This window comes from Ixodes scapularis, unplaced genomic scaffold (assembly GCF_016920785.2).
Source record: "Ixodes scapularis isolate PalLabHiFi unplaced genomic scaffold, ASM1692078v2 PGA_scaffold0__279_contigs__length_252992795, whole genome shotgun sequence".
NCBI lineage: Eukaryota > Metazoa > Arthropoda > Arachnida > Ixodida > Ixodidae > Ixodes > Ixodes scapularis.
Window position 1 is genome coordinate 211,986,388 of NW_024609835.1, and position 1,153,433 is coordinate 213,139,820.

Here is a 1,153,433-nt window from a genome sequence, read left to right on the forward strand (position 1 = left end):
GTGCATCGATTTTTCGCAACGTTTATCTGGGACTCAGGTTTTGAACGTATGAGGCGTGACAACCTATTTGTAAGCCAGAAGAAAGGAGGGTTGGGCCTTGTAAACGTAGAACTTAAGCTGAAAGTACAGCGTTTCCTATTTTTCCGCGATCAAGGCAATCCTCTCGTGATTTCTGCGTTTAAGGAGCTGGGAGGAAGCGTTTTGGGGCCGCGGCTCAAGGGGGACACTGGAGACTTCCGAGCACGTGCTCTGAAGTTTTACCAGGAAACAGCAGCGGCGAAGGAATTTTTCCGAGCCCGCTTTTCCGACGAGTACCTGCAGAAAGTTAAAAAGAAATCTCTATACTGGGACACAGTTGATTTGCTCATACCGCCCCCACTCTATCGCAGCTTTCCGGGAAGTGTGGATAAATCGGATGTATATCGTCGCTTACGTAGCTACCCTGTCAGAACGGCAGTCAAGAATTTTTTCCTACGCTTCCATTTCGAAGTACTGCCGGTCAAGACGTGGCTGGTTAAAAAAGGTTTCTTTGAACCGTGGTCAACAAATTGTGCGTTGTGTCCGTTTCCCGAAACACTTGAACATGTGTTTTTGTACTGTACGAATGCGGAGCTTTTTTGGGCAGAGCTTCGAGCAGTGCTGCAGATAGATCTTTACGTAGAGTGGAAGAGCGCGAAATGTTTGCTTTTCGGCGACAGTGCACAGAGTAGGGCATGGGAGCTGCTGGCACTCCTCGGTCTATATGCGCTGTGGCGGTCGAGGACGGATCACTTGGAGGTCCGAGAGGGATCCAAGCCCGCCTGGCAACACTTCTGCGACGGCTTTCAGTACGTGAGCAGCCTTCTTGAGGCGACGGAACAACAAGGGCTTGAATGTTGGTCGCTATTTGGAACGCGTATGCATAACCGCGCTCTAAAGGCTCAGTGGTAAACAAGGATTCCCGGGCCGCTGCGCGAGTGGCTGCTTGGGGTGCATGTGACGCTACAGAGAAATGATTGAGCGAGATACATTTTGAATTTGTGTTTGAATCGCGGTCCTCGCCTGTCAAACAGTGCTCACTGACATGATAAGTGTATGGCAACCAATGTGATCATTTTAAAACTTTGTAAATAAACATACTTTTAATAAATAAAAAAAAAAAAGTGGAGTGGTGTAGTGGTTAGCACACCCGACCGGACATTGGGAGGCCCAGAGTTCAAATCCTGGCTCCGCCAATTTTTGGCTTTCGGCGGGTTCCTGGAAACTTTGATTCTTTGATCAAATGGATTAAGTACGGTTCATTCATCTGCACATATTCGTTCATATCCTCCTCGGAGACCACGTACGATGGTGTGAAGTGCCCGTGTTGTATACTCAATAACGTGGCTCTTGATTCTCGCAGATGATGATGATACCGTGTGTCTAAAGCTCATAAACAAGGAAGACTACATGTACACGGGGCGAGACAAACAGTGGGAGGATTTCTTGAGCACAAACGAGCACGTACCACGTGACACTAAGCGTCGTACCGCGTTCCACGCGGCGGTGTGTGTTTCCAGAACACCTCCGATTGGATACATTTCGTTTCTTGTGCATTAATAAGACAGGTAGGAAACGCCAGAAAGCAAAGGTGGAGTGGTGTAGTGGTTAGCACACCCGACCGGACATTGAAGGCCCAGAGTTCAAATCCTGGCTCCTCCAATTTTTGGCTTTCGGCGGGTTCCTGGAAACTTCGATTCTTTGATTCATTGGATTAAGTACGGTTCATTCATCTGCACATATTCGTTCATATCCTCCTCGGAGACCACGTACGATGGTGTGAAGTGCCCGTGTTGTATACTCAATAACGTGGCTCTTGATTCTCGCAAATGATGATGATACCGTGTCTCTAAAGCTCATAAATAAGGAATACTACATGTACACGGGGCGAGACAAACAGTGGGATGATTTCTGGAGCACAAACGAGCACGTACCACGTGACACTAAGCGTCATACCGCGTTCCACGCGGCGGCGTGTGTTTCCAGAACACCTCCGATTGGATACATTTCGTTTCTTGTGCATTAATAAGACAGGTAGGAAACGCCAGAAAGCCAAGGTGGAGTGGTGTAGTGGTTAGCACACCCGACCGGACATTGGGAGGCCCAGAGTTCAAATCCTGGCTCCGCCAATTTTTGGCTTTCGGCGGGTTCCTGGAAACTTTGATTCTTTGATCAAATGGATTAAGTACGGTTCATTCATCTGCACATATTCGTTCATATCCTCCTCGGAGACCACGTACGATGGTGTGAAGTGCCCGTGTTGTATGCTCAATAACGTGGCTCTTGATTCTCGCAGATGATGATGATACCGTGTGTCTAAAGCTCACAAACAAGGAAGACTACATGTACACGGGGCGAGACAAACAGTGGGAGGATTCCTTGAGCACAAACGAGCACGTACCACGTGACACTAAGCGTCGTACCGCGTTCCACGCGGCGGTGTGTGTTTCCAGAACACCTCCGATTGGATACATTTCGTTTCTTGTGCATTAATAAGACAGGTAGGAAACGCCAGAAAGCAAAGGTGGAGTGGTGTAGTGGTTAGCACACCCGACCGGACATTGAAGGCCCAGAGTTCAAATCCTGGCTCCTCCAATTTTTGGCTTTCGGCGGGTTCCTGGAAACTTTGATTCTTTGATTCATTGGATTAAGTACGGTTCATTCATCTGCACATATTCGTTCATATCCTCCTCGGAGACCACGTACGATGGTGTGAAGTGCCCGTGTTGTATACTCAATAACGTGGCTCTTGATTCTCGCAGATGATGATGATACCGTGTCTTTAAAGCTCATAAACAAGGAATACTACATGTACACGGGGCGAGACAAACAGTGGGATGATTTCTGGAGCACAAACGAGCACGTACCACGTGACACTAAGCGTCGTACCGCGTTCCACGCGGCGGCGTGTGTTTCCAGAACACCTCCGATTGGATACATTTCGTTTCTTGCGCATTAATAAGACAGGTAGGAAACGCCAGAAAGCCAAGGTGTAGTGGTGTAGTGGTTAGCACACCCGACCGGACATTGGGAGGCCCAGAGTTCAAATCCTGGCTCCGCCAATTTTTGGCTTTCGGCGGGTTCCTGGAAACTTTGATTCTTTGATCAAATGGATTAAGTACGGTTCATTCATCTGCACATATTCGTTCATATCCTCCTCGGAGACCACGTACGATGGTGTGAAGTGCCGGTGTTGTATACTCAATAACGTGGCTCTTGATTCTCGCAGATGATGATGATACCGTGTGTCTAAAGCTCATAAACAGGGAAGACTACATGTACACGGGGCGAGACAAACAGTGGGAGGATTTCTTGAGCACAAACGAGCACGTACCACGTGACACTAAGCGTCGCACCGCGTTCCACGCGGCGGTGTGTGTTTCCAGAACACCTCCGATTGGATACATTTCGTTTCTTGTGCATTAATAAGACAGGTAGGAAACGCCAGAAAGCAAAGTGGAGTGGTGTAGTGGTTAGCACACCCGACCGGACATTGAAGGCCCAGAGTTCAAATCCTGGCTCCTCCAATTTTTGGCTTTCGGCGGGTTCCTGGAAACTTTGATTCTTTGATTCATTGGATTAAGTACGGTTCATTCATCTGCACATATTCGTTCATATCCTCCTCGGAGACCACGCACGATGGTGTGAAGTGCCCGTGTTATATACTCAATAACGTGGCTCTTGATTCTCGCAGATGATGATGATACCGTGTCTCTAAAGCTCATAAATAAGGAATACTACATGTACACGGGGCGAGACAAACAGTGGGATGACTTCTGGAGCACAAACGAGCACGTACCACGTGACACTAAGCGTCATACCGCGTTCCACGCGGCGGCGTGTGTTTCCAGAACACCTCCGATTGGATACATTTCGTTTCTTGTGCATTAATAAGACAGGTAGGAAACGCCAGAAAGCCAAGGTGGAGTGGTGTAGTGGTTAGCACACCCGACCGGACATTGGGAGGCCCAGAGTTCAAATCCTGGCTCCGCCAATTTTTGGCTTTCGGCGGGTTCCTGGAAACTTTGATTCTTTGATCAAATGGATTAAGTACGGTTCATTCATCGGCACATATTCGTTCATATCCTCCTCGGAGACCACGTACGATGGTGTGAAGTGCCGGTGTTGTATACTCAATAACGTGGCTCTTGATTCTCGCAGATGATGATGATACCGTGTGTCTAAAGCTCATAAACAGGGAAGACTACATGTACACGGGGCGAGACAAACAGTGGGAGGATTTCTTGAGCACAAACGAGCACGTACCACGTGACACTAAGCGTCGTACCGCGTTCCACGCGGCGGTGTGTGTTTCCAGAACACCTCCGATTGGATACATTTCGTTTCTTGTGCATTAATAAGACAGGTAGGAAACGCCAGAAAGCCAAGGTGGAGTGGTGTAGTGGTTAGCACACCCGACCGGATATTGGGGGGCCCAGAGTTCAAATCCTGGCTCCGCCAATTTTTGGCTTTCGGCGGGTTCCTGGAAACTTTGATTCTTTGATTCATTGGATTAAGTACGGTTCATTCAACTGCACATATTCGTTCATATCCTCCTCGGAGACCAAGTACGATGGTGTGAAGTGCCCGTGCTGTATACTCAATAACGTGGCTCTTGATTCTCGCAGATGATGATGATACCGTGTCTCTAAAGCTCATAAACAAGGAATACTACATGTACACGGGGCGAGACAAACAGTGGGAGGATTTCTGGAGCACAAACGAGCACGTACCACGTGAAACTAAGCGTCGTACCGCGTTCCACGTGGCGGCGTGTGTTTCCAGAACACCTCCGATTGGATACATTTCGTTTCTTGTGCATTAATAAGGCAGGTAGGGAACGCCACAAAGCCAAGGTGGAGTGGTGTAGGATTCCATTTTCGAACGCCGAGGCGAGCGAACGTGGCATCATGAGCTCCCGTGGAGCGGTGTCAGCGGCCCTCGCCGGCCGCGGTAACAGGGCTGAAGACAACACCCAGGACTACAACGTCATCCTGCCTCCTTTGCCAACAGGGTCAGTGGTCTTAAACACCGTTTTTCTTCATGCGGACGTGAAGGGGCGGGCGTACCGCGTCGAGGACTTTCGCGACGCGTTGATTCGTCTGGCTTTGCTTCCCGAGGTCTTGGCCCTCGGGGCTTACCAGATAAATCACGTGTGGGCAGTAACGTTTAAGAACGACGAAGGCAAAAAGAAAATCCTGGCAACGCCGGAGCTGACAGCTAAAGGTCGCCGATGCATCGTTATCGACCCCAGCCACCAGGACGTTCGCGTCAAACTTCATTGGCTGCTCTTTAGCGTCGCCGACGGTGATGTTAGAGATGCCCTGGCGCCGTACGGCAAGGTCATCGAAGTGGCCAGAGAAGAGTGGCGTGTCGACGGCTGCCAGAGCGTCGGCACCATGACGCGCACAGCGGTACTTCGGCTGAAGGCGGGCATCACCTGCGACGACATCCCGCACCAGTTGCGGGTGGGCGGAGAGCTAGCTCTCGTCGTCGTGCCTGGAAGAGCTCCGCTTTGTCTTCGGTGCCAGCAGACGGGGCACATCCGCAAGGAGTGCCGCGTCCCACGATGCAACGTCTGCCGTCGTTTCGGCCACGAGGGCGCTCACTGCGTCCGAACGTATGCGGCGGCTGCTGCGCCTGTGGGGGGCCTGGAGAAATCCGAGCTCCTTATGGACGAAGACGACACCGAGGAGGCTGCCGCGGGTTCTACAGACAAAAGAAGCCCTGTAGCGAACGCTCTCCCCACGGCTGAGAACGTGGCGGAGACGAACACGAGTGATGCGTCGCCAAGTGCTGGCGAGACGGAGCACGCTGGGCAGCAGGAGATGGTGGCGACGGAAGCGCCTACACCGTCCGGTGTGGAGGGCATCAACTCCAATGAAGTCAACGGGCAGTCGGCAGTCGACGTCCCCATGAACGACGCAGAGAAAACGGCGAAAAGGACGCGGGAGGAAAACGTCGCAGGCCCCAAAGATTCGGAGCAGGAAGAGCCTCCGTCAAAGGCGGGCCCTCTCTGGATGCGACGGTCCACAGTCAATGCGAATGCAACTGTGGACGACAAGGAGACAGCCAAGCCACCCCCGTGATAGCATGCGCCGGAGTTTGACGGAGGCCTCGGAGTCTGTGCAAGCAAAGTTCAGTAGCCAACGTCGCGCTTGTCGGAACAGATGGACGCACGACCCGAGGTAAGCACCATGGGGTCCCCCTCCCTCTGAATGGCGGTGTCGTTAGAAGCTCCTTTACGTGTTGCCACGATCAACGTCCGTGGGCTTGCGGCGAGACGCCGGCAATGTCAACTTAACCGTCTATTAGCCGAGAACGAGATAGACATCGTGGCCGTGCAGGAAACGAAGATCGAAAGCCATAGAGCAGACGGACCGCATGGTGCAACCGTTTCGAACTCTTTTCAATGTTTGTGTCTCACACGCTGTTGGAACTTCCGGCGGTTGCTGTTTGTTTTTCCGCCGGTCTCTAGGCGTCGTTGAGACGGCCATGGCTTCGTGTGCGTCTGGCCGTTTTGTGTTCTGCGATTTTTCCTTTTCAGGTATAGACTGGCGCGTTATTTGTGTTTATGCTCCGACTAACGAGCGTGAACGTAGACAAACTTTTGAGGGACTGAGTGAGTTCCTTAGGAGTGAAAGAGTTGTTATTTTTCTCGGAGATTTCAATTGCGTCTGCGCACCAGAGGATCGTGCTAATGCAACCCGGGTTCGCGACTCATGTGCTCGTTATTTGAATGACATTGTCGCTGAAAATGCGTTAGAGGACGTCGCAAACGTCACCGCCAAAAGTAGCGTTCATTTCACGCACTTTCAGGGCCTTAGTCAAGCTCGACTGGACAGGGCTTACGTTTCGCTTAGTCTTGTCCCGCTGTGCGACAACTACTCCGTTCAACCTGTTTCTTTCAGCGATCATGCGTTAGTTATGTTCACCCTCGGTAAAAAATTAAAAAAGGCAAAATGGGAATGGTCGCTTTGGAAAATGAACATTAGCCTCATGAAGGATGACGTTTTTAAATCTAACGTAGATGATTTATTTAGGAAATTTTTCGGAGACGAGAGGACAATGTGGGGTGCTAGGTGGGAACTTTTCAAAGAAGAGGTAAAAATTAATGCAATTGAAGGGAGCACCAGCCTTAACTATCAAAAACAGAAGAAGGAAAAAGAGCTACGACGCCAATTGAATTTCTTTTTGATCGAAGAAAGCGCGAAACCGGGTGAGTTTGTACAAGAGATAAGGGATATCAAGAACCAACTTGAAGTGATCGACTGTGAAAGATACAGAGGGGCTATTGTACGTGCGCGGTCCCAGAGGCTATGGTTGGGCGAAAGACCTTCGAAGCGAGCACTGAGCGACGAGAAAAGGTATGCGCAGCGAAACGAAATAAAAGAAATTCGCTACGGAAATACGATAACTCGCGATAAGAAAACGATCGAGAGAGCGTTCGTTGAATATTGTAACGATTTGATGGGTCACAGCCTACCAAGGGATAACGGTTTTGACACCGAGTTTTTGTCGCTTATGCCCACGCTTGAAGAGAATGTTCGAGAAAGTTTAGAATCGCCGATCAGCGTCCGCGAGCTTGAAGATGCCATAGACGAATTAACTGCCGGAAAAACACCCGGGCCGGATGGTCTCAGTGCCGAATTTTATAAAACATTTAAGAGGGAGGCAGCGGACGCTTCGTACGAGGTAGTCACAGAAGCGTATTGCATAAATAAGTTACCGCCATCCTTTTTGAAAAGCCATGTTGTCCTCATTCCTAAGGTCGATGACTTTGTAAAACTATTGTATGTTTCCTCTTATAGGCCAATAAGTCTGACTAATGTCGACTACAAAATTTACACAAAAGTCCTGGCTAGACGTTTGCAAAATGTTATAAAACACCTTGTGGGACCGCATCAGACCTGCGGTATTAAAGGCCGCACCATTTTAACTAACATACATATAGTAAGGAGCATTCTAGAATATTGTGATACCTCTGACAGATGAGTTGCTATGTTGCAGCTAGACCTGGAGAAAGCATTCGATCGTGTGTCGCATGAGGTTCTTTTTCTTAATTTGGAGCATGCTAATGTAGGATCTGTGATATTAGACGGTTTAAAAATGGTGTACGTCAAACTGTTCGATGTCCATCATTGTAAATAAGAACGTCAGTGAAAGCGAGCGAGTTGGGCGGTCAGGCGGGCGGGGGGGTGGGGGGGGGGGGGGGGGGGTTGGAGTGAGCGAGCGATTGCTTATCGCGAATGATTCTAGGGTGATATTTGAGGTTTTTTCTTCCAGTGGTTATATCAATCTACATTTACAGTTCTGAATGTGTGAATTTCCGCACTTATTTATATTTGTGAGGTGAATTTAATTTGCGATGGTCAAATTTTATATCTACGTAAATTTCACCCCCATTATTCTACATCCCTCTATTCTTTCTTGTACATGTTTGTGTTTTATGAACTGTGTAGGCGTGATTAATCAGGCTTGAGGTCGGGGTATTCTTTTTTCCTTTCTGAAAAAATTGTGTATAAGGCTTATAGTGTTAATTCATAAATAAATAAATATATAAATACATACACAAAGAAACAAGAAGACAGCCAGGAATTTCAAGTAGCCTAAAAGGATTATGTGAGCAACACTTTCAGCAGTTCTAAAAAACACACTTTTTCAAGTGATTTTACAGAACTTTTAGACGACAATTATCAGAGCACAGAACACAAGCGAAACAAAAATATCGTATTTTTAACCAACCGATTTTATCACCAAAGTATCTGCCGTCTGACGACCAACTGCTGTAGACTGTTATTGCTTAGCTGAGCACTATTCAACAGAAAGATGTATGGTAAATACAAACAAAAAACAAAAAAACCGAAGTTGTATTTTCAGGACAGCAAGCTCATGTCTATTCGTGTCCGAATATTTGACCAAGGGAACTTTTCTTCGTCTGTTAACATTTTGTCGGCGTCGTTATGGAATACGCATGTATTTCCGAGCAGTGTTGCGGGTAACGCCTCACAGGTAACGTCCTTACCGGTATCGTTATAACGTACTCGTTATTAAAAAAAAAAAATAAGTGACGGGTAACGCGTTTACGTTATTTGTTTTGAGTAAGGTGTATCTCAGTTGCGTTACTCATTATATATTATTTTAAAAACATAAATAATTACACTAATATGTTCGGGTTTCTAGACGCCAAGTCTAAATATTTGTGAGTTTTTTTTTTTTTTTTTGCGTCTTTTTTTTTGCGTTTTTCTTGGGACTATTTAGGTGGAACTGTAAAAGAAATAAGGTATGTTAAATTTATGAATGGCCACAGTGTATTTTTTTAAATATGGTGCTTATGCACACCTGTAACGTCGAAAGACTAAAACGTGCTAAATCATAATTTAAAAAAAAAGTAACTCTAAACTAACGTGCGTCACTTTTTAACGGTAACAATAACGGTAACGCTTTTCTTTTTTTTTGAGTAACTTGGGTCGGTAACGCGTTGCTTTTATTTGCGAGTAACGCATTTCTTTAATTTTTCGACTACGCCAACAACGGTCGTTAGGAGTGCTTTTATTAACTTAGAGGGCAGTCAGACGAAGAGTAGAGTTTTTACGCCCAGTGAATTTTCCAAGAGACGTCCGGAGCTTTTGTCGTTAAAGCATCACTGGGTATAAACTCGAGCCATGTTCTAACGCAGACCAAACTGAGTCAGCGAAAATCATAATATTTTTGTTTTTACCAGTGATTTGTTGCCGGCAAACCACCAGGTTCCGATTTCTATTCTTCATGTAACCAACGCCCTGACCATTTCAGTGACACATCGCAAGCTTCCTACAAGGACAAACGCACATTTTCACGTACATTCTCACTCCACCCTACTAAGTTCACACGCAAATCAGTCGATTAAAGCACAAAGTGGAATTGTAGTCTTGCATTTATTTTAAAGTATGTATATTGTTTACTTTGCATAAGATTCTAGTTCATGACCAGAAAACACGGACTGAAAACTTTTGCCTGCGAACTTTCTTTGTGAACCCTCGCCGAAATCGGAAGACAATATCCACGGTCAAATGGAATTAAATTTTTTTTTCGATTTGCCGTCGTAGTTATGTTTAGGGTGTGTACTTTCCGGTGTTTATTTTTGACAAAAATCGGCGGATGTTTTTCGGTGTTTATTTATTTTCAAAACACCGGTGTATTTCAGTGGAACGTCTCACGACCAGGCTAAAATCGGTGATTATCGGTGAAAAAAAGTGATTGATCACAGACAGAGAGTTCCAATTTTATTCACATGGTTCATACACTTCTTCTCTAGGAAGCAACTATTTCTAACACTTGGTTATTATAGTAGATGTAAGCATACTTTCATGCTTGCATCTACACGCAAGGAACATGCTGCCGTCATGGCAGCACGTACCTTGCAGTTCGCAACCCGCAATTATGAAAACGCACGCTCCTGTACGACACGGACGTTGGCAGTGTCTTCCAGGAACCACAGCAACCTCTGAATACATGGCTTGCACCGACATCGCTTGGCCAGACACAATGAGGAAAAGGCACGTGAGAGCCTACCCTCCACTGTGTTAATTTTTCCATAAAAGGGGGCCATGGGAGACACAATAGGGGAAAGGCGTATAAGAGTTTAGCTTCCACTGCGTTCACTAGACGCTTTTGACCCCCAGAAAGGAGAGCGGACTGACGCCACCATAAACACTGGAAGAATGCAGGATCCACGAGATAACACGTTTGACGAACCTCTACGGGGTTTCGCTAGGTCGGAAACGTGCAACGACCGCTGTTTTTCGGTTTTAACCAGGGCGAAAATATCCAACCACCGGGGTTTTTCGGTTTTAACCGATTTTATATTTTCGTCACTGACGGATGTTTATCGGTGTTTTTCGGTTAAAACCGGAAAATACACACCCTAGTTATGTTATAAAAGTAACATAAGTGGTATAAACCTTTGCTTCGCTTATCACCCGGGCAAAATAAGCTGTGCCACTGAGCTGTGGAGGCATGTGCAGAAGCTGATGTACCGCACAGCAGAGCAACAGCGCATGCACAGAAGGCCTTTCACAGTCCGGCAGACAAAAATGGCAGCGCTCAGAAGGCGATTTTTGCAAATGCCTATATCAGGTTTCTCAAGTCCGCAGGTACGATCTAAACTGGACCGTAAAAATCGACGCCTGCACGTAGCAATGTAAACTTTTTGTCAAATGTTATTTCACAGTTCGATGTTTTCTTAGAGTACAAAGTGTAGCTACCTTTCTGTAAAAAATGGGGCCGAGAAGCTTGCCAGCGTGAACGGCGCGCGGTGACGCAGACGATCAAGTCGAGTTGAGGGGCGCGTTTGGAGCTCGTATTGATAGATGACGCTGCCTTTTTATTGAGACTGCTTTCGACCATGGTTTCTTATTACAATAAACAATCTTTCAGTACTGTACCTTTGGTTTAAAAATAAATTCAGACAATAAAATCAAAACTTAAAGTAAAAAATACGTCTTTGCATAAGACAGTGCTTTTTCTTCCTACAGACTTCATCTGTGTGTCGTCTGCATTCTTTCGCTTGTCGGCTACGCCTTCGGACGCTGCTTCTGACGCCATCTATCAATACGCGCTCAAAAGTTCAAACACACTACGCAACTCCACTCGGTCGTCTGCGTCGCTGTCCGCCGTTGACCTCGGAGACTTTCTTGGCCCTATATTTTACAAAAAGAGAGCTGCTCTTTGTAATTTTACAAGAAAAAAGAAATAAAAAAAACAACAACAAAAAGTGAGATACACGTTTCACGAAAAGCTTAGATTGCTACGTGCAGTCGTCGATTTTTACAATCCATTATAAATCGATCCCGGTGACCTGGGACACTCTATCCTTCGACACAGCCTACGCAACGAGCTGATAGGACCAATAAGACAGCGTAAGAGGCGGCCATAATGGTGTTCATCATGTTTCTGTACATGTTCTATCATCACTGAGCCCATCACTATTGTAAAAAGACACAGTGACTGGCGCTTTTCATGCTGCTTGATAAGTTTCATTTCGTCGGGTAGCCGGCTGCGTCTTGAATTCAGCTGAGACGAATTATAGTAATCGGTTGTCGCTTTGGCAGGAAAATGCGTCGGGTACCAATCAAAGTTTTGTTTTTCACTCTGCAGTTTCATAATAGCGCAAAACAATGCATTGGTTAGATCGGACACCCTCCCCTCTTCTCCGTTCAGTAAACATCATCGCAGCCGGATCGCGTTAACTCGGCTATTCCGCCGGAGTCCGATCTTCGACGCTCTGATTGAGCATGAGCCCCGGCCGAACACTGACGCAGCACTTGTTCGCAATCTCAAGGCTCAAGTGAGCTGACTGCTGTTGAGACCGAGCGGTTGTCCGGGCACTTGGTTTGCGGCAGGAAGCCGAGCCAGGGCAGGATCTCATTTAGAGGCCGGAATCGGGAAGGACCAGGGAGCCAGAAGGTTGTCTCGAATAACTCTTTATATATACAGGGTGTCACAAAATAAAATCACCGGGTTTTTTTCACCGGAAAAATAAACTAGGCATCGCCGAACGCTCATTCCCTGCCTAAAGGTAGCACCAGAGGTCACAACCAGATGCCAACGTTTTAGAACGATTCGATACCTTATTCAAAAGTTATAAGTGATTTTCTAAAAATTTAAATGAGAAAATGTAGCCCAGTTTTGCCTGTTTTCGGTTTCTGGTGCCATAGAGCCCCATGTATTCGAAAACTCCGTCGGGCGCCATTTTCCCATTGCAATTTTCAGAAAATCACTTTTAACTTTTGATTAAAGTATCGGATCTGGCTGAAACTTTGGCATCTGGTTCTGACCCCTAGCGCTGCCTTTTGGGCGGCAAATGAGCTTTCGGCGATGCCTAGTTTCTTTTGCGGTTAAAACAACACGGTAAATTTTCTTTTGTGTCACCCTGTACATATCGACAGGTTGCATCAGCTGAAGAGCGCTGGAGAACGCTCGAGAGAACACTGTCGAGAACACACAATAGTAGCCGCCAGCTACTGCTTTTATCACCCCACTTTTCCCCACATCCCTAGCAGGTAATCCCCACCGTTTACGCCTTGACCAAAACCGTAGGGTCATTGTTCGTAACATCCAGGCACAACATTTCCCTCTCCCTCGCACTCTCCCACACGAGTCATGCACATCGAAGGGCCAGACGTCCTTGGCCACGGCAAATACTTTACTAGGGGCAATACAGGAGACTCCGCTCGTTTGTATTAGACGGAGCCATGGCCGCGCCGATTCCTCCCCTGGTGGCGCGGGATAATATGGGTGTGTCCCTCTCCTTATTTACTCTCCCCTCCTCTCTCACTTTCTCTTCCCGCCAAAACACGTGACCGATATGCGTCACCGACGATGCCATACGCGAGCGGGCGATAACGTGGGGCGCCCGGCTAGGGGCGCGACGACTATCAGTGGCCACCATTGCGCGACTTGTCACCGCATGTTGATGCCAACGTCCTTCTCTACGGATGACACGTTACAGTGTCCTTTTGTAGTGCACCAAGTATGACTCGTTCGCGGCTGTAAATAATCGGTGAAGATGGCATGAGGAACAGTGTGCTCCGTTCTCCACTGCAAGAACCCGACCTAGCAGGGCAAAAACCTGTCATTTTTTTGGTTCCCTCCAGATCAAATCACATAATTAAACAACTTCGGCGTCATGTTTCTCATGCTGATCTTATTCGCAATGCGTGTCTAAAACATATATATGATCCCTGTTTGTTAAATGCTGAGCTTTGTATATTTGTTCAAAGCGTTATTGTCTGTGTAAACAGAGATCTGTGTTTGTTGAATGCAATGCTGTGCAATAAATAATGTTTCAACAAAAAAAATTTCGAATTACATTTATGAGTGGAATCTGAGTTCGCACCTTCAATTATCAGTGTAGAGGTACTAAAAATTCCAAACGAACTTTGTTCAAGGCGAGCATGGTCTATTAGGAATAATGTTCACTATCCACGAAGCAATAAAAAATTATTCCCAACTTTCTCAATATTTGTTTCTGTTGCCTTGGGCGAATTTCGAATTGAGAATATATGGTGCCAATCACCATCTATTTGCAATTAGAAAATAGCGAGAAATTGATCACTCGATTAAATCTTGTCATAACTAATACACCAAACCCCATTTCTGATATCGGAATTTCGCGTCAGCCAGACATTCCCGAAACCAGCACTTTGTAAAATTCCCGACATACCGAGCTCGTGAAATTAGGGTCCTTTACTCAAAGTGCCCTCTCAGGCGCTTTAGCGATAACCATTGTAGCAAATACTTTGCGGTGCAGTATGTGAAAATACATTGCTGTGCCTGCTAAGCATGCTCCAAGTATCGACATAGTTCCTTAATATTAGCTGCTCCCTACTGCTTTGAAGTGCAATTACGACGAACCACACTCATTAGAGCAGCTTTCATAACCGCCCGTACAACTTTCGATACTCGCTGATCGAGCTACAAGCGGGCGATTTATATAACAGAACATGTACATCGAGCTCATCCTGCGTTTACGCGCCCTTTAAATGAGTCACCAATAAAGTGTCCGCTGGTTTTTAAATTCAGCAGATAACCTACTCCGCCGTGACCGAACAGCGTTCACGCACTGAAAGAAGTTCGACCGGTAGTAAAATATCCCGCACCGAGAGACGGCGCCACTCACCCCCGATCCTAAAGGGAAAAACCGCAACGCCATGACACATCCACCCATTCAAAGTGCGCAAAACCTGTCGTCCCCGAGGCCATTGTATTCGCGGGGGGTGTCCTGTATTCCCCCTGGTAAAGTTCTTGGCCACGGTGTCGCCAGTCAATCTTGGCGGACAAAGGCGCCATCGAAGTTCGGACGGCGGAAGAGATCCTTAATTGCAGGCGTCCTGGCTTCCGTGTGGTAGGATATAATCCCATGAGCGATCTGAGCTGGGGAAAGGGCGTGAAGGCCACTCGTTTGGCGAGGGCGTCCCTAGGCTGTCGGGTTGCCGTGTGTCGAGGCCAGACAGAAGCAGCAAGCAGAGGGGCCGGAAGGCAAAGATTGATGACACTGGGGTCCGTTAACACGATAATCCTTCTTTGGAGGCCACGTCGCCTCTTCTGAAGAGGCATATTGGCGACCCCAAGGCGCCTCTTGCCCTGCGTTCGTGCTCAACTGACCGTCACTACCTGCCGACGACGCTCCAGGCCGTTCACCTGTTGTGGTCAAACTCTACGACAAAACTTGTCTTCCGGGGCCTTTTACTACAGCTCCTCCGCCGCCAGGAAAAGTATCTTGAGGGAAAGCAGTCCACACTAGTCCCTTAAAAGACGCGGTCTCACGACTGGGCTGGCGACTGAAGTCCAGGCCTGGGTCCACTCTGGGAAGTGGCAGTGACAGAACCCCAATACCGAACAACACTCTGCGGAGGGAAGCACCCAGCCCCCCATCTCTGCAATCGGCCAGACCAAAAAAATCAACAAAAATGGCTCGCGAAAGTTCCGTGCTTTCTATCAACGAAAGACACGCACAAAGAAACTTATTTCCTCGGACAGGTTGCTCTAGCGATAGAAACGTTTGCAGTCTAATAAAAGCCCTCCAACACTCAACGTAAAATAAAACGGACCCTATGAAAAGAAAGCACATTACAAACCGTAACGTAACTCACATAGGGCATATTCCTATAAATTCGAGGGCGTCCTCCATAAAGCAAACTATAGCAAGGATAAAACCACTTTAAATAAATTTACCGCCAAACTCAAATAACTAAAGCTGAACAAAACGCAGAACACGGACTCCCAAAGAAAAGAAAAGCTAATAAACTTGACGAATACACTAGTCGACTCTATAACCGCAAAAAAACACGTTTAGCTTTCCCGTTTTCCTCGAAAGTCCTTCTTTGCATTTAACATACGCCTGTTTGTTCTTGAGCTCACTCGGACTGTTCAAGTTTTTCTCCTTTGATTCTAGTGCAGGCACGTAGTTGCAGTCCCGGAGATATCCCTTGGTTTTCAAGTCCGACGTGATGCCTGGCTGAACCACGGGCGATGAGCTGTGACTCCGCCTCGAACCTAGTTGAGTCGTGGCAGGCTCGATGTTGGCTCCTCCAGGCGCGTTGCTCGAACTTAAGCTGTGGGTGCGTGACTCGTTGGGAAGGGGGTCCTGGAGTTTTCCCCCTCCCAGCCTCGATGACCGCTTCCTCCTTCTGAAGTGGCGCTCGTCGCGCTTCCCTAAACCATTTTGGCAGGAAGCGTCGCTGCCAAATCGTACAACGCTGATCCGGTGCTGTCTTTTCCTCTTCTTTCTCGGTCGCTTGCTCCTGGTGGCATCCAAGTTCTTTGTCTCAAATCCACCTTGCCGCGAACACGACGACGTCCTCAGGTGCACTTGCGTCGGGCCTGGTTTGTCCCGCCTGGGCTCCACCGTGTCCCCGGTGGGTTCATTGCTCGCGCAGCCGCCGAAGATTGTAGGTCCCCTGGGATGGCCGGCTTGGGGTCTCCCGTCCCCCAACCTCGATGACGTCTCGCTGCCGGACGCCTAATCGTTGATGTCCTCCTTGCACCTGGACTCCATGAACAGTCTAGAGTCGGGGTTTTGCAATCGCATGAGGCCGGACTGATTGATCTCGTCGAAGGAAATCTCAATCACCTCCGTCCTGGTGGGTCGCTTGGACTCCTGCGACGGCGCCATGGACTTGGTCCCAAAGCCGCACGGGTGCCGGTCAAAGCGGTCAGAATCCTGGCTTGTTTGCTGAACCGCTGTTTCTTGTATCTCGCCGCCACTCTCCATGAGTTGGCTGGACTCCCCCGGCGTTATCTCTGTATTGGCGTCGCCTTCGTCCTCCGGGAAGTCGCAGCTGGCGCCCGAAGAGCCTTCTCTTCTTTTTCCCGCCGCTCGGACGTTGGGTCGGTCTTGTGCGGAACGGCGTCGGTCTTGCGTGGAACAGCGTCGGTCGCGTCGGAGGAAACACGCTGGTTTTCAGTTACCTCGGTGTACCCAGCTTTTGTATTCCCCTTTTCCTGACACACCACTTCTGTCTTTGCTTGCACGTCACATTCACCGTCCCGCCGCTCGGAGTTTGAGTCGGGCTTGCGAAGAATGGCGATGGTCGTGTTAGAAGAAGAAAGACGCTGGTTTTCGGTCCTCTCTGTGTCCCCAGCTCCCACTTTCTCCTTTCCCTGACACGCCTTCCCTGTCACCCCTCCAACGCCTGTTGTCGCCCGACGAAGGAACTCCAACTTCCGCGCTTTCTTTGCGAGCTCGAGCTGCTTAATTCGTGCTTAAGCCGCTCTATTTCGCGCTTATACACGTCCTTCTCGAGCTCCCTTCTCGCCCTCTCGAGAGCATCCCCTTCGGACCGCTTTTAGCTTTCCTCCTGTTCTCTTTCGCGAGCCTCCGGTTCCCTTCCGCGAACCTCTCCCAGAGCCTCAGTGAACCCCTCAGCGCTGACGTTTTCGGCCTAAAGGAGTTTTGTAATATGAGTTTTTTTTTTGCCTACCCCAAATTGATCCCTAATTTAGAAAAGAACTGTACCAACTCGTACCAGCGGAATGTCTCCAGACTCATGATCTAGCCTGTGCTGGATCTCTTCCCCCGAAATGCTCGCGTCAGAACGGTTGCACAGTCCTTCTGACAACGACTATCTCCGACCCCCACTTGCAAACTTAGAGCTAATGGATCTGGCAGATTGAGAAAAAAGGGCAACACAAGAAGTCATGGTCCGGCGAAGTCGATCCCACCACTGCCATCCAGTTGGTGGGACCAAGCGGCTTTCCGGGCACTTCATTTGCGGCAGGGAGCCGAGCCAGGGCAGGATCTTATATGCAGGCCGGAGTGGGGAAGGACCAGGGAGCAGGAGGGTGTCTCGTATAACTCTTTTTATATTTATATATTGACAAGTTTACAACATTTGAGAGAATACTCTCGAGAACACACACTAGAAGCCTTTTGCTGCTGCTTTTATAACCTCCCCTTTCCCCACATCCCTAGCAGGAAATCCCTATCGTTCATGCCTTGACCAAAACAGTGGGGCCATTGTTCGTAACATCCAGGCACGCCTTTCCTTTCTCCTTCGCGCTCTGCCACACGAGTCACGCACATCAAAAGGCCAGACGTCCCTGGCCTCGGTGTCGCCGGTCAATCTCGGCGGGCAATGACGCCATCGAAGTTCGGACGACAGAAGAGATCCCTAGTCATATTGAATGGGTTAAAACAGCGCAGAAAGACGAAGGACCAGTAAAAGAAAACACACAGACACAGCGCTGTGTGTTTTCTTTTACTGGTCCTTCGTCTTTCTGCGCTGTTTTAACCCATCCAATATGACCATCAACCAACTCGCCCAACTTTCCACTTCGTTGAGATCCCTAGTTGCAGGCGTCTTGGCTTCCGTGCGTTAGGGGATAATCCCATGTGCAGTCTTAGCGGGGGAAAGTGCGTAAAGCCCCCTCCCATGTCAAGGGCGTCCCAAGGCTGTCGGGTCGCCGTGCGTCGAGGCCAGACAGACGCAGCAAGGAGAGGGACCGGAAGGCAAAGACCGGTGACACTGGCGTCCGTCAACTCGATAATCCTTCGTTGGAGGCTACGTCGTCTTTTCGCAAGAGGCATGTTGGCGACCCCAAGGCGCCTCTTGCCCTGCTTTTGTGCACAGATGACCGTCACTACCTTGGCGACGACGCTCTGGACCGTTCACCTGTTGTGGTCGAACTGTACGGCAAAACTTGTCTTCCGGGGTCTTTCACTACACTGTGATGACGGTGCGATCAAGGTGCTGAGGGCTTCTGCTTATATAAGTGGTGCTGGTATAGCGCCGGTGAATGGACAAAAAAGGCACGCGATTTTCTAAGCTATAAATGCTAAGATAAGTTGAAATAACCAAGAAGATACGTGCAATTGTCCATTTGTTTATTCAGGAATGCGTCTGTATTATTTTTGAAATATTATGCCATGTCGTGCAGGTCTGTTTTTGTCCAGTCCGACTCTGAATAATTTACGTCATGAACGTATTCGTTACAAAGCTTTTCCTACATAAACGTCATGGCAATAATTTTTATTTTTTATATATATGTAGTATTTTCATATTTTTTTACTTTTTCCAGTAACAACCTCGTAATAAGGAACTATCTCTGAATAAAATAATAAGCAATCAACAACGAAAACAAGACGCACGCGAAGCTAACACGAAATTGCATCACCTGTATCAGCAGATATAGCTGATGAGTACCGAATACTTGATGGCTCGAAAGTCACAGTCGTCTCATCAACAAATGACCAGAAAAGCGGGGACTGACGACACATTTATAACCGCCGCATTAATTGTGCGCATGTGAAATATTCCTATTGATAGCTGAGTAATTTTTTTCGCTGTATGTTTGTTAATTTTTTTTTGTGTCTATGAAGTAACAAAACACACAAAAACAAATGACAATAAAGTACAAGACATGTGCAGATCCAGTCATCGCACGGCCACCGAGACGTAGGACGCGTTAAAAAGATGGCGGAATTTGATCTGAGACCTGACAGTCAGCCAGTCACATGTTTTAAGAGGTGGTCGAATCTGACCTGGTGCAAGCCCATCAGGAGGTCACATAGTTTAAAAAAAAATATCGGAATTCGTTATGATGCCAACCAATCAAGACGTTACGTCATTAAAGAACACGGCCGAATGCGGCCTGGTTTCAGCAAATGACAGCATCGCATGTGTTGTGGGAACTCACGAGACGCCTATATTTTTTGACAGCTAACCGGATTCAGCGCCACACACATGTGTAACAAAATGGCCGACGCAACTCTAGAATCTGACTGCACTGAGTATGCGTGGCAATGGCAATCTTGGACTTTGAAACGTGTTCTATGGCACATCAGCTGTTACGTCCTTTGTATGTTAAGGCCTTTCGTCCTTTTCTTCAGATGCAGCATACGATACGTCGGACGTTTTGCGCTTCACTGACACACAATGGTCCTTTATTATATATATATATATTGTCAGGAAGACAGAAGCTCAACGACCGCTTTCAGTGATGATTATATTCGAACTGGCCCGCGGTTGCGAGCACGGGCCACACGAGCTATCGGTGATGACGATGATGAGGTAGATATGACGATGCCCGATGACGACGATGAGGGTCTTCATCACATTACCCCCCTCCTCGGGGGGGGGGGGGGGGGGGGAAGGGGGAAGCTATTGCAGTGGTGGGTGGTATGGTTTCAAGCGGTTCACGTGTAGAACTTCCGAAGGTCGACGACGGCCATCCGAGGAGGAAGAAATGGGCTCAGCGAGGTAGGAGACAGGTGATGTTTTCTCGGTGATTCGATAGGGACCGATGTACTTGTGGAGGAACTTGTCCACTCGGCCAGGTTGTCGAGCTGGTGTCCAAACCCACACAAGGTCACCAGGGGAGTAAGACGTGTTCGTGTGGTGCTTGTCATAGCGGTCCTTGGTGACCTGTTGATGCCGCGACGTGCGGAGCTGCGCGAGCTGGCGGCATTCTTCGGCGCCAAAGATGAAGTTCTCTAGGAGTTCACTCTGATTGTTGATTGAAGGAGCGACAGGAAAGATGGTGTCCATTGTGCATGATGCTTCGCGTCCGTACACTAAATGGAAAGGGGAGTAGCCCGTGGTAGACTGGAGGGCAGTGTTATAGGCAAAAGTTACGAACGGGAGTACAGTGTCCCAGTTCGTATGGTCGGGGGACACATACATGGATATCATGTCTGGAAGGGTCTTGTGAAAACGTTCGGTTAAACCGTTTGTCTGTGGATGATATGATGATGTCGTTTTATGAATTACATTACAGGCTTTCAGAATAGCTGTAAGTGTACTCGAAAGAAACTGCCGTCCTCGGTCGCTTAAGAGGACTTGTGGCGCACCATGACGTAGAAGTATGGTGTGTACAAAGAATTGAGCAATTTCTTCAGATGTCGCAGAGGTAAGCGCGGCAGTCTCGGCGTATCTAGTTAAGTGGTCAACGGCCGTGACTATCCACCGATTACCATGAGAAGAAACGGGGAACGGACCGAACAAATCGATTCCTACTCGTTCAAAAGGCGCACTGGGGCAAACTAATGGTTGCAGCAAACCAGCAGGGGCAGTCGTTGGACGTTTTCTACGTTGGCATTTCAAGCAGGACTGAACATATTTAAAAACAGTTGTCTGAAGCTGCGGCCAGAAGTAGCGTTGCCTAATGCGAGCGTACGTTTTGTTAAACCCCATGTGTCCTGAAGTAGGGTCATCATGAAAAGATCGAAGAATGTCAGTGCGCATATTGCGAGGAACTACGAGAAGCCAGCGGTGTCCTGAAGGGGAAAAGTTGTGCCGGTAGAGTATACCATCTTGGAGAGAAAAGTTTTGTAACTCTTTTCGCAACTTTTTGTGAACGAAGTTATTCGGTTTCTTAAGGTGGTCGATGATGCCTTTGATCCATGGGTCTTTGGATTGCTCATCTGTAATAGAGTCAAAATGGAGTGCTGAGACATCAAAAACGTCATCCATGTTTTCAAGCCGTTCATCTGGTTTGTCTACTGGAAATCCAGATAGGCTGTCAGCGTCTGTATGTTTGCGCCCAGATTTGTATACTACTGTGTAGTTGTATTCCTGAAGCGCAAGCGTCCATCGACCAAGTCTGCCAGTGAGATCTTTCAAGGAAGGAAGCCAACATAACGCGTGGTGATCGGTCACAATAGTAAAATGTCTTCCGTAAAGATATGGCCGGAATTTGTTAATGGCCCAAACGACAGCTAGGCATTCTTTCTCGGTTATAGTGTAATTCTGTTCGGCGGCGGAGAGCATTCGGCTCGCATAGGCCACAACATATTCTTTTAGTGTGTTGGGATCGCTCTGCAATAGAACAACACCAAGGCCATATCCACTGGCGTCGGTGTGCAACTCTGTAGGGGCAGAGTCATTAAAGTGCCCCAGGATTGGATCGGACTGGAGAGTGGCTTTGAGAGAGTGAAATGAGTCTCGACATTCAGGGGACCAGATGAATGGTGCATTGGCCTGTAACAACCGTGTAAGTGGGGCAGCCAGTTGGGCGAAGTGAGGTACAAAACGGCGAAAATACGAGCAGAGTCCTAGGAAACTACGAAGTTGTTTGATCTTAAGAGGAACAGGAAATTCGTTTACTGCCTTGAGCTTGTCTGGGTCGGGCCGAATGCCATCTTTATCTACTAAATGCCCAAGGATCTTAATTTGTCGAGAGGCAAAGTGGCACTTTTTTGTGTTGAGTAGGAGGTTAGCTTTTGTGAGACAAACGAACACCTCGGACAGGCGAAGGAGATGGTCGTTAAACGTACGAGAAAAAATAATAATGTCATCAAGGTAGCAAAGGCATATGTGCCATTTAAGGCCACGGAGAACGTTATCTATCATGCGCTCAAATGTTGCCGGCGCATTACAAAGGCCAAAAGGCATCACGTTGAATTCAAAAAGACCGTCAGTTGTAATGAAAGCTGTTTTTTCTTTGTCTTCTTCCTTCATTGGTATTTGCCAGTAGCCGGTCTTTAAATCCAGGGATGAAAAATATTCGGCTCCTTGTAGGGTGTCTAATGTGTCATCAATCCGTGGTAAAGGGTATACGTCCTTGCGAGTGATCTTATTGAGTCTACGGTAATCAACGCAGAAACGTATGCTGCCGTCCTTCTTTTTTACAAGGACTACTGGTGAAGACCAGGGGCTCGAGGATTGACGGATGATCCCCTTACGCAGCATTTCTGACACCTCTTGGTCAATAATACGGCGTTCTGAAGGAGACACGCGATATGGGCGTTGGTGAACTATTTCTCCAGGAGGCGTATTGATCGTATGTGCTACCGAGTTTGTTGTGCTTGTGAAGGACGTGTAAACGTCAAAGCACGATTGGAAACGAGTTAATAAATTAATTAATTGCTTTTTATGAACCTCTCCCCGGTCAGAGTCAATGGCATTCAAAAGTATTTGGTTGGATATAACAGGCAACGTTGGAGGGTCAAAATGATGAGTTGATTCGAGCGAAGCAAGTTCCAAAGAATTATGTGGTTCGATACTTGCGACGACTGTGTCCTTTACGAAAAGAAGTGGCTGGTGTGTAACGTTACATACAGGGAGTACTGTTTTGCCATCGGTAAGTTTAGATAGGGCATAGGGTACGATGAACCCGTGCGATAGCAAGACGGTAGACAGAGGAGTTACTAGAAAAGTCCCCGAAAGGCTTAGTTCGCTCGAAAAATTCATCAGGAAAGATGCTAGCGGGGGAATGACAGTATCCTCACAGGCCCGTAATTTGGTTTCAACGATTATGGAATCAGACTCGCGGTTATTTGAATCCCCCAAACTGACGCCTTTGCAATTAATGACAGCTTCAGCAGATTGAAGAAAATCCCAGCCTAGAATCAGGTCGTGTGTGCAAGATGACAAAACCATGAACTGAATGGTGTGGCACGTACCTTGTATGAAAACGCGAGCCGTGCACTGAGCGGTGGGATGAATGATGTCTGTGGACGCCGCCCGTAATGAACAACCATGTAGGGGTGTTCTAACATTGTGAAGACGTAAGCAAATGTCCTCTCTTATCACGGAAGTAGCCGCCCCTGTGTCAACTAAAGCGTACAGGAGTAAGTCGTCGATATGTACCTCGATGAGATTGGATGGGTCAGAGGGAGGATGATGAAGACTCTCCCGTGACGCAGTTGCTCCTCCAACAACTGCGGAACCTAGTTTCCCGTATTGGGCCGCGCGTCTCTCCTCGAGATCATGGGTGTGAAAGAGCGAGGATATGGAGATGGGGAGCGGCGCCGTGGAGCTTCCGGACGACGTGCTGGATAGGGATCCGGGGGTGGAGACTGATCCCGCGGCTGGTTCCAATACCCTCTGTTGTTTCGCTCTCGACTATAGTAGTCGCGGGTTTCGTAGTCCTGTTGTCTTCGTCGGCAAACTCGTGCCACGTGGCCGGTAATCCCACAATAATGGCAGATTGGACGCGGCCGATATCCCCAGGATCCGTAGTTGGGATAAGTGGGGCGGCTGCTCCAAGGGGGTAAAGGACCCCTGTTAAAACCAGGCGAGATAGAAGCCAGAGCAGGAAGGTCCGGAATCAGTTGGGGAACTCCCGAACGAGAAGTTTCATCAGAAGTTCGAAGTCCATCGGTGACTTTAGGGGAAGTCTCTTTTGGTGTGACGGCAGAAACAATCTCCTGTTGGATAATGCGGCGCAACCCGCTGTCGTCGCTCTCAATCGTCTGGTGGCTTGCAGCAGGTCGGAGAAAATGTGAAAGTTCATCTCGTACAATTTTCTGTATCATTTGCTTCAGGGTATCGGTCGATAAAGAAGGCATGGTAATTGATGAGCCGTCATGCAGTGCTCGAACCTGAAGACGGGAGTTGCGGGCCTCATCCAGCCTTTGGCAATGCGTGGTGATGTCCTTAACAGTCGTGGGATTTTGCACAAGAAGGACGTTAAATGCCTCTTCAGAGATCCCTTTCATTACATGGCGGACTCGGTCGGCCTCCGACATGTCCTTGTCGCAACGGCGGCAAAGTGCGAGGACATCCTCGATGTAGGAAGTATACGTCTCGCCAGAAGATTGAATTCGTGCTGCCAACTTTCGTTCAGCTACAGCTTTACGATTGGCGGGTTTGCCGAAGATTTCGGCTAGCTGGGTTTTGAATAGCAGCCATGTCACGATTTCATCTTCATGGTTGGTGAACCAGATCTTGGCCACATCGGAGAGATAAAAAATAGCATTCCGCAGTTTCGCCTGGTCGTCCCACTTGTTATAAAGACTCACTCGCTCGTAGACGTCCAGCCAGTCCTCCACGTCGTCCTCTCGCAGTCCGGCAAAGGTTTTGGGATGTCGGAGCTGGCTGGGGGCAGGGCTGACTGCAGCTGCAGAGGCAGCGGAGGAGGAGTGGCCACTGCTGGTCATTGACACTATTCGCCTTCTGGGACGAAGCTCCAGAGTGATGGAACGTCGCTACTGGGATCGTGACCCCGCACCTCCACCAATAATGTCAGGAAGACAGAAGCTCAACGACCGCTTTCAGTGATGATTATATTCGAACTGGCCCGCGGTTGCGAGCACGGGCCACACGAGCTATCGGTGATGACGATGATGAGGTAGATATGACGATGCCCGATGACGACGATGAGGGTCTTCATCACAATATATATATATATATATAAAAGGGGCCGCGCTGCTCAGGACCATCTCGCGCCAGGCCTCATCGGACTCGGCCTTCATAAACCATTCTATCTCCTGTCATCATCGATCCTGTCCTTTATGCTCCCCACAGCATCATCCTAAAAAGCATGGCGGAGGTGCGAAGCCATTGTCATACCCAGCATTGAGCATCGCCGCCGTTATCACGCAGTCAACGCTTCGTTGTGGCAGTACCGTAGCAGCAGACCAATCAACAGCCTATGGCTCCGTGGCCAGCCCCCCCCCCCCCCCCCAGACGACATGACGAGCTGAATAAAACGAAGCAGACTAACGAGCCCCCGCCCCCCCCCCCCCGGGACCTACGATCCCCTCCCCCCTAATCCCCAGCCCCCGACGTCCCCGAGCTTCTTGGCGTAAGTCCCCAAGCCCGTATCGTGACGGCTTGCTTCTGTGGCTGGTGCAAAGGTCTGCGAGGCTGCGTATTAGAGGCCGAACTCCAACGACCTGACCATCTTCATCACCACCCACGCTGTCTGCAGCTCTCCTTTGTTTTTTTATGTGTTTCATTGTGAGTGTGCTTTGTCTTCTCTTATGCATCGGCCAGGGTAGGCCGTTTTCGTCGGAAGAAGTACTGTTAGAAAAACGAAGACGACGACGGGGCACTGGCGCGCACGAACATCTCGCGCCAGGCCCCATTGGCCGGCTGCACTCTAAGAAAAAGTGAGCACCCCCCCTCGTCATCGTGCGTTTTGACGGCTGTAACTACCCCACAGGCTTACTTAACTACCCACTGGGCTCGAGCCATTGAGAGTTAGCACCCTTTTGGCAGGTGACAAGCATGGGGTAGTCACGTTTTATAAACTCCTGAATTGAAGATTCAAGTGCATGCAGTCGTTCAATAGTAAAAGTCACTTCAAAAATCTCAAAAAGTACTTGAAACTTGTTTTCTTTGTGCGTTGGTTATCATTTATTGAAATTTAAACCGGTCGAAACAAGCGTGTGGCTCAGTTCGCCTAAACTGGCAGAAAACAAACAAGTACAGGCAACCTTGGTAGGCACCTGCTAAAACCCGAGGCAGATAAAAAGTATCGCGGTTGTCCTTTTTGGTTCCGTCGCGGGTTTTACCATGTACAGCAGCAAACAGCTGGCAGCTGGCGTCGTGCTCGAGGAATTTAACCAAATCTCTAGAAAAGCACAGGAAGCTACGCACAGGCGTGAGTTGACTTGAATGTTCGCCGGACGAGATACTCTCGTCGTCTTTTATTGTGCGGTTCAGTAAAGAACGTGCTCTCAATAAAGGTGTGATCGGTCAGTTCTGCGTGCAGATCAGTTGCAACTGGCCTCCTCGGTTCCGCCGAACTTGCACGCCTGTCGTACCCAATTTTTTTGCTTTCAAGTGCAGTGAAGTATGAAGCATTGAACACCACGACTGAGGCCGGACAGGACGAACGTACACAAATATCTGGGATCATGTCCGTGTATTTCACTATTTCTCTGTCTCGAGGTACAGGATTCGCCTTCTCTGGTTCATTTGGCACATTTCATCGAGCATACTCGGTAAAAAAATGCTTCAAACAAGGCCGGTTCAGACACTAGCGTTTGACAGCGTTGCGTCGAGAACCGAAAGCCACTCACCGGCACGTCTTGCTTCGTATCAAGCGTGGAATCCAATTCAAGGAATCATCTTGGCACGCGATATAAGCAGCAGGGATGTCCTGATTTCTTGCTGCCGCAACGCCGTCAGACGCACGCAGTCAAACACTACTGTCTCAACCAGGATTTAGATAATTTAGCATACGTATTTCGCGTTCGTTGCAGGTGAAGGCACGGGCCCGAAAGCAGCAATTCTGCACTGTCCTCTTGGCGCGAGCCCGAGCGCATAGAACGGATATTTAGCGAAAAGAAAAAAACAGAAATAACGCTTCGGGGAGGACCGGCGGACGGGCTTCGCTAAAATCACCTGCGCGTGCACAGTGTACTCAACGTGTACCCAACCGCCGCTAAAGTCAGTCTAGATATGTAAAAAGAGAAAAGAAAATGCATCAATGTGTTCAGAAAGTTGTGATTGCAGAAATTGGTTTACATAATTAATACAATTCATTAAACAGGCTTCTGTATACTTGAAGTGTAGGCAAGCGAGAAAACGAAACTGTTCAAAATGTGACGTGTAGCAACTATTCAAATTTATTTATAACCTGCAGTTCACTTTTGCAATGGCCCTATACATTAGAGATACGAGCGCTTTCTTAAGGGCAGTAGAGGAAAAGAATATATACGGCTAAATCTTGCACAGTCTTTTCGTATTTATGCAAAATATGACAGTGGTCACCATCCTAATCGGTCACATAAAATACAGCAGTATATAAGCTGGTGGTGTCGACTCGACGTGTGTATAGGAATGTAGAGTGTCAATTTGTGATGTTGTATCTTGTGCTGTTTCTGGATGCATTGAAGTATAAAATGCTGTGATGTCTGTATGTCGCGTATGAGTAAAGTGTGGCGTGGGATATGTACATACGGCATTGTCTGGCGAGGCGCTGAAAGCAAGAAATGCTGGTTTCTTTTTTTCTTTAGTTTGAGCGCTGTCCGTTAGGTGGCGCGTGTCGCCGCCCAATTCAAGGAGTCGCGCGTTTATGCGTCTATTTATTTGAGTGAAAAACATGGAGGCGTTCCATGGCTCCACGTAGCAGCCACAAAGGGTTCGGTCTGGTTCGGTTCTCGGCCTCTCGTCCAAACGGGATCAGTCCCATAGCCTGTTGAATGGGTGTTCCGTGCGGTGAATAGCGCCAAGTGCGTGCACAGACGCGGTGAGGATTACCAGGGACTTGAAAGTGGATAACGAATGCTAACAGGTGAGCAGGAGGGTTGAACGATCGGAACCGACGCCGCTTAAATCGGTGATGCTTCGCCTCGCCGCTGTCAACCGAAAACGCCGGATCACTTGCGGCGAGCACAGCAAGCAGATGCTCTGTTCAATAAAGACATAATTCCGTTTGTCGCTATTTTGTTTCTTTCTTTGAATGTTTTCTGGCCGCGAAGTAAATGCAGCCGGCCTCGCGAAAGCAATCGCGGACAAACCCCCTGGAATGCGCCCCCCCCCCCCCCCCCCCTTCCCTCACATCGTCGCCCCTACTCGTATTAGGTGCGGTGCCGGTGCTTCGAGGCGCGTTTCGGAGTGCTTTGTGCGCACGGAAGGCAGCGAACGGGCGTACGCACTTGAGAATCGTATTTTAGCAAAAAGCAGTCCAGCTCGCTAGGCCTTACTCGTATTGCTCCACTGTCGCTTGCCAGCCGCCATGTTGGTTTTGGGGGTGCTCACTGTGAGCACCTGCTGATTGCGTGCCGTGTGACTGCCCATGGGGTTGTTAGTATAACGAAGGGAGGGTAGCGATATCTGTGACGGCTTCTGACTACCCCAAGCGTAGTACCCTAGGACAACCCTTTTGTTGAGAGTGTGGGCCTTCATAAACAGTTCTATCTCCTGTCATCACCTGTCCTGTCCTCTATGCTTCCAACAACGTCATCCTAACAATATATATACTCTTCAACAGTCACAATTGGACAGACTATTGTCCCTCGATATCCTACTGTTTAGGGTGATGCCATTCTTTGTACTGCCCGATTCCGACTGCACACGCTCAAAGGACATTTACAAAAATCGGGGGGATCGGTGGCCGAGTGGCCTAGCGCACACCAGCTCGGAGCACGTGGAGCGAAAGCTCGCGCTGCAGAACCCAGGGATCCTGGGTTCGAACCCCAGCCCTGCCTGTTTCGATCTGGATGAGCATCGTACTGGCGTGCGGTCGTGTATCACTGCTGCGTGATGCACGTTAAAGACCCCAGGCTAGCGGCTGTACCGCACTGGCTAAATTTCTCATCTACAGCTGGGAGACTCGTCGCCCCTGTGAGGCAGACCAAGTTCTAGGCTGTATAAACACACACACAACCCATTTTTTTTTACATTTACAAAGAAATCGCCGAAAACAAAATACCACCGTAGTACAGGCAACGCCAAGGGCGCGTGCAGGGGGTGCTCTTTTGCTTGCTGCAGAAAAAAAAAATGAAGAACGACCGATCGGAATCAAATGATCAGATTTCATCCCACTGAAAAAAAACGCGCATGAAGGTACCATAGAAAAGACATTTCTAGGGAAAAAGCGCACGATAACGTTTAATCCAGACGCTTGCTCAGCCTTCTTTTTTATATCAATGGGTAACTGCACATACAAGTCCTTTTTATTATCTTCGGGTGTTATGCAAACATAATGAATTGTGATTACCTCCCAGTTCTTACTCCTCTTTGTCTCCAAATCCATGCAAGACGACGACGCATGTGTGACTAGCCTTGAGTCTTTCATTTGTTTCCCCGTTTTATTCAGTTTACTTTGCAGTAAACAAATCATAAATACATGTAGCTTTAGGCTGCTTTCGGTTAAGAAAGTACTATCGGGGAAAAATGAAATGCGAACAGAGGAGCGCGTGGCTCGCGGTACAGGCTGCGCCGCCTGGAAGTGAGCCTAGGAGGGAGGGTGCATGGCCTACTCCGACGTGCTCACGCCCCTCCCTCTGCGCTCCCCAAGCTTCAGCAGTGCGCCACTAAGTGCGCTGAAAGCTATCACCGCCATCTTTGCTGGCTCAGCGCGTGCGGTGCAAAGAAGCTCGCCGCACTCGCCGAGCAGGCAAAGATAGCGGTGACAGCTTTCAGCGCACTGAGAGGCGCACTGCCGAAGCTGGGGGAGCGCCAATCGAGGGGCGTGAACACATCAAAGTAGGCCCCGCACCCTCGCCCCTAGGTTCACTTCCAGGCGGCGCAGCCTGTACCGGGAGCCACGCGCTCCTCTGTTCGCATTTCATTTTTCCCCGATAGTACATGGTAAAAGATTACTCGCGATTTCCTCTTTCTAGTTAGAATCCGTAAAATAAAACATAAAATTTAGTGACTCTTACCTCAACGCCCATGTCGAATATAGCAAAATTTAGTGGAAATCAAGCAGTTGAAATATTTGGCTGTGTATTTCAAGTTTTTCATTCCGTAAACATTGATTCACTGCAGGTTCCAAAAGGAAGCGTGGTTCCTTAAAAAATAAGACTGGTTCGCTCCTTCGGACAAGGATTTTGTCGAGGTGGCTAAATTTATCTCTTATCGCAACAACCGGTACAAGTCCTACGGAGTATCCGCGGCAAAAATGCAGTACACCTATTTTAGTGCATACTCCAATTGTTGTAGGCTGCATACATCGAGTTATGCAGGTTTCTGACGAGGATGCACTTTACGAAAAATCATGAGTCATTTCATTTTGTGAAAGTGGATTTCCAGCGAAGCTGTTTAGCACACGAAACAGAGCCGCCCCGAGGAGCCAGAGGAAACTATGCTGGCGCGACGGAACCGTCGCCCTGGGGAAAGAGGACACGCGCGACGGGACTGCCACCCCGGGAGAGCGGATGGAAAGCAAACTAGGCACACAACCGTTTGGAATGATGAAAAAAGCGGGCTGTGCGAGCGTAGAAATGGAACACGGGTCGCTCAGCGGCAAATTTTTAAGATACTTTTTTTTATCTTGCCGAGAATCTACTGATATTAAAAATGGTGCATATTGATGAATTATCTACTGAATAGTCCTATTGTTAAATTACCCAAGCATCAAGGAGAATCTAGGAAAGGGTGTTCCACGTATCACACTTGTCGGAGTCTGCAGCAGTAGCTGTTCTAAAGCAAAAGACAATAGCAAAGGGCGTCTTGGACGCGCTTTTGTCAACACTTTATTTTAGTTATTTACTTCAAATATTTTATACAAGGACGGCGTGCGCGTGCGGCAGTGTGAGTTTAGAGTTTTTAGCCACTGCACACGAAAAATCCACGGAAGCCAAGCCATAAACAGCTTGGTTGTGACAACATCGTAGGTTTCCTTCATCGGAACGCGATTGTTTTGAAGTAGCCATTTTCAGCGCCTCTTATCTCAGCAACAAGAGCAAATCTAGAAACGTTCCCGAGAAACCATGTAGTATAACTAATTGAGTAGACCTTTCCATGATTTTAAGCCTATAGGTTTCGCGCTGCAGGTTCTTGGAGGAGGCCTACTCCCCCAAAACTAGTAGGTATGCTATTCAGGCACGTGATTCTTTCAAAATAGCCGAAATCAGCGCCTCTTATCTCAACAATCAGGGCGCATCTGGAAAAGTTCCCCGGAAACCATGTCGTCTACATTATTTGGTAGCTAATCGATTAAATATGAGACGTTTTCGCATGTTTATATTTGCACCCTCTTGAACATTTACCTTTTTTGCACATCTACATAAGGCGCATATGACAGGAAGAAACTACACTCGTGCCGAACTCGTATCATATGTTTAACTCCACTAAATAAAAAGTTAATTATCATATTTTCGTTAATGAACAACGTGATTGTGATGATCATACCCCTGTAGTATGATCTCCTGGCCGAGTAATTCACCTGCTCCATCTGTATCAGTATTGATATCTGGCATTTTTTTAAACATATCTGTTAATCATAAAACAAAGATCTTGTATAGAAGTACAGATTCCATTCAGCAAGGTTTTTAAGATACATATATCTTATTCAGTTTTCGAGCACTATACAAAAACACAATGGGGTATTTATGGTGACAGATTCAACTTCGGGTGAGCAACATTTCCAAATACACATGTAAAAATGTTTTTATTAAATTGTAACGCTATATGTGAAGATGCATATGTTTCACAATTCATCTAAAAACGTAATGCAAAAAAAAAATCATAAGCTCACTAAGGGATTTCCAATTTAGAACCCGTCTGGTATTTTTGATGCTCCCTGATGTTAAACATTATCATCTCAAAGTTAAACATGGCCATGCCCTCAGCCCTCTTGTCAAAATGATTCGGACCCCGTAAATAATATTTGTTTGAGTTTAACAGCATAAATAGAGGAAGCTCTCAAAAAAGAGTCCCATTCCTCTGGAATCTTTCCCATTAACTGACAAGATATAAAGCATTGTAGGTGGAAACGACACTAATGGCGTCTAGACATAGTAGCAAACATAAAACTAATATTCGTAAGCATGCAGTTCCAAAATATAATATGCCGTTTAGTGTTAGTCTGAGTATCTTTATCATGTTTATTATCGAATGATCAATCGGATGCTTTCTTGCAATATGGCTCCAAGTAGTATTGGCATAGTTCGTAGCCTAGCGACGTTAGAAAGGAATTCATCTTATTTGTAAAACAAACTAAACTAGATTGATATTACAATTGAAATAAAACCACTTTAAGAGAAGTGGATGCTGTCAAAAATCACGTTATAGAATACCCAAGAATACGAAATCTTTCTCACAGCTGAATTATGTTATCAGAACGCATACGAAAACCAAGTTTGTAGTCTTAAAAGAAATTACGAAACCAAGTTGGAAATCATATATTATATACAACACAACCTTTCACAGCGTTGTAAAATCTCTAAAGATCCTACAGTTTTTTTTTTTTTTTTTGGGGGGGGGGGAAATAAAGGAAAACATATAAAAAAGAAGAATTGGGTGCCCGCACTTGTGGTTTAAAGAGACTGCCTCCTGCAGAACAGACTTCGATCTTTGAAAAAGGAATAACGCTTGAGGGAACAGCCAAAGGTCACAGCGCATTCACTGTTACCATTTCTCAAACTGAAATCAATTTTTCGATTTCTAATCTGCATCACTTCAAACGCAGATCAGGAAAACAAATGGAAAACGGGAGCGTGTTTTGTATATCGACTTTAAGTTACTTTCTTCCAGACTTTCGATGCTCGTTCTTTTCCATGCGCCATCTGCCTCTTTTTTTTTCTTTAAATTTAAAATTTCTTTTTTAGTTTAAAACACTCATGTCTTCATGCGTCTGTTCTCTCCAAGGTCGACAGCTTCATTATCAAGCCAACAATCGAAGAAATCAAGAGGATATGCTATTTAGCTTTGAAGTGTCATCACATGCATTTTTCGCTATTATTTTAGATGCACAAGCTTGTCACGTATGACGCCACACCCAAGCTCGTCACTTATTGGTTGATTTTTTTTTTTTAATATTCAACCCCTATTATCTTCGGCATTTTTATTCCAGGAACTGCAATGAAGAGTGCCGAAAGCGTAGGCACGATCCCCAAAAGTACTTGGCTGAAGGAAGACGGCTAGCTTAACGGGCCAAACGGGCTGCTAAACGTGACCGCGAGCAACGACATTGAATTAGACAAACACGACGATAAGGCTGAACGCACCGCTCGAGGCAAGCTAGCATTAGCGAAGTTGCATACCGGAACGTTTCATACAGTGTTGTAGGCGTTGCCATACAGGATAAAAAGTTTGTGCAGCGTAAAGATACGACTACTGGTGTATGGGTCTATATCTGAATATATTTTACGATATGAAATCCCATTATATAGACACCGTTCTCCATACACGACGAATGCAATAGACAGACTTTTTAAAGATATGGTAAAAAATATTACATACGGAAGTCCGTACGGAACATTAGAAATGGAAGATAAAGCAAACAAGCTCCACATTTCAATTAAAAAAAAATTCATAGGTATGTTACGTTTGTAAATTATTTCTATGATTCTATGTTCAAGGTTTCATTGAACAACCCTAGGGACCTAAGGCGTACAGAATGGTTTAAAATCCCCAGAATTTACACACGATATGGGAAAACATGTAGAACTCACTAAAGTCCCACCTTATTTAATGAACTCACCGAGCCTTTAATTAAAATTAATTTGATAAAAGTGCATAAAAATTTTAAAAAATGGTCTCTCTCATTACTTACATTAACACTGCTTTACTTTGACCCCTGTATACCTGCCTCATTATGTTTTCTATTAATTTGAGTTCATTTTGTTTTGTGCCGAATTTAGGCTCTGTTTTGTATTTATATTGGTATCGATGGTCACAATATACTCGTTCCACTTTTTATCATGCTGCATTGATATGCATTTCACTGAATTATCTGGTCATACGCACAAGCAGGATAGTGCTTTTGTAGGCCAGCAATATTTATATATTTGTAAAGTGAATAAAAAACATTATTATTATATTATTATTATTATTATTATTATATTATATAAATGTTACGAAATACCTCGGTAGTTACTTTTAAATAAAAAGAAAGCGTTTCGCGCATGCGATACATGAAAAGAAAAGAAGTGCGTTACCATTACCGATAAAAAATAACTGACATTACATTTGGTTCCTTTCTTAATTATAAATTAAGACATTTTACAACTTGACGTTACAGCTATCCATAAGCGCCGTATTTCACGAAATATTACACCCATAAAGAAACTGAGTATAATTACGTTCTTTTTTCATGGTTTCACCAAAATAAACCCGAAAAAAAATGCAACGAATGCGTTACCAGAAAAAGTAAGGCGTTACCGTCGACGCCGATATTTGGAACGTGTTACCGCCACACTGGTTTCACAAGCAACACAAATGCCACGCAGTTTGCTATGAATTTTTGTTAGGTAAGTGAATATTTTAGCCGCTGATGTCAAACGCGCAAAAACGACCAGTCACCGCAACGTTGAATTTTTGGGCGCTACATGATTTGCTCTATCGAACCCTATAGTGTCGGTAGCGCACGAAACTCTTGCGAAAGCGACTACAGGAAATCTTTAGTGCTCCTCCCATGACGCCACGGGCGTAGATTAACAAGCCGCGTGATTGCGCGTTGTGACTAAAGAAGCGTACGCTGGATTGACCTTCGTAACGGCGCGCTTTTTCTAAAACGCGTGTGTTATCAGCTACTATAAAAGCTGTGTGCAACTATTGGACTATACTTCGTTTCAGCTACCGTCCGAGAAGAGCCAAAGCTACGTGTGGCCGGAGCCAATCACACGCCCGCAATAAGTCACGCGATATCACCTGCACTTTTGTATCTCTCCGATGCGCCGCTGGTCGTCTGCGCCGTCCGCGCTCGCCGAGTATTTCGTCTGCTGCATGTTAAAAAAGTGCCCTTTCACGTTCTGAAATTTAGTCACAGGGGATTTCAGTACGTAGGCTGGCCGCTGGCGTCTGTGTCCGAGCTTACCAGTTGTTTGGCATTTCGGCATAGTTTCGAGATGTTAAGTACACATTGCAAGGTGCCCGATGACTCGGCCGTTGATGTTTCATTGTATTGTCTGCATACACCAGGGCTCGAAACGCAGTCATTTCCACCAGCTTCTTGGCGTTCAATGTGATCAGCAGGTGAAGGGGTGCCCTGATTTCGCCACGTATAAGTGAATTGTAGTGGCCCGGACGCTTTTCTTGTTTACAACGCATTCGCAGTACGACGCGGTCAGAGTCTACTGCCGAATTTGAAAGTAGACATTCATCACGACCTCTCGCGCCTGACGACCAAACATGTATTTGCGAAAGGACGTTTGGAGCGGCTCGACGAGGAAAGCAGCGAAGCACATGATGCGGCCATTCCGGGAACGAAGACACACAGAAAAACCGAGGGCTGCAGCCGTGTTGCCAGCGAATATACGGGTTTTCACCAAACCACGTGGATTTTCATATACTAATAAAAACGAAAACTTCAGATATTTAATTCCTTTAGTTGCAAATCGTTCTCATCAGTACACGTATGAAATATTCTGCAATGTTTACGCACAAGACAGTTATTTAAAAACAAAAATTCTTTTGCGGACTGCTTTGTGGTGGGCAGGAATGTTCTTCTCGAAGTTGCCAATCGTCGCTCAGCCTTTGGCTGCGCTCGGAAGGGAGCTGAAGCGAAGTACAAAAGTCAAATTTTATTTCACAAGCAAAATATTACACCTTAGAACGTTGGGTTACGTAAGGCATCAAGGTATAAATATAAGGGTGTGTGAAGGAAGATGGGATTGTTTTCAAGCAGTGGAGTAATGATTGCTTGGAGAACGTAGATTGTATGGAGAATAAGTTTTACAGTACGGTAATAGAGGGATTGATGATACGCGGCACAGCAAGGATAGCTCTAACGATCGGGTATGTGATAAAATCTACTTCTCCGAGTTTTCCGGGTTTAGTTTTCGGGGGAACTCGAAGAAATATTTTCCCCTCAGATTCGGTGTGTTCCTGTGTCAGTCGGAACAAAGTTTTCGATTATTCGGCTCACGACGATAAAAACGGAGAACTAACGCGGTTTTCCCCAACTTCCAGGACACGTGCATAAAGCCGGAATGGCCTGGTACAAATAACAACAAGAGGGTAGTCAAGTGGTGAGATTTCCGAAGAAAGGAGCAGTCTCGGGGGATTATTTTTTTCATTATCTTTCTATGAAAAAGAAATCCCGAAACAATTATAATAGCACTTGCAGTATCTGAATGTATTGAATGAATCTTACATACATATTTTAATTCCAAACTATCATCTCCTTCTCGCATTTTATTGGAGATTTTCACAATGTGAAAATAGAGTATACCTTATTAAATATAATGCTACCCTGATGTAGAGGGGTAGATATAATAAAATACCAAATAGAAATCATAACAAGCTGCCCGCTGGTGCACGAACCTGTTGATGTAATCAGAATTAGTGATTCTGGGAGATACAAACCAACGGCTCTTCGAATTGATTGCATGTTTACTGAAGGAAAATTTATCTTTATATTGAACGAAAATAAAACTAAAGGTAGGCTAACTTCAAAGATAAAAACGCTAAACACGAGCACAGTGAAGGACTTCTAAAGAAATAGACTGATTGTCTGTCCTCGTCACATGTTTTGCGCATATTAAAATAACTGCAAAATCATCGCTTGTAAAACATACGACATGAGCTTTATATTTACTTTCCAATAAAAACCTCAAGTCTACCTATTAAAGTTATAAACATTAACGGAATCGAGCTTGGATTAAAACGGAAAACGGGCTAGAGAAGGAGGTTTAAAAAACGGGATCAGTGTAAAAGAGTAGCTTCAGTGCCCGCCGCGCATTTGGAAAAGCCCTGCGCCGGAATCTGGAGGCAGTGTCTCTCCGCCGTTCGAGACCTCTGCATTATGTGATGGAAGGCTGGGGCCCTTTTGTTTGCCCTCCGGAGCGATGGAATCCACGGTACAGAAAACAAGATGGGGTGTATCCATTATATTATGGAGATGACGACGTCTGGGTAAAAGACGCGCACGGCGATATTGCGTTGTCTTGCGACATCACCAATAGATATGATCAAAGACACGGATGGTGTAATCTTTCGCTGAGCTTAATTCATGGTAATTGAAAATACCCCCAATTGGATACTGTTGCATTTGAGTGCATGCATCTAATCTGCTCAGTGTCTCGCTTTTTCATAAGAGTGTGTTCGTAATTTTAGCTACACAGGCACGTTGTGCCTAATTCGAATACACGCACGTGAATGGTGGTACTTCTTCTGGTCCTGCCACGAGCTTAAAATATGCCAGCCCGTATAACCCTCTACCTCTCATTTCCGGAAGCAGAATGATATCTCCCTCGATGCCATGACAGCTGCTTGTCTATGGGCCAGGGGTAGCGATACGGAACGCAATTTAGTCTGCGTCTTACAAAGGAGTTGCGGGGATGGCAGAACGCCGAGCTCTTATTGGCTGATAGCAGAAAATAGTAAGCACACGTCAAAGCATCTAGCATTGCGGTCTCCCCACTATCCTTTCAATCAAACCTATCGGAGCTCGGCGTCGTTCTGACGTCTTGTGAGCTCCTGCGCAAAAAGCAGACGACTTGTTCTTCGCATAGCCATCTCACTTGCCCTTCCTGGCCACGACCGTCTGCTCCCGACCGCTGTCCTGCCATGTAAAAAATGCTCGCTGGATTCCCCCCCCCCCCCCCGCCTTTTTTTAGAGCGCAGATCTTAGGCGCCCGTTTCCGGCATGAGCAGCGCCGCCTTCGGCGTCGGCGTAACCCCACGTTGCATTATGGGACGTTTCCCATAATAACGTCACTTATGCCGTCACCGCGTGTTGCATTATGGGTAGATTTTCCCGCTAAACTTAGCAGAAAAAATTCTCAGCTAAAATTAGCGCAAAAATATCACCGCTAAATTCAGCGAAAAATTCTCCCCGTATTTAGCGAGAAAACTTGCCCGCTAAATTTAGCGTAGATACTCCCCGCTAATATTAGCAAAGAAAAATCCCCGCTGAATTTATCGAAAAAAATTCCCCGCTAAGTTCAGTGGAAATATTTTCCCGCTGCATTGAACGGAAAAAAACTCCCCACTAAATTTAGGGAAAAAATTTCCCGCTAAGTTTAGCAGAAAAAAGACCCCACTGGATGTAGCGGAAAAAATTCCCCGCTAAATTTAGCGGGTAATTTTGCAAACAATTGCCCGCTAAATGGGAGAGAAGCACGAGAGAAGGAGTGGAGGGTACGGATGAGGAGGAAGGGTATACCCTCCTCTCCGCACCTTCTGCTCCTTCTCCCCCTCAAGAGCTGTGCCCTGATTCGGCGTTACAAGGGATTGTAAATGTCTTTGATTGTTACGGAAGTTTGCGTATGAATAATCCAAATTCTGACTTCGATTTTAGAGATGGCCCTCTCATCTCCCTGTTGTCCTCGTTGAGAAGCGGTGGCGGACGCCCTCGTCACAGCTAGCGTCATTCCCGTTGATGCGATCTGCTGTTTTGTTCGACGCAAAGCCCGAATAAAATCCGTAAGGATTATCTTCACATTACTTGGTCCGTACCTTTTATTTATTTTGTGATTATGTTTGTTTTTTTTTAATCCAGATATTACGGTAGTAGTAAGACCATCAGCACGGTTCGAGGGGAGCATTTTTTGGAGATCTACGCGATGTGGGTCAAATTCTTCTCCTGCTGAATGATGCGTCAGCATCGAGTTGCGATTATTTTGCGTCCGCACAGCCTGTACTAGCAATTGTAATGTAAAAGATTTGTCCCGAAGCTGGTACTAAGATGTAGTTCAGCCGAGTGGTTTCTGAGCTTTGATCAGACACACAGCCATTACAACGGTCGCAGGCGGTCCACGATGGTATTCTTATGGGACAAGAAACGTCGAGTACTTCCCGGATTCTTGGGATTACGAACAAATCCGCGGCGATTCGTTTCCTGGCGGGCCGTTTTGCAAACTAGCCGTGCGGGTCGTCCCTTTCACAAAAATGACTGTTTTGGCTTGACAGCAGATGCGTGGAAGATTGCCTACATTACATCGTTTCACGAGGGTCATGGTGCCAGCGCGGACCTGTTGTCATCATGTTGGCCCATTGCTTCCACTCAATTGTCTCTCGCACCTTTGAGCGCATCCTGAACACAAACCTCTATGCCCATTTTGAGGAGAATGGACTGTTGTCTTCGGCCCTGCATGGTTTTCACCACAACCGCAGTAGTCGGACTGCTGTCGGGGCCCTGGTAGTTGAAATCACTACTGAACACTTCAGTAGTGATTTCAGCTACGTTCGCAGGGTGGCGGTGGTTATGCTAGAATGTGACCCTTTGTGTGAGTGTCCCACAGCCGAGGTAAAGGGAGATAAGAATAGGTTTACCCAAGTGTCACTCACTGTCCTCTTGTCATATGTGTATTTTTTTGTCTTGTTTTGTGGAGACCGTGTTGGAGATGGGGTATATAAAGCGTGTTCGAAATGAACTTTGCAGCTGAGTTTGAGACGTTGCCTCCTCTTTTACTACCTTCTGTTGTGTTCTCTTTTCTGTCCCAGTCTCAGGTTTACAATCATGTTCAACTTACACCAGCTCGCCTGCACTCTGACTATTTTTTTTGTAAAGATTATACTCGGGTGTTTTTTATGAATACGCCGCCGTCCCATTTTTCTGTCACAAGAACATCCAATATTTTATGATCAGAAGTGAGCATATATGTCCTACGTTTAAGTCTCGACTGATTCCGTCCTTAAGATTTACTGTAATGATGTAACGGTTGAAATTTAAAAAAGTGAAACAAATATAGTATAGTACAAACGTAGAAAAAAGTTCTCCTTGCTTGTTTCAGGCACACAAGCTCCCTTGTAATTCTATAGAAATTCCTATGAAGATACCCCGGCAAAAACAAACATGAGGTTCAGCCCGCTGAAAGGATACAGACACAAACGTCTTCATTTCTGTCGTTCTTTTTATTTTACAAATATGTATTTTGTTTAAGTTTGTTAAATGTAAATTAATGTAATCGGGTTATCTCCTGTATTCTGATTTTTCACGGGGCCAACCTCTCTTTGTTTTAAAAATTACTTTCTTCATGCAAGAAGTCTCAAAAATCTACAATAATATGATTCCGTTAGAGAACAAATATGGGTTGATTGCAAATACTTAAATGTAAACGACAACTGCATAATTCTTGTGAACTATTTTATACAGGACTTATAGTAACGCAATTTGTTGAGTTCTCTGCTAACTGCGCATTCTCAGAGCGAGCTCAAATTTACAGTCTGCTAAGCCCGGGAATCTCGATGGTGCGAACAGTGGAAGCTCGCCGCCAGCACGCGCTCAACAGCTGCAGACTGCTAAAGCCACCTGCGAATACTTCCTATAGGAAGTATTCACTGTCGGCCATAGGTTTGTGCGCGACTCTTGAGCACGTGCTGATGGCGAGCTTCCCCGGTTCTTTTGCAACGTGCATTTCACACCATCAGGATTGTCGGTCTTAGCAGCCTATTAATGTGGGCTCGTTCTGAGCGTGCGCTCTAGACAGCACCCACAAATATGGCGCCCAGCGAATGCTCCTTTTACACTCTGTTCACCCCTTATGCTGAGACTAGAAGCTCCGCCTTCAGCGCGAGCTTCTGCCCTTGTTAACACAAGTGTGAAGGCACAGACACGCGCAAATAAAGCACTACAGAAGAAACGGCGAGCTCGCGCTGTAGCCGGAGCTTCTACTCTCGCCTTAATGGTGAACGGAGTATTCGGGACTCCAACTGACTATAGGTGGCGCCACTCATTTTCTAAAATGACGGTTACAGTTAGGGTCGGAGATGCGTGCCGCTGCTGAGCCTGTCTAGTGTGCTGGCTTCACTGAGTGACACAAATTATTTCTGGTAATACGAGAAAGCGCAGGTCACCTCTTTATCCTGAAAACAAGAACGGTGTTTAGCGTAATATTTACGCAAGGATGCGCTTCTTAATTGTGGAGCGAAACCGAAACAACCTTTATTTTGAATTTCATTTCTCGGTAGCGGTCTTAATTTCGGATTCTTTCATAAATCAAGATGTGTCTCACATCGTAATTATTTAGTTAGAGAAGTTGTTGGCGGAAACTTTATTTTGTGACATACATGTTCGATCCAGGCTGATATTTGTAGTTGTTGAAAAAATCAGTGGTCATATTTGTGAGTTTTCGCTGCCTTTTCTCGCTCAGATAATTGTATTAAAAAAAATATACTGCGGGCCTTTTAATGTTCTTTTTTGATATTTAGATGATCAAGTGGTTTAACTATTCCCACCACAAGAATGAGAGAATGAATCAAATTTTTTCGATATGCCCACAAAACGTAGAAATCTATGCACGCTGTTCTCACTGCAACAACGCAAAGACGGAATCCGAGTCAGACAGCTGAAGTGTGTATTTGTGTGTGTTTTATAGCAACGCGTGACGCATAGGACTTTATATTACATCCAGTTTTTGACTGTTTGTCTATCTTGATAACGATGTCAAGAGTTTTGCATATGCTAAAAAAAATATGATACCTTTCTGCAAAGACTATTATGGTTAAAAGGCGTATTTTCGTGATCTTGGTGTTAATTGGGGGTATACATTGCCGCGATTTCTATTAATAATAACAATATTAAAACTCAAATATTTAATTATGTAATTTTTAAGCTTTAATATAATTTGTTGCTTATGATCTAATTTCAAACGCGCGAACAAATATGACAGTCAAAAGTGTTTACTAAATCTCATGGCTGCTGCCAATTGCAGCATTTTTATTTAACAAGTAATAAAATAAAAATAGTATAACATCAATGAAAACATTCTAGCTAATGTGAGAAATCCACGTAAAATTACATTAACTGTGGGTAAAGTAGATTTTGCTATCAAAGTCGTAACTTTTGACAATCGGCAAGACCTCCAAAGTCGCCCCCAATATCCTTCCAGGCCATTAGCCCAAAAGTAAAAAAAAAAGAAAACTCTTTTCAGATTTTTAATTTTTTATTTTGTTAACATTTAGTTACTTTCATTTCGACGCCAATCTCAACCTTTCCAGTTCGAAGGAACGCCTACCTGCCTGCACGTCTGCTCACGGCAGCACGTTTCGTTGGCGTTGGAAGCCGGTGGCACAGTAGTGATTTTTAGTATTGCGTATACGAGCGAACGCAAGCGCTACGTGTTCGCGTCAGCTTTGCTTGTTCCACACTGCGCGTGCCCAGAGCCCAAAATTGAGGTCTTGGATGGCGCATGGCGATCAGACGCACGCACAACATGGGGCCCGCAACTCTAACGCAAACGCACAACACTTGCGTTGGCTTCTATGCGCATTTTATGCGCAGTACTAAAACTCTCCAGTATATCCCACACCGCCAGCAGCACTACGTTGGGACCGTGAAGAGTGTTGTTTGCATTCGGAAATGACATTTCGCGAGCCATGATCGCGAGCAGGTCCCCTGTGCCCGCTGAGCGGGAGAATCGGGGGACCCTCACTAGACCGCTTCCCGTTTCCGCCGCGGGAGGGCGAGCGTCGAGCTGGAGACGCGAACTGCCGCTTTCAGGCAGCTGTACATGGTCGCCGCCATAAACGACCTTCAGTATTTTGTACCCTTAGTGAATAAAGTAACTTGTATGAGAAATTTCTTCTGGCCAATAAGCCCGTATGAATCAGAAAAGATATACCAAAACGACATAAGAACTAAGTAAGAACTATATAAGATATATAAGGATCATATTAGAAACTTATAAAAAAACTTCTCACAAGTCTCTTATATGGCGCTGGAATGTTCTCATATATCTCGTACAGTTCTTATATAGTTCTTCTATGGGTCTTATGTGGTTTTATATGTTCTTATATGTCTTCTATGATTCAAATGTCTTTATTGGACACAGACATTTCTTATACAAGTTAGAATTTTCAATAGGGTACCCTCTTACTCCGTTTGCTTCACTTCATCATTACCACAGCAAGACAGGTTATTGTCAAATCTTGTGCTACTGCGTCCTTCTCCCCAGCATAGGCCTCTGCGGAGGCTCGTAAACGCCCGCTTCAGTTGCTCGGCATTTCGGTGAAACTTGGAGAAGGTCGGCTATGGCGGCTCAATATTGTCAAAAATTACAATTGATGAGGCGATGATAACTGAAGAAATTAAACGTTTATTAGGGCGAACTTGGGCCCAAAACAAAAAGGAAGCGGAAGATAACAGTAGAGCGTCGTGGGCGTCGATGGCGGCGTAACAGCAGGATCGTACGCTGGGTCTAGACTGACTTCGCTCGCCGTGCGAAGCCCCCTCGTGGGTTTGTGGAACATTCGGCGCGGAACCATCGCCGCGTAGAACATTCGGAACTCAATCAGACGAAAATGTTCACGAACTTACGAGAACGCCAAGTTGAAAGAATAAATAGAAGAATATTCCACTCTCTAGAATCGAACCTAGACTTTCCGCGTCAAGCGCGCCACAGTCAAGCGCGATAACCATTCGGCCACGCACGCGCTCGGTCGGCGAGCGTGTGCCTGGCGACCGAAAAGGGCGCATTGCTCCATCATTTTAAAAGCACATCGTCTCGATGCGACGTGCCGGGAAACAAAGCAGCAAAACAAACAAAAACAATGGCAAACTACGGGGACTTGTTCAGTACAACCCTATCAAGCGTAGTATAAAACGCAATTTATAGTCCTATCGATCACAGTACGGCTTGAGGCGCATCACGTGGACGATGTGCGAAAAGGAAAAAAAATATGTTTTAATGCCATATTATATCACCAGCAGGCGAAATTGGAACGTTTCAATACCCCGCACGAATTACGGCTTCACATCATTAAAATACGCATTACCATATTAACTTAATAAACTCGAAGCCAATGATATCAGCATCTATGGGACATCAAATCGAATGTTGGCAAAAATCATATTGTAGACAGCATAATTTTACCTTTAGTGCCTGGAGTTATTGTATCTGTTGTGAAACTTGTTTCTACTGTAAAATTATTTGTTTTGATGCATTCAAGCTGAGTGCAACATTGTAAATTTTCGTGATTGTGTTTTAGTACCCCTTTTTGTGTTTGTTTTCGTTGTGTTTACAATGATGCTTTCCCGCCAAAGTGTGTTAGGGCGGCAGGACCTCGTCAAGCTGGAACCGCAGCTTTTTGTCCTGACGTCCTCCCTTTTTGTACCAACCAGAATGGGAAACAAATATATTATTATTATTACTTTCGGTCGTGGAGGGCGGTGCGAGGAAGTCCGTGTTCCGTCGGGCTTCACCTCATAGTTCAGATCCCCGAGCCGACGAAGAACTTCGTGGGGTCCGAAGTAGCGCTTCATGAGTTTCTCGCTGAGACAACGGCGGCGGATCGATGTTTAAACCCACACCCTGTCTCCGGGCTGGAAGTGGATGTCCCGACGGCGATGGTTGCAGCGGCCGGTGTCGACTCGTTGTTGGGCTTGAATCCGGAGTCTGCCGAGCTGACGGGCCTCTTTTACCCTTTGGACAACCACCTGGCCGTCGTCACTTCCGTCGACAGCCAGTTTGTGGGCTAACATCGCGTGCAGCATTGTCGTTGCTTTGCGATCATGGACCACTTGAAGGGGTGTCACCCTGGTGGTATTTTGTACGGCCGCTTTGTAGGCGAATGTAACGTACGGCAACACCTCGTCCCATGCCTTGTGCTCCACGTCGACGTACATGGAGATCATGCGGGCGATGGTTTTTGTTGAGTCTCTCTGTCAGTCCGTTGGTCTGCGGGTGGTACGCCGTGGTGCGCCGATGGCTGGTGTGCCTCAGCTGGGCCATGAACGATGATCCACGGTCTGAGATTAGAACTTCGGGAGCGCCGTGCCGGAGGACAATGGACACAATGAAAAACTTGGCGACTTTCACAGCAGTCCCTGCAAGGAGGGCTTTCGTTTCGGCGTACTGCGTGAGATAATCTGTGGCGACGATTATCCATCTGTTTCCTTGCGTCGATGGTGGGAAAAGACCAAGTAGATCCATTCCGAAGCTGGACCTGCGCGGTTGGGGGAGCAATTGGCTGCCGGAGACCTGCCGGCTTCGTCGGCGGTTTTTTCCGTCGCTGACACTCGTGGCACGATCGTGTGTAGATGTGAACGGTCTTTGGCAGCTTGGGCCAGTAATACCTTTCACGAATTCGGGCCAGCGTACGGCTGTAACCAATGTGTCGGGACGTCGGGTCGTCGTGGCAGGCTTGAAAGATCTCCGCTCTGAGGTCGGTAGGGATTACCAGCAGCTATGGCGAGCTGTAGTCTCCGAACTGCTCCTTGTAAAGTACACTTTGTCGGAGGACGGAGGTCGGCAGCGCTCTCGAGAAGACACAGCTGATAGTACCGCCTCGTCGTTCGAGGTGGTCAATTAGCGCGCGCAACTCAGAATCGATTTTTTGACGTCGTGCGCCCCCCGGGTAACAGAAAAATTTCCCCGCTAAATCTAGTGGAAATATTTCCCAGTCACGTGACCCCCGAGTCACGCGACCTTGGGGGGTCATGTGATCTGGGGGTGTGGTCACGTGAACTCGGGGGGTCATGTGACGTCCGCGGGGGTCACGTGACTCCCAGGTCACGTGATCCCTTAGAGGGAGTTTTTCGATAGATTTAGCAGGGAAATTTTTCCGCTAGATTGTGGGAGCGAGGGCCGGCCACCACCACCAGAGGCCGCTACGACCACCCAGCAAACATCTGGGCCGCGCAAACGTCCGGCCGCAGAAGTGCATAAAAGAGGGGGACAAGCCCACTGTGGGAAAGACGGACCGTGGCCACGGAGGCGTGCAGTTCGAACGCTCCGGCAATGTTTTACGTTGTTACTAACAATCCATTCCCGTTACTTTAATAAATGTAGTCTCTAGTTTTGGAAACCCCGGCTCCGTGTTGTTGCTCCCGGATGTACATGCAGCAAGGCAACCCCACCACATGGCGCCCAACGTGCTTTTGCGGCCCTTCTGTCGGAACGACACGGGGCTGGGTTTCTTCTCTCGGTAAGTTTTTTTCAACCGCGGTGTTTCTTTTACAAGTAGTGCTGGTATTCGCGACAGCGCGAGAGCTCGCTGAATTGGAGCCTCAAAACATTGCTTAGTCACGCGGGGGCGTATTTATCGCTCTGGGGGCGTGTTTACTTTTCTCGAGTGGAGTATACCGCCTGTTGCCGCACACGTTTTCTTGTCTGCTTGGCGTTTCTGTTTTTTCTCGCCATGTCTCCCACACTGCGGTCCGAGACGAAGGATGGCGAAAAGCCTGGAGCAAGCGTGGACCCCGGAGCAGGCACGGCGGATGCGCAGGCCGAATTGCTACTGAAGGTGGCAGCCATGTGTGATGCGGTTACACAGCGTCTCGCCGTGCAGCAGTCACGTGAGCCGGAGCTGCGTCCCCAGCTGACGGTGCCGGTATACACTGGCTACAACGACGTCAAGTCAGTCGCCGACTTTCTGGGTGAGCTCGACGTCTACAAAGCCGCCTCAGGCGCCTCGGAATCCATCGTGATAAGCAGAATACTCCCACTCGCTCTAACGTCTATCGCTGCGTGCTGGTTAAGGCTGCAACCTATGTTCACCAGCCTAGCGGAGTTCGAGCGGCGATTCCAAGCAGAGTTCCTGCCACCTGGTTACGAGTTACAAATCTTGAAAAAACTCGAGTCCCGAACGCAACATCCGAACGAAAGCCTGGTTCAGTATGTTCGCGCATTGCAGGAACTCACACGAAGGGCACAACCTAATGCCTTCGAGTCGGAGATTATAGCTCGGGTCCTCAGACAATGTCACCCAAAGTACCACGTGTACCTACATGGCCGCACCTTTGAGATCATTGAAGAGCTAGCCCGGCATGCCCGCAGCACAGAGGAGATCTTCCTCGCTCAGAAGAGCTATCTCCCACCGCCTTTGGCCGCAAACTCTCTCGAACCCGCATGTGCTTGGCAGGGCCCCGAGGCAATCCCGGCGCTAAGACCTCCACGGGACTGGCACAGAGTTCCCAATCAAAGCAGCCGGAGGCGCTCCAGTTTTGGTTCAATACGGGGCCACTGGAGGACGTCCGAAGAGCGCCCTGGTGCCGGCGACTCAAGCAGGTATTCGGACCAATGCCACAACTGTGGACAGCGCGGCCACTTCCAAAGAGAGTGCCCAAACACAAACCCGAGGCGGAACGAAACAAATGGCGGAAGGGCTGGAAGTGAGCGGAGGGATTGTGGAAATCCGGTCAACCCTCGCGCGCCTATGGGCCGTGAAAATCCGGAAGGTCACGTGGCATCCCGATCGGGAAACTATTACGGCCGGCGGCAATGAGCCCCACTGCAGAGCCGCCGATGGCCGCTATCACAGCCGGGATCACGCACGCAGCGTCACTTGTTCCATCGGTATGTCGGATTCAGCCTAACAGCAAAATGATCGAGCCACGCATGACGATCACTTTGCTCGGTTTTCTTTTTGCCGCGCTTTTGGATACCGGGCTGCTATCTCGCTTATAGGGGACGCTGCCTATGAACTATGGAAAAATAAAAAAATAACCTTTCGTTTGGCAGACACACGTCTGCAGTTAGCCTCCGGGTCAACAATATCGGCGGACGGAGCCGTAAGGCTTAAAATTTTATTCAATGAGAAGAAACGGCGTCAGCGCTTTCTGTATCTTCCGGGGCTCGCCGTACCCGTGATTTTGGGTCGAGATTTTATCGCAGGCGTAAGCATGACGCTCGACTTCCCTGGTGGCGGCTATCGTCTGGGAAACCAGGCGGACCTGACTTCGTTCACCAGACGAGAGAACTGCATCGCTGGCCCAACTCTCCCAGCCCACTTCACAACGCCTGCAGCTGCCCTGCCATCCGAAATCTCGGATACCCTTCAGAAGTGTCCGGGCACTGACCTCCAGAAGAGACAGCTGGAGGACGTCCTGCGGCCGTTCTCTCCGATGTTCACGATGCGACCAGGAAAGACAGACATCTTGCTGCATCGGATTGAAACCGGTAACGCACCGCCTCGGAGGTGCAATCCACGCCCCATCAGCGTGCACAAAAGAGAACTCCTGGACGTGGCCCTTCAGGAAATGCTCGACACCGGTGCAGTACGTGAGTCAAAGAGCCCTTGGGCATCTCCTGTCGTTCTCGCTCCGAAAAAAGATGGAACTGCCAGATTCTGCGTAGATTACAGACGGCTGAACGAAGTGTCTGTACTGGACAGCTACCCTTTTCCCAGCATTTCCTCTATAATGTACGCGCTCGGCAACGCGACGGTGTTCACCACATTTGATTGCAGCCGCGGATTACTTCAGATCGAGGTGCATCCGTTAGACGTGCAGAAAACCGCTTTCATTTGCCACAGAGGGCTGTACGAGTTCACCCGCTTGCCTTTTGGCTTGTCCAACTCGCCAGCGAGTTTTCAACGTCTGATGGACGTTGTGCTCGGAAATGCAAAGTACGAATTCGCGATGGCATTCATGGATGACGTTGTTGTTTTCTCGCGTACATTCGAGGAGCATCTTGAACACTTGACTATCGTGCTTGAGCGGATGCGGAACGCGGGCCTAAGAATCAATCTGAGGAAAGTTCAACTAGCCGAGCTCAAAATTAACCTCCTCGGATTTGTTGTCGATAGCGGCACACTCCGTCCAAACGAAGAAAAACTGCGTGCACTAACTGAGTACCCGTGCCCCCATGACGTGAAAAGTTTACAGCGATATCTCGGAATGATTGCATTCTATAGGGATTTCATTCCTTACTGCTCCGAGATTTCTCAGCCGCTTAATCACCTCCTTCGAAAAGGCGTCAAACGGTGTTGGAGCGAACAACAACAAAGCGCATTCGCAGCGTTATCAAAGGCAGTGACAGAGAACGCGTGTCCGCATCTTCCCGACCTAAACCAACCATTCGTTTTGCAGACAGATGCAAGCGATTGTGGCGTCGGAGCTGTTTTACTGCAGGAACATGATGGTATACTTCGCCCGGTTGCTTTCGCAAGTCAGACCCTTAATTCCGCACAGCGTAACTACAGTGTTGCAGAAAGGGAATGCTTAGCCTTAGTGTATGCGTTAAAGCGATTTGACATGTATTTGGACGGCGCAACATTCCAAATTCAATGTGATCATTTAGCGTTGTCATGGCTGAAAAGACTTCAGAACCCCGCTGGCCGCCTGGCTCGTTGGGCACTTACGCTGCAACAATACGATTACACTATTGTATACAGGCCGGGTGCTACAAACCAAATTGCTGATGCACTTTCCCGCGCCCCCCTTCCTGAGGACCACGTGCAGGAATCCCCAGGGCTGGTGGCAGTCGTTAATACAACACAGGAACCACCTGACTCACGGTGGGGTACATTGGTCTCAAGAGAGGACCTTCTCAAGGCCCAGCACGACGATGGGTTGTGCCAACAAGTGACTGCCTGGCTGGCAGCGTCCGGTCCAGTCGACCGCCCAAGTGACAGGGAGTTCGACTCCTACTTGATAAGCGACGACGGCCTCCTGCTGCGCTACATCCCCCAGGCCGACGACGATCTGGATGGTTCAGCATTCCGGACCGTGATACTCCGCAAGCTACATAAGCTTTTCATCCGATACATGCACAGCTCTGTCCTAGCCGGACACAGCAGTGGGAGCAAGACTTACGATAAGTTGTCCCACATTGCGACGTGGCCCGGCATGCGGCAAGATAATCTGAGGTATGCGCGTAGTTGCCCGTCATGCCAGAAAGCGAAGCCACGTGGTGGTCAACCCCCGGGTCTCATGCAACCGATCGCAAGCCAGAGCCCTTGGCAGATCTGTTGCTGTGACGTCATGGGTCCATTTCCACGTAGCCCACGCGGAAACCAGTACTTGTTCGTAGTAACAGACCATTTCACCAAATGGGTGGAGCTGTTCCCTTTACGAAAGTTGGATTCGCAGAAAATATGGGACTGCCTACTTCAAGTTTTCGCGCGTTTTGGTTTCCCGGCAAGCCTAATTTCGGATAATGCGTCGTATTTTACGAGCAAAGTGTTCGTCGAGGCATGCGCGGTTCTGGGAATTGAATATAAACGGACTTCGCCGTATCATCCCTGTTCCGTTTTTGAAGACCTTTATTCAACTGACACCCTCCAGCACCGCTCGTGCCGAGTACAACTCAGAAGTCCCATACGCACCAGGTTTTCTTTTTGCCCGGCTACCGCCCCCGCGCTCGTAGTGCCCTCTGGACACCACATCTTTCCCCTCCTTTTTAAACAAACATACCCAGCTGGTAACATCCGGCCAGTAACAGTAAATAATTTTAAAAAGTCCGTCGCCTTTTTTTTTCACTCTTCTATTAGCCTTTGAGGCTTGCGCCGGTCTCGCACGGGATACCGTCGCTCTCCGTCACTGTTATCTGCATCCATGAGCGTCTCAGCATCCTGGGTGTTGCTTCTTGGCCTCGGGACTTCGGATGGTGCAGGCAAAGAGGCCTGAGGAAGGCATCTGTCGCCTGCGCTGTCTTCCGGTGTGCTGTCTGTCCAAGCCGTGGCAGACACCCCTCCCGCCTCGTCTGGACGCGACTCTAAAGGTCCGGAGTCTTGCGACGGTGCTCGGAGCAACTGGTCCTGATGCCTTCGCCATACCCGTCCCGGGGAGACTTGCACTTGGAAAGACACTGGACCAGTTTGGGCAGCGACTGTTCCTCGCTGCCACTTGTGACCACTTCGATAATCTCTGGCATAGACTGTCTCCTGCAGTGAAAGCCCGCTCTTGTCCTGGGTGTTGCCGCTGTTGGCGGTAGTGTGCGCTGGCCACACAGTCTGCAACTGATGGTTTCAGGAGGTCCAGTCTGGTGCGAAGATGCCGCTGTAGCATAAACTGGGCCGGAGACTCTCTTGTTGTCGGGTGCCGGGTGTTCCTGTACGACAGAAGAAAACGTGACAACCTTGTACGGAGGGGATGGCTCGAAGTTCTTTTCCGCAGATAGTTTTTCATGGTCTGAATAAACCGCTCAGCTAGTCCATTCGTAGCGGTATGGTATGGTGCAGACGTGACCTGGGCGATACCATTGTTCCTTAAGAAAGTTTGAAATTCCTCCGACACAAACTGAGGCCCATTGTCAGAAACCATGGTTGTGGGCAGGCCAAACCGTGCGAAGCAATATTGTACACACTGGATTATGACCTTTGACGTCGTAGACTCCAAGACAAACACCTCTGGCCATTTGGAGTGAGCATCCACGAGCACGAGGAACACTTTACCCATGAAAGGTCCCGCCAGATCCACATGCAGTCTCTCCCATGGATGTGTCGGCCATGCCCAAGGGTGCAGGGGAGCAGCGGACGGATTGTTTCGGTGCAGCTGACACATGGTACACCCTCCAATTTCCCTCTCAATGTCTTTATCCAGGAATGCCCACAAAACAAAACTCCTAGCCATTTCCTTAGTGCGCACGATGCCATAATGGTCCCCATGAAGTTCTTCTAGGACCCTTTTCTGCAGGGTCTTCGGAATCACCACTCGTAAACCCCACATGAGGCATCCTTGGTGGAGTGACAGCTCATTGCGGCGTACGTGGAAGGGTGCATACTCTGGATCGGTTGGCTTGCGTTCTGGGCCCCAGCCATGCTTTACTCTTTCCACGATCTGACTTAGGAGGGGGTCTCTGGACGTCGCCCGTGCAATGTCTTTACATCTAAGAGGTACATTGTCGAAGTACTCACAGTAGAAGGCGAACGTTTCGTCGACGGCGTCTGTGTTGGGGTTGTCCGTTGCTTTTGGGAGTCTTGACACGCAGTCTGCATCTTCATTTTCCTCGGAAGACCGGTGGACGATGGTGTAGTGGTGTGCGGCTAGCTGACAGGCCCACCTCTGGAGCCTCGCTGCTGTCATTGTAGGGAGGATGGTCGTTGGGCCTAGGATTTTCTGTAAGGGAGCGTGGTCAGTGATCAGCGTGAAGTGATAGCCGTACAAATTGTAATGGAATCTTCTTATTCCAAAGATGATAGCTAGGCCTTCATTTTATAACTGAGAATAATTCTTCTCGTGCTCAGTCAGGGTCCTAGAAGCAAAAGCAACTGGCCGCTCTGTTCCATCTTCAAACGCATGGGATAGGACTGCCCCTACTCCATACGCCGATGCATCGCATGCCAGTATAATGGGTCGACGCGGGTCAAAATATGTCAGGACAGGTGCCGACGTCACCAGCTTCTTAAGCGAATCAAAGGAGTCCTGACAGTCTGTGCTCCATTCCCATGCAGCCTTCTTCTGCAGTAGACGATTCAGAGGATACACGGTAGTTGCTAAGTTCGGTGGAAATTTGCCATAGTAGTTAGCAAGCAAAAGGAATGAACGCAACTCTGCCTTGTTCTTTGGAGTGGGTGCATCTCGAAGTGCAGCTGCCTTATCCTCCATGGTTCGTAGACTATCCCGACTAATCACATGACCGAGGTAGGCAACTTCCGTTTGGAAGAATTTGCACTTTTCTTTCTGAAGACGCATTCCCTTTTCTTGTAATCGTGTTAAGACTGCTTTCAAGTTTTCAAAATGCTCACCCTGCGTTCTGCCAGTCACCAGGATGTCGTCCAGGTAGCAGGTGGTCTGCGGCAGCCCTTGAAGCACTTGATCCAGAGTTCTTTGAAAAATGGAGGGTGCAGATGTTATGCCGAAGGGAAGATGGTTCACTTGGAATAGCCCCAACTGGGTGTTGATGGTGAGCTACTTCCGCGCTGCAGGATGCATCTCCAGCTGTAGGTAGGCTTTTGACAGGCCCAGCTTTGAGAAAAACTTCCCTCCTGCCAGCGTTGCAAACATCTCTTCTATCCTGGGGAGCGGATAGTTGTCGACCTCCAAGTACGGGTTGATTGTTGACTTGTAGTCGCCACAGATTCTTATGTCTCCATTCTTTTTGACGACCGGCACGATGGGCGATGCAAACTCGCTGCTGTCCACCGGGGTCAGGATCCCCGCCTCCTTCAGTGCCATCCGTTCTTTAGAGACAGCTGCCTTCAGGGCCTGGGGCACTGGTCTTGGCTTGAGGAACTTTGGAGTGTGCCCACTCTTCAGCTTGAGGTGAGCTTCAAACCCCTGAAGACTGCCCAGATCGTCTGAGAACACCTGAGCAAAGTCCTTCAAAAGCGTGTCGACTTGTTCCTTGCTCCCCTTCTCCAAGCACTGGACAGGCTTGATGCTTGTCTAGTCGAGCCTCAGCACCTCCAGCCAGTCACGTCCCAAAAGCGGGGGACCCTTGAAGTCCACAATCTGCAGCGGTAACTTGTGAAGACGGTCTTGGTACTCCACTTCAACCTGTGCCTCTTCTACAGGCTTCACCTTTTTACCGCTAAATGCTTGAAGGACGACTCCACTTCTTCCTTTCACTAGATTGGGAAACCTTGTCTTGTACAGGTCTAACGGGAGTACCGACACCGCCGCCCCGGTGTCTACTTCCATCGTCAGCGGAATCGTGTTCACCTTCACTGTTGCTTGCGGAGGCCGCGGACGTGTCCCCCGAAGCTCGGACATCTCGACCTCGTCTTCCGTGTCGACGTTCAGCGTCTTGACTTTTTCCCCTTGATTCCTCCGGCCTCGTGTCGGTGCTCTGCGATGCTGAGAAGCTGCTGGCCCGGACTGCTGGCTCCTGCACACTCGTTCAAGGTGTCCGCGTCTTCCGCACCTACGACAGTCTAAGCCTTTCCACCTGCAGTTAATTGCTGTGTGATTCGTAAGTCCGCAGTGCTAGCATTCGGACTTGTCCTGGTCCACCTTGAGCACCTCAGCGTCCGCGCTCCGGCAATGTAAAACTTGTGCGTTCGCGGAGGCGGCTTCCATCGCCACTGCGACTTCTAGCGCCTTCTTAAACGTCAGGCCAGCTTCCGACAACAGTCGCTTTTGAATGGAGTCGCTGATAATGCCGCATACCATGCGGTCACGTAAGGCTTCGTTCAAAGTGCCGCCGAATTGACATGTCTGCGCCAACTTTTTCAGCTCGGCTACGAACTCGAGGATACTTTCATTCTCGTTTTGGTTTCTTTTGTGAAAACGGAAGCGTTCTGCGATGACAAGAGGCTTCGGCGACAGGTGCTCTCGCTATATGGCTACCAGCTCGATGCACGACTTGCTAGCCGGGATGTCCGGCGCCACCAAACTCTTTAGCAGAGCGTACGTCTTCGCGCCAATGAGGCTTAGGAACGCTGCCACTTGCCTTTCTGGTTTGATGTCGTTTGCGACGAAAAACTGGTCGAGTCGCTCGACGTAGGTTGGCCAGTCCGTGCCCGCTTCGTCGAACGGTTCAATTTGACCGAGGGTCGCCATGGCGTCGCGGCGTCACCGGGGAGTAGTGCGGCGGGCGACTCTTCGACGGGGCTCGCGTGGCTGGACGCTCGTCGCCAGTTGTTGCGTTTTTGAAGACCTTTATTCAACTGACACCCTCCAGCACCGCTCGTGCCGAGTACAACTCAGAAGTCCCATACGCACCAGGTTTTCTTTTTGCCCGGCTACCGCCCCCGCGCTCGTAGTGCCCTCTGGACACCACAATCCCCAGGCAAATAAAACCGAAAGGGTGAATCAAAACCTCAAGATGATGCTTGTTGCTCATACGGAGCGCCACAAAGACTGCGATGCGAAGCTCCCAGAAATGGCCTTCGCCACTCGTACCACGGTTAACCGGTCAACCGGGCTCACCCCTGCCCAGCTCAATTTTGGCAGAGAGCTTGCTTTCCCTCTCACTAACACTCTCCGTTCGATAGAGCCCAGGGCACTGGACCGCAACTACATAAAGTTCGCAGACGACCTGCGAAAGCGTTTCACCATCAACCTCGAGGAAGCCCGGGAGAACCTTGACGTTGCCAGACTGCAGCAATCCGACCAGTACAACCAGGGACGCCGAGACCTGCAGTTCGAGGTGGGAGACTTGGTGCTCAGGCGCACTCACCCCCTGACTGACGCGGCGAAAGGCTTCACGGCCTCACTGGCCAATAGGTGGGATGGTCCATTTCGTGTAAACAAAAAGCTTTCCCCGCTTACATACACGCTAATTCACCATTTCAGTGGTAGGTCCACAGGACCAACTCATGTCACCGACCTTAAACAATTCCACATCCAGGAAGATGGTTTTTCGCAGGATCAGACCGATGCCGACGACGGCCCGTTCCCGCACCCGCCTCGCCGCCACACAGGCGGTACAACCTGCGACGTCGGTGACGGCTGAGAGAAGTTGTAAAGCGGTGGACAAGATTATTCTTTTTTTTTTCCTTCTTTTTTTGGGGGTTTCGAGCGTTGTACCTCGATCGTATATCATCCCACGGGTCTGATCGCCTTTCTGAGGGGGGAGAGGGGGAAATATTGAGCGATTGTGCCCACCCCAGATCCTTTATCCTTTTTTTTATGCATCATAGAGCCAGGGGTTAACATGAGAGTAACCCATGGCAATTGCTCGCTCTGATTCACGAAGATGGATCATGGGCGACGCCACTACCAATCCCGGGCATCTGGTCGCCAGGGTCCCAGGACACGTGGTGGTACCAGTCACGGCGGCAACCAGCGAGGCCCACCCCACGGAACTGCGGCCAGTGGGCAAGAAGGCACCGAAAACTGCAACTGCCGGCGATTCCGGAAACGGCCACCAAAGGACAACCGCGACCTGGAACGCGCCCTAGCGCCGATACAGCGCCGCCGTCCACACCCTCGACGACGACTCCCTCCCAAGGACGACCACGACAACAGTGGCATCGACATGCCAGACGCTTAAGGGGGGGGGGGGGGGGGGGAAGTGTGGGAGCGAGGGCCGGCCACCACCACCAGAGGCCGCTACGACCACCCAGAGAACATCTGGGCCGCGCAAACGTCCGGCCGCGCAAGTGCATAAAAGAGGGGGACACGCCCACAGTGGGAAAGACGGACCGTGGTCACGGAGGCGTGCAGTTCGAACGCTCCGGCAATGTTTTACGTTGTTACTAACAATGCATTCCCGTTACTTTAATAAATGTAGTTTCTCGTTTTGGAAACCCCGGCTCCGTGTTGTTCCTCCCGGATGGGCATGCAGCAAGGCGACCCCACCGCAAGATTTAGCGGGGAACTTTTTCCGCTGGATTTAGCGGGGAAATTTTCCCGACAGATTTAGCTGCGAAATGTTTCCGCCAGATTTAGCTGCGAAATATTTCCGCTAGATTTAGCGGGGAAGTTTTTTCGCTAGAGTTTGCTGGGCAAAATGTTTCCGCTAGATTTTGTCGAGAAATTTTTCCCCTAGATTTCGTGGCGAAGTCTTTCCGCTAGAATTAGCGGGAAAATTTTTTTGCCGGATTTAGCGGAGCAATTTTCCCGCTGGTTTTCTGCTAAATCTAGCAGGAAAATTTTTACGCTAGATTTAGCGGAGCAATTTTCCCGCTGGTTTTCTGCTAAATCTAGCAGGAAAATTTTTACGCTAGATTTAGCGGAGATATTTATCTGCTAGATTTAGCGGGGAAATTTTTCCGCTAGATTTAGTGGGGATTTTCTGCTAGATCTAGCGGGGAAATTTTTCCGCTAGATCTGGCGGGGAGATTTTTCCGCTAGATTTAGCGCGAATATTTTTCCGCGAGAGTTACCGGGAAAATTTTTCCGCTGGATTTAGCGGGGCAATTTTTCCGCTGGTTTTTCGCTAGATCTAGCGGGGCAATTTTTACGCTAGATGTAGCGGAGAAATTTTTCCGCTAGATTTAGCGGGGAAGTTTTCTGCTAGATCTAGCGGGAAATTTTTTTTGCTAGATCTAGCGGGGAAATTTTTCCGTTAGATTTAGCGGGGAAAATTTTCTGCTAGATTTAGCTAGGGAATTGTTCCGCTAGATCTAGCGGGGAAATTTTTCCGCGAGATTTATTGGTCAAATTTTTACGCTAGATTTAGCGGGGAACTTTTTCCGCTAGATCAAGCGGGGAAATTTGTCCGCTAGATTTAGCGGGGAAAATTTTCTGCTAAATGTAGCGGGGAAATTTTTCCTCTAGATTTAGCGGGGGAATTTACCCATAATGCACCGCGGGGTTACGCCGACAGCGACGCTAACGGCGACGCCGACGCCGACGGCGACGCCGCTCAAACCGGAAACGGGCGCCTAAGAGCTGCGCTCTAAAAACACTACGATTTTGTCAGGGTAGAAGAAACATCTCTGCCATTACAACCAGCCAGTACGGCGTCCATGACACGCTGGAAAGTTGCTGGTGCCGTGCATAGTCCAAAGGGCATACCCTTGAACTCGTACAGTCACCTGGCTTGACGAAAGCTGTCTTTTCTTGGTCGCGTTCGTCGACGTCGATCTGCCAGTAGCCGATCTTCAGGTCCACCGATAGAAAATATCAAGAATGGCGCAGCCGGTCTAGTGTGTCGTCGATGCGGGGGAGCGGATAGACGTCTTTCTTGGTCGCAGCTTTCAGCTGCTGGTAGCCCACGCAGAACATAAGCGTCCCTTCTGCTTGTTAACCAGTAGCACTGGAGAGGCTCGTTGACTGCTTGAAGGTTGGCTCATGTCGTCATTCAGCATCTCGTGATCTTTGTCCTGGATTACTTTCCTCTCTTTTACGGAGACTCTGTAAGGCGATCGATGCACGCGCGTCGTGCTCGGTAACGATGCGGTGGTTCGCAACGGTGGTTTGGCTCACCTTCGACGACGTCGCAAAGCAGTAGCGCTATTCGGCGAGAAGGTTAAACAGCTGCCGTCGTTTCGGGCCTGGAAACGTAGGGTCAATGTCGAGCTGCGCTGACGACGTACTGTCATGCTGAGGTGGAGAGGATTCGTCAGTAATGGCGGCGATTTCGGCGGAGTTTCAGAGATCCTTGACCTGGCCCACGGCTGTATCTTTTGGGAGGTGTTGCGTTTCATTTCGGAAGTTCGTCATGAGGACCACAGTGTGGCTATCCTGAAGTTCAGCAACTCGTCTTGCGACACCTATTCCTCTTCCAAGAAGCAGCCGGAGGCTTCCTTGGAGCAGAACTTCGCCGCAGAATGCTTCGGTGATCCCGACGGGTACGAAAACACTCGACCGCGGCAATAAGTTCCCGTGGCTTACGAGGACTCGGACCGCAGATGACGTCGCTTTGGGTTCCTCCGGTGGTAAGACAGGTTTTCGTAGCGTCAACCGGTTTGCTCCGTTGTCGATGACATACTCGCAGAAGAAGTCCATACCGAGGATAACGTCCCTCGCACAGTCTTGCGGAACGACGAACTTCGCAGGACACGTCTCACCGTGGATCTCCACGCGAGCAGTGCATCGCCCGACTGGTGTGAAGAGGTGCCCACCGGCGTTTCGCATTTGAGGGCCTTCCCACGGCGTTGTCACTTTTCGTAGGCGGCGAGAGAGCCTCCCACTCAAGACAGTGTAGTCTGCTCCGGTGTCCAGGAGTGCCGATGCGTCGTGGCCGTCGACAATAGCGTTTAGGTTGTTGGACACCGATCCAGGCGCGTCGTTGCGATGCATAGCGTCGAGAGTGTGGGAGCGGTCCGGCGTTCTTGGAGGCTCTTTACTTCGGCCGTCTTCGGCAACGCCACCTCCAGGCGTTGCCGCTCTTAGTTTTCCTGGCGTGATAATGGGAGAGGCTGTCCCGACGGAGAGCGGCGGAAGGGCGATAGCGCACGCCGTGGCGAAGGCGAACGGGAACCTCGGAGTCGAGTCGGCACTGGGTACAGGGGTCGTCGGATTAATTCCTCAATGTCATGAGGGCGTTCCCCGTACCTTGGGCAAGGTTCGTTCGGCGCAAACCCTCATAGGCCCATTTGACGGCATTAGCAGCTCCGGTAGACGTGGTCGGCCTCACCGCAGTGGTAGTGCAGTGGTCGCCTGTCGGTCGTCCGCCACACGTCCGTCTTCCTCGGTGAGGGTTGCTCCGGACGGACGTACGGGACATGTTCTTCCTGACGCCGAGGATGCTGCGGCATCGGAGGGTCTCACCGGGGTGGTGCCGTGGCCTGACGGTTAGTTTGCGGCGGTCGTCGGGCCATGGCAGCGTAACTCCACGTTGTTTCCTCTGGCGTCGTCGTGTTGCTGGAAATTTCACGTTAGACGGCTCGGTGAACCTCCTCTCGGACGACCTCGGCGAGTGATAGTGAGGAAGGGCTATCCACGGCGGGAAACATCTTGCGGAGCTGTTCCCGGGTGACTTCACGAATGATGTCGTAAATTCCGGGGATTCTAGGGCTGGTGTCGTGGCCCAATACAGAAGAAGCAGCGCCGCTCGAGTGCCGATTGTAGTGACTGGCTCTAGCGAGGAGGGCACTGTTCATCTACGTGGCTTCCTGGACGAGATCTTCGAGGTGGCTGGAGGGTTGCGGACAAGACCACCGAAGATGTCATACTTTACCACTCGCATCAGGATCCGCAGCTTCGTTTCGTCGGTGGCTTGAGGGTCGGCGCGATCAACCAGGCGGAAAAGATCCTCAACAAAACTGGTGATCGTCTCTTTTGTGCCCTGGGTCCTCATTCGAAGAAGGTTCTTGCCCTCTTCCCTCAATACTAGTTTGTGAAAGTCCGTCTCAGCGCATTCTTGCAGGCAGTCCACGAGGTCAGGGAAGGCTCGCGATTCTCGAACCAGTGCCGGGCGTTCCTTCTAGCGCGACGTAAATAATCTGTAGGCGCTGTTCTTCCGTCCATAGGTTGTGCTGGGCCACTCGCTCGTACTGCTGCAGTCAGTCCTCGACGTCTTCATAACTCTCACCATCGAAGGACACGGGCGTACGGGCGGCGACGGGTAGGACAACGACGGGTGGAGTAGTCATCCTCGCAGTCTTCTTTAATTTCTGCGGCAAGGGTCCGAATTCCGGAGATTGGCCTTTGGCACGGCGGCTTGCTCGGGCGTCGGCGTCTTCTGCAAAGAGTGACATTCCGGGGCTGAGCACCTCAGTTGGCCGGGATGTCTTCGGAGGGATACGCTCTACGGGCATAGAAAGCTGAACCCCGCAGCTTCACCAAAATGTCACGAATGAAAGAGTTGATGAAACAAAAAATAACTGAGGAAACTGAAACGTTTTATGGGGCGAACTTGTGCCCAGAACAAAAAGGGAACAGAAGATAACATTAGAGCGTCGCGGGCTTCGATGGCGCCGTAACAGCAGGATAGTGCGCTGGGGCGAGACTAACTCCGCTTGGCATACGGAGTCCCTATGTGCCCTCGTGGGTTTCTGTAACATTCGGCGTAAAACTTTCGGCTCGTAGAACATTCGGAACTCGATCAGACGAGAACGTTCACAAACTAACGAGAACGCAGAGTTGAAAGGATAAATAAAATGACATTCCACTGGCTGGAATCGAACCTAGACTTTCCGCGTCAAGCGCGGCAGCAGTCAAGCTCGCTAATCATTCGGCCACGCACGCACTCGCTCGGCGACGCGGGTGGCATTATGGCACGTGTTTAAAGTGGCTATTAACTATACTCCGTTTCACAATTCAATGTAGCGCGATGGAAGCTACGGGCTAATTTCCTGTCTCGTGAGCCTGTATTGTGATTGTGCACTCCCTGCGACGCTCCGCCCAACAGGGGGAACTCTGGAGACCCTCTTAGCTTTAACTGGCTCCAGTATCTCGTAGCGTCCTTCATGGTCAACCGTAACATAAAACAATGAATTGCGTCAGTTTGAAACTTGTATCTGTAATTAAATGACATCCGAAATTCTGTTCTGAAATCTCATGACATGTGTGAAATGTATGTCAGTTAACAAAAAAAGGAACCGAAAAAACTTGTATGATCTAGTAATAGAAAGGCCCGTTCACACTCTTGCAACCAAGTATGACAGAGACTTGTTAGAACCTCTTAAGATTTCTTATGAAAAGAGAACACGCTGGCGCGCTGGCGCGATCTATGTGGCGACCCTGGAACTGCATTTCACAAAAGCGAACATTTTGCGGCATTGCCGAGGTCAAATGGGCATAATACTCATAAGAACGCTCGTTTATAACGTTGACAAAAGTTTTTCGAGCCAAGAAAGAAAGGATAATGCGCGAGGTAAATAGAAAGTATGCCGAATCGCCAAGTTTACACTGCTACCCAGTAGATGGCGCCAGTGTGTCCTCTCGTTGTAAGAGGTTTTAAGAAATCTAGGTTTATGAGGTCTCAAGAGTGTGAACCAATCCTTTTTGGTAACGAATAATTCCCTAAAATATTCCTGTTTAACAACGCTTATGGTACAGCTTGGATACTAACAGAAATGCAACTAGACCTTGCTTGACTATATTTTAGCGCTCGAAAGCATAAAGGCCAATAAAACCTCTTTTTTTTTTTTTTCGGTGGGGGGGGGGGGGGGGGGGGGGAGGGGGGGGGGTGGTATTCTCTAGTACCCTCTCATGTAAGAAAATCCCTTAGCATTTTAACTATTTTCTCGACGTGTTCTTGTCACACGTATATTTGACAGTCAGTTATTAGTGATGGTTTTAATGGTCATGCTGGATCCATCCCCAGAAATTAAATGGCAAATATACACCTTCGGCCTAAGATATTCTTCCAGTGTATGTAAATTTGGCAATCCCGGTTGCTCTTTTTTCTCTTCTGCTTAAAGACAAGGGGGACGCTGATATGTATACTGATTTATAGTCCATTGAGTTATAACAATCTATATGAATATCTTTACTATACTGCATCCATATAAAGGGGAATTTTAAAGTGTATGTCACTGGATACATTCAACAGTTCTACAGTTGTAGTTATGTGTTATGTTTATATTACAGTGCCTCGTAATTGGGAGTATAATATATAACTCTACACCAACATATCACGTTCAGAATTTCTTCACTTTTGACTTTTTATTACATTGTGGATGCTCTTATATTCCTATAAACAATGCGCGTGTTATGATTGTCCAGATGTTACCAATATTGTTATCTCCAATCGGAAATACATCCAAATTATTGTTTCATCTATCTAACCTAGTGCTCTTAAAAAAAAGAACAAAAGGTTTATGGGATTGTGCGCAATAATATTTATTTGCATGTCTGTAACGACTTCCGGGAACTGCCTGACTAAAGAAAAAAATATTACAAGAGTCTCAGATTGCATGTTGCTAGTGTGTCGCATCGAAACTGCATTGCTTTTGAAATAGAACACATCGAAAATAGAGTTCGCGTGTAACTTTTGAGACGCTCAATTTATTCATATATACGTTGAACACAATGAGCACTTAAAGAATGTAATGTAGATATCGTCCCATGAGTGCCACCATTCTTTGTGAGGACGGCATGTGAGCTTTCGAAGCCTAGCAGACTTTCGTCGCTGATCGCATAGCAGGAAATGAGCCTCCTGGGTGCCAAAAACACGTCTCCCCTTAAAACGCTTAAGATCACTGGAGAAATTTATTGCCCGGAAACGAATTTGCCGGAAAATCGCGACTAGCAGCATGTGCAGCCTTGTGCATATAAACGACGTCGGGAAACAGTTTTTTTCTTTCTGCTTCCAAACTCGTCCTCTGTTGAAGAACTGTGTCCGCGTTTGCATAGCGGGACCATAAAAAGCGTACGAACATGTAGGGACTTCCTCGGGAGCATAAATAAACTTTCCTTATATTTCTAGTTCCCAGAAGAGGATGTGCACCAAATGTTTTCTTGTATGAAAAATATATGTTTGTCAGATTGTATTTGGGTTTTCATTCGCTCGATTTTAAGAACAAACATAAAAACCAACGGCTCCCCTTCTCTGTAAATATGATCAATCGTCTAAACAAATTTTTGCATATGAAACGAATGAGAAAAAAAGGTTGAATCCCCGTTTTAATATTTTAAAGTTATCTTTCCGAGAACGACCGTTTTTAAACAATGCGTTCTCAGCGAATTTAATTTTCTGCTCATTTGAACGTTAGAGTTCGTCTGGTGATGACTGTAATGTTCAGTTTAAAAAATTATTAAAAGTACGTTACCTCCCCTAAAGATGTAGAAACCAATTTTCCACAGACTATTTTATAATTGTTAAAAAAAAATAAAGATAACATATTCCTGAAATGAATGGACGATCGTCTAAAGTACGTGCTCCTATTAAAATATTTTCGCACAATTAAAAAAAAAATTATAAGAAGTACTAATGCCAATATCTTTTGTGTCATTAAAATAAAAAACTAATAAAACAATAAAATATATTAATTTTGGAAACAATTGAAGTTCTTTTTTTTTCTTACGTGAATTTAAGATGGATTTATACTTTAATATGAATATTGCCGCGTTTGTGTCTCAATTTACTGCACACGTGGTGTTCAGAAACTCCTAGTTTTTTCATGCACTCGAAAGAAACGTGCGGATGGACAGGTTTTCGAATCTCATCTGTCGCTTCAGTGGAAGCTGCCAGTACAATCTCGTCAGTCATATTGTGTTTCACCGGGTTCGATCGACAAAATAAAACACGTTTTATTCGCATGCATGAAACAACTAGGAGCTTCTGAACGCCAAAAATCTGTCAGAATGTGACACTAGCTGTGGGGATAAAGTGTAAATTTTGCAACCATGACGTTACTCGAACAAAATAAAAAAAAAATTGGAAAAATGAAACTTGCCTATCAGTCAACGTTCACTCAAGCCTAATTTTTTCAAAATAAGAAATAACACTGTGGGCACCTGTTCCATTAATTTCAGCAAAAAAGGCTTGCCATCTAGAATATCAATATTGTCTGTTTGTTTGTTTGTTTTTGCTTCAAAGTTCGCTGAAATAAATAACTGCTACCTTCGCCAACGTTTTTATTTAGTGTTTTGACGAAATTAGGTGTAGGAAAATTTCGAATCATAGACACACTCTGTATTTCCCCTTTTCGTTTTTATCCAGGTCACGTTATATTCTCAAACTTTTCCATTCCAATCATTTGCGTTACATTCTCAAAGAGTTTTGCATTGCTCCAATCCGTAGTTTTTTATGCGCGCCGAAAAATCGTGTCAAGTATTCTCGCTCTAATCCGGTAGTTAGGAATTCCACCAAGTTAAGACCACGCACATATTGAATCGCAACGCAATGCACCGAGCCCGCCTTTTACCGGCGCATGATCTTGCTACTACATAGACAAAGGCGCCTCTGACGGCTGTTATTGCATTTTTCCTATGACACAAGTTCTCCGCATTAAATGTAGTTTTCTCAGTCATTCATCGTGAATTCACTCGTCATCCTTCAGAATACACAACGTGGCCACGCCGTAATCCTTGAAGATTGGGATTTCTTTTTGCATAAGGCCATTCTTAAAGTAAAGTGATGGAAAAATAAAAAAAAGCGCTTGAAAACATATTAGCTGTTCTTATTCTTCTAAAACTGGACAGCGGCTGACGTCAGGCTTGATCAAAGCAGGGAACAATTCACAGATCGAGGTCACACCACAACCTCTCTAGACCGTTTAATCCGCTGCGTATAGAAAAAGTAATTATTGTGAATGATAATATAAAATAAACACGGCAGTTTATTTAGGTCACAGAGAACGAGCATTAAAAAAAACATGCAAAAAATAATTACTTTTAAACCTTATTTAAGCAACGTAAGTACGAGACAATTACATGAAAATTGTCTTATAAGTTCAGGTTGTACCTCTTAATAATTTTTTCTCCGGGCTCAATCCTAATTTATGTTCAAGGAGGATTACACAGCAACTAACTGCTTAGATAAATAAGAGATCACGACGATCGCTTTCTCGTGCGCCTGGCGTGCTATTTAGCAGAGGATACAATACACAGCCAAGAAGCGTTGGGGTCGTAGGTAGCGATCGTTCGCCAATGGTTTTAAAATCGCAAAAACAGAAGAAGTTAGACGCTGCTTCCTGCCGCATTTCCGCGAATGGACGCTTGCCCAGCATCGGGCCTGACAGGCTATAATGGGAGGTTTGACGATTGCTCAATGTTCCCAGCAGGAAAGAGCTGCCCTACTCACTATGCCTCCGTGTGACTATCGTCATAGTATTATGTCAAAGCTGACGTCAGCAGTATAACTGAAAACCTCCCTCCGCGTCTACAAATCCGAGCTGCTCCCACCATATCTCCCTTCGACCGCGCGGACTCGCCTTCTCGGCGAAGGAACGTATGCAATCTGCCACACTTATCGCTTCTCACCGCAGGAGGGCAAGGTGACTCTGCTGCACCCCGTAGTTAGAACACTGAGTAATATGCCGACCTGCCCGAGTACCACCATCCTTCGACCGTGCCGGGGACGCTTCTATGCATTTTGATGACGCTTCCCAATTTTACGAGTATTGTGTATCCCTACCGGCGCGCGAATCGGGTGCGCCCCTATTTGACTGCCGAGGCTACCGGAGGCACTGCACAGTTTGCGAGCGTACTCCTCTTGCTCATTAGCGGCTGCTGGAAACACTTCGCCAGCAAAATTATCTGTGGCGACACTTCGGCATTTCTGGTTCAAGCTTATACCTTCGTCTATCACCTTGGCGTTACATGTATACTCAATGATATTCAACACCCCCCTCCACTTCAACATAGATTAAGGTGAGCTCTATAGTTTTGAAGCACGAGACCGCTATCGAGCGTGCAACCCTCTCACTTCGTTCTCGCCGTGCCTTCTGTGAACCACAGCGACCTTGCGAGGAAAAAAACAAAAAGAAAAGAGGGGCGGGTTTTAAGCAAGCGCTAATTGGCTCGCGGCAGACAAAACGCATGTTTTTGCGGCAAGAATTTTAACGGTGCCCTAACAGATCCCCTCTCCTCCCCCGCTCGCCGCCATATATTCCAAGGAACGTGATCACTGAGCCTCAAAATCCCCACGGATTGAGCAACAGTTCATACAATTCAAACGTATTATAATTGCCGCGAGGGCGCAGTAAAAACGTGTCACACTGAAAAGTTTTTTTTTTTTTTTTTTTCAGAAACATGGAGAATATTTAGCTTTTTTTTCTAGTTGGTTGCAGTATGCCGGAAAAAAGGCAGCTTTAAATCTCTGGTGAATAGAACGGAGCAGAATGTTTTATTCTGGCACGCCCTAATTGCTACAGATTGTATGCAGTACAGAGAACAAACCTTTTACCTAAATATTCGCTTTGAAATCAATAACAAACATTAATTAGGCAGTGTTCATTTACGTCCCTTCCCTGACATCTTTCGTTATCTAGGTCGTATTGTTAGAGTTAAAATCCGTTTATTTTATATCAAGTTTTCTTTTTAATTTACATTTTCACAAAGAGCATGCACCTCGAATACAACACCATCCTAGTCGTTTTTATACCAAAACACGAAATATAATCCGCTTAGATTAATCGGTTCCGCAGATTTCTTGAATATATTACAGAATTATTGGGATCCGTCATATCGATGTTTCTAATTAGACATTTTTATTGAATCTTATGTGCTCAAACCTAGGATCTAATTCACTGTTAAAACTAAACCTGATCTATATGGTAATGTCGAACCCGCACACGTCCTATATAGACAACGATCTTATGAAGAGGCAGAAAGAACTGAAAATTTTATTCAAAGCAAGAGAGGCGCTCTAATTTTTTAGAGCTCTAAATTACATAAAAATGAAAAAAAAGGTGCAATGCTTAAGAGAAACATAGAAATTGTAAACTAACCTTTTGAGTAATAAGTATATTATTGTAAGATGAGAAAAGTATAGTACGAAAACACAATAACATCATATATATATTGTAAACACTTCGAACTTAGGAGGGAGCGTGTTGTTTCATTTGGAAAGTACTCCGTAATTTTCTTAGCTATAACCGGGTAAATGTCGTCCTAAACTGTTGTTCAACTCTAACCGCGACTGCTGAACGCTGATTAAAACAAAGCGATCGGAGAAGTACTCATAAGTTGGTTTATATTGGGACCCTATGAAACGCAAATCGAAAAATTAAAACTCTCGCACCACGGTGCTTTTATTCATTTATTAGACGTGTCAACAAACAAAAAATAATAAACCAATATAAAACATAAAAATCAATTCTAAATATAAAACATTCCTTTCGGTTTTACCAGTTACAGATGCTAAAATCACGCATTTAGCGAGCTTTACATACCCCCCCCCCCCCACACCAAAAAAAAATAAAAAAATAAAAAAAAACTATTCGTCCGATTCTTCTGCGTTTGCTTTTAGATTTTTCATATTCTACATTTTGCTCTGCAATGTACTTCTCCAGTAATTACGTTATAGCAATTACGAGGCGCCGATCTATATAAATGGTGTAGTGTCGTCAGGCATATGGTCAACAAAAACTCAATCAGGGTTTCACAGTAGAGGTTAAAATAGACAGAAAAAAGTAACCACCATTGAGCAACTTAGGTTCACCGGTCTAAACTCTGTAGTGTTTTTTTAAAGTTGTTGTTGATGTGGCAGCAATTGGGGATTCTGAACTGCTGTTGAATATATGAGGCACATAATAAATACGCGTACGTTCCCCATACTTAGTTCGAATTCGCGGCACGTTAAATCGAATTGATTGTCTCATTGGTCGGCCTGGAGTGTGCAGAGTTATAAAATTTGCGTTCCAAAAGTGTTGCAGAACTACAGTCTCCGTAAATGTTCCCCAAAAAGACTATAAGTTGAATTTTTTAAATATGCAGGGAACTAGAGACCTCGGCCCGGTCAAACGCAATACTTTTCAAGGTACCCTTCAATACAGAATTAACTCTATCTCGCCAAAGTAAAGGACACCCTCCAATGAGGGTTATACCGTATCGTGCGTAGCTAAATGCCAAATCGTGTGGGATTATCTTCCGAACGGAAAAAAAGGCATGAGCATTTTAATATTGTAAAGAGAGCAGGAAACACTTCTTAACCTTTTATACAACTAAATCATATGGGTACATCACAATAAATCGCTATCAAAATGTATTCCTAAGTATGTTACTGAATTGACATACTGAATAGGAACGCAATCACATGCCATGCAACTAGAAGAGTGAAGAACTACAGTAGCTGATAGTTCGACCTCTTTTTGTGGGTTTCTTTGTGCAAGGTAGCTTAGTCTTCGAGGAATTAAGTCTTATTAAGCTTGACTGAAACCAGTTCAATGCGAGACTGAGGTCTTTTTGTAGTTTTTCAATAGCCACCTCATAATTCTTATGGCTTGAAACAAGAAGCGTATCGTCCGCGTATTAAAATACTCTACGCTCGGAAATAGAAGAGGGCAAATTATTCTGGTATAAATTAAACAATAAAGGGCACGAAACTGATTCTGTGGCACCCCGGCCGTAAGGCAGGCTACCCTGCTCTTGAGATCTCTGAACGTCGCAATCCACGACCTTCCTGAACAGTGAGTACCCTTTTAGAATAAAAAAAGGGCCGCTGAAACCGAGTCTGTACAGTTTGTACAGATATTAGAGTTTCGGATTTTTTTTTTAATTCGCTTGCAATAGTGCCATAAGTACAACGTTTCGTTTCAACGAGTCTATGCAAAGTATGAACTATGTAGTACCTGCCAGTATTTGGTGTTGAAGTAATAAATGAGATACTATTTTCTCAGATGAAACCCGTGTATTTTTTTATTTCCAAGATAACGAAGCAACTGGTAATTTCAATTTACACATGAATAACTAGAACTTCTTTCAATGACTAGAACTTCTTTCATGAAGCGAGTGATAAATGTGAGACGTGTCGTTTTGTAACTAAATTGCTTCCATAAACTCAGTTGAGAGCAGAATTTGTGTTTCAGTGTTGTTCCGGAACGACTTTATCCCCACAGTGACAACAAGGTTAGCCATACTCGATTTGCTCACGCATTACGTTCAATGTATCATGGTGACCGCAAATTCTTGCCCAGTGTATCGACAATCTCACGCAAGTCAGTGACTGTACAATTGTTACCATTTAACGTAATCGATATCCCCAGGAATTGTCCTTCTCTAGTAGAGTACAGTACTGAAAAGAACAACCCAAGTGTGTTTCTCTCCGCCAGACCAAATAGGATCATCTGTAGTGAGATAGAATTTGCAACTACAGGAATTTCTTTGTTCTGTAACCAAACTGGACTCCACGCCATTTCTGAAAACTAATTAAAACTAAATAAACACATAATAAAACGGAGAGTTATTAAAACATTTAGGCTAAAGCTAACAAATGGCAAACACTTTGTAGGGAGAAAACAAACATTACTGCAATCACTGACAGCTTACGAACGCAGGTCATGGCGAGACCCGTGCATGCTTTTACCACTGCGCAGAAAAATGTTAATATCGGGTACGCATAAGCTATAAAAAAAAATATTCGATGTTGATTTTCCTACATAATTTTGCATTTACATTAAAGTATGTTCAAGCTGAATCAATGAACATCAATGATCAACATTGATGTTCATAGAATATTTATATTCATGTTATGTGGCTGAAACATGTCGGATTCTCAGTCATTTATTCTGAGCATTCATGCGAAGTCCAGCATTGAACGATATCCCCATTTTACGATCTCCAGTTTTACTGAGCTTGGGTCTGAAAAAAAAAATGCGGGTTCCCTTTTTAAACTGTGTTCGAGGATGTTGACATTTTCTGGCAAACTCACTTAGTTGACTGAATTAATCCAAGTCAGTTCATTCTAAATTTTCTTTCTCCTTTCTATTTGAAAGTTGATGGTCAGTCCTTCTTTTGACGCAAAGTTAAAGAAGCACTAGAGTGACATAAAGCAACACAAAAATATGACTCTATTATCTTGGCAGCCTAGCCCTTCCGTGTCGAATATCCTGAGCGATGATAAGCTTGAATACAATTAGTGCTAATCCGTTTTTTTTCCAACGCCACTTCTTATAAAGGAAACGAGCCGTAAATTGTAGGATAGGCTCTCACGCAAACAATTTCTGAACTGCGTTTGAAGGTTATGTTCATGCCTCAGTTTATGCAGTGGCTCGAAGAGCTCAATCGAATTTTAGACTTGCCTTGAATAAAGATCGAGGTTGCTGTTAGGCTTAGATGACAAAGATGAACTCTATTTTACGTTGTTTTTTTTTCTGCAGTTTACTAACGACTGCCCGTAAAAACCATAATTAGTTAAAGATGTGACCCAAAAGATAACCAGATATATGCGCATTCAATATCGCGAGTTTTACAGCAATACAAAAACTTTTATTCAAGTAGAGAAATAAAAATAATACTTTTTTTTTTGTCATGCAGGAGCCTTGAAGTGAAGAAAAAGCAAATCGTTGTTCCGTAACAGTTCGGCCGGCTTTCCTATGCGTGACATGGCAGGATAGCTACATTGGGGAATTCGTGCTATCACTACATTGTTATAAACAGTCAGCGAGAGATATTCACCGACAACGCGTTCCACCTCCCTGATCTTGTTGTACGATTTTACATTAGCGGGGTGGAACGTGCTTGTGTCGTCTTGGCCATAATTACTATATTCTGCTAAGCCCTAGGAGTCCCTTTAGAGACGTAAGGAAGAACCATGGATTTGTTACCATACAGCTGATGAATCGTTTGCGAGGATTTGTAGAAAATGTTCTGAGGTTTCGCCAAAACGTTTGATCATTCACTGCTCAACCTGCGACAAGATAATTTTCGCCGTTGGCCCTCATTGCACGCCAATACGTTGTGTATTTGGAATAGTACGTTGTCTGCAACCGGTTGTGAAGAATGTCGTCTGTCTGCCTTACTAACATGGAATATCTCATAGGGCAACTCCGCTCAATTCCGAAAAATTTAGGCTTCCATGTGATTCACAATCACAAAGCACTACTAAACAACTCTACGTCTTCGGATTCGCGAAATGTGAAATATTATTTGTGTAATCCTAATTTAAACATCAGCAGATACCGAAACCGAAACTTCGGTTGAGTCAGGCAACATTGGTCTCGGGTCGTCAGAGTCATGGCACGTCACGTCGAACCACGTGGTCTTGTGACGTTCGGGAGGGAGCGAGAAACAGGACACGCGACGCAAGCAGGTCTTTTTTTTTTTTTTTTTTGATTGGACGCGGGCAGGTCGCTTCGCATGGCGTGGACGGTGATGGCCCGGGGGAGAGGGGGAAGTGGAGAAGACGAAAGAGGAGAAGGGGAGCGGAGAAACAGACCGATAAGCGCGCAGGGCAGCGCAAACTAGCGCATCCGCGTTACGGTGATCACGTGAACGCCCGGTCAGCCAACACCGGGAGCCGGAGGAGAAACTCATGACGTCATCGTTCCATTTTACTCTGAGAAGTAAAAACAAGCAAAACGTGAGAATGACGTACACATTGCTCTGACGTAGTGGTTCCACGTTGGCCGCTCCAACTCCGTTGCATTGACTGCGCTGATGATTGCGCCTCGCGCCACACGCTAGAGTTGGCAGATTTCGGCGACTTGGCTCGCTTGAAGGTTTGCTGGCCAGTTTATTAAATATATAAACGGAATTAGGTCGTAATATTTGACATGGGGTCTTCCTATATGATACTGAAGAGGGCTACATAGTTTTCTAAATATCAAAAATGAAGCGGAGTTGCCCTTTAAAGCTGCGTTTTTGAAACATTTATAAGAATAGACTACATTATATCATTATTCTTGCCACGAGGTAATACAACTATTTTGATATGTTTTCGCAAATAGGAGAGAACGATAAAAAAACAGAAGATTCGCCCCTTGCCCACATTTGCCTGTTGAAAGCAGCGTTAAAACGAAATGCTATGTGTAACTGTTAAAAAACTGTGCACATGTGCGGAAACAGGATGGCACGAATGGTAACTGGGTGCCATCTTCGACGGTGGCAATGCAAATACGGCTTTTTCATAGCCTGTTGGATTCTGAGACAGCAAACAGATCGAGCTGAAAACAAAATAATTAAAATGCCGTCACATCGACAAGATCTCCAGCGCCAGCTTGTAGCAAAATAAAAAAGGACGAAACACTCAAACATACATCAGCCCGTTGCTGCCTTTCCGGCAAAGTGGGCACTTCTAATGGAGCGTCTGCTTTTCGTCGTTTCTTTTTATAATCTCTCTTTGTGAAAGCCCGGAGCGCGCTCGCTTAACGGCGCGGAGGGCTTCCGTATGTATGAAGACGTGATGTTTTACCCTCGCCGGGGGTAACGAGAATGAAGTCGAAGACGACGGTCGCGCTGGGACGGATGTCCAATCAGGGAAAACGCGCTCTCCTTCAGCGTTCGGCTGAGAGTCGAATTCTGTCTCTGGTTGGGTGGCTGAAGTGGCTAGGTCCTTCTAACGTGTAATGCGTTAAGCGAAAACTAGTTCTATGACTCGACGGGTCTGCTGGAGTTTTAAAGTAAGTTTCGTCGTAATTTTGGTAGCAGAGCTGTAATGTTTGACCCTGTCTCGCGCATCCACCGGCGACACAGAGATGGCGGCATTTCAAACTTGGATACTCAATATACCATAGGCACTGACAGTCAGGATTCGGTGGACGCCCTGACAGCGTCAGATGGATTCGCGGATTTCAGAGATCAACATTATCTTGAGATGGTGCACCAGGCTCAATAATTTGAACGAAGTGTCTGTCTAGGAGGAAGAACCCTACGCTTACTGATATTTGGTATGCGTATGTGAAAACCAAACAAGCTTAAAATAAGTTTGTCGAGCAGGTGGCATTCAGTCTGAGCACCTCCTATCAAGAAAACAGCAAAGAAGTTATGTTCAGGCTCATGTAGGATAGTCACGTGACGTCGTATTTTGAAACAATTCCCGGGGTAAAGAGGACACAACAACGTGCGAACGCTCAACACGTTTCACTAAAGAAATCGTAGCCAGTGACGGGACACCATACTTCGCACTCAAAAAGAGACTTGTAATGCGTCGTAGGACGAAAACCACAAAGTACCTAATTATGAACCTGGAGATAAAGTTCTAACCAGGCACAACTTAAGCTATGTCAGAAATTAGAGAAAGCGTCTTGCCTGATTTTTCCTTTTTCTACGTGTTTCGGAACTGAGGCGACCAATGAAATTCTGCCTTGAAGACCTCACCAACAGACGAACACCTCGTACACATTTCTGCTCTCTTGAGCACCGTTTCATATCTCAAGTCATACAAACTACGAGTGTGCGAAATACAATCCCCGTAAAAACGTACGATAAAGAACACGGGAATGCTAGCTGGATCACCGTACGCCGTCCGGGTCACCAGGTACGGATGGGGTGACAAACTACGTTGTGGGGGCAGGGGTGGTTGTTGTCGGAGGCGAAGTTGCTTTCCTCGGCCGTCAAAAAGTAATTCAGTCGGACTTGGGAGTCACTGTGAATAAATCATTTAATATATTCATTGCGAATAAAATACATAAGCAGAACAATACTGCCGACGGTAAATTCCGCTGTACGGGGTTGTGAAGGAGGTGCTCAGGTGTTAGCGTGTCCAAGCTCGCGAGTTGGCTGGCTTGAGAGATTGAGTTCTGAGCCACGGAGATATCGATCTTCGGGGTGCTTTGAACGGGCTCCATTATCGATCGTTAGCTCTCGAGCTCCAGCACAAAGTAACATACTTGCTGCGTTTCCACTACAAATTACTCGTTAGCCCATCCCATTTCGGCGAAACGACCAATCCTCGACGCGTCACTCGGGCGTTTCCCACTGGCCAAAAGAACGCAACCAACTGCCTCACTTTCTCGCCATGGGACGATTGTTTACATTCCCGCGTGACACCCCGCGATCGGGATATATTTCACGGCCAAAGTCAGACATGTTTCAATGCAAGAAAATTATTCCTAGAACTAGCAATGAGATTCAGACAGCCGGCCCCGGTGTGGATACCTCCGCAAGGGCCACCACGTCATTAATTCCGCCAGAAGTGGTCTGCCGTTGACGCTCTACCGTGCCCCAAACACGCGGGTGAGAAAGACAATACCAATTCAAGTGGTTCTAGGCAGAGTTACCGAGTTGTCCCGATGCGGTCAGATTCACTCGGCCGAAAACGCACATTCCGAAACTCGCGTCGTAAAGTATGCCTGTCTCTCGAGGTCGCCCTCTACGGGAAATGTTTACGCCAACGCTTCGCTACCAGCCACGTCCTTCTGAGGCTAAAGGCTCACCCGCGGATCCTTCGTCGAACATTACAATGGGCATTTGTTGTAGCTGGTCTGCAGTGTGTATTAAATTGACTACTTCCTAGCCGAAAAAGATCGGTAAATTTGTTTTCGTTTCCAAAGGGGATGGGAAAATGTTACAAAAAAAAAAAAAAGAGAGAATTGTCTCTCTTTTTTGTTTTACAGCCTGCAATACTAAAAGTCTGTAGACGAAAGTATTGGAAGAACTTATGGTTTTGCCCTCTTTTATTTTATAATGCTCCCAAACATGTGTGGTGTCATCAACATAATTAAAATCTTGACCATAGAATTGTGCTAGGCTTTAAAAACGCTTGTATTATTATCTCATGACGTATTTTCATCCAATCTAATACCATGTAGCGAAAACTACGTATACCTGCGAACCATATGGTTTTCTGAAATGCTGGTATGTGGTAATATCTTTGACTTGTAGAACTACATAACAATCAGAAGCGTATGACAAAAGTTAATGCAAAGTTTCTTATATGTTTAATATCTAAAAAAAAAAAGAATCATTATACGGGAATAAGGTGTGACTTTTCGCTGCCTAGTTTCTGACACAAATTTAGTGAAAATCGTGTCAGCTTTGATTCAGAGCAAGAAAAGAAATACCAGTGTCAGACTCGGCAAAGTATCTGAAGCTTTTGCTCAAAATATGGCTTGGCATTGCGATTTCTCGGCCACACGTTTTTACATATGTGCTCGCATTCATGTAAAATAAACTGATCCCGTTTGATAAAAAGCTGCAATAATTGTCACTCACGTTGTGAAAAATAAAAACGGCGTGGCCGTAAAAACACCTGAAACCATATATTTGAACGGCGGACTGCAACCACCTCCTGTGCTCACTATATTCGTAAGGGCTCATTTACAACCGTGTAGATACTCAACTTAGTGAAAAAAAGGGTATCTTGTTTTCAATTTAAGTTTACGCGATAGTCATCAACACTATTTGTAAAAATGGAATAAACAGTTTAAAACGACTCTGTAAATTAATTGTCTATTAGATTTTGCGACACTTCGTTTTTATGCATGAAATTGTACTGTATTTATATTCCGTTCATTGTTTTACAGCGCAGTTGTTACGTCATGAGTTACGTCACGTGACGTAACAGGTAACACCACTAAACCTGGGAAAATCTCCCTCTAAATTTAGCGGCAAATTTTCCCGGTAAATTTTACGAAAAAGTTTTCCCGTTAGATTTAGCGCAAATATATTTCTGGGCTTAGTGACGCCACGTAAACCTTAACCTCGTGACGTCACACGTGACGTCACGTAAAATTTAGCAGAGAATCTTTTCCGCTAAATTTAGCGAAAATATGGCCCCTCTAAATTTAACGGAGAAATTGATGTCACGTCACGTCAACACAAATTCAGCATCCTCGCTAAATTTAGAGGGAAAGTTTTTGCAAAATTTCACGTTAGATATAGTGAAAAACTGTTGGAAAATTTCCCGCTAAATTTAGCGGAAATACTTCTCCGCTAAATTCAGCGGGGAGAGTTGCGCTAAATTTAGCGGGAAATTTAGCGAATATTTTCCGATAAATGGTAGGGGAGCAGGAGAAGAGGAGGGGGAGCGTATAGAGGGGAAAAGGGGCATATCCGCCCCTCCGTTCTCCCCCTCCTCCTCCTCAAGAGCTGCGCTCTAATTCGGCATTACAGAGAATCGTAACGTCTTTTATTTTATTTTTTTATTTCCCAATTCAACATGCATTTTGAGAGGAAAAACAACAGCCCCCATGCTTAGTTTTTAACTCTTCAAAATAATGGAGCCATACGTTTCAGAAAGTGCTTTCAGAACGAAGTTAACATTGACTGTATGCGCATTCTGAGTGATTTTGTTGTGCCGCTGCCTCCTGAGTTTATCAATGAGCGATCAGAAAAAACAAGCTACCGGTGTTCCTGTTTTCTAAGCTTATTTAATGACACCTTCATCAAGTGCTGATGCGAGAACATGAGGAAGGCTTTGCGTAAATTTGCTATTTTCTAGCCTGTATTAAATAAGATCAGCCTTATCAGGTAGTATCTGTAATCATTTTGTGCTAGCTTCTGTTAATATTGAGGAATTTGGAACGAGAGAAAAAATTTATTGGGTTTGCTTTAACATAACGCACCTACAAAATAATCCACTCCTTTCTAATTTCGCGTTTCTTGAGATTCTTCGCCCTTTAGTCGTGAAGTGTTCCTCAAATGTCCAAAGACATCTTCCTGTGATTTAGGTATTTCACTATATTTTTCTTCTGTACCCTCGACCTAAGGACACATAGGATACGAAGCGATTTGTCTAAAATTTAAAGGTGTGCGAATGCCGGTTTGAGTCGAAAGGCGCAGTCTCATTCCAATCCTTAACGCTGCTAAAAGTATCGGTTGTCGTGTCTTTTCCTTCCAATGTGAAGGCTGTGAATGACGCAGTGCTCTTCAATTTGAAACGGTGCTCGCACTCCCCTAGTGAACAACTTTATTGTTAAATCTAGAGGTGTGCGAATAGCGGTTAGAACCGAAAAGCGCAGTCATTCCCGGATTTATCACTGTTACCGGTTCTAGTGTTTTCTCCAACTATTTTGAAGGTTATGAATGACGCAGTGCTATTTGATTCGAACCGGTATTCACACAGCCCTGCTGAATAGCTTTATATTTAAGCCCAGAGTTCGTGGAGTTGAAATTCCGTCATCCATTGCAGGTGATTGACCAGGCGACACGTTCTCTCTACTCAGATGTGGCTATTGCCATCTCTCCGAAGCTCCAGCCGAAGAGAAGAAGAAATCGCTGACCCTCGCGTGGGTTCTTTCTTAGCCTTCTCAGGCGCGAACAGCTCCCCGGACGGTCACGCTCCTTGCGTAACTTAGGCAATTTATTTGGTTTAAGGCGCGGCGCGTCAGGCCAAGCGCTTCCCCTTCGCGAGTCCTGAATGGCGTTTTCATAGCTGGGGTCCCTGAAGAGGTAGGGACGACATTGGCGACGGATCCTCACGGCTTCGGGAACTCGGTTCCAGCCTGGCTTGGTGGAGCACACTGAGATGTGTGCTAGCGAATGAACTTCTCATACGCCGCAGAAATGGAACTTTAGAGAATGTTTCCCAAGGATCAAACACAGCAAGGCGGGGGGGGGGGGGATATTATATTGTAGCGGTGCTGCTGAGGCGCGTGCTGGAACCCACGTAGGACGACGACGAAGCGCGTGCAGACGGCGCGTGACACACTTCGAATTGAGTCTGATTTGGTTATGGACGTCCTTTTGTAAATTAAAAACGTAACATTTGGTGTCAGAAGTGGGATTTCTGGCATGGCGCCTCAAGTTACCCGGAATGCCTCCTCTCGGGAAGAACATCCTCTGCAGTGTGGTCAGCGCCGGCGTCTCATGGAGCCAATGGCTGGCGGCTGGATTGCCTGACGCCGCTAATCTTCATGCCGGAACCGCAACGAACCATGTTCCGTACGACCATTCTGTGGCCGTGCAATGAAGATCCTGCGTTGGCCTATGGCCACATTTGCATCCGAAAGCTTCAAGGCAATGAGGTGCGTAAGTGCGCGCTGGACTTGAATGTTTTTCCCACTGTCGTTCTGGACATTCGGCGGATGAGGTCATGAGCATAACATTCTATCTTCTGGACTTTGGCCTTACCGGCACATTTCATTTTCGGTGTTGGTTTTCAAAATGCGCAAATATGCAGTGATGCTTTGCACCGATGTGATATGTGCCGGCATCAGAGTTCTGATTAGACATGTCACCAGGGGTGACGAAAACAGGAGCCAGCGGCGGCCAAGTGACAAGTGTCCGGGCATCAACTTCGAAAAGCGCCAATGTGCTGGATTTCGGTGTTGCGGAGGAACTGTCGTGATGAGCATCGGCAACGACACCTGCAAATAGAACTGTCTACCTTGAATGGAACGTGGCGAGGTTGTTAAGCAGAATGAACCAACCTACGAAGAAACATCATTAAAAAACTCAGAGTGGAAATAGTGTAGCGGTGCTGCTGAGGCGCGTGCTGGAACCCACCGAGGACGACGACGAAGCGCGTGCAGACGGCGCGTGACACACTTCGAATTGAGTCTGATTTGGTTATGGACGTCCTTTTGTAAATTAAAAATGTAACAATATTTAGGGTGTGGCTGCTCTCGCCTGCGCAGCCTTGTGACGCAAGCCACCGGGCGATCGTTTGCAAACACTGTTCAGGTGGCGATGGTGAGATGGGGCCTGGGTCGGGAACGGGTGGGGAGCGGGGACGGGAACCGCGGCAACTACCGCTGTGCGTGCAGGCGGTTGAGAAAAAAACAAAATCGGCGGCCCCCGGAACGGCCGTCGCCTCGATCCCTCTTGGAAGAGTAGATTAGACACAGGAGAAGATTACGGGCCTGGAGAACGGTAATAAGCTGGAAGACACTCGCGAACTCGGCCATGGTTACAAGTACAAGGTTCACACTCCTGCGGAAAAAATATCCTCACACCATCCTCCATACCCACGTCCTCCTTCCCTCCTGCCCGAAAAGAGGACAGCCAGCCAAAAAGATAGCGTGCAGTGGTTCATCAGCGTCGACGCAGGTTGTGCCGCTTAGGTATAGTTCCGTGGTACAAGGGCTGGCTGGGTGCTGGACCGTCCGGGACGTGCGAAGGAATTCCTCCGAAATTTAAAACAACTCGCCCATGCCTCAACTTTAGAAGGAATTACCGTCTCTAAGTAGCGTTTAAGCTCCGACACATGGAGCGGTCCGTAATGGTGTGTTTCATGCAGTCGTGTTATGCCGTAGCTCAATGGGTACCTTCCTCCGTATTGCGGAAAGGTCCATTCCAGCGGTCATTGTGGAATGCAGTGAAGCCTCTCGACGCACTGGTGAGCGGATGTGTTTGTCGAAGTACCACGTCCCGGACTTTAAGCTGAGAGGCGCGGCGGCCCTTGTCGTACTGGGCGGCCTGCTGGATACCTGAGGTGTCGAGATTTGCTCGGGCCTCTATAACGGATGCATACAGTCAGTTGTGGACGTCCTGGGCGAATTAAGCGTAACAGCGTCCATCTTGCGCAGCATCTGCGTAAGAAAAAGAGCTTTACAACGGAAATGTGAACTGTTTACCAAAGCTGAGGCGCACAGGGTTTAAAACCTGTCGATCGGTTGACCGTCGTGCGTGTTGCAAACGCCAACTCGTCGATTTCGGCATCCCAGTCCTTGTTTAGGCCTGTGTGAGCAATCACCATCACCTTTAGGCTGCGGTTGACTTTCTCCGCGATGTTGGCTTGCGGGTGATGCGGCGAGGCCAGCTTGTGCCGCATTCCAAGCGCAGCACAAATATCGACGAAGATCTTGCTCCGGAAATTCGAAGCTCCCTCGGTGATGAGCTCTGCGGGAAAGCCCTATATAATGAAAACAGCGAGAGGACAATTACAGATTCTCTGCGTAAGAAGCTTCCGTAGAGGGAATAATTTAACGCATTTTATGAAATGGTAGATCACAAGAAGTAGATACAGGTTTCCGCGCGGACTACGAAGGAACGGTTCTATAACGTCGCAGGAAACGATCTGCCGAGGAGTTTGGCCATCGGAGACCAGCGGCAGCCCTACTGAAATGCATTATTTTTAAATCTAGAGGTTTTCCAATATTGGTTCGAATCAAATAGCGCGATGCCATTCCTAGCTTCGACACTGTTCAGACAACCGGCTGTAGTGATTTTTTTGCCAACTGTGAAGGTTATTCATTACTCAGTGCAATTCAATTCAAAACGCTGTCCGCGCACCCCTACCGAATTGATTTATTTTTATTTTTAACACATATGTGAAGCTCTTCCGCGTTCTTGCAACAAATTCAGTCCTGAAAACCGTACAATTTTAAACCATTAAATAAAATGACACAGCCAACAACCGGACAAGACTTGTTGCCCACCTTGTACATGCCGCTCCTACACACGAAAGCGATCCTCTCCTCCTCTGTAACGTTTAACAATTAGCTGATCAAAGAAAGCGCGCGTTTCCTTCTATAAGGCGAAGCGACCATTTGGAATCAATGGCGGCGTGATGAAGAACAACACATACATATAAACGTCAGCGCAGAAAAGGCAGAGACAGTCGGAACCGCCCTGGATTAGCGAAGTAGAGGAGCTAATTCGTGGAAGTGAGGCGCACTCCTTCACCGGGCAACGCCGCAGTGTTCGTGCGGGGACTGCCGGGGAGAGCGGCAGATGCCGCCTTTGGCCGCATCGCCGACAGCGTCCCGTCCGCGCCTCTCTCTCCGCACGCGCCTGCGCTCAGTCGAGGCCCCGGGTCGGGGCTGGGATTCGAGCTCCGAACGTTCGACCGCCGCACTCGGCCCGAGACGCTCCACGGCGCACCCGAACAATGCATCGCCTCTTGGCCGGATGTCTGCTCGCGTGCTGCCTCGAGATGGGACTGGGAAACCACAGGTGATGATTTTCGTCGTTGGCATTATAAGCATCCCGTTCTCTAAACTAATACAATCTCTGCTCGTTTTTTTTTGTTAGGTGAGTTTTTTTTTATATCGTGAATATACAGGTGAGCTTGTTGAGTTTATACATAGTTAAAACCGGAAACAAAGGAAATAAAGCACAGGACAATGACGTATGAAAGACAGTGAAGTACTTTTTTTAGACATCAACATTTATATACTCTTCTCCTGCATCCTTTTTTATGTTTCAAATCGCATGAAATGGCTCCCATGATCCAAATTGTTGTAGCTATATATTTGGTGTCTCGATTTTAAATTAATCTTTTTATAAACAAGTCACAACAGTTAAAAATAATTGAATACTCTTTGTACATTGGACCTTTTTTTTAAATATTATAGGCACATTGGTACAACAAAATATTGTGTATTCAACGAAAGGCTCACTGATAAAAAAAAAAGACGTTCTTTGATTAGGAGTCGAATTGAGAACTCCAGTATTCTTTTTTCTAGGTGTCTTTTGGCGCAATCGCACGATGTGGGCGGCTTGCGGTCGTGTATCACTACAGTGTGAAGCACGTTAGAGGCCCAAGGCTTGCAGGTGTATTCCGGTGGCTAAATGGAATACCCGCTGCAGCTCAGTAGCAAACTGACATTGTGATGTCTAAACCAGAACGTTAAATTTTGTTTCTATTTTGGTGTGCAATATCGAAGTGTTTTATTGGGTTTGTATAAATTCCAGCTATCTACTTTTAAGAATAAACATATGGACGTTGCAAACTCATGCTCTTTGAGCGTACCTTTAGAGCCTTCGCTAAGACTTCATATGACACATGTTTCTCCAATCACGAAGACGCCAAAAATAGTGGTTTGTCACATGACCATTCGTCTCTTTCTCTCCGCTCATATGTTGACACCAAAAGGAAAGCGCAATCAAGCATGTGGTTTGCGTGAGGCATTAAAAATGAGTAACAAATGTATATTTGAGGGAAAACATCTTGCATTTTTGTTTTAAAATAAATTAACCACCTGAAAACCCTCACGTGTTTTCTTCACTGGCTATATACACATTTTAAACCGCAACCTCTCTTTGTTCAAGCGTTAAAATAACGTTGTTGTACATCCATATTGTCATTTACGGGATATTACTGTCCCAATGCAATTCAATTCCACCGTGGTTGCTAATTGGATCTTTTGGAGATCCCGTAACGAGTGAGTATTTACAGTTTACTTCCAGATGTGTGAGGCTGAAAATATGTCTTTGTACTTGACGTCAACTAATTCTTGTTAGATTGCCAGGGCCAGTGCTGCTGTCCCGCTCTTCTGTGAAAGTAATTGGCTTTATCTTGCTTCTTATTCGCACGCACAACTCACGCAACTAGGTTTGACAGAGCTGGAGCACTGCGGAGACTACGCTATACTTTAACAACTTAGCACAAAATAGCTAACGCATATTACACAAGGGTTGCACGTGACGTCTTCAAAGAGCACCCCGATGACCTTCAGAAAAGTGGGAACTCCCCTCTTATCAGGATCCTTTCTTGTGCCTCCCGGATTTGCACCAGGGGTTGCTATTCTCCTCCCAGAAGATTGTAGAAGATTAACCCGTCGCACAAAATTCGTGCAAAGCAGCTTCCTTTTCCTCCTCCTACATGGTGGTCAAAAGTTTGCGATTGGACGTTAGGGCAACCGATGCATGGGTTTAATATTTTTTCATCAAATGTTTTGCCATCGAGAAAGCATGCATGCTTTATAAACCGGAGTTCCATAAAAATTACAGCTTATAGCCTATACGCTATTCAAATTTATCTTCGCCGTGTGGTCTAATAGGCCGTACAATACAATCACCGAGTTAAAATAATTGATTGTTTATTCTTTATTTGAAGGTGAATGTAATGATATTTTTCGCGCTAGAATCAGAGATAAAGTCTATTTTAAACCCAGTAGTATGAGCGTTATTTCGACATTCAACTTAACGGATGATGCGTTTAAGAATAAATATCGCCTTCCAGAGAGAACAGATAGAATTAGGAAGCTAGTCAGCATCACGGACAACTTCTTAACCAAGAAAACAATTATTTGTCTCCTGTTAGCATTGTTCGTTAAACATGCTTAATCGTTTCTTAAATTCAAATTAACACCTATTGTTGAATAGTACGGGATTTTAGGACGGTTAGGAGGATCTGTCACTAGTTGTTTTCTCGTGAATATTATGTTACGTGCATTGTGCATTATTATTTTTTATGCTCTACAGTTGTATGCGCAGTTTTGTTATCGAAATGGTGTTAGACTCCCACCAGTAACAAAAACTACGCAAATGTTTAGCAATGGCGCGTATTGTAAAGCTTCTGAAAACAATAGGTAATCTTGTTCGGTTATTCTAATCTTGAAACCATACGTAAAGGACGAGAGCATAGAGGTTGCTTTACATTTGAATATAGTATAGTTGTTAGGTAGGTGTACTTTTAAAAATATTTGCCTAAAAAGTTCAAAAAGGAATGCGAACATCCGCGAACAATTTTGCTTAGTCAACTGGATTAACTGAGCGCATCAGAAAAACATTGTCAATCTACTGTAATATCTGCTCGCGTAGCTGCCGAATCGAGCAAGAACGTTCACACACCATACTTTTTTATATCTTAAAGTCTAACAGCTTGGTCAAAATGGCAAAGGGTTTCTGGCTGGGTTTAGCTCTTAGCATTGAATATATGTGCCCAGAAATGAACCGGTTGAATACAGCTAAGACACAAAACATTTGCAATAGGTTTTCTTGGTAATACTAGAGCAATTTTTTACACCAAATGAAGCTTTCTTTTTATAAAGATGTTTTTATGATACGCAAAAAGGTACTATTACTGGAAGTATAAATTCGTGATTTTTTCATCTTGTAGTCATAATGAAGTTATTTTAGCTAACGAACAATTCTGTTAAGAAACTACTCGTGACTCTAAAGGCGCGTTCACGCTCTTGCAACCGAGTACGACCGAGAAAGACTTCTTGGGACCGGATGCACTGAGCGGAGCTGGTCCTAAGAGATCGCAAGAGGCTTAAAAACCGGTTTGGTCTCTCTCGGTCGCACTCGGTTGCAAGAGTGTGAACGGGCCTTTATAAACTGTGAAGCTCAACGTCAAAACTACAAGACAAGTGGCCTTTATGCAGATTAATATTACTTTTAACATCCTAATGTAATTTCGAATGACGTTTGAGAGAAAATACAAGCATTATAAAATCCTTAAAGTGAGCACTTAAAAATAAACATGATACTATGAAAGGGTTAGACGCAGCTTTTATAACGTGACGGTCTTTGAATTCGAGAACCCTGGCATTTGTTTCTACCTAGGTAACCAAAATGTACAATATATTTATTGGAGGGACCTTAGTCATCACTACACCGTTCTACACCACGACATAATGAGCAACCTTCTAGTTGTGCATTAATACAGCTGGAAGTACTTAATGGAAGACAATACAAATTTGATCGCATATATGAATATGAGAAAACATATTTACTTTAACGCCAGTGGTTAAGCGCAACTGATCACTACTAAACAACAGATTATTAAGGTTTGTGTACCAATTGTACAAAGCCAGATATTTATATTTTAGTGCAAGTTAAATAAGAGCTCTGAAAAATTATGTTAAAATTCTAGAAATATTATATATCTGAAAAAAGGCTTTTTATATTTGCTTGTTTGTAAAGAGGGTGAAGAAAAAACAAGCATACTTAGATAGTTCAATTTGTTATACAATTACGAAAATTATAAGTATTCAGAGTCGTATAAAATTAAGGTGGTACAAAATGACTGAAAGCCTGAGTTTGTGGTTTGAAAAACAGAAAACGGTGAAGTAGAAAGAAGAAGGGACATACAACGTTGAGAGGTTGTCTGCCCCTTTTTCTTTCTACTGCGCGATTTTTCCGTTTTTCAAACCACAGTCTCAGGTTTTCAATCATCATGTATAAATTACACTAGCTCGCCTGCACTTTAACCGTTTTTTCATGGTAGTACAAACTTGGACTATAATGTGTGGGTCGCTACCTGATCGACGCCCGATCGGGACGTGCCTCGCTCGCTCCCCAAGAAGTCACCCACACAGTGCGTGTTCAAAAGAGTTTACTCAAACTCACGTCGTCTGCGAGCCGCTCGTCGCTGTCGTCCCAATGACCTCCCTGACCGGTCCCTTTCGAAGTCGGCAGCCCAAGACTTCTTCCTTTGTCTCCGTTCCCCTTTTAAGACCTTCCCAAGTCCTTGTCCCGCCGACCGCCCAATCGGGAACCTTGCTGCGACCGACCCTCCGACGTCAGCGCTGGGTGAGGGGGCGCTTGCCCCATCCCTCCCGGAGAGCTCGGACGTTCCGCGACTGGACGGCGACGTGAAACGGGAAGGTCACGGGGAACGAAGGAGCGCCCGGCAGCACGGCGACAGGGACCGGCGAGGTCACGAAGCGCGGAGGAGCCAGGGAGAGGGTCCCCACAAATGTAAACTAAAACTTTTGATAAAATAAACACCCCTCTGATAGAGGAAAATAACCCTGAGGGTATGTAGGCACGCATGAGAGTAAGAAGTAAGTTCATAAATTTGAACGGTGAAAATAGGGGTGGACTATTTGGAACCGTAATCGCAAAAGAAACTCAGAAACTCTATTCAGTTAAAAAGATAACGAAGCTCGTATCCAAATTATAGAATGAATTTTTTCTTGTACAATACCAGAACTTTCAGCTACAGCTTGCCAACTGATGCGTTATAAAAAAAGGAACTCCTGCACCCCCAATTACAGCGCCCTATTGCTGTGTTTAGTATTAAGAAATATGGCGCCAAATTTGAGTTTTATTGATGTGCCAATCCTGACGTAGTGATTCAAAATGTATCCTAAAAATATACGAATGCAAAAAGTGGGCACCAAAACTGAAATGAAGGAAATAGTACCAAAAAACACCGATTGTGGATTGGTGCACTATATGCTGCTCAAACCTCCGTAGGACTACGTCTGGGTTCCACAAGAAATGAGAAGGGGGGGATTAATGTTTCGTGGAGTCGCGCCTGTGAAAAGCGTGAACTGCCAGCACTGCAAAGGACGCGGTCTTGGCCACTGGGCGGCTATCTAGATCGATGAGCCAAGATTGTAAAATCACGGCTGGAGGAGCGGCGTCTATCGCTGTTTCAATCAGACAGGAGCGCGACGCGTTGCAGCGAGCAGGCGAATGAGCCAGAATATAAGAATTTGATGCAGAAACCACTATGCTTGCTTGCTTATGAGTTGCGATAACATTCGTCCCGAACAACCTTGAGAATGACGTCCCAGACGACGTTGAAAACGACGTCCTAAAGGACAACAGAAAAAAACAACGTCTATTACGACCTTAAGGGCGATTTCATAGATGACCTGGACGACGCCCAGGAGGAAGTCTAGAACGACCTCTAGAGTGACCTCTTGGACGATATTAAGGACGATGTTTAGGGCGAGCTCTAGAACAACGTCAAGGATGACGTTTTAGAGGACGACGTCAAACACGACGTCTAGGATGACATTAGTACGACCCCTAGGACGACTACAAGGAGACCGTTCTAAAATACATCCTCTGGGACGACCTCCAGCACGATGTCGAACACGATGTCAAGGTCGTTAGGTCCTTCGAAGAGGTAGCGAATGTGAAGCAGTTTGAAAATGTGAGCTGGATTGGTCTATTGTGCATACCTACTGAGCATTAAAAGGCCAGAGAAGCACCGTCCAGAAGGCCGTTGTGCTAATATTTTTGCGTCGCCGGCGAAGGCCAACGTTGGAAACATATTGGAAGCGCGTGCTGCGTCAGCTGTCTGCTTCGAAGCAAGTTTGAACCGAACGTTCACGCAATCGTCATGTCAAATCTGTGGCCAGCGTTGGCCGGTACAAATGGCGACATATCAATCAGCAGTACGGCTTTCTTATATAGAAGGTGTTGGCCAGCCCGAGAAATCCGGGGCGAGGCGGGTGGTAGCTAAAGAATGCTATCACATTCAAAGGACGCGCGTGCGCACTGAGTAGCTCTAGGCAGCAGGCACCCTTCAGGGACTGCGGCGCTGCAAATCAATCGGCGCTCCGGTGCTATCCGTGTGACGTCACTTATACGACAAAATTTTTATGACATCGATTCCCAACTATGCACCTCATTCCAAGCGCGAAAAAAGACGTAGTTCTACGTCAGAGAACCTCAAGGCCGCGTAAAACTGTTCACAAAAAAAACGTTGAAGCGAGGAAGCTTTCAAAGGACACTGACACCACCTCCCAAAAATATTTTTATTTCTTGGCGATTTCTTATTGTGTCAGAAGACTGCCTAATCAATATTTTGCTACAGCGCCACGTACATTAAGCCAAAAAATCTCAAGCGCTTGAAACCAACCGAAGACGCGACATGTCGACTAGAGCGGATGAAGGAAAACGGAGGAGGAGAGAGTCGCCGGAAGTCACGTAAATACACACGACCGCGTTTTTTTTTTTTCTTCCTCCCTGTTTCTTCGGTTTTGCGAAGAAGACGACAGCTTTAATATTACAATGGTCAAGCCCTCGAGGGGGGACTCCTCATTCGTAGTAATGCACCTAGTCCACCGTGGATCAGGATGTTATCTGTTAATCACCTGCTGCAAAGGAACTCCGCAGACTCCAAGTCTGGCAGCACCACGTCAGGCCGAATTCGCACCTAGTAAAGAAATCGTACGCAGGCCTATTCAACACCAGGAACGCACATGGGGCTTGACATATGCGTGTACTTTAAACTCTTAAAAATTCGGGTTCGTAAAACGAACGATGTTTCTCGACATCTTGTAAACCCTGAGATGGGGAACGATAAAAAACGGACGAACACAACAAAATCTCAAACGCAGCTGCGTTTGAGATTTTGTTGTGTTCGTCTGTTTTTTTATCGTTCCCCATCTCAGGGATTACAAGATGTCGATTAATTACCAGCTCGCCTGCACTCTCTCACTGCTTACGATGTTTCTAGCCAGGAGGAGGGCAATGACTTGGCGACGAGTTCGTGCGAATGAGCTTGGTGGTCGGGAACGTCGTGCTGAATAAATCCTAATGATTTTGTTCTGTAAAACATTTCTCTTTCGAAGGTAGAAAGATTCGCCGGTACGCCAAAGGACAGTTCTGAAGGAGAGGTACCACGCCCGCCGTTCGCCGCCGTCGCTTAGTCCGCTATGTGCTTCCGTCCATCCCCCGACTCCCGCGATCCCGCGAATTCGGGATACGACGCCGTGTTGAGAATCATGCTCTGCATGTGCTTCTGGTATTCTGCAACTTTCTTCTTTTTTCAGGCAATGTATTTGCAGCGTCTTAGACGCCGAAGAAAAAATAGGTTACACTTTTTTTTATATTTTTATTTTGAAATCTGTGCCTTCAATGGATCACGACTTCGTGTATTTTTGTCTGATTGGCACGCGACCACGGAGTAGAAAGTGAGCGCGACTCAAACCGCCCAACACTCGATCGGCGGTTTTCGGAAAAAGAAAAAAAAAACACGAAATTTTAGCTGTAAATTGTGTATTGGGTAGCTAGGTGTTCATACGCCATGTCAAATAAATAAAAAATAATACTTTCATATGTCATCTAAATAAAAAAAAAAATAATACTTCTTCGGTGTCGTCTTAAAGTTTATTTTTACTGCGGTTTACGTTTTTCCAAGGAGAGCAGCAAAACATTCCTCGCCCGAGCAGAGGCCCGAAACCGGGACCGTTAAATTGAAAGCAAACGCTCTACCAAAAGAACTATCCCGGCTGTCATCAGCGAAGGGACAGAAAGCTTTCGCAGGAGATGCTTGCTTGTTTTAAAAAATAGTTTCTAGCTTTTTTTTTACTTTTTATTGATTATTATCGCCTTTCGTTACCTTTTTTCAATCACAATACAACATTCAAAAAGTTGAATGCGTAACAGATAACAATCGGTTTATAGAGTGTCGTTGAATTCGTATAAATCATTGTTCTTTCTGCTTGAAATAATCGCTTCGCTCTCAATTGTGATATGAATTTGTCGGTGTTTCTCGAGAGTTGAGACGATTGGTTAATGTACTTAACTGAACCGCCTCATTAAGTTGCGACTTAAATTACAATTATGTGATACACCCGCTCTGTTCTTAAAGGAGTTTATTAATCTTGTTTGTTTGAAATTTTACCTAGTAAAACTTAAGTGGCACTCGGATCGACTGAAAATTATCTCTGTCCTAATTAATCAATGAGGTAAACTCAGAAAGATTCTATTTTTTTCCTGAAGTGAAAGTGGGCGTATAAAATATTTTAAGAATACATCTTCAAAACACAAGTTCGTCCAACAAGACTTCCTATGAATTATGATGACGCTTTAGGCATTTTGTTTCAGAAGACTAAATGGTGCTTTGGACGACCTGGAACAGTTAGACGACCTCTTGAGGACATATGACCGAAGGGCACTACCAACCACTCACCTCGGTAAGTTTTTTTTTTTTCTATTCATAACAAGGGATGTGATTAAGGACTAACAACTTTTATCAGTAAAAATATAAAACAAGTATTTTTACGTAATGTGGTATTGATTTGTGGCTCAAACGCAAAAAGGGTATTATAAAAAAGTTTTAGCTAACATTTGTAGTACAAGCGACATTTATGTTGGTTCTCGTGTGCAGAAGTCTTACGGCACTGCCCTTTCGCTTGATTCATCGCTTTGAGAGATCTAAAGAAATGCACTTGTACATGAAAATTGCATAACCCACTATACCGATTTCGAGCTGCCAAATCAGAAAACAGAGAGAGATTATATACGTGCAACTTATCAAAAATGCGTTAAACTGGTATTGAATCTGAAAGTAAAGTGGATCCCCTTGATTAAAGTATTTTGTAGTTAAGTATAAATTTAAAAGATATTCTGTGTTTTTGTTTCGGTTGAATTATTTCCTTAAAGCTAGGAGTACACAAGTATTTGTATCGCGTAAACGTTTAAAATTTTTATGGTAATAATTGAATACTTGTTGAATCGTGTTATTTATGAAGTCCGTGATTCTAAAACCGTACACCCGATGAATAACAAAAAAATGAGTTATTTTTTAATCAGTGTTTATTCAGCCATGAACCCACACTTTAATCAATTATTATCTTAGAAAAAGAATGATATAAGCATGAGTGTTTTAAGCATAGTCACACAAAATGTGATTTAGTAAAACTCATTCTTCCTCATGAAACTCTGTGTAACTGCTATATTATTTTTCCGTTTTCACTTGCGTATATTTTACGTACATCTTCCGACGGTGTTTGAAATATTTTGATTATATGTATGAAGTTCCTGAATTATTATGTATGTTGTGGAATATTTGCTTTTGCTGACCTTTCCAAACAACCATGTATCCATCCATAATTTAATCAATTACTATATATAAATATTGTTGAATAGTTCTATCTAAAACATGTAGTTCTGAGTTTGAAATATTAAGAAAGCATTGCTTTCCACGTAACTTTTTTTTAAAATATGATTTTAATGTGAGCATAATTCAATCCGACTGATATCTGTAATTTTTTTTTGCTCGCGTTATATTTTGCTGTTTGTTTAAGAGGTCATTTACACATTAATCTTTATTGTTACTCATAGGTGATATGCCAATTTTGGTCGCTTCTGTGAAGCTTACCTTGGTTTTATTATTCTAGTTTTCATTTGTGGCACTAACTTCTGTTTTGTTTTGAAGTTTATTGCATGAAATACAATTTTAAGTACAGAAAGTATTGATAATTTCTTTCAGAGCATTCCTATGTATCCAAGTTTACATGTTATGATTTCTAATTTGACTTTAAATTTTGCGATTCTGTGACTCGCTGTATGGTACAGCCAAAACTACCTGCAGAGCAAGGCACGTGCGCCAGATGTTTGAAGTCGTGAGTCTTTCTGGATGGAAAGAGTGGAACGCCGAGCACGAATGGGACACAAGTGCAGTATTATTTTTCTTCTCAGGACTCGTTTTAATGTTAGTAAAGTAGTGATTAAACTCTACTTTTAAACGAACGCTGGCGCAGCATTCGTGTCGAATTCTATCATTGCCCCGCGATTGGTCGAGGTAGATGGCGTAAAAAATCCTATTTCTAGGCCTTGCTTCTAAACTTTGTTTCACACCAAGTCTGATTTTATGGAGACAGTATAGCTGCGTCAAAAGTGCATGGTCACGCACTAGCCGTCTTATTGCGTTCATTATCATTGGCCAAATTTATCGCGCAGAGTAAAAAGTGCAAGGTCCCGGTGCAGTCCCGGTGCAGTCCCTGCGCGCGATTGGGTTAGCCGGCGAGAGCAAGTGCGCAAACAGGCAAGCGCCGCGAAAGGATGCTTCTTTAACCGCATGAAAACGCGGCGTCGGACGTGCTCGGACCTTGTGTAAAACAAAGTATTGGCGGTTTCGGCACGGCACTACTGTTTATGACTTGTGCTCGTCCGTTCCTCAGTCTTATTGATAACAGAAAATATAGCTTTATTAGAGATAACCACATTATGGTCAGCAAGGAGTGTTCCTGAAAACAATAGCTACCTCTTGTCCTGTGTACCAGTAGCCAAATTATGTGCAGTGCAAACGGACATGACAGCGCGATTTCCAGAATAAAATGACACCGTGTAGCCACAGAAGGTACTGGAAGGTATTGGTTTTCCCGAAGAATATACTTGGTAATGCGTCTTGGTTGTTATTAGTTGCAAAATCAGGTTAACTGTGTTATGTTACTTTAAAGCATGGACGTAGATGTATCTATCTAGTTCAATAGTCAAAATCTGAAAAACCAGGCACAATTAACTTCATCTACCATCCCTATAAAAATATTAATGAACAACAAGTAGACAAGGTTGCAAATGAGACAACAACTTTCTGGAAAACTGAGATGTGTGTGTCGAGAATATTGTCGAAGGTGCTATTGCCATTGATATGAGGGTGCTAGCCGGTATTCCGAACCGGCAGTGAACTTCGGTTTGAGACGTATTGCCATCTTATGCAAAGCCTTCCCAACCCTCGGACGGTCCACGGTCGCAATTGTTCTCGAGCACGAACGCCCCTGTAGCTTGATGGACTGTCACGCAACGGCCGATTTAAACTCTGTGGTGGGCCACCCGGCGCAATTTTGTTTTACAGCGGCAGCTGTTGGTCTACCTCGTCGGTTAAATCCGCTGATGTCCACAATCGAGACAGCCACGTTATTGCGCGGCGCACACCTTACGCTATTGCTCTCTCGGCATTGCGTCGTCAATCTCACGTTCACGCCCTCTCTGTCAATACGCGAAAGCTATCCCTTTTATCGCTAATCTCTCCATCCCCCCCCCCCCCCCTTTCCCACTTTCCTTTCGCTGCCGCACACAAAGCAGCCGCTCCGCAACCGAAACCACCCCCGACATTGTTTCAATATTCTTGGAGGGTCTACGGTGCGTTTACAAGGAAGACGCGACACAATTTGGAGCTGTCTGAGTACTTTTACCACTCCCCCCTTCCCCCTTAAAGGGGTACTCCGCCGATTTCTTCATGGTCCCCGATTTGCTTGAAATTTTGCTAAACTCGCCGAAATAGCATCGCCAAAATAGCATCCCAAATATTAGGTCAAAATAATTTTTTTTCACGAAGTTATTGAATTTACAATTTTGGTCCTCACCGTGTTTTTCAAACTGAAAGTCTCTACTGGCAACAATGAAAAAGTGACGTCATTGGAAGTGCAGGGGTTCACTTTTTGGACTGCAGAATTTGTTTCCAGCTGATTCAAAGCAGTTTCATGGTGTCAAATGAATGCTTTGGAAGCTCGCTCCAGTCCCCGCGCTCCAGCACGGAACAAATGATTGGCATATTCTATTTTTTAGACTGCTCGCCCGACTGGCAAGCTAACCTTCCACTGACGTCACGGCCCTGAAAAGGGCGGGTATATTTGAATGTTTGTTTTTGCATCATTTTCATTTGCCGATTTCGCAATAACTATTATGAATTTCACGATACTAAATAGCATACCAGAAAGGGCAAAGGCCGGGGAGTCGGAAAATATATTTAGTTGAGGTAGCTCAAGTATCGGCGGAGTACCCCTTTAAAACATGCCAGACCACGGAAGTTTCGCTTTCCATTCGAGTAGCGGGAATGGCAAGTGCCCCGCGCTCAGCAGAGTAGAGAAAGGGCCGCAGCGTCAAGAAAAAAAAAACAGAAGGGTACACGATTTTTACTTATAAGCAGAGGGTCGAACCGGAGCCATACCGAATCGAAAACCGGAACCGAACCGTTATTTTTAGCCGTACCTAAACCGAACCGAACCGTAATTTTCGCCACCTTCTTAAAACTGAACGAGAACTGAACCGTAAAAAAAAAAAAAATAAATAACGGCCCCCGGTTTAAAACGGCTCACGGTATTTTCTCTCTTTTTTATTACAAAAGGAGTGTTCGAGAAGTAAAAATTAACGGTTCTCTTTCTATGTAGTAATCAATTTGTCCTATACCGAATCGCAATGTATGAAGAATTGTGGGTTTCCCTGAAGCTTTTGTGTCGGGACTAAATTTAATCGTGTGTCGCGTCGTCATGTGACGTCATGGTGTCAAGACATACCTTCAAAAATTGTCACATCAGGTGGTCCTTTGACATTGTCGCGTGGCTCATTGCGTCAATTCGACTTAAATTCAGAACGTTACTAGATGTATTAGCGTTGTTGACACCGTGACGTCACATGCAATCACGATTCCTCACCGCGAGTCACGTGACACCGTGACGTACTCGATTGTGATGAGCCCGAGTCGAGTGCTCGGGCTCTTGACATTCAGCATCCATACAGTAATATACAAAATACAAAGACCGGACGCTTCCATAGGCTTCAGCGGCCCACTCGGCTCTCAGCAAGCGCTCCCAGCGGCCAGTAGAGTTCACAGTTAAATAGATGGAGACATGCAATAACCACCGGCTAGACGAATGGATGGTGAATAATGGCGGCACTTTTTTGATTGGGCGGTAGCCGGCGCCCTCTGGTCAACAGTAACTTACTAATTTTATTGTTGATAGTACCCGTTGTAATTTTGACGAATTGTTTTATACGTGCACGCAAATTTGGCGAAAATCCTGCTTTTTATAACATGCTACTAAAACTTACCACTCACACAGCGGAAAAACATCTGGACATATGCGCTAAATGTACACAAGGAACAACACAATGATGTAATCCGCAATTTTTAGAGCGCAGCTCTTAGGCGCCCGCTTCCGGCTTGAGCGGCGTCGGCGTCGCCGTCGCCGTCGGCGTAACCAAGGTCACCCCAAGGTCACGTGACCCCCAGGACACGTGACCCCCAAGGCCACGTGACCCCTCTCAAGATCACCCCAAGGTCACGTGACCCCCCGGTCACGTGACCCCCAAGGTCTCGTGACCCCCGAGATCACGTGGCCCCCAGGTCACGTAGCCCCCTCCCCGAAGTCACGTGACCTCCCCCCCCCCCCGAGGTCACGTGACCCCCTCCCCCCGAGGTCAGGTGACCCCCCGGAGCATATTAAAGAATGAGGGGAGGAGGAGGAGAAGGAGGAGGAGGAGGTAGGGGGTCTACCCTCCCCTCAGCACCCTTCTCTCCTCCTCCTCAAGAGCTGCGCTCCAATTCGGCATTACAGGGAGTTGTAAACGGCCTACACTTTTTTTTAAATTTAAGTAACAAGGTCATACACAGCTAGGAGACCCATTATGATGGGGTATTCATGTCAGATGCCTTACTCACGCGTGAGAGAAACACAAAAACACGAGTAATTTGTATCTGACTCGTCAACAGAACATCTTCAGTAGAAATGACGATTATATTACAGCAACCCTGATAATCGCATTTAACAATTACAATGACGACTGCAATCGGTTTGAGAACATATTGAAGATACTTGCGCATGTTCAGCGATCGGCATTTGCATATATGACTAATTCAGGAACAATTAAACAACAAGTGGCTTCGAAGTGTCCATCAATAAAAGAAACAAAAGAAATATCTGACCGCACTGAGACACATAGAAAGTGCAAATCTAAAGGAGATTGGCCGTGTATAGATTAGTGACCAGTAATACAAACGCCTCAACAAATGCAGAGAATGCAGCCTGCACTGCCCAATTAAAGATTCTGTATCTTGCCCTTAGTGAAAAGGCCAATGATAATGACTAAAATATTAAGAAATTGAACTCAGCAGATGGCTTAACGAAAATACCAAGGTTCTTATCAAAATATTTGATAGGTGAACGTCGGCCACCCACCCGTGCAGTAGAGGGGAAGAGGTATCTGAGGCACTGAAATAATTTCCACTGTATGTTAGCACTTGGTTTGCGTAACACTGTGCCTGCGCAGCAACGGTGACGATCACAGAGATTGATCTGGTAAGCAAGGTGCTGTGAGATTCGGTCGATCCGTGGCAATACATAAAGGCAGCTAGAACATCATAAAGGTGGTCAGCTGGACTGGTGAGAGGCAGAACCACCGCCGCTTACCGTGGGGAGAACCCTGACAACGACCTATGTTAATAATCAATCCGAATGAGGGCTCTCATGTTCATAATGACAAAGAGAAAATTCCAACACGTCACAGACGCATCTAAAGTGGCACAACTGCAAACAAAACACGGAAAGAGTAAAATGTATTAACAAGCTGACGGGCCTGTTTGATAATTGCGGAATCGTTCCCCCCCCAAAAAAAAACGAAAAAAAAAAACACTTATATACATTAAAACTAAGTGATGTTTACAGGATATACAGGGAAGGTCTGTTCGATGGTGTTGAACTCGCGATTTTGCTTTCTCCTATTTGACATCTTTTTTCTTCCTCTCGCCACACGCGTTACAATACTAAAACTCCCGAAAATCCACAACAGGACTTAGAGCATGCCTATGGGGTACCGCACGTGACAATTCCATAGTTTAAGGCTAATAGTAGTTTTAAAAGTTTACTCTATACATTCAATATGTTTATTAATTGTGGATATATAGCAAATTCCTGATTTAATTGGCACCGCTGCGCCTCCCAACGTCCAATAGAGTCCCTAGCTCCTGCGTCCGCTCTTTACGTTCCTTTCTCTATGCAGCACCGACAAACATCCGTATTAGCTCGTGTTCAATCAAAGATCAGAATAGCCTAACTCTAACAATATCTAAAGCGCAACCGATGTTTTATCCTTTGCCAACCCTAGCGCATGATTATGATGAACACTGGTGATTTACAATTAGCGTCAGATCTTATCGCCGCTTGTTGTAAGAGCGAGTTGAGGAGGGGAAAGCTGTTTATTTCATTTTTTTTTTTCGTTTGCCATTGAACGGAGAGGAACACTAATAGGTGTTTTTGCAACTTATTAAAGGCCGGGATTAGCTCTTAGTGACATTTATTTAAAGTGCGAAAATTGTTGCACGACCCATTTAACATGTACGCATCACGGAGGGACCGAAACATATTTTCGTTATTGCTCAACAACCTCAGAAAGTTCTCCCCGAGAAGACAGGCATTAAAAGGACTAAATATGCCTTAGTAATCGGATGATAAATAGAACTACAAGTGTTTGCGGCAGTTATACCTGAAAAAAAAGATTCTAGTGGCCTCAGAGGGACGGCCGAGAATTCGGCAGCCGCTCGAATTCTCGCAGTTCGTTTGAACTTCACAGCTCATTTATGATGTTTTTAATTTATAATCAGCAACATCATTGCACGCATATCTCTATTACAAAAGATACGAAATATTAGCAAATAACCGAGTCCTAAACAGGAGCCCGATGTTTCAAAAATGATTCAGATTTTTCATCAGGGGCGACCATTTGCACGTGGAGAGCAGCAGCTTCCTTTCCATTTACGGTGTGTCGTTTACTTAACTCACTTTTTCTTCTTCAAGTGCCCTAGTCCGCTGAGATACGCCGATGGTTAAAGTGCCCGTCAACCTATTTAGCCCGATTCATTGAAACGTCGGGCTTCTAACTGTTTGTGAGTTGGTTGGTGAAGGTCTGAAATTCTCAAATTTTTTAACCAACCAGATGGAGTTCCGTCAAACGTGTTTACGTTTAAAACATGCATTTATATATATTTATTTTTGCAGTAAGGCGTCGTGTGCGGGATAATTTAAAAGAATAATATTTATTATCTCCCTTTATGCACATTTAGTGTATTTGCCTTCAGATCCATAATTTGAGCACACAGTCCTTTGTGGCACACCCCGCGACCCAGTATTTCACACTGCCAAACAGTGAACAAAAAAGCATGTTGCCTCAGACTCAGCAGATGGCGTAGTTTTGAGTATCGTCCTCCCGTGTTGGTCTCAAACGTTTATGTGAGCTTCATAAAATAAATTTATTGATGACAATAAAAACATATATTTTATTACTGCCTTAAGTTTTCACAACATAAATAAAGGCTCGACCACCGTCAAGATATACATAATAAGTAAATGCGCCCACAAATTAACTGAAATATGCTCTGCAAATCTTTTCCGGCCTTTTTATATTCGATAGGCACGCCGATAGGGTGGTCCAAGTCATCAGGCTCGATCTAAAATGCACCGTAAAAATTGACGCCTGCACGTATTAATCTAAACTTTTCGTCAAAGGTGTATTTCACAGGTCGTTTTTTTTTTTTTTTTTTTTTGTAGAATTACAGAGCGTAGTCCTTTTCTGTAAAAAATAAAACCAAGGAACTTACCAGGGTCTACGGTGAGCGGCGACGCAGACGACAGGGGTTCAGTTGCGAGGTGTGTTTGGCGTTCGTATTGAAAGATGGCGCTATTTTTTTATCGCGACGGCTTGTCATTACCGTGGTTTATTAAAATGAACATGATCTGTTTGAAATGTACTTTCGGTTAAAAATAAATTCGGACAATAAAAGAAAACCTTAAACTAAAAAAAAAACGCGTCTGCATAACGGCGGCGCTTTTGCTGCCAACGGATTTCGTCTGCGTGTCGTCTGCTTTCTTTCGCTGGTCGGCTGCACCTTCGGACGCTGCTCCCTACGACATCTATCAATACGAACGCCAAAAACACCCTGCTACTGAACACCTGTCGTCTGCGTCGCTGACTGCCGTAGAGCCTGGCAAGTTTCTTGGCCTTATTGTTTACAGAAAGAGAACTAGGCTTAGTAATTTTCCAAGAAAAAAACCGACCTGTGAAGTACACCTTTAACGAAAAGTTTAGATTACTACGAGCAGGCGTCGATAGAGCCTTGTGATTTGGACCACCCTATATAAGCGATTTGGGACAACTTTAAACATTTATTGTTATTGCGAAGCTCATTTAAATAACATATCAGTTCCTGATGCATATACAACTTCTAAAATACACAACAATTTTATGGGTCTGTGGGCTGAACGAAAACAAAATGCCCAGTGGCGGGCGGCGGAGCAATGCCGATTGCGGACGCAGACCGTCAGAAAGTGACAAATAAAGCGGCTGCAATGTCAAGTAGAGTAGGAAATACTACTTTGTTTTTTTAGGAAAAAAATAACAAGGATGATGCTTATCTGCAAATTAAATTGACCGCCATCTCGTCAAGAACAGAACGCAAACGTCAAGCTATTTCAGAATTGCTCACTTTGATAAGTGCTATTTCAGGCTAGGTAAGATCTCAGTACGAAGGTTGCTCTTTTCTGCGTCACTATTGGACTATGTCTGCATGATTATTCGCTTACATCATGGTGCTAAGTGTACACAATATTGACATATTAACGGCATTAGCGCACACGTATGAGGAAGAGAGAAGGGACAGAAAAGAGCGCTACTCACAACTGTATTTACAAAGACGAAGAAAAGAAAGAACATCGTCCAGCTCCCCATAAAGATGAAAAAGGAAGAAGAGGAAGCAGAAATATAAAACAGGAATATAAAACACAAAGTCGGGTGTTCCCTCTCGCGCACAGGCTTGATACACTGGTTCTTTGATTAAACCCTAAAACCTTTTTTTGGCTGTGCCTTCGTTGTCGTGGTGCAGGGTGTGTTTGCATCAGTCTTCGCTCGCGCCTGGTCACCCGTGTCAGGGGGGAAGACGAACACATCATCCATGGTCGGCTGCCGCTGGGTCGTCGTGCCTGATGTCTCGCGGCACCCGTGACTCATGCGAGTTCTGCATTGTCCGTCTTAAAAAGTCTGTTTCCTTGCTTGTTAAGGCTACCGATGCAACACTAATGCATTTAGTAGCTGCGGAAATGATGTAGAAGGCTTCTACCACCTCGCGAGTCATTTTATCCTTGTGCCTCTCTAGGGTTATTGTTTCCCCGAACAGCGGATTAAAATTGCACTCTTTGCAATGTGTTGCAAGATGGCCTCCCACTGTGGCTCTCAGAGAATAGTCATGCTCGCGAAGTCGGTCATTAAGACACCTGCCTGTTTGACCTACGTAGATCTTGCCGCACGAGAGTGGAATCTTGTACACCACGCCTGAAGTGCACGGAACAAAAGGTTTAGCATGTTTTTTTGTGCACCTGTGTTAGGCAGGTGTCTTAATGACCGACTTCGCGAGCATGACTATTCTCTGAGAGCCACAGTGGGAAGCCATCTTGCGACACATTGCAAAGAGTGCAATTGTAATCGCTGTTCGGGGAAACAATAACCCTAGAGAGGCACAAGGATAAAATGACCCGCGAGGTGGTAGAAGCCTTCTACATCATTTCCGCAGCTACTAAATGCATTAGTGTTGCATCGGTAGCCTTAACAAGCAAGGAAACAGACTTTTTAAGACGGACAATGCAGAACTCGCATGAGTCACGGGTGCCGCGAGACATCAGGCACGACGACCCAGCGGCAGCCGACCATGGATGATGTGTTCGTCTTCCCCCCTGACACGGGTGACCAGGCGCGAGCGAAGACTGATGCAAACACACCCTGCACCATGACAACGAAGGCACAGCTAAAAAAAGGTTTTAGGGTTTAATCAAAGAACCAGTGTATCAAGCCTGTGCGCGCGAGGGAACACCCGACTTTGTGTTTTATATTCCTGTTTTATATTTCTGCTTCCTCTTCTTCCTTTTTCATCTTTATGGGGAGCTGGACGATGTTCTTTCTTTTCTTCATCTTTGTAAATACAGTTGTGAGTAGCGCTCTTTTCTGTCCCTTCTCTCTTCCTCATACGTGTGCGCTAATGCCGTTAATATGTCTAACTACCAACTAGCCCAGTTATCAACCCTTTTACACAATATTGGCCAGGAAAACAACTGTACTGATTGCCGCTCAGTTTTTCCATAAAAGGTAGACTGAAATTATTTTTCTAAAACTTTCTTGACAATTTGAAATATTATTTCTTTTAGCTGAGTTGCGTCATCGTCATATATTACGTAATACGTCTTTTGTAAACTAGATTTCAAAATATATATGGCGATGACGTGCCCATTCTATGACTTTGCACGGTAATTAATTCCTAAGTTCGAGAGCACAGCAGGATTGGACTTTCAATACTGCTACGCAAGGTTGTACCAATCACGGGTATATCAGGCGACCTACCAGAATAATAACCTTTCCATTCAGGTAAAATGTATGTTACTGAGGTAAAAAAAATATGCTGAGCCATATATGTTAATCTAGTTTTTCTTTTACTATTTCATCGAACTTGAATATTGGATTTTATTTTGGTACCTGAAAATAAAAGTGGATTCTACGAATGAAAAATGTTATGCAGTACTCGTTTCAGTGTTGAAATAGAGCGTATTGACAAAAGAACGCGAAAAATATAACCTCAATTTAGCGGTTCAAACCGGTTCGAATCGAATGCAAACGTAATTTTTTCTTGCCGAAATCGAACCGGAGCCGAACCGAAAGCCGTAAACCCGAACTTGAACCGAACCGATAATAAATTCAGTTCGACACTTTGCTCTTAAGCACGAGCGGAAGCGCGTTCGTGCTAATGGAGTCAAACCCTTTTGAAATTGAATATAAAAAAAATACTCTAAAGCATATGTTTAAACTACGCAGCATATTCCACTGTAAATCTCGTTGCACTAATGGCCGTTTAAACTTCTTTTAATTTTTATTTTGCCACCAACCGTACTGACAAGGTACTAGGCCTGCATGTGAAAGTGTTTCAAACTGCTCGAGGGAAGTCAAGTGATTTATGTACTCCGTTTCCAATACAAGGTGCGTGGAGGAAGCGAAAGTGTCGATCGTCAGCCAGCGTCTTTAATATTGGCTTCGCCCCTCTGGCTGTTATCCTCGTCACTGTGCTGCAACGGACTGATGCACGTGAAGAACACATCTGCGCAGGGGTTGTCCGCCATGAATTCCAAACGCCCTATACGGTTTGAGCTGGTTCTCTTAAAAATTGGCAGCTACCTTTACTTTAAAATACTATAATGCGTGAAATGGAGTTTTCAGGAGCGAGTATAGGAATTCATTCGAAGCCATTAAACAGTCGTTATGGTAGTGAAGAACCTATACCTTTATGAATTTTGAGGAAATTGATTTGGTGTGAAACGTGACCAGGGAGGGAGAAGAAGAATAACCGCAAGTGGGTACGGAGATTAGTGTGCTATGAAGTACGTTCCCCGTAACATTTAGCGGAGAAATTAAATTGGTATTTCACATGACCAAGGACGCGGAAAAAAAAAGGGGGGGGGGGCAGGGAAAGGTAAGGAAATACCTCTCTCTGCCCCTCCCCCCCCCCCCCCCCCCCGCTTCCTTCGTCATGTGACATACCAACGTAACAACGTTATCTTTCACATCTGTTAACAATTAAAAATAAATTAAAGAGGACCTAACACCGCTCCCTGCGGCATTTAGTTGTTCTCTGCGCACGCCATACAAAAAATAGAAGGGCTCGACACGAGTGCGGGAAGCCGTCCGCAGTCTTTGGAGTTTCGCATGAAAAATGTACTGGACACTCTAATCTGAAAATACATCCATATATGCAAAAAAAATTGAAAAACACCCTGAAGCGAAGTTTGGAAGAGGTATCAAAGGGAACTTGTGCACGTAACACTCAGTTAGCCTAATCGTACGTACTATCCGTTACTAAATGGTCATACTCACTGTCGTCTTCTTTTTAAATACCTATTTTTTAACTGTTGCGTAAGCGTCGCGCTCACGAAACCATTGTTTCGTGAACAAACAATATTGTGAAAAGAAAAATCTGGGAATCGAGAACAGTGTAACTGGATATAATTTTCGCACACACGTGCTTCAAAAGGTACCGAACTTTGTCAGCACGTTTTTAACTTTAAGAAATAATTTTGTGCATTTGCTATCAAAAAAGCATAAAAACATTCCGTTTGCGGTGTTGGAGAAGAACCAAAATATTTTTGGCGCCAAAAATGATTTTTTATTTTGTTTCTGATATTACTTTAGTGCTTGTTAAAAAGTTGAACGCAAATTGTAGTTGGTTTATACATAATTGGTAGGGTATAGTACATTTATAGGTAGTTTATTGTCGTAGGCTTAAAATAAATATACAGATTTTATTAAATATATCATAATGCAATATTACTGGTTTTATCATATAGTTATTATGATGTACGCTAGAGGTTCAACTGGCGCTAGTCTCTATGCGACTTCCGTGACGCAAAACAAAGCAGACAGCAACCAGTCTACTTTTTCGATGCTCCTGTGAATTCCTATGGGAAAACGCGTGTCCATTTTGTCTCTTCACCGGAAAATAACACGGAGCACTTTGGTTATTTGGGTCGTACCGAATTGTATGTTTCTACCTCGATTAACATGGTAAAAGTGTAATTCCTTTAGTTAGCGCATTTCTCTTCATAAGTGAACGAAGTTTAACTTCGCTACATTTCAATCCTAAACACGTGTTCCGCAGCAGGTGTGTAAAAGCAAGCGACGATTCTAAGCAAAATTACAATCGAAAGGAATATAGAGTGCGTTAAAGGCTCACCAGCTCCTGTCATGCTTATTTATGGATAATATGCCAGTCCTGTCACTCTATGAAAATGACCCCGTTGTGCATGAGCGGATAAAACCATTTAAATAAAGAATAAGGTACGCGGGCTATGAAAGGTGTCTGTTCGTATTGTTTTCTTTGCCGGGCAGCTTTAATCGAGCACTTGTTTTCAAAGACTTCGAGTGTGCGGGTGATATTTTCAACTCAAAACAAACATCTTCGCACATCTTCAAGAGCAAAAAGAACAAAGCTGTGCTTACTTATTTGAAATCGGAATATACTACGTGGCCTTCAATTTATTTTGATCGTACATGCACGTGTAGTTACTGATCCAATCTTACTGCGTAGTTTTTGCCGTCGCCTATGATTTCCAGATGTCCTTCGTTCGTCTGGCACGTATATCCCTCATGCCGAAAAGCGCCGATGTCGCGTTCGCGCTAACCGTGTCCGATAGTGCAAATAAATACATGTACGGAGCCGTTAAAGCACGGTATTAATGCGATGAATTTGAAACATAAACTCCGTAACCGACCAATCATTTCATCGGCCTGACTGAGAAACGTTCAAGCTACCTAGTACGTGCAAATTATTCGGGATATTTGCTCTTATGATTGAGCGCAGGGAAAAAATACACTCACTCTTTCCCATAGAAATGCATTATCGGAAGTCAATTGTGGACTGGTTGCTGTCTGGTTCAATTTGCATCAGCACACTAGCGCCACTTGAATCTCTAGCGTACATTATAATAACTCTATGGGTTTTATGCGTGTGTACAACGGAAGTGCGTGCAAATTTCGGCGACCTTGAAAGAACGCTGTAGAAAAAGCCAGTGATATATGAAACAATTAGGTTTAATTAGTACGCCCGTTTCCGCCTCTCGTTTAAAGTGTTTGCCACGCGTGACTTGTTAGCGGCGAACGAAAGGAAGCCGGAGTAGTTATCAACGTCCTGCTCGCAGCACTTCACGAGAAAATGTGGACTCAGTGCGCACGTTTCTCTGAATTACGGCACGAAACACACCAGAAAGGAGCTTGACGCCACGAAGAAAATGAAAGAAAAGATGCTTTAAGCATAAAAGTGCAGTTGCCATTAAATTTTCTTAATTTGCTCCTAATTCCCCTCCAATTAGTAACATGTGCTGTAAAGTTGAGCGGCACTCATCAATTTGTTTTGAGGGAGAATGAGATCTGAGAAAAGGTGGCTTCACTGCATACTTAGCGTAGTGGCGTTGCTCTGGTATACCTCTTTGTGACAATGGAGGTTCATATTCTTAAAGTGTAACAACTGATTATGAAACTAAACTTTATCGCGCGCTCACTCCTTAAGTTTCAGAGTTCATGGAAAAGCTATTTTCCAGCTTTTCCGTTGAATAACAGTGAGGAAACTTGTAATGACTGAAAAGCAGCCTTTGCAAAATTAGGCTTATCACCACATAAAAATACACAATAATATGGATTATAAGAACTACAGCGTTGCTTGACTGTTTTTAAATTAAATAAAAAAAAATACATCTCCAGTCCCACCTTGGCGGTGGTGCCCTTACTTAAATACCGAAAATATCAAGCTCGACGGGACAGACAAGGACACCAAGAAGACAAGAGAGCGACTTACTTACGAAGTGCGCTTTCATAAAAATCCAAAAAAGATACGAAAGAAGTGATTCACTTATACGAAAGACAAAAACGGTCAAACAGCGAAAAGAAGAAATTGAAGAAACAGGTTAAATAAAAGTAAATATAGTTATTCCATTGTAAAATCTTCGCGTTATTGAACATAAAAAATTGTAGGCTGAAAAAGGATAAAACAAAATGTAAAAATTGTTTTCACAACACGATTAGGACAGATGAACATGCAGAACATAATCTACCAAAAGTAGAAACTTTTTGAAACCTCTTGTGGGTGTGAAAGGGGGTGAGGGGTAGTACTTTTTTCCGACAACGACACAGAAGCTACACCGACACTGGCGTCCCCACGAGATTTAAAGGTCTGCGCCTCGGAAAGTTCCTTGAACCTTCCTCCTCGGGACTGTTCCAGAATTTTTGTCCTTTTTAAGATTGGCGTGCATTGGCAGTCAGGGACATGTATTTATCAATGTTGTACCGGCAAGTAGTTAAAAGATGTGGCATGTTCTCTCAATCTTGCATATACACACCAGCCCGATCGTCCCACATAACCTTTCCCACGGGCGAATGGTATTTTTAATGTTATACCGCGGTGGCATGGTATCTATTTTTGCTTGTGTTTCACATTTCTGTCGTCATGATGATCTGGCGGTTAATTGATCTAACGTCATAGCTTTTTTAGCTTGTCCGGCACTGAAAACACCAGTGTAAGTCATATCTGGATGCAACCTTCTTGATGTTAAGGAATAGCTGGTGTATGTTGGACACAACTGCAGAACGTCGATTCCGGTTTTGCGTCTTATTTTTTGTTCTTTTCGAACGAATAATATTTTTCGCAAACATCACACATGATAGTATTCGCCTAACCGGGCGCCTAGGGCCGTTCCGTTTGCGGTTCAAAGGTCTTCGTTTCACCGAGTTATCACATGACTTCCTAAAGGCGGCTCTGAGAACCTTATGTACAATGGCCCTTTTTATTAGTTTTAAATAGAATGATTCATATTGAAGCAGCTTTTTTTCTTTTGTTTTGTCATGTAAATCAATCACGAGTGGTCGTTCTTGAAGATTAGCCGTAAGTCTACCATATGGAGGGGGTTTTCAGTCTCAAGCGACCCCCTTGTGATTTTCAACATGGTGGCTCGAATGGTGTTGGTTTCTAGCTATTTAGTGGCCTCAGGTGGATTGCTTACAAGGACAAGGTAATCGTTCAAATATTTGTAGATTTGTTACACTTGGGCGGTGGGAACGAACGGATACTTGGGTCTATAGCACATAAAACCGGCGCCGCACAGTATCTCATGCATATGCCTTTCTTTTGCAGGTAGTAATTGTCATTGAAAGATACGACTCTACATGTTAAAGAGAATGTCAATAGATCCAACAAAATTATATATATGAAGCTTATTAATACTGAAAACGTAGTGTATCATTTGTGTCGATAGGCTCCTTTCCAACTGCGTGTATACTATTGTGGTGATTGAATAAAGCAAATCGTCATCTCAAAGTGAGAAACTAATGTGCCCAGTCGTTGTAGTGTTTTTTATATTACTAAACTTGTTTGGAATTGGGCATTTACAAAGGTTTGCAAGTTGGAAATTGGGCAACTGGCGAACAAATGTACCATGCTCTTTTTCAGTGACGAATGCACGAAAAGTTCATCCATCTTTATGTGTTCCAATGGTGAAAGATTCTTTTTGAATGTTGATATGTTTTTCTCATGCACGAAATATGTTTCTAGCACAATCAAAGAAATTTTGCTTTGACCTTTTTAGTTAAAGCAAAGTGTCACAATGTATAACAATTGCACATATATGTTGCCGACTACTATGTTCTTCTAATCAATTTACCTGAATCACTTACTTAAAACAGATCATTACCATACGAGCCACCTTTATTGAACATTCTCATGAGCTCAGACATATCTACGAGCTCCCTACTAAACACAATTCATTTTCTACATTTACGGCTTATTTTCCAGAACGAGTGAAAAAAACAAAACAACAAGGACTGGTGTAATATGACACATTTTATTATAAAACTCGTCAAACGGACAATTGTGAATAAGTGTCTCAGAGCGGCCCTTAAAGGCAGACGTACACTTCGCGTTTTTGCACATTTGACCGCCTCCTTCTTTCCTATGTCATCCCCACTTATTACATTGCCACAACTTGGTTCACCTCGCAGCTGAAAAGAGGAGGAGCGTTAAGATTGTCTATCCTGCAGAAAATCGAAGTTTTAAATCAGGCATTAAGAAATTATGTGATCACTCGAAGAGACGGAGCTTTCAAACACAAAAAATCTTCTGAAGGCGTCCTGTTACCCAAATAGCACCTTGTCGGATGTTGAGGAAAATATTATTAGCTTCAAAATTAAAAGAAAAGCGCCAAGATCAGGAGTCGCTGCTCGGAAGTTATGCGCTACAAATGCCGTTTATCCTATAACATCAAAAAGTGCATCAAGATATGACATTCGATAGGTATTCTCAACGCCGTCCAAGCTGACCAGGCTATACACTAAGATCCATTATCCGTAAAACCATCATGACGACTGCGATAGGAAGCAGAAGCCTAAATATATTCCATTCCGCAGCTGTATAATATACAAAATACCATTCACCCAAGGGAAAGCTTATGTTTAACAATCTGATCTTTTTGTAAATACTAATGCACTTTTTTCATCAGACACACGCGCGGCAGCTTTTTGCACGGGAATGGCCTGTGCCAGCAGGCGTCACCTTTTCTTCAACCGAAAGCGCAACCAGAAAACAAAAGAAAGAAAAGAAAAGAAGGAAAGAAAAGAAGGGAAAGAAAAGAAAAACAAAAGAAAGAAAAGAAAAGATGAAAAAAGTGCATTTTGGCACTCTCGAGTCTCGCGCACTTCATCCTCTTCTGAAGAAATAGCATCAGTTGATAGTCAGCGCTCGTCCTGTCCTCTTCTCTTCTATCTTCCTGTCGTCTTTGCGCTGTTAAAACACTAAGTATGAACCAACTAGCCCACCGCAGTACCTTGTTACCTTCTTGTGTGGATGCCTTTGTCAGTGCGTCTTCTGTGTCGTTGTCGGCCAAATAACTAATGTACCTCCACCCCCTACTCGAGGTGTTAGGGGTTTGTAGTTTCGGTGGATGATCTTATGAATTGTTATCATTCAAAAGTATAATAAAATGATTGCTGCAAATTGTTTATAGTTTTATTGCTAATTATTGCTTTTAATAATGCGAATGTTTTGTAGTCATTTATCACTATAATTTGCTTTGATTTATTCTGTATGTTTAGTTTATCTTTCTCTTCCCCTTGTCGTATGAATAACTACTTTAACTTATGTTTACATTTTTGGATTTTTTATTAAAACGCCAATTGTGAGCATAGTGATGTTCTGTCTACCTCATATTCTTGTCTCTCCATTTGCGCTTTATATCTGCAGTATTTGAACCAACCAAACAACCGCAGGATTTGAGTGCACTGCCTTCAGTCTCAAACGCTAACGACGTAGCGCAACAAAGCACGGGTTTAGGAACGCGTGGTGCAATTCTTTAGAGAACCTCCCCTCCCCTCCCCCTCCGCCGGAAGTGTACGCTCGTGGCATAAATACGCGTTCACAGAAGCGGGAGAGTGCCGTACTTATACGGCCGTTTTTCACCTACTTATTGCTCGCATTCTTGGGTAGGTGAGAGAGAGATGCATCGGTCGGTATTCTTCTCGCGCGCATGCGCGGTTGGTGGGATAAGGCGCTCACTGGGTGTGCCGCAGTTTTCGCATTTTGCAAGACACAGAAGCGAACTGAAGAGAAATTCGCTGAAGAGAAGTGGCGTCAAGCTCAGTATGATTGTGCTCTACGCGACAAAGAAGCGCGGGAGGTGATATATTATAGAAATATTCTTATATATTTTGCGTGTTCTTTGTATGATGATATGTCTGTCCCTCCGCTCTCTCATGTGTTTCTCAATGTACGCATTTTTTTTTGCGCTGGTGGGATGCGGTTGCATTAACTTACGTGTCTCTTTCGTCATAGAAATAACGACCGCTCTGTCCGAGACCCCGACATAAAAATATTCGTAATGAAATGTTTTTATTTTTTTTTCACGTGAACGCAGGTTCTTTATTAGGAATGGGAAAGCAATTTTTGATTGTTAATGTTTCATTAATACCTGCAGGAACACCAACCAAAGTGGCTTGCGAGATCTACATCCGAAGTTTTGGATCCATTAATCCTGCCACAATGGTGAGCTGGCTAGCTGAGGGCGCACTCACGGAAAAATCTCATACAAGATTATTTTCAAAATATCATATTCACAAGTGTCATTTGGCTTGTCTAACAAAAAAAAAAAATGAAATATTTTCTTTTTTCGTCTGACTCTTGTATGCATGTCTTCAAATTTCGAACTAAGTGTTTTGAAAAGTTGCAGCAAAGTATTTATTCTGTCAGCCTCATGAACATTGAAACTAAAGCAAGACGGCCAGTTCTTTCAACTGTGCAGAATCTAGGGATGACGGTACGCTATTCGACTAGAACCACTATTCGCACACCCCTAGATTTTTTTTCTAAAGCAAGACAAATGATTGCATTTGAGCTCCCATGTCGCAACTCGGCAGTGGTTTTTAGCGCGTCTTCACCGGACAGCACACCACTGTCTACATTGCAGGTGGACGAAGCGCACGATTGTTTGTCTTTAGGGCAGTGTCTACCACAGGTACGCTCCAGAAAGTTGTCTTTTATTGATATTCATGAGAAAGACTTGCTTCACGCCTCATCTTGAGAGCTTGACGAACTTCTTAAGCCCCGAAAAAAAATCACATTTTCGGGAGAGCAAGAAGGGGGGCTGGATTTGTGAAGTTTTAATTCTTCCTTCCGATTTTGCATAAGAGCAAATTTGTTTCGAAATTCTTAGTTAAGCAACACACAATCACATTTCATGAAGTCATCGTCTCCGTTTTGCTGATAATTATATTTTTGATTTATTTCAAAATATACATAGATAAATGTTTCGTCGATCGTTATCTTTAATTTTGTTCACCTTTTTTTTGCGTACCTTTCACGGCTCACCCAGTCTCGTTTTTATTGAGAGGGCTCTCTCCAACGGCTGGAAGGGCCTCGTTGACAGTCGCAAGTGCTACATCGAGGTCATCTTGATCGGCAGGGGCATCACGAGCCCGAGGTTGCGCATCAAAAGCGCCACTTTTTTTCAAGATGAAGCAATTTCGCCAGCATGTCTGACAAAGCCGTTCGCCAGGAATAAGGATCAGATTGGGGTGGGCATCTGCCAATGATGTTGTAAGAATCGCGGATCCGCGGCCATTCTGGATATGTTCAAAGAAAGATATAGAACACCACTTGCAAGCAATCAGTGACATGTATATTTTAAGATATATTTTCTAATGGTGACCACAGAACTCATATCGCCTTATGGGCGCCCTGAGCGAAAATAGAGCAGCCATTGTTCCGTGTCCGTCAGGTTTTGAGCATGAGTTAGAGACCACTTTTGGCCTGCGTTATTTCGTGGAAATCACCTGCACCGACACAGACAGGAGAAAGTTTTTCTTTTTTTTTTATGCAAACAAACCAGAACGTTTCAGGTTACGCTCTGCACATAATATAGAGCTCTTTTACCTCACCGCACGATTCGGGCACATAAAGGTCTGGTATTTCACCACAGAAGCCAGTAATGTATCCAAACCTGTATATTCAGCTTTAAATACTTTTTGGTTCATGTTCAGTGACAGGGAAGAGATGAATCACGTCAACTGCAAATAAATCAATGCGGTGTTATAACTTTCGCTTGGGTAGTTGTAGCATAAACATAACAAGGTGAACGGCTTACAGCTTAAATATTTGTTTAAAGTCTCGTTGGTTTGGGAAAAATTGTAAATTGACCCGCTGCAGTTAAACAAAGGCAGTTACACATTAGCGATGAGTAAGCACGACACTAATATCTATACAGTTCAGAAAATAAACGAATCAGATTTTTCCACTAAACCACATCCGCAAACCACACTAACCACAAAATGACGTGCCTGTGCCGACTAAACTGTTTCATCCATCAAAACGGCTCAATACTCTGGAAAAAAAAAACATCTTTTACGGGCAGATTTTTTAATCCTGATCGGAGTCAATGGTCGTTCAAAGCAATGCGTCTCTTTTTCCTGCCTTTTTTTACTGTCGACCCTTTCCTTTCAAAACGCCAGCAAGGATCTATCGTTACCACGCTTCCTGTGCAGGAAAAGTCCCCATCAGGTGATGCCGACGCCGATTGTGCATTAAGCTTAGGGGGGTTATGGAAGCTTATATCGCTACAAATGGCGCAACAAGCCTGCTCTGCAATGGAGGCGTAACCGATTACCACATGATGTACGGTGTTGTTTGCGTTACAGGCGAGAAGAAAGACGAGTGAAGGCAGCCACGGCTTACAGTGGCGCTTGTTTAGCTGTACACAGTGACTGTATACGCGGGTCAAGAATGCGAATGCGCATAACCCCCTGACAAAATAATATTCCCGACCAGCAATCTCCTTGAGTCCGTACGAAGCTTCCCGCCTCTCGTGTCAGGTGGCGTGCTGTGCAGTGAAGGTGCGCTAAAAGACAATGCCAGGTTGCGACACGGGAGCTCAATTTCAACCTTAATTTTGTCTCGCTTTAGAAAGATACAGGGTGCCTCATATAGCGGCCAAGCTTTTTAAATCTACCGCAAAAATCGGTTTCTTAACCTATCGCGCTACGATTTTTTGTGCAGCGTTACTCCCAAGAGGTGCATTTTCTCTATTAAGTTTGCAAAGAGCAAACTTACCGGACAAAAAAGTAAAAAAAAAACAAAAAAAAACATTTTTAGCTTCTTTAGAAACGTAACAAAGCCACCGGTCTTGAAGCAATAGGGCGCCCTATTGTTTGACGACCGCTGGCTTCGCTGCGTTTCCATAGAAGTTAAGCCGTGTTCTTTTTTTGCTTGTTCACCAGGTGAGTTTGCTTTTTGCATTTTTTATAAAAAAAAGAACTATCTTTGGGCAACTCTGCACAATATCGTAGCGAGGTAGGATAATAAACCGATTTTCGCGGTCGATTTAAACAGCCTGTGCGCTATTTGAGACACTTTGTATTGTTTTGATGGAAGTTTCAGATATTAAACGCAATGTACTCTTCCTCTAATGCCATGTTTTTATTTGTATTTTTACTTGAACCACATCAGGGTGAAAGAAGCGGCTGTTTAGGCAGCAAAACGGACGTTTTGTTTACAAATTTATAGCTTGGTTTTTGTGACGTGATTTGTTATACGGGCCGAAATATGTTTTTCTATATGTTACATCTACAAGGTTGCCAATAAACCAATTTACCAGTGCCAGGCGCAAAGCGATAATAAAAATTGAAGAAATTAGCTTTTTTTTAAATTTCGTTGAGCGTATTAAGAAGTTTTGCACTAAAAATCGCAAATCAGCACACCATAACTGTCTAAAATTAGTTTGAATTAAAAAAGTGCAATGTTTCGTTGAGTGAGTGAGTATTTCTAAATTATTGATCGATTTCTAGTTTTACGCCCACATTTACAGTAAAAACTACGCTCACGCCACCGGTCTCGAAGCAAAAATCCATCAACTTTCTTTACAAGTTCTGAAGTGGTGGACCGCAGCGCCTGGGGTGTTAGGAATGGAATGTCCCAATAAAAACTATTCATGAAAGTTAAGTGTGAGATTTTGGATTTCTCATTGCAACTCAAAAGCTCCATTTCTCAGGCTGAAACATCACAGGAATATTAAAAAAAAAATAAAAAATAAAAAAATGATAAAAGTGAGCAAAATTGTTTTTTAAGTAATGTATGTTTAACATCACATTAAGCAGATATTTCATGTGTGTATTTCATCCTAATTTTTATGAACTGTGATTTATGTCTACAGGATTATGAAGTTGACCTCTACCTGAGACAGACGTGGCAAGACGACCGTCTGACAAGTTCCAACGTGTCCCGACCTTTAGATCTCAACGATCCCAAGCTGGTCCAGAGGATTTGGAAGCCGGAAGTCTTTTTCGCAAATGCCAAACACGCCGAGTTCCAATACGTCACAGTGCCAAACGTCCTGGTGCGGGTCAACCCAAATGGGAAAATTTTATATATGCTCAGGTAAGTCGGATTGTTTCGGAAGAACTATTAAATTACTAATGATGTTTCTCACTGGGATTGCTCCTAAGCTCGAATGAAGAAATCATATACATTATTAGATTTCATCCTACGCACGAATGGAAATAAACCAGCCTCAGTGGTATATGTTCAGGGCGCGGGAAACATGTGACGCCAATAACTGAAAAGAAGTACTGTCATTCAAATCGTTAAATAAAAACGCCGCCTGACGTATAGAGTACTATATGGACAATGTTTAGTTGCAATTTAAGGAAGCCAAAGCTTCACTATTCGTTCAACCGAAAACGTAAATATGTATTCGCGCATTTGTTACGCTCGTGAGCACTTTAATTTCTGGGAAACATTCACGGAAGTATGCCTGCTCATGCAACGCCGATACTATTTACTTGATGATATATTTTTTCCTAGCTTGAAGGTATTCTTATGTAGTATCTTGAACTAGTAAAAAAACTCACCAGATGTTCAGACAGCTAGCTGTTTTATCATCAAAATATATGATTAGTGCTAACGAAGATAGCACAATATTAGATGTTTTTGCCTGTGGGAGCCATTCAAAAACTGACACCATCACTCTTTTGGCAACGCTTGTCATAAAAAAATTATATTGCTTATATCTTTCCTAAGTTATGTACGAAATACTATTATATATAAAACACAAGATTTAATATGAGGTGGCTCTGCGGTTGCAAACTTTTCAAGGTGAAACATTACTTAGGGTAATAGAAGTCGTTGAAAATAAATCTCAACTTTAGGTTTTAATAAAACAATCATCTACCTTATTCATAATTTAAGAACATTTTGTAATGCTCGGGATCGTATGCCTGATCACTCAGAATCAAGTTACGACTTCATGAGAGTCACTTCGTATCTAAACACCTACTCCACTTTGAACAGGGCCAGCAAAAGATAGAAATTTGCAATCGCAATGTTTTCTTCAATATACCTAATGCCGAAGATAGAAATAACGTAGAATAAAACAATCATTTTATATTGGTTTAGGTGGTGTAAAAAATAATGGAGTATTACTTTTCAGAGCTTTTAAAAAGAACCATCTGATTCATTGAATAGTATGAATACGAAGTATGAATACGCAAGTATGAATACGAAGGTCGCGCGAACCTTGTTCTCATCGGTAAGGGTAGCATGCCGTACTGAGATGGCCTTTATTGAAAGGCAGGGTAGCAAGTATAAAAAATATACCTTCTATATAGACTGATGGAAATTAAAACGGTCATTATGCGCGAAGGGCTTTAGCTGAGTGAGCATGAGGAGTATGGGAGCAAGGTGGAGGAGGCGAATTACAAAATTTTGATTTTACATGTTTGAGAGGTAGTGGCAACGCAGATCAGGGTATATCAATTTAGTATACCGTTAAAGCAGCAGATAGTGAAATATAAAAAGTGGGTAGGCGAACTATGTTTTCTTGGTAGATTTCTAGACACTTTAAGTTAGAAATTCACAGAGAACACATGAAGGACAGTTCTAGAGGGACCCGTCCATTGTTTTCTGAGGCCAAGATGTGAGTGTTGCAACGCATGATGTAGAAATTTATAATATATGGAGCCCGTCAATATGAGGAGTAGGTTATTGGATACTTTACAATCTCTTGTAAAGGGCTCCACCTTGCAGTTGCCATTAACGTGAACCATTTACAAAAAAAAAATCATTGGAGTGTAGCTATAGCTAGGTATAAATATGCTTTTGGAAGGAGTAAATAACCAAGCAAAAACTATTTGACTGACTGTCATGAGTCAAGTTAAAAATAAGTTTTACTTTATTTGTTATTTTATTGCCCCGTTGGGTTGATTAAATTTGGGCACGCCCGGTTCAAGAGGCACTTCTCTCAGGAGGATTTAAATTTTCGGGAGTACTGCTATTATAAACGTTTGTATATTTTGCAGAGATTCACGTTTGAAACTAAGAACACTGGCTAGGTGGTGAAAAACGCCGCTCAGCTTTCAAGGGTTCAGCTGCTTGCGTCAATGCGTACCATGAGGTAAAAAAGCCGCGTACTAGAATCGTTCAAGGAAGCCTCTAGGTAGCGTTAAGGCGACAAGACAAATATTGAACTGAAACTTACAATTGTGTAGCCTATTATACTTCCCGTTTAATTCGATGAACGCTTTTTGGTATAATAACAAATCAATGAGCCAGACTAAAATCTCATGTGCTTATACAAAAAAACTGTTCCTTGCATATGAACAATCTTTCCTAACAAAAAGTCAGATACCAAAATAACATCACAACACTGTAGGCGGAGATTAATCACACAGAACACAGCAATATCTAAAGAAGTTTTTATTTGCAAAACAAGTAACCCTAGAGATTGCGGGAAAAACTCGAAACGAATAAGACAACGAGTCATTTTTATACTTTGTAGAAAATAGTAGTCAAAGAGATGGGCATACAGTGATATAAATGCGAAGCTTATTTTTTACATCCTTGATATTTTTTTAAATCTTTCTTCGACTTTCGTCTTAAGACTGATAAAATTGTAGAGGGCTCTGCGATTCCCAGATCCGTACATTGAGCTAAAATTTTCTTCGCTGTGCCATTCGTTGATGCTGTGAAGGAGACAGCAATGATCCCCAGAAATCGTCCGGAGGGTGTCGCGCCTTCGAGTGTTTGGCTTTTCAAACTGCTATTCGGGCAGATTTGACTTTAAAAAAATATCGAGAAACTACTAAAATAAATCGCAGGAACCTAAGGTGCACTTCATCTTCTGGATGTCTTAGAGAGGCGCCCTCTGAGAATCATGAACTTTGGTAACAGGAAGAAAAAGCCTGCTCGGGCCTTATTCTCGCAACGCACTGGGGGCTGTCGTGTCTATGCCTAGGATTGGGTACTGCAAACGTTAGAGCCGACGTAATGACGGTTGTAAATCACTCCGTGGCGCGCACCTAGCGTCAGCACGTTATCGGGACGATTGTTCCAGATGGTCCTAGAACGCAGAGAAATGTAGACGTCGAGAAGTCATTAAATGTTTTGCTTGTGAGCTGCACAGACTTCGTTTACGTTAAACTACAGCAGGAGAATAATTCAAAGGGAGGTCCCGTTTTTTATGACGAAGAATTGGCAGACAGAAAGCTTTATTGAAACAGGTTTTCATAACGAGTTAGGATGGTAATATGCAACCACTACATGCTGTTTGTAAAATATAAAGCATCCACACAAAACAAGTGACATTGAACCGGCTAACGAGTTCCAAGGAGAAGCAAAATGCTTGAAAAAAATATTGGTAAGATACAAATACAAGACGCTTTGAGCTGTATATGTTATTACAAACGTTAATTAGAATAAACAAAAATTAAATGCAAATACAGCGGGAAGTAATTGGCCTTGCTTAAATACCTTTTTAAAATTATTAGGTTCCCATAGAAAATTATCTGCGTCTGAAAACTAACCAGTGTAACAAAAGCTAATTCTCGAATGAATAGAATGGTCTATATGAGTGGACAATTAAATGCGCAAAAACGAAATCGCCGGTATAACAGTCAAATGTTTTATATAAAGTAGGAGGTGCGGCTGAATGGATACTGTGCAGGAGATTATAGTTCGTTCAGAGAAACAAACCCTTCTTTTAGCACACTCAACTATAAGAATATTGTCAAATGTTATGAATCTCGATGGGTCCTTATCTTCCAGTCGCATTTCATAAGTACGGAGAAAAGCGGAAGAATGGGTTCACAGGGTTTCAAATTCCGTGCTCGCCGGTAACAGTCTCGCAACGGTTTTTTGGGAAAAAATACAAACAAAAAACAAAAAAACAATTCCAACCGACCCATACGTTTCCTGTTTATCTCTTCTATTTGTCTTGCACGTTTCTTATGATGGATTCTGCGAAGAGTCATGATATTTACATACGACTCACATCTCCTAGGTTGAATCAATAGACGAAGGTGTCAGCTAGTGTTAGCGTACAACAGCATAAAGAACGCGGAGTAAAAAGCACGCTGCGAAATTGAGCCATCAGACTTCATACCAGTTTCGACCTGGATCCCCATCGAATAAGAGTGCCGTATTGAACTCACTACTGTCTCGCATTCGTTGAAAACAAGAGGTTCGAAATTGCAATGCACATGCCAATTTCTTACCGACAGACAGTACTATTGTCGCACTACCTCGAGAGAAAACTGGCTTTTGGCTGTCAAAACATCCAGATGTCTTAGTTGCTTTCACTTGGAAATTGTAGTTAAAGTGTATTTATTCACAAGTGTTGAAAAACACAAAATGTTCTCTATTTAAATACTACAACGTGTTACAACATCTGTAATAAGTTGTTAAATACGAAATATGACGAAACACTTAAACTAATTAAAACATCTGGTTTGACATATAAGTGGATATCGGAATTTCAATATTATTTAAAGGGAGAAACTGTACTCTGTAGTAAGACACCAATTAATTTTGCATGTGTTATTATGATTTTTTAAGCTTAGCTCAATGTATACCTTGTTTCCCAATTGTAGGCAGTGCATTTGCAAGAGAGCGTTTAGATTTTCTTTAACTTTCTTTATGCACTGTGAATGAACGAGCGCAATAGCCATTATGCTGCCAGTGTCCTCATGCCACTTGAACCGCGTGTGTTTCGACTTCGCCAAACTTGGGATGTCAATTTCTTTTTAGCACAGAATGATTATGGCTTGGATTACATACGTATAGCGTCCCGCTCCAGTGTAACGAAAAAGCGTTACACACAGCCCAATACATAGGACATTATGCATAGCCAAAAGCAGGCAATGCGTACGCATCTAAAACACATAGAAGGTATACTAAGTGATAGATATTTGTTGATAACTATAACCAGGAGAAATAATCACCTAGAGCGCGATTCACCAAGGAGCAGAGCGGCAATCAAACCCAGGACCATGCGAAGCACAGTCCGTCGTCTTTGCTCGACGCCACAATAAGGAAGGGAAGGACAGCGCAAGTAGCTGGACTAAGGATGACTTGCCGTGAACAGTCACCTGCGTTGCGAATTTCTGCAGTGAGTGATACTTAGTCCAGCATACTTAGTACGCAACCAACTAGCGGCGTTAGTCACGCTTAGTACGTCATAGTTTATCCATAGGTGAGCGCCGGCGAATAGTTATACTCAGCACATCACACCTAGTCTACAGGCGATCGTCAGCGGCGAGTCATAGTTATTTCATAATAATTAGTCAGCAGGCGATCGTAGGCCATACTAGCATAGGCGGTCATACGTTTTTTAGCATACTTAGTCCGCCGGCGACCATCTTCGTACGCACCTGTTTCCAGAACGATGAAACGTATTTCCACAGTGGAAATCACAACATCGCGGTTTGGATCAGCGGGTATGGAACGCCACAGCTTCAGACAACAGTGTTGCAATAAGCCTTTTCGTTTTTCGATTACTTCAGTTACCACAAGGGATTTCTCGCAATCCAAGAGCTCTAATAATTCACGGTCTTAAACGCACCCACCGAGGAATCACAAAGCATAGAAATCCTTTCCTAAAGCGTGCTCGTGAGAGGTAACATCCCTGAATAAACGTTAAGTGTCCTTGACCACCTTCGATAAACCCGAAGAACAGAGTGCGTCTTTCGTCCAGCGCATCTGAAACCCCCCGAAGTTCCTTCGTACCAGGCTTAACTAACCCAAACGCTTGCCTAATTCTCGCACGGCACATTCTGTACAGTCGAGGTTTATAAGAATAATCAAAATAGGTCGAACGTTTTATTGTTATGTTTTTTCAGTTTCTAACAAGCTCTACTTTCACTTTAGCTGAGGTGACGAAAGCTTGAATATAACGCATTTACTGTAAGTCGCAATTTCACCTCAACTGTTATAAGCACATTAAAAATATCATCATGGGTTTCCATGTAATATTATTATGTTATATGCTTACGCCCACCTGAGTATCTTAGCAATTTCGCGAGTATATAATGTTTCATACTTTTGTTTACAAAGTTAGGCATTTACTTACATAAAATAAATACATATGCAGTTGTTTCCTGTGCATTCTTGTTTAGACTAGGGCCATAATAAACATAATATTGTTTCTCTAAATTGAATTTAATATCACCAAATACTGAAATTCTACCATTCTAAGAGTGTATATATTATATTTTAAAACTAAATGCGTAAGATTTGAAGGTTCTTAACGACTGTAACAAGCAAATATTCGAGAAAACGATTCTAAAAAAAATCAAACCGTAATATGAGCCCTTTTAACTTAACTTTCAATATTATCAGTTTAATATAAATTAAACATGCGAGGAAAGTGGAGCTTGAAACGTTTTCCAAATTCCTATATCAAATATTTAAAGAAAGCTCTTGGTCCCGAGATACCGAGACACACGACAAAAAAAGGTACCCAGAATCAGAACCTCGATTAGTTATTTAATTAGAAAATGTTATAACATACTGCGCATAGTCAGTTCAATGACGTAGCACTACCTTTGTAATTGAAATATTTTGACTCTGCAAACACCGAAACCAGATAATCTTTATTATAAAAACAGGAAACAAAAGCACTGGATTAATATTTTAAGGCATGAAACATAAGGCAAATGAGAATTTACATTTTTTATTAGATTTATGGGATGCTATTACGAACGTAAGAGTCGTGTATTTATTTAGTTGTTAAAATTCCGCAGGAAACACGATGTAAAAGATCGAAGCATCTTCTGAATATTGAATGATTTACAATCGCTTAAGCAAGCTCCAATTTAGACCGGTTTTCTTGTGCATTTCCACATCCGATTACGTATGCAGTGTGATAAAAAAATATCCGGTACTGATTTTGTAGCGTAAAAAGAAAGAGCAGCGCAGTAATGAGCGTAGCAATCGAAAGAAGGAGTTTTCGTGTCTCATTACACTAAAGGGCGTTGCGTTGTAAAAATTTGGAGCTGCGCAAAAGAAGTTTTTATGTCCACGTGCACGGGAACAATGGCGATTTCAACTTTTCTGCCTACAAGAACGAAAGCGAACATCATTTGTACGTCAAACTGGCCAAATATAAAACAGAGGTTTTGAAAGGGTTCAGCAGGATTGTGTTAAAAGTGGTACATTTTGCGAAGTATTTTGAGTGGCACTCGAGCTTCAGCACTGTAGAACATCGCTGGAAGACGAAGAGTGATAGGACGACCTTATTCGACCTATCCTTTGTTCACTGATTTTCTTTCACTCTTGAGGTGCTAGTGCCACTCAAGACAGTTCGCACACCTCATTGATCTTTTATATAAGCCTTCACAACAATTTCACAGGTTTGAGATCTATGTTTGTCGTGTTTGACGTGAAATTGATGTTCGCTCTCACTTAGGTTCTCAGTACATGAAGAGATTGTCATTATGTTCGTGCATGTGGTTAAATAAACTCATGTAGTGCAGCTCCAGATGCTTACAGAGCGACACCTTTTGGTATAACGAGAAATGAAGGATCCTGTCTTCGACTGCTGTGCGCCTATCCCTGTGATGCCCCATAATTCTATGCTAAAATGAGCTCCGGAACCTTTTAGATCACGCCTCGTAGAATATACATTGCATTTTTTTTTCTTTTAGCTAAGTATAACGCCATCACCTAGAAGACAAGGCCATAGTGTTGCTACTTGTTTGCGTCACCAGAGAAGGCCGGCGCTGAACGCAGATTGGAAACGAGTCCTGCGTCAGCGCTCGGCTTTGAGTCAAGATTGAGCCGAACGTAGACGCATTTCTCGTGCCTAATCTGTGACAGGCATTGGCTTTCGATGATGACGACATCCATGCAGGTACTACAAGTTGTTCTATCCAGGATGTGTTGAGTATGGCCAGCCTGTGTATACACAAATAAAAAAACGCTCTCTTAGCTCTCTGTGTTCCTCTTCATCGTCCTCTATTCATCACGTCCTCTATTCATCACACCTTCAAGATTTATTGTACAACTACGCAAATTGGTGGAATATAGAAAATGAGTTCGCAGTGAGTAGTCACTTTATGAAAAGGTTTAATATTAGTTGGAGTACAGTATTGTTTTGAGACTGCTTAAACAGCTGGCCTTTCACAATCTGGTGATTTGATCGTTTATGACGAACCGTAAAAACCTAAAACTTATCCACAGTTTGTATTTTTTCTACGCACCATGAAACGCGATGTAGTTAGTTTCGCGGTCGCCGTAGAAAAAAACATTTCGATAAGCATGGTTGGGTAAACAGTAACGAGATTTGGTAACAAGAAGTACTTAGGAACGCCAACATGTGTGTAGAGGCGTTCGCATGCAAAAAAATTAATTAGTTTATATATAGCGTCACTCGGATTTTTTTTTTTTTTAATAGTGTTCTTTATAAATTCATGCAGGCCTTTTAAAATATATTTGTTGTGTCTGAAGTCATGATGCAATCGGCGGAGTAAGAGCCGTTAGCGTTAAGGTATATGTAGTTTGTTCTTCCTTGTATGTAGGCCGTATTCTTTTCGGTGTTAATTTATGTGAAAATCTGCGGATGTTTTACGGTGTTTAGTTCCCAAGGGCTGATGAATTTCATTGAAATGTCTCGTGCAGACGCTTAAAGTCACGAATAGAAGCAAACAATCAAGACGGGAAAGGGATAAACTTTAATTTACTTCTGATACACAATGTTCTTCACACTTTATTCTCGTAAGATATGCACGCATACATACCGAAGCTTGCTTCTCACATTTCCGCCCACTCCTTCCTGTAGACAACTCAAAATTTTAAGAATGGACGCTCTACATTTGCGCTAGACAACGGAAGTTCCAAAATCTGAAAAAAAGTATTTGGAAAGCACTGGCTAGTCTGATGAGTGCAGCTTCCAAAACAACACAGGGTCATCAACGGCACTGAAGGTGTACTGGCGCTAATCGAGAAGCTCATCTACCAGATCACTGAGCTAACATTCTTCGTACACGAGAAGCCTGTAGATGCTTTCACAAGGAACAGATCCCTTTGGCAGCTCCATCTTAACGCAAGGGTTAACTATATGTATCTTTTACCAGAACGAGTCATGCGTGAACTGCAAGGCATCGGAGATGTCAGCGTAGGGAGACTTATGCTAACGGTCAAGTCAATGCGACGATAGTAAAAATAGAAAGAAAGGACATGTCTGACGAACATTTACGTAAGGTTTTTTCAGCTAACGAAAACTCCGACTTGTATGTACATATTTCGAAACCAGTATTATTTTTTATCTCATTTTTTTTATTTCCGACACAGGTGGATCGTTATGGGTGCTTTTAAGTTAAGACCTGAAAATGTTAGGCCAATTCGTATGTTATTTTTCTCAAAATGGCAACATCTATTGCCACAGCTTGCACACAAATCCGGCGAACTTGACCCTTTTCACGTGATACATGCCTGGTTCATTTCCTGTCGTACAAAAGAGCACAAAGAGAAACAAAAGGATGCAAAGCAGGAAACGAGCTTCTGCAAGGCCCTTTGTGATATGATTCTTAGGAATATAAAGCAGCCTTTATCTGGCGGTATCTCTGTACCTTGCACTAAGGTTAATATCAATTAGAGACATTTGAGGTTGCATAGCGTATGATAAAGTCAAAGATAACACTGAAAGATGACCCTATTGTTGTACACTACAATGTGGTACGCGTCAAGGCATTTTTAGAATTTTATGAAGGTTGCAGAGCCTTGGTTATTGAAAATAAAAATCCGACGTAAATTTTAGTTACACTCAAGTTTGTAGCACTGATAAGGCTGAAAACGAAAATGTTTCCTTGAGAACAACACACTTGTTACGAAGTTAGGCTTTATGCCACCAAATAACAGACAAATGGACTTTGCAACACACTTATTGTTATTTTCAGGCTCAAACTTCGCTTTGCCTGCATGATGGACCTCTACCGGTTTCCTATGGACTCGCAAGTTTGCAGCATTGAGCTTGCATCATGTGAGTTACTTGAAAATTTTAGATAACTCGCGTGAAATACACGCCTGATGCTTTTTTATTGTGATTTTTTTTAAACAACAGGCTCTTTGTTACATAAATGCCATTTTCACTGCGTTTATATAAAGTCTTCGGATATTAGAGGGGATGATAAGTGTCACAATCTATACTCAAATAACGGTAATGACAAAGACTAGCTGGTGAACGATCCTTCATATACTTATGAACCCCAAGACAAGAAAAACAAACGACAAAAAAGAAAAAAAAATGGACTGCACAATGACATCTCAAATTGAGAATGTGATGACCCTTTGTTCTTTCTTTCCGATTGTTTCTGTTGTCTCGGGTTTATAAGTAAACGTACAAGTAAACGTACAATGTAATTTGAGGGGCTAAATTAATTCATAGGTTCGGCATAAAGACAGGAGATTGAGCTATTCATCGATAAATTTTCTCACAATTCTCACCTGATAACAAAACTTCATACACAAAACGTTTCATGTGCCCTGTTCTCAGTCTGGCCTAGAGGAGTGGTGTGCTCGTTTCTGGTTCCTCGTTCCTTCCTTAGTGGCGTGGTTTCCTGCGCATCAACGAAGGACACTCTCTATTCATAGTGACGGTGTGACTGAAACGATTACTTTAATTTTCAAAGCGGTTTTGTGGGAGAAATAGACGATATGCGAAACCTCTCGGTGGACTGGCAACACTGTGCACGCGGCCATCTTGGTAGCGTTAAGTTTCTTAAGTTTTGGTTTCTCAGCATTTCCAGGGCAAGGAGGCTGTGCCACTGTTTGTGATTCAGCAACTTTATGGTTTTCTGTCTTGCAATGAGGCAGCGTGGGGAAAGGATTAAGCCGATGCCTTTCATCTCTGAAAACATTTTCAATTATTTCTTAGGACGCGAAGACTAATGATATCTTACTGTTTAGCAGTAGACACCTCCACGCCAATACATGCTATTCAGGGTTAGTCCATTTTTTTGTCGAGCAGTTACTGGGGAGAGTGTCAATTAGTGGGAAGCTCTCAGCTCTCGTGAAGCAAACTGTGCACTGGAAAACCTTTTCAGGCGCTACAAAAAACTCGAATTGGTTTCAGATAGCGTCGACATCAAGCTCAGTTGACAGATGTCGCGCCGGTTAATAAAAAATTGTTCAAGCCTGGCAGGATGATTGCATCGTTTTTCCAAAAACTCCCCCCAAGCCCCATAGCTCGAAAGAAAACATTTAATCTTAACTGCGACGAGAAAAAAAAAGAACGTTCCCGCGAAATGAAATTAGTATTGCCGGTCTTGCTCCAGTCGATGTACGCCGCATAAACTTTTTCCTCCAACGACATCAAAGTTCTAGCCACAGCCATGAAAATCCACTTTCTGGTTAAAAACAAGCAGACACGCCGTCCGTATAATTTGTGTTTTTATTATACGTAACCATGTTTTGCATCTTTAAGGATATTTTATTACCAAAATCTCTCTTCTTTAGTTTTAGAGGAGTTTTACCAGCCTCGTTCACCAATGACAGATCAGATATAGAAACATCTTTACCGAAAAATCCGGTATAACTTTTCACTATCCGGATTATGGAACCGGAAATTCGTTACTGGAAACCCGAAATCCAGATTGCAGACAAAGGAATAATTTCTGAAAACCTAAATTCCAGATACAGTCCAGATAGAATCCAGATAGATTTCTGGTTCCATAATCCGGATAGCGAAAAGTTATACCGGATTTTTCGGTAGGGATATATCGTTCGTTGCACAGCAGTCAGATTGTTTTCTGCCCTATATCTAAATGAAGAGGTTTGGGGATGTTTCAGCTTTGGTTGTTCACTGTTAACCATACGAATCTTTAATTATGGCTGAATGCGTAGATGATCAAAACTGTCATATTTTTGCCTCGCTTCAGAGCCTTAATCTCGTCCTTCTGCAATTATCTGCTCTCGCATCAAAAGAAACGCAAGCTGACACTACAGCATACAAAAAAAAAAAAAAAAAAGACAGGCACCAGAAAACAACACCAACAACAAATTCACACCAGAACAACACGCGCCAGAAAACAACACCAAATACAAATTCGCATGCTTTTCGCGCTGTCGCCGACTGTTTTTGGAAAAGGCTGCGTGTAAATAACATGTGCAAGAAAGAAAAAAATCGTGAACCCCGTTCACGCTTGCGTTCACGTCACCCAAAAAACCCGAGGTTTATCGGTGCTTCCGCAGGAGAACGGGGCAACGCGTTGGCATCTGGTCTCTTGAACGATGCCCGGTCGATTTTTTTCATGATTTCTTTAGCATTCGGGTCGCTGGCGTCGTTTTCTTGCCGATTGCAATATGTCGGATGTAATTCTTGGCGTGCTACAAGATCGCGCTCTTTTGTTTTTCGCATTGTCGTCTATTATCGGCACACTTTTTGCTTCTAGTTTTTGAATCGGGCTACTGAAGCCAAACACCACCAAGATACAAGTTCTTTGCAATGTTTCTTCTGCACACCGTTGATTGTAAAACTTCCCGAACGCCGGTGGCTTTTGCTTCGCCCACAAGACCAGGCAAATATAATAACAAGCTTGAAGCAGGAAGAAAATCATCAGCCGCGTCGCCCGTTATTGAGCCTTGAGGGAGTAAGCAGACTTTGTTAGTATCTAGGTGGTTTTGCTAAAACGCTGAAACTGATCAATAAATATCTTAATTCACATAACCGACGACTCCGTAAAGAGACATCCTTTAATAGATATGTCCGCCAATTTCGCAATTAAAACTTACCCATCTAACTTTAATTCACAAATTAATTAAAATGTATTCGTTGTTCGGATTACTGACCGTGGCAGTTAGCCTTGTATCTAATGTTCGAACAGACCGATCTGCATGCATTGGATTTGGTATTTCTGAACCGGTCACACATTCAACGATAAAAGGTGGAAAACATATCTTATACATATTGTTTAGTAGTGTTTAATTTACTTAAGGTACTATTTCGAGCGCATATAGTTTCTCAATGAAAAAAGGGTACAATAAATACGATGGCCTTTATTAATACTTTCGAAATGTCAAACTGTAGCGTGTAAATAATAAGAAGGTGTGGATTAAATCATAGTCATGTTTGTGGAAGCGAATAAGAAATAAATACGTGATTATTTGCAACATGTTTGTTCCAGTCTCAAAGACTACAGAAGAGCTTCACCTTGAATGGTCTGAAGCCAACCCAATCATCCTTTTTGAAGGTCTCAAGCTTCCTCAGTTTGAGATTCAGAAGATTAATACCTCTGACTGCATGGAGAAATTTCACATCGGTAAGTAACATTACTGTTCTGCATGAAAGTATAACAGACATAATATAGATTAGGGGTGCCAAGCTGCGGCCCTTCGCGTGTTCAATTGCGGCTCGCGGCTCTCCCCCCCCCCCTCTCCAACCGAATCCTCCGCCTCCCTCCCGGTCACACGAGCACTTCCCCAAAAATAGAAATGGAAAGCGTCTTAGTAGGTAGCGGTTTAATAGTCTTGTGCTACTGCCACAGTACGTACAGTTGGACTGCTTTTAACTCGGACTGATTAAAAATAGTTGTAGTTTCGTTTATTGCTCTCAAAAACAGTTTGCCCCCCCCCCCCCCCCCCCCCATTCCCACGGTTCTTGAAAGCTTCGTGGTTTTGTTTGCGGCTCTTAGGCCGGGTCAGCCTGGCCACCCCTGATATAGATAGACAAATCGAAGCCTGGTTAAGAGTAACCAAAAACTCACAAAAGTTTTCTTAGATGTCGAGTCAGGCCGAAAGAATCAAGGCTTTTATAGACCTTTTTCGAAAGTCACGTGCCGATTATTACAAGTTCGGAAACAACCGTAAAACGGCCGAACAACTGACACCGTGGAATGTGCAAGTCATTTCATTATACAGCAAATGTCAGAGCGCGGCCAATGCTAGGGGCCGACAAGTCAATCTAACAACTTCAAAAGACCAAGCTCACTCCCTATTGAAAATTCTCATTGGTATGAGAAATTTCTGTGTCCAATAAACACATATGAATCATACAAGATATATAAGAACATATAAGAACCGTATAAGAACCATATAAGAGCTATATAAGAACTATATAAGATATATGAGAACATACAAGCACCATATAAGAAACTAGTGGGAAGTTTCTTATAAGTTTCTTATGGGTTCTTATATATCTTATATAATTCTTATATAGTTCTCATATAATTCTTATATTGTTCTTATATGTTCTTATATGTTCTTATATATCTTGTATGATTCATATGTGTTTATTGGACACAAGAAATTTCTCATACAAATGATTTTTTTTACTAGGGCTGCGCTCATCACTGGAGGGGTCACGTGACCCGTCCCAAGGTCACCCCAAGGTCACGTGACCCCTCCAAAGGTCATTTCAAGGTCACGTGATCCCCAAGGTGACCCCACGTAACCCCCCAAGGTCACTCCAAGGTCTCGTGACCCCCCAGGTCACGTCACCCCCTCCCCGAGGGCACGTGATCCCCCTGAAGTCACGTGACACCCCCCGAGGTCGCGTGACCCCCTCCCCCGAGGTTAGGTGACCCCCCGGAGCATATTAAAGAAAGAGGGGAGGAGGAGGAGAAGGAGGAGGAGGAGGAGGAGGGGTCTACCCTCCCCTCAGTACCCTTCCGTCCTCCTCCTCAAGAGCTGCGCTCCAATTCGGCGTTACAGCGAGTTGTAAATGGCTTTCACTTTTTCATGTGGGTGTTGTTTTAGCATAGCCTTCTCTATACTCACAAGGCCTAAGAGTTCGACGTCAGACCCATATAGTGTCCGTACACAGATTTGGAGCGCGAGAATCTGGCAGCACAGAGCATCAAAGAGTCATTTCTCGGGGAACCTGGACGTCAGCGCACAGCTTTTCTAGTGGCGAGGATTCGAAATACACTTGTTTCACTCGGGAGAGGTGTATTTTGGCGTCTCGCCACAGCGGGCGCAAATCACGTGGCTCTCCTCTCATCCGTTGTTTGCCGCTCCACCTTTTCCATCTCGGCGGCCGCTGCACGTGGCGATCCGCACGGCTTTGTCAGTATATAGAAGGCTGTGGTTTTAGGCTTCTAATGAAAACAAACGCATAATCTGTGCCGTGACTTTGAGGTTTCAGTCCGCTTTGTGCAGGTATTGCACAGCTGCGATCCTGAGGACAGTTTCTCGTAAGGAGTCTATCAAATGTGTCATAATCACTCAATGTTCCGAAGCAACGCCGGGCTAGTACCCCACCGTTTTAGGCGCTGCAAGCAACGCAGCTGAATTTCGAGGCGGGTTGACACATGACGTGAAAGCGTGACGTCGTCGTGAGACATGACGTCCCGGCTGGAGCGAGAGAAAGCTATCCTTGGCATTCACTGAGCTCTGTGGCAGTTACCGGTTTCGATTAGGTTTTTTGAACGCTTTCATAACGCTTTTTGACTCTTAGTGCACCGGCTACTGTAGTAGAAAAAGCTTTGCATTTTTTAAGAAGAAAAACACGAGGCGCATCAAGCGTTAACCCAGAACGCGAATGGTAATATAGTCACATTGGCGCCGCGGTCTCGCACACAAGTTATTTCTTTTGCCATCTAAACGTATGCCAAGCAGGGAGAGGTGCTTGTATTTATCGGAGTTAGCTGGGTCATTTCAGCCTTCGTTGTCCATTTGCCGTGGATTTTCGTCGGTTCCTTGTGAACCTCGTGGGTTTGTTTAGCCTCGAGACATGCCGCGTGCCTTTGGTTCTTTCCAACCTTAACAAATGGCGGCGCGCGCTTGGTTGCCGCGTTTCCTGAACGTGCTCTTTGTGCTCCCTTGCTTGGCGTGTGTCTCCTTGCGTTCCAACTAGCCCAATACGTATTGTAAAACAATTGCCATCAGTATTACTGTAACCTAAGTACGTCACTTAGTATTTTTGCTTTAGTGGCTGAGACCTCTTGCAGAACAAGAAACGAGATCTTAATAAATATTACGAGTAAGCGATGGGAAAACGGATGGGCTAAGCGGATCAGACTACGTTTTAAAGTATAAACGAACGCTGGTGTCACAAAGTACCCGCACAACGCTAAAATGTGTATAGAAAATTCAAAGTCCAGGCGAGGCCTTTAAGTTAGTAATAAAATGCCTCTAAAAATTACTATACGAATAAATTCGCACGTGAAGTCAGAAGTCAGGTTTATGCCTTGCCGAGAAACTAAAATGTGCTTAGGGAAATCTGTGAATTGTATTTTTCGAATCGGAATACAAGCACGACTTGAAAATTGATGTTTTGCTTAGTATAGATTTATTCAGAAATGAAATGTTAAACACCTCGACGTTTTGTAAGCGACTGGTATCATGTAGGAAATTTTATTTTGTATATTTTCAGAGAATCGATTTGTTGATTTCTCTGGGGAAAATATATAGCTGTAACTTGAAAGATTATAGTTAAGCGCGATATAAAAAAATGCTTCAATTCATTTCACTCGCAATGCATATTAAAGTGTGTATTTCTTCATTTATCATTTGAGAAATGAATTTGTATATCTTGCCAAAGATACGAGGGTTGAAAGAAAAACAGATGTAGAAATCGCAGCACAAAAAATATAAAATTGATAATGATACCAAAACACAAAATAATCACCATTGGGGCGGCAAAAAAAAGTGCACTTTTTTTCGTTTTGCCGCAGTGTATTCTATGGTCGAGATGAGTGGTATTAAAAATTTGTTTCATTTCAAAAACTGGTGTTTGTCAGTCTTCCGCTCTAATGTGTGTTTTAATATTCTGTGTGTTTGAGACATTACAATTTTATTCATTTTTTTATTTATTTAGTTCAGGTACACAAAAAAGCCCTCTGTAAAAGGGGATTACATAGGAAGACGGCAAATATATTATAGCGCACACAGAACACAAAACGTTTACGAAGATAATACAAGAACAAGGAATAAATATAATGTTAAGTATTAGTATAACTGCGCAGGAGCTCTTGGAAGTTCGATACATCTAGTTGAGTCGCAATGCGAGTCGGTAGGTTGTTCCAGTTGATTATGTTTCCTGGTATGAATGATCATGCATAACTGCATAACTAGATGAGTGGCATGTGATGCGCGTTACCTTGAATAAATGATCGCTACATTAAAACATTAGGACGTGCTTAAAAAGAATCGTCGTGAAGCGATGTATGGTCATAGAGCCTGTGAAATAATGACAGACGGCATGTTTACGGCGGCATAATAATTATTACTTTGAGAGTCATTTTCAACTAAAGATGTTTCCAACGTTCTTGTAGATCGAACCGACATAAACGAGCTTTCGAGGAGTAATGAACAGGTAACCAATATTTTAAAACTGAGTACTCTAATGAGCGAAACAACTGTGATATGTACTTATTACAACAATCGTAATTGTACCGTAACTCTATATAAATAGCTTTATTTGTAAGTTAGGTTTTTTTCTACTAGGTCCATGCCAGCGACTGCAGACGGTTTGGAAATGATATAAAATTAAATACGTTTTAGGTACAAAAAGACAAATAGACAAAAAATGAAAATAAGCAAACGTTTTCGCAATACTAAACACTTTTTTTTTACAAACGCATTTTTATGAATAGCACTTCCATGTAAGGAAACTCCCTGACAATATTATAACTGGATCTAGCTAGTCTACTGTAATAGACAGATAAGTAACTTGTCGGTACTATGAGCCAGTTGCTTTTGCTTTTCATGTACGTCCTCTGCAAAATCAAAACCAAACAATTATTTGTTTTCGTTTAGTTTGGCGCTCAAAGAAACAATGCTGTTGTCAGGATTCTTTCACCTTGTTAGACATTTCCTAACAAGTTCGCACGGAATGTGCACTTTGCCAGGCTCTCGCGTAGCTTCGGTGATTCAAAGACTTTTTTCTTTTAGTTTTTTTTTCTATTAAGGCGCAAAAAAGACAGTGCTGAAATTCCCGGAATTCCTACCTTCTTAGTTCTCAATATTACACTGAAAGAGGACGCATTCTTGCGCTTGCTGTTAGTTTCAGTTGGCTTCCTAAAACGTTTGCGTGTAGCCTCCGTATGTGTTTTAAGGGAACCCAGTTTCGCATTGAGTAAAGTCGAGTTCATAGATGGGCGGAAGACATGAGCTTTTGTTGTATTCAGCATACCACTCATAAGAGGTCCCAGAGTGACATGAGAACAACATTTTGATGAGAGCCGTAGAAAACATTTGACTATGGCTTTGCTGTCGCCGTCTTTAATATCTTCTCTCCGTTTTACGTAGCACCGTGGTTAGTTCCTGTGATGTTTAGAAACCAGTCACGTCACGTGACAGTGTGCACTATGCAGTAGTATAAAAAACACCCTTCTATAATTTCCGTTCTCTTGTGTATCGCCTTTATCAAGCAAGGCAGGGGAAGGATATATAAACAAACTCTCCATTTATGCGCCAGTTTTGAACGTGCCTTAAGCGATTTCAAATCACTGTGCATTGAAATATAAACTCGTAATTATTGATGCTGCAGTTAATGTTGAAGTGCATAAAACCTACGTTATTTTTTTTTTTATCATACTTTCTAACTTGGAACATAACTGAAAAACCCTGATGGCTCGAACATTTGAGCACATTGACTGCTTAAGAAATGCAGAAAGTGGCTCATAGGCCCATTTTGAAAGTCAAGTGCCGATTATTCAAAAGAGCAGGGATGAAACAATAAACATCGTGGAATGTGGAAGCTATTCCGTATAATAGCCAACGTGGGACCGCGACCAATGCTAGGAGCCGACGATCCAATCAAACAGCGCGGAAAGTGCAACATCATTGCGTTCATCACCTTTTCTTATCCAAGCAGGCCATAAGGTGTGCCATGACGTTGCGGGTTTAGTCCGCAATTGTGCAGGGACTCCATAGCTGCCGATAGAGAGCAGTATTTAAAAATGGGTATATTATGTTCACGCTATCTTTTTAACACAAGCTGTCATTCAGGGCAGACGCCTCTTTAGCACAATCCATATAGCCGATAACGTTTAGACGTTTTTCTAACGACACTGGTAATGAAAAAGTGGACTTCATAGCTTCCCGAAAGCACGGAAATTCATTCAATTAAGAGGCAGAGCGTCTTTTTGACGTGTTTTGTTTTTACAAATATTTAATTCGTCTTTAGAAGGCCGAGCGCCAAGGCTATTTTTCGGCCCAGCCCCTGGCGGATGCACCTCACCCGCTCACGACGCCCAGTCATCTCTGGCGAAGCTATCTGAAGCCCCGAGGGACCCTATACTGAACCCAAGAGTACCCACGTCTCAACTTGAAGAAAAACTCTCTGATGAGCTACAGAATTCACCGACCACAGACTCTACACCCCAACGCCCAATCGCTAGGACGAAGCGCCTTCCCCCACGACGGAAAGTTACTGTGTCTGATGACCACCATAGCGACAAAGACACACCGAATGAACCCTCGAGAAAAGTGAGGGGACCCAGGACCGCTAGAACAAGCACTGTGTATTCTGATTCATCGGAAGTTAACGAAGGAAGTGAAATGGAAGCCCACAACAGCTCCAGCCATACGGGCACGGGCATCTACATTCAAGATGATTCTGAGGGGGCGGCTGACTTTGGCACGACGTGCCTTGCCACAAAATAAACACCAAGAAAACACAGCCGTCAAATGAACCACTATTGTATCTCGGAGTCTCAGAACAGGAATGGGACGAACATATCACTAGTGTCTTCGGCTCCAGAAAAAGATACAACCTTGCCAGCAATCCCGCAGCCATCAAACTGCGTAATGTGTACGCCATCATGTGAAGCAGCCCGTCGCAGTGCAAGATAGACGACTTATCGATCTTCAGGGCTACATGAACCACCAAGCCTATCTCCGCCACAGTCTGCCAACACGGACACGCCAGCCTCCTTCTCGAAGTTTTCTCCCTCAAGGACCCATAGAAGGCCGTGTAAGTTGTCGCCCACAAAACTCCGCCGGGAGATACGTGCAGAGGCAAACCTGACGTCATCCTTAAAACTCTAGCCCCAAGGAACTATATGAAGCTCAATCCTGCAGGAACAGTGATATCCTCTGTGACATACCTCTCAGAAAAAAAGGCCTAGCTCTCCTCCCTTTCCAAGGGACGCCACCCAGACGGCCATCATCTACCATGAAAAAATCTCGAGGATTGCTCTATATAAACTCTTCATCCTGACCTGCATAAAGTGCATAGAACTCAGCCACAAGGCGAACGTGTGCACCAGCAAAACACGGTGCAAGGACTGCGGCTGCATCGTCCAAGATGGGCACATATAGAAGCGCATATACTGCGTCAATATCCGATCACTGAATCATCTGGTCACTGACCCGCGATTCCCAGAAAAAATCCGAGCGGAAGAGATGCATCAGCACAATAAAAACAAGGCACCTACGCAGCCAGGAAGCGCTCCTCAATATGGAATGGGTGGTGGAAGGGAAACACCTGCCCCCTAGCCAATTGCATTCGACAAATTCGGTCATGGCGCCAAAGAGTATTTCCCATTACTTGGGCACCACTCCTCCAAAAATCAAGAGATGCGACATAGCCAGGCAGGCCGCTCGCAGAGGCTGCTCCTTCGACTACGACGCCAAACTCCAAGCCTGGCCAGTGGAACTCAAAGTCATTGACGCGGAGGAGAAATCCACCGTGGACAGACTCATAACTATGACGCAGGAGCTTGTTAAGCTTAAGCGAAATTCGGAAGACGACCGTAAGAAAAGAGATGCCTGGAGGTTTATCATTCGAGACTTTATTCTGTCAAAAAAGGAATCCACGAAAACAGAGCAAGAGCGTAAGTAGCTCCAGTACGGACAGTGCAAGGCCCAACTTATGGCCCTTACACCCCCTTGCACGGAACTTGCCAAGCTCGTGCACGACACTCCAAAAAACAGCCTAAGATTCCAGAAAGGCTACCCCTTTAGATGAAGATGTTCAACCAGCTGCAGCAACAAATCAAACAGCTGGACGCCTTTTCCGAGAGGCAAGCTGGACTTCCTCACTGGCCTCAACCGGCCGCATACACATCACCCCAACCATGAGAGCTAAGGAGTCTACAAGTCTTTAATGGAAGAGAACTAGCCTTGCGACACATAGAGCAGAGTTCTTACAGAGACTTAAGCAAAACAAATTTAGCATTTTACTCATACAAGACACCATGTGCGATTAATTCAAACTCCCCGGATCCAAGGTTGCTACTGTACCACAATCGTTCATAAACCACACGGTAAGAAAAGTAAAGCTTCCGAATTATTTTCAGAAACCATTACACAAGCACAGACGGCAGTCTTCGTTTTGTATATCTCCCTTATCTAAATCAACAGTTCCTACCACTGTTCCCCTTTCTAGGAAGTGGTGACGTCAAGAGCCGCTCTTCTGTCTATAAAGAAATAAATGTTTTTCGCCTCAGCATATAACTGCACCGCAGCTCTAAGAATTTAAGATTTCACTTGGTGCATACCAATTGAAATCTTAAATTCTTAGAGCTTTGGTGCAGTTATATACTGAGGCGAGAAAAAGTCATTCCTTTATAGACAGAAGAGCGGCTCTTGATGTCTGGCGCATGTATCCCGAAGACCCGACCCATGTTGTACATGGATTTTAACGTTCACTTGAAGTGGTTGGGCCTGGAGGAAACTCGTCCCTGATTTGTAGCTCATAGGTCTCCTGCCGACCACATAACCAGACCAACTAGGCAATCCGCCAAGTTCTGTAGCCAATACTGAATAATAGATGCAACTCTCAGCTTTTGCAATACGGCAAAAGTATTTGAGGGGGAACATTTCAACATACGTCTGCCTGGTGGTGTTAAACATGATAAATAATGGGCAATCCCACTAATCTCTGAAAAAGATAGGTTCCCAATGTGTCGCTGCCGGCTCGGCATCTCTTTCAGGTTTTTTTGTTAAAAGAGAGGCGGCTTCTTTCTTTTCTTCTTCGGTGAATGTAGAGCAGTATGTTCGTTTTTCAACAACCGTTAGTTTTCAAACCAGGTGCAGTACACTCGTTTTCTTCAGAGCTGTTTATTTACAACGAGGCAAAGAAATTAGAGTGGTCAACCCTCCCCGATACCTAAGGTAGGGACCACTGCCCCGTAATACTGCAGTAAAACGTCGGTAAAATTGCGACTTTCTTAAGACGAGACAAACCAGAACTTCCATTTGGTAGACATTTCACGAAGTCATACAAGAGCGGGGAAATGTATATTGACACAAACACGTATCTCGGCCACCGTTATTGAGTTTGCCACAAGAGAGAACATCAAATAAGACGTTTTCAAGCCAGACAAACAACTCTTCTAGATCCAGAACAGAAGGCTTGAAGCTATCTAACTCTTCAGGAAATAGAAAAAAATTTTTCACACCCTCCCCCCCCAAAAAAAAGAGAAAAACAACACTCTGACCATTTAGGTGAAGAAATGCGCACAGGAGCTCGACACCACAATTTGGATAGACCATTGGGAGTCCTGCGACGTCTATTCCAAAGTTTGGCGCTGTCGGCGCATATTCAACGCTATGTGCGGAAACAAGGGCGTAAACTTAGTCCTTACAATCGCTATATTAGTTCAAAACGACATCGATTCTTAAGTTTCTAAGATGGTCAACATATTATTTCCACAACCAGAACCAAGGTTTAACCCGCGAATGTGCGTGTCATGAGTCGTCGGCCCTTCCGAGGACCCACGCGACCAGCCCTTCACCTTGTAGGAACTAGAAGCTGCCATTGAGCGGTGCAGAAATAACTGCGCCTCTGGGCAGGACGATGTCACAGTTTCCATGCGAAGGACAGCATCCTTAAATAGTTCCGGACAAGACAATATCCCTAACGCCTTTCTGAGAACATATGCCGAGTGGTTGTAGCGGTAGTTATATTTAATTTTTCGTGCGTTTCTTTTTCAGAGCAAGTTACCAGAAGACTAGCTATGTGGGAAAATTGTGCCCAATTTAAAGTCCGGAAACAAGATGGACGTTCCAAATTATTGCCCCATATTTTTAACAACGACATGCTGCAACCTTTTAGGACACATAATGTCTAAACATATGAATTATTACTTAGAGGAAATATCGTTATGTATGAACACCAGCAGGCAGTCACGCAAATAATGGAGTGCACACATGAGTTTGCATCAGCCATAAACGAACGAAGTCAGGTTGACGTAATATTTATGTATTTTTCCTAAGCGTTTGACCGGGTGCCCCATAAAAATTAGTACAATAATTAAGCTTATTGGGATTAAATAAGGCTTCGATATTTTCGATAAGTTCTGATTTCTAATGACGAATGCAGTATGTTAGCTGTAACTAAGATTACTCTCTTACGTTAGCAGTTTACTCAGGAGTACCATAAGGAACAGTGCTAGGGCTACTTTTATTCTTAATTTATATAAACATTATAGCAACAAATTTCCGTTCCTCTGTACAAGTTAAATCGTCCTCACACGACGGTATGATCCTTTCAAATGTAGCTACAGTTCAAGACCAGGAAATTCGCAGCCAGTCCCTGGAAGAAATCTGGACCAGCAAAGAAACCTAAGATTATGAAACGGAGGTTCTCCAACGCGGCCTAGACGTTATCTAGGAATATCTAAAATACGTAGGTGTGAAGCAGTTAGCGAAAACAAACCACTAAATACACAATATATTGCGAAGGACAGAGCAAAACATACCTAGGATTGATCTTTGCTAGTAACGTCGTCGACACGGGGCCCCACCTCAGCACTTTGAGCGTTAACTTGAGCTACAGCTATAGAATAGGCAATGAATGGCTGAAGGTAATATTGCACAAGTGGAAGCAAAGACTAGGTCTATTACGCATGATCTTAACAGGCAGGAAGGTGGCGGAGAGAAGGTGACATAAAACATCCTAAACATAAAACCTCATCATACGTCACCCACCTCACTTTTCACCCTCTTCACCATCCCATCATCATCGTCCCACACTTCTCAAGCCAAGAAGCCTCGCATCGCCATCATCGTCTAGCTGGCCACATAGGCACATATGTGTACGGGCGGAAACGCCTTCTATGCGACCTGTACTTAAATGTACAAATAAATATCTATCTATCTATCTATCTATCTGTCCTGGCGGTCTTGGTATCTAAAGCGAAGTACGCAGGGAGTTTTTACTGGCTTAACAAAGTGCACCAGTGGAAGCTAAATACTCTCCTGAACAATGCGAGGAGGTAAATCCCTGGTTTACCAAGACACGCCCGCTTAGAATGTCTGCACAGCTGCATTTACTCCCTCCAATTTCAAGGCGTCCTCGACCGCTGATGCAGACCCAGCTTGCTAAAATTGAGCACACCAAGAAAAGTAGGACCATTCCAGCAAACATGGGCGTTTGAACCCAGATCGATAACCACGTTTCGAAACAAAGGCGTCCCTGGAAGCTTGAGTAATCCGAGACTCATGTGAATACGAAAGCACTAAGCCAAACTACATAAAAAGAGTAACACTTCTCAAAGACGAAAACAACTTAGTGCTGTATACAAACGCAGTCACGAACCTCCCAAATCAGACGTGGTTGACCGCTGCGCAGGTGAATCATGAATCTCACAAAGCAACGCTGACTAACCTACAGCTCTAGCTGCATTTCTTCCAGAAATGTGCGGAGAAGCTGCCGAAATGAAGGAGCCCCCAGCCATTCTTCGTAGGCTGCACAGCACGGATCAGCTGAACGTCAGCGAAAAACTGCTTATATTTTAGACGAACTATCAGGCAGACATCAGAGAAATTAAAAGGCATCGCTTGAACTGCAGCCCCGCAGTACAAAAGATCTACCGAACGGACAGCAGATTACACAAATAAAACAATACACCACACAACATCCGCTGGATCTAGGCTCAGCGAAGGATACCAGGCCAGGAGGCTGCACATGAGTCTGTAGGACGTCAAATGTGAACAAGTTCATTGAGTCTGTCCACTACCGCGCACGTCCCCCAGCAAGCTCCCAGACCCTCCGATTACTTCTACGAAATCTATGACCTTACAAGATGACTCCACCGCGAACTAAGCAAGCGAAGAAACGAACTCAAGACGCCGTGGGCTCTTGTGAACAACCCTGTCACTGACATGGTGTTCCGCAGAAATAATATGATGATACTTCACTATAGACGCACATGAAGCGCAGTGACACCTAGGACAGTTCACAACATGGAACTCGGTGATCTTAAAAGAAAAGAATCCTACGCCGTTTCCTCCAATCCTTGCTGTCAACGGCGTAAGGATCCCCACTCTTACGATACGGCAATGTTTGGCTGTCACCTCGCGTAGAGAGGAGGTACTTAATGTTTTTTTGTTTTTTTTTCAACGACCGACCTACGATTATGGGTCAATGGACGTACCCGACCGGGGACGCCAATAGGAGGACTCGGATCCTGCGGTCCTTACTTGACTACATGTCTCGTGGAGACCTCGAAGTGTGAGACCTGCTTACCTCAATCACCTCATCACCCTCTCGTCTCCATCGTCGTGCACAAGACATATCCGCGCGACAAGTAGGCAGCGCGGCCGTAGCCTAACGGTTATTGCGCTTGCCTCCCACGCGAAGGGCCAGGGTTCGATTCCTGGCCGCGGCTACGCATTTTTGTTTACACTGTAATGTGATGTTCTGGTGAATTCGAGAACCGTCTAGCTGATTCGAGGTTACAATGTTCTACACGTCAAACCTTTTACATCGAATGCTCCAGAAGCCAACGCGTGTACAGGTCCCGTCAAAGTAAAACGGAGCGCCGGAGCGGCAACCGAACTGCACCGCCGCGCTATCTAGCAGCGCAGGCTGCAGCTGATAGGTGTTGTCTGCGCATGCGCGCGTGCCGTTCGCGGTGTCCTTCGCTTTTCTTCTTTGATCCTCGCATTATCGGCGTCTCGAGCTGCCAAACGCCGTTCCGATGAACACCGCTAGGTGTTCGGCTCGGGCTCATGCGGTGAGATAACACTGAAGGCAAGAAGGAGAGACGGGCGAGTGTTGTCGATCAGCACCGCTCCTTGTGCTATCAGGCATCGATTTTAGGAACAGCGTTGCGCCGCTCAAACCACCGATAACGTGTGGGTGGGAAGAAGAAAACGGAGGCCCCCAGCGGAAGGCACGCTCGCATTCGCAGATGTTACCTATCAGTTCCAGCCGGCACTGCTAGATAGCGCGGCGATGTAGTTCGGTCGCCGATCCGGCGCTCCGTTTTACTTTGACGGGACCTGTACAAAAGCGGCTCGGCCCGGCAAGCAGGAGTCAGTTTCGCCCCAGCGTTCGACTGTGCTGCTACGCCGACTTCGACGTGGCGACGCTCTATTATTATATTTTGTACTCTTTTATTTGTGGCACAAGTTCGCCGCATTAAACGTTCATTTCTTCCTGTTTATTTCCTGTTGTTTTTGGTCACCACCCGTGACAATATTTAGGACTGGCCAGGTGCCTAAACCACCCTTGGTGAGTGAGAGATCGGCAATTCGGCGGATATAAGCGTAGCCTCTGCGCGAATAAATATGTTTTAATACTACTACTATTCATTCTTCTTGCTCAGTAATCTTTTCTTCGACATTGCCCTCGACCAACGCCGCAATATCATTAAGGCGTTTTTATCTAAGATCAAATAACCATGACCGGTGATCATTTTAAAACTTTGATGAAAAAAAAATATTATGCAGGCTCCATGCAAATAAAAATAAAAACAATCCCTGTTCTGAAAATAAAATTGTCTTTGAGAAAAAACTTTGTAAACACCCTCTCAGTCACGTGCACGTTAAGCGTATCGCGCGATGTTGGCATTTCCGACGGTTTCCTTAAAAAAAAACTGTTCTGGCTACGGGTGTAGAAATATTTATTAGAAAATTACGTGTAGGGAGGATTAAAAAAAAGTATTAATCACCGAGTATTAGGGCGTAATTTTAAGGAACAAAATCGCAAATACGGTACATTCCGCAATAACGCTCTGGATTAAAGACTTGTTTTCTCCGTATCTATCAAAACTGAGGTCTTCAAACTTTTCTAGTGTGTTTCTTTCTATATAGTTCACCTCTGCATAAAACGTCGTTGTCCTGGTAAGCGGCAGAAATGAACAAGAATTACTCACATAGAATCATTTAATAAAATGCATTATTTGGGAAATCATTTAAAAAAGGCTATCTTTAATTTTCTTCAAACTCTCCGAAATTAACATTTATAATATGTGCTAATAGAATCTACAAAGATCTAATGCAACATTTGTGTGGCTTTCAGTTTAAAAGCGGGAAATATGGCCAAATTGACGCTAACGCTTTTGCCCATAAAGGGGGCGTCCAAATACACATCCTTCAGATTTACAGTATTATTAAAAAGCGTAAAAATGCTACGGGGCGGTCAGGAAAAGACACACTGACAGCACAGAGGTGGACGGTAGTTTGGAAGCAAAAATTTCCAATACAGTTTTGTGGAGCGCATCCCAAACGCCCATGGGCCGGAGCAATTGAATGTAACATGCTTCGCGGTGCCTTTTTCAACAACTAGCGCGTAGCGTCTTCGCCTACGCGACGGAAAGTAAGAAACCGGAGCGACTTTTCAAACAGATGAGCGTACAACCTTGGCGTAACATGATATAGGAGGTAGGGCACGTCGAATCCGGTGTCGCCTGTAAGCGCCAATAAATCCGGCGCCACAAAAAAAAAAAAAAAATAAAACGCACAACGTGAAAAACAAGAATACTGCTAAAAAAAGAGAGAAGAATTTCGATTGAATGAAATTGTCTGTAACTTGATTTATATGACAGCGGTTTAGAGAATCGTGAAATCCAATTTGGTTATGCTCATGTGACCTACGTAAGTGGTAGTGCACCAAACCACTTTAAGAACAAATTCCAACTACACGAGCTTCACAGCAACAAGTATACGTCAGCGAAGTGGATTTTTTCCGCAACTGGACAAGGCAAGAGTGCCTGCGATGAAATTTCGGTTCGTGTCAAGCACCAGGCAACGTTGTGCAACCTCCGACGACCAACCACGTCGGTGATCAAATCAAGTCGGCGTCAGAGATGGTTGCGCCACTGAACACTAAACTGCCGAAGGTGAAACTAGTCTACCTCCCGTAAGCTGACGTCAAAGTGTTCAGGGACATGAAAGCAAAAAAGTGGGACTCTGTTCCTGTTGTGCGTAGAATTCAGTCCTGTCACTTGTGGCAGTGTGCGCGGTCCGACATTTCACAACTACAGCTGTTTTAGCAAGAACAGTAGATGCAGAAAAGATGTATCTTTGAAAGTAAAGTCTCCTATGGCTGCGAAAAGCAGATGGATGTCGCGAGCTTGCAATGCCAATGAGAAGAAACGAACAGTTATCACTAGAGACAAAACGGGAAAAAACACGTTCCTCCTCGGAGTGCCAGGAAAGCGCCGTGAACGACTCAGGTCGCCGCCCGGCAGAACGAATGCACGCTACAAGCGCCGAATGTGCGCAAAGGACCTTGATTCATTCGATTCGTTTTAATTGTACCACTTTAAACATGTGTTCTTTCTTATAACTATTTAAACGTGGTCATAAGCAGCCCAGCCTCCTTACGAAGGGTTACTCCAGAATTCACTGATACAGAAATCTGTATTGGTTTGTGCATGGTTCAAACTTACCTGTAATATTTTCTATAAATTCTGATCTTTCACGAAATCCTGTTACCCTGTGAATCTTCACAAACTTCCTACATTTTTTACCACTTTCTTTCCCCTGTCTGAAATCGGCAACGTCCTATCTTTCTCTACTCCCGTTACGGTAATTTTGAATATTTAGCGATCTGTAAATTCAAAGATACAAAAATATTGGAAAGCGAACTTGAAGAGCCTAATAGGAAAAAAAAAATAGAGCCTTGATTTGAAAAAAAAGTATAGGAAAAATTATGATGGCATTAATTTTAAACTGATTTTCCAATTTTTTTCCGAAATCAGTAACCTATCTGTTGTGGCTTACAACCACGGTGCTTACGACAAGAGACAGGACGAGGTGCAGCCAATGTAGCTTCCAGAGCCAAACGGTTTTTAACATCCCGTGCCCTCGTTTCGTCTCGCACATCGCAGGCGCGCGCTAACTTCTTTGCCCGCCGCCTCGCGCTATTTATTGAAACAATACCCAAACACAACACTCCTTCCGAATCAATGTTTTGGCTGACTCACACAAGAATACCTCTCCGGTGGCCTACGTTGTCGTATGCTACTTCGAAGCACTGGGGTGGTCGGTACGGCAGTCTCGGAAACAGGCTCCATATCGAGGGCAGCAGGCTCTGTCATGTTGTCTCGAGATCCACCGGACGCCCTTCGTGGTGTTGCAGCCGGAGTGTCGACATTTCTTCTCTGTGCAGACGAATCTTCGAAGTGTCTGGGACGGACATCATTCATGTGCACATACCGATGCTGATTTTGCACTATCACGACGTAGGTTGATGCACTTACTTTCTTCACAACACGTCCCACCCACCATGCGGGATCTGTCGGACGTGATCCCCGGACGAGGACTTGGTCGCTTGCTTCAAGAGTTCGCCAAGAGCCTCTTCTCATGTCGGCGGCTGTCTTGATTTGTTGCTGGCGATCTCTCATGCGTCTCTCCATTTCAGGATAAAGGAAGCTCAGACGGGTCCTAGGCTTCCAAGAGAGAAACAACTCGGCTGGAGTTCTGTCGGTCGTACCAGTTGGGGTATTTCTGTATGCAAACAGAAACTGGTCGACTCGATGTTGCATCGACTTCGGTACACCCGTCCGTTGCTCGTCGATTCTCAGGAGGTCCCACTTGACGGTTTGCACACACCGTTCCACGCTTCCATTTGAGGCGGGATGGTACGGAGGACTTTTCGTGTGGCGTACCCCATTCATTGACAGAAACTCTACGAACTCTGTCGCCACAAACTGGGGTCCGTTGTCTGTCACTACCTCTTCTGGTAGTCCAAACGCAGCGAAAACACTTCGCAATCTTTCGATAGTACATTTTGTCGTAGTGGAACTCATTAGAAACACCTCTACCCACTTTGAACGAGCATCTACAAGAATCAAAAACCAGTTATGATCCCGGTATGCAAAATCAAGATGCACCCTTTGCCATCTGCGCGTTGGCCAACCCCACGTTAATAATGGAACACGTGGTGGCGCGTTCTGCGTTAGTTGACAAGTACTACAGTTTTTGACAGTGTTTTCAACATCATATGTTATCAAAGGCCACCACACGTGACTACGTGATAGCATTTTCATTCTGGTGGCGCCTGGATGTCCCTCGTGCAACAGGGACAACACTTTTTCTCTAAACACTTCGGGAATGATCACTCGATTTCCCCATGTTACACACCCTTGGTCAACCGACAAATCGTGATGGCGCACAAAGTACGGTTGCAATGCCTGATTGTCCACATGTGAAGGCCATCCGTTCTGTGTGAAAAACGACACTCTTTTCATCACACTATCCTTTTCAGTTTCTCTCCTAATTTCACCAGCTGACAATGGCACTTCATTCACCGCCGAAAAGAAACTGACGTAGTCTGAGCTAACGTTCATGTTGGGCAAAGGCAGACGTGACAGCGCATCAGCATTCTGAATCTGGCTGCCCTTCCGATAAACCCACTTGTAACTGTAGGCAGCAAGTAAGAGAGCCCACCTCTGCATCCTGGCTGCTGACATCGCCGGAATTCGTTTTCCATGACCTAACAGCCCTGCCAACGGCTGGTGATTCGAAGACATGCTGAAATTTCTGCCATACAGATACTTATGAAACTTTTCCAGCCCAAAAACAACTGCTAGGGCCTGTTTGTCAATTTGGGCGTAACCCTTTTCAGCCTTGCTCAGAGTTCGTGATGCATAAGCAATCGGTTTCTCATCATTCCCAACTCTGTGAGAAAGAACCGCTCCCGCTCCGTACGCTGAAGCGTCACATACAAGCCCCAATTCCTTTTTTGGGTCATAGAACGTTAAGACGTTTTCATGCGTAAGCCACGCCTTACTTCTGTTGAATGCGTTGTCTTCTGCCCTTGACCAGCACCATTTCGTGCCCTTCTGTAATAAGTCATACGACGGATTCAGCTCGGTTGACATGTTCAGCACAAACTTGCCATAAAAGTTAATCATGCCCAAGTACGCGCGCAGTTCTGATTTATTTTTGGGGCATGGGGCCTTTCGTACGGCCTTTACTTTCTCTTCCGATGGTCGAACTCCACGTTGATCTATCACATGTCCCAAGTAATGAACAGACGTCTGAAAAAATCGGCATTTTTCTTTCTTTAGTTTGATGCCTTGTTGGCTGAACCGTGCCAGCACGCTTTCCACCTTTTTATAGCAGTCCTCAAAAGTTTCGCCCGCTATTAGTACATCGTCTAGATACCTTCCAGTACTTTGTCCATGACGGACTGAAAAATTGCAGGAGCACTAGTGATGCCGTAAGGCAATCTCGTGGACTTAAACAAGCCACGGTGTGTGTTCACAGTGACCAAATCTTGTGACTCCGGATGCAATTCCAGCTGCTGGTAGGCTGTAGACAGATCAAGTACGGTAAAGTACTTACAACGACGCAGCCTACCAGCAGCCTACCAGCTGCTGGTAGGCTGTCGACAGATCAAGTACGGTAAAGTACTTACAACGACACGACGAAGTGTCTCAGCGTTTAGTCACCTTTTCATCGCTCTCAAGAATCCTGTCTATATATAATTGTAGCTTGGACTGGAGAAGGTACTGGAGAAATTATCACCCCCAGAAACCCGGCTGGTCCCCGAAGCGCTGACGGCTCCAGCATCGGCAAGTCGGACGTCCTTTCCCCCCGAGCCGCTCTGGGCCTCCCGCGCCCTGGGTAGGCCTAGTACCACTACGCCTGTCGCCGGGCACAGCCCGCCTAGTCGACTAAACCTACCGGCTTCAAGTGGCTCGCCGCTTCGACTGTTTCTCCTCGAAGGCGATCCATGCCTCTGCAATGCTGACCGATGCCCCGCAAGCGACTGCGTCTACGCTCAGGCCACCGGTTCTTCAGCTTCCGGACGCTGAAATAGCTCTTGAAGATAACGTCGCCGTGACGATGGAGGACGAGGGATGGAAGACCGTGACGAAGAAGCGCAAGCCGCCCAAGCCGGAGCAGCTACGACTGGAGAGGGTGAGTCGCCCTCCACATATCCTGACTGTCAGACCGCTCAACAAAGTAAACGTTCATGATTTGCTTAAACAGGCCATAACTCATGCTATTGAAAGTACAGCTCCCACAGAAGACATTGCCCTCATGGCTATCTACCGTTACGACACTCGAGCAAACAGTATCCGAATCACCGTAAGAGATGACGCGCATGCCCAAGCTCTCCTAGGACTTTCTCGGCTAGTCAGTAAGCTTAACGGTCAATTTCAGACTTACGAGGTTCAGATAGAACGTCCACCTGCTACCCGTCCCTACGGTTGCCGGGGTGTTATCAGGGTGCGCCCCGAGCACACCTTAGAGTATCTACAACAGCACCTGCGGTGCGAGAGTGCAACCATTCTGGATATGCGAATACTGGGGAAAACAGGAATGCTCCTCCTCACTTTCGACGCTCCCGAGCTCCCACCTAGGATGGTACTTGATTTTGAGGTGGTCCACGTCTATCCGTACCGTCCTAAACTAGTCGCCTGCTACAATTGCCACGGCCTCGGCCACATCGCACGTTTTTGCCCAGCGGAGACTGTGTGTAGGGACTGTGGACGCCGTCACCCGACCACTGAGTCATGTGACGAGGAACCATTCTGTGCCGCGTGTTGCGTCCCTGGACATCTCTCTCTAAATTCTGCCTGCCCTAGCCGACTTCTCCAATCAAAGCCGCCAACCCCGCGGGCCCCACCTGAAAAACGTAACGTAACATGGGCCGAAGTCAGTGGCCCGCCGCCCCCCAAGCCGGCATCTTCTCTACCTCCTGAGATTCTTCAAATGATGAATGACATGCGGCAAGAGAATAAGCGCCTCCACGAGGAAAACAAACGGCTGCATGACCAAATGGAGCAGGTGCTGGCCCACCTCAAGGTCATGGGCGTCCCAACACCGGCGCCTGACGTGAACAAAGCTACACAACCAGCCTCCGGTGCCGGGTCCCGGTCTCGGGCTCACAGTCGCTCCCGCTCTCGAGGTAGAAAAACCACAGCAAGCACTCAGTCGCACCACACAACTCCAAAACAGGCCCCTACAATCCCTTTATTAGACGAGCACTCCTAGTATACGAGCGTGCTCAACATCATCCGGGGCCAGCGCCAAGCGGAGAATCATCGTCTCGAACGGAGTCTCCGCGATGAATTCCATACTGTTACCACTGTCCTTCAAAAAAAGATGCAAGACATGCTAGCGGAAATCCAAAAAAATATTTTAACGATGAATGATGAGCCCAAACGACGGCGACCTTCCGAAGCGCAATAGGTTTCTCACCGATCTGTATACAATGGAATTGCCGGAGCTTTGGTCAGACAGGAGCCTTGCTACGCGAGAACATACGGCGACTACGACCTCTGGCCATTTTACTGCAGGAGACTCGAGGCAGCTGTACACTTCCTGGCTATACAGTATTCCAGAAACCATCCATCACGCACTTATACAAGGGACACTCGCAGCCGTTAGCAAAGGGCCAAGCAGCGCTCTTAATACGCGCTGACTGCACAGCTGCAGCCTTAGACTTACCAAACCTTTGCACAGAGTTACGTGAGATCGTTGCTGCTAAAGTGCGTCCTCCTGGACAACAACCTCTCATCATTGCATCGGTCTATTATCGCCCTTTTACGGGTAAGCATGCAGACGACGACTTTGCGTGGCTTAAGAACTTGCAGGTGCACGCAAACGGGACCCCTCTTCTAATTGGCGGCGACTTCAACGCCCGCCATCAACACTGGGGGTACCCAAACGCGGACACCAGAGGTAAAACTCTGGCTGACGCTATTGAACTCACAGAACTCGATATTGGGAACATCCCGGGCACCTACACGCGGATTGGCCTTCATGCTAAACAACAAGATACCTCTTCCGACCTCACGTTGTCAACAACGAAACTCATCCGTCACTGGGAGCTCGCGACTTACCACCTGGGGTAGCGATCATTTTCCAATCTTTATCACTTTGAACCGAAAGAAATTCAGAGTAAAAATCACCCGCCGGATTAAAAATTGGGAACTTTTTCGGAGTTATCTTACTACAGATTTTAACGATTTTTCGACTTTCGCCTCCGTCCTAGAGCAGACCAGAATCACGGCCTCTGAAGAGATTACTTGCGACGACACGGTTGGGCCCATAGATGCACATCTCGCCAACCTGTGGAAAAGGGCACAGTCTCTTACTATCAAGTACAGACACGGAGGCAAGCGACACAAAGACCTCATGCGCCTAAAGGACCACTATAAGGTCCTCATCCAATATCAATGCCAGCTCGAAACATCACGCTGGCAGGACACCTGCTCTAAACTCAGCCATGAACCGGGCCTACGACATCTCTGGGGCATCTCACGCTCTATGCTAGGGTGGAAGAAAGGTGCCTCTCCTCTCGATGAACTCTTTCTCCGAAACGATCCCATCGCAGTGGAAGACCAGGTTATTCGCACTTTTTTTCCGCACGCGCAAACCAACCCCCCTCCACCGCTCCCCGAAATCACCATCTCAACGCCACATGAACCTCTTCAACGGCCTTTTTCTCTCGGCGAGCTCATGGCAGCTCTCAGACAAGGGAAGGCTCGCTCAGCACAGGGGCATGACCGTATAACTTGGCAAGAACTGCGCAACCTGAGCGAAACGGCTTTGCGTCAGCTCCTTGAAATTCTCAACGAATCCTGGGCATCTGCGCAAGTCCCAGATAGTCTTAAACTAGCTTTGATCTACCCAATCTCTAAACCCGGAAAGGACCCGTCTACACCGAGTAATTTGCGCCCCATATCCCTGACTTCTACCGTTTGCAAACTTATGGAGCGAATGATCCATACCCGCATTCAACACTACCTCGAATATGTACAACCCGGCTTGCACCCGGGTCAAGCAGGTTTCCGGCCTAACATGGGGACGCACAATTATCTGTGGCTCTTACGCCGTGTCATTAACCGCCGAAGTAGGAAAGCGCTTCCCGACTATATCTTAGCCTTAGACATGTGTAAGGCTTTTGATAACGTTTCACAGGAGGCCATACTCCAAGAATTAGCGCAGCGCTACCCAAGCCAACGTGCCCAAGCCTGGATTCGCTCGTTCCTCCAACAGCGACCTATTCAACTCAATGGAAAGGCCTCGGGATGGACTCCGAAAACCTATTTCTTGGATAGGGGGGTCCCTCAGGGGTCCATCCTCGGACCTTTGCTGTTCAATCTAGCAATGACACGGGTGGCCCAGCGGCTGGAACGTGACACTGCTGCCCGTTTTACTATATATGCAGACGATGTTACAATTTGGACTGAAGCAGCAGATTACCCGGACAGTCAAACGATGCAGATCGAACTACAGGCGGCGGTCCTCAGCGTCTCGCAAACTCTCGAGGAGCTAGGTCTACAGCTATCCCTGGAGAAAACAGAACTGCTCAGTGTAGATGGCAAGCACGTGACGAACCCCGCTCACCAAATTACCCTCCACGTCGGCTCGCAGGACATCCAGTCTAGCAATGGCCAGATTCGCATCCTAGGGATTCAGATCGCCAGCTGTAATAGCCCTAAAGCGTGGACTAAACATCTGCGCAAACACTGGTCCCCACTGCTACACACCATTAGACGGGTCTCCAATAAATATGGTGGAGCCCGGCAGCAATCTTGTCAAACACTGGCGCGTGCTACGGCTGTTGGCCGGATACTATACGGTACACCAGCCTACGACTGCACCCCAACCCTGCTACGAGACATAGAACGCCTGCACAGGGCCACGCTGCGCACCATCGCCGGTCTGCCCAAACACGTACGCAACGACAGGCTCTTGGCCACGGTGCCAATACCTCCCATAGATGTCATTATGGCTGAAGCACGTAGCCAATTTACCTCTAGATTAGAAAATACCTTACAAGGGCGAAGCACCCTAGCATGGGACCTGCAGCGTCACGTTGCCTGGAGCGGCCCTGAAGAAGCTTCGCCGTGGGATAGCCCCGTCATCAGCCTAAAACCCATCAAAGCGATACCTACACAAAACTCCGACCTCCGTAACCGCATGGCCTACCAGCACCACAACGCTGAAAATAATGGACACATTCACATTTACACTGACGCCAGTTTTTTGGCGGACCGAGCCGGACTAGCGTGGCATTGCACCTCTCGACCAGAGCTCACAGGCGCTCATACATGCACTCTACCGCAAGGCACCGCCCTGCAGGCTGAACTATTAGCAATATGGGGAGGGACCTGCTCGATTCCCAACCTCCCTGATCTTCAAAGAGAACAGACGCTAACGCGTACATACCGAATCTACACGGACTCCGTCGCAGCTCTAGAAGACCTGTCAACACCAACGACCGAAGATGCTACCGCTGTTGAAATCCGTAAACGCCTTCGGATGCTTCAAGACTTGGGCGCGGATGTTCAGATCCTCTGGACGCCAGCCCATACCGGGGTCCCAGGAGGAAACGCTGCAGCACATGCAGCTGCCACACAGGCACGTGGGAGCAACGTAACTACAACCCCACCCTCCTCACAGATCCCCTTCGCAAATCCCTATTTGACCTTGATGACGCCTCGGAGTTTTTTGCACTATCTACGCACACGTATCCGCAAAGATAGTAAGGATCGCCTCCAGAGGGCGACACCCGAAACCCTTTTCTCCCCCACCGACAAATACACGCGCGCACAAGAAGTATTTCTTAACAAAATCATGACTAACGCTGCATACACACCACATTTATTTATTTATTTATTTATTTATTTTACAATACTGTGAACCTTACGGTCAACACAGGAGAGAAAAATAAGTTGTACAAGCCAAGCAAAATGCATTCACACTCAAGTGAGCACTTATGCACATGCAGTGGTGCGTCACACCCTGCACATCTGAAGATGTATTCCGCACACATACATTATTCAGTTAAAAATTCGCGCAATGATAATTCAAATGACTTGAGATTAGAGCAGCTGACGACTTCGTTTGGCAGAGCGTTCCACTCTACTATTGTCCTACAAAAGAAAGAATACTTAAATACATCATTTTTGTATTGATACGGAGCAATCGCCCTGACGTTGCTAGTCCTTTGGGAACGAGACGTTGAAGGCCGCAAGTAAAGCTGCGGATCTAGCTTTGTCATTCCAGTCGTTATGGAAAAGAGTTATTTTAACCTTGATATTTTCCGTCGCTTTGCCAGTGAGTCAAGCTGCGCCTCTTGTCTCATTGAAGAAACAGATTCTGTACGTTTATATCTGGAGAAGATAAATCGAAGAGCCAGATTTTGTATTCTTTCAATTTTTGATTCGTGGCATTTTCTATACGGGTCCCATACAGTGCATGCATATTCTAACAATGGGCGAACATAACACATGTACGCAAGTTGTCGAACATCACTATTGGCATGCCTAAGTTGTCTTCTGAGGAATAATAACTTTTTGTAGGCCTTTGAACAAACGTAATCTACATGACTGTTCCATCGCATGGTAGAACTAAAAATAACACCTAAATATTTAAATTCGTCCACCTTTCGCAGTTGCACGCCACCTATGTTATAGGAATATTCTAAAATGTTTCGTTTGTTTGTAAAGCTGCAGAATACTGTTTTATCAAAGTTAATTACCATACCCCACCTTTCACACCATAAGTAAAGTTTTTCTAGAGAGGCATTAAGCAAGTCTTGGTCTTCGACTGTACGCACTTTTGAAAACAACATGCAGTCATCCGCAAATAGCTTTACCTGGACAGCTGGCGGCATATCATCTGCAATATCATTTATATACAGTAAAAACAAAAGTGGACCTCATACCGACCCTTGTGGTACACCTGAAAACACTGCAAGGCGGGTAGAGCATGCGTCATTGCAGTAGACATACTGTGTTCTGTTAGTTAGGTAAGACCGGACCCACGACACTATATTGCTGTTTAGACCCACAAGGTGAAGCTTTTCAATTAATTTGTTATGAGGCACGCGGTCGAACGCTTTTGAAAAATCCATGAACACGACGTCAACCTGACCCCGCTCATTTACAACAGATGAGAACTCATGCGCACACTCAATTAATTGTGTGACCGTCGATAGACCCCGTCTAAAACCGTGCTGATGTTTGTATATTAAGTTGTTTTCTTCTAAGTACTGAGTGACATGATTTGAAATAATGTGTTCCAGCAGTTTGCAGCAAGTCGACGTTAATGATATAGGACAGTAATTTTGGACTGTCATTTTGTTTCCAGATTTGTGAATGGGTATAATTTTACCACACAACCAGTCTGCTGGCAATTTTGGATTGTTGGAGAGAGGCTTGAAATATTATGAAAAGATATCAGCATATCTTTTCAGAAATGCATTTGAAATGTCGTCTGGCCCCGACGCCTTTTTTACATCAATATTCAAAAGCAAATTAAGTATACCACTTTCCGAGACAACCAAATCTGACATACAAGGTTCATCAGAGCTGCTGACGTGGTCTACCGGCGGGTCACTCGAGACTGTAAAGACTGACTGAAAATACGTGTTAAATTCCTCTGCCACTTTAATTGGACATGATACAACCTCATCGCTTACCATCACTGCTGTTATTACTTCTTTTTTCGACGAGAAAAACCGCCATAATTTTTGCGGAGATTCCAGCAAGAAACGAGAGAGCACATTGCCACAGTAATTTTCCCTAGCTTGGGAAATAAGATTCTTCAATTGTCGCCCCAAATTTGCAATGTCTGAGGAAATTTGTTTTGCTTTCCTTTTGCGCTTGATCTTTCGCTTTATTTGCAAAATTTCGCTTGTTACCCATGGGTGATGTCGTTGTGCTCTCACGCCCCTTGTCGGAACAAAGTGATATGTACAGTAGGAAACAATACTCTTAAATGTTTTCCATAATTCGGTAACATCACTTAACTGACTAAAATGGTCAAAATGTTCATCTAAATAATCGAGGATGGACACATCATCAGCATTTTGAAAATCTCTGACAGTACGTTCGGGACGAGCATTATCGGCAGCTGTTTTATGTAGTTCTAAGTCAAGAAACACCATTTTATGATCTGACACTCCGTCGAGCACATGTGCTTTATCCGCTTCCACTATGTTGCTAACAAAAAGTAAGTCCAGAATCGATTGGCTCGTATCTGTTACTCTTGTCGGGCTGTCCACTAACTGTTGAAGATTAAAACTGAGTGCTATATCTAACAAAAGTTCGGAGGACGCGATTTCATTTTTACCTGGTTTTTGCTTTGCCCAATCAATATCAGCAAGATTGAAGTCTCCAGTCAAAATAATTTTAGTTTTGTCATTGAAGCGCAACGCCATGTAATCATACAATTCTTCTAAAAACCTCGGGGCGGTGTTTGGTGGCCTATATACAGCACCAACAACAAACACGTTGCCGTGGACTTTAACCTTACACCATAACACCTCCCCGTTGACAACGCAATCTAAAGGTACCAGGTCCACCGAACTTTTTGCGATAATAGCCACGCCACCGCCCCTTAACCCTCGGTCTTTCCTAATCATTCTGTAACAAGGCGGAATAACTTCATTATCACCAATACCACTGTGAAGCCATGTTTCCGTGATGACGATCACGTGGGGGTCATGAGTTAGCAAGATTGTTTCCAAATCATCTACTTTATTCACAATACTTTGCGCATTGAAGGAAAGAAGTCGAAATGTCTTTCGATGGGGTTTCCCGGAGTGTGCTTGACGTCATTTTACACTTTTTTGTCGAGTTGGTCGATTTCTTTCTTTGCATATTTGCCCCACATTATCATCCCATTCGAAAACTTGGCCTCCTGTCTTAATTTTATCGTGAATCAAGAAGACAGTTTCCCCGTTATCGCGATTGGGTTTACTGGTTTCCCACAACTGTTTGCGCTTTTAAATAGTCTGCCAAGAATAATCGTGTTCTAACGTTATTTTAGTCCCTTTCAAACACCTTCGCTTTTTTAGCACGTTTTCCTTTTATGCGTAGTCAAGAAATTTAACTACAACTGGGCGGTTTTTGTTTGTTTTTCGCCCCACGCGATGTACACGCTCGACTGTATTAACATGAATTCCAAGTTTTTCTTCAAACACATCACCAAGTACTTTCGACCGCAATGAGTCATTTGTTTCCCCTTGAGCCTCTGGAAGACCGAAAACCATGAGGTTGTTACGGCGGTTCCGATCTTCTAAGTCGACAATTTTTTTTTGACATTCCTTCAAGTCATCATCGATTGCCTTAACATGTTTTTCAATGCTTATGATTTGAACTTTTTGTTCTTTCATTTCTTGAACTGTTGCTTCAATTTGATTTACTTTTTTTGTTAGACCTTCAAATTTGTGTTCAAATTGCTTTTGGTTATTTTTTATTTGACTTAGATCTCTCATAATCACGTTTTGTGTGTCCAGAATCGCCTTCACCATCTCTTCCATTGTAGGGTTACCACCCCCTTGGCAGTCATCAGGTCCCGGATTCGATTCAATGTCACCGCTTAACAATAAATCACGAGTGACACAAATGCACTCAATAAATAAGGTTAAGCACATCCGGGGGCAAGGGAGCAGGAAAAGGAAAGTATTGCTTGATCGTTTACAATGCAATGAGTGACAATTACTCACCTGCGTGAAGAAGATCAGAGGATTAGACATAGTGCACACATGAGTGCTGCCTTGCCCTCTGATCGCGAACCGTTAAGACAGCCCTTTTGTAGCTTCGTAGGCCACGGTTGATGTCGATGCCGATCTTGTGCTTTCGTCAAAGACGAGGCGCTTGTTTCTGCCGTCGTCCTCGTTGTCGGCGAGGAAGGTGATGCCGCTGACGTGTCCTTGAGTAGTCTTCAAACTTGATAGTGGCACAGTGACGGAGCGGTCCGCTGGGTCATGCTGGCGCGACAACGGACAGGCCAAAGCAGCCTGAGCGATTAGGAGCTGCGTGAAGAAGATCAGAGGATTAGACATAGTGCACACATGAGTGCTGCCTTGCCCTCTGATGGCGAACCGTTCAGACAGCCCTTTTGTAGCTTCGTAGGCCACGGTTGATGTCGATGCCGATCTTGTGCTTTCGTCAAAGACGAGGCGCTTGTTTCTGCCGTCGTCCTCGTTGTCGGCGAGGAAGGTGATGCCGCTGACGTGTCCTTGAGTAGTCTTCAAACTTGATAGTGGCACAGTGACGGAGCGGTCCGCTGGGTCATGCTGGCGCGACAACGGACAGGCCAAAGCAGCCTGAGCGATTAGGAGCTGCGTGAAGAAGATCAGAGGATTAGACATAGTGCACACATGAGTGCTGCCTTGCCCTCTCTTATTCAAAAATGGCTCCCTATCGACCTCAATATTCCCCTAAGCTGCCCTCACTGCCAGAAGACAGCAAAAGCAGACCTCCTTCATCTTATATGGGATTGCTCCGCATTCACGACCGGCCGGGACACGATCGTACACATCCCTCATTCCGACCATGCAACCCTCGTTCAACACCTCTTCGATCAACCAGCCAATAGACACCTTCTCGCCACTTTTGGTAGCGTTAGCGGTCTGACCAGGATGGTGCAGGCTGACTTACTCTTTCCTTTCGATTGCTCCAGGATGGCCTGCATGACTTAGGTGCTGCAGAAGACACCGAAGACCAAAGACGGCGGAACTGATGCCAATTTCGAAAAAACCAGACACTCCCCCCCCCCTCCTTCAACCCCCTTACCCCCCCAGCGGCCTTGCGCCATCCTCCCTCCCAAAGGAACAATAAATAAATTAAATTAGTACATCGTCTAGATACCTTCCAGTACTTTGTCCATGACGGACTGAAAAATTGCAGGAGCACTAGTGATGCCGTAAGGCAATCTCGTGGACTTAAACAAGCCACGGTGTGTGTTCACAGTGACCAAATCTTGTGACTCCGGATGCAATTCCAGCTGCTGGTAGGCTGTAGACAGATCAAGTACGGTAAAGTACTTACAACCACTCAGTAAAACGAACAAATTTTCTATGAGTGGGAGAGGGTAGTGATCCGTCCGACAGACTGGGTTTAAGGTCACTTTGTAATCTCCACACAACCGGACCTGTTTGTTTGGTTTAGGTGCCACTACCAAAGGTGTCACCCACTCACTTTGCAACACTGGTACCAATATTCCTTTTGTTACTAATGATTGAAATTCATGTTCTACAGCTTCTCTTAGCACATAGGGCACAGGTCGCGGTTTGCAGTAGACAGGCGTGCTTTGTTCCTTCAAAACCAGTTTGACCTGTTGTCCCTTTATCAAACCCACACCTTCTCCAAAAAGTTCCGCGTACTTCCCAAGGAGCCTTACTTCCTTTTCTTCTCTTACGCTGTTTAAGCATGACCAGTCTAGCCTCAGCTCTTCTAGCCAGTCTCGACCAAGCAGCGGGATTACGTTGCCCCCTGGTGCCTTAACTACAATAACAAGTGTCTTTCTCTGTCCATAGTGCTCGACTGGTACTGACAACTTCCCAGTCACCGTGAGAGGATTCCCCCCATACGTTCTCAATTTAAGGTTGCATGGCTCCTTGGGAATGTTTGCCCAGTACTTCACACACCACGATTCTGGCACTACCGACACGGACGCTCTAGTGTCTATCTGCATTCTTACGAGCTTGTCGGCTACTTTAACACCTACTTCATAGTTACGCCTTCCCGTTTCACACGCGTACACTGTGTAAAGCTGCATATCATCAGCTCCATCACATGCGACGTGTTTAACGGAGTCTGTTTTGAACCTACAAACTTTTGCCAGGTGTGCGACCTTTTTACAGACATGACACTTGTACTTGCGGTACGTGCAGGGCTGTCCAGTGTGCACCTGTCCGCAGTAGGAACATGAAGACGTGGTGTCTCCCGTATGCCCGGATGTCTGTTTAGTCGTGAAAGCTCGTGGACCCTTATTTGACTTGCGCCACGGTTCCCTTTTCCGTTGACGAACCGCGTTCACGTCGTCATCTTCTCGTTGGCTAGACGACCCTTGACGACCTGCAGTAGGCTGAAACGTGATGGTTTCCTTGCGTGCGAGCTCGATGCTTTTAGCAATGTCACACGCGGCACCAAACGTCAACGTCGTTTTCTTCAACAAGTCGGACCGTTTTCTTGTCTTTTAATCCCGCGACGAACCTGTCGCGCACAGCCTCATCCAAGAAACTGCCGAACTTGCAAGTCGACGCGAGCCTCTTCAGCTCCACTGAAAAAGTGGCTACCGTCTCCTCTTCCTTTTGGTAGCGACGGTTAAACTTAAATCGCTCGGCTATCACCATCGGCCTCGGAGCGTAATGACCTTTTAGAAACGCCACCAACTCCTCCCAGCTTTTCTCTTCTGGTTTGACCGGATGGAGTAAAGTCTTAAGAGTCTTGTACGGTTTCTGGCCAATTGCGGTGACAAAAGCAGAGAGCCTTAGGGCTTCGCTTACCTTTGTAGCCTTTAGGTAGCGTTCGAATCTTTCGACGTAAGATTCAAAATCTTCGTCCTTATCCTCCACAAATGGATCGAACCTTCCCAACCCTGCCATGTTGGTTCGTCCTTGCCGTGGCCCGGTGGATTCCTTCTACGATGCCCGTTGCAGTCGTGATGGACGTTCCATAGCTCGTCGCCAATTATGTTGCGGCTTACAACCACGGTGCTTACGACAAGAGACAGGACGAGGTGTAGCCGATGTAGCTTCCAGAGCCAAACGGTTTTTAATATCCCGAGCCCTCGTTTCGTCTCGCACATCCCAAGCGCGCGCTCACTTCTTTGCCCGTCGCCTCGCGCTATTTATTGAAACAATACCCAAACACAACACTATCTAGATTTCACCGTGCTTTTTTTTAAAAAAAAAGGTAATCGTTTTTAATTTCAATGACAATTTATTCGAATATTAAAAGAAACGCGCCAAAATAAAGTTAAACAAATTTGAATTTTCAGTCCTTTAAGATACGGATCCATAAAACTCTGACTTGCTGAGTAATCGATAATAACGTTTACCACCTTTTACTTTATATACAGTCTCGGCACGAAAAATATGAAACCTAAGGCGACAACAGTTTTTATTTTATCAATATCCAAAAGGGACCTTCATGCAAGTCGAAAATATGTGCTCGCATACCGAAGGTGACTTCGTGATTTTCGTTTCCTCAAGAGAAATTCTATTTTCCGCTAAATATGCTAGGATATGTTTTCGGCGGTTCCACAAATAAAACATATTATTTGTAAAAAAAAAAAAAAAAGTATCGACCGGATATGGTTTTTTTTATCCTCTCTGAAAATGCCCAATACAAACAACCTCAGTCAATCTTCATGGTGGCGGATCTATTTTCGCCCAAAGGCGGCGCAGGTTCGGGTTCTGGCGCGTTTTACCTCCTATATCGTGTTACCGCCAAGGTTGTAGGCTGATCTGTTTGCAAAGTCGCTCCGGTTGTTTGGTTTCTGTCCCGTAGACGGGGACGCTACACGCCGGCTGTTGAAACAGGCACCGCAAAGCATGTTACAGTGTGGCTCCTCGGAATCGCTCGGACCCATGGGCATTTTTGGCTCGGTTGTACGAAAATGTATTAGGAATTTTACCTTCAAAACTACCGTCCACCTTTATGCTGTCAATTTGTCTTTTTCTGACCACCATGTAGCAATTTTACGCTTTGTAATAATAATTAAATTGTAAAGAATGGCTATGTGCACGCCCCAATTACGGCTACCGCGTCAGCGTGAATTTGGCCATGTTTCTTGATTTATAACTTCAAAACCACAAAAATATTGCATTATGTTCTTGTAGATTGTGATAGTACATATTTTAAGTGTTATTTTCAAGGGGTACAAAAAATAAAGATGGTCTCTTTTTTTACATGCTTAAAGAATAATGCATTTTTCGTTAAATGCCCCTGTGTGACCAGCTCTTGTAAATTTCTCTCGATAACAAGGAGAACGATATTTCATGGACAGATGACCTAAATACAGGGTAACACACAGGGAAGTTTTTGAAGACCTTAGCTTTTTTTTTTATTCTGAGAAAAACAGATCTTTAATCCAGAGCATTTTTGCGCACTGTGCCGAAATGGCGGTTCAGTTTCTCAAAATAACGACCCTAATACTCGGATGTAAAAACTTTTTGTCAATCTTTCCGATGCCTAATCTGTGAGTAAATATTTCTAGACCCAAAACCAGAACAGTTTTTTTTTTTTTTGGGGGGGGGGGGGGGAGAGGAGGGGGAGGGGGGCGCCGAAAATGCCAAAACTGCGTAATTCTCAAAAGGATATTTTTGTTCCCACAACAAGTATAGCGCTTATTTTTCTTGGCGTGGAGCCAAAAAAAAAAAAATATTCTTTTTCATCAAAATTAAAAATTCTCACCCGACATGGTTCAATCTTATCTCAAAACGCCCATTGGTTGTACAGTGATAATGACAGGCTGATTACTGGGTACCTCAAGTGATTCTTAAGTTGTCAGTGACTAGAGTTCACTGCTACGCGTCAGTCAAAAAAGAAATAAAAAAAATGAGGGCCTGCACCTTCATCAGGTGACTTAGGGGACCAGTAGATTACTTTTTCCTTACTGATGTTAGTAAATTAAACCCTTTTACGCCTTTATCTTTAAGGTTATATAATGTATGGATTGCAGTATTATGGAGAGACCGGTTCAATTGTGTAGACGACGTTCAACACTGATTTCGGGAGTGCGGAACCCGGGAACGCGACAGAACGTTGCTAGAAGGGTAAAGGGTGAAATAAGGTAAGTGGGGAGGGGGAGAGAGAGGAGAGAAGGAGAGGGAGGGGATGGGAATGAAACATTACATAACGATTATTTAACATTATTTTCAAATGCAAATAACCGCTCCCTTCGGAAACATCTTGCGCCGATTCGGCTGTTGTCCTTGTGTGTCTCGTTACTTTTTTCAAATATTTAATTCAGTCACTACAAGTGCCCCCGTTAGGGAGGAGGCGGGGGTGACAAGCGTCTTTGGGAATAAGTCGGCCGGTGTATTTTCTTGTGCTCTGCGAGTCCTATGGCTGGAATCTAAAGTGAAGAGGCATTTGTGCCTGTGTTACATTAGATTACGGGTCACCAAACTAGTTGGCTAATACCCGTGCCACACGGGCAACTCGAATGCCATTTACAACGAATGGAATTCGTGTGATCGACGAATCGGCGCGCAATCTGTCGCCCGTGGAAGGCCCCACGCTCGGAGTGTCGCGCGCTGATTGGCCGATCGTTCAAATATCATTCGTTGTAAATGTCATTCGAGTTGCTCGTGTGGCACGGGTATAAAGGGCCACATTGTAGATCTGTTGCTGTCTCTAGGACCAGAAAATAAATAGAAAAATATAAATGAGGAACTACTAAATAAATAATGCCATAGATAAGCCAAAGTACAATACACAATAAGCACAGTACATAATAGAAAGTTCGAGTAAACATGAAGAAATAAAATATAAGTTAGATGAACATATCTGCCTTATTTTTAAATCCAATATCAAGCCAATTATATTATGTCGAAGTATGTGGGACCCTGAAAACGCAGCAGGCATAAATCAAAAGGCACAAGAACTTTGGGATGTTCCAGCAGTGCAGAACACTAATTAGAATGATAGAAATAATGCTTGCAAAAGGCAAATGCCGCCGATACAAGTGCACCGAGTACAATACACACGGGAACGCAAATACATTTTAACTTAAATATTCACAGATATGAAACAAGGGACTAAGAATGGTTATGCTGCCGATGTCCATTGAATAATATGACGACTGGAGACACCTTATGATCAGCAGTTTTCTTTCGTTTCTTTTCTGGTATCTTCATTAACGCGGTTAGTATGCGTTCCGGCGCTGTTTCTTTATTGAAGCGCTTATTTTCGCGCTGGTAGCAGCGGGACAGCTCGAAGTGGACCTCGGGCCGAGCTTCCTTGGACGAACCACGTCTAACCGTGGGCCGGTCGTAAGACCTCCGCGAGCCGGGTTTGACCCGCGAGCCAGCGTTTGGGGACCCTGCATTCCTTTCTATTCACTAGGAGTGCAATATTTTTGTTACACCTTCATAGTGTTTGAAAGGATACGTTGCACGGTGGTTCTGGAGGGCTTTTGACGCCATCACGTCTCAGAATACATGTACATAATGGGGAATGTTGGCGAGGATATAGGTGGAGAGTGTTGAGTGTAGGTTGGAGTTTCTGCACAATGTTGCGCGGTCGCACAACATTGTATTGGGCCGTTTCTAGCTCACGGTTAGCTGCTAGGTAAAACCATTTTCTCAGCAGACGAATGAGCGTGCCGTATGCCAGACCAGCAGCACTGTAGTTGATGTCAGATATAAGCGTTGTTCGGACGCCCAGCATAACAAAGCGCTGGGATGTCGTCCTGGCTAGACCGTTTCGCTGTTCCTTGATCACTGCCTCCGACTGACGATGAAACCGATTAACCATAGCGTTCCAAATTGGGTGGTAAAATATCATCTGAATGTGTTGAACACTGAGGAAACGGGACCGGTTGCGATATACCGATGTTTCAAAATGTCGCCTCTGGTCGTTTATCGTGTTGAAAGCAGAAGTCGGCGTTTTTGGTTAAACTCACTCACAAAAAGCTCAAATAAAAAAAAAAAGTTAAGAACTCTCTTATTCTCACCCTCACGGCCGCACTTGCCTCGAAGTCTTCACTCACGAACTCATTCGCTCATGAAACCACCGAACTGACGAACCCACTGAACTCAGGCCCCTCATCGATCTCACATAGTCATGCGTCTGACCGAGCTCATGGAACTGACATAACTCATGCCCTTCATCAAACTTTTAAACTAGCTCACCGACCTCACTCACTCAGAAGTAGTTATCGCCCTCAGTGTAGTCGCGGCGCTGGTACTCGTGTTGCGCGCGGATTGCGCGGCTTTCCTAACTCCGACAACGCCAATGCCATATTCCGCCGCTCCGGCTCCAGCCGCCACGTCGCCAAGTGAAGAAATGTTTTGTATTTTTGTCTTCTTCGCTTCCAATCCTTGGGCTTGCCTGCCGTTAGTTTGATGAAGGCGCACTTTGCTGGAATATTAGGGCGCATACTCGCGAATCATGTGAATAATTATCCTTTACGGTGGGCATTGTTTGTTTCAAGTATAGCTGTTTATTCAGGCGTCAATTAATATTATTACAGCTCTCACCACTGTGGGTGTATACATTGTTCCCCTATTCAATATTTCCAACTGGCCGTTAGCGGAAGGACGGTTTCCTCGGCATTTCCGTCTCAAGTAAAACCCCTTCGGAATGCTGTGTCGTTCATACACATTACTTCACCTAAAATAACTGACTGGTGGTTATTTCTTTCCTTGAAGAAGGGACGATTGAAGTACTTTTGTGCTTACCATTTAGTGTATATTAATTTCGATCGTGACTAGAGGAGGACAGAAGGAAGGAGAGGAGGTATAGAGAGAGAGAGAGAGAAGAGTGGGGGGTGCCAAAAAAAAACTGGGGAAAAAAAACCCAAAAAATTGGTCGCTTACTGTTACAGATAATATATTACATTTCATGGACATCCTGGTATTAAATCCTTGTCAATCTGAGATGCCTTCGGTGTTCTTGCTGCTCAGGCAATGTCATATTGTGTTCAAATTTGTCATTACGTTGAACATATTAGCAAACTAGAGGGTGTGCCGAAAAGTTGTAGAGGGTTTGTTTCGCCGCTAAAATGAAGTGCACATCGCTGAAGGCTCATTCTCCGCCCAACGGTAGCACTAGAGGCTCAAGCCAGATGGCAATTTTTCATCCTGATCCGATATCTTATTCAAAATTTTTAAGTGATCTTATTAAATTCATGTAGCTCTATGGCGCCAGAAACCGAAAACGGGCACAAACGAACCTCAATTTCAAATTTACATTTTCCAAAAACCATAACTTTTGAATAGGATATCGGTTCGGGACGAATCTTTGCATCTGGTTCAGACCTCTAGTGCTTCCTTTGGGCGGATAAGGCGCGTTTGGCGGTGCGTAGTTTATTTTTACGGTAAGAAACCACTGTAATTTTTTCTCACTCAATGTACACGCACAAAGTTCTGTTTTTCATTTCAGACATTTGTTACGCATTGATGGATGGTAATTTTGAATTTGCCTTCACTAATTTGAATGAATAAAAGGCCCACCATTGTACGCATTAGTTATTTTACCTTCGATATTTAAATTACTTCGCCACTGAATGATGATAGCCTAATTCGGATATCTACGCTATATTTGAGGAAGGGGAAGGGCGCGGTATGTAAATTGATGAGAGGTGTACAAATCTTCAAGTTTGGTTTTGTAAGATACAAACAGTTGAGGCGTAAAATTTCTTGAAGTGAGGAATGTTGATCATGAACTTATGAACTCACTCCACTCACGGAACTCATGACAACATCGTAGGTACAAACTCATATCCCTCATCGAAAACACGCACTCACCGACCTCGTGAACTCACGGCGTTTATAGAAATCATTAACTCATCGAACTCACGGACTCACGCCCATCACCGAAAGTAAGAACTCATCGAAATCGTGAACTCACCAAACTCATGAATTCACCGAACTCAGGAACTCATCCAACTCATGAACTCACCCAACTCACGCCTGACCGGTACGGGTGAGTGAGGTGAGTGAGTGCACTCATGAATGTGCTTTGCCGAAGCATGGTTCTGAGCCACGTCAAGTCGACTCACATACGTTTCAACGTTAGTGCTGGCTACTCCTTGTGCAATGATGTCTTACGTCAGTGCAGCCTTGGGCGGCGCGTAAAATTGTGTACTGTAGTAGAAATATAGGGGCATTCATGTGAGGGAGGAAGTGGTCCTATGAGGTCAACACTGATGTAAGAAAAGCGGGCACCTATGTTTTGAACGTCGCCGTATCGTGTAAGGATTCTGCAGTGAATCTTGGATCGTTCACATTGCACTTGCCGAACGCGTTAGAACGCAGAACGCTCGCGTTCGTCGTTTGGCGTTCGCGTTCGAGCTTGTCCGAACTGTGGAGTGGGGACAAAAACTGCCTTTAATCCAATGTACTTGTAAAATGCGTTAACACGTGGAACTACTGCGTCCGGCGTTTGGCGTTCGCGCTCTAACGCGTTGAAACTTTGCAGTGGAGACAAATGTAGCTAGCTTTGTGGCTGTAGGCCTCCTTCGTTTCCCTGGGGACGCTGCAAAAAAGGGCTTGTTAGAAGTTGTTTTGGGTATTACAAACCTAAGCGCCTCAAACGGTCACATATGCAAAAGCTTGCCTGCTCTAACAGAAATGCAAACGCAAAAAAAAATAATTAAATATCATCGATGTTGTTGAATCACAAGTAAAAGCTAAGACGTTAGGAGCTAAACCTAGATACGTGATTTCTTGTAAAATGTAAAAAACAAAAAATACAGAACGCCTTGAGAAAACAGATGTTTTGACATCACCACGCATAGATAAGGATCGCGTACCCTAGCGGTGGAGGCATGCATCTGGCAATTTCAATTGTTTTGCCGCGTTGAATCTTGCCGATTTCGGAGGTCGAAAAGTGTTTTCCCGTACTTTAGCGATACACAGAAATATAAAAGCTTAGCGAAGGTGCCAATAGTAGTGCGAGGCCTAGTAATATGAGTTTGCGCTTCCCAAAATTAAGGCGCCACAGTTTGTTCAAAGTTTCAGCAAAGGAGGCCAATCCACCAGTCAGTCAAGCCAGGGGATCTAATATAGACATTAGGCCAAGAAAGCGGCGAGGAACTTGACTGGCGTGAATGGCGGGCGCAAGGATATGCGCGGCCTCGGCTAATAGTAACCGCCGAAATCCTCGCCGACTTTTTTGCCAAGTGTCCAGATTACACCCCTCGAGAGCTCTCGCGCTGGGAATGTCCTTCACCCAGAGAACACAATAAGGTTCCTTAAATGAGCCGTCTAGAATCGTGAGCACACTTTAATAAAAATCCGAAGTTCCCAACACGGAAGGCACAGAACCCACGGTCAGCTTCAAACTTTAGAAGCACAGAGAGGAAACGAGTGAAGGGATTCACCGATTCACCAGCTCTTTCTGAAGCACAACACTGCCATTCCTTCAAGCGCATCAGTAGAACGATTCTTCGGCGTCGCCGGAGATGGTTTCTCCACAAAGTGGGGAAATATAACTAACGTAAACTTAGAGTCGAAGCTTGTGCAACGACAATTAAACAAAAAACACAATAATCTATGTAACATAAAGAATTATGTATTTAGTCATAAAAATAACGAGAAAAGTAAGTAAATATTTTTGTACGTAACGAGTAATGCATTTAGCTACTTTTTGAGCTCGTAAAGAGTGACTGTGTTTAGCCACTTTTTGGAGTAACATGAACTTTTCTAGGTGTTGCTTGGTTCTCAGTCGCCGATATGTAGAGGTGCGTTACCGTACAGTGCCAATTTACTTTTACAATTTAGAAATATACATAGCCGCCTCGTATGAAAGCATGTGCAGCTGAAGAGGTTCTGGAGTTAGACTGCTCGTGCGTCCGGTGACATTCTTCATTCTTTATAGCACGGTATAGCTGCATGAGGAAGAAAATGGAGGCAGATGGGGAGAGGGTGTCAGACGGGGAAGACGGGGGATGGAGAGTGTGAAAAGACCGATCGGGTGAGTGAGGGAGAGGTTAGGGAGAAGAGAAGGATGGGGAAACAGTATTTTTGTGTCATTCGCATAAATTTACCCGCTTATTTTAGCTGTTAAAATAAATTATTACATTGGTCACGCAATGTTGATTTGCCCCGCTCAATTTAGGAAACAAACCTAGAGCCTTGCTCTTTGTGATGGTGGATGACCAGCGAAGCTGTTAGCACACGACACAGACCCGCCCCGAGTAGCCGTAAGAAACTAGACACGCGAGGCAGGACCACCACCCCGGAAGAGCGTAAAGAGAGGAAACTAGGCACGCAAGCGCTTAAACCGACGAAGCAGAGAGGGCGGTACGAGCGTAGACACGTCCGCCGCAGGTCGCACAGCGGCAAATCCTTGACAAACATTTATTATCTACCTATGTGTCTATTAATCTTGAAAATGGTGCCTATTGATAGCTAATCTACTGTATAGACATTTTGCTAAATTACCCCAGCACCAAGGAGAACGCAAGGGTGGTGTTTCACGAGCCCCACGTGCCGGCGTCGGCAGCAGTAACTCTTGTAAAGCAAAATCCGAAAACAAAAAGCATCTTGCAAGCACGCTCGTCAACGCTTTATTTTGGTTATTTACTTCCAATTTTTGTAAGGAGAAGGCGTGCGCATGCGAAGCATGTGGCGGTGCGAGCGTAGAGTTTTTGGTCACGCACATGAAAAATTTACGGAACTCTAGCCATAAGCATCTTCACAGTAAAAATTGTAGAGATAATTTAGGTTACTTGACGTCAATTTCTTCGGTGAATGTATAGCGGGGAAACCGAATTGGTGTTTAGGTCAGAGGAGGTAAATTTCTTCGCCATATTTAACTGGTAAGCTAAAGAGGTGTCAAGGTCACAGGAGGTCAATTCTTCCCAAAATTTAGCGGGGAAACTGAATTGGTCTTCAGCTCAGTTAGAGAGAAAGAAAACTTGGTAAGAGGAAATACTAACGTTTGAGTTATAGCCAGGAGCCGAAAAGTCATCGTTAGTTTGGGGGGAGGGGGGCGCAAGACGTGAATTTCCGGGCTAAATTAGGCGTGCAAACGCAATTGGCGCTTGGTTCACGTCACGCTAACTTCCCCACTGTGTGTATAGTTCACGTGACGCAAGGTCATGTGACGTCCATTGTCCTGCTGAAGTTGGCGAAACATGTATTGACGGGCAAACGTACACAGCCTATGACGTTTGGAAGTTTTCTTTAAAAAGCATTTTATACTTTCAAAAAAAACTTTCCACAAACGCATTGTCACTTGTGCACTTTTTAATGGGTTAATATCAAAGCTCTCGTTTCGGCAAAAGCCTGGCGGTGTCTGTCAGTATTTCGGGGCGGGGAGAGACGGAGAAGGATAGGGAGAGAGTGATGCGTGCGACACTCCCATGGGTCCAAAGCGCTGGTGTCAACACGCTTCACCCTTTTCCTTTCCTTCTATTTATGGTGCTGACAAACTGGCAGAGACCACCGGCTTTTCGTCAAAAGGAGCGTCTTCGTTTTTGCCAAAAGAACATCACACAGCTCCCGTGGAGCCAGACAGAGCAGCATATTGGGAGAGTCTGCAGTAGGCGTGGTGACGAAGGCGCTGGAGATGGAAAGAGTGAAGGAAAGGGAGAAAGAGCACCGAAGAAGCGAGAGAGGAAGGAGGTAGAAAAGGAGGAAACGGCCGCCATTTTGACGCAACACGCTTTTGGCGCCGAGCACTGTTGAAGTTACGCGTCGTCGGCTACGGGCCGACTTCCTTTTCACCTAAATGAAAGTTTCCGATCAAACATTGCGAACACATCATTCGGTAGTTTTTTCACCCAGCGAAGAAAAACACTGTATAAGTTTCTTGCTAGAGCCAGCAAAATAAAAGTAGAGAAGCGCAATCTGTATGTTCATTCTATGCAAACTACCGGGCGAATGAATGAAAATAGCGGCCTTGCTGGCACAGCTGGGAGAAGCCAGGAGTTCACGCGCATGCGCTCGTGCCTCGCGCTCTGCGCAGCAGTCTGATTGGCTCACTCGGGAAGGGGGCGTTTGGGCAGCAAGATCATTAACTGGCCAAACTCTCCTAATGTATGCACGGCGATGGAGCCAGAGAGCAGGAGGGACCGCGGCGCGGTGGAATGCTGGAGCGCTCATATGCCGTTCTGGCGTCGGCGGATGTTCGCTCTGCATTTCCGCACTAGCGGTGCGTGTGCTGTGATGTCTGTGTGTAGTAAAACGATAGATGCGGTTCTCCCCACAAGTGATACGTATGGGCCGCCTTCCACGAGTTGCACGATGTACTTCTCTCCATGAGTCATGTAGAGGACCGTATCCTAGGGCCTCGACGTACACCGACATGCAAAATAAAAAAGGGTGAAAAAAATAAAATAAAAGGAAGATCTATCGGTGGATTCTTAAGGAATCCGTTAGCGTGAACCTCGGAAATCGTCACAGACGTCCCACTTCGGGTAACGCAAACACTGCCCTCCTAGCGAAGCCATAAAGTGGCAGACAAAAATTAACGAAGGAACAAAGAAAGCCGAAACAGAAGGACAAAGCAGTAAAGTGAAAGGGTCAGCGTCAGCGTTACCCAAAGAATGACGTGCGTGACGTTTCCCAAGAGTCATGCTAAACCACTGCCTAAGAATCCACCAATGAATATTTCTTTAAGTATTTTTTTAAGCTAGAGATTCACGTGGCGTTAAACTAGGGATATTAAATGTAGTAATGTAAATAGGAGGTAACATAAAAAATGTACATCAATTTCGGACAAATATAATGTGGGTTTTAAAACCAATTTTATGTGTTTTTGTGTGCTAACCTTTCTTTGTTTATTTCGTGTTCAATATAAATCATATTCGAACCATCTAGGCTACTCTAATTTTCTACTTCATATTCTTAGGCGACATTATCTGTAGAGATTTAGGGTTGTCAAGGGACCGAAGAGGTTTAATTTTCCGGGGGAACATTTTGTGCCAATTAGGTATATAAGCTTTTTTTAACCTAATGTTTTTCTTATATTATGGTACCTCTCACCAGGATAAATAGCAAAGTTTACCCAGCTTATCCGTGTTTCGAGTTTGAGCTTGAGTTTTAGCTGTTTGAGTTTGAGTTTGAGTTTGAGTTGTTTCAGTTTGAGTTTGTGTTCGATCAGGTTTGAGTACTGACTCTATCGCACTCAGGTGAATACAGCTGTCTCAAAGCGGACTTCCACCTGCAACGATCCCTGGGGTACCACATGGTTCAGTCGTACCTGCCGACGGTGCTCATCGTGGTCATCTCATGGGTCTCCTTCTGGCTGGACGTGGAATCCATCCCCGCCCGGACGACCCTGGGTGTGACCACGCTGCTCACAATCTCCTCGAAGGGGTCGGGCATCCAGTCCAACCTTCCGCCGGTCTCTTACATCAAGGCCATTGACGTATGGATGGGCGCCTGCACAGGCTTCGTTTTCTCCGCACTCCTCGAATTCACGGTCGTCAGCTGCCTCGCCAGAATACAGGCAGGCACCCCTTTCTCCTTGCTCCCTATGTCACGTTTCTATTCTGAGTGTGTGTTTGTGGCATGGAACAGGAAGATATACCGGTCCGGCATCCAAGCGATATGCCGAGCACTGTTTCAAAATATATGTGCCAACTGGATTATTTGCCTGCAACGTTTCCACTTATGTTAACTGTATTAAAAGACTGTCTAAAACCGCGTTATGCAGTTATCAAGCACAGAAATATAATTCGATGAATCATTCACACATTTTTGTTCTGAAGTTTTCGCTAGCCTCCAAAGAGGTAGATGCCAGCACAACATGATGTGTAGTCTTGAGACACCTTTATATATTCTAAATTGGAGTTATATTACTCAAACCGCGCAAGCTTTCTTTCTTTTTTCTTTCTTCATGAACACGCAGCCCAATATATTTATACTTATTTCCAGTGGGTTGTATTTTTTTCTGCTGATTTCACCTGTGGCGAGAAACCATGCTACATAAAACATACACATGTTACAAACATAATTGCGGATAGAATATTTAGTAAGGCAATGTGGATGTTAAACACGGAGGCGCTTTTAACAAACTGAAGACAGATATAGTTGTAAAGGAGGTGTTACCAATTTAACAGCATACCAGAGCATACCAAATAAAGCACTGCATATTTGCGAACGAAAACAAACCTACTGAAGGTGTTAAGCTAAAACACATTTATTCCATGCATTACGTTTTACTAGGATTCTACACACGATTCTGTTCCACCCTTTTAAACACGAAACCGGTTTTAATGATCAATAGGGAACATGGCCAGCTTATTAATTTGATTTTTACTAGACTCTCAGCTAATTATGGGAAGAAGAAATCTGGATTTACCCATAAATGATGCCTACAATGCCTAACTTAGCAAGGATTGGTTTATATTGATAATCCGGGATTGGAAAAATATTGCTTTGATAACACACCTTTCTCAATTCAAAACTTCAAACATAGTTAAACCTTTATTACTCAGTATTATATTAGTACCGATGCTGTTAAGTAAAAATAAACAGTAACAACTGGTCAACGGGAGAACGGCTGCACTTTGATTGGACAACTGTTTTAGATTGGGATATTCAACGATCTCCATCAATGCAGTTGAACTGCCGCGTGGAAATATTTTCAAATTCTTCCAAAAGGTCCAGTAGTCCAAAAATCAGAGTCAAAATAGTTTTTTTTTTCCTTTTTTTTTTACACCGTTCATTGCAGTGATTTTTCTCTGCCTACGCTTCGGACAAGCAGACTCTGAAATTTGTTTTGTCTGTCATAGCATTTAATGCGAGTCTTCATCTTGTGAGCAGCAGGACGCAGTGTACTTTATCAAAAAATAACCTTAATCTGATATAGCGATTCACGTCATATTTACTGGTTGCCGAATCGTGGGGCACAGTCTACAATAAGAGACATAGGCGCTCTCTAGAAGAAGCCCCTACCCTAAAAAGTAAGAACGAAAAGCTGAAGAAGTAAATTATGGTAGTTGGAGCAATTGCTTTTTACACGGATTAACTCTAATGACGCAGCAGACTATCTTGTAAAGCAAAGCCTTCTCGGTCGACTTACGTTCCTATATTTTTACTGCCTTCCATCCTGTTTCAACAAAGGTCTGCCCAAAATCACTCGCCGTTTATTGCTACCCGGTCATACCCGGTCGTTAGCTCACACAAAGGAATTGATTGGACACAAATTACAGGCTGCGTTCCCTCGACCCGTTCATTCAAACGGTAACCGTAAACAAAGCTATTTCTGGAGCTGCTAACGAGATTGGCTATTTGGGGGTAGAAATTTCAGTCATCAACCCTGTGTTTTTTTTTTCTGAACGCATAATGTTCCCCGAAAAAAAAAGCCTATACCAGCTCCATTCGTAAACAATGAAGCGATGTACCGAAAACACTTTTTTTTGCCAGATATTCATTCTTGCAATGTCCTCTATATTTTACTTCAAGTAGTTACGTAAGAGTTGGGTAATATTTTTGAATGCTTCCTGATTAGTCAGATTAAAAGTTAGAGGCGCTTAAATGAAAGGAAGAAATATAACTATTGATACTTGCAGCCACGGTTGTGAGTTATAATGGAATTGACTGTATTAAACCGAGAGATATCAGCTCAGGAATATGGGTTCGCGACTCGCAAGTGCAGGAGGGATCACTTTAGTTTTGTTAAAGTAAACTTATCAGTCTCGTTAATCCTCTAAAGGAAAAACGACTCAGTTAATATTCAAAGCTTCTGACGAGACAAGCGAAATGTGTTTGATCAAGCACAAACGAGATTACCCATTATCGAAAACTTAAATTCCTTTGCATTGCACTTTTAGAGGATCATCAAAGATATAATATTTTAAGCGTACGGATTTAGTTTTTTTTTTTTATTTTTTTATTTAAGGATGGAGAAATAACCAGGAAGTTTAATGGGCGAGTAGAGCTTATGTTGTACCACACAATGTTCTTATAATATGTTCATTCACTACAGAGTCCGAAATGTTATAATCTGACAACATTATAAAAGGCGCTGAAAATTTTGCTTCTACATTCTAAAGTAGTTTTTTATTTTTATTTTTTTTAAATTTCAGGCATACATTGTCTCGCTAAAAAAATGCTCTGTATATACTTTTTTTTAGAATTGATCCCTGTCTATGCGGAAAGAAAACAGTTTTTTTCTTTATTGAACGCCCTGCAACAACTTAGATTCACGACTTAGTATTATGATGAGCAAAATGCATGATGAAGGGACCTTGTCGCCCTAACATATGTACGGTATTCACAGCATTTCCCTCGGGAGGAATGATTTAGACGCAGCATTGTTTTACATCAGGACATCATTACACTTAACCGGTAGCACCAGCATGTCATAACATAATTGCTAGTGACATAGAACTTCTTAGAAGTTCTATGTCACTAATATTTTCCTTCCAACTTACTAAAGATGCCTCTACCAAGTCGACAAAAACGCGTCCCTCTGCACGCGAAGGATGGGAAATATGAAAAAGGGACGGAGTCTCGCCGCACAAGGCAGAGTGATTAAAAAGTTAATAGGGTGTGGTCAAAGGTGCGACAAAACTGCGTCGAAGCAGTCGCTATTTAGTTCGATGTGTTGCAACTTGCAAGTCACTTTGAGACCGTGGGAGCTCCGTTAATTCCAGCGAGTTGTCTAGTTGGCTGACGACAAAACAAAATATTTTTTTTATTTGAAATCCAGCACATCTTAGTGACTGGATAGACCCTTTTGCTGCTTACAAACGTGAACTGCCTCCTGCGTCCCCAGCGGCTTCCGGCCGCTCCGTCTTTTCAAGCGTGTCGAGCTTGGGTATGTGACCAGTGCTAGAAAGCGTAAATCCTACACGTACATCGAAGCTGGAGATTGAGCGAGCGCCCTCGGCGGGACAATTTAAGGTCTTGGAGAAGGCAATACACCTTTTTCGAGTAACGAGTGCCGCCTGGGGAGCTGTCTGGGAACTACAATTGAGGAGCAGCCCGACATGCCTCCGCCCGCCAAAACACATTGGCATCGTGCCGTTGTATCGGTTTTCTGCAGGCTTTTTATACCCCATAGTACTGATGCTAAAAAGCAAAGCGTCAAAATAGACTAAATACGCGGAAAGATGGATGCTAACAATGTTGCTGTCGCCATTTTCGCAATGCACCGCGTCCCGGTGTCCTTCAAAAATGGCGACAGCGGGAGTGTACGCATGCGCAGAAGCTTTCTGAAAAAGGGTCCATTTGGATTACAAGGATATTCTCAAATGTAAAATATCTCGCGCTTCATCGTCCTTTTGGCATTCACCTGGCAATCGGTGCTTAAAGGGGCGATGCAGCAATTCTTGTACTTTGCGCGAATACCGCTTATAACGGATTCCTGGCGTTAATGACCTGTGAAACACCCGTTCGTATTTCACCACACGCAATCCAAGTCGCAGAAAAAATTAAAGAAAAACGAGCAGCGTTCACCTTCTCAACTCGCAGCCAGAACGAGCGGCCAAGTGATCTGGAGCCGATTATATGCCGCCAATGGTGATCATGGCCACGCGCTGGGGTTGGCAAGGCACAGGACACGCGCTCAGTTCCAGACATTGTTATGGTTCGGCTGTTGTCGTCTCTGCAGCAATTGGACACGGGCCACTACCCGAATGCTTCTCGAGCTATCGATTATCACGAGCCCAAGTCGAGTGTTCACGCAGTGCTCGGATCCAATCTATGAGCCGCATTCAAATATCGTCACTCGGCGGTACTCCGACCGCCGAGCTACGTCATCAAGTTTTGTGAAGGAGAGATTCAATGAAAACGCTCGCCTTGGTCCTTGATATTACACCGCAACCAAGGAGTTTCTCGGCCAGTGGCGTTGCGTGCGAATATCCTTGAGTCCCACTAATGCCAGTAAGCTCGTGTAAAATGAAAAACATTCCAAATGAATATCGTTGCACCGCCCCTTTAAAATCTTCATTGAGATTTCAAGCGGCGGATTTAGGGTGGGCTTTGTTCATTCTTGTTATAAACCGGAAATGCTCTGGGACGTCAAAGACTGGAGCACCGCCTGGTGGCGTTTGCCATGAGAAGTGTCTATAACCATTTTAAACTGCTTGATGAACTGCGTTAAGAAAAATAACCACCCTGAATAAACGAGAACGCAGTTTGTATAGTTTTCTCTTCTTAATTGCACATTTTTAAAGTACGTGGTATTTTGTAATGTTCATCGAAAATATTTGCCATATTTAATTTATGTGATGTTAGTGGCGAAAGTACCCTGGGTTCAATGGAGTATGAAATTAGGATATAACTTTTAATTAATGTGTTCTAAATCGATAAAGTATTACAGACACCCAATAAAAAATGAACCAACACTTTTCACGTTACAAAAACAAAAACAAAAACAAAACACCGTGCGTATATAATACATTGTTCTCAAAGTTCTTCATCACAATGCCATTGTGCATATTTATTTCGGTTACTATATCTCGCTCATCAATCTTTCCAGTTTTTATATATTTGTCATTCTGCCTCCTTTGTTGACACTGTTTAATTAGTACAGTCACGTCTCATTAATATGGACGCCATTAATATGGACACCCCGTTATATGGACAGCATTTTCGGGTACGAACTGGGAAAATACATGCATTTTGATCTCGTTATTACGGAGAGCTCACATTATGGACGATTTTTTTACTGAAACGGAGGTGTCCATAATAACCAGATATCACTGTAGTTCAATTTCAACTTCATTAAGTCAATTAAGTATTTTAAATATCAAAACTTCTTTAAATTATGTACCGTTTTTAACTAAATAAATATACTTACACTTTATTGTTCGAAACGAATGAATGATATAGCAAGCTTTACTAGAAATATGTTAAACCTGACTCACAATAACTTAGTTTTCCTGAAGAAATTAGGCCATCTTTCGCAAATATTGGACCCATGGTTGTGAGCATGTCTAGGGACTGTTTCTGATTGAACAGATGTACAGAAAATTAATATTGTGCTAGTAAAGATTATCTAGTTTTACGTTGGAGAATATTACAATCGCCTAACTTAAAACAGTGCAGTCGGCAGCTTAAACTTGCGGGGCACGGGTGCGCCAGTTGGAATGACTAGCCTCGCTTTCTGAGGTCGGGCGACCGCTCGCAAGACTCAAACTTTGCGCATGCACTTCCTTTTGCGTTTCAAGTCTTGTCTTTTTTACTTGATTCGGTCCGACGCGAACGAGGTAACCGGGACCGACACAATAGCGAGTTTTAGTAGACCGGGTTTCCCGCTCCGCTAAGCCCCTCCGCTACCCGGAACTCTACAGCCAATGTCATCGGCGCGCAGGCGCAGTGGCGGTTTCTTCGTAGCGGAGGGCTAGCGGAGTGGGAAACACGGTCTACTAAAACTCCCTAATGGGCCGCTCTGTGAGTCGTCATGGCACGCGTCTGCTTCAGCCACCGTGATGCGTGACTGAGCTCCCGTGCTCCAGACCACGTTTCGCTGCTAGTTGCGAGAGTCCCTGTTATCTCGTGCTTGTCGGGCAGAAGCGACAGAAGAATACGTGCCAAGCCTGAGTTTTGAGAGCCGCAACGCGCTATCGGAAGGCGCTTCCAGTCGTTTCGGCTGGCGGTCCCGTGCATCCCAAGCTTTTGTTGCCGAATATACCTTAACGGGTATCTGGGTTAAGGATATATACATTTGTTTATCTTGGCTAATTTTTTAATTGCGTGCACACCTTTTGGAGTGTGTCTTATGTCATAATTTACTGCCTTAATCTGCAAGAGCACAAACGGTTTGAAGCGTGGTAGCTGTGCTCTCTGCTGTACACGTTAAAGCGGTAAAGACGTTTGGTTGTCATCGGTACAGAGAAAGTAAATTATCACACCGATAAAATGCCCTCTAGGCAGTATCGTGGACATAGCTAGTGATAACATCAGCAACCGGTGTGGAATCGTCTGCGTCGATCGTAGCAGACGACCGATGTCTATTTGAAAACAAACTGAACGAGCAATTAATCTCCGAATGAAATCACCAAGATTGGTTTCTCTCGGAGAGCATAGAGCGCTTGCTGTAGGGAGGGGCCACCACTCCGATATTGTGAAGACCTGTGTCAACGACAGTACCTCAGAAAATGGATGCACAGAAAGCTCAATTAAGCAGCTAAAGAAATTGTGCCTTCTTCCTCAACGAATTAATTAAGTCATGCTCCTCACTGCAGGTTTCACTCAGCTTTGCTTATTTCTTGAGATTATCTGAGGTCCGAGGCATCTTTCATGAATTTCCTAAAAATTTACTGGGTGCCGTAAACTATAGTTCTATATGGAAGGGGATTTAGAGCTGCGGTATATGAATTTATACTTTCATACCACTATTTTGAGCCTTGAAGGCATGAATGGAGCCCGAAAATGGCCGTAAATATTGGAGGGTGGCAAACCTCAAGGGGTTCTAGACGTAATAATGGTCAATATTATTGACCTTGCGTTATTTTATATCGTACCATATTTTGATTAATTATAGATGTGATGTATATAGTACATACACAAGCCGGGATCAGTGCAACTACGTGTGGTGATAACCACTTCCACAACAGTCTTCTTTCTCCACCAGCATCCAAATTATACACATCCAACAGCAGGGATACTCACCATTCAAAGAGAGCCTCTCGTTTAGTGATGGTCCCTGCTTTTTAATATGTATAATTTGGGTGGAGGTTGAAAAGAAGAAGACTGTTGTGGAAGTAAATGACAGCTGTGTGCTGTGCTAGTTTTGAGACGGTGGTGTGTAAGACCCTTTTTGTTAAGTTTTTTTTTTGTCTCAGGGTTTTATTTCTTAAGTAGGATTCCACACCTTCTCACTTGCGTTTTGACTCTTACTTCAGTGAAATACCTGCGTACCTGCTAAAAAACAAACATACAAATAGGCAACACCACACATGTATTGCACTGTTCGAGTTGTCTATAGGCGGAAAGATAATGATGAGGCATGTGTGGCATCACACAGGTGATTTTTTAAAACAAATATCGCCATGTAGAACGGCCGTCTCTAATATGGTGGTTCTTCCGTTTATACATTTTTATCTCTGCCAGTACAATATAATACAACATAAAGAGGCTTGGCTTCGCTCAGCAAATCTAATGAAATATTAAACACCGTTCGCTGCTCCACTATACTCGCGCACGGCTTTGCTTTGCATAAACCGTGCCGGAATCTTGTCTCGAACTCTTGAAGGTTCGATATTTTTGTGAAGATGGCTTTGGCAGAAATATAAATAACTGTGCCCAGAGCTTGATTCATGGATCCCTTCACTTGGCGCGAAGCCAACTGTTCGTAGAAACCTGCACATTTGTGTTTTTTTTTTTTCATGTCATAAGCATAATGCAAGAGTTGTCGATAAATTCTCCTGAAAAGCGCGGTAGGTGGGAGTTCTGAATTTGGCCTTCAATTCTTTACAGGCAAGATTTTTTATTTCATTCTCTACGCATTTTTTTATAGCCAGGAGTTCGAAAAATACGTACTTCTATGGTTTCGTTTTTAAATGGCCGGGGTTGGTGAAAGCTTAGAGCAGCTGCGTCGAGGCGGTGTGCTCTGTTTTCGGCGCCCGAACGATGACCTGGTTGTCGTAAAACAGTTGCGGCACTTTGTTGCCAACATACTGAATTTGTCTGCTAGATCAGACATTTCTGAAATGTCTTTTGGCGAAGCAGTAGCCGCCATAAATAAAATAAAATAATAAAGCGGCGAATCCAAGTGTTCATAATATATAGGAGTATATGTATAAAATTCAATTGCTGACTTGGCGTAAGAACGGTACGTGATGACCGGCACCGCGCCGTTTAGACATGATGCTGACTATGAAGGATATTGTTTCTGTCAAAAAGTTGGTAAAATTAGGAGGAACTTTAAAAATAAATGGTAACACCGTGACGCACATTTCATAGTCAAATCACTACAATAAATAAGAGTGGCAGTCGCGAAAGAGTAAAGGAAACCTAATTTTTAGAATAATTATATTTCTGGTCGAGTAACGTACAACACCGTACAGCGTAAAATTTATCTCAAACATATATGTCCCCAAGAAAGTTCGTATTTATTAACTTCCAAGAAAACAAGATCTCACTAAGTTTTGTAAGGTATGGTTAATATTTTGCCTCACGTAATGTTATAAGAAGGAAAAAATGTCCATACTTTGCGGAAGCGGAATTTACATTTTTTGGCCAAAACTATTTTGATAACACAATATATAGGCAGCACCATCATTAACACTATTGATTTATAATGTGCAATTATCAGGCATTGGTTGTCCACACGAAACGAGCTTGATATATCTCCCTGTTCGTGTCTGGGCCTTGAAACAAAATAACGTTAACCGGAATTTCCACGCTTAAAGGTGATATCATTAAACCTTATTACGCGTTAAAGCTTCGTAAAAAATAAACCAAGCAAAGACACATACATCCAAATATAGTACAGCATGTGCAGCACTAAGTTATTTCGGATATTCATATCATTTTCTTGTGGAACTAGGTAAACACTAAATATATTCTACGTTATTTCATATGCAGGTCAAACCATGCACACATATCTGCCAAGAAATCCACAATATATTAATGACTGCAGATTTCTCTACAGAAAGCCAGCTACTCAGAAAGAGCAGATGACTTCCGATACCTTGCCTTCCTCTGGTCTACAGGCAGTAAACATGTACACAAAAATAAAAACCGAAAGCAATGAAAACTAGAGCAGCATGTAAGATTCACTGTATTATGCGACAAATAAACAACGTAAAAAATGTAAAACAGACAAGTTTTGATAATAAACTGAAATAAATCGTTAAAGTAATAACTTTACAAACATTTTAACGCAAAACATATTCAAGAAAATCGGTAATAACCAGCCACATGCGAGCCCAGTTTATATAACTAATGAATCTGACAGAAAAGCAAATATGATCAATAATACCGAAAGTTTGACAAGCGTTGGGTTTCTACCTTTGCTTTGCATCTTCGCATAATTTAACGCAATCGCTTTTAAATAAATTAACGAAACTATGATTGTGCTTTTAGCTGGCCCAAGATATGATGAGGTACCCCAGGACAGAATATAAAAGCCAAGCTCGCTGCACATTGAGCCGCCCGGCTGAGATATCTGTATGATTTATAATCTTGATATCTTTAAGCTTTATTTAGGCCTTTGGTACTCTCTACAACTTTCTGACTGCAATATTGACAACTCTTCTGTAGCGTAGATATCAGAAAACTTATTAGGCTTTTCTATTCATACACTGCTCATAACGCTGTCGCTTGTGCTGCAGCTAGAGTATCATTTGATGTCGCAAAATTGTTTGCACGCACATTTTCATGACTAAAACATGAGATTAATCTACGTGCAGGACTCAGTAGCTCGCGTAGCATCGTAGAATAAACAAACGGAATATATTGGGGCACCTTCATAACTGGCTCCGTAGGAAAAACATAAGATATGTTTCGAATGAATATTTGCCAATATTTTCTACAAGCACTGTCAATCGAGGCATCTTGGGGTAATAACTTGTGACCGCATTCTATCCAGTTTGTTGTTTTATATACAATGCGTATTCGAGACAAAAAATTATAAACTAAAAACGGACAGCTGGAAACAGTTTCAAACATTGAAAAATGGCCATGGCAGCTTTCATAACACCAGCTAGCAGTTGGATTTACAAAAGGAGTTGGCTTTTTGTGGAAAGTTAGCTTTTACTCAGAGGATTTAAGTTGACGCAGGACAGTTCCCGATACGCATGCGGAAATGCGTTTTCACAATTATCAGATTTCTTCACTAATAGAAAATGCTGCAGGCATTGGGCACAATTAAACAATTTCCCTCACGATCTCGCTCCGCCTGATGCTCGTTTCAACGTGCGGTGCGTCTGTTTCAATGTTAAAATCACAACTTTTCTAGCCAAATATCACATGATTACGGCTTTTTTAAAATTATCTAGTTCAATTACAGTACGTGCCAACCTTATGTTGTCTAGCAAGAGACAAAAGACAATTTTCACTACACAACCAGTACCTTGCATGACTGGCATATATCAGGCAACCACCATATCTTTATGCGCAGATTCTGATAATCTTTTCTTTGAAGGAGCCTGTACCAAGAGAGCCTCGCTAAACACGCTTTAACAAAGGACGTCACATTAACGAACGTTGTCTCCAATGTTAAAAAGCAAGCAGTGAAATACAATAAAAAATGCTTTCGACTAGTCCCCCTCAAGCTCACCTCTTCTTTGTTGTATGCGAAGTGCTATCCATGGTACCCAAGGGCAGTCCGCTTGGTGCGTTAGTTTCAGAAATTTAAAAATAAAGCTTCGGACCTAACCTGTCTGACCAAATATTGCAATATGCCCAATAGGTCGTTGTTCAATGCTGAGCCGGATAAGACCTTCAGGGTAAATAAAGCCACCTATAAAATTCTTCTCTTAATTTTCCCAAGAAATTCTTTTTATTTGGGACTGTAGCTGCAAAGGCGTTTGGTGTGCCGTGTTATTGGCGCCACGTTAATTACAACTAACGAAAAATATATATCTATATTTCAATACCCAGTTCCTTAGCAAAAGCATACGCTATTGCATGTATTGCAAGTGTCCGTGGAAATATTTATTTATGTTTCTTTAAGAGCTATATCTGGGCTACAAGCTGGTAAACTGGGGAGCCATTTATTATTTCGCTGCTATTGTTGATTATACTTCAGCAATCGTCAATATAAGTGGCTATGAATCCTTTCGTAGGCCGTTCAAATGAAGCTTGGTTCAAACTGTGTCCTACTTGAAGGTTCTTGGAGGGAGCCAGCGACCACTATTCTTATTTGTGGACCACATAGCCATCTCGGTTGTAGTGATTTTAAAAATACAGTCGAACATAGTAGCTATATTTCCTTTGATTCCGGTAATTTCAATTGTTCGGTGTTATAACATAGTCTTTAATGGTCACATTATTAAACATAATCCGTTTTTTTTTTCTCACGAGGTTTATTCTTTTTTTTTTCAAAATATGTTTTATTTTTAGGAAGAAGGCAGCTTTCAGAGACCCAACTAATTTGTACATATAGGTTATCTTCCAGTTCTCTTAGTGCTATAAAACAAGCCGGGAGTTTCAATGAATAAGGGTGAAAGTGGTCCATTTTACCTGGTGCAGCTTCATGACGCATCTCTCTTCCTGAAAAAAAATTGGATTAATGAACTTGCCCGGGTCAGCAGCGGACGTGTTTGCAAAATACTAAGTTAGTGATAGTTGCGACTTGTTGAGCCATATCCCGATACGCGTATTGACCAGAATAAAGAGCGCGCATCTACTAACCTGGCCACAACCTTCCCTCGCCCTTATTGCCACTCTAGTGGAATGAGATATTTGTAGAAATGGTACCATTAAACAAGAATATATTGAAGTACTTTTGCCACTTTAGTGGGGATTAGGCATCAAGATCAATATGACTGAGCTCTTCACTGGTTTTTGTTTCTTCAGATAGTGATATAATCCGAAACAAATGTAATTTCTTTTAGGGGAGATGATGAAACTGTATCTCATTGTGGAGACCATGTGTAAGTTATCTTTTAGGAGAGTGGTTTGTGATTAAATTATATAATTAGTGTCGTAAAATTGACGTAGCATTCATAATTACATTGTAGAATTATTGTTAGAACTTAAAATACTATGTGCGCCTTAAAACTAGAATTGTTTACATGCACTATTAATTGCGAAAACGGTGTACCTTAATAGTTAATTATCTGGAGCTATGGAGATTAAACCGGAAGTGCAATAATGCGCATAATTCAACATTCTTTATTACAGGAGTCCTCTCCCGCCACAGCTAAACACGGCGTCGTCGTAGTGGACGCAGTGAATGGTCAGCATGTCTTCATGGGGTGCACAGTTCGAGCCAAAAGGATTGACCAGGTGTCCCGGGTGGCGTTTCCCGCGATCTTCCTTTTCTTTAATTCCATCTACTGGCCGTACTTTATGTGTTTTACAGGGTAACGGTGGCGGTTTCATCGGTGCGGTCAATGGAAGAAATTGATTTGCGCCTTCTCAACACTGGTTTTTAAAGAAGCTCAAGTTGTGAGTGTTTGATCGTCGACGAAGCTGAAGAAAAAAGTGACGATGCTGTTTACAGATGACTCAGGTAGAAACCCAAAACCGTTGGTCGCTCCTTAACGGGCCGTCCATTGAAGTGGAGTTCCAAAAGATGTAGTTTGGTAGAATGGAATCTCAGACACTGCGCTGGATTTGCTCTGCTGGAGAGTCTTTATGAGAAGGTATTTTTGTAGGAGTTTACTAGATGGTTCTTTCATACATTAATTAAGTTTTTTCGCTCTATCCGTTATTTCGACCACATTCCTGCATTCGGTAACTATATTTATGAACCACTTTGTTCAGAAAAAATAAACCTCCAGGTAATATCCATACAGGTTTTTTTTCTGAATGATGTTGGGCACCGTCTCAAGTGGTTTGGGATGTTCTACATTTGCTGCAATATTATAATTTCAGCACGTAAACAATGGCTGCGTTCTTCAGTGTAAAAGTTCCGATTCTTCGGTGATGTATAGGTTGTTCATGTTGTACTCAATATTTTTTATTTATCATCGTAGTTCATTTCACACTATAGTTGTACTAATGTGTACATTGTACATGAAGAGCATAATAAATATGAATTCCCTATTGATCGATATTATAATTATGCCTTGATATTTAAACGTATATATACCCCTTCGTAAAGGTTGCTCGATGTTTCCTTTCCTCGTTTATTTCTGAACTTCGCGGTAAGCGTTTAATAAATTTTTTTACGGCTGATGCTTGTCGTGGTGACAATGGCAGCGCTTGCGTGAAAAGTCCATAAGAGACAGTGTATAAAAAGCACGCACATTATCTCCCTTTTCGAGAACACGCAGAAGCTAAATTTTAACTGGCTCCAGTACGCTTAAGTCGGTCCTACTACTGATTAATAAACAAGGCATTGTTCTTCCACAGACCACAATGAGCACAGAGAGGAGCAATAATTCGCAGCCGGGACAAAGTGCTCGATGAACTCGCTGTTTTCAAATAAATGCTATGCTCGCTGTCTTCCTAATGTTCAGGTCAATTTGTTGTACAGCCCACGTAACAAAACTCTTCTTGGCGTAGTCATCGAAAATATGCAGAACTCGACTCTATAACGCTATACTGCAAAACTACTTCGCCGACGTATACAGCGCAAAAATGAATGCGTGCTCATTATTGAAGTTACGAATACATTTATGATCAAATTTATAGGTGTACCGGAGTGTGAAATGTGCCAGGGCCAACAGGTGAAGCACTATACAGGCAAGCATAAGATGTTATGCTTTCAGGGGGAGTCATCGGCGTACTGGATATTATCAAACGGAATTATTAGTGTGTTTTACGAAAATGTCAGAAGGTATGCAAAACTACTCATACGTGTAATAATTGAACACGCCAACTGAGTAAAGAAATCGTTTTTCATTTTCTTGAAAGTAAACAGTTGAGCGAAGCAGAAGCGTCTCACTCTACATAAATGTGGTGTTTACAACCGTTGTTGCGTTCAGGTTTACATATCAGAGCTAACCGGATATATCCCACTCAAAAGTCGGTATTTTCTTGCTGCGGCTCTGTTAGACCGTCAAAATCCCCCACGATGAAATTAGTGTTGCATTCAGGACTCGAAGTCAACAGATAACAATCGAGTCTTCGGTTCCGCTGCTTGAAGCAAAGAAGTTCAAAACGAATAAGAGGTTTCAAAATTGTTTTCAGGAGAGACAACTGGTGTTCGCCTGCCGTGCTTGCGCCACAGAGTCCGTATCCTTGTGATCGATTATATTATTCGGTGAAAAGGAAATTGTCGCACCTCATGAAATGTTAAGTGACTTGACGGAGGGGACATGACCACGAACGTTCAACCACTGTTACTATAGTGGCACACCGATGGTGGCAGAATCCAAGGGAAAACATACATCTTCGCAATGATTTAAATCTGAACCATCCATCATAGGTCACATAATTGTAAAATGGCCTCTGTGGAACCGACTGCAAACAACTCTCCTGCGGTCCTTACATTCGGGATTACTCTCTTTCTCGAGGTTGTCGTATTTTGTGAATCAATATAGCGTCAGTGCCTGGAGAAAAAACGAGCAAACGCGTTCAGCTGAGCATTAATTACTGTTTGGTGATCCACAAAATACCGCCTGTCCCGTAGTATTAACATATACTATTATTTGCTCACTCCCATATATATGAGCAAAATGTTTAAAAAGAACGACAATGAAACTAGCAACGCGGCTCACAATTAAGCTAACTTGTGCCCTTCTAAAATTCTATACTTCTTGTAAGGTCCGCTAAAGGTTGATAAATAATATAAATACTAGTTTAATTATACTCTGAAAAATCTGCAAGATCTTTGAATGTACATACTGCGTCCAAAATGTTAGCCATGGTATAATATACATTTTTTAAAATGACCATATGAATATTTCATAACTATGAGCAGGACGATCGAATTAATCATACCGCGTTCAAGCTATGCACAGACTTAACCTTACCGATTTTCGGTAAGTCGTATTGGAGGAATCGAGGGTGAGTATAGTAACCATACGAGAGATATAGAGATATATGAAGATAAGTATAATAACCAGCCTGATTTATCGCTTTGCATCCGCTACCTTGTCTGGAAACTCACATTGTCATGCCTGACTTCGTGGTTCACAAATCTCAGAGAGTTGGCAGCACATGTCAGCATTATAAAAGTAAGAGCACTTCTTGAAACCATGTGGCTGATTATGTGTAGCAGACCGGGAACGGGTAATATAGCTTTGACTAAAAAGTAACTTCGTCTGTCTTTGGGACATAAATGTCACGAAAAATGCGCTGACTTATTTGCCAGTGTCGACAAGGAACGAAAACCAATTAGTGAGTATAATTAAAAACAGACAGTTGAACTCGCACAGTGGCACTATTCGCTCCCTATAGCAGTGGTTTTTGCCGTCTTCCGATGCCACGCATGTTTCTTTCGACCACAAAGTCTCTATACTTGAAAAAAGGACCTATGCATTACGTTGTGTTGTGCGCGAGTATTTTGTAAGGTTTTATTAACACCTTCGTAAACGTATTTTCACAGTGTTAGAAACAACAAATGCAAAGCATTTTAGTATGCGGGCGACTTACTCGAAATCGACATCACAGCCAACGATATTGTGATAATGACATCACATGTGTTCCTGATGTTTTTCACTGGACCACCAGTAGGTTAAAGTCACACAAGCAAAATCCGAACAAAATTGTAATGCCAGTTATTGAATCTCAGATTTAGTTACTGCTAAGTGACCGTATTTGCTGGTCGTACCAGCCACCTTTTTCACTGGGCATCTGGCATGCAGTTTCGAGCATTCCCCGCCAGTTTAATGTAACACTGCCAGTTATAGTCTGGAGGTTGCCCTCAGAACGGCTTACAGGCGAAGCATAAAATACACATCTTTTATGGAACATATTGGTATTGTTATAGTGGTGACGGACCCACAAAAACACTCCCGATGGCTTGGTGCTTCGCCCTGTAGGCGAGAAGACAACCCAGACTCAGCCACCTCGTTTGGGATCGCGCTGTTCCAGAAAACACTCTCGTTCGTTCCCCGCCTGGGAGATGTACCAGGGCTAAAACCGGCTGCGCGGGCGACAGAAAAGGAAGAGAAAAATAACATAAGCTGGAGGTGTTGTGGCGCTCTGTGTGCCAGACAGCTTTAGGAGGCCGCTACTAATCTATATCTCTAACACCCCTCGGCCTCCAGCCATTCGTTCAAAAAGCAGTTTTTGGACTTGTACTTTAACATAAATAATAATTTACCGCAAAAACAAAATCTTTAGGTGAAGTGGCGAGAAGCTTACTCGAACAAAATAAGGGGACGCAGCAAGAAGGACATTAAAAGTCCAAGTTGAGACCAGCCGTCATTCGCTAAATGCACTTGGTCTGTCCCAATAAAATTCAGGTGGTTCATTTTTTATGATCTATCTTAGCACCGGAACATGCCGTGTTTCGTTGTCAAATCAACAACCCTCTGCCAACACCAGATCAATGTATAAAAAAAAAATCATGCCAAATTTTTTTAGTGCTCTACGGGAGCCGTGCACAAAAATCCGCTATCAAGAGGCTTGGCCAATTTTGACCAGATTAACTTAGGCCATTATTGCATTGGTTATCATACAGCGGTCATACTACAGAGGCAGCCCAGACATTTTGTAGTAATTAAGACCGATACGTATGTATCAAAACGTATGTCATTTCATGACATCAAGAGTTTGTTAAAGTAGAAAAAAATAAATTTCTAGATAACTTAACGAGGCATTTAAAATTACTAGAAAGTAGTGATTCGAACCGTTCATTATTCCGGTTCGGTTTGGGTTCGGGTGAATGAGCTTTGTATTTGTTGCGGTTAGCTTCCGGTGCGGTCAAGCATTAGAAATAATGGTTTGGTTACCGGTTCCGCCCACTGTGTACCGGTTCAAGCGGTTTTTAAAAATGAAAGTTCACATCACACAACTGTTTAAATTAAAAAGTGCCTTGAACATTGCGTCATCTGCATTAAACAATACAGGTTATCAGAACCCGTGCTGTAGAACGAGAAGAGAAAAACATATATATGCTTAATGTCGTTTTGTGATCTTGGCCGTTCATAACAATCGCTGTTTTAGGAAAATCATTTGACTATACAGGTGCTCGGAAACTGCACAAAAGTACAGCACTCACGTATAAAGTCAGGCAGCCAGAACTCAGAGTAACAACTTGATGGTTGCACGCACTGTACTCGCAAACTACCCACCCCGCATGACTAAACGCCTTGCTCAAACAGTTGAATAGAGAAGACAACCAGGGGTGGTCAAAAAATAATTAAAATAAAAAAAAATGAGATCAGAAAATAAACGGCCGACTTGCTGCTTTTGTAAAACACAGGCAAACAAATTCTTCAAGCAGCGTCCACTAGCCCCTCTGGGCGACTGACGTCCCGGCGACCTGTACAGCAGTCTGCTGCACGTCGCGGCTTCGTCTCTAGGCGCCTTCAGACTTTGCCATCGCGTAGCCGACAGTTTTTTTATTTGATTTTTGTGTCTTTTTTTTTTGTTTGAGAAATATTGCACAGTAGCAAGAAAACAAGATGAGCACCCACAAAATGAATAACTCTTAAGCCTTTTAAAAATTCTCAGATACATCCCGTTTTCTTTACGATGAACCATGTTGAACTCTACGAGCTGCACGAACCAATCCATCGCTTGTAGCTTGTCACGTGACTTCACGCTCCTTGCGTTGGTCCGTCCAACCGGAAGCTGCAAGACACGCTCCAACGTATCGACTAATTCCGGTGACTCTTAGCATCATTTGCGTTCACCGTAAAATTAAGCTAGGTAAAACGAAGCACAGAAGTGTACGCGTATGCGTTGACATGCCCATGCCAAGTCGTGCTGCACATAAACCTAAAATATGTTTATTTCTTTCAGGAATACTAACTTGTCTTCATGTAGCCGTCGTCTGTTTAGCCTAATCTTCACCGCTCACGTCACCGTCCCGAATGTTAATTTGACTTCGCTCCACTACCGCCGAGAAGGCGAGCCTCACATTTTATTTCCCCGCAACGTTTTCTAAGAACAGATAACGTCTGTATGAAATTCTAGTTTTGGTTGAAAACGAAGTGTCTGATTTCTATCAAGATTTATTACCGGGTTCTTGGTCGCTTGGACGCCCTGGTACAAACTGAGATAAGTGTGAACGCGAACCGTTAGTGGTTAGCCCCAATGAAGAAAGAGTAAGATTATCTGAAACAGGGTTTGGACTGAAATATAGATCAGCGAGCCGTTCTAAATTGCTTGCACTAAACGTGTTTTTTTTTAAACTTAACCTCAGTTGCTATTGGGGAGGAGATCAAACAATCGCGCCTTTAGCGGTACGCTTCAGCTGTGGGGACAACAAACAGTATTGTCTTGTTTGTTTTTGATCCCAGAGGTCGAAGCTGACAATTCAAAAACCGCTCCTTGTGCGTCTAAAGTGGTCAGAGCGAAGCGCTCGTGCCCAGACCGTGCTAGGCGAGGCTTAATTTATTTGTTATGTTGTGTTAGTAAACACCGGGCTATGGGGACAACACGCTCGGTAAAGTGCCCCCTATACTTCGATCTCCTGTCCAATAGTGTCTTGTGTCGTGCAGCATGTTTGTATTCCTGTACTTCACGCTGGTTCTTCAAAGGATTGGACTAAACATCATGTGAGAAAACTAACCACGCTTTCAGTAAGAGTTTTAAACTTACTGTATATATGACATTTAAGAAATATATAAAATGCCTGTTTTGCCTCAATTCTATATCTCTGAATATCCTTGGTTTTATTTCTAAATTTCGTACTTTTAGACACGCAAAGAACTATATATAAACTTTATTAATATATATGAGAAAATACATTTCATTTGTTAGTTAATATAGGATACTTATATACTATTTAAAGCGTTAGCATTAGTGCCCTGGTACATGCGCTCACCTTGTACAGTTTGCAGCGCTTGGTGTATTCACAGTTCGCAACATCGCCAAGGGACCTCGCCATAGACGCACTGGCTGTAGAAACTGGCTAAGAAACACCTTCTGCAAGTTCCGACGGATGTCAGCGAGGTGTGTATTTCGAAGGGCTTGACGGAAGGACGCATAATAATTGAGGCCGGGCTGGATTGCCTTGTTATAGGGACCGACGCCCCGGCGCACCATCTAGCAACCCAAGAATCCCCGCGACATTCCCCTTCGCCAATTTCAGTGCCGCGCATTCTGGGCGGCGGGTGTATCGCTGGGGCGCGTGTTACACCCCCCCCCCCCCCCCTTCTCCCGCCCTTCAAGCCCTTTCGCGGCAGCAGTTTGCGGCGGCTTACTTACACACCCCAGGGATAATAGAGTTCCTGTACAGGCTCCCTGCGGGAGCCAGAGTTGCGCGTCTGTTTTCCACGGGCCGCCGTGCCGCTATACGCCGGGATCCGATCATGTCAGGAGCCGGATCAAATGCCGTGCGAGAAAGTAGACGTTCCACGCACCCCTGCGTACGTTCGCCTGCTTTTGAAGGCGCTGCTGCTATTCTCCGAATTCAGTCACGTGAGGAGAAAGAAAGGCGGCGCTACTATGGTGTAGCGCTACGGGGATGATCGCGCAACTCTGGCTGGAAACTCAAAGCGGTACAAATGCGCAACGCCCAATGCCGGTCGGCGGAGCAAACGCGCGTTGCTATGTGTAATGGGCGTCGCAGCGTTATCTTCGAGGAGCACCCAATCGGCGCGAGCAGAGTTGCCATGCCGCGTATCGCCTACCGTTAACAAATATGCCCCGCGTTCACGACATTTGGCGGCGACAGTCTGCGGATGGCTTAATACAGAATATGAACCCAAGAAAAGCATTTCCAATATCTAGATATAATATAGAATATTAAAAAAAAACAGTACACTCATAAAGACATTTAATTAGAACGTCGGTTTAAACAAGAAAAAGTAAACGCACATTTGTCGTGTGTAGCTTTGCTGATGCCGCTCAAAAACGCACGGAGCGCAGACCGTTGGTAGTTTAGTCCGGTGTTCTTCACATAAACGTCCGCTGAGGCTACAAGCAGTGAAAGGCACATAATTAAGCCACACTATGGCCCCACTCACGAGTTCACTCTTTCGTGAAGTCTATGTCAGCCACCATTTTGTTTAATTTGTAAGAATCTCTGCTTAAGATAAGAAGCGTCCTGCTCGGGTAAGAACTCAAGAAAAAAATTGAGTATTATTATTATTTTTGAGGAGCTCGCAAAAAGCTGCCGCGCAAAAAGGGTGACTGAGAAGCAGATAACCTGACTGGAATTGACAAATGAAGTGGACCACTCTAAGAGTTGGAGTACAAAAAGTAGTTAGCTTTTAAAACACGGTGAAATACGGTGAAGAGAAAACAGAAAAAAATACATCCTGCTTTTAAAGACGCGATGAGACTGCAGCAGCGAATGACGATGATTGTGGCAATAACACCTTCACATTTTATCAGATCTTGTGGATTTTAGGCCAGGCGGAACGTTTTCTTCTCTTCTGATATGATGGAAATGGTCGTATTCATTATAACGCCGAAGGACATTGTTAGTTTCTGTCTGCACAGAACCACTTCGTATCCTCAGCTCCCAATCTTCTATCGCAAAAAAAAAAGAGACTAAAAGAAGCGGATATAGCCAACCCCCACTTATTTTTTTTTTGTAAATACCCATTTTTATCCTGACTCTTATAGGATAAAAAAAATGTAGATGCACGGGCTTGGTTTTGGGAAGGAATGCTTTGGGAAGCTGAAGAATGCCTGGCCTCTCTTTGTGCAGGTCAAAGCCCGTGACAGCGTTACTGCGCTCAACGTTCCAAAAATAAAAACAACCTTTTCGTCTTTTTGTGGGGGCATTTGTGAAAAAATAGTAAGGGATTACAGAGAATCCGTTACATAAATATATAACGAAATTACTGTGCCATTACTTTAGCAACTATATATTTTTTCGTATACAAAATTACTCAGAAATGTAAGAAATTACCTTGTAACGGATTATCTACAAGTCGGCAATGAAGGACTGTGGCTGCTCCACAATCTATATTGTCACAAAAAAATACCATGCTCTCGTTGCAACAATATCATAATTTTTCTTTAAAGTTTTTTTTTTTTTTTTTGGTTCCGAACAAGTGCAAGTAGCACGGTTACATATCGGGGCTTTAAGCTGGATGGTGCACAATCCCCCAGAATTTCTGCTCTATTGTGACCATTGTGCATCGTGCTCAATAATGGCATCATGCTGAATAGCATTTGGTGCACCGTAATCATGCCAGGTGGAAGCATGCCTGGTCATTTATTCTCTGCGTATTTTTATTTATTTATTTATTTATTTAGACATACTGCCGGCTGCCATTTGGCAGCCAAGGCAGGAGAGGGCACACAGGGCAACACACATGAATAAGACAAGCTGCGTATCTACGCAGCTTGTCTTATGTGTTATTACAGTGGTTAGCATAGACATTCAAGTCGGGCTCTTTAAAAGCTTTCGAGAAAAGCCATTCGGGTGTAACCAGTGCAGTGAGCGTAATGTTACCGGCACAAGCCTTTGAGCTGTGTTGACGTGAAACTTTCTTTGGCTAGTTACTCCGGATAATCTGAAGCCATATTTTATGAAGTCGTGGTCTTTAACTTGGCATAACATCACCATGTGGCGTAATTTTCGATGCTAAATTTAGCGGGGAAAATGACGTCAGATTGCTTTATGTGTCTTGACCTTACAGAACATCAATGTCCCTGCAAATAATAATGAAAAAGTTACGTCACGTGACATAATCACGTGATCGATATGAAAATTCAAGGGACCGCTAGATTTCGCGGGAGAATTAACAACACGTGATCTCACCACCAAATCACTTCCCGGTTAAATATAGCAGAAAAATTACGGCACGTGACCTACACTTAAACTCAGGTTACCCGCTAGCAGTCGTTCCCCATACTGTGTGGCCGCAGGCCAACCCGTCGGGGAAACCCAATGGGTGATTGAGTAAGTGATTGAGTCACAGAGGTGGAGAAGAGTGAGGGGAGACCTGGAGGCACAGCTCAAGAAGGAATGCCCGCAAGGTACTAGCGTTTGTAATGCACTAACGTTCCACGAATTAAGCACAATCCACCTTTTGGCAAATATGTGTTGCTACCTAGACACTCGACTGGGTCCGAGACTAAGTGGCAAGAAAACAATGCGCCCGCAAGGCCTCTCCCACCCGTTCGACACCCAAAAAGTCAGTCGCATCTTCTTCGCGCATTGAGCCGCTGTGACCTAGATACGGCTCTCCCAATCTCGCCTTTGTCCCCATCGTCGGTCATCTTCTGCCCCGAAGTCGACACAAAGAAACCATTTTCATCTCTGCTTGGCCAGAAGGAAGAGAGAGAGGGTAATTGCAGAACCATATCTTTATTTATTTATTTATTTATTTCAAATACCCTCAGGGCCCGAGGGCATCGCAGAGAGGAGTGGGTTACAAGGAGACATCAAAAGCAAACAAACAACAATCCTAAGAATGAAAAATAAATAGTTAATAATGAAATGCTAAAAGTTAACACTGTTAAGGCATTGTTTAGAAGCGATGGAATCGGACATGAATGCCACAGACGCTGGAAGGTGGTTTCATAAGACCGTGGTCTGAGGTATAAATGAAGTATAAAAGTTGTAGAGTTACATTTAGGAATGCCCATCTTCTGTGGATAATAGAGACGTGACGATATGTAAAAGGGGTGTGTTACTAACTTGTCACGTAGCAGAGGGTTATGGTAATAAATGTTGTGGACCAGACACAAACTGTTAAGATTTCGACGTAATGCAAGGTTAGGTAAGTTCAAACTTAGTTTCATTCATGTTACACTGGTAATGCGGTGATAATTAGTAATGATGAAACGAAAAGATCTGTTCTGAATTGCTCCAAGAGCCAATATCAATACGTTAGTGCCAGGGTTCCAAATTGAAAAGGCATATTCCAGCTTAGAGCGCACGAGCTTTTTCTAAAGAAGCAGCTTGAGAGATAAGGGCATTGATGAGAAGTTTCGTTTAATGAATCCTAACGAATGGTTGGCATTATTCATTATATACTGAATACGAGTTTCCCAAGATAATTTAGATAAAATATTAACGCTCAATTATTTGTGCGACGACACTTCTTGTAGAGAAGTATGATAAAGGTAGTAGAATGAGACATTAGCAGCCATTCGGGAGACACTCATTGCTTTACATTTGTTAGTGTTAAGCTTGATATTCCACTTGTTACACCATTAAGCTGTACGATCAAGATCACATTGAAGACAAGACACATCATGATCATTAGTCACTTCACGATATAAAACATGCTCATCGACGAACAAACTAATTGAAGATGTAACACAGGAGGGTAAGTCGTTGATAAAAATCGGAAAATGAACAGGGCCCCATACAGATCCTTGCAGGACACCGGATGTTACAGGCACTAAAGGGAGGAACGGTCGTTTACAAATACAAATTGGGTTCGATTAGTTAAGACAACATAAATCCAGGAAAGTAATGACGCATAAATATTAAGGGTACTTAACTTATGAAGTAGTAGTTTGTGCGATACTTTATCAAATGCTTTGGCGACGTCCAAAAATATACAATCAGCACGTGAACTACGATAAAAAATAAGCTGAAGGTCATGACTGAACGTTCGTAACTGCGTTTCACACGAAAAGAATTTACGAAAACCGTGTTGTGCGGCTGAAAAAAACGTTATTAGATTCCAGGAATTTTGCAAGTTGTGAATGGATGATCTGTTAGAGAATTTTGCATAGGATACTTGTTGAGGTTATCGGACGATAGTTAAGAGGACAGTGCTTATCGCCAGCTTTATGTACCGGTATTATTTTCCCCACCTTCCAGTCGTCGGGTAAACATTCATGTTCAAGAGTTTGCTGAAATATTTTAGCAAGTGTTATAGAAGAATACTCTTCAGTATTTTTCCGAAATTTAGAATTAATAGCGTCTACACCAGATGAGCAAGATTCTTTTAGGTTATCAATTGCAGAAACAATGTCATTAACATAAAAAAAACAGGGTTAATTGGTAAATAGTCATATTGTTGTAATGAACGTAAAGCTGCCGATAAAACGTCTGAAAATGACGCAACAAATGTGGAAGTCAAAAAAGATGCACATTCACTAACAAGCACAGGGTCACCAGAGGAGTAAACAAGGCTATAGGGGCTTTTCTTCGTTAGTAACTATTTTGCAAAACTGTTTCGGGTGGTTTGTTAGAGGTAATGGTAGAGTTACCGAAAAATAGGTAGCTTTGGCATCTTTTATAGCAGTTTTGTAAATTTTGTAGGTAATGTTGTAGTCATCCCATTTTTGAGAAAGGTTTTTAAATTTCGCTACTCGAAATTTACGCTTCTTTTTGTTGGAAAGCCTGTTTAATGAGGCGTTACACCAGGGAGAGTCGGGGAACAGCGAGATGTTACATAATGGTATATATACATTTGTAAGATATGACACCTGGTTTTTAAATAATCCCCAATATTCTTAAATAGAGCGACCCGCAAACTGTTTAAAACATTAGTCAAGAAAAATGCAAAGTTCACTGCTGATTCGCTCAAAATTTCCTTTAGGATAATAACGTATTTTTTTATACTTTGGTGAGTGTCTAATAGGCACATCGATAAAAAAATGTATTAAGGAATAGTCACTGAGACCCTGCATGTGGCTGATTGAAGATATTAAAGCAGGTGAATTTGTGAAGATTAAATCTAATATGTTAGCGGAGGTTGTAATGACTCTCGTGGGAACTGTGACCAACTGAGTGAAACTGATGTCGCTGCACAAGTCTATAAACTCAAGCGCGTCTTACGAGAATCGTTGACTGTAGGTATTAATGTATGTCCATACTGTATTAAGATAGTTAAAATCGCCAATAAGGATAATTGGAGATGATGGAAACCGCACTACCAAGAAGTTTGTGGCGTCATGAAGATTCGCAACGAAAGAAAAGTTACAAGACGGTGAACGATAACATACGCCCAAAACAATCTTATGGTGGTTCAAATGCAAAGAAACCCAAACGATTTCTAAGTCACTACTCAAGCGCACGCAAAATGATTATATATGATTTGCTACAGCTATCAGTACACCACCACCTGATCTTTCGCCCCTATCGCAACGATAAATATTAAACCGTTTTTCACAACAAAAAATTTCAGAATTTCTAGGCTCGAGGGTAACCACGTTTCTGTTCAGACAACAATATCAGCACCACAAGAACCATTCATCGGTTCGAATCGTTAATTGCAATTAACGATTCGAACCGATGTTTCTACAAAAGGGTAATCTCCTAGCCATTTTTTTTTTTTTTATGTGTTGGTAATCAGGAATGTTTTCGTTGCATTCTTGCTGTTCTGCAGAAGAGCGCCAATGTGGTCACACCAGATTTATTTCCGACCACAATACGTATTAGAATCGCGTTACCATTTTTGCACCGCAGCGCGCTTCAACTGCACTCCATGTGTCCTTCCTGATGTGGTCCGTGAGTTTCCGTGGATGAGCTGTGAACGCAATTTTTGATATTTCAGCACCTTCACAAACACCCTCTTTAGAGTCCCAAACAACATAGCGAACTCCTCCGATTGCGAACGGCAACACAAGCGACGGTTTTACCCCCTTACTAGATTTGTGTTTGCGATGGCTTTGTCAATGGCAACAGCGTGCGCCTGACCCAGCCTCAAAAGATTCCGTCATTCATCATGTACTACCCAACATATTTCACTTCTAGTAGCCATTCCTGTCTTCAACACGTATTTTGTTTTTTATGCACCACCTGCATATTACGATGAACGTGAATTGGTCCATACCCTCCGCCATTAGTAACTGAATCACCGCTCCCCCGAACCTACCTTAGACAAATTCCCATTCACATTATCCGTGCGGTAAATGGAGTGCTACACAAACCAGTCATGCGAGAAGAAAAAAAAAACACATTATAGCTTGATCTATCTGCGTTTAGTATGATAGTTGCAACGTCATCGTTCTCCACCAGCGCCGATGCGCTTGATGCAGTTTTAAAACTGGTTTCTTTTCGTCACGCATCGATCATATCTCCTAACTGATAGTGGCAGGGTGTCGAACCGTAACGAGAACTGAACCGCAACCGGAACTGAACTGCTTATTTTGCAAGACACCGGAATATAACCCGAAGCAAATTGTTCGGCGTCATTTTGTAGCTGAACCTAAACCGAAGAAAAACAAAAGAACCTTTCCAAACCGGTTCGCAAAACATGTCGAGCGCACGTTCGCTCTACTATTCCGTGTGGTGTGCGCCGGAAATATTTATACCACTGTGCGGCAAGGTGTTTTCACTCGTGAAAATTATTTTACATGCGTATTTTACAAAGCCGAAGGTAAATAACATTGTTACTGACTGTCACAAAATCTGCCTGATCCGCTCAAAGTCATCGCGCCCACGCGCCCTCCAAAGAGCCGCCTCCACATGCCGACGGGATTGAGCATCAAGCCGCCACAGAAACAACAACTCGACATCGAATTCGGGTTTACTACGGTTCATCGAACCCCATTTCATCAAAACACGTTTTATAAAACGGGTTCCTTGTATGATAGCTTCAAATTAAAAAAAAATGCAATTTAATAAAAAAAAAAACTCCGAAAAAAAAAATTTATTTTGCGCGTGTATCGCTAGACTGCGTGCTAACTACTCCCCCCCCCCCCCCCCCCCCCCCCCCCCGGACCTGCTTGTTTGCAGCGCTTTGCGGTCACAGCCTGCGGTGGTTCATTATTGCCATAGTAACCCACTTGGGCCACCCTACACGCCGCTTTACGTGGCCCAATCCGTTAAAACGAGGTTCATCGCCGTTTTCTCTAAACTGAGCTTCTTTTTCAGGCGATTCGATAAACTGGGGTCAGTAAAACGGCGTGCGCTAAACCGAGCCTCTCTAAACCGCATGCTTCAGCGCGCTCCCACCGGCGGGAAAGACATGAAAAATTCTACGAGGCAACCGATTCCCCACACAGCCAACACGCGGCACCCCCGCGGGAAAAGAAGAGGGCATGAGACGCCGCTCAACAAAGCAAGCAAAGAGCCACACAGGAGATCCAAGTCAGGGTGAGCCGCCGTGAGTCCCAGAGGAAGACGGATAACATTATAGCATGGAACAACCCAAGACTTCCAAGAATGTTCGCATGGCTTTCTCGCGGTTCGTATCCATTGTGGCGAGAAGGAAACCATGGCCAAAAAACGCTCCGGTTGCGCGGGCCTCCTCCTCCTCCTCGTCACCAAAATCTCGAGACCGCGCCGTAAAAAGGGTATAAAAGAAAAAGGCGCGCCGTTGACAGGCAGTAAGAACGAAACGTCCTCGCAAGTAAGGTTGTGACGGCGGTCATCTGCCCTCCTCGTCCTGGGTCTACTCGGTCATCTCCAATCCGTGCTCACCTGCGCATGTTTGTTACAAGTGGGCGGAAATATTACATTGTATAACACGTCAGTTATTTCTCGTGGCCTTCGAATTCTTGTGAGATCACATTGAGGAGGAATTTGAAATAAGAAGTCAACAATTTGAAAGCTTGTTTGGTCAGGCGGCGGAGTGGGGATTAGATGACCTAGGTAGCCCGAGCTAATTTTCTGCGTTTTCTTTAAAAATCGTTTTGGGGTTTTCTGTGGTGGATAGAACGCCATTTCATTGAAACACGTGTTAGCGCCCTCGCAAAGGAAGATGACTGACCCCAAGCTCTCGCCACCACCCGCGTGGCGCACCGTTCTTTTCGCTGGGCAGGCGTACCCGCCAGACGTGTATTAAAGGCTCCTTTTTCAGAAGTGGGATGAACCAAGCCTGATCCAGCGGCCACGACCGAGTGCAAGATGACTTCTGTGGCCACGAATCGTCAGAACAGCGGAACCGACCAGCACCTCGACATGGACGAGGAAGGGCGGCGGCGGAGCGAGCGGAACCGAATACGGCAGACTGCGGCGGGCCCTTCCCGACTTCCAGCAACCGTTGCGACTGGAACAGGGAGCACGAGCCTGGGCGGTAGCGACGACGCAACCACGAGCCAAGATGGCGTGGCAGGTCAAGATTCAGAACGCTCCGACACCAACATTGTGGGGCAAGGAATACCGCTGGCAGGCTTAGCAAACGTTCCACCAGCAATCCAGACTGGGTTGTATGGACCGACAGGTGATCTGTCTGAGCTTCAGACTATTCTACAAGAGGCTGTACAAGCCGCCGTGCGAGGAGCGGTCGCAGGTATGGCTGAACTGCTTCCTCCCGCAACCCATCACACGCACGACCCAAGGCCACCTGCAGAGTCCGGTAAGCTGGTACCAGTGTTCAACCCCTTCACTAATCCGGTGCAGACAGTGTAACATTGGATACGGAAAGTTGACGAACTATCGACGATATACTCGTGGACCGAGATACAGACGGCGTGTTTTGCGCTAACGAAGCTAGAGGGCATCGCAAAAACGTGGTACGACGGCCTCCTCAGTGTCCAGCGTTCGTGGATTGAGTGGATGCTGGAGCTAAAAAAGGCTTTTCCATTCGTCGTAAACTTACAGCGCCGACACCAGGAAATGCAAGCGAGGCGAAAACTGCCGAACGGAACCATCGAACAGTATTTCCATGAGAAGCTCAGCCTGGCGCGTCTTTGTCAACTTCCGGAACATCCGATCGTGGACTATGTCATTACAGGCATCAGTGACGAAGCGCTCGTTCGAAGTCTGAGCGTTGTCAAGTTCCCCACACCGGAGGCTCTGCTGGAATGTCTAAAATATTTGGACGACCGACTCGCCGTCACTGAGGCAGTGTCCCACCGGTCAGATGGGGCGACAGTTTCAGCGAGTGTAGAGACAGTTCCATCAAATCACCGATCCACCCAAAGAGTTGTTAAACCAAAACCGGCCTTCAACCCTAGCGGTGAACCGCGATGTTTCAACTGTGACGAATACGGACATATGTCTGTAAACTGCAGTAAGCCCAATAAGCGAGAACACTGTAGCGAAAGTCACCGAACAGGACATAAAACAGCTTACTGCAGATTAAGCGGCAGAGGAAGTGTGTCGGTAGAAAATCATCATATCGAAAGCAAAGAAAAAGTAAATGCACAAAACGAGAAGTATTTTCAAGACGCTCTCGTAGACGGGAAGCTTGTCCGAGCTTATGTTGACCTTGGAAGTCAGTGCGTTACGCTGCGCAAGGTGAATGCCAATGATTTGGGAATCAACTATAACAAGCCTCCCCGAGGATGAAAGATTGGAGGCTATGGTTTTGGTCAGGTCCTACCGTGCGGAATCACGGAATCAAGTGCCACCGTAAACCAGGTGACAGCCCGCGTTCCAATCTACGTTGTTGCAAATAAAGCGCAAGCGATTCCTCTTCTTGTAGGACAGCCGTTTACAGAACAACCGCATGTTACCATCGCGCGAAGAAGGAACACGCTTCGCATTTTCGGGGAACAAGGCAGTTCTACTGATGATGATGAACGGCTCCGACAGATTCAAATCCCTGATCTTCCACCACGCTCCCTAGTGTCATGGGCCAAGGAGTCATTCGTGATTCCACCGAACTACGTGGGGTCATTCATCCAACGATCAATGAGTCTGCGGCAGGACACGTCTTTGTTGACGCAAAGTTGCAGTTGCAAAAAGGCAAGAAACACTGCTTGCCTGCCTGTGTAATCAACGTCACAGAAGATGGCGATACGGTTCTGCCTATTTTGCGCATATCCAGTTCCAACGTCAATATTTCGAAAGGCGATGTAGCAGGCAGATGGCCCTGGTGTTCAGAAACGTCTGAAACCGCCCTCAAGCGAAGGATGACGGATCTCCTGGAACCGATCAAAGTGGCAGGTGTACGAACAGGATTTCAGTTTTGCCCTGATCTGTGGAGGAGATACCATCTTACAACTGAGGACGGTCCTATTGTGCGAGCGCCTGCTACAACTGGGTGCAGGCCACTGCCAATTTGGTCACCAATGCCACATGAAGAAGAGGGGCAATCCGGTTACGCCCTGCATCATTTCCTACGACAACCCTCATGAGTGTGAACATCAGAGTACACAGTTAGAAGAAAATTGGCGAGCACCACCGAACAAGCAGAAAGGAGGCAAGGGCAGCCGCAAACGGGTGCTTAGCGAAGACAAGTTGGCAACAAGACAACCAAGAGAGCGGCCTCACCACAATACGAATCACCAGCACCGAAACAACGACGGCGGCTACGACAACATACCTTCCGTGAGCAACAGCGGAGGTACGAAAAAAAAAAAGAACAAGAAGTCGCACTTGCAGCGGAAAATCGATGCGACTTTCTAATGACACCTACCGCATTGAAGATATACCTGGCCACAAGCGGACTCAACGTTTCTACGCGTCAACAGCTCCCGTCAACGAGCTGAAACGAGTCAACACCTTTGATGTTGACATTGAAGACACATCAAGTGAGGACACTTGAATTTCAGGATGGGCGAGTGTTAGCGCCCTCGCAAAAGAAAATGACTGACCCCAAGCTCGCGCCACCACCCGCGTGGCGCACCGTCCTTTTTGCTGGGCAGGTCTACCCGCCAGACGTGTATTAAACGCTCTTTTTAAACCTTCACTGCTTCCCGGTTTCCCATGTCGACGCTCTAACACACGTTTTAGAGAATAGGCACATTTACTTTTAGCGCTAGCTTTCGGTCTCCGGAAATAATCCCTGGAATTGTGCAGATAAAGCTAGCGGTGCGCAAGCTCAGTAGCAGTGTCTACCTCCGCTATGAGACTGGGAGGTAAAAAAGTGATCTACAAAATCTCCCTTTCGACTCGGGTGTTCCGCGTGTTATTCACAAGGAAAGAAAAACTTGGTTTTAACGTTACTATGTATAGCCAATGCATAATACATGTGGCTCAGCTTACCTTGATGTGTTTCCGTAGCGAGATTGTTCTTGCGGGTGACAATATGTGTTTTCTTTTGGCAAGCAAAGTGCGCACTGAAACTTTAGGTTTCTGTTCTGCTTAATGCCCTAAATTTTGAACATCTCACCAAGAGACGGCCATGAAGACGACAGACACTTCGTGACCGAAAACTCGACCACTCAGAGAAAAGGTGGCGGTTGCGGATTATCGATCGTTCATCGGTTCTAACTTTCATACCAATATTCGTGGAGACCAGACGAGGAGAGGGCATAGAGAGCGAGAGAAGCGGTGGCCATTGGCCTTACAGAACAATACAACATCACACCACTTTTACGCGTTCTCTCTCTCTCTCTCTGTCTCCCTCAGCACTCCTTAGATGGCTTAACCCCCTACCCCCTTTATATCGACACCTGACAGTAAAGTGAGGAGTCGACTCGACCACCATGCCCTGACAAGTAAACTAAAAGATGTATCGCCCGTAGACCCCTGAAGACGATGCTCTTAGCCTTGCGCCGGGCGCGTTTCAGCCGTTTCTCAAGAGCGTGCAAGAATACAGTAGCGCACATCAAACAGAAAGAGAATTCGACCCCCTCGCGCGAGGTTTCATCGGGTGTTAAGCGAGTTGTGAACCCGCGAATCGAGGGGGTACGGAACCTCATTTGATGCCTGTGATTTGGCGGGAGACGTCGAAAAAGGTGGAAATGGCGAAACGGTGTAAAAGACAAACACAAAAATAACGCAAACAGCTTTCTCTTGCCCGGAAGAAAAAGAAAAAAAACAAAAATAAACAATGGAAGGCGGCGGACAGCCGACTCGGCGTTGTCTTACTTGCTTTTTGTTTTTCGTATATTTGTACATTCCTTGCCCGTTTTCTTGTGGTTCTAGTGACCGGTCATACAAAAAATCGTGTTTTCTCTTCAGGTATCTTTCCTTCCTGATGTTTTCTATCTTGTTGAACTGGCTCTCTTTATGCTGCTGAATGTTCTGCTCGTATTACTCCAGTTACTGTAGTATGCTCATACTTTAAAAAAAAGTAAGGAATAATTAAAGTAATTCGTTACCAATATTTTGTATCAAAATTACTTTACAAATTACTTCCGAAAACAAAGTAACGTGGCAATTACAAAATTACTCGAAAAAGTAACGGATTACAAGTAATCGTGTTTCTTGTAGCGAATTTCTTGCCAAGTCTGCTATTTCCCAAAGATGTGCATCGTCGTTTTCGTAACAGTCCTTCGTTGTGGTGGTAGTTCTGAGCACCTGGAAGAGTAGGGCCGTGAGGCTTGGGCGGCTGAGACTTGATGCGGGAGACGTGTACATTGTAGTGAGTTCTGGGGCGGTGGTCGCGGGGCGGATATGTTGGAAGCATCTAATAGTTTATATCGGGAAGGCGACGTATGACGCGATATGGACCGGTGAAATTAAGTGGGAGTTTTTATATTTTTCAGTCTTCCGATTTGGTGTCTTCAGCTGCACAATTTGGCCAATATTATAAGACACTGGTACGTGGGCGTCAGCGTGACGAAGTTGTTGTAGCTGTTCCCTATTGGAAAGACCAGTTTAAACTGGTAACCAGTTCAAACTGGTACCAGGTTCAAACTTGGATATTGCTCCAGTTTGACCAGTTTGATACTGGTTGAACTGGTCACACTGGTTGACTGGTCATGGTGGTTGAACTGGTCATGGTGGTTGAACTGGTAACCAGTGGCTTATTGCCACTGGTTAAATTGGTTGAACTGGACAAACAAACTGTGCATACTGGTCTTACTGTGAAACTGTGCATACAGGTCTGACTGTGAAAATGTGTATACTGGTAATACTGTACCACTGCGTATACTGGTTCACTCCAAGCAGTTAAACCAGTTAAACTGGTAATATCGACAACACAGGTCGTAAACGGATAAAATTCACTTTTTTTCACAAAAAATACACATACTTCAGACCACAAAAATAAACATAAAAACATATTTACAATTTAAAAAAATTGTCATGATATTATTCATTATAGTCCCAGCCGGTCGGCGAAAGTTTCCACATCTTCTGGAGTGTCGGGGTCCCGGTGGTGGATAACATAGTACCTCAAGGCATCTGAAATAAGAATAAACATAAGAAATTGGAGCCATGGCAGATTTATTCGCACCCGTCTGTTCTAAAACTGTATGTATAACTAATGCCACGAATAAAAGATATGCACTATCATAAACAGTATGAGAGGGAATATGGAAGCGTGCGCCAACCGTATGTACATGTGGTGCCAGTCTAGCGGCAATTAAGTATAAACCGCATGTAAGCGATTTGGCGAGCGACAAGAGAAGCGACGACGATCCGCTTCGCTGTCGCTCGGTCACTCGCGCGACGAGACAAACCGCATGAAAGCGACGGCAGCAAGCGACCAAGGTATGAGCGACGATTTCTAGAAATCCAAAAACCGAGCGACGCGAGGACCGACCGTGGGAAATCTCCGTCACTCGTCGCTGATTCTCGTCACTGTCACCGTCGTTCGCTTAATCGCTTAGATGCGGTTCAGCCTTTACGCAAAGCAACGCCCAGGAGCGAAAAGATCCTGTTGTTACCCCCTTCCTGCCTCCCCAGTCTGTCGTCCGCTACGCAACTCGCAACCACTATGGTAGAATATCTCTGAAGCTGCATACACACTGGCGGTTGTATTACTAGCAAAGCTGTTCCAAATCGGGTAGCTGAAACGTTCAGTTTCACATGCATCTGATTATGAAAATGAAGCCAAATGGTCGAGCCTGCTTACCTGGCTCGCTGGCGCGGAGGCAGAGGCAGCCATTGCCAGCGCCGCAATGAGGACGGAGCGAATTCCAAACACGCCGTTCTGGGACGCAGCCATTTCGCCCGCGAGCGAGTGGAACTCAGGTGGAGGACGTCGTCAGCCACAGGAACCATCGGCAGAGGCAGCGCTCAAGGCTCCTGCTAACTATCTTATACACACACAGCTTGAAGACAACTTGTAACATCCCCAAGCAAAAAGCGGCCCCAAACAACAAAGATCCAACCGGCCCAACGTGTGCCACACCGTCGCGCCAAATCCGTTTTTTTTTTTTGGTTGCCGGAGCTGTTGTTGACACCGACTGGCGCTTCAAGCGGGCGCGAGGGCCGCGCTGATTGGCCCGCGCGCTCCCCGTCCTGGCACGTGAGCACCTCTCCCTTTGCAAGGCACCCAGGGCACCGGCGCATTCCAGGGGCCTGACTCATACTGCCACATTTTAACGCGATTCTCCAACATCACAATAGAGGCTCCCTGCCTCGGCCTCGAGCACTTCCGCTGGAGCCTAGAAGCGGCTTCTCGGTGCAGGCCAGGGTGGATAAAGGCCGTGGTAAAAAGCGGGAAAATTATAAAGTCCAAGTGGTAACGATTGAAGTCATGACGTTTTTTTTCATTTTTCGGACCTCGAGAAAAGGGTGCACGTTACAATCGAGGGCGCGTTATATTCGAGTAAATTTGTCCCATCACCCACATAAAGCATGGTGCAGCAGTTATTAACGTTTTTATCTCAAGTTTTGTAGAATTTAAACTGGTCTAACCTATTTTTGGGCAGAAAATATTTAAAGAAAAAACCTTTAAGAATATCGAAGTATGTTGGCTCTTACTTTTTTTGGATTGATGAAGTGTTCTCTAGCTAAATAAATAAAGCTGACCTTTCGTGTGGGCATTAATATGGCATGAATTCAGTTGCAAATGAATTAATTGTTTGTAGTACCATGTCGCCCTGTGACAATCGCGAGATGGTAGAACATATATGACAAATAAAGAGCTTCAACACTGTTAACACAACCTTTTGTTGCGACTTTATTTTGCACAGTGAAGGTTACGAATGCCTCTGCGCTATCCAATTCGCACACCCCTACAAATAAAGTGAAAAAGAGGAGTCAATCTGGTAACCAGTTAGGCCAATCTCGTGACCAGTTTGGTCAATCTGGTTACCAGTTGGACCAGTTTGGCAAGTCTGGTGACCAGTTTGGTCAATCTGGTTACCAGTTGGACCAGTCCGGCCAGTCTGAGGACCAGTTTGGCCAATCTGGTGACCAGTTTGGCCAATCTGGTGACCAGTTTGGTCAATCTGGTTGCCAGTTCAGCCAGTGTGGTGACCAGTTAGGTCAATATGCTGACCAGTCAGGCCAATCTGGTGACCAGTTCGAAGGCAATCTGGTGACCAGTTAGATCAATATGGTTACCAGTTAGACCAGTCTGACTACCAGTTCCACCAGTTTGATTTCCAGTTAGACCAGTCTGACCAGTCTAAATACCAGTTTCACCAGTTTAAATACCAGTATGACCAGTTCGATTTTCAAACTGGTCTTTCCAATAGGGTTGCGATTGCAGAGTCTTTAGCCTGGCGAGTTGACGGACATTTTCGGCTCGACAAATGAATTAGAGGCGGTGGCTGCGCTACAACACAGTCCACTAATCCCCTTGTCTTCGCCATGTAGGTTTTTGCTTCTATCATCACCCACGTGCTGTTTCCTACACTGCTGACTGCTCTCTCGGACGACAGTTCGTGTGCACTCCTCTCCAATGGGCACAGCGTGAAAGGCTACTATCTCTAACGGTGCTGCTACTCTGGCAACCTGCTGCATCGTGGGCAGCGCCACCGCTGGCCTATTTAAGGGACGCACCATTAAACGTTATCCTTTTTTTCTTCAATCACTACCCCACGGCTCGTGTCTTTATTCGATACATGGTGTCAGAAGTGGGATATGGAAGGATTAAGAGCACCTACAGAGCTCCAGCTGACGGGCAATGTTGCCGAGAACTGGCGTCGCTTCAAGCTGCGGCTAGAGGTCTTCATGACGGCAACAGAACCCACCGCTAAAAGGGACGATCGGCAGAAGACAGCGCTGCTCCTTCATGTTACTGGAGAAGAGGCCCAGGAGGTCTACCGCACCTTCCAGCTCGGTGAGCAAGCGACGTACGCTCAAGTCGTAGCTAGATTTGAGGACTACTGCACACCGAAGAAGAACGAAACGTATGAGAGATACGTCTTCCGAAGACGCATGCAGGCCGAGTGTGAGCCATTCGAGCAATTCTATCGCGACTTGCAGTTGAAATCCAAATCGTGCGAGACTTTTCGATGCTGACAGGGTCAATGATCCGAGACCAAATCGTACATGGAACTGCAAGCAAGAAATTGCGCCAAAACTTCTTTGGGAACCCGATCTGACGTTAGAAAAGGCTGTGGAAATGTGCAAAGCGGACGAAATCGCTGCCAAGCAGATGAAGGCATGGGAGGAGGCAGAAAAAACGTTCCACCTCATTAAGGGTAGAGCGTCGGAGGGGCCATTCTCAATTCACAAACAAGGCGAACGGAAAGACCGTTGCGCAAAGTGCAACTTAATTCACCGGGGCTTTACTTGTCCAGCTTTGGACACAGTTTGTAGAAGGTGTAACAAGAAAGGCTATATTGAGGCTAGTTGCAAGACGGACGAGTGCATGAAGTAAAAAATATCGTGGAACAAGAAAGTGAAGGCAGCCAAGATTTCGACACTCTTGAAATCAGCGGGTGCAGTGAAGGACGTGGTTCTAAATGGCTGGCACTGGCAACTGTGGCTGGCAAGGAGATCTTCTTCAAAGTGGACACCGGAGCTCAAGCAAACTTGCTGCCGTTCTCGTGGCTGCTGCGTGCCAGAAAGAACATTGTGCTGCAAACGAGCGCTGCTGTCCTGCGAAGCTACAACGGCGGTTTGATTTCCCATAAAGGAAAAACCAGCTTGATGGTGTCATGCAAAATCAAGCAATGCCTACTGGAATTTTTTGTGGTGAAGAAATCCCGCACTCCGATTTTTGGACTCCAAGCCTGCGAGCAGTTTGGTTTGGTAAACCGAATATCAGCGGTCAGCGACAACACCAACGCACTCATTTCTGACTTTCCCGAGGTATTCAATGTCTTAGGCTGCATCAAGAAAACCTATTACATGGTGCTTAAGGAAGGAGCCCAGCCGGTTGTTCAAGCAGCACGGAGGGTTCCTCAAGTGTTGCGAAAATCATTGGAGGCAGAGCTGCAACGTCTGACAGCCGCCGGAATCATCCGGAAAGTTGACAAGCCCACCAGCTGGGTAAGCCCTTTGGTGATTGCGCACAAAAAAGACGGGAACATTCGAGTGTGCTTAGACCCTCGTCATATTAATGAATGGGTGAACGGTGAGCATTAGCAGCTTCCGAAATGAGAGGACATTAAGGCAGAACTTTGCGGAGCAGAGTGGTTTTCTACCCTAGATGCTAACTCCGGTTTTCATCAGATACCAGTAGACGATGACACCGCAGACATCTGCACTTTCGCCACTCCGTTCGGGCGGTATCCGTACACGCGACTACCTTTTGGAATTTCCTCAGCTCCTGAAGTCTTTCAAAAAACGATGTCAGAAATACTTGATGGTTTGCCGGGAGTTCGTGTGTATATAGACGACATACTTGTCTGGGGGAGAACTAAGGTCGAACATGATGAACGTCTACGGGCAGTGTTAAGCCGAGCAACGCGAGAAGGTCTCACACTTAATTTAGAGAAGTGCAAGTTATCCTGCAAAGAAGTCACTTTCCTAGGAGACGTGATAAATCAGAACGGAATCAAACCGAGCCCAACCCTAGTTCAGGGTGTGCACGACTTTCCGACGCCAGATAACAAAAATGATGCGCAGCATTTGTTGGGATTTATAAACTATTTTCGCAAGTATATACCTAATTTGTCGTCCAAAACAAACTTATTATGTAACATCATCAAGATAGAACTGTATTTGAGTGGACTGGGGCGCATTAAACAGAGCGGGAACGCCTGAAGACACTCCTAGCGACCGCTCTGACACTTGCGCTCTTTAACCGTGTGAAACCAGTGAGAGTATCGACAGATGCGTCGCAATACGGATTAGGGGCCGCATTAATGCAACTGCACGAAACTGGGTGGCGGCCAGTGGCGTACACCTCGCGAGCTCTGTCAGATACAGAGATCAGGTACTTCCAGATTGAAAAGGAGACCCTGGGAGTCACTTACGGGCTCGAGAGGTTTCATGACTTCGTGTACGGGTGGAAGGTTTTAGTTGAAAGGGACCACAAAAATCTTATTGCCATATCAAAAAAGTCTGTAGGTGGCATGCCCCCACGATTGCAAAGGTTCTTTCTAGGATTATTGAAGTACGACTTTGAGTTGAAATTTATTCCTGGAAAGGATCTAGTCGTTCCGGATGCCTTCTCCAGGGCATTCTTAAAGAGTAAGAAGGAAGAACAATTGGAATCCGACGTTGAGCTACATGCTGTAGGGGTTGAATACAGTATGGTCAGTCCAAAAACACGGGAACAGCTAAGAGCTGCGACAGCTAGTGGTGAAACTCTTGCTCAAGTAATCAATAGCCTTGAACATCAGAGACCTATTCAAGGTCTATACAGGGCCTATGAAGGCGAGTTAACAGTAGTAGAAGGAATTCTTTTCAAGGTCACAAAAGTTGTCATTCCTCGCAGCATGAGAAAAATAATTCTTGAAAGACTTCACGCTGGTCATCTCGGCATTAACAAGTGTAAGACCAGAGCAAGAGAACTAGTTTTCTGGCCTGGTATCAATAAAGACATCCAGTCTCTTGTTCAGCGATGTAGGGTTTTGTCAGCAGTAGGCGTATATTCTGCCAAGTGAGCCCTTCCTTATGCGGTCAGTTCCTGACCTCCCATGGAATCGAATTGGCGTTGATCTTTTCGAGTATGCTGGTTCCTCTTACCTCGTAACCTATGACGCTTTCTCTAACTTTCCGCAAGTCGAAAAACTTCGAGTGGTCACGTCAGCGGCTGTGGTGGAGAAGCTTAGCAGCTTATTCTCAAGACATGGAATACCACCGGAACTATGTTCGAATAATGGTCCACAGTTTTCCTCACACGAGTTTCGGCAATTCGCTCACAAGTACGACTTCGTACACACCACATCAAGCCCTCGCTTTCCTCGCTCAAATAGACTCGCCGAAAAAGAAATCCAGATAATTAAACTAATTTTGAAAAAAAAAAAAATTGACGCCAACGAAGATTTTTGGCTTGGACTGTTAAATTACAGATCAACTCCCTGGACGATGGCTGGAGCCCGAGCCAGCTGCCCATGGGACGGAGATTGCGGTCTCCCATTCCCGACTTTGCGCCACGGGCCCCATCACCAGTACAGAAGCGCTCTCAGTGCCACAATCGGGGATCTACACAGGTTCCTCTTGCTGAGGGTCAAGTTGTGCGAAACCGGGACGATCGGGGGTGGAATAGAAAGACTCAGGTACAACGAGGTGTAGCTCCACGTTCATATATAGTAAGCACGGAAGATGGACAAGAATTGAGAGGAAACAGGGTGCACCTCCGTCCCACCTACGAAGACCTTGTGCTAGATGCAGACCACCCCGAGGCCCGCGCTACAGAACGTGTTTACTCTTCCGGCCCCTAAGCAGAAAGTGAAGAAACTGAAAGTGAAGAAACTTATCTTCAAGCGCCTGCGCAGAGCAACTTCATGGCAGACACGCCCGTGGATACGCGGCAGCTTTCCACAGATCAAGGAAACGCCGCGAAACGAACACGTGCGCGACAACCACCCGCAAGTTTGTGGTACGACGGGCGTTTTCAGCAGCATCCATAACTTCACTGCTTTCGCCATCCCTCATAAAGAAAAGGAGGTGTAAAGGTGCTGCTACTCTGGCAACCTGCTGCATCGTGGGCAGCGCCTCCGCTGGCCTATTTGAGGGACGCACCATTAAACTTTATCCTTTTTTTCTTCAATCGCTACCCCACGGCTCGTGTCTTTATTCGATACACTATCTGTCGTCCGTCAGTGAGTCATCATGTCTGGCTGCGCCGCCACTGGAGCACTGGATTCTCGACCAAGCATGGAAGGCGCAATCGACACCGACACGTCCAGACGCCGCACCTATAAAGCAGCGACGACCACCGGCAGCGCTCTGTGGGCTCGGTGGCTGTGCTACAACACAGTCCACTAATCCGCTTGTCTTCGCTATGCAGGTTGGCAAACCGTGTGGTCTTTTTGCTAAGAAATCTAGCAAATACTTTTTGGTACAGCTGCCGAGCCCGCAGTGTTGCCTTGCCGTATGTGCTGAATGCGTTCATGTTGTCCGTTTTTTGCTGCTGCTGTCAGGCGACGTAGAAACAAACCCAGGGCCTGACGATGCCGTGCTCGTTGAACTGTAAAAACTGTCTACCGGTCAGTCTCAACTACTTGCTGAGGTACAAGGCCTCAAATTCCAACTGCAAACAGCCGACAAAAACAGTGTCTCGACTCAGCAAGCGAATGGCCGAACTAGAAGGCCATTACCAAAACCTTGCAACTGCGCGAACTGAACTAGAGACAACCCGAGCCGACACCGCCCAGACGGCTCGCCAAGTCTGTGACCTGAAACCCGTCTGGACAATACCGATAATCGCTCCCGCCGAAACAACTTGATTTTTTGTGGACTTCTTGATCCCACTGCCTCAAAAACGTTTGCCCAGTCGGAACAGAGTCATTCGCCACTTTTTTATCTCTTCAACGTCGCTTTGAACCCTAAAGAAATAGAACATACATATCGCCTTGGGCGTTATACAGCTGACCAGTGCCGCCCAATAATTGCAAAGTGCGCCTTTTTTAAAACCAAAAAGTTCATCTTTTCAAATGGCCCAAGGTTGATGGGCACTAATTACAGCATTGGCGAAGACTTTGCTCGTCCTGTTCGTAACGCTCGGAGGCACCTTGTTGCATTTGCTAAAACCAAATCTGTCGCGTTTTCTCTCCGCTACAAACACTGTTCATCGGTTCTAAACGCTATGTTTTTTACGAGGCAACAGAACCTGTAAAAAAATAGTATAGCGATCACACCGCTGTGAAGTGCGCACAAACTGGGGACCTTCCCCGAGAACAACTTTGGTGGATTATCCGTGACCGGACGTGGGGACACCGTGGCTAATCTTAATCCTCAGTGCGCCCTCCGTTCCAAGGAGACGAGGTATGGGGTCAAGGAGAGGGCTAACTTTCGGCTGTCTGGCGACGCGAGGCTTATTTTTGTCTGGCGCGTTTCCGCGCTTTTTGTGTTGCACGTGCGGATCATCTTCGACGGGTGGCGTCTCCGGGGACTGTAAAAATTGGTGACCCTGACGGGTTTAGAGGTTGGCGTCCGTCAAGGTTCCGGAAGGGGGAAAAGGCTCGAGAACGAGGAGGAGATGAAGAGCGCCACGGAGGTTCCGGAAGGGGAAAAAGGCTCGAGAACGAGGAGGAGATCAAGAGCGTCCCAATCGAGGCCTGCCCCGATTGCGAGGGAGGGAACGAAACGAAGGACTGAAAGGCATCGGCCGTCAGGGCTCGGCGACTGAAGCTTGTCCCGGGACGGACGTCGGCGAGCGACCTGCTGACAAGCAGCCACAGCCAGACCTCACCAGCCCGTGCCTGCTGACAAGGAGCCACAGCCAGACCTCACCAGCCCGTGCCTGCTGACAAGGAGCCACAGCCAGACCTCACCAGCCCGTGCCGGGTGACAAGCAGCCACAGCCCGACCTCACCAGCCCGTGCCGTGTGACAAGAGGCCACGACACGAGAGAATGACGTGCAACCTGCCAGGTTCCAAGCGCCGGCCCAAGCGGGTGAGCGGACACCTTACGTCCCCAGTCGGACAATAAACGTCCTAATTTAAATCCGAGTCTCGTGGCATTTCTTCTCCTCTCTACCCCAAAAGGGACCCCAAGGGTGGTGTAACCGCTACCTCCAGTAGCGATCATCACATTGGTGGCAGCGGTGGGATCCATTTAACTTTTGGCGGTTGGCATTGACCCGACTTGTCTGGATCCCCTTTGCCAGAGAGAGCTGGAGGAGTGCCACGGGATTTCGAGCACGTTTGGTCTGTGTGTTGGCCGGCATGGCTCTTTCCGGGAATTCTGCCGCAAGCAGTAGTGCAATGGCTCCTAGTCTGCTTGCATTAAGCAACCTAATCCCAAGTTTTGGGGGTGACGGCTCAGTTAAAGAGTTTTTGACTGTTGTGGAGCAAGTGGCTACTATGGGGCTGTGGAATGACGCCACCACGCTGTGCTTATGTAAATGTAAGATGTTGGGGGCTGCGAAAGAATTCGTATGGAATGACGCGAAGGCCAGGTCGGCTAAGACGTTCACGGAGCTCAAACAGGTTCTCCTGAGCCGTTTCGACACCGAACCGCTAACGATTCGCGTGCAGAGGTTTATGGGGGCGAGGCAGCTCCCGAGTGAAGACGTGCGAACGTTCGCGACTCGCGTTCAGATACTCGCTCAGGCTACGGTGATGGATTCGGACGGCTCTCCGGACGCAAAGTCGAAAATGAGACAAGAATTGTTGCTCGAGCAGGTGCGCTCTCAGTTTGTGGCTGGGCTCCGGGATCCTGTTCGGAGGTTTGTCATGTCACGTGACCCTAAGAGCTTCGACGACGCGGTAGACTTTGCTGCTAGGGAGGAGGCGAACGAGTCGTTGAGCAACGGCATCGCGGGAATCCGGCTGGTGAGTGAGGGTGACGGAAAGGAGAAAACCGAGTTGCAGGAACTCAAAGAAAGGCTAAGTAACATCGAGAAGATGTTGATGGAACAAACGCGATTGCCGTCGTTCAACAGACGCCCAGGCAGGTCGACCGGCCCTCCAACCTGTTATGCGTGCGGCAGGGTCGGGCACATGGCTCGCAGCTGTGGAGAGCGACCCGCAGAGGATCGTTCGCAAACGTATCCAAAAAACGTATAGACGTCCCCTCTGCTAGGGAGGAAGAGGGGGCGGCAGTCGTTAGTAGTCGGAAAGGGAAAGGCGCAAAAAGGGCGAAAGACAGGGCAGGAGGCCGCGGGGAACCGGCGCCCAAGGTGGTCGCGAAGCCGGTAGCTGTCATCCGGTATTCAAGGGAGACGAGCCCCGTGATCGCGTGCAGTGTTAATGGTTTCGGCGTTAACTTGCTCGTTGACACTGGATCACGGGTGACTTTGATTCGTGAGAGCGTGCTGCAGAAGGTAACTGAGGCAAATGAAAAATCTCCGGCCGTTGCGAACATGAGCCACGGGCCATTAGTAGGAATAACCGGGGAGGAAATTGACATCAGAGGGTGTTTCTGGATGCAGTTCGCTTTGGGGGAGCACCGATTTGATCACGCATGCTACGTGGTTGCGGACGGCCCGGCCGTTCCCGTTGACGGGATTTTGGGTCAGGACGTCCTTTCCAGTCAGCGCATCGACCTTCTCACAACGCGAAAAGTTTTGAGGGTCGGTGAAAACGAGATTCCCATCTGGAATTGGCGGACTGCTCCTGCGACTGAGCATGGCGACAGTGTTGGTGCGGGGCGGGTTACTCCAGCGGGCGTTTCGGTGCGCCTTGCCAGTCCTTGCACTATACCTGCGATGTCTGAAGTCGTGTGTTGGGCCAAATTGGCCAAACCAATCGCTGCGGGAGAGCTGGGCGTTGTGGAGACCGGCCCGCTATCGGTACACGGACTCGCGGGAGCATCGGCGCTGGTCCACGTAACTGAAAACCTCCGGGTACCTGTGCGGATAGCCAATTTCACGTTGGAAGAGTTGACACTGCCTCGGAACAAGAATGTAGCACTGTTTCATGGCGCGGAGCTCAGTGCTGAGGTGGAATGCGTTCGTGCAGTTCAGAAGACCGCCGAGGCATTCTCAGACGCGGAGATTGATTCCCTTTTCGACATTGCTCATGTGACCGGAGAGGAGTTGGTCGAGCTCCGGCAGGTGATAAGACGATATGCGGGCGTCTTTGCCAGGACCAATCTAGACCTAGGGCAGTGCGGGGAGATCAAGCACCGGATTAACATCGGTGACGCCACGCCTGTGTATCAGCGGGCGTACCGTATTCCGTATTCACAGAGGGAGGAGATGGATCGCCAGGTGGGAGGCATGATGAAGGCGGGCATAGTGGAGCATTCCAAGTCGCCCTGGGGGTCGCCGGCGCTCTTGGTCGAGAAGGCGGACGGATCGTTTCGATTTGTCGTCGACTACCGGAAGTTGAACAGCGTGACACGTGTGGACCCATACCCTCTGCCAAATATCCAGGAGACGCTGTCTCAGTTGGGGTCGGCCAGATATTTCTCTGTGGTAGACATGGCCTCTGGATTTTGGCAGATTGAAATGGATCCCACTGACAAAGAAAAGACAGCGTTCAACACGACTAACGGGCACTACCAGTGGACCAGGATGCCTATGGGGCTCGTAAATAGCCCCGCGGTATGGCAGCGTACTGCGGACGTGGTGCTAGAAGGGCTGGTGGGTCAGGTCTGCCACGTGTACATGGACGACATTGTCATATACAGCGAGACCTTTGATCAGCACATGAAAGATGTCGAAAGTGTGCTTCGGCGTCTTAGGGGCGCGGGTTTAAAACTAAAGCCAAAAAAATGTCAGTTCCTGAAGGCGGAGGTGAAATACCTCGGACACATGGTGTCCGCGGCGGGAGTTCGACCGGACCCAGAGAAGGTAAGCTCCGTGCAGAGCTTTCCTCGCCCGACGAACCTGCGAGAGGTCCGGGAGTTCTTGGGCCTTATCGGGTACTACCGCCGACACATCAACCAGTTCTCTAGGGAAGCGAAACCACTCACACGCCTGACGGCCAAAAATGTAAAGTTCGAGTGGACCGACGATGCCGAGGGCGCCTTTCAAAGTTTAAAGCAGAGACTGGTCGAGGCTCCGATCCTGAGGTACCCCGACTTCCGTATTCCGTTTGTTCTCGCCACAGACGCGTCACAGTACGCCCTTGGGGCGGTTCTGTCCCAGAGACACAATGGGCACGAGCACCCGGTGGCATTCGCAAGTCGCCAGCTGAACAAGGCCGAGCAGTCGTACAGCGCGACTGAAAAAGAATGTTTAGCATTGGTATGGGCGGTCCGGCATTTTCGATGCTACTTGTATGGTCGCGATTTTAAGATCACCACGGATTGCCGCCCTCTAAAATGGCTAATGAACATGCGAGACCCGAGTTCTCGGCTGGCGAGGTGGAACCTGCAGCTTCAGGAATACAACTTCGAGGTAGAGCACAAAGCGGGAAAAGCGCACACTAATGCAGACGCCCTGAGCCGTAGAACTCCCGAGCGTGACCCTCCGGCCCACGTTAAGTTGGTAACATCTTACGTCCCAACCATAAGCGAAGAGAGGCTAAGGGAGGAACAACAAAATGATCCCTCTCTTGAGGCCTTGCTCAGGCGACTTCCCTCGGAGCCAGCACTCCAATCGGAGTACAAAATGAATGACCAGGGCTTGCTTTGCAAGATTTCCCAAGAGCGAGAGGGCAGTCGCCGAGGGTGCCTCTCGGAGAGATTCGTTGTGCCAGCATGTATGGTGCCTGACGTATTGAAGGCATTTCACAATGCCCCGTACGCAGGTCACTTTGGAGAAAAGAAAACACGACAAAAGATCGAAAAGTCATTCTTCTGGAGTGACATGAGGAAGGAAATTAAGCACTATTGCGCATGCTGCGAATCCTGCCAACTCCGGAAGACCTCGAAACAGAGAAAGAGGGCGCCTCTGCAGGTGTTCGGTGAGGTGACTCGGCCGTTTGAGAGAACGGCATTGGATATTGTGGGACCGTTGCCCTGTACGGCCGATGGTCACCGATACATCCTCATGTTCGTCGACCACCTCACGAGATTCGCCGAGGCCCTCCCTTTGTCTGATCAGAAAGCGGAGACGGTGGCGAGGGCTTTTGTTGAAAAGATCGTGCTAAAGCATGGGGTACCGCACCAGCTTCTGACTGATCAAGGCAGTAACTTCGTGTCGGGATTAATGACAGAGGTCTGCAAGCTTCTTGGGGTAGAGAGGCTTCGGACAACCCCCTACCATCCCGAAGCTAACGGAGCAGTCGAGAGGCTGAACCAGACCGTAAAGGGGTTGCTTTCACATCTGGTCGCAAAGGACCAAAAAGACTGGGACGTTTGGCTTCCCTATGTAATGTTTGCGTACAATACCGCTACACACGAGAGTACCAACGAGACTCCATTCTACCTTGTGTATGGCAGAGACCCGGATCTCCCGCAGGAGCTGTTGACGCGCCCTCAGCTTCCTTACTACGGCACACTCGAGAACTACAGGGAGGAGCTTGAACTTCGTCTGCGGGTGTCTCATGAGCTGGCTCGCGAGGCCTCCTCCATGGCAGCAGAGAGTCGGAAGGGGCAATATGACAAGCGCTCGGCAGATGCCGATTTCGAGGTTGGAGAAAGAGTTTACCTTCGCGTGGAGCAAACCGGTCAGGGCCTGTCCCGAAAACTTGCCCCAAAGTGGAAAGGTCCTTATCGGGTGGTGGAACAGTTGAGCTCAGTTGTCTACCGTTTGAGGTGTAGTAACGGGGGAAGGGGTACATTCACCGTTCACGCCAACAGGTTAAAGAGAATGATGTATGAGGGCCCGTACCCTCAGGCCGACGGAGAAGCGCCCGCGGCCGACCGGCCAAGAACAAGGCAGCTAGATTTTCAGCGGGAAAAGCCAACATTACCCGACGAGAGCCCTCCGCGTTCATCAGACCGGGAGTTTTTTGAGGCCGTCGAGGAGTTCGAGCGTGAGCTGCGGCGAGCGCATTTGTCTCAGGAGCAGGGAAGTCCGACGGCGAATCAGACGGAAGGAGCTCCAGAGTCTTTGGAGCAGCCACAGGGTCACGCAGTCGCGATCGATCCGAATGTTTGGGAACTGAGTTATACTCCACAATAGAGAAGTACATGGAGGGTGTCTATGCCCGTTTGCGCATATTCTTCAAGATTCATTACTCGGATGCAGGCATGATAGTTTTATAGAGCATGTTTGTATGTTTAGAGCGTATTTCTTTCTTTTAATGCACCTGACCAAACGTGTTCCTTTTCTTTGGATTCTGAGTCAGACTGGGGACTTTGTGTGTCTCCGCTCTTACAAAAGAAGGGGAAAAACCAGCGAAGCGACGTGCAGTGATGTGGTTTTTTTTTTGTTGTTGTTGTTGGCACCTGAACAAAAGCTTGACTACACTGTTTAAAAAAAAAAAAAAAAAAAAAAAGTGGTGGCGATTGTGAAGTGCGCACAAACTGGGGACCTTCCCCGAGAACAACTTTGGTGGATTATCCGTGACCGGACGTGGGGACACCGTGGCTAATCTTAATCCTCAGTGCGCCCTCCGTTCCAAGGAGACGAGGTATGGGGTCAAGGAGAGGGCTAACTTTCGGCTGTCTGGCGACGCGAGGCTTATTTTTGTCTGGCGCGTTTCCGCGCTTTTTGTGTTGCACGTGCGGATCATCTTCGACGGGTGGCGTCTCCGGGGACTGTAAAAATTGGTGACCCTGACGGGTTTAGAGGTTGGCGTCCGTCAAGGTTCCGGAAGGGGGAAAAGGCTCGAGAACGAGGAGGAGATGAAGAGCGCCACGGAGGTTCCGGAAGGGGAAAAAGGCTCGAGAACGAGGAGGAGATCAAGAGCGTCCCAATCGAGGCCTGCCCCGATTGCGAGGGAGGGAACGAAACGAAGGACTGAAAGGCATCGGCCGTCAGGGCTCGGCGACTGAAGCTTGTCCCGGGACGGACGTCGGCGAGCGACCTGCTGACAAGCAGCCACAGCCAGACCTCACCAGCCCGTGCCTGCTGACAAGGAGCCACAGCCAGACCTCACCAGCCCGTGCCTGCTGACAAGGAGCCACAGCCAGACCTCACCAGCCCGTGCCGGGTGACAAGCAGCCACAGCCCGACCTCACCAGCCCGTGCCGTGTGACAAGAGGCCACGACACGAGAGAATGACGTGCAACCTGCCAGGTTCCAAGCGCCGGCCCAAGCGGGTGAGCGGACACCTTACGTCCCCAGTCGGACAATAAACGTCCTAATTTAAATCCGAGTCTCGTGGCATTTCTTCTCCTCTCTACCCCAAAAGGGACCCCAAGGGTGGTGTAACCGCTACCTCCAGTAGCGATCATCACACCGCTATTTTCAGCGAGTAAAAAAACACCTTCGGACTACTGCCCGAACAAATCTTTCTTTTTCTGCAATCTTTACTAACATACGTAGTTTCCTTCAGAAGCGCGAGCTCGTGTCCAATCATTTGTCATCACCTGCCCGCAATTTACTGATATTAAGTGGAAATCGTCTGACTAATGACGTCACAGACTCTGAGGTTTTGGCTGATCTACCGAATTTCAACCTCTTTCGTAACGGTCTTAAGGGCACTCGAAGGGGAGGCGTCCTTATTGGCGTTAGCCAACACTTGTCATGTTCTCTTATCAACACTGTGTCTTACCTAGAAATATTATAGCTTACCTGCCGAGTAGCTCCTTAAACTGTTCTATTCGGCGTACGCTATAGGCAGCCGGCAACGGCCAGGCGGCGCCAGCAGGGTGAGAGCGTACGGTTATATCCTATCTCGTTGTAACTTGGCAAACGGCGAACGATAAGCTACACATTGCGTGCCGAAGGCTTCGTAATGCGCGACGTATATGAGCGCAACGCACACATATTGGAGCATGACGCAGCGAAAAGCCTGATACTTCATCGGAGTTGAGGCGCCATCCGGTGAAACGCGGTCACGTTCCGATTGGCCCGCAGGGCCGTAGCTTCCGCTCTACTGGCGCGTTACGCGATCACGCTTCCTGGGATACCCAGTATTTCTTGCTTCAGACACTAGGCTCAGCGGCGCCACCAGAGCAATACCTCACGTTTGAACAATGCAGGCGCCACTCCCAGGAGTGCCCAATACTTTTTGCTTCAGTCGCTAGATGGCGCCAAACCAAACAGCATTGCAGGTTGCCTATAGACCCCTCATAACAGTCCCGACTTTCCCCTTCAGCTCAAAAACACCTTAAGTCAACTTACCGCCTTACCGCAGTACATCCCAACACAGGTGTCCTCCTTTTTGAAGACTTCAATTACCCGAACACTGATTGGACTAGCTCGTCAAATCTAAATGTGGGTAACGCAGAAACGAGAAAGTTTATGGAAGTATGTCTCAACTTTAATCTCACCCAATTCGTATCAGAACCAACACGCATATTAAACGAATCTGCAAACGTCCTAGACCTAATACTAACAAGTCAACCGGACAGCTTATCATCCATTACTTTCATCTCCGAAAACAGTGACCACAGAGTTATTCACGCTGTTTTTCAGTTTCTTCCGATAGCACGCCAAACATACTAGAAAACGATCCGTCTCTATAATAGTGGAAATTACGACGCTGTAAATATTGAATGGACCACGTTTTTCAGATATTTTGAGTCATCTTTTCATGACCGATTTATAAACGAAAATTGGTTGATTTTCAAAAGCAAGATAGAAGAACTGATAAATAAATTCATTCCGAAAGTCAGTTTTCGCGCCAATCGCCAAAAACCATGGTTCACCAAAGCTCTGAAAAGAATAGTAAAAAAAAAAAAAAAAGACTATTCCGTGCAGCTAAGCAAAGGACAACCCCTTGTCCGTGGGACAAAAACTATGCAGCTGAAGACGCGTATCTGTCTGCCATCCGATGCGCTAAGCGCTCTTTTTTTTACACCGACCTACCTAATATCCTCCTCAACAACCCCAGGAAGTTTTGGCATATTGTAGACCCTCAGGAGACGCACACTGTTTCCGTTAGAAAAGAATCCGGTGAAGTTGCTAATGATCCGGAGTGCGCGAACATGTTTAACACTGCCTTTTCATCAGTTTTCACCGGAGAACCGTACACGTCATTTCCCATGTTTGTTACTAACCTAATGACAGCAATGCCCCCAGTCACTTTTTTCGCAGCTGGTATTTTTTCTGTAATCGAAACTATCAAACTGTCATCGTCAGCCGGCGTAGATGAAATCAACTCTAAATTCCTAAAAAAATACTAAGTATGCGAGCGCAGCGTATTTGTGCTTACTGTTCACTCAGTCGCTCACCAGAGATCTTATACCAGAGGACTGGAAAACGGGAAAGGTCATTCTAATCTACAAGTCAGGTAACAAAGATTCTCCACTAAATTACCGTCCCATCTCTTTAACGAGCGTGCCCTGCAAAATCATGGAACATGTTATCTACTCCCAAGTAATACAATTCCTAGACTCTATTATTTTTTTTTCACCCGTCGCAACACGGGTTTTCTCAAAGGCTTCTCTTGCGAAACCCAGCTGGCTATTTTCCTAGACTCTATTAATTTTTTTCACCGTCGCAACACGGGTTTCGCAAAGGCGCTTTCTTGCGAAACCCAGCTGGATATTTTCTTTCATGATCTGCATGTTAATCTTGATTCTAATCTACAGACCGACGTCATTTCCCTGGACTTCGCGAAAGCATTCGATAAAGTACCGCATAAACGTTCGCTTCTAGAACTTTCTCAGCTACATTTAAACTCTGATATTTTACATTGGATTAAAAAATTCCTGAACAATCGCTCTCAGTCTGTTCTTGTTAACAGCCAGTCCTCGCATTCACTAACAGTTACACCAGGCGTCCCCCAAGGGTCCGTCCTTGGTCCCCTCTTGTTCCTAATATACATTAACGACTTACCGCTTCATGTGTCTGGTCATATCCGTATGTTTGCTGACGACTGTGTCATCTATCGCTCTGTGACTAACGTTTCTGACCAACAATCTCTCCAAAAGGACCTTAACCACGTACAATAATGGTGTGACGATTGGCTTATGAAGCTGAACATTGATAAATGTAAACTCGTGTCCTTTCATCGTCGCCGCAATCCCCTTTTCTTTCATTACGCTATCGCTAACATACCCGTAGAAATCGTAGGGTAATATAAATACCTCGGCGTCACTCTGTGCGACGATCTATTCTGGCGCACGCATGTTACTAATGTTATCTCATCTGCAAACAAAGCATTGGGATTATTAAAACGCCACCTCCGTCACGCCCTTCAACATGTCAAATTACTCGCCTACAAATCACTTATCAGGTCAAAGCTGGAATTTGCGTCCATAATCTGGAGCCCGCACCAAGTATATCTCATAAACGCACTTGAAGAAGTTCAATATCGCGCTACTAGGTTCATTAATTCCTCATACTCAAAAAATGGCAGCATATCTTCCCTGAAAGAAGAATTGAGCTTGCCTAGCCTCTCTACTCATCCTCGCATCACTAACCTTTCTTTGTTTCGCAAGTTCTATCATTCCCCCCTCGGTTCCATGCCTTACATCATACCGCCGGCACGCATTTATCAACGCACTGTTCATCCGCTCCAAGTGGCACGCCCACGCGCCCGTACTGTCGCATTTGTTTCCTCATTTTTTCCCCGCGCAGCCTCAGACTGGAACGGCCTTTACCATAACATCGCTGCCGTCACCTGCCCACCAACCTTCATGGACAATGTAGCAACTCATATTTCTCTCTGAATATTTTTGGCACCCAAGAATTAATCCATGTGGACCCTCCCCTTATGTAGTACCCCTTGAGGGGGGTCTTTGAGCTGATAAAGTGAAGCGAAGTGAAGGGGACGCGAAGTGCGTGAATAAATGGTAAAACAGTGTCGAGGGTAGTAAGAGGGTCGCGAGTGTAGAGCAGACAGTAGGGGGAAATTTTTTAGTTGTGTGACGTTCGCTACTGCAGGCGCAGGTGACGTAGGTGACGTAAGGAAGGGTTTTGTCTCAGTTGCTCTAGTTGTCCGCAATACACATGGACATCATGCTAGCTAGTGTGTGATTCAACCCCTCGGTGAGGCCATTAGCCTGACGACGATAAGCTCATGTCACATGATGAATCGTACAGGCGAGCCTCAGGACCTCGATCAGAGTTTCGCAATGAAGGGTATACCACGGTCGCTAATAATGAACTGCGGAGCGCCATGGCGTAGTAGTATGGAGGTAAAAAGGACGTACGCAATTTCTCTTGCAGTAGCCTTAGGAACAGATTTGATTGATGCGTAGCGGGTCATGTAGTCATTAGCTACGATGACCCACCGGCTGTTATTGGTTTAGATGGGAAATGGTCCCAAGTAAACTATTCCTAGTCTTTGATTGGGATGATGTGGTGGGGAGATGAAACAATAATAATGTTTTTTATTCCTTTGAAAAAAAAACACTTGCAATAACTGACCCACAAAAGCAAAGGAGATTGCTTGTAGTGTACCAAATGGTTTTGTCGTTGGACTTTTCCTGCTTCGGCGTTGGTGACAAGTGCTGAAGTATTTACTGAGGCCACCGTATTTTCGGGTCCAGAAGTACCTAGTTCAGACTCGAAAGTGCGTTTTGGAAAAGCCGAGATGTCTGGCAGTTGGGTTGTCATGATCAGCAGCAATAACATCGTTTCGCAGCTGTCGGGGAAGGACAAAAAGCCAAGGACTTCCTTCCGGTTCGTAATTTTGTCTGAATAGGGTACCATTATGAAGGGCAAAGAAACACGCTGAGCGTGCTTTGCTCTGTAAGACATGTGGGGTTACCTTAAAGGACACTTGCAAAGGAAAAAAAAAACATTTTTTAAAACAGCTTAGATGGAAAAAGGATATCATAAAACAATTTTACAACCAAAAAGAAAAATTTAGAACTATATTTAAGGCGCTATACGAATTTGTAGTTGGCGCCGGCGGGCGCCGCGGAAAAGTGACCCTTGACGGGCCCATATTTGTCACGTGGTGCTTGCGCTCTTTCGGAAGCTTCCTATGGCCTCTAAAAGTAACGTATTCATCTTTGTTTGAAGTATAACAAAAAAACTAAGATGAATAAGTAACTTTTAGAGCCCAAAAGAAACTCCTGAAAAAGCGCAAGCAGACGTGATAGACCTGTGCGCCGGTCAGACGACGGCGGCGGCGGCGGCGACGGCGACGTGGAGAATCGCGTTGAAGCGGCGTTCGCACAACGCTCAGCGTGCTGCGGCGACGCAGCGCGGCGGCGCGCGGGGCTCCCACGTGACCAGCGGCGGCTCCCGCGAGCGCCAACTACAAATTCGTATAGCGCCATAAATGTAGCTCTAAATTTTTTTTTCTTCGTTGTAAAAACGTTTTATGACATCCTTTTTCTATCTAAGCTGTCTGAAAAAAAAAAAAATTTTCCTTTCCATGCGTCCTTTAAGAAGGTAATCAATTATCGGTTTTAGATAGAGATCAGACAGCTCAGTGGACAGTCAAAGGTGCTGTTGTGAGCAAGTTTCTTGTTACTAGATGAGGAGCGGCGAGCGGAAGGTGGCATCGGAAAAAGCCATGAGCTCCCGTTTTTTTTATTTATTTTCAGACTTGTAGAAGACGGTGGAACTATATTCCTGCAATTTGAGGGACCATCGTCCAAGGCGTCCGGAAGTGTGTTTTAGAATGGCGAGCCCACAGAGGGCGTGGTGGTCGGTCACAATACGAAAGTGATTGCCGTAGATGTAGGTGCGGAATTTCGACACAGCCCGCATAACAGCCAAGCATTCGGGATCAGTTATAGTGTAATTAAGTTCACATTGGGTAAGATTTCGACTCGCGTAAGTGATAACACTTTGGTTATTTGGAAGGATTTGAGCCAAGGCGGCACCGATACCATGTCTAGTAGCGTCTCTACGTATTTGGATTTCGGCTCCTTCAGTAAAGTGCGCAAGAATGAGACTGTTCGTCAAGGCCGATTTAAGAGGTTCAAACGATTGGCGTTGAAGTGGACCCTATTAAAGAGTGGTGTTTTTGTCCAGGAGTTGATTGAGAGGCTCAGCGACGTGAGCAAAATGAGGAATGAACTTTCGGAACTATGTGCAATTCAAAAAAAAGGACGGACGTCCTTTTGAACTTGCGGAACAGGAAATTCGAAAATGGCTCTCAGTTTATCAGAGTCCGAGCTGATGCCATCAGCACTGAATACATGGCCAAGTATTTTAGTTGTGCAGCAGTAAAACGTACACTTCCAGTTTAATTGTATGTGTGTGGGGCGAAAACAACCAAGACCTCGCTTCAGCCTGTGTGAATGTTGATAAAATGTGGCTGAGAGAACGACGTCGTGGAGGTAGCAAGACATATTCCAGGTGACACCGAGGAGGAATGTATCCATTATCCTTTCGAAGGTCGCTGGGGCATTGCACAGATCAAACGGCTTTACGTCGAACTGGTAGAGGCCGTCAGGTGTGGCGAACGCGGTCTTTGGTCTGCCAGCATCAGCGACCGGTATTTTCCAATAGCCGGTCCGGAGATCTATCGATGAAAAGAAGGATGACCCTTGGAGGGCGTCTAGGGTGTCGTCGATCCAGGGCAGCGGGTAGACATATTTCCTGGTCCCTTTATACAGACGTCGGTAGTCTTCACAAAAGCGCCAGGACCCTTTTTGTTTTCACGGGGACGACGGGTAACGACCGAGTGCTAAAGGAAGGCTGGATGACTTTCTCCTTCAATAATTCGGTCACATGTTGTTGGATGGCTCTGTGCTTTGTAGGTAGAATTCGTTATAGTCTGCTTTTCACTGGGCGTGCCTCTCCGGTGTCGATATGATGATGGACAACGAAGGTTTGATCAAGGACTTGGCCGCTGAAGTGAAATAAATCACAATAAGAGCTAAGCAGGGTGACTAAACGGTATTGGTCCTCTGCAGGTAAGTTAGCATCCACCACCATTGTAATATTTCCACTCATATCGCGTGCTCAAGTGGGTGTACAAGAAGGTGGGGACAAATGTTTCGAACAAGTGGCGATGTGATGTTCTTCAGACTAATCATATTGGCGACACGAGTGTTCCGGGGATGCGTTGGTAATGCAAAGACAAATACTGCCTTCTACTAGGGACATGGTGAAGTATGGAGTCACAACACTTTTCTTCACAAGTAATGACTCGTCACTTTCCACTAGTCCAGAAGTGCCTAAAAACGACGGGTGGACTGTGAGCCCCACGCCAGTGGCAGATAGTTGTGGCAAAACAAGGTCGGCGTTTGTGCGAAGGGGTGGCGTGTGTAGGACTATCATTTACGGAAATTCTAGTTTTTCATCTCCCGTCATCAATTATACGATTGAGTTTCCAGAGGTAATTTCTTCTTCTTCGGTATGATATTTGATGGATAGCATTCACATTTTCCCGTGGTTTCTCACATGGGGCGCTCCTCGAAGATACAATTTTTCTTTCGGAAACAGCGTAATAGAGGCGGCAATCACAGAGTCGTCCCCATTCGCCTCAATGGCCAGATACACCAGGATATTTTTGCAAGCGGGTTTTTTCTGTCTTCCAACGATGGTAAGGTTTGCGAAACCGGAGCCCATTGGCATACACGACAATGCGCCGGAATGTGGCCAGCTGAGGTTAGTGCTCCAACGAAAGCTGCATGCTCCCTGGTGCGTTCATTAATACATCACCCAGTTTGTCCAATGTAGCATTTGCTACATGACAACGGAACACTGTACACAACTCTTTCCTCGAATGGGGCGTAAGGGGTTCTGTGCGCGTTTCCGCCGGTGGACTTGTGATTTCGGTCAACTCCTGGAATTCACCTTACGGCACATGACATATGCCTTGTTGGGGCTGAGCATACGACCTGTACGTTATGTCGGCCGGCGATCTTTTTTAGGCGATGCGTTATCCCATGGATGTATGGCACCCCACAAGAGGTTTTGAGGGGTTTCTTTTTCGTCGATTATGCTTCTTTTTTTTTTTTGCTTTTGCCGCACTTGCTTGCAAAGGATCTCTCCTACCTGGAATCCTAAAGCCTACATAGTTGCTTTTGAAAGCTGCGCGCGACTATATGGGGGCAAGAGTTTTGTAATGCCGAGACGAGAGCTTTGATGGCCAACCCTCGTCTTACAGTTTTTGAGTGTTCCGAGTTGCTTGGAAAGAATCGTTTAAGGGGTATCCACACGAAGGAGAACTGCGCGGACGGATGTCGTGACGTCAACGACACGGGAAACTCCGTCCCCGGCTCCGCCGCGTGCACCTTCGGAGCTTTCGTGCTGACAGCACGAAGCCTCCGCGCCTCCGCCACGGAGGAGAACGAGAGAACGGCGCCGCGACGCGTCAAAAAGAGATGACGTAGGTCGCACATGATGCGCGCTCCGCGGAGGGAAGGAGCGGATTTCTCCTTCGTGTGGATACCCCTTTACATGAGCGGGCTCCAGGGAGCGCCGCATGTGAGAAATCAGGTCGGGAACATGTGAACGCTATCCATCAAATATCATACCGAAGAAGTTACCTCCGGGAACTCAATAGTATGATTCATGAGTCTCTTGCTCTTCCCTTCTTTGTGTTTTCCTTCTACGTTCTGCTGGAAAACTTCAGAAGCGTGTCAAACCATCCAGCTCAGCTCCAGGCAGGGAGGTACTTAGTTTAACATGCTGTTCAAAATAACTAGCTCCCAGACAACAATCAGAGGAGAGTTATAATTAAGTAATGCGGACTCTTGGGCGAGTTGATACTGAAACTTGGAGAACATGGGGCGCAAACATTAGCGCATTGTCTTGTCACGTTCCTACTCTTCGTCCCTGTCGTGAAGCGCTATTATGTTCGAGTTATAATTAGCTAATCATATTTAATCTGTCGTCCATCGTCGCCGGCGCCCAGTCACACTTAGTTCTCAGGCTACACTTGCTGGCATGTTATACGTATTACTGCATGCTTAGTGCGCAGGCTACAGTAGCTGGTGAGTTATTCTTCGTCTAGGACACTTAGACCGGAGAGGACCGCCAGCCGAGAGTCATACTTAATCCAGAATACTTCGGCCACAAACGACCGTCTTCGGCAAGTCATACTAACTCCAGCATACTTAGTTCGCAGGCGACCATTGGCGGTGCATCATACTTAGTCCCGGGTACTAAGTCCGCGGGCAACCCTCAGAGGCGAGGTACACTTAGTCCAGCACACTTAGTACGTAGACGACCTTTGGTGCCGACTCATGTCAATCAAACTTCGGCCAACACGGTTTAACTTCGACCCTATTGAAACCGACTCTGCGCTCCGTCGTAGAAGATAAGCAGGGCAAAAAAAGTGCATCACTGCGGCGCTTGCTTTTTTAGTGGTTTTGGTGTGACCGACTCTCCCAATCGCGCAACAGAGCGCCCATGATGAAGGCGCCTTCACTGTGCGAGATTGGTTTACTAGGGGATCGCAAACCGACAGAGACGACTAAGGGCGTGAAGATACACTTTTGACACTTTTGACTTGATTCATTGAATCGTAGAGAAGGCCGCTGTCTGACACAGAGTGAAACGAAGTATTGTCCGCGGGCAACTATCGACAGGCAGCGACAGTCGACACGCTGGAACTAAGTTTGGATAAGACGCAGCTCCTCGCGTCGCATTGAAACACCCCGCGGTGAATCATAACGTGCAAGGAGAGAGCGCAGCGCGTGTATGATATCTGGACATCGGACGAAAGTTAATTCATAAAGTAAAGTGCCCGATATACCTCCTCTCCCGATATGCCTCCTCTCCTTGCGGTTTCTTCAGTCACAACACGGAGCTACTAGATATACAAGAGTGAGAACAATTCAACATCTTACTTACGCACAATTATGAAGGGAACACTAAGAGAACTCATTCAAACAAGCTCGTAGCAAACTCTAGCACCGGAAATCTTAAAGTTGATCATTCTGATGAACCAAGATATTACAAGGGTGTGCCGTGCTTGCAGCCCATCCGAAACCACCCAAAGCCTCTCCGCAACGAAGCATAGCAAATCACAACGCGCGTATATGGCACGCACGGCCTATTCTATCTTCCATGACTTTATTAGAATGACCAAAGCTTGTTCTGTATTATAGGTTTAAACGTGTAATTAACCTCGCCATATACACGCCGAGCTCCCTCGGTAAGTTGCAGTGATCGGTTCACCCAAGTGCTTCGTGAGAAAGTGGACACTCCACAATTTTAGAGTGTAGAGTCTGTGATAAAAAATTTAGACCGTGGTTAGGCTCCAGCATTTTATTACCCCTCCGCACAGTTAATGACGTTGTGGCATCAGCGGTTTAGAAATTCAAAGAACGAGTTACCAAGCAAGGAGTGTGAACACAATGAGCCACACAATGCTCTTCTTAACCTGTAAGTGGTAATAGTTTCCTAGAAAGACCTCATTAGTGCACTAACCTAAGGGGTAATGTTTTGTGCTCGCAAAAATCCTTTGGATATGAAATTTAAAAACAAAGCATAAAAACGCTCATGTCGTGTTGACCCGAACCAAGTATTGCGGTGTCGCCTGCCAGGTTGCGCGCCTTTAGAGGGCTTAATGTCTTTGGATACAGTAAAAGTTTTTACACCATTAAGGGTGCAAAATGGGTGTTGTAGCAACTTGCACCTTTTAACACCCTAAAATCTAGGAATACACCCTCATAATTTTACCGAGAGGGGTGCTGTTTCGTGCTGCGCCCTATACACTCCGTGCGACGCGACTGGCGCGCCGCCGCGCGGCCGGTACCGAAGGTAGGCAGTGAGAACCCCAGAGAAAACGAAACCGAAACCACGCCGCGGTTGGTACGCATTAAGTCGGGTGTGGTGCGGTTCCGCTGGGTTCACAGCATGAAGTGCTGCCTGTGCTGCGTCATTAAGTGCTTCAATAGGTATGCGTCGTATCTTGTGGAGACAAAGTTTCACAGTTTTTCACCTCGCCGATGTTTTGTGGGACAGCGACAACGATGGAGCCGTGCCGTACGACGTGAGAAATTCGGTCTCCCGATTATGTCTGCCATTGTGTCGCACGGCTGGCATATTCTACACTGCCGCTTTGCGCTCTGCGTTTGTTTTCGTACCAGTAACGCCTACATGTGTCAGCGCCGAGAGGACGAACTGAAATGCCATCCCACGCTCGCGGGTATGCAGTGCCAATTTCGTTGGAGGAATGCCCTTCAAAGAAGTTTCGTCCCCATCGTACGTGTCGATGATATTTCCGGACAAGTATGGCACACAATTTGTTCTTCATGAACAAAGATTCGAAAGGTAAAAAAAAAAGTGACAAATGTAAATCTAAAGAAAACAACAATGAAACTCAGAATTACTGGAGAATTGACGTTTGAGTATGAAAGTTTATGTGGTGTGCTTTCTTTCTTGATCAGCCTCCTATTAGATGTGGAAACGCTGACACCCCGAGTTCTGTAGGCAACAATTTTTTTCTCGGCTTTAGAGCCACCTATCGCAAAGTGGTTCGAAATGGAAGCACCGTCCACTGGTCCCTTCCTACCTGTAAGGTGTGCACCTCCCACGATGAGTGGTATTATCTGGCAGCCTTTGACGGTCAAAGCCAGTTCCCATTTAGTTACGCCGCCCAAACTAAATTTCCACATGGTTTCGCTATGCCAACTCTTTTCGTTATAATATGTGTTGTGCTAAGTGACAGTCATGTCAAAGTACCTGTGCGCGGAAAATCAGCAGCTCGCACAACAGGTTAATACACAACGGCTGACCGCAAAAGCCCTTGGTGGCCAAACCGTGTGTTGGCCGACAACTTTGTTTTCTCGGCTTTGGAACCACCTTTCGTAAAGTTGTTTCAGTTGGAAGTACAGTCCACTAGTCCCTGCCTACCTCTAAAGTCTCCACCTTTCCCGACCAGTGGTATTCTCTGGACAGCCTTTTCATGGTCAAAACCGGTTCCCATCGAGTTACGCAGCCAAAACCAAATTTTCACCTGGTTTCCCTATGCCACTTTTTCTTTGTATAATAAGTGCTGTGTCATGTTACTGTCAAATCCAAGCACCTGTGTGCCCAAATCTGCACTTTGCACAGCCCCCTATAACACAACATTTTGGGTCCAATATTGGATATCCCATCAGCGTTATTTCTTTATTCGTTAGAAACATAACTTTCACACCTGCTGTCTTAAAGAAACTTGGCACTCTTCGTGCACAAACTTAGTGAACATCTCACTCGCCTCTATATATCATCGTTCCAGCAGTCCTAGGTTTACAGCGACGAGCGAATAGATTTCCCACTCAGAGCAATTATGGTTGCGGCCGTCTTGTTTTTCAGAAAAATGCTCCAACTCCTTTTTCGGCCGCAACTAGAGAAATCAACCCTAATAACGACTCAAACTCAATATATAAGAAGTGGAGAACAGCTAAATGCCCTTCTGCCCCAGCACTCATGCAACGTGACCCTCAACTTATCGGCTCAAAAAGCAAAAGTTTCGTCCGTGCGCGCTTCCGCCGCCACAATTTGGCATGCGAAAAGGTGCCGCAGGCTGCTGAACGCGCCTCGCAGTCGAACGCCAGCTCCTCCGCTAGCGGCGCTGCGCGCGTTTTTCAAAGCGCCCCCTATGTTCCCGCACGGAGTGTATATTCAGCGAAGGTTATGAGAAGGGTGCAGAAGAGGGCGATAGATAAATAATATGAAATCGTTTTGGAAAGCTTATATATGGCTCTGTCCATAATCTACAAGTAAGATTTCTGCTTGGAAGACAACAGTTGTTAGCAGTCTAGTTTTTATAATGTCAGTTGTAATTCATGCAAATAGCTGATAATGAAGTGCCTCCTTTGCGTATAATTTTTATGTTTGAAAACAAAATTTTATATGAGTTTATATTTAATTTTCTTACAAATCACCCCATGGTGAGAAATTGGAAACTAGAGTGGAATGCTCAATACTAGCATTTGTTTTACGAATATTGATTGATGGAAGTGTACAGTGAGAAAATCAGTTAGTTTCGAGTTTACATCTGACAACATGAAATGAGAATATAGCGGAAATGTTTGACAAATATTCATGGCATGCTGCTAGAACTTGTCACATGACCATGTCAACCTGGGTAAACTATTCATTTGAGAATATGATGACATGCACAAAAACTCACGCACATAAAGAGGCAAAACCCATAATAAACCAGGCCGAGTCATCCCATACAAAAATGGTCTATGGTCCTCTATGGGAAATTCAATGGCAGGCTATCACCCCTGTAGCTCTGCATGGTCAGCCTTAGAAATTTATAATTACAGCTACAGCCAGCTATAGAAAAGTTTAGGGCCCTGTGTCTAAAGGCTGGGTACCAATCAATTTTCTTTTTCCGCATATAGAAAATTATATGATCCCGAGTCTAAAGACTGGAAACCAATACATTTTTTTTACCCACCTATAGAATATTCTAAGGCCCTGAGTCTAAAGCCTCAGGGCTATGTTTCAATAATAACAAAAGGAATAATAATAATATTAATAATAATAATAATAATAATAATAATAATAATAATAATAATAAGTTAGTGTTTTAACAGTGTCAAGTGACATCCAATTGGTCTTCTTGCTGGCGCAGTGCAATATAACGCACAAACAGACGCTTGCGCGCTCGCAGTCACACACATACACGCGCGCACGCACGTACACACGCATGCACACGCCAAAACGCACGCCCGCGCTCAGACGCACAAGCACAAACGCACGCCCGCGCGCAGGCGCACACGCACGCACAAGCAGAGACGCACACATGCATGCACGCGGACGCATCCACACGCGCGTGCACAAACACACGCACGCGCATGCACGGACACTCACGCAAAAAAATACGACGAGGGAAACGTAGTTGAGTTTGTTTCGGTCTCGGTTTACATAAAAATGAAACAACCTAAAGTTTAAATAAAACCTAAGATTTACTCACTTTTTGTGATGTTTTACTTTATTATTGTAGCGAAATTCTTGTTCTTACTAATATAATCATAATTTGCTCAATTTCGCTCAAAAATGTAAAAGAATAAATAAAAAGGAACAGAGACTCTTGAAGACTGCGCAAGACCATCACTATTGCTATGAGCTTCCGTTGGGCTGCGGAACTTGAATGGCTCTTGGAGTTTTGAACGCTTCGGGAATCTCCTTTCTTTTAACATTATATACGTTTTAGCGGGTATTTTAGATATCTTCCTTGTGAATACCGTGTCCAAGAATAGCAGGCACTCACTGAGAGCTGGGACACGCTGCGTCTTGTCAACGCCCGTAAGTTCAGGACAGCATGGACGATTCGTGCAAACGCCGGTAAGCAACTTTCTTTTGTTTCTGCGAAGTGGGCTGCTGTTTCAAACTTCGTCGTGTACCATGTCTAGGCTATGCTTCATTTTAACTATGCCTCTGTCCTGTGTTATTTTGTTAATTGAAAAGAGCGTATCTTCTTCAAATCTCGTGTCTCCCTCCACAGTGTGAGAAGGATTCTCATGCGGCGGACCCGTGGGCATGTTCTGGGCGCCGTCCAACAACGCTCCACCGACGACGCTTTTGCGGAGCGTTCAAGTGCCGTCTGACGGACGTTCAAGCATTTAATCACCGTCCCAAAGTGTTAATCACAGGTCATGCTAGTTCTGACGTCTTGTACCAAGAGCCGCTCGCCACCGATTTGTTTTATAACGCGGGAGCGAGAAAAACTTTACCGAGAACGAGCAGCATGATTTTGTTTTTTTGCCTAAGCTAATGCCTGTGCCATGAAGACTTGCGGTTTCTTCGCGTTTGCCGAACCGGCACACGTTCCAACTTCACAATTGTGTGAAGCAAAGAAAAAAAGAAGTCTGGATGTCAGGTTTTTTATAGTCCGTTTTATACATAGCGTGCACCGCAGTCAAAACTACCGCCGACCGTGCCTACGTTCGCTTCATAAAATAGTGCGTCCACTGCAAAAAATAAAAACAAAAAAAAAAATTAAAAACTCATAAAATATGTCTTCTCGGAGCTAGTGACTGACAGTGGCGTTATAATTTCGACGGAGCACAATTTTTTTTTTAATGAAAATAAAATAAAAAAAAAAACAATGTCAACTACTTTAAATTGTTTTTGTTTTCGTCCGTGCGGCAGCCGCTGCGGGTTTTCGGGTTGTGTGGCACTTGCTAGTTTTGAGAAGATGGCGTCTTACGCAGCAAGCTTAAGTACCTTCTGCTCGGATGTTTTCGAAGATTCGTTGTGCGAAGATCTCGAAAGAGTTCAAGCAGGGAATCGCCAACATGTACGCGAGTACAAGAACGCGTTTCCCGGAGAAGTAGGCCGTGAAGTCCCGGAGACGGTCAGTAACGCCACCGGAGTATGCGCCCCTCCTGTCGCGAAGTACAAGGCGCAGTGTCTATCTGGCAATGTAGCGTCCCCGAAGCGGAGACGTCGCAACGTAAAATTCGAGCACGGGGACCGTCAAGCATGACGAGTTCACACACAACGCCATTCGCCTGAAGGTGCATCGCAAGTACCCTGAGAGGGAGATCCCTGCCCTTGACAGCTATTTCAAAATAAACTGTACAGACCGACGAAAATAATCCATGGAGAAGGGGAACAAGAGGGACGAAGGCAAATGACACTTGCAAATAACACTTCCAAAGCGGCAGAGCCAATGGTAGAAATGTGGCCTCTCGGCAACTTGTAAATAAAAAGCGAGAAGAAAGGAGGAATTGAAATATGCAGTTCGGCAATGCGCTCAGCTCAGTCTTGCACAAAAAGGTATGTCTAAAAAAAGAAAAAAAAACTTCACGCGTTACGTGGGTTTGAAACCACAGCTACCGAGACCTCGGTATCGCCAGAGCAGCGCCTTGTACCACTCGCCCATGAAACGCGCCGAGTAACACATCTTTTTTTTTTTTTCAGTTTTTTCATGCGCATCATTTCAGTACCTTTGACAGTGTTGGACGCTATGTATGAAACGCAGTATAGTGATGGCGAAAATCTTTACAAAAAGCAGAGCAGCTAGAAGCACAAAAAAAAAGAGGTGGAAAAAAAGTAACTGAAACGCTACTGTCAAACCCCAACATTCCATGGAGTTGAGACTACCACCGTAGCAACTCGCCCGGGTATTCATTCTGTCAAAGACTAATAGCCAATAGTAATAAATAAATGCCAAATATTAATTGGTTACAAATTCGTAATTGATGCAGTACAGCCCTAACCTGCTCTACTGTTTTTATGATATCAGGTAATGTGTAAATGTATAGGACAGTTCATAGCAGCCATTTATGTCCGACCAAATATATTGAATCTTTTCTCGAAGAGCTCAAAGTCATATAAAAATGTGCTCTTCATAAATTAAGCCGCACCACGGAACGTGCAATAGCGTGTGACTTGTCTTTATGTTCTCAGCGACAGAAAAGAATACATTCAAAAAGGGCCAGTCATATTGTTTCCTCTCTGTTAAAGCTTCTTTCAGGTACCAGTTACTTGTTCGCACGTGTTTTGCCTTCTACATAAAAATGTGTTTTGCTTTTTTTCTTTTACCTAACGCAGGACGAGAACACCGCACCGGCACCATGTGTCCTCTACAACAAGCAAAAGCTGGATGTTACAGATTTTCTTCACCTTGTGGATCGTGAGCGCTTGTTCTCCGCTCTTAATGCTGAGAGGGGCTGTGCATGTTTCTGGCAGCATATTGGCTGTTCAGCATCCAGTAGGAACGCAAGGCCTTCAGCACGCTTGTTGCTCTGGAGGGGAGTTTTTTTTGGCTTGAGTGACACAACTCAAAGAACGATCGTAATTAAATTTTGAGCAAAGTTTGCAGACAGGTATGGGGTTGAAGAGATGTTTTGGTGACCCGTTTTAAAAGTGTAGAATGCACTTTTCTCGCCAGTACTATCAGGTTAATTTTATTTTTCTTACAGAACGAATGATATAAGGGTTTATGTAGGTATGTTTCTTTTTCTATCCTTAAACGTTGGGCACTTTCTGTGATAACTTCTGCTGACCTCCTGTAGGCGAGGTGCTTAAAATTTAGCTATGCAAGTTCCTCGTCCAAAGTCGTCTCCCAGAACTTTACAATTTTCTTTGTACGTAAGCAAGAGGATAGCGTCTTCTACTGAAACATTTGCTTTTTTGACGTAGAGTGGGAGTTTATTCTGTGATATTTTTCATTAAATGTTGGCAGATAGCATTCTTTGTGTCATGGAATGGCAGCATCCGTTGTATTTTTCATTTGTCTCTTACGGCTCAATAAATGTTCAATTTAAGACATTCTAATTGATATAATATGCTTCACTTACTGAAATACTGCTGCGATTCAGTCAAGGCTATATGACCCCCTCTACCATGCTTCCAATTAGTAAACAGATGCGCGTAAGGGGACAAGTGATAAGCGAAGCGTGTTTCCTGCAATCCTCTGAGACAAACAGAACATGGTCACGTGTTATCCAACTGGGAAAGCTCCACATGCTTCGTTTGTGACAGCCCGTGATGCTTACAATGATTCAGCCGTGCAGTACGATGTTTGGGGCCCCTGCTTGCTCACTTAGAGTTCGAGAAAGGGGGGCGCCGTAGCACTACCCAGTTGCCCTCGGGGTTATGAAATGGCTTGCAACAAGCTCTTTTGTAATACTTCATGAAGTGAGTTGTGTTCAGTGTGACTCATTGTTTTTTTATCACGTGCCTCGTATGTGGTGAAGTTGCAATCCCCCCAAGTGAAAAATATGTAAATGTGTTCAATAAACATAAGCTGTAAATCATATAACAATAATATCAGTATATGAATACATTTTATGATTTTTGTACAATTAACAAGTTCTTATATGTGTGTTGGACACATTCCTATAAAACTTTCACTGGGGCTTGAACATCATTTCACCTTTCGTCCGAGTGCAGCGGGATCTACCAGCCATCCCAGCCAAACCAGCGTCGAGAGAGCATCATGTGACCTTGAGCAACCAAAACGTCGCGTGATACTCTCCCGGCGCTGGATTGGCTGGGGTGGCCAGCATCCTCTGGGCCACCACAGCGGGCGCCTATTCCATGCCAAGCACCCTTTGCCAAGGGTGCTGGGCAAGCACACACTATGAAGGGTGCTTGCCGGAACATCCTAAGGGTGTTAGCTTTGGGACAAACTGATTACACCCCGAAGGGTGTAAAAACTTTTACTGTGTAGAATTGCCTCAGAACTGAAAATTTGTAAACTGTTGTTGTTGCCGGTGAGCCCTGCTTAAACACTACACATTTTTAATTATTAAGAGTCTTTAATAGTTTTTGTCCAATTTAAATATGTGTCTTCGCGTCGCAGCTAAATCCTCGCTTCCTTTGTTTTGCTTCATGTAATTTTAATGCGGCGTACGTTCATTCAGCGTACTGGATGTACTTAGATATTCGCTGCTCAAGATCAGAACTACCTTCTATTTATATTGTGCATAAAGCTAAAGTCCTAATTGGCTGAAACGCACCTTATGCAGAATCAGAGCGCATTCACAAAAAGCAGGATAGTTCTTTCTGGCACATGATTAATGAGATCTTGTTCTTAGCATTTGCTGAGAACAACAACGAGCAGCATAGTCCCCGTGACAACCTTTTATACTATCGGTTACATATCTAAACAAAAAAAAAAAGAAAGGTGACCTTATAAAAAACGATTCAATCCAGGTTTTGTTTTCTTGCAAAACCTTAAAAGAATTGTCCGGTCAAACTTTGTGTTCGAGAAAACAACAAGATATTGTTGTTATGGCTTCGAAACGCAGCTTCCGTGCAATATCTCAATATTAAATGTCCCCCCGCATGAGTAATTACGTTTTCAGCTGCTACAATCGTATCCTAGCGTAAACGATGCTTTCGTTGGCAACGTTAAAGCTCTGACGTTAAATAAAGCAAAAAAAAGTTTTGTGGGGGTTTTACGTGCCAAATTTACGACGGGCATCTGGCACGCCCCAACGGAGGACTGAGGATTAATTTCGACCACCTGGGGATCTTTTGACGTGCAACCGAAAGCTCGGTTACACGGCGCCTTCTCCGTTAAATAAAACGCTAAACAAGCATCTCCGTCTCGTCGTTGGCCTGCCAGTGAATACCGCAGCGCGCTTCATTTTTGTTGTTGCGCTTGATTGTTTCATGGATGGGTGAGATATTTTGTTGCGCGGCTGAATGCCACAACCACCGGGCAGCTCCTGCTATCTGCGAGACCTGCAGCAATGAGCAAAATGAATCGTCGCCATGCGATGTCGATAACGAGATCGTCGATAACGAGATCACGCTTATCCCTACCAAAAAAACGGTTTAAAAATAAACCGGATTAAGCCGGAATTTCAAACCGTCATATTAGCCCCTAAGCAAACCGGATTTCTAAAAACAGTAAAATGAACCGGAAATGCCCAGTACGGAAACCCAACCGTAATTGGTCGAAGGGAAGCTGAACCGCATCTGGCCGATCTGTAGAGCTTCACCGGAGTGGGTCTAACCGTATATTAAACCGTATCAGGTAACAGCGGAATATTATAGAAATGGTTTAATAGAGTGACATACCTACTGTTTTACCTTCCGATGTACTGCAGCTGATGCTACAGGCCATCCCTTACGAAAATGTCATATTTAGACTTATAATGAAAAATAAATATGGATATATAAGGAATTGGGAAGATATGACCACACATGCATAATCAGGCTGTATCTGGATGGATATAGCCATATCTGCCCAATTCCTCATATACCATGTATAGACTGCTTTATATCATCCCGTGTTTGGACCTGGAAAATAAGGTACCCACGCCATATAAAGCAATGTTCATGTGATGCTCCTTCTAGCATCACATTAAAATTATTGCCACTGGGTAGGTACTATACTTTCAGGTCCAGACAAGGGATCATATAATGCATTTCAATGAATATCCACAAAATATACATTTTCCTGCAGTCCCACGCTGCCAAACGTGTGTTTACGTAGATACATCGACAGAATAGGCCACTGAACAATCTTTATTGGCCTGGTTCGAAATTTGTAATTGCGACAAGTATTTATGCTACAAGATGAAATGCAGGCGATCGCTAGTTAGGAAACCAATTCATTCGACGTCAGGAAATCACAGCCATTTGGCGGGATCGGTTGTCAAGGGAGCACAGAGAATATGGTTTGCCAAAAAAGTTTTATACATAAAAGTGCCAAAAATCCAAGCAATCACTTCCGCCGTTCAAGAAAATAAAATCCAACATCACACGGACAACCATTAAAATAAACTAAAGGTGTAATAACACACGGACACATATTAAAATAAAACAAAAGGAAGGCACAATTAAGCTGTAAACTATACGAAAGTTCCAAAGTCGTTGATTCTTACTCACAGAGTCAAGTCCTGATTCAACTCTCCGGTCGAACGCATAAGTTTTGACAAGGGCTTGCTTGCTAGCCTCGTCGTTGAAGTCCTTCCTTGCATCGTGCGATGTTCAAAGCCCCCAGTCGCTCCTCGCTGGCCTTGTTTTTCCGTTCGGTCCGGAAATCATCCCTTGTGATCCACACGTCACTCACACACACGCACAAAGACGCCATTGTTCGCCGGAAGCAATACAATATGAAAAGTTAATTACTGCTCCTTTAACACGACGATGTCACCACCGTTTCCCGGATTACAAAATGACGAGGGCATCATATCTTTAACTAAAACTTAATAAAAAAAACAAATAAGTGATGAACACATAAGTAACAAAAACACGAACTAAATCACGAGAAAAACATTAAATAATGAACACACCAATAAAAAAGAATGAAAACACGAGGGACTTACGCAGGCAGCCACATTTGTTCAATTAACAAAGTCTGTTAAAAATATTCCTGCTGTGCTAAACATCACAAATATGGTGTGTAAACTAGGCGACCTTGAGCAACGCAGGAATATTTGTGATTATATTCAAATGTCACTGCGAACTAAAAACATGTGGCTACCTGCCTAGGTCCTTCATATTACTATTCTTCTGAATTTTGTGTTCATTTTGTGGCAGTTCAGAACCAGGCGGAGGTTGGTGGTGCTCTTTCCATTCTGACCTTACTTCGGACAGCTCTGTACCCATAGAGAGAAGCACTAGCTTGTCTACATAATCCCACCCTTTCTCCTTTGAGATACCCTCCGTGTATGCTGAAATTGGAAGAAAAAAAATAATCAGCACACATACACATTATTAGCTACATTGTTTTGCAATAAATTTTCTAAATAGGCCCCTTGCCTAGGACAACAGAAGACTTTTTTTGGGGGGGTGATTTAAAGATTTGACAAAAACGATTTGGCCCGCATTTTGCTGAACAGCCAAATCCGCAGACACTTCGCAATAATTGATGCTTATTAAGCAGTGTGCTTTATGTGAGGTCTTTAAGTGCAAAGCATCCAAAGTGCGTGTCCGTCTTTCATTTGCACAGTATTCAGAAGAATGTGATAGCATACAGATACCTATTAAAATAAAACAAAAGGAAGGCACAATTAAGCTGTAAACTATACGAAAGTTCCGAAGTCGCTGATTCTTTCTCACAGAGTGAAGTCTTGATTCAACTCTCCGGTGAAACACATCAGTTTTGAAAAGGGCTTGCTTGCGGCCTAACTGCTCTTTTCACTCCTTGCAGCATATAGCTCGAGGATTCTCTAATTTTGCTTATACAGGGCGTTTCACCGCACAGAACGTACAAACACAAGCTTGGAGGTCGCACACGCAGTCTAAAAAAAAAACGATTACATCGCGTTTTTTTCCCCTTTGCACTATAAAACGTTGTGTAATCATAATCATAACATCAATGGGACTACGCAAGATTGCATTGAAGTTCCCAATTGGGTTTGGTTTATACCGCACAGCCACAGTCTGTACACAAGTCAACTAGCTCTACACATTCCGCTCAGCACACCACTGCTAGGCTGAATCAGACGAATGTCACATTTGCCGAGCTTGAAGTACTTCCGTGATCTATACGAAGGTGAACAAGCAATCGTCGACTGCTCAGTACTGGGAGCATCGTGCAGCAGCTGACTTGCTCTCCTTTTCAAATGCCTTGCGTACCAAGTGTGGTAGGTCGTCTGATAAGGAGAGAACGTCACCACGGACGGAACTGAGCAGTTGATACTCACCTGTTCACCTTCATATGGATCAAGTCTCTACCTGGCCGAAGTAGCTAGTGTTTGTGCAGCATAAACGGCTGCATCGAAATCTCAAAGGGAAGAAAGTTCAGAAGAGGCTTAATAAAGTTTTACGTTGCAAATATGCCCATACAAATTTCACTTTCTAAAACATAAAAATGCATTTCAAATTGTCACCCAAGACAAGCTGCTCTTACACAGCTGTATATATAAGGCAGCTTACCCATCAACAACCTTTGCAGACTGCCATGGACCTGAACCTCGACCTAGTCGATGCTAGCTTCTGATCGGCGAGGGCTGCACTGAGTAGAAAGGTGAAAAATGTGCTGTAGATTATGTGAAACAAACAAACAAAAGCAATCCTAGCATGCACAATTTGCTAGAGGCACTGACAAATAAAAATCAGAGGTTGGGTCAATTATGTTAATGCAATATACTTCAAATGCGTACCATGAGTGCTGGCAAAATATTTGTTGTCTTCAATCTAGATAAGCTTGTAAATTTACATGCCAAATAACAAATAACTTAAAGGCTGAAATATATTTCGTTGGAACTACAAAAACCGCAGACTAGCTCTGCAAATATGGTGCTATCTTGTACACCATAGATGAGTAGAATCGTATTAGAGCGTCCCCCTTACAAAGACTGAAGCAAAACAAGTATAGAGTCTGCAGTGCCACTACAACAAAAACGATGCTATTGTGATCTCGTGGAGATCAGAGTTCGGAATAAGTGTGACAGGCTTTGGGATGACAAATATGCCAATGTCATTATTCATTTTTGCAAATTCTACGGTGACAGTGCAGGAAAACAAGCACACAGCAGATACTGAGAAAGACAAGCACACAGGCTAAATTTATAGCTCTTGTGTATTCAACTACTTCATTCTTCTCTTCAATGTCTGGATTGACTTTCCAGAACGCGATAAGCAGAAGAAATATCACAAAATACAAGGAAAAAAAGCGAAAGACAAGACAAAAGGAAAAAAACGAAAAATGAAAACCCTTACAAATCATCCTCCTTCCTCACCGCTATTGTTTAGATAGTAATTGAAGCTCTTTGGTCAACAGCGGCATAGAAGGGCTACTTACACACTTGTCCTTCAGATGCTCTATTTTTGCGCTTTCATTATTTTTATCTATCTATTAACCTATCTTAATTCAAATCTATCTATTATAGAACAATTTTCAAAATATGCTACGCAACCACAATCTTGACAGCAGATTCCCAAATGTACAGCGACGGCTCGGTGGTTATTATAAACATTCTCCCTTAAGCGATCATTCAAACACCTGGAAGTCTGGTCTAAATACTTCTTACCACACTAGTTATGTGGACCAGACTGGCAGGTGTTTGAATGATCGTTTAAAGGAGTATTTTTATAACACCCACCGAGTCGCCGCTGGACATTTGGGAACCCACTCTCCGGATTGTGGTTGTGTAGCACATTTTGAGAATTGTTCCGTAATAGTTAAGAGTCGAGACCCATTGCCAACAGAAATAATGCAAGCACAAAGCATAGAGCATCTGAAGAACAAGTGTGTAAGTAGTCCTCCTATTGTGTTGTCTACCAAAAAGCTCTAATTTCTATCTTCAGGATAGCAGTGAGGGAGAGGGATGACTTGTAAGGGCTTCCTATTTTCATTTTTTCTCCGTTTCTTTTTTTTTTACTTTTTTCCTTGTATTTTGTGCTATTCTCCTTATCACGATCTGAAAAGTCAATCTAGGCGTCGAAGAGAAGAACGAAGTGGTCGATTACACGAGAGTTGTAAATTCAGCGCGTGTGCTTGTCTTCCTGAGTATCTGGTGTGCGAATGTTTCTTTGCGCTGTCACCATAGAATGTGGTTCATCAATTCGCCCAAGAATCCATTCTATCATTTCTGCAACATTAAAATGACTCTGAAAGTGCGAGCACCTACAGTGTGTATTCAAGCAAGTCTTGTAAGTGTTGAGTTGTAGGTACAGTGCCCTGGTTGAGTTCATATGCGATATATGACAAAATACCACAAAGACTAACACTGCTAACTTCTCCGAAAACCAATGGGCGCGGCGGTGAGCGGCAAAAGGGATGCTGTCCACCACTCTCGCCGTTTGTTCGCATTTGTGTGTTGCCTTTAACAAGCGCACCAATGGGAAGGCTCAGCCATTATTGGGAACACTAAATAAACAAATGCAAAATACAGACACAACACACAGCAATACTGGATGCAAGTAGTGACGCACTTCTGTTGGGGCTCTGTGGATATTTATACAGCAGTTAGTTGGTGAGCCATTTGAAAGTTGCGACAAGTTGCTCGCCGTAGATGAGCAATTTAGCCAGTGCAGTATGACTGCTAGCCTGGGATCTTCAACCTAAAACACGCAGTAGTGATGCACGGCCGCATGCCGGTACGATGCTTATCTAGATCGAAATGGGCAGGGGTGGGGATTGAACCCAGGATCCCTGGGTTCTGCAGCGCAAGCTTCTGTTCCACCCGCTCCGAGCTTATGTGCGCTAGCCATGTCGGCCACTGATCCAAAACGCAAGGCAATGCAACGCACTTCTGTTGTAAACTCAGCATTCCACTTACGAATGAAATTCGCAATTTTCCTAAAGGCTTTCATTCCACGTGAGTGGCAACAGAATCGCTAAAGGCCAGCCCCTAAATACAGTCTGTGTTAAAAGCAATCCTAGCAGCAATAAGTTGCTATTATATTGCTCAATATATAAAGCACCTTACCATGAACAGCCTTGGCAGTCTTCCTTCAAGACAGGACTTCGGCAGGGAAGACTGTCAATTTGTGTCGTCTCAGGTCACTCACATCAGGATGGCGAAAGGGAATGCAAACGTCTAATTGGAAAAGCTGCAGTAAGTATAAAGATGAAAACACAGATTAAAATATATGATAAAAAATATCATGGACCAACATGAAAAAGGTGCACAAAAAGACAAGGACAGAAGGACAGGAACACGTAGGACGCAGACTGGTGCACATTCGCAACTCGATCTATTGAACACAAAAGAAAATAAATAAGAGGATGAGGGAAATCAGAAAGGCTGTACTCGGAGAATGTGAGCTTCAGGAACGGGGGCGTGAGGCAAAGATGTCAAGCAGATTGTTTTGCAGACACTCTAGAATTAGCAACAACTTTTTCATATAGTAAAGTAATGAGTTCATTTTGATTGAACATCTTGAAATATAGCACACAAAAAACAATGAATAAAGGAGAGGAATACATACGCTACATACGAGTGCAGACTCCCAACACACATAAATTAGAGAGAGAGAAAAAAAGAATGCGTTAGGAGCTTTAGCAAAAGTTCAAACAGGTCCAAGTGGGCCGTACTAATTCACCCGTATGCATAATACTGTAAAAACAAATTCTTCGGCAGCTCAGGTAGCAGACGGATGTTCGGACAAAGTGGTCGCCCATACTACGAATAATAAAAACCTAAAATAATTCTCTTCTATGTTTTTCTAGTATCTGCTAATTATTCACGTTTTTCCTAAGGATGTAAACAGTGCATAGGTAGGTGACAATCCATCGTAGATTTTAGAGAGAAATTGAGCTCTGTTTATGTACTAGCCATCCATTTGTTACCTTCACTAACATGAAAATTGTTTTTTTTAATCAGCTCTTGCTAACAGGTAATTCAGCGCGTTCCACTTGGCACTGTGCTCGAGCCCTACCCCATGTTTATTTCTCCCTTCTCTGATTTATGCAAGTTCAGTTTGCGCTTGCAATAACTGTCACCCTCCCTGTCTCCTTGATTTTTTGCGAACTATTTTTCAAGATGTTCCATTAGTACCAGCTCACCACCCTACTACAATCATGCAACAACTAAAAACAATTACAACTTACACCATTCGCTAAAGTCAGTACCAAACGAAAAATCAGGGATAGGGTGAGGTATGTTTAACACTATATACTTACACTGAACGAAATATAGATACCAAAAACTGGCGGGACACTACCTTAATTCAGGACATGCTTGTAAATTTCCCTAGAAGCTTGTAATTAATACTTCATAGCCTCTAAAAATAACAGCAGTATGAAAAGAGTAAATTATTGAACATTTAAAGCAGCCTGAGTGTTTCTGGAGGTGTGAACTTCGTTGCACGTGCTTTGGATCATACAAAACATGTGTACAGCAAATTATATTTAGAGCTCCACATTTCGCGAGGTATAAGTGCCGGCGTCCAAACTTTTTTCTCGGGCACAAATTTTTGCGATCAAAAGTGGTATGCTACGCATTGATAACCATGGGGTGAATTCATTGCGGCACCAATTTTTAGCGATCCTCTTCTAATTACGAATCGCGAAAATGAAATCGTTTGGAGACGACTGGGTGGTGGAAGCTACGGGCTTGCTCGATCAATCAATCGCCGCTTTTTGTCGGGTCCAGCTCTCCGCCGACGCCCCACGCAATGGCGTCGGCGAGGGAGGGGCACCGCACCGCGCGCTTCCAGACATTCTAGTATACCAGTAAACAATACGGTCGACGGAGGCAATTAACCCCCACCCCCCTCCTCTCCCGCCTTTGACCCCCATCCCTTTACCCTCCGACTCCCAAAGAGTTCCGCCGCTACTGATGGACCTTGAGCGAGTAGTCTCTGCATTGGGGAAAAAAGAAGAAAAACAGCCTTGCGTAACACCATTCGGGCACAATAAATAATACTGGTAAATAAAGCGATCTACAGACAATAACAAGCCTTCTGAACGCAGGAAATAGGCTAGTTCTAACGAACAAAGAAACATACTTACTTCGGATCCCGTGCCATGATCTTGGCCATTGAGCTGATTTGACGTAGTTCCAAGTCTCACAGTCGCTTCCGTCTTTTTCGGACACGTTTGAAACTAAGGCCTACTCCACGCATCACGACTAATCGGGAAATTTAACCGTTAGCCTGTCGTGAACGCGGGCATTCAAACTGCTCAAATGCACACGGCCGACACGCCCGGCAAACCGTGCGAAACATAGGCTGTTGATTCGATGAGATGGTCTTCGTATCTTCAGAACGTTTCAAATAAATGGATAAGCGAGCCGCATTAAAAAACTTATAAAATACACAGTAATAATAAATTATTGCGCACGTCAATATTGCGATAAAATTATGAATAAGTCCTGAATACGTAGCAAAATATTGAATACGAAACTAAACAAAGTGTACAATATTTCAAAACGAATTAAGCAAACCTGTATACTTCTAGAAAACACACCAGGTCAACCCGGCGCCTGTAGCGTAGTTCGTTAGCGCTCTGTCTTGGTTCGATTACCGGTGGGCACTCTTTTTACCTTCTGGTTTTTGTATTAGTTTTTATTATTTTAAATATATTTTTTTACCTTTTGTATTAGTTTTTATTATTTTAAATATTTTTTTCTCGCCTCTTTGTAGTAGTTTTATTATTTTAAATATTTTTTTCTCGCCTTTTGTATCGGTTTTATATCTTTTAAATATTCCTTTCTCACCTTTTTGATTAGGTTTTAATATTTTAGATGTTTTTCCCACGTTTTTGTAATAGGCTTTATGATTTTAATTATTTTTTTATGTTTTTGCAGTCGTTAACACCGTTCTTTAGGGTAATAATCACGGAGAATGTGAAAAATAAAAAGAGCGAGTCAAGGTTTGAATTGTTGCAATGCACAAACCGTGGCCCTCTTCTTTTGCCGGGATAATTCATAACCGTAGGCAAACAGCACAAGTCCTTTCAAAGAAGAAAGCAATGTAATAAATGCAATAATAATGAGCATATTGCAAGCAAAACGGGAAAATGTGTAAGTGGTAAAACCGCCACAGTAATGCAGCCGAAGTTTTTCTCAAAACGGCCATCTTCACCCACGATTAAATCAAAAAATACCGCCCTTTTCAGGCAGTAATTTAGCTGAGCTCATAGCGCGCTACGTATTAAGCACATCTCTTAATATTCTGACTTCCGGAAAGCAGTATTTAATTTGTTCTGGTAGATCAGTGCTACCCCCCACGTGCCGCCAGGTTTTATTTATAAAGGTTTTGCTCCGCAGTTTTACTTTTTATTAGGTCTAGACACGTTTTTAGTCCTGAGATTCAAGTACAGCTTTGATAATTAAACTAGCTTTCAGAAATGGTATCGTTCGGCGTTGTAACAATTATTTTTCGTAGCGTCAAGGGGTCACGTTCACAAACCCAACATTGTGAACATCCACAACGCAGTTGTGTTTCTCGCTTTTTTTGCGTTAAAAAAAAGTTTTTATATTCACATTCCTCTGGTACGGTATGTCGTATAACATAAGCTATCAAAGAGACAGATATCGTTTGGCTATGGGAACATTTAAAATATTTCTGTTAGATAATCGTAACTACCACAGAAAACAGTTGATTCCTGCCTGAAATAGCATAATGTTACACTCACTTTCGTAGCGTCAACACATCTCTTACTTTTCTAGTCTCTGGAAAGTAATGTTTATTATTGTTTTTGAAACTGAAAGCACGTGCTCAGTAATGCCAGGTTTTTTTCATTTTTTTCCTCCACTATGCCGTTTTTATTTTTTATTAGGGCCAAACACGTGTGTATTCCACCAGACCTTAAGTATAGTACATCAAATTAAACTAGCTTCCTAAAAACAGTAATGCTCGGCGTTGTGAAGTTTATTTTTCGTGGCGTAGGCGGTCATATTCTCAAATCCTGGGCAGAAAAGTTTCTTAACCGCATTGTTTTTTCATACGTTTTCGCGATAAAACACGTCAGACTTGCCATGCTGGGATAAAATACCCTTGCGTTGGCTGTCATTTAGGAAGGATTAATCAACACAAACATTTCCACTCGCTATTCATGAATTGCAGCAGTTCTTCAGAATCTGAATGGCTTGACTGCGTAGTGAAAAAAGGCAAAAAGATAAAACGATGCCGGTCAGTAAACGGATCTTCCATGACGGGGCTCGCCAGTTTGAACAGCAAAGCGCTGATGCCGGCCAGTCAATGAACTTCCATGTAAATACTGGCCATCAAAGGATATATTAGCTTTCACTTCACAAAATACTTTTAATTTTTGTGATTGTTTTCTGTTCAGATAAATTCTGGATCACGTTAATATGAGACATACACTTAACGCCAGTGTCAAACCTCTCACGTTTTTTTTTCTTTCTGTGTTGGCTCAAAATTGTCAATAGCGACATGTTTTAGACTAAATGAATACCAGGTTTTCTTTTCCGCCAGCTCTGCATGACGGTCAATTTACCTCGTTTCTTCATACTGGCTACTGCATGTCAGGAACATTGGTGGTTTTGATACAACCAAATTGGATGGACATATGAGAATTTTAACTTATTAGTTATTACACTAAAGTCGACACATACTCATACATGGAGCGATGTAGGAGTGTGACAGATTTAGAAATAGAAACTTTTTTATTATAAGCACGACCACTGATTCTAACTAAGTATCCTTAATCCTAAAGTTAGATTAAACAGGAATGTATTACCAGATGCACCACTCGCTGAAAGCAACTGTCAAATTGCCACGGTATTTCAAGATCCCTCCTCAAGGTCATACCTGAGAAAAACTATTTTTTTTTATTTTTCGGGGTTAAAACCGGTTACCGGTAAATACTTTACGGTTACGGTTACGGTTATGCTTTTTTTTTAATTTTCAAATAACGATTTTGTTCTGATTATTGTTACTGAAAATGTTCGTTCCTAAATGGTTTTCAGTTTCGGTTACGGTTACGGTGCGAGTTCCTGCTTTGCGTACCTATATTGATGAAAGCCCTCGAAAGTGCCTGCATGTGCACCATAATAGAATATTGAACATGCAGGCAGGAAAGCTATCAAAGATACTGAAATGACACTTTCCGATTGTGTGCACATTTAGCTGTGGCATCAAATTAGTTCTTGTTTTTGTTTGTTGTTATGTGGAGAAAATTATGTGAAAAAAGTTATTTGACAGTTATCAAGCAATTTTTTTTAAAAACAATAATTAAAAAATAACAAAACGTAGTTTAAGCATAATAATAAGCAAGTATTACAGAGTGCATAAAAAAATCTAGATGGAATTAGATGGCGATGACTTGCGCAAAAATCGTCTTGATGTCACCTTTTTGGCGCCGCGTATCAGCTCGCTGTCTTCTACGATCTGAGCTCTGATCGACGCAGCCTGTACGGTATCTGGATGGATTGTTTGCAACTTGATGTTTCAACCATACGCATGAACGTCTTCAGCATCAGGTGGCTGATCCGATTTTCTTTTGAACAAGATATGGCAAAGTATGGTTTGTGCAAAGCGGATATTTTCAGTCTAGACTTTGTTCAATTCGCCTTTTAACCGAATTTGGCAAGGAATGGTTTGTTCGAACCGCATATTGTGTGTCTAGAATTCCTTGAATTATACTTTTAACCGGATTCCAACAATCACAGTTTGTGTGAACCGATTAGGAAAATCATTGTTTGTGTTAACCGGAATTTAGCTGTCTGGAATTCCTCCAATTTGACTTTGAAGCGGATTAGGGAAATCACGGTTTCCGCGAACCGGAATCTGTCTCTCCGGAATTCCTACAATTTGACTTTGAACCGGATTAGGAATATCACGGTTTGAGCGAACCGTGATTTGCCTGTCCAAAATTCCTCCAATTAGACTTTAAACCGGATTAGGAAAATCACGGTATGAGCGAACCGGAATTTGCCTCTCCGGCATCTCACCAATTTCAATTTGAACCGAATTCGAAAATAGACGGTTTGTGCGAACCGGAAGCCGCCTTTCCGGTGTGACTCCGGTATGATTTTAGTCCGTATTTCACTTTCCGGACTAATTTCAAACCGTTATTTTTGCTAGGGATGCAGCAAATATGTGTGTATTATAACGATTATTTAAAGTTTCTTCACTAGTCTGCTAATCTCATTCATCGTTCTGATCTAATATTGTGTACCTCCGTTCTTATCTACGCTGTAAAAAACCAGCGCTACCGCCAAATCTGCTACCTGTTCAGAGAGGGAAGGATACTGCCCATGCACCCCGAAATCACATATATTAGCGTTTCGCTATCAGAATAACATACGGCACACATGTGTAAACTGTTGGAATTTGTCCCTACATGTGTTTGTCCTTAACGGTACCATTCTCGTCGTTAACAGTAAAAAATGAAAAGCTTTCCTCGTGAATTATTCAATACTATAAATATTTTGGGACATGTACATTGGAAAGAAAATTTTTTCGGATTCTGCACTCTCAGATTTTTTTTTCTGCTTTTTTTGCTGATTTTTTTATTGAAGTAGTCTGCTCGGCCCAGGTATTTAAATGACGGCTTTCAATTTCGTTTGTTTCAATTCATGTATAATTTTTATATATAATTGTGCCCACGGCATATCTTTCATTTCAGTTCACGTTAGTTCAAAATTCAATTGACTAATTGCGTATCGGCCCTCAAAAAATGACCAGCCTATGTCCCCCTGCACCCAACATTTGGTGTGTTGTCATGCGCTCCCGGTGCCAATTTGTCCATACTACTTTGTCGATTACTCAATCCTGACTCCCTGACGTAAAGTAGGTGATTGCCACAAACATATTCCAGGCATCATCACTTATTTTACATACCACAAACCACTTTTTGTCTAATATAATTTTTCAGTGCCAAGATATTCATTATAGCTGCATTCCAGCGTCTCTTTCCGAAACATATTTATTTCGAGTTCCTCTTAATATTGCCTTCTTTCATTAAGCCATGCTTCTGGATTGTTGCATTTTTCTACGGGTTTTGTTTCTTCAATTCTCTTATTTTTATGGGCTGCCTTTTTTTCTTTTTAGATACCATCAGCTCATACTTTTCGCTGCTAAAATTAAGGGCCAAGACGGCCCCTTACTGTCCACATATTCCAGTTAGTAACTACAGGTACTTGAGATATTTCCCAATGAGTGCAATGTCTCCTTCTCGATAGTCTTCTGCTAGGAGCTGTCTTGCACGTACCCACAGTAATGGTTAGCGGAACTTGTACCTCGAAAAGTGAATTTTTTTAATCTTCAAAGTCAGAGATTCTCGCTAGCTCTACCAAGATGTTCATTGGCGGGGGTTGGCGAGCGAAAGGTTCTGACATTTCATAAGGATTGCATCACAATCATTGCCGTTGGCTGAACGATTCTCCTTCCGGCAGCGACAGCGGACCGTCGCATGAATCAAGCTCCCTTCAGACGCCGCGATAACATACGTTGCCGGCCGCAGTTGTTTTGCCGATGCTGCCTCTACTGCCAACGTGTACAACGTTGTGCTACCGGCCATCCAAACCGGAACGACTGGCATGAACTCGGTGCCCCTGCACTGCGACCTAGAAAGCCGTCCGCAAAAAAAATAGAGGCCTTTCAAATAAGCTGAAGCGCATTGCCATCCTGGCTGATGTGATAGCGCCTGACGCTTTTCAAATGAATCATAATTGAATGGCGACCCTTCGAACACCCGAGGCTAAGAAGCGACTCGTCAACGTCAAGAAGCGCAAAGCAAAAAATATAAAAATAAAAAAGCACCTGGGGTGAGTAATAATAGACTCCAGTTGCAACGGAGTTGGCCTCCGGATGCACTGTGTGCCTTTTCATGTGGCGGGCGACGCCATCTGCAAACTTTTTTGAGTCATATGGGAAATTGCGTAAAGTTGGCCGGGGGAAGTGGCTAGTGAACAGCTCTTAGTGGATCGTTTTTCAGAACTTGTTTCGTCCGCATAACGCTAAAAAGCTGCTTCAAACCGAAGGATATCCGGCACAAAATGGGACTCAACGGTGCCAACGCACTCATTGGAATACAAGGTCATGCACAGGCGTGCTTGCGGTGCAAGCGAGCCGGGTATATTAGGCGTTACTGCCGCGTACCAGAATATTTGGTGTGCATTAGTTTCGGGCACGACAAAAAGGAGTGTCCCGGTAGAGCTGTGGCCGGCGACCATACGCCGTTGACGATGGATGTTACACTATTAAAAAAAGGGGTAGTACTTTGTCCTTTTTTTGTGAATAGGGCGATGTCACTAAGAGTAACGCCCCAAATAGCAAAGCCTGAGTTTTACCCCCCTGTTCTTTTTGCCCTTTTGCATTGATTGATCCCTACAGAAGGACATTAGAGACGAAGTTTAACTCTTCAGAGAATTTATTGTGATCCCTTAAGCGCCGTCGTGTCCACCATTGGAGGAGTAATTTTTATCTCTTTGAGGATCAATAGTGCTATTATTGGGATGTAACTTTTTGATTGGGGACTAACATTTTGTCCCTTTGACAAGTAATTTTCTAACTTACAGAGATAATATTTATAGTGAAAGGGGGAAATTTTCGTCCCTTTGAGGACTAATTATTGAACCGTTTATATATGAATTTCATAGTATACATACATTTTATACAGTCCAGCGGCCCGCGGAGCAGGGCTACACTCTTAAAAAAAAGGAGACCGAATGGAGTCGCTGCTTCCATGACTCTCTTCGCTGCTTCCTGACTCCCTTTGACACTTCACGACTCTCTTAGAGAGTCAATGATCCGTGTGACTCTGTTTTGACTCTTCCCCTTCTCAACGGGAGTCACAGGCCAGCAGCATTTTCCCCACCGAAAAAAAACCAGGAATGCTGCTTCGCGGCGTCCAGCTGGCAACCCAAGCCCCGCCGATTCCCAATGCACCTCTAGAAAGGAAGTCCCATTCCATTTAGCTCAAAGCTTTGTCGATAACATTTTATTTTTTTCAATATTAATTGTGCAAAAAAAACTAAGAAGGAAAGGAAAAATAAGTATGCACGAAGTTTCGTCGACATTCATTTTTCTGAATAATAAATCTAAAAAAAAAAAAGCAAAAAAAACAAAAAAAAAAAACATGTCCGTTTATTTCTTCCATCGAACCTCGGTTCGCTCCGCTCCATATGAAGAGGGCATCTTTCCATAATAGCTATACCTGCGAGTACTCGTTTTGAGAATTGGCTTTATACGAGATCCAACAAGTTTCGCGTCGTGCGTATTATTCTAAACCGAATCCTGCGTCTGCATTTTACATATTTCAAGGAATATCGTGGGGTGCGTCTCTGGGAGTGAGTGAAAGTGCAGCAGCTCATTCATGGCTATACTCCGCTTCATACATAACGGGCTACGCAATCAAAGCTATAGCGCACCGGTTTGCATCGCCGACCGTGTCTATGTTTCACCCCATAAAATAGCGCGTCCCCTGCAAAAGCATTTTTAAAAAAGTCGAAAAATGCGCCTCCTTGGAGCTTGTAACTGATTGTGGCGTTATGATTTCGACGGAGCAAAATGTTTTCCATAAACAGGAAAAGATAGTGTAAACTACTTTAAATTGTTTTCGTTGTCGTCCGCGCGGCAGCCGCTGTGGGTTTTCGGGTTGTGTGGCGCTGGCTGGTTTTGAGAAGAAGGCGTCGTACGCAGCAAGCTCAGGTGCCTCTCCTGCTCGGATATTTTCTAAGAATCATTGTGCGAAGATTTTGAAAGATTGCAAGCAGGTGGTCGCCAACGTGTACGCCAGTACAAGAATGGGTTTCCCGGAGAAGTGCGTCATGAGGTCCTGGAGACGGTCACTAACGACACCGGAATACGCGCCCGTACTGTCGCGAAGTAAAAGGCGCAGGGTCTATCTGGCAAGGTGGCGTCCCCGAAGCGAATACTTCGCAACGTAGAAGTTTCGAGCACGGGGACTGTCAAGCATGCCGAATTCACAGACAACGTCATTCGCCTGAAGTTGCATGGCAAGTACCCCGAAAGGGGGATTCCTACGCTTGACAGCTGTTCAAAATAAACTGGACAGGCGACAACTATTGTCGATTAACGTCCTATTATAAATTTTGGGACAAGGCTGCTATTAGTGCGATTTCGCATTCCACGCTGCACGAAAGAAAAATACAATTCGGTGCCGTTGGCATAAACACTTGCAAAGCGGCAGAGCAGATGGAAGAAATGTGGCCTCTCGGCGACTTATAAATAAAAAGCAGGAAGAAAGGAGGAATTGAAATATGCAGTTCGGCAATGCGCACAACCTTGCACAAAAAGTATGTATAAAAAAAAACATTTGCGCGTTAGTGGGCTCGAACCACTGCCGCCGAGACGTCGGTTTCGCCCGAGCAGCGCTGCCACTCGTCCACAAAACGCGCGGAGGATCACTTTTTTTTTTCATATTTTCATGCGCACCACTTCAGTATTTTTGACAGATTTGCACACTATCCATGAAAAGGAGTATAGGTGCCCATTTTGAGAACCACACTGCGAGTGGAAGCAACACCGAAGGCTCGCGTCTCGGAGCGCCGCCTGTTGAATAACCATTCGAAGAGTTTCCACACTGTGAAGGTAAGAGCGTTTTCACCGAAGAGCTCTCTTTACAACGCCTACACACACACACAGAGCTCACAATTGAAAGGGGGGGGCACTGAGGTTTTAAGATCTATTGATCGTAGTAATCGCATTTCATAGACGGCGCGTTGTCGTAGATTGTTTTTCACCAGCTAGGTCCTGTGGGGTGAGGCCAAGGCTGGGGGATTCATCGCCGGAAACGTAAAGGAACCAAGCAAACGACGTGAGGATCGCGGACGCGGTTTGTGGGAGCCGACGACGTCCAAGCCACAACCCGAGCAGCCCTAGTTGCAGCCTTGCTTCCGAGGAGACTGGATATGCTTTCCGGTGGGCACCCAATACTTAGACAGCATGCTTGCGGCAGATGTGGATTGCAGGAGGTGAATAACAGGACAACCAATGCACAGAAATAGGTTGAGCACGACACAGAGCACGCACAGAGAACGAGTGTCGCCGCCATGTTGAAATAAAACGAAGCTGAACCAGGCCAAGCTACAGTTTAGTACACAAGGAAGCTGAGACAGGCCAAGCTTCAGTTTAATACGCAACCAACATACTTCATTACAAAGAATTAGATAAATGTTAAAGCAATTTTTTTTTACGTTTAAAAGTTCTAATTTATGTCGACTAAAACAGGGACATTCACGTTGCGTCAAATGAGTTTCGTCGTAACCATTGTCGTCGGAACCAGCGAACGTCGCCCCATCGCCATCGCCACCGTAACCAAAATCAAAAACAAAAGCAAGCTGCAAAGTTTCAGGCGGTTTCAGACTTTTAGGTTTTCGCAAAAACATCGAAGAACTTTATTCGAAAAACAAAAAGGGTCCCAGGTGCCGGCGTGCCACGGAACCAGCAGTGGGTTTGAGCCTACTTGGTGAGTACTCGCCCATTCGTTTTACTTTTTCAGTGCTTTCTTTTCGGAGCGTTTGTGACTTGTCCTTGTGTGTGTGTGCAGGAAGTGTGAAGACGAACGTGTGCGGCTACTTGTCGCACACGTGCTTTGTGCATCGGATGACCTTGGAGCTTTTCCCAAGGAAGTCCCGGAACCGACCTGTCACTGAGCGAGCAGTCAGATTGCGGGAACGCACACAGAGGCGAAGGTCCCACCGATGCCGGAGGGGGGACGGGGCTTCGTAAGTGTATCGGGGAGCCTTATCTCGTGGATCGATGGACAAGACGAGTTCTACAAGTCGGATGGCGGCTTGGTGCCACCTATCTAGGCGGTGTATCTTGCGGAACCCATGACCGCTAAAGGTACCCAGTACGTTCTAGCGCTCGTATTTGCGCCCTGTTTGCTTTCACTGCGGGGTTCGAATTCAAGTTCGATTCTCTGTATTGATGATGTTGCTTGCACAGAGTATAAAGAGTTCTTTTTGACTAAGACAGGACGTTTTATACAAAATGCCGTATATGTTGCACTTATTTGCTAGCTCTCTGGATGCAGTTTATTATAAAGGTTATGGGAAAAAACGCGCATTGCGTAGTTATATATATATATATATATATATATATATATATATATATATATATATATATTGTTTGTAGTGCCGAGTACCGTCTGACGGCACTCTTGCAGAACGTTCACGTGTCATGCAATGGCACTCCACTCACGCCTTCAAGTACCGTCCGAATGTCTTGTGTAAAGCGAATTGTCAAAACGAGTTTTTCGAAGTTGTAGGGCTGCTTAGTGGAGATTGTAGCAAAGCTCGACTCACAGGCAGCAGACCCGGGTTCAATCCACAGTGTGGGCTTACTTTTTTTTAAATCTTTTAGATGCGGAGCATCTCTTGCTCGGGTCTATGTCCCGCGGCGTCGTAGTCCGCGCTGACACTACGCATGCGCAACTCTCTTCCTTCCCTCTCTCCAACAGCTGCGCGTTACTCTCTCCGCTCTCTTTCTCTACCAGCTGCATGCACTTCGCGTGCGTTCGCTTCTACTCACACCGCGCGCGCATGCGCAACTCTAGAGTGAATATAAGCATTCAAGTGTGAATATAAAGAGCGGTAGCGCGCTGCGCGCGTTTAGTTCACCGCTGTTGACTCCACTTTACTCCGTTCTTCCGGTGAAGTGTGATAAAAGCAACAGTCCCGTCAGTTAGTGGGTTGGCGTTACTAACACCGTTAATAACAACTAACAACGTTACTAACAACGTTACTAACACCGTAAATAACACTGTTAATAACGATCCGCGATGCTCCGCATCACCCAATAGTTCCCCTCAAGAAGATGGTGTAATTTTTTTTCTCGAACATTTTGTTTCGCCGAGGCATTTGGAGATATTTACGACATTTCATTTTTACCATTAACACTGGGGGAAAAAACGGATGTTGTCGACGAAACTTTGCTCAACAAAATGGTATGGGCATCCCTTTCCGGAGGTCCCCGCAGGGGGCACTGTGAAAGCAGGTGTTTGGAGAGTGGCGTCTCCACGGACCCCGAGCCCCGAAGGGGGCGCCTGCACTTTAGGTGCTAGGTGCTTGGTGAGTAGCGTCACCACGGACCCCAGCCACGTGGGCCACCATACCCGCACGCAGGGGGCACCTACTTTTTAGTAGGTGCTTGGTGAGTGGCGTCACTACGAACCCCGAGCCATGTGGGTTTGCCCACCCACGTCCGGCTGTGCCTTCCGTACCCGTGTCCGGGGAAAGGGGGACCCTGGTGGTTGAGCTGAGCCCGGGGTATATTTGGACTCTTCGGGGCCCCCCGGGCAAGGCAATACACCGCTTCGGCCTCTGCTTCTCGTAGACGGGTGTCCTGGCTTGGCCCGACCAGGATGATTCAGTCAGTCGCCTCTTCTACCCTATTCTTCCTTCTTTCACTTTTCCTTCCACCTCTTTCTCTTTTTTTCTGCACTCTCTTCCTTCCTTTTTCACCTCCTTAGGCGGCAAGGGCCAACCTTGAGTGGAAACAGGACCTATCCCTGCAACCACACTAGGGTATAGTGCCCGGGCAGCACTGGTAGAGTAATTGTGTCAGCCAAGCCTTTCTTAGCTATGGCACATTACCTACCCCCTTGTTGGGCTCCGTGGTGGGCGGTGCACCCGGGCACTGAACTTCCCTTCCCATCTTTATGGGTCTGCAAAACAAAACCTTTCTCGATCGGGCTCCGAAAAGAGTCCGCACCGAAGCACGTACACTTGATGTTCCAGTAGTAGTTACTCCGCAGTATCCAAAGTTTTTAGTGATGCACTCAGAAACTGTGAAACCACTAAGTAAACTGTCCCCTTTTCTTGTCGCGAAAACTCTAGAGGGTGTTGTGGGAAAGACCTTTCAGGCTAAGAAGATGACATCAGGTGACCTCCTCGTAGAGGTTCACACAAAGATCCAGAGTGATGCTCTACTAGCATTGAACTCAATCTCTGATTCCAAAGTCACCGTAATCCCCCACCGCACACTAAATACAGTACAAGGCGTAATTTCTGAAGACGACTTATTAGAAACTCCAGAAACGGAAATCGTAGAGGGCCTCTCCAGCCAGGGTGTGATCGCCGCACGGCGCATCACACTTCGACGCGACGGCGTGGAACACAAAACAAAACACATCGTACTGACCTTTGCAATGACCACCCTTCCACAAGCTGTCAAGGCAGGTTACCTGCATTGCCGCGTTCGGCCATACGTACCGAACCCGCTGCGCTGCTTCAAGTGCCAGCGGTTCGGCCACGGCTCACGGAGCTGCCGCGGATCTGACACGTGTGCGAGGTGCTCTAGCAAAGAGCATCTCGCAGATCACTGTGAGAACGAACCAAAGTGCACCAATTGCGAATGGAAGCACGCTGCATATTCTCGGTCTTGTTCTCTCTGGAAGCAAGAAAAAGAAATACTTACATTGAAGGTCCAAGAGAACATTCCATATCATGAGGCAAAGAAGCGTGTCTTGTTTGCCTCACGTGGTTCGTATGCAGAGGCTGTGCACAGGGGACCTGCGCGGCCGAGGGTGTCCACGGGGACGCAGACATCTTCGGATGACCTGCGTGTCCCGTCGGGGTCCCCCTCCACCTCGGGAGTGGTGCGGCAAACACCGCCTTTGAGCACTAGGAAAGATGTGGGCGTGCCCACACCCAGTAAGGAGCAAGGCTTGGCGACCCTTGCTCCTCGCACCGCTCTGCCCCCCAAAGGACGGGGTATGGCACCCCGCCCTTCTGGTACCCAGACGATCCCTGGCTTGCCAACCAAGCCAGCGACATCCAAGGGTCAGCCATTGGCGACAACCACCGACGAGCCAATGGATCAAAGTGGGCTCAAGTCCGACGAGGACAGGTCCATGTCAGGGTCGGAGGGTTCCCTTCCCGGCACTGGTGGATCCACCAGTGAGTAGAAGGGTGCCACTAAAAAGAAAAACACACCTCGTATAAAGATTGATTTTAAGACCTGAAAATAGATTCCTTGTCTGTATTTAATCTTTTCTTCATTTTTACGTTTTTAGCCTTTTAGATTTCACTCTTTTAAATTATGGCCTGCTTTATGCAATGGAACTGCAGATGTCTTTTTTGTAATTTAGATGATGTGAAGCTCTTGTTGCAGGGGCATGAACCCTCTGCATTTTGCCTCCAAGAGACTTACCTCAAACCACCCAACAGCAACTTTCTTAGATCATATCAAGTCTACAGGAAGGACCGCGTGACTACCTCTGGCGCGGCCGGTGGAGTTGCTATTATCGTAGACAGTGGCACTCCTGCATATGAGGTCCCCCTAGACACGCCCCTGGAGGCCGTTGCGGTGAAGTTACTACAGCAACGCCTTATTACAATTTGCTCCATTTACATCCCCCCTTCATTTGCCCTGGAACTCGCCCAACTTGAAACTTTAGTCGATCAGCTCCCTGAACCTTTTAATTTAATGGGCGACTTTAATGCACACAATCCCCTCTGGGGTAGTGTCCGAACTGACACTCGAGGTGCTGTTGTGGCGCGGTTTTTATCTCTCAGAGAAGTATGTGTATTAAATACAGGCGAACCAACATATTTCAGTTCTGCTAATCACTCCTTTTCTTGCATTGACCACACTATTTGTTCCACTGCACTTTTTACAGATTTTATTTGGAATGTATTGGATAACCCTTATGGAAGCGACCATTTTCCGGTGTATCTTACTCCCTTAGAAGTCCTGCCCAGGCTGCCTTGTCGTTCCCCCTGTTTGAAGATCTCTTCAGCAGATTGGAACCTTTTTCAATCAAATATCCCCTCTTCCCTAGATCTTTCGCAAGCGGCCTCCGTGGACGAAAAAAATGCTCTCATAACAACAGCAATTGTTGAGGCAGCCCGTCTGTCCATCCCACAGACATCCGGCAAGCTGCCGAGACGTCCTAAACCGTGGTGGGATAATGAGTGTAAAGAATCCCGAAACCGCCAAAACTGTTCTTGGGCGAGATTTAGGAGTTATCGCACTTCCATAAACCTCCTGGCATTTAAGCAATTACGTGCAAAAGCTCGCTATATTAGGAAACGGGCGAAAAGGAGATCCTTTTGTTCATATGCATCTTCTATTAATAGTTTCACGCCAGCGAAGATTGTCTGGGACAGAGTAGGTAGAATGGATGGTGACTACCATCCTTTCTCAATCCCCTTGCTGTTAGACGAGAAGGGAGAAGCATTTTCATCATTATATGAACAAGCCAACGCACTTGGTAGACACTTTGCACAAGTCTCTAGTTCTGAAAACTACACTGCAGAGTTTCTGCAGTTTAAGTCCAAGCGCGAGAGAATTCCAATTCGTAGATCAGAAGATTGCACTGAAAAATATAATTGTCCTTTCTCCCTCGTCGAGCTCCGTCGAGCCCTTGCTGCTGCAAAGCCTACATCCCCTGGACTTGATGCAATTCACCCTAGCATGCTTTCTCATCTACCTGAAACATTTCTAGTTATTCTCCTCCAGTTTTTTAACATCATCTGGGCGAAAGGAAAGTTTCCTAGCACCTGGAAACAGGCTATTGTCATCCCCATCTTAAAACAAGGAAAGGACAGAAGTAAAGCCACGAGCTACAGGCCAATTGCCCTTACTAGCTGTTTGGGGAAAACTTTTGAGCGGCTGGTCAACAACAGGCTAATCTACATACTAGAAGAAAAGAACCTACTAAGCAATTTCCAGTGTGGTTTCCGCACTTTCAGGTCTACTGTTGACCACCTGGTACGTCTTGAGACGACGGTCCGCGAGGCTTTCATAAATAAGCGATTTTGTCTCTCTGTATTTTTCGACCTTGAAAAAGCTTACGACAAAACCTGGCGGTACGGCATACTCCAGGACCTTATCTCTATGGACATAAAAGGGAGAATGTTCAACTGCATTGCTGACTTTCTGCAGGATCGTAGCTTTCAGGTACGCCTAGGAGCTACAATCTCCGACCCTTTCCCCCAGGAGAATGGCGTGCCGCAGGGCTGTGTCTTAAGCGTCACTTTGTTTATTATAAAGATAAATTCTCTATCTCAAGTAATTCCGCCCACAATCTCTCATTCTCTTTACGTCGACGATGTCCAGGTTTGTTTTTCTTCATGTAACTTAGCCATCTGTGAGCGACAAGTTCAACTTACGGTGAACAGGATGAGTAGGTGGGCTGACCAGAATGGCTTCCGGTTTTCTGCCGAGAAGACTGTAGCTGTTTGTTTTTCTCGAAAACGAGGAATGTCTCCCGAGCCATCATTGTATATTAAAGGTACACCCATTCCGGTTAAACCGGAGCATAAGTTTTTAGGCCTAGTATTCGATAGTAAATTAACTTTTGGCCCACATATAAAGGAACTAAGATTAAAATGTCAGCGAAAGTCGAATCTTCTTAAGGTCCTTGCATACCGTTCTTGGGGTTCCGACCGTGTCTGCCTTTTGCGAATCTACAGGGCCTGTGTTCGCTCAGTTTTGGATTATGGAAGTATTGTTTATGGTTCTGCCAAAACCTCTACACTTAAAATGTTAGACCCAATCCATCACCAGGGAATCAGACTGGCAACCGGAGCCTTTCGAACGTCCCCCGTGCCCAGCTTGTATGCCGAGTCAAATGAGTGGTCGCTTGACAAACGTAGATTTTATCTTAGCACGCAGTACTATTTAAGACTCCGTACTCTTCCACAGCACCCAAATTTTTCTTTGATTGAAAGCATAAAATATGAGCAGGCCTTTCAAAACAAGCCATCCGTAACGCGTCCCTTTGCACTCCGTGTGAACGATGCTGCAGCGACTTATAGTTTTGACATATCTTGTTCTGTCATGGAAACTGAACAAAGACTTGCTCCTTGGGACGACCTAACTATAACATGCGACCTCTCTTTGACAAAATACAACAAGAAAGTGGCAGCCGCTAGTGTTATAAAACAAGAATTTTTTGAGATTGCTAGTCGTTACGAGACGGACAAAAGTTTTTTTACTGATGGGACGAAAGGTGCTGGCTATGCTGGCTGCGCTGCAGTTGGGCAATCCTACCATCGTGTTATTCGAATTAATGCTAATGCATCTGTGTTTACAGCTGAGCTTCATGGACTCTTAGTGATTGTAGATGATATAATCAAACAAAAATACAGATTATCTGTGATATTTACAGACTCGCTCAGTTCCCTCCTTGCCCTTAACTCTGCAACATCCTGGAAGCATCCCCTGGTTTGTCTGCTTCGTGTTAAACTAATGAATGCTATAAAGCAAAACATATCTATTCACTTTTGCTGGGTTCCTAGCCACATAGGAATACACGGCAATGAGGAAGCCGACCGAGCCGCAGGTGCATGTGTAAACAGGTCCATTGAAATTCACACCCTCCCAGTGACAGATTATAGAACCCCACTACGAAATAAAATCAAAGATTCTTGGCAAGCAGAGTGGGACTCTGACCCTCACAATAAGCTATATAAAGTTAAACCTGTTTTGAGTGAATGGCGCAGCGCCAAACATCGAGAAAGGTTCTATGAGGTCATCTTGTGTCGACTGAGGATAGGCCACACACACCTGACTCACAGCTACCTTCTAAGAAACGACGACCCACCGATGTGTGACTACTGCTCAGAAACTTTAAGTGTACTTCACATCCTTTTAGTTTGCCCACAATTTAATAACGAACGCCGCTCCTACTTTTCTATCTTTTTCAGAAAACAAATACCTTTCCACTTGGCACTTTTACTTGGAGACGAGCCCGTTACTCCGTACAGACAAGTTTCTAACTTTTTAGAAAAGTTTAATATTTTACATCGACTTTAAACTACAATCTTGTTTAAGTGATATTTGATATTTTGACCCACTGCAATAGTAAACATTTATTCTTGTGATATTTACTTACCCTGTGTTTGGCGCACTATGGCCTATGTTGCTGCTGCGCCAGGAAACTCAAAATTCATTCATTCATTCCTTTCCGGAGGTACAGGGGGGACAGCAGCACTTGGTATGGGACAGAGGGGCTGGACGCCGCGAAGCGGCATGTGCAACGGGGCCAAGTAGGTTAATAGTAGGGACGCCGCGAAGTTCTTTCGAACCGAAATTTCGACTATCGATTCAAGCAATCGAAAGGTTCGAAAGATTTCGAATTTTCGACCTTTGTGTAGTGTAAAATTTGACGCAAGTCGAATTTTCGTGCTTGTTAAACTAAGAAGTTCGACGCGTTTCGAGCCGTTGAACTTATGACGCTAAAAAAATTCGATCCTTTTCGAACTTTTGACCTTATTACGCTGCAAAATTTCATGCTTGTCGAACTTTCGACCTTGACAAACCAAAAAGTTCGATGATTTTCAAACTTTCGAACTTCTTGCGCTAACAAATTCGAGGCTTTTCGAACTTTCGATTTTCCCACGTTAAGGAATTCGATAATCTACGAACTTTTCAACTTACTTATCAAGAGAATTTGAAAATATTAGAATTTTCGCATCCTGACATGTCAACAGTTCGACGAACTTCTCCCGGGTGATAAATCTCCAGGACAATTACAAACTTAATTTACTATATGTCAGCGTCACTCGGGCGGTGTTCTATCGGATTACTACCAGCGTGCAAGGGGTAAAGGGGTAGTTTGCCAGGTCGCTTCAAGATTTTTCTGAGCTTCAACCTCCTTCCCGCCCCTGGACGTTTCGAACTGAATGAGTATCGTAAGACAGTGCGTTTGTGTGATCACTACTGTGTTATGCACGCAAAAGACCCCGCCACCCCCCTCCCCCCCCCCCCCCCCCCCCCCGGGGCAGGCGGTCACAACTACTGATCTGTGGTCACACGTCACTCTGCATCTGCACTAGAAAATATTCCATAACATCCGGGACACTCCTCGTCTCATTTAATTGCTTGACCCAACTTCGCGGAGTGTAAATATCACACCCTAACTTCTCTAAACCTGATTTCGTGAAAAACAGTGAGTCGTGAAAACATTATTTGAAACTGAATCTGTGGAGGAACATGAAAACCGGACTTCGAACTTTGAAAACTTAGACCTAAACGAAATTCAAAAACTTCAATTTTTTTTTATTGAATTTAGCGTTAAAGGAGAATCGAAAGCTTCGAACGTTTCGAACTTTATGTAGAAAGAAGTTTGAAATATTCGATTTTTCCAATTTTTTGTTTTAAATAATCAAAGCGTTCGAATTTTTCAAATTTTATATCCAAAGAATTTCGAAATCTGAAATTTTTGATATTTCAGATCCGAGGAAATGCGAAATGTTCGATTATTTCGAATTTCAAGTGAGGAAAGTTCAAAAACTTCGAATTTATCGAACCTCCAGAAAAAAAAAATATTCAAAATATTTGAACCTGAAATTTTAGAAACCGTGAAACCTTCGAACTTTTCAAATTCGAAACTCTACTGTGATCGAAAGTTGCGAATTTTTCGAATTCGAACCTCGGTCGGTTCGAAAATATCAAAAATGTTCGATTTCGAAGCTCAGCTCGCTTCGAAAATATCGAAACCTTTTGAAATCAAGCCTAGGCTGGTTCGCGACATCCCTAGTTAATAGTATTGTGATTAGCAGCCGCATACTGTCGCCGCGAGGAGGCATGAATGTAAACGGGGGTTGGTTGACGAGCTCCCCAGGATACACGTGCTGTTCGACTTTCTTTCGGATGACACTTGTAGGCACGGGTGGAGTGCCGTCGGACGGCCAAAAAACAACAGAAAACGAGGTGCTTGGAACAACTTTCTAGACGAGATCATGAACTGATTTTTCAACTACTTCCTCCTCAACTTTCCTCCTCAGCACATAAAAAAGTGAGAAATTATGCGGTCGAATTTCACTGAAACCCAAAGTTCTGCCAGCAGTATGAGAGCCGGCATGGACGAATCCCTACATATAATTCACACTTCACATTTCCGCTGGCGCCGACAACCACAAAGGGAGCGACGAGACAATGAGTGGCGACCCTTTTGGCTATGGCTCAGTCGCGCAACGAGGCACACTGCATGAAAGCGACAGGAGCAAGCGAGCAATGCGATGAGCGACGTTTTCTAGAAATTCACGAACCGAGCAGCATTACAAGCGACAGTGAGAAATGTCCGTCGCTGTAGCCGATGCTCGTCTCGTTGCTCGCTAAATCGCTTACATGTGGTCCAGCCTTAATTGTCTGAAAGCGAGAGACACGTGCCACGAGTGAGTGCTGTGCTGCCACTCACTTCCAAGTGAGTGGCAGCACAGCCTTATTTCAGAGCTACAATGCCATTTGCTTCCAAGTGCTACACAGGCCTCCTGCTCAGGCGGTTCGATGCCACTTACGAAACTAGCACAAACTCATCAAAAGGTTTTAGGCGGGGTTAGCCATCCGGTGTGTTTGCGGCACCATTCTTTTCGGTGCCTCGACAGGCCACAGTCACTTCACAGTCACAAGTTGGGACGCCATGACGACAGCAGCACTTTTGCCTGCTTGTCTTACTCGCCAGAGGTCTGAAGACCAAATGCAGACTTTCGACAGCATGACACTTTCGGTTTTGTAACATCATTGTTGCTTCCTTGGGACAACTCTTAATACATGGGAGGAACAGGGTGGCAATTGCACCAGTGGAGAATACGTCCAGCACTATACCTGTATTAAAAGTCACTTGAACACCTGTTTATTTAAGATTATGTTTACACTTGCAGCGTTACCTCGGAGGCGGGGTTTTCCTACCAGGAGAAAAATTTGGATTGGCCATAGGTAAGGCCAAGTTCGACCCGCGCTGCTGATCCTGTTGGCCCGGTGCCTCTACAAGGGTGAGAACCTGGTCAATAGGAGTGTGACAGGCCAACCTTCCAGGCGTGACAAAGTACGGCGCCGTGGTGAGCAAGCCCATTACACCTGCCAAAGTGGATGCAATTGCAGGTGCGTGCCTTGCTGCATGTCCACCTTCCCGGCTCCAGAACTACGCAGCAATTGGCAGGTTGGGCATCGTGCATTATATACGCGAAATGGTATCATCATCATGCCGCTCGGAGCCGGAATGTGGTGGGTTTTGCTATCTTGAATGTGCAAATCCCACTATATCTCGTCTCACCTCAGCATGAACTAACTGCGAAAGCTGTGCAAGCGCAAGCTGGTAGCCTTGACTGCAAGATGGAACTGCATTATGTGTGCGTCCATAGATTTCCAAAGTCAACGGCAGAAGCTTCCGAGGGTGTCCCAAGCATGCACCAGCAACTTCGGGAGGACGCATGGGCACTGCTATCTTGGAAGCACTTTCCGAGATTGAAAGAAAATGAACACAGTTGGCAAAAACTTGAGTCTTAAGGCCCGTTCGCACTCTTGCAACTGACTACGACCGAGAGAGACGATATCTGTTAAAGCATCTTAAAAGTTCTTAGGACGAGGGAACACACTGGCATTCTGGCGCCATCTATGCAGTGACCCTGGTACTGCTTTTTACAAGAGCGAAGGTTTTGCGGGATTTCCGAAGTCAAACGTGTGTAATACCTGTAAGAAAGGCTTGTTTATAACCTTGACGAAAGTTTTTCGAGCCAAGAAAGAAAGGATAATGCGCGAGAGAAATAGTAAATATGCCGGACCGCCAAGTTTACACTGCTACCCAATAGATGGCGCCAGTGTGTCCTCACGAGTCTCGGGAGATCTGACGAGCTGTTTCGGCCCATTAACTCTGAGGAGCGCCAGTGCGGTGACTCCAGACAACAATACTCCAATTTCTTCTTCTTTTTTTTCTGGGGGGGGGGGGGGGGGGGGCGTGTCTGTTTTGCAGACGCTCGTTGCAAAGAGCAAGCGCCGCATAAATCCAATCCAATCCAATCCAAGTTGTAAAAGGTTTTAAGGAACTCAGTTTTAAGAGGTCGCAAGTGTGTGAACGGGCCTTTAGAGAACCATACAGTGAACGGAAAACTTAACAGTGAACTGTTAACCAGTGAAGTGTTAAGGCATCTTCACGAAGTATAATTCGTGCATTACTTTGGTATTTGTTGATTTTTCCTGGAAACAGGTGCCAGCAGGTACGGGCATAGACAATGGTAATTATATTCATGCATCGGTACAACTTTTTTTGTTATTTTATTTTAAAGCTTGCAATTTAGTTTTGAAATAACTTCTGGTTGCCATGGAGAAGTTGCAAACATTATACTGGTGCGCTCAAAACCAGTCCAAGATCAGAACTAATGCCAAGGGATCTTAAAAAAAAAACAATGTGACCAGAAACAATGTCATTTATTATGTTGTCAAGCAAGGCCTCGCAAATGCCAGCTAAATTGGGTCCACTAGTACTCACCCATGTAGGAGGGTGTCTTTAGCGCCCATGCTTGTTGGTTAATTAAACCTTGAACATGATTCATTACTACGGAGGACTTGTATTACGAATGAGTTTTCTAGTTACCGGTGGTGTTCGTGTCAACAAACCATTGTATTAGGTGGGTATAAAATAAGAGTGAAAAAAAGTGAACTTTGGTCTTTAATGGCAAGTAGGTTCTTATGGAATCATTTTAGCTTCGGTGGAGGCTCAAGTATTCACGACACTGAAGGGATTCTCCTTTCAGTTGACAGAGACAAGGGTACCACGAGAGCCAGTGAGGGAAAGGGAACGGGACCTCTTGGTGTCAACGCCTTGCCCCTTGCGTGGCTGTGTCCCGAACCGTGTAGTTTTTGCCGAGGTAAACAATTAGGCCATTTGAAAGTTTTGCGGATAAAAAAAACAGAACTCACTTGCATGCCTTGCTGTAAACATTCCAATGCAGCACTGAAATTTGTGAGTTGCAGATAACGGTCACAGGTAGGATAGATAACCTCCACATTCTCAGAGTTCTGTGGACTAGGGGGCTGCCCAAAGATTACACAGCAGGATGGCGCCCCGCTACAGAGCACCAGCATATGTCGTACCATAGCCTCCTTTAAACTGACGAAACCTGGCAGATTGCCATGAGAAGCGGTCGCTGAAATGTAAAAGGTGGAGTGGCATACAACGGAGATGAGTCTCGCCGCAGCGGACGCGAAACACGAAAGAAGTATGTTTCGGGTCCTCGCCACTGCAAAAGCTGTGTGCTTACGTCCTGGTTCCCCTTAGGAATGGTTCTTTAATGCTCTGTGCTACCAAATCCTCGCGCTCCAAATCTGTGACCAGGCACTCTATAACTCCGTCGTCGAACTGGCAGGCTTTGTGAGTATAGAGGTGCTATGGTCATACTATATTTCACTTTATTCATTTTCTTTTTTTTTGCATGGGGAGAGCATATTTTTGTTTGCATTCTTAGAAAAGAGGGTTATACTGTTATGATTAAATTGGTGCGGGCAACCACTAACAAGCTCTGTTTGCTATCGTCGAGGCCTACGCTGTTCTTATCAATGTCGATCTTCGCAAAAGAAAACAAGATAGGGGAAGGGGCAAGAGCGGAGGAAAGCCGTGCCGTTTGCGTGGTGGATGTAACTACTCATGTTAAAGATAAATCACATTTAACTATGGTTGTTTAAGATAGATCTGTTTGAAAGGGTGCCTTCGCTATGTCAATCTGTAAACATATTTTTTTTTTCAAAGCTTGAGACCAAGTGAGATAAGTATGATCTGCTGTCTTCTCAACTGGTTGTTTCAATACTTTATTAGGTGTACTTGGCGGTGACTTAAAACAAACCAAAGACCAGATTCGGGCTCATATTTGAAGGGGGTTCTTTCCTGCCAAACTTTAGTAACATTTATCTAAGCAAATATGAAAAACAAATTACTATTACTTTTAGTGTCCCACCATTTCTGCCTGCAAAAGATACCTATATCGGCAAAGCGCACGAAAAGTTATAGGATTCTTTGTAATTCAGAGATGCATTATTTTGTTACTCAGATGGAAAATTGTGATGATTACTACCTTGTAGTAGGCCTTGTACATGAAGCGTTCCCTCACATGCACACATATGTTAAAGCAAGTGTTTAGCACTCTCTAAATTCCGTCGTGGCTTGCTTTCGTTACAACTAAAAAGGGAGCACAATAAGACGGGGAGAAGAAAGGAAGAAACAGGTGCTCACTACCAGCTAGTTTATTCAGAAAAATATGTCTTCCCTTCCTTTCTTGTCTCTGTCTTAATGTAATCGTTTTTCATTGCAGCAACGAAGCAGCTTGCCGAGCAAAAAATTATGTAATGTTTTCTTTGACTGTACTAGACACTCAGTAGATAAGCCTCAGTCTTGCCTAACACCTAGCTTATGCAGGTTGCTGCAGAACAGGTACAGCTAGACGTAGTACCCTCCCCTCTTTCCTCAGTAAGGACCGTGCCCCTTGTGCTTCAAGTGCTCTCAGTGCACTTACTGATCTATTACTTACGTTCCCTTTGAGCCTTAAATTGATATTCTTTTAAAAGAAAAAGTAGACAATAGCAGCAGCAGCCTCCCCCGCCCTTCCACTCTCTATCTCTCTCGATGGGAATATTTTAGGTTCCTCATGATGGCTAGAACAATTTTGAATGCAATGGTCTGCATTTTTGTTGTGTCCATCTGCAACCGGATACATCATAGGGGTGTCTACCAACCTTAAATTATCAGGGAAAGCGTCAAAAAGTTGGCTTCATCGGGGAAATGACCAGTGAAATTGGAATGGCGATGGGGAACCTAACTTGACGGTTGCGCATGGGTACGACTACGCTGAATAACGTTTCCGAATTATGATCATTCGACCAGGAAGTGGTCAGGAAGGTTTTATCAAAATAGTAAAGCGAAATTCTAGAACAGTCAGGATTTTAAAATCAGTAATTTGGTAGACTCCTTGATGCGCTGGTTTCACCGTACGAAACACTTCACAATCAAGTGGGAATTGGGGAAAGCGAAATATAGAAAGGCAGCAACCGGTGTCTGCCTCACTTGCCTTCACTCTGCTGCATGGAATTTCCATCTATGACACTGTGGGCACTTAACATGTCCTCGACAATTTTAATTTGCTCACCTACAACTTCGTGTGACTTCCAGAACTTATTTCGTGTCATTGGCGTTTTTTTTCCCAGGACCCAGTAAAGACTTTTGGAAACCCGACGTTACTTTTCACTGGAAAGCACCGATGGACATCTCGCAGCATGTGCGTTCTCTGTGAGGACATATGAAGCGACGTCCTGGACTTTTCAGCAGGTATTTCTCTGGTATTAGCCATGTACTGAGCGTAGAAAGGTCAGTATGGGGGGGGGGGGGGGGGGTGAATCGAGGAAGCACACTTTTTGTGCTTGAGCACCCTCATGGGTAAAAAAAAGTACAAAGATTTTAATAACATCTGTGAAAGTTGTAACAGCACTCGGAGCACATTCCTAGAACAGAGAAACAGAATTACCAATAACGGTTACTGTTTTAATGTTTTCCACATATATTTTGTGAATATTCCAGCTGTAATACAAATGTTTTTGTGTTCCATTGTGTATCCAAACTTCTGTTAGATTTCTTTATTTTGTGCATCTGTTGATCTGAGTATCCAAACCATAAAAGAAGAAATAGCAAAAAGAAAAACAAAGCTTTGAAAAACAAAAACAGCAAGAAGGCAAACCAAGCCACTAGGAAACGTAATGTTATTTATTTTTATTCCAATTTAATCCTGCAACACCAAGCAGGCAAAGCAAGCCTTCACAAAACTTGTCATTGTAATTTATTTTTATTCTTTTCTAATAATGAAACCAGTTTTGTGCATTAGTCATATTTATTATGATGTTATTTGTTTTGTTATTGTGATAAAACACCTCTGATAAGCCGAAGCAGGCTTTTGACGCACTGTGAATCCGATTAGTTTATAATGAAGTAATCGTTTTAAATACTTGTGATCTGTTTTGCAGTACCTGCATGGTAGGACTCATGACGTAGCATGTGCACAAATTGCAGTGATATGAGCTGAGACAAAACAGCATCTTTATTGTTAAATTTGAAGATTCCTGCAATTTATTGCCACCCGCCTGTCCACACTTAGCAGGCATGACGCAAAAGAGCATGCTGGTTCACACCAGCTTTTGGCAATAGTCCAGACATGTGATGAAAAAGATATACAACCTATTGTAAATGATAAGTGTACTCAAATTATAGAAAGCAAAGCTGCCGATTAAAAAAAACAAAAAAACTTTTACTTTTATTGTTGTGTGCAAATTCCAATATAACAAAAGAATGCTGTCCTGAAAGCTTCTGTTGTGTTTCATAATAAATGTTAGAGCAGCATTCAGTTCAGCATCGTTAAGACCATCATAATTCATTTTTCCATGTTTCATTAAAGGAAATTGTAAGATATTAGTTCTGCATTTCGACATTTACACTTGCAGACAATTGATGTTACCGTGTCTTTTAGGTGGAATCGAAGTTTCCATTTCAACTTTTATACTTTTACACATTTGATGTTACTATCCTTTTTTTAGGCAAATTCAGGTTGAATCTCGCAGGCGACAAGAAGTCTCCTAACGATCAGAATGCCTCCCTTTGTTCAACAAATTGACTCTTGACTAAGGCTGCTATACTCCAGACAAAGTGAGAGTCAGCACTGACTATTTTTCGGAGAGTCGCTCATACACTCCCATGACTCTTTTGCGATAGGAGTCGGGGGACTCTTCATGAAAGGAGGGGAGGGTCTTCACAACTCTTGTCGCAGAGTCACGGGGATTACCAGGAAGGAGTCGTGTGACTGTTTCTTCGTTAGATAAGAGTCGTTAAAGAGGCGCAGTTGACTACATACCTGGAGTCGCCCGAACACTACCTTGACTCCAGTGTCATGAGAGCCGCAGGACTCTTTTTTTTAAAAGAAGAGTCAAGTGACTCTACAAACTGGAGTCGTGAAGGAGCCAAATATGTAGCGCGCATATACCTCCCAAGGAGAGTCATAATGCCTCTTTGTTTTTTTAAGAGTGTAACATTGCACTTTTTTGTCAGGACGCAACGCACGGCCCGTTCCTGTCTGATCATCACAGGCAAGAGCTGACGTCGCTCATCTCTGCCAACACAGCGTGACTCATCGATTACGTAGGGCACGGCCAACACCCATGTGACCCACCGCAACGACATCTGCTGACAACCAAGGCATATAAGTGGCTACTCAGTGACGGAACGCCGCAGTCTAGCGGCCCGTGCAGCAGGGATAACACTGCACTTTTTTGTCAGGACACAACGGACGGCCCGTTCCTGTCTGATCATCACAGGCAAGAGCTGACGTCGCTCATCTCTGCCAACACAGCGTGACTCATCGATTACGTAGTGCATGGCCAACACCCATGTGACACACCGCAGCGACATCTGCTGACAACCAAGGCATATAAGTGGCTACCCAGCGACGGAACGCCGCAGTCGAGCGGCCCGCGCAGCACGGATAACACTGCACTTTTTTGTCAGGACACAACGCACGGCCCGTTTCTGTCTGATCATCACAGGCAAGAGCTGACGTCGCTCATCTCTGCCAACGCAGCGTGACTCATCGATTACGTAGGGCACGGCCAACACCCATGTGACCCACAGCAAAGACATCTGCTGCCAACCAAGGCATATAAGTGGCTACCCAGCGACGGAACGCCGCAGTCTAGCGGCCCGCGCAGCAGGGATAACACTGCACTTTTTTGTAAGGACACAACGCACGGCCCGTTCCTGTCTGATCATCACTAGAAATAGCTGATGTGGCCCATCTCTGCCAACACGACGTGTCCAATCTCTGGAAACACAACGTGACTGACCGATTATGGAGGGCATGGCCAACACCCATGTGACCCACCGCAACGACATCTGCTCACAACCAGAGCATTAAGCGGCTACCCAGCGACGGAACGGCGCATTCGAGCGCCCCGCGCAGCAGGGCTAACACTGCACTTTTTGGTCAGGTATGTAGAAGTGGCATGAATGTTCTATGGCCTTATTTATGTAACCGCTGGACTGCACAACTACAGCCAACTGTTTTACTATTGTTGTTTTCTTTTCATTGCTTGTTTGTGGATATTTGTTGTAATTCATAGTCGGTGAGGGCATTATAGGCGAAACCTAAAAATGAACACGCTCCCGGTACTGTCCGATATTGAAGAACTGAGGACCTAAAGTTTGAAATCGCTGAGTTAAAAGAAAGCACGGATTTCTGTTCGAAGTCAGTCGACGAGTTCACGACTGCCCTGAAAAAGTTGAAAGGTTTCACGGCACAACTAGGCCAGGTAAATGCTGCAAAGGAGCAGCTGAATAGTGAGAATAAAAAAAGAAACTGCGCAGCAGTCTAAAGATCCGGTGAACCGAATTGCTGAATTGGAGCAATAGAGCAGGCTAAAGAACTTGGAAATAAAGGGCGTCCCTGTCGACACCAACGAAAACGTACAGGACGTCATAAAACAGATAACCGAAATACTGTCGTTCCTCTCGAGATGCACGACGTAGATGTTTGTCATAGGGTACCGACTAAACAGCCCAGTCAACAGCACATTGTTGTGCAGTTTACAACACGACAAAATGGAGACGCGGTCTTGAGCGCGGCCAAGAAGAAGCGACTAACCACTAGAATGATCGGCATCCCCGGACAAACGTCTCCTATATTTGTTAATGAGCATCTCACCTTGTCGAACCAGCTGCTCATAAGTGAAACAATCAAGGCGAAGAAAGGCAAAAGTTGGAAGTTTGTGTGGACGAAGAATGGAAAAGTGTACGCTAGGGAAACCGAAATCTCTAGGGTCGCAAACATACAAAGCATTTGAGACATAGAAAAAATCCTGTAAACTATCATGGCAGAAACTCAATTCACTATTCTTGAAGCGGAGGTTCCCTGAAACTATTATAACGCTTATACCTTTAACAAACCTGATGTGGTTGCCAAACCTGGCTTTTCGGTTTTTCATATGAACGCAAGGAGTCCGCAAAATAAAAGAGATTATATGGAAATATTTCTTACACCTCCCGCAGTTTACCGCAATCAAGTATTATTTTTTTTCAAAAAATTTATCACCGCGGTTTAGAAACATTTTAAAATCTAATATCTGTAGCAAACTGGGAGGACGTGATGTCTTGTCAAAATGTCGAAGAAACTTATGCTATTTTTCTGGCAGAACTGCAGAAGTGCTGTGACGCGGATTTTCCCTTACAAAAATTTAAAGTAGGACCCAAAAAATGCAGAAAACCATGGTTGTCGAGTGATTTGGTAGAACGTATAAATAAAAAAAATAGGATCTTTCAAAAATTTCAGAAGAGTCGTGATAACAGCATACTTAAAGAATATAAGCAGTACAGAAGTGCACTGAACCGTGACATTAAGAAGGCGAAAGCGCAGTACAATATTAGTAAATTCCAGAATCTTCGAAATGATCCAAAACATACCTGGAGTGCTCTAAAATCTATTATAATGCCAAATTCTAAGTCTGCCACTTTAAATGAACTGCAAATGGGGTCCGAAGTCTGCAGAGGACGTGACATGGCTAATGCGATAAATGAATATTTTATAAACGTTGGTGCCCACATTGCTCAAAATACTATCGGACCTGAGACCCTCGCGCAAACGCAACTGGAGCATACAATTATGCCATATCCTGTTACTTCCACTGAAGTTGAAGCGGTAATAACGACACTAAAAAATAAGGGCTCCTGTGGAGATGATAATATAAAAGTTGCACCAATTAAACACGTGTCTACCTTGATAAGTAAGCCACTAGAACACATAGCAAACCTTATATTTGAAAGTGGTACTTTCCCAAGTCCGTTAAAAACTGCGACTAGTATGATACATAAAAGTTGCGGCACAGATAACATCAGTAACTCTCGTCCAATTTTTATACTCCCAATACTTTCTAAGGTTTCTGAAAATCTGATAAACAGCAGGGAGAGTTCCAGATGGGCAGACGTTTATACAATGCTACGGTCGGGACCAAATTTCGGCGGCGTGACGGTTGGAGATTTCGTAAAAATGTTTGCCCATCTAGAACTCTTCCTACGCTTCTTTGGAAATTCCAACCGTCATGCCGCCGTTTTTGAAACTCGGACTCGACCGTAGCACTGTGTAAATACCACCCGCGTTCATCTGTAAAAGCTCATCCTGACGAAGGCCGGAGTCCGGCCGAAACGTCGAAGAATAAATCGTTTGTTGTCGCTGTTTTCAACAAAGTTATTTTTTTTTCAGTTATATATATGTATATAATAAAGGTAAGAGGAGGAGGGGCGGGTACGGAGGACCCTCCTCCTCTTCTCCTCCTCCTTTCCCCTTTTCTTCCTCCTCCCCTACGCCGACGGCCACGGCGACGCGAACGCAGCAAAACACGGAACAAGCGCTATAAGACTTATCCTGACGCGGATATTTTATAATTAACCATTTTTGTGGCCAGTGTTCGGTTCACTTTTCGTTCTTCGTTTACCTTTTTAAACCTGTGCTTATTACACGGGTGACTTCAGAGCTTTCTCAAACAGCAATTCACTCAACTATTTCCTTTAACTATCAGTTATTTTTCGAACAGTCACGAGAACCAACTGTTTTTTCCTGTATGCATTATTTTTATTTGAAAATAGTAGAACGCTGCGCTAGTCGGTTCAACGGCATAAATAAGAATTGGAAAAAAGCATAACAAAATGTGGTAAACCCAAAGAAACGCACGCACGCACAAACACTGTGCACGCGATACCAATGTCACAAAAAAACTGTTCCGCACATACACACTTCCATCTTAGCGTGGATACGCGCTATCAAAAGTGGCACCACGTTGAAACGTAGCGGGGGGTAATCTCTTTTTTATAAACTGCTACTCCGTAATGCGAGTGATCCATGGGAGTACATGGCAGAAACAGGCAGTGACCAGAGTTTTCTACACATACAAGGGCTCTTACACGATTATAAACTTCAGATCTTTGGTCATCATATATATGTTGATGCGATACTAATACAGTAGTCCTGGTCGCATGGGTTTCTTTTTGTCACCTCAAGCAACTGCCTTTCCAACTTTTATTTGCAGCGTCCAACCACTTGCTACCTGTCCAGTAGAGAATAGTCACAGGCCTTGTTGTGAACTGATAGGTGCGAACCGTAGTTGTTGAGTGGAGACGCGTGCTCTACCAGTCTGTAATTCAAGCAGCAGCCGGTTTGACCACGACCAATACTAAAGGTAATCTTGAAACAACTTCGATAGCACTAGGGCACAAACTTCTTGGCGTGTTTCTTGGCACAAGCCGACGTCTTAATCTGTTTCTTTGCCCGCTAACCGTCGCACACAGCTTGGTGAAGCTAAAGGGGACCGTAAGGACGATGTCCGCAGAAAACATAGCAGCTATTATTTTGCAATGTTTTAACTGCTTAATAAATATTAGTACTCCACTAACGCCGGTCATGCGTGTGTGTTACTCCAAGTTTTTCTCGCCCTTTTTGCGTATTTATATATCTATATTGTTTGATACCTTTCAACGTAAATGTCGTTTTTTTTGTTTTTTTTTTTTTAATTCGTCTTCAGGTATATATTTCACTTTTACAGAATATACAAATGCATGCATTCGTCTTGTAGACGCGATCTACGAAAGGCCTTTTTGTGTATTCGTTGCAAGACAAACGATTTTCATGTCGCTTAACATACTTGGAGTTTGTTTTTATTGTTATTTTGCCTTCACATCTAACCCTTATCCTCAATTGATCTCCAAATATATTATTCCTTCATATATTCCGTGCACTCGAATATTTCGACGGTGGTTGCTTTGACGTCGTTACGAACAGATTCGTCCAACTTTCTCATTACGTGCCAAGGTCCGCGTCCCTCCGCGAGTCAACCCAAGCTCATAGCTGGATTGCACAGCCGCCGGTGGCAGAAAAACAGACGTTCACCCAAAGATATGAAACCACAAATGCACGTGCATTTGAATAATCCGAGGAAACCGTGAAGGCTTGGTCATAAAGCATCCACGTCATATCAACCCGACGCGCCTCTGGATTAGGACAAGAGGACATATCTTATTCGTGCGCTCTAAACAAACAAAAAAAGTATTATTTACACCTTTTTGTTCCATATAATGAACTCTAAAATTTCAGTTCAACGCACAGCGCATGTTCCGCCTACGCCACATACTTGTTCCTTTCGGCTAGGAACTGCTACGTTTTTTACCTAGCTGGGCGGCAAGTTTCGTCTTGATCAGGCTGATGTACGCACCGGTGTCCAGAAGAGCAGCTGTTGGTTCTCCATCAACGTTCTGTGATTTGAATGCTTGCGACGACCCACGAATTTTGTGCCGGTCTTTATCCTTGACCACTTGTAGTGCATTATCTTTTCACTCATGACAATTATTTGTACTGTGTCCTTGCTCCCCACAGCGAGTGCAGATTTTCTCCCATTGTGAATCTGGGCAATCTCGTGCAATGTGGCCAAATTTCTGACAACTGAAGCATTTCGGCCCCTTATTCTGGGCATGGTTGGAATCGTCATCTTCAGCTTCTCACGACAACTTGGCTTTCGAAGTTTGCCGTGGCCTCTCGTCTTGTTGTTTAAGGTCCGACAGGAATCTTGCGTCGCGATTCTTCTGGAAATGGTCGTAGCTGTTAGTATCACGTAAAAGGTTCTTAATAAAAAGGTGAGATCGATTTCGCATAGCATAGCTGAGTTCGCTCAATGCTAGTCCCGTGATAATCTCCGCCTTCGTCTCCTCTAAATTTAGTCCCAGACAAATGCAAAGTTTTTCTTTGTCGTGAACATAGGTTTCGTGGTGTTCTCCCTTCTGTTGCACACGGCGTTCAATGATTATGCACTGTTGAGTTTTCGATGGTAGGCAGACGTAAGCGTCCCGAAAAGTGGCTTCGAGGATGGCCAAGTCTTCCAAGCTTCGCCCGACGATTGCAACCAGTGACGCACCGGTCCTGATAGCTTCAATTTGGCCACGGTTATCTTTTTTTCTCGTCCCACATTGCTAACTCAGTGATGTGAATAAACTCGATAATCCACTCGTTTTGCCGCGATGTCACCATCACTTGCGGTGAACTTGGAAATCGCAGTTAACGCATCCGGAGTTACTCGCATGGAGATATCCGAAGATGTCGGTCGACTCAACTGCGTCAATGACAGGTGCTCAAGATCTTGATTTCGTCGTAGCACTCGTGCCATATCATCTTTATCACGACTGGGTTGACCTTGCCTGTTGAGTCAAAGTTTTTGTTTTTGCTTCCCATTGCATGGTCACAGATCACATGCCAGTAAGATCTCGGGTATCAAAGTGAGCTCAACTCGTCGTGTCGCAATATCTGACTCGCCTTTTCAGCATGGGTTCCGAAAGTGACTTTCTACTACTACTAGGCTCATTTCAACTATTCATTCTTTTGCTTCTATAGTAGATAGGCCTGGTCAAGTCGACGTCATCTTCCATGATTTCAGAAAAGCCTTCGACAGAGTTCCTCATTCCGCTCTTATATACAAACTAAATGAGATTGGCCTCCAGCACAGTTGTTCAATGGATTTCAGCTTACCTTCAAATGCGAAAACAATTCGTCGATGTAGACGGTCACCATTCTGATCCTCTTCCTGTAATTTCGGGTGTTCCGCAAGGGAGTGTCCTTGACCCTCCTCTTTTTTTCAATTTTTATTAATGACCTCACTTTTTGTATTTATAAGAGCGTGAGTATTCGTTTATTTGCGGACGACTGCCGATTTTTCAAGGATATTAACTCTACTAGGGACCAAGTTGTTCTGAACGAAAGTCTTAACGCAGTTTCTAGCTGCTGCGATCGTTGAGAGATGAAGCTTAAACATGAAAAGTCCTTGTACATGCGCATCACTAACAAAAAGTCCTCTCATCAGTATGAATACTTTATTGGTGATAACTACATCTCTCGGACGATGAGCTTTAAATATCTTGGTATAACAATTTCTGGCAACTTATCTTGGTCCTCACACATTGAACACGTTTGTGCAGCTGCCCGTCGCAAACTAGGTATGATAAGGCACAAGCTTAAGCACGTGTCTTCTCATGAGAAACTTTTAGCCTATAACACATGGATAAGAACGAAGTTAGAATACGCCTGTACAGTCTGGGATCCATTCACAAAAAAAATATATCAAGACACTGGAAGATGTTCAAAAGCAAGCAGCTCGTTTTATATTTAATCGCTACCACCCGCATGACTCACCTGCTGCCTTCATTTAAAGTAACAATATCATCTCTCTTGAATCACGAAGGAAGCTAGCTAGACTATAATTTCTTTATCAACTCTGGTTTAAAAAACTCCGGTTTGAATCGTCGTACTTTCTTCACCATCCTCGACTAGGCGCACAAGGCATGACAATCCGCATAAAATAACTCCAGTATTCGCTCGAACAAATGCATTTAAATACTCCTTTCCCAGAACCATAACAGAATAGAACAACCTACTTCATCACATATTTATATCTGACAATGTTTTGGAGTCGATTGAGCGTTTGTTTGATGTGTAACTCTTTGCATTGTGTTTTATTTTTCTGTTCCCCACTACACTCTTAGAAAAAAGGGGACCAAAAGGAGGTAACAGACCACCTTTACCACCCTCCTCCCGGCCAGGGGGGAAGCGCTCCGCTTGTTACCTCCTCAGGCGCAGCGGACACTAGGAATGCGGTGCTACAAGGTGAAGTTCGCCTCGAAGGGGCACCAAAGAGGTAAATATTACCTCCCAGAGGGTGCACGTGTTCGAGCACTGCCAAAGCCTGGGCGCTGCGATTGGCTGTGGAAAGGCGCAAACCAGTTCGCTAATTGGTCTCCTCGTATGACACGTCATTCTTCGCGCATGCGTGGGAGAGCTCTCGCCCGGCCGACCGGGAGCGTCGGCGCCACAGGTCGGCGCCTTCCCCGTCGACGCTCCCGGTCATGACGGCATAACGGTCTTTCTTCTCGAACGTTCGACGGAGGCGTCCCTGCGCAGGAACGCTCTTTATTGTTCTGTTCGGCTCAGTCTCTTCTTACGAGGTCACTGAGAGCACTGCATTGACTTCAGTCGAAGATCCAAGTCGTGTGCACCGTATGCAGGTAAGGAAATATTCTGCGCGGGCGGCAGTTGGCGTCGGTTATGACCGCCCGGGAAGGCGACCTCCGTCTTCCTTAGACAAAGGCTTGGCGGACATGTTGGCACGTTTGAAGGCGTCGAGCGTTCGATAAAATTAGTGTGTGGCGCGAACGCAGACACGGTTTAGACCATCGAAATTCATAAAGAGCAAGAACAGAAATGACTGTCGCTTGCACTAGCGCATATTTAGAAGGTTGACATTCGCTAACCAGTGGTGTAACCAGCAGTTTTTCCCGGTGTATGTGTGTGCGGGTGGAGGAAGGGGAGAGCGGCGGTTCGGCGAGCCGGGCGGCCGGGCGACAAGGCGCCTTTTGAATCGGGGGTCGCCTAGGTTTAAGGCGTGAGGGGGTAGGAGGTTTTCTCTTTTTGGGGCCGTTGGTGTGTCGCGTCGGACGTTAAATTGAGGATCTGATCAAATATTTGAAAATCTCATAAGGTGGTTGGTGTCTTTTTTTTTTTTCGCAGAGCAGTAGTCGATCAGGCATTCATTGGCGGCACCGGCCAACAGACGCGATTAATTCTCAACGTCGTTGATATTTGTAAAACTCAGTATTGAACACTGATTTTTAATAGCAACGTTTTTGTTTGTTTGTTTTTAATTTAACGAGGTTTAATAAATAGTTTGGCAAAATGTCACGTTATGAAATACCGAATATAAATGTCTGAGCTAATTATTCGTGTGCTTCACAAACATTAATAGTAGTATATTACGGAATGAGGTCATGAAGGTGTTACCGGCAGCGAGACTAGCAATTATCTTGTCTTGGCATTTTCTTTGCGTGTGATCAGGCATTTCTAAAACATCATTCAGTAGGCGAGTTAGATATAACTCAAGTTTGCATTATTTGAAGTTGATTGAATATATTTCTTTCGTCCTGCGGCAACGTTGTAGGGTGATTTCGTCGAGGGTACTGGATGCCTGCTACCTTGGACTCATCTCGTGACAGTTCTTAACAATGTTAACTGCAGGTAAGCGTAGTTCGATATTTTATTCTGATTTTCTAGTTCCCATTTGTGCACTTAAAATGGGGCTCTTGATCTTTATGTTTATTTTGTGTGTGTGCTGTTTGTTCATTTCCGAGAGAAAATTGAGGGTATTTGTAGTAAATAAATTGGGGTAAGACACACAAGGCGCTTGAGTGCGTCTCTTTCGGTGTTCTTTTTTGTGTTTTCGTCCTTGTGCGCTGTTCTTCTCATGTCTAAATAAAACATACATTGAATTTTAATCAGGCAAATCACTTCGGCAAAAATATTTACATATTTGCCGAAGTTCGACATTCGGCAATTAGAAATTATTCGTGCGCTCCGCAATCATTAAAAGTAGTATATTACGGAATAAGGTCATTAAGTTGTTGCCAGCAGAGAGACTAGCAATTATAATGTCGTCATGACTTTTTTTTTTTTTGCGTGTGATTAGGCTTCTTTAAAAGTCTAATCTTTCAGTAGGCGCGTTAGGTATGGCTCAAGTTTGCATTATTTGAAGTTGATTGAATATATTTCTTTCGTCCTGCGGCAACGTTAAGTGCAGGGTGATTTCGTCGAGGTTATTGGATGCCTGCCACCTTGGACAAATCCCGTGACAGTTCTTAATACTGCTTACTGCAGGCAAGCGTAGTTCAATATTTTATTTTGATTTCCTTGTTCCCATTTGTGCACTTGAAATGGGGCTCTTGATCTTTATGTTTATTTTGTGTGTGTGCTGTTCTTTTCATTTCTGAGAGAAAATTGAGGGTATACTTCGAGTAAATAAATTAGCGTAAGACACACAAGGCGCTTGAGTGCGTCTTTTTCGGTGTTCTTTTTTTGTGTTTTCGTCCTTGTGTGCTGTGCTCATGTCTAAATAAAACATACATTCAATTTTAAATTTTAATCTGGCAAAGTTCTTCGGCAACAAAATTTACATATTTGTCGAAGTTCAACATTCGGCAGTTAGAAATTATTCGTGCGCTTCGCAAACATTAATAGTAGTATATTACTGAATAAGGTCATTAAGTTATTGTCGGCAGAGAGACTAGAAAGTATATTGTTGTCTTGGCATTTTTCTTTTTTGCGTCTGATCAGGCATTTTTAAAAGCTGATCATTCAGTGGGCGAGTCAGATGGCTCTTGCATTATTTGAAGTTGATTGAATATATTTCTTTCCTACTGCGTCAACGTTGTAGGGTGATTTCGTCGGGGGTCTGGATGCCTGCTACCTTGGACGCAACTGCAGGTAAGCGTAGTCAGATATATTATTTTGATGTTCTTGTTCGCATTTGGGCATTTGAAATGAGGTTCTTGATTTTAATATTTTCTTTGTGTGTTTGTGGTGTTCGTTCATTTTCCAGAGAAAATTGAGGGTATACTTCGAGTAAATAAATTAGAGTAGGACACACAAGGCGCTTGAGCGTGTCTTTTTCGGTGTGTTCTTTTTGGGTGTGTTCTTTTTTTTTGTTTTCGACCTTGTGTACTGTTCTTCTCATGTTTAAATAAAACATACATTCAATTTTAATCTGGCAGAGCACTTCGGCAAAAATATTTGCATATTTGCCGAAGTTCGGCAGTTAGGGTTGGCGGTTATGCGGGTCTGCTGTGGTGCTTAGCTAATGTGGTGTAGCGTTCTGTGGTGTACGTTCTTCCTCTGTCCTTGTCTTAAAGCGCACTCATGTTTTTTCACGTACAATACCAACTCGCCCAACAATCAGCACTTGTATATACTAACCTGCCACAGTAGTTGTACCCCTTTGACTAAGATTTGTTAGTCTTCTAAGTAAATCGGGGTGACAAATTTAAACATGACCGGCGAATACAAAGTGCTTACTAATCTACGATTACCACCAGCCATGTGATAATTTTAGTCAGTGGTGGTTAGTCAACAGTTAAACTAGTCACGTCTGGTAAGTTTGGTTGATGCTTTATAATGCTAGAATCAGTGGCCCATCAAATGCTCAAAATGCATCTTAGAAAAATCTAATATTTCTTCACAGTTTATTTAAATTGGGGATGATATGCTTCAACTTCATATCACATGATTTCCACATTTTTTTGGTTCCAGGCAGGCGGTGCAATCTACCCGGTGGCTGTCAGCTCAAGCCTAAGTAATCCTGAGGCGCCCAGCGATGTGGCAGTGGAGAGAGACCTCGAAGCCGCGTCGCCTGCTGAGGCAGTGTTGCATTCTGCCTCTACTTCATCTTTGACTACACGTATCATCACCAGTTCAGGCGCAGATTCATTACACTAGAGTACTTAATTGATCTGAAACACTCAAATGTGGAGTCTGGTGCAACGAATTGCTTTCGAACCTAAACCAAATGCCAAAAAGTAGTTTCTCTTTTAATGCCTTTTTATGCAGGTTTAGGAATTTTTTATGTCACTTGTTTAATGCTTTTTTTTTTTTTTTTGTCTGACATAAGGCAGGATGGTTGATTCTGAGAGTTACAGAAGGTCAATGATATAGCTTTAGAGTCACATTTTTGTAATTTCCGAACTCACAGCTTTTTGCTTTGTGCAGCATTGGCATACTTAATTTATTTCAGCGTACTTCATACTTGGTGCCTGAAAGCATTCGAGGGTTGTGGTTCCATGTTCACACTGATTTGTGCTTGCAAGGTTTAAATACAGCTCATTAGCAGCAGGAGATACAAGCCCTTTCTTCTTTCCACATTGGAAGAGCAAATCCCGGGGTCTGCTTTCCTCTACTCCAGCGTTCATTCCACTACTGTGGATAGGACGGGCATAGTGTACTGCTCTCCTTGAGTTGCAACGTACTAGTCATTGCTAGTCGTGTATTGGTGAAGCTTCGCTATTCCAAGCAGTGTTCCAAGCATTCACTGTTATTTTCCGGGTAGACACCGATTGTTTATGTACTTTTTGAGATAATTTTATTGACTGTCGCGAACTAGAGCCCCGAAAGTGTTGTTCCAGATGCCTTTATTGCGCTTAGTGGTTTCATCTTAGAGCTTTTATAAGATGTATAGTCATGCCATTGATTTTTATGCCATTTTGTCTGTGACAGCCACAATAAAACATTGTCATTTACTTTCAGAACTAGGCCGTCTTTATCTATTGTAATGCCCACCACTGAAACATGTACTATCACACCCACAAAGGGCCATAGTACCTTGTTTTAGGGGGCAAAAGTGATTCCATCAAGTGTACATTTAACCTGTATTAGGGGGTGAACTGGGCCAGTTGGTTGCTGTTATACATGATGGGAAAAACAGCTCGGAAATCGCGGACTACGAAGAACAAACACGACAGGACAGCACTGTCCTGTCGTGTTTGTTCCTCGTAGTGCGCGTTTTCTGAGCAGTTTTCCTCGTCGTGTACATTTAACCCCAAAGTGGATCATAGTTCCCTCCAAAAGGAGGTAAAAGCAGCGCCCTCAATTACGTCGTCTTACCTCTCAAAAGGGTTGAAATTACCCCCTAAAGGAGGTAAAGGCTGACCCTGAAAGGATGCACTTTTAACACCAAAAGGAACTAAGGTTACCTCCAAAAGGAGGCAATGTTGTACCCTAACCAAGGAGGTAAGTTTGCACCCTCGTTGCAGGCGGTAACGTTGCCTCCAAAAGGGGTTGCCCTGTGTGCTCGTCTTTTTCCCCCCTCAAGGAGGTTACTACAGTACCCTTTTTTTTAAGAGTGTACCGCCACCCCTCCCAACTGTTGTGAGCTATTACACGGGCTTTATTACAATTTTTGCATAATTTTCCCCTGTTCCTCTCTCCCATTTTACAAATTACCTCGTGTTGCGCTTTTTTAACTCCACTTTTGTAACCCCCAGTCCTGCTTGGGCCGCAATTGGCCTGCAGTACATTCCTAAATAAAATAAAATAAAATAAAATAAATAAAAAATAAATAAAGATTGGGTCGTCAAGATGGGGGACAGAAAAATGAGGCAGAAAGTACCGCGACATTTCACCCTGCCAAGATCCCTTCTCGGTCACAATTACGCGAAAAAGACATCCTTCCTGTGGGTCTTGGCCGTGAAAAAAAACTTCCAATTGGTTTCCTTTGGTTGCGATGATTTGTTTTTGTAGTTGCTTTAAATCCAGCCTGTGACTCAGTTGTTCAGCCTTGGACTAGACAAGTTTCGATTTGAAGTCAGGCAGGCGGTTAAAGGGGGACCCGCAGAAATATTCTTCCGCCTGGCGGAAAGTCCTCCTCGCCCTCTTTCTTCTTGTATTGTAGCACAGCGAGGGGAAGGGAAAGGTCCCCTTTTGCGCCGGCTTCTTCTGAGAGGATAAGCCGAGAAAATCCCCTTTCTGAGCGACGGACGATGGGTGCCGCAGCAGCGACCTCGTGACTTGCGGGTATCTCCAGCTCCTATCATGTAATCTGCCCTATTTTTTGGCTCTAGCCAAGCCTAGCCCCTCTAGTGTAGGTTTCACGGAGGTGCAAGGCTGCGCCCTCGCAGTCACCGAATTTGAGCTGTCGAAGTTCTTTAGTTTAGCCCATGGCAAAATAAACGCATACTTGGGAGCTGCGATGCATCCCCGCACCCATGAAGGAACGTTTTATAGATATTTTCGGTTGATCAAGGAGCTCAAAACACATGCGCGAGCTGTGGTGACTTGAATATGTAATAATGACTTTCATCTTCACAAAACATTCCACCTTCAAAAAAACGGCTTATCACGCTCAAACCCGCCTCCAATAGTGATCGAAGGAAAAGAAAACGATATACCGGGCGCGGGCATCTTGTAGAAGGTCTCTGTTTTATAGCAGCGAGCACAAATTATTGTGTGCGTAACTCACACTACATGATGGCCAACAAATGTTGATGACATTTATATTTACGCATGCCAACAACCACATGAGGTGAGAAGGCAGCAATGGTGTGTGTCGATACTAAGAAGTTTTAGTGGATCGTCTTTAGCTCTTGGATAACCGTACCCTACAAGAATATATAAGCTATAACCTTTCTCAGAGCATTCTTTATTGAGTGCGGCTATCGAAGCATGTCGTGTTATACTTCAACGTTGCTTAAATCGGTGCTATAGCACACGCTGCCCCTTTAAAGTAGTTTTGAAGCATTAAAAATAAAAAAAAATAAAAAAAGTAGCCGATCTTTTTTTAACATGAAACGATTTTGTAATTTGTCATTGCAAAGACATTTTAGGTATACTGCCACACAGCTAGCACGGACTAACTATCGCCGGTCTTTCTAATTTTGTTTTCTTAAAAGTGAATGACGTTTAGAAAACTGATATGCGACTATCCAGCGTAAGTGGCAGAGCTCAGTGCTAGAAAATACCTGTTGCTGGCGGAAATAGTCAAAAGCGCCGATGTCGCGTTCGGGCTAACAGTGCCACGTGAAGCACGCATACCGCTACAAGATCAGCGAAAGCATAATATAACAATGGATTTATTAAACAATTTGTTTTAATAGATGAAAGGTTTCAAGAAATCGTCGCAGCGACTTGATTATCACGGCTGACAACGAGTCACACTTATTAACGGCTTTGGCTTGCTTTATCAAGTCGTCGAAAGCAGTCAGCTCCGCGGTTTCAGAAAAAGTGAGGTTCAGGCTTGATCGGAGATTGCTACGGTTACACTCGTATGCTTTTTCAGTTCCCCCCATCTCGCATACGCTTCTACGCTTCTTGCTCAAGTAAACAGGGGAATCTGACTTGTCGCTCATTTGGCCTTTAGCGCGACTGTTAGCAAATTCTGAAACAGACAAAGCAAAAGTGATGTAATCAACTCAGAATTATAGGGTGTGCGCAATATTTACAAAGTTCTAGGTTCCCTATAGAGTCATCTTTTGTATTCGATTCCGCCTCCCCTCACCACTACTTCCTTTCCTCCAAATAAACAACGTAGAATATTTTATGAACCACCAGTAATAAAGCGTACTCGCAAAATGTCTATTTGGGGTAAGAAAGGCCTAGTTTAAATGTTCGAGCAATGAATTGGTCTTCTTACTGTGGGTGAAACAGCTAGCACGAACGCAATATTGACATTTTTAAGCAAGGGCCATGCAGAATTTAGTGTATAAGAACAAATTGATGCCTCGTAAGTTGGTGCCCAATGGAAGCACTCTTTACCGAAATGCTTGTATAAAAATAACAATTGCAACCATAAAAACCAAACAAAATAACACCACTTTTTCTAGGGGCCTCTAAATTGTCTCATTCACTCCGTTAGCGTTGATTGTGCAGCTGTGTGCGTACATTACGCGACACTGTTAGCGCAAACACGACATCGCCGCCTTTTGCTATTTTCCCCATCAATGTATTGGCTCGCACTAAAATCTACCGCTTAGGTCCGATACTCGCATTAACAGTTTCCTAAACATCATTCACTTCTATAAGAAGAAAAAAAAAGTGGGAAGAACCTGCGATAGTTTGTTTGTGCTAACTGCCTGGCGTAGGGTACCTAAAAGTTTTTTTACAATGTTAAATACAATTCTGTGTCACGTTAAAAAAAATTGTCTGCTTTTGCTTTAGTTTCTTTGAGACACCACAAATACTTTGAAGTGGCGGCCCGTGGTATGGTACCAATACAAGCAACGTTGAACCATAACACGACACGCTAGACTCGCCAAAAAGGGTTTATATCGTTATATTATAATGCAATTAAATGCAAAGGTGCATTTCGTCATTTTAATATTGTCTTTTTCGCTCCATAGCCGCACTCGATGAAAAATGTAAACAGCGAGTCTAGCTTACATTTCGTTGTGGGGTACGGACCGTACGGTTATCTAAGTGGCTAAAAGCGACCCACTAAAACTTTCTAAAATTGACATCCACCCTTGACGCCCTCTCACATCAGGTGGTTGTTGGGAATGTGTAAATATGAATTTCATACATTTTGCTGGTCATCATGTTCTGCGAGTTAGGCACACAACAGAGCATTTTAGTAAATCGTTTTCAAAGGCTCGCTGCCATTCAGGCGCGTGCTTACTAGAATGCATCGAAGTCCCGCTAAATATAGCGTGGCCTGAAAACATAGTCTGCTAAAGTTCTCCAATAATTTGTGCTCGCTGCTAGAAAACAGAGACAACAGAGACCTTCTAGAAGGTGCCCGCGCTTGGTACATCGTTCTCTTTTCCATCAATCCTAGTTTAAGGCAGGTTCGAGCGTGATAAGCCGTTTTTTTGAAGATGGAATGTTTTGTGAAGATGTAAGTCATACTTACATATTCAGGTCACCACTTCTCGCGCATGTGTTTTGAGCTCCTTGATCAACCAAAAATATTTATGAAACGTTCCTTCAATGGGTGCGGTTATGGATCGCAGCTCTCAAGTATGCGTATACTTTGCCACGGGCTAAACCAAAGACCTTCGACAGCTGAAATTCGATGATTGCGCGGGCGCAGCCTTGCAGCCCCGTAAAACCTACACCCGGAGGGCTAGGCTTGGTGAGCGCCAAAAAATGGGGCGGATTACGCGATAGGAGCTGAAGCTACCCGTAAGTCACGAGGTCCCGGCTACCGCACCCATCGCCCGTCGCTCAGAATGGGGATTTTCTCGGCTTATCCTCTCAGAAGAAGCCGGCGCAAAAGGGGACCTTTCCCCTCGCCTCGCCGTGCTACAATAAAAGAAAGGAAGAGGGCGAGGAGGACTTTCCGCCATCGGAAGAATATTTCTGCTGGTCCCGCTTTAAAGGTTTTTCCTAAGGCCACCTCCACCTTTTCTAGGTAGATGTTCTGAGGTGCCACAACGAATCCTTCCTCTTTGTCGGACACTAACAGTTTCGTATTGTTGCGATGAAAGTGGCCCACAACGCTTGAAGGTTTAATTTCGCTTGCACGATTAGGACCTACCTTATACATCAACGCAGCCAGTGATACATCAACGCAGTCATCGATCCATCGCGGCCTGTCATTTTCTGAAGCTTTCACTGCGATGTCATGAACAGTAGATAACAAGTGGACGCCTTGCCATGTGCGCATCGTACAGAATTTTGGACCCTTCTCAAGGACCTTAACTAGGTGTGCAGGAAGCGACGTATTCCCCAGCAAAAGGACACACCCGCCTTGGCGTTCCTTGTTTTTCGTGTGGAGATGTTTCAGATGTGAGATGTAATACCACCAGAGTGTTGTGTCGCGCCGAAGCGCCAAAGACCAGAAGCTCCCACGCAGAGCAACAGCACACAAAGAACAAATTTAATATGGCGAAGACACATTTTACAAGGCAAAGACCAGCGCACCCTGGTGGTGAGAATAGGAACCTGTGACATTGCTTTATACATACACAACACTCCTCCACACTTACATAAAGGAACACTAGTACACCAGTCTATTTGGAGGGCGTCGAGCTCTGCTCGACCGTCGAACTTCCTGAGCAGCTAGGCCACTGCCAGCATTCAGTGGCATAGGCACCTCACATTCGCCCGGTTCATCAACACTCTCACTGTCACTCGATCCACTCTCCGAAGAGGCTGATCGGGACGAGCCCTCACTTGGAAAGCGCAAGTGATCAGCATGCACATAACGAATCTGGCTAGCCACCCGCACCAGGTATGTAACCGGTCTGATTACTTTCTTTGAAATGCCTTTGGTCCAGTTTACTCTCTCCCCCCTCACATTTCTGACCCAAACTCTGTCGCCCACTTGAAAGAGTTTCGTTGGACCTCTGTGCTTGTCAGCCAGCTCCTTTTTCTTGTTTTGCTTCTCTCGTCGTGGAAGGGACGTTGCACCTGGCTTGAGCTGTGACAGTCGGGTCCGCGGAAGCCGTCCCAGGAAGAGCTCTGCAGGTGCCTTTCCAGTACTTTTCTGTGGTGTCGTCCGGTAGGCAAGTAGGAAACACGACAACTTCTCATGGATATTCCTTCTCTTCCCTTGGAGGTCGTCTTCATGTACCTGCTTGAGCAGCGCTCTCTTGACTGTTTGCACAGCCCTCTCCGCGGCGCCATTCGAAGCCGGGTGGTAGGGTGGCGTCATGGTGTGCACCACTCCTTGATCCTTCAAAAGGTTCTTGAACTCCTCACTTCGAAACTAGGGGCCTCCATCAGTCACCACTTCTTCGGGTGGTCCAAACTGTGCGAAGACAGCCATAAGTTTCTCGACTGTCTGGGGTGCGGTTGTGGAAGACATGGGCAGGACCTCAACCCATTTAGAAAAACTGTCAACCAAAACAAACAGGTTGGTTCCCGACTTGGTTGCAAAGTCCAAATGAACACGTTCAAAGACCCGCGAGGTCATTTTCCATGGCTGGAGTGGTACTGGAAGAACGTCGTTTTGGACCGCTTGGCAGATCTCGCATGACTGCACCTTGTTCTCGATCATGGCATCGATTCCGGGCCACCACACATGCCCTCTCGTAAGTTGTTTCATACGCACCATTCCTGGATGTTCTTCATGCAGGCTCTTGAGGACTGCAGCCTGTAGTGCCTGTGGAATCACGACTCTAATCCCCCAGAGTAGGCAATCTTGGTCCGTCGACAGCGTTTCCCGCCTGTGCCAGAAGGGTTGCAACCCTGGATCTTGCACGGATGTTGGCCAACCTCTCTTGGTGTGTTCAAGGACACGTTGCAGCAAGGGGTCGCTGAGGGTCTCTTTCCCCACATCAGAACTTGAAAGAAGCGGTTGCTCTGTGGGTGAAAAATATTTCAACATACTTTCCTCTCCTACAGTTGTTTTCAGAGGAAGTCTCGATAGGGCATCAACATCCCCGAGCTCCCCGCCCTTGCGGTACAGGATCTTGAAGTTGTACTCTGCAAGTAACAAGCGCCACCTCTGGATCCTCGCAGCAGCTATGGCTGTGGTAGAATACTTAGGTCCCAGGATCGACGTTAGCGGGTTGTGGTCAGTTACGAGGGTGAACGAACGCCCAAAGAGATACCGATGGAATTTCTTGACCGCAAATATGAGAGCCAAGGCCTCTCTTTCCACTTGTACGTAGTTCTTTTCAGCCACAGTAAGCGTCCTAGACGCAAACTCCACAGGTCTGTAGTCCCCGTTTCCCATGTCTTGTGTTAAGACTGCTCCGAGGCCGTAGCTGGATGCGTCGGCCGTAGCTGGATGCGTCGGCCGTCACTCGAAGTGGTAGACTAGGGTCGTAGAGGACAATTACCCCAGCACTGCACAACTGATCTTTGCTTCTGTCTACAGCCTGTTGGCATTCTTCCGACCAATGCCACTTCTTGTCTTTCTTTAAGAGTTCATACAAAGGTCCCAGTGTGGCAGCTAAGTCTGGGTGAAAACGAGCATAAAAAGCTAGCAGCCCCACAAATGCCTTAACCTCCGTCACGTTACTCGGTGCGGGTGCCTTTTTGATAGCCTCTACCTTCTCAGGGCATGGCTTTAAACCCTGGTAACTCAACAAGTATCCCAAGTAACGCACTTCGCGTACAAAAAATTGACACTTGTCCTGATTCACACAAAGGCCATGTTCCTGAAAGCGTTTCAACACTTCCAAGACTCTCTGGTTGCAGTCATTTTGGTCTACGCCACCCACCAGTACATCATCAAGATAGCACGCTACCTTGGTCAGGCCCAACAAAATCTTATCCATTACACTCTGGAAAATTGCTGGTACGCTCAAGATTCCGTAAGGCATACGTAAAAACTCAAACAATCCTAGGTGAGTGGTCACTGTGAGCAGTTTCCGCGACGCTTCGTCAAGGGCTAACTGCAAGTATGCAGTCTTTAGATCCAAAATAGCAAAGATGCCACACCCCCGAAACTTGTTAAACACCTCATTTACCCTCGGTAATGTGTAGTGATCCACCGTCACCTGTGGGTTTACGGACACACTGTAGTCACCACAGATGCGAACTTTACTTCCTGGCTTGGGAACCACAACAAGGGGTGTTGCCCATTTACTACTTTTTACAGGCCTCAAAATGCCCTGCGCCACCATTTTCTCAAGCTCACTCTCTACTTGCTCTCTGAATGCGTATGGCACCACTCTGTGTTTACAAAACAACGGTTGAGAGTTTTCTTTCAGTACAATCCTTGCCTGAAAACCCTTTATCGGCCTCACTGGACCTTCAAAGACGCTAGGGAACGACCTTTTCAGCGAGTCTGTCATCGTCTCGTTCTCAATACGACCTACGCCCGACCAGTTAATTTCTAACTGCTCGATCCAGTCTCTGCCTAGAAGAGCTGGCAGCTGGGCATTCGCGGACTTTACCACAATCAAAGGTAACTTTTCGCTAGGTAGCTCCCCGTTTTTTACATTAACGCTCGCTACGACCTTGATTGGCACTAGAGCCCCGGTGTACGTTCGGAGACGCATGTCACTCGCCTCAAGGGGCACGTGAGAAAAAAAATTCACATACATTCTTTCTGGCATCAAAGTAACTGCTGAACCAGTGTCGATTTCCATCGTCACCGGTCTTCCTTCGATTTCCAAAACCTTCTGGAATGACGCAGACGCGTCATTCTTCCGCATACAGGTTACGCTCCAAGGTCCGCGCTTGGTGTTCGAAGTAGGCTTAGGCTTGGCCCTACACACCGCCTTAGTGTGCCCCTGCTTCCCGCATTTGAAACACTTTGCTTTCGAAAACGGACACTTCTCGGAAGCATGCACGGTACTAGCGCATCTAAAACAAGGGCCTACCGTACGCTGATACTGGACCTGTGGCGATGCGGTGGCGGAAGGTGGACACCCGGAGTGTCCTCCACCATCACCTTGAACGCGGCGCACGTCCATTGAGTCCGGAACGCCGGGCTGTCGTATCTCGTCCGTTTTGCGCAGAGAAAGTTCTTTGGCCAGGCCCACCTTTAGAACTTCGTCGAAGTAATCGTCGTCGAGCTGGATGAGTGTCCGCTGTACCTCAGGGTCGCGACACCCCGCCACGAGCCGGTCCCGAAGAGCCTGGTCGAGGCTGTCCTTGAAGACGCATGTCTGAGCGAGCTTCTTGATAGCCAAGGAGAAGTCCGCTAGGCTCTCGCCGACCTCTTGATTTCTTCCATGGAACTTCGTGCGCTCTGCAATCACTAAGCGCTTGGGCGCGTAGTGGCGTTTCAGCACCTCGGAAAGTACGTCGTACGATTTCGATACCGGCGAGTCTGGGACGAGCAAGCTTTTCAGAACCTGGTACGACGCTTTCCCGATGTAGTTCAGCAGCGTCACGGCCTTGTCTTCCGTCTTGACAGCGTTCACTCGAAGGAAAATCTCGAAGCGTTCGAGATACTCGTCGACGTCGTCCTCCTCCGGCTTGAACTCCGTGAACTTCGGCATTGTGCTGTTTGCCACGTTGTTACTCGGTTCGTTCGATCTTCCATCCGAGCCTCGTCGCCATTGTTGTGTCGCGCCGAAGCGCCAAAGAACAGAAGCTCCCACGCAGAGCAACAGCACACAAAGAACAAATTTAATATGGCGAAGACACATTTTACAGGGCAAAGACCAGTGCACCCTGGTGGTGAGAATAGGAACCTGTGACATTGCTTTATACATACACAACACAGAGGAAATCAGTCATCTGGTTTGCTGAACGCAGAAAGTGGTTGGACCTTGACCACTGGGCACTCTTAGAAAATCAACAGACAGCCAGAACCTTGAGGCACATACGATAAAACTGTACCTGCCTCCACAACTCGGAACGAACGATCTTACATATCCTCCTGGCGTGATGCGTTGATGGTCTTCCGTAGCCGAACAGTCCGTTGATGTCTTGGGGAACCACACGGTGTCGGATGGCGACGGGGTAATACCTCGCCTTGCATGTTGAGATGGCGATTAAATTAATGTAAAAATTAACAGGGTCCAACATAGAAGAACACGGAAAGTTACACATAAAGGGGCTTACTGTAGAAGAAGGGAACTGTAGAAAAATGATTCGTTGGCCTAGTTGGTTAAATATTACGAAAATTGAAAGCGCGAAAGACAAGGACAAGAGGGAGACTACACAGGACAAGCGCTTACTCGAAACTGGCGTTTTAATTCGGAAGATGAAGAAGACGAAGACATGAAAGACCCTAAGTTAAATGTTAAAATATTTATGAGAAAAGAGTAAAAGGATATGAAAAGACTGCGAATTAATAAAGATAAAAAAGGAAATTAGTAAAAACGAAAGGAAATGGTGGGTATGATTAAAGTAACAGTGAATAAACTGACAATAGAAGGCGTCTATGACACGTCATAGATGCCTTCTGGGAAGCAAATCATTATAGTAAGTTTTTACACAAACGTAGTCTACGTGATTAGTCCAACGTAACCTATTGCAGAACAAAAGGCCTATGTACTTTAACTCCTTAACGTGAATTAATTTTGTGCTGCGAATTTTATACTATTAATCTAATAGTTCTCTTGTTAGTAATATGCTACATACAGAAAACTGTTTTATCATAATATATTAATACATCACACATCTTACACAAGAATCAGTTTCTGTAGAGCAGCATAGAACAATCCTGTGTCTTCAAGTCTACGCACGTTGGAGAACATCATCGAATCATATGTACATAATTTTGCCATACCAGCGGGACGCATGTTCTCTATATAATTGACATTCTTCATTCGCAGCTCTTCAAATATTTTTTTGTAAAGCTTACTCCCATAAGACAGAAAATGTAGAGCATTTGACTAACATAATGAGCCTAGTCCATAATAGATATTATCAATACATTATGTGCTAATACGTTGGAACATATAGATGTAACTGAGCTTTTTCTATACTTCGTTTCAGCTTCGGTCCGAGCGCGGCCGATGTTATGAGCCGAAGGGCCAATCAAAGAGCCAAAGAGGGACAGCGTCATTGCGTGCTCTCTGCAGTTGATAGGACCAGCCGGAAATCGCCGCCTCTCAGTGCGTGCTTCTCCGCCAGCTAGTCCTATCAGGCACAGAGAGCACGCCATGACGCTGCGCTTTGTGCGCTTTTTGATTGGCCCTTCGGCTCATAACATCGGCCGCGCTCGTACCGAAGGTGTAACGGAGTATAGTGCTTTTTAGCGAATTGTCGAGGCACACGAAATAGGATTTTGCTCGCTGGAGGCCAAGTTATAAAAAAAACTTAGAATTTTAGTCTGCACATTGTCACGTGATTATACGCAACCATTGACCAATTGAGATTGTGAGTTATAAGTTTAAGTCTAAAAACAATTTTCCAAAGTTTTTTTGTTTTTTTTTGGGGGGGGTGCTATGTTTTGTGACTTAACGTAATCTTTTACGATGTATTTTTTTAGAAAGATTGAGAATTCTTTTGATTATGATGCATTTAAGTGTTTTTAAATATGGCTGAAAACCCGAATACTGCAGACTATAGAAGTACAAAACCAAAACTAGCTTTAATAAATTTGTCAGTTAGAAACCCCCTAGGGTGATTTCAGATAAGATCGACCAAAGGGTGGCTGGTCGACATTTTTAAATCAACTGATGTTTTTATATGACATTGTCTAGTGTCTGGTATAAACGAATCCACACTTAGTTTTGACCAGAAAAGAAATTTGGAGACAAGAAAAATCGTAAGGCAGGGAGAGGTGGACAGTTGCAATAACGCGCACTGATGGAGGGGGCAAGTTTGAAAGTGAATAAATAAAACAATAAAATTAGGAGAATTTTAAAACTTTTTACAAACAAACTATGGGTACAACTTGCTTGTAGTATAAAGTAATTATATTTATTAAAAATTTATTTAGTTTTCTAAAAATGGCCAAACATGCCTGCTCGAACGACAAATGGCAAATTTTGGAAATCTGTATCTCATGAAATAATTTAATCATTATTACATAACTTGCAGACATTATTTTACTAATATATGGCTATTATTGAAAAAATAAATAAGGTATCTGAGTGACACAATAGTTACAATATATTTAGGCAAACATGGGAAAAAAACCAAACAAAGAAAAATTTTAATGCGAATAAAAAAAAACAACACCACCTTCGATTTTTTTTAAATTTGGGTACCCTGTTATACTCTATTTCGGCATTCATTTCTATTAAAAACATGTTGCATCATTGCTCTGTGAAATAAGAAACAACTCCCCAAAGTTGGGTCCTTTTTTAAAGCCTACACTTAGCAGTGTCCTATACAAGATGTGACTCTGAGTTCCAGTTTCATGAAACTTGCACAAATCTTTTATATACATTTATTCAGATGAGGTCATTGATAAAAAGAGCGATCGGTCACACAGTAAAAGGGAGGAGAAACTATATACAGCATTTTACATAAGCGTACAAAGTGGTATCATATTAGAGACTAATGATTTGAGAAAAGATGATGCAGTGTGAAGTTGTACCTTCCAGTATATTTTACATCTAGAGTAAAATAAATAACTTTACGTCCACACACAAAAACAAAGATATAATAGTAAGATATTTAGGTTGGCTGTGTATTTACGATTACAAACAATTTCAGGTGACGGATGCCATAGTGCCTAACTGGACCAGCTTCGATGCTCTCGGTGTATGAATGAATCGTGGCAAGCCGATATATTTTATCCTGCTCGTGGATAACATTTTGGGATCTTTTTATAGTGATCACATACAAATTATTAGTAACCACCAACAAAAACATTAGGTTAAATACCCCGTGAAGAAAAATGTGATAAATAAGATGTCCCTGCATTCAAAATGAGCAGTCCTTGGGAAATCAAAATCGGCACTTTACGCTAAGGTTTTCCTCATTGTACCTATTTAATAAAGTTGCTTCCAAGCAGGTCCGACTGTCCGTGCTACATATACGTCACAGGTCCCTTCTGTTGATGACTTGCTGAGCCGCCAAGCGTGCCAAGACTGAATGCCAGGGAAGGCGCGCACCGTCAGCCACTCTTCTTTTTTTTGTTCACGATACCGAACAACCTCATTTTCGTCCAGATATACAAGATGCACGCCTTTCAGTTTCTTTGATAAAACGCTCACCATTGTCCTGGCCGTCTGAATTGCGCTTACTGAACGTTCTCTCAGGTTGTTCAGCGTGGCCTGGTGCTTCACGAGTCCGCCAACGCCGTCACATGCATTTTTCCCATGTCCAGATGCAGAAAACAACCACTGGGCTTGTGGGCAATCGTCCTTTGCAAATTGGTGAAGCTGGTAGCGATTCTTGAAATGACTGGCGGCGCCGTCACTTACGTACGTCACGTACGAGTATACCGCAACGTTGTCTTCAACCCACTCCTTCACTTTTTCTAGAGCCAACAAGCGTGAGCGGCGTCGTGACACAGGTCCTCACTGACGATGGCAAAGCTGTTTGTAGATTTTCTTGTCGTCACTACACATGTAAATATCGAAACTTGTTTTTTTTTTCCAGTGATATGCTTGCACTTCGTCAGGAAGCACGATGGTCCAGTTTTCAGCAAAGTCAAAATGAAAGACAATGCTCCCGCGTTGCATGCACTGTTTTTCATCGTAGATCGCTTTACCTTGCGTTTGCCGGATATGGTTTTGAAGTACCCAACTTCCAACCGTCACTTGGATGACTTTTAGGAAAGTCTCAGGCTCCAAAGTTTTTTTCACAAGGTCGCCGGACTCCCATGTTGCAAGCACAATCTCTTCATCCTCCGGGATATCGAGTTCCTGGAGTGTAAGAAACTGGCCTTTTGGGCAGTGATCACAGTCTCCTTGAAGGCACAGTTCTGTTGCTGGGTCGCACAGAAATGCCGAGTTCATTTCACCAGTGTTGAATGTTGAGCCTGTAACGTTCTCTAGAGCGGCAATACAAAGATAATTATTGGCGCAGCGCACACAAACGCACACTTCCTGGTGTGGAATACATTGGACCCATCTAGAGCGCAACGAATAAAATCTCGTTAGCCCAACGCCGGAATCGGGATGCTTGTCTTTGTATATACGGAAGGCCTCTCGTATTGAGCGTGTCATGAAGCGCTTTGGCACGAACGTTTTCTCTCCGTTGAGCATGACAGAGATGACGTCCTTCTGGTTGGGACTTTGGCGCGAACATTGTAGCTCGTCTTTCGTGAAGTACTCTAGGGCAGCAGACAGGTTCTCAGGGCTCACCTTGCACCTCGTGTAAGGATCCGGCTCATACCACACGCCATACTTTTCCTTGAGTTTTCGGGATTTACTGATGAGGTACATTAAGGCCTGTGCAATCATCTTTTGAACCTCATTCTTCGTCAGTGTTTACGGCAGGAGTGTAAGCAGTTGACAACGTTCCCGGAGAGAGGTGGCGGTTTCAAAGGTCTGCCGAAAGTTGTCCACCCACTCAGTGCATGTGGAGCATGTTGGTTCGGACGACCCCGATGGTGCGTCCCTGTCGTCCGCAATACGTAGCCTTCAGCGTATATTCTTGACAGCAACCTGCTCCAGTTCCGTCTGCTTTCTCTTGACATAGGCAGGGCTGTCCCGACTTCTTACGACGCTTGGTTGTCTCAGCGGCGACACATGTGTAGGTAGTATGCTGCGATTTAGATCTTCGATTGCATCTTCAGCTGGCACAAATATGTCAGGGCACTGCTCTGACCTTCGCATCGAGATATCCTTAGTGATGTGCATGAAGCAATGGTAGCACAGGTAGTCCATCGCACTCACTTTGGTGGAACAGTCAGGCGGAAGAATTTGCTTCAACGAGTTTAGGTCCAACTCGCCAACACTTCTAAAATTCAGCTGCCTTGGTATAGTCTTTTTGTGTTTGCAAACGTAATCTGCACAAAACACTCGTTTGGAGCTCCAGGACGTCTTCATAATGTATACATAAATAATAGAAATTAAACCCCAACTGATGGCATATAATTGCCAAGTAAAAGAACTACTGGGTGCACAAGTGACAAGTCCGAGGCTGAGGAGCTTACTCACTGCAAACGTACATTTGAAAAGAGAGGTCACAACTGAGGCTGTCGGCAAAGCTTGATCCACGTCAAAGGAAGAAAGAGGGAAAGTCTCCAGACAAAAAATTGTGGTCAGCGGCTTTCGAAAAGACTTTCCGGAATCGCACTGTCGTCCCTCCACGCGCTGATATGAAAGCACCCGAGCTTCTACCACGTGGTTCATGACACAGCCTGAGCCATGTCGGCGACCGGTTCGCGAGGGGTTGGCGGTGGGGTTACGTTGATTGTCACTCGGATTAGCCCTTGCTGTACTGAGCTACCGCCTGCAGTGCCTTATCGCCGGCTGGTGTCAACAACGAGAACACACACACCCTGTCTACACCAAAACTACAAGCGTTCACCGCACACGCGTCACCGCCGCTTTTAAGCTTTTGTGAAATTGCTTTCTTTTGCCGCGGAGAACCGCCTTATCTTAACTACGCGCCTGAAATCCTTCCAGGCGGGCGTACACACTATCAAGCGTTTCTAGAAATGCCCGTGGAGTAGAACTATGGGAAAATTCGGAGCCCGCGATGTCGATATCGTCGCCGTTGTGTTAGTACGCCGTCGCGTACTGCAGTCCCCCGTTGGGGGAGGGGGGGGGGCGGTCTTACTACGATAACATGGCGACAGCGTTTACGCTCTATGTATTTACGCGAGGCTCGAGTATTTGGGGATAATGCTGCCGGTTGGTGTGCCCCTTTGTGCCTGATATTATCGCCCGTGACGCCAGCGAGTGAGATGGCGACAGGCATGACTGCTCAGTAAACAGGCGTCGGCGGCCATGTTTTGCTGGTTGAAGCGAACCCCCTTGTCCTTGACAGCGAGCGGGGAAATGCGAAAAAAAGATTGTATCGGCCGTTTTGCCAGAACTAGCGACGAGTGTCGTCTGCGGTTTCCGGCAACTATTTTGCCATAATCGTGAGCTTAGCGAGGAAATGATTTTTGCTAGCCACAGAACACTACCACGCAGAAAGGGAATGCTTGAACATGTTTTTGTTCTGGATATATATCAGGGATATATATGAGAGAGAAAGAGAGAGAGAGAGATGAAGGTAGAGCGGAAGAGGGAATAGCATATAGTGTCGCAGGAGGATAAAGTAAACAAAGTTCCTAGTGGCCGATGGCTGCATGATCTTTTCTCGGATCACTAGTCCGTAATATGATACCTCTTTGTACACAGTAGTTTCTCCTTAATTTAAGTGTGTGAACGATTTCTTTAGTTATCATTGGCCTCATCTGAATAAAAATATATAAAAGATGTGTGTTGGTTTCATGAAACTGAAACTCAGAGTCAGTTCTTGTATAAAACACTGCTAAGTGTAGGCTTTGAAAAAGGACCCTACCTTGGGGAATTGTATCTTCTTTCTCAATAAAATGATGCAACATGTTTTTAATGGAAATGAAGCCGAAATAGAGTATAACAGGTTACCTAAATTTAAAAAAAATCGAGGGTGGTGTTTTTTTTTATTCGCATCGGAATTTCTCTTTGTTTGATTTTTTCCATGTTTGACTAAATATATCCTAACTATTGTATCACACAGATACCTTAGTTATTTTTTAAATATTAGCTATATATTAGTAGAATAATATCTGCAAATTATATCATAATGATTAAATTATTTCATGAGATACAGACCTCCAAATTTTCCCATTTGTCGTTCGAGCAGGCATGTTTGTCAATTTTTAGAAAAATAAATAAATTTTAAATAAATATGATTACTTTATATTACAAGCAAGCTATACCCATGGTTTGCGCCTAAAACGTATTAGAGTTCTCCTAATGGTATCGCTTTAGTTATTCACTCTCAAACGGGCCCCCTCCATCAGTGCGCTTTAATGCAACTGTCCACCACCTCATGCTTTACGATTTTTCCTGTCCCCAAGTATTTTTTCTAGTCAAAACTAAGTTTGGATTCGTTCATACCAGACACTAGACAATAACATATAAAAACATCAGTTGATTTGAAAATGTCGACTAGCCATCCTTTGGTCGATCTTATCTGAAATCACCCCCTAACGCTTATGCACTATTATGGTTACTATAAAAGTAATGCAAATGGCAAAGGCAAAAAAAAGACAAGTCTATTAATTGTATACATTTTCTTAGAAGTTATCATTATACCACTTATATACTTGCGAGGTTTTTAATGCCTTTTTGCGCACGTCAGATCGACCGTAATAGGGTGTAAGTTTTGAAGCCGTCTAAAAAGATTGGGTGCTTTATATACTTGCGGCATCATGTTTGCACTCCTCTGTGCAGTATTGTATAAAGAAGAGCGAGGGAAAGGAGACTTGGAACAAACACGGCTCTTATTAGGCCAGGTTTCGGCCTGTTCGCCTTCATTTTGTCCTTGTCTTTGTTGGCGCTTTTCATTTTATAAGTCATGAACCAACAAGCCCGCTTCACAACTTTAGTTAAGTGTGTTGTTTCCACTGCGCGCCTACTCTAAACTAATCGTCTAAACAGCGGCTTGACATTCTAAGTTTAAATCTTATAGCTGGTCACTTAATCGTGATCACAGTGACTGCGACTGTGGCAATGAGAACAACTCCATTTTCATCCGGGTTTTACAAAACAAATGCGACGAGGTAGAGGTACAAAACCTATCTAAAATATTTTTAAATGAACTGATATTTTACAAAAATACAACCCTGGTCTGTAGAAGTGCGTGATGTAACTCCCTGGTTCATTTCATTGGGAAAGTATTAGACGTGCGACATCGTGCTCGAAAAGGTGTTTCAGCATAAAATTTTAAATAAACATTGAACGCGGCAAAGAAATAGCTTCTTGCGAAAAAGTACCGTCTATCATACGGGGTGCGGCCGTAAAACCTTTCGCATTTGGCACGCCTAGCAAAAATCTTATTTCAAACGCACATATCTGAAATTGGGCACATGACCGTCGTTTATTCCAAATTTCTTTGCCTAATGTTTTCAGACGTCAACTCGGGAGTAGCAAAATATTAGAAATATAACAAAGATGACAGACGTGTATTCCTATGGCCTATACCCGCCCGTTCGCCGTCTGCAATAGGGTTCGCGACGCCGCTCCCAGGTGGCGCCCTGAACGCAAAAACGCGGCAAAACAACGTACGAAAGGCTGGCGTCGGGCAAGATAATCGCGATGAAAAGTGATTTTAACGAAATATATGAACAATCGTTGAAATTAGCTTTTTCAATTCAAGTTTCAATTCAAGCGAGACGACACATGATGTGACAAGATCATTTAGTAACAGCCTGGAATAGCAAGTCGTGCTGGTATCGCTGCAGACAAATTCGTTTTGAGTTATCATTTCATTCTGATTTTTACAGGGCCGCTGTACTCATAAAGTAATATTTTTTTTCATGCAGCTTGGGTATAATTAACACACAAGTCACAAAACATATTTCTTGAAAAAGAATCATACTAATTAGAGCAGTATTTACGGCGCACGAGTCATTTCGGCGGGTCGGTGATAAAATGGCTGGTATTTGAGAGAGATAATAGTCTTCTGCTGGTTTCTCATTGGTGCCTTTATCAGCAGCCCCTACTTTGCTCCCCGCGTGCCGCAAGCAGCACGAGAGACACAAGTAAGACGGAAACTAATAGTTTAAATTCCGTCAGGAAGTGGAAGTTGTGCGTTCATTCCATTGTGTATTCTTAAAAGATACATCTTCTGATGCGCCTCTTTGTTACAGCGATTTGAAATAATGTTGATGATGCAGGGGCCCTTTAAACGACTAGGGTTCGGCCGATTCGATGTGCCCGCCGTTCATAGACACACCAAACCGAAGTCGAGCTGAGGACGCCAGGAAAGTCCTTTCGCACATCCCATCGTTCATCTCGAGGAACGCGCCCTCACTTTACTCTTTCAGCTCTTCCATCTTAGGGATCCTCTTCTTGTAGACAAGTCCTTTTATAAATCCCTATACGAAAAAGCCGCACATATTTAACTCGGGAGATCGTGGAGGACAGTCCATATAGTCTGATCCCCGATCCATCCACCACCGAGGGAACGTGTTATTGAGCCATGCCTTCACACTCTTGGCGTAATGGGGAGCCGCCTCATCCTGCATGAATATACAGTTTTTTGTTTTTTTGTCATGTAGTACCTTCCAAGCTCAGGGAGCATTTCCATCTCAGCATGTCCAAGTAGGCCTCTGCGTTAACGGCGCCATCGAAAAGAAGGGGGCCCACTCTGCCTTCAAGCCAAATCCCACTCCACACTGTCACCTTCGGTGGATGGAGATGCCATTTGTCCATGGCATCAGGGTTATCGCGTGCCCATATTTTGATGTTCTGGCGGCTCACACGTCCATCAAGGCGAACGTTTGCTTCGTCACTAAATAAAAGAAATTGCAGGTGCCCCGGGTTGCTCTTAATTCGCAACAACTCCGCCTTGAAAAATTCTCAACGTCGGACGTTGTCGCCGACGTGCAGGGTTGGGAAACTTGCATCCTGTACGGGCGCAAAATATTTTTCCGCAGAATCCGTCGAACGCTTTTTTTCCGAAATTCCAAACAACCTGGCTGCTAGTCTTGTTGACGATTGCGGGTCGCTCGAAAACAGGAATCACCGCTTCAATGAACTCGTCCTGTTTTCGTTGGCTCTCACGTTCACTGACTGGATTCTACTTTTTAATGTCTTTTCCCGCTCGCAAAACAATCCGCCCAAGTCAGAATTTTGGGCGTGAAGGCGGCCGTTTATGACATGAATTGCGAAATTTTCGTTGTGCTGTGACCAATTCACTGCCTGGGCACACTCATTTCCCGAGTATTGCGGCATCGCAGGGCGGCGCGGAAAAGTTTTCTTATAATAACTGCAGCAGATGATACAACGAAAACAATAAATAGGAGCAATCAAGATGCCTCAACAGCGGCACTCTTGATTCCAAGGTTGAGCTTTCACCGGGAACGGACACGTCAACAGATATTTTTTTATTTACATGAATACCTGCAGCGCCGTTAGGCATTATTCAGGGCGGTACACGAAACATTATGCAATAACAATTGATATTCATACAGTAGATAAACTGAACAACAATAAAACAAACATTATTAATTGCGGATACAGATTTGCGGTTTATCATAAAATAGATCATTATCAGTAATAGACACAATTTCTTCCCTCAGTGTATTCCATTCTCCAATGGTTTGAACAAAAAATTAAAATGAAACACAGTCAGTATTGTAGCGAAATACCTCGGCTTTTTTTATAATGATCCCTTCTTGCAGATGCATAGTGTGGTTCAAAAATGTAAAGACTTCTTTCAATACCAGTCCGTTCGTAATATATGCTGTGATAGAATTTCAACCTCAAGCACTTTCTTCGCTCTTTGAGTGAAACCGAACCTAAACTGTTTTTCATTTTTGTACAAATTGTATAAGGGCTGTAATCACCTGTAACGAACCGTAATGCCTGGTTTCGAATCCGTTCCAACTTTTGTTCAAGGTAACTTTGTGGTGGATCCCAGATGACACAAGCGTATTCTAAAATTGTTCGAATGAACGAAAAATATAATGTTTGTTTTACACTGCGAAACGTATTTTTAAAATACAACATTTTACTAGCTTTAGCAAAAGTGTTATCCTCGTGATTATTCCACCTCAAACTGGACGACGAATGAACTCCCAGGTACTTATAGTTTTCTACGCGGTCAAGTATAACATTTTTCAGTTTGTATTAGGTCGTGGAAGATGTACTGCGAGACAAATACATGTGTTTATAACTTAGAGATATTAAACTCATTTCCCAACGGTCACACCAGTCTTCAAGCACATTTAAATCGTTTTGAAGCACACTGACGTCAACACAATTTTCAATAATTTTATATACTACGAAGTCGCTTGCGAATAACTTAATATTAGACTGTATGTTCTCACAAATACTGTTAATGAATATAAGAAATAGCAAGTGCCCTAAAACACTTCCCTGTGGTACTCCGGAGTTCACAATCACTGGTGAAGATATTTTACCATTAAGTATCACAGTTTGTTCGCGATCGGAAATATAATCTGCAACCCAGTTGACAATTTTATCATTGATGCTCAGAGATACAAGTTTGTTTAACAATAGATGATGTGGCACGGTGTAAAAAGCTTTGCGGAAGTCCAAGAGTACACAATCAACACTCTTTCTGTTGTCTATGGTACTTGAAACGAAATGGGTAAATTCTACAAGCTGTGTAACACATGAATAACCTGGACGAAAGCAGGCGACAAAAGAAGACGCACATTCGTCTGCTTTAGAATATATTTTTATTAAACGGGGGCGTCGGCCAGTTTCTGAATTTCAAGTAAAAGAGCATAATCGTTCATATATTTCGTTAAAATCACGTTTTTTTTTTGTTTTTTTTTACGAGTATTTTGCTCGACGCCAGCCTTTCGTGCGGAGTTTGCCGCGTTTTTGGGTTCAGTGCGCTGCCTGGGAGGCGGCCTCGCGGACCAGACTGCAGACGGCGAACGGGCGGGTATAGGCCATAGGAAATGCACGTCTTGTATTTTTGTTATCTTTCTAATAATTCGCTACTCCCGAGATGACGTCTAAAAAATAGGCAAAAAACTGGAATAAACGACAGTCGTATGCCCGATTTCAGGTATGTACGTTTGAAATTCGATATCTTGTAGACGTGCAAAATGTAAAAGTTTTTACGACCACCCCCCGTATATACGCGAGTTCGCGCGAAGATATTGGTTAATAATGGTGACATTTTCCGGCAGATATCAGCGAGATGTTATCCCCCGGCCCATGAGTGTAGAGTTCATCACAGTAACCCTGAAATACAGCGGTCGGGAGATCCATCTTGCGGACGAGTTAGAAGTCTTTAAGCAGTGCTCCGTCGGTCGACGGTTCTGAGAAATTCCGTTAGATGGCGGCACCGTGCGGCTTCCCCAAATCCAATAATGAGTGGTACGGGTTCATCCCTCCAAAGGAGGCGCTTCTTAGTAGCTAACCCATCCGTTTATTGCCCTCTCTCTTACAACGCCGGTCATATTTCTCAGGCCCACAGCGGCATCACAATAGACGGCGCATGTCAGACATCCAAAGCCTCTCTTAGTAGTCTGGGGCAGGCCCCCAAATGCGAGTCAGCCTCAATATTTTTAAAAATAAACTTAGCCTCTTGAGAAGCTGTTAAAACCAACGCTAAAGCCACGATGACCTTGCGACCTCGCATACTTCTACTACAACTAATATTTCATTAATTTCTAAATACATATCTCTAAAAACAAAATCATACCTCCGTGTATTGTACTGGGTTTGCGCGAGTTCCGGTGTCAAATGTTGGAACAGTTCTATCTGAAATGTCAAGACCCCTCTAATATCAAGGTTATGAAGTGGTGCATAATTTGCTAAAACATTCATTTTCCAGAAAAAATTTTGAAGAGGGTTGCAGAATTTTCAAGGAATGCCGATAACGCGGAGACGTTCAAACTAGGAGTTTATGTAGCTTATTCGATGTTGAGGACGGAAGGAATGGCGCGACCGACATTAGCTTAGAGGAAAACGTTCTGTTTATTCTCGTGCCATCGGGATTGTGCAGTGCACCGACGTCGCCGTTATCTTCGTCAGCAGTGTTGGGCCAAAGAAAAGCCACATACCCCCCCCCCTTTTCTCTCCCCCTAGGGCCGCCGCCTGTCGGTCTGCGGTATGGAAGGGTCGGAGGGATTTAGCGGTGGCGGCTTAAGCTACTGCGTGGGGCTGTTGCCGTTGGCGTTTTCTGCGAACGGAAAAAAGTTGTGGAGGGCGGTGCTGAGTGAGCCTCAGCGAACAATCAAGGCAGTTGACGCTGAGGGCAGGCGTATTGGAGCGATAATAAACGAGAGAGCGAAACCACCGATCCGTTTCTGCTGTGGATCTAACCTGGGTAGCCTCGATCGCAGCTCGGGCTCCAGGGAACATGGCGGTCAGCTATGGGACCGATGCAGTGTCGTCGCCGGGGATGACGCACCAAGCGTAGAAGAACGCCCAACATAGAATCGATAAGGAAGCTCTGGTTGGTCTTCAAAACCCATGTTAAGAAGAGCGTGGTGTGCTGAGACTGGCCATGCTGCAGCGTTCCGCGGTGCGGCACGCACTACACACTCTTAGAAAAAAGGGTCAGCACAGTCCTCCTTAAATGGAGGAACGAGTCTGACACATATGTTCCTTCAGAAATTGAGCAACTTTGCCGCCTTCAACAAAGGAGGAAAGTTGCTCCTCCGTCGAATCGGAGGCGCATTTCAAAATGGCGGTTTCAAATCGAGCGTCTATTGTAGGTCCTTCCGGCACGCTATCGACGTTCCGCCAGTTCCACCGCAACGCAAAGTGTTCCGAGAGTCACCGGAAAGGCAAATGCCTCCCGCTCACTGGCAGTCTGCCACTGCTTGGTCGGCAACACTCGACAGAAAAGCACCGCGTTCACCGCCTAACAGCGACCAAGCCCACCCAAATCGAGCCGAGAGTTCGAGGGCACGATGAGCACCGAATGACCCCAGAACACGAGCTTTGCACGTCGTATATTTATTGGCGAAACCCGCTGTCCGTGCAGGTGAGGAAATCTGCACCCCGAATCATATTTCGCGTCGTGAACAAAAAAAAAAAAAAAAAGAAACACAAATTTGCCGAAACGCATGGAGCCACAATGGTCAGTCAATTTCGCGTCACTTACCCATGCTCGTTCTCATATCGCAATTTCTCCGTCGCAAATCCCACACAACGGATAGGAGCTCTAGGACCGATAGGTAATTCCACGCAACCGATCTTTACAACTCGCCAAAAGTATGCTACCGGCTGATGCGAGCCTCGAGCACCTCGGGTACCTCAGGCAAAAGAAAATACGAAGACAGTTGCACCGTGCACGGCCAGATGGCGCGCTCAGAAACTCCAAAAGCACTGGATATATAAATATTATCCATCGCCTAAAGCAAACTACTCCAGGTGGCGACCGTCCAATTCAATATTTTTAAGAAAAACATTGTCTTAATTCCAACATTCTCTTCCCCACTCCTCATTGCTTCGCACTAGAACATAGAAGGTCTGATCGTACATACACATTACGCACACAATGCACTGAACAACATGCACACATAAATGGAAACGTCACAGCAGCGCAGACACATATAACACACCAAGACAACCGCCCATCACTGACTCGAACGGTTGCACCAGTGGTATATATACCATGCAAATTTGAGGCACCTATCTCCGCAATGACTGCCCAAGAAGGAATAATATGGCGAAAACATTACTGCTCTCGCATGAAAATCGGCCGATAAGAATGTTTTTAAACGTTCTAAGGCATACATCTCCAAGTCGAATGTAAGCTTAAACATGGTAATTATTTGGTGTAGTCGATAAAACAACCCCACCCTCCGGCACGAAAAAAAAGAAGAAAGAATGCGCGTTAATGGGTGAGCGCTGGTGTGCGCTGATGTGTCCGCTTCCCCGCGTAGCAGCTCCGACCGTCCAGATATCCGTCCAGAAAGTTCAGAACGACGCGTGACAGTCTTGTTTTCTGATGCTAGTCGAGAGAAAAACAAGAATAAAGGCTGAACAGCGTGTAAGCGAATAAGCAAGCGCCGTTGACAGCGACGAGAGTTGGTGCCGAGCGATGAAGATTTCCCACGGTCGCTCGTCGCGTGGTCACTCGTTGCCAGGGTGTAAGATAAACAGGTGGGGAAACGGCCCATAGAAGCCTACCGCAGCGCCGTGACCGGATCGTGTACTCGTCTGCTTGCGGGTACCCCCCACTTGCGACAGATGGCGCTGCGTCGAGAGGAAAAAAATTGGAATCGGATTTGCGTGGAACTTAATGGAAGAGTGCGCAAAATAAACCGAGAGCACGACAGTCCTCCATTGAAAATCCACGAGAAATCATCTCCGTCAGTTTAGTTGGTCGCCATCGGTCGCCCACCCAGAGCGAGAGTACGCGGTGCTCCACATAGATGGCGCCACAGAAAAAGAGAAAACCGAGGGGAACACAATGCGGTGGCTCATTTGACTCTCGTTTCCCCACCTGTCTATCTTACACCCTGCTCGTTGCGTACCTCTGTTTTTGGATTTCTAAAAGTCGTCACTCATCGCCTTGGTCGCTGGCTCCCGTTGCTGTCATGCGGTTTGCCTCACCGTGCGACTGACCGAGTGCCAGCGAAACGGGTCGCCGTTCGTCGCCTGTCCTGTCGCTCGCCGAATCGCTTTCATGCGGTTTATACTTGAGAAATCACCGTCGCTCGTCGCCGACTCTCGTCGCCTGTGCCGTCGCTCGCTAAATCGCCCACATGCGGTTCAGAAATGAAGGGCGAGCGCGCGGATAGCTTTGATCAGTGCTCATCGTGCGTGAGAGCTCGAGTTTCTTTACCTTTAAAAAGTCGCGGGGCGTTACGGTGACGCGTCGACGATCGCTGCAATACTTTCGGAAGCTCAGGTGTAGCACCAGGCAGAATGGGTAACGCAGGTTCTCACGCCGTAATTTTTTTCGATGTGTCTGACTATGGCATTTCTGAAAAGGGATTGTAGTAAGGAAGCTAGAGGCAGAGGTATTCGAAATGTGCCATTAGGTTTTCATAATGCTTCTGGGAGCTAGCGAAAACCCAAACAAGGCAGCGAACCCCCAGCTCAAGGTCTGCTGCACTGCGTGACAGTCCTGGCAGCCTGGCATCCTCCAGCTACGGCTCTTGCACAAGATTTATAATTGCCCGGTATATATTCCTATGTCGATTTAGGAGCGGGGGTCAGGCGGTTTTGATCTTCCCTTTTAAACTCTGCTTGTGCAACCTTTCAAAGGTACCGAAGCCTGGTCGCAATGCAAGAAGGAACAGTCAGGATGTTGTCATGCAGTGCTGCAGTTTAGTGTCTACACCCAAGCAGGGTGTTTAGTGTTTACACTCAGTACACGACTGGGTACTTGCCCAAACATCTCATGCTAAGTCAATCTTAAGTTATCGCCCCGTCTCAATCACATCAACCCTCTGTAGAACATTGGAACTTCTCCTTAAGCGTGCTGTATTACAGAGGCCCTGAAACAACTTTTTGACTTGTTTTTAATCTGCACCGAACCTGAGCGCACTGAACGTATTAACTTAATGAAACTTTTCTTTTCTCGAATTTTGTTTTGTTTTAAAAGTTATAGCTAAAGTAAAATTACAAAAACGTCCAAAAAATAACCTCCTTCATGACGTCCTTTGTCGCTTGAGTGGCCGTAAAATAGAGGAGGGGTAGTGAGCTCAGCGGGCGCTCACGGCTGCCGCACTCCGTGCCGACGGCTCGAGAGGGCGCCGCTAAAACATGTTCCGGATAGGCTGTATAAAGCGGGCAGCCAGGGCGGCTCGCATTGCATTTGCTCCACGATTAAACGCTAATTCGGCATGACACTTCATTGGCCACAAACGACAGCAAACACAGGGTAAAGATCAGTTCAGAACGGGAGCCACTTCGCGCTGCCATACCGCCAAAAGGCCAAACCGCAAGCCAAACCTGCGCCAAAGGCCTTCGGAACGCTCAAAGCCGGTCGGATACTCGCGCCGGTATACCACCGCAGTGCCACCACATACATCCGGGACCTTTCTACGCTCGCGGCTCGTCGGTGCTTGATCCCATGCGCTACCCCTTTCTAGTATGTGCCACCTTTTCTACCTCTTGGTGGCGGGTATGTCGACGGGTCATTTCTTGTTTCCATACTTTATAAACTGCATTTGTTTCTTTTTTTGTCTGAAATACTGAACAAAACCTTCTTTCATAGATAATTGAAACGGTTTGTGCCACTTATAATTTGTATGTCAACTAAAAAAAAGCTTTTCCGGGCTCTGACCACTAGTTAGGCCAGGACCAAAGACCTCACATATTCCGCGCTTTCGGCATCGCGGGTCGCCCCAGTAGGTGGAGGAGGTTTCCGCGTCATCCGGTTAAAATATGACGCACTGATATTTAGTTACTCTCTCCATACCCGCTGGCTTAACCGAAACCCAAGAGACGTGGAAACCGCAAAAAAGATAGACGCTTAAATATGATTGCAGGTCCCCTTAACTTTTCTGGAGGAGAATGACATACTCTTGCAGTCCCAGCACGGCTTCCAGCCAAATCACAGCTATACGAGACTGCCCTTGCCATGGTTATGCACTACATCAGTGACAGTATTGTTGTACTGTGGTGTATACAGTTCGCCACCAATCATCATCATTATGTTTTTACAAGAGCACGTGAAGCCAGATTGAGGCCGAACGAACATGTGTGTCTCGTGGTGTTGGCCGGGTCCCATGATGTAATAGTATGTATTCTCCTTTCTTGAATAATTTTCTATTTTATTCACCATATTTTCTCATCTTTTAACAATTCAGAAGTGGGATGAGCTGCTCCTCATTCATACCTTACGGTGAGTGAGCGAGACTTTGCGATTCGTCAAATCAGTGGTGCGAGGCCTAACATCGGAACAAGACCATTATTTTATGTTTATCGAGGAAATCATTGATGTAATTAGAAATTATATGTTCCAGTAGTTTACACGAAGAGCTGGTGAGTGAAATTGGGAGATAATTCGTTAACATTTTACGGTCTCCTTTTTTTAAAAACGGATACGACCCGAGCAATTCGCCAATCGGAGGGAACAACGCCACATGAAAATGACATCTGGGAGATAACAACAAGGAATCTAGAAATCCACTCAGCGTAACGACGAAGAAATGCATTTGGTATATCATCAGGACCATTTGACGATTTAGGTTTGAGGTTAAGTAGCAGAGAAAAGATACCTTCAAACGTGATGAACTCTGAGCTTATTTCAGTTTCTTTGTTAAAGGAGGAATGTCCAGTGTAAGACTTCGAGAACACTGACTGAAAGAAAAGATTAAACTCCGTAGCTAATTGTTGTTTTTCGTGAACCAACATTTCCCCAATTTTGACATAATCGACAGTTTTTTGTTTATTTGAGCTAACTCACAAGTAATGATACCGTACCTGAAAGACGACTCCACCAAAACGCGATATGGGTTCTCCCCAGATGTTGAAGACTTATTTTACTCAATACCACACAGAGAATTGTTTTTACACCATCAGCGAATGCATCGACACCACTGGAGCCCTAGGTTTTCAGAACATATTTGGCATACCGGTCGCGTCTTTCCTAGAGCTTTTGAAGTGCTATTTGTGCTCAAAATTCGTTCCGTTTTCAGGAAAAACTTACATATATATATATAAAGAAAAAGGAATCTGCATCGGGTCGTGCGTAGCTCCAGCTTTGTGGGACACTTTTTTCGGAGTGTGACAGGGGCGTATTTCAGGGCTTGACTTCATATATTGTCCCACGCATATTCAGATACGTTGACGACTATCTTGTGCTCATGACAAAAATACCTAACGCAAACGACATCAACATCATCAAACACATATTTCTAGGTCAGGCCCAAGATTGAACTTCACCCACGAAACTCCGACTAAAACAATATCCAATTTCTTGACAGGCGACTCACCTTTCGAAATGACCACGTCTGTTGGATCTATTCACCTAGATCCAAGAAAAGAATACTCCAATATGAATCTGCACACTCAAAACTAGTCAGAAGGGGCATTGTGTCTAGTTGTTTAAGCGCTGCCCAGAGAAAGTCTTGCATTCATTCAGCAAGGGAGAGCTTTGACGCGCAAGTATAAACACTCAAGGCGTCAGGCTACCCCACCTCCATCCTGTCTGACGTTGTTGAATGTGTGATAAAACAAAATAGAGCAAGCAAGAAAAGTAGAGAAAGAAGAAGTAGACCGGCGGTAGTCCCTCATATCCATCCCATCTCTCATAACTTAAAGAAAATTGCCTGTAACTATGATCTGCCGGTTGTCTTTTGAGCCCCCGACAAGCTAAAAAAGCTCTGCCCCAAAGTCACCACCCCGCGCTCAAAGCCTTACAAATCCAGTGTTAGACACTGCAAGAAATACGCCAACTGTTGAAGCGGGGTAGTGTATTTGATCCCGTTAACCTGTGGGAAGGTTTATGTGGGCAGTCGGGAAGATTTATCAACGTAAATCTCAGAAAAAATGGGCTATCTCTAAAATACTTTCTGTCGGGGCATCTCGCTTTACATGTGAGGGACTGTGGATGCGCCCTGCCACTCTCCCGCACAAGGATCCTGAGGAGGTGTCCCGATAAGCGAACTCGAGAGATTCTTGAGGCTGAAGTCATTGCGACGAAAGGGGACGCCTGCATCAGTGCTCCATCAGTGACTTTTTCATCAAAATAATCCAAGTACATCGGATGTTTTCCTTAGATATTCTTTATTTGCTTTACCTTCCTCTTTCATTTTTCTTAATTTTTTTACTGTCATTGTTTCACTGTTACTTTAATCATGCCCACCATTTCCTTTTGTATTTAGTAATTTTCTTTTTTTTACTTTTTTTAATTCTCAGTCTTTTCGTATCATTTTACTCTTTTCTCATAAATATTTGCCACACTTAACTTTAGGGTCTTTAATATCTTCGTCTTCCTCATCTTCGGAATTAAAACGTCAGTTTCGGGTAATCGCTTGTCCTGTGTAGCCTTCCTCTTGTCCTTTTCTTTCGCGCTTTTTTAATTTTCGTAAAGTTTAACCAACTAGGCCGACAAATCATTTTGTTATTGTATACCCTACTGAAAAAAAAAAAACCTTTGAGACCTTTCAGCCCTGATCTGTTATGGGACCCCACAAGGCCTTCACGAATTCAAGACTTCAGACTTCAGCACTTCAAACTTCAGCCCGTCATACTTCAAGGCTTCAGACTTCATACTTTACCCCATCAGCCTAGTAACCACTCAGCCGCCATACCTTAGAAATGCAGCTGCCCGGAAAGCCGTGACAGATCAAATTGTATGTAAAACGTTAAGTCAAACCCGCGCGCAAGCAGCTGCAGACAAAAGTAATCAGACCAAAAAAGGGCAGCCAAGTTGTTTGTCGCAAAATATATATATCGATGTACTCACAATGCCGCTGGGTAAATTCGTCAGACGTACGGTAGTTAAATCAATAAAGCCGAGCAGGTGCACCACTCAGAGTGAAACTCCACGCCGACCTCGAGGACCCGAATTACAGAGAGCGCTTCAAGAGATGTGGGCGATGCTACACGCACGGTGTCGAAATACTTCAAAGCACAAGCAGAGGAGCGCCTCTCTTTTGCATGCTTGGCGACGGCCGAGCTGGCGGCGCTTCGCCGGGCACTCTCCTTGGCTGAAGCAGAGAGTGCGCCCGACCGCCTGGTAATCCTGAGCGACTCGAAGGCGGCACTGGCCCAGCCCGCCAACCTGGAGCGTGCACCACTGCTCACCTGAGAAGTGGCAAACTCGGCGATCATGTTGCAGCGCCAAGAATGGAGACATGCCTTCCAGCAGCTGCCGCCCAACTGCGGCATTGGAGGGCATAAGGAGGCAAATAGCTTGGCGGCTTCGACCCATGGCGACGACGCTTGTACCACCTCCAGTGTGGCTGCGTTCTCGGACGCACGACTCCTGGTGAGGAAGGCCATCCGTGTACGCCACCCAGATACCGGAAACAGCCCCGTGCCAACCAGACTCCCAGGAACCTTCCAAGGAGATAGGCCGCAGGAATGCACAGACTTCATTCGCTCAAACAGCGCCTTCACACGAGCTCACCGAGCGTCAACAGCCAACAGGAACAAAGACTTTCCGCCGACCTACGACCGTTACCACAGGCAGCTAATTGACCAATCCAGACGCAGGGATATCATGGCGATCTACTTTAATTTCAGGGCGCCACTCCCAGTCATTCGCTCGAAAAAACACACTACTTTGCTCTCAGGACACTGCACTTTCCGGAGGCCGTGGTCAGGAACCTCATCTCCCAAAGCGAAGGGGAGATATTCGAAGTGGGGGTTCGCTTCGGCCGCCCGAAGACACGTTTGGAAGCCGCGATCTTATGCCTGCAACTTCTCAATAAATGGAATTTTCAATGCTCCGTTTCTGAAGCAACCTTCACGCACTAGTGGGTTTTTCATTTGTAAATATTAAAAGGATGCATACACGCCAACGGTGCAAGGAAATGTATGTAAAGATAAGCAATACGTATACATCCACTGTAGTCTGCTGTTTGCCCCATCTGTCACACGTTTCGGACCGGCTTAGCCTCACGGCTGAGGCGCTGGGTGGCCAACTCGCACCGCCAAATTCTTGGGGAGAGATTGTTCGATAAAGCTAGCTCGATAGACTTTTATGTGTTCTCAATAGGCGGCAAAATGCGAAGATCGTTATCACTCAAAGAGTCTCGATCAAAGCAATATTCAATTTCAACTGCATGTACACAATTGACAAATATAAAGAGCGACACAACTGGTGTACACACGTGTCACTGATGCAGGCACCCAATAAACACATCACGTTTACGCACTACCGCCTTCGGATGAATTCTACGAGGTCCTTCCAATAGTGTCTGGTGGGTTTCAGAAACAATTTAGAACGACCCAGAAAGGTCATAGAGACCTTTTCGAAAAATCCTGTGGGAACGCACCCCTCTCAGAAAAATATCTTGATGGGCCCGACACATCTACTAGAGGAGCCTGGTGGGCCCCATCAGACACTTCAGGATATCCTAAAAGGCCTCTAATGCTCTCAGAGGAAATCCTAGTGGGCCTCGCAGACAGTTTGTTTTCAATAGGGTAAAACCGAAGCAGAGAAGAAGATCTCGCAATTATCTTGTAAACAATAGTGACTATATCCAGGGTGAATTAAAAGAATCAATGTCTGTTTGCAGAGACGGCATAAATCGGTTTTTGAACTTATGGAACTAAAACTTTTCAGAAATATCCGCAGAACCTGCATTAGAGTTATACAACATGTCCTGAACATGATTACTTGACTAATTAGTTCAAAATGCAAAACTTAAAATCCCTAGCTACGTCGGCCGTGGGCAAACCAATGGCGTCTGTATGATTGGCGCACCAGCCGATGGATGACGACAGTTTTCTCCGCGTCGACTATTAGGAGTCTACAGTGGACGCTCCAACAGTACCGTATTAATGCGAAACAATGAACTGTCCCACGGATCGAGCTGACGTCATCAGCCTGAAGCGCGGCAAACGGCATCGTAAATCCTTTCTCCATGTGAAGCCAGCTTCCAGCTATTGAACCACGCGAAGAACCTAGGCAACGGCACCTAGAGCATAGTTGTAAACCCGAGACTGGGGATACGGACAAAGGACAAAACACAGAACGACACGGACGAAGTCTATGTTTGAGACTTCGTCCGTGTCGTTCTGTGTTTTGTCCCTTGTCCGTATCCCCAGTCTTGGGTTTACAACTATGCTCAATTTACACCAACTAGCCTGCACCCTCACCATTGCTTCATAACGGCACCTTGTTTCCCCGATGCCAATGGAGCAGAGTAAAACTCATTGATGGATTCTGCCTTCGGTCCCATTGGCTGGCGCCATTGGGCGCCATTCAATGGGCGTCAACGAGGCTCCCACTGGCCGCTGCGCGCGTCAGTTTCAACGACCGCCGCCCCATGGCGCTGCGTGTCCGCGCCGCAAGCTCGCCTGTAACGCGAAGCGTCCTAGGTCAGAGCCGCTAGGACAGCTGGGGGAGCGAGCGGACGGCCGACGCAAATACGCCGCAAACGAAATACGAGACGGGAAGAACGGCACGCATGCTTTAGCATTCACAACTCATATGTGTAAGTCGAGTTTTTTTTTTTTTTTATTGGCGTCAAATCGGTTGGTAGCACCGCTGTTGTCGGTGGCTTATTTAAGACATTTTGATTCTCTTTGAGGTGCGCGTTACCCAGCGTAAACTTCTAAAGGAGCCCAGAGGACGCCGCCAAAAAGCTCCGCCCGAAAATGCCGATGGAGGCCTTTCGGCCCCTGACACTCCATGTTAAAGGGAACTACCCTCAGGCTTTATTCACTCAGCCGTCTTTACCGCCATCCCGGCGGAAGGGCTCGGTGGCGTTCCCGCCGGGGGAGCGGGATTTTTAACCGTTTTTGGACGCAAATCGCGCCACCGATCCGTAAGGAGCCGGAAAGACAATGTTCTACGTCTCCGGCGCTGACGAGAGACGTGGGCCGCCGGAGTCTTGCGCTCAAGGTGGAAAACCTATTCCAGAATATGAAGCTTTCGTTCAATTTAATGGATTCTGAATAGTTGGGCGACGATGGGCACAGCCGCAGGAGGCGGGTTTCACCGTGACGTGCCCAACGACGTGTCCAATGAAGCTGTTCTCGGAAAGGAGCGGGACGACACGTTTGTGGTGTGATGTTTACGTTTCTTGAACAACGGGCGTATAGTGGGCCAAGTTTTTAATAATATCACGCGAACGTCTACCGCTCGACCGGCCAGCGCCGTGCCGTGGAGGAGTGCGGTTTTACGGGAGAGACTACGCGCGTGAAAGATCTTTCCGGTGCGAGCGTCGCCGGCTAGGTTATTCCGTTTATCGCACACAACCCTTGCTCCTTATCTGCCGGCAGAGCTAACTGGCCTTTAAGCAAGGATATAAACAGCGCTTGCTTATAACTCGTTTTTCTTTTTTTTTCTTTTCTTTTTATTTGGTTATTTGGGGGGGGGGGGGGCACGGAAAATAGCAATTGGCCGCAGATTAAAGCACGAAACAACAGAACCAGATCGCAGAGTTCAACTTTCGTCATTGCGTCATTGTTTATGTCGCAGAAGGCCAGTATCACGACAGCGCACGCTCTTCAGACATTTTGCTTTACCAGCAGATAAGAGAAGCAGAGGTAGGGAGAGAGGGAGGTGGGCGTTGGATGAACAATTATGTAAGTCAGCACCCTCAGCTCATTTGCTACAGAGGAGGGGCTGTGTGCGGTCAACGAAAGAGCCTAGCAGACGACGTTCGCACTTGAAAGAGCTTTGTGCTCACGCGCCTGATCTTTCCCGTTATCCCGCACCCCTCTGCGGCACGCCGCTAGCCGGCCCGGAGGCCGACGCTCGCTTGATATTATTATAAACTTTAGCCACTTTACATACACTTGGATCTACAACTGAGCTGCTGCTCAAAAAGGTGAGACCGCATCTGTTCGTTCACGATATACCGAAATGAAATTTCATGGAAGAACAGCCAAAGGATGAAAATATGGTGGTCGGTGATCGGGGAAGAAATGTGGCATAAGGAGTTATTGATGTGAAACATGCACGCAGTCGGTCGTGCTATTTTTGTTTCGAAATTAGTGACGAATAAATTGTTTTCAAACTTGCAACATCGTTATCCGCGACCCAAACGCAAGTTTCAAGGAGCAAAGATATTGTGGCGGCGCCCATCGACGCCGATCGTGCGCTACCATTGGTGATCAACGCCACGACAAAGTGGTCAGAAAGGGAGAGGGGGGGGGGGGGGTTGAGGAGTTGCATGTGTTAGCGGCAGCATTAGCCTGATGGACATCACCTTTTTTGAGTTGTTGTTGTTGTTCTTTGGGGGTTTTATGGCGCAACAGCAACGGAGGCCATACTGCGCCAAACAAAGTTAGGAGGAAAACAGACTGTTATTGTTACTGTGCTACAAAATAATAATTAGCTATGCGGAACTAGATCTGATTATTATAACCTGCCTTAGTAATATAAGTCAATAGACGGTCAAATGGGACGAGGGGATATTCTCCCAGTAAAAGAGCAGGATGGAATGGAATTTGGAAATTAAACAATTCCGGAAAGTGGGTATGACGTTCATTGTCCAAAGCTGGACACAGCCACACGATTTGCATGATGGTAAGTGTATCCCCACAATGCTCACACACCGGTGGGTCCTCCTCACTAAGGAGATAGTTGTGTGATATGTAAGAATGACTGATTCTAAGTCGACACAACAATACTTCATGGAATCGGTTCCTGTGAGAAGAGTCCGAGAACCGGCTTTGTAATATGAAGTTTATTGTGGCACTCCATGTTCCATTCAGACTGCCATAAGCGAAGAAGGGATGACTTTATTACAGGTTTAATGTCTTGGTGTTGCAAACAGGCGTGAGACGGGGGAAGATTACTTGAGGATGTAGCGAGTCTGTCTGCTTCCTCGTTACCTTTTATTCCCATATGACTGGGCACCCAACAAAATTTTATATTTAGGCCTCCATGTACAGCTTTATTGAGGTTATTTCGTAGTTGCTGCACCAGCTTATTTTTAGTAACTCTCAAAGAGCATACTGCGGTAACAGCACTCTGGGAGTCTATGAGTAGGACAGCCTGCTTTATTTTAGCTCGGAGAATATAATCTATGGCCATAGATATTGCATAAACTTCAGCTGTAAAAATGCTGGAGAAAGTATTTAGACGTTTCACTTTAATAAAACAATCAGAATGTTCGGCGCTGCCAACAAAGGACGACGTCTTAGCACCATCAGTGTAAAAATGTGTGTAGCCTTCATACTTCTTCTCAAGCTCAGAAAATTCCTGTTGGATGATAAGGGCAGAGACGCTATGTTTATTAAACCTTGTGAGAGCCCAGTCACAGGCAAATGGCACTATGTACCAGAGGGCAACACTCTCTACATTCTGCATAAGATTTACTTTGTCCAAAGAAAGATCAAGTGAGGAACAAAATTCCTGTACTCGGAAACTCAAGGGCCTTACGATGCTTGGCCTATTCTGGAAGAGGCGGCAATATCTAGATTTTTGGGGGGAGTTGTAGGTTGGATGATTACGGTTCGCAAGTATCTTGTAGTGGTATGTTAAGCTTAGATGTTGGTGTCTTTTCTCGAGTGACATCTCATTTGATTCAGCACACAGGCTGAGGATAGGGGACGTCCGAAAAGCACCTGTTGCGAGTCGCAGTCCAAGGTGATGGACTGGATCCAACATCTTGAGCGCGGACGGTCGTGCAGAACCGTAAACTGGAGCCCCATAGTCGAGACGGGATCGAACAAGAGCGTTGTACAGCCGTAGAAGGCATTTCCTGTCAGATCCCCAAGTTTGATGGGCTAAGACTTTCAAATTATTCGCAGTTTTGAGACATTTTTCTTTGTGTGACTTCAGGTGAGAAATGAAATTGAGCTTATTGTCAAAGGTAACACCTAAGAACTTGTGCTCTTTCCTGACAGGGATGCAGGTTCTTTGCAGTTTTAAGGATGGATCTAGTCATAGACCACGGCGTAGAGAAAATGAGACACAGACGCTTTTCTCGGGAGAAAACTTAAAACCATTTTGGTCTGCCCACTTAGCAAGCTTATTTATGGCCAGCTGTAGCTGGCGCTCACAGCTCGAGAGATTGCACGACGATGCTGAGATCTGGATATCGTCAACATAAAGTGAGTATGTAATGGACGGTGGCAAAACCTGAGCGAGAGAATTCATTTTGATAACAAAAAGTGTAACACTCAGGATACCTCCCTGGGGAACCCCGTTTTCCTGAACGAATGGATCCGACAAAACAGTTCCTAATCTAACCTGAAACGTCCTGTCCTTCAAAAAATCTTTTATGCACTGCAGCATACGGCCACGAATTCCATAGCCATAAAGGTCTTAGAGGATGCCATATCTCCATGCTGTATCGTAGGCCTTTTCCAAGTCAAAAAATATCGATACACAATTCTGCCTATTCACGAATGCCTCACGTATGGCCGTTTCTAGGCGCACCAAATGATCCAAAGTGGATCGTCCTCGGCGGAACCCGCACTGATTGTTATCCAAAATACTTTCCTTTTCTAGAACGTATATCAGCCGCCTGTTTATCAGTCTTTCATATGTCTTCCCAAGGCAGCTGGTCAAAGCGATCGGACGGTAACTAGAAGGCAGAGATAGATCCTTACCCGGCTTCAAGAGAGGGATAATGTGTGCCCGTTTCCAAACCGCTGGAAAGCTAGCCCTTTTCCACGATGAATTGAAGAAATGGACCTTTGGCGAATATGTGCTGCCACCTAGACACGCGACTAGGTTCGAGGTTTAGTGGCTAGAAAACAACGCGCGCGCAAGGCCTCTCCCACCCGTTCTACACCCAAAACGTCAGCTACATCCTGTTTACCCATCGAGGCGCTATGACCTAGATACGGCTTCACCAAACTCGCTTTTGTCCCCATTGTGCGTAATCTTTTGACCCGAAGTCGACACAACGAAACCATCTTCCCTCCCTGCTCGGCCAGAAGGAAAAGAGAGAGGGTACTGGAACCATTTTCTCTCGAACCGATGTTTCTACAAAAGGTCCATTAAGAAGGGATTTAAGAGATTCTGGAGAGAGATTACGCAGCATTTCGTAATGCAGTCCATCGGGTCCAGGAGCAGAGAGTTTTTTTTTTATATCAAGGGCACTCTTTAGCTCGTACTGTGTGAAGGGCTGATTATAAGGTGCAGCGTTTGATCCCGTTGTGACTATATTATGTTGCTCTGAACGTCGTTTAAACAACTTGAAGGAATCTGAATAACTAGAAGAGCTGGACACCGAACAGAAGTGCTTCCCAAGAACGTTGGCAGTATCTTTTAGTGATGCACATGGAGGGTTGAAAACGGGAATCGTGAACCCCCTGTAGTCCCCTTTGATTCTTTTGAATCTGTCTCAGACCTCCTTAGCAGTTACAAAACTGCTCAGAGACGACACATATTTCATCCAGGTTTTCCGTTTCGATCGCTTACGGGTCCACCGGGCTTTAGATTTTCGTTTTTTAAACTGAACCAGGTTTATTGAGGTGGGATACCGCCTGAACTTGCCCCATGCCTTATTTTGCTCCCTGCGCGTAATCGCACATTCCTTATACCACCAAGGTTTTCACTTACGAGGCAGATTACTGGTAGTTTGGGGAATGGACTGCTGAGCGGCATTTATTATCTGCTCTGTCACATAAAATGTGGCTTCATCTGCAGTCATGGAGGAAAGCAGGGATGTATCCACCGTGGAGCTTAACTTAAAAAGAGACCAATCGGCCTTGTCCAACTTCCACCGAGGCATTCGTTTTAACTGAGTGGGAAGACAAATGTCGCTCTCTAAAGTAATAGGAAAGTGGTCACTCCCAAAAGGGTTATTAAGAACCTGCCAAGAAAAACAAGGCAGTAATGAAGGTGATGCAATAGATAAATCAATAGATGTAAATGAATTGTGAGCTGAACTAAAGAATGTAGGCTCCCTCTTATTAAAAAGACATATTTGAGATGATAGTAAAAACTGCTCAATTACTCTGCCTCGAGAATCGAGACGAGTACTGCCCCACATAGGATGATGGGCATTAAAATCACCTAAAATTAAAAAGGGTTGAGGGAGTTGTCCCAGAGTCCTTGGAGCTCAGAGTGATGCAGGGGAACATTTGGAGGCAAATAAATAGAAACTACTGTTATAAGACGGTCTAAAAGAACACGTACCGCTACAACCTCCAGTGGGGTGCACAGTGGGACCTCGGAGCAGGCAACCCCGCTCTGCACAATCACTGCCACGCCCCCAGAATTGGAATTAACACGATCTTTACGAAAAACTTGATGACGCCTTAAAATATGCGTATGATGAGCTTGGAGATGGGTTTCTTGTAACGCGAGGGCAATAGGCCGAAGATCATCCATAAAATAGTTAACGTCATCAATATTAAATAAAAGACCACGACAGTTCCACTGCATAAAATGTAAATTCTTCATTTATCTAAAAAGGTGAAATGTAAAATTAAAAAGAGAGAGGAAATGAAAAATTTAGAGTATTAAAATAATGGTTATTTGGGAGGGACCACTGGCTTTTTTTCTTTGGATTTCAAAGTCTGCCACTCCATGTCATCCTGGTCGGATGCAAGAGTGGGTGACTCGGAGGTATCATCCATCGCCTCCACTTCTGGAGGCGAGTCTTTACCTGAAGGTTTTGGCTGGTTCGTTGCATGGGGTGGCTTGCCCCGGCCACGACCAGCCGGAGAGGCACCGGAGGTGCTGGGCAGAGTGTCTTTCAACTCTGCCTCCTCCGGCCCCTTGGGTACTGGGGGAGCGGCACGAGGGTTGTGCCGCTCTTTGGAAGAGGAGGTCCTCTCTGAGGAGTTCGGGCGGGAGTTTCGCCCCTTCTCCCCAAAAGAGGACCGCGATGTGCGAACAGGTACGGCATTTGTCGGCCTGTCTGGAACCAGCGAAGCAGCCTGTGCACTTCCTCCAGGAGGAGGGGGGCACTGCTGCCCCAGCTGGGGGGTTGGGGTCTTGAGGGCTGCCTCCAGAACCTCAGGTGAGACCTGGGTAGCCCTCGATTCCGAACGTGGCACAAGACCCCTGCGCGCCACGTCGGCGTAGGATCCCTTCGACATAAAGGAATACCGTTTCTTAGCTTCGATATAACTGATGTTTTCTTTGACTTTGATAGCAATGATTTCTTTTTCTTGTTTCCAGATGGGACAGCCCCGATAATAAGTGGGGTGTGGTCCATTGCAATTAATGCAGTGGGCAACATTCTCACAAATGTCAGAGAAGTGATCTTGACTGCCACACTTCGCACATGTCTCCTTCCCTCGACAGCTGCGTGTTCCGTGGCCAGAACGCTGGCAACGGAAGCACCACTGAGGGTTGGGGACGTAAGGGCGGATGTGGCAGTTCAGGTATCCAGCCTTGATTGTTTTTGGTAGTGTATGCCTCTCAAAAGTAAGTATGACATGTTTTCAAGGGACTTCTTCACCATCTTTTCTAAACAAAATGCGTTTTACTGCAACGACACCGGCACCTTGGAGTCCCTCGAGGAGTTCTTCCTCACTAGTGAGCAAGAAGTCGTCCTCGGAGAGGACTCCGCGGATGGTGTTAAGTGTGCGGTGAGCGCTCACCGACACTTTCACTTCAAGGATGGTGTTCAACTTGAGAATTGCTTCGCTTTGATTTTTGTTGTTTACTTCCACTAGGAGGTCTCCAGAGTGGAGTTTTTTAGCCTTGGAGGAAAACCCTACAAGCAGTTCAAGTACTTTGGCTACAACAAATGGTGATAGCTTTGACACGGGTTTCTGTTCATCAAGAGAATGAACAACGAAAAACTTCGTAAAACTTTCTATCTCAAATTCTTTTTCGACGGTCTTGTGTTCAGGACAGCGCCTTTTAAGGGCGTGCCCCGAACGGGGTTTGGAAGAGAGGGGCGCCATAAGAGGGCAAGGAGTGTTCGGAATCTGTGGCGCGCCGCCCACCACGGAGCCCAACGAGGAAATAGGTAACACCCCATAACAAATATGGCTTTGCTGGAAGCATTACTCTATTAGCGCTACCCAGAAACTATAACCAGGTGTGGATCCGGACGAGAGTTTCTGTCACCACCCAAGGTTAGCCCTTGCCGCCAAAGGAGTTGAAAAAGGAAGGAGAAATGAGGAGACTGAAAAGTATGAGAAGATAAGGGCGAAAGAAGGGAGGGGATAGTAGAAGTGGCGACTGACTGAATCATCCTGGTCGGGCCAAGCCAGGACACTCGTCTACGGGAAGCGGTGGCCGAAGTGGTGTATTGCCTCGCCCGGGGGGCCCCGAAGGGTTCAAACCTACCCCGGGCTCGGCTCAACCACCAGGATGCCCTTTTCCCCGGACACGGGAAAGCCACGCACAGCCAGACGTGGGCGGGCGAACCCGCATGGCTCGGGGTCCGTGGAGACGCCACTCTCCAAACACCTGCTTTCACAGGTGCCCCTGCGGGGCCTTTTTTTGAGTACCCGCTATATTGTGTTTACCGAGACCATCGAGGAGGTCGGATGGGCATCCGGCCCACCCTCAAGCTTCATACTTTGTACCAATATAGGTTACTACAACTGTTCTTAAATAAACCACTCAGGTTTTCAATTACAATGAGAAGTGGAAGGCAACTACCGTTTACATCGGTCGAAGACGAGTTCCGGTGGTTCGTCAACAGCAACGCTGCGAAGCCTAACCACGAACCACGTGTGACGCATTGAGACCACGAGTGACCTTGGATGTGGAGGATGGACGTCAAGCCCGACCCGTCAGTTCAGGACAATGCTCCGGCCGTAGTCGAGATGATAGCCCAAGTGTTGCGCCAGAATCAAGAACTCATAGAACGCCTGACGCTGTCGCAGATGAGTCGACCAGAACCTTCCGATGTCGCCATGCGGGTGGCTCCGGATGCGTCGGCAGCGGTTCCCAAGTTCACGGGACTTGAGGGTGATATCGTGGCCAACGAGTGGATCACAGAATTCAACCAGGTCGCCGAGTTGGCAAGATAGAACGACGAAGTGAAAATCACTGTGGCGAAGGTCAAGTTGTCGGGACCCGCGCGTGATTTGCAGCAGTCAACGGGTATGGCATGCAAACCCTGGTCTGCCTGGGAGGCCGCGTTGCGGGACGCGTTCGTGCGCCCACCAACCAACACGAACAGTGGCGGACTATGGAGCGACGAGTCCAAAGGAAAGGCAAGTGTCATGAAACATACGTTCGCGAGAAAGAAAAACTCTACGTTCTCGGGCTTAACGTGGACGAAACGAAGGAACCCTATTGAAAATTCCATCAAGGTACGTAATTTGGGACACTGACTGCCAGCCAGCAGCCCTGGTGGAACGTTCCCTGATGGTCCATCAAATGACGTCTGACTGCCACTGATGAAATGTCCAAATTTCTTATGTGGTTTTCTTTGATGAAACATACTGTGGTGGTCTTTGATGGAACGTATTCTGGTGGTCTTTGATGGAACGTATTGTGGTGGTCTTTGATGGAACGTATTGTGGTGGTCTTTGATGGAACATATTTGATGGAAGGAGTGATTGTGATCATTGCTGAGCTGATAGGATAGGCTAACCAGATTGCAGCCTGAGAAACTATTACATACTTTCGACTGCCATAGGATCACTGCAAGTTAACTTCAAGGAGAACAGCCAATAAAATGACAAATAAAATGCAAAATAAAAGCTGCTGTGTCTTTATTGGGTCACAGAAAACGCCTGCCTTGAGCGATGCTCGATCTGAAAAGGTAAAACAAACAGCACAGTTAGAATAAATTAAGTTAAAGCAAGTGGCAACAGCAATGGTGGAACTGACAAATGGTGATTTGGAGCTCTTGTAGCAGGCAGAAACTGGTTTTGAGGCAGACATTCTCACTTTTGGAGCAAACATTTTACCAATGTTATTGCGCCATTTCCAATGCAGAAGTTCAAAAATGCTATAACAACTTGAAGCCTAATGCCGGTGCTGAGGGTTTCTCAGCAATGGTGACAGCTGCTCATATTGAATTCGAACAAGGGAATAAGTGTGTACCCGTCCTTATCTCTTATTTATTTCTTTCACTTTTGAAATTTGCGTTTTTTTAGGCAACAGGGACATTCCTTCACAAACGGGCCCACGTGCACCCAAAGCATGTTTCAGAAAAACGCCCTCGATGTTTGAACCTTTCGGGACGACCGTATACTTTAATTGACAAAACGTATGCGATTCAGCTGAAGCTAGAAACCAAGCATGCATCCTACGACAGGCAGCCCTGGCTTCCACAGATGAACACGAGCAGCAGACATATCTGATCTACGCTCGCGGATGCTTTTTGTCTGCGCTCTTCATGAAACAATAATAATGAACTGCGACATAGCGGTAATGCCAATAGCCCATCTGTAAAAAAATTTGCCCTCTTTTACGGAGAAATTCTGTGGCACCTATGCTGCCGGAAAGGTCATCCGTAATTCTAATAACGGAAAAATCCTTTTAAACCCCTACACAATCCGTAAATAAAAGGACATTCCGCAAAACAGATTATGGAAAGTGCTCTACTATCCGTAACGCTATTCGAGAGCTGTCCGTAAAACAACGGACTGGAACATGCATTCCGTAAAACTTATTACGGAAATCGCACTAGTATCCGTAAAAGTGCTTAAAAGTTTCTGTAAAAGGGCAAACAGAGTAGGCTTTCGCAACTTATATTACGGAAAGCACTCTTGAGTATCCGTAATCCTATGTGGAGCACAAGTTTGTCTGCTTCTTGCACAGGGGTTCCGCTGACGTCAGAAGGCCAAGCTCTTATTGACTGATTGAACAAAAAAAAATACTGGGTAGACCTCATAGTGTCTAGCATTGTGGTCTACCCACTATATCCTTCCAATCAAAGCCAATGAGAGCTCGTCACCGTTCTGACATCACCGTAATGTCTGTGCAAGAAGCAGACGACTTGCTCTCCGCATAGGGCGGTGTCAATAGAAAGGTGGGCTGTAGAATGAGCTAGAAGAATTAAAGCCTTCATCTAGCAAGCTGAACTTATCAAAGGTTTTCCTTTTGTGACACAGATTCCCATGAAAACTTTCAAGGTGCAACTCCAGTCTGTGAAAAATAGAACTACATTATTTAAATTTGGCAATAGTGCCGCGCGCGCTCGCCAAGTAAGCAGCGCGCGCGTGGCCTAATGGTTATCGCGCCTGCCTCCCACGCGAAAAGCTAGGGTTCGAATTCTGGAGCGACATGTCTTTTGTTTATTCCTCTAATTTAGTGTTCTGGAGAATTCGAGAATCATGTTGCTTGTTCCAGGCCCGAATGTTCCACGCGTCGAAGTTTCTTCGCCGATTATTCCAGAAGACCACGCATGTACATAAGGGGCTCCGCGTGGCGAGCCGCAGTCAGTCTCGCCCCAGTGCTCGATTCTGCTGACACGCCGACTTCGACGCCCGCGACGCTCTGCTTTCTTCTGTTTCCTTCTTTATTTTTGGCACAAGTTAGCCACATTAAACGTTTATTTATTTCTGTTTATTTCTTGTTTATTGGTCACGACTCACCACCCGTGACATCCTGGTGGAGGTGCGGCCTGCCGCATGCCCGTGCAGCGTTCCCCTCCCAGGACCCGCAGTGCAAGCCCGACTCCAAGCTCGCTGAGAAGACCACTCAGCGCGGAACCTGAAACTCGGACCAGCCGCCGCACCAAGGGAGAGGATCCGGAGTACGGTTTGCTCCTGGATAAACCCAAGCCGAAGAAGACGACGATGGACAACCAGTCGCAGGCCCCCGCCGCTCCTGCCGTCGTCTACCTACCCGTCGCTCCTCGGACACCAGCTCCGTTCCACGGCGAACTCCATGAAGACGTTGAAGATTGGATCGACCAATTCGAACGCGTCGCCCGCCACAATAGCTGGACCAACGAGCAACGGCTGCAAAACGCGTATTTCTCGCTCGAGGGGACTGCCAGAAGCTGGTACGAAAATCACGAGTCTTCATTGACATCCTGGGACATTTTAAAGAGCCAGCTGAAGGCGACATTTGTCAACCAGCACCGCCGAGAGAGAGCCGAAGACTTACTGCGTACCAGGACTCAAGGCCCCAACGAGAGCATCACCGGCTTCGTGGAGGATGTTCTCCGCCTAAGCGCCCGCGCCGATCCTCAGGCTACCGAGGAGAAGAAGCTGCACCACCTGATGAGGGGTGTGAAAAGCGAGATTTTCGGCGGTCTCATCCGGAATCCCCCAACAACAGTCGACGAGTTCATCACGGAGGCGACAAATATGGAACGGGCCTTGCTAGCCCGCGCCAGACACTACCAACGACACCCTGGCGTAACTACTCTAGCGACATCTGGATCCGACCTGGGCACCACCCTCCCCGACATCCGTGACCTTATCCGTGAAGCCGTCCGGGAGGAGTTGAAGAAGTTGCTACCTGCTGCCACAAGCCTGGATACGCCCTCAGTCGCCGAGATTGTCCGGGAAGAACTTCAGCAGGCGCTGCAGCCAGAAGTTCTCGCCAGCGCCACTCCTGAACCACCGAAGCTGAGCTACGCCGCAGCTACCCGACGACCACCGGCCCCTGCTCACCCGTATACGGCGCCACCTCGACGTGAACCTCTAGCGCCGCAGTATTCACGACGCCATGAAGATCGGGCGTACGTCCGCCTAGAACAAGCTGCTCCACGAAAGACCGACGTGTGGAGGACGGCCGATCGACGCCCGTTGTGCTACCACTGCGGGGAGGCTGACCATATCTACCGTCGTTGTCCCTACCGGCAAATGGGCCTGCGTGGGTTCCACCCGAACGACCCACGCCCGAGGTACGGCGAACGCCCTCACGACTTCGAGGAGTACCTCCGACGTTCCCCCTCCCCAGTGTCGTCTCTCCGCCGTGAAGCCCGCTCCCCATCGCCACGACGTTCAGCCTCCCCAGCGCCACGATCCCGCCGAGAGTGCCTGTCTCCCCTGCGTCGTCGGGAAAACTGAGTGCGGCAACACCTGGAGGTGACGTTGCCGAAAACGACGGAAGCAAACAGCCTCCAAGAACGCCGGAGCGCTCCCACTCTCTCGACGCCCCGCATTGCACCGACGCGCCTGCAACGGTGTCCAACAACCTAAACGTTGTTATCGATGGCCAAAACGCATCGGCACTCGTTGACACCGGGGCAGACTACTCAGTATTGAGTGGGAGGCTCTCTCGCCACCTTCGAAAAGTCACGACGCCGTGGGGTGGACCGCAGATACGAACCGCCGGAGGACACCTCATCACGCCTGTCGGAAGGTGCACCGCTCGCGTCGAAATTCACGGCGAGACGTGTCCTGTGAAATTCGTCATTCTACAAGACTGTTCCAGAGACGTCATTCTCGGCATGGACTTTTTGTGTGAATACAGCGCCGTCATCGACCTTGGAGAAAACAGATTGACGCTGCGGACACCTGTTCCGCCTTCAGAGAAACTCCAAACTGCGTCAGCCGCCGTCCGAGTCGCTGCCGACCACGTGAATCTGCCGCCGCAATCAAGTGTTGTCGTACCTGTCGTGACCGATGCAGCTACCCGTAGCGAAGTTCTTCTGGAAGGTAACCTCCAGTTGCTCCTGGGAAGAGGAATAGGCGTCGCACGAGGAGTACCTGAACTTCAGGATGGCCGCACTGTGGTCCTCGTGACGAACTTCCGGAATGAAACGCAACACCTCACGAAAGGTGCAGCCGTTGGCCACGTCGAGGATCTCCGAAACTCCGCCGAAATCGCCGCCATTACTGATGAATCCTCGCCACCTCAGCAAGACGGTACGTCGCCAGCGCAACTCGACATCGACCCTAAGCTTCCGGACAAAAAACGACGGCAGCTGATTAACCTCCTCGCCGAATACCGTGACTGCTTTGCGACGTCGTCGAAGGTACGCCAAACAGCCGTTGCGAAGCACCGCATCATTACCGAGGACGACGCGCGCCCTGTGCATCGATCACCGTACAGAGTCTCCGTTAAAGAAAGGGAGGTGATCCAGGAGCAAGTTCAAGAGGTGCTGAACGACCGCATAATCCAGCCATCAAGCAGTCCGTGGGCCTCTCCAGTCGTACTGGTTAAGAAGAAGGACGGAACGCTTCGGTTCTGCGTGGACTACCGGCAGCTGAACGCGGTGACGAAGAAAGACGTCTACCCACTCCCGTGAATCGACGACACGTTAGACCGGCTGCGCCACTCTCGATACTTCTCATCGATGGACCTGAAGAGCGGCTACTGGCAGATCGAGGTCGACGAACGGGACCGAGAGAAGACAGCCTTCGTCACGCCGGATGGACTCTACGAGTTCAAGGTGATGCCCTTCGGACTATGCACGGCGCCAGCAACTTTCCAGCGTGTCATGGACCCCGTACTGGCAGGGCTGAAGTGGCAGAGCTGTCTCGTCTACCTGGACGACGTCGTTGTATTTTCAGCTGACTTCGACGAGCACTTGCGACGACTCCGCACGGTTCTCCATGCCATACAGACCGCCGGGCTCACTCTCAAGCCGTCAAAGTGCCGGTTCGCCTATGAAGAACTGAAGTTCTTAGGTCACGTGGTTAGTAACGAAGGCATTCATCCAGACCCAGAGAAGACTCGCGCGGTCGCAGCATTTCCAGTGCCAAGAGACAAGAAGGCCGTGCGAAGGTTCCTTGGGCTATGTGCCTACTATCGGCGCTTCGTTCGAGATTTCGCAAGGATTTCCGCACCGCTCACAAACCTCACGAAGGACGCCGAGAAGTTCGAATGGGCCGAGGAGCAGCAGCAGGCATTCGACGAGCTGAAGCGACGACTGCAGACGCCTCCTGTTCTTGGACATTTCGACCAGGATGTGGAAACCGAGATTCACACGGACGCAAGTAACGCAGGGCTTGGCGCGGTACTGGTTCAAGTTCAAGAAGGCACCGAGCGAGTCATCGCCTACGCAAGTCGGACATTGTACAAGGCGGAGCGAAATTACTCCACGACTGAAAAAGAATGCCTTGCGGTCGTCTGGGCAATCACGAAGTTCCGCCCGTACTTGTACGGGAGCCCGTTCCGTGTAGTCACGGACCACCATTCGCTCTGCTGGCTTGCTAACCTGAAGGACCCGTCAGGACGTCTTGCTCGATGGAGCCTCCGACTACAAGAGTTTAACATGACAGTGGTCTACAAGTCCGGCCGGAAGCACAGCGACGCCGACTGCTTATCCAGAGCCCCCGTCGAAACCCCTTCCGGCTGCAGCGACGACAATGACGACGAGAGCTTCCTAGGAGCTGTAAACACCGACGACATGGCACGACGTCAACGGGACGATCCTGAGCTGCGCGCATTAATCGAGCACCTGGAAGGGGGTGGGGGTACCGTGCCACGTGTCTTCTCACGAGTATTGCCGACCTTCGCCATTCGACAAGGTGTACTCTACAAAGAGAACTTCGGCGACAACAGCACACCGTGGTTGCTGGTAATCCCGACCGACCTTCGGGAGGAGATCTTTCAAGCATGTCACGACGACCCGACGTCGGGACACCTCGGCTACAGCCGAACACTGGCCCGTATTCGTGAAACGTATTACTGGCCAAAGCTCCCCAAAGCCGTCCACCTCTACACCCGATCGTGCCACGAGTGCCAGCGACGTAAGAAACCGCCAACGAAACCGGCCGGTCTCCTGCAGCCGATTGCTCCCCCGACCGCACCGTTCCAGCAGATCGGAATGGACCTACTTGGCCCCTTCCCGCCGTCAACATCGGGAAACCGCTGGATAATCGTCGCCACAGATTATCTCACGCGGTACGCCGAAACGAAAGCCCTCCCTTCAGGGACTGCTGTGGAAGTCGCCAAGTTTTTCATCGAGTCCATCGTCCTCCGGCATGGCGCCCCCGAAGTCCTGATCACAGACCGAGGGTCATCGTTCATGGCACAGCTGACCCAAGAAATCCTGCGTCTCAGCCACACCAGCCATCGTCGCACCACGGCGTACCACCCGCAGACCAACGGGCCCACGGAAAGACTCAACAAGACCATCGCCGACATGATTTCCATGTACGTCGACGTGGAGCACAAGACATGGGACGAGGTGCTGCCGTACGTCACCTTTGCCTACAACACGGCCGTACAAGAGACCACCGGAGTGACACCCTTTCAACTGGTGCATGGGCGCAGGGTAACGACAATGCTGGACGCGATGTTACCCCACGAACCGTCTCTCGACGGAAGCGACGACGCCCAGGTGGTTGCCCAACGGGCAGAAGAAGTCCGCCAGCTCGCCAGACACCGTATTCAAGCCCAACAACGTGTCGACGCTGGCCGCTACAACCTTCGTCGTCGGGACGTCCACTTCCAGCCCGGAGACAGGGTGTGGGTGTGGACACCGATCCGCCGCCGTGGTCTCAGTGAGAAACTCCTAAAGCGCTACTTCGGACCCTACAAAGTACTTCGTCGACTCGGTGATCTGAACTACGAGGTGATGCCCGATGGAACACGGACTTCATCACGCCGCCCTCCACGACCAGAAGTCGTCCACGTCGTGCGCATGAAGCCGTACTACGCCCGATAGGACAGTGGACCTTACGTATTCCAAATGACTCTTTAGTTTACCGTTCTTTTGTTTGCTTTTTGTTTTGTGCTGCATCGGGGCGATGCGCTTTTTAAAGGGGGGAGTAATGCCGCGCGCGCTCGCCAAGTAGGCAGCGCGCGCGTGGCCTGATGGTTATCGCGCCTGCCTCCCACGCGAAAAGCTAGGGTTCGAATCCTGGAGCGACATGTCTTTTGTTTATTCCTCTAATTTAGTGTTCTGGAGAATTCGAGAATCATGTTGCTTGTTCCAGGCCCGAATGTTCCACGCGTCGAAGTTTCTTCGCCGATTATTCCAGAAGACCACGCATGTACATAAGGGGCTCCGCGTGGCGAGCCGCAGTCAGTCTCGCCCCAGTGCTCGATTCTGCTGACACGCCGACTTCGACGCCCGCGACGCTCTGCTTTCTTCTGTTTCCTTCTTTATTTTTGGCAAAAGTTAGCCACATTAAACGTTTATTTATTTCTGTTTATTTTTTGTTTATTGGTCACGACTCACCACCCGTGACAATAGGCACCAATGTATACAATAGAGAGCTGCCACAAACTGTTGTGGAAAACAGGCAACACAGCTGAGCAATGCATCTGCAGCAAGTTTCCTCACTGTCAGTTGTTTTTTCTTCTGTCAGTTCCGGCATTGAGACTAATGTGCAGAATTATAGAAGGTTGTGGGATTACAAAACATTATCTGCAGTTTGACTGACCACCGCAGTCATTGCATTTTTAAACAGCAATATAAAGCACCTTCTCAACAACACCAAACGTCACTCCCACTCATCTGCGTTGGCACTCATGCTTGAAAATAAAGAGAATGCCTTTTCACATTCCACAGAGACGGAGCGGTGCCTTTACATGTCACAATGGTGTTCACTGCTAAAATAGACCTTTGGTAAGAATATGAGCTCAATGCTTGTAGGTGCAGATTTCTCCAGTTCATTTAACAGCCAGTCCCTTAGTGATGATGCCCTATACATAAAGTAATGTTCATTATGACGCTCATAAAACCAGGTTTTCTATAAAAAAAAAGTTACAGAATTTTGAATTGGAAAAGGATCTCTTTAAACGAACATTGAGTACTCTTTCCTATGCTGCTTGCAGCAATCATGCAATGTCACCTGAATAATTGATGAGAAAATAAGAAAAGTACCTTCGAACATTTTAGTTGAGCCCTTGAAGAGCCAAAGTAGAGCCCCCCGTGGTGTTTGGCTTTTGTTTTCAGATGCTGCATGTAACATGATGTGCTAGAGAGAAAACGGAGAAAAAATAATTAAATATCTACATCAGATCAACGAGATGTGCAAATTGAGCTTCTGCATTAAACACAGCCCCCCTCAGCCCATTTATTATTAGCCATGAATCTTAAAAAAAAGTCAAATGAACATTGCCTCTAATCGTTCATCCTGTGACCCGATATCTAAAACCAATGTTTGACTTGAGGATCTTGTTCTCCTGTTCCTTAGTCAAAACCGATACACTTCAAGCCTCAATTCGTTCGAAACTTAGAAAAAATGCAAGGCCGGAATCGCAATAGTGATTTGGTTTATAATGTGAAGCATTCCTTGAAAACGGATGAACTAACCGGAAAACTCGATCCAGTTTAAGCAATGTTTTTTTCTAAGGTTCATGAGATGTTGCAAAAGAGTCTATGTAAAACTGGCTAAGCTCATATCCCAGACTTTCATAAGTTTGGGCAGCTACTCAAAATCTCCCATTAGAACGAAGGGCTAGTTGCACTCTTTCTCGTTGTCAAATCAGGTGGTCAGCCTCGAGTGCTTAGAGTGTGTGAACATAGAAACTCGATTTTCTCTTTCGATATCCCTGAAGGTTTTCACAGAACTGAGCGGGTGAAAGAGTGCATGTGTACTAAAACTGCTAACAAAAACTGGGGACTAAGCAGTAGCTTAGTCCCCAGTCCCCAATCTTACGATTTGGGAGCTCCATCCTACCCACGTTTGAGCACACCTGTGCACACGCTTTTGAGTTGAGCGAGTGCTAAATATTTACAGAGTATTTATATATGGCATGCAAGTCTGTTTGCAAGCTCCACACGTTGTGCACCTGATTACCCCAAGTGCCTACCACTCAAGGAGCTTGCTTGGCCACCTTGACAGCGCATTCTGACTGCGCATTTCTTTTGTTGCCCGTTGAAAGGCGGACCCTTCTTCATAATGTTCTCTAAGAGACTGTTCCGATGTATGCGAACGATGCATTTTGGTGTACCTGCATGCCATACACTCCAATTTACAAGTTGGATTTGGAGCTGACAAAAGCAGAGGGTCAGATGCACGATTTTAAAAAGCTTTCTCTCTGCGTGAGCGCTCATACAAACCAAGCTGTCATCATGTAACCTGCCGTTGCCTGTGCTAGAGTCAAATCGGTCACACAAACCATAGAACAGACCAACCGACTGGTGAACAGTGACGAAAAGGTTCGCCCACAAATGCTGTCGAATTTAAAGTGAAAATAGGTGAAGCCGGGACAAGCAACCCATTAAAAAAAAAGGTACCATGAAACTTTCATTACACCAGTTATTTTATATCTACAAGAAATAAATATGTGAAACCAACCGCATAAAATTAATTTATAGAGACCATATCGGGTCTGCACAGATGAGAAAAAAACAATCTTGTGGAAGGCCTTCTTAATAACTGTGGCCTTTGATCTAGTGACGCTGTACAAGTTAGGATAACATAAATGTTAGGCACATATTTTTCTCCATACATTGTGGACAAATAGGCATACGACTATGACTGTGGAGGGGAGGAGGACAGTGGCAGCAGCCGCATCTGTTTTCTGCGTGCACCTCGACCAAGTCGTATTAACTTCGGTTGTGGGGACCTGTACCTGCATGTCTTGGCACAGAAGTCCGCCGAGCACAGCGATTTCTGTGCCAAGACATGAAGGCCACAAGACATTTTTCAAAGAATTGGGCGGCTAGCAGGACTAGTGGGCAGCGAAACCGCTGCCACCTACTGTGGGAAAAACCCTGGTTAGATGTGATCAATATTGTCCAAACAGTTTTCAGAAGGGTGCTGTCAGTCACATGAAGTTCGCTTTTCTTTCAGACCCATGCTTGATTTTAAAAACTGAACTATTTACTTGCCAGCAAAAAACATGTGCAGCCAACTCCACAAAATGACTTTTTCAAAGTGACCAATCGTCAAAAGCTGCTCCACGTTTACAATTCCAAATGTAGTTCCTGAAAAAAAGACAAAAACGAATGACAATCTATACAAATGAAAGTTGCTTAAATCGTAGCTGGCTATAACTATCCAAGGTAATCCTGCAGTACAATGGCCACAGGAGACTACCAGAAATCAGCTGACTAGTGCTCCAAGAAATTCCTAAAAAGAAGACTTAAGAACCATGCAGTTCCCTTTACTTAAAGGTTACCTTATAATGTGTTAGAATATATAAGAAAACAGATTTCAAATCTTAGAGCGAGACCTTGTAGGCATCGACACAAACTAAGCGAAAAAATTATGCAATTAGCGGACCCTTACAATACTTGTCGCTTGGGCAAGATACTTCATATAAAAGACTACCTAATTAAGCTAGTTACGAAAAAAAGTAACCTATAACAGTTACCCGAAGAGGTAAATTCATTATTTTACTGTACTTCTTTTATTAAACAAATAAACAATTAAAACTAGGAACCGGCTGTGCTCAGGTTTTTTGCACAAAGTGCCTGTATCAGTGTTATTACATCTTATACTAAAGCAGCAGTTGCTTTTCTAAATTTTCATCCAAAAGTTTTACTTTACTGAAGGCAAGCACATCCATTTCCATCGCTGAACAAGCTTTCAACTGGCACACTCGGTGGAATGGCTTGGATGCACAAGGATTTGTTCCTGGTTAAAACCTCAACAATACACAAAGCCATTGCCTCTGAGGTTACCTTTCTCCACCACTGCTCCTCACTGTAAGCACAACTTTTGGAGGGAGTTGAAAAAAAATATTCTCCTTGTTTATCTGTTGTCAGTGTTTTCTCTGCATTGCCAGCTGCGCTTTGTCATTGGCACTTGTCATCCATAATCCGAAATGCATAATCTTTTTGGTCATTGTCTATTAATGAAAATCAAGATAAAAGGTATGCATCAGATCATGCTCCTCAATGTAACTGTAATTAGAAAAATTAGAAAATTAACTACAAAAGAACATTGCTACTTTTTTTTTCAGTAAAAATAATGTGATACAGAACTTACTTCCCACAAACTTACCGTGTGACAGTTAGTGTTACCAAGAAAAAAAGTGTTACATCAATATGTTGCTTGCAACGTGTCACTACTTAATACTACCTGCGATTCAAACTTGGCAAGTTCATCGGCTACAAAAAGCCAGCATCAGGTGACCTAGTATGTTTGAATTTAGCTATAGTAACTAGATTCAAATGAATTTAGCATATTAGGTTTGAATCTAGCTATAGTGTATAGTAACACCAGCTGGGGTCAAAACAATGTTACATGCGATGTACACTACTAAAAAACTTGTAGGAAGTGACACCAGCTGGATCAGCGTTGTCTCCCCCTCAGAGTCGTGCTCGATCTGTAATAACTAACTTTTCACTTACCATGAAAATACACCAGCGAAGTTGACTCCGTAACTTGACTCGTTCAAATAGTTAAATCATAAAACGTTGCTCGACGTTTCGAGATGCTAACCGTATCTTCTGAAAAACAAGACATACACAAGACTGCCAGAATGCCAGTTAAAGCAAGTGAGAGTAGCTTAAATCGCAGTTGGCACTGGACATGCAAAGTAACCCTGCAGTGCAAGCATGGCTGCAGGAGGCTGCAAGAAATCAGCCAACTTGTGCCCTGAAAAACCTCTACAAAGTAAGAATGAACCATGCAGTTCCATTTTGAAGTTAACTCATAATCTGCTAAAATATGCGTTAGAAAAAGGCTTGATACATGTTCACACTGGGGCTTTAGGGGCAACATGTTAGATGTGGCTGATATTGCTACAACAGTTATCGAAAAAGTGACATCAGCTACATCAGCGTTGCCTCCCCCTCACGGACATGCTCAATCTGTAAGAACCCAGGCTCGTGACTTACCAGAAAAAAAAAGCGAAGTTGACTTCGTAATGCAACTGGTTCAAATTGTTAAATCATCAAACATTGCTCGACGTCTTGAGGTGCACACTGTATTTTCTGAAAAACAAGACACAAGATTGTCAGACTGTCAATTTAATCAGGCTAGAGCAGCATAAATAGCAGTTGGCACTGGACATGCTAAGTATCATGCAGTGCAAGCATGGCTGCAGGTGGCTGGCAGACCGGCCAACTTGTGCTTTGAAAACCTTTAGAAAACAAAAAGAAAGAACCATGAGGCTTCACTTACTTCAAAGCTTAAAAGTTACTATTTAAAGGGGGGTGCAACGATTTCCGGACTTCCGTCAAAAAATTGTGGAGGTTTCTCTCTGACACTTCTGAAGTAAAGAAAAGGAAACCGATTTCGCCTGCGCGTCCCAGTTGCGTAAAAAAAAGATATCTATTGGCATTTCGGGCACCCCTCAACTCACTCCCAGTCTTCAGGGTCACACCTGGTCGCACTCCTAGTGACGTCATCCGGAGTGCCATTTAGGTTCACGTGTGCTATCTCGGAGGACGCTTCCTCTCCCTCTCTCTGCTGACATTAACGGGCGTTATGCTGCAGCTTGGAGCCGAGCGAGGGCACGTAATCTTCTAGCCGTAGTTCTTTCGGCTGCCACTTGCGGCTGCAGGTGGGGGAAAAAGCCTGGCTTTTGTTTTGCGATTATGCAGCGGAATCGCAACATTCTTAATGAAGGAGATGTTTTTTGTATCTTCCGGGACGTGTTAAACAACGTAAAAATGACGAGATGCAAATTCTCTTAATCATAAAATCGTTGAACCCCCCCTCTAATACTAAAACATTTAAATATCAAACGAATAATTATTTTGTGCGAGAGCAAGGGGCAAAAAAGTTGCAAGGAGATAATTTGTAAAGTGGCAGGATGCCGGTTTCTGTAATTAAACAGACACAGACTCCTAATAACACGGGATATGAATACCATATCATGTCGGCCACATCTGCCTTGACACTGTAGCAATCGCACTGCATGCATGCATCACCGGTTCGCAGCAGCGTACCGCAGCAAATCACGTATTGGCTCTGGGGGCTAAAACATTTTACAGATCAACCATCTTTGGTTACAATTACAGGATGACTTTTTAAATAAACGAGTTGAAATAAGTTTTATTTGCATACAGTTCCCAGACTTCTGTGTGGGCTTTTGTCAGTCATTTCAGTTGCTTTCTTACGATGGTGTGACCTGGAGCATTCTCAGATTGAAAATTCGTACAACTGCCGAACCGTCCTATCCGATGAAAGTATAAACAAAATATGACATCATTCGCTTCGATATTTGAAAGTTCTGAATACTCACAAAGCCCTTTGTTACGCTTCTCAAAAGATTGGCATGAGCCACATTAGAGTTGTTTTCCTCTTAGGTACATGCTAGATGTGTAGAAATTCAAATTTGCACTTACCATAGAAAACATACAGGTTAGAGGGATTTCTTTGGAGACTTCATTTGAAGCCCTTCAGCATCGCTAAAATCTTGCGCTGGGCCGTCGTTCGCTTCACTGCTCCCCTTCTCTTCAACCCCTTCTCCAGGTTGATTTGGAAGATTCGTCTAGGAGGATATATTGCATCATCTAACATTAATGCCATGCCTGCTTCGTGCATACTCAGCCTGGTGAAGGTGAAGCGATTTTTTTTTCTACTATCAAGTCAGACTATGGTAGTGTTGGAACATTCTAAACCTGAATAACTGCTGAACAAGCACAGATTCTATAGACCGACACCCTGTTTATAAGCAAGTCAGTGTTTGCCCACACCAGGTGTGAGCACTGTGCGTGCGTAAAAACCAAATTCGCGTAAAGTGAAGCGTCTGCGCTGTGCCGCCGACAGCGCCACCGTACAGCTGCGTGATTCAGCTGCGTGACGTCAGTGCTGCGTGCTGGTCTATACAAGGTAACCATGCTTCCCTGCCTTGAAAGTTACAGCCTAATGACAACCAGTGTCCCCACGTTATCAATTAATTATAAATATGCAGCAGCGTAATTCTTTGTAAAATTAGTACAGCTCAAATGTTTGTGCGAGTTGTGAAAAAGGGCGCTACGGCACGATAAATGATAGGGTAATATAGATTATATCATTCTACGACGCATCCTGTGGACTTGACGTATTTCAAGATTTTCTCACATTTGCATAAACTCGAGAGTGGCCAAGGCTTCCTTTCAATAGGTAAATTCAACACGTAAAAAGCTCCAAACAAGACGCATACCGCCTTCAAGAATGGCATAGGCTCTTTAAACATTGGACGATGCTCAGTGACAAGGAAGCAATTGTCGTTGAAGACGCCTCCTGAAAAAAATACGAGCTTGCATCTCAGACAATTTGAAACTGCAGGAACGGTGACTATGTTCCTTACAAACAGTCTCACTGAGGAGTCAAGATTAATGCATACAATTTTGCAGTCCGTGGATCAGTGGTATTACGTGCCCTCCTGAGTGGCGCCGTGCAAGTATTGAGCGGAGATATATTGCTTTAATAAACACATAGAATATTATGAGCATAAAAATGAATATCAATACGATGGTCTTAGACCATCTGGTTGGGGGAAATCAGCGTACGGTGACACAAGTGCGTTCTGTGAAATGAGAAATTCATCGGCTGCATTATGACTGCTAACCAACCAGTGAACGTGAAATATGCAGTGGTGATACACCAATGGGAATCAGTTCATGGAACGACGTTTCCTCGACAGATCGTTTCATAGACAGCTCAAATTAACCTTCTTTTTCCTTTTTTTCTTTTTTTTTTTTGGGGGGGGGGGGGGGGGAGGGGTAAGCTGCATGAGACTGTCGCCGCGAAGCGACCTGTACGGGCCGGTTAGGTGGGTTAACATTTTTGTAACGAGCAGCCGCAGACTGTCGCCGCGAAGTGGTGTGAACGCAGGCGGGGGTGTGGGTTTACGCGCACTTGAGTGATACAAGAGTGGCGAAACATCCCTGCAGCATGAAATTCGCGTAACGAGTGTTGATGAAACGTTCGTGTCGACGATACGTGTCCATGAAGAGTTGTCCACGAAACGTACTGCCGCAAAACGAATTTCGACGAAACGATAGGGACCCCTCGGCGAAATGAGAAGGCTACAGGGCGCGCGAACAACGACGCGAAACTCGTAAAGCGCACTCACGCACTCAGACGATGCGTTGTCACGTGCTTTACTGCAACTCTTGCCAGCCAGCACGCGCGAATAGCCTCCCGATCGCTACAAACGACGAACCGCGCGTCCCAGCGAGCTCGAGATATGACACAAGGTTCAAACGAGCACCCGACTTGAGCTTTCAACTCTGAGAAGAACGTCAAACACGAACTGAGATAGCGGCGACAGTCATTGAACCCGAAAGTTTCAAGCGACGCAAATCCGTGGTTTCGTTTCTTTCGAGGAAATAAGTGTAAAAAATACTAACGTATATATGACAGTCCCCAATCAATGTTAGTAAAAAGAGCAGAACAAACTCATCATTTTGATAACAACAAGAAAAGCTCGACAGAAACCATCAAGCACCTTTACCCCTCGACAAAACAGGCGCGGCAGTAACGGCAGCAAAACGAGCGAGCGGAGATGGGTAGATGAAGAGATACCGGCAGTGTGATTATACTAGACAAAAATCTCACCTCGTGCTTTTCAATTGAGCGGTAACTAGCGCCACCTCGTTTCGAAACGTTTATCATTAGTTGTTTGACAGTGCAATAAATGATCCTTTAAAATCTGAGAACTGTTGTCTATTAGTCTAAACCAAATAAAACAATTTTCAGCTTGTCGCAAACAATTTTAGTTGCTTAAAGAATCGTAACTTTAGATTTACGGACAAGTCAATCGTATTTCAGATTACGGATGCTTCTCCGCAGCTTTTAATGAGAAGCTCTACGCTTTTTACGGAACGTTTTTACCGTGCACACCAGATAGAAAAATATAAACTATCTTGCCTAAACCTCTCGGACCGAGTCAACAGCATTTCAGTATTGCAGTGAGAGGTTCCGACAATGAGTGCATCGCTCTAAAAAGTGCTTCGGCTGTATATGCAGTTAAAGCAAGCAATCGTACATCAATCGCCGTACTTCAGTTCTACTCACCTGCCATGCAGAGTAGTTTCGCGTCGTAGAATCCTCCTTTCGTTGGAGCGTCTCCAGCCCAGTAGTACACCTTGTCGTCTTCAACTACACCGCTAAAGTGCATTACATCGTCGGAACTCACAACAGGCTGGGTCCTTGTCGAGTGGAAATTCTACTGAAACGTAAGACATTGTAGAGCCCGGGCACGATCGACAGGTTGGAGCAAGCGGGCAAACAAAACGAGTCGAGAGCGATCGTTCATAGAAGTTCGGCGAAGAAGTTCGGCGTTTCGGCGGGCTTCTGATCAATGTTGTCGGTCGGTTGCGTGTCATGTCTCTAACATCAGCGGTTTTATGGGCTCACGTCCCGAAATCGTTTTCTCGTGCATAGATTATTTTTCGTATTCATAGATTTGACGAAATAGTGTTTATATTTTTGTGGGGAGAGTGTTTATATTTTTTGAGGGGGGGAGGGTTTTTATTTTTTGTGGAGTTATCGTTTTTACTAGACTCTGATAACATAACATCGATCTTGATAGCTTTTTGTATCGGTTTACCTGTCGGGGATGAACTCTTTGAATTAAAACCTTTCGGGTGACCACGCTAGATGTAAGTATCTAGAAAATTGTGGTGGCACTATCCTTTCTGAACACCATAACGCAAGGAATTTTGTAGTTCATAGGAAACGTGATTACTCCATTCGCGTGGCAGCGCGCTAGAAATAGAAAAAGAAGTTTAACTACTGGGGATGAATGTTTGAGGCTATAGCGGCTGTGACAAATGCAGACAGTGTAACTTGATGGCTCAGATATCCCCGGCAGGGCTACAACGTTTGGGCTCCTTTTGCCTTGAATATTTATATATTCTCGTTACACCCGCAGAGTATATACGGAGAGCCAGCCTTTGCCAACTATACGGAGGAAGCTCATGCAGCTAATGACAATGCGTAAAACGTTTCAATCTAAAACTCGGCTGCTCTTTGAGATTAAGCTTGGCATAGTAAAAACGTGGTTTTAAAACATACTTTTCATTGTCGCCGGTTGCTTCAATGGAGCGAGTACGTTGCAAACAAGCGACAAAAATGGCCCGGCGGCTTCGATGCTGCTCCCGGCGTCAAAACGCTGTTGACGCAGCGAGCGAAACGAACGCTGCCAGGCAAGTTCGTCGGTTGTTCGCCGTATATTTGGAATGTCCAGAGCGCAGCACATGCGGCATTGCCAATCCAAACTCGTGTTTTCATGTGTTCTGGATGCAACTCGAGAGAACGGAAGCGAATAATTGTTGAATATTTTTTAAAGCATGTTGCAGTTCGGCAACTATAACTTTTAAACTTAGACAAGACCTTCAACCAGTAATGGATCCTTCCAAATTATATTCAATTGCACTTCATCTGGATATTTTCTGTATGAAAGGTACACTTACTTATTTCTGGGTAGTTAGCTCATTCGTCAGGGGTTGATAGGACAGGTGCAGAGATATGATGGGGCAGAGCGGTTGTCCGGTCGGCGAATCTCAACTGGGCTAAAGGCCGATCATGACTGCAGCATGGATGTTTGGGAGTCGGTGTTCACTCGAACGGGCACAGGCACTATCTATTTAATTTATGCATAGTCGCATCCCTGAAAGGGCTCGTTTTCCCCAAGTCCCTAGGTAGGGAATTCAAAGCCGCAGTTGCAAACCAGCAAGCCCCCTCTACCTCTGTTCCGTTCAATACACACATATTCACTCCTGCAAAGCCGTGCGAAAGCTCTGCCGTCAATCCACAGATGCCGCGTTTAACTCGAAAAGTAAAGACGGCGCCAAGGGGAGACAAGGGGTAGCGGGCGCCTTTCCTAAAATATGTCCCGCCACCCTAAGTTGAAACGGCATTGTATACAAATAAACGCCTACGGCGTCGGCTTGAGGACCCCGTGTAAGCCTCGTACCGTTTATCTTTCTTTATTAACTTCCCGCCACGAGAAGTCATACCGTAGGCAGTATGAAGCCCATTAGAGGAAACATCTCCCCCTTCTGGCGCTCGTCGGCTTCTTTCTGTATTCCGCGCTGCGGCGCTGATCCTCAGTGAGGGATGGAGGCGAGGACGAAAGCGGGCTTATGTTTAAGCCAAGGTCATGGGGAAGTCCGGAGCGTCTTCGGGCGAAGCTCAGACCCCAGAATGCACTGTACCCAGAGCATTTGCTTCCTCTCTCAGTTGAGAAGAAAAGCAATTGGTCACCTGGTTGTACAAGCTGCACCCCCCCCCCCCCCCCCCCCCCTTGGAACGTCTCCTCGTGGTACGTCTCTCCGCATTTCCCTTGGCCATGAGCACACCGTGCCAATAAGATACCTTTATGGCGCATTCACACTGGAAGCGGATCCGCGTTCGCGAAGCGGTCGCGGATGCGTTTCGCGAGCGACCCCGTTCAGACACACCGAAAGGCGGTCGGGGGTTTCTCGGCGATCACGCGTGACCGTTTGAGACTTGCGTTTGGCAACCCTGTTTTACAATCCAAAATCCACTTTAATTCAAGATCCAAAGCCAAAGTTTTGCTATTCTGGCACTCGGAATATTTTTCTCCGGGATGTTCGCGCGCATCACGAGTTCAGGCAGCGAAAAAAGAAGCATAGACCCGCCAAACTCGCCTGTGATTTCCTCGACTTCGCCCACAAGCAAAGCCCAGCTAGGCGCGCCTTGCTGACTCAGAACAGGATGCCCCCGACCTTTTCTGCGAAGTGGACCCTTCCCGCAGGAATAGCTGACCTTGTTTTCGGGATAGAGGGCCAGTTTTCCCCCCTCGTTGTTGTTCGCTCTTATCATTTCCGAAGTTGCGAGCGGTGGGGTGGACCGTAGTGCGGGGGAATCTGTTCGGTGCTATCCGGTCGTGGCTTCGTTGGTGGCGAACTCTCCTCTCGTCACTCGCTCGTCGATCGAGTCTACTGTTTGTTTGACATTAAGCTTAAATAAACGCCGTATGGATTACCTCTGCATTGTCTGGTACGTACATTTTATTCCTTGAGTAGGTTCCCTTTATTTATTTTATTAGTAGCAAACGTTACAGGTCGAGCTAGCGCAGGTACCCTGCCCCCTCCGCGGTAGTGCGTTGGCTACGCAATCAAGCTCACGACGTCTTTATCGGCCTTCGTGGTAGTCATGCACGGTGTCAAAAGCTTTCAATAGTTCACGCGACTATCTTAGTGAGTAGAAAAGCTGACATTTCGGTCGATCAGGGGCGGGTTTCGACGTTCTACGGACAGAGATTAACAAGGCAGCGAGCTTGGGCTTGTGGCACCCGGAATAATAAACAAACTCTTACCCGAACCAAATCACCGGTGCGAAGCGCGTTAAATTTACGAGTCAATTCTTTTCGCGGCGGATTCAAGTGGCAGACGTGAACATGAAGTTTCTTCGTTTATTTGTCGAAAGCTAAGACTACAGCGCTAGGACTACAGCGCCTTGGACTCCTCACCAGCGACAGGTGCCATCTTGTTTCGAAAGTTACTGACGTCACGTCAGCGGCCCGTTGTGATTGGTTGCCGCTTTGCGGTTCGTGAAAGCGGTTGGGAGAAATCGGTCCCACAGCGGTTGACAAAAACACGCTCCAACCGCTCGATCCTAGCCGCTTTGCGGTTGAGAACGCGCGGATCCGCTTCGCGAACGCGGATCCGCTTCCAGCGTGAACGCGCCATTAGGGAGCCCGTGGGCGACAGCATCTCAAAGCAAGCCAAAAAAGACATGCCAAAAGACAAGCCCTGAACCACGAAGAAACCACCAAACGAAAAGTGATGAAAAGGCGGCCGCTAGAGAGGAAGGATAATCTGCTGTGCATAGGATCGTACCCTTGAGGAAGGGCGCTTGGCGTCTGCGTTTGGGAGCTTTCAGGGCACAAATTTTTCGCAGACAACCTCCAAAAAGAGAGAGGGAGACAGAGAGAGGGAGAGAAAGGGGACTAGATATGTCGAAGGTATTTTCCCCCCTTGCTCGACGTGCTGGCCTTGTTTGGAAGTGTGCCTGCAGTCGAGGACCCTGATGTTTGGTGTGCCTCCCCACTGACTCTCCACTTCGAAACTCCTGGCGCCGTCCCTGTCGGGAAGACCTACCGTGACCTTGACGGAAATAAACCCCACTTTGGAAGCGCCCAGCAGGCACGTTCACCCACCGCTGTTTTAATCTTTTGTCCCTCGCGTCGATTGCTTACGTTTTTTCTTCAAGCTGACGAAGAACCCAGGGGGGGGGGGGGGGGGGGGTCGCCTGGCGAGGCGTTTGGGGGCCCCCCCCCCTTTCTCCTTGGATCCGCCACTGAGTCAAGTGCTACAATTGCCAAAAGCTGGGACACTACGCGAGGAATAGAGACAAACCCCCTCGACCACGAGTGTGCACCAGGTGCGGAGGAGAGCGCCACGGCACGAGAAACTGCCTCAAAAGTGAGTCGGATGCACCACAAGTGATTACAGTGCGTTGAGAAAACAAGACCTGTTCGTCGGGAAGCTTCAAGCAGGTCGAAATCGAGGGAAAACCAGTGATTGCTCTTTTGGACACTGGGGCAAAAGTGAGTCTCATGAAGGCGCAGTGTGCCAAGCGTCTCGGTAAAGGAATTCAAGGCAACACAGAAGTACAAAGAGGAGTGGGCGGTGAGTAGATGTCACTAGGCGAGGTGCGTGTCAAGATTCGCTGCGATGAGCACGAGGTGGATGAGACCACAATGCGCGTTGTCGGAGACAATGTTTTCATTGGACCCGACGTGCTTATAGGCGCTGACCCTTACCTTGTACTGATCAGGAAGCAAGGACAAACTGCACTGGTGAATGAGCGTCGCTATTCATTCCTACAGGATTTTCATGTGGAGATGGACGAGAACAGAGTAGTGCTTCGTGCATCAGAGACTGTGACACTCCCAAAGAACTGTATCCAGTGGTTCACAGTTATGACTGGGAATCAGACATTGAGAGACCCCACGTCTTCTCAAGGAGTGGGGAAATCGACATTCCTTGCCAAATGAAAGGAGGCAAGACATTCATCCCCGTCGATGGTGCTGTGGACTTCGACGTCACTCTGAAGAGGAGACAAATCGTGTCACGATGCCAGTCTTCACCGATGAATCTTGACGTACCTGATGTATACAGCGTGCTGCACTGAAAGCGAGCCTGAAAACCAGGAGGAGAGACTCGCACCGATAAGAGCGGAAGAGTTCAATGTTGGTCCTACCATCACCGAAGACGAAAGACGTGAGCTGCGCGAAGTCATCAACGAGCGCCGAACATGTTTCGCGCAGAGCATGACTGAACTGAGATGTACAGATGTGGTTACGATGAAAATCGAAGAAAGCCAGGAAGTGCGCCTCTTAAAGGGCCGCCGTATCGTGCATCCTGGAGTGAACGCGAGGTTCTGAGAAAGATTACAGAAGACCTCAAGGCTAATGGCCTCATCCGCGACAGCAACTCGGAGTACAGTAGCCCTGTTCTCTTGGTGAAGAAAAAGACTGGTGAATATCGCATGGTAGTCGACTACCGTCGCCTGAATACCCAAACCGTGAAGGACAGCTTTTCACTGCCACGGGTAGATGAAGTATTGGACCGTCTCGCTGGAAACACTATCTTTAGTGTTCTAGACATGGCCCATGGTTACGTCCAAATCGCCATGGATGTGACGTCCATCTACAAGGCTGCTTTTACAACTCCGAATAAACATTTCGAGCCCCTGCGTCTATACTTTGGGCTAGCTAACGGACTTCCTGTCTATCAGCGAGTGATCTCAAGGGTGCTAGGACCACTGGGCTGGAATGTAGCAACCTGCTACCTAGATGACATCCTGGTACCAGTGTTGCCAACTCAAAAATTGAAAATCCGCAAATGGAATCCCGAAAACCGCTAAAAAACCGCTAGATCCAAAACACATTACAAAAATGACTTTCTATTAATTTGTTTTTGCTGTAATTCTTGCCCGAAGGTATAATAACAGTATAGATCATATCAATGTCATCTGAAAGGAAGCTTTCCTTTCGTTTCGACTACCAATCTGTCACGCCATGCCACAGTTCACCCAGGTGATCCGAAGCCAAAACTGCAGAGTGAGCGAATTCGATCATGGCAAGAGACCCTCAGCAGTGCGTGACTGGTCAGACTTCAGTTCAACTCGTAGAGTCGTCTGCCAGCCAGAGGAGAAAGGTGCAGCGGCCGAAACATGCTTCTTCGTTGCAGCGCGCGTGACGAAATCCATGTGCTTCGCAGGGGAGGCACTCACTTGATCGAAAGACGTTTTAGCGAACGCCCACGTTTGACCGAATGACACTTTAGCGAATAGTCGGATGCCTCGAAGCGGCGTTTTCGGGTGGGCCAAATTGGTTCACATTTTTGTAATGAGCCGCCGCAGACTGTCGCCGCGAAGCGGCGTAAGCGCAGCGCGGCGGATGGGTTAGTAACGCGCGCCCCCATTATTCGCTAAAACGTCGATTCGCTCAAATGCCGCTGTTCGCTAAAACGTCATTCGTTCATGTGATTTAAACCGGCAGTCTTCAAGTTTGCGGTCTCGTAAGTAGTTGTTTCTAAACTCTTGAGCGTACTTCACGGGGCCCATTTCACGAAGAAGGGACAAAAACGTCAAAGAAACATTGGAACATTCATGCTATTCAAACATGCACGCACAAAGCAGAGAGGCATGTCCGATATTCGACGCCTTAACGTTTTGATGACGTCAGAGGCGTTACTCTCACAAACCAGAACATTACTGAGAGTAAGGAAAGACGACTGCGGCTGATTACGGATACGACAGGTGCATAGTTGACAGTAAATGGATATAAAACTTCTATATCTCTAAAAAGAACGCCAAGATTGCATAAAACCGGCTAAAAATCCCGCCACTCGCAAAACAATAATTTATCCCGCTAAACAGAACCAAAAACCGCAATGTTTAGCGGGAAAACCGCTAAATTGGCAACACTGCCTGGTACCTCCCAAGGACTCGTCAAATATGCTGGTGAAGCTACAGCAGGTGTTGGACACGATTTTCAAGGCCCGTCTAACTCTGAGACTGTAGAAGTCTGAGTTTGCGAAGACAGAAGTTGACTACCTGGGAGCGGTGTTCACACCTCAGGGGATCCGACCAGGAAGCAGAAAACCCTCGGCGATTATCGACATGCCCAGGCCGACCAGTGCGACTGAACTTCAACGTTTCTTGGGGCTCGTGAACGTCTTTCGAAAGTTTGTACCGCAGCATGCAAGCATCGCCGCACCCCTGCATAGGCTGCTAAAATACGTAGCATTTTTTGAGTGGTGCCCACACTCTCAAGAAAAAAGGGTGTCAAAAGGTGTATTCTTACACCCTTTGTCCCATATAATACACCCCAGAATTTCATTTCGACGTACAGCGCCCTACAGTCGTACAGAGGGCCCGAAATTTTACGAGGGGCTTGATAGCCGTTTGGTACAACATTTTAAATACCTAAAGTACGTATCAAAGACCACATAAAGAAAACACCGAGTTTTTACAGTAGGGCCATGAAAACCCGGATTATTTTTTTCGTCTTCAGTAAAACGTACATTAGCTATTTTAATAAGTTGTACCACACGGCTATCAAGCCCCTCGTAAAATTTCGGGCCGTCTATTCGACTGTAGGGCGCTGTATGTCGAATTGAAGTTTGAAGGTGTATTACATGGGACAAAGGGTGTAAGGATACACCTTTTGACACCTTTTTTTTGTTGAGAGTGCAAAGGCATATAAAACCTTCACCAAGCTCAAGGAGAAGCTGGTGTCAGCTCCCGTGCTGGCACTACTTGACCACCGTAAGGAGTCCGAGATTCACACTGATGCGAGCAACAAGGGACTTGCAGGAATGCTCCTGCAAAAGGAGATACAGGTTCTTGAAACCTGGTGTACTGCGTCAGCCGCCGTACAAGTGGGACGGAACAGAAGTAAAACTCCAGCCGACTGGAACTTTTGGCAGTTGTGTGGTCAGTGGGACGACTGCGCTGTCTCCTGCTGGGAGTGAAGTTCACTATTGTCACAGACTGCAGTGCTACGCTGTACCTAAACAAATGAAAATCTGTGAAACCTCAAATTTCCCGCTGGTCCAAAGAACTGTGTGACTATGACTATGTCATGCGGCACAGACCAGGAACTCAAATGGAGCATGTGGATGCGCTTAGCCGTGCCCCAAGTGATGAGCGTGAGCTAACAGCAGATGGTGATGAGGACAAAAATCCAGAGCTGTGCATCGCACCTGTCTACTACACATTACCGGTTGAAGACACAGAAGCTATAATTCAGGCATAAGACCCAGAGTTGAGAGCTCCACTTGAGATACTGTACCAAGCCACAAGTGAGCGTACCTCGTCGGAAAAATCTCAAGTTCAGAATTTCGAAGTGCGCCAGGGAACCTTGTACTACCCGCTCCAACGCGGAACAAGCTCACGGAAGCTTTTCGTGGTCCCACGAAGTTTGTGGAAGTTTATCACGGTGAAGTTCCACGACTTTGGTGGTTACTTCGCTGTTGAGAAGATTGTGGCTAAAATTTGCGAGAAGTTATTGTTCCCGGGATTGGTGGCGTATGTAAAGCAACATGTACGACAGTGCATAGAACGTTTGTTCCTCTAGCAACCAGGTGGTAAGGTGCAGGGAAAGCTAAACCCTCGGACCAGCTGTGCAACCGTTCGAAATCGTCCACATGGATACTTGGGTCCTTTTGTGAAGAGTACACAGCGCAACAACTTCCTGCTGGTGCTGGTCGAGAACCTCACGAAGTTTGTACGGCTACGTGCATACCCCAGCACAGAAACAAAGTATGTACTCAGGTTCCTGGACGAGCTCACCTGCGACTACGGTGCCCCTCGCCGGTGCCCCTCGCCGGATCATAAGTGACCGAAGAAGTTTCTTTACCTCAAGAGACTTTGAGGACTAGTGTTTGACAAGAGATATTAAGCACACCTTGACTTCAACACAGCGACCTCAGGCAAACGGCCAAGTCGAACGGATCAACCGAATACTGAGTCTAGCAGTTGCAGTATCAACTTAGTATCAAACCCGACGTGACTGGGACCATCACCTGCAGAAGATACAAGCAGACATCAACAGCACTGTCAGCAAAACCACAAGCCGTTCCCCATTTCAACTTTTGTGTGGATTGGTGCCAGCTTCAGGAAGCAACCTCCAAGACTGGTCCTACCTGAAACAGAACACCAACGGAGTGTCCATGATCTGCGGGAGGAAGCCAGGCAGGCGATTCTTGATTCTCACACTAGTGCTAAACGACGGTATGATCAGAGACACTGTGATGCGCTCCACTATGCAGTAGGTGACGTGGTGGTGGTGAAACGAGCACCTGTTTCTACTGGAGAGTCCACCAAGCTGGAGCCTAAGTACCGAGGACCCTACACGGTTCTGGAGGTACTTCCATCGGATACCTACCGCGTAAGCAAGATGCCTTCCGAACATCCCGAAAACAGCCAGTACACGACAACAGCCCATGCAAGTCAACTGAAGCTCTTTAAACTGGCCTCAGAAAAGAAAGCTTGAATTGAGTGCCCAGACGGCCATAGTAGCATGGACAGTGATGGGCAAACGGTTAACCCTTCATACTCCAGCTGTGAAGAAGCAAGCGACAGGGATCAACCAAGTAGTCCCCGGTGTACCCTGCGTCAGTCAAAACGCGCAAAGCATAAACCTTTGTAGTCAAAGGACTGCGTTAACTGAGGACAGTTAAAGGAGCAGAATAGCCGAGTGTTAGCGTCAGCATTAGCGTGATGGACATCACCCCTTTTTTGAGTATCCACCAGATTGCGTTTACCGAGACCATCGATGCGGTCGGATGGGCGTCCGGCTCGCACTCAAGTTTCACAGTTTGTACCAATATATGTTAATACAACTGTTCGCAAATAAACCATCAAATTTTTTAGTTACACATGATTGGTTGTAAAGTTATAGGAAAGCGTAAATTGCGCACGAAATTAATTAGTTATATCGGTTTAACGGATAACCTAATTTTGACGCGAAATTTGAAAGGAAGATGCAGATAGGTTTCTAGGCTAGGTGAGACAAGCTAGTACCCAATATAGATTGCACAGCCACCAGCATCCATTCATCTATGTAGTCATCGCCGGCAGATACGTCGCCGCTGGTTCGAACACTCCACCTTCCCCGCGCCGTCCCGATTTCGGCACGGCGCCGACAGCAAGGAGCCGGCTGTGTGAATGTTGCCTTACTCGCTCGTTTGGAGCTAGACACATCATGAACAAGACTTACACTTCAATACACCAAAGATGAAAATTGCAGACAAGAGAGAAGACGCGGTAGCAGCAAGTGAGTATATAGCAGACGGCGACATGCAACCGAATATAATTATGGGAAATAAACGAGAGAACACATCTGCCTGTTTTGTTCTCGTTTTACATATCTATACATTTTTTTTGTTAGAGTAAAATAATCATGCACTTACAAATATTATAAAACACAGAAAGGGCCCGTCGCTTCTGACTTACAAACGTCGTCCGCTATTTCCCACCTCCGGAGCCCCTGAATGCCCATGTGCTGGGTTAACGTCTGCAACCGCGGCTATGCTCAAGCGTACTGCCCGTAGAGAACCTGGATTGCAGAGAGGGTTTATCTAAAACCATGGGGAGCGTTTGCAATATTATGGCGGAGCGTTCCCGCGACGATTGGTCGCAAGAGCGGATCCTCTACACTGTCGCGCGGCCAGGAGGCAAGAAGGCGGAAAGGCAGAAACGCTCGCAGACAATCAATGAGCTCGTCACCTCTTCGCAGCTAGTGTTGCAAATGGGGCCCTAAACTATAGGACGCCCATATAGGGCAGTTGGACACTCTCTGTAATACAGGCTCTCTAACCACCTGCGATTTCGCGTGCCGCCGTCAGCCGGCTCTTGTGCCAATCACGAGTTTTTTTTTTAGTAGAGGGCCCCAGCAGAGAGATATTTCTAGGTCTTCGTTTCTAACTTACTAAAATAAGCTTGTTCTCTGATATGTTTACATTTTAAACGAAATCTTCGGCCACCTTTTTAAAACATTTTAGCTGAGCATTAACAAACAGATTAATGCGATTTCTTAAACAGCACTCAATTCCTTTGACTCACCCTTCGAATTGCACTTCAAACATAAAAAAGAACATGTCGAAGAAACAAATTTCGGCGGCATGGAGAAACATTAGAAATATTTTCTGACGAATATTCCAAGCTTGAATCATTTCTTGAACCAAAAAGAGCCGAGAAATGGAGTGTTGCTAGCCACGCCCCTGGGATCGGCCTAGATCCACCTAAATTTCGTCAAACAACGTATATATTCGGCAAACCATATTTGTCCGGTGGAAATATAAAACAAGATATGTGTACAAAAAAAGTCCCTCAAAATATTTTACAGCGCAGCTGTTAGAGGCTAATTTCCGTAGACAAGTACATTTCTATAAAACCCTCTGGACAGCTACCGCCAAGTATAAGCGACGGCGGCAACCAGACAACTGGCTTGCCGGTTGTCTGGTTGCCGCCGTCGCTCATGGATTGTAGCACATAGCACATGCGTGTTTTTACAGCCACACTTAACTCTTTATGGGGAAGCGTGAGAGATATATGGCAAGATATAGTGATAAAGAATTGCTTTCACTAGGCTATAATGATTTAAGTAAAATAATCATGTTTAAAACATAATTTGATTTAAAAAAAAAATTGGTTCTGCACTGTTTAAAGCAAACTCAGTGTTATCTTCTTTCCACGTAAGAGGCTATGTATTCTAATAGTTTTAGTTAAGAAGCTACCTTTCTGATAGCATGAAATCATAGGAGTTTAAGGGTGCACAACACCACTTCTTGCGATAGTCCATTCACGGTCATCTTAAGAAAAAGTAAACATTTTATTCATGCGTGGGCGATTTCTGTAATTAAATTGGTATCAAAAGACAAAAACCAGGTGGAGTCACCGGACGAGGAAGTTCAGATGCCTGACCCTCCTCGTGCGACGGCTTCCTCGGGGGTGTGCTATGGTTCCGAGGTAATCGATCATTTGACTCCAATTTTAATAGAGAAATCGGCCACGTATTGATGTATAATATTAGATTTCTGAGGATGCTGTGAGCCCATATATTTGGTTATGACCAATTATAGACTATCGCTGAAAGTGGTTTGCTGGTACCTTTAGCGGTGCCGCTTAGAAGTTTGCGGAACATGCATAATAAATATTGAGATTGCAGAGGTCTCTGTGAGTCACCCTCTCATTGTTATTTCCGTCATCTTCCATGAGATCGTTTTGGATATTGCCGCGCGCGCAGCTGGCCAAGTAGGCAGCGCGCGCCTGGCCTAACGGTTATTGCGCTTGCTTTCCGCGGTGAAAGCCAGGGTTCGATTCCTGGCCGCGGAGGCACATTTTTGTTGACTCTGTAAAGTAATGTTCTGGTAAATTCGAGAATCATCTTGCTGATTCGAGGTTAGAATGTTCTACGCGCCGAACCTTCTACGCCGAACGATCCAGAAACCCACGAGAGTACATAAGAGATTCCGCCAGGCAAGCGAAGTCAGTTTCGCCCCAGCGTTCGACTCTGCTGTCACGCCGACTTCGACGCCCGCGACGCTCTGTTATTATTTTCTATTCCCTTTTTGTTTTGGCAGAAGTTCGACACATTAAACGTTTATTTCTTCCTGTTTATTTCTTATTTATTGGTCACCACCCGTGACATTTTTGTGGAGGTGCGGGGTACCGCATGACCGTGCAGCGCAGCCCTCCGAGTTCCTGCAGTACAAATCCGAACCCAAGCTCCCGAGGACCCAACGAAGACCAGATCGAGACTAGATCAAGTCGCCGCACCCAAGGGCTACACCCGGAATACGGACTTTTACCACCCAGAACCAGGCATCCGACGATGGCCAACCAGTCGCAGACCCCCGCCGCTCCTGGCGTCGTCTACCTACCCGTCGCTCCTCGGACACCGGCTCCATTCCACGGCGAGCAGTACGAAGATGTCGAAGACTGGATTGACCAGTATGAACGCGTCGCCCGCCACAGTTGCTGGACCGACGAGCAGCGCCTGCACAATGTCTATTTTTCACTCGAGGGGACCGCGAAGCACTGGTGCGAGAATCATGAGTCCTCCCTGACGTCGTGGGACATTTTCAAGACCGACCTCAAGGCTACCTTCATAAACCACCACCGCCGAGAGAGAGCCGAGGACCTACTGCGAACCAGAACCCAGGGCCCCAACGAGAGTGTCACCGGCTTCGTAGAGGACGTCCTGCGCCTGAGCGCCCGCGCCGACCCTCGGGCTACAGAAGAGGAGAAGCTACGAATCCTCATGCGGGGCGTGAGAGAAAACATCTTTGGTGGCCTTGTCCGCAGCCCTCCGACAACTGTCGAAGATTGTGTCGCCGAGGCAACGAACATTGAGCGTGCCCTGCAAGCCCGAGCCAGCCACAACAACCGACTCCCCGACACGCCTGTTGCTTCGACGCTGGCATCTTCCCGAATCGACGAGGGCCGCATCCGTGCTGACAACCTTCGTAAAATTGTCCGGGATATCGTCCGGGAAGAGCTCCGGAAAATTCTACTCGACACTGATCGCCCCGCCTCGATCTCCATCGCCGAGGTCTTGCGGGAAGAAGTGCAGAGAGCCATCCAACCAGAGGCTCCCATCAGCGGGGCAGTTACCGAAGAACCCACGCTAACTAACGCCGCGGTGGCTCGAGGGCCACCACCTCCTACTCGCGCCTATGTCGCGCCGCACCGACGTCACTCTCCTGCGCCGCAGCACAAACGACGCCACGACGATCAAGTGCAGTACGCCTGCAAGGAGCCCCGCGTACCCCGGAAGACCGACGTGTGGCGAACGCCCGACCGACTCTTTCTGTGCTTCCACTGCGGGGAAGCAGACCACACCTACCGCCGATGCCCATACCGACGACTCGGGCTGCGCGGGTTCCACCTGAACGACCCGCGCCCTCGTTATGGTGAACGACCACGGGAGGTCGACGAGTACCTGCGACGACCTCAGTCCCCCGAGCCCGCGTCCCGCCGAGAATTCCGGTCGCCGTCGCCACGACGTCGAGCTTCGCCGATGCACCGACCCCGACGTGAAAGCCAGTCACCCCTCGCTCCTCGCCGGGAAAACTAGGCGCGGCAACCCCTGGAGGTGGAGTTGCCGAAGACGACCGGCGCCAAGATCCTCCACAAACGTCGGAGGGCCCCCACTCGAGCACTACCAGAGACCAAAGCGACGCCCCTGCAACGGTGTCCAAGAACCTAAACGTTATTATCGACGGCCACGACGCATCTGCACTGCTGGACACCGGAGCAGAGTACTCAGTCTTGAGTGTGAGGCTTTCTTGCCGCCTTCGAAAAGGGACAATGCCGTGGGAAGGCCCCCAAACGCGAACCGCCGATGGGCACCTCATCACACCAGTCAAGAGATGCACTACTCGCGTCGGGATGCGTTTTGAGACGTGCTCCGTGTAGTTCGTCGCTCTGCAAGACTGCGAGGGACGCTATCCTCAGAATGGACTTTCTCCGCGCGTAGAACGACGGCATCAACCTCGGAGCAATCCGGCTCACACTACGAAAACATGTTTCAGCACCGGAGGAACCTAAATTGACGTCATCCGCGGTCCGAATCCTCGCAAGCCACGCGAACTTACCGCCGCGGTCGAATGTTTTCGTACGTGTTGGGATCACTGAAGCTTCCTGCGGCGAAGTTCTGATCGCGGGAAGTCTTCAGTTGATTTTAGGAAGAGAAATAGGCGTCGCTTGAGGAAAAGCTGAATTTAGGATGGCCGCATTGTGGTCCTCGTGACGAACTTTCAAAATGAAACGCAACACTTCACGAAGGGTGGCGCCGTGGGCTACGTCGAGGAATGCCAAAATGCCAATGAAATCGCCGCGAAAACTGACGAATCCCCGCCACCTCAGCAAGATGGTATGTCACCAGCGCAGCTCGACATTGACCCTAAGCTTCCGAGCCCGAAACGACGGCAGCTAAGTAACCTCCTCGCCGAATACAGTGACTGCTTCGCGACGTCGTCGAGGGTGCGCCAAACCGTCGTTGCGAAACACCGCATCGTTACCGAGGACGACGCTCGCCCTGTGCATCGATCGCCGTACAGAGTCTCCGTTAAAAAAAGGGAGGTGATCCAGGAGCAAGTGCAAGAGATGCTGAACGACGACATAATCCAACCTTAAAGCAGTCCGTGGCCCTCACCAGTTGTACTGGTTAAGAAGAAAGACGGAACGCTTAGGTTTTGCGTGGGCTACCGGCAGCTGAACGCAGTGACGAAGAAAGACGTCTATCCACTCTCCCGCATCGACGACACGTTAGACCGGCTGCGCCACTCCCGATACTTTTCATCCATGGACCTGAAGAGCGGCTACTGGCAGATCGAAGTCGACGAACGGGACCGAGAGAAGACAGCTTTCGTCACGCCAGATAGGCTGTACGAGTTCAAGGTGATGCCCTTCGGACTGTGCACGGCTCCTGCAACTTTCCAGCGTGTCATGGACACCGTACTGGCAGGACTGAAGTGGCAGAGCTGTCTCGTCTACCTCTACAACGTCGTAGTGTTTTCCAGTGACTTCGACGAGCACTTGCGACGACTCCGAGCAGTTCTCCAAGCCATACGGACCGCCGGACTCACCCTGAAGCCGTCAAAGTGTCGGTTCGCCAATGACGAACTGAAGTTCCTAGGTCATGTGGTTAGTAACGAAGGCGTTCGCCCCGACCCAGAGAAGACTCGCGCCGTCGCAGCATTTCCAGCACCGACAGACAAGAAGGCCGTGCGAAGGTTTCTTGGACTATATGCCTACTATCGGCGCTTCATCCGGAATTTTGCAAGGATTTCCGCACCGCTCATAAACCTCACAAAGGACGCCGAGAAGTTCGAATGGACCGAGGAGCAGCAGCAGGCATTCGACGAGCTGAAGCGACGACTGCAGACGCCTCCTGTTCTAGGACATTTAGATCAAGATGCGGAAACCGAAATTTACACGGACGCAAGTAACGCTGCACTTAGCGCGGTACTGGTTCAAGTGCAAGAAGGCACCGAGCGAGTTATCGCCTACGCAAGTCGGACACTGTCCAAGGCGGAGAAAAATTACTCCACGACTGAGAAAGAATGCCTTGCGGTCGTCTGGGCAATAACGAAGTTCCGTCTGTATTTGTACGGGAGCCCGTTCCGTGTAGTCACGGACCACCACTCGCTCTGCTGGCTTGCGAACCTCAAGGACCCGTCAGGTCGCCTCGCACGATGGAGTCTACGACTCCAAGAGTTCAACATGACTGTGGTCTATAAGTCAGGCCGGAAGCACAGCGACGCCAACTGCCTGTTCAGAGCCCCCGTCGAAACACCTTCTGGCAGCAGCAACGACGATGACGACGAGTGCTTCCTAGGTGGAGTGAACACCGACGATATGGCACGACGTCAAAGAGACGATCCTTAGTTGCATGCGTTAATCAAGCACCTCGAAGGACAAGGGGGTACTGTCCCCTGTGTCTTCTTGAGAGTCCTGCCGACTTTCGTCCTCCGACAAGGTGTACTTTACAAGGAGAACTTCGGAGACAACAGCACACCGTGGCTGCTGGTAATCCCTACCTTCCTTAGAGCGGAGATCTTCCAAGCCTGCCACGACGACCCGACATCCGGACACCTTGGTTACAGCCGTACGCTGGCCCGGTTTCGTGAAAGGTATTACTGGCCCAAGCTACCGAAGACCGTTCACTACTACACACGGTCCTGCCACGAGTGCCAGCGACGCAAGAAACCACCGACGAAGCCGGCAGGTCTCCTACATCCGATCGCTCCCCCGACCGTACCGTTCCAGCAGATCGGAATGGGTCTACTTGGTCCTTTCCCACCATCGACGCAAGGAAACAGATGGATTATTGTCGCCACAGATTATCTCACACGGTACGCCGAAACGAAAGCCCTTCCTTCAGGGACTGCTGTGGAAGTCGCCAAGTTCTTTATCGAGTCCATCGTCCTCCGGCACGGCGCTCCCGAAGTTTTGATCTCAGACCGTGGATCATCATTCATAGCCCAGCTGACGCAAGAAATCCTTCGTCTCAGCCACACCAGCCATCGGCGCACAACGACGTACCACCCGCAGACCAATGGGCTGACGGAGAGACTCAACAAGACCATTGCCGACATGATCTCCATGTACGTCGACGTGGAGCACAAGACATGGGACGAGGTGTTGCCGTACGTCACATTTGCCTACAACACGGCCGTTCAAGAAACCACCGGGGTGACACCTTTCCAACTGGTCCATGGTCGCAAAGTAACGACAATGCTGGACGCGATGTTACCCCACGAACCGGCTGTCGACGGAAGCGACGACGCCCAGGTGGTTGCCCATCGGGCAGAAGAAGTCCGCCAGCTCGCCAGACACCGTATTCAAGCCCAACAACGTGTCGACGCTGGCCGCTACAACCTTCGTCGTCGGGACGTCCACTTCCAGCCCGGAGACAGGGTGTGGTTGTAGACACCGATCCGCCGCCGTGGTCTCAGTGAGAAACTCCTAAAGCGCTACTTCGGGCCCTACAAAGTACTTCGTCGACTCGGGGATCTTAACTACGAGGTGATGCCCGACGGAACACGGACTTCATCACGCCGCGCTCCACGACCGGAAGTCGTCCACGTCGTGCGCCTCAAGCGCGTACTACGCGCGATAAGACTGCGAACTGTGATCTTGTGCATCGCCTGATAGAATTGTGTTTCGCGAGCCTCCGTATGTTCCCATTCTTTTGTTTGTTTCGCTCTGTTTTGTTGCCTTTTACGTAGCATCGAGACGATTCCTTTTTAAAAGGGGGAGTAATGCCGGGCGCGCAGCTGGCCAGGTAGGCAGCGCGCGCGTGGCCTAACGGTTATCGCGCTTGCTTTCAGCGGTGAAAGCCAGGGTTCGATTCCTGGCCGCGGAGGCACATTTCTGTTGACTCTGTAAAGTAATGTTCTGGTAAATTCGAGAATCATCTTGCTGATTCGAGGTTAGAATGTTCTACGCGCCGAACCTTCTACGCCGAACGATCCAGAAACCCACGAGAGTACATGAGATTCCGCCGGGCGAGTGGAGTCAGTTTCGCCCCAGCGTTCGACTCTGGTGTCACGCCGACTTCGACGCCCGCGACGCTCTGTTATTATTTTCTATTCCCTTTTTGTTTTGGCACAAGTTCGCCACATTAAACGTCTCTTTCTTCCTGTTTATTTCTTATTTATTGGTCACCACCCGTGACAATATATATCTTCTGATAAAGCAGCAATTTTGTTGTGACATCAGTCCAAGAACACTCGAATGGAGATGGGTAGGGGTCCCATGTATACACGCCCAAAGATTTCAATTTTCCATTACGCCCGTTCTCCCACCAAGGGCCGAAACGATCGTGCTCCGGAACATGTCACCGATTTCTGCTGTGTTTGGCGCTGCACTTCTTGGAACGTCGCATGGTTCTCCTTCTGAAAAAGAATGATGCCCCTGAGTTTTCTCGCAGTATTGCATAGGTTACCGCTATGCGTCATCAACCCTTCCTAAGAGACCATCATCTTATTCAAATGCACAAGCATTAAAACCCTGAACGCTTTAGTCCATCCTGAAGGCGAGTTCCACTCTGACGAGCCAGTTGAGAGGAAGCGTGCAAATGCGACACGTGACGGTGAAAGCGTGCTTTTCAAGACTGAAATAGAAAAAAAAATGAAAGAGTACCTTGTCGTTTGATTCTCTAGCCGCATCACAGGGAATTCGAAGCGACCAGCTAAAACCGACTGAACGGATACTGCTTAACATCTAAGATGTCATTTCTCAAGGTGATTGGGACTTGCGGAGAACGTCATTCTAGACCGGGGATGTCCAGATAAGCGCATAAAAAAGGTCATAAGAAAGATAAATTTTAATAGAAATACCTTACTAAAAAGGGTGCGTTGCACTGTATTATAATGTTTTTTTTTATTTAGTGAGAACGGGCGACTTCCTATCATAAAGGGATTGGCGCAGTGTTTCCTCGTCGATCCGATGTGCGTATCTACTGAGATGTTGAGAATGCGCAATCTGGCTTTTTTTTCTAGAACATAAATTTTACAAATTATTTTACCTTTTTTTTTTCTTCTAGAGGAAGAGGTGCGGTGGGGGCTGGGGAGCTTTAGAGAATTGCGAGCCACAATTGGGACCCCAAAGGTTGCATGAGAAGCGCGAGCCGCGGTTTGACTGCCCCTGGCCTACACGCACACCACTGATACCGACAAAGCTAGTTCAATTAAAGAAGCCCACGCTACCTTCCTCCGAAGCGGCCCAAAGTTGTAACTGCGGAAAGGAAAGAAATGCTGAACACCGGAGTCACTCGTTCTGGCAACGGCTTATGGGCTGCCCCAATTGTTCTGAAAAAGATGGACGGGAACCCGCGTTTCCGCATCGCCTGCTGTCGCCTTTATTAAAGTACAGATAAGGACGAATATCCAATGCTTTGGTTGACGACACCATGGAATCTCTGAACAGTACACAGTATTTCAGTAACATCGATCTGGCATCAGGAGAATAGCAGGAGGAAATTTCGACAGACTGTAGAGAGAAGACAGCGTTTGCGACGCACTTGGGACTTTTTAAGTTCAACGTCCTCCTAACTTGGCTGTGTAATGGAGCTGCAGCGTTCCAACATATGATTCAAATATCGTCTGAAGCTCATCAGAGAAACAGTAAAAGTTTTCAAGGAAACAAATCTCAAATTAAAACGTTCAAATGCCGTATTTTGTTTTACCAGAACAGCTTTCTGTACCTTGGCCACGAAATATAAAAAGATGATGGCGTCTGTACAGTAATCTTGCAAGAATAAAATTAACAAAAGTTGGGTCACTGCATTCGGCAGTGTACGCCCACATAACCAGAGCGCAGCTACACTCTTATACCAGAAAAGAAATGCTAGCCCTTGACACATTTCTTTAATACAGGCCCTGCTTGCTCTGGCAACGGCTTACCTGTAAAGCGGATCAGAGGGCACTACAATACATACACAGACTCATGAAACCAGAAGGCCAAGTTGTCTGATGAATCGACCTGTACAGTGTGTTCGCACCACTTCAGGCCGCCATGACGAGGGGAGTGAGATACATTCGGTTCTTCTATGTTTTCCTTGTGTTTAGCTAGATGCGCGACGCCTCGTGGTTACTAGCGACCAATTGCAAGAGAGCAACACTGTAGAGAAGCCGCACTTCATGCTGTTAAGTTGGAGGTGTGCACCCGTACGAACAATTCGTTTATCATTTCGTTTATCTCGAGACGGAGGGACGCCACCGACGCCACTGACACCGCCGAGTTTCGGCGACAAACGCTTCGCAGGCGGTGCTCGACTACGTCGATCTGCTGTTGACAAATGGCGCAACGCGACAAATATAGAGAAGGTACTCGAGAGGAGGTGCGGCGACGCGACCGACCATCTTCTTAGGATGTAGGGGCCAACCGGGCCTTCACAGCACCTTTAAATTCAAGCTGACATGGTGCTCTGGGTAATAAACAAGTAATACGAAAGGAAGCTAGTAAAAAAAACATAATTTGGCATTTCAGAGTCTTGTGCCTGCTGAATGAAGCGGAATTAAAACGTTCTAATATTGCCTGATGATACCAAGACCGAGCTCTACGACTCCTGCGGTGAAACTCGGCTCGTACCTTCGGCGCCTGAGGGAGGTGAGTGCCCATCGCCGAAGTCTTGTCGTTCACGAAGTAGTGGAACGCGTTTAAGGACTTGTGAGTTTGAACTCATTCTCAGGTATATGGACCAGGTAGCTCGAATATTTAGTCGTGAAGATTCGACTAGTATACCAGGTTGCACCGAGTTCTGGGCCAAAACTGGGCTTTTGTCTGGGAGTTTAGGGCAATGAAAAGCCCGAAAAAGCCATAGTAGAACCAAAACTGATGTCCCTTGGCAACAGTCTGGGTATTTTGGCCCTAATTCACCAAATAAGTGCCAAACTTAGGCTTCACTGCCTCATAGTTAGGCTGTCATCTGGCATATTTGGGCCTAAATCGCCTAAAAAATGCCGGAGTTAGGCTTACTGCCCGGTACTTCGGCAGATATTTGGCATTTTTGGGCCGAAATCGCAAAACTAATGCCAAAGTTAGGCTTTACTTTTTGATAGTTCGGCTGTCATCTGGCACCTTCGCGCCGAAACACCATAGATGTGCCAGAGTTAGGCTTACTACCTTATAGATCGGTTGACATCTGGCATCTTTGGGCCCAAGTGGCCAAACGAGTGCCAAAGATAGGGTTTGCTTCCCAATAGTTTGGCTGTCATCTGGCAGCTACGGGCCAAAGTCGCCAAACAAGTGCCAAAGTTAGGCTTCATTTCCCGAGAGTTCGACTGTCATCTGGCAGCTACGGGCGAAAGTCGCCAAGCAAGCGCCAAAGTTAGGCTTCGCGTCCCAATTGTTCGGCTTTCATCTGGCAGCTACGCGCCAAAGTCGCCAAACAAGTGCCAAAGTTAGGCTTCGCTTCCCGATAGGTTGGCTGTCATCTAGCAGCCACGGGCTAAAGTCGCCAAACAAGTGCCATAATTAGGCTTCGCTTCCCGATAGTTTGCCTGTAATCTGGCAGCTGCGGGCCAAAGTTGCCAAACAAGTGCCAGAACTAGGCTTACTGCCTTGAAGTTCGGCTGATAAGGTATTTGATGTACGCGAGTGGTCTTCATCTTAATTAAATTGAAATCAAGTTTTATTCGGCTGACCACTTTATCATATCTTGAGTGTCTCTTGATCTCTCCAGTCCAAAGGTTGGCTGAATGTTTTGACGCGGCTGGACCAGGCTTTGCAAACGCAAATTGTGCCGGATGTTGTACTCGCGCGTAGGTACACACGCCAATATCGGGACGCGCCGTGAGACTGGTTTGACATTACGGCGCGTTCAAAACCGGCGATGCGATCTAGTCGCGGTTAACTTTCATCGCAAAAGCGATCATCGCGGGCAAAAAGCGACGCGATTTGAGCAGTCTCTTGCTGACCCGACTTTTTGCGATGCGATCTAGTCGGGGAGAGGCAGAGCCCATCAACGGCGTTCGGCGCCACAGTTTTTCAGAAGCGACTCGCCAACGAAGGCGTTGCATTCGCTCATCGCGCAAGCCAGATTGACTGTCAAATTACTTTTTTTTTTACGATGCGATTTAGTCGCATCGCTCGACTGCTTACATCCCCGGTGTGAATGCGCCTTTACAGAAAGTACTGCCATCGAGCTAGCAATGCGCGAGACTGGTGTGCACACGTCTCTTCAACAGATATCATTATTAGGCGGCTCATTGCAAAAGCGAGCGTGGCTCTGTGCGTGTATTGCATTGTGATTGAGCACTGTCAAATCCTAGCGATAAAAAAAACGGAAACGACCAAGGCTCCGTGGCGCGGCTCCCGCATCACACTTGGGGAGTGAAAATGAAATCCCGGAACCTGTACTGTTTTAGCGTGTTGGTACTTTTTAAACATTTAGAAAGTGGAGACGCAAAAGGGACGATGCAGACAGGACAATCTTTCAACTTCAACAATATTTACTTTCGGCTTCAAGCTCAAAGCCCGCCTGCTCCGTGGGAGTACCGGAAAGGGATAATTTTTGGGGAAGGAGAGGAGGCGGAGGAGGTGTACGCGATGCCCCCGTCCTGCGGTGCCAGTTACATCAGGCAAGCGGGGCGATGCCTCAACGACTGACTCTGAGAACATCAAATGGAAGTCGAAAGAGCTGCTTCGGATTCTCAACACCCGATCGTCAATCACGGGAGCGAATGACCCGGCTGCGCTCATAATTTCGCCGGCGCGACAGTCATGAGAGGCCACTGCCAGCGAGTCGGGAGAGAAATAATTGAGGCCTATCGGATGGTGACAAGCCCGCAAAACATAAGCACCCTTTCCATTTCGCTCTCAAGAAAGAAGATTATCTTTCTGACGCCCACAATGGAAGTTGAACGCTAACAAACTAGGGAAGGCGACAAGGTCACCGGCAGTAGCGGCCTTTCCTTTCATGCGCTGTTGATGCCCCTTCGACGTCGCCTTCTGGAAATCCTCCCCACCTGCTTTTCTGCCTTCTTGTGTCTCTTAGCGAGCGCAACAGCCGCTGTAAGCAAATCAGAAGGGTGGAAGGAAACGCGTGACCGGGCGTGACCTCTCTACGTAGGACGCGTAAGACGAAAACGTTTGGACGAAAACTTGTCACGTGACTTTCTCTGTCACGCTGATGGGATCTGTGGGGCTGTTGCTTTCGCCGTTTGCCTAGTTATAGATATACTAATATAGCGATGCAGGCGAGATAGATATAGGTGGGCAACGTAGGTCCGGTTTTCGAAATGCGCTCTTCAATGTTCTGTTGCTTTCTTGCGTTGCAGAGGCGGCCGTGTTTTTTCGTAGTAAATGGCCGGAATACGTCCATGCCAATTTTTCGCTAACAGTCATTTTTTTCACTGTAGTTCGTGGAATTCTTGCGATGTGTTTGTTAAACACGCTTCGACAAAAAATGCGCTTAGCCGACGACGAGACGTCAGTTGAATGTGCGCAACCTTCTTCCTCGAGTGTGTTTGTGGGGTACCTGAGTTGGATTATGCATCTATCAAGGATTAGATGATATCGCTCTTTTATTAGTAAGTGCACTGCAAGCATGCTTCTCATAATAGAGGGCCAGTCCTATTGCACGTGTGCCTTCATTGTTGTCCTTGTCAAGGTTGCGCTATTTTAATCATGTATAGTAAGAACCAAATAGACCAAACAAAGTCGTTCTCATAATAATCCTGCTTTCCTCTCAATCTCCGCGGTTTTTTGTGTGATGAGTTTTGCTTGGCATGGTGACAGTGTTAATTCTATTTTATAATTTGTTTTTCTTTTTACAGACAGCTGTGAGCTTTGTAAATATGTCGAAAATGCACTGTGTGTAATGATAGTGGTTTAATAAACTTCTCTGAGCGATTTAAAAAATTTTGTTTGTCCGTATATGTGATTGGATATGCAACAAAGGATATGCAGCGTACACACACTTGCACGACGTTCGGCCAATACGGAGCAGACGGATCGTAGGGCATTCGCACAATATTGCGTGAACACTAGGCCGGGGCAGAACGGCTGTACGGCAATACCTGCCGGATATCAGACGGTGGTGCAAAACTCGACATTTGAGCGATATTGAAACAGACTTTCGGCCGGTACTGGCAGGTTACTGCAAAGTATTGCCGTGCTGCTTGGGAACGGAACGGATGGCATGTGACCATCGTGTTTCCAACGCTTATTTAATTTAATTTTCTTCTGGGGCGCGTGAAAGCACTTTTGTCACACACCAGAGATATTCGAAACTTGGGCAGGCCTCTCGGTTTTCTTTGCCACTTTTGGCAGTTATTTGGCACTTCAGTGGGTAGCCAGAGAAGAGCCAAACTTCACCATGCCCCGAATTGCCAAATTCAGATTTACTGCGGCAGTTAGGGTTCAAGCCTGGAACTTACTTTGGCAGAACTGTGACGGACCAGAGATAAGCCAAACTTAATGTGGCTGTAGTGGACTATTTCACTCTCGCAGGTCTGCGACGCGAAGAGAAAGGATATTGAGACCAGTTTGATAGATAGAAAGAAAAATAAACTTTAGATTTCGACAGATAATACAATGATTAAAACAAAAAGCACAAGATGTAAGCGCGAATGACATAAGTAAAAAAAGGAAAGGGGAAAAAAAATAAACGATACTAATGGAAGTCTTACAGTTCACGGATGCGACGAGCCTCATCAGAGTTCATTTTCTCGTTGGTGGTGCAGCGGCGGAGTCCGGGTTTGGTTGTGCCGTCTTGGCGGAACGAGGTCTTGCGTTAAGCTGCAAGACTTCGACGTGGGGTGAAGACCTTGCGTATAGCTGCAAGCCTTCGCCCCCGTGAGCTTGATGATTGCCCTGTCCGTCCCGAGAACGTTTTGTACTTCGTCTTCGTCTCTCGTCTCGGTCTTTTTTCTCGTGCCAACTGCTTGCTCTTTTCTCTTTCTCTTCTTCATTTTCTTGCTCCCACCTTGTTGACCCCGAAATCACCACATCACCCCCCACTTGAGAATGTTTTTCAGCTGAAACAACTTCTAGCACGCTGAAGTCATATTGTTCGCAGTCTATCACAACACAATGCACAATGAAAAACACATCACTTTTGACAGACACAAAAGTACATACATTTACAAAAGTCACTTAATAAGAACCGCCGGGCACACATACAATTCCAAAAATTCAGTAAATTCGTGATATTGTTCCTTTACAAAAAAAATCTTATTCAGCAACAGACATGCGGCTCATGTAATCAGCGCCCACGTTGTTACTACCCTTAATGTACTCAACAGTAAAGTCATATTCCATCAGCATTAGGCTCCAACGTAATACGCGACTGTTTACATGCTTTGCAGAATTGATGTAAACGAGTGGCTGATGATCACTTTGCAGAATGAATGGTCTTCCAAGTAAGAACACATGAAACTTCTTAACCGCCCAAGTAATGGCTAGTCCTTCTCGTTCCACTCTCGAGTAGGCAGCTTCACGCGGCAGCAGTCGACGACTTGCGTACGATACGGGGTGGAGAACATCATTATGGCGCTGCATGAGTACGGCTCCTATACTTCTCGACGAAGCGTCGGTACGCAACACGAAAGGTTCTGATAATTATGGGGCTTTTAAGATGGGCTGGCTCGACAGTAGTTCTTTTAGTTTGTCAAAAGACGCCTGTTCGCTCTTCCCCCAATGCACCTTGTTTGGTGCTCTTTTACGTGTCAACTCCGTAAGGGGGTGAGAGATTTCAGAGTACTGGGGTACGAAATCCCTATAGAAGCCCGTAAGGCCAAGGAACGATCGCACTTATTTTTTTGTCTCGGGTCGACTGGTAGCCTGCAATTTCTCCAGGGTCTCGACTTGAGGACGCAGGAGACCATGTCCAACAATCTGGCCAAGAAATTTGACAGATGCGAAACCAATTTCGCTCTTTGTGGGACGGATTGTCAAACCCGCCTGCTTCACGCGCTGGAAGAACAACTCCAGAGTCGTTAAATGCTCCTCCCAGCACTCCGTGGCGATGACGACATCATCAAAGTAGTGGTAGATGTTCGAGACCCCCTCGACCACTTTTCTCATAAGCCGGGTGAATACAGCTGGTGCTGTTTTGATGCCAAAGGGCATAAATCGAAACTGATAAAATCCAGACGTGGAAGAAAAAGCTGTCAGGTGCTTTGAACCTTCGTGCATCGGAACCTGCCAATATCCTTTAGAGAAGTCAAACTTCGAGAAGTACCGGCTTTTTCCCAACTTTGCAAACATCATGTCCACTCTTGGGATGGGTTCACTGTCGGGAATCAGGACCTTGTTAGGTTGTCTGAAGTCAATGCAGAGTCGCATTGTCCCGTCTTTTTTCTTTACCATCACGATGGGTGCTTGATGGGGTGACTCGGAGGGCTCAATGATGCCCCGTTGTAGCATTTCTTTTACTTCCTCCTGTACCATTTTTTGGATGAAGAATGGTATGGGGTACTGATGGACTTGAATAGGAGTGTCGGTCGTGACTTTCAACTTGCACTCTACCAGGTGGGTCCTTCCTGGGACATCTGACAGACTTTCCTGGTGTGTTGTCAGGAGTCTGGAAACTTGTGCTCGTTGATCGGCAGTCAGCTCCCTTGATATTTTCACGTCTCGATGAGTTTCGTTTTGTTGCAGTGTTGCACACGGGAGGTCTTCTTCCTCAACATTCCCATCATGGAATGCGACCGAAGCTCGTTGAGGTGTCTGATCAACGATTGTCCTCTCTTCGTACTTTTTCAGCATGTTGATATGAAACAAGCTGGTTCTTGTTCCAAGGTCGATGACGTAGTCAACGTCATTTCGTCTCTCTAAGACAGTGAAGGGGCCTTTCCAGGTCAGGATCAGCTTGTTGGTGTCAGATGGCAAAAGGAGCAAAACCTTGTCTCCAACAGTGAGCTGGCGCCTCCTTGTCTTCTTGTGATAATAGGTTTTCTGTGTCATCTTCGCTTTCTTGAGCTGCTCTTGGGCTATTCGGCACGTGTCGTCTAAGCGCTTCCGAAGCTCGACCATGTAGCCGTATGAAGTCCTTGTCTCGTCGTCGATACTCTCTCCTGACCAGAGCTCTTTTAATATGGCCATGGGTCCTCTGACGTATCCACCGTACAGTAGGTCAAAAGGTGCGAATCCGAGGGAGGTCTGTGGCACTTCACGATATGCAAATAACAGTGGTGCCAAGTATCTGTCCCAGCTCTCGGGGCTTTCCTGACACATTCGCCGGATCATTTGTTTCAGCGTGCCGTTAAAACGTTCCACAAGGCTCTTTGCCATAGGATGGTACGGCGTGGTGGGCATATGTTTAAGCGAAAGCAACCGGCTGAACTCCCTCATAAGCCCAGACATGAACGATCTGCCGCGATCGCTAATGATTTCTCTGAGAAATCCCACACGTGAGAACATCTCTAGTAAAAGCCTCGGCGACTTCCTCCGTTTCAATGCTCGGTAACGCAACCGCATCAGGGTAGCGCGTCGCGAAGTCAACCATGGTGAGTACATAGCGGTTTCCCTTCTCAGATGTTGGAGATAGGGGTACGGTGCCTATAGGGGGTAGGTGTGCCGAGCACTCGGCGGTCTCGGGAGGTTCGGCGCGCCGCCGCTTCATGACAACGAAAGTGGCGCTGCGGTCGAGGTCCCGGCGCCCGGCGGCCCGGCGATCCTCCGTCTCCCCTGCACCTGCGCCTGCGCTCCTTCGCGTTCATAGCGGTATGGCTATGGCGGCCTCCATGGCGTGAGGCGTTTCATTTGTGCTTGTTGGCGTTATTTACGGTGCTCTCCCGCTTTTAAATGAAGGTTCGGAAGGACACTAGCTGCTTCGCGCCTCTCTGCAAGTCAGGCTATAAATCAACGAGGCAAGGACCTAAGGTGTCGTTGTTTTCTGTCCCCAAGGACCCGGATCTCTTTCGGAAATGGGAGCTTGCGCTTCGGCGCGACGGCAAAAAACTTCAGCCTCACTCTGTGGTTTGCGAGCGCCACTTCGAGGAACAGTTCGTCGTGCGGCACTTCACCCATGTGATCAATGGAGAGATAGTCAAGCTTGCAAGAGACTGCCCGTGCTTGACCAAAGACGCTGTTCCGTCAATCCTGCCGAACGCCCCCAAGTACCTCTCGACGAGCCTCCCTACCAAAAGAAAGAGCCGAAATTCCGCAGGTGCTCGCTTGTCGAAGCGCGCCAAGGCTGCTGACAGATCGCAGCGTGCAGGTACGTCACCGCCTAGTTCGTCGTTCGAGTGCGGCTCTGCTCTTGAGGAAACTTTGGCGTCTTCCAGTGGAGAGCCGGATAATTCATTGGTCGCAAGCTTGAAGCAGTGCGCCTTGCCAAGCACCCTGTGGGCATTGCACGCCGTGGGAGACTCGCGAGCGACTGTTGCCTTCTCTGTCTGTGCAAGAGACGGCCCGAGCATCTCGCTGAACAAAGTCGTTGTGTTTGACGTGTGCGGCCCTGTTATTCATGCCGGTGTTTCCGTCCAAGGAACTGTTGTGCAGCGGTCCACACTGCACACTGTTGCTGAGGCCAGCTCCACCCTCAGGGAAGCAGATATGTTGACCCCCTGCAAAGGAATTGAAGTTGAAAAGAGGTACCAGTTGCTCCTTTTCAAGATGAAGCACAAGACCCACGGCAGTAGCCATTTTAGTGCAAAATGTGCTGGCGTCAGTCGATCAACGCTGAAGTCTTGCTTACATTGTCGCTATGCGAGGAAGCTGCTTCTGAACCAGCTCTCTTATCAACGAAGAAGGGTCAATCGCCCCACCACCACTAAGCACTCCTACAGAATCAAGCTCAAGACAGCAAGACTTAAAAGGTGTCAGCAAAGGCTGATGAAGCTTGAAGTTGAAATGAGGAGGATGAGGGTGAAGAACTCGGAAGTTGAGGCATCTGCATTAGAGGCCAAAGTCAAGAATCTCTCGCCCAAGCAACAACTGCAGGTAATGGCGTGCCTCGCTGCTTCAAAACGAAAAAGCTCCAAAGGTTTCAAATACCAGAGCGAGTGGGTTCTTGAGTGCCTGATTATGCGAATGAAAAGCAAGAAACTGTATGAGCACATACGCAAAGAAAAAATCATGCTTCTCCCAGGTCGCACCTGCCTCCAGAGGTACATTCGCTCATTTCGAAGTGGGTTTGGATTCAGCAAGACTGTCTTCTCAGCCATACGTGAAAAATGCAAGGGAATGGAGGTCCAACAAAGGCATGGTGGCATCCTGATTGATGAAATAAAGCTGTCGGAGAACTTGGCAGTTGACCACAATGGAAAGGTGGCAGGCTTTGTTGACTTGGGTGACTTCACATCAAACGACATGAGCTCTGTGCCAGCGGATCATGGCCTTGTCATCTTGTTTCAGCCCTTCAAAGGGAAATGGCACCAGGTGCTCGGTGTCTTTGCATCCAGGGGAAATGTCAAGGCCGAGTTGCTTGCACGAATCATCCTTGAAGCTGTCGTAATGGCTGAGAATGCTTGTTTGTTCGTGGACTTCGTCACAACCGACGCTGCAAGCTGGAACCGAAGTATGTGGCGAATTTTTGGGATTTCTGGGACAGCACAGCGAGTTGTTTGCAAGACTGCCCATCCCACTGACCCTGCACGCCATCTGCACTTTCTTTCGGACTTTCCTCATTTAATCAAAAATGCCCGAAACAACGCTCTGCAACACCCCTTCCAAACACCTGAGGGAAAAGTGTCAGCCCGGCATGTTGAAGCTGCATGGGAATGCGATCAAGTGAGCAACGTCTCGTTGAAGGCCATGCCACACGTCACCAAAGCGGTTGTGAAGCCTAACGGCTTCGAAAAGATGCGTGTTAATTACGCATTTCGCTTTTTCTCGGACGAAGTTCGACGTGGACTTTTTCTGTACAAAGAAGACATTGAGTGCCAGCATGGGTCTGTTGATCCAACATCTGCCTTCGTGAAGCTGATGCAGGAGCTCATCAGCATCATGACATCAAGGTTTTCTGCTGCTGCTCTGCGCCCCAACAGACTGAAAGCGGAGAAGCTGTCTGCGTTTCTCCTGTATTTGGATGACTGGGAAAGAATTGCAGGTAAAAATGGCTTTTTATCTGCAAGCACAGCTGAAGGGCTTAGGGTGACTATATCCAGCACTCTTTCTCTGTTAGAGTACCTCACATCGAAGCTGGGCTTCAGGTTCTTAATGACGTCAAGAATGAGCCAGGATAGTTTGGAACAACTCTTCGGGGTCGTGCGACAAATGTCGGGGAGCAACGATCATCCGACGCCCGTGCAGTTCCTGCTATCCCTCAACACCCTGAGTTTTATGAACCTTGCAAAGTGTCCCGACTCTGCAAACGTCTCGTCTGGGCTGCTGAGCAGTCTGCTTTGCATTGACGACTCCAGTGTTCGGGAGAAGACCACGCAGAAAGAAGTAGACCAGCTGCTAGATATAGGAAACCTGGAAGCAGCACATGAAGTGTTGAGTGACTGTGAACTTGATCACGGCTCCCTAGTGACAGAAAAGAGCGACTCAAGGCTGATTTTTTATGTTGCTGGGTATGTTGCGAGAAAGTTTGTAACAAAATGCAAATGTGAAGGATGCCTCAGCCTTCTGTTGATGCCTAAGGGAGCTCCCCATCCAGCTGAAGCATCGGTGACAACTCACATGTCGATGGGAGGCTTACTGTACCCGTCAAATGATCTCAACAGGCTCGTGTCGTCACTGGAGGACACCTTCACACATTGCTTCAGCGTAAAACAATTGAAGAAAAGCAGCCTTGCTGACTTCTCGTCATTCCTGCAGCTGAGGCCTCCTGCCCTCATAGGTTGTGACACTCACAAACGTTCTCTCACAAACCAGGTTGTGAAGTTCTACGCTATCATGCGCCTTCACTTTCTTGTTAAGGGAAGAAACTCGCTTCGTGAAAGCGCAAGGCAAGCAAAATCGCACTTGAAAATGCGGCATGTGTTGTGACTCAAGATATTTCCCATTTGTTAGACACTGAATCGTGCTTTGAGTGTCATGCTGACTGTTGCTGATGAGCATTTACTCCAGAAAAACTGGAGGCTACCTGAGCCTCAAATAAACTCATCTACTGCTCCAGCATCTGGAGGTGTTTAACTTGGAGAGACGACAAACACAGACAATCTTTTTTGCTTCATGCCACAAATATGGCCTTGTTGCTATATCACATAATTAGTTGTACTTTGCTGGTATTTACAGTAGCATCAGAACGAGGGCAGTGGTGCAGGCTAGTTCTCCCCCCCCCCCCCAACTTGTCACCCATCCACCTTCCTACACTTTTGACACAATATTTCATGCCTCAGTCCTCTGCTCAAACTTAAAAAAAAAAAGAAACTTTGTTATCTGTCGGTGAAAAACACTCCTGCAGGAAATCTGAAGTAGGTTTGCGGCAAGAGTTGCAATTGTAATTGAGCTAACTGAATTTCACCTAACTGAATTCCACAAATTGGAAATTGTATCCTTGAGCGAAAAAGCACATTTTTACATCTGGAGGAGGAGAATTTTCAGACCGCGCGAAAACTGCGCATTTGCTCCGTTCCCCGTGCGAGCGACCGGGACCCTCACGCGTGGCGCCATCGCGCGGCGTCATGAACAGGTGGCGTGCGTTTCGTCTTCTCCTCGGCACACCTACCCCCTATAGGCACCGTAATAGGGGTCCCACAATGTCGATGGCGACCCGCTGGAATGGTGTTTCGATGACTGGCATTTTGCCCAAAGGTACGCGGCCTACTAGGTGCTTTGGGACAGTTCTCTGGCAGGTGTCGCACGACTTTACAAATCGAGTAACGTCTCCTTGAACTCCTGGCCAGTAGAACTCCTCGAGGATTCTATCTGTCGTGCGTTTAATTCCCTGATGTCCAGCGAGAATTCCCTTGTGTGCCATTTTTAGCACAAAGTTCCGGAGATCGCTTGGAACAACGAGCTGTTCCATCTCCTTCTTTGATGTCAATTTGTACCGTCGAAACAGAATTCCGTTGGTCAGTGCGAACTCAATGTCAGCTGATCTTGTAGCAACTTTGACCCCGACCGCTTCAAAACATCTTTGGAGAGTACTGTCTTCTCTCTGCTTGGCGCTCAGCTCCGTCGAGTAGATGGCCAATGGATTCACTACCGCCACAGGTAACTGACCAGAGTTTCGGGAGGCCATCTTAGCTGCGGCTCTGGCCTGTGACTCGTTTGGCTCTGTGGCAGCCGATGAAAGGTCCATCTCAATGAGAACTGGTTCAGTTATTGAACTTCCACAGTCGCTTGCCTCAGTAACTGGAGCTGTCCTCTCTCCTTGAAGAGGCGTGTCTTGCTGACTACTCCATATAACGTTAGGATCGCAGGCATCCCGCACACCATCCACGTTTCCTAACACGACATCATAGAGAGGATTTTCCATGCAGGTCGCTGTCACCTTGCCTTGGAAATAGGGGGAATCAATGTCAACCATCGCTTCAGGCAGAGACAATTCTGTCCGGTCAAGCAGGAAGATAACGTGGTTTCGTCCTGTAAGTTTGACGTCAGGAACCAGGGACCGCTTGACTATGACCGAGTTATACCCAGAATCTCGCAGGACGGTGACCTGATGACCCTCGAGTAGTCCTGTTGCCGTGGGCATGCCGTCTACTTGAACGTCAGTTCCCGTTTTGTCCTCTTCAGCTTTCCCACCAAGGCTATCTGATGGACGACTTCCAGATCCGTAGACGTCACGATCCTTCCGACGTGTAAGAAAACATGACACCTGTCCACCACCGTCTGTCTTCTTCGGACAAGCCTCAGATTTATGCCCATTCTTGCGACATTTCCAGCAGAAATTCGTCTTCTGATTGGGTCCTCTTGATTTGGCCCAACAGTCTGCTGCCCGATGGCCTTTTTTATTGCAAAGGAAGCACTGCAGATTTCTCTTTGCACCTTGAAGATCAGACATCCTAACTTGCCCTGTCGGCTCGTCAGTCTCTCCTTTCTTTTTGCCGAGGTTGACCAACCCCTGGGCCTCGAGGTAGTGGTCTGCAGTTCCTCCTAGCTTGTCGAGCCCTTGGCAGCCCCTTTCCTTTATAAAAATTGCGAGTTTCTCGTGGCATTTGTTCAGAAAATCTTCGGAGACAATTTTGCCCCGAAGTGCTTGATAAGTGCGCTCCGTCCTTGCCATCTCCTGCCAGTGGTCAAAATAACCTAATAGACGACCAGAAAATTGTCTTCCCGTTTCGGAGTTCTCTGGTTTCGCCTCTCTGAACTTGACACAATATCCTGTTTTCAGTATAGCGAAATCGTTGGAGAAGAGTCTGCTTCAGTTTAGCATAGTCCATGGCATCGTCGGCAGCCATGCGTACTATTACACTTAACGCTTCTCCTTTCAAACATAGGCTCAAGGACAAGGCCCATTTTTCCGGAGGCCATTCTTGACTTCTTGCCACCCGCTCAAAACGTTGGATGTATGCATCCAATTCATCGCTCCTTTCGTTAAAGGGGGGTATAAGTTTATGTGGATTCCGATACCCCTGCGCGACACTAGGAGACGTAACCTGATCAGATGCATCTGGAACCCGAGTGATCGATCCTCCTTGCTGCTCTTGAAACCGCAACTTCAGCTCTAGCACAGTGCGTTCTGGTTCTAAACGAGCACTCGTTTGAGCTTTCACTTCTCGAGCCCTTTCTCGTTCTGTTAGACGCTCCTCTCTTTCGCGTGCGCGTTCTTCGTCTATCCATTGCTTTAGCGAAGCTCTTGAGAAACCCAATTCTTTACCAATCACCGTTAACTTCTCAAGATCCATTCTCAACCGACGCGGACACTAGCGAGGTGGAGCTCTTTGAGGTTGAATATAAGAGCAGTCCTGTCGCGGACGTCAGAATTGTAGTGGACTATTTCACTCTCGCAGGTCTGCGACGCGAAGAGAAAGGATATCGAGACCAGTTTGATAGATAGAAAGAAAAATAAACTTTAGATTTCGACAGATAGTACAATGATTAAAACAAAAAGCACAAGATTTAAGCGCGAATGACATAAGTACAAGAAGAAAAGGGGGAAAAAAAAGAAACGATACTAATGGAAGTCTTACAGTTCACGGATGCGACGAGCTTCATCTGAGTTCATTTTCTCTTTGGTGGTGCAGCGGCGGAGTCCGGGTTTGGTTGTGCCGTCTTGGCGGAACGAGGTCTTGCGTAAAGCTGCAAGACTTCGACGTGGGGTGAAGACCTTGCGTATAGCAGCAAGCCTTCGCCCCCGTGAGCTTGATGATTGCCCTGTCCGTCCCGAGAACGTTTTGTACTTCGTCTTCGTCTCTCGTCTCGGTCTTTTTTCTCGTGCCAACTGCTCGCTCTTGTCTCTTTCTCTTCTTCATTTTCTTGTTCCCACCTTGTTGACCCCGAAATCACCACAGTGGCCGAAATAACCAAATTCGGCGTTCCTTTGGCAGTTATGGCTCCTGTATGGCACCAACTTTGGCGCTCCTCTGGCGTACCTGAGAAGAGCCAAACTTTGGCATGCCCTAGGATCACCCAACTAAGGCTATAGTTAGGCACCGTATTTTGGCACTGATGATTGCAATGGTGCAATAACCTAACTGCGCCAAAGTTCGGCTCGTATGTTTGCCAGATCTTTGCCCAAGTTGGGCATTCCTCTGGCGTGCTACCTGGGATACCTTCGTAGATTTGTCAATTTTTCGAGGAACAAGTGCTTTTTCATTTCGCCCAAGGACCAAGAAGGTAAGTCCATCCCGAAAAAGTTGATCTTAAGGAGATAGCAATTAGTCCTCGGTGACGAAACATTCAAAGTTCGCACTGCACACTGCCGGTCCTCAAAACAAGCAAAACCTATAGCAACCCGGAAGCGACCTATTTCCCTCGGGAGTTCGGTCACGCTTGTTTTAAAGCAATAGCACTATGGGCGACACTTTGCAGAGATTTCAACTGTCTCCAGTCGTCGCGGCTATAGAACAAACCTTCTCTCCACTTTTGGCGCGAGGCCAAGGAAGTGGGATTTCCTGTCGGCGGCCCCGGCATCCCGCCAGTAACGGCGCGACCAAAGGAAAGTCTTCCGTGTCCGCCTGCTTGAGAACTTATTTTAAAACATTACTCGCGTTATGCGAATCCCATTTTGGCAGCTTCCAGTAGCTACTTGTAATGTAGGATCGTTTTAAGAAATTCTATCGCGTTTACCCGCTTACTTCACGGATCACTGGTGTCAGTCGTTCGTGGCATCCACGACGCCGACCACAACCGCTATGAGAATTAACCACGTCGCACCTCCATCCTTAGGCACATGACGGCACCACTCGACCGACCCACATTGCGCTACCGTGCTGCAGCTATCGCTTGAATGTCTGCACGTATTTGGTCAAAAACACACATTTTTGCTTACACCCACACACCTTGTATAAAGCGGGTATATTTACCTGCTTTCATCAAACAGGAAAGAGAAATGGGGACACTGATTCATTGTCACAGCGATCTTTCTTTCTGAATAAAGGACCCCATGAAATTCTGATGACAGGCTCACAACCTTCGTTCTCTGTGAAGAATCTAGACAATAAAAAACTACGTGACCTGCACCTGTCGCCCATCCTGGCTGACCTGTTCTTAGGCCGGAGAGCAAAATGAATACTTCTACATGGCGCTGGAGCACCCACTCGTAGCCGCTTGAAGTTAACTCTCATCGACGGCTACCTGAGGTGAACCACGACTGGAGAGTCTACACCAATTCTCGTAATCGCCGAGAAGTGGTTGTCACTTGCGCTGCATTCCGCTCATAACTCATGGGGTGGTAGACATTTTAGGCGCGAAAAAACACTAAAGAAAGCCATAGAAATATTCTTTTGATTTAAAATCGCAAAAATGTAGCTGGTTTGTGTGCGAGGTGCGTCAACTACTACCGCACGTAAAGCACCATACACGAGGCAACGAGCACCTCTTTTAGGAGGACGTGATTGTCTTCGTGGCTAGGGACCAACTGGTTTATTGCAGATTACGGGAAGATGACGCAAACATTTTCCAGTAGAGACCGAATATGTTACTTGGTAAGCTTAAATGTTTTACTTGAAGGTTCAGAAAAAGAAGGATATAGCTAACTGCCTTTTTCCAGAAATCTTTCTGTTGCTACGGCATAGTATCAGTACTCCACTCTGGCCAAGGGATAACTTGTTCAATCAATGTCCTAAATTTTCGTGATCCGCAAGACGAGGACGTCCGCTTTCCACCCGCAGTCGAAATGATTAGTGGACACTCTAACTGCACGTTGATGTACAGCCTGAGTTTGTACGTGGATGAGACACAGACTGACTTGTACACATAACAACTCATTGCTCTGGTGTCCTATTTCTCCAGTGCGCATGAGGCAACTAGCTACAGGCCTCATTGCCTTTTTTTTTGGCTGGAAGATGATGATCCCAACTTACATATTACTCGATGTGCATTCAGACTTTTTAGGTACGGGCCCCTAGCCCTTCTGTGCAGTCACGCCTCTAAAGAGCCTAAGTAAATAATATCATTAATGTTATTATGGCCACACTAGCAATTCGTAGGGTCTAGTTGCGATGACCACGCATCACCTCTACTCATGAGCTTAAAAAAAACCCACGACCATGCAACTGCAAATAACAAAAAAAGTAAATGTTGCACAACGCCGTTACTACGCAAAACGTACTAATGAAGGGAACGATGCACCAGGCACCAGAGTTCTGCATTCCCTTGCAGTGCCTGGAGGACTATCCTTAAAGTTGCACTTACCGTTCTTGGGTCTATATGTCGTCATGAAGAAGTTATCGAGCCACGTCTACCGGATTCAACAAGAAACAGAAAAAAAAATGGCAGGACGTGCACCGTATTGTTTGAAAAGACTTGTTGAGGCGAAAATGAACCATGCTGCCTACGGCTCGATATACTACGGATAGCGAACCGCCTACTCCTCATCCAGCACGTGTTTCAGGAAATGTTTCGTTAAGTAGGCATATTGCATAAATAAATAAAGAAATAAGACATCACTTGCGATTTGTTGCGATGCTCTGATCGTAGAACAGTTTCAAAGCATTTTCATTAAAATTGTTTTGCTAAAACTTAAAAAAGACAAAGGTCAGTGGCAACAATCACATTTTTATTATCACCAAATCATTTGTCGTAAAAGACGAACACTTGTATAGATATACTAATTGAGCAGTACTTTGCAGTGAACAGTGCATATTATTACAAAAGTATAGCATAGTCCCTCAGGTATTTTAAACAATGACTCATTATTGAAAGGTCATTGCCCCTTCTTTTCGAGCATGGAGTTTAACGCGGGAATATGATATATATGACTTCCGAGGATAAAATTAGTTTTCTTAAACTTTTACTGACCGTGTTTTTTTGTTTACTATATTGTGTGATCAAAATTCACCAATAATAGTACTAATTTAATATTTTTTGTTTAGCTTTTTAGGTGCCAAGATCCAGGCTTGAAACGCTGAAGCCGTCAGCATATTTGTGAAAAAAAAAGTTAGCCAAAAACCCAGCCTTACTAGTTTAATGTAGTTTTTTGTAAAGGCCTGAATGTTGGTGCTCCGCACTTTAGTATATTGATAATCGCGCACGTAAATTGTCAAAAGCTTTTAACACTGCGAAATATTTATTGAGTATAATACTTTTCATTTCATACTAAAGCAAACATACGTTCAGCTCAGGGTTCAACTAACTGCGATTTATTTAAAAGCCCTCTGAATGAATAAAGCTTTGCACAAATCAGCACAGACTTGTGCGAACATTTGCTAATATACTCGCCAATATTGTCATATTTAAAATGCGGCAGATTGACATTTACATATTCTATTAATGTTGTATCGAGGGTAATATAGAACAAAAATATTATTTTTACAACACATGCAATTTGCTGCAATTTGTATACTGTCCACTTAACTATATGTTAGGTAGCACTATGGATGTTTGCACTACGACACTATTATAACGCATATAACTAAATAGACGACAACCGGGGCGGAAGAGATGTGCGCTGTTTTGGAACCTGCAAAGAAAACATGAAACAAGTTAGAGTAAGTATATATAAATGTACTTTCCCTTAAACAAAGTTCGAGTTAAACCTCGCAAGCCTTTCATTCGAAAAAGAAGAGTGCTCACCAAACCTGCAGAAAACACGAAGTGTCATGGCATCGCAGTACTAGTGTTAGCTAATAACAAATCTGCGATATAGCGCTGCTTGGAACAGCCCCAGCACAAGAGGCCGCACACCAAAAATCCTATAATCCTATTGCTGTTGCGCATTTTTTGGCCCGTCGGTGCAAAGTGATCGACGCTACACACGCTTTATTGGCTACGTGACACCAGTCAGAAATCCCTCTCGGTTGAGTTGGAGATCCGACTATCGCACCTGTAACAGCCAAGTTAAGAACAAAACCCGTGAGAACAACAATATGAATTATTCATGTGTGTTTCTGACGCAGCCTTGTCAGCATTCAGTTGGGCGTAGTGTCTGAATCGGTGAAAAACAAATTGGATAGGAGTCCCTGCCAAGCGTTGGAACGGAGCTCGTGTTCAATTTGTGTCCTTCCCTCGCATGAACCATATAAGCGCAGCAGACCCAGTCCGTAGGGCTCACCTTGGGTAAACACCAAGACCCCTGGAAAAGAAGATAGACTAAGCTATCTCTATAGAGTCGTGCCGCGTTAATATGGACCCCTCTAACGTGGATGCCCAGCTATACGAAGATCATTTTCGGAGATGAACTTAGAAAATACGTGAACTTTTGTCTCGCTACTATGAACAACTCTCATTATGGAAGATTTTTGGTGGCAGCGGAGGTTTCCATTTTAACCAAACATCATTGTATTTGGATTATCTTAAATTTCGAATTCGTTTGACGCCCCGCACCCTCACGCTCTGTTCAGGAGCAGGCTTTGAATGTTGGGCACGCGTTCCAAGTGCTAACTTCGTTTAACTTCAGGCGCCTCCTTCGCTTAGCACCGAAAAGCGGGCGCACGCTGGGTCCTTGTCTGACGGCCCGATGCGACAGCTCGCAATTTAGCATGTTCTATCTCTGCGTCGATTTGGCCGCAACGCGACAGCGGTCGCCGGTCACGTCGGCTGTGCCAAGGCGCCAAAAAGTAAAAGGGACAAGCGGGAGGTACAATTTTAAAGGTGCAGAAAGAGGCTGAAATCATGGAAAGAGCTCGACTATCTAAGAAAGTAAGAAAGTTATTTTCGGCCTGGCGGTCATTCCTTGTAGCAACCGTTTGGATGGAAGGCGCACATGTGACTGCAGAAATCGTCAATGATTGGATGGCTAAAATAGTAGCCATTTATTTTTCGACTGATCGGCGATCGCTTCATTGACTGATAATTTCGGCAGTCACATTTGCGCAACAGAGTCGCAATGGGTGCGTTAAGGGGAGACTCTACGACTTCGACTAGAGGCATTGCATCAGAGTCTCCACTAAAAGTGCTCTTAGGGCACCTCGGGATGCAGTTCTCGCCTTCTTTGTAAATTTCGGGTTGTTTTCTTTCCTTTGGATTTCTTATGAAACATTGCAAGATGGATGCCATGCCGACAAAGCAGAACACAGAAGACGCTAATATGACGCTGTAGCTGCTCAAGCGTAAGCTTGTGCTTTTGTTTCTCTTTCATAACGGTTGAAATTTCGAATAAAAGAAATGCAACTTCTTATAAGCACGACGGAATTTAAGTGACTATATCTATCGCCAATAAACTAACGTTGCTATCTCTATTTCGCTTAGTCGTCACTTCCGGGGAAACGTAAGCAGATTCGGACCGTGAAGCTCATTACATGTGGTGGGCACCTAGTGGGAATACAGAACCTGGGTTGCTTTTTCTAGCTAAACGGCTATGAAATCATTTAGTGAAACTGCTTCAGAAACAAAGAACGAACCCAATGTACGGTAGAAACAAAAACCGCTGCATTCTCAAAATTTTACTTGCCATAAACGCACATCATACGAATGATAGGTTGAAAGAACGGAAGATTCATCTGGTGAGCATCAGCAAGGGAAGTAAGAAACAGCGTTCAGAAAGCTATCCCTACCGAAATATTCAGATAGCTTTTCACAATCTGGATTATGGAAGTGTAAATCTCTTTCTGGAAATTGTAAATCTAGATTGCAGTCCAAGACATGATTTTTGTAGATCTGAAATATAGATAGAATCCTGATAGGTTTCCAGTTTTGTTTTCCAGATAGCGAAATGTTATACTGTGTTTTTCGGTGGAGTTTCGGACTTGCGCGTAGCATCTCCAACAAAAAGATCTTCATAAAGACACTGAAGATTAGTTTAACGCATACCAGAAGACTACCGACACATTCCCACTTGTTCATAAGAACGTACGATGATTGAAATCACATTCAGCTGCTTCTGCGGTGATGCATCCATCGTGAATTCGTTCGGTTTACAAATACCTTTGCCGCAAAAACTAACCGTTGCGAAATGGGTATCAAAACAAGCGCGAGCAGCCCGCTATCAGCGTCTGCTCTCAGCGGAACCAGCGGAACTGCGTCAAGCTTCCTGAGGCAGAAATTTCTGACTCCACGAGCCTCAAATCTGGGGACGGAGGTCCGGAGTTTGACTCGTTTCACTAGCACCGGAAGTGTGCGCGACCTGTTTGGTAGATGAAGTGACTCGAGTCATGAATCCGAGTCTCTACTTAACGCACTCAATCAGCGAAAATCGCAAGGCGGGTAAGGGTGCGGTTATGTCTACGGTCTACTGTCGTGGTATCTTCATTGAGGAAGCGGCCTTCCGTGCTCTGGCTGTTCCATTGAGCGCTCTACACAGAGCGTCTTTCGTCCATTTTTGCGAGCACTCTACACAACGAGTAAATACAAATAACTTCATCGCTCATAACTTAAACAAAATAACGCGTACAAATATTATTCACCAGCAAGAATTTAAGCAATCTGCAAAATAACAGTGTTGTAAAGATACATCGCCATGGGAAACAAAGTTTGAATAATATATTATAAAGAGTGTGCAATGTAACCTCTAGATTTTAGTAATCTAAGAAACGCCGCGGATAAGGCTTGTGTTCGGGCTTCTTGCTTTGTGATTGGGATTCCGGTGTTCTTATCGGCCACTGAAGGAATCTAATTAACCTTGGAACAATAAGGAGATTTTCGAGACTGGAAACGCCCGCGTTTCTTAAGATGTCAGACAATATTATACCTTACCCACCCCCCCCCCCCCCCTCCTGGGTGAGGAAACCCTTTTGCGTGCCTCCTATTTTAGCGAAGCTTGTCGCCAGCTAGACTGTTCTTGCCCCTTGCTCACCAACACGTCTCGAAACGGTACTGCGATGACCGAAAACAAGAAAAAATTGCTCCCAGTGACCGCGTGTTCAAACGTTTTACTCTCAATGAACTCGGTCGCAACAAAAAGGGTCTCCCAATGCCCCTACCGTGTTATTCACCAAACATTACCCGTATACTACCTCGTGAAATTTGAATACCATCAATAGACCGGCGCACACACGGTCGACAAGTCGTCCACATTATTCGCCTCCAGCTTTTATGCCACGCCAGCCCACCCTTTTCTACAAAGCTCACCCATTCGGCTAGGATGCCTTCTTTCAATGGGGAGCATTTGTGGCATGGATGTGCCGAGCCCTGCGGTGCCAGCTTGGGCGCTAATGTGCTCGAGAGGCATTGCGTGCCAGGGCGTGGATCGTCTCACGAGATTGGATTAGATTCAGCCTGGCTCTGGAAACCCTGGGCTCCGTGTATTATGTTTTCTCCCAGAACACTCTAAAAAATATATATATATATATATATATATATATATGCGTACTGTCGGAGCTACTTATTCGAAGTTTATTACGACGTCTCGAGCGGGGACCGCTCTTCATCAGGTAACGAGTTTACAGCTCGTGAATGTTTATATACCCATAAGAAGAAATTAGATGTGGTAAAGAGCAGTAGGAAATGGAAACAACGTTGTCAAATCAGATAGTAGTGCACACACAAAGGAAGGAAAACCTAAACTTGCAACTGCCAAAAGAAAAACAAAACGGTTGGCGGAGAGATTGTTTACGCCCGCACAAGAAAAACGCAAAAAAAAAAGAAGGTTGAGAAGTTTTGAAGCGAAAGAAGAAAAACACACAAAAAAAGTGTGTCCGAAAGTTTCTGGTTCAAAAGGGGTGGCTCGTCTTCAAAGCAAATATAGGTCACATGTGACCACCGACGCGCCCGATTCCAGAGACATTCGTTTGCGTTAGAAGATCGAAGTTTGAAGTGCTATAAAACTTTGGGGTATTTTTCCTTGAATGAGGAGCTGTAGAGATGTAACAGTCTATGACTGCCTGAGATTAACCGCTTGAGCCGCATTTATACGTTTTGGAGGTTCTCCTCGTGCTTAACCAAAATAGAGTGTGGTTTAAATATCGATTGTTAAGTTTGAAGATCTCCTAGTGTCTTCAGCGTGTGCATCTCGAGAAGCTCGAGGACGCAGAGGATAAGCTCTCCAACGAGCCAGCAGCGAACTAAACAGCCTTCCCGGACTTTTATTAATGCCCTGGTTGAAGGTATCACACTTATAAATAAAATACGATTCCTTTTCCACTCCTTTCAATTTTGAGCTGGAGCCTGGTTCCAAAATTACAAGAGAAATGTGCTTGATTGAGTGATTAGAAGGAGACAAGTGCTTTGAGAGCGGAAGGTCGGGGAGTGTTTGTGCTTGATATTTGTGGTTATTAAAGCGTAGCCTGAAAAGCCAGGTTAGTCTGTCAAATGTACTGTTTGCTACAGACATTTCAGTGCAGGAGATAAACCACGTTTGGCTTGCCGCAATCGTAACTACCCCTTATGTTCCACGTGAAATCTGAATTTGGGCTCGTGACGTTCTTTGCTTCTGACATGTGCTTGCAGACTTCATACCTGGGCTTTCGACATGGTCGGCATCCTAGGCTTGCGGGAGTGGTAGTTTTTGATTTTACTAAGACGTCCAAACATCAACAACATACTGAGCAAAAATTACAATCTTCTCTCACAGAGTGATCACCTCAAAGAAATCTTGCCCGTCGCTCTCGGGTCGTCTATCAACGCGGCAGGAATCTCCGGGACGTCTGTAGTTAAATCAAAAGGGTATTTCACGAAATGTAGACAAATTCAATATTACGAAAACTATGCCTCGCAACGAAAAAAAAAGGCTTATGTCGTGTTGATTTTGGGCAGGGGCCTATTTAGGAAAGTTATTAAAGTACGGGATAATTAAGTTGTTAATTATTTTTGCGTAATTACCTTTTCGTAATCTTGTGTTTAAGGGCATGGTTTCAATTAGAAATTTGCTCAGCATCATCGAAAAACATTAAATTAACAAATCAACAATCGAACCGCACAAATTCGACGGGTGGTACGTTTCGGTTTCCTATCGGAGCGCGTCTCGGCTCCGACGGCGCCGCGTTTTGTAAGCAAATAGTGCAACCAGCCTCTGCTGCGTCGCGCGATGACAGCGCAGCAGAGGTTAGTTGCACTTTCTCTCCACAAGGCGCGGTGCCGTCGGGGCCGAGACGCGCTCCGATAGGTAACCGAAATTTAAAATCCCGTAGTATTTGTGCGTTTTTTTTTTTTTTTAGAAAGACGTAAAATGCTTCGCGCATCTTCTATCGTTCTGCAATTCGTTCATTTTGTGTTTTTCGATGATGCCGAGCAAATTTCTAATTGAAATATTGCGCTTAAACACAATATTAAAAAAAGTTAAGTACGCAAATATAATTACAATCTCATTATCCTCGACTTTAATCATTTTTCTAATTATTGCCCCCCAGCCCAGGACAGTATTCTTTTGTTGTGACGCGTAGTTTTCGCAATATGGAATCTGTCCACCTTACGTGAAACAACCTATATATATATATATATATATATATATATATGTATAAACGTAGGGTTGTTTGCACGTGTATGTAAAATCGGGATATTTACTTATTTGCTATTTTCGTACCGCTTGGACGAACATTCAGGGGCTTGGAACATGTCAATTGCTGAGAACTGGAAGTTTCTTTCCCATCTCTATAGTAGCTTCTTTTTGCCGACATTTTTTTTTCTCTCTCTCTCTCTCTCTCTCTATATATATATATATATATATATATATATATATCGCAAATGAAAATGAATTCAAATGCAAATCTAGCGAAAAGCCGATACTGGGCAGTTTAGTTAAGGGAGAGCGTAGAAAGATGGGAAGTCTCAAGGGGAAAACTTTATTTAACAAAAAAGCAGGCGAGTACTCCGAAACATCTGATCTCGGCACACTTTTATTATAGTTTAATTTATTTTTGGTCCCCCTACTTTGGCTCCCTACTTTGTCACCTGTCACGCATAACTGAGCTACTGTTCAGAGCATAGGAATCCTGTCGAAAGAATCCTATTTAACAACGATATCCCCGGAAACACTCTATATCACATCACCGTTGTTCCAAATAAGAGTATCAGTATACACTAAAAAGTTTCCGAGAACAACCTTTCTGTCGAAATGCCTCGAGTTAAGCGAATGACACGCTGAAACAGCTTTTCCTCCTAAAACTGGAAAACGCAATTCGTACCTACTACGATGTGAACATACAAAATATGGTGCTCAATGTCATCTTGTAAAATATGGTTTTAGGGCATACCCTATACGAAAATCGTTCTCAGGTGTGGTCGCTCCGTACATTGACGTAAACAGGTGTGCACTGACTCTTAGGGCATACAGACTCGTGAGCATTTTAGATTGCAGTTGGGAAGTACTTCCGAGCCAGCGGAAACGCAGATGAGGTGATATATCAAAAGCCATCTCACCGTGGCTTTTGCAGGCACCCGGACCATTTTATCGCCTTTTCGCGCTCCCAATGATACGTTGAGTGACATGTCGAAACAGAACCACCATTAGCGGCCTCAATAATATAGCTTATGACTTGCTGGAGTCCGGCGCCTATTATTATTCTACAGGCAATTGGAATAATCGTCTTCTGCACTCTGTCATATTTGTTTACTGGGGTTTCGAACGTGTTCTCAAAGCGTGCGCGGTAGCTTAACTCTGCGGATTGTAAGATGCCACGCGTGTCCCCTCAGCGTATTGACTGGTCATTTTTTCTTTGCCTGATACGCGCTAGAAATACGCGTAACTGTTATCCGCCATGCGTGACATATTGCTACGTGCAAATAGCTGAGTCAGCAGCGTGCTGAACTTTGGCGCCGCTGGCTGGGCTTTGATCCCCGCCAGCGCTTGTCCTTCTTACCTTTCTTCTCTTTGCCATGACTGTAATTTCCCAGATGACTCAAGAATTTTCTCGTGTGTTCAAGCTCGGAAGCATCAAGATACACTTGCGCTCACGAAATGAGGTTCGTATGGCTGCTTGAGTCAGTCGTCCTTCCGTCACTGTCAAAATAGTCTCTGTTACATCATGATTCTCGGCCCAATTTCGCCGCATTAAGTGTTCATTTTTAGTTTTATTGATTGAGTTATGTTTTTATTCGTGGCAATATTATACCTGATGCACAATAAAAACTGTTGGGCAACGTTTGGGGTTGAAAATTCGACACTATTAACTAAAAGCTTTCCCAGAATACATTAACGTACCATTTTGAAACAGGCCACGATGTGCGCAAAGAATTTAAGCTATTGGGGACGCGAAGCTCCTCTGAAAGTACATAAAGTACTTGGACAACAAAGATTCACCTGCGGTTATACCAGGTTATACTTTACCCTATTGCAGATGACGCTGCATTTCGGTGGAGCCAAATGAGCAAGAGAGTTCAACGATATGGCGAGCATAATGTGGATCATCATCATCATATAGTATACCACTACAATATAACCTATTGGTTGTTTTGGGGAACGAATCAAATAAAGCAATATTCATATTATTATTATTATTATTATTATCATCTTTATGAATTTCGTGTCCCCTACCTAATTTATCACACACTGAAGGCGCCATAATTCTGCGGTGTCTTTCTGCACTTGATTGCCTTGGCGCCGTGTTAAGAAACTCGACAAGAAACTAGTGCCATGACAATCACTTTTGCGTCTGCTGGATTCGAACCATCAGCTGCGGTCTGAATTAAATTGGAACCGAGCCTGGATGCTGATCATGACGTTCATGAATAAAAACTCTCATTGCAGATCGATTTTCAGAGTGCAAAAATAATTGGTGTTTAACGATTCGAGTCTCCATACAGGACAGGTAATTTGTTATTTGTGTGTCTTCTCTAAACGCGCTAATGTAGATTTAGGAAGAGAAAGGTGTATCTACACACCTTAATAAGTGCAAATGTTTATTCGGTGGTAAGTGAGAAAACGAAAAAGGAAACATCGGAGGTTTGAAGCAAATTTTAAAAAGTCTGCATTGCTGCTTAAACTTATAGTGAAATATCATATGGAGAACCGTGTGTGAACGTTTTTGTCTTTGCTATCATGTTTCTTTCCAAGAAATGTCCGCTTATTTTCTTCTTCACGTGGTGGTCCCTGCTGGTTTCGAAGGTGGCACCCGATCTGCGGGTTGAAGAATTTCAACCCCTCGACTGTTGAGATTTTCTCCTAAGTATGTGCCCCATTGGTCGGGTTTTCTTTGCAAAGAAATAGTTCAAATGTACACTTAACGTAAATCTCTTTTCATTATTTATATAGCGGAAAACACATAGTACTGACCATTTCGTCGTTTACCCTGAGACTGGGGGGTTCGGGTTCATAAGGATTAAACGGAGATACTGGATGCGAAAATCACTTCCACGTTTCTTTTAAAAATCGATTTTATTCATGTACATTCACTTTTGCGATAATCTTTCGGTTTCAGATTCCTAACAGGTGGTACATTACAAAGCTTCTTCATCGAAGGATCAGCTCTGATTCTCTTAATTCACTAATGAGAACTATTAAATATTAAAATCGGAAGAGCCGGCGCTCAAATTGCCACCACCGCCCGAGCAGACAACATGCCGAGCAACCCTCCCCCCCCCCCCCCCCCCCTAGCAGATCACGCGTGTAGGGCGTCTAATTTCAAAACATATAGATAACCCCAAAGCGGTAAATACTCTCAAATATAACGTTTATGGTTTTCCAAAGGCATGCGATATAGGCACTCCTCTCACGGATGCACGTTCATGCACGGCACCGACCGTCAAATGTGTATTAATGGTTGATCTGAGGCAAGTATAAATGACTGCCGTCGACGCTATTCGAAGAAACCGTTTTCCTTCAGTAGAATTAGTGATGATTATTCTGGCGGACGACAAACGCAGCTCCCACGGAAGGACAAGTCACCTTCCCATAAAGCCGTGCGGCAACATAGCTTATAAAGACTGATCACTATAGCAAAACTGCTTAATCAAAATATGTGTGTAAAGAAAATAAGCTCACAATGTAATAAATAAATATCTCTAATTTAACGGGAAATCATTCTACCGCAAATTCTGTTTCTTTTATTCTGCTTAATTGAACCAAATATCTTGAGAGGTGTTCGCCAATCACTGAGCCTCAAATAAAATAGGTTTAAGTGGCTGAATATGACACGTGTGTCTTAAAGCTGGTTTCATTGTTGAAACCGACCACGACGGGGTCCGACAGAACCGGTCTTTAATCCCATTACGACCGCCCCGCGCTGCAGCAATGTCGATTGTAATGTAAAGGCTGGTTCACATATTTTGCGTCGACCGCGTTGCGATGCGTTACGTCATTAAGCACAGCGGCTTCCTTTTGGTTCTTCGGAAGAATTGCCATAGCAACAGCTCGACGCAAGCGGTCTTAAGAAAGTGAAACGCAATAAGACTAAACTGTGCAAACGAGCCTTGAGCGGCTTAAAACTCCTTTGCAATAGAAGCCTGTAAAATGATTAACATCGCAAAACGTTGCGGTCGCAGTCTGTAAGACTCAAAAAAATTGGTGAACCAGCCTTTATAGAGAGCTCATGAAACCGTTCTTTATAAACACCGTTGCTTTCGCTTTTCGCCCTCCGCTCTATATCTGAACGTAATGTACACCATCAAGACACTAGCTCACAGGCTTAAACATTTTTACCCCGGGTCGGGCATACTAGGGGAAGGCGTTCCAAATCTTTCTAGTAGTAACGTTTTAAAGGGCCCATACAATAATTTACTATGCCCTTTTAAGCCAGCCAAAAACGTAATTATGTAACTTTGTTTGGTTTAAGACAACACAAGGAAAAAGTAAAGACCAGACAGACGACAGCGCTGACTATCAACGCTGTCTGAGTCTTTTTTACTTTGTTCTTTTTTATCACGCTGTTTTAAACCAAGATGCTAATCGACCAACTATCCAAAACACCTTTTAATAATTATGTAACACGAACATGATGAAAATGAGATCATAAATAATCGACTGCTCATTGACATCGCGAGCCATTTCGAACACGGTCAGTTAGGTTGTGGATTATACGCGGAGACGCGTCATTTTGCAAAGAGAAAGAAACTCAAAAGTACAAGTGATTACTTTTGGAGCGCAGCTCTTAGGGGCCCGTTTCCAGCCTGAGCTGCGTCGGCGTCGGCGTCGGCGTCGGCAAAACCAGGGGGGGTTGGTCGCGTGACCCCCCCCCCCCCCCCCGAGGTCACGTGACCCCTCTCCCCCGAGATCACGTGACCCCCCGCAGGTGACGTGACCCCCCTCACTACCCTCCCTACTCCTCCTCAAGAGCTGCGCTCCAATTCGGCGTTACAGGGATTTGTAAACGGCTTTCATTTTTTTTTATTATTTTCATGGGATGCGATGCTATATTGAATTGTTTGTAGCTAACTTCAGAAATGTGTACTAAACCAATTCTAGGGTTACATCTTTTGAGTGATGCTATGTGCGCTGTAAAACAATGTTTTTTTTAGCAAAATGATCCCACAGCGAATAATTCCAAAAATAATCGAGGTAAAATTACGTGAGTGAAAATATCTAATTTTAAAGGTAACATCCAAATTTGGGGTGATAAAACAGTCAAACTGCAGTGTTGAATGAATATATTGTGAGGAGGTTCAGCATTCAGCATTATCAGCGTTTTGGGCCATTCATTCATATATTTTTTAGCTATTCTTGTATTTCCTATTTTACACTGATAATGCAAGGTACGTGCTAAAATTCTCTGCATAGCTGTTGAGATAGCTGATGCGAACCTATTACCGCAGCACTTATTTACTTAGATATGTGTTCAGAGCTTCGGCAAACTAATTCTAAAGTGCGCTATTTTTTAAGGTTAAAAATTCACATTTTCAGCAGGATCATTTAAAGTTTAATGTTCACAAAACAACGCGCGTACCGAATATGGCAATATGGAATTGGAATTACCGTATAGCTAATACTTTCCATGAATATTCTCATATTGACACGAACAACAGTTTAACACGGTATTTGCTTAAACACTCCATTCATAAAACTGAGATTGCTGCTATAGTTCTAAACAGGTAATAAGCCTTTATTTAAAATAAAAAAATGCAAAGTCGTTTGTCAGACGCTATACACTTCCTAAGAGCAAGGGAAAAAAGCATATTTAGCGTCCGTCTCAAGCGCCCAGTACCGGTCTTGATCGTCTCGTCTGGCCGCCAGATATTGAGATGCCGCTGTGGTTCTGAGAAATATTGCCGACGTGGCTTGGGAAGACACGCGGTAATTGGGTGGACCAAACTCATATGATGCGCCTCCTTTGGAGCGCCGGGCACGCACGCCGCAATATTGGCTTTCCGGAAGCCGCGTTGTGCTGCCATCCAATGGTATCTCTCGTAACTAGGGCCGAACAGAGGACTCTCTATAGCTGTTTAACGCCTCCGCGAGAAGGAGCTTCTGTCCGTTGCGTTGTGCGGCGTCTGGAAAATCTGCAAAAGCACGATGATCATCCCGATGGGTGACATCTTGCTCTTGTTTGCCGAAAACGTCAACAATGACTATTATAAGTGTTGGCGCTCTCTCGCTCGTAAATGTTCGAGCGTAAATATGGTATTTTATACCATTATTTGTTCGGAATATATTTGTATTTTCTCGACCGCTTCAAGCGTTTGCGCGGATATGTTGTCAAGAATGCTGCACCCTTGAAGCAACCATTCCTGCAAAGCATGTTGCATCAAATTCTTTTACTTAAAAAAGACTTCAACGGTCACAGAGCAAGAAACAAAATCGGGAGCAGAAGCTCTATTAATCGTTGCCAGCATGCGAAGGAACATACATCAGTTGTCCCATCTTCTATTCAATCCATTAACTGCTAAGGCATTCCGGCGTCGCTAAACATATTAACATTGATGTGATGCCACGGTGTCGAAATCACTTTAGGTCACCTCAGGAGATGGGACAATGTCACTCTAGTCCTTCCATTTTCCTCACACAACTATTTAGAAAAAAAAGAAATTTTAGGTTCCTTTCGCCAAATTCAATGTGAAATATTTTATCTTTGTATTTTTATTACTATCTCGTGCCGAAATTCGTCGAGAACTACAAATATGGTAAATGTAAATATATTTTATTATAAAAAAATCGGTGTAAAAATTGATGTAATTTTCAATATTCAATGCACTAGCTTATTCATTCAATCAATTTAGAGTACACACGCATAGTTGAAATCGTATTTTGGTGCCGTTAGTGAAGCTCGCAGCTTTTGCTCTAGCAGGATATAAACTACAGTGCAAACGCTGACATATGCGACACCCGGGAGATTGATAGCCTATAATATGTGTAAACACTCCGTAGAACTGCATAATGTGCTTCATCCCGGAATTTCCGCCCTATGAGGTAGTTCTAAAACACCCTGAATGAATGTTTCTTCAACGAAATAAAAGTTGCTTTAAAGCCTAATAAGTTATAATAACCCAGCAAATGTGTGTCTAAAGAAAGTAATAATTATTCAAAAATCGTGATCCTATAGCTAGAAACCATAGGGTACGCGTTTTTCATTTAACAATGACACGATTTTGTCTAGTCGTTTATAACGATCTGCCTCACATGTTTTGCCCATCTCTATGTCAACCCCTGCCAAGAAGGGCCCAATGGGCATATCCGCCAGACGGAATGAAAATGGCAAAACAACGATCATGGGAATGGGTTACATCGCAGCGATAATGAATGGTGTCTAGCCATAAAAGCTTAAGTGAATATTTTTATATAAAAAACACACTTCATTTTAATTTTATATTTAATTAAAACAGTCTGGTGCGATCAAGACCTGCCCGGAAATTACTAATCAAGAAAAAATATAAAAACCACATTTCACAAAGGTTGTTTTCGAGAACTTGAACTACCCTTTAATCCAACCTAATCAATTTTGTCTCCACTCTACTATTTGGAGCCTCTGAGCACTCCTAATGAACCATACTCTGCATGCATATTCATCTGGAAATTTTCTTTATTTTTCATTTGTAATATGCAGCTACAGGTTTCCTGAGCCTTTAAAACAGCACATCACTCAAAACACCTGATAATCCCTTCGCTAGATAATTTTAGCACCGCGGAACGAAACTCAATACTATCTCCAGCTTTCTGTGCACTCATTCAGTAAACAAACGCCTGGGTTCGAATTTCGGTACTCCTTTAAGCCTAGAACAGAGCACGCCGCGCGTGGGCTTGTATTCTGAGTTTTGTATTAAGATTATAAGGCCGCATATGTCAGGTCGGTTCTCAAAGCCAGATGAGTAAACACATCACCGAACAAGACAAAAAAAAATAGAGATAATAAAACAGGTTTAAGCCGTACCGTAGAGTTCAACACAAAATAAACTGAAGATAAGGTAAAATAGCGAAGATTTGGAACAATATTGAATAGATGCAAAATTCATCCTGGATGGACTAATCGAACTGGTATTATTTATACAACTTGATGCTATTATAGGGATACTCTTTGACTTCAACCTTACACAAATCGTCAGGGAACCAACATGGATGCAGCGATCGTCCCGTTGATTTGCTTGAATTATTGTTTCTAAGGGCCACTTTCTTTGCCTAAAAGCTAACCGCGAAGTAGTATCTCTGACCATAAAACAGCTGTATGCAGAGGATCTGTACGTAGTCCTGCGATCACCTACGGCTGCGCCAAATATGAATTGGACTTCAACAAAGCTGATGATGCCTGCGTACACATTTACCTTTCCTATGAATTTAACGATATTCACGAGCGTCATTTATTTATTTTTTTTTATTTTTATTTATTTGTACTACCTGGCCCAAAGGGCCGTGTGGAAGAGGTACAGGAATACAAATGATCAGAAGAGTACAATTGAACACTAGCGATAATGTGGCCCAGAACATTATACAATATAAATAGCACCCAACATGCAAAACAATAAATTCTAATAAGACAAAGTCTGAAATGGTGACATCAGCGTGCAGTAATGTGGCCTAAAACATTATGCAATAGATATAGCACCCATCATACAAAACAATATCTATTAACAAGTCATCTAAACTTGAAAAAAAAATTAAATCAATCTATCTTGAAAAGAAAAGACAGTGTCTTTAACGATAAAATAGTCAACAGAGTCTCAATTGGCAACATTAGATGGCAGCTTGTTTCATTCAACAATGGTCCTAGGGAAAAAGCAGTATTTGAATGTGTCCAATCGTACTTAATAATACAGTATTGGACGTGCATGAGATGATGTGCTGTTTAATCTGCCTGAAAATGTAATCTAACTCGAAGTGCGGATATTTAATTTACTGTGAACCATTAAAATTGTATCTATCTATCCGCACTCTCGCTCAATGTGAGCAGGTTAGCTTGTTGTCACATTTCTGAAGGGGAGTTTCGCGTTTCATATTTGTTTTAAACAAACCGTATTGCTTTCTTTCGTGCACCTTCTATCTTATGATTATTAATTTTAGTGGCCGGGTTACAGACAATTGCATATTCTAAGATTGGCCTTAATATCGTTTTATAGACTGTAGGTTTTGTGTTGGAGGATGAGCGTTTCAAGAAGCGTTTGAAGGCCCAAAGCCACTGTGTCAGTTTTGCTGTAATGTGATCAATGTGTTTGTCCCATAATAGTTTATTGCTAAAATATAACCTCTAGTGCTTGTATTCTCTGGTGTGTTGGATAAGTTAACCATCAATACAATAGAAAAACTGTAGTGGACACGTTTTTGGCATAACAGACATCAAAATGTTTTTCAGGTATTCAGCTTCATTTGCCATTCCCGACACCAAGACTGTATCCTCTCCAAACAATTACTCACGACTATTTCGTCTTGATAGACTTAACTTCTTTGTATAACGCGCAATCGTCTGCGAATACTCTAATGGTTACAACTATGTTTTTAGTGATATCGTTAATATGTTATAGGAAAAAGGAGGGCCCCAAGAGAGCACCGGGGCACGCCGGAGTCAACGGGCATGGAATCAGATTCATAACCATTAAAATAACCGAACTGTTCTCTTCCTTCTAACTATCAGGTTAACCGCTTCACTAACTTATTTGAGTTAAGTATGGCATGCAGTTTTAGAAAAAGCTTGTTTTGAGGAACTTCGTTGAAGGCTTTGCTAAGATCCAGGAATGAAACATCTGCCAAACTTCTCCTTTTTATTACCTTACCAAAATCATGCAATATTTTTGTCGACTGCATTATTGTAGACAGCACTCTGCTGAACTCATGCTGTCTTGCCGCTAAGATATTTACCTTTTCAACGTAAACAAAAATGTGCCTAGAAATTATATGTTCTCACAGTTTACTACACTACGTCGTTATAAAAATGGGCCTATAGTTCGCAACACATTTTTTGTCGCCTGATTTAAAAACAGGTAACGTATAGCTATTTTAAGTTCTTTAGGAATAGCACTCTATTCTACAAATTCTTGGAATATTATCAACAAGTACTTAGCAATCCACTCAGAGTAACGCACCACAAAAGCAGTTGGAATCAAATCTGGCCCCATTGACCTTTTAGGTTCGTCGTTAAGAAGCAAATTAAGGATGCCTTGTTCAGTTAAAATAAGTTTATACAACTCTGGCAGACAAAGATTAAACTGTCAGTACCATTGTGGCGCTATAGAACAAGTACATATCAATTGTTAGGCACTGCATCAAACAGTTTATTCATAGTAAACGTAAAATAACCAGAAATAAAAATGCATGAATCAACCGTGAGATTACTCATCTGAAACGTAAAATAAAACGGCGAATTACGAAATTCATTAAAAGGTTTAACTTAAATCGCAAAGTAAATTCACCTGACCTATAAAAGCTGCTAAAACTGAAAATCAAAGAAGCAAATAAAAAAGTATTATAACAAAACCCTTCACAATATTATGAAAGTGCTTTCCCCCAAAAACTATATTGTTCAAAGAAAGTCTAAAACAGTCAATCTGAGCACTTGGGAGGCGCAAAGACTGGAGGATAAATACAGTAGTGTTTATAAGTCCGTTTTCACAGCTGAGATGATAACGAAAACATAGTTCTACCTTCTATAAATCACGTTGACGAACATCTTGTAAGCTTACAAATCCCGGAATCAGGCGTTTTTGCGCCTCTACTCTATTTGACTCGCTGAATATCTTGTGGTCCCTATGAAATACCAACAGGCTTCATGAAAGGTAAACTGAATAGGTTAGTAAGTGCGATTACTAATTTTCTACAAGTTATTATCCTTTATTCAGCTTCAAAGGAGAGTCAAATGAAATATATATTTCTATGTATAAGTGTGCCGACAACTCTTCGACTTCAAATTACAGACCCATATCCTTAACGTGTATATGCTGCAAGTTACTGGAGCACATAATTGTAAAATTATGTGCTCCACATTAGTAGCGTAACATTACGCTACTAATCGGGACACCTCCATGATTTATCAATACGTATAAACAACAAAACATAAATATATGTACTTTCTGAGATTTTTCAACGGCGTTTGACAGAGTCTCACACGTCACTCGTATACACCAGCTCAAACACATTATGGGGGAAGGACGAAGAATAATATAGATAGCAGAGTGCGTAAAAATTGTCTTCAGTATTTCAGTTATTTTTATGAAGCGCACGATTCGCAACTACTGGCAATGATGTCCGGAGTTGGACAAAGTTCTGTTTTAGTTCCCTTCTATGTCTTCTGTTCGTAATCCACATTACAGATGGCATCGACGCGAACATAAAGTTATTCGCAGATGACTGTATTTTTTATTAAGTCAGTCCATTCTAAAATGAGCAAACATTACTAAAAAGGTCTCTAGGAAAGGTGGCTTACTGGTGCAGTGGCTTATAAATGATGCTAGACAGAGAAAAAAGCGGTTTGTCCGTGCCTGACTAAAGAAACAAAGTGTAGATTATGCTTACAGTATAGTGGGGAAACTTGCGGAGAATACAAGTATCTAGGAGTTATGATAACGTCACACTTTAACTGGAACACGTATATAGATTATCTGACATATAAAGTTCTTCACAAATTATCTTAATTATCTTTTTATAAATAACGTTAGAAAATCCTGACATCAAAGCAAACTGTTCGCAAACTGGTGCGCTCTGGACTAGGATATGCAATCATAGCTTGGTTCCCTTTTATATTAACAAATATTGCCGCGGATGACAAATGATGAGGCGGATATATATATATATATATATATATATATATATATATATATATATATATATATATATATATATATATATATATATATATATATATATATATATATATATATATATACGTACATACATATCTTAACTAGAAAAAACTAAATGGTCAATGGGGCGAACTTACGCCCATTACAAAATAGAAGAAGATAGTATATGTGGGCGAAAGAGCAAGATCGAGCGCTGGGTCGAGACTGACTACGGTTTGGCGTGCGGAGCCACTAATGTACATACACGTGTGGGCTTCTGGAGCACTCGGCGTAAAGGGTTCCGTGCATGGAACATTCGGACCTGAAATAAGCAACAATGTTTTCGATTTCACCAGAACGTGACATTTACGGAAATCCCAAAAAGGCGCTCCCGCTCCAGGCACCGAACCTCGAGCCCTTTGCGTAAGAGCCAAGGACGATAGCCGTTCAACCACGGGCGCGCATTTTTTTTGTTTTTAGTGCCTTTTTAGACAATAATACGCTACAACATACAAACGCACATATATGAAAGTGTTAAAAGCACGTGAGCCTCTTCAAAGGGCCCGCGGCTACATTAAAAGTGTTTTGGACAGAACAAATCATCTTGTAAGGAAATCCAGTCTGGGGTTCTTGCAAAGCGCGATAAAGTTCGCCAGTGTATGCTGCACTTTCAATTAAACTTTCTCCAGTGGGGCTTACCTTGACATCTGCATTGTTTCATTTACGTCCTCGGCCTCGAGAGACTTCGGAGGCCGAAGAGCATCAACAAATCGTACGGGACCTCGCCTTCGTTCTACAGCGGTAGAGAAAAAAACAAAAAAAACGTACGCCCTGTGGATTGAAGAGAAGGTATTTCTTCAACGTTCGCTGAAGTCTGTCCCACTGAAAAACCGCTTCCCAACATCCAGACAAACATGTTCTATGGCTTTTGGTTTCGTACGCAACAGACAGTTAACCGACCATGGGACAAAAACAAGTATTTCCTCAAGCCATGGCTTAACAGGAAGCTCACCACTGTGTTAATGAAAGAAAAAGGACTTAAAGGCGGCTTAACCGGCATTTCCTTCACCCTCTTTAAGACATTCTGATCTGGTCCATCACAATACAGCTACCTATAGAGGAGTACAGCAAAGGTACATCTATCAAGTCTTTATACAATCGTTTACGATGAACTGAACATAGGTACTCCAAGGAAAAAATAAACCTTAGCATCCGAAAAGATAAAACTATTTCTTTCTTGAACCCACAAACACTCGCACAATTTCGCTTGCTAGACGATGTAATAAACTTGGACAGATTATCTTGCAAGAGGTTCTACAGGACTGTACGCGAGTATGTATTATTCTGACCACTCAAGAAAATAAACCGCGATACAATTTGGCGAATGAATAAGTATGACTATTCAAACCTCCACTGCGCACTGAGCGAAACAAATTCGTGCGCGAAGAGCGTTCCCAGCACGACCTCTAGATAAAAACCGCCGAGACCCCGTGAACATTCTGAACATTGAGGCGCGACATAAATAACTCTTGCAAAATGTACCACATTTTAGCCCTCAAAAATAAATTACAGACCGTTGCGCGCTCAAACATCGATAAATTCCTCCCCCTCCAACCATCCGCTTTTGCCCTCTCCAGGTCCGTTTCAACATCCAACATTTGCGTAGTACCTCGGTAGTGCTCGAGCAGAACAACATGCTGCGCCGACGAGGTTGTCCATTGAACGTTCAGAAAAACACCAGGCGCGACGGACAAGTTTCCGTGCCAAGACCCTGTAGAGTTCATAGAGTTATTATAATGTACGCTAGAGGTTCAACTGGTGCTAGTGTCTATGTTACTTCCGGGAGGCAAATTGAAACAGACAGCAACCAGCCTACTTTTGCGGTGCTCCCGTGCATTCCTATGGGAAAACGCGCGTGAATTTTGTCTCTTCGCCAGAAAATAACATGAACAACTTCTGTTATTTTGGTTGTAAAGGATAGTATGTACCTTTATTGATATGGTGAATGTGTAATTGCTTTAGTTACAGCATTTTTCTTTACTACTGAACGATGTTAAACTTCGCTATATTTCAGGCCCAAACCTCTGTTCCATGGCAGGTATATAAAAATGAGCGACGATTCTAAGCAAGCTAACGATCGAGAGGAATGTAGAGTGTGTTAAAAAATTGCTAGCATTCCGGTGGCGCTTTTATATTGCTAATATGCCCGTCCTGTCACTGTATGATAATGACTCCCTTGTGCATGTTTACGATCGGTTAAAGAACTTTCGAATGTAAAAAATAAAGTACGTGGGCTACGAAAGGTGACTTTTTATTATGTCCTATGTCAGGCAGCTTTTATCGGGCACCTGCTCTCGGACTTCTCCCTATTTGCAAAGATTTGGAGCGTGCGGTCGATGATTTGAACCCAGAACGTGCATGTTCGCACATATTCATGACCAGAAAGAATAAAGCAGTACTTATTTAATTTATTTTGATCGTCTGCGTGCACAAGGAGTTACTTATTGAGTGTTTCTGCGTAGTTCCTGCCATCTCTCTTGGTTTTCCACATGTTCTTCGTTCGTTTGACACGTATACCCCCCATGGTGAAAAGCGCCGACGCCGTGTTCGCGCTAACAGTGTCCTACAGTGCACATAAATTCATGTACGAGGCGGTTTTAGCGCCATTTTCCATGACACAAAGTTCAAATAAAAACGCCGTAACTGACCAATTATTTTGTCTGCGTGACTGAGAAATGTTCCAATGTGCCTAGTACGTACGAATTATTCGTGATATTTGCCCTTATAATCGAACGCAGTGAGAAAATGCACCCGCTTTTTCCCATAGAAATGGATTACCGGAAGTCAATTTCGGACTAATTGCTGTCTGCTTCAATTTGCAGCAGCAAGCAAGTCCTAGTTGAACCTCTAGCGTACATTATAATAACTCTATGGTAGAGTTATCCCAATTTATTACACTACCGGTTTGACTACAAAAGGAAGCCGCGATTGAACACTTCACGCAAACTCTCCTGGTACGTTCAGAAAACAGCGACGTCGTTAACATAGGAAAGGGCTTTAACACCGGACGAATTTAACTTGAAAGCGCGTAGTCATTCATTACGAATAAGATAATTCCCAACCAAATAGGTTTTAAATAAATCGCAAACAATAAAGGTGATAGGGGGCAACCTTTTTTCACCGAAGCATAGATATTGACACTTTTGACACTTTCGGTGACATTCATATAAACCATAATAGCTGTTGAACAATTTGCACGTGCCATTTGCGTGTTCTAGAATAAGGAAAAGTACGTCGTGACACACCCGATTTAACGCCTTTTGGAGGTCTGTTTGCAACATTGCAACACAACTCTCGAAGGTTTCGCAACACACTAAAATGCTTCGAGCAACATGGATGTTTGTGCAAATGGACCGACCCTTCATGCCGAACGTTTGATGCTGTCTAACAATACAGCTTATGACACTTTGCAAACGAGTGGTTAGGACTGTCATATAAATTTTATAATCGAGATTTGTGAGGCCTATTGGTTTATATGATCAAAACGGAATCAAACATTGGTGTGGTGAAAGGGGATGAGACTTAATATAAAGAAATGTGTTCCTGTTAGCTTTACTCGTAAAAAAAGAAATCTGAGTCACAGTATTATTTAAGTAATGATCGAGCTAGTAACGGATGAGAATAAAGTAAAATACCTCGGAGCCATTTTATCATCCGACTGCATGTGGGATTCGCAGATTGATGATGTCATTATGAGAGCGGGTCGCGCACTCAGCTTTGTCCAAAGAAACCTAAAAAAACGCGACACAAAAAAAAGACACAAAACGTAGCATATCTTGCCTGTGTAAGGGCACTTCTAGATTACGCATGCACTGTGTGGTTAAAAAAGAAATCGCATTGATGGCATGGGAAATGTACAATATCGTGCTGCACGCTTCGTCCTGGGCCAGTACGACCGTTTTTCTAGTGTAATCAATATAAAGCAATCTCTAGGATGGTCGTCATTGAATTTTCTGCGAAACAAGTTACGGTTGAAATTTTTGTACATTTATCATGAGGCTAGTGGTATTAGTAGCTCAGCGTACCTCTTAAAACCGAATTATGTTTCCAAACGTAATGATCATGAGCACAAGATACTGGAATACTGTACTAGGACGGAGCTCTGAAAAAAATTCGTTTTTTGTGGGGACGGTCCAGGACTGGAACTCTTTACAGGATAGTATAGTTAGGGCTGCAAATGCTGAGACGTCCTTTTCGTTATTATTCGCCCCCTGCAATAATGCGTTCTAGGCACTACAGGAGTTCTCTGAATAAAGAAAAAAAATTTAAAAAAAGTTTAACTGGGTTGTCTGACTTCGGGATTAGTGTGGCGTGCGACTTGAGGAAGAGGAACGCAGTGGCGGCAGCTGAACGCAGTGACAAAGCAAGATGTCTATCCACTCCCCCGTATTAATAAAACGCTAGACGGGTTGCGCCACTTCAGATATTATTCTTTGATGGACCTGAAGTGCGGCTACCGGCAGATCAATGTCGACAAACCTGAACAAAAAAAAAAAAAAAAGCAGCCTTCGTCACGCCGGATGGACTTTACGCGTTCAAGGTGATGCCCCTCGGAATATGCACGGCGCCACCACCGTTCCTGCGTGTCCTGAATACCGTACTGGGCTGACTGAAGGGGCAAAGTTTCTTCGTCTACCTTCACGACGTCGTAGTGTTTTCAAGCGACATGGACGTACAGACCGCAGGACTCACCCTCAATCGGCCATAGTGTGGGTTCGCCTATGACGAACTGAAGTTTCTAGGGCACGTGGTTAGTAACGAAGGTGTCGGCCCAGACCCCGAGAAGACTCGCGCAGCTGCGGCATTTCGAGCGCCGACAGAAAAGAAGGCCGTAAGAAGATTCGTTCGACTTTGCGTCTACTATCAACGCTTTGTTCAGGCCTTCGCAAGGATTTCCGCACCGCTCACAAACCTCAGAGAGGACGCCGAGAAGTTCAAATGGGCCGAGGAGCAGCAGCAGGCATTCAACGTGCTAGAGCGATGACTCCAGGCTTCTCCCATTGTTGGAGACTTCAATGAGAATGCAGAAACCGAGATTTAGACGGACGCTAGCAGCGCAGGAATTGGCGCGGTACTGGGTCAAGTGCAAGAAGGCACAGTCGCACACAGCACACTGCTCAAAGTGAAGATAAATTACTCCACGAATGAAAAAGAATGTCTTGCGTTTGTCTGGACGATCACGAAGTTCTGCTCGTTCATGTACGGGAGCCCGTTCTGCCTAGTCACAGACCATCACTCGCTGTGTGTGCTTGCGAACCTCAACTACCCTTCAGGACGCCTTGGTAGATGGAGTCTCCGACTACAGGAGTAAAACGTGACTGTGATTTACAAGTAAGGCCGCAAGCACAGTGATGCCGACTGCCTGTCCAGAGGCCCTGTAGAGCCAACTAGCGGCAGCAGTGACAACAATGACGACGAGCTGTTCCTAGGCGCAGTAAACACCGACGACATGGTACGACATGAACGAGGCGATTCTGAGCTGCGGGCACTTATACAGCACCTGGAATGGCGCGGGAGTACCATTCCAAGTGTTTTTTTATGAGGCCTGCCAACCTTCGCCAATGGACAAGGTGTACTCTACAAAGAGAGCTTTAGAGAGAACGACTCGCCTTGGCTGCTGGTTATCCCGACCGACCTCCGCAAGGATATCTTTAAAGCATGTCACGACGATTCGACGTCCGAACACCTTGGTCATAGCCGGACACTGGCCAGTATTTCCTACCACGAGTGCCAGGGACGCAAAATACCGCCGAGGAAACCGGCAGGTCTCCCGCAGCCAGTTCCTTCCAAAACTGCATTGTTTCAGCTTATCTGAAGGGATCTACTTGATGTTTTTGCGCAGTGGGCCGTGCAAAACACTTGAATAAAGGTAGCCACTGATTATCTCACACGATACGCCGAGGCAGAAGCCCTTCAGTTGGGGACTGCCGTGGACGTCACCAAGTTCTTAAAGAAGTCCTTCGTCCTACGACATGGCGCTCCTCAAGTCCTCATTACAGATCGTAGGTCATCGTTCATGACGCCGCTTACCAAGAAGATTCTTCGTCTAAGCCACACCGAAGAGCGTCTGACCTCTGAATACCATCCTCAGACTAGCGAACTGACGAAGGGCTTCAACACGACCATCGCTGACATTATCGCTGGGTACGTCGACGTTGAGCACAAGTTATGGGATGAAGTACTGCCGCACGTCACGTTTGCCTACAACACTGCAGTTCAGGAGATCACCGAAATGACACACTTCCAGCTGATGCCTGGCAGAAAGGTGACAACGATACTCGACACAATGCCAGCCCACGACCCAGCAGACGACAGAACCGACGTCGTTCATTTGATAACCCAAAGGGCAGAGCAGGTACGCCAGCTCGCGAGAATGCGGATCCATGACCAACTACGTGTTGAAGCTTGATGGTACAACCTACGGCGTCGCGACGTCCACTTTCAACCCGGAGTGTGGGTGTGGACACCTATTAGCCGTCTCGGTCTCAGCAAGAAGCTGCTAAAAGGATACTTTGGTGCCTACAAGGTGCTTCATCGACTAGGGGACCTGAACTACAGCGACAGAGAGAGAGAGAGTGGTGGATCCGAAGGTTCCGCAAATACTGCCCTCAATGCGCTGCAGCGGTCCTGCGTTCCCGCCTTTCTTTTCTGGAAAGTTTTTGGGGAGCCCATCCTGAATTCCAACAACACCCCCCCACCCGGCAGAGGAGCAGCGGGGATGAGGCGCGTAGACTTTTTAAGTTTCTCCTCTCTTGCTGAGCCGTACCCTTTCATCCATGAATAAAGGAAGAAGAGCGATTCTTTCCCGCCGGTAGTCGTCCACGCTATGCGTCTCAAGCTGTAATACGTTCAATAAGACTGTAAACTGTGTTTTCGCACCACGTTCGACAAGACCGTGTTTCGCCAATATTTTTTTTTTTTGTTTTGTTTTGTTTTGTGCGCGGTGGATCGAGGCGTTGAGCTTTTAAAAGGGTGGAGTGATGCCACGTGTGTCGCCGGAAATGCGCGCGCGTGGCCGAATGATTACCGTAATTTGATGTTACACCAAGGCTCCAGGTTCAATTCTAGGGAGCGGACTCTTACTCTTGTGTATTCTTTTAACGTGGCGATCTCGTAAGTTGGAGAACCTTGTCGTCTGATCGAGTTAACAATGCTCAACGCGCCGAACGTTCTACGCCGAATGTTCTAGAAACCCACGCGGGTACCAAATGTGCTCCGTGAGGTGAGCCGGAGTCACTCCCATCCCAGCTTTCGACCTTCTCAAATAAAAATATATAGATAAAAACTGAATATATATATATAAGGAAGAAAACGCGCCTGAGACGGTTGTTGGAGTTTTTTAAAACATATTATTGGTAAAGTTGACAGTACCCCCGACGCAGGGGGAGGGGGGGGAGGGGAACGCCTGCGTCGGGGTTACTGTCAACTCTTGAGAGAAACCAGAACTTTGGAATGTCACGTGACGTGGTCAAGGAGCGTCAATCTGACATCTCATGTGCCAGTCTCGAAAAAAATCTGGCTCAGGCCGAAAGGTCGACCAACTTTACCAATAATATTTTTTAATAAACTCCAACAACCGTCTCAGGTGCGTTTTCTTCCGTATATACTTTTCGTCATCCTGCGCTTCGTTTTCTCTCTCTCTCTCTCTCTCTATATATATATATATCTATTCGTATTCTTCAGTTCACAAATAAATGAATATAAATAAGTTTTCTGGATTCCTGTATTTGTGACACTAACGATATCTGTCCTCAAAATCATGCACCAACATTTCCTTTATTTGGCTTCACGCGCTTTCGACTTTTGGCCGAAAAAACATTGACTTAGTAAGCTTGAGAGTTTTGTATCACTCTGCATTCTTTTTGTCGAAATAAAAAAAGTTGATACAGAAGTTTTTTTGTCACAAGCGATGAACTCAACGCAACCTTGGACATAAATCTTGAAAATTAAGACGGCCTTGATGTTAGCAGTGATAAAGCATGTCAGGTTGCAGGTGATGAATGCGATTTTGGTCAGACTAAAAAGCCTTTCAGCCACCGTTTGCGCAGCATCGCAAACTTCCGTGTGTGAGCTCTGGCGGTTCACCATTGCAGGGGTTCATACTTGCGGGGTTCATAAAATACTCCGATTCATGTCGCGATGATGAATCCGCCGGCGCTCACAGACTGCCACGAGGCGCCAAAGAGGTTGCGATGCTGCACTGGTTTGCAGGTAGTCACAAGGCAAATTATTCTCGACGACGTAGCAGCCTGCTGAAACATCATCAAGGTGACAGTGCTAGAACGTCTCACGGTCACATTTCAGCACAGTGAGCGCGGCCGTCCAGATCGAGGCGCTGTCGGCTCTCGTGTCCCGATTGCCACGTCGTTTCTCTGTCGGCACTCATGAGATGTGCACAGACATTCAATACAGCTCTCTCGAGACAGCATGCGTATAAAATAGACGAGTCCATACCGCCTCATATTGTTGTTACATCATGTCAACAGTAGTACTCATCTCGAACGGGGCGAAAGCTGCGGGTTGATGTCAGTCGAAGCGCGCGTTGAGAACGGCGTAAAATACATTAAAAACTTATTTTAACACCAAAATAAATATATAATTATCAAATCGTGAATTGCGCGCCACCTTAGGGTTTTTCTATTTCCTCTCTATTCTGCGAATTCCTTAAATGAGCAAGCACTGTTGCTGGTACTTTTTTTTTATTCCGAGATATTAAAGTTGTCTAAACTTCTTCAAGTCCACCACCTCAATAAGTGTTGTTATCGTGGTGCACAGGTTTTTTATTAATCACAAAAGATAAACTGAACTTACGAAAAAAAATATATTGCAAAGTAATAAGCTGATCCGTAGATTTCGCCGTTCGCTAATAACTTTTTTTGTTTTTCCCGAGGGTTGCATACCTGTAACAAAAACTCCACCAACTCTTAAAACATGTAATCATAAATGGCTCGAAGGTGCCAAAATTCCCTAAAGTAAAGTTTCGAATATTATATATATATATATATATATATATATATATATATATATATATATATATATATATATATATATATATATATATATATATATATATATATTTATATATATATATATATATATATATATATATATATATATATTGTTACGATGGAAATCAAGAGCAAGCACAAGAAGGGTCCGTTTCTGCCTCGATCTTTTAATCGAACTGCTCGCTCCAGCTCGCGCTGGAGCGAGCCCCACCGCCAGCGGCCCGATAAAGACGGTCATCGTCGTCTTCTTCGTAGCATTACCCCCTCGGTGTGGCGGCGGTCGTCCCGACCGGGAGTGCAGAGTAGGGTCTGCTATGGTGTGAATGGTTGCAAGTAGGGTTTCATGCGGGCGACATGCACGTTGTCGGTGGAAGTCCGGCGAAGGTCAGCCGTTGGTTCGTGGAGCGTCACTTGATATGTTAGGTCTGATAACCGTCGAGTGACGCGGAAGGGCCCGGTGTACCGGTGAAGAAGCTTGGTACACTTGCCTTGGTGCCGAGTTGGTGCCCAAACCCAGACGAGATCTCCAATAGCGTAGGAAACCGCGCGATGGCTCTGGTCATAGGGGTGACGTTGGCGTTGTTGAGAAGAGGCTGTGCGTAATCGTGCTATTTGACGAGCTTCTTCGGCGCGGCAGACAAGTTGTGCAACTGTTGGTTGGAGTTTTTGTTCGCTAGCACTATATGGCAGAAGGCTGTCGAGAAAAGTCGTTGGAAAACGATGGTGCAGAAGGAAAAATGGGGAATAGCCTTGTGTATTTTGGATTCCAGTGTTATATGCGTAGGTCACAAAAGGAAGCACAGAATCCCATTGTTGTTGGTCTGACTGTAGATACATAGACAACATATCAACGATTGTTCTATTAAAACGTTCAACCATGCCATTCGTTTGGGGATGATACGCTGTCGTTGGTTTGTGTACAGTTTGGCACAGATGTAGAAGCTCCTGAATGACGCGGGAGAGGAAGACTGTTCCACGGTCACTGATAAGGTGCCTGGGAGGGCCGTGGCGGAGAATTACTTATTTTAAAGGAAAAGCAGCAACGTCTTCAGCGTCTGCGGTGCGGAGAGCGGAAGTCTCTGCATGACGAGATAAATGGTCCATCGCCACAATAATCCAGCGGTGATCAGCGTGAGTGGCGGGAAGTGGTCCCAGGAGATCAATTCCGACTCGTTAGAATTGATAACGCGGTGGTGTAAGAGGTTGCAGGAGTCCAGCTGGTGCTTGGGTTGTTTTTTTACGTTGCTGACATTGTAGGCAGGATGTGACATACTTAAAAATGTCGCGGTACATTCCTTTCCAGTAAAATGTGTTTCGAACGCGCATGTACGTTTTAAAAAATCCCATATGTCCAGCTGTAGGGTCATCATGTAGAACGCGCAAAATATTCGTCCGGAGGTGTTTGGGAACAACAAAGAGTAATTCAGGCCCCTCGGGGTTATAGTTACGACGATAAAGTATGCCTTCTTTCAGTGTATAAAGACTGCTCAAACGCTGTTCTTGGCGTGTAAGATGAACCTCTTTTAGTCATTTGAAGACCTCTTGTAAGTGTAAATCTCTTCGCTGTTCAGAAGCAAAATCTAATGTGGACGTCAACGAGATTGAAGCGATCGGTGGATTATGATGTGTCGCATGTGCCGTAGAAACAAGATTTCTCGACAGACAATCTGGGGCTTCGTCTTTTTTGCCAGATTTATAAAATATAGAAACGTCGTACTCCTGAAGCTTTAGCGCCCAGCGTCCGAGTCTTCCGGAAGGTTTTTTTTAGATTCGATAGCCAGTACAAGGCGTGGTGGTCACTGATAACTTTAAATGGTCGCCCGAATACATATGGCCGAAACTTTTGTATTGCCCAAATCACGGCGAGACATTCTTTCTCTGTAATTCCATAATTCATTTCAGACTTGGATAGCGACCGGCTGGTGTACGCGACAACATGTTCCTTTGAGTCACAGATTTGAATGAGGATGGCACCAACTCCACAGCAGCTAGCATCGGTGTGAATTTCAACCTCACGAGACGGGTCAAAGTGAGCCAGGACAGGCTGTGTTGTTAGTGCCGCTTTGAGGGAAAGAAACGCCTGCTCTTGGTCGCGGGACCACACGAAAGGGACATTCCCTTCGAGGAGGCGCTGCAACGGTTCGGATAAATCAGCAAAGCCGCGAATGAAACATCGAAAATAAGAACACAGGCCAAGGAAAGAGCGCAAAGCTTTTAAATGTGCAGGGCGAGGAAAATTTGCGACAGCCAGGAGCTTTTCTGGATCGGGGAATATTCCCTGACGGCTGACTACATGGCCAAGGATTTGGATTTCCGTATTACCGAAGGCGCATTTCTTTACGTTGAGTTGTAGACCTGCTTTACGGAAGCATCTCAAGACCAAAGTAAGGTGGGAGAGATGTTGTTCAAAGGTAGATGCGAAAACTACAACATCGTCAAGATAACATAGACAAGCTGTCCAGCGTATGCCGCGAAGTAAAGTGTCCATCATCCGCTCAAACGTGGCGGGAGCATTGCACAGGCCAAAGGGCATTACTCGGAACTGGTAAAGACCATCGGGAGTTACGAAAGCTCTTTTTTCTTTGTCTTTTTCATCTACAGTGATCTGCCAGTATCCGGTACACATGTCTATTGAGGAGAAATAGTTGGCATCATGTAAACGATCAAGAGCATCGTCTATTCGAGGAAGAGGGTAAACGTCTCGTTTTGTTATTTTGTTTAGACGTCTGTAATCAACACAGAATCGCCATGTACCGTCTTTTTTCTTGACGAGCACTACAGGGGAAGACCATGGGCTCGAGGATTCCTCAATTATGTTTTCTTGCAACATCTTGCTTACGTGTTCTTGTGTAATGAGTCTTTCATAGGAAGAGACACGATAAGGGCGACTACGTAGTGGTCTATGATCGCTGGTGTCGATCGTATGTCGGACAACAGAAGTTTGACCTAAGTGAGGATAACTGATATCAAAGACATCCACGAAAGAACAAAGCAGATTGTAGAGCGCATCCTGTTGATGACGTGGAAGACGAGTGTTAATAGTTTTCTGAAGTAAACTTAACGCTTTCTGATCGCGGTGAGGGGAGTGAGGCTTCATCTTTTCATCGGTGACAGCGTCGATGTATGAGAGATCATTCAAACTTGTTCTTGAAACGCAGGCTCCAGCTGGTCGAACTTGGCAAATTTCAGTAATATTTGCTAGCCAAACAGTGGTTCGATTATTTTGTGACTGTGCGAGTACGGTAGGCAAAGCTAGACCTTTCTGCAACAAAACTTCTCTGTTTGGTTCGAGCAAATATGTAGAGTCATTGACGTCGGCTTCAAATTCGATGAGTGCTGCAGTTAATGGTGGAATGCGAGTATGAGACGTTGCACGAAAATTAACGAATGGGCGAGAAAATGGCTGGGAGTAGGGTATTGGATCGCTGAAATAAATCGATTTAGTCGCGCAATCTATAAGGGCACGTCGAGTGGCTAAGAAGTCCCATCCTAAAATGATGTCATGGGTGCAGTTAGGAAGGATAACAAAGCAATGCTTCTGAGGTTCATTTTGAATGGTGAGTTCGATGGAAACGATACCAAGAGGATTAAGTAAAGTCGCATTCACACTGCGAAGAGTGCCACCGTTCCAAGGAGTACAAACAAGTCTAAACATTTTGCGTACATCTTCACGAATGATTGAAATGGATGCTCCAGTGTCAAGTGCCTTGAATCTTACCTTCTTAATGAAAACGTCTAATAATTGAATGTTGGCGGAGTCGGTGGGGGATGTCGAGGAAAAACAGAAGCAGCTGGACCCCCTTTCGCTGCCTCTACTAGTTTTCCCCATCGACGAACGACTTGGGAAAGGTCTTGTCAGTGCGTAAAGGAGAGCGGCGTCGGTACCCGGGAGAAGGGCTTCGGTCTCGAGCATTGCGACTGGAGGGTGATACCGATCGTCGTTGGTACCTGTGTGGGAGGTCGTCGTCGTATTCGTTGTAAGGGGGCGGTTGGTTCGTGCCATAGAAGGTGGACCGGCGGAAATCGGGAGTCCTTCTTGAAATATTCGATATGCGGCGGCGACAGAAACGGGCAATATGGCCAGCTATCCCGCAATAAAAGCAGGTCGGTCGACGGATAACCGGGTTATAGGGCTGGGACCATGGGCGTTGTAGTCCCGAGTTCTGGAAGTATCGTGAATGCTGTGGAATCTGTTCTGTCTCGAAGGTGTAACGTGGTGCCGAGGTCGTAGCACATACTGTCTGAGCGTGTAGAGCTCCTGATTGCGCCAGCACGGTGCGAATGAGAGCTCGCAGATCATCTGGCGTGGGGCTTGATGAGTCGTCTTGTTGATGGTGGCAACCACGCGGGAACAGCAAGGCAAGCTCCTCCTTGATTATTTTTCGAATGGTAGTAGTAAGGTCCCCAGTGGAAGGGACTCCGGAGGATGGTACACAATTCTGAAGTCTGTGGACGGCCTCAGGACGAGATATACGCCTATATCGAAGCCCTTCCCAGCGCTGACAGTCTTCCTGAAGTTCTTTCACAGTCCGTGGGTTTCGTGACGTCAGCATGGTGAAGGCGTCCTCGGCAGTTCCTTTCATTATATGGCCGACCTTTTTTGACTCGGGCATGGCTGCGTTAACGCGTTTGCACAGTGCGAGGATGTCTTCGGTGTAAGAGGTAATCGACTCGCCTGCAGTCTGGGCTCTTATAGCAAGTCTATGTGTAGCATCTTCTTTGCGGCTGACGGGACATCCGAAAACATCCGACAGGTTCGCTTTGAAGGCATCTCACGAGGAGATTTTGTCTTCATGGTTATCGAACCACACTTTAGCTGTGCCTCGTAGATAAAATACCACGTTTGCGAGCTTCAGGGTGTCGTCCCATGCGTTGTGGGTGCTTACTCGTTCGAAGCTTCGCAGCCAGTTGTCAACGTCGTCGGTGCCGAAGCCGGCGAACGTCGGAGGGTCCCGTTGGCGATAGGGCACTGAGCCAGGGCGGAGCGCCGGAGTGCCTGCCGCTTCACCTTGTGACATGGCCAGCGTAGGGGGCCGCTGGTGGCTTCGGAGAAGCGTGGTGATTAGCGTGCGGAGAGGCGAAGAGGAAAGACCCCCACCTCCACCACGATGTTACGATGGAAATCAAGAGCAAGGACAAGAGCGGTCCGTTTCAGACTCGATCTTTTAATCGAACTGAACGCTCCAGCTCGCGCTGGAGCGAGCCCCACCGCCAGCGGCCCGATAAAGACGGTCATCGTCGTCTTCTTCGTAACAATATATATATATACATATATCTATCTATATATATATGTGTGTGTGTGTGTTTTAACATCGTGCACGGAGAGCTCGCGGTTTATTCTTGATTTCAGTTTAGAATGAGGGTCATACGGCCTCAAACACAGGATCTTAATAGTACCAGTTTTTGGTTCACTTTTTCTGCTGGACAGTTTTTTGTATGAGCTCGTCTGTATGAGTTTATTTGAGACAGCCTTAGAGAAAGTCTCAGGGGACATGGCTAAAAGCGCTTGAAGTGACTGACGAGGCCATACCACCATTTTCGGCAACAGCAGTAGCAAAACAAGAGACACAAGTGTGACATGCCTTCACTGCCATACCGTAAAAAACAAATAAAAACAGCCAGTGGTGTGCAAGCAGATGCGGGCTAGTTGTCCGTAATATTTCAGCTTGCTTCAACAGATCTTTAAAAAATTACACTTTTTTGTGCTACTCACATGCATTTATCATTCAAGAAGTTTAGGAAATATTGGTCGTTGTTTTATTCATCCGTAAATAAAATTTCTTTCGCACTTTGCTTCTAATTAAGGGGAAACCTGGCTCTCTTTAGGAAGTCTGAAATAGTTGGAAGTTGGTTCAAAAAATCTGGTGCCTCAAAACTTAGCTTCGGATCTCCAGAATTTCTCTGTGAAGATGATTTCATTATTACATTATATCTTAAATTGTACGGGCCAATTTTCACGGGATACTTTGAATTGAACAACCATTTGTCAGTATGAAATTGCCGCCAAATCTCGAGGGCCAGTTTATATTTGTGTAGATCTCGTCAGCTCAATATTTGGTATGCTCTAGAGTATGGTGTGGCAGTCCTAAAAAATATTGTTTTGAATTCATCGTAATGCTCGCGTTTGTATGAATAAGACATGATCTATATTTGTTTTGGACGTAGTTGACCCCCCAAAAGACAATAACTTATTTGCGAGTGTATGAGGGCTCTATAATTTTGACGTTTTACTTTTTGGGGGAAGTAATATCTTAAGCCATTCAAAATACCAACAGCTCGACAAAGATTTCCTATGAGCAAATCTTTATGCGGTATTCACAATAAATTTTCATGGAATAAAACTCTCAAGTATTGTATTATTAAAGGCATTTGGATAAAAGAGTTCTAGAATTCTAATTTAAAATTGGACGGTGGTGTCATTTTTTTTTTCGGTCTAAATAGTAAGTACGTACTTTCGAATACGTTTAACTAAACTTTATTTGATTTCAGCCACATATCTAACCCCAACAACCATGTTTCCCCTTTAAAAGAGATCGTGTATCTCTACACCAGAGAAGAAAATATTTCTAACATCTGCACCTACAACCATATGTGAACTACTATGTATGTTTACAATGTCGTTGATATGTAACAAAAATGGTATAGGAACAAGAATAGATCCCTGGGGGACTTCATATCTGATGTTCTGACGGTCACACTTCTCTCCGGTTATGGTTATGTACTGTTTTCCGGACGTGAGATAGTTTTTAAATAATAATAGCGCAAAAACGCGGACTCTGCAGAATAGAAGTTTCTTTAAGAGTATGTCATGTTGACCGGAATCGAATGACCTTTTAAGGTTGAGGAATATGCCTAGCCGTATATACGTTTTGTTATATATTCTCAAGGATGTGTTGTTTTTTTTACTCCAAGAAATGCAACTTCTCGTGACTTATTGTTCTGAAAATTGAACTGCTCTTTTATCAGAATATCATTCGAAGTAAAACATTTGACAAGTTGTTTATACATAATACCTTCAGCTACCTTCGAAAAAACTGAAAGTACAGAAACAGGTCTATAGTTGTTGAGATCACTAACTGCTCCACCTTTGTGTGTAACGGCTACACGTGAATGCTAAATTTTGTCCGGGAAGACGCCTGTAGGTAGCATGAGGTTACAAACGTGAGACAGTGCAAACCTGATTTCCTCACAAACTGTCTTTAACGGTCCATGGTTGATATCATCCGTACTGGAAGCGTAGCCATCATTTCGTGACATAAGTAAATTTATAATTTCACGCTGATCAGTCAGATAGAAGAATAGAGAATGTAGGCAATCTCTCCTTGTGAACCCTCCCCATGATAAATCTACGCGGTCATTTAAAGGAGCACCAGCAGCAACAAAGGGGGCGTTGAACCGGTTTGCTATCTGTATTTTCGATAGCGCCTCATTGTAAAATAGCATTCATTTTTGATAGATATTTCTAGATTTAATCTCATTTACTGCTTGCCTAGCGCGCAGCAGCGGCGGCACCGTGAACGCGGCCTAAAAACAGCACTCTGTACTTTCAGACTTACACGTGCCGGACCCTCGACCACCGGGAGCCTAATCTCTGATCTGCTTCCGTGCAAGTAATAATAATAATAATAATAATCGTTTATTTCACAATAAGATTTTTATGGTGGCGACCAGGGACAAAAAGCTGTAGAAAACAGCTTGACGAGGTCCCCAACCGCCTAAAAGCAGCAGAGCAGCGTGATACTCACAGTATAAAATACATACAGAGCACAAGCTATAGAAAGAATAGCAGAAAAGACCTTCGTCATCACACACTTTGTTAAGGCTGATTCACAGGATTGTTAACTTTTGTCACTTTCTAGCTTTTGAAGAAAGAAAAAAGAAACGTGATACAATCGCGACATAACTAATAAAAAACAGGAGAAAAGGATTTATGCACACGATCGACATCAAACAGAAGGGTCCGAATATCCTTGACAGATAATTTCTCCCAATCGAAGTTTTTTTCGGGAAATAAATTTAATAATTTCGGAATAGTGTATCTGAGCATTTGTGTTCCGTAGTTCGTTCTGGGAGTGACCACCTCCCAACAGCTCGCAGAACGAGTAGGATAAGGATGAACATATTGGGAAAGGCGTCCAAGGCTCACTAGAAAGCTAGTATTTCTAATTTCTTCCACTTTTAGAGTAAAGGAAAGTCTGTAGTCGTAGAGAGAATATATACTAATAATGTGAAACTTCTTGAATAGATTGGCTGTAGGATGATCAAAATCTACATTCGCGATTGCCCTCACGGCTTTTTTTTGCAAAATATTTATTTTATCAAGATTTGCTATTGTCGTCTTACCCCAGACTAGGTGGCCGTAAATTAAATGGGAATAGAACAAGGAGTTATATATTAATAATTTAACATTTGTTGGCAGTACATAGCGGTTGCGGTTTAGGATACCGACTATCTGTGATAATTTCGAGGTAACGTAATTGATGTGATCGTCCCAAGACATATTCTCGGAAAAAGTGACACCAAGCAGTTTAAAAGCATTGACGATCTCAATCCTGGTTGAGTTTATTACGATATGTTTGGTGATATTTACAAGTTTGCTCTTGGGACGAAAAAGCACGGCTTTTGTCTTTGCAACGTTTATTTGTAACGAATTGATGCGGCTCCAGACGTTCAACTTAGAAAGCGCCAGGTTTGCCGATTCGAACAGCAGATCAACGTTTTCCGCAGTGAAAAGTAAAGTTGTGTCGTCGGCGTAGTTTACAAATTTTGCTTCGGAAGTAATGTTAACAATATCATTTACAAATATATTAAAAAGAAAAGGACCCAATATACTACCTTGTGGGACACCAGAAATGATTGGTTTTGTAGTTGAGGAGTGCCCATCAATACAAACAAACTGCATTCGGTCTGCCAGGTAAGATTTTATTAACTTCAGTGCGTGCCCTCGAATACCGTAAGTGTCTAGTTTTTCAATTAAAATGTTATGACTTAGGCAATCAAATGCCTTTGTGAAGTCTACGAAGATACCAAGAACCATCTTCTTTTCCTCGAAGCTTTGAAGTATGTGTTCTTTCTGAACAAGCAGAGCAGATTCCGTTGACTTTTGTTTTATGAAACCAAACTGTGAGGCTATTATTAAGTTATACTTATTAGAAAAGTTAATTAGTCTTATATGAAGCAGTTTCTCCAGTATCTTCGAAAACACAGGTAGTATCGAAATTGGCCTATAGTTTCCCATATCGTTAACACTCCCTTTTTTATGTAGGACGGACACATTTGCTATCTGCATACGTTTAGGAAATACACCTGTGGTTATACAAAGATTAAATATATGGGTTAGTACCGGCGCCAACGCATGAACAACATGCTTCACTGGCCTTATCTGTGTGCCATCCGCATCACAACTACCACTATTTTTAAGTTGCAAAACTACAGAAATTAATTCGGCGTCAACGACTGGCTCTAAAAATATTGAGTTATTATTTCTGGTGTCACGAAACAAGGAAGAATTTACGGTGTTAGTTTTATCTGCAATGCTTATGAAATGTTCATTAAAGGCATTCGCTAACGCATGCCCAGTTAGTTCAGCACCGTCATTGACAATCTTTACAATAGAGCCGCGGGAGCGATTTCGAGCTAAGAGGGCGTTTAATTCTTTCCATATGACATCGGCATGACCCTGCGCTGCTTTGAACACGTTAAAATGATAGCTTTGTCTAGCTCGCCGCAGCTCTTTTGTCAAGCTGTTGCGGTATGTTTTGAAGACTTTTAGAACGTTTTGATCTCTGGACTTCGCAAATCTTGCATATAACGCATTTTTCGTACGAATTTTACAATGCAGTTCGGGGGTAACCCACGGTTTTTTAATGCGTTTAGAAGTTTTCATAGATTTGAAGGGAAAGTGTGTCAAATATTGCTCAGAAAACAATTCCATAAATATATTGTAGGCCTCTTCGGCGGTATCCTGGTTGAGTACGCTATCCCAATTTATATCTGATAGAGCGGTTAAAAAATGGTCTAGTCCATCAAGTGTTATTTTTTGAAACATTGTACACTGCTTCTTATTTGCCTCCCGCTTCATATATTTGTCAGAAATAAATATTGGGAGGTGGTCACTAAGATCGCAACATTCAACACCAGCTTTTATATGCTCTGTTGAGCGATTTGATATGAACAAGTCTATTAGTGTTTTGGATTGGCAGGTAACTCGCGTGGGGCTGTTGATAACGTTTCTGCATCCGCCAGTATTAATTAAAGTCGTAAACGTGCGTTTAACAGTAGTGTCCGTACACATATCAATGTTAAAGTCTCCACCACAAGTAACATTATACTTTCCTTCATTGACAAATATTAAGAAGGACTCAAAGTACTCAAAGAAGGTTTTAAGACTGCCACTAGGGGGTCGGTATATAACAGCAAAAATATTATCTTTACTACGAACACAAAGCATCTCGTAATCCTGTGTGACGCAGCTGAAATCTTTTATTAATTCACAGCGAGAGTCTTTAGTCAGGATGGCCACACCGCCACCACGCTTCTCTGAGCGATTGACGTAAAAAGAACGATACGACGGCAGTTTCAGAACATCAGCTTCATCCGTGTACCAAGTTTCGGTAAGCATTATCACATCAAAGTGAAAACCAAATTGATCGAAAAGCAACTCAAGGTTAACAGCTTTGTTTTTGGCTGACTGAGTATTTAAATGAAAACACGTCACGCATGACATTAGATCTTCACCGAGATAGCTTTTCACGTTTTGCGGTAGAAAAAAGGCGCTTTCGGTCATTCACCCCAAAAAGGACAAGGAGGAAAAAACAGTAAGTGGTATTCACAGAATCGTATCAAGGTCGGCAGCATCCGAGATTTTAAGCGCCCTCTCGCCGTCTTGTTTCCTGATAAACACCTTATCATTCCGGTGCCAGACGTATTGATAGTTATTTCGCTTTGCCCATTCTTTAGCCACCCACAAAAGGGCCTTACTCTGTCTCGTCAAGTTTTCTTGGAAGAAAACGTTGCTTCTACTACGCCTGAGTTCTCCTTTTTTGTCAAGCCACCGGTCGCGAGTGGTCTGCTGTGCGAAACGCACAATTACGCCTGGATTTCTATCTTGCTTTGCCGGGAGCCTGTGCATATTTACGATATCGCCGTCAGTCAGTTCTGGAAGGTTTAGTCTTGCTCCAATTTCATTAACACGAACCAAGAGGTTCTCTTCTTTAGCTACAGGGATCCCGTAGATTTCGAGGTTGGGTCGCCTACTGCGCCATTCCATATCGCTTAGATCGCGTTTTAACTGTTCAATTTCCTCGCCGGTTTTTAGTCGTTCAAGAGCTTCAAGACGCTTTTTCACTGCCTTCGTTTCATTGTCCTGATGGTTAATATGCTCGAGAATCTTATCATACTTATCAGATAGCATCTGCATTGACGTTTCGATTCCGGTCACGGTTTCTTTTAGACTCATTAGACTGTCTAGTTTGGCGTTGATGGTTACCAATAGTGTAGGCATGTCGACCACTTCCCCCTTCCTACCGGATGGGCCTCCTCTTTGCTTTACTCTCTGGCAAGTAGAACATTGCCAACTTTTCCACGCGCTTGCGTTTTTAGACTTGAAGGCTACGGCTGTGACACCTGAGCACGCACCAAGATGGTAAAAAGAGTCACATTCACAGGAACCTAATCACGTCACCGCGTGATACCCAAGAAAGCGTACTAATCGGAGGATCAAGCTGAGGGCATAGAGACTTCCACGCAGAGATGGGCACTATTTGAAATACAAGTATTTGAAATACGTATTTCAAATACTTGAATTTAATTACAAATTGAGTAATGCATCTGACGTGAGCATTTAAATACTGAAACGTGGGTATTTAAATAGAATCGTAATTAAATACAATTTTGTGGCGATAATACATCTTGTTTTTATGCATGTGGTTGTAAGATATAGTCTGCATCCTTTATTCGGCCATGGGGCCGAATATAGGATGCAGACTTTTTCTCCTCCGGCTTTATTTTAAAGGCACTGCCCAGAGCAGGAAGAAAATTACGTTCTGCACCGAATGCAGCGTCTCTTAATCAAGCACAAGCGTTTAGCGACTTTGTGATTACGGTGCTAGTCCAGGGCAAGAATAGTGACGAAATCGACGTTCACAGGCAGACTGGCTAAATAAGTGCCTGTGACAACGTGTGATGCTTTCCAGTCTGATTTTCATCCATATTTTTGCCTGGAACATTTTAAATGCGCGGGTCGTCCAGATTTTCGTAACTGGTGCGAGTTACAACAATAAAAAAAAATCTCTAGCTAGTGCTGCGCGTCTTGGTCGTCTCGGTTCTTTGTTGGTTGTTGTGTTGGACCTATTACGTCCAAGCTGATTACATTTTTTTGTGGTTATATTTCTATTACATTACTAGAGCCTCGCACACTAACTCCCGAGTGTGCGATGCAAAATTAAAATGAGATACCCAGAAACCCGTTGCCGGTGCCTTGAAGTCGCTGACGCACATTTTGAGGAATGTATTTGAAAAAAAGTATTTGGAGGAGACCGAATGCATTTGGTTGTATTTGTATCTTGTACTTAAATGCTTTTTTGGAAATACAATTAGATTTTTAATTAAATACATTTTGGACGAAGTATTTTGTATATGTATTTTGATACATATCTGCATGTAATTTGACCATCCCTGCTTCCACGTGATCTTCAAAATCGGCAATCTTCAACCCTCCGCATGACTAACAGGTGCCGGACCCTCGACCGCCGGAAGCCCAATCTCGGATCTACTTCCGTGCAAGTCATCTTCCAATTGAGTCGAACCTAACCACGTCACCGGGTGATACCCAAGAAAGCGTACTCTTCGGTTGATCAAGCTGAGGGCATACGGACTGCCACGTCATCTTTAAAATCAGCAATCTTTAACCCTCCGCAAGGTGGTGCTCGAAACCCAAAGCTACAAAAGGGGCTGTTTTCCGTCCGACGCCGCCGCAGGCAACAGCGGCGACACCGTGAACTCAGCCTAAAAACAGTGCTCTGTACTTTCAGGTTGGTTTCACACCCGTTTTGTCCGCCAATCTCTGTTTGCTGCTACTGCTGACATACAGCCATAGAGTGCGACTAGAACCCCGAATGACGTGCGTTTACCTGCAGAAAGTCTCTTCTCAATGATGGACCTGTCGCGACCTGCTCTGAATGTTCCTATATTCACCATTTAGGAACATGGAGCGGGATATCTGAAGCCACCTTCGAAAAGAAAGGAGAAAGTGCTAGAGTGGAATGGAAATGCCCGACCTGGGCGAAAAGGGCAAGCAGAGGAGTCAATATTTCAGGGAGACTAAACCCTCGGAGGCTGACATAACAAAGATGTTTGCTTCAATAAGTCAAAAACTTGAAATTCTCACAAATTTAGAAGGAACAGTAGACGGTATTGAGCAATCTGTAAAGATGATGTCGGATCAGTACGACGAGGTCATGCCCCAAATGGCAACTCAAAATGCTGACATCAAAGATTTAAAAGCACGGGTCACGAAACTTGAGGAGAGCAAAAATGATGTTCCCCAGTTGAAAGACGGACTAAATGACGTCGAGTGGAGGAGAAGGCGCCAAAGTCTTGAATTTTATGGCATTCCGTTAAGTAATAATGAAGACTTGCTCGAGAAGATAAACGGCGTAGCCGCTAAGATAGGTGTACTAGACCTTACAGAGCCGGAGGTAGTGTCAGCACACCAGCTCCCCCCAAAACTTGGAAAGGTTCCAGCAGTCATTGTTCGCTTCGCAAAACAGCAAACTTGAGATCAATAGCTCGATAGAAAGAATGAACTAAAAAAGCAGCGGTGTGACATCTACATCCACGAAACATGACCCGGCAAAACAGGGAACTACTTCGCGCCACGAAAGAATGGGCGAGAGCGAAACGATTGAATTAAGCGTGGTATAAAAACAGAAAGATTATTGTGCGCGAAAGAGATGGATATCGACCTTTTGCTGTTAAGAATGTGGATGACCTTGGAAAGATTCGATAATTCAACATTCTTGTTTGTCTAATATGTGAATTGAGGTCATCTTGCGAGATGGCGACTGCCAAAATTCTATTGCCGCGAGAACTTAAAATATTTTTGGGCGCTAAACGCGCGTCCTCACTGAAATATTTTCATCTAAACACCAGATCTGCCAAAAATAAATCTGCTGATTTGGAGCTTTTTTTTTGGATGAGCTGGATGTCTCTTTCGACGTAATCATGTTATGGGAAACATGGTATAATTGTGATAGTGATGCTTTCAAACTTCCTGATTACAATACCCATTCCGCAAATAGGCCATCGCAGCGCGGTGGTGGTGTTGCCATGTTAATTAATAAATTAATGAGTTACGAACTTTTATCTGAGTATTGTCGCTTTACCGATGACTATGAAGTATTGTCAATAAAAATAGATAAACATGTTTTGTCAGTATTTATCGTTCTCAAGATGGAAACTTTTTGAAGTTTTGTGAATTTTTGGATGGATTTTTTATATTTATAGAAGAAAAGCAGTAGAACGTAATTTGGTGAGGGGATTTTCTTATTAACATGTTAAGCAATAGCAGTTCGAAAAATAATATTACTACGCTTTTTAAAGTAAACGGGTGCGTGAACGTTTTAGTTCAACCAACACGTATTACTACCACGTCAGAAACGATTTATTCATTTCCAATTTTGATCTATGTAAAACAAAATCAGGCGTGATAGCTTGCAATGTCAGTGACCACTTTGCAACTTTCTTTTGTTTAGATGAAAATATAAGTAAGCGTAAATACCCTAAACTTCACACTCGAGTACAAAGAATTACCAACGACAGCGTAGATTGTTTCGGGGATAGTTTGAGCAGTGCAGACTGGACTCGGGTCTTGAACAAAGCTGATGCGAATCAAGCTTGTGGGATATTTCTTTGAATTTTCAAAGCTATTTATGATAAACAATTCCCTAATGTACACGCTAAGCGCTTCAAGAGAGCTCGAAAACCATGGATAACATCTGTATTATTTGCAAAGATTCAAATAAAATAGAAACAATATCAATCTTTCATCAAAAGTAAAGACCCCAAGAAACTTAATATTTTCAAGGCGTGCAGAAAGAGTTTGAAGGAGGAACTGAAGAAAGGAAAAATTGTCTACTATCACACTTTGTTTATACAGTATCCCACCGCACTGATGAAATGTGGAGAAAGCTGAACACTGTTTTGAATTTCAACCTAACTCAAAGTAACATCGAATCAATAATCCATAATGACGTCGAACTGACAGGTCGTTCTCTGGTGATGTGTTAAATTCTTTTTTATTAATTTAGGAGGGAATTCAAACATGGCCGATGCTTGTTCTTATATCCATCGAAACGTAGATGAAACGATCTATGTAAGCACGGTTACTGAAGAAGAGGGAACCTTAGTATTCCGCACCGTCAGCATTAGTCATAGTTGCGACGCCGACGGTGTACAGATACGTCCAGTTCTGCACGTTCTAGACATCATAGCTCGATATCTGGCATATATCTTTAATCTTTGTTTAGAAACCGCCACATTCCCTCCAAAAACGTAGATCGCTAAGGTAATTGCACTTCATAAGAAAGGGGATAGAAATAATATAAACAACTATAGGCCTGTAACTTCTCCCGGTGTATTCAAAAGGTTTAGAAAAAATAATACATAATCGTACTACCCCTTTTTATAGAAAAGCATAACATCATTACAAAATCCCAGTTCATGTTTAGAAAGAAACTTTCTACAGAAATAGCTTTACTGGAAGTGAAAGAACATATTTTACGCAACATAGAAGATAGGAATGTAGTCCTAGGCATTTTCATAGACTTTACAAAAGCATTTGATTATATTTACCACGAGCTACTCATTCGGAAACTTGAGATTTATGGTATCAGAAGACATGCAGCACTCCTCATGAAATCATACTTAGAAAGTCGCCAGCAGTTCATTAATATTGTCACGGGTGGTGACTAATAAACGAGAAATAAACAGGAATAAATAAACGTTTAATGTGGCGAACTCGTGCCAAAAATAAAAGGGTACAAAAGATAATAACAGAGCGTCGCGGGCGTCGAAGGCGGCGAAGCAGCACGATCAAACGCTGAGGCGAGACTGACTCGACAAGGTCGCGGGCGGCCTCTTATCTAGAGTGCGTCGCTATCTCGAAGATTCGGCGAAAGCGGCTCGAGCGTCGCGTGATCGGGGCGAGAATGAACACGCACTTTCTAGAAAACAAAAGCAAAAGATACATGGATATAAATAATAGAAGTTCCGTGCGCCACATGAATAAACGGGAACTTTCTGGAGGTCCGTGACCGAGCGTTGCTTTCTCAGCCCTGCGCGCGGCATTACTCCCCCCTTTAAAAGTGCATCGCCCCGATGCATTGTAAAACAAAACAAAATAAAAAAGAACGATAAACTAAAGAGTCTTTTGGAGCACATAAGGTCCACAGTCCTATCGAGCGTAGTACGGCTTCAGGCGCACGACGTGGACGACCTCAGGTCGTGGTGGGCGGCGTGACGATGTTCGTGTTCCGTCGGGCATCACCTTGTAGTTCAGCTCGCCGAGGCGACGAAGTACCTTGTATGGTCCAAAGTACCGTTTTAGCAGTTTCTCACTGAGGCCGCAGCGACGGATGGGCGTCCAAACCCACACCCTGTCTCCGGGCTGGAAGTGAACGTCCCTGCGACGAAGGTTGTAGCGGCCCGCGTCGACGCGTTGCTGCTCTTGAATCAGGAGTCGGGCGAGCTGGCGGACTTCTTCGGCCCGTTGAGCAACCACCTGGGCGTCGTCGCTCTCACTGTCAGCTGGCTCATGGGGCAGCATTGCGTCCAGCATGGTCGTTACTTTGCGCCCATGCACCAGTTGAAAGGGTGTCACTCCGGTGGTCTCTTGTACGGCCGTGTTGTAGGCAAATGTGACGTACGGCAACACCTCGTCCCATGTATTGTGCTCGACGTCGACGTACATGGAGATCATGTCGGCGATGGTTTTGTTGAGTCTCTCCGTCAGCCCGTTGGTCTGCGGGTGGTACGCCGTGGTGCGACGATGGCTGGTGTGGCTGAGACGAAGGACTTCTTGCGTCAGCTGGGCCATGAATGATGATCCACGGTCTGAGATCAGGACTTCGGGTGCGCCGTGCCGGAGGACAATGGACTCGATGAAAAACTTGGCGACTTCAACAGCCGTTCCTGATGGAAGGGCTTTTGTCTCGGCGTACCGCGTGAGATAATCGGTTGCGACGATTATCCATCGGTTTCCTTGCGTCGACGGTGGGAAAGGTCCGAGTAAATCCATACCGATTTGCTGGAATGGGGCAGATGGCGGCGCAATAGGCTGAAGAAGTCCTGCCGGACTTGTCGGTGGCTTCTTCCTTCGTTGACACTCGTGGCAAGATCGGGTGTAGTGGTGTACTGTCTTCGCAAGCTTGGGCCAGTAGTACTTTTCGCGTATCCTCGCAAGAGTCCTGCTGTAACCAAGGTGTCCCGCCGTCGGGTCATCGTGGCAGGCTTGAAACATTTCTTCTCGAAGACTGGAAGGGATCACCAACAGCCACGCCGTGTTGTTGTCGCTGAAGTTCTCCTTGTACAGTACGCCTTGTCGGATGGAGAAGGTTGGCAGTGTTCGTACAAAACCGCGGGGAACGGCGCTTCCTTGCCCCTCTAGGTGTTCGATGAGTGCTCGCAGCTCAGGGTCGTCTCGTTGGAGTGCTGCCACGTCGCTTACATCCAGAGCGCCGAGGAAGCACTCATCGTCGTCCTCTTTGGTGCAGGCAGGACCGGCCTCGACCGGGGCCCTTGACAGGCAGTCGGCGTCATTGTGCTTCCGGCCGGACTTGTACACCACGGTCATGTCGAACTCCTGCCGTCATAGGCTCCACCGAGCGAGGCGTCCGGAGGGGTCCTTCAGATTCGCCAGCCAGCAGAGCGAGTGGTGGTCTGTGACCACGCGAAAAGAACTTCCATACAAATATGGGCGAAACTTTGTTATTGCCCATACGACAGCGAGGCACTCCTTTTCGGTCGTTGAATAGTTCCTCTCCGCTTTAGACAGCGTCCGACTTGCGTATGCGATAACTCGCTCGGCTCCGTCCTGCACTTGGACTAGTACCGCACCCAGTCCGGTGTTACTGGCGTCGGTGTGGATCTCGGTTTCAGCAAACTGGTCGAAATGGCCAAGAGTCGGGGGCGTCTGGAGTCTTCGTTTGAGCTCGTCGAATGACCTCTGGTGTTCTTTTGTCCACTCGAACTTTGCGGCGTCCTTCGTGAGGTGTGTCAGCGGTGCGGATAGCTTGGCGAAGTCTCGAACAAAGCGCCTGTAGTAGGCACAGAGTCCGAGAAATCTTCTCACGGCCTTCTTGTCAGACGGCGGTGTAAATGCAGCTACGGCGCGGGTCTTCTCGGGGTCAGGTAGAACACCCTTGTTGTTCACGACGCACCACTTCGGCGATCGACAGCTCAGCCGGCTGGTTGGCAGCAGGCAGCAGCTTTCGGAGCTCCTCCCGGACACTGTCGCGAATGATCTCGCGAATGCTTGGGATGCTGGAGCCAAGGTCGCAAGCGGACGGCGGAACCGCGCTGACGCCGGGTAGCCTCTGGTAGTGGCTGGCTCGGGCTTGCAGGGCACGCTCGATGTTCGTTGCCTCGGCGACAAAGTCTTCGACAGTTGTCGGAGGGCTGCGGACAAGGCCACCAAAGATGTTTTCTCTCACGCCCCGCATGAGGATTCGTAGCTTCTTCTCTTCTGTAGCCCGAGGGTCGGCGCGGGCGCTCAGGCGCAGGACGTCCTCTACGAAGCCGGTGACACTCTCGTTGGGGCCCTGGGTTCTGGTTCGCAGTAGGTCCTCGGCTCTCTCTCGGCGGTGGTGGTTGATGAAGGTAGCCTTGAGATCGTTCTTGAAAATGTCCCACGACGTCAGGGAGGACTCATGATTTTCGTACCACTGCTTGGCAGTCCCCTCAAGCGAAAAATAGACATTGTGTAGGCGCTGCTCGTCTGTCCAGCAATTGTGGTGGGCAACGCGTTCATACTGGTCAATCCAGTCTTCGACGTCTTCGTACTGCTCGCCGTGGAATGGAGCCGGTGTCCGAGAAGCGACGGGTAGGTAGACGACGGCAGGAGCGGCGGGGGCCAGCGACTGGTTGTCCATCGTCGTCTTCTTCGGCTTGGGTTTGTCCAGGAGCAAACCGCACTCCGGATCCTCTCCCTTGGTGCGGCGGCTGGTCCGAGTTTCAGGTTCCGCGCTGATTGGTCTTCTCAGCGAGCTTGCAGTCGGGCTTGCACTGCGGGTCCTGGGAGGGGAACGCTGCACGGGCATGCGGTACCCCGCACCTCCACCAAAATGTCACGGGTGGTGACTAATAAACAAGAAATAAACAGGAATAAATAAACGTTTAATGTGGCGAACTTGTGCCAAAAATAAAAGGGTACAAAAGATAATAACAGAGCGTCGCGGGCGTCGAAGGCGGCGAAGCAGCACGATCAAACGCTGAGGCGAGACTGACTCGACAAGGTCGCGGGCGGCCTCTTATCTAGAGTGCGTCGCTATCTCGAAGATTCGGCGAAAGCGGCTCGAGCGTCGCGTGATCGGGGCGAGAATGAACACGCACTTTCTAGAAAACAAAAGCAGAAGATACATGGATATAAATAATAGAAGTTCCGTGCGCTACATGAATAAACGGGAACTTTCTGGAGGTCCGTGACCGAGCGTTGCTTTCTCAGCCCTGCGCGCGGCAATATTAGCGGCTACTTATTCGTTACAAAATCTATTATATCTGGAGTACCACAAGGCAGTATACTGGGGCCACTGCTGTTCGATATATACATCAATGATATCGTTAACAAAGCAGCAAACGTAAAGTTTATAATTTACGCTGATGACACAAGCCTCTTTTGTCAGCTGAAAATTGCTCTGAAATTTCTCGTATGGCTAATAAAACCATAAAAAAATCTAGAAACCTCGGCTAGTCAAATAATCTCATCATAAGTAAGAAAAAAAACTAAAACTACCTTTTTCAGCCCCAGAAATAGGCATATCATCCTAACAAGCGACATTTTCTTAGACTCGTGTCCAATCAAAATAGTTAACAGATTTAGAATTGTGGGGGTAATTCTTTCAAAGCACATGTACTCGACCGAACATGTGGACTATTTAATTCCTAAACTTGCAAGAATAACTGAGTCGTTAAACTCGTCAAGCACAACTTTGTGCCCGAAGTTCGCGGAACGCGCTAATTGGACTTTCACGACGCTGACGTTGCGCCGAGCGAGGTGCCAATCATTCGAACGCTCATTTTTTTGAGAGAGGCAGAATGTAGAAAAGTTCATCGAGGCGCGCGTGCGGCGCGTGAGGGGCGCGGGAGCCCGCTGATTGAACAGCTTTGCCGATGACGTAGCACACATTTGTCCCTACATCCATACGCCAAGCTAAAATGAATGCTTTGCAGATTGTCCCTAGGCGACCTGCTGACCTCGTTTGTCGAAGTTGTCGCTGACATCAAAGTGACGTTTCCGAACTTTGCGAGAGCCGTGGTTTGAGCTCGAGCTCTTCGCTTCGGATCGAGGCGAAGTTAAAATTTGTCAACATGGCGGTGCCGTACGCTGCGGCCGAGCTTATCTTCCGCCACCGTCGGCGTCGCTGCTGAGACCACCGGGGCGCCTTTCAACTTTCCGACTACGATTTTCGGCGACAGTACCGGCTTTCGAAAGCCGTTGTGCTTTGACTCTGCGACGAGCTTCGTTCGGCGCCCGGACTTTGAGGCGGCGGACAATCTCGTTTACCATGACCGTTGAACAACAAGTTCTCTGCGCGCTCCGGTTCTTCGGAACCGGTAGCTTTCAAAGCATGGAGGCGACTGACGAACACCTGTCAGTCTCCCACATGACTGTGAGCCGGGCTGTGGGAGTTTTTGCGGCTGCCATAGTTTTTTTTGTTTTGTTTTTGTAATATCCCAAAAAGGTACTAATAAGCTGGCATACAATTCAGAATGATGGGAAGGAAACAAGAACCGGGGTAATTTTTGTGTAGGGTCGAGTCTCCCGGCAGCCGGCATAATGATTTTCCCGAAATTATACTGGAACTCTTCACTCATTGGCGGTCAAATCAGTTCATCGAACGACGTGTCATCGACGGATCGTTTCATCGGCACGCGATGTAATCACATGAAAGAGATGTTCTTCCGTTAGAGGTATATACACATTAAAGATTTTCACACCTTTATACATGTAAGTGGGGTGTCCCATAACTAACACCCTAATAAATGTAGCGATGGACCTTATGAAAGAAATGTAAACCTCACACGTCTAAAAATTAGTGATTTTTTAAACACATTTCTTAAAACGCGTGATAATGTACTACACCTTTTTTATAAAGATGTAAAACTACAATACCCCATCTCGTCAGGCACGTAGCCAGGGAGGGGGGGTTATAAGGCCCGGCCTCTCCCCCCCCCCCCCCCCCCCCCCCTCCTTAAACAAAATTCTGGCTACGTGCCTGCTTTTCGTCAAGGTGTAATCAGCACAGTGCATTTCTTTTTTGGGGTGTACAGAGTGGTCCGGTACTCAATAATATGACTGAACGAATATATTACACAAACGAGTCGCCGAAAAAGCACGTTGCTTCTTGGCGAGTGTCGAGGCAATTTCGGCCGAAAACCGGCTTCAATATTGGCCGGATGTACGGTTTTGCGCCTCGTCCCGACATCCAGGAGGTAAGGGTGTACCGATGCAAAAAAACATTTACGTCTAATAGCACTGGCACCACTAATTTCTTAGGAGGTTAGATAGCGGATAGAGGCCTGTATTGCTGGAGTCGAGCGGCACCACTGGCAGTCATCGCTTAACACGATCTTATGCATGCTATGGGAGAAACTGGAATATTCAATTTTATTACGCTAGTAGGTTGTTCTCTACCATGGAACTCCTATCGTGTTTCCGTAAATAACAGTTAATAATGCGGGCAAGAATATTAAACGCGTTGGAACACCGATCTTGTTTAACTAAATGTTGTGTGGTTGAGGGTCGAGGGCAACTTTGTTGGGCGTTAACTGTGATGTGTTTAATGAGACAAGGGCTACCGAGAGTTATTGTGGAGTCATCCGTGATTTCGGAGTCATCAAAGCTCAGCAAACGATAACTTAGAATGCCTTTACTGGGGACATTCGCATCGTGTTAACCGCTTGTACACACTACTTCATGGTGAAAGCTTTTTCTTTGAACTGCTGTGAGGGCTTCCGTGGCAAACTGAAACTCGGAGCGTGCCGTTCAATCGCCGAACGTGCCATTTATTTAGCAACCAAAGCAAGCGACGTCGGTAAAGTCAATGGTGCTCCGGCCAATCTTTTTTTAATTGATGTTCATACGCTTGACGAATGTATTTGATCTCCAAGAACCCGACACAATCATCGCAGCACGTCATGAAATGCTCGCCCTCGAGCACCGCGTACAAGCTTCCCATTTTTGCGTGTTTCTCCCTTAGACTTGAGTGTATTGCCTCATGGTGTAATAGGCCAAAACAACAAGGAGGAAAACGAAGGGAGAACTAGACAGGACGCGGCGTATTGCCTGTCGTCAAGCAATGGCTTCCGGTGTGGCCAGTGACGGGCACCCAATTCGCGATCCAGACTCGCACTGTGAGAGTTGTAATGCATTAAGGCCCGTTTACACACTTGCGTTCGGAGCGACCACTATGCTTCAGAACGAATGCGACCGCTGCGACTTCAACGACAACTGTGCGCGAAGTGTACACACACATGCAACAGTATGCAATCACACGAAGCAATAGCCAATGAGAAACGAGCTTCAGCTCTTGCTCCTAGCCAATAGTAAGCAACCTAGCTACGCTTACAAACATAGCGGACGGTTTTCTGCCCGACGCGAGGTCCTCCCCGGAGCATCCGGAGGTTTCGGCTACAGCGAACAGTCACGAAGATCTGCTGTGCGCCTGCATTAGCTGTGTAAAGGCTGGTTCTGACATCTGCAACGAACCCGTTATACACGACTGCGTCCGTTGGGACCAAAGCGACCGGAACGACCGCTCTGCGCCGCGCGTACACTCCTGCAACCACTGCCACAAGCGCAGCGGGTCGGCAGCACGGCGACCGCCTCTCCGCCACCGTCAGCTGTTTCAGCGGTACCTCTAAAAAGAAGGGGACGCGCTGCCACTCCCTTGCATAACAGAAAATACACAGACCATCTTCTATGACCTAAACTTTTTTTTTCTTCAGGATACGCTTGCAGGGTAGTGCATTAAAAAAAAAAGGAAACGATGCAGTACTCTGTCTTGCACGATCACGACTTTAATACACGACTTTGCCAACAGTACAAATCTCGCTACACGCTTTTTTAACGATCATAAAAGACGACGTAATATCAGCAGCGATATAGGAACGTAGAAATATAATTTCGTGATCAGATAGACGTTGCGAGCGTTCAGGATGGCTAACACTAATCACCTTTCTCGGGTGACGAAAATGCTTGAAAACTCGCATCCTTTATACGGTACGCACCAGTAATACCTTGAACTTGAGCACACGCATGGAATGCACCAAAAAAGAAATCCGCTCGACGTTCGACGACACAAATCCTAAGAAAGCACCACTGTAGTCGAAGTAAACAAACACGACGGCACTGGCGTTTCTGCTGTCTTGAGAGTGCCACCACGAGATCGCCGCACGAGTAGATGAATCTTCTCTTCTAGTACGTGCTGGGTTATCACAACGACACACGACAAAAATTCACAGTCAAGGATAGCGCTTTTACGGGGAACGATGAGCGTCCACCACGCCGTCCATGTCGACGATCACCACCGACGCCATGTTTGCTAATAGAAGGAGCCTGGCACGACCGGCAAGCAACGCGGGCGACCGAGCTCCTCGACCTGTGATTGGTCTGTCGCTCCCGTCGTTCCCGAACGTAACGAAAAAGTTCAGCCCGGCTCAACTCCTTGCGTTGAGAACGAACACGAACGAAATGACCGTTTGGCGCTTCGTTGCCATGGTAACTTGTCGTTCCATCCGGTTGCATTCGTTGGTAAGCGTAGTGGTCGCTCCGAACGCAACTCTGTGAACGGGCCTTTACTCCCGCGGAGTGCTGCACGGAGAACAGGCCCCGAACGAACTTGCCGAATGCACCGAGTGCAGACTGATGCTGTCGCCATTGATGTTGTAGAAAAGTACCGACCTCAAAACAAAACTAGCGCCTTTTTGTTCGACGTGATGGGTGGGAATGCGAGAGTGCTGTCGCTTCCATCGTTTATCTATAAACGTTGGTTGCTGCAACGTGGAACTTGCATTTGCGATGACTTCCAATTAAGCAACTCGGCTGTCAGAGATATCTACAGACGGCGTAAGTTTCCGAAACCAGCTGACTACAAAACAGCATACACCTGAGAAAATTGATGGCACTGTACGCGAAAGAGCTTGCTTCGTTTTAAGCATAATATTATGAGTGAACCACTGAAAGGATACGGCTTAGATGTAGTTCTTCAGAACATCTAGCAATACGTTTCGTAAGACTTTTAATTTCCCTGGTGAGAGAATTGAGAAGGAGACTTTCTCAAAACAAAATATGACGGGGCAAGATAGCTACCGTTCAAATATGGCTTTGCTTGAGTCTCGGGCAACGTCTCCATGTTTAGCCTTCCGAGACGCTGAGTGAACGCGTCACAGGTTTCTGCTGTTGGAGATTTGTCGAAAAACGTTTCACTTTTCACCTATACACAAATGATGCTAAATCTCACGGCCTCTGTGGTTGTCCTGGGCCTTCCATTACACACTGGTAGGTTTCAGCGTCTGTACGGCTACAAAACGACTCAAATTTTGCAAATGAAACACGGGCCGTAGATTCCTCCCTTCGTGAAATATCAGACGCTTACAATTCAAGCTCGCGTTTGAGTTTATGGCCCGTGGGACGCGATTTCGAGCAGAAAACCAACTTTTTCTTTCAGTTTTGCTGTGCGAATGCCACATCGTAGCAGACGAACTCTCGTCGTCTGCTCTCGCTCCCTGCCTGGGCGAGGCATGACGGGATTGTCGGCACTAGAGAGCTCAAAGATGACGTACAGCGAGCGGCGTGAACGCTCGTCTCCCCGCGCTGTCTCGTGCTCTCGTGCACCGCCTAGAGATCGCGGGGAATATTTCGTCAAAAGTTGCGAAGTTGAGCGCCCGCAGGGAGGAGGAAACTTTGCGGCGTTCTTTTGGTCACTCCCTCCGCGACGTCAAAAAGCGAAGAATGTTTTGCTTCACGGGTTTAGCTACCCTGGTATGTTACATAAACATCGTCTTATTCTTTATATTGCAGTTAAGCTAATTTTATATAACTCATTATTTTTATCTCACCTGAACTACTGTCATCTAGTTCGGGGTACCACCACAAAACCTAATCTGCAAAAACAATTTTTACTGCAGACGAGAGTTTTATGGGTCATATGCAATTTTCATACTAACGAAGTGTTTTGGGGGGCTGTGTGTTCTGAATGCATTTCAATACTATGATTTTAGACTCTGTGTAAAATATAAACAGGAATATCGAGATATAAGCGGCCTTTTGATACGCTTAGCATCCCTCAGAAACAAACCTATAACATATTGCACTCGCCATTCCGATTTTTGAGTAATAGATGCATCTCGTACTGAATATGGTTTACAGATGGTTCAAAAAATACTGCCAACGTTTCTGAACAAAATGATCTGGTCTAATTTCGATATAGAATCCTGTAGCATGTGTGATATTAGCAGACATTTTCTATCAAAGTAATTATGTGATTACACTGATTCCCTCGTAGGTGTTTTTCTTTTTTTGCTCTTTGCTTTGATATTAGGATATATTTTTCTATCAAAGTAGTTATGAGTCCCTCGTAGGTTTTTTTCTGTTTGCTCTTTGCCTTGATTGTTTTTTTTTCTTTATAAAATTTCTTGTATGTGCTTTTGCAGCCGCTGTGTACCTGTGAGGGGGCTGAGGACCAGTCAAGCTGCTTAGACAGCTTTTTTCCCTCAACTCCCACTTTATTCATCTGGTAAATAAAGCCTATTATTAATATTATTATTATTATTATTAAATCAAGCGGAGATTCCCCATAACATCCGAAAACGTTTGCATGTAGTATTTATATTTTGCTTTTTTAATATCAGTGTTTAGTTTATTTGGTAGTTTTTTAAGTATGCAAAAATCACTTTTATTCCCAGTTTTTTTTTAAATCTGATACAGCTTGTTCCAGTTTTTAGTCATTTGATATAATTCATTAGGTACCCATGGCTTTCAAGCTTTCTAGTGTTTTTCTCTCCACTTCAAGAGCAAACATTTGTTATACACTAATATAAAACGGGATTGAAAAACGTCATATGCACTGTCTGCATCGATTTCTCTAAAAAATTACTTTAATCTTGACACGAGATAAAATCCTTTAACCGCTGAATATGTTGTTTAGAAGAGTCTCTAAATACCGCTTCTTGTTTATAGCCGCGTGGCTGCTTACAAGGCAACTGGCAGTATATTGGTAAGTGTTCACTTAGATCGCACTGTAATACGCCTGAACTTAAGTCATGAGAAGGAAGACCCGTTATACAAAGGTGAAGAGTGGTTTGCGTAGTCGAAGTAATTCTAGTCGGTATATCTATTGTGCTCGTGCCACCATACGATTCAAATAGTTTTTTTGTAAACGCGTGTATTATACATTGTCCGTGCAAACATTAAAAGAACACTGACACACACAAATTTTTTTTTTCATTTTTTTGCCAGGCCTTTTGTTTGGTTGTCGGAGGACTACCCAATTAATATTTTGCAACAGAGTAGCTTATATTTTTAATAAAGCAAAAAGACGCAGCTGCTCGAAACCGAAACCGAAACCCGCGCATTGACGTCGAACAAGTGAAGATGAGTGAGAGAGAGGCGGAATTCACGTAATTACACCCGACCATGCGCTTTTTTTTTTTCCGCGTCTGCGTAGCAGACGATATGCCTGGCGGCGTTGCGGGAACTGTGTGCCGTGCGGCTCTTTTGCAGTTATGTTTGTTCCGCTCGCTGTTTTGTAGTTCAAGATGAGCTGTTTTGTGCATTGGGGAGTTGGAGAAGAGTACCGAGTGCCCGTGGTGAATTTCCGTGATCGGCTTTGAAAAGAATACACCCAAGATGTTGCGTGAGAAGTGACATTGTGCGACAGAGTTTCCGAAAGATCAACAGGATCGGGACCAATCGCTGGCTGCAATTCCTGTAGAACATTTACGGGCACCTGGGAAAGCGGACGCTACCTGATTTATATGCTAGTTGTATTTGTATTTTGTGGAAAGTGATCACATTGAATTCGCAGGTGTCAAAAAGGAAACCCAACGCTGTTTAGTTCAGCGACGTTTCGTCCACAACTGTTGTTTGTTATTTTTGTTTGTTTGCTTCTTTAGTGAAAATTCTAAAAAAAAAAGAAAACGTAAACATCGCAAAATGTTTGAAAAAAAAAAAAGGTACGCTTTCACTGGTGATCGAACCCGGTCCTGCGTGTGAGAAGCGGACGTCTTTCCACTGAGCTACGGGGGGTACTCCATCCTCACTAATAGTACAGCTGGTAAAACTGTAAGTTGGAAAGTTTGCCGCCGATTTTCCTACACTAAAAGCACTCCGTGGTCGAAGTCGGGAAGCGCCACGCATTAGCGGCATTCACACCTAGTAAAGAAATCGTACACTCTAAGAAAAAGTGAGCACCCCCCTCGTCATCGTGCGTTTTGACGGCTGTAACTACCCCACAGGCTTACTTAACGACCCACTGGGCTCGAGCCATTGAGAGTTCGCATTCTGTTGGCAGGTGACAAGCATGGGTGTAGTCACGTTTTATAAACTCTTGAATTGAACATTCAAGTGTATGCAGTCGTTCAATAGTAAAAGTCACTTCAAAAATCTCGAAAAGTACTTGAAACTTGTTTTCTTTGTGCGTTGGTTATCATTTATTCAAATTTGAACCGGTCGAAACAAGCGTGTGGCTCAGTTCACCTAAACTGGCAGAAAAGAAACAAGTACAGGCAACCTTGGTAGGCACCTGCTAAAACCCGAGGCAGATAAAAAGTATCGCGGTTGTCCTTTTTGGTTCCGTCGCGGGTTTTACCATGTACAGCAGTAAACAGCTGGCATCGTGCTCGAGGAATTTAACCAAATCTCTAGAAGAGCACAGGAAGCTACGCACAGGCGTGAGTTGACCTGAATGTTCGCCGGACGAGATACTCTCGTCGTCTTTTATTGTGCGGTTCAGTAAAGAGTGTGCTCTCAATAAAGGTGTGATCGGTCAGTTCTGCGTGCACATCAGTTGCAACTGGCCTCCTCGGTTCCGCTGAACTTGCGTGCCTGTCGTACCCAATTTTTTTGCTTTCAAGTGTAGCGAAGTATGAAGCATTGAACACCACGACTGAGGCCGGACAGGACGAACGTACACAGATATCTGGGATCATGTCCGTGTATTTCACTATTCCTCTGTCTCGAGGTACATGATTCGCCTTCTCTGGTTCATTTGGCACATTTCATCGAGCATACTCGATAAAAAAATGCTTCAAACAAGGCCGGTTCAGACACTAGCGTTTGACAGCGTTGCGTCGAGAACCGAAAGCCACTCACCGGCACGTCTGTGCTTCATATCAAGCGTGGAATCCAATTCAAGGACTCATCTTGGCACGCAGTCAAACACTACTGCCTGAACCAGGATTTAGATAATTTAGCACACGTATTTCGCGTTCGTTGCAGGTGAAGCACAAGCTCGAAAGCAGCAATTCTGCACTGTCCTCTTGGCGCGAGCGCGAGCGCACAGAACGGATAATTAGCGAAAAGAAGAAAACTGAATCACGCTTCGGGGAGGACCAGCGTACGGGCTTCGCTAAAATCACCTGCGCGTGCTCAGTGTACTCAACGTGTACCCAACCGCCGCTAAAGTCAGTCTGGATATGTAAAAAAAGAAAAGAAAATGCATCAGTGTGTTCAGAAAGTTGTGATTGCAGAAATTGGTTTCGATAATTAATACAATTAATTAAACAGGCTTCTGTATACTTAAAGTGTAGGCTAGCGAGAAAACGAAACTGATCAAAACGTGACGTGTAGCAACTTATCAAATTTATTTATAACCTGCAGTTCACTTTTGCAATGGCCCTACATTAGAGATACGAGCGCTTTCCTAAGGGCAGTAGACGAAAAGAATATATACGGCTAAATCTTGCACAGTCTTTTCGTATTTATGCAAAATATGATAGTGGTCACCATCCTAATCGGTCACACAAAATACAGCAGTATATAAGCTGGTGGTGTCGACTAGACGTGTGTATAGAAATGTAGAGGGTCAATATGTGATCTTGTATCTTGTGCTGTTTCTGAATGCGTTGATGTAAAAAATGCAGTGATGTCTGTATGTCGTGTATGGGTGAAGTGTGGCGTGGGATGTGTACATACGGTATTGTCTGGCGAGGCGCTCCGAGCAAGACATGCTGGTTTCTTTTTTTCTTTAGTTTGAGCGCTGTCCGTTAGGTGGCGCGTGTCGCCGCCCAATTCAAGGAGTCGCGCGTTTATGTGTCTACTTATTTGAGTGAAAAGCATGGAGGCGTTGCGTTCCATGGCTCCACGTAGCAGCCACTAAGGGTTCGCTCCTCGGCCTCTCGTCCAAATGGGATCAGTCCCATAGCCAGTTGAATGGGTGTTCCGTGCGGTGAATAGCGCCAAGTGCGTGCACAGACGCGGTGAGGATTACCAGGGACTTGAAAGTGGATAACGAATGCTAACAGGTGAGCAGGAGCGTTGAACGATCGGAACCGACGCCGCTTAAATCGGTGATGCTTCGCCTCGCCGCTGTCAACCGAAAACACCGGATCACTTGCGGCAAGCACAGCGAGCAGATGCTCTGTTCAATAAAGACATCATTCCATTTGTCGCTATTTTGTTTCCTTCTTTGAATGTTTTCCGGCCGCGAAGTAAATGCAGCCGGCCTCGCGAAAGCAATCGCGAACAAACCCCTCGAATGCGCCCCCTCCCCCCCCCCCCGCCTATCTCACATCGTCGCCCCTACTCGTATTAGGTGCGGTGCCGGTGCTTCGAGGCGCGTTTCGGAGTGCATTGTGCGCACGGAAGACAGCGAACGGGCGTACGCACTTGAGAATCGTATTTTAGCAAAAAGCAGTCCAGCTCGCTAGGCCTTACTCGTATTGCTCCACTGTCGCTTGCCAGCCGCCATGTTGCTTTTGGGGGTGCTCACTGTGATTACCTGCTGATTGCGTGCCGTGTGACTGCCCATGGGGTTGTTAGTATAACGAAGGGGGGGTAGCGATATCTGTGACGGCGTCTGACTACCCCAAGTGTAGTACCCTACGACAACCCTTTTGTTGAGAGTGTACGCGGGCGTATTCACCTGAAAGTACGCACTTCGTGTTTGACGTTTGCGCGAAAGATCTCTTCAGCCACGGGAAGCAGCAATGGCTCGGTAATATCTTCGTGCCAATCGGCTTGGTGGTCGGTCGTGTCGTACGGGATGAATGCCAATTCTTTTGATCGGTCCCAAATTTCTCTTTCGAAGGCAGAAAGAATTCGCCGGTACCGCGAGCGGCAGTTCTGAAGTAGAGGTCCCATGCCCGTCGTCTGCTACCGTCGCCGTCCCCGCGAGTCCCACGCTACGCGAAAGGACGCACGCACAGAATGCGTCCAGTTCTGTGTGGAACGTTGTTTTTTTTTTGTTTGTTTTTTCAATCAACGTATTTGCAGCTTTTTGGAAGCCACAAAGATGTTTTTCATGTTGCTTTTTTTTAAATATTGAGTGTGTGCTTTCAGTGACCAACGACTTTGATTTAATTTGAAGGTCGCGTCAAAACCTTAGAAAACGACCCGTGACTAAGGAAAATAGAGTGAGGGAGACTCGAACCGACTAGTTCTTGATCGGCGGTTTTCGGGCGGAATGAAACATAATTTCGAGCCACAAATTGTGTTTTGGGTAGTTGGGCTCTCAATTGTCATGTACAACTAAGAACCTCGGCGAGCATAAATACCCTGTCAGTGTACCTTTAAAGTTAGGATCACCAAACAGGACAGCTTGTAAGTTCAGTGATGAGCTTAGATCTAGCTTCTGAGAACTATAGGAAATCCCTCACGGATCCTGATGGAGGGCGGTACAAAAGAGCAAACAATATATCACAGCACTGTGCACAAAACACACTCAAATTTGTCATCCACAATTCTTTGTTCGGAAAGTACGTGATATGAGAGCTCTGAACGAATACAGAAAGCAACCCCGCCACCACTTTTTTTGAGCGTCGTGCAGACACACACGCAAGTGGACACGGTGACAGCAGAAGCGACATGTCTCACAGGTGGCTCTTCTCTTGCGTGCAGTAGTGGCTGCTGCTGATGCTGCTGTCGCATCACAGATTTCAAGCATGTGAAGGCGCGTACGGACAGCGATACGGAACCACCGTTCTTCAAAACAACGTGATCGAAAAGCTGCCAGTCAACCAGATAACCGACACACCTCATCGAAATCTACACAAAGACGTGGTCTTTGACCACATGCTTGATCGTCCAATCATCTACCCTGGAGGCACATCCACGTCAGCCTTCGAGACTAGAAAGCAACAACCCAACGGATTGACGGCCAGTGGGCAAGGTGAAAGCAGAAGCGACATGTATTACAGATGGCTCTTTTCTTGCGTGCAGGTAGGTCCGAGTTTTTGTGACTGCTCGTATCGCTCAGACGATCGTTGTCTACTGCGGTTGCCTTGCCCAAGACGTGTGAAATTGTTTTTCGCTGCCACTGCTGATTGTTGTTGAGGGGCACATGCGTTGATAAGGTGCGGGGATGTCGAACAAAAGCCTAGCGCAGAGACAGATAAAATGCAGCAGATACTGGAACGCCAGAAAGAGATGAGAGTTAATTTATCAACTAAAGTTGCAAGCCAAAAAAAAAAAAGTTTTGATAAAAGATAAGAAGCGATTAAAGAGCCCACTTTATAGATAACTGATCTTCTCACGACGCTGGCTGTTAAACAAAGAAAGGTGGCAAATTAGGAAGCGAAAGTATCAAAGCTACAAGAAAAAAATTGATGACTTACAAAACAGAAGTTGAAGGAACAATTTGGTAATCCATGAAGTGGCGGAATCCTAGAAGGAAACGGAGTTGGACTTCAGAAAAAAAGTGGTTGAAGATGTTTTAAAAAGAAAAAATGAGTGTTGAAGTGACGTCTTTCGAAAGGGTTCACCGTCTTGGAAGGCTACCTGGCAGAAAGCCGAGGCCAGTCATATTAAGCTTTGGAAGTAATAACGAAAAAACAAAACTTAAGAGTTATCAGAGGGAAGCTATAGGAGAGTGCAGCTGCAAATAAACGAAATGCAGACGAGCCGTTCTTATCGTAGGACAAGCTAAAAATTAATGGAGTAACGTACGGATGGGGCTCAGATACTGATCGGAGAGCTAAACTTTTTGCACCCAATGAACCACCCAATGTACCGCATTCTTAACAATGACGTGAACCTAATTCACAAGAAACAAAAACCTTCTACTGATCAACTTTAATGCTCGAAGTATTGTTAATAAAGCGCTTCAGCCACTATACCCCAGTATAGTGGCTATTACTGAGACCTGGCTTGATTTATCATTGTTCGACAATGAGATAGTTCCCCCTGGTTATAATATTTTTTTCGAAAGGACAGAGGAAGCAGTGGAGGAGGTGTGGCCTTAATAGAGCAATCGTTCGTTGTTAGGAATGATAGTATTGTCAAATATATAAAATAAAATAGGCATCTAGCGGAACACAGTTATCAGATGAGAACCACGTCTCACTAAAATATAGAAAATCAAAACAATGGTTCAGTTCAGATAAGAACAAGTTCATCTCCTCGATTTTATTTCGTAAGCTTCTGGCGTTAAGCAAAAAAGTGAAACATCCGGCCTTCTCAAAGATGAATTGCCACGAGAAAAGTTAGACATCGAAGACAGAGGATACGTCGTTTGATTTAGTTTAGCAAAGTGAAAAGTTGAGCCAGTTGGTTCATGGTTCTTTAAATAATTAAAAGCGCCGAAAAAGACAAGGACAAAGAAGTGGAACGACACAAAGCGCACAAGGGGATTTAGATTAGTGTTGCAAGATCCTCCTCACCGCGAATGACAACTGCTCGGTCACCGTTCTGTTTTCGGACTAACAATTTCACATTCCCGTGCCAAACAAACGCGTACCCTGAATTCTCTACCTAATCCTGTGTTGCTGACAAACAAGTGCGGAAGAGCCGTGTCATCTTTTCACAAATGTATATGTTGTTTTTTCTTCTCCTGAGTGCATGTGTCTTTAAGAGCCGAGAATTGCGAAGCTCCTCACTTGTAAAATGAAAAATAACTCCTCAATTTTCGCCCGGTTTTGCTGGAAGTCTACGCAAAGCTGAAACGTCCGTTCGCAACACAGGCGGCACATCCAGCTTTTTGCCAGTTTATTCATTTTGTTCAAGTCCTGAGTTTGTGTTTCGGGGATGCCATTAATTTCGACGTTTAAGCGACAACTATGGCACTCAAGATTATCCAGATCTCGCTTAGTCTGAGCAAGTTTATTGGGTGAGCCAGCGTTCTCGCGCCGGTTTACTCGTTTCTTCAGCTCCTTAGTAGAGTTTTCCTGGTTAACTAACTGCCGTTTGAAGTCGTCAAACGTGTCCGAGAGTACCTGTAGAGACTTTTTAACCGCTGCCATCACACTGGGCAAGGTCATTAGTGAGTCAAGCTTGTTACCTATTCCCAGCATCAGTGATGAGGAGTCTACCTCCGATTTCTGTGATTTTCTTTCATTGCACATTACATTCCCTTGTCCCCCCTAGACGCTTCAGATTTGCACTTTTCCCCAAAATCCTAAGGTTTTACTTTCAGCGTTTCTTCGGTTTCACCAGAGCATGTGCCGAAATGAAATGTAAATTTATATTCAGAGTAGTTGATCGATGGTCCATTACATGGAACAGACAACCGGCATACGCAGCACCGCACCTTGGCAGCAGCGGCAGAGAGAGAGATTATGACTTACAGAAAATGATAGAAAAGATTTCAACCAACCCGCAAAATACAGAAGCATAGATTCAGCAGACGTGTCAACAGTTCGCTGACGCTACCGCCAAATGCGAAGGGCACCCCGCAGAAAAACTTTGGCGACCAGTGTTGTCACTGGTGTCGCTGATGTCGTTGGCGATTTTGCTGCACCGAACAACTTGTCCACTTGGCTCCCTCGATGAAAAATGAAAATCTTCGGTTTGAGTGGACAACTTGAAGAGATGTCACACTGGTAACCAGGCTCTGGAGCAGTCCCGTTTACTGGGTAATGACAGCGGAGTAGACGCTATACGTATGTTAGGCCAATCGTATCTCCGGTTACGGTCACGTGACTACAGTGGCCATGCGAGTGATAAGGCAGAACACGGCACCCGATTTAAAGCCACTGCTCGGTAGGCAACTCACATGGCCTCCACTGCATTATCAACATTTCGACGAACTAACAAAATAATACAAATGACAAATCGTCTTGCTGTGCTCATCGTTGCTATACTCCTTCAAGATAAACCTTTTGCGGGCGCACCCCCTACCGACTTTGAAGGAGCGCCTGCTTTGAGGCACCTCCTCTGTTTTTCTATATCCACCTAACTTGAAAGCTTCGTAAAAGGCGCCCGCTGGTAGGAGCAATCAGCCCTCAACTTTTTCATCACTTGACTCCTCTCTCTACGCGCGGATAACAGCTGGAGGGTGATCACGTGGTAAAGGAATAACGCATGACGCACTAGCGATTCCCAATCCCGGAATGTCTCCTTGATAATCTGGTTTCCTGTGTGCTGCTGCCTCAGGGGCTGCCTTGAATTTTAATCGTAAGCTATGGATCGTCCGCGACAATGTATTCGATGTTTGCCAAACCTTTCCGTGTTCAAAATGTCCGACGCCTATATCGGCAACGACGATTTCTTTAAAGAAACCGCACAAATACTTGTGTTGTTGTTGGGTTTGGCAAATAACCGCTTGGGCCATACCGTGTTGAATCTCCACGGAGCCCTTCGTTCTCGTTTTTTGTGTTTCTGTGTTTATTATTTTTTTATTGTTTTTTTTTTTTTTTTTGTAGTGCCCGTGGTCACATAATTCTTGGATTACCTCTATCAATCCGCTTTTTTTAGTCTAAATGCACTGCAACTTACTTAGCAAACAGGATAGCTGGGCGAGTTGGTATGTATTCAATATATATAATTGGGTTGTGGGGATATTTATACAGCGTGTAGTTGGTCAGCCATTAAAGTTGCGACGAGTCACACGCTGTAGATGAGGAATTTAGCCAGTGCGGTACAACCGCTAGCCTGGGGTCTTTAACGTGCACCACGCAGTAGCGATACACGACCGCACGCCGGTACGATGCTCATCCAGATCGAAACGGGCAGGGGTGGGGCTCGAACGCGGGATCCCTGGGTTCTGCAGCGCGAGCTTTCGCTCCACGCGCGTCGCGATAAGTGTGCACTTTAGCCCACTTGGCAATCGATCCCCCCTATGTATTCAACTTACGTCTTGCAACGATTTACGGTTCTTCTACGGGACATTTGCGGGCAACACGAACAATAATGTTCCCGAAATTCTACCGGCAGTTGGGTCCCATTAGATAACTGAAATCATCTCACAACTGCCTGTAGAATACTGATTTTTAAATCTTCCTGCGCTTTCTGGAAGCGCGTTTAATAGATAACTTTTCGTGAATACACGTTTCATGGACACACGTTTCGTTGACGCTAACATATCACCGAAATCGTTACGGGAACTGCACGCTGTAGGGACATTTTGTCGCGCGTGAATCACTGACCGAGGGAACCTTTCACGTAGTTTTGCAGCGAGTGTGCGATGGCTCATTAAAATAATATTTTAGCACCAGGCCGCCCCGTACAATCCCTCTGCGGCGACAGTCTAAGGTTACATAAAAAAAAAACTAATCATAGCTGGAAATCATGGTGTAAGGTGCAAAAAAACAAACAACGAACACAAGAGAGAGAACAGGCATACAGGCGCCGAATCATAGCTGTTCATAAAAAATATGTGGATGGAACATAGCGTGTCAATGAAACAATGAGTCGATTAAATAAGGTTCGGTGAACCGATCGCAGCCGCCAATAAGAGGCGACATCCTGTGGAATTTCCGGGAAATAATTTTCCTAGCTGCCGGGAAAAGGCACTATAGCCTAGAATTACCCCGGTTCTAGTTCGCTTCGGAAATTTCTCAGTTGTTCAAAAGTTTACCAGTACCTCTTCACGTTTCAAAGATCGCTTGCACGCTTGTACTTGCGTGAAAAATAGGATGTGTGTAATAAAATTTTAGGATATTTTAAAATTAGGTTTTGTGCGCGGGGGAAATACAATTTTTACGGGTTTCCTCTATGCTATAAGCGAGTTTATCAGGTTAGGATCGTCGTAAATAAACTTAAGATCTTCAACCTTCCTGAAGGTACCGGTTTAAGGCTAACGAATAATTTGCCTGAAGATCCTAAGCGCGTGTTCAAACGTGTGGCGCCATGCCATGTCGAACGGGCGTCCGTGTGAAATGGGTGCCGTATCAAATGGGTACCGTGTCAAACGGATACAGGTTCAAACGGGTACCCGCATCCCATAACCACGTTTAATCCAAACGGGTCGACAAGTTTACCACCCGTTTGATTCAAACGGGTCGACCAGTTGTCCGTCCGTTTGAATTTCAGATGTTTTAAAGCGGAGCTCTTAGGCCCTCATTTCCGGCTTGAACGGCGTCACCGTCGCCGTCGGCGTCGACGTCACCCCGCGGTGCGTCATGGGACATTTTCCATGATGCAACGCGCGGGGAAGAGGAGGAGGAGGGGGAGAAAAAGGAGGGGCAGGAAGAGGAGGGGGAGTGGAGGGGAGGAGGAGGGAGGAGAAGAAGGGTAGGGGAGGAGGGTGGAGGAGGAGGAAGAGGAGTAGGTAAGAGAGGAGGAGAGGAGGGAGGAGATTTGGGGAGGAGCTCAAAGGATGGGGGAGGAGAGGTGAAGGACGAGGAGGGGATGAGGAAGACGAAGAGGAGGAAATGGGCGAGGAGGGGAGGAGGGAGGATGAAGAGGTGAGGAGGTGGGAGGATGGGTATGCCCTCCCCTCAGTACCCTTCCGTCCTCCTCAACAGCTGCGCTCTAATTCGGTGTAAACGTCTTTCATTTTTATTCAGTAGAATGGTGTACTCAAATGAGGACAGTCCCGTTATGCCTATATTTTTTTCAAGTTAAGAATTTTGATTCACTTAACAGATGGTTCAACTGCTATTCTTTAATCTTCATATGGTCGTTATAAATAATGCGTCAGGGGGAAAAACGATGAGCTAATGCTTGGGACCCCCTCGGACGATGGTTTGTTCGCAATAAACGTCTTCATTACTAGGGTTGTCAAATATTTTAAGTGATGATCTGTGCTTCCCCACAGTATATGTTAGCGTTTTCAAAAAGAAGGCACGAAAGTCAGAAAGTTCATATGAGCGTACTTTCTCACAAGGCTCAGCGTGTGTGGAGAAGTGACATTTGGATCAATGCGAATTTTCCAGCTAGGGATGTAGGCACACCGAAAAAAATATGTACCTCCCATAGTCAACTTTACGAGGGACGGCCAGTCAAGATGTAAATGACCGACGATAATCATTCATCCGAAGGTGGAGAAAAAAATATTAAAATTTTGTCGGTCGCACTCATCATATTTCGACGAGGTAAGTGACCTCGTTTATTATGTCGAGCCACGCGTTACATAGAAGCCAACGTTTGTCCGTACGACAAAGCCCCAACACCTCTGGTTCCTACGTTCCAAAACCGCTGCTCAATTTCTAAACACGGTTGACCTCTCACTTTTCTTAAAAAAAAAAACACACGCCCACACCTCAAGGTTTGAAAATGATAATGAACCGAAAACAGCGTTGTTGCGCTTATGTGTTTTTGCGACGGCTCATGTTTGCGTATTCTGATTGTGTACGTGTAAAGGTGCAGGCGTTTAGAGGGTTGATGTGCTCGAACACAGACGCTGCATTCCGGTGTGTGTGGTTATGAGACTCGTCCGATGCGTACCGTGGGAACACCAGACTCTGGGCGTTCGGGACGCACCCTGCGAAATCAAGCCAGCCCGAGCGGTGTCAAAGAAAGCTCCCCTTCGGCCGACGCTCCTTCTTCCCGGACAGGTAAGGCAACAAAGACACACAAAATATTATTAAATTATTACCCCGCCTGACTGTTTTAATCCTCGGAGCACTTTTGAAGGAATGTAGCTTTTATAGTTTGGCACTCATTAGAGAATTTAATAAAATCCAATTAGCGCACTTTTTTTGTAGTTTTGAAGTTAAAAAAAAAATTGGTGTGTTTAGAAAAACTCGCATATATTACACACTACATCCCAGGTATGCATAAACTTTACCTGATTTAATTTTGCGTTAAATCCCAGTAAATACTCCGGCAAGGTGGCAACAATTATTTAAATATTGTACATAAAAAGTGAGGAGGGCCAAGTTTGCAGCTTGGGATCAATTTCAAAATATTTAATATATTCAATTGTTGGAATCTATATGTCCAAACATTATAATTGTACTAAATAGAGTCTACCGAGGGCATTCTATACAATAAATAAAACGAAAAAGTTATGTAAAATTGCCTTTCTGGGAAAGTTGATGTTCAAATTTGTACTTTTGGAATATTCTTTCTTATTTAAATATGTCTTGGCCAATATAACTTAATATGTCTTGGCCAATATAACTTAATATAAAAATAATAAAGCGCAATATATACACAGGTTCTTTGATCTTAATTTGAACAGGATTATTAAATGGAGGACGTCGAATGTAAATTATTGTGGTTTGTACTGATGAGTAATATGGCTAATATAGAGGTCTCATTCTCAAGATAAGTCAAATAATGAATTAAATGTCTTCATTAAGTTTTAATTATTTCACATGATATTATGATTTATATTATAAACTTGCTGATAATCATCTAAAAGTAGTACATCAGTCAAGTTTAGAAGGATTTAAAGCACGTTGGAAGCTGGGGGGGGGGGGGGGGGAGTGCGCTAAGGTTACCAATTGTGTAACAGGCGGAACGCTGGCGTTCCAAGAAACGCGGACAATAATCTTTTCATCTGCGTTTTCAGACCGCTTGTGTTGGGTCTGATGTTGCACAAATCTAAACTTTACCGCATCCCTACGGTTACGACATGCTTTAAATATTTCTTAATATGATCGACGTAGTGGTTCTACATCATGACGTTCAGCAGAGTACTAATAAGAACCATGTTTATTTCCACAAACTAAAAGTTACTTAACCCAATTTATTTTATGATTGAACTTATGGTGACGATTATCTCTCTATGTTTGGCTTCCTGTTCGTATAACTTTCCTGCACATATTAAATTCTTTTACCTTTCAAGAATTTTTTTAAATTAAATGCGTTCAAAATAAACAAACAGTTTTGTTTAATTTATATCATAACACTGAACATAACAAAAACATTATATTTGCAACCAGGTAAAGCATTTTGAAACGAGCCGGGCTCAGAATATTTAAACTAAACAAATGAGACACGCCTGTTTGCCAATTGAATATTTTAATCTAGATTTTTAAAAAAATCTTTGCTTGGGAGAAGAGCGTGTTGGTTTAAGTCATGGATGAAGAAAGAATAAACAATTAAAACAAGGACAACATCACCACATCTCCCAACTAGCAACAGACGAGTAAACGTTCAACAGCGAGCAGCCGACTATACCCAAGAGGAAAAGGGGGGAGAAGGGGAGAGAAGGGGAGAGAAGGGAAAATAAAAACGCGAAGTGCATATTAGAGTGGGGGGATTATCTCGGATTTTATAAATTGAACCTCAGTTTTTGTCAGCAGGAGGGAAGGGTTTGACACGTTGTTTTTTGCAGCGGTCATGGCGAATGACTCTATAATCTCCGTGTCGAATCTGCTGTCATGTCCCCCAAGAATTTTTGTTTCATCAAGGAGGGGATGACAAAGCAAACACGAACAGGCATATATGGCTATGGGATGATAAGAATCTGGAGAGGACGTAAAAACTTCGTTGTGATGTTCGCGGAGTCCGTGATTAGAGCATCTGCCGGTCTAACCTATGCATTGGTGGCCGCAGCTCAAGGAAATGGAGTAAACTTTCTTCTCTTTGCATTGTATTAATTTATTTTCGTGTTTAACAGTGCAGCCAATCGGTATCTGGTTGTTGTTCACTTGTTGACAGAGTTGCTTAGACGCATACGGCACGAGAAGACAACATTCGTGTCAAACTTCGAGACAATGGATCAATCACAGACCCCGCGAATCACAGACCGGCAGATGCACCAATCACAGACTCCGCAAACATTACAACGAAGTTTCTAAGTCCTCTCCAGGTTCTAATCATCCCACAGTCATGCATGCCCGTTCGTGTTTGCTTTGTCATCCCCTCTTTGATGAAACGAAAATTCTGGGGGGGGGGGGGGGGAGACATGACAGTAGATTTGGCAGGGAGATCATAAAGTCATTTACCATGACCACTGTAAAAAACAACCTGTCAAACCCTTCCCACCTGCTGACGGAAACTGAGGTTGAATTTCTAAAATCAGGGATAATCCCACCACTCTGATTTGTTTTTATCTGTTTTTATCTTCCCTTCTCTCCCCTTCTCCCCCCTTTCCCTCCTGGATATAGTCGGCTGCTCGCTGTTGAAAGTTTACTCGTATGTTGCTAGTTCAAAGATCTGGTTAATTTGTGCCCGTTTTAATTATTTTTCCTTTCTTCATCCATGAAACTTTTTTTTTGCCTTCAGAAAGGTATTTGAGCCGTATATGCGGCATTTGAATACAAGCCAAATCTGAAAATTCGTATTGTTTTATCTACTTGTTTGTAAGTATTGCAGAAGGTTTTTCACTATCCGAGCAGGATGGTTTTTAGAGAGAAATATAAATATGGCGCCAACACAATTTTTAGTTTTGTCATAATGAAGAGTTTTCTCAGTATATAGTTTCTTGAAAAGCTCTGAGACATTACCCCCTTTTTTCTGTACGATTCAACAAGGAAATGCTCAAAATAAAATTGACTAATCACTGCACTGTTTATTTATCAATAAAACTGCAAAATATCAAAAGGTGACCAAGTTGCAGAAGCTAAGACATTGTTGCCTTCTCTTATAGTTCCCTCTAATTGAAGTAGGTTTGACGTATACACTTTACCTTCAATATTTACTCAATTAGGTGAATTCAAATCTTAAATCCATTGTCTTATTAGTCTTTGTAAATAAAATCAACTACTAACCTTGGCAAGAAAAGTCTTGAGAAATAGTTAGCCGTGAAAAGCAAATATAAAATATTAACTACCGCTTTTGTTGTCCATTGGCTGGGTAACATTTATTCCTTAAGCAGCAATTTAAAAGTACTAGCAATTGTTCTACAATACCCTTTTATAACAAATAAGCTTTCCGCACAAATAGATACTGACGAAATAACACAAAATGTCTTTACAAATTTCACACATGAGGCATATACACAAAAAGCCACCTCAGTATGTCTAGCGGATTGGACGGTTTTACTAAACGAATCAGCCTCACACGGAAAGTAATCACCAAAACCTATCCTGCTTTCTGTACAAGAAAAATCCAATTTTTACCTGTAATATATACTGCACATATCGGGATGGAATTATGTTGAACGATACTATAAACTTCGCACTTATGAAAAATATTTGTATATTGTACAATTCAAACAATGAGCCACGTTTACGCGAACTAGAAGTTTCAATCAACAATCACAAGGTAAAACAGTACGTTCTCCACGGAAAAATTGTAGCATTAAAAATGTATGAAATGCTTCGCCGCACTTCGTACATTTGCACCAATAAGCGGTTATAACTGTTTGTCTTTTTTTTTACAATCGAATGACCGTCACAAAACCAACTGAAACTTTCGTGGTGGAGTTAGCTTCCTCGTGGCATTTACATGGAAGCTGAACTTTGTTTTTTGTCAACTTCCGATCTGTACAAAGTGATACAAAGCGCCAACATCCTCTTTCTGCTGAATGGCCCCCAAGGTTTCTAGTCACAGGCCATATTAGCTGGGACGCGCGAGCAACAAACAGGCAGTACACACCATGCAGTTTAGCTGGCAGGGCAAGTGTCTTTGGCAGAGTTCAGTTTTGGGGACGCACCCCCCGCTAGCGTATACCTTTCCTACTTTCTCCCGCCCGTGTCATAGCATGCGTACCGCGCGCGGGAGTTCATCTACATATATGAACAGCACATATAATGCTGACTCTTCCCGTCAAATTTTGAATCTGCATTATGTCACTACTCGCGCAGTCTATTTCCTATGACCAGGGACTGGGGCTTTGATATAAATAGAAGCGAGCGCGAGACATCACCACCTACATCTAGGCAAAAGCAGTGTGTCGCTGTTGGCCAACCCCTCGCTGTTTTCGGCCGTGCATTGGAAGGAGCCCGTCAGGTTGGTCCTGAGTCCAGCCCGCGCCAGGCGCCTTGACTGCTCGTTGTCCCTCGAGGGTCGCTGGAAGTCCACCGTGGTGCCGTTCAGCTTCCAGGTGAACCGAGTGACGCGAGGATTAGCCCAGGCTTCGCACCGTAGGTGCACAGCGTACGGGTTCAACTTGCTGCCGCACGAGGAAAGAACCCGCAGGGTCACGTCCGGTTTATCTGCACGAGAAGAGGCGACATTCTCTAGATAATATGCATTTTCTGTCGCAAGTCTTTGACGTAAGACGTCCTTTTGCTAGTTGCTCCGGATTTCGGAAAGTCGTATATTTTGAAGCTGCTGCCTGCTACGTCAAATGACATGACGTCACGTGACCTATACACCCATTTCAGTTTCCCCGTTAAACTTAAAGGGGTAATCCACGTCAAGTGAGCTGCCCAGCAGCACAGATTTTGGTCATGCGTTGGGCGATGGCTGGCGATGGCCTTTTGTTCAATGGCCAAAGAGCGGCCATTCTTAGGCCAATTCGTCCCGATAGTTGATGGCCAGTGGCCAGTGGCCAATAACGAGAGAAAAACCAGTCATCAACCAATGGCTGGCCACTGTCTGGCCACTGGCCAAAGGACCATTGACAGCCATTGGCCCAAGATCGCCCAAATCTGTGCTGCTAAGGTAAACAACAATTTTATTTCCCCGCTAAGTTTAACGGGGAAATGACATTGGTGTGTAGGTCATGTAGCATCAAGCAATCTGGCGTCCTTTTCCTAACAAAATTTAGTTGAAAGAATGATATCACGTAACCTATGCGGAGATTAAGTTTGCCCGCTAGATTTATCGTGAAAATTGACCACACGTGACCTCAATACAAAATGAGTTTCCCCGCTTAATTTAGCGGAGAAAATAATGCCAAATAATTTCATGTTCCGTAACCTACACACAAAATCAGCTTCCCTGGTAAATTTACAAGACGTTTGACATCAAGTGACATAATATCACGTGACTTGTATATAACTTCAGTTGCCGCGCTTGATTTAGCGGAAAAATTTACGTCCCGTGCCCTATACATAAATTCAGTTTACCCGCTACCGTTCATTTCCCATAATCTGTGGACATACGCCGACCCGAGGGGGGAAGTGAATGGGACAATTAGTCAATGAATCAATGGGGTAAAAAGGAGTGGGAGGATTTAGCGGAATGGAGTCAACGGTGTAGAGAGGGGAGGAGGGTTAAACCCCAAATTCTGTCATTCATGCAAAAACCTATGCCTGTCTTAAATCAGGTGATTAGTATCTCCGCCATTGACACGTAGCGCTTCCTAAAGCTTGTAGTTTTTTGTTCCTGTGCTTTAAGGAACAAACACTTTAGAGTATACACATTAGCGCCCGGCTGCTAAGCGCGGTCATTTATGTGTAGTCCATTGTAGAACTATCGCGTATATGTATTCGAGTAATACACCCGTCCATACTCGCGACCTTCAGAGGGTCATATACGAAATGAATTATTTTCAACTGCAATATATTTCACCTACCATATCGTTTAACCGCAGCGAATAAAAAAGAAAAAAAAAACTGTCGCAAGCTTTAACAAAATTTACAACGTCATCTTGCGTGAATGTCAAGAGGCCGGTTCTAGCACTGACTCTTTTAGACTTGATTCTAATGCGGGGTACCAACTCTGAAACCTGATTGTTAACACTGTTGTAAACTTCGTGAAACTCTGCCACTAATTGATTATCTTTTTGTCTCTTCGGTCAAACGAAAGTGGAAAATAATTCCTTACATAAACTCTTGCAGTTTGCGAATATAATGGAGTGAACTCGAATATATCTGCCTTCTTGCTCTACAATGTGACACAGATTAAAGGCTCAGGCTAGGTTTTTAACCTATTTTTAATTTAATGATTTACCGCGATATTTTTATGCTACAAATTTCAAGCAACAAGTGCCACGCTTCAGGCAAAAGACACAAGTCAAGCAAACACAGCCCATGATAGGCAGTGCCTAAGCACCAAAAAGAAGGGACTTTTAGTGATAAATAATAATGCGTACTCGAAGCTAAGCATTATTATTTGTAAAATCAAAATCTATCAATCGAAATTGATAAAACCATGGATTGTCTGCGGCTGCAGCCTGATTCCTTTGATCGGTGCAACAAGCTTTTCTTTCTTTATTGTAGGCGCAACGAGTCGAGGCGAAAGAGTGCGAAAACAGTTGGACCAAGTGTGGCACAAGAGAGCCTGCGTGAACAGGCGACCGTCGGCGCGCACACCTGAATCCCGAATGCCAAAGCGTAGCTTCCCCCGTGACGCCACAACGGCTCGGGGCAGATTAAAACGCGTCAACAAATAGCGGAGCGGGCGTAGGATGTCACGAGTAGCACAGCGACAAATAAATAGATTGGCAGACACAAAGACCACCCTCCATCGCCTTTGATTCTGATTCTAAAAAGGTTTTTCCCAATCCAAGATATTAAGGACTCAAGCTGCACATCGGAAGAAGCAGAGATTAAATACTTTGCTAGGAGAATACATTCTACTTTGTTGATGTGCTTCATACAGCCCCAAACCCAAATCCTCTCTGAGTGATTTGAAAACCCCCATCTGAGGGAACGAATGCGCCTCATTCTGTTGACACTGTCGCGCATTCGCTCTGCGCCGAGGAAAAGGGCTCCCGCCGACTCACTAAAATATCGGTATTTCCCATGCAGCAGAGACGACTGTTTTCCACGGTCTCGACGGGCTAACATGCGATAAACAGTGGCAACGGGTATTGGGGAGAACACACGAGTCTGTGTGATTAAAGCTCTCACATCTACGCAAAATCTATTGTGGCCAAGGCAATTACATTTTATAATACTAGGGTGACCACCATGTTCATATATTTTAAGAATCCGCTTTAACTTCTCACTTAATCAAACTCCTTACATTTTTACAAACAAAGCTTCTTAATAGATCTGAAATTGTTTTGATCATTTTGATAACCGCCGTGCGAAGATGGCTTGCCATTTTTGCAATTCGTCCAAAACAACCAAAAGCTCCGCGTTTAAGCGCCACTAATTGTAACGCACGCATAATGCACGTACAAGTTATTCTGTGCTCCCTATGTTTATAAAAAAATTATCAATACAAGTTCATTCGTTTTATTGTCATGGTAGTTTTGTGTGGGATGGCTACTTCCAGATGAATAATGCATGTGAGCTGGTATTCCTCCGCCCGATTATTAGTAATTTTAGTATTTTGAAAGCAGTTTTGGAAATTAGAAAAAAAAACTAATAATCTTTACAAGGACGGAAGAAAATGTTATGCATTTTAATGTCAAATGTGTAGTCACACAGATGTTTCATTCTTCGTTTTCTCAAAAAAACAAGCGGTTTATTTTGACGATACCCGCTCGTCACTGAGACGGGTAGCTTCCTTCCGAATCTCGTTCATCTCCAGTCTACCTCCTCTTCTTCTACGTGTCCACACACAGCCTATCTCGGTGACGTCACACGCCGATGATACCACATCACGCGGACCGGTTGCGGAATGCGTTCGCGGTTCTCGCGCACACGTGCCGACGGCTCCCGTCGTTGACAGCACGGCCATCCTCCATCCCAGTCGCCCCGGCTCTGTCTTCTCGTCACTGGAACTTGGAATGTTTCGGCGAAGTGATCATCCTACTCACGCTAGCTCTTGCTGACGTTCTACCTCTGCTACATCTGTGTCGCTCTCCGCTTCCGTTGACAGGCCGTCGTCGCTGCTCTCGGTGCTACTCTCAGCGCTGACCGTGAAGCGCTTCATCTGGTCAGCAGCGGCAACACCTTCGTAGAAACGTTGCGACCGTTGGGTCTCCGGTAGATCTTTCACTTTATACCTATCGGGAGGTACCTTTTCTACAACGATATACGGGCCTCGCTATTTAGGGCGAAGCTTTCGAAACTCGTCCGTTGCCCCTGGTTTTCTTCCGGATGGAACCTTGCGATATAAACACTCCCGGCAGTACGCAATATGTCGCTTGACGTAACGAGGCATTCTCGGAAACCAATACCTCTTGGTGAGTAGTGCCATGGTCTTCTCAACAGCAAAGTGACCGACGTCATCGTGGCATCGTCGTACTACTTGTCAACGTGCTCCTCGTGGCACAACCCACATCAGACGCTCTTCTCCGTTGTCATGGACCCTCTTGAGAATCTTGCCCTCTGCTAGCACGTACTGGTTCTTGACACGCTGCGACTCTTTAGTTATTGAAGATCCCTGTAAGCAGTCTTTGATTCCTTGTAACGTTGGATCGTTTTTTTTTGGCCAACACTAACCAGTCGTCGTCAGTGAGCTCTGTAGCGAAAACGCTGACGCGCGTGGCGACATCAATTTCTTCGGGTCCCGATGCAGGAGCCCTACTAAGCGCGTTTACGTGGTTCATCTTTGTTGCCTTCGCGCACCCCAATTCTGATAGGGATGTAGCGAAGCAGTCGCGGTAGTCATTAATCGGGGTGACGAGTGCTTTCTTTTGCGAAACAGATATAGATGGACTGACATCTACGTCCTCTGCTGCAATCAAGGTTGTCGGCGTTCTTTCGTTGTAGTTTACGTACGCGTCGAGGTTGGCGTTAGCGTCTTCTTCCGTGCACCATGTTCCTCTAGCGATCTGTTCGTTTTCAGCGACGATCAGCGGCGTAGCCGAATGTTAGTTACGGGGATATACAGTTCTCTCAGTTCGTCTTTTCTCAAAACACAGGTTGGGACGTAATGCCAACGCAATTAGTGGATACTGCCATCAATAAAGATGTCTCCGTGGGTTTTCTGAGTCGCTTCTCCGGAGCGGAGCGCGATAATCCCGACGTAGCTTTGAGGGATTACGACTGCTTCTTTGACCCAGAGGCTTACGCGTCGTGGAGGCAGGAACGGTATCTTAAGATTGGCCAAAGTCCCGTCCTCATCATCAGAAGTGTCACGCTCTTCGAAAATGCGTAGTGTGTTCTTGCGACGTACCACCGTAACATGCGGTTGTTCAGTAAAAGGCTGTCCGGCAAGCAGAGGAACAACCAGCACTGCATCTCGCACCACGTACACCTTGACATTGGCCTTGGCTTGGTCGACCGTCAATGTTGCTTGGAAACTGCCTAAAGGCGTCGTTTTTCCCGAGCCAAACCCGTTTATTGTGAATGGATGATTCCACGGTTCGTAGGTGACGTTCATCAGCTGTGCTTCGCTTTCTCGTAACGTTACGCACTGGCTTCCCATGCCGACGATAGCTTTGATTTGCTTGTCGTTTAGAATCGCCTGCATTAAATACTTCTCTTTTGGCGCCATGCAGCCGTACGTCTTGTTACCTTGTTGGGTTAGAATGGCTGCTTTGCTGTCACTCGTGTTCGTTGAGTTTATTTCCTGAAGGCAGTCTCGTCTCATGACCAGATTTCCCACAATTGGTGCATCTTGGTTTTCGCTGAGGTTTCGGGCATGCAGCCGAGAAGTGTCCGTATGGCGAGCAATTAAAACAAAGTGGCTCGCCTGTTTCGTTGAATCTTTTTCGTGGAGCCCTGGTCGTCGGCTCGCTGTTGTCTAAACCGTGATTTTCACGTCGACCAGTCGGCGGTTGATGGAGGGTTTTGGTCCGAGTCTGTTTGATCAAATCGACTCGTTCATGCAGTCGCTTCATGCATCGAAGTAGCTCGTCTGGGGTGGCGTAATCTCTCACGCTCAGAGACCGCACTAAATCTTCGTCTTTTAGTCCAGTGATCAGGTACTCGATGCACGTCCTGGCATCCAGGTTGCAGCGTCGTGCTTTCGCCAGCTTCTCATAAAAGTACCCTTCGATGGTCTCGTGGCGCCCTTTCTTTTCTCCATGTCCCTGAAGACGTGTTGAAAACTCGATGCCGACGGAAAGGCTTTTTTATTTCCACTTTCCATTCGTACCAGGTTAGTTGAACAGAGGTCAAGCCGTCATACCATGTTTTTGCGACGCCGTGAAGCTTAGTGAGAGCAAAGCAGGTCGTTTGTCGATCGCTCCAGTCATAGGCCGCAGCTAGATTGTCAACCTTGTTGAGCCACGCTTCCACCGTAAGTTAAGCGTCCGATGATGGATCATATACTGGCACCAGCTGGGCGCTTGTCGTAGCGAGCCGTCCATCCATGGCGCTCGAAGCTTCCGTTGGTAGGTGGCGTTGTGGCGACTGCGTCGTTTGAAAAAGCTGGGCCGCTCCTTCCAAGGCCTCGCGTACCGCAGTTCGTATCGCGGCCTGCATGAGCACTTGAAAGTCAAGGACTCCGTACGTTGCACCGTCAGGAGCTAGGCCGTGGTCGTTCGACGTCGCGGTGTCCCCGGCTTCCGTCTTCGAATCGTCGTGTGGGCGATTATCGTGGTCGGAGTGTTCGTCGCGCACCCCTGCACTGCTAAGCGTATCTGTGGTCGTCGGATCATCCTCTCGTGGGGTCCCCTGCCCTTGTCCTCCTGTCGTTAGCTTACGTCTTCTCGACATCGGGATTTACGTGGGCGAAGCTCTCGTCAAGGATCTCGGGTAAAGCAAAAATTCGTAGAGCGCTACTTACGTTGTAGCATTCAATCCGAACGGCTTCTCAAGTAGGGGCCTCTCGATCCCACTTCTGAGCTTTTCCGTAGTCACACAGACGTTTCGTTCTTCGTTTTCTTAAAAAAACAAGCGGTTTATTTCGACGATACCCGCTCGTCACCGAGACGGGTACCTACCTTCCGAATCTCGTTCATCTCCAGTCTACCTCCTCTTCTTTTACGTGTCCACACACAGCCTATCTAGGTGACGTCACACGCCGATGATACCACATCGCGTGGACCGGTTCCGCAATGCGTTCGCGGTTCTCGCGCAAACGCGCCGACGGCTCCTGTCGTTGACAACAATTGGAACAGCACAAGAGCAATCACAGCACCGGGATTTCCCTGTCCCTCCCCCTTTTCAAGCCTAAAATAAATTTTAAAGAACGCTCAATTCTATTTTTCATGGTCACATTCACATCGCAGTATAGGATGACTCACAGCGTTTCTTACTTTGACTTACCCACGGAGCAGGCAGTGGTGAAAGACACAGGAAATATAAATACCTGGAAGTAGGTGGTGTTATATTGATATGTATTTTAGAACCTAGAAATGGTATTGATAATGAATTTAAGGTTTAACTTCTCCCGACCAAAAACAAACTCTCGCTCTACTCTGTGGTCCAAGCAATAGTTGCAGAACTTGCATGTGTACTTTAAGTGATAACACCATAGTACAGCCCACCAGTAGCATAGTTCTGCATTTTATTCTGCTATATATGTTCAATATGGCCGTTTCTTTATACAATTCTGCCACTGGCTTTAGTCCTGATGAACTAAAATATGTATCTTGTTAAGCCATCCCTATTGGGAAAAAAGTTACCGGAATTAAGCAAGCAGCTAATATACTTCCATCAAGATCCAACATATTGTGTCATCGTAAAACATGCAACACACACGGTTACAGTTTTTTACCGTGATGCTTATAATCGCCTTATATCCCCAGCAGCACACTTCTCTGGCTCATCCTTGCGCCAGCTTGGCGCAAGCTTGGGCCAGGCTTCAGCCAAATTGGCTGTAGCTCGCGCCAGTGTGGCCCAAGCCTGGGCCAAGGACGTGTGCTCAAATTCCATGTAAGCCAATACTGGCAACTTCCGCGGATCGCGAGCGAAAAAAGATCGGAGCGCCCCTGGCGAATTTGGAATCTCCACTAGCAGACGAATTCTCAACAACGCCTTGGTTTTTCCTATCTCCGTGCGAGGTGACCAATGAAACAAAAATTGTTACGGGTATTCGCTGCTTTGAATGTTCAAAATAGGTACCACCTCACAAGTGAAGGGCATTTCCTTCGCGTGGGAAAGATGTTACAGCTTCTAGAGTGCAATTTTCAGACTTTCCTGAACAAAGCACTCTGTCAAAACTTACGTAAGTCAGGCAAAGCACGAATGTACCTTCGGACTGCTTCTTAAAAAAGGGCGATGTAAAAAAAAAAAAAAAAACATCTGAACATAGCTATTTTTCAAGTTTACTGCTCTTATCGAACGTTTTGTTGTTGCAATTCCAATTTCTCGTGAATGTATTGCTTAAAACCGTCTCGTCGAATAGTCGAGCTGGCTAATCCCGATCGTCTCCGGATGAAGAAGGAAAAGGCAATTTCGAACCAAGTACCTTGCTGCGATGTCAGTATGCTCTGGAAGAAGTCTATTGTGAACATGCGAATCTGACGCTATAACTGAAACTAATAAAAACGAAGTTACAAAAACGAAGTAAAAGAAATGCACCCATTGGACGGTCGTGCACGTCCTGCCATTATTCAGTCTACTTTATTTTTATGCTTGAGGCGACGCCACGCCGCCACGGTCTTTCTTTGTCCTGCGTTTCTGTATTTTGTTCCTTTTTTCTTGCCCATTTGAAGAAAGTAAAACACTAAGCCTTATTTGGCTTAGTGTTTTACTTTCTTTCTTTCGCTTCGTCGCTTATATGTATACCGCCGGTTCATCTGCTACGCTATGCCCGGACATCTGGAGCTCCCTCTGCAACATTGTTGTTATTGTTTTTGTTCTGTTTTTCTACTTTCGTCTGTGATAACCTTCTATGTTCGCCTTCGATTGAGTTTCTGATCCGAAATCTTCATATGTGCTTTTTTATACTTAATAAATATATTAAAAAGTGTGAGCTCGTTATACCTTTCTATTCGGATTTTATTTCAGTATACGCGGTCACGTCTGCTATGGGTCATCGTTGGTTGATCAAGCGGCCGCCTTAGGGCATTCACCAACGCATACTTGGATATGGCACACATGCCATGTTCTGCTTACCATTGCAAAAGCAAGTTTTTGTGATGTGGTGGAAAATCATTCTTCCGCTCTCCGAAGACCGAACCAACGGGAGTAATTTATTTACTTCAAATTAAACTACAAGAGCTATCTAAGTCTGGCGTCAAAACCCCAGTGACGCGTCAACAGACGATTATGACAACTCCACGGAGATCGTTGAGCACTTCACGGACGACAGGCCAGATGAACTACAGAACACCCACCCCAGTCATATGTACCCGGGTGGGCAGCCAGTCAGATCTGTCATCATGATTACTATCAGAAACACGGAACACCTCAAAAGACATTCCGTTGAAGAACAAGAAATACCCGCGTGCGAAAAGGACACCACCTTAAGACTTAGCTCGTCACCTAGCCGGTAACACCAGCGGGGCCTTCGACTCACATTTCACTGATATATTTCACCAAACAAGGGTTCAGCTGAAAACGCATTGAGCCTTGAGGCCGCTGATCTACACTCAAAACAAAGGCACGGTAGGAAAGGATTGCCTGGACATGTACGAAGTACGCCAACAAGTACTTGAATGTACTTTTGAAATGCATCGCCAAGCGAAAAAACAAACAACCTACCAGTCACTGGGAAAAGAAATGTGCAAGCAAAAAAGGTCACACATTATTAGCCCGAAGCAGATTGCAGAGTGCGACTATTATTTACCGAGCAGTGTGAGCTGGGGGACTATGCTATTCCTTTCCTCTGTTTTTTTGTTGTTTTTTTTTGTAACCACACCGCCTGCGAAGGAAAATAAACAAGCGAATGACGCGCAGCTAAACAAAAAAATCTTCACCTTTTTTTTTTTTTGATAGTTTTGTCGTGTGGCTTTCGCTTTGCTTGTTGTTGACTCAACACCGACGGAGAGCACCATCTGCTCAGCTTTAATGCCACTACCGGCGCCCCGTGCGATCGTCGTCGTTGAAGGAGTTCTCTGCTGTGTGATTTGTATCGTCGCATCGTCTGCTAACTTTTTTTGTTTCATTCGCTGTTGTTCGCGACTGTTCCCCATTTATTTTTATTTTCGTCTGGGATGGGGACCTTAACGTTTCTGCAAAGTTCTGAAAGTATGTGCAGGGTCATTTTTCTCGTTACTTTTTGTTCTTGTAATGCATCAGAGGCTGGTGCGCTTGCTCTGGTAATTTTAACATGTTGTTTGCGCACGTTTTAATGATCACCTATTCAGGTAAAAAATTGTGTCGACGCAGTTTGCAAGCGGATAAACAGTAACGTCTTACGACGTAGTTCGAGTAGCTAAACGCTTTTTTTTCCGCTTCCCAGATGCGCTTCAAGCGCGTGTGATCCTTTGAGTGGCGTTTGAGACTGCTAAATAAACTGCTCTATCTTCGTTTACGCGCGCCTTGTTATTTGTTTGTCGCTGCAGTTGCGATCAGTGAATTGCGTTTGACAAGCGGACTGACCGTAATGAATTGTTTCAGTTGTTGGGGTGACGAAACAGGGCACGCAAAGCTCAATGACGTCGCGGAGCCTATACTTTTGCATTGCATCGTCTGCTTCCGTAGACTCTAAGTCCGGTAGAGGCGCCAATGTCACGTTCGGCGGCGCTCCCATCGGTTTTCGGACTAGTTTCTAGTATTGGCGGAGCTATATCGCATTTGGTGTGCTACTTGGAATAACGCCATAATAATTCCTTAATTTTGCGTTCTACTTATGAAATACAACCATTGAAATTAAACTAAGGCGCCATCAAAATTACAATCGTCATACTTGCACGAATTATCATCCCACTAACGTACCACTATCTGTGCACGTAAATCAAACGAAGCTTTTATATTAGGCGAGCGTTCTCTTGGCCCGCTGGAACCAGCGTTTGTTTTCACCCTGTCGATTACATTTATCGAAAATGGGGGCTCCCACACACTAAAATACAATGGTTCCTCAACTAAACTAACCATTCTGTGTTTGACTAAAACATACAGCTGATATTTAAACAAACTTGCTATCCTAGCGTTCATGCTTTTGGCGTCTATATATTTTGATTAATCTGTTAGATTGTACTCCTAGCACCTCCCGCGCCATGGAAAAATATCTGGCACAGAGCAGTGTTTGAAACCTCCATCCAGGACCTGAAGCGCGTCTGAAACCTCAATCCAGGACCTGAGGCGCGTCGGAGTTATTCAATAGAGGAGTCAACGTTGCCTCACGGACGTCTTGCTAATGGTTCTTGACGAGTGGCGCTATCGAGAAAGAAATGCTGAATCGTCAGAATAACAAGTATGGCTGCCGTAAGGAAACATGTTGTTCTTAACTTTGCTAAAATCCACTTCGTTTTGGAAATGCCCAGTGTGCATGTGCGCATCTCTCGATGCGTCTGTAGTCGGCGTCAACTATAGTGTCCTACGCTGTCACTGTAAGAGTAGAATCCGCAGTGCTCCAACTCCGGCAATGCTATACTCTTTCATACATAGCGTGCAACGCTGTCAAAGCTACTGGCGCGAGCGCGTGGCTTCATCTATGGTTTTGTTTGCGCGAGAACGCGTGCAAATGATCAACGAGATCAAGCCCAACGCTCGCGCCAGTAGCTTTGACAGCGTTGCACGCTAAGTATGAAACGGAGTATAGTTTCTCGAGACTATTCAAATAAGGTGCAACACTAAACCACATGTACTCGCAACAGTGGGGCGTTAAAGCACCGTGGCAGCTGCTCTAGCCTTGACAACGAAGAGCAATATATTTGACGAGGAGTTTAGCTAGGTTTCAAGTTCCTTATCACCAAAAGCTATATAAAAATAGATCTGCAATCTTACACACGCTGCGCAATAGCTTTGCTTGCCTAACCTGGCGTAGGGTGTTTTCTTCCACAGGCCAATTTTTTCTTAAACCAGTACATTCAGCCTCCTTCAGATGTTAACATCAAGTGACGCTTGGAAATACCAGAAAACCATTGATGTTCGCGAGCACTTAATTTTCCAGAATTTCACACTCAAGCCTTGAGTGCGTAATAAAAAGGCGCGGAAACTTTTCGCTCCTTAAGAGTTTCAAAGTGGTCACTAAATTTGCCAAATATAGTGGCTGCGATTGGCGCCACAGTGACAGATTCGTGAAAAATAGGGGCCGCGAAAATAACGGGTTTGGTATACCCCGAAGAAGAAAGGAGAAGGTCAGTTTTGATGGCACGCAACAATAAAACCAGCAACAACAATCATGGTGACGTGAGGCTATCTGTATCGATAGAATATGCATTTTATTTTATCCCCTTAAATGTTTTCGTCCGGACGGTGTGGGCTGTCGTCTACTAATCTAACAATGTTTTTCCTTTGAAGAGCTCAGCATGGACTCGTGCCGCAGCACAGCAGTGTTCGTGTGCTGGTTATACTGCAGTTTTCAAAAGGGTTCGTACTATCTGGGAGAATCGCGACTCAGAGATTTTCCTCGGTTATGAAGAAGATATAGTCGTCCTGATCTTTTTTTTTTTTTTTTTTTTTTTTTTTTAAAGAATGCCTGCATTTGCGACGAATGTCCCCGCATGGGCGAAATCGTCAGACAAGCCTTGTGAGCGTTTTGCTTTCTGGACTCCCAGTCTTGAACCCACTCGCGCACCCTCATTTGCTGATGTCCCGATAGCCAGGAGCACTTATTTGGAAAATGGTGAATTGCTATACACATACACCGTTGTTATCTTTATTAGACATTTGTATTCCAGTCAAAAGAGCACTGCAAATTTTTAGTTCTTTTTTCTTCAATTATCAGTATCTCATAGTGCAAATATGTAGTACAGTCAATCAGAAAAATATAATGGTTGGGCGTCTCCCGGAAGCCCTGCCTTCCAGGACGTACTCCTTCCTTTTCCCCCTGCTTTGGCTACATCTACAAGCTCGAGGCTCAAGATACGCGGAACCATCATCGAAGGTAGCAGGCCAGCCGGAGATGGAACAACTGATTTTTACCCCTGTCTTTCTCATTTTGTCAGTGAGCGCCTAGCTCTAACTCAGCTTCACGTGACAGAGCTCAGGAAGGTAGGCTTGGCGAGTGCCCTTATGCATGTGCATTTGTGCACCCTGTCACTTTTTAAATCAAAGAGATTGTTTTCATAGCTTGCAAAAAAAAAAGCATATTTGGGGAATGCAGTAGGAATTCTGAGGCATATTTTAGTTTGTATATCCCTATTGCACATCGATTCATTCGACTGAATGGGGAGTGGACCCAGCTTGTTGAAAAATGTAATGCCTACCAGATGATTTTTTGAATTTAACTAGCATATCAGTATTTTGTTAGGTATCATAAGTCATTAGCCGTTGGGGCGCAGTCTCTCGGCAAGTCAGTCATTTTTTGACATTCGTATAGTGGCTTGTCACATAACGGCACAGTCGGGGTTGCATGCTCAGCTCGAACAACCGCCTGGCGCAAGCTGGTCGTGTGGAGACAGGCAGCAAAGCATGACGTTTGTAGAGTCTTACTACCTACTTCGCCATGTAGCTCAACATTAGTCAACGGCGCAACTCGCCAATGTCAATACTTTGCCTCATCTTTAAGCTGGGCCACTATTGGCGCTACAAGTCCTTATGCGAAAACAGCTTGACACGTGATTATAAACTCGACCTACCGTGGCTTCCAAGTACAAGGTTGCATGGTTTGATTTCTGCACTGAATTCGCAACGATGATTTTAAGCATCCGCTGGGGTCGACTTTAAGTTGACGTAGTTCAGAAAAATGCGTCCGGTTTTAGTTTTCCTATCAAGGTTAACTATTTGGGGATATATTGCTGCATTGAATATCAGCGACCCCCTAAAGAATGAATGCTAGCTCATAAATTCACCGCACGCAGAACTATCTAATTCCATTTAATTCAACTTGCAGCTGCTTCTCAAGCTTCATGGTATGAAGCACCTTACGGCTGTAAGCTCCGACAATATCTTCTTCCGTGATCTTCGCAGGTCATGGCAAGGCGGCAATCCGAAAGAATCACCAGAGTTCCCTGCCCGTGGTCGTCACGGTAAATATTTTTTTTATAAGCATGCATCCTTTTTGTCTTTCCCCTAATTTTACTAAGTCATTTTATTTCCATTGTCGCCGCTTTGCCTAAAAATTGTTAACCACGCGAATAGACACGGTAAACCAGTGACTCACATATATTGCTACGACAAGCTTTCTTAGCCAAAGTTACAACAATTCCAAGAAAATTGGTCCTCATCGTTTCCGTTTCAGAATTTATTTGAATATCTCCACGGGCAACACTGAAAAGGTTTTGCTAGTGGCAAGCACACGTTTGCTGCTGAAACGTGTTCTAAACTGATTAAGGAAGTCCCGTGGTGGGATGAATGCCTTGAAACCTCCTTGCGGCACTTTCTCAGCCGCACTAAAAATATATGTATAGGACAGAACCAACTTTTAAGACTGCGTGCTCATTCGGCATGCCTGCTTGCCCATTGTTGTCATGCCGCTGGAAAATGGTGATAAATTTGACTGTTTGCTTTCAAATTGCTTTTGTTCGAAGTTTTTTCCAATAGGACTAATGCCGCGTGCCAAGTAGGCAGCGAGGCCGTGGCCTAACGGTTATCGCGCTTGCCTTCCGCGCGAAGGGCCAGGGTTCGATTCCTGGCCGCGGCTGCACATTTTTTGTTGACACTGTAGTGTGATGTACTGGTGAATTCGAGAACCGCCTTGGGCTGATTCGAGGTTAGAATGCTCTACGCGCCGAACCTTCTACGCCGAATGCTCCAGAAGCCCACGCGTGTACAAAAGCGGCTCCGCGTGGCAAGCGGAGTCAGTCTCGCTCCAGTGCTCGATCTTGCGGTTTCGCCGACATCGACGCCCGCGACGCTCTACTGTTTTCTTCTGTTTCATTTTTCTTTTATTATTTTGGGCACAAGTTCGCCCCATTAAACGTTTAGTTCAGTTTTCGTCGCCTCATCACTTGTCAGTCGTGACATTTTGGTGGATGTGCGGGGTAAATGCGTCCTATGCCCGTGGACCGTACCTCTCCGAAAACACGCCGGCCAAGTGACGTACTCAGCCCCGGGAGGCTTCCCTTCGCAGAAGACCAGACCAAGGCCCGGTCAAGTCGCCGTACTCAAGGCCTACGCCGGAACTCGGGCCCCTGCCGCAGAAATCAAGGAAGAAGACCGCGACGATGACCGCTCCGCCCGTTGTTCTCCTGCCCGTCGCCCCCCGATCGCCGACACCTTTCCATTGCGAAATCTATGAAGACGTCGAGGACTGGATTGTTCGCTATGAGCGCGTGGCCCGCCACAACGGATGGAACGCCGAGCACTGCCTCCAGAACCTTTACTTCTCGCTGGAAGGCACCGCGAGGCACTGGTTCGAAAACCACGAGGCTTCGCTTACTTCGTGGGATATCTGCGCCACCGAGTTTAAGCGAACATTCTCGAACCAACACCTGCGACAGAATGCGGAGGACCTGCTCCAGACGCGGACACAAGCCCCCGACAAGAGCGTGACAAGCTACGTTGAAGACATGCTACGACTCTGTACACGCGCCGACCCGCAAGCCACCGAGGAGAAGGAGTTGCGCTTCCTCATGAGGGGCGTCAAGAGCGAAATCTTCGGTGGCCTTGTCCGCAGCCCCCCGACGACGGTAGACTTCCTCGTGGCCGAGGCGACCAACATCGAGCGAGCGCTATTGGCCAGAACTGTGCACTATCAGCGACTCGCCGGTGTGTCAACGGTTCCGGCTGTCTCGCCACCTCGCTCCAATATCGACGGTGTCGGCATCCAACACCTGCGGCAGATCCTCCGCGAAGTCGTCCGGGATGAGCTCAGCAAGCTACTGCCGGCTCACAACCGTCAGGCTTCGCTTTCGATTGCTGAGGTGGTTCGAGAGGAAGTACAGCGAGCTTGCCAGCCGGACACTCCCATCATCGTTCCAGCTCCCGAAGAACCGACCTTAAGCTACGCCTCAATGGTCCGCCGAGCACCACCAGCACCGCGTCCGTACATGGCGCCTCCCCGACGTACGCCTCCAGAGCCACAATATTCCCGACGTCAAGAAGATCGGGCGCACGTTCGTCCAGTACAAGTTGCGCCAAGGAAGACCGACGTGTGGAGGACGGCTGATCGTCGCCCGTTGTGCCACTACTGCGGGGAAGCCGACAATATCTACTGACGATGCCCCTACCACCAGCTGAGCCTACGAGGGTTCGCGCCCAACGACCCTCGACCACGTCTTGGAGAGCGACCTCGGGACATCGAGGACTACCTCCGGCGCTCTTCATCTCCTGAGTCGTCTCCCCGCCGAGTATTCCGTTCACCATCTCCCCGACGCTCGCCATCGCCCTTCCGGCGGTCTCGCCGAGACAGGCTCTTACCCATCGCGTCCCGTCGGGAAAACTAGGCGCGGCAAAGCCGGGAGGTGGTGTTGCCGAAAACGAACGATGCAAAGATCCTCCAAGATCGTCGGAGCCTTCCCACTCTAACGCCGAAACGCCCCGAAACGACGTTTCTGGAACAGTGTTGAATAACCTCAAGGTCATCATCGACGGCCACGACGCGACAGCACTCGTCGACACCAGAGCAAATTACTCCGTTTTGAGTGGGAGACTCTCTCCTCACCTTCGAAAAGTTACGACGTCGTGGGATGGACCACAGATACGAACCGCCGGCTGACACCTAATCACGCCTGTCGGCAGGTGCACTGCTCGCGTTGACATCCACGGTGAAACCTGCCCTGTCAAGTTCCTAGTTCTGCAAGACTGTTCGAGAGACATCATTTTCGGAATGGACTTTGTGTGTGAATACGGCGCCATCATCGACCTTGGGGAGAACAAGCTGACGCTTCGGAAATCTGTTCCCTCGGAGGAAGATCCCAAAGAGACGTTAGCTGCACTGCGAGTCCTTACCAGCCACGTAAACCTGCCGCCGCTGTCCTGTGTCTTTGTCCCCGTAGGGACCGACGAGGCCACCTGCGGGATAGCACTGTTGGAAGGAAGCGTTCAACTTCTCCTTGGAGGAGGGATTGGCATTGCAAGAGGCGTAACCGAGCTCCAGGACGGGCGTGCCGTAGCCCTTGTCACCAACTTCCCGCAACAGTCGCAGCACCTTACAAAGAAATCAGCTCTGGGCTACGTCGAGGAAATTCAGGAATCGGCCGCGATCGCCGTGATTTCAGAAGGCGCATCTCCGACGCAGCACAAGGGAACCACGCCGTCAGAGCTCGACATCGACCCATCCCTCCCAGGCCCACAACGCCGACAGCTGACTGACATTCTCGCTAAGTTCAGTGAGTGCTTCGCCACATCGTCAAGGCTACGCCAAACAGCAGTTGCGAAGCATCGAATTGTTACTGATAATGACGTGTCCCCTATTCATCAGTCGCCGTACCAAGTTTCGGTGAAGGAGAGGAAAACCATCTAGAAACAAGTTCAAGAAATGCTTGACGACGATATTATCCAGCGTTCAAGCAGTCCGTGGGCCTCTCCAGTCGTGCTGGTGAAGAAGAAGGACGGAACCCTTAGGTTCTGCGTGGACTACAGGCGGCTGAACGCTGTTACAAAAAATATGTCTATCCGCTTCCCCGCATAGATTACACCGTCGACCGTTTACGCCACACCCGATACTTTTCGTCGATGGACTTGAAGAGTGGCTACTGGCAGATTGAAGTCGACGAACGCGACCGGGAGAAAACTGCCTTCGTCACTCCCGACGGACTGTACGAATTCAAAGTGATGCCCTTCGGACTCTGTACGGCGCCGGCGACTTTCCAGCGGGTTATGGATACCGTACTAACGGGACTGAAGTGGCAGAGCTCCCTCGTTTACCTGGATGACGTCGTTGTTTTTTCGCACAACTTCGACGAGCACTTGAAACGGCTTAGGGCCGTGCTCCAAGCCATCAAGACCGCAGGGCTCACACTCAAGCCAACGAAGTGTCGCTTCGCCTACGGCGAACTTAAGTTCCTTTGTCATGTCGTTAGTAGCGAAGGAGTACGCCCAGACCCCGCGAAGACATCCGCCGTAGCCAAATTCGCTCGACGATCGGACAAGAAGGCCATCTGCAGATTCCTAGGGCTGTGCGCGTACTACAGGCACTTCGTTCAAGATTTCGGAAAAATTTCGGCGCCCCTCACACATCTTACGAAAGACGCCGTGAAGTTTCACTGGGCAGAAGAACAAGGACGGGCGTTCAACGAGCTGAAACGAAGACTTCAGACACCTCCGATCCCCGCACATTTCGACCAGCTCGCCGAAACCGAAATTCACACGGACGCGAGTGACTCCGGACTTGGTGCGGTATTGGTACAGCTACAGGAGGGCACAGAGCGAGTCATTGCCTACGCGAGTCGGACACTGTCAAAGGCCGAGAAAAATTACTCCACGACGGAAAAAGAATGTCTCGCGGTTGTAAGGGCGATCACAAAGTTTCGTCCATACATATACGGGAGCCCGTTCCGGATAGTCACAGACCACCACTCGCTCTGTTGGCTTGCAAACCTCAAAGACCCTTGAGGACGCCTGGCTCGATGAAATCTTCGACTGCAAGAATTTGACATGACCGTGGTCTACAAGTCAGGACGGAAACATAGTGACCCCGGCTGCTTGTCCAGAGCACCCGTCGAAACGCCAAGCTTTACTGACGTGGATGACGACGAGTGTTTCCTCGGTGCCGTGGACACCAGCGACGTGGCAGGACTTTAACGAGACGATCGGAGCTCCGCGCCCTGATTGAGCATCTAGAAGGACGAAGAAGTACTGTTCCTCGTGTCTTTTCACGAGCCCTGCCGACCTTCGCTATTCGAAGAGGTGTACTTTACAAGAAAAATTTTGGAACCAATAATTCGCCGTGGCTTCTGGTAGTCCCTACCACGCTTCGAGAAGAGATTTTTCGAGCCCGCCACGACGACCCGACTTCGGGACACCTCGGTTACAGCCGAAAACTCGCCCGAATACGGAAGAAATACCAGTGGCCCAAGCTGCCGAAAACCGTCCATCTCTACACGCGATCGTGCCATGAGTGCCAGCGACGCAAGAAACCGCCGTCAAAGCCAGCAGGTCGAATTCAGCCTATTCCACTTCCAACCAAACCGTTCCAGCAAATTGGAATGGATTTGCTGGGCCCTTTTCCATCGTCGACGCTGGGAAACCGCTGGATAATCGTCGCCACAAACTATCTTACACGTTACGCCGAGACCAAAGCCCTTCCATCGGGGACTGCTGTTGAAGTCGCAAGGTTCTTCATCTAGTCCATCGTCCTCCGGCATGGCGCCCCGAAGTCCTGATCGCAGACCGAGGGTCATCGTTCATGGCGCAGTTGACCCAGGAGATCCTTCGTCTAAGCCACACGGACCACCGTCGGACAACTGCATACCCTCCCCAGACAAACGGGTTGACGGAGCGGCTCAACAAGACTATCGCCGACATGATCTCTACGTACGTCGACGTGGAGCACAAGACATGGGACGAGGTATTGCCGTACGTCACATTTGCCTACAATACGGCCATACAAGAGACCACAAGTGTGACGCCCTTCCAGCTGGTGTATGGCAGGAAGGTAACGACCATGCTGGACGCGATGCTGCCCGATGAGCCAGCTGACAGTGAGAGCGACGACGCCCAGGTAGTTGCTCAACGGGCCGAAACAGTCCACCAGCTCGCCCGACTCCTGATTCAAGACCAGCAACGCGTCGACGCGGGCCGCTACAACCTCCGTCGCAGGGATGTCTACTTCCAGCCCGGAGATAGGGTATGGGTGTGGACGCCCATCCGTCGCCGCGGCCCCAGTGAGAAGCTTCTTAAACGATACTTTGGGCCATACAAGGTACTCCGTCGCCTCGGAGAGCTGAACTACAAGGTGATGCCCGACGGAACAAGAACTTCATCACGCCACCCACCCCGACCTGAAGTGTTCCACGTCGTGCGCCTGAAGCCGTACTACGCTCGATAGGACTGTGGACCTTTGTGTTTCACATGACTCTTTAGTTTGCCATTCTTTTTATGTGCTTTGTTTAGTTCTATGTTGCATCGGGGCGATGCACTTTTAAGGGGGGAGTAATGCCGCGCGCCAAGCAGGCAGCGCGGCCGTTGCCTAATGGTTATCGCACTTGCCTTCCTCGCGAAGGGCCAGGGTTCAATTCCTGGCCGCGGCTACACATTTTTGTTTGACACTGTAATGTGATGTTCTGGCGAATTCGAGAACCGCCTTGGGCTGATTCGAGGTTAGAATGTTCTATGCGCCTAACCTTGTACGCCGAATGCTCCAGAAGCCCACGCGTGTTCAAAAGAGGCTCCGTGGCAAGCCGGAGTCAGTCTCGCCCCAGCGCTCAATCCTGCGGTTTTCCCGACATCGACGCCCGCGACGCTCTGCTGTTTCTTCTGCTTCATTTTTCTTTTGTTACTTTGGGCACAAGTTCGCCCCATTAAACGTTTAGTTTACATCAGTTTTCGTTGCATCATCACTTGTCATTCGTGACAATATTATAGTTAGAGATCCTTCCTTAAATCCAAAACAAGAAGCATATTTAGGTTTACTAGGTAGCTGAATATAATGATAAAGCACTCTTTACTCGGTGAAATAGGTACTGTGTGCCACTTTTACCGCCAAGTCAAGACTACCGTTTTTTTTTAACTTTTCTACGCAAAGGACCCATTTTCGTCGCGTAGCCTTTTTGGTGCCCGCCAATTTTAATCTTTACATACATACACTTGCCCTCTGCTGGTACGTTCTAGCCTCACGATCGCTCAGTGTCAACTGTAATTATATCCCCAGTCAAGAATTGCTGAGCATGAGTAGAAACATTTTTCCATTGCAGTACTAGATTTTTATGTTCTTTACGTTTGAATAAAAATATTCAATAGAAATCTCTTCGTTTGGGGTGAAAGTGATTTAAGCAAATACGTTTAACCAATAGACCATTTGCAGTACTCCCAAGCGCCCCAGCCTGCACTCAAAGAATCATAAGAACGGTGTTCCTTCAGCTCCCTAGTGATCGCTAATTTCCGACCAACTGCATGGTTACTCTCTTTTTGAGCGTAATTGGAGATCAGAATAAACAATCACCTGATATTCCCCAAGGACCTGTCATATCACATTGAAAATTGCTCGTCAACGTCAGCATTTTTGATACTGCGCATGGGGTCCACCTTTCAACCTGGCTGAGCTGCAGAAATCTCTCACAATATTATCACTCTCGTGATTGCTGTTTGACCAGGAATTGCTTAAAAAGCCGATAATTCAAAACAACAAAAGGCAGGATTTAGCTCCGAATCCGCGGGGCTGTTTATAGAATTTTTAGCGTTTCTAACTAAATATCAGCATGATAATAATGTAAGAGATTTCTGCAGCCTATCAAGGATGGGGGGTGGACAGCATGCACAGTATCAAAAACGCTGACATTGAGGAGAAATTTTAAAAGTGATATAATATGTCATTGGGGTATATAAGGCGCTTGTTTAGGGTAACTCCGAATTACGCTCAAAACCTGTGTAACCAAGAATAGGGTTGAAATTACCGACCACTATGTGGCTGAAGGAATACCATTCCCATGATTATTTTAGTGCGGGCCGGGGCACTTGGGGGATATAGCAAATATTCTATTGCCTTAATTAGGGACCCGCCATTTTGAGGCCCACATGGACTTGTCCTCACGGGTGTCTGTAGTTGTGGCCATGGAGGAGCAGTTTTTTTATAAGTACAAAGTATAAAAATAAAATGATTCATGCGCTGATTGCAAAAGAATAGGCTAGTCATTGTAGTGGATCTCCGTCGAAAATTGAGTGTGATTTGTTCCTATTTTCAGTTTCTTGGGTGCCTCAAGAACTGGAAAACCTTGTTCCCACAAGCTCGAACTCAACCTTTTACCGTGGTCTCGCCAGGTCGAAGGATGGAGGCATTCCCAGCAAGAATAGCATCGCAGTATCTCTCTGCCTGTGACTTTTGAAGAGCATCTCGACAGGGGAGTGCAGCTGCTCAATTATTCCGCATGTGAAACAACAAGAGCATAATTAAGACTAAAATGCAAAGGGCAGGTTGAAATATTGAATTGGATGGAGTTCCAAATACAACAAGGAATCCGCAGATATGATTTAGATATAAACTTAAATCCCACGGCTCTAGGTTAGACGGTGTAAACAAAGAATAAGATCATGCAGATGGCTTAGCTCTTACTATTTTCAAACAAATTCTTAAAATAACAAGTTTGTTACGTGGTTGTATCTATTTTTTATACCTATCACGCCTAGCAGTGGGAAGATGTGAAATATTAACAAAAGCATGAACCTGTTTATCGTCAGTTCTTCGAAAATATATATAGTAAATATTACATACAACGTTCGACTTCAGGAAACAATTCGGCACAGGCATAGTTTCAAGGATCACATATGGGTAAATACTCTCCAGAGTGTTGTGAAAACTGCATGTTGCGGCCCATTGCATGCTTACTAACGGTGATAAAATGTCTTATGATGTTTTAAATTGCTTTCACCAAGTACTTTCTCAAAATAAATAAGTTTCTAAAATGGATACGGGGAAGTATGCAGAAAGCTATGGTGAGACAAATCGTGAATGTGAAATATTCTACTGATTCAAAGTTGGTTGAGCCTTGTGGGGATTCCTCTGGTCTCCCTTTCCCGATGGCTGTGATAACGGCCGCGGGTCGGAACGCTCGGCCTTCTTCGCCGTGAGCTCCGACCTGTTCGTGAGGCGGAGGGCCGCCTGGCTTGGGGGGCTCTCCTCTCACTCTCGCCTGGGGGGACATCTTTCCGTCCCCCCGCTCGGATGCGAATCACTGACGACAGGCGAGGAGGTTTCGCCTCTTGTTTTTCCGCTTTCGGGAAAGGGACTCGTCCGGGTGACCTCGAAAGAGATAGGACGTGTGTCGGCGACTTCTCCGATGCTTCCCCGGTCTTGGCTCTCCGGAACCCCGCGTCTGGCCAGGTAAGGACCTTTTCTTACCTTGCCGGCGCGGGGGGCATTTTGGATGGGGACATTGTAGTTCGTTTTAAGAGTATTCTAATAAATGCTCTTGGACTCTGTCCTTGCTCTGGTACGTGTATCTTCTCTTCCGCTATATTCGAGAGAGTGAGACAAGGTAGACGATCATTGGCACCAACGGAGGTAATTAATCGAACCGACCCGCGGTAATGTATCCCTAAACGTCGCCTACGTTGCCGCGGAGATGTGGGAACCGCGGGCTACTAGGTTTGACGTCTCCTTTGAGATATCCCCGCTGTTGAAATAACTTTTTGGTTACTCTATCGGTACCTGTGTTAGTAGCAACATCCCACATAAAATGGCGCCCAACGTGGGGCCACGGCTTCCTTTATCGTGGTCGTGGCTCCTGGCCTCCGTCCTTTTGTCCGGCCTATTTGCCGACCATCCTTGCCTTTGATTGCCCCGTACCACGAGCGTCCTGATCTCGCCACTTATGGTTGAGCGATTAACGCTGAGTCGGCAACCCGCAGTGCCACTCCTTTGAGCGAGCGCAGTGCGATTCGTACGCGCGTTCCTGTTTTGAATTAGCGTGCGTCAAGCAACATTCGTTGTTGCGGGAGACTTTTTGTTCTCCATGCTTGAGGCGAACCTTTCACCTGTGTGTATTTGGGTTCCTTGTGCGCCACCAACAACTTGTCCTGGGAAATGTAGATAGACGTTTCGATGACGTTTGTTTTTGAGAACCAGGTGGACTTTTATGTCCGGTGGCGAGTGAGGCTTGACAGAAAAGAGTAGCGAAGGATCAGCTGTGCAGTGTGGGAATGTAAATATTCGCGTTTTCTTTGACTCTGAGTAGTCGCGGACACTCATTTAGAGTCGGACAGCACGCCTGCCAATAACGTCGATAAGTAGCGGGTACTGCTACTGACGGGCTCCGGGAGCCGGGCCGCGTAACCGTCGGCGTCGAGAAGTAGTTTGCACACTGTTGACGCGCGCGCTGTATTCACTGCTGGTATTGCAGTGGGCGCGGAGGGTTTTTCTTCGGGAAAGATGTGTATCTGCTTGATGGCAATGTACTCTTGCAGTCTGCTGTTGTTTTCCAAGTACGACACTAGTTCTGCGTTCGTGGGGGTGGCGCTACGCGGTCTGAGGCGCGCTGTGACGGTATCTGGGTGGACGAGTGACTCGAAGACTTTCGGAGGTTATGTTGCTCTGAAACCCAGGCGCCATGTAGCCAGAGCGCCCTTTGGCGATATCTGTCAGACTCGCGTGATCCAGGTGGAAGAGTGACTGTAAACCTCATAGCAGTTACGTTGCTCTGAAACCTGGTCTTGCCTCAAAAGAAGCGTCCACACCGTTGTGAGCCCTTGATCAAGCCGTGTCGAGTGTAAGACATGTTTTTCTATCCTCGGTAAGCTAGCTAGCTCAAATATTTGGCGAAGCTGGCAGGTTTGAGCGTGTGAGCTGCGGCCCCTTTTGTCTTCCTCCGTGGGGAGCAAGATGGCGGCTATTTTGCGCGGGAACTTGCATCTTCCCCGCTCGCAGACGCGCATGCATGGCGGTTTCTTTCTATCCGCCCCTTCGAAGTCCCCGTATCCTTTTACCTCGACTTCAGAAGACGGGCCAGCTGCAGACTGTTATCTGTTTTTGGCCACTTAGAGTCAACGGACTCTTCCGGTAACTATTAAACCGGGTATTGTACACTCTAAAAATGCCTGTAAGTCAACTCTTACGCGCAACACTTGGAGAGCCAATCACCGCAACTTACGGAGGCAGCTCAGCGAATGACGATGCCGAAACATATGTTTAGACCAAAAAACGCAGTCTGAGTTATGACATTAAGCAATGCAAAACGTCAAGCTTGCATTGCTTAATGTCACAACTCAGTCCGCGTTTTTTGGTCTAAACATATGTTTCGGCATCGTCATTCGCTGAGTTGCCTCCGTAAGTTGCGGTGATTGGCTCTCCGAGTGGTGTGCGTGAAAGTAGACGCACAGACGTTTTTTAGAGTGTAGGCAGCCTCTGTGTTAGCTGCCTGCGCCAAGGATTGAGAACTCGGCGTTTTTCCTAGAAGCTCTCTCCCCGGTGCCCACATTGAGGGAACTCAATTAGCTTGCTTGATATATGGACGCGTTTAGAACTGAGGGGCCCCCTTTTTTATGGCTTCTTCTTCCGGTGTCGAATCGGGTCAATCTGGCATGTTCCTGTCACCGTTGACAAACTGGCCACCTTTTTTGTGGTTTTTGTTTGTCGTTTGCTCCTCCCCGTTTCTGCCGCCTTTCCGGCCCGAAGCAGGCGAGCGTCGGTTGCGCGCGCCCCCTCGTTCGGAGGCTGCGGCGCCCTTTCTTCCCTTTGGGGAGGTCTACGGCCGGCTCTGGGCGTGTTGGCTGCTGGCGCAAAACGACTTCGCAGGTCTGCTCCGAGGTCGTTTACCCCCCTTCACCAGCCCACTGCGGCCGAGATGGCGCCGAATCCCCTGGGCAGCGTGTCTGGGACTTCCCCAGCTGGTCTCCGCCGGTGGGCGGCGGTCGTTGGTCTTTTTTGGTGCTGCCGCATTCACGACCGCCTGAGTGCCCCCCACTGCAGGCCAGCTCGTACCGCGACACCTGGGTCCAGCGGCGTCGGCACGGTGCCTGTGATGATCTGCAGTGCTGTGGCGGCGACTGTGAAGTGCTTAGAACTTGAACTTTCCAGGTCTTCGGTCCTGCGGGCCAGCTGTTGACGGCGGACACTGTGAAGACGCGCGCTGGGTGTCGCGTGTATATGTTTGCGGGTGCACAGAGATATGTATTATTTTATGAGAGCAGGTAGGCCTCCTTTATTCCTTCTTGAGACCCACCTACCGTTTTAAGGAGGGGGGGATGTGGGGATTCCTCTGGTCTCTCTTCCCCGATGGCTGTGATAATGGCCGCGTGTCGGAACGCTCGGCCTTCTTCGCCGTGAGCTCCGACCTGTTCGTGATGCGGAGGGCCACCAGGCTTGGGGGGCTCTCCTCTCACTCTCTCCTGGGGGGACCTCTTTCCGTCCCCCCGCTCGGATGCGAATCACTGATGACAGGCCAGGAGGTTTCGCCTCTTGTTTTTCCGCTTTCGGGAAAGGGACTCGTCCGGGTGACCTCGAAAGAGATAGGACGTGTGTCGGCGACTTCTCCGATGCTTCCCCGGTCTTGGCTCTCCGGAACCCCGCGTCTGGCCAGGTAAGGACCTTTTCTTACCTTGCCGGCGCGGGGGGCATTTTGGATGGGGACATTGTAGTTCGTTTTAAGAGTATTCTAATAAATGCTCTTGGACTCTGTAATACTCTGGTACGTGTGTCTTCTCTTCCGCTATATTCGAGAGAGTGAGACAAGGTAGACGATCATTGGCACCGACGGAGGTAATTAATCGAACCGACCCGCGGTAATGTATCCCTAAACGTCGCCTACATTGCCGCGGAGATGTGGGGACCGCGGGCTACTAGGTTTGACGTCTCCTTTGAGATATCGCCGCTGTTGAGATAACCCTTTGGTTACTCTATCGGTACCTGTGTTAGTTGGTAGCTAGCAACATCCCACAGCCTGTAAACACTGTAGGTCACAAATTTACTTTTTACGCTCTACAACGGCCGCAATCATGCTTGAGGACTCATTCTATGTGGGAATACTTTGTAATGTTGCTTCGGCAAGATCATTTTGAAACACAAACTATATTTTATTGACCTCCAGCTCTAGCCTTGTCTCTAGGAAATATTTAGTCTACTTTAAGATCCCAAGCTGGCATCTGGAAATAGTTTTCTTCTAGATATACGCTAGGTAATTTCAGCTCATCAACTTTCTCACAAAGCATTCAGGAGAGCCAAACCTTGTAATGTACGCAGGCAACTCACCGAATGACGCGGCTGACACTTTTTTTTAGATCTATGAGAAACAGTCGTCACTGTGACAGTAATAGTGATATGTCACTTGCTTATGTAATGCTCATTTTCGCAGAGCAAATAGTCTTTTTTTACGTCTACGCTTATTTTCTGCAGACTCACTCATCGAGCATCCCTCCAGACTGCATCGATTGATTCTCCGAAGTAATTTGCAGGAACAAAGGTGTAACAGGTGTTTAAGAGTGTGCGTGTAGGATATATTCTTCAAATCTTTAATGTACTAAGTGTATTCATGACCATATTCATAAATGTATCCACATTCTACCTACAAGTTTTGTATTAACTTTAAATTTTAAATTTTCGACAGTGCTTTTGTACTGGTCTTCTTGTTGAGACGTGCTCAAACCCATAAATCTTGTCTTTTAATATTGCAGCATTATATGAAAGTGTTGATGCCGAGTGAGAGTTTCTAGGTACCGAATATATCATGCGAGATAAGCAAGATGCAATAAAAGTTTTACAAACGAAATTTTGTTAAAGGGGGCTGTATGGACTTGAGAATAGCCCAAGTCATATTAAAAAAGGCAAGCTCTTGTTAGGTATGCAATGGATGAGAGTGGTGCCCCATTCCGGATATGTCACAACAAACGCAGTGGCATGCAGTGCTTCCATGGTTGTTCAAACTGTAAAATTCACAGTTTAGAAGTTTGATTCAAAATTGTCTTTTTGTACTACAAATCTATTAGGCGATCTGAGCCACTTGCTCATGCATGACTATGTGGCAAGCATTCATTTTTATGCGCAATATAATTTACGCGGTATAGTTTTGTGCACTGATTTATTGCATTCGTGCTGAGACTGGGAGAGTTTTTCTGGCTATGAATGAAGAGATAAACATTCCTTGAAACGAAACCATTGGAGAACTGACAGAGGAAATGATATTAGAGTGGTATGTTAGATTTTCTTTTCGTTGTCTTATATTTAATTTAATTTGTACTGCATGTGAGCCATTCAGCATTTTTATCTGATGTTTAATATTTCTATATCGCAGCTGCGCTGACTCCGCATATCGGGGTTGTGCTCACCCTCCACTCAAAATCCAGGAGGTCCTGAGTGGCAAGAGTGGAAGTTTTATTCGACAGCTGAAGATGCAGCTTTGTTTAATTATGAATTTATGTTCATCATCTTGCGATCAAAGTTAAGCTTTGCTGGGTGCAATTATAGAATTAAATACCTGTGACTAAATTTAACAAGTAGCTGCAATTTGCAACGGCTATCAACGCTCCTCGTGGACTTCGGACAAAAGCTCATTGATGTGCAAACATCATGCTTGTTTGAAACATCTCAATGATGTAGAGACTCGCTGACATTTTGCGTTCCAATGGAACGCTGAATGTCCGCGAGTCCCCAGGATGCCCGGCACGGTGTCTGAGATATCCGCGAGTCGCTCCCGAAAGATGCCGCGGGTACGGAACCGTAGAATTGTATCGTATTATGGGACATTCTCAAACGTGACTACTTACAAGCTTAGCAAATTCGTGGAAAAAGCAAACAAATAACGTGAAAAGAACACGTACGTTGTTTGTGCAGGTGAATTATACGCCCAGGAGGATACTGTATACAAATCTAATTGTAACAATCAGTCGGCTTAGTTTGTACAATTCTTTTATTCTCCTTTTAATAAGCGAAATTAGACATATGGTTCCAATAAGAAACTTGCTAAGCATTGCCGAAAAACACTGAATCAACTTTTCTATGAAGGTATTAGACAGGGGCAGCTTTTTACGGCGTTCTAAAAAACTCGCTTAATTTGGATACTTTTCTAGGCTCCTTATCAGAGCGCATCTTTTGTTCCCGCGCTCTAGCTCTCCGGTGGTCGTGGCGCGAAGCAACTCTTTCGCCTCCCTTTTAGGATGGAGGGAGGTAGGCGCACGTGCAATGCACGTCTCAGCTACTGGGAAGCAAGACTGCGGGAGTAGAAACACGCTCCGATATAACAAACCGAAAACTAGAAACGCCTCCACATGAGAAGTTTTTACGGAACACCGCAAAATGCTGCCCCTGCGTTATATACTCCTAAAAGAGTTGATTATGTGGTTTTCGATTACTGTCATCAAGTTGTTCAACTGGAACCATATGTCTATTTTCACTAATCAAAATGCTTACCACTTTTACTTAGTTATCAGACTAACCTCACGATTAGCCCTTCGTACTATGTTCCCTTTGCCATATAACTCACCTGCACAATCCGCATAATTGTAGCATCAAGTTTTTTTCTAAGACATTTTTAAATTAAAAAAAAAAATCACCCTGTACAGCAGCGAAAACGCAATACCAAGATGGTCATGGCGGTATCTCAATTTGGGTGGTATAGGTTGTCCCATAATATGATATTCTTGTATGATTCCGTCGCCGCCGACAAAATCTACTATTTTGTTATAAAATATCCCACAATACGATAAGCATGCATGGCTCCGTTCGCCTTTTTATTGGTATAAGATGTCCTATATCACGATATGCTTGTATGGGGCTTTTTCCAGCCTCATTTCATCATCGACATTTTCGAATAGAGATGGTTGATCGGCACGGCGCATAGGATGCTTAAGTAAGGTTCCTGAGATATTGACTCCCCCCATCAACAGGAGTCTAAAGCACACATAGTTGTAAGTCATGACAATAATTCAGATGTAACGCTCACAAAAAACAAAACAAAAAAACTTTAGTGCTTAGGTTAGAGGCCACATGTTAGAGGGCACATGCACAGATTAAATCAGCAGCATTCATTTTAAAGTCAAGAGTTAGCACAGCGAGTAAATACAGTAACGAGTAAACACCAAAGTAAGCTTGGCGGAGGGCATGTCATGGAAATCAGTCGTGAATGCTCTTGGTTTACATTAGCTATTTGGCTTGAAACAAACGCCGCTTTTTGCAGTCTAACTCCCATTACACATCTCATAAAAGCTGTCATTTCATAACTTCTTATAAAATAACCTCATTTTTACCCGCCAAAACCTCGCATGTTACATCTTCGAGCCTGGCAGCACGAGATGCAGAAGACTTTTGGTGAAAAACGCGCGATGATAAGACTTTTAGAGCCTTTTCGCATTGCCATCCTTGCACCTATAGTACGAAGAGTAAAGCTAGCGCACCCTCGCGGCTCCCTCCCATGTGCTTCAAGTAAACCCAACATTTACGGATTTAGGTTGTTTTTTTTTTTTGCGGTCAGCAGTCTTTTTGTTGAAACCATGTTTTTCGCAAATTAAGATGCTAATTAAAATTTATTCAATTATTTACTGATCTCAACAATCAAGGAAATATATTATCACTTTTTGTCCGTACAACTCAACTATAAAAGGGAAATTGTGTAGATTTTATTTTTTAATTCAATCCGATAAAACTTGTACCAAACCGACTGCACAGTGATTGCCACGTTGCGCGTTGTAGGTTGTCCCAGCAATGCGAAGCTGCTGCGTCAAGCCTAAAAATTGACATCCGGATTTTAAACAAAGTTTAGTGAATCACACTCTTCTTCACAGGGATTATCATGTTTTAATTGTTGGGTTGATGAATAGACGCATCTACGTATACGGTTCAAACATTTTCATTAGGCGGCTGCTTGAGCCAAATAGCCAATGTTTACGGAAAGCAGCACCATTATAGATGTATAAAGGTCGCCTTTGAGTAGCAGATTTTAATAAGAGCAGTAAAAAAGCGCCTCTTCAAAACTTGGCCTATGCTCTTTACACAAAGGAAATAATGCTTTATTGATAATTTCATCGACTGATGCTACCCACGAAATAACCTGTTCGGTTATTTCACAATTGTGATGTTTTCGCCCGTGTCATTATTAAATCACCCATGCTTTTGGTACCGAAGGGTAAAGTTCATTGTGGTAAAGTGCTTTGCCTAAGCTGTCTAAGTCTCCTTTCTACGCACATGTGTACTCTGTCTATATACATGTATGTAGCCCTCCACGTATACTCCGCAACACACCCAATCTGGTTTCACATAAAAAGTAACTGAACGAAGACAGTATAACCTATCCTCCTTGTGGTTACTATATGAGCTTGATAACCTTATATGTCTGAGTATATATTTTGTACTTTGTTGAGCCTAGGCAGGAATGAAATACACTGAAAACCCTGTGCAGAGGTATGCGCTCCCACCGGAAGAAGTTTCGGGAGGCCGAAGGAGCCGACGAAGTTGAATTTTTCTCACAGTGTGCTTGGAAATATTTGATATAATTGGGACTTTGAAAATTAGAGGCAAGTTAGACAACTGCGACCGTTCCTATTGTAACATAAAGTCCGCCTGATGAGGAGAGCCGACAATGCGGCAGGGAAAATAATATTACGAGAATCTTTTAGCTGTCATAGCGGCACCAGCGTCCTCAACGGCGTAAAATTCGTGTTGGTATTTTTTTCAGTTCATTTAAAACACAATCGTAAGAGACGTTTTTGACTATAAACCACACAAAAATATGAAGCTGCAGACCGGACGATTCGACATAAAATGAATAGCTTACAATTCAGCAAAATAGTGGTGGCACCCATCTCTCCCACCGCCTGTGTTCTTTCACTGGGTGGGATATGCAAAAGCTCCGCGGGATAACAAATGGTCCGCGTTCTTGCATTCGCCGAATTGCACTTTTTTGGAGAGGCACGAAGCCCCGAAAAACGGGCCTTCCTCTCGTTCTCCGAACCCCCTTTTTCCTAGAAATAATCTGTTCCCCCAGCTCGGTACAAGTCCCCGCCGGTCGATATCCGTCGGCGGCGGTGTAAGTGACGCATTGGCAGGTTGCAATGGCAGGGCTGAGAAGCGGAAGACGGGTGCTCCAAAAAGCAGAAATCGCATGAACTTGTCGTCTGCTTAATGAGCCGAATTCTTGCTTCCCCGACGACAACACTTTCGACTGGCCAAAGTTTTTGCTCGTACGTGACTTTTGCTATATATAACGCAAACGTTGTATTGCCTTCCGGTTTCTCATATGTCAGAGTGCTTGATCGTCTTTCCCTTTAGCAACGTTTTTTTTTTTTTAATTATACCGACATTTTTGAATGGGCAATACCCCGTGGCCCAATACATACAATCCACTTAAACGAAAAACAAAGATTGTTTTCTTAACCCGTCGCCCTGCAAGTTTACTACAGAAGTACCAGTAGACAGTGCGTTGTGCCTATACATATACCAAAAAGATCAACTTGCCTGAGTAAAAGTAAGAAATTAAATCATCGTTTTCCTACCTGCGTCGTCTTTCAGCAAACTGGCCCACGTACAACTCGCGCCGGAGCCGACAGGTGGCAGCAGGTGCCGGGTAACACGCAACACAACGAGGCTACTCCCTGCAACTGCAAGGACTCTGCGCCGAAGCACACCAGGTTTTCAAGTAAAACCAGTTTTTTTTTGTGTTAGTTTGAAGTGCGTCCTTTCTCATTTCTGCGTATAAATCAGTTAAAACTGACAAATGGCGTGCAGCTATTTTGGCCATGCAGATATTTATTAAGGATCGCAGTCGCAATCTTTGCCGAGCCAGTCGGAGGAGTTTCATTTGCACATGGACATCGCAAGAACGCAAGAGAAGCGTTCTTATGTCAAGAAAGATACTTTTATGTTCTGTTTAGACGGTACTTGTCGTACGCACGCGCACGCGGTACTTGTCGTAACACAATTTTAAGAGCCCAAACCGCCTTTCTAAACAAGAGATCGAGTCCCCTTCCAGCATTTATTAAAAACAGGGTAAAAGATATATTGCTCATACTTTGGGTGGACAGTATTTGTTGCTAGTACTTCTTACCTACGGCCCGGATTTATGACGTCGCACACTCTGGCGTTTTTGAATCTGGGCGTCTTCGGTCTCATATATATATAGGCCAAAGATGTGTAGTGGCATTTCGTATCTCCAAACATCTGTGAGCGCGTTTCTGCCGAACTTTTGTTAGGAACCCTCAGTATGCGATATCACAAAATGTTGGAAACACCCCTTTTTTACGCTAGGCATTATTCTGGGGAGTGTGAACGCGGGTTGCTTCAGCTAACTCCTATTAATATATGGCACATAACGGTAACTAAGCTGCTTGCACCTGTACATAGCCTGATCCGAAGTACTCTTTTCACGCGTATGTAGTGTAAATGAGGCTATAGGGTTCGGCGTGAGCGTTTTCTACATCAATCAAACTTCTTTGAGTATTGATTTTCTCGGCAAGTCGAACTTCTAAGGGAATATAGGGTGCATTTACTTCTATCGTTATATTTTATAGTGAAAAATAACAAAATTAATTTAACCTCAGATTGGAGAACACGAAAATAGTTGCGGATTAATTCGGAACAAACGTGCTTTCCTTCAAGAAGGTATCGCATTTTAGGCCTGGAATATAATTGCGTAGCTCGGTCAAGTGAATATATCTGACGACAGATACTTTTGTTTCTGAACATGTAAAAGCGGTAAAAGCGAAAACTGCAATACTGATGAAAATAAGCCATCATTTATACAGGATGTTTCACGAAAAGTGGACAAATTCGATATTGCGAAAATTACGAGCCGTAACAAAAAAAAAGGCTTGTTTCGCTTTGGCCTAGGCCAGGGGTCTATTTAGGAAAATTATAAAGTCCCGTAGAATTAGAATTTTAATTCTTATAGCGTACTTAATTTTTTAATATTTTGATTAATGGAATGGTTTCAATTGGGAAATTGCTTAGCATCATCGAAAAACACTCAATCAAGATATTGCAAAACGATAGAACGCACGCGCAGCATTGTACATTTCTCTGAAAAACCGCACAAATTCGACGGTTTTTTAAGTTTCGGTTTGCAGTCAGAGCACATCTCGGCCCCGACGGCACCGCTCCCCGTGGGGAAATAGTGCAACTAACCTCTGCTGCGCTGTCCTCACTCAGTGCAGCAGAGGCTGGTGGCACTGCTTCTCCACAGGGCGCGGTGCCGTCGGGGGTGAGATGCGCTCCGATTGCAAACCGAAAATTAAAAAAAACCGTCGAAGTTGTGCAGTTTTTCAGAAGCCTGTAAAATGCTGCGTGTGCCTTCTATCATTCTGCAATTTGTGGATTTAGGGTTCTTCGATGATGCTGAGCAATTTTCTAAGTAAAACGACGCCCTTAAACACAATATTAAAAACTTAATTACGCAGAAATAAATAAACTTCAAATTATCCCGGACTTTAATAATTTGCTTAAATAGTCCCCTGGGCCAGGGCGAAAACAACACAAGCCTGTTTTTGTTGCGACGCGTAGTTTTCGCAATATAAAATTTGTCCACCTTTCGTGAAACACCCGGTGTATGAAAGCGAGTACATCAGGAATAAATGTCTTTTGAAAGGGCCCATGAAAACGAATGTTGTGTTGAAGTGTTTCCCACTATACTTACAATACACAATGTCTATTCCCACTATTACTGTTATTGAACAAAACATCAACTCCGTGGCTCAATAACGTACTAAAATGTATCAGCAACAAAAAGCCGAGAGTTTAGATCAGCTGAACTGTCGAACAGCGCGCGGGCATGGGATAAATACAATGCTACTGAAAAAATGTTTGACAATCTTGTTGACCAAGCCAAACGCACGTTTTTTTCCTCTACTTCGCTCGCGATCTTGCATAGCTATCCCAAGCAATTTCGGAAAATTACCAACCCCGGTCAAACAAAGCCCATATCATTATGTGATCAGAAGAACTCGCCCATTCCCAAACGTGGCATTTCCCAAACATTGAACTCCTCCTTATGTTCTGTTTTTACGCAACAACCAGCCGGCCATCTCCCTGAAATTCTTTATTCTGATCTCCCGGCTATGCCCAACATAAACTTTAATTCTAATCGAGCCCTAAAAGCAATTGAAGCTTTGAAACTAACATCATCCGCAGGTGTTGACGGCGTGAATTCAAATATACTAAAAAACAAAAAAAGTACCACAAGCGACCCTTTTTCGCACATTTTTCAGCAATCTCTCTTATCTTGAGCGGTACCAATGGAGTGGAAGGTGGGCAAGATCGTTTCTATACCAAAAGAGGTCCACAAACCTTAAGCAGCAGTTATCGTCAAATTGTAATCAACAGTGTTTCATCAAAATTAATGGAGCATATAATTGACTGGCATGTAATAAATTTCTTAGTATCTGTTAATTTTTTTTCATTCGAGCAAACGTGGTTTCCTGAAAGGATTTTCTTGTGGAACCCAGCTTGCTCTTTTTACTAACGATCTAAGTACAAGTGCTGATCATAACGTACCTGTAGATGCCCTCGTTCTAGATTTTGAAAAAGCTTTCGATAAGGTTCCACACCAACATTACTTACTAAAACTTTCGCCTTTAAACCTCGACCCTGAAGTCTGTAACTGGATTCGTAACTTCTTTTCAAACCAAAAAACAATTCGTTCATGCTAATAACCACTCTTTGCCTCCATCCCCGGTTGCTTCTGGAGTGCCTTAGGGCACTGTTCTCGGTACCCTACTTTTCTCCATTTCTATTAATGACCTACCTGCTAATATATCATCTGGCATACGCTTCTTCGCAGACGACTGCGTTGTTTATTCGCCTATAAATAACAACACTCGAGTTCACGCCCTGCAGTCTGATCTCAGCATATCGAGGCCTGGTGCGCTAGATGGCTTATGTCTGACTGCTAACAAAACATTCGTTGTTTGTTTTCATTGTTTTCATTGTAGGCAATTTTACCCATCGCCTAACTACGTCATTTGGGGTTCACTTATCACAAGCACCTTCAAATAAATACCTAGGCATTACCTTGTCAAACGATTTAACTCGGTCATCCCACATAACGAACATAGCTAATGACGCGAATCGCGTCCTTGGCTTTCTACGTTGCACTTTACGTTTAGCCCCTCCATCGGTAAAGCTATTGTCTTTCATCTCACTAGTCCAACCAAAACTAGAATATTCATCTGCTGTTTGGGACCCACATAAATCTAATCTTACTAAAAAGCTCGAAACCGTGCAAAATCGCGGAGCAATATTTATCAATTCACACTACTCTTATCGTAGCGATGTCACTGCACTTAAATCTCAAGCTAATCTTCTTAACCTCAGATCACGGGGCAAAATTCCCAGGCCCTCCCTTTTTTACAAGTTTTATCACTCAACACTTGGCAGCTCTCTTATCACACCAGCTCACCGCGGTTCATGCCGCATCAGTCATCAGGAAGCTATGCCCGCTGCACTGTGCATACATTTTTTTTTTAATTTTTCTGCCAGACAGCAAAGGAGTGGAACGACCTGCCCACCGACGCCGTGCTCCACTCCAAACCCGCCCATTCAATTATTTTTTTTTTACCCTCAGGGCGTGATCATTACAGAGGGGAAAGTGGCTGCATGAGATTTTGAAAAAAAAAAACAGACACAGATATACAGGAAATACAAACAGTGTAGGTAAGAAAAAGTATAAGTTCCAAGGCTTTTCTAAAGTGGTCGTGATCTATGATCGAGACTACGGGTGCAGCCAGGTGGTTCCAGTCAAAAGATGTAGACGGTATAAAGGAATGGTGAAAGACGTTGGTGCCAGCATATGGGATGCCAACTTTGTGTTGATGGTCAAGTCTAGGTGACAGGTAAAGAGGAGATATAATTAGCTTATTACGCAGTATCTCATTAGTGAAATAAATTGTATGAAACAAACTTTGACGGGCTGCTTTTCTACGAGTTGATAATTAAGGGAGGGAAAGATTAGACTTCATAGTGCTTACGCTGGCTGTCCGATGGTAATTAGAACATATAAATCAAATAGAACAATTTTAGACGGCTTCAATCAAATCATTTAGTACACACTGACCAGGGTCCCAAAGAGACGATGCATATTCAAACTTTGATCGCACAAGAATTTTATAAAGATTTAGCTTCAAAGACTGGTGTGCTAAAGAAAAATTGTTTTCAAGAAAACCTAGCATGCGATTAGCGTTGCTAATGATGTAGTTAATGTGAGTTATTCAATAAATCAGATGTAATATGAACTCCGAAATACTTATAGGTCGTAACTAATCAAGGGTATGTTTATTTAGCGTATAATGGGGCTGAGATGAAGTACAACGGGACACTCTCATAACCTTAAATTTGGTATAATCTAGTACCATTGACCACGAGTCGCACCAGGTGGAAACAGAGTTAATGTCGTGTTGTATTAGATTAGAATCAAAGTAATAAGTAATTTTTCTATAAATAACGCAGTCATGAGCAAATAAAAACATTTTTGAGGATACATGAGAGGGTAGATCGTTAATATGTATAAGGAATAATAACGCACTGAGCACAGAACCTTGAGAAACGCCTTAAGTTACTGATACCGTAGCAGAGCCTGTGTTACTCACGTTGTCAAGTTGTTTACGGTTCGTTACAAATAAATGTATCCACGTGAATACCCCCGGATCAATATTTAGTTTACTAAGCTTGGACAATAGTAAGGTATTGGGCACTTTATCAAAGGCTTTTGAGAAGTCTAAAAATACGCAATCTACACTGGTGCCAACGTGAACGATAGAATGAAGGTCATGCATGAATGATGGAAGTTGTGCTTCGCATGAAAATGTATTTCAAAAGCCGTGTTGAAAGGGACAAAAAAGCTTATTCGATTATAGAAAATTTACTATGTTAGAGAAAATGATATGCTCTAATGTGTTTGCTTGGGACACTGGTCAATGAAATTGGGCGAAAGTTTCGAGGGTTGAATTTATCACCTCCTTTGTGAACTGGGACCACCTTGGCTACTTTCCAGTCGTCTGGCAAAATACCTTGTTCTAAGGATTGAGAAAGTATACTCGTAAGAAGAAGGAAGGAGTACATCCTATTATTCTTCAAAAACTTGGAGTTTATGCAGCCTATACCATATGATGAGGATATTTTAAGAGAATCGATTATGTTCACAATGCCTTCAGGACTAATTGATATGGGATACATGGGGAGGTAGTTGTAGAAAATGTATGTTTGATCATTACTTATAGAAAGGTAAAAAAAGCTGACAAAATAGCATTGAGTTCATTGGCACACCCTTCACATAAAAAAGGGCTTCCATCATCGGCTCTGAGCTACACAACTGTAATACGGTTCTCTTTCGTGGTGTTCCAGAACTGGCGGGGGTTATTAATTAGCATAAATGGTAATTTCCAATAAAAGTAAGTACTTTTCCCACTGCACACAGCTGTCATGTACAAATCAGCAGAGACATGGTATGCCTCCCATCGGTTAGCTGTAGCATCACGCTTAGCGGCACGGAAAAAACGCTTTTTCTTGTTCCTAAGTCTCCCGATTGTTCTAGGAAACCATGGTTCATTTCAGTTTGGGTAGATTCTTTTGAGTGGGATGTGCGACCCAAGGAGCTCATTTACTTTTAGTTTGAATATATTAAAATTTTCGTTAACAGAACGCCTAAAAACACTTAGCAAAGTGTCTAAAAACAATGTCAATTTACTACAATATCATTGAAGTATGCTTTACTATATGCCCGAATTGTTTTAATAGTATTGGAAGTTGCTTGCAAAGGTATATTTAAATCAATATGTAGCAAGCAGTGGTCGCTCAAACCAGGCTGGTACAAAATAGATGATACTAAGTCTGGACATGTCGTCAACACAAGATCTAAAATATTTACTGAAGTAGAAGTAATTTGTGTAGGTTCATCAACTAGTTGAGAAACATTGAACTCAGAACATAAACTAATAAAGCCATTTCCTTCTGCTAAAAATGGGTGTACAGTATTCGGTTTAGTAGGCCATGTAATGCTAGTAAAATTAAAATCAGCGAGGAGAACAACTTGTGACGTAAAAAACCGACTAAAGATTGCATTAACCGAATCATTCAAAGGTTGACAAAAGGAAGACGAAGGGTTGGGTGGCCGACAGAATACACTCAAAATTAATTGCTTGTAGTTTACAGTTACACTGAACCAAAGCATTTCAAAGTCATTTAAAACATCGATAACGTCTGAGACTATACCAGCGCCCACAGCAATAAGAACTCCACCACCCATTCTTTCACTTCGATTCTGCCGATATGCGTTAAATTTCTTACCGCACGTAAACATTTCGCTGCTATAAACTTTACTAGACAGCCATGTTTCAGTAAACAAAGTATTTTGCAATAAGTTGACTCAATAATTGAACTAAGATCATCCCGGCAGCGCATGACGCTTTGAATGTTGCAAAAAAGTAAAGGAACATTACGTGCTTTGAGGCAGCGCCTTGAACCAATCAGCCTCAAATCCTATCTAGACGTTGCCCCGGTCGATGCAGAAGCCCGCTGTTTTCAGCTTCGTCATTAACTGGCCGCACGGCGCCAGTGGTAACGACCTCGTAAACGTTGTCCTTAGTGAAATCGTATGCGTATTTCTTCTTTTTTTGTGCAATGTGTTATATTTTAGTTTACACGCAGCAATTTTTTTTATTTTTCAAAAATCGATTAGTTGAGATCTAGCTTGCCGAGTCGCCGGTGAAAAATCTTCACTGCCCGTTAAACCGCTACCTTTGATAGGAGCTCTCAACTGAAAGACACTATCTTTCGTTTTGAATGACTCGAATTTGACGATAACAGGCCGATATTTATCTCTACAAAAATAGCCTAAGCTGTGGGCGCGGGCCATGCGTTCGCAGATAATTCCCAGATTGGAAAGAACATTGATGACCTTTCTTTCAGTGTGTGACCAAGTTTCAGTGGGAGAATCGGCAATGTCATAAAATATCAAGCTTTCACGACGTGACCATTCTTCTATTTCATCAAGACGAGAGCGGAAAACAACAGCTTCATCCTGAAGGTGCTCGATATTCTGGCGCGTAACGCTTAGCTCCCGTTAAACTTCGTTAATCGTCAATGCTCCAGACTCGACTGCCGCTCGTCTTTTGTCAATAGAGCTTAGTCTAGTTTCAATCTTTGTCAGGTTTGCCTTTAATTCGTTCGCCGCACTTATTATGCCCGCCTGTCCTTCCTCAAAATTGATGGAACGAGTGTTTATCTCTTGTAACAAACAAAATATTTCATGCGACTGCTTAGCTTGGGCATCCGACATAGGACCTGGATTCATTTCCACCATCCCAAGATAGCAACAATAATTTCAGAACATCAAACCACTGACATGCTAGAAGGAGTACCGTTTGTGGGCATGGGAACAGAATAAGTAGCACGTCGTTTGACTTCTTAGAATGTAAAGACGGAACCGAACAAACCTACATGAGCAAGAACGAAGGGGTATTATCCATCCGCATGCTGCAGCTGTTCCCATGCCCACTGCGCCTTTGTTAAAGATCGGAGACGTTGCTGATGTCGATGAAGATGCATTGACGATGCGATGGAAACTGAAGAGGCCGAAAGTGCTGACCGGCCCTTCGCTGGAATCATTGGGCGTTACCGCGGGCGACGTTGCAAACACGTTTGCTGCGGACACTGATATCTCGCCCCGTCAGCCAGGGGAAGGAAAACGAGTATCTGCATGAGCAAGAACGGAGGGGTGTTATCCATCCACATGGTACAGCTGTTCCCATGCCCACTACGAAGATGAACGCTCTCCCAAGCGATTTGGTTGAAGCATAGAGTTATTATAATATACGCTAGAGGTTCAAGTGGCGCTTGTGTGCTGACGCAAATTGAAGCAGACAGCAACCAGTCCAAAATTGACTTCCGGTAATGCATTTCTATGGGAAAAAGTGAGTGCATTTTCTCACGGCGCTCAATTATAAGAGGAAATATTCCAAATAATTCGTACGTACTAAATAGCTTGGGACATTTCTCAGTCAGGCCGACGAAATAATTGGTCGGTTTTGGCGTTTTCCTTTCAAATTCATCGCATTAAAAACGGTGCTAAAACGGTATTTATGTGCACTGTCGGACACTCTTAGCGCGAACACGACGTCGGCGCTTTTCAGCATGAGTGCGTGCCAAACGAACGAAAGACGTCTGGAAATTAAAAGAGACGGCAAGAACGACGCAGTAGCACTGGATCAGTAACTACCCGCGGATGTACGATCAAAATAAATTGAATGCCACGTACGTAATGTATTCGGATTTTCAATAAGTACCACTTTATTCTTTCTGCTCTGTGCGAACTTCTAATGATCAAAATATCACCACCGCGAACAAAATCTTTGAGAACAAGTGCCCGGTAAATGTTGCCCGGCAAAGAAAACAATACGAAGAGACACCTTTCATAGCGCACGTGCTTTATTATTTACGTTTTGAACGTCTTTATCCGCTCACGCACGACAGGGTCAATTTCATACGGTGACAGGACTGGCATATTAGCAATATATAAGCGTCACCGGAATGCTGGCGAGCCCTGAACACACTCTATATTCTTTGGATGGTAATTTTGCCTCAAATCTGCGCTTGTTTTTACATAGGTGCTGCGGTACACACGTTCGGGACTGAAATGTAGCGAAGTTAAACATCGTTCACTGATGAAGAAAAATGTGGTACCTAAAGCAATTACACTTTTGCAGTGTTAATCAAGGAACATACTATTAGGTACGACGCAAATAACCAAAGCGTTCGGTGTAATTATCCGGTGAAAAGACAAAATGCACGCGCGTTTTTCCACAGTAGTGCACAGGAGCAGCCCAAAAGTAGACTGGTTGCTGTTTGCTTCAATTTGCGTCACGGAAGTCGCATAGACACTAGCGCCAGTTGAACCTCTAGCGTACAATATAATAACTCTATGAGTTGAAGATCGGAGACGTTGTCGATGTCGATGAAGATGCCTTGACGATGCGATGCAAACTGAAGAAGCCGAAAGTGCTGACCGGCCCTTCGCTGAAATCCTTGGGCGTTACCGCGGGTGACGTAGCAACCACGTTTGCAGCCGGACGCTGATATGCCGCTCCGCCAGCCAGGAGGAGGGAAGCGAGTACCAGGGGAAGGGAAGCGAGGGGCACAATACCGCTGCTAGAATGTGTCACTCAAATCCCGCCCATTCACAGGTAATCGCCGCTGCGGTCTTTTTTACAGTGCTGTTGGGCGCCCCGCTGGCGCAGCCTTGCGACACGCTGACTCTGCACATGGGAGAGGGCTCGTCTTTTACATAGACGCCTGGACCACCCGGACTGTGTGCGCTTCACCCTTCTGCCTTTTCGTCGACATCGGCGGACCCCTCCACGAGTCTGGCGACCACCACCATGGTGTCATCACGGAGCGAGACTACAAAAGTGGCCACAAGCGACGTCGCACCTTGGGCACGATACCGCTGCTAAAATGTGTCCCTCACTTCCCGCCCATTCACAGGTTATCGCGGCTGAGGTCTTTTGTACGTTGCTGTTGGGCCTCCCGCTGGCGCTGCCTTGCGACACGCTGACTCTGCACGTCGGAGAGTGCTCGTCCTCTACATCGACGCCTGAACCACTCGGACCGTGTGCGCTTCACCCTTCTGACTTTTCGTCGACACCGGCGGAGCCCACGAGTCTGGCAACCGTCACCACGGTATTATCGCGGAGCCAGACTACAAAATTGGCTACAAGCGACGTCGCACCTTGGGCACGGTACCGCTGCTAAAATGTGTCACTCACTTCCCGACCATTCACAGGATGATGCCTTACCATCGAGCTACCGAGACGACAATGTGTTCGTGATTGCGGTATCATGCCCACCCACCGTATATGAGTGCTTGCTCACTGTTCGGTCGAAGTTTGCCGCCGTATCTTCGAAAGTGTATCTTGCCATAAACCTTACAAGGAAGCTACTTCTCTTATCAGGGGACGTTGAATCCAATCCTGGCAGTGTCGCGGATACCCGTGATTCTAACTCTTCGCAGGACCAAATGCTTGTCCTTCTAAACAGCCTTACTGCTGGCCAGGCAGCAATAATGACTGAAATCAGGTCCCTACAATTAGGACAAGAAAAAACTGACTCTGTTTTAGCAACCCTGAAAACCAAAATTGGCGACATTGATCGGGAGGTTTTGAGCTTAAAACCTGTCAAGGTGGACGTCGCTGCCACTTCAGCGGCCACCTCGCGAAACAGCTTCGCGCTTGAGAAAGTGGTGCAAAGGTGCCAAGCGCTTGGAAGTCAGTCGAGGCGTAATAATCTGCTGTTTTTCAATATCGAAGATAGCAGAAGTGAGACGTGGAAACGGTCTGAGGATAACGTCCTTGCGTTCTGTGAAGAAATGCTTGGCGTTAAGGTAGAACCTTGCTCGATTGAACGCGCCCATCGAATTGGTTATTACGAAGACGCACACAACTCGTACAGGCCAATCGTCGTTAAATTTAACTGCTTCAAAGAACAGGAACTTATCCTTTTAAAAGCCCCTAAACTGAAGGGAACAGACTATCGCTTGAGCGAAATTTCACTGAAGAAGATCGAAAGACAAGGAAATAACTCATTGCCTTCGCAAAGACTCAAGGAAAGGCGTTTAAGCTACGACATTATAAGCTTATCCTTGGAACCTCACGTTAATATTTTGACACCGAGACCGGTTGCGTGAAACCGACCCCAGCATAGCTATTGAAAAACTCTAAGTCACTCCCATCAGTCCAAGTGCGTCAAGGGCCGCCTTCCTCAACTTTAAATTTCTTTATCGCGAACGCGAGAGGTCTGTACCCTAAACAAGAAGAGCTACTTTCCGCTGTTCAATCGTGTACAGCTGACGTGGTTGTTGTCAGTGAAACTTGGCTCACAGCAAATATCCAGAGCTCTGAATTAATTTTGAACGACAATTTTTCCATTGTCCGGAAAAACCGCACTCAGCGGAGAGGGGTGGGGATTTGATCGCGACAAAAAATCTCTTGCGTGTTGAAATCTTTGATATCATTCCAAGTTTCGAGGGCGTGTGGGTCAGAATAAAAACGCGTCGTGTTTCTGTTGTAATGATTGCTTGTTACAAGCCTCCCTGGCTTCTGGATTTGTCACCTTTACCTCACGAGTTAATGGAACTTGTTGTTAGAACTTACCCGAATGACAAGTTGGTGTTGGCAAGAGATTTAAACTTTCCTGGCATAGTTTCGCCGACCTATCCCTTCTCTATGCCCTTTGAAAGCTGTTTTACTCTTCCTAAACAAAGTCGAGATTTTGTGGATGTAACGCGCGCGTTCTCACTTTGTCAACAAATTATTAGCCAGCCAATTAGCGGCTCTGCTGTTTTAGATTTGTTATTTACGTCGAAACCTGAGCGCGTAGTGAGCGTTCATTTTATGGGACCATTGAGTGATCACGTTTCTATTAGTGTTGAAATGGCTATCCCTACGCAGAAACATATTCCTTTGATCAAAACCATCTCGAACTATTCAGAAGCAGATGGTGATGAAGTCTGCATGAATTTAACATCATTTTCGGATTTGTACCTCGCTGACTTCGGTTGTAGAGCGGTAAACGAAAATTAATTGTTACTTAAATATAAATTACATGAAGTAGCAAATATTATACATTCCCAAAATAACCATTCAATCGTGCGTTGAAAAGCCTTGGTGTTCAGCACGGCTGAAAAGACTACTGAATAGAAAACATCGGCTCTACAGGACTGCCGAACTTTCTCAGTCTGTAGACGAACGTCCAAATAAGAAATAAAAAACCGCAAAAATGAAATTTTACAATGAGGATCTTATAAACGTCTTAGAACCAACCTCAAAAAGTTCTAGACCGCTGTTAACCCAAAACAAAATAAAGGATGCTTCCCTTTCACTGATGCATCTGGAAAAGAGATGAACACCGCTGAGACATGCGAACATTTCAGTCGGTATTTCAAGGACGTTTTTTTCCGAGGCCCAGTTTCCTCTACCAGACTTCGATTCAGACCATATTAGTTACAAAGAAATGGCCCCTTTAACTATCTACGCATCTGGCGTTAAGAAACTGATTGACGACCTACCATCGAACTCGACACCAGGCCCTGACAAAATAACATCAAAGCCGATCAAACTTTGTAAATATGAGTGTTCGTCTCTACTTTCCTTGATTTCTCAGCAGCCGCTAGACCCGGTGAAATACCCGACGACTGGAAGCATGCTCAAGTTATTCCAAATTATAAAAGTGGTTCAAAAAATGAATTCTCTAACTACAGGCCAATATCTCTAACAAGTGTGCCCAGTAAACTCATGGAGCACATAATATTTTCAAACATAAGAAACTACATATGCTCGTACGACTACTTCTTTGTAAACCAGCACGGTTTCCGAAGGTCCCACTCTTGCGAAACACAGCTTTTTGAGTTCACTAATGATATTCATGAAAACCTGCACTCTCGCAATGAAACACATGCCATCTTCATTGATTTCCAGAAAGCGTTCGACAAAGTGCCTCATCACCGCGTCATGCTAATAATGCGTTAATTGAAACTAGACCCTTTTGTTATAGAATGGATCTCAACTTTTTTTTATGACCGCGCACAAAGCGTTCAAATAAACGATAAAAATTCTTCACAACAAAAAGTTAAATCGGGTGTGCCTTAGGGAACCGTGCTCGGTCCTTTGCTTTTTCTAATATATCTAAATGACTTGCGGACTTGTATTCGGTCCGCAATTAGGTTATATGCCGACGATTGCGTGATCTATCGAAATGTGGAAAGGCTCGATGACTGTGCATTTTCGCAGGGCGACTTGACATTTCTCGAAACATGGTCTGAAGAGTGGCAAGTGAAAGTTATTGTTTCCAAAACAATATTGTTCAACTTTAATACCAGACGTACATCAACCCAGTTCAACTACATTATTTTATACCTGTCTATTGCAACTACTCTAACATACAAATATCTTGGGGTTCATTTCACCTGCAGTCTTTCATAAGAGCCTCACATAAATTACATTACTGCAAAGGCTAATAAAACCCTCGGTTTCCTGAAGCGACACCTCTATTCGTCTTTCATTCGACCCAAGCTTGAATATGCATCTCTCATCTGGAATCCGCATCGGTCATGTTTAATCGATAAGTAAGAAGCCATACAAAACCGAGCTGCTCGCTTCATACTTCGTAACTACACCTGTACAAGCATTACAGCATTAAAACAGCTACTTAAGGTTCCACTTCTTGCAGACCGTCGGAAAGTGTCACGGCTGATTGCCCTGCGCCAGCTGTACTACCATTCGCCGTCCAAAAAAAGGTAAGTATTGCAGAGCCTCCATCCACATCTCCTCACGCACAGACAACAGACGGAAACTTCACGTCACTACTCCTAGAACTAACATCTACAAGTTTTCACCTTTACAACTGTCTACTACCGACCGGAATTCACTCCCCGATAACATTGTAACAATAGAAGAGTCCAACGCGTTTTGAGCCGCGATTGCTGGTCTTGACACGTAATTAACCCAACTGTTTTTTGTGGTTGTTTCTTTTTTTGCGAGTTTTAATATATATTGCTGTTTGTGCCCCCTTATGTAAAGCCCCCTGAGGGCGATGTAAGGGTACAATTTTACTATTTTACATGAATACCTGCAGCGCCGTTAGGCATTATAAAGGGGGGTACAGAAAACATTATGCAATAACAATAGATATTCATACAATAGATAAACGGAACAATAAAACACATTATTAACCGCGGATACAGATTTGCAGTTTATCATAAAAGAGACAATAAATGAAATGAAATGAGTATCTGCATGAGCAAGAACGGAGAGGTGTTATCCATCTGCATGGTGCAGCTGTTCCCATGCCCACTACCTCAGACATTTCAAGGCATTCAGCGAAGAAATGTTTTGATGTTTTGCACCACCCTCATATAATACCCCTTATTTGGGGCATTTGAGTTTCAATAAACAAATAAATAAATAAATCAGGCGTATAATACATTGTTTCGTTGTTCCATGGGTCCTCTCACGCTGCATTAATGCCCGAAAAGTATCTTTGTATCGGTGTATTTTCAGCATAATCGAAATCATAACAGACTTTTGTATTCAATATGTTTTTTGCCAATAAATGCTGACGTAGATGTGGTAGTCGCTATGTTGGTGAAGGTGCAGGGTGGAGCACAACAATTTAATTTTATGTGAACGAGAACCAGAGCGCCCTTATTGTGAATCATGCCAAAATTACAAAAAAAGGAACGTCGAAATACTACTTAAATATGAATTACTAATATAAAGTCTGTAGGCCAGTTTAAGATGGCCACAAAATAACAAACACATAGGACGGAGCGCAGAATACAACATATCTCAACTAACAACGAACAAGGATGGCAATTTACCGTCTCCGAAAATTCGAAAGTAAATCATTTAAGGACAAGGATAAGGATTGCCGAGAGAATTCGAAAATGTAGAAGGGAGAAGAGAAAGAAATAAAATAATTTGATGGTGTTGGGAAGTGTGATTGCTAGTTTGAAAATTCTAACGTCACGTCGATGTAGAAAGGAGTTTGGTATGTTCAGGTTTAAATAAATTCACTTCTCTTCGTCTTTGAGAGTAATGGACAAGAAATATTCTTTCAGACTGCACTTATAGCAAGTGACTCACAGATTTCCCTTCCAAATCTGGTGCCCAATAAAATTCTGGTTTCACACGATTAAGGTGTGCAGTCATCACACGTGCGTCTAAAAAACAGCGATGCGGAGAAAGGGCTCATTAGAGGTCTTTAAAGCCTCCAGGTTATAACTTGAGTCGATGATTGACACATCGGCCGGCTTGGCGGCTATGCTGGCCCCCACAGCTCAAGGGTATCGATTACTCAACCTTAACATTTGGGTTTTTGTTTGCATGACATAGAATATTTTTGGAATGACGCTCACATTGTTCTTTTGGCACATCCGCTTGAGGCTCATGCGGCAGGAAAGGACAGTACCCGTTTCGAAATCTGTTGCGAGAAATCTTAACCCATGATAAGAGTTGTTCCCGTAGGGGATCGCCGCAAAACGGCCCTCCTTTTTTTGGAATAGGCCGCTTAATTCCACACCTGAGAATGCATAATTCAAGGGTGCAGCGAAGGTCTGACTTAAACCATACTTTCACAAGCTTCAGGAAAATGGCCTTAAAACTTCTTTCAGAAATATTAGAGCATGATTCTACAAACGAAGACTTGAAGAGTGGCCTATTATTATCGCTCTGATTGAATTGGGGTGAGCGTTGGAAGTGGGAAGGACGGGCTTTTCTGATCTTTGCTAGAATATCTAACGAAGACGAGAAGGATGAGGATGCAGACGTAATCCCTCATTTAGGGATTATCGGAAATGTAATTTCTCCTTTAATAAAACTTCTGTCTTGAAGGTAAAACCTACTGAACATACTTTGAAAATCCAGTAGACTGTGTCGGTGGGCACAGTCTGGATTAATTACCAAGTAATAACCGACATACCTGAAAATACTGGAAAAAGAAATGTTGCTCATCTGAAATTTGATAGCCTCGCATGCGAATAGTAGGAACATTCCACTGAGTACAGAAGCTGATAAAGTGGCAAAAAAACATATCTTTATTGTTTGTATATATTTCCTTCAAATTCCAGACGTAAAAAATATGTGAGCAGCAGCAGAGTTGTTTATCGACTTTCCAAGCAGAACCTGCTCTGCTCAAAGCGTGAAATAAAGCCTCTACAAGCTGCTCACAATAGTTTTTCTGTCTGTTACTCTCTTGGTAAAGATTTGGTTAATAACACTTCGGGTCTTCAAATTCCGTTAGGGTGCTCTGCAAGTGAAGGATTACCAAGCCAAGAAGGCCCTTAACTAAGACACCGAAGAAGTTAGTAAATCGCATAGCGCATGTTTTGGGTGGCTTATGGTACTGAATAAAAGCGGAGTTTAGACTCTGGACTATAATACATATCTTCAATGTTGAAAGACAAGGCTAAGTGCGGCGAGGTGAGTGGACAAAGTGTGCTGAATTGCGAAGTAAGTTCAAGAGAAATAGCAAGCCTCAAATGCTTAGTAAGGCAGATGTTAGGAAAATGTTTCTTGACAGCAAACAAAAACCAGAGGTTTGTCTAAACACCCATTTTCTTACACAATGGTCCTACGGTGTGCACCTCCTTGATACGTCTTTGCAATAAAAAATACAGATAGGCACCGCCTAGCAGGATTGTTAAAAAACATATTAAGGGACGGCACGTTCAAACAGGGATAAACCTGCTACGCCTTCTAGCGAAAGAAGCCCGAACTTCTTGTTTTTAAAAATACAGGGTATTTCGATAATGCAATATCTACCCTCTTCGCATAAGAGCCCTCGTTGAAGAGAAGAAACAAAAGCTCGTATTTTCAGCTTTAAGGAAGCGTTTTCTAGACAGTTTCTGCACAGCAGCACAAATTGGGAACTTCTCTGGTTGATAGGGTTGACAGTGACAAACTCTGCGAGCAGCTGATCCCAGTGAGTTCTGACGAAAATTTTCTGAAGTCGGCGCTGCAACTTAATGAAAACATGCCTGTTGATTCTTCAATGATGAGGGAAGATCCCGGGCGAACTAAGGGCGTCTCGGAAATTGTGTCGGTGGAGAGTGGAATGCAAACACAAGAATCGGTGCAAAACTTGGTTAGTATTGCCTTTCGTTGTTGAGGAATTGTGTTATTGTTAAGGTTCCGCGTTTTAGAAAGAATCCGAAAAATCCAGAAGAAAGGCTCGCCTGTATCCTCTTCCTCAAAAAGGATTTGTCCTAAGACACAACATTTTGTAGTCACATTAAAAAAAAAAAAAAAAAAAAAAACATATTTACAGATTAACTTTATAAGAGAAAACTGTCATTGGTTTTAAAGAGATGCTACTTCAGTTTATTTTTGATTGTCGCACTCACAAAACGGGTACGCCTATTGGTCGTCCAGTTCCCTTAAGGAAAAAAAGTGTTACCCCTATGTTCTTTTTAAAATTTTATTTAACATTTAAAAAAATTGAAAGCACAGTTAAATAAATTTTGAACTTCAGCGAATTGTTTAATAAGCAATGTATTAACTCCAATAAACCTCTAATATACAGAGGAAAATAAACTCCGAAGAACACTTCGAGAAATTCAACCGAAAATGCTAACCTCCAATTGCACTTTGTCTTGGTTGAATATTGTCATGAATAACAGATAATAAGACAACAAATGAACGGAAACTAAACATATATTTTGCAAACTTGTGGCAAAAAAAAAAAGGCAGTGAGGTAGTGCCACGGGCGTCGAACGTCGGCAGAGTACCAAGACCGAGCGCCAGCGAGAGGGACTTGGTCTACGCGGAGCAGCTTCTTTTAAGCCTTCTTTGGGAGCCTAAACATTCTGCCTCGATCCTTTTGAACTATAAATTCGAAACATGAATAGGCTAGGCGGTTCTCCAACCTTTTTTTTAATCTTCTACTTTTATGGGGAAAGATAAAACGAGACGGCAGTGCCGGGAATCGAAACCGAGCCACCTTCGAGTGAGTCAAACGTGCTGCCGACTCGGCTACGTATGCACGACGAAATAAGAAGTTTTTGTAGATTGATTCAGCCGCCCCTCACGCTTTCCGCTACCCGATATGATACTCGGAACTCTGCTGCCATGGCCATCGGCGCGCAGCCACAGTAACAGCTTCTTCGGTGTGGAGGGCTTAGCGGAGGGGCACACGCCGTCTTCGAACACTCCCTAATATAAAAGAAAGACTTACAGAAAAAAGCGGTTTCCATTGGCTCTTGCGCAGCGCCGGGTCTCACTAAATTTTGTATCCCCATTTGTGGACAGAGTTATCAATGCGCGAAAGGACAACTCTCTTCAGAGTAGCATAGGTTCCAGGTATGTCGATGATTACTTGGTCATTCATCCAGAGTCTGTCCCTAGGCAGAACATATGAGTATTTAATGTATCTTCAGTGGGCTTTATTTTTGTGAAATAAGTTTCAACAAAGCAGTTTTTTGAGATTTGTAGATTTTTGCATGCATCTTGACCCTTCTGAACTTTGTTGGGCTTCCCTGAAAATATGAGTAAAGCCCGCCATTTCCTTTTCCAGTGCTTACTGTAAGTCAGAGAAACATGGTACCACTAGGTGACTATTTAAGTTTTCTTTGGCAAAATAATGCTATCATTTTGTAATGAAGTTTCTAGACCCAGGTTTAGAGGCTTGTCAAAGGTTCTTACTATACCTCCTCCGTTCATTCATTTAAAAATGTATTTTCAGGCCTTAACTTCAGCAGCCCATTCCCAAAAAAGAAGGATCATTTCACTGTAATTTTTTGTGCGCACCACTCTGCGCATCGTTTAAGATCTCTCGCTGCTAAGCCTGGCACGGATGCTGCTTTTTCTGGCGTAAGCGCCTCAAACAAATTTAAGAAAGGGCCAACATGAGCGTCGTTCATAAGAGTGCAATGTTACACATGCCAACAAGTTTTTCAAATCTGATGAAAACAAGTTCCTTGTAACTTCTGAGCTACGGATGCCACTACATGGGTCAAATTGCCCGGTGTAATAACCATCGTCTCACAGAACATTGAAAGGGGACTTCAAAGACCTGCAATGAGTGATTTCGCCTCATCGTTGTTCATGGCCGCACTTAAGATGACTGTAGCCTTGCTTGCTAGATGCCAGAAATATTAGGGGGGGGGGAGGCATCTCAACTAATATGAGAGTGAAATCATTGACTAAGTTGCAATAGGTGCGGTCCGCAAGATAATTTATGCCACATTACTCTCACCAAAAAAGACAGAGTTTGAATTCATCCTGCACTCACCAGACTGCATAATACATCTACGTAAATGCTATGGTTTTAACGTGGTAATCTCAGTTTCGAAGCAAATACTTCTTTATTGTGTTTTGATTTTCCTACGACTTTTTTCTTTCCCTTCGCAAGTTTTTATCCCGCTACTTCCAAGATTAGTGGATGCTTTTTTTATCTGGGCCAGTAGAAGGAGGGGGGGGTGCGCTTCCTTGCTCTTTTTCGTTGTGGCTAGTTGAAATAGGTCGTCTACCTGATCATTCTTTCGTCTGTATCTTAAACAAAACGCTCTTACCATCTATCAGTGCAATAAATATATTCCTTAAAGAGCATCACCTAAGTTCCATGTACAAAATGCTTAAATAATGACCCGTGTCCTCTGCGCGTTCCTTTTCTATAAAACCTTTGTCTTTATGAAAATTAAGGCACACCTACATCGGTCGAAATATATCACCAATACCTCGACGGTATGCCACATAGTGCCTAAGTGGGGTGTCGTAGACCTATATTGATACAGCTTCCCCTTTACCGCAGGAGAGCGAAACACAGGTTGTCATAAAAGTATGTACAGTCGGGAGCAAAAGTTTGCGGGGCACGGGAGCGCGTGCCGAAATGCATCGCCGCGCCGTCCGACGGCGCGCCGCCGCAATAAGGAACCGTGCTTTGCGCGTGCGCACCTTTCGTGCCCGCTATCATGTCTCTTTTGTTCGTTTCTTTCCGACGCACTCCTGATAACAGGAGCCGGCGCCAGGGGCGCGAGTTAGCGCTTCGCTGGCTGTCATGCTTTTCGTCTGCTTCAGCTGCCTCAGCCGCCGCGCTCTGTGACGGAGCTCGCAGGGTTGTGTAACCAGGCGCTTTGTCACCCAGCGCGGCTGCTGAGGCAGCTGAAGCAGACGGGAGGCATGACAGCCAGCGGAACAGCAACTTGCGCCCCTGGCGCCGACTCCGATTACCAAGAGTGAGTCGGACGGAAACGAGCGAAAGAGACATGACTGCCAGCACGAAGGGCGCGCATGCGCCAAGCGCGGCTTTTTAATGCGGCGGCGCGCCGTTGCACGGCGCTGCGATGCATTTCGGCACGCGCTGCCGTGCCCCGCAAACTTTTGCTCCCGACTGTACAAGATTTCTTTCACTGCAATAAAAACTAAAACGACGCAATGTGAAACGCTCATTTCTGTCCCAAATGCAGCGCCAGCTGCATTTGGGACGGAAATTCGAAAGTTGCAGATTTATCTATTTTGTAATTAAAAAGTTATAAGCGATGTTATGAATGTTTTCATTGGGAAACTTGGGCCCGTTCCTGCTAACTGATACCTTTTAGCTCTATTTACTCGAAGGCTCCGTCGGGCGACGTATTCCCATTGAAAATTTGAAACTGTTACATAAATATTTAATTAAAAAAACGCTATGTTTCTCAGCGTTCCTATCTGACTTGGATCGCTAGCGCTATATTTGGCTTAAAACGGGAGTTCGCGGATTTTTCTTTTATCTTTGCGATGAAAGAAAAACGAAGCCTTTATATTTTGGGGTGGACACACTGTAGAGTAAACATACTCTCGCGGCGTCGCACGAAACATGTTTTCATTTTCTTTTTACCCCAGGGCAAAATTTCCTACAACGCTCTTCACTGTCATTTTGTCTTAGCCCCTCTCCCCCCATCTCGCCTTTCTCCACCCGGCGCCTTCTCTGGTGAACTTTCTTACACAGCTGAACAAGTTTATTTCGTGCATGAAAATTTCTGGTACATCAGAGCCTCGCGCCAGATTTTTTTAGACGGTGCGACACACGATGAATACAATGTAGCACAACGGCGCTGCGAGGCATGTTCCGTGGCTCTGTACCTACCGGTTTATTTAGACTTTTCAGCACAAACTCTGATACTTCGTTCTTGACTAGTAAAGAAAATTCTGCGCCATGAATATTGCATTACTTTCCAAATTTTTCCTTTCCAACATGAGAGCGAGACTCGCTACTGGTAGATCTAAGAATGTTCACATAATCCCCCTCTTAACCAATTTTGAATGGTCAGAGTCGTAAAGGGACGACGCGCCCTTTAGAGGCATAGGATTTAAGACTAACAAATAACTTTCTTTGTTTCATGGAGAGACGAATCTGAAAAGCAAGCAGCCATCATAGGTTTCATCGTTCCTAAATTTAAAGCCCGTGTTCATGGGCGTGTAAGAGCGACAACACGCAGTCGGCTACTTCCCTCTATGTTTTGTTTATGTTAAAAACAACAAAAAACATACTCGTATCTAAAACGACTATTACATTCTACACTCCTAAACCTCCCTCCAGGGATACGACAATGTGAACTAGAAACAAATCACTCACACAGTTGTCGCAGATGACCTTATGCCAATTTCCTTCCCCTGCAGATACACCTGTTTCCCATTGAGCACACATAGACTGCAAATAAACGTAGAGTAGTTCGAGGAAACGCTCAGGCAAGGTGCTACTAGAGTTCCTGAAGTTTACCTCAGTAGACGAGTCAATGCAGTAGTGGAGATAAGCAGGCAGGTCATCCCGAGAAATTGAATAAAAGAACAACACGACTTCAAAGGGGACCTTTTCAGGCAAGTCTGTGGCACCGCAATTGGTGCGGCTCCCTCTGCCACCAGAACGAACCTCACAACGCAAAAGAAAACGAACAGAAAGGCATGCGGTCTTTCTCCAACAACCGCAAAGCATTTATACAATATATAGATGATTGTCATCAGTAATTGTCTGGCACACCTCAAAACCATCGGGCCGGCTATTCTGTTCACCATAGAGTGAGAGACGGACGGCACCTTTCCGTTCTTTGATGTGCTCGTGAGCACGCGGTGGGAAGATCTTAAGTTAACGGCGTATAGAAAATCAACAAACACCGGACGTTACCGCGATTTTGTCTCCAACAAACCGACGAGCGCTAAGGCATCATCAGTGATTTCGACATTCCTGCCTGGGGCAAAGACTACCTGCGCGTCATAAACCGACAAAAAAAGAAGGAAATTATCATTGCTGACCATAATACAAATGGCTGCTCTACTATCCTCATCGAACGCATTGCTCAACGCCAAAGTCTCTTCAGGAAAAACAAAACAAAAACTGCAAGCCATTAGAAGAACGGCGAGCGTAGCGCTAACGCGGCTGCCGGGGAAATGACAAGAGCCAAAGATCATCTACCAAACGAAAAAGCATAGGGCGTGGTTGACACAATTCCTTGCGCAGAGTGCTCGCAAGCTACATCGGCGAGAAAAAAAAATAACTTACGCGAGAGAATCCGCCAACAAAAGGACAACGTGTGTAAGTTCGACAGTGAGCACAGTACCATTACCGAACACTGCGATACTATGACCATCGCATCGGCTTTATGAACGCGCTCGTAATGAACACGGCCAAATATCCGAAGAACGCTTTTTTTTTAAGTCGTGGCAAATCCAGCAAACGGCGGGAAAAATAAACAGGTAACTGGGCGTCTTGCCCTTTTTGTACGCACATAGCCTCCGTGACCTGATGAGCACGCGTTAGAGATATATTTTTTTATATTTTGGAGAAGTCTAGAATAGGAGTTGCTGGTGCTCTGCGAGCTTTCATTCACCCTTGAAGAAGAATCAGAGCTGGTTTCAGAACGGCAGTTTTCCTTCTAAGAATTGTGTGGAGCTATTTTTAATACGAAAGCAATTACTGTCCCATGGAGCTAGTCGACGTCATTAGCTTTCAACCGCGCCAAACGGCACCTTAAATCATTTCTCTAAGTGAAGCGAGCTCCCAGTTATGAAACCATGCAAAAGGCCTAGTCAAACGGCACCTAGTTTCTCCAATGCCAAAAGAGCGGAGTAAAGCTGGTGGATTTCAGCTTCGGTCCCATGGGCTGGCGCGCGTCGACGAGGCTCCCATTGGCTCGTGCTCGTCAAATTCCACTACCATCTCGTCAATTTCAACTACCAAATACTTTCAACTAGAGGTTCCACCGCTCAACACCCAAGGTTAGCGCGCACAGCGTAATCGCTCAACCGTCGGCGAAAGCAAAAGAAAAAAACAAAGATGGGAGCGGAAGTGTGGCGTGCATGTTTTCGCCGTCACAACTCATAAGAAGTGCTTAGATATATCACTAGCCTTTTTTTTTCATTCAAACAGACGGATTACAGCCATAAGTGTTTACTTTCGTGTCTTTTCTGAGCTTCCGAAAGAAAACAAAAAGTCGCCCCTTTTTCCATACAGTGTGGCAAAAGCAGTGGGAACAAAACATGCAATGTGTTAGTGCGGACAAACTGTGTACACTTGTCGAGACTGGATGACGCGAATGGTAGAATTCAGTGCCGCCATCTAATCGCAGCATTTTGTGTGTAACATCACCCGCTCGGTTGAGGACAGGGGGGAACCATTCAAAGGCTTGAATGAACGTTTGATGTTGTAACCAAGTATAGTACACGGTGAATGCGGAAATGCTTCGTGGATGTCAAACTTGGAGGTGCCATATTTTTCTGTGACAATGTAACTGCCACTTTTCCATAGACCGTTGAAGTGCGATACGAGCCGAGGGAGCGTGCGAAAGCATTTGGAACGCGGAAGTGTAAAGCAAAACACTAATGCCAGCTCCCGGCAAAAAAGAAATAAAAAAAAAGAAGAAAGCTTAACAGTTCAATTAGTAACGAGGAAATCGGACTATAAGGGGCGCTCTGGCCCGTTTGTTGTCCCCACACCTCGTTGTTAACCCAACTAAAGACCTGTGTAAATTCCCACAGGCATGTGGGCATATTCAAGTTATCATGTTGACGTCATCTTCAGTAGAGTGCGGGACGCAGTGTAGCGTAAAGATACTTCCAATGAACGAAGTGACGTGTGTTGTTTGTGCCGGTTCTCTACCGAAAACAGCCGTCAGAGTACGCTAGCTTGACCCACTTCGGCTTTTGTTATGGGGATATGCACCGTGCATGCTGCATTGTTCATGCAGGCCGGAGTGACAACAAAATATATCCTCCTTCCCCTCGGGTGACCGGAGAACACGGATTCCAGCCGAACGCTGAAGTGACGTTCGGTTACATCAACCGAGCGCGGAGTCATTGTTATTTGTCATCTTCACCCGTGTAGTTCTAAAGTTAGCCGAATGGAGCGCCACAGTCTGATCTCCCCAATAGCTGAACCCGATGCCAAAACGTAAGCACGTTTGCTTTTTTTTCAATTTTTTTTATCTGCTTTTTTGCGACTTTCTTTTCTGCTTTTTGTATAGGGAAGCCTGAAGCGTGATATGTTCCAACCGCCGGGAGTAAGATGGAGGCGCTCGAGGAAGACATGGGGCTGGCTCTGGTGTCCAATCGTCGTCGAAACCCGTGCTGTGTCGGCATTCGGGTGGCAGTCGGCTTTTCACTTCCTTTCCTGGCTGATGACCGCAAATTTTTATTTCCGAGCAATAGGACAGATTTCGTGCCTTTTTATTTACAGAAACTACATGCAAGTTTGAAGCGTCATATCAGGTACACAACTCATGAGTGAAACGAAATGGACAATAATAGCAAAGGTTCCCAGTAAAAATGCATAAAATGTGCGTAAAGAACAAAATCTTTAAATGTACCGCCTTTCGAAAGGAAGGGTCCTACTTCATTATTCATAAAATAGGCCCGAGGGCTCTCGTTCCACTGAGCCATTTCTGTTTGAAGTGAATGTTTCTTATAATAAGGACCAAGTAATATGCATTTTGTATTCCTCGATTTGTTTATGAGATCTGAGACAGCTTTTCATTTCAAGTACGCACTTTTTCAGTCCCCGTGAAATCATTAAAAACAACAATTTTCATTATTAATCCTGGAACCCTACGTTAGCTAAAATTAAGACGTTTTAAGTTCGGCGAGCTTTTTCATAGTTCGGGTAACATGAAAATTAAAATAAAAGTTGTCTTGCAAATTAACCTCTATATATTTCGCTTCAGTAAAATATATATTTTTGATAATTGATAGATAATACGCCGAAGGATTGGGTCTTCCACCAAGAGAGATCTATTCACACTTTTCAAAATTCAAAACAAACTTCCGATTATTAAACCATCTCGATTCGAAGTCTAAATCTAGTTGTAAAACAGTAACACCACTAGCCTTCTCTACTCTTTTCTACAATGCACAGCCGTCCGTTAACAAAGAGGCTGCAATCGGGAGTGCTGCACCTACCTAAAATCCCAGAATAACTTTTCGTTACCTGCATTATGGCAGTGAAAATCTATCCGGAATATATCTCGATTTCAGGTTTTAAAAAAATATTTTGTCAGCATTCTGGATGTGAAATTTTGAGGAATATTTAGATACATTTCTCGTTCAATAATTCAGACTGTAAAAAGTTATACTGGGTTTATTCAGAAATATGCCATTGCAATATATATATATATATATATATATAAGAAGAAAAGAATCCGTAGTGAAAGCAGCAACAACGTACGATTTAATCTTCGACGTTTCGGCCGGAGTCGGGCCTTTGTCAGGAAGCCCGTCAGAAAGGCCGGACTGCGGCGTTCCTAACGAGCTTCTACGGCCACGCCTTCGGCCCCCCGCCACGATGCCCGTTGTATATATAAATATATGCACATACACACACAGACACACACACACACACACACACACACACACATATATATATATATATATATATATATATATATATATATATATATATATATATATATATATATATATATATAACGGGCATGGTGGCGGAAGGCTGAACGTGTGGGTATAGAACTGGGAAAAAAATATTTATAGGGTGTTTTTTATAATCTTGCAGATTTGTTTAAAAAAAGCCATGAAAGCTACACTTATGCGGTTTGTGCGAGTGAGTTATTCACACAGAGGGACAATATGGGGGTGGCTAATCTTTTCGATAAGTCGGCTAATTAATTAGATTTTATTAGTTTACTGGAAGGATTACCCTGCGTGGTTTCAGTAGATAATGAACCAGATCCTGAATTTGTACCTGGGGAATTTGTCCATCCAAATGGGAGGCAGTTATACTCGTACAGCTCAAAGGGTGGGTGAACGCTGTGTACATCTTGGTTTCTTCTTGTAAGGGCACCTGCCGAAATCCATTGCGCAGGTCAATCCGCGAAAAGCATCGGCAACCTTCTGTTTCATATATGATGGCTTCAATTTGCAGCATTGGGAAAGGGATTGGATCACTCTCATTGTTCAAAGCACGGTAGTCCGTGCAGTGCCTGGAGGTCCCGTTTTCTTTTGGGTGCGATGGTGACAGGTGACGTAAATGAAGACACCGAAGGCCTGAAGATGTCTGCATCTAGCATGTTTTGCAGCCGCTGCTTGAGCCACACCTTCTTCTTTCTTGTCATGTTATGGGGCTTTTTACGCACCGCTGTCTTGCCACTCATGTTGAAGGGCACCGTGAATTCGGGGGTAGCTGGAGGGTAGCTGTCAATGCTGAACAATTCAGGGTGTAACCTAGGAATGTCTTTAGCTGCAGTAATAAGCATTGGCGGCGGAGTACCTAGAGGGTGGCAGGCTAAATATCTGCGGTCAGCCGTCTTTTCGACTTTGACTTTATCATCCCAGTAGATGTTCATTTTCAGCCCTTTCATGTCTGGCCGTGAGAGTAGGAAGTCATAAAAGAAGTCTCGTCAGAAAAGGAATCTCGGAGTCAAGCACCAGTTTTTCTGGGCCTTACCACGTTGTGAAAACGGCTGCCCAGAAGGGCATATTGAGGACGATTTGGTAGCTGGGCCCTAACGACTCGACGGAGACTGACTCAATTGGAACTGTTTTCCAGTATTATTCCAGAAGGGATAACTTCTGAAGTCCAGGGAAGTGAGGCAAGCCTGGTGATGTAAGAAGACAGCAACGATCAGAACTGGTGGAGAGTAGAAGAAGTAAGACAGAATAAACGGGTCTTATAAGCTTCCCCAGTGTGGCAATAATTTGTAGACCACTACATCACTAATATCGAATATTGTTCCATTAATTGAAATACGCTGCTGTCTTCAAGAAAAGTCATTTTCAATCCAGCGTTATACGCTGTCTTTAAGGTTTTGAGAGTTTCTGCCCAACAGCGGGTGACGCACTTTGTCAAAAGTTTTGCACAAATATTAAAACATGCATGAGTTCCCCCTTTCCTCTAAGTAGTTGAAACCAAATCATGATAAATTTCGACAAGCTGTTCAGCATATGAGAGACATTGTCTAAAGCCATGCCCGGGAGGAGAAAAATTACTGTTTATTTCACAATGTTTAACCACACAACTACAAATATCATGTTCTGAAATCTTACAACAAATACAGAACAGTAGGATGGACTGTGTTTTGGCTCAGGAGGAAGGTTCCAGAATATTTACAAACTCTGATCGGGTGAACTTTGTGTGGGGGGGAGAGCCTCCAGCGGGATGGGAGTCCCGCCACTAGAAAATAGCCCGTGGCGGTGGTGCGGTCCTCGCCTTGCTCAGCCATGGCTGCGGCTGGAAAGGCTCTCTGCTTGATGTGGCTTCTCTGGCGGGTGACCAATGGCACTACTCGAGGGATCTATATATTTCGGGAACCATTTATCACTTCTCGTTGACAAGTGTAAAATCGCCTCCCTAGAAGTGTCTTGGGTGTTGTGCTTCGTGTTTCTCCACCTGTCCCTGCAGCTGGTGTTCGGAGCGCAAGGCCTGGTTTATTCTGTCTGAGGGACGACTGCTCTGCGGCTCCTACGCCGGCAACGTCTAGTACGTGACTACGGGCAACAAATAAGAACTTTCGCCCACACGAGGAAAGGGGAAAGAGAGACAGGCGTAAGTTAATAAGAGCAGAAGCGTGACAAAGAGAATAGTTTTTGGTTCGTCACGTCGGTGGAGATTCAAGCTACACTCTGATGGCAGCCAAGACCGCGGATCAAGTTGTGGAGGTCTTCGTTTATTCGTTCCGTCGACTTTCCCCGCCCCGTCTGACCCACTCACGGACGCAAAGGCACAAGGCAGACTCTTTTCTTCGGACCACCAAGGAGGGAGAACATCGAATCTACAATGAAAAAACCTTAATTCCTGCTTGTGAAATGGTGTAACACGTCATGTCGCATTCATTTGCTATAAGTCTCTCTTCTAAAAAATTGGAAACAAATAATATAAAAAATAACCGGAGACAATCGATAGGTAAACCTTAAAACGCAAAGATAACATTAATTAAGGCCTACCACCTTTTTAATCTCAAGCACATCTAAGCATTTCTAAGGCCTTAAACTTTGATAACCATGGGTAACATATGTTCAGCTATATCTTCGTCGAGAGGAGGATGATAACTTCTGACGTTGAAGGCTGAACATACTAAACTATTATTTAAACTAGTTTGATTTTACTTCTTCAAGTATAAAACCTTTCGGATTTCCGTGACCTTCTTACGGGTTCATGGAAAGCATTTCAAGAAATGTTAACTATTTCGTCGTATTGACTCTGAGAGTTAGACTAAATACTTCAATTTTTCTAGGTTAATACATTCTTTATAGGTTTCATCCGTTTTTTTGTTTTCTTGTTTTTTGTTTTGCAGATGCAGAATTACATGGGTCACATTTATATTCCTTATGGCCACGTCTGCATTTTTTATCAGGTTTTTCATTTATTAATTTTGCCTTTTTTGTATTTATTTATCAGTTGGTTAACGGGATCAATCACTCATGGAGTGTCTGTCTGCTTTGGCATGTATGCGTTTAGTCGGAAGGAATTTAATATTTATCTGAAATAAACAATTATAAAATATCCAGTGTAGCTTAATACTGCTTTCCAAGGTTCGAGATGTTCTAGCTCTGTAGACAACTAATTCTCTCTGGTATCAACGAAAGATAATATTGTGTATGTTTTCTTTTTAAATGTCTTATGGAATTCGCGTGTCCTTTTAGGAACTTTCGGTGGTGGCGATACGTCGCTTATTTAATTATAATGCTTAGGAGTTTGAACACAACCCAAGGTAAAAGGTACTCACATCTGTGGTGTAAAAGATTGATTGGCAAAGTATTCTTGCAACAGTTTTTTCGCGTCTCATGTAACTCCCTGTGTAAGATGCAAATAAAAGAATGTGAAACATTACGCGACACGCACTAAATTTAGTAGGCGAAAAAATACGTTTAATGGCAAATTATATGCGAGTATTTTTATGCTAATTCAATCACGGTTTCCGAACCATAATTTTAGTGTCACAAAAAGACTATATAAATTTAAAATGTTCTTTGAATGAAAAAAAGGCGAACGGCACGCCCTACAGATTTTTTATTGATTGAGCATTGAAGTGACCCAGGCAAAAAGTGACGTTCTCCCACCGGTTGGGCATAGCATGTTTGAACGCTCGCTGTTTTGTCTCTTTACAAACTACTGCACTAAGTCTATATTATCACACTGTAGATATGGGTTTTCTTGTGCTTGATAAATTGACAACATTTTTATATCTTGTAATTAATAGGTAAAAAAGTAAAACGTTCTTTTTATGATACATGGCGAAGTTTGGCAAGCTGAGAGGGGTAACATTTTTGTGAAAGTTTAATGACATTCGAATATCTAGAAAGGGTCTATACAGCTTTCTTACATTTTAATAGGTATTTGAAATTATGTTTGCAGTATGAAACATGTAAGATAAACTTGAATGAACGGACATTAAAAAAAACAAAAAACTAGTGAATTCGCATCGCTTTTTTTGAACGAATCAAACATATATCTCCCACATTTTTATGAGTGGCAAGGTACATTCGTGCTTTATCCCAAAATGTCAACAATATATAATGTTCATTATATGACCACAATTAACGCTTTAATTTTGAAAAATCTGTGTAGCAAAAATAAACCTTTGTTGCAGACTAGCATAGTTTTTACTCGGCTTTACCCATGCTTTCTCACAAATATTTAATCGCTTGCATGCTAGATAAAGTAATATTGTTAGATAGTTTCAATATACACACGTAAAACTATTGGCAGAAAATCAACTATACGAGGATGCAGTGAAAAGCTTAAAGTGCGATCATAAATACAAAATACTATATTTCTTGTTTATCTTTAATGAAACTTAAAGAAAATGAGAAAAAATCTGGGGTTAAAGGGATTGTCCGGTCAAATTTTGTACTCGAGAAAACAATTGAATATTAATGTTATTCCCTCGAGACGGATGGTACGTGCAATATCCTAATTTTAGATGATCATCTGCGTGAGTAATTGAATTTATGCTGCTCCAACCGCATTCTAGCGTAAACGGTACTTTTGTTGGCAACATTGAAGCTCTCACATCACAAAACACAAAGCGAGCATTTTTGTCTGCCTCAGCGTGCTTCGTTTTTGTTGTTGTGCTCGACTTGTTTCGTAGTTTGGTAAGATTTTTGTTGCGCGGTTGGGTACCACAACCACCGGGCAGCACGTGCCAGCCAAGACATGGCGTTCCACACTTTTCCGGGAGACGTGCAGTGTCGAGCGAAGTGGATCGCCGCCGTGCGTAGGGACTAGGTTCCCGTCAAGATGGAGATCCCGCTTATGCAGCAGTCATCTCACAGAAAAGAGCTACGAGCTGAGCTCTAAGCAGACAGAAAGCTCGTAAGCTGAGGTGTGATGCTGTGCCAACGATATTAAACTACGTACATCCACTGCTCGCCCAGATCGGATCAATCAATTTAATTATGCAGCGAAACAAAAAAACAAAAAAAACAAAACAGCTAGGCCATCTAGAGACGATACCAGAAGTTGCATTTAGCAGGCGTGCAGCCCGATTCTGTTTGACCTGCGTGGGATAATGGAGCGTGACTACGATTTACCAAGCTTGTCCAAGCTAGAGCACTATATAGATCCTACGGAGCACAGTAGCGCAATCCTTTGAACCCCGTGTTTTGCCGACAACATGGCCGACAGAGCGGCTCAGCGCGAGTCACGTGGTACTCAGGTTTCAAGGAGGTGGCCCGCCCTATGGGAGAGTACATGAAGATCGACACAACACGGCTGATTAAAAAATTAATGGCGAGTTCACACTTTTCAAAAGTATTCTGTCGTGAAGTTAGTAAAGCACTAAACACTAAGTTTTAATAATATCGGATGCGTGTGCAAATTTTGAGAAGGCAATTTCCAACGCAATGGCGTTTGAAGCAGACAATTTTTGCTCGCAGCGGAGACGGGTTTCTCGGGTTGGCCGGAGCGGGTCACGTGACTGGTGTGACGTGGCCGTGTCGTGTGCTGCATGATGCCGCTCAGGCAATTTTTTAAAGAAATTTATGTCCTTGCGTGACACAAAACATAGCGCAAATTATTCTAAAATGTTCCAATATTATCTCAAAAACGATTGCCATTCCGTACATCCCCACAATACTGAAGAAACAACGATTTTCTCACGTTTCCATGCATTTCTGACCGCAGTTGGAACCTCCGGGCGTTCCGCGCTAGTCACTGAGAGACGGCGTTCTAGATTGCGCTACTCTGCTCCAAAGGAGCTATATAGTGCCATAGTCCAAGTCAAAGTCAAATTGGACGTTTAGTGATTTATACAGCGTAAGGTCGGTCTGCCCACGGCCACTCGATTAGGACTCCCCTTGGGAGCGGCCTGCCGTATGCCTCACTCCGCCGGTGAGAGCGACAGTTCTACTATACCCCGCAGCGCCAGCCGTGGCGCTCGTTTTCGGTGAGAGATAGAGTTCCTTTCGGGGGCGTATATCGAGGAGCTCTATACTTCGTTTCACGTTAGTATGTACTTGTTAGCCGCGCGTGCTAAAAGCGCGAGATAGTTGCTGCGAAGGAAGCCTCGGCGGCTGCACGAGCGCACGTGCAGCGAGTGCTCCAGTCAAGGCAGTAAAGGCTAGCCGCTCGCGCTAGCACAGCGTTCGCGGTTAATCCATGTTAAGGTAAGACGAAATATAGTGAGCGAGGAGCAGTACGCCCGGCTCTGGCCCGGCCCGGCCAGGTGTCGTTATATCGATTTCTTTTTTCGTGAAGCCGCAAGTCTCAATTGAAACGAGTACCAGATTGCATGAATGATGTAACAAATCTGTGTAGAATAAAAGCACATGATTTTTTCGGCGAAAAGCTCACTCAGCTGCAGGCTGCGCGTTTAAGCTGCATTCTGCTGGCAGTATGAGCGAATTGTCTTTTTCTTCTTCCCGTAACCGTTGCCCCGTTTCTATTACCACTGTAGTATACGAGTTATAGTTATAGCTATAACTATAGCTATATAGCTATATATAGCTATAGACCGTATGATTTCCGGTTTTAACCGACGCTCGAGCACGCGCAAGCTGTGCCATTTATTCATCTGTGAAGGACAATGTAAAATCAGATTCCGCGTGCATAACTTCAACAATATAAGCTTCATTGTTCACAAAAAACAGACCAAAGGAGCCATATAGTTCACAAGCGGAGTACCTTTCGGGAAAGAGGCTTCCGCGGAAGCTTTAATATATTCTCTAGTGGGCTGTTTAGGTCACCAGGGGTGCTATGTTGCGCTTTTTGCACTCCCAGGAGGCTTGGAAGAAGGAAGTGACGTCAACGACTAGAGCAAACGCAGAATGGATGTTGACAGAAGAAAACAAAATCAACATCCAATCTGCATTTGCTGCGTTGTTGATGTCACTTCCTTCTCCCTAGTCTCCTTGAAGTGCAAAAAGCGCAACATAGCCCCCCAGTTCAGTTTCCCCAAAAAGGTCTGAGGAGTTTTCTGAGAAAGCTCGCAGAGCTCTTCGCTGTGGTAGGGGTCTCGGCAGTTAACACACCGCATCAGCGGGTAGTCCATAAGGTGTGGAAGCACAGCGCTCGAGAGGAGCTTGCAAATCCTTTCACAAACACGAATCTCTGCCGACAGTAGAGCCCTCTCGACATAGGTGCAGACAAGCTTGCACAGCCAGACAGCTTCAGGTTGTGGATAGCTGAGTCCTCCTTGGTCAAGGCTAAACATGGACTGATATGCTCCGTCATGTGATGCATTTCCCTTAAGCTGCGCTGCATTCAGGACACGTCACCTGCACAATTTAGCGGGTTCTACACATTAGCCTTCCTTGCTTTCACTGTGAAATTCTTATTGCTTTGCTAGGTTGAATGTTTTAGCTAATTACTTTGAAATTACGACAATTTCTACAAATAAAAATGGTCACCTTTTGTTCGCAAACGAAGGCCAAGTAGCCAGCCATGTAAGTCAGCGGTGCGAACTCAAGTTCGGAAGATACTTCATTGTACTTCATCAACTGCAGGATTTCCTGTTTCACAAGTGGAGTTGGCACATTTCATCACCGTCTGGCACTCAGAACTAGAACGCGCATTTACATTTCCGGCAGCTTCCAAAATGCCAACATAAACCACACACGCGAGCGCAGAGTGACATTACGATATTTTCGCCGAGCACAGCGGTGCATAAGTGGGGGGAAAGCGAGTTTTGCTGCCTTCCTCAACCGCGGCAGCGCCTCGGTATCGGCGAAGCCAATGACAGACAGATATTTTATCTGGGTAGCGGAATAAGAGCGCGTTGGGCGCCTTCTCTATACTCCGTTTCACCTTATGTTGTACCGCAGCGAAGGCCGGAAGCGTGAGCTCATAGCGTTGACAGCTGCCCTTACTGCACAAGAGATTGTGCCGCCGAGATCTGCCCCTGAGCAAAGAGCTCGCGCTTACAGCCTTTCCTGCGGTACAACATAAGGCGAAACAGAGTACTTTCAGCTCACAAGACCGCTCACCGATGTGCAGCGCCCCCACGGAAAATGGGAGAAGTTCTCCTCTCACGCCCACTCTTTTGTTTCCGGAAAAACATCGGCAGGCCGCACCAACAGGGGGGATTGAATGGTCGTGGTCTGCCAGTAGCGGTGACACTGGTTTACACTGGAGATGAGCAATTTCTCCAGTGCAGTGCGACTGCTAAACTGGGGTCTTTAACATGCACCACACAGTGGTGATGTACAACTGCGCGCAGGTACGATGCTCATCCAGATCGAAACGGGCAGGGGTGGGGCTCGAACCCAAGTCAAGTGACGACATGCATTTGAACGATTCGCCGTTTGTCTTCGACCCGCGGACATCGCCTCTCAGTGTACGACCCGCTGCCCCATCACCGATCCAGTGGATCCGCTGCCATGTGTGCCCAGATACCGCTTCGTGTACTTAGGTGCTGCTTCAGAGGCGAAATATGCATCCTTTGCTTTTCAAGCGCCCCTAGTTCGATCTGTAGACGCAGTTGTGTTTGCTCGAAGCTTACGGCTGTCTGCGAGTAATTTCCTGCTAAAAGGCGTGACTTTTTTTGCACATGCTTGGGAACTGCATCAAAAGAACCGTATTTAAGTATGGTACAACTTAGGAGACTATATAATTCGAAACAAAATACAAGACATCCATCGACCAACGCTTCTTATCCCGACCATTCGACAAACCTTTGCGTTTTGTGACGTCACGCAGCACCTACTGATGTCAGCCATTGACACTGGTGAAATTCGGGGTGCAGTTTCGTACATAGGCTCATGAAAGGTTTAATTAAAAACTGGAGAACATATATAAAAATAAAAATGACGTTATTCTACATGAAGGCTCCCTCGACGTAACGAGCGCGAGAACTTAAGTACTTCCGGTTTCGACCGGACAATCCCTTTAAGAAAAAGTGAGTTTCGATTTGCAAGATGTTCGAAGCATTCAGTAATTCAAAAGTATGAAAAATTTGATTTTCGATATATCATAGCGAATTATGATAAATAAAAATATTATTATGAGCTGTGTGGTGATCTTAAGGTAAATAAATATTCTTCAGTCACACATAAAACATTTCAAACTTTGTCAATCATCATCAAGAAACACAGTTCGTCGTTATAAAAAAAATATTTTTTTTATTTATAAAGCATGAAAACCACAATATACAATGTGTCAGAGAATAACATTTTTTTGTAAAGGAAAAAATAGATTGCAATAAAAGAGTTGATTCCTGCCAGGTACGAGAGACGTTTCGGCCTTGGCCGCCTCAATACATACATGTTCCACCTCACTCCGGCGGAGAAGGTACACGCCTAGCTCCCCGCAGTGATCGCCAGTAGGAATTTGGATCTAGCAGATAATTTTGCGAAAGCATTTATTACGACTCTTTCAGCGCGGCAAGAGTTTTTGTTATGTACAGTTTTCTAATGACTTGGCTCGCTTTTCTTGATAGTCAAGCCTCATTATTTCCTTCACAAAGCTAAATATCAGCTTGCATTTCTTTTTTACGCAATGAGCCTGTTGGCTCTCAAGGCACATATTATTGTTGCGTTGTTCAATAGAGGCGCCGCATTGTCCCCATCCCCTTGTAGGTCATGTTGCGCCAGCATTTGGCACATTAAACCAGAGGAGCACCGTCTGCGAGCGATGCCGGCTTTCGATAACGCATGCTCGGAATCGTCGGGGGCGTAACTCGTCTAGAGGATATCGAAATAACACCACTTGTGACATTTTGTTCGTGAACGTTTGTATCGGCCACTTGAACTAAAAAAACTGGGGTCATTTCTAGAGTGTATCCCAGACAGCACACGACGTCGGGCCAACATTGAAATTTAAGTGGTAAACAATTGCCAAACGTTGGGCCAATGTGGTCATCATGTTACCAACATTGGTGGTACGTTGGTGTATAATGGCCAACAATGGCCTATCTTGAACACCTTACCAACGTTGGCAATCGATTGGCTTAGACTGGCCAACATTGGCCTATCTTAACCCATGGCTTACCAACGTTGGCAATCAATTGGCTTAGGCTGGCCAACATTGGCCTGTCTTAGCCAATTGATTACAAACATTGGTAATCAATTGGCTTAGGCTGGCCAACATTGGTATATGTTAGCCAATGCGTTTCCAGCATTGGTAATCTATCGACTTAGGCTGGCCAACTTGGCCTGTATTAGCCAGTGGCTTACCAACGTTATAATTATTTGGCTTAGTTTTTTTGTATTTTTTAATGCGCTGATCGCGCACGCTGAGAACAGTCTGGAGCTATGGCTCCGGGGGGAGCGATTCTTTTTTTTCACACGCACAGCAAGTTGGAAACTGAATTAGAATGCTGTATGCATTGCGAGCTATAGCAATTTGAAACCTTCACGAAGACAAATGATATTTTTATATTTCAATAACATTTTTCCTTTGTAATTTCAGTTTATTTGGAGATATCGTGCGCAGAAAAAACACGTGGTTATTTTTGCATTTTAGTTTAGGGTACGGGCTCTACGGCGTAAGACGTAGCACCTTCATACCTCCCATTTTTGGTTAATATTTAGGAACGGCAGTTCCTTTGGGACTCCAAAAACTACCTCGGCGAGAACTTTTCTCGGCGATGCAGGGGAAAGAAGGAGAGCCCGCGCGCAGCTTTATTCAGCAGTCAAATTGGGAGGGGGAGCGCGGGCCTGCATCTTCCACTGCACTGCCAAGAAAGGTTGTCGCCGAGTAGCCTTCGTGCTGCTGTCCTCTTCACTCGGTACAGACAGCAGCGTAGACGCTATGCGTATTGTAGGCCAAGCGTGTCTCCCGTTATGGTCACGTGACTATGGTCTCCACGCGGGTTACAGGACAGAGCACGGCACCTGCCTGGAGGACACTGCTTGGTAGACCACTCACATAGCATCCGCTGCACTATAAACTTTGGAACGAACTCACAAATGTATCGGCTGACAAATCCTCTCGTTGTGTTCATTGTTCAGATGACCCGCCTTTTGTGGGCACACCCGCCTGGGGACCTTGAAGAAGCAGGATGCAGGCGAAATGCTGGAGGGAGGGGAATGTTGCCTCCTCACCTCTCCTGCAACCCATCTGCTTCCCCCTACCAGCATTCCTTTCCCTGGCTCTGACTGAACTTTTAGCTTCGGGCTGTGTGGCTCAATGTTTGAAAGATCCTACGCGTATATCGGCAACAAGCGATTTCTTCGGAGAAGTCACAGAAATTCTCGTAATGTGGTTTGGTTGGGCAAATCACAGCTTTTGCCGCATCGTTTTGAATCTTCACGGAGCCCTACCATCTCGTTTGTGTGTGTGCGTGGTTGTTCTCCAGCGCCCATGTCGACAAATATCTCGGAATACATCTTTCAAGTCCGCTAATCTTTTGGTAAGTGCACGGCCACCTGCTAGTTGGCATCGAGTGACCGCTGTTTTACGAGTTCTCTTCTGGATTATCTATAGAATTATGCAGTGTCTATTCTCCCGGCAGCCGGGAAAATACTTTTTCCGAAATTCTATGGAGAGTCACCACGCATTAGCTGCCTGAAATCATGCAACTTCCGGTAGAATACTGACTTCTGTTCTCACGGCTGTTCGTGGAGGGACGTTTCACAGACAACTTTTCATTGACACGCTTCGTCGACACTAACTGTCGTGCGTCTCGCGGCACAATGAAGGAAGTGACAGCCAACTAAGTAGTTCCCAGCAGAACAACCACCAACCTTTATTCCGCGCGCGTATATATCGCCAACCGCCGCACCACTGATAAGCGGACAGCGAGGCCAGTCACGTCCGCAGGTCAGATAGTGAATGACAGTCAGTGATGGTACAGCAATATGATGATGATGCGGTCAGGATGACACCACATTTCCCCTTTTTTCTATTAAGGCAACAGTTGAACTGTATTGCGCCCAATAACAAACAGTGGAACGCCTAAAACAAACTTCCCAAGCAGCACATTACGACCGGCTCAAGCTTGAGCCAGACTGGGTAGCCAGGGAAGTTTCAGTGGGCCTAGATTGTTTTGCACCATGGCGCTAGGCAGCTCCATCCTGGTATGCCAGTCTGGGGACCACTGGCAGTTCCCTGTGTAGCCATGGACTGGCTCACCACTGGAATTACGGCCTGGACCAGGCCGGAAGCTCAGTGGTGCCCCAAGCTTGGCTCTTTATTGTATATACAGCATGGGCCAGGTTACTGACCGGGTGGTCAGCCAAGCTTGGCTCGACAATAGAAATTCACCATGCAGTTAAACCAGTTTAACTGGTCATATTGACAACACACGTCGTAAATTAATAAAATTTAATTTATTTCCACAAAAAATACATACCGCAGGCTGAAAAAATAAACATAAAAACATATGTACAATGCAAAAAAATTGGCATGATGTTATTTATGTGTCCCAGGCGGTTGGCGAGATTCTCCACATCTTCTGGAGTGTCGGGGTTCCGGTGGTGGCTAAGATAGTACCGCAAGGCATCTGAAAAAAAAAAAAGAATAAACAACAGTAATTAGACATCGGCAGATTTTTTTTGCATCCGTCTGTTCTAAAACGGTATGTAACTCATGCCACTAATAAAAAATATGCACTATCATAAACACCATGAGAGGGAATATGGAAGCGTGTGCCAATCGTACATGTGGCGCCAGTCTCGCGGCAATTACGTAGAAACCGCATGTAAAAGATTTGACGAGCCACGAGACAAGCGACGACGATCCGCTTCACTGTCGCTCGGTCACTCGCGCGACGCGGCAAACCGCATGAAAGCGACGGGAGCAAGCGACCAAGGCGATGAGCGACGATTTCAAGAAATCCAAAAATCGAGCGATGCGACAAGCGACCGTGGGAAATCTGCGCCGCTCGTCACTGACTCTCGTCGCTCGCTTAATCGCTTACATGCGGTTCAGCCTTTACGTTGCATAGCGGACGACAGACTAGGAAGGTAGGAAATGGCAACAACAGCAGGATCCTCTGCCACAGCGGTTAACCACTGCGGTAGAGGATCTCTGAAGCTGGCGGTTGTATTACTAGCATGGCTGTTCCAAATGGGGTTGCAAAAAGGTTCGGTTTCACATGATCTTGATTATGAAGATGAATCCAAATGGTCGAGCCTGCTTACCTGGCTCGCTGGCGCCGAGACAGAGACAGCCAGTGCCCGCGCTGCAATGACGACGGAGCTAATTCCGAACACGCGGTTCTGGGATGCAGCCATTTCGCCCACGAGCGAGTGGAACTCAGGCGGAGGACGTCATCAGCCACAGGAACCATCGGCAGAGGCAGCACTCAAGGCACCGGCAAACTATCTTGTTCAAACACAGCAACTTGTAACCTCCCCAAGCAGAACAGCAGCGCGAACGAAGACCAGTTCGCGCCACTCACGCCAGATCCGGTTTTCTTTCCTTTTTTTTTTTTTTTTTGCTTTTTGGAACTGCGCTGCCGCCGTCTCAAAACTGGCGCTTCGAGCGGACCCGAGGGCCGCGCTGATTGGCCCGCGCGCTCCACGTCCTTGCACGTGAGCAGCTCTGCTCTTTCAAGGCATCCGCGCTGCACGCGGGGAGACTGCCTCATCCCCGGTCCCGGGGCGCTGGCGCATTTCAGGCGCGTGATTCATCTGGAGGGTGCGGGATCTTTCCCGCGCTTTTCCAGGCACCCCGCCTCGGGCACTTGCGCTTGAAGCGGCTTCTCCGTGCAAGGCAGGGTAGATAAAGGCCGCGGTAAAAAGTGGGAGAGTTATAAGGTTCGAGTGCGACCAATTTCGATAGTTTTATTTACAATTTGTCCGGTGCAATTCCACTACAACCAGTTCATTTCGGGTTTGGCCTGTTCATATCCAAACTGTTTTCAAATAGTTTATTTTTCTTTTTCAATGGGGAAAACGTGTTCTTTTTTATGTCTCGAGCTAAAACAGACTTCTTGCACTCAAACGTCACTTTCTAGTGCGAAGGATCTTGCCACAAAGCACCAAAAATATGTTAAGAGAACGCTCATACGAATTTAGAAAAAAAATGGAAAAAGTTAAACGAATTATCGAGCAGCAGTGGCTTTCAGCGGGCATTCTGGGTCCGATAAAATACGAGCTTGAACCACGGAACATTGCATAGCGGCAATTCCCTGACATTCCTTGGCTCACCCTATCTTCGATTCGGCAACATGCCTGAATATTGGCTGTTGCTTGTGTTGAGCGGACCAGGGAATTCCTGCGAACTACCATGGAACCCCAAAGCTTGGCAGAGGCATTGCTACCCTGGCCATCTCTGACCGAGGAAAATCAATAGACAGCCAGGGTACATCAAAAACTGGCAGCGGCGTGTTTACACTGGCCATCAATGACCAAGGAAATTGATTGGTCAGCCAAGGAAGACGTTCCCTGGCAGTTCCGTGGCTTTCTGGAGCAAGGAAAGACTGTGAAACGCCAGGCTGGCATACAGACGTAAATGGCTGGGCAGTCGTGGCCAAGCTATCACAACTAAGTGCCAACCCTGGCCCCAGCTAAACCAAGCGAGTGTGCTACCTGGGTTAGTAATGCTAGCTACACCCATAAAATTGGGGCCTTTTCACGGGTCGACCAAAACGCGTGACGTACGTGCCCTGTGTACCGCTCTCTTCTTCAGCTGCTGAGTCAGAATTGAGCGCGGAAGGCTCTGTCAAATTCGCCTCGTTTTCTGACTCCCGTTTCCCCCTTCCCTGGAATCCTGCGGAAATTCATAGAGGGAACCGCTTGTTTCGTGTGCTGGTTCCTTATATTACCAGGCCTCGGCGGTTCCTCTATAGCTCTGCTCCTGTTTCTGTTTGCACCATATAAGACCCTGACCGGGAGGCTGGTCTCAAAACCGTAGCCCGGACTTGACAGACCTTTACCCACACCTGGTCTCCAGATAGCAACCGTGGAAGTGACTTGGCGGCATGGTGGTGGTCGTAGTTGCGCCTTTGTTTGTTATGGAACGCCTCATCCTTCCTTCTGAGGCTTGCAAGGCCTCTTGCGCTGCACGGCGTCGACTCTTTAGGGTGCACAGGCAGCGTAGAGCGCAGGCGTCTGCCCATGAGCAATTCCGATGGCCTTTTTCCGAGAGGGACTGGGGTGCTTCTGTAAGCCAGAAGTGCCAAGTATGGATCCGCCGATTTCTCTAGCAGTTTTCTCACTCTCTGTACTGTACGTTCCGTTTCTGCGTTAGATAGCGGGTACTGAGGGCTCGACGTCACATGACAGAACTGGTAGCTTTCTGAGAAAGCCTTGAACTCTGTAGATATAAATTGACTACCATTATCAGTTACAAGAAGCTCTGGAATACCATGTATGGCAAAAAAAAAACTTTTCAATTGCACAATGACAGCGGCAGACGTCGTTGACGATAGTAGCGCGAGCTCAGGGAAACGTGAAAGAATAGTCAACCACAACGAGGTACTTTTTTCCCCTAAAATGAAAAAGGTCTGCACCTAGCTTTTGCCACGGCAGAGCGGGGGTTTCTGAGGGCAGCATCGGTTCCGCTCTTTGAACACGGAGCTTTGCACATTGCAGGCAGTTGTTCACCACAGACGCCACCTCGGAGCTGAGACCGGGCCACCAAACAGACTCGCGAACTCTAGCGCGAAATTTTACAATACCCTGATGACCTTCATGCAATGAAGCCACAACTTCCTTTCTGAGCTTTTGAGGAATCACAAGGCGAGACTTATACATTAGCACGCCATCACAAATAGTAAGGTTCGCTCTTTCTGACCAATAACGCCTTACCCAACTGCTCACATCTGTGAAGCGTGGCCAACCATTGCGACAGTAAAGCAAAAGTTGTTGGCATGAGGTGTCCTGCTCTTGTGCCAACCTTATTTTGTCGAGGTGCGCCGACAGTTTCAATTCACTGACGCAGCCGGCTATAAAACTAGAAACGTCCTCAGATGACAGTTCCCCCAAAACAAAATCGGTTTCTTTGTGGGGCGCCCGAGAGAGGGTGTCCGCAGTAACAATCTGCTTTCCGGGTACGTAACAGATTGAGAAAGAAAAACGCATGAGCCTTAAGCGAAATCTTTGTACTCTCGGCGGAAGCACATCTACCGGCGATTTCCCAAGAAGCGTCACCAGAGGCTTGTGATCAGTTTCAAACTGAAAGTCAAGACCCTTCAGATAACAATCCAACCGTTCTGCTGCCCACGTCAATGCCAGCGCTTCTTTTTCTATTTGAGCATACCGCTGCTCGGTTTGCGTTAATGAACGAGAAAGATATACAACTGGCCGTCTTTGACCGTCTGGCTGCACCTGCGCCAATACAGCGCCGATCCCAAACGATGATGCATCGGCTGATACTACCGTGGAAAGCCTCGGATTAAATTTCGCAACACAATCGGCCGAAGAAACAACCTCCTTCAATGAATCGAAAGATTTTTGCTGCGACCCGCCCCAGAACCAATCTTTATCCTCCAACAGCAACTCCCGCAGTGGTGCAGATATTTCAGCGAGATTCGGCACAAACCCCGCCAAGTAATTAACCGTGCCCAAAAATCTACGTATGTCTGCAACTGACGAAGGTATGGCCATTTTTAATATGGCCTGTACCTTTCTGGGGTCTGGTCTGATACCCGAGTCACCAGCAACGTAGCCCAAAAACGCCACTTCGCGAACCTCAAACGAGCACTTAGCCCGGTTAAGGGTGACGCCGGCAATGCTCAACCTTTCGAGAACGGCGCGCAATCTGTCATTATGCTCAGTCTTTGTGGCTCCAAAAATTAAAATGTCAGATTCAAACGTGCCTTTCAAGCGAAGGCCCTCATTTCCTGCGCCAGTCAGCTGTGCCGGCGAGGGCGTTAACTTAGGCGGTGCTCCTGGGAAGCTGGGCGGAACAACTGACACTTCTGCCCCAGAGTCTACTTTTGCGGACACCGGCACGCCGTTATTGGTCACTTGAACAAACCTAGCTTTAGAAGTGCCAACTGATCCTACAAAATAGGTAGGTTGGTCCAATTCGAGCGAAGAAACGCCTACCTTAGGCTTCTCAACCTTGTTACGGCACACCGCAGCAAAATGTCCTCTGGCGTTGCAGTGGTGGCAACGTGCAGAGCGCGCCGGGCACTGAGTCCTGAGGTGGTTCGAACGTCCGCAGTACGGGCAAAGCTGGTGGTGCTGCTCGGAGAGCCGCCACTGCTGCTGCTGTTGAAGTGAAGGCAGCCGACTGTGCATGCATGTTGCCGGGTGCTCCAGTGCGTCCACTCCGCTGGCCCACAGCGTCGACTTCCCCCGAGGTCGCTGCATCTGAGTGAGGATGCAGCTCCTGCTGCTGGCGACGAACAGTCTCCTTGAGGCGGGCCTTGGCTAGTGCCTACTCGAGAGTGAGGTTGGCATCCATTTGGAAGATTTCGGATAACTTTGCATCGGCAAGTCCCACGACGAACCGGTCACGAATCATACGGTCTCTGAACTGTGCGAAGCCGCAGCGATCAGAGAGCATATGAAGGTCGGTAACAAACTGGTCAACACTCTCCCCGCTCTCTTGCTTGCGACGAGGGAAACAGGCACTTTCGTAAACCACGTTCTTCGTAGCTAAGAAGTCGCCGTCGAACTTCTTCCTGACTGTATAGTTACTTTGAGACTGCGTTTCCGAGAGGCCGAAAGTCTGAAAAATTTTCCTGGCCTTCCTTCCTATGGTATACAGCAGCGTCCGTACCTGGGCTTCCTCCGACCTCTCGTTGAGACCCACACCGTAGCGGAAATCGTCGAATTCTTGAATCCACTCCGGCCATTCTGAAGTCCGGTCGAAGTTGAATTGTTTGGGCGGAGGAACTGCCAGAGGAGGGACCGCTGGAGGTACTTCCATCTTGCAAACCGAGTGCAAGACGAGGGCCGCCAAAACAACGCGGGCGAGAAGCATCATCCCACTTCTGACACCCTGTCGTGTGTCTCGCGGCACGATGAAGGAAGTGACAGCCAACCAAGTAGTTCTTAGCAGAACAACCCCCAGCCCATATTCCACGCGCGTATATATCGCCAACCGCCGTACCACTGACAAGCGGGGTAGCGAGGCGAGTCACGTACGCAGGTCAGATAGTGAATGACAGTTAGTGATGGTACAGCAATATGATGATGATGCGGTCAGGATGACGCCACACTAACATACCACCGACACCCGCTACGTTAATCGCGCGCGCTGCGGCGAATTTTGTTCGCGAAAGTGGATATTCTGCCGGCAACACAGGAAATAAATGCCGCCAGTTGTCCCTCATCGGGTCTCGTATAAAACGAATTGTGAAAACGGTTATTCGAAGCTGTAGAGTAGCTCACTGGTAAAATGTCTGTGTCATAAACAGCGGGACCCTAATTCAATCCTCAAATGTGGGCTTTTTTTTTTTTTTTTTTCTTTTTTTTTTGAACATTTTTTTAAGCATTTGACGGAAACTTCGCTGAATTAAATGGTATCGGACTGCACCCTCCCCCGGGGTTGAATGAAGGACACAGCCCGGGGAAACATAAATCCGCCAGTTTTGGATGCCGCGTGTATCACTCGGACGGCGAGTGTATCACAGTCTGTGGCTGCTCATTAGAAGTATATTTACCCAAATGTCTCACCTGTAGATGGCGCTTCCCAGCTGCCCGCCGGCGACCCAAGCCTCACTGTCCTCCATTCATTCCCCAAAAGGGAGTGTCATACCATTTAATTTAGCGAAGTTTCGTTGACAACATTTTTTTTTTCAGTGTTAATCGTAAAAAAAGAAATGCCATAGGTATCGCCAACTGCCTAGAAAAATTAAGTAATCCCACGCTGACGATTAAACCAGGGTCCCGCCGCATAAGAGATGGACACCTTACCAGGGAGTTACTCTACAGCTCCAAATAGTTGTTTTCACAATTCGTTTTTTACGAGACCCAATAGGAGGCAACTGCCGGCATATGTTTCCCCGGGCTGTTGTGCCGGCGGCAGAATATCCACATCCCATTTGCGTGGGTGTGTCCCCGGCCGACAGACCCGTCCAAGCAGCTTCGCGGCGACGTTCTACGACGGCTCATTACAAGAATCTAAACCCACGTGTCCCACCCTAAATGCCATTTGCGGCGACAATTTGGGGTAATTTGATACCAGAAAAAAACGAAAATCGGTTACAACTCCCTGTAATGCCGCATTAGAGCACAGCTCTCGAGGAGAAAGAGGGGAGGGTACTGAGGGTCACGTGTTCTCGGGGGGGGGGGGGGGGGGGCACGTGACGGGGGGGTGTGGTCACGTGACCTGGGGGTCACGTGAACCCCCGCGAGGTTACGTGAACTGGGGGAGTCACGTGACCATGGGGGTCACGTGACCTGTGGGTGTAACGTGTTCTCGGGGGTCACGTCTCGGCGGGAGGCCACGTGACCCTCCAGGTCACGTGATCCCCCAGAAAATTTCCCTGCTAGAGATAGCAGGGAAATTTTTCCGCTTAATCTAGAGAGAAAATTTTTCCGCCAGATATAGCAGGGAAGCTTTTCCAATAGATTTAGTGGGAAAAATTTTCCGCTAGATCTAGTGGGGAAATTTTTTCGCTAATTTTGCGGGGAATTGTTTCTGGTAAATTTAGCGGGAAAACATTTCGTTAGATTTGGCGGGAAAATTTTTCCGCTAAATTTAGCGGGGAAATTTTTCTCCTAAATTTAGCGGAAAAACTTTTCCGCCAGATTTAGCGAAAAAATTTTTCCGGTAGATTTAGCGGGAAAATACTTCCGCTAGATTTAGTGGGAAATTTTTTCGCTAAATCTAACGGAGAAATTTTTCTGTTATATTTAGCGGGGAAATATTCCCGCTAAATTTAGGCGGAAATTTTTCCGCTCGGTTTAACGGAGGAATTTTTCCGCTAGATTTAGCGGGGAAATTTTTCCGGTAGATTTAGCGGGGAAAATTTTGCGCTAGATTTAGCGAAGAAATTTTTCCGCTAAATTTAGCGGGGAAACATTTCCGCTATATTTAGCGGGAAACGTTTCCGCAAGATTTAGCGGGAACATTTTTCCGCGAGATTAAGCGGGAAATGTTTCCGCTAGAGTTAGCGGAGCAATTTTCTGCTAGATTTAGCAGGGAAATTTCACGCTAGATTTAGCGGGGAAAATTACCCATAATGCACTGCGCGGTTACGCCGACGGCGACGGCGCTCAAGCGGGAAACGGGCGCCTGAGAGCTGCGCTCTAAAAAAAAGCTCCAAGTACTTTTTTGTAAAACAATCTGCTGATAAAACAGCGTGTCAGTAAAACGATCTGTCATTGAAACATCATTCGATGAACTGATTGCCACCGCTAATGAGAGGCGTGTGTCAGGAAAATATTTGGGAAAATATCTTTCCAGCTGCCGGGAGAATGAACAATATGGCCTAGAATTACCCCGTTTTTTTTGTTTTTTTTTTGCTTTGCAATTTTTTTAGTTGTACAAAAGCTTAGCAGTACCTCTTTGCATTTCGCAGATCGCTTGCACGTTTGTACTTCTCCACGGAGCATGCGGTGTGTAATAAACTTCTAGGAGATTTGAACAGAATATTTTGTGTCTGTTTTGCTGCCTGTTTACAAGCTCATGTGCGAGTACTTTTTTACTCGTTTCCTTTATGTATTAAATAGGTTAATTCAGTTCGGGACGTTTTAAATAAGTTTGAGATATCCAACCTTCCAGGCGATACCCATTCAGGGTTGACAGATAATTCGTATGGGTGCAAGATGCCAGCTCGAGGGCGATTCATTTCAGCAAGCGTTTGTCAGCGCAGGGATGCGGCGACTCGGCATCTGCTAGAGCAACTGAGCCAGCAAGCACTGCCTTTTGTGGCTTCATCGCGACTGTTCATTTGCTTGTGCAGTTACATAGTTCAGAAAGGGATAATGGTGGCCAGTCATCACTGACTTCACAACAACTTGCTTGAGGTTGCGGACAAACTTTTAATCCATTGTGAGCCAAGGTCTCCAGAACATCGCGATGCTACAGAAACGAGTGAACTAATGAAGAGCCTTGGTCCATTCACAACGTGCTGCTTGGAAGTGTGCTTTACTAAAACTAATGTGGGTTTGAAAGCGTTTATCTTTGACATTTGAATCTTTTCGTAGATGCCATCAGTGCGAAGCTAGAAGCTGAAGAATCAGAAACTTAAAAAAATGCTGGTGAAGTGGCTGCAAGGGTCTTGCGACAGCCGAGGCGACAGGAAGAGGCGTTCGGAAGCCGTAATGGCTCCCCAGCCCCTGGACTCGCCGCAGGAGCCTCCCCAGGACCCTCCCCAGCACAAGGCATAGGCTCCCCGCTGAGCCTCCTCCCTAGGCCCTTTCAATAAAAGTTCAGAAAAAAGTATTAATTGATCTTGAATTAGTCATTGGCACACCAGATAGAATGGTGCATATACAAAGCATTTGTCATTTGTGCCCAGAATGTTTTTTTTTTGCAGTGGGCTACTAATACAGAACAGGCCAGGGGCTCTTAAAACCCAATGTTGAAATAACCAGGATTTAAACACATTGCCATCATTCCATAGCCAGCATTAAGATGTGGCATTAACATTGAAACATGCCAATGAATTAGCCTGACTGCCAATAACGGCCTATACAATGAATAAACTTGTATGCCAGTGATGGCATAGCCATTGAATTAGTGTGAAAGCCAAAATCGGCATAGCCAATGACATAGTGAGGATGCGGATGATGGCTGAAATACTGGTTTAACGATGGCCCAACAATGGCGCCAATGATAACTGGAAACTTGGTTAAAGGAGGGCCTTACGTTGGTGCCAATGATGGCTGGAGCATTGGAGTAACGATTGCCCAACGTTGGTGCCAACGATGGCTGGAACATTGGTTGAACAATGGCCCAACGTTGGTGCCAATGATGGCTGGAACATTGGTTGAACGATGGCTAAACGGTGGTGCCAATGATGGCTGGAACATTAGTTGCACGATGGCCCAACTTTGGTGCCAATGGCTGGGCCAACATTGGAAGAAATTGCACTTTTCGAGTGTGCCAATGTTGAACCAACCTCTGAAACCGGTGTTTGCCATTGTCGGCCCGATGTAGGTCCAACATTACCTGGGATCTCCCACGAAATCTCTGGCTAGAGAAGCAGGACTCGGCACAGAGAACCGGACCCAGGCAACACAAGGTGTTGGGCCAATATTGAAAAAGTATTGGCAAAAAAGGTCCAATAATGGTTCACTTTAGCCAATCTGCTCCCAATATTGTCGATTTCATTGCATAAAATCTTCAGTGATGGCCTAGCTTCTCCAATGACCAACCAATATTGGAAGCACATTGGCATAAAATGAGCATTCTTGGACTCTCAGTTCCGTACGCTTGCGAATATCGGATGAACACTGGCAAAACATGGGCAATGTTGGCCTGACAGTTCCATTGTCTTGCGAATATTGGATGAACACTGGCATAAAATTGGCAATGTTGGCCTGCCAGTTCCATTGGCTTGCGAACAGTGGATGAATATTGGATGAATACTGGTGTAAATGTTGGCCTTTGAGTACCGTTGGCTTGCTAACATTGGATGAACACAGGAATAGAATGGTCAACGTTGGCCTGACCGTGCCGTTGGCATTTCAATATTTGATGGGGACTGCCATAAAATGGACACTGTTCACTTGTCTGTAGCATTGGCTTGGCAATGTTGGATAAACACGAGCTTATAATGGTTACTGTTTTCCTGTGGCTACCATTGGCTCATCGTCAGTTCAAGAACATATTGGCATATAATGATCAGTGTATGTTAGTCTGACAATACCATTGGCTTTTAGTGGAAGCATATTTGAATAGGCTCGTTTAGGCGTGTTAGTTTTACCTCAACAAATCGAAATTCCTTGAGCGCTTGTAAATTTTGTTATTTTTCCTAAGCGCGATTCAGGTGCTTTTCTGCAAAGAAAACAAGACAATAACAAGGTACAGAACTTAATGGCGAAGTTTTACTCCTTCACCGTGCATATTAAGGAGTCGCCCGCGATATGGAGTCATCAGGACCGCCAACTGGAAATAAAAGAAAGAAAAACGATGTCCGCTTATAGAGTCCACATAATAGATTGTTATGTAGACTGCATGATCTCGACAGAAAATATTCGTACCCTAACTTCGGGCTTGTGGACTGCCCCTCATGTCAGGTGAAAAACTTCTTTGCCATTGACTCGAACGAGACACTATTCTAAAATGTGGTTATACAATGACGGCTTTATTACTTTACGGCACTACTGGCGCCACAATAAGAGTCCTAACGCTTACTACATGGCGCCAAGGGACTGATAGCAGACGACAATTTTGGTCTTGATTTAGAGTCTAGCCGGATTGTCTAGCCGGATGTTGGTCCTGATTTAGAATCTAGACCCTTTTTTCGGAATTTAATTTATCATTGCGTCTTTTTAATTTTGACATTGGGCTCCGAGCTGACTTCGGAGCTTCGTATCTGCCAGTCCCTTTTCGTCCTCTTGCTGTAGAGTTATCATGTTTAAGCGATTTCTACTACATTGGTTTTTGGAAACCCGGATAGCAAATAGCAGCAGAAACCAACGAAACATTTCGAGAAAGAGAAATGTTCATGTGAGGGTCGAAGCGCCGATGGCCTCAGAACGGCTTCGGAAAGGGCGAGAGAGGGTATTGACAAAACAGTTCCCTCCGCCCCTTCCCGTTTTTTCACGCTGTCATTAACCTCTCCAGATCTTTCCTTTGTGAGCGAAGAGGACTATGCGTTCTTGAGGGAGGAGGACCAGCCATCACCTGCACCACTCTCTGCGCGTGGTTACGGGAGAGAGCGTGATTACGTGATTAAAAGAGACCTGCGATTGGTTCACCGAGCTTCTTAGCTTCCTCTACACTCTCAGCTTAAGGGTGATGGAGCCCAGCCCGCGAAACACACGCACACAAAAAGTGGGATCGCGTGCACCAAGGCCACACGCTAAGGCAGTGACTGGAAGACGGTGGAAACGGTCTCTTCAATTTCCAACGCGCGCATCCGCGAAATGCGAGTGGGCAGATGTGCTTCTCAATTTATGCATGTTTTTTTTTGTTTTTTTGTGGCAGAAACAGCTCTTTTCTCCGAGGAGCAAGAACGGCGAGATAATCATGCGGATATCAGGACACCGTAGTGTCCGTTTCTAAGTTGTCTGAGTGCATCGGATTGCTTAGCAGACTGTTTTTATTGGGCAAAGCGGCTCGGCATCTCCGCCATCCGCGCAACCTATACTGGAACCGGCAAGAACGGTGGTTCTAGAGTTCCGATCACCAGCAGCGTATTTCTTTTCAGTGCAAAGTGCGATCTTCAACGTAGAGATTTCCAGGGCCATGGATATTCTTTCGGCAGCGCCTACACACCGGTGATCTTCCTTTGTTGTGGCCATACATGTGACTACTCGCTTCGACGGACCGAAGACTCGATGGACCGCCTTCTCTTCCATGTGAGTGACAAGGAGAAGTCCTCCTGAACACGGGGACAGGTATTCTTGCTACGCAATGCACGTGTAGAAGAATAAATATAACGACGTGAAAGGAATGCGCTCCGAGACACAAGTGCCATGAACCAGCGTGGGACGCACTCCACGTGAGGCACGGACACGGGAGCTTGCCATGGACACCATTCCAACGACAAACCGCCCGATGAGCAATCTTTAATTATAGGTTCTTCTAAATATGTAAATATATTATCTGTACTGTTCGCACTGCTTCTGGTTGTAATCCAGCATCTACATACGTTTTGTCACTATCCGATCAGTCTGAACCGTGTCAAACTCTGTGCCAGGAATCTCCGACCAGTTCAAGGTGTAATGCCCAGCGATCGGCCCGAAAGCCCCTGTAGAGCGCTATTTGTAATTGCTTTTTATTTTAATAGACCCTGACAGATGTTCTGATTGGTTATTTCTCTATTAGAATTAATTTTTGTTTCATTTTTCTTGTTAATATATGGCTGTCGTCTTGGCGGTTGATGTATGCTTTAGTAAAAAGTCCTCCCGGTATGTCCAAAGCCGAATACCACAGAGCGTTGAGTAGTCCTTATTTGCCAAGGTTCCGCTTGTTGGGTGCGAGTGGAGTGCCAGCTATGTCATCACTCTCTGCGAATTTAATTGCCAGTAATTGTATTTACACGACAAGCTATTTTATGCGCGTGATTTATTATAAATTCTTGATTGATTCAAGTATCAAGTTCTGTACAACTGTCATGTTCTTAACTGTTAATTTAGTAGTGCGTTTGACACTGGTGAGCTGAAGACGGAGGCCAGCGGTTGGATTCATAATTTGTAAATTTTATAGAAGCATTATAAGTATTTTAATAACTACATATTTCCGTGCCGAAAAAACCGCAACTCTTGAAAAAAAATTTTTTTCAGGTCAATGTAGAAATATTGGTGTGAATTAAATGGCGAGATTGTAATTGTTAAGACTTCTTAAAGCTAGATGAAAGGTTAAGTGACACCATGATGTTGCAAGAGTAGAGCCAAGCAATTTATATAATAACCTTGTACTATTTTTTTTAATCACTATGAATATTTTAATCTAGATCAATCGAGCTCTGAGTAAGGACAAGTCAAGCGAGCAAAACAGTAGTAAACGCCTGTGCCGTCTTGCTAGAAACTGTGTTTCAGTTGAGACGGGGGAAAAGAAAGCACTGTCAAAGCCAGCGCACAAGCTGAAAGGGACTCAAATCTCGACTCAAGAGCTCGCGCGTCCCAGCCTTTACAGTGCTTTCTTTCACCCAGTCTCAGCTGAGACACTGATTCCAGCAATCCGGCCACGGTGTCTTACCTGCGCATCTATTTATTTTAGAAGGCAGTACTCAGTTTTTCACATACAAAAAAAAATAATTCCCCGGAGAAGAAAGTTTGTAATATGGAAAGGTAAACAAGGTCGGTAGGCCTTTCCGAGATTTTTACTTGAAGAGCAACTGAACCCGATTAATCGTATAGTTAATTCAAGGGTGGCGATTAATAATGAAGCTAAGTTTTATTTTGACATTCATTATTGACAAGCGTAAGAGAGAACAGAGAGCCTCTGAAACCCTTCAAGTGAACCCAAACTACCGCTTCTGCCTCTTTCAGAATCCTGTGGCCAGGCCCCTGCGTGGAATCCCTTTGCCCAGCCCTTCGCCCAGCCCTCTGCCCTGTCCACTACCGAGCCTGCCGCCAAGTCTGCCTAGGTCCCCCTGGTTGCACAATGTTTTAAATGTTTTTATTCGATTTAAATTAATTATGCACTGTCAAACAATATGAACAGTTCATTTGCATGCTTTAATAATTTCAAAACTGTCCAAATAGGGTAAAATTGCTGCACTTTTTAGATTTTAGTATCAGAAAGAAAACACTTCTTGATGCAAAAGGGCAAGATAATTGCTTGGTTTTTTGTACTGTTTTTGTGGCGCTGGTGAGAACACTGGCTGAAAAATGGCATCCAATAATGGCATAGACAATGGATGCGAAAAATAACCAGTGTATTAAACTGGATGCCAATATTGGAATAGCCAATATTTAGGCCAATGTTGGAAGAGCCGGTGTGTAAGGCGCGTGATGCCAATGTTGGTTCAACCAACGGTGAAACCGCTATGCCAATATTGGATAAAAAAGCGCAAGCCACGTTGGCCCAACGTGGGTTAGAACGTTTTCAAACCAGTGGTCCAACATTGGCACCAATGTTGGACCACCATTGGATCGGGTGGCGTCTTCGAAAATGCCAACGTCAGAGCAATATTGGACCGATTTTTCGCCAGCATTGGGCCAACGGGGGTCAAAGAATGGTGTGCTGCCTGGAGAAGTATTTCTCTCAAACTGTCCCCACGGTCTGAAGTTTCGCGAATACTCTCAATAAAGTTGTGAGTATTGAATATGCTCGTGGTAGGTTGATATCATATGACACCGCACTTAGAGGCTTTCAGCCACTATATTAGAGACGGTTGTATCGTCCGTAGTTTGGTGTTGTAGCCATTCACATTCCGTTTGAATCGATTCAACCGCACTTGCATGATGCGCTCCATCGCTCACGCTGCTAAGTAGTTCTGTTCCCGAGGAAATTGAAGCCGCGAACATCAGCTCGAAATATGCTTGGACTTTGCTCGCGAATATTTGGGAAAGTACATAAGGCAAGGTTGCTTCCCCTCGTAATTGTATTGCATTCTCTTTCTTACTTGACAAGAAGGTGCATGTCTAGAATATATTGCCTAAGAAATGAACTTTGATATTTTTGGGTCAGTTACGAATTTGCCTGAATAAAATACCGTACACACATGACTGAGCAGTTTCGAGGGGAAGAATGTTACGAAAATGTCTTCCACTGAAATCTCGAGGCGCAAAGATGTACACGGTCATTTATGAGATAGGTCATGCCACTTTTTCTTTAAATATATAGCACTCACTTTTAATTTATTTTTGAGCCTCAGTCTGAACACATGATTAAATGTTCTGCCATGCACGACACGTAAATTTCGCAAGTTGCGGTAGGCCCACCCATGCAGATAGCAAAGTCAAAGTTTAATTGAACATAACTACAGAAGTACGGTATGTCCAAGGAAAAAATGAATAACATGTATCCTGACGAGGTCATCACTCCGGCTTTACACATCAAACAGTATAGAATAAAAACAATAAAAAAATACACGCAATAAACTTAAACCGAGTACAAGAACCATGAACTGAGAGCCATAAGCTCAAATATTGACCGACAACGCTGATATCAATTCACATATATACAACAAAAAAAAAACAAAAAAAAATAAAGTGCAGTTTTTAAATGAATGAATGATATAGCCCTTTTTGCGTTGCTTTTAAAATATTGGAATTTCTTTCTACCAGGCAAAATAAGAGTTGACAAAAAGAGACATGAATGATTCTTTATTTTTTTTGATTGATGGCATGTTATCATCAGGGCATTCAATTTAGGAAGGATGTATTTTGTATAAGACTCAGTGTTTAGGCTCAGTTTAAGGTTCAGCAATCAGTGTTTTAGTAGCATAAATATTTCTGGACCTTGATCCCACCAGTGATGCGGTACCACTTTAAGAACCACAGTGGCCAGTCCATTCCTGGAAGGATAAATTCTCTCTATATCTTTACTATGTATTTAGAGACAAATGTATTTGTTTACTAAGTGCTCAAACTGTTCTAAAAAAGTTTATTTATTAAAAAGTGGTGGAAAATAATAGTTTTCAACTAGATAGTTTAAGACATCGCATTGCTTTAATTTCTACTGAGGCACACTCGGAATAGGATTCTAGGTCAAAATGACAATGTGACGAAAACAATGTCTCGGTAGCAATAAAAAAGCCACGTCCCAACCTCTAACCAGTAGACTGATAGTCTCGATTCCAGCAATACATTTTGTAGGTAGATGTAACAGAGTTGAAGTCGGGTATCCCATTACCGATCCAAGTTTCCTTAAAGCAAAAACAGGTCAAACTTTGCTGGCACTATCATGAGCTTAGACTCGGCGACCTTCGTTCGCAGACCTCTCACGTGCTGATACCAGACACTAAACGTTGCAACCGTTCTCGTGTTTTACTAGTTCCTGATTGTCATCACGCCCATTGTCAGGGCGACCGAAAAACTGGCGGACAAAAATCTCCTGCGCCCAAACGTCGGTTTGTCTAGAGCTGCGAACAATGTCTCATCCCAAGCCAAGTGGACCGACGAGGCATTGTTCGCAGCTTCCTTTTAAAAAAGGCTCAATGGGGAACACACTGTCAGTAACAGACGTGTTCGGATCCAGCCTGGACACGAATAGCGCGAAGTTTCATACGGTGGGAGAAAGCAGCCTTCATGTTGTTCGATTTTGCAGTGCCAGACGACGGCTTGGCTCGTCGCCGGGGCTTGATCAGAACGAAACCGCCGCCAGTTGTGCTCGCTGGATACGCTCTGTCGACACCCCGTTATCCAGAAAGCGGCGACGGGAAATTGCGCTTGTCACCACTCACGGTGTCTGGTCGGCTTGTCGAACGATCCGGCAGACTCCCTTGACCAAGCTTCGACGAGGGTCGACCTTTGAACATTCAGCTGCAGCCGTGTTGACACAAAAGGGGCAAAACATCGGATGTATTTACATCCGGGACTTTTGAGGCCACGAAATAAAAAGACGGCTGTAACACCGGCAGCACTGCAATTCGGTTCAGAACGTTCTTGCGCAACTGCAGAACCTCAGAGCGAAGATTTCGGTTTTTCCGCACGGAGGCATTTGAGTTCCGCCGTCAGAACTTCGAAGTTGTTTGTCATGATGTCGATGACACGCATACATCTCGCTGGAATGAACCGTATTTCTTTCGCAGCCGCTGACTCACCCTCCGGTGCGTTCCAAATGTCGTTGACTGGTCAAGCGGAATCGCCAGCAGCGTTCGACGATAGGCTACTTCACCTGGTGTAGCCGCAACACTTGAAAGTGCTTGTCCCGGTTTCCATAAACACGTTGTATTCCTCGAGGACGACCTTGAGGCATTTAAAATTAAATATCCGGCTGTAGTCCGCCGAACAAACAGGATATGTTGCTTTAATGGGATACTCCAACGAAATTTGAAATATATTCGTCGTTTTAAAAAATAGGTTGAATATGATCCATAATATCCTTAAATTACAATCGCACGTTTGTATTTTGAGCCTGTGGCGGCATTTTTTGTTATAAATGGCCCACTCTAGCAAACGCTCGGAGAAGGCCCACTTTAGGGCACGTGACCTCCGACGCAATCATGACGTAGGTCGTCTCGGGACGAGCAAAGCTACGGCGAGGCTGACGTCGAGGGGATGGACTAGTCGTTCCAGCCACCGAAGCGGCTGCTTTAGGACGAATTTTGAATGGCGTGTTAATCTTTTATAATCTTGTAGGGGGACAATAGCTACTTCTGGAACACACAAAAGGGATTCTCGGGAAGACGGGAGTTCTTCCTTCCCCTCTTCTCTTGTCGTGGCGGGAGACGAGACACTCACCATCACTAGCTGTCAAGGTTCCTAGTCGGGCATTAGAAACGAGGCGTTAGCGACATCCACCAGGTGCTCTTTGCTAATCGTTTAATTCGTTTTTAAATTCCTTTTCGTGACTTCTTTTAACAAGATATTGGTATGTTCGATGTGATGCTGGTCCTTTGAACACATATAGACCATAAAATAGGCACCGAAATTTCGTTGTATTACCCCTTTAAGTAGAAGCGGGCTGCGCACGAACCACACACATCTTTCAGCGGAGAACTGCAAGTTGAGTCATTCTTCGCCAATGCCATCACATCCAATGCGATTTCAGTCGATTTTCTTTTTCGACACCCATACCGTTTCTTTTTCTAAATAATTTTGAGCTTTCAAAATGTCATTAATTTATTTATAAATAATGCGCTCCGCCATTTTTGTAAAAGTGACAATGGAGAAATTGGTATATAATTGCCTAGGTAATTTTTAATTCCGCATACAGAAAGGAAAAATGAAACTTGCATATTACTGCATCTCGACTGCAATTTTTGCGAGCAGCCTTCGGATAAAAGTGAGACACGGAAGCTGGAGCACCCTATCCGTTGTAGAGGCTGCAAAATCTTATTAAAGTTCGAGACGGTGGTTTAAAAAGCGCAAAGGACTAAGGAGGGAAGGAGGAGACAGGACAGAGCGCTTACCTACAACTGTCAAATTTAATAGAGCATCTCGAGAACGACGAGGTTGTAGTGAAAAAGGAGAAAGAAAAGAAAAAAATAAGCTCACTGCTGTTACAGAACCATCATATTTAGTTTTAGAAATCGAAATAAAATTTATTTTACCTTCAGCTAAAGTCAAAGTACTTGTCACGTAAAAAATATTGTCTATAAAACAAAAAGAAAGCAATAAAAAGAAGAAAAAAGATAAAAGAAAGAAAAGGACGCAGAGCAAACGTCTCAAAAGTGTTCAAGGAAAACACCGCTAGAACTGAAGTTCTTTTTGCGTTTCAAGTCTTCAGGAGAAACACCGAAGGAGCTGAAGTTATTTTTCTGTTAGGTTCACTGATGGCGCGCTTATACACTATGGTGAGGATGACTTGAGCCTCGTATAAGTGTATAAGTGGATAAGCGCGCCTTCAGTGACGCTAACACAAAAAGAACTTCAGTTCCTTCGGTGTTTCCCCTGAAGACTTGTAACACAAAAAGAACTTCAGTTCTAGCTGTATTTTTTCTGAACACTGTTTAGACGTTTGCTCTGCGTCCTTTTTATTATTTTATCTTTTTTCCTTTTTTCTTCTTTTTCTTCTTTTCTTCTTCTTTTATACACAATGTTTTTTTGCGTGACAAGTACTTTGACTTTAGCTGAAGTTAAAGCAATTTTTATTTGGATTTCTAAAACTAATTATGATGTCTTTGTAGCAGCAGTGAGTTTAATTTTATCTTTCTTTTCTCCTTTGTGACTTCCACCTTGTCGTTCTATAGATGCTCTATTAAATTTGACAGTTGTAAGTAAAGCGCTCTGTCCTGTCCCCCTGTCACCTTCTCGTCTCCTTAGTCCATCGCGCTTTTTAAAACACCGTCTAAATGTTCAACCAACTAGCCCCATAATTAATCTTGATGCTTATTAAAGTTATAAGATAACAAAGAAGATCAGTGAAAAAACTATTCGACAAATGTTCGATGTATTATATTTGTACGTGATCACTTTTCCTTCAGAGCGCGTGTATATATAATTGGTTAAAAAAATGCAACTTTGGGCCGAGCAAAATGTATTCAGACGTTTTCACAAGAATAACGGTTTGAATCAATAATATGTTCCGCTTGTGTTCGAGCAAGCCACAGCCTCTATTCCTACTGAGGCTGGGTCGATCAATAGAACGGTGACGTTTTATAACTTTATCATTTCACCTCTACGCGTATATTCTGTGAGCGTTTGTCTTCTGAACTTTTGTCCCATTTATATCTATGTAGGAATTGCAAAGGGAGAGAGAGAGAGAGAAAGAAAGGAGAAAAAAAAGAGAGGTGCAAATGAACTGAAAGTGGATACGTCTGTAATAATCTTTAATAGTACATTTCTGCATTCCGTTAAAGATACCCAATAACTGCATGCAAGGTAGACACTGCATTTATGCAATGTTTCATGCAGTATTGAGTATCAGTGTTGCGGAGTTGCCACTCCGGAGTAAAAATGATTCCGGAATCATTTCGCATTTTCGCGACCTCGGAATGGAATGGGAATGAAATAGCGGCAACGTTGAGGGAGATGGAATTAGAGGCCTTTTGTTCGGAATGAAATGGGAATAGAATGGGCCCGATTTTTTACTTGTTTTAATTCGTTTTTTTTTTTTGGAGGGGGGGGGGGGGGTTGGGGCTGTTGCGTTTAGGTAACTAGAGCCAGTCAGCGAGTCAGTTGCTCCGAAATAAAATGAGCGGGAAACTGCTAGCCCGCGTGGAGCCCTAACAGACTTATTGCCTATTCGTCTGGGGCACCCGTCCAGTGCAGTAAACTCTTCACTTTAAGGGGCCCATGGAACGATTTTAACATCGAGAGAACATGTACCTTATTACCTTTTTTTTTGTTTACTTTAGCACAAGGACCATAAAACACGACCACTTCTCTCAAAATGTCGCGAATGCGCTGCGTAACCGCAAAAACAAAAAGGAACTATTTCTTCACTTCACGTATAGCGGCCATACGAACTAACTTTGTGACGTCACGGCAGCAGCGGCTATTGAGATCGCTTTTGAACTAGTGTATTCCCAGTTTAATGGTAGCGTTTAGAAATGATTTCGTTCCAACGTAAACAAATGAATCGAAGGTTTTATATTTTTTCTAAGTACACGAAGTTTTCGCAGCGCCATCTATCCGGAATAAGTCAAAGCATCTCCTCCCCACAGCTCCGCTGCCTAGCAACGTTGATTGGCTGCTACCGGACGAGCGGTTTGTTTTAAAATGTATTTAATAATAATAAGATGAAAGAAACATCAGGGCCAGGTGTGATCAACGCGATATAAACACCACGTTTCGTCAGCTGCGTGATTCGATTTCTTTCTCGTGCGTTGTACCGCAGCGAAGGCTAGAAGCGCGAGCTCATAGCGTTGGCAGCTGCCCTTGGCGCACGAGAGCTTGTGCCGCCGAGGTGTGCCATAGAGCTAGGATCTCGTGCTTGTAGCCTTTCCTGCGGTACAAAACAAGGTGAAACAGAGTATAGGAAGTATTCACTGGCGGGCATAGCTGTGTGCGCGACTGCTGAGAGCGTGCAGAGGGCTAGCTTCCAGAGGTTTTTTTGCAACGTGCATTCCACACCGTCACAATGGCTGGTCTTAGCAGCCTATTAATAGGGAGAGAGAGGAAAGTCTGCTCTCGCTGTAGCAACGTCCACAGTGCTAAAGAGAGGACAAGACCGGAAGCTGCGTACCCCGCGGCACGTCATGCGCACGTGACCGGGGAAACATTATATGAGTTGAGGACGACTCTACTAGATTATCTCAGTTGTGGAAGTCCCGCGGAAGGGGGTACCCCCCCTCACTCACTTTGATCTACCTGCCGTCGTTCGAAGCGCCATCTAGATTTCTGTTCCATAACTGTGCGTTCCAAAGAGCAGAGCTGAAGCGCCATCTAGACGCCGTGCTTCGAAACGTACATATCCCGATTCCCATAGAATCAATGCATAGAATACACTGCAGTTACCAAGGCAGCCGTCCAGCGGCGCGTCGAGCGACGCCAGGCGAGTAGTGGTGAGTGAGGGGGGTACTGCTCGTGCATGCAGCGTCTATGAGCAGTTCGGTAACTGCGCTAATCTAATAACGTTGGTTGAGGGACATCCCCAAAACCCATGTTCATTGGCCGAAAGTCCGAAAATCGTTTCATAGGTCTTTTAATACACGAAAGGCTGGCGGGGAGAGACGGAAGCTTCCCTTTCCCCTCTAGCCTTTCATGTACCACGAACCGCACTGCACCGCTGCGATGCGGGCCCAGACAAATCGGCCATTATACGCAAAGAATGCAATGCAGAAAAAAAAAAAGAACAAGCGTGAAGGCAAAGAGCAGAAGGGGGAGGGGGGGGGGGGGGGGTCGGAGGCGTCTTCTCTGGACGCTCAGGCGACGGACTTCGCTAGCTTTACACGAGAGCGAAACAAGAAACCAAGCACCAAGCAAAAGAAACGAAGGGAGCGGCTCCTCATCGTCGTTCTTGTCTTGTTTATTTTTTTCGATTGCATAGACAATGCAAGCGCGCAAAGACAGATCTGGTTGGGGGGGCGACTCATAAACCGCAGAGCTCTGATAACTCGTTGACTCGCGCGCCGCCGAAAGATGATGAGTTATTGCTTTCTTATAGTTCGAGGAGCGTTCTTAAGCAGGCGGCCAACCCTGCTGCCTTCTACGTTCATTCGCGTGCACACCTTTGAAGTGTAAAATCAGGTGTTGGTTTGCTTCGGCATTAAGACAAAGCGAGATTCATTTCTCTTTTCTCCTCTTGCGCTTTGCTCCGACGCTTGTTTTTTATACTGCACTTTACTTGGTCTTTGTTCCGACGCATGTTTTTTCTGGTATATGTTTTACATTCAAATGGGTTAGGGTTACAAGCGATGTAGCGGATTCCCGCTCATTTCCTTTAACCTCAGTCTCCGCATGCTTTGTTTCATCTAGCGATGGACCACTGCGAGTCACCCCAGGGGTGCTATTCTGGACACAAACGGTCACGTTCGTGTTTCTCGAAAACTCCTCCCCCTACGAACCGCGCGCTCCTATTGGCTACAGCGCGCGTGATAATTCCAAGCGGTTCCCATGGGAACGTTCGCGAAACACAGAAGCAACCGTCTGCCGTAACTGTCGTGCTTCGAGTACGAACCGTGACGACAAAGTGACGTATGTCCACATCCGACCTACGTAGCACATAGCGGAAGTCGCGTAACTAGATTGACTGGGGTATTACTAGACACACCCTTCTCTCTGTTTCACTATGAGTGCGAGCTAGTGCGGGTGTAGGAGCTACAAGAACGTGCTCCGGGCTTTCAACGTCCCTGTTGAGCAGGCGCGCTTGCGCACTGCAAGCCAACGTTCGTGCAAGCATCGTTTAGACTGATGAGCTCGTGCTTTTAACTTCCGTCTCTATTGTACGAGGGGGAAGAAGCTTTGGGTAGGATTATAAATTGTAGAAAATGGCGGCGATTCTTGTTGCTCAACGATGGCTCGACCATTGCGTACAATGACGGGTTTTCCGCGAGCACCCGGTAGCCTTCGCGATGCCCCACGACTGTTTCTGACGACAATACCGCTTGTTGAAAAGCACTCTGTGATCGTAATGTGACCAGGGGTGCTATGTTGCGCTTTTTGCACTCCCAGGAGACTTGGAAGAGGGAAGTGACGTCAACGACACAGGAAATGCAGGTTGGATGTTGATAGAAGAAAACGAAATCAACACCCAATCTGCGTTTGCTGTGTCGTTGACGTCACTTCCCTCTCCCTAGTCTCCTGGGAGTGCAAAAAGCGCAACATAGCCCCCCAGCTTCGCGACGAGAGACGGCGCCGATGAGAGATGATGACTGTCGAGCAGCAGCTACTAATTGAATCGCACTGAGATTTTTCGCAACGGGGAACTACAAGGGCGGGGTTGCCACCGATGATCACATAGCTAGTGCCCAGTGGATGGGGATCAGAGCCGTGACGGCCGTCGTGAGTGTCGCTGTAAACCGGCTGGGAAGAGACGGCTGGGTCGACAAAACGCCGGACCGAGGCACCTGAGGCATGTGTGAAAGAAGGCTTTCGCCGCCACCACGACAAGCACACCGACGTCGTGTGGTGCGTTGACTGAACCTAGACTCTAACTGAACCTTCGTCGCCATCATCATGGGTCTGAGGGAGGCCGTCATCGTTCTGAAGGACTCCAACACTTTGCCGCAAACATTACTTTGCCATTAACAACATGGTGGTAAGTTGACGTTGAAACTTCAGTGTTTCTACCGCTTCGAAGTTAGTGCACGCTTCGTACCTATGTTTACAGTTGACCATTAAATGAGGTATGTAACTACTGTCAAACACGCAATAAAATCTGGATGTTTTTTTGGTAGAATTTTATTGTATTGATTAGATATTTTACCTTTTCATGCCAAGCTTCTGTAATTGCATGTCAGTCATCGGACAGTCATAAGAAACACTGTTTGATGTCCTGCAATGAACTACGAACAGGTGTGTCCTAAAATGAATCGTTCGTTGTTTAGACAGCAGGAGTTTAGTCTGACAGCGTATGGTAACATTGTTACCCACTGTAGACGAGAAATTTAGCCAGTGCAGTCTTGTGGATGTTTGTCATCTCCGTGACCAAGGAAAAGAAGAAAGATACAATTGTCCTACATTAAACGCACGTGTGTTTATATAAAGGTTATGATACCAATTGAATTGATTGTCGTTTCAAATTTGACAGTAACTCATTGAAATTAAAGAGTAGTGTGAACTGGATTTTTGAAATTTCTCTGTGATGCAGAGCAAATACGCACTGTTGACTTGTCACCATCAAGCATAAACGATAAGCGGAAGCAGATTAGATATGTGAAGAAAAAGCGAGCATATGTACTAAAGAACTAACTGCTACGTAACGTGAAAAATATCAGCAACTATCTTGCCATTGTGGTACGAGCTCAGTTGCTATGCGCACGCTTATGGCAGCCTGTGAATGTTGGATGCTCCCCTTATGGTATCATCCAGTGGCCAAGCCAGGGGGGGGGGGGGCGGTTGGAGGGGGCTTATGGGGCTTTGCCCCCCCCCCCTCCCCAAATTCGGCAGGGCCTGGAATATGCACTCAAATTTCGACACCCCTCCCCCGCACCCCAAGTCATGAACATCCCAGTCACCTCAACTTCCCTCCCCCTCACCCCCTCAAATGTTCCTGGCTACGCCACTGTTATAAATAGCACTCAATATATAGTCGAAATTATCAGGATAAGCGAAATTTACTTTATTTTATGCATCATATAAGCAGTGTTTCTGTCTTTATATGCATGCAGGCAAAGCACACACTTCAGAAAACACTTGTGTGAAGGCTGCCTTCACGATGCAGTCCCCGTCAAACTCTCAAGGCGTTAACAAATTCCACAAATTAAATTTTGAACGAAACGTGTTAGTTTTGCAAAAGGCTGACAAAATTACATTGCGTCTTGCACCATTCACCTTTGTCGTCCGATGAATCAGCAGTCAGCGCTACACAAACCTGAGCTTCTCGTTTGTTTTCTTGCCGTTGGGGTGATCACTGGCGGTCGTGGCGGCGGCACAATTCTTTCTCAGACCGTTGGCTCCTGCCTCCGTGCTCGCGGAAGCGTTGGCCACTTTGTGACAAGTTGAGGTTTCGAATCTTGACGCATGGCAACGCTGAATGAAGGTGTATAACCGTCTTCATAATCTCAGCAAGGCTGCCGTTACGAGCCACAACAACACCACAACTTTTAAGCTTCATAACACCGGCACAAATAGAAGCCAAGTCTTGCATCTCGCCAAGTGTTAAACCGGAGATATCGAACTCCAGCTCACCGTGCTCTTCAACCCGGTCCTGCCACCGAATGGGCTCTTCCAGCAGCACGAAACCATTCGCGTGCGCGTTGATCAAGTTACCAATCCCATGTCAAACCAGAGCCGCGGTCGATCCGACGAGCATTGCGGCCATGTTATTTCGAGTCTATCACGCCAAGGGTACGGTTGTCGAGTTAAAACAATGCAAAAGTCCCGTGCATTCTTCTTCTAACGTCATTTTGTCGTCACAACCCGAACTCGAAAAGCGACTGTTAGCGGCAAACAGAGGCTTCCTAGTTTCACGAACGTTCCCATGGCAAAGAGCGTTAAATCGTCACGCGCATTGAAGCCAATAGACGCTTTACACACGCGCCAGATTGAGCCGCCATAGCCGACCTTCTCTTGTCTTACCAAGATGCCGAGCCATTGAATCGAGCGTTGACGAGCCTCCACAAAGGCGTATGCTGGGGAGAACGACACAGTAGCACTTAAAGTGGCAATAACCTGTTCTGCTGTGGCAATGGAGAAGTGAAGCGAACGGAATAAGAGGAAACAAAAATTGAAGGTCGGTTATGGCGGCGCCCACGCACAGCTGCCTGAAAGCGTCTATAGGATAGCGAGGTAGTACCTATGTAGGGACGTGTAAAAACGGAAAAGCTGTTTCTTCTTTTTGCACGAGCTTTTCTGCAAATAAAAAGTAAGTAAAAAAGACTGCCCCAAATTATGCCGTCGCGTCTATTTCTTCAGCGCCGTCGTAATCACTGCTGTGAGCAAAGGAAGCAAAGCATTATTAAAACTGCCCGAAGAAACTTTCCTGCATCATCCACTATATTCACAACCGGTGCACTCTGCGTCGATCTCATGACTTGTCATATATTACCACAGAGTCGTCGTCAGCGCTGTATTTATTTGGAGTCTCTTTCACAGGCAAACAGGGCATTTCATTTGCCCCTACTGAAAAAAACCATTTGAAATTCAAACGGGTGGCAAACTGGTAAATCAAACGGGTGCAAACTTGTCGACCCGTTTGGATCAAACGTGATTATGGGATACGGGTAGCCGTTTGAAACGGTACCCGCTCGAAACAGTACCCATTTGATACAGGTGCCCGTTTGAAACGGGTGCCGTTTGATACAGGTGCCCGTTCGACATTGCACGTGACCACACGTTTGAACGTGCCTTTTGAATCGGGAAATTATGCGCTAGCCCTAAACGGGGATCGTCTGGTAGGTTGGTTATCTTAAACTTATTTAAGGCGTTCCGAAACTCATAAACCTATTTATAACATGAAGGAAACACGTAGAACAAATGTGCTCGCGTAGGCGCTTGCAAATGGAGAGGAAAACAGACACAAACGATTGTTTTCAATTCTCCTCAAAGTTTATTACGTCTTCTGTAGACAAGTACAAACGTGCAAGCGATCTGTGAAATGTGAGAGGCACTCTAAGCTTTTATACAACTGAGAAGATAGCAAACCAAACAAGAACCGAGGTAATTCTAGACTATGAAGGTAGACTTTCGGGAAATTATTCGCCCGGCTGCCGCGAAAATAGTGGCTGCATAATTATATAGATAATCTGGAAGAGTACGAGCAGAAGAACGATCAATCGTTGCCAAGAAGTAAGGTTGCAGTGCACTCACCATAAAAATAGCGGACTTGAAAGATGTAATCCGAGATATTTGTCGACACGGTCAAAGCAGGAAAACCACACAAACACAAATTAGAGGGAACGGCTTCTTGGAAGTTTCAACACGATGTGGCGCACAATCTGTCTGTTGCCGAACCCAACCAAACCGCAAGATTTCCTGACTTCTTTGAAGAATCGCTTGTTGCTGATATAGGCGTAGGACTTTTCGAACACTGATAGCTTTCGTCCACATCCAATACGTTGTCGAGAGACATCCTAATAAGACCGCGGGGTTAGGAGACAGGTCGAAGCAGGTGGACGCGCGAAGGTCGAGCTGGAACTGACAACAAGCAGACAAAAAAAAAAAAAAAAGCGGCTGCTCGGCGCACCCTTCCGGATCTCGGTGCTTATCAGCGTGTAGCTCGCGCGCGGCTGCAGGTCACGTGATGGGTGACAAGAGAGGAGGGAGGGGGCGAGGACCACAGGGACAGCCCCTCTCCCTCTCCCCAGGCATTCCAATGAGATGTGTTTTTGTAACCTCGAAAGAAAAAAAAAACACGCGCGCGCGCATTTTAGCACGCTCGAACCTTGGAAATGGCGGCGGGGCGGCCAGAGGCCCGGCTTGCGCCCGAGCGAACAAAGTACTAGTTTGACTGCTGCAACGGCGGGCGTGCTCTCGCAATGCTCGATGTTCTTGCAACCGCGTGTACGCGTGCTACCTTCGCTGCGTCTTGAATTAAAGTGAAACGGAGTCTAGACATACATTCTTTCACGCGGTCGCGTCTTCTGCGAGAGAGATTCGAGCTGAATAAGTAAATTGAGGCAACAAAGATGGACAAAGTTTTAAAGTTCTGTCAAAAATATCGGCTCACCGACGCCCCGCGTTTACGTAAAACAACAAAAAAGGTGTTATTTTTAGTTGCAATATAAGCGAACATCAGCGCAATTGAAATATAAATTTAATTACTTGCATTACGCGGACGATCTGAAATCGATGAACCGGCGCTCCCAGCCTTCCGGAAACATTGGCTGCCACGGATGAAACGCTAGGCGTGCCCACGCCGCCGATCTGTACGTTCAGTATCAAACGGGCTCCTGAGAGCCGTTTGATTAAACCGGTACAGTTTGCAACATGGTCACCGGTTTGAGCAAACGTGCGACAACTTTGCCCAAACGTGTCGCCCATTTGCCCAGACGAGCGACCCATTTGCCCAACGAGCGACCCGTTTGACAAAGGAGTGACCTGCTTGTCCAAATAGGTGAGCGTTATGGCTCATACGGGAGACCCCTTTGAGCCATACGGGCGACCCCTTTGACAAACTGGTGACCGGTATGGTTAAACTGTTACCGGTATGGACCCGTTTATTTTCATATAGGCGCCAAATGGTTTTTTTCAGTAGGGGCAGCTTAAATTCACGTCAGCTTCACAAAAGATGATCGGTGTCGCAGCGTACCTTCGCATAATATTTTCTTCTCGTAATTCCATCCGTATCGTGCAGAAACAGGGAAAGCAACAACAGAAACGAGGCACAAACACCCCAAGGTCGTTACCGCGGTTTTCGCCATGTTTGTTTTGAAAGACCGTAGGGAAAGACTTCGAGGAAACCAGTTGAGATACATCGGCTAACTTCACTTTACGTTATAATTATTGAAATAATCTTTCGTATTTTATAAAAGGATAATATTATTTTTCTCTGTTTCCTTTCATTTTCCGGAAGGTAGCCTTTTCTCCGTTATTCGCTCCTTCTAACTCCTGGAGGAAAGAAAGAAGAGAACAAAAAGAACAGGGGGAAATGCGGGGATTACTGCGCCCCAATGCATAGACACGCCATCGTGACGTAGGGGGATCGTCAGATTCTAGCTGGCCGCGTGCGTGAACCCGAACGTTGGGGCGGAGCCTCAAACATGAATCATTCTAGTTTAAGGCTCCGCCCCTTCTTTCTCGATGCGCCACAACTCGAAAGGTGCCCGTTTGCGATCAGAATAGCACCCCAGGCAATTCAGCACCGCTAATGCCCGTGTCCCAATAGAGCGACAGGCAGAGACAAAAGACAGCGACAGGTCTCAAACCGATGCAGCATGCTCGCGATGGTACCTCTGACAGGCGTTTAGTTGTTCGGTGCTCGTGAAATAAGGACGAGCGATTTCAAGCCTGCCAAAAATACCCTTGCGTGCATAATGCTCGTGTTTGAGCACAGCCTCCTTTATTGTACGAACCCTCTCAAATCGCGAAAGACTCTGGTTTGAGGCTTGTCGCTGTCTTTGTTTCTGTATGTCGCTCTAGTGGGACACGAGCATAACGGGACTACAGGCATGGCGCGTTGCACGAAGTTATTATAATCTACGCTAGAGGCTCAACTGGCGCTAGTGACTATGCGACTCCCGTGAAGCTAATTGAAGCAGACAGCATGCCAGCCTACTTTTGCGGGGCTCCTGTGTATTCCTATTGGAAAGGGCGTGTGCATTTTGTCTCTTCGCCGGACAATAACACGGAGACTTTGGTTATTTGGGTCTTACCCAATAGTATGTACCTTGATTAGCGTTGTAAAAGTGTAATTGCATTAGTTAGCGCATTTTTCTTCATCAGTGAACGGTTTAGCTTCGCTACATTTCAGTCCCAAACATATGTTCCGCAGCAGGTGTGTAAAAACAAGCAACGATTCAAAGGGAAATTACGATCGAAACGAATATAGTGTGTGTTCAAGGCTTGCCGGCATTCCGGTGACGCTTACATATTGATAATATGTCGGTCCTGTCACTATATGAAAACGAACTCGTCGGCAATGAGCGGATAAAAACATCAAACGTGTCTTTACGTATTGTTTTCTCTACAGTGCAGCTTTTATCGGGCACTCGTTCTCAAAAATTTCGAGCATGTGGGTGATATTTTGAACTAAGAACAAGCATCTTCGCACAGAGCAGAAAGAATAAAGCGGTGTTTTTTTGTTCTTTAAATCAAAATATATTACGTGGCGTTCAATTTATTTTGATCGTACATGCACGGGTAGTGGCTGATCAAGTGTTACTGCGTAGTTCTTGCCGTCTCTCTTAATTTCCAAGTGTCCTTCGTTCGCATGCTGAAAAGCGCCGGCGTCATGTTCGCGCTAAAAGTGTCCGACAGTGCACATAGGTACACGTACAAAGCCGTTCTAGCACCGTTTTTAATGCGGTGAATTTGAAAAAAAAAATGCCGTAACTGACCAAATATTTCGTTGGCATAACAGAAAAGTTCTAAGCTACCTCGTACGTACGAATTATACGGGATATTTGCTCGTATAATTCAGCGCAGGGAGAAATGCACTCCCTTTGCCTCATTGAAATGCATTACTGAAAGTCAATTTTAGACTGGATGCTGACTGCTTTAATTTGCGTCAACACACTAGCGCCACTTGAACCTCTAGCGTACATTATAATAACTCTATTCCGCGTTCCATGCACCCCAGGGTCAGGCGACACTTATATGTCAATGAATCGCTTTCAATGACTCTCGTGCTCTCTGTTGCGGTGCATCGTAAGGTGAAGTAGGCTATCGTCACCGCTCTTGCCGCGTAACCGAACTGACTAGACCTGCAGGAAGACACTCCCGCGTCAGACGGCCAGACGAGGCGCGAACGTTGCTGTGAGGGCCACTGAGAAGCAAAGCTGGGTGCTACTGCTGGCTGCTACTCACCTAGGTTTTGGCTTCCGCGCGTCTGGGCTGTCTGGTCTGCATTCGTGCTTCTTGTCCTGGACCCTATTTGAGGCGGTGAGAAGTTAGTTGGATGTATATGATGCGGAGAGGCGGGAAACGTGAATTCGAACGGTGCGGTATTGCCCCTTCAATTGTATCATAGTCTAAAACTAGCTTTGTCGACGCCGACTGCGCGACACGTCGCCACAACGCAAACAACCAACCGCAATGAACGAACGTATATATGAGCCCAGCAGAGTTAAATTGATCGCCTGGAAAACACATAAAGAATTGAATTGAATGCGATAAGAAATATCTAAATTCGTAAAGCAAGCGTGAACTTACGCGTTTTAAAACAGGTTTCATGACATGGTCTGGCGGTCCCTCGTGCTCCGCCGTAGAGGTTGCACTTTGTCAGAGGATGCGTTCTTGTTGTTGTGCTTGGAGTCGCTTCCAGCAATGTACTAGCCGTGTTGCTGTGCAAGTACGTGAAGAATACAGTAATATAGTTTATATGTGCGCCACGCATGAACTGGATATTTCTATGGTCTTATGAAAAAAACAGGATGGACGCGTATGCCCTAAAGGACAAATGCAAAATAGTTTGCGAAAAAAAAAGGAAATGACTGGATTTCAGTCTTTCTGTTTGTCGTGAGCCACGTGGTCGCGAGACCGATGTTTTAAACAAGCATCCACAAATTAAGGGGCTTTCTCGATGTCTGCAGTACAATGTAAACAAACACCTTATGCCACCAGCGATCAGCTTAGTAAAATCAGTACTTTATTGAGGCATTTAGCACTTTTTGCAATTGTCTATGCGTTTGATAATGTCAGCTTTAAGCTGCTTATGCCGGCCACACAATGCAGCTGTCAAGTTCCAGTTTTTAGGTTTAGCAATTAGAGGAATGGAATAGACCGATTCAGCCAATCTAGGACTGGGAATGGGCCCAGTGTACCAGTTCCTAGGAGTTGAAAGGAATTGAATTATCGAAAACTTTAATTCCCCGGAATGGAATTGGAATAGAATGGGGGTGCCTATTCCGCAACACTGTTGAGTATTGGTATCAGAGGGCAAAAATGATTCACCAAAACTATGTAAGCCTTGATTTGTATGGCATTCAACGTTAAATCTAGGAGTGGTGCATATATTTATGGCATGAATACGGCCGACGGCGTTGCGACGCTTTACTTTCGATGAAAACACACTGCGTGGAACTTGATTGCCAATGGAACTATCTCGCCGTAAGCTAAAAATGATAGAAGTACACCTAAGAACTTCTTATGAGTTGTGAATGCAAAAGCATAACTGTACTTCTTGCGGACGTCCTCGTGAAGTGGCCGTGCTGTGCTGACATCGGCCGTTCCACCACTCTCCATGGGCGGTGGCACAGCTGGTTCCTTTCCCGCTCCCTGGCGGCCTGCCAGAGCGCGTCAGCCATTTCCTTGTACCGGCGCGCTGACGGAGCGGGCAGGCAGCGCCATGGGTGGCGGTTGTTGAAACTGATGCGCAGCGGCCAGTAAGTGCTTCGCTCCTTGAAACTATGACGCACGCCAGCCAATAGGACCGAAGCCGAAATCCATCAGATTTTGGCTTTACAGGGTTTCATTGGGAGCGGGGAAACTATGTGCTCTTTGGCTAAGCTTTTTGCACGGTTTCAAAGCTGGGAGCCATCAGATCTTGGCTTCACTCGGAGAAAGGAGTTTAGACGCCGTTTGGTGAGGCTTCGCAGCTGATGATCTCGGCTCACTCCATGGGACAGTTAATGCTTTCGCACTACCAGATACGGTCGTAACATATTTGGTGGAATCGAACGGAAATTTCAGAACCAGCCCTTAAAGGGTCCTTTACGTTGGTTACTCCAGGGGATAAGCCTCAAGTTCTTGGCACACTTCCAGCCGGCGCTTCAAAAAGTCAAGGACGTCCGGCTGGATTACAACATTCAGAAAAGAGGACGCCCCGGATGCGTGTTGTCTGACTGAACATAAGAGAGGAAGGCCGAAGTTCTAAAAGACTCTTCGTGTTTTCGACAAGGCTACGGTTATAATAGGGTAAAATGATGGACTGAAGGCAATATGATGGTGGCGTCACTTGGTTTGGACAAAAAAAAAAAAAAAGCAGAATGAGTATTCAGTTGGACCCCTGTCTTGTTCTTTAGCTTCCCGAAGCAAGAGAGTGAAGGGTCCAATTTGACTTTGTTGTAATTCATAGTATGCAACCTTGCGGTAACATCGTAAGTCGTATTGGAGTTGACCGGTTGGCTGCGTGCCAGAGTATCTCTCCTCTTCACAGCGTTGGACTTCAGTCATTGTTAAGGTTTCATTGGAACGTACACATATTGGTTGAATATTTACTGTGTAATACTTTCTCGGAATATACTGTAAAACCCTTAATGTTCGCGAGCCCTGAATTTTCGCGAATTTCACGAATTGAAGAATTCGCGAAATTTAAGGGCGCGTGAAAGTTTCGGTCCTTAAGATTTTCAATGCAGGCGTCTAGAATTCGCGAAACTTAGTGGTCGCGATTATGTCATCTGTGACCGATTGGCGAAAAATAGGGGCCGCGAAACTAAAGGGTTTTACAGTATATGTATACATAGCATATTATAAATAACAATACGAAGTTTTGAAATTAAAAAAAAAATCAATATTTTTGAACTGCACTTTTTAAGGGGAAAACCCTTGGCATTTGAGACCATAGACGATGGAATTTTGTTATATTCAAATGGTGTTCGGGGAATTAGAACAAAGTGTAGAAGTTTGTAGTTTCACATAGCCAAGAATGACTACGTTATGTTGATAACAGGAAAATAAACAAAAATACAGATGATTTAGTTCATGTTAAATCCGAATTTCAATGGAGCTTTAAATGAGATCACTGCTATGATGATTTAGCTCAAGTACTTTGCTCAATTGTATTCACAGATGTAACTTTTATTTATTGTCCGCCTATCAATTGAAGCTTCATATAACCAGTTGTTTTGCATAAAATAAAAAAAAAATAATCTTGTAACTAAACTTTATATCCGGCTCAGTACTTCCAAAACGCAGTTCTCTTCTGAGCAAATAAGCATTCTTTCTACATGCTACTCTGATCGTCTGCCATATCAGGTCCTATGAAATAAAATTAGACCGAGAATGAAAAATTAAACAAATCTTGTTAGCCAACTATGAAATCAATCTGGTTTATTATCTCTTACATTAATAAAAGGTTGTTGAACAACTATAACACTAAAATATTTTCGCATTGTTATCACGAGGACGAATCAATATGACTTAGCTAGACTGATTTAAACCAAAACAATCTGATTGAAAATAAAACAGAGTGATGTATATCTAATAAATTTGGTGTCTTTTATTATTCTTAATTTTAGTGATTTACCCTGGTTCATTAACAATAAACGACGAAGTATGTCAAGTCAGAAAGTCATAATGTAGTCAAAATTATTAAAATCCCACAGATGAAAGTTCCTTACTGTAACGCAGCATAGCCAGGTTTAGGCATTTTATTTGCGCTACACAAGCGACGCAGGGATTAATAACAAGTATGCATCTAAGGGATACCGTCACGAATGACTAAAAATAAGGGGACGAATGGCCGAAATGAACTACTCGTCTAATGGGGCGTGTAGTTAGCAAGCGTCGCAGGCGTCGCTGGCGGCGTAACAGCAGGATTGAGCACTGGGGTGATGGTGACTCCGTACAGCGCTGCACGCTTTGTTCGTGCTTCACTGGAGCTTAGAAAAGTCTACCTTGTTCGTTCTGTAAGTATAAATTCTCAGCAAGAACAAACAAATGTCACTCAAACGTTTTTTTGATTCCTCTTCTACTTACATAAAGAAGGAAAAAACGGTAAGCGGTGGCGGGTTTCTACCCTCATGTAAATCTCATATCTGTGGCATATCTGGCCATATCAAACATTATGTGATTATATACGGCCTATATACAACCTTATCTGAAGTATATACATCCTTATCTGGCGTATATGCAGCCATATTTGACATATATGCAGCCTTATCTGGCTTAGATACAGACTTGCCTGCAATATATACAGCCTAATCTGGCGTATATACAGACTTATCTGGTATATATATATATATATATATATATATATATATATATATATATATATATATATATATATATATATATATAGGTATATATCGTTATTTGAGGTATACACTTCGTTATCTGGCGTATATACAGCTTTATCTGGCGGCCGGCTTTCAATATAGAAAAGAGTAAAAAAAACAATAAAAGTGATTTGCTAGCAAACTGTGAACGACTCGTTGTTCGCGATTTAAATATTAGCCCAAATAATACCAAACTTCCGCTTGGGCACGCTTAAGTTTGCGATTATTTGTGCTAATTTTCTCAAGGATTTAAATGTAGCTTAATTATTTGAAGTGTTAACATTTCGCCCGAATAGACAATTTGCTAAATTCCCAAAGCGCGTTGGCCCGTACTCAAGGACGGGCCGATGCGCTTAGAAACGGTATGCTTTCAGCTGCCTAGTGATTGGAAATTTCGACCAGTTTCATGGTTACAGAGTTTTGAGTGTAATTCGAAGTCACCCTGAACAAGTGCCGTACAGAACCCAAGTACCCGCCATACCACTTCGAAAATGTCTCGCCAATATCAGTACTGTGCATTCCGTCTAACTTTCCACGTGCATGAGCTACAGACATATCTTTTACATTATTATCATTCTCCTGCAGCTTCAACGACGCTGATATTAAGTTAGAGACGATAAAATTGCCATAAACAGCTCCACCGAATCCGAGCTAGATCCCGGTTTTGGTTGTTGTGATTTCTCGGATTTTAAGTAATTCCTACTGAAACAATAATCACGAGAATGATAATTTGTAAAAATTTTTGAGGGCTCAGCCACGTTGAAAGGTGGATCGCATGCACAGTATCATAAACGCTGCCCTTGACGAGAAATTTTAAAAAGTGATATGACAGGTCCTTGAGCTCTGTGCGACGCTTGTTTAGGGTAACTACGAATTACACCTGAAACTGTGTAACTATGGAAGTGGTTGAAATTACCGATAAGTAGGGAGCTGAAAGATCACCGTTCTCATGATTCCTCGAGTGCGGGCCGGGGCACTTGGGAGATTTGTAGAGAATCAAAAATATATAAAGTGCTGATTTAAGGTTTGTGTCCTTTTGACATGTCTTCCCAGATCTGGAATTTCCATACCTGGTCAGGGATATCAGACGATACATGGCAATATGAGGCTGCAGCTGGCAGACATTCCATATCAGGTTGCATGTGGCCAATTTTCGACCTGTGCCATATCTGAAATTTTCAGATCTGGCCAGATGTAATTTGTTTGTAAGGGTAGCCCTGGCAACCTGCACGGGAGCCAAGCGCCCTGACTACTTTTCTTGCTCCGCACGCGGTCATATATGTTAATTTCGTTCAACTCCGGACGTTTAAAACATCAATAGTTGGAATCAAATAAGAAAGGCGCATTCTATGTTGGAGCAAGGGAGTTCTTCCTACAAAAGTACAAGGTTTCCCAAACAAATTTACAGGGTTTCTTCCCGCAAAATATAAACCACACATCGCCGAACGTCCATTCTCCGCCCAAATGCAACGCTACTGGTCCTAGACAGCTTTCAAAGGTTCAGCGGTTACTGTATTTTGTTCCGAATTTATAATTGATGTTCTAAATATTTAATGGAAAAATGGCGACCAACATAGCTCTGAAGTGCATGGTGTTTTATTGCGCCAGTTTCCCTAGACTGGAGGAAATGAGCTCCATTAACTCATATATCCTTTCAGGAAATTAAAAACCTTTTTAATAAGATAACAGTCAGTTATTTTAGTTACTATTACCCCAATAGTTGTAGATTTAGAATTTTGACTATGAGCACAGTGTGTTCGAAGGTATACGAGGTGTTTCAACAAAGACTTTTATTAACCTTTATAAAGCGATTCATGGTACAGATAAATTATTCTTCCAAGATGATGTTATCGACTGCGTCGGACGTAAAACTCAAATTTTAATGCGGTTAAATTTTAAAAATGTAATTAAGTACTTAGATTTTACTAATAAACCTCCTTTTATATGTGCCTTAGCTGGTGCATTAGATGTATGAATTTGTGCCCTTCATCGAAATACGGTATAGCTGTTCGTATAATTCAGAGGGTAATATCCATAGCTTGGGTCATGTGTTAAATTCTTTGTTTTTAATGTAGAGAAAAGCATCTGCCATACGCAAGAATGATCAAGCTCACAAGCCAAACATTTAGTTGTCTTTGGAACCGTCAATACCAAGATTTCAAATACGGCTTACTTAATCTCCTAGATTGAACACAGGTTTGGTATAATTATTCAATGTAAAAATGGTGAAAAGAAACTCGCCAAGAAGTTTTGAATTTAAGTTGTGCGTTTAAACGAGAGTACATTTGAACTATATTTTCAAATTTAAAATATATAGGACCACTTTAAGAGATAATAGCGCAAAAAATTAAGGGAAAATGCACTCTAACTGATTTTTTTGAAATTCCAGATTTTTCTTTACAGCCAGAAACACATGCTCGGCGTAATCAGTTTGCGATTCCAGGGAGCGGATGTCGTGCACCGAATTGGTTTGCGGCTTTAATGTCGTCGACGACCCGCGGGGCTGCGTTTTATCTCAAAGTCAGCGCAGTAGGTTTGCCGGCTTGAAGCCACGACTGTCGCTCGTGCGAGGCTTCGCTTTATGAATCCATTCGTTTGCCCTGCAAGATTCTCAATGGCAACGTACTAACCGAAGATCAGCCTCGCGTAGCCCTTCTGTACCGCAGTGCAGAGGCACACTACAATTCAATACTGTTATCTCACAATACGTCGTATAGGTCAGTAGTTTCAGCAGTATTGAAACTTATTTCGCAAAAAAGAAGCCATTTAAACGAACCCGAAGAGTACCCGTCACTCACTTGTTGCTCTTAAAAAGCGAAATAAAAAAAAAAACTTTTTTTTTTCCGATGCCTAATGTAGGTACCTAGTTTTTAAAAAAAAACTATGGGGCGTAAATTATAGAAATAGTTGGAAAGGTACATGTGAGACGCTACTTTACTTACTTCCTGCGTAAATATTAGGGTTATGAATGTAAGAATTAGGTATTTGCCAATTACCTTAAGGAGCACATAAACAAGTCTCCTTAATATTATGGAGATAAAATGGTCTTTTATTTTTTGTTCATAAAAATATTAGAGCGAAAATATTATTATTATCATATTTTTTTTTTTTTTTTGATTTGCGAGTGTGTATTTTTGCTTTTAGCTTTGAGTTTTACCATACCACAAGAAACTGGGAAAAAAACGTGAACACGCTAAAAAACAAAAGGGAAACGTTGAGAGTGAAAAAATGTGTGTTCACGGCAAAGCTATTTTCTTTAATTTTATGCGTCAGATTCAATTAGCGCTTTTATCTATATGTTGCTCTTTTGTGCCTTGTTGTGTTATTTCTTGTGCGCAAGAATCGACGTGCTGCGCCCGAGTATGCGGCGCTGTATTTTTATGTTGTGGGTCGAATAAATTGCACATAATTTAAATAAGTCGCAGCAATGTGTATATCAATTTTCAATATATCAAAGCAACATACGGTTGAATTTTGTTTTCTGAAAATGCTTATGGCGCAAACTGCCTTCATTCAAAGGTTAAAAAAAACAACGCTTCCTTTGTGCACAAGGCACATATAATATACGTAGTATTACAATGCCCCGTGAAAGAAAAGCGAAAAACAATCTGTTAATATGGATGATATATCGTCCATATTAACATTTTGTTTATCAAAATAAAAAACCTGCACGGCAGTAAGATTGATCTTGTCTGTGGTGCAATATTGCCGCGCGCGCAGCTGGCAAAGTAGGCAGCGCGCGCGTGGCCTAACGGTTATCGCGCTTGCCTCTCACGCAGAAGGCCAGGGTTCGATTCCTGGCAGCGGCTACACATTTTTGTTGACAGTGTAATTTGATGTTCCGGTGAATTCGAGAACCGTCTTGTTGATTCGCGGTTAGAATGTTCTACGTGCCGAACCTTCTACGCCGAACGATCCAGAAACCCACGAGGGTACAGTCGGGGACAAAAGTCTCCAGGACACGCGAGCTGCGACTGAAACGCATTGTTCTCCCATCTGCCGGCGGGTCGCCTGGTTTCGAGATCACAGAAAAGCGCATGCGCGTCCTACTGTGCATGCCAACATGTGCGCTTCCCCGCTCTTCTGCGGCGCGGCGCCTAACTCGGAATCGGGCGCGGGGTATCGCCTCGGAGATAGCGCTTACTAACATGGCACCTCTAAAGCAAGAAGTCACGGCAGCTCAACTGAGCGATAAAATCAACTGGTTATAAAGCGAGGTGCGCTGACACGGCGAAATGCGGCGCAATGTCCCAGGAATGTGTAGCAGACGCTCGTAAGCCGCCAGCGCTATCTCCGAGGCGGTACCACGCGCCCGATCCCGAGTTAGGCGCTGTTTTGCAGAAGAGCGGGAAAACACACATGTTTGCAGACAGAGTAGGACGCGCATGCGCTTTTGTGTGATCTCGAAACCAGGCGACCCGCCAGCAGATGGCAGAGCAATGCGTTTCAGCCGCAGCTCGCGTGTCCTGGAGACTTTTGTCCCCGACTGTACATAAGGGATTCCGCCAGGGAGCGCATTTAGTCTCGCCCCAGCGTTCGACTCTGCTGCCACGCCGACTTCGACGCCCGCGACGCTCTATTATTATCTTTTGTACTCTTTTATTTTGGCACAAGTTCGCCACATTAAACGTTTATTTCTTCCTGTTTATTTGTTATTTTTGGTCACTACCCGTGACATTCTGGTGGAGGTGCGGGGTACCGCATGCCCGTGCAGCGTTCCCCTCCAAGGGACCGCAGTGCAAGTCCGATTGCCGGCTCGGTGAGAAGACCACTCACCGCTGAACCTGAAATTCGGACGAGCCGCCGCACCAAGGGAGAGGATCCGGAGTACGGTTTGCTCCTGGACAAGCCCAAGCCGCAGAAGACGACGATGGCCAACCAGTCGCAAGCCCCCGCCGCTTCTCCCGTCGTCTACATGCCCGTCGCACCGCGGACGGCTGCCCTCTTTCACGGTGAACTCTACGAAGACGTCGAAGACTGGATTGACCAGTATGAACGCGTTGCCCGCCACAATGGCTGGACCGACGAGCAACGCCTGCACAACGTCTACTTCTCGCTTGAGGGAACCGCCAAGCACTGGTACGAGAACCATGAGTCCTCTTTGACGTCGTGGGACATCTTCAAGACCGACCTGAAGGCTACGTTCGTCAACCACCACCGCCGAGAGAGCCGAGGACCTACTGCGAACCAGGACCCAGGGCCCCAATGAAAGCGTCACGAGCTTTGTGGAAGACGTGCTCCGCCTGAGCTCCCGCGCCGATCCTCAGGCCACCGAGGGAAAGAAGCTGCGCATTTTGATGCGGGGCGTGAAGGACGACATCTTCGGAGGCCTCGTCCGCAACCCGCCGGCAACGGTCGACGCCTTCGTCAGCGAGGCGACAAACATCGAGCGCGCCCTCCAAGCGCGCGCTTCCCACTACCAGCGGCAGCCAAGCGTCACTGCAACCGCAACGCTTAGCGGTGAAAACGTGCCTGGTACGGACATCCGCGAAATTAACCGGGAGGTTGTCCTGGAGGAACTGCGAAGGTTGCTGCCAACCACCAGCCGTCCGCCAACCATTTCCATCGCCGAGGCTGTCCGAGAAGAAGTGCATCGAGCGCTCCAACCAGAGGTTCCCGTCACCAGGGTGGCACCGGAGGAACCGACGTTGAGCTACGCCGCCATGGCCCGACGACCGCCGCAAGCTTCCCGCCAAGCCACGGCGCCACCCCGAAGAGACGCCCCAACGCCGCAGTACCCCCGACGTCACTCTCCTGCGCCGTAGCACGACCGACGCCGCGACGACCAGCTCCAGTACGCCAGTCAGGAGCCCCGTGCACCCCGGAAGACCGATGTGTGGCGAACGCCCGACCGACGCCCTCTGTGCTTCCACTGCGGGGAAGCAGACCACACCTACCGCCGATGCCCTTACGGTCGACTCGGGCTGCGCGGGTTCCACCCGGACGACCCGCGACCCCGATATGGTGAACGCCCTCGGGAGATCGACGAGCACCTGCGACGACCTCAGTCCCCCGAGCCTACGTCCCGCCGAGAGTTCCGGTCGCCGTCGCCACGACGTCCAGCTTCGCCGATGCACCGACCCCGACGTGAAAGCCTGTCGCCCCTCGCTCCTCGCCGGGGAAACTAGGCGCGGCAACCCCTGGAGGTGGAGTTGCCGAAGACGATCGACGCCAAGATCCTCCACGAACGTCGGAGGGCCCCCACTCGAACGCTACCAGAAATCGAAAGCACGCCCCTGCAACGGTGTCCAATAACCTAAACGTCATCATCGACGGCCACGACGCATCAGCGCTCGTGGACACCGGAGCAGACTACTCAGTCTTGAGTGGGAGGCTCTCCCGTCGCCTGCGAAAAGTGACAACGCCGTGGGAGGGCCCTCAAATACGAACCGCCGGTGGGCACCTCATCACACCAGTCGGGCGATGCACCGCTCGCGTCGAGATCCACGGTGAGACGTGCCCTGTAAAGTTCGTCGTTCTGCAAGACTGTTCGAGGGACGTTATCCTCGGAATGGACTTCCTCTGCGAGTATGGCGCCGTCATCGACCTCGGAGCAAACCGGTTGACGCTGCGAAAGCCTGTTTCACCACCGGAGGAACCCAAAGCGACGTCATCTGCGGTCCGAGTCCTCGCCAGCCACGTGAACTTACCGCCGCGGTCGAGTGTTTTCGTACCCGTCGGGATCACCGAAGATTTCTGCGGCGAAGTTCTGCTCGAAGGAAGCCTCCAGTTGCTTCTGGGAAGAGGAATAGGCGTCGCAAGAGGCGTTGCTGAACTTCAGGATGGCCGCACTGTGGTCCTCGTCACGAACTTCCGAAATGAAGCGCAACACCTCACAAAAGGTGCAGCCGTGGGCCAGGTCGAGGAACTCCAAAACTCCGCCGCAGTCGCCGCCATTACTGACGAATTCTCGCCACCTCAGCAAGACAGTGCGTCGCCAGCGCAGCTCGACATTGACCCTAAACTCCCGGGCCCGAAACGACGACAGCTGATTAACCTTCTCGCCGAATACCGCGACTGCTTTGCCACGTCGTCAAAGGTGCGCCAAACCACCGTTGCGAAGCACCGCATCGTTACCGAGGACGACGCGCGCCCTGTGCATCGATCGCCATACAGAGTCTCCGTTAAAGAAAGGCAGGCATCCAGGAGCAAGTTCAAGAAATGCTGAACGACGACATAATTCAACCTTCAAGCAGTCCTTGGGCCTCTCCAGTCGTACTGGTTAAGAAGAAAGACGGGACGCTTAGGTTCTGTGTAGACTACCGGCAGCTGAACACGGTGACGAAGAAAGACGTCTACCCACTCCCCCGCATCGACGACACTCTAGACCGGCTGCGCCACTCTCGATATTTCTCATCGATGGACCTGAAGAGCGGCTACTGGCAGATCGAAGTCGACGAAAGGGACCGAGAAAAGACAGCCTTCGTCACGCGGGATGGACTGTACGAGTTCAAAGTGGTGCCCTTCGGACTGTGCACGGCGCCAGCAACTTTCCAACGTGTCATGGACACCGTACTGGCAGGACTGAAGTGGCAGAGTTGTCTCGTCTACCTCGACGACGTCGTCGTGTTTTTCAGCGACTTCGACGAGCACTTGCGACGACTCCGAGCAGTTCTACAAGCCATACGGAGCGCCGGACTCACCCTGAAGCCGTCAAAGTGTCGGTTCGCTTATGACGAACTGAAGTTCCTCGGCCACGTGGTTAGTAACGAAGGTGTCCGCCCAGACCCCGAGAAGACTCGTGCCGTCGCAGCATTTCCAGCGCCAAGAGACAAGAAGGCCGTCCGAAGGTTCCTTGGGATATGTGCCTACAATCGGCGCTTCGTTCGAGATTTCGCAAGAATTTCCGCACCGCTCACACACCTCACGAAGGACGCCGAGAAGTTCGAATGGGCCGGTGAACAGCAGCAGGCATTCGACGAGCTGAAGCGACGACTGCAGACTCCTCCTGTTCTTGGACATTTCGACCAGGATGCGGAAACCGAGATTCACACGGACGCAAGTAACGCAGGGCTTGGCGCGGTTTTGGTTCAAGTACAAGAAGGCACCGAGCGAGTCATTGCCTACGCAAGTCGGACATTGACCAAGGCGGAGAGAAATTACTCCACGACTGAGAAAGAATGCCTTGCGGTCGTCTGGGCAATCACGAAGTTTCGTCCGTACTTATACGGGAGCCCGTTCCGGGTAGTCACGGACCACCACTCGCTCTGCTGGCTTCCGAACCTCAAGGACCCGTCAGGACGCCTCGCGCGGTGGAGTCTCCGACTACAAGAGTTCAACATGACCGTCGTCTACAAGTCAGGCCGCAAGCACAGCGACGCCGACTGCCTGTCCAGAGCTCCCGTCGCAACACCTTCCGGCAGCAGCGACGACGATGACGACGAGTATTTTCTGGGCGCAGTGAACATCGACGACATGGCCCGGCGTCAACGAGACGATCCTGAGCTGCGCGCACTAATAGAGCACCTGGAAGGGCGTGGGAGTGCCATGCCACGTGTTTTTTCACGAGCGCTGCCGACCTTCGCCATTAGACAAGGTGTACTCTACAAAGAGAACTTCGGGAACAACAACTCGCCATGGCTGCTGGTAATCCCGACCGACCTTCGGGAGGAGATCTTTCAAGCCTGCCACGACGACCCGACGTCCGGACACCTTGGTTACAGCCGGACCCTGGCCCGTATTCGTGAAAAGTATTACTGGCCCAAGCTCCCCAAAACCGTCCACCTGTACACACGATCATGTCATGAATGCCAGCGACGAAAGAAACCTCCGACGAGGCGGGCCGGACTCTTGCAGTCAATTCCTCCGCCAACAGCACCCTTCCAGCAGATCGGAATGGATCTACTTGGCCCTTTTCCGCCGTCGACGTCGGGAAATCGCTGGATCATCGTCGCCACAGATTATCTCACGCGGTATGCCGAAACGAAAGCCCTTCCTTCCGGAACTGCTGTTGAAGTTGCCAAGTTTTTCATTGAATCCATCGTCCTCCGGCACGGCGCTCCCGAAGTCCTCATCTCAGACCGTGGATCATCATTCATGGCCCAGCTGACGCAACAAGTCCTTCGTCTCAGCCACACCAGCCATCGCCGCACCACGGCGTACCACCCGCAGACCAACGGGCTAACGGAGAGACTCAACAAGATTATCGCCGACATGATCTCCATGTACGTCGACGTGGAGCACAAGACATGGGACGAGGTGCTGCCGTACGTCACATTTGCCTACAACACGGCCGTACAAGAGACCACCGGAATGACACCCTTTCAGCTGGTGCATGGGCGCAAGGTAACGACAATGCTGGACGCTATGTTACCCCACGAAGCGGCTCTCGACGCAAGCGACGACGCCCAGGTGGTTGCCCAAAGGGCAGAAGAAGTCCGTCAGCTCGCCAGACTTCGGATTCAGGCTCAACAATGTGTCGACACTGGCCGCTACAACCTTCGTCGTCAGGACGTCCACTTCGAGCCCGGAGACAGGGTGTGGGTGTGGACACCGATTCGCCGCCGCGGTCTCAGCGAGAAGCTCCTGAAACGTTACTTTGGACCCTACAAAGTGCTTCGTCGACTCGGGGATCTGAACTACGAAGTGATGCCCGACGGAACACGGACTTCATCACGCCGCCCTCCACGACCAGAAGTCGTCCACGTCGTGCGCATCAAGCCGTACTACGCTCGATAGGACAGTGGACCTTACGTATTCCAAATACTCTTTAGTTTACCGTTCCTTTTATTTGCTTTGTTTTGTTTTTGGGTTGCATCGGGACGATGCACTTTTTATAGGGGGGAGTAATGCCGCGCGCGCAGCTGGCAAAGTAGGCAGAGCGCGCGTGGCCTAACGGTTATCGCGCTTGCCTCTCACGCAGAAGGCCAGGGTTCGATTCCTGGCAGCGGCTACACATTTTTGTTGACAGTGTAATTTGATGTTCCGGTGAATTCGAGAACCGTCTTGTTGATTCGCGGTTAGAATGTTCTACGCGCCGAACCTTCTACGCCGAACGATCCAGAAACCCACGAGGGTACATAAGGGATTCCGCCAGGCGAGCGCATTCAGTCTCGCCCCAGCGTTCGACTCTGCTGCCACGCCGACTTCGACGCCCGCGACGCTCTATTATTATCTTTTGTACTCTTTTATTTTGGCACAAGTTCGCCACATTAAACGTTTATTTCTTCCTGTTTATTTGTTATTTTTGGTCACTACCCGTGACAATATTGTCGCGAATGACAAGTGATGAGGCGGCGAATAACGGGGTAAACTGAACGTTTATTCGGGCGAACTTGTGCCCAAAAGTAAAAGGAAAAAGAAAGATAACAACAGAGCGTCGCGGGCGTCGAAGGCGGCGAAGCAGCAGGATCGAACGCTGAGGCGAAAACTGACTCGACAAGGTCGCGGGCGGCCTCTTATCTAAGGTGAGTCACTATCAGGAATATTCGGCGAAGAAGGTTCGAGCGTAGCGCCCTCGGGGCGAGAATGAACACGCACTTTCTAGAACAACAAAAGCAGGGATAAACGATAGAAGTTACGTCTGGTACAAGAATAAACGAGAACTTTCTAGAGGTCCGTGATCGAGCGTTGTTTCTCAGTCCTGCGCGCTGCAATATAAATCCGTAGGCTTTCACATGTAACGACAAAGGGTCTTCGCTTCAACGTAGATCTGCTGAGATTATAAGAAATGCCGAAATTCTCCATTGTTTATCATATATTTGTTTAAATCGTTATAAAAACCATACAGAAAATTCGCCCAAAGCATTTGAGAAAATACGACGTCTTCTCTTGCGAGAGAGATTTCTGAAATTTGTTAAAGGCTGGTTCGATCATTCACGCACACATGCAAAACTGCGAAGTTTTCTCAATCGTAATGTATTTTTATATTAACGTTACAATTTACGCTTGGTCACAATCCGCCTAAGACACTCGTTGATGCTGTGCTAGTCAAAACAAGCGTCAACATAGCGCTCCAATCAACTTTTTGACTGCTTTAGTTCCCAGTGTAATTACACCACGGGTAGTTTTATAGCGTTTAGCATAACTAGTCCTACAAAAATAATTCGCAATCCCATTGACGGCACGCGATGTTTTTGGCCGTATCTGTATCGTGGGAGACCCACTATTACTTTCAGCCTTTCTCATGGCGGATGCCTATCATTTATGCAGGCATCTTGGCCAAAATTTTCTCTAATTGCGCTAACGCAAGCCAAAATGCGCCTATTACCGTAGACAATTCTAAATAAAATATATTTCGGTTCTAAGGCTAGTTTTCGTTCGTAAGAAATATCGTTATGTCGTAATCTCACGCAGGCACCAACAAGAACATTTATAAGGCAAATTTAAGCCTAAACCTCCTAGAATATAGTTTCTATACTCCGGACATGTGCGCCAACGCACAGAGACGCAAGTGCTCACAGCTGGTGGGAAGAGGGAGACGTTGTATGCTCAGGTCATGGCAAGTAGGGTTAGTGGGAAATCTGTGCAATTCAAGGTCCGTGGAACCGGCGCTAGGTAACATGCAGCCATGGTGGGCCCGATGGTTACCTATATGAGGAGGAATGGAGCCACCATGTAGCTATAATCCGCCTCATAGTCGTATCAGCGTCAAACTAGCCCTGTTCGCCGTATCCATAGTCGTATCAGCGTCAAACTAGGCGAAAGTTCAACAACATGGCGTCCGGCGAGATTTTGAGCCAGAAGTACGTAAGATAAAACCGTCATATGAAACTCGTGCACCTGATATCACTTCCGGACATGCCACCAAGCACCGTGTTCTAAAACTGCAAAATTAAACGTCAATACACCGTCTGCAGATTTGAAAGTGATATCTTCCTGTATTTTCGAGACTCCAAGGAACGTAAGGGATTTCTTTTTTTATTTAGCTCCGGTTTGTGTGTTGAGAAAACGCAAAAAGAAAGAACACGTCTCAGTCGACGACAAAACAGAGAAGGTGGGGCACTTGAACCCCTAACCCATACGCGCGGAAAACGAACGTTCGCACGGTCGTTCCCACAGCAACCGCCGCGGACCCTGTGCCGTCGACTATGCCCTTTAGCCAAGTCATGAAGTCCGCGGTGGTTTCTATGAAAACCTCTGGGGGGCGCCCTTTTTCGCCACTCATATGTATGAGGCTTTAAACCCAATCTAACGCCGGCTTCTACTGTGCCGTGTTGCCTCAAGTCCAAATGGAGATCGGTATGTATAAATATATAGTTCCAACCGAAGCTCCATTATTCTGCCAAATACTTGGTTACCGGAATCAATCTCTAGGCAAGACTAAAGGCCAGTGTGCTGGAAACACTGCTTCAGCGGATGACAAGAAGGCGGATAAAAGTCGATAGCAGAAGAATGTCAGAAACACGCGTGCAGTTTGCAGGCAAGCATTTCAAGCCTGAAGTGGCGCTGAATTGTGATCTTGTGCAGGGGTGTTCTTAAGAGCTTTCCATGAATTGACTTATTTGTCCTGCAGAAAAAAAAAGCAAAAGATAAAAAAATGTTTGTGAAAGTAAAAAAACAACAAAAACCTGCCAGTTTTAAATGTTTCCGCTGAAGCACGATGGATTTCAGGAATACCGACGATGCGTGGTCATGTCCTTGTCATTTATGTAGTTTTCCTATAAGAACGTATCTTTCTCATCACGCTCCATTTCCACGAGAAAGCAAATCTAGACACCGTGCCCCTGAAAAGGCCAAGACGCAAAAATGTTACCTTTAACAAGTGTCGGTAGCAGGTCCTTAAATTGTAGAAGGAAATATAATACGAGCGTGGGGAATGGGAAATCAGTTTGAAACAATCTATATGTGAAAAAAACAATTTATTGTCCCAATGTCACGAAAAAATTTAACTAGCGAACTAGATATTTCAGTGTATCCTCTAAAATAAAATATTAATTCGAAAATAAATTATTTATTCGAACAATAGAGGTGTTTTTATTTAAAGTGCACTCCATTAAAAAAAGAAGAAAAAACGTTAAAGTTTGTCTTTATTGAGAGGTCAATACAGTCATTTCAGCCAGCTCAGTTATTACTGCAAATTATTTTTATCCAGATCGCTTTGCTTTGGTGTCAGGGACAATTTTGTTTTTAACCCTTAATATTCGTTTGTCAAGAAAGGCGTAGAGCAATTCAACGACTGAAAGTGTTATTCTGAATGAGAGGCATATTTGTTTGATTTAGCAAACTGAGTGGAAATCTAATATCATGCAACGATTTCAAAGATAAGGACAGCTTAACCTACTGGAGTGTGTTTTTGCTTGATTATTTATGCGATTCCATCAACTGGAATAAAAAGAACTGAGCACTGAATCAAGATATGTAATCAAACATTTTTTTTTTATTTTTGAGAGGTAAAAGTTAACAAAAAGCTAAATATCTACATCGCGCTCAATGTTTCGTTGAATATGGTGATAATGCGCTTATTTATATAAAAATTTATACCCACGACTTAATTTAGTGTTAGTGTGAACTGAGGAACGTTTCATAGTCTAGTATGTTGCGCGCATTGGTAAACTATTCGAATCTTACTTACCTGGTGAAAATGCAAAATAAAATGTTGATTTCGACATTTTTATTAGACAACCTCTAGTTTGTAATATGTTTTCATAGCTCTCTAGATTAGAAACCTGAACACTTGAATACCCCTGTAAGAAGAGCCATTTATTTCTGGTGGCTTATTATTACGCGAACCTCACTACAATCGTCATAAACATTATTTGTTTTTTAAATGTAATTTAAAAAAAAATTATAATTTTTTTAATATCTTATAATGATATCTTAGGCATATGTCCTTGAAGACCAACAAACTAAATCTAAGAAGGGTAGTCATTCAAAACTGAAGTATTAGAATCGCTGCATGCACACGTAGATTGCAGCGGGCGATCCAGACACGCGTTTTTTCGGCCTTCAGTTGACGCATTGCCTTCTGTATTTTTGCAGTCTGCGGTCATTTCGCCCAAACGGTGCCTATCAGGGTTTCAAGCGATCATCAACGCCCTTCGAGATTAGCTCCTGAGGGACTGCCAAGACTACGTTGCAGTTTCCGGTGACATCAGCTTTCCGGAACAAGAGCCTACAAAAGGAAGCTCTCGCCGTGGGTCCTTCCATTGCAGCGGGCGATCCAGACACGCGTGTTTTCGGCCTTCAGTTGACGCATTGCCTTCTGTATTTTTGCAGTCTGCGGTCATATCGCCCAAACGGTGCCTATCAGGGTTTCAAGCGATCATCAACGCCCTTCGAGATTAGCTCCTGAGGGACTGCCAAGACTACGTTGCAGTTTCCGGTGACATCAGCTTTCCGGAACAAGAGCCTACAAAAGGAAGCTCTCGCCGTGGGTCCTTCCATTGCAGCGGGCGATCCAGACACGCGTGTTTTCAGCCTTCAGTTGACGCATTGCCTTCTGTATTTTTGCAGGTGGGTAGTGTTGCTGCGTTTCTTCTCTTTTGTGGTTGTCTGGATCGCCCGGCTGTATTTTTGGCTGTATCGCTAGTTGTTTGGTTGTTAGCACCGAGTAATGGGTGAAAAACAGCCTGGAACTGTGAAGGAGCTCGCTAAGCTTTTCTTCGAATTTTCAGCAAAGCTGGATGAGATGAATACAAGCTTAAGCCGGGAAATGAATGTAATGAATACGAACCTGGGCAAAGAAATGGAGGAGATAAATCGGTCAATGACTTTTATGAACAAAAGTTTTGAAGATTTCAAGGAAGATCTAGCCACCACTGTTAAGGAGGTAAAAGAACTAAGGGTGGAACAGCAAACTCTTAAGGACGAAAATAGGAAGCTTACTGAAGAACTTACCTCTGTAAAGAGAGAGCTGGTGGAACTAAAACAGTACAGTAGAGCTAACAACCTCGAAGTCAAAGGACTTCCACAAAACGCAAACGAGGTTCTTGATGCGCTCGTCGTTGAACTTGGTACCCGTGTCGGAGCCCAGCTATGTCCGTCTGACATTGATACTGTTCACCGTGTGCCTTCAAAAACCAATGGCGTGCAAAATGTAGTTGTGAGATTTGTACGACGTAGCGTTCGGGACCAACCCTATTGGAAAGACCAGTTTAAACTGGTAACCAGTTCAAACTGGTACCAGGCTCAAACTTGGATATTGCTCCAGTTTGACCAGTTTGATACTGGTTGAACTGGTCACACTGGTTGACTGGTCATGGTGGTTGAACTGGTCATGGTGGTTGAACTGGTAACCAGTGGCTTATTGCCACTGGTTAAATTGGTTGAACTGGACAAACAAACTGTGCATACTGGTCTTACTGTGAAACTGTGCATACAGGTCTGACTGTGAAAATGTGTATACTGGTAATACTGTACCACTGCGTATACTGGTTCACTCCAAGCAGTTAAACCAGTTAAACTGGTAATATCGACAACACAGGTCGTAAACGGATAAAATTCACTTTTTTCACAAAAAATACACATACTTCAGACCACAAAAATAAACATAAAAACATATTTACAATTTAAAAAAATTGTCATGATATTATTCATTATAGTCCCAGCCGGTCGGCGAAAGTTTCCACATCTTCTGGAGTGTCGGGGTCCCGGTGGTGGATAACATAGTACCTCAAGGCATCTGAAATAAGAATAAACATAAGAAATTGGAGCCATGGCAGATTTATTCGCACCCGTCTGTTCTAAAACGGTATGTATAACTAATGCCACGAATAAAAAATATGCACTATCATAAACAGTATGAGAGGGAATATGGAAGCGTGCGCCAACCGTACATGTGGTGCCAGTCTAGCGGCAATTAAGTATAAACCGCATGTAAGCGATTTGGCGAGCGACAAGAGAAGCGACGACGATCCGCTTCGCTGTCGCTCGGTCACTCGCGCGACGAGACAAACCGCATGAAAGCGACGGCAGCAAGCGACCAAGGTATGAGCGACGATTTCTAGAAATCCAAAAACCGAGCGACGCGAGGACCGACCGTGGGAAATCTCCGTCACTCGTCGCTGATTCTCGTCACTGTCACCGTCGTTCGCTTAATCGCTTAGATGCGGTTCAGCCTTTACGCAAAGCAACGCCCAGGAGCGAAAAGATCCTGTTGTTACCCCCTTCCTGCCTCCCCAGTCTGTCGTCCGCTACGCAACTCGCAACCACTATGGTAGAATATCTCTGAAGCTGCATACACACTGGCGGTTGTATTACTAGCAAAGCTGTTCCAAATCGGGTAGCTGAAACGTTCAGTTTCACATGCATCTGATTATGAAAATGAAGCCAAATGGTCGAGCCTGCTTACCTGGCTCGCTCGCGCGGAGGCAGAGGCAGCCATTGCCAGCGCCGCAATGAGGACGGAGCGAATTCCAAACACGCCGTTCTGGGACGCAGCCATTTCGCCCGCGAGCGAGTGGAACTCAGGTGGAGGACGTCGTCAGCCACAGGAACCATCGGCAGAGGCAGCGCTCAAGGCTCCTGCTAACTATCTTATACAAACACAGCTTGAAGACAACTTGTAACCTCCCCAAGCAAAAAGCGGCCCCAAACAACAAAGATCCAACCGGCCCAACGTGTGCCACACCGTCGCGCCAAATCCGTTTTTTTTTTTGGTTGCCGGAGCTGTTGTTGACACCGACTGGCGCTTCAAGCGGGCGCGAGGGCCGCGCTGATTGGCCCGCGCGCTCCCCGTCCTGGCACGTGAGCACCTCTCCCCTTGCAAGGCACCCAGGGCACCGGCGCATTCCAGGGGCCTGACTCATACTGCCACATTTTAACGCGATTCTCCAACATCACAATGGAGGCTCCCTGCCTCGGCCTCGAGCACTTCCGCTGGAGCCTAGAAGCGGCTTCTCGGTGGAGGCCAGGGTGGATAAAGGCCGTGGTAAAAAGCGGGAAAATTATAAAGTCCAAGTGGGAACGATTGAAGTCATGACGTTTTTTTTTTATTTTTCGGACCTCGAGAAAAGGGTGCACGTTACAATCGAGGGCGCGTTATATTCGAGTAAATTTGTCCCATCACCCACATAAAGCATGGTGCAGCAGTTATTAACGTTTTTATCTCAAGTTTTGTAGAATTTAAACTGGTCTAACCTATTTTTGGGCAGAAAATATTTAAAGAAAAAACCTTTAAGAATATCGAAGTATGTTGGCTCTTACTTTTTTTGGATTGATGAAGTGTTCTCTAGCTAAATAAATAAAGCTGACCTTTCGTGTGGGCATTAATATGGCATGAATTCAGTTGCAAATGAATTAATTGTTTGTAGTACCATGTCGCCCTGTGACAATCGCGAGATGGTAGAACATATATGACAAATAAAGAGCTTCAACACTGTTAACACAACCTTTTGTTGCGACTTTATTTTGCACAGTGAAGGTTACGAATGCCTCTGCGCTATCCAATTCGCACACCCCTACAAATAAAGTGAAAAAGAGGAGTCAATCTGGTAACCAGTTAGGCCAATCTCGTGACCAGTTTGGTCAATCTGGTTACCAGTTGGACCAGTTTGGCAAGTCTGGTGACCAGTTTGGTCAATCTGGTTACCAGTTGGACCAGTCCGGCCAGTCTGAGGACCAGTTTGGCCAATCTGGTGACCAGTTTGGCCAATCTGGTGACCAGTTTGGTCAATCTGGTTGCCAGTTCAGCCAGTGTGGTGACCAGTTAGGTCAATATGCTGACCAGTCAGGCCAATCTGGTGACCAGTCAGGCCAATCTGGTGACCAGTTCGAAGGCAATCTGGTGACCAGTTAGATCAATATGGTTACCAGTTAGACCAGTCTGACTACCAGTTCCACCAGTTTGATTTCCAGTTAGACCAGTCTGACCAGTCTAAATACCAGTTTCACCAGTTTAAATACCAGTATGACCAGTTCGATTTTCAAACTGGTCTTTCCAATAGGGAAGTCTTGCAAAAGGCAAAGAAACATAGGCTCACGAGTGCTGACCTCGGTTTTCATGGTACTGAGCCTATCTTTGTGAATGAGCATTTGTGTCTCGAAAATAAGATCTTACTGAGCAAAACGATTCGTTGCAAAAAAGAAAAAGGATGGAAGTTTGCCTGGGTTTCTCAAGGAAAAATTTTCATGCGAAAAAATGTAAACAGTGACGCTCTTCAGATAACCTGTGATAGTGACCTTTCCAGTGTAGCGCAGACGGTTATCTGTCTCGAAACGGCATTTACTTTTATTTGTTTTTTATTCATGGCTCAGCACGTTTTCACGCCACTTGAATTGTGTGAGTTTCTAGACGATAAACGTACCGTTTCTGATACGTACTTTCATATGAATGCGAGATCAATAAAAAATAAACACGATGAATTGAATACATTGTTTGGCGAAATCGGACCACATTTAACTGTTATCATGTTTTCCGAAACGTGGTACAGGAGTAGTTCGGACTATTATATTTTACCGGACTATAATCATCTTTGCATGGATAGATGCGATCGAAGAGGTGGTGGCGTTGCCATGTTGCTGAAAAAACATATGGGTTATGAAGTATTAAAACAATTTTCTAAAATAACCGAATGGTATGAAGCTTTGACAGTGATTGTAAACAATGTACTATTCTCAGTTGTCTATCGCCCTCCGGGTGCAAGTTCAGCGGCTTTCCTTGAGTTTTTCGAAGGTTTATGCGGGTTTATTATTGATAATAACTACAAGTCTTATATTGCTGGTGATTTTAACATCGATGTCCTTAGTCAGAACAACCTGAAATCACTCTTTACTAATCAATTTCAGTCTTGTGGTTTTTCAAACGTTATTACAAATCCTACTAGAGTGACTAGTACCTCAGTTTCCCTTCTCGTCTTATTTATTACGAACTCTGAACATTCAGTACTTTCTGCCGGTGCCATTTCATCAGATATCAGTGATCACCTTCCAATTTTTATAACTGTGCAAAAACAGTGTGCTAGCAAACTTGTCACTAGCTCAACGCTCAACATGTATCAGCCAATTTCACAACGTCAGCTGAACGCGTTTAGGTATGAAATTGAGCGCACAAATTGGAGCTTCATTTTGGAAATTCAGTCGGTAAACCAGGCCTATAACACTTTTTTGGACACTTACATCGGCATATATAATAAGCATTTCCCATTCAAAATCTTAAAACCATCGAGGCATTCTCGCAAACCTTGGGTTACACCTAAACTTCTAACTATGATTCGCACAAAAAATAATTTATACCGGAGGTTTTTGAAATCTAGGGATAATGTTGCACTCGAAGTGTTTAAAAAGTACAGGAATCAGCTGACAGCCATGTTGAAACAAGCAAAAAAGCAATATTATATTCATATGTTTAGTGTTGACGATATGCGGAGAGGCGATATAATCTGGCGCAAGCTAAGATGCGTAGTTAATTATAAACCACAAACTGCCACCCCGCTCGAACTTAATATAAACAATACTCGTGTTTCAGAGTCAGATATGACAATCGCGTTTAATGAACATTTTGTAAAGTCTTCGACCTCTTCAGTCTCCACACCCCTTGCAAGTAACGCAATTGAATATATGCCCGTACCTTTACCAAATTCTATATTTTTATTCCCCAATGATATTACTGAAGTACAAAATATATTCACGAGTTTGAAAAACAGTAATAGTCTTGATGCCTATAATATGCAAATAAAACCAGCCAAATTTGTTCTAGATATTCTAGCGCCATATTTAACCCATATTTTCAACCTCGCATTTGAGACTGGTGAGTTCCCTGCCAAAATGCAGCTAGCCAAAGTGAGCGTTTTACATAAAGGAGGAGAGTTAGGCAATATTAATAATTTTAGACCCATTTCTATACTTCCAGTGTTTTCCAAACCGCTTGAAAAACTAATTTCTGTGAGAATTACCTCGTATCTTGAAAAATACAGTTTAATAACTGAGTCTCAATTTGGTTTCCGTCAAAATCGTTCTACCGAATTTGCTTTATTAAAACAGAAGGAATTGATATTAAAAGCACTAGACAATCGCTTATTAACAATTGGAATTTTTCTAGACTTTTCTAAAGCTTTCGACACAATAAATCATGACATACTTCTTGCAAAATTAACATGTTTTGGAATTTGAGGTAACACGTTAAAGTTATTAAAATCATATTTGCAGCATAGAACTCAATTTGTAGTTATATCTAACTTTAAGTCGCATATTCTAAATATAACCAGTGGCGTTCCCCAAGGCAGTATATTAGGCCCATTACTTTTTACTATTTATATAAATGACATTGTTAACGTAAATCGCGACCCTGATATCGAGTTTATTATCTATGCCGATGATACTAGTATTTTTTTTTCCTGGGCGAGATACTAATACACTTGTAGCCAAATGTAACAACTTGCTTGATAAAATCAATAGATGGACGACGAGCAATCTGCTTAAACTAAATTCACAAAAAACCAAGGCCATCATATTCAGCAGTTCCAATATTCCAGTTGTGATCTCAAGCCCCGTGGTTTTAAACAACGAAGAAATTGAATTTGTAGATAAAATTAAAACTTTGGGTATCTGGTTTACTAAAACTATGTCCTGGACCGCACATGTTGATTTTATTCTATCCAAATTATCAAAAACAGTTGGATTACTCATAAAATTTAAGTCGTTGTTACCTCAATTTGTAAAGCTTTTACTTCATAACTCATTGGTATATTCGCAGTTTAATTATTGTCACCTTTTGTGGGGCAATACGACAAAAGCAAACATGAACAAGCTGTTTATTTTACAAAAGAAAGCTGTGCGCGCTATCGCTAATTTTTCATATTATCACCATACCGAACATTTGTTTTCTTCGTTAAAAATTAAACCTATTCAAAATATCTATGAATATAAGCTTTTAGTCACGTATAAGAAATCATTGCTGATTACAGATAGCTTTTTTATGCGTCTGTGTAGTCTTGTCCCATTCACTTCACCATATCAACTTAGACCAAAAGAAAAATGGTTTGTTGCACCATCACGCACGTTGTATTTTAATCAAACATTAAATTACCAGTTAACTACTCTATTAAATTACCTATTTACCAAAGAAATTGATATCGATGGGATGACACTGACTGAGGTACGAAAATGTTTTTGATTTTCTTTTTCTTTGTATTGAAAAGTCCCGTATGTGTATAATTATATTTATATCTATTTTTCTTAGCCGTATGTGTGTAATTATATTTATATGTATTTTTCTTCGCCTGCTGTAAGAGGGGGCTCGGACCTTCGTCAAGCTGCAGTTGCAGCTTTTTGTCCATGTCCCCTGTTTTCGTCTCCGTAACGAAAGAAAGAGATTTATTATTATTTATTATTATAGCATAGAGGAGAAGCCACTGACCGCATAAGAAAAGCAAGGCGTTTGTGTTGCTCACGCGTGTTGCTTTGTGATTTTTAGTTTAGCGGTCTGATCTCTTAATACCCCAATTTCTCCGGCTAGAATACAATATTAGGATCTGTGGGACTCGGAACACCTTAAGTGACACGCTTTGCGTCTATGCTATTGAAACCAGAAGTAATTTTTTGATGAAATACACGAACAGTCAAGCAGGTGAAAATTCTTTTTTTAAAAACAATCAAGCCTCGAGACTGAGGAAAACATAAAAAAGGGACACCACGCACGTAGTCTTCAATTTCCTTTATGAGAAAAGTACACGATAAAACTTTTATACCCTGAGGGCGTAAAAAGAGTCTTCCAGAGACCTACACCTACGAGTCCACCCATCGAGAACCTATACTTTATTGATACGGGTCTTTCCTTGTGAACTGGGTGCTGTAGCAAAGTATTATTTTCATTTTTAAAGGTGTCAGAAGGGCGTTTGAAAAGACGCTGCTGCCATGCAGTTCGGCTAAGCGACCTTGCTCCCGCTTCAAGCAGCTTACGGAGAAGTTGCTTTGCCGCTATATTGAGTTATTACTGCATATACCAGCGCGTTAGACCAGGAGATACATTCAGTGAACGTTGACCTATGAGTATTTTTTTTTAATTTAATACAGTGCTTACTATGAACCTGATAAACACGACACTGGCCGAAACTGCCTAGAAGACGTAAAGGCTCCGAACGATCTTTTTTCGCTCTACGAAAATTCATAAAATCCGGAATTCGCCAACTCAATATTTGCCTTCGAGGCCGACATTGCTTGTCTTTCTATTCTTTGCTCAAGGAATTGACGGGTGGAGTTGTAAGAGCTACGCCAGCTCTTGCAGTGATGTGATATATCTTCTCCAAGCTTAAACTATGTAATTTTGCATTCACTCCACTCCGCAAAGCTACCCGGGCTGTCGACCCAAGAACGTTGGCTCGGCTGCCATTGGAAGTATATAGAGAACTGTGTGTTTACAAGACAGAAGCAGAGAAAATTCGGATCCTCCCCATAGGTCAATTCACGTCGTCCTTATATAAACTGACCCACTTCGTCTTCGTCTGACATCGCAAAGCAAGAAAGGGATCACGCCAATACAACACACATGTTTTACTATTTTTTATCAGCAGTGCATATATATTTGTTCAAAATCTCCCTCCTATTACATCGATGCAAAGTGATGGCGCGTTTTGGTTGCTCCCCAAAATAGCGAGTTTGTAGTACGCCGTGTTCTATAACAGTAACTATTACTGTGTCTGTAGTTCATGATCGCACAAATACTATTTTTATGACTTTAATTACATGCTTTTATCGAAGCAATAGGGAGTTCTAGAATAAAGTGTGCAATTTAGCGCACGTTGGCGCTATATTTAGCGCTTGTATTAACGCCCGCGACGCGAGAGTGTTTTAGAATAGCGTTTCTCCGTCGCGACGCAAAATCCCAAGCATCTCGCACTTACGACGCCACCAAAATACAGTCACAATCTTTATTTCTCACTCGAAATGCTGTAACTTTAGAAAAAAAAAACAAGCTTTTGGTCCAGAGTACAATTTTAGATTTGTTTAACCATGAGAATGCGACGCAAGCGATCGACCGGTCGTGTCCGCTTGCGTCGCCTCGGCAAAAGAGGTCTCGTGTACCTTCACCAAAAAATGTTCGCACGTCGCAAGCATCAAGTTGCCGGTGATCATCGTCAAACCGAGTACAATGTCGTCCCGTATTGAAAATTGCATTCTGAGATGCCGCCGACGTCGCACTCACGACGCCGTTAACGCAGCGGCCGACATGATCATGGAAGCCGCCATTTTTTAACTCTGCTCGTCTTGGCTTTAGCCAGCTTCTCATCACAAATTCTCCTTGGAGAAGCGCAAAAATCTTTTGCGTACGCACGCTATTTCCGAGAAATAGCGCACGCTAAAATTGCGCACGCAAAGCGCAAAACCTGGTTTGCTTTCGGAGCATGCGCAGTGGCGACGACGCTATTCTTTGCGTACGCAAAGCTTTAGCATGCGCTATCCTAGAACTCCATAATAGTAGCCGTCATAAGAAGAGCGTGCGCTAAGATCCTTGCTTCCTCAGCATGAGATATCGGCATGCTCACATGATAAAACACCAACCCTTTGGTTGGTCGGCCGTACGCTGTTTCGCATCAATGAATTGCTTGCGTCTCAGGTTGATATTTGTAAAAAAATGTTTACATATTAATTAAATTTGTATAATGCATCTTGCTAAGAGAAAATAAACACTCATAATCGATCAAAACTCCTGACGCCTATTTGTCTTAAGTCCGTCGACTAAATATTGCCGGGTCGCAATAATTCGTGCGTTTTGGTAAATAATTAAAGCTTGGTAAGTTATACAGATTTCTTGGTTTAACGGAGAAGTTCTCGAAGTTTGTATTGCAATGAAGTTTGCTTAGAGGAACCTAAACTCGAGAGATAGATGACTACGATTAATTAAATTATTCAAAGATCTAAAATACTGCACGAAATCTCTACGCGTTTAACAGGGTTATATATATATTGTAATGCTTTTTCGGTGGATCCTCATAGATATAAAAAATAGCCCCAAAACCCGCAGCATGACGAGGCAGACGGTAGTTCAAGAGTTTGCAGCCATGTGTGAAATAAAAAGGCAAGAGTGCGCGCATCGATAGCAACGCTAAATATAATATATTCTGAATATATTAATGAACATTATTTTTGAATACATATACGGCCTGATGCCTTTAAACAACCTAAATAAAAAAAATTCCAGAATTTTTTTTTTAAAGAAAGAAGAACATTTTTTTTCTTCCTGCTGGGAGTAGCTCAGAAACCCGCTCATGTGGAGAGAAGAGGAGAAAGAAAAGAGAATGAATGAAGATTATGATACTTGGAACTGGTTTTCTTCCCGGAACAAGGAGATTCTGTAGTTTGGCATTTAACGAGTATAGGCCTTAAAGTATGTTGCGAATTTTACTTTGCCAAAGTTCTGTAGCGGCAGCTAACGGCAGCGATCCAGCGCTTGAACGGCGCCAAGCTCACGGGACAGGCACCAGGAAAAGGACAAGAGGTGCCTGGACCACGAGCAGCACGGAATCTGGGATTCGGCAAAGAGCCCCTCGATGAGTTAGTAAAAAGGAGAGAGTAATTATTGCAAATAAATATGTAGAGTGCGATTTACTGAGCCTCCACTCCTACATACATGTGACCTCGGACCGAGCTACCCCCGACCACTCTCAGTTACGCTGCCCTGAAGCCCTGGTTCTTTGGGTGAGTCCAGCTTTGTGCCTTCCTCATGAGCCTTCGAGACGATGGCGCCTCTCTCGGAGTTCCAATGATACTGGGGCTACGACTCTGGACATAAATTTCCCGGAGTTCTGGTCGTCCGATTCCGAGCTGTGGTTCCTGACCACGGAATCAATTTTCCAGAACAGCAGGATCACCTCATCTTTGACGAAATTTGACTACTTCGTCGCGGCCCTCCCGCAGACGGCCGCATCCTAGGTTCTCGGCATTCCGCGTTCTCCATCCGTAGATCAGCCCTACAAGACTCTACGGAAAGAGCTGATTCGTCGCACCACAGAGTCTGAGCAACGGTGTCTCGAGCAGCTGTTGACTGCGGAGTAGCTGGGAGACCGCAAACCAAAACAATTATTGCGACGTATGGAGAACCTTATTGGGGACAAAGCCACGACGATGGACACATCCATACTCAAAAAACGTTTTCTTCAACACCAACCAAGCCAAGTTCGGATGATCTTGAGCACATCTGCCACCCACTCAATCTCCACACTTGCTCGTATAGCCGACCATGGACGTAGGCTTCCCTGCCATTTCCACGGTGCTTCAAGAGACCTCCTCAACGCCGTGCGCTACCGTGACCGACATCGGATTCCACCTTGCTCGACTCCTTAGCTTCAACGATCACACAGAGGCCAGCATGAGCGAGCTCAGTCGGGAGATTCGTAACCTCCAATCACGACCTTCTCTATCCTTGACCGTCAACCCAAGAGCTAACGCTGCCCGGCGCCGTAGTGAATCAACAACGGGGCCCCCCTTCCAGGAGTATGCTGGTACCACCAGAGATACGGATCCCAAGACAGAGCATGCCGCCCACCGTGTAACTACTCGGGAAACGACATGGGCACCCGCTGAAGGCCGCCAGCGTCGGAAGCCCAAATCAAGCCGGCTTTTCTACGTCGCAGAAAGCAGCACGAAGGTTAGCTTTCTTGTAGATACTGGGACTGAGGTAATCGTGGTACCTCCTACGCTGGAGGACCGCCGGTGCCGCCAAGAGTCCCCACGGCTCCAGGGTCTTAATGAATCCCCGAACAAAGCGTACGGCAAAAAGGTCCCTCTCGTTGGACATCGGACTCCGCCGGAAATTCCGCTGGATTTTTATCATCGCGGATCTTTGACAGGTGATTATAGGAGCTGACGCTCTGCGGCGATTCGCACTGACCGTAGACCTGAAGAGAAACACACTTCTTGACGCCGAGACGCCATTGAGTGTCCAAGTTATCGCGTCTTAAACTTGCTCTTCCATGAAGAGGAACTAGTTCTCTTTGGCAAAACATCGCTGACTGATTTTCTTCCGTGTTCCACCCCCTTGCTCCTGATCAAGCCATTCGACAAACCGTCACCCATCACATCGTGATGAAAGGGGCCCCAGTCTTCGCCAGACCACGCCGACTGCCTCCCGACCGCCTCAAGATAGCCAAGGAGGAGTTCCAACACATGCATAAACTTGGTTTTATGAGGCCATCTTCCTGGTCTTCGGCACTTCACGTGGCCCCGAAGAAAACCGGGGACTGGCGCCGGTGCCTCTGTGGGGACTCCCTGTAATTAAACAAGTGTACTCTGCCCGACCGTAACCCGATCCCTCATATTCAGGACTTCGGTGGCATCCTGCAATGCGCGAAGGTTTTCAGCAAGGTGGACCTCGTGAAGGCATTTTACAAGGTCCCCTTAGAACCGGCAGACATCCTCAAGACGGCTGTCATCACGCCGTTCGGATTGCACGAGTTCTTGCGAATGCCCTTTGAACTCCGCAACCGCTGCACGAATCTTTTAACAATTCGTCGACACAGTCCTTCGAGGTTTGTCATTCACCTTCGCGTATATCGACGATATCCTTGTATTCAGTAACACTCCGGAAGAGCACGCCGAACATCTACGACAGCTCTGCTCGCGTCTTCGAAGAATACGGACTTGTCGTCAATCCGACCAAGTGTGAATTCGGCGTCAACGAACTTGAATTTCTTGGCCACCACGTTGATAGCCGCGGAATTCAGCCGTTACTCGAGAAAGTCGCACTCATCCGAAACTTTCCACAACCCCCGACGGCAAAGGAACTTCGGGGATTTCTAAGACTCGTCAATTTTTATCGACGCTTTATACCCCAGTGCGCCCAAGTCTACGAGCCCCTCTACGACCTACTGCCGGCCACCAAAGTAAAGGCAGCGCTACTCCATTGGACGCCAAACGCCAATGAAGCTTTCGAGAGGGTGAAAAATATTATTACCAACGTCACCCTTCTCTGCCGCCCCAAAAGCGACGCACCTCTCTCCATCATGGTCGACGCCTCGGATGGAGCTGTTGGAGCGGTTCTACAACAACAAGACGGAGACAACTGGCAACCATTTTCCTTCTTGTCGAAGAAGCTGACTCCGACAGAACGGCGATGCAGCAGCTTTGGACGTGAGCTGCTGGCAATTCAAGCGAACATTTTATCAACCGTTTTTAACTTATCTTTATTGGTATCATATAACTTTAATTTGATCTTCCAGCCTCCATAACCGAGAGGGTGCTCCGGCTGCCGTGTCTCACTTCTCTCCGGAGGGTGAGAAGACCTGGTCAATGACTCTCGCATTTGCCTGGCTGTTTTATAATATTACATATTGTTTTTATTTGAGTTACAAGCACCAACTCTCTGATACCCAAGTGTAGTTGCCTGCGTCAAGTATTTCTTGTGAGTGTGCGGCTTTCCATGCTCCAGTTGTTTTGTCCTCTATTGCACGTCATCAAGCAGGCGTTATTATGATTTATTATGATTATAAATTTCTTCCTCATAGTGTCTTACTGATTTCTTTATCAAATTAAAAATTCAAACGTAATCTGTATTTTTTTTTCACAGGGTTGTGATTGGTTCGACTGATGCTAACCTAGTTCTGAATTCCGTGAGTTTCATGTTCCTTGTCGCGTTTCCACAAAAGTTACTGTCTTTTACGTTCAATACATGTCTAAAATCTCCCTACTGTTCCTTATGCAAATTTCATTTAATAGAATCGCCTCTCCATCATGGCTGTGATGGAGAAATAAAATGTGCTTATTATTATTATTAATGTTGTTATTATTATTATTTTGATTATTCTCCGGAGGCCACAGCACTTTAACCGTATATCGAGGCTGCAAGACCTTGTTAAAGTTCTCTGATTTCAAAAACGATGAGCAGAAAAACGACTGACCAAATATTCGATTTATTATATTGTTAAATGATCTCTGTTCCCTCATAGCGCATGTATAGATAATGGATTTGAAACCTACAACATGGGGCCCAGTAAGGTGTATTTAGACCATTTCAAAATAAGAACGATTTGAATCAATTTTATGTTCCGCTCGTGTTCGAGGAAGTCACGGCTTCTGGACGTTGAGGTGTCATACGCGTTTGCGACTAAGGCAAGGTCGATTACGAAAACAGTAACCTTTTATGACCATAGCCTTTCACCTACACGCGTTTCTTCTCTGAGCGTTTGTACTGTGAACATTTGTGCCGTTTTTATGTATGTAGGCATTCCAAGACAGAAAGTGAACGAGAACGAAAGTGAGAGGTAGAAAGAAACAGAAAGTAGATAAGGCTATGGGTGATTTCAGATAAGATCGACCAAAGGATGGCTAGTTGACATTTTCAAATCAACTGATGTTTTTATATGTTATTGTCTAGTGTCTGGTATGAACGAATCCAAACTTAGTTTTGACTAGAAAAAATACTTGGGGACAGGAAAAATCATAAGGCATGAGGTGGTGGACAGTTGCATTAACGCGCACTGATTAAGGGGGCCCGTTTGAGAGTGAATAACTAAAGCGATAACATTAGGAGAACTCTAATACGTTTTAGGTGCAAACTATGGGTATAGCTTGCTTGTAATATAAAGTAATCATATTTATTTAAAATTTATTTATTTTTCTAAAAATTGACAAACATGCCTGCTCGAACGACAAATGGCAAACTTTGGAGGTCTGTATCTCATGAAATAATTTAATCATTATGATATAATTTGCAGATACTATTCTACTAATATATAGCTCATATTTAAAAAATAACTAAGGTATCTGTGTGATACAATAGTTAGGATATATTTAGTCAAACATGGAAAAAAAATCAAACAAAAAAAAATTCTGATGCGAATAAAAACAAACACCACCCTCGATTTTTTTTAAATTTAGGTAACCTGTTATACTCTATTTCGGCATTCATTTCCATTAAAAACATGTTGCATCATTTTATTGAGAAAGAAGATACAACTCCCCAAAGTAGGGTCCTTTTTCAAAGCCTACACTTAGCAGTGTTTTATACAAGAACTGACTCTGAGTTCCAGTTTCATGAAACCAACACACATCTTTTATCTATTTTTATTCAGATGAGGCCAATGATAACTAAAGAAATCGTTCACACACTTAAATTAAGGAGAAACTACTGTGTACAAAGAGGTATCATATTACGGACTAGTGATCCGAGAAAAGATCATGCAGCCATCGGCCACTATACTTCGTTTCAGCTTCGGTCCGAGCGCGGCCGATGTTATGAGCCGGAGGGCCAATCAAACACCGCAAAAAACGCAGCGTCATGGCGTGCTCTCTGCGCGCGATACGACTAGCCGGCGGAAGGAGCACGCACAGAGGGACGGCGAATACAGGCTGGTCCTATCAACTGGAGAGCACACCATGACCTTGTGCCTCTTTCGCGGTTTGATTGGCCCTTAGGCTCATAACATCGGCCGCGCTCGGACCGAATCTGAAACGAAGTATAGGAACTTTGTTTACTTTATTCTCCTGCGACACTATATGCTATTCCCTCTTCCGCTCTACCTTCATCTCTCTCTCTCTCTTTCTCTCTCATATATATCCCTGATATATATCCAGAACAAAAACATGTTCAAGCATTCCCTTTCTGCGTGGTAGTGTTCTGTGGCTAGCAAAAATCATTTACTCGCTAAGCTCACGATTATGGCAAAATAGTTGCCGGAAACCGCAAACGACACTCGTCGCTAGTTCTGGCAAACTGGCCGATACAATATTTTTTTCGCATTTCCGCGCTCGCTGTCAAGGACAAGGGGGTTCGCTTCAACCAGCAAAACATGGCCGCCGACGCCTGTTTACTGAGGAGTCATGCCTGTCGCCATCTCACTCGCTGGCGTCCCGGGCGATAATATCAGGCACAAAGGGGCACACCAACCGGCAGCATTATCCCCAAATACTCGAGCCTCGCGTAAATACGTAGAGTGTAAACGCTGTCGCCATGTTATCGTAGTAAGACCGCCCCCCCCCCCTCCCCCAACGGGGGACTGCAGTACGCGACGGCGTACTAACACAACGGCGACGATATCGACATCGCGGGCTCCGAATTTTCTCATAGTTCTACTCCACGGGCATTTCTCGAAACGCTTGATATTGTGTACGCCCGCCTGGAAGGATTTCAGGCGCGTAGTTAAGATGAGGCGGTTCTCCGCGGCAAAAGAAAGCAATTTCACAAAAGCTTAAAAGCGGCGGCGACGCGTGTGCGGTGAACGCTTGTAGTTCTGGTGTAGGCAGGGTGTGTGTGTTCTCGTTGTTGACACCAGCCGGCGATAAGGCACTGCAGGCGGTAGCTCAGTACAGCAAGGGCTAATCCGAGTGACCATCAACGTAACCCCACCGCCAACCCCTCGCGAACCGGTCGCCGACATGGCTCAGGCTGTGTCATGAACCACGTGGTAGAAGGTCGGGTGCTTTCATATCAGCGCGTGGAGGGACGACAATGCGATTCCGGAAAGTCTTTTTCGAAGGCCGCTGACCACAATTTTTTGTCTGGAGACTTTCCCTCTTTCTTCCTTTGACGTGGATCAAGGTTTGCCGACAGCCTCAGTTGTGACCTCTCTTTTCAAATGTACGTTTGCAGTGAGTGAGCTCCTCAGCCTCGGACTTGTCACTTGTGCACCCAGTAGTTCTTTCACTTGGCAATTATATGCCATCAGTTGGGGTTTAATTTCTATTATTTATGTATACATTATGAAGACGTCCTGGAGCTCCGAACGAGTGTTTTGTGCAGATTACTTTTGCAAACACAAAAAAGACTATACCAAAGCAACGGAATTTTCGAAGTGTTTTCGAGTTGGACCTAAACTTGTTGAAGCAAATTCTTCCGCCTGACTGTTCCACCAAAGTGAGTGCGACGGACTACCTGTGCTACCATTGCTTCATGCACATCACTAAGGAGATCTCGATGCGAAGCTCAGAGCAGTACCCTGACTTATTTGTGCCAGCTGAAGAAGCAATTGAAGATCTAAATCGCAGCATACTACCTACAGATGTGTCGCCGCTGAGACAACCAAGCGTCGTAAGAAGTCGGGACAAGCCTGCCTATGTCAAGAGAAAGCAGACAGAACTGGAGCACGTTGCTGTCAAGAATATACGCTCAAGGCTACGTATTGCGTACGACAGGGACGCACCATCGTGGTCGTCCGAACCAACATGCTCCACATGCACTGAGTGGGTGGACAACTTTCGGCAGGCCTTTGAAACCGCCACCTCTCTCCGGGAACGTTGTCAACTGCTTACACTCCTGCCGTCAACACTGACGAAGAATGAGGTTCAAAAGATGATTCCACAGGCCTCAATGTACCTCATCAGTAAATCCCGAAAACTCAAGGAAAAGCATGGCGTGTGGTATGAGCCGGATCCTTAGACGAGGTGCAAGGTGAGCCCTGAGAACCTGCCTGCTGCCCTAGAGTACATCACGAAAGACGAGCTACAATGTTCGCGCCAAAGTCCCAACCAGAAGGACGTCATCTCTGTCATGCTCAACGGAGAGAAAACGTTCGTGCCAAAGCGCTTCATGACACGCTCAATACGAGAGGCCTTCCGTATATACAAAGACAAGCATCCCGATTCCGGCGTTGGGCTAACGAAATTTTATTCGTTGCGCCCTAGATGGGTCCAATGTATTCCACACCAGGAAGTGTGCGTTTGTGTGCGCTGCGCCATTTATTATCTTTGTATTGCCGCTCTAGAGAACGTTACAGGCTCAACATTCAACACTGGTGAAATGAACTCGGCATTTCTGTGCGACCCAGCAACAGAACTGTGCCTTCAAGGAGACTGTGATCACTGCCCAAAAGGCCAGTTTCTTACACTCCAGGAACTTGATATCCCGGAGGATGAAGAGATTGTGCTTGCAACATGAGAGTCCGGCGACCTTGTGAAAAAAACTTTGGAACCTGAGACTTTCCTAAAAGTCATCCAAGTGACGGTTGGAAGTTGGGTACTTCACAACCATATCCGGCAAACGCAAGGTAAAGCGATCTACGATGAAAAACAGTGCATGCAACGCGGGAGCATTGTCTTTCATTTTGACTTTGCTGAAAACTGGACCATCGTGCTTCCTGACGAAGTGCAAGCACATCACTGGAAAAAAAAAAAAGTTTCGATATTTACAGGTGTAGTGACGACAAGAAAATCTACAAACAGCTTTGCCATCATCAGTGAGGACCTGTGTCACGACGCCGCTCACGCTTGCTTGGCTGTAGAAAAAGTGAAGGAGTGGGTTGAAGACAACGTTGCGGTATACTCGTACGTGACGTACGTAAGTGACGGCGCCGCCAGTCATTTCAAGAATCGCTACCAGCTTCACCAATTTGCAAAGGACGATTGCCCACAAGCCCAGTGGTTATTCTGCATCTGGACATGGGAAAAATGCATGTGACGGAGTTGGCGGACTCGTGAAGCACCAGGCCACGCTGAACAACCTGAGAGAACGTTCAGTAAGCGCAATTCAGACGGCCAGGACAATGGTGAGCGTTCTATCAAAGAAACTGAAAGGCGTGCATCTTGTATATCTGGACGAAAATGAGGTTGTTCGGTATCGTGAACAAAAAAAAAGAAGAGTGGCTGACGGTGCGCGCCTTCCCTGGCATTCAGTCTTGGCACGCGTGGCGGCTCAGCAAGTCATCAACAGAAGGGACCTGTGACGTATATGTAGCACGGACAGTCGGATCTGCTTGGAAGCAACTTTATTAAATGGGTACAGCGAGGAAAACCTCAGCGTAAAGTGCCAAATTTGATTTCCCAAGGACTGCTCATTTTGAATGCAGGGACATCTTATTTATCACATTTTTCTTCACGGGGTATTTTACCAACTGTTTTTGTTGGTGGTTACTAATAATTTTTATCTGATCACTATAAAAAAAATCCCAAAATGTTATCCTCGAGCAGGATAAAATATATCGGCTTGCCACGATTCATTCATACACCGAGAGCATCGAAGCTGCTCCAGTTAGGCGCTATGGCATCCGTCACCTGAAATTGTTTGTAATCGTAAATACACAGCCAACCTAAATATCTTACTATTATATCTTTGTTTTTGTGTGTGGAAGTAAAGTCATTTATTTTACGCTAGATGTAAAATATACCGGAAGGTACAACTTCACACTGCATCATCTTTTCTCAAATCATTAGTCTCTAATATGATACCACTTTGTACGCTTATGTAAAATGATGTATATAGTTTCTCCTCCCTTTTACTGTGTGACCAATCGCTCTTTTTATCAATGACCTCATCTGAATAAATGTATATAAAAGATTTGTGCAAGTTTCATGAAACTGGAACTCAGAGTCACTTCTTGTATAGGACACTGCTAAGTGTAGGCTTTGAAAAAGGACCCTACTTTGGGGAGTTGTTTCTTCTTTCACAGTGCAATGATGCAACATGTTTTTAATAGAAATGAATGCCGAAATAGAGTATAACAGGGTACCCAAATTTAAAAAAAAACCGAAGGTGATGTTTTTTTTTTATTCGCATTGGAATTTTTCTTTGTTTGATTTTTTTCCCATGTTTGCCTAAATATATTGTAACTATTGTGTCACTCAGATACCTTATTTATTTTTTTAATAATAGCCATATATTAGTAAAATAATATCTGCAAGTTATGTAATAATGATTAAATTATTTCATGAGATACAGATTTCCAAATTTTGCCATTTGTCGTTCGAGCAGGCATGTTTGGCAATTTTTAGAAAACTAAATAAATTTTTAATAAATATTATTACTTTATATTACAAGCAAACTGTACCCATAGTTTGTAAAAAGTTTTAAAATTCTCCTAATTTTATTGTTTTAATTATTCACTTTCAAACTTGCCCCCTGCATCAGTGCGCGTTATTGCAACTGTCCACCTCTCCCTGCCTTACGATTTTTCTTGTCTCCAATTTTTTTTTTCTGGTCAAAACTAAGTGTGGATTCGTTTATACCAGACACTAGACAATATCACATAAAAACATCAGTTGATTAAAAAAATGTCGACCAGCCACCCTTTGGTCGATCTTATCTGAAATCACCCTATAATAGTTTTAGTTGAACATTTTTGCCTTTCGTTAGAGATACCCGACAACGGCATGCACAATAGACACAGCAGGTATGCGCATCTGGTCAAGAGATCCAACGAGTCAAAAGATCCAACGAGTCAAAAGGTCTAATAATGGATCTTTTGACACGTTGGATCTTTTGACTCGCCAGACACGAGTCATAAGGTCCAATGTGGGTCAAGAGGTCCAACGAGTCAAGAGATCCATCGAGTCAAAAGATCCACGGCGAGTCAAGAGGTCCAACGAGTCAAATGGTCCAACGAGTCAAAAGATCCACGGTGAGTCAAGAGGTCCAACGAGTCAGAATGTCCAATAATAAATCTTTTGACGCGTTGTATCTCTTGACTCGGCAGACGCCAGTACAAACATCCAATGCGGGTCAAGAGGGCCAATTACTCGAGAACTGCGCGTCATATTGCAAGGGGGTCACGAAAGCTCTTCACCAGTCCTCCCTTAGTGCAAGGGGAGATTGAACATGAAAGATCAGAAAACAATTTTTTTTACTAAGTGCCTCTGTTTTTGTTGAAAAAAGAAAACAAAAATATGAGACAGATTTAAGTTTGGCGCGCCGCACAACTCCGCACCGTTTTCCGGTTTGCGACTGGAAAACGGGCCAGGAGGGGTTACCCAAGACCAGTTTTGTGTCGCTGGCTTTGGGAAGTGGGGAGGGAGCGCTTTTCTTGGCATCGGGTAAATGGGCCACAAAAACTTTCCGTGGCAAAAGTCAAGAATATGAATCTTTTGACGCGTCGGTTCACGTCTTCACGATAACATTTAAAAAAAGTAGCCTAAAATTGAGCAGGTACTTATTGAACTTGCTAACTCTTTCACCTAGTTCACGCCACGCACGTATTTTCTTGGCCGGCACAAGCGGCTTCAGAAGGAAAGGGGAATAATCCCCTTTCTTCGCGATTTCTCCGCGGCTAGGCAGGGCCGGACTTGATTCTCATTTTGTTGCGGTGTCACCGAACCGTGACTTTTTTTTTTTTTCCGTAAAGCAATGCTGTCCGGGAAGACGACGCAGAATGAGCATAGAACCGTAGCGAGAGGACCTGCTTTCAAAACGCGTCACCTTTGTCTTTAGATGACTTCGATTTTCCTGGAGTCAGGAATAATTAGCAAGCTAGAAAGCAGACAATAGAGAAATTGCCAACATCTAAACGAAAAACGCAGGCAAAAAAACGATCTCAGTGGCGATGTGTGTAAACAAAGTTATCCAGGATCTAAATATCGGTGAGCTTATGTCCGGAGATATAGTAAACGGCGAGCTTTTTACAGTGAAGATTTTATGGCTAGGGTTCTCTGGATTTTTCGTGTGTGTGACCAAAAACATTACGCTCGCACCGCCGCACGCGCACGCAATTCCCGTATAAAAGATTCGAAGTAAATAACCAAAACAAAGCGTTGACGAACGCGCATGCAAGGTTCCATTTGTTTTGGTTTTTTTGCTTTAGAACAGTTACTGGTGCAGACGACGGCACGTGGGGCGCCTAGAACACCATTCCGTGCATTCTCTTTGATGCTTGGGTAATTTAGCAATAGGTTGGTTATCAATAGGCACCATTTTCAAGATCAGTAGACTCTCAGGTAGATAATAACGGTTTATCAAAGATGTACCGGTGTGTGACCTGTGGGGCGGTGGAGCAAACCTCACCGGAGAAAAGCTCACCGGAGATAAGCTTACCGGAGAAAAGCTCATCGGAGAAAAGCTCACCGCCAAACTGTCCGATGCTGAGACAAGCTCACTTACGAATGTAAAAATTGAGCGTCGACTCAAGTGAAATACGCTCGCTCAACTGAAGTGTGCTGTGATGGCTTATGCGCATGCGGTCACTCTACCATTTACTAGCAGAATATATTTTGAAAATATTGTAACATCGTGTAACACGTTAGGCGTTGGCCGACGAAAATAGAACACATAATTCCGATAGAAGGCTAATTAAAAAAAATAACAAGAAATGTTGATAGTACGCTAATTGAAAAAAGAAGGTCGTATTTCCTTTATCCTCGCTACGTCAGATTTAAACATGGTGACACACAAAGACGCTGTTGCATAACACGCAATCACGAAAAATATATTTGAGGTTTGTGTTTATTCAGTGTCAGGTCGGTTTGCCTTTGAGGAGCGGCGACACTGGTCTACGCTGTAGACGAGAACTTCTGAGTGCTGTACCACTACAAGCCTGTGGTCTTTAACGTGCATTACGCAGTAACCATACATGACTGCACGCACACCACTACAAATAGTATGTTTATGATAATGTCTGATTCATTATGTGGACATGTTTTCTTGCACCGCCATTGCGCTAATTCAAAAGTATAAAAAATATCAGATTTTTTTTTCTCTTCCCGCGTTTAAACTACGTTCTACTAAAGCTACAGTGCAGCCGACGCTACCAGCTGACAGGACCCATTCAGCAATGGTGAAAACAAAACGTATTCTTGGCATGCGTCGAATTTTTTTGTGCATGTTATTACCGGTTAGTCCAATCAATTGCAGAGTGCCTCACGGTTTTGCACTTTTAGTGTGCGCGTGTGCATTTGTCTAGTGACTTTCAAGCTAGTACAGCGCGTGAAACTCTTGGGAAATTCTTGCGGTAGTCAAGCATACAGCACGAAGAGATTACGGTGGTCACCAGACGATTGAAATGGAAAACGCACAATGCCGTGACATAGCGACCCATTTAGAATCCCAAAACCTGTCATTCCCGAGGTCACTGCATCGTCGTCTCCCATCATAATTTTTTTTTTGCTTTTTTATTGATTCGCGGGATCCCCCCCCCTCCCCCCCCCCCCCCCCCCCCCCCCGTTGCAGTGCAGTGACCGTCACCCCCTCCTAGGCACCCGACGAAAGCCGTCATTCATCCCTATTGAAAATTCCATCAAGCTACGTAATTTGGGACACTGACTGCCAGTCAGCAGCCTTGGTGGAACGTGATGGACCATCAGACGTCATCTGATGGTGCATCAGATGACGTCTGACTGCCACTGCCAAGGGAATTTCATGAACAAGGGCAGCGTTTATATAAGAGTAAAGTTATACGCACTCATAAATATCGCCAAATGCCTCGATAAAACAAAATGTTCGAGAAAAAAAAAAAAAAGCAGTACCAACGCGGATCGAACCCGCGACCGCTTGCGTACAAATCGGACACCTTAACCGCTGTGCTACGCCACCGCTACGGATACTCGATTTGACTATTCGTTTTATACGAGATGCTTCGGCTGCAAATACAGTTAAGCCGTCACCATGTTATGCAAAGCACTCGTTCATCACTCGCCGTACTTCAGTTCTACTCACCTGCCATGTAGAGTACTTTCGCGTCGTAGAACAATCCTTTTGTTCGCGCGTCATCGGCCCAGTAGACCTGGTACACATTGTCGTCTTCAACTACACCGCTAAAGTCCCTTACATCGTCGGAACTCACAACGGGCTGGGTCTTGTCGAGTAGAAATTCTACTAAAACATAAGACATTGTAGAGCCCGGGCAGGACCGACAGGTTGGAGCAAACGGGCAAACAAAACGAGTCGAGAGCGATCGTTCATGAAAGTTCGGCGAAGCCTCTATGGGCGAAGCGAAGTGCGAAGTGTCGTGTTCGGCGCTTCGGCGGGCTTCTGATCAAGGTTGTCGGTCGGTTGCGTGTCACATCTCTAACGTCAGCGGTTTTATGGGCTCACGTGCCGAAATCGTTTTCTCGTGCATAGATTACTTTTTGTATTCATAGATTTGACGAAATAGTGGTATCCGAACGAACTTTACGTCCTTTGACCGTACTTCTGTCTGCACGTCAAAGCTTTCTGACGTACAGTCAGAGGCAATCGATGTACAGTCAAAATCACCACCAGGACATCCTGATGGCATTTCGCGGCGGCCGACTGCCACCAGGAAACCATCAGAAAGCCGACAAGCGGGGTCTGACTGGAGTTTGACTGTCGGTCAGAGTAACTTGTTGGCCAATCAGACATGCTTGACGTACAGTCAGGCACAGTCAGCGGTCCACTAGAAAACATTGACTGCCAAACAGCGTTACATTGATGGATTTTTCCTTCGGGATAGTTGTTTGGCTTTTCTTTCTTTTCCTGCTGTTTTTGTTCCAACTTTCTTCGAAGCCCATCACCACCACCCCCCCCCCCCTTCCCCGTTATCGGACAGGTCCAACAAGTCAACAGGTCGAATCATGGATCTTTTAACTCGTTGGATCTTTTGACTCGCCCGGCACGAGTCAATAGATCCAATCTGGGTCAAGAGGTCCAACGAGTCAAGGGGTCCAACGAGTCAAAAGATCCACGGCGAGTCAAGAGGTCCAACGAGTCAAAAGGTCCGAGTCAGAAGGTCCAATAATGGACCTTTTGACGCGTTGGATCTTTTGACTCGTTGGACCTCTTGACTCGGAATCCAGGTATGCAATGATTCGTGCGTTGTATCGAGTATTGGTCTCAGTGTGCAAAAACGACTCACCAAAACTGCGTAATTTTTTATTAGTATTGTATTCAACGTCAAAGCTAAGACTTGTGCACATATGTACGGCACAAATACGGCCGACTCCGTTGCGACGCTTTAGGGCAACTAACAACGCGCAGCATGGAACTCGGTTGTCACTGCAACTTTCACGACGTAAACAAATACACACTGTCGTAATACAGGTGCTACGTTCAAGAGGAAGTGTCGGAACCAGCCCTTATAACGTCCCCTGGGTTGGTTTCTCCCTAACAAAAGCCCCAGGTCTTGGCATTCTTCCAGCTGGCACTGCAAGAAGTCAGTGACTTCCGGCTAGATAAAAACCCACAGAAAACACGGCATCCCAGACGCTTGTTGTCTGCCTGAGAACAAGAGGGGAAGGCCGACGTTCGGGAAGATTCTTTGCGTTTTCGACGTTGCCACAATTTGGGTAGGGAACTATGATGGGCGTTGGCTTCACTTACTGTGGACAAAAAAAAAAAAAAAAAAAAAAGACATGCAGAAGGAGTTGTTAGTTCGACCCCTGTTTTGTTCTTTCACTTCCACGAGAGGTAGAGTGAAGGGTCCAATTCGATGTTGCTATAATTCAAAGTGTGCAACTGCGCTGTCACATCCCGTAGGTCATATTGCAGTTGACCGGTTGGCTGCTTGCCAGAGTAACGCTCCTCATGACCGGGTTCAATTTCAGTCCTTGTTAACGCTTTACCAAGACGTACACAAATTCGGCGGAATATTTGGTTTGTCAACAGAGGCCAAAGAACAAATATATATGACTAGTATTTTAAAAAGAATGTTTTCAAACAGAACTTTTCAATGGGAAGACACCCGGCAATTCAGACGTCAGACGAAGGAATTTTGTATTATACAAAACAATGGGGAATTAAAACAAAGTGTAGAAGCTTGAAGTTTCACAGAGTCAGGAATGTCTACATTCTGTTGATAACAGAGTGAGAAGCCAAAACCAAGATGATCTAATTCATGTTAAATCAGGATTTCAATCGAGCTTTAAATCAGACCGCTGTTATCATAATTTATTCCAAGTACTTCCTTCAATTATACTCACAAAAGGAGCTTTCATTTACAGTATGTTTATCATTAAAAGTTTCATATAACGAGTTGTTTTGAATTAAAGTTAAATAATAATCTAGTAACTAAAATTTATAGAATGTTGAATACGAGCAAAACATACTTCTTTTCTGGAAAAATGAGCGCTCTTTCGACTTTACACTTCGCTCGTCTACCTGTGAAAGAAAATCACACAAAAAGAATTCTTAGCTAGCTCGGAAATTAATTAGCTTTTTTTATGGCTTATATCAATAAAACTTTGTTGATTTACTAAAACACTAAAATATGTTTTCCCAGATGGTTATCAGGACGAGGAATCAATATGATTTAGCTATAGTGATTTAAACCAATACTAAGTGATTTATATAAAACAAAATAGTTTTCTTTTATTTTTCTAAATTTAAGTGTTTTATACTGGTTTTTGATTAACACGTGATAAAGAAATATGTCAAGTCAGAAATGAATCAGGTAGTCGACATTGTTAAAATCCCTATCATGAAAAGTCCTTGCTACAACGCGGGACTAGCCAGGTTCGACCATTTCATTGGCGGTACACGAGTGATGCATATATTAATAACAAGGATACACCTAAGGGATTTCGTCACGAATGACAATGGATGAGGCGAGGAATGACCAAAGGAAACTATTCGTTGAATGTGGCGGACTTGTGCCCAAAACGATATAGTAGATGGCTATCGTCGCAGGCGTCGTTGGCGGCGTAACAGCAGGGTCGAGCACTGGGGCGAGAACGACTCTGTACAGCGCTGGGAGCCCTGAAAATTCCCTGGGAGCCTAGAAAATTTCCTGGGAGCCTTCCCTGGGAGCCTAGCAAATTTTACTTTGTTCGTTCTGGAAGTATACTTTCTCAGCATGAACAAGCTACACGACACTCTAACGTTCTAGAATCCGCTCCTTACATAAAGGAAGAAAAAACGACAAGCAGTGGCGGCCTCCTAACACCTGCATCCTGAGCGGGAAACAAGCGCCCTGTCTACTTGGCTAGCTGCCCACGTGGTCATGTACGTTCGTTTCGTTCTGCTCCAGACGCCTAAAACGTCAATACTTTGTAGGAAATAAGACAGGCGTATTCCAGGTTGGAACGAAGGAATGCTTTCTAGAAAGACACAGTAATTCCCAAAGAAATTTACTGGGTTTCGTTAACGCAAACTATAAACCACACATGGCCCGCTTACTCTCCGCCTAAATAGATCGCTAGTGGTCTAAACGGATGTTGAAGTGACCGTTATTTTGTTAAAAAGTTTTAAGTGAAATTCTGAATTTTTTTTGGCGAGAAGAGGCGACCAACACACCGCTGACCTACCTGGCGCTCTATTGCACCAGTTACCCAAGACTGGTGGGAATGGGCACCAATTTTACAGTTATATTTTTTTAGAAAATCACCGACATTTTAGTAGGATAATAGTCAGTTGTGTTAGTTACTACAATTAAATTAGTTATAAATTCAGAATTGTGACAAAGAGCAGAATTTTACCGATAATATACGAGGTGTTTCAACAAAGATTTTATCAATCATTAAAAATGGATACATGGTTCAGATAAATTCTTCATTGAATATGATATTATCGACCGTGAAGGACGTAAAACTAAAAGGGTAATGTGGAAAAAGAAGGCTAATTAATTGCCTACATTTTTCTGATGAACCTTTTTTCTATTATGTGCCTTAGCTGGCGCATCAGAAGCATGGATTTGCGTCCATTCGTCAAATTATGATATAGCTGTTTGTGTAATTTAGAGGGAGATAATCTACAATTTAAGGCATGTGCTATTGGAGAAAAAAGCGCGAGTCACGCGCAAGAATGATCAAGATGGCAAGCAAGAAATTCCATTCTATTTGGAACCGTCGAAACCAAAATTGCCATATGATTTACTAGACCTCCTAGATGTCAACACAAATTTGGTATATTCATTTAATGTAATAAACGGTTAAAAAACAAAAACAAAAACTCGCCATGAAGTTTTAATTTCAAGTTGTGCGTTCAAATGAGGGTGCATTCGAACTTGATTTCTAAATTTGAAGATGCATAAGACCATTCTAAGAGGTAATAGCACAATAAAATAAAGTAAAATATACACTATTTTTAATTTTCGTATTTTCTCTTTAATTAGAATTTCAGTTTGGTACGGCCAGAACTACATGCTCAGCGTAAGCAGTGAGCAGTTTGATGGAGCGGATGCTGTGCACTAAATTAGTTAACGGCTTTTATGTCCTTGAAGACAACCGAGGCTGCGCTTCATCTCAAGGCCAGTGCAGCAGGTCTACCGTCTTGACGCCCCATCTTTCGCTCGTGTGAGGCCCTGCTTTCTGAACCCATTTGTCTGCCCAACAGGCTTCCCAATGTGAAGGTAGTAATTGTAAATCAGCCTTGCGTAGTACTTCTGTTCAACAGTTTTGGTAGGGTGGCTTCGCTGCATGCCCATCCGGGAGGAACAACACGAAGCCGGGGTTTCCAAAACGAGAAACTACATTTATTAGAGCAACAGTATTGGGCTGTTAGTATAAGCGTAAAACATTGCCGGAGTCTTGGAACTGCACGCCTCCGTGACCACGGTTCGTCTTCCATGGGGGGCCGCAGCTCCGGGCAGGTCGCTGGTTAGCGGCGGTGATCCGAGCCCCGTGCTCAAGAAGCCAGGCAGCCGTGCCGTTCGTCCCGCGTAGACGAGAGCCCCGACCGTCGTCTCTTCGTCCCTTTTGTAGCCTCGTCATCCTAAGGCAGCGCCGCTGTGGGCACGAGATTGTCCACTTCGGCGACGCCCCTTCGATGTTATCGCCACATGGCGTGAGCAGCGCACAATGCGGTGGGAAGGAACACGATCGGTTCTCACACAGTGCAGAGTTACACCACGATTCGATGCAGTTATCTCAGAAATATTTACTAGAGGTCAGTAGTTTCAGCACTATCAAAACTTGTTTAGTGAAGAAGATTGTCATTTACTTCTTTCTCTTAACAAAGTACAAACATCTTTAGTTTTTTTTTTAGAACATATGGATGTAGGCATTTAAGTTTTAAAGATGTATAGCGCGTAATTCATATAAATAATTGGAAAGATAATGTGAGATGCCTTTTTAGTTACGAATTTTATAAAGATTAGAGTTTTTAGCGTAAGAATTGGGTATTTGCCCATTTGCCTTAACAAGCACATAAACAAGTAGCCTTAATATTGTCGACACATAGAATGGGCTTTTATTTTGTCTTCAAATAATATTACTGGGACAAAAGTTTTTTGTAAGCTCCTCTACGTATTTTCTCTTACCGCTTTTAGTTTTACCATACCATCAGAAACTTGTAAGAAAACGGGAACACGCCAAAGAACAGAAAAGAAACGTTGGGAGGAAAACTGTTTTGTTCACGAGAGACCACCTTTCTTATTTTAATGCGTCAGGTTCAATTAAAAATTATTATGTAAATATTGCTCTTTTGTCTATTGTAGTATATCTTGTACGCAGAAATCGCCATGATGGCGCAAGAATATGCTGCAGTATTTTTATGTTGTGGGTCAAATAAATTGCCCATGATAAAAATAGCAGAAATATGTATCTCAATATTCAATCATTCAAGAATAGATAAGTTTGAATTTCGCTTTCTAAAAATTTATATGGCGCAAACTGCCTCAATCAAAACAATCTTCATTTTGTGGGTCTAGTAAAATGCCCATAATTTAAACAATTAGCAGGAATATGTACAGTCAGCACAGAATGAAACCGAACGCCGGAACGGGTGGCCATCGATACAGGCTGCTCCACCTGGATGGTCTTTAAAAACTATAGAAAATGCACCTAGGTGCGAGGATGCGGGTCCTACTATGATATTCTCAACCCGGCGAAAGAGGGAAGTCTAGGACTTCCCTCTTTCGCCGGGGGCGCACTGTAAGCGCCGTCACTCGGGGTGCTTTTCTGTTGCCGCACAGTCGCCCTACCTACTGTCGCCCGGTCGACACCGTTCGGCCGCTTAACCAGGCTATAACTCTTTGCGATAGGCCCTTCTCAGGCAGAGTGATGAATTTATTTCGCTCCCGAATTGATACGCCAACCATATCGGGGTTTACCAAAGAGAGCGTCAGCAAGCAATTCCCCGCCTTTAAAGAAGCGACTGATAACCTCGCAAGAAAACCTACCCATTACTCATAAAAACCGAGGCATCCGCGTCAGTCTGTTGCAGCATTTTTTTTTTTCATAAAAAGTATGATCATCCGAATAAACGAATTTTATTTCGCGTTTATGACGTTTCACTATTTCTCAGAAACCTCGCACGACACGTTGTTCACCGGAGCCCCAGTGACACGTCATCAAGCAATACGGGTCTTTTGTGCACAAAATGTTTCAACTCTCATTTCGCTCTTGCGATACACAAAGCGATAATGAATGACAACGCTGAATAGATATCGCTCGGAATCCAATACACAAATCGAGTGACAGTGCTTTAAAGTGTATCGGATGTGACGGCGCTTACAGCGCGCCACCGGCGAAACGCGGAAGTCCCAGACGCGCCGCGCGAGGGTCGCGCTCATCTTAGTAGGACCCGCACCCTCGCACCCCGGCGCATTTTCATTAGCTCTCAGGGGCCTTCCAGGTGGGGCAGCCTGTATCAACGGCCACGTGTTCCGGTGTTCGGGTTTCATTTCGTGATGACTGCATCTAAATTTTCGATAATTCAAAGCGACATAAGTTTGAAGTTTGCTTTCTAAACATTTATATGGCGCAAACTGCCTCAATCAAAAGTAAATAAAAAAAGCTTATGAGGTGCACAAGCACAACACACACATAATATACGTGATATTGCAGTGCCAAGTGAAAGGATATTGTTGGTACCGTCTATATTAGAATTTTGTTTCTCAGTTTAATCAGCACGTACACAGTAAGACTCATATTGTTGGTAGTGTATTGTAAAATTGTATGCTTTCATATTGCTCGACAAAGGGCTTACACTAAATCTGCTAAGATTAAAAAAATACAGAAATTTTCTATTTTTTATTATGAACACTTGTTTAAATAGTTATAAAAGTCGGACACAATACTTACCAAAGACATTCCTGAAATTGTGCATGGTAACCCTGGAGCTAGGGAACAAAAAGGGGGAGGGACAGACACGAAACTCAGAATTCGGAGCGTTGTATCTGTGCCTTCGGCCCAAATTTTCGTCGGAGGTTCGTGTCTGTCCGTGCCACATTTTGTCCCCCAGCTCCAGGGTGACTATATCTATTCTTAACCTGCTCGCCTCCCTACTTGCTTTAACCTAAACATATGACGTCGCATATTGCGAGAGAGAGTTTTACCGTTTTGTTTAAGGCGGCTTTCATCAGTCAAGCACAGGTATAAAACTGCGTAGTTATCTAAATCGTAACGTATTTTAATATTACCATTTCAACTTTACGCTTGGTCACGATCCGGCCAAGACACTCGTTGATGTTGTGCCCGTCAAAATGAGCCCCCCCCCTCCCACCCACTCAGCGCTCCAATCAACTCTTGCATTGTGCTTGACCTGTGTATTTTATGCTGTATTTTTTAACGAGTTAACTTGTTATAAATGTTAAGCTTTGGCGACGCCGAAATCGTAGTGCGTAGAGCCTGTGAAAAAAAAGCGCTACGAATCTAGGTCACCAGAACGAAATAAATAATGTTCGATGCTCTCCCAGTCGCACATTGCAGTTTTGTCCTTGCCATTTTATGACTGCGCGTTTCCTCCAAAGCATAGACGTGCACTCCCTCCACTCGTTTTTTTAGGGGCGCTTTCAGATGACATGCTTTCGGCTCATGATTTCGTCGGACGTCATCTTAATTCCCCTTCACAGATATTTTTCTTATACGGATGGCGAGAGTTTTTCAGCTCGTTTAAGCTGTTTTTGGGGCGTCATGATTGACTGCGTCTGCCGCACTAGTAAGCAACACAAAGAAACATCACCTGGTACTGAAGTTTTATGCGCATAGGTCTCTATTCGGACTTCAGGCAACCGACCGGTGGAGGGGTCCACTCGTCAGTGGCCGCAAAATACGCAAAAAATATCACCCAAACGGCACAAAAAAACAAACGGAAAAGAATGAAGTAACTTCGATTTTATGCATTCCAATTACGTCCCCGATTGGCCTCACTAAGTTCTGACGTCGACGGAGCCATTCGTGATGTTTTAGATATTAACCAACAGAAACCGATGGATATACCTAAGCGTCTTCGTGCGCAGAAAAAAGCAAAAATGGCGAACCGTTCTTTAGTAACATGCTGGAACGCGGTTGCCCGGAACTAAAAATGCATTTCCGAAAACCACCCTATAGTTCGGTACCACGAAACGCCTTCTATTTTTAACTTTGCACTTCCTGTAAGACTCGCTTCACCCTCTCGATAAGCAGCCATCCGCCACTTTCCCCATCATAGTGCAGACGGGCTCTTAGTTATTGGGGTCGTTTTGGGTGTTGGTGAATTACACAAGAATGGCGAGTGTCTCCGTTGACTACAGAACTCAGAAATTACGACAAGTACGTCACGTAAAACCGCCCTCTGAGGCTTATGCAGTTGACGTCACTTCTGGATACACCACTAAGCACCGTGTTCTAAAACTGCAAACTTAAACGTCAATAAACCATCTCCGGACTTGCCCGTGACATCTTCCTCTGGCTTCCGGATACTAACGCACGTAAGCGATTTTTTGTTAACGTCGGCTTTGGTGCTGACAGAACGCAAATAGAAAGAAGACGGCTCAGTCGATGACAGGACAAGTCTATATCATAGACGAATGTGGGCTACTTGAACCCAAACGCATAACTGCGGAAAACGGGCGTTCGCACGTCGGTTCTCACAGCAACTGCCACGGACGTTGTGCCGCCGACCTATGTCCTGCCGCCAAGTCATGAAGTCCGTTGTGGTTTTATGGAAACCTTCGAACGGCGCCCGTTTTTGCAGCTTCTATGGATGGGGCTTTGAAACCAATCTAACTCCGATTTTTCTTCTGCCGGGCCGCCAGGCGGTGTGATCTGAGTCCATTCTGCAAGTCGATGAGCCAACGTCTCAAGGGCGTCTCGCCTGAAGTCCAAAAGAATATTGGTAGGAATATAAATAAAGTACCAATTGAAGCTTCTTGAGCCTTCCAACCACAGGGTTAGCAGAGTCAATCTTGACGCGGAACAAATCTTAGTGTGCTGGAAAGCACTGCTTCAGCTGAAAAGAAAGGAGGATAAAGTTCGATAGTAGAAGAATGTCAGAAACGCGCGTGCAGCCTGCAGGCAAACATTTCAAGCCTGAAGTAGCGTTGAAATATAAACTCGGGCAAGTGCTTTATACACACTTTGACTATATGTGCGAGCGAGTTCGAATGAGCTTTTCATGAACTGACTTATTCATCCTGCGGAGAAGACGACGAATTCCAGGAAGGAATTGATAAAACATTTTTTTTTTCCAAAAGTAAAACAGAAAAAATATCCCGACATTTTTAGATGTTTTTGCTGAAGTACGATGTATTCCAGAAATATTAACGATATGACGCCCTGTTTTTGTCAATTATGTAATTTTGATATAACACCATAACTTTATCAGCATGCACTATTTCCGCGAGAAAACAAATTTAATCTCCGTGCGCTTTTCGGAAGGAGCGGTAATTTTCCCAGAAAAAGGACAAAATATGCAAATCTTATTTTTACTAAGGGCCGGTCGCAGACCTTTAAATAGTAGAAGAAAACGTAAAATGAGCAACGAATTGGGGATCGCTCTGAAACGCTCGATATGAGATAAAGGAATTTATTGTCTTATAGTGACGAAAACATTTGGCCGATAAACTAGGTATTTCGGTACGTCCTCAAAGATAAATTATACATTCGCACCTCGCCACCAATATTTGAGTAAGCCAATGTATGGTGGTCTCTATGAACTAAGGTGTTTCATTTAAAGAGCGCTACATACAAAAAAACTAATTTTTGTCTTTGTTGAGAGGATCATGCGTTCACTTTAGCTAGATCACTTATTATTTAAAATAATTTTTATCTACACCTACATCTACATTACATCACATTGACTCGTAATATTCGCATGTCAAGGAAGGCGTAGAGAAATTCAGCGCCTGAAATTCTTATTCTGACTGAGAGGCATATTTAATTGTTTTGCTATCTGAGCGGAATTCTAATATCATGCAACAATTTGAAAAATAAGAACACCTTAATCTATCGGTGTCTTTTGTGTTAGATTTTCTATGTGATTACATTGGATGGAATACACAGAACAAAGCATTCAATCAAAGTAATGTAATCAATATTCTCATTTCTTGCGAGATAAAAAGTAAACAAAGCAGTTAGAATATCTCAACCACGCTGAATTGTTTGTCGAAGAAGGTGATGATGAGCATATTTATATCAAAGTTTATCCCCACGACTTCATGCAGTGTTAGTGTGAGCTCAGAAGCATTTAAGTGTTTAGTCTTTTCGTGCTTTGGTAAACTATTTGAATCGCGCTCACCTGGTGAAAATTGAAAAGAATTGTTGATTTGGATATTTTTTCTATGCGACCACCCAGTTTACAAAACGGTTTCACAACTCTCTACATTTGACACCTGAGCAATTGTATACACATATGTGTCAAAGGAGTCATTAATTTTGTTGTGGCTTGTAATTGAGCGAGCTTCCCTGCAAACCAATATAAACATTATTTTTAAAAAATGTAAAATTTTAGAATATTTTTATTTTTTTTTACTAATTCTATTAATCATATTTACGCATACGTTTATTATTGAAGACCAACAAACTCACTACAGAAAGGGTAGTTATTCAAAATTGAAGCATGAGCATCACAAACTAAGTATGTTATCGCAAAAAGGAGCAACTTCTTACCGCTATGGAAATGCAAAGCGTTGATTATGCTCACGCGGGTGGTTTTGTGATTTGTTACTTAGTGCTCTTATATGTTAACACCGCAGTCTCTCAGGCTACAATAAAATAATAAGACGTGTGGGACTCCCCACACCTTGGTTGACACGCCTTGCATGTATGCTAATAAAACCAGCAGTGACTAATTGATCAAATACTCAAACAGTAGAGCTGGTAACAATTTATTTATTTTTTTTAAAAAAACCTCAAGACTGAGGAAAAGAAAAAAAAACACAAAAAAACGACACCACTTTTTGGTTTTTCTATTGTGTTGAAAAGGACACAATTTCTATTGTGTACTTTTCTGAGAAACGGACTCAATATAACTTTTACAATCCCCAAGAGCGTAAAAAAGTGTGTTCCAGAGACCTAGACCCACGACTGCACCCATTCAGAACCCTTATATTATTGACACAAATTTTTAATCTTAAATTGAGTACTGTAGCAAAGGAGTCGCTTTGTCTTAAGGGCTGTAAAAAGGGCGTACAAAAGTATACTGCTGCCATTCAGCTCGGCGAAGCGACCTTGCTTCTACTTCAAGCGGCTTACAGAGATGTTGCTTTACCGCTATATTGAGTTGTTATTGCATTACCAAGGTGTTAGACATGGAGATACATTTCGTGAACTTTGATATACGAGGACATTTTATATATTTAATAAAATGCTTGCGATGAACGTGATAAAAACGACACTGGCCATCACCGGAACACCAACACTAGAAGACGCAAAGCCTCCGAACGACCTCGTCTCCCTCCACAAAAAGTAATCAAACTGGGATTGCGCAACTCAATAATTTGCCCGGAGTCCGACACTTTGCGTCCTTCGACGCTTTAGTCAAGGAATTGTCTTGGGAGTTGTAAGGGCTACGCTAGCTCTCGCAGTGATGTGATATATCTTCCCCAAACGTAAGCTCTGTAGTTCCTTATTGACTCCACTCCCGGAAGCTGCGCGCTTTGTTGGTCTAAGAAAGTTGGCTCGGCTGACATTGGAAGAATATCGAGAACTGTGTGTTTCCAAGACAGAAGAACAGAAATGTCGGCTCCTCTCCATAGGTCGATTCACGCCGTCCTCATAAAAACTAATCCACTTCGTTTTTGTCAGACATCGCAGAGCAAGACAGGGATCACGCCAATAGTAATACATGTTCAACTTACCATTTTAGCATGCACAGTGCATCTATATTTGTACCAGATCCCCCTCCTATTGCATCGATGCATTATGTAGTTATGGCGCCTTTTGGGGGTCCTTCCCAAAATAGCGAGTTCGTAGCGCGCCGTGTTGTAGGACTATAAGTATAAGTATGTTTGTGCTTCATGATCGCAGAAGTAAGGCTTTTGTGGCTAGACTTGCATGTTTTTTTATCTACATAATAATACCTGCCATAAGAGGTGCGTGCGCTACAGGTCTTTGCTTCTTCAGCGAGAGGTCACAACATGCTCGCACGATAAAACATGAACCGTTTAGTTGGCCGACCCTACGCTGTTCCACATCAATGAACTGCTCGCATCTAAGGTAGATCTTTACCAAAAAAAAGTTTGTGTTAGTAAACGTTTCATAATATACCTTGCTAAAAGAAAATAAACACTCATAATGAATCAAGGCTTTTGATACCTGTTTGTCTCAATTCAGTCGACTAAATATTGTCTGGTCGCAATAATTGATGCTTTTCTGCAAATCCTGAAAGCCGGGTAAGTTAGAGAGATTATGGGTCTAACGGACGAGTTATCGGAGTGTTTATTGCGATGAAGTTTGCTTAAACAGCACCAAGCTGCAGAGATATATGCTTACGTGAAATTTAATTATTAAAACTAATCACTGCACGCCATCGCTAGACATTTAACAGGGTTATACATATTGTGATGCATTTTCGATGGATCCTCATAGATATAAAAAAATAGCCAAGAATCCCGTAGCATCACGACGCAGATTGTAATTCACAGATCATGGCGGGAGTTTGCAGCCGCGTGCAGAATAAAAAGGCAAGAGTGCTCGCACTGATAACAAAAATAGTTAAAGTATATTCTTATTATGTTGTTGCACAATGTTTTGGAATACATGTACGGCCTCGTGCACTGAAAAAAACGAGGAGTTGATTATAAACTGAAGGAACAACACTGGGCATCCTGATAATTATATCTGGAGGCTTGAGAAGAGCCTTTCGGAGAAGATGTATATCAGAGGGCTCAAAAACGTCGTCGAAACCAGAAATGATATCGAAAGGTTAGCGTTAACGACGCTTGCATTGATACGTGTAGCCTTTTTTTAAAACGCCCTTCTTTACTTAGAAACCGAACCTGAACGAACGTCCGAGCAAGGTCTTACGAATACCTTTCTTGATCAAGCTGTGACCTGCGCTTTCTTCTTAGGCATTCCTGTTGAAGGGCTATAAGGCTTGTGGGATTCACTGTTAGAGTATCTCTCAATGCGAGGCACGCTGTCAATAACAGATGTGTTCTGCTTTAGCCTGGACGCAAATAGCTCGAAGCGTCGAATGGAGGAAGAAACAGTCGGAGTTTGCCCAATGTTCCGGTACCAGACGACGGCTTTTCTCGCCGCCGGGGCTTGACCAGAAGGAAATCCTCGTCCGTTGAGCTCGATGAATTCGCTCCGTCAACACCCCGTAATCCAAAAGTCTGCGACGGGAAATTGCGCTGCGAAGCACTCACAGTGTCCGGTCGGTTTGTCGACCGATCCGGCAGAATCTCCTGACCCAGCGTCAACGAGGGTTGACCTTGAACATTCAGCAGCAGTCGTGTTGACACAGATGGGGCACAACCCTGGATGTACCTGTGTCTGAGACCTTTGCGACTACGGTAGCAAATAGACGGCTGTGACGGCGGTTGCAGTTGAGTTCCGTCCAGAAAGTTTTTGCGCACCCACACAACTTCAGAGCGAAACTTGGCTATTCCGCATGGAGGCATTTTAATTCCGCCGTCAGAATTCCAAGATTGTTTGTCGTGTTGTCCACGATATGCACAACCCTCTGTGGAATGAACGGGCTTTCTTTCGCTGCCGTGGACTCACCCTCTGGGACGCAGAGAATGTCGTTGCGGTTGAAACAGAATCGGCAACAGCGTTCGGCGATAGCCTACACCGCCTAGTGCAGCCGAAGCACTTGAAAGTGCTTTTCCCTGTTTCTATAAACACGTTGCACTCCCCGAGGCCGGCGTTGAGGCATTTACAATTACATTTTCCGCCTGCAGCTGGCCGAACAAACAAGACATTGTTGCTTGAAGTAGAAGCGCGGTGCTCACGCACCGCACATATCTTTCTGCGTAGCACTGCCAGACGCGTCATTCTTTCCCAGTGTCATCGCATCGAAAGCGGTTTCATCTGACTTTCTGATTTGAAACCCCTACTGTATTTTGTTTTAATTTAATTTCTAGCTCCCTAAAATGAAAATGATTACAAAACGCGCTAGTTTCATTTCATCAAGGAAAGTATCATTGATCAGCACTCTGAAAGTCCATAATGACAAACACAAAAAAACAATCCATTGTTACGTTCTCCTCTTCCCATGAGGACATCATCATCAAAGAAACCTGCACGCCACCAGCTTCGGCAATGATATGGACTGTTCGCAGCCACTGAACATGAGTGGAAGATGAAAACGTTTTTGTCAGGTTTGGAAAAACAGTGGCCTGTTATGTACATGGTGACACATTTGAAAAAAAAAAAGTTGAAAGGTATTGTTAACATTGCGTAGGGAGTCAAAGCAATCTTCCTTTCCTATGCCTGAAAGCGAATTCCACATTTTGAAGCCAGAACTGAGAGGCCGACGAAGAGCCAGAATAGAAAAAAAAAAAGAAACTTAAGCGAATTTTTTTATGTTTTCGAATTAAGAAAAGGTCTCTTGTGTCTGCTGCGAGTACCTCAGAAACCTGCTCATATGGGGGGAGGAGAAAAAAAAAAGAACGAGAAGGGAGTAACGGAAAGGATACTCGAAACCTCTTCTCCTTTTTTTCTTTTTTTTACCCGAACAAGGGTATTCTGTAGTTCGGCCGTTAACTAAGACAAGTCTAAAACTATGTTGCAAATATTTCTTTGAATAAGTTCTCATAAATTACAATTAAGTTTTGAAGACCTTAACTTTGAACGGATAACTGTACTCGGCCAATACCTCACTTAGACGTTCCTTCTTTTCTGAACCATGCTTTCGACCGTTGCTTTTAAGTGGTAGAAGTTGAAATGTTACAGACTCCCGCTACCGCACATTGATACTATCTCAAATTTACAAATTTTTTGGCGCGGTCTTTGTTTTGGTTTGGGCAACTTTGACACTTTTGCCAATACCTTCTATATAGACGTAAACTTTTAAATATACACTTATTACTTGGGCGGTTTAAATCCTACAAGAAGAGAGCAGCCCGTTAGCTCTTTCCTGAAATCCTCACGAGGGGTCTAGCGCGACTTCTTCAGTAATTATTACCCGGCTTGTAATGTAATCATTAACAAGTAATGAATTAGGTGTAATTAGTTATTATTAATGTATTATTGTTGTTGCCTCTACACTTCTTTCTAGCAGTAATTTGTAATGTAATTTGATTACAAGTATTTGTAGCGGATAACATTAATTACTCGTTACTTTGAAGAAAAGATTAACATAATACAGAAATTAAAGCAATATGAGCAAACATGTTCGCAGCACAGTAGTAGCAAGTTTAAAGAAATACAAAAAATATCGCGAAGAGGAAGATACCCGAAAAAGAAAACACGATTTCTCGTACGACCGTTCACTAAACAGCTAGAAAAACGTGCAAGGCATATTCAATCATTTGAAAAGCAAAGATCATGAAGGCAACGCCGAGCAGGAATTGTCTTCTCGATCTCCTAGCGGATGTAGACGCTGCGACCGAGCCTGGGAACCGCAACCTTTGTCTTCAGAACTCTATGAATCGTATTCGGTCACTTGGCTCTAGCTGGATGGTTGGTGTGGTTGCAGCTTTAGCTGCCTTGTCAGCTCAGAGGTGAGCAGAGTGCACCTGCACTCTTTCTCTTAAATACATTTTATTTTTAAAGTAGTATCATAATGAGGGTGTATGAGAAACGGAAAGTAGTGTTGCAGAACATTTTTGTAAACATGAATATTGTTCCTATTGTTTCCTTGATAAGTATACGGAAAACGTAATGTGAAAGTGTTTTGTAAGGTAAAAAGTAATGTAGTTCTTCATCTGCAGCGAAAGTAATTGTTGACATTATATCTGAGGCTCGGTGATTTGCAACTCTAATGCATTACCTTTTTCCAGTAACAAAACGAGTCCGGTTATTCCACTAGGCAAAAAGAAAAGTGCTGCAAAGGGTGGCGACGCTACACATCAATCGTGCGAAAAGTCATCCACGCTTTACTTCACTAACATATCTCGGATGCATTGTGTTTCGCAGCCTTATTCTTTCTGCGTTAATATGTATATAACACATTTCTGCTTAAGAAATGCTTTCAAAGCGGTTATCGTGGCAGTCGCTCAGACAAGTTTTCTCCAAACGACATGACAACAATGTCGTATTTTTACCAGAGGCTTGTTCAGCGCGCACTTAAAAATATATCTTGTTTCAACTCCAAGAACTAGTTAAATTTATCAACCACTCAAGGTTTTCCAGCTCAAGGTTTTATTGTAAAATGGTTGTATATCTTGATACCCTCATAAATAAGCAGCCTCCTGTAAAATAAAACAACTGCGAAAATAAAAGTTTATTTGCGTTGACAAGTTTCCTGAAATTGCAACGTAACAAACAAGTGGCATTGGCGGCAAGGTTTACGCTTACGCTGGGTGAATTTAAAGCAATTATTCCATTCATCGGTGAATTTATTGCCCTTTCCTCTTTAATCACCCCTTAAAGCTGGTACAGTACGTCACCAAGTTATTAGAAAAATTACAAACACACAAAAATTGCAAATTGTTTAATCAGAATCCGAGCCATGTAAGAATGCACAGAACACTCAAATATTATAGGCTTTCTGTTTTGTGCTGCATTTTTATTATAGGAACAAATTCTGCTTCAGGTTTTATTTTAACTAAGCGCCTATTTTTGATGAAGTGAATTTTTTAGTTAGCAGATGAAAAATCATTTTTTTTTATCATAATCTTCCAGTGCTGCAAAAAATGTGATTATACGTAAATAGGCTTCTGGAAGCCAGAAACCTATGAATAGATTCAATAAACATAATATCACTGAAGGTGCCACTGTCGAGCAATGGTAAGGTTATTAAAATTGTTATGTATACTTCTGCGATATGTGAGCCCGTCCAGAATATTTGAACGCCATAATTCAATCGGATGCGTACACACAAGCCTATATTTCTACCAAAAAAGCGAAGCTCCTCTCTGTTTGGGATTGAAACGTCAAGTATGAAAGCGCCGTTAGCACTGCTCTCTAAACCCTAGCTTTTCTTTCAGTTAACCCCCCAAAACCCGTAATATTATATTTGACATATACACGGAATATTACGCGTTACTGAAGAAAAAAACGATATACCCGTTAATAAGTGGCGAGACCGCGCAACCGACTTGGTAGTCATAATATTTGAACATTTTAGAAAACTAGCATTTTAAAAATTGCAAAATCATTTTGCAAGACTTCTAGGAGGCAGCAAGAACCAGTACGTGAAATCAAGATTATATTGATGCAAATGCAATAGTCATAGCCAGTGTTTTAAAAATTATGTGCATTACGCTTACAACTTTGTGTTGTGACTGAAATCTTGAAAACATTCTGCTCCGTTCTGCACCACAAGGTGCTACGTTGGCATAACCTGCGAAGCAATCGGTGGACTTTAAGCTATTGTTGAAAACATAATCGCCCAAAATGTTCCGACGTCTCAGCTTCGAGACCATCATTGGCTCGCCGGTTGGAATTGAGCGTCATTTGAGACCATTCGTTTTATCTTGCTGCAACAAAAGTTTCTGTGGATTGAATAACATAACACAGCTGATTCTAATAAACATTTGCGCTTGAAATTATTTTCCGACGTTCAAAATGGATCACGATAAAAATGACGTTTTGTTAAAATGTCAATACTCTGTAACTGAAAGAAAAAAATAAGGCTCTCTAACATTTCTTCGCTATTTAAACTCACTATTTAGCGTTTGTGCAGAACAATAAAATGCAATGTCTCAAACTCAGCTACAAAGATATTGTGTCCTGTTGTCACGAAGTTTTGTTGCTTGTGTCTCAAACTCAGCTACAAAGATATTGTGTCCTGTTGTCACGAAGTTTTGTTGCTTGTGTCTCAAACTCGACAACAAAGATATTGTGACCTGTTGTCACGGAGTTTTGTTGCTTGTCGTGGCTGTTCTGACGGTGTTGGAGACGTTGTATATAAGGCGTGTTCGGAATAAACGTCGTAGCTGTGTTGAAGACCTTGCCTGTTCTTTTTCTCTCTTCCTTTGCGCTTTTCTTTTCCCACCGCGGTCTCAGGTTTACAGTCACGTTCAACACTCACCAGCTCGAATACACTGGGACTATTTTCTTCAGTATGAAAGCTGTTACTTGCTCTGTGTTTTCAGATGTCAATCGTTTGCGGAAAGGAGCCCTCTTGTAAAATAAGAAATGAAAAAAGTGTCAAACTTATAATCATATGAAATTTGTCCATCCGTGTATCATACATCAGCGCTTTAGAACAGGCGCCGCAACTCAACCAGGCGCTGCTCCTAATGTAGGAGGCATACATGTGTATATTTCATGAAGGAATCGACTGACACCCTCGTGAATATTTTTATCATTATACATGTTTGAAAAGAAAAAAATATTACTTTGAATATTTTTGTTTTATTAAAGTTTCGGAATTTTATATTTATCAATGTGTCGGACACCACTCACGCTACATAGAAAAAAGAAAATCATATCCATATACAATCGTGTGTATTTGGGAAAACCAAAGTGCTCAAAAGCGCTGAAATCTTAAGCGTATTTCTCGATACAAACTGTATTATTAACACGAAAGTATTGACTGTCCCATGGAGCGAAGCCGCCGTAGTAGCGAAGCCACTGCAGTAGCGAAAAAACGGCACCTAAATTTCGTCTGTAGCTGGGAAAAAATAACGGCGACACTTAAGACTGCTTACGTGTAAAACTTCGACAGCATTCCTACACAAAGCGCATTATTACAAGCAGTAAGCCACGACTTCCTTTTCCACACGGCACACCGATGGTGACATCACGGTCCTCCACAGCGCAAGCGCGGCCACCCCGCCTCCTCCACGGCTTCCGTGACGACGCATCTGCGTCGCTGTGCTTTTCTTTGTGTTTTATTTCTGAGGCGCGTCCGCTTAGACTTTGAGCGCTCCGCCGGCTTCCGTGACAAAGGACACAGTGATTTTTTTTTTGGTGAATCACAATATTTGCGCTTTTGGTACCAACAGTCGTGAATATTAGATTTACTGCCAGTCATTTCTGCTAGTCATAATATTGGAAAACTTGGAAAAGGGGCATGAATTTTTTTTTTTTTTTATTGAAATACGTGTTTGCGTTCCGGCATAATAAGAAATGGTCTTGATAACACTTAATTCTTTCACGCAGCCAGCTAGCGCGTTTAAATTTTTTTAATAAATAATTTAGATAGGCGGGTAGTGCCTTCAGCCCAAAGACGCAAAATAAAGGTTTGGAGGGCTTAAGATAGCTCACGCTTTTAGGAGTCCATGGACTTCAAACCTAGAATGTGTTTAGCTTCCCGCATTTTGTTAGCAAGTTAATTAGATGTTTCGCAAAAGATTCTTAGAAAACAAGAAAAAAAGGCCTTGAGGAAGCTTATAGAGATGGGTAACTGTGAAACGGATAATCATCAGTTACCGGTTTTATAAAGCACGCCGACCTTAACAAATATTAAAAAAATAATATTTCCGAACTAGTTCAAATTCAATGGGTGTCTTTGGTGACTGCAACATTTTAATATTTAATTCACTGGGTGGTGGAACAAATATTGTATTGTAAAAATTAATTATGAATTCAGAAGTGAAAATAAACGCCTAATGAGGCAAACTTGTAACTAAAAACTACAAAGAAAGGAACAACGCACCTTGCGTCCGGAAAGCAAAGATGACCGGCCCGAAGCAACCTGCTATTGTTCATTTTGTTACAACGATGAGCTGAGGAATATTCCAGACCAGAACACATGTTTACAGCCGTGAATGAGCTGAAACTGTCCAGTTAGGCAATAAGCCGTAAAATAATAACTACTGCTGGGATTCTAAAAAAGTAAAGGTCCAGAAGAGTATGAAGCTACAAAAGAAAGTACCATGTTGAGCAGGAATTCAGCCCCGTTCCTCCGATTGGAAACCGCGTGCGTTGGCAACTACGCCCCCACCCCCCCTCCTCCTTGCATACCTGCTTCTAAAGATTCAATTGCGAGTAATTCATACCTTTGCGGGTTGTTCACCGTGGATGAGCTCCGCCACGTTCTCGTAGATTTGGCTCCCTTCCGTCAGTGCACCGGTGCAATAGCTAAGTGAAAATGAGTTGGCCTTCATACACTTTGACAGTCAAAGTGTATATTAGTATCAATCCATTTCACCAACAACAATTCACGCAGTTGTTTTGAACATTCATATATACACGTCATCTAAAACACTTGTGCGTATCGTGGCAAAACTGTTTTATCGCTTCACAGCGACTTCTAAGCAGCGACTTCTCAACGTCCCTGTTTGGGACGTTTATTAGAAGAAAAAACAACTGAAGCAGTTAAGAGCGGTAACTCACAAGCAATACTTGACCCAGCAACAACACTTGAGTAAGAGACAGTTGGTGCTTGCTATTCCAATGGAATTAATGTGTGAGGTATGTTTATTTATAAACCAGCCAGGCAGAAGCGAGAGCCCTTGACCACTCTGTTGAAAAAAGCATATCATTGCAGCTCGACTACATTTTAGCGAGCAGCCTAGGGATAGAAGTGAGATCCGAAGGCCGGAACGCCCTATCGGTTATGGAGGCTGCACAATCTTATTAAAGTTACATGACCTCAAAGAAGATCAATGAAAAATTAATGACCAAATGTTCGATTCATAATATTGTTAAGTGATCGCTGTTCCCTCACTGCCCGTGTATATATAATTGACTATAAAGATACAACATGGGGCCAAGCAAATATACTTAGACGTTTTAGAAAAAATAACGGTTTGAAAGAAATGTATGTTCCGCTCTTCTTCGAGCAGGCCACAGCCCCTGGTCGTTGAGGTGTTATACGCGTTTGCGACTATTGAAGGGTCGATTAAAAGAACGATAACGTTTTATGACTATAGCCTTTCACCTACACGCGTATCTTCTGTGAGCGTTTGTCTTGCGAACTTTTGTGCCGTTTTTATCTATGACGGAGTTACCAAAGAAAGAGAGATAAAGAAAGGGAAATACTGAGAGGTACAGAGAAACAGAAATTAGATAATTCTATACCAATATTTAGTAGAACATCCATGCAATTCGTTAAATATATTAAATATACCCGATAAGTGCATGCACAATAGACACATCATGTATGCAATGTTTCGTGCCTAGTATTGAGTATTGGTATCGGAATGCAAAAACTATTCAACCAAAGCAATGTGATTACTGTTTGTATTGCAATCAACGTCAAATCTAAGAGTTGTGCAGATATTCACGGCTTGAATACGGCCTACTGCTTGCGAAGCTTTTAGTTCGAAAAAATGTGCTGCGTGGAACACGATTCTCATTACAACTGCGTCGTCGTAAGCAAATACATGGTCGTAACACAGTTGGTGCGCTCAACAGAAAATGTCTGAACCAGCTCTTATGGGGTCTTCTGGGTGAGTTCGTCCCTTGAATAAGCCCCACGTTTTGGCACGCTTCCAGCTGGCATTGCAAGAAGTCAAGGACGTCCGGCTGGATAACAAGGTACAGAAAAGACGACGTCCGGGAAGCGTGTTGTATTGCTGAGAGTAAGAGGGAAAGGCCGAAGTTCGGGAGGATTATTTGTGTTTTCGACGAGGCCACTATTAGTGTAGGGTACTATGATGGTCGTTGTAGTCGATTGGAGCAAATAAAGAAAAAAAAAACTGGCAGAAGGAGTAGTTAGTTCAACCACTCTTTTCATCTTTAACTTCGAGTAGAGCGAGAGTGAGGGGTCAAACCTGACGTTGATCTAATTCATAGTATGCAACTGCGGCAGAACATCGGAAGTCATTTAGAGTTGACCGGTTGGCTGCGTGCCACAGTATCTCTCCTCTTGACCCCTTAAATCTTCAGTCATTGTTAACGTTTCACTGGAACGTACACATATTCGACGGAGTATTTGCTCCGTGTACAACGACTTAGGGGTGAATAAATACAAATATTATGAATTTTTGATATAAAAAAAAACTTTTAGCGGAACTTTTCAAGGGGAAACCACCCGGGCATTTGAAACCTCACACGATGAATTTTTTTTTTTATAAACACTCTCTTTGTGGAATTAAAACAAAGTGTCGAAGCTTGTAGTTTTAGATAGCCAGGAATGCGTAGATTTAGTCGATAACAGGTGAGAAAAGAAAGTCAAGATTATTTTTATTGATGTTAAATCGTTATTTCTACTACACATATGATGATTTCTTACAAACTTTCTCGATTATAATCACAAAAGTAAATTTCATTTACAGTTTGTTTGTCATTTGAAGTTTAATATGACCAGTTGTTTTGAATTAAATCAAATATATTCTAGTAACTAAAATTATATGAGGCTCAGTAGGAGCGAAGCATAATTGTCCTTTGAGAAATTTTGAACATTGAGCATTCTTGTTTTCTTCCCATTTATTTCGTATAGCATATAATGTCCTATGAAAGAACATCATACCTGAAATGAAAAAAAGGTACTAAAACTTCTTGGCTAACTAAGAAATCAATTTTTTTATTAGTATGGTTTAAATTATTAAAAGGTTGTTTAACTACTAAAATTGTAAAGTACTTTTTCCGTATTGTTATCAAGATGACGAATAATATAATTTATTTAAAGTGATTGAAACTAAAGCAATCAGATCAAAACTAAAACAAAAAGTGATTATATGAAATAAATCTGTTTTTTGTTTACGTTTTCTAGACCCGTCTTTAATCAATGCGTAGTGATGAAACATATAAAGCCAGAAATGGATCAGGCAGTCGATAATATTAAACACCCATAGATGGAAATTCCTTGTTGCAGTGCAGGAATAGCCAGGTTCAAACACTTTATTGTGGCTACATAAGCGACGAAGGTATTAATACCGAGGTACCAATGGGATATCGCCACGAATGACAATGAATAATGCGATGAATGACGAAAGGAAACTATAAGTTTAATGGCGGAAACTTGTGCCCCCCAAAAATGAAGGATGATTAACATCGCACATGTCAATTGCGGAGTAACGGCAGGGTCGAGCACTGAGTCGAGACGGACTTCGTACAGAGCTGCGCAATTTTTTTAGCCTTCCCTGGGAGCTTACAAAATTTTACCTCGTTCGTTCTGAAAGAATATATGCTCAACATGAACAGGCACCAGGACACTCTAACGTTCGAGAATCCTGTACTTAAACGAAGTAAAACGACAAGTGGTGGCAGGATTCTAAGCCCGGCAAATTGCGGGGGAGCCAAAGCGCCCTGACGGCTTGGTTAGCTGCGCACGCGGCCGTATATGTCCATTTTGTTAAACTCCAGACGTCCAAAACGTCAATAGCTCGTATGAAATAAGAGAGGCGCGTTTCAGGTTCGAGCGAGGAAATGCTTTCTGAAAACGTACAAGATGTCCCAAACAAATTTACTAGGTTCCTTCACCGAAAAAAAAAGAAGAAAAGTCAAATATCATTGAACGCTCATTCCCCTTCCACATCGCTAGTGGTCCGACGCAGATTTCGAAGTTCGAGTCGAAACTCGTATTTTATTCAAAAGTTATAAGATATGCTCTCGAGTGCCATTGCGCCAGTTACTCAAGACGGACGTAAATGGGGCCCATTTTCCCGATGATATTTGCGGAATATCACATAACATTTTGATAAGATAACTGTCAGTGCTGAAACTTTAGTATCTAGTTCGGACCGCTAGCGCTTCAGTTGGGCAAACAATCAATGCTCAACGAAGCGCTTTTTTTTCCGGTAAAAACAAACATAAACAACCATTTTTTTTAGTTTCACATGCCGTAAGTGCAGTCTACAGGCAGTTACGGAAAGTGTTTTTTTACGTGGCTTAGCATAATATTTGAACGGCTTATATTGAATCCACAACAACTCTCCAGGAATGCTTTAGGCAAAATTTCGAAACTTAAGTACTTGTGCAATAATGCTTCGTTCAAACAGCTTGAAATTTTCAGGGCACCATGAAGATACAGTTTCAAAGTGGGTCGGAATTAGGGGTCACGCATTTTGGGACGGAGCTTTTTACGGGGGATGCCGGGTGAGTTGGGGGGGGGGGGGGGATTTGAAAAGAACTGGCGGAGGTGGATTACGGGCGCTGGGTTTTTAAGTTTTTGTTGATATAATATTTTTCATTTTATCTAGGACTCTACCTTTAAGCTAAAACATATAAGTTGCATGTCGTTTTTACCACGAACAACGTTTTCCTTGGGTGTTTAAGTACAGTTTTTTTATAGAAAAGCGGTTTTAAAAAAGGTACGAGGGGTAGGTGGAGCGTCCACCTCCTGCGTAACATTTAGCATTATTGATAGAAAGACTTAATGAAAAGGAAGCGCATGAAAAAATGTGTTGATAAATATACAAAAAAGTACACGATGAGCTAGTACTCTAACTTGATGAATTCGTTATGTTACAAATTTTAACGAGTAGAACGTATCGTTGGTATATTTTATATCTCCTGAACTTTCATCTTGGGCCAAAGGGGAGCACAGGTCAACGTAAGCTCTATTTATAAAAGCAAATAAAATAAATCATGATTTAATTGTCAATGTGCATACAGCGGAAATCCGCTACCGCCTGTAGCGTCATTACTGTTTTTTTTTGAGCCTACCGTTATTATTTTGGTGCAGTAAACACGTGAGGTTTCAGTGTGTTCTATCATTAGTAAACACAAATTACTATTTATATTTCTCTGCGTAAATTTATTATAATCGCCTAATTAGCCTTCATGACTGACACACGTTTCTTTCGGTAACAAAGGCTCTTAGTGCTCTGTATAAGTGTTGAAGGGCACTAGCTTTAGCACATTTTTTGTGGATTCTTTATTTGCCCGGTTTTTCTCTGCTTTAGTAATGCAGCATGTACCTTTGGTTAAATGTGTTTATTCATGTAAAAGTGTGTTTTGTGTGTATTCTATTAATTTTTCTTTTTGTTTTACGGTCAATATTGTTTCATTACAGTGTCTCCTCTGGTAGCGCTTTTAAAAAAAACCTGCCTTTCTTCTTATACGGTGCAACCTCAGACTTATGTGTTTTTTTTTTGTGTTCTTTGTCTTTTGTAAGCGACACGCGAAATAAATTTAATGTTTTTTCTTATTATTTACCGACCCTGTTCGGACCCCGGAGGCTTGAGGTAATACAACTAATTAATTCTCCGGAGCTAAAATATCTCTTTACGATTTGTAAAACCGAGAACCAGGATAGGAGATACGCGATGACGCTAAGCACATATATGATATTCTAAGAAAAGTATTTTTATTTATTTATTTATTTATTTACAGATACTACTGCCTGCTCAAGGAGGGCGTTGTAGGACGGGCTTCCAAGCAATGACTGAAACGTACAATATGGAACAAGGCCAGTGCAACGAACATATTAAAGAGCAGAAACCGTGAAACCCACAACCGAAATACTGCACAACAATGAAACGAAACAGTGAGCATCATTACACTTTGCCATGTACATTTTACCGTTTACGCTAGAAACCGAACAAGACATTGAACGATGTTATATACACAAACGACCAACACAACTTAGTTCGAGATATATAGCTGCCAAACTATTTCAGGAGCAGTGCATTGAAAGATTGGCTAAAAGACAGCAGTTACAACAAAATCAAAACAATAAGCAATAAATAGCCTCGAGGTTATTTAGATAATGAAAAGAGCGAGGCTTTAAATGATTGGATGGAAGTCGTGTTTACGATGTCAAAAGGCAGCTCATTCCATTCAGTAATGGTTTTAGGAAAAAAAGAAAACTTGAAGCAGTCGGTATGGCATTGATAGTCTGTAAGTGATAAGGCATGGTAGCTACGTGTGGTTTTCGCAGATTTTAGAGTGACATAGAGTGACCTGTCTATTCTAAAGCCATCGTTTATCAGTGTGTATAGGAAAGTGAGTCGGTTAATTCTCCTACGCGTTTGGAGGGGCTGGATACCGGCTATGCTGTATAGGGCACTCACAGAATCTAATCTTTTGTATTTGTTGTAAATGAATCTTAGTGCCCTCTTTTGTATTCTTTCGAGTTTATTTATGTTCGATAATGTGTGTGGATCCCAAATAATGTCAGCATATTCTAAAAGTGGCCTGATGAGAGATTTGTAGGCTATTAACCCCTTAAGTGCCTTGGACGAGCTGAGCTCGTCGGCCACTTCCTGGCTAAAAATGCCGTGGACGAGCTCAGCTCGTCCAGTGGTTTTTTCGGTTGCCCTCAATTCCACGGACGAGCTCGGCTCGTCCGATTAGTTATGCGGCACTGATCATAGATGGCAGCACTCGTATTAGTTGGAAAATATTTTTTTCGCCTCCGCTGATTTTTGCGTAATCAACTTTTCAAATTTTATGTATAATACTAAAAAAGAAACATTTAAAAAAAAAATCTGGCACTTTTAGGTTACTTTCGGAGAAAAAAATATGGTACTTAAGAGGTTAATCTTGTTGCAGATGTAGAGTGTCTTAAGTTACGTTTCAGATACCACAGTTTGAACATCGCCTTCTGACACAGCGAGTCAATGTGGGCATTCCATCTGAGATCAGAAGATATAGTGACTCCAAGATATTTGAACGAAGAAACTTGTTGCAGAGCAGAGTTATTTAAACTGTATGAAAAGACCAACGGAGACGTTTTACGCGTTATTGTCATCGAAACACATTTTTCAAGATTTAACTGCATTTGCCATGTCTGGCACCAGTCACTGATATTTTTCAGGCTCGAATTGAGATTAGCTTGATCTGCACCATTTTTAATTTCAGAAAATATAACCAGATCGTCGGCAAATAGGCGAAAATTTATGTTTATGCTATCTTTTACTACGTCGTTTATATAAACGAGGAAAAGGAGAGGGCCTAACACGGATCTCTGGGGAACACCTGAATGCACCGGCAGTAATGATGATCGTTACTTTTTTACCTCAACAAGCTGTTGCCTATTGCATAGGTAGTCTTTAATCCACCGAAGCACTTTGCCATTTGGTAATAATTTAGATAGTTTTACAAGAAGTTTGGGGTGTGACACACGGTCGAAGGCCTTCGAAAAATCTAAAAATATTAAGTCCGTTTGCCCCCTTTTGTTAATACTTTCCGAAAAATAATGAACCGTTTCCGTAAGTTGCGTAGTCGTAGAGAGCTTACGCCTGAATCCATGTTGTTCAGAACAAATAACGTTGGCTGTTTCGAGAAAAGAAGAAATATGATTATGTACTATATGCTCAAGCAGTTTGTTGACCGTGCAGAGCAGAGAAATTGGTCTATAATTAGTAGTGTCATCGGTGCTCCCCGATTTGTGGATGGGAACGACTCTTGCGCATTTCCAATCATCTGGCACTGAACCTTCTCGTAGCGATTTTTCGAATAAACAGTATAAATATTTAGAACACCATTCCCCGTATCTCATTAAAAATTCATTCGGTATATCGTCGGGACCAGAACTTTTTTTAGTATCTAGACTGAGCAGAGAAGCGAACACTCCTTCCTCAGAGACGGCAATATCAGGCAGTGACTGTGCAAACTGGAAATCTGGCGAGCTCGGTTCGACACCGTTGTCTTGCGAAAACACACTGGAAAAGTACTGGTTAAAGGTGGTGAACATTTCTTTGCCCGCAGTTACGTCTACTCCGTCAACAATTATTTTATCTAGCTGTTCCTTCTTGGGAGAAATGTATCGCCAGAATTTCCTTGGGTCTGTTATTAAAAAGCGAGGTAGTGAGACGTTAAAAAAGTTATACTTGGATTTGCGTATAGAATTGTTTAGCACCTGCTTTTGCTCCCTCATCTTGTCAGCATATTCTCCTAGCAGAAGATTGTGTTCATTTTTGAGCAGTCTATGAATTCTGCGTTTTAAGTGAATAATATTACGCGTTCACCACGGTTTGTTATGATTTTTGGAGCAGAGAGTTCTTTTAGGCACATAAAGATTCAAACACCCGTGAACTAGGTTTTTGAAATACAACCACATTTCGTTAACATTATTTTCTGGGGAAGAGTACAGACTAAGAAAAACGTCATGTGTAATTTCAAATTGGTCAATAACACTTTCGTCGAGCGCGTTCTTAATATCGTACACTCTGCGTGTGCTCCTACGAGCAGGACTAGCACAACCTACACTAGAGGGATTATATTCAAAAACAACAATGCGATGATCTGAGATGCCTTCCGAGACCTCACATGAAAAGGTGCGCTTCGCGACATCACTTGAAACAAACACGAAATCAAGAGTATTTGACGATGAACCTTGAACACATGTGGCTGTAGTGACGGTTTGATACAGGTTTAGATTTAACGACATTTCAGTTAACAAGACAGAATCAGTACAGTTGTGGTTCAAAGGAGAAAGATTTTCCCAGCTAATATTGGGAAGGTTAAAGTCACCTGCAATCATAACGTGCTTATTTTTTTTACAATAGGCGTGAGGTGTGAGTATAAATTTTCTAAAAACGACAAGTCAGCATTAGGGGGACGGTAAACACCACCAAAAATAATGGGAGGAGAAAATGAGTTTATTCTAGCCCAACAATACTCGGTTCCATCAACATCATTCATAACCGTAAAGTTCAGCCTATCTTTTAACATTATTGCGACCCCTCCACGTCGAGAGCACCGGTCTTTTCGAATGATTTCAAATCCGCTGGGAACAATTTCGGAGTCACTGATAGAGCTATGAAGCCATGTTTCAGTGATGACCAGTACATCGGGGTCATGCTCAGCTAACAAAATGTCAAGATCGTCAAGCTTGTTCAAAAGGCTGCGAGCATTTACGTTAATCAGCTTTAAACTAGTTGGCCCTGTAAGTTGACGTCAAGGTTGGGAAAATGAAGAAGCTGCATGCAGCCTTTCACGCTGAGCAGTATCACAGTTCCAAACATAGGCGTCACCGTTGATAAGGAGCTTATCATAGACGAGTTTAACCTTTTGTTTGTTAGCTCTCTCGGCTTGGGAGCTCTCCCATAAGTTACGACGCAATGACTGTACACGAACAGAGTAATCTTCGCCAATAGCGATATTAGTACCTTTTAGCTTCGTAATATTTTTCAAGAGGGCCATCTTATCACTGTAGTCAAAAAACCGCACTATAACTGATCGCACTTTGTTTCTTTGATTTTTCCCTAGCCTATGCATGCGTTCGATGGAAGTTACCGTGACGCCTAGCATGCTTTCGAAGATGTTCACACTTACATACTCTTTTAAACCGTAAAAGGTCTCTTGAGCTACCTCAGGAATACCATAAATTATTAGGTTGTTGCGTCGTGATCTGTTTTCAAGATCGTCCAGTTTCAGTTCAATATGCGATACGGAAGATGTTAGACCTGTTATTTTCTCCTCGCAATATTGTATTTTCTTTACTTCCATACTCAGGTTTTCAATTGTCCGTTCGATAGAATCTAAGCGATTATCAAGTTTTGCAAGCGCTTGATCGAATGACGATTTCCACGTTTTGATGTCCGCTACGTCTTGAGCCTACTTGTTTTGACTCTCGATAATCTGCGCAAGCAATTCCTGAGTTGTAGGCCCAGGGTTCAGTTCTACATCGCCAGACAAGGCCAACTTGATTAGGGAGTTTATAGCGGCAATGAAATCAGAACATGCCTGGGGGCTTGGCAGCAGTAAAAGACAGATGTTATTGCTTTTGTGAGAGTCAGAATCAATTTGACCGACCTGCACGAGAACGAAGAACAGTTTAGGCGTCATGTTGGTTTGCTGCTGCCAAGCCCAGTGGTGGATGCTGGCCTCAGTCGCTCTTTTATACCCCGGAGGCGCTGGCGCTGTAGTCGAAGATGGTCTGGTGACTTGTGACGATGCAACTCTGGGGCTCACCCGGAGTGGTTGTCGATACGACGTGAAGTTTAAGGACAGCAACTTCACACGCGGCAAGTGTACGTTTACAATCAGCGCTGTAGCGTGGATGTTTCCTTGGACGAAGTGACTTGTAGAATGGTGGTCGACTGGCCACGGGGATGCCATGATCAGCAGCTGCACGAGAACGAAGAACAGTTTAGTCGTCATGTTGGTTTGCTGCTGCTAAGCCCAGTGGTGGATGCTGGCCTCAGTCGCTCTTTTATACCCCGGAGGCGCTGGCGCTGTAGTCGAAGATGGTCTGGTGACTTGTGACGATGCAACTCTGGGGCTCACCCGGAGTGGTTGTCGATACGACGTGAAGTTTAAGGACAGCAACTTCACACGCGGCAAGTGTACGTTTACAATCAGCGCTGTAGCGTGGATGTTTTCTTGGACGAAGTGACTTGTAGAATGGTAGTCGACTGGCCACGGGGATGCCATGATCAGCAGCTGCACGAGAACGAAGAACAGTTTAGTCGTCATGTTGGTTTGCTGCTGCCAAGCCCAGTGGTGGATGCTGGCCTCAGTCGCTCTTTTATACCCCGGAGGCGCTGGCGCTGTAGTCGAAGATGGTCTGGTGACTTGTGACGATGCAACTCTGGGGCTCACGCGGAGTGGTTGTCGATACGACGTGAAGTTTAAGGACAGCAAGTTCACACGCGGCAAGTGTACGTTTACAATTAGCGCTGTAGCGTGGTTGTTTCCTTGGACGAAGTGACTTGTAGAATGGTAGTCGACTGGCTACGGGGATGCCATGATCAGCAGCTGCACGAGAACGAAGAACAGTTTAGGCGTCATGTTGGTTTGCCGCTGCCAAGCCCAGTCCGTAACATTATTATGTTACAATATTAATCCCTACAACACAGCGTTTAAATAACAAGACCAATTTCAGATGGCTAATCGCATTTTGTTTGTAGGCAATAAAAACAAATGACACCAAATACTCCCGCAGAAAATATGTCGCAACGTATTCAAAACCGTTTAAGGACAGCCCTTCATTAAACCTTGCGAACTATAATATTATTGAAACGTAAACTTTTACCCGAGTACAATAGAGGTAGGTGAAGCAAAGTGTTCAGCATATTTTAATAACAGTATCTACTGATATTCTGAAATAATACAACCGATATCCCTCGTAAAATTTTATATTCATGGGGACGTTTGGTATATATTAGAAGAAAGTGTCACTACAATAATCCTGACACACGCGCAGTACACTCACTGTAGGTATGGTGCATGAAATACAAAGTAAACTAAAAATCAGTCGTTTACGTAAACGCACCCACGTAACAGTGAGAATTCTTAACATTCTCATTGCGTTGTGCTATAGATCGTGTAGACCACAAAGGCGCTTGCACTAGCTTCACTTTGTTCTGTAGGAGACAGAGGTCTTCCGAATGGGATACGCTGGAACTGCTTGGCGTTGCCTTCTAAGGGAAGCATCTTTTACGATGCTAATTAAATCCGTTAACTGTGTATGATTTCAGCACGTAACCAACAACATCGCACCCAGCCATAGTTTTCAGAGTAACCGGTTCAACTGCGTTGAATTGTATGTGACAGCCAGAGGACGCTCCAACAACGGCAAGAACAAGTTCAAATTGCGCGCTAGAGTACTCTTTTTGATTTGTGATCGATCTATTGCAAGCCACTCTGGCGAAAATTATAGGGCTGTCAAGTGTCACTTCAGGGACGGTTTCTAAGTTGAGTCTCGGTAGAGTCGACGCAAGAGTCTCTCGGGGCGTTTGAAGGATAAAACAATCTGAAGGAGTGTTCCCACCCCAGGTGGCAATCATCAAGTTCTTGAATTAGATTTTTTGTCACGTCAGCTTGCAATTGGAAACAGCCTCTGTCGTTAACGGCCGCGTATAAGCAATTTTAGCAGAGAATAAGCACTCTATAGGAACCTCACAGAAAGCAGCGCATGCCAAGCATTTTAGTGAGAGTCCGCGTGATATCAAAAGTAGCTCAGAGGTACCAGAACGTCTTCGTATTTTTCTCTTTACCTTCAGCTAACAAGGTAGCACGTCCGCTTCAAGAAAACTAGCATGCTCCGGAAGCATTTACGATCTCGACAAGCCTGCTCCCTGAGAATAATTAGAAAAAGATGCATCTCTCATTTGCCCGTTGAGTATTGATGGGACCCCACCCCGTGTTAAAGTCCCCACTAAAACAAGACGCATTTTAGTAAAACTTGATAGCAGAAAATAGTGACTGGTAGTGTTCTGATCACTAAATACCTCGCTTTCTATCTTCACTAAAAACAATTGAGGGTGTCCGTGTTAACAAAATACTCTCGTATAACCCTTAATGTTTGCTGTTCACTACGTAACTAGTGATGTTTTTGAAACGCACGGCACGCATCGTGACATGTCTTCAAACCCATTTTCTTTTGCCTGTCTGCAGTTGCTTCTCGCCGTCAACGGATACTTCTTCAACTAGGGAGCCTTCATATGTGTTTTGCTAGGGTGATGCCACCCTTTGTAATACCAATCGCCGACAAACCTGCAGCCATTTTGGTCCTCGGCGATAATCCGTGGGCTTATAACCTTCCTGGAAACAAGCAGCTTATCTCACAAGTTCGGAGCAGCCGCGTGGAACCCACGGAGGGACGACCAGCATTTCTCCCCTCGGATGGGAGAACCGATGGACACAAAGGCCACTTTCCGGCGCACGGGGCAACAATGAGGAACAAAATGGCGGTGGACGAGGGTGTGGGAAAGGGAAACAGGCAGTTGGCATCACCCTATGCGAAGCGCACATGAAGGGACCCTAGCTTCAACGCTTCAAGCACTACTCCGATATTTATCCTGCTCGAGGATGGTAACTTGATCTGCACCGCCTGGCCACGGGAAACATGTGAAGTGACGCATACAACGTCACCGTATATCGGCGCTAAGATTGGCCCCATTCCTGGAGCACCGCCGACAGCAACGCCACAGGAACTCATATATGACTGGCACGGACTTCTCGGCGCCAGTGGTGGGCACGGCACGCATCGCGACATGTCATAAAAGCGTTTTCTTTTGCCTGTCTGAAGGTAAGCCATGAAACGGCTTCTGTCCGTAGTGACAAACATTGCCTTATTGCCGTGCCGTGCCCCCAGAAGTTGTTTTTGTTTATGAAATAATGTTTTCGGGCTGTTTATGAGTTTATAAGGTGGTGGTTAGTTTTGAGTGGTGATGTAGAGCAAAATGGGGGACCAAACCAAAGTCCTGACGTTAAACTAAATGTGATCCTGGAAGCTCAGAAAGATCTAGGGAAAGTTCTAAATGATATTAAACACGATCAACGGTCGGTCCAGAAAAGTGTCAGCGAAAGTTGCGAACACTTTAGGAAACTGGAAGAAAGGGTAAACCAATTGGAGTCACAAATAAATAGTAGTATTGCGGTGCAGGAAGCAGTTGGTAAAATTATTAGAACCGTCACTGACCTAAGACAAAAAGTTGATGCCTTGGAAAATAGGTCGAGACTTAATAACCTGGTTATATTTGGCCTGGAAGAAACTGAAAACGAGAGTGCTGATGAGCTTGTTGAAACTGTTAAACCAACCGTGTTTGACAAGATTAGAGTTAACCCTTCAACCATTGAGTGCATGCGCCGTCTTGGTATTAAACGTGACGGCTCTCGACCAGTCATCTTTCGTGTCGCGGATTTCAGGGAAAAAACTTTAGATACTAACAAATTGCAACAAGGTGAAGGGTAGCAATATTTATGTTAGTGAAGATTTTTCAAAGGAAGTGCGAAATGTGCGCGGGAAACTCTGGGCATGCTGTGCTGCTGAAAGAGGCCAAGGTGCGAACGCTCGCCTAATGTTCAACAAGTTATCCCTTAATGAAAAGCTTTTTTTCCTGGAACGAGAGAACTAATACGCGTTAATTAGTCTACCAAATGTCTGAGCGGAGTTCTCCCAACCAGCAAGAATGACCAGAGTTTGCCTGAAAACTTTAATTTGTTGAATGTAAATGCACGTATCATTGGTATCATTGTCAATAAAGCAACCGATTTTGAATCTCTACTTTTAGAGCATTAACCAGATGTTGTTGTCATGACTGAGACATGTTTAACTCCTGAAATAGAAAATTAGGAGTTTATTCCACCAGGTTATATAGAGCTCTTCGGAAGGACCGAGAGGGAAGGGGCGGGGTGTTGCCATTATTGTTAAGGATGAATATGCGTGTGTTCAATCGCCTGTGGTTCATGGCATAAAACTCGTAGTTGCTAAGCTTTTTCTAAGTGAATGTCATATTAATTTCGTTGCTCTGTACAGACCCCCCGAGCCAAACACTAAATTATTTTTTAGTATTAAATGACTACCTTTGTATGCACGCTAAAGATAAATATAAGCTAATTTTTGCTGGTGACTTTAATTTGCCCGATATCGATAGGAACAATTTACACGAAGTTGGCAACAAAGGTAAGTGCTCTTACTCGCTTTTAAATAAGCCAATTTCCCATGACCTAACCCAAGTTGTCAAAACTGGCACGAGAACACGGGGAAATTGCGAATCACTAGTCGACCTAATTTTTTTATATAGACCCCTTGCAGACGCGGAATACTCATGTCAGGTGATAGATGGAATTTCCGACCATGACATAGCTCTTCTCACATGCCCTTTGCTAAAGAATAAACCTCCCTCTTGTGTTATTAAAAAGGTCCATAATTTTAGAAAAACGAACATTGTTGGGATTATAGACTACCTAGATGAAAGTTTTGATGAATATAGGGAATATACTATTTTGCCTACGTCAACTGTCGATGAGGTCTGTGGAAAGTTAAAAATAATAATTCACAACGCTATTTCACGCTTCTTTCTATTTCGCAATAAAATGATTGCTGGGAAATATTCGTTGATCACTAGGAACATCATTCGACTAAAACGAAAGGTGGAAAGGCTACGAAAGGGATATAAAAGGGATAACCGCTCACTATTCAGGGGCTTCCAGATAGCGACCGCATCTCGTCGTCTTCGTCATGCTATTACCGAGTTTAAATATTCTTTTACGAACATCACACTTCAGAATTTTATGATAGCACCGCAGAGGTTCTGGAGGTACATTTCACTAGCACAATATAGCGTTACTTCTATCACTGCTTTTTCAGTAACGATTACCAATACGCTAGAAAAGGCAAAAAGCTTCAACAAATATTTCAGTCAGTCTTTTCATGTGATGACGGTGTTCTTCCCGCGCTCCCATCCTTTGGATTTGATTTTCCTGCTGCTCCGGATATTGAATAAAGTCAACCCGGTGTTTTCAACTTGATATTGAATTAAAACGCCAAAAATCACCCGGACCAGACGAGATTCCGAATGAATTGCAGTCACAACCCAGGGGATTGGAAGTGCGCCAAAAGTGTTCCTGGTCAACAGCAAGGTAGCTAATTCCTTGTAGGCAATTATAGGCCCATCTCATCAATTAGTACGTCGTGTAAGTTAATCGAACATATATTAGCTAATCATTTGATGACTTCTTTTGAAAGTAACGGTATACTAGGTGACAACCAGCATGGTTTTCGTCGAGGTCGCTCTATAGTTACGCAGCTTAATGAAGTAACGCACGAACTTAGCTATTGCATAGACCGGGGTAGTCAGACCGACGTAACATTTATAGATTTCGCTAAAGCCTTCGAAAGAGTGTCGCACCACAAGCTGCTTTATTATTCTTAAACATAGAAGAATAATGAGATGGATGGAAGCATACCTGCATGACAGAGACAATGGGTTCATATAAAAGATAAACAATCGCGTCCTTGTAGGGTTGTATCTGGGATACCACAGGGATCTGTGCTCTGGCCTCTACTTTTTATTCTTTTTATCAGTCACATGGGTAAGGAATTCGAAGAAACAGTACTTATTAAGCATTTCTCGGGTGATACGGGTATTTACCAAAATTACAAGTAGATCCCACCAGCTAAAACTAAATCTGTATTTGCAAAAAATTAAAAAAAAAAATGGTGTGACGAATGGCAGATGTCACTGAACATATATAATATCGTCTTTATGACAGTGACTAAGAAGCTAACCCCTTTAGTTTTCGATTACCGTAATGAGGAGAAATCGCTCACAAATGTGATAGAGTATAAGTACCTAGGCGTATTATTCTGTCCGAATCTCTCGTGGAACCTTCATGTTGATCAAATATGCAAAAAGACCATGGAACGGCTATGGCCTTTATGCAGAACTCCACGAGACGCGTCTTCCCAAGTTAAAATAACTGACTTCAAAAGCCTGGTCTTACCAGTCATGGATTATGCCAGCCAAGCTTGGGCATCCTAACGCGTCATAACATAGAAAAACTGCAAAGAGTACAACATAAGGCGCTTCGATTTATTTTCAATGATTACAGATAAACCACATCAGTTACAGAAATGCGAAATAGAGCTGGATTTCACACGATTGAAGCGCATATAAAAATAAATCGCCTTAAAACGTTCTTCTCGAATATTAGCGGTTCTCAAAGGTTAGTGAAACAAAAATACATTCAGTTATTGACTCCGAGATTTTGTTAGACATAGGCATAACAGGCATATTGATCCCTATCCGTACTTTTCTGGTGTATTTAAATTTTTTTTTGTGAGATCTATAGATGACTGGAATAGTTTGCCTGAAACTATTGTGATAGTCCAAGCACATTTTTTTTTTGAAAGAAGCATTGCCTCGTAATTTCTGATGAAATGTCGTACCGCATGTTTTGACTTTGTGCTCTTTTCCACAATGTACCAAGTCCTGCCTCTGCCAGTCAATGGCTGGCAGTAATAAATAAATAAAAAATAAAAATTAAATACACTGCATAAAAATGACTGTATGAGTTATAAATTCAGGATTGTCACTATGATCAGATTGGGCTCAAATATATACGAGGTGCTTAAACAATTACTAAAATTTATATAGTAAGGGTCGAGTCGAGCTGGTGAACGTCAACCATGATGAATTAAAATAATCTTTTAAAAATTACAAGAAACATGAATTTTTCGCGGCGTTGAACGTAAAACACAGTACTAAGTGTTTAAAGTAATAAGAGGCTAATTATTCACCTAAATTCTACTAATCAACTTTTTTGTATTTTCCTTAGCTTGCGCATTCGAATTATGAATTTGTTGCCACTCGTCAAATTTGTGGTATGGCTCTTCGTTTAATTCAAAGGGTATAATATACAACTTGGGCCGTTTGTGAAATGATTTGCTTCTATGGAGAGCAAAGCATGCGTCATACGCAAGAATGATTGAAGCTGGCACAAGCCAGACACTTCATTATTTTGGAACCCTCAACACAAAACTTGCACATAGGACTTACGAAGGCTCCTATATGTCAAAACAGGTTTATTATATCCATTCAATGCAATAAACGTTTCGAACAAAACTCACGAAGAAGTGTGGATTATAATGTTTACGTTCAAACGAGGATATATTTAAAGGAGATTGCTAAAATGCAAATTTTGAAAAAGCCCTTTAAGAGATAATAGCGCAATAAAATTCAGGTAAAATACACATATTTCTCAAGCTCGCTAATATCTTCTTTTTTTTTTAAATCTCAGTCTGGCACGGGCAGAAAAAAATGCTCGGCGTAAACAGTCAGCAACTCGAGGGAGCGGATGCTGTGCACCTAATTAATTTGCGGCTTTAATGTCGTTGAAGTCCCGCGAGTCTGAGTTTCATCTCAAGGTCAGTGCAGCAGGTCTACCCGGCTTCACGCCACGTCTGTCGCTCCTGCGAGGCTTCGTTTCATTAACCCATTCGTCTGTCCCAGAGGCTTCCCAATATCCACGTACTAATTGTAAATCAGCCTCGCGAAGCCCGTGTGTACTGCAGTTCGATGGCACACACAAAATTCAATGCTCATTTCTCAGAATAAATCTGCATAATTCAGTAGTTTCAGCACTATGAAAACTTTTTTTTAGTAAAGAAGAGTGTCATTTACTTGATGCTCTTGGTAGACAAAGTACAAACACATTTTATTTGTTCTTGTAATATATAATGCAGGTTTTCAAGCTTCAGAGAAAGTATAGCTTGTTTAATATATAAATAAATGTGATGGTGCATGTGAGATATCATTTAAGTCACTTATTACGTAAACATTAGAGTTTCTAATTACCTTAAGAAGCACATGTTATAAATCTTAATTCGTTTGTTACAAATTTCGTTATGCCATAATATCACGCACATTTTCAGGCAACATCATGACCCATTATTATACTAAATTAAGCCTATACGTTTTAGAATATAGTGTATACAATCCGGGCATGTGTGCCCAGGGAAAAAGACGCAAGTGCCCACAACTGACGGGAAGAGGGAGCCCTCGTGTCGTCGGGGCCGAGTGTGAAGGTGTAAAGGGAGGTCAGTGCAATTAAAGATCCGTGGAACTGACGCCAGGTAAGATCTAGCCGTGGTGGGCCCGATGGTTACATCTATGAGGCGTAATGAAGCCACTATGTGGCTCCAATCCGCCTCATAGTCGTACCAGCGTCTGCAAGGCGCTGCGCTGAACACCCTCCAGGATCTGATTGTGGTGTCGCCCATTATTTCTTTAGATAGAGAAACAGCATCCAAGGCACGTAGACTAGGGCAGTGTATAGCATTTTCAAAATATCCCGTTCAAATCGCCGCTAACCCCGAGACGCAAAACCGAGGCTGCTGCGAGCCCTGGCCAAGATTCTTACGACATAATAATCGATATCAAGATTATGTGTTACAGATACACTCGGCATATTAAGTGTTTGGATAGGAGGCAGAAGGAATCCACAAAGTCTGTAGTTCGGGGAGTGCATTTGTTTAGCCGAACTGAAACCCACCGCAGCGCACTTGTTGTAGTTGATACTAAGAAAATATCTGCAGGACCACTCTGCTACATTTTCACGATGTGCATGGAATGCTCTTGGCTAAATGGTGTCATCTGCGTATTTCGTGGAGTTGTCTTGATCTGACTAGGGTATGTCGCGAATATATACATTGAATAGAGTGGGCAGAAAACGGAAATTTGGACCACGCCTGATAAGATAACAAAGGCACTGGACAGGAAGCCCTTGCAGACCACTCGATAGCTGAGCTCTGTGAAAACGGAAGTGATCCAGAGCAGGATATCGCCCCTTACCCCAAAGTCACTGTGCTTCCAGAGGAGATGCTGTTGGCTTTTTTGAGTCGAAAGCATTGCTATATTCAATTTGGGCAACATCTATGGGATTTCGACTGTCCATGTGTTTTCTAACGCAAAGAGAAATGGAGGCAAAAGCAATCTTGCTGGGGTGGAAGCGCCAGAACCCATCCTGTGAAGTCGGAAGTAGCTGAACACAATGGAGGTAGTTGAGTAGGTGCTTGTTGATAATCCGCTCGAGTGTCTGACAAGGGTACATGCCGGACATTGAGCGATAACTGTATATGTCGCCGGAGGATTTTCCTTGTACTCTTATACTCTGTAGTAAGCTTTGCTTCCCGCCAACTTACCGGGAGCGTAGAGTCCTTCAGACCAGATCGGTAGTTAGCAAGAAAGGGGGGGGGGGGGGGGGGACGCAGGAAGTAAGGCTGAAATATGTTGAGCACGATGGCAGGGATACCATCAATACCTGATGACGTGGACGGCTTCATTCGGTATAGGCTATCCTCTAGGTCTGATCAAATGATAGAGATAGACGGTAAGACATTAGAGTTTGACGGCAATGATGGCTTAGCATGAAGACTCAAACGTAAATAGGAGGTGGAAGTACGCAAAAATACCGATGCGATCATGTGGCACAACAAGTTCGTTATCTCTACCGGTGTGGTGACGAGCGTGCCGCCGTAGATGAATGCAGTCTCTTGTCGGGTATTTTTAAACGGTGTGATTTGCGACAAGAAATTTTTTTTTTTTTTGGGGGGGGGGTTCTTTTGAAACATTGGTCCAGGTAAAATCAGTCTCGGCGGTGTGGAGGCAAGACTTCAGGGAACGCTGGAGCGACTTGTCCCTTAAGAACGAGTGCGTACGCAGCGACCGGGCCGCACGCTTGTAATGCGCCAACTTCTTACGAACAGCACGAATGTGGTCCTTCGTAATCCACGGGGCACAGGAGCGTCGCCTTCAGGAGGATGTGCAGACTACACACTCTTTCCGAACGGCATATGCAAAATCGCACCAGAGTTTGATATTTACCCAGCAGTCGGTGTCCATCGTGGTGCCCATGCGTACATGTTGAACCCATGTGCTCGCTGGCCATATACTCATCGTTCAAGCAGTTCGGATCAAAGCATTTCACCCCAAAAGATACATCCTTGTACTCGTGTAAGGCAACGCAGAAAGTTAAAGGACTATAAAGCGAAACAGCAAGAGCGGTATTAGTAACCTTAACATGAAGGTTCATTGTGATAATATTTGAAAAAGTGTGCCGTAATTGCAACTTCCCCATCTTCAAATTGGTTAATGTGGCCGCATTGTAAACATTCGCACATTCACTTACTCGTCGCAAAGGCAGTGATAAGACTGAATGCATTGTGCTTTGGTTGGCTGTAATGTTTTACGAGGAAACGTGTTATATAGTTTAAGCCTTAATGATGCCGACATTGCATTCCGTAGAGCCTCTGGATGAAAGCGCTACAAAACTAGCGCAGCAGGGGGAAAAAAACAAAGTTCGCACTCTCGCGGTGGCACATCGCATTTTTGACCCTGTTACTTTGAGGCTCCGCGTTTCCTCGAATGCATGCGCGTGTTCTTTTTCCACCCGTTTCCTCTAAGGGCGGTTTCAGATGACAAACTTCCGACTCAAAATTTCGTCGGACGCCATGCTAATGAACACTCGCCGGATGTCTTTCTATGCGCGGGGCCAGTGTCCGCCTGCTCGGTCATTCTGTGTTGCGGCGTCATGATTGACTGCGATTGCCACACTTGTTAGCGACACAAAGTAACGTCATACTGTAGGGAAGCTTTACGGCTATATGTCTTTATTCGGACTTAGGGCCACCCACCGCTGGAGGGGTCGACACGTCGGCAACCATAAATGCCCTAGTGAATGCCACCCACGCGGCACAAAAAAAAAGAAAAGAAACTAAGTAAGCTTGAATTTATGCATCCGAACTACGTCCCCAATCGGGCTTACTGAGTTCCGTCGTCGACGGAGCCACTCGCCATGTTTCAGGGTATAACCAACAAGGAACGACGCCAATACCTAAGCGTGTACGTGTATATATATTGCGAATGTGACGAAGGGATCTTTATCGACATGATGAAACGCGGCCAACTGGAACTGAAAATGCACTTCTTAAAACCATCCTGGCGGTACCACGAAACGCCTTTCTGTACACTTTACACCTCCTGGAAGACTTGCTCCACCAAGTCGATAAGCAGCCACCCGCTACTCTGCATTACTGTGCGGGAGGGCGCTCAGTTTGGCGTCATTTTAGGCGTTAATGAAGCACTCAAGCATGGCGACTGTCTCTGTCTACTACAGACCTCAGAAATTACGACCTGGGCCTATTTGGAGTCGCCATAACCGATGCCTACTTCTTTGCTTGTCTTTCTACGTTGCACCAGCGACGTCGATTGTGGCCATTTTGGTGCAAAAGGGATTGGCTTCCGGATCGCGGGCCTTCTGATGTTCAATTAACGACTGGTATCTATATAAACCGAGTACCAGCGGATTTTATTTTTTTGTTCTCTGGTACCAGGCTTACGCAGGCAATCACGACGCAAAATAACAGGAGCGAGCATAAAAATGCCACCTCCGCACCTAGGAAAACAGAGAACGAAAGTTCAACTTAATTCATGTTGCCCCACGAGATTTTGAGCCGGAAGTACGTACGTCACGTAAAACCGCTCTATGAGATTCATGCACCTGACGTCACTTCCGGAAACACCACCAAGCACCGTGTCTTAAAACTAGAAACTCCAACGACGATAAACCGTATGCGGACTCGCGTGTGAAATCTATATTTTTCTTGTATCACAACGCAAGTAAGAGATTTCATTATTTAGCGTCGGTTTCGGTGCTGACAAAACCGAAAAAGAAAGAAGAGGGCTCAGTTGTCGACAAAACAGACAAGGTCCGGCGTTTGAACCCCAAACGCATAAGCGGAGAAAACGGACGTTCCAACGGCGGTTCCCACAGCAACCTCCGCGGACGCTGTCCCGTCGACCTATGCCCTCCCGCCAAGTCTTCGAGTCCGCGGTGGTTTTATGAACCTCCGTGCGATGCCCGTTTGTACCAATGATATGTATGGTGTTTACACTCAATCTAGCTCCTATTTGTCTTCTCCAGTGCTGCCGGGTGTTGTCTTCCGAGCCTATTCTGACAGCCGAGGACCCAACTTCTCAAGTGCCGTCTCACCAGGGGTCGAAATATAGATCGGTATGTGTATAAATAGAGTACCAGCCGAAGATCCTATATATCCTCCCGATCACTTCGTTCTCTGAGTCGATCTGGACTCAATAAATGTCAAGAAAAGACTGCTTCAGTGCATTACAAAAGGCGAATAAAGGTCTATAGCAGTGTTGCGGAATGGGCACCCCCATTCCTTTCCAATTCCATTCCGGGGAATTAGAGTTTTCGATAATTCCATTCCTTTCAACTCCTGGGAAAAGGGGCACTGGGCCCATTCCCACTCCTGGAATGGCTGAATCGTTCCATTCCATTCCTACAATTCCTAAATGATAAAAGTGTCACTTGACAGCTGCATTACGTTGCAGGGTTGGGCAGAAATATTCAAAAATGTATTTGGAAGCACAAATACTGGGATAGAGGAAAATAGTTGCTAAGATACTGATACCTCAAGTCTCAAATATATCTGTAAAAATGTATCGCGATACGTATCGGAAATACATTTAAAAAGAGGAAAAACGTTTTTGGAAATACAAATACAAGAATACATTTTAGGGAGGGCAGAAATATAAATACTGATAATGCAAAACATTTTTTTAAATTTTTTGAGGCTTTAAGTTTGAAGTGGAAGATTTTTGTTTTTTTTTTCTTTTGTCCCGAAATTAATTTTTCCGCAGGCTTGGCACTTCGCCTTGAAGGTAGTGGTTCCGGACTAAGAGTCCTCAAGTCAATGGATTTAAAAAACGTTCCATCAAGGATTGACCATGGTCCCTTCCCTGGCATCCTGTCTGACTGACCAGTGATGCAAAAAGACTTTGACCTCTAAATAAATTCCAACATCAACACTTCCCGTCCAAAAAGGGCGCCCCTGTCAGCACTGATCCCATGACGTCACGGTGGAATGAACTAATATTCTTGAATCTGAAGGTGTTGAACATGAAACTTTACCCACGCTGCTGTATGAAAGGAGAATACGTACTTTCGTTGTAGGTGACCTCGTTGAAGACCATGCAGGCAGTAGCATTTGGAGCATTCGAGAAAAGTTGACCACTTGAAGAATTCTGAAGCACATGTCTTATTTTCTGTTACGGTTGAAAAATCGATACGGTGGCCTCCCTGTTGTGACGGTCCTTCCTGACGACTCTCCGCCTCAAGCACATGAATGGCAGTCTTCAAGTTTAGCCTCGCATTATTCAAACAGAGACCTCGTGGATGGCTACTTGAGATGGCCGGCACAGGTGCGAGCTCTCCGATAAACAGCGCGCTCGAGACGAGTCTCAGGTGTACAAAGTCTGGGTCCGCACAGCGAAGCCACGTCTGGCCTCCTTGCTGGGTATCGGATCACCAGAGCAGCGGGTCACGTTCACGTCGGCTGATGACGTACCCTTGAGCCGTGCAATATTACAGGCGCAGACGCATTCCGATTTGTGTTGAACTTTACTGGTGAAAGGCGCCACCGCCGCCTCCCCCCTCCCCCCTCTGTTCTTTGCTTTGACGCTTGTTTATTGTATTGCATTTTTTTTTTGCGTATAAGTCTGTTAGGGTCTTACGCGGGTTCGCAGTTTCCCGCTCATGTTATTTCTGAACAACCGACTAACTGGCTCGATATCGCTGAAAGTAAAAAAATAAATAAAAAAATAAACAAAACATGAACAACCTGGCCCATTCCATTCCCATTCCATTCCGGGCAAAAGGCATCTAATTCCATTCCCATTCCATTCCCCTCACCGTTGCCGCCATTCCATTCCCATTCCATTCCGGGGTCGCGAAAATGCGGAATGATTCCGGAATCATTCCAACTCCGGAGTGGCAACTCCGCAACATTGGTCTATAGTAGAATAATCTCAGAAAAACGCGAGCAGAACAATATGTCAAGCCTGACTATGAACCTGTGCAAGCGCCGTATACCCTTTATCACTGTATGTAAGAGCGCGTTCGTATGTGCTTTACATGAACTGACTTAGTTCTCCTACGGAAACAAAAACAACTTCCAAAAATAAATTGATAAAGAAATGCTAAGAAAATTTAAAATCCTGCCGCTTGCAAATGGTTCCCTTAGAGCACGATGCATTTCAGAAATATCGACTATGTGTCGCCCTCTCCTCGTCATTTATGTAATTATTTTATACACTGCGTATTTACCAGCGCGTTCTATTCCCACAAGAAACGAAATCTATAATCCGTGCGCTCTTCGGAAGGAGCGGTAATATTCCCAAACAAAATCTAGACGCGCACATCTTATTTTTAACAAGTGTCGGTCGCAGATCTTCAAATAGCTGAAGGAAACAATAAAAACGAGGAATTGTAAATCACTGTGAAACACTCTATATATGATAAAAATATATTTTCCCAAATCCGCAAAAAAATTTAGCCCACAAATCAAATTTTATGGGATGTCCTTTAAGATTGATTATTCATTCGCATCATGCCACCGATATTTGAGTAAGCCAATGTATATAGGGCTTTTTGACTAAAGGCGTTTTATTTAGGGAGCACTGCATACAGAAATACGTTTAATTATACCTATATCAGTTATTAATTAAAAGTGTTATCATCTACATAACTTTTCTATGAATCTGTGACAATTTACTTTTTGGCACGAAATATTTGTGTTTCAAGAAACGTGCGGGGACATTCAACTCCTGAAAATCTTGTTCAGGCTGAGAGGCATATTTAGCTTATTTAGCTATCTGAGTGGAATACTAATATCACGGAACGATCAGAAAGATTAGAACACCTTAACCTACTAGGGTGTTTTTTTTTTTGCTTAATCATCTATGTGCTTACATCGACTTCACTGCACGGAAGTGAGCATTCAATCAAAGTAATGTAATTAAAGTTTTCATTTTGGCCAGGTAAAATCTAACAAAAAAGCTAAGTATCTACACCACTCTCAATATTTGTTGAAGATGGTAATAATGAGCCTATTTATATGGAAGTTTATACTTAAAACTTCATACAGTGTTAGTGCAAGCTGGGGAGCATTTGATAGTATTGTCGTTCCACGTGTAGCGCAGAAAACACGTAAACGTCCACACTGCTTATAAAAACCTTTTTAATCAACATTTCGAATTCGGAGCTATACTAGCTGACTGAGCGCCGATATCAGTTCGAATAGGAATGGGGGTTGGTCAGAGCGCCAGTCTAGGGACGCGCGTGTTCATGCCCCAGAGGCCTTTCTCTAGTGCAAAGGCGCACTGATGCTTGTAGGCGATGTTCTTGTTTTCTGTTGGGTCTTTAGACCGCCACACATGTATTGCTGATCTAGTCGACTCTAAGTCACCTCGTCAAAACTAGAAAAAAGTATTTGATGTTTTTAAATTTTATCAGCCCTACGGAAAAAAAAAAACATTTGGCGCCTGTATGAAAATAAACGGGTCCATACCGGTAACAGTTTAGCCATACCGGTCACCAGTTTGCCAAAGGGGTCCCCGTATGAGCCATAACGGTCACCTATTTGGGCAAACAGCTCACTTCTTTGGCTAACGGGTCACTTGTCGGGTGCAAATGGGCGACCCGTTTGGGCAAAGTTGTCGCACGTTTGCTCAAACCGGTGAACATGTTGCACAAGTGGGTGACCGGTGACCGTCAAACTGTACCGGTTAAACCAAACGGCTCTCGGGAGCCCGTTTGATATTGAACGTACAGATCGGCGGCCTGGGCACGCCTAGCTGTTTGAGCCGGGGCAGCCAACGTTTCCGGAAGGCTGGGAGCGCCGGTTCATTGATATTAGATCGTCCGCATAATGCAAGTAATTGTATTTATATTTTAAGTGCGCTGATGTGCGCTTATACTGCAACTAAAACTAACACATTTTTTTTTTACGTAAACGTGTGACGTTGGTGCGCCGATATTTTTGACAGGACTTTAAAACTTTGTCCATCTTTTTTGCCTCAATTTTCTTATTCAGCTCGATTCTTCCTGTATTTTCGAAACCAATAGAAAAGATAATATATTCTCGACTATTAACCTTTTTTTGAAAAATATTTTGTGTTGACGGACTCGCAATTCGGTTTCAGAAGGTGTAGGTCTAAAGAAACTGCTTTATTAGTAAAAAAGAGACAATATTAGAAAATGTCGAGAGTAAACTTTTAACGTTGGGAATCTTTGTAGATTTCAGTAAAGCATTTGACCGGATAAAACACAGAACTCTTTATGATAAATTAGATTGTTATGGTATATGAGGAGTTCCATTAGCACTCATTTCGTCCTATTTACAGTACCGTTCCCAATACGTTCAAATTAATAATAACATATCTTCTATGCAACGCATTAGTTCCAGGGTCCCTCAGGGAAGTATTCTAGGCCCATTATTGTTTATCACTTATGTTAATGATATTGTAAATACTGAAACGTCTGCTAAATGTATTATATACGTGGATGAGAGCAGCATATTTTTTTCTGATTCTAGGGAAGGGGTGCTCACTTTCAAAGCGAATTATTTTTTAAATAATTTAAAATCGTGGGTAGTTATGAATTCCCTTGTTATTAACACATCCAAAACAAAGGCAATTTTATTTCAGTGTCCAGGACCACGCATTAGGTTGTCGCGCGATTTGTTTTTGGCGGATTGTGCGATAGAGTGCGTCGATAGTATAAAGACATTGGGAGTAATATTTTCTTGTCACATGTCCTGGAATAATCATGTTGCCTATATTCGTAAAAAGCTATGCAAAGTTGTCGGAATACTGAATAAATTCAGGCACATACTTCCGGTAAATATTAAAAAGCTAATTTACAATGCTCTGTTTTACCCTGTGCTCTGCTACTCCCACCTAATATGGGGTTCGACCACAAAGGGCAACATTAACAAATTACGCCTATTACAGAAAAAGGCACTCAGGATAATCGAAAATGTTCCGCGTGACTATCATTCCCTTCCTCTTTTTGAAAAACACAAAGTCATTGATATAACCAATTTGCATGCACATAGACTGATAGCTAATTATCAATGATCCGTAAGAGAAAATAATGTCATTTCTTTAGATCTTGGTAATCTAGCAGCAAACGAGTCTGTATATCCATCGTGACGTAGGCCCCCCTGGCGCATTCCCTTTTCAAGGACAAATTCTGGTCTACAAAGATATCGCCACCAGTTACCACTTTTATTAAACACCCTGTTTTCCCGTGATATTGAAATGCACTCCATTAGTCATTGTTCCATTCAAGAAGCTTTATAATAAGTAACCACCACTCTTTTGTATACTGTTGATTGCGAAGTTGAATTTTTTGTTTTTCTCGTGTTTATCCTCTGTATATCTGTATGCCTATGTATGTGTGCACATATTCGTTCTTTTTGTCTGTATGTGCCGGTGCCGCTCTTGCCTTGTTCTGGGGCGCTGGGACTCGTCAAGCTGCAGACCTGCAGCTTTTTCTCCAGCGCCCCTGTCACAAATGTCCCGTTTGTGGCAAAAATAAACGAATTTGAATTTTGAATTTGAATCTCTCTCGCAGAAGCGACCGCATCAAAGAATGTACTTCTAGCTTCCGTGTCACTTCATTTCAAGACGCGGCGAAGGTAGCGCGAACACGTGCCTGCAAGAACGTCAAGCATTGCGAAAGCACGCCCGCCGTTGCAACTGCCAAATTACGAGCTCGTGCTGGGTGCTTTTTTGGCTCGGGCGCAAGCCGGGCTCATGGCCGATGCCATTTCCAGCGTGCGTGCTGAAATGCGCTTGTTTCGCCTGCTTTCCGAGGCTGCAAACGCGACGTGCAATGGCAACTCCAAGAGAGAAGAACAGCGCGTGTACAGCGGCCCGTGCAGCCTCTCCCTTAGCATTGACTGCATTACCACAAAAAGCCAACCGCAAGTCGTTCTTTTTTTTTTTTTAAATGCATGAGAAGAGGGTTGCAAGGGAGAGGGTGGGGTGTCCCGGTGTCTTGCTCCTTGACCTCGCCGTCGCCCCCTTCCTCGTCTCTGGTCGGCTCTGTCACGTGACAAGAGAGATGGTAGGGTACGCTCCACGCTGATAAGCATAGCAAGATCCGGCTGCGCGCGCGTTGACGGTCGCTTGTTTCTTTGTCTGCTTGTTTTCCGTTGCAACTTCGTTTGTCGTTTTCACAGTCCCTTGCACCTGTGTACTTGTCGTCAGAAGAGGTAATAAACTTCGAGGAGAATTGAAAGCAATCCTTTGTGTCTGTTTTCCCGTCCATTTGCAAGCACCTACGCGAGCGCATTTGTTCTACGTGTTTTCTCCATGTTATAAATACGTTTATGAGTCTCGGGACGTCTTAAATAAGTTTAAAATAACCAACCTCCCAGACGATACTCATTTAGGGCTAGCGAATTCGAATGGCACATTCAAACGTGTGGTCACGTGCCAGGTCGAAGGGGCACCCGCATCAAGCGGGCACCTGTATCAAACGGGCATTCGTATCAAATCGGTACCGTTTCGAACGGGTACCGTTTCGAACGGGTACCCGTGTCCCATAATCACGTTTGATTCAAACGGGTCGACCAGTTTGAATTTCAAATGTTTTTTTTTCAGTAGGGAGGCAACCTGGAAATTGGCAATATGAATTTAGAGCTTTCTATATTCTACACCTCAACACTCGAATATATGTGTAAGAGGAGCTATTCATATCTGGTGGCTGATTATGCGCGAACCTCACTACAAACAACACAAACAGCATTTTTTTACAAAAGTTGATCTTTAAAATAAAAGTTTTTTTTTTTTTAATTTAATAATAATATTTTATGCATATGTTATCGAAGACCAACACAGTCACTAAAATATGGTAGCTAATCAAAACTGAAGTATGAACATCGCTAAATACGTATATTACCGCAAAGACGTGCAGCCACTGTCCGCTTAGGAATGACAAGGCTTTTATTATGCTCACGCGTGTGGCTTCGGGATTCGTTCTTTGGTACTCTTAGCTATTAATACTGCAATCTCTCTGACTAAAAGCAATAATAAGAGGTTTCGGGACTCGCCACATCTTGCGTGTAAGCTATTAAACCAGCAGTATTTAATTGATCAAATACTGAAACAACAATTGAACTGGTGACAATCTCTTTTTTTTAACTTGAGACTTAGGACAAACAACAGTCGAGCTGGTGACAATCTTTTTTTTTTAACTTGAGACTTAGGAAACCAGAAATAAAAGGACACCACGCGCTCAGTTCTTCAGTTTCCTTTCCGAGTAGGGCGCACAACAAACTTCTTGCACCCCAAAGGCGTAAGAAACAGTGTTATCGAGATTTTCACCCATGACTGCTCCCATTTAGAACCCTTATTTTATTCAGAAAACATTTTACTCGTAAATTGGTATCTGTAGCAAAGTATTTTTTTTTTTTTTTTTTTTAAGGGGGTCAAAAGGGCGCATAAAAGGATGCTGCTGACGTTAGGTTCAACAATGTGATCTTGCTCCCACTTCAAGCAGCTTTAAGAGATGTTGCTTTGCCGCCTTACCGGATTATTATTACATATACCAATGCGTTTCTTTAGATACATTTCGTGAGCTTTGATCTACGAGGACTTTTTATGAATTTAATACAATGCTTATTATGAATCTGATAAAAACAACACTGGGCAACGAAGCCTAGGACAAGCAAAGTCTCCGAACGATCTTCTCTTCCTTCCCGAAACTTCGTCATACTCGGAAGGCACCAACTCAACAACTGGCCCGAAGCCCCACACTGCGCGTCCTTTGACACTTTCAATGTTCCCGAACGCCAAACGAATGCTGACAGATTACTCGGGTCCAATCAATGTCTGCGCTCGATCTAACTTTGATGACGGCAAAATTCAAGTGCGGAGGCTTCGATTCTCTAGATGGTGTTGCACTGGCCCAGGCCTAGATCCTACCACCATAAACGAAGCGATACAGGGAATAATTGTTTATTTATAACCACGAATGGTTCAACTGCCCTCTTAGAGCTGACTTAGGGTTTTGCAATAAATTCGTTACTTCCCTGAAGTCCTTGTGTCGAGGAGGGGTGAACAAAGCACGCGCATTTTCTTCAGTGCAGCAATAAAGAAGGTTAGATGGTAGAGATAAAGAGCGGATATAATATATACCTTATGTTAACCTCTTTGGCAACCTTCTCTGCTCACGTAATTGACTTGTGGAGTTGTAAAAGCTGCCCTAGCTCTTACAGCGATGTGATATTTCTTCTCCAAGCGTAAGCTTTGTGATTCCTTATTGACTCCGCTCCCCGAATCTGTCCGTGTTGTTGGCTCAAGAAAGTTTGGTCAGCTGACACTGGAAGTATATCAAGCACTGTTTGTTTACAAGACAAAAGCAGAGAAACGTCGGATCCTCTCCATACGTCAATTCGCATCGTCCTGATACGAACTAATCCAATTCGCATTTGTCTGACGCCGGAAACCAAGAGAGTGTTCACACCAATACAAATACATGTTATACTTAGTATTTTTGCATTCACAGTGCAAATATGTTTGCACAAGATCCCCCTTCTATTCCACCGATGCAATATGTAGTTATGGCGCCTTTTGGGTTTCTCCCAAAAATAGGGAGTTCGTAGGACGCCGCTTCACAGTGTCATGTAGACCTATATATATTAGTATGTTTTATAGTTCATGATCGCAGAAGAAAGGCTTTTGAGACTGGAATTACAGGATTTTATTTCGAGAATAAAACCTGCCATAGAAAGAGCGGGCGCTATAAATCCTTGCCTCTTCAGCGTAAGATCACAGCATGCCGACACGATGAAACACCAACCGTTGGTTCGTAGACCCTAGGGTGATCGAATTAATTGATGCTCGTATATCAGGTAGATATTTATAAAAAACCTTACATATTATTATAATTGATTATTGATAAATATATTGAAGAATTAGAATTATTATTGATTAATATATATATATATATATTGAAATTTTGATGGACTCTTTATTAAACGAAGATAGTAATCATACCCATGTTAATGCACATAAAATTTCAAAGTTAATCTCCTGACGATATCACAAAATATGCGCAGTTATTGTGAAGTGAAACACACTGTTGGATGCCCTCATCAAGGAAGGACGCAACCTGGGATTTATATCAGTTCATCACGCGTCAAAAGCACAAGCCACGGACGATTAATGTTTATGAAGGAAACTGCATGAAATTTCCGGGAGGGCAGATATAGCTAAAAAAATGGCCAAGGGTGGACGTCTGTGGCGACTGTCATAGCTATTCAATGGGAGATGGAACAACAGAAAACCCCCGCATTATCATTATTTGGCGAAGGAAATTTGAAGCGTGCAATGTGGTGTTTTGAGATTTTATTAAGGTTGCGTAATCCGTCGCGAGAAAAAGAGGGGAGATCGATTGATAGCTAGAGTTGCTTGGACACCATCGAAGAAACGTTCACAATACATATGATGAGATCATCCCGCAATTGAATTAAATAGAGGGGTTTTGTTATTTAGCTGACTGAGAAGGATAACACCTCAAATTGAGCAACAGCTTGAGAGTTGTGATAAGAATAGCCTAAATAGATGCACTGATGGTGTGAAGAAGTAGTAATATAATGCATCACAGTGATGAGCATATTAAGAGATTTTTATCATTCATTTTTTAACACAGACTGTGGTATATGGCTGGCACCTAACTGTTGTCGTTTAGGTTAGGTTAGGTTAGGCTAGGTTATCTTAGGTTAGGTTAGGTTAAATTAGGTTAGGTTATGTAGGTTTAGGTGAGGTTAGGATAGGCTAGGGTACGTTAGGTTAGGTTAGTGTACGTTAGGTTAGGGTAGGTTAGGTTAAATCAGTTTAGGTCGAAACCGACAAATAGCAATTTGCCAGTTTCGCAGCATAGTGACCAAAAACGTCACTTGACCACAGCGTCAGCGCTCGTCCGAAACTCCTGTTCTTAGTCAGACTTGTACACGTTACTGAAAAAGTAAAAGATTACAATTCCAAATACTTCACTTTAAAGAGTAACCGATTACAATTACAATTATTTCACTGTAAAAAGTAACCGATTAAAATTACCAATTATAGCCTCAAAAACTAATCGATTACTTCCCACGTTATTTTCATGTAACTTTTTTTTTATTACGGTAGCATAATCCTTGTTGTCTCGCGCTCAATTGTTCCGACAAAAAAGAGAAAGCATCGACCGTTTTTCCTTAGAGCTGAGTGAGTGACGCGAACACACCCAATCACTCTCGTGAAAAAAAAAATAAAAGTAAAAATAACACTGTTTGAATACATTACTCACAAGAGGCTGGATAAGGTCATTTTTCATAGCCAAACGTAGTCTCCGGTGTACCAAAAAAAAAAAAAAGAACTAAAATGTACCCGGGAAACGAAGCATATGTAAGTGGCCTTATAATTCTCAGAATCCCGCGCATACTAATTTCGAAAAAAAAAAAATTATTGTTCCCAGAGTTCAGTGGCTCCAGCACATCTAACCCCCCCCCCCTTTCCTAACCCCCCCGCCCCCCTTCCTGCCCCCCCCCCCTCCTCCCCGCCAAGGAAAAAAAAAAGAAATTGAGGAAAATTTTATTGCGTAATTTTGTAATCGATTATGGCAAAAAAGTAATTCAATTACAAGAGTCGTTACTCCTTAGAGGAAGTAATTGAAGCGTTACAAACTTACAGCAAAATGTAAAATTGTAATCGATTACCAGTAATCCATTACTTGTAACGCGTTACGTAGAGGTCTGGTTCTTACTGACTGAGGACACGAGTGCCAGCCAAACGTTAGCGCAGCGCTCATGTCCTCAGAAATTGGACACGCAACACGCTACTGTAAAAAAAAACAAGAAAAAAACAGGGCTTTATGTGTGTCCTGCGGTAAACTACTGCAGGATCATTGCACAAAATCAAGCATCTTTACTTTGGTGAGGGGAGATGCGGTTCTAAAAACGGAAACATTTTGCACAAAAACGTGATATTCAGTTTTTATGGCGTCTTGGTATCTTAGGGTGCGTATGAGCTGACTACCACCCTTTTGCTAGGGAAACCGTCTGCAGCAGCAAGAATACTTCGGCGTCCTTCTTCGAATAATTCGACAGTTCATATAACCCCAGAGCCTTTTCCCGTCTTCCTTGACCTGTAGGTTCCAGTTAAGTATACGACTTCAAGAGCCGTGGCACTAGACCCAGTAGTCCAGTCTACTGATAATCAGGACATTAGCGGTCCACGTTCTGCCAGTAACATTACCTTTGATTTCTGTTTAGATGAAATGCAGTTTTCGAAAGCCGCCCTTACAAGGGTTCCGGCAAGCGAAAATGCTCTACCACCTTCGCCGCGATGCTCTTGCCGAGAACGCCGAGAACTGGCCAGGTACGGCTTAGAAAATTTAATGTTCGGAAGTTTGACAATGTCTAAATGATGCATATTGTTAATTTCGGGAAGAAATTTTAGTTTTGATAGAAATATTGTTGGGTGTTTCATATTCAGTATAGCTTTTTTTCCGAATGTATATACAGTTTGAAAAGTCTGTGTAGTTTGAATTGGTAATTGTTTAAATAACTCTAATTATAGAATTTATAAAGTTCCTACATATCATGTCCGAGTATTGTAATCTCATATGTTTTTCGTCTCTCATGTTTCTTCATAATGTACTGGTAATAATTGCTTTGTTGATTAGAGTTTCTACCGTTCCTACTCTTCCTTCTCTTTTTTTTAGGGGGGTGAGGGGAATGTTGTGGTCTAAACGTTCTGATCGTGACTCTGGGCTGGGTAAAACTGTGTCCCATTTTAGTCACGGTCTTCACGGCGGACCAACCCTGCGAGAGACTGCATCTTTTTGAAGTCCCACTATTGGACATCCGCGACATCCACCCGGCCATCTTTAGGTCGTTACCGGTAGAGCATGTTCCACACCGCCGGCACTTCAAAAACACCACCGTACACCTACGACCATGGCACATGCCTGGAAATTTGGCACCTGGGAGGGACTAGTCCTTGTATGGCTGGAGTGGAGCACTGGTTTACGCAGTGTTGCGGTGACATCACCACTTGCTTGCCAATGCCAACAGAGTAGATTTCGGCTCGAGATACCATTGTTTCCACGGCCTAAATCACGATGGCGGCCTTTCGAACGACCTTTCCTAAGCGTGGGGTGTAGAAATATTAAAATCGATCTGAGAAGCTGTAACATTTTTTTTTTGTTTTGTTTTGTCATTCTTTCGACGGTCAAGACATGATGCCTCCTCCAAGTTGTTCCGTGTTCGCTCTGAAGCTGCTGTTGGGCGACTGTGTCCAAAGGGCTTCGGCAGGGGAGGGAGGGGATCACGACGGCGGCCAATGGAGCCGACCTCATGTGCTGCGCTTCCATGCCTTCGATGACGTGAAGAACAGGTTTATCCTAATCAGTTCGCTCCGCTGGAAGCGCCCGCGAGAAGGTGCCCGAGGACACGCGAGGGTCGGGGGATCGTCGCTTCTGCTGCCTGTGGCTGTTCGGACGGCACCGTCAGCAGTGAAAACTCAGCGAACGTCGCGCCGGAAGTGAAGTACGACCAGAAATTTTAATAAGAACACAACACGGGTTTTATTGCTATGGCGGTAAAACTGTTCATATAAAAGTATACTTAAGGAGACGAATGCACAAATATCGCTATCTACAGGTATAAATTGATATTCGCGGTATTTTGCTCTCGAGTTCTCATTTCATTATTATATCATTATTTTCTCATTATCGAGGATGGCCTGGCCGTCCAAAACAAAAACAGCTAACGCTTTCTTTTCACTTAATTATATGAATAGAGCCAATGAAATTGTGCATGAGCAGCCTCAGTCTATTCGTGGTGCAACTGAGGAGCATAACTGCATGCAGTAACTACCTAAGCCTGCACTACATAGAACCGAAATACATCATAACTTCTGTAAGAAGCAAATGATTTATGACGGCCAGAATAGAAATTACAAGTGCATTCCGAACAGCATAAAAAAAAGGCTCGTCGGGCATATTGCGTGTATAAAGAAGTATATTTTTTGGCTAGCGCAAAATGGTGAACAAATTGTATCACCTACTATGAAACAGATGAAACAAAGGCGCCAAATTGTCCAGAGTCAAAGAGATAGTCTGCAGCCATTTCGTGCACTCAGTGTGCGTTCCTGCAAAGTGAAAGCTTTCTGAACAAGCGCGCAATGAGCACCCATGTGACTCGCAATGCCAGGTGTGGAAGGAACTACGAGGAAAAACGGCGTCCAATTATCTGTAGATCCAGTGCACTGCTTGCGGGAGGTGAGCTTACGAATATTGCATGGAGATCCAGGGACCCGCAGCATACTTCAGATGTCGAGTGAAAAAATTAAGCTGCCCTTTCTTTACACTCTAAAAAAAAAGCCCGTGCGTCTACTTTCCCGCTCAACACTTGGAGAGCCAATCACCGTAACTTACGGAGGCAGCTCAGCGAATGACGGTGCCAAAACAAATGTTTAGACAAAAAAAAAACAAAAAAAAACGCTGTCTGAGTTGTGACATTAAGCAATGCAAGCGTGACGTTTTGCATTGAGTGATGTCCCAACTCAGACTGCGTTTTTTTGGTCTAAACAAATGTTTCGGCATCGTCATTCGCTGAGCTGCCTCCGTCAGCTGCGGTGATTGGCTCTCCGAGTCTTTTGCGGAAAAGTAGACTCAAGGGCTTTTTTCTGGAGTCTAGACAGTGTATCCTTTCGCCCCACTAACTGTCTAGTTTTGGCCCTGGGGTCGGGGCAGAATCAGATATTTGTTGTTATTTAATACTATTTCAGATATTGCAGTTGCACAAACTCGAGTCTAGTTATTTTTACTGACCGCAATGCCAAAACGTGAAACAAATATATTCACAATGGCATCAAAGGATAACCGCTATTATACGCTGACTGCAAGAAATGCACAATTTCGTAATAAGTGCTTTCATCTCAATTGAAACACAATATCGGGTTAGCTTTTTTTAAATATATGTTTCGGTGCATTAATGAAATGCAAGAGGAGGGCAAGCGGCAAGTTGTGCGAATTTTTTCTTTATACGTTAATGACTATTGAAGCGACAAAGGCGAAAAATGGCGTTTCTTCGAATGGCGGAAATCGCAGGTTTGACTGCTCGCCATTTTGTTACTTCCAAAAATACTGCATGAGAAAGGTTTCGTGACACTAGAGGCCCGTTCACACATTTGCGTTCGGAGCGACCACTATGCTTACGAACGAATGCAACCGCTCCGACTTCGACGACAACTGTGCGCGACGTGTACACACACATGCCACCGCATGCAACCACACGAATCAACAGCCAATGAGAACCGAGCTTTAGCTCTTGCTCCTAGCCAATAGGAAGCAACCCAGCTACGCTTACAAGCATGGTGGACGGTTTCGTGCCCGATGCTAGGTCCTCACCGGAGCAGCCGGAGGTTTCGGCCACGGGGTACAGTCACGAAGATCTGCTGTGCGCCTACAATAGCTGTGTAAAGGCTGGTTTAGACATCTGAAACGAACCCGTTATCCGCGACTGGGTCCGCTGGGACCGGAGCGACCGGAACGATCGCTCTGCGCCGCGCGTACACTCCTTCTACCACTGCAAGAAGCGCAGCCGGTCGGCAGCACGGCGACCGCCTCTCCGCCACCGTCAGATGTTTCAGCGGTGCCTCCAAGAAGAAGGGGACGCGCTGCCACTCGCTTGCGTAACAAAAAATAGACAGACCGTCTTCTATGACCTCAAGCTTTATTACTCTTTTTTTTTTTCATGATACGCTTGCAGGGTATTGCCTTAAAAAAAAAGAAATAGATGCAGTACGCCATCTTGCACGATCACGACTTTAATATAGGACTTTTCCAACAGTACAAATCTCGCAACACGCCTTTTCTACAATTATAAAAGGCGATTTAATCTTAGCAACGATAGAGCAACGTAGAAATATAATTTGACAGATGATGCGAGAGTTCAGGATTGCTAACAATAATCACCTTTTTCGGGCGATGAAAACGCGTGAAAATTTGCATCCTTTATACGGTACGCACCCGTAATACCTTGAACTTGAGCACACGCAAGGAATGCGCCAAAAAAAGAAATCCGGGCGATGTTCGAGAACACAAATGCTAAGAAAGCACCACTGTAATCGAAGTAAACGAACATGACGGCACGGGCGTTTCTGCTGTCTTGAGAGTGCCGCCACGAGATCGCCGCACGAGTAGGTGGATCTTCCCTTTTATTGCGTGCTGGGTTATCATAACGACACACGAGGAAAATTCACAGTCAAGGATAGCGCTTTTACGGGGAACGATGAGCCACGCCGTCCTCGTCGACGATCACCACCGACGCCATGTTTGCAGATCGAAGGAGCCCGAGACGACCGGCATGCAACACGCTTGACCGAGCTCTCTTCGACCTGTGATTGGTCTGTCGCTCCCGTCGTTCCCGAATGTAACGAAAAAGTTCAGCCCGGCTCAACTCCTTGCGTTGCGAACGAACATGAACGAAACGTCCGTTTGGCGCTTCGTTGCTATGGCAACTCGTCGTTCCAACCGGTTGCATTCGTTCGTAAGCGTAGTGGTCGCTCCGAACGCAACTGTGTGAACGGGCCTTAAGAATAAATAGCTTTAGGTTAACGATTCAAATGTACCAGATTTCTAGATAATTGGAACAATGTCTAAATCTGTTACTTTTGTTACTTTGTAAAAGTGTGTTGAGCTCCTGCGTGTGACCTATTTATTATAATTTAGGTACATTAATATCACTTGGAAGCTGAATATTACTGAATTTATTAAACAAAAAGACAATATTAAATGAGACGATAAAACAAGTTATATACATATAAATAAAAGATGTAAAAATGTACCAAATTTGACACCTATTACCCCCCAAAATATGTACTACTTGATTTGCACTTTATTAGTGCAAAGTATGAATATGAATTTGTTTTATTGAAAAACCTGGAAAGAAAATACTTTAGTTCTTTCTTATGCCTGCAATTGAAACTTGAATCTTTTCAGTTGTGCGTGGTGACTGCGTCAACTTGTGAGTGACGTGAAGTAAAATATGTATTTCACGGAAATAAAAAAAAATGTTACAGCAGAAGTCTTAAAAGTATCTAGTTTTATTTCCGGTTACATAAACAACAAACAAACACTATATTATATCTGTTTTTTATGAGCCACTGTTATTCCTGGATACCATCTTTCACAAAGAAAATAAAGGTTTTGTTTTGAGAAAAACGATTTAATTTTTTTTTTTTTTATCTTCGAAACCTTCATTTAATCGATGAATTCATGACTGTTGTGGGTCAGGCTGACCAAGTTAAACCTGTGACTTCCCTTTTCTTTTACTAAGAAGTCCTTTAAGATAAAAAAATTATATTTGTGATTATATATTTCCTTATAAAGTGAAATAAGAAATGAGTAAAGATATTGAGCGCTCTGGCTGCCCGCGTTAGCTAGAGGGCGTCTTGCGAAGTCCGTTTTTTGGCCCTCTTTCCACGAGACTGACGAATTCCTCTAAGCATTCACATGCAGTGCAATAATTCCAAGAAGTGCGAAAAAGTTCATCAACTCCGAATGTGGCAAATAGGAAATGCGCGAACTTATTGGTGCGGTCTCACGGGCGCAGATTCTCGGCAGGAGAATTCGGAAGCCCTTATGGACTAAATCCAACTCCGGCTCTTTGATTGCCTTAGTTAAGGTACGTGCCAGAAAGCTCTTCTTGAAAAAAGCAGACAAAACTAGGCCTGAATTTATTTCCGCCAAACAGTCGTAAATCACGTTGTCGGTGAATTCAAAGGACGGCGTTCTACCGATGCGGAAGCTGTTTCCTTCCCTTACATCGTTCGAGGTGACAGATCGAAAATCAAAGCCAAGCCGCTACGGCTAAAGATTTACCCAACCACCCTTGAAACAAATTTCAAATTCAGGCGGTTTGAAGGACACCTGTTGTATTTATCCCCGTGGACGCAGTTTGCAGAGGGACGTGCTATTGCTTTTACCTTGTTGGCGGCACAGGGGCTAAGCAACACATTTGTCCATATGCTGTCGTCCCCCGTCGCCAACGCCGGCGTCAAAAAGTAAAATGTTGCGAGCCTTACGTGCGAAGCTCACAATAAAAGCGGCACCGACCTAATCAGCGGTAAATCATAAAGGTGGCGGCTCAGACAGAAAGCAAACGCTTGAAGGCGGGGGTGGCCACCCTCGCAAACCTAAAGAGGGGATTTAGGGAACCTGGTCGACATGGACCACAGAGCACACGCAATTATTACCTGTTTTTTTCTCGTGGTGCGCTTTTGTTTTGGGAGGAACTGATTGCCATGTGCTTAACTGACTCTATACGTTGCTTCATGCAAAAGCTAATAACGCGTTATCTTTCCTTCTTTCTCTTTTCTGCTATGCTTTCAGAAGGTTGCGGAGTCTTGTGATCGTGGGTCAAGACAGCACGCACGCTGCGCGTCTGAGCTCGGAGTGGCGAGCGAACCATTCAGCTGCAGAACCTCCTGGGTTCCATACAGCTTCCGCCCGTCTCGATTGGGATGAGCTCCGTACCGGCAGGCGTTCATATAATCACTACTGCGTGATGCACGTTAAATACCCCAGGTTAGCGGTTGTACTGCGCTGGCTATTGTTGTCTTCCACAGCTAAGAGACAAATCACCTTGTCGTCTACAGCTAAAAGACAAATCACAGAGTATAGCGGCTGATTTCATTGTTGCTGCAACTAGCATCAAGGCTGTCTAAAAATGCAGTTAGCACAATGTTTCATAAACAAACGAAGTGGTTGCCAGTCCCGTGTAGCAGCGTATTGAGAGAACATCTTCAGCCATGGCAGCGTATTACAGCGTCTGTAGTGATGCCTATCAATAAGCATTAAAATAAGTCAGCAAAGCAGTCAATTTTTGCCGGTCTGTATGATCTAGATGTCAATACTCCGAAGAGGATCGGACGAAATCCTTCGGTTCGTGCATTCCTTTTTTGTAACCCATTCGGAGTTTATTTTCTTGCACTCATGACAATTAGCGCAACACAAGTCAGTGGTTTATGGAATTCGTCAGTCTGGCATGGAGAGGGACAAAGGACAGACTTCTCAAGACGCCCTCCTGAAACACAGGCAACTGTGCAGTCGATATCTTTACTCAATATTTCATCTGTTTTTATTGCGAAGCTGTATACCACCACTTGCCAAGGAAATGTTCGTGTCGTTGGCGTCGTAAGCGTGTGAACAATCGGGAACACCCTCACGCGCGTTCCGGTAAAGAATAGGTTTGCAGCTGCTTCGAAAGGGGTTGACGTCATTCGAAGCCCTCGTGTGAAGCGCAAACCGTGGCCTAACTGTTATCGTACCTGGCTTCCACACGAAAAGCCAGGGTTCGATTCCTGGGAGCGCCACATCTTTTGTTATTCCTGCAATTTAGTTTTCTGGTAGATTCGAGAATCATGTTGGGCGTGTTCGAGGTCCGAATGTTCTACGCGTTGAACATTCTACGCCGATTATTCCAGAAGCTCACGCATGTATGTACATAAGGGGCGCCGCGTGGCGAACCGGACTCAGTCTCGTTCCAGCGCTCGATCCTGCGGTTTCGCCGACATCCACGCCCGCGACGCTCTCCTGCTTTCTTATGTTTCCTTTTCCTTTTATTAATTTGGGCACAAGTTCTCCCCATTAAACGTTTAGTTTACTTCAGTGTTCGTCGCCTCGTCACTTGTTATCGGTGACAATATGGCGAAGCGGAACGGCTGTTAGACATGCCGATGGGGACGTGCGCCCAGTAAGATTGCATTTGATAGAATCTGTCTGCAAACGAAAATCTTTCTATTTCTCTTTAGAGTGCCCCTCTGACTAAATGACAACTCGAGATGTCCTGGATAACTTAAAATAGTCTATGCACGCGTACTATCTACCGTGTAGGTGGTTTTAACATTGTTTTCTTGCTTTTTCAAACAGTCGATAAAAAAAAATTACTTAGCCGCGTCGGCAGCGCGCTGGGCTCATACGCAGATGGCTCGGGTTCAATTTCCCGGCCCTGCACGTCCTTTTAACTTTCTTTATGTGAGCAGCACATTCGAGAACCATCTCGCTTGTTCATGTTCAGAATGCATTATTCGAGAAGGATAGAGGTAGAATATTATAGGCTCCTAGGAAGACGTAAAAGAAGCTGAGCCGCACCGTACAAGAGTCGCGCCCCAGCGCTCGATCCTGCCATTACGCCGCCGTCGACGCCTGCTACGCAAGCCTTCTTTCATTTTGTTTTGGGCACAAGTTTGCCCCAATAGACGTCTAGTTTCCTTCAGTCATTCGTCGTCTCATCAATTCTCATTCGCGACGCATATACAAGTTTTGTTTGTTTAGTAAGCAAGAAACGCAGAAAGATTTCATGATACTACATAACATATTATAAATATCGGGAGTATGTTCTTTGTTGCTCTTTTTTCCTGTTAGTGTACATTTTGTTTTCGTCGTGCCATTCTTGCGCCTTTTTTGTCTGGCGACTGAGGCGAAGAATCGCGGAGGATTTTTTTGTGCAGGAATGACTGTTTTGCGGCTCTTCAATTTTGGCATTACTCCCTACATGTTCGGCAAACAATTGCTGATTCAACACCAACAGCTCACTAAAATAAAAAAAAGACGCTTATTCTTGTTTATACCGTCAACGTGATAATAAAATCCCTAACCCTGCTTGCTCAATCTGCTAACCTGGTGGCTTCAGCCACTATTGACTTTGCATTTTGTCACGGAGTGCCCCTACATTCGGTACTGATATCAGCACTAACTGAGCAAGAGCTGTTCAAGCGGGGAGTAAAGACAACAATCTAACTGCTCGTATTGACTGGATATGGGTACAGCGCTCTTATAATAGATAGCCTTGCAGCACTACAAAGCCGTGCGCTCATGTCATCTGCGATTGTGCATGCTGGAAGTATATTTTTTGGTTATAGTTAGTAAACCTAAAGTGCACCTCATGTGGCCCACGAACTGTTGTTTAAAAGCAAGATTAAATGCTTTCTAGTCTACTGCGTTTTTGAGAAGGGTAACGACATCCTTTCTAGCTTCAGTCCAAATGCTCGTCCAAGATTGTCACATTATAAACGGCGAGCTGAAGCGTAACCTTAGTTGCGTCTATAGAATTATAACACAAACACCCTCCTCCCCTAATTTATAAATATTATGAGACATTTACGCCTATGCTTGTACTTTCATTTGCACTAAGTTACAGCGCTGCCGAAAAAAACCAGAATAATGCAGTCAACCAAGCGGCCAAAAAGGCGCAGCGTCACGACGTTCGCAATTTTTTCGACCGTGTCCACTCACCTGCAGAAGCAATGAACCATATAGAATTAGCTGCAACTGACATTTATTTCTGCATCTGTAGGTGTTCCAGACTTTGTTTGTGCTTTCATTTATGGTGAAATAAAGTATAGCTAAGATAACTGGCCCACAGGTATTCCAAAACAAAATACCTCTCAATAACTTAAAATCTGAAATGCTATACAAAACTTTCGCTCCTGACAAGCACTTTTCAAGAAATCTGATATAGGAGCGAACTTCTATGCGGCAAGTAAGTGTGTCAAAAAGCGTCTTTGGGCGCATGGGAACGCAGGGAGGGACACGCAGCTCAAAGGGCAACCCATCGAACACAAGGGGAATGCGCGATGACGAGGCAGCCAAGTACATGTTGCAGTTGGTTTAGGTCGGCGGTATACAAACGCACCTGGACGAATTCGGCGGGAAAACTAGCGCGCGAGGTGCGCAAAGAGCAGGTGACCCTGCAAGCCGTATAGCTCTTTGTCCCAGTGAATCATGTCATCGCACTTAGCCTGGGCACAGGTAAACGCACACTGCACTTATGTTCTTTAAACAAATCGACTGTTGATTGCCGCAGGTTGTCCGGCAAGCCTTTCTGCCAATTGTTACCTGTTCAAAAGTTCATAACGTCATCGTCAGCATCCCCGAGCCAGCTTAGTTGGTGATGAAAGGTCATCCGACCCCACAGATGACGTCACTTTAGCAAGTTTTCTTTGCTGCGCTCTCGCGTTCTCGTGCACTGGGCGCGCCGCAAACGGCGGTGCTGCTTAAGGTCGATTCACACGACGGACTGATCCGCGGACGGATTGATCACGTGAAGACATGTCCGCGATTCGTCCGTCTCTCAAGCGCATCCACACGAGGAAGACGACGAGCGGACGCCAGCGAGGACGGACCGAACCTGTTCGCCACCCCACAGTGACGTGAAACTCCAACATTCCACCGTGCCACCGTTGTCCAAGAGAGAAATTGACGTTTGTTACCATGATAAAGGATCGTACGCCGCTGTTACGTACATATCGCGACAAAACATCGGGACAGGCTTCGCGCGAAGCGCTTTACTAGCCCAAAGCATGACAGTGACCCAGGCATGATCCTGGTCGGGAAAGCTTCGGCGTAGACAGGACGAAGTTCTGGGCTCGCTGAGGGGCGGTTGGAGATGCCTTCACGCACTCCGCGCTCGTGTACAACACTCAAACACGCCACATCCACAAGAACGTCTTGCTCGGCGAAATCCAGGTTGGACGTGCAAGAATTATCGCGGCGTGCTAGACGAGTTTTGATGGGAGCTTCCTAACACGGACACAGAGAAGTACCGGAACCTGCTTTTCGTCAGCCGGACAAAGTTTCTGAAGTTTCTTTCACGCGCGGAACCAAGAATCCCGCGACAAAATGAACCAACGAACACGCAAAACACAACGATGCGCCATTTTTGTTTTGCACGCCCAGAAGCAAAAAACCAAGAAAACCATACACCGTTGCAAGACTAAATGCTTTCCAAGTCAATCTTCCGCCAAACGTCCGCAAGTGAAGAAGGCGCTCGACTTTATCAGTCCGCGCGTCCGCGGACGAGGCGCGGATCGCAGGAATTAGTGACGTGCCGGTCACGTGGTACAAGGTCCGCGGATGAAAATCGCGATTCGGTCCGTCGTGTGAATCGGCTACTGGGAACTTTTTTGTGGATTATTACGTTTTTAATAATAATATCGAAAGAAAATGTTAGACAATTTCTAAAGTGCCTACATCAAAACTTTTATTTATTTATATTTAACTTAAAGGTATTTTTAAGATCCCTTTAAGGAAAGCATGCTTTCTCTCTTTCGTATTCGCATATCTTGGTAATCCAGATATGCGTAACTTCGAGTATGCGTCCTTTCTCAAGTTTTTTTTTTCTTGCTTAATTATTAAATTTGACTCACCCAGCGTGCAAAAAATGAGTATTTTTAAACTTACTTTAATTTGATTTAAGAAGTGAAACAAGATTACTTCAGACCTGGTGAACTTTAACTAGGCTGGTTGCTCCTTGCTCTCAAAGCATCTTACATTACTTCTGTTGTCTTCTGCCTTTTAAAAAAGATTATGTTTAGATTATTCTTTATTTTTTTACTATACCAAACGTTAGGGTCGCAAGTTATGAAAGCAACTTTATTCATATAAAATACTATTGAAATTAGTGTCTCTCTACGGGCTTTGGGGAGTCTGCATAATAATGAGCGTTCACATCTGCCTGCAGCGCAATTGAGCTGTATTTGCAAATTCTCTCCCTGCTCAAATTTGTTTTTGTTTTATGTAACTGTAGCAAACGTACAGCTCAAGCGATGATTAAGTTCATTTTTATTATCACGGTATTTGATGTCCTGTTCAAAACCCATTTACGAGACTTTTGAAACCACGCACTTACCCAACTTGAATAAAACACGACGAAAATATTCCTGCAAATTCATCGTTAATGTGTTTGATTGCTATGCATGTTCAAGATCCTAGATTTGTTTTAAATTTTCTTTTAAATTTTGGTGATACAATCATACAAAAGAATTCTATGATCCAAGTGAAACGTTAATACACTTATTCTGAAAGTGAGAACGGCAGAAATAAGATCAGGGCATCCCTCCAACATCGTACTCTCGCTACCTGCGATAACGCTTCGGGGGTTCCTGAGCCTGGAGCGTGCAGGCGCAGCCGAAGCACGACGAAAAGCAGCGAGCGCGTGCTGGAGGTCGTGTGCTGGAAAAAGGTGCTGGCCGATCTCATCTTTCCAGTGCAATGTAAAAGCCTCCTTACTGCCGATATAAGGGTTCTCGATCTCAAGTAACGTACTTTTAAATGGTTTCTCGCTAATCTTTTATCTGCATCATGGCAAAGGATCTTCATGAGCGCATAAAATATAGTAAATAAATATATTCATAAATGTTCTAATTATTTTGTTTTTGCCAATCGGTTATAGTTATATTAAAGTCTTCATTTCGTGTAGCGTTCATCTTGTTCCTTCACGGTTGCTAAAAAAGTAAAGACATAATGGTGAACTATGAAATCTATACTACTTCTAGCTAGTGGTTACACCTTCCTTATATCAAGCGTTATCCTTGGGATTGCGCCAACAACGACGCCAAGTCATCCACTTTACCTGAAGATGGAGGACCAGCGAAGCTGTTATCTTTACGACAACTTTACGACAAGTATGTAACATCTACATGATCTACATACGATTGCAATGAAGGCACGCAAACGACTTCGTTGTTTACTGGTCTTTTTTTTAATTTTTAGGGACTAAAGTGATCATTGCATTATGGTCAATTATGCGCAAGCTCTAAGCCCAATTTTTCAAGGCACACGTCAAGGACAGCTTTCGCGATCGAGCCCAAGTCTTTTTATCAGCATCGCGGTAGCGAAATCAAAGGTTATATCTGCGCGTTCTGCCCTCAGCCTCGTTACAGCGTACTCTTAGCTTAGATCAGTCGGTGACCGTAGATGATAACAAGGGATCAGGACCTCACTATCTAATATCACCAAGGAAGGCTAGCTCACGTGGGTTGCTTCATATTTTTTTTTTGTTTTTATCTTTGCCGCGACCAATCGGAACGAAGGAGCGCCGTTTAAACGGTCAATTATTTAACAACCTCGGACGCCTTTTTTTCCCTAACCCTAGCACGTAACAGCTTCGCTGTAACATACTGTAGCGGTGCTGTCAAGGCGCGTGCTAGAACCCACCGAGGACGACGACGAAGCGCGTGCAGACGGCGCGTGAAACTTTTAATCTGGGCTAATTTGGCTATGGACGTCCTATTGTAAATTAAAAACGTAACATTTGGTGTCAGAAGTGGGATTTCTGGCATGACGCCTCAAGTTACCGGGAAAGCCTTTTCTCGGGAAGAACATCCTCTGCAATGTGGTCTGCGCCGGCATCTCATGGAGCCGACGGATGGCGGCTGGATTGCCTGAAGCCGCAAATATTCATGCCGGAACCGCCACGAACGTTGGTCTATGGCCACATTTGCTTCCCAAAGCTTCAAGACATCGAGGCGCGTAAGCGCGCCGGACTTCAATGTTTTTCTGACTGTTGTTCTGGACATTCGGCGGATGAGGTCATGAGCAGCAACGTTAACATAACGTTCCATCTTCTCCTGGACTTTGGCCTTACCGGCACATATCAATTTCGGTGTTGGTTTTAAAAATGCGCAAGTGTGCAGTGGTACTTTGCAGCGATATGATATTTGCCGGGAACATAGTTCTGATCAGACATGTCACCAGGGGTGACCAGAACAGGAGCCAGCGGCGCCCAAGTGACAAGTTTCCGGGCATCAACTTCAAAAAGCGCCAATGTGCTGGATTTTGGTGTTGCGGAGGAACTGTCGCGATGAGCGTTGGCGACGACACCTGCAAAAAGAACTATCTTTAATGGAACATGGCGAGGATGTTAAACAGAATGAACCAACCTACGAAGAAAGATCACTAAAAAACTCAGAAAGGAAATAGTGGAGCGGTGCTGCCGAGGCGCGAGCTAGAACTCACCGAGGACGACGACGAAGCGCGTGCAGACGGCGCGTGACACTTCTAATCTGGGCTAATTTGGCTATGGACGTCCTCTTGTAAATTAAAAACGTAACAATACATTCAAACAGTGCTCGAAGAACTGGCTAACCGTTGTGCGCTATTGAAAGCGGAAAATGCATCGATCCGTCAAGAGGTACATCGCCTAAACGAGACATTTTCTGTGTTTCTGAAAAGGCATGCCCTGCAAACGAGTAATGGAGCTGATATTTCGAACTCGCGCTCATAGGACACAACCGCTGCAGCGTTTCCGCCTCTGAATTACCAACATCAAAGTCTAAAGATGCCTGGACAAAGACCTCGAAGAAACGCTTCCTACGGACAACACGGGTCGCCCTTGGCTCTCTCCTCCTGTTTCCACGGATCAGCGGGAAGCCCTTCAACGAATTTATGTGAATGCGGAGGACTTTACCAATGGCACGTACCCCAAGCCCTTAAACCATATCCCTATTGGAAAAACGTACAAGAAACAAACCTGCTGCTTGTACAGTCCTGGTATGACACCACCATAATTTATTGTTATTATACATGCAGCTAGTTTGGTTTTGCGTTCTCCATAACTGGAGATACCGGCACCGCTATGGCTCCGGGTCTGTCTATACTGGCAGCCGGTTTGCTCGCCGATATGACTCGGTATGGCTGGTATGATTTTGCGTCCGATGACGTAGGCGACCGCCATCTTTCCAACGAAACGCCTATACCACAAGACCACCGGTATAACTAAACCATACATGCAGAAAGACGACCGCCATCTTCCAACAAAAACGTCCATCGTTTACCACCGGTATCGTTACATACATCATACATGTCGAAAAATAACATAAGCCGCGTTTACATGAATGCGACTTAGTCGCATTGAATCCAGTTGCCGCATTCAATATGCGGTCATGTAAACGGCATAATGCGCAAAGCGCATCGCATTAAAGTCGCTAGACAGAGGTGGATCGAGATGGCGAGTGCGCATTCATTCAGCCCATGTAAACGAAGATCGCATCGCATTTTGGAACGGGGAGGATTATCGGAAGGCGCTCGCTGCGGGAGCGAGTGAACAGCTGAGAACATGGTGGCGGCCAACCTCGTCGGCGGCGCGGAGAGCGGTCCCGCAATTTTTTTCCCGAGAACAAACGCAAGCTTTTATTGCGATCATAAGTAAGCGGAATTTAGCGGAGCTGCTCGGTGAGGGCGGCCCCGTCCAAACCTTTGCGAAGTACGACTTGCGCGTCCGAAGGGGTCACAAAGGCTTCGGTGCAAGCACGCATGACACCGAGAGCTCCGATCACTGTAGAGCACTGCATGGTTGCGCAGAACGAGCAGCTCCTACCTCGCTGCCGTTCCTGGCTGCGCAAGAGCCTCTCGGACTCGGGGTCTGGTCGCGATCGGCGAGGTCTGGCGCGGCGAAACGTGGAGGCTTCCTCAAAGCGTGCACACACACGTCGCCTCTCGTTCAGAGTGGACCGGCGGCCCGGACTGGAGTCCTAAACGCCTTGGTTTTGATGCTTCTTCCGTCTCCCAACTTCTTCCACAGCACCGAAGACAGCGGGCGCGATCTTTACGTTCACTGAATGCGTCGAAAGGCCTCCACGTGCGATGCACCGGAAAACGTGGTGCGGCTGGTGCCGGAACGGAACTGACGGAACTGCATAACTTCGAGCTTTGAGTCAACGTGCACGGCAACAAACCGATCGTGACACTAAGCCGCGGATACCGCATCGCCGGTCGACAGGGGCAAATGGCCCGTTGCTCGTATCGTGGGCCGTGACTCGTACTCGGCCAACTCGGCGTCTTTTCGTGGCCCCTCGCGTCGTCGCAACCAACCGCAAACATACCGGCCCGCGACCGATGTCGGAGAAAAGCGAAACCGAAACGTAAAGCTTCCGCCCAGTGGCTTCCGCTGCCGCGCCTTTTCTAACTTCCCGGCCAGTCCCGGTTTACACGCTTCCGGTCGTCGTGGAGATGGCGACGCAGCCAGACGTAGCGGTTTTGGCGCTGGCTCCTTCTGCGTTTTACGGGACAGATGTTTTACGGTCCGTTTCTACTGCGTCTCTGGCTCTCAACTCGACGACGCCTCTCATGGTTCAACCAGGCGTGGTCAGCCGGGGTCAGCACAGCGCGGCCGGCTCAACTCGTCCGATCGCCGGACCGCAGGCGACTTCCGATTTCGGCCGTTAGGCCTAGGATCCGAAGGACTGTTTCCGTGAAGCGGTAAGCGAATCTCGTCCCGTTTTCGTTCTACTTTTAAATTACGTTAGGTGCGCTACAGTGTAAGCATACGTGCCAAGTGTTCGTGACAATTTTGAACTAGAATAATTGTGCTTCATTGCGGTTTGTCATTTACGAAAAAGTAAATCGAGCAATGAACGAGGAGCCATGCTTGAAAACGATGTATGTACGATGTTAACTTCTACCTGGGCGGCTTAAAAAAATTCAAGACTGGTTACGGTTGGATGCGAGGCTGGTCCCAATGCAATGGTAACCACTTAGAGCACCTTTCTGAACAGCATGTAAGCAATATAGCGATCAACGAGACGAGCGACGACGAGAAGCTACGAGTGCCGGCGCCGAGCGACGAAGATTTCTCACTCTCGCTGCTTGCGCCGCTCGGTTCCTGGGCTTCTAGAAAACGTCGCTCATCACCTTGATCGCTCGCACCAATCGCTTTCATAATGTGTGTCTCGTCGCGCAGCTGACTACCGTGTTTATTCAAATATATGTCGACCTTTTTTTTTCTTTTCTTTTATTTTTTTTTTTTTTTTTTTGGGAAATCGTGACTAAAGAATTTCGACCTACATTCGCGACCAAATTTTGCGACCGTACCGGAGGCATGAAGCTATCGAGTCACCGAGCCGGCGTTGCCGTAGAGCTGCGCCGCTTCTTGTTTCCAAAAGCTTTTGTTAAACAGCCGAAAACAACAGCGGTGGCCGATGCCGCTATCGCGCGCACCTCTTGGGGCATTGGATTTCGCCATCGCACCTCTAGCGTTCCCCTTGCTGGGCAATGGGGAAGGAGAGGAACGCGATGCGCCATGCACTTTGTCCTCCATCCTCGCAAACGCGCACAAAAAAAGAAAAAAAAAAGATGTTACTTTTGTTAGTTGCTTGAGGCGGCTCGGCTCGCGTGTTGCTCATGGCGACACGGCGGCTTTGTTTGAGTCTTTGTAGTTTGTCTTCCGTCGCTTCGCACCTTCTTTCGTTTCTTGTCGTCATTTTACAACGGTGTCAGTGAAGTATTGTGGCGGATTTGCGAGGATGTCTACCAAGCTGTGAAGTGATGTAAATAAAGGTTTCTTTCTTTTGCCCAAAATTTCCCCTGTTCTTAAAAATAAAAAAAAAAGTCGACCTATATTTGAATTTTTTTTTTTTTTTTTTTTATTGGTGGGTCCAACAAATAGAGTTTGACCTATTTTCGAGTAAATACGGTAACTTTAATTTTTATTTTGGGTTACGTCGGACGTAACTCGAATGCTTGACAGTTACGTTGGGCGTAACTTAAATTTTTATTTCGGGTTCCGTCGGACGTAACGTTAGACACTGCGTTACACTTAAGAAAAATAGGGGCTGATGGTTCATCATATAAACCAACCATTTGTGTTTAAATAAAGCGAGTCACTGGCCTAAAAAAAATACTGCTGTCCTATAGGAATGTAGCGCTTCAGATAAATTTGTTAATTTTTGCTTTTAGTCTCTGCCCCACCAGATACAACATCTGGCCTAAAGCAGTGTTCCGGATCTCCTTCCAAGACCTCAGGCGGGTCGTCATTCAATCCAGGAGGCGGCGGCGTCTCATGGGCGTGTTGCTGGTGCTTCTTACTGGATGGTGCTACCGAGGGAAAAGTGGTCGTGCTTGGGAAAGGCAAGTATGGCCGCCGTAAGTATAGATATTGTTTTTACCTTTGCTCGGACCCACCTTTAAGAAATGCACAGTTCGCATGTGTGCATCTCTCAATGCTTCTACAGTCGGCTGTTAATATTTGGAGTGCTCCAACTCTGTCAGCGCTAGTTTCTCTAGATTATGCAAATGGGATGCAACACTAAACCACATATGCTCTCGCAACAAACAGTGCTCTGCTGAAGCACGCACTGTGGAATCTGCTCTGGCTTTATAATGCAGCACAAAATAGTTGACGCCAAGTATAGCTACTTTTGTGACTCCGTTTTACCAAAAGCTCTGCCGAAATAAACTTGCCACCTTATAGGTAGTGCAAAAGAACCTCGCGTGCCTAACCTGGAGAAGGGCATTTTTTTCATAGGTCAATTTTTTCTTAAACCAATACCTTCAGCCTCCTTGAAATGTTAACATCATGTGACACTCAGAAGAACAGTAAACCCCTTAATGTTGGCGAACCTTTACTTTTCGCGGCCTTTAATTTTGCGGAATTCAGTGACTGCGATTATGTCCTCTGTGACCGATTCGAGAAGAAATAGGGGCCACCAAGATAAGGGGGTTTTACTGTCCATGGAGGAGAGAGGAAGTCACCTTTGTTTGTATGCAAGAGTAAAACCAACAACAACAATCATGGTGCCGACACTTTGTGAGCCTATCTGTGTCTATTGAATGATATCAATTTTGTTTTTGTTCGTTAAAAATTGTTGCCTGTCCACTGTGGGATGTCGTCTTCAACACGAGCAGTGGTTTTCCTCTGAAGCAGGCAGCAAGGACGCGTGCCGCAGCACTACATAGTTTATTTGCAGGTGGTACCGCAGTTTGAAGGATGGTTCGCACAATATGGGGGAATCGCAATTCAATGTTCTACCTCGGGCGTAGACAAGATTTGCTCATTCTAAATCATTTTGTCTACAAATCGGGAACTTGCAACGAATGTACCCGCATGGTTGGAAGGGCCAGACAAGCCTTGCGAGCGCTTCGTTTTCTAGCCTCTCAGTCCTGAACCTACTCACGCACCACATGTGTAGATGTTCCGGTACGTGGGAGCACTTATTTGGAAAATGGTGAATGGCAACTGTTGTTATCTTTAAGGTGGACTGCATATTTGCAGTACTTTTCCTCACTTAAAAATATGTCTTACTAAAAATATGTAGTATAGCCAATGACAAAAAGAGAATGGCTGGGTGTCCTCCAGCACATGCTTGTGCTTTTCACCCCGCTTTAGACAGATGTGCTCGCTCCAGGCTCATCAGGCGCTGAAACGTCATCGAAGGTAGCAGACGGGCTGGAGGTCGAACAACGGAGACTTCTCCCTGCCTTTCTGATGGTGTCAGTGAGCATGTACTTCTATTATCTAACTTAGCTCAACCTGCACAGAGCTGAGTAGAATAGGCTTGGCAAGTGCCCTTATTGCATATGCATTTGTACAGCTGAGGCACTTTCTAAATCAAGAACATTGTGTACCTTACCTTCAAAAACACATCATTTTGGGGGTGCAAAAGGAATTCTAAGGCATATTTTTGTTTGTATTGTCCTATTACGCATCGACTCCTTCAACTTAATGCGGAGTCGACCCAGCCTCTTGAAAAATTTAATGCTTGCCAGGTAATTGTTTTGCATTTAGTTGATATATCAGTATTCAGTTAGGTATCCCAAGTCATTAGTCGTTGAGGTGGAGTCTCTCTGTAAGTCAGTCATGTTTAACAGTCATAGAAATGCTTGTCAAATAATGGCACTGTCGAGGACATGTATTCAGCTCGAACAATCGCTGGGCACAAGCTGGTCGTGTGGTTACAGGCAGCAAACATCCCGGTTGGAACGTCCTATTTCGCAATGTAGCTGCAGACTAAATGAGGGCCCCACTCATAAACGTCTATACTTTTAGTCTCTTTAAGCTGGACCACTTTTGAAACTACAAGCCTTTGCAGCAAAAACAGCATGACGCATGATTATAAGCTCGACGTACCATGGCGTTCAACTAGGTCACATGGCTTGCTTTGTGCACTGAATTTGCAAGGATGGCTTGAAGCTTCTGTCGTGGTTAACTTTAAGCTGAGATAGTTTAAAATAATGCTCTCAGTTTTTAGTGTTGCCCGGCATGGTTAACAAGTTGGTGATATAGCGCTGCATTGAAAAGTCTGTGCATTCATGACTGTATCACCTTATGAATGCAAGCTGCCTATTAAACTCTTCGTTTTTCAGAGAAATGAAATGCACTTTGCTTCCAATTGCACCCGCTTCTGTAACTTCATGGTATGAAGCACCTTATGGCTGCAAGCTCTGACCGATCTTGTTCTACGTGGTCTGCGCAGGCCCATATGAGGGAGTCACTCCGAGAGCCTCACCAGAGTTTCCTGCCCGTGGTCGTTCTAAATGTTTTTGTTGTAGGTATGCATCCTTTCTGTCTTTCCCTTAATTGTACTCAAACGTCTTCTTTTCATTGTCGCCGATTTGCCTCAAAATTGGTTAAGCACACAAATGCACGCTGTACAACTGTATTGTACATATTTTTTCCAAGGTAACTTTTCTTTGCCAAAGTTAGATTTTTTTATGAAGGTTAGTCTTTTTTGTTTTTATTTTCAAATTTATGTGAGTTTCCATGGGCAACACTAAGACGTTATGCCAGAAGCAAGGACAAGTTCACTGCTCTAATTTGTTCTCAACTGATTGCAAGAAATTTCGTTAATGTCGTGAAACCTCCTTCCAGCGCTTGCTTTGCAGCATAAAAAAAAATTATACATAGGACATACTCTGTTTCTCAAACTGCTTGCTCATTCTGCAGGTCTGCCTGCCATAGATGTCCTGCTACTGGAGAGCAGGCGAATTCAATTGCTGGTTTTGCCATTGCTTTTTTTTTTTTTTTAGACGTTGTCTTAGTAGTTTTTGTAAATTTGGAGATTTTCCTAAAAAGCAAGCCGGGAAGAATATTTAGTTTAGTTAGGAAGCTGAAAATAATGATTTAGTACCCCTTTGTCACTAAAATAGATACTGTGTGCCGCTGTTAGTGTCAAGCCGAGATCCACGCTTTTTTGGCATTTTGCTCAGAGTGGTACCCATTCTTATTCGTTAGCCTCTTGGTGTGCCAACTAAACTCTTTGTATACAGACACCTGCCCTCTGCTGGTACACTCTACCCTCATGTTCAGCCAGTGTATGAACCGGAGTTGTATCCACAGTCGACACTCGCTGAGCACGAGGGTAGGAAAATCTTTCCATTGCAGCAGAGCCATATATGGGGAGAGTCTGGCAGTCTATGATTTCGCTGCCGTAACGTCTCCCTTCCGAGTGAGCTGATCAGCCCGCGGCACAGAGCAAGAGGCGTGAGCGCATGCGCGTGAACTCTAGGCTGCTCCCAGCTGAGCGGGGAGGGCCGCCATTTTCATTCATTCGCCCGGCACGGGATCGATATTCAAATTTCGGTTCTTTCCTTTTATTCGGCAGGCTCTGGCAATAATATGATATAGTGTTATTCCTCGGTGGCTTAAAAACCTAAAGAAAGAAGTTCCTCCATGTTTGAACGCACTTTTATTTAGGCAAAAAAAATAAGCCCGTAGCAGACGACACGTAGCCTCAACAGTGCTCCGTGCAGACAGCTTTGCGTCAAAATGGTGGTCGTCTCCTCTTTGTTTCTCTGCTGCCTTCTCTCTCCCTCCTTCGGCGTTCTCCTCCCTTTCCTCCTCTCTGGCGCCTTCGTTGCCACACCCGCTGGCTAAACTCTCCCACTATACGGCTTTGCATTGCAGTAGTAGTTTTATTTGTAGTCTTTACAGTTGAATGTGAATATTTGACAGAAGTCTCAGGTTGGGGCGAAAGGGGGTTAAATGAATGCATTTGATCATTCACCTAAATTCGGTACCCATCATTTTAACGCCTACGTAGCTTTGTCCTGGGGGGTGACTATGACTAAAATAAGAGGATCTATGTGCTGATCACGAAAGAATATGCTAGCCATTCTAATGTAGCTCTGCCAAGTACTTGATTGTGATTTGTTTTTATTTTCAGCTACTTGGGTGCCTCAAGATCTGGAGATCCTAGTGGCCACAAGCTTGGACTCAATCTTTTTCTGTGGTCTGGGCAGGACCATGGGGGAGGTAATCCCAGCAACAAGAGCATCGCAGTATCTCCCTGGCTGTGACTTTCGGTCTGCGTCACGACAGGGGAGTCCTCGTGCCACCAGGTGTTAGGTATGCCACTTGAAATAAGCATTTTTCTTACCTATTAATAGAACAGCAAAAGCACTACTAAGCCTAAAATGAAAAAAAAAAACATATTCAAATCTTGGGTTGGATGAAATTCCAATTACAAAAAGGAGTCTGCAGACATGATTAACATGTGAACTTAAAGCCCGCGGATGTAGGTTCGACGGTGTCACAGAAATAACTTCCCGCAGATCGCCTTGCTCGTGCTATATCCAAACAAATTCTTAAAATAATCATTGTGTTTCGTTGGTGTCATCAATCTTATGTCCCTACCACACTCACCAGTCGGGACATGTGAAATATAAAAAAACAGGAACTTGCACATTGTCAGCTCTGCAAAGATTTATATAGTAAACAGAGCAGAGCACGTTCAGCTTAAGAAAAAAATTCAGTGCAGGCCTATATTCATGGTTCACATATGTGTAATTGCTCTTAATAATGAAGTGAGAACTGCTTAAGTTGTGGCCCACTACAGGCTTTCTATTAGTGTTAAAAAGTGCGGTAGAAAATATGATTGCGCTTGGAAGACGGGGACATAGGAAGGACAGACACAACAGAGCGCTAACTTTCAACTGATTTAATTCAAGAACCTCAGCGTAGAAACGGACTGTGTCACCGCACCACATCTCAACCAATCCGTGGCCCTGCCACGGACCGCAAGTACGCCAAATCCTTATCCGCCAAGTCAATTGACGCCACACTGACACAACTTGTGCCGGAACTATTTATAGTGTCAGCCTCCATAATCTCGCTAACAGTCCTATCTTTGTGCCTCTCAAGAACAATAGACGAAACAAATAATGGTTTGCACCCGCAGTCATGACAGTGACACGACAGATCATGACTGCGAGTGCAAACCATTATTTGCTCAGTCTACTGTTCTTGCTAGGCACAAAGATATGACTGTTAGAGAGATTATGGAGGCTGATGCTATAAATAGTTCCGGCACGTGTTGTGTCAGTGTGGCGTCAATTGACTTGGCGGATAAGGAGTTGGCGTACTTGCGGTCCGTGGCAGGGCCACGGATTGGTTGAGATGTGGTGCGGTGACGCAGTGTGTTTCTACGCCGAGGTTCTTGAATTAAATCAGTTGAAAGTTAGCACTCTGTGGTGTCTGTCCTTCCTATGTCCCCGTCTTCAAAGCACAATCATGTTTTCTAACGTACCGTACCAACTTGCCCAACAATCAGCACTTGCTAAAAAGTGCTATTGTGTTTTAAGCAGCTCGCACCAAATATTTTCTTGAAATACATAGGTTCATGGAAATTATTATGTAGATGTTGGCAGACAGTCATGGTGAGGCCAATCTTTAATGCCAAGTGGTCCACTTATTCAGAGTTAATTGAGTTTGTAAATATTGTAGGTCGCAAATTAAATTTTTATGGTACGCAATGGGCACAATCATCCGTAATGACTAGCTCTACCTAGGGGAACTTCATACGTTTACTACGGCAAGATGGTTTCGAAAAACAAAGTATTTAGTTTATTCAACTCTTGCACTAACCTTGTCTTTAGAAACTTTTTATATTCTTTGCGATGCTGAGATAAGATTCTGGAAATAGTTTTTCTAGAACTACTCTAGATATTTCCAGTTCATCATTTTTCTCGCAAAGCATTCGAGAGAGCCAAACCCTGTAATGTACGGAGGGAACTCACAGGATGATGCGACTGACAGTTTGGAACATTCGGCACTGTAACAGTAATAATGACATGTCACTTATGTAATGTTCATTATCGCAGATCAAACTGCTTTTTCCGTCTACACTCATTTTCAGTAGACTCATTCAGCGAACTCCCACCTGAGACTGCAGCGCTGGGTTCTGCAAAGTAATTTGAATGAATATAGATGCAACAGGTTTCTTTGAGCGTGCGTCTAACACATATTCTTCATATTGAATCTGCTAACTGTATTCATGTCCATGTCCATAATTCCACATTCCAGCTTATTTTTATTTTGACATTTGAGTTTTCTTCAGTACTTTTCTCAACATCTGTGCTTGCTGAGCCGTACTCAAGTCCATACATCTTGTCTTTCGCTATTACATTAATATATAAAACTGTTGATGCCGAGTGAGAATTCAAGGTACCGAATCTGTCGTGCGAGCTTAATAAGAACCAATAAAAAGCTCTACAAAGGAAATTTTGTTAAAGGATGCTGTATGGGCATTAGAATAGCACATGCCATGCTAAAAAAAAATACAAATTCTTGTTAGGTATGCGAGGATGACAGTGCTGTGCTGTTTCTGATGTGTCATAAAAAAAAAAATCAGTGCCATACAGTGTTCCTTATGGAAGTACAAACTGTTGAATTCGAAGCCCAGAAGTTTTATTCAAGAATGTTCCTCAATACAAATGTATTTAGAGATCTGAGCCACTGACTCATACATGACTATGTGGCAAACATTAATTTTCATGTGGATTATAGTTTTCAAGGTCTAGTCTGCATTGATTTATTGCATTCATGCTGAAACTGGGAGGGGTTCTCTGGGTATGAATAAAGAGATAAACATTTCTTGAAATCAAAACATTTGAGAACGGACAAAAGGAAGGATCTGAGTACGGTATCTTAGATTCTCTTCTTTTTCTTACAGTATCTCTAATGTTCACTTTATTTCACCTGATGCATTTAGTTTTTAGCGCAGCTCTTAGCACCCGTTTCCGCATTTCGCGGCGTCGCTGTCGGCGTAACCACCCAACTAAACTTGGCAGGAAATTGAATTAATGTTGTGGTCATGTGACGTTAATATTTCCGCTACGTCTAGCTGAGAAACTGAATTTGTTTATGGCTGACGTGACACGGTCATGCGACGTCATTTTCCCTGCTACTTTTAGCGGAAAAACTGCATTTGTGTTGAGGTCATGTGACGTCAATTTCTGCGCTAAATTTAGTGGGAAACTTAACCAGCTAAATTTAGTGGGGAAATTTTCCCGCTAAATTCAGGGAAGTTTCCTGCTAAATGGGAGGGAGCAGAAGAGGAGGAGGGGAGGGGGAGGAGGGGCATACCTTCCCATCCTCCTCTTCAAGATCTGTGCTCTAATTTCACGTTACAGAGAATTGTAAACGTCTCATATTTCATCTCATGTTTATTCAACTTTTATATTGCAGGTGCGCTCGCAGCACAAATCTGGGTTGTGCTGATCCTCTACGCACAAGTTAGGAACTCCTGAGTGGCAAGAGTGGGAGTTTGGTCTGACAGCTCAAGGGACACCATTGTTCAGTATTGAATTTTTAATAATCTTCTTTTAAGCAAAGTTAAGCTTTGCTGCATGCAGTTCTTGTAAAAATAAATACCTGCAACCAAATTTACCAGGTCACGACATTTCGCCTCTGCTCTTAGTGGTCCTGGTGAGCCTCGGATAAGAGCTTACTGGTGTGCAAACACCATGCTTGTTTGAAACCACTCACTGATGTAGAGACTCGCTGACATCCAGCATTCCAATGAAACGCTGGATGTCCACAAGTCTTTCTTGAACAATGCAAGCGGGGAAGGAACCATACAATCGTATCGTATTGGGGGACATTCTACAGAGTTTTTTTTTCTATGTTTTACAGATTTTTTTTAAAAAAGCCGTAAAAGCTACATTTACGCGGTCTGTAAGTTCGCGTCCAAACGCAAGTTTTCTAGGTATATTCTCCTGCACTGGCACCAGTCGTGACACATTTTTCTGCCCTTTTAAACAATAGCATGTGCGTGCATAGCTTTGATAGGCGCTGAAGATGCGTGAACAAAGATTTTGAAAGCTGCTGTTGTGACGTCGCTCTCTAGGGAGGTGCTTTCACAGCGCTTTAAAAATGACTATGCAGCCTTGATTAATTAAATTAGCGAATAATTTTGATATTTGAGATTCTGGAGGTCGAATGAAGAAGATTTAAAAGTGTTTTCTCAAATACAAAACTGCTTCAGCCTCTCTCTAAGTATAGTATGTTCGTGAAATTTTTAATCAGTGAAAATAGACCCATGGTTCCAATTGGAAACCTGCTAAGCATCATCAAAACACACTAAATCAATTTTCTTTGTAAAGATATAAGACGAGTAGCATTTTATGGCGTTATAAAAAAATGGTCAATTTGGACGCATTTCCAGACTTCGGTTTCTTACCAGAGCGCATCTTTGCACCTGCGGTCCAGCTGCCCGGTGACCTCAGTGCGAAGCCGCCCCCTCGCCTCCCTCGTAGGATGAAGGGAAGCAAGGCGCATGTGTGTTGCATGTCTATGCCCCTGGGGAACAGGACCGTGGGCGCAGAGATGAGCTCTGATAAGAAACTGAAACCTAGAAACTCGTCCAAATAAAGCTTTTTACAGAATGCATAAAACGCTACCCCTGAATTATATCCTTCTAAAAAAAACTTGATTTTGTGGTTTTCAATGACTCAGCAAGTTTCTAATTGAAACCATATTTTCATTTTCACTAATTAAAAAGTTGATTAACAAATTGTATTTAATTATCTGACTGATCGTTACGACTAGGTCCCTATACTACGTACGCCTGGCCGTATAACTCGCCTGCACAAACCGCATTAATATAGCTTTCACGACCTTTCTAAACATATATGTAAAGCTTAAAACTAAATCGCCCTGTACAACAGTGAAAAGGCGAAACCAACACGCTGGAGCCATATGGCTCCACCATGCTGGTATCGCCTTTTTGCTGGTATAGGATGTCCCATATTACGTTATGCATGTATGGTTCCGTCCGCCTACATGGTTCCGCCTATATCCACTACGCTGGTATAGGATGTCCCATAATACGACACGCTTGTATGGTTCCGCCCACCTGTATCGTTCCGCCTTATTCCACTATACTGGAGCCGCCTTTTTCGCTTGTATAGGATGTCCCATATTACGGTTACGCTTGTGTGAGCCTTTTCCGTCATCTTTCCATCATCGAGATTTTCCAATAGGGATGTCTGGACTTAGAACCCCCCCCCCCCCCCCCCCCAACCCTTCCCCCTGAAAAGCGCACTGTTAGTGTAAGCAGTGTTGGGTAAGTTACAACTAAAAGGTACTTCAAGTAAAGTACAGAGTAAATGGGATGTGGTGTATTTTAAGTAAAGTAGTAAGTACACCGGGTGCAATGTACGTGAAGTAAAGTACTATAAATACAATGAACTTCCAAAGTAAAGTACAAGTATTTTAAAACCATCTTTCATGATGCCCTTTATTCTCCTATACAGTGAGTTTTTAACTTTATGCGTTGCCCAGGGGTAATCAGTGGTGCATGACCAATCAGGGTGATTCAAAGAGAGGCCAGGCTCTCTAAATCGACCGCAAAATTCGGTTTTTTAAACCGATCGCGCTGCGACTTTGTGCAGCGTTGCCCACAGACGGTGCATTTTTTTTTTTTTGTAAAATTTTTAGAGCGAATTTACCTGAGGAAAAAATAAAAAAAAGCTAAGCTCCTATGAAAACGCAGCGACGCCGCCGGTCTTCAAGCAACACGGTGCCATTTCGCACGGGAGACAAGAGATTGCGCAACAAACGCCGCCAACGAACGAGCATACGGCGCCGAGAGCCGGCGTCTTAGCAGACAATCTTTTCGACTCAAAGCGGCGCGCGTTCCGCAGGCGGCGACAGTCGCAGAAACGAAAACAGGCGCGGTAACAACAAGGAACTGCTGTTCCTTGTCTGCTAAAGACGCCGGCTCACGGTGTCGTATGCTCGCTCGTTGGCGGCACTTGGCGAAGCGACCGCTTGCGCCGTCTCTTGTCTCCCGTGCGAAACGGCGCCGTGTTGTTTGAAGACCTGTGGCTTCGCTGCGTTGCCAAAGGAGCGAAGCCTTTTTCTTTCTTGATTTTTTCCTCACGTAAGTTGGCTCTTTGCAAATTTTACAAAAAAAAATGCAGTGAGTAACGGTTGATAGTGGAGCTTGGTGGTACATACTTGTATATATATTTGACAGCTTGAACCAGGGGAAGATATAGAGAAACCAGGGGAGATATAGAGTAATTTTCCAACAAGGGCACGTTTGCTGGAGGTACGAACCCCGGTCAGCAAAAGGGTTTCTGCCGTTTACCTCTGGCCACTCAAGAACTATTAAGAGAGGTATCGCCAGCACGGCGTTAGTTTCTGCCTTAAACAAATCATGTAAACACCAGATAGGGCAGAGCTTTGAAAAACAGATGTCACGATTACGGAATTCGGGATACCCAACAAGTATCTTGGTACCCGTTTGTGAGACCATCTGCAGAAACTTGAAGAGTTCAAAGTCGGGCAAAAAAGTAAACGAGGAAACCCGAAGGAAGATCGCTGTGCTACCATACGTTCACGGGATTACGCACAAATTGAAAAAGATCGCCGCGAGGAATGAGATCCAAGTAGTATGCTCCGCGCCTAACAAAGCGTACTCCATGTGCAGACGAGTTAACAACAGAACAGGCAAAAAAAAAAACGTGTGTCATTGCCCACAGAACACAATATGTACCATGCATGACAGGAGTGGTTTACAACATTCCCCTTTCATGCGGGAAGTGCTACATCGGCCAGACGGGCCGATGCATTAACGACAGAGCCCGCGAGCACGCAGCATCCCATAAAGGAACGTCGGCAGGGCATCTTGCAGCTCATTGCAGGACTTGCCACTGCAGTGCAGCGTTCAAGGACATAACCATCCTAGCCAGTAATAACAATACTCATGCGCACGAGATGCTCGAGGCGCTTGCTATCGAAGAACAAGCGAGTGGGTGCGTCAGCACCCCGTCCATCACTATTCACAAAATGGAGAGACAATATCTACGGTGCGTCACGGTCCAGAAAATGGCAGTATGAGCTTGTGGCGGGTGAATTTAAAATATTAGTTTAGGTTTAGGTAATGTGAAAATTTTGTAAACATACACATGCATTATTATATTAGTATAATAGGTTTTAATATGTAATAATTTTTGTTAATGTCTGAAAACACGCAAGGAAAAAGAAGTTCCCACTAAATAATCGTTGGTAGTCAGCTGTCTATTCTCTCCTGTCTCAATTTCTGTATATCTTCCCCTGGTTCAAGCTGTCAAATATATATACAAGTAGGTACCAACAAGCTCCACTATCAACCGTTACTCAGTTTCTTTCTAGTTATTTGAGCCCCTCCTTCTTACGCATTCAATCAATGGCCCCGCAGACTCTAAGCCATCTTATTGCCACCACCACGTGCCAAGGTAGGCTACTAGCACGTAGCATCAACAAGAATATCATCCTAGATGATGTAAGGCAAGTCTTCGGCCTTATAGCTGCGTCGCAGGGACATGCTATGCGAGTAAGCAAGATCCTCAGGTCAGAGACTTGGCGACAACAACGTCTTCTCACAGATTTTCTACGTGCCAAGTGTCCCCACTACAATGTTCTTATTAACCACCTGACTATCGCAAGGCATTCAACAGAGACCATGTGGACAACACAGTATCTCCCATATTTCAAGGAGCACCTGGCAAGGAAGGACAAGGAACATCCAAAAAGACAGGCCCTTCAAGTCATCGGAGATATCAGTATCTCAAATAAGGCGAGAAACATACTAGAACAAGGGCCGAAGTTTGCTCTACCACCACGGCTACAGCCCATTGACAAGGTTGCCTTGGTCAGAAACATCGCATCCGAGGCTCAAGATGAGAGCGCTTCAAGCATAATCAGTGAAGGGATTGACTGCATCGCAAGCCAAAGAAGCCCAGCAAAAGCAAATAGGAGCTTTGTTACCACAGTACATGAGCTAATCAGCAAAGATCTTAAGCTCTGTGTTTCTGATAGGGAAGGAGGATTTGTGGTCTTAGATTCAGACGCATACGAAGAAAAAGCTTCTGCTGCAATGGCTAAGAACTTCATTCATGTGGAAGAAAAAAGAAGCAAGAAGTCTAAACCAGCAGCCCTGAAGCTACTTGATAACAACGAGCTTAACAGCCTCAGCACAAAAATAAAGAAAACGACGAAGGGACACCTGCAAGTTTTTTTCTCAGCAAAAACACATAAGGAAGGCATACCGTTTCGGGCCATTGTGTCGGAAAGAGGAACCTGGCAAGTCCATTTGTCGACGTTCCTGGCGAAACAGTTGTCCTTGATAGAATCCGACGATCCGTACAGAATTAAGCATTCGGAACATTTAATTGAATATCTTAAGAAGAATGGAGAAAGCGTCACATCTGGATTTTCCATCGATATCCAAGATATGTATTACTCAATCCCACACAGAAGGCTCATGGCAATTCTCCAATCCACCATCGAGGAGCAGGGCTCTACAGCATTTCAGAATACTGCTGGACTAAGTGTGAGCACCTTCTTGGAACTATTAGGTGTATATTTGACTTCCACTGTAGTAGACTTTCAAGATCAACAATATGGGCAAAAGAGTGGAGTGTGTATTGGGTCTCGGGTAGCGCCGCAATTGTGTGACTTATTCCTGGGGGCATGCGGAAAGATCATCGCAAGTAATCTGACCGATACAAGGGTCACAGCCATCTTCCGATATGTGGACGATTTTTTAGTACTTTGTGCCACAGAAGGTGACGACCAGAGTGAAGAATGCAAGGATACTATTCTGCAAGTGTTTCAAGAAAGTTGCCCCGAATTGGTGTTCACACATGAATCACCTGTGGACAAAAATATCAAATTCCTAGACCTCGCGCTAATTTTCCAACAAGGGCACGTTTGCTGGAGGTACGAACCCCGGTGAGCAAAAGGGTTTCTGCCGTTTACCTCTGGCCACTCAAGAACTATTAAGAGAGGTATCGCCATCACGGCGTTAGTTTCTGCCTTAAACAAATCATGTAAACACCAGATAGGGCAGAGCTTTGAAAAACAGATGTCACGATTACAGAATTCGGGATACCCAACAAGTATCTTGGTACCCGTTTGTGAGACCATCTGCAGAAACTTGAAGAGTTCAAAGTCGGGCAAAAAAGTAAACGAGGAAACCCGAAGGAAGATCGCTGTGCTACCATACGTTCACGGGATTACGCACAAATTGAAAAAGATCGCCGCGAGGAATGAGATCCAAGTAGTATGCTCCGCGCCTAACAAAGCGTACTCCATGTGCAGACGAGTTAACAACAGAACAGGCAAAGAAAAACGTGCGACATTGCCCACAGAACACAATATGTACCATGCATGACAGGAGTGGTTTACAACATTACCCTTTCATGCGGGAAGTGCTACATCGGCCAGACGGGCCGATGCATTAACGACAGAGCCCGCGAGCACGCAGCATCCCCTAAAAGGAACGTCGGCAGGGCATCTTGCAGCTCATTGCAGGATTTGCCACTGCAGTGCAGCGTTCAAGGACATAACCATCCTAGCCAGTAATAACAATACTCATGCGCGCGAGATGCTCGAGGCGCTTGCTATCGAAGAAGAAGCGAGTGGGTGCGTGAGCACCCCGTCCATCACTATTCACAAAGAGGAGAGACAATATCTACGGTGCGTCACGGTCCAGAAAATGGCAGTATGAGCTTGTGGCGGGTGAATTTAAAATATTAGTTTAGGTTTAGGTAATGTGAAAATTTTGTAAACATACACATGCATTATTATATTAGTATAATAGGTTTTAAGATGTAATAATTTTTGTTGGTGTCTGAAAACACGCAAGGAAAAAGAAGTTCCCACTAAATAATCGTTGGTAGTCAGCTGTCTATTCGCTCCTGTCTCAATTCCTCTATATCTTCCCCTGGTTCAAGCTGTCAAATATATATACAAAAAATGCACCATCCGAGGGCAACGCTGCACAAAGTCGTAGCGCGATAGGTTAAGAGCCTGATTTTTGCGGTCGATTTAAAGAGCCCGGCCTCTCCTTGAATCACCCTGTACAATAACAGCAGCAAATAATTGATAAAGCCAAATGGACATAGAGTATTTATTCTCAGGAATAGAGCCAAATTCAGAAGTCTCGCTTCTGAATTAGGCGCCGCTTGCACTGGTTTGTTGCACCCAAGGGGATTAAATGTATTAGGAGAGAACATAACATCAGGCCCGCAGCTTCCGGAAGCAATCCTCTCATAGAGTAGTGTCCTCCCCTTAATGAAACAAACAGTGAGTGTGCAAGCAAGCTGGTGATAATGAATCATAATATAACACCTGAGATTGGGTTGCGAAAAAATTAAGAAAGTTTTATGTCGAAGGAAAAGAAAGAAGAAAATGTCTCAAAACATTGTGGCGTTGTCTGTTGTCTCTTTCTTTGACTTGAAAGTTTAATTGTTCCGCACCACAGTCTCAGGTGCTACAATATAACTAATGTTGCTCTCCTAATATTTTAAACCTGTTCGCTTGCGCTGACCTACCGAGATTTAGCGAGTGTTCGAAATGCTGCGGGAAAACTGCCCCCAGAACAAACAGAGCGATGCATCGTCTGCCCACGTTTCTGCTGAGAGTAGAATCTCTCTCCCACCATTTCTTCGAAGTTTACAATGCATCATTTCGGGATACATATCTAACAAAACCAAATTTTGGGAATGTACCTTGAAGTCGGGAGTCGTACTTTTCTCGCAAAGTACCAGAAAAAGTTTTTTCAAGTACTAGTACATACTCAGAGAATGTACTTGAAGTAAAGTACAAGTTTCCTAAACCTACTTGAAGAAATACCTTCAGTATAATGTACTTAAAGTACTTCCCGACATTGAGTGTAAGGTGTCCGTGCTAAAATAACAGGCGTAGGCCCTCAGGGCTTGGACACTCCTCTTCTAAAAGGGAAATCAGTTTTCTGCATTCAACTTAAGAATAAACAACCAAATTACGCATATTTTCACATTACTGTTGATTAAAAATTTGAGGCCGTTAAAAGTGTGTCTATCCGGCAAAGTGTAGTATTATCAAGCACTTTTTGGACCGCTTCCTTCATCACGCCATCTCGAAAACGCAGATTCACCGCAGTAGGTGAATCCTTATCCTGCGGCTTTTTGTTGTAGTGTTTCAATGAAGTTGTTTCTCCCTCTCTCCCTCTCTAGCTTGATACAAATGGACCAGTCTGTTCTAGCACGTACGGATGAATTAGAAAGGTTTCGTGTATTTATGAAACTCAGTAATAGCAGAAGTCAGGCATTGATTGCATTCAAAAGAAGCCCGTATGAGTGGTTATTGGTATAGTTATAAAGTCAACATACATATTTTCCTTGGCGTCGTCAACTGGCAAAGTCCGAAATACCATGAAAATTGCAAAAGTTTGCGATTTGCATAAAATATGTGATAACAATGTATTGATAAAATATAGACCAATACGTGTACTATCAATTTTTTCCAAAGGGCTGGAAAACTTATTTTGGGCCATTTAAACGACATTTTTTTTATTAAACTGCTAACTGACTTTCAGTTTGATTTCTGCAAGGGGAAAACCACAGAATCCGTTTTGTTATCTCAGAGGGGACTTTTGGTTTGCTTGAACCGGTCGATTTCCTCAACCACTCAATCTCGCCGCTAGCCCATGGTGGTGGTGTTGCCTACCTGCAAGCGATTTGGTTTGATGCTGGAGTGCGAAGCGTACATATTTAAACTCCTGGGGTTTTTAATGCGCATTTTGCAGCCCTCAGGTAGGCGTAGCGTGTGTCCTTAGCTACGCCTTCTATACGCTTTGTATTCTCATTGGCCTGTCGCCTTAAAATGATAATTAACTTATTTTCCAACTTTTTTCATCTTCAGCTTTTCTCCTCCACTCAAAAGCGAAAGACGAAATCACACGGTCGTGACGTAATATGTGTCCAGAACCTGAAGGTATCCAGCCGTCGGTGGGTCGGTGGGGTAAACCGTCCGGTGTTCGTCGCATTTGCTGTTATCGTCAATATATGTTGACCTACAGCAACAGCCGTTCCAGACTTCTCGCCGACGGGGTCGGTATGTCCACAACTGGTCAGCGTGATAAATTTGACTTTCGTGGATGGAAATATGAACAATCTAATATAGCCAACTTCCGAGGGTTTGTAATAATATGACTCCAATACTCCGCTGTGCTTTTTAAACACGTCATCAAGCTCGTCGTTCGGAAGTGATTAAAACAGCCTTCAAGGCGCTCACTGATCTTTGGTCCTTATGTTCTGAGTAGCGCCCCTGGCGTGAAATATAGTATATTTTTAGGGCGCTTTCCTTGTGCGTTGCGTAGTGTTCCTTCTATGGCATCCTATTTGCACCAAGTCATGTTTGGAAACAAACCGGAGTGGCCCTAGCGGACGCCACCGAAGCCGCGTATGCGCGATGGGGGTGTGGGCAAGGAGCTTGCCGCCGCACATAAACAAACCATTGGAATACGATGTTCTCTGCGTCGGTGTCGTCTCCGCGGCCTTCTTCGCCTTCGAATGTTGGTCCTACGTCTTCCTGGCAATGTCTGACTACCTGAGCGGCCTCACAGAAATTAATGAGGCTCGTTGCACCGCAAAACTCAGCTTGAATAATGTAACATGCGGCAGTTCATTCCGCGTGGACGCCGCAGAGTGGATACTAAAGCCTGATTCACATGGTGAGGTTCTGCTCGCTAGTTTCAGTCATGAGGTCACTCGGGCTGCAAAAGGCCTGAACCGCAGCTGAGATGTCGACGTCGATACTGAAAACCGCAAGCAGAATCGGACTGAGTGAATCAGGCATAACAAGTCGGTGGTAACAATTATCAACATCTGATATCTACTGTATACACGGAGCCTACTTACCCAAGCAACCTTCAAACTTAAATGTATGTTGAGGTCTGCACTTCTTATCGCAATTTTAGGGTCACCGTTTGGTCTACGGGCCTCTGTCGTTTGAACTAGCAGTCGACAAGCAGAAACGATTGAGGGCAGACGACAGCTCGAACGATGAGGCGGCCGTTTGAACGTGATGACGCACTGAACGTAGTCCGCAGACTTCGACGGTCTTCCCGCGTTCATGTTGGAACAAACCAAATAAATCTGACCACCACAGATATCCGTGAATTCAATCAAAAGTGCTTTCCGCCCAATCAACCGTGGTCCGACGGCATCTGTTTTCTTTTTTCATGGCCCCTGTTCGCGTTCTCGGACGAACCGAGCAGGCAGAAAACGCATGAAAACTGACCTTCAAACATTTCCCGACTCTTGGTAAAGTCGCAGTCGCGGCGTTTTGAGGAGAAGGTAGATTTCGTCCAGTTTCTTCCAAATTAACACAGGAATGTACGTGCCCCATGGCGGCTTCCACCCTCAGCCCCAGGCCTGAAGTGCGCAAGGCGCGCCACCACCGCGCCGTGACGTAACAGAGATGAGCTCGTGTATACTGACAAAACCTAACAGATCGCCACGAGAAGCGGCCGCCTATATCGAAAAGGTGGAGTGGCAGAAAATGGATAGAACGAGAGTCACATGACTGGCGCCCCGCTGCGGCGAGACGTCAAAACACACTTTTTCTCGAGCGAACAGAAATGTTTCAGATCCTCGCCACTGCAAAAACTCTATGGTGACGTCCAGCTTCCCTGAGAAATGGCTCTTTGATGCTCTGTGCTACCAGATCTTTGCGCTCCAAATCTGCGACCGGGCGATCGATTGGCTTTGTTGTCGAATTGCCAGGCTTTGTTGCTAGAGACAAGGGTATGGTTCCTTCGAATGTTCTATTAGTGGTGTACAGCCAAGTGGTGAAGTATGGTGAGAGGCTGCAACAATTACATAATTAGACAACACTCCGCCGCCATAAGGAAATCACCGTCTCGTCTACATGAAAGAAAAAAACAATAATAGGAAATTTCACAGAAACAAAGATTAGAGCGCATAATGCACGAGAGTTTTACGATTAGAACAGACGGAAACGAGCCTGTATAAACGCTCCTTCAATTTCCATTTATAATAAAGAGCACGCCTATATCAGCAACGTCTCAGTCACGCATTTGTGGTATCTGCTTTCTATACATTATGCCTTCTTTCTCTTTGCATTTTCCTTGTCCTTGTGCCGTTGCAGTGTTTATATGTATTATCTAACAAGATATGAGTTTGGAGCACTCCTTGACCCGCGTTGCCCCTCACATTCTGTCCCTCTGTTTCTCGACGCAAAACCTCAAGACATCAGGTTTGAACGGTTAAGAAAGTTCCTTTATGCAGGCAATGTTTCCATTAGGAACTGGTAATGTTTTATAACATTCATTAAATTATAAAGAAGTCACTGCTTTCATAATTATTTTTAAATAAGTTACATTGTCAGCTAATTTAGAAATTATCAAAAATATGCAAGAATCTTGCTACTGATAATGAGCAAATCGTGCATGTCCAGAGTGGTAGCATGAATCATGTCTAATAACTAAATGTTAAAGGTTATGTGAACTCGGACGTTCTCTACTTCTTCAAAATTCGGTAGGACACTTCTAAAATGAAAACTTGTGATCATATTTTTGATCTGATACAATTTCTGATTACAAAACAGAAGCTATTTAATCGAATTGCGCTTTTTGAATAAAAAAGAACGTTACAACTAGTGAATCTCGTAGTTCTTCCGTTTAATTTAGAGTGAATTTCTTCACCGTAATTATATTCCGCACGCTGAACATCCTTCTGAACAATCTAAAATTCTTGTTTTTTATTATTGTCTTGCCAAAAAATAACCTCCGCCGCGAAGCAATTTCCTATGGATTACTTCCAAAGGGCTCTTTTCCTCTAAGGAAGAAACCATCACCGAATCGCCGATATATATATATATATATATATATATATCTGTCCGAACGTTTAAAAGGTGAGAATACAACACCATTTTCCTGCATTGAAAAAGGAATCGGAGGGAGCAGTCCTTATGATTGTTTTAGGTGTTAGAAGAAATAGAGGCGAGCAATTTTTTTTTTGTTTACATCATTCTACTTTTTGCCACAAAGAGCCTGGCTGAATAAAAAAAGATTTCTACAAGAATATAATTTTGAAGCATTTGACCCATCGAACAATCGGCCAATTGCTTGAAAACGAAATCTTTGATGCTTTGAAGTATTTTAGTATAATTAAATGATTACTGTGTCTTTTAATACCTTTCATGTTTTATTTCCGGAACAGAGCGCAAAATAAGCTTATTGTCAAAAATTCGAGGTTCATACGTGCCTTCTTTTAGTAGTTGGTTTTGTTTGCGTAGGTGTATCTGCTTTCGCATTATCCACTTTTGTTTATTTTCCCGAAGAGCACTCCAAGTGCTGAGCACTATGCATCAACGGAAACAGTTAGGCAAATGAAAGGCTACAGACAATAGCAGCTAAAACTAAAACTGCCACGTAACAACATACACGGTGTTCCGCACTTTATGATTATAGTCAAGTAGCATATCATTAGCTTTGGGTTAATATTGCGCAGCGTTGTTCGGCCGCACTTCAATGCCGACTGCTCTGGTTATTTATTCCACAGCCCTGCTAGAAAGGGAAAGGCGAATGAATATGTTGGTGATCAGTTGACTGTAGAAACGACACGCACTGAACTTTGACATTTTCAAAGAAACATTCATTTTATGTGGCTATAAGTTTTTTCTTCAAAACTGTAAATTAAAATAATTTATGCCTTTATAATTATTGTGCTTACACTTATAGAGACCCATTTCTCACCCCAAGTTGGTTATATTTGATTTAAATTTGTTTCTTGGCGGACGTTGTAAAATCTAACACTTAAAAGATTTCTGATATCTCTGCTGCGACAATATAGAGCAACATCAATGGCTACAAGTGCCTACGTGAAGCAAAAAAAAAAAGAAATCAATAAGCTAGGAGCCATACAAATATAAAAAAATTGGATTAAAATTAGTATTCAAACAAAACATTGAGGGTGCTAGAATCAAGCGGATTCATTTAAGGCCCTGAAGCTAAGCTTTTAGCATTGCTAGACAAGCCAAAGTTGCTCGTAGGGGTACTGCAGTCAATTTTAAGATTCTACGGAATGTCCATAAAAAATGTAATGTTGTGTTTGTGTTCATAAATATAGATTGTAATGAAACTGCGGAAAGAGTTGTCAGTCTTAATAGTTGCCGGTGAGTTGCTGGCAGAGTTGGCGGGACCACTTTGGCGGTAAAAGCACGTGGTATTGTGATATAAATTCTCAAGTATTCGCAATTCGATCACTAATTCCGTCCTGAAGCGCTATAGTATAAAGACCTTTACTGAGGTAACAGCTTTCTTTTAACTATTTACTTAGTAGTGTTTAGTACATATATGCATCGAATAACCTTGAAAACAATGATGTACTATGGGGAAACTATTATCCCATTCATCAAGTGTTACTTCTTTCACTAATTAGACAGCCAGGGTTAAAAACCGGATGAAACGAACCCGGGGAGAAGGGGAACAAGGGGTACAGAAGACAAGCACAAATCTCCAAACCAGGGTGTAAGATAGACTAGTGGGGAAACGGCCAATAGAAGCCTACAGCAGCGCCGTGACCGGATTGTGTACTCGTCTGCTTGCGGGTACCCCCAATTTGCGACAGATGGCGCAGCGGCGAGTGGAAAAAAATTGGACTCGGACTTGCATGGCACTCTATCGGAGAGTGCTGAAAATAAACAAAGAGCACGACAGTCCTCTATTGAAAATCCATGAGAAACCACCTCCGTTAGTTTAGCCGGTTGCCACCGGTCGCCCACCCGGAGTGAAAGTTCGCGGTGCTCCACATAGATGGCGCCACAGTAAAAGAGAAAAACCGAGGGGGATACAATCCGGTCGCTCATTTGGCTCTCGTCTCCCCACCTGAGTATCTTACACCCTACTCCAAACACAGTTAGGTGACTGGTGCGCGACTTAAAGATCCGACTGGTCCTGGTACAATGTTCGATACCAGGACCCTGGCCTTGGTCCAATACTAGGACCAGGCGGAGTTTTTCCGTCGCGCACCAGTCACCGAGCTCTGTTTGGAGACTTGTGTTTGTCCCTTGTCCCCCTTGTTTCCCTTCTCCAAACATTTTTTGTCATTCTTGTGAAACTCCTTTGCACCTTTGGATTAATTGCATCATCGTCTTAGAAGTATATGTCATTAGCTCTTAGAACTCTGAGACCTCAAATAATAAACGTCACGTCAACCGAAAAAAAAAGAAGAAAACCTCCAAACATGGTTTTAGCGTACTGAAAGAAACTTCCGCAGCTTTTCTTGGCAGGATATCGTAATATTCCAGAGGACTGTAATTGCCTGGGTATCACAGAACGCAAATTAATGAACTATTTTGATTTTTTTTTAATCCTTATTTTAGAGAATGACCCAGAGAGTTGGCCATGGGTGAATGAGTTAGAATATCTGTCCTGGAGACACTGCAACGCACTTTCACTCCAGAAATTTCATTCTTAAAATGCAAACTTATTATAAAATCACGATTCTCATAATGAATCGAGTCATATGACTGGGCTTACAAACGTCTGCTTTAATGTTTTGGTAGGCCTAAACAAAACCAGGGAATTTGTGTTGAATTTTAAATTTATCGCACCGTCATCTTAACAAGCTGACGCGGATTTGTATATTTTGTGTAAGTCTGTTGCTTTGTGCCTCCACTTTAAACAAGACCTGAAATGTCGGAACAAAAAAGAAATTGTGTGACAGATGGCTGGGTCTTCCACTCTGCTAATGAATGCCTCCGATTTTCAATAATACTAAGCAAAGAGAAAATAAGATAAGGTCACGCACTTAAGAAATGCTCCTTGGACAGATATTTCGTGTACACGGGACAATAACCCCGTTAGGGGACCTTCAATAGTTCCAAATGCTGCTGGTATACGTGACCATCATCTGTCCATCCTCACTTAGTGAGGCCAGAAAAGCCAGAATACCTCATATCCTAGGCTACTCGGTGCTAATTAATGCTAACATCATAAAATCATATATAAAATAGTCAGAAGTCCACCTTTTGTTAAAATACCTGGAAAGTGCTATTTTCTACTTTCATGTCCCGCGTAATCGCCGCTATATCTGGCAGGTGTAATTGCATTGAAAATCTACCACATGCGCGTCTTTAAATTATTAGAGCATCAAATACGTTCTTGGGGGTCCTAAGGAAACCGAGAAACCTTAAGAGGTACGGGCCACAGATTAACCATTCTAAGAACACTCCTCTACAATAAGTACTTGCATTATAATATCGTGGTGTTATTGGAGACATCGAAATATATATATATTGTCAGCACGTTTATTGCGGTCCTCACGGGGCGAGCTGACGGGGCGAGCTGGCGGGGCGACCGTTGGGATGCTTGCTCTGGCGGAGTATCCCAGGCTAGCTCTGCCTGGCGCGAGTCTCCTGCGCTCGTGCCGCGTGCTGCGTCGACCAGCTCGCGCAGCCCGGCGCCTCTAACATATGCCCCCCTCTGGGGAAAGGCCATCCTGGCCATTTTCGTGGCGGTGGTAGGCCTTGATTCGTGTGACGTGGACGACGTCTGGATCGCGGGTTCGGGCGTCACTTGGTGGGTTCAGAAGCTGGACCAGGTAGTTGACGGGTGACGTCTGCCGGACGATGCGGTAGGGTCCCACGTAGCGCGGCAGAAACTTTTGGCATAAACCAGGCTTGCAGGGGAAAAGCGACGAGGACCTCGTCTCCAGGGGAGTAGTTGACGTTCCGATGAACTTTGTCGTAGCGTATTTTTGATTGTAGCTGTTGGTCTGATATGCGAGAGCGGGCTAGTCGGCGGCATTCGTGAGTATGGGCAAGAGCGTCCGCGACAAATTCGTCTGAATAGTCGAGCTGTTCCGAGGGGAAGATGGAATCCAGGGTACAAGATGCTTCGCGTCCATAGAGAAGATGGAAAGGGGAAAATGCCGTGGTACTCTGACGAGCGCTGTTGTATGGGAATATTATGAAGGGTAGTATGCTATCCCAGTTGGTGTGAGTTTCTGATACGTACATTGAAATCATGTCGGCTAATGTGTGATGAAATCGCTCGGTCAGCCCATTTGTCTGAGGGTGATACGCGGTCGTGGTACGGTGTGTGATGTTGCAGGCATTGAGTAACGCTTGGACGGTGGTAGACAAAAAGGACGGTCCGCGATCACTTATGAGAGTACGTGGAGCTCCATGGCGGAGAACCACCTGGTTAAGCAGGAATGCAGCAATTTCGGGTGCTGTGGCGTTGGGAAGGGCCGCCGTTTCGACGTACCGGGTGAGATGGTCGATTGCGACAATTATCCAGTTGTTCTGGGACGTGGATGTCGGGAGGGGTCCGAAGAGGTCAACTCCCACAACGTCGAAGGGTAAATGAGGTGGAGCAATGGGTTGGAGCAGTCCGGGGAGAGACGACGTGGGACGCTTTCGATGCTGGCACAGGTGGCAACTCCTGACGTACTTGAATATGGTCGCATACATTCCGGGCCAGAAGAACCGATGTCGAACTCTTGTGTAGGTTTTTAGGAATCCTAGATGGCCGGCAGTAGGGTATCGTGTAGATGCTGTAATACTTCTTGCCGGAGGTGTTGATGGATGACAAGAAGCCAACGCTTACCTTGTGGATCATAATTTCACCGAAACAACATTCCGTCAATAATAGAAAATTGTTTAGTTTTATTAAGAAAACGTCGATTATTGGACGGATTGGTGCCATTCAAGTGAGAGATTATCTGATTTATCCACGGATCTGCACGCTGCTCAGAGGGGAAAGTCTCACGGGAAATAAGAGCGATTGAGGCCGTGGTGTTTGTGTCAGGTGGAACTGCAGTAGTGTTAAGAGGAAGTGGACATCGAGAGAGGGCGTCGGCGTCTTTATGTTTTCGACCGCTTTTGTAGACGATATGAAAATCATACTCCTGGAGTTTCAGAGCCCATCGTCCAAGGCGGCCGGTTAGGTCCTTAAGAGATGTAAGCCAGCACAAAGAGTGGCGGTCGGTGACCACTTCAAAGTGTCTTCCATAGAGGTATGGTCGGAATTTGCCAATCACCCAGACTACGGCGAGAGCTTCGCGCTCCGTGGTTGAATAGTTTTGCTCAGGTTTGGTCAAAGAGCGGCTCGCATACGAAATAACTTGTTCATCCGGGGAATCTTTTGATCTTTGTAATAGAACAGCGCCAAGGCCTAAGCCGCTTGCATCAGTGTGAATAATTGTGGTAGCAGAGGGGTCAAAGTGGCGTAAAATTGGCGGAGTTGTCAGGATTGACTGCAAGAGGGTAAAGGAATTCTGACATTCATCAGACTATTGAAACAACGTGGCTTTTTTGTAGTAATTGATGGAGGGGGTTGGCTATTTTGGCGAAGTCGCGGACGAAACGGCGAAAGTATGAGCAAAGGCCACGTTGTTTAATATTGTGTGGTTTGGGGAAGTCGACTACTGCTCGAATTTTGTCAGGATCGGGGCTGATGCCAATTGCATTTACAATGTGACCGAGAACCTTTACGTGCTCAACAGCAAATTGACATTTTTGGTGTTGAGCTTGAGACCGGCTTTTTGGAGGCATGAAAGGACTTCTGAAAGTCGGGTGAGGTGGTCGTTGAAGTTTTTGGAAAATATTATAATGTCGTCCAAGTAGCACACGCATGTTTTCCACTTGAGACCTCTTAGGACAGAGTTAATCATGCGTTCGAAGGTAGCCGGTGCGTTGCAGAGGCCGAAAGGCATTACGTTGAATTCATATAAACCATCTGGTGTTGTAAAAGCTGTTTTAAGTTTGTCCTGTTCGGCCACCGGTATCTGCCAATAACCAGATCGCAGATCCAAAGACGAAAAGAAAGAGGACCCGGCCAGTGTATCCAAAGCGTCATCTATGCGGGACATCGGATAGACGTCTCTTTCGTAATCTTGTTTAAACGTCGATAATCTACACAAAAGCGTAAGCTTCCGTCTTTCTTTTTGACTAGGACGACAGGTGATGACCAATCACTGGAAGATGGTCGAATAACACCTTGTGACAGCATTTCTGCAACATGTGTTTCAATGGTCTTTCGTTCCGATAAGGAAACTCGATATGGTCTATGGCGAATAATATTTTCTGTGTCTGTGGAAATGCGATATTCGGTTTGGGAGCACTGTCCAAACGTTGTAGGGGAGATATCGAAAACATTGCGGAAACTGCGCAGCATAACGAAAAGCCGTTCCTGTTGGTTTGGCTCCAGCGTGGAGGACATGGTCTCTACTAGCAACGAGTCTGATGAAGTAGTGGGTCTTTCCGCAGGTTGCGGAGGTGGAGGTTGTGCGTTATGAGGTATGGCTGGTAAACACACTTTTTCTGCTAATCCGAGTGTGTGTCCTTTGGGAAGAAGTACGACGTGTGGGTTGGTATTATCAACAGCTACCCAACCGGCTCCATTTTCGATAGTGGCTACGGCGTGAGGAAGAAGTAACCCCTTTTGCAGTAGGCGTAAACGTTTGGCCTCAAAAAGGACATCTCCAGCTATATGTGTTGACGGAAATACTTCAACGAGGGATGTCGCATTTGGGAGTAGTTCGACATCAGAAGTTAGACATAATTTAGCTGTATGATTAGTGTTTGGAGCCTCGAAAAATTCGCTCGAAAGGTGTAGTTTAGAAGGACCACAATCAATTAAGGCTTCGCTAGGCCGAAGAAAATCGCACCCAAGTATTATCTGCGCTATGCACTTCGATAAAACGACAAACTGAACGTGATAGAGGACGTCTGCGATAGAAACCCGAGCAGTACACACCGAAGAACTGTGGATGATGTCGGTGTCCGCTCCACGAAGTAGGCCCTGGGCTGGTGTGCGCAATTTACGGAGTTGTTTGCAGACGTCTTCTCTCATAACGGAGACAGATGCACCTGTGTCAATGAGGGCGAAAAATGGGTGATCGTCGATGAGAACGTTAATGTAGTTCCGTGCAACTGGAGGATTGTTTGGATGATCGACTACGGCAGTGTCACCTCCGGGAACTGCGTAATTTAGTTTTCCGTTTGTAGCCGCATTGGAAGGGAGGATGCAGGAAGCATCGGTGGTGATGAACGGCGACGATAGGGCGAAAGAGATTGTCGTCGGTTCTGGCGGGGTTCCGCAGCTCTGTCGTATCCGGGAGGCTGATCCGTGCGGCGATTCGGGGTATTGGAATAACGGCGTGGGGGCTCGTCATAGTTGTATCTTGATGCTCGGAACCACTGTCGTTCCTCGTCGTTGCGACGTCGTCGGCAGTAACGTGCGATGTGTCCTAGCACACCACAGTAATAGCAGGTCGGTGGTGCGTTGCGCCACGAGTTGTTTTGCGGTTGACCGAAACGTGAGTCAACGATGGGTGCAACAGGCGCGGGTGTAGTCGTGGGCGGCAGTAGAGTTGCAGGTGTGCAAACAACTGGTGCTGGGGCTCTGGAAAGGACCTCCGCGTATGAGGGTCTGGGTGTTGACTGCTCAGAGAATGTTGGTGAGGGAATACCCATGAGTTGTAAGAGTTCATTCCGAATTACGTGCTGAATCGGCGCTTGGGACGTTGGGGAAGCCGATGGTTGTGCTAGAAGTTGGTTCAGTTCTTCTCGCACTATCTCGCGAATTAGAGATCGCAGTCCGTCTTGAGTTGTTGGTTGAATGGCAGGGGAGGTTAGGTGCTGTGGGACAGGAGGGAGGTGTCCCGGCACACTTACTACCGCTCCAAGAGACAGGACGCGGTGTTGGCGGGCCTCCGCGAGACGAGTGCAGCCGCTGACGACGGCGTTGACATCGGGAGGCAGCTGATTGAGGAATATCGCGAAAGCTTCCTCGGATATTCCCTTCAAGAGGTGGCGGACGCGCTCACCTTCTTGCATTTGTTCATTCGCTCGGCGACATAGACGGAGTACGTCCTCGATGTAGGCTGTGTAGCTCTCGCCTTGCTGCTGCACACGAAAGTTAAGGCGACGTTCTGCTGTGGCGCGGCGATTTTCAGGCCTACCGAATATTTCCTTTGCACGGGTTGTGAAGGCTTCCCATGTGTGCCACTCTGTCTCGTGATTTAGATACCAGGTTTTGGCCACATCGGTGAAGTAGAATATGATGTTGGCCAATTTATTGGCGTTATCCCAGCGGTTGTAGGTGGAAATCCGCTCATAGATGTCTAGCCACTCCTCGATTTCTTCGTCTCCTAGACCGGAGAATACCTTGGGATCCCGCTGGCGCGAGGATGGATGCCACACGGGCCAGGGCTGTGAAGGTTGAATTGAATTGGAACCTACAGCTGTGGGTGTGGTGAGGACGGGTGAGGGAGGTCGAGAGGTGCCGGCGGGTGGTGGCTGCGCGGCCGAGGTGCTGGGCTGAGATAGGGTGCCAATACGAAGCTCCATAATCGTACCTGAGGACAAGGAAGGGTGTTGCGGCCCGCACCTCCACCAAGATGTCAGCATGTTTATTGCGATCCTCACGGGGCGAGCTGACGGGGCGACCGTTGGGGTGCTTGCTCTGGCGGAGTATCACAGGCTAGCTCTGCCTGGCGCGAGTCTCCTGCGCTCGTGCCGCGTGCTGCGTCGACCAGCTCGAGCAGCCCGGCGCCTCTAACAATATATATATATATATATATATATATATATATATATATATATATATATATTGGCGAGGTCAGTTTTTTTATTTTTATCATTTTAACTTTTGGGTCTACTGTAAGTTTTTACCGAGCTTTTGCTTTGTTTTTAGCAACCCATGAAATGCTGAGAAGGTTTCGCTGCATTGCAGGTCCTATATGCATGCTACTGCGGAATATCTAGGCTTATACGAAACGGTATTATTTATTGGAGTGTCTGTGGCTGGTTGAGATGAGACGGAGCGAGACTTCTGTGTGTAATTTATGTTCAGAAAAAACGGCCCGTGACATATTTACGAAAAGACTGGCCGTGGCATATGGGATTACCTTTGTTTGGGAGTCGACATTTATGTGCGCGCTTTTGTACCGACCCAGATGTTGCAGACAAGTGCCTTTCGAAAAACAACTTGGATGCCACTGAATTTTGTTTCTTTGTGTTGATAACTAAGGGAAAATCGCATCACCAATGTGCCTCACGATAATGAAGCGAAAGATATAGTAGGAAACAAAGGACTCAAGAGCAGTGTTGCGTTAACTTGAATACATTTTGAGACGGGTGTATCTTGAAACAACCCATTCCGATTTGAACCCTTATCGTTTGAACCCATTCGCAAAACGCCCTTCGCGTTTAACCTTTCGCGTTTCAACCCTTTCTCGTTTGTACCCGTCTCATTTGAACCCGTTCTTATTTGAACCCGTTTTCATTTGAACCCATTCTCAAACGCCCTTCGCGTTATAACTTTTCGCGTTTCAACCCTTTCTCATTTGGACTCGCCTCATTTGCACCCGTTCTCATTCAAACACAGTACTCCAAACCATTCGCCTAACGCTCTTCGCGCTTTAAGTTTTTGTTATTATGCCCTTCTCGGTTGAAGTCGCTATCGTTTAAATCCTTATTTTTTATTTAAACTCTCTCTTAAAACAAGCACTTCGCGTTTCTACCCGTGTCTTATAAAAAACATATCGTCTAACAATTTGCGCGTAATCTTTTTTAGAGTGTTTTGGCATTTTAACCAGTTTCTCTCTCTCTCTCTCTCTGCGTTAATAAGCGAATAAAAATAATGGAGATGTTGGCACTATTAATAACAATGCCGGCTACTCCATGGTAATTGTTATATGGGAAAAAGAAATAACCAGATCTAAAACAAAACAGCACACAAACAAACAAAAATCCCGCCAGAGTACCCATACATATTATTACAATTCAAACATGTTCGTCGATCCATTTTCGTGGCCTACCTGTGCCAGTGTGCACCGATGCGAACGCTTATTGTCATGTTCTACGCCAAGGCAAACTGGTGCTCGCTTACCGCCTGCACCGGCAGCATCACAAAGCAGCGGCAGCGGCGGGTCTCTCGCCCTACTGTGCCCCTCGTCGCACACAAGGCGTTGCCACCCCACTCAAAAGCACCACCAGCAGGAAGCGGCCAACGATCCTGTGCCGACCCCCGCATGGATCATCTTAACGCTTTTGCATAATATCCATCGTACTCGAAATATGTTCACAGAATTCTTTATTTTTCTATACCGTCCCGTTACAAGCGATTCGCAAAGCATTATGCCGTTTAAACCATAAGGCTAATTATTAGGCTACTAAACAACTCTTCTCGAGAAGCATAATAAAAAAACATTTGGCCGCAAAATGAGTAATCGCACCTCAATGCGAACCCTTGCTCGGTAAAGCTTTATTCTGCAGCTTTGTCCCCACAAGCATTGTTAACGCAGGAAATGATATACAATTACGTAAACTTTATGGTAATTTGTTAGGGCAAAAGTTTGAAAAAAATAAATTATTTTTTGTATTTTAGGGATTTGGATTTCCCAGTCTTTCCTGAACAATGCTAAGTGTGCAATTTGAGCGTGCGCGATTTATCTACAGGAAAAATGGCCTTTGAAGAAATCTAGGTGGTGACCGACCACGCCCCCTTTTACACCTATGCATGATCTGTATCTCTTCTATGTTGTGAAAAAAAACAGTAAAAAAAGCGCAGGTTTTCTCTTGGTTTAGCAGAATGTTTATTGCTCGTCAGCAACAGCAAAAGCTGTCTAGCTTTTACTTTCTTAACCCCCTAAATCATCAGACACTGCCGGTAATAGTCCCGACGCGCATACTTTTGCTTCTGCTTCGGCATGCTTCCACGGGCAAGGTAATTTATTATTTACTTTTACACTAGAGCTAGAATGTTAATCGAGTGACGAAGACAAAGAAGGTATTTCGAAAGCGTCTCTCTCAGGTAGTCGGCATAGGTCAATTTCTCATGCCGCCGAGTCCCCGCAACGCATTCCGATGCCCGACGCAGCGGCTACCACGTGTGCGTCCTCTTCGAAGCTGTCGCACTCGGCAGCACGCTTTGAAGAGCTGAAGGCAAGTGTTAGTGACTGCAACTATGAACTGATTGACATCGACCTTCTTTCCTGTACCGTCGCCGGAAGCTGGGTGTGTAAAGTGTGCGGTGGGGACTTGCAGCTGGTTGAAAAGCAGCACTAAGAGCTGGCGTTGAATCTTTCTGAACTTTCTGAACTCTGAAAAGTGCTTTTGGACACATAGATGAGAGAGACGTCAAAGCTGAAAACTTCGGGCCTCTACTTAGTGTTTCACCAGGATGATTCCCGGCGCAGTGGTTGCTGGACGGTGACCGGCGACGACTTTACTTTGCAGACAGGGCTACACAGCTCGTCACAAAAGAGGCCCACAAAGCAAGAAAAGAGCCAAAGTACAGGCTAGCTGGTGGAAGTCAACCATTTCGTCGTTTACCCCGAGACTGGGTTTATTTTTTTTTTTTGAAGAGCAGAAGTAACAGAAAAAACAAACAGGTCTGTCTGTCTGTTTTTTCTGTTACTTCTGCTCTTCAAAAAAAAAAAAAAACAGTCTCAGGGTAAACGACGAAATGGTCCACGAAGCAAGGCAGCAAACAAAGAAACTAAATATTGACTATGGAGGTGACAATCTGACTGGTGGCTACCGAACTGATACATCAGCAAGTTATTCTAGAGTGAAAGGTTTTTATAAAGGGCCTTTTTTCACTTCAAAGTCAATGGACCTTTTCCGAGAAGCGTTCTGCGCACGCGCGAGCGCCCGATGCCAAGCGGTGGAAGTCGGCACGAAAAAATCGAGGAAATTCGGAATGAGGCTGTAAATCGATGAGTAGAACACGTAATTGCAGCATATATATAATTGTGTTACACAAAAAAAGAAAGTGGACGGAAAGAAAAACACGACGTTTGGGTGGACGCTACGGATTTCCTTCTTTAAAGTCGCGCTAGGCCTACCTCGTTGCGTTGGGCACGCGACGCTCCTCAGAGAGCGAAGCAACTGGTAACGTAGCTCCCATTATCGATGGTAGCGCAGGTAGGTCACTTCCTTGATTTTTAGTTCGTGCAGCCACCGCCTGGTGCCGTCGGTATTTGGAAAAGGTCCATTATATCAAAACATCATTTTTTCCGTCGTTTGACCCTTTTTCTCTGAAAACATAAAAGCTAGAAGTATTTTTTTTCACTAACAAGACAACACAAGGGGGAGTCTACTGAACAAGAATTATAAAAATTAACCAAGGAAATTTTGTTTCACAAGCTGTTTATTGTCCATTTTGGCATTGAAATCCAGTAAAAACAAAAGCAAAAAAAAACTAAAATATATATAACAATTGTTCTAGTTCATTAAAGAGAACACAGAAAGCAAAATACAATGATACCAACATGAATCCTCTAGCACTAGTAGATCCCACGAAAACGGGTCACATACATAGGCTAAAACACATGAGAGGAATGGGGCCTACCCTGTTCCCTTAAGATAACCGCAGCGAAGAAAAACACGAATTATTTAAAGGCCAGAGAATGCTTTCGCCCCCCTTAGAAAGTCATAAAGGGAGATCCTGCCATTGGCAAGCTGGCCCTCCAGCTCACGAAGTTTCCGATATTTGTTCACCCACTTCTGGCCTCGGCCACGCGCGGCACCGCCATTTGCCAGTAGCTGCAAAAAGATCCTGGTGAGCGCCTCATCTTTCTTAATAAGGTCAACGAAGGAATAAATGTTGGGGTGTGCCCTCCTAAATATGGCGTTAATTTTTCTGTGCCATGATTCGATATTGTTGTTAGTCTGTGAACCCCTGTTGAGATTCTGGTTCCACTGCTGAACAGCAAAGTTACCATTTATCCACGTGCCGTCAAAATAGTTCAGCACATTCACAATGCCGGCGACACCTAGAGAAGTCGCTTCTAGACGTGGGTGCGCCCAAGCATGTGGAACATCACTCACTGGTACGAATGCCAGCGCCACCAACTTCCTTATGAGCGATCTTACAGCGCTATTCTCAGCGTAATCTGTCTGCAGACCGGCACTTTGTACAGCAGCCCACACGCGTTGAGTGAAATGAAAATGGCACCCTCGGTGACCTGCCGCAGAAAACACTACCTGCAATCCTGCGATCAATGCCTGCTCGAAATTTGTCAGGAACTCGTCAGGGCATGGGTATGCGAAACCCGCACTGGTAAACACATTCCTTAGGTTCTGAAACGCTCGCACGTAAGTGTCACGTGACCTTCCCTGAAGCAAAAGGTAGACCGTGGGCGAGAGCGCACCGTCCTCCTTGACGTGAATAGTCAAAAGCTGATCAAATATTTGCGGTACCACAAAAAATGTCCCATCCGGAAATATGAACTTTGCTGAAGATAAGCGCAGCAAAGCCTCGTGAGAAGCAAACCCCAAGATACGCAAACCAGGTACGCTGCTATCTTCAATGACAGGAAGCGGGCGACCGTCTTCAGTTTGCTGGTACAGTGTGCTCAGCTGCACGTCATCAGCAGTCGTAGGATTCTGTGGCTGTTGACGACGTCTTTCCCGATACAAAGTGTCCTTCAGGCTCGAAAATGTTGGTATTTCCGCCACAACTTCAGCCGGGGCCTAAAAATTGTTAACAAGGACACATATTCATTATATCATAAACGATAACTTATTCACATGGGAATGCATAGATAATCAGTGCTTACTTCGTGTGACACGCGAAGTAGTTCCTCGCTGTATAGACTTGGGGCTGCGACGTGTGGATTGGCCGCAACCGTGCTTTTCAGTGTCATTCTCATCTTGTCTTTGACGATGGTTTACTCGTCGGGAGCGTGATTCATTCATTCATTCATTCATTCATTTATTATTCCTTGAGGGCCCGTTAGGGCATTATACAAGGGGGGTCAAGAACACACTAATAATCATAGATTAAAATAAATTAACACTCACAGAGAGGAAGTCAGCAATACAGGTGAATCAAGAGACAACAAATACAAGTAGTTATCAACATTACACAATAATATTAATATTTTAACGGTATGCACTGTAAACAGTAAAAAGGAAGAAAAAAATTAGCAGATAGACATGTTTGTAAGTTCCAGGTAATTGATCAGTTCTTCGGCAAATCTATCAGAGTTAGTTTCGGTTACAACGCTATCGGGTAATTTATTCCAGTCCTTGATTGTCATGGGCAGATAGAAATTATAAAATGATACAGTTGAACTAAAAATCGGGCGAACTTTGCGGGAGTTATCATGGCGGAGAGATAGTCACGACGCCGTGGGATGGACCGCAGATACGAACCGCCGGAGGACACCTCGTCACGCCCGTTGGAAGGTGCACCGCTCGCGTCGAAATTCACGGCGAGACGTGTCTTGTGAAATTCGTCATTCTACAAGACTGTTCCAGAGACGTCATTCTCGGCATAGACTTTTTGTGTGAATACGGCGCCGTCATCGACCTTGGAGAAAACAGATTGACGCTGCGGACACCTGTTCCCCCTTCAGAGAAACTCCAAACTGCGTCAGCCGCCGTCCGAGTCGCTGCCGACCACGTGAATCTGCCGCCGCGATCAAGTGTTGTCGTACCCGTCGTGACCGACGCAGCTACCCGTAGCGAAGTTCTTCTGGAAGGTAACCTCCAGTTGCTCCTGGGAAGAGGAATAGGCGTCGCACGAGGAGTAGCTGAACTTCAGGATGGCCGCACCGTGGTCCTCGTGACGAACTTCCGGAATGAAACGCAACACCTCACAAAAGGTGCAGCCGTTGGCCACGTCGAGGATCTCCGAAACTCCGCCGAAATCGCCGCCATTACTGAAGAATCCTCGCCACCTCAGCAAGACGGTACGTCGCCAGCGCAACTCGACATCGACCCTAAGCTTCCGGACCCGAAACGACGGCAGCTGATTAACCTCCTCGCCGAATACCGTGACTGCTTTGCGACGTCGTCGAAGGTGCGCCAAACAGCCGTTGCGAAGCACCGCATCATTACCAAGGACGACGCGCGCCCTGTGCATAGATCACCGTACAGAGTCTCCGTTAAAGAAAGGGAGGTGATCCAGGAGCAAGTTCAAGAGATGCTGAACGACGACATAATCCAGCCATCAAGCAGTCCGTGGGCCTCTCCAGTCGTACTCGTTAAGAAGAAGGACGGAACGCTTCGGTTCTGCGTGGACTACCGGCAGCTGAACGCGGTGACGAAGAAAGACGTCTACCCACTCCCCCGAATCGACGACACGTTAGACCGGCTGCGCCACTCTCGATACTTCTCATCGATCGACCTGAAGAGCGGCTACTGGCAGATCGAAGTCGACGAACGGGGCCGAGAGAAGACAGCTTTCGTCACGCCAGATGGGCTGTACGAATTCAAGGTGATGCCCTTCGGACTGTGCACGGCTCCAGCAACTTTCCAGCGTGTTATGGACACCGTACTGGCAGGACTGAAGTGGCAGAGCTGTCTGGTCTACCTCGACGACGTCGTGGTGTTTTCCAGCGACTTCGAGGAGCACTTGCGACGACTCCGAGCTGTTCTTCAAGCCATACGGACCGCTGGACTCACCCTCAAACCGTCAAAGTGTCGGTTCGCCTATGACGAACTGAAGTTTCTAGGTCACGTGGTTAGCAACGAAGACGTGCGCCCAGACCCTGAGAAGACTCGCGCCGTCGCGTCATTTCCAGCGCCGACAGACAAAAAGGCCGTGCGAAGATTCCTTGGACTTTGCGCCTACTATCGTCGCTTCCTTCGGGATTTCGCACGGATTTCCGCACCGCTCACAAACCTCACGAAGGACGCCGAGAGGTTCAAATGGGCCGAGGAACAGCAGCAGGCATTCGACGAGCTAAAGCGACGACTCCAGACGCCTCCGGTTCTTGGACATTTCGATTAGGATGCGGACACCGAGATTCACACTGACGCAAGTAACGCAGGACTTGGCGCGGTACTAGTTCAAGTACAAGAAGGCACCGAACGAGTGATCGCCTACGCAAGTCGGACACTGTCCAAGGCAGAGAGAAATTACTCCACGACTGAGAAAGAATGCCTTGCGGTCGTCTGGGCAATCACGAAGTTTCGTCCGTACTTGTACGGAAGCCCGTTCCGCGTAGTCACGGACCACCACTCGCTCTGCTGGCTTGCGAACCTCAAGGACCCGTCAGGACGCCTCGCTCGATGGAGCCTCCGGCTACAACAGTTCAACATGACTGTGGTTTACAAGTCAGGACGCAAGCACAGCGACGCTGACTGCCTGTCCAGGGCCCCTGTCGAAACACCTTCCGGCAGCAGCGACGACGATGATGACGAGTGCTTTCTAGGGGCAGTGAACACCGATGACATGGCACGACGTCAACGAGACGATCCAGAGCTGCGAGCCTTAATCGAGCACCTAGAAGGGCGCGGCGGTACCGTACCCCGTATTTTCTCACGAGCCGTGTCGACCTTCGCCATTCGACAAGGTGTACTCTACAAAGAGAACTTCGGGGACAACAACTCGCCGTGGCTGCTGGTAATCCCGACCGACCTTCGAGGGGAGATCTTTCAAGCATGTCACGACGACCCGACATCCGGACACCTTGGATACAGCCGGACACTGGCCCGTATTCGTGAAAAGTATTACTGGCCCAAGCTCCCCAAAACCGTCCACCTGTACACACGATCATGCCACGAGTGTCAGCGACGCAAGAAACCTCCGACGAGGCCGGCCGGACTCCTGCAGCCTATTTCTCCTCCAACCGCACAATTCCAGCAGATCGGAATGGATCTACTTGGTCCTTTTCCGCCTTCGACGTCGGGGAACCGCTGGATCATCGTCGCCACAGATTATCTCACACGGTACGCTGAAACGAAAGCTCTTCCTTCGGGGACTGCTGTGGAAGTTGCCAAGTTTTTCATTGAGTCCATCGTCCTCCGGCACGGCGCTCCAGAAGTTCTGATTACAGATCGCGGATCATCGTTCATGGCACAACTGACCCAAGAAATCCTCCGACTCAGTCATACCAGCCATCGTCGTACAACTGCGTACCACCCGCAGACCAACGGGCTGACGGAGCGACTCAACAAGACAATTGCCGATATGATCTCTATGTACGTCGACGTAGAGCACAAGACGTGGGACGAGGTGCTGCCCTACGTCACGTTCGCCTACAATACGGAGGTTCAAGAGACCACTGGATTCACCCCTTTCCAGCTGGTACATGGTCGGAAGGTAACGACCATGCTGGACGCCATGCTGCCCCATGAGCCATCTGACAACGAGAGCGACGACGCCCAGGCGGTTGCTCAACGCGCCGAAGAAGTCCGCCAGCTCGCCCGACTCATGATTCAAGACCAGCAACGCGTCGACGCGGGCCGCTACAACCTTCGTCGTAGGGACGTTCACTTCCAGCCCGGAGACAGGGTGTGGGTGTGGACGCCCATCCGTCGCCGCGGTCTCAGCGAGAAGCTTCTGAAACGCTATTTCGGGCCCTACAAGATCATCCGACGGCTCGGCGATCTGAACTACGAAGTCCTTCCCGACGGAACGCGCCCATCTGCAAGACGTCAGCCGCGACCCGAGGTGGTGCACGTCGTCCGGCTGAAGCCGTATTACGAACGATAGAACTTTCTACTCTTGTCGACGAGTGAACTGAGAACTCTGTGAACTGTGAACTGTGACTCGCGATTTTGCTGCCGTTTTGTTATGGATTTGTGTGTGTTTTTTTTTTTTCATTTTGTGCTGCATCGGGACGATGCGCTTTTAAAGGGGGGGATAATGCCGCGCGCAGGGTCACGGACTTCTAGAACTTTCTCGTTTATTCTTGCTCCGGACATAACTTCTGTCGTTTGTCCCTGCTTATGTTGTTCTAGAAAGTGCGTGTTCATTCTCGCCGCGAGCGCGCTACGCTCGAACCTTCTCCGCCGAATCTTCGAGATAGTGACTCACTCTAGATAAGACGCCGCTCGCGACCTTGTCGAGTCAGTCTCGCCTCTGCGCTCGATCCTGCGGTTTCGCCGATATCGACGCCCGCGACGCTGTGCTGTTTTCTTTTGTACCCTTTTATTTTTGGCACAAGTTCGCCGCATCAAACGTTTATTTCTTCTTGTTCATTTTCTGTTTTCTTTTGGTCACCACCCGTGACAATATGCTGTGGGGTGGAAGGAAGAGGGATGTTCTGATAGAGGCATTGTTATAGTATAATTTATGAAACAGGGCTAGTCGAGAAAGAATGCGCCTAAATGAGAGTGCGTGAAGGTTAGCTATGCTTCTTAGGCCTGTTACGCTAGTGAAACGAAAGTAGTCTGAGAAAATGAACCTTAAAGCTCGGTTTTGAATTGCCTCTAATTTCATAACTAGTTAATGCTGCCATGGGGACCATACAGAAGACGCATACTCTAGACGAGATCTAACAAATGTTATGTATGTTAATTGTTTAATTTCAGGTGAGGCCAGTTTGAGGTTGCGCCGAAGATATCCTAATGATGAATTAGCCTTAGATAAAATAAAATTAATGTGAGTTGCCCAAGATAGATCACAGGTTAAATGAACGCCGAGGTATTTATAAGATGTACAAGGGTCAATTATTGTGTTGTTGAGTTGATATGAAAAGAGTGATGGGGACAGTGATCTGGTGAAAGACACTAGTTCCGTTTTATTTGCATTAACTGTCATTTGCCATGTTTGACACCATTCTTATATTATTAGTAAGTCAGCCTGAAATTGTAGGTGATCATTATTATTACTTATCGGTCTGTATAGAGCTCAATCGTCAACAAAGAGGCGAAATTCAGATGTTAAGTTAGCAGGAAGGTCGTTAATGTATATTAAAAACAGCAAGGGGCCAAGAACACTACATTGGGGTACGGCGGACGTTACACGAGAAAGAGGTGAACGGGACTCGTTTACAACAGTATATTGTGTACGATCGGTTAGGAAATTTTTTATCCAAGTGATTACTGAATTATGAATACGCAGTTGAGTTAGTTTTTGTAGCAGACGTTGGTGGGGAACTTTATCGAATGCTTTAGAAAAGTCTATGAAAATGACATCGGTCTGTAATCTTTTGTCAAGGTTACTGTGAAGCTCATGAATGAAATGTATTAGCTGAATATCACACGAATATGTCTTACAAAAACCATGCTGATTTCTTTAAAAGCATATCGTAATTTTCCAGATATTTCATGATAGAAGAGAAAATGACGTGCTCTAGTAATTTAAATAAGATGCTGGGGAGAGATATTGGGCGATAGTTCGATACAACATTACGATCCCCACTTTTAAAAATAGGGATGACTCTACCAATTTTCCAATCAAACGGAAGCTTGCCGACATCAAGTGACTGTTGAAAAATAAGGGTTAAAAATTGGGATGAGATATGTTTTGTGTTTTTCAGCAATTTAGAATTTATTTGGTCATCACCGGAGCTGGCAGAATTTTTGAGATTTTCTATTGCTTTCACTATACCCAAATATGTTATTTCGATAGAAGGCATAGCAGAATGAGAGAGGTGATTTAGGAGAGGAATATTGTCATTGTTTTTTAGTGTAAACACTGAGCTAAAGTAGGTATTTATTAGTGAGGCGCTTTCGCAATCAGACGCGGGAGTTCCATTCCTATTAGTCAGGTGGATGGATTTATGCTCTTTAGGATGAATGATCTCCCAGAACTTATTAGGCTTATTCTTCAAAATGTTAAGAAGGGCGAAGTTTAAAAATTCCTTCTATGCATTTTTCACTTCTCTTTTATATTCCTTAGCAGACGCGTTGTAATTATCCCATGCAATAGTATTGTCCTTTTCTTTAGCTTGCTTGAAATGTCGTTTCTTTCGAGCACTTAATTTAGAGATTTTCTTGTTGTACCAAGGCTTTGCTTTGTTTGTTTTAATTCTGACGGTTGGAACGTACGTGTCAGTCAGAGTTGTCATTTTGTTTTTTAAGAGATTCCAATTTTCCTCAACTGTTCTTTGATAAAAGTTGATATGAAAAGTATCATAAAACTGTTGAAGATTTCTATTAATTGTATCATAGTCAGCTTTATTGTAGTCTTTAATAAATTTATAATGGCATGATCTGATGACGACGTCAAACTGCAGGTTTAAGTGTATAAGATTGTGGTCACTAATAGCGGGAAGATGAGTGATGTTATTCACATGTGAGGGGTCAGTAGTAAGGCACAGGTCAAGAATGTTGCTAGAGTGATGGCTAACTCTTGTTGGTTTTAGTTATTATTTGGGAGAGGTTAAACGTAAGAGTTAGGTCGATGAACTCATTATCAAACTGATGACCTGATGAAAGGGAGTTCCAATCAATATTCGGAAAGTTAAAGTCGCCAAAGAGGGTGACCGACGCATTTGGTTTAAGGGTGTTAAACATAGACGAGAGGGAGTCATGAAGTTCGCTAATGAAACTAGCGTGATGATCAGGTGCTCTGCAACACACACCAATTAAGATATCGGAACACTGAGAGTGAAGTTGAAGCCATACCATCTCGAGGTTACCTGGAACATGAACTTCTGACGCACGAATATGATTGCGGATAGCGATTAGGACACCGCCACCCCTCTTAGTTAGTCTATCGCATCTGTGTAAGGTATAATTCATATTGGGGGGAACACTTCTGAGCCATCAATTTCGGGTTTCAGCCATGTTTCTGCCAGAATGACGAGGTCGGCAGTGCCTGATTCAATTAGGGATAATAGGTCGTCGCGGTTTGTTAAAACACTTCTTATATTTGCAAAAACGACCGAACATGACTTGGTGTTTCTGCTTTCTTTTTGTGGTCATCTGTGTTCGAAGACTGGAAGGTTATTCAATGTGACAAAACTGACCTAGTACAGAATGCGTAGCAACAGGAAGCACATAAATTCTCAACTTACGGAGCCGGTTCTTGATGAGATCTTGTTCGGTTAAAACCGAAGCCGGGCAGCCGGACGAGACGTACTTAGCACACCTCCACGCTACGGTGACGCCAGTATTTTCTCTCTTGCGATGGTATTTGTAACCATCAAGATGGAGACACGGATTTTTTTTCTGTGTTTCTAAAACGACGAAGTCCGACATATCTTACTGTGCTTAAAACCAAGGGGAGTAAGGTATAGAAAGGAGGAGGAACAGTTGAGGATCAAGGTTGAAGATGGAGCGCAAATGATACATAGATGCTGCACAGTGGCGCCATCTCGTGCATTGCTCATGAAAAAATTTTCCTTATGGCAGCGTGCCGCCCTGAGCCCCCGAGCACGGTGCCCCCGAGTCTGTCGGCGGGCTAGTCCTGTTTCGGTGGTTCATTTCTCTTCTGATGCTGTTGATATTGTTACGTTGTCATCGTGTGCAGCGGATGGATCATTGTGCTCCTCGTGCGTTATTGCTTGTAGTAAGTACCGCAGAAAGATTGCGAGATCATGATGTTGAATTAATTCGGTTTCGGTGGTTACGTCGAGAATGCGAGTACTACCGTATTTACTCAAATCTAGGCCGATAGCTTTCATAACAAAATAAAAATCGGAACTCGGGAGTCGGCCTAGAAACGAGGATGCAGTTAGCTACCTAAACCAAAACTCCCGTATTTATTCGTCGCGGTAGAGTCGCGCCCCTTCATGTTTCAGAAAGCTTTTGGTGCGGGTAGGGCTCGAAGGCAATTAATTAATTACCCGAAATCGCCATAAATACCGCAAAAAGATTGCGAGATTATGATGTTGAATTATTTTGGGTTTGAAATGAAAGAGGTTAAAATAAGAAAAGTCTTTCTGACAGTGGTCAAAACCAGAAAGTATGTTTGGAGAAAATTTGAAATGAGAAAGGTTTAAATGAGAAAAGTCGTTTTCAGAAGGGTCAAAACGCGAAAGTTTGTTTTGAGAAGGTTTTAAATGAGAAAGGGAGAAACGCGAAAGTTGTTTTGCGCTGGGTTGAAATGAGAAAATAAAAACGAGAAGGTAGAAATGCGAACGGGTTCAAATGAGAACCACCCTTTAAGGGTCCCTGGAGAAAAAAAAAATCATTGAGGCGCCATGGGATCCCTCAAGCAGCTCTGGGGCTGCTTATTTTTAGTGGTGCCCATTTATCGGTAGTAACTTAGAAGGATGCGAGTGCGACAAAAAGAATTGATTTTCTTCGCTAGGAAACATCAAGTTATAAACAATAATATATATTCACGAGAATCTTTTATTGCATTTAAAACCTGGTTATATCAGGCCGCCTAGAGAGTCTACTTTAAAACACACTTTCGACTTTCGTAATTTTTTTGTGCGATAATGAAATAGAAATGTTGATAAATCTAGCCGACCAAAAACTATAAAATAAGTGGTAAATTTTTCGCAGCAAAAGGTTCATGTAAAAAACAAGTGGTGGTCAAGAGTTGACACATTGGATGCAGACTGCTCATGGTGTGTTTTTAAACAGGTAGAACTGTCCATTGCAGCTTCGTTCGAAAACATTAAGATACTTTTCCGCTATCATGCAACAGCTAGGCAAGCTTACGATTGGCTAGAGTGAATTAGTTTTGTGTTTCCTTATGCATATGGGCACTGGGCTAATGGGGACCAAAATAAAATAGGGTATAACGGCATAGTCTGCTTCGTCGGCAAATACTGTAAAGCCAGAGAAAAATGACATAGAGTTTTTGTCATAACATATGCGTCATTTGTTTTAAATGAATATTGGCGCCGTGTATAACACAACGAGAGTATTTTCGATATTCGTGAAGCCGATCATTGTGCTGTTGGTACTGATGGGGTATATTCTAAGAGCACGTTTTTTCCCATGCGTGATACACTTCGGCCCATAAAGCACAAAAGGTGAAAATTGAGTACAACAGAGAAAACCATGCAGTGTAGTGAAATTGTAGTTTTAGTGTTTGCAGTTTTGTGTTTGTCCTTAGATCGTTCTTTCCCTCACTCCAGGGTTTACTGTGGTAGATTCAATCCAGTTCGTCTGTATTCTCGTTTTGGTTGAAAACTGAGCAACAATGATCGTTTTTTGTGAAAAAAGATTTCTGCGCACACATAAACTTCTCACAAAAAAAATGCTTTGTGTCACAGCTGTGGAGCAATTAGATATGGCAATTATGGAATGAAATTAGCGATTTGCTTTAAAAATAGATATTCACCTCATTCTATTGACGAATCTGACATTTTTTTATTTATTTTGAATTGTGAGGAAGATTTGTTGATGCTTAGCCAATGGGGTCTTTCTCACTTTTGTTCTCAACACATCCAAGGGTGGCTTCTCAGCTGCCGAATTTCATAAAGAAATACTGCCGGGCCACATATTTAAGTTATCAACCTGACAACGAGGAAACGGTATTGGCCGAATGCCGAGCGTACAGTAATGTTTTCCCACAACAACGGTGATCGTCCAGGCCTACAGCGGTCGTTCTGCTATCATAGATCATGCCGAATATAAAGAATTTATATAAAGAGTCGCATAAAATGATAATGCTTTGTGCACAAAAAAAATTGTGATTAACGTTAAAATCAGCACACTACTTGAGTAGCAAGCAATAGTACTTTTTTGTTAGTTAGTATACCTTTAAAGGGACACCAACAGGGTATTGATGCTCGAAGAGGTCTTTAGTTGTACGTGACATATGAGAGCCAAACTACCCAGAACAAAATTTGCGGCTCGATATTCGGTTTCTCATCGCCCGAAAACCACCGATCGAGAACTGGCCGCTATGAGTCGCGCTCACTCTCTTGTCACGGGCCGTTTCCTAAGGGTTAGACACGAACACCTAATTCAATCAAAGTCGTGGGTCATTGAAGGGACAAAGTTAATACTAAAAATAAAAAAAAAAATATGAAACTCATTTTTTTTTGGTTTTTAAAAAACTGCAAATACGTTGATTGAGAAAAAAAAAAAAAGAAGGTTGCGCAGACAACCGGAATCATTCTGTGCGTTCACTGCATAATTCTCAACTTGACGTCCTTTCGCGTTTGGTGGGACTCGCGGGTGGCAGCGGACCCCTACTTCAGAACTGTTGCTCATGGTACCGGCAGATTCTGGCTTCCATCAATAGAGAAATTTTGGACCGATGAAAATAATTGATATTCATCCCGTTCGACTCGCTCGACCAGCAAGCCGATTGCACAAAGACGTCGCCGAACCGACGACCGTTCTCGTGGCTGAAGACATAGCTCGCCAAAACGTCAAGCACGAAGTGCGTACTTCGAGTTGAATACGAACGCGTACGGTTTATTTACTAGTTGCGAATGTGGCCAATGAGTGTTGCTGCTTGACTCGAGGGAAATTGGTGGCAAACAGTCCGACATACAGTCTACCGACTGCATTACTACGAACGAAAGATTTTCTTCGGTAGCTTAGTGGAAAGACGTCCGCTTCACGCGCAGGGGGCACGGATTCGATCCCTTATGTAGGTGTGAATTTTTTTTTTTTTTTACATTTTGCGATGTTTAGATTACTCTTTTTTTTTTACAATTATCACCGAAAAAAAAAATTGTTGTGGACGATACGTCGCTGAACTAAATGGTATGTGATTCCATTTTTGACACCTCTGCCGCGTAATGCCACTTTAAGATGAAGGACATGTGAGACAGCTCTCCACGCAATATCTTAGGAGTGTTCTTTTCGGTGCCTATCCCGATAATTCACCACAGGCACTCACTATTCATTGCCAACACTTAAATGTACAAAACAACTCATCTTAATGTACAGAACAGATAGCGGAACTAACATAATTCCAAAGGAATCGCACGGCAGACGGATCCCGCAACGCATTTCGTCTGCTACGCACGAAAGAAAAAAGGGAGATCCCACGTTCGGGTGTAACCACGTCACTTTCGCCACTCACTCTCCCCTCTCCACTTCCCCATGTGGTGCGGGGCTTTCGGTTTCGGTTTCGAGCAGTTTAGTTTTTTTTTGGCTTTAAAAAGAAATACGCGACTCTGTAGCAAAATATTAATTGGGTTGTATTCCGACACCATAATAAATCGCCTGGCAAAAAAATAAAAAAAAATAAAAAAGATTGAGGGGTGCAGTGTTCATCTTAACGTTTTGAAGCGTTCCGCCCTCAAACTGAATCCTTTTATTTAGGGGGTATTCATAGTAAATAATTTTTATGTTACTCACGCTGAAGTGCAAAACAAATTTTCACAGTACCTCTTATGCTATCCCTAAGACGACTTCAAGGCGAAAGCCCAAGCGCCGATGCCTTAAATTAAATCATGCTACACATGATTTACTTTGTGTCCTGTTTACTTTTTCCACATTCTCTTTGTTACATTATTCGCTTTATAGTCCTTCTTATTCACATTATTACCTATTAGTTCTCTTTATTTTTTAATTAACTTTATTTCCTTTTCATTCACTTTAAGTCCTCTTAATTCGCTTTGTCATCCTTATTTTCATTGCCTCTGATTCGCCTGAGTGGTCACGTAAACGTTTTGGTAGCTCTGGTGTCGCCGACATGTTTTCGCTCAAGGACTTTGAAGGTCGACTGAAGGATCACACATATCATGCTTTCGCCTTAATGATGTATGGCTTTTTCCCGATTCTTTTATTGTTCTCATTTTACACTTTGTTGAGTAATATGAATACTTTTAGAGGAAATCTTGGGATAGTGATGTGAATTGTGGCGGATAATTTTTCATCTTTTAAAATCCTGTTCTCTAACGCAAATCCTCGCTCAACATAACTGCGTTTAAATGCTGTTCACAAAAGTTATCTATGATTTCTGTATTAAAAAGGAAAAGGTTTTCTCAAACACAACCTCATACACATCAAGGTTATGGAAATAAATATCATTACTAGTTTTCTTAAAGGTGAAACAGCTCATAGAGCAATGAAGCTCATAGAGGAAGAAGACTTGTGGATCATAAAGTTTTGCTTGTTGTTTTCTGTTCTTCTAGCTTTGCAAACGAATTCCTTTCATGAGCTCAAACCCTGTTCGCACTTAAATATAATATGCATCTACTACCCGACGACATGATTCTTACTTCTTTTTTTAATCATAGGTTCAAATTAGCTCAGATATTTAGCTCATTAGGCAAAGCAAACGAAACCGTAAAAAGTAATTTTTGAGCGTATATTGGAGAACGTAAATATACCCAAGCCTAGTAGCCACACATTTTGGCTGACTACCTTCACGCTGTCTTTTCGTTGTAGATGAGAAAATTTGCCAGTGCAGCACGGCTGCTAACCAGTTTTTCTTCTTTTTTTTTTAAGTGCATCATAAAGTATTGATACACGACCGCATTTCTGTGCAATTAAAAATCGGATCGGAACGGGCAGTGTTTGGAAGTGCTCTGCCAACGGTGCGTTAACGCTATGGCAAACACCGTTCTCAGGCATTTCGTTGTTGTTTATCTAGGAATGCTTATAGGCTAAGGAATATGAACCTACTTACTTATGTAGTATTACACGATTTTGTAATATCAGGAAAAATCACTAAATAACAATATCAGAGTTAAATATCAAGTTTAAATATTGTGCTCGTCCATTGGCCGTGTTTCATTCAAAATGTTAACGATAAAAAAAGCAAAAAATCGTGCCTTTTTCAAGATTTTTTCTTTTTTTTTGCCGGGGAAGAGGAAGGAGAGCGGGGTCCATTTTAATGTGTGCAAACTTAAAACTGAAGTTTAGGTTCTCACAATATTCAAGTCACTGAGGCACGAAATTAGCTCGCGATCATATTTTGTTTATTTAATTATTTTCTTTAATTATAAGCATATTTACATTTATGCAAAAAATTATTTACAACATTACAATAATAGCATCGATTGCTTACACTTTTTTGGTTTGAATGAAGTGCTCCAGTATATATTAGGTGAAAAAGTATCCCGTAAGACTAAGTATTACCCTACTAAGAACTACGCCTACACCAATGGAGTCACTCTAGATAGCCTACTATCTACGCCAAATTCCCGAAGCAGCGGAGCTGCGCCATTCATCCGGTTATTTGAACGCCGTTAAAACAGGGACTTTACTCACAGTAAACATTCAGGAGCCACTCATCTTGAAGAGAGCTGTTCTCGAGCAGCGGGTTGGAGGCGTCGCATGTGAGCAGCTTGCCATCGTGTTCCCTCCGCGGCGTAAAGCTCACCGCCGAGGTTGTCGAGTTCTCGTCCGGGGACACGAAGATGTAGGCGTCTGCGATGAGCTGACCATCCAGGCGCCAATAGACCTCCGCCGGCGGCCGGGAGCCTGAACTGACGCACTCCAGCTCCACGGCCTCCCCTTCAAACAGGTGGCCCCGGTTTGTGATGCGCGTCTTGAGCGGCGGGGCTGCAAAGGGTGTGCAACGTGGCGCCATGTCAATCCAATCTATCGCGTCCAACCCACTTTCTTGTCCGCGCATTGGTTATTGGTATAGGTTATGGCTAATTGGGCTCAATGTTTTCGTACAGCAATTGAGAAACTACGGGAAAGGTTCGTTTCTAGATAATATTTGAATGCAGCTAAGGCTCATCCTTCACCTATGCTCCGTTTTCTAATTAGCTTTCGACGCAATCGACTCAGCTGTCTTGAACTTGTCTCGATTTAGTGTTTCATTAGCACGGACTATTCCCTATAAATGAGACGCTAGAGGCGCTCTTGTGACAGTGTTTCGAAGCGCTGTCATGTATTGATCAGAGGTAACGCTTTCTCCCTTCGGCACCACTGTGATTCACGCGCATTTGATAGAACGGCAAAAGGCAAATATATCACAGTTGAAGTGGACCTTTAGAGCGCAGCTCTTAGGCGCCCGTTTCCGGCTTGAGCGGCGTCGCCGTCGCCGTCGCCATCGGCGTAACCAAGGTTACCCCAAGGTCACGTGACCCCTCCCAAGGTCACGTGAACCCCCAAGGTCATCATAAGGTCACGTGACCCCTTCCAAGATCACCCCAAGGTCACCACGTGACCCCTCCCAAGGTCACGTGACCCCGACCCCTGCCAAGGTCACCTCAAGGTCACGTGACCCCCAAGGTGACCCCCACGTGACCTCCAGGGTCGCTTGACCCCCCAAGGTCACGTGACCCCCCGAGGTCACGTGACCCCCTCCCCCCGAGGTCAGGTGACCCCCGGAGCATATTAAAGAATGCGGGGAGGAGGAGGAGAAGGAGGAGGGGTCTGCCCTCCCCTAAGTACCCTTCCCTCCCCCTCCTCAAGAGCTGCGCTCGAATTCGGCGTTACAAGGAGTTGTAAACGGCTCTTCTTTTGTTTCAAAGCCAACGTGAAAACAGTTTATTAGGGTACCTCATTTCTAGCTTTTATATTTTGATTTAGTCTGATTTTGTGGAGTGAATTTATTTCCGAAAAAAATGGTGCCTACTTGTGGTGAGAAACTAAAAAAGAGCCTTATTAAAAATCTCCATTCCCTCCGTATATGAGACTGCAATTAGCTAAATGAGGCTCATATCTTTCTTCACGAGAAGGTAAAGAAAAAAGTTTTTTTTTCCTTTTGAACGCGCAAGGACTGTAATTACAGGAACATATCTGCCGTCATGAAACGCAGAAGAAAAACGCGGCCTCCTCTGAAAAGCTCACGAGCACCTCCCTTAAGCTTTTGTGCGGACGAGCCAAGGTCGGCATCCCCGACGCCCATGCAAAAATGTAGACCGGCGTCTGGAATATACTTGTAATAGAGTAAAACAATATTTATTCAAAGAACAGAGTAGTCCAGAACGAACATTCTGTAGTGGTCGTTTTTACCTGTATCACAGCTCAGGGGCACGTGATCGCCGCATTTCATGACAGCACACCCCTTCGCCTTTTCACAGAAAGTCCAAAAGATAACGCGAAACATTTTGATATGCCCGGAACGTCTTAATTGTTGTGAATGAGTCACTACCTGCTCCATTGGAAGAAATAGCGCGACACTATCGCCCTGAGTAGGTTTATTTCCCGACGACAGATCAGCAGGACCCGCCGTTGCTTGGGGCGAATAGAGTGAAAACACTTGGGTTGGTCGCTCCGACTCTACGCTGCAGGGTTGTATGAGTATGAGAATTAGGGGCTGCGGGGACATGTCAATATTAAGAATAGATTCGCCTCTGGGGTGGACCCGGCTGGGGCGAAGATACTGTATGTGGCAATAAAGTTGTTATCACAGTTTTATCGGCCGATTCAACAACATCAACTGCAGTACCAGTCCGCAACTGGTCCATGTGGCGGCGCCAAAATTGTCCTTAACTTGCATGAACCATGTACAATTTGGGACTCGTGACTAATTATGTACTACCCAGCAGCCAGGCAGGCCTTACAGCAAAGTTTCAAGTTTGCACCTCATGGGCCGTGCTAAAATCACTCCATTTTCTATAGGACGTGTGGTTCCTGGTTCCTGTAGGAATCCTCACCTCGGGCATAGAGGTCGGGATCCAGGCCTGAAATCATACGTTTAACGCAGTCGTAGTTTGTTGACAAATGAATAACTCAGCTGGAAATCTCGCCCTTGTGAAGTGAGGCGTAGAATGCTGAGCGAATAACATCTTCACCAGGCAGTGTTACCAGACATTTGATTCCATAAGAAGAGGACCCTCATTCGTTATCGGTACCATTATTTCGGCTTGCTCATTGGAGCTTGGGTGGTAAGGGGTGACGGAAACATGCCACATTAAATTTTGTGAACATAATTCGTCGAATTGTGCTGGCGTAAAAGATCTCCGATTACATGAGACGGTATCGTCTAGCAGGCTGCGGGTGGCAAACACTGCACGAAGGTGGCGTACCCTTTATGACGCTGTCAATGATGTCTGGACTACTTCTAACCGTTTGGAACAGCCATCCATGAAATGAGAAATGTCTTGTTGAAATGTCTTATGTACATTGGCCAGCAAAATCTGTGTAAATGCGCGACCACGTCTTGGTGGTGCATTCCTATGGAAACATTCGATTTTTCGCAAGAACATAACGGCACTCCTGACGAGTGGGACATTGCCTAACCATTGCTTCAACCTTCGAGTTATTTTTTGGCTATCGGACATAATTGCGAGCCAAACCCTTCATTTTTACGATACCAGGACGACTGCCGTGAAGGAGCGAGAGCGTTCCTTTTTTTTGTTTTTGCTCAATGGCGGAACAAGCACACGACAGCCCTAGAGTACGCATTTTTTGTGAACTGACAACTCGAACCATCTTTGGGTGGAGGGTCGGAAAGACTCGTCGAGAGGTTGTTGGCCAATCATTCGACACGCAGAACAGGAACCTTGACAATGCGGGATCCCGACGGGTCTCCTCTGCAATTCGCTCGCTGAGCGTTGAGCGGAGGTTTGTGAGTGGCCTCTAAAAGTAAGCGGTGTATAGGTACAGCAGAGATCTCACCAGTAGAAGTCGGTAAAGGTACGCGAATTAGTTCACCCATGTTAGTCAGCCTTTTATTTCTAGGATGGTAAACAGTTCGTAGTCATAGGGTGAAAACGTCGGGCTCCCCTGCTGCGTCCGTAATGACATGACTTCCGTTATGAGCTTGCTTTGATGCATCAGTCCTAGGAGAGGCTTGTGGTTTCTACAAATAAAAGGTGACATCCGTACGAGAACCGGTGCAGTTACTTGACGTCTGTGACAATTGCCAAGACTTCCTTGTCACTTTGGATGTATTTGTGTTCGGTGGAAGTTAGTGCTCTTCAGAAGTGGGCCACTGGAGACTCTCGTTCATTTGGCATGGTGTGACTTCGCACGGCAGCCGCACCATAAAGGGGAACATCACGATCAAGCGAAAGAGTCAGAGCTTTGTTGTAACGTACAAATAAGCCATCGCTACGGAGAGTCTCTTTCGCCTGCAAATATGCTTCGTCATAAACCTTGCTCTGCTTTACAAGAGTTTGTGCAGAGGTTTCAACAACCCCCCCCCCCCCCCCCCCCCCCGCGGATTTCCGTGAAAAACCGTAGGAGTTTTGTTTCCCCTAAAATGCAAATAACTCGGTGCCATTACTCGGGTATACCTTCAACCTTATCCTTGGTTAGTCGGATACCCGTTGCCTTGCACGGTAACCAAGGCTAGGTATTGCTGACTGAGGAGAAAAAGCACTGCTTTTAGCGTAGGTGGTGTCCAGCCTCTGGGAGTCGCAGCAGGACCTCTTTCAGACGTTTATTGTGACTCGCCACAGTCCTTCTAGAGATAAAGATGTCGTCGAGGTAGCGGTCACATCTCATTCCCGAGAGAAACGTATCAATGAAGCGTTTAAAAATGGCAATCAAAGGTCACACCAAAAGTTAGCCGGCACACGCGGTACAATCATTTATACGTGGAAATAGTGGTGAGATCGGCAGCAGCATCTAACTTAAGCTTTTGGAATGCTTGCTCTAAATCTAATTTTGTGAGGAAAGTCCTACTAATACAACTGGACAGAATACGATGGGAAGTGAGAAACGCGTACACTTCAGCAATCAATATTGGATTACTAGTGCTGGGATAATTCCAGCAGAGACGGAGCTTATCATGTTTAATAACAACTTGCACGATCGGTGTAGCCAATTGGATGTCTCACGCGCTTCAGTATTTGTTGTTTAATAAGATTTTCCATTTTTGCTTAAACGAAAAGTTGATGAGCAAACATAACAGATCTAGACTTTAGGAGCTTTGGCGTCGAATTCGTTGTGATGGGCATTGATATGAATTCTCTACAGTGGGACCCAGGTTTCCTACAAAAACATCAGGGTAAAGTAGAAACAACCATGAGCAGCGTAAAGAGTTCACATTTGAAACATCAGTGCCAAATTCTCAAACCAAGCACGGTCAAGAAGTTTAACCTGTCCTCTACTGACAAGGAAAATAAAAGCGTGGTGAAGCCGCACGGAAAATGTACGCGAAATCCAATGTTCCCAAATACGCTGAAGTACTGCTTTGTCGAAATTGTAAGCAACTGGCCAGTTTTTAGCTAGGTGTGCAGGAACGCGTTCTTACAGTGTTTTCTACGTTTCCTCACAAATATTTTAATACGACAGCTCCGCTATTCACTTCTATAGAAAACGGACCTCCTTTGTGAGTCGCCTCTACCATATAAAGGCGCATATTTTTATTTTCAACTGCGTACACATCAAAATATGATAAAGGCTCTGTTTGATCTTCCTGCACCACATGTGTGGCATGAGCGTCGTTCATCTTCGATGCTTGAGGAAGACGTTGTTGCTCCCTCTCTTTTGCCATACAGACCTCCTCGAGTTGTCCCACCTTATTGCTGTAGCGATACACGCTGTTTTTGAGTCGGTAACTAAAGGGCCAGTGTTGTCCTCCGCATCGAAATCAATACGCACCTACTTTTTGAGGACCGATGCGCTGAACAGCGTTGAGGCTGTGTGAGTCCACGAAGAGGGTTTTCTTGAGCACTGTCTCTGGCTGGCTGTTTTCCTCAACCCAACGACCCTGCTCTTAGCTCCTGTGTCCCCTTGGAGGCGGTCTCGGTGGCCGTAGCGAGCGCGGTAACTTTTTTTAGAATCCAGGTTCTTTGTGGCCAAGAGCTTGTCCTGGAGTTTGAAAGTCTCCACACCAGAGACAAACGGGTAGGAAATCATCGCGTTGATCCCTGCGCCATATTCGCAAGCTTTGCCCAACCTATGCAATGCGCTGACGTATTCAGCGATGGTCTCGTTATCCTATTGTTACCGCCCGTGGAAACGAAAGCGTTGCAAATAGGGGTGTGCGAATACCGAATAGTAGTTTTCGAATCGAATGCCGAATAGAACCAAGAAAAAAAGCCGAATATTGAATCGGATATCGAATAGTGATTTTATTTGTAGGAATTTTTCGAAGTGTGCTGCGAATGAGATAATTATATGTGCAGAGTATGCTCCTGGTGCACAATATGCGTCTTGTACAAAAGAAAAGCCAAAATCTAAAAAAAGATCTGTTGAAAAAAGAGCAGTTGCTGTTAGTCTTTGGGCACTAAAGATCCGATTGTATGGTGGAAACATGATCTATCTACCCTAAACGTCACAAAAAGGCAAAGTTACAGCCACGCGTGCCTTTTTTTTCTTTAAAAGCGCAACCTAAAACCGCGGCTTTTTAAAAAAAAAATATTTGTATATATTAGAAAAGGGGCATTTTGCGATAATTGGTCTCCATTCTAAAGAAAAAAGCGGGCACCCGGGATTTGGTTTCAAATAAATAAACGGATAGGTGTTAAATCTGATTAAACAGGCTTAAAAAGTATAATCTGAACTAAGAAAGAAAAAAACGTAGTTAGGTGGCGCAAGTCACCGTCCAACTCCCGCTATAAATCAATTTTTCTGTCTATCTATTCTGTTTTAGAGAGCCTTGATTTAAAGAAAAAAAAAAGGAAGCAACCGAAACTGTAACTACGGAGACTGCTCCAGCGCAGATTGGTCGTGAGTGTGCATGTGTTGTGTTGTCGCGTGGAAAGAAGGCGAGCAGACAGAAGAGCGACGATGCCTGCTCTGCCTGCCCGATCCCGATCGACGCTTTCGTGTTTTCGTCACTTTCTCGCGGTTCGTAATTCAAACGGGGCTATCGAACTCTTGGATACCCTCTCAAATCTAGGCACACTGTTTCCGTTCATTTCGTTCCGAATCAGAATTTGTGGTTCCAAAAGAACGACGACGATAACTCGGCTGGTTTCATCCGCGTGGTAACGTTGTTTTCTTTCTGTGATCGTGCAGCCGCCAATTTCTGCGAGTGCGGCGAGTGTGTTTTACATCGGCACTTTAATTTGAAACTATGGGCTTTACTCGTGAAAAGAATTAAGGTTGGCGCGGAATTCCGGCTTCCCAACAATCCCTCTCGGGAAGCGGAGCAAATGGGATGCTTCGGTTGTGATTCAAGCGTATGTCAGGATCGCGAGCAAATCAGCGTGCTATAAAGTTTGTGGCGTTCGTTACTTTTCTTTTTTCTAACCTGTGCATTAGATTTTTGTGGAATGGTAGGACCAGGAGATGTTTCTGGCATGGTCTGTCTAACATCACGGCGCTTACATTGGGAGAAAATATGGCTTTTTTGTTTGCTCCGCGCCAACCGCGGGTCATTGGCCGAATATATCGAATATTTGAGTAACCGAATTCTAGAAATTCTAGGGATTTATTCGGGAACTTTCTATTCGATTCGAATTCGTATATTCTAGTATTCCCACACCAATATTTGCAAAGCCTACAGTGGCTTAGGAAAATAATCAGTGTCTATCCTCTCGAAAATAATCTCGAACTTAGTGCCAGATCGCAATGGCTCTGACCATTGGTTCCGAACAACAGAGTATGCCGCCGGTCCGCATCTTCTTATCAACACGGCTCGCCGTGCGTTTGTGGAGTCTACACCGTGCACATTGAAAGGACTGCTCAGGCGTTAGATGTACTCAGTGCATGCGTTTTGAGCCGTAGACTCGAACTTCTCGATGCTGATTTTGTGGGACATGAAAAGGCCTTCGGTTCGTCAAGCTCGTCGCCAGTATAATGAACTCGTAATAGAGTAAAACTTCGTTTATTCAATGGACATGGTAGTCTAGAGCAAACATCCGATTGACGTCGTCTTCTGTATCACAGTGCAAGGGCGCGTGAGCATTGCATTTCAGGAGACCACAACGTCAACTCCCGCAAATCACCTGCACGTGGGTCGAAAGAATCGTTCGTCTACGTTATTGAGATAGTTAAATAGTTAACGAAGGCCATCAACCTCCTGAAGCATGCGAGATAATCCATTCTTCCAGGTGCAAACTGGAGCCGGGCGCAAACTAGAGTAGAACCGTTGCGACTCTGGACTCAAACAGTGTATACTTGCGAACCAGAGCCTTCTTATGAAAAAAAATTCTTATTTTGAACGATTTAAATCGCGTTAATTTTTTTTTTTTTCATTTTACGTTTGGTCTATTTCATTTCTTTAACATCTTACCGTGTTTCTTTCGCACACAATACACTCAAGGGCTTCATTTTTCGTCCTTCCTTGTGTAGGGACTGCACGCATCGACAAGCGAATCTAGTCTCGGCACTGGAAAAAGAGAAAAACACGCGCGCGCCAGCTATACACTCTTAGAAAAAAGCTAGTAAAAAGCTAGTAACTGCAGCAATTACTACCCCTTTCTGACCTTTACTGCCTTTCACTAAATATTTACTACCTCAAAGGCGCGATAGTTAGTAATGAGTTAGCAGATGCAGCCATTGCTACCTTTTTCTGACCGTTACTATCTTTTTACTAGCTATTTACTACCGCAAAGGCGCAGAGAAGATGGCGGCGCTTGCTTTATACCCGATTGCCAGCGTTAGCGACGTACTTGCTGTTTCGGATCGCAGGGGGAGGTATCTACACGCAATCGTATCATCAAATATTGTATGAGGAGGCATGTTTAAGGGTTGGAGCTGACTTTATAACGATCGCAGCCTTCATACCAGCACGACGTGGAAAACAGCGCTGCAGCGAGCGCAGTAGCCATTGTTGATGCAATGGCCATGCGGCTTACTTACTTTCCTTCTCGCCTGCATCGATTTGTGAGCGTTTATATTTTCACTTTGATTTTAACTGGGATGAAAATAACCACGTAGCACACACTAAAAACGCTTAAAAAAAGTTATTTCCGCTTATGTTATTTTGTATCTTTTTTTTTTTTTAATAATGTTTTTCTTTCATAAGCGAAGCTTGGCAACATTGTACGACAACCAAGTTGGGGCCAGTCGGAGTTCGCAAGATGCTGATTTCTCCGATGTGAACCTGCCGTGTTTGCCTTGTGTCGTGTGCAGTTCTCGTGTTCCCGTGTTGGAGTGCATAGTTAACGTTCGTGCGCTCGACGGGGTGAGTGTGTGCGTGGATCTGGAGTGCTCCGAGGATAGTTCTAACGAGCCGGTGCCGCTGTCACTGGATTGGGTCTTGTCGTCCAAGATGCTCTTCTCTGCCTACTCCTACTTGGCAATGAGAACTTTTTCACGGTTTGTGTGTGCTCAATAGTTGAATGATTCTGATTAAGCTGTCTTCGGTCGTGACAGTGCACTGTCAGAACCGTTGATGTGCGTCGTAAACAGTGTATGTAGCTTTGGGACTAATGAAAAAAAAAACTGTTTTGGCATTCTACGAATCTTTCTGAATTTACTTAAATCTGCCTCAAAAACGCGAGCATTTGTCAATGTACTACAAAAATTAAGATGCGAGCCGCACGCGGTATTAATTTTGCATGCATTTTTGTAGCGCAGCACGCGAAAGGAGTGCAGCTGCCGTCGTACTCCCCGTCATTTGCAGCCTTCGTCCGCCGCGGGAGACGGCAAGAAAGCACTCTGTCGCCGACGGCGACCGCATTCTAATCGATTTAGCGAGCGGCGAGCTAGCGACAGAGACAGCGACAAGCGACGGCGATTTCTCACGGTCACCCGTAGCGGCGCTCGTTTTTTTTTTAATTTCTAGGAAACGTCGCTGACCGCCCTGGCAGCTTGTTCCCGTCGCTTTCATGCGGTTTGCCTCGTCGCGGAACTGACCTAGCGACTCCGAAGAACTGACGTGCTGATACACGACGGCAAGTTTGCGCACTCAGATGGTCGCTATAAAAGACTTAAGGGCAGTCATGGAATTAAGCGGGGAGCAAGTGGCCGAGTGGCCAAGTGGGCTCAAGCGTCTCCGCTCGTTAGCTTGCGCTGGGAACTCGCTGGGTTCGATCCCCACTGCCCCCACCCGTAAGATTAAGTAAGCGTGTGTTCGTGTCGAATGCATTGTGTCGATTGTGTGCTAAAAATATGGGTTTATATGCTTGGCAACTTGCAAATTTGGAAGCATTGAAATAAACCGAATAATGAACTTCCTTTTTGTGTACGTTCAATTGGACGGTAACTAGCGCCACCTGCATTACGCATTTCCAATTTCAATTTTTGTTGCGCCTGCTACCTGGTGGTATAGCATAACCACACACCTTTTTCCTTTTTTTTTTTTCGACCGGAAATCAAGTGATTAGCTGCGCTTCCTGTCTTCCGTCGGGAGGTAGCGCTAGTTACTAGCTAAAGGTAGTAGACCGTTTTAGTGGACCGTACGCTATAGCTTTGCGTACGCAAGAAAATTACGGGTCGTGAGTGCGCATGCTCAGAACGCAGTAGAAGGACTAGCGTATTGCGTACGCACGCAACGCTGGGGATGTTGCGTTGCGCGCTAGCGGGCCTTGCGGGAAGCTCTAAAGAAATCTTGGGCCCAACGAGAGCGCCAGTTCCAAGATGGCGGTTACCTTGACTGGCGCAGCAAGGACATCCTGGTGTTCTCTACGTTCTGTGTCACGCGATCGGTGAAATAACGTGGTGTTCAGCGCGGCACTTCTTTCCGGGACGTACCGCGATCGAATCAGATCGCCGTGCAGCTGAAAGAGTGCACAGTGAAAGTGCTCACCGCTCGAATTGTGCGTCAACGCTGGAGTATTCACTGGCGGCCATAGCCGTGTGTGCAAATGCTGAGCGCGTGCAGATGACAAGCTTCCACAGTTCTTTTCTAACGAGCATTTCGCACCGTCAGGATTGCCGGTCTTAGCAGCCTATTAATGTGAGCTCGTTCTGAGCATGCGCTCTCAACAGCACCCTCAAATATGGCGTCCCGTGAATGCCCCCTATTCGCTCAGTTCATCGTCGACGAACGAACGACTCTTCAAGAAATCGCCGAAGTTCTCGCAATGCACTGGACTTCAGTAGGTCATGGATTTGATTCCGCGATAGCATTGATGAAATGTGGCATTTCCACGGGACTAGTGACGGAGGCTCCGTGATCGAATTTGGCTACGCACCCGTACTCGTAGCCTCTGTACCCCGCAGAAAAGCGCGCTGGACGAGGCAGCTGCGGCTTTGGTTTGACTTTGAATAAAATTATTGGACACGTTTTCATTTGCGATACTCATTTTCAGGAGCATGGTGGCGCTATAAGCACGCGGAAATCTGCAACTCTGGCAAATTTAACCAAGATCATGCGAGGTGTTCATTCGAAAACGTAACGCACAACTAAAATCGGTCCGAGCAGGTCATTTTTAGCGTACGCTATACTATTGCGTATTGCGTACGTAAGAGCCAGCAACGCTATACTAAAACTGTCGAGTAAAATGCATGGATTCTACTTTGAGGCTAATAACAGTTACTAGCTTCTTGACCTAGTAACCGTTACTAGCTTGACCGTTACTACCTAAGGTTACTAGGTACCTAGTAACATATGAGACAAGCGGTTACTAGCTGTTACCTAGTATATACTACTAGCTTTTTTTTTAAGAGCGTACGCTCACGCGCTCACGTAAAGCAGTCTCTGATGAGGCACCTCTGAGATAGACGTTTGTGATGTGCGCGGCTGAGAACCATCACCGGGCTACAGATGTTTTCGCCATGACGTGGCCCCGCGTGCCACGAGGTATACCGCCGACGGCCGGAGAAAAGGTACGAGCGAAAAAGGACGAAAAGAGGCAGAAGAAGACAAGCGGTTCGAGGAGCTGGCTGACCGTTGAGTTCGTCCCGGTTCGACTAGGCCTTGAATTAACTCAAGAATACGCTGGCCTGGCCACCGCTCCCGCTGAGTGCGTCCAGGTTCCACAAGGCCGGGAACTTAGAGACTCGTGAGCCCGCCCTCCGCCCTCGCTGGGTTCGTCCGGACTTCTGAAGACCCGGAACCCAACACTCCGGCCGCTCAGCCATCTGCACCTTCGCAACGACAGAAGACTCCAAGACCCAACGTATGACTAACATTTTTCTATTGGCATTAAGAACTGTGGAAGCCGCGTGCGCAACATCTACTGATATCGCTGTTCTAAATATTTTTGTAGAACCTTTGCGAATACCATTGATGTAAATATTTTTCTTTATATCTTCTTTGTTTAAACAATTCTCGAAGCCAACGGTCTCGTTCTCATTATTTATGACACGACATCCCACGAACCTATGACAACGTTGTTTTGGAACGTCCGTCACCTGCCTGTTTCTTTCACCACATTTGGTGACCCAGATGTGATCGCCAACTAGAACGGGTAAAATGCAGCAAGAAGAGCCTTCGGACCCGTCTCCAGCCACTGTTGCAGCAGCCGCAGTGCGCCTTCCACCATACTGGGACCGCAATCCGCGAGTTTGGTTCCTGCGAGAAAAAACACAATTCCACCTCGCAGGGTTCGCCACACAGGGTCGGAAGTATCTCCATGTCGTATTGGCTCTTTCACCAGCTGCCGCCGACGAAGTCTACGACGTTCTGGCAAATCCCTTTACAGCAACACCATATGACTAACTGAAGAATGCTCTGCTCCAGCGCACCAAGGTTTCGGAACGCTCCCGCGTGCAGCAGCTTCTCTCGGCGAAAGAGCTCGGTGACCGGCGGTCAAGCCAGTTGCTGCGAAGCATGACCCAGCTTCTTGGAGAGCGCGCAAACAATGCTAACAATCTGCACGACGTATTCCTCCGCCAGCTCTTCTTGCAGAGGCTCCCTTCCAATGTTCAGGTGGTTTTGGCAACAGCAACAACGTTGGACCTGGCCGGACTTGCCGCGCTGGCCTACGCCATGATGGAGGTGACCACTCCATCCGTCGCCAATGTTACCGTGGCTCCACAGCAACCAACAGCCCTCGCCTCTAGATCGGCCGCCAACAGCCAACCACCCCAAGCCAACATCGAGCAGCTCTGCCAACGTTTGGAGGAGATCGTCGTCGCAGCTTCACAAGGCCGCGCCCTCGACCCCCTTGAATCACGTCGGAGACGTTCGACATCTCGTCGGACACGTGGCGAATCGACGTCTCGTCGGACACGCGGCAAACCGACGTCTCGTCGGACACGCGGCGAAAGCACGCGATCACCGAGCCCTTCCGGGGTCTGCTACTACCCCCACCGCTTCGGTGCCAACGCCCGTCATTGCCTCCGCCCCTGTTCATGGCAGGGAAACAGGCCGGCCGACCTCTAGAGGCCACGAGTGGTGAGGACCTCGACTAAAGTCACCTGTTCTATGTGTCTGACCAAGCCAGCAAGAACCGGTACCTTGTCGACACTGGAGCCGAGATCAGCGCAGTTCCAGCAACGCGTACCGACTGTTCCTTGACATCGATTTATTTTCTGCGTGCAGTGAACAACAGTGCCATCCCAGTCTACCGCGAAAGGTCGATCATCCTAAGCCTCGGCCTCCGGTAGGTTTTCCGGTTAATCTTCCAGGTGGCCGACGTCAGTCAAGGAATTCTCGGCGCGGACTTTCTCAACCACTACAAGCTCCTCGTCGATGTCAGAAGCAAGCGACTAATAGACTCCACCACGCGACTTTCCGTCCTTGGTATCGCAACGGAAGACAATGCAGTCTACACCTCTGCCTGCACGATCTCGGAAGAAGCGTTCAAGACCTCGCTGAGCAAGTTTCCGAGCCTTACTAAGTCACCTGATTAGACCAAACCCATCTCGCACGACGTACAACACCACATCTTGACGACAGGACCACCTGTTTACTGTCGTCTCCACCGTCTAGCCCCAGAGAAACTCCGCGATGCTCGCCAAGAGTGTGAGCACATGTTAGACCTTAGCATCATTTGAACTTTGTCTAGCAGCTGAGCGTCTCCATTACACATGGTGTCGAAGAAAAATGGAGACTGGCGGCTATGTGGCGATTTTCGTTGCCCTAAACAAGAACACTGTACCGGACAGGTACCCTCTACCTAACATCCAGGGTTTAACGGTGAACGTACAGGGCGCGAAGATATTCTCGAAGATTGATCTGACGTGGGCCTATCACCGAAATCCCGTGGCCGAAGAAGACATCGTTAAAACAGCTATCACAACACCGTTTGGACTTTTCGAACTTCTCCGCATGCCCTTTGGCCTCAGAAATGCGGCTCAGTCATTCCAACCGTTCATCGGCGCTGTCACACGAGGGTTACCTTTTGTCTTCGCATGCGTAGACGATTTGCTCATAGCCAACAAGTCGCCTGAAGAGCACACGACCTACTTAGACCTCCTCTTCGAACGACTGCGCAGCCACGGCATTGTCATCAACGCTAAAATGGCACCTGTATCAAACGGGCATCAAACGGGCATATCAAAGCCAGCGAAACGCGCTACAGGGTTTTCGAACGTGAGCTATTCCCTGCCTACTTGGCAGTACGACACTTTCAACATTTCGTTGAGGGACAGCCATTTACAATATGGACTGGCCACAAGCCCCTAACTTACGCCATCAGCAATTCCGGGTCCATGGGCGTACCAACCGGGTAGGCAAGGGGAGCGCTTGCCCCCCCTCCCCCCAGTCCTCAGAATGGGGGGCAAGGCTTGTGTTTTGCCTCCCCCCCCTGAAAGAGCCGCCACTCGGCAGGGCAAACACCGTCCGGCGGCGCCCAAGGGATACCAAGGGCACCGCCCCCCGGCCCTGGGGGGGGGGGGGGTGTCTGGTTCCCCCCCCCCCCCCCTCAAAAACAAGTTGGTACGCCACTGTCCGAGTCTCATTACACACCACGTAAGATTCGCCAGTTAGCCTGCTTGGCCGAATTCACAACGGACATTCGGCACGTTAAAGGAGTTGACGAATCCACCTGATGTCCTCAGCCGGATCGACGCCGTGAACACCCCAGCCTGTTCTGCTGTCGACTTGAAGTTGCTAGCCCGTCTACAAACCACTGACGAAGAATTGCATGCCCTGCACAGTTGATTCACGTCACTGCAACTGCGGGATGTAAGCTTTCCAGAAGGAACCACCGTGGTCTGCGACCGGTCAACCGGAACGCCGAGGCCTTCGTACCACGTGAATTGCGACGGTAGCTTTTCGAAGCTATTCTTTGCTTGTCGCACCCGGGTGTACGATTATCCCAGAAGCTCCTGTGCGATCGCAACGTTTGGCCCCGGAAAAGATCCGACGTTCGTGAATGGGTGTGTTCCTGCATCGTAGGCCAGTGCGCGAAAGTACAGCGGTATCCAGTACCACCAAGTCGACAATTCCTACAGCCTGACAGCCGTTTCAACAAGATACATCTGGACGTGGTAGGACCCCTAGCGATTTCTCAGGGACAGCACTACATCCTAACGTGCGTCAACAGATTAACACGATGGCCAGAAGCAACCCCACTGTCCGGCATCACCGTTGCCACCGTCGCTGAGGCATTTATGGTTACGTCGGTATACCGTTTTGGCGGCCCCTCAGAGATTGTCACCGACAGGGGTCGGCAATTTGAATCGGCACTCTTTGCCGAGCTCACTCGATTGCTCGGAACCAACCACTTGAAAACGACTGCCTACCACCCACAGTCGAACGGGATGGTAGAACGATTTCATAGACACTTGAAATCGGCCCTGGCTGCTCACGGTGGTCCCTCTGATTGGGATCGTAATCTTCTACTTACGCTTCTTGGAATCCGGAGAGCCTTGAAGGCGGACATCGGAAGCTCCACGGCCGAACGTGTGTATGGCACTGCACTTCGCTTGCTATCAGATATTTTGAAATGGAACTGCCTCAACAACAAGGGAACTTGGACTATGTAGAAGAACTCAAGCAAATTTTTATCAATTTGCGACCGGTGCCTACACGGCAAGAAACTTCAAAGTCTCCCTACGTGACCCAGGACCTCCAAGACGCCACGTATGTTTTCATACGACAGTCGTAAAAGATGCAACTTCGCCCACAATACATAGGACGTTTTCCAGTCGTCGAAAGAGAGGCGACACATTTGTTCTGCGTGTCAACTGCAAAAACGACAGCCTTGCATTGGAAAGACTAAAGCCGGCACGTATTGAGCAAGCGGATATACAGGAAATAGCGCAACGGGACATCGACCACATGACAGAGAAAAGCCAATTTCGTTGGTACCCGGATGTTTTCTTGCGGTTTGGTTGGGTTCGGCAAATGACAGCTTGTGCTCCCCATCGTGTTGAGACTTCCAAGGAGCCGTTCCCTCTCGTTTGTGTTTGTGTGGTTGTCCTGCTTTGACCGTGTCGACAAATATCACGGATTACATCTTTCAGGTCCGCTATTATTATGGTAAGTGCACTGCAACCTACTTGTTGGCAACGATTGACCGTTCTTCGCGTCCTCTTCCAGATTATCTATAGAATTATGCAACGTCTATTCTCGCGGCAAGCCGGGAGAATAAGTTCCCCGAAAGTCTACCTTTATAGTCTCGAATTACCTCGGTTCTTGTTTGTATTGAAATCTTCTCAGTTGTATAAAAGCTTAGAGTGCCTCTCACATTTCACAGATCGCTTGCACATTTGTAATAGCCTACAGAAGAGGTAATAAACTGTCGAGGAGAATTGAAAACAATATTTTGTGTCTGTTTTCCTGTTTATTTGCAAGCACCGAGGCGAGCACATTTGTGCTCCGTGTTTCCTCCATGTTATAAATAGGTTTATGAGTTTCAAGACATTTTAAATAAGTGTAATATAACCAACCTCCCGGACGATACCCATGTAGGGCTAGCGCATAATTTGCCATTTCGAATGGCACGTTCAAACGTGTGGTCACGTGCCAAGTCGAAGGGGCACCCGTATCAAAAGGGCACCTGTATCAAACGGGCGTCCGTATCAAACGGGTACCGTTTCGAACGGGTACCGTTTCAAACGGGTACCAGTATCCCATAACCACGTTTGATCCAAACGGATCGACTAGTTTGCCACCCGTTTGATTGAAACGCGTACACCAGTTTGCCACCCGTTTGAATTTCAAATGTTTTTTTTTTTGTTTTTTTTCAGTAGTGTAGTGCTCTTGCTTCAACTTACTATTGACTCTCACTGCTCATGGGATACATGATTACAAAAAAATTAACGTCTCTGGTAGTCCAGAGTTGGCGAGATGGACACAGCATACTTTCTCATAAAAAATAAATACATTTAGAAATCCCTGTAATGAAAAATTAGAGCGCAGCCCTTGTCGAGGAGGAGGGGAGGGTACGGATTGGAGGATATTCCACTCCTCCTCTGTACCCTCCCATCCTCCTCTCCCCTCCTCACCTCCTTTCCTCCTCATTCTCCTCCCCTCCTCCCACTCCTCTTCTCTCTCCTCCTCCCCCTTTTCTCCTCCTATCCTCGTCCTCCTTCCTTTCTCCTCCCCCCTCTCTTCCCCTCCCATTATCGTTCTCTTCCTTATCCTCCCCTCCTCCTCCTACGTACCCTTCCAATCGCCTCTTCCGTACCCACCCTTCCTCCTACAGTTTCCGCGCTAAATTGATCGGGAAAACTGACGTCATGTGGCCTCAACATAAGTTCAATTTCCCGCTAAATTTAGTGGGTGATTACGCCGACAGCGACAGCGACGGCAACGCCGACGGCAACGCCAACAGCGACGCCGCTACAAGCGGAAACAAGCGCCTAAGAGCTGCGCTCTAAAATAAATAAGGCAAATACCTTACCGCTGCTTGTGCAAGATTGCTTGATCCAAGCGTTCAACAGCGTTCGACTGAAATTATGTTGTAACGCTCATTTAATTGTCCAAAAGTCGTCCGTATGTTCATAAATTCGAAGTTCGTACCACTTCTTTAGATTTCTTGCTAGGTATAGTTGTAGGTTCTTTACATTGTCCTCGTCTTTTGATCACAGGTTCTTGTCACTCGCAATTATGTCGGCGTTTTCGAGTTCTACACTTACGCGTTGTCCACGTATTGTTTCCACCAATGCTCCAAGGATGTGGCACGTTTGCTTATGTTGTAACAGTTGTGTACGGGGTAGCACCAAAATCACTGCAGGTGATTTTGGTATCGTCTGCCCGACTGGGGGTTGTACATCGTATGTAGGAATGCTGTCTCCTATACCAAATGTAAAGATGCGTACTGAGGGCGATATAAATTGCGTTCATTCTACACCATTATCGGTTTCGCGCACTCGTTCTTTGTTTGAACTTTGACCTGTTTCGTTACTACACTGTACTTCACTTCTAGTGCACCGTACTACAGCGAACCACCGAGAGGAAGGTGAGTAATTTGATATTATATATGGCAGCGTTAACAGCTTTTTCAGTCGTTTTTGTTCCACTTAGCTATAGACCAATATCGGCGTTAAGTGTAATTATTACACTGCTCAAGAAAAGTTTTCGAAATAGCATAAATAAATGTATTACCAAGAATAGGATATTATGCCCACACCAAACGGATTCAGGCAAAATAGATATACTTCTTCCGCAGTTCTACTTTTAAGTCAACTCTGGCTTTCAATAAACTCCTACATTCAGGTAAGATTGCTAGGGTCCTTTAATTATTTTTAAGTGAGACCTTTTATAGAGTTAACCATACGATTTTAATGAAAAAGCTACAAAACTACAGTCTTCGAGGAAGAAAGGAACTTTTCGGTAACTACATTTCACACAAAAAACAGTAGCGGAGAAAAAAAAAGATATTTCTATGCCGTAATATTGTCACGAATGATGAGGTGACGCAACAAATAATAACTGGGGAAACTGAAACGTTTAATGGGGTGAACTTGTGCCCAAAAATTAAAAGGAAACAGAAGATCACAGCAGAGCGTCGCGGGCGTCGAAGTCGGCGTAACCGCAGTGTCGAACGCTGGGGCGAGACTGACTGCAGATCGCCACGCCGAGCCCCTTATGTACGCGTGTTGGTTCTGGAACAATCGGCCTAGAACGTTCGGTGCGTAGAACACTCTTAACTCGATGAGGCAAGGAAGTTCTCGAACTTGCGAGAACGACAAGTAGAAAGAGCAAATAAAAGAACATTCTGCTACTTCGAATCGAACCCAGACATTCCGCGCGACAGACAAGCGCGGTAGCCATTCGGCCTCGAACGCTCTCGCTCGGCGACGAGCGTGGCAATATATGTTAACTGGAGTAGCATAGGCCCCAGTTCCCCGGCATATACTTTTCTCTCTCTCTCTAAGTTAATTATTGTTTTAAGTAATCTGAATTGTTAATGAATGCTTACAATATGGCATTAATATTTATGGGGTGAGTCTCGACAACCTACTGTGTGAAGTACGTGCGAAATAGCCTAGTTGTGACGATATCAACGGGACGATATCCACACGCGCAGAGGTGGGCTCGTGGCAGAGTGACCGAAGGCAGTGACCGGGATCGAACGCATCGCGATACTGGCGAACCAGAAAACCTAGTTTAGCCTCGGACAAGTGTCGGAAGGCCTATGGGGGCTGGAACCAGGTTTGCTGGAGATCTGCCGCCTGCTTTGAGTCGTCGCTATGAAGAGTCAACACCCAGGCTTAAGGCTGCAGTGTTTCCCAAGAAGGAGTGCCGCCTTGTAAGAGGAATCTCTCTGTCTTTACGTGAACTTGCATATAGCCCGCTGTGCTTCCCAATTTTTTTTTGTTTTTGTAAATATTCTTCTTTTTTTTTTTTTTTTGCTCACACCGTTTCGGAATTTTGTGTCCTCATTCCCTTTCTCCATCACACTAGGGTACAAGACTGGTTCATAAACAATCGACTCAAACTTACCATAAAACACAAGAAATATACAACATTTAATTCGAAGAAACAAAAACAAAAGTAAACCATGGCAAGCTAGCCACACGCCTAGATAGCAAGGAGTTGCAGCGGGTTTATTTTTTACAAATATCTAGGTGTTCTTCACAATTTAGATATGCAGTTGCTAAAGCGAAGTAATAATATTTTTCTCGAAGCTTGAGTATGAGCGCTTCACTTTATTAGAGGCGCGCAAATAATTTGATTTATTAACTCTGTGCATTCTTCACTTCGCGTATGTACATTGCCATCTGACGTATTGTAACAGTCCTGGAAAAGAACATATACTACACACCAACATTTAATTAATGGATGATAGAAAGGGGCGCCTAGAACTCTCACGTTTACAAGACTAACCGGCCAAGCATACACAGGCAGCACACCAATGTTGGACCTGCATTGGACCAACATTGGCAAATGCTGGCTCCGGAGGTTGGTCCAAAATTGGTATTCCGGCCGAGCGCAACTTCTTCCAATGTTGGCCCAGCCATTGGCACCAACGTTGAGCCATCGTTCAACCAACGTTCCAGCCATCATTGGCACCAACGTTGGGCCATCGTTCATTCAATGGTGCAGCCATCATTGGCACCAACGTTGGGCCATCGTTCAACCAATGTTCCAGCCATCATTGGCATCAACGTTGGCCCATCGTTCAACCAATATTCCAGCCATCATTGGCACCAATGTAAGGCCATCCTTTAACCAAATTTTCAGCCATCATTGGCACCTTTGTTAGGCCATCGTTAAACCAATATTTCAGCCATCGTTGGCATCCACACTATGTCATTGGCTATGCCAATTTTGGCTTTCACACTAATTCAATGGCTACGCCATCATTGGCATACAAGTTCATTCATTGAATAGGCCGTTATCGGCAGTCAAGCTCATTCATTGGCATGTCCTAGAGCTAATGCCATATATTTAATGCTGGCTATGCAATGATGGCAATGCGTTTAAATCCTGGTTATTCCAACATTGGGTTTTAAGAACCCCTGGCCTGTTTCGTATTAGCAGCCCACTGCAAGAAAAACATTCTGGGCACAAATGGCAAGGTCCTCCTATGCTTTGTCTATGCACTATTTTATCTGGCGAGCAAAGGAGTAATTCAAGATCAATTAATACTTTTTTGGAACTTTTATTGAAAGGGGCTAGGGAGGAAGCTCAGCGGGGAGCCTATGCCTGGTCGTGGGGAGGGTCTTGGGGAGGGTCTTGGGGCGAGTCCTGGGGCTCGGGAGCCATTACGGCTTCCGAACGCCTCATCCTGCGGCCTCCCCTGTCGCAAGACCCTGGCAGCCACTTCAACACCATTTTTAAGCTGCCGATTCTTCAATTTTTAGCTTCGCACTGATGGCACCTATGAAAAGATCCAAAGGTCGAAGATCAACGCTTTTAAACCCACATTGGTCTTAGTAAAGCACACGCCCAAGAAGCACGCTGTGAATGGGCCAAGGCTCTACATAAGTTCACTTGTTTCTGTGGCATCGCGATGTTCTGAAGAGCTTTGCTAACAATAGACTAAAAGTTCTTCCGCAACCTCAACAAAGTCGTCGTGAAGTCAAGGATGACTGGCTACCATTACCTCTTTCTGAACTATGTAACTGAATCTATCATGCAGAAGCAAATGAACAGACGCGATCAAGCCACGAAACGCAGCGCTGGCTCACTTGCTCTATCAGAAGCCTAGCCGCGGCGTCCCTCCACTGACAAAGGCTTGCTGAAATGAATCGCTCTCGAACTAGCATCTGGCACCCATGCCAATTATTCGTTATCTCAGAATGGGTATCGTCTGGAAGGTTGGATATCTCAAACTTACTTAAAACGTCCTGAACTGAATAAACCCATTTAATACACGAAGGAAACGCGTAAAGAAAAAGTACTCGCACATGAGTTTGTAAACAGGTAGCAAAACAGACACAAAATATTCTCTTTAAATTTCCCAGAAGTTTATTACACACAGCATGGTCCGTAGAGCAGTACAAAGCGATCTGCGAAATGCAAGGAGGTACGGGGTAATTCTAGGCCACATTGTCTGTTCTCCCGGCTGCTGGAAAAATTTTTCCCCAAAATTCTCCTGACAGACGCCTCTCATTGTCGGTGGCAATCAGTTAATCGAATGACGTTTCATTGACAGATCGTTTTGTAGACACGCTGATTCATCAGGAGATTTTTTTTGCAAAATATGATTAGCTTTTTCTTTTCTTTTTTCTGATAACAAGTTACCCAAAATCTTCGCCGCAAATGGAATGTAGGGGGAGACGCTTCGGTTAAGATTCTTGTAATGAGCCGTCGCAGAGCGTCGCCGCGAAGCTGCGTGGACGGGCCTGCCGGCCGGTGACACTCCCGCGAAAGAAGGAAGCGGATATTCTGCCGCCGGCACAATAGCCCTGAAAAACAAATGCCGGCAGTTGCGTCCAATTGGGTCGTGAAAACAACTATTTTAAGCTGTAGAGTAACTCCCTGGTAAGGTGCCCGTCTCTTATGCGGCTGGACCCTGGTTTAATCGTCAGTGTGGGATTAGTTTTTTTTTCCCTAGGCATATGGCGATACCTGTGGCATTTCTTTTTTACGATTAACACTGAAAAAAAATTATTCAAGTTGTCAACGAAAGTTTATCAGACTACCTTTCGGGGGGTGACTGGAGGACAGGGAGGCGTGGGCCGCCGGCGGGCCGCTAGGAAGCGGCGTGTACAGGTGGGGCAATTGGGTTTACATTTTTTAATGAGCAGCCGCAGACTGTGATACACGGGCTGTTCATGTGATACAAGCGCCGTCCAAAACTGGCGGAATTTGTTTTCCCCGGGCTATGTCCTCCATTCACCCCCGGAAAGGGCGCAGTCCCATACCATTTGATTCAGCAAAGTTTCGTGCACAACATTCGTTTTTTTTTTTTTCGGTGTTAATCATTAAAAAAAAAAAAAAAAAAAAAAAAAAAAACTTGTTGTAAATATTGTAAACTGCTTAAAACATGTCTGAGAAAGAAAAATAAGCTCGGACTGGTGGATTGAATCAGGATCCCGCTGTGTATGAGACACATTTTACCGGTGAGCTACTCTAAAGCTTCAAATAGCCGTTTTCACGATTCGTTTTATACGTGACCCAATAGGGGCAACTGCCGGCATTCTTTTCCCGGGCTGCCGGCAGAATATTCACCTCCGCGAAAAAATTTCCCCGCAGCGTGCGATTTGCGTAGCGAGTGTCGGTGATATGTTAGTGTCGACGGAACGTGTCCATGAAACGTGTGCTCATGAAAAGTTGTCTATTAAACGAGTTTCCACGAAGAGCCGGGAGAACAAGAAAGTCAGTATTCTACCGGGAGTTGCATAATTTTAGGCAGCTAATGGGAGGCGACTCTCCATAGAATTTCGGAAAAATTATTGAACCGGCAGCCGGAGAATAGACACTGCCTAATTCTATAAATAATCTGGAAGAGTGCCCGTAGCACAGCGGCCACTCGTTGCCAACGAGCAGGTTGCCGTGCACTTACCAACAATTAGAGGACTTCAAAGATGTATTCAGAGATATTCGTTGATATGGGCACTGGAGAACAACCACGTACATACACAAACGAGATGGTAGGGCTCCGTGAAGATTCAACACGATGCGGTACAAGCTGTCATTTGCCGAACCAAACCACATCACGAGAATTTCTGTGGCTTCTTCGAAGGAATCGCCTGTTGCCGATATACGCGTAGGACTTTTCAAACACTGAGCCACACAGGCCGCAGCCAGGGGCAGGAATGCTGGTAGAGGGAAGCAGGTGGGTTGCTGGAGAGGAGGAGGAAGCACTTCCCTCCCTCCAGCATTTCGCCTGCATCCTGCTTCTTCAAGGTCCCCAGGCAAGTGCGCCCACAAAAGGCTTATCTTCGAGGGTAATCCGAACAATGAACTAGGCGAGAGGATTTGCCACTGGATACTTTTGTGAGTTCGTCCCAAAGTTGATAGTGCAGTGGATGCTATGTGAGTGGCCTACCAAGCAGTGTCCTTCAGGCAGGTGTCGTTCTCTGCCTTGTGACCCGCTTGGAGACAATAGTCACGTGACCGTAACCGGAGACACGCTTGGCCTAAAATACGCATAGCGTCTTGTGATGTTATAGGTTCAGGTCAAACCGCCGAAGGAGGAATTCAGTCACACCGTGAGGTTTGATCAAGATATATAAATAAAAAAAAACAAATTAACAAAAATAAGAAACGTTCTAGCTATACACAAATACACAGGTCAGAAATTGTCTCACTTTCAGTCCGCCCTTGCGTGGCTGAAGGTCTTGGTGCTGTCTTGTTTTTAGCAGCGCTTGGTTGTTGATGAGTGTTGTTCCTTGTTGATGGTCTGAAATGCTCTGCTCCGGGACACCGCCGAAGTCGTTCCCAGTGATGTTCATTCGGTGTTCCTTGAGGCTGGTCTGGGTTGCTCTGCTCCGGAACACCGCCGAAGTCGTTAATTTTTCCCACCAGCCGCTACTTCGGATCACTGCCGAAAGCCTCGTTCATGCCGGATGTTGACGCTTTGGTTGCACACCGCCAAGCTGATGTTTCATCCGACAGTAGCACCCTCGGGACGTTACCGGGTGTGCTTCCACCTGGTCGGGTTACCGCCGAACAAGAACCCTTCTTCTTTCTCCTTTTTCGCCCCCTTCTCCTCCGGCCTTCTTCCTCGACGTTTTCCTCTTCTGCTCCATTTTTTTGTTGTAGCACGACAATTACCCCCTCCTCCAGAATTGAGTCGTACTAAATTTCTATACCATGTTGATGCATTATCCCCCTTTTTTTGTTTTGTTTACGTCCCTGTGTTGGTTCACCAGTTTCCGCTTCGCTTTCACACCCTGAACGTTTTATATCTGGCCCGCACCCAGTTCACAATTTCAGGTACACCAGCACATAAGCTGCATTTCACTGCCGCAACTAAAGCACTTCTGCCCCTTACGGTATACCGGTATACTTCCATCATGCGTATAAATATTATCATATCTAAAAAAAATTCCCACGCTACCCCTTTGTGTCGTTCAAACTCTGCTCAAGTAGTCCGACCCGATATTGTCTTTGTCTTTTATATACTTTATCCTAAATGTAAACTCTTGCAGAGATAAACTCCACCTCATTACCCTCGCGTTGTTGAGTTTCGTCTTATTCAAATATTCTAGCGGTTGATGGTCCGTCTCAACTACCAATGCCTTTCTGTACAGGTAAATAGCATATTTACCAATTGCCCACACCAGTGCGAGGCATTCACGTTCTATAGCCGCAAAGTTCTTTTCGCTCGCGCTAAGTTTTCTACTGCCATATAACACTGGGTGCAGCATGCCCTCGTGCTCTTGCAACAGCACTGCTCCCAAAGTTTCGTCTGATGCATCCGTACGCAGGACAAATTGCTTAGACACATCGGGCGCTAACAAAATGGGTGGTTCTGCCAGCCTTCTTTTAAGCTCTTTGAAGCTTGTGTCATGTTCAGAGCACCGCTCTACTGTGTTACTTTGTCTCTTCCTTATGAGGTTAATAAGTGGGGCTGCTATCTCTGCATAACGGGGTATAAACTCCCTATAATACCCTGTAAGACCTAGAAAGGCTCGCACCTGTTTTTTTTGTCGTTGGCGCCGATGCTTGTTGAATCTTTTCTATTATTTCCCCCTTCGGTGCGTTTTATTTATTTTTAATTTTGTCCGGTTTCGTCTGAATTATAGGCCGTGTTTTGCGGCTCAGCAAAGCGGGTTGCTTTGAGATTTTCAAGATCACATACCGCTGACAATACACACGTTTCCTAGGTACTGGTGAGGTGGGTGGAGCTTTCGGGGTTAAACCCTGCCCCCCCCCCCCTCCCCCCTTTGGAAAGGTTTCCCGGCTGCGTCGCTAAATGGGCATAAGAGAAGAGGCACAATGCTTTTTGCCGTATAAACATATACACAAATCGAAGGAAGCGTGCATTTGGTATTTCGTGTGGAATTTACTGAGCATAACTATCAGATTTGGAAAGACGCGTGTTAGTTATAGTCGGTGACAGGTGGTAGAAGCTCCTCCCATCTCTTTCAATATTTGTAGATTGAAAGATCGGGAGGAGGCGACCTCCTCCGCAGCGTTTACTTTTAACCTGTCACCGACTACGGTTTTTTGCTTCGTGGACGTTCAAAATTGCTACAGCTCGCAATGCGTACAGCGTTCTAATTCAGTTGCTAACTTGCTCTGCGTGTGAAAACAGAAGAATCGTCCCCCCCCCCCCGAGCCATAGCTACAGACTGTTCTCAGCGTGCGCGATCAGGACATTAAAATAACTAAGCCAATTAATTATAACATTGCTAAGACACTGGCTAAGACAGGCCAATGTTGGCCAGCATAAGCCAATCGATTACCAATGTTGGCAATTCATTCGCTGAGACTGGCCAATAATGGCCAATCTAAGCCAATGGACTGCCACCGTTGGAAAGCCATTGGCTAAGATAGGCCAATGTTGGCCAACCTAATCCGATTGATTGCCGATGTGTGTAAACAATTGGCTAAGACAGGCCAATGTTGGCCAGCCTAAGCCAACTGATTGCCAACATTGGTAAGCCATTGGCTGATATTGGCCAGTATTGTCCAGTCTAAGCCAATCGACTGCCAACGTTGGTAAGTCATTGCCTGAGATAGGCCAATGTTGGCCAGCCTAAGCCAATCGATCGCCAACGTCGGTGAGTCATTGTTCAAGTCAGGCCAACGGTGGCCAGTATATGCCAGTGCAACACCAATACTGGTTGTGCCATGGCCACATTGGTCCAACATTGGACCATTGTTTGCCAATTAAATGCCAACGTTGGCCTGACGTCGTGTGCTGTCTGGCTACCTTTATATCAATTAATATTAGCGTTATCTGTAATCATAGTTTTTAAATTAGAAATAGCCCAGACTGTAAATGCAATTATGATATAAAATCAACTTATTATATCAAGTATGCTTACATATCCCACAAGGCGTACGAGTGTGCAGTTATACGAGTGTGTACTTTTAACTTAACATTATGTAAAAACGCTTGCGGTCAACGACTCATAGGATTTAGGTGTTCGCTCATTTGGAATGCAATACCAATGGATGTCGGACGGATCTCCAACTTCTTGAAAGCGTGAGATAAATGTAGGCTTGAATCACAAGTGTATTAAATACATACAATCCAGTGAAGAAATGTAGCATTTTCGTTACCATTTACTGATGTTTGCCGTATTGTGGAACTTATGTTTGTTTGGAGCCGGCACAGCAACTGTGGCTGTAGGCTCAAACATTATTTACGTCTTTGTTTTCTTTTTGTAAACTAATACACATATTTGAATGTGAATTTCGATCTGTACTTTGTTTGGGTCTATTTGTTCCAATTTGTTCTCTTTTTGGGAACACCCTTACAGAAATCGTCTTCGTATGAATATAGATTATTTGAAGTATTTTAGCCTCGATAACTGGAAGGAATAGATCAAGTAAATTTCCAAAACACTGGCCTTACGGTGTGCAGCATCTGCCTTCTCATATTAAGGGAGGTAAGCGCTTCTACTTCAATATAATGTTGACATGCTCTTTGCTTCCTTTAAGAATACGGATAAAGGAAAGGATATTTGTAGAGTTCCAGCCAAGTCTGATTTATGCATAAAAGCAGAAATATATTTTTATGTTTATGCTGAATATTTTGTCGTGAAGGAGCGGCCGAAAATATCGCTAGGCCAGCATCATCGCAAGACTGATTCATACGCAAAACTGCGGAAGCTATAGAACCCATTCGTATGAAATCCTGTGATGGTTGCTTCGCCGCGTAGTCAAAGAAAAAATATTGTGGAAGAAAATATATGCGCGAGGAATGGCGTGGTTTTTCTGAATAGCTCAAGGAAGGTGCGAGCGGAGCTTCGGCTCAGAAGGCCAAACTGCAAACAGCTGGGCGGACCTCCATCGACGCGACCAGGAGTCAGAAGCCAGCCTCTGTACCCGCCACCTCTTGTGGTCAAGGCACCAACCTGCTTGAGGCCGACTGGCCTACGTGATGCTCGGAGGACAGCTACAGCGTCCGGGTACGTCGACATCTCCGGGAACCAGACGTTTCAGGCTCCCAACGACTATTCGCGAGCCCATCGGCGAGGAGCCTTCCACCATATTCTATCCGATTTCCAGTCAAGCACCATACAAAACTGACGACGCCACCCTTCAGTGTGACCAGAACAAAACTGTGAGAAGAAACAACTCTTATATTAATATTCTTTAAAAAAGCCGCGGTGCAAATTTTTTGTTATTGTTATGTTTATATTACAATAGTGCAATATTTCCTTATCCATCCTTGTACTTCCGTACTTTTATTAACACCTTAAACACACAAGCCGCACCATCACCATCGCAATCTCCAGCCAGCGAAAGTTATATCTGATAAATTTAAAAAATATGAATTCCTGTGTTTTCACAATTCAGAAGGCACTGGGACACATGGACTGAGCTCGTTGCTCACTGACAGCTACAAACGCCATTCTTTGTCTTCAGCTATACAGGGAACATTGAAAGAGCCATAATGTCACACATAGCGTACTAACCATTTAAACGATATCATCGTCATTTAAATTTATTTCCTCGTCTCAATGCCCGTAGTTTTCTTTTTCCATGCGAGGTGTAGACGGGTGACCGCTATGCCAAGGCTAACTTACACAACTTTAATAATAATTTTCTTTTTCGCACATAGTAATATACAAGGCGCCAAAAGTTAATTCGAGCATCTTAAAAACAAAATTGGTGCTTATCGTGGACTTATTGAGCGCGGTGGATATTAGATGAATAAATAAGCATCACGGTATGTTGGCTAATTAGCTAAACTCTGTTGAATAACCTTTAAATAATTAGTTTCACGGGTCAGGTTGCAATTGCTCTATTGAGGGCACTTATATAAAAGCCTAACCAATTCCAGCATTAGACGATAAGGTAACCGTTTAAAATATAATGGTCGATCAGTTTTTGCGTTTTTTCATCCCAACTCGAATTCACGCGCAAGAAAAAAAAAACGCAGCAAAGCGTATTTGCATTGCCGCTTAGAAGAGTAAAGTACAGGCTCAAATCACATGAGCAAATGACTTTTTTATCGATCAGTGGTCATTTGAGCAAACGGAAGTTTTAGCGAGTGGCTGGGCGCGTGTTGACCCACCCGTAACCCACCCGCGGTGAAAGTCTGCGGCGGCTCATTAGAAAATGTCCACCCACCTCGCCCACCCATAAATGCCGCTTTGTGGCGGTCGACCTTTCGCTGAAGTGTCTTTCGATGAAAAGTAGGCGTTCGCTAAAACGTCTTTTGACCAACTGAGTGCAAACCCGATATAATTACAGCTTGACTGAAGCGACTACGTCACTCTTCACAACATTATTGTGTACAGGGTTCCACAGCTTGCGGCTCTCATTTGTTCTGAACTTTGAAATCGGTTGAACACCCGGAAAGTCTGATGGTTAAATATTTAAAAAAATATATCTTTTACCTTCCCCCATTTCTTCACATTTCTTTGTCCTCTAATAGTCGTTGAAATCAGTGATACTATTGCAAAAAGACCAATTAAACCAATAAATAAACATTAATTTAAAAAAAGATTAGTTATTATGTTCTGATTATGACGGCTCATATAATGATCGCCCAGCTTCATAAATACATGGTGAAAACGGCGCCTGAGAAACTCTAGAACCTTTTTCATATCTTCGAAGTAGATCAGACATCCCGTATGATTTGTGGTAGTCTTCAAATAAACATTCTAATTTGTTCAATACTAGCCTTGTCAGTCAAAGCGTGATTGTAATATTGTCACGAACGACACTTAATGACGCGACAAAAGCTGTAGCAAACTAAAGGTTTAATGGGGCGAACTGACGGTTCATCTAATGATCACCCTGCTTCATAAATGCATGGCGAAAACGGCGCCCGAGAAACTCTCGAACCTTTTAGAGCGCAGCTTTTAGGCTGCCCGTTTCCAGCTTGAGCGGCGTCCTCGTCGCCGTCAGCGTAACGGTAAGGTCACGTGACCCCACCCAGGTCACTTGACCACCCTATGTCACGCGAGCCCCCATGTCACGTGAACCCCCTGGTCACGTGACACCCCCCCCCCCCAGGCCACGTAACCCCCCTTCCCAGGTCGCGTGACCTCCCGAGGTTACCTGACCCTCCCAGGTCCCCTGACCCCTCCACGTCACGTGACCTGGTGGGTCACGGAGGGAGGAGGGGTATACCCTCCCCTCGGTACCCTTCCCTCCTCCTTCTCAAGAGCGCTCCAATTCGGCGTTACAGGGAGCCGTAAACGGTTTTCATTTTTTTATCTCTTCGAATTAGATCAAACATCCCTTTTAATTTGTAGTAGCCTTCAAATATACATTTTAACTTGTTCAATACTCGTCTTGTCTGTCAAAGTGTGAATGTTGAAATTTTCACGAATGACACTTAATGACGCCACGAAAGCTAAAGCAAACTAAAGGTTTAAGGGGCGCACTTGTGCCGAAAACAAAATAAAAAAGGCCAGCGTCGCAGGCGTCGATGGCGGCGACACAGCAGGACCGAACGTTGGGGGCGACTCTGACTCCGGCTCGCCTTGCAGAGTCCCTTATGTACCCGCGTGGGTTTCTGGAACATTGGGCGCAGAAAGGTCGGCACGTACAACGATCGTACCTCGACCAGGCGACAAGGTTCTCGAACCTACGAGAACTCCAAGTTGAAAAAATAAATAAGAGACGAGTCGCTCCCAGGAATCGAACTTGGGGCCTCTGCACGAATGCCAATCACGGGGACCTCACGGCCACGCACGCACTCGCTCAACGACGGGCGTAGCAATACCCCCCCCCCCCCCCTCCCCCCTTCCCCCGTTTTAAAAGGATCATCGTCTCGTTGCAACTTGCCGGGAGATAAAGCAGCAGAACAAACAAAAATATTGGCCAACTCCGGAGGCTTGAACACAGTCCTTCAGAGCATAGTAAAAAAACGCAGTTCACAGTCCTATCGATCGTAGTACGTCTCCAGGCGCACGACGTAGGCGATTTCCGGAAGGCCGTCGACACCCGCGGTGTTCGGGTCCAGTCGGGAAGATATGGCGGTTGGAAGAGCAAGCACGGGCCGGCGAGTCGATCGTAATGGCTTGTGGGGGCCGACAGCGCGAGCTCGATGTTGGCGCCTTCAGTCACTAAAAAGTTGACGGTTTTCGGTGGATTGCGGACGAGGCCTACGAAAATTTCACCCTTCACGCCACGCATGAGGACTCGGAGTTTCTTCTTCTTAGCTGCCTCTGGATTGGTTCGGGCACTTAGGCGCACGGCATCTTCAACAACGCTGGTCAACCTTTCGTCGGAGCCTTGCACCCCCGTTGAGAGAAGGTCCTTCGCTCGCTGCCGACGAGGTGGTTGTTAAACGTTCGCTTCAATTCGGCGATGCAGGACTCCTATGTAGTGAAGGAACCTTCGTGGTATTCTAACCTGTCGCTCGCTGTGCCTTCAAGCGAGAAGTAGAGGTTGTGGAGGCACTGCTCACTCGTCCATCTGTTTTGGCGGGCTACACGTTCAATGTGTCATGGCCAATTCTCGCTGTCCTAGTGAACCTCACCATAGAAAGGCGTCGGAGTCCGGGGTGCGACGGGCAGGCATACGACGGCCGCGGCCGTGGGTGTCTGCGACAGCTGGTTGTCTATCGTCGGCCTCGTTGGCTGCTTGCTCTTAGGTTACAAAAGTCCGAATTTCGGGGGTAGGCCTTGCGCGCGGCTGGTTCCTCGGGTCTTGGTAGTTTCTGCGGATAATCTCTGGAGCGAGGGAGTGGGCCTGCGCTGCGAGGCCTTGGAGAGGTACGCTTCATAGGCTGCGTTATTCCGCACCTCCACCAAAATGTCACGAATGACAATTGACGAGGCGACGAAGCCTGGTGGAAACTGAACGGTTAATGGGTGAACTTGTGTCGAAAATAAATAAAAATGTCTAGCGTGGCAGGCGTTGATTGCGGCGAAACAGCAGGATCGAACGCTGGTGGCGAGGCTGACTCCGGCTCGCCATGCTGAGTCTCTTGTGTACCCGCGTGCGTTCTAGAATATTGGGCACAGAAAGTTCGGCCCGTAATAGATTTGTACCTCGAACAGACGACAAGGTCTTCTTTAAACTTACGAGAGCATTAAATTAAAAAGAAGAATTGAACCCAGAATTTGAACCCAGGGCACGAAAACCAAGCACGGTAACCACTTGGCCACGCACTTTTTTTGCTTTATTGCCGGACAAAAGCACACGCACGGACACAACACTCTAATACAAAGATAGGCGTGCAAATGCTTGCCAGCCTTTGGCTAGCATCATGCGTTTAAAACTTTTCCATTGTCAAGAGCTGTTCAATACGCGGTACTCACTCAGGGACACATTGCTGGACCTTGCAAACTTCAACAAAATAAATAATACTTTCTCGAATGTACTCCCGTGCCTCCCGCGCATCTCTGCCTGCATGGCGCACGGCTATTCGAGATCTCCATATTCCATGCAAACAGAATAACATTAGAAGGTCGTGCGCTACACGGCCTTCGTTTTCTACGGACATGGACCTGATCACGCGTGAATCTAGCAGAAACTCTTTTTTTCAGAGTGCGTTGAAGGACGTCCCACAAAAAGACGCCATCCAAGCACTCCAGGAACACATGTTCAACTGTCTCGGCCTTTTACAGACGAAACAGTGGACCCCTCAGGGAACGAGCAGGCCCTTCTTCTCCATCCAAGTTTTTACTGGCAGAGTACTGGAGTGAAATTTAAAGAAAAAAAGTTTCAACACCTGGAGGCACTTGCATTTTTTTCACCCTTTTTAATAAATCTAAGCCTCTGCCTGAGAACAGAACTTTGTACACGGGGGCAGGGAAAACAACATCACAAATATATTTATACAATCTTTTGCGTGTCACTTCACTCAAATATTTCAGAAAAAAATAAAGAAAAACGGGCTGCTAAAAATTGGCATGACGCCACTGACTCTTTGAAATATATATGAATATACTCACTTGACGAAAAAATTATAAGCTCTGGCTTAGCCCAACCTAGCCTTACTTAGCGCACAGTTCGCAAAAATGGATCAGATGTATCACGAAAAAATAAATCATGATTTATTACCTGAGGCAGAAACAGGTGCGACAAGCCTAGTCCACATTCGCAGACATGACGACAAATATTAATTCTACTTATTTTCTCCCAAGAGGAGCCTCAAATGAATGAACGCGATGCAATTTCTGATTATTCACTCGAGAACGAAACTCTGAGACGAACAGAAATTTTATTCTTCCTAGGATTTACACAAAATATAAAAAATGCAAGGTAATACTATGTTAATTTTTATTTTAATAAGTTTCAAGAAGATCTTCAGAATCTGGATTCTCTAAAAAGACTAACACAGAACCCGAGAGAACCTGGTACTGTCACTCGATAGGTGACTGAAAATTACCATGTTTTTCGCTTGTTCTCTTGTCAGATATAATTTTCATTGCTTGGTTTTGTTTAGTTGCATGCAAAGAATGCATGCTTTGTTATAACTATGTAAGCCGCCTGTTGGATGCCAGGTCCCGTAGAGAAGCATACCCACACTTTTGCGGGCTGGTATATGCCCTGTGTTGTAGAAGAGACGTTAAAATATTTATTTATTCATTTATTTGTTTAAAACAATGTAACACTTGCAACATATACCACAACTGGCTCACAAGGAGAAAATTGCAAACTGTGGAACCCGCCAAAATAGAAAAACGCTCTCCCTCCACTTTTACGCTTTTTCACGGAGCTCCAATACCTGTGTGCTCCAGTAAGGCTCACTCTCACTGTAGTACTCCAAGGGCACACCTAAATAAACTCTCGGCCTCACACGCGCTCGTTCGGAGACGTGCGTGGAAATATAAATAATAGAGTATTGAGAAATAAAATTGCAGCGCGCGCAGCTTACCAAGTAGGCAGTGCACTCGTGGCCTAACGGGTGTTAGCGCCGCTGTTTTATTGGCAAAATTTTTATGCGAGGCCACGGGTGCAGCAATAAACTGGAGTAAATGCCGCGGGTTTTGCCACGGTGGGTGGGCCACAACGCCTTCAGTTTTTGAAGGGGTGTGTTGGGATTGCGTGCCCTGCACATACCTCGGAGTGCCCCTACAATGTTACAGAGTGAACAAAAACTATTGGTCGGAAGTCGCCACCTACTTGGGCAGGCGCGCCTCCCGGTGGAGGCAGCGTGATCTGTCCATCTTTGCCAAAGTGACTGTTTGTAATGTTTTTTCTAATCTCAAAACTTTGGTATGTTTTGCAAGTCATACATTGTGCGCGCATCAATGTGCGGAAATTTCACCGCATTTTTGCTCTATTCATTTGGGGGACGAGCTGAAAGCGTATGAGACGGGACAACCTCTTCCACAGGGTACGTAACGGGGGTCTCGGACGATCTCACTTGTTCGTTAAGCAACTGGTTTCTCGTTTTTTTTTTCTACGTCATCAAGAGCACCCATTCATGCGCACGTTCATCCAAACCAATTTTCCCCTCACCTGCCGTCATTCCTTGTCTCGTCACATAGTGGGGAGCCAAATGGGCTTGTTGGATACCAGAAAAAGTTGTTGAAACAGTTTATTTTTTATCTGCCCGTTTTTCTTTTATTACATGTCTGTTGTGAACAAGAAAACGCTAGCACGTGACTTGGTGATGAGCCTGTTCCCGACACCACTTTATAGAGCTGTCACTTCTCCCGGTGGCCACTATGTGTTAAAGCGGGTCAAGGGAATGTGTGTCCCTCCTGCCGTTAAATCTTTCTTTTTTGAACTGCACACCAACACTCTGTCCGTTAGGGATGGGTCAGGGAAAAAGGAATTTATGTGCCACGGTCGGTTGACTGTCTTGTATGTAAACAACCAGAAACCATCGAACGCGTTTTTATTTTTTGTTTGGATGCAGTTTTTTTTTTTCTTTTGGAGGGGGGGGGGGACGTCCTCCAACGCACACTGAAGAAACAGTTGTGCATTAGCCCATCCGGCATTCGCTTCTTGAACCTAATGAATGACAATGGTGTTCCTTTTGATTTGATTATGTTGCTTCGGTTCTGTAGCATATGGAGTTCGCGCATGGCAGTCTGCCATGCCGACCCCAGTGCTAAAGAAGTGAGATATTACTTTTTCAGCCAAATTAAGTGAGTAGAAAGTGTTCTTTCAAACCGTGAGCCGAAGCCCGACTGGCTAGGCATTTGTGAGCCTCTCCTTAAGATGAGAGGTTTTTAATTTCTCTACAAAAAGTGTTGTGGACCATTTTTAACGCTTTGACTCTTTATGTTTTGCCTCTGCAATAGAGAAAAAAAAAAAAAAAAAAAAGCACTCGTGGCCTAACAGTCATCGCGTTTGCCTTCCACGCAGAAAGCCAAGGTTCGATGCCTGGCCGCGGCTCAAATTTTTGTTAACTATAAAGTCATTCATGTTCTGGTAAATCCGAGAGCCGTGTTGCTGATTCGCAGTTAGAATGTTCTGTGTGACAAACCTTCTTCGACTATTGTTGCAGAAGCCCACGGGTGTACAAAAGGGGCGCCCCGTGGCAAGTCGGGGTCAATCTCGCCCCAGCGTTCGATTCTGCTGTCTCGTTGCCAGCGACACTAGACTTTTTATATTTTTTTATTTAGGGAACAAATTTGCCACATTAAACGTTTTACTTTTCTCAGTTTTCTCTGTTTCTTGACCTCGTTATTCGTGTCATTATATATGATATTTCACAAAAATATACAATCTAGTTAATACAGCCTGACGAATCTAGGAACCGTGAAATATGTCGGAAAAATATCTATTTTACGGGCGGCACTTAGTTGGTCGAGCGACGTTTTAGGGAACGAAGTCCCGCCCTAAACTTTTCATCCAAAAGACTCTTATCGAAAGGACGGCCGCCGCAAAGCGGTGTGTACGAGTCAGTGACGTCTGTTAAAGTTTTGCATCGAGAACTGTCGCTGCGAAGCCGCGGTAACGAAAGGGGGAGGGGGAGAGCCCCAGTGATATTAAGTCATTCGCTAAAACGGCGATCCGCTTAAATGGCCGCTCTTCGCTAAACTCCCGTTCGCTAAAATGTCGTTTGCTCGTGTGGTATGGATTCCTATTTTACCTTTTCGTTGATATGCAATAATTTGAAATGGCCTGGCTATAAGGAAGGTAAAAGATGATATTGATATAAATAAAAATTTATAAATGACATCTAGTTGAGAGGTATTGTCTAGTTGCTGATATTTAAATTATTAATATGTAAAATTTTGAGTGTCGAAAAAAATATTGATAATAAATACAAGGCACTAACGTTAATAAAATACGTGAGCCATACTTTTATGAAACTTTAATACCCTCATCGTATACGGCAACCAATACTGAAAAAGAGACACCATATGATGTTATACCGGACCGTACCGGTCCATACCGGTCCAGTATATTTAGACGGGCGGCCCGGTAGCATCATTCCGGCGGCCCGGAGTAGTTAGACCGGGACGGTATACGTTTTCCGGTGTCCCGGTGACGCGATACCGGCGGCCCGGAGTGTTTCACCGGGGCCGGTTTACTTAGTCCAGAGCCCCTGTAGCTTGATAACGGTTGACCTTCTGGTGTACCGGACTGTGGCTCCGGTCATACCGGGCATTACGGGAATTCCAGGAAAGCAAAGCGGTCGCCCGGTGCGTTAAATCGATGAACCAGATCGTCAGAGCGGTCACCCGATAACTCTACAGATAAGCGCGAAAGCTGTGGCGGTTTATAAGTTCGTCATACCGGCGAAGACGCATAACTAAAGAGACAACGCCGCTGACTTGCGCAAAACGGAAATACACCTGATTTTGACGAATTTGAAGCAATATAGGAACAAGAAACTAAAATATCTCCATAAAAGTGCAGCCCGCAACAAAAATGTTTGCAATTGTAGTTTCTGTATAAAAAAAAAAAAAGTAAAAGGATATATATCACAAGTAAAAAAAAGGAATATTCACAGATCATTATTAAAAGCCATAATAAACTTAAAAAAAACAGTGAAAAATAAATCTGGAATCTGAAAAACGGTTTGCATAGACCAGGAAAAGTACCATATTAAAAAAAAAAACGGTTTAACAACTTCGGACTATACCGGGAAATATACCAGGACAGAAAACAAAGGCTTTGCATACACCAGTTTGCAACCCAAGTCCTACTGAACCTCCATGCCCCTCCGGAACGAGAGTCCCATACCATTTAGTACAACGAAGTTTCGTCAAAAAGACTCGTTTCTTTATGTTTTTCTTTTCAGTGTTCATCAGAAAAAAAGAAATGTAAGCATCGCCAAATGCCTCAACAAAACAAAATATTAAAAAAAAAGAAGATTCCCTGGGAATTGAACCCGCGACCGCGGCGTAGACGTCAGAGGCGTTACCATTGCGCTACGGCACTTTTTTTTTTTCTTGATTCCCGGGCGCTTTTTTTTTTTTTTATTCCCGGTTTGGACATGTACAATACAAATGGATCACAGTGTTAAATTAACTTCATGAAGATCACTTAGGCGCTGTCGTAAAATATAAAATGCTATAAGGTCTCAAGTACGTCTAGAATTGATATCCAATCAGGTGCACGAACCAAAGTGGCGTATACAGATTTTAGTCTGCAGATAGATTCTATGAAATACACACGTACGGGTCGGGCATCAACGTCGGCATACCTTACTGCCATTCTGATTCTCCATATGGCATGCAGGCCCAGGAGCATGACTAGATCGACAGGGATTTCAACTTGTTTCTCCGCAGGAATAGACCTAATGCAGTATGGGGTTAAAGGCAAGTCTTCTTTAATAGTTCACTGGAGGACGTCCCAGAAAAGAAATTTAAGCGTCCCAGCAGTCGAGAAAAACATGTTTGATGGTTTCAGGTTTTTTTCTCGCAAAAAACAATCAACGCCACACGGTACATAATTTTTTTTTTTCTCCTCAAGCAAAGTTTTGACAGGGAGTGCATTGGTGTGTTAGTGGAAAAAAATGTTTTAAATAGAACGTTTAATGGCATCTTTTTAACACTAGATAAGACATTACGCTCTGGGCCTGCATGAAACATGGAACGATACAACGGTTCAGGAAAAACCCTTTCAATAAGGTCACGAGTTTAGCGCTTGCGTGTCACCGTCGACAAGTACTGAAGAGAAAAACGCACAGACAAAAAACGACACGCTTCAACCACTTTTCAAAGAAAACTGCTGCGTTTCCTCTCCTCGGGTCTACATGAAGAAACAACAAAGAAAGGGATTTCATCTGCAAGTGTCATTTGAATTACCGTCCGAAGAAACGGGTTGGTTTGTTCTCTAAGAAACATAAAACGAGATACAGTCTGCCTAACGAACACGTGGGATAACGATAGCCCTCCCTTGTTAACGCGACGAAAGAAATTGTCGCAACACATTTTCTCCCATCCCATTCTCCAGATAGAAACGCAAAAACACAATGTAATTTCTGAATATTCACTCTAGCACACGCCAGCACTTGAAGCACATACAAAATTTGGCAATTAGAAAAATATTAAAAACGGTAGCTCGCGTAAAAATGGACATATCCCATCCTTTCCATTTGACAGCTGCCTCGCGCGTTTTCTGCACTACTGATGACCAGTCTATGTTCGGTCTCTTATAATATTATAGAGGAACGCCTAAGTACATAAGAGGTGTTCACGTAAAATTTATGTTTTCAAAAACGTCCGGCTTTGTGGCTCATGTTTTATGCCGTAAGCCGCTGCACGTTTGCCAATTGACAGTTGAACCCGTAAGCTCGAAGTAGGCCTTCACTTCACAGATTGCTGCTTGTGATGCTATCCTTATCTTTACAAAAAATAACGACATCTTCGGCATGGGACTGGAGTTTGTCCCCTCTATTTTGTAACGAAAACCCATTAATACTCGTAATATTTATTATAGTTCGACAAAAGGGCTCTAAATAAATACTAAAAAACAAACGTGCTAGCAGGCAACCCTGTTTAACTGACGAATCCACAGAAATTCTTGATGTTGCTTTCCCGTTAATTATAATCTGTGTTGTACTATCGGGGAAAAATGAAATGCGAACAGAGGAGCGCGTGGCTCGCGGTACAGGCTGCGCCGCCTGGAAGTGAGCCTAGGAGCGAGGGTGCGTGGCCTACTCCGACGAGTTCACGCCCCTCCCTCAGCGCTCCCCAAGCTTCAGCAGTGCGCCACTTAGTGCGTTGAAAGCTATCACCGCTATCTTTGCAGGCTCAGCGCGTGCGGTGCTAAGAAGCTCGCCGCACTCGCCGATCAGGCAAAGGTAGCGGTGGCAGCTTTCAGCGCACTGAGAGGCGCACTGCCGAAGCTGGGGGAGCGCCAATCGAGGGGCGTCAACATTTCGAAGTAGGCTACGCACCCTCGCCCCTAGGCTCACTTCCAGGTGGCGCAGCCTGTACCGCGAGCCACGCGCTCCTCTGTTCCCATTTCATTTTTCCCCGATGGTACATCCCGTATATGCGATTTGTACAAATTTTTTTATGACTTTACCCATTCGTACATGATCTAGAATTTTATATGGGACGGTATGTTGCACTCGGTCAAACGCTTTCTCCAGATCAATCTGGAGGATGGCAACCTGATCAAGTTGAGCATCGCACAACACTAATACACTTCTCGCAATGTGCAGGTTCGTTAAAATAGATCTACCTCGGATACTACAGGTATAGTGATCCCCTACTATGTCGCAAATAACATTCTGTAGTCGTCGGGCGACAACTTTCATTAATACTTTATAGTCGACGTTGCCTAAAGCAATGGGTCTGTAGTTCTCTACATTTCTTAATTTGTGTGCATCTTCTACCTTAGGAATAAGGACAGCATGGGTATTTAGAAAAGAAGGCGGTAGCTTTTCTGCCTCATTCGACTCGGTTTTTACGTCGTGCAGACGCACAGCAGTAACGTGTTTCATTTTTTTTGGAAAATGTCGCAGTTAATCCGTCAGGACCTGGAGCTTCTTTTATGCCAGTACTTTAATCTCCTTCTCGATCTCTGTGACGCTTATCGGTTCTTCTCATTTTTCTGTTCTCTCTCCTTCGAACGGCGCATTACTACTAGGTATTTCTCAAAGTGCGCATCGCTGCCGTGCTGCTGTCACTGGAAGAGATTACTATAGTATTCAATAACTTCTTTTTCTATAATCTCCGGTTGACTACTTGGTAAGCCTTCGTATTTTATTTCGGCTATGTTTTTTTTTTCTTTATATGCTTAGCTTCGGCATTTAATGCCCGTTTGTTGGGCAGCTCCCCTAGAATTTATTTAGCTGCTTGGGCCCGCACGATGTCTTCTTTATACTTTTACGCCTCTAAGTCAGCAATCTTACTTTTTACTGTCTTAATCTGTTCTCAAAGCATGCGTGGGTTTTCATTTTCGAGTGTACATAGTCGGTGAAGGTCATCAAGGAGCAACTTTCCTTCGGTCTTTTTCCAGTAAGGGCGTGCTAGACCCTTCTATTGCACTAAATTCAACTTCGCGCTTAAACCATTCCCACTTTTCACAGGCGCTCGCCCCCTACGTGGTGCATTTTAGTTAGTAATTTATCTACTGTCACGGTAAAAACTTCATCCTTAAGAAGGTTTTTTTTCATCTTCCACTGGTCCCAACGAAAATGGGTTTTTTCTTTGCAGCCACCAACATTAAGAGAAACCAGTGAATGATCAGAGAAAAACGCCGGCAGTACATTATAGTCCTCGTAGCCGGTTAAAAGTTCAATTGACACGTAAGCTCTATCAAGATGGGCATGACTCGAGGACAGATAATGTGTGCACCATAAACAATCGTTGGTTCTTTGATACGTCGTGACATCCTGCAAACTGTATTCCGTAATGAACTCTTTTAAAATAATTGCACTACTGTCGCTTTGTCTTGTAATTTTGGATCGGTCCCGAGTGCCACAATCGCAGTTAAAATCCCCTCACAAGACGACTTTACGTTGAGAATCTAAATATTGGTCTATGCTCTGAAAAAACACTTTCCTTTCGTTAATGTCGTTTATGGCGTATACATTTATGGTACGATATTCAACACTAGAAATACTACAGCCGCAAATGACGAGTGGACCAACATTGTCGACTATTACTGATTGGACTTGTGCGTTCAAAGATTTTCGCAAAACAACGTACAACCCCGATCACACCATTTGCCCGCGACACGCACACTTCGAAAGAGTGCAAGAAAGAAACCAGTAAGCATGCGGTCTCTTCGTCACTTCCAACATTGGTCTCCTGAATTGCGATTACACCTATACCTTTGTCGACTAGGGGCCCTTTACCTGATATTTCTTGCGACACGAGGCGAAGCCTCGAACGTTAAATGTCGACAATTTCAGGTTTCCGACATAAATAGACGTCCTCGCATGTCAGGGGCTCACCTCGTCTAGAGAACCGCACCAAGTACCGGCTCATAACCGCGTCAGCCGGTCGGCTTGTCCGGTTTTCTGGGTTTGGAAACACAAATTGGTGCGGGTCGAGGCTTTTTCCGCCTGGTGGTCACTGTCTTCACAGGCAGCTCCTCCGGGTTCGAGTCATAGCCAACCTTAACCGCGGCCGAGTCTGAATCCGAATCGAGTTCCCATGGTCGCTTCGTGGCCGAAGCCCCAGTGTCAGCCATATTCACGTCGACGCTTAGCTGCGCCTTAGAAGACGTCGTTGGCTCTACGGCACTCGCCTCTTCCTCCTCCTTCCCCGGCGCAGCTTTGCATGGTGTTGTCTGGTCGAGGCTCGTCTGGGCCACGGCAGCGGGCTTAGCCTCCGTAATCTTAGGCAACTCTGCGGGCGCTAGTCGGTCGGTGCCATCCTTAGCTCTCTCCTCATTGCCTTTGGCAGCGGTAGCGGCAGTCGCGGTCGCATCCTCCGCGTCTGTCTCGTCCATGACGTGCTCGGCGTTTGTCTCGCCGCTTCGGGCACCTGCGGCTGCCGCATAAGTCCTCACACTGTCAGCGTCTCGGCCGAAACGGTGGCGCGGCTCACACTTGGGCACGTGGCAGTCAAGGCGGATGTGGCCGGTCCGCTGTCAGTGCAGGCAGAGCGGCGCCCTGCCGGGCGCTAGAACGAGCGAAAGCCCTCCGGCGATGCGCAACTGTTGCGGCAGGTCATCCAGTGTAAGCCCAGGCTTGAGCCGAATGACAGCCATTCGCGTCATCGATGCACAGCCCGCAATGCTTTGCACCCGCCACTTCTTGGTGCCCACCTTTATTGCAGTGCCGTACGGGGCCAACGCCGCCTTCACCTTGTCATCAGGAACATGCTACAGCATCCAGTGAAGCTTGAGGCGGATGTCTCGGTTCCCCGGGTCGATGACGAGGCATCGCCGCCCCTTGATGACAAGGTCGCCGGCGGCAAGGGCCTTCCGCTTTCCCTCAGGTGACTTGAAAGTCACAGCCCAGACGTGGTTCATCTAGTATGCCCCCAAAGCGGTGACTTCGGGGAGCATTTCCAGACGCTGCAGGGTGTCCCGGAAGTCCTCGACTCGGTACGGGCGCCCACGAACGTAAGAATGCAAAACTACGGTGTTTAACACCGCAGAACCAGTCGTCAGGGGTAGCAGAATAGTCAGGTAGTCAGTAGACGCTGCGTCGTCCCTGGCACCGCGGCCCGGCGGGGCCGCAAAAACCGCTGCGCTGGAGCTCATGATTCCACGTCCGCACGCACTGGTGTTCGAAATTGGAATCCTGCGCTACGGCACAACTTGGAAGTCACGTTTTGAAGGTTAGTGTGATGCGACAACCAAAACGCATTCACGTCGACGATTGAAATTTTAAGAGCCAGTGATCGTAGTAACCGCATTCCAAAGTGACCACGTTGTCGTAGATGGTTTTTTCCCAGCCGGGTCCTGCATGGATAAGGCCGGAGCTGGGGGATTCGTTGCCGGAAACGTAAAGGAACCAAGGAAACGACGTACGGCTAGCGGACTCTGTTCGTGGTTGCCAGACGTGTACGTAGTTCAACTACTCTACTTAAGTTGCTGTAGTTTAACTACTCTTCTGGGTAGTTTAATAACTTTCAATTATATTTTATTGTGGTAATTAGTAGTTTACTTTAATTACTATTAACGAGTAAGTTCTACTCAAATTACAAATTACTTTCGGATATTAGTGCCTGTTTTGCCGATAAACAGACATTCCTGCACAAAAAAAATAAGATGTTGGAAGATCAGGTGATATTTCCAAAGAGGTCGAAGCATATGGCGTTGAAAAGGGGGGGAGGGGGGAGAAAGTTGTTTGGGAGAGTTCAAAACCCCTTAAATTTTCACGAGCCCCCCACTGCAACCACACTGCTACGAGGCGCGGGGAGCGAACAGACACGACGCAAGAAAGGCCGAGTTAAGTGCGAAACACATGTACGACGAAACCGTCCAATCCGACGTCCGATCAGGCAATACGACGGTCGGAGGCGAGGGTTTTCAACGCTCTCCGGTGCTACGAGAACCCTCGCCCCCGAAGGTCATTCCGGCAGTTTGCACGTCGGATCAGGCGGTTTCGTCGTACACGCGTTTTGTGCTTCTGTGGACTTAGCGCCGAAGACTGACATTTCTTTGTGTCCCGAAGCTCAAGGAGGCTTGACCCATTTGAAGAAAGGGCTTGTCCCCGCTTCTCCCCAACGTAAAAACTCTCGCCCACTACAGAGGTGTACACACTGCATCCTCACTCAAAGGAGGCAACAAAATGCAGCACCTGCTCTGAAGCTCATCTGGTGTTCCAGTAGTTTGTGGTGCACTCGCAGAATCGCGTGCTAAAAGGCAACGCGAGGGTGACTTTGTGTGCCTTTTCTGCCAAAACTAAAAATATGCAGATCTTCAAAGATCTGAAGATCGTTCTAGAAACCTTAGTGATTTCCCCAACGTTTTTATATAAAATATAATGAACAAGCTGGTGTTGGGCAGTGCCCAAAGCACATGGTACTTGAAGTACCACTGTTTAGAAAACTTTCACTTTACTTGTACATTCCCTGAGCATGAAGATACACTTTACTGAAGTATTTTTTTCTCGTACTTAAAGTAAAGCTGCCGACTTCAATGTACATTCCCCCAAATCGAAAACAACAAAAAATGGCGTATAGTCGTGTGAAAACGCACTTTTTCGAGACGTTGTCTGGTCATTTCCTATGGCGGCTGTAGGACTGACCAAAGGCCTTAAAGGTTTATTGTGTCAAATAGCTCGTCAACGAGAGCAAAGCAGTTACTTTGTGGCGATTGGACTTTATACAATATTTGCTGCCGTTTCCGCTAAAAAAAAAACTGATGCACCCCCGATTACGCCTGGGGCAGTGCATACCAGTTAAACAAAAAGACCGAGTAGGGAATGAAAGTGCATCATGAAAGATTGTGTCAAAAGGACTTCTACTTTACATTAAATATATATTGTATTCATAGTACGTTACTTCAAGTACATTGCACCCGGTGCACTTATTACTTTACCTGAAGTACATAACCTATAACTTCCTTTGAACTTTACGTCAAGTACTTCTAGATGTTTTTACACAAAACTGTAAACAAGCAAGCACTCTTGAAAAAAATCAAGCTCAGGCAGTGCTAAACCTCAAGGTAGAAATGACACATTCCCAGTACATCATTGACCTCTCCCCCCCCCCCCCCCCCCACACACACACAAAAAAAAAGAGTACAAAACAATTAGGCACGCAGAAGGAGAACCAGCTGTTAAAGCATTTCTGTGAAAAAACAAGCCGATTCGTATTTGGCTAGCACAGTGTCGCTGACGGATCAAAGCCTTTTTAATTTCTTGTTACCATAAAAAAAACATATAAAAGTAACTTCAAATGTAATTTCAAAAGTAATTCGATACTTTTTTACGGTAATCAGTAATTTTCTTAACTACTTTTTATTTGAGTAATTTTTACTCTCCTCAAATTAATCTTGAGGCCAATACTCAGTAACTTAATTACTTTCTTTGAGTAACTTGTATATGTCTGGTGTGTGCCGACGACGTCCCAGATACGGCCCGAACAGCCCTAGTGGGGACTTTGCTTCTGAGAAGGCTGGATATTCTTTCCGGCGTGCACACAATACTTAGACAGCATGCTTGTGTCTGATGCGAATCGGTGGAGGTGGATAACAGGACAACCAATGCGCAGCAAATAGGTCGAGCACGGCACATGGGACAACGGTCGTCGCCATCATGTTTAAATAAAACGAAGCTAAGCCGGCCAAACTTCAGTTTAGTACACAATGCACTCCCTTACGCTTTCTTGGAAATAATTATAGAAATTTGAAAACATTATTTTTACACTTGAAAGTTGAAATGTATGTCGACTATAACAAGCCCATTCACGTTGCGTCAAATGAGTTTCGTCCTAACCCCTGTGGTCGAACCAACGAACATCGTCGCATCGCCACCGCTATCGTAACAAAACCCCAAAACAAAGCGAGTGACAAACTTCATCGAAGACCGTTCTTGGAAACGAAAGTGTCCCAGGTGTCGGCGTGCCCATGGAGCCAACTGTGGATGTGAGTCTAATTGGTAAGTGCTTGTCCGTTCGTTTTACTTTTTCAGTCCTTTCTTTTCGGAGCGTTTATGACGTGTCCTTCTGTGTGCAGGCAGCGTGAAAGCGAACGTGTGCGTCTCCTTGTCGCACACGTGCTTCGCGAATTGGGTGACCCTCGAGCTTTTGCCAAGGAAGTCCCAGAACCGACCTGTCAGTGAGCGAGCAGTCGTATTGCAGGAACGCACTCAGAGGCAAACGTCCCACGGATGGCGCGGGAAGGGGGAGGGCGGACTTGGTAAGTGTATCAGGGAGCTTTATCTCCTGGTAAGGTGGGCAAGGCTTGAGTACTACAAATCGGGTGGCGGCGTGTTTTGCGCAACCTGTGACTGCTAGGTACCCGTTACGTGCTAGCGCTAGTATTTGCACCCCGTTTGCTTCCCCTGCGGGTGTTCAGAGTCAAGTTCGATTTTCGTTCTCGGAAACTACTGGAAATATTCCGTGCCGTGCGCCTTTAGAAGCGGTGTCTGTATTGATATGTTGCTTGCGAAGAGTATAAAAAATTCTTTTCCGAATGGGCACGGACTTTTTATACAAAATCTTGAATAAATGCCTTGGAAGTGACGTCACGCTGGGGAGGGACTGGGCCCTTCGCGATGCTGGTGGTAGACCTCACACCCCGCGGATGCGCTTACCAAGGCGTAGGATGCTGATAACTGGCCGGACGTGCGCTGACATACACCATACCTTCATAAATAATATTTAGATTTGTTAGATGCCAACTTGGAAACACGAGCCGAGCTTACGATGATGACGTTTGGCCAGTATGTGCAAAAGTTTTCGGCATTGGTGCGATTGCGTTACGAGCAGAAAGTTTCGATATGCTGCCTACAAAGTTTTGACGCAAAGGACCGTATGTGTCGCAAAAAAAGGAAATAAAGAAGCTTAATTGCGTGCCGCAAAATTTTACGAGTGAATCTAGGAGTCGCTTGTAGAAAAATTGTTACGATTTTGCGAACTGCTGGTAAACAACGCAAGGTTACCATCATAATCAAACCCTGTTACAAGGATAAATCAAATACCGAACAAGACAACTCGCATCGTCTCGGGGGTTATATTATGATGTTTCCTGACCGGCTCGCCTGCATACTTTCGCTCCTTGCAAAGGTTGCCGTCTCGCGGACGGCACGAACCCATGTCCCGGCAGCGCTGTCTCGGCTAGAGCGCTATATAGCTCCTCCAGACCACAGTAGCGCAATCTACAGGGTGATTCAAGGAGACGCCAGGCTCTTTAAATTGACCACAAAATACGGTTTCTTAACCTATCGCGCTACGACTTTGTGCAGCGTTGCCCTCAGATGGTGCATTTTTTTTTGTAAAATTTGCAAAGAGCCAACTTACGTGAGGAAAAAATAAAGAAAGAAAAAGGATTCGCTCCTATGGCAACGCAGCGAAGCCACCGGTCTTCAAACAACAAGGCACCGTTTCGCACGGGAGACAAGAGACGGCGCAACGAACGCCGCCGATGAACGAGCATACGGTACCGAGAGCCGGCGTTTTTAGCAGACGATCTTTACAACTCAAACCCGGCGCGCTTTCTGCAGGCGGCGACGTGATATACTGAGCCTCCGGCTGAGCAACACTTCCTTTGATTTCCTTGCTTTCAAAACTCTGACTGACTGCAGGCGGCGACAGTCGCAGAAACAAAACCAGGGGCGGTATCAACAAGGAACTGCAGTTCCTTGTCTGCTAGAGACGTCCGCTCTCGGCGTCGTATGCTTGTTTGTTGGCGGCAGTTGGCGTCGTGACCACTTGCGCCATCTCTTGTCTCCCGTGCGAAACGGCGCCGTATTGTTTGAAGACCGGTGGCTTCGCTGCGTTTCTATAGAAGCTAAGCCTTTTTCTATCTTTACTTTTTCCTCCGGTAAATTCACTCTTTGCAAATTTCACAAAAAAAAGTGAAAGCCCTTTACAACTACCTGTAACGCCGAATTGGAGCGCAGCTCTTGAGGAGGAGGAGGGAAGGGTACTGAGGGTACTGTAGACCCCTCCTCCTCCTCCTTTTCCTCCTCCTCCCCTTATTCTTTGATATGCTCCGGGGATCACCTGATCTCGGGGGGAGGGGGTCACGTGACCTAAGGGGGGGGGTGTCGCGTGACTTTCAGGGGGGAGGGGGGTCACGTGACCTTGGGGAGTCATCTTGGGGTCACGTGACCTTGAGGTAACCTTGTGAGGGGTCGGTCACGTGGCCATGGGAGGGGTCCGTAACCTTGGGGGGCACGTGACCTTGGGGTGACCTGGAGGTCTCGTTACCTTGGGGTGTCCTCGGGAGGGTCACGTGACCTCGGGGGTCACGTGACCTAGGGGGTCACATGACCTTTGGGTGACCTGTGGCGTCACGTGACCTCGGGGGTCACGTTACCTGGGGGTCACATGACCTTTGGGTGACCTGTGGGGTCACGTGACCTTGGGGGACCTTGGGAGGGGTTATGTGACCTTGGGGTGACTTTGGGGGTCACGTGACCTTGGGGTGACCTTGGTTACGCCGACCGCGACGGCGACGGCGACGCCGCTGAAGCCGGAAACGGGCGCCTAAGAGCTGCGCTCTAAAAAAAAGCACCATTTGTGGCCAACGCTGCACAAAGTCGCAGCGCGATCGGTTAAGAAACAGAATTTTTTGCGGTCGATTTAAAGAGCCTGACGTCTCCTTAAATCACCCTGTAGAACGCCATTTCTCGGCGACTAGCGGCGAACACCCGGAGGTTTCAACTCCGATCGAAAATGCTTGGGGAACGTGATAGATAGATAGATAGATAGAAACTTTATTCAAAAATGATGGTGGGGATGATTCAGCCGCCTCAGTCCAGGCAGCCGCTGAGGGCCCTGTTGATGTGGGCCGCCAGTTCCCGTTGTTGTTCGAGGCTGAGCGCAAGAGCCAGCCACTCCCGGGTGTAAGTGTGTGGTTGTGCCGGGTTATGGGGGCAGTCCCACAGTAAGTGGTCCTGGTCGGAAGGGGTGAAACAGCGGGAACAAAGAGGGAGAGGGTCACCTAAGGAGCGGCGAAATAGGTGGAGTCGAGCGGGTGTGAGAAGTGTGTATGTTTGTGCCTGCCGAATGAGTGTTTGCTCACGACGAGTGAGCTGGGTGTGGGGCGGAGGAAAGGTACAACGAGAGGCGAGAAGGTCGGCTAGGGTGGGGAGGGGAGGAGGAGGAACAGGGGCTGTGTCACAAGCGTCAGCAGGGGCCCGGAGGAGCGTTTCGCGGGCAAGCTGATGAGCGCGTTCATTCCCGGCAACGCCAGCGTGACCAGGTATCCAGTGGATGTGAAGAGGTCCTCTAACATTGTTGAGGAGAGGAAGTGCAGAAGGGAATGCGAGGCCCTGAGCGAGGTGGGAGCAGGCCGACTTTGAGTCCGTGTAGATGTGGGTGGTACGGCCAGGGGAAGAGTTGTTGGCAGCAGCAAGTGCAATGGCGAGAAGTTCTGCTTCGACCGGGGAAGCGCAGCGCTGCGTTTCCGAGTGTTCAGTGCCGCGTGAAGTGATGTACGCGAATGCACCAAGGGTGTCGTTTAAGGCTGCATCGGTGAATACGTGATGAGATTCGGGATCTCGGGAGATTTTTCTCGTGTAGTAGGCCGCACGGAGAAGACGGCGAGTGGGATTTCGATCCCTGTCCATGTGGCGGGGAATCGGGGCCACGGTAATATGTTGGAGAATCGTGTTGTCTAGGGGAGTGGGTTGAGGTCCGGTTGGATGGGGTGTATAGCCGAGTTCGTGCAGGATGAGGCGACCTGTTGGAGTTAGCGAGAGTCGTTGACGCTGATGTATGCGATGAATGTCAATAATGTCGGAGACCGTAGGTAGTACGCCCAGTTGAACCAGTCGAGTGGTGCTAGTGGTTAGGGGGAGCCCGAGGGCGATCTTAGTCGCCTTACGAATAAGAGCGTCGAGCTTGCGTTCTGAAGTACGTGTGAGGGATACGTAGAGAGCTTGATACTGAATGCGGGAAATTATGAGGGCATCGCGAAGTCTAAGGAGGTCTTGTTCTTTGAGCCCCCTGGTGCGTGTGGTAACACGGCGCATCATGTTGAGGATGGGTGCAGCCTGGCGTAAGATGTTCTGTACGGCAGTAGTGCCTCCCCCATCGGATTGTATATGAAGGCCCAAGACTTTGAGGGACTTTTGTGGGCGAATGATGTGGGTGTCATGCTGGAGGGTCACTTGAGGGGGATGCCAGTGGCGAGAGTGGATGAGGAGCAGGGAAGTTTTCTCGACCGAGCAAGCGAGACCAATAGTGCGGGCTGCGTGATGAACAGCTCCGAGGGCGGCTTGAAGAGAATCCTGGATGTGACCAGGACTGCCTCGATTGATCCAGATAGTGACGTCGTCAGCGTATAGAGAGTACCGAATGTCAGGGAGGGGTTGGAGGGCGCGGTGGATACGGCGCATAGCGAGATTGAATAATGTTGGAGACAGGACCGCTCCCTGAGGGATGCCTCTCTGTGGGTGAGGGACCGCGTCGAGCTTGTATTCGCCGATTTGAATTGAGAGCGTACGCGATCGAAGAAAGTCCCGAACATAATTATACATATGCGAGCCACATTGTGTGTCGGCGAGTTCTGAGAGCATAGCGTCATGGTCCACGTAGTCGAAAGCCTTCGTGAGGTCTATAGCGAGGATGGCTCTTAGCTGGGCTGTGCTAGGTGACTGCAAGATTTCTTCGTGGATGCGTAGCAGTGTATCTTGGGTGGAAAGATGTGAGCGATAGCCAATCATACAGTGAGGAAGTGCTTGGGTATCTTCAAGATGTTGTTGGAGGCGATGGAGGACCATGCGCTCCATAACCTTGCCTACGTGGGAGGTGAGCGTGATGGGCCGAAGATTCGGGAGTTCCACCGGCTTACCAGGCTTGGGAATGAAGATCATGTGGCCCTTTTTCCACAGATCAGAGAGCGGCAGTTTGCCTGTCCACACAAGGTTGATGGAATGCAAGAGATGATCTTGATCAGCGTCTGAAAGATTCCGGAGAAGGGCGGTGGTGACCAAGTCGGGCCCTGTAGCTTTGGAGCCTTTACACTGACGGAGCGCTGCGCGTAGCTCTGCGTAGGTAAATTCTTCATCGAGCCCAGTATGAGGAGAGCCTTCATAGTTAGGATACCGCGGTTGGCATGCAGGAGCGACATAAAGTTCCTTTATGGCAGCCAGAAGTGTATCCGGGTCCGTGTGCTGGTTAGTGAGGCGGTTTATCTTGTGTGTGGTCATGGTCTTGGTAGAATCCGGATTTATGAGGGCTTTCAGAATGCGCCATGTCTTGGCAGTATTCAGGGTGTTCTGAAGTTCGTCGCAAGAGGCATTCCAATGTTCGCTACTGAGCTGATCCGAGTATTGCTGGATGTGCTCATTTAGGCGATCGATGCGGGCACGGAGCTTGCGGTTCGTTTTGCAGCGCTTCCACCGCTTCAGAAGAGAAGCACGTGCTTCCCAACTGTGCGCGAGGTGGGTGTCGATGTGAGGTTTAATTTCATTGGTGGCAAGGATCTTGGTGCGTTGATCAAGCGCGTGTGTAAGTTGTTGTGTCCATGTAGGTATATCTGTGAAAGGGGGGTCGCTGCGGTCTTGCCGATAATTATGCCAATCGATTATGCGGATGGGTTTCCATCTGATGCGTCTCGGAGTTTCAGATACCGTAAGGTGGAGGATGGCGTGGTCACTGCCCATATACTCTTGCGTATGTTCCCACTGCAGATGAAGAGATGGTGTAGAAAAGGTGAGATCTGGGTTGGTATTGCGCTCTACAGAGTTACCCATTCGGGTATGTTCATGTATGTCATTGTGCAGTGTGTAGCCGGCTTCTTGTAGTGCACAGTGCACCCTACGGCCTTTCTTGTCTACACGAGTGTAGCCCCAGGCGGGATGTGGGGCATTAAAGTCACCTGCTAGAATATGGTGAAAGCGGCGTTTAGCCCGGCAGGGATGCAGAAGCTCGTTAAGTTCCGGGAGGGTATTCCGGGGAGGACTGTAAACATTACTGATGTGCAGAGAGCCGCGCTTAAGGGGAATCGATACAGTGAGACTATTGGCAGTATCGTGTTCGTGAGTAGCCGTGAGGGTTGAGCGAACGAGCGTGGCAAGGCAGGGAGTTTGTTGAAACGTGACATAGCCAGAGAGAGTAGGATTTAGCCCTGTCTCTTGAAGGAGAAGAATGTCAGGTAGCTGAGGTTGCGATTGGAGCCACAGGAAGAAGGAATTACGCTTGCTCTTGAAACCGCGACAGTTCCACTGAAAAATGTGTATGCACTCTTCCATGATTATACAGGGGGGGATTCAGGGGGAAGAGGGTGAGTCGAGGGGATTTGCGATAAAAGTGTCGCAAAGAGGGATTTAAAGTGCTCAGTCTGCTCTTGAAAGCGGCGATCAAGCTCAGCAGAGAAATGTGCAAGAAGGTCAGTGTTTTCTTGATGTTTCTGCTGGACAATGGCTTGCTGCTCGTGGAGGAGGGAGAGCTGATGCGTAATTTGCTGCTGGAGGTGCGATATGGCGGCATCAAATTTCCGTGCGTATTCTTCGAGGCGATTGGAAAGATCAACATATTGGTCCGCATTCGAAAAGGTGTGAGCGGGGGAAGGGGAGGTCTCCTGGTCGGAGAGACGACTACGTTTGACACCTGGAGAAGGAGAAGGGTGGGGAAGGCTTGTGTTAGCTGGGCTGGGGAGGGGTGAGGGAGGGGGTGGGGTGTGAAGCGGGACTGAAGGTTGGTTGGAGAGGATGTCCCGATAAGTGAGTGAAGGTGATCTGCGTGCGTGTTCAGGCGTGTGTGGGAGTGGCTGGCTCACCTGGTGGGATGGTAGGCGAGAAGGGGTCTGATGGGCGGTAGGGCTGTGACCCCGGGTACCAGCAGGACTGCGCCCACTGGAGGTGTGGGTCCGGCGTGGAGAAGAGCTGGTGCGGCGGCGAGAAGGGGTGGTGAACCGGGTGCGACTGCGGCTGCGGCGAGAAGGGGTGGTGAACCGGGTGCGACTGCGGCTGCGGCTGCGTGACCCGGATGGCGCCTTGGGAGGAGCTGTGGCGGACGCTGCCGCTGCCACACCTTCAGCTTTGAGGGCGGCCTTGCGCTGAGCGATGCGCTTGTTGTAAGCCAGCTGGCGAACGGCTGCGTCGGCAGCCTGCTTGTCTTTACATGCTGCGTCGTCAGCACGATGCGGGCCACCGCAGCGGAGACAGACCGGGTCCGCCGAGCAGGTGTGGCTGTCGTCGTCAGGTTTGAGCTGACCACATGTCGGACAGCGGGCATTGTAGGTGCAGACGTCAATCCGATGACCAATCTGCTGACAGCGGTGGCAATATTGGGCCTTGGGGCGATGGGGGCGGCAGCGGAAGATGCCACCGGCATAGCAGACTTCATGCGGGATGTGTGTGCCGTGAAAGGTGATGAGAGCCGTGGTCGTCCGGCCCATCATGCGTGCGGCGAGAATTTTAAATTCGGGGCGAAGCGTCGACATACGGCGCATGAGATATTCAGGGCTTGTCCCAGCGGGAATGTTGTGAATAACTCCTTTGCAGGTATTGGACGGAGTGGCAGGGTAGATGGTGACGCCACAGCGACGGTCTTCGAGATCGACGCTGGTTATTTCCTGTAGGGGCTGGGTTACGTGGGAGTCAAGGCAGAGCAGAAAAGCGAGGTTCTTGGATTTGTCCACGCGCACCATGAACTTGCTGGCATCGGCAGGAGCAAGGGCGGCCTGGGTGCGGAGCGCGGTGTGGATCTGGCAGGGATCATGTTTGGTGAGGTTAAGGTGGTCGCTGGGGCGTAAAACAAGCGTGGCTTGTACCTGGGAGACAGCATGGTGCCAGCCGTCTTGACCTTGAACGAATTTGGGAGCCATGTCGAAAGAAGCGACGGGCCGGAAGGCCTTGCGGCCGGTCGGAGGGCGCGCCGGTGGAGGCGTATCCGCGCGATGCCTAAGTAGGCTTAGCGAGGCGCGCCTCGGTTGGATTCGGAAGCAGGCTGAGAAAAGTTCGAAAAACGGCCGGCAGCTCACCGAAAATTTTTCAGGGCATACCGGAGATGTTGTCGGAGCACGACACAAAATTGGGTAGGATTGGAAAAGTTCTGACTGGGTTAAACTCGCCGAAAAGGCCGGAGCCGATGCGGTGCCCGTCCGATCACTTCGGCGATGCGAGCGCCCTTGGGGAACGTGAGAAAATCGTTTTTATTTTTTTCAATATTCTGGAGATGTACAGAACGACAATAGTTTCGACATAATAAAGGAACATTTTACAATAATTTTCGCTGAGCTGTGTGCCAAGTAAGGACGTAATTAAAAAGAATTGCATGAGCGGCATCATGCAGCAGACGACGCGGCGACGTAGCAGCGTTCACGTGACCCGCTCCGCCCAACCCTAAAAGACAACCGTGCAACATTGCCTTGGAAATTGCCTCTCAAAATTTTCACACCCATCCGATATTATTAAAACTTTGACAAAGTGTTTAGTGCTTTACCAAATTCTCGACAGCCTAGTTTCAGAAAGTGTGAACTCTCCGTTTATTTTTTAATTAGCCGTGTTGCGCCGATCTCCACGTATTCTCCCATAGGGCGGGCCGCCTCCTGCGAAGGGCCGTCGAGTCAACCACCAGCATGGTGCTTGCCGGCGTTTAACGTCATCATGTGACGTAGGTGCAAGGCATATACATGTTGCGCTTATTTGTTAGCCCTCTGGCAATACTTTATTGTGAAGGTGGGAAAAAAAAAAACGCCATTGAATTGTTAGAAAGAAAGCAGGGTGTTTCAACCAACTTTCTTAAAGACACCATGAACTGATTTTTCAGCTACTTCCTCCTCAGCTTTCCTCCTCAGTTCCTAAGCAAAGTGAGAAATCATGGGGTCGCATTTCACTGAAACCCAAAGTTCTCCCAACAGTCTGAGAATCGGCAAGGACAAAGCCCTTGATAAAATTTATGCTTCACATTTTCGCAAGCTCCAATAACCATAAAGCGAGCGACGAGACAAGTGATAGCGACCTTGTTTATTATCACTCGGTCATCCGCACAACGAGGCATACCGCATGAAAGCGACGGGAGCAAGCGATCAAGGCGATAATCAACGTTTTCTAGAAATCCCCAAACCAAGAGGCGTAAAGAGCGACAGTAAGAAATCTCCATCGCTCGTCTCGTCGCTCGCAAAATCGCTTGCATGTGGTTCAGCCTTAGTTGTGTGAATTCGAGATGTGCATGCCCCAAGCGAGTGCTGTGCTGCCACTCACTCTTAAGCGCCTCTGATTTCAAGGCTACATAGCCATTTGCTCCCAGGTGCTGCACAGGCCCTGTGTGCTGGCACTTTAACGCCACTTACGAAACTAACACAAACGCATCAAGGGGTTAAGTGGGGTTAGCCATCTGGTGTGTTTACCGCACCATGCTTTTTCAGGTAGGCGGGCTTTCAGTAGAAACTTTGGATTAACAAGAGTTCCATACAACCCATACGGGTTTTGAAAATTGGGAACTATTACCGCTTACGCAGCTGGCCTAGTTGGCTGTGCTCCCGTGTCCTAACGGTACCGTGCTTGCCTCCCACACGGAAAACCGAGGTATGATGCCTGGCCGCTGATACACCTTTTTGTTATTTCTGTAATGTCACATTCTGGTAAATTTGAGCACCCTGTTGCTTATTGGAGGTTAGAATGTTCTACGCCGATTGTTTCAGAAGCCCACGGGTCTGCATGAGAGGTTCCGTGCGACGAGCCTGAGTTAGTCTCGCCCCAGCGTTTGATCGTGCTGTTTCACCGACATCGACGCCTACGACGCTAAGCTTCTTCTATTTTGTTTTGAGCACATATTCGCCCCATTAAACGTTTAGTTCCCCAGTTATTTGCCTCCTCATCATTTGTCATTCGTGACAATATCGGGGCTTATTTGAAAATAAAGGCCTGCCTATAATACATTTGATATTCTTGGACAGTGTCCACCGCATGACTGCAACTGGTTAGGAAAGTTCAGTTTGTTCATGTCACTCAGAATCTGCAATTCTGTATCCAGAAAATAATCACTAGCCTAATAACGAGACTATCTTTCATTTTGGCAAGCCTCCATGGTATGCATACTTTACAGTAAGATTCGTGGTTCAATAATCCAGTTTGAATGTTACCGTGATAAAACTCATACCGTTTTTGTTTTTTGTTTTTGCTGGGGACTTATAATTGAAATTTTTACTCACCCATCTATTATGCTCCAGCTGCCCAAAAAGATATTGTAGCATTATATCTCCTTTATTTGTAATGCTGCTCAAGATTCAATTTCCTGCAAAGGGGCGACGAAGGCGGTTTTCGGTGCTGTAAACCCGCAGCGCCGAAGCGTGACGGGCAGCCCTGCAGGCGGCTGAAGCGAGCAGCTCCGAAGAGGGCACCGACTCCTGAGAAGCTGGCAGTCGTGGGCAGTAAGTTGTTTCTCTTTGCTCCCAACACGTCAAACTCTGCCTTTATTTGCAGCCATCAATATGACTTCATGTTGACGACTTTGAATGCTTGGTTTCTTTATTCAGTAAATACAAAATGAAGTATATGCATAAAGGTTGCTTGCATGAGAAGAAAGGGACCATTCCTTAGGTAATGACAGGCCTAAAGGAAGAATGTCCCAATAACGGACATCTGCACAGAGTGTTACAATATTTGACACCTATACTTTTTCTTGTCCTACGATGGACTAAAGGCCAAAGCCACGGGCCGCCAGGTCCAATTATATTCCAAGCTATACTATGACACGCTTAACATTGGTTAGGGGTGAACGAATAATGCTCGGATCCAAAAGCGCCGCATCATTTCGATAGCTTCGACGCCGCAAAGAGCCTATATGTCGTTGCTTTCTTTGCGATGTAAAATTGTTGAGTCACGCAGTGCTCTTCGAATCGAACCACTGTCCACCCGTCCCCTCATTAGTGGCCCGAGACGCGGGCACCGATACGAGCATCAAAGCAAAATACCGCACAATTTCTAAGTGGCTCGTGATTGGATCTGGCGGTCCGTAGCTTTTGCCTTTAGTCCATCGTAGGGTGAGACGAAGTATAGAAGGAATCGCTCTGCTTATTAAAGGGTAAGGTGATGTTTGTACATATTGAACAATCTTTAGTAACTCAGTTAAATAATTTTTAATTGTTTCCAACATCGTCATGCTTGTTGTCAACATTCAAAAATTTAGTTAGTTTTTTTTTTACCTCCGTTTACTGAAGATCGCGTTGGCTGTCGTCACAGACGTAGCTTTCTTTACATCTGCACATGCGAGTTCCCGCATACTTTCGGACTCACGAATTCGCCATGTCTGCGATATCTAACATTAATGCAAAGACAGTGAGTGCGCAGGCGAGCTGGTGCTAGTTAATCATGATGTTTGAAACCGGAGGCTGTGGTGAGGGTAAAGTTAGGAAACTTTGAAGTCGAAGCCGTGCCCCCCTCCCCCCCCCCCCCCCCCCCCCCCTTCGACACACATCCGGGCACGCACACAAAATTTACTTTTTCATCTTGGGTCGGCGTTTTTACAGGACCGTGTTATGGTACATCAACGTACATAAGAGCGTGCTGGCATATGTTCACCTATCATCTCATCCCTGGCAAAAGCGACAAGTACTATACAAAAATTGAAGAAACATTTGGCACAATATTTTCTTTTCTTTTTTGCGTGTTTGGAGTGTGTGTTTTTGCTGAGACCGCTTCCACGCTTCTCATTCGTGTCGCAAACGTAACATATAAAAACAATAATTGTTTGACTCAATGATCTGTATACATTGTTTGCAAATGTTTGTGGCAAATACAGTTGCTGGCACAGAAACAGCAAGCCGGCGGGAGAACGAGGAAAAGGTAGGAACGTCCCGCTGAGCGAAGCAAATTCTAAACCGTTGTGCTAGAACGCATCCAAGCAATTGACTTGCGAGGAAAACCTTCCGCATTATGGTCTTCCTTGCCAATTTTGTTGGTCACTTTTTTTTTATAAAACTTATAAACAAGCGTTTTTTTAAGTAATTTCTTTTATTTATTTTTTAGTGAGGTTCCAGTAAGTATTTTTGTATGAGCAGGGATGGTGTCGGTGGCATCGTGAAGTTTTCAATATTTTGGATTCGTGCTTTCATCAGACAGAGCAGATTGGTACTCTGTTGAGTATTGGAATAGCTTTGTTCAAAACAGGGACTTAGAAAGTTTGTATTTGCTAATAACGAAAACTGTAGTTAATATTGGACTTTACTCATCTTGAAATGGTTTTGTTTTCAACTCATTTAACGTACACTTTACGTTGTTAATTATTCTCAATGTTTTGTTTTCATGAGCTTTACGTTGTTCTTCTTTTGTGGTGAATATTGAACTTTATTCATCTTGAAATGGTTTTGTTTTCAACTTATTTAGCGTGCAATTTAGGTCGTTAATTATGCACAACGTTTTGTTTTCATGCGGTGTACGTTGTTGTTCTTTATTTGACTATGCCTTCCATTGGAAATCTGTGAGAGGGACCAACCCACTACCAGGACAGTTCTCAATAGCTGCTCGAAAGTTGTATTAAGATCTCTCTTTGACAAGATTTATTAGGAATTTAATTATTAAAGGTATGGGAACTAAAATTGAACTTTACCAGGATGGATTTGTGGTGGATTAAATCAGAAAAATAAATCTGCCTGCCGGGCTCTTATGCCGTCCGCAACCAAGAGAGCCAGAGAGAGTCTGTCCATTGACTAGGTATTTGTAATATCAATTAAACACCTAAATGTGTGCAACAGTGGAGGATGGATCTTCAATCCTATTTATTCAACATTCAGTAAATGCGAGGCCCGCTCAAGTTATTGAATTTCATTTATATATTTGTGGATTATGCAAATTGGCAGACCTACGTTCTGCAATCGCAGTGAGTCATGTGAGACAGAAGAACAGGGAAGGACACAGGACGAGCACAGGAAACTGATATATGTATTAGCCAATGTAGACTATTTTCTTGAGTAATATACTGCAGTTCTTAATCAAGATAACACCCATCCTGCGTTACCCCTTGCTCTTATGTCTCGCATGTCACACTGTTTTTGCTCTTAGTATGTATATTAGAAAATTTTGAAGCATATAAAAAAAGCTGTGCAATCTAGAAAAAAAGAAATGTTGTGGGTGTCTGCGCTTGCTGAACAAAGAACTTCGCACCACATGTTCTGACAATGGCTGTAGTGACAGATCTTTCAACGCAATACTGAAGCTATCGTCGTCCTTGTAGTCTACGGCACATTTTCATGAGTTATAGAGCCACCAGCAATTGCTGCATGTATCGAAAGCCATGCGCTCTGCCGTTTGGATTTTATTTGGACCCAATAGTACATTGTCATTATACATATTCGGGGAGCGTTAAATTGGGAATATTAAACACAGCCAGCTTGCGTTATGTTCGCTGCAATTTCAACACTGGAGCTGCTCCATGCGTTTTATTAGGCCGTAACCAGCAAGAGTATTTTTGTATCATGTCCATTATAACTCCTTGGGTAGAATAACGCATTGTTATTCCTACTTTCAGACCCACCTTGGTCACGAGGTCATGGTTTTCACAATCCGGCTGAACTACATCTTGGGTGCCCGCGGAGACTCAATGTTTTGTAAAGAGGAAACCAAGGTTGTTTTTGGCTCTGCAAACCTGCAGCGCCCAAGTGCGACTGGGCAGGCGTGTAGGCGGCTCAAGGGATCAGCTGCGAAGCGAGCTCTGACTCCGAATAAGGCCGTGGGCCAGTAAGTGCTTTTCCTTTACTCCCACCACACCAAGCTCTGCCACTTATTTGCAGGCATCTCTATGACATGGCTCATGGTTGACCAGTGCTAAAACTTGGTCTCAATAGTTATTTTATGAACATCATTTGCATTAGTTCACATCATCAATCTTTTGTTATTGAAGAAACTAGAATTGCTAATCTCAACCGATAATTTCCCTAGGATATACGGTATTTGTCGAAGAAATCTATTAGGCTTTAAATGCTCGGAACAAGTTGTTCGTTTACACACCATGCTGCAATTCACTACAGAGGTGCCCTTAGACGCTTTATTTATTACTGAAATCTAGGAACTCATGCGGTCATATTTTTGAACATTGAACGATTAAGCCATGAGGCAATCCCCGGTAATCATTTTTACTCAAAATCATTAAATTGTTTTCCAGGCCATTGTAGTGCTTATGAAACCATGAGGGAATCCCCGCTAATCCTTTTTACTCGAAATCATTAAATTGTTTCCCATGCCATTTTAGTCCTTCTCCCGAGTGAAAGACGTTTTTGCTCAGGCTGTTGTGACCAAACTATACTTAGAAGCTCTAAAGGTTATGAGGTTTTTAGCGGTAGTCTTTTTATGTTTCCATTCTTTTCTCTGGCATGCTTGTTCTCCATTCTCTTTTGCTAAATGTCTCGTTTCCCTCTGGTTTCACTAGTTCTGTTTTAGGTGAAGTTTCGAGTTTCTCAACTGTTCACCTTGTGCATTGCAGTGTGCTCATCGAGCTTCACTGCTTAAAAGTAGTAGTTAAGTCAGGAGATTACTAGTTAAAATTCATGATCTTAGGAATTTTGCTCACTCTTCTCGGTTGCCATTTTTTTTTGTTTAATACAGGGTGCTCTTTTTTCCTAGGAGTGACAGGTATTTAAAGGGGCACTGAAATCGAGTCTGAGATCGTCCTTTTGTGGGCACAACTCGATCTAGTCACTCTAAGCATCCCAACAAACCCGAAACCACAACCGTGCATAGCTTATTTCCTCGTTAAAAGCGTGTTCAAAGATAGCGACACATCCTTTTTGGGAAGATTTTGCTTCGGGTAAAGTGGTCGACGAAGGGCGCTTGTCGGCGAGTTGCAAGAGAGGACGTCGCCCGCAGTGAAATAGAGTAGTCTTATCCGAATATGTACCTATCAGACTATTCGAAACAAGTTATTATAAAATCATACGGAATCTGCGCGTATTGTAGGACTTTCATTGGTTTCACAAAATTTAGACCGCGAGAAAAGAGCACGTGTTTTTTCTACTGCTTTGAGATGAATTGGCGGTTTTGTAATATAGGATTTGGTATATGTGGAAACTAACACATTATAAACAATATAAAATCAAAAACGACCTTTTTAAAAAACGAGTTCAGTGCCCCTGATAACAACAAAAAAATAACAAAGGATTCCTTGAGACTTGTGTTGGCGACCACGGCGGACGTCAGGGGAGCAGTGTAGTGTGAAGTGATAATTAAATAAGTTATTATTTAAAATTCATTAATTTAGTTCTTAGATATACGCATTTACTCAGGAGTTTGGACTGTAGATATCAAGTCCGTCCACAAAATAGGCGGTATCGGCTGCTACAATCCCAGACTCTAAGTTGCCCAATTTTGCTACCAAATATTGTGGAGCAGAAGGTAGTAGTTCGAATTTTAACAACTGATCAGCCAATTTTGAGGATGGAAAAGGTATCTCTAATTTAAATGTGCCAGCTAGGGTAATTAAGTCAATTAATGGATTTTAAATATTAATGCACTAATTATTACTTTACACATTTTCCGTGACATCTGCCACGATCGATAGAGCTAATTCTAAGAAATGTGTAGTCTATTTCTGAACCCTGTCTTTTTTCCTTAAATTTCGATCCTCTCACACTTAGAAACATCCTCTATATTTACTACTTCTTTTTTAATACTTCCAAGAAATGAACATTCAATATCCATTGATGCAAATATGATAGTTAGCTGCAGTCACAAATATACATTGAAATAAATTGTTGAGATTTGCTTGCTGCGCCACCTATGGGCCCTCCAAAAAACTATATTGGTTGTTACTATTTCCTGCAACACACATCTTTTTAACAGTGTTTCCCCTGCAAAAATTCACTTGGTTCTGCAGTAGTTCATATACTTAACATGTCATAACTGTTTGGTTGGTTGAACCCAGTACATATAACTCATTGCCTTGTCATACTCATTTTTTGATGCCTTCCAGCTGTACATCAGCCGGACTGCCTCGGGTCAGTCACCGAAGAAGCGGAGGTCAATCATAAACATATATGTTGGCGAGCAGCTTCATGACATTAACAGGAAGCTTGAGTCCTTAGGTGGTGGGGGGGGGGGGGGAGGGGGGGATGGGGCCGCGCCTGTGTGCGTTTCCCCCCCCCCCCCCCCCCTCCCTCCCTGAGGGGGGGGGGGGGCGGAGAATCGTACAAGGTCAGTGCTTAGAAAAACTCATTCAGCAAAATAATTCAGAACCAGTAGGCGCTCAGCCCTATTCATTTTTCTTAAGAAAGTAAACTATTACTTTCAGATTTTTCCTTTGGATATTTCCTGTGTTCACTACCGCCGAGCGTCTTTTTTCTGCCCTCATTTGTTGAAAGTCAAAAGGTCTCACTACCTTGAAGCAAGTTAAAAATGCAGCAATAAGTAATTACACACAAGAATTTGTCAACTAGACTAAACACCCTCATCTCATTCTCTTTTTTTTTCTCGTTCAACATATTGCGCCACCTCTCTTGAGTTAGCTCAGTGATTAAATTGAGTACAGGATACGTACACGTGCCTCTCTTCCCTCAATTGTTTTTGTCAAGCTTCCCCAGCTACAAAAGAAACCCCGACTGATGCGACAGCGACGCTGAGGTCACTTCAATTCCAGCGTTTCGCTGTTTGATGTCTGAGGCGGAGTCCCGTTTCGCCTTTGTTTCGCAACTTTTGCTGGCCACCTGCGCCGCCACTCTTCTGAGAGGGGCAGCGACATCAAAACGCTGCTTTTGTTTTTCGCGTCTGCATTCGTGCTGCCAGTGACAGGAAAAAGGACAATTGCCCGTCTTTTGACACTGTACACCTCTGCATTTTTCACGAAACCTGAGGCTAACCAGCGGTCTGAATCAATCAAGAGTTAAGGGCGTAAACACTCACCGAAACGAGCGAGGCAGACACCTGTGGCGCCACTTAAAAGAACAAGCTGTTATTTTTAGTGAACAGCTTGTGTACACTTTTTTTTTGTTGAGGCGGTTAGTTTCACAAAAAAAGAAGGCACAGTACTGATTTCTTCGAATTGCATTGGCAGGGTTAAAGGGACACTGACAGGTCATGCTCGCCCAAATGTTTACTTGAATAGGACCGACACGGGGGTTCAACTACTCAAAATATAATGTGGGGCTCGGATTTTTTTTTTTTCCGACCGAAAATCACCGGTGGCGAATCGGCCGGTTTCAGGCGCGTCCAATCTCTTTTTCATTGACACGTGCCACTAAGGCTGAGGCATTGCAAACATCTTCAAGGCCATGGGTCGCCTAAGGCACACATTTAATATTAAAAATAAATATTATATGATCCCTATTTTTTGGCTTTCAATGAACTGCAAATACGTTGACCGAAAAAAAAATTGCTGCATGTATCACACGAAGTAAATGCAGGCATCATTCCCGATATGCCGACGAACCGCGGACTGGACATATGTACGGCTCCGCACGAGGGACCGACATTGCGACGGGTGTAGGACCGCTACCTCGGAACTGTTGTTTGTAGTACCGGCCAAATTGACCTTCAAGCACAGAACGGTAAGGGAAAGGGATATAAGTGCAAAACAATCGCATGAGAAACGGTTTAGGGGGTTCAAGCAATCTCCTCCTCGTTGTCGTCATCTACTTCACATGTCTGAGAAGCAGAGAAACGGAAAAAAATGGGAATTGAATTGAATTCAACTGAATTGAATTGAGGTAGCGATAGTCATTTGACTACCGCCAAATATCTCCTCAAAGCCTCCGTGCATATGTTTATGTTCCTGTTCTGTGCAGACGGTTGGAATGTTTTCGCACAGAAGTTTTGTATTCATTTGTTTGCACATCTACGATTTTAAGAAGCGTCTATATTCGAAAGGCGTTGAAAGCCTTAGCCACATTGTTGCGCGCGCAGCTGGCCCTGTACGCAGCGCGGCCGTGGCCTAAGGGTTATCGTGCTTGCCTTCCACGCGAAGAGCCAAGGATTGATACCTGGGAGCGACACGTGTTCCATTTATTCTTGCAATTTAGTGCTCTGGTAAATATGAGAACCCTGTTACTTGTAGGAGTCCGAATGTTCTACGTGCCGAACATTCTACGTCGATTGTTCCAGAATCCCACGCGTGTACATAAGTGGCTCCGTGTGCTGAGACGCCGACAGTCTCGCAGTAGCGCTCGATTCTGTTGTTACACCGACATCGACGCCTGCGACGCTTACCTTTCTTTATTTTGTTTCAAGCACCAGTTCACCCCCTTACGCGTTTAGTTTCTTCAGAAATTCACCGCCTCATCATCTGTCATTCGTGAGATTTTGGTTGAGGTGAGTGATACCGCGTGCCACGCCAGTGAAACGTGCCCCTAAGAAGATCTGTCGGGTTCGTTCTTTCTCAAGTCCCGGAAAGCTAATCTCCATTGACAAGCCTGAAACCCGGACCAGCCGCCGTACCCAAGGTATGCCCCAGGAATTCGTCCCTCTGCCGTCGAAGCCCAGGAGGACTACGGCCACGATGAGCACCACGTCGCCGCAGGACGGATCACCAACGACGTCCATCGTGTACCAGCAGGCCGCGCCACGGACGCCGGCAACTTTCAATGGTAACCTTTACGAAGATGTGGACGACTGGTTAATCCAGTACGAGCACGTCGCTCGGTTCAACGGATGTGGGCTGAGCAACGCCCTTTCGGAACGTATACTTCGCTTTGGAAGGCACAGCCGCACCTGGTACAAAAACCACGAAGCGTCAATTTCGTCGTGGGAAGAATTCCAGGCCCAGCTTCGACGCACCTTTGCAACCAGCTGTGAAGACAGCGGGCCGTAGAACTTGAGACAGCAAGAACCCAAGGGCCGAAGGAGAGCGTCACAAGCTTCGTCAAAGGCCTTTTCCGCCTGATAAACCGCGCTGACCCCTGCGCTCCTGGAGAGAAAATGCTGTGGGTCCTGTGCGTGTCGTGCAAGAAAACATCTTCGGAGGCCTTGTGCTGAGCCCACCGACCACCGTCGAAGGTTTAATCACTGAGACCACAAACATCGAACGTGCCCTTCAAGTACGGGCCTCACACTACCAGACACTTCCCGCCTTCGCTGCCTTCTCGCCGTCCAGCTGCAACATCGCGGACATCCGCGAGATCATCCGGGACGTCGTTCGGCCTGCTTCGCTGCCAACAGCCGAAGTTGTCCGCGAGGTCGTTCAGTGGGCATTCCAACCTCAGGTTCCTATCAGCGTAGCAGCACCATAGAAGCCCTCCCTGACCTACGCGCCAGCAGCTCGGAGACCGGCGACAGCTGCCCGGCAGTAATCCACACCTCCGCGACATGAGCCAGAGTCGCAGGCCTTCCGACGTCGGGAAGGGCAGCCGCAGCTCGTCCGTACTGAACAACCGGCGTATAGGAAGACGGATATGCGGCGCACGGCCAATCGACGGCCGCTGTGTTATCACTGAAGCGAGGCCGACCACGTCTACCAGAGGTGCCCCTACCCAGAAATAGGCCTGCAATGTTTTGCGCCGAGCGACCCGCGAGCCCGCCTTGGGGAGCGACTAAGGGACATCCAGGATTACTTACGACAACCCCAGTCCCCGGTGCCAACTCCACCCCGAAGCTCCCGTTCGTTTTCGCCTCGACGTGCGCACTCGCCCTTCCGTCGCTCATGTCGGGACAGCCTGTCTACGTTATCTCGTCGGGAAAACTATGAGCGGTAATGCCTGGAGGTGGCGTTGCCGTAGATGATTGAACTAAAGAGCCTTCAAGGACGAAAGTGCGCTCCCACTCTTCCGACGCTACGCATTGCAACAATCCCCCTGTATCGCTGTCTTACAACCTAATCGTTATACTCGACGGCCACGACGCATTGGCACTTGAGGACTCCGCAGTAGACTACTCAGTCTTGAGTGGGACGGTCTCTCGCCGCATGTGAAAATTGACAACGCCTTTGGAAGGCCCTCAAATACGAAACGCCGGTGGCACCTCATCGCATTAGTCGGGAGATGCACTGCTCGACTTGAGATTCATGGTGAGACGTCCCCTGTGAAGTTTGTCGTTTTGCAAGATTGTGCAAGGGACGTAATCCTCGGAATGAAATTTTCTGCGAATAGGGTGTCGTCATTGACCTTGGAGCAAACCAGTCTACGATACAAGAACCTGTTTCACCACCGGAGGAACCCAAAGCGACTTCATCCGCGGTCCGAGTCTCCGCAAGCCACGTAAACTTACCGCCGCGGTTTGGTGTTTTCGTCCCCATACGGATAACCGAAGCTTTCTACGGCGAAGTTCTGCTTGAGGGAAGCCTCCAGTTGCTTTTAGGAAGAGGAATAGGTGTCGCATGACGGGTAGCTGAACTTCACGACGGCCGCGCAGTGGTCCTCGTGACCAACTTCCGAAGTTAAACGTAACACCTCACGAAAGGTGCAGCTGTAAGTCACGTCGAGTAACTCCGAAATTCCGCCAAAATCGCAACGATTACTGACAAATCCTCGCCACCTGAGCAAGACAGTACGTCGTCAGCACAGCTGGAAATTGACCCTAAGCTTCCGGGCCCGAAACCATGGCAGCTGATTAAACTCCTCGCCAAATACCGCAACTGCTTTGCGAAATTGTCGAAGGTGCGCCAAACCGCCGTTGAGAAGCACCGCATTGTTACTGAGAACGACACGCGCTCTTTGCATCGATCGCCGTACAGTCTCCGTAAAAGAAAGGGACGTAATCCAGCAGCAAGTTCAAGAGACGCTGAACGACGACATAATCCATCCTTCAAGCAGTCCATGGGCCTCTCCAGTTATACTGTTTAAGAAGAAGGAAGGAACGCTTTGGTTCTGCGTGGACTACTGGCAGCTGAACGCGGTGACGAAGAAATACGTCCATCCACTCCCCCACGCAGACAGACATGTTAGAACGGCTGGGCCAATCTGGACATAGTTCATCGATGGATCTGAAGAGCGGCTACTGACAGACTGAAGTCAACGAACGGGACCGGAGAAGACAGCTTTCGTCACGCCAGATGGACTATAAGAGTTGAAGGTAATGCCCTTCGGACTATGCATGGCGCCAGCAACTTTTTAGCTTGTCGTCGAGACCGTACTGGCAGGACTAAAGGGCCAGAGATGTCTCGTCTATCTCGACGACGTCGTAGTGTTTTCCGGTGACTTCGACGAGCACTTGCCACGACTCCGAGCTGTTCTCCAAGCCATACGGACCGTCGGACTTACCCTCAAGCCGTCAAAGTGTCGGTTCGCCTAAGAAGAACTGAACTTCCTAGGTCACGTGGTTAGTAACAAAGGCGTTCACCCAGACCCAGAGAAGAATCGCGCCGTCGCAGCATTTCCAGCGCCGACAGACAAGAGTCCCTGCGAAGGTTTCTTGGACTGTGTGCTTACTATCGGCGCTTCGTTTTGAAATTTCGCAAGAATTTCCGCGCCGCTCACAAACATCACGAAGGACCCCGAAACGTTCGAAAGGCCCGAGGACCTGCAGCAGGCATTTGACGAGCTGAAGCGAGCTGAATCCAAGATTCGCACGGGTGCAAGTAACGCTTGACTTACCCGGTACAGGTACAAGTGCGAGAAGGCACCGAGCGAGTCATGGCATCCGCAATTCAGTCACTGTCCAAGGCGGAGATATATTACTCTACGACTGAGAAATAATGCCTTGCGGTCGTCTGAGAAATAACGAAGGTTCGCCCGTACGTGTAAGGGAGTCTGTTCCGCGTAGTCACGGACCACCAGTTGCTCTGCTGGCTTCCAAAATTTAAGGACCCGTCAGAACCACTCGCTCGATGGAGTCTCCGACAAAAAGAGTTCAACATGACTGCGCTCTACAAATCAGGCAGCAAGCACAGCGAAGCCGTCTGCCTGTCCAGAGCCCCGGTCGAAACACCTTCCGGCAGCAGCGACGGTGATAAGGACGAGGGTTTTCTAGGCGCAGTGAACACCGACGACGTGGCACGACGTCAATGAGACGATCCCTAGCTGAACCAACAAATAGAGCACCTTGAAGGGCGCAGAAGTGCCATGCCAGGTTTTTTGCTGACTAGCCCTGCCGACTTTAGCCACCCTACAAAGAGAACTTCAGGGACTACAATTCGCCGTGGCTGGTGCTAATCTCGACCAATTTTTGAGAAGAAATATTTCAAGCCTGCCACGACCACCCGACGTAGTGACACCTTTCTTACAGTCGGACGCTGGCCCGTATTCGTGAAAAGTATTACTGGCCTAAGCTCCCTAAAACCGTCGACCTATACACACGATCACGCCAGATTGGCAGCGACGCACGAAACCCACGATGAATCCGACAGGTCCCTTGCAGCCAATTTCTCTACCAACTGCACCTTTATAGCAGATACCTGGCTCTTTTCCACCGTCAACGTCGGGAAACCGCGGGATAATCGTCGCCACAGATTATCTGACGCGGTGTGCCATAACGGAAGTTCTTCTTTCAGGGACTGCTGGGGAAGTCGCCAAGTTTTTCATGAAATTCATTATTATTCGGCAGGGCGCTCCCGAAGTTCTGATCTCAGACAGTGGATCATCGTCCATGGCCCAGGTGACAAGGGAAATACTTCGTCTCATCCACCCCAGCCATCGTCGCACCACGGCGTACCACCCGCAGGACAACTGGTTGACGGAGAGACTCAAGATCACTATCGCCGACATGAGATCCATGTACGTCGCCGTGGAGCACAGGACATGGAATGATGGGTTGCTGTACGTCACATTTGCCTACAACACGGCCGTGCAAGAGACCACCGGGGTGGCACTCTTTCAACTGGTTCGTGGTCGCAAAGTAACGGCAATGCTGGACGCGATGTTGCCCCACGAACCGGTTGTCGACGGAAGCGACGACGCCCAGGTGGTTGGCTGTAATGATGTCATCAGTACGGCGACAAAACGAGAAATAAAATCGGTCTTCTAGCGGAGGAAAGAAGAAAAAGGAGGTCGACGAGAACGAGGAGAACGAGGAGATTCAGGGCGGAGAGCGGATGGATTCGGAAAAGCGTGGCTCCAGAATACAGCGGCGAAGCTGACATTTATAGAAGTCTGCCGACCTGTCCTCACCGCCAACACTGAAAAGCAAGCCTGGCTCATGAGTGAACCGGCAAAGTCATCCCGACAACCGGTTGACTGACCACCATCGGTGCGCTGGCAGCTGGAGCCAAACGAGCCCGGCTTCCACCACCGGTCAAGGCGCCTAAACCTAGCGCAAGCCAGTGCCAAGCTCGGCAGGTCGAACTTTTTACGTACGCCTTTTTCTTTTATTTATTTGCAAATAAGTTTCCTTTTTTTTTGCGGATTCGGAAAGTAGAACAACAACTGGGTGCAAATATATTCATTTGATATTAAAATTCAGACGGACCTCTCAGTTTTCTTTCTTTTTACCATAAAGAACCTAACATTGGCAAACGGGCACAAGTCCGTCAGCTCGCCAGACTCCGGATTAAAGCCCGACAACGTGTTGACACTGGCCGCTACAACCTTCGTTGTCGGGACGTCCACTTCCAGCCTGGAGATAGGATGTGGGTCCGGACGCCGATTCCCCGCCGTGGTCTCACTGAGAAACTCCTGAAATGGTATTTCGGACACTACAAGGCACGTCGTCGACTTGTATATCTGAACTACAAGGGCATGCCCGACGGAACAAGAACATCATCACGCCTCCACGAGGGCCTGAAGTCGTTCACGTCGTGCGCCTGAAGCCGTACTACGCTCCATAGGACTGTGGACATTATGTGTTCCAAATGGCTCTTTGGTTTGGCGTTCTCTTATTTGCTTTGTTTGGTTATGCGTTGCATGGGGCGTGCACTTCTTAAAGGGGGAGTACTGCCGCGGGCGCAGCTGGCCAAGCAGGCAGCACGACCGTGGCCTGAGGGTTAGCGTGCTTGCCTCCCATGTGAAGAGCAAGGGTTCGATTTATGGGAAAGACGCGTCTTTTTGTTATAGCTGCAATTTAGTGTTCTGGTAAATTCGAGAATCATGTTAAATGTTTCAGGTACAAATGTTCTTCGCGCCGAACCTTCTACGCTGATTGTTCCAGAATCCCACGCGTGCACATCAGGGGCTCCGCGTGCCGAGCCGCAGGCAGTCTCGCCCAGTGCTCGATCCTGCTGTTTCGCCGACATCGACGCCTGCGACAATAGCCTTTCCCGAGTTTGTTTTGTACTCACGTTCGGCCCATTAAGCGTTTAGTTTATTCAGATATCCGCCGCCTGGTAATTTCTCGTTTCTGAAAATATAATGGCAACGAAAAAGACGCTGCCGTACGAATGGTGCGGGATCACAAGAAAGTGATTTTTGAGAAGGAAAAGCCACTTTAAATCTTGAGAAAAGTCAAAAGGAGTTGTTCAGAAAAGGTTCTTGAACGAGTGACCACCTGCAAAACAAGAAATCTGGTAGACACTATTTTTTTAAATACATTATGTGTGTCTGTGCTTGGGGAAGGACAGTTTGTCACATTCAATCTGACTTTATATGTTTGCCTTTATACCGGTTCATATCAGCTTGTTTATATAGGCAGTACGTGTTAAAATGTCTAATATTATGACTTTTTCTGGCAAGACATATAAAGCGATACCAAAAGCAGATTATAATTTTAAAAATTCATATCTCGTTCTTTGTTGTTTTTTTTCTGTTTTTTTTTTTTACATTCGTGTGTTTGGAATGCACCTCGGCGCTTCTTAAGATTTATGAGTATTTTATTACACAAAACTTAATTTAGAGGCCAATACATATGCTGCGTAAGAGGACCTTTATCTTCTATGGAACCTCTTATATTGTGTTGCGAAAACTACAACCACTTTAATTAATTTTTTCAATATGAGAAAATACCAGTTAAAGTTACAGCCACTTTTGGGCGCCTTTGCGTTCTAAAGTTTTATATTATTTTTAAAGTGTGCTCTGATTTTTGTGACAACTTCCCAGCGTTCAGTATTGAAGGATCGGGAGGTTTACTCTCTGCTGCCAATAAATAATAAACAAGTTAAGGTTGGAGCAATATGCCACCGACTAGCGTTAAGGTTACCTCATTGTCACATTAATTCTCTTAAGGCCTAGAAAACGAAAAGTTCTTGTTTTTTTTTACCTCAGAATGAGGTAGAAGGCTTCCACTGTAGACGGATATTTAGTCAGTTCAGTTCACTCGAACAATGTCTACAGCTCGCGCTTTAAGTTCCGGTCAAATCAGTAGACAATATTGCGGCTCGCGCAGCTATCTACGTAGGCCGCGCGCCCTTTGCCGAGTGAGGGAGTATAGTGCATGGCTTTCACGAAGGTCGAAGTTCCATGCTTGCGAGCGGACGCATATTTTTGTTGTTTCTGTAAATGTCATGTTCTGTTGTATACGAGAATTCGGTTGCTTATTCGAAGTCCGAATGTTCTGCGCGCCTTATCTTCTACACCCAGTCTTCTAGAAGCGCAGACGTGTATATCAGGTGCTCCGCGTGGTAAAAGGGAGTCAGACTCGCCCCAGCGCTTGATCCTGTTGTCTCGTTGAAATTGAAGCCTGAGACGCTAACCTTCATTTATTTTTTTTTTTTTTTGGGGGGGGGCACAAGTTTTTCTTATTAAGTTTATTTTCTCCGGTTATTCGCCCCCTAATCATTAGTTCTTCGCAACATATTTGAGGAGGTGCAGGGTACAGCCAATGACGCGTATGCCTCCAAGAGCCCGCAGTGCTAGCCCGCTTTCCAGCGAAAGAATGCCTTTCGAGGAGGGACCCGACGCAAGAGCAAGCCGTCGTACTAGAGGTCAGCCTCCCGAATTTGGTTCTTGCCCAAGGACCGGAAAAGGATCCCGTCAACAACCACCCCACCTGTCATTGCCCTGCCCATCGCTCCATGGACACCAACTATCGTTCTCGGCGAGATCTACGAGGACGTCGAAGACTGGATTGACCAGCACAATCACGTGGCCCGCCAAAACGAGAGTAGAGACGAGCAACGCATACAGAGCATCTATTTCTCACTTGAAGGAACAGCAAAGGGATGGTGCGAAATCCACGAAGCTTCCCTGACTTTGTGGGACCTGTTTAAGCACAAGCTGACGCGTACTTTTGCCAGTCAACACTGAAGAGTGAGGGCCGAAGACCTGCTGCATTCGAGGACTTACGGTCCCAATGAGAGTATCACGAGCTTCGTGGAAGACGTCCTGCACCTGAGCTCCCACGCTGACACCCAGCCCGCCGCTGAAAACAAGCTGCGTATTTTGATGCGCGGCTCGAAGGACGACATTCTCGGTGGACTGGTACGCAACCCACCAACGACCGTTCATAAGTTCGTCACCAAGATGACGAACATGAAGCGTGCCATCCTTCCAAAGGCAACCCACTACCTGCGGCACCTCGGCGTAGCTGCCCCGCCCCCCCCCCCCCCCCTTCATCGATATTATGGCTCCAGATTGACTGGAATTCGGGAGATTATTCGCGGAGTTGTACGGGAAGAGATATGCAAAAATGTCCCAAAAGCTAGGTGAATTCATGATTAAACACATTTACTGCGGCTTAACATAAAAAAATGGTAATAGATATAGAAGTAATAAATATCTATAACAAAAATGGTAATAGATATAGAAGCTGCTGCCCACTGCTGGACGCCCGGCCTTGCATTCCATCGCCCAGGTGTTTGGAAACAAGTACAGCGAGGCTTCAAGAAAAAGGCTCCAGACAGCGTGGCAGCCACTGAGGAGCCAACACTGTCGTACGCCGCAATGACCCGACGGCCATCACCACCGCCTCGCTCATATCCTATTCGCCTCAACGTTAGTCCCCAGCACAGCAGTATGCTCTACACCATGACGACCATGTCCCATACGCCCGCCAGTAGCCCCGTTCAACCCGAAAGACCGACGTGTAGCGAACGGCCGATTGACGCTCTCTCTGCTACCACTGCAGAGTCGCGAACTACGTATACCGATGGTGCAGCTTCCGCCAGATGGGCCTGCGTTGGTTTGCGCCGAACGAATTTCGACCCCGCCTTGGTGAGCAACTCAGAGACATCCAGGCGTACTTGCGCCGATCGCCGCTCCCGATGCCGGAGGCACCTCAAGGATCTCGTTCGTTGTCGCCGCAACGTCCAGAGTTAACACTTCACGGTTGCCGTCGACAAAGCCTGCCCCCTTGCCACGCTGGGAAAACTAAGCGCGGCCACAGCGGCGGGTGGAGTTACAGTCTACCGACGAACTAAATATCCTCCCCAAACATTGGAGGGCTACAACTCTAACGACGATACGCCACGGAAAAACGCTTCTGCGACAGTGCCGAACAACCTCAACATAGTTATCGAAGGCCACGACGCGACGGCACTGATCACCCCTAGAGCAGACTACTCGGTTATGAGTGGGAAGCTTTCTCGCCGCTTTCGGAAACTTACGGCACCATCACATAGTCACGAAGCACAGGAGGCCACCTCATCACACACTTTCGAAGATAAACCAATCGCGTCGACAGTTCTATATATATTTATTCAGTAACTACTTTGCCCGGAAGGCATTACAGGAGGGGGCTAAATACACCAAAAAAATGTTGCATTACATTTGTTAAACACAAGTGAAACACAGTGCTTGAAAGCACCAATACCGAATAAGAAGAAGAAAAAAAACGGGCGCAACCTTCCGAGTATGGTTCCAGCGCTGAATAATCTTGATGGAGATGAAGATGAAGATCATTAAGGTGACGTAGATGAAGACGGCGAAGAAGATTCGCCCAGCTCATAGTCACCTGTTACCAAGGAACCGAGCTGGTCTCGAAAAGTAGGGTATTTTGTTTTTATTCAAACTTAATTAGTGTTTCAATTGTTTCAGTCAGTCTAGAAAAAAATGCAAAGGAAGCAAATTTACTATCAAAGACTGTCACAAAGAAAAAAACAAATACAATCAACAAGCACAGTACAAACTAATAACCTCAATTAAAACACGATACAAGCATAACTTTAAGAAAGCACAAAACAGGATATCGCACATTGAGGAGACTTATATGACAAATAGAAGAGAAGAAAAGCTAGCATTTGAGATTTCTGTCAATTCTACTTCAGGAAGGGCATTCCACTCTTGAATTGTCTTTGGAGAAAATAAGAAGTGTTTGAACAATTCTGTTCTACATCCAAAATTTTTTTTCTCAGCAAAGTATCTACCCTTTAGGAAAGGTAATCGGGACATTGAAGATATTTACCTTTGTTGATGGGTGTGTTTTGTAGGAATATACTTCTAAAAAGTGTTATTCGCAAACATTTCCGTCTCAAAGCCAGCAAGTTCCAATATAGATCATCTTTAAGTTTGGTGGCGCTTGACCGGAAGGCATAGTTATTAGAAACAAAGCACGAAGCTCTATTTTGTAAACGTTTAATTTTCGAGAACAAGTTGAAGAAAAGAGGGTCCCACACTGAACACCTGTACTCTAAGATATGTCAGGCGTTAGTAGCGTAAAGCAAAACTTTAATAGCCGCAGGAGACATTTTAAAATTTCGTTTTAAAAAGTTTAGGACACGGTATGCCTTAACTGTTACTGCGTTCACGTGCTTGGCTCAAGAAAGAGTGCTGCTAAAATAGACCCCTAAATTTTTTTCCTCCTTAACCTCTTTAAGATCAACGCCGTTTACATTATATTTTGCTAAGAAAGGGTAGCCTTTTTTGGTGAACCAAATAATATTGCATTCGCTATGTTTAAGCACATTCCCCACCTGTAACAGCGCGCTGCGACTGTTTCATGAGCCTTCTGAAGTAAGAAGGAAGGATTATCGCTGCAAAATTGCAGACAAATAACGCAATTAATGTGGCGATGCAGGCGAGTTGGTTATGCATGTTGAAAGTAGTGAAAGCGCACAATAAAGACGAATACGAAGACGGAGAGGCAAACAGGACGAGCGCTGACTATCAACTGAATGTTTTATTGGAAAAAATAGAAACAGCAAAATAAAACCAGGAAAAGCCACAAATACTACAAATGTGACTAGTCATCAATGACTCGGCCACCACACGTGTCAATAAAGTCTACTTCCTTTTTGTGAAGGAAAAGTGAGGGTTGACTGATACACTTATCAGGACATTCCTTCTTTATCATTTAAGCCTCCAGTTCCGCCCTCGCCACCTTTTCTTTACCTCTCCCAACGATTGTAGTGCCTTGGAAGTTGGGAATGCAGCGGCAATCTCTGCAATGTATGTGTAAATGGGCTCCTGTTGTTGAACGCAGTGATAAAGCATGTTCGCGCAACCGTTCATTCAGGCACCTTCCGGTCTCGCCTATATAAACCTTGCCGCAGCCCAATGGAATTTCATAGACCACGCCCACCGCACATTCCACGTATTTATTTACGTGCTTCACTGTGCATTGTCGCTTATCTTTGTTTTTTTCTTTTATCCTCGGACATAGTTGAGCCAGTTTACGTGGTGCTGAGAATACCAGAGGTACCTCGAACCTTTCCGCCACTTTTTTTATATTGTGTGACACCCTGTGTAAGTATGGCATCACGTGGGGTCTTGCTTTCTTTTTTTGCTTGTCCTTGATGCCATACTTACGTGATGCCATACTTACACAGGGTGTCACACAATATCAAAAAAAGTGGCGGAAAGGTTCGAGGTACCTCTGGTATTCTCAGCACCACGTAAACTGGCTGAACTATGTCCGAGGATAAAAGAAAAAAACAAAGATAAGCGGCAATGCACAGTGAAGCACGTAAATAAATACGTGGAATGTGCGGTGGGCGTGGTCTATAAAATTAAATTGGGCTGCGGCAAGGTTTATATAGGCCAGACCGGAAGGTGCTTGAATGAACGGTTGCGCGAACATGCTTTATCACTGCGTTCAACAACAGGAGCCCATTTACACATACATTGCAGAGATTGCCGCTGCATTCTCAACTTCCAAGGCACTACAATCGTTGGGAGAGGTAAAGAAAAGGTGGCGAGGGAGGTACTGGAGGCTTATATGATAAAGAAAGAATGTCCTGATAAGTGTATCAGTCAACCCTCACTTTTCCTTCACAAAAAGGAAGTGGACTTTATTGACACGTGTGGTGGCCGAGTCATTGATGACTAGTCACATTTGTAGTATTTGTGGCTTTTCCTGGTTTTATTTTGCTGTTTCTATTTTTTCCCATAAAACATTCAGTTGATAGTCAGCGCTCGTCCTGTTTGCCTCTCCGTCTTCGTATTCGTCTTTATTGTGCGCTTTCACTACTTTCAAAATAACGCAATCGTTTGGGTATCAAAAGCAGATTGAAAATCTCAAAGCAGAAGTCAGTTTGTATGTTTGTATCTAATGAGAGCAAAATATCACGAACAAATTCAATAAACTTCGTTGTGCACAACAGACCGGAGCGAAAACCATTCTTCCTGGGGTAAAAAAATCGTTGAGCTCTAAGTAATATCCACTATTTGAATATATGATGTGTTATAGCACGGTCTGGAACAAACGCTAATCAGATATATTGGATTGTCATGATGTACCTCGCGTTTAAGGTCTGCCTTATGAACGGGTGTAATATTCGCTGTCTTCCAATCGGATGGCATCTTGCTCGATAAAATCAATTTATTCAACAATATAACTAGGAAGGATGCAATCGTTGTAGCACGGGATTTTAACCCAGGGTTAGGGATATCATCGGGTCTTGTGGCTGAATGAGGCCTTAAATTAAAAAAAAAAGAAGTTTCAGTACACCATAATTCTCAATTACAAACTCTGCCATCGTATAGAGATCTGACTTAATGCGACCGATTCATCCGACTCTGCTGGACTCGGAAAAACAAACAGATTGAAAAAATGTAATTGAAGCAAGCTGCTGTTTCCAAGTCGTCCGAAGTAATTTTTTGCTGCTTTAATATTGTGGGTAAATTTGTGCTTTCGTTACTACTAAATGTTTCACTATTTTTCATAATTATTTTGGGTTGATACGCAACCTGGTACCCAAGGTAGAAAAGAAATGCACCTTAGCTTCCTTTACCCCCTTTTTAAAGGCATACTCGAGGCCTCTAAGTTGACTTTCGTGGCCGTTCTGTTTTCTTTATACTCAAGAAACAGACATAGTTTTCTTTTTGTTTAGGAGAAAGCGCGAGCCATTGTTCATTTATGGTTTACCGTGCCTGCGCCTTCCTGAAACACTTTACAGTGAACATATTTCTCGATAAGTGCCATAACTACACCTTTAAACAACAGACACAAATCTTCACTGTCAAATGACCTGCATGAGCATTAAAAATCGGGGAGGAAAGCCAACAGGTAAAAATACAAGCAACCATAATTACCCCTATCAAAAGAATACACTTTTTTGGGACGTGGCTTAGTGATGACATCGTGCTTACACGTTATATGTCTAACTACAACTTCATGGTCACTTGGGTCCGGTGTTGTCATCTCTGAGGACACACTACAATGACGACTTGTAAAAGGAGATCTAAAAGAGATACGGGTGCTCTATACCTTGTTGGAAGCGACCCAAACTGATATAACTCATGAGTGTTTATTAGTTCATCTAACGGGGTATGAAGAGTGTTAATGACACAAATTAGGCAGATTTTCTACCTAATCTATATCAAGGAATTTAATGTTTTCGCTAAGTATGACATCGTCATGGGGTTATTCTGACAAAGCATTAGATAAGCACAAGAGGGGATCCAGTGCACTTTTACCCGGTGGCCTATAAAATTAGCACTCTGTCAAATTTTGAGCCTTGCAGTTTGATTTTACGCCAAACAGATTAGACCACATCGTCCTGTGTTGCGTTAAGAAGAAAGGCAAGTTCGTCTTTTATGTTTAAACACATCTGCAGTTGGCAGTTATCAAGATGAGACTTTGAAAGTCAAGTTCTTAATTTCCGCTTGGATGCGGTGGTTTTCACCAAGCATTTTTGAACAAACTATGAATATCTGGGTCGTGCATATACGCTTTGTTTCATATATTTATATTGTTGTATCGCAGTTTCAATTGCTCGTTCTGCACACAAGCGTATTCTATAAGTATTCGCCTTGTAAACTGTACTGCAAGTGAAAAATCGTCGCTTATAAAAACAAGAAACAAAAAAGAAACAGTCTGTTTTATTTTGAAGGTATCAGAAAGAACCCTTTGCTTGTGTCTAAATGACAGAAACTTTGAAATCAGAAGGCGTTTTTATAAACAGCAAACGGCTCAATCCTGTACGCTCGCTCAATGCCAGTACCTTCAAGCTATACATCGAGCTTTTCGTCGAAAAAAGATTGTGTCAGATGCCTCGTTCACCCTTACGAACCAACGGCCGGATCCGCGAAAATTCTGAGGCCCGGCGACGAAAGCAGTAAGAATTTTCGGCGGAGAGCAAGATCACTCTAAAACCAATTATGAGCACCATAAAAAAAAAAAAGAATTTTTCGCCGCAAGCCAATCAGAACGCACGGGGGAAGTGGCGCTTGCCGCTTTGACATCAGATCCCAGCTGACGAGCTGGCGACGATGTCGACAAGAGACGCGCGCGGGCAAGGAAGACGTTGGGGGCTTTTGTCTGCTCTCTTCTCTTCGGGAAACTGCGAGATGCTTGCGCCGGGCACTTCGCAGGCGGGAAGAAAAGTCAAAGGTCCATTTTTCTTCTTTTCGGCGGGAAATTCCAGTCGGCGTCGAGTGCGTATTTCGCAAGTGTGAACGAGCCATTAGCCTTTGAGTCTTACGCGTTGGAAAACCGTATATGAACAGATTGTTCCGGCGTGATTGATTTTCCAGTTCTTCTTAAAGGGGGCCAGCAGAAATATTTTTCCGCCTGGCTTAAAGTCCTCCTCGCCCTCTTTCTTTCTTTTATTGTATCACGGCGAGGCGAGGGGAAAGGTCCCATTTTGCGCCGGCTTCTTTGAGAGGATAAGCCGAGAAAATCCGCATTCTGAGCGACAGGCGATGGGTGCGGCAGCAGCGACCTCGTGACTTACAGGTAGCTTCAGCTCCTATCGCGTAATCTGCCCCATTTTTTGGCGCTCACCAAGCCTAGCCCTTCGGGCGTAGGTTTCACGGGGCTGCAAGGCTGCGCCCGCGCAATCACCGAATTTCAGCTGTCGAAGGTTTTTGGTTTAGCCCGTGGCAAAGTAAACGCATACTTGAGAGCTGCAATCCATAACCGTACCCATTGAAGGAACGTTTCATAGATATTTTCGATTGATCAAGGAGCTCAAAACAGATGCGCGAGAAGGGGTGACTTGAATATGTAAGTATGACTTACATCTTCACAAAACATTCCATCTTCAAAACAAAAAAAAACGGCTTATCACGCTCAAACCTGCCTCAAACTAGGATCGATGGAAAAGAAAACGATGTACCAGGCGCGGGCACCTTCTAGAAGGTCTCTGTTTTCTAGCAGCGAGCACAAATATTGGAGAACTTTAGCAGACTATGTTTTCAGGCCACGCTATATTTAGCGGGAGCTCGCGCTGCCACTTCGATGCATTCTCTGAAGCACGCGCCTGAAGTTGCAGCGGGCCTTTGAAAACTTGTGAATGGGGCCAGCTGAACATGGAAAACGCACAGAGAAAAAAAATATAACATTCGCACCGCTGGACTAACAACATTTAATGATGCCTTTTTCTTTTTCTGCTAATCCTTGATTCCGGTTTACTTTTTTTTTACACTTAGATTTTTTTAATTGTTTACACTAGATTTACGTTTTTTTTTCTCTTTACACTTAATTCGGAAATTCTCTTCCTTAAACGCATTGTCCTTTCTGCCTTCGGAATGTTCTCATCCCTTTTCTTCTGTCTCCCTTAAACGGTCTTCCTCTTCTTCTACCTTTGCCCTGACCTCATGTCACTCCGCAGCAATGAACCAACATGCTCAGCTTCAGCCAATAACAAGGTACCTTTGAAAACGATTTACTAAAATGCCCTGTTGTGTGCCTAACTCGCAGAACATGATGGCAAGCAAAATGTATGAAATTCATATTTACACATTCCCAACAACCACCTGACGTGAGAGGGCATCAAGGGTGGATGTCAATTTTAGAAAGTTTTAGTGGGTCGCTTTTAGCCACTTAGATAACCGTACGGTCCGTACCCTACAACGAAATGTAAGCTAGACTCGCTGTTTACATTCTTTATCGAGTGCGGCTATGGAGCGGAAAAGACAATATTAAAACCAACCCTTTTCGGCGAGTCTAGCGTGTCGCGTTATGGTTCAACGTTGCTTGTATTGGTACCATACCACGGGCCGTCACTTCGAAGTATTTGTGGTGTCTCAAAGAAACTAAAGCAAAAGCAGACACTTTTTTTTTTAACGTGACACCGAATTGTATTTAACATTGTAAAAAACTTTTAGGTACCCTACGCCACGCAGTTAGCACAAACAAACTATCGCCGGTGTTTCCCCCTTTTTTTTTTTCTTCTTAGGAGTGAATAACGTTTAGGAAACTGTTGATGCGAGTATCCAACCTAAGCTGTAGATTTTTAGTGCGAGCCAATACACTGCTAGGTAAAATAGCAAAAAGCGCCGATGCTGTGTTTGCGCTAACAGTGTCGCGTAATGTACGCATACGGCTGCATAATCAACGCTAGCGGAGTGAATCAGCAATTTTAGTGGCCCCTCAAAAGTGGTGTTATTTTGTTTTGTTTTCATGGTTGAAAGGTTGTTATTTTTATACAAGCAATTCGGTAAAGAGTGCTTCCATTGGGCACCAACTTACGAGGCATCAATTTGTTCTTATACACTAAATTCTGCATGGCCCTTGCGTAAAAATGTCAATATTGCGTTCGTGCTAGCTGTTTCCCGCACAGTAGGAAGACCAGTTCATTGCTCGAACATTTAAACTAGGCCTTTCTTACGCCAAATAGACATTTTGCGAGTACGCTTTATTACTGGTGGTTCATAAAATAATCTACGTTGTTTATTTGGAGGAAAGGAAGTAGTGGTGAGGGGAGGCGGAATCGAATACAAAAGATGACTCTAGGGAACCTCGAACTTTGTAAGTATTGCGCACACCCTATAATTCTGAGTTATTTACATCACTTTTGCTTTGTCTGTTTCAGAATTTGTTAACTGTCGCGCTAAAGGCCAAGATGAGCCACAAGTCAGATTCCCCTGTTTACTTGAGCAAGAAGCGTATGCGAGATCGGGGGGGGGGGGGGGGGGGGGGGGGGGGAGGGGTACTGAAAAAGCATACGAGTGTAACCGTAGCAATTTCCGACCAAGCCTGAACCTCACTTTTTCTGAAACCGCGGAGCTGACTGCTTTCGACGACTTGATAAAGCAAGCCAAAGCCGTTAACAAGTGTGACTCGTTGTCAGCTGTGATAATCAAGGCGCTGCGACGATTTCTTGAAACCTTTCGCCTATTAAAACAAATTGTGTAATAAATCCATTGCCATATTATGCTTGCGCTGATCTTCTAGCGTTATGCGTACATTACGTGGCACTGTTAGCCCGAACGCGACATCGGCGCTTTTTACTATTTCTGCCAGCAACAGGTATTTTCTAGCACTGAGCTCTGCCACTTAGGCTGGATAGTTTCATATCAGTTTTCTAAACATCATTCACTTTTAAGAAAACAAAATTAGAAAGACCGGCGATAGTTTGTCCGTGCTAACTGTGTGGCAGTATGCCTAACATGTGTTTGCAATGACAAATTACAAACGCGTTTCATGTCAAAAAATGATCGGCTACATTTTTTATTTTTATTTTTATTGTTAATGCTTCAAAACTTTTTTAAAGGGGCAGCATGTGCTATAGCACCGATTTAAGCAACGTTGAATTATAACACGACAGGCTTCGATAGCCGTACTCCATGAAGAATGCTCTCAGAAAGGTTATAGCTTATATATCGTTGTAGGGTACGGTTATCCAAGAGCTAAAGACGATCCACTAAAACTTCTTAGTATCTACACACACCATTGCTGCCTTCTCACCTCATGTGGTTGTTGGAATACGTAAATATAAATGTCATCTACATTCGTTAGCCATCATGTAGTGTGAGTTACGCACACAATAATTTGTGCTCGCTGCTAGAAAACAGAGACCTTCTACAAGATGCCCGCGCGCGGTATATCGTTTTCTTTTCCTTCGATCCCAGTTTGAGGCGGGTTTGAGCGTGATAAGCCGTTTTTTTGAAGGTGGAATGTTTTGTGAAGATGTAAGTCATCCTTACATATTCAAGTCACCACACCTCGCGCATGTGTTTTCAGCTCCTTGATAAACTGAAAATATCTATGAAACGTTCCTTCAATGGGTGCGGGGATGCATCGCAGCTCCCAAGTATGCGTTTATTTTGCAACGGGCTAAACTAAAGAACTTCGACAGCTCAAATTCCGTGACTGCGAGGGCGCAGCCTTGCAGCTCCGTCAAACCTACACCCGAGGGGCTACTCTTGGCGAGAGCCAAAAAAATAGGGCAGATTGCATCATAGGAGCTGAAGATACCCGTAAGTCACGAGGTCGCTGCTGCCGCACCCATCGTCCGTCGCTCGGAAAGGAGATTTTCTCGGCTTATCCTCTCAGAAGAAGCCGACGCAAGAGGAGACCTTTCCCTTCGCCTCGCCGTGCTACAATAAAAGAAAGAAAGAGGGCGAGAAGGACTTTCCGCCGGGCGGAAGAATATTTCTGCGGGTCCCCCTTTAACGCAAGGCTCTAGTGTTAAGATGCGTATCGAGTTCCCACATTTACGCTTTAAGTTCTTCAAGTTCTCCCATCAGTGGTTTAATGGTAACCCCATCACCCTCAACTACAGCTCTACTAGTAAATTAGCTCTCCAGTTTTCCTTGGAATGGGTGCTGCATATCTTTGAAGGTTTTCAGTTCGCTTATTAATTTTATTTTGTTTCTTCGCTCACATTAGGACTCAGTTGCATGGCTTCAGCTAGTTGATTTTTCTGCGTTTCAGAAAAGAGGGCTGGGATTCAATTCAACATCACCTCAAAGTAGTAACAAAAAGAAATAGAACGCGAAATCGTGCATCAATACGAAACCTTTCCGAACTGGGCAGGTCAAGCCGCGTGAGCTCCCATTAGCAAATACAACATGGGTAGGGACCGGCAGAAGCACAACACGAAAGCTAGAAGATTTAGGGAAGCTGGTACCACTCTGCATTAGCAGAAGAAAGCTAATATGCGTGAGAGGCACCGCCATGACGTCTCGGATGATCTTGCTTATGTCCGATGTACTGGAGCCCAAGCAGCAACTTGACGACGGGGATGCAACGATGCCAGGTAGTCGCTGGTAGGGGGAGGCTCGTGCCTGGAGACCAAGTTCCACATTTGTGGCCTCCGTCAAAAATTGTTCGACGGTCGACGATGGTTGGCGTAGAAGGTCTCAAAATATGTTCTCCTTGACGCCACGCATGACAACTTTCAGCTTCTTCTCCTCCGTCGCATGAGGGTCGGCGCATGCACTAAGACGTAGCACATCTTCAACGAAGCTGGCTATGATTTCGTTGGGGGCCTGAATCCGTGCTTGAAACTGGTCCTCCGCCTTTTGTCGCCGGTGTTGGCTCGAGATGTTCCCCTTCAGCTTGGTGGTGCAGATGTCGCAAATAGTGAGCGAGGCCTCGTGGTTCTCAAACCAGTGCCTCGCGGTGCCTTCCAGCAAGAAGTCGAGGTTCTGGAGTCGTTGCTCAGCGTTCCATTCCTTGTGGCGGGCCACGAGCTTGTAGTGTGGAATTCAGTCCTCGACGTCCGCATAGAGTTTGCCATTGAAGGGCATCGGCGATCGAGGGGGCACGGGCAGGTAGAAGACGGGGGTGGCGGTAAGGGTCTGCAACGATTCGCTGCTCATTGTCGGCGTTATCGTCTGGTGGGTCCTCTTCGGGAGTGGATCTAATTACGGGGGCAAACCTTGCACACGGCGGCTTCCTCGGGTATCGGTCGACTACACGGACGGTCTTCTGGAGCCAGAGACTGGGCTTGCGCTGCGAGGCCTTGGAGTGGCACGCTTCATGGGCTGCTGTGCCCCTCATCTCCACCAGAAATGTCGCGATTGAAGGCGACGAGGGCGAACAGTGAACTCAAAATAAAGGTTTAATCGGCGAACTTGTGCCAAACGAAGAATAAGGAACGAGGGTAGAGTCAGCAGAAAAGCGGGTGGCGACTTGGCGGCGCAATGGAGGGCGAGAGTGAGACTGACTCGACAAGGTCGCGGGCAGCTGCTTGTCCACAGTGCGTCACTATCTCGAAAGTTTGGCAAAGAACGTTCGAGCGTCGCGCGCTCGGTGCGACGATGAACTGGCACTTTCGAGAACGAAAATTCAGGACGAAATTTACAAGCGGAACCAAAATAAACCCGAATCTGCTAGAAGTCTCTCGTTGCTTTCTCAAGCCCTGCGGGCCGCAATGTACATCATCAAAACCCTAAATCGCGACTCCGAGTGTTGGTGACTGCCGAGAGCAGCCAACCTGCACACAGCGCAGCATTCCAAGGTCAGCTGGTTCCCATTAAGATTCAAAAGAGACTTCAAGGTCTGGGAAACAACCGTCTTCGGGGAGAAAGAAACATTACTGGTATCATAATCTCGTTTAATTTGGTTTTGCCTTCTGTAGAACGTGGTGCTTACTGTCGACGTGAGTATGATAGAATGAAAAATAACTAAAATGACTTTTCTGTTATTAATACCATGTGTATATTTTTCATTTATCACTCCAAAAACAGTTGTGAACAAAACCAGTGCTAACTTTTTGCTTGGAAAAACAAGTATATAAAAAAAGGGGGGGGGGGGTTGTTATTTCATTTCGAACTTCCAACTCCCCGAAGTAAAATCAAGCATAAACGGCTGGTCTGAAAAGATTAATTTATGAAGTTTGCAATACTTGGTGTGCGACAGTAATCTAGTACCGACTTTGTAACTCTAGTTGAAATGTCAATTTGGAATCATTAATCTGTTATCCCAGTTATTAAAAAATAAATTTCATCTTCTTAAAAGTGCCTCGGATGTGAACAATGTCGCTAAAAGGAAACCTCGTATACATTATTTTAAACGGGTAAGCGAATGCTCGAACCCCGCACGTATTTTAGCCGAAGGCATATTTACAGCTTTTTCTTTCTTTGAAAGAGGAACACATTTTCATTTATTTAGTCAACGACAAACATTGTTACCGTATAACGACCTATGTTTTATTTAGCGGCGCTTTGTATGAGCAACAGAATAGCTAGAAGGTGAAGATGACATTGCTCCTTACTTACGTAAGAGCGCAAACAAAAAGTGTTGCGACGGTGTGTCATGCTTCGCAATGCCCATCAAATGACTCCACTTTATAGTGTCATAATAATATAATCTACAAAAAGAGGAAAACAAAAACAAAAATCACGATGAAGCTCGCTCTAAACTTACTTAATGAAGTTCCGACTTACTATTTCTAAAAAGTATTGACGGGCATTCTTCTACGGATCTGCTATATTCCGTTCACCTTAAAGCTGAGACCGCAGCCAAAGCTAGAAGCGCAAGCTAGCCTGCGCGCCTGGCTTTGAGACATGGGTTTCTTTTTCTTATAGAGCGAGCGCTCGTTCTGCAGAAGAACGCTTTGTAGCAGAAACCTCCTCCTCTCGTGCTTGTGGCATTGCCCGCAATCTCAGCTTATGGTTGAACGGAGTATCGACATATGTCGCGAGTGAGTGCTGCGCCGCCATCTGCTTCCGAGGATAGCAGGGCACACTCGGCTCATGCGGTGGCTCATATTTGATATTTTCAAACGCCAAAATCTCAAGGGGCCTCTGCTCTTTCATATTTTGACACGCTAAGTGCCTGTCATATGAATTAAGGGAAATGCATATAATTTTAACCCGTCCGGAGTAGAAGATAACAGACCTTTATTTTCGCAAGTAATAAACTAGACTTGAACTACACATAGTACATAGCAATCGCTGTAATATTACCCTTAGAATAAGGTTGATGATCGGTGAACCAGCTTTTATGTTCGTGTTAACAAGATATTTCGTAAATGCATTGAATATACAGATATCTCTGCACTCAGGATAAACTAAAAGAATAAGTGTCTCTAACCGGAATGCATTAGCGGCAGGTCACAAACCGCTACCACGCGATTTTGTCTCGATTTCATCATTTACCTCCCCTTTATATGTCCGAAAATAACCTCCACTGACAATGGAAGAACTTTGCTTTAAAAATTTGATTTCAGAGCATTACTCCAATTATGTTCGGGCACAATCACTTTGCTTTGATTACACTTTGCTTCTTACATCCAACCATTCATGCGTTGAAGGTTCGGATAAATCAAGCTAAATAGTTCGGCAATCTCTCATCTTACTGAGAATACCGACAAACAAACTCGAAGCCGGACGATTTATAAAAGCTCTTTATCGGATGTCGCTCCATTAAAATGATTACGGCGAATCCAGCCATGATGAAATCCCCCATTAATGTTGGTGAAATACTTGTGTACACATGAGCGTGCTCTCTTCTGAGTTCTTTGTCTGGCCAGGGCGGGTAAATACCCCAGTCTATACAGCACGTCATGTTATATAAAACTAAGCCTTTCTATTAATTCTACGGGCCTAATGATGTATGACCTCTGTCCGTTTTATCGGCAGCCGTCCCATTTATGTAAGTGTAGATTTTTTTACAGTACATGTAATAGGCCCAATAAAGCGCCACATAGTTTTTTACATTAGAGGGTGTTTAAGAAATCCACATTACTCTCATATATAGAAGTAGATAATTAAATTAAGTCGAAGTATTACACTTTTCTTAAGAGGCTTTTTCATATATTCGCTCATTTGAGCAACGCATAACGACTTCCCGGATGTCAAGCAAATTAGTGCCAAAAAAATGTATCGACCGTATCATTCCAGGAGGCGTGTCGTCTCTTCTTTTCTGCAAATAAAGCGTGGTGATTGTGGGAAATAATGCAGGAGCTTGAGCGTACATTGAGAAAGTATATTGGCTGAATTATTTTGAGAGTCATATCGTCTATATAATCCAAAGATATGTTCAGAAAGCTGGTGGCTTCCTGACTTTAAATGTTCTTTGCTTCTCATTGATTCGCTTTAATAAGTTTGAAAAAAATATACCTATCTAATAGTGCTATACCAAATCAGAAAATGTTACTCCGTTTTGATGGTTATGTTTTTCAATACTTTTTTCCAGCCAACTGAACGTATTAGGCCGGATATTTTTCATTGACGACACGACGTCTGGGAGTAAACTACGGAGGTCTTTAGCAAACGTACCGGTCAGATTAGAGGCAAAGAACGTGCTACGTAGTAGAAAAAAAGACGAAGTATCAGGTGTGGTTGTGTAGTATCCGCGCTCCATGAAATCCGTGACATTTATAGTCAACACGTAACGCCCAATTTACTTGCCCAGTTCAATATGATAAGTAAGAAATTAGATCCTTAATGAGCTCAAATATTATTGAAAAATAACAAGAAGAGAGAGATCCATTTAAAAGAAGCCCTTCAAATGGTTAACAACGACTCACACACCCGTGACATCAGTTATAATTCTTGCCATTAACGCCGTGCTTGGAACAAAAAAAACATAACATGCAAATGCACGTGGAAGGAGAGTCTTGCGGAGTAATAAATACTAGAATGTAATTGTGTTTGAATATTGAGCATTTTACTCCAGAACACCATCGCAACTGTAGCCCAGGGAACATGTAATGCAACGTAACTTATTCAAATATTTTTTTTGTCGGGGTGCAATCGTAAGGTTAGAACTGTACTACTTCTTTAGCCTATCCTTCGGCGAATTTGTTGATGTTTGCGTGGGTGCAACGATGTGCTGAATCTAACGAGGATAATCCCATGGGTGATACAGTCAAATGTGGCTTTTGAATTTGGCAGGAGCAATGCGTGAGCACCGAAATTAGACTCACTTAGCTGGTTACAATAATGCCCTAGTGGACATTCGGATTAAGAGGTAGACATTCGGACCTGAGAGGTAGTCACCTAGGACCTGTACTGTTCGCTTGCAACCGCAGCACGCAATATCATTCTTCAGGAGAAGTGATGCTCTCGTATCTGTGTCCTTGGAGTCCATTCCAACAAAAAAGTTCATTAATTGCATTAAAATATACCAAAAAAGACAACACCCGTCGTTATGCACGACAGCTCGTTACACTCGCTAATGGTACACAAAAAAAAACACGCATATTTTAAAACGTTTTTCTTGGAATGAAACTATCGAATCAGCTTCTTATTTTTCTGTATTCTGTCACGGCTCACGTTACACTGAAGATAACCATCAAATTTAAAACAAGTGTTGTTGTGTATTATGATACATAAACTCTGTAAGTGCATTATTTTCTTTCGACATGAAGGCTCGCACATTCAACAGAAACATATTTGATTGTTTGCCATATGAATTATAAATAACCCAAAGATAGTTTCAACCCCCAACCCCCCAACCGGTCCACGCACTATTTAAATGAGGGTCCAACACTTTAGTAAAGGACAGATTAAAGATTCTGACGCCGTTAGCTTCGTTTTAGGAGTGCAGTGTTTCTGACAGGGTCCCCCGCAGCAACAATATCATTCTAGACGCTTTGACAATACCCTATTGCCTATCCAATGTGAAATATCCAACTTAAGTATAGGTAACTTTAGCGCCTAGATACCTGTATACATTGACTGCTGCTTAAGCTTTGGAGTTGATAGTGTAGAAGAAGCAAAAAACGGTCCCTCCTTCAGTGTTATTGTCATTTTAACGCATTTAATAACGTTATTGTCATTTGACACATTTAAAACAACAAAAATATATTTTGAAGGTTATTATCTACGTATGTTTTATCAGAAGCGCAGGCAATTTTGAAAACAGTTTACAGTTATATGCGAAAAATCTACACTGCACCGAGGGTTTGTTTTCATCAGAATATTGATCAATACGCAAAATGAAATAGTCCGTGAACCGACCACTGGCGTACCCCAGATAGAACAGGTAATTTATTGGATTCTGGTTTGCCCACAGACATGAACGTTTTACGGTTCTGTCGGTACGGTCAACGTCTAACCATTTCAGGAGTCAATTATTACCTATTACCTGGTCCAGCTTATGCAGTAACTTGCTGTGCGAATCACTGCTGAATGTCTTTGCGAAATCGAAAAAGATGGAGTTAACCATCATTATCAATTACTGTAGCAAAATTATGAACTGTGTGCAGAATTTGTGTCACAATCGAGCACTCTGTATGACACCCAAGTTGCTCATCTGTTAGAAACGCCGTAGATTCCATAAATTATATTACGTATTAAAAAAATGTTCAACCTTTCAGCATGTACTCAGCAGCGACACTGGTCTATAATTGCAAACACTTTTTTTTCCCTCCGCTCTTGTATATAGGCACAACTTTGGGTACCTTGCAAGTTTGTAGCACCTGAAATGTCTTCTAACTGCAAGGGTAAACACCTTAAAAAAGTTGGAGCCCCATTCGGAATACGTTATAAGAAACCATTAGATATTTCATCCTGGTCACACGAGATTCCGATGCGTTGTAGTAGAAGGCAGTTATTGATCCCTTCTGCAGCGACTAATAATCACTGATTCCACGACTGACATAAGTAAATGATGAAAAAGCAGAATTATCAATAGTCTACACAGGCGAAAATAAACGACTCAACTCTCCAGCGATGCACTGTTCATCGACAAGCATCTGCCCGTTATGACTAAGCTTCGTATTTGTTACACGTTTTCGTAAAATGAGCCCTAAGCATTCTTGTGTTTTTTTTTTTTTTCAGGAAGTTGTGCATTTTGATATTGAAGTAATAGTATATGAATGTGCGCGCTAGGCGCGTAGTGGATGTCAGAGAGAAGAAAGCAAAATATTTAAACTTGATTGGGATCGTTGTACTCGATTTATTTTTCCTCTTAGATGTAAAAGTTAACGCGTCGCCCATGAAATATTTTCCTTTCTTTTGACTGATCTCTCAGGGCGAACTTGTCGACGCATGAAAGAATGATAAGTTTGAAAAAAAAAAGTCTGAGCTTATCGGAAAACACTTAAAATATATTGAGGGACACTTGTAGGAAATCAAGACTAACAATATGTTTTGCTCGAGTGAAATCTGTATTATGTCTCACTTCGTCTTCTACATACATACAGCACGGAGCAGAGCGGTGCAGACAACTAGTGCGTGGTCGGATATGCGTTTTACGATTGATACATCAAGAACACACGTATTTGCGATCGTAAAAAGGAATGCCAGCTCAATTGGCGACTCGCTACTCTTTCACATGTGCATCGGTTTTTTTACTCTTTGATATAAACGGGTACGAAAGGAAAGTTTTAATGTCTATTTCTTCGTTTGAACGCAGTCTATTTTATGGCGGCAGCTCAAAAACACCAGAGTTTCGTTCGTACACGCAAGAAAACAGTTTTGAAACGAATAAAAAGGTTTTTCAATATCACCTGGTAGTTGGGGGGGGGGAGGGAGAGGGAGGGGCGAGCTTCGTTGGAATGTTTCACGTCAAGGGCCAATCAGGAGCACTGCAACGGCGCGGTGAGTCCTGTGGAGGCGCCCGGGAAAGAGTGGCGTTTCGCGCGCCCCTCAGCTGCAAATATTCAGTACCGCTTACCTCGGGTATTCAAACTTGGCGGAATTGTAACGCGTTGCCGGAAAAGCTATGGCCACGTAGTGATGATGATCGTAATTGCGGTGCCCTTGGCCATGTATGGGGCCGTGGAGTTGTGAGCGTGACGTCTCGAGCAACTATACGGAGATTCATCGTGCTGTCTCGATGGTTGATTCTGAAGCGCTCGCCGGGATCCGCCGGTTGTAAGGAAAAATATAGCCATTCGGTGAAAACACAGCCGTGCGATTATCATTTACCGACATCATAGACCGCGTTTTACCTGCTTCAAAATGTTCCAGGGATATTTAAAATTTTGATTCTGTAGACGCTTTCATGTCTGCTATAACAATATCCACAAGAGCTGTTCATGTTCCCAATTAGCTTTAAATATCAGGCTTTCTTAGTCTCGATCCAAAAAATTAAAGTCACCAGCACGTATTATTCGGGTATATTTCTGTTTTGTCTTGAAGAAACTTGAATTGACCCCATATAACGCCGATATCACTACAAAAAAAAAAAAACACGTCAATTATTTACTATTTGGATTATGAAAGTGAATATTTGGTTCTGTAAAACCCGGTAATCAGAATACAGAGAAAGTGATCATTTCAGAAAAACTAAAATCTAAATAGAATATAACAAAAGGTTATACTGGGTTTTTCGGTAGTGATTAGCCGGGGCCATATATGAATTCCTACAAGAATTAACTGTCCACAAAAATCTACAGAAGCATAAACACTTTTTAATCATGCTTATGTTTAATGAACAGGCATGAAAACGTAAGCCTAATCAGGAGAGCAATTCACCCTCCCTCTAAACTCGATCACATCGAAATAAGTGAAAAACGTGAGGGAACACATCACTGTCAGATATTTGGCTGTGCAATCAGGTTTTTTTATAATAGCATCACGAGGATTGAACATCAACAAGAAACTTTTCCTGCACAGCCGCTTTGCTGGCAGTAATTCACGAATTAAGGTTTATCAACCTGAAGGGGCGATATAACCTTCCTTTGTTTTTTTGTGTGTTTTTTTAAAGTAGATTTCGCACCACTGCTCTCATTATAAAGCCTGAGCTGAATGTAAAATGGCCAACAAAGGCAACCAACCGGCTGCAAGTCAGGACACAGTCGTCTCATAGTCACCCTCATGAACAGACTCATGGAATGAAGCGTATCGTACTTATGTGGTAACTTCGTACAAAAAAAAAAATGTGGCTTCCTAGTGCACATGACAGAATTAAGGCGCGTTCACACTCTTGCAACCGAGTACGACCGAGAAAGACTTCTTGGGACCGGATGCACTGAGCGGAGCTGGTCCTAAGAGATCGCAAGAGGCTTAAAAACCGGTTTGGTCTCTCTCGGTCGCACTCGGTTGCAAGAGTGTGAACGGGCCTTTAGAATGTATTAGGATATAGTCGGGATACAAAAAAAGACTAAAGAGAACCGTTAAGACTGCTAACGTGTAGGAATGCGAAAGCATTCCTACAGGCAGAGCGTTCTTACAAGATGCATGCCATGTCTTCCTTTTTTACACGGTGCTCGACCGATGACATCACGCTCTCCCACTGCGCAGGCTCGGCGAAGCCCGAGGGCTCCACGACTTCTGTGACGATGCATCTGCGTTGCTGTGATTCTCTTTGTGTTTTATTTCTGATGCGCGTCCGCTTTGACCTTGAGCGGCATTGCCGGCTTTTGTGACGAAGCATTCTCGTTGATGTGCTTTTGGCTAACTGCAATTTAAGTGACCTTTCGCTGGTCAATTGGAATTCATTCAACGGCCGTTTTGCTGCCACAGAGTGTCACGGACAACGCAGGCTCCGCACTATGAGACAATTAATGCTTTCGCATTAAAAAAGCCTTTCTCGTTCGAGGCACATCAACGACCGGACACTCACTGCCCTTTCACGAGCCAACTGAAGCCTTCACGCGCCTGCGTGGCAGGGCTTGCATAAATACTGTCCGCATCCACAGTCTCTTTGGAGAGGTCAACATTGGAGTATTCTTGTTGGTCCGAAACCGCTACCAAAGAGCTGCTCCCGATCACTTCTGCAGAGCCGAGTCGCACTTCGGGATGCTCCCTTCGCCGCTCGTCACTGGTGAATACACTCGAAGTGTTTGCGTTTGTCTTGCAAGTAGCGTCTAACGCGCCAGTGCACGAGGCCGTGTCTCTAGCTGCCCCTGGAAGCAAAACGCGGTGCAGCACTGAAATGAGCGGCGTTTGGACGCGAATGGTGGCGGAGCACCCGTTGGTGGCACGTCTCTATAGGACGTTCTTACAGCAATGATTGTGGTACTTGAAGGCGCAAATTTTGTCAAGAGGCTTTAGTCACTGGTAGACAGTCACCCCATCTGGGAGTATCATGCACGCTTGCGTGGCCCTTTTTCCGTGGGGCGTTCGGGGACCTTCGAGACAATGGGCGCTTAGGCGGCCTGGTTGGCGCTTTGAGGCCTCGGAGGCAGTGGGTGAAATTCTGATTGAAGACTTGCCGGGCTGTAAATTCTGAGATGCAGTCATGACGCTGACAACATGTGATAAAATAAATGATATTGCAAAGATATGCGGTTACTATAAGTAATTTTCTGCGTTGATGATTTGCGAGGCATTGCGTTGCTGTCCTTTGTTTTTTTGTGTTTTATGTCTCAGTCGCGTCCGGTTGGACCTTGAGCGCACCCGTTGACTTCCGTGACTGAGCATCTGCCTTGCTCTGCTTTCGTTTTTGTGTTATTAGGAATGGGAGTTTAGGTGCCGTTTCGCTCAGCCAATGCGAATTAAGGAGCGATTTCGCTATGCAAATACGAAGTAAGAGGCCCTTTTGGCAGCGAAAGACAACCTTCCATCAGATAATGCCGTTTCGCGCCATAGGACAGTTAATGCTTTCGCATTGAAAAAACTGCGCTGCCTCTCGATTACAAAAATAAAAGAAAAGTAGAAACACTGCACAATGTGCAAAACTTCCAGCTGTGAGAGCGCCCAGTATCGTCCACTTCCTTGTCCTTATGTATTTTTTGAGCTTTTTTATCAATCATAAACTAACTGGCCAAAATTAAAATATTGTAAACACGCTAGAGAATGTTTGCATGAACGTCAAATAATCGAACAGCAAACTGGCGAATATAAACTCTGATTTTCTATTTTGTACAAATTTTCGTATATCAAACCATTCAATAAGTCAACTCTCTTACGTCACGCCGTGGTGGTGACGCTTTAGACGCACTTCCGGTTTACTGTGTGGACGGAAGTCGCCGTTAAATCCTGCATTCCTCTCAAAACACCGTGACTGGGGCTTCACCAGTTGAGCCGGGAAAGGATGAAGATCTGTTCTCTCGTGTTTCCCGCTGACCACACTCACTGAGCTTCAAGTTCAAACGGGCGCGTACCTTGTCCAATATGTCGACTGCTCTTCCAAAGACGTCTGCACGTTCATAAGACAACAACCCGTAGACCACAAGTTGATGTGGTACGTGTGATAAAATGTAAGTACGGGCCTCAAAACACTTTTAAATTTGAAGGTTGTTTGGGTTATTTACCTCCGTAAAAAAATGTATAAAAACGTTGGTCATTGTTACCAGTGGCCACCACCGACTTGTTATGCCTGATTCACTTGGTCAGATTCTGCATGCAATTATCGCAATCGACTTCTAGCACTGCAGTTACAATCCCGGCTTCTTTTGTAGCCCGAGTGACAGCGCCCCTAAAATACGGAGCAGAACTCATCATGCGAAGGGCTTTAGCGTTCATTTTGAGATGTCCGCGCGGAATAAATCGCCGAATGCCATATTATTCACGCAAAGTTTTGCTGTGTAACGAGACTTGTTAATTTCGCAAGGGCGATTAAAGTAGTCAGACTTTGCTAGGAAGACATAAAGTGAACAATTGTAGTGTGAAAGGGAGCACGACACTCAGACTGATGCAGACTACATTGAATTCCTATGATGGTGTAATACGCCAAAACAACAGGGACAGACAAAACGAAGGTAGAACTAGACAGGACGCGGCGTAACTTTCAACTGAATTGTTTATTTAGAAGACAGAATTTAGGAAAAATATAATATAAAAGCAGGCACACGTGGCAGAACAACAGATAAGGTCCAAAAACACACCCCCCTCAAATGCCAGTGTCATTGGTTCTTCAAATAGTAGAATTCTTTATCAGTCAATGACAAAGAGGGAGCGCTTATGCAAGTATTGTCGTGGTGGGACCTAATCAGGAAAGCTTCATGAATTTCTCTTGCCGTTTTTGTTTTATAATGGCCCATGACACAGGTGTCACCAAAGATGGGGCTGCACTTTTCAGAGTTGGGCCCGCAATCGCAACGGTCACAATGAACCGCTAAGTGGCCAGACGGGGACTGTCTGATCGCCAACGCATGCTCTCTGACCCTATCATTAATGCATCTCCCCGTCTGGCCAACGTACACCTTACCACATGACAAGGGGATTTTATACGTGACACTGGTAGCGCACTCGCGGAACTTGGTGACATGTCGTTTTTTGCATGACTCTCGTGTCACATCCGATTCGTCTCCTAATCGGCTTATCCTCTTACACAGCGAAGAAAGTTTGTTCGGTGCTGAAAAAACGACTGGTATGTCAAAGCGATGGGCCACCTTCTTCAGATTGTGGGACATCTTATGTATGTACGTTAGGACAACAGGCCTACCTACTCTCTTAGGAGCCCTTTCGCACACTGCGCTGTTGTCTTTTCTCATATTTTTTGCTAAGGTCTCTGAAACATCTCGAAGAACATGACGGGGGAACCCTGCCGCTTCAAGTCTGCTGAGTTGAGAATGAAAACTGTTGTTAATCCTGTGGGGGCATGATTTCTTTAGCGCAGCCCTTAGGCAAGATGAAGCAATGCCCCTCTTCACTAACTTGGAATGCGCCGAGCTGAATGGAAGCATTCCTTTCTTGGAACGGGGCTCATACGCCCAGCAGGTGTGCTCCGCTCCGAAATATATCCCAAGATCCAAAAACTGCAGCCGACCACAGACCGACGTCTCGTGGGTGAATTTTAAGCCGAAAGCGCAGCTTGCGAACAATTTTAAGAAACCGGTGATTGCTTGATCATCCGCAATTACAGGGCGGGAAACACACACCAAATAATCGTCTACGTAACGAAAAATTTTTACATGTTCCTTTTGCTGAATTTTTTCAGAGATACGCTTGTCGCAATTTGCAAGAGAAATGTCACAGAGTACCAGTCGTTTTTTCAGCACCGAACAAACTTTCTTCACTGTGTAAGAGGATAAGCCGATTAGGAGACGAATCGGATGTGACACGAGAGTCATGCAAAAAACGACATGTCACCAAGTTCCGCGAGTGCGCTACCAGTGTCACGTATAAAATCCCCTTGTCATGTGGTAAGGTGTACGTTGGCCAGACGGGGAGATGCATTAATGATAGGGTCAGAGAGCATGCGTTGGCGATCAGACAGTCCCCGTCTGGCCACTTAGCGGTTCATTGTGACCGTTGCGATTGCGGGCCCAACTCTGAAAAGTGCAGCCCCATCTTTGGTGACACCTGTGTCATGGGCCATTATAAAACAAAAACGGCAAGAGAAATTCATGAAGCTTTCCTGATTAGGTCCCACCACGACAATACTTGCATAAGCGCTCCCTCTTTGTCATTGACTGATAAAGAATTCTACTATTTGAAGAACCAATGACACTGGCATTTGAGGGGGGTGTGTTTTTGGACCTTATCTGTTGTTCTGCCACGTGTGCCTGCTTTTATATTATATTTTTCCTAAATTCTGCCTTCTAAATAAACAATTCAGTTGAAAGTTACGCCGCGTCCTGTCTAGTTCTACCTTCGTTTTGTCTGTCCCTGTTGTTTTGGCGTATTACACCATGATGCAAAACCAACTAGCCCAACTAGCCATCCTCATTGAATTCCTATGGTTTGTTGATGGGCGAAAGCGGGCTTTTAGCCCCCACCTCATCACGCACGCGCGGCGCGCGTGGCACACCGCTAGGGGCACTCTGATTTGTATTTAGACGTAAGTTTTTATATAGACAACGTATCCAAAATTAACATTTTATTACGTAGTTGCACCAAACGTAATTTATTACTAACTATATTTGTCCATATTAAACGCTGAATTTTAGGTAGGAGAATAGCAAGTCTGAAATTATAGTGAATAAACACTTAATTAGAGTCATGTTCTTATCCGTAAACAATTTAAGAGAACCCAAATGTTCGCGCGTTGAACCTTTGTTTGATAAGCATGGTACGCTCTAGGCAACCATATGCATTATTTTAAGCTCGTCAATTCAGTTAAATAATTGAAGTCACCTAACTCCTAAAGGCCATTGTATGCCTTGTGTCAACAGATAAAAGTTAATTTTTACGACTAACAGGTTGAGACATCACAAATTACAACTAATTCAATTCGCATAGAACTGGAATTTACTTTTGATGACTCAATCGCCCAATTTGATTATGAACGCAGAGTCCCTCCTTGCTTGTCTTCTCATTTCGTCTAAGACTCGTCCAAGTTTCTTGATGGGCGTTCGTGAATAATTTTTGCTTTTCATCTGCCAACTTTATTAGATATGAGAAATGTGTAAGCAAAGAATGTGTTGGTTCAAAATGTACGTTTCTAAACATTTGATGTTGCAGAGTGTAGCCTTGTGTTTTATTTTGTTGTGGTATTTACCGGTTTTATTAGATATGTGCACTGCCGCAGGAATTTCCCTATTTGTTTTCAGTAAATTGCAAAGCTGACAACTTTACGCATCATTTGTTATCATGTTTTGTGTCTGTACACAATGTTTGCTGCACGTATTTACTCCATGTCAATAGATGCGTGCAGTACAGGCAAAGGCAACGCCAGGAGAAGGAAGAAAAAGCAAGCACTATTAAGAATGGGGAGAAGGATAGAAACTGCCACTTTTCGCTAGCGTTCCTAATGCTCTTTTCTCTCCAATCACCCTCCACTGCACTCATCTCCCTTCCCGCCATGAAAGTGCTCGCCCTATCTTTCTTTATGTGGCGTTGCCTTCGCCTGCACTATACACAAAACTAGTGACAGGGAGTATAGATGAAGGCAAGGTCTTATGAGACACCTACATAAGTTTCCTTCGCCAAACTCTCCCAAGAAATACTCTAAAGGAACAACACGGAAGCGCTGCTCATCGTCTGCAGTACATATGGCTGCCTCTGTGATATCATGCACTGAGCTAATTTGCCTTACACGCAGAGCGTGGTACATTTAGAACACCCGTTGGAACGTCGTTTAATAACCTAAAGAAACGCTTTATAAACCTGACTTGAAGAGCGCATATGTGAGTGAGATAGCTGTGGTTAAAATACTTCATAAGCTGCATATGTATATGTGCTTCGGTGATGGTGAAGCTGCTTTATGCTGCCTAAAGCTTATTTGCTACACCTTGCTACCTTCTTAAGAAGTTACAGGAAAGCCGTCGATTCCACCAGAGTGAGCAGGAAAACCCATTCCTCTTCCAGCGAAAAGAAATGACGACCATAATCGATAGCGATCCACATAGGAAAATCTTTGTTTTTGTGCGGATTGTTTTTCTTAAATTTAGAACATTAATAACTCGAATACCTGCCAGACACTTAGGGCCGGCAGTGAACCCGGAAATATTTACACATGTTATTTGACCAACATGTAAACTAAGTTTGTATTTAGCGTAATTTTTTATGTCGCGTTATACGTTTACTCTCTGAATAAAAGCAATATATTCAATAATGTACCTTTTTTGCACAACACTCGTTTGTTAAATGCAAAACTGTCTCAGGACTGTCGTATTTCATGTATATATGAAAGCGCCAATATTTCACTAGCTCAGTACTGCCGCGCGCGGAGCTGGCCAAGTAGGCAGCGCGGCCGTGGCCTAACGGTTATTGTGCTTGCCTCCCCCTCGAAGTGCCAGGGATTGATTCCTGGAAGCGACCCCTCTTTTATTTACTATTTTAATTTAATGTCGTAATAAATTCGAGAACCCTGTTGCTTGTTCGAGGTCCGAATGTTCTAGTCACCGGACCTTCTACGTCTAATATTTTAGAAACCAGCACGGGTACATAAGGTGCTCCGATGGCCAGCCGAGGTCAGTCTCGCTATAGCGCTCAATCCTGCTGTTTCACCGACATCGATGCCTGCGACGCTAACTTAGTCCTATTTTATTTTTTGCAGAAGTTCGCCCCATTAAACGTAAAGTTTTTTCAGTTATTCTTCTCCTCACCATTTGTCATTCGTGACATTTTGGTGGAGGTACGGGGTATTGCATCCTATGCCCATAAAGCGTACCCCTCCGAAGACATCCCGGTCAAGTGAGGTGCTCAGGCCTAGAAGGCTACCCCTCTCTGAAGACTCCAAAGCCCGAGCAAGCCACCGCATCCAGGGCCTGCGCCTAGAGCGTGGTCAACTGCCAAAACTATCGAAGAAAGCCCAGTCGGCCATGAACAGTCAGCCCTCTCAATATCTGGAGGCCCCTTCAGTCGTTTTCCTGCCTTTCGCTCCACGTACACCAACACCCTCCAATGGCGACGTCCATAAATACGTGGAAGATTGGTTTCATTACTACGAACGCGAAGCACGGCAAAACGGATGGACAGCTGAACAGTGCCTGTAAAACCTCTACTCCTCCTTAGAGGGAACGACGAGGCGCTGGTTTGAGAACCATGAGGCTTCCCTTACGTCATGGGACACCTGCAAGGCCGAACTCAAGAGGACTTTTCCGGACCAGCAACGACGACAGGGAGCGGAAGCTCTACAAGTAAGGACCCAATGCCTCAACGAAACAGCCACCACCTTCGTTGAAGACTTCCTCCGCCTGAGCAGCCGCGCCGACCCACAGGTCTCCGACGAGAAAAAGCTGCGGGTCCTGATGACAGGCGTGCAGGGCGACATCTTCGGCGGCTTTTTTCTAACGCGCCAACTACTGCCGACAACTTTGTTGTTGAGGCAACGAACATCGAGCGTGACTTGTCGGTCCGAGCAAGCAACTACAACCGACTCGCCGGCATACCTGCTGCTTCGACTTTGGCATCTTTCCGATTATACCACGATCCACGGCGGCATCGGCGCTAACCACCTGCGAGAAATTGTCCGCCACATCGTCAGGGAAAAACTCCAGAACATTCTGCCTGCTGCTTATCGTCCCGCCCTGATTTTTACCGCCAAGGTTGTCTGGCAAGATGTTCAGCGAGCCTTCCAGCCAGGAATTCCCTTCCCCGTGGCAGCAACGGACGAGCCCTGTCTGAGCTACACCGCAGTAGCTCATAAACTCGCGTCAGCTACCCGACAGTATTCGACGCCATCTCAACGTGACCTATCAGCGCCGCAGACTCTCCGACGTCGGAAAGGACAGCCGCAGCTGGTCCGCACAGAACAATCAGCGCCCAGGAAGACGAATGTGCCGCGCATGGCCGATGGACGACCGGTGTGTTATCAATGCGGCAAGGCCGATCATGTCTACCGGAGGTGCACGTAAGGACAAATGGCCTACAAGCTTTTGCGCCAAGCGGCCCGCGACACTGCCTTGGGGAGCGACCGTGGGGCATCGAGGAGTACTTCCGACGACCTCTGTCCCGGTTCCGACTCCAACCCTAGGTTCCCGTATGCCTTCGCCTTGACGTGCGCTATCTCCCTTCCGCCGCTCTCGTCGGGACAGCCTGTCCCCCGTATCTCGTCGGGAAAACTAAGGGCCGCAACGCCTGGAGGTAACATTGCCAAAGATAGCCGTAGTAAAGAGCCCCCAAGAACGACCGGAGCGCTCCCACCTTCCCGACGCTACGCATCACAATGACGCCCCTGCATCAGTGTCCAAGAACCTAAACGTTATTATCGACGGCCACGACGCATCTGCACTGGTGGACACCGGAGCAGAGTACTCAGTCTTGAGTGTGAGGCTTTCTTGCCGCCTTCGAAAAGGGACAATGCCGTGGGAAGGCCCCCAAACGCGAACCGCCGATGGGCACCTCATCACACCAGTTGAGAGATGCACTACTCGCGTCGGGATGCGTTTTGAGACGTGCTCCGTGTAGTTCGTCGCTCTGCAAGACTGCGAGGGACGCTATCCTCGGAATGGACTTTCTCCGCGCGTAGAACGACGGCATCAACCTCGGAGCAATCCGGCTCACACTACGAAAACATGTTTCAGCACCGGAGGAACCCAAATTGACGTCATCCGCGGTCCGAGTCCTCGCAAGCAACGCGAACTTACCGCCGCGGTCGAATGTTTTCGTACGTGTTGGGATCACTGAAGCTTCCTGCGGCGAAGTTCTGATCGCGGGAAGTCTCCAGTTGATTTTAGGAAGAGAAATAGGCGTCGCTTGAGGAAAAGCTGAATTTAGGATGGCCGCATTGTGGTCCTCGTGACGAACTTTCAAAATGAAACGCAACACCTCACGAAGGGTGGCGCCGTGGGCTACGTCGAGGAATGCCAAAATGCCAATGAAATCACCGCGAAAACTGACGAATCCTCGCCACCTCAGCAAGATGGTATGTCACCAGCGCAGCTCGACATCGACCGTAAGCTTTCAGGCCCAAAACGACGGCAGCTGACTAACCTCCTCGCTGAATACCGCGACTGCTTTGCGACGTCGTCGAAGGTGCGTCAATCCGCCGTTGCGAAGCACCGTATCGATAGCGAGGACAACGCGCACCTTTTGCATCGATCGCAGTACGAAGTCTCCATTAAAGCAAGGGAAGTGATTCAGAAGCAAGTTCAAAGCATGCTGAACGACGACATATTCTAACCTTCAAGCAGTTCGTGGGCCTCTCCATTCGCACTGGTTAAGAGGATGTACAGAACGCTTAGGTACTGCGTAGAATACCGGCAGCTGAACGCTGTGACGAAGAAAGACGTCTATCCCCGCCCCCGCATCAGGGACACGTTAGACTAGCTGCACCATTCTCGATACTTTGCATTGATGGACCTGAAGAGTGGCTACTGGAAGATCAAAGTTGACAAACGGGACCCTGAGAAGACAGGTTTCGTCACGCAGGATGGACTGTACGAGTTCAATTGGTGATGTCCTTCGGACTGTGGATGGCGCCAGCAACTTTCCAGCGTGTCATGGACCTTGTAGTGGCAGGACTGAAGTGGGAGAGCCGTCTCGTCTACCTCAACGACGACGTCGCAGTGCTTCCCGGTAACTTCGAGGAGCATTTGCGACGACTCCGAGCTGCTGTCTAAGCCATACGAACCGCTCGACTAACCCTGAAACCGTCAAAGTGTTGGTTCGCCTTTGACAAACTGAGGTTCCTAGGTCCCGTGGTTAGTAACGAGGGCGTTCGCCCACACCGAGAAACCACTCGCGTCGTTGCAGCATTTCAAGCGAAGACAGACAAGAACGCCGTGCGAAGGTTCCGTGGACTTTGTGCCTACGATCGGCACTTCGTTCGAGATTGCGCAAGGATTTCCGCACCACTCACGAACCTCGGGAAGGACGCCGAGAAGTTCGAATGGGCCGAAAAGCACCAGCCGGCATTCGACGAGCGGAAGCGGCGACTCCAAACTTGTTATGTTCTTGGACATTTCGAACAGGACTTGGCGCAGTACTGGTTCAAGTGCAAGAAGGCATCTAGCGAGCCATTGCCACGCAAGTCGGACACCATCCAAGGCAGAGAAAAATTACTTTACGACTGAGAAATAATGCCTTGCGGTCGTCTGGGCAATCACGAAGGTTCATCCGAACTTGTATGGGAGCCCGTTCCAACTAGTCACGGGCCACCACTTGCTCTGCTGGCTTGCGAACCTCAAGGACCCGTCAGGACGCCTCGCTCGATGGAGTCTCCGCCTACAAGAGTTCAGCATGACTGTGGTCTACAAGTCAGGCCGCAAGCTCAGCGAAGCCGACTGCATGTCCAGTGCCCCCGTCGAAACAACTTCCGACAACAGCGACGATGATGACGACGAGTGCTTCCTAGGCGCAGTGAACACCGACGACGTGGCACAACGTCAACGAGACGATACAGAGATGCGCGAACTAATAAAGCACCTGGAAGGGCGCGGGAGTACCATACCACGTGTTTTCTCACAAGCCATGCCGACCTTCGCCTTTCAACAAGGTGTACTCTAAAAAAATGACTTCAAGGACAGCAACTCGCCTTGGCTAGTGGTAATCACGTCCTACTTTCGCCCAGATTCGTGAAAATAATTTCTGGCCCAAGCTCCCCAAAACCGTCCACTTATACATAAGATCATGCCATCAGTGCCAGCGGCGCAATAAACCTCCGATGAGGCCGGCTGTACTCCTGCCGTTAATTCTTCGTCATTTGAACCCTTCAAGCAGATCGGAATGGATCTACTCTGCCCTTTTCCGCCATCGACGTCGGGAAACCGCTCCATCATCGTCGCCGCTGATTATCTCACGCGGTACGCCGAAACAAAAGCCCTTCCTTCAGGGACTGCTGTGGAAGTCGCCAAGTTTTTCATCGAGTCTATTGTCCTCCGGCACGGGGCCCCCCAGCCTTCATTACAGACCGCGGATCATTGTTCATGGCTCAACTGACACAAGGAATTCTTCTTTTCAGTAGCACCAGCCACTGTCGAACCAACCACTGCGTACAATCCACACACAAATGGACTAACAAAACGACTAAACAGTACTATCGCCGACGTGATCTCCTAGTATGTCGACGTAGAGCACACGATTTGGGACGAGGTGTTACCTTACTCCACGTTTGCTTACAATACGACTGTGCAAGAGACCACAGGAGTAACCCCGTTTCAGCTGATGCATGGCAGAAAAGTAACGACCATGCTCGACGCGATGGTACCCCGCGAACCAGCGGATGATGAGATTCCCTACGCCCAGGTGGTTGCTCAACGAGCCGAAGAAGTTCGCCAGCTTGTCCGACTCCGAATTCAAGATCAGCAACGTGTGGACGCTACCCGGTACAACCTTCTTTGGATCGACGTTCGCTTCAATCCCGGAGACCGTGTGTGTGTGTGTGGACACCGACTCGCCGCCGTGGGTTCAGCGAGAAACTCCTAAAGCGCTACTTCAGACCCTACAAAGTGCTTCGTCTACTTGGGGGTCTGAACTAGGAGGTGGTGCCCGACGGAACAAGAACACCATCCCATCCTGAAGTCCCGATCTAAAACCGTGGATCATCGTTCACGGCCCAGCTGACGCAAGAAGCCCTTCGCCTCGGACACACCAGCCATCTCGCACCACGGCGTACCACCCGCACACCAAAGGGCGGACGGAGAGACTCAATAAAACTATCGCCGACATGATCTCCATGAACGTCGACGTGGAGCAGAAGACGTGGGACGAGGTGTTTCCGTACGTCACATTCGCCTACAACACTGCCGTGCACGAGGCCACCGGGGTGTCAACCTTTCAGCCGGCTCGTGGTCGCAAAGTCCATAATGCTGGACGCGATGTTACCCCACGATCCGGCTGTCGACGGAAGCTACGACGCCCAGGTAATTGTCCAGCGGTCAGAATAAGTATGTCAGCTTGCCAGACTCCGTATTAGAGCCCGACAAAGTGTCGACACTGGCCGCTAGAAAAATCGCCGTCTTGACGTACACTTTCAGCCCGGAGACAGGGTGGGGGTCTGGACACGGATTCGCCGACGTGGTAACAGCGAAAAACTTCTGAAACGGTACTTCGGACCCTACATGGTACTTCGTCGACTTTGGAGATCTGAACAACGAGGTGATGCTCGTCGGAACAAGGACCGCCTACCACAACCTGAAGTCATCCGCGTCGTGCGCCTGAAGCCGTACTACGATTGATAGGATTTTGGACCTCATGTGTTCCAAATTTATCTTTAGTTTGTCGTCATTTTTATGTGCTTTGTTTTGGTATGCGTTTCATCGGAGCGATGCACTTTTTAAAGGGGGTAGTAATGCCACGCGCGCAGCTGGCCAAGTAGGCAGCACGGCTGTGGCCTAACGAGTTCGCTTCCGGCTGTCACAGAGAGCGGACGGAACATACAGCGCTTAGATGACAGCGCGTTATCGGCTCCTGCGAGCCGGGGAATCACCTACGCCGCAACCGGCGTTACCGATGACTATCGTATTATACTCCCCCGTTCTCCAGACGGAAATATGTGCATGAATTCCGTGCTTCTGCACGCCGCCCTCGCTGGCAGACCATACAGAGCCGTCGACTTTCGTGGCGGCGTCATGCAAATCCTCGAGTGCAGCGACGTGGTGTCGTAGGGCCAGTACCAAATCAGCCACGTATGGATGTTGACCATGACAAGCATCGCAGCCACTGAAAAGGTAAAGGCGGACGTACGAGTCAAGTCAACGGGTAAAATTGTCCCCTGATTGACACAAATTGGAAGGATATCAAGGTGAATCTGCCTTGGCTACCAGCGTACTTGAAGGCCCGGAGGGTCGCTGGATCCCTCGAGCTGTATGGTAAGCTGCGGATCATCACGGTAGAAAAGGGGAGATTGCCGGGCACGGAAACTATAGAGACTCTAAACAGAGACGTCTCTTTTACGTTACACGCCGTCGTGACCTCTGCGAACCTGCCCAATATTCTGAAGGTGTATGACGTGCAGTCACTTCTGCTGGTACTTGGAAGACTGCCACTGCGTTTGCGATGTAAGACGGTAGTACACATTCAGAGGAAATGCCGTGCTCCAAAGTGCCTCAAATGTCACCGATTCTGTCACCAGAGCGGTAAGTGCTAGTCAACGTGTGCCTCTGCATTACGGAACAGCAGTGAAGAGGACACAAACCAAGAACACTTCATGGAAATCTCTGAGGTTGTGGGCGCGACTGGTGAATCTCCGTCAACAGTTCAAGCAGAGAGCTCATCCCCAGCCCCAGAAAGCATGGCAACGACTAGCGACACCCCGGACGCTGAGTCAGCTGCAGTCAAATCTTCGAGGGCCGGAGGCGCCAAAGCTCCGGGGGATTCCAGTTCCAGGAGCAGCCTGACCAGCAAGGAGCATCAGCAGAAGGTAGGACCGATTAAGGTCCTACCTTAATCGGTCCAACAGGGAGGACTGCCGTCACTCTGAACAAATGGACACCTATGTCACCGACGCAGTGGTTTGGGCGCCGTGGGACCCAGCCTTTGGGGGGAGAGCACTTTATTCGAGCTCCAAGTGTTGCTTGAACCAGCTCCAGCCCAGAACTGCCTGTCTCGTCGATTCTTCCTTCCGTCGTCACGTCGCCTTTATCGAGGCGCCAATCAGCGTACACCGCGGGTAACAAAAATATAACAATCACACAACCCGATAACCCGTCGGCGACGGCGCTGAATCTGCTGCCTCACGCATGCCGCATGCATAACACCCCCCCCCCCCTTTTTTTTTCTTTTCCAATAAAAAGAAAATCATAATACGTGTATCATGTAAACTCGTAGCATATAGAACAACAAGCGAACTGCGCGCACATTCCCGTCCATTCGGCGTGAATGATCACAAGGACTGAAAAACTTATTCCTTAAGAACGTCTAAATTATCTTAACTCCAAACAAAACTCCACCCCCCTACAGCCTTGAGAACGCATGGGCAGGGATGTTTCTTGTCCCTTTTACATACCGTACATTCAAGTTAAATTTTTGCAACGCAGGCGCCCAACGAGTCAGCCTCGCACTATTTGGTGCTGCTGACGCCAAATACTGCAAAGGGTTATGATCGGTGCGAATTTCGACCTCCGCCCCAAATGCCCACGTTTCCAACTGACCCAAGGCCCACACAGCCGCGTAAGCTTGACGTTCGATTACGGCCCACCAGGTTTGGGGAGCAGTAAGTTTTTTACTGAGAAAGGCCACCGGGTACTCTTTCCATCATCTGCACTTCGGGCAAGACATTACCCTATCGCTCTATTCGATGCGTCAGTGGACAGAACGAAGGGCTGGCTGGCATCTGGCGCTCTCATAACTGGAACTTCTATCAGGAGACGCTTTGCCTTTTGAAACGCCTGCTCCTCCTCGTCACCCCACGGTAACACATTCGGAGTCCTGTCTCTAGTTCGGGCGGTCAAGGGTAACACCACTTCAGCATAGTTCCCAACGTAGTCTCTATAGTAGTTCGTTAATCCTAAAAAGCTCTTCAGTTCTTTTTTTCTCTTTGGCCTCTCCATGGTCTGGATCGCCTTGACACGAACGGGGTCAGGAGCATGCCTCCCGGGGCCGATCTGGTGGCCGAGGTACATGACTATTCCCTGGGCAAACCTGCATTTGGACAGCTTTACCGTAAGCCTCACGCGACTCAAGGTTTCGAGAACACTCTTTACGTGCAAAAGGTGGTCTTCCCACTTAGACGAATATATTGCAATGTCATCGATATATGCACCTGCATATTCTTTGTGTGGTTGCAACACTTCATTCATCACACGCTGAAAAGTTGCCGCTGAATTTTTCAACCCATAGGGCATAACTTTCCAAGCGTACTGTCCACGATTGATTACGAATGCCGTGAACTTTTGAGACCGTTCTTCGATTGAAATTTTGCAATACCCGCGGGTTAGGTCCAGCACTGTTATGTACGACGCCTTCGCGACCATTCAGATCATTTCGGTTGCATTATTCATAGGAAAGACATCGACCTCAGTGATTGCGTTCAATTGCCTATAATCGATGCACAATCTCACACTCCCATCCTGCTTCGCTACGCACACTACTGGATCAGCGAACTCTGACTCAACTGGATAGACCATACCCCATTCTAGAAGCGGTTCAATGTACATTTCAACCTCCGCTCTCATTTTTATCGGCACCCTATAAGCATATCTCTTCTTTTGTTGTGAGCCTTCAACAAGTCCTATCTTGTGCATTCCTTTTGTACACTTTCCTAAGCGCCTAGAAAAACATGTACGAATCGCTGCACCACGCCATACATCTCTGTTTTCTCCGCGGTTTGCTGTGACTCAGGTTCACTCGGTCCCCGCCCCTCTGTGGGGAGTTCCTCTACCGAACCGAAGTCCGGATCATCAAAGATAACACCAACAGCATCAACGCGCGCCACATACAGCCTAAGTTGGCGTGGATCCACTTACGGCCACCATCAGGCATCTAAACTACATAGCTGTTCGTTCTCCTGACGTCTAGTATCTTGGCTGGACCCAACCAAAGAAAGTTCATCTTTTTACCGCTTGTGTCCCTTAGTAGCACTAGATCGTCCCTACAGAAGACCTTTTTTTGCGCGGAGATTGTAACGCGTGGTGTACGACCTCTGTTTGTGCTCTGCCTGTTCCTTTACTACTCGCGCCATGTCGCCCTTTTGTCTCCTTAATATAACCAGATATTTGTCAGCTGACTCAACCAGGGTGGACGGGGGCGTCCAGTCACCGGTCCACGATTTTTTTAGAATGTACAGTGGTCCATTCGGCGCGCGTCCATATATGAGTTCAAATGGCGACATTCCCGTAGTTTCATTCGGGACTTCGCGGTAGGCCCAAAGTAAACAAGGAACTAGGCGATCCCATCCCCGCCCACGTTCCGCGATCACTTGTCTCAACATCCGCTTCAGCGTGCCATTCCATCGCTCAACTAGTCCATTGCTCTCTGGGTGTTCCACTGTAGAGAACCTCGGTGCCGACCCCAACCTACGCAACAACTCCTGTGTGAGCTCAGCCGTGAAGTTTGTGCCCTCATCGGACGAGACTGTCTCTGGCACTCTCATTCGCGCAAATATTTCAACCAGCGCGTCACACACTGCCTTCGCGTTAGCGATCTGATACAAACCACCTCTGGCCATCTCGTACACACATCGACAAGACACAAGGCATATTTGTGCCCCCTCAACGACGCCGGATCTAACGGTCCAATACAATCCATTACAACGGTCTGGAATGGAAGATCTGGTCTTACCAGCGGGGTAATAGGCTCACGGTCTCTGGTCCTAGGTCTCGCGTTCACTTGGCAGTAATGGCACTCTTTGCAGTATTTACTTATCTGCTCCTGCATTTTCGGCCAGTAAAACGAATTCTTAATTCGCTGTTGCGTTTTCTTTCCAGCAAAATGCCCGCCAACTGGTTTGTCATGGGCTACTTCTAACACTGTCTTCCGCCTGTTTTCCGGGAAAACTAACTGCTTCACAGTTCTGCCATTTATTTTTTCTTTATGGAACAGCATTTCATCAATCACTTGCATTCCATAAGTCCCTTTTTTCGCCTGTAGCCATAGTGGCTTCAGCGACTCGTTGTTCTTCTGTTCTGTTCGAAACTGAAGGCAACTTTCAGATTCTATTTCGTGTACGTCACTTCGCTCGTCCTCAGACTCTACAGTCCCGTTTGCTCCCTCCGACTGTGCGCTCACCACACATGCCTCTATCACAGGACCTTCCTTCAAGACTGCAGCTTCACCAGGAAGATCTACCTGATCTGCCAAGGGCATTTCCTGTTCCACTCCTCTTAAAGCTACTAATTCCTCAGGTGTGAGTAGTGCGTCAACTTCCCCGGCAAGCTGCTCGGTTACAGCACAGAACAGTAGTGTATCTACTCCATTATCAAGTGCATTGCTACCAAGTCGAAACGGAACATACATGAGATTGGCCTCCACCTCGTGGCCGAAAGCGCCCTTTAACCGAACCTTTCCCGTTTGATTATCATCCAAAATGGTGGCCATGGACCTTCGACCCCTGTAATGTCTGCACCCGAATCAATCCTGGCATTTAAGTAGTTGTCTCCTCAGCGGAGCTGCACAAATCGTTCTCCGTCAAGCACTTGGCGTTGTTCAGCCAGCGGTACTAGTTTATCACGCACCTCGAATGTTTGCTCAGCGCGTTCGCAGTCTAAAGGTCTGTTTACTCGTGCCGTTTGCTTAAGATTGGTCTCAGGGCAATTTCTTGCCAGGTGGCCCTGTTCCCCACAAGCGAAACAGCGTCGAGTGTCGCCGACATGCTCGGTATGGCCTCTCTCTATCGGATCTGTCACAGACTCGCTCTGACCAGAGTCTCGAATAGTGTGTCTTGTGGTAGGGTTTTGGGACCATTTGTGCATTACTCTCCTGATGGCATTCAGCCAGCTTAGCTATCGCCTCGGGACGCAGCCACTCCCCCGTTTCGTTCAAGGCAACATACGCTTGTGTTTAATTGGGGACAGACTCCTTCAACCTATCCGCGACAACTAGTTGCAACAAGTCATCGTAAGTTTCCACTTTTCTACTGTTCAGATTATAACTGAAGTAGCTACTAAGTCGGCCGCCGAACTGGCTCCACGACTCTTCCCGCAATTTGCCTGCCGTATTGAACAGTCGTTTATATTCGTTTGGAGACAACCTTAGCTCACGTAAAATTCGTTCTTTTGGTTGAGCGTAAGATGGCAGTTCCTTCATGCCGCTGCACATGACCACTGACCTGACCCTGTCAGCTATATATGGCATTATCAGAACCGTTCTTATCTCGTCAGGAACCTGAAAGGATCGAAATATGACCTCTACCGCCTCGAGCCAGCCAGGCACTAAGGTTTTGTCCCGGGCATCCGGGTGAGCAAATTTCTCAAGAGTGCAGCATAGTGGGCTACCCCAGATCCTGGTGGTAATCCGAGCCCCCCGTTGGCACCACCGCCATTCTCCCTCTGCAATTTTCGGGGCTCAATTTGTGCCCGTATTTGTTCGAGCTTTATTTTTTCAATTTCCAACTGACTGCTCATTACCTCAGAATCCGTTCTCCCCTTATCTTCTGATGCGTTGTCAGGCTCCTTAAGTTTATCAGGCATTTTACCCTCCCCTTTGCCCGACTCATAGTTCTTGGCCATTGCTCGAGTATTCATTCAACCCAAATAGACAAGCATATGCGCTCACAAATTCAGGTTGACCAGCTCTTCGTCGTCGATGGGCAGTCGGAGGCACTGGCAGCACCGAAATGCCTTGCAGGAATGTCTCAGGGTCCGTGCACCACTGAAGTCCACATTCTACCGCTTTCAGGCAGTAGTTCCTGTCTCTGTCGAAGACTGGAAGTATTGTTTTCCGCCACTGGTTCTTGCCCTGAGGCTGCGTCATGCAGCGTTCATCCCACCGGTCACGCCAAGCGCTTGTCTGGCGCCTGGTTGCATGGTCGCCGAAGAGCCGAGTTTGCGTGATATTGTCACGGGTGGTGACCAATAAACAAGAAATAAACAGAAATAAATAAACGTTTAATGTGGCGAACTTGTGCCAAAAATAAAGAAGGAAACAGAAGAAAGCAGAGCGTCGCGGGCGTCGAAGTCGGCGTGTCAGCAGAGTCGAACGCTGGGGCGAAAAACTGACTTGACAAGGTCGCGGGCGGCCTCTTATCTAGAGTGCGTCGCTATCTCGAAGATTCGGCGAAAGCGGCTCGAGCGTCGCGTGATCGGGCGAGAATGAACACGCACTTTCTAGAAAACAAAAGCAGGAATAAATGATAGAAGTTACGTGCGGTACATGAATAAACGAGAACTTTCTAGAGGTCCGTGACCGAGCGTTGCTTTCTCAGCCCTGAGCGCGGCATTAGCTCGGTAGGTCCCGAGAAAAGACCCGTGGGACAGAGCCTCCTCGACCTTCGAGGCTGTCGATCACGGAGCTAAGTTCCGCGTCGTCGCGTTGCAGTGCCCTCATGTCGGTAGCGTTAACTGCGCCTAGAAAACGGGCGTCGTCATCGTCGTCCGCGCCGGAGATGGGAGGTTCGACTGGAGCCCTAGACAAACAGTCAGCGTCATTATGCTTGCGGCCAGACTTATGCACAATGGTTACGTCGAATTCCTGCAGTCGAAGGCTCCAGCGGGCGAGGCGTCCGGACGGATCCTTGAGGTTTGCGAGCCAGCAGAGGGCGTGGTGGTCTGTGACCACGCGAAACGGGATCCCGTACAAGTACGGGCGGAACTTGGTTATCGCCCAGACGACAGCAAGACATTCTTTGTCGGTCGTTGAATAATTTTGTTCTGCCTTAGACAGCGCCCGGCTTGCGTAAGCGATTACTCTCTCTGCCCCTTCTTGTCGCTGAACGAGTACCGCACCGAGACCGGTATTGCTGGCGTCCGTGTGGATTTCAGTCTCCGCCGACTGGTCAAAATGTCCGAGGATAGGGGGCGACTGGAGCCTTCGCTTGAGTTCGTCGAACGCTTGCTCTTGCTCCTCTCCCCACTGGAACTGCACGTCGTCTTTCGTCAGATGCGTCAGCGGTGCAGAAATTTGCGCAAAGTCACGAACGAAACGTCTGTAATAGGCGCACAGCCCAAGGAATCTTCGAACGGTCTTCTTGTCTGATGGCTTCGGGAACTCGGCGACAGCGGACGTCTTGGCGGGATCAGGGCTTACACCCTGAGCACTCACGACGTGGCCCAAGAATTTCAGCTCACCATAGGCGAACCGACACTTGGAAGGCTTGAGGGTCAGCCCAGCAGCTTTGAAGGCCTGTAGCACGGCTCGCAGTCGTCTCAGGTGCTCGTCGAATTCGCTTGCGAAGACCACAACATCGTCGAGGTAGACGAGACAGCTTTGCCATTTCAAGCCGGCAAGGACGGTGTCCATAACGCGCTGGAAGGTTGCCGGCGCTGTGCACAGCCCGAACGGCATTACTGTAAACTCATACAGTCCGTCCGGCGTGACGAAGGCCGTCTTCTCACGATCTCGTTCGTCGACCTCAATCTGCCAGTACCCGCTTTTCAAGTCCATCGACGAAAAGTATCGGGCGTGGCGTAGCCGGTCCAGGGTGTCGTCGATGCGTGGCAGCGGGTAGACGTCCTTTTTTGTTACGGCGTTCAGTCGGCGATAGTCTACGCAGAACCGAAGAGTCCCGTCTTTCTTTTTCACCAGGACTACCGGTGAAGCCCACGGACTGCTTGAGGGCTGGACAATGTCGTCGTCAAGCATTTCTTGTACCTGCTGCTGGATGGCTTCCCTTTCTTTCACGGAGACCCTGTACGGCGGCCGATGCACAGGGAGTGCGTCGTCATCAGTAATTATCCGATGTTTCGCAACCGTCGTTTGGCGCACTTTCGACGACGCGGAGAAGCACTCACTGAACTCGGCGAGAAGGTCACGAAGTTGTCGTCGTTGTGGGGCTGGGAGGGATGGGTCGATGTCGAGCTCTGAGGACGTGATTGTCTTGTTCTGCGTCGGAGAGGCGTCTTCTGAGATCACGGCGATCGCGGCTGAGTCTTCAATTTCCTCGACGTAGCCCACAGCTGTACCCTTTGTAAGGTGCTGCGACTCTTGCCGGAAGTTGGTGACAAGGGCTACGGTGCGCCCGTCCTGGAGCTCTGTTACGCCTCTTGCAATGCCAATCCCTCGTCCGAGGAGAAGTTGGACGCTTCCTTCCAGCAGTGCTACACCGCAGGTGGCTCCTTCGGTCCCGACGGGCACAAAGACACTCGACAGCGGCGGCAGGTTTACGTGGCTGGCGAGGACTCGCACAGCAGCTAACGACGGTTTGGTATTTTCCACCGATGGGACAGGCTTCCGAAGCGTCAGCTTGTTCTCCGCAAGGTCGATGATGGCGCCGTATTCACACAGGAAGTCCATTCCGAGAATGACGTCCCTCGAACAGTCTTGCAGAACGACGAACTTCACAGGGCATGTTTCGCCGTGAATCTCGACGCGAGCGGTGCATCTCCCGACTGGTGTAATCAGGTGTCCTCCGGCGGTTCTTATTTGTGGTCCATCCCACGGCGTCATGACTTTTCGAAGGCGGCGAGAGAGCCTCCCACTCAAGACTGAGTAGTCTGCTCCGGTGTCCACGAGTGCCGATGAGTCGAGGCCGTCGATAACAACGTTTAGGTTGTTGGACACCGAAGCAGGAGCGTCGTTGTGATGCGTAGCGTCGCGGGAGTGGGAGCGCTCCGTCGTTCTTGGAGGCTCTTTACGTCGGTCGTCTTCGGCAACTCCACCTCCAGGGGTTGCCGCGCCTAGTTTCCCCGGCGAGGAGCGAGGGGCGACAGGCTTTCACGTCGGGGTCGGTGCATGGGCAAAGCTGGACGTCGGGGCGAAGGCGACCGGAACTCTCGGCGGGACGCAGGCTCGGGCGACTGAGGTCGTCGCAGGTACTCGTCGATCTCCGTAGGGCGCTCACCATTACGGGGGCGTGGGTCGTTCGGGTGGAACCCCCGCAGCCCGAGTCGTCGGTATGGGCATTGGCGGTAGATGTGGTTTGCTTCTCCGCAGTGGAAACACAGTGGGCGTCGGTCGGGCGTTCGCCACACGTCGGTCTTCCGAGGTGCGCGGGGCTCTTGGGCGGCGTACTGCACCTGGTCGTCGCGGCGGTGGTCGTGCTGCGGCGCAGGAGAACGACGTCGGAGCGGCGCAACATAGGCTGGAGGAGGAGGCGGTGGCCGTCGGGCCACTGCGGCGTAGGTCAGGGCGGGCTCTTCGGGTGGTGCTACGCAGGCAGGAGCCTCCGGTTGAATTGCCCGCTGGACTTCTTCGCGCACCACTTCGGCGATCGACAGCTCAGCCGGCTGGTTGGCAGCAGGCAGCAGCTTCCGGAGCTCCTCCCGGACGATGTCGCGGACGATTTCCCGAAGGCCGTCGACGCCGGTGGCGTTCAGGTCTAGTCGGCAAGATGCGGCGGTTCGAGGAGCAGGCACGCCGGCGAGTCGATGGTAATGGCTTGCTCGGGCCGACAGCGCTCGCTCGATGTTAGTGGCTTCAGCCACAAAACCGTCGACGGTTGTCGGGGGATGGCGGACAAGGCCCCCAAAAATTTCAGCCTTCACGCCACGCATAAGGACGCGAAGCTTCTTCTCTTCGGCTGCCTCCGGATCGGCTCGGGCGCATAGGCGCATGACATCTTCTACGAAGCTTGTCACGGTTTCGTTGGGGCCCTGCACCCTGGTTTGAAGAAGGTCCTCTGCTCGCTGCCGACGGTGGTGGTTGAGGAACGTTCGCTTCAACTCGGCGGCGCAGGACTCCCACGTAGTGAAGGACGCTTCGTGGTTTTCAAACCAATGCCTCGCTGTCCCTTCGAGTGCGAAGTAGAGATTGTGGAGGCATTGCTCAGTCGTCCATCCGTTGTGGCGGGCTACACGTTCATAGTGTTGCAGCCAGTCTTCAATGTCCTCGTGGACGTCTCCGTGGAACGGCGTTGGAGTCCTGGGTGCGACCGGCAGGTACACGACGGCAGAAGCGGCCGGGGTCTGCGCCTGGTTGGCCATCGTCGTCTTCGGCTTAGTCGTGGGTGGCAGAAGTCCGTGTTCCGGGGGTAGACCTCGGATGCGGCGACTTGACCGGGTCTCGATCTGGTCTTCGTCGGGTCCTCCGGAGCTTGGGTTTGGACTTGTGCTGCGGGAACTTGGCGGGCTGCGCTGTACGGACATGCGATTTACCCCGCACCTCCACCAGAATGTCACGGGTGGTGACCAATAAACAAGAAATAAACAGAAATAAATAAACGTTTAATGTGGCGAACTTGTGCCAAAAATAAAGAAGGAAACAGAAGAAAGCAGAGCGTCGCGGGCGTCGAAGTCGGCGTGTCAGCAGAGTCGAACGCTGGGGCGAAAAACTGACTTGACAAGGTCGCGGGCGGCCTCTTATCTAGAGTGCGTCGCTATCTCGAAGATTCGGCGAAAGCGGCTCGAGCGTCGCGTGATCGGGCGAGAATGAACACGCACTTTCTAGAAAACAAAAGCAGGAATAAATGATAGAAGTTACGTGCGGTACATGAATAAACGAGAACTTTCTAGAGGTCCGTGACCGAGCGTTGCTTTCTCAGCCCTGGGCGCGGCAATATCAGCACCGTACGTGCTGTGCTCCGGACTCGCCGCTCCGTCGCAAATGGCAGACGAAAAGCGTGGCTTGCTTGAAATGCCAAGGTCCGTGCGGTATGCCGGACCCACCGCTCCGTTGCTTATGGCAGGCAAAAATCCGGGCTTGCTTGAACTCAGCGACGTCTATGTGGTGTGGGAGCTGGTCGCTCACCTCAAGTTCCGTAGCTGAGCTCCCGCTGTCGACTGCGCCAGTCACGTCTTGTGGTTTGGGCGCCGTGGGACCCGGGAAGGCAGGGAGCCAGCCTTTTGGGGGAGAGCACTTAATTCGAGCCCCAAATGTTGCTTGAACCAGCTCCAGCCCAGAACTGCCCGTCTCGTCGATTCTTCCTTCCGTCGTCACGTCGCCTTTCCTCGACGCGCTAATCAGCGCACACCACGGGTAACAAAAATATAACAATCACACAACCCGATAACCCGTCGGCGACGGCGCTGAATCTGCTGCCTCATGCATGCTGCATGCATGAGAGACGCCAATGCACCGAAGGAAGGGAATGAAGGCAAGAGGAAGCAAGTTTTTCCTCCCGCCACCACCGCAGGTAATTGTCTTACTACTGTGAAACAATCTGTCCGGCCATGTTCAGGAATCACCTACCCCTTAAAACAAAACGGCCAGTAGTTTTCGTTTTGCCACCGTAAATGTTCAACATATTAGTTCAAGGAAAGAGCAATACCAGTTGCAGTGTCTACTCGAGGATAGAGAAATTGACTTTTTGGCGATTCAAGAAGCAGTATTATCTGATGAAGAGCAGGTGGAGCAGGCATTACCTTTATTTTTGATTAAGTATGATGTGTGTGTAAGTCACGCCTTTTAATGTTCAGGGGGTGTTTCTTTGGTAATTAAAAAATCCATTGAACTGTTCCAATTAGAGATAAAAAGTGACCTTTCTGGAAGATTTGTCATAAGTGACTTTACCGCCTCACGTACACAGGGGAGGGTGATCTGTGTCTATGCCCTAACGACGTCAGCGATCGAGTAACTTTTTTAAACCAATTGCTTTCCCATGCTCTTTGTGATCGGAAAGTCATCATGCATGGTGACTTTAAATGCGTCGAGAAAACTGAGGAGACGATTCGCACTAAAACGCGCCTCGATCAAAGTGAGCGTCTGTTACTTGAATGAAAATTGCGATTTGACTGACGTGACGGGTATCCAGTCGTGAGGACGCACCGTTTATGTTACATATATTCAAAAAGCTTCACACGCCTGTCTGGATAGGATTTATTGTTCCTTGGAAGCCATGAACGAATTAAACATTAACGCTGTAGAATCAGTTTATTTTACAGACCATTCCATCGCTATAAAAAAAGGAACGATATTTTAAAATTGAAGCGGATCAATTGCAAGCTATGGAAGCTTAATTATCAGCTGCTTGAGATGAAACGTTTACAACTAAGACGAGACAGCTGCTTAAACAGGTGGCTAGCCAACAGCTGCACGTTAGTGCGGCGCGGGAGCGCTTTAAGGAAGAATTTAAGCAACTGGCAATAGAAAGATAGACAATAATTAGTTTCCTCAAACATATAGAGAAACACAGCTACCGAATGATTTGCGTCTTTTTCGCGAGCTTCAATGTATAAACCCAGGGCAGGGAGCGAAATATATAAGCTAGGTAAAGGCTCAGTTAGACAGCTTATATCAAGATCGATATCAATGCGGGGTCTTGCCCTCCCGAGCTGAAAGATATCTCCTCGGAGAGCTGCCCACAAAAAAGCAATGGGAGACGAAAAACGCTACACCTTGAAGAAGGAAATCTTAGAAATAGAGTTTAACAATAAAATAGTTACAGATAAACAGGAGATTAAACTCGTGTTTCTTCAGCACTACCGTTCACTCTTTAGAAAAAACGAAGATATAAAAACACCGTATGCCTCATTAGGCTGATATCTTTGCTCCCGCGTTTGGACGAGCAACAGAGTAAGGATCTTGAAGACCCGATTAGCCTGGCAGAAATAGAAATTGCAGTCGATGGCCTTCCTAACGAAAAAAAAAAAAAGAAAGACACCCGACTCCGATGGCATTATTTCTGAGTTTTATAAAATGCATACAAATTTTATCTGTCCAAATTTGCAAGTGTTGTTTCGAGAAGCATACCAATTAAGTGCGCTGCCCCCCACCTTTCTGCGTACTTACAGGGTTTTAATTCCGAAGAGTAAAGACAAGAACGAACTCCGCCACGTCGGTGGTCATCGACCTGTTACAATGTGTAACGTGGATTTCGGCTAAACTTTTGACAACTTTAGAATGGTAATCACTGAATTAGTAGAGGACCAACAAACATGTGGAATAAGGGGAAGAGCAATACAAAATAACATTCACGTAACCCGTAGCCTTTTAGAATATGTGTCCATTCAGGGCATTCAGGCCGCGGTGCTTCAAATTGACCTGGCGAAGGCTTTTGACCGTGTTCACCATAATGTGCGTTTAAGATTCTGGAACACGTAGGGTGTAGGGAAAATAATTTTACAGGGCATTAAGATGTCATATGCTAAATTTCACACCAGCCTAATACCTAATAATAACGTCTCGAGAAAAGATAGCGGTTAACTAGTCAGTGCGGCTGGGATGCCCTTTATCCCCTCTACTTTTTGCTCTATAACTAGAGCCGCTGTGTCAGAGTATTGCCAAAAGCGAGAAGGTGAAAGGTTACGCCTTGCGCTGTGCAGAAACCAAAGACTTGGCTTACGCAGACCACATTGCCTACATCTGCAGAGGCAATTAGCAAGTGTCAGTCACGCTGTAGCGCTCGCGCGCAGTTTCTTTGCGGCAACTGGTACGGCGGTAACCTACAGAAATGCAGAGGGTTTCGCAGAGATCCTGAACAGCGACACCTTCCGAATACGAGGGTCTCTATTGAAGCTGTACGCGTTGTGAATACTTTGGTGTGCCTCTGCAGCACATCAGAAACAGCTCCGCCTACTGGTCGGATATGGCAATCAACCTGGAACAACGCGCGGAGCGCTGGTCTCTTCGATTAATGCCGATGTTCACAAGGTCGACAATTTGCAACACCTTTCTTGTAGCCAAGCTCCGGTATGTTTTGCAGGGACTGCACTGCGCAAGGCGAAACATAAAAAATAATTACACAAAATATTTGCTGTGCTTGTGTGGAAATACACCTGAGAGCCCATGCGACGGGATAACCTTTTCCGGCGCCTCTCAGAAGGTGGCTTTGCCCTGCCGCGTCCGTTTATCCGCCGATTGGTATCAAATTTTTTTTTTCAGGGATCAGGAGACTCATTTTGTTCGTGAATTGGTTCAAACAACACCGGCATCCCACCCCCCATCATTTTTGGTGCCATCGGTGGGAGACCGAACCCCACGGCTAGTGGGGTACCTTAAAGAAGTTATGGACGCCTTCAACTTCTGAAATATCAGATATTCCATTATCTCGCAACTGGTAAAAAAAAAGTTACAGAGGAAGCTTGTTGGTGTTCTTTTACCAACACCAATATATCGCACAAATCACGAAGACTGCCCTGGTCGAGATGTATTATGTCGCATAAAAAAATGGGAATCCATCCAGTGTCCAAAACATTCTTTTTTAAGTTGCACTTTTCTGTAGTCCCGACCAAAGTAGGGCTAAATGAGAAAGGGGTGTTCGTTCCATGGACAGTGGGATGCCTACTGCGCGAAACGCCTGAAACTATAGAACATGTATTTATTGACTGCTGCGAAGCGATTTTCTTCTGGGACGTCCTGCAGCGCATGATGAAAAAAGATCTGAACATTTCACCGCAGTCAATAGGTTTCTTGCCAGTTTCTGCAGAAGACACTGTACCGTATGATCTCATTATGCTCTTGGGTTTATATACTATATGAAAATCTCGAATGGATGCAAGAAAGGCCATTCAGGCACCAAAACATGTTAGTTTCTATTTTACTCAGTGTGTAGCCCAGATCAAAGTAAATATGAGTATCGCGAAATTGTGCCCGACTGATTGCCTCTGCTCTCTAGCTCAATGAATATCAAAGTGTTCAGTATCATAATGTTCGCCTGAGCTAACCTATGATCTGCACCTCCCGTCCTGTATTCCCATGCAATGAAAAAAGCACGGCCGTGGCCTAACGGTTATCGTGCTTCCCTCCCACGCGAAGAGCCAATGTTAGATTCCTGGGAGCGACGCGTATTTTATTAATTCTTGCTATTTAATGTTCTGGTAAATTCGAGACCCTGCCGCTTGTTTGAGGTCCGAATGTTATAGTCGCCGAACCATCGACGTCGAATATTCCAGAAACTCACGCCGGTACATAAGGAACTCCGCATGGCGAGCCAAAGTCACTTGCTCCAGCGCTCGATCCTGCTTTTTCGCCGACATCGACGCCTGCAACGCTAGCCTTTCTCTATTTTGTTTTGGGCACAAGTTGGCCCCAATAAACGTTTAGTTTATACAAATATTCGCCGCCTCATCATCTGTCATTCGTGACATATTGGTGTAGGTGCGGGATACCACGTTCCATGCCAGTGAAACGTAACACTCAAAAGATTTTTCGGGTTCGATCTCTCTCAAGTCCCGGAAAGCCTATTCCCGTTGACGAACCAGAAACTCGGACCAGCCGCCCTACCCAAGGCATGCCGCAGAAGTTCGTACCTCTGCCATCCAATCCCACGAGTATTACGGCCACGATGAACACCACGTCGCAGCAAGACGGAACACCACCGACGTCTATCGTGTACGTGCAGACCCCGCCACAGACGCCGGCGACTTTCAATGGTGACTGTTACGAAGATGTTGACGACTGGTTAAGCCAGTACGAGAGCGTCGCCCGGTTAAACGGATGGGAAGCTGGGCAACGCCTCCGGAACGTATACTTTGTTTTGGAAGGCACGGCCCGCACTTGGTACGAAAATCACCAAGCGTCGATTTCGTCGTGGGAAGAATTCTAGGCCGAGCTTTGACGTACCTTTGCCAGCCCGTAGCGATAACAGCGGGCCTAAGAACTTGTGCAAGCAGGAGCCCAAGAGCCGAACGAGAGCGTCACAAGCTTCGTCGAAGACGTTCTCCGCCTGATGAACCGCGCTGACCCAAACCCCAACGAAGAAAGAAAGCTGCGGGTCCTGGTGTGGGTCGTGAATAAAAAAAAAGAAAAAAAAAAAAAAAACATCTTAGGTTGTCTTGTGCGGAGCCCGCCGACCACCGTCGAAGGTTTCATCACTGAGGCCACAAACATCGAACGTGCCCTTCATCCACGGGCCTCACACTACCAGAGTCTTCCTGGCTTCGCTGCCCTCCCGCCGTCCAACTGCAACATACCGAAAATCCGCGTTCTTCAGTGTTTCTATCGGTGTTTTTATTCCACTCAGAGTCTGCCACTTACATGAAATCCATGAAACCCCAGTCTCAGGTTAATTCCACATGGTTAATGAAATCCTCTTTACTCGAATTTTTTTTATATTTCTACATGTGAAATGACAGCATTTGAGACACCCCCTTCGCTTTCTTTCACTCTTCATTTATTTTTTAAATACATCAAGCCCGCTATCCTCAACCTGCAGCAGGCAGAAATGTTTCTTTTTCCCTGTTAGTGCCTGTATAAAAAAAAACCTGTGTCTTAAACTGCATTAGTGAAGTGTGACTGCAAATTGTGCAAGATTGCCTGATTTTTCACATGCCGAACTGTGCCATCGCGTGCATTCTTGAAGTGACCTGTTGCTAAAAAGATCCAATTTGTCGTCGGTATTTCACTTCACTCTCCTTGGAGGTGAATTTTGTCCCGTTGAGTGAATCTTGAACTGCTGAATGTTCGCGTGGCCTTCGAAACCGTTGACAGACACTCTCGTTTTGCTCTGGATTCGACAGATTAAGACCGACATTTCGGGCGTACGCATAGACAAGTCGTTATGGGTGCGCTACTCTGAGGCAGTTGGAAAGCGACACGGAAGAATTTAGACAGTCAAAAGATATTAGGAAGGAATTGCAAAACGAGAGACAACACCCAGAGCGAAGAAACGGAGAGAGAGACGAACGTTGAAGGGAGATACCATAAACACCAAGGCCAAGCAAAGAGGGAAGGACAGGGAGCAAAGAAAAGGAAGAGGGCAGAGGGGGAGCTTGCATTCATAAAAAGGGGGGCGGAAGTGGAAAGGGCCGAAAATTAGTCTAGTGTTTAAGACGTTGGTAATTCAGTGCGAAAATTAAACTTCTAGCTCTGTTCTTCTTTTCCGCTAGTGCGGGACCGGAGAAAGTCAAATTTAATAAAGCAGACTCGCATGCTAGGTTCGTTGTGCCCGTTAAGGGAAACGTGGTCCGAAACCTTTGTGGAGAGGATAAAATAATTTTGTTGGCGAGCCTCAGTGTCCATATTCCAGCGGTGCTCACAAATGCCCACGAAATTTCGAGCTGTAAATCCGAGGGATTCTGGATTCGCCCTCGGCCCTTTCCCATTTCGATATGAATGTGGATCGTAACCCCCCCGTGCTCGCTCTACTACTCCCTGATGCACGCTAAAGACCCAGCAAGCAGTCGTACTGCACTGGCAACATTTCTCGTATAGAGCGGAAATCCTTCCTCCGCTCTTAGGCAGAATAACTTTTCACTGTGTAAACATCTAAACACAAATTGATTTTTGTTAAATAATATTATTTTTAATTTGTTTTTAAACTTAATGGGAGGAGCGACATACCCGCAGGTAAGAGTTGTAGGGGCTTTGCGGGGTGTTCTTCCGGGTAACTGCCCAGTGGATCTTGAGGAGGCAAAGGGAAAACCGCGTTTTAAAAGGATTTTTTTTTTATTCCGCCGTCTTTCGATTTTTAAGAAAAATAAACTATTTGGTCAGTAACCTACCCATATTAAATTATTTCACTGGAAATGTAGCGTGATGTACTTATTAAAAACCGACTAAAACACCCGAAGTGTTCCACGCCTGACAAAGGTCAGTTTTTATAAGCAATGTCAGCAACATGACTGGTAAAAAATAAATCACTTGTTACAGTGTAGTGTTCGATGTGCCTGTAAATTAAGACGACCAAATAAGGACACCGTGGCTTGCGGTGCTTGAGTGTCACTAGTTGTTAAGGCTGAAAAAACTCAACCCTAATTGAGAAAAAGATGGACCTTCCGGTTGTAGACCTCATTCCTCTTATATGTCAACGCATTTCGAGTGAGTGGTACCATATATATATATATTTTTTTTTTCAGACGAAGCCGGGATAGAGGGCATGAAACATTTTATTTTGTTTTCCGTTCAAATGAGGTCAGAATTGAAGCAGTTGTTTCTTAAACAAATGGTTAAATGCGAAGATTCGGAAATGCGATGTTGGTATTTTAGATAAGGGGTAATTTTATAAATAAATATCCAAAAACTACTCAAATTGCAGCTTCGGTAACGTTTTTACTTCACCATTTAAGTGAAATTATCTCTCATTTCCGCCGAGCAACGCCTAAAGTGTTACATGACGTTTTTATATTTTAAAAATAAATTGTGCTAGTGACGTTCAGTAAAAGCGTATGCACATCAGGCACCCCTGTATTCTTCAGCTGAGTGAAGGTATTTCAGGGAACGTTCAATTCTTAGATTCGTAGGTGAACTTTTCTCCGCATCTGGCAAGAAGTCGGTGAGCGTTTCTCTGCATCGGCAAGTTTTTGCGGTGATCTTTTCTCGAGTGAGTGTTTCCCTACTCAGCTTATTTCCGGTGAGCTTTTCTCTGGTGAACTTTTCTCTGGTGAGCTTTTTCGCCGCCACCCCTGGAAGGAGCTATTGGACCATAATACTGATTAACCTCCATCCGACCGCACACTAGACTTTCGTGCTGCCAGCGGGAGCTCGTGCTCTCACTTTGAAGTATAGATTGAGCACAGGCCCGGTGGGCCTGTCATCCGCAGCCTACGGTCTATTTAAACTATCTAATACTATGCTTGTCTGCAGTAAATAGATTGCATATTTATTTGAACCGTTAAAGCACTTACGCAGCCTACTTGTAGCTTTATCATGAGTGTGTTATGTCTCGCATTTGTTTGGGCGATCGGGTTTTTACACACCCAGTGTTACTAATGATTTTCTCGTGGTGGTTGGACCACGACCAGTTTGGACAGACGTCACAGTGTATAAGTCATCGTGAACGCAATCGCATCCTCCGAAATTCTTCATTTGCGTGGATTATACTGCTCAGAAAATTTGACTTCGGTCATTCTTGAATGTGATGGGTATGTGCGAGGCAATAAAGTTACGTTTAACTTGAACTGGAACATTTTATTTATTAGATTGCAGTGCATTAGGCAACCAGCTGACTTGCGCGAGGCTTGTTTCTTCAGTTGTGTGCAATATGTTGGGTACTACTTGTAGTCGAAGAGTACTATCTGCAAAAGTTCAAAATTTAGAGACTTGGGACCAAATATAGAGGATTAACTTTAACCCTAATGTCTAAATTAAATAACGCTACATGTAGCCCCAGGGCTCTAACAAGTGCGAAACAATTAGACACATGAGTTTATATTAAAGGTTGCCAACTCTGAGGGACAAATGGGAGGGGTGCAAAGGTTTCTCCGGTTCCCGTTAGTCCCCCAGAGGACAAAAGATAGTGTCATCGCGTTTAGCCCCTTCCGGGGCTAATTTGCGCGGCCTTTTTTTTAGAGAGTGTTTTTTTTGAGGACGAATTCAACACTGGTAGCGAGGCGCTTATTAAATGTTTCCTCGCAAGGTTCAACCACAAGCTCAAAAGTTGCATGCTTATAGAGTGGTCATGACAATACGTTTTTCCAAGTGCTGTGATAAAACACAATTGCATATACGTAGAACAATTTGGTTGGCTTATTCATTATATACAAACTGCTTGAGGTCCACCGATTCCCGGCAAAACCCATCTAGGAATGCTAGGGATGACAATTGCAAAAAAGAGGGAAATGAATTGGCGCTTCGCGTGGACAAAAAACGGCAAAGTGTTCGTACGAAAAACAGAAACATCCCGCGCAATCCAAATTACTTGTGAAACCGACCTGGCGAAAATGAGTGACACAGCTGCAGGCCCAAACGAGGCTTAGTCCGCATTTTCTGCATGCTTATCTGTTTCTTTTTTTGATGGCTGCACCTAGAGATATCGCGCGCCCTCGTAGCAGTGATTGTTTAGCCTTTCTGCATTGTAATGCACAGTCTGCACGAAATAAGGATGATGAACTGACCATGTTTCTTGGTGAATTTCGCTTTAAGTTTCAAGTTATTATGATTACCGAAACATGGTACTCATGCGAAGGCGATGTACTAAGCCTACCTGGATACAAGAGTTTTTTCTTAAACAGACATGATCGACGTGGTGGTGGTGTGCTGCAGTTTGTGTCTGAGCAATTGTCATGCAGCCTGTTATCAGATTTTTCAAACATTAACATAGATTATGAAGCTCTGACACTTCAATACAAAACATATGTATTTGCTGTCATCTATCGCCCTCCTAACGGAAATCTAAAAATTTTTTTTGATTTTCTGGATAGGTTGTTAGACTTTGTGAGTACAAATGGTTTGCGCGTTATTATAGGCGGCGACTGCAACATAAATCTATTGCAGAATACGGCAGCCACACGTGAATTTCAGGTACTTATTGAATCCTTCTCCTGTAGGAATGTTATATCTGAGCCCACGCGAATTAGCTGTCACTCTGAAAGCCTTCTGGACTTGTTTTTGACAAATAACATGAATGACGATGTAACGTCGGGTAGGGTTATAACATGTCTAAGTGATCATTTTCCAATTTACATGTCTTTTAAAGATAGTGAATTTTTCAAGGGAAAGGCACGACATACTGAGTCGTATATAATGCGAGAAATTAATGCCAAAACTTTGGAAATTTTTCGAGGTGAAATCACAAACATAGACTGGAGTATAGTGCTTGAATCTACAAATGCTGAGGAAGCTTATGAACATTTCATAGCCATCATTAAGCAGGTTTATTATACTTGCTTTAAACTAAAGGAAGTAAGGAAATCTAAAAAATTACGGAAGCCTTGGATGTCAGATGATTGCTTTAGAATGGTCAAGAAAAGAGATGTTTTATATTCGAAATTTGTCAAAACGAGAAACTTGAATGATCTTTCCAAATTCAAAAAATATAGAAATTTTGTGACGAAAGTTTTGCGTAGCGCTAAAAAGGCATATTACGAGAATGTATTCTCAAGTACTCAGAGTGAGGTGGTGTGGCGCGAAATCAACAAACTTTTAAACTGTGGTTCTCACCATAATGAAGAACTACGCTTAACAGTAAATAATAAGACAGTAGTGGGCAATGAGCTTGCAGATGCGTTTAACAAATATTTTACGAACTTAGTCTCAGTGGTGTCTGGAACTGATAGCAGTGGAGTAAAACGATTTCTAGGAACGCCTAACTCAAATACGGCATTTTTTGCGCCGACAACCTGTGAGGAAATCTGCTCTACTTTTATGACACTCAAAAATAGCAAGGCCCGTGACATTGATGATTTAGAAATTAAACCTATAAAGTTTGTATTAGACATCTTAGCGCCTGTGCTTTGTTATATTTTCAACACTTGTTTACTCACGGGGACTTTTCCAGAAAGCATGCAGCGCGCTAGAGTGAGTGTCTTGTTTAAATCTGGCGATAAAAATGACTTTTCGAATTATCGTCCGGTTTCAGTACTGCCTGTTATTTCGAAGGGTTTAGAAAAGATTATATGCAAAAGAGTCTCTTCCTTCTGCGACAAGCACTCAATACTTACGGAGCGGCAATTCGGTTTCCGTCGAGGCATGTCGACTGAATTAGCTTTACTGACACAAAAAGAATTCATACTAAACGGATTTGAGAACAATAAATTGACATTAGGTATTTTTATTGATTTCTCAAAAGCATTTGATAGAGTAAATCACGTAATACTATCCACTAAACTAGATCATTACGGTTTCCGAGGAATCCCTGGCGACCTTCTAAAATCATACTTAACCCATAGAAAACAATGTGTTGTAATTAACGAAAAACGCTCTCCTCTTCTAAGTGTCCATTCGGGAGTCCCACAAGGAAGTGTATTGGGACCAGTGTTGTTTAATATTTACATCAACGATATAATAAATTCCATTGAGTGCACAAATTGCTTAATTTACGCAGATGATACCAGTCTTTTTTTTCCAGTCAAATAACATTAATGATCTCGTTAGTTTGGCAAATGTTACTCTGAATAAACTGCTTGAGTGGACAAGGGTAAACGTCTTAGAAATTAATGTTTCAAAAACAAAAGCCGTACTATTTGCGCCTGTGCAAAAATTAATAACTCGCGATATTAATATACAGCTTGGATCAGAAATGATAAAAGTTACAAATGAAGTCAAAACACTGGGAATAACTTTTAATCAACATTTAAGCTGGAATGCACACGTGGACCGTGTTGCTGGGACCTTGGCAAAGGCTTGCGGTATACTTTGTAGATTCAGACAAATACTAACAACTAAAGTCAAGCTAATGCTCTACAACTCTCTTTTTGCATCCCATATAAACTACTGCAACCTTGTCTGGGGAGTGACGTCGCAAGCTAACAAAACTAAGTTGCATTTATTACAAAAAAAGCTATTCGTCATATAGTAAATGCCCCATACGATGCCCACACAAAAGAATTATTTGCTTCACTCAATGTGCTTCCCTTCCAGCACTTATACAATTTTAATCTAATAATGAAATATAAACTTAGCATTAAAAATAACAATTCCACTTTTATCAAGTTGTGTAACCTTAAAAGGCCTCATGATGCATCGTATAATATTAGAAAAAAGGATTCCTGGCTGGTACCCTTTTCTCGTACTAATCATGGGTTAGACAGGCTGCAACACCGCATGCCTAGTTGTCTAAACTCTTTAGAGAAAAGGAACCTTGATATACACACCATTTGTAAAAAAACATTGAAAGAACACTTTTTCACACAGTGAATAATTGTGCAAAAATTTTGTTGTATTTGCTTTATATCTTTCCTGTATAGAACTGTCGGAATACATGTTTTAGTGTGCACGATGTCAGTATTAGTTTATATTTGATGTAAATTGATTACATGTATATTTTTCATAGTTTGAATTTCTGTGTATATGTCTTGTCAATTTTAAACTGTCGGTTTGGTTGTTTCTTATGCCAAGGTAGGGGCAGGAACCCCGTCAAGCTACTGTATTGTAGCTTTTTGTTCCTGCCCTGGCATTTTTTGTTCGACAAGGAATGTCAAATAAAGAATTTGAATTTGAATTTGAATTTGAGAAAATTGAACGGGTGCCCATTTGAAACGGGTACAGTTTACAAATCGGTATACTTATTCCATCATCTAATTTCGCTGAGAGGTTGAACCTGCTTGTCACACGTTTGATTTTCAATTTTTGTTGTCAATAAAGCGGTTAAAGCACGTGGTAGTAATTAACATCTTTCGTTGGAATCAGCATAACAGCTCTGGGCATCGTGTTTGGATCATAGATTGAAGAGGTTTACGCTATTCTATTAGCTTTAGCTTCTGTGCTATCGGAAACATAAAAAAAGAAAACGCGTGAGTTAGACTTAAACACCTCCTTATATCAGTTTTGTAAGCATTTTTTCTGGGTTTGGAATTGCTTCAGATGAAAGCGGGGTCCAGCAATGTTTACGAGAAAGGAACAGGTTTACATTAGTGCCTGCTTTTAATGGAGCGGAGGAAACTCGAATCTGCAGGATCGTATTCTAGGCACACGGGATTCTCAGATTCCGTCGGTGAGCCGGAACGGGCAGATTGAGGGAAAGGAATCCACCAAATGAGGTTTCCAGAGACGCCTTCCGTGCGCGTCGGTCTCATCAGGAATGCGGGAACAATTCCGGCAAACCCCTGGCGTCTCCTATACCCCCTGTAAAAACCTTATATGCATGAGAAAAGCCCCTGATCGAAGTGCAGTAAAAGCCTGAAAACAACATACCTGCCCTGTAATGTCGACGGATGCTGCATTAGAATGAAATAGAAACCAGATGCTGCCATCATCGGTTTACTGGGAAAAGCTTCATCCCAAACCTCGTTACCGCATTTTGGAAGGTGACATGAGTGTCAGCACCTCTCGAGTTGATTGTCGGCATTTCCTCGGAAACAGTTTCGCGACTGCAGGTGTTTAGGAGTGTCTGGTTGTGTGTGTGTGCTTGCGCGAAAGAATGAATACGACTGTAGGCTGACAGTGTGACACTTGGATATCCTTCAGCACTGAATGCCAGCGCTGATGCAAGAAATACTTTCTAGGAATACACAAAAAAGGACCGAACGGGTGTACGCCAGTGTGTTCATTGCCCATCAAAATAGTCTATGGGTGCCTACAGGCAATCTTTTGGATGCCTACCACCATTTATGACGCTCTCTAATAAGATATAAAACCGAATAGACTACCTATTCGCCGTTATAGAAAATGTTATGGCACAGCGGCTAAGGTCTTGTAACCTTAATATTTCCTATTGCGCGCTATAGAAATCTGCATTTAACCAACGTTATAGCCACACAGCCATTCAGAGTTATATTTTCGGCTCTAAATTTTCTTATAGGTTGCAAGCTATAGACGTGCAACCGTTTATTGTGTGTAGCCAGCTCTAGAAACAAAGCATGGCCATAAAGCTAATGGGAGGCAGCCATTAAATTTTTTATATCCAGCTATAGATAGGTTTGATTTCAATGCTGTAGCCGCGCGACCATTCTACTGTCTGTAGCCTGCTATATAAAGTTATACTACGTTTCCAAATCTATACACGGGCGTCAATTCAGTGTCTGCAGCCGGCTGGAGAAAAGTGTTACTTCAATTCATAGACGTGCAAAAACTAAGTTGCCTGTAACCGGCTTAAAAAAAGAACATGTATCCCATGCTATAGGCTCGCGACATTTCGTTGCTTGTATCGGGTTATAGAAAAGTGATATAGACGCGCAAAGATTCAGCTGCTTCTAGCCGGGTTTAGCAAAGTTTTTCAAAATCTATTGACGGGCACCATTTAGATATTTGCAGCCGACAATAAAGAAGTATATAACTTCAACGCTATTGACTGGGGCGTCTATATCAGTGTGCCTGGAAACTTCAGGGACATTTTCGTCTAATTAATTTAATTACTTAATCATTTGATACGTGGCACCCTTGAAACGTCGTTCGAGCTTATTTGAACCAACAGCCCCACCATATGCTGCCATCGTGGTGCGCAGGGATTGTTTATTGATGACAACAATATATTCTAAACGTAAGAATGAAAAACATAAATAGCGACCAGAAAGAAACAGCGCCGTGGATTTTTGAAGTCGCTGAGAACAGGAGAATAATATTTATATATTCCTTCCGCAAGGGCCGTGTGCATCTAACGAAGACTGTACGATTCCTTACACCATGTATGAAGAAATTACGCAAACGTGCAGATTAACAAAAGTCAAGTAAAAAAAAACGTGAATCTAAGATTGTACTTATAACTTTAATTTTTTTGTTAATATATATTTATTTGCACACATCTAGCGCAGACAGAAGTCGCGGTTACTTCTGCATTTCTACTTATGGGCTAGGCGGTTTCTTTGTAACTCCAAAAACTAGCCTTCATGCAGCTGTCCACTTCTCTCTGCATTGACATAGTGAAGAGACACAGAACGACGCCTGCCTAAGCGCATCAGGTTTGTAGGCCACGCACATGGTTTCCACTGTACTATCAACTTTGGGCCAAGCATACAAGACTATACAAGTAAAGAACACCTCCTTGTGTCCATCGTTAGGACGCCAACTGAAGATTAGTCTTTTGTGACCGCAGCCCCGTTCTAACCTTGAAGCCGCTCCTGCTTGCGTACTCCTCTCTTTCTCTCTATCTCTAAGCTGAAGGCTTGGAGAGCTGTATATGTAGAGTTTGGTCATTAATTGATAGGAATAGGGCGAATTGGTAGGAATAGGGCTAATAGCCCTCCTTCTCGTCTTTGTCCTTCAATATTCTCCTCCTCTCACCGCGACGAGCTTTCGTTTTTACAGTTTTTGTGCACAGACGGGCCAACAATGCCTAACAGAGGCCGTAGTGCTGACATTTTTGAGTCACTAGCCAAGGCCAAGGCTGGACACAGATAAGGAACGAGTGCTACATCAGCGCTGGGCTACGAGTCCAGTTTGAGTCAAACGTTGGCGCGATCCTCGAGTCCAATCTGTACCGAGAGTTTTCCTTCGCTGTTGACGACATCTCTATTAGCACTATGTCTTTGTTATCCCGGAGGTGCTGGACGGAATACTGGCAAAAGCGAGCGGGTTGAATATGAATAGTTAATATCAAAAGAATGATACACGGAGGACAAGCCCAGGACAGGCAAAACCTACTTCAACTCCGTCTCCGGACACTGGGTTTTTATTTGCGGAAGAACATCATCCACTCATCAGTGCACCAAGCCCTTGGATTCACCAGCCAAAACTGGACAACCAGCCACAAGATAATGCAACAATCCCGCGTGGAAGTTTCCCGGGAATTAAGCGTCATATAAGCAGTGCAGCATCGCTTCATGGACAAGTTGTTTGGTCCTGCATACGTGAAGCATCCCTCCTGCATATTTTCGCAGCAAGCTGCCAAATAACTTTTAGAATCGTTTTGGATAAAGATTGTCTCCCAACACAATCTACAAAGCCATGCGCAAGCCCCTACCACCAAGTTCGTCTCAACGCCCACATAACAGATGCAAAACTGCCCTCCGACACAGATTCTCTTCTTTGAAGAGGACCCAAGTTTGCACCAGATCTTCCGTTCTCGAAGGTCGACCATTTGGCAGACATGCACCAGGTTGCATCAGTCATACCGGAACAAGAACGTCAGGAATTCTTGGGGCAGCGACTGGTTCGGTCTGCTACCACCCAGCTCCCCGGCCCAAGGCAAGTGTCAACATTCAGTCGGCAGTATCGGAAATTCGCGAAAAAAACCTCAAGCTTCTCTAGGCGGGTAAAACAGAAGGTTTCGTAGTAAATTATGACGAAATTTACAAAATGAAAGCAAAAGCCGGAGTCGAAAAAAACTTCACAGACATTAAGGAGAGGCCTGTGAAATCTCTCCGCAGCAAACTGCGTTCTGCTAAACCTACCGAAAATTTAAAATAATCGGTAATAGCTCGAGTCAATCAGTATCTGCAAGTATTCTTCGCCGTTGACACAGATAAGCCGGACGTGCCTATCCGCAAAATAGTATCTGAGAGAGGATGCTCGCAGAAGCACCTCACCACGTTTCTCCAAAAACACCTTTCCGGCATACATCCGTCCCGGCCTTATTTCATCAAAAACTCTCGGTATCTTATCAACGCCCTAGGATCGTTTTATATTGGAGCTCCAGGCTTAAAATTCATTCCGCTCGACATAGAAGATATGCATTATAACCTGAACGTTTCAATTATTTTCGAATCCGGAGAAGGCGCCGTCAGCACAAACGGAATCTGTAGCTTCGAAAGCTCACCCTGAGTTTCACTTGCCGGCTTCCTCGAACTTCTCGACCTTCTGCAACTCTACCTATAATCCACAATAATCGAGCATGAAGAAAAAATCTGGATTCAGAAATCCGGGGTGTGTGCAGGATCCTGCCTTGCACCCGTATTAAGTGCAATCTACCCGGCTTATGTCGATAGAACCGTACAGGTAAAGCTCAGGAGCACTAGCCCGGAGTGTACGGTAGTCCGCTACGTTAATGACTACCTGATTATTCACCCACCAGCCAATAAAGCCGAGGTGATCGTGGACTCGTTCGAAAGCGCAGGAGGCAAACTATAATTTAGAAAGGAGGATCCACACTCGGAAAGGCTCCGATTTCTAGACCTGCGATTGAAAAAACCAACGAATGCGTTTGCTGGGCGTTCAGGCACCGTCCAGAAAAAGCCAGTGCTCTCATTTCAGAGTGCTCATTTCAAGTCTGTAAAATATGTATCATCAAGACGTTAATCACATCCACTAAGACGAAATCCTGTCAGCATTTGGCAACAGACAGCAGTAAGAGCCTTGTGTGCGTTTTCCACCAGCTTATTAACCAAAAAGTAACTACAGAAGCGTCTTTGAGTCGAAGGATACCCAGCATACCATACATTCCTAATGCTTCCCATCGCAATGTATCCATTGCTTTATGCTATGGCACGAAAGTTGTCTTTTCCAGTAAACTCAAATTTGCACGACCAACCGAAAAGAAGCCGGCCGGCTTGCGAAAAAAAGCACGCCACGCTATTCCGGGCCTGCAGTACGGAAAACTTTTATTCCATCCCCCTCAAATGGGGAGGTGAGTACATAGGACAAACCGGTCGATGTATCAATGACCGCTTGCCTGAGCACGCAAATAAAGCTAATTCAAGAACTGACAACCCCCTTCATCCGATCGTGGTTCACGCAAACGAATGCATTGGATGCGCGCCTGACATCGCAGGAACCAAGACAAAGGGAGGACACCGCAATCGCTAGGGACGCCGAGATCATCGAATCCTTCCTCATCGAGAACGCTGAAAACAACGTTTCATCGGCCTCAGTAATCTTATCAAGACGTGAAATAGAATTTATCAGGCCTGAACAGTAAAAATTTTGCAACTGTAATAACCACACCATCACGGCAGTTCCGCCCCTTTCCATACCACAGTTTTCCTATTCCTTCCCTCTTATCGCCCTTTCCCTGGGCGATAAGAGGAAGGGCTCTGCTTATAACTACAGAGCAACTGTAGTTATAAGCAGCCGAGACGGCTTATAGCGCTGTGCTCTCAGACGTCTGATATGCTCTGACGCTACCGCTTATTGACGCTGCTCTTGGTTTGAACTGAGTATTTGCCGAATTGCGTTAAGGATATTCTTTTTGCCGTAATTTATTGTGAAAATTTTATATTAAAAAACACCGCTTGTCGTATATCTGATTCCGCTGAACACTGAGACCGAGGGTCGAAAGGGTAAACAAGTTCAGAGGTATGTCACTGTGTCGCCCATACTTTCTTTTCCGAATCTCATATTTTGGTTGAATTTGTGAGCTGGGCAGTCATCGACGTTTACTAATGTATTGCGTTGTTACGGTCGCAATTTGTGCTATTATAAGCGCGAGCTTGCGCCCGAGCTTGCATTGCTTTCGCAGTTTGAGTTCATCAGTTTTGATGTTTTTTTTTCTTTAAGATTAATTAAACCTAAACCCAAAAGCAATTACCTCTGTCTCGTCGCCGGCGGGTTCGCCATATCCGCGGACACCGGCCACTGCTCGTCTTCTGTCAGGACACCCCATCACCAGGCCTTTCTACCGTCCCTTCCTGGATGTCTCGTGCTGCCTGATCGTCGAACCACTAAACCACCAATATCGTCGCATCCCCATAAAAGAATTACTACACGAAGGTAGGTTTACTTCTGGGAAAGACGTTTTATAGCCGATTCGAATGCTGTTGGTGCTCTCCGGTGTATATAGTGTTGTCATACGTATACCATCAATTGAGCAGACAACTCCAGGATTCCAAAGCGGTCATAGGCCAAATATCGACGAAACTTGGTCTGGGACTGGACGTGGTAACAGTTCAGAGGAATACTTCCTATCGTTTTCTGAGGTGCTGCAGCAGCGGAACTTCAATAACAGAGGGTAAGCGCTTGGAAGCCTGGTTCCAAGGCTGGGAGGCTGAACCTCGCGAATGCCCTCGTTGACTCTATACATCGCACGCTTGCTTAAACCGTTGAGCTGCGGTTACACGCCTCTCAACCACTGTGGTGGTGGGTTGGTACATGACCGTTTCAAGAACTGTTCGAAAACATTACTATTAAACTGGGGTTCGTTGTCGAACACCAGTGTCAATGGCTGTAAAAAGAACAAAAGGTGTTGCACTGTCTTTCCACTGTCGTCTCGCCCGAAGCTTCTACCCGCTTTGTGTCCGAGTGGGCCACAGTTAGTATGATGTAACTCTCCAGCGGTTCGGCATAATCTATATAAAGCTGTGCTTAGCGTTGTTTGGTCTTCATGCAGCTGACGCGAACCTAGAAGAGATGCATCTAATCGGACTAGAGACATGTCTTGCACCTTCTTACATGGCGTTCTCATGGCATGGTAGTCTTGGTAAATACTGGGGTACCAGAAGACGATGTTTGCCACCCTTTTTATGACTGACTTGCCTCTATGGGAGTCATGAAGCACAGCCCCCTATATACTGATAAGGACTGCCCAACTGCTGTTTGCAAGCTATCACCACAAAGGTGCGCCGCTTTCATATACAAGACAGAAAATTTAACGATGTGAACGACATGAAGTCTCTCTTGTGTTGTTTTAATATTGGCGCTGTTTTTGCCATTTGGAATACTGTTTGTGGGCAAGAACGTACCTGAGCTGTCATTTCACGAGATCCCAAGCAACTTTCGGAACCATGGAACGTGATCGAAGCTCATTTTGAGAAACAACAACGTCTCAAATTCTTCCTCCTGCTACTCAACAGTATGGGGTAGGCATCTGTTTGCGACAAACATTAAAAACGAAAACAACGATGCCTCTCTTGCGACAAATCTGGATCATTTTCAAATACTCTTGTGGTGCTGCTTGAGTGGCTCTCAGCACTCACCTACCCACATATTTCTCGAGCACCTCAAAGTATATACTGAGGGGCGCCTGACAACAGCACAGTACGTCATTACAAAACGTGAGCCCCGGAGCTGCTAACACCTTTCACACTGTTTATGTGATTTTGTAGCGGTTGTAACCTCAGAGGACCCTGGCCGTTGAAATTCTTCTTCACCTTCTGAACTTTAAAGCCGCATCAATTGCACATAAACACCAAAGTATGGACTGCATTTCAGGGTTTCAGCACCGCTTCTCTTAATCATTGTCGTTGTTCGCAATGCTCTATTTGTTTGTAGTTGAGATGGTGTTATGACAAAATATTCCGTGTCACTCATGGTGTTCAGATTATTTTGGCAGAAAAACTAGAACATGGAAACTGCATACTGCTGACACTGCAATGAAATGACCAAAATATGCAGTTGCCATTTCTAATTGCATGTAGCATACAGTGGTGCTCATTGTAAGATATTTTCTGCGTCGCCCAAGTCAGCACATTGGGAAATCGGGCGGTGACATGTCACAGTGTCATTTGGGCGCCAGCTACGATTGATGTGGGAACAATGGTACAATTCCTCTCTTTATTGTGCAAGTGTTTCACGCTTACTTTGACAACTGGTGCCAAGAAAAGAGTTCGTTTGAGGAGACTATCGAGTTAGCAGCTTACGACCAACTGAGCATTCAGCCAGTTGGTGATTTAACTTGGCTGCAGTTTTCGGTGGAATCTCTAATCTTCTTACTGTTTACTTATTGTCTATGTATTGGCTGGTTTGTTCGAAGGTCACTCAGTCGGTCCATTTAAGGAAGCCCCAAGAAAAAAAATATTGCTAAGACTAAACTAAGGAATCTACTTGCACGAGCCTTGACAATTCAGTTTCTTCAGACCGAGATAAGAAAATTACCTGATTTAATTTTAAACCAGACGGTATGCTGAAGTTCAAGAATGACTCGGATTTATCATTAAGTAAAAAGTTTAGCAAAAGTACATCTTATTGGTCGCTAAAAAAGTGGTGTCGCACTTTATCATAAAATCTAGCAATAACATCGTTATTTGTGCAAACATAGCTGTGAATTCTTTAGCTCAGGTTTCAGTATTTTGTTAATATTTTATTTGTAGCAGTGATTTCGTTTATGATGATTATAAAAGTCATGATTTGGGAATACTATCACTGCAACACTTCTTTCTCGAGTTCATTTGGAGCATTTAAAATACATCGAACATGACAGATAACCGCACTTGGGCGTCTAACTTATGAGTTGAGCCGTTTTTTTTTTTTTTTTTTCATTTGAAGTGTGTCATTTTCGCTTGGCTGAATCAGTGTTCGCTTCATGTACTATATACCTTTTTACCGGGTTGCTTTGTAACACGGACTGCTACGTTTTTGAAGAGTGGCGTGACAATGAACGTTGTTTTGAGCCCACGTTTTGTTTAAACGCCTTTGCCTGCCTGGCTGTGAGCGATGTACTCATGTCCGAGATGAAAAACGGATCCTGGCGGTTGAGCCAAGAGTGGGGTAGATTTCCTTCAAGCCCTCCCCCCCCCCTTTCCCCCGTGTGGGGCACCACACCACCTCAGCCTACGCTAGTCACAGCCAGGTGTCCTGCGTTGGCTCGCCCAGGATGGTTCGGTCAGTCGATTTTCTTCACCTCTCCTCTCTTTTGACTTTATTCTTCATCGATCTTCTAAGACTCTCGTGTTTCAGATGTAGCATAATTGTTTGAAAGTTAAGAGCAATTTCAGTGTGTGGGTGGAGAAAACCACCATGTTTTGACATCGTGGCACGCAATGCATTACTATGAAAATATTTCACTCCGTGAAAATCTTATGCGGCGCGAATAGGCTGTATGTAGTGGGAACGACTGGATGAGCAGTAGCTTCAGGGATTTTCTCTTTCAAGTGGGTCAATAGATAAGCGCTACCATTAACGGTTTCGGACACTTGGAGCACTACTCGAGACAGTTGTCTCTACAATCTTGCCAAATTCGGTATCTCGGTGTGCCCTCGGTGGCCCTCTCTCTAGGCGCGGCATGATGCTCGAAAGAGTGGACGGTGCGATCCTCGTGTATTTTCCTTAGATGCGTGGTGCCTACACATCAAGCAGATCATTTGGCAGTGTGGGTACGCTTTTGTAAATGAATGGATACGAATGTATTTTCCCAGGTGAAGTATTTAGTGACACCGCAAACTGGCATGTTTGCAGCCAGGCCAGCAATAGCCTGGATGAAGTCACTGGCATCCAAAATATCCCAAGATGGCTCAGTAACATTTTGATAACTGCGTTCGATGTTTTTACAAGAATGGGATATTTGGGATAGAGAAAAAAATTAGATGTTTACAATCCCCTGTAACGCCCAATCAGAGCGCAGGTCTTGACGAGGAGGAGAGGAAGGTAAGGACAGGAGGCTATGCCCCTCCTCCTCTCCTGCTCGCCTCCCATTTAAGTGAACATTTTCCGCTACATTTGGCGGAGTGTTTTTCCCACTAAATTTAGCGGGGATATTATCCGCTAAAGTTAGCGGGGATTTTTTTCCTCTAAATTTAGCGCGGACATTTTTTCGCTAAATTTAGCGGGGAAATTTTTGCGCAAAATATAGTGGGGAAATTTGTCTTCTAAATTTAGCGGGGAAGTTTATGCGCTCAATTTATTGTGGAAATTTTCCGCTAAATTCAGGGAGCAAATTTTCCCGCTAAATCTATCGGAAAAATCTTACAGTAAATTTTGCGGAGAAAATTTCCGCTAAATTTAGCGGGGAAATTTACCCATAATGCACAGCGAGGTTACGCCGACGGCGAGGGCTACGGCGACGGCGACGCCGACGTCGCTCAAGCCGGAAACGGGCGCCCAAGGGCTGCGCTCTAATTCTGCTCAATTTAGTTGGGGAAATTTTTCGCTAAATTTAGCAGGGAAATCTACCCATAATGCACCGCACGGTTACGCCGACGGCGACGGCGAACTCGACGACGATTTATGCCCCAAAGGGCGCCTAAAAGCTGTGCTTAAAAAATAGTCATTCATTCAAAATATAAACGAAACATTTGTATAATGGGTCTGTATATGATTGTAGCCTTATTTCATTATCTCTGTAATGCTGTCTGACAACTTGTGAGCTTGCAAACATTATAAGTTTGAAATGAGTCTTACAACGTATCTTTATGGATGTTATTGCAAACTGCAGCATCGACTGAGCTCTAAAATGTCATCTCAATGCTGTGGTTCTTCCACTCTGGTCCTCAGATCCCCAGGGGTTCACAGGAGCGCTGTTGGGGTTCGCATTTATTCGGGGATCAATTAATGAAAAGAGATTAGGTAATGAGAAGGTTGAAGTCTCCAATGCTAGACAGTGCTTCTTGGAAGATATAAGCCGTGTTCTCACAAGCAACAGAGTGTTCTTCCTGGTTTCTAGTTGTTAACGCACTTTCGAATCGTGTTTTTCTTTTTTTTTTTTTTAATAAAGCGCTGATAGATATGTACTTTGTCTGAACTTGACTAGAGCATGCCAAAGACAATGAGCTTCATTAAAATAAAGTGGGATTGACGACCAGTTTTTTTTCGATTTACAGTGATAAAAGTTCCCGTACATATGTAAAATATTCCTGCTATTTACACATCTTCAGAGGGAGTTTATTAAAACCCTAAAATAAGTTGGGGATATACAGCAACACAAAGTTGCCACCGTGAAAGAAAGTCATTGTAAAGACAGAAGTGTCGGCTTGTAAAATTAAGGTTTTTTTTTTTTAGATTGTACTACACTGTGCTTAGGAGTACTTCTCCTTTATCTTCTAGCATTAGCCGGTCACACAGCTTTTCAACCCACGTATTTTATGCATCATTAAAGATGATTTCAGCTCTTCTGTGATATATAGTCACAATTGAAGGCCTCGGCATTCTTGTTGCAAGACTGGAACAGGCCTCTATTTGGCTGACGCAGCAATTTTTACCTTCAACAGTATACTTCCGTGGCTAGGAACACAACCACCACCCGGGAGCATTTCATTGGTAGTACATGCAAAACAAATAGTCAATATTGCGCTGCAGGTCTTGTGCTCATTGTGAGTTCCAGGCCTACAGTATGACGGGACAACTTTCTGTGCTATTCCGATGTCGCTGATGCGTTTCTAGCTGCTGCAACACAAATAGATGGGGCCCCGTCAGCGCATACTCAATTTCTGAAACTTTGTAACTTTTGAAGCAGGAGCATTGAACCAGATATAATATATTTTTACACGATTTCCTGCGGGGTCAGGATGTCCATTGACAATAAGGCTTTGTTTTATTATTTTTTCCTCTGGTTTTGTGATTTATATTTTAGCTGCTTCAGCAAAAAACAGAGGCATAGTTTCATGTTATTACTCCAAAAGTTTCGGTCTATACTACATGAATGTATTGCCTTTTGAAAGATGATTATAACAAAAATGAGCTTGTGGCTATGTCAGTGGTTTCTGCTTCTGAACACCGGATACAGGAAATGCAGCTATTGCATTTTCAAGGTATTTGAAATGCTCGTCGGACCACGACAAGTTAATGAAAATGGATCCTGGATCCTTCAACGAGGCAACGTTGTTGGTTTAGACCGCGAAAGTGGCAAAAGAGTGATTGCCTTGCGATGTCAAAATGTTGAAAATATTTGTTCTCGGGAAGCCAGCCTAAAACATCTACCTTTCCTACATGGCTACAGATTTGCCAACAAGTGTTTGTTTGTGATTTAAAATATTTGTTGGCAACGCTCCAGCCCACTGCGAGTACAGAACCTCATTTGGCAAGTACCAGCAGAAAGACGCGAAAGAAGGTTAGCAGACATGGCCCATCGTGTAGTCGACGCTGCCAACCCTCCAGCCCGCAATGCCACGAGGGATCCAGCGCTGACTAAGACAGGATCAGAAACTATTATACAAGTGATAAGAAACGAGTGGACATCAAACTATGCGCTTTTGTTACTTGTATTGCAGCGACCGATAGCGTGTCCGCAAATCTTGTATAGATCATTTTCAAAAGTGTGCAATATCTAGTTGCCGCAGCACCAGTTATCGAAGTCGGACATGGTTTGTGCACACTCTGAGCAGGTATTGGACACGAGGGCTGCACAAGCATTCGGCGTGAACTCGGCTCGGCTTGTATTGAGACTCAATACTGTGTCAGAGTTTGGCAAAGACACGGACGCAATTACAGGCGTCCTGCCAAAGTACCAATCTTGCTTGATGGGATATTGAAAGGGTCTTAAAAAATTGTCCGCCTCAAGTCAACCTAAGTAACTGGATGTCAATTTTTCTTTAAATATGACGAGTTTATAGCATATACGTTCACATCTCGAAAACGTTCGGCTCATCGTATTATACTTTTTTTTTATTTTTGAAACTTCGGTTTCTTTGGCCCAGTGTCTTGCGTGGTGTATATCATTCCATTTTTACGTTACACATATTTTTGAAATAATATATTTTTTAGAATGGTCAAATGACTGCAGTGTTCGATGTTTTGGTTACTTATGATGCTTGTAATGTATACATAACATTGATTTTTTAGTTTGTTAAATATATACTGTTTCTCTCAATGTTTATTGCTTTTCTCGCATTAAAAGGTACCAATAAGGAGTCTCCAAGGTTGTTTCTGGGTTCAGAAATTGTTATTAATATCAAAGATATTCTAGTTCCATAGTTCACTTCTAGAAACGACCATTTGTCTCCATTACAGCAACTTTATATATTTACAACTCCAATGCCCTGAAGGTGGCGGCGCGGTGATCACAAGATGGCGGAATACTCGAGGATAGATTCTCCATGATTTCCCGTGCGTCTGTTCGCTGACGCTAATCGATGTGCTAAAATTAATTAATTTAATTTACATACGAAGTGGGCACGACAGGAGCGAATCGTCTCTGACGGAGACGTAGGCCTGCGTTAAGAAATTGAACGTGTTGATTTTGAAATGTCGCGGAGCTGTACAAAACAATTTTTATGTTAACCCACTCTTCTATTTTGTTAGACTTGCATGATGCACGAACACGCTGACCAGAGCCATGACAGAATGGGCCGACAATCACTGCCACTGCCTCCGTCGCTATCGTCACTACTCTGGTTTTTCGTTCGTCTGCGATATGGCGGGTCACATGCTGGAGTTGAGAATATATAGTATATTTTTTTGTTGTAGTGTCCTAATGCCTTGAGCTTTCTACTCTGGTTTTATGCAAAATCCTCATGGTTTGAAATTGACATTATTTTGTGTTGAACAGAACATTGAATGAGTTAAGCCAATTTGAAAGAGGTTTATACGTTCTCTGAATGTGATGCTAGTATATATTATAAATTAAAGTGCACCCAAAAAACATTTTTTACATAGCTGATTTTTTATCTAATTCAGGAGCTTTTAGATTAGAGAGATAAGGGCGACTCATCGGTCACTCGGCCAGCAAAGTAAAGCGTGCCATCTGTGCTCGCCTGGTTCAATTAACTTGCGATACGGGCTGTGGCATACAAGCAGTGTAGAGAGGGGAAAAAAGAGATGATGCATATTGTGCACACCCCCTCTGACAAGACGATTTACACATGCACCGACCATGGTCATCTGTTTTCAAGCACTAAATGGAAAGAAATAAAAAAAATAATTGTTCAACACAAGACTAAGACTCGTCAAATGCGCAGATTTTAGTAACTTGTGCTGCTATCACACGCGCGAAACGAGCTTGGGGAAACGTGGCTTGAGTAAGCTATCACTGCATATCTCAAACCGAAATTGATCGGCAGCATGCAGTGCGGTTTTACTTTAGTCGATTACTTTTATATTATGTTGCTCTTCAATGTACAATATTAATATAGGTGTCTAGCCTGCGAATATAAATACACAGAACACTTGTATACCAATAAAACTGGCAAATACTCTTTTTATTTATCTATAAAACACTGGTACTCACTAGGCTAATTATTGTCGGACAACGTTAGGGAATATATACGAATCGAATCGGTAGGGTGTCATATTAAGGTCGCGGAGCTATTGTGTTCGAGTTGTGTGAGCGCTTTTGTACTGCTGACTTGTATTTGGCTGTATAAGTGTTCGTACTGTATGTATATATGCTGCATCTGCTGATGTATGAGTGTGCTGCCTCGGGAAGCGTCGAGTTAAAAAGAAAATATTTTTAGGGAATTTTAGCAGGTACCACACTTTAAAGGTCGCGCAAGCTGGCGCCTGATTTAAGAAGCTGATTGCTGAGCAGTCTTCTATCTATAGATTTACAAAAAGCTGGCCGACGGGTTCATTTGGTCTACTGGCCTTTACCTCTCAGCTGGATATCAATGAACATTTTCCTCATACCAATGGCACCAGGCGGTGTCTGCACGAACTATAAAACTAGGAAGTGGCCTGCGCTACCAATCGATAATGGGAACTACGCTACCAGATTTTCGCTCTCTGAGGTGCGGGGCGGGCGCGACGACGCGCGTGCCACGTGAGCAGTACGAAGGTACGAACCTATAGAGACTTTCATACTCCGTGATGAGCTTCTCAGGGAGAACCAGGGGGAACCTGCAACAAGCAAGCTAACCTAGCGAGCAGCGAGCGATGATGGCGACGGCGGCAGACGGGTGTTGCAGAAGGAAATCAGAAGCATAAGGCCTCGTTCACACAAACGTTACTTAACCCGTCGTGGCGATAGAGCCGGGTGGCGTTCCCGCCAAGTGAGAGGGCATTCGGACAGGTTCGGACCGAAACCGGGCCGCCGGAGCCGAAATGAGCCGAAAGACGGTGTTCTACGTCGCCGGTGCCGACGGGAGACTGGGGACACCGGCGCCCCGTCCCATTGAGGGACGGCCACTCACAAAATAGGAAACTTTCGCTCAATCCGTCTGATTCTGAAAAGTTGGGTGACAATGGGAACGGCCGCGGGAGCCGTGCCCATAGATTGACCGTGCTTTCTTGGCGGAGGCGGTGAAGGCGTGAAGAACCAGTGATTCCGGTGAAGCGCAGCTTGCACTGCTGACAACTACGGCGATTTGAGGTGCAGCCGCCATTTCTAGGTACTTTTTCCCTACCGTGGCGTCCACCCAAACGTCGTGTTTTTCTTTCCGTCCACCTTCTTTTTTTTTTCTTTTTATTGTTCAAAGCAATTATTTATATGCTGGAATTACGTGTTCCACTCGCTGATCCACAATCTCCTTCCGAACTTCCTCGATTTCTCGTGCCAACTTCCGCCGCTTGGCGTCGGGCACTCACGCGTGCGCTGAACGCTTCTCGGACAAGCTACGTTCTGATGACTGAGCCACCCAGCTACCAAAATGCTCGTTCCGCGCCAGGAAGCAGCGAAATAGAAGAACACATGGGCACGAATAGATAACCACGTCAGTAGATGTAAGCATAAATCAGAAGTTACCGAAAAATAAAAATACTGGTAGCGTTTGTGTAAGCTAAACGCCACTGCTTGTTTTCGGCGTAGGTACTTAGCTATTCTTCGCCGTATACAACAAATATACGTTGTGTTCAATAAAGCGTGCATGCCAACTCTTCCCGCAACAATTTTTTTTTCGCTTTGTCCGCCGCCGGTAATGATATCAGCAATCTAGCGAGATGCCGTTGGGGCAATCGCCTCGATTCCGGCACACACACCGCCTTCCTTACACTATTACCCCTGTTACACGGGCACACTTAACCGCGGTTAACTCAGCTTTAACTACGGTTACGTGGCAGCACAGATGCCGCACTATACCCTCGGACAGCTATTTCAAAAGAAGTGAAGAGAGCGCGTGCACTGCTTTGATGGGTGCTCAAGATGCTCAAGCGCACGTCCGCCCATAGCTCTGACTGCATCGCCGCAGAATGTTGTCGGCAAGTATTGTGCGCTAACTGTGGCTTAGCGTAACTGCAGTTAAGTGTGCCCGTGTAACTAGGGTACAAATGTGCGGTATCGGTGTTCGGGGATGAATATTTAGAGTGTTTGATGGCGCTTGGAACAAACTGAATAGGCCCATATACGCTCTATTCTCTCACTAGGCCAAAAAGGCGTGCTGTTCGCAAGGCCTTACAGGCGAAATCAAGCTTCGCTAATTGGCCGCTGTGTTGTTTTGGGAGGTAGTAAATTTTGACTACCAGCTTTTGACTACGTGTGGGGTCGTCATTTTTATCTTACGGGTCTTTATATTTCTAGCAAACTTTCACCAACCCATAGGTAGTAAGATAGATTACCTTTTCTCCCCTATTGGAAAAACGTACAAGAAACAAACCTGCTGCTTGTACAGTTCTGGTATGACACCAACTTAATTTATTGTTATTATACATGCAGCTAGTTTGGTTCGGCGTTCTGCATAACTGGAGATACCGGCACCACTTTGGCTCCGGGTCTGTCTTATTGGCAGCCAGTTTGCTTGCCGATATGATTCGGTGTGGCTGGTATGATTTCGCGTCCGATGACGTAGGCGACCGCCATCTTTCCAACGAAAACGCTTATACCACAGGACCACCGGTATAACCAAATCATACATGCAGAAAGACGACCGCCATCTTCCAGAAAACGTCCATCGCTTACCACCGGTATCGTTACATGCACCATACATGTCGAAAGAGAACATAAGTCGCGTTTACATGAATGTGACTTAGTCGCATTGAATCCAGTTGCCGCATTCAAAATGCGGTCATGTAAACGGCATAATGCGCAAAGAAAGCGCATCGCATTAAAGTCGCTAGACAGAGGTGGATCGAGATGGCGAGGGCGCATTCATTCAGCCCATGTAAACGGAGGTCGCATCGCATTTCGGAACGGGGAGGATTATCGGAAGGCGCTCGCTGCGGGAGCGAGTGAACAGCTGAGAACATGGCGGCGGCCAACCTCGTCGGCGGCGCCGAAAGCGGTCCCGCAATTTTTTCCCCGAGAACAAACGCAAGCTTTTATTGGGATCATAAGTAAGCGGAATATAGCGCAGCTGCTCGGTGAGGGCGGCCCCGTCCAAACCTTTGCGAAGTACGACTTGCGCGTCCGAAGGGGTCACAAAGGCTTCGGTGCAAGCACGACCGACACCGAGAGTTCCGAGCACTGTAGAGCACTGCATGGTAGCGTAGAACGAGCAACTCCTACCTAGGTGCCGTTCCTGGCTGCGCAAGAGCCTCTCGGACTCGGGGTCCGGTTGGTCCGGTCGCGATGGGCGAGGTCTGGCGCGGCGAAACGCGGAGGCTTCCTCAACGCGTGCGCACACACGTCGCCTCTCGTTCAGAGTGAACCGGCGGCCCGGCCTGGAGTCCTAAACGCCTTGGTTTTGATGCTTCTTCCGTCTCGCAACTTCTTCCACAGCACCGAAGACAGCGGACACGATCTTTACATTCACCGAATGCGTCGAAAGGCTTCCACGTGCGATGCACCGTAAAACGTGGTGCGGCTGGTGCCGGAACGGAACTGCGTAACTTCGAGCTTTGAGCACTTTGAGTCAACGCGCACGGCAACAAACCGATCGTGACACCAAGCCGCGGATACCGCGTCGCCGGTCGACAGCGGCAAACGGCCCGTTGCTCGTATCGTGGGCCGTGACTCGTACTCGGCCAACTCGGCGTCTTTTCGTGGCCCCTCGCGTCGTCGCAACCAGCCACAAACCCACCAGGCGCACCAGCCCGGAACCGTAGCGACCGTGGCCGGCGTTGGAGAAAAGCGAAACCGAAACGTAAAGCTTCCGCCCAGTGGCTTCCGCTGCCGCGGCTTTTCTAACTTCGCGGCTTCCACTTCCGGTCGTCGCGGAGGTGGCGAACAATGGCGAAGATAGAGCGGTGTTGGCTCGTTTACGGTTTACGGGACAGATGTTTTGCGGTTCGTTTCTACTGCGTCTCTGGTTCTAAACTCGACGGCGCCTCTCGTAGATCAACCATAGAGTAATATAGTAAACGTAAAGAGAGGACACAGGAGCCGATTCGCGGCCCAGATAGTGCGTTTCATACCCTCCGCTACGTGGCGCTTTTCTACAATTTGGTTAAAATTAATTAAAAATCTTTGTGTGAAAAGTATTTATATTTTAAATGACAATGCTTTAAAATTGTTTAAAGTACTTAAAACGACTAAATAGTTTAAATCAAATGCGTCACAAAAACCACGTGATGAATGGCGCCTGCCATGGCCTGCCTCCCTGCACGCCGTCACCTCCGCATTATTCTGCATGGCCTCTGCTCGTCCCTGCGCCGTTCGTCCGTGCGGTGCGTGCCTTCCATCTGTGCTTTCTGCTGCATCATGTTCGGTCGACTTTGCATCAATCAAGGTGACGCATGACCGCCCGCGTGCTCGCATGCTCGGCGTGAATTCGTGGAGCCGATCGGTTCGAGCTTCTCGCGCTGTTGTTTCTGCCGGGCTGTCTGGCTGCACTTGAACGTATGTGCATGTTGATTTTCGATGAGATTGTTTTAAAAAAAGTATTTAACTTACGACCCTGCACACGACGTTGTCCATGGGCTTACAGATGACGGTGTTGAACGAACCTCAACATTGCAGATAGAGCCTTGGTTGTTATGCTGTCTGAAATTTCCAGGAGGTGCGTTTAACCCCTTGCATACACTGCTGTGCACACTCCAATAACGTCTTCTGTTTAAAGCAGTCTCCTCATTTCTCTCATTCGGGAGCTTAAAGGGGCGGTGCAACGATATTCAATTGGAATGTTTTTCACTTTACACGAGCTTACTGGGACTAGTGGGACTCAAGGATACTCGCACGCCACGCCACTGACCAAGAAACTCCTTTGTTGCGCTGTAATTTCGAGGACGAAACCGAGTGTTTTCATTCAATCTCTCCTTCGAAAAACCTGATGACGTAGCTGGGCGGTAACAGTACCACCCAGTGACGATATTTGAATACGGCTCATAGATTGGACCCGAGCATGGCGTGGACACTCGATTTGGGCTCGTGATAATCGATAGCTCGAGAAACATTCGGGTAGTGTCCTGTGTCCAATCGCTGCAATGACGACAACAGCCGAACCATAACAATGTCTGGAACTCAGCGCGTGTCCTGTGCCTTGCCAACCCCAGCGCATGGCTATGATCAACATTGGCGGCATATAATCGGCTCCAGATCACGGGGCCGCTTGTTCTGGCTGCGAGTTGAGGGGGTACACTCTGCTCGTTTTTTTTATATTTTTTTTTGCGACTTCGATTGCGTGTGGTGAAAACGAACGGGTATTTCACAGATCATTAACGTCAGGGATTTGTTTTAAGCGGTATTTGCACAAAATACAAATATCAGTGCATCGCCCCTTTAAGACTGTTGGCTTCACAGTAAAGTCTGTGGTTAGGGAGCTTCAAACGTAAGCTTGGTGTGTGTGGTGATAAGCCATTTCTTGAAGTTGACAACGAACACGTTTACTTTGTCTTTGATGTTCCGCACCTTCCCAAAACAACCAAGAGCAATCTCCAAGCCCACAAACTTTGCATTGGAAATTAGGTCATTGAGTGGTCTTCTATTGTTGAAATTTATTGTTCTATATATGAGATGAGCTTGCAATTGGCTCCGAAACTTACTGAGAGTAGATTGTTGGGCTAGTTGGTTTGAGAGATGAGAGACACACTTTTTCAAGAACCTTTATGTAACATGGAAGGAAATTGTGCCCCACAGGTACTGAGTGCCTCACTCTTTCTTGCAATCATATCCCTTGTTTATGCCAAGGAACTTTTTGAGGCAGCCATGGCTACAGCCTATTTTTGTGATAGGATGTGCATACTTTTGGTTTTCTAAATAGCTAAAAAATTCAAGAAGACATGGCAGAAGTTGCCTCATGCCATTCTGAAGGGAGAATCTGAAATACTTGATTTTCTCCACCAATAACTCGGATGGATTTCAGCATGGCAGTCCCAAAGCAGGAGGCAGCCATAAGTCATCATTGGGTGGCAAGTTACTATAAAAAGTGTCCTCATGCTCTGGGATGAGCTTTCAAGCAACCATGACTTTGATTTCTTACTTACACGACGCCTGCAGCTAGACACACTTGAGAACGTTTTTGGAGCTATATACGACAGATGCTGGGCTGCAACACAAGCCCAAAGGTGCATCAGTTCAACTCAGGAATAAAACATCTCTGAATAAAGAAACTGTTCAAACTGTCGGACAATGAAAACGTAGAGGATAACAAGGCTGACCTCCTAAAGGAGTTACAAATATCTTCGCACCATGGAAGTTTGATTTCAGACATTGTGGAATGTCTTCCAATTGATAACTTCCCGCCACTAGAGGATATTTCTGAGCTGGCATCAGACATCAGGTCTAACATAATTGATGACTCGTCCACCTTTTTATTACGTTTGGGGCTATTTGATCAAGCGTTTGCTTGAACAGACAACTTACAGCTGTGGCTGTTCTCAGCTGCTATCGGATGAGTCTAATAACTTGACCAGGCCTCACCAGTACTGTCTTGTTCCTAAAGCATACCGCGTGCCTGGAAAATTCTTCGAGAACTTAAAAGTACCACCACAGGCTGCCTTTCATTTCATTCAGCAACTAGAAAATCACTTTCTTCCCATAATAGAGAGTGTGACACATGTTCGAGGAGTGTGTGCCGCCTTGTATAGCACACTTTGAGGTCTGGGTGGTTTTAGCCTTTCCCCAGAGGAGTACCACAAAGGGTTTTTAAACTTGTTTTGCAGAATACGCTTGTGTTGACATGTTTGATTTCTTAACCGAAATTTGGACAAAGTTCGGTTGCACTCTTCAGTGGCTAGTAAGAACGAGACAGGTTTAACTGTTAATAGTTTATTAACAGAGGCGGTTGCCAAACCAAAAACAAAAAGTGCTTATTAAGTGGGCGGTGCAGCTTGCTCTCCAAATATTTGTTTCCCCTTTTGCCAGCGATTGTGTATAACGGCCTCCCCAACAGAAATATTTGTCCACTTTCTACAAAATTTTGATAGAAAATAGTGTAGAGAGGCTAAAAGTATTTGAAAGAAAATGTATCCACGTTTGTATCCAATGTCCTTAGTTTTTTAGCCGTTTTTTTATGATGCCATATTTCTTTTCTGAACAATTTCGGGGAATGTTTAGGGGCGTTGAATCTTGTCAGATTTCGAATAGAGTTCTCATTGTTTAGTAATGGCTCGCCCGCAGTGAGTTTGAGGCTATGCAAATTGGTGTTTTTTATATTTGCTGGAAGTCGGGAATTTGTACTATCCGGCGTGTGCATCGCACTGTTATTATACTCTTATGACTGGAATGATAGCGATGTCCTATTTATTTTTGCACTTACTTCCCGTACCCGAGTCGGCGTGAAAGTGAATGTATCATACAGCATGTTCTCCGTGGAAAGGTTTTGTTAACTTGGTTCCGCTAAGAATGTATTACGAAGTGTACGATATGCCGAAGTCCTGCATATTCATTTATTTTTGTGAGTATCGATCTCTTTCGTATAAAACATACAGAGCTTCTGAAGTAAATCATGTATACATGAATGTGGTCCAATAAAATGTGTTCGAACCACTTACTGTTGTTGGCTCCAAAATGCTCCACCAGCCAGGAGTCAATGCGGCGATTGTGTAACTTGAATGCTTTACAATAGAAAAAAAAAAGACATATATATACTTCTGCTTTGTGAAGTAAGTTGAAATATTATTTGACACATTTTGCACGAACTCCATCGTAAAAAAATAAAGTAAAAGTGTGTCAGTATTAAAACAAAAAATACAACAAAAAAAACAAACAGCGGCTTCGGAAGTCAAGGAACTCCCGAGAGCCGAGCAGGACGGGGAGGAAAGAGAGAGAGAGAAGGGTACCGGAGAAGCGGAGCAAAAACGCCCAAACCGAAACCGAAACTAACTTGACCGGAAACGGAATCAGATTATACTTAATACCGCCCGCTAGGAGCGCTCCCTGTCACTGGTCTATCTGGGCCGCTGGGGCCTATGGCAGTGTCCGCTCTTTACCTTGTGTATATTACTCTATGGATCAACCAGGTGTGGTCAGCCTGCGTCAGCGCGGCCGGCTCGCCTCGTCCGATCGCCGGACCGCCGGCGACTTCCGAGTACGGCCGTTAGGCCTGGGATCCGAAGGCGTCTGTCTCCGTGAAGTGGTAAGCGAATCTCTTTCCGTTTACGTTCTACTTTTTAATTACGTTTGGTGCACTACAGTGTAAGCTTGCGTGCCAAGTGTTTGTGACAATTTTTAACTGGAATAATGGTGCTTCATTGCGGTTTGTCATTTACCGAAAATGTAAATCGAGCAATGAACGAGGAGCCATGCTTGAAAACGATGTATGTACGATGTTAACTTCTACCTGGGCGGCTTAAAAGAAAAAAGAGTCAAGACTGGTTACGGTTGGATGCGAGGCTGCTCCCAATGCAGTGGTAAGCACTTAGAGCGCCTTTCTGAACGGCACGTAAGCAATATGGCGATCAACGAGACGAGCGACGGCGAGAAGCTATGAGTGCCGGCGCCGAGCGACGAAGATTTCTCACTCGCTGCTTGCGCCGCCCGGTTCTTGGGCTTCTAGAAAACGTCGCTCATCGCCTTGGTCGCTCGCACCAATCGTTTTCATAATGTGTGTCTCGTCGCGCGGCTGACTACCATGTTTATTCAAATATAAGTCGACCTTTTTTTCTTTTTTTTTTTCGGAAATCGAGACTAAAGAATTTTGACCTACTTTCGCGACCAAATTTCGCGACCCTACCGGACGCATGGAGCTATCGAGTCACCGAGCCGGCGTTGCCGTAGAGCTGCGCCGCTTCTTGTTTCAAAAAGCTTTTGGTGCACGAAGACAACCGAAATCAGCCGCCCGCGGTGGCCGGTGCCGCTATCGCGGGCATCTCTTGGGCGTCTGGTTTCGCCATCGCGCCTCTAGCCACTAGCGTTCCCCTTGCTGGGCAACGGGGACGGAGAGGAACGCGATGCGTTATGCACTTTGCCCTCCATCCTCGCAAACGCACACAAAAAAAAAAAAAAAAAAAAAAAAAACGGAGGTTATTTTTGTTTGTTGCTTGAGGCGGCTCGGCCAGCGCTCGGCTCGCGTGTTGCTCATGGCGACACGGCGGCTTTGCTTGCGTCTGTAGTTTGTCTTTCGTTGCTTCGCACCTTGTTTCGTTTCTTCTTGTCGTTATTTTACAACGGTGTCAGTGAAGTATTGTTGCGAATTTGCGACGATGTCTACCAAGCTGACAAAGCTTCGGACGTCGATGACATGTTCAGAAGTTCTGACGGTGATTAGGTTTTTGACATCACCCCGTGATTCAGCTGAGAGTGATGTAAATAAAGGTTTGTTTCTTTTGCCCAAAATTTCCTCTGTTTTTAAAAAATAAAAAAAAGGTCGACCAATATTTGTATCATTATTTCTTTTTTTATTTTCGGTGGGTCCAACAAATAGGGTTCGACCTATTTTCGAGTAAATACGGTAACTTTAATTTTTATTTTGGGTTACATCGGACGTAACTCGAATGCTTGACAGTTACGTTGGGCGTAACTAATTTTTATTTCGGGTTCCGTCGGACGTAACGTTAGACACTGCATTACACTTAAGCAAAATAGGAGCTGCTGGTTCATCATATAAACCAACCATTTGTGTTTAATTAAAATGCATCACTGGCCTAAAAAATACACTGTTATCCTATAGGAATATAGCGCTTCAGATAAATTTGTTAATTATTACTTTCAGTCCCTGTCCACTAGATACAACATCTGGCCTAAAGCAGTGTTCCGGATCTCCTTCCAAGACCTCAGGCGGGTCGTCATTCAATCCAGGAGTCGGCGGCGTCTCATGGGCGTGTTGCTGGTGCTTCTTACTGGATGGTGCTACCGAGGGAAAAGTGGTCGTGCTTCAGAAAGGCAAGTATGGCCGTCGTAAGTATACATATTGTTTTTACTTTGCTCGAATCCACTTTTAAGAAATGCACAGTTCGCATGTGTGCATCTCTCAATGCTTCTACAGTCGGCTGTTATTATTTGGAGTGCTCCAACGCTGTCAGCGCTAGTTTCTCTGGATCATGCAAATGGGATGCAACACTAAAACACATATGCTCTCGCAACAAACAGTGCTGTGCTGAAGCACTGTGGAATCTACTCTAGCTTATAATGCAGCGCAAAATAGTTGATGCTAAGTACAGCTACTTTTGTGACTCCGTTTTACCAAAAGCTCTGCCGAAACAAACTTGCCACCTTATAGGTAGTGCAAAAGAACCTCCGTGCCTAACCTGGAGAAGGGCATTTTTTTTCATAGGTTAATTTTTTGTTAAACCAATACCTTCAGCCTCCTTGAAATGTTAACATCATGTGACACACGGAAGAACAGTAAACCCCTTAATGTTGGCGAACCTTTAATTTTCGCGGCCTTTAGTTTTGCGGAATTCAGTGGCTGCGATTATGTCCTCTGTGACCGATCCAAGAAGAAATAGGGGCCACGAAGATAAGGTTTTTTTTACTGTACATCGGAGGAAAGAGGAAGTCACTTTTGTTTGTATGCAAGAGTAAAACCAACAACAAGAATTATGGTGTTGACACTTTGTGAGCCTATATGTGTCTATTGGATGATATCAATTTTGTTTTAGTTTGTTAAACATTGTTGCCTGTACATTGTGGGATGTCGTCTTCAACATGAGCAGTGGTTTTCCTCTGAAGCAGGCAGCATGGAGGCGTGCCGCAGCACAACATAGTTCATTTGCAGGTGGTACCGCAGTTTGAAGGATGGTTCGCACAATATGGGGGAATCACAATTCAAAGTTCTACCTCGGGTGTAGACAAGATTTGCTCATTTTAAATCATTTTGTCTAGAAATCGGCGATTTGCGACGAATGGTACCCGCATGGTTGGAAGGGCCAGACAAGCCTTGTGAGCGCTTCGCTTTCTAGCCTCTCAGTCCTGAACCCACTCACGCACCACATGTGTAGATGTTCCAATAGGTGGGAGCACTTATTTGGAAAATGGTGAATGGCAACTGTTATCTTTATCAGAATTCTGTATTATGGTCAAAGGTGGACTGCATATTTGCAATACTTTTTCTCGCTTAAAAATTTGTCATACTAAAAATATGTAGTATAGCCGATGACAAAAAGAGAATGGCTGGGCGTCCTCCAGCACGTGCTTGTGCTTTTCACCCCACTTTGGACAGATGTGCTTGCTCCAGGCTCATGAGGCGCTGAAACGTCATCGAAGGTAGCAGACGGGCTGGTGGTGGAACAACGGAGACTTCTCCCTGCCTTTCTCATGCTGTCAGTGAGCATGTACTTTTATACTCTAACTTAGCTTAACCTGCACAGAGCTGAGGAGAATAGGCTTGGCGAGTGCCCTTACTGCATATGCATTTGTACTGCTGAGGCGCTTTCTGAATCAAGAATATTGTGTATGTTACCTTGAAAAACACATCAGTTTGGGGGTGCAAAAGGAATTGTACGGCATATTTTTGTTTATATTGTCCTATTACGCATCGCAGGCACGTAGCCAGGGGGGAGCATCATGGGGCTCGGGTCCCCCCCCCCCCCCCCCACAAAAAAAAAAATCTTGCATTTTGCAATAGTTCTCCTATCCCCCTCCCCCTCATACAGCATTTTGTTATGAGTGGGCCCCCCCCCCCTGAAACAAAATCCTTGCTTCGTGCTTGACGCATCGACTCCTTCAACTTATTGCGGAGTCGACCCACCCTGTTGAAACATTTAATGCTTGCCAGGTAATTGTTTTGCATTTAGTTAATATATCAGTATTCAGTTAGGTATCCCAAGTCATTAGTCGTTGAGATGCAGTCTCTCTGTAAGACAGTCACGTTTAACATTCATAAAACTACTTGTCAAATAACGACACTGCCGAGGACATGTACTCGGCTCGAACAATCGCTGTGCACAAGCTGGTCGTGTGGTTAGAGGCAGCAAACATCCCGGTTGGAACGTCCTACCTCGCAATGTAGCTGAAGACTAGGTGAGGGTCCCACTCACAAACGTCTGTACTTTGCATCTCTTTAAGCTGGGCCACTTTTGACATTACAAGCAATTGCAGCAAAAACAGTGTGACACATGATTATAAGCTTGACGTACCATGGCATCCAACTAGAAAGTCACATGGCTTGCAGCTTCTGCCGTGGTTAACTTTAAACTGAGATAGTTTGGAATAATGCTCTCGGTTTTTAGTGTTGCCCGGCACGGTTAACAATTTGGTGATATAGTGCTGCATTGAATAATCTGCATTCATGACTGTATCACCTTATGAATGCATACTAGCTATTAAACTCTCCATTCTGCCGAGAAATCAAATGCACTTTGCTTCCAATTGCAGCTACTTCTGGAACTTCATGGTATGAAGCATCTTATAGCTGCAAGCTCTGACCGACCTTGTTCTCTGGTATGCGCAGGCCCATTGCAGGGAGTCACTCCGAGAGCCTCACCAGAGTTTCCTGCCCGTGGTCGGTCTAATTTTTTTTGTTGTAGGTATGCATCATTTCTATATTTTCATTGTCTTTCTTCTTTCATTGTCTTTCATTGTCTTTTCATTGTCCTTTCTTCTTATTGATTGTCGCAGATTTGCCTCAAAATTGGTTCAGCACACAAATGGACGCTGTACAACTGTATCCCACATATTTTGTTCAAGATAACTTTTCTTTGCGAAAGTTAGATTTTTTAGTTTAGCTTTCACTACCTTTCTAAACATATATGTAAAGCTTTTAACTAAATCGCCCTGTACAACAGTGAACAGGCAATACCAGCATGGTAGAGCCATATGGCTCCACCATGCTGGTATCGCCTTTTCGCTGGTATAGGATGTCCCATATTACGTTATGGATGTATGGTTCCGTCCGCCTACATGGTTCCGCAATAATCCACTACGCTGGTATAGGATGTCCCATAATACGACACGCTTGTATGGCTCCACATGTATCGTTCCGCCTTAATCCACTATACTGGAGCCGCCTTTTCGCTTGTATAGGATGTCCCATATTACAGTTACGCTTGAATGAGCCTTTTCCGACATCTTTCCATCATCGAGATTTTCTAACAGGGTCATACAATGTAGCAAGCGTTCCATACCTTTCACCGTGCTTTGACTGCGCGCGCACATTCAAAGTGCGCTAGACGACGATGCATTGTCAAGGGCAAACGGCTCGCGCTCGTGGCGGGAAAACTTACGCTCTTTCTTTCTGTTCTCACCTTGCCAGTGACTTTAAGAAAATCAGTGTAAACGTTTGACACGTTGTCAAATATATACAATGTTCAAGAAAAAGTCATAAGAACTGTGGAGCTTTTTTCTATTCACAACAGTTTTTGTATTGAAAACTGAACAGTTTTCAATACAAAAGAAACAGAATACCTGTAGTCTTTTTGTTGAAACTGCCAAAAAGATCTCAACAAAAAATCAACACAGAGGTCGCAGAATGTCAAGATCTTCTTTTTTTCGCTCAAGCTGCATACAATGAGCATAGAAATTTCAACACAAAATCAGCATACTTTATATTGAGCATGTATACAGAAAGTTCCAGTCAACAGAAAGTAATCAGTCAACGAGAAGTCAGCAGGTTTTTTTAAAGAAAATAGCAAACACCAATAGTTTTTTAGGGGCAGTCTTGATTGCAAGCCCTGGACAGTTGTTCTGGGTGAAACACGCTCAGTCATCCAGTCTTTGACAAGAAAACTTAAAGCTGGCATACATTTTCGAAATACGAACAAATCATTGCTGACAAAGCATGACTTGACAATCGAATATTTTTTTTTAAATACGTTTCAGGGCCACCCGAGTGTTTTTTTTTTGTGTACAACACTCACAAATATGTTTTTACCGAATGCATATCTGGGTTGAATGTGCACTGAATAACTTTGTTTTCCGTATATAGCGAGGTTAATTTTGTTGTGTACGTTTTATATTTTGCGCTTGGATTTTCACGCATCTGTGCCAGGCTTTACCTGAAAAAGCGCAATACTACCGACGACGAATTTTATATATCTTGACGATTTCAATTCGTCGACACAAAGCGCTGCTGTCGTCGACCTCGATTTTTAACGTCGAAATTGTCCTACCAGTTGCAACTAAAGTCTTAAATACGCATCTTCTGACTCGCGCACATTGACCAATCAATCATCTTGGTAACTACTGAATGCCTCGACATCTGCAGCAGCTGTCCAAACTTATTTATTTAAAGGCGCAATTAAGGTGGTAGATGTCTCACTCTCTATAAACTCTGGAGCTTGCGAATATTTCCCCCAAGGCCAGTTGATTTCTGGGAGAGTGAAGGAGTGGGAGCGATTCATTTAACTGTTAACGAAAATAATCCCTGGAGAAGGGGAACAAAAGGGACAAAGGACAAAAACAAATCTCCAAACACAGCTAGGCCAGCTTTGTCATTCTTGTCCAGCATCGTTATTCTCTTCCAGGTCGCTAGCACCTTTGCATTTCATTGCATTATAATTATAAATGTTGCACTATCTAGCCACAGCGGTTAAAAACTAAATACGTGTGCTGTAACTGGCCACTGTTGGTCGACATTGGCACGTTGAGAGTATTTCCGACAGGCGTGTTCCTGCTTTTGCACATGGGCTACTCGGCAGACTTTGTATTTTCATTGTTGCGTGTCACGTCATTGTGTATGCAAAGAGGCCTGAAGAAGGCTACTATGGACTAATCGACATCTATATGTTTTGCGAACGAGTATGAAGAGTACGATTTTACTTATTTGTGGAGCGAAATGATACAAACACAAACACGATAACTGCCCAGTTTATTCATGCACCACCATTGACGAACGAAGATTCGTTGGGAAGTTATTTGACTGTTTATCTACAATACTGAAAACATGCTATGCAGTAGTCTACGGTTTCTGTTGCGATTGGACATTTCGAAACTGCGTGCTTGTGCGTAAACTCTTGGCTCAACTAATGTGGCGCATTGGTGACCTCAGTTACAGGCCGTGAATAATTTCAACGGTATAAAAACACTGTGGAATGAGTTGGCTCGGGCTAACCTGATTATTCATCACGCCCAGGTATTCTTGCCTGCATTCTAATAAATCGTGCTGTGCACGAACATATACTGATAGCCCTAGAAATGCGACCACGGCAAGCACATGCGAAACAAAATGAACAAAGTTATCGGCACAAAACATAGCGTCTACAGAAGCCCTTAACGAACAGGGTGCACTGTAATTGTAATCGCTAGCAGAAGATGGTGAATTTACCCACGACAAAATGTCGACGTTCCTACCGTTGACAGCTAGAGGTAGCTTTCACTGATAAATTTGCAGCTACACTGCTAGGTATAATTTCTCGTCTTTAGAACAGCATACATAAAGCTCGCCAATTTCGTTTATCGCACCGTTGTCGCTAATTAGAGCCATTTCTTTTTTTTTTTATAATGCGATTACGCATACTTGCTGCAGTGGCGGCCAACAGGGTAATGGTGGTGTTGTCCGTAATTAGTATTGCCTCTTACAGTGAAAAACATAGTCTAATACAACATATCAGCATTGCGAGGAACAGTTAAAAAAAGTTTTATTGCGGAACAGACGTTTGTGGATAAAAAAGGTTCCTATTCGCCATTACGATGTAGCTCAGAGAGGCATTTAGCAATGCTATTGAGACATTGTGAATGCTGCTAAGCGTTGAGCCTGTTTGATTCTAAAAAAAAAAACTAGCATAAACAGTTTAAGCATTTTTTAAAAACGCAGAGCCGCAAGAATAAACATTTCCAACCGATAATTGTTTTAAAAAGCGTAAAATACTGAATAATGAGCAGTGGCGGCCATCTTAAGAAAAGCTTTGCATCAAACCAGAAACAGATGCTTGCCTCCTCAAACACGCTAGAAAATGGCGTTGTTAAACATTCATTTATGCAATGCTGAACGCCGTAGCGCATGGCTGCCATTGCAGGGACACTTGTGTCAGCAAGAGCATAATTCAAAAGTCCCCTTTAGTTTATAAAGAACATGATTTTGATGAAAATAGTCCCTGGAGAAGAGAAGCGAGCGCGGACAAAGGACAAATACAAATTTCCAAACACAGCTAGGTGCATTATACTTATTATGATTGGTTTTATCACCATTTTGTTAAGACGGTTCGGTGGGAAAACACGGTGAAACAGCCATATTCACTGAGGTTGCATTACTTCCTTTACTGGAAAATGTTGGTCACAAACCAATGATGCAAGGCTTTCCGAGAAACTGGAGATTGAAGCTGGCGACGACAGGAGGGAAGAAAGGGGTAGGGGCTGGGGAGAGAAAAGAGATGGAGCGTTCCGTGACGAGAAATCGTTAGTAGGTACCTAGAGAGCTGATGGCGGAGAATGGCGCTCTTATTGTTGTCCGTTTGGAACCGCGGCTGTCGACTGCTCTGATTGCGACAAATGCGAGCGTCGCGATCGACCGCTTTGCAGAGAAAAACGATGGATTTGTTGTTACCTGCTCCCTATGCCGCAGGGCGACGGCGCGTGTAGCACGGGTCACAATCGGCAAGATGTCGCTCGAACACCGAATGGCAGATGGTTTGCAAAGGCGGAATTTGTGTCCATGGTTATCGGCAGATTAATAGTTCAGGCGAAGCTCCTGCCAACTTTTCCCACTTCAGCGAATAGAATGCTGGAAATGACGTTGCCCCTTTCTCTAGCGTCCGCTCTGCTAAAGTGAAAAAGAGTGGGGGAGCTTCCTGCTCACTCCAAATTTATATGCAGCTAGAGTTCACTCTTTTTTCGTGACGATTCATTCACTCTAGTCGTGATCACGTGCTCCCCAGGGGGCGGGGGGGGGGGGGGGGGGGGGGGCGGGGGCGGAGGCGATTTCGCTTTAAAACGCCTACCAGTGATGTTTAGGTTTTGGTTCAGTGTTGGACAGAGGTTGGGACTTTTCAGAGGGGCAAGGATGTTATATTTGTACTCCGGATAGAGCTATGTGAGATATGACGAGCTCTTACTTTATCGTTGTGCCTGCATTGTCTCATGACCTGTAAGACCATTGTACTATCCTTGATTTTCATTATTTGAAACATTTTTTAGTCCGTAGCTCGAAAATCTGGGACGTTTTCTTAGCGTCCGACGTCCTTTTGTTCTCCTTTGGTATAAAATTTCTGAAAAACGCGTGCGTATTATAAGTATAGTTACTTCAAATCCACAAGCTCCGTGTGAAGATCGAAGTTTCTTGAGAAGACACTCAAATTGCGTCGTTAAGTTACAATTATAACTCATACATCCATAAACATGTTTCACACAGTTATGCAATTCGTAGGAAGTTTCGTCCAAATATATTGAACATTTTTTTTTATTATCCCCGCAAAGCATATGGGGGTTTCACGTAAAAGTGAGAAAAGTTCCTAAAATTTGTGTATTCGAGGTAAAATTATAAGTGTCTTCGGACCGGATTACCTACAGTGGAGGACGCCAGAAAATGCAAGATACGTACTAATTGAATCTATAATTACTAAAAATGAGAATTAACTTTTTAATAAAGAAAAATAGACATATGGTTCCAACTAGAAACTTGTTGAGCGCCATCGAAAACCACTAAATCAGTAGTTTAGAGACAGACTTTGAGCGCATGACAACTATAATTGTGTGCTAAAGTTACAATTCTCAAAGCAGGTACAAAGAGACAAAAAAATCGCGGGAGCGTCTCTCCGCACCCGCTAGCCTTGTACCTGCTCCACGAGTGGTAACTTTATTGCACTACTACGCTTCTCATTCGCTCAACGTCTTCGTGAGAACAGATTTAGGTTCTTTTTATGACGCTCAGCAGGTTTCTAATTTAAACCATATGTCTATTTCCACTAACTGAAGCGGTAATCGGTCATTTTAATTAGTCACGTGGCTAATTAGTATGTATCGCGCATTTTCTGACGTTCCCCACCACGAGTAGTCCGGTCCCAAGAAAATTATTATTTTCTCTCCATATGCACTAATTTTAGAAATCTTTGTCACCCTTATGTGAAACACCCGGTATATAAAAATACTCATATATTAGATTATATTTTTACGCGTTACGGCAAGGACAGGCTTCATTTATATCATAATTCCGTTTGGCCAGCTAGTGCTTAATTAAATTGTTCCAGTACTTTGGAGCAATGCACGGATGGCCTAGTTTAAGGAGTACCTGTGGTTTAGCGTACAAACTTAAGAAGCCATTCAATTCTTGTGGCTAGTTGTCTTACCTCACAGTTGCATTTAAATAGCGGAAACATGCCTGCGAATTAAGACTTAGACGAATAAATATGTTCCCTTTAGAGAGCAAGCAGATAGCTCTGGCGGTACTTATGCAACATACAGGACCGCGCAGCAGCCACTCATTCACAAGCAACCCACTCACGGGCATAATTCGCTGCTTTGATATTTCTGTTTCGTTTTATATTTACTAAAACAATTCCGCGTTGCAGTATATAAAGCAGTATTAGGCTAAAATTAGAAAATAGCTGTAAACCAGTAAAGACATACATACATTTTCGAGTGCGAATACAATATACTGATTAAGATGTGATTGATACTTTTCACTTATTAATGCTCTCAGCAATTAAGGAAAATTTACAATGCTCCCGACTCTATTTTTCCTCTTGCATATAATCGCGTATACCTTTTGTTACTAATATACTGATTGGTTACTTTTTTGACAAATAATGCGGTTGATGTAGCCTCGCTTGCTTTACTTCATGTGGCATAGGAAGGGTCACTGAAAATTATAAACCTTCAAAAATATGTGCTTGTAAAAGACAAAACAAAAACGGTGAAGTCTATGGTAAAAGATAGGGAGGGGGGGGGGGGGGCTTTGTGTTAGGGTTTGTTCCCTGCATTTCTCCTGACTGCGGGAATGTCCTGAACTAATTTAACGCTTCTTTACTATTCCAAGGACATACCTTTGCCGCATATATTACATGGCATTCTGAATCATAAAGTTATCGACATAACCTCAATATTACGAGCTACATGATGGGTATGCAGACGAGAGCGCGTTGGAGATGAAATAGAAAAGACACGAAAGAGGGTACACTTACAGGGGCAGGGAACAACACGCACAGCCTCAATACACGTCCCTCGCTATTTGAAAGACCTGTATGTCTGGTCCTCTGATCCTGTAAATCTATCTTCTTTTGTGTTTTTTGTATTTATATAATGGTCGTTTACGTTAGAATAGCAGATACATTTTAGATTGCTTATATAAAAATAAAAGCTAGAACTGTGTATTACTTTACGACGGACGATGTTGAGGGATTCAATAATTAATCTATCAAGTGATTGGCTGCTAGTGATTTCATTATTTCATCAACGTATGGTAAGAGTTTGTTTAAAAGCAAAAGTGTTCTAAGATGTGGAAATATTTTTTTTAGAATATGACACAAACAACATACAGAAGGAGTCTTTATGTCCAGTAGATGCTTCCTGGATTGCTTACAGACAGCCCAATTGAACTGGTTCCGCTTTTTATGTGGCATGTTATGCAATCCCCCCCAAAAATGCAGTGCTCAGTTTGATGCAGTCTTTACCAGCACGCAGGAATGTGCATATTGTTTTCGGGATTTCTAAAACATACGAGTGAATAGAAAGTAAAAAGCACGTCGAGTATTTTACACAGTGTTGCGGCCTGTGAAAGAACGTAAACATTACAAACCCATATCATTCCACAACTTTACACTGTTTAGTGGCAAAAGGTTGCTTGTTTGGGAATTCTCAGATATACTTGACATTTGAAAGTCCATGTATAGTCTAGTCTCAAAATCTTGTTGCCAAACCTGTACACTGTTGGAAGTGTGCCATGTCTTACCTCTTTCTATGCAAACACAATATTTTGTGAATGCTTGGACTCCATTTGATCAACCAAAGTTTGTTTATTTTGTTACCGTGGCAAACACTAGTGAATTTCAGTCTCATAAACGGTGTCTCCACCAAGTGTGACAGACATTGAAACAATATAAACCACACCATCCCAACATCACATTTTGTTTGTTTGCTGATGACACAAGTTAATTTTAAAATGTTGATACCGCGACGGAACGTATAAAACATCCGAAAACAATGAAACACGAAACAAACCAGACGTATAAAGAAAACAATGTTATAGAAAATAACATCGAATAAGATGAGGCACTCATATTTCATTCGATAAATAAATATGTTGATATGAACACGTATGCAGGGTGGTTTTTTTAGCTTCACAGATTTGTTTAACAAAAGCCGTGAAAGATACACTTGTGCGGTTTGTGCAGGTGAGCTATACGGTCAGGGGAACATGGTAAAGGGGGGCTGATCGTAACGACTAGTCTGCTCATTAAGTAAAATTGGTTAATTAACTTTTCAATTATTGGAAATTGACATATCTTTGTCATTCAAATCTTGCTGAGGTCATCGAAAACCTCTAAATAAACTTTTTTTAGAAAGATATACCGCACAGGCAGCATTCTTCGGCATTCTGTAGAAACACTCCATTTGTACGAGTTTTGTGGGTTTCGGATTTTTAACGGAGCGCATATCTGCGCCCTACTTCCGTTTATCCTATAAAAAATGCGAAGGGGTGACTTCACGGCACTACCACCGGGGAGCAGCGCCGCGGGTGAAACGATGCTCTTCGATAAAAAACCGAAACTTAAACAAAAATCCGTGTAAATTGAACGTTTCTTCAGAACGCCATAAAATGCTGCCACTGTCTTATATCTTTTTAAAAAGAGTTGGCACGATATTTTTTATTGAAGGTAAGCAAGTTTATTATTAAAACCGTACCTACATTTTACCAGTTAAAAATTTAATAAACAATTTTTAATTAATCAGATGGCTGATCGCTACGATTAGCGCACTTACTATGTCACCCTGGCCGTACAACTCACCTGCACAAACCGCATACGTGTAAACTTTCACTGATTTGTCTAAACAAACCTGCAAATAATAATAATCCCCCGTTATACTAGGGTGCTTCAAAAAGGAATGACGAACTAGCCATTTTATGAATGAAAGGATAAAACAAAATAACATTTCAGGCATTTCAAAAACCTCCGCTGGGAAGGTACATTATGAGAAAATATGCTTCCAATGTCCAATTTGTGGCGTGGCGTGCTTAATGGGAAGAGCAGCATACATTGAACGCCCACTGAGAAATCATCAGATTGCTGCTGTCGGAGGGCGTGAAATCTTATGGTATTCAAAGAAACATGCAACAACTGTCTGAAGATGCCTTCATTCTAAAAAAATTCAGCAACTCATCACAGCGGACCGTTCAGGCGTGTGCTGACACCGCATGTAGAAGCATGGAGAGCGCCTAGGCCCGCTGCACAGGCCCTAGATCTATAGGTGGGCCTTTTCGTACCTACATATGCCAAGAATGAAGAACTCTTCAACATAAATTCATCTATTATGCTTACTGCAATGCTACTCCACACTAAATCAATACGGCGAAGTTATTGTTTAAGCAGAAAATGTGGGACTGGTTTGTGCACTCGTGTACGTCCGAGAAAAAGTTGGACTAATGTTTTTATAGAACGTGTTTATGTAGGATAAAGCGCTCCAGATGTAGACACACAGCTTTCTGTCCTAAGTGGAATTTCCCTCTTCGCACATTAACCTTCACAACGTCTTTTTAGACGGTTGCACGTACCAGTCCGGTCTGGGTGGTATGCCGTACGATATGCACTTTTGGTACTAGGTCTATTTTGGTGCACCCTGCTGCTAGCCGAAGGCTATCGCTCTAAGGATGTTGGAATTTCGAGGTATGCTGACTACATTATTGTATCGTTGTGTGGACTGGTAAGCCGTAGCCTCATTTTAAAAACGAATACCAAGAACCTGCATCAACCAACCTCGATAAACAACAAATCCTCTCAATCAGTGAGCGTTCACTTTCCAGTTTGGCGGACATGACATGAGCACATTCAGACCAGAAAAACTGTTGACATCCAGGGATGTTAGCAATTACATGAACAACACAGTGAATACCGTTTAATGAATAAGTTTACGCGTATGTTCATTTCTAGTGCAAGCCATGACCTCGATAAGAAAGTAAACACTAATTTCTCATTTCACTTCCAATCTAGTTAGAGGATCTAATGATCAAGAGGTTGATCTGGGATGAGACAGTGTGGTAACTCGACATCGTATCATTCCACATTCAGTGGAAATGGGCTTTGGTCATGATCATTCTTGCAAGGAGGATGCGCTCGGGCCACTACTATAATTGTGCTCGTTCAACCGATCGGCAGTCCACCCGATCGCCATTTGTCTGCTCTTCGCAAGAGCCGTAAACAGTTTACTGGCATCGTTCCTTCTTTCAGATGGACGCGAGACCAATACGTTCGGCCATGCAAAAAACTGTCCCAGCATACCGATTTGTTCTGAAGGTGTGATCTATATCCTTACGTCAGGGTTTGCACCTTCGATACCGTATCTTTGTGTACATATTGATTGTTTGGTTTGGCAGTACTAACAGCACAAACATGAGTAAACTTAACTGCACCTTGATGAGGAAGTATCCCTTCCTGTTTCGAGAACGCTTCCACATCGGGACCGCCAGGTCCCTTTATCAATGTACCCAGTTACCTCTGGAAACTTCATTTCGTAGCAGCCCGCAGGAGCATATTCGCCGCACCGTCCCGGCACTTCGCCGAATGGGTGAAGAAAGTCCGTGCGAGGAGCCGAGGAATTCGCTCCGCAGCCCGGCACAGAAGTCCGCTGCCGCATGTTTATAAGGTTCCCTGTAACAACTTGGAACGTCCGAGAACAGTAAAACTCAAAGCGACGTGGAGTTAGAGCATCGGTGAGTGTGTCTGGCCCTGAATACTTCTGCTCTCCTCTAGCGGCAGAGACAGCGGAATGCTCACTGTGGTCGCCTTCGTGAAGCGGTACAGCACAAGAAATTCGCGGTCACTGAAGTGTTTCGCGTGTTTAGGCGAAATATGTCGATTGGCCATCGTCTGCATCGTCGTAGATTATCTATTCAGCGCTTAGAACGGAGTATACGAACTCTGTAAACGACTTGTCGGCCGCCATATGACACTCCAAACGCAAGTCGAGGAGATGCTCGAGGCATTGCCGGAGCTACCTTGAGATTTGCGAAGAAATAGCCGGGTATTTACACGAATCGACGAGCGTTTCGAGTCAATGTCAGTTTATTAAGCGCAAAACCGGCCTAGCGTGGAGTTTCGGATCGATACTTGTTTATAAATTCGGCGGTAAGTTGCTTTTAACCAGACATGTACAAATAATTCAAAAAAGGTATTTAAGTTAAGTTACTGAGTATCGACGCCAGAAGTTGTTAGAGTAGAGTAGAAATTACGCATTTGTAATAGTAATTGAGTAAACTACTAACTTCTGTAAAAAAGTAGCGAATTACTTTGAAGTTACTTTCGAAGTTACTTTTTATGTTTTTTGTGGCAGCAAAATGAACAGAAGTTTTCATCAGTGAAAAACCCTGCGAGCCGGAAATAAATGCAGTCATTTTATGACTTCCAAAATAGTTTATTCCCTCGACGAAGCAATTGTCTTTCAAAGTTGTTATCGGAGAGTATTCCTCTTTTCATTCTAATGACGTCCTCGGTCAAGCTAAAAAGACTTCCACCGTGGCGCTGGATGCAAAGACAGCGTTCAATTTCAGAAGCAGGCTGTGCAGGGTCGGGTACGCGAGTGTCGGCATCTTCGGTGTCCATGACGAAACATGTGAGGTTGCCTCGGCTAGAGGTTTTTTTTATAACAAACTCTCCTTTTTTTTTCTTTTTTTCGGAAAGTTGAGATTGTTATGACTGGCCCCTCTTTATTCTCACGACGTTCGGAGGTTTCGCCGAGCGAGTGTACCTGACCGTCAAGGGATGAAATCTCGCGCCACGACGATGAGGTCATCCGGACGACTGTGTGTCAAAAAAAATTGCTTTTAGCCGTTGACGTTCGGTCCAACAAAAGGATCTCCCAAGGGTGACTCGAAATCCTTGCCGGCGACTACGGTATCCTGACGCAACTGACACGCCTGGCAAGTAAAACGTTCTCAACAAAGAGGAGGTCTCCCTGGCGTGGAAGGTCAGAAGGACGCGAAGGATTACGTGAACATGCATCGGCGCTCGTACAGTTGCAGCTGGAAGCGCGAACGTGCTCCCATGAACGGATTATCCGTGTCGGCGTTTCTGCGCGGGGGAGTCCGGCTTTGCAAGGGAGTATGCGCTGACGACGAAGCAACCATGGGAGCAGGCGCCCAGCTGCGAGGTCATTCCATTGGCGCCTACCGTGGATCCTACCACTTGAATCAGAACTCACTAAAGGCACACAACATAAAAACAACAACAACCCTCGGAGTGTCCCCGTCTTTCACGGTTGCAGTTGGAGGCGCGGTGCTTGCGTGCATTACCAGATTAGGTCAACACCCGACCAAGGCTTGTTAAGCATCTCTGTCTACGTTCGTGCGCGCCGGTGTTATGTTTTGGCGGTTCGTCGCCACCTTGGCCCAAGGACGCCTGTGATGCAGTTTCTAGGGCTGCCGACTGTAAGTGCGTGGGAACGGAATGTGAGGGGACCCCTTGTTCGTGAATACCACTTAACCTGCCAGCGTCTTATTTATTTCTGCACTCAAACTTTTGTGATGAAAAAAAAAGTAGGATTAAATTTCGAAAGTAGTTAGTAATTTGAGTAGAAGTTACCTGAAAAATGTAGTTAAATTAAACTACTAATTACCCAAATAACGTTGTAATTGAAAGTTACCAAGTTACTCGGAAAAGTAGTTAAACTACAGTAGTTTGAGTAGAGTAGCTGAACTACGTCCAAGTCCGCTTTTAACCGCCCCCCGCCCCCCCCCCCCCCCCCCCCCCCGGGTATCCACAAAATTGAAAAAAAGTTATTCTAATGAATTTACATCTTCTGCCGAGGTGTGTTAATGTCGGGTAAGTACAATTCCCCTGAATTCTTTTCTTCCTACCCTTTTTATATATATTTTTTTCTTTTGTGCACAACTTGTGTCTCTTACCACAAATAACTGCAATTATTTGCTCCATTCCCCAAATGTTTTGCTAATTTTTAGTTAGTCGTGTTTGCCTTTCCATCAATTTTATGCTCAAAGAGTTTGTCATTCACGCATCCCGTGGTTTTTCTCGCGTATCTAAAACAACATGCTAGCTGCGTATCATAAACTTAACCATCTTTACAGCAGAACTGATCTCTTTCGATGTTTTTTTTTTTTTTTTTACACATATTCTTGTTTGACCGAAACGGTATAAGGCAGTTCGGTTTAATATCTGAACAATACACCACGCAAATTCCGACCTCTTTGGCTCAGACTGAGAATGTGTGATACGCAATGGAAATATGGGATCATCGCTAAATTTCTTATTATATAAACGAGTTTATCTGCATTTGATTCTGTGAAATTTGATGAAAATAGGTGATCACCGCTCTGTTTATTTTTTTATAAAAATGATTTAACCTGAGTTTGATGTTCTGAAATCTGATCGAAATACGAAGTCATCGCTACCGTTCTTCTTTTATTAATATGTCTAGCTCCATTTGATTATATGAAGAGGATTAACATAGAGGATTACACTTACCTTTATTTTAGTATAAATGCGTTTACATTAGTTTCAAACATTCTGCTACAGTTTTATATGCTAAAATGTTTCTTAATCGTTTTCACCCAACAGTCTCAGGTGCTGCATAATGATAAATTATCATCAGCTCATTTTTACACTCTGGGGTTATATCGGTAGTATTTACAACGCACTCGCCCTAGTTGGTAAATCGATTCTTCTAGTTTTTAATAGCTTCATCGTCACTCCTGTCACTCCTGCCACAATAATTTTGTATAAATAGATATAATTCCCTACCAAAAAATCCGGTATAACTTTTCACTATCCGGAGTATGGAACCGGAAATTTGTTACTGGAAACCCGAAATCCGGATTGCAGACAAAGGAACAATTTCGGAAAACAGGAATTCCAGACAGAGTCCAGATAGAATCCAGATAGATTTCCGGTTCCATGATCCGGATAGCGAAAATTTATACCGGATTTTTCGGTAGGGAAAGGTCAGGCATGCCACAAAGTAAATGATAAAAAAGACTTATTTTGGCGCAATATTTACGCGAGGAGTCACAATATAAGAGGACACCACCGCCCAGCTTAATCATTGCCTACAACGCAGTGGCCCCACCCATTACTGCTGGATCATATCGACTGCTCCACTCAAAAAATACGCAAACCTAATGTGTCACTGTCGCGACGTCCGGAGCCTCTAATCTGCCGTGTCACATCGCGTGCTATAGCCACTGGCAGAGTTTGAACCGCAGGACGTGTCTGTCAATTGCCTAATCTCCAGCACGCACTCCCTGCCCTCTGCCGTGCTCTTGCAGCGTGCACGCTCAACATGAACGTGACGCCGTTGCATTGTCGAAAGTAGAAAGCTTGCATTTGAGGCGGGACAACAAAAGCTCCTCCCTGTCGTTCTCACCTTGTCAATGGCTATAGTGTTCTATCGTGCACAAGTCGCCGTCCAATGCAAGCATATGTCAATGTGCTGAAAAAACACTAACATAAGAAAAGAAAAAAGAAACACGACCTTGTGTTATTTTTTTTAATCTTTTTATGGTTTTGCATAGCCTCTGAATGTAAGGGATGAGCCCTTCACTGATCATTCAAACGCAACCTAAAATATTTCCTTTGGCAAACTGGGTGTGCTAATCGAATCTTGAAAGCTACGCGCCTTCATAAGCTAAATAAATAAAACAGAAACTAGATTATTGGGGTGATAGTCGAACACCTTATTCCTTCCAGCATATGGCTCGAAAATTCCTACCTGTGTATGTATCATCTTAGTACTGAAGCCATTGTCGCAATCATGACGGTTGCGTAATTTAACGAGTACCGGGCTGCTTTAACGGGTGCGGACGCCTTCATTCAACGTAAAGAAATGCAAACGAAACTGCTAGGCTCACGGCAGTCAGCACTTCAAAAGTAAGCACCCGCACAGTGCCTTAAAATGGAGTCTTTTTTCGGCAGTGTTTGCTGCAAAATACGACGGCTGAGATTTTCCTCTAAACCTCTCGGTAAGCGTGAAAGAAGTAGTACTTCTATATATATATATATATATAATTAACACAATAAAATTAACACCCGGTATATATATACGAGCTGAACGATCAACGCAGTGCATGGAAGTGCCTGCCGAGAATGCCGGTAGCCACGTTTTACATTGTTCGAAATAAAAGTGGAATTGCGGATCTTGTAAATATTTGAATGTAATTGTGACGTTAGTTTGATAGTTTGTTTCTCGAAATTAATGTTTGATAGTTTGTTTCTCGAAATTAATATTGGACAAAACAATACACTACCGCGGTAGGGAAAACCCTTTTACAACTAGCATTCTACGCGTCAATCGTCTTTCTTGTCAACGAGAGCTCGAGAAGCGGTCATTAACTAGCTTAGCCCCTTTTTCTAATTGGTACGGCTAGAGCGGGGCTACCTCCACCTAAATCACGTCTCATGGCGTAAATGTCAAACTATTGCTTCGTTTTATATTCACGATTAAACAGCGCAAAAGAGGCGAAGGACAAGAGGACATTAGGCAGAGAGAGCGCTGATTCTCAAATATATTTTATTGAAAAGTGACAATAAAATCTCGTGATTGAATAAAACGCGATCCTTATCACCGTTTCATGCATTAAGTATATCAGACAGGTGCCCCCAGGAACACGAGTTTTTTTATCAAACAGTCCGATTGAGGGCGCACTTATACACACGTCACTTTCACATCGAGATATGCTGGACGCCTCGGCAGTCTCCTTTGTTGTTTGCGGTTTATACACCCCATGATTGCTGTGCCTTCTAACATCGGTTGACAGCCACACTTATTACAACATCTGACAAGATTTCCCGAGGGGGATGACCTTATCCACAGCGCGCGCTCTCTTAGCCTAGCATTTAGTCGTCAATATGCAAAACCAACTCCTCCTAGTCTTTATCCTACTGATGTTGTTGTTTTCTTGGAAATTTAATATGTGAAATGCCTTTCGCACCTACAAACTAAACATACAGAATTTTAGAGCGAAGCTGCACATGAGTCGTTGGTCGGATTTGTTCGTGTCGGTGTCCTCACGGGAAAAATGCCTCCAGCGATTTAGGCAAAAAGTGCATACATCGCGCATACGACATACATCACAGTATTCGTTTAAATAATGAACAAACACAAAACCACCACCCGAACCACATAATTGATAATAAGGCGCTCCTGACAACAATGTGAAGCACGTAGTGCTCACCACATACGTTTCACATTAAAAATTGCTGTTGCGCAAGCTGCCGCCGCGACGGCAGCTTACGACGTGGGGAGCGACGTCACTAGCCTTTCATATATAAAAGAACCCGTCTATACTCCATTTTACCTTACGTTCTGACGTAACGAACACAATGAGCTACCCTAGACAATCCTGCTCTGTGAACGTAGCCTGCGGTACGTTTCCTGTTCGCCGCTGTTCCCCCTCTCTATGGCCACATGACACTTACATAGCCTTGGATTGGATCCGATAACTCGTAACATCCGCTGCGCTTGGACGTAAGGTGAAACGGAGTATGGGAACTGATTTCATTGTTAATGCAGCGCTGCTATTCGTAGGCCACGCATAGTTAGGACTCCTGAGGAGCAGCGTAAATACGGTGAGCGGCAAAGGGAAACGAAACGGCAATAAGACCAGCGGCGTCGTGCGGTGAGCAGCGGTGGTATTCGGTATAGTGCAGTGGACCATCGTTGCAGGTGGTACCACAGCTTCCCTGGCCAACGACCTTCACAACGTAAAGTGAAGCCCCAACTTTAAAATTAAAAATAGTGTCCCTTAAAAATCTGTTTACACGATCTGTCACGGAATCTAGGTCACTCAGAGGCCCGTGTCCTCTTTTTTTAATAAAAATTCCGGCTTTAAGGAAGGCTGCATGAGGGTACTTCCATCGCGATTGTAACCAGATCGTGTCTTTTATCTGGGCGAAGTACGGCGTATTAGAAAACTGAAACTTCTGACCATCCGACCATAGCTAGGCTTGATGTAAAACGCGTGGATCAAACTAATAATATAATGCTTTACATTAATACAGAAATTATGCCGTGTTCCAGGTTACGAAAACCAGGACAAGCTTCTCCTCCACTCATTTCACCTTTTCAGAGCAGATTGTGAAGACGAGGCAAGTTCCTCTTCACTCCATTTCACATCCATTCCAGCCTTCACCCTGCTAAAGTACAAGTGGAGTAGGAACTTGTCCTATATTCTTCTAACCTACCACAAGGTTTGGTCAGTGCCTTAATACGTAATCATCCCCCTTTTTGTCACCGAGAAAAAGTTTTATTCCTATTCCCCTCTTTAGTTTTTATACTAAACATTTCTAAAGGATATAATTCAGTGCCCAGGACTTTAAAGGGTACACGGCGTTTACTCGACGCACTAAACATTATTACAGCCCTACTGTAGCTTCAATGTCTTCAAGCCCTTTTTCTAGTAACTAAACACACTAGAGAGATCGTGTAATTTTGAGAATCCTTAAACAATGGTGTAGATTTCTAACACCGTAAAATTAGTGTTAAGATCTAGTACAACTGTAGAATAAGTCGGGATTTTCTAACATTCCAAGATTATGATGTTGCTTCTGAACATCCTCAAAATTTAATATCTCAAACACCTAAATATATTGTGTGAATATTTCTGAACACTTGCCAGAACTGATGTAATCAACGCAGTCAAACATTAAGGTGCAACACCCACTGCATAGGGTGCTATGGCTAAAAGGACCTCATCAAGGTACCTACGGAAAACGATCGATAATGAACGTATATGTGCATGATTATGAGCCCCGTCATTAGTTTATTCCAAAATTCATGTGGTAATAAAATTGAACAAAACTAGAATACAGTCACATTTGCTCGAACTATTGCAGGCAATGGTAAACCCGATTAACAAAGGTCTCCTTCAACCTATCCAAAAGTATCCGCACGCGTGTTGTCTTCTGAAAAAAAAAAAGAAGAGAAGAACGTGCGCCCGCATATACACACTCACGTACTACTCTATCTCTGGCGTTGTTTGTCATTCTTTGCTCCCAGAGCTTAAGTTCTCTGGCGCATCAGTTCACGACGTCCAAGAACCTCTCCAAGATTATTCGTTTCACTAGCATCACGATCTTCGGACAATCTTGTGCCCCACAAAAGTAGAACTTTTTTTAAACCTCAACCGAGTCGACAGAAAGTCGGGAATCACTGGTTATCACCAGTTTTGACCATGAACTATGTCTTTCTCCAAGCTTAGATGGTTGTGCAAAGTTTAGGGTCGATACCAAGAAAACATTGTCGCGGAAGTGACGTCTTTCGAAGCATTACACCAATGCACGGCGAACATGCTGTCGCGTCAACCACGGAGGCGGAATTCGCTCCGTTTATCTTTCGTTTCTTTCTGGCTACTGTTTTCTTGCTTTATGTTCGCACCGATGACTCGGCGAACATGCTATCGCTTCAGAGGTGGAGGCGTCGACGGCTCCTTTCATCGGTGTGCGCTTCTTCCTAAAGAAAAATTCGTATTAAGTATTTGAAATGGCCGATACCATCGCCCAGGTTTTCTCCGAATGCACCTCGTTGATGGCACCACAAGGGGCTGTGAAAACTGCCTTACCAAATTTTCAACCACCGCCATTCACTTTTTGCGCAGACGCCACCATCACGTGGCTTCAGCCCGTGGATGTATTTCGAACTGGCACAAACAACAGATCTCGGACGAGTGGACAAGGCACGGCCTTTCATATGTTACCCTTTCTTATTTAATGTGTCACGCACGCAATATCTGCGGAAATTTATGCAGCATTGTTCACCTTTTCAATGATTTTTGAAGTATTTAAACACATTTATTTCGCGAAAATTTAATGACCAACAAAAATAAAGACGTGGAAGTTAGGGCTGCTTCACTTATCCACTGCGTTTCCTTCTATAATTAAGACGAGCATAGATCAATCCCACTCAAATTATGCCGGCATATTGAACGCCCGCTTTCTCTATGACGTTTCCTTCTACCAAGGCGAACCATTGAGATAACTCAAACAATACCCCAAAGTCGATAAGAAGGAACGGTGCCACGTCCTCGAGGTACGCAGAGTCGAAGGTCTCTAGTTATCTCAGCTCTGGACTCTGACTTTAAAGGGCAACTGCTTTGGAAAACAAAAGAAAAATTGATGTCTGGTGTCGCTTTAGTGGTAAGAAATATGATGACAGCCGAAATAATACGTCACACCCTACCGAAAAATCCGGTATAAGTTTTCCTATCCGGAATATGGAACCGGAAATTTGTTACTGGAAACCCGAAATCCAGATTGCAGACAAAGCAATAATTTCTGAAAACCTAAATTCCAGATAGAGTCCAGATAGAATCCAGATAGATTTCCGGTTCCATGATCCGGATAGCGAAAATTTATACCGGATTTTTCGGTAGGGCAGAGAAACAGCGTACCCCAATAAAATCGATTTTAAAGATTCGACCAGCTGTTCCTTAGAAGGTGGCAACCGGGTTAGCTATTTATTCAAGCAACACTGAGACAGGCATACGCACCACCGCCGTGACGTCATGGAATGTCACGTCGCTTGATCCCAAATGTTGTGTAGCGTAACGCAGCACCACCCTGAAGTCACGTCGCGCTCATACAGATGATATCAATGAGGCCTTCCCTTTCCAGCAGGTAGTTTTCGTTTGCCGTAGGCTTCCAAAAACAATATCGCACAAAAGATAGAGGAAAAAAAACTGTAATTCAGGGAGGGTGACTTAGTTGTAATGACTCGTAATCATATATTTTCAAATATTTACTGGAATGACACTTAATGAAGACCTTAGTATAGGTTGCGGTTCAATCTAGCTTTTATAGCTACAAGCAGAGTAGTGTGAAGCATGGAACAGTGCAGTTAAGCGCGTTTTCAGAAAAAAAAATAGCAGGAAAATATATCATAGATTGTTGGAGTACCATATTTTAGAAGCATGGACGTTTTGAACCATAAATACGGTGATGTGATCTTAGAGGAGTGATAGGTGCGCGGTAAATATATGGTGTTTATACCGATCGCTCCGTAGTGTACTGGTGTAGTTTTCGTCACGCTGATAAGAAACGATACATTTTGATGTTATATGCTTGTGTCTTTCGGCTGATCCAAATTAAAACCTTTCAATTTGGGGCAGCCAAAAAGGGAGAAAACCGTTGCACACTTGTTACCTTTGCAGGATTGTAGTGTATTTTGAATGTATCTGTGTAATTGTCATGCCGATATCTTCATTCGGGAGATAGTTTGCGCAGCGCGATTGTTATTGAATGAAGTATAATGACAATCATATATATATGTATTCCTAACGAAAATCCCAGTATAACCTTTCAGTGTATGAATTATGAAACTGGAAATCTATTTGGATTTTATCTGGGTATCAGTTCTTCCGAAATTATCCTTTTCTTAGCAATCTTGATTTCAGGTTTCCAGAATAAATTCCAGTTAAATTTCGAGTTCGTAATCTATATAGTGAAAAGTTACACTACATCTTTTTTCGGCAGAAAGGGCGACACATTTATGGTGAACAGCTTGTTCTTTTTCTCTCTGCGAGCAAAAAAAGTGAAAGCCGTTTACAACCCCCTGCAACGCTGAATTAGAGCACTTCTTGAGGAGGAGGAGGGAAGGATACTGAGGGGAGGCTATACACTTCCTCCTCCCCCTCCCCTCATTCTTCCATCTCCTCCTGGGGGTCACCTGACTTCATGGGGGTCACGTGATCTCGGGGGGGGTCACGTGCCCTCGGGGGGGGGGGGGGTCACGTGACCTCGGGGAGGGGGTCACGTGACCTCGGGAAGGGGGTCACCTGACCTAGGGGGGCTTCACGAGACCACCTCTCCCCGAGGTCACCAAAGGTACCCGAGGTCCTCCCGAAGGAACCCGAGGTCCTCCCGAGGTCTTCGCGAAGGAACCCGAAGTCCTCCCGAAGTCCTCCCGAAGGAACCCGAGGTTCTCCCGAGGCTCTCCCGAAGGACCTCGGGTTCCTTCGGGAGTACCTCGGGTTTCTTCGGGAAAATTTACACATAATGCACCGCGCGGTTACGCCGACGGCGACGGCGACGGCGACGGCGACGGTGACGCCGCTCAAGCCAGAAACGGGCGCCTAAGAGCTGCGCTCTAAAACTAATCCAACTTGCTACACCTTGTTTTGCCTTAAATGTATGCACTTCTAACACTACAATCTAATGGGACCAATCATACAGCGTGAAAGCGCACCATCATGGTGTTGGTCATGTTTTTGTACGTGGTCTGGCATTACTGAACATGTTGTTACGAATGACGAGGTGACGAAACAAAGACTAACTGAAAAACGTGAAATGTTTAATGGGGCGAACTTGTGCCCAAAACAAAAAAAAATTACTCCATCTTCCCGAGGGGAACCATGGGGTGATGCGGAGCATCGCGGATCGTTATTAACGGTGTCATAAACGGTGTTAGTAACGTTGTTGAGCTTCACGGTCCCGAACCTCAGGTTCTGCAGCTCGACGTTCACGAACCAACGCGGCTTCCCGTTCTCGAAGGTCGGGTTCCGCCGCTCGCTTCGTACGTTTACGTTGAACTTCACGGTCCCGAACCTCAGGTTCTGCTGCTCGACGTTCTCGAACCGCCGCTGCTTCACGTTGTCGTAGTTCAGCATCCGCCGCTCGACGTTGACGAATGGACGCCGCTTCTCGTTGCCGTAGTTCAGGGTCTGCCGCTCGTTTCAAGCGTTTGCGGTCAGCGTCGCGTGCCCTCCGCAGCTTTGTCCTCATTGGACGTAGCGTTGCTGTTAGTTTGTGGGGTGGTGCTGACGCTTGCTTGCGCCAACCAACTAACTGACGGGACTGTTGCTTCCATCACACTTCATCGGAAGAACGGTGGGAAGTGGAGTCAACAGCGGTGAACTCAAAGCGCGCTACCGCTGCTTATATTCAAACTTGAAGGAGAGGAGACTAGAGGAGGAGAGTTGCGCATGCGGTGTGAGTTGAAGCGAACGCACGCGAAGTGCACGCAGCTGGTAGAGAGAGAGAGAGCGGAGAGAGTAACGCGCAGCTGTTGGAGAGAGGGAAGGAGGAGAGTTGCGCATGCGTAGTGTGAGTGCGGACTACGACGCCGCGGGACATAGACCCGAGCAAGAGATGCTCCGCATCTAAAAGGAAACATAACATAATAACAGAGCGTCGGGGGCGTCGAAGTCGTCGTAACAGCAGGATCGAACGCTGGGGCGAGACTGACTGCGGCTTGCCACGCGGACCCCCTTTCGTACACGCGTGGGCTTCTGGAAGAATCGGCGTGGAAGGTTCGGGGCGTAGAACATTCTAACCTCGAATTAGCAACACGAATCTCGAATTTACCAGAACATCACATTACAGAGTCAACAAAAATGTGTACCCGTAGCCAACAATCGAACCCTGACTTTTTGCGTGGAAGGCAAGCGGAATGACCGTTAGGACACGAGCGGGCTGCCTGCCTGGCCAGCTGCACGCGCCGCAGTATCATAAAGAAAAAAAAAAGTCCTAGTGATTTGTGCTTCTGCCGCTGCTTGATTGGTACCATTACCTCTTAGCGTCGGCTGCGTCTGTACTGAAGCTGAAACGAAGTATATAGCCAGGTGAAAAGTGCTCACAAAAGAAAATATTGGGAGCGTTTTCTGCGGTGACAATGTAGATGCAACCTTCTCGGGGGAGTGTGAGACACAGTAAACAGAGAGTGTATAAAACAGAATAGTAGACTCTTTAAAAACTCAATTACATACCGTGGCTCAAAAAAGCAGTTCCGCTTCAGACAGGCTAATGGCGGGCATCAAACTGTATTTCATTGGGCACCGTCACTTGCGCCGGTCAATTTCAAATGAGAATGGGCTCTTGGATCACCTCATTATCTTTTGTTAATTTGTTTCAGTTACGATGGTGTGATAAGAACGGACCAGTTCAAAGCGGCAACCCATAGGACACCAGATTAAAACTTCGCCACCAAGTATTTAGATTCGTACTTGTGCCAGTAGTTTGATTAAAGCACACTTCGAAATAGAATCTTAAAGAAAGAGCCTCTGTGGTACTGACGTCTTGAACGTCCATGCCTTAAATACCCTTCGCTTGGTAGTATCTTCAACTTCTTACGGCATCAGTTTCAAGAAGGCCGCCATTAGTTTTGACAGAGATGCCGTGTCAAAGGCAATGTACTGAAATGATGACGATGACTAAAGTTGCCAGACTGAACTTCAAAAAATAGAATAATAAAAGGCGGAATCGCCGAGCAGATTCCTGACGCCAGCTCGCTACAAAAAGAACCAAACACTCGAAAATACCTGAACCCGTCGCTACCGTGACGGAGAAGTGAGCCCAACCAAAGGGGTGTGTGCTGATTTTTTTCTGCTTTTCTGTCGCTCTATTTTGTTCTGTCTCTCTGTGGAAGCCCGGAGCCCACTCCTTAAACTGAGCAGAGCGCCGCTGTATTCTTGAACACGCAAGGATTTTCCCCCTTAGGAAGTAACACGGGTGCATTCGAGGAAGGATTTAGGTTGGCACTTGTGCCCAATTAGCGAGAAGACGAGCACTGCGTCAGTGTAAGACTGGCAGTCGGTTTATTCATCGAATTCCGTCCTTCGTTGGTTGACCTAGATGCTGATTGCCAGCCAAGCCATATAACGCGTTCTCCGTTAAAACAGGACGAAAATTATTACAAGATCCATTAGTGAATTCTTATTTGGCAATGCGTTTGAATAAACCTTGAAGACGCCACACACCTCCGCATTTGGTAAACGTTAACTCTGGTTTTTTCGGTTTTTTAGGCTTTTTTTTGGCTTTCTCTATTTTTTGCTGCCTTATGTAGCCCCATCACATTGTCAGTGTTAGCGTTTTCCAAAGGGGGACATGTGTAATGTTTCCCAAGAGTAATGATGAAGGAATCCCCAAGAGTACACCAATGGATCTTCCTGTAATCTTTTACAGCCCTCTTTTGTGCTCTGTCTCTCAGAATATGTGGACGCCCTTTGATAAGGTGATCCATATCACTTGATGAAAAAAAAAACACACATTCATGATACTCATGGAGTGAACCGCACCCGTCGTTTCAATTACACACGCACACACATCGCAGCCCACGCATCGCTACTAGTGAAACCCAGAGCGAAGAACAACCGGCAACAGCAGAGCGGCAACTGGGCACGCCCGCATTCCACAGAGTCGCGGCTCAAAATCTCATCAGTAACAAAATCGTAGTGCTGAATGAGATAGCGCTACGAAAGAAGGCCAACGCTAGGCACAGATTGAACACGACGATTGCGTCAACTTTCGGCTCAAACTTGACTCGAAGTCGAGCGCTGACGCAGCACTCGTTTCCATTTTGTGCACAGAGTTGGCCTTCTCTGATTATGTGATCTCCTTCAGCAGCATTACGACTTTGTTATCTAGGAAGTTTTGCGCGGCGCTCCGTCCTCTTTTGCTCCACGCCGGCTATGCGAGTGACTGCCGAACACGATACGGCTCGTTTTGACGAAAACCCGGAGGTGTCTGTCAGTTTGTGAGCGCCGGGGAGAGAGGGAGAGGTTGACGCGTGCTGACGTCAGCGCTTCGGAGTAACAGAAGCGTCGCACGCAAGAACTGGCAAACGAAATACACCGCAGGAGTTTTGTTAAAACGAGCGTTCTAATGCTAACTGATTAAAAAAATACTGCCGTTCGTTTGTCTGCGTTAACAGTGCAGACGTACTGCAACGCGGCAGTGAAGACCAGTCGACCTTGACGATTGTCACAGAATTCAATAACTATTTGTGTCCTTCAATGGTTATGGTGTTGTCCGTTCCCGTGTTTTTGAGTGGGGTGCGCGAGCGCCGAGAACAGGAGCGCGAGCTTAGGATTTTTGTTTTCGTGCAAGATCGGAGGAAAAGAAAAAGAAAAGCCCGGGCGCGCGAAGTTTTGTGGAACACAAACCGCGGAGCAAGGCTGTGACGGTGTGGATGGTCGGCGCTGAGCAGGTCCGCGGCGGTATGGTTGTTCGACCACCGAGAAAGTATTCGACGGAGAGGGGTGTGAGTGCTTGTGAGTGAGTGTTGTGCGTCACTACAACACCCAAGCCACCATGGCTTCTCGACCCCGACTAGCGGCGCAACGAACCGGACCTCTACCGGCACCTTGGAACGCTGACTCGGCTCTTCCCCTCCAAAACTGTATGACAACCTCGATTCGACTTTTGATTTTTTTTTTCTTTCCTTGTTTCGACTGTGTGTACGTCCTGTGCGCCTTTCCTTACTTTTTGAATTATTTTACAAAAATACTGTTCGTAAAGGCGGCATGCTTTGCTCTCAATTCCTCCCGCCTCTCAGGATGTCTATCGCCAAGGTGTGGTCCTAACACCTGGACAGCGGTCCAAGTCAAATTCCAAATTTGTTTGTTTAAATGGGATCTTTAACATCCGAACCTGTGACAACGATTCTCCCGCTGCTTGTTGTCATGGCGAAATTTGTCCGACGCGAAAAAACATTTAGATTATTGATGTAACTAGAGTCACTGATAGTTCCCGGACTGCTGAAGCTCCTAAGCTTCGTTTTAAAACCGAGTAGCGGAGCAGCAGTCGCGCTCCAACCTATCCCCAATATCGCGCTGCCTTGATTCACTTTATATTCAATGATTACAAAATTTCATTCAGTCTGCTTAAAGGAAATTAATCCCGAAAAATCCAGTTCTTATTGGCTTGTTGAGCCTGTAGTTGAAGTTATCAATCAGGTTTTTATTTTTTTTTATTGGCCCAAAAACAAAATTTGTATATAAAACGTTTCCGCGTTACCACTGCCACCGCGGGTACGCAGAGGTGGAAGCTCTGGGCATCGACGAGTTGGGAGCGAGCGGACGGTACGTCGATTTGCTCTATTTTTTATATGACCTAGCCGCTAGTCTGGTTCGGCAAAGAAGATTACCGGCTCATATGCTCGCTCCAGTTGCTCGGGTGCTGCTGTGACGTTCCTCTTTCGAGGTAAGAAAGTAATCACTCCTCAGATAGGATTATTTGTCGACTAGAGCAAACCTAGCTGTAGACGGGTGTACATAAAGGGTTCATGCTAAGCAAAAGAAATAAATCGAACACATTATTAAACAACAGGACACTCGCGGATAGCAAAGGAAATAAAAACTAGTGCAAGGGGGATGCTAACCGCTGATCACAGTAACGGAAGTTCGAAACGTCGAGTACGCTCACTCACAGTCCCAGACATCGAGTCACAGCCTGGGTCGAGAGCCACATTCCCTTCAGGCCAGCACGCCAATCTTCTCGACGCCGAAAGTCCCGTCCGTACGCCGGAGTTGTCGCCTCCCCTCAGCTTCTTCACGGAAGAACCAGTCCGCTTGGCTCTCCGCCCCCGACCGGCCCCCTCGAACTCCTGGTTTTGCATTTTAACCCCTAGCTCCCGTGCCCCCCCCCCCCCCCCCCCCCTCCCCTCCGTGACTGTTCAAAGGTCATCTCCCGCGCGCATGTACAAAATTCTCTAAAAGCCGATTTCCCCTCTCTCGCAGTGCTCGCGGCCAATCCCTTGCACCCGTCACGCACACACATCACGGTTCCAAAGCCTGAGAGTTTGTCCTTCCGTTCTACTGCTCGAGGCCAGCTCATCGTACCAGTCACGTTGTTACATCCGTTTCCCGAACCATGCGAGATTGCTCCTGAGTCCCCTCCTGCACGGCCGCGGCCAACACGTCGCATCAGTCACGCACTAACACCAGTGTCCCTAAATGGGACGAGGTTGCTCTTCTCTTGCACCGCTTGCGGCCAACGTGTCACATGAGTCATGGATGGACATCAGTCGCTGACCCGAGAGCGCTGATCACGACGGGGTCGTCGCACTGCGTTTCAAACAACCCCTCAGACGCTAAGCCTAACACTCGACTTCCATGTGTTTCGAGGCGAGAGCGAGAAACGAGAGGGTGAAGAGCAAGTCTTGCACAGCTCTGAACAAATATCATACATTTTATAAAAACACCAGTGTTGTCACAGACCAGGAACGTATATTGAAGAGCTCACACGAGAACGAACGCTACACTGTACGCTCTTTGCTTCGAAAACACACGACAGCACCATAGTGGGGATTGCGGCCGCTGAGCCGAGACTCGGTTATAAAACAAGGCTTGGGAGTTACGGTACTCTGGGAAAGTTCAGTGCCCCTAGCGCTGTCCTGTGCGGTCCAAGCTAAGCGCGTACAGTGTGGCCATCGTTCTGCAGCGAGCTCTTCAATCCACTTTACAAGCCTGCGGTGACCCTGCTTCGTTTTAAGTTAATTACTTTGTTCCGAGCTGTACGTGACTTGCTTACCACACTCTCATCTCATTCTCTCTCTCGCAACGGCACGCGTCGAAGTCGAGTGTTAGGCTTAGCGCCTAAAGCGTTGTGCTTCAAACGCTGCACATGGGCAACCAGAGTAAGCAAACGAGCCGGCAATCTTCTTTGGCGAACCATATTAGCTGCTCCTTGATATTTATAAAAACAAGAACTTGCAAAAATCAATGCGCCTTCCGCACGGTTCTAACTAGGGATGCCGCGAACCACCGTGGGGTCGAATTCGAAGGTTTCGATATTTTCGAACCGAACTGATGTTCGATATCGAAAAGTTTTGATATTTTCGACCGTAGGGAGGTTCGATTTCGAAAAATTCGCAACTTTCCAAAATCGTGGGATTTCGAAATCGAAAGTTCGAAGCTTTCACGGTTTGTAAAAGTCCGGGTTTGATTATTTCGAATATTTGTTTACTTGAGGTTCGACAAATTTGAAGAATTCGACCTTCCCTAATTTGAAATTCGAGAGATTCGAATTTTTCGAATTTCTTTAAATATAAAAATAAAAAAAAAATTTGAACGTTTTGAATTTTTAGACATAAAGTTCAATAGGTTCAAAGATTTCGAATTTATTTCTACATAAAGTTCGCAAAGTTCGAAGGTTTCGATTCTTTTTTAAAACTAAATTCGAAAAAGAAAAAAAAAACTTCGAAGTTTCCGGTTTCTTTGAAGTCCAAGTGCGCAAAGTTCGAAGTCCGGTTTTCATGCTCCGCCACCAGTTTCAGTTTCAAATAACGTTTTCACGCCTCATTGGTTTTCACGAAATCAGGTTTAGAAAAGTTGGGGTGTGATATTTAGACTGCGCGAAGTTGGTTAGGTGAATAAATGAGACGACAAGTGCCCCCGATGTGCTGGAATATTTTTCAGTGCAATGACATGTAACAATAGATCAGTAATTGTGGCCGCCAGCCCGGGGTGGTCATTAACGTGCATTACGAAGTGATCCTACGAACGCATTGTTTAACGATACTCATCCAGTTCGAAAACGGCCAGGGGCAGGCAGGTGGTTGAGGTTCAGAAAAACCTTGAAATGATCTGGCAAACTGCACCCCTACCCCCTGCACGCTGGTAGTAATCCGATCGAACGCCGCCCGAGTGACGCCGGCATATAGTAAGTTTAGTTTGTAGATGATGAAAAATCCTGAGACTGAGAATGAAATTTGAAAGAAAAAGTGTAAGAAGACAGAAAAAAGGAAAGAGCACAAAGTCTCAAACTCAACTAGGCTGAGTTTGAGACGTTGTCCTGTTCCTTTTTTTCTTTCTTCTTACACTATTTCTTGCAAATTTCATTCCCAGTCTCGAGATTTTGCATCATGATCAACATACACCAGCTCGCATGCACCTTGAAAATATTTTGTTTGTAATTGCTTTGGAGGTTTATTTTCTGGGGCGGAAGAAACGCCGAGCGAAAAGCACAGAAGCTGACGCAACTTGAGGTCGAGGAGCGTTCTATTATACCAGTGGCGTCGGAAGAGGAAAAATGGGGGGGGGGGGGGGGGGGGGGGGGAGGAAAGGAGGGGGGAGGGCTCCAGTCTCTCCTTCCTTCTCTCTCAGATATTTCGGACTGTTAAAGAAAACAATACGGGGAAAGAGGTCATGGTCAAGCTCATTTTAATCTGAAATTATTTATGCATATGTATAGCTACTGTCGCTCTTCACTGCATAAAAGTTCGCGTAGATGTTCATTGTTAAGGCCGGTTCTCACATGCAGCGAAGCGCTGATGTAACGTTGCTCACGTGACATCAGGTGCTTATAGTATGCCAAGAGCAACAGTTTTGACGGTGCGATACAAAGCTGGTGAACGCTCCCGTCTGCACGTGCTTAGCACGAGGTCAGTGCTATGCTTGTAGCGCTCCGCTGCATGTGTGAACAGGCCTTTAGAAACTCGTTGTCAGGAGGCACTACTCGTCACATGCTCGGTGGCTCGAGAGTTCAAAGCTATGTCTTTCGACCTAAATAACTGTGCCATTGGTAAAAAATAATCAATAAATAAACATAACAATAAATGCAAAAATAAAAAGCTGGAGAGAAAAAAAAAACTATCAAGATTCCCCCGGAAGTGTTGTATTGTTGCATATTCAGAGACCCAGAACTATGAAACAAGTTTCTCCTACCAAAATGTGTACAGGCCAAAAGAAACACGTCCCAAGAACGTAAAATGAGAAAACAAAAATTTTATGACTCGCTGAATTTGAACAGTTTTAGAAATCTCCCATGAGTTAATTTATTCCTCAATGTGAAAAAAACAATGAATATATTATTTTGTATTCTGCAGATGGTAATGATATGTACTGTCTCTGGTGTTAATTTAAATGCGATACCCCAAACAATGTAGGCGAACAAAAATTACCAATTTTAGGGCATAATTTTCCGTAGGTACATGTCTGGATACTTATTCGAAACTCGTGTTGTACAACAATAATCATATCTTAAGACGACACTCCCATAGGCTATATAAATATCATTCTTAAAAAGTTTACATCTCTACCATAATAAGCTTTGGCTATAGCCCGCTTGAAATATGGCAAAAACGACAATTGTCAAAAACCTGTCGTCCGTCTCGCTCCTTCGGGAATCTATTTTTCTAAAACCAAGCATGCCAGATGATAGAAATACACGGCACTGTCTTTCGCAAGGAATGCGGCACCCCATGTAAAATTGCGGAAAAAAATATTACGAATGTACCTCACTGCTTGAATCCAAATGAAACCGCCCGCCTGTCTTTCGAAGTTCGAAGAACTTCAAACTTTTACCATAAAAGTTCGAAGTTCGTCAAACTTTTGACTTTTAGGAATCGAGAGTTCGATAATTTTCGAATTCTTTAGATTAATAAGTTCGAAAATTATCAAACTTCTTAGCGTAGGAAATCGAAAGTTCGAAAAGCTTCGAACTTTTAGTGCAAGAAGTTCGGAAGGCCGAAAATAATCAAATTTTTTAGTCTATGAAGTTCGAAGGTTCGACAAGCATCAAATTTTGCAGCGTAATAAGTTCGAAAATTCGAAAAGCGTCGAACCTATTAGTTTAGTAAGTTTGAAAATTCGACTTCCTTCGAATTTCTTGATATGGAAAGTTCGAAAATTCGAAATCTTTCGAACCTTTCGACCCGCGTGATTCGATCATCGAAACTTCGATTCGAAAAAAGTTCGCGGCATCCCTAGTTTTAACTCATGGATGTCCAGAGCTTCCACCTGTGCGTACACACCGCATGAGTGGTTATGCGAAAACGTATAATACGCGTGTTTTGTTGTTTTGGGTCCATCTTCAAAATCGCTGGCCAAACCCGCCAATTGAAACTGTATTCTGCGGGATTGACTTCCGGTAAGTGGAGTGAATGGAATTTCGTACCCTGGGAACATTTAGTGACTCTCGATCTACCATACCTCCCTAAAACATTTGCCGTCGTTTGCTTGCGCCATTTTTTTGTGGGTTACGGAGGCGCTCACATAAAGGCCCATTTATTTAAGATACTCATTTGGCAATAGCACCGGAACGTTTTTCTTTTGACAATTTTCCATGCTACTATCATATTCAATTATATACCTCTATTCTCGTCCTTCAATTTCGCGATGATGACTTTTAAACTGCAAGTTCCTCTGTCCAAAAAATATTTTGGTTTATTCGCGCTACGGATATTATCCGAATTAATCGAAGCATACAGTTAATTCTTGTGTATAAAAATCGCAGTATTATCATATATAATAAAAAGTGTCCCTCATGAATATTATGGAAATTTCTGTGGTGTCTAAAATATATATGTATTAATTCGACAATTCGACTCGGAGGCACCTCACGCAACTTCCAGAAAACTATCGAGGTTGAAACGAGCCCACCTTAAAAATACAACAAAATACAAGATCTGATATTCGGCTGCGGTAAACCAGAATAATCTTTTACGTACAGGTTGCTTTTTTTCTGAATCGTTTTGTTGCTATTTGAGAACAATTCTACAAATAAATTGAATGCATCCTTTTCAGACGTTTCCGATTATTTCCTGTATGCTGCTGCTGACGTCAAAATCTGGCAGATAACCCGTAAACAGCTTAACGCCTCCTTGGTGATGCACTTTTTGAGGAGTCAGTTTGTAGTAAACTTTCAAACATGATAAAAGCGAAATGTTAGGACAAAACTGTAGTTCAACCCACTTTAGAAATTTGCGCTCGTCATCAAAAATATCAAGACTAACATTCCCACAAATGTGTCAAGTGTGCAGCATATCATGGGTGCAGCATGGTAATATTGGTAGGGCAAAACAAGGTATGAAGTCTACAAGACTTACGAGGAACGTGCAAGCAGATATGACTGCGTTGTATATGGTGAATCAATTATACTATTTACAATCTTATACAAATATTTCAGTCCACGAATCGTTCTCTTGCTGTGCAACGAGTCTAACTTCACGTGTTCACAAATCCTCTCATAACTAAAACGTAATTCCTTTAAAAATAACGATGAAACAAAACACGAAGAAATCTACGTTGAAAACTCACAATTGCACCTGAATTAGTGACTCCAATACAGTTCCAGACAACTGAGGCATATTCAGCACGACTACGCACCAATGAAGAAAACAAACGTAAATTACGATGTTTGTTAGAAAAACCCCGTGTCACTCGCGTAAGGCTCCAAGCACTCTAAAGAAAGCATTTGCAATTTTAGTCACGAGATGACTGAAATTAATTGCAGGATCCATAAAATCGCCTAGATCGCGGATGACCTCAACGCGAGTAATATTGGTGGAATCTAATACATAGGAAAATTTCAGAATTTCACGCTTCCTAGAAAAGGACATAACTTTCGTCTTTGACTCATTTAGGAGTAAGTCATTTGAAAAACACTACGCCGAAATAAAGTCTTTATCACGCTAAAGACATTCACAATCGTCAACCGTTTTAACCGCCGTAAACAACTTAATATCATCAGCAAATAACAACAACCGCGCGCGTTTAATACAGGAAGCCAGATCATTTTCGACAATTAAAGACAGGAAAGGATCGAGGTTACTGCCTCGGTCCTTTGCTATATTGCCGCTAGCGCAGCTGGCCAAGAAGGCAGCGCGCTCGTGGTCTAGCGGTTATCGCGCGTGCTTTCCACGCTTAAAGCCAGGGTTCGATACCTGGCCGCGGAGGCGCATTTTTGTTGACTCTGTAAAGCAATGTTCTGGTAAATTCGAAAACCATGTTGCTTGTTCGAGGCCAGGATGTTCTACGCGCCGAACCTTCTACGCCGAAGGATCCAGAAACCCACGAGGGTACATAAGGGATTCCGCAAGGCGAGGGAGTCAGCCTCGCCCCAGCGTTCGACTCAGCTGTTACACCGACTTCGACGCCCGCGGCGCTCTGTTATTATCTTTTGTACCCTTTTATTTTTGGGCACATGTTCGCCCCATTAAACGTTTCAGTTTCTCCAGTTATTCTTCGTTTTCTCGCCTGTTTATTTGTGACATTTTGGTAAAGGTGCGGGGTACCGCATGCCCGTGCAGCGTTCCCCTCCAAGAGCCCGCACTGCAAGCCCGGTTCCAAGCCCAGTGAGGAGACCACTCCCCGCGAAACCCGAAACTCGGACCAGCCGGCGCATGAAGGGAGAGGATCCTGAATACGGTTCGTTACTGGACAAGCCCAAGCCGAAGAAGACGACGATGGTTAACCAGTCGCAGACCCCGGCCGCTCCTGCCTTCATCGGCCTGCCCGTCGCACCCCGGACTTCGACGCCATTCCACGGGGACGCCCACGAATACGTCGAGGACTGGCTTCAACAGTACGAGCGGGTGGCCCAGCACTACCGATGGACGGACGACCAACGCCTGCAGAACCTTTACTTCGCGCTCGAAGGAACAGCCATGCACTGGTTCGAGAATCGGGATACTTCGTGGATCTCGTGAACCGCCTGCAAGAATGAGTTGAGGCGAACTTTCACTAACCAGTATCGACGGGAGAGGGCCGAGGATCTTCTTCGAATGAGAACCCAGGGCGCAAACGAGACCATGAGCAGTTTCGTTGAGGATGTCCTGCGCCTGGTCACTCGCGCCGACCCTCAAGCCGCCGACGAAAAGAAGTTGCGGATCCTGTTGCGAGGCGTACGAGATGACATCTTCGGAGGCCTCGTCCGCAACCCGCCGACCACCCTCGAAACGTTTGTAACAGAGGCGACTAACATTGAACGGGCCCTGCAGACACGAGCCGCTCACTTCCATCGAGCTCCTGCCGTCGCTGTACCCACGCCGTCAAGCTGCGCCCTCAGCCCCAATATTCCGGGGATCCGAGAAATAATCCGGGACATCGTCCGCGAAGAACTGAAGAAGCTGATACCTGCCGCCGAACGCCCAGCTTCACTCTCGATCGCCCAGATTGTTCGAGAAGAGGTCCAGCAAGCGCTCCAGCCAGACGTTCTCGCCGACGCCGCACCCGAACCACAGCTGTGACCTATGCCGCCGTTGTTCGTCGTCCGCAGCCTCCTATTGCTCGGCAGTACCCAGCTGCACCCCGACGAGAAGTCTCTTCGCCGCAGTACGCGCCGCGCCAAGAGCAGCGTGGACTTCGAAAGACCGACGTATGCCGCACGGATGACGGACGCCCGGTGTGCTTCCACTGCGGGGAGGCTGACCACGTTTACCGGAGGTGCCCCTACCGCCAGCTCGGCCTGCAAGGATTCGCTCCAAACGACCGTCAACCTCGTTTTGGAGAACGACCAAAGGACATCGAGGAATACCTCCGTGGCCCTCCGTCACCAGCGCCCACCGCACCACGAGGTTTCCGTTCTCCATCCCCCCGACGTTCCGCGTCGCCTTTCCGTCGGTCGCGCCGTGACAGCCTGTCCCCTCTATCTCGTCGGGAAAACTAAGTGCGGCAACGCCTGGAGGTGCACTCTAAGAAAAAAAGGAGGAGAAAGGTAGCAACAGCGACTGTTCCTCCTTGTTGCGGACAAGTTGCCCAGAGAAGGGAGGAACAGCAGTTCAGATAGAAGGAGGAGGGCGACTTCCTCCTTGTTCAGTTGGCGCAGGGGTAAAACGTCGCGCTACTGACAAGTGGTCAAAGGTTCGATCCCCAGAGAAGCAGGTTTTATTATTTTTTTCTGTAATTTTTTTTTATTAAAGCACACATAAACAAACCCAGACCGATGAAAGGAAAATTATAGTCCTTATTGTTCACCGAGACGTTTTCCTCCTTCTCCAGGCAGACCGGAGAACAGGGTTGGGCAGAAATACTCAAGAATGTATTTGGAAATACAAATACTGGGATACATTAAAATAGTAGCAAAAATACTGATACTAAGATACATCTGTAAAAATGTATCGCGATACGTAACGGAAATACATTTTAAAAAGTGGCAAAAAGTATTTGGAAATACAAATACAGGAATACATTTAAGGGAGGGCAGAAATACAACTACAGAAATACTGATGGTGCAATATATTTTCAAAATTTTTTGAGACGCCAACTGAGATGAAGCTTGAAGTGGATGTTGTCGATCCCGATATTACTTTCCTGTAGGCTTGGCACTTTGACTTGAAGGTAGTGGTTTCGGACGACAAGGAGTCTTCAATGGTCCCAGAAAAACGTTACATCAAGGGCTGACCGCGGTCCTTTCCATGAAATCCTGTCTGTCTGATGAGGGAATCATGCCAACATTGATCACGTGATGTCACGGTGGAATGAACTACTATTCTTTATCTGTAGGTGTTGCCTTGAACAAAAAACTTTACCACACTCCTGTATGAAAGGACAATAGGTACTTTCGTTGTAGGTTACCTAGTTGAAGATCGTGCAGGCAGTGTCATTTGGAATGTTTGAGAATAGTGGACCACCTGAAGTATCTTGGAATACATGCCTTCTTCTGTTACGGTTGAAACAAAAACGATACGGTATCTTCCCTGTTCTGAAGGTCCTTACTGCCGACCCTCCACCACCGACGCACGGATTGCAGTCCTCAAGTTTTGCCTAGCATTATCCAAACAGAGACCTCGTGGAGTGCGAGCTGATATTGCCGGCACAGGTGGGAGCTGTCCGAGAAACAGCGGTCTCGAGACGAGTCGCGGGGGTACGTAGTCTGGGATGGCACAGCGAGGCCACTTCTGGCCTCCTGGGTTTCGGATCACCAGAGAAGCGGGTCACGTTCACGTCGGCTGATGACGTACCCTTGAGCCGTGTAATGTTACGAGCACAGCCGCAGATGCATTCGAATAAGTGTTGAACTTCACAGCGTGAGTCTTCCTACTATTTCAAGTCAACCAACGCCAGGCTCGTGCTGCAACGGAATGTGACTGAGCTTTGCCGGCTGGGTGTACTCTGTACGCTAAGGCGAGAGAGACGGTTAGCAGCGGGCATTGGAGGCCAGCAAACATTGACTCAAGAAATCCCTACCTAAGGACCTGCGGCAGAAGATGCTCTGACTCCACTCCTGGCACGCCACCTGGTTCGAGTCCCCGACTGCGCAACAATTCTCAGGAGAGAGAAGAGGACGCATAGAAAAATAGTTTACAGAATCAAAAGGAACCTTGGTCAGCATAGTAACAATGCCCCAGCATCTCCTTGACTCTGGTGCCCTCAGAAGTAGAAAAAAAAATGCGTTCGGACTTGTTTCTTTTTTTTCGGGGGGGGGGGGGGGGGGATATTTCTCAGGAAATGTAACGAGATACATTTCATCCTGATTGTATCGCGATACAAAAAAACATTCCAAATGTATTTCGATACAGGAATACAGATACCGGTGAAAAAAATGTAGCGCAATACAGAAATATAGATACGAAATGTATTTCTGAAATACTATCTCGATACATTTGTATCGCGATACTGCCCAACCCTGCCGGAGAAAGCCTTTCGCCCTGCCGACTCATCTTTCGGTTTCGTTTTTCGAGCACATCGCACCCGTTGTTTAATAAATTGATATTGAGTTGATTGAGCTTCAGCGGCAGCATAGGCCGCATGTAATTCCGTCTTCTAGTCCAAACGTACAGAACTTTTCGGTTGCATTGACGTTTTACCACTAATTTTATCAAACGAGCTAACGAAGCCGCTAGAAACACCGAAGTTCCGGAGCAGTGCCAGCAGCGCTACATACACTGGGTAAGACGGCCGTCTCCGATTTGCGGGACACACGCGGAACTACAGCAGTGAAACCACGAGGAACTGTGTCGACGTTTTCGACGTAATGGGAATCGCGGGAACTGCGTCCAAGGCAGGCAGGTTTTCCTGCCGGCTGCCTGGGTGCCTTCCGTGCTGAGTTCGGTTCTGTTGTGCCGTGCCGAGTGCCAACCGGCGTCCAACGTGATTCTGTATTTCTGCGTGTCAGCGACATCGTGATGGCAGTGTTGTGGGTTGTGAACAGAAGACTGGAATTATCGCCAATGTGACCGTGTGTTCGCGTATCAGTGGTGTAACAACAAGATGAGATGACGTAAACTGTCGGGCATTGATGCCCCTGGTCGGGCCGTGATCGGAGGGGCGGAGTGTCGCAGGATGACATTCCGCTTTACATTAAAGAGTTTAAAACCACTTGAGGGATTAGGTACAGTGGATCGACGTGTGGATAGTCATGTTGGAACGCTGGACTGAACGGTACGCTCTTATCGTACAGTGGCCAATGTGACTGTCGGTACCCGAGAGCGATTGCGCTCTGGGGAAAAGACTGAAGAGTACGAAAGTATGACGGAAAGTACGTATATTTACATTGGAAGTTTAGCATAAAAAAAACCCGCTAAAATCGGAAAAAAAACAAAACAAACGCTATCTTTTATTTTAGTGTTTAAATATATTAAGGTTCCTGTAGAAACTGCCCTCCAAGTGGCGCGCTGGGATGAGCGCTAGAAGTTTTCGAGCTCGCAACGGCGTAACTCCGTACACTTAACAGTTGCCGCAAGTCGCGGCTTTTACTGCATTCAAGTTGATCGAAAAGCGATTTCTCTGCCCGTGAAGCATCACTTCCAGCTGAGTGAATATCCGCTCTACAAAGATCAATTCAAGACGGCAATTGTAGCCGTGTGCGAACAGCACAAATAGAAAAACAAACACTACAATATAAATACTGGCTACGAAGGGCCGTGTGGGAAAACAAACTCATGGCTTGGAACCACATTGGAGCGGCCCGATTTATTGGCTTTCAAATAATTACGGCATGATCGAGCGTTTTCCTTTTAATAAGAGATTCATCCCCTGAGCCAATAAAAATAGTCTCAGATGTATGACATTGCTGGAAAAAAATGAACAGGTTAGGAATATTTTTTATTGCTTAGGGAGTCACCGAAAAATTCCGTACTTTCAAAACGACCAGTATAAAAGACGGAAACGCAAGGCTCGGGAGTAGTGATCGGGGTAGTGTGCTGTTGTATTGATGTTTGTATGTGCGATGCCTGTGTATGTACTCAATATATGTTCACCTGATGCTTGTAGTGTGCCTAACGTGTCTACATGTGTTAGAGATTCACCAAGAAAAGGAAACGCAATTGTGGCCTAAGAATAAAAAAAATATTTTTGTAAAACATGAATTGGGCGGTACCTAGCGCCACCTAGCCTAGCTACTTGCGATTAATCTGCTTGACCCTGCCATGTGGTGGCAAGCGATTCAACATCCTTTTACGCTACGCGGCTACGCCATAATTTCGTGTTACCGTGCTGAGATAAGCCAAGAGGTTGCTTCGGATTTGCTTTTTTTTTGAGAGCGCCTTTTGGTTTTGCGGGCGAATGATTTTCACTCCTCCGTGATGTGCGGTTGACGCAACGGTTGACGAAGGAATTGTGGCTCGAGGAATAGCAGAGGTAAGACATAAAGTGCGCGAAATGGGTGCCGGTTGTCTCCGTTGAACATCGCAGTGCTGACGATGAGAAGACTGAGTGACTGCATGCTTTCGAAACGTAAGTTTCTTTACCTGCAGGGTTAAAGAAACTTCGGAAATAAATACAGTTCACGGAAAGCTCGTGTTACGTTTTTATTTGCTGCTCCTCTCGCTTCGTACAATAGACTTAGTGTTCTCGTTAAGCCTTATCGAGCTCGATTTACTCGATTCGTGGCCGCCATAATGAGATGCAGTCGACGGAGGAACTTTGCTCCCCTGCTTAAGGGACGAAAGTTTCTCCCTTTCTGACAGAACATATGTGTCAAGAGCGTTCCTCCCTTTAGGGAGGACTATACTGACCCTTTTTTCTAAGAGTGTGCCGTTGCCGAAGACGACCCGAGTAAAGATCCTCCAAGAACGCCGGAGCGCTCCCACTCTCCTGACGCCACGCATCGCTACGACGCCCCTGCAACGGTGTCCAACAACCTAAACGTCGTCATCGATGGCCACGACGCATCGGCCCTCGTGGACACCGGAGCAGACTACTCGGTCTTGAGTGGGAGGCTCTCCCGCCGCCTTCGAAAAGTCATGACGCCGTGGGAAGGACCCCAAATACGAACCGCCGGAGGACATCTCATCACACCAGTCGGGAGATGCACTGCTCGTGTCGAGATCCACGGTGAAACGTGCCCTGCCAAGTTCGTCGTTCTGCAAGACTGTTCGAGGGACATTATCCTCGGAATGGACTTTCTCTGCGAGTATGGCGCCGTCATCGACCTCGGAACAAACCGGCTGACGCTACGAAAACCTGCTCCACCAGCGGAGGAACCCCAAGCGACGTCACCCACGGTCCGAGTCATCGCAAACCACGTAAACCTACCACCGCGGTCGAGTGTTTTCGTACTTGTCGGGATCGATGAAGCTTCCTGTGGCGAAGTTCTTCTCGAGGGAAGCCTCCAATTGCTCCTGGGAAGAGGCATAGGCGTCGCAAGGGGAGTAGCTGAACTTCAGGATGGGCGGACTGTGGCCCTCGTAAAGAAACTTCCGAAACGAAACGCAACACCTCACGAAAGGTGCAGCCGTGGGCCACGTCGAGGGACTCCGAAACCCCGCCGAAATCACTGCGATCATTGACGAATCCTCGCCGCCCCAGCAAGACAGTACGTCGCCAGCGCAGCTCGACATTGACCATAGGCTTCCGGACCCTAATCGACGTCAGCTGGTTAACCTCCTCGCCGAATACCGCGACTGCTTTGCGACGTCGTCGAAGGTGCGCCAGACCGCGGTTGCCAAGCACCGCATCGTTACCGAGGACGACGCGCGCCCTGTGCAATGATCGCCGCACAGAGTCTCCGCTAAGGAAAGGGAGGTGATCCAGCAGCAAGTTCAAGAGATGCTGAATGACGACATACTCCAACCTTCAAGCAGTCCATGGGCCTCTCCAGTCATGCTGGTTAAAAAGAAGGACGGAACTCTTCGGTTCTGCGTAGATTACCGGCAGCTCAACATGGTTACGAAGAAAGACGTCTACCCACTCCCCCGCATCGACGACACTCTAGGCCGGCTGCGCCACTCTCCATACTTTTCATCGATGGACTTGAAGAGTGGCTACTGGCAAATCGAGGTCGACGAAAGGGACCGATAGAAGACAGCCTTCGTCCCGCCGGATTGACTATACGAGTTCAAGGTGATGCCCTTCGGACTATGCACGGCGCCAGCAACTTTCCAGCGTGTCATGGACACCGTACTGGCAGCGCTGAAGTGGCAGAGTTGTCTCGTCTACCTTGACGACGTCGTAGTATTTTCAGCTGACTTCGACGAGCACTTGCGACGATTCCGCGCGGTTCTCCATGCCATACAGACCGCCGGGCTCACTCTCAAGCCGTCAAAGTGCCGGTTCGCCTCTGACGAACTGAAGTTCCTAGGCCACGTGGTTAGTAACGAAGGCGTACGCCCAGACTCCGAAAAGACTCACGCCGTCGCGGCATTTCCAGCGCCGAGAGACAAGAAGGCCGTGCGAAGATTCCTCGGACTTTGTGCCTACTATCGACGCTTCGTTCGAGATTTCGCAAGGATTTCCGCACCGCTCACAAACCTCACGAAGGACGCCGAGAAGTTCGAATGGGCCGAGGAACAGCAGCAGGCATTCGACGAGCTGAAGCGAAGACTCCAGGCTCCTCCTGTTTTAGGACATTTTGATCAGGATGCGGAAACCGAGATTCACACGGACGCTAGTAATGCAGGACTTGGAGCGGTACTGGTTCAAGTGCAAGAAGGCACCGAGCGCGTCATCGCCTACGCAAGTCGGACGCTGTCCAAATCGGAGAGAAATTACTCCACGACTGAAAAGGAGTGTCTTGCGGTCGTCTGGGCAATCACGAAGTTCCGCCCGTACTTGTACGGGAGCCCGTTCGTGTACTCACGGACCACCACCCGCTCTGCTAGCTTGCTAACCTGAAGGACCCGTCAGGACGGCTCGCTCGGTGGAGCCTCCGACTACAAGAGTTCAACATGACAGTGGTCTACAAGTCCGGCCGCAAGCACAGCGACGCCGGCTGCCTGTCCAGAGCCCCCGTCGAAACCCCTTCCGGCCGCAGCGACGACAATGACGACGAGAGCTTCCTAGGAGCAGTGAACGCCGACGACATGGCACGACGTCAGCGGGACGATCCTGAGCTGCGCGCGTTAATCGAGCACCTGGAAGGGGGTGGGGGTACCGTGCCACGTGGCTTCTCACGAGTACTGCCGACCTTCGCCATTCGAGAAGGTGTACTCTACAAAGAGAGCTTCGGCGACAACAGCACACCGTGGCTGCTGGTAATCCCAACCGACCTAAGGGAGGAGATCTTTCAAGCATATCACGACGACCCGACGTCGGGACACCTCGGTTACAGCCGAACACTGGCCCGTATTCGTGAAAAGTATTACTGGCCAAAGCTCCCCAAAGCTGTCCACCTCTACACCCGATCGTGCCAGGAGTGCCAGCGACGTAAGAAACAGCCAACGAAGCCGGCAGGTCTCCTGCAGCGGATTGCTCCCCCGACTGCACCGTTCCAGAAGATCGGAATGGACCTACTTGGCCCCTTTCCGCCGTCAACGTCGGGAAACCGCTGGATAGTCGTCGCCACAGATTATCTCACGCGGTACGCCGAAACGAAAGCCCTCCCTTCAGGGACTGCTGTGGAAGTCGCCAAGTTTTTTATCGAGTCCATCGTCCTCCTGCAGGGCGCTTCCGAAATTCTGATTACAGATCACGGATCATCGTTCATGGCACAGCTGACCCAAGAAATCCTGCGTCTCAGCCACACCCGCCATCGGCGCACCACGGCGTACCACCCGCAGACCAACGGGCTAACGGAGAGACTCAACAAGACAATCGCCGACATGATTTCCATGTACGTCGACGTGGAGCACAAGACATGGGACGAGGTGCTGCCGTACGTCATTTTTGCCTGCAACACGGCCGTACAAGAGACCACCGGAGTTACACCCTTTCAAATGGTGCATGAGCGCAAGGTAACGACAATGCTGGACGCTATGTTGTCCCACGAACCGGCTGTCGACGTAAGCGACGACGCCCAGGTGGTTGCCCAAAGGGCAGAAGAAGTCCGTCAGCTCGCCAGACTCCGGATTAAAGCCCAACAACGCGTCGACGCTGCCCGCTACAACCTTCGCTGTCGGGACATCCACTTCCAGCCCGGAGATAGGGTTTGGGTCTGGACTCCCATTCGTCGCCGTAGTCTCAGCGAGAACCTTCTCAAACGCTACTTCGGACCCTACAAAATCATCCGACGCCTCGGCGATCTGAACTACGAAGTACTACCCGACGGAACGCGCCCATCTGCAAGACGCCCGCCACGACCTGAGGTGGTGCACGTCGTCCGGCTCAAGCCGTACTACGAACGATAGAAGTCTAGACTTTCGTCAAAGAGTGAACTGTTAAGTGCGACTCGCAAGTCTGCTATTCTTTTGCTGGGGATCTGTGTTCTCGTTTTGTGCTGCATTGGGACGATGCACTTTCTTAAAGGGGGGGGATAATGTCGCGAGCGCAGCTGGCCAAGGAGGCAGCGCGCTCGTGGCCTAATGGTTATCGCGCGTGCTTTCCACGCTGAAAGCCAGGGTTCGATTCCTGGCCGTTGAGGCGCTGTTTTGTTGACTCTGTAAAGTAATGTTCTGGTAAATTCGAGAACCATGTTGATTGTTCGAGGCCAGGATGTTCAACGCGCCGAACCTTCTACGCCGAAGGATCCAGAAACCCACGCGGGTGTACATAAGGGATTCCGCAAGGCGAGCGGAGTCAGTCTCGCCCCAGCGTTCGACTCAGCTGTTACGCCGACTTCGACGCCCGCGACGCTCTGTTATTATCTTTTGTACCCTTTTATTTTTGGGCACAAGTTCGCCCCATTAAACGTTTCAGTTTCTCCAGTTATTCTTTGTTTTCTCGCCTGTTTACTTGTGACAATATTACTATATTAATATAATTTATAAATTTATAAAAAGTTTGAATAGTATACTACGTAATTCTTAACTTTACGTGATGTTAGCAAACTTTTTTTCTTGAATCTAATGTGAGCATTGCGTTAAAAAAACGTGTTATAACGAGGATGACTTATCTTGTGAACCTAGTATTCACATATCTAAGTGATTAGGTACACACTAGCTAGGCAGATAAAAATATTAGGCCAATATTTGGGTAAAATTGGGTACCTTGGCCAAAGTTGGGCCGACTTAGCCAATTCGCACTCAGTATAGGTAAATGTTAGGGAGTTCTTGCTATATTTGGCATATATTGGGTTGTGTGTATGTTTATACAGCCTAGAACTTGGTCTGCCTCACAGGGGCGACGAGTCTCCCAGCTGTAGATGAGCAATTTAGCCAGTGCGGTAGAACCGCTAGCCTGGGGTCTTTAACGTGCATCACGCAGTAGTGATACACGACCGCACGCCGGTACGATGCTCATCCAGATCGAAACGGGCATGGGTGGGGCTCGAACCCAAGATCCCTGGGTTCTGCAGCGCGAGCTTTCGCTCCACGTGCTCCGAGCTGGTGTGCGCTAGACCACTCGGCCACCGATCCCCCCCATTTGGCATATATAAGCCAGTGTATGCCGCATATTGGCAGATATTGGGATATTCTTGATATAGCTCTCCGATATTATCCAGTGTGTGCCCAATATTGGTTATGATGACACTCTTGACATTGCTCCACAATATTACCAATATTATTAAAAATGTGCCAAATATTGGTAAACATTGGTATAATCTAGTGTAGCTGTTAAATATTATCCAGGATGTGCCTGACAGTGGTGACTATTAGGACATTCTAGGAATAGCTGCAAAATATTACCAATATTATTCCACATGCGCTCAAATTTCATTATGTGTCTACATATTCCTGATATAGCAACAAAATAAATATCTGCACATACATATACATTTAGAAAGGAAGAAGTAATTACATTTTCGAGCATAGATGAAATATTGCGTTAAGAAATGCTAGTAGTAATTTCATTGTGTTAGAAATGTACATCTTTCTTGGTTTTTCGTTTTGTTTTTACGTTTCATATGAATATATATTGTGTGTGCCGTGCAAGTGCTGCGCTGCTCTGAAACTTGTATGGGGTACGGCACCTGGTTGAAGTATTTTAATACACCTTTTGTCCCTTCCACCACAAAGGTAACATTTTTGTATTTGAGGCGTGGCGTCGCAAACACACTTTTGAGAAAAAAATCCTTAGCATGTATCCATATCTGTATTGAGCAAAACCAGACAGGTCGGGAGCCCTAAGCGTTTACCTCTCAGTTATGCTGATGTGCCTAACGGCAGGTTAACGTTCGCTGAGGCTCGCGTTTAATCAGTCAAACTTTGATTGGAAACACATTAGACACGCACCAAGCGGTCCGGCGGAGAAGTTGGACAAAGTTTGAACACCTTGTCATTAAAAAGGTTTGATTCACACACCGGTTGTTGAAAATAGCACACTTCCAAAATACTGAAGCTGTCGTGCGTCCGCACATCAATAACAAAGGTCATTTCGTCAGCGTGATGAGATTAGAAAAACATATTTCTCCTAAGAATATAAAGCCTACAAATGCTTTGCCGTGATGCTCGCAACAATCCAGTCTTATTGCAAAAATACATGTGATACATCTTGCGTTAATACGTCTACTATTGAAGTTAGAAAGCGCCGTACGAAGGCGAGAATTTTACTTTCCACAGATTGTTCAATTTGAACTGGTAACGCAGATCGACCGCTCTGTTCCTCGCTCTGGCACGTGTTGCTCTAACGGCTCGAAGCACGCTTCTCCGAAGTATTTTGACGTGCCATCGCACTCTACCGTGAACTTGAAATATCGTTAGGCTAAATATATAGGAGACTCTTCATGGTCAATGTTAGTGAAAATAGTATTTTTGGGATATATTTTGCAATGCATCTTTTTCCCGTTACTCACAATACCTCAATTGTCGAATACGTGTTCGTAATATCACTGCGGACGCCTAATATCACACTGCTGAGAGTGCCGCGTGCATTATCGAGAAGATAGCTTCTCCGTTCATCTAAAAGATTCACGTATATTCTTACCCCGAGCTTACAAGATAAGGAGGCGAGAATGACACCTAGTCAGTCTCGCCCTACCTTTTTCCCGAAAATTCTAGGTCGAATACTTCAGATGACGAGCATAGTGGATAAATAGCCGCGTGCGGTATTGCCGATTAATTTCACTGGTTCTTTCTCGAGATAGCCAGCTGTTACGGCGACGCACCGTCGATTTCTGCTGCCGCAGTCGACGCTCGCTGCGGCTTTCTCGGCGTCTGTTGTTCTTTTTATCGTTTCTTTCGCAAGTTCGCCGGCATTAACTCTTTAGTTCATTCTATTTTCGCCTGCGTCATCCTCTGTCACTCGTAACATGCTGGTATAAGTGCGGGCTAAGAGTATATGCGAATCATTTAGATGAACAGAGAAGCTATATTCTCTATCTTGCACGCGGCATTGACTCAGGTTAGGCAGCAGTCACAAGTAGTGCCGTCCCATAGTGACTGTCCAGATCACCACAAACACGACGTTCCGTAAGAGGGCAAGGGAGATGAGGATGCCCAGCAGGAAGGCTGTGGCGATGTTTAGGTAGCGCAAGTAGCTCCGCACCGTCCGGCGCCACGGCAGGAACAGTCAGACGGCCAGCACACCCACCACAAGGAACGTCCGCACGATCCAGCCCTTCAGAGGAACCGGGTCGTAGATTTAAGCAAACGGCTCGTTGGCGCCAACTAAGAACTTCTCCAGGTGCATGTCCAGCCTCAGCCTCTTCTTTTCATCTAGGGGCTTGCGGTTGTACGAGTCCTTGGCCCCCTCGTCCCCCTCGGCCTCCTTATCTCGCAAAACATTCTAGGTCGAATATTCGAGTTGACAACCGTAGTAGATAAAGTGCCGTGCGCCGTAAAATCAATTCAATTTACCGGTTCGCTCTTGCATAAGACAGCTGTTAGGCCGACGCACCGTCGCTTGATGCATACGCCTTGATGTGGCTCCCGGTACCCCTCACCACGAAGTTCAACTTCGCTGATGCTTAAGCCGCGCGGTGAAAGCTTGTCGCCCCTCGCTCCTCGTAGGAGAAACAAGGAGCGGCAACCCTTGGATGTAGAGTTGCCGAAGACGACTTTGGACACATCCTCCCAAAACGTTGGAGGGCCCCCACTCTAGCGAAGACAAGCATCGCGACGACTATTCCGCAAAAAGTGCCCATCAACCTCAGTGTTTTCATCGACGAACACAAAGCGTCGGCGCTTCTTGACACCACGGCGGACCAGTCCGTTTTGAGTGGGAGGCTCACTCGACGCCTTCGGAGGGTGAGAACGCTATCGAACGGACCTCAAATACATACCACCGGAGGGCGCGTACGTCATTACACCAGTCGGCAGGTGCACCGCTCGCATCGAGATTCACGGCGAGCCTTGCCCGGTGAAATTCATCGTTCTAGAGGACTGCGCGAGAGACGTAATCCTAGGGATTGACTTTTTATGCGAGTACGGTGCTCTCATCGACCTAGAAGAGAGCACGTTCACGCTTCAAAAACTTTACCAACACCGGAGGGCTACAAATAAACAGCAGCTGTGGTCCAAGTCCTCACCGACCACGTGAACCGGCATGCCACCGCTATTGAGCGTTCTTATAACCATCAGGACCGATGCACCCACGTCCTGGGAAGCTCTCCTGGAAGGCAGCGTTCAACTGCTCCTAAAAAGGGGAATTGGCGTCGCACGAAACATTGCGGGTTTCAAAGGAGGACGTGCAACTGTTTCCCTGCCGAAGTTTAGACAGGAGTCGCAGCACGTAACTAAGGGTACTGCCTCGGGGTACGTCAAGCAACTTCAAGTGTCAGGCGCCATTACCGCCAATCTCCTTGAAACCTTCGCATCTTAGTCCAACAGCGCTCACCGTTCGCAGCTCCATGTCGACCCAAAGTTGTCCGCTTCAGAATGGCGACGGCTAGTTGAACTTCTCAGTGACTTTAGCGAGTACTTCGCGACGTCATCAAGAGTGCCACAAGCGATTGTAGCAAAGCTTCACACCGTTACTAACGACGACGCACTGCCTATTCACCAGTTGCTGCGTCTGGTCTCGTTAAACGGGAGGGAGGTAATCGAAAAACAGCTCCAGGAAATGCTCGACGACGGCATAATCCAAACTTCATCTAGCCATGGACGTTCCCATATGTCCGTGTAAAGAAGAACAGAGAACTGCTGTTCTTCGTCGATTACCATCGACTCAATGCCGTGACAAAAACATATGCCAACCCGCATTCCAGAATCGACGACACCCTTAATCGGTAGCACCCGCACGGTATTTTTTGTCAATGGACATGAAGTGCGGCTACTGGCAGATTGAAGTCTACAAGCGAGATCGCAAGAATACAGCCTTCGTTACGCCGGACGGACTGTACGAGCTAAAATAATTTCCTTCGGGCTATGCACAGCGTTGGCAACAATTCAACGCTTTATGGTCGCAGTTGTGGCTGCCTTTCAATAACAAAGCTCTCTCATCTACCTCGACAAATGCCTGAAGTCGTATATATTGCACAAACAAAACTTTTTTACTTGTTTTTTAGAAGTTAAATTGTGTCTTAAATAGGGTTTTTATCAAATGGTCTTTTTTGTTTTAGTTCAGCGTCCGTTTGACAACATAAGCCTACAAGTTTGTGCCACGCTCATCTTAACGGTGCCACCTTGAAGCGAAAACACGCGTGATAGTCTGGTGTCTAGACGTCTAATCTTACAATAATGGAGTACAGCGCGAATACGCCATTTTCCATGTAAAACGACTGCTTCATTCGCACTAGGAAAGCAAATTAAGGGCTCGGTTCATCGCCCTGCTACGTGTTGCTCTAACGGCTCAAAACAGGCTTCTACGAAGTATTTTCACCTTCCGTCGCTATAAGCTGTGAATGCGAAATAACATTACACTAAAAGGGTAGGGCATTTCTTCATGAACAAGCTGACTTGAAATGGGATTCACGTTCCCTTTATGCGCAAAAGCTCAATTTACGTAAATGCAATATGCGTATACTTTCTCACGCAGAATATGCGACTGGAGACATTATGTAAACTCTCCAATTTGCATACCAAGTTCCGCAGAACTTCTAGCCATTGGCAATCGTTCTTAGAATAAAATCACTCCCAAAAAGCGATGTTGCGGGTAATTTGAACCTTGAAAATGATAATGGTCAAGGGCAAGAACATATCAGCGATCCGTTTGCGAAAATTCGCGAGGTATTAAATGGACCAAATAATGAATATTTTCCGTTCGCTAAATACTACTCATAATTACTCCCTAACGTCAATAACCTAATAAAGTTGCCTTAATTTTATTATTTTTCTAAGCAGCGGTAGTTGGCAGATAGATTTGAGAAATTTGAGCGTCGTTCATCCCCTCAGCTCAAAGCTAGATCAAGCGGCCACGTGGCCTGGTGCCTACCCTATGTCGCCAACGTTAATTACAGCCACACGCTGTGGTCGGCAAAGCAGAAAACGCGCTGAGTTCCAGGCTTTTTTAGAGTTCAGCTATTTTCATCACCGCAGTGGTTGGACACGAGCCACTACCCGAGTTCCCGCCGAGGCAAAGATTTTTACGAGCCGGAGTCGAGGGCTTGCGTATTTCTCTTGTTCATGATCCATGAGCAGCGCCCGACAGTCTTCAGGCGGGTGGTCTCGATCCCACAATTACGTCGTCAAGCTTTGCGAAGGCGGCACTGAAAGGCAATGTCTAATTTTATTCTCGCAATTTCCCCTCGACAAAGGAGCGTCTGATCAAATATGGCCTGTGCGAGTATACTTGAGCCACAATAGGACCAGCACACCTCTGAAAAGTCGTGAATATTTTATCCCGATATCGTTTCATGACCCTTTTATGAGCGCAAATGGTGTTTATTTTTACTTCCCTAAACTGACATATATGGCAAACATCGTCAGCTTCAGCGTTCTGCGTTGAACGAATGACACACTCTCACATTCACTCAACCCGCATCTACCGTGATAACATGGTCAATACCGCCTAGAAAGATGTGCCTGCCCATGACGCCGTCATTAGTGAATCCCTGAACGTAGCCTTCTCTATACGCACAAAGCCTGGCAGTTCGACAACGGGGCCATAGACCGCCCGGTCGCAGATTTGGAGCCCGAGGATCTGGTAGTACAGAGCATCAAAGAGCCAAAATTCAAGGAGAGAGAGAATAAACATCTTTATTGATCAAAAGAAGCTTCGGGAGGCGTCCTTAGTCCAGGATGCCTTGAGCTCGGGCCGCGTCTTGGGCCTCGCGACCAGTCGTAGCTAATCGTCGAGGTCGGAGCTGGCCAAGGCTCTCTCCCAAAGCTCGGTGGTGGGGAAGAGGATGGGGGGATGTAGTGATGTTTGGGAGCAGCCTCCTACCATATGTCGGAGGGACCCGGGTTCTCCGCAGAAGCGGCATTGCGAAGAAAAGTCAGTGGGGGCTAGGAGGTGGTTTCTTGTGGGGTTGGGGAAAGTATTAACTTGTAGCGCACGGAGTATTCTTTCCTGTTCTCTAGGTAGTGATTTGTGCCAAAATTCAAGTAACCGAGACGTCAGCGCACAGCATTTGCAGCGGCGAGGACCCGAAGCAAACTTGTTTGTGTTTCGGCGTCTCGCCACAGCCGGGCGCCAGTCACGTAGCTCTCCTCTCATCAGTTGTCTGCCGCTCCTCCTTTTCCATTTCGGCGGCCGCTTCTCGCTGTGATCTGCCAGGATTTGTCAGTATATTTTTTTTCTTGCTTTGAAGAAAAAAAGACCTGAATCGCGCGCTGACGAAATCAAATAAAATTAAAAAGTCCTCAAGCAACTTCAACCTTGTCGCGGCAACAATAACACGCCTAAACTAGCTTACTCCAACATGATTCCAGTATTAAAACAAAATGTGTTTTAACACTAACATTGACCCTTATATTCCTCTTTGTTCTTGCAATGTCGATGAGCCGGTGGTACTAACAAGCATATATTGACCATTATAAGCTTGTGTTTATCCAACGTTGGTAAGATAATGGTTCAGACAAGCCAACAGTATTCATTTTAGGCCAGTCCCCATTAATCATTGGAAGGCCGATGCTATTGACAGGTAAACTTTGGCCCTTTTATTTTAGAGTCTCTTCAATGTTAGCAAGCCAAGTATACTCAAATGCCAACATTAACATTTTATGCCAGTACCCATCCAATATTCCCAAGACAAGGACACTGTCAGGCTAAGATCGCCCATTTTATGCCCATGTTCATCGAATATTCGCAAGCCAATAGAACTGACAAGCCAGCACTCACCATTTTATGCCAGTGTTTATTTCATATTTGCAAGCCAACGTAAATGACAGCGCAATATTTCCGATTGTATGACAGTGTTCCTCCAATATTTCCAAGGCAATCGAACTGACCGGCAAAAGTTGCCCAATTTTATGCCAGTAGACTTCCAATATTGATTGGTCGGTTGATAAGCAGGGCGATCACTGACGATTTTATATAATTGCGTGGACAGTGTTAGAAGCAAATCGGTTAAAGTCGACCATCATTGGACCTTTTTTGTTAGTGCTCTTTCAATATTCGCCCAACACCGTTTTCTGAATGGGACTATATTTACTTTCTCCTCCCGCTTCCTCCTGCAGAATTAAAAAAAAAAAAAAATGTACCCATTCTTTAACCAGTCCAAGATTAGATTGATAAACAATGCCAAACAGCTGATGTCTCCCTCGGCTGCGATTTGGTTCCTTTTACTCACCACCTCCAAGCCAAGTTTGGTACCAAAAACAAATTATAAGATATACTGTTTTTTTTTTGCAGAAGAACTCATTGTTTCGATTACACTCGATTTGTGCGTATGTGCGCCAACCACTTAAGTTGGATGTAAGACAACGGATTTAAAGCAACAATAAGAGATTTGATATTTCTACACGATTCATCGTTTTATAAACAAAGTGACGCGGGGCCTGTACTTCCTGTTCGCCTCGACGACCCGCTCATCGCGAGCACTCCCATGGGCGAACAATATCAAAATGAAAAGAGTCAAAGTACAGGCTAGCTGGTGGAAGTCACCCATTTCGTCTTTTACCCTGACACTGTGTTTTTTTTTTTTTTAAGAGCAGAAGTAACAGAAAAAACAGACAGGTCTCATTGAGACATGTCTATTTTTTCTGTTACTTCTGCTCTTCAAAAAAAAAAACCAGTCTCAGGGTAAACGACGAAATGGTTAATATCAACATCTTCGACTTGTTTTTGACCGCCTTCAGTCCTTCGGCCTAATCATCAAATTACAGAGGTGCTCTGACAATATTCGACTTTCTCGGTCATCATGTCACTGCCGGCGCTGACAAGGTTTTTGCGGTGAGTGATTTAGCTCAACCTACGTAACTGCGGAAGTTTCACTTGTTCCTTAACCTCCTCAACTTCTAGAGACGTTTTATTCCGGACTGTGCCCATGATCTCCAACACCGACGTATGTCGGGGCTGAAATGTCCGAGCGCGATTCAGTGACAAGCGGCTATTTTGATCGCTTAAAAAACAGTTATATTCTTTATTCGCACGTGCAGCCCAGCATTAGTCGCACCTGCCGTTACATGGCCTGGTGTTTGAGCCTGGCTCGCCGCTGTGACCATATATGGTACATGCCGCCACACGTCTATTTTCCATTTACGGCATCACTAACTAGATTGCTTTTCAAACTTATGAGTGGAACGTTTGAGAAAATATTTTGTTTACTTGACATACCTTAACTGTTATTGAGCTTTGCTACGCTGAAACAAAGAAAATTTAAAATGTCAGTTATTAGACTAATATTTTGCCTTCACGAATCTACGTAAAAGCTATTCGCAATAGAAACACCCTGTAATCCGCAAAGTAAGGTACGATATAATTGGGTTAATACTAACATGTTTCACGCAGTGCAGGATAACCTAACGCAAAGGTGAATGCTCGTGAGATATGTACTATTCAGTTAACTGGAACGTTGCCGGTTTGTTACATAACGTGAAATAAATATAACGTTGTATATAAATAACAGGAGGAAACCCTCTTTACAAACTACAGTGTGCCATGCTTTCACCAGTGAAGAGAAATTCAAGTCTTCCTAAAATGGGCCAATCCGGAGCGCAATTTCGTCTGTTTCTTTTACAGGACTTCTGGTGTCGTCAGAACGCCGATCTCTGACAGTCTCTGATTTACGGATGTGAATCAGTGGGTAGATGTCAATCAGTGGGCAGTGGTTAGTGGGTAGACATCAAGGCAGCTTGATTTGAGGTCTACCATTTATCCTTCGATCACAGCCCATCAGAGCTTGGCATTCTGACGTCAACAAAACCCCTGCAGAAGAAGCAGACGAACTTGCGTTCCGCTTTGATTTCTTGTCTATCTGGTTCTAAGCAAAGTCCCTTATATCAACAACTCATCGTCATAATGCCATTTGTGCTTTAGGTTACAATAATACTTCTTATTTTTTTAAATGGTTACACGTTATTTGATCCCGGTACTAGGGCCGTTCCTGGGTCATTTTGTGTTTTAACAATGCATAAATGCCCGATAAATATTTGCATATTACTTATTTTTGTTTAAATGGCATGAAACAGCTAAGTGCAATTATAAAAGTTTCACTGGTGAGTTCACACGCACTACGTCTACCCGTGAAATATTCCAACATCCTCGAAGTTAGAGCAAAACATCCAGCAGGAATTAAATTTAAATGGGGTGCTTCAATTGTGAATTGAAAGTAAAAGCAGTTCAATGAACAGCCACCTGTTGGTAAAACCGTTGGCTCTCCCTTTGCTGGCCCCAACGGGGCCAGCCAAGGGAAAACCAACGGTTTTACACTTTCTCCTTGTAAACTGGCAAAGGGTGAACGATAGGTCCCACATTGCGTGTCGACGGCTTCGTCATGAGCCCCGTTTGCGAGAGCAACGCATATATAGGGTGTTTCAGAGAACTCAAGCCAGATTGCTGCTGCGAAAACTACTAATCACAATGAAAAAAGGCGTGTGTCGTATTGGCCCTGGGCAGGGGCCCATTTAGGAGAAATATTAAATTCGCCGATAATTAAGTTGTTAATTACTTTTGGATATAGACCTGTTTAATGGTGTGTTTAAGCGCATGGTTTCAATTAGAAAATTGCTCAGCATCGTCGAAAAACAATAAATCAACAAACTGCATAACTATAGAAGGCACGCGAAGCATTTTACGGCTTTCTGAAAAACCGCACCAATTCGAAGGGTTTTTAAGTTTCGCTTTGCTATCAGAGCGCCTCTCGGCCCCTGCGGCACCGCGCCCCGTGGAAAAAGAGTGCAACCAACCTCTGCTGCGCTGTCATCGCGCGACGCAGCAGAGGCTAGTTGCACTATCTCTCCTCGGGGCGCGGTGCCGCCGAGGCCGAGAGGCGCTCCGATAGCAAAGCGAAACTTAAAAACCCTTCGAATTTGTGCCGTTTTTCAGAAAGCCGTAAAATGCTTCGCGTGCCTTCTATCGTTCTGCAGTTTGTTGATTTAGTGTTTTTCGACGGTGCTGAGCAATTTTCTAATTGGAACTGTGCGCTTAAACACAATATTAAAAAGTTAATTACGCAAAAATAATTATCAAGTAAGTTATCCCGGACTTCATAATTTTTCTAGCTGGGCCCCTAGCACTGGACCAAAACGGCACAAGCCTGTTTTCGTTGCAATGAGTAGTTTTCGCGGGAGAGATCTGGCCTTATTTCTCTAAAACACCCTGCATATTTCAGCTTGACGCAGCAAAAAGCATGATATTTCGAGGCAGTAAAAGCTCACTCAGGGGATACCTAGTCACGTTCCGATCGGCGCAACAGGGCCGTAGCTTCCGCCGTTCTGGCACGTTATGCTATCACGGCTTCCTAACCTTCCCAGTATTTCTTGCTACAGATAGAAGGCTAAGCAGCGCCACCAGAGTAATACCTCACGTTTGAACAATGCAGTGGCCACTCCCAGGCATACCCAACGTTTTTTTGCTTCAGTCACTAGATAGCGCCAAAACTTGACAACATTGCAAAGTATATATTGCTGCTTACTAGACTTTTTTTTTTGTTGTGTTAACGATCGCAATTTAAAAAACAAATAACTAGGAAACAATTAAAACAGATATAAATTGTTTTAGCACTTGACTTTAATTGTCTGGGAAGGGAAAAAGCGTACATTGTTTTAAAATAAGAAACGTTAATTGCACCCAGTAACACAAGAGAAAGCGTTGGTCAATTCCACCTTTGTTTAATTTGATTAAAATAGACGTGACAATTTTGTTATAAATGTCATTTTATTTCCATAGGTGGCGTTTTAGTTTCAGATACTTCCTACTCGGTACCATATTTTTCGGAGCATTTTCAGATCGACAGATCTACGCGCTCTGTTAAAGGTACTTGCGTTATGATTGTAAACAAAAAAAAACAATTGCTCTAGTTTTCTTTTTTTAACTCAGTTGAGAGGTATACCATTTCATGGCCGATCATAAAGGGGAGAAAAAAAAAAGCCTGTGAAAAATGCGGAAACAGAAATACCGGCGCGGGATACTAGACCGGGCTAGTCAGAAGAAAGACGTTGGATCTTCGTTGTAGCGACCAGGTTCTAAAAGAATCAACCCACTTGCTTGCTTTTTGACAGGTCTTTTCGTTGACCCGTATATGATTACATTTATCATATAGGCGCTAGGACTTGAGAATGCCGTCACACTTGATGCTCACCATGACCGAGAGTTTAAAGGATTCCTCTAGTGTAAAACCCTGACGCTGGAGGATACGATGAACCCGAAAATCCCTAAATACCAAAGCATTTCTTAAAATTACTTCAGCTCCACATCTGGACACCACCGATCAACGGCAAGTGGCCTCGACATTCAACCTGTGGCCTCCACGCCTTTTCCTCGATGTTACATTGCTCTATGTAACATTGCGATCCCAATCGTTTTTTGCGTATACTTGTGTGCCTATACTTTTGTTTCATTTCTTTTATAATCAACTAGTGCTTTTTCAGCGATATGTCAGTGTTACGTCATACTAATTACCATTACAAATCCACAAACTACAACATATCGACAGCCCGTTACGAATAATTAAGAAAGATCAAAACGAGTGTGTGAAGGGCAAAAACTACCTAATTAAAACTGTTAACAAAAACGAGGGTACAACCCGCGATTGAGACTGTTAAGACCATTTAACAGATAGTTTTCTTTGAACTATCGTCTTGTGCTGAAGACTTAAATATTGATAGTTTTAAATAAATAAGTGCACTTTTAATGCTACATTCTATATTACGAGAGGTGACTGAGAATATTACCCCCGTTAACTACACATATTTTTTTTACGACCGCGCTGGAACAACATTTACATAAATAAAAAAAAAGAAACTATCGGTGTTTCAAATATATAGATGTATCTTAACTCCCCACAAAAACACGTATTTCTAAAATGACTTTAGTGGTAACTTTAAGCGCACATCTTATTTTGCCTCGCTACTGAATTGCAAAACATGTTTAAGCTTTCTGCCCACCTTTCATTCCACGAAAAAACACTGTCGCCTTTCTTTCCGTCGCTTTAGTCCAGGAACATTGTAACCGTCTCTAGTGGCGACATAGAGTAATTAGATTGCAAAAAAAAATTAAAAAAAATAAAGCGAAGAACTTAAATTGCTAAGCCATTGGAGGAAAGCAAGAACAGGTTCCCACAGCTGCCATATACATGTGGCAGCAAAAACTAAAAAGAAGAAACGCGCACCACTCCAGACTAAAGTGGTAGTCAAAAATTAGTTCACCCAGCTACCGAATCTATCTTCGCCTTGTACAGGGACGACTTTTCCATTGCACGATCGATGCGGTCGCGCATCAACGGTGACAAGTGTCGAGCGGGTCCATTTATCACAGACCCCCGAAGAGGCATTAGGCTTGGCCCGGAACACGCGGCGGTTCCTCCCAGAAACGTATGCTCAAAGTCTGAGAGCAAATAGAGTCTCAGCGGCTGTTTACTCACCCATTTGGCTCTGGAGCGGATGATATCCGAGAGCGGAACACGACGAGCTGACACCGCCGAAGCCGAGCCGCAGGAGGAGCAGGCACAAGCTTCGGTAGCTGAGTACCATGGGCGCTGGGCTGACGACCGCGGACGAGGGGAGGGCCTTCCGCACCGGACCGAAGTCTGGACCCGAGTGGGACACCGCCACCTCAACACGCAAATGAAACCCAAAAAAGCGGCGACGAGGGGGACATGAAGAAGAGGAGCGAGACCAAGTCCCAAGACAAAGAACTGCTCCGCCCTGGTGCCGCCACCGTCGTTGCGGTCCCTCTTTCCGCCTTCTGGGAGCGCGCGTGCATGGGAGCGTCCGCCGTTCTTTCGATAGCTATCCCGCGCTAATCGCCAATGGTGGGACGCAGTTTCTGGCCAGAGCAAACCTCGGCGGCGGCGGACTTCTTAAGCGACCCTCAAGCAGCAATGACGGGGTCCAGTGATCAACGTAAGTATCCGCCGATCAGTTGGCCGTTTTCGGAGAGCGCGCGCGGGGACAGCGCGCGGGCGGTGCTCTCGATTCCTGCGTGTGCGCGCACGTGTGCGTGCGTGCGTGCGCGCAAAACCTTCCCAACGTCTCGATGCGTGCGGGAGTGTGTGTCCGTATGTCGCCGGATACGGTAATTCGAGCATAAATAGTAGTGGTGGAAAGCCTGCCCAATGTGTGTTGCGCTCGCATTGTTAGAGGTTACGGTCATTAGTTTTTTTTTTGTTTTTTTTTTTCGGATGGCGGGAAACGACAGATGGCAGGGAAGTTCTTAATAAGGGTCGCATGAATTGATTATCAAGTGAAAATGATCGTGGCGCCCGCTTCTCTTTTGGGGGAATGGGTGGGTTCGAATTAAGAATACTCTTCCGGGAAGGAAGAACGATAAAATGGGGAAAATAGGGTCGCCGCGGAAAAAGGGACATCGATGCATCGAAGGGGAGGGAAGCTCTGGAAGGAGATTGTGCATTAGCGTTAGTTCTGCGCGTTCTCTTCCAGAATAATGTTAAGATGGCGTCGCCTAGACTGGCGGCGGCGCCAAAGGCGTCTTCAATTTGCTCGTTTTAAGCTTTGTTGCTCCGTTCACTCAACGCCCGTTAAGCATTTACATAATCATAAATTCCACTTGCTGCATTTAGTTTTATATTGGGTTCGGAGCGGTCGCTTCTTACCACCCAGTCCTGATTTTAGGAATTTTAGGCGAATATTCATTCGCCTTTTTCGATGGCGATCGGGCAGATAAAGTGGTGTCCATAGCGTCCAATCTCTTGGGAGAAAGTAATTCTAAAAAAAGATTCCATAATCGGTCTGATTTATTTTCATTTTCTCAGGTTCAATTACGTTTCGCTCTAGCTAATGAGGGTCGCCAAAGTGGAACAGTCTTAGTTTTCTCAAGTTTTAACGACGCTTGTCAGATTGAATCATTCGGAAACTAATGGAGGAGTTTCTTTGTACATTAGGAGCCCGAGAGTTAGGAACGTTGTAGTAAAGAAGATTAGATATGGATGCGTGTAGCACACTTTAAAATTATCTCATTGGTACAGTTATTTACGTATGCTTTAATTAATCAGGTTCCATTATCACTGTTTACAATACAGTCTATATGCATACTTTATCTCAAAGCAAACGAATCATGTGCGAATAAATTAATGTTAACTTTATAATTAGTAAATAGGGAATTGAAATGGGTCAGTGACTGTTAAGAATGCATATACGTTTCCTCCATTTTAGTCACTGAATCTCGGCCTTTAGCTCGCAAAAATAACTCGACATCTACAACCTAAAAAAACTATGGTAAGGAATTCTCAATCCTTACGCTCCTAGGCCATGCTTTCAATTATAGAAATACATCTTGACGTTCCATGGATTGGCGATTTCTATATGATTACCCCTATGAAATTTCATCTGAAGTACGGATTTTTATGGAGAGTTGAATTTTTCTTTTGTTACTCTTAAACTGCCGTCCACGGTGACTAGGGCCTGCATAGCATCACGCGTCAACGTTCGATAGACCTCCTAATATCTGAAGCGTTTCTCATTCCTTTCTAATGCCCACCTACGGGCAAGTTAGAACAGTGAGAGCCTATACATATCCTCGAATTGGGCGAGTCAATGAACATTCTAGATCTGCGCGAGTCTATTGATATCCTACTTTCTTTATATCCTGTGAAATTAAGTCACTGGATGCGTGCGAGCTAGATAAATATCTCGGAGATGTAAGGCTGCGTTTGTACATATAGAAACTGCAAAGGTGCCTACGCCGGCATCCAATTTCGCCATTGTAATGCATAATTATACCAGCATTGTTTGGCACCTCTTTTACTAACCAAGCCCACCGGCGCATTTAACCACTGTAAATTATGTTTCGTCAAGAAGGTAAATAGTACAAGAATGTCGAACTGTAGGTTCGACGGATGATTGCTAGTTAAACACGAACAGGAGAAATTTCGTCAAAGGAGACACATATCTGTTTTTTTGTTCCTAAACAAGTTTTGCTTGCGCATATTCGACAAAAAAATCGTTACTGATTCGATACATTCGCGCCGCCCTACGGACCTCTCTATTCAGCGAATGGCAGAAATCAACTAGCGCTGTTGCAGTATTTTGTATTATTGTATTCTGAGACATTAGATTTTATTTTAGCACTTCGGGTCCACAGACCCACCATGTGTTGCCACTGTGGTGAGCAGAGGCTGTTTATTGTTGACGGTGATATATATATATAAAAAAAGTAAACAACGCCGTAAATTTCGGAGCTCGCTAAACATTGTTTTGTTCGCCAAAACCGTGTACAGATAACAAAAACTGTACCATTCCTTCAATTATGTAACTACAACTGTCGTAAAGAATCAAATATTACAAAAAAAACTTAGCATGAATTTAAGTGCCTTTTAATTTATTGCTTAATATACAGGGTGTTTTTTCTTATTCTTACACATTTGGTAAAAAAAAAACCATGAAAGCTGCACTAAAGCGGTTTGTGCAGGTGGGCCAGGCGGACATTATGTGGGCGGCTAACCTTTGCGATGAGTCGGCTAATGAATTAAAATTCGTTAATTAATTTTTCAATTACTGAAAATAAACATATGGTTTTAATTAGAAACTTGCTGAACATCATCGAAAGCCCCTAAATCAACTATTTTTAGGAGGATATAACGCTGGGGCAGCATTTTACGGCGTTCTGTATAAACCCTTCATTTGGACGCGTTTCTAGATTTCGGTTTCTTATCGGAGTGCATCTACGCGCCCGCGATCCCGCTCCCCGGTGGTCGCGCCGTGAAGCCACCTCCTCGCCTCCCTCGTAGAACGGAGGGTAGTAGGGCGCACGTGTGTTGCGCGTCTCAGCCACTGGGGAGCAGGACCGGGGGCGCGGTGATGCGCTCCGATAAGAAACCGAAATCTAGAAACGCGTTCAAAGGGAACGCATTTACAGAACGCCGTAAAATGCTTCCCCGGCGTTATATCCTTCCAAAATATTTGATTTAGTGGTTTTCGATGATCCTCTACAAGTTTCTGACTGAAGCCATATATTTATTTCCACTAATTAAAAAGTTAATTAACGAATTTTAATTAATTAGCCGACTTATCGCAAAGATTAGCCACCGACATGATGTCCGCCTGGCCATATAACCCACCTGCACAAACCGCATTAGTGTAGCTTTCACGGTTTTTTTTAAACAAATGTGTAAGAATAAAGAGAGACACCCAGTATATTTAGATTAAGTATACACGTGTATTTGTCGACATTCTGGGGAAAAAAAAAACGTTGCAGTTAATTCTGCATTGTAATTTATGGTGTGAGTTATAGGGCGTAAAACCTCAGATCATCAAGCGTCTTTTGGTTTAGTGTTGGGCTGAACACTTTCTTCGGAACTCCAAAAATAAGCCGTCGTGCAGCTGTCCTGCTGCCTTAGTATTCGCAGCAAAGTAAACGCTATGCGTGTTTTTAGGCCAATCGTGTCTCCGGTTAGTATCACGTGACTGCAATCTTCAAGCTGGTGGCAAGGCAGCTAGCACGGGACCTGCTCGAAGACCACTGCTTTGTAAACCACGGACACATCATCCACTGCACTATCAACTCTGGGAAGACATTGCGAGAGGATACAAGTGACGAATCCTTTTGTGTTGTTGATTGCTAATCTGCTCCTTAAAGGGCAACTCCGCTCAATTCCGAAAAATTTAGGCTTACATGGGATTCCATTTCACAAAGCACTACTAAACAGCTCTACGTTTTCGGATTCGCGAACTGTGGAATATTACTTCTGTAATCTTAACTTAAACATCAGCTGATACCGAAACCGAAACTTCGGTTGCGTCAGGCAACATCGGTCTCGTATCGTCAGAGTCATGGCCACGTCTCGTCGAACCACGTGGTCTTGTGACGTTCGTGGGGGCGAGGGACAGGACACGCGACGCGGGCAGGTCGCTCCGCATGACGTGGACGGTGATGGCCCCGGGGGAGAGGGGGAGGGGAGAAGACGAAAGAGAGGGGGAGCGGAGAAACAGACCGATAAGCGCGCAGGGCGGCGCAAACTAGCGCATCCGCGTTACGGTGGTCACGTGGACGCCGTTCAGCAACACCGGGAGGAGAAACTCATGACGTCATCGTTCAATTTTGCTCTGAGAAGTAAAAACAAACAAAACGTGAGGATGACGTAGTCATGCCTCTGACGTAGTGGCTCGATGTTGGCCGCTCAAACTCCGTCACATTGACTACGCTGACGATTGCGCCTCACGTAGCAGGCTAGATTTGGCAGATTTCGGCGACTTGGCTCATTCGAAAGTTTGCTGGCCAATTTATTAAATATATAGACGGAATTAGATCTTAATATTTCACATGGGATCTTCCTATATGATACTCAAAAGGGCTACATAGTTTTCTAACTATCAAAAATGAAGCGGAGTTGCCCTTTAAAGGGATACTACAACGAAATTTCGGCGCTCATTTTTTGGTCTATATGTGTTCAAAGGAGCAGTATCACGTCGAACATACCAATATCTTGTTAAAAAAGTCACGAAAAGGAATTTTGAAACGAATTAAACGATTAGCAAAGAGCACCTGGTAGATGTCGCTAACGCCTCGCTTGTAATGCCCGTCTAGGAACCTTGACAGCTAGTGACGGAGGTTGTCTCGCCTCCGGCCACGACGAGAAAAGAGGGGCAGGTGGAACTCCCCTCTTCCCGAGAATGCCTTTTGTGTGTCGCAGAAGTCGCTATTGTCCCCCTACAAGATTACAGAAGGTTAACCCGTCACTCAAAATTCGTAAAAAAGCACCCGCTTCGGTGGCTGGAACGATTAGGCCATCCTCTCGACCTCAGCCTCGCCGTAGTTTTGCTCATCCTGAGACGGCCTACCTCACGATTGCGTTGGATGTCACGTGGTTTCCACTGGGCCTTCTCCGAGCGCTTGCCACAGTGGGCCGTTCATAACGAAAAATACAGCCACCACGCACAAAATGCTAACATGCGATTGTCATTTACGGATATTATAGATCATATTCAACTTATTTTTGAACACGACGGGAATATTTCAAATTTCGTTGAAGTATACCTTTGACGTGTGGCCTTTTGTTAGTGGACCCCTGTTCTGTCCTTGAAAGAGCTTTCCTACTTCTCTCCCTCTCTCTCTATTTCTTGCAAAGCTGAAAGCGTCATAGAAGGTACGCGCTCGACAGAACAATCAAGCGTCTGATTTTTATCGCTTGACTCCTCTCTCTTCGCTCCGGTAACTGCAGGAGTGTGATGACGTGGGAAAAGATTGTCTGATGAGGCGGTAGCGGTTTCCAATCCTGGAATGCCCGCTTGCTGACCTAGTTTCGTGCGTGCTACGGCCTTTGAGGCTGGCGTTAATATGCAGTAAACGTGTACCAAACTGTTAGGGTCCGGAAAGTCCTACGCGTATTTGAGCAACACGCAATTTCTTCAGTGAATCCAGAGAATTTCTTCCGATGCGTTTAGTGTTCGGTTCGCCAAATAACAGCGGGAGCCACATTGTGTTGTACCTCCACGGAGCCCTTCCTTTTTGTTTTCGTGTGGTTGCAGTGGAGTGCCCACGTCGACATATATCTGAATATATATTTGAATTTCGTAAATTGTCTCGTAAGTACACTGCAACCTACTTCTTGGTGGCGATTGACCGTTCTTCTACTTGCGCTCTTCCATATTACCTGTAGAATTACCCGGTTTCTGTTCGCTTTGCAAACTTCTCAGTTGTACAACAGCTTAGTAGTATTTTTTTCACGTCTCACAAATCGCTTGCACGTTTGTACTTCTCTACAGAATATGCTTTGTGTAATAAACTTCTATATTTAAAAGGAATCTCTTGTGTCTGTTTTAGCAGAAGCGTGCTGTATGGTCTTCACATTAGCCTTCGACAACCATCCTGATATATTTGTTACAATCTTCTACTGAACCTCCTCAAATATTGGTTACAGACACAATATTACGTTTCTAGTTACACACTGCGGTTAACCTACTTACTACAGGACTTCGTCTGGTATTAGAACCACCATAGGCCTAGGGTTTTCATAGGACGTCCTTAGCAGGTCAGTAGACCTAAAATATCTGTACGATGTCTGTTGGCTAATTGTTTATAGGGAACCAATAAGGGGATGATGGGAAGCTATTAGCAATTATGGCATTCCTAGAGACACCCCAAGCTCCTTCTAGGGACACATTTCTATAGAACGTCGCTGGGGTATAAGTACATATTTGTGTAAAGTTTTTTCTATTCGCATACGTCATAGATTGTTACGGATGCTGGCCAAGCTAAACTGGCATCTTGCGCTATTCTATATTGTCACAAATAAAAATGAAGCTAAAAATAAATTAAGTATTAAAATGATTGATTCTATCCTTTTCCTGTAACTTAAACAAACAAAGTTCTTCGCATCATGTGACACTGACGAAGCGACTCTCCCGAAGCGCCCAGCTAGCGCCGATTTTATACCATCGGAGCGTTGAGAAAGATTTTGAATTACATATTAAATTGGAATGGACCTTTCAAAAAGAGCAACGATTCAGCAGAAAAAAGCAGGGATAAATGGGCTTGGAACCTCGATGCCCCCATAAGAGCCGCGTGCGTTCCCTTCTTGGGAACGCACAAGGCCATATTCCTATATTTTTTTCATTCTAGGCTGAGGGAGCCGGCGATCGTCACAGATATTTATTTATTTATTTTGTACCTTGAGTTCCCTTGACAGGGCATTATACAAAGTATGGGCAACACAATCTATGAAAAGTATAAAAAGTTAATGGAAGTCAAAATACTAAATGCATGTTCACAAAATAAGCAAACAAATTTGATTAAAAACTACCGTTATTCAAAACAAATGCAAATACATATCACAAATACAAATACGGTAAAACACAAGAGAAGTAGTACTATATCTAACACTGTTCAATAACAAATATAGAAGTTAATAATTTTGCAATAATTAACTCGAACAACAAGATAAAATTTCTAATTATTACCTATCGATTCGAGAAACTTTATTGTGATGTTAAGTAGTCATTTAGAAGCGAATTGAAATCATTGCCTATTTGAGGAGTGCCTATGGATTCAGTTAAGCCGTTCTATTCCGAAATCATCTGATGATGGATGAGTTGGTATTTAAAGTCGTAGATGTAGGAATGGGTTCACCAGTACATGAGTTTATCATCTATAAAAAAGAATGCAACTGGTGGAAAGCAGGTGTATTTTAAGCGCTGGATAATGGTGGTAAACTTTTTACAGTAAAGTTAACCGGGATATGTTATGGCGAATGCTTAATTACATTATGTTTCCTCGTTTCCGCAACATTGAGGTTCTGGTTGAGGATGAATGGTAGGAACAAAATATAATTGAAGGGCCCTGTGTTGATCTCTTCTTCAAAGCATATCTTATGTAATTTTTACAAGGGGGGGGGGGGGGCAAAAAGATGAAGCGTGTTTTAGTTTGGAACACAATAATAATTCATATGGGTTATCGTTTGCTATTTGGGTGGCGCGTTTATGATTTCGCTAGTGATATGCCACAGTAGTACCTGATTTTGCTTAGAAAATGTATTTTTTACGTTAAATAGTTTGTAATATGTATAACAGTATATTTATAGCATAACGTTTTCTGGAAAGTAGTGCTGGTAATGCTGCAATAAAAGTAGGACTAATAGAAAGGTGGGAAAATGATAGTGCTTTGCATTTATTTAAATTCAGGACCATCTACACTTGATCGCACCAAAGGGTGACACCAGTTACAGGTCGTTATGTATCCATATATTTTCACAGTTATCTAAACTGTAGCGCGATAAATGAGGAAGTCATCTGCGAAAAATCGACTGGTTGTTGTTACTGAGAGTCGAAGGTCGTGTATAAAACTTAGTAATTACTAAGGTCCCAGTATGCTGCCCAGAGGAACTTCTGGTGTGCCTTGATATCTTGTTGATTGATAGTTATTTAAATGTGTTTTGAAAAATTAGTAAGGAACTCGCGAATCCTATTTATTATAGAAGGATGAATATTTAAAAAAACGCAGCGTGTTTATCAAACGGATATGAGACACTCTGTCGAAAGAAATAGAGAAATCTAGGAATATAGTATCAGTCTGTGTTCTGATTTCCGTGTCTGCATTTATGCGATAATTTGTGCAAAAAAGGTTGTTAGATTCAAGGTTTTTTTTTCACTTTCTTGTACATTATGTGCTCAATAAATTTTGATGAAATACTGGCGAGTTATATAGACTGGTAATGGAATGCTGAGCTGCTTCTCCCAAACTTGTAAATAGGACACACGCGGGCTATTTTCTATTTCCTAGGGATTTTGATCCTAACCAGCGATTTTTGTAAGTTTCCGGTCAAAGAGCGAGAAAACTCTTGTGTGGTGTTTTTAAGTGATCATATCATCAACAGACCTGCACAACTTTTTTTGTTTTTCAATAATATTTACCACTTTGATAATTGTACAGTGAAGAGGAGGTAGAGTGGGAATATGAACAATGTTTTCATTTGTAAGCAACAAGTTAAAAGCAATATTGAAGCAGTTCGCCCATTGATAACCACGCGGTAAGCATTTTTGAATATGGTTAAGAGTAGAATGTGAAAGTGATTTAAAAGTAATATTCTTTTTAAACTTCTTAGTTCCGTCAGCCAATAGCTTTAGAAGATTTATTTAATATAATTTAGAGTTTCCTCTGAAATTGCATATTTGTATCTTTTTTTTTCGCCATCTTAATATTTCTACTATGATTCAGTGCCGACTGGTGATGCTTTATCCAATCTAAATGACCATTTTTATTGCAGAGTCGTCAAAGTGTTTTATTTTATGGCACCGCCATAAACAAAGGGATTCGTGGAGAGTGCAGATGGCAGTCCTGATTCCGTGTCTTCGTAAGGATACGGCAGAATGCCAAAGTAAAAAAAAAATGTTAAATATATATGCGTTTTTTTTTTACTTTTTTAATAGGGTGCACCGCCACCAAAAGTGGAATCACGCCGAAAGACATCAACAAAGGTATAATTTATTATAAATTTTGACTGTAGGCGTCAGTGGTAATAATTTTATCAAGTTTATTGGAGACAACGCCAAGTCAGAGTTGCAAGACTCTACACTGTTTGGCTTCTAATTTGTACCTGTATAAGACAGAAGTAAAATCTTAGTTCTGTAATGTACTACCTGCCTTCGAACCTTCGAGAACACATTTTTATTCTCCGGTATTGTCAACACGTTTTGGGAGAAACCCCACACATCTTTGATTACACGGACCACAGCGCTTCTCACCTGCAAGTAGCCTGGCCATGCTGTCCGATGCAGGTCTTGGCATGTACTCAAATGTATTAAAGGAATGAACAGCAGAACCAAGCGCCTTAGCGTAGAATAGCATTGCGTAGAAAGGCCAGAGGCACAAGGCACCATCTTACAGCCTACTTAGAAAGTAAACGAATCGCAGATAATTACCAGAAGAAAGGAAGCACACACTCATACGGGAAACGACAGCCAATATGAAAAGGGATTCCGGTGATGAATCTTCTCATCCGCGTTTTTTTTTCAGTCTGATACGCACTGAGACTCTGGCTAGGGAACTCTTTTGTTTGTTTTGGTTTAAGAATTGTTTTCATGAGTTTGTTCTTTACTATATTGCTCTGACTGCCTCTTCGTGTTAGAAATATAATCGTACATGTGGCACATTTTTAATTGGAATTTCAGGAACGAATAATACGGCACAATACAAAAAGAATGTGTGCTGGCGACCAATTTTTCGCACTTGTTATCTCATTTTGAACGAGTGCTACTCGAAACCAAACGGGACCATGCGTCCCGCTAACGTTTGGCCAAAATTATAAACATAATTTAGAGAGGAAGTTGAGCATTTTCTCAAAATTGCCGCTGATATATTCAAACAGTATACCTATCATAATATAACACCCCTGACTCTGATTCCAAAAATTTAAGAAACATTAAAGTTCAGAGAAAAAAAGGCGGCCGAGGAGATTGACCTAATCATATCGCTGAGCTGCGTTTGAAAGGTTAATTATTTGTGTATTGTCCTTGGACTCGATTTTTTCTTAACTTTTCCATACCAGTGTCCGAGCTGTTATATTATGATTAATTATCACCAGAACGCATGCAGTCGCTATTTTTTAGAGTATTTGTTCCGTGCAAAATATCATATTAGCAAATGTAGCGTCATCCACCTCCTTTATAACATTGTAGTCCTTGGTATCAATACCATGTCTTCTAGCTAGAGTTGCTTTCTGCCGATTTATTCTACTCTTTACCAGGACTGATGCCCAATAAGAAATACTGGGCAGTGCAAATAACAGCTAAAATGGTAACTTAAAGAAAGTGGGTGGCAAATTATTCCACTCTGACGTGTTTTGCTATTCAGTGATGGCATGTCTAGCTTTTCAGATCAACGTTTCTTGAATCTGGCAGTATTGATTTTATACAGCCTTCTAAATGTGTCCTTCTAGCTTCTAACTTCTAACGAGTTAGATCTCCTTTACAGCGAGGTCACGAAGACGGGTAGAGCCGTTAGAGTAACCGCATAGATTGGCTTGATAACGTATCGCACTACAATTTACCACACAGAGGTGCCCGAAAGTGGTGCAAGCATCGCATCAAAATATAAAAGAACCAACTTACCGGAGTTAAACGCACAAAACAAAACAAATACAGTGACTTGTACTTCTACCTGCGGCGTCCATCTGCTAACCGCGCACCTTCTGACTCGTGCAACAACCCACAGATGGCTGCAAGGGCCCCCGGCGTCTAAAGCCCTCTATTCTGGGAAAAGTGTCGTCATTCCTTGTTGTGGAAATGCTCAAAGGACGTGCCGCGCGCCAATCCTGGGAAGAACATGGCATCTGACATCTATAGACCGACGCGCGGGCTTGACGTCACGCAGCTGCGGCGGCGCTGCGATCGCGCCGGAGCCGGGGGGTGTGGGCAAAAGCGCGCACGTTTCGCATGGGCGTCATAGCATTTCAGCATGCCGCGAAGCTGTGTTGCCGTTAATTGCACCGTAATGTACAATAAGAGCAGCGGAGTGAGTTTCCACAAGTTCCCGGCAGACTCTCAAAGACATAGAAGGTAGATAATACCCGTGGATATATATTTATTTATTTTTTTGAAAAGAATGGTCGCCTCGCGCGAACGACCGTTTGTGCGGCAAACACTTTCTTGAAGGCAAGTGCAGCTTCCATTTCAATCTCCGTCCCGAGGCTTGCTTATGTGCAGGGAAACCGTTGTCTGATCGAGACCACCCGGATTTTGTTCCCATGGTGTTCGCGCACAAACAACCGGCCAAGCGCTCGTCGGAGGCTCGCTACGCGCATGCTACCCAGCAGAAGGGAATCGGCGACAGAACGGCAGTGTTGTAGGCGTTACCGAAAAAAAGTAACGAAATACGTTACTCGTTACTTTCAAATAAAAGGTACACGTTACTGAGCTACATTACCTAAAAATAAAAGGAACGCATTACCGCTACCGATAAAAAGTAACGCACGTTACTTCTGAGTTACTTTTTTAAATTATAATTTAACACATTTTACGGTTTTGACGATACAGGTCATGTATCAAGAAACATTACGTTCATGAAGAAACTGAACATAATTACTTTATCTCTTTTTACGGTTTTACCTAAATACTTACGAGAAAAAACACAAAGGAAAACATGGCTTGACGCCTTAACACGGAAAAAATTGAAGTGTAATTTCTTTAAGAATTGGGAAGTAGTAACGACTAACGTAACTAAGTTACTTGAAAGAGTAACATAAGTACGTTACCCGTTACTGTGTTGAAAACGTAACGAGTAGGTTACTACGTTACTGAAAAAAGTAACGCGTTACCGACAACGCCGTTACTTGTAGCGTGTTACCGCCAAGACTGCAGAACGGACAAAGCGTTACTGCTTGTCATGCCTTGTGGTCATGAGGGTAAGCAAAATATCATACCTTGACTTGAAAACGCTGTGTGTATTTAATCAATTAATGAATACACACACTTCCGCAGACCCAGAGTCTGCTGATCCCGCCGGCAGTGCGGAAACCGACTCGAAGTAATCGTAGACCTCGAGAGACTTGTACGCCTTCACCGTGTCGGCCGTGAACTGGCTTGACGACGTGAGGCGTCGACTTCCGTGGCAGCAACTTTACGTCGGAAGTCCAGCAGGCCTTGTTTACGGCGTACGGATCCTCGTAGTCAACGCCGTCCATGCGCAGTTTGTTTTGACACCACTGCTGTTCAGGCTCGGGCCACGAGCTCAAATAATCGGGCATATCATACGACATACCTTGTGAGGAAATACGACGCACAAATAAAGATACAAGCGTCCCTACAACGTCAACAACGAGCGCACGCCATAGAACGCAATAGCGAAAGCACGGAGAGCCGGGCTCCTTTTGCCCACACAGCTACCGCGCATGCGCGTCCTTCCGGCCGTGTTGGTAAACAGAGCCGCTCCGCGTGTCGGTCTATAGCTCAGTGCTGTGCTGTGCCGCCTATAACTTCCCATGGGCTGCACGTGGCACTTGTCCCGTGCATTGACGCAGCATGCGCTACTTTTGAAACATGAAGGGGCCTTACCAGTGGCTCTGGCGGCTGCTGGGATACTGTGACTGAACTGCCGAAAGCTTCTACTGACGCTCTGAGCTGCCGCAGCCGCCAGAGCCGCTGCCCCCAAGCGTTGTTTGTTGCGCCTGTCACATGGTGCACTGAAGACATGAGCGCGGCCATAATTTTCAAAATTAGCGTGAAACTAGGCATCACTCAATAATTGATGAAAAATCTTTTATTTTTTTTTATGAATCATCAAACCATCTTTTTCCAGTTCACACGGCTTTCGGCTCACATTGCGGTTGGCATAGGTCCGTATTCTTTAATTTAGATATTTTCAAAAAACACAATTTTTTGAGAATTTTAGCAATGTTGTTATTTTATTTTAAAAAAATATCTAATTGCTCCCAGGACATAAAAAAAAAAAGCTTTTTACCGGCTGCCCTGTAGGTATATAATAAAAAAAAATGTTTGCTTGCGCTCAATTGAACATTTCGTGCTAAAATAAATCCTGAATTCGCAAAAAAAATGCGTTTTGACGGATAAACAGCCGTCTATTTCTCTTTGAGGTGGTCTAAATAAAAATACAAAATTGGGTAGGTTGGGAATAAGAATCAGTTGTCTTTTGATTTTGATGGGTAATCAAAGTAATTTTTATTTATGGCGAGAAGACAACTGTTGAAGTTGAACTCTCGCACCACAACCCGGCATCGCCTGTTCGCTGCATAGCACGCCACCTGCGACGATACCTGACACGATTAGGTCCAAAGAAAGAACGGAGTTCGCTGCAGCTTCCCCTTGTCCGTCTTTCCGGCTGCACGGGAAGAAACGGCAAGTATCGTGTAATAATATGGAGGTTCCGCCAGTGCGCAGCCATAGCAGGACCGTTGCGCCCTTTGTACTCGAGGGCAGCTCCTCAAGCTCCGAAACGCGATGCCTATTCGACGGGCGGCATCAGGTGACGTGGAATTCCCCATGCCATGCCAAAGGTCGCACGGCCACCTCCGATTCCTAAAATAAAATAATGGATTTTCACCGTAATGTTTGGGATGCCTCTCTAAATTATGTTTGACGATAAACAAATTTGATGGGGGGATGGTTGTTTGAATTCGTAAAAAGAAAGTGAAACTAAGAGTCATTTAACAGATACTCAACGAAGTTTTAAATATGCCCATCGTCTTCAGAAATATGCTGAATATGATCCACAGTATCGGTAATTGACACTCGCACGTTTGTGCCTGGATCGTGATGGCTCTATTTTTTTATATAAACGGCCCACTATGGCGAACGCTCGGAATGCAGCCAGCCGAGAGCACGTCACATCCGCCGCAATCATGACGTAGTTTGTCTCGGGATCTTACATCCCGACGCCGCGGACGCTGCGAGCTAATCCAGCCAATCCCGCTCTGTGGACGAAGCCCATGATACGCTTTCCGCGCCTCACTGTGCCCCCTCTCCAACGTCCCGGGATGTTCAGACGCCTTTTGATAGGCCCCGATGGCTCTTGGCACCCCCTGAACGCAGTCGAAGCACATCAGCAATAGGGCAAAGGCAGCAAACTGCCATTGGAATTTCGAGTGATGACTTAACCTTCTATAATCTTGTAGAGACACAATAGCCACTTCTGTGACACACAAAAGAACATGTCGGGGAGCGGCAAGTTTCTCCTTCAGCTCTTCTCTCGTCGTGTCCGGAGGCGAGACAGTTATCGTCACTGCGTGTCAAGGTTCCTAGTCGGGTATTACAAATGAGGCGTTATCGACATCCACCAGGTTCTCTTTACTTATTGCTTAATTCGTTTTAAAATTCCTTTTCGTGTCTTTTTCAACGAGAGATTGGCGTGTCTGATGTGATAATATACCCCTGTACACGAATCGTTCAAGAGATAAGCGTCGAAATTTTGTTGGAGTATATATTTACTAACCGATGGGAAGTAATATTTTTTTTAAGTTCGAGAACCGCGAAGCGCCAATTTTGTTGTGGCAAGATTTTCAGGCGGAGCTTCGACGCACTTTTGCCAGCCAGCAGCGACGTCAGCGGGCCGAAGAACTTCTTCAAGCATGAAGCCAAGGGCCAAACGAGAGCGTCACTAGTTTCGTCAAGGACGTTCTCCGCCTCATGAACCGGGCCGACCCAAACGCTCCTGAAGAGAAGAAGCTGCGGTTCCTGATGCGAGGAGTGAAAGAAACCGTCTTTGGAGGCCCTGTGCGGAACCCGCCTATCACCGTCCAAGATTTCATCACCGAGGCAACAAACATCGAACGTGCCATTCAAGCACGCGCCCCCCACTATCAAAGACTTCCTGGCTTCGCTGCCCTCTCGCGGTACAGCAGCAACACCCCGGACATATGCGAGATCATCCGGGACGTCGTCCGGGAGGAAATCAAGATCCTGGCTGTTACCCACCAGCCTGCTTCGGTGCCAATAGCCGAAGTTGTTCGCGAGGACGTCCAGCGGGCATTACAACCTGTGGCTCCTGCCAGCGTAGCAGCACCCGAGGAGCCCTCTTCGACCTGAGCCGCGGTAGCACGGAGGCCGGCGCCAGCTGCCCAGCTGTATTCAGCGCCACCTCGACGCGTCCTACCAGAGCCGCAGACTTTCCGACGCCGATAATGGCAACCCCATTTTGTTCGCACTGAACAACCACCGCCAAGGAAGACGGATGTGTGGCGCACGGCCGATCGACGACCGCAGTGTTATCATTACGGCGAGGCCGATCACGTCTACCGGAAATGCCCGTACCGACAAATGCGCCTACGAGCCTTGCGCCGAGCGACCGGCGACCCCGCCCTGAGGAGCGACCAAGGGACATCAAGGTGTTCCTCCGACAACCCCTGCCCCCGGTGCCGACTCCACCCCCAGGCTTCCGTTCCCCTTCGCCTCGACGTGCGCTTTCGCCCTTCCGCAGCTCTCGTCGGGGCAGCCTGGCGCCCCTACCTCGTCGGGAAACGAAGTGCGGCAACGCCTGGAGGCGGCGTTGCCTAAGACGGCTGAAGCAAAGAGCCTCCAAGAACGACGGAGCGCTCCCACTCTCCCGACGATCTGCATCACAAAGACGCGCCTGCATCGGTGTCCAACAACCTAAAATTTATTACCGACGGCCACGATGCATCGGCACTCGTGGACACCGAAGCAGACTACTCAGTCTTGAGTGGGAGGCTCTCTCGCCGGCTTCGAAAAATGATGACGCCTCGGGAGGGGCCGCAGATACGAACTGCTGGAGGTCACCTCATTACGCCTGTTGGGAGGTGCGCTGCTGGAGTCGAAATCCACGGTGAGAGGTGCCCTGTCAAGTTCGTCCTTTTGCAAGACTGTCCGAGGGACCTTATCCTCGGAATGGACTTCCTCTGCGAGTATGGCGCCGTCATCATCCCCAGAGCAAACCGGCTGACGCTACGAAAACCTAGTCCACCACCGAAGAAACCCAAAACGATGTCATCCGTGGTGCGGGTCCTCGCAAACCGCGTGAACTTACCGCCGCGGTCGAGTGTTTTCGTATCCGTCGGGGTCGATGAGACTTTCTACGTCGACGCTTTGCTCGAAGGAGGCTTCCAGTTGCATCTAGGAAGAGGGATCGGCATCGCAAGAGGCGTCGCGAAGCTCCAAGACGGACACTCTGTCGCACTTGTAACAAACGTCCGACAGGAGGCGCAGCACCTTATGAAAGGCACCGCCGTGGGTCAAGCCGAGGAACTCCGGGACTCAGCCGCATTTGCCGGAATATCAGAAGACCTCTCTTCGTGGCCACTTAAGACAACGCCGCTTTCGCAGTTCCCAACCCTGCCTGCCCCACAACGACGACAACTCAGGGACCTTCTCGCCGAGTTCAATGAGTGCTTTTCCACGACGTCAAATTTGCGCCAAACGACGGTTGCGAAACACCGAATTGTCCTGGAGACAACAAGCTTCCTGTTTATCGGTCGCTGTACCGTGTCTCTGTGAAAGAGAGAGAAGTCATCCAGAAGCAGGTTCAAGAAATGCTCTATGACGACACTGTCCAGCCCTCAAGCAGTCCATTGGCTTCACCGGTAGTCCTGGTGAAAAATAATGACGGCACTCTTCGGTTCTGCGTGGACCAACTGAACGGCGTAACAAAAAGGACGTCTACCCCGTGCCACGTATCTAGGACACCCTGGACCGGCTGCGCCACGCCCGATACCTTTCGTCGATGGACCTGAAGAGAGGGTACTGGCAGATTGAGGTCGACGAACTAGATCGTGAAAGGACTGCCTTCGTCACGCCGGACGGCCTGTACAAATTTAAAGTGATGCCGTTCGGACTGTGCACAGCACCGGCGACGTTCCAGCACGTAATGGTTCTTTCCGGCTTCAAATGGCAAAGTTTTCTCGCCTATCTGGACGACGTCGTGGTATTCGCAAGCGACTTCGACAAGCACCTGAGGTGTTCGCGAGCCGTGCTACAGGCTATCCAGAATGCCGGTCTGACAATGAAGCCGTCAAAATGTCGATTCGCTTACGGCGAGCTCAAATTCGTGGGCCATGTCGTGAGTGCAAAAGGTGTATGTCCTGACCCTGCAGAGACATTCGCTGTCGCTGAATTTCCGAAGCCATCATACCTGAAAGCCGAACAAAGATTTCTTGGGCAGTGCGCTTACTACAGACGATTTTCGCGATTTCGCCAAGATTTCTGCACCGCTCACGCATCTCACGAAGGACGACGTGAACGTCCGGTGGGGAGGGGGAGGAGCAAGAACAAGCGTTTAATGAACTCAAGGAAAGATTCCAGTCGCCCCCTATCCTCAGACACTTCGATCCATCATTGGAAACGGAAGTTCCCACAGACGCCAGCAACGCCGGGCTAGATGCGGTGCTCGTCCTAAGACAAGACAAAACAGAGAGGATGATCGCATACGCCAGCCGGGCACTGTCCAAGGCAGAGACAAATTACTGAACAACCGACAAGGAATGTCTCGCTGTTGTCTGGGCGTTAACCAAGTTCCGCAAGTACCTGTACAGGACCCCGTTCCGCGTAGTCACGGACCACCACGCTCTCTGCTGGCTCACTAACCTCAAGGACCCGTCAGGGGGCCTCGCTCGCTGGAGCAATCGACTGCGAGAATTCGACGTGACCATTGTGCCGCAAGCATAATGACGCCGATTGTTTGTCTAGGACCCCAGTCGAATCTGCTCCCGACAGCACCGACGACGACGATTGCGACCGTCTTCTCGTAGCAATTACAGATACCGACATGGGAGCACTTCAACGAGACGACCCCAAAGTTAGCGCCATGATCGACCACCTCGAAGGTCAAAGAAGTTTCGCTCCGCGATTCTTAGCCCGAGACTTGTCAAGCTTCGTTCTCTGGCGAGGCGTGCTCTTCAAGAAGCACTTCGAAACCACCAAGCCTGCCTGGCTGCTGGCTGTTCTTGGTAGCCATGCGAGAAGAAATCTTTCTTGCATGCCACGACTACCCCACGGCTGGACCCCTTGGCTGCATCAGGACGCTCGCCCGGATTCGTGAGAAGTACTATTGTCCAAGACTTCCGAAAACCGTCCATTTGTATGCAGGGTAGTGCCATGAGTGCCAACGACGTAAGAAGCCTGGGACGAAGCCAGCAGGACTCCTGCAGCCCGATATCGGCCCCGACTACTCCCTTCCAGCAGTCCGGAATAAAATTACTTGGGCCGTTCCCTATATCGACGCAAAGGAACCGCTGGATTATCGTTGTGACCGATTGTCTTACAAAATACGCCGAAACGAAAGCCCTTCCGTCGGGAACAGCGGTGCAAGTTGCAAAGTTTTTCTTCAATTCTATTCTCCTTCGTCATGGCGCCCCCGAAGTCTTGATAACCGACCGAAGGTCATCGTTCTTGGCTCATCTCACGCAAGAGATCCTTCGGCTAAGCCACACCAGCCATCGTCGGACAACCAGTACCATCCGCAGACCAACGGCCTAACGAAGCGGCTCAACAAGACGATCGCCGAGATGATCTCAGTAAAAGCTTCTTTTTGGTTCTTCGTAGTTCTCTGATGATGATGGTCAACCATTTCGTCGTTTACCCTGAGACTGTTTTTTTTTTTTAGAAGAGCAGAAGTAACAGAAAAAACAGACAGGTCGTGGGCGTGTTCTGTTGGTGCCGCCGAGTCCAGGAGCCGTTAGATGGTTTACGTTTTCCAAGGTGTTTGTTTGTCCGAATAATTACTGCGTCTGTACGTTCGTTACAAAAATTCAGGGACCTGGCATCATTGCTGCGCTCCTCCAAGTCCGCGTGCGAGCCCAGCTCATACGCCAAAATTGTCCTTCTCTAGCCCGACACAGGCCTTTGTAGAAAAGGTCCTTCTCTCCCTTTGGTAAGGACCGACCAATAATTTTAAAACAGAAAAAGATCACGCGGTATACACCTGTCCAATAAACGTCCGACAGTAAATATTACGCCCCGTCAGTTCTCCAACCGCCAGAACCAAATTCCTTGTCTAATCGGCCCGTGCATTGTTCGCCGCCTGGCTGGCGCCTGAACGCCGACTGGCCGGATCGGGTAACACGCGCGCTCTGAACACTCGCGGATCGCGTCGGGAGCAAAAACAAATAATCAAAGAACACACGCCCGCCGGCGAAGCAGCCGCAACATTAACACTATTTACCGCGGCCTTACAATCTCTATGTAAGTCGACGTAGAGCACAAGACGTGGGGCGAGGTGTTACCATACGTCACGCTCGCCTACAACACCGCAGCTTAACAAACAACCGGGTTTACACCATTCGAGCTGGTGCATGGCAGAAAAGTGACGACCATGCTGGACGCGATGCTGCCCCATGAGCCTGTGGATGCGACGATGCCCTTGCGGTCAGTTAGAGAGCAGAAGAGGCACGCCAACTAGACCGCCTTCGAATCCACGATCAACAGCGAGTCAACGCACGCCGGTACAAGCTTCGTCGCCGGGACGTCCACTTTCATCCCGGTGACCGGATATGGGTGTGGACACCGATACGGCGCCGCGGTCTCAGCGAGAAGCTTCTCAAACGGTATTTTGGACCTTACAAAATAATTCGACGCTCCGGCGATATGAACTACGAAGCTCTACCCGACGGAACACGCCCATCTGAAAGATTCCAGCCACGACCCGAGGTGGGGGCACGTCGTCCGGATCAAGCCGTATTGCGAACGATAGAGCTTTGGACCCTCGTCAAAGAGTGAACTGCGGACTGTGGCTCGCGAATTTGCTATCCTTTTGCTATGAATTTGTGTTTTCGTTTTCTGCTGCATCGCGACGGCGCACTTTTTTTAAAGGGGGGAATAATGCCGCGAACGGCAGCTGACCGAGCAGGCAGCGCGCTCACGGCCTAACGGCTATCGCGCTTGCGTTCCACGCAGAAGGCCAAGGTTCAATTCCTGGCCACGGGGAAGCATTTTTTGTTGAGTCTGACGTAATGTTCTGGTAAATTCGAGAAGCGCGTTGGGCTTGTTCAAGGTCAGAGTGTTTTATACGCCGAACCTTCTACGCCGATTATTCCAGAAGCCCACACGTGTACATAAGGGGCTCCGCGTATCGATCTGCAGTCAGTCTCGCCCCAGCGTTCGATCCTGCGGTTTCGCCGACATTCAGGTCCGTCGGCGACGCTCTGCTATTTTTGTTTTGTTCCGTTTTTGTTTTGGGCACAAGTTCGCACTCATTAAACGTTTAGTTTTTTTCAGTTATCATCGTCTCATCAATTGTCATTCGTGACAATATCGATGTGCAAGCTGTCCAAGTTATTAAAACACGCTGCATTTTGATTAATGGTGAAGTGCGAAAAACGTGCCTGGGTAAAGAATAGAGAGTTTTAGTAATACGTATAGGGGCAAAAGCAAACCTCCTACGTTAGCGTTAACGTTGCGTCGACGGAACTTTACGGAGCGCGTCGAATACGCACTTTTAGTACAGCGGAAGAAGAACGCATACGTAAAGACTTGTAGCGCCATCTAGATGTGCTCCTGTAAACTGCTTCAAACAATCCAAGGCCAAGCGTTATTGGCTTGACATTCGGTCAAGCCAATCCAAAATCCCGATTCTCCTCGCTTTGTTACGGAAGTACGTGTTTCCGTGTGCCTGTTGTGTACGTGTTTTGTCCTTTTTTTTTTTTTTTTGTACCGACCGCACGGTAAACACCTTTTTGGGTTCGACGGCGTCGCCAATCTTCTTGGCTGTCGACACCCATCTTTGTGGGTGCTCGAAAGGGTTCGTCGCGTTGGCTTCTTTGAGGAGGTTGATGTCATCTTCATTGGTAAAGCGAACCCGTACAATGCGCGTAGCACTTCCGCTGGTTTGCCTCACCGCCGCCATTTTTTCAAACTGGACTAGTCTCGCGCTGTCCCGTGCGCGACGAGAGCAACGAGATGGCACGCAGGGGACCGCTACGTACGTTCGGAAAAATTTATAGCGAGCGTACGTACGCAAGGCTCGCCGCAGTACGTACGTATGGCGCGTGCGCAGTGTGGAGGACGCAACGTTAACGTTAACGTATGGGGTCTGCGTTTGTTCCTATACGTATTACTAAAACTCTCTAATGTACGATTGCGGCTAGACCGTTAAGGGACGTTAAACTAAACCGTACCGAAGAGAACGGGCGTGTATACACTCCGTGCGGGAACTATAGGGGGCGCTTTGAAAAACGCGCGCAGCGCCGCTAGCGGAGGAGCTGGCGTTCGACCGTGAGGCGCGTTCAGCAGCCTGCGGCGCCTTTTCGCATGCCAAGCTGTGGCGGCGGAAGCGCGCACGGACGAAACTTTTGCTTTTTGAGCCGATACGTTGAGGGTGACGTTGCATGGGTGCTGGGGCATACCTACGAAGGGCATTTAGCTGTTCTCCTCTTTGTATATATTGAGTTTTAGTCGTTATAAGGGGTAATTTCCCTAGTTGCGGCCAAAAAAGGAGTTGGAGCAATTTTCTGAAAAGCAAGACGGCCGCCACCATAATTGCTTTGAGTGGGAAATTTATTTCGCTCGTCGCTGTAAACGAAGGAGTGCTGGAACGATGATATTGGAGGCGAGTGAGATGTAACATAAGTTTCTGCACGAAGTGTGCCAAGTTTCATTAAGACGGCAGGTGTGAAAGTTGTTTCTAACGAATAAAGAAATAAAGCTGTACGGTATATCCAATATTGGACCCAAAATGTTGTGTTATAGCGGGCTGTGCAAAGTGCAGATTTGGACACACATGTGCTTGGACTTGACAGTAACATGACACAGCACTTATTATACAAAAAAAAAGGTGGCATAGAAAAACCAGGTGAAAATTTGGTTTGGGCGGCGTAACTCAATGGGAACCGGTTTTGACCATTAAAAGGCTGTCAAGAGAATACCACTGGTCGGGGAGGTGGAGACTTTAGAGGTAGGAAGGGACTAGTGGGCTGTACTTCCAATTGAAACAACTTTACGAAAAGTGGTTCCAAAGCCGAGAAAACAAAGTTGTCGGCCAACACAAGGTTTGGCCGCCAAGGACTTTTGCGGTCAGCTGTTGTGTAATAACCTGTTGTGCGAGGTGCTGATTTTCGGCCCACAGGTACTTTGACATGACCGTCACTTGGCACAACACTTATTATAACAAAAATAGTTGGCCTAGCGAAACCAGGTGGAAATTTAGTTTGGGAGGCGTAACTAAATGGGAACTGGCTTTGACCGTCAAAGCCTGTCAGAAAATACCACTCATCGTGGGAGGTGCACACTTTACAGGTAGGAAGGGACCAGTGGACGGTACTTCCAGTTCGAACCACTTTGCGATAGGTGGCTCTAAAGCCGAGAAAAAAATTTGTTGTCTACAGAACTCGGGGTGTCAGTGTTTTCACATCCAAAATGAGGCTGATCAAGAAAGAAAGCACACTACATAAACTTCCATACTCAAACGCCGATTCTCCAGTGATTCCGAGTTTCATGGTTGTTTTCTTTAGATTTATATTGGTCACTTTTTTACCGTTCGAATCTTTCTTCATGAAGTACAGATTGCGTGCCATATTTGTCCGGAATTATCACCGACTCGTACGATGGTGACGAAACTTCTTTGGAGGGCATTCCTCCAACGAAATTGGCACTGCATACCCGCGAGTGTGGGATGGCATTTCAGTTCGTCCCATCGGCGCTGACACATGTAGGCGTTACTGGTACGAAAACAAACGCAGAGCGCAAAGCGGCAGTGTAGAATATGTCAGCCGTGTCTACACAGTGGCAGACATGATCGGGACACCAAATTTCTCGCGTCGTATGGCACGGCTCCATTGTTGTCGCTGTCCCACAAAACATCGGCGAGGTGAAAAACTGTGAAACTTTGTCTCCACGAGATACGACGCATAACTATTGAAGCACTTAATGACGCAGCACAGGCTGCGTCATTAAGCTGTGAACCCAGCGCTGTGAACCCAGCGCAACAGCACCACTCCGACTTCAACGCGTACCAACGTACGCGGCGTGGTTTCGGTTTTGTTTTCTCTGGGGAGCTCACTGCCTACCTTCGGTACCGGCCGCGCGGCGGCGCGCCAGTCGCGTCGCATGGAGTCTATACATCCCCAATGATAACTGTGTGAAAAACATAAAATCGCGAAAATGTTGTCTGTGCAACATAGATCTTAATACTCAAGTTATCGTTAGCCTCCCCCACTTATAGTCAAATATTTGTCCGAAATATTGAGAAAAAATAACTATGCTCATGATACGTTTTTGTACACGCTCAACAGAGCAAGATGCCAAGTTGTTTATACATGCCAGAGTGCAGAAGCGAACTCCCGTTTTGAGTGTACAAGGCAACAAAACCAACGAACGAAGCATACTTGGGAAGAAAAGTGCCTTGATAACCGAAATACCTCTCCCAAAGTACGTAGTTTATTTCTTTAAGGTGATTGACACATAATGATTATTATTTAATGCCCTTATTTTTATAATACCCAGTATCGCGGACAACACAAACTCGTTTGATGACGGCACTCCCAAAGCATACAGCTAGAAACAAGCGGTACTCGTTTTTTTACAAAGTACCATAACATGCGCTTTGTCTTCATTAAGATGGATATTATTGTAAAAGCACCACGTGGCTATATTACTCTCGTCATTCTGGAGTAGCATGCAATCCGAGTGTAATCTGAAGGGACAAAACAGCTTTATATATTCGGCAAATAAAAGCACTCTCGAATTTTGAACAAAATAGTAAATATAATTTTCGAAAGCCAGAAATAGCGGTAGGTCTAAATTGCCCCCCTCGGGCATGAATAAAAAAAAAAGAGACATCGCAAAAAGATCCTGATACACGAACATAACTTGTACGATCATAGAGAATGAGATACTTTTTTAACCAGAGGCGATACGTCAGACAGAGCCAGTAGTGAAGTTTACGCAAGAGTATACCGTGGCTAACTAACCCTATTAAACGCCTCCAGCATGTAAATGTCGATGTTGTCAACTTTTTATTACAATAAACAAATAAACAATAAATTTGGAGTCGCAGAGGGACAGGTCGAAGCCGTTAACAAACTGGTATCTGAACAAGCTCATTCTATCAAATATTTAGCCCAACAAGTTAAGGACTTGAAAGACAAGGGCGTAGACGTGGAAAATAGAAGTCGCTGACAAAATCTTGTTTTCTATGTTGTAGAGGACAACCACTCAGAAACGTGGGATCAATCCGAAAAAATAATCGAGCGCATTTGTAAAACCAGCCTGGGTATCGAATTGACATCGGTACAAAGGGCGCATCGAATTAGTTGTTACAGTCACGAGAAAAAAAGGCCGATTATTGTAAATTTTGCGTCTTACAAAAAAAAAAGCAGGACATTATGTCGAACGCCAAAAAGTTTAAGGGTACAACGTACAGCGTAGACCAGGACTACTCACTCGAAACTCGAGACATCCGCAGGCGACTATGAGAATTTGCAAAAATTAAAAAGGCAGATAGAAACAATCAGGTAAAATTAAATTTTGACAAACTAATTGTTAATGGTAAGGTGTTCACTTGGGACAAAGAAAAAGAGGAAGTTGTTCCTGGCCCGAAACATTGACGCCCCACTAAAAAAAGGAAACAGTTCGTCGTGATTTAGTTGCTATTCTTGTAAATTGCAGAAGTGTAGTAAATAAAGTCGATGAATTTCCAGGATTAATCGCGTCCGTCAAGGCTGATATTGTGTTTGAGACTGAATCTTGGCTGAATCGCTCTATCAGCGATAGTGAAGTATTTCCGAAGAAATTTATTGCTTATCGGAAGGATAGGCCCCGCCTCGGTGGAGGGGTGTTTTTGCTAATTCATTCTTTACTAACGTCACCTGTACTCGATCTTGGTCATACGCCGTCGAGTCAATCTGGTGCAGAGTCACTTTAACTAATCATTCTTCATGTGTTGTTGGGGCGTTTTACTGACTACCAGACTCGGATGTCGGCACATTGCAGCTACTGTACGATATTGCCTCCGAGGCCTCTGACCAAACTATTTTGCTAGCGGGAGATTTTAACTTGCCAGACCTTGACTGGCAAGACGGCACTTGTGTAAACAAGGTCAATAGCCGCGTCAACCTTGAAATGAAAAGTATAGCAGACACTTCCGGATCGTTACAGTACGTGAAAGAGCCAACTCGGGATAATCATATTTTAGACCTCTTTTTTTGTAGCTCACCAAATCTTGTTAGTTCGGTAGACGTCTTTCCGGGTATAGTGATCATCTCGCGTTCGTTGCAAGCCTAAACACTAAAACTAATCGGTCGAAGTCATGTGCATCAAAAAGAGTCTTTTTTCTTTGAGAAAGGTGATTACAGTAGCATTTCCAGTGAACTTCTTGACCACTTACCTGTTTTTGAGTGTCTGTCTGAGGATTATGATATCCACGCATTATGGTCGGTTTTTAAAAATAAGTTACTTGAACTTACGAATAAGTATATCCCAAGCATATATTTGGCAATGCTTAAAAAACGAAAAAAAAAAACATGGGTGACTTCACGTGTCCTTGGAATAATCAAAAACATAGGCGAGCGTTTGTTAGATTTAAAAAAAAAAAAAGTAACAACCACTTAGAGAAACTTGCTGAGGTAACTCAGGAAGAGAAGTTGAATATAAAAAGTGCCAAGGAAAATTATTTTTGTAGAATAAATGATAGGATGAAAACGAATTCTAAAATGTTTCGGCAATACTTAAAGGGATGCGTCACCAATTTTGCAGGAATAAACGAAATTACCTATAATCAGCAGGTAATTGTAGATGATGCAGAAAAAGCTTCGTGTCTAAATAATTACTTTCAATCTGTTTTCTTACCCAAATACGACTGTAATTGTTTTTCACCCGTGAGCACTGTCCGAATAATGCAGCCAGTGGAACTAAGCGTGAGTGGTATCGAAGTGCTACTAAAAAGTATCGATAAAACTAAGGCTAATGGCCCAGATGGCATATCTCCTCGTGTGCTTAAGCGCTGTGCTCATCCGATTTCAGTCTATCTTTATTTAATTTATGCGAAGTCGCTATCTGTGGGTCTCTTGCCAAACGACCGGAAGACCGCTCACATAGTCCCTATTCACAAAGGTGGTTCTAGGAAAGATGTCGAAAACTACAGGCCTATTTCATTAACCTCCATCTCATGCAACGTCATAGAACATATTTTATACACTGAAATTTTTGTCATATGACAAAAAAAAACAATCTATTATCTAAACAACAGCACGGTTTCCGTAAAGGCTTATCTTGCACCACGCAACTTCTCGAATTTTATCATGACTTGTCATCTGATGTTGATGAGGGAGGCGAAACAGATTGTATATTCCTAGATTTTCACAAGGCTTTCGATACTGTTTCGCATTCACTTCTGCTAAATAAGCTCAAGATATTAAATATAGACTTAACGGTATTAAGATGGATTGAAAATTATTTGCTAGAGCGTTGTCAGTCTGTATTAGTGTATGATAAAAGTTCGACATACGTTAATGTTACATCGGGAGTCCCACAGGGCTCGGTCTTAGGGCCGCTTTTGTTCCTAATATATATCAATCATATTTCCTTGGGTATTTCATCTTGTGTTCGGTTGTTTGCCGATGATTGCGTGTTGTACAGAAAAATTAGTAACAAAGATGATGCCACCGAGTTACAAATAGATTTAGAATGCATTACTGCGTGGTGCTCTACTTCGAAAGTGACTTTAAACCCCAAACAGTGTGTGCATTTATGTTTTACTGAAAAGAAGTAGAAAATTGAAACCCAATAATATATAAATAACAATACAGTAAACAAGGTCTCCAAGTATAAATACCTAGGTGTCACGTCATCAACTGACTGTTGGTGGAATTCACATGTGGATGACGTGATTGTAAAGGCTGGCAGGGGGCTGAACTTTATTCAATGAAGCCTGAAATGTTCACTCCCTAACTTAAAGGAAACCGCGTATTTAACATGTGTTAGGCCAATTTTGGATTATGCCTGTGCCGTCTGGGACCCGGAACAAAAAAACATTAATAGACAAACTTGAAAAAATACAACAATAGAGCTGCTAGGTTTGTTCTGGGACGGTACGGGCGGAGAGAGAGAGCTGTACTCAAATGAAGACTGAACTGAATTGGGAACCTCAGCCCGCCGCAAAAAAATTGTGTTTAAAGTTTCTGTTTTTGATATTTAAAATAAAACTGGAATTAGCAGTGAAACTTACTTAAAATAACCATATTATATTTCTAAACGGAACGATCATGCTTTCAAAATTAGAGAGTTCCGCGCCAGGACGAGCATGTACGCCAACTCTTTTTTTGTTAAAACGATACGAGAGTGGAATGGGCTGTCGGAGCTGCAAGTGTGCAGTGAAAGTGAAGATGTGTTTTTTTTTCAGCATTGTAACCCCCCTGCTGTAACGCCCTCGGGCACTGCGGGGTAATCTCTGAATAAAGAATAAAGAAAGGACCGTAAAATCCAGGAATGTGCGCACATTTGTTTACATTCATATAGGCTTCGGATAACCGTGCTAGAGCAAACTGGCTTAAGAGACCCATAAAATAAGCCAAAGAAATCTCCATAGCAGATCATACGAGAAGCTATAGAAGACTTAGGAAACCATAGAGGAAACCATAGGCAGCTATACCGTGCTGAATAAAAAACAAATCTGGAATAAGTCGTAGAAATATATATAACATAATAAACAAGGGGCTATAGATGGCTAAATAAGCCATAAGAGAAGCCAAAGGATGTTGGAGCATGTTGCGTGAAGAAACCCATAGGGTAAGTTACAGAAATATATATAGCAGACCACAGAAGAAGCTATATACGGCTAAAGAAATCAACGGAAATGTGGCAAGCAGCTATAACATGATGGCTAACGTAACCAACAGAGCAAACCATACAAATATTTGATACGTAACAATTGAGAAAAAAAACTATTTACTGCTGCAACTGAGCAGTAGTATGGCATAATAAAAGCTACACGCCCTTAGGGTAGGCCATAGAGAAAGCTAAAGACTGCCACAAAAGCCGCTATTGATAAGCGGGGCAATTTTTTATGGCAGGCCAAAGAAGGATTTTCTATAGCCGACCATATATTTTTGGTACTGGACTGGCAGTGCCTGCTTACATCGTATGCAACAAAAACATATTGAGTCTCAGCGCCGTGACCTGGCTATGAAATGTTTTCTAACACGACCACCTTTATGCCGGTGTATTATGATGTGTTCTGTGCATTATATACAACTCCGGTCCACGTGCTGATTGTCACTTGATGACTTCATGTACCCACTTCAAGAAATTTTGGTTCCCATTCAATTTGAAACATTTTTTTGTAAAAAACAACAAAAACACACACTGACATTTACGTCTCATCTTTCACAAACTTCTTTGTCTTACCATGTAAACCACAAACATTCACCTTGAACAGCAGGTGGGCTGCGGTAGTACATAACGACAGTTATAGCAGTGGGAAGATAATTTTTCTTACCTCATCTGCAGATAGCACAAATTCCTGTAGGTTTTGTTTTAGAAACGTGTCCTGGAGTACAACACATAGGTCGGAAGTTTAGTTTTGGTGTTCATGCGTCTACATAATATTGCACTAATTTAAAATTTGTAGAAATGTGCACTACTGAATGAAGTTCGCTGAAATCACAGGTATAGATCATACTTTTCTTGGCGAGGACTCCAGCGGATTGTGATCCATTGTGCGCATAAATACTCGCCTGCACACGTCAAGGCACTAATGATGAAATAAATTACTCAGGACTTGCCTATTCTTTTGGGGTTGATTTATTACTTTTAATTACGTGTAATAATTTACGCATAAGCCTGCCACAGAAATGCCCCACGATAATGAAACAGTGAACATTTTCTGTCGCTCAAAGCTAGCTTATTTTTCTTTCAGCAAAAGCGAAATAAGTCCAACAATAAAAAAACAAAAAAACAAAAAACAAACAAACAAACAAAGAGCTTCGCATATGCGCAAGCCGCATGGGGAACAATAAAATACCCCAACACTATGGGGCTCAAGATATCGTTATGCTGTGGAATAAAGTCGCTGTTCAGTAAATTGCACCCATGCTTACGAAAGTAAGAATTTGAAACGAGTATGCATTTCACCTGAATGACGCATTGGTTGTACTAACAGATGCTTTATTCTCCGGATATATTAACAGTACATGGAGTGCACGTGACTTCACACGCAGAGCGCTTCGATTATCAACACAGAGAGGGTGAATATTGAGCTCCCCTTTAACTAGGAACCTTCTTGGTGTCTTCGAGATTTGAATAGACGCCGCAATTCTCCTTCCAGAAGATGATAGATTAATCCGTCATTCGAAATTACTTCAAAATCAGCTTTACTCTATCTCACTTTCATGGTGGTGAAAGGTTCACAATGTTGCGTTAGTGCAAGAGATGTATACTTCGGCCACTGAAGTTTTCTTTGAAACTTGGGAAATTAAATGATTATAATTTAACTGTAAAAAAGGAGTAGCTACTAAAGCGGCATAACTAACGCTAGCTCTTCATATGACAACTGCCTCAATTGAGGTTGAACTTAACGAAGGCTCTTGAGACTTTATAGTATTCGCTGCCCGATCGGTCTGTGGTTCGCTTGCCTCCCAAGGAGTCGCACAATAGGACGAGAATACAGCGAATGGGTTTACTGTACTTCGTGGTTGCCCGTCCTCCAGAGCCGGAAATTGGGGGCTGCCGACCCTGGTTGTCAACCGTCGTTCAGAGCTTGCAGTCGGAGTCTGTGCCAAGGCCTGCAGATCGTCTTTGCCACGCCAGGGCTGTGTAGACTAGCGGTTTAAGGCTATCGCAGCCTTAGTCCCGCTGTGGAACCTCTTCGTAATCGTCATGGCCAAGGCCAGTATGGCCGAGGATCGCCGTCCCCGCCGTTCCTGGTCCGAATCTCGCTGTTGGACCACTCCGGAAATTGCTTTGTGCCAAATCAGCCAGAACGGCTCCATCGTCCTGCCCGGCCCTAGCCTCGCGCAACACTCTATGTCACGTACCAGGTCATATCGCTTGGGCCAACCGCTTTTCACGTGCCCTCCGCCCCGCCGTCTTCCACCCTTGCCTCCCACAAGGTAGACCTGGGATAGTTACTTTGGAAATAATGTACAGTCAGCCCGGAATGAAGCCCGATCGCCGGAACGCGTGGCCATCGATATCGGCTGCTCAACCTGGAGGGCCCATGAGAACTAATGGATATGCACCAGGGTGCGAGGGTGCGGGTTCTACTAAGATGTACTCAACCCTCGCGCGGACCGTCTGGGACTTCCCTGTTTCGCCGGTGGCGCGCTGTCAGCGCCGTCACTCGCGGTGCTTTTCTGTCGCCCCACTGTCGCCCGGTCGACACCGTTCGACTGCTTAAACTGGCTAAAGCTCTTTGCGATAGGCCCTCCTCAGACAGGGTGATGAATTTATTTCTCCCCGGAATGCATACGCCTGGCATATCGGGGGTTATCAAAGGTAGCGTCAGCAAGCAATTTCCCGCTTTTAAAGAAGCGACTGATAACCAAACAAGAAAACATGAGCATTGCTCATAAAAACCGAGGCATGCGCGCCGTTTTGTTGCCGCTTTTTTTTTTTTGTTCATAAAGAATAAGGTCGTGCGAATAACGAATTTTATTTCGCGTTTATGACGTTTCACTATTTCTCAGAAACCGCGCGTGGCACGTTGTTCACTGGAGCCACAGTGACACGTCATCAAGCGCTACGGGTCTTCTGTGCTCACAATGTTTCAACTTTCATTTCGCCATTGCGGTACACGAAGCGATAATAAATGACAGCGCTGAAGAGATATTGCTGGGAATCCGATACACAAAGCAAGTCACAATGCTTTAAAATGTATCGGTTGTGACGGCGCTTACAGCGCGCTACCGGCGAACCGCGGAAGTCCCAGACGCGCCGCGCGAGTGTCGAGCTCATCTTAGTAGGACCCGCACTCTCGCACCCCGGCGCATTTTCATTAGTTCTCAGCGGCCCTCCAGGTGGAGCAGCCTGTATCAACGGCCGCGCGTTCCGGCGTTCGTGTTTCATTTCGCGCTGACTGTACATTAAAAGAGCATTGGTTCAACATAATGCGCTGGCTGCTCACTACGTCTTGATGTAGATGCTCAGATGCTGCAATCGTCGAAGAAACTAACGTACTTGTTGCGAATCTCATTTAATTTCTCCGAGAATCCATTCGGCCCTCCTGGACAAGAACCGCGGCGGGACCTGCCTGGAAAGTTACCCAATCAAGCCTGCCTGCGTTGTCCGCTAGGGTCCCAGAAGTTACGGCCAACTCCACCATGATTGCTGCCAAGAGAGATGTAACGCAATACAATTTTGGATCCTTTGCACCGCTTCAGACATCTCTCAAGCTCTTCGTTCCTATATTTGCACCAGCGCGACTCTCTTTTGACGACAATCTTGTTCAACTTAAACTGGTGTATAATGGCCCATTAATTGATGTTTTTCAGCTAAGTTCCACAGGGAAAGGCCTTTTTTTTAATCTGGGAGGGGGGGACTTATTTTCTTGCTAAATTTGGAGAGGGGGGGACTTATTTTGCTGAAAAATGCAATTGGTGTTACAACGTTTCGGGATTTTTGAAGCTGTTACACCCACCATGTCAAACAGTTCGGGATTTTTCGCTAACTGTAACTTTTAAGACTCGCCAGAAGGAGGCACATGGTCTCACATTTTGGCGGGACTTGAAGCGCTATCGTATTTGGTACACAAACGCACAATTGGTCGCGTAGTGCGGGTTCGAATAGGCACCCATTGTAAGTCGTAACTCATCAAGGATCGAAATCAAAGTGAACGCGGAAAGATTGAGCGTCTGGTTTTTTGTTCGCTGTCAGAGCCCCGCACTTGTGTCTAGTTTTTTTATAACCGCAATAGCAGTGTTTTGTTTAGATAGTGCTTTAATGTGTTCATGTCTTGCCTACCTCTACCAAATCGCCTTTTTATAGCTAAGTGCGCATGTGTATTATTGAGTGGAACACGCAAAAGTAAGTACGTCGCGTCCGTCATAAAGTCAGTTCAAGTGTTCACAATGAGAAATGTTACCTCCTTCATGTGAGCCCCCGCGTCAGTTTGAACGGCTTCAATCAAACTGATTTTCTGAAAGAGCAGAAGGATCTGATCCTGGAGTAGCACAAACTTTTCACTCAATTACTTTAAGTATTGTTTAATTGTATAAATTTTTTATAATCAAAAACGACTGAAACTTACAACTGTATTAGTCCGGCGTCTCATGTTTTATAAATATCAGCACATGAACTGATGTTCATAAAACAGCTCATAAAACATCAGCACGTGACGTCAAATGTTGTATAAACATCAGCACATGAGCAGCTTGAGCCAATTTCGTACAGCGTCAAAAGCAGTAAAAAGGCCGTCGCGATGGTCCGTAAAAATAATGGACTATGATTCCTCAAGCTTTGTCTGGTCAATAAATGACCAGGAACTCTTTTAACAATTTTAACACGATATTTTAGACGATTCCCTCTTCGCATTTCATCCGCCGACATCGCCTCCGGGGGGATCTCTCGTCAGAAACCAGTACAATGTCACTCTGCTGCGTTTCTTCGTAATGTTCATACACCACACAGCAGCCCCTCCCTCCTCCCCCCCCCCCCCCCTTCCCTCCATCGCATGCCGCAAACAAACTAAATCGCACGCCATTCACAAAATCACAGACGCTCAGTATGACTAAAGCGAACACCGCCGTGGTGCAGGGAGGGCTTACCGCTCTCTGATACAACATTTTCCGTTACGAGTGCCCCTACTGGCTACTGCCAGTAGAATGGCTGGAAGTGATTCGTATGTGCACGCGTAAACTTCACAAGTCATTTTCTCGAAACAAAACTATTATTTTTTTTTTATAAAATACTTCGTAAATATGCTCATGGGTGGATATTTAGTATATAGTGAAAATTTTGTAACTATCAATGACCACCATTATTTCGCAAAAGCTCCCGGCATCGCTGGAGTTCCCCAAGGCAAAAGTGGTTTAAGTGAATTGCACCCATGACTACACGCTTTTAGCCCCATTATTTTCAGCTAAAACATAACTTCAAATTGTGAAAAAGGCTCCTGTGGCATGAAACACACTTAATTGTTAATCGGAGTAAAAGTGTTTATAAAAGGTTGAAGTGATGCGAAGAGCCTTTTTCAAAGAAGTTTTCCGCATTAACGCTTCATTTTGCGAGATTGTTTAGCAACGAGCTTCAATCATTTGTGTCTCTACCAATAAATGTTTAAGTTGATACACACTCTGTTTATATGCACATATTATGAATCACGCTAAATATTAAAAACAACAACAACAGAGCAAGTAACGTGTAAGCATTGCAATTTGGAAGACTGTGCAGGTGTGGAAGGGTGTCATTGAATTGTTAAGAACGTAAGGCGGTGGATCAGTCACCAGCATCATGATTTCTCCCAAGTGCGTTGTTTATTACATCAGCATTCTCGTTTTTCTGCGCATGCAAAAACTATATGTGGTGCACCAAAAACTTGGAAACGTGCTGCTCTTAATGAAGATCTATTTGATACTGCAAGCATCGCCTACATACAGCTGTTCGGGTGTTCATTAGTATCCAAAGGGTGTTGGTGTTTCACGTTTAAAAGTGTAAAAAGTTATAGTGTGTTTCAGTTGAAGGCAAGCAATATAGCTGGTTGGGTACTACTTTTAACTTTAATATTATAGCGCACACTATGCAGTATAAACAATATAGTACAAGCACATATTGCTTGAACCGGAGCGCGTTTAACACAGCTAAAGACATCACGCCTCTGTTGAAATCACGAGTTAGTTTCCGTTTCCAGTTCGTATTCTGTCGCGTTCAATGTGGATTAAGTACCGCGATGTTTACTCGACTGCGTCTTTCCCAATAGATAATGCTCGCAAGACAATAAAAGAACAATGAATGGTCTCCAGTCTCTTTGAGAATATATTTATTACAAAAGCACCAGGCAAAAAGCTTGTTAGAGGAGTTTATTTTACGGGACGCAGTCGCAATCCCTTACGCTTGGTTCAGGGATGAGTCTGCTTCGTGTGTCGATAAGAGAGTTTGCCCTTGTAATGTCATGAGGGCCGAATTGTAACGTATTCTGACGAACAAAAGCAATATGTAAATAAGAACAGTTGTCGTATTATTATGCCGGTGTGTGTGCTCTCATGCCACTGGTGCTTGCTTGTGTACGCGAGGTATGAGTGCATGTGCTTTTAAAAGTATCGAGTACGGTTGGATGCTGCCAATTGCGGGCTATACAAAGAAGCAAGCACTGACATCGATTTTCGAACCCCCGGAGTGATTCATGTCAAAGTTTAGAACAATGTAAAAAGATTTGCTTTGAGTTAAGTTAAATGCATTAAAGTCAAATATTCATGAAAGCGTGAAATATGTCTTCGGTTTCTTTTTTTTCTTCTTTTTGTTTAAATCACTGCTTGAAACTTAGTACTCACATACTATAGACTGGATTTTAGTTTATCGCTGTTTTAGAATGAAAATCTTTTAAGATACTACCCTTTTTCAGGCCCAGCAATATGTTGCACTTCTTTCGTCGTAATTTTAGGAACATTTCTCCAGCCTTGAAAACAAAAACTACTTTTATGTACGATAAGTTTTATATTGTGCCTGTATTACATCTAACCCTTGACCTCATAGTTGTAAAAGCGAACACAAAACAATTCCCAAATCTAGCCACATGATCTGAACCAAGTAAATGCAATTCCCGCGATCTTTCCTTTTAAATAAAGCAATTAAAGGGATGGAAATATCTAAAACATTGATACAGTAGTCCGCCTAAAGTCTCCAAAGCATATAATACTTTTTTAACGACACCCCCAATCACCAAATATTGTCCGCCTCTCAGTGCATTTCTCGTTAAATTTATCGGGAAAATGGATGTGAGAAGGAATACACAAGAATTCCGTTTCTCAGCTGAAATTAGCGGGAAAATTGATGTCACGTGAGCTGACGCAAACGGACATACAGAACAATTCAGTTTCTCCCTAAATTTAGCAAAAAAATTGACGTCACGTGGCTTATACACCACTTCAGTTTCCCCGCTATATTTTGCGGTAAAGAGGCGTCACGGGACGTCACACATCAATTTTGGCTCCACCCCTACTGTAATCTCCACGCGTTGATAAAGGTAAAAAATAAATTAGTAAGCTTCGTTGCACGTGGGTTCGCATAAAGAACCCAATATATGAGCGCAACAATGGCTTGCTGGTCTGGATGCGTATAATAGCTGAACACGGGAAACCAGACGGTTACACAAAATTTCAGCACTCAAAAAAGGCTCAACTGCGACTTAAGCGAGAATGTTATGTGAGCTGAGAACAACAATGCACGGGCTTACATTAAGCTCACACAAGTCCAAACTCATCAAACAAAAATCGTACACGCGCGCATAACAAGCAAACAAAATTCCTAATGATATAGATGCAAAACTTGTGCACCAATACAGATCTCGCAAACGCTCTGTTTCGGGTAGAGTGGAAGTTATCTGGGACAGGCAGTTGTAGTCAAGCAACCAGCGAATTTAAACATATGGACATTGAAAAACATAAGCCAGATGTACAGGAGGGAACATTAGAGAAGGCTTACATTATTTACATTTCATGCATTCCAGGCAAGGTGCAGCTGGAGACACAAACCAGGTAAGCGAATGACAAAAATTAACACGAGAATCCACATCAAGCAAAGTGAGAGGAGAACATGTGGCTTGGTGGCAATACGCTGACAAAGAACAAAGGGCCGTACGACGTTAAAAAAGCAACATCATTCTCCATGTACGTTCCAGCTCTTCCTTCTAAAATTACGAGTGACAAAATGAATAAAAATCTATGGAATGTCCAAGTAAGAAACGAGCAAGTAATTCATGCCTTCATGCCGTCATGACTGTTTTATAAAACTTACCGAATGTTTAACAATAATGCATGAACTCAACGAGCCCGCGCTGTCAAAAAAGCTGCCTGTTTCACAAGTGCGTCGTTGGAGACTACTTCGAAATGCGGTGGCATTCCGACGTTTCTCCTGTAAAGTAATGTTTTCTTGAATAAAATGAGCCGAATTTGTTTCCCTGCCTCAACGGCTGGTTGTAGCACAACGAGTTCACCTTTCTTCTATTTTCGTGGCGGAACCCTGATGTTTCCTTTCCGGCGCTTAATTGACCGACGATCACGCCCAGGCTCTCAGTTGTGACTGCTTCTGTTCAGCTTATGCTCTTCAGTTCGCTTCTTTTCTTAGGAGTCACTTTGAGAACGACCGAATAACTTCCACCCAGCGTGTCCTCTTTACTATGGGGTGGATAAATAGGTGGATGGTATATTTGTTGTATACATAGCAACAGGCGGTAGCTTGCGCTACCTAGCCAAGAAACATTTACACCTCTCCTCTTTAAATTCGGGTATGAACTCCGTCTCTCGCTAAATAATTAACGCCTCTAATTTTGTGCACTCTATTTGCTCTAGTAATAGCCGCAAAGGCCCTTCCGTCTTTATTGCAAAGCACAGATAGAGCCAATGATCGCTTCTTATATAAAAAAAAAGACGCAGCAATTAACGTGACCGACAACACGATTCTCTGTACAAATACGATCCGAACAGATATCAATTTCGTCTAATACGTTTTCTGTGTCCCGTCAATCGTTGCCATATTTCTGAAAAAAAAATGCGGAGGTTCACTAATGCCATTTCCGTACAACGCGGGGTAGAAGGCCCACAGACCTTGCTCAAAATAAATGCGGCTACTACTTTAGGAAGTGCGGTATTATTACGTTTCTCCAGACATCCTTTAATTTTCTATGAGAAGTTTCCTGAACGCATTATTTTCTTATTGTTTTCTTCTATTACAAGCCATCACAATATCATCAGACAGAAAAAAAAGCAGAAAGAGCGGGATTTTTCGCGCCGGGCTGCACCGTCTCCTCTCCAATCTCGTCGATGTGAACTGCTTTTGGTCTCCATTTTTTTCTTCCTAAGTGGGGTAACCAGTTGGGTTTGTATATGCTCTACTGCAGCACTGCCAAAGGTGCTTTACATGTTCTTAAGTCACAAACCAAGCGGACCCGATAATGGCATGTCGGGGTGCTTCTGTTTACTACGTGTACTCAATCTGTGCGGCGGAATCGTTTTCATTTCGGGCGCCTTCCCGCGCTGACAAAGCGTGAGCTATTCTCGATACTTTTTGACACCATGGGTGGAAAATTTGTTATGTGACACAGATAACGTGAGTATCAGTCACATGCGGTTTCATCATGAAATGTAGCAAATATCCACTTTTACAGATGGATTATTTAATTTTAGTTTTTTATATTTTTTTCAGGGAATGCAGCGGTCGCCCTGATCAAAATATTGCGCTGGGCCGCCGCGAGCAGATCGCATGTTTCATTTATACTGTTCCAGCACTTAACTCCCCTACTTGTTATATCTTATGAGTGCATTTTGTATCACACGTTTCTAATCAAGCAGATAGTTTGCCCTGCCAGTACTAATAATAATTCACCTTCCTCGCCAACGGGCAAGAAACTGTCGGTGACTTAAGGTGAGGTGCTAGAACCAGTACCGGTTTGGGGAAACGTTGCAATGCGCCTATGCAATGCGCCTAGCAAGTGGCCGCATTTCGGTATCTGCGCATGGGAACGGAGGTGTGAAAGTGGGAGAGGAAGTTATTCTAAGCTCCGCCTCCTCGGGGGGGGGGGGGGGGGGGGGCGAATATGTAAACATCTCGGGCGTCGGCAATGGCTGACGTGCTGCAGCAGCTGTGGACGTAGCCGTGAGTCCTTCGCGTGGTGGATGGTTACGCAAAAAAGAGAAAAAGAACTTTCCGCTTCTGTCCTGTGTGATTTAGAGGTCGGCTCCGACCAGGCGCTGTCCAAGGGGCAGTGTTACCAGGGGAAATGAAAACGTGCTGCGTTTTCGGATGTGTTGGGGGCATTCACGGCGGAGTGTGACCTTTTAAACTTCTGGGAGGTTTGAAAGATTGCGAGCTCGTTCTTGATACGGTGGATGGTGGTGCATGTTCGTTCTTAGTTGGTGGAGCGATTTGTCTGGTTAATTCTGATAACGAACGAGACTCTAGCCTATTAAATAGGTGCATAGTTCTCTGCACCTTGCACCCTTCTTAGAGGGACAAGCGGCTCCTAGCCACACGAAACAAAGAAATAACAGGTCTGTGATGCCCTTGGATGACCGGGGCCGCTCGTGCACTACACTGAAGGAAGCAGCGTGTTTTGATCCCTGTCAAGAGAGTAAGCTTAGAAAAAAGTGACTTGATCAAATACAGAGTGCTAATTGGAGTCCATCGGATTACTCCCGAGCAAGTGCTCGTGTGTTAAAATAACAGGAACTAGAAAAATAAGTCTCCATAAACTTTCTCCAAAAATAAAAACAATGAATTTCTTCTTGGTGTCAAGGAGTCTACGGCATAACTTCCGCGATACGCTCGACGCCGCACAGGAAAGGAGGGTACTTGCGGACGCTAACCACCCCCGTTCTCGGTTGTTAGCAAACAAGCCTCGGCGCGTCGGGCACCACGCCCGTAGGTCCTTTGGCTTCGCTCCTTCATACATGTCTGCTAGTTGTTAGACAAAAACACATCGTACCGCTCGAGTTATTTCGTCTGTCCTCTCTGAAAGGCGAAGTCGAGCTCGCTCGTGAAGGTAAGACAGCTCTTAAATAGCAGACGACGTTGCAAAGGAGCAGACGACGCTCAGATAGTGGGTCTCGCGACCCACTGTATTCCCACTCGAGCCGATCAGAGCTCGACGTTCTGACGTCCCCGCAATGCCTGCGCAAGAAGCGGACGAACTTGCCCTCCGCATACTTTTCTGAGGCTTTGTGGACGCAATTGCACCCCTCAAAATTCGGTATTGCCGTGGGTTCCGACCTTAGGAAATTAAACTTAGGCCATTCTTGAATATGCTGCGTGCCTACTAATTAATCAAGGTATACGTTTGAATTGAACTCTAACTGTTTCGTTTGTTTCTGAGATTGCAGTACCCCGTATAACAAGTAGAAATGCGCGAAAAACTCTTTTTCCGTGGTCAGCGATTTCAGGAGTACAACTTTTAGTCCAGCACTACTAAGTGCGAAGGTTGAAAATTAAGTGAATAGGGATCAAATGTAAAAGATTAATATTGATTCTTGAATTCTGAGGTCCCAAGTGCAAGTGACAACGGTTAGTTCTGGGGGTCGAAATGCAAGGGCCCAACGCTTCGCCCCATGGTTCGAAATGCAAGGTCACGACGGTTAAGCCTAGGGTCCAAATTTGAGGGGCCAACGGGAAGAGTCGCAATCTTCACGAGATTACGCAAGTTTCGCTTACCGCGGAAGGTGTCTCACGCTGCGGACGGAGATCTCAAGTACAGGGTGTCACAAAAGAAAAAATACACGGTCTTTTTTTACCGCAGAAATAAACTAGGCATCGCCGAACGGTCATTCACCGCCCAAAGGTAGCGCCGCTAGAGGTCAGAACCATATGCTGAAGTTTCATTCCTATCCAATAACTTAATCGAAAGTTATTAGTGATTATCTGAGAATTTCAATAGGAAAATGGCGGCCGACGGCGTTTTCAAACACATTGGGCTCTGTGGCACCAAAAACCGAAAACGGGCGAAAATGGGCGCCATTTTCCCATTGAAATTTTCGGATAGTCACTTATAACTTTTGATTAAGTTATCGGATCGGTCTGAAACTTTGGCATCTGGTTGTGACTTCTAGCTCTACCTTTGGGCGGAGAATAAGCGTTCGGCAATGCCTAGTTTATTTTTGCCGTAAAAAAAAGAAAACGTGTAAATTTTCTTCTGTGAAACTCTGTATGTCGCTGACGCCTTAGTGCCAGAGAAGGCGTTCTATTGCTCCCGCTAAGCTTTTTTTCGTCTGCTGTGCAAAGTTATGCCGTCATACGCCTGCTCCGCAACCCGTGAGTGCGTTATGATCCTCTACTTGCCGTCGTTGGTTCACATGGGGCCAACGTTATCAAATCAACTCAGGTACAGCCCACAGACACCGCTTCCACACGCAGTGAAAGCAGCAGTCCGCCTGCCGTCGTTCGACGCACCAACGTTAAATGCGAATAAAACTTGAAAATAGAATTAAGACATAATTCGATGCGAAACACCCGAGTACGCAACGGCAATAGTCTATCTGGACTTACACCCCCCCAAAACAATCGAAAGGCAAGGTGGCACAACACTCAGGACTAATCTAAAGCAAGACATATTTCTCGCGACGGCCGCAAGATATGCAAAACAGTAAGCCTGTCACCACACTCATCACAGAGAGGTGGATTCTCTCCTGAAGGCAGATACTGATGAGTATTAAAAGAGTGTCCAATTTTCAGGCGCCACAACGTCTCATGAAGTCGGCTCTAGCATAAAGAGCTTTCCAAAACGCCCAAAGCAGGTTTAGGGACATGGAGTGTTATCGCACTCCATGCCCATTCCGATTGTCAAGAACAAAGAATCGAGGACTTCACCAAGGGCTTAATATCTTGACAGGTTAAACCGGACAGCGATTCTGGAAGGTTACCGGCAGACTCTGCAAGCTTGTCAGCTTCTTCATTGCCTAGTGTGCCTATATGATTGAGTACCCAACAAAACATTTATATTTTGTCCTCCATGCAAAGCAGATTTAAGTCTATATCGAATTTGTTGCGCAAGCATATTTTTAGTATCTTTAAGAGAGCAAACTGCAAGAATCGCACTTTGAGGGTCAACAAACAGCACCGCCCTCAGTGTGTTCCTACCGATAATGTATTCAATCGCCATTGATACCACATAGAGCTCGGCAGTAAAAATGCTGGCAATACAATCAAGTCGTTGAACCTTGGAGAAGATTTCAGAATACACAGCGCAACCGAAAAAACAAGAAGTCTTGGAACCATAGGCATAAGCATGAAGATAAACATCATACATAATTTGCAGTTCACCAAACTCTTGCTTAATCACAGCTTGCAAAATGCCGTGCTTGTTGAACCTTTGCGAGAGGCCAGTTCAATTAAACTCGCCGTGTTTTCCAAAACGAAATACCATTCACTTTTCGATCGAGTCCGACCTGGTCCAGAGAAAGGTGCAGCGAAGTGCGAAGATGTTCAATGTGGGAGCTTTATGGGGCCCTGCAATCATATTTAAGCGTCTACCTTTCATGCGGTTTTTCACGTTTCTTGAAGTTCGGGCAAGCCAGCGGGCACGGAGAGAGTAACTAAATATCAGTGTGTCATATGTTAACCGTGCGACGCGGAAACCTCCCCCACAGACGAGGGCGACCCGCGGTACCGAAAGTGCGCAAAATGTTACGTCTTTGGTCCTCGGCTTACTAGAGGTCAGAGCCTCTAAAAGCTTCTCTTTAGTCGAAATACAAATTATAAGTGGCGCGAACAGTTTTAATTATATAGAAAAGTAGTTTTTGTTTGGTAGTTTAGATCAGAAAAGAAACGAATGCAGTTTATAAGGTACGGAAACAAGAAATGACCCGTCGGCATACCCGCCACCAGACGGTGCAAAAGGCGGCGCATACTAGAAAGGAGTAGTGGAATCAGGTGGCGGACACGAAAAGATTTCAGATGTACACGTCGGCGCTGCTGTCGTGCGGACAGGAGGATCCGACCGGCTCCGAGTGTTCCGAAGACCTTCGGTACCTTGGGCGAGAAGCTTTGTCTCGCGGTTTGGCCGTTTCGCGGTAGGGCCGCGCGAAGTGGCTCCCATTCTGAACTGATCTTTACCCCGTGTTTGCTGTCGTTTGCGGCCAATGAAGTGTCATGCCGAATTAGTGTTTAATCGCGCAGCAAATGCAATGAGAGCCGCTCTGGCTGCCCGCTGCGTACAGCCTATCCAGAACATGCTTTAGTGGCGCCCCCTCGCGCCGTCGACACGGAGTGCGGCAGCCGCGAGCGCTCGCGATGAGCCCACTACGCCTCCTCTAGTTCACGGTCACTCAAGCAACCAAGGACGTCATGAGGGAGGTTATTTTATTGCTTGTTTTTGTAATTTTAATTTGCCTATAACTTTTAAAACAAAGCGAATTTGGACAAAAGAAAAGTTTTACTAATTTACTACGTTCAGTGCGCTCAGGTTCGGTGCAAATTAAGAACCAGTAAAAAAGTCCTTGCAGGGCCCCTTTAAAGGTGTTACAATGCTTGGTTTATTTTCAAAAAAAAAAAAAAAGAAGAAAGAACCTCGATCTTGTAAGTGAAGAGTAAGTAGGGTGCTGAGGGTCGGCCAGAATCTTTGTAAGCATAAGTTATACTAAGATATCTACGTCGTTTTTTCTGGGACAGCTCATTAGATTCGGCATACAAACTGAGGGGGGGGGGACGTCCGGAAAGCTCCTGTTGCCAGTCGCAAGATGAGAGGGTGAACTGGGCCCAACATCTTCAGGGCAGAGGACCGAGCCGATCCATACACTACTGCACCATTGTCAAGACGGGATCGTACAAGGGCGTTGTATAACTGCAGGATACATTTTCTAGCAGACGCCCAAGACTTGTGAGATAAAACGATTAAAAGGTTTGTGGACTGAAGGCATTTTTTCTTCAGCAGTTTAAGGTGGGGAGTAAAATTAAGCTTTCTATCAAATATTGCACCTAGAGATCGGTGCTCCTTCCGAACAGGTGTCGGAGTTCCCTTTAAATCCAGGGATGGGTTCAACGACAGCCCGCGGCGCAAAATAAAAGGCTCACAGACCGTTTTTGAAGCAGAGAACTTGAAGCCACTTTCGTCGGCCCACTTGGACAGTTTGTTTATTGCTAACTTCAACTGGAGCTCACAACCAGAAAGGTTACAAGAGGATGATGACATCTGTATATCATCAGCATAAAAGGGATTTGAAATTGAAGGTGGCAGAAGTTCTGCGAGTGAATTCGTTATTAGCAAAAACAAAGTCACTTAAAACACCCCCTTGAGGAACTCCGTTTTCATGAACAAAAGAATCACCTAAGACTGAGCTGAGACGAACTTGAAAAGTCCTGTCCGTCAGATATTTCCTTATGCATCGCAACATACGGCCACGGATATTACAGGTATACAGGTTTCGAAGGATTGCATACCTGCTTCGGTGTCAAATGCCCTATCTAGGTCGAACAAAACGCAACACAGTGCTGCCTATTTACTAATGCCTCGCGTATCGCAGTTACCAGGTGAACGAAGGGATCAAGGGTATATGGATCTTGGCGGATTCCACACTGATTGCTATCAAATACCCTCTGACCTTCTAACAGTTACACCAGTGGCCTGTTTATGAGCCTTTCATTTGTTCACCCGAGGCAGCATGTCAGTGTCATTGGGCGGTAGCTTTATGGTTGTGAGGGGTCTTTGTTAGGCTTTAGAAGGGGATAATATGTGGATGTTTTCAAGTCTGAGGGAAGCATGCCTTTTCTTACAAAATATTTAAAAAAAAACAAGGGTTTAAAGGGGTTCTCTTGAAGGTTGGCGAAGCATTTTATAGTGAATTACATCGGGCCCAGGGGCAGAGAGCTTTGTTACATTAAGGGCCATCTCAAGTTCGCATCGCGGAAATGGTTGCTTATAAAATTCTGAATTTCCTCCTGATATGACAAGCTTTTGTCGCTCGACACAGGCTTTTAACTCTACGAAATTAACACTGTAGTTGGCCGAACTAGATAAATTATACAAATGTTTGCCGAGTATGTTACCAATATCTTTTAGTGACGAAGAAGGAGCCTTAAACGTTCGGATAGCAAAACACCTATCATGCCCATTTCCTTTTCTATATCTGTCCCAGGCCTTTGGGCAGGGACAAAACTGGTTAAAAAGAAAAATCCTTCATCCACGACTTCTGCTTTGCCTGCTTCCTAGTCGAACGTCCCTGGGGGTGTCGTCACTGGAACTCAACAAGGCTGCTGGAAGTTGAATATTTGCGAAATCTGCCCCACGCCCCATTTTGGTCCGCCCGGGTTGGGGCACACTCCCGTTCCACTAAGGTTTACATTTTTTTTCGGTATATTACCAGACGTTTCTGGAATGGACTGCTGAGTATCCTTCAGTATCTGCTCATTAACATGACCTGTATCGTTCTCAGTGGACATAAAAGAAAGAAGCGAAGATCTAAAGTGGAGTGAAGTTTAATAAGCGTCGAGTCTGCCTTGTCTAACTTCCACCTAGAGACCCGCTTTAAAAGTTTAGGCAATGAAGCAGTACTCTCTAAAACATATAGATAATGATCACTTCCAAAGAGGTTATGAAGAACCTTCCAGGAGAAGCAAGGAAGTAATGAAGGTGAAGCAATATAAAGAGCAATGGGTGTGAATGAGTTGTTTTCCACATTAAAAAAAAGTTCGCTCTCTCCCATTAAGGAGGCACAGCCAAGAAGACAATAAATGCCGTTCAATCACACCACCATGAGCATCTTGACGGGTACTACACCGCATGAGATGTTAAGCGTTAAAATCTCTCAAATAAAAAAAAAAGTCGCGGGAGCTGTCCTACAAGGCGTTGCAGCATTTGAATGTTTAAAGGCACATTATGGGGTAAGTACAAAAGAAACGATTGTTACAAGGCGGTCCAGAAAAAGACGTACTGCCACAGTGTCCAGTCGCGTGCACAGGGGAACTTGAGAGCAAGCAACTCCACTCTGCACGACCACCGCAACACCAGCAGAAGGGGTGGAAGAGGGGCAATCTTTTCTAAAAGCCTCATGACACCTTAAAATGTTAAAATATATGGAGTGAGTATGGGTTTCTTGCAAGTCGAGAGCGATGGGTCGAAGCTCATGCATAAAATAATTGACATCATCAATATATCGTGAAACACCGCGACAGTTCTGTTACGTAAAATGTAACTTAGTCATCTATAAAAAGTTCCTAAATATAAAAAAAAAACCTAGTAAAATAAGTAAGACCAAAGAGTCGACACAAACTAGGTGGAATACACTGAGGTCATCATTTGGGCGGGATTACAGGCTTTTTATTTTTTTTTTTTTTTATTTTGGCCGGAGGGTGTTTTACGGTCCATAATGTCCTGGTCGGACCGATGAGTGGACAGATTATCAGCATTTGTCGACATCTCTACCTCCTGTAAGGTATCCGTTCCTTATGAAGCAGCACTTGTTGGCCAGGTGTGCCGGCGGGAAAACCCCGACCACGACCGGCTTGAAAGTGGCAGACGAACTGGGAGACGGGTCGCCCGACCTTGTCTTGTCCCCTCCTTTCACAGGAGCTGCATGGGCATCATGCATCTCCTTCGATATGGGGGGGGGGGGGGGGAGAGAAGCTGTACAGTGAGCAAGAGCGAGAAACTCGCTCCGTCTCCCTAGTGGGGGGACCTAGGAGAGAGAGCAGGCGCGGCTGCTGCCGGCCTGTCCTTGGATGAAGGAGAAGCACGCGTGTTACCACCAGAAACTAGAGGAAGCAACTGCTGCCCTGTCGGGGAGCTGGGGCCCTGAAGTAGGTCGCCAAAATCTCGGGAGAGACCTGGGTGGCCCTAGATTCCGAGCGTGGTGCAGGGCCCTTGCGCATTACCTCGGCAAAACTCCTTTTTGATAAAAAGGAGAACTGCTCCTTGCCTTCTTGGTATGGTATGTTCTCCTTTTTATTGATTGTAAAGATTTTCTTTTTTTTTTGCTTCCAAGAGGGGCATACACGATAATAAGCAGGACGTGGCCCCCACAATTAGCGCAGCGGGCCACAGCCGCCTCGCAAATATCGGAAACATTACCTTGACTATTACGCCTTGCAGACGTCTCCTTCCCTCAACAGCTGCGTGTTTCGTGACCAAAACGCTGGCATTGGAAGCACCGCTGGGGGTTGGGACGTAAGGGCGGATGCGGCAGTTCAAGTATCCTGCCTTGACTGTCTCTGGGAGTGCGTGCCTCTCGAAAGTCAGGATAACATGTCTCGAAGGGATTTGTTCGCCATCCCTCTGAAACATCATGCGCTTGACAGCGACAACAGCAGAACTTCGGAGCCCCTCGAGGAGTTCTTTCTCACTCGTGTGTAGAAAGTCGTCCTCGGAGAGGCCTCTCCAGATAGTATTTGCTGTACGATGAGGGCTCACCGACGCCTTCACGTCAACAATGGTGGTCAGCTTCAGAAGCGCGTCACTTTGTCTTTTTGTGTTCACATCCACGAGAAGGTCTCCCGAGTGCTGCTTTTTAGCCTTGTAAGAAAACCCTACAAGGTTTTCGAGCACCTTTGCTACAATAAAAGTTGAGAGCTTTGAAACAGGTTTTTGATCATCAAGCGAATGAACGATGAAAAACTTTGTAAATGTTTCTACATCGCATTCTTTGTCAGTGGTTTTTTGTTGAAGCCATCGAATTTTAAGGGCGTGCCCTGAACGGGCTTTGGAGGGACGGGGCGCCGTGGGCAAAGAGTGTTCAGAATACGTGATGCACCACCCACCACCGAGACAAACAAGGGGTTAGCTAACGACGCACCATCAGAAAAGGGGCTTTTCTGGAGACGTTAATCTAACAGTGCTGCCGGGAAAATATACCCAAGTGTGTGTCAGGACAGATATCCATCGCCGCCCAAGGTTAGCCTTTGCCGCCAAAGAAGAAGGAGTAAGAGAAATGAGAGAGAAGTAAAAGCAACAGGAAAAGTACAAGTGATAGATCGAAGGGGATAGTAGGAGAAATGGCGACTAAACTGAATCATCCTGACTTACAGGGACTTCCGTCTACGAGTAGCGGGGACCGAAGTGGTGCATTGCCTAACCCGGGGGTCCCCGAAGGGTCCAAGACTACCGCGGGCTCGACTCAACCACCAGAATGCCCTTTTCTGCGAACACGGGAAAGCTACGCACAGCCAGAGGTGGGCGGGCGAACGCACATAGCTTGGGGTCCGTGGTAACGCCACTCACCGGACACCTGGTTTCACAGGTGCCCCCTGCTGGGGATGCACAGCAAGACCATAGTTTTTTTTGTTGTTTTTGTTACCAGGGTATTAAAGTGTTTACTATTAGTTTTCTCTTCTTATCATTCAAAAAACGAAATGATTTTCTTGAAACTCTATCTCAGTCATCAAAAAATTGTTGTAAGTGCTCCTACTCTTCCTTGTAGCTATTCTGTTCTAGTTTGTTTGGTCTCATTTATGGCGGCAATCTGCCCCTGACCGCCTCTCTTCTCTTTATGTGTGTGTTGCTTGTTTCCTCGATTTCTCAGCGCGTGCGGGCAGACATTGATGCGACGGCGCCAGCGAAGCACGTGCCGATGGCCGAGATGCTACGGGGATTGCCGCTGCCGCTCGTAGTAAGCATGGCAACTGCTGGAACGCTCGGATCCACCCTGTGGGTCTGATGTGTCTCATATTATCAATTTCATTATATATCTGTCATAAGAATGCTATAACACCAATGATCAGGCGGAATTGTCCGCCATAGTATTAAGATTCTTCTACGCGATAACCCCTAAAAGAATTTTGACGGGTTATCGCTAGGGTGAGTAGTAGGTTGTGCATCGCCCGAGCGCGTCGTTAGAAGGACGTTCTCCTTGTTCTTTTTTTTTTTTCTGTGGGGGGGGGGGGGGGGGAGGCGGGGGTTAAAATGGGGTTGAAAGATTTCACGCTTAAAGCGGTCCTTGCGTGAGGCCTGAAGGTAGAAACCGGAGGCTTACAATATCTACCGAAGCGTCTTACCACTTCTTTCTGTTACTGTCTTCCCCCTTCTTTCTGTTAAGAGTAGTTAAGGCGATTTTATCTGGCGATTTCAAAAATTCTGCAGAAATGAATTTATTCATTTATTTATTTTTTCAAATGGGGTAGAAACATATGTGAGTTCATAAATTTTATTTTAATTTGGACATTCGCTTCAGATATCAACTTGTGGGCGCTGATTTCTACCTTAATAAAACAAACAGTGCGAAAATGTTTTCAGTGAAGCTAAAAACAAAACAAGCTTTTTTGGCAGTAGGCGTCACACGTTGCTATTTGGAAGTTGTGAAAGTCTCCCGCTGACGATTCTTAGTTCGTGAACCCGCACACCTGCGCATCTTTTATTATGGTTTTCGTCAATAGTACTCTCTTTGCTACGATGTGCCCTTGGAAGGGCGGCGGAGAAAATCTCACCGAAAATCTAGTGGCAGAGAAAAGCCAACCGGAAAGAATCTCACAGGTGAAATACTCACCACAAAACCAACAAATGTGGAGAAAATTTCATTTAGAAGACATTTAATTTAATAATGAAAATTTAATGTTATCAGCATTTTTCGCAGTGCGGTGTTTATATTTAAAACTCACGTCAGCAGTTTGCTTACCTCTGATGCTGAACTTTCTGCGTGTTAGTATATTTTTAAAATCAATCGTTCCCGTTCAGCCCCAGACGAATAGCTAACTTTCAAAGAAAAATGCGAAGAGGCAGACGAATCCACAGTTTTCCAGAATGCGAAAAATGAAAAAAGGGGGGGGCACGTATTTTTTTTTTTAGCTGTTACATGGAAACAAGGCATTGCCTCAATGTTGAGTCATACGAACAGCAATAATGTGTCCTCGATCTCTGCTCTCTACAACTCCTGACTTCCCAAAAAAATATAAAGTCCGTCTTGGGCCACAGTACCGAAAGAATTTATCAGTTATTACAAATTTTATCAGGACCCATCAGCACCAGAAGTAGATGTTACTACAAAAAAAAATATACGAAAAGAATGTGGCTATTATTAATTTAACAAGAGGATGCTATTTCCGTAAACAAAAATCGTAGGCGAGTTTCCACAGCATTCATCAAGAGGCCGGTGAGCTTTACTCCGCATCGGTCGGTTTTGCGGTGAGATTTTCTTTAATTAGCTTTTTTCCGAGATTCGTGATTTTGGTACTGACCTCAACCCTTTTTATATCGGAACCGCAGAATCTCGCAGGGACCTGACAGACGAGGACAGTTTTCAGTCATCGTACTTTCCCGAAGCGAGGCTTTTAATGTGCTGTTGCGCACTAGAAGGTTACACGCACCTTCACCGGATATTTCATCGAACGGCGTTTCATTAAATGCGCCATAGGTTTCTGCCAATAAAATTTGAAAATTACTTATTGTCCTCTCGTACGACAGACGCTTCGATGGCGCGACGGGGGACACGCCTGGGGTGTACCAAGTGGACGAATTCGGGGCTCCACCAACTCGTGAAGAAGACTCGAAGCTAAGAGCGGCAGAACGGGGATGATTAGGTCATTACCGCGTTCCGCTTCTGCTATATTTGCGCTTACTTCACGAGTGGTAATTTTGGTGAGCCCCCGAGTTTCCCACGAGCTTCAAGTCGTTCTAGCAAGAGTTGATTTAGTGGTTTTTGTTGACGCTCTCTAAGTTTCTACTTGGAAATATATGTCTATTTTTGCAAATTAACTTAATCAACAAATTTTAGTTAATTAACCTACTTTTCACAAAGAAAAGCCACGCACATATTGCCCCCCTGGCCGTACAACCCACCTGCACAACACTTACTAGTACATATTTTACGCAACTCTTGTAATAAATCGGTTTAAAATAAAAAATAAAAACAAAAAAAAACACCTGGTATATGTTGTTCAGTGGCGAAAGTTCAAACTCCTGTACTCCTGTACTAGGTTCAACAGTCGCACTAAACCGAAATATAGCTAGCATGGCCATATTGAGAATATATCATTTACGCAACGCTAAGTGGTCAACAACATGATGCAATAATAGTGGTCTTTCTGTCCACATCCGTGAACCTACAATTACGGCCACAGTTTGACTATTTTGAGAATGACGTGTGAGGAATTTTATTTCGCCGTAAACATTGCTATGAGTGTTCGTATTGACCGGATCGCTTAGGTCCTGAAAATAAAATCGTAGAAATTAACTAGACTGTGAGGTTTCGCCTAGAAACGTCTCGCGCGTGGTTCAAACATTACATTTTACATGTCATACGCTCGCTCAGGTTGGTGATGCGCGATGCGCACTTTATGACATTTTTTCTTTATTGCTAGGTGGTAGCACATGTAGAAAAGCATGGAATACTTTTTTAAAATAGCTTCTCATTTAGCTCTTTTTGTTTTCAGATGAAACAGCGACTGGCTGCAGTTGAAGACATATCGGTGTCTCTGCAGCCTCTAGCACGGTAGCCTCACCCCACCGTCGACCAGGCCAGGGGTGATCCCCAGCAGCCCTGGCTCGAGGCGGCTAATAACGCAACGCAAACTGACCCGCCCCCTTCCCCCCCTTCCCCCTGGAGAGGATGATTTTAGAGAAAACAATGAAGGCACTGGATCAAAAAACTACGGAAGGACTGCAGGTAAGATGTTTCCCGACCACACCATCGACGACGACGTCATCCGGCAGGCAAGGTTTCGGAACGTGAGCCTCAACTATTCCGGCCACAGCGCGCTCAAAGGCGTTTAACTGGCGAACAACAAAATCACTGCTCTTCTGGTGGGCACACTGAAGTCCCCCCAGACAGAGGGACCAGTCAACTAGGAGGCAATCGCCCACCATGTAGGGGCTGCGACATTCATGCTCTCGCATACCGACAGCGTTGTTCTGAACCCGCGGCGGGAGCTGGTCCGGGAGCAATTAGTGCCTAGGCTGAAGGGAAAGGGCAGGCAAGTTGCATCATCGGACGAAGGGCCCAAGCTGTTTGGAGAGGGGTGATTTGACCGCATGCAAAAATAGAACCAAAAGTTCCATGCTTTCAACTTCTCCTGCGTTGTGACATGGCAAGCCTCTACTCCAGGACACGCCCGACCTCCTTTTAAGCCGAGGTACGCGGCTAAAAGGGACCACTGGGCGGACCCGGACCGGCAGGTGAACACCTTTCCAGATGGAAGCTGGGTATAGCGTACTAAATGTAAGCAATATCCTGAGCATATACGTGTTGCCACACTACCTGGTTTTATGATTTAGATCTTCGGCATGATTAAATAATTGAGACTGTGTATTTGCAATGGGAAGGTTCGCTTTCCTACTGACTGCTGAACCAGGAGGGCGTGGGGCTGTGAGGGAAGCAGAGAGAGGGTGTATGAGGAGGATTTTTCTTTGATAACAATTTCGACAGGAGTTACTTGCCGTACTACAGTAACTGATTTTATGGATCTTGAATATTCCTTACAATGTAATACGCTAATCAGAAAAAAAAAACAATCACAACATCATTTGAAGTAAGCTTTTAAAGCTTCTCGAGAAATTTAGCCGCAAGAATTTTCCTTTTAGCGCAGCAGTGCAGAAAAAAAAATTACGAACGGCCATCCGCTCAAGACTATAAAACTAACGGTAGCGCTAAAGACGAGGACAAGTGGAAGACACTTTCCCTCGTCTTTAGCGCTGCTTTTAATTCTGTAATGTATAACCAACAAGCCCATCACATGATCTTAGTAAAACCGCTCAAGACGTCTTACTGCTGACAGGGTGTTGGCGTGTTTAACTTATCTTAGCGCGCCTTCCACAGCGAGGTCCTCGAGACCGGCAGGATTTCATCATTACATGTACGACTGCTACTTGAAATTGTCTATAAAACACGCCGCTCGGTGCTTAAGCTTACTGTGTTTTCAAAAACGCCCTCAGGCCTAACGCGATATCTAAAGCGATCAGGGTGGAGCCCCAGCGGTCCTGGCATGATGCAGAGATGGTGACAAAGTTATTGGAAGTTGCATCAATATTTCGAACCTCTAAAATGACTGAAAGTTGGAACAGAATTTCGTATTTCATATCATATTCATTCCATTTGCAGGCTCCCAGGGATTGGTTCACCGTCTATCTACATTTGAAATAAAGATTGGAATAGACAAAATATTGCATGTTTTCTGTACTCACTTCTCTCCCTTTCTAAGGAAGCTTTCGAGAGATGTCGGTACTCACCGACATTGCTTATAGGCACAAGAAAAACGGTTCTTGTCGACGAGCTTAGTGCGTGGCAACACGGCGTGTTCGCATTTTCTCACCACTTGGTGGCGCTCATGCGCAAAGAAAGTTTCGTAGCCTGTTGAAATATTTGGTGTGTTAGTATATGAAACTCTAGTCTGTTCAACATAATGTTAAACGCGCCCAAGGATTTTTCTTTCTGAACTAGACAAATTTAGTATCCAAAACAGAGTTATTATTCGCTGAAATTTGGATTATATCCGTCGGTGCAATGATCCCATGTTTTTTTAAAAACTGGAATCGGTCACAGTATGCGAGGAAAACCACTGCGGGCATTGCAGTAGTACATGGCTCAAACCTTTACTGATACGCAAACATTCCACTTTATCTCAGTTTCGCTTGACACAAACATGGGCCATCCCGAAAAAAAAAAGTCCTACTTATGAGCTCGTAAAATTATAATCACATAACCCAAAAAGCAAACAGCGCCCTTTGAGGTTTTTACTTGTTGCAACAGCGTTTACTTATTTGAGGGATTTGCCGTGGCGGCGTCCCGTCCGGGCGAACAAAATAAAACAAGAAATGCGGTGCCCAATGAAACAGGCTAGGCCCTTAGTGGCGGCTCAGTTCGGCAAAGTGATTAATCGGAACACGTAATCATCAAAGCTATTGTTAGAATAATATGAAAGCAGAGTTTTGTGAAAATGAATGTACGCCTTGATCAGTACGTGTATGAGACGGTATACCTAAACCTGTCGTATTTTGTTTTTGCTATTTCGACAGTAACACTTATAGTTTTGTTTCCATGTCATTTAGAAACTGCACACGAATTTCGAAATCAGGGAGACCTTTATAATAAAACAAAATGCTAAACACTGGAAAAAAAAAGCTGTGACTCTAATGGCTGTTGATTGTGTCTTGAACTGGTTAATTTCGTTTATTTTTTTTTCGCACAAGCAGATTCGACAATTTTTAGAGTGAGTAGCTTTATTTTTCAAAGCACTGATTCTCAATACTGAAAAGTAGGTTTTGAGGGGCCGCCATTTTGTACGCAACACCATTCTGACTTGGAAAAGACTATTTCACAGCATTTTGACACAAAACCAAGAAAGAAATGTATTGCATAATTCGTTTTTGTAATGACGATATCAACAATGTATATGCTATTTGGAAGTCGTATCGAACGAAACATCTTGAGACACAAAATAACTGAAAAAACGAGGCGAATGTGTTTCTGAATGGAACCGGGCTGCGAAACGAGGCGTTCTCTGTTTTTCCTTCCCAATCCGGTACAACTGGACAAGGCTCGACTCTGACTCTGTTTTTCCCTTCCCAATCCGGTAAGACTGGGATAAAGGGCCCAATTAGCGATTGCCTTGGAGGCCCGCACCCTTCCCCGCTATCTTTTTCTTTTGGATTACAGAACGAAAAAAAAAACAACATCCTCGCACCTCGGCGGGATAGGAGATGGGGCAACACCTCCTAAAAATAAGGTTGTAGCGATCTTCTCCTGACTTCGCAAAGGAAATACATCGGGGGCGCGCGTTGAAGCGAAAGCAACGCGTGTGGATCTACCGTCGTAACGCGCGTTTAGTCACATACGCGTGTCTTATTAGCTAAAATGAAAACAGCACATAGCAACGGGTCTAGAAAACATTTTATTACACCAGCAAAACATTACACCGCTAAATAATCGATACGAAGTGGCGCGAGGTATGCGTTTACGACGTCCATAAAAAAATTTGAATTTTTAAGTCGAAAACATTGATTCACGCAATTATTGCTGTGGGAATGCATATTTTACACAGAAATATTTCGTCAAAATGGCAAGACACGCAGTGATTGAACAGAGCAAAGCAGATCACAGTTAAAAATCAGGTAGACCCAGTCAACGCGGACAAGGGTCGACAGGTGTCTCTTACGATCATGTAAGCGATGTTATAGCGTGCAGTCACTGAATTAAAATTAATGCCATTTCAATCGAATGACGATATGGGGCCGACAAAGCAGCTTGCGACGCACGTATAATCGCTCAATACAGCGAGCTCATTAAATCCCATATAATTTAAAGAAAATATATTCACTTTTCTGTGTGGCAAGGGTACTGAACTTACCATTACAGTCAACTAATGTAATTCTCCCTATGGGCTCGAGCTGCCTAAGAACAACATATAACCAATTTTGTATATTCCAGTATAAACGCGGTAAAGGCAATAAATAACATTTATATAAATAAACTCATAGGCAGAAACAACGCGCTTTCGAAAATCGCAGAAACTTGTTATTTACTTTCCAGTAAAAACTAGAATATTGCCACGAATATTTACAAATGTCGACGCCATAGCACACAGATAACGATGAAGAACAAAATTCCATTCTATCACAAGATTAAAAAAAAAAATCGATTGCAGCATATTTTACTTTCGTGTTACAGGGACAAGAAAGTCCGTAAATAAGTTGTTTCTAACCTGCCGATTCTATCCATACGTCTCACAATATCTATCACAAAAAAACATTTGAACACGAACTTCAAGAAGTCCCACTCTGTCGAGAGAGAGGTCATCGATCATTGTCATCGTCGACTAGTTGCCACACACGTCACTCAAATCGTAGCAGGACTTGTTCCGCGTATCCACGTGAATGCCGTTGTATCAAGCGAACACAAAAAAAACTACCCGAGACTACGGAGATGACAGAAAAGTGACGGGAAGAAAACAAGTCTCAAAAGAACCACCCACAAGAGCACCGGCAGCAGGACAAAAGGCTTAACGTTGTCGACCCATATCTTCCTCGTGTGCGCTCCCTGCGGCGATGACTGGACTTTTTTTTGCTTCCCTTCTGAAATGTCTCAGCGTTCCCTTTCAGACAGTCAGCAGCTCACACACAACATAAATTTACCAGAATCGGAGCCCGTATAAGGGAAGGTGTCGCATCGGAGCCGGTTGATTCGATAAGTGTGGGGAGCTGCGGGACTGCACGCAGTCCCGCGGTTAGGGGAATAATCATAAATATAAATTTGAAACTTTCAACCTTGGTAACGCGTTGTATACTGCGTTTATATAATATATATATATATATATATATATATATAAGCGTAAAAAATTGTACAAGACTGCGCTTCTAAAACGTATATTAATGTCGTATAACCGCGCACGAACACCACTGCGGCGCTCGACAAGAGACATTTTTTTCACGCCGGTACCAGATAGTTTTTCACGTAGTTGCGCCATGGCCTTCCTTCTCCGACATTGTGACATAACCACTTGGAGCGCTAGGTGTTGGGCGGGGTGGTTGGGTTGGGGTGGGTAGCGGGGAGGGGGGGGGGGGGGGGGGGGCTCTCAGGGTTAAACCGTGCACTGGTAATCGGAACAAAAAGACGAGCTTTTTCTTCATTTTCATCTGAAAATAGCACTATATCACGTGAGCAGATAAGTGAAAAGACTTCTCTTCAATGCCATCTGGATTCTGGAAAAACTCCTATCAGAAATAAAATGGGTCAATTTGGTTTACACTGAGGCGCATGCGGCTGTTGCGGGGCTCACAGAAAATCTTAGTTTTGGTAGATACATTGTTAGTACAATCAGCACGAATTACTGCCTAGCGGTATTGAAAAGTAATGACAAATAATAAATTACTTTTGGAAAATAAATGTAATGAAATAACAGTATTTTTAGTGTGAAGTAATTTGAAATGCAAAAATTACATTTTCGCAAATTTCTAAAAAAAAAACAAAAACAAGTCCTCTTCACAAATACCGCGCCATGGAGCGGCGGCGATTCCAAAGAATGCGCACTCGCTTGGAGTGGTCACGTGAGCAGCTAAAAGCAAGGCCTCGGCCGCCATTACGGGGTATACAGTCGTGAAGGCCAATATTTTGTTGTGCCTAAAGAGCGCCTTTCAGATGCCAGTTTTTTTTTACTCTAGGCGGCACTGTACAAGCAGAAAAGCGTAAAGGATAACCTTCTAAACAGGACGAGATTTACTGCTTTGCTAAAGAAACACTGCTGTAAAAAAAAAAAAAAAAAACATCAATATGAAACACTGTCCGTTAACTGCGCTCTCCCTGGGCTCAAAATGAATTAAGACAGGATATGCGCCCGTGCGTGAGAGTTTCTGACAGCTCGCTCAGTAAAAAGAAATATCATAGCCACGAGCCCACGCAGATAGTTCTCCCTGAGGGTACTTTATTCGGGCGTGGCGTATGAACAATTTTGAAATTTGTGTACTGTCTTTTTTCATGCGTCCCCTTGTTTTCTATCCCAAGTGAACCGTTGTTTGAAGCAACGGAAAAATGGTAATAAAACGAGGGGTGGGGGCGCGGAGGGGGGAATAGTAACACCAATGATACAAGGCTATAGGCTTAAACAGTTCAGGCAGGCTGGCTACCTCTCGAACTTTGCTTGTAGCCGCAACTTTTTGATGCAACAAGTTTTTCCTAGTATAGTGTTTAATTATCGCGAGGACCTATTCTTCGCGTATTTTCGCTTTCAGTGTTGTCTAAAGGCCTAAGAAGAGAAAACGTGTGCAAGACTGTCACTGCCGCCGTAGTAAACGTTCTCTACTGCTGCTGCCATAGACGCGATAAAGGACGCGATCGTGGACAATGTCGGCTTGCATCGATGGCGGAAAACCTCGGCAGCAATGGCGTTAAAAGCTACTCAATTTTTGATGTAAACCGCATTGCCACCGAAGACTCGACAAGCGACTCAATCGTCGATATGGGCAGTGTTGCCAACAAAAATGATACAAGCACTCAGTCACCCATCTAAAAAAGAAGCCGCGAAAACGAAATCTCAGTTTCGTGCGATGGTGCCTCTATGTAAGTTTGTCACAAATTTGAACTGCGCCTTCGGTTTTGGTCGCTCGTCTTGCGGGCGACGTAGTTGTCATTCACATTATCCGCAGTGTACCAATTTGAAATACAACCAAGCTCCTGGTCCACGATAGAGAATCTGGATCAGCGTCGCTGGTGTTCGCGATCTCGGGCGCATTCCTGGTAATGGCAGCGCCTTGCCCGATCATTGTGGCCAGCCGCACTTTCTAGTGCTCTCAAGGCTGCGGCTCATAGTTTCCAAGAGGAATTTCGGAAAGTGCATATACGACATGTATTTAATTACTCTTTGTGAGTAATTTTGCCATCACTGTTATTTAATGACCGAAGATATTAAATTGCTTAGGGAATCGTTGGCAGACACCGTCACACTTACGAGAAAAAATCTTCCTCCTGGTCTCCGCACTGTCCCATACGCCCAGCCCCTGGCCCCGTTCTTTCTTCCTTTTTGTTCCCCTCCGGGGTTGTTCATTTCCCACGCAAAAAAGATGGGGAGAACTTGAGATCCTTTAAGTCGGAAGCACGGTTTCCAGGTAGTTTCTAGCTGAAACCGCCAAAAGGCAGACGGTGTAGCCCAAAAGTAGCCAGGTGCAAGAAATTTATGTAGCCCAAAGTAGTCATATTCTGCAGAGCCCAAAAAAATTCTGCGCTCGAATGTGCGAGCTCAATTCGGAGGCACTGCGTCTGCATATCTAGGGTTTAGGAGCAGCATGCAATATCTACTACAGCTTGAAATGTATTGAACGTTTTATTCCAAACAGAAAAGTAGAGCAATTTTCCACACGCGTTTTTGCAGTCACATAGTTATGAAGCACTCGCTCGTGCCCGGCTTACCCGTCTCATACATGATTTCCGTGTTAAAGCGGGCAAAAACGCCTTCAGTAGGTTTGATGTCCTCACAAAACACGCCTTTCCCAAGGAAAGCAAACTTTAACAAACTTTACATAGAGGACGTTTTGAAGAGTTGGAAGGGACATGTTCTTCCTGATGCCTGACTTTGTGAGGGACACGTGACTGAATACTCACTCCACGGCGGCATTCGACATGGGCAGTGTCGGGAGCGCGATGGCAAGCTTGGATAGCAACGGAAACAGGGCTGCTCCGGCGTATTGATCTTGGCCTTGTTCGGAATATTCCTTGTCCCAAATGTGTTGTCTTTTGTTATGGCTTATAGTGCTTTAAGAAACTTCCATGTTTCGTGGAAAGGCCTCCTTTGTTATATCCGGTACAGCACGCGTTATCGGGCGACATCAAATTCTAAAGGATGTCTTGAGTTGCCTTGAGTATCATTTTTCCTCGGATGAGGTGCTTCCTGTAGGAGGACGGTGGGAAACTCGAGAAAATAAGAGACGCCAGTAGGAGGCAGAAAGAACTTGAGAGAATAAAATAAGCCACAATTAATACAAAAGCGATGTCGTGGGAGGTGAATATAGGTCACGGTAGCTCACCTGAGTTAATACGTTCTGACATCACGCCCACGAATATTCACGCAGAAAATCCCGGAAAGCGGGAATCCAGTAAGGGTGTACTGTCACTTTGTGTCCATACTGAAGTGTCTTTTGTACAACTACTCTAAACCAAGCAAAAAAAGAAAAAGAAAAGTTGCCGCGTTAGGATTTGAAATAGCCCACAAATAGCCACATAGCCAACCGCCAAATTTAGACGCCAAATGCATGACAAAGTAGCCCAATTTGACAATTAATAGCCCAACCTGGCAACCCTGGTCGGAGGCTCTCCTGCTGGAATGTCCCTCGCCTGTTTCTGTTTCAGTTCGCTTGGGCAACGTAGTCCTTGCTTGCTCGTGATGAGGGGGAGAAGGCCAGCAGATTGTCACGTCCGAAATGGGGGGGGGGGGGGGGGGGGGTGCCTTCTCCGAAGCATGTCGCGATTGCCATGAGTCACCGCCCGTTGCCTCTCGCTTCTTGGTACCCGTAGACCCGCGCGCGCGCACCTAACCGGATCTTGCGTTGGGCCCGAGCGCTGTTTTGAAGGATTAACCAAAGACGGTTACGTCACAACTGTCTCTCTCCCTCTCCCTTTCCAGGTTTCCTTTTCAAGGCGCCAGCAAGCCTGGTCACGTGAGATTGACCTAAAAAGGTTGGGATCACTCTCCCTCTTATTTTGCCTCCTCTCTCACTCTTGACGTCTCGTCTCTCTCCCCTCCCCTTCCAAGTTATGTTTTTGGGAGGAAAAACAACAATATTCGTCCAATCGTCATTATCGGGTTTGCGTCGGTGCAATATATCGGATATTCTGTGGACATCGGCCGTGTCAAAATGTTACCGGCTTTCTTCCAATATCCTTTTCGAATCGGCCAAAAATGCCTAATACTGCGCAGTTGTTGCCGATTCAAAAACGATATTCAGGTAAAAACACGGTTCGTGTACCACACATTGCATGGTTGCATCGCCGCAATATAAAAGTGAAAGACAAGATGTATGAGCTTAAGTACGTCTCAAAAAGCACACAAGCAGAAAAGTACTGTCGAAAACTGAGCATCTAAAATAAAAACGAAACTTTCAGGTAGAATATGAATATAAATATAATCATGGATACACTTAGCACGTTCAATATATGAGAATATATGATGGACGCACGCTGAAACAAGGTGTTATATCTATGCTCCTGCAAATTACTCTAGAGAACCAATCAATTCAGTCTAGAGTTGGAGATCGATGAATGAGTTTTCTAAAAACAAGTGTAGATGTACAAAAAAAACAGTTTGCTCTGCGACAATGAACATTACATAAGCAAGTGACTTGTCATCATTGCTGTTGCGTCGACTACTGTTTCTTATAGATCTAAGAAAAGTGTCAACTGCGTCATCCGGTGAGTTCTCTCCGTGCTTTACTGAGTTTGGCTCTCCCGAACGCTTTAGAGAAAGTTCATGAACTGGAAGTAACTAGCGTAGTTCTAAAAAAACTACTTCCAGAAGCCTCCCTCAGTATCGTAAAGAATACGAAATGTTTGCTCGGGGCAAGATAAAAGCAGGAGCTCAATAAAAAATGCCTAATGTTTCGAAAATATCTTGCCGCAGTAACAATATAAAGCACCTCTAGGTAGATCTACTACTTACGCATGGTTGTGGCCATTGTAGAGCGTAAAAATTAAATTTGCGACCTACATCTTGCAATGTGGGATACATTCGTACACCCGTGAGCGATATGAAGGTGAACAGCCCTCTTCTTGTTTTTGATGCTCCTGCAAGTTTTGGAAAGGGCTCTGTTCCAGAAGAGGGCTAGAACGCACAGTTTAGACCCCCAAGCCACGTACCATTTGAGACGTTGAGAGCTAATATAGCTTTAGGGAGCCGTCAAACAGGTAAGAAACCAGGTAAGGTGTTCATCTTCATATTGCCGGCGTGTGTACAACGTCTATTCGTGTGGTTAACCAATTTTGAGGCAAATCGGCGACAATGAAAATAAAACTCCAGAGTACCAGGGAAGACAGAAAGAATTCATAACTACAACAGAAAATTTACAACTAACGACCATGGGCAGAAAAATCTGGTAATGCTCTCGAAGTGACTCCCTAGAATTCGCCTGCGCAGACCATAGAAAAAGATCCGGTCAGATCTTGCATTCATAAGGTGCTTCATGCCATAAAGCTCCAGAAGCAGCTGCAATTGGAAGTTAAGTGCATGTAATTTATCTGGAAAACGGAAAGTTAATAAGCTAGTATGCCATTCATTAGGTAATACTGTCATGAATGCGCTGATATTTCATTGCAGCACAATATCACCAAATTGTTAACCGTACCGAGCAATACTAGAAAGTGGAAGCATTATTCAAAACATCTCAGCTTAAAGTTAACCACGGCGGATGTTTTAATACATCCTTGCGAAATCTGTGCAGAAAGCAAGCTATGTGACATTGTAGTTAGACGCTACGGTACGTCAAGCTCATAATCACCTGTCCCGTTGTTTTTGCTGGAATTGCTTGTAGTGCCAAAAGTGCTTCAGCCTGTGAGTCTAGCCCTGGCCTAGTCTTCAGCTACATCGCGATATAGGTACTCAGACGTTCCAACCGGGATGTTTGCTGCTTTTAACCACACGACCAGCCTATGCCCAACGATTGTTCGAGCTCAGTACATGACCTCGACAGCGCCGTTACTTGGCAAGGAACTTTATGAAGGTAAAAAATCAAATTGACTTGTTAGAGAGTCTGCGGCTCGATGACTACTGACTTCATATACCTAATAGAATGCTGATATATCAATTTAATGCAAGACAATTATCTGTCAGGCATTCTATTTCTCAAGAGGCTGGGTCGACTCAGTTTTTAGTCGGAAGTGGTGGGTTTTTGAAGACAAGATACACAATGCACTTGATTTTGAAAGTGCCTAATCTGTACAAATGCAAATGCTGTAAGGGCACTCGCCAAACCTCTTCTCCTCAGCTCTCTTCATGTTAAGCCGAGTTCGACAATCTAAGTTAAGCGCTCACTGACAGATTGAGAAAGTGACGGAGAAGTCTCAGCTGTTTCGCCACCAGCCCGCCTGCTACCCTGCTACCTTCCATGACGTTTCGGCGTGTCAGAAGCCCCGAGCCACTACATCCTTTCAAAGCTGGGTGAAAAGTACGAGCGCTGCTGTGCAGACTTGTACACTTTACTGAACAAAGGAAACGATTACAATTACTAGTACTTCACCGGAAAAAGTAACCGATTACAATTACTTCACTGTAAAAAGTAACCGATTACAATTACAATTACTTTACTGTAAAAAGTAACCGATTACAATTGCAATTACTTCACTGTAAAAAATAAAAGATTACAATTACATTTAGAGCCTCAAAAGTGACAGATAAATTACGGTAAAGTAATCAATTACTTCGCATGTTACTTTTCGTTTAACTTGTTTTATTACGGTAGCAAAATCCTTGGGGTATCGCGCTCAGTTCCAACACAAAAGAGCCTTGACCGTTTTTGCTTAGAGCTCACTGAGTGACGCCAACACACCCAATCCCTCTCGGAGAAAATAATAATGAAAAGAGCGCTGTTTAAATAAATTACTCACCAGAGGCTAGATAAGGTCGTTTTTCATACATAAACGTAGTCTCCGGTGTACAAAAAAAAAATTACCCAAGAAACAAAGCATAGTGAAGTGACCTACTAAACATCAAGGTCCTAATACGATATCAGGTCCATTTTCCCAGTTTGGTATCCTGAAAGGTTAGATTACTTCAACCTGTGATAAAAATTTTCCAAAAGTTACACCTGACCTTGCCAGGTGTGTCTCTCTGAGGCAATGGCACCAAGATGTATTCCTTTCTCATGTGTTTTTCCGAGAGAAACACATAGGTCCCTTCGTTATCTACTGGTTTTTGTGACAAGGCCGCCGCATTTCTCTCTTTAGAGATTTCTGAGGGCGGCTCGTTTTGCTGGTTAAACTTGCTTTGTACTAACTTGCTTTAAATTTTCGCTAAGGTTTGTCGTGCTCTTTCTCCAAGCTACCCAGAGTCCGGAACTACACCCCCCCCCTCCCCTCTCCTTGTGCGAGAAGCAAACTCTAAGCTCTTTGTGACGTAATTCCTCCACCGTTGAGGCAACGCCCATCTTTGGAGTGCCCGAGCTTTGTAGCCCTGCCAGGCACTCGAGACCTTCATAGATGATATGTGAGGTTGCTTCATGAGGGGCTTTGAATGCGATTTCTCGTACCAGTAGGACCTTATCAAAGGCGTTTAGCCTTGGTGGAAGGGCGAACTTCAAACCCTGTTCGAGCACCCGTCGGGCTCATGCTGAAAGGAAAACATCCCCGATTTTCTTGAGTGGAGATTTCATGGGTTCTGTCCTAACTCTTCGTTCGAGATGTTGTTTCCAAACTGGGAGAAAACACATTTTCCAAAGATGCTCTGTGGAAGATCTTGCTACGGTCATGTGGTATAAAAAGCGTTATAGATGAGACTATTGACCCTCAGAAAATCAGCCAGGCCTCGGACTTCGGAATCTTCAAAACTTGCTGGGCACGACCCGCTGATAGTGCAATAACGCTGAAAAAACCTTATGTAGTCAAGAAGAATCCTTTTTTTAATGCTGCAGGCCTTGCTCATCCCATATTGGTTGCAATAAGATGACAAATTTTTTTTTTAAGATACGACAAATGAAGAACAGGTTACATCTACGGTTATTGTCGATGAAAAGAAAGTTTCTCTAAGATTCGACAGATGAACAAGAAGATACCTTTATGGATAGCGTCAAGGGACATGAAGTTTTTCAATAAAAGGTTCATAGTTCAGAAGTTTGGTTCTTTTGTTTTTTCCTCTCCTTCGTTTTTCCTATACGTTTAGCCGGTATTCAAGGAAGCATGTCGAACCAACCGGCTAAGCTCCAGGCCGTCACATTTTCCTGGTTTGCGGTAGAGCTGTGTATTTATGAAACTGCTTAGGAGCAATAAGCTAACGAAATGAAATATGTAAGCTAGCCTAATTGGCAACAATTTCTGCAACTAATTAAGAACAAAGTATCATGCTTTCTTTGTAGCATGGGTACCTTTTGGAGCTACTTTGGTGGTTAGAAATGCGGGTCCCACGTATTTCACAGCATGCATATTAGAGACTTGGTATTAAATTAACATAATTTCACTCAAATATACGACAGAGAAGTAAACCAAAACAACTTTACTGCACATATGCGCATATCACTCGTCTCGAGGAAAACCTCAATTATAATTTTCATGCCATAGAATGAATACTAATTCAAATCACTTCGTGATTACAACTTACAAAGTTATGCTGCAGGGCTGCCGTCTTCCTGGCTCCTCTTTCTTCTTTTCTAGCGACCATCTCCCATATCGGTTTCTCCCATAAGATATCTTGAAATCCTCCAATCTATCGCCTCACCTTTTTACTTTTTTACACTTTTGAGGATGCCTTCTGGAAAAAGTCTCAAAAGTAAATATAATGTCTTCTGGAAATTTTCTGGAATGAATTAATTGAACAGATAATTATAAATTAGCTTGAAACATGACTTTCATAATGCCCTATTGCAAGCTAATTATGTATTATACTCCTTCTAACATCGACAACCCTAATGTGAAAAAATTGGCTGCTGGTGTTGCGCTTCTTACTCTTCCCCTTATCTAATTAAGTAGACGTGAGATCTGTTGTATGTTATTTTATCAAAATATGCTGTTCCAAACGCGAAACATCATGTTTTTATCCTTTGACGACCAAATCTTGAGAACTATCCAGAGCAGCACATGAAGCATGCGCACGTTTTTTGCTTAAATGACGAGCACCGTTACCACCTTATTTTTGAGGGCCCAATATTTCGCGGGCCCAATTTTTCGTGATCTTAGAATGCACACTGCATCATATTGTCACGAATGGCAATGGATGAGGCGATAATAACTGAAGAGTCTAAACGCTTAATGGGGCGAACTTGTGCCCAAAACAAAAAAGAAACAGACGAAAACAGCAGAGCGTCGTGGGCGTCGATGTCGGCGAAACCGCAGGATTGAGCGCTGGGGCGAGACTTACACTGCTCGCCTTGCGGGAGTGCCTTATGTACCCTCATAGGTTGCTGGATAATTCGGCGTAGAACTTTCGGTGTGTAGTACATTCGGAACTCGATCAAACTAGAATGTTCTCGAACTTACGAGAAGGCCAAGTTGAAGGAATAAACATAAGGTCAGTCCCCTGACTAGAATCGAACCTACACCTCCCGCGCGACAGTCAAGTGCGGTAACCACTCAGGCACGCACGCGCTTGCCCGCCGACGCGAGTGGCATTACTCCCCCCTTTAAAAGCACGTTGTCTCGATGCGACGTGCCGGGAAATAAGACCAGCGTGGACTTGTGCACACAATCCTATCGGGTGTATTAAAAAACACAATTTACAGTCCAATCGATAGTAGTACAGCAGGGTTGGGTAGAAATACTCATAAATGTATTTGGAAATACAAATACTGGGATACTTTAAAATAGTAGCTAAAATACTGATACTGAAATATATCTGTAAACGTGTATCGCGATAAGTATCGGAAATACATTTTAAATAGAGGGAAAAAGTATTTGGAAATACAAATACAGGAATACATTTTAGGGAGGGCAGAAATACAAATACAGAAATACTGATACTGCAATACATTTTTCAAATTTATTTGAGACCAAAGTAGATGAAGCTTGGAGTTGGAAGTGGGAAGTTTTGATCCTGAAATTACTTTCCCGCAGGCTTGCCACTTTGCCTTGAAGGTAGTGATTTCGGACGACGAGGAGTCTTCAATGGGATCAGAAAAACGTTCCTTCAAGGACTGACTGTGGTCCCTTCCCTGACATCCTGTCTGTCTGACGAGGGATGCGAAAAGACTTCGACCTCTAAATAAATTCGCTGTGATCCTAAATCCTATCAAAACGTCACCACACCCCTGTCAAGTCAGGACGCCCCTGTCAACATTTATCGCATGACGTCACGGTGGAGCCAACTGGTATTCTTTATCTGTAGGTGTGGTCTTGAACATGAAACTTTAACACGCTGCTCTATGAAAGGACAATACATGCTTTCGTTGTAGGTTACCTCGTCTAAGATCGTGAAGGAGTTTTGAGAATGGTGGACCAGCTGAAGCATCCTGGAACACATGCCTTATCTTCTGTTACTGTTAAAAAAAACGACACAGTGGCATCCCTGTTGTGAACGTCCTTCCTTCCGACCCTCCGCCGCCGAGGAATGGATTGCAATCCTCAAGTTTCACCTAGCATAGTTCAAATAGAGACCTCGTGGATTGTGTCCTGATATTGCCGGCAGAGGTGCGAGCTTCCCGAGAAACAGCGCGCTCTAGACGAGTCGCAGGTGTACGAAGTCTGGGTCGGTACAGCGAGTCCAAGTCTGACCTCCTTTTTGGGCTTCGTATCACCAGAGCAGCGGGTCACTTTCACGTCGGCTGATGACGTACCCTTGAGCCGTGCAACATTACGGGCGCAGCCGCAGACGCATTCGAATATCTGTTGAACTTCACTGTGCGAGTTATCCTATCTATTTCAAGTCAACAACCGCCAGGCTCGCGCTGCAACAGACTGTGACTCAGCTTTGCCGAATGGATCTACTGTGTACGCTAAGGCAAGCGGGAAGGTAAGCAGCGGGCTTTGGATGCCCGCAAATAATGACTTTAGAAACCGCTACGTAAGGACCTGCGGCACAAGATGCTCTGACTCCACTCCTGGCACGCCACCTGGTTCGAGTCAGGGTTGGGCAGAAATACTCAAGAATTTATTAGGAAATACAAATACTGGGATACATTAAAATAGCAGCTAAAATACTGATACTGAAATATATCTGTTAAAATGTATCGTGATACGTATAGGAAAACATTTTAAATAGAGGCAAAAAGTATTTGGACATACAAATACAGGAATACATTTTAGGGACGGCAGAAATACAAATGCAGAAATACTGATACTGCGATAGATTCTTCAAATTTGTTTGAGACACCAAATGAGATGAAGCTAGAACTTGGAAGTGGAAGTTTTTGATCCTGAAATTACTTTCTTGTAGGCTTGGCACTTTGCCTTGAAGGTAGTGATTTCGGGCGACGTGGAGCCTTCAATGGGCTAAAAAAAGAAAGTTCCATCAAGGACTGACCGCGGTCCCTTTCCTGACATTCTGTCTGTCTGACGAGGGATGGGAAAAGACTTAGACCTCTAAATAAACTCTATGTCATCCTAAACCTTATCAAAACGTCACCACGCCCCTGTCCAATAAGGACGCCCCCTTCAACATTTATCACATAATGTCACGGTGGAATGAACTGGTATTCTTTATCTGTAGGTGTGGCCTTGAACATGAAATTTCACCACGCTGCTGTATGAAAGGACAATACGTACATTCGTTGTAGGTCACCTCGTTGAACAGTGTGTAGGCAGTGTCATTTGGAATTTTCGAGAATAGTAGACCACCTGAAGCCTCCTGGAACACATGTCTTATCTTCTGCTACGGTTGAAAAAAACGATTAGGTGGCATCCCTGTTGTGAAGGTCCTTCCTTCCGACCCTCCGCCGCCGACGCATGGACTGCAGTCCTCAAGTGTCACCTAGCGTAGTCCAAACAGAGACCTACAGCGACTTGATAATGCCGGCACAGGTGCGAGCTCTCCTTGAAACAGCGCGCTCGAGACAAGTCGCAAATGTACGAGGTCTGGGCCGGCACGGCGTGGCCATGTCTGGCCTATTTAATGGGTTTCGGATCACCAGAGCCGCGGGTCACTTTCATGTCGGCTGATGACGTACATTTGAGCCGAGCAATATTACGGGCGCAGCCGCAGACGTATTTGAAAATGTGTTGAACTTCACTGCGTGAGTCATCCTACTATTTCAAGTCAACCACCATCAGGCTCGTGCTGCAACGGACTGTGACTCAGCTTTTCCGGCTGGGAGGACTGTTTACGCTAAGGCAAGCGAGACGGTCGACAGCGGGCTTTGGATGCCACCAAACAATGACTCAAAAAATCTCTACCTAGGGACCTGCGGCACAAGATGCTCTGACTCCACTCCTGGCACGCCACCTGGTTCGAGTCCCCGACTGCGCAACACTTCCCAAAAGACAGCTTATGGCTTATATCATTGAATATGTCAAAATGCAAGCTGGTTCGCTTTGCTCGAAAAAAAACAACAAGCAACTTTTCATATTTTATTGGCTCGGACCTTGTTGACTTTAAATCTTATTATAAATACCTCGGTGTAACGCTGACAAGTGATCTAATCTGGCATAACCACATCGAAACTATTGTGGCAGAAGCTTCCCGGACTCTGGGGTACATCAAAAGAAATTTGAAAGAAGCGCCCTCTCACTTAAGAAAATTGGCCTACGAAACATATGTGCGACCGAAATTGGAATACGCATCAGCCATTTGGAGCCCACATCAAGCCTATCTCATCAGCCATCTTGAGTCCATCCAAAATCGTGCTGTTAGATTTATACCAAACGACAATTTCCCAACGACTAGTGTTTCATCTCTCAAACGTCAGCTCGATAACCAAACTCTCAACGTAAAACGTAAAATAACACGCTTAAGTTTGTTTCATAAGGTTTACCATTTTCACCCATTGCTACGTTCCTCACTGCTTCTTCCTTCTAGCAGATCATCAGCACGGCTAAACCACTCACGCCATGTGTCGCGGATCACTGGTCGCACTAATTATTTTAACCAATCTTTCTTCCCACAGACCATCATATACTGGAACGACCTGCCACCTGATGTAGTGGCCATTGATGACCCCACTTTGTTTCGAGATGCTATAATTTCACGTTTTTGCTAAGGATCAATCATTGTATTTTTTCACATCTTATGCAAGTGCTGCATTGTTAGCTGCAACACCTGGTGCTTTGTTTTTGTATTTTTTCATGTATGACCCCCCCCCCCCTTATGTAATGCCCTTGAACAAGGGCCCTTAAGGGTTCAATAAATGAATGAATGAATGAAAGAAGAGGACACATAGAAAAATAGTTTGGAAAATCGGAAGAAACTTCGGTCAGCATGGTAACAGTGCCCCGGCATCCCTTCACCCTAATGCCCTTAGAAGTAAAAAAAAAATGCTTTCGGATTTGTATTTTTTTTTTCGGGGGGGGGGGGGGGGGGGGGTATTTCTCAAGAAATATAATGAAATACATTTCACCCTGATTGTATCGCGGTACAAAGGAACATTCAAAATGTATTTCGATACAGAAATACAGATACTGGTGAAAAAAAAATGCATCGCGATACAGAAATACAGATACGAAATATATGTCTGAAATACTATCGCGTTGCTTTTGTATCGCGGTACTGCCCAACCCTGGTTCGAGTCCCCGACTGCAAAACAGTTCTCAGAAGAGAGAAGAGGACGCATAGAAAAATAGTTTGGAGAATCGGAAGGAACCTTGGTCAGCATGGTAGCAATGCCCCAGCATCTCCTTGACCCTGGTGCCCTCAAAAGTAAAAAAAAAAAGCGTTCGGATTCTAACGAAATACATTTCACCCTGATTGTATCGCAAAACAAAGGAACATTAAAAATGTATTTCGATACAGAAATACAGATACTGGTGAAAAAAATGTATCGCGATACAGAAATACAGATACAAAATGTATTCCTGAAATACTATCGCGATACCATTGTATCGTGATACTGGCCAACCCTGCTAAGGACAGCTTGAGGCGGACGACATGAACAACTTCCGGTCGTGGAGGGCGGCGTGATGAAGTACGTGTTTCGTCGGGCATCACCTCGTAGTTAAGATCCCCAAGTCGACGAAGCACTTTGTAGGGTCCAAAGTAGCGCTTCAGGAGTTTTTAGCTGAGACCACGGCGGCGAATCGGTGTCCACACCCACTCCCTGTCTCCGGGCTGGAAGTAGACGTCCCGACGACGAAGGTTGCAGCCGCAACTGTCGACACGTTGTTGGGCTTTAATCCGAGGTCTGGCGAGCTGACGGACCTTTTGTGCCCCCTGGGCAACCACCTGGGCGTCGTCGCTTCCGTAAACAGCCGGTTCGTAGGGTAACATAGCGCCCAGCATTGTCGTTACCTTGCGCTCATTAACCAGTTAAACGGGTGTCACTCTGGTGGTTTCTAATACGGCCGTGTTGTAGTAAAATGTGACGTACGTCAACACCTCGACAATTTCTCCTGTTCTACGTCGACGTGGATAGATATCATGTCGGCGATGGTTTTGTTTAGGCGTTCCGTCAGCCCAATAATTAGTCTGAGGATGGTACGCTGTGCTTCGCCGGGGTTGGCGTGGCTAAGAAAGAAAATCTTCAGCATCAGCTGCGCCTTGAACGATGATCCACGGTTTGTAATGAGGACTTCAGGGGCGCCGTGCCGAAGGACAATGGACTCGATGAAACACTTGGCGTTTTCAACAGCCGTACCTGATAGAAGCGCTTTAGTCTCGACCAGGGTGTAAGATAGACAGGTGGGGAAACGGCCCATAGAAGCCTACCGCAGCGCCGTGACCGGATTCTGTACTCGTCTGCTTGCGGGTACCCCCGACTTGCGACAGATGGCGGTGCGGCAAGAGGAAAAAAATCGGAATCGGATTTGCGTGGAACTTTATGGGAGACTGCACAAAATAAACCGAGAGCACGACAGTCTTTCATTAAAAAAATCCACAAAAAACCATCTCCGTCAGTTTAGCCGGTCGCCATCGGTCGCCCACCCGAAGTGAGAGTTCGCGGTGCTCCACATAGATGGCGCCACAGAAAAAGAAAAAACCGAGGGGGACACAATGCGGTCACTCATTTGGCTCTCGTTTCCCCACCTGTCTATATTACACCCTGGTCTCGACTTACCGTGTGAGATAATCGGTTGAGACGATTATCCATCGGTTTCCTTGCATCGATGGTGGGAATGGTCCAAGTAAGTTCATTCTGATATGATGGAATGCGGCAGGTGGCGGCCCAATAGGCTGAAGAAGTCCTGCCGGTCTCGTCGGTGATTTCTTCCGTCGTTGACACTCAGGGCAAGGTCGTTTATAGTGGTGGTCTGTCGTCGCAAGCTTGGGCCAGTAGTACTTTTCGCGTATCCTGTGGCCAAGGTGTCCCGCCGTCAGGTAATCGTGGCAGGCTTGAAATATTTTCTCTCGAAGACTGGAAGCGATCACGAAAAGCCACGCCGTGTTGTTGCCACTGAAGTTCTCCGTGTAGAGCACACCTTGTCAGATGGAGAAGGTTGGCAGTTTTCGTGCGAAAACGCGGGGAACGGCGATTCCTTGTCCCTTTAAGTGCTTGATGAGTGCTCGCAGCTCAGGGTCGTCTTGTTGGAGTGTTTCCATGTCGCTGACATTGAGGGCGCCAAGGAAACACTCATCGTCGTCGTCTTTGGCGCAAGGAGGACCGGCCTCGACTGGGGCCCTTGACAGGCCATCGGCGTCATTGTCCTTCCGGCCGGACTTGTACACTAAGGTCATGTTGAACTCCTGCAGACGTAGGCTCCACGGGGCGAGGCCTCCGGAGGGGTCCTTTAGATTCGCGAGCCTGCAGAGCAAGCGGTGGTCTGTGACCACGCGAAAAGAACTTCCACACAAATGTGGGCGAAACTTTGTTATTGCCCAAGCGACAGCGAAGCACTCGCTTTCGGTCATTGAGTAGTTTCTTTCCGCGTGATACAGCGTCCGACTTACATATGCGATGACTCGCCCTGCCCCAAGCTGCATTTCGACTAGTAATATACCAAGTCCGGTGTTACTGGCGTCGTTGTGGACCTCTTTGTTTTAGCAAACTGCTCGAAATGGCCGAGAGTCGGGGGCGTCGAGAGTCTTCGTTTGAGCTCGTCGAATGACCGCTGGTGTCCTTCTGTCCACTTGAACCTTACGGCGTCCTTTGTAAGGTGCGTCAGCGGCGCGGACAGCTTGGCGAAGTCTCGAACAAAGCGTCTGTAGTAGGCATAGAGTCGAAAAAATCTTTTCACGATATTTTTTTCAGACGGCGGGGTAAAAGCAGTTACGGTGTGAATCTTCTCGGGGGTCAGGGAGAACCGCTTTGTTTTTCACGACGTGGCCAAGGAACTTTAGTTCCCCATAGGCCAACGGACACTTCGTTGGCTTGAGTGACAGGCCGGTGGTCTTGATGGCTTGAAGTACGGCCCGAAGTCGTCTCAGGTGTTCGTCGAAATCTCTTGAGAACGCCAGGACATCGTCCAGGTAGACGAGGCAGCTCTGTTACTTTAGACCTACCAGCACGGTGTCCGTGACACGCTGGAAAGTGGCTGGTGCTGTACAAAGTGCGAACGGCATCACTTTGATCTCGTACAGACCGCTGGGAGTGACGAAGGCCGTTTTCTCGCGGACGCGTTCGTCGACTTTAATCTGCCAGTAGCCATCTTCAGGTTCATCGACGAAAAATATCGGGAGTGGTGCACTCGGTTAGCGTATCGTCGATGCGGAGGAGCGGATAGACGTCTTTCTAAGTCACTGCGTTCAGTCGACGATAGGCTACGCAGAACCTCTGGGTTCAGTCCTTCATCTTTACAAGCACGACTGGGGACGCCCACGAACTTCTCGAGGGTTAAAGGATCTCGTCGTTGAGCATTTTCTGGACTTGATATATTCAGTCACCCTCCTTTCCTTTAAGGAGACTCTGTACGACGGCTGGCCAAACACCAAACACTTTGGTGTTTGGCGAACTTTCGACGACGTGGCAAAACAGTCACTGTATTCGGCGAAACGATCAACCAGCTGCCGGCGCTTAGGAGTCGGGAGCTCGGGGTTGATGTGGGGCTGTAGCGGCGACGTGCTCTTCTGCTGTGACGACAAGGTTTCCTCAGAGTTTGCGGTGACCACAGCTGGTGCCTGAAACTCCTCGACGTGGCCCAAGGTGGTACCCTTCGTTAGGTGCTGCGGCACCTCTCGAAAGTGTGCCACGAGAACAGTAGTACGTCCTTCTTGGAGCTCCGTTACGCGTCAGAGCGACGCCAATTCTCTTTTCAAGAAGCAGTTGATGCAGCCTTGCAAGAGAGCTTCACCGTCCATGACTGTGTCCGTAATGACGCTTACGAGATCACTCGACCGCGGCGGCAGGTCCACATGGTTCTCAGTAACTCGGATCGCAGTTGACGTCGTGTTGGTGGTGTCCACCGGCGGCAGAACAGGCTTTCTCATCGTCATCTGGTTTGCCCCGAGGTCGATGAAGGCGCCATACTCGCAAAGAAAGTCCATTCTGAGGATAACTTCCCTCGAACAGTCTTGCAGAACAACAAAATTGACAGGGCACGTCTCATCGTGGATTTTGACGCGAGCAGTGCATCTCCCGACTGGTATCATGAGGTGTCCCCCTGCAGTTCGTATCTGGGGCCCCTCTAACGGCGTCGTCACTTTCCAAAGGCGGCGAGTGAGCCTCCCACTCAAGACTGTGTAGTCTGCTCCGGTGTCCACAAGTTCCGTTGCGCCGTGGCCGTCGATAGTAACGTTTAGATTGTTGGACACCGATGCAGGGGCGTCGTTGTAATGCGTGGCGTCGGGAGAGTGGGAGCTCTCTGGCGTTCTTGGACGCTCTTTACTTCAGTCGTTTTCGGCAACGCCCCCTCCAGGCGTTGCCGCACTTAATTTTCCCGACAACGCAGGGGAGACAGGCTCTTTCGGCGAGGTCATGGCGCTGGAGACGCTGAACGTCGTGGTGATGGCGAGCGAGATTCACGGCGGAGAGGTGATACTGAGGATGGCGAACGTCGAAGGTACTCCTCGATGTCGTGAGGGCGTTCGCCGTATTTCGTGCGTGGATGTGGTTGGCTCCCCCGCAGTGGTAGCAGAGCGGGCGTCGGTCGGCCGTTCGCCACAGGTCGGTCTTTCTTGACGCAGATGCTTCTCGGCGTACATGCGTCTGATCTTCCTGGCGTCAGGGATACTGCGGCAAGGTAGCCTCACGTCGGGGGTCCGCCAGGTACGGACGCGGGGCTGGTGGCGTTCGTTGGACCATTGCGGCGCAACTAAGAGCGGGCTCCTCCGGTGCTGCTACGGTTGTTCTAGTTGTTGATGATTTTTATTTGCATCAAGTACAGCGTACATGATACTGGAGGCTTGTGGAAAAAGCGGTCGCAAGACCAGCTTGACAAAGCCACAGGCCCCCACATTGGCATTTGCAGCACTAAAAAGAAAATAATCAACATACCATACAGATTACAGCATTAACAGAAAAAGCGAAATAAAGAGGATAAAGAGAAGCAACAATGAACACACTCAAATTACGTCACAACCACGCAAATGTAGAATATCTTGAAAGGCATTATCAAGAAGAAAAAAAAAGAAAATCAAGATAACTTACATGCACAACTATAGTTTCACGTTTAATAAAATTACACAGCATTTTTTACATAAGGAAAGTCGACTCGGGGCTGAAATAACAAGGCAATGCTTTAAACGTAATATCTAAAAGCTCGACATTTACGGCAGCTAATCTATTTAGTAACCTTGGCAGTTTGTTTATCAACGTATCTTGCCCGTAGATTGTTCTGTAAGTGCTAACATTCCAAGACTCACTATGGCGCGTTGTGTAGGTGGTGGTGTTACTTTGAAAGTTAGCTAGTCTTTGTAAAAATGGTGATATATTTTTTACCTGATGTTTAAAAGTTTTAGAAAGTCAATAACCGTACATTTTGATGAATTGGCAATAAATTATATTTTACGAACAACTCATGTGTGTGAAAGTAAGACCCAATATTTTCAACACCTCTTAGGAACCGTTTTTGTAAGACATGTATTTTATGTAGATTTGTTTGAGTTGTGGATGCCCAGACTAAGTGACAGTCGTTAAGCCTAGATGAAAACAAACTATTATAAATTAAAATCATAGTATTTCGTGGCAGAATGTGCCGATCACGATAAACAAGTCCGACTATATGGGACAGCTTAGCGGCTACGGAATCAATATGTATATCCCACGACAAAGTTTCTTGAAAAACAACCCCTAATACCTTAAAACTAGAAACAACTGCGATGGGTGTCAAATTTAGCATTATTAGTTGATTTAACATGACTTTTATTTTTACTACGAAATAAGACGGCTTTAGTTTTGTTTATATTTATCTTTAAGCTAGTTTGGCACGCTCATTCGTCTAGTTTTTGTAACGTCGAATTTGCTTTATCGACTATCTCATTCTATATATTTCCGGTTATAAATATGCTAGTATCGTCAGCGTAAATAATCATATTAACATCTGATCCAACAGAGACGATGTCATTTATATACATATTGAAAAGAAAAGGACCCAGAATACTCCCCTGTGGCCAGTGGTACACCGCAAGAAACGAGAAGTGGATTGGAGAAATAATCGTCTATACTGACTGTTTGTACACGATGATGAAGATAAGACATGATTAAGGATGCTGCCTTTCCTCTGAAACCATAACGTTGAAGTTTGTGAACAAGCAGTGTATGATTTACACGACCAAATGCTTTAGTTAAATCTACAAAGATACCGAGAACCAATTTTCCTGCCTCAAGTGCAGTCAAGATTAGTTCTTTCTGCGCGAGCAGTGCGGACTCTGTACCGAGTCCTTTACGGAAACCAAATTGAGATTCATTTAAAAGGTTATGCTTCCGCTCAAAGTCAATAAAACCGTTTAAAATTATTATTTGTAATGCTTTTGAAAAAATTGGAACTATCGACACGGGATGGTAGTTTCCCATGTCATTTTTATCACCTTTCTTATACAATATATTTATATGGGCAACTTGCATTCTTAGAGGAAAAAACAGCTTGACTAAGGCAAAGGTTAAGTATATGCGTTATGTAAGGGGCAAGAAGTTCAACAGCGTGCTTAATTGGTTTTATCTTAAATCCATCAGCGTCTTTAGCTTTGCTGTTGCTTAAATTTATAGTTGTAGTAATAACTTCTTATTCATTTACTGGGATAAAAAAAATAGAATTCGGGTTAGACGGAATATTTACGAGGTTGCAGTTCGTTACTGTTTTATTGACAATATTCACGAAATATTTATTAAAAGCATCCTGCAAGGACTTATCCAAATAACTCACCATTATCTGTGATTATCTTGTTGACTTTGTCGGGGGAAACATCATGCTTTAAGACGGCATTTAATCTTTTCCACATTAGTCCAGAGCACCCTGCAGGTGACAAAAGACTCCCGCTGGAAGGCTCGGTGAGCCTCCTTTGGCATGACTTCGGCGAGTGAGAGAGAAGACGGGCGATCTGCAGCAGTTAGGATCTTGCCGAGCTCTTCCCGGACGATATCGCAGACGATCTCTAGTAGGCTGCCGACACCACTAATGTTCAGGTCTAGTAGGGAAGCTTCGACGGTGGGAGCAGTAGGCGCGACGGCGAGTCGATGGTAGTGGCTTGCTCGGGCCGTCAGTGCGCGCTCGATGTTGGCGGCTTCACTCACAAAGCATTGATGGTCACCGGGGGATTGCGGACCAGGCCTCCAAAAATTTCTGCCTTGACGCCACGCATGAGGACTCGAAGTTTCTTTTCCTCGTCGGCCTCCGGATCGGCTCGGGCACTTAGACGCAGGACATCCTCAAGAAAGCTGGTCACGCTTTCGCTGGGGCCCTGCATCCTTGTCTGAAGAAGGTCCTCTGATCGCTGGCGGCGGTGGTGGCTAATGAACGTTAATTTCAGTTCGGCGACGCAGGACTCCCATGTAGTGAAGGAGGCTTCGTGGTTTTCAAACCAGTGCCTCGCAGTGCCTTCAAGGGAAAAGTAGAGGTGGTGGAGGCACTGCTGTGCCGTGCATCCGTTGTGGCGGGCTACCCGTTCGTAGTGTCGCAGTCAGTTTTCAAGGTCCTCGTGGACCTCCCCGTGAAAAGGGGTCGGAGTTCGGGATGCCACAGGCAGGATGACGACGGGCGGGGTGGTCATGGTCGAGATCGTCTTCCTGTTCTCGTGCAGCAGACCCTCATTCGGGGGACAGACTTCGGGTGCAACGGCTTCTTCGGGCTTCGGCGTCTTCGGCGAAGTTTAGCCTTCCGGGGCTGAGCACGTCACTTGGCCGGGATGTCTTCGGAGGGGTACGCTCAACGGGCATAGAATGCAATAACCCGCACCTCCACTAAAATGTCATGAATAACAATTGATAAGGCGATGATAACTGAAGAGACTAAACGTTTAATGGGGCGAACTTGTGTCCAAAACGGAAAGGGAACAGAAGAAAACAGCAGAACGTCGCGGGCGTGAATGTCGGCGAAACCGCAGGATCGAGCGCTGGGACGAGGCTGGCTCTGCTCGGCTTGCCGGAGTCCCTTATGTACGCTCGTGGGTTTCTAGATCATTCGGCGCAGAACTTTTCGGTGCGTGGTACATTCGGAACTCGATCAGACGAGAATGTTCTTGAAGTTACAAGAAGGCCAAGTTGAAAGAATAAATAAAAGGTCAGCAGTCCGCTGAGTGGAATTGAACCTACACCTCCAGCGCGACAGTTATGCGCGGTAACCACTCGGCCACATACGCGCTCGCTCGCCGACGCGCGTGCCAATATAAGTATTGGCGAACATAAAAATGGTGTTATATGTTTAACACTATGTACTAAATTTATCTTTCAGAGCAGCAACACTCCATAGATTACAATATTTTTCGGACCCTGGCTAAACACCCTCTTAAATATTTCTCCCAGGCAAGTTTTTGACCTTAGGAGTCCGATTTAAGTAAATTTGAAGTTGGTAGCTAAATATGTATTGTTGTTGAAATTATTGCAAAACTGATTTTGCAGTTAAGTGTCAAAGAAAAAACTTCACGAAGTTTGACATCAAAAGCCAAGCTATACAGAAAAGGTTCCTCTTTTTAGGCCCTCCCCCCTCCCTGTAGCCAGAGAGGTGAAACTTCCAATGTTAACCTTTGTTTTCTTCTTTTCTTCGCCTTCGTGTTATACAGTATACATAATATATCCAAGCTCATAAACAAACATTTTATGTTGTTAAGCAGACTTAACAATGATGCATTTGTATAGGATGGTGTTAAAAATGTCGGATTATTTTCTGTCCCTTGTAGGGTGCAGCTCTTGCAGGGCTCATTTTCGAGCAACCTTCTCATCTCTTTTGTTACACCGAGTTTTGCAGTGTCTCCTCCTTCAATCCGTGAAATGTAGCAAACCTAAAAAAACAGATATAAAACTTGAATGCTTCGAGCTCACATGCGATAAAAAGATGTCTAGCATGTTTTACAGATTAGGAGTGTGCGAACCTATACTCCCAAATGGTGCCTGTAGCTATAGTCAGTTTGGCCTCCGTTCGTCCAGGATATCGATTGTTTTCAGTGATAGCAGAGGCCCTAGAGGTCATCACCTCCGCTCTTTTGCTTAGAGAGCTGCTACAAGCTTTTTTCCACCTCGCTAGCGGTTGTATAATGGTCTGGATGTGGTCTTTGATTTCAGCAAAGAGATTGAGGTCTTTGCTTTCGTAAGTTAAAACAAAAGTCAAAATATAAAACTGATGGGCAAACCAAAGTTCATGTATAAAAATTAGTATATAATATTGCATAAATAGGTTTAATAGACTCAACACGATATTGTTAATGTATTGTTTGGCTGTTGTAGAAATATGAGTAAACCACACTGCAGCTCACAGCGTGGTGACTCACGTGTGTAGAAATTCCTCGGCGGTGTCCGTAGGCTGAAGTACAAACATTGCTGATGACAGGAGGTGGCGGCAAACGCGAACTATCTTGTAGCTCTCGGTCACGACTGAGAGCCTGTAGTGCCAAGCTTGGGGCAGGATTTGGTCCATAGTTCTGCTGTGGTTAATACATTCTGTCATGTGAATCTGTATTGGCCAGTTGGTTTGAACTTTCTTTTCCACTTGACACTGGCGTTCCACTATAACAAAGTATAAGTTATTTTATTACCGGTACATCACATCGGGTATTTAAAAGCTGTCACAGAGGAGTGGTTGTTGTTGTTTGGGTCCGAGTGCAGAACTGGAGGTGCCCCTTTAACAAACGTGCGTGGTGACCTGCGATCGCTGTGGTACTCAATTTCAATGTCCGACGAGTCCAGAGATTTTTCTCTTTTTGCAGGCTTCCTTATAGATACCTGTACAGCCAACGTGCGTAATGGATGAAGAAACAGTACACTGCAATGTAACGATTTTCCTACATTAGATAAATACAGTTCGGGGTGAATCTCAGCGATCACAATTGCCAAACACTTGTGAGTTTTGCTCTCCTTGTTCTAGCAAGCGGTGAAATATTTGTACACAAACGATCAGTGTTCACCCCCTCAACTCGCAGCCACACCAAAAGGATGCATGAAAAGGTACCGGTTTTATGCGGGTACCAGTTCTTGACTGCAAAGAGCTAGGCTTGGCAACTTAAAAGACATGTGCTCCTTCTCGGACATTGTTAGAGCTCGGCAAGATTCGTCGGCGCTCTAATGTAGCACAAGCTCTAACTCGAACGTCAAACAAGGCCTTATTGTCATCAAGCCCAAGCCGAGCGATAACACAGAGCGCGTCTCCAATCCACTTTTAACATTCGTCTGACGCAATCACGGGGTGACCACATGGACTGAGAAATCTGTCACCACCATGAACACGTCAGAAATATTTCTGAGGGCGAGAAGGAGAGGAACAGCTAGAGTTTGCCCTTGGTATTACACGAAAACAATAACACGCCTGGATAAGTAAATAGCACTTCGTGTCAGTGTGCTTTTGCTCTGGTTGTGAAAGTGTGCTCGTGCAACGCGCGTAAAATTTTAAATCATTGGGATTATCTCACACTTTAAACATTCTAGGTATGCGTTGATGCAACATTACAAGATGTTTATTTATTATGGTGGTGGGGTACACACAAGCATATAATAGGATTTGCACTGGGTAGAGCGTCCACGCTCCATGAGCCATGTTCTGTCGAGTCATTTGTTCTCGGCGCTTGTGTGACATATGCGTCGGCCAACGACAACTCTCCCACCCTTCATGCCATTTGCATGGCACCAGAGTTACTGACTGCTCTCCTAAGAACTACACTATAAGAAGCCATTATTGGGGTCTGGGTAGCATTCCTCCTGAAATAGAAAGTAAGAAGTCCGTTTAATATAACCTTCAAGGTCTGACAGCATACAGGACCAAAATAGAAAATCCAGACATACCGTGAGTTACGAAGCAGCGATGCCACAACGCAGCCTTTTCCGTACTTTAAAGACACATACTTAGTGATGAATGAGCCTTCGGGCAAGACAGAAGGCACGCGGCACGGCCAAGAAGTCATAAAGGGTTTCAACTGTGAAAAAAAAGGATAGTCGTACAGGGTGTGCAGGCCTTCATGATTGTAGCCCGTTATACCTCCCTTTGCGCAATCTGACATAGTCAGAATTATCCCGTCTTTCATAATACAACACGCGTTGGCGTCAGAGCATGGCTATATACCAAAGTGCTCTTTTTTCTTGGGACTCTTCTGAATTACATGGCGTATATCTGAAAATTGTCTACTTATTTTCCTAGTAATTTCAGATTCTGAGTCAAGAGGTCCAACCAATCAAAAGATCCAACGCGTCAAAAGATTCATTAATGGACCTTCTGACTCGTTGGACCTTTTGACTCGTTGGACCTCTTGACTCGCCGTGGATCTTTTGACTCGTTGGATCACTTGTCTCGTTGGACCTCTTGACCCACATTGGATCTTTTGACTCGTGTCGGGCGAGTCAAAAGATCCATCGAGTCAAAAGATCCATTATTGGATCTTTTGACTGGTTGGACCTCTTGAACCCCAGTCCGATAACGGGAAAAGGGGATTCCGAGTCAAGAGGTCCAACGAGTCAAAAGATCCAACGCGTAACAAAATTCATTATTGGACCTTCTGACTCGTTGGACCTTTTGACTCGTTGGACCACTTGACTCGCCATGGATCTTTAGACTCGTTGGATCTCTTGGCTCGTTGGACCTCTTGACCCACATTGGATCTCTTGACTCGTGTTTGGCGAGTCAAAAGATCCAACGAGTCAAAAGATTCATTATTGGACCTTTTGACTCGTTGGACCTCTTGACTACCTGTCCGATCACCGGGAAAGGGGAGGAAGGGCTTCGAAGGAGAGCAGGAGAAGAAAGAAAAGCAAAATTACGATGAATGACGGCTTTCGGGTGGCAAGGAGGGGCGTGACGGTCACTGCACTGTAGCGGGGTCAGATCCCACTTCTAATAACAAAGCAACAGAAGAGAGGGAGATGAGAGAAGAGAAGAGGATACAGTGGCCTCGGTGACGAGAGGTTTTGGGATCCTGGATGACTGGCTGTGCCACGGCGTTGTGCGTTTTCCATTTCAATCGGCTGGTGACGAACGCCATCTCTTCGTACGGTACGCTTAACTAACGCAGGAATTTCCCGAGAGTTGTGCACGCTGCACGGTCGCGAGGTCGTAGGTTGCTTCTCGAATATAGAAATCAACGAACAGTGAATCAGTGACTGAATTACGAGGCACGTATGGACCAAGACGCGGTGATGACGTCCCGCCCTTGCGGTGGTGCTGCTATTGGCATTGCGCATGCGCAGACGGTCCACTTGACGCGCTCCCTGCGCACGTGCAGTGCCCACACCTGGTGAAGAAACTGCGCCTTTTCCCCCACCTCGTGAGGGCTTGTATGGAAGCAGCGTGTTGGTCTATACGCAGCATCAGCTGAACCGGGAGGACGGGTTATGTGGATCATTAGTACAGCATAATGTTTCAACCCATCAGGAGGGTCAACATGTCGCAGTATCGTGCCGGTCAGTGCAGCATGACTGCCGACTGGCACCACGCTAAATGGAGAACCAGCATCGGCGTACGTTTGTGTTACCCCTACTGCGTGGTGTGCCTAAAGACCCCAGACTATACTCCGTTTCACTTAAGGATTGACCGCAGCCTATGCTAGAAGCCGAGAGCGTCACAAGACAGGTCGCTCTGTGCGACGCCTTAAACAACTTTGTGTTCCAAGTATTACTGAGTAGGAGAAGCATTCTAGTACCCCTTATCTTGCTTTGCATGCACAACCTTCACTGGCTAGTGTCCAGGTTGAGCAGCATTGATCCCAAGTCCTGCACACTTTTATTCGTCGTTCGTTGTATCGTCGATAGTATGCATATATACATATATATATATCAGGGATGGGCAAAATACATGCAAATATGCCTCGAAATACAAATACAAAATACTTCGCAAGAAATGTAATTAATTACAAATTTAACTCTATTTGCAAAAAAGCGTTTAAATACAAGATACAAATACAGCCAAATGTATTTGGTCTCCTGCAAACACTTTTCCAAATACATTCCTCAAAATTTGCGTAAGCGAATTCAGGGCACCTCGAAAGCGTTTCTGGGTATCTCATTTTAATTTTGCATCGCACACTCGGGAGTTAGTGTGCGAAGCTCTAGCAACGTAATAGAAATATAATCACAAAAAATGCAATCAGCTTAGACGTAATAGGTGGAAAAAGTACAGACCTTCAAGCAGCTTTTTTTTGTCGATTACATTCTGGTGTATACCAACAAAGAACCGAGACGACCAAGACGCGCAGCACTAGCTAGAGAATTCTTTATCGTTGCAACTCGCACCAGTTACGTAAATCTGGATGACCAGCGCATTTAAATGTTCCAGGCAAAAATATGAATGGAAATCATGCTGGAAAGTATCACAAGTTGTCACAGGCACTTATTTAGCCAGTCTGCCTGTGAACGTAGATTTCGTCACAATTCTTGCCCTGGACTAGCACCATAATCACAAAGTAATTAAACGCCTGTACTTTATTGAGAGACACTGCAGTCGGTGCAGAACGTAGTTTTGTTCCTGTTCTGGAGAGTGACAATAAATTTGAGGGATGTATTTTCGCCCACAAAATTGTATTTAATTACAAGTGCATTTAAAATACCCAAGGTTTAGTATTTTAATACACACGTCAAATACATTACCCAATTTGTAATTAAATACAAATGCAAAATACACAAAGTATTTAAAATACGTATTTCGAATACTGCCTATCCCTGATATTTCTATATCTATCTATCTATCTATCTATCTATCTATCTATCTATCTATCAATCTCTCTCTCTCTCTCTCTCTCTATATATATATATATATATCAGTGTGTCGAACCGAAAAAAAATACGGGTTCGGTTACGGTTCAGGTCAAGGTAAATTTATTTTGTTCCGGTTCAGTTCCGGTTCAAATAATTTGATCTACGAAGCGGTTCGCGAACCGGTTCGGGGTGCTGAACCGGTTCGCGAACCGGTTCGGGAATTATAAATGACAAATTGCAACATCAAAATAAATTACAAATAAAACATCTGAAATCAGCTCATACGAAACGGGATACATCGTAGTGTAAGGCTCAGGGATTTCTACCAGGAATGGTTTCTTTATGTGCACTCAAAGGTTACCTCACCGACGTTTACGCATTCGGACTTCATCTAATTGGGTCCCACGCAGTAGCTGTAAAATCCGCGACCTCCTTACAAACCCACTTACAACTAGAACTCGCTAACTATCCCGCCACCTCGGCGTGAAAGCAATTGAAGGAACAGTGGGGAGAAAATACAGCTTTCTTTATTTGAACTAGCCTTTGGTAACTCAAATTAGACCCTTAAAGAAGTTTTCATTAAACAAGATACGGAATATGAAAAACCCTTCACTGAACGCAACGCCAGAAGAACGTAATAGGATAAATATTAAGATAGAAGAGTTCGCTGTCTCACAAATATGTTAGCTTCTAAGTGCCTATACGAAACCGGATGCATTATTATCAAACTCCACAGCCTTTTCTTTTCTCATTCCGATGGAAGCAAGCTTCAAGAACTCGCGCGTTCTAGAAACGTATTATGAAATGAGCGCACAGCAGCATTTAGGATTTACGAGATTGTAGGAAAATGAAATCCCGTGACGCGATCTTTTTTTTTTTTTTTTTTTTTTTTTGCACAGTTTTTTAATTCTTTTTCTTCCGTGGAAGCCGCGACCAGCACAATACTGGTTCCTATGTCAAGGTTCATGGATGCAGCGTTTGTCAAGATTCATGGATGCAGCGTTTATATTCCTAAGACTGAGTGGAGAAGAAAAATATGTAAGCGAGGTTTGTGTCAGTTGACGGCACTTAAAAAACAAATGACATTGATAGCACATTCATTGTCAACAGCGCGTGGCCGAACCGTTTTGACATGAGCCGGTAACCGTTATTTTTTTCCGGTTCAGTTCCGGTTCGGGTTCATCGCGATAACAATTTAACGGTTCGGGTTCGGGTTCAGTTCCGGAAAGAATACCGGTTCGGTTCTGGTTTTCGGTTCGGTTCGGTTCCGGTTCGACACCCTGATATATATATATATATATATATATATATATATATATATATATATATATATATATATATATATATATATATATATATATCGCATAAAAACGTAAATCCTACATTACTTCTCCTTTTAATGTACTGCACCTAGTCAATTTTGCCCGTGCAAACTGAATTATTTTATTCGTACGTACTGAAGCAGAGAGAAAAAAAAAACATTGTACCTTCCACATTTTCGCGACATATTTGGAACCTTGCATCCCATGATGCATTACAGCAACCGCTTATCAAATGCTCATTTAAATTTAAATGTGTCTTATATCAAACCTGAAAGTTTATTAGAAAGGAAATTGTCATATTGCCTTCACATTGGCCAAGTTCGATATCTAACCTGCACGAAAAGAACCGGTGAATTATCGGGAGTTCCTCTCTCCGAGGTGGCCATCTAAAGCGCATCCTAAATTAGCCTCGAAACGATTTGTCAACTTTTGCTAAAGTAATTACAATCACTCAATAACGTTATTAACTGAACAAACGTTCCTTAGTTGTTCTTTCAAGGCAATGGCAGTCGCCAATAAAATTCGAGAAATATGAGCATCGTTCGTCCTATCAACTTGGAGCCGGAACAAGCGGCCACGTGACCTGGTGATTATCCTTTACCTTCAACGTTAATCATACCCGCGTGCTGGGCTTGACAAAATAGCCAACTCGTGCTGAGCTCAGACATTGTTAGAGTTTCGCTATTCGCATAACTGCGGTAGTTGGACACGAGCCACAACGCGAGTGTCCGCCGAGGCATTGATTGTCACAACCCGAAGTCGAGTGTTCACGTAGTTCTCGTTTCCAATCCATGCATGAGCCGCGCTCAACTGTTGAACTGGTTGAAAGTGTATTGAGTTAGCAAGCGTAGTAAATGTCTGCTCGATTTGAGGCTAATTTTTTTTTTTTTTTTTATGTTGTCGTGCAAACGTGAACATACGCCTTACCTTTTATTTTGCAAAGTTTTAGTGGCGCCATCTACCCGAAGCGAAGAAAAGCGCTCCCTCCCCCTTGGATGTCTCCGGGTGCCTCCCTCGCGCCGGTTTGCCGACCGCAAACCGGAAAACGGTGCGTAGTTGAGCGGCGTCCCTCCAACTTAAATCTGTTTAACTTTTTTTTTAAACACAAACTAAGGCATTTAATTGAGTTGTTTACTGATCTTTATTGTACAACGCCTCCCCGAGACTAGAGGCGGAGTGGTGAGGGGCTTTCCGTGGCCCCTTTGCAATATGAAGCGGCAGTTCTCGAGCAATTGGAGCTCTTGACCCACAATGGATCTCTTTGACTCGTGTCTGCCGAGTCGAGAGATCCAACGCGTCAAAAGATCCATTATTGGACCTTCTGACTCGTTGGACCTTTTGACTCGTTGGACCTCTTGACTCGCCGTGGATCTTTAGACTCGTTGGATCTCTTGGCTCGTTGGACCTCTTGACCCACATTGGATCTTTTGACTCGTGTCTGGCGAGTCAAAAGATCCAACGAGTCAAAAGATCCATTATTGGACCTTTTGACTCGTTGGATCTCTTTACCAGAAGCGGGGAAAGGGGGGGGGGGGGGGCAGGGCGGGTTGAAAGGCTTCGAAGAAAGTTGGAACAAAAACAGCAGGAAAAGAAAGAAAAGCCAAACAACGATGAATGACGGCTTTCGGGTGGCGAGAAGGGGGTGACGGTCACTGCACTGCAACCGCTTATGGCCTGAATGTCCAACGAGATTGAATGTTCAACGAGTCTGAATGTCCATTCGGTCGCGCGACAGGCGAGACGGAATGTCCAACAAGACAAAAGATCTGACACTGAATAAACACAAACTTTAAACATATTTTTTGTGATTGCGTGTAATGCAAGAGCGTATTTGTGCGTCACCATACTTTATTCTGACGTAGCAGGGATAGAGGAAATACGACCTTTTCACAATTAGCGTTGTATCGACATTTATTTAATTGTTCTTTTTATCAGCAATGTTAATTTTATTTTCGTCGGGCAACGCCTAACGTGTTACACGATGTTTTACTATTTTAAAAAATATATTCCGCTAGTGAAGGGCAGAATGACTGTATGTGCATAAGCCATCACAGCATACTTCAGTTGAGTGAGCATATTTCACTTGAGTCGACGCTCGATTCTTAGATTCGTAGGTGAGCTTTTCTCCGCATCGGACACTTTGGCGGTGAGCTTTTTTCCGATGAGCTTTTCTCCGGTGAGGTTTGCTCCGCCGCCCCGCGGGTCGAACAGTGGCACATCTTTGATAGACCGTTATTATATACCTGAGAGTCTACTGATCTTGAAAGTGGTGCCTATTGATAACTAATCTACAGGGTGAAACAAGGAGACGCCAGGCTCTTTAAACCGACCGGAAAATTCGGTTTTTTAACCTATCGCGCTACGACTTTGTGCAGCGCTGCCCACAGATGGCTCATTTATTTATTTTTTTTGTAAAATTTGCAAAGAGCGAACTTACGAGAGGAAAAGGTAAAGAAAGAAAAAGGCTTAGCTCCTATGGAAACACAGCGAAGCCACCGGTTTTTAAACAACACGGCGCCGTTTCGCACGGGACACAAGGCACATCAAACGCCGCCAACGAACGAGCATACGGCGCTGAGAGCAGGCCTTTTTAGCAGACGATCTTTTCGACTCAAAAGCGGCGAGCGTTCCGCAGGCGGCGACAGTCGCAGAAACAAAAAAAGACAGGCGCGGTACCAGCAAGGAACTGCAGTTCCTTGGCTACTAAAGGGCCGGCACTCGGCGTCGTCTGCTCGTTGGTTGGCGGCAGTTGGCGTCGCGACCACTTGCGCCATCTCTTGTCTCGCGTGCGAGACGGCGCCGTTTTGTTTGCAGACCGGGTGCGTCGCTGCGTTTCCATAGGAGCTAAGCCCTTTTCTTTCTTTTCGTTTTCCTCAGGTAAGTTCGCTCTTTGCAAATTTTACAAAAAAAAAAAAAAAAAACAATGCACCATCTGTGGGCAACGCTGCACGAAGTCGTAGCGCGACAGGTTAAAGCTTGGTTCAGACAGTTGCGTTTGACTGCGTTTGACTGCTTTGCGGCAGCGAGAAACCAGGACATCCGTGCTGCTTATATCGCGTGCCAAGATGATTCCTTAAATTGGATTCCACGCTGCTTACGAAGCACAGATATGCAGGTGACTCGCTTTCGGTTCTCGACGCAACGCAGTCAAACGCACTCAAACGCAAGTGTCTCAGCCGGCCTTAAGAAACCGAAATTTCCGGTCGATTTAATCACCCTGTACTGAATAGACATATTGCTGAATTTCCCAAGCATCAAGGAGAATGCAGGGAATGGTGTTCCACGCGCCGCACGTGCCGGCGTCTGCAGCAGTTAAATGTTCTAAAGCAAAAACCTAAAACCTATGGTATCTTGCACGCGCGTTTGTCAACGCTTTATTTTAGTTATTTACTTCAAATCTTTTATACGGGGAAGGCGTGCGCGTGCGGCGCGTACGGCGGTGCAAGCATAAAGTTTTTGGTCACGTACACGAAAACTCCACAGAAGCCTAGCCATAAACAGCTCCGCTGTAAAAAGCTTGCCATACACAGTCTCTCCGGACATAAGCTCACCGATTTTTAGATCCTGGATAACTTTGTTTACACATCGCCACTCAGATCGTTTTTTCGCCTGCCTTTTTCATTTAGATGTGCATTTTGTCTATAGTCTGCTTGCTGGCCCGCTAATTATTCGTGACTGCAGGAAAATCGAGGTCACCTAAAAACAAGGGTGACGCGCTTTGAAAGTAGGTCCTCTCGCCGCTGTTGTATGCTTGTTCTGCTTCGTCTTCGCGGACAATATTGTTTTACGGAAAAAGAAGTCAGGGTTCAGCAACACTGCAACCAAGTGAGGAGAGTCCCCTCCGGCCCTCCCCTAGCCGCGGAGGAATCGCGAAGAAGGAAGGGACTATTCCCCTTTCCTCCTCCAGCCGCTTGTGCCGGCCATGGAAATTCGCGCGTGAAGTGAACTGGGCGAAAGAGTTAGCAAGCCCAATAAGTACCTGCTCGATTGGAAGCTACTTACTCTTTTTTTAATGTTGTAGTGAAAACGTGAACAGACCCGTCCAAAGACTCATAGTCTTGACTTTTGCCACGCAAAGTTTTAGGGGCGCATCTACCCGAAGCAAAGAAAAGCGCTCCCTCCCCACTTCCCAAAGCCAGCGACACGAAACTAGTCTCTAGGTAACCCCTTCAAGCCCGTTTTCCGGCTGCAAACCGGAAAACGGTAATTGGCCCTTTTGACCCACACTGCAAACCGGAAAACAGCAATTGGCCCTCTGGACCACATTGGATCTTTTGACTCGCGTCCAACGAGTCAAAAGATCCAACGCGTCAAAAGATCGATTATTGGACCTTCTGACTCGTTGGACCTTTTGAATCGCCGTGGATCTTTTGACTCGATGGATCTCTTGACTCGTTGGACCTCTTGACCCACATTGGATCTTTTGACATGTGTCTGGCGAGTCAAAAGATCCAACGAGTCAAAAGATCCATTATTGGACCTTTTGACTCGTTGGATCTTTTGACTCGTTGGATCTCTTGACCAGAAGTGGTGATTTCACACCCGACCGCAGACACTTAACTTTTTGCAAAACGTTACCGTACATAAACGGAGGAAATGGATCAAAGGGTCTACGTATCTTAGTGTCTTGGACTAGGTGACATGGAGCATTAACATTATGCATGGCTTGCATGTGACGCCACGCTAGGGAAGTGCGGGGCCCCGCGCCATGCTGGTGGTTGACTCGACACCGTGCGGACGCGCTTACAAATGTGTAGGTTGCCGCTAACTGCCCGGAAATGCGCAGGCATGCACTATAATACCAACAAACATACCCGGTCGTTTACATCTTATCTTGGAAAAACGGGCCGATTCTTGCGATGACGACGATCAGCCAGTACGGGTGGACTTTTTTCGCGCAGGTGCGATTGCTTTACAAACAGAACGTTTCAACAGGCAGCGGCGACAATATTTTGGCACGAAGGGCTGTTCCTTCGGCGAAAAAGCTTTATTGCCAGCCACAAAATTTGGTGAGTGGCTCTAGGAGACGCTTGAAGTAAAATTATTACAATTTTGCGAAGTACTAGTAAGCAACACAATGTCACTGTCACACTCTAAAACCAGAGACAATGAGATATAAAATAACGGAGAAGATAACTCTCATTGTCTCAGGGTTTTTATTATGATGTCTTCTAACGAGCTCGCCTAAATGGCGTAGCTCCCTAAATAGGTTACCGTGGTGCGAACGGCACAAGCCGATTCCCCGGCAGCGGCGTCTTGGCAAGCGTGCACACGGGAACCGCCGCCAACCGATCGCCGTCGGACCGGACTCGTGGCGTGGCACTCTCCCCCGTATTCCGCAGGGGACCCCGATAATTCGTTCTAAGCGTGGAAACGGCGTAATGAAACAAAAGGAAAAGGGCATCTGCGTTACAAGCGGACAATGCAGATGCAAAGGCGTGCACGAACTTAAAAACGGTAGGGAAGTGCCGTCACTCGGCGCCTTGAAAATGCGTCCCGCAACCTCAGTTATGCGCGGCTGCATCCCTACCCTACCACTCGTACTTTCTCCTACTTGACTGCTACTCTGTTGCCGGGCATGCCGACGAAACGATCGTCGGGATGCGTAGCGATTGCTACTGCCGAGTGTGGCGCAGTTTACCATAACTCTCGCTGCGAGTTACAGCCGACTCAACCACCAGCATGGTTGTTACCGGTGTTTGACGTAACCATGTGACGTAGGTGCAAAGCATATGGAGAGTGGGTACTCTTTGCCATACAACTGGCCACCACATAAGCCCTTATTTATTTATATATCGTACCCTCAGGGCCCGAAGGCATTGCAGAAAGAGAGATCGTATAAAATGTTAATGAAAATGAAACAAAACAACAATGCAGTAGACACATCATAATAAGGAAAATAAACAGGGCAGAAGTCAGCACAAAAATGGTTAGCAATGGCACTTCGAAAACGTTTCGAGTCAGATATGGCAACAATCAAACCGGGAAGGTGGTTCCATTTTTCAGCTGTGCGTGGTTCAAAAATGAACGAAATGTATAGGTTAATGAGTTTTCACTTGCTCGCTTTTACGAACCTGCTTCCCGTGGATAGGCGCATCCGCATAAACAAACGTTATTATAAGAATTCGTTATATTATTTGATCTGCTGTGGGGGGGGGGGGGGGGGGGGGGAGATGGGAGGGTTTAACACTTCTCTTTTAGAGCGCACCTCATAGGCGCCTGTTTCCGGCTTGAGCGGCGTCGCCGTCGGCGGAACCGCGCGGTGCATTATGGGTATACTTCCTCGCTAAATCTAGCGGAAAAATTTCCCCGCTAAATATAGCGAAAAAGTTTCCCCGATAAATCTACCGGAAAAATTTCCCCGCTAGGTTTAGCGGAAAAATTTATCTGGGGTCATGTGACCCCCCAAGTTCGTGTGACCCCTCAGGGCACGTGACCTCGGGGAGGGGGTCACGTGACCCCCCCCCCCCCCCCCCCGAGAACACGTGACCCTCAGTTCCCTTGTTTCCTCATCCTCAAGAGCTGCGCTCTAAAGGCTGAACTCCATGGAGCGAATATGCGACGAATTACCGACGAACGTTTCGCGGCGGCGTTCGCTCTTGCCGCGGCGTCAAAAAACTGGCTGTTCGTCGCATAGCTAGCCGAGCTAGATATTGTGCGCCCGGCGAACGCCGCTACCGGAAGCGGCCGATGCGCGCCAGAGGACGCGGGCCAATGAGGACGTAGTACGCGATCCCACTTCCGCTTGGCACCGAAGTTCGAAGGTGAGCGCGCTCTTGGCGCACCTCCGTGATTCTGTCAGCGTGTACTATGGAGTCCCAGTGCGCGGTGCCGAAGCCGAAACAAGACTTAAAAGCAGCGCTGTTGGCTTATAATGACAAGCTCGTTTGTGCGGTACAGAAGCGGCCGATTTTGTGGAACTTCACTCTGGGTGACTACAAAGATCACAGGAAAAAGATTTCGATCTGGGACGACGTGTTGGAGGAGGTCGGCGAAGAGCCCGAAGGCAAGAGTACTTTTGTTTTGGTGGCATCATGATGCAGCTTTCTACTGCGCAGCTGTTAGATTAACCGACCGGTACTGTACTGCAGAGGGTTGTTGCAAGGAAAGCTGGTTACAACTTACATGTACCGATTTGTGGGGATAGTCACACTCCGCAATTCAAATGGAAGATTCTTTGTGACCAAAAATTAGTGACGTAGCCAGGAATTATATTCGGGAGGGTTGAGAGAGCTTTTTCGCATCTTTACGTGTAGTAGGCGATGTACAGTACCTTTCATGGCATTCAATATTTGTCTTCCTTTACTAAAACAAAAACATATTGTGGGGCTTGGCCGCCTGACACGTTAAGAAATGGGAGGCAGGCACACCAGGTGGCTCCGGCGCAGGTGCCAAGAAAGTCTTCTGGTGCTAATTCAAGATGCTGTTCTACCTAATAGACTGACCACTGCGCATTTTTACGATTAGCCGGCTGGTACTTTACTGTAGGGGGATGTTGAGAGGAAATTTGCTTACATGAATTGTATTGAATTCTAGGCAACACTCCGCAATTCCGAAGGGAGAGTCTTCGTGACACATTCACAAAGAAATTCAAGAAATGGAAGGTAGGCGCACCAAGTGGTTTCGGCGCAGATGGTGCCAAGGAAGTCCGCTGGTGCTATTTCAAAATGATGTTCTTCCTAAAGGACTTTGTCGATGTTCCAAGGTACGTGTGCAGGTCGTAGAGATTTGGGAAATTAGGTCAGATTTAGTTGATCCGCACCAAGCACATCTGCAGGGCCCAATTTTTTACTGTGTGCACTCTCTTTCTCTTTGAGTCCAAATTTTGTTCTCATGGCAGGCTACCTTCTATTTTTTTTAGGGAAGATTCCCGATATATATGGAAGTTTAAGCATCCACTACACAAAAAGCACGGCGTAAAAAGTAACCAAAATCTGCTTGCCTACATGAAAGTTCATGTCTCTTCTTGATATCAAAAGAAATAAACAATTTTTGCTTTCATCACATGGTAAAACAGGGCAGTGGCAGATGCGTTATTAAGCAGTACAATAATTATTGCTTACCTTTCTACATTACTTTTTTAGCGCCACAACAGCATGGCGCAGGGGTGCACAAAGATTCAGGAGAGCGGAGAGGCCGTCCTCATGGAGATTTACAGTGAAAGAGAAGGTAACAAACAATGTATTGACAGAGAAGGAACATTATTGATACACTAATGCAACAGCCACCTTGGGAACAGCTGTACCTACTGTACACTTTTAGAGCTCTTATAGCAATGCTCTATTGTAAAGCCTGGCCTGCTTGACAATAAGTTGTCACGACATCTCTATACCTGATGAATTATGAATGCAGGCAGTGTTAATTTAATGTTATGACTTTTATAGCACACATTTTTCTTCTCGACCCGCTGGAGCACGGTGATGCTCCAGACATCCTGAGCTCAGACAGCTCTTGCAGCCTGTCAAATGAGGCTGCATCACCAAAGGCACCACCAAAGGACAGCACTTCAACTGCTCCCAAAAAGCGATCTGGCGTAAACTCAAACCGGTAGAAAAGAAGAATTGATGTCGAACTAGACAAGGTCGACGAGCAGCTCCATGAAGTTGAAGAGGTGTACGTGTGCGCCCTCTTTGGTCAAATCATGGCCCACAAGATGAGGCTGTGCCCACAGCGCCTGAGAAGTGATTTTCAAATAGGTGTGCTTGGGGCAGCCAAGAAGTTTGAGGGGGAACAATAAACTACTTGCGCACACAAATCATTTGCCTGATGCAGTCTGCCTAAAAGTGTCATTCGATTAAGACTATGTCTGATGTGCAGCATGACACTGCAGTGAAATTCTCATACTAAACGGTGTCATTCACAACTATGTTCCGTCTCGTCCTATGGTGGACAAAGAGCCAAAGCTACAAGCCGCCTGCTCCAATCGTGAGCCATGTGATGTCATGTCAGAAATATACTACTTGCTTCCTAGCTGGCCAATGATTAGACCTGGAGGCCACTAGCTCTGACTCTTAGTTCATTGAAGAGCCAGATACGCTAAGTAGGCTAAAACTGCAAAATAGTATGATCATGTCCCATCACGCTATAGCAATTAAAACAAGTGAGAGGGAATACACGTTTTAATCTCTTTGATAGGTACATTTTCTGCTAATGTACAGATCAATACAACCACTACCGGTTTGTTTTGGCATTTAGGTCTCCATGCAATGAAAATATATACCGTAGTTTTCTAACTGTAGTCCGCAAAGGCAAAATTAAGGTCAAAAATAAGTTTTTGCTTAGATAGTCCTCACGCCGTACTTAGTTTGTGCCTCGTCTGAAAGTAAAAATTATCATACGCAGCACACTTTGAGAAAGGAAACGTATAACAGTGACAAGATACTGGGAGGTTGGGGGGAGATTTACAAACCGGTGGTAGCGTTGCATCATGGTCTCGTGCAAGAGGCCTTTTAGCTTCACAAAGAAGCTTGTATCATATATAAATCAACAATAATGTACCCCGTTATGAATAAAACCCTTCACACCTTGAGACAGTGAACGATCTAGAACAAAACAAATCTTTGTATAGTTTGTGCCCATAGCTAGTCCAAATCAGGTGAAATTTCAACTTTTAAACACGTATGGTCGGGAAAATACGGTAGTAACACAAACTCAATTTTAATAAAAAATTCAAGCTTATTTGTTTTATGCTAAGAGACCCGTACCACCTTGTAAGGAGCCAGACTGGCCTTGGACCTCATTGCATTGGTGGTGGCTGAAGACCCGTGTGTGCCCACTGCCAGCGAACTGCACCTTCCTTCATAAAGTACTCTACGAAGGTGCTCCGTGTCCCACCAGCAGTTTTATTAAAGTTTTTGCAGAAGTACGCTGCAAGTCACTTAAGTGGCTTTTATCTACTTCAGATCTCCACTTACCCGGAGTGCCAATTCCCTGTTTATCCTCAGTGTCTACATACTCTGCTGGCATGTATGCTTGTTCTCGTCCTGCACACAAAATTTATGAAGAACGCAACATGCCAAGACGACAAACTCGGCATTTTGTGGAAGGAGGTTCAGTCGACCGAGAAGGACCCTCCACCTAGCTGTCAGGATTCCAAAGCCGTTCTCCACGATGCGTCTGCAACATAATATTTTTGTCTTCGTGACAACATAACAGTAGTATGTACATACATGAGCTAGAAAAGATGTCCCCAAAGTTAACTATAAAAGTAATAAATGCTTTTCTACGTTATTTGCTTCGCGAAAAATGGGATTATATTTTTAAATATAATTTTAAAAGCGAGCACAAAATTCGAAATCGAAACTTCGGCTCCGAACCGCCAACATTAGCCTAGGGCCACCAAGACAATGGCTATCACTTAGTACGAGTTATCACGTGATCCTCTAGGCGACGACGCGCGGGATCGGGGCGGGCGTGTGCCAAGCGTAAGCGTCGTCTGCACCGCACCCTTTACCATATTTTGGTGTCTACGACGTTCGACGACGTCTGCAAATCTGCGACAGAAGTCCGTACACGTACTGCGGACGAAACGCCGAGAGGAAATAATCACGAACAATGAGACGACGACGGCGGTTGTGACGCGAAAACAATGGTAATGGCAGGACCACGGCGGGGCGGCCAGACGGCTCCCATGAAGCGCGCTGCGCAGCCATGTTTTATGGCAATAATGTGGACACTGCTGAGCGCCGAAAGGGAACGCTGCTGACGTCACCCGTTACGCTTGCTCGGAGAAGTAAAAACAAGGAAAAGGGGGCAATAGTGATGACTTTTAGCTCAATGCTGCCTATGCCCATGCCATAGCCTTGACTGCAGTGTTGGTTGCGCCTCAATTCGCCCTCTCGAGTCAGCCAATTTCGACAACTTGGCGAGTTGCAAAGTTTGCCGGAGCGCTTAAGAAACATTTAGACAGAACTAGGACATAATTTTTTATGTGTGGTCTTCCTAGGTGATACTGAAGAGGACTGCACTGTTTTTTTAAAAACAAAAATTAAGTGGAGTTACCCTTTAAGTAAACAGAAGTTAACTTTTGATTATCAGTTTCTCCTAGCATAGTATATTTGTTTCTACATCTGACACATCTTGTCTTTTCGTACCTTGCTCGACTCAGCCAATAGTTGAAGACCCTATGGTCTGTCTCCAGGTCGGCTCCAGGAAACGGGCGATGAAGTCATGGCGAAGCTGAAAAGCTTCATCGCCCACAATCACGTGCGGTGTCACTTTTGTGCTCTTGGGAAGCTTCGCTGGGCCTGGTAGTTCCAATGTTTCGTTCTCCAGTCGTCTCCCAAACTCTGAGGCCTTAAAGACATCCTCATCGCTGGGTCTCCCTGGGGCATCAACGTCAACCATTACAAACTTGTAATTTGCGTCCACCACTGCCATGAGTACAATGGAAAGGGATTTCTGAAAAAAAATGGCATTGCATCAATTATAGTGTCAGCATATGTTCCAGAGAAACTACCACTTACGAAATGCCATACTGGGGACTTTAGCTTAATATTGGCCATTCCAAGCTCTATTTCACAATCAATTATAAAAAAAGTAATCTGGCACATTTCTGTTCTATAAAATTTGGGACAAGAAAGCCATAACACCATCAGAAAACATTTTAACTGTAGTGATACAGGTATGTACAAGGTAGAGTAGGCTTTACCAATTCGCACCAGAGCACACACGAGGCTTCTCGTATTGCCCCATTGCACTCAAAGAAGCAACAAACAGACAGGAGCACCTAAGTTAGCTGAATAAGCTTATGTTTCTGACGTGGGCATTCAATATGCCCTCAGCGAGTTTTTCAAACGTTTGAAACCTGCCAAGTGGGTGCTTATTATGGCATAGATACATTATCAATATTTTTCGCTGCTACAACTTAACAAACCATTAAAGGGGCCTTTATGATGAGTCCATGAAGACTAAGTAGTACAGTCAAAAGTGATATCAGATCGTGTTTTACAGACAGCATGGAGTACAAGTTGAGGAACCTCTTGGCCCAAACCTGCCCTCTGTACCTTCAGGTGGCACAATGTGGTGCTCCGGTGTCACAAGTAGAATGTCGCGCAAGGCTGGCGACAATGATTTTTCTACATTATGAGACACATAATTATTGTGTAATGAAACAATAACAAATAGTTGCTACATTTTTACTTTTCGAAATGCAGTATTCAATTGAAAAAGCCAACTCACAAGTCATACAATTAATGACCTATTCACAAATAGACACAGCACATCTGGAATAAAACAGTGCAAAAGATACAAAAGAAGAGACAAACTGGACAGCACAGGGTGCTAAAAAGGAGAAAGAAAACACACCTTGATCCACGCAATCACAAGCGCACCTTTCACCCATTGTAACTGACTACGGCATGCGCTGGACCATCATTGTTAACTTCAGAAATTCCACTTCATTGCCACATAACGGCACTGATGCTGCGCTGATACAATTTTCTTCTCTACTCTGGATGCGGAAGGCTTCCAGCATCTTGCGTGTCACTGTGTCCCTGTGTCGTCCCAAGATGGTGGTGGCACAAACAAACGGCTCGCACAGGCACTGTTTGCAGTGAACCGATAGGTGTCCTTCCACTGTCGCTCCGAGGGAGTACCTGTGCACGCGGAGCCTATCATTCAAGCAATGTCCATTTATCCCACATAGGTGCAGCCGCACGAGAGGGGATACTGTAGACTACTGCCGTAACTCATGAGACGAACGGCCTGACGTGCTTCTTACTACACTTGTTCCTTGCTATTCCCTCTCCCTACTACCCCAGTGTTAATGCGAAGGTGGAGGGAATAGGAGCAAGTGTAGTAAGAAGCACGTCAGGCCGTTCGTCTCATGAGTTACGGCAGTAGTCTACAGTATCCCCCTCTTGTGTGACTGTACCTATGTGAGATAAATGGGACATTGCTTGAATGATAGGCTCCGCGTGCACAGGTACTCCCTCGGAGCGACAGTGGGAGGAAACCTATCAGTTCACTGCAAAGAGTACCTGTGCGAGCCGTTTTTTTTTGTGCCACCACCATCTTGGGACGACACAGGGACACAGTGACACGCGAGATGCTGGAGGCCTTCCACATCCAGAGTAGAGAAGAAAATTGTATCAGCGCAGCATCAGTGGCGTTATCTGGCAATGAACTGGAATTCCTGAAGTTGACAAAGAGGGTCCAGCGCGTGCCGTAGTCAGCTACCATGGGTGAAAGGTGCGCGTGTGATTGCGTGGATCAACGTGTGTTTTTCTTTCTCCTTTTCAGCACTCCGTGCTGTCCAGTTTGTCTCTTCCTTTGTAATCTTTGCGCTGTTTTACTCTATTATGTACAACGATTGCCAACTAGTCCAGATATCAACCTTATTACAACACATCTGGTACCTTGTAGTTGAAATAGGTGCTCCCCGAGTTTGGCGGTGCCTTTATGTGGACGTGTTTCTGATCTACTGCCGCAAGGCAGTTTGGGAAGTTCCACCTCCTTCTGAAGCCACCCGCGATGTTCAGCCACTGTTCATTTGTTGGCACCTAAGAACAGTGACATATTTGTAAAGTGGGACCCCAAAACAATTAAATTTAAGCCACAACAGCAAATTGTGATCAACCATGCAGTTCTTGTGCATGGATAACATGATAACAGGTAACAGGAAAGTCCTGCAAAATAAGGAAACTGACCAAGTCATACACTACAAATACATATGGATGCTTACATGCCGTATAAACAAACTCATGTTTACGAACAAAGTGGAGCGCTTTCAGCCGCACGCCACTGGCGTCGCAACCCGTATCAACAAACCATTCGAATGTGATGCTGTCGGTGTCGGTGTGAGTCCCTGTGCCCTTTTTCGCGTTGAAATTTTTTATTCTGCGTCTTACTAGAAATATCATATTACTTTAATGGCCTTAGCAAAATTAACAAGGCTGTTCACAATGTAAAACTGTGGGTACATCATGTGACGTTCTGCAATTCATTCCATGTGAATGTTGCAGAATAGAGGCTAAAGCCTGATTCACGTAAGACTTTGCTTGCTATTTTCAATCGTGATGCCGCTCGAGCTGCCAAAGCGCGGACTGCAGTTGCGATGCTCGACGTCTTCAGTGAAAATCGCAAACAGAATTTGAACAAGTGAATTGGGCACAACACGTCAGTGATCACCACTAGTAAGAATGCTCAGCACCTCCTTGTATCTGCTGTTTACGCCTAGCCTACTTATCCAAAAAAAACTTTAACGTAGGTATTTTGAGGCCCGCTTTTCGTATTGACATGTTTGGTACACTGGCCGTTGTCGTTTGGAGCAGACGACATTTTAAACAAGTTGAGGGAACAAGTTTGAGGGAGCATACGACAGTTTGAACGATCAGACGGTCATTTGAACGTGAAGACATACTTATCGTGGTCTGTGGGTGGACTAGAAAACTTTATGATTTTCCCCGCATTCATGTTGGAACAAACCAAACAAATTTGACTAACACAAGTATCCATGAATTCAACCCAAGTATCTGCCCGCACAATCAATTGTGGTCTGACAGTGTCTCGTTTTCCCTTTTCAAGGCACCTATTCACGTTTTCGGACGAACTGAGCAGGCAGAAAACGGATGAAAACGGATATTCACACCTTTCCTGAGTCTTTTAGTACAACCCCAGTCGCGGCATTTTGACAAGAAGGCAAGTTGTAGTCTGGTTTCTTCAAAAACAAAACAGGAATGCCCATCCAGCAAGGCGACTTCCACCCACAAGACCAGACCAGAAGTGTGCCCGAAGCACCACCACTGCGGGGTGAGGAAACAGAGTTGAGTTGGTAACATCATTGAAAGAAAACCTAAGACTGGGACAAATAAAATAACTAACAGCACGACACAGAATCTGTTGAGACATTCCGTGTCGTTCTGTCAGTTATTTTATTTGTCCCAGTCTCATGTTTTCTTTCAATGATGTTTCCTAACCAGCTCGTCTACGTACTTTCCCTCCTTGAGTCTGTGTATACTTAGTTCTTTAAATCAATGAAAAAGTAAAAACGATCATACTTACCGGTATGTATGTTACCCTCAACCTACTCCAAAGAGCTTTGCAGGTCTCGTGGATGACCTTCCGGCAAGTCTGGGGACCAACCCTGAATGCCAGGGCCACATCATTGATGGCGCTGCCAGAGGAACGGTACCTGGGAATGGAAGGAATCTGAAATTTTAGGTTTTTGTTTACCTTAAGAGACATTTGAAGATTTCTGTTAATTTGTGGTTGTACCTGAGAGTGATGGCAAGCCTCTGTTCAGAAGATAGTGGCTCACGAGGGAGAAACTCTTTCGTCAAGTCATCCCGAACAGGAGCACGAAGTTGATCGAATTTGTCTGGCATCATACGGTAAAATTTGAAGAATAGAGTAGGATCATTTCTCATGACTTGCGTCTGGAAGAGTAGCACAAAACCACGATAAACAAAGCAATCAGATGAACCAATCACAAGATTATTCCTATAAAGAACTTAATTAGCGGCATTCTATAGATAATAGCTAGATTATTCTCGCCTGAAAATGCATTTCGTTTAAAAGAAATGTGCAACTATTATGTTATATTTAACGCGCATTACTTACTGCTGACACACAACCGTAGGCTGGTACGGTACGGGTAGGACTACGCACGATGCCCCGGTTCTGCAGCGCGAGCATTTGTGATTTTGTATGCAACTTGGCCTCTGCCCGCACACGATTCGGCGAATATATAGAATACGATAATATTGAACCAACCTACCTGAAGCGCGAACGTAGAAGTAGCTAAAACAGAGAGCTTTTAATTTGCTAAGAACGCGCGCGCTTGTGCAATGCATGCGTCGTTGAGGGCGACATTCTCGCTCTTATAACTTTTGTTTGAGCGATGCTATATGCACTACGTAGTGCAGCTCCCACGGAAGTTGCTATATGCACGACAGGGCGGTGAGCTCATGCCATTTGGGTCACCCTTTTCGGACGGCACGTGAGTCACTGGGCAGCTCGTTAACCCACCCCGCACCTGCGTTCACGCCGCTTCGCGCCGTCGGTCTGCGGCTGCTAATTACAAACCTACACGCCTCGCAAGTGGGCTCATTTTCGTCTTCTCCGCATGGGAAAGGAAGTAGCGGTGACGTCAGAACGCCGAGCCCTGATTGGCTGAGCGCTACCCCCTATCTCAGCGTCGTCTGCTCCTTTGCAAGTCGTCTGCTCGCAACGTCGTCTGCGTCTGTCTTACCTTTCCTGCGACTTTCGGAAGTGCAGGTCTTTACGAGCGAGCTCGACTTTGCCTTTCAGAGAGGGCAGATGAAATAACTCGAGCGGTACGTTGTTTATATCTAACAACTAGCAGACGCGCATCAAGGAGGGAAGTCAAAGGACTCACTGGCGAGGCGTCCCGAGGCGCCGAGGTTTCTTTGCTAAGAACCGAGAGTAAGCGTGTTAGTGCCCGCAAGTTCCCTCCCAAATCCTTTTTGCCTCCTTTCGTGTGCGGCGAGACGCCTTTTTCGTTAACGGCGTCGGCGGGTTGGCGCAGTTAACGTCGTCTGCTTTACGTCTGCTTGTCAAAGCGATGGCTGCTTTACCTTTCATGCGTCTGTCGGAGATTCACAGCTTTTTCACCGGCGAGAGTATCTGTGGCCTCGGGAAACAAGGAGATAACAAGAGGAAGAAAGTGACCTCTTAATCTAAAATTGAGGTCACCGATCAAAGTATAATATCGGAAGGTTTGACAAGGGTCGCGCGGGCGTATTCGGTTCAGCACGCCAGCCGGTTGTGGGCAGACGGTCGCCGAGTCGCGGAGTGCCTGCTAGGCCTAACTGCCGTACTCGCTTGGTCGTGTTCGGTGTAATCGTGGCCGTTGGAGCTTTTCCCGGGTGTTTGTGGATCCTGCGTTCTTGTTCGTCGTGATCTGTTTCAAGTACTTTTTTACTTTTTTCTTGCTGCTTGAAGTTGGGACGCGTGAGAAGCGCACGTAGAAAAATAAACGTCCGTGTGTCCTCGCGACCGCGACGCTGTCGGCCATGCTGATTTGATCGTAAGAAGTGCGTAAGACAGCCTCGGAGCTGTCGTAGGATTTCGTCGTAACCTGCGCAAAACTTACGATAATTTCGTTTCTTGAATACGAATTTGTTCTTAAGTTTTCTCTTACGCACATTTTTGACTTAAGATTGTTTCGTGAATCTGGCCTCTGCACTTCCGAAAGTCGCAGGAAAGGTAAGACAGACGCAGACAACTTTGTGAGCAGACGACGTTGCAAAGGAGCAGACGACGCTCAGATAGGGGGTCGCGATCAGCAAATCAGGGGTCGGCGCTCTGACGTCACCACTACCCCCTGCGCAAGAAGCAGACCAACTTGTTCTCCGCATTAACCCACTTGGTCCCACGTACAGTCGGGGACAAAAGTCTCCAGGACACGCGAGCTGCGACTGAAACGCATTGCTCTGCCATCTGCCGGTGGGTAGCCTGGTTTCGAGATCACAGAAAAGCCCATGCGCGTCCTACTGTGCGTGCCAACATGTGCGCTTTCCCGCTCTTCTGCGGCGCGGCGCCTACCTCGGAATCGGGCGCGGGGTACCGCCTCGGAGATAGCGCTTACTGACATGGCACCTATAAAGCAAGAAGTCACGGCAATTCTACTGAGCGATAAACTCAACTGGTTATAAAGCAAGGTGTGCTGACACAGCGAAATGCGGCGCAATGCCCCAGGCGGTATCTCGTGTTTCGGAATGTGTAGCAGCCGCTCGTAAGCCGCCAGCGCTATCTCCGAGGCGGTACCACGCGCCCGATTCCGAGTTAGGCGCTGTGCCGCAGAAAAGTGGGAAAACACACATGTTTGCAGACAGAGTAGGACTCGCATGCGCTTTTGTGTGATCTCGATACCAGGCGACCCGCCGGCAGATGGCAGAGCAATGCGTTACAGCCGCAGCTCGCGTGTCCTGGAGACTTTTGTCCCCGACAGTACATGACGCTTTGCGGCGTGCAGCCGGCAACCCGCTATCCACCACTGCATCTCCGGAAATTGAATGTCGACGAAACTTTGTTGAACTAAATGGTATCATTTAGTTGAGCAAACGTTCGTCGAAATTATTATTTTTTTCAGCGATATGTGTAAAAAAAAAAAGATATGTCGTAAATTCTGCCAAATGCACTGTAAAAAAAAAAAAAAAAAAAAAAAAAAAAAAGCAGCTTTGCTCTTTGGCTCGAACCCGTAACCTACTGCGTATGAAGCAGACACCTTTCCACTGCACTAAGCTACAGTTTTTTTTTCTTTATTGCATGGTAGTTACAGCAACATTCATGTCATTCTAACAGCACTGACCACCTCTTTTGCAGAGCGTATTAAAAATTACGCATTTCGAGGAGTGATCTTAAAATACTAGTCCACTCCGGTTCAGGTTCCCAGTTCAAATACACATTCTGTACTTGTTTTACAAGGTTGAAGAAATATATCCGCACTTCTTTTGCGTCGAGGTCAGCATGTCGAACAGCTATACGTGATCTCCAAATGCTGCACAAAGCTAACAACATAATCATGTCATAAGGAACTTCATTATCATTATCCACACTAAGGAAACGTATCCCTGTTGGGGTTACAGGTAATTCTTTCTTTAAAGTGCGTTGGAGGACATCCCAGAAAAATACCGCGTCCCAACAAAAAATAAACACATGTTCAATAGTCTTGGGTTTTTTACATAGAAGGCGATTTACCGACCATGGCACATAGATCCCTCTTTCTTTAAGCCAAACCTTAACTGGCAAGGTATTCGTGTGTAATTTATAAAAGAAAGTCCTAACAGCCGCGGGAACACACATCCCTTTTACACGTCTAAGCACATCGTGGCCATGTTGGGATACACCTCGATACAAGGGCATGGGGAAAACACTCACAACTAAATCGCGACAGAGCGCTTTTTTACTGACATGACAAAGGTAATTCAAAGAAAAACGTGCTGTCAGAAACCCTATCGTGTGTCAACAACTTCTTTCGAAAAACCAGTGATTCTTGTTGGCTCGCCGCCATGAGAAGAAACAAGAAAATATGGCAAATGTGGTGACAATTTTGTTTGAATCAGTGTGCGAATGAACGGGTGCTCTTGGTCTCTCAAAAAAAGGAAGCGTGACACAAGCTGCTTGACAAAAAGGTGGGAAAGCCCCACGCCACCGTTACAAACTCGATGAAAAAGATTGTCTCGTCTCATCGGCTCACACTTCGAGTTCCAAATAAACGTTGCGAAAATTTGATGAAATTTTTGAACATTAGTTCGCGCACAATGGATGACCTGAAGAACATACCAGAGCTTCGCAATCAGAAAAACGTTACAAACAGTCGCTCGGGCAAAAATGGACAGCTCGCGTTGCTTCGAACGAGAAGCACGCCTGTCCAGGTCGATAGCGACACCCGACCAGTACGTTTGGCTAATCCGGAAACTTTGCAATGGCACCCCGAGGTACTTGCACGGCACTGTGTCCCAGCATACTCCCTCAAATTCTGAGGGTGTAGTGGCCCAAGCACCATGCCAGAAACCACGGCACTTTTCCCAGTTTATAACAGCACCAGTAGCGTGGCAAAACCTTTTAGCCAAGGTTATGACTTCGCTAACGCTTTCTTTGTCCCTACGAAAAACAGCAATGTCATCGGCGTAACTCATTATTTTACTTCCGCATTATAAGATTGGAAACCTCGGACACGTTGACTATTTTTTACGCTTAAACAGAAAAGCTCTAAATACAAATCAAACCAAAGGGGAGACATAGGGCAACCTTGTCGTCCCGACTCTCGTACGTTAATAACAGAACTGAGCTCTTTGTTCACTATAAGCCTTGTTGTACAGTCCTTATAGGCCATCTTTACACCTTTTAGGATGGCGTCACCAACATTGACATGACTCAAAACATCAAAGAGTACATCATGGCTAACACGGTCGAATGCCTTATCTAGATCTATCTGTAGCACTGCAACCTGCGTGGTGCTGTCACTGCAGGCCTCCAGGACTCTACGAGCCACATGCACATTTGTCAAGATAGTCCTCCCCTGTATCCCACACGTTTGATGCTCGCTTATTATCTCACATGCGACACCTTGAAGGCGACGGGCCAGAATTTTCGCGAAGATCTTGTAATCGATATTGCATAGCGTTGTTGGGCGATAACCGGTGACGCTGCGCAGTTTCGCGGGGTCATCAGATTTCGGTATCAGGACAGTGTAGGCACGAGAAAACAAAAAGGGCAAACATTCTCTTTCATAGGCAGTATGAATGACGTTCAAAAAAACACTAGCTTAAAGTTCTTGTAAAATTCTGCGCCCAATCCATCCGGTCCCGGTGTCTTAGAGTTCGGCAGGTCGTCGATTGCGCGCTCCACTTCATGGATCGTAATTTCTTGCTCAAGCTCTTCGCGTTCATCATTCGATAGCCTTGGCAGTTTTTCTAAAAGCTGGGCATAAATGTCCGTATGACACCCTTGCGCTTTGTTAGCAAAAAGCTGTGCGTAATGCTCGAGGAAGGCCTGTGCTATTTTCTCGGGATCCGTAGTAGTCATTTGCTTGAATTCAATTTCGGCTATTTCGTTCCGAAGTGCGTAACGTTTCTCGTCTGCCAAGGCACGCTTAGTGGGCTGCTCGCCCATTGTGTATTTTTCTGCACGGGCGCCCACTACTGCACCACGATAGCGCTCGCGGTGGAGCTGATCTAATTTTTCTCTCACATACTCCACGTCTTTTACCCCATTACCGGGTCTTTCGCACTCTGCTGTACATAGCTCCATGAAGTCCTTATTTAAACTGCGTTTCTCACACCGGGCGTTGTACGAAAGAATTGATGACCTCTCAATGGCGATTGCCTTAATTTCTTGCTTTGCCAGTTCCCATTTCTCGAAAATGTCCCCTCCCGGCTCTTTAAAGCATCTTTCAAGAACTGTTCTGCGTTTTTTAGAAAGGCATTGTCTTTCAGAAGCTTTATGTTTAGTTTCCATAGGTTCCAAGTAAACTTTTTCTTTTCAGGTGTTCTGTCGCCTATCGTCGCGATAACCAGACTGTGGTCTGAGAAAAAGACTGGAGTGACACGGTACTTTCCTAAATGTCCTGCTAGAGGGGCAGAAACATACACCCTGTCCAAACGCGCACTGGACGACGCTTGAAAATGGGTAAAGCGCATTTCCTTCTTCGCGTTTTTTACAGTGCCCACATCAATCAGGTCATAATCCTCCAACATTTCGCCCAAAAGTAGTTCACTCTTATCAGCCTTCCGTCTTATTGGCGATCTATCCAACTGTCGTACAACACAATTAAAGTCACCCACAAGGACTAGAGCTCTATCACAATCAAGATACCGACGTAAACCGCCAAAAAATAAAACGCGGTCAGTGGTCACATTTGGGGCATAAATGCAAATAAGCCTGAATTGATTTGACGTTAGCACAAAATCACACATAGTGAAACGTCCTTCATTGTCCGTAGTAACGCATAACTGCGACAACGGTACCGACTTCTTCAGAAGCAGGAAACACCCTGCCGAATGACCAACTGCATGCTTCACACAGATTTCGTAGATAGGCATGAAAGGTCTGACTGCTTCCTCTACCTGTTCCGCCTCAGCCAATTTAGTTTCTTGCAACGCCAAGAAATCGGGTTGCTCTTTCGACAATAATCGCTGTATTTGGTACTGCTTTTTCCTAGTGCATAAACCACGAACATTCAGCGTTGCAACTGTAATGGCTGATTGGGACTCACAAATGATGAGCTGTGCTTCGGTGCAGACACTAAAAACCTAAGCAGTCAGGGTCGAAGTTGTCTTGATGCAGCAATCTTAAACACCAGGAAACCAGGCAGAGAACGCCTTACTTGCTTTCCCTGCGCCGACGTTCCTCTTCAGGATCGTTGGGCGCGGGCTGGTAACGCCTCTTCGTCGTGCGTTCCATCCAGGGGTGTAGTTGGCGTGCTCCGTTTCCTGCTGCCGTATCGTCATCGAGGGCTCGCTTATGTGACTCGCTGGTATCCTCCATATCTGAAGGTCCGTTGGTGCTTGCGTCGTTCGATTCCTTGTCTGCTCCGGCATCAGAGGCTTTCACGTCGGCACCGCTGGGAGGTGCGCCTTCCGGTTGACCTTCGTTCTCTCTGGCTGCCTCCAAGGAGCTGGTTCCTTCACTCTTGCGTTCTTTGTCAGGGGTTGAAACTTCTGGCGCCAAGCCCTGGAGAGTACGCTCCGCTTCCTCGGCATCCATGGCGTGGTCATTGGTCTCGGCCGTCCCGGCCCCACTGGCCACCCTGGCGTACGACCTGACACACTCGGCGCCATAATGCCCGAAGCGAACACACTCCGAGCACTTCGGCGCCCTGCATTCTCGTCGAATATGACCTGTGCGCTTACAGCGTAAGCACAACGGCGCCCGACCAGGGATCACAACAAGTACGTTACCACCTTGAATCCGAAGCTGGTGTGGCATGGTATCGGCCGTGCCACCTTCGTTCAGTGTCATCCGTGCACACTTGGTCGTTGATTCGATCCCTTGGAAGCCTTCAACATTCCACTTCTCCCGGCTCACTTCCAGGACCTTGCCATACGGCTCCAATTCCTTACGCAGAACGTCGTCCGGCACGTCATACGAGATCCAGTGGAGACGAAGCCGTACCTCCGTGATGCTGGGATCCACGACGAGGCATCGAAGACCCTTCACCTGCAGCTCTTTGGCGTCCACGAGTCGTCTCTTTGCTTCTGCCTTTCGGAGGGTAGCCGTCCAAACAGGATTCATTTGGTACGCACCGAGTGCTGCGATTTCGCCGAATACGCCGCACCTGGCCATCTCTTGTCGAAAATCCTGGATGCGGTAGGGGCGCCCTTTCAAATCGCAATGCAGAAGCACCGATGTTTCACTCGTATTTCCTGTAGGCATCTGTGGTAAAACAATTTTATAGTCATCGTTCGTCGATTCATCGGAGTGATTAGAACCGCGGCCAGCAAGGGTCTTTGCAGACGCTTCCACGGAGCTCATGTTTCGAACGTCTTGCCGCACTAAGCTACAGCGTCCAAAAATTCGTTTTGACAAATCGAGTTTCCCGTAGTATATATAGCAACTTTCGATAGAGCTGCACTACGTAGTGCACATAGCATTACTCCTTTTGTTTTGCGTTCTCCATCAAAGTGAGAGGGAGTGAAGCAGCCCCGAGTACTATATCAAAGGCTTGCGCACGAGCTTATAAAATTGAAAGATAATTTCCTTCCTCGTGACCTCGTTTAGCAGGATCCTGCTGGACGAGGTCTCGAGCGACTAGCTCGCGCAGTTTTGTGCGTCTTGACTTAGCACTGCCGTGCCGCTCACTCGCTCAATTTTCCAAGGAAATCCAGTCCTCCATATTCTTTAATAACAACGCTGACGCCGGGTATAGGCACGTAAGCTGGCCCCGTATGCATGAGTCTGTTGGCGCTTGCATTGGGTTACTTACCGCTGTGTGGAACTCGCCTTCTAACTTTCTCTTCTGCCATATGGAGTGTACACAGAACCGCCTCCTCTTCTTTTCTTGTTGGAGTTGTTTCAAGAGTAACAGTTTCTTCTTCAACAGAAGAAGCCGTCGCCGGCGGTTAAAAGGGTTCATACTCGCGAAGCTTTCAGGAAAGAACTCTGCTCTGAACCTCTAAACAAGCTTAAAAGTCTTTACAATTCTGAAAAAGAAAACCATAGAAACTCGATGCACAGTGTTACAGACCAATCATGCTCCCCGCCTCATCTGGAAAATCCTTTTCCAAACAAAGTGGGCTTGGTGGCAGCGAGACGAATATGCCACTGAGTTTCTTCTGTCTCACCCTACAGATCGCTGTCTTCGGAACGGTCTGGTCATCCCCGGCTTCCGTATGCCGCGTCACCGCGGATTTGTTGCCGCACGGGTTCGCCAGTTCCCGCTTTCGGGTCCCTGAACCCCCGTCATCGTGTGATGATTCGACACCTTTTGACGACCGGCCTGCACTTCATCTAGCAACACTGGATTGGACCCTCTACGGAAGCACCGCAGCGACACCTACTTCCGCTACAGATGCCATAAAGCCATCGACGCAGTCTCTTCTCTTCAGTGGGCTTGGTGGCAGCGAGACGAATATGCCACTGAGTTTCTTCTGTCTCACCCTACAGATCGCTGTCTTCGGAACGGTCTGGTCATCCCCGGCTTCCGTATGCCGCGTCACCGCGGATTTGTTGCCGCACGGGTTCGCCAGTTCCCGCTTTCTGGTTCCTGAACCCCCGTCATCGTGTGATGATTCGACACCTTTTGACGACCGGCCTGCACTTCATCTAGCAACACTGGATTGGACCCTCTACGGAAGCACCGCAGCGACACCTACTTCCGCTACAGATGCCATAAAGCCATCGACGCAGTCTCTTCTCTTCAGTGGGCTTGGTGGCAGCGAGACGAATATGCCACTGAGTTTCTTCTGTCTCACCCTACAGGTAGAGTTTGTTTCTTTGCCAGACGGTTTTAAGTCCGATGATCGCTTTCTTTTGCTGCTACCGGGCCCACTGGTTGGCATTTGTTCTGATATATTGTCATGGTTTAGGATATGTTCATCTATCCTGTTGTGTAGTGGCGATATTGAATCTAACCCTGGCCCCGAGACGCTAGCTCTCCTTCAGCAATTACTAACTGGCCAAACACAAATTGCTGCGGACGTTACTTCTATCAAAAACAGACAAGAGGCTCTGGATGCTAAGTTTGCCGCCTACGAATCTCGACTTGTTGCAATCGAAGCTGGCTCGTCCCAGATATCTGATATCGCCCGACGGTTGCAGTGTCTAGAAAGAAAGAGTGCCGCTCTCGAAACAGCTGTCTGTCAACTTACAGATAAGAATGATGATTTGGAAAACCGTTCTCGCAGAAACAACTTGGTCGTGTATGGTCTAGAAGAGCCTGTTAATGAAACCCCTGCATCAGTACTGGATAGTGTAACTGAACTGTTGACCAGAAAACTGTCTGTGACTTGCGATGCCATAGAACGCTGTCATCGTATTGGTATCCCCGCACAAGGTAAAATACGACCTATAATTTTTAAATTGATGGACTTCCGTGACAAAATGCGGATACTCAAAAATGTTTCTAAACTTAAAGGCACACGGATATTTATTAACGAGGATTTTTCACCTCGTATTAGAGACATTCGAAAACAACTCTGGCTTAGTACTGCCGAATTCCGAAGAAATGGCGCAAAGGTCCGTCTACGTTACGACTACGCTCTTGTTGACAACGACCGATACTCGTGGGATTCAACAAATAGAACGCTGATAAAAGTTCCTCCTCCGGTTCTTGCCACCGGATCGAACTGACAGTTACCGAATAAACCATTGTCTGTATTAAACATTAATGCTCGGAGCCTTGTCCCTAAATTTACAGAGTTCTCGTGCATTGCAGCTTCTTATTCACCGCACGTGATGTGTGTTACGGAAACCTGGTTACACGATGGCATTCTTGATTGCGAATTTACACCTCCTAATTACAACGTGGTACGATGCGATAGGTCTTCTAGAGGTGGTGGTGTCGCGCTTTTTTTTAAATCTGGTATTAGCTTTTCGGTTCTTCCCTGTTTACCTAACACAGAGTCTTTATGGTGTAAGGTGCAGCTTGATAAGTTCGTTCTTGTTATCGGAGCGGTTTATCGCGCTCCTAGTTCGGGCCTGCAAACGATCTTTGATATATATGACTACATTCACAAATACAATCTGGCGAATTTCAAGCTTATCTTGCTGGGCGATTTTAATGCACCCGATATAAACTGGGAAACGCTGGTGGTTGGCTGTCGCGACAGGGCCATTTGTGATGCTCTAGTAGATATAGCTGTGTCATTCGACCTAGATCAGGTTGTCAAAACGTGCACCAGAGATAATTCTGTTCTTGATCTTGTTTTTCTAACCCATAGTATCGCAAACCTAGGTTATGACTGCGAGGTGGTCGAGGGAATTTCTGATCACAAAGCTGTCCTTGTCAGCCTTAACATTCGTGTCAAGCGTTCGAACCCTGAATTCGTCACGTTCCTTGATTTCAACAGAGCTGACGATGTGTCAATTATTGATGAACTTAGTTTTTATTTTGATGATTTTTGTGCCATAAGTCTAGACGCTGATGTCAATACGTTGCTTAGATATTTCAACTCCCTTATAGAAAAATGCATCAACAAATTTGTACCTGTTACTAGAAAGAAAAAGAACCCTGCGCACCCCTGGATTACGAGAGAGGTGCTGCAGTTGATGCGGCAAACGAAGAGGAGACGTCGTTCAACGAAAGATAACACAGAATCAGTTGTTCATACCTCGTTTGAATATCTGAAAACAACCTTGAAAGAAAAGATGTTAACAGCTAAAACCAAATATTTTAATGTAACTTTGTCTGAATTTATGAAATCAAATCCTGCCAAATTTTGGAGATCTATTATTCCAAGATGTAGTGTATCACAGAGTTTTACTATTGAAGGTGAATCTGTAAGTGAGCCGACAAAGATAGCGAACTGTTTCAATGATTATTTTAAATCTGTATTCAGTCGTGACAACGGCAATGATTCAGAGTTTTTCTTTGAAGGTATATACCCAGCTTTATCTGATTTAGAGATTAGTGTTTCTGGTGTCCTCAATCTACTAATGAAACTTGACTGTAAGAAAAGCCCTGGCCCTGATGGAATTCCAAATTCTTTTCTTCGCCGTTATTCACTTTGGAGTTCAAAATACCTATCTGTCATTTTCAAAAAATCTATTTCTACTGCAACAGTGCCTCAGTCATGGAAGTCGGCTAAAATTATCCCCTTGTTCAAGTCAGGCAACAAACAGGTGGTCACAAACTACAGACCCATTTCGCTCACATCGTCTTCATGCAAACTTTTGGAACATATTGTTTATAAACAGATATCTGAGTACCTCGAGACTAATTTTATTCTTTGCCCTCAACAGCATGGTTTTCGTCGTGGTTACTCTACCTCAACCCAACTTCTTGAATTCACTCACGACATAGCTTTAGCTTTAGATAAAAGAGTACAACTTGATGCCATCTTTGTAGATTATTCTAAGGCTTTTGATAAGGTACCACATCATAAGCTTCTTCAGAAATTACAAGCGATATTAAATAATACGTCATTAGTTAATTGGATCGAAGATTACCTAAAAAATAGATCACAGTTTGTTTCATACAGGGATGTTCATTCTAGCAATGTCTCAGTTAGTTCCGGTGTCCCACAGGGATCAGTTTTAGGTCCTCTTTTGTTTTTACTTTATATTAATGACGTTGCAAATGGTCTTCAAGTTAAAATTCGCCTCTATGCAGATGATTGCGTTTTGTACAACGAAATCAACTCGGTAGATGACCATGCCTTACTAAATGACTCTCTTGAACAGTTTTTGAATTGGAGTAAAAAGTGGCAGATGGAAATTAATTTTGAGAAATCTGTAGTTATGTCATTTACTAATAAGAAGGAACCGTCTGTTTTTAGCTATGGTACTCGTAATATAATTCTGCGTCAAGTTCACGAATACAAGTATTTGGGTATTTTTTTCACGCCTAGTCTCAAATGGGATAAGCACATCAGTTCTATTTGTTCTCGTGCTCTGCAAAGGCTAGGATACGTCAAGAGAACTTTAAAATTTTCAACTAGGGAAGTTAAAATAACGGCGTACAAGACCTTGATTAGACCTATCTTAGAGTACGGTTGTGTGGTGTGGGATCCCTATCTAAAAGGTGATATAAAGCAGATTGACGCAATACAATCAAAGGCAGCTAGATTTATTTGTAATAGATATGACCGCAATTTTTCTCCTACATCTGCCATGACTGACATAGGACTTACGCCTCTTGATTCTAGACGCGCTGTAGAACGGCTCAAGCTCCTGCATAAAATAGTGAATAATAACTGTACACTTAATCGAGAAAAATATGTTAGTTTTGTTACTGAATCACGCACTAGAAGCTTCCATCCATTAAATCTTGTACCATACAGAGCCCACCTTAACTGTTTTAAATATTCTTTTTTTCCTAGAACGATAGAAAACTGGAATAACATAAATGGATCCATTCGTTGTCTCGATTTTGATAAGTTTGTGTTAGAAATACAGTAGGTGTTCTGGTATGGTGCCTGGAATCTGTACTTGAAGTGTATGTGATTGTTTTTGTAATCTTTTGATATTGCATTTTTCAAGGTTTTCTAAGTTTTGTTTGTAGGGTGTGTACATCTTTAATCGATTGTCTTTTTGAATGTATATGTATGTTTTCTCTCCACTCCTGCGATGACCTCATCGAGGTCGCAGTATTTTGAAATAAATAAATAATAAATAAACACTTAAAGGCATATTAAAACTCAAGAGTACATTATTATAAGTTACTTGCTCGTTTCATCGAATTTGTTTCGCGCTTTTTACAAGTATGGCGCGATTAAACAAAGGTTTATTATTGCTTGGTTTCAGTTGATATCACGTCCCCTCTTGGCAACACTGACAGTCGCGCTGGTCGCCGCCGACGGCATTCGTCGCTTGTTCGTCGCATGGAGTTCAGTGGTAAGCGTGAACGCGGCGGCGCGTCGTTGTAGACTTTTGCCGCTTGAATTTCGTCGTGAAGGTTCGCTCCATGGAGTCCAGCCTTAATTCGGCGCTACAGCGAGTTGTAAACGGCTTTCATCTTTTTTTTTAATTCAGTCCTATAATCCCTCGCGTCTTTCGACGAACCCTCCTCGTGTCGTCTCGAAATCACCCCGTGTCAATAAGTTATAATTGTTATTATTATAACTTTCTAGGCTATGCCGGCTTTCGCTGCACGGTATAATGGACGCAAGCACCTCCTTTCTCCGCTTCAGATATCCACCACGAGATAGTGACAACACATTTGGATTTGAGAATAATAAGGGCCTTCCGGTGTCCCATTTAGTCTTCTACGAGTGTCCCTTTCAACCCATTTTAAAGCCACAGCGCGAGTTCCTGGAATCGAAACAATAGGGCATAGTTAAAAACATCGTCATATTGAGTATGAAATAGAGGTGTTGATAATAATTTAATTCGAAACAAATCGCATCGCGTCATTCCTAATAAACACGTGAGGTGAAAGAACAACGTTAATGTTTTCTCCTTTTTACAGGAGAAGTTAAGAATAATATAGTAATTTTCGATTCGAACAGAAAACACACTGCTGAAAATAACCTTGCGCTTCCACGCATCATGCAGCAGGAAAGCTGAATTTTATACCTTGAATTGTTGCAACGGTGTTAGACAACAGATATACACAGTGTCCCCCGAGACGCCTCGGAGGAACGGACAAAAGCGAGATAGGCACAGAAGACGATTGATCCCGCCAACAGTAACTCGGGCTTGCGCAGTTGAGGCCGTATCACCGCATCACGGTACTCTTTTTCTCAACAAAATTAAAAGAAAACGGCTCGCTCTGGTCGGGCTCAGGCTCCAGCCAGCCGGGCGTAGAGGCCACGGCTCCTCCTGCTCGTACTCGGCCGTCTGCCTAGAAACGGCAAAAGCGTTTCAGGATGAGAGCCCAGGATTCTCTTCAATACTTTGGAATAAAAAAGAAAGCGAAAGAAGAAACAAATAAAAGGAAAAGCAACAAGACCGAGAAAAAAGAACAGCGAGCAAGCGAGGGGACGACCGATGCCTTTTTTTATTTTTCTCTGTCGCTCGCGAATGCACTGCTTCGTTTTTAGCAAAAGCGAACGCTGTACGACGGTCGTTTGCGGCTCTTGTGATTGTTGGGAGGCCATCGGCAGCGGTTGGGATACATTCAGCACCGCCGGAGCCTGCCCTTTCTTGCGCTCCCTCGCCGTCTTAGTATGTCGGGAAGCGATCGGCGACTGCTCAGCCTTCCCGGCCCAAATTTTCCGTCCAGATGCCAGGAAGCCCCGGGCTCGGACCGACGGCGTGTGCTATTAGGTGACTTGTGTTTTAGCCTCCTAATTCAAGTTTCGAATTCAGCGCTTTGAAACGATGCCATGGGAACGTTATTATTTAAACTGGTGCTATCATTCGATGTGCATGACGCGCCTTGATTTGAGAAGTAGAGATACTCAACATAATCAGCAAACGGATGAGACACGCCTTTAGGTTCATCCACCACCTTGCAGGATACTTCATATAGGCTTATCGCAGAAGAAGACGTGTTCATGTGATCGTTGACATACCGCCAGAGACTCTTTGGGCCGAAATTTAAGCTGCGTTCAACTAACTCACGATGATATTCTTAGCCCGTGCGATTAACAATTTAGCTAATAGACGAGATTTTGAAAACTTAATATACCAGAACTTAGTTTGCGTCAGTTTATATCTCCTATTATACTGCACTTTTGTATTTCGCTAAGCGCAGTTTTAAGCTCGTGCGAAAACCAGTGAGGATAACTGGGTGAATGACGACACGTTTTTAAAATAAACAGTTCAAGTGCTTCTGTAATGATGTTAGTAATTGCACATCGCATTCTCCGTCTGTTTCATCACATACTAGTGCCAAATCAAAACCATTCGAGAATAAAAAAGGGCAAAAAAATCACCCCGGTTCAAAGCGAACGAGCCAGGGCTTTTAACCATTGAGTTCTTGGTTGAAGCTTCGAAAAAAAAACGGAGAATGGGATGTTGCACTAATCAGGATCTACGAGAGGGTTAGCAAGGTATAACAAGGTTCGTAATTTACTTCGCCAACCAGCGCCTTCTTTCCTTATGAAGACGTCATGCAACGTCTATCACTACACTTCGAGTCTGATCTACCAAAACTGCTCGGGAAATGATTTCACAAATGTGATTAGGAACTTCACAAAATCATCTGAGAATACATCGAAAGACTGAAATTTTGCAACTTTGAGAGGCAGTGCAAAAAATTGCAACTTCGGCACGACAACAGTTACCATATACAAATCGTCTATTCAAATTTGTGCTACGCGACAGTTGAATATGTGGCTTTCGAGATGATCACCTTTACCACTTATTACTGTCCGAAAGAGCTGTTACTTACCACAAAGAGCTTCATTTGGCTAAGGCGATGATATAAACGACAACGCCTCTATCATAGGTGAGAGCCGATGTCGGCAATATCCATCAAAAGTGCTGCAAACAAAGCAAAACTATATCAAAGGCAAATAAAAAAAAATTTCAGAATGTTTACTACAGATGCATGTACGATGGCCATTGACCAGAGGAGTGTCACCAATTCGAAAGCACGTGTAACTTCTACAAAAGGATCGGTTATCTTGTAGGGCTCGCATGTCAAACCAGAAACAATAACGGAGCAAGAAGATTCATCAGGTGTATGGGTCCAGCACAGATCATGACTCGATGCTTTGCACTCTCCACAAGTTGTACGATGGGTCGCCAAGCCGACCACATTTTCAGAGTACCGACATGATCAATGGTCAAACCTCGCAAATGAAAGTTGTCTCGGGAGCCGCGATCGCGTTCATCAGTGAAGTAACATTTCACAGAGTATTGCTGAAAGTAACAGTGAAGCTGCAGCACAAAGAGAGGCAGCTTCAAATGTGGTTAGGGCAAATACTGCCAGTTCTTAAAATAGTTTAGGTAAACGTCGTGAAAAAAAAACGCCGTAAACCGCTGGCGGTAAATGCAACCTTGCGTGTCGTAAACAGACAAGTGGGAAGTCTGTTTAGCAGAGGTTAATTTTTCCTTTTGGAAACACCTGTCATCAAAGTGAATACGGTGACCTTCCCCTCATTGGAGAACGTCATCGGAAATCATAAATATCTTTTACCAAACTGCAGAACGATCACAATCAGTCACCAATCTCTATTTCAACGCAGCCGGACGCACCGCCCAATTCCCTAAATGTCGACCAGTTCTCTTCGTTCTGCAGAATTTTGTCCTAAAACAACTGAGAAGCTTGGAGAGACAAGAAATTTATTGGAAGATCCGTTGGTAGCTTCTCAGATAATGCGTTAGCAAGACCCATGGGAAACGCCACACACGTCCCTCTGTGAGGGGCACTAAAGCTGACCCATCCACATTTCTGTTGCGACCTTCCTTTAGGGCTTTCTTTTTTATTTGCTACTTGGCTTCGTACTTAATCATGTTGAGCTTAGCGCAATGAGAAAGCAGACCGACTCGCGACTTCTTGCACGAATATTGTTGCAATTTTTACGCACGTACTCATCAAGACCTTAACCCACTTTTTGAATCGACCACATTTATAAAATTGGAATTGGAATGGGACCAAGAGAATTATAATAAGCTGCCTATCATTATGCCTGTCTTAGGGACATGGGAAAGTTCTTCCCATAAAATCAGGTCGGATGAGGTCTTACTTCGTCGCGTGAGGCTTGGCCATTATTATGCCACCCATAGGTACTCGCTGTGTGAGGCACATAAGAGACTTTGCGAACAATGTCACGAGGTTTTGACATGCCTGGCATATTCTCGATCTCTGCCATGACCTTGCTCGTAAATAAACTCCTATTTTTCAGACTTATTGCGGTACCATAATTCATTTCACCCTGTACTTTTCCTTAGGGAGCAGCCGTTAATTCCTTCAAACATGGTTTTATTAAAAGAAAAAGCACGTTTTTTGCATAAGGTTTATCTTCTACACTCCGCCGCTTCTTGTTGTGCAAGTTCTTCAAAGCTAAACGCATGTTCCTTAATATTTTATTTTTCAATAGGTCTATTGGTTGTTAAATTTTATTGCGATCTCCTCAATTCAGCTACGTAGAAATAGCTGAGAGTTTCGCAGAATGACTATTGCTAAAAAGACCTCAATCGATCAATCAATCAACCAATTAACAAAAGCACGACTAATAGTCCTGTCCCATGTCATGCCTACGGTGGCCTTTAGTGGCGCAGAAAAATTCCGCACTTAGGCTTCCTTATTTAGGAGGTATTTATTAATCAAAGTGTCATTACAAAAGCTCCACTTTTATCATACAAGCGATGCTTTATGTGACTATTTCATCCATACATAGAAATACAGCTGTCAATTTTATTCTCGAATGCTCATTTTGATATTATAAAAGAATAACTACTACCGTGAACCGTTTTGAACCAGTTAGCATTATATTTTTTTTCTAGATCGGTTCTGATTCAGTTCCAAGATGGTGGCACAGGTTTCGGTTAGGCTCAGTTCTGTTTCGGCAAAAAATAACGCTTCGGTTCCACTTTAAAATTTTGTTAGGTTCCGTTTCGACACTGCGGCTCGCAGTGCCGAAACGCGCTCACCGAGGTGGTCAGGGGAAGGCCTCAACCGACCTAGTTTGCCGGAAACACATGTTACAACGATATAAGCCCATTTGGGAGCGCTGTGCGGTTGCTTGTTTCCGTCGCACAACTGGCCTAAGCCTACCATCCCACGTCACTTATGTTCCTTGATCTGGTTTAATTAGTTCTTTTGTAAATGTGTTGATACAAAACAAAGATGCTGGTTCCAGCAACAGTGGCGCGGCTACTCTGTGAATTGTGAAACCGTCCTGATTTTAACCATTTTTTATACCTAGAGGATACCAACTCTGGTAAGCATTTTCGAGTCATTTGGCTGTAGACAATCAGCCGTTCGGCTCGTATTAATTTTGTCCTTTCTATAATTTCGACTCGAAATGCCATTAGGCCTGAAGTTTTTGCACTGCGCTTGATACAACCACTTTTCCTAGTCGTTCTCAAGCGAAAAAAATAACAAGAACCAAAAATCTCAAAACACTGCATATTTTTTACCTGATTTGTTTTGTTCCTCTCGGTCATTTTTTACCGAAAGTCGACAGACGCTGACACAAGCTTGTTTTCGACGGTGGCTGGTGCATGATGGAAGGCTAAAACGCCGTTTTCATGACCGTGCCTTGCGAGCGTTTCACACGCTTTTGGATGCGGGCGGAATAGCAGAACTAAGAAAAGAAAACAGTCGCCGACGAGGAGGTTTAATGGCCACCTCTTACGGGCACTGCAGACGACAATAGACAGCGGTGAAATAGCAGACACTGCCGGAGGCTGCCGCGCGTCTACTCGCACGATTAGCAGGCGGCTTGAGACGCCACACTATAGGGTGATTCAAGGAGAGGCCAGGCTCTTTGAATCGACCGCAATTATCGCTTTTTTAACCTAGCGCACTACGACTTTATGCAGCGGTGCCCGCAGATGATGCATTTTGTTTGTAAAATTTGCAAAGAGCGAACTTACCTGACGAAAAAGTAAAGAAAGAAAAAGCCTTAGCTCCTATGGAAACGCAGCGGAGCCACCGGTCTTCAAACAACACGGCGCCGTTTCGCGCTGGAGTCAAGAGATGGCGCAACGAACGCCGCCAGCGAACGAGCATACTGCTACAGTGGCTTAAAGGGGTAGTGTAACCAACGAGGTAGAGGGGGCTTAGAGCGATAAACCGGGGTTCCGGTCTGCACTCGAAAGTGACCCCCATAAGGAGGCTGCCATTGTACGCAAATTTGACCACACGTCACATGACCAAACCAAATACGTGACGTCACAGAAAAGATGGCAGCGCCCACGCAGCGGCTGGCCCCAGCTGGGCCGGAGCTTGTCGGATGCTTTGTTGGTTGTCGTTCGTCTCGGCGAGTTGATTTCAGACGCGGAAGCCGTCATATGAGGCCGGTCGAAAGCGCGTTCAGAGTTCAGCGTGGTGTTTGACGTAGGTATAACGTGAAAATACGGAGAAACGGTGTGCATTTCGCTGGTGACCGACCGGGATATTGCCACGGAAGAGACAATCTGACCTACGTTGCTCGGACCTCAGATTGATTCGGATACCACTAGGATATAATTTAAGGCGACGTTTCTGTGCTCTCGTTGACCATCGGAATCTTCGAGGTTTGCAGTGAAGCGTGTGCAATATATTTGGATACACAGTTTAGCGACGGAAATTGCGTGAGTAGTGCTTGGCGGTCTGTAATCGCGGTGCAGCTTCGATCAAATGACCGAGGGCTCACTTCGGTTGTGCGGCGCACCGGAAGACTGCCTTGAAGCTGCTAGTTCCCGTGCCGTGCTGAATGATGCTGTGCTGCTTACAAATTGTTCCGGCGTAGAAGTGCACTTTCACGGAGCACAGGTGTGCGGCGCACCGAAGAGCTGCCTTCAAGCTGGTAGTTCCTGTGCCATGCTTTAGGTGATGCTGTGCTGCTTCCGAAATTGTTCCGGCGTAGACGTGCACTTTCACGGAGCACAGGTGTTGCAGTTGGTATTGATCCCGCTGGTCTGCCGCACGTTTCGTCAACACAAACTTTTCATCCACACTCGTTACGCGAATTGCAAGCTGTCCGGACATTTCACCGAGCGTGTTACGTACCCAGCTCACGCCGCTTTGTGGCAACAGTCTGCAGTGGCTCATTACCAGAAAAGTGGTCCCACATCCATTTCAGTTCAGTTCGTCCACGGCAGTCGCCAAACCCCGAAGGAGAGGATTTATTCGGACAGAATGCCACTAAAGCAATGCAGCTTCTTCAGTGGTCAGGATAGATTCTCTTCTGCTAGTTTTGTTATACTGTCACGGATCCTTGTTCCAGTCCTATCTTCTATCAATATTCACTATTCTGGGACACTGCAGGTCATGCTCAGCTGTAATCATATGTTCAGGTGGAGGTGCTGGGCACTTTACCCGTAGCCCTTCACTCTGTGTGAACCCGGCGGCTCTTCAGCCGAGTTACCCGATAATGGGACACGGCTGGCGGACTATTCTGCGTCTTATACCCCTGTCGAGCCGTAGGCAAAGTCCTGACCCGAGCCTGGCAGAACAACCGCAAGACGACCGAGTACCACAAGGAGTAACCTCGGAAATACACCACGAAGCACTTGAAATCCGAGCCAGTTGCTGCTACCAGGAAAAACCACCGGAATTCAGTCTCCTGTCAGAAAATCCGAAGCTGACTAAGCCAACAATGACAAACTTGTAGCAGCAAACCGTGTCCCCTCCCACTATTGTTTGCATGCCCGTCGCAAATCACACTCCGACGCTTTTTCACGCAAGCTGTATGAAGACGTCAAGGACTGGATTGAACAATATGACAGTGTCGCCCGCCACATTGGGTGGACAGACAACCAGCTCCTGCAGAACCTATACTTCTCGTGGAAGCAACTGCCGGCGCTGGTCTGAGAACCATGGATCCTCCTTAACGTCATGGGAAGTTTGCAAGATCAAGCTGAAGCGCGCATCCGTCAGCCAACATCAACGAAAGAGAGCCGCATTCTTGATTCTGTCCAGGACACTGCCCCAATGAGAGCGCCACCGCACTCGTGGAGGATGTTCTGCGCTTGATCGAGCGCCCACGCCCACGCCGGCCTTGATGCTACAGAAGCCAAGAACCTAAGAATCCCATGCGCCTCACGTGAGGGACGACACCTTCGGCAGCCTTGTCCGCAACCCCCCAACAACAGTCGAAGTGTTCATATCACTGAGGCTTCCAACATGGAATGTGCACTGCATGCCCGAGCCTGCCACTATGAACAACTTCCCGGCGTCTCGACACTCGAGTTGTCCAGCTACTACTTCGACGCCAGCCTCCCAGGCATCCACGACATCACCCACGACGTTGTCTGGGAGGAGATCAGGACGCTACTTCCTGCCATCAGTTGCCCGGCTTTTATTTTGATTGCCGAGATTGTTTCAGAACAAGTTTGACAGGTATTTCAACCGAGACTTCTGCGAGCGAAGCGGCATCTGACAAACCAAGGGCAACTTACGCCACAATGGCACGACGACCGCCACCGGCTGCCCCTTAGTATTCAATGCCAATTCAATGAGACACTCTAACGCCGAAGCATTCCCGACATCGTGTGTAGGACTGTGCTCAACAAAGTACACCGAGGAAAACGTAGGTGATGCGAATGTGCGACCGAAAACCACTTTGCTACCACTGCATGAAGCCGACCATGTCTACCAAAGCAGCCCGTACCAATGAATTGGTCGGCGAGGGTTCGTGCCAAACGACCCTCGATTACGTCTCGAGGAGCGACTACGGGAGATTAAGGATTACCTTCGGCGATCTTTGTCCCTGATGCCGAAGGTGCTGAATCGAAGATTCTGAATCCCCGATTACCCCAAAGCTCCTCATGTCCATCACCTCAACAAGAGGTAAGCACGACAAAGCAGGTGAGTGGCGATGCAGTGACAGTGGATTTGGTGTCGGTTGTCGTCCAAGGACAATACCTAAAAATTTGCTGACACCAATTTTCTGTGTCCACTCCACGAAGCACACAATTTCCAACTTTGAGGGAGAATGCCCCTGAGTGACTTGAAGGAATAGAATGGTTGGTTGCCCTCAAAAGTGAACTGCAAGCATCACCAGACTTGGATAGCAAACAAAAATTGTTGCCAGCTTTCAAGTCAACGGTACAGCGAAAGGCACAGCCACGTAAGCAATACATGCCCGAGCTTGCTACATTGATGCCGAAAACTACCAGGAAAATTTTCGGATTAGAAGCCAGCCCTGCAGCTTCAGTGCACATGACGTATGATTACAAGACAGCATCAGTCGGTCAAAGTTGCCACTCGACCAAACTGAACACTGACGTGCCAGGAGCGTCATCCGACAACAAGGTCCACAGGTACTACGACTGAACGCCTGACACGAGACTGTCGCAGAAAGAACTCGTTATGGAACCATTTACTAAGAATCAATAATTATGTAATCAAGTGGAAATAAACATATTTTATACACTAACCAGATAAACATATTTCCGCTTGCCTTCATGCCTTGAGAGTCTACACACCGAGAATTGTGTCCATTGCACGCTCTGGACCTTACGAGGACACTCGCTTCTCTGACTCTTCAGTATTAATTAAGCGGTCATACCAGACTGGCAGACTTCTTGCAAGGGGCTGCACTCGTTCAACCTTTCCTGAACATGTGGTACATCCGAAAACCAACTGCAGTGATGTGAAAATGTTATTCATTAATTTATTCCATCCAGGGGCCTTCGTAGGCATTGCAGAGAGGATACTTAAAACTACACACATAATAGCATTAAAGCACACTGCTGTAACTTGTTAATTGGAAAAACAAACACACCTCTGAGCATATAGTTTAATAGTATGTGTTGATGCATTGTTATATAGCATGACACTTCCTATATGTATGACACAATAGACGCTTTGCAGAACCTTTTCAAGCAACACAACCGTCACCATTTTTTTCGGCGCAAAGCACACGAATGGGCCCCAGTTCATGTCGAACGCCAATGCAGCATTCGAGTCCAATAGTTGCTGAGCCAAATTCACAGGGATGGCGGACATGACATTCTTCTCGAGCAAATACCCAAAGTATGAAAGCCTGGGGTAATTACAGTAGTAGCTACTGTAATTTGTTTCATCAGAATTTGGCAGACAGCAAAGGCTACGGTATCGGTGAGTCAATACACACATTGGAGAGAGGCACATCACAGCATATCACCAGAGTGCTCGTCTGCACAGATTTGTCACACACCTTCGCTCCGTCTCTCTGATTGGCTCGAGGGGGCTGTGGCGGTTGGCCTTTTCCAAGTTACGGCGATGCGAAGTATAGACAGCCCACACTTTTAAAAAGAGTCTATTGAAGAGACCGAAAGGAATGGTAGTCAACATTTTTCAACAAGACTGCTCTCCAGGCAAGGGATGAACACAAATATGAATCATCTTATCCAGGTAATTAGAACAATTAAATAATTGACCGACTAATACAATGCACTCTTGATGGAAAAGAGTATAGCTGCAATAAATCCTACAAAACAGAAAAAATGCGCAGTTAATCTATGCATGCACCAAAACAGTTGTTCTTATAGCAAGTCGAATAGCTTTGAAGCAGGTGCCTGCAACGATTTATTCTTCCCCATACTCAATAAAACGCCAACCTCGTAGCTGAAAATAAGGGTGCACTTCGCACTCACACACACAAAAAAAGGAAGAAAAGCGATCGAATGTAGAATCGTGTATTAGCACAAAAGGTTAAAATCGCAGGAGCTTCCTCGCTAAAAGTTGCTATGGTTGTTCGGTGACGGAGGGCTGAAAATACTTCCCTTAGGCCCTAACGCGACGTATACATTTCGCGTAGATTCTCAGATATTTCAACGTTGAAACAAAGCTAAGAGAATGCGAAAATTTCATGTTAAAAGCACTCAAAGTTCTATCGATCCTCGGACACATCCCGGAATCCAAGCACCGGTACGGCGATGCAGAGCTGATGCTGTCTCACAGGCGTTAATATCCAGATGATCCAGAGCGATCTTGCGCAAAAACGGTATAAAGTCTCATTCCTTCATATTTTCACATTATACCTGCGTCAGCGGGCACGAAGAAGCCCGAAGTCGTCGGAAAGCAGCTGCACATCACGGCTACCGCGCACCGAACAAACTCGCATCCGCCAGCTCTGGGCGCTGCCATCTTACCTGTGACGTCACGGCTCTTGGGAGGTCACGTGACGAGTGGTCACATTTGCGTAAAATATGGCGGCAACCGGGGGGGTGCCACTTCCGAACTTCCGGTTTATCACTCTAAGCCCCTCTACCTCGTTGAGTGTAACGAACGAAACTGGAGAAGCGGCACAGCGTTGGAGGACGGCCGCGGGTGGCGCTGGCGCTTGCAGCACCGTCGTTCCGGCTTTGGCTCCGGCTTGGCCGCTTCGCTAGCTTGGCTCCGGCCAGCTCCGGCCGATTCGCAGCTGTCGACTACACTGTCGTCTGCTAGTTTCGCATTTTATTCACCTTCGAACGCAAACAATGTTTTTGGAAGTTCACTGGAAATAAATAATTGTTTTTGAGGTGTTTATATTCGCTATGAAGCATGTTAGAATGCCTCTATCTACCGGCCGATGGAGGCACCCTACCGGAGCTGCGGATCGAACCGCCACCACCGTCTTCCAAGGAGCGGCCGTTCCCGATGCATGGTGGAGGCTACGCGATAACTACACTACTTGCTTTAAGCCACTGTAATACGGCGCCAAAAGCCGGCGTCTTTAGCAGACGATCTTTTCGACTCAAAAGCGGCGGGCGTTCCTCCGGCGGCGACAGTCGCAGAAACAAAAACAGGCATGGTAACAACAAGGAACTGCAGTTCCTTGTCGGCCAAAGACGCCGGCTCTCGGCGTCGTATGCTCGTTCGTTGGCGGCAGTTGTCGTCGCGACCGCTTGCGCCATCCCTTGTCTTCCGTGCGAAACGGCGCCGTGTTGTTTGAAGACCAGTGGCGTCGCTGCGTGTCCATAGGAGCTAAGCCTTTTTCTTTCTTTACTTTTTCCTCAGGTAAACTCGCTCTTTGCAAATTTGACAAAAAAAAAAAAAGCACCATCCGTGGGCAACGCTGCACAAAGTCGTAGCGCGATAGGTTAAGAAACAGAATTTTGCGGACGAATTAAAGAGCCTGGCCTCTCCTTGAATCACCCTTTAAACGCACCGGATGTCGCGAAAGGGAGGCAAAGGGCTTTTTAGTGTGTTAAACAGATCAAACAGATCAGCCGAATTGCCAAGCCAATGCAGTAGCGATTGTGTGGCCACTGATCTGTCGGCGGGGCTTAGAAGGGACCGGGGTTTCCACTTAAAATGTGGCTAATAGCGTAAAAATTGCACCAAACACATTTTGCTTTATACATACCATTACAAATCTACGTGCGCAATCAATACCCTTTAGAAAATTTAGTTTTATTGTATTTCTAATATAAATAATTTTGCTTAAAAATCAGCTGCGATTTCATAACCAAAAAGATAAGTAAGAAAAATATTCTTTGTTCTTGCAGCCGTTATTAGTCGTCTCCGTAATGTGACGGCGGTGCTTATTGTAATTTTTTAACAAAAATGCTAAAAAATTTGGATGGCGTTACTTCTTAAAATGTCGAATTTCCAAACTTGAAGGCCCTATTTTAATAGGGCCTCCAAGTTTGGAGATTTTCAACTTCCACGTCTCCCACTAGAATCACTACATCCGCATCAAGTGTAATTCACCTTATTATTATCAATATTATAACCAACGTCAAACTAACCGGAACCATAAGCTGCGAAATAAGCGATCATATTCCTATCTTTTTGACTTTACATAATCGTAACCCATACAAAGGTGCTGCTAAATCTTCTGTAACCTACCAGGAAATGACTAATGATTGCCTCCTTGCATTTAGGAATGCAGTATTCAACTGTGATTGGACATCGGTTTTCTCTAAACTAGATGTGAATGATGCATATAATTAATTCTTCAATATTTTTAAAGCACTTTATGCCCTACATTTTTCGTTTAAAACTGTAACCACGAGCAAACAAATAAGAAAACCTTGGGTGACCCCAGGACACATAAAAATGACGACGAAGAAAACTCGCTTATATGAAACGTTTTTAAAGACGAGAGATCAAGATAAACTGTCACGTCTTAAAAAAACTTAGGAACGAATCGACATCTGAGCTTAGAAAAGCAAAATCATCATATTGCAAGCAAAAGTTTCATGAGTGTACTAAACAACGCCCTGACGTCGTATGGAAAATTATTATTGAAGTTTTAAATCGTAGAAAGGTTTCCCACTCTATTGGCGAATTAAATATAAACAGCCGTAACATGTCAGGTGCACGTTTGGCGGAACATTTTAATGCTAACTATTCCAATGCACAACCCAATACACAGGCCAACGTAAATATTGCAACTCTACTTTCTTCTGTAAAAGAAAGTAGAGTTGCAAGTAGAGTTGCAAGTAGCAAGTAGAGCCGCTCCTTGGAAGACGGTGCCACCACCGTCTTCCAAGGAGCGGCCGTTCCCGATGCATGGTGGAGGCTACGCGATAACTACACTACTTGCTTTAAGCCACTGTAATACGGCGCCAAAAGCCGGCGTCTTTAGCAGACGATCTTTTCGACTCAAAAGCGGCGGGCGTTCCTCCGGCGGCGACAGTCGCAGAAACAAAAACAGGCATGGTAACAACAAGGAACTGCAGTTCCTTGTCGGCCAAAGACGCCGGCTCTCGGCGTCGTATGCTCGTTCGTTGGCGGCAGTTGTCGTCGCGACCGCTTGCGCCATCCCTTGTCTTCCGTGCGAAACGGCGCCGTGTTGTTTGAAGACCAGTGGCGTCGCTGCGTGTCCATAGGAGCTAAGCCTTTTTCTTTCTTTACTTTTTCCTCAGGTAAACTCGCTCTTTGCAAATTTGACAAAAAAAAAAAAAGCACCATCCGTGGGCAACGCTGCACAAAGTCGTAGCGCGATAGGTTAAGAAACAGAATTTTGCGGACGAATTAAAGAGCCTGGCCTCTCCTTGAATCACCCTTTAAACGCACCGGATGTCGCGAAAGGGAGGCAAAGGGCTTTTTAGTGTGTTAAACAGATCAAACAGATCAGCCGAATTGCCAAGCCAATGCAGTAGCGATTGTGTGGCCACTGATCTGTCGGCGGGGCTTAGAAGGGACCGGGGTTTCCACTTAAAATGTGGCTAATAGCGTAAAAATTGCACCAAACACATTTTGCTTTATACATACCATTACAAATCTACGTGCGCAATCAATACCCTTTAGAAAATTTAGTTTTATTGTATTTCTAATATAAATAATTTTGCTTAAAAATCAGCTGCGATTTCATAACCAAAAAGATAAGTAAGAAAAATATTCTTTGTTCTTGCAGCCGTTATTAGTCGTCTCCGTAATGTGACGGCGGTGCTTATTGTAATTTTTTAACAAAAATGCTAAAAAATTTGGATGGCGTTACTTCTTAAAATGTCGAATTTCCAAACTTGAAGGCCCTATTTTAATAGGGCCTCCAAGTTTGGAGATTTTCAACTTCCACGTCTCCCACTAGAATCACTACATCCGCATCAAGTGTAATTCACCTTATTATTATCAATATTATAACCAACGTCAAACTAACCGGAACCATAAGCTGCGAAATAAGCGATCATATTCCTATCTTTTTGACTTTACATAATCGTAACCCATACAAAGGTGCTGCTAAATCTTCTGTAACCTACCAGGAAATGACTAATGATTGCCTCCTTGCATTTAGGAATGCAGTATTCAACTGTGATTGGACATCGGTTTTCTCTAAACTAGATGTGAATGATGCATATAATTAATTCTTCAATATTTTTAAAGCACTTTATGCCCTACATTTTTCGTTTAAAACTGTAACCACGAGCAAACAAATAAGAAAACCTTGGGTGACCCCAGGACACATAAAAATGACGACGAAGAAAACTCGCTTATATGAAACGTTTTTAAAGACGAGAGATCAAGATAAACTGTCACGTCTTAAAAAAACTTAGGAACGAATCGACATCTGAGCTTAGAAAAGCAAAATCATCATATTGCAAGCAAAAGTTTCATGAGTGTACTAAACAACGCCCTGACGTCGTATGGAAAATTATTATTGAAGTTTTAAATCGTAGAAAGGTTTCCCACTCTATTGGCGAATTAAATATAAACAGCCGTAACATGTCAGGTGCACGTTTGGCGGAACATTTTAATGCTAACTATTCCAATGCACAACCCAATACACAGGCCAACGTAAATATTGCAACTCTACTTTCTTCTGTAAAACCTACTGATGATACGTTTTTCCTCAGTCCAACAGACGAAGTAGAGGTGTTTAACATCTTTCTAGGACTAAGAACAGCAAAGGTATTGACATCGATAAATTACAAATAAAGCCAGTTAAATTTGTAATGGATATAATTGCCCCCCACACTTAGCATACAAATACAACTTATCATTATCATCTGGTCAGTTTCACAGAAATCATGAAGTTGGCTAAAGTCACTGTTGAACATAATGGAGGCGATAAGAATGTGATGAATAACTATAGGTCAGTATATGTGTTACCTGTCTTTGTAATGTACCCGAGAAGATTATTCTTACGCGCCTCGATCACTTTTTTGTAAACATTCTATATTAAGAGTATATCAGTTTGGCTTTCGCAAAGGCAAATCTACAGAAGCCGTCCTGTTATATCAAAAAGAAATTATGTTACGAAATATAGAAAAAAGGTTGATAACTTCAGATGTGTTTATTGATTTCAGTAAAGTGTTTGATGTCCTAAATCATACAGTACTACTTATAAAACTTAGTCGATATGGCGTCCGCTGTGTACCACATGCCTTACTTCACTCGTATCCAACAAATAGGAAACAGTGTGTAGCTGTTGACGGTTTTTCTCTTCTTTCCAAAGTGTTCTTTGTGGTGTACTGCAGGGAAGCATACTTGGACCTTTTCTATATAACGTCTACATAAATGAACTAGTAAACTTCGATAACCAAGTGCAGTTCGTTATATATGCGGACGATACTAGTATGCCTTTCTCAGTGGCCGATGCTGACACACTGTTATGCCAAGCCAATTCTACTCTTACTAAATTTGCATTCTGGGCTGATACTGACGGCCTTAAGGTAAATACATTGAAGTCTAAAGCAATCAGATAAAAAAATACCCATTTCAATGAATTACAGTCTCTCACTAGGTACGTCATCAATGGAAATAGGCAGCCAGCATAAAACTTTAGGTGTATTTTTTTCAGAGAATATGACACGGTATTACCATGTAAGTTATTTAACAGCCAAAGTTTCTCGGATCGCTGGTATTGTTTCTCGTTGTCGCAATGTTTTACCACTCAACATTAAACTTAAAATTTATTACGCATTATGTTAATCCCACTTGAGTTATCGTCACCTTGTATGGGTTACTACAACAAAAACAAACATTAAAAACATACTATTACTACGAAAGAAAATAATACAATATATCTTTGATGTTTCCTACACAGACTACACAGAACCTTTATTTTTAAAATATCGAATCATTCCGGTTGAACGCATGTATGAGTATCGTTTGCTTTGTTCCATTCGTTTCTCCTCCACATTATTCATCGATTTCTTATTCACTACTTCTGAGCTTGTAAGCCATAGCAGTGATATCAACATATGCCGCAGAGAAGCATGGGTCCTCCCTTGTTCCCGCACAAACTACAACTTACAAACTTTACATTATAATGTACAACTTGTTTTAAATAAATGCCTCACAAACAACAAAAACATATACACGATTAGCAAACGAGACTTGCGGTCTTATATCTTCGTTGTTCACTAACTTAGTGTTATAAAGTTTACAAAGTTCCGATTTCTTTTCTCGATTTGTTTGTTTTATTAAATGTTAGGCTAGTAGACTGTTGGGCACTACCAAGCTGCTGCAATGTAATAAAGGTCCCCGACCCAGTCAAGCTGTCTCAACAGCTTTTTTCCTGGGACTCATTCCAGTGTTTCTGGAAAATAAAGCTTTGATATAATTTGATTAATTACAACTACAATAGTGGAAAACACGTGTGTCTACATTCAAAGTAAAAAAAAATCACTTCACATTGTTCCCACACGTCCACCACAGCACATCATTGATTAGAAAACATATTTTAGTTAAAGAATGTTTTTTTTTTTTTTGCAATCCCAGGAGTTTTGTACTTTGGAATTATAGGCCATCGCAAATATAGGCTGAGAGTTCCTCTTCCACGCGGGCTGTCGTGCCACAATGAACCACCGATGATTTACAGCCAGTCCCCGCGTGTTTGTACTTGGTGTCTTTTTTACTTTGATTTGGTGTCAAAGAACAAGTGCAGCTGATTGTGTGGTGCACTGAGCGATGATTTGTGTTTTATGTCCACGTAGGTTTCGTTCGTACGACCGACCCGAAGGGTACAATTTGTCTCTTTCTATTCGCGCCCTTTGAATCCACCAGAGCGTTGTTCAAAGTAATCGTGTTGCTTTGAGAGCGAAATTGGTTTTGCGTTGTTTGTGGTGAAGATTGAAAGGCCTTGGAGGAGACGTGATTGAGGTGTAGGACATTCACCCGATGCTGTACCAATAACATATGCTTGTTAATTCAATATGTGAATCAATTGTGTTTTAAAATTAAGAAAAAATTAAAGACGATTACAATTTTTTAACGCCAAATTAGAGCGCAGCTTTTGAGGAGAAAGAGAGGAGGGGAAAGTACGGGGGAAGGGAATGCCCCTCTTCCTTACCCGCTAAATTGAGCGGGAAAATTTTTTCTCTATATCTGGCCTGAAGATTTTACCCTCGAGGCGTCACAAGTGACGTCACGTGCGACGTCACGAGAATAAATTTATCTGGAATATTTTCTGCCAAATTTAGCGCAAAACATTTCACTTCAATATTTAGCTGGAATATTTGCAATGTTAGATGCGTGTGACGTCATGTGTGACGTCACACGTTACATGACGTCATACGTCACGTGATCCTATATTGATGTCACACTTACTGGATGTGACGTGCAATGTCATGAGGGTTACCTTCACGAGAGTAACCTTCGTGAGGGTAACCCTCATGACCCTCCTGAGGGCGACCCTCTTAACTCTCGTGAGGGACCCTGGCGACCCTCGACAGGGTAACCCCGTGACCCTCTTGACCCTCGTGAGTGTAATCGTCGTAACCGTCACGAGGGTCACCATCGTAATGTCACACGTGACGTCACGTGTGACGTCAACATTGGAAACGTCCCATAATGCAACGCGCGGTTACCCCGACGGCGACGGTGGCGGCGACGCCGCTCAACCCGGAAACTGGCGCCTAACAGGTGCGCTCTAGTAGAAGTAGTAAACTTTATTTTGTCCGAGATGGGGTTTAAGGAGGACGGGAGTGGGAAGGCCCGTCCTCTTCTTCCTCAGGCGGCTGCCAGGCCCTGGGCTTTGGCAGCGTCTTCGGCCATCTGGACGACCTGTAGTCGGAGATCCGGGTCTGAACTTAGCAGTGCAGCCTCCCACTCTTATAGGGTGGTATGATAACGGAGGAAATGAGCTGCTGCGTTTTGGGGCAGATATCAAAGGGCACGCAAACATAATGTGATGAAGATCGCCACTTCCTGCGGATAATTTACAACCTTCTTTATATAGCCCGAGATGCAGGTGATTGTACGTCACATGATTTCGGAAAGTATGTGTTTGTAAAAGGCGCCAGGTAACTAATTTCTTCTTATCTAAGCTTTCGTGAGCGTCGGGGTAATGTCCCCTGCTCTGTCGGAAGTATTGTAGAATTTCCTTGTAGGACTCCATCAGGTTCCTGCTTGAAAGACGAAGTGATTCGAGTTATTCATCGCAAGAGGTTGCCGTGCGGCCGCGAATGGCTAGGTCTCGGGCCGCCCTGTGAGCATTTTCGTTTCTCGGGAGACCGACGTGGGCCGGTACCCGACCTAGTTGTCTCCCTCTGCGCAGAGTTTCGGGTACGTTGGCTAGAATTCCGAGGTCTTCGTGCGAAATGCTTCCTTTTGCAAAGTTTCGTAGGCTGTCTTTTAGTGTTTGACTACGAATATGGCTGCGGATGAGGGGTACGCCAAGGCGATTTCGATTTCCTCCCCGACCTCCGGCGAGGTTGTAATGACTGAGCTTGCAGCCATGGTTTGAATTTATTGGTCAAGTACAGCCACTACCATGGCGTCTTGATCACGACACTCGGCCGCGTCTACATAGGCCACGTCTTTAGAATTTGCAAAGCGCTCTTGCAAGGCTCTGGCTCCTCCCTGTCTGCACTCCTGGTTGTGCAGAGGGTGGGCATTCTTAGGTATTGGTGGGACGTGTATGTGTTTTCTGCGCTCTATACGAATGTACCTCTTTGGTCCGAAATGGATGTTACATGTAATCTTGAGAGATTGGAGAATGTGTTGGCCCGTCGGGGACTGTGAGAGTCGCTCCAGCTGAGCAATTCCTGAGGCTACTATGAGCTTGTCAAGAGTTTTGCGTGTTCCTAGAGCCTCAAAATGTTCCTTTGTAGTGGTAATTGGGATGTTTAGAGCCTGCTTGAAGGCTCTCTAGATTACGAGGTTAATTTTTGTGCGTTCATCACTCTTTAGTTGCACGAATGAGGTAGCGTAGACTATTCTACTTATAAGGAAAGCCTGTACCAGTCTGAGTAGATTAGTTTCTTTCGTGCCGCGGTGCCTGTTGACGGTGCGAGAAATGAGTATTGTCGTTTAATGCACGTGCGAGTCTAGTGCATTTATCACTTCGTTGTTTTGTTCATTGGCCTCTGTTCTGAGTCCAACGATCCTGATGCTCGTTACTACTGGAATGTCCTGTCCGTTAGGCCTGGGCGTGATTTGAGGGGGTATGGAGACCGTTTTTCGACCTTTGCACGTAGACTATACAGTAGTAACTCTGACTTTTGTAAGGAGCGGGAAAGTCATTTAGATGTTACGTATTCCTTGGCTACATCGATAGCGGTTTGTAAAGTTATTTTGAATTTCTCCGACACTCCAATCGTTTACCCAGAGTGTGACGCCCGTCTGCATGTAAGCGATGATGTAGCTTAGGGATTTCGACTAGTTTGCTTCGCAGTCCTAGCACGACCATATTAGAGAGGTCGGGAGACACGTCCAAGCCCTGGAGTGTGCCTTTGTTCTCGAGCGAAAGAATCTACGAGGTTACCCCACCAACAGTGATAGTAGCTGTCCTGTCAGTAAAAAAAACGTTGATGTGATTGTATGCTCTGAAGCCAATTTCTAGTAGGTTTAGCTGGGTTACGATGGTTTTGTGGTGAATATAATCGAAGACTTTGCTGAGATCAAGCCCGAGAATGACCCGGCTATCAAGTACTGAGCTTTGATTACCATCTATTTTCTGGTGCTTGATTTGAAGCATAATGTCCTACGTGGACACCTTGGACCTTAATCCAATCATCGTGTAAGGGTACAGACCGTTGTTCTCCATGTGTTTGGATAAACGAGTAAGGATGATGTGTTCCAGGAGTTTGCCTATGCAGGAGGTGAGCGAGGTGGGCCATACATTCTCTAGCTGCAACCTCTTGCCTGGCTTTGGCCTCATGGCGATGTTAGCTTCCTTCCACTGTTGAGGGGAATGGCCAGCTTCCCAACACTTGTCGAGATATTTAGTGCTTCTATGAAATAATCATCCAGGTTTCGTATAGATTTTTTTGTTACTCTCACCACACCCGAAGCGGAGTGCGTTTGTAGACCATGTATGGCCTCGCGGGCTTCTGGTGCCGTAATCGGCTAGTCGGTTATTGGGTTTTGGTCGCCTCTGTATGCGGGCAGACACATTTCCGGATAGCTTCCGATATATTCATTTTTGAGTTCATTGATTAGGTCTTTGTCTGGTCCCGGGTAGGTGGGGATTATTTGGTCGAGGTTGTGCCTCTCCGTGGTGTTACTGTTCTCGGGATTGAGTATGCATCTGAGTATGCGCTCTGATTTTGCCATGCCTATTTGCACTTCCATGCCATCACATGGACTGTGCCAGTTTTGACGGGTTCGCTGGTTTGCATATTCTTAAATGTGTTTGGTTAAGATCGTTACGCGCTTGCATAGGGATCTATTCAGGTTTTGCTGGTTTAGTCATCTTTGGAAGCTAGCTTTTGCCTCCCAAACATGAAGTAGCTTGGTATCTGCCGCCCGGATGTTAGCTTCTCCCGTTATGGTTTTGGTCGCCTACTTAACATTTTGTTGTAATCTGCCGACCCATGCTCTTATGTCTAGAGTTTCAACAACAATACCTTCTTTTTTGTTTGTTTGTAATCCTTTAAAAGCGACCCAATCGGGGAGGTGGATTGGTTTGCCTTTATGTTTGCGGTATCCGTTTGGATAGTGGTTGCCACTATGACGTGGTCACTTCCCAAGTTTTTTTCCGTGTTCGGCCATGTGGCGCCTGCCGAGTTTTGGTTTTGCGTAGTGTATTATCTACACTACACCACACAGACCTGACACAGCCCACCGAGCAGGTGGGTTGTGTCGGGTCTGTGAGCAACGTTAGTTGCTCCTGCTGTGCGTCTAGCCACAATTGGCGGAACTTGCAGTGATCTGTGCAATACCCATGCAGAGTAGTGTGCAATAAAATCGCCTACAGTAACTAGCGGTTGGTTGTTTGCTACTTGTGTTTCTCTCTTCAATACACTAAGGAATTGGTGTTTCTCTTTAGGGTTTCTGTATATGTTGAGCACAAACAGACTGCCAGGTCTTCGTTTTGTCGTAGGAATAATTTCCACTAGTACGTATTCTATCGACGTAATTCCGGTCTCGTGCAGTAGCACCGGTATGTTTTGTTTGATTTACGAATTGATTGTCGCTTTACTGGTGCCCGGTAAATCAAATCCCGGAGAAAAGCTCACCGGAGAAAAGCTCACCGGAGATAAGCTCACCGGAGAAAAGCTCACCGCGAAACCGGCGGATGCGGAGAAACGCTCACCGGCAATTGAGCGTATGCGGAGAAAAGCTCACCGATTTTTTCCTTCATTTTATATGGAGGCTGTTGGATCATGCGTTACATATATCAATTTATTATCATTAAAATTCGTCAGCTTTGCAGAAAAGAAAATGTCCTTGTTTTTAATATTTGTTAAGCTTATGGTGTATATTGCCCCCAATATAATAATTGCGGGCGAGTGTTTTCTGTGGCTTAATCTGTAGGCAACGAAAGCCTAACTGAAAACTTTATGAACTTGAAGAACAGAAAAAAGTTCGAAAACATAATAATGCCTGCCTAAAACCTAAAAATAAAAACTCTAAATGCCGAAAATCCGAAAGTGCAGGCGCAAAAACGCGTTGCCTGAAATTCTCTTTGAAGCTTTTGCTAACCTTTGAAAACAGGATAAAACAGTCAGTAGGATATCGAGGCTTCTTTCTTCTACGGACATGCATGTTTTCTAGCCGATCGTGCTGGTGTTTCACACGTTGCCTTTGTGTGATTTTGCGTTTCTACGGCGAGCCACCCATGACCTTCAGAGGTGCACACTGGCACCATTGTTACTCGTGACCTATATACAAATTAGTCTTCTGTAATATAGAGAATTAATAAAGCGAATTAGGCGAGTTGGTAAACGTTATACATGACGAAAACCGCTCAAACGACGACGACGGAGTGAAGACAACAAGCACGACAGGACGAAGCTGTTCACGAAGTTTGTTAGTAAGATTAACAGGAAGAAACCAGCGTAGCCGACACTGATTACATCAACAAACACCTACTTATCTATTAGGCACTACACAATATTTGGAGCTGAAACGGTTCACACACCGCTGTTCATTTTAGCTCTCAAAAAACAAACCTCTTTATCTGACAGAGCTACCGACGGCGCACTGTCAGCTGTATATAAATTGTTGTATTTTTTACCGGTGTACGATGTTTTGATTTTATACCCTTGCGGCTTCAATAATATACAGAATGTGTGATTTCTAATTTCTGAGAAAATGGTAATAATGCCCAGTGAAGTTCAAAAATTTTACAAAAAGAGGATATATTTTTAATGAAGTGACGAATGCGAATTGTGTTAAATTGCCACGTTTGACGCAGAATCCGCTAAGTTAAAAAAGAAAATTGTTGAGTTTTTCTCCGCATCCAATCAAAGGACGGTGAGCTTTTCTCCGCATCTGCCGGTTTTGCGGTGAGCTTTTCTCCGGTGAGCTTATCTCCGGTGAGCTTTTCTCCGGTGAGCTTTTCTCTGGTGAGCTTTTCTCCGCCGCCCGGTAAATTGGCACAAAAGGACGCATAGACTGATTATTTGACCTGACAACTCGTCTCTTGGAAGTAAATCATGTCTGGCGCTTCAGAATTCTTAGTTTATAAGAACTGCAGGAGATTCCCCCTCTTGCGACGGAATCCGCGACAGTTATATTACTATATGACGTACGGAATGTTTTTAGCACTAATCCTGGCCATCATTAGTAGGGCGGCTATAAGGCTTCGCTACTTTAACTAGTTTTACACTGGGCCTCTTATGGGCATTTTCGAGGGCCGTAATTCTGGCATTATCATTGTCGGCAAAGTGTGTGATCATGGTTTTAAAGGGTCTAAGTATTACCTCGAATTTGAGTTCAATGACCCTGGTGATTTTTTCTATGACAGTGTTGAACAAAATACTGGACAAAAATATTTAAGTTACTAAATACCTGCTTTATCAGGTATTTAAAATACTACTCAAATTACTTTCACTGTAAAGTATCTTGAGTGGGATACTAATAATTAGAAATGTAATTCGATTACTTGTGAACATGTTTTCGCATTGCGTAATTTAAATTGACGTCAGTGAGAACAACAATTATACAGTTGCGCAAATCTGGTCTAGCAGAATGGTTTATTTCCGCAAACAAACACAAAACAGATAAAAAAATCGTAAAGCTATTTTATGGAGTCTAACTATAATCAGCATAATATTTTCAGGAATGACAAATGATAAGGCGGCGAATAACTGAAATAACTAGACGTTTAATGGTGCGAACCTGTGCCCAAAACAAAATAGAGAAAGGCTAGCTTCGCAGGCGTCGATATCGGCGAAACAGCAGGATCGAGCGCTGTGACAAGACAGACACCAAATCAAAAAAAGAAAAAAATTCGCTTGCTTTTTGTATGTTTATACAGCCTTGATGATTGTACGCCTCAACGAGTGACCGGTCGCTTAGCTTTAGATGAGAAACTTAGCCAGTGCAGTCCAACCACTAACCTGGGAAAATTAACGTGCAATATGCAGTAGTGATTACACGAACGCGTGCCGGTGCGAAAGTCATCCAGATCGAAAGAGGCGAGGGCGGTGGGTATCGAACCAGGGAGGTTCCCAGCGCAAGCTTTCGCTATCGCCACGCGGAGCACCTTTCGTACCCGCGTGGGTTTCTGGAACATTCGGCGTAGAACGTTCCTGGCGTAGAATATTCGTAACTCGATCACACGACAAGGTTCTCGAACTTACGAGAATGTCAAGTTGAAGGAATAAATAAAAGAGGAGTCCGCTCCCTGGAATCAAACCCGGAGGCTCCGTGCGAGAGCCAGACGAGGTAATCGTTCGGCCTTGTGCTCGCTCGGCGACGCGCGTCGCAATATCACTGATACATGTTACAAAACATTTCTGGAACAGAAATAAAGAGGTCGCTTTAGCTATAGCGACATTACTGAATATTACGTCCTGCGGCACATCATGGACGCATCGTTTAACTGGAATTCGTATTTCCTCTATGGAGTGTTCACTATGACCGAACTTGGGATACGAATATGAGTGAATGGATAACAAAAAAAACCCGCATAAAAGTCATCGGCAGTGGTCGCACCTTCTTTAAGTTGGTTGCGTTCAGAAAGACACTCAGCGTTGGAGGGCGCCTTGTTGGGAATTTGAGAGGTCATCCAGCTCTTAGTTCGTTTCCCGTTCTGTACTCCGCTTATCAATGTTCGCTTACAGACATTCTTCGCGAGAGCAATAAGTGACGAACTGACGACAAAAAGAAAATAAACAAAAAAGAAATCACTTGTGGAAATGGAGCGTGCTGGTTAGGTGACGGTGTTTGTGGAGAATAACATAGAGGAAGAAAACCGGACGAGACGTTTCACCGGTTTTCTTCCTCTATGCGATTTTCGGCAAACACGTTAACAAAAGGAACCTAGACGTTTTTCCATAGGCGATAAGTATAAAACAAGCAAAACAAAAATGTTTTTTTCTTCAGTTCACGTCTCTTTTGTTTTATTTGTTACTATTTGAATCTCAAATCTGCATTGTTGTCGTAGGTTTTTCCCCGGACTGCGTCGCCGCCTCAGTGTGGCATCCAATCCTAACTTCCGTAAAATGACCCCCTTTGTTTGAGAATTTGTTTTGAGGAAACTCTAGGAAAAAAAAGTGCCTTTGGGAAGGCGAGGAGAAAAACCTTCATTATACGAATTTGGGCTGAAATATGAATCACAATCGGCAAAAAGGAGTTTTTTTTCTCTTATGAGCTCAACTAAAGGGGTTCCCAACCATAGTCACCTCAGCTAATCGGAGCTAGCAACAGGATCTGGTTGCTCGAAAGAATGTTCGCGTTTGCTCGTGCCATGCCCACGCAACTTCACACCGAAAAACTCGAAAAATGGTGGAATGTCAAAAATGTATTTGAGAAAATGAGCACAAGATATTCAGAAATGTATTTAAACTAGAGTATTAAATACTCTCGATCAAAGTATCTGCAGGATACCAAGATACTTCAAGAAGTATTTGAAATACAGTATATTGGCTAGAGTATTCGAGATAGACACAAATCTGATCTATGATCATGTCTTCCCACATGTTACGTTGAGAGTTGACGGCGCGGCCGGTTGTCCCTTGGGAAGGAGGACATATCGAAATCGTTGGGTTGCAGTTGTGATTGTCTGTGGGCGTTTTGGACACCACATTTTATATATTTTGATGTTCGGGGGTCAAGCATACGTCTGCGCGAAGACCGATGCGGCCGCAGGCCTCGCACACTTCGACTTTTTTCTTGTGGAGGTAGCAGCGGTACTCCTCGCCCTGTAGTAGACGTATAATAGTACTGTTGGGCCTTTAAAGACGATGATGACTGAGCCGGTGTTTCCCATATGACGAACGTGCAGGATGCGGGGATCCTTCTTGACGATGAGGCTTTACTGGTGTCTTCCGCAGTGTCATCATCCGGTATATTTTGTATTACACATTTGGAAGTGCTTGTTGATGGCGTTGCATAGTCTGTGGCTTCGTAGTGCGTGTCTCCAATTTAGAGTTCCCCGATTCCATTATATTTCTCAGCGTTTGCCATATTTGAAGTGCTGACTGCTATGGTATTTTTTTTCCCACGCTGGAGAGATCAGTGAAGGAAATGATATGAAATTATGTCAAAGATGGGGGACGTAAGTATAATTTTAAGAAAGTCCAAGTCAGGTAGTGTTGCCCTCAGTGAAAGACAAAACTCGATATCCGCAATGGAAAGCTTTTCCATTCCTATCCGAATCATAGCATGGACAGTCTTTCAGAAACTGAATAACTCCACGCAAGCGGACGTTTATTCTGAGGAGCGCTTTACTGGTAAAAAAAAAAGCAGCTTGTGGTTGACGGTGAGGTGCGTGAAATGAGCGTCATCTGAAAGCTTGCGATAGCGAGCCCAGCAGTCAGTGATTATTCTTGCTCCAGGGCGGACCCACTCGTCTCTTAGCCCTTGCAGGGTTTTATCGTCACGGGTCTCCACCGGAACGAGAAAACAGCACCCGCTGCCACGCTCGACACCCCCGAAAACCCACTGGCCAGGCCTTAAATCCCCACGATGGTACTTTTGCCTCGCGAACATACTCTCGTACAGGGGCGGATGCAGGAATTTCTAGAGAGGGGGGGGGGGGGGGGGGGTGAGCTGTTCGTCAGCGTACCATATGTTTAGAACCCCCCCCCCCCTTCCCCCGTTTCCACGCCCTGAATTTTTACACATGCAGAAATCAAGAGAGGGGGGGGGGGGCTAGGACATCCGGACCCCCCCCCCCCCCCTCTAAATCCGCCCCTGCTCTCACCTAGTTCTACAGTGGCGCCTTCGCCGCCAATCAAACGTGAATGCGTAGCCGGCCTTTACCACAACCTCCCGACAAAGACTCGTCCAATCAGTTATTGTCTTACTTGCGACATCAGTCTCCCGCTGAATGACGGTGCACGGTAGGTTCTGGCACCAGAGGTAGATGATTTTCATGAGTTGGGGAAGCGTCAGGTTCGACCCCTTAAAAAGGAACGGATCCGTACCGAGACCTCGCCCCGGCACTGAACCTGGACCGGCTTCTTCTTGGGCGCCTCACGAGTCATCCACACACCCCATCTCCACGAGTAGCCATATGCAGATCTAGCGCAGACTTACAGCATCATCGCACCTTCGCACTCTGGGCACGCACAAAATCCCAGGACCAGGCCCATGCCCTGAAGAAAAGTAATTGATTCAAGAGGGTCTTTGATGGCGTCATGAAGACGGCACAAGTTAAACGCCATGGCACTGCGATGCTCGCCTCTGGAAGGATAAAGCGCCGAGCGGGCTCAACAAGCAGAACCGCGAATGGTTTGTCGGTCGGAACAAACCATCGCGCGACAAAACGAACGCCAATCGTATGACGAGAACGGTTGCCACAGTCGGCATCGTTACAAAGAAGAGTACAGTCGGACCCAACAACAAAAACAAAATGAAGTAACGAAGTGAATAAAAAAAATAAAAATAAGACGAAGCCGTTCTTGGACGGTGTGTTCTTTGATGAGAGGTGTTGCTCACGATGTTCCTTGTTTGTTCTTTTTTGTTTCTTTACAAAAGAGGATGCCACGACCGTTATTGGAAGCTGATTTGTTAATTCAATAACAAACAACGCGTTGGAACGAAGGAGGGAGGGAGTCTTGGCGTCAGAATTCGACGTAGTCTAAAAAAAAAGTAAGAATGCACAATATATACCGTATGTCAAGACCGTTATACTCCGCACTCGGCGAGGCCTCATGACGCCCCCGACGACCGTTAGGTTATTTTTTTTTTTTCAATTTTTTATTGCACGATTACTTCACCGTGCCTCAGATTTTCCAGCGGCGGTCTGGTAGTTTTTAATAATTATTATTATTGTCGTTTGAAGGACACTCTTCCTATGCTGCTTCGTTCCTGACGCTATAAAAATATTATTTCTTTTTTAGATTATCGGTGCGAAAAATCCACACTGACTAGGGCCTGAGTAACGGCAACGAGATGTTGGCCGAGACTCTGCATTGCTCATGCCCTAGCCCGTGTCAACTTTTCGCGCCTACAATCTAAAAAGAAAGAATTGCATACACGCACATATCACGCGCACGCACTCAAAGTTGGCCCAGGAGTCCAGCCTCCCCAATCTGTTTTTGTAGCGCTTTTGTTTATGGTCCAGCACTTGCAGCGTTCTTCTCATGTCTTCTCGTTGGGCGCTGTATTCAGGCAGGCATACAAATGATGCTAATAACAAAGCTAAATAATTGGACTAATTAATTATTGGACTAATTGCTTCGGACTAATTGTAACCTTAACCAATCCGACCATGAACTAAACGTTTTTTTTTTTTTTTTTTTATACGTGGCGCTAACGTTTCTCGCTCATATTTCTATAGGGTCAGGAACGAAGACGAAGCAGAATGGAAGAGTGCCCTTTATTTATTAATTATTAAAAACTGCCGGCCCTCCGCTGGAAACTCTGGGGCACGGTGGAGTAGTCGTCGAGATAAAAAAATCTACAGAAACAGAATAAATAGCCTAACGGTCGTCGGCGGCGTCATGAGGCCTCGTCGAGTGCGAAGTATAGCGGTCTTGGCAGAACGGTATATATTGTGCATTCTTACTTTTCACTTAGACTACGTCGAATTCTAACGCCAAGACTCCCCCCCCCCCCCCCCCCCCCCCCCCCGTCCTTCGTTCCGACGCGTTGTTTGTCGTTGAATTAACAAATCAGCTTCAAATAAGGGTCGTCGCATCCTTTAGGGTAAAGAAACAAAAAAGAAAACCAGCAAGGAACGTCGCAAGCAACACCTCTCATCAAAGAACACGCCGGCCGATAACAACTCCCTTATTAATATTTTTTTTGTTAATTTTTATTCACTTTGTTTCTTAATTTTGTTGGATCCGACTTTTGTCTTTGTAACGATGCCGACCGTGGAATCACGCGTCATAATTCCAATAAAAAAAATATCCTGCTTATTTCGCGCCTTCGATCCCAATAAATGCCCCTGTTGCAGTCGTCTCGCGGTGCTGTTGCTTGCTCAATCGCAGTCGGCATGTCTCAGCTTCGTCGTCTTTGTGCCGCGCGGTTGATCTGGCACACAGCATTCGGCTATGGCTAGCAGACGGCGTTCGTAAAATGGCGTCAGCTGTTGCTGGCTTCACGCGGCGGTATCGTGCGTGCTTCCATTCATTCGGCGTTCGTTGCCATGGTGACGGCGAGGAAAGCAGACGAACTTCATGTTGCGGAAGAACGCTGCGGTGCAGTGATATCAGGTGCGTTCTAAGGCCCTTCCCGCGTGCTTTTCAATGGGCGGAAGGCGAACAAAAAGAGTTCGAAATAAGGACTTAATGCAGAAGGCTGCATTTCTCCAGCGCCTCATAATTTGACGACCCTTGCGCGAAAAGCATGTTTTTAGACCGGCGTTTGAAGATATTTTTTTACAACAACATTGGTCTAAAGTATCAATGTGCCGAAGGCACTGTAAAGGCTCGGGCGCGTGGGCGTCTTGAGTCGAGGTTTGAGTCCCGTTCAGCTCGTATGCTGGCTTTGACAGTGCTTTCTTTACCCCCGTCTCAGCTGAGACGCTGTTTCTAGCAAGACGGACCAGGCGTTTGCTATTGTTTTGTTCGTCCGATTTGTCCTAACCCAAAGCTCGATCGATTTAAATAAAAATATTTATAGTGATTTAAAAAAAAAAATTAATTAAATAGTGCGAAGGTCATTTCATAAATATTACATCTACACTTGCAACATCATGACGTCTTTCAACCTTTCATATAGGTTTAAGAAGTCTTAAGAATTACAATCTCGCCATTGTAATTCACACCCAGTATTTCTACGTTGATTTGAAAAAAAAAGTTTTTAAGACATACGTTATTTGTGGCACGAAAATATGTAGTTATAAATATACCCATATGGCCTCCATAATATTTACAATTTATAAATCCAACCGCTGAGCTCCCTCTTCAGCTCACCAGTGTCAAGCCCACTAATTAATTAATAGTTCAATAAATAGCTCGTTGTACGTAACAACATGAAAGTAGAACAAAACTTTATGCTTGAATCAATCAAGAATTTAAAATAAATCACGCGCACAAAACAGCTTGTCATGTAAAGACAATTACTGTCAATTACACTCGCAAAGCGCGGTGACATAACTGACACTCCACTCGCACCCAACAAGCCGAACCTTGGCAGAAAAGGACTACTCAACGCTCTGTGGTATTCGGCTTTGGACATACCGGGAGGGCGTTTTACTACAGCACACAATTACCGCCAAGAAGACAGCCATGTTTTAAAAAGAAAAATGAAATAAAAATGACTTCGAACACAGAAATAACCAATCAGAACATCTCTCACGGTCTATTGGAATAAAAAACACTTACAACTAGCGCTGTACAGGGACGTTCGGACCGATCGCAGTGGATTACACGTTGAACTCGTCGGAGATTCCTGGCACAGAGTTCGACACGGTTCAAACTCATCGAATAGTGACAAAGCGTACATTGCGTAACAAGAATACCTATCCCCGATGGTCAGGGGGACGTCTCCTCTTCACTCGCTTGGAAGAGAAGGAGGTCCGTCGTGTCTTCGGTCCGTCGAAGCTAGTGGTCCCATGCATGCCCACAACAAAGGAAGGTCACCGGTGTGTAGGCGCTGCCGAAGGAATATCCATGGCCTTGGAAATCCGCATGTTGAAGATCGCACTTGGCACTAAGACGAAATACGCTGCTGGTGATCGGAACTCTAGAACCACCGTTCTTGCCCGTTCCAGCATAAGGTAGTGTGGATGGCGAAGCCGCCAAGCCGCCTCGCCCGATAAAAACAGTCTGCTAAGCAATGAAATGCACCCAGGGAACTCAGAAACGGACACCACGGTGTCCTGGTATCCGCATGATTATCTTGCCATTCTTGTTCCTTGGAGAAAAGAGCTATTTCTGCCAGAAAAAAACAAAAAAAAACAAAAAACGAAACATGCATAAATTGCGAAGTGCATCGGCCCACTTGCAGTTCGCGGATGGGCGTGTTGGAAATTGAGGAGACCGTTTCCACCGTCTTCCAGTCGCTACCTTTTCGTGTGGCCTTGGTGCACGCGATTCCACTTTCTGTGCGCATGTGTGTGCGTATGTGCGAGTGTTTCGCGGGCTGGACTCCATCAACCCTAAGCTGAGAATATAGAAGAAGCTAAGAAGTTCGGTGAATCAATCGCAGGTCTATTTTTATTCACGTGATCACAATCCCTCTCGTAACCACACGCAGAGAGCGGTGCAGGTGATAACTGGTCCGGCTAGGATACCTTTATGTGCGGTTTGCTTAGGGTGGAGACATCTGGTCATTTTGTCTCACGCTTTTATTTTTATTTTTTGTTGAGAAGCGCGTGAAAGAACGGGTCCCTTCACGCGTTTGCGGCGCTGACTGTGCTATGGCGACATTTTGTTTTCGTCGATTTCTTTGTATTTTACCCGTGAGCGCGTGCTGTCGGCGTCGGGTACTACAAAGGGTGGCTTCGCCCTTAACAGAAGAATATTGAGGCACCCTAGGTCCGGCCGGCGTGTAGTTCTTCCTGCACTGTCATCCTAAAAATGCGCAGTGTCTTCCTCCCTCAAGGACGCTGAGTCCTCTTCGCTCGCTAAGGAGAGATACGGATAAATTAGTGACGGCGTGGGGAAGACGGGAGGGGAACTGTTCTCTCAATACCCTGTGTCGCCCTTTCCGAAGCCGTTCCGAGGCCACTGGCGCGACCCTCCCCTGCACACTTCTCTCTCTCTCTCTTAAATTATTTCGTTTGTCTCTGCTGGTATTTGCTATACGGGTTTCCAAAAATTAATGCAGTAGAGATTCCTTAGACATGATAACTCTACAGCAAGAGGACGAAAAGGGACTGACAGACACGAAGCTCCGAAATCAGCTCAGAGCCTAATGTCAAAATTAAATCGAATGAATGATAAATCAAATGCGGAAAAAAGGGGCTAGACTCTAAATCAATACCAACATCCGACTAGACAATCCGGCTAGACTCTAAATCAAGACCAACATTGTCGTCTGCTATCAGTGCCTTGGCGCCATGTAGGAGGCATTAGGGCTCTTAAGGTGCAACTCCACCGTGCATGACATTTTGGTGCTTTTTTGATGGCTTATAACTTTTTTCTATGTATCTTACAATTATAAAGTAAGTGTCAAATTAGAGAGCTGTTTTTCAACAATATCTTAATGTCTCAATATTACGATTATATTTAGTTGTTAGTCAATTATTCAACTTTTAATAGACCACAGTCTCTAATATTGAAAAAATGATTTCTCTACTGATAACGTCCCATCCTCTACGATATTTTACGTGAGCGTTCGGTTTGATGTAATAAATTAAAAAAAGTAAGCAACGAACTGTTCAGATAATGTATATTTTAAAATAAAAAATGAAGTTTAAAATGGTAATATTTATGGCGCTATAAAAACGGAATCACGTCAACTAATCAAAATAACGAGATATTAAATTAGGAAGCATCCTTCGATATTACATTTTACAGAACTTCCATATTGATATATTACACGTTAAGAATGTTATAAGACCTCAAACGTTCCCCATTGAGTTACGGCAAATTGTAGTTTCTTAAGATAAAGTACAGATGGCGACACGTGTTCAAGAACAGCTTGATGTGCATTTTCCGTCGTGTGCCGCTTGGAACGCCACGTGAAAGACAGAAAAAGTGCCAGGTGTCCGGGTCTCAGATGCCTGGATGCCCGCAGTAAGCAAGCCAGAGGTGTCAGAACAACAAGCGCGAGGCTGCGGGTGCACCACAGCTACTTTTGCGCGCTCTGCTGTGCGTCGGTACACATTAGAGCCACTCGATATGGCAGCGTAGCTGCCAGAGTAGCGCCACGCTTTTCCTTGTGCTGCCTCTCACCGCGATTGGTCACACGCGGTACCATAGCAACGAGCTGAGCTGGCTCGGTTTCCTTAGCAACCGAGTGACGACTCGTCACGTGACCTCTCAAGAGCCGTGATGTCATCGGTAAGATGGCAGCGCCCAGAGCTGGTGGATGCGAGTTTGTTCGGTACGTGGAGTCGTGATGTGCCGCAGCTTGCCGACGATATATGGTTTCTTCGTGCTCTCTGACGTAGGTATAACGTGAAGATCTGAAAGAATGATACTCTATACCCTTTTTCTGCAAGATCGCCCTGGATATTAGCACCTGTGCGACAACATCAGTAATATCGCCTTAGCGGTGCTGGGGTTTCCGGATGTGTTTGAGGATCGATAAGACATTTAGCATGCAATTTTCGCATTCTCTTAGCTTTATTTGAACGTTGGAATGTCTGAGAATCTATGCGAAATCTAAGCGTCGCATGTTGGGCCTTGGGGACTTTGTTTTTGCCCCAGGTAACCGTATGATCACAAACTTTTAGCGAGGAAGCTCCTGCCATTTTGACGTTTTGTACTAATCAACCAGGGAACCTGGGTTCAAACCCCACCCTGCCCGTTTCGATCTGGATGAGCATGGTACCGGCCTGCGGTTGTGTATCACAACTGCGTGGTGCACGTTAAAGACCTATAAGCTCCAGGGTAGCGGTTATACTGCATTGGCTAAATTGCCCATCTGCAGCGAGTGACTCGTCGCAACTTTGAAATGGCTGACCAACTACACGCTGTATAAATATTCACACAATACCCAAGTATACTAATTAACGATTTTACGATATGCGCAGCGCAAGTTCGTCTGCTTCTTTTAGTAGGGGTTGTGGTGACGTCAGAACGCCGAGCTCTGATTGGATATGAATAAAGAATAGTGGGTAGGCCTCAAGGCAGCTTACTTTTAGGTCTACCCACTATCCTTCAATCGGAGCCACTCAGATCTCGGCGTTCTGATGTCACCACAACCCCTGCAAAAAGAGGCAGACGAACTTACGCTCCATATAGCTTTTAGGATAAAATTTTCGCATTTTTCTAGCTTCCTTTGAAAGTCTGGATTTCTAAGAATCACAACGAAAGGTATACGGCACGTGTAGGGCCTAGGGAAAATTGTTTCAGCCCTGGGTCACCGAATAATCACAGCATTTTTTAGCGAGGAAGCTCCTGCGATCTTTAATCTTTTTTACTAATCGCCAATTTTACGAAATGGCAGTTCTGAAGATGTTGATATAACTTGCTTTCGTTGCAATAGCTTGCAATTGATCACAGTGTTTTTGGTTTGTTTTTCAAGTGAAAAACTGGCGTTTGCTCAAGTGACGTTTATGAAATGTCCTGCTACATAACAATGCATCAACACATACTACTAAACTTAGATGCTCAGAGGTGTGTTCGTCTTTGTAATTAACAAGTTACAGAAGTATTTATTTCTTACGAGTGTAATATTTATTTTCTGTAGCTGGGCCCGTCTTGTGCTCCTGAATGTCAGTGTGCTATGACGTTATCATCATGTGTGTATGCTTCTAAATATCCTCTTTACAATGCCTACAATGGCCAAAATGACGTCAGCCGACCCCAGATCACGCATTTAACACGAAAACTGCGTCGCTCAGATGTATGCACTCGTCAGAAATCAATTCGTCCATGGATATTTGAATTCGCGTTCCTGGCGAATGAGTGCCCTGAAAAGACTTATCATGATCACTTGCGAATGCCAAGTTCTACGGTGTGCTTAAAAAGCACGGTGAAAGCTTGGGGTCATCGCACCGGTGCCCTAGCATGTCACGACTGCGTGATTTCACAGTTCTTTTTTGAGTTGAGGATTACAGGTAAGGGAGAAGAAGTTTAAAAATAATTTCGTAGCCCCTTTAACACGGATATGTGTGCTACACCAGATAAAAATATTGACTTTTTGAATGCCGGTAAATTTCCGAACGACCATTTGGCCTGTCGGCAAAAACACCTCATATCCGGCGTCCGTCTTTTTTGATGGCGTCAAAAATTCCCTAGAGACCATGCATGCCGTCCTTCTTGGTTGAACCCCTTCGACGTCGCTCCTCACCAGTGGGTGAGAGAATCCCATCTTGAAGGGATGGTCGGGTCCTGAAGGAGTATGATGCTAAACATATACTCGTTCACTATGGGGCAGTCGAGAAGCAGTCATGTCCTGAGCCAATCGTCCCGTCGTGGCCGGTGTGATCGGATTTTGTTCTATCGGAGCGAAGTCCGAAAGTACTAGGACGGTACGTTCGTCCCACGAAGCGGCCGCCATCCCGGCGGCGCCGAAAACCACTCGCCTTGTCCGTGCACGTACGATACCATAGCATGCTCTCGTCGCCCTACAGTCCCCGGGCTGCAAATCGTCTCACTTTTCAGAAAAAAAACAGGCACCGTTCCTCCAGAGGTTCTTGCCGTACCGCGATGCCAAGCCTTTTATTCCACTTTTCAATGAACGAATGGAGATATCAACTAGAGTCCTAGACTACAAAGGTTGCCACCCGGCGTCGCTAGAAGCACGGTTACCATGACAACCTCCCAGGCCCAAAATGGAGATCACTATCAGCGCTTCTGACGTCGTACATCTAGATAATTTTGCGTCGTGTCGCTACTCCGGCAGCTACGGTGCCATATAGAGTGTCTCTAGTACACATGCCCGACGCGATCAAAATGAAATGGGCGTCATGAAATGCATTCTGCCATTTCAGATTCCGCAGCATATGCGAAAACATTTTAATGTTTTTATCACTTGCAAAAATCATTTTCGTAGTCAAACTATGCTTGTCGCAATGGTTTGACTATATTTTGTTTCAAAAACCACCTCGGTGGCTCTTAAGTGTCAATGGTATTAAAACAAAACACAAAACAATAAAACGTCTCAGCGTCTCTGAGTTAACGCGCTGGCCCATTAATCCATATTTGTCGGGTTTAAAAATCGGCCGAGGTGCCCGCAATCCGACGGATGCCAATGTGGGATTTCGGTTGCACGCCAGAAAGTATCCAGTTAGCCAAAATAAACCCACACTTTTCTTTTTTATTTGGGCGTGTTAAATGATTTTTGTCGGTTTGGCTTGTGAAACCCTAAGATCTGAATATTTGCTTTGCTTTACCTTAGTTCGAAGCGCAACCAACGCTACGGGCTGATGACGCCACTGAACCAGCGCCTGGAGCGCGAGGTCAAGCTGTTCGTTCTCTTTTTGTGCCTATGCGGTCGGGGAGCCACTAAATAAGCTAGGCTTCATAGACATCTTGGTGCTTAAACTGATGCTTGTCAGTTATCTAAATCTTTATCTGAAATCACAGGAAACGCTTTTCCGTCCTCCGCAAATGTTTAAACAGTTCGCGACAAAGCAAAGCAATATTACGTGAACTTTCTGACACCGAAACTAATGCTGTGGAAGTCGCACTTTTGAATCATGACGATTGGTAGTTGAGTTTGCTTTTTACTAACCACCAAGGTGGTGGTGCCCACAACAATATCGGGGAAAAGAGGGCCGATACTCTAAGCCACGGTGCTCTAAGCGTAGCTGATTTGGTTTAGCTCACTAGGATAAACCACGTGCAGTGGGGGATCGTTGGCTGTGTTGTGGCCGCAGATCAGAGCACGTGGAGATATGCTTGAGCAAGAGCTCCGTTCAAAGCACGGAGCTCACGCTGAAGAACGTGTAGGGACTTAATCCCCTAGATGTGTTTGCGTTGGCCTTTCAAATAACCTTGAAGGTGCCGGTGCACGAGGCCCGTGTCTAGAGCGGCCCTTGGAGGCAAATGGCGGCACAGCACTAAAATGACTGGCCCTTGAAAGCGAATGGCGGCGGAGCACCCGCTCGTGGCACGCGTCTTGCGCGTTTCCACAACAGTAGTTGGCGGTACTTGTAAAAAACGCCTTTATCAAGGGGCTCTAGCAGGGACCCTGGGTTCAGTCGACCATCTGCATCCTGTCGTCCTGCGACCGTGTATCACGTATACTGCGCAATGCACGTTAAAGACCACGAGCTAACAGTTGTACTGCACTTTTTATAATCTACAACGGGTAACAATGTCGCCCTACGAAACTCTTGCTCTCTAAAAAAACTAACGAAAAATTTTGAATGCGCCGTCACAATGCATTTTTGGTGTGTGTCCGCGTGTTCGCGGTCTTTTTTCTTTTTTTTTACCTACATTTTTTCTTATGCGGCTCTTACTTATGATGAAACAGACTATATTTGCCGGACTTCTGGAAAAATATTATATAACTAAGAAAATGGCACGAGAACGCAAAGACAAAAAAAAAGATTAATCGTAAGCGCATTTAATAAAAATAATTGAAATAATACAATTGATTATAATTGTGTTTTCAAAGGTTTGAGCGCACCAAAAGCTATGAAAGCGAGCGCGATGCTTTTCATGGTGCGCTTATTCACTAAAAGTGTAGTTCAGGGCAGTATGCTCGCACTTGTACGTTCTGCTTCGCTCGCAGGATAAAACCAAATATTTACTGGTAATGTATTTAGTGAAACAAAACTTACCTTCTGTATTTGTGCAATGCCCTCAGTTTTCGCGTGGTTACACGCTTGTTAATCATTATTGTTTTCGTTTCCCACTGCGATTCAGTTGGGACTCTTTTGTGTGCTACATGCATTAGAGACGAAGGTAGCCCAGGAGCAATCTACTGGGTGAAACAAGGAGACGGTAGGCTCTTTAAATCGACCGGGAAATTCGGTTTCTTAACCTATCGCGCCACGACCTTGTGCAGCGTTGCCCACAGATGGTGCATTTTTTTTGTGTAAAATTTGCAAAGAGCGAACTTACCTGAGGAAAAAGTAAAGAAAGAAAAAGGCTTAGCGTCTATGGAAACACAGCGAAGCCACCGGTCTTCAAACAACACGGCGCCGTTTCGCACGGGAGACAAGAGATGGCGCAAGCGGTCGCGACGCCAACTGCCACCAACGAACGAGCAGACGACGCCGAGAGCCGCCGAAGTTAGCAGACAAGGAACTGTAGTTCCTCGTTGTTACCGCGCCTGTTTTTGTTTCTGCGACTGTCGCCGCCTGCGGAACGCGCGTCGCTTGAGTTGAAAAGATTGTCTGCTAAAGACGCTGGCTCTCGGCGCCGTATGCTCGTTCGTTGGCGGCGTTCGTTGCGCCATCTCTTGTGTCCCGTGCGAAACGGCGCCGTGTTGTTTGAAGACCGGTAGCTTCGCTGTGTTTCCATAGGAGCTAAGCCTTTTTCTTTCTTTACTTTTTCCTCAGGTAAGTTCGCTCTTTTCAAATTTTACAAAATAAATGCACCATCTGTGGCCAACGCTGCACAAAGTCGTTGCGCGATAGGTCAAGAAACCGAATTTTCCGGTCGATTTAAAGAGCCTACCGTCTCCTTGTTTCAGCCTGTATTTCGCGGATTGTAAAAAAAAAAAAAATCTATGCAACTTGTTACGTGTGCCACGATCAATACAAAATATTCTAAGCTTCACATCTGACGGCTTGCCTGAGTAAACATTGTTGTTTGTCAAGAACAATTGCGATTGTATGAAATCAGGTGGGAAAAACTCGTTCTAAGCATGCGACCGTTGGCATGCAGTGAATACTAATAATTGGCGCTAAGATGACTGATAGCTGTTATCAACCCAGAGTTAGAATGTTTTTTTTTCTTTCTCTTGTCAGCAATCAGGAGCCAACTTACACCAAATCTCAAGGTAATAATGTACTATGAGCATTCAAACATATATGTCTGAGTGGTATATGTGTACAAGCTTTAGCTTTTGATGCACCCTTAACTTTCGATACGGTCAACGCTAGTGTAAAATGTAGGGCTGTTTCATTCTTGATCAGCGTACCATGTGTGTGTTTACACTATATTTACACAACGTCAAACTCTACTCCTTTGCATCTTTTTCATTTTTGAACACCACTACTTGCGCGGACAAATCACCAAAGTAAAACTGGTACAGAATGTCACAAAAAAATTGCAGTTTTTTTTTATTGGAAAAATACACTACGCATCCCCGAACGCTCATTCTCAGACCAAAGGTAGCGCTAGAAGTCATAACCAGATGCCAAAGTTTCAGCCCGAATGGACACCTTATTCAAAAGTTGAAAGTGATTTTCTGAAAATTTCAATGGGTACATGGTGCCTATTTTTGCCCGCTTTCGATTTCTGGTACCATTGAGCCTCATATTCGAAAACTCCGTCGACCGCCATTTTCCCATTGAAATTTGCAGAAAATCCCTTATAACTTTTGAATAAGGCATCGGATCGGGCTCTGGTTGTGACCTCTAGCGCTACCTTTGGGCGGAAAATGAGCGTTCTGCGATACTTGGCTTCTTTTCGCAGAAAAAAAAAAAAAACTTGTAACATTTGTTTTTGTAACACACTGTACATTGCTTAAACTACGTGCAAAAGCTATCCACAGACCCAGAATCTTTGCCTGGCCAGTCATTGCATTTATTACTGAATTCGTATTAAAATTAATTCTTGTCATTTATTGCTGTGAGTTAATTTTAACCTCGGCATTTCTTTATCATGATACCAGCACCAGTCCTACTTTGGGTTTAACAAACTCAACATCTAAGCCTGAGTATAATTTTTTTTGTGTTTTCCAGTGTCTTGGTTTTGGTCAAAATAAACACCCAGTTACCTAAATGAGACACCTGATGGCCCAAAAAAAGTTTATTTTTTATTTTTCAGGTAATTAATTTCTCAAGCTAGAATTTTGGAAACCCAAGTCTATCACGTCATCACGTTTTCCTGAAAATCCACAAAGAGCCAAACACATGCACTATAAAAGGGCCGGCCCGTCATATTGTCGCCCGCAGAGCCGAGAAATTAACGCGCGGTCACGGACTTCTAGAAGATTCACGTTCATTCTTGCACCAGACGTAACTTTCGCCCTACTTTCTTGTTTTCTCGAAAGTTCTAGTTCATCCTCGCCCCGAGAACGCGACGCTTGAACCTTCTTTGCCGAACTTTCGATATGGTGACGCACTGTAGATAAGCAGCAGCCCGCGACCTTGTCGAGTCAGCCTCGCTCTTGCTCTCCGTTACGCTGCCGAATCGCCGCCTGCTTTTCTGCTGCCTCGATGCTCTTTTTTTACTTTTTTGTTTGCCACAAGTTTGTTGAATAAACCTTTATTTTTAAATTCACTGTTCGTCTTCTCGTGACCTTCATTAATGTCAATATAAATCTGATCACATTAAAATATGTGTAATTGGCCTCTGAAATCTCCGATAACGGCGCACAGGCACTTTTATATTTTTCAGCGCGTCGGTGGTTTTGTTGTGCATGTGTTTCGCCATTTGGCTCAGGACGAGTTTCGCGTTTTGTTCTGCCCCCATTGACCGGTTGCTCTCGGGCAGGGGGCGCGAGCGCGTCCGCAAGACGCGACCATGTTATGCTGGCAGCACCATCCAGGCGGCGCTGCAACGTTCGATTTTCCACGTGCCACGTTCGAATGCAAGCATCTGTCAGCATCTGTAGACACGCGATCACAAAACGTCTAAAAAGAAACTAAAATAAAAAAAAAGAATTATGCTCCTCGCGGCCTTAGCGTCCCATTAAAGGAGCAATGCAACAATTTTTGTACTTTGTACAAATACCGCGTAAAACGGATCCCTAACGTTAATGACCTATGAAACACGCGTTCGTTTTTCACCCCACGCAATAGAAGTCCCAGAAAAAAATTTAAGAACAACGAGCAGCATTCACCCCCTCAACTCGCAGCCAGAACAAGCGGCCACGTGATCTGGAGCCGATTATATGCCGCCAATGTTGATCATAGCCACGCGCTGGGGTTGGCAAAGCGCAGGACACGCGCTGAGTTCCAGACATTGTTATGGTTCGGCTATTGTCGTCGTTGCAGCGATTGGACACGGGTTACAACCCGAATGCTTCTCGAGATAGCAATTGTCACGAGCCCAAGTCGAGTGCCCACGCAATGCTTGGGTCCAATCTATGAGCCGCATTCAAATATCGTCACTTGGGTGTACTGCGATCCCCGAGTTACGTCATCAAATTTTGCAAAGGAGAGATTGAATGAAAATGATCGCTTTTGTCCTTGAAATTACACCGCAACAAAGGCGTTTCTTGGCCAGTGGCGTTGCGTGTGAGTATCCTTGAGTCCCAGGTGTGCCAGTGAGCTCGGGTAGAGAGAAAAACATTCCAATTGAATATCGTTGCACAGCTCCTTTAAACATTCCTTTCAGCTTTATTATTTTATTGCTCTCTTTCATAGCTTCCGTGAGTCCGTATGTTTCACTTTACTTGATAGCGAAGCCGAAGCTATACTTGCTAAAGCATGTTCCCCTGAACGATGCTCGCACTGGACGAGCGCGCGTGCCTGCTTGGCAGGGACACTGAAAGCATGGAGCTCGCTCTCGTAGCCTCTGCTACGCTGGCACTTATAATGGAACGGAGTATAAAAAATTGTAGTGGGGAAGCGCGATGACGTACGTTCGAAACGCGAGCCAAAATATTCTATTTTGCTCGCTTGGAGCGCTGCTCAAATCTTGAGAGCTACGGACCTATTTGCTGGAGACGTGAGCTCGGAACGTAGGCAACGGGCCCCCTTGCACGAGAACTGGCACAGTCGTGCGCGTTCCAAAAAAGCTTGTGCAGAAAAAAACAAGCGAAGGAAGGGATGCCGAATTCAGGATATAGAAAAATACCCAACTGCATTGACGCGCCACCACACACGATTTCTCGCATTAATGTACAGGCCTGGAAGGCGATCCCACCGCCATCTGTTGGTTCAGAATCACACTAACCAAGGGTGGGGTTGCACCTTAAGGCCCGTTCACACGATGCATTTTTCTCGCGCATCATGTGTCGCGAAACGTACTTTCGCGAAATGGTTGCGCCGTTTGAACGAGTCCGAAAAGGACGCGTGCATCTAAAAAAGGTTGCGCGCACACCTCGCTTCTGGAGCGAGCTTTTGCTGAAACTTTGCCGTGTATTGTCAATGACTCTGAGGGCGCCGCCAATGGCCGCTCAGAAACGCTCTCACGTGGCCTTTGAGGGGGGGAGTGAGCTGTTTGAGAAGACCACTTCACTGCCGGTGTTGTAGCCGAGCCAAATCCGAAAAAAACCGAAACCACGAACGATGGACACTGCCGGCGCTTCCGCAAGCAGGTAAAGCACCACTGAAGGAAAGGTGAGTAGCATATCGGAAAAAAATCCAGCGATGGACGAAGACGTAATTGGTGATGATGATAATTCGCGTCTATTTTTATTCAAAATTAAGAAATAAAACATTGAGACAAGGAGACAAAAAGGGACGTAAAGGGTACCGTCTCAAAACCAGCACAGCGTACAGCTCTCATTTACTTCCACAACAGTCTTCTTCTTTGTCAACCTCCATCAAAATTATACATATTCAACAGTAAATAAAGTAAATGGCAGTAAATGACAATTCAACATCAGGTAGATGACAATTTAAGAGTAAATTAAGTAAATGGAAGTAAATGACAACTGTATGCTGTGCTGGTTTTAAGACGGTGGTGTGTATGTCCCTTTTTGTTTCCTTGTCTTAAGGTTTTATTTCTTAATTACGATTGTTCACCAGCTCGCCTGCGTTTTGATTCTTAGAATGTGGCGGGAGATGGAGAACACGACGCTGAAAGGCTAATGGTGATGATGATGATGTTGGCTTTCAACCGAAGCGCCACTTTATGGTCAACACCCAAACTATTTTCGCAAGTCTAAACGTCATCATTGTTGCACGTGAAGCGGTACGTGTGAACGAGCATATTTCGCGAAACTTGAGTGTCGCGAAACTGTTGCGCGCCTAAAAGATGCATCGTGTGAACAGACCCTTACTGTAGCACCAGTAGTGCCGCGAAATCATGGAGCCGTCATTGTATAACCACATTTAAGAGTAGTGGCTTGTTCGAGTCAATCGCAAAGAAGTTCTTCACCTGACACGAGGTGCAGTCCACAAGCCCATTGTTGTGTCCTACTGTGTTTATCTTTCACCTCTTCTTCTTTATGTTGTACTATCTATCGCGTTATTCTTCAATACATCTTCTTCTTCTGTGTTCGGTCCGAATAAAGCAGTTCCTCACGAGACTCTGCCCGCAGTGGTCTTGCTCTGATAGCGGTCCACGAACCGCCCAACACTACATTATTTGGCGACGAGGGTTAAAACAAGTTTTTCCTGCGCTGGACTGAGCCTCAGCGAGGACTGCAGCCTGACCTCGACGGTACCCTCTGTATTGAACAGTTTTCTGGGTTTCCCGGTGGAAACATCTTCTTCGCATGATTGAAGTCAAGATGGCGACCATTTCGAACGGCACCATGGGGTGCTGACAAGCCATCTGGCATCGTCATGGCATCGGGCGGCAAGGTCCCCCCGGAGTTTTTGGCTAAGATGGGACCTGCACCCATTCCATGGGAACGGTGGATAAAAATGTTCGAGCGTTATTTGGTGGCAACGGGCGCCCGAGAGTATCCTGCAGAACGGCGTCATGCGATGCTGCTGAACTGCCTTGGCGAAGCCAGCCAGCAGATGTATGACTAACTACCAACGCCTGAACCTGCTATTGATCAAGCATTAGCTCCGGTAGCAACAGCAGGTGGTGAGCAAGGTGTACGCGCTACTCCTGATGTCTGCAAAGAAACCATCAAGTTGCTGGAAGTCGAATTGACGCAGCCGACAAATGTGACTCTGCGGGAGCTTCAGTTCCACTCACGTAGACAAAGAGAAGGCGACTCTCTTCAGGATTTTCTATCCCCATTACGGACGTTAGCCGTCCAGGCAAATTTTGGAAGTCAAACAAAAAATTGCATCCGCAACCAGTTCATGATTGGGGTAGCATCGACGTAAATTCAAGGACGAATGGTCCTTGATGCAGCTCTTCCGATCGACGTAGTAATGCAGACCATCATGAACCTTCAGCGGTCACGACGCGAATTTCGAGAATGGGCTAACGTCACCGCGTCAACATCCAGTGGGCAGACCTGTGAAGTTACAGAAACGACAGAGAGCCGCGTCAAAGCCCGAAGACTATCTGGCGAGAGACAGTTCGAAGGGCGCCGAGGGCATTCTCCGGGAAGGACACTCCGACAGACCCGACATATGAGCAGCCCTCCACAGCACTCCTATTATGAGTCATCGCCGTCATTTATACAGAGGGCATCATCGCGACCCTTTGCAAGGCCGGGTGCAATCTCAAGCGACACGTACACCGCACGTGGTTTGGAACCATGCGTGACCTGCGGTGGTAGCGGGCGACACCCGTATTCCTGCAGACAGCAGTATTATGGACAAGCGTCCGACCATCATCGGGACTTTAAAGTACAGTTCAACCTCCCGCGAGACGGTTCACAAAACCTACAGGCTTCACGACAGCCAGTCAATTTCCGTCGCACGCGCGTCTGCACGAATTGTGGGAATGGCTCACAGAAATGCCAGAACTACGACACCTGTCCAGCAAGACAAAAATATTGCTTCAACTGTGGCAGACGGGGTCATCTTGATCGTGTATGCCGGAGTATGCGTCGAGATCCTCAGCGATCCCAACGCAAGCAAGTGGAAGAAGTCCTCTCAGATAGCGATGCCTACGACAATGGCGATTATGACCCCGACATTGTATGTCACATTAGTGAAGCGAGAATCTACATCAGTGTCAAGGTCTTTGGAACGCCATTGAAGTTTCTTCTTGACAACGGGTCATCCGTCTCACTAATGGATATGACCACGTTCACGCAATGGTTTGCAAGTGACGCCCACGTGGTTGCTCCAGCAGCCACATTGTTGAACTACTACCGTCAGCCCATACAAATTCGGAGCAACGAGGTCTTGCTTTTATACTGAGACCGGTGACACCGGTATGGATTCCGCAAGTACGGCCGAACAATCTCCACCGTTTTCCTCACACACTGACACCCAAGTCAATGGCAGTAAAACCAGCCACGACCCCGAAGCTGGACGACTCGTCGCTGGTACTGGAGGAAGAGTGGACTAAACGGCTTGCACCTCTAGCGTAGGCAGACGTGGCTCCACGCGTGCACCTTCGAGTTAACTCAGTGTCTACCCCTCCAAAGCCGCCAGCATCCCTTACACACTTCGAGCATCTTTTTACGCCAGGATTGGGCAGAGTCAAGGGAGTCGTTTGCAAGGTGAAGACCCGCTCCTCAGCAATTCCCGTTCAACATCGGCTTCGGCGCATTCCCCAAGCTGCTCGACAACCAGTTTCTGAGGAAATTAAACGTCTTGAGGAAGCTAGGGTGATCGAGCATATAAACGCCTTAACAACGAGGACACAAGGAGAGAAGCAGACAGGACGAGGCGCACTTTCAACTGAACTTTATTTTAGCAAAACACAGAAACGCAAGCTATGCCCAATGTACACGTGCGCATGGGTAAGAAAAAAGATAGAACGAAGCCTAGCGCGTTTTCCTACTTGACACGTTCATTTTGAAGGAATGTATACTCCCTATCAGATAGAGATTAAGATGGGGCGCTGACACAGACTTTGGTGCCACGAGATCTTATGGTGAAGGCCTCCAAGATTTCGCGAGAGACTTTTGTTGCGCCGCTTCCAACGATTCTTGTTTCTTCAAACTTTGGGTCACACTCGCATCGATCACAGTGTACTGCCAAGTGGCCAGACGGGGATTGCCTAGTTAGCGCAGAGTGATCCCTGATTTTATCATTATTGCACCTCCCCTTCTGGCCAACATACACTCTCCCGCATAATAGGCGTATCTCATAGACGACTTCAGTGACGCAATCGCGGTACTGCGTCACGTGTCTCCTTTTTGCAATCCCTTGCAACCAGAAAGGTGAACTAAAGTGCGCCGTCGAAGCGTGACGACAACGGGCTCCTCGTCTGGCGATTGGTTCAAACGATAGATGCGCTCTTGGTTTCGATTTCAATGGTGACGTGTGATGAAAAAAAGTTTACTTGAACGTTGGATAATCTTTTGAAGTTGTAGTTGGGAATTAATAGGTTTCATACCGAGTATAAAAGCATAATCTGAAGCGCTCCTTGCGTTTGTCACTGGTTCAACGCATCCCGCACTGCTACCTCGGGGGCGCGTAACAAGCATCGAGCAACCATGTACAAAAAAAAGAGAAAAAGAGGTATGAGCGCCGGGGGCGGCGGACTCTTGGTTTTGGTTTCGTGCGTCGTCTCGTGTTCGCTTTGCGAACTGGTGTCTCACCAATCTAGCCGCGTTTATGTGTAGTAGTAGGTTGCGCGAAAGGTCGGCTAAAGACGTGCGGTCAATCGGGCGACGTTAGTTTGCATAAACTGCCGACCGATGCAGCAATGCGCAGCATTTGGTGGCGCGCTGTCGGTCGTCTTGAGTAGAGCTGTGGACAGCGGTGTTAGAATTTGTTCGTTGCATTTCCGACCAGAAGACTTTGAGCAGCACCTTCACGTCAGCCGGTGTCTGGGTAAAAACATGAAGTTCCCGCGTCTGAGGAAAGACGCCTATTCCCTCACTTTCCTTGCGCAAGGAGCCCACACCACAGCCGCAACGGAGCACGTTCAGTCGGCGTGAGGTCGCTGAACGGGAGCTCAAACTCGTTTGCGAGCGCGGCGTTGTCGTCCATTTCTTCCAGGTTTTCTTCACAGACCGCCGTGCACTAGAGCGAACCACGGGAACCACACTGAGTGTGCACTAAATCCTACCGATGCCGACAGTGCTCCCTGACGTCACTTCTCTTTCCAGAGGCGAAAAAGGAAAGAAATCTGAATGTTTGTTTCGGTTTCGCAAATTTATTTGCAGGTACAGAAATAAGAGTCACAACGTTCTAGAAAAAAGTGTGTGGCATGCCAAAACCCCAATACTTCCGAAAGCTCCTTCTTTTTAACAATAAATTAAATTGCCTTAATGGTCCCTTTAACATGCACAGTGAAGGAGAAAAACATCGCCATTAAGTTCTGTACCTTGTTATTGGCTAGTTTACTGTGCAGCAAAGCACCTGAATCGTGCTTTGACAAAATAAAATAAAATTTACAAGCACTCGCGCAATTTCAACTTGTTGATGTAAAACGAAAACGTCTATACCAGCCTATTCCAACATGCGTCCACTAATAAGCCAATGGTATTGTCAGACTAACAGACACTTGCAATGACGATGAGCCAATGGTACTAACAGGACAACAGTAACCATTATAAGCTCGTGTTTATCCAACATTGGCAAGCCAATGGTACAGACAAGCCAAGAGTGTCCATTTTATGCCAGTCCCCATCAAATATTCAAATGCCGACGGCACGGAGAGGTCAACGTTGACCATTGTATTCCAGTGTTCATCCAATGTTAGCAAGCCAAGGGTACTCAAAGGCCAAGATTGCTAATTTTATACCAGTGTTCATCCAATATTCGCAAGCCAATGGAACTGACAGGCCAACATTGTCCAGTTTACGTCAGTATTCATCCAATATTGGCAAGCTAATGTAACTGACAGGCCAAGATTGCTCATTTTGTACCAGTGTTCATCCAATATTCGAAAGCCAAGGGAACGGACAGGCCAACATTGCCCATTTTATGCCAGTGTGCATCCAATATTCACAAAGCAATGGAACTGTCAGGCCAACATTGTCCATGTTTTGAGAGTGTTCATCCAATATTCGCAAGCGAATAGAACTGACAGGCCAAGATTTCCCATTTTATGCCAATGTGATTCGAATATTGGTCGGTCATTGGAGAAGTTGGACCATCACTAAAGATTTTATATAATGGTATAAAGAATATTGGGAGCACCTGGACTAAAGTGTACCATCATTGGACCTTTTTTCACCAATGCTCTTCCAATATTGGCCCAACACCTTGTGCTGCCTGGGTAGCGTTCCGCCTGTTTTAGGTTCCGCCGATAGGAAGTCAATGGCGATATTTGTCTCATAACTCCGATACTGCTAAGCGGCGTCGGGAATTGACGATGAAGCAATGCTCACTCGGCTTTTTCTGGTCGCTATGACTTACACCGTATTTTGCCTATTTCTCTTCGGGCGAAAAAGCAAAAACGTGTCACAATTTTGACGGATTTTTTTCCGCGATTCGGAGCAGAGTTTGGGCAACCAGAACACAAAATCCGGCGACAGGGTGCGCCGGCCAACAAGAACGCGCCCATTGAAACTGCAGTGAACAGCATCAAACCTGGATGCAGGGAAACGGCGGGAGTCGGCGGTGATCTGCTATCCGCCGGCAACGTTGAAAATGCGGTCCTCAGGGCTCAGCAGTCGCAGTTACAGTCGCCTTCGGCCCACCAATTTAGGGGCATAGCTGGTACCACAGACGATTGTTGGAGGCCCGCTGAGTCCGGTTTCGTTGACGAGGTGCTCGGCGTGTCCTCCGGTCAGGCGGACGGCGCGAGGCCTGCTGGCACAGCAGTTTTCCCCTGTTCTGATGGGTATACGAACCCCGACGCGTCTCCTCCAGTTGTGGATGTCGGGAGACCCGCTGATTACGGTCTTGGTCATAAGGTAGAGTGCTAAACAAAGCAAAATGGTACAGCGGAGATTGTGGCCTTGCGTACATGTGGCGCCATCTCCCAGAAGACTCGGTCTATCTGGTGTCGCGAGTTGCTCATGCGCACATCTGAGCCAAAAACTAATGGCGAATTCCACTGGTCGTTTTGGAGCGCGCCGGGATAGACTTTTCTGGAGCGAGCCTATTTCACTGGACGATCGGGATTGAGACCGACATGTTTCACTGGTCGTTTTGGATTAGCTACCGCTCCAGATCTCGATCTGGATCCGATGGCGAATTCCACTGGGTATTTTGGAGCGCGCCGGGATCAGTTCACCAGATCCGGAATGGAGCTCACAATCCGAACGGGGTCGCGCCGGCGATGGATCCCCCGTGGAACATGACCACTGCTCCGGGATCGGGATTTGCCTTCATGTCATTCAACTGCCGAAGAATCCCTTTTCCGCGGCCCCCGCGGTCGTTTCGAACACGTTTTCGCAATCACGGCGCTAACACGTGTTCGACGCACGAGGGGCAGGAATGGCTCAGGAGCTTCTAGCAAAGAGTGCCGGAATGCCCGTAGCGCGGCCCCAAAACCCTCTCTTCTCCTTCCTAAAAAACGAACCGGCTGTCGAGCCAAGGGGTAAAGACCCTGTCACACTGAGGGGACAGATGGACAACTCTATCCGGCAACACGGGGAAGTCGTGTTGCCGGCGACCCTGTCACATCGCGGCAACAACAGTCGGGCAACATATTGCTGCCGCCCGGCAACAGTGTTGCCCGATTTGTTATCCGACAACGCTGTCACACCGCACTGAGAGCGAGGACAATACGGGGAACACTCCGCCATCTTGATTGTTTACTTTCGTTCGTGTGCGGCGCGTAATCGCTGGAAATGTGACTCTACAAAGTGCTAGTGCGTTCGAAGGGCCGGGAATTACCACGGTACGACATCAACCAGTGGCTGTAATTAGAAAACTTGACATGGGGAGTATTTTCCGCTCTTTATTTTACCGAGATGTTCATCATTCGTTGACAAAGCAGATAGCCCTAACCGAGGAAAGTGACATCGCTGATATATGTTCGGCATTTATGCCACCGTATGAAGTGTTTCTGTCCGGTTCTTTCATGGAATTCCTATTTCTACTGTGAAGTTGCGTTAGCACCGGCAGTACCCCAAACCGTCTTTTGTAACGTGGTGTTGAGCTGAACTGACAGTGCTTCAAACCTGCGACACTGACACCATCGGCCTTCATAAGAATCGGTGGAATAAATATTTTTCAACGCTGTCTACTTGTCTACCACCTGCTATGTGATGATTCATTGCCCCAAAACGTCCTGGGTATTTTTGAAACAAATCAGGTGTCTGGTAGCAGCTGGTTCCAAGTTCCAATTCGTTTTCGCAATCGCGGCGCTAATACGTGTTCGACGCACGAGCGGCAGGAATGGCCCAGGAGCGTCTAGCAAAGATTGCCGGAATGCCCGTAGCGCGGCAAAACCATTTTCTTCTCTTCTCCTTCCTGGAAAACGAACCGGCTGTCGAGCCAAGGGGTAAGCAAGCGGCCATTTCCATTTCTTCTGAGGCGAGATCAGGCGAGATGCCCGCGAGAAAGGAAGTCACGTGTGTGCGCCGAGGGCTGACCCGGCTGGCTTCCGGTTGAATCCGCCAAAATCGGGTGAGCGACTTTCTCGGATCCAGATCGAGATCTGGAGAGGGAGGTAATCCAAAACCACCAGTGGAACAGGTTCGTCTCGATCCCGATCGCCCAGTGAAATAGGCTCGCTCCGGAAAAGTCGATCCCGGCGCGCTCCAAAACGACCCGTGGAATTCGCCACGAGAAAAGTCGCTCCCACGATTTCGGCGGATTCAACCGGAAGCCAGCCGGGCCAGCCCTCGGCGCACACACGTGACTTCTTTTCTCGTGGGGCATCTCGCCTCAGAAGAAGAAGAAGCACGTGGCGGGCTGGGCTCCTAGATTGTCTCGACATCAGAAGAATTCGTAATGGCGGCTTGCTTACCCATTGGCTCGACAGCCGGTTCGTTTTCCAGGAAGGAAAAGAGAAGGTATTTGCCGCGCTACGGGCATTCCGGCAATCTTTGCTAGAAGCGCCTGAGCCATTCCTGCCACTCGTGCGTCGAACACGTGTTAGCGCCGCGTAGCGAAAATGTCTTCGAAACGACCGCGGCGGCCGCGAAAAGGGGATTCCCGGGCAGTTGAATGACGGGAAGACATCCGCAAATCCCGGAGCAGTGGTCATGTTCCACTGGGGATCCGTAGGCGGCGCGACCCCGTTCGGATCTTGTGCTCCAATCCGGATCTGGTCGACTGATCCCGGCGCGCTCCAAAACGCCCAGTGGAATTCGCCATAAGCGGTTGTTCGTTCTCGGTGCACAAGCAGAATCTGTCCTGTCAGGCCCCTCGAAAATGCCCTGCAATATTGTTTTATTATTTTTTTTTATTTTTTTTTTTTTTATTTTACAGGGTTCTTAGTATACAGAATTGTAGTAACAGGAGTAGAGAAAAATAGGACGTTGCCGACTTCAAACAAGCGCAAGCAAGGTGTCGAAAGATGTAGGAAGTCTCTGAAGAGAAAGCACTGTGACAGGAGCTCGTGAAAAATAAGAATTCATACAAAAGATTACAGGCGAGTTTGAAGTGCAGGTCAACAATTTAAATGCAGATTTCTCGGATCAGTGAACTTCGGAGTCTACCCCGCGTGGGGAGGCTGGGCTGCTGACGACCAGGTTTAAATAGCGATAACAAATAACGCATGTTTAAAGTGGTACATTATAAACTAGTTTAAATAATCAAGATCCTGCGCGCACATTCGGAGCTGGTCGCGTGAATTCTTTCTGACGGACGCTGACGTGAGTCAGTTACGGCGCTCTCCTGGCACTTCGAGGAGGAACATTTTTTTCCCGTTTTGCGTGCAGCGATCACAGTTCGTTTCTTCTCAGTGGCACCGCAAGCTCGGGACCTCGATCTGCTTTTCGCAGCCATAGTACGCTACTTTTAAAGATACATCTTTCTGCCTCTACTGTTCTTGCAAAAACGGCTGTGGTTGTGAAGTGTAGGACCGCGTACACTGCCAGAAGTGATAGGACTGAATTCCACGCACAACGGAAACAGAGCCCCAGTCCTTTGCTTTCATATCCCTGAACGCTTTGACGTCAGCTTCAAGGAGGTAGATTAGTTTCACGTTCGGCAGTTTAGTGTTCTGTGGGCAACCATCTCTGACGCCGGCTTGATCACCAACTAGGTGGGCCGTCGGAGGCCGTACAACGTTAACGTTGCCTGGTGCCTGACACGACCCCCGATTCAATCACAAGCACTCTTGCCATGTCAAGTCGCGGAATAAATACACCTCGCTGACGTGTACTTGTAGCTCTGCAGTTCGTGTAGTTGGTACTTGTTCTTAAAGTGGCTTGCTGCACCATCACTGACGTAGGTCACGTGAGCATACCCAAATTAGATTTCCCGATTCCCCCAACCGTTGTCTTATAAATTACATTACAGACAATCTCACTCAATTGGAATTCTTTTTTTCTTTTTTTTTTATGCATCTTTATTTTCTACGCTTTTTGCGGCCCTCCACGTCGGCGGATCTATTGGCGCTCACAGACGGCGCAGGTTCAGACTCTGCCGCGCCCTACCTCCGATATCATGTTACCGCCAAGGTTGTAGGCTGATCTGCTTGCAAAGTCGCTCCGGTTGCTTTCTTTGCTCCGCGTAAACGGAGGCGCTATACCCTGGCGGTCGAAGCAGGCACCGCGAGTTCATGTTACAGAGTGGCGCACCTTGATCGCTCCGGCCCATGGGCATTCTTGGGTCGGTTGTACGAAAATGTATTAGGAATCATCCCTTCAAAACTACCGTCCACCTCTGTGCTGTCAATTTGTCTTTTCTTCACAACACCGTATCATTTTTACGCTTTTTAATAATAATGAAATTGTGAATAACGGGAATATGCACGCCCCAATCATGGCAACCGCGTTAGCGTCGATTTGGCCATAACTGTTGCTTTATAACTTTAAATCATAACAAATACTAAATTATATTTTTGCAGACTCTGTTGTACACATTATAAACGTTAATTTCAGAGAATTAAAAACTATTAAAAATGGCCTTTTTTAAATAATTTTCAACATAATGCACTTTAATTACATGCCAATGTGTGAGCAAGTCTTGTAAATTTCTCCCGCTAAGCAGGACAACACTATTTGACTCCATGATGAATTATACACACTTGCAAAGTTTGAAGACCTTAGCTTTTATAGATGCGGAGAAAATTAATCTGCGCAATGTGCCGTGTTTGCGATTCTTTTTTTTTTTTTTCTGAAAATGACTATGATAATACTTAATAATTAATACTCTTTGTAAATCTTTCCTATAAGTAGTTTGTCAGTGAATATTTCTACAACCGTAGCCATAACCGTTTTTTGGGGGGAAGCCGCCCGAAATGCCAAGATCGGGCGATACGCAAAACGCGCACGTGTCTAAAAATGTGCTTAAAAATGTTTTTCAGAAAGACACGTTTTTTTCTCAAAAACAAGATTTCTTTTTTTCTTCTGGGCATAAACCCAGCAAAAAAAATGTTTTCATAAAAATTAGAAATGGTCACCCAACATGGTTCTATCTTATCTGATAACGCCCTGGAGAAAAATAGCGGCATTGAGTTCAAACCTCTGCTGTGCGCCGCAATTCGCATCCCAAAAACTGCACCGTCACGCAGTCGGTGATTCAAAGAATGTCGCTACTTGTAGGAAGCTCTTATTGAGGGACATTAATCTGGGGATGCGCCCCAAGCATAAAGATCCGCTGATTGCTTGGCTCAGCCACGCGCACGTGCAACTAGCGTACCCACATTGCACGGCATCTTCCTGCAGGTGTCGCAGCAGTTACGCGAGGCCTAGAATTCAGGTATAGGCTCTCTACGGTAGCCAGAGTTGCACGTCCGTCCCCGTAGAGCCGTCCGCGGTGGCCAGTCAAGTGGTACTCAACATATTTTTATACACAATAATCACAAGAAAACCGAAACACTAGAAAACATCGTCCGATCAAGCCGCCGATCTGCTCGGTCGCCGAATCGCAAAGCTCGTGTCTCGTGCTCTCCTCACGTGCGCCTCGGCTTCTTTTCTTTTGCTTCAGTGGTACAGCTGGCACGGCTGCTACAGATGCCCCACTCAGGCAAGTGGCTTTAGCCACTTGCGTCGCAAATGTAGAGTGGGTGGAGAAATTGCTTTGGGAGGCCGGAGTGGTAGCACTGTCGAGAGTGGTGGTGAAAGCGGGTTTTAGGCGACCCAGGAAAACTGTATCTTGACTTCCATGTATAAGTACTGTGTAAAACTTTGGTGTTCTGGGTACGACGAGATATGGACCGTCTAAGAAAAGTCTAAGGGGCTTTTTGACCGGATCTCGACGGACGAATACATGTAAAGACTGGGCGAGAGCAGGGTGAATGAAGATTTGCCAAGCACTAGGTTTTTGTGTTTGTGCTGGGCGTAAGGAGCTCATTGCTTCTTGGAGTCGTTGGACATAAGATGTTGGTTCCATTACTTCTTGCGCTGTTGATGGTTCGACCATGTCTGCAGGTAGACGAAGGGGAGAACTGTACACGAGTTCTTCAACGGTACAACCCAAATCTGGTTTTAGACTTGAGCGTAGTGCGAGCAACACAATCGGTAGGTTGTCGACCCACTAGTCAAGGGGTGGCTGTGCTCAGAGCGCACACCTCAGCTGTCTGTGGAGTCGCTCGACGAAGCCGCGTGACTCCACAAAGCGTTCGTATTGAGCCTAGAACAGATGTTAGCCCGTGGAACAGTGCGGACTCGAACTGGCGGCCACGATCGGCGGTGACCGTGGCAGGCACGCCGAAGCGGCTGACCCAGGTGAAAACGAAAGCTCGAGCCACTGTTTCGCGGTGATATTTTCTAGATGTGTCACCTTTGGCTAGCAAGAAAATCTGTCCACACAGGTCAACAAGTACGTAAAATTCCGGGAAGTCGGTGTGACAAGTATGTAGCGCCCCCCTCCAGTCCGCCTGTCTGCGGCCGCCTGGCTCGGCGGGCAACATTGGTCATCGCGACAACAAACGCCGTTGAGCGCACGCCGCTGCGGCCAGTCATCGTCCACCCTCAGAACCAGGCTGCGCGTCGTCTCTCCTCGGCGGGTGCTTCGGCCCCCTTCGTCCACGTTCGAGAAAGATCGTGACACTGGCGACGAGGAACCGTGGCACTGGAGGCCACCAACGTGCACGGTTCGGCCCACGGCGCCGAGAGAGTCGCAACACCGCCCCCCGCTCCTGTCGCCATGCCGCTGTACGGGAGGCTCGAGCCGTTTGACGGAGATGGGTCCGCCTGGCCAGTCTACGAAGAACAAGTCCACGTGTTCTTCCGGGCGAACGACACGCCGGAGGCGAAACAACGGGACATCTTTCTGGCCAGCTGAGGGACCCGCGTCTTCAGCCTCCTGCTCGACCTCCTGAAGCCGGCCACGCCGCACGTCAAAACGCTGGGTGAGCTGCTCGCCACGCTGCGCTCGCACTTCAGCCCGGCGCCGTCCACGCTTATGGAGCGGTTCCGCTTCAACAACCGGAGCCGCCGGGACGGGGAGACCCTCGGGAAGTTCGTCGCTGCGCTGCGAGGGTTAGCGAGCACCTGCGCCTTCGGCGACCAGTTGGACTCGCTACTCCGGGACCGGTTCGTCTGCGCCATCAACAACCCCGCCACGCAGACGCGACTCCTGGAGCTCCCCGACTTCTCGCTGGACGACGCGGTGAAGGCAGCGCTGGCGATGGAAGCAGCAGCGAAGGACGCCAGCGAGATGGCGCGTGCGGCCGGCTCACCGTCGACGGAAGCGGCGGTGAACAAGATGGCGCCAAGGAGCGGTGCTTGCAGCCGCTGCGGTGCTGCCCACTCCCCCTCACAGTGCCAGTTCGTCCACGCACAGTGCTTCACGTGCGGGAGAACTGGGCAGCTCGCACGTGTCTGCCGAGGGGGGAGGACGAGCGGCGGCCAGCAGCAGCAGCAGTTTGGTTCAAGCCCGGGTTCCAGCCAAGCCCGCGGCCAGGGTGGTCGTCGCAAGAGAACGCGGCGGGGACGAGCGGCACCAGGCCCGGGTTCGTCTTCAGCCAGGGTCTACGTCGTGGCCGAGGACCCGCAGATTTTCGACGTGTGGCACACCAACAGACTTTCATCGTCAGTGCCACCTTACTTGGTGTCAGTAGAAATCTGCGGCCACCCCATCACCATGGAGCTGGACACAAGGGCCAGCGTGTCGGTCATGCCCGGGAAGCTGTTCAAGCGGACCTTCCCCGGCGTGTCCATCGAGGCGTCTGACGTCATGCTTCGAAGCTACTCCGGGCAGCTTTCTCAGGTCCAGGGTCGGGCCCAAGTCAGCGTTCGCCTTGGCGACAGGGAGGCAATCCTTCCCCTTTACTTAATCTAGGGGTCGTCGCCGACGCTGCTGGGCCGGAACTGGATTCACTCGCTGGGTGTTCGGCTGCCGGAGTACCAAGAAGCTGCGCTGCACGTGGTGCAAGACGTCCCGAGCCTCCTGACCGACTTCCAGTCCCACCTCGAGCCGGGGGTGGGCACCTTCGCCGGCACGACGGTCGGCATCCAGGTACCCGAGGGAGCCCGGCCTCGGTTTTTCAAGCCGCGTCCGCTGCCGTTCGCCCTGAAGGACGGGGTCACCCAGGAGCTGCAACGGCTGCAGCGAGAAGAAATCCTGGTGCCCGTCGAGACCTCCGAGTGGGCCGCACCGATTGTGCCAGACCCCACGCAAGACGGCCGCGTCAGGATCTGCGGGGACTTCAAGGTCACCATCAACCCCGTCGCTACCGTCGAGAAGTACCCGCTGCTTCGGGTAGAAGATCTCTGGTCGGCGCTGTCCGGGGGACAGAAGTTCTCCAAGCTCGACATTCGAGATGCCTACCAGCAGCTGGTGCTCCAGGATGCCGCCCGGAAGTATGTCACCATTTCAACAACTATGGGACTCTTCCAGTACACGCGCCTACCGTTCGGCGTGGCCTCTGCCCCAGCCATCTTCCAGAGGGAAATAGACAACCTCTTCAGGGGCATGAGGCACGTGGCGGTGTACTTGGACGACATCCTGGTTACCGGTACCGACGACGGGGACCACCTGCAGAACCTGCGCAAAGTCCTGACAAGACTACAGGACGCCGGTTTCAAGCTGAGGCTGGACAAGTGCGTGTTCCTGACCCCCAGCGTGGAGTACCTGGGACACATCATCTCCCAGGCTGGCCTGGCCCCGGCACCCCGCAAGAGTGAGGCCGTGCTCAAGGCGCCCAAGCCCAAGAGCAAGAAGGAGCTTCAGAGCTACCTCGGCCTCATCGACTTCTACAGGAGTTTCCTGCCCAACCTGTCGACGCATCTGGAGCCGCTGCATCGCCTGCTTCATGATGGGCAGCAGTGGGCCTGGAAGAAGGAGCAGGACTTGGCCTTCCAGCGCAGCAAGGAGCTCGTAGTTAAGGCTCCAGTGCTGGTGCACTTCGACCCGGCCAAGCCTGTAGTCCTCACTGTGGATGCGTCTCCGTAAGGGGTAGGAGCCGTCCTGTCGCACCGGGGTCAGGAGGGTCAGGAACGCCCTGTGGCGTTTGCTTCTCGTCGGCTTCATGCGGCGGAGCAACGCTACAGCCAGCTCGACAAGGAAACTTGGCCCTCATCTTCGGGGTCCAGCGCTTTCATCAGTACCTGTGGGGCCGGCAGTTCGAGGCAGTCACGGACCACAAGCCGCTGCTGGGGCTGCTGGGACCTGACAAGGCAGTCCCAGTGCAAGCATCGCCTCGTGTGGTACGCTGGGCCTTGACGCTGGCAGCCTACAGGTACAAGCTGGTCTACCACCCTGGGAAGGACCTGGGACCTGCCGATGCCCTGAGCCGCCTGCCCCTGCCGGAGGTGCCTGCTGCCGTCCCAGAGCCAGCTGACGTGTTCCTGCTGGAGCGGGCCTACCCGGGGGTGCTTACCAGGACTGCGGTGGCGCAGGCGACCAGCCAGGATCCGGTCCTGTCCCAGGTGAGCAAGGCGGTTGCCCGAGGGGAGGAGCTGCGTCTCCAGCCGTACAGCCACAAGACCGCCGAGCTGAGCTTGGAGCAGGGCTGCCTGCTGTGGGGTTCCAGGGTGGTGATTCCACAAAGTCTGCGGGCCAAGGTGCTGCAGTTGCTGCACGCGGGGCACCCTGGCATTGAAAAGACCAGGATGGTGGCACGGTCGCACGTTTGGTGGCCTGGCGTGGACCAGGACGTCGTGCACCAGGTGCAAGGCTGCCAGGTCTGCCAGGAGAACCAGCGAGCCTCGCGCCACGTGGAGATCACCCCCTGGCCGTTCCCACAGAGGCCGTGCTCCCGCTTGCACGTGGACTATGCGGGACCCTTCAAGGGCCACTACTTCCTGGTGGTAGTGGACGCCTTCTCTAAGTGGGTGGAAGCACTGCCAGTCACCAGTCCATCGGGGAGCGCGACCATTGTGGCGCTGCGGCAAGTCTTCGCGGCGCAGGGATTGCCGGACATAATTGTGTCCGACAATGGTCCCGCTCTCGCTAGCGCCGAGTACCTGGACTGGCTGCAGAGGAATGGGATCCGCCGGATGCTGGTTCCGCCGTACCACCCCGCCTCCAATGGTGCAGCAGAGCGGCTGGTACAGACACTCAAGAACAAGCTGAAGAAGAGCCAGCCTGGGGATTTCCGAACGCAAGTGGCCCGGGTACTATTCCAGTACCGGACCACACCTCACGAGGTCACTGGCCGTGCCCCCTGCGAGCTTCTGCTGGGCCGGATGGTCAAGACCCCCCTGGACGTCTTGCATCCAGACCTCCGGTCCACGACGCTCCTGAAGCAGCTGAAGCAGAAGCTGGCTGCTGACCAAGGGTGCCGTCCCGGGCCTTTTCCGGAGCCGGGAGCGTCGGTGTACGCCAGGAACTTCCGTCCTGGCCCACCCTGGTCTGCCGGGCGTGTGGTTTCACCAGCGAGTGCCTCATCGCTGCTCGTCCGCATGCCCGACGTGACCACCTGGCACCGGCAAACCGACCATGTCAGGTCTCGCCTCGGGACTTGGCTTCCACCCTCGGCCGTCGCTTCAGAGGACCAGCCGTCAGGGGGCCCAACAGCAGTCGCAGCCAGTGGAGCACCACCCACCACGGTGGCAACAAGAGTCTCCAGTCCTGCGGCACCAGTTGGGCCGGTGCCACTTCCCAATACGGTCCCTGCAGCTCCACCGGGTGGAGCCCGACCAATTCAGGCAGCGCCCGGTGTTGCCACACCTGGCCCGTCGACACCAGTGCCCAGGCGGAGTGCACGGCAGCGGAAGCCACCTGACCGCTACTCGCCGGGGTGACCTTCATCGTCGACAGGCCAGGACTTTGCATGACCAGACGCCGAGATGGTGTCGGCCGTGCGCGTTGTGTATTTAGTTATTTTGTTTTATAGAGAAACAAACTGGGGGGGGGGAGGAATGTGACAAGTATGTAGCGCCCCCCTCCAGTCCGCCCGTCTGCGGCCGCCTGGCTCGGCGGGCAACATTGGTCATCGCGACAATAAACGCCGTTGAGCGCACGCCGCTCCGGCCAGTCATCGTCCACCCTCAGAACCAGGCTGCGTGTCGTCTCTCCTCGGCGGGTGCTTCGGCCCCCTTCGTCCACGTTCGAGAAAGATCGTGACAGTTGGAAGTGGGCCAACGATGTCCAGTTGGACGTTCTCAAAGCGTGATTATGGCAGGGGAAACTTTCCGAGTGGTGTGTGCGTGTGGCGTTGCACCTTCGACTTCTGGCAGGCTATACAAAAGCGAACGAAGTCCCGAATGTCGGCGTTGATTTTGGGCCATACAATACGGCTTGTCACAAGCTCTTTTGTCGCGCGTATGCCTGGGTGGCAGAGGGAGTGAAGTGAGGTGCACATCGCATGACGTAGTTGTCGTAGAACATAGGGTCGGTGTTTTCCTGTTGATGTATCGCATACTGAGTTGATGCCATGATCGGAGAGGGTAACTTTTTCAAGGACGAGGGACGTGCCGGTCTTCCTGAAGGATTCAAGTTCTTTGTCCTGAGCTTGAGCCGCTGCCAGCTCAGTGTAGGTGACTGTTTTTTTTCTGTGTTCAAAGCATTCAGCTCTAGGCGTGAATGTGTCTGCGACGGTGTTTTCTTTTCCTTTCACATGGCGGACGTCAGAAGTAAATTCCGCTATGAATGAAAGATGTCGCAGTTCACGTGGGGAATGGTTCTGGTGTGATGACTGCATGGCATAGACCAGCGGTTTGTGGTCTGTGGCGACGAACAAGGTACGTCCTTTGAGTAAGTGTCGGAAGTGTTTGACGGCTAAGTAAGCCGCAAGCAGCTATCTTCCGAAGGTGCTGCACTCCCTCTCGGAATCTTGAAGTTTACGTGAGAAGAACAATATAGGAGACCATACAGCACCGATCTTCTGTTGCAACACTCCTCCGACAGCGATGTCCGAGGCGTCCACCATCAGGCACGTTGGGTCATCTGGAGACGGATGCACGCTGAGTGTGGCACTGGTGAGCTCTTTCTTCACGTCCTCGAACGCAACAATTACCTCCAGGGACCATGGTAATTTTGACTTCTCGCCTTTGGAGGTAGAAAACAGTGCCTCTAACGGCTGTAGAAGGTTGGCGCAGTAGGGAAGGAAACGCCTGTAAACATTCATCAACCCCAGGTATCGCCGGACGGCACGCTTCCTTGTAAGCTGTGGAAAATCGGTGATAACTTTGACCTTGTCTGGAAGTGGCCGCATACCTTGAGAGTCAATGTGGTGACTAAGGAATGTTAGCTCCGGTGCTCCAAACTGGCATTTATCAACGTTAATGACGATGCCACATTCTCGCAGCCTGTCGAACAGCGTGATCAGGTGCTTCTTATGTTGCTCCGGGTTTTTGCTTGCGACGAGGAGGTCATCAAGGTAGGCAAAACAGAAAGGTAATCCGCGGAGGACCTGGTCAATTAATTGTTGAAAGGTTTGGGCCGCATTACGTAGACCAAATGTCATCGAGAAAAACTCGAAGAGATCGAATGGTGTTGTTATTGCCGTCTTGAGAACGTCTGCAGGTTCGACAGGGATCTGATGGTAAGCTTTTATGAGGTCTATCTTTGAGTAAATGCTAGTGTCTTTCAAAAAGGCAGTGCAGTCTTGAACCGTTGGGAGAGGATACCGGTCCAGAAACGTAGCTGTGTTAAGAGCCCTATAATCGCCGCATGGTCGCCAATCACCGCTTTTCTTGGGCAGCATGTACAGAGCGGACAACCAGGGGCTGGAAGACGGGCGTACGATTCCGAGGTGGAGCATATGCTCACATTCCTGTCGTGCGACGCGCAGCTTTTCAGGTCCTTGTCGACGTGGTTGGCGAACAGATGGGCCGGTTGTCACTATATGGTGCGTGAGGTCATGCTTAGGCACCTCGCTGATGTTGCGTGGCTCGGTGAGCTCTGGATAGTTCTCTAGCAGGCTGGCAAATCTATTAGATGGAGCCTTGTTGAAGGTGGGGCTAAGAGTTGGAGTTCGGGACGCCACCCCAGAAACTTGTAGGTGTGTGGTCGCGTAGACCAGCCTCTTGTTAACCATATCCACCAAGATGTTGAATTTTCTAGAAAAATCTGCTCCAATAATTGCATAGCTGGCACCCGCTACCCAGAAGAGCCACTTCAATCGGCGCCAGAGACCCAGGTCCAACTTCAGTGACTTTTGTCCGTATGTTACGATGGTAGACGCGTTGACGGCTTGCAGTGACGTGGTTTTGGCGCAGTGTCGGCGATCGAAAGATGTGGCGGGAATAATGCCGACGTCAGCGCCTGTGTACACCAAAAAGCGGGTGCCGACCAGCGTGTCATGGATGGGGAATAGGCAACTGGCGGGCCGATAGGGGTCGCTCGCCGACACTAGCGATCGGCCGTCCCGTTTTTCTGATCCCAGGAGCAGGGAGGGTGACAGTGGTGGGCCTCCGATCCAAATTGTCGGTGGTACCTGCAGAGCAAGCTGGCCGAGGGTCGAGGCGATGGTGATGCTCGACGGCGGTTGTCACGACCAGCAAGCTGCGCGCGGCCTTGTGAGTGCCGCCGTGTGGACTGAGACCGGTGTCAAAATTCCCTCCGAAATTCGTGTACTGTAATCGTCAAGTCCTGTTCAGCATTGCGATGTCGGAGTGGAGGTCTGGAGCAGAGTTGGAAAAATTACTTTCAAAAAGTAATTAAATTACATTACTAATTACTTGTCTAAAAACTGCTAAAATGTAATGAAATTACATTACAAGTTACCGCGGATGAAAGGTAAAAACATAACATTACAATTACTTTCGAAAAATAATTAAATTACTTTAAAATTACTTTGACATTACTTTTGCATACCTTGATGCAGTAATGCGCGCTTATTTTATTTACCGTATACACCAACACAGTGTCGACAAAACAAGCCCTTGTTTGCCCACACTGCGCGTATGCCCGAACCAGATCCGGGAGGAACGAGGCGCTGCGCCTGCGAAGTGCCGACAGCAGCACCTTCGCAGTGAGGTTACATCAAGAGCTCGGTTGGTCTATATGTACCAAAACTCAGATCTTCCTGTTTACAACGCAACAACCTTGTGTGCCCCAAAGTGTATCATACCGAGCAGTGGTTTTCCTGGCGCACACGACAGAAATGTTAAACATGATGAATAGCTTTTTTAGATGTGACTCAAAGAGAGTCGACTCACCGGTTTCGCTGTTCATTCAGCGGTAAAGGTTCTTATTAAAAGGGTGATATGTTTCCGTCCTCCTGATTTAGAAGTTGTAGTCCATTAAGTCGGGCAATTGCAGCTCGTTCTTACAAGGAGTCGTCACGTGAAACGTTTCCCTTCCGCCTTGGACGCAATCTAATTCTATTCTTTCGAGAGCACTATACTCAGAGATAACTTTTCTTGGCAATGCAGTGGAGAGGAAGAGAGCCCGCGCAAAGCTTTATTCAGCGCTCAAAACTGGGGAAGGAAGGCGTGCCTGTATCCTCCACTGCATTGCCAAGATAGTTATCGCCGAGTATTGTTGACCTATTCTCGGTCATTCCTTTCAAGGAGCACTTTCCCGAATCACCCGAAGAGTCCAAGTTTTTGCGCAAGAATTACTGCTTCAAGGTAACAAAGGGCCCGGATAATTGCTAACCAGAAGCGTCGCCAGTTGAGGAATTGCGCGAGCTTCCTGAATTGTGTACTTTGCCAACAAACGGGAGGCAATATTTGCTTGCAGGCTTGTTCCCGAATAAACTTTCCAAAGGAAGGCAGCGAGGCATGCCACGAGCGGCACCTGCTTTGCTCGAGGGCGCACAAAGCGTTCTGGGGCCTCGACAAGGCTTTTGGAACAACCTATTTATTCCGGTCGTTTGTTGTTCACGACGGTCGAAGCCTACGGTTTGACCTTGCTCGACGAAATTACAAGGATGGGGTTCTGTTTCTGCTGCCCTCTCAGGTTTTAAATTATGTTTGACTCACTGGTGACGTGCCTGTCGCCTTGTAGCCTATGAGCCGTTCATCCCTAAGCTCACGCATTGTCAGCTTAGGGATGAACGGTGGAAGCTACGTGTTTGTTGGAGCAGTCACACGTCTATCGTTCGCCTCGTAACCAAGCTCGCGTTCATACACACGCGCTGAGAAAGGGGCGGGACACGTGATTAAAAGAAGGCGTTTGATTGGTTCCAGTTAACTTGCAGCTCCCACAGCACTGTCAGCTAAGGGATGAACGAAGTATAGTATCGTCGTGATGACGCAACGCCGTGAATTTGTCGTGCCTGGAGTTCTATTAGTCGTTGCCTTCCAGCGATGTCTACACGCAAGCTTTTCTCCCGGCTGCGTGTGTGGATCTAAAAAGTCTCTAAGTGCCCGGTTTCGTGCACCCTTTCGTCCGTGCGGCTATGGAAGCATCCAGCGAGTGGAAGCGACGCCTGTGACGCCACCGCGACGGCACTAGGGACTGCAGCAAAATGATTTGATGGCCTAGTTGTTGAAACATTACGAAAATTAAAAAGCGCAAAAGACAAGGACAGGAGGGAGATAACACAGCACTAGCGCTTACACGCAACTGACGTTTTAATTCGGAAGATGACGAAGATGAAGAACCCTAACGTTAAATGTTAGAAATATTTATGAGAAAGGAGTGAAAGGGTCTGAAAAGACTGAGAATTTAAAAAGAAAAAGAAAAAAAAATTGGTAAAAACAATAGCAAATGGTGGGCATGATTAAAGTAACAGTGAAAGAAATGACATATTCTAGGTTATGACGTCCTATCCAGTCGCACGCATATTCAGGTACGTTGACGACTATCTTGTGCTCATGACGAAAATCCCTGACGCAAACGACATGACCATCATCAAGAACATATTCCTAGGTCAGGCCTAAAGATTGAATTTCACCCACGAGACTCCGACTAACAACGACCTCCAGTTTCTGGATACGCGACTCACCTTTCAAAATGACCACGTCTGTTGGATGTATTCACCAAGATCAGAGAAACGAATACTCCAATATGAATCTGCACACTCAAAACTAGTCAAAAGGAGCATTGTGTCTAGTAGTTTGAGCGCTGCCCTGAAAAAGTCTTGCATTCATTCAGCAAGAAAAAGCTTTTACGCGCAAGTATCAAGGCTCAAGGCGTCAGGCTACCCCACCTCCATCCTGTCTGACGTTTTTGAATGCATGATAAAACCAAACAGAACAAACAAGACAAGTGGAGAAAGAAGAAATCGACCGGCGGTCGTCCCTTATATACACCGGATCTCCCACAACTTTAATAGAATTGCCTCTAAATACAAAGTGCCGGTTGTGTTTTCAGCCCCCGACAACCTTAAAAAGCTCTGCCCCAAAGTCAACACCCCGCGCACAAAGCCTGACAAATGCAGTGTTAGGCACGGCAACAAATACGTTAACTGTTGCAGCGGGGTAGTGTATTTGATCCCGTTCACCTGTGGGAAGGTATATGTGGGACTTTCGGGAAGATGCATCAACGTAAGGCTCAGAGAACATGCGCTATCATTAAAATCCTCTCCGTCGGGGCATCTCGCTCTACATGTGAGGGACTGTAGATGCGCCCCGCTACTTTCCAGCACAAGGATCCTGAAGAGGTGTCCAGATAAGCGAACTCGAGAAATCCTTGAGGCTGAAGTGATTGCGACCAAAGGAGACGCCTGCATCAGTGCTCCTTCGCTGACTTTGTCATCAAAAGAATTAGAGTACATGAAATATTTTCCTTAGATATTCTTAATTTCCTTTATCTTCCTCTTTCTTTTTTTCCTAATAAATTCACTGTCATTTCTTTCACTGTTACTTTAATCATGCCCACGATTTCCTATTGTTTTTAAAAAATTTTTTCTTTTTTCGTTTTCTTTTTTGATTCTCAGTATGTTCAGACCCTTTGACTCCTTTCTCATAAATATTTCTAACATTTAACGTTAGGGTTCTTCATCTCCGTAATCTTCCGAATTAAAACGTCAGTTGCGAGTAAGCGCTTGTCCTGTGTTGTCTCCCTCTTGTCCTTGTCTTTTGCGCTTTTTAATTTTCGTAAAGCTAGGGACTGCACCTAGAGTGTGCTCAGGATTTTTCAACAGCGACGGATGTTCTTGCGCGTTTCTGTTTTTTTCTAAAAGCGCTACTGAGATTTAGTATGTGTGCGTGTGGTGCGCCAGCTCGGATTTATTAGTTGAGCAACCGTAAAACTCAAGAATTTGGTTGCGAGTACCTCGAGATATTTTTTGTGTCACGAAAAACTGGGTTGTCACACGAGCGCACAAGAGGTGATCTTGGTAGGCAGTTTAGCTGCAAGGTCAATGTGACTTTTCTTATTCGTTTGTCTGCCTCAGGGGGAGGGTGTGTCATCCACTTTGTCTACAGTTGCTTACTCCAGAGTTCGAAGAAACGTTGGTTCTGATCAGTTATTTTAGTTCCAACGTAAAAGTAAAGCTCAGGCTGATATAAATTTGTAATACGTAATAAACTGTATTTTTATATCTAGTTTGCAGTCATTCGGGCACCGAAGGGTTGAAGGGCTGAGAGGGAATGAAATGCTGCAGTGTGTGGAGAGGTTTCAAAGGCTGAAGGGGTTCAAAATGCTGAGGGGGTTCATGGGCTGAAGGTGTTCCAAGTGCTGAGAGGGTCCAGTAACATTTCAGGGCTGAAGTGTTATCTTCGACAGGGGACCCCAATCTCAAAATGTTGTCCGCCCGTTCGACCATGCATTTTCCGCTAAGTTTAGCGGAAGAAGTGACGTGCTGTGTCGTAACCTGACGTCACGTGGCCTATACACTTTGGGGAAATTGACGGCCCGTGACATATTCGTCAATCCACTCTCCCCGCTCAATTCAGTGCGAAAATTCAAGTCTTGTGGCAAAAACCGATATTAAATTTCGCCGCTAACCTTAAGAGGAAACTAACAACGGGTGACCTGCACACCAAATGAGTTACCTCGTATAGAGCTTACAAATTAACATGGTGTGACCTAGATATTCGTTCAGTTTATTTGCGGAATTTAGTGATGAAACTGGTGTCACGTGACCCATACAACCTTTCCGAATTCCCCGCTAAATTTAGTGGGAAAACATACGTCACGTGACCCGTAATTTTCTGACCAATTTCCTATAGTGCGTTTTGTTTGTTATAAAAATACACAGGCAAAAGTGGCAGTAATGTTTTACAGCCCAGCTCTTAGGCACCTGTTCCCGCGTATAGCAGCGCCGGCGTAACCGCCCCGCTGAATTTAGCAGAAAATCGAGTTGGTGTTGAAGTCACGCGACGTCCATTTTCCGCTAAGCGAAGAAACTGAATTCCTTCATTGGTATTGTGACACGAAGTCATATGACACCATTTTCCTTGCTAAAGTTTGCGCGAAAACTGGATTGGTGTTGAAGTCACGTTGCATCACTTTACCAGCTAATTTAGTGAGAAACAGTTGGAGGAGAGGAGGGCATGAAGGAGGAGGAGGGGAGGAAACGAAGGAGGAGGATGGCAGGTACGCAGGAGGAGGGAGGTTACGGAGGAGGAGGAGGAGGGAGGACGATGGGGAGAGGAGAAGGAGAAAGAGGAAAGGAGGATGAAATTCAGAAGGGAATAGGAGATGGAGGAGGACGAAATGAGGAAGAAAGGATGACGAGGAGGGGAGGAGAAAAAAAGGATGGGAGGAGAGTAGGAGGATGAGGAGAACAGGAGGGTGGAGAGGAGGATGAGGCGGAAAAGGGGGGGGGCGAAGGAGAGGAGGGGCAGGGTACGGAGGCGGGGGAGGCGAAGAAGATACCCTCCCTCCATGCCCTTTCCTCCTCCTCCTCAAGAGCTGCGCTCCAGTTTCGCAATACAAATGTTTGTAAACGCCTTTTTTTAGTATAGTTTGTCTGGTCCCGAGGATGAGAAAAGTTTCTTTTTCGATAAGAGCTCCAACATCGGCAGCTGGAATTTCGATATACGTCATAGATCCAAATCTAGGAAAGTATACCTAAATCCGCCCTTACGTATGTTGTGTGGCAAAGTGTATGAACAAAAAACTTGTACCTAAGGCACATGTGAAAGATTTCCGTAGGCGAAAATTGATTGGAAGGGTTATTTATTATTTCAGAGCACGTATTGCCACGATTGCGTAGCCACCATCAATGAGTAAGAAAACGGCGTGACTTGCGTTTTGTAGATATAATATTTCAGAACATCACTATCAAAATAATAGTAATAACACTAATAATAATATTTTATTTCCATCACACTCGATGGCGACGAGCAAGGGAAAAAGCTGCATACGCAGCTTGACGAGCCCTTGACCGCCTACAGTGCACGGCGACACAACACAACAGGAAAAAAAAACAAAAAAAAAATACATACATACACACAGAGGTTGCAACACGCAAAAATTCACCATGGCAGATAAAGCAATATAATCAAATACGAGAACAGTGATTTTAACTAGTTATCATGACCACCCATAATATATAATGAACGAACTTTCCTTATTGACATTTTATTCCAGTCCAAGTTTTTCAATTTGTAAAGATTTAGTAAATTAGGAATATTGTGCCTCAGCATTTCAGTGCCATAATTTGTTCTTGGCGTGACCACCCCCAACATTCAGCGCCACGAGTAAAATAAGTAATAATATTTTTTGAGAGGCGGCCAAGGGTTACTAGAAAGTTTGTGTTCCTAATTAGCTCTATCTTAAGGCTTGTACTGAGCCTGTAAGAATACAAAGTGTACACATTCATAATGCGGAACTTTTTGAATAGGTCGGATGTACGCGATTGAAATGGGACATCGGCTGTTGCTCTTATTGCTCTTTTTTGTAACAAATGTGTCCTTTCAAGACTCGTTGAAATGGTGGTACCGCAAACTAAATTACAATAATTTAAGTGCGAGTAGAACAAGGAATTATAAACTAGTAACTTGAGGTGTATCGGTAACGTATAACGATGGCGGTTTAACATGCCGACAGTTCTAGACAGTTTTGTAATAAGGTAGTTTACATGTTCATCCCAGGACATATTATCCGAAAGAATGACGCCTAGAATTATGAAGGAATTTACAATCTCAATCTTGGTTGAGTCTAAACTAAGATCTCTCGTAGTGTTGATTATTTTATTTTTAGGGCGAAAGAGCACTGCTTTTGATTTTTCTGTTTTTATTTGAAGTGAATTATATGTGCTCCATAAATTTAACCCGGAGAGCATTCGGTTCGCCTTATCAAATAATAAGTCGGTGTTGTCTGCAGAGAAAAATATACTTGTGTCGTCAGCATAATTTACAAATTTCGCTTCTGAATCTACACTGATTATGTCATTTATGTATATATTAAAGAGAAAGGAACCCAGTATACTACCTTGCGGCACACCAGAGTATATAGGTTTGGTAACAGAGGAGATTCCATTGATAGAGACGTATTGCAATCGATGCTCCCGATATGACTTTATTAGCTGCAAGGCATGCCCTCGGAAACCGTAAGTGTCTAATTTTGCTAGAAGTATATTATGATTAAGGCAGTCAAACGCCTTTGAGAACCAGTTTTCTTTCTTCGAAGTTTTGGAGAATAAATTCTTTTATAGATAATGAGGCAGCCTCGGAAGAATTATTTTTCATAAATCCAAACTGTGAGGTATGTATTAAGTTATATTTCTTTGAAAACGTCATTATTCGAGTATAAATTATTTTTTAAGACCTTTAGAGGAAACTGGGAGTATAAAAACAGGTCGATAATTCCCCATTTCGTTTACGCTTCCTTTTTTATGCAATACATAATTGAACAAAAACTCTCATGGTTTGTCAGGCTGCTGATAAAACATCCGATGTTGTAATACTGTCCGATTTTTTGGTGTCGTTATCCCTACGAAAAAGCCAAGTGTATATTTTCGCTATCTCAATTAGGAACTGGTAAGCTATCCGGATTCTTTGGAATTCAGGTTTTCAGAAATTATTCCTTTTTTTGTAATCTAGATATCAGGTTGTCACAAACAATTCCAGTTGAATTTCCAGTTAAATAATTCAGATAGTAAAACGTTATACTGGGTTTATCAGTAGCAATGGTTTGATGGCAAGATTACTTGATGCTTTTATGGTCTTATGATTTTGGGGTGTTTGCCGGCCTAGTATTTTGACGTTCTGTTTGTCTAATAGTCAACCTGAGTTTCAAGCCACACATGAATAAATACGAAATCAACTCCCTGCCCATCATTATTTAAAAAGAAAGAAACACTCGAAATGTCAGGAAGACTTCCGAAATCCCCGTGGAATCCTGAAAGCTTGTATTTTGGTTATGGCACGTCATTACTGACATTAGAGCGGAGCCCTTAGGCGTCCGTTTCCGGCTTGAACGGCAACGCCGTTGGCGTAACCGCGAGTTGCATTATGGGATGTTTCCCATCATGACGTCATACGTGACCTCACTATGGCCACGAGGGTCGCGTGCGAAGTCAGGAAGATCAGGGGTGAGGTCACAAGGGTCACGAGTAAATGTCATGATGAAGGTTACTACATTCATAGCGACCTTCACGGAGGTCACTAGAGTCACGAATGACGTCACGAAGGAGGAGGGAGGGAGGGGGAGGAGGAATTGATGAGGAAGGAGAAGGGGAGGGGAGGAGGAGGATGGAGGAGGCGGAGGAGGAGAGGGGAGGGGGACGATAAGGTGAGGAGGAGAGGGTAGGGAGAAAGAGAAGGGACATACCCTCCTCTCCGTACCCTCCTTTTCTCCTCCTGAAGAGCAGCATTTTTTTTTAATTTTTTACATTAAATAGTTATAACCCTTTCCCCCACCCCCCCAAAAAAACTAAAAAAATTAATTCGATATTATCAATTTGATGTTTAGGAGTGTCTATTACGTGGCTATCCACGCTTCGTCTCTATCGCCCACAATGGGCATGACGGCGTCGTATCGTGTGATAGCACGCAATACACTAACCCTCGTCGTTCCGAGAATGTAGCAAGCCTCGACCTACCGCATCCGTGACCTTCTCAATGTTTCTTCTCGTACACATTTTGTTCACACTATTAGGCTGTCTAATAAATGATTAAAGACTGATCAAGCTAAGTGTGTCTGTCAGCACATTATCTGCAACTTAGATTGTATAGATATTATCTACTTGACATACAAAGCGGAAAAACAAAGCTTTCACCTTGAAACCAGAGCGCAATTTGGAACAAACCTGTAGCTGAAAAAGCATACCTTGTTCCATGGGTGTCTTCATGACTTTTCGAGTACGATGGGATACTTTTGACCGGATTCTTAGTGATTTAACATATGTATGTAATTCAACCACTCCACTATCAGCTTTTCACACCGGATGTAATTCACGCAATCACGATGACGTGAGATACCGTGCGCTTCCTCTCAGCTGCTGCTGAAACTTCCGGAAGATTGTCAGGTTTTTCCAACCACCGAAATATCCCATAAGGAGCAGCATCAGCCTTTTTTTAACGTTGTGATGACCTATCCATATATACTGGGGGTTTCACGCAGGCGGCATCAAAACTTTTTGATGGTTTGTCAGTCACTACCATAAATGTTTTGTCGTTTTGTGAGCAACGAACAACAGTTCTAACGCTTTGTTGACTACAATCAGAGATCCGTCTGCCACCCTCAGCAATTTTTTTATCTTACAAAAGATAATGTCAAGTGAGCCTTTCGTACCATTAAAAACGTTTTTTGGACAAACAAGAATGTCTTATGGCGTATCAAGTAAACCTGATGGGCCGTCAAGAAGTTGGGATGCGCCATCAATAAAGCTTAGGGGACCTTTAAACTATTTGAGGGATAATCACAAATATAGAACGGTTTTTCCATCGTCAGTTCGAAAGACCATTAGGATGGCTAGCAGGTCCTGAATAACTAATTTTTCATGACTTGAAATATGATGTGCATTCTCGGAAAAAAGTATAATTTTACCCAGGTGCTTAGACACTTCGTTATTTTTGTCTTTCGAGAACAACCTTTTTTTTTTTCTTATTGAAAAAAGGCATGGCTTTTCGTACCCCGCTGACCACCTTTGCTTCAAACACGCACTGTTCATTCAAATGTTTCACTACGTCATTAAACTTTGCCTTATATAACATCCAAATGGTTTCCCCAGTTCTTGCATAAAATATGAATGACTGCGAATGAAAGAAAACCTGTCAGGTCCCTATTTATACTTACAATATATATGTTTTACTACTGCCTATAACTAGCTTTTTACAACGTACTTTGAATAAATGGGGTAATGACAGTAATTGTGTGATATTGTCACGGGTGGTGACTAATAAACAAGAAATGAACAGGAATAAATAAGCGTTTAATGTGGCGAACTTGTGCCAAAAATAAAAGGGTACAAAAGAAAGATAACAACAGAGCGTCGCGGGCGTCGAAGGCGGCGAAGCAGCACGATCAAACGCTGAGGCCAGACTGACTCGACAAGGTCGCGGGCGGCCTCTTATCTAGAGTACGTCCCTATCTCGAAGATTCGGCGAAAGCGGCTCGAGCGTCGCGTGATCGGGGCGAGAATGAACACGCACTTTCTAGAAAACAAAAGCAGAAGATACATGGATATAAATAATAGAAGTTACGTGCGCGCGCTACATGAATAAACGGGAACTTTCTGGAGGTCCGAGACCAAGCGTTGCTTTCTCAGCCCTGCGAGCGGCATTACTCCCCCCTTTAAAAGTGCATCGCCCCGATGCAGTGTAAAACAAAACAAAATAAAAAAAGAACGATAAACTCAAGAGTCTTTTGGAGCATGCACATAAGGTCCACAGTCCTATCGAGCGTAGTACGGCTTCAGGCGCACGACGTGGACGACCTCAGGTCGTGGTGGGCGGCGTGACGATGTTCGTGTTCCGTCGGGCATCACCTCGTAGTTCAGCTCGCCGAGGCGTCGAAGTATCTTGTATGGTCCAAAGTACCGTTTCAGCAGTTTCTCACTGAGGCCGCGGCGACGGACGGGCGTCCAAACCCACACCCTGTCTCCGGGCTGGAAGTGAACGTCCCTGCGACGAAGGTTGTAGCGGCCCGCGTCGGCGCGTTGCTGGTCTTGAATCCTGAGTCGGGCGAGCTGGCGGACTTCTTCGGCCCGTTGAGCAACCACCTGGGCGTCGTCGCTCTCACTGTCAGCTGGCTCATGGGGCAGCATCGCGTCCAGCCTGGTCGTTACTTTGCGCCCATGCACCAGTTGAAAGGGTGTCACTCCGGTGGTCTCTTGTACGGCCGTGTTGTAGGCAAATGTGACGTACGGCAACACCTCGTCCCATGTCTTGTGCTCCACGTCGACGTACATGGAGATCATGTCGGCGATGGTTTTGTTGAGTCTCTCCGTCAGCCCGTTGGTCTGCGGGTGGTACGCCGTGGTGCGACGATGGCTGGTGTGGCTGAGACGAAGGACTTCTTGCGTCAGCTGGGCCATGAATGATGATCCACGGTCTGAGATCAGGACTTCGGGAGCGCCGTGCCGGAGGACAATGGACTCGATGAAAAACTTGGCGACTTCAACAGCCGTTCCTGATGGAAGGGCTTTTGTCTCGGCGTACCGCGTGAGATAATCGGTTGCGACGATTATCCATCGGTTTCCTTGCGTCGACGGTGGGAAAGGTCCGAGTAAATCCATACCGATTTGCTGGAATGGGGCAGATGGCGGCGCAATAGGCTGAAGAAGTCCTGCCGGTCTCATCGGTGGCTTCTTCCTTCGTTGACACTCGTGGCAAGATCGGGTGTAGTGGTGTACTGTCTTCGCAAGCTTGGGCCAGTAGTACTTTTCGCGTATCCTCGCAAGAGTCCTGCTGTAACCAAGGTGTCCCGCCGTCGGGTCATCGTGGCAGGCTTGAAAAATTTCTTCTCGAAGACTGGAAGGGATCACCAACAGCCACGCCATGTTGCTGTCGCTGAAGTTCTCCTTGTACAGTACGCCTTGTCGGATGAAGAAGGTTGGCAGTGTTCGAACAAAACCGCGGGGAACGGCGCTTCCTTGCCCCTCTAGGTGTTCGATGAGTGCTCGCAGCTAAGGGTGGTCTCGTTGGAGTGCTGCCATGTCGCTTACATCCAGAGCGCCGAGGAAACACTCATCGTCGTCCTCTTTGGTGCAGGCAGGACCGGCCTCGACTGGGGCCCTTGACAGGCAGTCGGCGTCATTGTGCTTCCGGCCGGACTTGTACACCACGGCCGTGTCGAACTCCTGCAGTCGTAGGCTCCACCGAGCGAGGCGTCCGGAGGGGTCCTTTGAAAGGATAACAGGTCTACTTGGTCTCGCTTTAAGTCCAACAGCAGTCGGACTTAAGAAAAGCGTTCTGTCCTGACCCCTCCTTCTCTTCCTAATCGTTTGCGATTTTCACATCACGCAGTCGACACGACTGCGTCGACACGCAGTCGACGCGCAGGGCTGAGAAAGCAACGCTCGGTCTCAGCCCTGCGCGCGGCAATATCTTGTTAATTTAAACGGCTGCGTCCCCCAAAACATCGTTCATAATGGGAGTTGTTCATAATAATTCGAAGAAATTGATGCATTTCTTCCGTTTTTACCCGAAAATGGTGTCCAAATAGCGGGTATTCATAGAAAAGGCGTCCTTACTATAGAGACATTACTGCAAATTCAATAACATGTTGTCACTGAATATATTGCTCAGGATAATAAACTGAACGACATCCATAGACGATGTCAGGACAAAGTCGAGGGTCCTTTCTACACGGGTAGGGCTTTGAACTACCTTAGTTACATTGAATAGTAAACACAATTTTTAGGAATTTATAGAGGTTTATTATTGTGGATGTTACAGTCCAGAAACCTGTGGCGAATATTATAAAGTCAATAATTAAGAGAAGGTTCATTTTGCAAAGCCTTCGATAATTTCCAGAATGGTGCTATGGCATTTAGTTAGGTGGTCAGTTGTGCGGGTTGGTATTGATTAAACATGTTGCAAACAAAAATGCAGTAACAAAGGAGAGTAACACGTGAACGGAAGGCAATTGCACACACAAAGCTTACTTTTAATAGAATAAATAAGGAAAGAAGAAGTACAAACGCCTGAATCAGGCCAAGTGACGGCCACACATGCACAAAGGCACACGAGCTCGTCGGACACAGTGGATACAAGTATGTGCATGTCAGCAGAAATACCGTTTTCTTCATTGTTAAAACTACGGACGACTGGCTGATACATTGCTCGCTCATTCTAAGAATGTTAAATGCTGCGAAAATGTATCGTGTGTGTTACTGATTTTATCTACTTATCATGATGTTCCCTTTTTTTATAGATGGCTTACACGTGCAGGCTGGAGAGCGTGGGAGTCGCTCACCTCCACTGCGCGATTTTAGAGATATATTGGTTTCTCGTAGCGGTCGTTTGCACACCGTTTCGTTTTTTTTTTTTACCTGGCATCTAAATCACGGAGAGGGATACAATTGATGACTTTCAAGAAGCAGGGCCCATAAGAGTGGACATGATTATTGTTGCACATGTACTTTTTTGTTTTTGTTTACCTTATTATCGTAAACAGTTGCACACATTCGACATAGTTTTGGTGTACTAATCACTAAGGAAACCTCGTACATTTTTGGAAACATTTTTCACATTGTGGGAATTATGCTGTAAATACGAGAATGCCACCACTTTTTTGTCCATAGTGTGTTACGATTTTGTTTTACTCACTCTACTTTATTAGGCTGCCACCACTTCTGCGAGTGCTTGCACTAGAAAACTCGAGGGTGTCAGCCTCTCCGGTTTTGCTTAGAAACTGCATTTGTTGGTATTTTATAACGAGGTGAATAAAACACCAGCATAAGTGAATGGGCTGCTAAGAAGCCGAGAGGAGCAGCAATATTAAAACTACTGTCTTATTAATTTCAAGGATAAAAAGTCATTAACCGCAATGTGAAAAATATCAATGTCTTATTAACCACTTAATCGACTAAGTTGCTTTTGTTCTTTTACACTAGCAGTAACCGTTGACATACCTAAAAGGTTTCGTAACTCTGATAAACTTAATGCGGTATTCAATAGCTGGGTCATCGCGCGAAAAAAAAAAATCGCTTAGAACCGCTGCTATAACACGGGCGTACACGCAGTCCAGACTTTTTCAAATGTACCCTCTTTTCCCACCTACGACTGTGGACTTAAACTAAAGATGCAGAATCTCAAGGAAACTTTCTAATGTTACTGCAACTGAGTTCCTGGGCAAAAATTGATCGCGCGACTCAGTGCACGGCTTGACAAATGCAATAGTAAACGACTGAAAATGGCCCTAAACATATGAAGGCTGGAAGCACTGTGATTTTAAAGTCATTTATGATTATTATTTCAACGTCAGCTTTCGTATTTTAACCTGTAAAGGGATCATTAATGTTCAAACAAGAAAAAGGCGTTTTTTTTCAGCTAAGCTGGCACTTTCCGTCGCAATGGGCACCTTTGGGTTTTTCAGTTCTTTCTGTTTTTCCCTGTTAATTTTTTTAACGTGAGACGTTTACACAGACTGAGAGCTTTGCTCTTGACTTTCTTCATCACCATATTTAATGGTGAAAATTTTTATTCTACTTCAGCGCGGGCCTTATTATACATGCATTCGGGCACGATCACAAAGGAACCTTCTTTATCCACATCAAAAACACACTGTTGGTTGAGGACCAGAAAGCTATCGAGAGTTCTACAATCGTGGGCCTGGATTCTCCGTGAACCGCCAATATCATCCACTCATTTGGCTCTCACATCGTGGTTTTACATCGTTAATCAGAAACGCCACTTTTTTCTTGCCAACGCAACTAGCTCCGGAGGCCGCGGGTTCAGTTGGATGAAAAGCTTGGGTTCATGACCCAAGGTTGATTGAATGTGTTGCAAAACTAAATACTTACGAGGTTGTTAGATCGTCCTTCAACTAAACTAGCTGTTGAATGAAGATAATAAATCTGATGGCATATTTTTAACAATCTGGTCAAACGAGTTGAATTCTCAGGGTAGACTATATCTTCCGGATCCCCCCATAAGAACGTGCAAATATGGAGGCTCGGGACGTTTTGGAAAGGGGGGGGGGCTTTTTTTCAGGGTTACCGAGGTTTAAGTGCTTGCACATGAGCGACCTCTCGTCAAACACGGTCATCCGAAGGACATGAGCACTTGCCGAAGGAACACGTGCGAACGTGGTGGGTTTGATAAAAGGGGGCAGCGGCGTCGCTGCTACGTCTCTGGAGCGGCGCTCTAGAAATTAAAAGCAAAATGAGGCTATGGCGAGGAAGAAATCTATTTTTTCGCCGAAGGCGAACGTGCGCTTAACTGTAAAGCATGAACGCGGTTACCAATTATCTTCACCTAAAGAAAAACAAAAACGAAAGGGCATACATTGATGCACTTGAGGCACGCGCTCTCTCACGCCATCTTCACCGCCGTCGCAGGTTTTATTGCGCCAGAGACGGTGGGGGATTCAAAATCTGATACGTATCATTGCCATCTGAACCTGCGACATACTTACCTCCTCGGGTACGCAGAATGCTGATATGTAGGCGTCTTACACAATTCGCAATGCACCAGCCTCTAAGATAGATTGGAAGGCTCCTTGCTAATGCGGTAGGGCCCTCCCATCTCTTGGCTAAAAGCGCAGTGAAGCCTGTAGCAACAGCACTCAGCGAATGAACTCGCCACAGCACTAAATCTCACACCTTGCACTGCAGATTTCGGCTCCCCCTATTCGACTGTTTGGCCTGCTGCAGTCTCGAGACGTTGAGGCCTTATCAAGACTGTTTCAAGTCCTCCGTGAAACACGTGGTGCGCTGCATGCTTGCAGGATGCGTGCGAAGCTCATTTCTGGGGGAAACGCGAGTTCTTTTCCGAAGTTAAGTTGAGCCGACGTAAAATTCGTGGACCGCTTAATTGCCGTGCGGGTAGCGAATGCCACTTCTGCAAGTTTCGCGTTTTAATATTTTTCTCCCTCTGTTTGCACTAACAGCACCATATTCTGGTTACAGTTAACTCTTTTAGTGATACGGCTCCTGAGAATAGTACTGCAAAGTCTATTTTTGCAGTGTCCCCAGTACGTTACACTCATCTACCAATACCTTGCTTACAAAATGAAAAGCGTTGTCCGTAAGGAATGTTGCCTCAAAGCCAAAGCATAGGAATGTCTCACAAAGACAGACGCAAATTTTCTTAGAGCCAAGCTTGGGCGAAGGAAGCATTTCGACCTATTTTGAGAAGTGGTCAGTCGCAACTAGTAACCATTGATTGACGCGTCGATTACTGGAGAAAAGACCGACAACGTCACAGGCAACACAGTCCCAGGAGTATTTACTTTTGACCGGCTGCATAAGACATGCTGGGTGGCCAGTCAGTGGTTTTGCCCTCTGACATACTATACAGCTACGAGCGTAGCTCATTTTGTACTTCTTCCGTTTCATTTCGGGATCACTTTTCGTACGTTTTTCACTGACTGCTGTAGCCCACTAGAGCTGAATCATGCAAGTATCCTATGAAGAACTTACGCAGTTTACGAGTAGTAAGAGCCCGGAAAAGCGAACCGCATGACTCGTCGTCCGCCTTGGGGATGTACCTTAGTAGGATGTCGTCACTGCCCAGTAAATATAAGTCCTAGACTCTGGGACCCCCGGGGTCGGCTGCTCTTTCCTCTCTCAGTAAAGCTCATCTCTGCTCACCAGGGTTTCGTACCATGAATCCGGTGTGATTGGCATCACACCGGCCACTGGCGCGAAGTCGGAGTCCACCTGCTTTATTTGCCCGAGAAGTGAAGCACTAGACAACGCATCTGTCACGCGGTTAGTCACACCATACTTAAACAAAACATTGTGCATGTACTACTGCAGCGCAAGAGCCCATTGAGCGAGACGTCCGGCAGAGTTTTAATGCATTTTGATCCACGATAGTGCCATGTGGTCTATTTGAATGCCAAACGAAGTGCCATCAATGTACATGTCAAACATTTCACACCCAAGAATAGTCGCCAGATATGTTTTTTTTTTTATATCGTTGAATAGTTTTGGCTTTCTTTCGCTAAGCCAGTGGAGGCCACCGAATAAAGGCCACTGTGATATTCCTGCAGAAAAGCAGCTCCCAATCTGTAGTCGCTTGCTTTGGTTTCTAAGGTTAACGAACCACTGATGTCGAGTTGATGTAGACGAGCGTTTTCTGTCACAGCGTTAGGAAAAGTATAGCGCACGCTAAAGGCGCTTAATGCTGCCTACGAGTAGGATTGCGAAAACAGACCTAGAAGCAGCGCACTGCTACAATCCGCGCTCTCTCTTCCTTTGTCACATGGCGTTCCGACAGTGACATCACTCTTCCCCACTGCGCAGGCAAGGCGAACCCCACCAGTTCTACGGGTTGGCGTGACGATTCATCTGCGTTGTTATGCTTTTCTTTCTGTTTTATTTTTGAGGCGCGTTCAGTTTGACCTTGAGCGGCCCACCGGCTTCCCTGATAAATCATCTGCGTTGCTGTGCTTTTGGTTTATGGAAATTTTGCTGCCGTTTCGCTGCTACAGACGGTTACAGACAACGCCGGCTTTGCAAAATGGGACGGTTGATCCCTTCGCATTAAAAGAATCAAAGGTGACTGTGGCTTTTAAGTGTTTTCTGTAAAACCACTAGATCATGTTGCGAAGCAATTGGTTCAGATGTTCCGTAAACTGGGCGCATGGCTGAACGAAATTTCAAGAAAAGCAATCATCCCGAGATATCTCTGTAGACTCTTAATGTAGGGGGCTTGGGTACTCCGTTATTGAGCGCAACCTACTTTGTTCGGGCGCAGCATGCCGCTATGGAGATCAACACGAAGAAAGTTCATGTACGCGGGGCAAGATACATTTACGGAATTAATCGTAAGGCAGACCTGACTCAATCGTTCACGTATTATTCGAAGGAGCATGTAGAGATGACTCATGAAGGGTTGCTAAAAGAGCTTGGTAAGCTGGGAGCACGATCACCCAGAGTATAATTCGGTAGTGCCCGATGTCTCACGTTTCTTCTTTTTACGGCCAATGGCGCCCAGCTTTTGAAATTTGAACCAGTATTCACGGCATTGAAAGTGCAGGGAGCGATCATTCTCTGGGCGGGAGAGGGTTGTCGCCTCTGCCGCCAGGGTAATCGGGGAGATCATAATGCCGGGGCCTTGCGTGCGAATCCGGGGAAAGAAAGATGTCCGGCCCGTTCGGAATGTAGGCGCGTGGTTTTAGGAGGGAAGATGAGCAAGAAGAAGCCGGTGCGCGAAGCGAATTGTCTTTCACCTGTGGTCCCAAGCGCCCCGTATCGCTCTCTTGCGGGACTAGACATCTACTGTCGCGCAAAGGGACTCGCCACTAAGGCGCATTGGGTGAAGTTTGGCTGTCGCAAATGGTAGGAGAAGCTTAAGTGCTTTTTGTAAAATAATATTTCGTTGCTGTATATATACACCTTCATGAAAAAGTCCATTACGTCGCCCAGTGTACCTGATTTCCTAAAACGACACACTCCGACAGCACACCACAGCGTCCTTCGGTCACTCGGTCCCAATCAAAACCAACGGAGAAGACGGGGCGAGGGAAAAAACATACTCAGGAGGAAGAAACATTATCGCGTACGAGATACTGCCCACGAGTGTCTGAAAATACAACTATGTTGTACATGTACGCCATCACAAGCTCGTATATCGCGTCGACGAGGACGACGTCCAATGGGCGCTGAAAGCTGGCCGAAGACTTAGACTAGCAAATATGAAAACGACTGAATTCAATGAGCCCCCTGTTGCAATAATGAACCGAGTCTTATATATGTCCCACGGATAAGATTTCAAGTGCAAAAAAAATCTAAGGCGGTTTAGGGTGATGAAGCAAGCCGCGTTTCCAAAAGAGTAAGTACATCGCTGAGGAGATACTGGGGAATTCGCAACTGCTCCAGACTGACACTCCGTGTAGGCGTCTGTAATCGACTCAAACTGTGGAGTAATGTGGTGAGTTGGCCCGCTCCGTATTGAGACTTGATAAAAAAACAGCACCTCTGTTAAATTTGTGTTTCTTCCTTGCCTTGCTCTTTGTGCGCTGTTTTCTTATCTTGATGTAAAGTCTGGCTGTGCTATCTTTCTTTTTTGAGCGAACAACACATGCGAAGCACATCAACTTTTGATTCAAGTTCTGCGCCTGTGTCGAGCATTTCCATGAGCGCCGCATTCAGAAGTACCTTTTTGTAGGAACCTATGGGTTCCGCCTTTTGCCTCCAGGTGTCTGCTCCTGAATTTCTATTCGGTGCTGTTGAATATCGTCGGTGACAGCCCTTCCCATTAGCATCGGCGAAAATGGATCCAACAAGTGTTGGAAGTGCTGTTTCTGGGAACCGCAACCGGAAGTCTTCCATAGTTGCGTTGACACTCTCTGGAAGGAAAATAACCTGTCCCGCAAAGTTTAACGGGATCGCGTTACCGGGAATGCACTCTTTCCGTCAGGTAAATGGCGTTAGCTCTGTTTATATTCCCTGCCTGTACGTATTTTAACTAAACCCTTATGTAAGTTGTCCCACCTCAATAAAGCCTCGAGCAAGGATCATGGGTATACAAGCAGATATACAAAGCGCTGTTTTCGCTTCGCTCCGTGGAAATAAATTCGTACTCTCAACCCGCTAGCTAGTGGGAAATATAAATCTACATGATACCTGCAAGTCTACAGCCGGCGCACAAAAATTTAGCGTTAGTTTCTTACAGGGATAGGTGACAGCATCCCCCCAAAAAGAAATGTTTACACCTGTATCCAAAATCGTGGCCATTGAGGCTCTCATGACGTTTACCATCATACGAGGCTCAATAGACCCTGATATGGGCTCACTTCTACTTACCACTGGAATGACTGCCGTTAATTTTGCTCTATTAAAAATTTAAGAGGCCCAGGACCGCTGGCGACCACCTTGGCCAATAAAATGGGTCGGGATTATATTTAGGTTAGAATTCGCGACCTCTAAAGTTAAAGGTAGCGCAAGGAATTCAGTGAAAAACTCACGCTCCTCCCATTCCTCTCTGGGTGCCTCGGGGCTCGACGACGTAAAGGTCAACCGGGGTATCTGATGACAAAAATGATTGGATCAGACCCGCCATCGTTCAGTACCAACGTGGTTCAAACGACTTTATATCGTCTGGGCCGTCCGGGACTCGACACTGAAGCGAACAACTCGTATATCTGATGACCGAGGGTGACTTGATCCGTTCCATGAGAGTTCAATGCCGATACGAAGAAACTACAGAATCGATTCGCCCAACCAGTGGGCGCTTCAAAATTGCGATGGTAGCGCCACCGCAGTACAACACAAGGTCGTGTCGCGTCGGTCGCGTTCGTAGCCCTGCATTGGCGTCGCAGCTGTTTCGAGCGTACAGTGAATACTTAGACAAGAATAGAAAGCGTGTGAGAAATATTTCCCATGGTGATTCAAGAAACGATAGAGAAGCTTCAATAACCCACATCTTCCGCCGAGAAAGCAGCTAATTTCCCCACCAACAAGTCTGGTGCGTCTCGCAAGTACGGCCGTGCGGCGTCTACGAGATAACTTGACAGGTGAGCGTCACTTCTTTATATTTTGGGCTGTAATAACGTTGTGCCTTCTCCTCTTAAAACAAAGATTACTAATCACAATTAACTACTGTTCTCGTGAGTCCTGTTAGACAACGTCGGTATACTATTTTTCGGTCACTGAACCACCGGCAGACTACGTTCTCGCACTAGAGGCTACGAGTGGGATCGCTTTTCGGGCTCGTCCATGTCGAAGAGATATTAAGTGTCGGGAATCGTGCGGGCATAGGCTTAGAATTCTGGGACGTGATAAGACCCCAGCGTGCAGTTCCAACTGCAGGTCTTCGCTGGGCCGGAATCGGGGACCTGTGCGAGCATTGTGTTCACTATCTTAATTTGATAAGTATTGCTAAACACGCTTCCTGCATCAGCCTGTCTCAGCAGTAGGCAACTAAAACGCCAGGGCACGACCTGAACAAAGGCCTCGTGGATTATCGCCAGTTATTTTTGTCCCACTTCACCCAGGCAGTAGGCGGCAGTTAGTGGTACCTCCTCCTGCTGATTAAGGGTACTTTTGCTACGAGTTTGAACAATAATGTTCCGTGAGATTATGTCAGAAAGAGGGACAAAACAGTTGAAAACGAAAAGAGGCTAGCCGAAACTAAATCTCCTGCATAAATGTCTCCTATGCAGATGACTGCACATAATTTTAGTCGAATTTTTATGACGATGTTCAGTTGGATGGATTTATAAAAACTTCATTTTTCTTTCAGGTTCAAGATATCCAATCCACATGCAAGATTTTCAAATATTGGGTGGGGGCTTGATTCATACTTTTCTGTGTGGGACATTTTAGGAGGAAAAAGCTGTGTAGTAAAAAAAAACACCAGTGACACATGATAGGTTGTCATTTCTAAAACAATTTTCATTTTCTGGAAAAATATTTCATGCCTGTCAGTGTTTAATTGCTGCATCACTGAATAAAGTTTGTTTTGTAATATTTCTTGGACACATAAATAATTAAAGAAGACGTTGCATGTTTTCAAGCGTTTCCAGGAATGTACCGTATTTCCCGGGCTATACACTTTTAAAAGTTGAAATTTTAGGCTGTGCAGACTATACAAGATTTTTGTTTTTCAATAATGATGATTATGAAGACACGAGGAGGATTTTGTGATTGTAAGAGTATGTTGCACCGTGTGTAGACAATCTAAGCTAAATATTTCATTGTTTTATCCAAAATTGGCCCCTGTGTACTGTAGTCTGGAAAATACAGTACTGCAGCATAATGCAACTCTTTCAAAAATGGTTTGTTGACAGCGAAATTTTTTTTATTGAGTTTTATCACAACCATGAGTAGGTAAACACACACAATCTTGTGACAATATGAAAATTTTTCCTATGCTCTTAACACGGTGACATTGGCGCTGAATTGAAGTATGCCCGGCAGGACACTTGCAGATGATGTAGGCATCTCGAGAAGCAACGACTGTCAAAAAAATTGTAGGGCCAAAAACGCCGAATATTTCAGGGATCTTGCACGGCAGATCAGCTGTTCATGATATTCCAAATTTCACGAAAGATGTCTCCCAGTTCATGAGAAAGCAGCCATCACCTAAGCTTATCTATCTTTACCCAAGCTATACTGAATCTTGGGGTACAGACTAAACCAAAACATGTAACTCGAAGACAGAAGAGACTACAGAAGTTACCAATCAACTAAAGATACTTTTAACTGGCTAAGAAGCGGGTACATATTGAGAATGCAAAATAGACGAGGAAAAGTCACCTGCATAATCGAGCGAGGGAGTGAAAATTAATTAAAATTAACTAAGAATCTTTAACCAGCAAGTACAATTTTGGTAGGTTCCCTGCAATTAGTTTTTATTCAATTAAGGTCACCTCAGCTGTCATCTCGTCTAGTACTTTGTTGCATGACGAGTCTCAGCGTCGTTCTTGCAGATGTTCACAAAGTGCATGCTATAGACCCTCGCTGACGTTGGCAGAATCAAAACTGAAGCGTTCCCATTGAAAAATAAATTAATATTATAAGATCTCTGGTGTGATCATCAGAAAATTGACGCGAAATTATAATAACTATTATTGTCCCTAACAACTAAAAACGTAGTCAAGCTTTCTTTCCTTTTTTTCGAAATCGTTTGGAAAATTTCGCGCAGTCTTCCTGGCCTTACGCTTGACGAATCCAATCCTGTTCAGGAAAGATCTTGCCTAGGGTCTGTCGAGAACAGGATTCCCACCAAACTCCGGCAAGAGTGTGGGATTGGTCGCCCGCACAATGCTCAGTGCAGCAGCAATGCAAATCCTGGAGTTTACAGCCCCGCCCCCATCTCTGAGCTCCACAATGTACGCCCATACGTCATCATCCAAGTTTCCAAGCACAGGCTTGACACCTCGAAGTTTACTATTCAAGGTAGCCAGCTCTTTTGATTGACAGGACTTGCAGGCTTGGATATAGGAAGTCTTCATCCCCCTGACGGTGCTCTCGTTGAGAAGATTTTCTCTTCCATCGGAAAACTTCCTCACTGCAGCAATTTACCCATTTTCCGCAGCACATTTTCCAATTTTACATCTAAGTTCGTCATTGTAAGCAGAGCAGGGCCCTCGTTTCCGCTTTCGGGAGTCCACGGCAGTAGAAGCGGCAATAACACTTTGATTGGCCGACGTAAAAGAACGCTTTCACGTGTGGTATTGCATACGTGTGGGTCAGGCAGTTACGGCATATGATGATCTGCATTCTCGACCACTGGCTTGAAGTGACGTAGTAAGGACATCGCGGAACAGCAGATTGACGTACACAAGAAAACGTACCGCACTGAGGCAGAGCGTGCTGGCGTCGACGGCCACCGTACGAAGCCAAGTTTGATTGGCCCCTAAACCTACTTTGAGTCGGTTTATGTACCATCGTTGGACCCCATCGCCCTTTGTCGCTGACCTTGCATGCAGAGTGTGTGACCTCGAACAGTGAACTCGAGAAAGGTTCACATCGAAGAAAACCGATGTGAACACTAAACCTAGCCTTTGTCGGCGTCCCGAAGCTGCGGGTAACGGCAGTGACTTCCGGACCATTAGTCACACAACTTACCGCCGTCTTCCCTTTCCTAGATTTTGACTGATTGACTGAAGCTGCCGAATCCTAGTTAGATGGAAAGACAACCGGGCCGGAAGGGGGGGGGGGGGGGGGGGGGGGTGTTGGTGTCAGTCTGGATCCGTGAAAATTAGAACCCGCGAATAATTTTTATTTTTCAACTTTGGCCCGATTCGCGAAATTTTGAGCCCGCGAAAATTCCGTCGTTTACAATATTCAAGAAGTAAAACATTAGTGCACAGAATACGAAGGTCAGTTGCCCAGGGAATTTTTCGTTTTATCTTGGTGCAATAGTCAAATATGAATAAAGCTACTGTTGTATTAAGGCTGTATTCCAATACCTTGTGGAGCTTATGCCAATTATTAATTGCGCGCTACGTCTCCTCTCGTAGAGACGCGCACGAGAGTGGCGTCTCCACGGACCCCAAGCCATGTGGGTTCGCCCGCCAACGTCTGGCTGTGCGTGGCTTTCCCGTGTCTGGGGGAAAGGGCATCCTGTTGGTTGAGACAAGCCCGGGTTAGGTTTGGACCCTTCGGGGCCCCCCAGGCGAGGCAATACAGTACTTCGGAAGTGTTGTAAGTTGGGCGAGTTTGTATGATGGCATGATGAACAGAACAACGCACACAAAGACAAGGACAGAGAAAAGGAACATGCAACACACACAGCGCTTGTGTGTCCTGCATGTTCCTTTTCTTTGTCCTTGTCTTTGTGTGCGCTTTTCTGTTCATCATGTCAGCACATCGGCCCCCGCTTCTCACAGATGGGGGTCCTGGTAAGGCCCGGCCAGGATGATTCAGTCTAGTCCCCACATCTTCTACTATCCCCTTCATTCTTTCGAACTTGTCTTCTCCTTCTTTTCACTCTTCTCATTTCTCTTCTTTTCTTCATCAACTTCTTTGGCGGCAAGGGCTAACCTTGCGTGGCGACAGACCCCTTCTCCAGAACCACAGTCTGTTATAGTTCCTGGGCAGTGCTAATAGCATAACGTCTCCAGCAAAGCATTTTTTGTTATGGTGCGTTATCTATTCATTTTTTGGGCTCCGTGGTGGGCGGCACACCACAGGTACCGAACAAACTTCGCTTCTTATGGCAAACCCTCAAACCAAAACCCCCAGTTCTGGACGTGCCGCTAAGAAGCATCCTCCCGAACGAACAGTCATAGTAAAAGATAAAGAAGATGAAACATTTTCAAGATTCACGGTTATCCGCTCTGAGGTCCCTGACAAAACTCTCTCGAAGATGTCACCGTTTTTTGTAGCGAAGGTTCTCGACAGTCAGATTGGTGCTGATTACAAGGCAAAGAAACTGCATTCTGGTGATCAGCTTATAGAAGTTGCCAAAAAGTCCCACAGTATTACGCTTCTAAAATTTACATCCCTAGGTGACACACAGGTAACAGTGAGCACACATAGAACCCTCAACACCATTCGAGGGTTGATTTCAGAAGATGATCTTCTTTCCAGTAGTCAAGATGAGATCTTGGAAGGCCTGCAGGCATCTAGAGTAGTGGCAGTAAAACGCATTATGACGAGGCGTGACGGTGCAGAGGTGAGAACTGAGCACCTTATCCTGACGTTTCAACGTCACACGCTTCCTGCACTCGTCAAAGCTGGCTACTTGAATTGTCGTGTCAGTCCGTACGTCCCAAACCCACAACGATGCTTCCGTTGCCAGCGTTTTGGTCACGGGTCGCGGAGCTGTCGCAGGAGGGAGACGTGTGCAAAGTGTCGGAGCCACGACCATTTGGCCGACGTCTGTGAAGATTCAGTTGCCTGCGCGTACTGCAAGGGTCCTCACCCTGCTTACTCTCGGTCCTGCCCGCTGTGGCGATAAGAAAAGGAGGTCCTTACCTTACGAGCCAAAGAGAACTTATCGTACCCTGAAGCAAAACAAAGGTTTTCCTTCATTTCCATAGGTACCTACTCCGACGCGGTGCGCAGGGGCCGTGCATCACGTACGGAGTCCAGGGCCACTCAGTTCTCTCTTGAGGACTTAGCAGGCCCCTCTCAGGCCCCGAAACAACCTGCGGGGAAGCGGGGTGCCCCAGGTAACGCTGGGAGCACACAGAGTCCCCAGTCGATTCAGGCACGACCTCAGGCTGAACGGCAGTCTCGTGCCAGTGGCTCTTCTCAAGATGGAGAGCGAGGCCGTCGTTCCAATCCCTCGGAGGTGGCCTGCCTTGTTACAGAGCAACAGGGCCCACCTGCTGCTCCATCAATCTCAAAAGACGTTGAAATCGTGAATGTGGGAGGGCCTCGGCCTGGTACGTCGAAGACTTCTTCGGCGGGGTCTGGCCGTGGCCGGAAGCTCGTGGTCCAGGTCTCCGACCACGTCGGAACTGGCAAACCTGTGTCTAAGGTTCAGGATGCAGTAGGAGCTGTTGACATTGCCGACTTTTAAGCTCCTTCCTCGGATCAGGAGGACATGGAATGGCAAACTGCTAAATCAAAACAAAAAGGAAAAAAGCCGGTGGTTCCTCCTTAGTGTGTAGCGCATGTAGAATTGCTTTAATTCACTTATGAAATCTTTTATCTTTTGCAATGGGCTCTGTAATTCTTCAGTGGAACTGCCGTGGCTCATTCACTAACCTTGCAGATGTTGAGTTCTTTTAAGAGCATAAGGCTTGCAGGAAACACACTTGAATACATCTCACACCAACTTTCTGAGACGCTGCAGTGTGTTTCGTAAAGACCGCCCTAGCACGTCCATTTCTTGTGGCGGCGTTGCGGTGGTGCTTCCAAAATATATTCTGTGTGCAGAGGTTCCGCTTCAGACGCCACTCCAAGCTATCGCTGTTCGTCTCTTGTTCCATGAAGCCATAACTCTATGTTCAGTGTATTTTCCACCCTCTCTTTCTCTGAAGCAACAAGAACTCGACTCTATTTTAAGCCAGCTTCCAGAGCCCTTATTTTTACTCGGTGATTTTGACGCACATAGTACCCTCTGGGGAAGTGATAAAACAGATACACGTGGAAAGATAATCGAATCCATATTATTTTCAAAGTCATTATGCATTTTTATTACTGGCCATCCTACATATCTTAGTCCTTCATCCTTGTCATCTACATGCATCAATCATTCTATTGGGAGTGAAAATCTGCTACCCGATTTTTCATAGACTGCTTGATCAGAATCCCCATGGAAGTGATTACTTCCCCATTATTTTAAAATGTAACGACACTCCGCAGTCTTCAAATTACGCGCCCTCCACGCTGGAAGTTTGAAAAAGCAGACTGGAGCCTTTTTAAGCAGTCGTCACTCCTGGCTTGTTCTCGCCTCGATCAGCTTTCGATTGATGAGCTCAGCCATTTTTTAACATCCCATATTCTCACTGCAGCGTCACTCTCAATCCCTCGGTCATCTGGACAGCTCCCTAGACAACCGAAGTCATGATGGAAAGAAGACTGTAAACAGAGTCGCAAACAGCAAAACAAAGCTTGGAGTGTTCTAAGACGTTATCTAACTTGGGATAACCTGATATCTTCCCGAAAAATGAAAGCTCGTCGGAAAGCGAAACGCGAGAGCTGGCAAAAATATGCGTCCTCTATCAATAGTAGTACTTCATCGAAGGAAGTATGGGACAGGATTCATAAAGTAAATGGCTCATATCATGCTTTCACTATTTCCCTTCTTTCCAGAAATGGAAAATGCCCAAAGCAGTCTTGAAGAGCAGGGCAACATCCTTGGCAAACATTTTGAATTCATTTCCAGCTTACAGCATTACTCGCCTGGTTTTCTGCAACAAAAAAGGAAAGCTGAAAGTATGGTACTGAAAACATCCGGTGGTGAACGCTAAGCTTATAGTGCCCCCTTTACCTTACACGAACTGAACATAGTGCTCCAAAACTCTAAGTCGTCGGCTCCTGGTCCAGATGGTATTCATTATTATATGCTTTAACATCTCCATCCTTCCACACTTGATATTGTTTTATACCTTTTAATCGTATTTGGTTTGAGGGCTACTTTCCATTGGACTGGAGAATGGCAAAAATCGTACCCATACTCAAGCCCGGTAAGGATCCATCCTGTGTGACTAGTTATAGGCCTATCGCTTTGACTAGCTGCTTTGGAAAGACTCTTGAACGAATAATTAATAGAAGATTGATGTATTTCCTTGAAGTAAATAAATATCTAGATGTGACCCAATGCGGCTATCGTTCGTCTCGGTCCACTCTTGACCATTTAGTACGGCTGGAGACAGTCGTTCGTGAGGCCTTCGCTCATCGACTACATTGCCTATCTTTATTTTTCGACCTCGAAAAAGCCTAAGGTACAGCCTGGCCTTTTGGTACAATGAGGGACTTGTATGATATGGGTATCCGTGGTCGAATGCTTCGTACCATTGAGAGTTACCTCAGCAGGCGCGCCTTTCGTGTTCAGATAGGAACAGCTTTATCTAAAGTGTTTGTTCAGAAGAATGGCGTTCCTCAGGGAGGCATTCTTAGTGTCACTTTGTTAATTGTCAAAATGAACTCCCTTGCATTGGCTATCCCCCCATCGGTGCAATATTCACTCTATGTAGACGACCTTCAGATCTCTGTGTCGTCTTGCAATCTGTCACTGTGTGAGCGACAAATTCAGCTAACCATCAATAAGCTATCAACCTGGGCCAATCAAGACAGGTTTAATTTTTCCTCAGATAAAACAGTTTGTGTGTACTTTTCTCGTAAACGCGGACTACTTCCAGAACCTGTTCTTGCACTAAACAATTCCACAGTTTCTGTGAAGCCTGAGCACAAGTTTCTGAGTCTTACATCTGACAGCAAACTAACCTTTGGTGCCCTTATTAAGAATCTAAGATTAAAAGCTCACAAATCACTTAATATTCCTAAAGTCCTGTCCCACCGATCCTGGGGTTCTGACCGAACGTGCCTTTTGAGGATATATCGCTCAATAGTGCGATCATGACTGGACTATGGCAGTGTTGTTTACGGTTCAGCTAGGCCTTCCATTCTAAAAATGCTCTATCCTCTCCATCATCTTGGGTTGCGATTGGCGACGGGTGCCTTTCGCACGTCTCCTGTGTCAAGTCTGTATGCAGAGCCAACGAGCTGTCTCTTGAGAAGAGAAGATTTTCACTGGGATTTATGTATTCCCTGAGAGTCAGGTCCACATCTGATCACCCTGCGCGAATGCCTGTGGAAGACATGTGCTCTGAAAGGGTGTTTCAAAACAAAGCCACAATTGCGCCTCCCTTCTCTTTGGGATTGAAAAGTGCCAGTGAGAACATGAGACTCGACTGGGGGCCCCCGGTAGTGCAGTCTACTGTTGCGGGAGCACCATGGGAGCACCCTGTCATTAAGTCTGACCTTTCACTCACGCGATACAAGAAAGCTGATACTCCTAATGGTGCGTTTCTTCAGGAATTCTTAGCACTGCAAAGTCTGTATTCCGAATATGTAAGCTTCTATACAGATGGTACAAAGACGGAATCTGCTGCTGGGTGTCCTATGATTGACCCAACAGTTCAACATGTTAGGCGAATCAACTCCTCTACTTCTATTTTTACAGCAGAGCTCTATGGTCTGCTTCTTACCATAGGCTTCATGCTTGATAAAAAGCTCTCTCGCTCCATCGTATACACCGACTCCCTCAGTGCATTGCATGCACTGTTTTCACTAACACCCCTCAAGAACATCCTGCTCCTTGAACTGCGAAATAAGGTTGTTGCTGCCTCAAGACAGGGATACGAAATTGTATTTTGCTGGATTCCCAGCCACGTGGGCATTCTGGGCAATGAGGCAGCAGATCGCGCAGCAAGTAATTGTGTAAAGCGAACAGTTGACCTCCACAGCATTCCTTATGCGGACTACAAAGGCCTCCTCAGGCGTCACGTTAACTGCAAATGGCAGGCTGAATGGGACCAAGAAATCGGCAACAAGTTGCACATGATCAAACCTCTTTTGAGCGAATGGCAGAGTGCACGCCACCAGGAACGCTTTATTGAGATTGTCCTTTGCCGGCTCAGGATTGGTCACACTCATCTGACTCATGGCTACCTCCTTCGTGGGGAAGATTCCCCACTTGTGAGCAGTGTGACAATGCCTTAAGCATTCTTAATATTCTAGTTGAATGTCCTGCTTACCATGAAGAACGTCTTTTGTATTTTTCACAACTCTATCAAAAACAATTCCTACTACACCCAGCTCTGCTCTTAAGTGATGATTCTCTTGTGACACATACTAATGTATTAAAATTTTTAGGTAGTATCGGCCTTCCACACCGATTTTAGCTTTCTTAACCTACAGATCATGCCTATCACCCTTTTACCTTTTGGTACCCCATTACCATCTTTTATCTAATCACTGGCTACTAAAGCCTCTGTTTTCTCTCCAAACGTTTTCCAGCAATAGTCTCGTTTTTGGCGCTCTATGGCCTTAGTAGCTTTTGCGCCATAAACACCAAATCAACCAACCAGAGAAAACGCAGTGACATGTGCAAGTTTCTACCACGCTGCTCAGTCAAACAAAATAGCACTTTCGCCCCACGACTACGTTTTATTCAAAGCATTCAAATAAAACAAATGGCATCGCGTGTTTGCGCTGAGAAAGACGTGCTATGTACTCAGGTCGAGTCACATATACGGAGCATTTCCTCAACCAAAATTCCAAGATCGAAAGACGGTCTCAATTATTTGAGCGCATGCTGATGAAGTTTTTGTCCCAAAACAGGGAGACGCCCCACTAAAACAAAACTGGAACAACTAATGCAATTTGTGCATTTCTGAGCGCTTGTTAAATGTCATTATTAATAAAAGTTATTCGCGGGGAGAAGTTTGGGTGTCGCCACCTAGTGGAAGTTTTTCACAACCCAGAGGGAGGATGCTTAAAATTCCACTGCTGGTACAAGCACGTGCAACGCCAAGCTTTTAGCCACTATGAAAATTGACAGAAAACAGAGTGGGTAGTACGCGCACTACCCCTAGTGAGGAAAACAGAAGCACAACTAGGTAGCTTCTCACCGCGATTGGTTACAAATCCGAATAACGGGGTAAATCGTCCGATTATAGAAAATTATTTGTTGCCAAAAATTAAACTCGTTGGCAATTTTCAGGGCTGAGTTGGCGCTAAAATGTGGCGTGCCTGTATGGTGTTCTTTTTAAAGAGGAGCTCTTAGGCGCCCGTTTCCGGCTGGAGCGGCGTCGCCGTCAGAATAACCGTGTGGTCACGTGACGCCCGTGGTATCACGTTACCCCGGTGACATTACGTGACCCCCGTGACCGCAGTTATGTCACGTGACCCCCATAAAGTCGCGTCAGGTCATGTGACCCCGGTGACGTCACGGGACCCCGACGTCACAAGGGTCACGTAACCTCACGGCTACGCCGACCGCGACGCCGACGCCGTCCGGAGGGAGGAGTAGCAGGCAGGACGAAGACGTGAGGCAGAGGGAGGAGGGATATACCCTCCCCTTAGTATCCGTCCATTCTCCTCCGCAAGAGCTGCGCTCTGATTCGGCGACACAGGGAGTTTTAAACGTCTTTCACTTTTTTTAAGGCGCAGCTCTTAGGCGGCCGTTTCCGGCTTGAGCGGCGTCGCCGTCGCTGTCGCCATTGGCGTAACCGCGCGGTGCATTATGGGTGCGTGACGTCATTACGATGACGTCATCGTCACCGATGATGTCATCGCAATGACCTAACGTGACGTTATTGATGACGTCACATGTGGCGTCACTGGTGACGTCACAACGTCATCATGGTGACGGTGAAGATGTTGATGTTACAGGATCGTCATCGTCGTCGTCAAGTGACCTCACAAGGGTCACGTGAGCCCCGTGAGCTCACTTGACCCCGGAGACGTCACGTGACGTGACCCTCGTGAGGCCACGTGATACCTTCCCTCGTAGCGCGAAGGAGGGTATCCCTCACTGGTTCAACTCCATCTGGCACACGGGTCACCTCCTTAAGGATTGGAAGGTCCTTACTGAAAAAAAAGCGATTTCAAATTCAAACGGGTGGCAAACTGGTCGACCCGTTTAAAGCAAACGGGTGCAAAACTGTCGACCCGTTTGGATGAAACGTGATTATGGGATACGGGTAGCCGTTTGAAACGGTACCCGCTCGAAACGGTACTCGTTTGATGCAGGTGGCCGTTTGATACGGGTGCCCGTTCGACCTCTCACGTGACCACACGTTTGAACGTGCCATTCGAATCGGGAAATTAGGCGCTAGCCCTATATGGGGATTGTCTGGTAGGTCGGTTATCTTAAACTTATTTAAGACGTTCCAAAACGCATAAACCTATTTATAACATGAAGGAAACACGTAGAACAAATGTGCTCACGTAGGTGCTTGCAAATGGAGAGGAAAACTGACGCAATAGGTTGTTTTCAATTGTCCTCAAAGTTTATTACGTCTTCTGCAGACAAGTACAAACGTGCAAGCAATCTGTGAGATGTGAGAGGCACTCTAAGCTTTTATACAACTGAGAAGATAGCAAAGCAAACAAGAACCGAGGTAATTCTAGACTATGAAAGTAGACTTTCGGGAAATTATTCGCCCGGCTGCCGCGAGAATAGTGGCTGCATAATTATATAGATAATCTGGAAGAGTACGAGTAGAAGAACGGCCAATCGTTGCCAAGAAGTAGGTTGCAGTGCACTTACCATAAAAATAGCGGACTTGAAAGACGTAATCCGTGATATTTGTCGGCACGGTCAAAGCACGACAAGCACACAAACACAAACGAGATGGAACGGCTCCTTGGAAGTTTCAACACGATGTGGCGCAGAAGCTGTCATTTGCCGAAACCAACCAAACCACAAGAATTCCTGATTTTTTGAAGAATCGCTTGTTGCCGATATAGGCGTAGGACTTTTCGAACACTGATAGGTTTTTGGTGCACATCCAATACGTTGTCCAGATACATCCTAATAAGACCGCAGGGTTGGACGAGCGAAGTTCGAGCTGGAAGTTGGGCACGTCACCGCTCTAGGAATGGAAGGCTTAACGCTCGCTCTCGTTCAGGTGCTCATCCAAGCATGGCTGCCTGTCTGGTTCTCCTGCCCGCCTGCACCAGCTACAGCTACCAGACTGACTAACGACCCTCAACGGCTTGGCTAAATGATCGACAACAGAACAGCCCTGCCATTTCTTCAACTTGAAACCATCGGAACGCCTTTCCCGCCAATCACGGAACTCAGCGCAGACCTTGGCTGGCAACACTACTCTACTACAACAAGCCCGCGACTACTTAAACAACAAGCTCCGGACCGGCACTTCGGGCACGTCACCGATCTAGGAATGGAAGGCTTACCGCTCGCTCTCGTTCAGGTGCTCATCCAAGCATGGCTGCCTGTCTGGTTCTCCTGCCTGCCTGCACTAGCTACAGCTACCGGACTGACTAACGACCCTCAACGGCTTGGCTGGATGATCGACAACAGAACAGCCCTGCCATTTCTTCAACTTGAAACCATCAGAACGCCTTTCCCGCCAATCACGGAACTCAGCGCAGACCTTGGCAGGCAACACTGCTCTACTACAACAAGCCCGCGACTACTTAAACAACAAGCTCCGGACCGGCACTTCGGGCACGTCACCGCTCTAGGAATGGAAGGCTTACCGCTCGCTCTTGTTCAGGTTGGTGTAATTCACCTTGATTGTTACAAAAACGATGACCTCTTGTTAATAGCGGTGTCGTGCCCGACCCATTGGTATCTGTTCATCATTGATAGCATTACTTACGCCGGTGGCTGTTGTAACCAATTACTTCTCTTATTATCCGGTGATGTAGAGACTAACCCTTGAATGACTAAGGCTCAGGAAGCCCAATTAGAATCTGTCCTGGCCATTGTGCGAAACCTTAAAGAAGGGCAAAATGAAGTTTTAAGCGAACTAAAAAAACTGAGAGAAGATCAGTCTCGTACTGAATCAGCCGTGACTGCCCTGACTAAAAGAGTAGCGAATGTGGAAGCATGCGTGTCTAGTTTGGACGAGATACGCAAAGATGCAGAAATCACAAAAATATCTTTAAAAAGCATGACAGAACAAATTCATACTTTGGAATCACGGTGTGAGGACGCGGAGAATAGAATGCGACGTTCCAATCTTGTGTTCTATGGTAACGCTGACAAACAAAATGAAACGTGGGCCCAATCAGAAAAACTGGTTCTTGACGTGTGCTCTCGCAACCTGGGTCTTTCGCTACAATCTAGTTTCGTAGAAAGAGCGCACAGGCTAGGTCGCTTTAACGATAATAAAACACGCCCTATCATTGTCAAGCTTTCTTCTACCAAGCATAAAGATAGTATCTTGAGCGCGTGTTACAAATAACAAAATACCAGTTTTGCCGTCAGCGAGGATTTTTCACCAGCAGTACGCGAGGCACGGCGAAAACTGATTGAGTTTGCGAAACAACAAGGAAAGCAGTACACGCTGCGCTCGAACAGACTAGTCATTGATAACGAAACATTTTGCTTCGACTCTGCAAAAAACAGTATATATGAAGAAAAAAAGCCATAGGAGATGTGTACACGCCGCCGCCCACCCCAGTCTTCCCGAGTACGCAGAAATACCAAGTCATGTTTGGTCGTTTTTGCAAATATAAGAAGTGTTTTAACAAACCACGATGACCTATTATCACTAATTGAATCATGCACTGCCGACCTCGTCATTCTGACAGAAACGTAGCTGAAACCCGAAATTGCTGACTCAGAAGTGTTCCCCCCCCAATGTGAATTATACCTTACACAGATGCGACAGACTAACAAAGAGGGGTGGCGGTGTCCTAATCGCTATCCGCAATCATATTAGTGCGTCACAAGTTAACGTTCCAGGTAACCTCGAGATGGTATGGCTCCAACTTCACTCTCAGTGTTCCGATATCTTGATTGGTGTATGCTACAGAGGACCCGATCATCACGCTAGTTTCATTAGCGAACTTCATGACTCCCTCTCGTCCATCTTTAATACCCTTAAACCAAATGCGTCGGTCATTTTCTTTGGCGACTTCAACTTTCCGAATATTGATTGGAACTCCCTTTCATCAGGTCATCAGTTTGATAATGAGTTCATCGACCTAGCTCTTACGTTTAACATCTCCCAAATGATAACTAAACCAACAAGAGTTAGCCATTACTCTAGCACCATTTTTGACCTGTGCCTTACTACTGGCCCCTCACATGTGAATAACATCACTCATCTTCCCGCTATTAGTGACCACAATGTTATACACCTAAACCTGCAGTTTGACGTCGTCATCAGATCATGCCATTATAAATTTATTAAAGACTACAATAAAGCTGACTATGATGCAATTAATAGAAATCTTCAACAGTTTTATGATACTTTTCATATAAAGTTTTATCAAAGAACAGTTGAGGAAAATTGGAATCTCTTTAAAAACAAGGTAACAACTCTGACTGACACGTACGTTCCAACCATCAGAATTAAAACAAACAATGCAAAGCCTTGGTACAACAAGAAAATCTCCAAATTAAGTGCTCGGAAGAAACGACATTTCAAGCAAGCTAAAGAAAAGGACAATACTATTGCATGGGATAATTACAACGCGTCTGCTAAGGAATATAAAAGAGAAGTTAAAAATGCAAAGAACAAATATTTTAACTTCGACCTTCTTAACATTTTGAAGAATAAGCCTAATAAGTTCTGGGAGATCATTCATCCTAAACAGCATAAATCCATCCACCTGACTAATATGAATGGAACTCCCGCGTCTGATAGTGAAAGCGCCTCACTAATAAATACCTACTTTAGCTCAGTATTTACACTAGAAAACAATGACAATATTCCTCTCCTAAATCCCCTTTCTCATTCTGCTATTCCTTCAATCGAAATAACATATTTGGGTAGAGTGAAAGCGATAGAAAATCTCAAAAATTCTGCCAGCTCCGGTGATGACCAAATGAATTCTAAATTGCTGAAAAACACAAAACATATCTCATCCCAATTTTTAACCCTTATTTTTAAACAGTCACTTGATGTCGGCAAGCTTCCGACTGATTGGAAAATTGGTAGAGTCATCCCTATTTTTAAAAGTGGGGATCGTAATGTTGTATCAAACTATCGCCCAATATCTCTCACCAGCATTTCATGTAAATTACTAGAGCACGTCATTTTCCCGTCTACGATGAAATATCTAGAAAATTACAATCTGCTTTTTAAAAATCAGCATGGTTTTTGTAAGACATATTCGTGTGATACCCAGCTAATACATTTCATTCATGAGCTTCACAGTAACCTTGACAACAGATTACAGACCGATGTCATTTTCATGGACTTTTCTAAAGCATTCGATAAAGTTCCCCACCAACGTCTGCTACAAAAACTAACCCAACTGCGTATTCATAATTCAGTAATCACTTGGATCAAAAATTTCCTATCCGATCGTACACAATATACTGTTGTAAACAAGTCCCGTTCACCTCTTTCTCGTGTAACGTCCGGCGTACCCCAAGGTAGTGTTCTCGGCCCCTTGCTGTTTTTAATATACGTTAACGACCTTCCTGCTAACCTAACATCTGAAATTCGCCTCTTTGCTGACGATTGTGCTCTATACAGACCGATAAGTAACAATAATGATCACCTACTTTTACAGGCTGACTTACTAATAATAGAAGAATGGTGTCAAACATGGCAAATGACAGTTAATGTAAATAAAACGAAACTAGTGTCTTTCACCAGATCACAGTCCCCATCACTCTTTTCATATCAACTCAACGACACAATAATTGACCCCTGTACATCTTATAAATACCTCGGCGTTCATTTAACCTGTGATCTATCTTCGGCAACTCACATTTATTTTATTTTATCTAAGGCTAATTCATCATTAGGATATCTTCGGCGCAACCTCAAACTGGCCTCACCTGAAATTAAACAATTTAATATATATAACATTCGTTAGATCTCGTCTAGAGTATGCGTCTTCTGTATGGTCCCAATGGCAGCATTACCTAGTTATGAAATTAGAGGCAATTTAAAACCGAGCTTTAAGGTTCATTTTCTGAAAATACTCTCGTTTCACTAGCGTAACAGGCCTAAGAAGCAAAGCTAACCTTCACACACTTTCATTTAGGCGCATTCTTTCTCGACTAGCCCTGTTTCAAAAATTATACTATAACAATGCATCTATTAGAGCATCTCTCTTCCTTCCACCCCACAGTATATCTCTCCGCCATGATAACTCCCGCAAAGTTCGCCCGATTTTTAGTTCAACTGTATCATTTTATAATTCCTATCTGCCCATGACAATCAAGGACTGGAATAAATTACCCGATAGTGTTGTAACCGAGACTAACTCTGATAGATTTGCCCGAAGAACTGATCAATTACTTGGAAGTTACAAACATGTCTATCTGCTAATTTTTTTCTTCCTTTTTATGTTCGCAGTGCATACCGTTAAAATAATAATAATATTGTGTAATGTTGATAACTGCTTGTATTTTGTTGCTCTTTGATTTATCTGTATTGCTGACTTCCTCTCTGTGAGTGTTAATGTATTTTAAACTATGATTATTAGTGTGTTATTGACCCCCCTTGTATAATGTCCTAACGGGCCCTCAAGGAATAATAAATGAATGAATGAATGAATGAACTGACAACAAGCAGACAAAGAAAAAAGCGGCTGCCAGGCGCCCCCTTCAGGATCTCGATGCTTATCAGCGTGTAGCTCGTGCGTTGCTGCGGGTCACGTCACGGGGGTGAAAAGAGTGGAGGGAGGGGGTGGGGCCAAGGCGCCGGGACCACCGGTACAGCCCCTCTCCCTCTCCCCAGGCATTCCAGTGAGATGTGTTTTTGTAGCTTCGAAAAACAAACGCCCGAGCGCGCGCGCGCACGCATTTTAGCACGCTCGAACCATGGAAATGGCGGCGGGGCGGCCAGAAGCTCGCCTTGCGCCCGAGCGAAGAAAGTACTCAGCGCGAGCTCGTAGTTTGACTGCTGCAACGGCGGGCGTGCTCTCGCAATGCTCGATGTTCTTGCAGCCGCGTGCACGCGTGCTACGTTCGCTGCGTCTTGAATTAAAGTGAAACGGAGTCTAGGCGTACATTCTCTCACGCGGTCGCGTCTTCGTCGAGAGAGATTCGAGCTGAATAAGTAAATTGAGGCAACAAAGATGGACAAAGTTTTAAAGTTCTGTCAAAAATATCGGCTCACCAACTAACATCTTTTTTGTTGTTGTTTTCTGTAAACACGCGAAAACAACAACAAAAAAGGTGGTAGTTTTAGTTGCAGTATAAGCGAACATCATCGCAATTGAAATATAAATATAATTACGTGTATTACGCGGACGATCTGAAATCAATGAACCGGCGCTCCGAGCCTTCCTGGAGCATTGGCTGCCACGGCTGAAACGCTAGGCGTGCCCACGCCTCCGATCTGTACGTTCAATATCAAACGGGCTCCGGAGAGCCGTTTTATTAAACCGGTACAGTTTGCAACATGGTCACCGGTTTGAGCAAACGTGCGACAACTTTGCCCAAACGAGTCGCCCATTTTCCCAAACGAGCGACCCATCTGCCCAGACGAGCGACCCGTTCGCCGAAGGAGTGACCTGTTTGTCCAAATAGGTGACCGTTGTGGCTCGTACGGGGGACCCCTTTGAGCCATACGGGCAACCCCTTTGACAAACTGGTGACCGGTATGATTAAACTGCTACCGGCATGGACCCGTTTATTTTCATATAGGCGCCAAATGTTTTTTTTTAGTAGGGGTTTCATGGGTTACCCCCATCCCCAAACCCGGCAAACCACCGACCGACACGAAAACCCTGCGTCCCATCTCCCTTACATCCATAATGGAAAGCTGATGGAACGAATGGTACTTGAAGGCGTTCAGTGGAAAGCAGAAAACCTCAAGATCTTCCATCTCACTCAAACGGGGTTCCGCAAAAATTTGAGTACCCACGATAGTCTCGCCATGATTTTCCATGATGTCACTGACTGGCACCCCAACAGTCAGCAGCTCCGGGTCGCGGTCATGGTGGACAAAAAGAAGGCCTTCAACGCGGTCCCACATGAAGCCGTTTTCTTCCCGATGTACGAGCAGGGCCTAGATGAAAAAAAAAACTAGGTTTTGTCCGGCCATTTCTGGCCGGACGCCACTACCTCGTCAAATCGGACTGCGGCCCTGAGGCGCGTAGCAATACTGCCAAGAACAACAACATTGGAGTCCCTCAATAATGAGCAGTATTGTCACCTACATTATTTCACATTGTCATGGCGCCAGTGCTCTGGGCTCTCCATCGTATTCCGAACCCTACGAGCTACTACTGCCTACGCCGACGACTTTACCATCTGGACATGCAAAGGCTCGGTTTTGACGCAGAAGACAGCGCTGCAAGCGGGTCTAGATGCCATTCCCTCCCGCATTCGCCACCTCGGCATGTTTCTCTCCCCGGAAATAAAACAAAGTACATGTTGTACGGTCGTGGGCATTCTGCCCTCGGCTTGGGCCTCACTTTTGACGGTAGTCACATAAGCAAAGAGCCTTTCATAAAGATCGTTGGCGTGAATATTGGGTACAGGTCTCAAGTAGGAGCCGAATGGGTTATATCTATTTCGCGGCAATGGAGACACGGCCTACACCTCGTCTGTGGCATCTCCCATTGTCTGGGCTTCGCGGGAGAACGGATTGCCAAGATTCTGGTCACGTCTGTCCTTGCTTTAAGCGTGGAATTTGCAGCGCGGTTGTACTCCCTCAAACGAGTTCATTTCGACAAGATTGCAACGCTATATAACGAGGCTCGCCGAACCATCCTCGGACTGCCTCGACACCCACGAACGTCAGGGCTTCGCAAGTGCCTGTACCTCGTCGACCTTCGAGAGACACTAGAGCCGCAACTCGACACCCCCGTGGCCCCACTTGAGCATACGCTCCAGGGGAGGGCAGTTGCTCGTTTCATTGGAGTAGCTGTAAAAAACATAAACGACCTGCCGCCTTCCAAGCCTCCATGAGATCTCATTGATCTCACTCAACATGCCCGGCCTGTCCCGCGAAATATGGATACCAAGTGGCACGCCAAGCGTCGGGCGCATGATGCCCGTCAACACCATGTCGAGGTCACCGCATTATCTCGGGACCCTGCCCCGGTCATCGCGTATATGGATGCTGCCCTGAACACATCCGGTTTGTCTTCGACAGCTGCAGTGTTCCCATCCCATTATCCTCCAGAGTGTGATTCTATCGTTGTTGCTAACACCAACATGACCCTTTCATCGCCCGAACAAGCCGAAGCCCGCGCCGTCCTCCACGCCATCCAGACGTGTGGGGTCAGGAATCCAGAGCCCGGCACGCTTAAGGTGTTCACGGATTCTCAGAACACGATTCTCGCGCTTAAACGCATCTACTTACACCAAGTCCGACAATCGCCGCTATTTACGACACCGCACTTCGCCTGTACTGCCACCTAAGCGTCCGAGTCAGTGTACGCTGGGTTCCAGGACATCAGGGCGTTGCCGGCAACTAGGAGGCCCACAAGGCTGCATTGGAGGAGCTGTATAGAGATTTCCCCTCCTTCCAGCGGACTTCAGCGGTGCCTCCCACGTCGCTCAACGATGACCAGTTTCCCGAAGACGAAGCCTACGTGTACGACCCAGTCGATGCTGTTCGCCTCGTCCGTCGGGACTGGAAACGCCGACTCGACGCCTCGTGGACCCCAGAACAGTTCTCGATACCCGAAAGTACAGTCGGGAGCAAAAGTTTGCGGGGGGCAAGGGAGCGCGTGCCGAAATGCATCGCCGCGCCGTCTGACGGCGCGCCGCCGCATTAAGGAGACACGGTTTGCGCATGCGCGCCCTTCGTGCTCGCAATCATGTCTCTTTCGCTCGTTTCTTTTCGACGAGCTCCTGATATCAGGAGTCAGCGCCAGGGGCGTGAGTTAGCGCTTCGCTGGCTGTCTACTGCGCGTCTGCTTCAGCCGTCTCAGCCACCGCGCTTTGTCACGGAGCTCGTTGGTGTATGTGTGTGTGTGTATGGGTGTGTGTGTGTGTGGGGGGGGGTAGCTAGACGGATGATCATCAGTGTCCTGTCGCGGCAACAGTTATTGTCAGGTTCTTTATCGTAAAAAGAAAGGAAACTGAAAGGTCCGGCTGATCCTTGATATCAAAAAAATATATTTGCACCCAGTCGTTCTACTTTCCGAATCCACGTAAAAAAAAAGTGAAACTTATTAGCAAATAAATAAAAGAAAAGGGCGTACGTCCAAAGTTCCGACGCGCCGAGGTTGGCACTGGTTTACGCTGGTGGTAGAAGCCGGTCTCGTTTGGCTCCAACTGCCAGCGTACCGATGGTGACCAGTCAACCGGTTGTTAGGATGGCTTTGCCGGTTCGCTCTTCAGCCAGGCTTGCCGTTCAAAGTCGACGGTGAGGACAGGTCGGCAGACTCCTGTGAATGACAGCTTCGCCGGTGTATTCCGGAGCCAAGCTTTTCCGAATCCCTCCGCTCTTCGCCCAGAATCTGCTCGTCCTTCTCCACTTCCTTTTCTTCCTCTTCTCTCCGCTAGTCGTCCGATTTTCTTCCTCTTTTTGTCGCCGTATGATGCCATCATTATATCACCCAGCGCGCCTGCTGAGGCAGCTGAAGAGGAAGCGGGGCATGACAACCAGCGAAATAGGGTGCCTACATGTCTGTCTGTCTCAGGGTGAAGACATCAATTGTTGTCCTGAATGTGCCAGCGCGTGACGCTCTCGCGCACTCGGCGCGTGACTCGGGCGGTAAAATGGCGTCTATGCATCAGCCTAGAGCACTATATAGCTCCTACGGAGCAGAGTAGCGCAATCCTTTGAACCCCGTGTTTTGCCGACAACATGGCCGACAGAGCGGCTCGGCGCGAGTCACGTGGTACTCAGGGTTCCAGGAGGCAGCCCGCCCTATGGGAGAATACATGGAGATCGACATAACACGGCTGATTAAAAAACTAACGGCGAGTTCACATTTTTCAAAACTAGCCTGTCGTGAAGTTAGTAAAGCGCTAAACACTTTATCAAAGTTTTAATAATATCGGATGCGTGTGCAAATTTTGAGAAGGCAATTTCCAAGGCAATGGCGTTTGAAGCAGACGATTTTTGCTCGCAGCGGAGATGGGCTTTTCGGGTTGGCCGGAGCGGGTCACGTGAATGGTGTGACGTCGCCGTGTCGTCTGCTGCATAATTCCGCTCAGGCAATTTTTAAAAAAAAGTTACGTCCTTGTATGGCACAAAACTTATCGCATATTATTCTAAAATGTTTCATTATTATGTCAAAAATGATTTCCATTCCGCACATCCCCACAAAACTGAAGAAACAGCGATTTTCTCACGTTCTCTATGCATTTCTGACCGCAGTTGGAACCTCCGGGCGTTCGCCGCTGGTCGCCGAGAGACGGCGTTCTAGATTGCGCTACTCTGCTCCGAAGGAGCTATATAGTGCTCTACATCAGCCAAAGCTACGCGCTCGAGCTGAGTGACACCGGATTGCGCGCACTTCAAAATGCATAAAAAAAAAAACGATTGGGCGGAAAAATGGCTGAGATGTCACCACTCAAGCAAAAGCGCGTGTGTGTATGAAGGCACTCTACAGCGAAACGGCAACTTGCGCCCCTGGCGCCGACTTCGGTTATCAGGAGTGAGTCGGACAGAAGCGAGCGAAAGAGACATGCCTGCCACCACGAAGGGCGCACATGCGCAAAGCTCGGCTCTTTAATGCGGTGGCGCGCCGTTGCACGGCGCGGCGATGCATTTCGGCACGCGCTCCTGTGCCCCGCAAACTTTCGCTCCCGACCGTACATTCCGTAGGCACCAGATGGTCCTGCTTCGACACATTAGGACAGGTGGAGCGGTGACGCCTCATCATGTCTATCTCTTCTAGCTCACCCGTAAATGACCGCCGACAGCGTAACGTCGTGTCTTTGGGGGTCTCTTAGTAGGTAAGTAGGGGACGGCGTACGAAAGCGCACGGCACGAAGCGCCGAAGGCTGAGCACGCGACGGGAGAGTGCAGAGACACGAGAGCGCTGCGACAAGAGAGCGCCGCGAAAGGAGCGACAGCAGTGTGCGCGACAGGAGAGTGCGCGACAGGAGAGCGCCGCCACACAATACGCCACGACAGCAGAGTGCGCGACAGGAGAGCGCCGCGACACGAGAGCGCCACGACAGCAGAGTGCGCGACAGGAGAGCGCCGCGACACGAGAGCGCCACGACAGCAGAGTGCGCGACAGGAGAGCGCCGCGACACGAGAGCGCCACGACAGCAGAGTGCGCGACAGGAGAGCGCCGCGACACGAGAGCGCGAGCCGTTAGAGCGCGCGTCGCAAGAGCGCTGAACAACAGCTGCAGTTACTAAGGGGCCTTTGCCTGTGGTAGTGAATCATCGATTCCCCTTCTGTAATAACTGGTTTGTTATACATCAAATCAACTGTTAAGCGGCAGCCACCACTGCGCAATATGTGAGTGCAGTTTTGTATTTCGTCGTTAGTCTTAAGAACCAACTGATTGATTTTTAGAGCGTTCCGAATTCGACGTTTTCACGATGTTTGTCAGTATTTTAACACGTGTGCACAGAGGCTCTTGTAGCCTCATACTCCTGTCAGACGGCAGCTAATATGACATTTACGCCAAATGACATTCAGTGTAAATGCCGTTTAGGCACTGCCACACGGCACCTCAAATAGCATTTAACCTACATGCCATTTCCGGTAAACCAGGTAAGCTGAGTTCGCAAAGCGTACTCTCGTTGGCAGCGCTCGACACGTGTTGTGGGATTCCTTAAAATAAAAAAAGCGTATAGTGCGGAAACAATTTTTACATCGTTTTAATAACGAAAATAATTTGTTTGACGCATATTTTGCACACACTTTACGTTCCTAATTGTTTAACCTACTCACGGTTCCAGTTACCCAGTAGGCCCAACTGCTCTGAACCGCTGAACCTGTCGTGTGCTCGCCTCGGTCGGCCCTCGATTCGTTGGTTCCACCTAAGATGCGCTCCACATTTACGTGTTTTTACGATGTCGGAAGGAATGCCAGCCTGCAAGAAAAGGTCACCGGTCAACTATACCACACCCGAGACGTCGGTTCTCAAGCTATGTGATACCTGCACCTCGAATGTCTTCAGTAGCAGAAGCGGAACTGCGGGTTCTGCACCGGTTTACGGGCGATTTTAGAAGCTCCCGGTTTTCTCAAGACATACGTTGCTGTCCATCAGAACACCGAAACCTCAAGGAACATGTTTGAGTAAGATATAACTTTGACGGTGGGCGTAACCAACAGGAGCATGCAAAACAATTAGTGGAGCGGACGGCCACCTAGTATTGGTTTTGCGTGTGCAAGTCGTCGAAGCACTGCGTACCTCGGACGAGTACTGTGTACCTCGAACGAGTTCATTGCACGACCGGCTTGGTTGTGGTTCATACTAACTGTATTCGCGTAGCAGCGCTTTAAATTTCGCGTTTCTTCCTCAGGCAACAGCTCCCGAAGTTGGCTGACATGCCTTGTCAAATGCATTACCGCCAGGTAGAGATTCTGCGAAGAATGCAAGACGACAAAAAGAGGTTACTTTTCTTTAAGTAGTATACATCTTGTAGTGGGTCTGTTGTCTAATAAACGTAGTGCAGGGATTCGCCACCGTGATATTTTACCGGCTTTTACATTCCCATCGACATGCTCCAAAAAGAAATAAAAATAAATGCCGCATGAAGTCGGTCTCTGGATGTTTCTATTTCTAGCTTTCTTTGATGTTGGATGGTCCCACACTGTTTCAAACCTAAATATGCTACGTGTGTGTACATGATATGTGCACAATTTTATTCTAAAACATCCTAAAATTGTTTAATAATGTACTGCATATATACATTCAATACAGTTGCTGCACAGTTTATCTACATGTTCCAGAAAACATCTGCTGCTGGGGGCCACCATAGAAGTAGGCAAAGCGAGCTGGCTACATTACAGAGAAATATACATTCCTGGGCTCACTGCCTCTAAATAACAAGTGGCAGCTCTTGCAGCCATGGCCTCTTCTGTGACATTCTCCTCACTTGTTTTCAGACGTGCAGTCTAAAAGCACCGCAGAAAACAACCTGTGTAAGGTGCCTTCTAGAAAAGGAGCAATCAAATAATTGTATGGGGCTGACGAGGAGTGCTACAGCCAGCTGCAGGGCTGCCACTGGTATTGACCACAAGATACCCGAGACCAATGGCAATGTCGGTGATGATGCCACGGGTTTCAGAACAGGCCGACGAAGTAGTGGTATAAGGGCCGGCACAAACGGTAATGTACGGCTGAGGTGACAAGAGTGAAAAGGAAGAGACCACACAGCCGTAGAAGCTGCTTCGGCTTGGTTCTATATCAGACAGACATACTCCAGTAGAGCACTCATAAGATGCGAGTCGCAGCAGCAGTGAAGCGAAATGTTTGAAAAGCAACTGCTCGCACTGCGCAGAAGGCGGAGTGTTTAAATACGTTCAGCAAAGAAGGCGGTCATCGTCTTAAGCTGTTGACGGAAATCGATGTCGTCGCTGCAAATCCTATGGAGGCTAAGGAGTCGCCAGAAGGGAATAGAGTTGATTTGAGATCTAGCATGGATCGAGGAGCAGAGAAGGTAGTTATGGCTGTCGGTGGGTTTATAGTGCCCAGAGGTGTGAAACCTGTGACCGTCACTAGTGATTTTTTTACTCTAGGATCTGACAGAGCATTTCGATATAAGTGAGGTAAACTTGAGGGAGGGGTGGTGGCTACAGAGTGCTTTGGTTAAGCAGTCAACTACGGGAGGGGGGTCAAAACCAAACATGTCGTCAATATATTGATCATAGAATTTTGGGTGCGTGTGTGGGAAGGAATTAAAGAATTAGTGCTCGACGAAGCCAACAAAAATTTGGCGAGCGAGGGACTCGTTTAGAGCCCTTCGCTACACCACATTTTTGGCGATAGAAGAAGTAATTGAATTGGAAGGGGTTTAGTGTTAGGACTAGCTTGGCGAGGCGGATTATGGCGTGAGACGGGGAATTTTGAGAGGGACGGTGATCAAGGAAGTGTGAGAGAGCCTGTGGTCCTTCGGCGTGGGGAATTACCCAGTAGAAATATGTGATGTCCATTGTGAAGAGGATAGTGTCGGGAGTCGGGGCCAGATTTGATAGGCGTTGGAGGATGCCTAATGTGTCTTCAACGTAACGGGGCAGGTTTTGTGCAATAGGCTGAAGGACCGAATCAACAAAAGCGGAGATGAAGTAAGTGGGGCAGGGTGTAACGGACAGAATATGTCGGCCCGGGGATCCAGCTTTGTGAATTTTCGGAAGGTGTTAGAATGAGGCAGCGTGGGGATGACGAACAATTGGGCAATTTTCAGCGGGGTAAATGGAATTAGTTTTAATTAGGAGCATTACGGTGGCTGTAATTTTATCTTGGAAAGCGGCGGTGGTGTCAAAGGAAAGGGGTTGGTAAAAATCAGAAACATAGAGCTGTTGGAGAGCCTTCTCGGAGTAGAGATCACTGCGCCAGGCAACCACGGCTCCACCCTTATAGGCTGGCATGATTACGAGGGAAGTGCGGTTTCGAAGGGATATTAGAGCGGTAACTTCTTGTGGGGCGGCGTTGCAGTATTTAGAGATTAGGTTGCTGGACGAGTTGGCAAGGATGCCACGACATGCTTTGATTGAATTGTCAGTTTCAGGGTGTTTGGCGGGAAGCAGGGTCCAGAGAGTAGTCTTTGGGTTAATGATGTCGAACATGGTGCGGTTAAAGTTAGACAGATGCTGGGTGAAATGGGCATCTAAAATGAGGCATCGGAAGAGTTGTTCGTTCTCTCCTTGTAAAGAAAAATGGTCAGGTCGGCTTTAAAATGCAGGGTCGAAGGAAGGCCCTTCGATAAAATAACATGTTCAGAGGCATTGAGGGGTAAATCGTCTGGTATGGTTACATAATTGCGTTGGGCGGCAGCCTCATCATTTCGGGCCAAGAGAATGTCTAGTTTCCTTGATTTATAGGCGAGACCATGGGCATAAAGATACAAGTTGACTTCAAGAATTTTGTCCACAAGTTTTCGTGAGTGAGAATGAAAAGATGAGTCAAGGGACTCTGGGAGTCTTTTAGCGACGGTGAGCTTTTGGCGTAACTGGGCACAGTGGCCGTTATGATATCTCAGATGTGCCTTCGCTAGGTGGAGAGCAGCATTATCTAATATTTCATTGTGACACTTTTGAAGGGTCGGAGGGATTGTCATTTTCAGGTTGGGAGGAGGGCCGGTGTGTTTGCACGCAAGACATGTCGGAGTGACGTACGGCGTGGTACCGGGGAGCGAAGTCTGAGGTTTTGTCGACAGGTTGCTGCATACTGGAAGGGATCGTAAGTGGGGCTGTCAATAGGAAGTTAAGGTAGGTGCTTTAGAAATAACTTCAGAGTCTACGTGGTGGGAAGTGGTTTCCATGATTAGTTTGCCTAGCCTGGGTATGGAGGGGTGGAAGGTAAAGATGAGGTGGTTACGGGGGGGGGGGGTTGCTGCGTACCAGAAGGGATCGTAGGTTGGGCTGATGATAGTAAGTTAGGGCTGGTGCTTTAGAAATTACTTTAGAGTCTACGAGGTAGGAAGTGGCGTCCGTGATTAGTCTGCTGAGCCAGGGTAGGGAGGGATGGAACGTGATGATAAGGGAGTTGCATGGTGGTTTAGATTTTGATTGGGGAAATAGGGCTTCCTGCCGCGAAATGTGCGAGCCCTCGCGTCCTGACGCGAGTGCTCGCATCGGGCAGAGGCCCGAGTGGGTAGCTACTTTCAATAAAGAAAAGTGGTCATCGTCTTAAAGGGGCACTCGAGTGGATTCTGAGGTCGTCTATTTACTGTCATAGCTCAATCTACGGACTCTGAGCATCCTAAGAACCCTGAAATTACATACAAGGGGCGGCCGATTTCCCTATTAAAAATCCGATCACAGATTGTGGCATGCCCGACTTTCTGCGCCGTGGCGAAGAACACCAGCGGGTGCCACCGGATGGGAAGGCAGCAGGGGAGCGCACGTGGCAGCCACTTACGAATGATGATTTCCCGGCACACTAAATTTTCGAATACGTGCGCCTTTGAAACATCTGTCCGCCGAGAAGCTGTCACTCTTGACTGGCTGTTGCGTGCCCTCCCCGGCTGCCTCCCCGTGCGGTGGCACCCTGTGGTGTTCTGCGCCACGCTGCAGAAAGGGTGGCGTGCCACAATATTTAATTGGATTTTAATAGGAAAATCGGTTGACGTTGAATGTAATTTTAGTATTTTTAGGACGCTTAAAGCTCATAGATTGAGTTAGGCTATTAAGTAGATCTCGGAATCCACTTCAGTGCCCCTTTAAGCTGTTGACGGAAATCAACGTCGTTGCTGCAAATCCTGCAAAGACGAAGGATTTGCAGTCTCAAACGCCTTTTTGAACTCCAACGTTGGTTTTCCCAGGGGACGACGCTGCACCCTTTTGTCCAGTACACCGCACACAAGACGGTCCCATAGAATGTCTGACAAGGTCTCACAAAGTAGCAGTGTTTGGAGAAGCGGCGCAGGGCGGTGACGAAAATCGCGATGGTTTCTCCAGGCTGTTGGCTGCGCTTATGAAACGCAAAGCACTGAACAATCACTGACAGGCACGGTGTGAAGTGGACGGTGAGCTCAGGCACAATGTCCGCATAGGGAGTCCACCGGCACACACGACGAGCATATGACGGTGCAGATTTTCGGTCCACAAACGCTACAGAGGAGTGCGCGTTTTGGGGACCCCTCGAAAATGTTGTGCGCGGTGAAGAAAATGTTTAGTCGCTCTTGGTACAGGGGCCACGCTTCAACCCTTTTTGGGTCGAACTCCTCGAGATGCTCCAGCTGCCCCATGATGACAACGTTTGGCTCATCCTTTTCCGCCACGTGCTCTCGTCGTTGCCAAGTTGCCGCGAAGCTGTCGTTGCTCCAAAAGTGTGGCTGCGTGCCTCAGTGTTCAAGGTCCTTCATTTTCGTCGCCACCGAAAGCTTTATTCAGGCGGCTGACCTGGCCGTGCAGAAAAGAGGAGTTAGACAAGAGGCACATGGTTTATGACGAGTACCCGGAATGGCAAACGGTTCGGTAAAACCAGCTTGACTTGCCTTGGCTTGACTTCTGCTGACTCGCCGATATTTCCAGAAGCACATACACAACACCCATGATGCAAGATTCCGTTTCACTTTAAGGGCAAGATCCAAGCTTTCAATGCCGCTACCAAGCATGTACGCTCATGTAGTGGGAGCATCGTTCAGGGCAATATGCTCATGTTCATAGCTTCAGCTTCACTCGCGCATGAAGCAAATGAAACAATAGCCCCTGTGTCCACTCTAAAGCGTGTTTCACATGCAGCGATTTTGGCCTTAAAGCGGCGCGATGTCTACCGTCGCGGCGCTCGTGCCGCTCAACCGCTGGTGTTGGCCAGAGCGCCGCGACGGCAGAAATCGCGCAGCTCTAGGGCCAAAGCCGCTGCATGTGAACTAGGCTTTATTCTCCAAGCCAGTAGTAGGCTGAAATTTATCCATCACAACAAGAAGTTGGGAGTGATGCCGAGGAGTCTGGGAGGGTCGTTACATGCACGGAATTGATTGATCGACGTGCAGTTTCCTGCAAGATGATGTCCTGGGTTGGCCAAGGTTCGAGCATGTTGGATGTTATCAAGAACACGTGGTTACACAGGATGCGTTGGGACACGGCGGTCCCATTGACTGGGGCCATATCTGCCTCGAGTGTCACTGCTTCCCGAGTGCTAGCCAGTGTCAACCTCTGGAACATGGTCACGACATTGGCTGAGCATCCCGACGTTGAGATACTGGAACTGGTAGCAGTGGTCTAGGAGAGCCACAAGAGTTACTGTAGTTGGATAGAAACATTGCAACAGATGCATCAGTCCTCTAGGCATAAAAATATTGCACCTTAGATATGATATTCTTAAAATTGGAGATTCAATGGGGAAGCCGAGCACACAAAATTTTACCACACAGCTAGCTTGGAACATTTCTTTAAAACTCCACAGAATGGAGAACGTTCTATAGCTTCTAAACAGTATTTAAAGTGCTAGAAGCTAGCACTCTTGTCTCGTATTTAGAAATAGTTATTTAGTCATTTTTACCTTGCCAACGGTGCACAATGGGGAAGATGATCAATCGAGTTCTTTTGTTCACATTAAAGCGAGTTAACAAAAAACTTTAGAATGCCGACATGAGCTATATCAGTTAGTTTTGAGTGACACTCTACAAAAAAAAGACAGGTGAGGCTTTTTTTTAATTTGTGTGTTTGAAACAAGGTTGCCTGAATTTTCTAAGAGCTATAAAAACCATGTAGTGATAATATTTCTACTGTTCACACATCATTTTTTAATCAATCGTATTTTATTACAATAATGTTTTTCCTTTTTTTATGCAAAAATGGTACTTACTATTTTTATTGTCCTTTGGTAGCCGCTGGTGCTGGAACTTGATATCACAGGTGGCGTTCGTACAGCGACCCTCTGTGACATGAAAGAGTCCTGGGGCAGTTCGGTTACCCCGAGTGTGTTTAACCGTTCAGCGGTCTCGGCGGCGCTCACGATCTTCGGCCAGTCGCGTCGGAGGGCACTTGGCAGTGGTTTGCCCCACGACTAGCAAGTTGGCGATAGTTCTGTCCTCCGCAGTAGAGTATGGCATTGCAGCACCGACTCGCTTTTTCACTGGGGTGGTTAGGTGCACACAGGTCACCTGGCCAACCAAGCACTCGATCTAACGCCGATACACCATTCGCAAAGTACCTAATCACGTTGCCGGCATCACCCAAACGGCTGATTGAAGACGTAGTACGTTAGTAAGTACGGTAGCATGTCTCCAAACTGAAGCCAGCAGAATGCGTCTACGACGATGATGACGGACGGCCTTCTCAACAGACGGAGACACTCGAACCAAGATCAACCCATACCGCCAGGATAGTGACGGTGGAAGCGGAATACGGCATCCAGGATCCCTCGCAGACGTTGAAGTGACCATGGCAGACGAAGATTGAGCACGAGGGAAAACCAGAGCAAGCAAGCACTACCGAAATTACCGAAAGAACTGTGCGAGGTAGCTGTCAGCTGCAGTGGTGGAGCGCGGGAGGATCGCCTTGCGGATCGACTTATGACGGCGTTCGGTTGGCTGATGAATTTCGCCCCCCACTTGGCTTTATTTTTTTATCAGAAACCGAGCACAAATGAAACTAGTGAGCGCAACTTTCTATCCCGGTTTTTTGTTATATTTTGTTGTCCCAGCAGACAACTCAATAAAACAAGTTTTTCGCCGCGTTAAAATTGTTTATTGACGAAAACATGATCTATGAGCACGAGACGAATTTGTGATTGCAATCGTAATAAACAACATTTAAATGTCATTTTAATTGTCGCCTGGCTGGTTCCATCCTGAATATCATTTGAAAACCTGAATGTCATTTGGCGTAAATGCCATTTTAGCTGCTGTCTGACAAGTGTATTACTCTCAGTGAAGAACTAAAATGTTCAATTCCTAAAAACTTCATTAGAAAAGCAAGTTCGTTTTCCTCCATAGTGATATTTGAACCGCGTTTTTGTTTTTGAGGGAAAAAAAAGAGAATTTCTTCAAAACCAAAAACAGTACCAATTGAAAAAAACAACAACAGCAAGAAAAACACGCTATATAAACGGCAGAGATGACAAATGTGCGGTAATATATTTAGTTAGGATAGATAACCTGGACACAATAAATTATCTTGAAGGGTGTGCCTGAAGACCGCTGCGTTCAACAGGATTGTGCGACTTCGCCCAGCTTAATTTGCGTACCTAGTTGATTAAATTACATCAATTTTAGAAATGCGATGCACTGCTGTCCAAAGCTTAGCTCCTTCAAAAGATGCGTCTGAAGACCCCAATATCAACCGTTTCCAATGCGCGCAAATGCGCTCTCGTGGAGCACGCTCTAATGAAATGCGCTCTCATGTCGCGGCGTTCTTGTGTCGTACGCGCCGCTCACGCGGTGCTCTCCTGTCGTGCGCTCTGCTGTGGCACCGCCATGTCGCGCACTCTCTCGTCGGCACTCTAGTAATGCGCGCACTCGAGTTCTACAGCCGGTAGGTAGTATGCTGTTGTCCGTCAAGCAATGAAGCTCATGAAATGCGTCGTGACCTTGCACCTTTTTGAACCCTTGATCTTCCGTGTCTTTTAGTCTTTCACCAGGCCCTGAGTTCTAGTGAATCGAGGTATAAAAGTAGAGCCTTCTATATTACGTTCAATTAAAATTACGAGAAGAACAGGTACTCCCATTGTCGGCAGAGGCAGTGAGAGCTTCCAGAAAGCACTCTCACCAAAGAGCACTTAGAATGACGACGACACAGTTCCTCGATATATTTTACTGCGTTGGGCTGTTTTTGTTCGAGTCCGAATCAAATATCGATTACCCCTACTAAAAAAAAAAAAAAAGATGTGAAAATCTGAGCAAGCGGGCTCCACCCACATTAATCGTTGTTCTCAGCGTCTTTTTTGTTGGTGGGTGGAGCGGCCGTGGACTCATCTAGATCTAATGTTCTTACATCATGCTTTTTTCTTTGCTTTCACCTAGCACAAATACTACCACGTTAAGGTTTCCCGGAAAGATCGCTAAGAGCTTTTCCAAAAAAAAAAAAAAAAGCAGAGCATTTTATGCATTTTTTGTACTTGCTTTATTCTCGCATCAGTAAGAATCACCTCTACAATATCTGGATTCTGCCGATTAGTTCAGTGCACCGCTTTAATGTAAACTGCGTTCACGGTAGGCCCAAAGGGTGCCCCTGTAAAATTGAAGCCTGAAGTTATTTAAGAAAACTTACATTTTGCAACAAACAAAGGGGTATTTTAGTTGTAAAAACAATGAGGTATATTGTAAGGTGCAGTTGTCTAACTAAAATAGCATTTCACAGAACGCCGGCTAAATCGTTGCAGCCAAAACTACGCATCTCACAAAATAAAAACATTTTTTGCCTCGTTTTCCGCAAAAGAGTCAATTACAAATTGTATTAGCGTCCACAATAATTGCTCGGTTAGTTGTTTCCGAGCAGTTAACTTTTCAATCGTATATTAACGCGAACGTTTCAGTGCAAACATTTCGGAACATAATTTAAAAGCGCAAGAATCAAATCTATTTTATGAATATACAAGGTACGTGCAGCATTTTATGGTGTTTCGAAGAAAACAGTTAATTTCATGGAGTTTCTAGGATTCGGTTTTCACAGAATCGTATCTTTGTGCCAGGACCTCTGCTCCTTGTGTTCAAAGCACGCCACTAATATTCGCCTGGCGCAGGTAAACCCAGGAATCGGAAATCTTTTTTTAAATGTAGTTCCAGTAGCGTCGCGTTTTATTTTGATGTGAAGCAGCACACTTACATTCTTCTGTCTAAGCCAGTGGTTTGCTAAATGCTTGACAAAACGTTTTAGATAAAAACTAAACCTCCCTTTAAAAGTGTATTTAGAGTAGTATTCAAGTTACGTTTAACGCGAAGAATTTCGAGTACAATTTAACTACTTTGAAAACATAATGGCCTCACATTCGATGATAATTGGTAAGCAGGTTTCAATCCGGGAATAAAATTATAAAAATACTCAGAAGAGTGCATTGCTCTGCTTGTGATGACTTCCCTCAAAATCAGATTCTGCTGTGATTTTAGAATTTCCAAGAAACGATGTACCTGCTGTTATTGAAGTTTATTTTGAAATAATTCGAAATATACAACATAATTGGTACCGAATGATTTCAGGAACAAAAAGGACTCACGTGTTTTAGACATGGCCACTGGTGTGCTGTACTTTGGCGGCAGGCTGGGCTCATGACGCATTTTGCAATACGTTCGTAATATGATTTGATGCGATTAGGGGGAGATGTCATATTGCTCGGCGTTGTATATCTTTTACAGCAGAACAAGGAGCTGATAAGGCAGGAGGCTGAAGCACAGCAGCTTTTGTCGGTGACCAACAACCAAGAGCTTGTATTTTGTCTCACCAGCCAAAGGCGAAGAGGACCGCATGCACATTCCAACTGCCAACAACAAAAAATTTGGAAGGTCAAAAGATAAACGCAAAAACACAACAAAAAGCCCACGAAACCATTTTTAATACTCATTCCCTTGCCCACCTTTCGCATCCGCTCAAACCATTCTTGGCACATCAAAGTCAAGGCTCTAGAATCAGAATCCGCCAGTTTAGATAGAACAGGCTCCACATAGTGGAAAACTTGTTTTCAAAATTCTGAGAAGGGAACAACACAAGCATTCGCCAGGGGACGAAAGAAACGCTTTTGAACGAGCTTAGGGAAAAAATTTAAAGACGTTTAGGACGCGAAATTAGAGAGCAACTTTTGAGGAGGAGAAGGGGAGAGTTAGGAGGGGAGGGTATGCTCCTACTCCTCCTCCGTGCACTCTCCTCCTTCACTCCTCCTCTGCGTCTCGCCCTCCCCTCCTTCTCGTACTCCTTCCATTCTCTTCCTCCTCTCTTCCTCTCCATATACCCCTTTCCTCCCCTCCTGTTATCCTCTCCTCCTCTCCTTCTCTTTTCATGCTACTCATCCTCTACCGTCCTCCACCTCCTCCTCTTCCTTACATCCTTCCCCTCCTTTTCCCTAGAGCACCTCCCCCTTCCTTCCTCTCCCATCCTCCTCCTACCGTCCTCCTTTCCTCCTCATCTGTACCATCCCCTCCTCCTTTTCCGCAAGTGACGTCAATTTTCCCGCTAAATCTAACAGAGAAACTGAATTTCTTCTTAGGTGACGTGACACCAACCTATGTGACGTCAATTTCGCAGCTACGTTTAGTGAAGAAACTGAATTGGTGTTGAGGTCACGTGACATTAATTTTTCCGCTAATTTAAGCGGGGAATTGAATTGCTGCTGAGTTTACGTGACGTAAATTTTTCCGCCAAATCTTCCGGAGAAAGTGAATTTGTTCATACGTGACGTGATACTTAGTCATGTGACGTCCTTTTCTCCGCTAAATTTAGCTGGGAATCGAATTGGTATTGGGGTCACGTGACATCAATTTTCGCGCTAAATTTAGCGCGCTTAGACAGACGCTGAGGACGACGGCGACGGCGACATCGACGCCACTCAACCTAGAGACTGGAACCTAAGAGATAGCTCTAGGATTTAAGCCACAATAGGCACAGAGGTAGCCTTGAGGAAGCCAAATTAAGGTCACTGCAGCTCTACCATTTCAGCTGGATCTAGAATCCCTTGGCCGAGGGAGTGTCTGCTCTAGCATGAGAACGTGCTCGTGCATTTTCATAGCAGAACCCCCTGAACCGGAAATTTCCAAAATGATCCATTTTGAAAAAACCTAGCGATGGTGCCACAATCTTCCCCTGGCGTAACCACTCTACATTCAGGTAAAACGTGCAAAATCCGGATAACCTCAGCAGCACTTTTTTAGCTTCGAACCTAACGTGCCATTTAAAGACAACTTGAAGAAGAAAAAAAGCGAAAAGGACACATACAAACAGGTGTACTTAGGTCAATCAATTTGGTCTCTCGTTGGCGTTTGGAAACTGCGCTTTTGCTTGTTCCTTGTTTCTTGTTTTGCGGGTGGTCACTTTGCTCCAAGTTTGCAATAGGTTTAGCTTTGTCCAGGGGTCTGACGACCCCAACTTCCGTAAACTGTTCCGACGATAAACATTTTTCAAGGGTCAAAAATGCATTTAAGACACTGAGTCCAAGATGGTGAGACGTGTAATTAGGATAGACAGCAAATACTTTCCGCCAAGTGTATTTGCACGACTCCAAAATACTACCAAACGTATTTTCAAAACAATATCTTCAGTAGTGTACTTATGCTAGGCACAAGTCTGGTCTAAACAAATGAGCGTTCCGAAAAGAAATTGTGTTGCATTCGTGAAACGTTTAGCATCACGTGACATCCTGTCATGTGACGTCAATTTTGCCGCAAAATTTACTGGAGAAAATAAGCTGCCTTTTTGGTCACGTGACATCCGGCCTCGTGATATCAATTTTCCCGCTAACTTTAGCGGGGAAACTGAACTGGCGTGTAAGTGACTGGAGGTTAATTTTTCCACTAAATTTAGCAAGGAAATTAACGTCTCGTCACCTGCACACGAATTCAATTTCTCTTCTAAATTGAGGGGAGAAACTGCATTGGTGTTTAGGTCAGTGACATCCCATAATGCAGCACTGCGCACAGTGTTACATTATGGGACGTCAGAGACCTATACACCAATTCAACTTTGCCGCTAATTTTAGCGGACAAATTCAACCAGTGTGTAGGTCTATGACGTACTCCTAATGTAACACCGGGTGCGTTCCTTTGTGGGACGTCACGGGCAACGACTCCATGAAATGCAACTTCACAAAATCAGGAGCAACTAGCAAAAAAAAAGTTTCACGTGCAGAGCGTGTCAATTTCGCCGTTCCTTCAGAACGCCGTTAGATCCTTGGCTTGCTCTATACTGGTAATCTTTCTTAATCCAAGCATTTTTTTTAAATGGCGTACCTTTTGCTACGTGTGTGCCGTCTTTACAATATGTTTTGTGCGATCGGCAAGTATTCAAGGGGCGAAAAACCTTCACAGTCTTGTGAGAAATGAACAAAACTTCGTCAAGTAACTTTTTAATTATTGAATATAAACTGATGAATACAATTAGAATTGAACTAATCCTAATTTTAACCACCATATCAGCAATTTTCAGGACTTTGCGTGCGTGAGAAGCGCAGTAGTGAGCTAAAGTTATCACTCGTGCAGCGAGAGCAATGCTGCCGGTGTGATAAGGCGCCCGCGCGATTTTTTGATCTCTTATCATAAACTCAGCCTTGTACTGTTGCATGAGCGGTACCTTTAGCGCACTACTACGTCTCCCACGCACTTAAAGTACTTTTAAATGGTATTGAATTAGTGGTTTGGAAGACGCTCAGCAAGCTTCTGATTTGAACAATATGTCCATTTTCACTAATTATAAAGTTATTTAAAAATGTCACTTAATTCCTCACCGGACCGTGACGGTCGTTCGCAACTCGAATGTCTGCCAAGCTCAAGACATATATTGAAGACGGCATTCACTTAGCAGTAATAACGCCTTTTTTTTAAAAATCTGTCTCGAATAAAAAATATTACCAAGTATATTTGTAAAGTTGGTTGATTACTGGTCTAGAATAATGCGCAGGTTAATCATTGAGTTCATAACGTAAAGTTTACGAACTTAAAAGGTAATGTTAAAATGCAATTATTCATAAATTTAACCCAAACGTCATTTTGTTTTCAAAAGAGCCCTTTGGAAGAAACCCATGCTACTCTAATACTTCTTTTCTTGTGCTATGCATATTTTTCTTAGGAACTATTCGGACGGTGTGCCAAGACACTATGTGTATATATCAGAAATACCGAAATATTCTTCACAGGGTAAAGATATTTGTTAAATAATAAAGGTCAAGTTAATGTTCAATACTACTAAACATATGGCTGTCGTTCATTTACAGAGCGATCGACTACACGGGTAGCAGAGCAGGGCTGTCCCATCTTTGGCGCATATTGGATTGATTGGAATCCAATATCGGACCCAATATTAGGGTGCAACCCGCCCCAATTTGGGCCAATAAAATTTGAAATATTGGGCGATTGACGATCTGGCGTTACTGCCATCGTTGTTCCCATATTGATTTTTATCATTTATTCAATTCACTACCAATATATCGGATCAATATTACAGTATAATTTACAATATTGGATTACAATATAATCCAGGATTTTTAATATTAGTGCTAAATGATAGGCCACGATTTCAGATCGAATAATACGTTAGGTTTTCCGATATTGGTACCAAATAATATGACGCGATTTCTGATATTTTTGTTTATTATTATGCCATGATTTGCAATATTACTATCTTTCAATAAACAGATTTAGTGCCATAATTATAACCAAATATTGTGGCTTATCCAATATTGTGATCCAATTACAAACCGATTTCTCCAATGTTGTTATTCAGTTACATACCACTTTTCCCCAATATTGACAACCAATGATAAATCATTTTATGACCTTGTTATTCATTATTAGCCCAGCTTATCTAAGTTTGGAATTACTATTAGCCCAGTCTTCATAATTAGATTAAGAAGGATATTCTCGAACTGCGAGAACGATGGCTACCTTTTTGAGCAGGGTTTCCACAACTGTTTGGGAAAAACATTCTTCTTTAATAGCCAATACGAATACTGACCAACAACAATTTGTGTATTATATATAGTTTTTTATACAGTTAACAAGTAAAATCATGTATGTCTGGCATACCGTCAGAAACAACAAACACGTCATTTGTTTAAAATATCCTCATTTATTTTATCAGTGACATCCCCATTTAAAGAAATAATGAATGTCGGCCCTTTTTGTCGATTACAATTCAGCCAAAGTAATAAAAACGAAAAATTAATGTACCTCTGAAGCAACAAAATTAAACTTAGCTTCAAATTAGCACTGATTTTTAGTAACATTTATTTATTTATTTAATTATTTCAGATACCCTCAGGGCCAAAGGCAATAGAGAGGGGAGTGGGTACAATGTATAAGTATAAAGTTAAAAAATGCAGTGGTTATTAGTACAGTAAATTGACTCTTATTTATACAATGTTAGCTATGGCGTTCTTGAACTGCTGGGGATCTTTGATTGTTGCTGTCGGGGCGGGAAGGCCATTCCACTCCACTGATGTGCGAGGAAAGAATGACTGAAAAAAAGCATTAGTTCTACACGATGGAATCCCGACTTTATGAACATGATCTAATCTAGATGAGATGTATTGGGGGGGTAAAATATGTTCGGCGCGCAAGGAGGGATGAAGAAACAGTTTGTGAAAGAGACAAAGACGAGAGATTTTCCGGCGGGATGTTAGGGATGGCAGATCAAGGTTAGATTTCATTGTACTGATGCTTGCAGTTCTATTATAGTTAGACAATATGAAACGAACAGAAATATTTTGAACCATTTCAAGTGAGTGTATCAAGTTTTCGTGGCTTGGATCCCAAACCGAAACGGAATATTCGAGATTAGAGCGAATGAGGACCTTGTAGAGTAGTAGTTTTAGGGATGAAGGTGCTTTAGCAAAGTTACGTCGAAGATAACCCAGCATGCGGTTAGCGTTATTAATGACGTACGAGGTGTGAACGCTCCAAGTTAGGTTAGATGAAATGTGGACACCAAGGTATTTATAAGAAGATACGGCGTCCAAAGGCACATTATTAAGAGAGTAGACGGGCGAGTTAATATTTTTTCTAGAGACACGCATAAGTTTACATTTGTTAATGTTTAGTTCCATGCACCATGTTTTGCACCATACAGAGATGGCGTTAAGGTCAGATTGAAGAGTGGTTATATCGTTATCACATAAAATTTCCCGGAAAATTACACAGTCATCTGCAAACAAATGAATATGGGAAGAAACACAAGAAGAGAGGTCATTGATGTAGATAAGAAAAAGGAGAGGGCCAAGCACAGAGCCTTGGGGCACGCCGGAGTGGACGCCACTTGGGGGAGATGTGAGGCTGTTAGCTGAAACGAACTGAGAACGGTTAATGAGGAAGTATTCGAGCCATATAAGAAGTTTGGGATAGAGATTAAGCTGACTTAATTTAATAAGTAAAAGCTTATGACACACCTTATCAAATGCTTTCGAAAAGTCTAAAAATATGCAGTCGGCGAGTGATGATCGGTCAAGAATGGCGTTTAGTTTATGAGTGAAAGATACCAATTGAGTTTCGCACGAATAAGTTTTACGGAAGCCGTGTTGTGAAGGTGTGAAAAATGAGTTCGATTCAAGAAAGTTAGCGAGGTTAGAAAACAGAATGTGCTCAAAAATTTTACACGGGATGCTTGTGAGCGAAATGGGTCGATAATTAAGGGGAGAATTCTTGTTACCTGATTTGTGGAGTGGAACAACCTTTCCCACCTTCCACTCAGCAGGGAGATAACCATCGTCAAGGGACTGTTGGAAAACTTTTGATAAAATGATAGAAGAATAAACACTGGTACTTTTTAAAAATTTTGGGTCAATTAAATCGCAACCAGGGGCAGAAGATTGTTTGAGTGATCTAATTACGCTTTCAACACCACTGGGATCAATAATAACAGGAAACATTGCAAGGTAATCACATGAGTTTACATTAGGCAATGGGACGTCTGTAGTTACGGAAAAATTGCGTGAAAATATATCATTAAGAACGATGGCACATTGATTAGAGGGAATGACATTACCATCACTGTTGACGAGGGTGATATCGTTATTATCTTTTGGGTTAATGACACGCCAAAACTTTTTTGTGTCAGTTGTTAGCATGACTGGCAAAGTATTTTGAAGATACTCTGCTTTAGCTTCTCTTATCGCTGTTACGTATTCCTCGGAAGCAAGCTGATATGCGGCCCATCGCGCATCGTTTGAAGAAAGTTTAGCTGACCTGAACAGTCGTTTTTTTTTGTTAGATAGACGTTTAATGCGAACGTTAAACCACGGTGCGTTACTGTTAGAGTTAATAGTGCGAGTAGGGATGTACTTATTCGTTAGAGCATTAACCTTGGTTACAAACATATCCCAGTTATTTTGTACGCTACGTTTATCAAAATCCTTCAAAAAAATATCAAGAAACACGGATAATTCAGAATTAATGGCTTCAAAGTTCGCATTCCTGTAGTTTCGAATAGTTTTCACTTTTTTAATGGTTTTAGGTCGCGACAGGTTTATGTGTAGTGATAGCAGGGAATGATCGCTCAGGCCGGGTAAATAACTGATGTCAGATACAAGATCGGGCTGAGGTGTTAGTATGAGATCTAAGACGTTTGCGACAGATGAGGTCGTTCTGGTAGGTTGTTTCACGAGTTGTGTGAATGAAAAGACAGAGCACATTTCTAAAAATTCATTCGCTAAGGTGGAAAAGGGGGCCATACTGGGTGTCTCGCCATCCCATGTTATATTTGGAATATTGAAATCCCCAAACAAAAATAAAGGTAACGTGGGATAGCGAGTTCTGACAAGGTTGATTACATCGTGTAGATCGTTTACAAAACTAGACGAAATAGTGGGGGGGCGATAGCAAACACCGATGACAATTCTTTTGTGGCCCACTTCCCTGATAGCCCACACAATCTCTAAGTCACTGGGGACATATATACACTGAGATGGAAATTCTTTAGATATCGCCAGAAGAACACCGCCTCCCTGACGGGTTATGCGGTCACAGCGATAAACAGAAAAACGATGTGCGTCTGGCAAAATTTCATGATCACGGAACTGAGAGTGCAGCCAGGTTTCAGTTAGCACTATTACGTCAGCACTACAGCTATCTACTGCAGAAGTTAAGGAACCACGCTTGTTAATAACGCTCCGAATGTTGGAAAAAAGTACCGAAACATTAGATAAAATTCGTCCACTGCCCCTCGCGTTTTCTTATCTCAGACCACGTGTCGGCAGACTGGGCTGTTGGATATCAGGGGTATGATCTGACGCAAGTCGTATCACGCTTTCAGTTGCAGTGTCATACGTGTACTGTCTCCTATTTATGACCAGTTTGTTATAGCGAAGCTGAAACGGTGGTGCTTCTGGCTGATTTTTAGCAAACTCAATTAGTTTTTTCCGAACGTAACGCGTAGCAGGAGAGAAATCCTCGCTAACATTGATGTTCTTTTCTTTCAATTTGGAGCGTGCGGAAAGTATGCTGTCTTTTATTTTGTAGCTTGAAAATTTAACTATGAGGGGGCGACATTTATTTTCCGAGTGGAACCCTAAACGATGAGCACGCTCAATTGCACCGCCCGAAAGGGTGTCAACAGTTCCCGCAAGAAATTTCCGCAATTGTTCTTCCGATTGTTGCCATGATTCACGAGAATCAGGAATTCCGTGAAATATAAGGTTGTCGCGCCGTGACCTGTCCTCCAGTTCGTCTAGCCGCGACTGTAAAGAGTAATGCTGGGTGGTCAAGACTTTCACGGAACCCAACACACCGGCCAAATCTTGATCTAAACTGTCAAGCTGCCTCGGAAAACCTCGTTCCCAAAACGTGAGGTGTTTCAGCAGAATTTCCAGGTTCGATTATGACTCCCAAGTCGCGAACAAAAAAAAAAAAAAAGTTGCGACGCGCAGTTAAAAAGCTAGGCTTGCGTAATAGTTTTCAAAAAGTATTACGCATTGGAAAAAAAAAAACAAGAACATAGGAGAATGTGATTACCGGATGAAACCGGAAATTCTATTCACTTAACAATTCAGATGGGGCAGGTGGTTGACGCACAGCGATCGTCATGTCCTGCGAACAAGGAATACAACAGACAATTAAAATACATATTCACACAATACTATTTCGGTTTTCGCTGATCGAAAGATCATTTCCGACAGCGCAAAAATAAAACAAGTTTTGAATTGGTAGCTTTTTCGGTTTATTAAAGTTGTCCAAAAATGCAAGAAGGAAAAGAAGTATAAAACAAAAGCCTTTTCAGGGAAAGAAATGGGGCAATCCGTACGAATCCAATACCGATTTGATAAACGCGTATATATATATATATATATATATATATATTATCATACGCATTCGTGTGTATGCTAGGCTTTTCATAACACTCTGAATTGGTCTGCCTGGGCCAGTAAGAAACGCAACTTTATACTTCCAATTTCACGTCGTTAGCTTGTTTTTATCTGGACACATTCTGCATTCAATGCGCGGTTGTTTTCGCAAATTAATTAGATATAATAAAAACCAAATCCCCAATTAACCCGACTCATATCGTCCAGTGTTTTTTTTTTTTTTTTTTTTTTCTGAAGGCATTTGTATGCTAACGAACACCGGTTATTTGACGGTACTTAATTCTTTATTTTTTTTGTTCCTCAAAAGTTCTGCAACAAAAAAGACAATATTGTGATCTCAACAAAAACATGCATGTGGCCAATCGTTAATTATAGAGATTGGAAGAAAGCGCAAATAACCCCCAAAAATTTGTGGTAAACAAAATTGTAAACAACTAAGTGGTTACGTAATGTTTGATGTCTAAGAAAGACGAAAGAAATACAAGATAAACAAATCTACCTATCAGTATTTAGAGGATGCTGATAACACATGCAAAGCACAGCTGTCAAGCTGAAGTTGAAGGTTTTTACGTTCCAACCTAACGAAGGGCATCTGGCGCCTTCCGGTGGTGGACTAGCCACAAATTTCGACCCCCTGGGAATCTTTTTTGTGCGGGCAATTGACACCTCGGTTAGAAACAGCACCTCTCTGAAAGGGAGGCCTAAGTGCTGAACTTTCCTGCGTCACTAACGAACGCCATCGACAGTAGGCCACAATTTAGAGACAAATGCTCCGTCAGTGTTCAATTGAAACTGCAACCGATTCTGATAATTCAACATAATCGTTTGAAACTCGTGTCCAATCAGAGAGAACGCGACTCCTAGCCGAACGATGACACCGTTGTCGTGATCAACTTTTGGCCCGCGTGGGATTTCGTTAGTTACACAGGAAAAGTAAGCACGTAGGCTTTTTATTTCTATGAGGTGTTGCTAGAGGGCGCCTTCTCCCCAATAAGCCTCCGTTAGAGGGAGCACTGGCGTGAGTTCTCGGTCTACGCGTGTTATGCGGAGGTTTCCGCGCGAAAAAAAAAAGCATTCACTACGAGACAGGATCACGCGCCTGTGCATACAGTGCATTCTAGAGATTCGTGAGGATTATAAGGAGAGTGAAATCATCAGCACGTGTTTTGCTTGCCTAAAACCCTAGCCACTTTTCTAAAAAAAACAAAAAAAAAAAAACATAATGCGTACTTTTTGCTCCATCGATTTTTAAAACAAAACTTCTAAACATTTTTTTAGCACTCCTGCTGTTGATGAATTTTGTGTGCGAAGTAAATTAGATCGCGTGTGTCGTGAGCGCGAACGTTTTGTTTTAGCTGACGAGAGCGCACTCCCAAGCTGAAACCAAACAATTCTGATATGTCACAGACAGTAACGTCAACAAAGGACGGCGTTAAAAAGTTAAAGTGCTGGAGTTAAATAAAAATATCCTAGGCGAATACTTGAACATCGCAAGGATTGTATCAGCAAAATAAATTAACATGCGTGATGCCACGACTAACGTCAGCATTCACAGAAGAATCAAGTAGACATCTTTTGCAGAAACAGTCCTTGTTATTAAACCGCTGCTCCACACAAGGGACACTGGCACTCTACGTGAAATATGTGGTTCGTCCTGAAAGACAGCTTCTACATTGAAACGTCTTCGCTGCAACGGGGTATAGCTTCGTTTTACTAAAGGCCCGTTCACACAGTTGCGTTCGGAGCGACCACTACGCTTACGAACGAATGCAACCGGTTGGAACGACGAGTTACCATAGCAACGAAGCGCCAAACGGTCGTTTCGTTCGTGCTCGTTCGCAACGCAAGGAGTTGAGCCGGGCTGAACTTTTTCGTTGCGTTCGGGAACGACGGGAGCGACAGACCAATCACAGGTCGAGGAGCTCGGTCGCGCGCATTGCATGCCGGTCGTGCCAGGCTCCTTCTGTCTGCAAACATGGCGTCGGTGTTGATCGTCGCTGTGGACGGCGTGGTGGAAGCTCATCGTTCCGCGTAAAAGCGCTATCCTGAACTGTGAATTTTCGTCGCGTGTCGTTATGATAACCCAGCACATACTAAAAGGGAAGGTCCACCTACTCCTGCGGCGATTTCGTGGCGGCACTCTCAAGACAGCAGAGGCGCCCGTGCCGTCGTGTTTGTTTACTTGGACTACAGTGGTGCTTTCTTAGCATTTGTGTCCTCGAAAATCACCCAGATTTCTTTTTTGGCGCATTCCATGCGTGTGCTCAAGTTCAAGGTATTACTGGTGCGTACCGTATAAAGGTTACGAATTTTCACGCGTTTTCATCACCCGAGAAAGGTGATTGGGTTAGCGATCCTGAACGTTCGCAACGTCTCGCCCGCAGGGTCTATCTGATCTCAGAATTATATTTCTACGTTGCTATATCGTTGCTAAGATTACATCGCCTTTTTTAATCGTAGAAAAGGCGTGTGGCGAGATTTATACTTTTGGCAAAGTCGTGATCGTGCAAGACGACGTACTGCATTTTTTTATTGTCTTTTTAATGCACTACTCTGCAAGCGTATCCTGAGAAATAAAAAAAAAATAGAGTCTGTGGTCATAGAAGACGGTCTGTCTATTTTCTGTTACGCAAGTGAGTGGCAGCGCGTCCCCTTCTTTTTAGTGGCACCGCTGAAACAGCTGACGGCGGCGGAGAAGCGGTCGCCGTACTGCCGACGCACTGCGCTTGTTGCAGGCGGCAGGGTTGCAGGAGTGTACGCGCGCCGTAGAGCGGTCGTTCCGGTCACAACGGACGCAGTCGTGGATAACGGGTTCGTGTCAGATGTCTGAACCAGCCTTTACACAGCTATTGTAGGCGCACAGCAGATCTTCGTGACTGTACGCCGTAGCCGAAACCTCCGGCTGCTCCGGTGGACCTCGCGTTGGGCAGGAAACCGTCCGCCATGTTTGTAAGCGCACCTGGGTTGCTTACTATTGGCTAGGACCAAGAGCTGAAGCTCCTTTCTCATTGGCTGTTGATTCTTGTGGTTGCATGCGGTTGCATGTGTGTGTACACGTCGCGCACAGTTGTCGTTGAAGTCGCAGCGGTTGCATTCGTTCGTAAGCATAGTGGTCGCTTCGAACGCAACTGTGTGAACGGGCCTTAAGGTAAAACAGAGCAATACTTTGTTTTACCTTACGATAAACAGCAACGGACACCACGACCCACCAAAGCCAATTCATAGCTGACAGGGTGCCACGTGACCCTTTGGTTGTGCGGAGCTTCGCGTGAAGCCTTATAATTATGTGTTACTCTGGGAATGCGGGATTGGCTAGGATGTCCCATAGCGTGCGTCGCTTTACATAGTAGGGTGAAAGAGAATATAAGGGTTTCTCTCTTTGCCATTCCACGATTTACAAACTTTTCCTCTTCGACCTTGGTTTCTTGGGGACTTCGCTAAACTTTCCAAGCACCACAATGGGCCTTACCCTAAGGCAAGGGATAAACGTCACGCCTTGGAGCGCCCTCTTGGAGACAAGCAGCGTGGAAATAGCTTTAGTGTTTTTGAAACAAGTGTTTTAAGAAACTTCACTTCTTTGCCCCACCCTGTCGAGCAAAGAAATATTTATTCAAAACCAGTCCCGAATAATAAACGGGCCAACAAGCACGGAACATTTTCAGCGCAAACCGAGACGTGGAAATTGAAATTATCCGAGGGCATTGAAATGCGGTGATGCTTGACACGCCCATATGGCTTGGCTAGCAGAACAAAGTAAAATAAAATTTAGGGAAAAAAACTCCAAAGACACCTAAGCTATTTTATGAATGGTGAATGCGAAAGCATAAAAGTGCAATTGAACGCCGATGAGCACTCCTTGGAACCCTTGACGACGATAGGTTCGGAAGCTGCCGCAGCGGCGGCGGGAGTGGGGTGTAACCTGGCTGGAGAGCAGAGCGTAGAACACGTGACAGTGTTCCCCCCTCCAGGCCTCCGTGGTGGCCGCGCGAGCGCCACCCTCTTTCTTCTACTGGCGCTGAGAGGGCTTCTCGGGTTGGGGGGGGGGGGGGGGGGGGGGGACGGTCCTGGGAGCTACGCGTTACGGCCATTTCAGGAGTAGTTCAGCTCGACGAAATTTCTCTGCCGTTTTTCGTGGTTATGTAGATCGCCGGCTTCCCTCGACTGGACAGTTAATGGTCTCACAATAATAAATCACAAAAACATGACAGCCGTTTACAACTCCCTGTAACGTCGGATTAGAGCGCACCTCTTGAGAAAAAGGAGGGAGGGGTTGTGAGGGAAGGGTAGACCTATCCTCCCTCCTCCTCACCTCCTCATCCTGTCTGCCACTCCTCCCTCCGAGTGACGTCGCCGTCGCCTCACGAGGGTCACGTGACCTTACGAGGGTGGGGTGAGGACGACGTTTATATAAACCTAGAACAAAGGCCAGTCCCCAAAGCGGGGGCCACGCCGGTGAGACACCACCCAAAAGACAGTCCCCAGACATATTTGATCGCGAGCCACCGCGAAATCCGTGAACCGAATGGCGTGGGGCAAGAAGTTCAAAGAGAAACTCGGCACGCGCCACCCGAGCCACGAACACCGCGGCGACTCGCGTCCGCAGGCCGGTCCCCGCACGATGCATGCGCAGCGCGACCACGGCCCAAGGGACCGACGCGGCGTGGTCGCTTTCAAGCGTGGCGTCTACGTCCTTCGCGGCGTGAAATGATGATGTGTATGATTATAACGAGGGCCCATGTCCGGCTACGCCACACAAGGTCGAGGAGGCAAGTCAGGACCGTCGAACAGCGCGCGGAGTCACCGGCAGGATGCGCCCATTTTTGAATGGTCGTCGGAAGGTCTTCTGGAAGAAGAGTAGCCTAGGCTGCTTGACGCTGGCCAAACAGAGTTGCGCACTCCTGAATTAGATGGTGAAGTTTCGAGAGGGAATCTGGGTCTTCGCATTGCTGGCAGCGAAGGACAGGTGGGACAGCAACATGCTCGCAATGGTGACTAACAACTCAATGATATATTTCTTCTTCCTCAAATCTTTGTCTTCTTCTCCTTCGCCGTTACGAGAACATTTTAAAGTTTTAAACACCAGAAACTAAAGAACCATTCTTAAAATTTAATTTATTTTGTTTTAGTTTGCCTAATAAAATATTTTTGTTTAATTTTTGTGTTTCATTTATTCTCTGAAAAATTAAAAATTTAATAATTTTGATTTTCAATTTATTTAAAAATTTTTTTGTAATTTATATGCTTATATTTAGTGACTATTTGATTTCTGGTGTTTAAAAATTTAAAACGTTTTCTTTAACAGCGAAGGAGATGTAAGATGACGATTTGAGGAAGAGGAAATATACCACAGGGCTGTTAGTCAGAGCTGCGAGTGTGTTTCTTTCTTTTGTGCCTTTGAGTGTGTCTGTTTATCCGCGCTGTTCCATTAAAACAATTGCGGGCGCCTTCTTTTCTATCTGCGCGCATCTCTGCTGCGCGTCTGTCAGAGATCGGGAAGAATACGCTAGGAGGTGCCCGTCATGCAGCACCACTGCGCCAACTCCAGTTTGGCTGGCGTCGACCGATAGGGCTTTCGGTTTTCCCTTCTTGTAGTAGGCCAATACTACAGGAGCTTTGGCGAGGGCTTCGCGTAGTGCTTCGAAACTTGCCTGATGCCCATCTTTTTAAGCCCATGCGATATTTTGTTTTGAAAAGTTTAGTAGGGTTGTTAGTGCTGACATGTTCGGTGTGAAGCGAGAGACAAAATTCACCGTACCTAAGAAGTTAATGTAGCTTCTTCCGGTTGCACAGGGTTTGCACTTGCAAGATGTCTTCCAGACTTCCTGGATCGAAGCTCAGCCCGTCCCGCGTCAGTAGATGTCTGGGCTATTTGACAGCTATATTTAAAAAAATGGTATTCGTGCTGTTCAGCTTGAAGTTCTGCTGTTGACATCGTTGTAGTACCTTTGCCAGATATGCGTCGTGTTCGACTTTAGATCGCACCAAGACGAGGATATTATCCATGCCCACTGCGACGACTCGAAGACCGTCTAGTACTTTGTGTATAGCAAGTTAAAATATTTCGGGTACCGCAAAAATACCGAATCGCATGCATATAACACGGCATTAACCAGATATTGGAGCTTTCCTCGTCCAGTTTTAACTGTTAAAAACCGAAACCCCGAAGCTGGATCTAAGGTCGACAAATACTATGCTCCACTGAGTGAGGGTGCGAAGTCTTCTAACGTTGGCATGGGGTAGTGTTCCCTTAGCAGCGCTTTAATCAATTCCGAAGAATCGAGATATATGCGCACCTTGTCGTTCCTTGTGACCACCACCATGTAGCTGGACCATTCCATGGGTTCTGTCAGTTTGGCGATAACCCCTGCTGCTTCCATACGGTCCAGTTCTGCCTTTACTTTCTCCTGAACTGCAAATGGGACGCGGCGTGCTGGCTTGACCACCCCTTGAGAATCTGGCTTGAGCTTCAGGTGGAAGACGTATACTTTAAGCTCGCATAAGCAAGTAAAACATCTTCGTAATGGTTGGCCACGGCGTAGAGGCCCCGTAGCTTCACTGAAGCTATCCGACAAAGCAACCCCAATTTTTCTGCAACTGTGAAACTCAAAGCTATAGGTACGTTGTCTTCTACTTCAAAGAATTCGGTATCAAAGGTTCCGTCGGTACCGGTCACGTGTAGTTAAATACGTCGCGTTGCTGCCTTCCGTAAGCAAAAGAAAGTTTTCAAAACGACGGCACAAATTTCCGTTTTTTTTGTGTTATTTCTTGCAGCCGGGCTCATGATATGACTAAGCAGACCGCGCCTGTGTCGAGCTTTCAAACAACGGGCGATAAGCGTTCCCTTGACCTTCGTGATTGCGGTCCAACTATTGTCTTTCTTGCTGCGTTGGGATAACTCTTCTAAGCAGAACTCGTCGTCCCGAGCTTCAAGTGACGCAACCCTGTTCTCGCTCGTGGAATCTTCGCGGTCTTAATTTTGCACGCTGCCGCAAAATAATTGAGTTTGCCACATTTCTTGCGTATGCGTCCTCTTGCGGGGCATGCTTCGCTAATGTGATGCTCCCTCGTGCATTTACAACATTGACGGCTTTTAACTTGAGAAACTGCGTTGACGTCCACATGACTTTTTGTGCGAGACTGGATTTCGTCGCTTTGATATTTAGCATGTTCGTAAGTGCGGAACATCTCGACAGTGTTAACGAAACGAAGTGTTCACAGAAAGAATCTTTTCTTGAAGTTCCTTCTCTCTTAGCTCGAGAATAGTTCTGTTGCTTAGCAGGCGTTCTTCGAACTCACCAAACTCACAACTTTTAGGAAGTACTCGCAGCTACGTTAAGCAGTCGTTAAAACGTTTCCATAATAACCCTGAGACGAAGGAAAAATAAAAAAACGGACAATACAACGAAGTCTCTATGTCTCTTTGTCTGTTTTTTTATTTTTTCTTCGTCTCAGGGTTATTATGGATACCATTCACCAGCTCGCCTGTGTTTTGTACCTTTCTTCGTTAAAACGTTGACCGTCTTTCTGGTCACGCTTTGCGAAACGGAACTCGTGATAGGCTAGATGTAGCGCTCCCTCGTAGGTCTCGAACTTTCCTTCAAGTACGTTAGCATCGCTTTTTTTCCTCGTTAGCTTTGAACACAAAGGTGCTATGCGTTTTGCGTACGGCCTTCTACAATACTAATAGGAAAAGTGCTGCCTGTACCTTTTTCGGCTGCAAGTCTAAGTAGGTTGCAGCTGCGAAGATCTCGAACTCTTGCCTCCACGTCTTCTAACTTTGCCAGGCGTCTCCTGTTGTATCGAAGGCTTTCGGGGGAGACAGTAGCGTGGTGACGAGGGTGGCTGGCAGCTGGCTACGTTGTTGGTCTTCGCGCGATGTCTCTGGTCCGATGACTGCTCCACCCAGGCTAGCGCTTCCGGTGTCGGTTTCTTGCATTGGCCGTGAACCGCCCACTTCTGACACCACGTAACTTCAACACTGTCTCGTGCGAAATAGAGGCTTTATTCAAAGAAGTGAGCGTTGATATAAGTCTCGAAGGGCGGCGCAGTCCTTCGACTGATAAGTGCGCGTGCGTGATTGTGCATTACGTCACATAATGTATTCGCAGAAAATTCACGCATTAGGAGCTAAGAGATGGACGATTGCAGTTCCTGGATCTCAAACGTATCCTACAGAAGGACCATATTTGCATAACGAATCAACCACGCTCAGAAGAAGGTATACTTCCGTTTAACTCCGCCCTTCAAAAATAGTAAAAGAAAGAATTTTCTCTTGGTGCATAGAGGCGGTTTTCAAGATGTTTTGCAGGCACAGCGCCCAAACAAATTTCAAGAGGCAAGTGGAAGCAGGTGTAGAGAGTGGGTTTCCCTCAAGACACTCTGGTTGAGGTGGCAGAAAGCCTAGTAAAAAATTAAAGTGACACACAGGCAACCCCGCAACAGGAATACGGCAAGGACAGCTCTAATTTCTTATATGCACATCGTCATGCATACTGTTAAGAATGTTGCCACTGTATACGATGTACTCGTGGAAAGTGATCTTCCTACACACCCTAGCGAGGTGTGTTCACCCTTCCTTGTTTTTCTGAAGGCACCCCCTTAATCCGCAATGCCCCCCTACCACCCGTCCCCCTAAATTCTAACGATTCCCCTAATTTCAATTCCCGTGGAAACCTTTGCTTGTGGTTTTTACTGCACGCGATAAAATCTCGCGGTTCGGAAGTAGGAACAACAATCCAAGTGGTTCTACACAACCTTAAAAAAACTGGCAAAGCGCCAAATGCACAGAGGGCACTACGTGAACACTGTACAAATACCCTTGTCATGCGGCTCTCCTTATATCGGCAGGTCAGGCAGGTGCTTAAATGTCTATGCGCGCGTATATGCCGTGGCCACGCAAGCTACTCCGTAGGCATACCTTGCCCCTCACTGCAGTCGTTGCCCATGTGTCATGTCAATTAGCGACAGCAAGTTTCTGGCTAGATACCAAGAAAAGGTGTTACAGAGATGCAGGAAGCTTTTGAAGTCAAAGGGCGACAATGTAAACGTGACACGTCAATATACTTATCGTTAAATGAGTACAATTTTGTTACGGAGTTACACCAAATCAGCCATGGCTGGTTGTTTGGCCTCGACTATATATATCAGGGGTGGCCAAACCGCGGCTCGCGAGCCGCATGCGGCTCTTTGCTGGTTCAAGTGCGGCTCGCGGATCCCTTGTAAGGTGCCCCCCCCCCCCTTCCCCGCCGCGTTCTGCGTTTCCCCAGGAAAAAAAAAAAAAAAAAGGAAAGGACTTCAGAATAAAGCACGGCTCGCGGTTTGGCAGCCTTGTACCCCCATGCGTACAGTCATGCAGCCTGTGCCCCCATACGTACAGTCAGACTCTGAACGAAATTTAGGCTTGCCTCCCCCTCCTTCTTTCCGCGGCTCTTAGAAGTTTCATGATTTCGTTTGCGGCTCTTAGGGCGGGTCAGCCTGGCCACCTCTGATATATATCTTAGTGTTTTTTATCAGATAAAGCTGAGGTGCAAATGCGCCCCTGTTTGTTTACTTTCTTATTATTGTGTTTATAGGTGCTTACCATCTTGTTCACGAACTAACTGTCTTATATGCCCCCTTAAGATAGAACTCTCATAGAATTTCATTGAAGAATGGTGAGTAGACCTCAGTGTAGCTTTCCTTGAGTTTTACCCACTATCCTTCAATCAGAGCTAATCAAAGCTCGGCGTTCTGCCTTCACCCCAACCCATGCAAAAGAAGCAGAATAACTTGCGCTTCGTATTGCGGTCGTGTGTGCTTCGGTTGCATGATCCCTCGTGCAGTGGGAGCCACAGTCGTGGCTACCCACTAGTGCACTGGCAAGTTCCGCGGTGTCCGTTGGCAAACGCAATCTTACCGC

The 1,153,433-nt window shown here is 45.5% G+C and overlaps 2 protein-coding genes and 3 pseudogenes across 2 annotated transcripts; 3 read left to right on the plus strand and 2 right to left on the minus strand.

The window, feature by feature from the left end:
• The first annotated feature begins 80,270 nt into the window (after positions 1-80,270).
• LOC8053475 (glycine receptor subunit alphaZ1) lies at positions 80,271-179,190 on the plus strand. The gene is made up of 8 exons (XM_029981906.2): positions 80,271-80,337; positions 88,687-88,775; positions 107,898-107,965; positions 111,624-111,847; positions 121,639-121,721; positions 124,864-124,998; positions 166,379-166,698; positions 178,998-179,190. Exons 1-8 carry the CDS (start codon positions 80,273-80,275, stop codon positions 179,181-179,183), a joined length of 1,170 nt encoding a protein of 389 aa, XP_029837766.2. The 5' UTR covers positions 80,271-80,272; the 3' UTR covers positions 179,184-179,190.
• A 188,404-nt stretch (positions 179,191-367,594) lies between these two features.
• LOC115315751 lies at positions 367,595-369,716 on the minus strand (annotated as a pseudogene).
• Positions 369,717-373,624: 3,908 nt separating this feature from the next.
• Positions 373,625-908,849, minus strand: LOC121047176 (cell adhesion molecule 2-like). Its single transcript, XM_040502222.2, has 4 exons — positions 908,731-908,849; positions 701,181-701,474; positions 442,842-443,123; positions 373,625-373,933 (listed from the first exon to the last, which is right to left on the minus strand). The coding sequence occupies exons 1-4, from the start codon at positions 908,837-908,839 to the stop codon at positions 373,860-373,862; spliced, it is 759 nt and encodes a 252-aa protein (XP_040358156.1). The 5' UTR covers positions 908,840-908,849; the 3' UTR covers positions 373,625-373,859.
• A 90,352-nt stretch (positions 908,850-999,201) lies between these two features.
• Positions 999,202-1,001,216, plus strand: LOC120842755 (annotated as a pseudogene).
• A 62,830-nt stretch (positions 1,001,217-1,064,046) lies between these two features.
• On the plus strand, positions 1,064,047-1,065,426 carry LOC115315299 (annotated as a pseudogene).
• The last annotated feature ends 88,007 nt before the right edge of the window (positions 1,065,427-1,153,433 follow it).

What these genes read in the sequence shown, in the direction of transcription:
- LOC121047176 (XM_040502222.2), bottom strand. Translation starts at nt 908,839, where the DNA reads ATGGTACTCAGCTACCGAAGCTTGTGCCTGCTCCTCCTGCGGCTCGGC. An exon ending in TCCGCTCCAGAGCCAAATGG is followed by an intron (nt 701,475 to 908,730) that starts GTGAGTAAACAG and finishes CACCCTTTGCAG; the next exon opens with CCCCGCCGCTCAAGACGCGC. An exon ending in CACACTGCTTTTGCCTAGAT is followed by an intron (nt 373,934 to 442,841) that starts GTAGGTGGTGAT and finishes TTTTCTTTGCAG; the next exon opens with GTTCCAAAACAGCGCACATC.
- LOC8053475 (XM_029981906.2), top strand. Translation starts at nt 80,273, where the DNA reads ATGCATCGCCTCTTGGCCGGATGTCTGCTCGCGTGCTGCCTCGAGATG. An exon ending in ATGGGACTGGGAAACCACAG is followed by an intron (nt 80,338 to 88,686) that starts GTGATGATTTTC and finishes ATTTTGTTTCAG; the next exon opens with AAGACTAAATGGTGCTTTGG. An exon ending in CCATTAATCCTGCCACAATG is followed by an intron (nt 107,966 to 111,623) that starts GTGAGCTGGCTA and finishes TTATGTCTACAG; the next exon opens with GATTATGAAGTTGACCTCTA.